At 42.5% G+C, this 1,056,330-nt stretch overlaps 3 protein-coding genes, 1 long non-coding RNA gene and 1 other non-coding gene across 28 annotated transcripts; 4 read left to right on the plus strand and 1 right to left on the minus strand.

The window, feature by feature from the left end:
* Positions 1 to 107,419: 107,419 nt before the first annotated feature.
* LOC126278131 (NADH dehydrogenase [ubiquinone] 1 alpha subcomplex subunit 8) lies at positions 107,420 to 109,858 on the plus strand. The gene is made up of 3 exons (XM_049978021.1): positions 107,420 to 107,690; positions 108,098 to 108,273; positions 109,195 to 109,858. The coding sequence occupies exons 1-3, from the start codon at positions 107,562 to 107,564 to the stop codon at positions 109,415 to 109,417; spliced, it is 528 nt and encodes a 175-aa protein (XP_049833978.1). The 5' UTR covers positions 107,420 to 107,561; the 3' UTR covers positions 109,418 to 109,858.
* Positions 109,859 to 146,821: 36,963 nt separating this feature from the next.
* LOC126278139 (uncharacterized) lies at positions 146,822 to 366,629 on the plus strand. 8 transcript variants are annotated; one of them, XR_007550662.1, is made up of 8 exons: positions 146,836 to 146,995; positions 165,974 to 166,161; positions 294,127 to 294,243; positions 346,678 to 347,772; positions 353,115 to 353,221; positions 356,958 to 357,125; positions 358,279 to 358,362; positions 366,401 to 366,629. XR_007550662.1 is itself a non-coding variant. In XM_049978041.1 (6 exons), the coding sequence occupies exons 3-6, from the start codon at positions 294,195 to 294,197 to the stop codon at positions 357,066 to 357,068; spliced, it is 1,368 nt and encodes a 455-aa protein (XP_049833998.1). In that variant the 5' UTR covers positions 146,856 to 146,995; positions 207,978 to 208,154; positions 294,127 to 294,194; the 3' UTR covers positions 357,069 to 357,076. The 8 variants fall into 8 exon arrangements, 2 of the variants coding, with proteins under 2 accessions (XP_049833998.1, XP_049834007.1); XR_007550664.1 differs by lacking the exon at positions 165,974 to 166,161 and adding an exon at positions 207,978 to 208,154 and having other exon boundaries at positions 146,845 to 146,995; XR_007550657.1 differs by having other exon boundaries at positions 146,856 to 146,995; positions 353,115 to 353,227.
* A 5,307-nt stretch (positions 366,630 to 371,936) lies between these two features.
* LOC126278160 (uncharacterized) lies at positions 371,937 to 404,606 on the minus strand. Its single transcript, XR_007550666.1, has 4 exons — positions 404,470 to 404,606; positions 383,886 to 384,842; positions 373,788 to 373,987; positions 371,937 to 373,681 (listed from the first exon to the last, which is right to left on the minus strand). It is a non-coding gene; the product is annotated as an uncharacterized LOC126278160 (long non-coding RNA).
* A 623-nt stretch (positions 404,607 to 405,229) lies between these two features.
* On the plus strand, positions 405,230 to 927,828 carry LOC126278161 (skin secretory protein xP2-like). Of its 17 annotated transcripts, none has more exons than XM_049978142.1 (8): positions 405,230 to 405,389; positions 491,226 to 491,298; positions 556,441 to 556,550; positions 716,679 to 716,768; positions 831,869 to 831,965; positions 908,687 to 909,832; positions 921,029 to 921,141; positions 926,695 to 927,828. In XM_049978142.1, the coding sequence occupies exons 5-8, from the start codon at positions 831,923 to 831,925 to the stop codon at positions 926,803 to 926,805; spliced, it is 1,413 nt and encodes a 470-aa protein (XP_049834099.1). In that variant the 5' UTR covers positions 405,230 to 405,389; positions 491,226 to 491,298; positions 556,441 to 556,550; positions 716,679 to 716,768; positions 831,869 to 831,922; the 3' UTR covers positions 926,806 to 927,828. The 17 variants fall into 17 exon arrangements, with proteins under 17 accessions (XP_049834099.1, XP_049834139.1, XP_049834017.1 ...); XM_049978060.1 differs by having other exon boundaries at positions 405,258 to 405,389; positions 921,029 to 921,180; XM_049978067.1 differs by having other exon boundaries at positions 405,271 to 405,389; positions 556,441 to 556,546; positions 921,029 to 921,180.
* Trnas-cga (transfer RNA serine (anticodon CGA)) lies at positions 828,268 to 828,342 on the plus strand. The gene has a single exon. It is a non-coding gene; the product is annotated as a tRNA-Ser (tRNA).
* Positions 927,829 to 1,056,330: the final 128,502 nt, after the last annotated feature.

The raw sequence follows: 1,056,330 nt of genomic DNA on the forward strand, positions 1-1,056,330 counted from the left end.
TTCGCACAATACGTACAGCGCCAGCTCAAGGCCTTAGGTGTGGGCTGCTGCTGGGTACAACCACAACTCACAGTTGCTGCGAGTTCACGACACTGTGACCAGCGTACCTACGTGAATGACATTCTGCGACCCGTAGCCATACCCATTCTGCACAGCACCCCAGATGCCATTTTTCAGCAAGACAATGCACGACCACATGTTTCTGCACAAACACGTGCCTTTTTGGTGTTACGGGATGTCAGCCTTTTGCCCTGCCCGCCAGATCACCCGGATTATCGCCAATCGAAAATGTGTGGAATGACAGGTGCAGCGCTGTGACCCAGTGCCAACCACCGCAGATGAACTTTGGGACCAGGTGCATGCAGCATGGATGGCTATGCCACAGCATGCCCTTCGTGCCTTATACGCTTCGATACCATTACGCATGGAACAAGTTATCAGGGCCTGTGGCGGGCCTTGTGCCTGCCAGGCAACAGGACGCATGCTGTACCGAGGTAACTGAAATGCTAATCATTCCTGCAGAACATACTTATGTACATGTCCTGTGAATATGAACATCGTATCTCTAGTCGTGAACAATAGTGTATGTTGGAGCATTAGCTAGCGTGACAGAAAGTGGACCATTACCTGTCTTTTGAAGCTGAATATTTCTGGTTTTCAGGAAGATTGTTCCAAAGTTGGATTCCAGATGCAGAAAAGGTTTTTGAGAAAATGACTGTGTTATGTTATCGTATGAAGAGGATTTTGCCCTGTTGAAGCTGAATATTTCTTGTATGCTGTTAAGGCAGCAGTGTTACACTTAAAGAGGAACAAGAAATAGTGTAACAATTGAACAGAAGGTAGAGCAGACAGAGGGTATCATAGTCTCTACGCTTATCTGCACCGTAGCTTTGATAATTGATCGTAGGGAGAAGCAATAGCCGGCCGCGGTGGTCTCGCGGTTCTAGGCGCTCAGTCCGGAGCCGCGCGACTGCTACGGTCGCAGGTTCGAATCCTGCCTCGGGCATGGATGGGTGTGATGTCCTTAGGTTAGTTAGGTTTAAGTAGTTGTAAGTTCTAGAGGACTGATGACCACAGATGTTAAGTCCCATAGTGCTCAGAGCAATTTGAACCTTTTTTTTTTTTTTTTTTGAGAAGCAATATACACTCCTGCAAATTGAAATAAGAACACCGTGAATTCATTGTCCCAGGAAGGGGAAACTTTATTGACACATTCCTGGGGTCAGATACATCACATGATCACAATGACAGAACCACAGGCACGTAGACACAGGCAACAGAGCATGCCCAATGTCGGCACTAGTACAGTGTATATCCACCTTTCGCAGCAATGCAGGCTGCTATTCTCCCATGGAGACGATCGTAGAGATGCTGGATGTAGTCCTGTGGAACGGCTTGCCATGCCATTTGCACCTGGCGCCTCAGTTGGACCAGCGTTCGTGCTGGACGTGCAGACCGCGTGAGACGACGCTTCATCCAGTCCCAAACATGCTCAATGGCGGACACATCCGGAGATCTTGCTGGCCAGGGTAGTTGACTTACACCTTCTAGAGCACCTTGGGTGGCATGGGATACATGCGGACGTGCATTGTCCTGTTGGAACAGCAAGTTCCCTTGCCGGTCTAGGAATGGTAGAACGATGGGTTCGATGACGGTTTGGATGTACCGTGCACTATTCAGTGTCCCCTCGACGATCACCAGAGGTGTACGGCCAGTGTAGGAGATCGCTCCCCACACCATGATGCCGGGTGTTGGCCCTGTGTGCCTCGGTCGTATGCAGTCCTGATTGTGGCGCTCACCTGCACGGCGCCAAACACGCATACGACCATCGTTGGCACCAAGGCAGAAGCGACTCTCATCGCTGAAGACGACACGTCTCCATTCGTCCCTCCATTCACGCCTGTCGCGACACCACTGGAGGCGGGCTGCACGATGTTGGGGCGTGAGCGGAAGACGGCCTAACGGTGTGCGGGACCGTAGCCCAGCTTCATGGAGACGGTTGCGAATAGTCCTCGTCGATACCCCACGAGCAACAGTGTCCCTAATTTGCTGGGAAGTGGCGGTGCGGTCCCCTACGGCACTGCGTAGGATCCTACGGTCTTGGCGTGCATCCGTGCGTCGCTGCGGTCCGGTCCCAGGTCGACGGGCACGTGCACCTTCCGCCGACCACTGGCGACAACATCGATGTACTGTGGAGACCTCACGCCCCACGTGTTGAGCAATTCGGCGGTACGTCCACCCGGCCTCCCGCATGCCCACTATACGCCCTCGCTCAAAGTCCGTCAACTGCACATACGGTTTACGTCCACGCTGTCGCGGCATGCTACCAGTGTTAAAGACTGCGATGGAGCTCCGTATGCCACGGCAAACTGGCTGACACTGACGGCAGCGGTGCACAAATGCTGCGCAGCTAGCGCCATTCGACGGCCAACACCGCGGTTCCTGGTGTGTCCGCTGTGCCGTGCGTGTGATCATTGCTTGTACAGCCCTCTCGCAGTGTCCGGAGCAAGTATGGTGGGTCTGACACATCGGTGTCAATGTGTTCTTTTTTCCATTTCCAGGAGTGTAGTTGAAAAACTCAACATCCAGCATGAGATTTCTTTTGTTTCTTTACAAGGCTCTTCATACTGGCTCTTCATGCTGGCTTCCACTGTTAAGAAGCTCAGTCACAATCGTGGCAACGGATACCATGTGCATGGATTTTTTTTATTTGGTTTTCGTGTCATACCAAATCGAAAACTGTTTGAAATGCTAAAAACAGGTATGTGACGCAAGCCTTGGATTTCACATATTCGTTTTTTGAGGGACCCACTATCGCCTTCACAAAGAAAGACATTGTACTCCGCGCAAGTCATAGTGCTCCTTTCCACTTTCGCCAGTGTGGTGGAAAACTATCATGAAACGAGGCCGCGTAGTGTGACCATCGTTACGTGACATTAAGACTGACTTTATCTATAAATGAGTAATGCTATTACAAAACCGAGTGATCACATACCTGAAGGCAGAAAATGTGTGCAGGTATCACAGCTGAATTTAAAAGCAGGCTGAAGAAGTTGCTTCTGACAACTACTTCCATCATACAGACAAACATTATTTATAAACATATATTGTATAAATGCAATAACAAAATTTATTTATACCATAAATTTAAATACTTTGTAGTGTTACATAAATCCTTTAGTAAATAGTCAGCATTTTTATTTAACTTTGTTGTCATTTGTTCTGTTTATGAGTGTAACGTAGTCGAATTAAATGTAGTGCAGACGAATTAAATCAGGTCATGCTGAAGGAATTAGATTAGGAGTGAGACACTTAAAGTAGTTTATGAGATTTGTTATTTGGGTAGAAAAATAACTGAAGATGTCAGAAGCAGAGGGGATATTAAATGTAGACTGTCAATAGCAAGAACAGAGTTTCTGAAGAATAAAAATTTAATATCGAATATAGATTTAGGTGTAAATAAGTATTTCTTGAAAGTATTTGGTGGTTCAAATGGCTCTGGGCACTATGGGACTTAATATCTGAGGTCATCAGTCCCCTAGAACTTACAACTACTTAAACCTAACTAACCTAAGGACATCACACACATCCATGCCCGAGGCAGGATTCGAACCTGCGACCGTAGCGGTCGCGCGGATCCAAACTGAAACGCCTAGAACCGCTCGACCACCCCGGCCGGCCGAAAGTATTTGCATGAAGTGTAAACATGTATGGAACTGGAACATGGAACATAGACAAGGAGAGAATAGAAGCTTTTAAATGTGGTGATAGAGAAAAATGCTGAAGATTTGATGGGTAGCTCACGTAACTAATGAGGAGATACTGAATAGAGTCGGGGAAAAAAAATTTTGAGTCACAACCTGAGTAGAAGAAGGGATATGTTGATAGGACACATTCTGAGACATCAAGCGACCAAAAATTTAATACTGGAGACAAGTGTGTGTGTTTGTGGAAGGTGGGGAGGAGGATGGTAAAATCACAGAGGGAGACCAAGAGATGGATACAGCAAGGAGATTCAGAAGGGGATGTAGGTTATATTAAGTATTCTACATCTACATTCATACTCCGCAAGCCGCCTGACTGTGTGTGGCAGAGGGTACTTTGAGTACCTCTATCGGTTCTCCCTTCTATTCCAGTCTCGTATTGTTCGTGGAAAGAAAGATTGTCGGTATGCCTCTGTGTGGGCTCTAATCTCTCTGATTTTATCCTCGTGGTCTCTTCGCGAGATATACGTACGAGGGAGCTTGACTCCTCGGTGAAGGTATGTTCTCGAAACTTCAACAAAATCACGTACCGAGCTACTGAGCGTCACTCCTGCAAAGTCTTCCACTGTAGTTTATCTATCATCTCCTTTACGCTTTCGCGATTACTAAATGATCCTGTAACGAAGCGCGCTGTTCTCCGTTGGATCTTCTCTCTCTCTTCTATCAACCCTATATGGTACGGATCCCACACCAGTGAGCAATATTCAAGCAGTGGGCGAACAAGTGTACTGTAACCTACTTTCTTCGTTTTTGGATTGCATTTCCTTAGGATTCTTCCAATGAATCTCAGTCTGGCGATCAACTTTATATGACGCCATCGGCGTCTTAGGGAGCACGGAACATTCCAGCCTATAACTCGCGACTGGGGAAGACCTAGAACGATGATGACACCTGCAATGGACGACGCAATTCTTCCTGCAGTTGACGTTAACCCTAATGTCAACGTCAGTGAAGTTGCTGCTGTACAAGGTAACGTTTACCACGTCACTGTATCGAGAGTGCTACGGGAGAACCAGTAGTTTCCGTACCATGTACAGCGTGTGCAGGCACTATCAGCAGCTGATTGGCCTCCACGGGTACACTTCTGCGAATGGTTCATCCAAGAATGTGTCAATCCTCATTTCAGTGCAAATGTTCTCTTTACGGATGAGGCTTCATTCCAACGAGATCAAATTGTGAATTTTCACAATAAACATGTGTGGGCTGACGAGAATCCGCACGCAATTGTGCAATCACGTCATCAACACAGATTTTCTGTGAACGTTTGGGCAGGCATTGTTGGTGATGTCTTGATTGGGCCCCATGTTCTTACACCTACGCTCAATTAAGCACGTTATCATGATTTCATACGGGATACTCTACCTGTGCTGCTAGAACATGTGCCTTTACAAGTACGACACAACGTGTGGTTCATGCACGATGGAGCTCCTACACATTTCAGTCGAAGTGTTCGTACGCTTCTCAACAACAGATTCGGTGACTCTATGGATTGGTAGAGGCGGACCAATTCCATGGCCTCCACGCTCTCCTGACATCAACCCTCTTTACTTTCATTCATGGGGGCATTTGAAAGCCCTTGTCTACGCAACTCCGGTACCAAATGTAGAGACTCTTCGTGCTCGTATTGTGGCCGGCTGTGATACAATACGCCATTCTCCAGGGCTGCATGAGCGCATCAGGGATTCCATGCGACGGAGGACATTTTGAACATTTCCTGTAACAAAGTGCTTGAAGTCACGCTGGTACGTTCTGTTGCTGTGTGTTTTCATTCCATGGTTAACGTGATTTGAAAAGAAGTAATAAAATGAGCTCTAACATGGAAAGTAAGCGTTTCCGGACACATGTCCACATAACATATTTTCTTTCTTTGTGTGTGAGGAATGTTTCCTGAAAGTTTGGCCGTACCGCGGATGTCATAACAGCAGCCCACTTTGGAAATTTGTTGATTGGGCTGCTATCTGCAGGCATGAAATCATTCTATGCGATCGTACGGAGGGTCAGGGTCAGGGGTGGCCAAGTACTAGTCCCGCTGGCTGTGCGCTGGCACGAGTGCCATAGCTCTAAGCCCTGAATATTTCGTCCACGCCACGCTGTCTGAGTGTGTGGAGAGGGAAGAGGAGGTAACTGCGATCACACTGTGTATAAATGGCGGTGCAGCAACTCGTCACGGCACGGACTCAACAAGTCGTTGGAAATACCTTGCAGAAAAACTGTGTCATGCTGCCTCTGTAGTTGTCCGTAATTGCAAAAGTGTTCCGGTACATGATTTTGTGAATCAACCGACCTTCCGATTTTGTCCCATAAATGTCCGATTGGATTCATGTCAGGTGATCTCGGTGGCCAAATCATTTACTCGAACTGTCCAGAATGTTCTTCAAACCAATCGCGAACAACTGTGGCCCAGTAACATGGCGCATTGTCTGACACAAAAATTTGCATCGCTCTTTGGGTACTTGAAGTCCATGAACAGCTGCATATGGTCACCAGATACCGGAACATAACCATTTCCCGTCAGTTATCAATTCAGTGGGACCGAGTCCATTCCATGTAAACGCAGCCCACACAATTACAGAGCCACCACAAGATTACACAGTGGCTTGTTGACAACTTGGGTCTATGGTGATGGTGACGTTTCGGATTGTGGGGCGCACAACTGCGCGGTTATCAGGCCCCGTACAAATTCCCAACCTTGACTCAGTCCAATCTCTCTCCTTTCATAAATGATGATGAAACAATGAGGATAACACGAACACCCAGTCATCTCGAGGCAGGTGAAAATCCTGACCCTTCCGGGGATCGAACCCGGAACCCCGTGTTCCGGAAGCGAGAGCGCCATCGCGAGGCCACGAGCTGCGGACGGGTCTGTGGTTTCTTGGGGTCTGAACCATACTCGAGCCCTATCAACAGCTATTAACAACTGAATAGGGACCAGGCGAAGGCTTCCCACTCGTCTAGCGTCCAACCGATATGGTCACAAGCCCAGGAGGGGCGATGTCGTACTGTTAGCAACGGCAGTCGCGTCACTCTTCAGGCTGCCATAGTCCATTAACGCCAAATATCGCAGCATAGTCCTAACGTACACGTTCGTCGTACGTCCCGCATTGATTTCTGCAGTTATATGACGCAGTGTTGCTTGTCTGTTAGCACTGACAGCTCTACTCAAACGCCGCTGCTCTCGATCGTTAAGTGAACACCGTCGTCCGCGACAGAGGTAACGCCTGAAATTTGGTATCCTCAGCGTACTCTTGAACTGTGAATCTCGGTATATTAAATTATCTAACGATTTTCGAAATCGAAAATCCCATGTGTCTAGCTCCAACCACCACTCCGCGTTCAAAGTTTGTGAATTCCCTTCTTGCTGCGATAATCACGTCCGAAACCATTTTCAGCTGAGTCACCTGAATACAACTGTCAGCTCCGCCTTTTATACTTCATGTACGCGATATTACCGCCACCTGTACATGTGAACATCGCTGTCCCACGACTTTTGTCACCTTTGTGTAATGCTCACAACATTACTTGTATTCCCACAACAGGGAGCATGAGACAATGAGGAATCGAGACCAATGTTTTCATCGTCGTGTGCCTGTCTAGGCTTGTGACAGTTACATGCATACGATATTGCAGTGCCTGTGTTGTTTAGAAGTATCAATGCAATGCTCCTTCGGACATACACTCTTGTCCGAAGGAACAGCACTGCGGCGACAACAGCCGTTATGAAACACATGATATGTATTCGCAGTTGCAAATGTGACAATCATCAGCTAGTTAGTTAGTTGCGTTTTCCAGTGATCAGTCGCACGGTACGGTAGCCGTTATGATGTGGAACGAGTCAAGTGCACAAGCAATGCACATATGAAACAAGATTTCTACAGAGTTAAAGATTAATATTTCTTTTATTTACCTCATTCCCTAAAATGGCACAGAATGCATATACTATATTTATAGATTTATTTATTCCTATTCACGAATTCATCTATGGTATAGAAGGAGTTGTCAAGGAGATATAATTTCAATTTATTTTTGAAGCTGTCAGTCATTTTATTTCATATGGTAATTTGTCGAAAATTTTCGTAGCAGCATATTTTACCCCTTTCTGTGCCAAAGATAGGTTGAGTAAAGGATAGTGTAAGTCTTTCTTTTTTCTGGTATTATAATCATGAATGTCACTGTTGTTTTTAAACTGGTCCATGTTGTTGAGAACAAATTTCATTAGTGAGTAAATGTACTGTGAGGCTGTTGTAAAACTTCCCAATCTTTTAAAAGATGCCTACAAGATGTGCAACTATGAACCCCACACATTATTCTAAGCCGGCCATGGTGGCCGAGCGGTTCTAGGAGCTACAGTCTGGAACCGCGCAACCGCTACGGTTGCAGGTTCGAATGCTGCCTCGGGAATGGATGTGTGTGATGTCCTTAGGTTAGTTAGGTTATTTAGGTTTGACTAGTTCTAAGTCAAGGGGACTGGTGACCACAGAAGTTAAGTCCCACAGTGCTCAGAGCCATTTGAACCATTATTCTAACCACTTTCTTTTGAGCAGTGAATACTTTTTGTCTAAATGTTGAGTTACCCCAAAATATTATTCCGTATGTTGTTAGAGAGTGAAAGTATGCAAAGAATGTTAGCTTACTAATTTCTATATTCTCAAAATTGGCAATTATTCTGATTGCAAAAGTTGCTCAACCTAGTCGCTTTAGAAGATCCAAAATATGAATTTTCCAATTAAGATTCTTATCTATATGTACACCCAAAAACTTAGTATGCTCTACCCTGTCTTCTGACTTGTGTTGATATATTATATATTGATTGAAGGAAGTGTACTTTTTGCAGCAGAAAATTGGATGTAATGTGTTTTTTCTTAAAGTTTAGAGGAAGTCCATTTGCAGAAAACCAATTAATGACTTTTTCAAAGACCTTATGTGTATCATTTTGAGTTGGAGTTTCTGTTACTAGATTATTAATGATGCTTGTATCATCAGTAAACAGTACTCGAACCCGAGCTCCCGCTTAACAACTTCGCCTATCCGTGCGTGCTCCGAGGAAGATGAATTTAGTGCACTGGAATGTAAGGATGTAGGCAGTATGGCATGGAAGTTTGGATCGGTACGGGGAGCGTGCACGGATATCCGAAGTGCTTAAGTGGATCCCTCACGATAAGTGCGAAAACCGGGTCGAGATCCGATCTGGCACAAATTTTTATGTCACTATTCGGTAGTAGATCTACATACAGTAATGGCCATTAAAATTGCTAAACCACGAAGATAACGTGCTACAGTTGCGAAATTTAATCGACAGGAAGAAGATGCTGTGATATGCAAACGATTAGCTTTTCAGAGCATTCGCACAATGTTGGCGGCGGTGGCGACACCTACAGCGTGCTGGCATGAGGAAAGTTTCCAACCGATTTCTCATACACAAACAGCAGTCTGCACGAACAGTTCGACTACGTTTGCAGCAGCATGGACGATCAGCTCGAAGACCATGGCTGCAGTTACCCTTGACGCTACATCACAGACAGGAGCGCCTGCGACGGTGTACTCAACGACGAACCTGGATGCATGGATGGCTAAACTATCATTTTTTCGGATGAATCCAGGTTCTGTTTACAGCATCATGATGGTCGCATCCGAGTAGTGCCTCAGGCAGCACCCCGCCGGCATCGATCAGCGACCGGGGCTTATTTATTATGCAGCGACATCGCGGTGAACGCACATTGGAAGCGTGTATTCGTCATCGCCATACTGGCGTATCACCCGGCGTGATGGTATGGGGTGCCATTGGTTACACGCCTCGGTCACCTCTTGTTCGCCCTGACGGCACTTTGAACAGTGGACGCTACATTTCAGATGTGTTACGACCCGTGGCTCTACCCTTCATTCGATTCCTGCGAAACCCTACATATCACCAGGATAATCCCCGACCGCATGTTGTAGGTCCTGTACGGGCCTTTCTGGATACAGAAAATGTTCGACTGCTGCCCTAGCCAGCATATTCTCCAGATCTGTCACCAATCGAAAACGTCTGGTCAATGGTGGTCGAGCAACTGGCTCGTCACAATACGCCAGTCACTACTCTTGATGAACTGTGGTATGGTGTTGAGGCTGCATGGGCAGCTGTACCTGTCCACGCCATCCAAGCTCTGTTTGACTCAATGCCCAGGCGTATCAAGGCCGTTATCACGGCCAGAGGTGGTTGTTCTGGGTACTGATTTCTCAGGATCTATGCACACCAATTGCGTGAAAATGCAATCACATGTCAGTTCTAGTATAATATATTTGTCCAATGAATACCCGTTTATCATTTGCATTTCTTCTTGGTGTAGCAATTTTAATGGGCAGTAGTGTATAATAAAAGTGACGTCCGGGAGTTCGCACAAGGAATTAACATCGATAGATTTCTGGGGCACAAAGGCTTCTTCTGGTCTTTTGTGCTTTTGTCCACAGCCATGACGAATAACATCCTGCAGTGACTTCGTAATCGGCGAGAGTGCTCAAATTCTAGACAGGTTTCGTGAAGGGGGTGGAGGAGGAAGGGAACAAAGCTGCTTGAGTTATCGCGGCAACCAGACTGCCTTTCATGCGCTGCCAGCAACAAACGTACGGCGAGTAGCGCCTCAGGCAGTACCCCGCCGGCATCGATCAGCGACCGGGGCTTATTTATTATGCAGCAGCAGGAAAGCAGGTGGCGCAGCCGCCGCCACGGTCAGGGGGGGAGGGGGGCACTGCCGCCCCGTCAGCACGCAACAGCAGCGTGTCCTGCACGTGTCTAGTTTGGCCTAGGGGGAGACTGCCCTGACTAAACCCTCTCCCCACCTCACTCCTCCACCCCACACCGAGGCATTTCTTCCCTCGTCCTGACACGTTACTGAAAAACCGCTTGCTGTCACCACATTTCAGCAACCAGTGGCCCAAGTGGTCCCCCCGCAAAATAAAAGATGATAGCGCTTTTCCCCGTTTTTATTTCTGTTTTATCACATTTTTATAGCAGCAATGAGAGTTCTCAACGCAAACACATTTGTAGTAAATCCTACATATGCCTGTGTTTACATTCCCATAAATTACGACATTGCGCAGTACGACCTCTCTCACAAAACAGAAGAAACACTGGTGAAGGCCCATATGGTAAACAGTATGTCGTAAAAGTTCGTCGAGAACATTTCAGAACTGACAGGAAAGATAAAAATATACACTGCTTTCTGCGGACGAAAACCTGTCAGATATATTGCTATCCTGGTAAACTCACTGGACTGAACATTAACTCAGCCGCTTAAAACAGCACGCTGGTCACTTTAGTGCAGAACTGGCACCAACAAGTCACGTGACCTACCACACTTGACGTAAGTCATGATAAATGGTACGCATGTGTCAATCGATTGCATGCAATCAGTGTAGTAAGATGGGTCAACGTGGAAACATGTCAGAATGGAACGAGAGATCTACCTTGAGTGAAATTGATGTACACCGACGGAAAAAATCCCAGCACCAAGAAACAATTAGTGTGGAGTACCAAAATTTCGGGAATACATTTGTCTGGGGAACATATGTAAGTTAACACTGCAAGTTCACAGGTTAATGTAAGCGTGGAAAAAGCCATTGCAGATGTGCCATGCTGGTACTTGAATAGCCGATGTAACTTACAGAATGTTGAATGTTAACAGGAAAACCTGCACGCTTTGTGTCTATAGGTGCTAGACGTCAATTTGGGGATTGAGTTTTATGCCTGTTGCACTCAGTCAGTCAATAAAGGGTTGGGTAATGCTCGTTCTGGATGACGCTGGAGTCATCGTCCAATGACGTCCAATACATGCTCGATTGGAGACAGACCTACTGATCGAACAGGCTATGGCAACATGTCGACACTATGCAAAGCTTGTTGGGTTACAACAGCCGTATGTGGGAGAGCGTTGTCCTGTTGGAAAATACCCCCTGCAATGCTGTTCATGTATTGCAGCACCACAGGTCGAATCACCAGAGTAACATACTCGTACAAACTTACACTCAGGGTGCGTGGGGTAACCACGAGAGTGCTCCTGCCATCAAAAGAAATCACCCTCCAGGCCATAAATCCAGGTGTAGATTCAGTGTGTCCAGGTCATAGATAGGCTGGGTGCAAGCACGCACCTGGCCTCCTTCTAACAAACACACGGCCATCGCTGGTACCGAGCCAGAACCAGACTTCATCAGAAAACACAACAGACCTCACACCGGCCGCCAGTGAGTTCTCGCTAGATGCCATTGAGTCGCAAACGATGATGGTTTGTGGACAAGTCGGAGCTGTCCTTGAAGTAACCGATTTGTAACACTTCCTTGTGTCACTGTGTTTCCAACGGCTGCTCGAATTGCTGCTGTAGGTGCAGTAGGATGCACCAGACCCAGACGCCGAACACGACGGTATTTCCTCTCAGTAATGACACGTGGTCGTCCGAAGCCCGATCTTCTGAAACTGTACCTTCCGGTTCAAATGACTCTGACCACTATGGGACTTAACATTTGAGGTCATCAGTATCCTAGAACTTAGAACTACTTATACCTAATTAACCTAAGGACATCACACTTATCGAAGTCCGAGGCAGAATTCGAACCTGCGACCGTAGAGATCAAGCGGTTCCAGACTGAAGCGCCTAGAACAGCTCGTCCTCAGCGGCTGGCGTAGGCCTATTACATGACCTCGTTCAAACTCAGTGAGGTGTCAATAGCGGCGTCTTCGTGATCTCTCGGGAATTCTTGAGTAACATCAACTCCTTACTTTGAATCTCAAAGGTAACTAACGTTCAAGACAGCTACAGCGCGTATTTGTAGCAAACCTAATTTGCATCCTCCTCAACCAGTTTCCGAGCGAACTCTGCGAAAGGATCTGCATGGATTGGACATAGGAGTCGGGTACTTCGCAGGACATTTCTCACAATGGCAGGAAAATCTGCACTTCTTCCATAGGCCAAACATCACAGTAACTGAACATTCGTAGACTAGAAACGCGTATTGTGGTCTGACAAGTTGCGATTTTTGCTTCTTTTCAAATCATCTGAGGCGCTCGCTCTGACCGCCCAATGAAGCCTTTAATACTCATCATGTGGTGACTATAGCTCAGGCCAGAGATGGTTCTGCAATGGTTTTGGGGCGCTTTCGACCTATGACTTAGGCCCCTCATTCACATTACTGAGAATTCACGAACACACCTGTGCAACTTTCCATTCCTTATGTGCGGATCTTTTGTCGTTCGAACGGTTATATATTATTGCTAAGTATCGAGTTGTTATATCAGCATATTCTGAAAGGGACCTAATTGGTATACAATCTGTACCGAAACACTTGCCTTTATTAAGTCATTTAAACGCTTCGCTACACGGACGTTACCTACTTCTAAGTTACTCATGGTGGCAGCTGTGATTTATTCGAATTCTGGAATATTTACCTCTTCTTCTTTTGTCAATGGGTTTCGGAAAACCGTTTTGAGTAGCTCCACTTAAGTGGCACTATCATTAGTAACATTACCAATCCTACCGCAAAGTGAAGGTATTGGTTGTGTCTTGTCGATGCAACCTGTGTTGGGTACCATCGGGGATCAGTTCCACCTCTTATTAATTTATTAGGTATAAATCTCTAAACTGCAGTCGATAACGTTTCTTTGAATCCAAGTCATATTTGGTCTGCACTTACATACTTCTGAATGAACGGAGACTGTATATCTGCTTTTTTAAATAGCTATATTTTCCGCGTTTGTTTTGGTGAGTTTCCGTGTTACAGTATTCAGTCTCGCTACAACCACCTTGTGGTCACTTATCGCTGTGTCCACCATGATATTCCCTATTCGCTCTGGATTATTGCTGCTAAGCAAGTATTTAAACTTCGATTGGGGTCCCTCAAAATAATTTTCGGAGAAAGCGTTTAGTACAATTTCGGACGATGTTTTATGCCTGCCACCGGCTTTGCAAATGTATTTCACCATCATATCGCAGATAGATTCAAGTCACTACCGACCATAGCTGTATGAGCAGGGTACTTATTTGAAATGACACTAAAATTTTCTTTGAACCTTTTAGCAACTGTACCCTCTGAGTCATACGACGCATTCACCAGTTAGTAGTGGAGGAAAGTGCAGGCGGTAGAAATTGTAGAGGGTGACCAAGAGATGAATATAGTAAGCAGATTTAGAAAGTTGTACGTTGCAATAGCTATTAGGAGATGAAGAGGCTTGCACAGAAAGAGCAGCATGGAGAGCTCCATGAAGCCAGTATTCAGAATTGAAGACTACAACAACAGCACATCCTCTGGGTCAGGCAGTCGGTAAAAGGAACAATTATTAACTTATTCCTGTTGTCAGGTGCAACTTCTATCGATACTAACTCAAAAGAACTACCTACTTCAATTTCTCTACAAGATCAACTATGTCTAATAGCAACAAATAAGCCACCACCAGCTGCATTTAATCTAACCTTCCTGATCGCCTTTAGGTCCTTTGTAAAAATTTCCGCTGAACTTATCTCCGGTTTTCACCAGCTTTCAGTACCTATAATGATATGAGATTCAGAGCTTTCTATTAGTCCCTGGAGCTCTAGGTCTTTTCCAACACAGCTATGACAATTTACTACCAGAAAGGGTGTGGTTTTTAGGTTTAACCTTGTCCCATGTTTGACGTTCATCCTTTGAGACTGACAATTTTTTTTGTACTTTTCCGAGAACCAGGAACAAAGGAAAAAAACCATTCCACTCCAAACGACACCCGCTACTCATGTAGTCTCTTCTTATCTGTGTTGGACTCCTGGCTGTCAATCCTCCCGATTATTTTGTATGTTCCTCTAGTGTTCCGTTAGGCATTGGAAACAGGTCTTCCTGTATCACCAATGTATATTAATTCGCACTCGCTACTGAAGTAAGAGTTCAGACTTATGCAGCCTACCGACAGCACCTTTCTTTGAGTCGAGCACATCTCTTGTTTATTACTGCTTGCGGGGATCTGCTTGGGCCCCTTCAACATTTACCACAAGTTCACGGATGTCCAACACGTGGGGTAGGAGGGTGATGTGCTGTTGCACCATTTTCTCCACCATTGTGATCTTATTTTATTTTAGCATAGTAGTTCGTACAATTATTTTATTGTAGCCAATGGGACAGGTTCCATCAGACTGGACAAAAGCAGTAATCACACCAATCTTTAAACATGAAAACAGAAAAGATTGTAACAACTACAGAGGTATCTCTTTAATCAGCGTTGTGGGTAAAACCTTCTCAGGTATTGTTGAAAGGAAAGTGCGAGTATTAGTTGAGGACCAATTGGATGAAAATCAGTGTGGGTTTAGGCCTCTTAGAGGTTGTCAGGACCAGATCTTTAGCTTACGGCAAATAATGGAGAAGTGTTATGAGTGGAACAGGGAACTGTATCTATGCTTTATAGATCTAGAAAAGGCATATGACCGGGTTCCTAGGAGAAAGTTATTGTCTGTTCTACGAGATTATGGAATAGGAGGCAAACTTTTGCAAGCAATTAAAGGTCTTTACATGGATAGTCAGGCAGCAGTTAGAGTTGACGGTAAATTGAATTCATGGTTCAGAGTAGTTTCAGGGGTAAGACAAGGCTGCAACCTGTCTCCACTGTTGTTCATATTATTTATGGATCATATGTTGAAAACAATAGACTGACTGGGTGAGATCACGATATGTGAACACAAATTAAGCAGTCTTGCATATGCGGATGACTTAGTTGTGAGGGCAGATTCGATTGAACGTTTGCAAAGTAATATTTCAAAGCTAGATCAGAAATGTAAGGACTATGGTATAAAGATTAGCATCTCCAAAACGAAAGTAATGTCAGTGGGAAAGAAATATAAACGGATTGAGTGCCAAATAGGAGGAACAAAGTTACAACAGGTGGACAGTTTCAAGTACTTAGGATGCATATTCTCACAGGATGGCAACATAGTGAAAGAACTGGAAGCGAGGTGTAGCAAAGCTAATGCAGTGAGCGCTCAGCTACGATCTATTCTCTTCTGCAAGAAGGAAGTCAGTACCAAGACTAAGTTATCTGTGCACCGTCCAATCTTTCGACCAACTTTGTTGTATGGGAGCGAAAGCTCGGTAGATTCACGTTACCTTATCAACAAGGTTGAGGTTACGGATATGAAAGTAGCTAGGATGATTGCAGGTACTAGTAGATGGGAACAATGGCAGGAGGGTGTCCACAATGAGGAAATCAAAGAAAAACTGGGAATGAACTCTATAGATGTAGCAGTCAGGATGAACAGGCTTAGATGGTGGGGTCATGTTACACGCATGGGAGAAGCAAGGTTACCCAAGTGACTCATGCGTTCAGCAGTAGAGGGTAGGAGGAGTCGGGGCAGACCAAGGAGAAGGTACCTGGATTCGATTGAGAATGATTTTGAAGTAATAGGTTTAACATCAGAAGAGGCACCAATGTTAGCACTGAATAGGGGATCATGGAGGAATTTTATAAGGGGGCTATGCTCCAGACTGAACGCTGAAAGGCATAATCAGTCTTAAATGATGATGATGATGGTGATGAGCCAATGGCTCTGAAAATTAATCGTAGTTTCTTGCAGTTCCATCTTGAGGCTTCTACGTCGGTGATCCTGTGTGTCTTCACGTTTAGCGTTTTTAACGCTGAATTTTTCGTTCTGGATTGTAGGAAGACGGCAAGTAGTTATCTGTTGGTTGCTGGTTGGTTTGCTGCATGCTCTGTGGCCATGAAGTCTGCCGTACATTTCCACATCGAGAATGCCGGCCTTTCCAAATTGCACCGAGAGCTGGGTATCAGCATGCTGTTGGTTAGAATGTTATGAGAGTAATGTAGTTTATCATTATTGGATGCCCGGATGACAAATGTTATTAATAAAGGCAATAAACTCCTTGAATGAGTCCATTAACGTTATAAAATTTAATGAATAATGCTGTCTGGATTGCTTCATGTATTTTAATTTACTGCAACAACTTGGTTACTACCGTCATCAAATCCACAGACCAGAGTTTTATTATAACTGACACTGAACTTTGTTTTATGGGTCTAAGAGTGTCAGTAGCCGAGACGTCATTACAAATAGAAAGACGCAATAGCCGCTCCAGGCGACATTCTTAAAAAAAAGTAACGAAGGTGTAATTCACATGTGAGTTCATCATTCTGAGTGCAAGAGTACGGACGTTTTCCCACCTATCCTACGCCACATGAGGATTTCGTATTCCCTTTTCCTTTTTCATATATCTCCATGCTCTCTCCTACTTATACTAAAACCTTGCCTATACACCAGACTCCTCACTTTCTGTCTTCCTACTATCCACGCCGACACCCAGTTCTCTTCCATAGATACTACCCAACGGGAACATCTATGTTTATACCCGCGCCGTCCAATCCCACAGCACAGGTTTCCCCTCCCTAAACCCTTTTTTCTCAGTACACGTCCTTCAGCATTTTTACTGCAAATGTAGTGCTCCTTCACCGTTTCTGCAATGTGTTTTAAATATTTGTTTTTATTTTTATCTTAATTTTACGCCCCTTCGGTTTTAATCTAAACAATAAAGAAAATCAACAGTTTAATAATACATAGTCTCCAAAAAAAATTCATCTTTTTCTAACTTTTTAAAAATCTGTAAAACGTTTCACCTTTTAGTGATATTCGTTTCGTCTTAATCGACACTTTGTAAGGTGGCTATAATTTCGCACCTTACAAGCACCCATCGACATACTTTTCCGTGATCTACAAACACAATTAGGTACCACTTGATAGGTTGTACATCATATATATGAATACATAAAGGAGACTGACATTGTCACGTACGCCTTGTAAATAATTGTTAATGCTTATTGCGAGAAAGATTATGGAGTGTCTTTATTATTAGAATGGCGTAATGAATGATTACCTATACTAGTAGAGGTTGGAACGCCAGTGGAGAGGAAACGGCAGGCGGAACTCCAGCCCTAGATGGAAGGCCCACACAGGTGTGTTGGCCCTGCTTAAACACAGGAAGTAGCTAGACGGATGTCGTGACACCTGAGCACGAAGACACAATACAGGGCCGACCGGTTGCTACCGGCCACTGTTGTGGTAGGACCGGAAGTCTAACCGGATAATACATCCGAACTCTGCAAATTTTGGATGCAGGTGCGAGGAACGAAGATGCGACACCTCGGAAACCACGCAGGCTGGGTTATTTCCAAGGATTTTTACTCAGAAGCGTACCTTTGTACGAATATATGTTTTTCCTCGCAAACTTTCCGCGCTGGACGACAAAAGACTAAAATATGGTTGGGCGGCGTTCGGAAGAATCTGTCGAGAGGGAGAATATTCCATGGTTTCGGGAATATGATTCGTTTTCGGAATTACGATGGTGGGGAGCTGAGCCTTGCTGGGAGGCCAGCGGTAGAGAGACGAGGTCTTCCGTTGTGAGTGTTCGTGTGTGACGATCGCGCGATATCAGCTTTGTTGGTTCAGACAGACTTTCTGTTTTTGCTCTCAGGAGAGTTTATAGTTAGAACAGTTAGGCACTGTACTGTTGCGGACCTATATGATTCTAGACTTCACTTCCGGGTTGGAAGTCGTCTCAACGTACGCAGCGGTCAGTAATTGAGAGCACTCCCTCTGCCAATACTTACATTGAGACGTTATCCGAACTCCGTCCTTGTGATTGAGAGCTCGCGTTTCTCGTCTACAGGACACAGAGAGGAGAGGACAGTATTAGAGTATATGAGTCAGAGGACCGCCTTCTGCCGTCCTAGTCTTTGAAAGAGTTTATTTGTGGCTGGAGTTCTTCTATCGTCGCAAACGAGTACGAGAACCATCACTTCGACGCACCAGACGCTGTACATGCGGTGCTTCGGCTGATTAGGGCTATAAAAGCTTAACAGCTGTGATCACGTGAGGTTATTTCCACTGAGGTTCCACACCACCGCAGATCATCTTTAAAAGTAGTGTCTTTAGTGTTTGGTATGTAGGTGATGTTAGTAATTTCGCGTTATTGATATTATTCATTATTCATTTGTGTTTAGATTGTAATTTATAGAATTAAGAGATCCTAAGATCTGCTTCAGGGGGTAGTCAGACAGGGCCAAATCTTCATTCAGCGTTTATTATTTTCCATTGCGCACATTCATTTTACACCCGCCTGGAGTAGCATCTTGGAAATTCTAACAACCCTACCACAACAAAGACCAAAAATTAATAATGATTGTGGTGTTGCTCACGCTGCTAAATACTGCATTTTCGGGCAACAACAAAGTGATTATGTGGCAGGCGTCATTAGAGCACAGTTAATAAAGTCATTTCATGTAATAATGAATAAACTAGGCACTCATCTTTTCGAGTTTCCCACGCTGGTCTCGTTGTAAAATCATGGCTCAATTGTTGAAAATCTAAGTGGTGATGATTCCAAGCTCGGATGCAAAAAGGCTTAGATTTTATTCTGCTATATTGAAAAGTTTTATAGATGTGTTTCAGAAACTTCGAAGATTAAACCTTTGAAAGTTAGCACAGTGGTGATGTAAAAAAAATAATCAGCACTCCGAATTTAAGTTACACTTCCTTTTTATTGCTTATGATACAATATCACGTAACACACAAAACATCACTTCACAATACAAAACAGACTTGAAAACATCTTCCTCACTGTTTAAGTTCACATTTTATAAATTGGCTACAATATACGTCTTTTCAACATGACGTCCAAGACTTGACTTTCTCAAGGTCCGACTCTGTAACTAATAATCGCTCACGCGCCCAAAAATCAGAGTTACAAGTACGTCAAAGATCATTGTGACAAAAGAAAGAATTCACATAAGAATAATATTATTGCAATATAAACATATCGACGTATTAAGGTATCTCTACAGTAGTGAAACCAAATCTGAATGTTGTCTCAGAAATATGTTAACTACTACACAGAAACACAGTAGAATGCAGCTGGTATCGAGAGTTTCAGGTGAGTTGCCGTAATGGTTACGCAATTCAAGTACCATTACAAGCTTTTAAAACTATTGGCTGAAGAGCAGTATGTTGTATTGCTGGGAGACCACCTTCCACCCATACGAGGAGACGAAAATTTGATAACAATAAGGGACAACACGCAGACACGTGGATCATTAACATTCCCTCTTCCACATCTCGTGCAGGCACACCCTGCTGTTCCGTAAAGTTTCACAGCAGTTTTGGCTGCTACGTGCAGGAAATCTACGTGCTGCTTCCCACGATTCGTTTGTACCTTCCTCCGAGTCGACAGAAAGCAGAAAATAAGATAACTGTCGTCGTCAGCAAAACTTGCTGCGCGACAACAACCGTCGTTAGCAGCCCGGTTCGCCGGCCCGGCTCCTCCCCGCGGTCCGTTGAATTTCCGCGGAACGCCAGTCTGGCCTCCGCGCTGCGCCGCGCCGCGCCGTTCACAGCCGCCATTGGCACGCCATGCCAGGGAACGGCACGCTAGCTTCGTTTGCGCGCTCATTTGCAACTAAAACTTATTACCTGCACCGCGGAAAATGTTTCTCCTTCATCAGCGGCCGAAGGTTTTCGTTAACTTTAATTGCACGAGTAAAGGCATACCTGTAACGAGCTAATGGCACGCTCCTAGTCTTGAAACTGAACAAAATGTCGGAACTCTGTGGGTAAATCTACCGTTTTGCATTTATCTTCGGTTTTATGCTGTAATTACAAATCATGCGAGGATTTCAGAGTTATATTTCTTTCCTGCTACCAGTCACGATTTTCTTTTATTCATATTTTACACGACGTGTTTCAGGAAACGATTCCCACTTTCAAGTGTATTTTCTCTTTGTACTACATCATGTAATGTTTTCGATGTGTGAGGTTCTTCTTTGTTTTGACTTTATAGAAATATATAAAGAAATGCGCAATTTTTAGTTTGTTACCGATTTTATTTGTAGTTAGTGATCATTTCCTGGTTAGAGGCCTTTTATACACACAGTGTAAAGGAAGAACGTGGTCTAAGTTAAAAAGAGTGGAAAGGCACCATGTGGAGAAACTAAAAGATGAAGGAACGAAGACCGGATACCAGGTGCAACATAGTAACCGCTTTGAAGCACTCAGTGAAATGAATGCGAACTAATGTGGGGAAACATCCAGAGCTCAGTTAGGGATACAGCAAAGGAAACACTCATGGGAAACACAGTGGGCAAGGAGATCTGGTTTGGAAAGGAATGTGCAGATGCCCTGGAAAGGAGGAAGGAAGCCAGGAGCAAGCGGCTGAAGGGAAAAAATCTGGTACAGGGCAAAGCACAATTTGAGGAGGTCCGAAAGACTACACAAGCAACTCTGACAAGAACAAAGAGGAAATACAGAAGGGACATCATCATTGAAGCAGAAACAGACTTCAGAGGACAAAACACCTCTGCAAAGGTCACCAGGCCAAGCAAAAATTTGTCAAAGATTCCCATGATAAGATCATGACGAACGATAGCGACATAGCTGAGAGATGGAAGGAGTACTTTCGACAGCTGCTAAATTGTGATGATCCCCAACTGCAGTTTGATTTCCAGTACCCAATTACAGCCGATGCAGATGATCCCCCACCTACCCTGGATGAGATAAAAACCAGAATCAGACACCTTAAGCAGAATAAGAGTCCAGGTGTAGATGGAATACAGGCTGAAATGATCCTGGCAGGAGGAGAGAAACTTGCAGAAAGAATACACTGACTGATACAGACAATATGGACCAAAGAAGAACTACCAGCAGAATGGAAAACAGCTCTGATTTGCCCAATACATAAGAAGAGCGACAAACTGAAATGTGACAACTATCGAGGAATCGCCCTGCTTAACGTCTGCTGTAAGGTCCAAATTCCTCATACGTAGAATTTAGCCAGTGGCAGAATCGGTGATTCGGGAGTACCAGGGAGGTTTCCGGCCAGGACGGTCAACAGCAGATCACATCTTCAGTCTCCGGCATCTCACTGAGAGACTGAGTGAATACGGTGAAGATTTGCATATTTTATTGGTTGATTTTAAGAAGGCCTATGACTGCATACATCGCAAGAGCCTGCTCTGCTGTTTAAGGGAGTTTGACGTGGCAGAGAAACTCGTCAATCTGATAAAGATCTGTCTGAGCGAAACACGTGCAAAGGTGAAGATGGGAAATCCCGTAACTGAGGTATTTGAAATTGTGACAGAACTCAGGCAACGAGATGGGTTGTCCCCTATCCTGTTCAACTTTGCCCTCGAGAAGATCGTACGAGAGACCTTCCAAGAGAACGAAGGGATTGAAATCGAAGGAAGGAGACTGGCATACTTAGTATGCAGACGACATCTGTTTACTCTCTAAGTCGGAAGAGGAGTTGGAGCAAATGACCAAAGCACTAAAGGAGGCTGCCAGCAAATTTGGGCTAAACATAAACGAAGCTAAGACAGAGTACCTCGTTATGACGCGTGGTCATTGTCAGACTGCTGATCATCTACAATCACAGCAGGTTGGGGACCATTCCTACAAGAGAGTGCAAGAATTCAAATACCTAGGGGCACTTTTCACTGAGAACTCGTCATGTGAAGCAGAGATCAATGCCAGAATACAATCAGGAAACCGATCTTACCACAGCCTAGTACAACTGCTTCGGTCCAAATATCTCTCCAGACAGCTCAAGATTCGACTGTACAAAACCCTGAGCCCGCCTGTTCTTCTATATGGCGGAGAGGCATGGAGTATCCGGAAACAGGACTTGCATAAGCACCTCGTTTTTGAGAGAAAAGTGCTTCGGAAGATCTTAGGTCCGGTTCTGGATGCAGATACAGGGGAATGGAGTCTCAGATACAACCAAGAGCTTGTGAAACTATACCAGCAGCCCAACGTAGCAGGAACTGTCAAAGCCAAACGAATGCAGTGGGCCGACCATGTGACCCGGACGGAGGATCACAGATGGCCTCGGAAGCTCCTGGATTTCACACCTACGGGGAAGAGACCTCCAGGGAGACCAAATAAGCGTTGGAGTGATGGCCTCCCTGAAGATTTCAACCAAGTGTCAATAGATGTGGACGGATGGCGGACAGCAGCAATGGACAGAATGCAGTGGAGGAAAAAACTTGTAGCAGCATGTGGTCCATTGGGCCTGATCACTTAGTAGTAGTAGTTAGAAGCGAAATTTGGAAGAACTTGTACTTTCCGTCTTCTTACGGTTCATTTGTGCAGAGTCTCACACATATTACATATCACACACATTTATCAGTGCACAGTACACAACGAGTATAACTTACACAAACAGTTACAAAGACGTTTTTAAATGTAGTTGACAGAGATAATGTTACAGGTCTTCCGGAGAGTGTGGTATGCTTCTATACAGGGAGTATTTATCTTAACAATGTGGATCACAATTCGCTTATATCTGTTTTATAATTGTGTTTTTTCTGTATGTTATTTTTTTTGTTTAAGTATATTGTCAAAGTATCTGAAGAAGTTAACTGATTCCTTTTTCAATTTTTTTATTTAACGTGTTTTCTTCATCTTTTCTTTAAGGTGATTATATCTCCAGTTCTTCTAACAAATCCATCTTATGCCCTTTATTTAGTCGGTGGAGTACTTCGAGCCGGACGGTGTGGCCGTACGGTTCTAGGCGTTTCAGTCTCGAACCGCGTGACCGCTACGTTCGCAGGTTCGAATCCTGCCTCGGGCATTGATGTGTCTCATGTCCTTAGGTTAGTTAGGTTTAATTAATTCTAAGTTCTAGGCAACTGATGACCTCAGAAGTTAAGTCACATAGTGCTCAGAGCCATTTGAGTACTTCGACATTTTGCTCTAGTTTTCCAAGTAACATGCCAGGAACGCTCCATGTTCTTCCCAGGGAAAACATGCCGAAATGTCAACACCATGTACACAAGCTTTAGCCTACACACACAACAGACATACATCATCAGCAATAGCCAAACACATGCTTAATACAGGACACCCATTTGGAAAAGTACAGCAAAATGTCACAGCATTCCTCCGACTAAATAAAGGCTTGTTAGGATTTGTTAGATGAACTGGAGATTTATTCACATTACAGAAAATATGAAGACAAAATGTTAACCGAAAAGCTTGAAAGTGAATCAGTGAATTTTTTTCAGATGCTTTGACAATATTAATATACCTAAATAAAAATAAAAACACACAGAAATAAATGCCTTTGTAAAACAGATATAAGGAAATTATGTACAAAAGCATGTCATACTCTGTGAAAGACCTGTAACATTATCTCTGTCAATTACATCTAAAATTGTCTTTTATCTGTTTGTTTATGTAAGCTATACACTACTTGTACTGTGCATTGAAAGTTTGTGATGTTTAACGTGTGTGAGACTCTGCACCATAAGAAACCTGTAAGTAAATGTTCTTCCAAATTTCACTACTAACTACATAAAAAATCGATAACTAACCTAAAATAGCTCGTTTTTTATACATTTCAGTAAAATCAACTAGACAAAGCAGAACTTCACACATCGAAAACATTATGAAAACATGGCATAGTACAAAGAGAAAACACTCTTGAAAATGGGAATCATCTCCCTAAACGCGTCGTGTAAAATATAAATAAAAGAAAGTCGTGACTTGTAGCAGAAAAGTTATTCATAAACAAACCCATTGTTTTCATAGTCGCAGGCTGCCACAAAACCATTTATAATGTACACAACTATATTTCTTTTACAATCACTGAAACGCTGAACATGATCACATCCTAATGTAAGTCTGTTACATTCCTCTCAGCTCCTTTTAGTTGTGATATACGTATTTCCATCATTACATTCATCTCAGCTCCTTTTAGTTGTGATATATATATTTCCATCATGACATTCCTCTCAGCTCCTTTTAGTTGTGATATACATATTTCCATCATTGCATTATGATTTATGAATTATATCATCCTCATTCTCAGATGTCCATCTAACTGTCCAAATCAGTGAAAGGGTACATCAAGCAACTAAAATAGCGATTGACAAAACAAGCTGAGCCTACCATGTTACTTCGTATGCACTCGTATTTAAATTACTAAGGTCTATATAAGCGTTTAGCTGATTCTATTTTCAAAATTCCGATGTTAAAGTTACAACATTAATAACACGTTACATAAATTATCAAGATTGTAGAAACAAATTCCCCCACCCCCAAAAAAACTTTGTCATTCACATGATTCAGTTTGCTGATCTGGTTGCAATGACGTAATTAGTTTGAGTTAATTAGTTTAGACAGAAATAATGATAGGCAAAAATGCTGTCGAGCAAGGGTCCTTAATGAAAATTTGCTTGATTCTCAATAATTAATTTTTAAGATACAAGATAAACCTCGTGCTCGTAAACCAGGGAGTCCCAATGCGCAGTCATAAATAATACCTTTACTAACTACTGTTCGTACCAAATGACATACAAACAAAATACAATAAGCTTATCAGCCAGTGAGAGGTAAAAATTGTTAACTAGAGAATTTATAAACTACCGGTATTATAAATTAAGAAGTTGAACAGCATCCCGGAGCGAGTCTTTAAAAGGCCGACCCTCGCGCCATTTCATTCAGTCTTACTTTAGTTTTCGCACAGGATTGTTGCCGGCTGCATACAGTGCTAACATTACCTCTGTCTTCGCTCGATTTAGCCTCGGGACACTAGACTGAGTGGGTAAACTTTATAGATAACTGCTGTGTTTGTTGAGATGCGTGCTTTTGGTTTATCTGAGGAATGTTAGCGATTATAATAACTAGAGACCGGATTATATGCATCATAGAAACTTTAAAATATGCATGCAAATATGAATCAAAAATGCTTAAAAATGCACGAGAAATATCGAAATATGCAAGATCAAATAATAAAAAAAATATGGTATTACTATGTGCATTATATCTCATAGTCGAAACTGTGCATGTCAGTTTTGAGAAAGAGCGCCGGCCACGCGAAAGATCGGTACATTTAGAACGCTGATATCATTTTCTGAATACTTTCTGGTGTAGGTTAGGAACGGAGTCATTCTGGGATTCTTTTCTAAAAATTGCAAAATGAGGACGCATAACGTTTTTCAAGAATCGTTCCTTCTTTGCTACTGTTGTCGGTAGCAAGTGGATGCTATGCGAGTGAGTCGCAGCGAACCAGTCGATATGTACAGAACCAACTTCGAGATATATCGCACGTAGAGGGGCACCCTCGAAAAACTCCGTAATATTTTATTTAAAAAACAACATAAAAATATGAACTGTTTTGAACAGCATTAACTTTTAATTAATACTATTGGAACAAAACATCATTTCCAATTTATTTTACATTTTTCTATTATTGTAAACTAGAACGACCAAGTACTGTTTCCAATGTTCGGTAGTAAGATTGTGTCTTCGATCACACAAAACATTTTTACAAGCAGAAAAGGACCTTTTTACATCAACTGAGGTAACTGGGCAGTATTTGAATTTGGGTGCTACGTTGGCACTTATTGTTTCTGGTAAAAGTTCACCCATTCCATTAATAAAACTATCAATTTTGCACAAGGGTTCAAAGCCGGGCTTATTGTTTAAAATGTTTTCAAACTTTTCTTTAAGCTTTCTTGCGAATACCTACGGCAATGAGGAGTTCACTAGAATAATTTTATTCATTAACTGAATGTATTCATTCAACGCCAAACCTTTTTAATTCTTGCAGGTATATGATAAAAATGAGCGCTAATCACAGCAATGTCTTTTGTAATACCGGAATCATTAAAAATTTCCTTCCACTGACAAACTGCCAAAGCCTTTGCGTTATCGAAGACATTTACTACCCCTCCATTGGCCTCGAAATGTTCATTGTAAAACAACACAACTTCGACCCACATACCCCAACGAGTTACCATTGGTTTGGGAGGTAAAAGTACATTTGCTAGTTTTTCTTTGTGGGCCTTGATGCGAGCAAGAATCTTTAGAAACACCTTCTTTGTGCATGAAATCTGTTTATTTACATTCATGAACGTGGAACGTACTTCTTCAGCAAGGCGATGTATTCCATGAGCAAAGCACGTCACTTGAATCAGATTGCGATAAAATACTCGGAGGGCTTTTCCTGCTTTGGTCATATAGGGAACAGCATCTGAAATAAACACAAACACTCTTTCATCTGCAGACGATTCTGGAAATACTTTTTTATATCCTCCTTCACAAATCTGGCGATAGTAGAATGATTTACTTTTTCAATTTCTTCGCAGGCCGCTAAATAGGAAGAAAAAGGCTCTACTTATTAAACACCAACAATTAAATTTGCAATGTGACGGCGACAAGTGTCTGTATTTTCGTCAACTGAAATCCAGATAATGCTGTCCTTGAATTCATTGCGTACTTCTTCCAGAACCTTTACGTAAATTGTCGGTATGTAATTTTTAAGTAATGTTGATTCATCTGGTTTATTTTAATTTAAGCAACATTTGCGCAGGGAGCCTTTGAGGATAGGGTTTGTAAATTTGTGAAAAGAAATATTGATTGCAAAGAGTGCTTCATATACGAGATTCATGTTAAACCGACTTTTTTTGTTACCTTTGGACAAATCCCTGCTACTGCAACTTGCTGTTGTCAGAAGTTGTTATCGAGGCACTTTCTTCTGCATTCCTGCGATATGTAGAGTTGTCGTGACATGCTGGTGTATTTGAAACTTTTTTGCAAGAAACGTTTTTCTCGCAAACTCGGCAATACAAAACAATTCCGTCACGTGCAAATGTTTCAGGATGGTCAGCTATCCACGAAACGACGTTTCATTTTTGGGCGGCATGGCGCAGAACGCGTTACACACTACACGTCGTAAACGCCTTGAAATAGAGAGCTAAACTGAAACGATGGAAGTGCAACTAAAAGCTTCAGTAGTTTAATTTAATTGTTACCGACGCGTATGGTATGACAGCGGCGGGGATTAACCGGGGTGTGGGCGCAGCAGAATTGACTCTGTCTGCCTGTTCCTGCTCCTCTTCTGTAATGATTTCTCTAGGCAGTGGCTCTCGGTTACCGATTGCATTCAGTTCTACGTCAAGGTCAATCTGTGAGACACCAACGTTATATCGAGCTAGAGACCACCCGTCTAAATTTTTAAAATGTTGGAAACACAGAGCGAAAATATGCAACGTCACTAGTCTTTAGTTAAAATATGGAACAAACGGTGAAAAGCAGCCAAATATGCGACCTTTGATCACTTAATCTATACTATGTGCAATTTTACTTTCTGACGAGGTAAAAAACTATTAAGTTCCGCGTAGTCTCTGTTAATTACCTACCCGCCAAGTTAGCATAGAGCTCTAATGCGCTTCTTCCTGGACTCGAGTAGGCGCGCCGGTCCCGGATCGAATCCGCCCGGCGGCTTGACGGCAGAGGCCGGTGTGCCAGCCAGCCTGGATGTTGTTATTAGGTGGTTTTCCCTATCCCACTAGTTGAATACCGGACTGGTCCCCACGTCCCGCCTCAGTTACACGGCTCGCAGACATCTGACCACATTTGCACTATTCCATGGATTACACTAGACACAGACAGTTGGGGCACACTAATTCCGTCCCAGGGCGTATGTGGTGGCGGCAGGAAGGGCATCCGACCATCCCTTAAATTAACCTTGCCAAATCCGATTAACCATGTCAACCGTGTGTCATTGCGGGACAAAGGCACAAGCAAAAGAAAGAAAGTCTCTGTTAATTACCTGTTCGTAAACGTTAGCTTCTGTAAGACATCTGGTCATCATCAGCAGGATCTGAAGGACGCAATTAAAGACTGGTGAACGTCCAGTTTTGAACTGGCTGTTCATTTTAAGAACAGATTCTACAACTGCACTTTCACGTTGTGATCCACCGAAACCGCGCAGCTACTAATTCTTATTCCATAACAGTAGGTTTAGTTATGTGACAAGGGTGCACGTAGAAGATACACTGTGGAAACTAATTATAAAAGCAGATGGTTGAAGAAGACGCTAGTGACAGGTATACTGACAACGAGAAAGATATTTCTCTGTAACAGAGTTCAGGTAACAGTGTACGAGAGACCTCCATGAAGCAATTCAACACATTTTATCTGAAAGCAAATTGGTTTTACTCAGGATTCCAATACACCATATTATTCTCCACTATTTTAGGTACAAAACCCTGTTTTCCAACATAATCTCCGTTGAATGCTACGGCCTTACGCCAACTTATTGGGAGGGCCTGTGTACCCTCATGGTACGAGTCTACTGATCGACGTCGGAGCCAACGTCTTGCTGCATCAGTAACCTCCCCATCAACCGCGTATTGTTTCCCGTGGAGTGCATCCTTCATTGGACTGGCGCGCAAGTCGCCCAATGTGGCGTTGACTGAAACAAGACCTGCACTTGGCGGCCGAACTTCCCGGATGGGGTCTCCCGGCCAATAATGCCATATACTCATTTCATTTCATTCATTTCATTGGACCAAACAGATAGAAATCGGAGGGTGCGAGATCCTGGATGTAGGATGGATGAAGAAGAACAGTGCAACGGAATTTTGTAGAGTTGCTCTCGGGTGTGGTCTGACTATGTCATGGGGAAGGAGAAGTTCGTTTGCATTTTTGTCGCGACGTACGCGCTGAAGCCATTTCTTCAATTTCCTGAGCGTAGCATAATTCACTTCAGAACTGATCGGTGCACTATGGCGGCTATAAGAAAACGTTTCCCTTTTATGTCCCCTTTTCAGTCTAGGGAATAGGAAAAAGGGAAAGGGACGCTTACCTATTGACGACAGGGATTTACGAAACCGATGTCATTTTGTTTTTAGCCAAAAATCGCCCTGCTGTTCAACGCTGTGTGACAGTCAGCATTGTCACGGAGGAACCAGTCCTTTGATCGGGACAGTGCAGATCGTTTTGCTCACAGTATACCACCGAATATTTTAGCACTTGAAGATAGCAGCGCTAATTAAATGTTGTAATACATTTAGGAACAAATGCGTGGAGCACAATGTGACGTCACGGCAAAAAATTACCCAACTTTACCTTCACGTTTGTTGTCAACCTTTTATTCTTCCCTCGGTGGTCGCATCAGATCATTTGCCAATCATTAATAACTGCAATAACAGAGAGGGATAGCACGCTATCCATCGTTTTAACAGAAACTAAATAACAATCAATTGCAGCAGACACACGCCAAAGCTTAGCAGGAACCGGCCATCCACAGGAGCCACGCACTACACACGTTTGCGACTGAGCGATACAGAGACGACTCAAGATCTTCCCTCATAGCTTCACTTCTGCCAACAGCTATGTCCTCCAGTTCAAATCCCACACCGGAGCAGTGTTAAACTGTCAGAAAGTTCCGAAACAACACACACACCGCTACAGAGTGAGAGATTCATTCGGAAATGGTAGGGAGTTTTAGATGTTTTGGCTAATAACGCCCCTCGTGATGAAGATGTTAGTCACTGTAGACCTGTCCGTCCCTGGTAGCTGAAACGTTAGCGCGACAGAATGTCATACCTAACGGCCCGGGTTCGATTCCCGGCTGTCGGAGATTTTCTCCGCTCAGGGACTCGGTGTTGTGATGTACTTATCGTCATCATTTCATCACCATCGACAGGCAATCGCCGAAGTGGCGTCAACTCGAAAGACTTGCACCAGGCTAACGGTGTACCCAAAAAAATAAAAGTTCAAATGTGTGTGAAATCTTATGAGACTGCTAAAGACATCAGTCCCTAAGCTTACACACTACTTAACCTAAATTATCCTAAGGACAAACACACACAACCATGCCCGAGGGAGGACTCGAACCTCCGCCGGGACCAGCCGCCCAATCCTTGACTGCAGCCCCTGAGACCGCTCGTCTAATCCCGCGCGGCTAACGGTGTGGCCCTAGCCACATGGCGTTTCCATTTACTGTAGACTTCAATTACCGACTTCCTACAAAAAGCTAAAGCGTGGCCATGGAAATGCGAAACGAAGGTCTCGCCTACACATATATGCTTTGCTACTAGTGTGTCACTGGAGTGACAACTGCCGATGTTCTGGGATTTTCGGAACCAGTCTCTTACACATTTGCAACCAGTTTTCTCCAAACAGAACTATTTTCCCATCTTTCTCATAGATGATTCGCTGCTGTCATGACACCGTTAAAACACCAACGGAAAACTCAGTACCAACAGGGTAAGTGGGCTCCAGCTGACGATATTCCCATTCAGAGTCAGTATTCCACGATAACCTTCATTCTTTGCTTGCAGATATTCTCATGACTTCCTTATATGTCTTTGAGTCAGCCACAATGCTACATTGCGAAAAGAGTAGAAGTGAAACTATGGCATTTGCTTCGTGCAACATAAAAGTGAGATGCAGTGTACAAACTCAGTTGTAGATCTCACCAGCGATACGTTTGGTAACGAACAGAAGCAGCGTTCGTGCAGCAGGCCCGTAGACGGATTAATCGATGTCTGCACCCGTTTCTGATAAGAGAAATATCTACGAAATTTTTATTCTGCAGGAAGCTCGCCCCGTGATGGATGAGGTAAGGCTCTGCGCCCTGGTCTTGTTTTCTCTTTCATTTCACCATTTTTTTTATACAATGAAACGCTTCAGTAATATTAGGGCCTGCTTCGCTTCCACAAAATTATTCTGAATAAAATATATACGTTGGTTACTGCATTTGTTGTTCGTTAATTCGTTTCATGTCTAATTATTTTACACATACTGTGTATAAACCCAAGGAATGTTCTTGCTTCGCTACGTTACCTAGCAGATTTCATCAGTTTTTATTATTATTTTTCCGTCTTGAGTTTACTGAAGTTTAATTAAAGAGATTTAGACCGGACGCGTTTCGCTTTTATTTATAAAGCGACTTTCATGGTTACTGATGTTTCTTTATATATTCTCCACTTCCCTACTTGCTAGCAGCGGTTGACTTAAAGACTTCGATTCACATATGCACTTCGCAGTTTTTGTCATTCTGCAGTGCTTCTTGCTCCGCATTATTTACACTTCACTTTTGTAAATTGAACTGAAGTTATGCGTGTTTCTCGCTCTGCACGTTAAGCTCAAGTCGGAAAACCAAGAGTAACTGATTTTAACAGCTGCCGCGGAAGATGACCAAGCAAACAATTAGGAGATTTTACATCAACTGCCTGTAGGCATAACACAAGCACTGATGAACGCACAATGGAGATACAGTAAACTTCCTTTAAACTTTTAAAGCAGCTGTTCAAGAAAAGACAATGGTCCTCTTTTTGATACTCTAACTTATCCTCAGCTGGATGACACAACTCCCTCAATGAATAACTTAAATTATCCTACACATAAAACATACATCACCACGAAATACGAATTTTAATTTTCTTACTTCCGTTGTCTTCATGCGCACTCTAGCTTTCAGTTTGTATTTCTAACTGTTTGGCTCGTAGTATCAACTTGGCTATTCCTCTCCAGTTTATTCTGAAATTTTTCTACATTATTCACAGAATAGTATTACTCACATAAAACGCTACAACGCGGTTTTTCAGCGGTGGTTAATGTTGGCATACTTTTGAATAGTACAAGTTTTTTTGTAACGTGTTACCAGAGTATGTATATGTGACATTTACAAAACCACAATTACTGACCCATCCGAGTTTTTGTCTTAGTCATATCATGTCATTACCACATACTTTCTGTATCCATCTCATTTAGATTAATTTTTAAAAGCTTGATATTACACCTTATCTGTTGCTATGCATATAGTGTATTTTATGCTTTTCTGAACAGCTGTCACTCTATTTTTTACTTCTGTACTTTTTTACTTTTACTGTATACGTGGAAGCATAACATATGTTGATCTGGTGTAATTACACTTTCCTGAAGACGTACTGAGTTGCAACTTTCTTATTAAACACAACTTTTGTATTTATACACCATTGTATTTAGACATTAATGATATTGTATTGCTTGGATTGACCAAATACACACATCTACTATTTTAAATCAGACATTCACCATCAAGCAGTTTTGAAGAAATGTATTAAGAACAATGGGAAATTTTCTCAGGTCATTTGTATTTTTATTTATATCATTTTCATTTCAGGTATCAATTTCTTGTCATTATGTCCAATTTGTTTGAATAATGACAGAGAAATTTAAATCTGAGTCACAACAGCTGATCTCATTTTATTAACTATGATCATGTTGAGAACTGTAGGGAGAAAATGGATGAAAATGATAGCCTAAAAATATTATTATAGTTGATAATTTTTAAATAAGCTAGATGTAAAAATTGTTATAAATCAGATGTATTTGCTGTTATAAATATTTGATTTGGTTACTAATTTGGAAGCATAATATAAAAATTAGTTGGGTTCAACATTCAGATAATCTTGTACAGTGTAATATAAATTTTAGTGTTTATCAGTAGTCATTTGTATTTTTTTGGATGTATATGAAGAGATGAATGTAGATAGTTGTTTGTTAACAATTATTTAGAGTAGTTAAGGGAAACACAACATGTTTCCATTGAATGGTGCCTAGTAAGGACTGTATGATGTAGTAACTTACATATCATTGAACATACAATCTCTTAACGGTTGTAAAGGCAGGTAATCCTTAATTTGTTGTGACTGGGAAATCAGTAAACACTTATTAATAATCTGCTATGCAGATAAACAGTGTGAGACAAAGTTTTTATAGCTTAAACACTTAATTGAATTCAACACAAAAGAGGCTCTACCATGAGTAGAAATAAACTAACATAAGAAACATGACACAATAGGTGGTGGTGGTTAGTGTTTAACGTCCCGTCGACAATGAGGTCATTAGAGAGTTAGGGAAGGATTGGGAAGGAAATTGGCCGTGCACTGTCAAAGGAACCATCCCGGCATTTGCCTGAAATGATTTAGGGAAATCACGGAAAACCTAAATCACGATGGCCGGAAACGGGATTGAACCGTCGTCCTCCCGAATGCGAGTCCAGTGTGCTAACCACTGCGCCACCTCGCTCGGTGGCACAATAGAATATCTTCTACACAAATAAGTAGAAAAATGCACTGATGTGTATTAATGTACCTACATATTCACCTCTTCTGTTGCATTTGAATCCATTCTATCACAACAATTAAAATGTTATGGATCTTCTAACTTACAGAGAATATGGTAATGAGATGCAATGAGCTCTGAGCATGTTGCTAAACAATCATTTCTAAATATTGTACAGGTACCAAACAGAATGTCACTGTATGTTATCACTTTTCCCAAAGGTGCCAACTGCTCAAAGAGACCCATATGTAGCGTAGGATTGTGGAATTGGTATAGCACCTACAGATTTTTCATGTTTTGATTAATGTTTTTCAGTCTCTGAAGTGGAAATATTGTAGCTATATTCCGCAGTCATATCTGGACAACTTGTTATAGGTAGAAATTAATTCCTTGTCCAAGATAAATCTACCTTCAGACTTACTGTAGGATTTACTTACCAGCTCAGTTATGACAAGAATAATTATTTTTGAGAAATTAAGGTTATATGTAACTAATGACTTATTAAAAATATTTTTTTGATTTTTAAATCTCTTTTTTGTGTGGCTGCTTCAATTTTTTCTGAGATACTTCTTTTAAAGTTTGTATTATATGTGATACAGTATATTCTGATAAGGAGATGCGGACAAGTAAAAATTAGGCAAATTCGCTCTGCATCTAAGCAACAGTTTCTTTTCTTTCATGTCTATCAAGAAAACTATTACAGTTTGAATAGTATTGTAAAAAACTATTGGTGTAATCTTTTGTTACTAAATTTCAATCAAATATACAATGGAGAACTAATATTGTCAGCACTGAAATTGGGGGAAACTATGAATTATTTCAAAAGTTATTCTACTAACTATATACTGTACATGTTAGATCTGGTTCACAATTCTAATAGAATCTGAAACATCGAAGAAAATATCATCTTGCTATCTATGAAAGTACAATATCTGGCATTACTGTTGCAACTGTCCTACAGTAACCTAAAATCTTCTGTGCTTCCAGTACGGTCTGATTCAGTTTACAGAAAATCACAAACATTGCTATTTACAGAAAACAGCAGTAATTTCTGGTGTGCGGTACATTTATAGGAAAAATAATTTTAGTTATATATTTACAAGCTAGATTAAACTATCTGAAAGGCATAATAATATATTATATTGCAAAATGCTCCTCTGTATCTTTACCGAGGATTGAATAAAGAATTCTAATTTATATCATGAATGAAAACTATGAAACATGTATTTTTATTTACTGCAGGCACTTTGTGTTTGTTCATATAGAAATATATACTCATATGAACGGAATCCACATGGTATACACAGTAGGTTTCAACAGTTACCAGTTACCAGTTTTGGTTTGTAAATAAAAATTGCCAATTACTCCTAGAAGTCATACTGAATCTGTATTTACCAATTATTTCTCATGTGTATTACCTGGAGTGTATGTAATACATTCTCAAGGGATATTCCTGAAATGAAAATTAAGGCATATCTGCAGTAAACACTAAATAATAATAAATAATACTTACCAAAGGGAAAGGAATAACCAATTCTTTTCAGAATATAATTTTCATTAGAAGTGTACTAAAATGTAAAAGTTTATACACAAAGTACACATGATTGTTTTCAGAAAATAAGCAATGAGTGTGACTGTAGAAGCTGTATATGAATGCATATTATAAAAGTAACCCACAATTAGTGTTCTTGTAATAGAGGCACACAGCATACTCCACATTATTTGTCAATCCAAGGAAAGTAATGCAGTTCTTATATTCCTTAAGGATTTGTAACATCTCATTGGGATAGAACCCTGATAATGAAAGATATCATGTGGAAAATAAAGCCCTGATTAATCCCATATATTAGATAACTAAATGTAGGCAATAACAGTGATGAATGGGGAAACACTAAATATTGTCAGCAACATGTATATGTTCGGATGTCTTTGGTATTACTGATGATAATATGGTCAAGCTTCTTTGTAAATTGCTGATAATGTGTCACATGAAAGCAAAAGTGCTTTTTTGATTACATTGAAATTCTTTAAGTTGTTTGATAACAGCTGGAAGAGCTTGTATAATACTTCATTGTGAATACACCTTTTACAGTTACAAAAAGGTAGTACTAATGACAAAAATATGTGCATTACCCCACTTGAGGAGCTATTATCACTCATACTGCAACACTCTTCTATGGAGTTTTTTTCTTTATTGTTATTGTATACAAATTAGTATACAGTGAAATACTGTCACTTAAGTATTGAAATTATCTGTTATTCTAACAGCTAATGAGGTGCAGCCAGACATATTACAGTTATGTATCTACAATTTACTTGTTAATTCACCAGATACAGCTAGATTGGTCTCCACCACCTCAGGAGAGAGGAAACACAGCATCCTAGTTTATTGTACCACTACTGAAACAATTGACATTAAGTTTGTTTTGATAGGCTACGTTAGAGTAATGAACACTGTTAAATACTATGCAGTATTTGGCAATGAAGGCAGTTGAAAAGCATACTCCATCTCATCTTGACCCTTCCCCTCTGTCCCTTTTGCACTAATCTCCTAGTAAATCAGTTCCTGTCACTGTTCAGTGCTTACCAACACTCATTTCCTCCCTCCCCCTTCTTTCCAAACTTACTCAAGACCCTCTACCTCTTCAATGTAAATAAGACATCCAGAGATGAGACTTCTCCATCTTGTGCCTGTTACTTCAATTATTTCTGTAGAGCTCTACATAAAATGTCCTCCTATATTCTTCATAGTTCACTATTTGTATGATGTGAAGAGTTATCACAAATCCTCTGTCATAAACTGAAATAGTTGTCACATATAGACACAGAGAGAGTTGATTTGCAGTTGCAATGCAGTTAAATCTTTTCTGTAGATTCTCTGGGCGCCCCCACATTCGTCCAGCTAGCTAGACAGCCTGCAACCACCATCTGCCACCAAAATGAGAGAATCACATTGTGTCAAACCCATTACACCCATACTCAACCTTGCAGAGCATTTACATTTAGATGTACCCAGCCCTCTTCATAACATTAAGCCCACTTCACCAAACATTACACATTTCCTACCGATGACACAACTTATCCCTGCTACCGCTTTATACTCGAGGTTCCTTTCCAAACATCCTTTTCCCCCTGATCTGGTTCCCAAGCTTCCAGAAGGTCATCTGCAGTTAACCCACTGTTAGCACTAAGATCATTATCAGCATCTCAGCAAGATACTATCAGTGCCACAGAAGTTATCACTTCCACATCAGGATCACGTGTTTTAATTTAAAATATCGTCATTTCTTGTCACCTCGAGTACTCTTTATACACATAAATTAAATCTTTCTTTTTATTGTTGCAGGTCTCAAGCGACTGATGTGATTCAGATGGTCTGCAACAGGGACACTGTTCTGTTGAATTTGTTTCACAACAACTGATTCACCTGTAGCTCAAAGCAGCCACAGATAGATAATTCTGTCATACTTACAACTAACAGCACATCAGCATTTTGAAGATGAACTGCACTAAAAGAAGATGCCATCTTAAATAAGCTGCCAATAAAATTTCCAGCAAATTAAAATAATAATACTTACTTGCATATTTGAAAGAACAAAGACTGTTGATGATCCACAGCTGTATGAAATAGTTCTAAAATAATTTTGAAGGAGCTACTAGTGAAAAACCATCATTTTGCTTATATTTTAACATATTTAAGAAATGATTCATTGATACACTTCCAAGATCCATCCGGTTTATCTAAAGTGAATTGAAGAAACAATCAGAAATCTATAAAAGCAGTTGGGAAGGAGTAGGAATGAGTACTGAAATATCATGTGTCTGATTTAGAAAAGTTAAACAAAACATTCGTAAATGTCAACTGTCACTATCGCAGCTTCTCAAACATAACTTGGTACAGAGAAAGAAAAAAAGGCAGTACTAGAGAAAAAATAGGTTCAAAAATGAAATAGAATCATAAATCTGTGAAAAAGATCATACGTTTCATCACATCTGTAGATGTATTTAGAATCAGTAAGGAATCAGTTGATGATTTACAGATAATTTCATACTTTAAGCTTCAATTTGCGTTGATGCAAACTAATACTGATCAATGCCACTGTATCCACATCCATTCTTAATAACATTTCATAATTCTGAGAAAAGAAACTTGCCAGCTTTTAGAACAGATACAGCTTGGAATCTTCAAGTTCAGCTGATTACGTGTAAGATAAAGTTTCGTCAGACATATAAAAATATCTGGACTTAGAAATGTGATGTCTAAGTAGTATAGATTACACTCACTTATTATGGAGACATATGAGTGAATCTGTATTAGATATTCTTGCAAATTACAAATGTGTGATAAGAAAATTGTTCGCCTTTAAATGAAGCAAGAAAGTCCCATTTTGGGCTACACCAAGTCATAAGTGAATCAGGGAAAACTACTTGGTTTAATAGTGGTCATGGTAGATCAATATGTCACTTTTATATATAAAATATACGCAGATGCATCTTTTCCAGATTAAAATGAATGCACTTTGACATCAACAGACATTCTAAAGCTGAGATGATTAATGCTACAGTAATTTATATCCCATGACTTTACAAAGGTACATCACAATTCAAAACACAATGACTGGAAGTCGAGTCATAAAAGAAATCTAAAAAACTAAGATTTTTTAAAAACTGAGATCAATCAAAATAAAATCTCAGTATTATGAAGGAAAAATGCTATCTTTGCGGAGCATAGCTGCAGATGAGCAACTTGCTAGAAACGGAACGCACAGTCTCGAATAAGAAGCGTAACTAATTCAATAAATAAAGTGGAGTGCCCTAACTTCTTTTGACTACCTAACTCTGCAAAGAATGTCAATCCGTCTTACAGCAGTCAATCAGGTATTCAGCTATTTCTCCTTAAATACAGTTGTCATTCACCGCGTTACATAAGAATTTTCTGTTCTTTCTTACAGTTTATTATAAGCCTGTTTGTTAGAATCACATGGGTTGAGAAGGTCTCAAGTGATAAGCGAGTAAAAACTGAAGCGACTATTACATGCAACATCCCACACTTCACTATTGTTCTCCCGACGTGAAATACACAACCTTAAATTCCCAGACATTGGCTCTGCAAGAATTTATGGCCATCTTTCAGTCTTACGTGAATCTTTTATCCACAATCAAATTTGTGTCGCTGAAAACCAATGGTGCACATGGACAATGTAAAAACTTAAACTGTTCGGCTGTTCTAAATGCAAAGAAAAAGGTTCATTCTATTAAACAACGAAAAACTTTCTTTCTTTTTTATGAACTACAATGTGTGCCGCTAGCAAATAACCGTTTAGCATTAAAGGTGCAGTGTTCCGAACATTGTAATACGAAATACAAAATCGATAACTCGTAGTCAGATAAGACATAAGTGATACTATATTTTAAAAGCAGCTGAACTGTAAGCTCGTAAATTAAGGCGACCAATGATAATTGAAGGAAGAAGAGACTTACTATCAGTTTAATTAAAGTTTAATAGTTTACGTTTTGAAAGAAACGTATGATACATACAGTTAATCACAATATATGTACATGACGACCGTATTTTCAGGCTAAACTGGCGCATGTCGAACAAAAGCCAATAGGAATAACGACTTTCATACGTGAATGGGTAAGAGAGATCGTTAAAGTAGGGTATTTGGCAATATAAGAACTACTGGATCAAAAAGCAAAATTGTTGTCTCGAAACGTGAGTAGTGTCCACATTAGACTAGTTATGTCCTGAAACAGAAAAAAAAAAGTTTTCATGGAAGGATCAGGTTTCCCACGCCATGCAAATATACATATCAGAACACTGAATTTGTAGTTCTGGACAGATTTTAAACTAAAGTTTCTTTCTCTCGAAGGGATTCACTGAATGCTAGATTCTAGACATATTGCTTGCATTAATTTTATGAGACAATACATTACAAAGAGCAGTTGAAGGTTCATATTATTTGTGTTAAAATATGATGGATGTAAAATCTTGGAAATGGTTTTTAATTTGTAACTCACACTGTCTTATTTTCAGTCTCTCCCCTGTGTGTGTGTGTGTGTGTGTGTGTGTGTGTGTGTGTGTGTGTGCGCATGTGTCTTTGTTTGTGTATGTGTGTGCGCAAGAGGAAGAGAGAGAGAAAGAAAGAATATAGATATTATCGGCAGCATAAGAGGACTGGCGACTGCAACCCTCGATAGGTTGCTAACAACAGCCACAATACAATCATTGCAAATGCAGATATAATTAAGATATTCGCCAGACCAAGTAGTTAAAACTACTGCTGGCAGTGCAGTTGCGGAAAACGGTGAGCAAATCGAGGACAAACTTGTGTGTCGGACGCGACAACAGCGAATTCAAACGTTTTCCCCCAGAGAGCTTTCGACGCTGCGACTCCGGTGCCCGCTTAATGGCACGCAGCGCTACACGCAACCGACGCATGCAATAGCAGCATTAAAACGAAGCAGCTACGTCAATAAAAAAGAGAGTGAGTGGTAACCTGGCTTTGTGCAGCGCAGCGGGCGAGCGGCCGTCAGGTGTACGAAGCGCCGACCACGCGGGGGAGGTGGGGGGGCTGCAGGCGGGGTGGAGGAGGGTGGTGGTGTAGGCATCGCCAGCGCCGGTCGCGGGGCAACCACGGGTATCGAACCAACACCGCCACCTGGCGCTCCCAGCTCTTTAGTGCAGTCCTCTTCTCGGCAGGAATCCCAGGCAGCGGACTGTGCGCTGCAATGGTCTGATGGCTGGACAATAACTATAGCCATAGAAGGTAACGAGGTGCCCCACGAAGTTTGTCGAAACGGACTATCGCCTCGGAGTAAGCGGCTGTTGTCACGCTAGCACGTTGCAGTCAAGTATGCGATGATTACTTTCCCAGCTGTTATGTGCTTACTGCTATGAAAGACGAAAATGAGTCACAGAAGAAGGAATAACAAAATTTTCTCTGGCTTCCAGCTACAGGGAGTAGTACAAACTACCGGCCAAGTGCCGTTCTCAACTTTTGTACATAGCCCGGTTCAAATCCGCGTCGGACATCCTGATTTAATTATTCTGCGATTTCCCTAAATTGCTTCAGGCAAATTCCGGGATGGTTCCTTTGAAAGGGAACGGCCGATTTCCCTCCCCATTCCACCCTAATCCGAGCTTCTTCTCCGCCTCTAATGACCTCGTTGTTGACGGGACGTTAAACACTAATCACCTCTTCCTCCTTTTATACAGCCGCAGTTCATGGTTTGGCATCACTACCATTTACGAGGGCTATCTGTTTTTCCAAATTCCCATCGGTCGTGAAATTAAAATCACAGTTAAAGTTAGGTTTTAAAATTCCAATCGGTGGTGCATATATGTTGCCCAGTGTTTCTAGTACGCCCATCTATCGCGTCACGTCGCATTTTTCTGTTCTGAGCGCACAGTGAGCATGTAAACATGTCTAGAAAATAGTTCAAATGCCTCTAAGCACAAAGGGACTTAACATCAGAGGTCATCAGTCCCTTAGATTTATAACTACTTAAATGTAACTATCCTAAGGACATCACACACAACCACGCCCGAGGCAAGATTAGAATCTGCGACTGTAGCGGCCGCGCGGTTCTGGACTGAAGCGCCTAGAACCGCTCAACCACATGTCTAGAAAATAGTAACTCCCGCCATGTGTCTCCTGCTGAGGGGTTTCGCTTGATTTCATGCAGCCCACATAATGCAGAAGTCATGCATTTTCTTCTTCGTGACGACACTTGGCCGCATACTGCAGGCGCAACAAAGACGTTCCTGCAGCTTTTTCTGTGCGATGTGTTTAATCAACCACCGTACAGCCCGGATTTGGCGCTTTCTGATTTACATCTCTTCGCTCACATTAACTGCTGCCTACGAGGACAGAATTCTGGGACAGCCAATGAGCTGCGGACCAGCATAGGGAATCGACGGAAATCACAGGCGGCTCCCTGCTATGGCGAGGGTATTGGGAAGTTGGTACTAAGCTACAATAAATGTGTAAGCAGGAGCGATGACCATGCAGAGAAGTAACTGGAAGGTGTAGCTAAATTTTGCAATTAAACATGTTTTTATTTTCACTTTCGCAACCGATCAGAGACTGAAAAAATAGCCCTTGTATTTCACATGCCGTGAACATACCGGCCAAAAAATCAGTTACACCCGAGAGACATGACGCCAGCACCCTGCAATAGCGCCTCCAGCCTTGATCATGCCCTTACTGCGACGGGGACGAGAGTCCACAAGTCTCTTCACATGTCCCATATGTAGCAGAAGACGCTCATTGATGCTTAGATACCATGGAGCTATCGAATTGTGGGAACGTTGATTGCTAAATTTCACCCGCTCTTCCTAATAGTCCCACAGATTTTCAGGGGGAGGGGTAGGGGTAGGGGGAGGGGTAGGGGGAGGGCGACTAATATCAGGCAATCCAACGGGCCAGTCGAGGGAAGATGGGGTGCCAAGATGTTCATCAGTCCCAGAACGTACGTCTGCAGCCCTGAGAGCGCTGTTGTCATCGTCTTGAAAGACAACGGTGTCCAAAGAACACCCACCATGAAGATGTAGAATAAAGGACAACACTGGGTCACCGAGAGTGTTGAAATAAACATCCTGGCTCGGGTTTATGAAAACCTGAATGCATGGACCCAAGTCAAAGTACAAAAACACCCCCAATCCAGCACGGAACCACCTCCAGCTTGAACTACAGCCTGCATACACTGCAGGTTAAAAGCCTCAAAAGGGTTGGTTGGTTGGTTTGGGGAAGGAGACCAGGCAGCGAGGTCATTGGTTTCATCAGATTAGGGAAGAACGGGGAAGGAAGACGGCCGTGCCCTTTGAAGGGAACCACCCCGGCATTTGCCTGGAGCGATTAGGGAAATCACGGAAAACCTAAATCAGGATGGCCGGACGCGATATTGAACCGTCGTCCTCCCGAATGCGAGTCCAGTGTCTAACCACTGCGCCACCTTGCTCGGTCTCAAAAGGGCGCTGATGCATTCAGCTAGAGCATTGTTTCGAAAAGACGGAGAATCGCCAGCTGTTGGACTACACTACAGGCCTCCATTCAACTACTCTCCAGTTTTGTATTTTTTGGCCGTTTAAGATGTGACACTGTGAGCAAAGACGTTCCGTGAAGTGTCCGGGTCCAAATGTCCAAACATGCAGTTCCCTTCACGCAAAGTGGTTGAGATGGACTTGCATTAATTGACAGCAAGAATTCCTAGGGTTTGGAGCCAAGGTGTGACACTCGTCAGTTAAGATCTCTTCACGAACACAGGTCATACGCCGTGTTACACGGCTTCAATTGATACACCACTCCACCGAGAGAGGTGGCGCAGTGGTTAGCACACTGGACTCGCATTCGGGAGGACGACGGTTCAATCCCGCGTCCGGCCATCCTGATTTAGATTTTCCGTGATTTCCATAAATCGCTCCAGGCAAATGCCGGGATGGTTCCTTTGAAAGGGCACGGCCGGCTTCCTTCCCTAATCCGATGAGACCGATGACCTCGCTGTCTGGTCTCCTCCCCCGAACAATCTCGTCCAAATTCAGATACACGTTGGACAGTCCGGGCCGATACACCAACAAATAGGACACTTCATTCATGATGTGGTCATGTTGTAACGTCGCAAGTCAAATCGCAATAGCATTTTATTGTAGTAAGCTATCTTGCAGTACGGGCTCGTAGCGTTGGAATCAGTGGCAGTGACAGCCGCTTGTATCTCGGCACGATTCATTCGCTCCTGTCGCTAGCACTGCCGTGGGAAGCGCTGCTTGTGTCATCTCCAGCGACAGAATATTCAAACCCTTAAGAATCTAAATGAACTATACTAAATCTTATTCAATTTCGAAAACACTTTATATTTATCCTTTTGTTATTAAAAAAGAGCTTGTTGCAAAATCTCAGCTTTCTGGCTGGGATACTTTCAAAGTACTTTCAAAATACCAAAAACTGACACTAGTAAGATTAAAGTCAGTTCGAATGCATAACAGTTTGTCCTTTGCTATCAGTTGGAATCATTACTGAAGTTTACAAAATGTTAGGTCAGTATGTTTGAATTTTTATACTTAAATAACGTTCACTATTTTTCGTTTTCGTAGTAGAGAATTCAGTAAGAATTAATATTCATTTAATAACTATTTGTTCTGTTGTGTAAATAAATGAGAGTGTGTATGCAGGACGCAGTTAAAGATTCAGTATTATCTCCTGTTCAACATTATGTAACTTGGTCATGCGAAAGCGTTCAACAAGATGTTACAACGGAAGCTCTAATTCCCCTTACTTGCTGATGACGTATGTCCACGTGTCCTAGTTTTTGTAAGAAGGCAGCCAGAATAGTTCCCAGAATGAGATTTTCACTCTGCAGCGGAGTGTGCGCTGATATGAAACTTCCTGGCAGATTAAAACTGTGTGCCCGACCGAGACTCGAACTCGGGACCTTTGCCTTTCGCGGGCAAGTGCTCTACCATCTGAACTACTGAAGCACCACTCACAGCTACTCCTCACAGCTTTACATCTGCCAGTATCTCGTCTCCTACCTTCCAAACTTTGCAGAAGCTCTCCTGCGGACCTTGCAGAACTAGCACTCCTGAATGAAAGAATAAAGCTCTGAGGACCAGGCGGGAGTCGTGCTTCGGTAGCTCAGATGGTAGAGCACTTCCCCGCGAAAGGCAAAGGTCCCGAGTTCGAGTCTCGGTCAGGCACACAGTTTTAATCTGCCAGGAAGTTTCAGCCACAGCCGGCCGCGGTGATCTGGCGTTTCTAGGCGCTCAGTCCGGAACCGCGCGACTGCTACGGTAGCAGGTTCGAATCCTGCCTCGGGCATGGATGTGTGTGATGTCCTTAGGTTACGTAGGTTTAAGTAGTTCTAAGTTCTAGGGGACTGATGACCACAGATGTTAATAACCGGCACGGTAGCTCAGCATGTTCGGTCAGAGGGTTAGGTGACCTCTGTAATAGAAAAAAAAACCTGAGTTAATCGATCAATAACGGACTTAAACGGGTGTCTTACGACGTCCGCCCTGAGCAGATGAAGCGAACAAGCAACGAATTAAAGCAAACAAAATGAGATTTAAAAAAATAGTTATTTGTACAGTAATGTTTTTCTAAAGTTATTTCAATATTAGTTTTCTTTTCGTTTGGTTTGGTGGATCATTTTATTGCTATTTGCAGCATAAAATGACGTAAATGCATCTGTGAATGTTGATTGGAGTAAATCAGTTTAGGCGCAAATATGATTTTGAAAGATTGATTTGATTGGCTGTTCATTTGATCAAACGATCAGAGTGAAGTCTTTCCCTAGCTCTATCAAGTTGTATGTGCGCTGTGAGCAACGGCATTGAGGCAGTCGTAGTCTCGCTGTCGGACGCGTAGGTCATCTTCATTGTGTCCGGAAAAGCAGTATGTAAAACGAAGAAGGTACTGTTATTTCGCGTTCGGTTTATATCGCCGTGAATGCAGATGCATTTACAGACAGATTTTGTAAATTTAAGCTTTACGAAGGAATTAGTTGGAGACATAAACGCGTGTGAACTATCGGCCTTTGTGAAGAATTCCGCGTGGCATATTTCGTAATAGTTTACGGAATAGTTGGCGAGCAACTTCTTTTAAGGAAAACCACTGAAAAGGACCGAATGTAAAACTTATGTTGTAGCTGAGTATAAGCTGTGAAAATCGCGAAACAATTCGGGTTGAACTTTGGTACATTTCTCGCTGTCATGCGTGTGTACTAGATGGTATGAGCTGTGACGTGGGGACAGTGATATTAGCCTTTAGTTTTAAATGCGGGCTGATAGCACCTATTTGATTTGGCATCTAAAACAAAATAAATAACTATTTGCCTAATTTTGACATTTTTCTAAGAGATAAAGCAATCTCTACCCGAAAATTGTTATATTTACATGACATTCAGCTACAGAGTTAACGCGGACTGTGCTAACGTAAGTATTGACGATGTTTTTCTTCAACGCTGCAGCCCGCAGCTCGTGGTCGTGCGCTAGCGTTCTCGCTTCCCACGCCCGGGTTCCCGGGTTCGATTCCCGGCGGGGTCAGGAATTGTCACTGCCTCGTGATGGCTGGGTGTTGTGTGCTGTCCTTAGGTTAGTTAGGTTTAAGTAGTTCTAAGTTCTAGTGGACTGATGACCATAGATGTTAAGTCCCATAGTGCTCAGAGCCATTTGAACCATTTTTTTCAACGCTGCTTTTAACATCGTCAGAACATTATTTACTTTGCAGAGAAGCAAGTTGATGACCAGACGCCGTGCTGAGGTAGGTGGACAAAATGGCTCTTAGCATTATGGGACTTAACATCTGAGGTCATCAGTCCCCTAGACTTAGAACTACTTAAACCTAATTAACCTAGGGACATCACACACATCCATGCCCGAGGCAGGATTCGAACCTGCGACTGTAGCAACAGCGCGGTTCCGGACTGAAGCGTCTAGAACCACTCGGCCACATCGGCCGGCTTTGTGGTTGACAGAACGACGAAAGAAGAGGTAAGCAGTTATGCGAATTATAACCCAGCAACGCCACAATGTGCACAACCAAACATAATAGTTCATTTCCTCCAATCTGTCATGTCTATTCTTTGACCTGTCTTACTGTGCTGTTTCCATTTGACCGACTTATACATACATATCTGTTCATCACCATGACACACTATCAGTGGGAGCCCAGAGACTTAAAGAGGAGGTGTCATTTAACAAACAGTCTCGATCCTCAGTTGAACCTAAGTTTTTTTCTAGCGCCTGTCACTCCTTTCCCTCAGGATTTGAGTAGATGAAAAATAAATAGTTGCATGCTCCTCATAAGTCCACGCTAAACTAATGTCCCCTGTAACGGATTGAGTAAATCAATTAAATGGTCAAAGGAAGACAAGAGCCTACCAGCACCAAGAGGACAATACACAACGGTGTTCAAACCACTCTTTCTTTTAATGACAACTTTCCTTCGGCCTCTTTTACGGTTCTGTCCCAGGAACTGTTGATCTGTACGGCTGTAGTGGCATTTCGCAGTATACAATGTAAGGTAAAATTAAAAGATCACTTTTTTGAAACGCTATCCATTGCGACGTAGAAATTTGAATTTGACGGAAATGTGCCTGTATCTTCCTTGGTAACGGTGCAAAAGGGTGGCGCCCTGCGACGTCATCCTCGCGCTCAGCGATGCTTCAGACAGCAAAATGCCGACACAGGCGAAAAAAAAACCGCCACAGCTCAGGTCACCCCCATTTCAGCTCTCCTTTTTATGCCACTGTGATGGATGTCAGAACCGTAATTTTCTTGTGAGTGGCTGAGTAAAACGTTTCAGACACATCGAGGCTTGGAATCGACCCGAACAAGCCTCAGGGGGTGGTGTCAAGAGTGTCAATGAACCCACCCGTTTCCTTGGGGCATTGATTCCCACACATTCGCAGTCGAAAACGACAGCTCGCAGTCAGGACGACTTTCTCGAATACGTCTGACGCAATGCTGAAACCCTCTGGACGCTTCAGCCCTTCAGTAACGACGTCGGGGTCCAACAATAGCACTGAACGTGATCTCACCCCTTTAGATTGCAGTGCCAATGCAATTTTTGCTCCGTGTACAGAATGGCAGCACTAGGGACTACTAACAACCATTCGACGCAATTTGAACGTGATCCGAAGCAACAGACTGTGCCTACGCACTTCCAGCTCTTCTATTTCGTACCCTCCTGTGAATTGATCATGTAGGGATGCGACATTGACACATGTGTGTATAAAACAGCAAAGTATCTCTCTAAAGCCCTCCTTCCCAATTCGTCATCCCCCTCAGTGCCACCTGCCAGCCTTTGTTGAGCATCTTAACAATACACTTGAACAAATCAAGTGAAATGAGCGTATGGGATTGGTGGCCGAGAGGCCCCATTCGGGGGAGTTCGGGCCCCTATTGCAAGTCCTTTTTAGTGGACGCCACTTCGGCGATCTTCAAGTCAATGATAATGAAAATTATGATGATGGGCGCACAACACCCATTCCCGTGCCGGGAATCGAACCCGGGCCTCCTGCGTGGCAGGGGTTAACGTTACCGCTTCGGTACGGAGGCGGACACACTTGAACAGTGACATACTGAGACAAGACGCCTACGCACCTGCAGGTAGGCAACCAATTGAGACCTCTCTGATTCTGCTTGCCTACTATCAGGCGCAAGCAGTGACATTTCCTGCCTGGAGGTGCCTAGAACTATGGTGACAGTCTCTGTACAGGTACATCTTTAAAATTCTCAACAAAGGCAGGCAAGAGGCACCGAGGATGTAGACAAACTGGTGGGTCTTAAAGGGTCCCTTTACCGTTTTATTCATGCACATGTCAATGACGCAACCATCTGTGATTACCTCACAAGAGCACCTGAAACAGGAGGACTGAAACAGCATAAGCATTCTTTGCTGCTTTGGATCGTGTTCAGTTTTTGTCTCATTTGTTTTGAACGGTCTCTAGTGGTTTCGCCTGTGCACTAGAGCGAAAATTGCAGTCGCACTTAACTCCCACATTCAGTAGGGTTGCTAGCTGATGATGTTCTTAGAGAAGGATTTAATCGTTCAGTGGGGTTTCAGAAGTGTCAAAGGTTGTCAACAACGTTTTCTTGTTGCTCATCACACTGCGAACTGTCGTTTTTGATCGCAAAATGCGTGTAAATGAATACCCCAAGGGACAGGGTGATTTCATTGACGCCCTCTGCGCTACCTCCTGAGCTTTTTTATGTCGATTCGGGACGGCGGTGTGTCTGAAACGTTTTTTTTTTTTTTTCCCTAGGATACCTATAAGAAAATCGCGTGATTTCAGTCATGAGCGTCGCTGTTCTGATCTTCATCACAGAGGCGTTAAAAAAAAGGGCTGACCTGCGGGTAATGGAGGTGTGACACGTCCGCGGTGGCATTGGGCAGAATTGTGGTGAAATTTGGCGCCATTGTGTCCTCATTAATCCACCTTACACTGCACGTGAACTTCTGAGCTCTGGTCTTTCTTTCGCGTGTGTCGGCACCTCACTGTTTGAAACGTCGCAGAGCCCGAGGGTGAGACAGTAGGGCGCCACCCTCTTGTACCTTTACAGGGGAGAGTTGTGGAAACCTTTGAGCTCTGACGAAATAGGAGACAACATCGGCGTTTTGAAAAATTGATCCTTTAATTGTGTTTCGCAGTGAATTTTTGACATCTATGACCATGAGCATCTTCTGGCATACATGATTTTTCCGAAGAACGGAGGTGAAAATACCTCATTTGCTTCTTCCGATACTGCTAGATTGTGCACTGCTCATTCGATGTAATACTGGTTACACCCACACTCGCATGGAATATTATGTCTTCTTTATGGGCATACGTCACGCTACATATGCCTCAGGAGTTGTCGGATTTTTTGAGGACTGAAGATTCATACTGCTGAACATTATAACTGCAACACCAAATAAGGAAATTTACTTATTTTGCATAGACATTATAACAGGAAGAATTCGTAATTAAATTAATTGGCGATTTCATGGTAAACAACGACAATTACTAACAACATAAATTGGAAACAGCACATAGTTAATATTCTTGGGAAGGCACACCAGAGGCTGCGTTTTATTGGCAGAACACTTAGAAAATGTAACAGATCTAAAGAAACAGACTACACTACTCTTGTCCTTCCTCTTTTGGAGTGCTGCTGCGCGTTCTGGGATCCTTACCAGATAGGATTTACGGAGTACATCGAGAAAGATCAACGAAGAGCAGCACGTTTCGTATTATCGCGAAATATGGAAGAGAGCGTCACTGAAATGATACAGGATTTGGGATGGGCATCATTAAAACAAAGGCGGAGCCCCCCGCCCCCCCTCCCCCCATTCTACGGATACTAAAGGTTGCTACGCACATTGCTTTCCTGAGTACTTCAAGTGGTAACTCCTGAGATTTAAATATAACACTGCTATTTGGAGTTGCCATCTGTATGAAAGGCACAATGAGATCTTCCGAATTGCTTCTTGGCAATCAGTTACCATTTCTTAGACGTACTGAACTAGCTTCCTGCGTAGTACACATGACGGTTTGTCTCTGAGCCCAGTCTGAATAATAGAAGTACTAGCTATCAAACTTTATCTTAAACATACATTATCTGATCAAAAACATCCGGACACCCCTACGTAATGCGGAATAGCGTACTAGATGTTACGAGAGGCGGAGACACCAGTATGAAAGAGGCAGAAAGTATTATATTATCAGTAGAGAAGCAGAAACAGCAAAATGGGTTGGTCAGGATGGTTCAGTGACATCGAATGTGGACCAGTCATTGGACGTCCTCTGAGTAACCAATCCATCGGGTACATTTCAACCATTTTAAATGTTCCTAAGTCGACTGTTACTAATGTGCCTGTGGTGTGGAAACGTGAAGGAACAGGGCCAGACGACCACAAATACTAGCGGTCAGGGATTGTCGAGCGTTGAGGAGGGCCCTTCTAAAAAATCGCATGAAATCAGTGGAAGGGATCATTCCAAAGTGCTACAAGCAGTCTAGCTAGCACAATGACTGTGCGTGGGGAGTTATAAATGAACGGGGCACAATGTTGGAGCAGCTCCTTATAAACCAGACATCATTGTAGTCAGTGCTAAGCGTTGCATGAGGCGGTGTATAGAGCGACGTGTATAGAGCGACATCAGCGGGTAATGGATCACTGGAAAGGAGTGATCTGGAGTGATGAATGGCGCTTTATCCTGTGGGAATCCGACAGAAGTGTTGGGTTTGGGAATGCCTCGAGAACATTACCTACCACCATGTGTAGTGCAAAACAGTGAAGTACACAGAACATGATGCTACGATATGGGGGTGTTTTTCGTGGTTAGAGTGTGGCCCCTTATTGCGCTTAAGGAAACGCTCAATTTGGAAGGATACGAACAAATTTTACAGCATTGTATATTGTGTAAGTAGACGAACGGTTCGGAGAAGATGACTACTTGTATCAAGATGACAACGTAAGCTGCAGCAAAGCATCGTCCGTGAGGCAACGGTCTGTGGGCAAAAACATTCCTGGAATGGACTGACCTACCCAGAACCCCGACGTGAACCTTTGGGACTTGGCTCCAGACCCCAGCGTTCAACATCACTACCTTCGTTGGTTTCGGCTCTTCGGGAATAAATCGGCTGCAATTCTTCCATGGACATTCAGACACATCACTGAAAAAGTGCCCAGCACGAGTCAAGCCATCATAGTGGCAAACGGCAGACACACCCCATGTTAATGTCTGCTAATAGTTGTCTGGATACTTTGGATCACTTATTTTACATATAGTGTATATATGTGATCACGCAGGTATTTTGTACTTGAATCCGTTAACATACGCTGCGGTATTACCCACATGTGTAAAGTAACTAACGTGACTACCAGAACGCGTTACTGCAGTCTACATAAAACATTTGATAAAAGACAAGAGCGACTGGATTCCCAATACTTACCCTGACGCGAACAAACATTTAAATATGTTAATTAAATAGTAATATGGAAAGTTTTTCTTATGTGTGTGTGTGGAGGGGGGGGGGGGGGGGGGGGCGGGAGGTGCGAAATAAGTACTTGAATGGACTTTCCTTCACAAAACACTAGACTGAAATTTACACAGATTCTTGAAGTAGAAAGAAAGTCATAATAAAGAGATCACTAAATGTTTAGTTTCTCAAATTGTTTCCAATATTTATTTAGTAAATTAAGTTGACTGTCTACTGATGTGATTATTACAAGGATTTTCATTTTTCTGGGTTAAAGTGGGAGGTACACCATTGACAAGGAGACCAGTTCTGAGTTTCGTAGATGAAGTTCTTCATTTCAAAGTCCATGGTTCGCTGCAGATAAGTTTACTCCATAATAACTGATGAACAGTTGCGACTTTCAGAGTCGAATTTACAGTGATTTGGCGTAAGCTGGTAATATCATTCGGTGACAGTTTTGTGTTACACCAGAGAGTCAAAGGAGGTGCTCGTCGAAGAAGTGGATCTCACAAGGTTTATTCAAGTGGGAATAAAACGAATCGTTCCAGGGAATCAGAAATGGTCGATTTTGGAGCGGCTGTGAAACCTTCAGGGCTTTTAACTGTTCTACGGGACTTTTCTGTTTGCTGAAATTGGCAGAGACATAGCAACGACCCAGAGACTGTTAGAGCTGTACGTTTACAGTCGGTTACCGGGTCTTGGAGCGCATTCCATCTATATCCACGTCGAGGACAATCACGTTGCTGCATCGTATTGATCAGATGTGTCACTCGTCAGTGCAAGGTTGCTGAGCCACATCAAAACTAAAATACAATTAAAACTCTAACACTAGACTCATCATCATCATCATCATTTAAGACTGATTATGCCTTTCAGCGTTCAGTCTGGAGCATTGTAGGTGATTCGGGGGTATACACGACCGAAATTTAGTATACAGACCTGCCACCTTTGTCAGCAATAATGTCTCCAAGCCGTCTAAACATCAACTTCGAAGTGAAGTGGACAACAGAGACAGATGCGCCTTTCCATACCGTTTTACCTCTACGCCACAGCACATCAGTTGTAGTGGCGTGCAAATATCTCGGCAGCCCGCTGTAACAACCCATTCTTGGATAAACTACGAAAACTTCATGCATGCGCTTCTAGCGAATATCGTTAATATTGTATTTAATATTTAACGCTCGAAGGTTAGGTGTTACATCAGTTCTTATATAAGTTTAGCATCAGCTTCTAAGAGACGATTACAAATAGTAGTCTACATCATAATAAATTTCAATCGGATTTTTAGTCATACAAGACTGAAGCACTTGTGTATAATTTTAACCTTAACAGCTTTATTTCAACGACTGCTCATTGCACGTTCTTTTATAAGAAGCTTGTTTACAAAAACACAACACTTAGTTTTAACATTAGCGCTTAATTTCCGTAAAAAAAAAAAAAAAACATACCAGGCCGCTGTCCAAGTGCTAAGACAGACCACTACTGACAAGTCTGCCTGATTTGGAGCGCATTCAGCTCTATAAAACAAATCATGGTTTTCCAGAATGTTCTAGAAGCTATTTGGTTAACATAGATATTTTATCAACATTCGGATTTACAAACAGTAAGAATTTAAGTAAACCTGTATCTTTTTTATAAGTCCAAAAATCTGAGAGCAACAGTAATAATAAGAATTCCTGTAATTCTAAAACAAAAAATTTAAGGTATGCCAAGGTACAAAGTTTGCATCGAATTTTGTATCATAATAATTTTTTCAGAAATTGAATATGATTTTGAAATTAATAGTAATCGTACTTTTATGGATGGTAAGTTTTCGTTTACCATTGCATACATCAAATTTAGAAAATATTAAAGTCCACGTGGCTTTAGTTATAAATTATATAAAACAAACTACATTTTTCATGAACACAAACTCTTTCTAAAGTGAAATGAACAGGATGACGAAGTTTTTGCACTCTAATCCATTCACATAATAATTAGCAAAAATGTATAATAATGTTATGGACAAATTTGAAAAATAGCATAATTTCGTAAATACTTCAGAGTCTAGACTACTTATACAGGGTGATTCAGCTACCCCTGTCATTGGGTTTTATGCAACCTGCAATGCCTTCGAATACCACATGCAAGATTTTCATATTCTCTCGCTTGCTACTCGCGTACTATTAGTCCTACAGCAAAAAATAAAAAAATAAAAAAAAAGATTCAGTGTAGTTTAATTTTGTACTGCGATGTGTTTTTGCTAGAGACTATAGTTTTCAAATTATTAAAGAAAAAGGTCAAAAGTGACATTCAAATGGTTTTTTTTTTTCTTTCAATAACACGAAAACCGTGGCCACCAGCGTAAACGTATCCCAGTGCAAAATTTAACTACATTAAATTTTCTACAAAAATGTCTTATTCATTTTTTCTGTAGGACTAACAGTTTGCGCATAGCGAGCGACAGAACATGAAATCTTGCGTGTCATATTTGAAAGAATTGTGAGCTGCATTAAACCAGGCAGCAGAGACAGTTGAATCACCTTGTATAAATACCATGGATTTCATACTGTACTACCGAAATCAGAATAAACCTGCCCAAAATACGAGATGGGATAGCAACTTTCGACAAATTCAGGATGGTACTGTAAGCTTCAGGTTTTACAGAAACTTGGTTTATTATACCACGATCAGATGTTTTCAGTGGCTGAGAGATCTGGAATTTCTCCTAGACTGAGCAACAACTGAAAATCCTCTGTATCGAGATAGCTCAGGCAAACATGTGATCTCGTGTTACCTTGTTAAAGATCACGACACGAACATAGGGTACAGCCACTGACTGTCCCATGCCAGAAATGTAACGACTGCTCTCCAAATTTCCGGCTATGCAAAACCAGAGGTGATCGTGTTATGCTTCCAGTGGTACCAAATACCATCATGCCAGAAGCCGGGTGACCTATGATGATGAAGAATGGTACTTCTGGCAATGTTGTTTTGCTCGAATCTTCAAAAATTGTTCAAATGGCTATGGGACTTAACATCTATGGCCATCAGTCCACTAGAACTTTGAACCACTTAAACCTAACTAACCTAAAGACAACACACAACACCCAGCCATCACGAGGCAGAGAAAATCCCTGACCCCGCCGGGAATCGAACCCGGGAACCCGGGCGCGGGAAGCGAGAACGCTACCGCGCGACCACGAGATGCGGGCTCGAATCTTTCACAGACAGATACACCCATCATGGTTCTGCACGCAATACAGGGACTCGTTTGAAAGATGACTTGGTGCCATTCCTGTGTCCACTTTTGCTGTTAGAAGCACCAATGACGGCGCTCCTCTCGCTGCTACCGTGTCAAGAAGAGCAGTTAGGGAGGTGGCCGTGCTGACAGTCCGTGGTGTTCCAGACACTGCCGTACATTTTGGACAGGTTGATACTAGTAGATATCTATCGAACAGAAACATTTACGGTACTTAAATCGAGACAGCTACCTGAACGTAAACAGCGCGAAACGTGCATTTTAAATAATGCATGAGTGTTTAACAGAAACATTGAACACAGAGGTTACAGTATTTAGAATTAGGATGAGTACAAGAACTTGGAACTTCTAGTAGACTTATTTAACCACAGAGGGGAGATACCGTGCCGGCTATATCCATCTGAGCCACCGATGACACAGAGGGTAGTGCGACTGCAGGGACTTATCCCTTGCCTACTCCCCGTGAGACCCACATTCCCAACTTAATGTCCACACACTACGTTCGTAGTGCCCCTGACCATTACACTACGAATGTAGGGTGTGGACATTAAGTTTGGAATGGGGATCTCACGGGGAGCGTGCAAGGGACAAGTCCCTGCAGTCGCACTACCCTCTGTGTCATCGGTGGCTCAGATGGATATAGCCGGCACGGTAGCTCCCCTCTGTAATAAAAAAACTGAGTAAAGGTATCAACGATCAACTTGAACGGATGTCTTGTGACGTCCGCCCAGACCAAAACGCAACGAACAGTACCGAACAAAATGAAAAATAAAAATAAAAGGTGGAGAGAGAGTCTGCCCAAATTATCCTAAGCACAAACACACACACACCCATGCCCCAGGGAGGACTCGAACCTCCGCTGTTACCAGCCGCACAGTCCATGACTGCAGCGCCTTATACCCCTCAGCTAACACACACCAAACTTCAAATGGCTCTAAGCAGTATGGGACTTGACATCAGAGGTCATCAGTCCCCTAGACTTAGAACTACGTACACCTAACTAACCTAAGAACATCACACACATCCATGCCCGAGGCAGGATTCGAACCTGCGACCGTAGCAGCAGCGCGGTTCCGGACTGAAGCACCTAGAACCGCTCTGCCACAGCGGCAGGCCCACACAAAAGTGGCAGTAAACAGTTATTTAATTTTCGTATTTTTACGACACTCGGTGACTGCTTGGAAAGGAAAGGGACTCTGCTTGGTAACAATGTCTGAGGACAATAACACAGATGCCCTACAAGTTTTAACTATCGCAGATTATTATTCAAGCTAGTCATACTTTGTGAAAGAAATGCCACTGAATAATGTCTCGACAATGTTATATTTTTTCATTTAATAGTCTTGCGATGTTGTAGCTGTGCGGACAACGAAGAATGTAGCCGACGACAATGCTGATCTGCCCCTGTTGCTGCTATTCGAGAACCCCGAGTCGTCTCCAGAGCCACCGATAATTACAGGTCAGACAGTAGTTAGAACTGCAGTTTCCTCCGCCTGTCCACTCCTAGCGTGCTCTCAATAGTCGCCGCTTTAACGAATTAAGTTGCGCATACACTGGCGAGACCACAGCTGCACACCGCGTCTGCGGGAGCGCCCAACAAACACTTCGGTGCTCTTTCATCACTCAAACTGCTCTGCTTCCTCTCTGCTCGCAGCGAGGCGTAGACTCTCCATACGCAAAGACGAACAACGGCACAGCTGCTGCCGTTTCGTCGTTGCTGTCGAAACATTAAAATGAAGTTCCCTTGGCTGTTACCCAGCAATTTACTATATTGACATTTTAATTTTAAAAAAATGGTTCAAAAGGCTCTGAGCACTATGGGACTTAACTTCTGAGATCATCAGTCCCCTGGAACTTAGGACTACTTAAACATAACTAACCTAAAGACACCACACACATCCATGCCCGAGGCAGGACTCGAACCTGCGACCGTAGCGGTCGCGCGGTTACAGATTGTAGCGTCTAGAACCGCTCGGCCACCCCGGCCGGCACATTTTAATTATAATTAATTATATACAGTCAGAAATAAATAGACTATTACATCCTTTACTTATTAACTATAGTTTCTGTAATAAAGCGCACATATTCAGAACTAGAATTACAGTCCACATTATCAATGGATATGAAATACCGAAAAATTTTGGGTGATGCAAAAGATATTTTATCTGCATTTTCGGTGTTACAAACTCATCCAGACTGACGCCACAGCACTCAACGTTTGCATGGACTGAACTAAGATACCCTCGTAAGCTCTATGAATGCTCATTTGTTCAGAGTAGATTATTGCAACGAGTGTGGACAAACGGTATTGTCTGTGTTTGTGCTATTCTCGATGGGAAGAGTGGGGACCAGACCACGGCTACTGCTAAAAAAAAACCAACGGTCATCTACATCCACATCTTCGTACACACTCCGCTGTGCTGATTTCTGGAAAGATGTTTCCTGCGTCAAGAAAACTTATTACATTCGAACTGTAGCACCAGCCACTCTTACAGTTCCTTCCAAGAATTAAAAAAATGGTTCAAATGGCTGCGAGCACTATGGGACTTAACATCTGAGGTCATCAGTCCCCTAGAACTCAGAATTACTTATACCTAACTAACATAAGGACATCAGCCACGTCCATGCCCGAGGCAGGATTTGAACCTGCGACCGTAACGGTTGCGCGGTTCCAGACTGTAGGGCCTAGAACCGCTCGGCCACGCCAGTCGGCTAATTAAAACCTTCTAACGAATTAAAACTGTGTTCCATGTCGGAACTGGAAAGTACAATTCTACATTCGCAGATGTTCGGTTTCGAGGCCTGTTCCCGCGCTAAGTTATGTGCCCCCCCGTAGATGCCTCTCTTGGTTCATGACTGCAGTCATCAACTACCGTGCGGTTCGGCTCGCCATCAGCTTACTTGCAGGCACGATGCACGGTAAAATTGAAGCTGTGAACCAGTAGAAGCCTGTCAACTGCACAGCGTAGTGAATCTGGTCACTGTCGGAAGACTCACAAAATTCTATACAGTGTCGCAGGAGTGAAAGTCAGTATTCAAGGCTATGACAGGAACGATTTTTAGAAGCAAAAAAGGTCTAGTAAAGATGGACTCCAAAATGCATACCTTAATAGTTATACGCACTTGCTCAGCAGAAGAAAAGTGTTTCATCGTAGCGAAGATGAACAAATGAACTTTAGAGACCAAGTTCACTGGACTTTTTTTCCTTGTTTTGGTCCATACTACCACTTCTCAAAATATGAAAAGCAAAGAGCTTGATGTAGAAGAGATTTGTTTCACAATATCGAAGATGAATAAGTGCTCATAGCTTTTAAGGTGTGCGTTTTAGAGCCCCTGTTAAATAAACAGTTTTGCTTCGAATGATTGTTCCTGAGATATCACTGAATACTGGCCATTCTTGCTGGGACACCGTGTATTTTTTGCTTTATGTTCAATTCCATTTTCAGAGAGTCAGACATGTTACTTCCATACCAGCGAACTTGGCTACTGAAGAGAGTCCATAAGAGGTTGGGGTTCACCTTTTACGAGCACAGGATGTCCCAAATATTTAGCGTCAAAATTCTACGATTATAGAGGATCATAAACTGATTAATGAGGAAATTGTAAGGTGTCAGGCAAATCCAACACCTTCCATGAAAACCCTGACATGATAAGCAAATCCAGTAGTATGTCACATAGCTCCGAATAAATCGTGACATTAAATTAACCAAAGTAATACGAGTAACGAGTGAGCAAATGGAATACCACAGACTAACACAAGAATGCCTAAATGCATGTCGTACCTTCCCACCGTGAGGCAGACGCAGTTCCGAGGGGAGAAACGAGGACAGAAGCCGAGAGCAGAACCGTGTTAAGCTAGAAGGCCCTACGATAACGGACGGAGTGGACACCCACGTCGCTAGCCCACCGCTAAGTCTACCACCCGCACGTTTTAGCGTGAGGCTTTTTCGCGTCTCTGTTACGTCAAGGACCACCCCCCAGGCCATGTTAAAAGCTAGAGCCCTCCAGAAAAACAGTATAGATCTTACGATAACACAAAAAGGGCCACTACCACCCGCAAGTTTTAGCGTGAGACTTTTTCGTGTCTTAGGTACGTCAAGGACCACCCCCCAGCCCATGTTAAAAGATAGAGCCCTCCAGAAGAACAGTATAGATCTTACGATAACGCTAAAAGGACCACACCACCCGCACGTTTTAGCGTGAGACTTTTTAGCGTCTCTGTTACGTTGCAAACTTTAAAAACATTGTCCCACCACGAAAAGTATAACGTTTCTCATTGGATAGACAGAATTTTTGTAGGCGGAGCTTAAGGTTAATATTGAGACCCTGATTGGTCAGATGAAAACACAGCCAGATAGTTTTTTTTTAAACCAACTTCGGTAAATTGTAGTAAGGAGAAGTTAGGAAAGAGTTGGTTCCGAGACGGCGAGCTGGATGGCTGCTGCGCCGGCCACTGCCGCCCTGACGCTGCTTAAACACCGACAAGGTAATGAACGCACGCGATGCCGCATTTTTGAGCGCATAAGGCTTCACTCAAAACTGCAGAAGTCTGTTACACCCCCTTTTTGCGTAATACTAGTGTCGATCGTTAATTAAAACTCATGGTGTTCACATTTGCCACTTGAAGTAAAGATCTGAAACGCGATGAGTTTTCTTTTATATAGTTATTGAGAAGCCACATCAGCCACTGTAATTTACGACAAGTTAGATAAGTAATTAAAGACAATTGAGGGTCACTGTAGACCATTTTGATAGTTTTTTCTTCTGTGAAACTTAAATTTAACCTAGATTATAGATGTGATGTGGCATAGGTCATCCTTCGATCGATTGTAGAACTTGTAAATCCATTCAGGGAATATTCGTTCACATTTTTGTTGAACGCAGTTGGTTTTTACCATCCTGTATTAAAACATTTCCTTTTATCAATAGTGCAATTTATAAACGATGTTTTGTGAGTAGAATAAAATTTCCAATGGTAAACTTAACTGCTTTTTCGACGTTATTTTACCAGCTAACTAAAAATAGGAAAGCCTTGAACCCTTTCCACTAAATTTAGTTAGTATTAAGATTCTTTTACAGGGAGTACAGTGGAGCTGACGCTGAGATCATTTAGTATTTGGTTATATCATCGGTAGTCTCACTGAACTCTTCTGAATTCTACATGTCATGTGTGGTCTGGCGTCTCCTTACCAGCAACAGGTCCCAAGTTCAAACTAGTCAATTCCCTAAAACACACGCTCAGAGCGTCGTTGCGCGAAAGTGGTAGGGAGACACGATATAGAACAAACAGACACCACCATGAATGTTTAGAAAATAAAGGTCGGATATGAGTACTGAGAGTCTTTTTATTTACTGATATAACTTACAGCTTATAGTAATAATCTATGATAATGATAGAAGCTGAAGAAATGAATTAAAATTCGCAGCATAACCAGGACTTGAACCTACATCTCCTATTTACAAAGTAGACGCGTTAGCCATTACACAACCATAACAAGACAAGTAACACAGCTGCATGGACTACTCTGGCCCAGTGCTCTCGCTGACATGAATAGAAGCTTGTCAAGTAGACAGCGTTAGACTAGAACAGTCTGTGCAGCTCTGTAACCTAAACTTCTTCTGTGGTATAATAAGTAACACATCTGCATAGTATGTAGGAGCTATGGGTTCAACTCCTGTCTGTCCTACAAATTTTAATCCATTTTTTCAGCTTCTATCATTATCGTAGATACAGTTGAGATTCATATTGTACACCAATAACTTCACTCCATTGTCGTTGTGGTCTTCAGTCTGAAGACTGGTTTAATGTGACCCTCTCAGCTAGTCAATTGTGTGTCTGCCTCTTCATCTCTGCATAAATACACCAACCATCATCCATATGAATTTGCGTATTTCTTTCGTGCATAAGCTTTTGCATGAGGTGTTTCTGCTGAAAAGCAACTTTGCGCAGTCTGTTTTTGGTAGTGTAATTGATTTCCTTTTTAAGAGCTAGAGGATTTACGACCTTAGGATGTAGTGGTTACTTTATAGAGCAGATTTTTAGTGTTTGCTTATTCTTTTCCTTTATATTTTATATACATCTCAACTTCAGCAGCTCCACAGTCAGATAATTTTCTCTCTTGCTGCGGTCTATTTCGTCTTTCTCTAATAGTACTCGACGATTTATTTGAATTTTTTTCACACTTCATACCGTTTTTGGACAGCAAGCTGCGGATAGAGAGTGTGCTTGTCTTGTGGTAACACAAGGCGAATCGGTCAGAGACAATAAACAGCTGGAAGCTGAAATGGCCATGGTCGACCGAATTCAGGCAACTGCTCGATGCTGCGGTGACAAGACTTGCGACGTCTTTGGTGCCATTACAGCGCTCTGATAATCCTTTTGTTGCTACGTCTTTCGATATACAACGCCTGACTGGCCTGTGTTCACTCGAGAGCAAATGGTTGACAGTGGTGGGTTCACGTATCTCTGAGTGGGAGGGCGAAAGTGGAAACTTGTCGCATGCCTGTCTACTTAGAAATATAGTAGAATGTGGAACTCAGGCTCTGACGTCACCAGATTCTCGTCCATGTACACTTTCATATCTCGAAAGAGGACTTTCATATCTCGAAAGAGGATGGCGTTAGTAACAGTAACGATGTCCTACACTGTGTTGATAACAATTCTGTGACAGCGCAGGGCACCGTGTAGCCTCCTCCTTACCCTCACCACCTGGTTGACTTTCCATATGCGCTTCTACTCGCAGTCTGGCATCAGCAGCAAGAGACTGTGTGCACATCATCTTGGGTGTATTATCTACTTTCGACGAAGAGCTTGTCTACATTTCCTATGGTTCACTTATAACATAATCTACACTATTTGTATGTTTCATCACTTCCTATCTTATACGCACGTCCAGGACTTTTCACCTGCGAGTTCAACGTTCGGATTCATGTCCAATTTAGAGAATGACCGCTTGTCCAATCTTTTCGGCAGACACTGTTACCGAAATCTACATCTACGTTCATCTACATCTACATTCATACTCGGCAAGCCACCCAACGGTGTGTTCCGTGAAACCTCCACATTCAGTTTGTTTGAGGCAAGCAAAGGTCGGTTACCTCAAATCGTGTTAATTCCGACAAGTGGTGACCCCATCGTGATATGGACAGAAGAAAAACGTTGAGCGACTACTATGGACCTTCAATGTCATGAATTTTTGTATGATTTTGTTTGTTTCATGTTTACATGTTCTATCTATTCTCTCAGGGAGACAGTATCAACAACCGTTTTTCTGTTTTGCCTGAGTTCCTGAATTATGCACCAACAGCGTCTAGCAGGGGACGCCCTAGCCTATCCTATTCAAAAATTTCTTACCATATTATTCTTTTAGGATTTATGAAAATCACATATTACTGAATCTTCATTTATTATAGCACATACAAAACAAAAACAGAATTGCTATTTAATTTAAAAAGGAAATAACATGAAAATATCTACAGAATATTCACTTTCCGAGCTTTTGTATCCGCAAGATCCATGAAAGTGTCACTGATTTCCATATTGATATCGTGTACAGTACTATTCAAAGCGAAATAGGTAAGTCTATTTTGCCGGCCCCGGTGGTCTCGCGGTTCTAGGCGCGCAGTCCGGAACCGTGCGACTGCTACGGTCGCAGGTTCGAATCCTGCCTCGGGCATGGATGTGTGTGATGTCCTTAGGTTAGTTAGGTTTAAGTAGTTCTAAGTTCTAGGGGACTAATGACCACAGCAGTTGAGTCCCATAGTGCTCAGAGCCATTTGAACATTTTAAGTCTATTTTGCGACAACGTCGACCTGAGGTCATTTTTTACTATTTTCAATTTATAAAAAGATCTTTCACTGTGAGCTACTGAGTCCTTCCTTTAGAAATACCACTTTTTAAAAGCAGGCATTTTTTGACGCTCTACAGATGCCCTGCAGTTCTTTTCGTGACGTTGAGTACTGCTAGAAAAGTGCTATGAATCTTTGTAACATTTCTCACTGAAAGCTGTGACATCTTCATTAAAAAGTTTAAAGTGGAAACAATAAACGGAATCACTTGATTTTGAATAGCCAGTCTCTTTTAACGGTTCCGTAATTCGATAACTTCCTTGTATACTATAGCTCTGAAAATATCTACTTTTACTATTGCTCAGATAGGCAAATATACTGTAGTTACCTGTACTGGTCCCTGGGTTCCCGGGTTCGATTCCCGGCGGGGTCAGGGATTTTCTCTGCCTCGTCATGACTGGGTGTTGTGTGATGTCCTTAGCTTAGTTAGGTTTAAGTAGTTCTAAGTTCTAGGGAACAGATGACCATAGCTGTTAAGTCCCATGTGCTCAGAGCCATTTGAACCATTTCTGTACTGGTCCATGATCTATTAAACACATCCTGAAGTTATCAACTGTCACTTGAGCCCATGACGCAAGATCAGCCATGACATCTGCAGTGATCATCTCTCCAGAAGACACATTGCCCCTTTCACAGGAATCAATTCAACAATTACCGGCGACGGTGGAGAAGTAAGTGCAAAAACTTTTCGATTTTCCTCTGTAACCAGGTCTTCGGAAGCAGATGAGGGGCTTGTTACAGAAATGAAATAGACGCTGTAACATACTACACAGTTTTTCACTATCACAAAATTGGTGCCTAGGTACATTATTAAATAAATGAAAGGCACAGAAATGCGTAGCTCATCGCCACTTCAAAATAACTCTACAGTCGGAAGTCATGAAATGTAGATATTAAGCAGAATGTAATCAATTAAATTGCAAGGATGAAGAAATATTTCTATGGAAGTAGTAACCTTCTTTAAATACCATTCTTTCTCCAGTTTCATTTTCTGCTCTGTGCACCTGAACGTTTCTTCTTCCGATCAATCTCTGCCATCTTAAAAATAAAATTTTATGTGTTCATGCTTCACTTAATATACACTCCTGAAAATGGAAAAAGAACACATTGACACCGGTGTGTCAGACCCACCATACTTGCTCCGGACACTGCGAGAGGGCTGTACAAGCAATGATCACACGCACGGCACAGCGGACACCCCAGGAACCGCGGTGTTGGCCGTCGAATGGCGCTAGCTGCGCAGCATTTGTGCACCGCCGCCGTCAGTGTCAGCCAGTTTGCCGTGGCATACGGAGCTCCATCGCAGTCTTTAACACAGGTAGCATGCCGCGACAGCGTGGACGTGAACCGTATGTGCAGTTGACGGACTTTGAGCGAGGGCGTATAGTGGGCATGCGGGAGGCCGGGTGGACGTACCGCCGAATTGCTCAACACGTGGGGCGTGAGGTCTCCACAGTACATCGATGTTGTCGCCAGTGGTCGGCGGAAGGTGCACGTGCCCGTCGACCTGGGACCGGACCGCAGCGACGCACGGATGCACGCCAAGACCGTAGGATCCTACACAGTGCCGTAGGGGACCGCACCGCCACTTCCCAGCAAATTAGGGACACTGTTGCTCCTGGGGTATCGGCGAGGACCATTCGCAACCGTCTCCATGAAGCTGGGCTACGGTCCCGCACACCGTTAGGCCGTCTTCCACTCACGCCCCAACATCGTGCAGCCCGCCTCCAGTGGTGTCGCCACAGGCGTGAATGGAGGGACGAATGGAGACGTGTCGTCTTCAGCGATGAGAGTCGCTTCTGCCTTGGTGCCAACGATGGTCGTATGCGTGTTTGGCGCCGTGCAGGTGAGCGCCACAATCAGGACTGCATACGACCGAGGCACACAGGGCCAACACCCGGCATCATGATGTGGGGAGCGATCTCCTACACTGGCCGTACACCTCTGGTGATCGTCGAGGGGACACTGAATAGTTGCACGGTACATCCAAACCGTCATCGAACCCATCGTTCTGCCATTCCTAGACCGGCAAGGGAACTTGCTGTTCCAACAGGACAATGCACGTCCGCATGTATCCCGTGCACCCAACGTGCTCTAGAAGGTGTAAGTCAACTACCCTGGCCAGCAAAATCTCCGGATCTGTCCCCCATTGAGCATGTTTGGGACTGGATGAAGCGTCGTCTCACTCGGTCTGCACGTCCAGCACGAAAGCTGGTCCAACTGAGGCCCCAGGTGGAAATGGCATGGCAAGCCGTTCCACAGGACTACATCCAGCATCTCTACGATCGTCTCCATGGGAGAATAGCAACCTGCATTGCTGCGAAAGGTGGATATACACTGTACTAGTGCCGACATTGTGCATGCTCTGTTGCCTGTGTCTATGTGCCTGTGGTTCTGTCAGTGTGATCATGTGATGTATCTGACCCCAGGAATGTGTCAATAAAGTTTCCCCTTCCTGGGACAATGAATTCACGGTGTTCTTATTTCAATTTCCAGGAGTGTATTCTATATTATCTACAATACAAAATCCATTTTTCGGTGTCTGTCATGAAAGTGTTTATCGTGAACAGCTATTGTCGCGCTTGGCTTATCTAGCGGTTTCCAAAGGCAATATTTCTACTAATTATTGACCAAATTTAAGAATTTAACATGTTGCCATAATCTTCACATTAAGAGCTAAAGTTTTATGTTAAGTTCAACCCGATAAGACAAGTATTACAAATAGAAATTGTTTATGTGTATGAAGATGATGGCGCTCAAATATTCCAACTTCGTTCGTCCATTACTCGAAAATTATAACACTTAGCTCCTTCCAACGGAATTCACATATAATTTCAAACATACAGGAAACTTTTTCTTGCTGACACCCCTCACTGAATGATGGAAGGGAAAGAAAGGTTTATCGGTTACTACATTTTGGCTGTTCATGGGGCCACACTTCCGCATTTGCCGTGAGGTTTCCATTTATTACTTCTTTGTTACTATTGCTATTCGCAAAATAGTTCCGATTTAGTACCTACACATATCACTGAAGACACCTGCAAAATTACATCACTGCACAGCAAATAATTCAGGAGATATGTTGTCGTAAATAATGAGAATCGTCAAACACATATTTCTGATTAAAACGGAGCGCAAATTACCCATTCTATAATCGTCCAGTGTTTCACAATGAGAGCACTTGACGATTTCCAACAAACTCTAAGCATAATTATTTCAATCGTTCTCCAAAATTTTTCTGGCTTACGTGATTATCGTCAAGAATTACGGAACCAGAGCGCTATTATGATTGTTGTCTCCGTCGGGGCTACGGAATGTACTGTACACATTACGAATGTTGTACAAGGAAACGTGAAATCTAAATTGAAGTAATATAATAAATATAACTTCTGTACAAAAATGAGATTACCGTGTGTGTTTGCAAACATGATCGAGGAAGCAGATTGTTACATGTTGTTTCAGAAAATATGCCTCCTCTTTTGTATGGTGAGTATCTGTGGTTTCTGCAGGGCCTGCTGTAGTTGCACAATATACGTGAACGCCACTAAGGACGTCGATGCTCGCGTGTCACGTGGACCGGAACCGGAAACAAAGCAGGTTTGTCGGAATGTTGTCAGCAGCCCGGCCTCGGCTTCAGCTGACTCGCCCCAAACGGCCGTTTCCTACCCTCTACGTACAGAACCGAAGGCTGTCTCCAGTACAGAATACGATTATTTCCAGCAGTCAGTTTACATAAACCCAGCAAATAGTTCAGGAGATTTGACGTCGTAAATAACGAAAATAGTTAAAAACGTGCTTCTGCTAATATGGAGCGCAAAGTACCAGTTCTGTAATATTCCAGTGTTTCATGATGAGAGTCTAGCTTACGTATGTGACACACAACACCGTAGACCTTATAGAAACCACAGATGGTCCACCAGTGTCTTGCAAGCCCGGGAGACTGGCACCTGATCGTTTGGCCATCGCTAAAGCGGAATTCAAAATCGATGCTTAAGAAAAGCATAATCCGGCCATAAAGTAACCCGTGGTCGTCTGCCCTGCTCCTTGTTCCAAAGGAAGGAACCTGGTGCCCATGTGGTGACTATCGCGCACTCAGCGCAACAACTCTGCCTCATCGATATCCGCCGCCTTTGACGTGTGACTACAATTATGCACTGCACGGCGCAACAATGTTCGTTGTTTTGGAATGTTCCAAGGCCTTGGGCACAGGAGGACAGCTCCAAGACAGCGATAATCACTTTATTCTAACTCTTTGAGAGCAAATTTGTGACATTTAGGTTACGGAACGCTGTTCAAACCTGCCAAACATTTGTTGGCTCTGTTCTAAGAGGACTGGCGTTTTGCTTCGCATACCTGGACGGCATACTCATGCTTTCTAACACCAGTGAGCAACATCACGAGTATGTACAAGAAGTATTTAAGCGTCTAGAGAAACTTGGCGCGTTATGAATGTATCCAATTGTGTGTTTGGACAGCCTGAAGTGACGTCCCTAGGCTAGCATAATTCATCTATGGGTTGTCTACCACTAACTGAGAAGTCGAAGCAATCTTGCAGAAATAACGACCGACTACAGTGAAGGAGTTACGTCTGTTTTAGGCATGCTAAACTATTACCACCGACGTTTACCCCACTCGGAGGAACAGCAAGAGCCATTGAATGCAGCACTTTATGGTCCCAAGGTTCGAGGCAGCATTCCAGTATAGTGAACAGAAACAATGTTCGTTTTCGAGGCCGCGAAAAACAGCATAGCAAATACAGCACTGCTCGTTCACCCTAAAGCCTAGTTTACACGACGACACTAGGTTGTAGGTAACTGCGCTACCGGCCATTGCGCATGCGCGCCGCGCGTTTGCACAACTCGTTGGTGAAACTAAACACTTTTTGGCGTGTTCCAACTTTGGCGACACTAGTTGCACGAGTTTTGAGGTTATGTGTGTTCGGAGAGTGTAGACGAACTGAAATATGAAGTGAGGAACTGAGAATAATGTTCGCTTTTTGGATATCTATGTTTTGATAGGTGTTTGTGGGATTTCAGTGATCCTGATTACCAGATTAAGCAACATGTTGCTGCCGCTGAGACCGTCGTGTGCGATTATAACATAGATGGTTTGCTTCAGGGCAAAATTTATTGAGTCAGGAGCACATATACAATTGAATTAAGGAAAATACAAGCAAGTGTAATTCTAGCTGTGGCAATGTCCTCGTCTACAAGACTAAAATCCCGTCGTTTGAGTTGGACAGCTCTTCGTTAAGGAATATTGTTGACAGGAGGGAAGGCTACACAAATTCAAGAAGCTGCATTCTTTATTCAGTATTCATCTATTTAAAACGTCGCTGCAGTGCTCTCCATTTACATACACTAGAATTTTGAAATATTGCCACTATACAGATCTATCTTCTTAATGCGGCCTGCTTCGAATAATCATTGTCGCTAATGTTAATAACTATTACTGTTAATGTTAATAATTGTTGGTGTTAACGAAATGGCGTCATCACCAACTAGAACCGTATCTTATAGAATGCCGAGTGTTCTCGATTGTAATGCACGCCATATGATATGTAATTTCAGTTCTGGCGACAGTACTTCATGCATTACAGTGCCTTTATTCCTTATTGCATAATTAACTCTATTTAGAACAAACGTGAACAGTTCTGGTGACATTATAAGATAATTAAAAGAACTTCCTGGATCTTCCGTTATAAATTATTTCAGCAGTGATGCTGAGCAACCAAGCTGACGTCTTTTCTTCATCCAGTCACGAATCGAAACACGTTTCTTATATTTTTTCTTAAGCAGCTATTCCACGCAACAAGCTTTAACTCCATCACTACTCGTGCGACGTGCAGCTGCCAAAACTTTCATTTCAGACACGATTCAGGGACCCACAAAATGACGAAACTGAAGTGTATACTGGTGTCGCCGTGTCTACAGTTATATATGAAACCACTTGCGTGCAACTCATTCCTCGCAACGAGTGGCGCAACCCAATGTCGTCGTGTAAACTAGGCTTACGCTGGACGCTCGTTTGGCATTAGTGGTAGACGCGAGTCAAACAGCTGTCGGCGCGTTACTACAACAATGGTCAGAAGATTCGTGGCAACCGCTCGCATATTTCTCCCGCAAATAGTCGCCGTTTCAGCATTAAGTGGAGTGCATACGTCCACCAACTCCTGACATTGTACGAGGCAGTTAAATACTTCCGTCCTTAAATAGAAGCGAGGACATTCACGATATACACGGATCACAAACCACTAGTTTGCGCATTGAAAAGACATAGCACCAACTGCCCTCCCCACCAGTTCAGGCATCTGGAGTTTGTAAGTCAATTTATTGTTTGCACCATTTAGGAAGGGGGCCTAGTTTTCAGCCTTCCATGCATCCCGCTCCATTAACAGCTGGCTGCCAATAAGATTCATTCTCTCTCCGAGCGGTTAGCCGCGAGCTAATAACTTGTCTGCGAGAACCTCTCTTCCGCATGCTGTGCTGCTGCCGTACTTCGCGACAATGCGGTTTTATTTACAGAGCTACCGACTTATTTATTCAGATGTCGATACTACTTTCTTGTGGCAGTATAGCTGTGAATGTGTATACGTAAACGTTTTAGTGCGATTTCCAAGTAAATAAGTCAGGTGATGGCAATAAACGCGAAGTTCATCACAAGCGACTTCTAATGAAATTGCGTGCCTATAGAGTTATCGTCTCAGTTGTGCGATTGGATGCGTGATTTCCTGTCAGAAAGGTCAGAGTAGGTAGTAACCGACGGAAAATCACTGAGTAAAACAGAAGTGATATCTGGCGTTGCCCAAGGAAGTGATATAGGCCCTCTTCTGTTCTTGACCTTCATAGACGATTTAGAAGACAACCTAAACAGCCCACTTCCATTGTCTGCAGATGATGCTGTGATTTACCATCTTACAAAGATGATAAAAATAAATTGCAAAAAGATTTAAGATGGATATCTGCATGGCGCGAAAAGTTGCAACTGATTCTAAATCACGAGAAGCGCGAAGTCATCCACAGGAGTACTAAAAGGAATCAGCTAAATTTCGGTTACAGGGTAAAACACAAATCTAAAGGTTGTAAATTGAACTAAATACTTAGGGACTACTACGAATAACTTAAACTGGAATGGTCGCATAATTTTGTGAGGAAACCAAACGAAAGACTGCGATATATTGGCAAAACATTTAGAAAATACGACAGTTCTACTAAAGAGACTTACACTACGCTTGTCCGTCCTCTTCTGGAGCATTGCTTTCCAGTGTGGGAACCACGTAAGGTAGAACTGACGCAGGACATCGAAAAAGTTCAAATAAGGGCAGCTCGTTTTGTACTATCAGAAAACAGGGGAGAGAGTTTCACGGAACTGACAAGCGAATCGGAGTGCCAATCATCAAAACACAGGCGTTTTTGGTTGTGACAGGATCTTCTCATGAAGTTGCAATCAAAAACTTTCTCCTCAGCGTGTGAAAATATTTTGTTGGTACCCACCTATGTAGAGAGGAATTATCAGATAATGTTATGGCACAGAATAAAAAGAGGTTGAATATTACAACATATTATTTAAATTCATTTACCTTGCTACAGGCAAAGGCAGAGGCAGAGGAAATAAGCGGTATGTCGCAAGTGGATCAGGCCTCAGCACGTTACACAGCTCTGAGAGAGAGAGGACGAGCTCAGCTTATAGCATGGGAAGAAAACCAATGGGAACGTGATAGGCATATCCTTTAGCACGTAAGAGGTGTCGAAAGAAACAGTAGCAAGAACCAGTATCAGAGAATCTACACAGCAGTTAAGAGCCTGTTAAGCGAATATAGCAGGATAAGGACACATGCGTCCATTACGAACCGTGTATTGCGTCATATCTTCACTTTAGCTCCCTTTAAATTCTCGAGCTCTCCAGCTCTCAAGGAGTTGATCATTGGAATCTACGGCGTTCACAGTATTAGCTATCGATTCCATGATTACGACACTGTAGCGAATCTATGTCAACATACTTCAGAACAAACTACAAACCAGCAGAGGACGTACCTGAGGTGACGGTCTTTGATTAACTTTATACTGTTCGCTGCCTACCGTTACTAATGGAGGAGCTGACAGTGTTCTAATAACACCACATCGCGGAGTGCCGACAGCGCCAAACTACAGAGCGCAAACTAGCCTAAGGTTCACGTTCCTATTCTACATTTAGGCGGCTCCGGGTGCTGAAACCTAACTGGCCGGTTGGAAGGAGATCGACCGACCACACGATTTCCGACAACACCACATCGTGGGTGGGTCATCAGGAGTCAACATACAATTCGGAGTGGGATGGAGCACACTCCGGCAGCTAGTACGAGACCATTCGTGCTGTACTGTAGCCGCGCGGGAAAAACGAACACGTAACTCTTTCCGTGTGAGCTCTGATTTCTCGTATTTTATTGTTCCAGAGGGTCCGAGCGGAGACATCTCTGCATGAAGTCAGGAAGCAGTTGTGCGCTCCTGTCACAGTAACTCAGCTGTCGTAGATACAGCGCTCTTATATTGGAACAATCACATTGACAAAGCTGCTCGGAGTGTGGGGTAGAGACTGAGGAACAGTTGCAGGATGCAGAGGGATTGTCTAAAACCACACGGGAGTTTTGCTGTTGGGGTGCTTAGCAAACAGGTTCGCAAAGGTTACTCATTTCGAGCGACATATCAGAATGCTACAAATAGGAGATTGCTGCAGATATGATTTACCAGTAGCTGTAATTATTAAAAGACATCTCATAGGACCCAATACAAGTATTTGGTTCAGTGGAGACACTTGATTCCAAATCACAGACAGCATTTCTACCAGAAAGCATAACACCACAGATCTGAAAATCCATTGTATTGGTCACAGAATTTTGTATATTTATTATGACCTCAGTCTAGCATTGCATTCTTTTAGTGGTTCCTCACGTAGCACGCCATCTTCTCTATGTATAATTCTCATTCAACCATCATCCTCCCTCGTCTATAACCCTGTGCATACATCACAGAACATCTGATACACTGTCTGCAAGGTATCGAGATAGAATGTGTTACAAATACTGTTTGTTAGAGTGGAAAACATCTAGCAGCAGCAGGGAGTTCCAAATATTCGCTTAGTACCACGTTACATAGCCGAACCACTTTCTAAATTCGTTGATAAGGGTAATTTTATTAGGAGCTTACCCTGCTGGCGACGTGCATCCGCCCTTTTGGTATGTCAATACTCATCCCGTGATCACTGTCTATATTCAGAGGAGCAATATTTGTGTGGAAGATCACTTCATTCGGAAGCAGTACCATATCTCGATTTATAAAGCTTGTATAGTTTTTATCATGAATATCGTCGGGGACTCTTGTATGTGCCCATAGAACCACACCAATTTTATGTGAGGTAACAGTAACATAGTCGTCGTGATCATGTTCATAATAGCGCGGTCCTTATGCGATGTATGTTGCCAGGGGTAGAATACTTCTATGATCAGCTTAAAATGTCAGTTCCTCGAAAACAACATCGTCTTCCATCCAGAGACTGCAATTTCACCTACCTGGTGAGTGTACTCCAACTGCGGAAAAAAATATTACTCGCCATACAAAGTGACTCTCAGATAAGACTCAGGAGTAGGAGCAATAATCAGCCGTTTTCTCGTTTTGGTGAAATATTTTCATGAAATTTCTGTCTCCCACCTTCACAGGTAGAGATGACCACTGTAATAAAATCAGATGTATTACCGAATTTATAAAGTGATACGTAGTATAAGTCTGATATTTACAACTTCTCTGTGTTATTATCTTAAGAGAGGGTCTGAAGGCCAGCCGGGGTGGCCGAGCGGTTCTAGGCGCTACAGTCTGGAACCGCGCGAACGCTACGGTCGCAGGTTCGAATCCCGCCTCGAGTATGGATGTGTGTGATGTCCTCAGGTTAGTTAGGTTTAAGTAGTTCTAAGTCCCATAGTGCTCAGAGCCATTTGAACCATTTGAGAGTCTGAAAGTGAGGAGGCGCCCTGTGTCAGTGAAATGTCTTAACACTCCATTATGAGTCAAAAATGAGTATAATATTCTAGTCCTGTAATGCAGGACACGACAGATAAGAAAAAATATTTTTCTACTTCATGAGAAAATACTCAGAGAAAATACAGCCTATGGAATAGTGTTGTACCAGATTTCCACAACAACTAATGACAGTTTACCGATGTGAAAATTCGTGTATGCCCCTTTTTCTTCTATGAACGAAAATAACTCATACAAACAGAAGGAATCTACATTTCCTATGGGAAATTCTAGGTGTACTGACAAGACAACATCCCTGTCTCAGACTTTTTGAACTGAGCAGTCTATGTCAGGTATGGATCCCAGCCGCGGGTGAGTGATCAGCGGCCAGAAGCAGGAATGGCCATAGGCTCCGGCGATTGGAAGTTGTTGATTAGCTCAGCCTGTGACAGGTGGTTATGTACCAAGAATGCACTGACCTGTCTGATCTTGCCTGTGGCAGTAGAGGCTGATTAAGTGAACAGTGTGCTAGATGAGTGGCAATGGAAGCGGACATGTGTGTTGTCTACATCTACATACATACTCCGCAATCCACCATACGGTGCGTGGCGGAGGGTACCTCGTACAACAACTAGCATCTTCTCTCCCTGTTCCACTCCCAAACAGAACGAGGGAAAAATGACTGCCTATATGCTTCTGTACGAGCCCTAATCTCTCTTATCTTATCTTTGTGGTCTTTCCGCGAAATGTAAGTTGGCGGCAGTAAAATTGTACTGCAGTCAACCTCAAATGCTGGTTCTCTAAATTTCCTCAGTAGCGATTCACGAAAAGAACGCCTCCTTTCCTCTAGAGACTCCCACCCGAGTTCCTGAAGCATTACCGTAACACTCGCGTGATGATCAAACCTACCAGTAACAAATCTAGCAGCCCGCCTCTGAATTGCTTCTATGTCCTCCCTCAATCCGACCTGATAGGGATCCCAAACGCTCGAGTAGTACTCAAGAATAGGTCGTATTAGTGTTTTATAAGAGGTCTCCTTTACAGATGAACCACATCTTCCCAAAATTCTACCAATGAACCGAAGACGACTATCCGCCTTCCTCCCAACTGCCATTACGTGCTTGTCCCACTTCATACCGCTCTGCAATGTTACGCCCAAATATTTAATCGACGTGATTGTGTCAAGCGCTACACTACTAATGGAGTATTCAAACATTGCGGGATTCTTTTTCCTATTCATCTGCATTAATTTACATTTATCTATATTTAGAGTTAGCTGCCATTCTTTACACCAAACACAAATCCTGTACAAGTCATCTTGTATCCGCCTACAGTCACTCAACGACGACACCTTCCCGTCCACGACAACATCATCAGCAAACAGCCGCACATTGCTATCCATGCTATCCAGAAGATCATTTATGTAGATAGAAAACAACAGCGGACCCACCACACTTCCCTGGGGCACTCCAGATGATACCCTCACCTCCGATGAAGGCTCACCATCGGCGATAACGTACTGGATTCTATTACTTAAGAAGTCTCCGAGCCACTCACATACTTGGGAACCAATCCCATAGGGCGCTGATGACCTCGATGTTGAGCGCCCATAAGCCCCAACACACCACCACCAATCCCATATGCTCGTACCATAGTTAGGAGCCTGCAGTGGGGCACCGAGTCAAACGCTTTCCGGAAGTCAAGGAATAAGGCATCCGTCTGATACCCTTCATCCCTGGTTCGCAAGATATCATGTAAAAAAAGGGCGAGTTGCGTTTCGCAGGAGCGATGCTTTCTAAAGCAGTGCTGATGCATGGACAGCAACTTCTCTGTCTCAAGGAAATTCATTACATTCGAACTGAGAATATGTTCGAGAATCCTGCAACAAACCGATGTTAAGGATATTGGTCTGTAATTTTGAGGATCCGTCCTTCTACCCTTCTTATATACAGGCGTCACCTGCGCTTTTTTCCAGTCACTCGGGACTTCACGTTGGCCAAGAGATTCGCGATAAATGCAAGCTAAGTAAGGAGCCAATGCAGTAGAGTACTTTCTGTAAAACCGAATTGGAATCCCATCAGAACCTGGCGATTTATTTATTTTCATCCCATTCAGCTGAGAAGATTCAAAATGATAGGTGTTTATGCTGGACAATTGTTCCCCCACGTAAATCGATCGGTTGACTGCTTGGTAAGAGTCTCTCTTCGACCTCTGAGTGTTCGGTAAGGTTGGCGTGTGGTTGCCAGGGGATGGGCGTGCAGCTGCCAGCCTGGTTGATACATGTGTGAGTCTCTCCTCACCAGCGTTTGTGACATAATGCGATGTCCCTGCAGGCGGCGGTTGTGAATGGTGCGATAGTGGCAGTCAGCAATTGGTGTACTTTTGTGATCGCGACTTTGCACGGCTGATAGAATGTTTTTCACTTGATATGTGTAGCAGAAACGTTTTGTTGGAGGAGGATGTTCGGGTTCTCAAACGTCTTACAAGACCTCACATTTATTTAGCACTACGATCTATTTGTGGCAGAAATTTCATTACTTGATTTGCATTGTGGTGTGTGCACTGTAAGACCTTCGGTACACACACAATCAGATTATTTGACTTGTCGCTCTAACGAAGTAGGCGAGTGTCAGCAATATGTCTCGTGGTCTTATCGTGGCGTGTTTATCTTCTGCCGTTAGGACAGACGATAGAAATGCCACTTGCGCGCCAGTAGTAGATTGACGGTGACCAACTTTAAACAGAACTTGATCAATTTTCAAACACATTTATTAAAATAATAACAAGCATAAAAATAATTTAACTTGGTTCTGCATGCTATTTACAATTGACAATCTAAAGTTCCCTTGGTCTTCGTACGTAAATCTTATTTTCACATATCTCTGATACTTGACAAAGTATCTATACATTTCTCTTCATGGCTATGCACAGGTATATGATAATCTTATTAGGCGCAGACTGGAACTTGAATGCAGACTAATTCAGACAGGTGCAGATAAATGCAGACTGACTAATCGGAGGTCTGTACACTCATTATAACACCTCGCGCGTTCAGGTATCACTGCGTGAGTGTGATCCGCGAGGAGAAAAGGTTCTACATTAGCAGCGATCTCATTGACTGCGTTACATATTAATACGCGGATCGGCTGAAGCAGAATTTGGTCCGTCTCTAAGACAGCGCCATCTCGTAGTGCGGAGATGGACGAGTGCTGCGCCTGCCCTGTTGTGCTTAGTGGGACGCGGTCTAGTGGGAAAGTTGTGTACGCGCTGACTACGCGGAACTATGTACACAACATGCATAACGTTTGCATGTGATATTCATACGATGAAAATATGTTTTATTACGAACAAGGAGGTGAGTGTATTAAGTGATCTCTTTCACTCTTGTCAATTGTTATACGATTAATTTATTTCTCTCTTTTTTTCCTGTCGAAATTGCGTCAGCTTCCCCTTTCTCTCCAGCATTAGCCAACAGGTGCACTGTATTCTGGGGAGAGACGAAAACCTCTTTCTGCGTGTCTGGAAACACTGGTTAAAATGGACAAACAGGATGTGACCTCTTGAGAGAGCCAGAGACAGGAAGATGTCGGAGTTTTGTTTAGGTATAGGGATCAAAGGAGGCCAATATTCGGTACATGGTCGGTGGTGTTTAGTAAAGTGATCTGTCATTAGGACATTGAGCGATTTTGATCTTCGTGGCGGCGCCCTGGCGATGGCCACACACGCTGAAGATAGCAAACGGTGGCTGCTATACCACACTTCATTGCATTCCTTGGTGAATACAATTGTTATGTCATGGGAAGTGGGGGTATAGGAATGCAGACGTGCGCTGTAAAAAGTGGGGGAGCACATTAACGAATACCATAGTGGTTTAAAAAACCAATCGCAATGTCGAATTCCAGATGGATCAATTTATTGTATCTGATAGTGCTTTCTGATAGGGTTTGGAAACCAGGTGGTCGCAGGATCGAATACCATCAAATATTCCAGTGGTGGTATCCACCAATAAGAAGCAAGGAAACGCGACAGGACGTGACCTTTTGAGAGAGAGAGAGAGAGAGAGAGAGAGAGAGAGAGAGAGAGAGAGAGAGCATTTGCTTCGACAGGAATTTCTCAGGTATCAAATATCAAAGGGATGCCGCCACGTGCAGCTTTTGGCAGTGGGAATAGCACAGTTCAGTGGCTACTGTTGTGGCGCAATCTGGCACTCTGCGTGGACTGGCAGACGGCACATGCTTCGAGATCGAAAGATTTTTATCAGTGTAATTATGTGCTTTTAGTTCTGGTGATGGTATTCCTTACACGGTCGATATTTAAAAAAGCGATAGATTTAATTAATTCTTTTCGATGTATTTTACAAGTCCTGCATCTTCCTAAACAGCAGAGAATGATGAGCAAGAGAGATCCAACCCCTGAAAATTGATTTATTTTATAAACAAACAATATACCCTCTACATCTACATCCATACTCCGCAAATCACCTGACGGTGTGTGGCGGAAGGTACCTTGAGTGCCTCTATCGGTTCTCTCTTTTATTCCAGTCTCGTATTGTTCGTGGAAAGATAGATTGTCGGTATGCCTCTGTGTGGGCTCTAATCTCTCTGATTTTATCCTCATGGTCTCTTCGCGAGATATACGTACGAAGGAGCAATATACTGCTGGACCTCGGTGAAGGTATGTTCTCGAAACTTCAACAAAAGCCCGTACCGAGCTACTGAGCGTCTCTCCTGCAGAGTCTTCCACTGGAGTTTATCTATCATCTCCGTAACGCTTTCGCGATTACTAAATGATCCTGTAACGAAGCGCGCTGCTCTCCGTTTGATCTTCTCTAACATTTCTATCAACCCTATCTGGTACGGATCCCACACTGATGAGCGGTATTCAAGCAGTGGGCGAACAAGCGTACTGTAACCTACTTCCTTTGTTTTCGGATTGCATTTCCTTAGGATTCTTCCAATGAATCTCAGTCTGGCATCTGCTTTACCGACGATCAACTTTATATGATCATTCCATTTTAAATCACTCCTAATGCGTACTGCCAGATAATTTATGGAATTAATTGCTTCCAGTTGCTGATCTGCTATATTGTAGCTAAATGATAAGGGATCTATCTTTCTATGTATTCGCAGCACATTACCCTTGTCTACAATGAGATTCAATTGCCATTCCCTGCACCATGCGTCAATTCGCTGCAGATCCTCCTACATTTCAATACAATTTTCCATTGTTACAACCTCTCGATATACCAGAGCATCATCCGCAAAAAGCCTCAGTGAACTACCGATGTCATCCACAAGGTCATTTATGTATATTGTGAATAGCAACGGTCCTACGACATTCCCCTGCGGCACACCTGAAATCACTCTTACTTCGGAAGACTTCTCTCCATTGAGAATGACATGCTGCGTTCTGTTATCTAGGAACTCTTCAATCCAATCACACAATCGGTCTGATAGTCCATATGCTCTTACTTTAATCATTAAACGACTGTGGGGAACTGTTTCGAACGCCTTGCTGAAGTCAAGAAACACGGCATCTACCTGGGAGCCCATGTCTATGGCCGTCTGAATCTCGTGAACGAATAGCGCGAGCTGGGTTTCACACGATCGTGTTTTTTGAAACCCATGCTGTTTCCTACAGAGTAGATTTCTAGTCTCCAGAAAAGTCATTATACTCGAACATAATAAGTGTTCCAAAATTCTACAACTGATAGACGTTAGAGATATAGGTCTATAGTTCTGCACATTTGTTCGACGTCCCTTCTTGAAAACGGGGATGACCTTTGCCCTTTTCCAATCCTTTGGAACGCTACGCTCTTCTAGAGTCCTACGGTACACCGCTGCAAGAAGGGGGGCAAGTTCCTTCGCGTACTCTGTGTAAAATCGAACTGGTATCCCATCAGGTCCAGCGGCCTTTCCTCTTTTGAGCGATTTTAATTGTTTCTCTATCCCTCTGTCGTTTATTTCGATATCTACCATTTTGTCATCTGTGCGACAATCTAGAGAAGGAACTACAGTGCAGTCTTCCTCTGTGAAACAGCTTTGGAAAAAGACATTTAGTATTTCGGCCCTTAGTCTGTCATCCTCTGTTTCAGTACCATTTTGGTCACAGAGTGTCTGGACATTTTGTTTTGATCCACCTACCACTTTGACATAAGACAAAAATTTATTAGGATTTTCTGCCAAGTCAGTACATAGAACTTTACTTTCGAATTCATTGAACGTCTCTCACATAGCCCTGTGCTATGAAATTCAATTTCTCATTGGGAGATCCTTCCTCTCCAGCACAGAGCTGCCAGTTTTCAGGTGGGAGGCGAGTGAGGAAATGGCAGGGGAAGGGTGGGCTGGTGTACTTGCCTTGAGAGGGAGTGTTAATTAACTGATCAATTTAATTAATTTGTCGATTATAGGTTGGGTATATGTTGAAAAATAACACGACATGTACGACGGTCCTGAAAGTGTACATTTATTGTCGAGCGGGAGGGGGACACTTGGAGGTATCCAGAGGGGTTAGGAGGAAGAGCAGGAGGAGGAGTGGTGGGAGGAAGTTTCTCAGAAGGACAGATTAACCCCAGCAGATCATAATACACTTAGCAGAACAAGAGGTTAAGGATCTGTCAATCAAAAGGGAACAATAGGTTTGCCCCTGTACGTATGCTTGCCCATGACGTAGGCAACCAACACTAGGAAGTTGGCCTCATGCACTCTTTGCTCTCCTACTGATGTGGCATCGTCCTTTTGTGCATGTGCCACTGCAGAAAACTTAATAGGGCTCACTGCACTGCTGACGTGTGGAAGATCGTCAACCACTACATTATCAATGCCGCAAGCAGGCCGTAACTCCATACTAAAACCTGTGTCACTTACGACAGACTTCTGTGCAGAGAGGTGAAGCGATGGGGAAGTGTGGAATGGATGAGGTCTGTACACTTGTGGCGACAGAGAGCGGGCAAATTCCTTGTTGCCGAGCTGTGTTGCTGCAGACAACAATCAGATTAATTTGCCTTTGGTACATCGTATTACACGTTCGAATCTAAGTGGCCAATAATACTTTTTAAAACAGATTCCGATCAATCGTCTAAAGGAGAGAAATCTTGCTTCACGTGTTGTAGCTCTGTCTAATGCTCAAAGCAGTTTTCAGCGTGGTGTCGGCAGGCGAGAACAGCTGACGTAGCTATGTTAAGTTTTGATGCAAATTTTTTTTTCAAAAAGACAGTTGTCTAACGATAAGATCACCGATAATGATTGCAATAATTGCCACTTATTGCTGTTTGGACTGCAGTATATTATGTATAAAAATGTAATGCACAACAAAATAAACTTCAAACTCAAATCGAAATCATTACTTTCACTTGACAACTGCTTTCTTAAGTGTGTATAATACATGTATATGGGTGTATCTGACTGTACTTCAGTGTAAGTCGCAGTGTGTAAAACGAATTACTGGTAATAAAAACTAGTGCACAAGACTATCGTAAAAATTGTCGATATGTTTCCCTACTTTTTTGTATGATTCTAAACTAAATCTTTCGACATTACAATACGAGATAGCATCTATGATCCATTGAACAAAAAAAACAACTAACCATCTTCTGTGAATAACTCGAGCGAATGCTAACCGATTACGTCGAAAACCACCGATATCTCGACCGGTTACTCTCTCTTTGAATTTAAGGCATTTACCAATTCCTGCCTTGAAAATGGCATGGATTTACTGCTCGAAATATTGGAGTTTTTGACGAATTTACCCGCCGGCTTTCTGGCCAGTAATTAGAGCATACACCACGCTGGGAAAAGCTTAACTTCTCCTTGGGCAATGTACTAAATATTAACGTCGGAATACAATTTCCTAATCAGTAATGGCTAGGAAGTTCTCATATACTATGTATGCAACTGATATATTGGTAAACATATTTTTTAGACCACGAGTCTTAGAAACCGAGAAATATTATTAGTTTTCTTTGTTGCAAAGTCTGCTTCATAGTAGCACCATGACTGCTATCTGAGTACATGTTGAACCATCTGACTGTAAATTTAGGATGAGCACATCAACGCAGAATACATCAGTCACCAAGTGGTTTCGTGAATCCACCTTGAGGGCTATACTGGCCTAGTTTTCCAAGATGGAAGTTAGGAAGTCATCTAAAGCACTCAACCGATTACTACGTCTGGACATCCACACACATGTCTATGACCCAGTAAATGGAGGGTTCAGCTGTATCAAGCTTCCTATGGACATAACCACCAATCAGGCATGTATTAATGTTAATAATTAAACCCGATTAGTCATGGTTTGCATGGTCAATCCTGGCATGTAACAGAAATCACGAGAAAAATCCGCAGGGCACGTCTTGATACGGCATAGGTATCGACGTTCGAGAGTGTTATAACTCTGACAGATCGAGTTCCTCTTTAAACTTCAGGATATACCTAAATTTGAGGCTCAGGATACCGGAATATAGTTTCATGTTTATGGTCCGGAGAAATGTAGGTCAGATGGACAGAACAAGCATAAGGTCATCAGACACTTGCATTTCTCAAAATCTGCAAGCTAGCGTAAGATGCAAGTGGACATGCTCTTATTCTTCGATGAGAAAAATGAGAAGAATGGCAATTATCATTATGTTAGTTTCAAAGACTTGTCCCGACTCCAATTCTCTCAGTTGAGTACACATGAACATTAAAAGCATATTTGCTTCAGGTGTCTCAATGCCTTTTCCTCAGAGAGGTTATTAGCAAAGCATCTAGTAGAATGCGATTACAAGGACCCGGCAATTACGCCCACTGGGGAAAACACATTCTTAAAGTTTAAAAATGCTCACCATCAGGAAAATGTCCCTCTATGGCGTACGCCGACTTTGAATGCCTCCTCGCTCATGTGACCCGCTGTGAAGGTGACCCTATGACTTCGCATACTAACTTCACAGAAAAACACGCATCATATGCGATAGCATTCCAAATTGTACCGGCCTATGACCCAAGTCTTAAACACTACAAATCTTATTTCGGGGATAATCCTGCGGTTTGGCTTTTCACAGAACTTGAAAAGCTTTCAGGGAGGTTGATAAGGTTTACAGTCACAAAGTTCCATGACCAAATCGAAGGAGAATGAAGATTTGTACAAAAACGCGGTTGATTGTCATTTTTGTGGACTGCCGTTAGATAGAAATGTGGAAACTCCTCATAGGGACCACTGTCATCTTACGGGAAAGTTCCATGGCGCAGCTCACAATACGTGCTATTTGAAGTACCGTTTACGAAGGCACATACCTATTTTCCTCCATAATTTAAGCGGGTATGACGCACACTTTCTTGTTGAGCACTTGGCTGATTTTGGTGGGAGAAAAATCACGTCATTGCCCTGCCTGACAGCGTCGAGAATACATTTCGTTCTTCAAACGAATGGCGCCAAGAATTCCGCTCCGCTCCCTTGACTCGCTACGTTTTATGTAGGGATCACTCCAAAAACTTGTTGGAACTCTACCTTGGTAGGATATGCACATCACTCGAGCTGCGTTTCGTGACGAGGAACAGTTTCAACTTGTAACTAGGAAGAAGGTTTTCCCATACGAGTTTCTCAATAGTAGTGCAAAATTCAACGAAACCAGGCGAACCGACATAACTGTATTCAACAGAACCAGGCTACCCGACATAGTTGCTTTCTCCAGCAGCATTACTGGCAATGGTATAACGGATCCAGAGCGTGAACATGCTGTGAATGTCTGGCGAAAATTCATCTCCCCTTAGGAGAGTACGCAAGGTTTTACATAGACATAGACGTGCACTTGCTTGCCGACGTTTCCAAGGTTTTCCGGAGTCTATGCATGAGAAAAGTAGGGGTAAGCTAAAATGAGAGACGTGTAATATACAACATGTACAAGAGTCAAGACGGAATAATAAGGGTGCACGGCCAAGAACGAAGTGCTCGGATTAAAAAGGGTGTAAGACAGGGATGTAGTCTCTCGCCCCTATTTTTCAATCTGTACATCGAAGAAACAATGATAAAAATAAAATAAAGGTTCAGGAATGGAATCAAAAATTCAAGGTGTAAGGAGGTCAATGATACGATTCGCTAATGACATTGCTATCCTCAGTGAAAGTGAAGAAGAATTACAAGATCTGCTGATTGGAATGAACAGTCTAATGAGTAGAGAATATGGAGTAAATGGAGTAAACTGGGAGTAAATCGAAGAAAGACGAAAGTAATGAGAAGTAGCAGAAATGAGAACAGTGAGAAACTTAGCAGTAGGATTGATGGTCACGAAGTAGATGAAGTTAAAGAAATCTACCTCCTAGACAGCAAAATAACCAATAACGGATGGAACAAGGACGACATCAGAAGCAGGGCATTCCTGAGCAAGAGAAGTCTACCAGTATCAAACATAGGCCTCAATTTCAGGAATAAATTTCTGAGAATGTACGTTTGGAGCACAGTATTGTGTGGTAGTGAAACATGGACTGTGGGAAAATCAGAACAGAAGATAATCGAAGCATTTGAGATGTGGTGCTTAATAAGAATGTTGAAAACTAGGTGGACTGATAAGGTAAGTAATGAGGTGGTTCTGTGCAAACTTAGAGGAAAGGAATATGCAGAAAACACTGAGAAGGAGAAAGGACAGGATGATAGAACATCTGTTAAGACATCAGGGAATAACTTCCATGGTCCTAGAGGGAACTGTAGAGGGCAGAAATTGTAGAGGAAGACACCAAATAATTGAAGACGTAGGTTTGCAAATGCCATTCTTAGATGAATAGGTTGGAACAGGACAGGAATTCGTGAAGGGGCACATCAAACGAGTCAGAGGACTGATGACTCAAAAAACAAAAAAGAATTCGTGGCCATATATTCTCTGGCTCCCGCCTTTTATTACATGGCACCTGGGTTGCGATAGAATGCTATGCTTAAGAGAACGAAGCACGACATTGAATTATTGACCGACACTGACATGCTTCTCTTCTTTGAGCGACAGATCTGTGGGAGACATTGCCGATCTGTCCATAGCCATACCAAGGCAAATATCCTATGTAGGATGACAGGTTCAATATGTCCCTTGAATCGAGTTACAGCATTTACCTGGATGTAAATAACTTAGATGGGCATGCCATGCAACAGTCACTGCCGATTGACAAGTTTCAATGGCTGCCCAATGGTGAAAGCAAAGGATTATGGTGAGAAATCAAGGTTATGGAGGCTGATTCTGATGTGGGGAATGTGGTGGAGGCAGAACTCACATACCTTATAAGTTGGCATGTCGCAGATGACGATTTGTCGCTGTGCCCAGAGCAACTGGTTCCACGAGGAGGCTCCACCCCAAAGCTGATGACAACGCCATGATACCGACTACATCAGATCTTGGCGTGTAATAAGTTTTTATAGGTAAATGGACGCTTGTCATAGTGATGTATGTAGCCAGTATAACACATTCATCCTACCAAATGAGCTACAATGGCTACACCTTACATTATATAATGACAGGGCAGTTAAATAAGAATAACAACAAAGATTTGCAATTATATATATATATATATATATATATATATATATATATATATATATATATATATATCTCTGTGTGTGTGTGTGTGTGTGTGTGTGTGTGTATGTGAAATGTTGGTAGTGGGTAATGGAAATCTCATTATAGCTTTCAGTCAAGACAATTTGAATCTAAAACGCATTTACCAGGAGCATGTAGTAACTGACATGTCACTCAATGATTTTGTAAATATATGTATAGATGGCTGGAATCACACACAATATAGGTTTCTTATTACTGATAAATCAAGAAAACTGAATGACAGCCCAATAGAGGAAGCTGTCAGCATCCATATAAAGTGACCTTGGATCTTCGAAATGAGTTTTCGCAAACTTATAATGAAAGTGATACATGTGGAGTTTAGATAAGTCTAGTATGCACGTCCCCACATACAAAGGTTTCGTGAGCTCTACTGCATTCCTTACTATCTCCACAGAAACAAAGTTGACATTGAATATTGTTGACCACCGCGGCCGGCACGCCGTAGCTGGCGACGTATGTCTCACCATACTCCACTTTGGCAAAGTAGGCTTCACCGCCCTGAAAATTAAGTACAACATTCCAGACATGGCCAGCTGCTGTAAGGAAAGAAGGAACACTGATTATTATTATTGCCAAGTAGAATGAGTACATGTACATAAATCTATAAATCTCCTATTTCGCTCTGTCTCCTCGGCATCTCCCTCAGGTCATCCACTACTTCCTCGTGTCAATGAAGTTCTCTCTCCATCCCCTTTCCCTCCCCCCCACCCCCCCCACCCCCTGTGGCGTTTTGTCCTTGCCTGGATCGGGGAAGAGCCATCTGTCCATCTCACTAAAATCACATACTAATATTTTTAACAATAAAAACATATGCAAATGCAGAAAACTATGAGAAAAAATTATTTCTTATAATATCCTCAACGAATACCCTACCCTCTTCCTTTTCTTCCCCCAGAAAATCGTTTACAACAACAACAAAGAATATGCACCATATTACATATATAATGAAATTGTTGTGAAACAGCAGTATATTATGTATACACAGTGCTAAGAAGAATAGAAATGTATATACTACTTACAATGCTGAAGGTGTTACTGTTGCTGGCTTTCAGGAGCCAGCTCACCAATTATAGGTTGGGTATATGTTGAAAAATAACACGACATGTACGACGGTCACTCCAAAAGAAATGCACACTATTTTTGTAAAAATACAATTTTCATTCTGCATGTGTAAAAGTTTTATGGTGTGTAGCTGCCGGCCAGAATGTCCGTTGCGGTTCTAGGCGCTACAGTCTGGAACCGATTGACCGCTACGGTCGCAGGTTCGAATCCTGCCTCGGGCATGGGTGTGTGTGATGTCCTTAGGTTAGTTAGTATTAATTATTTCTAAGTTCTAGGGGACTGATGACCTCAGAAGTTAAGTCGCATAGTGCTCAGAACGATTTCAACCAATTTTGTGTATAGCTACATCCTTTCCACTTGTTTTCAAACTTAGTTCAACCTATTCCCGTGAGTGGTGCCGTCACAGCATGTCTTCACGATGGCTGCTATACTTGAAGTTCGTCAGAAGCAACGTGCTGTCATAGAATTCCTGTGCTGTGAAAAAGAGACAGTGGGAAACATCCACAAGAGGTTGAAAAAGATGTATGGAGATGCTGCTGTCGATCACAGTACAGTTAATCGGTGGGGAAGCTGGCCACGTGATGAAAGCGGGCTCGGCAATATTGAGGATTGTCCTCGCAGCGGCAGGCCTCGTACTGCACACACTCCAGACAATGTGCACAGAGTTAAAGAATTGGTGACTGCTGACAGACGCATCACAGTGAACGAATTGTCACGCTACGTTGGGATAGGGGAAGGAAGTGTTTGCAGAATACTGTAAGTGTTAGTGTTAAAAAAGGTTTGTGTCAGGTGGGTTCCCAGGATATTGACAGACACTCATAAAGAAACAAGGAAAACGGTATGCAGCGATCTTTTGGAACAGTGTGAGAATGGTGGAGATATTTTTCTTGGAAGAATTGTGACAGGTGATGAAACATGGCTCCATCACTTTTCACCAGAGACGAAGAGGCAATGAATGGAGTGGCATCATGAAAATTCACCCAAGAAAAAAAGTATTCAAAACCACACCTAGAAAAGTTATGGCTACAGTGTTTTTCGATTCCAAAGGACTCTTGCTTGTGGACATCATGCCAAGTGGAATCACCATAAATTCTGATGCATATGTGATGACGCTGAAGAAACTTCAAGCTCGACTGAGTCATGTTCGGCCACATCGGCAAAAGCATGGAAGCGATCACAAAACTCGGATGGACAACACTGAAACACCCGCCTTACAGTCCTGACCTGGCTTCATGTGACTATCATCTCTTTGGGAAACTGAAAGACTCTCATCGTGGAACAAGGTTTGAAGATGATGACTCTCTTCTGCACACTGTCAAACAGTAGCTCCAACAGGTTGATCCAGAATTGTACCGTGCTGGTATACAGGCGCTGGTTCCAAGATGGTGTAAGGCAGTTCAGAGGGATGGAAATTATGTGGCGAAATGAAAATATTGTTCCTAAAGAATGTATCTACACACTGTAAAACTTTCAAACATGTAGAATAAAAGATGGAGTAAAAAAAACAGTGTGCATTTCTTTTGGAGTGACCTTCGTATTTAAAACTACAAAATTCTTAGTGAAAAGTTACAGTTATCGATTTTGATTTTCGAAATCATGGAGAACAGCAAAGACTCTCTGACTGACCACGAAATTACAGCAACAAAGTGCATATATGAATAAGAATATATATTTTACTTGCTGCTAAAACATCTCCACCTCCAACATATCCACACTTTGATAGATATATGCTGAAACAATAAGACAAAAAGTATTTAATATCGCCACTACGAAGTTCTTAGGAGAAGAAAAAGTTGCAGTTTTCGATTTAAATATTAACTTACCAGGTAATTCCCATTGCTTCAGGCGTTTGCTGCCACTGCTATTGCTTTACGTTGCTGCAGCTTCATGTTGATAACAGAGAAGGCTTCAACGAAGCAAACAAGACTAGTAATACATGAGGGAGGAATGTAATCGTGCTGACCAAACTGCGAATAATAGCAGAATGATGTCGGGGGTGTAGGGGGCAGGCTTTATGTAGTCTATAGCTTTGTCCACTAATTTGGCAGGAACCAATCAGACTGCAGTATTGGGAGATATCTTGGTCGACAGATTTGGACAGGTTAGCTTACACATGAACAGATGGGAAGTAACCACTGGAGAGAGGGTGAGGGAGAGATAGATAGAGTATGTATCTCGACAGGAATTTCTCAGGTTGCCACCACCTGTTGCTTTGTTTGAGGATTAGTAAAACTTCCATTCTGAGCACTGCACAGCCGGCCTTGTTTGTGGGACTCTCTCCTGGCCTGTGTGAGTGGGAAAGTGCTAGGTGACCAGCACGGCTGCGCTGTGGTCTATGTGAAGACGCGATAGGAAGATTTTTAAAAGGGTAATTAATTGTGATGATTTATGTTGACGTCTATTTTGTCACAGTATTCCTTGGGCGATCTATGAAAAGTGATTTATTTAATTACTTCTTTTCAATGTATTTTACAAGATCTGCTTCTTCCAAAACAGCAGAGAATGAAAAGCTTTTCCCGCCAAATAAAAGAGAGATCCAACCCTGGCTAAATGAGTTTTCCACCAGTTTCCAGTTGGGGGAGGGGGACTGCGGGATTTTCCAACGACAGAGGGGTGTAACTAATTGATCAATATAATTAATTAGTCAATTAATTTGATATCAGATGTGTGCTTATATTGGCGAAGGGATTTCCCAGAGGGGTGGGAGAGGTGGAGGGTGAAGGTGAGGGGTGGGGGGCTTCTCAGGAGACTGGATTATCCCCAGGGGGTCATAAGTCAATTAAAAGAGCTATAGATTAAGGGGAGGGGAAAGGATTATATGAAAGTCACTTAGCAGTACAATAGATTAAGGTCATAAATCAATCAGTCATTACAGTTTAAGTAATTTACGTATCAGTTCGATATCAAATGTCTGCTCGCATCACCATCAACCTACTACTATGATATTGCATACATATGACCACCAAAGCCTCCAGACACAGTGTGTCAACCACTTATATGCCCTGTGACTTGGAAAGCTGCATGCATGTCTTGCTTTGAATGGACAGCCACCACCACACACTGGCCTGTACCATGTCCTATGATGAAGTACGCAAACGTAAGACATTGTGGTAAATGGTAAACCCATGATCATTGCCATTAACCATGTCAAATGTGCACTCGTGTTCAAAGAAGAGCCACCATGCCTGAGACTATAGCAGCTTTCAGTACCATCGCCACAATCCCTACCACAGTGCATGGGGGCTTAATTAATTAGAATGCAAATAATTTTAATCTTCGTCGCGTTTGTCCAGTTACGCAGTCTCCTAACCGGTTGGACCTGAATAATATTAGTATGCACTTTGACTGCATAGAATAACAAGAAAGAATGAAAGAAAATTTCCTTTAACACAATTAATTAATTAAGTCCCCAGCAACAATAAAAGCTATGAAACAAGAAAGCATAAGTGTAACTGTTCTGTGTGTGGAAGTGTGATTCAACGTACACATCTGGCACGGTGCTTCCTCAATACGACAAGATGCTTTAAACGCCATTTACAATGAAGTAATTAAAAAAACCAGGAATACTATGATTGCACATAGAAACCAGAATTACAGTCAAATACAAGAACACGAGTCAGGTGCTTTGTTGACTGAACCTGTGACCAAGAGGCATTGTTATTTAGGACGTCTAAAATAAAAAAAAAAATTCTTTACCTTCATATATTTTGACGAAAAATACACTTTGATCATTACAACATCCCCAATTGAATAACATATGGTGTCTTGCCCAACAGAACAACTAGTACTCTACCGACGTCTCAACAAGCACAGATCACGCCTACCTCAGAACTACTACTGCCCTGAGCAACTTCTCAGCTGCAACTGCCAGTGGAGGCGGCTGCTCTTTGGCGCAATCTCTGGCGCTGTGACTCAGTGTAACCACCTTTCATATGCCCCTCCTCCACGGGCTAGAATTTGATGGTATTTTTGCTAGCAGTGGTGTTGAAAATACCACCAAATTCGTCCAAAAAGATACAGACAAAAGTAAAAGATAATATTAAATAAGTAAATAAATAAATTTTGGCTTTGCACTGACCCTTCAATAACCTAACATATAAAATGCAGTGAGGAATACAAATGCTTGCATAAATATGATTTTACATAATAGTTTACACAAGTATCATGTGGTTAAACAATTCAATCAATAGCGTCAGCAATGACGAATAGGTGCAGGTAAGAGTCTCATAACATTTCATAAACAGTAAACACACAAAAAAATCAGTTTATACAAATATTCACATAAAATCATTTCAATAGTTCAATAAACAAGTAGAGTAGTTGACAGTTCCAGCAGTAGCACCCAGCAATGGTCAACAGTTGCAAATAGCAGTCTCATAACATTTCATCAGCCGTATTTAAACAGCTCCAACAGTGGAACCCAGCAATGCTGAGCAGGTGCAGACATCAACAAGTGACATCATCTCAGTAGAAGCACTCCATCAGTGGCATCCAGCAATGTTGAACAGGTGCAGACAGCAACAAGTGACATCATTTCAGTACAAGCAGTCCATCAGTGGCACCCAGCAATGTTGAGCAGGTGCAGACAGCAACAAGTGACATAATCAGTAGCAGCAGTTCCAACAGTGGCACCCAGTAATGCTGAACAGGTGCAGGTAACAGTCCATAATACTCACTATCACTAATTAGACAGTTCATTAGAGTTCATCAGCAGAAAACATTTCCAAGTGGCACCCATAATTGTTGAACAAGTGCAGGTAACAGTCCATAACACTCACTATCACTAAACAGACAGTTCATCAGAGTTCATTAGCAGAAATTAAATATTTCCAAGTGGCACTCATCATGTTGAACACGTGCAGGTAACAGTCCATAATATTCACTATTATTAATCAGACAGTTAATCAGAGTTTATCAGCAGAAATTAAACATTTCCAAGTGGCACTCATCATGTTGAACACGTGCAGGTAACGTCCATAATATTCACTATCATTAATCAGACAGTTCATCAGAGTTTATCAGCAGAAATTAAACATTTCCAAGTGGCACCCACCAATGTTAATACGAGTAAGCACGAACAACAGTTTGAATGCACACACAATTGCTTTCACAAAATTGTTATCAATGCTCTTACACTAAACATACAAATTATAATAAACACACAAATAGTATCAGATAATTGTAATATTAACTATTACAAATACACAAATATCAGTAAACTTATAATATTTATGGGTGTCAGTGCAAGCCACAACAAGCAAGTAAATAATATTTAGGAGATAGGTTGGTACCAATTATTTGGGATAGGAGAGGAAAGCACACAAAACACACTCACTCATCTCTCATCCACATTTAAGTACTACTGTGTAACTGAGTAGTGTTAACTGTGTAAATGAAATTCTGTCAAAATTTGATGTCCAGCACGTGTATTAAGTAGTAGTGGTAACAGTGTATAACAGTCAATAATAGTTACTCAACGTCATAGTCATCATGTCAAGACCAATGTTTGCCAAGCCAACTTTTTCTCAACAACTGTCAGTGTGCCATGATATGCAAATACTTCTTTTCTCCAATATATATACTGCTTATTGATTTAACAAAGTGTGTGTGTAGACAATCTTCTAGTGTTCTAGAGTGCCATCTTCATCCTCATTGTACCATATAAACCAACAAAAAAATGCTCCTCACTTACTTTACCTCTTATCCACCAAAACTCCAACAACCATCAGCATCACATAATCTTAATACTTCAATAATACCTCTTCAATACGTCGATACATATAAACCTTATCACCAATATCATTCACCTTACCTCTTATCCACCAAAACTCCAAAAACCATCAACATTACACAATCTCAATACTTCAATAATACCTCTTCAGTACGTCGATACATATAGCAATATCATTTCACTTCCATAAGAACTCTTTCCTCTAGTCAGTTTCCTCGAACAAGTACAGATGAAATCCTAGTGCCAACTTCAATTCATCATCCCATACAATCCGAAGACACAACGTCCACACACAACCTCTCTCTAATCCATCTGACCCAAATCTTCTACTCATTATAAATTATAAAATACATTTTGGTTACCTTGCCCATCATTAAATAAAAGAAGTGCATACATGACCTCTAATAGCCTTTAGTTTGAATAACTTTCAGTAAGTAAGTACGAGTACGGAGTGTGAATGGTCATAATATTTCACAGTGTGTACACCACTTCAAAAATCATGGCAAAACAGAAGCAAACATGTGGAATATTTCTTGTGTCAAGTGTCACTTGCTATTAAAATTGCTCATGAAGAATGCAGTGTAATAACTGTCAATGGTCTAAACCTAGTGTTGGTATGTCATGTCGTTAGCTTCCTTCCTCTTAGCAAAAATTTATACAGCTTCCATAAAACCTCCAGCTCATGTGACTTCAATGAAGTTTCTTGTACCAATGTCGTTCGTAGAATTGTAGCAGTTCATTTTCTTATCTTAAAATATAAGGCACTGAGCGTAAGCAAAACATGCAGTAGCGAGTAAATATGCCAGTAGACAACATAATGTCAACAAGTGGATGTAGCACAATCCCTACAACGAGGCTCTGCCAAGTGAACAATCTATAATTAATACCATAATGTGACCTAAACTCCACGTTCGTACACCATATATCAGCACTTCTACATACCAAATTAAAGATTAGTTACGACAACAAAACAGAAATGTGTAAATATGTAGTCCATACGCAAAGCAGCAAATACACTCCTGGAAATTGAAATAAGAACACCGTGAATTCATTGTCCCAGGAAGGGGAAACTTTATTGACACATTCCTGGGGTCAGATACATCACATGATCACACTGACAGAACCACAGGCACATAGACACAGGCAACAGAGCATGCACAATGTCGGCACTAGTACAGTGTATATCCACCTTTCGCAGCAATGCAGGCTGCTATTCTCCCATGGAGACGATCATAGAGATGCTGGATGTAGTCCTGTGGAACGGCTTGCCATGCCATTTCCACCTGGCGCCTCAGTTGGACCAGCGTTCGTGCTGGACGTGCAGACCGCGTGAGACGACGCTTCATCCAGTCCCAAACATGCTCAATGGGGGACAGATCCGGAGATCTTGCTGGCCAGGGTAGTTGACTTACACCTTCTAGAGCACGTTGGGTGGCACGGGACACATGCGGACGTGCATTGTACTGTTGGAACAGCAAGTTCCCTTGCCGGTCTAGGAATGGTAGAACGATGGGTTCGATGACGGTTTGGATGTACCGTGCACTATTCAGTGTCCCCTCGACGATCACCAGAGGTGTACGGCCAGTGTAGGAGATCGCTTCCCACACCATGATGCTGGGTGTTGGCCCTGTGTGCCTCGGTCGTATGCAGTCCTGATTGTGGCGCTCACCTGCACGGCGCCAAACACGCATACGACCATCATTGGCACCAAGGCAGAAGCGACTCTCATCGCTGAAGACGACAAGTCTCCCTTCGTCCCTCCATTCACGCCCGTCGCGACACCACTGGAGGCGGGCTGCACGATGTTGGGGCGTGAGCGGAAGACGGCCTAACGGTTTGCGGGACCGTAGCCCAGCTTCATGGAGACGGTTGCGAATGGTCCTCGCCGATACCCCAGGAGCAACAATGTCCCTAATTTGCTGGGAAGTGGCGGTGCGGTCCCCTACGGCACTGCGTAGGATCCTACGGTCTTGGCGTGCATCCTTGCGTCGCTGCGGTCCGGTCCCAGGTCGACGGGCACGTGCACCTTCCGCCGACCACTGGCGACAACATCGATGTACTGCGGAGACCTCACGCCCCACGTGTTGAGCAATTCGGCAGTACGTCCACCCGGCCTCCCGCATGCCCACTATACGCCCCGCTCAAAGTCCGTCATCTGCACATACGGTTCACGTCCACGCTGTCGCGGCATGCTACCAGTGTTAAAGACTGCGATGGAGCTCCGTATGCCACGGCAAACTGGCTGACACTGACGGCGGCGGTGCACAAATGCTGCGCAGCTAGCGCCATTCGACGGCCAACACCGCGGTTCCTGGTGTGTCCGCTGTGCCGTGCGTGTGATCATTGCTTGTACAGCCCTCTCGCAGTGTCCGGAGCAAGTATGGTGGGTCTGACACACCGGTGTCAATGTGTTCTTTTTTCCACTACCAGGAGTGTATATGTCTTACATAATAAACAGGTCATTAGCATCATATCAGCATAAGCAAATAAATGTTCATATGTAATCTTAATAAGTAAACGTGAAAGTGCAAGTAGATAAATTACAAAGTATAACTTACATACATAACCATATCAGCATAATTAATCAGGTGACAATTATAATTTAAATAAATAAGCACAGCAGGAACATAATAAAAAACGTGACATCAGTGAAAAAGCATAGCAGCTAAGCGATGCATAATATACATAAGTAACAACCCTGTTCATTAATCAATCATTGTCAAGATCAGTTAACACAAAGTATAAATCACATAGTCGCGAGCAGCAAATTACGTCTAAAGTACATACCTAAGTGGAAATATGTTACCTGAAAAATAAACTCAATTAATAGTTACCTTTTTAGTTCATTACTTTCTTCTTCGAAATTACATTCTTCCTGAAATTTTCTCGATAGCAAGTCCTCTTAACGTCAGACACACACAGAATTTATCTGAAGTTCTTAAATATTTTATACAACTGTATCCTGAAAAATACTGAACGTTAATAACGTAATTCATCAAGTCTCTATAGCTTTATACTGAATTTAATTAGAGAAATTAGGCTGTGTATTTGTTTACGACTGTCAGTGCATTAGCACTGGGCGCTTGATCAGCTGTAGGTACGCGTGACGTAGGAAGTAATTGTTTGCGGTCAACGACTGCCTTGTGCGGCGCGCAGACTTGACTGTTGTTTGGAGTATGTGCCGCCGCCGGAACACAGCGCGGTATCGCTGTATTCTCTGCGTGTTTACGTATAACTGTTAGTTTCTCAAAAGTATTCCACAAAAATTTTAACGTTCGATATATGATATATTCCCTTAGAGCGCCGAGATTTAAGAGTTTCTACTTCGACAGTGTTATCATGAATAATTTTGCGAACCCTATATGGATCGTTGTAAAGCAGAAAAAATTGGCGACACAAGCCTTTTCCTTTGTGAGACAAACGATGAGACTTAATTAACACCTTTTGACCAACTGACAAGGTTTTTAAACGACCAAGACGTTTAGCTGATTTCTCTCTTCTAGCAGCCGCAGATGCAATATTTTGTAGAGCCAGGTTGACAACTTCAGAATGCCGCAGTTTCCGTGAAGGCGGAAAAGGAACGATTTCAGAAATGCGATTTGTCGGTGTTTTATTTTTTAATATCAGTATAGGCGGTAAAGAAGTTGAATCATTAGGGAGTTCATTCAGAATGTTTTGAAAAATATGAAGATACTGACCCCACGTTCTATGATTCTGATGACAATAAAGTCGACACAATTTATTGATTTCCTTCATCCATCTCTCTGAAGCGTTAGATTGAGGGTGAAAAAGTGAAATGAAAATTGGTTTAATCTTATGATGCCGTAGAGTACGAAGTCAAATTTTAGAGCGAAACTGTGATCTGTTATCTGATATAACCTTATCAACATGTCCCACTTCTTTAAGGAAATGTTTGATGAAAGCATTAGATACTGAGCGAGCTGTTGCTTTGCATAAAGCTGTAAAACACACATATTTTGATGTCAGTTCCACTGCTACCAAAATGTACGCAAAACCATTAGTAGAACGAACCACTGGACCGAACAAATCGACTGCAGCCATATCCTTTAATTTCGCTGGAATTATAGGAAACAACGGTGCTCTGTGAGAAATAGTTGGCGGCTTAGCCTTTTGACATAATTTGCATTTGGCAAGAACAGATCGAATATGTTTTTCCATATTACTGAAGTAGCAATTTTCTCGTAATTTATGAAAGCATTTTCTGGGACCAAAGTGTGAATACTGAAATGTGTATGCCAAATCAATTTATTAACCCACTCATCAGGAATGCAAACTAACCAAACAGAGTTGTCGACCGATTTTCGTTTAAAAAGAATATCATTGCGAACTAAATAATACTGTCTAATCGCTACACTTTCCTTTCTCCTCCACTTCTCCTTAATGTCCTTCCAGACTGGATCCTTGTTTTGCTCCTTAGCGATGTCCTGGAGCGAAGACGAAATAAAATTTTCAAACGCAACACCTTGAATATACATCAAACAATAATTGTTTTCTTTGCAGTCCTTCTCAGCACTTTGTTTCAAACCCATAGGTGCACGTGATAAAGCATCAGCAATAATATTTGAAGAACCCTGTATGTAAACAATACTAAAATCAAATTCCTGTAGATACAGCGCCCATCGTGACAATCTTCCATGTGTTAATTTTGTTGACATAAGAAATTCCAGAGCTCGATGACCGGTGTAAACCTTAGTATGTCTGCCATACAAAAATATGCGAATTTTGTGGAAGCCCAAACAACAGCCAACGCTTCAAGTTCCGCAATCGAATAATTCTTTTCTGATTTAGAGAGAACACGACTTCCAAATGCAAAAGTTTTCTGTACTATAACGCCGGTTTCTTCTATCTCTTGAAATAAGTGTGCACCTAGGCCTTTGTATGACGAGTCCGTCGCCAAACAAAAATCTTTAGATAAATCCGGATGTGAAAGAAGTGGAGCAGCAACTAAAGCATCACGAAGTTGTTCAAATTCTGATTGAGCTTCCTCATCCCAACACCAATTAGAATTCTTTCCAGATAGTTCACATAAACGAGGTGTGGCCAAATTGTCCAATCTAACAAAGCGTCTAAGAAAATTACAGACACCAAGGAAACTACGAACATCACGTTTTGTAGTAGGAACAGAATAATTACGAATAGCGTCTAGTTTCTCAGGATCAGGAAAAATACCTTCTGTAGAAATAATATGACCAAATTCAGATTTTTCCAAGTTCATTGTAATGCCAACTCTTGCAAAAATATGTAATAATGAATCCAAAATTTTATTATGCTCACTCCAAGAACGTTTAGCAATAAGAATATCGTCAACATATGAAGTAATATTGTCACGAAGATAGACAGGTAAAATTTCCTTTAAACTACGAATGAATGCTGCTGAAGATACAGTAAGTCCAAACGGTAATTTCTAAAATTGGTTACAGTTACCAAAGGCTAAAAAGGCAGTGTATTTTCTACAATCAGGGTGGAGTTCTATTTGCCAAAATCTCGCGCGCATATCAATCGTGGATAAAACGTTAATTCCATGGAAATCTTGAAGAAGTTCATCTAGATTTTGTGGACGGTCAGTTTCAGGGATGATGATATAATTTATCTGTCTGGAACCCAGAACCAAACGAATTGACCCATACTTTTTAAGTATGACGTGTAATGGGCTGGTATAAGGACTGACTGCTGGCTCAATAATGCCTTGATCTAACATACATTGATGTTCAATCTTAACCTTGTCTCTATAAGCAAAAGGAATAGCGTACGTTTTTCCTCGAAATGGTGTGTGTTCTTTTACTTTAAATAAATATTGAACGCCTTGTATAGTTCCTGTGTGATGACTAAATACTGTAGCACGTGACATCAAAATTTGGTGCAGTTCTTCTCTTGCAACGTCATCTGGCACTTCAGCTTTCTTAACCTTTTCATTAATTAATTCTTCGCTATTAATTATATCATCCATTGGGTCTCTGTATCTATTGTCGTTGTCATGAATGAACATGTTGTCATCATAATGCTCAGCGAAAATATCAAAAGTAAGAAACCTTAAACTTTTTGTGTCTGACTCAGATTTTGTTAAACACTCGAAAAATTTCAAACATCTCAGCATTCCGGCGACAGTCAAGTTCACACTTCCTTCCTTAAAGTTTAAAATTGCCTTATGTGTGTTAAGAAACTCCATACCTAATATAATTTGTGTACTGAGTAATGGAACAATAATAAAATTAGCAGAAAATTCATATCCTTGGCAAATGAAATTTAAGTTGGTCTGTTGTTTGACTTCCACACTTTTCGAAAAATAGCTTCTCGAATTGTAGTTGCAGAAACAGGTAACACAGGTCAAGCAATAGTTCTTACACATATACGAAAAACTGATTCACTAATAACATTCAATGGGCTCCCAGAATCTAAAACTGCAGTGAACTTATTCTTACCCACACATACTTCAATAACATGATGTAAAAATGCGTCTACATTATTTTCCTTTTCGTCTAGCAAAATGTCTCTCATGTCTTCCAGGCATACGTAGTGTAAAGTCGTAGTGTTATTGCTTTCTGAACCGTCTGTATTGCTGCCAGAAGCCGAAGCTACAAGTTATTGTCGATTGTTTGCGTCACGTCTCTGATTATTCGCGTCATTTCGCGGATCAGTTTCTACGATTTGCACTTGTCTCTCTGGATTTCTGTCACGCGGAGGATGTCAATTAGATCCCTCCTGTCTGTTACATGTAAATTCTTGGTTGTGTCTGTTATTAAAATTTCTGAAATTACCGTTAGATCTACTACCCTGGTTATTTCTGTAGTAAGAATTTCTATTATTTTATGAATAATTTCTGTCTTGATGATACCGATTAATGTTTCCGTATGATTGATCATTCTGGTAGGAATTTCCGTTATTATAATTGTCTATGTAATTTCTGTTAGAACATCTGTTATTGGCATAAGGCTGGTATCTATTATCCTGTCTGTTTCGTCTGTCACTCTCAAAATCACCCATATAACGTCTGTTCCGATCATTATCCCCTCTCTCCGAAAATCTATTGTGATTACCGTTATTGAAAAAATTACAAGAAGTCCCGTCGTCGTTGTCATACTCAATTTCTTGTAGCAAAGTCTTAAAAGTCTCAATGTCGTCTTTACATCTTCCGGCTAAAGCAATTTGTCAAATCGATTGTGGCAGCTTATTTAAACAAATGCGAATTAATTCAGTCGGGCTATAAGGGTTGGAAAGGAACTGATTCTTTCGAATCATATCTTCAAAGTATTCTGCCGAGTGCGGAACTCCGACTGTTTAAAATTACGCTGCATAATAAGACTGTGTTTGACTCTGTCTTGCGTGTTTTCGGACCAATATGCTGATAGAAATGCATGATAAAAATCATTTACAAAATTACAATCTCTAATAAGTGCGCGCATGCGCGTCGCCGGTTCGTTTTCTAAATATTCACACATAAATTCCAGTTTGTGACTTAGTGGCCAATTTGGTGGAAGTGCGTACATAAATTGATCTACCCATGAACATGGATGTATGTCATTCTTAGAATTGCGAAAGATCTTAAATTTCCGAACAGTTAAAAAGTGTTTATAGTCAAAGTTTTGGCCTCGTGGCGACAAAGACCTACCGCGTCTGTCCCAGTCCGAATGTGGATTATTGTCAAGTTCGCGCGCCTGGCGCTCTCTTCTTGCTTCTTGTAAATGAAAAAAACTATTTTCTTCAAAGCCATCTCCTATCTGTGATTCTAAATTTCTTCTGCTATCTTTTCCTACGATTTCGCTTTCAATTTTTTTGACTTGTTTTCGTAACGCCTCAAATTCCATTTTAACGCGTTCATTAAATTTTATTTATGTTCTGGTACTCTTCGGTTTCTGCAAATGGCAATGGAACTGTATCGTCTGAATCTCTGTCCCCATTTAAACTAAGACTTGTCAATTTATCTGAAATCTCCCCAACTCTTTCCGATAAGTCACCTATTTTTTTTTCTCTTTATTTGCGTCTTCTGTAAGTGTCGCGACTCGGGTTTCAATATTGACACATTTAGTAGTTAACTGTTCACATTGTTGTGTTAGGTTATTTATTCTTTCATTTGGTACAGATTCCTCGATTCTTTCAAATCTTTCTTCCTTATCGTGTGCGTGTTGTAAATTTAGCTCTGAAAATTTTTGTACTATCCCGCGATCTCTTTCTTCCTGCTCTCTATCCCGTTCCTTTTGTCTGATTTCTATTGAAATTAATCTATTATTGTGAGCATTCAAAATCGGTGGTACTTCTTCTCTAATTTCTTTCTTTAATTCATCTTTCATGTTTTTTAAACATGTCCTTATTCGTGAGTCTAACCGTGTTTCCATTGTTCCCATATCAGTTTCTAACCGTGTTGCCAATGTTCCTATCTCTGTTTTTAATTCAGATCCTAACTGTGATCCCAATGAGTCTAGCTGTGTTTCCATTGTTCCCATCTCAGTTTTAATTGTTCTTATTCGTGAGTCTAACCGTGTTTCCATTGTTCCCATCTGTGATCCCAAATTTAATATAGCACCCATCAACTGCTCCAAATTAACTGGTTCGAAATTCTTTTCGCCCCTAACATTTCCCATAAAACTAACTTCCTTCGTCATAGCAGTAAAGCTATGTTCGATACTATTCCAGAATCTTCTGTCATTAATCTCGTATTCTGAAAATTTTTTGATTGTGAAAAATTTTGAACTGGTTCCGGACTATTTTCCCGACTTATTAAATTGTTTTCTACTTCATTATTCATCATACTGTTCTCCTGTGTTGGCGAGTTCGCCATGTTAACAATTTCGTCGTTCTGACTATCCATCATTTTTGACTTTTTCATCGATCGCATAATCATTTACAAAACATACAAAACTCATCACTATACGAAAATTACACGCAAAATGAGACTTTATCACCAACAATACCATTCACACGAAATGCTTCCCGACAAACACGCCTAACGAACAATTAAAATCTTCATAGCTGCACAAAATTGTCAAACCCGTATACAAGACATCAAAAATTAAATTCTGCCAAAATACCATTAAAAGAATGACAAGACAACTATAAATGACCAATTACCAAATCTACACATGCAATATAGACTACAATTACTAAACTACAAATTACTACAACAGTCCTACTGTCTGCTATTTTTACTATCAAAAGAATTCCAAGGGACGATCCGAAGCAGCGGTCGCCACGTGCATGGGGGCTTCATTAATTAGAATGCAAATAATTTTAATTTTTGTCGCTGTTTGTCTGGTTACACAGTCTCGTAACCGGTTGGTCCTGAATAATATTAGTACGCAATCTGACTGCATAGAATAACAACAAAGAATGAAAGAAAATTTCCTTTAACACAATTAATTAATTAAGTCCCCAGCAACAATAAAAGCTATGAAACAAGAAAGCATAAGTGTAACTGTTCTGTGTGTGGAAGTGTGATTCAACGTACACATCTGGCAAGGTGCTTCCTCAATACGACAAGATGCTTTAAACGCCATTTACAATGAAGTAATTAAAAAAACCAGAAATACTATGATTGCACATAGAAACCAGAATTACAGTCAAATACAAGAACACGAGCCAGATGCTTTGTTGACTGAACCTGTGACCAAGAGGTATTGTTATTTAGGACATCTAAAATAAAAAAAATTCTTTACTTCATATATATTGACGAAAAATACACTTTGATCATTACAACATCCCCAATTGAATAACATATGGTGTCTTGCCCAACAGAACAACTAGTACTCTACCGACGTCTCAACAAGCACAGATCACTCCTACCTCAGAACTACTACTGCCCTGAGCAACTTCTCAGCTGCAACTGCCAGTGGAGGCGGCTGCTCTTTGGCGCAATCTCTGGTGCTGTGACTCAGTGTAGCCACCTTTCAACAGGAGCAATGACTGGCCATCATCGACTGACAAGAGCGTACAAGTCATGTACACTTCCCAGATCAGTCTCCTGACAATGCTCTGCTTCCACTGTAGGGGCTGATATAGCGTCTGCTACACAAACTGCAATGTTATTGTGTTCCGTGTACAGTGTTGTATGTGTGGTCTGTGTTAACAAAAGTTTCGCAGCTGTCAAACAGCTTCTGCACCAGTCGTACAGGTGCTCTATTTTTAATATGTTTTATATTATTTTCCATTGTTTAGTGGCCAGGCGACACAGTCTGTGTCACCTGGCTACCGAGAGCTGTCGCAGGATGACTTGATTATTGGATCCAGTTATATAGCTTCTTCCGTGTATAGCGATTTTATGACTATGATGAGTGGAGCCTGAAGATGGCATCAATGTAATGCCGCAACTGGTATCACATAGAAGTTCATAAAATAAAATAAATTTCTAGAAGGTATCTGAGCATGCCCGCAAGTGTATTAGTGTATATGGGTATTATATTGAAAAATAAATTGGCATTATGAAATTTGTGCAATTCTTTATTTGTTAGGCTAGAAACTTTATGATCCTTCCTCATACAATGAAATCCAAATGATATTGTACTATAAATATTGTAAGAATTATTTTGCCTTCTTCATTTAAGTGTTTTCCAAGAAATACACATAAAAATTAGTAGGATGCAATATCCATTGTTCAACATTTCAGGAACCCTTCATTATTTGCTACAATCACTTGCATTCCTAATTGCCCAGAAATTGTTAACAATATTGGTCCATTTTAATCTGCTAATTTCCATCCAGAAAGTAGTGTGCAGCTATTCAAGACTAAATTAAAGGAATGAATTGATGCAGTAGTAACAAAGCATATGTTTGTTGAAGTTCAAGCAATCATTTACACAACAGAATTACAAAAAAGAGCATTGCCATATTCTCATATTTTAAACACTTTATGTGAAATCGATTAAATAGTAGACATTTGTGGAACTGATAAAGTTGTATGTAAAGAAATTCCATGTATTTGAAGATATCATATACTGTATGAACATGTTGTGAAACATATCATATGTGAACCATGTGGTGCAATTAATCAAAATTCTGTGTGTATAAGATGCCAAATGCACAAAAAAGGCGTAAGCATTTCTGAGAAATCACATGACAATTATTTAATGGACATCCATTCTCCAGATGGCATGATAATGGTGTTTGAAAACAATCACTTGACAGTCATTACATTGTACCATTCAATCCACATTTACTTCCTAAATTTAATTGCCTTATGAATGTTCTTGTTTGCACTACAGCTGAAAGTTAAATACATTTATAAATACGTGTATAAATGATATGTTAACACAGCTACTGGAGACAGAAACAGCATTTGTGATGTAAATAATACGAAAAATCCATTTAGATCAATAGAGTCAGTTGAAGATTTAACAAAACAGTAGATAGACCAATAGAAGACAATTCTAAAATGAGAATACAACTCAATAGAGTGATCAATGTAAATTATAGATTAGAAAAACTAGTCTCACATCTGACAAAAACATCTCACAAAAGAAGTGGAAAAGGGCGAAAAAACGTTATATTTACATCTAAAAAAGGCTCCACTAAATGCTTAAATCCAAATCAAGAGCCGATTATTTAATCTGTAACACATAGCTCTGGCACAAATATTCCAAATTCGAATCGAAGTATATTACAGCCCTCAGCATTCCTTAAGAAACAAACTGAGTGTAGGCATGAAAACAACATCATATCGATAAAATAATCTTGAAAATCACGATAGGCAAGTTGGAAGAAGTAAATAGTAATAAAGAATCTGCAATCCATGAGGTAATGCAGTATTTGTGTGTGAATAATGTCTCTATTAACACATGAAAAAATGGACATGAAAGAACATTGCCACTAAGATAGCTCTACATGACAAACTGAGACAAATAAAGAGACAAATAAATAACAATAAAGAGCCTATGGTTCATGAAGCACAGCGAATTGATACTTGAATATTATTTCTTTATACATTTCAAAAACTGGTGTCGGTAATGATCAAAATAGTTTTCACAGCTCTGTGAGTCTTTCAAAAGAGAAAGTGTCACCCACCTAACAATATGGACTGGCATGGAAACATTATAAGAAAAGAATTGCTCATTGTAGAGATAAGGAAGTGTCATCTGCTACAGCAAAACAACAGATCAGCAACAGGCTTGAAGTGACTCAGAATAGATCTGTAGAGCCATAAATGCTGTATAAAACTGCACTTTCCTATTGAGAAAGAAATGCCAATATCCCAAGCACCTGACATAGTTATTGTTGCATCTGGATCCCACTCCAGCTACTGCTGGGTCTGGGTAGTTACTATGGATTTTGGAAATATTAGCTACAGAGGGCGACAAGATGCCCTTCCTGTCGCCACCCCATACCCTCCGAGACGGATGTAGTATATCCCAGCTGCCTGCATCTAGCATGAAGTGGAAAAGAGTGCACCACGTGTTTCAAATGTCTGCGAGTCATGGAACTGAGGCAGGATGTGGGGACTAGCCCAGTATTCACCTAGGGGCATGTGGAAAAACGCCTAAAAACCACATCCAGGCAGACTGGCACACTGGCCCTTCATCATTAATCCGCCGGTCAGATGCGATCTGGAGTGGCACACCTACCCAAGTGCTCTGGGCTAACCTAGCAGGTCACCTGATATAGTATAAGTCAGAAATTCAAGTGACAGCTACTGCTGATGAGCAGGGAATGCTATACAGAGATAAAAGAGCATAGTCCCATTTAGGAAAAGTCAAAAAAAGGCACAACTGAAAATGTAATCAGATTTCTGAAGAAAATCTTTCCAGAACATAGAAACTAGAAACTAAGGATGTCAACAACAGCTTCAAAATTGGCGTTGACTTCCATCCAAAGGACAAGATAATGAACACTGCTATGTGGCCTAAAAATACTGTAAGAAGGTGTTTTTTATTCTGCCAATCAATCAATGCCCCAATAAAACTGCAAACTAGGACCACAGACTACCATATAGAAAGAACATTAGTGATGACTGTGTAATAACAAGTGACAATGCGCATTGTTTAAAAACCAAGGTGAACATTCTATCATTCTTTGTAGATAAAGTGAACCTGATTTTTATGTGTAAGTGGCTGAAGCATAGGGTGACTATTGCACATCTATTCAATGTTTAGATGTGGTATACTCGTGGTATCGAGCTACTACAATTCACGGTGGCGTATTTGTGTATACAGACAAAAATCTTAGTGTAAAGGAAATTGATTTAAAAAGCTTTTGTATAGACCAGGACTCCAACTGGCTTCAATAGTGTTAGCAAAGATTGGTCTCATTGTTGTCTTTGTGTAGCGTTCACCAGATGGTAACTTTGAAAACTTTATTGCACAGATGGAGAACTGTTTCTCTTATGTTACACATCTTAAGTCTGAAATTGGATTTTGTGGTTACTTCAACATGCATGTTGGTGATGGAAGTACTAAAGAGAAAGACTTCATGAAGTTATGCGCTGTTTGTAGCAAACAAATTCCCAATGTTGGATGATACTGTTTAGATGCAGTTATCACCACCTTCAGTATTTGGGATTAGTTGATTGCAGATCACAGTGCATTAGTAATGGAACTCAGCATGGAGAGTAAGAGCAAGCTGCAACCTAGCACAAGGCACTCAAGCTACACTTTTAGTAAAAGGTTTATCAAAGAAGAGAGATTAAATGACCTTAAAGCAAAGCTGTCTTATGTCAATTGACAACAGAAAATTGCACAAATGGGGGCCAGTGACTCATCTGAATATCTATTCACCCAAATCCTGAAAACAACATTTGATGACATGTTCCCAGTAACGCTCAATAAGTTTCCTTTGGGGAAATCAGAAGAAGGGGAAAATCTATTACAGTGAAAAGGTCGTGTATCCCTGAGCTAGATAGATTAATAGGCATTGTATTAATGTTCATGGACCATATGAAGATATCTCTAATTCTTCCAACTGAAGATGTGCTTCATTGCAACTATTTGCAAGCCAATAGGGTTTTTCAGAAAGGCAGGGGAGGATGCAAAGAAGGAATACAATGCCGAGATCATTAAAGAGTCTCATAATACACGAAAAGCAGCTTCAAATTTGGTAAATGAGCACAGAAAGAAGCCTACTTCTACCTTAAGTTACTGTAGTCCTAAGACTTTCAATCAATACTTCATAAAGATAGTAGGAAGTAGTGTAAATGAAATTAGCTCATATAAAAAACGTAAGCTGTTGCACTATTAAAAATGGAAGGAATTTCACCTAAAGACACTTTAAAAATAGTGAACACATACAATCATTCAGAGAGTGTCGATATCTATGGTATGTCCCACACAATCCTCAAGAAAATTATTCCAGAGCTTGCTCAACCACTAGCCAGAGTAATCAACAAATATTTATTCTTTGGTGTCTTCCCAGAATTCCTGAAACTGGCATGAACAGTACTACTCAAAAAAAGGAGTACGATGTGAAGGGTCCAGTTTCAGAGCAATTTTCATAATCCCCATTCTGGCCAAAGTTATGGAGTCTGTAACAAAACACCTGCTCCAAAATCGCTTCGAAGACAATAAACTCTTTCAGAACACACCATGGTTTTTGCAACAGAAAGTCGACAGTTACAGCACCAATGGACTTAAGAAGAAAGATAAGGCAAGTGTTTGAAGACAGGAAAAGTGTGGCACTGCCACTCTGTGACGTCAGGAAGGCATCTGACTGCTTCTCACACAAAATACTGCTTTTAATAAATCAAAGTGCTGTGGTACTGAAGGTGTTGTGCTGGCTACTCTTCAATTCTATCTTAAAAACCGAAAGCCGGTAGTATCAGTTCATGGTGCAATCTCCCAAGAACAAACACTCGAGCATGGTGTACCCCATGGGTCCATTATAGGACTTCTCGTCTTCCTTACTTACGTCAATGATCTGGGTTGGAACATACAAATATTAGAGTTTACTCATGACACTAAAGGAAACCTGCTGCACAAGGTCCCCAAGCAACAGGTATATTGTCTGAAAACATAAAAAAATGGTTAATCGAAAATCAAGTGAAAAATGAATGAAGAAAAAACACATCATCTGATATGTTTCTTAGCAATGTTGGATACCACGTTAAGATGGAGGCTGTCATACCACTGAGATTCATGACTGACCCAAAACAATCAATGAATGAGCACAAGTATATCTGTGTTCCAAGCTCTCCTGTCTAATATATCTTCTGGGAAGACTAGAAGGTGTATTAACTAATGTAGATCTCATAACAGTGTATTATGCACTATTTCATAGCCACATAAATTATTGCCTACTGTTATGGGGACACTCTGCTGGATGCAAGTATGTATTAATGGTACAAAAGAAAGCAGTCATAATCATTACATCAAGAAAAAGACTGTATTCATCCTGTTATGAAAAATGAGAATCTTCAGCCATTATGTGCTTCTATGTGTAATCAGTTTAAAAGAAAAGCAAGGAATTTTCAGCATTAGGCACGATGAACATAATCATGACTCCCATTACAAGAGGGACATTGACATACCAAGCTGGCGACTGACTGAACTCAAGATCGTTTTCCAGTGGTTGCTTTCAAAATGTTCGGCTCATTGCCTTGACAAGTGGAGTCCCTGCCGCCAGAACCATTTAAAAGGAAAATTTCGTATGACCTGAAAGAACACCCATTATAGTTCACTGAAGAATTCTTCAGTAGTGACTGAAGAGAATTGAAAAAATAATACTGTCCCATTTGTGAATATTCTTCATTATATGCATATGAAAAATGGTAAATAAGTCATATATATGTAATCCTGATGCAGTCTGTCCAGTCATGATTGGTAAACGACGCAGATCTGGTAATGTAGTAATATACTAAAGGTCTTCACAAGAAACTCAGCTCATCGAATTTTGCCATATGATTATCTCTGAGAGTGGGAACTTCAGTACTGTGACAGCAGCATACCGTAGATATCCCTGTTCGATAATAACATATCGAATTATATTTTATGAAAACCATTCACGACCAAAGAAAATATTCTTGGTCCAGAAACGTTGTGTAAGGATAATGTATGGCGGAGACTGTAGGTCTAGTTGCAGAAACTTTTTCCAGAAACTAAATTTCTTACTATTGCTTCTCAACGTATATGTTTACTTATATGTTTCATCAGTAAAAATGCTGAGTTGTATAAAAGAAATGGCGACTATCAGGAATATAATACAGGGCAAAAGCATGAATTATACAATGATTGTAAAAATTTGACAGTGGTGCAGAATGGTGTGCAGTACAATGGCACAAGATTTTGTAATACTCTCCATTCACATATTAAATGTAAGTTTGATAACAAGTCCACGTTTAGGGAGCCTCTGAGGCAATTTCTTCTGAAAAGGTCATTTTACGCTTTCGATGAGTTTCTTAGTCAAAATGAAAAAATGGAAAAAAAATCTTTTAGAATAAAAGCATATGTTCAGTTTAATATAACGTAAGATTGAACAATTATGTAGCTACTCTTTTTTTTTATTTTTAACTTTCAATGTCGAAATAATGTATGTTGCACACATGACCTAGTATCACTACCGTCTTTTTGTTATCTTACTACCTCTGCTCGGTAATGATTTGTTTAAAAAGATCACAGATTGCCATATAAAACGTAAAAAACTGAATTGACACACTCTATATCCTTGTGGGCTTATCACAGACGGATCGAAGGTGAAAGAAATTAATAAATAAATAAAAGTATGTATATTTATATCTTCTCATCAGTTATTTTGCTGCCCAATGGCAAAATTCACCTACTACTATACTTTTCTAGCTCGTTACGCTTTGCTACCCGTTGACTAGGGAGTAGGATATGCTTTTTAAACTCAGTCGATTACAGAATTTCTGAAAACTATTTACATGGAAGCTTCCGTCAGCTGATTACGCACTGAAGTTTTCAATGTTGGCTAAACCGAAACCGACCTGTAAGGTTGCCTGCCATGCCAATGTGCATGGAGGTTATTGTTTTGATATAACTGGGATACTGACGAAAAGCATAAATTGGAAAGAAATATTTGCCTTATTTCTGATTAGTATAAAGTTAACAGAAGTGAAATGGTTTTAACAGCAGATGTACAACTACCCACTGAGGAGGAACTAACTGTACAAGAAGTTAACTTAGGATCACCAGCTTTACGAGCTGGTGCCTTCCATTTAGGAAAATATTGTGAACAGGCAAATAATGTAAGTTGCCATTGAAAGAATAGGTAACCAGTTTTGGACGACCATAATAATAATAGTAAATACTACAGTTGGCCATTGTTATTTACTGACCATGTCTAGATTACCGGAATACTGAACTTGGCCTATGTCCATGCCGAAACTTGTGGGAGGAGTCGTTTCACGACACTTTTTAACATTTCCTATGAACGTTGTAGTTAAGTCCCGTGCTATGTTTGGTGACGTAGTTTTTATCGTGTCATGTGTGGTGTAAACTCAATGATCTAATAGTTTTAATGCTATCTTTCGTGCCATTTGTTGTTTAACGAAGATCTGTATGTCAGATCCTAACTTTACACTCCAGCCAAAATGTGACCCCATTCTCTGTGATAATACTTTGCCATTTCTTTAACTCGCGACCTTCAATGCAGGAATTTATGCTATGTCGTACTGAATGGAAAGATCCCCGGAAATGCCTGGAAGAAGGAAAAGCTGTAACGAACTGCTCGCTTGAGTTTTTTAGAAAAGTGAAAAAGTCGTGTCAGCAGGAGTTTGAGCAATACACAAACTGTATTGATAAGTCTAGCAGCCTTTTGGAGTACAAGTAGTAAGTGCAACACCTTTTGTTTATCTAATGACTTTTACAGTTCTTTCGTGTTGTTCTTTATTTTGTGGAAACTGCAAGTAGCTTTATAAAATATTAAAATCATCTTTAGCCATTGTATGATGCGAGTGCAAGATTCCAATAACAATTGCATTCAAATTGGAGATAAATACACTGCACTTATTTGTAAATCTGCTCCCATAACTGTTGGGCCGTATAATTTAGCTCTTAGATCATAAAGCTGCTTGCAGTTTTCCATTTCCAACAGAGTTTTGCCACTGTTAAATAGTTTTTAGTTTTTTTTTTTTTCAAATATAAGAAACAGTTCAGTTACAGATATATGTCCTAGCTTCAAGGTGGCATCTGCAAATAAAAATTACTAGGTAATTTGTACTAAAGTGATGCTGACATCCTTGAAGTATAACATTGACAGTTTTTTCAATTTGAGCAGTCTGTATTGCTTTTGGAAATGTTGCCATATTGTGTTGTGCCGCTTTAGTGTGCAAAAGTAATAAATCAACAATAACAACACATAGTAGGCCTACCTCATATCAGTAAAACATAATTGAATTAGTAGTAATCTCACATTGTTATGTATATCTGATGCCAGTACTTCTGTATTAATAATAACTGAATGTTAAGAGAGTAATAGTTGCTAAATTAAAATGCTTTGAAACCACAGTGTACTTTTTGAAAAGAAAAATTTCTGTACATATTGATAAAGTATCTTAGTTGTAATATTGAAAGTACTTTGGTGCTGTTCATTATCTGGAAGGATGATATTAGTATCCCATATAGTTAACTGTAGTTAGTTTTGATATGTTTTCATTGTATGAATGGTTTTGCAGCAGTAGTTTCATTACCATTTGATCTGTAGCAAGATGTTACATATGTGAGCTCATACATACATAATTTTCTTCACAGCTGTCGCAAGACACAGGGTGCTTTTGATAAATGTATGCTGGATAATCTGAACCTGGAACGCCCTCCATTTGGTTACTTCTGTGAAGCAAAAGTAATAGATACAAAACGACCAAAACCAGAGGAAGAAAAACCTGCAATCTATCCAGATGCTACTCCATATTTACCAGAAGATTACCCACGGCCACCAGCCAGATATGGTTCACGCTTCCACTGGTTCAACTAGATAACTGCAGATATGTTTTGTTCCTTGTGGAGTTGGCAACTTTTGTAGTAGGCCTATCTCAAATAATACCGCTGAGTAGGTCATATTTCTGTATCAATTTTGAGATCAGAATTAAACTAGACAAATGCATTATTTAATTTGATGAACATGGTTCTCATTAATATTCACAATCTGATATTTGAGGGAAATTTTGAGGTTCCACCAATGTAACAAGTAAAAAATCTGGCTTTCCCCTCTTCTATTCACCTGTTTTGTTCAACAGTTTTATGACCTATGTGACATCTTGAGAGAGGTACAATTGTCATAGCAACTAATTTATAAATTGCTCACCACAGTGCATTAAGGAACAAATGTAGTATCAGGTTCAAAGTGTTAGAAGAGATTATGTATTATATTTGTTACTGTTAAATAAAAAATACGCCAATGGTGATTTCAAAATAACTTTATTCTCTCCTGGTAGAGTGAACACGAGGTTGTGTTATTCCAATATAAGTCTAATTTGTGACGGAACTGCTGTTTTCATAAATTTTTTTCGTGTGCAAAAATCGGTAGTTAAAGTTGTGTGAGAGTCATATTTTGCAATGTAGCCTCTAATAATATATTCAATTTTTCAACCCAGTTAACCATATGTGTACTACTATACCACTAGACCTATCCAAGTAAAAGTCTTGCAATGTATGCTTTAATTGTTACAGAAATTTGGTAATCAGCTTCATGTTGGGGTTTTTAAGTGTGCTAGCTTACTTCATACTTTTATGAAGAATTGAAAATGCCATTGAAATTAAATTTTAAAGGGACTTCTTTGCAGTCTTGAAAGTATAATCAGAGATAACACATTATTTCTTGTAAGTGCTGGGGTTACATCTACAAGAAACTAAGTATTTAATCTTGCAGTATTAATCTAGTGATGAAAGACATTTGGTGCGAGATCTACAATGTAGAGAGTAAAGACAGCTCAGCAGTGAGGCATATAAACAAGAAGCTGAGCATTTTAGCTAGCTTTCAAGCTTGCATTCTTTTTCAGACCCATTTACACTCTGTGTGGATGCTAAGGTTGAGTGACAGCCCTTCATTGATAGCCTGTGTATTTAATGAGCATTACAATTTTTGAGCAGTTTGAATTCTTGGGAGTGATCATGTATATGCAGTAATGACAAATGCATATCTTGTATCGAATAGTATTTTCCATTATCTCATTATGCATGTGGCATTACTTTTGTGGTACAATTTGTCTGCATGACCCTCTGCTTTATCATACAAAAGTAGTTGTCTAGCTGTTGGATAGTGATGAATTTTCTGTTTTTCTGAGAATTGTTTTATGATAAACACTATCGGAGTTCTCCCAAAGTCAAAACATGTACTAGAAAGATAATTGTCTTTGATTAAACTTGACATGACTTCCTGTACGAAGTCATGTACATCTTCTTCTCTAGAGTGTCCATCACGATCATGAAACCAGGATGCATTTAACACATTTGTACACCTATAATGTGCAAGCCACTGTGAAGTGTATGGCAGAAGTTACTTCCCGCTATACCAGTTATTGGGACTTCTTCCCGTTCCATTCAAGTATTGAACATGGAGTGAGTGATAAGTTAAATATCTCTCTGTTAGCTGTAAGTTGTCTAATTGTGTCTTTGTGATCTCTACAGGACTGGTATGTAGAGGCTTGTAATATGTTCATTGATTCCTCACTTAAAGCTCATTCTTGAAATCTTGAAAATAGGGTTTCACTAGACAGCTTGCATCAACATGGAAGTGACTGCCATGTAGCATCACATGACACACTCTCATTTGCTGCTCTTTTCTAGACATTCAGTATCCCTTGTTAGTCCTATTTGGTATGGGCTTGCACACACTTGAGCAATATTCTAAGATATATCGCACAGTTGTTGTAAGCAATCTCCTTTGTAGACTGAATGTGTTTCACTAGTATTTTACAAATGAACCGAAGTCTACCACCTGCTTTACCTGCGACATATATGTTATGTGTAGATAAAAATATTTTCTGTAGTTGATGTTCATGTGGTACTAAACTAAGACTTTTTAAAAATACCTTTATCTATAGCCATTGGGATAATAAGTGAAGAGTGAAAGCAGTGTTTTCCATGGTTATTGCTCTTGGCCTCCAAGGTCATTTGTTATCAGTATAAGATACATCAAGAAGTTCTGTGGATCAGTTCTGCTCCCCTCTGTTTCTTAATCACTGGGCACTGTTCTTCTCTCAAGGACTATGTGTGTACCAGCACTATGAAGTTAATTCACTTGCTTATTTTTACACAAATTGACGGTGACTATTTCGAAGCTTATGGCCTTATACATGCGTTAGTTATTTCAGTTGTTACACAAATCGCCTCCTATTTTTCAGCCATCTGTCCATCATAGTTCCAGTGGAAATATGGTCATAGAAAGCAACAGATAAAATAAGTTTTAGTTCAAGGAAGCCTTCATGTGCTTGTAGGGTTTTCCTGTCAAAATAAACTTCACATTCATTAAATTGTTTCAGTCTTGTTTCCTCTATAACATCGGAAGCTGATTATTTTGCTTGGTTCTGATCTCAGGTTTTCTTAGCATATTGCTGATCAAAATGTCATTTATGTAGCCAGAAATCAGAGAGCCCATACACAGTACTTTATCATCACTTAAGTGATGCTAAGTATACTCTGACTATACATGCACCGTGCTCGAGGGGTAGTATCCTTGACTTATGACCAAAAGGGTCTTGTACCGCTACATGAGTGTCAAACTAGATCCTCAAAATTGATAGCCCAATGGCATATTAAATAATGTCTTAATGTGTGCAATTACAGGAGCAGGCAGATTTTGCATACTGCTTTCAAACACATCTAGGCAGGACAATGGGGCCACACACACACACACACACACACACACACACACACACACACACACACACACACAAAGTGTGAAACATGGTGAGGATTCAGTGATGAGGGTAGCCATATCTTTGTATTCCATGGGTCCCATGTTTGCTGTGCAAGGGTGCAATGTGACTGTTTTGGATGATGAAGTCCATCCCATTGTACTGTGCGTCCCCTCCCTATGGTGATGCTATATTCCAAGACGACCGAGCCCCTGTTCACACAGGTCACATTGTCCAGGACTGGTTTTGTGAGCACAAGGACCAATTGTTGCATCTCTGCTGGCCATCCCAGTCACCAGATATCAATATTATAAAGCCTTTGTGGGCTACTTTCGAGAGAAGGGTGCATTATCACTATCCACCTCCATCATTGTTACTCGAACTTGCCTCTATTTTGCAGGGAAAATAGTATAAGATTCCATTTAGAACTGTACAGGAAATAACTGGAAGCTGTTTTGAATGCCAACACTTTTCCTATTCTGTATGAGGCATGGTAATTATGTTGTTTCCATTTTTTTCCATCCCTGTGTGTGTGTGTGTGTGTGTGTGTGTGTGTGTGTGTGTGTGTGTGTGTGAGAGAGAGAGAGAGAGAGAGAGAGAGAGAGAGAGAGAGAGAGAGATTGATTAAACTGCATAGCTTTTTATTTTATTTTATTTTTTTTTTTTAAAATTCAAGTGCCATATAAGGACTCATAAGACAGATTATATTATATATGTGTGGTGATGGAGGAGTGAAACTGTAATGCGTTTTCAATTTCACTGCCAGATGTTTCTGTATGATGGTTGACTTAAGAGAATATAATTGTTATTTTACGTTCTATCTGAAAGTTAGGGGCTCTTTTGGGGTTTTTGACTAAATTTTTTTGTGTTTCAGGAGAATTTTTCATTATTTTCCAAAATTCTCCTTTTTTATATTTTGCAAAAAGTTTAGGGTGGCATGTTGCGGTACAGAAATCATTTCAGTTTATTTGTATTGAATATTGCCTTTACTCATACCCTCTGGACTGGAGCCCACATGGTGTGAAAATGCTAATGTACCATGAATGAATGTTAGACATAGTGAGGACAATTTCTATGAACTTAAAAGTTTAAGAAATAGGGTATCTAGTACAAATTGTTGTAATTTCAATAACCCTTTCTCATTATTCTTTTGTGTGTTACTGATTCAGTTATCGGAATAGAAATTTGACAGGGCAAGTGTCACTCAGGCATGCAGTTAGGACCTTCATTGCTGTGATACCTGTACCATGGGTTGCAAAGTTCCCCATCAGTGCTGTCAAGATCAAGGGTCTGATGCCAAACCAATACAACAGCAAACTAAAGAAGCCAGTATTCAAGGACCAACATTAATCTAAAACCTCTTGTACATAGCCCTTTGAAATAGGTAGCATACAAGTATTTTTTTTTATTGCCTTGTCCTCACTACAGGTGGGTCCCTCTCATCCTTAAGTCTTCAGTGATCTGCTTTTCCTTTTAACCTCCCCCAACTTATCCTCTTGCTCCCTGAGGAAGGAAATATTAGTTCTGAAAGCTAGCTCATGTGTGACTTAATTTTTTATGTCTGTTTGCCATACTACACATTTTGCATCATGAAGATAAGTACTGCCCAGTAATGAAAGTAAGTAATGGCCAGCAGTTCTGTCTCATAATTTACTAGTTTTCTTGATTCAGTTTTCCTTTGGTAAAGTATACTTATATATTAGTCACTACTGTAAGTACATTATATTGTCCATGAAACACAGCATGTGTTTGGCCGTTTAGATATACAAACAGGGTGTTCACACATTGGAACAACTGGGAAATCCAGGAAAGACTCAGGAATTCTTTCATATGGGAGAAAACTGTTAGAAACCTGCGAATTATTTAGAATTCCATGAATTTTTCATTGTTGTAGTTTTGAGATAAATTTTTGTAACCCATCAACCTTGTCATTGGTGGGGAGGCTTCCATGCCTCAGCGATACAGATAGTCGTGCAATACAGATACAGATGGTATGTGCAACCACAATGGATGGGTATCTGTTGAGAGGCCAGACAAACGTGTGGATCTTGAAGAGGGGTAGCAGCCTTTTCAGTAGTTGCAGGGGCAATAGTCTGGATAATTGACTGATCTGGCCTTGTAACACTAACCAAAACGGCCTTGCTGTGCTGGTACTGCGAACGGCTGAAAGCAAGGGGAAACTACAGCCGTAATTTTTCCCGAGGACATGCAGCTTTACTGTATGATTAAATGATGATGGCATCCTCTTGGGTAAAATATTCCGGAGGTAAAATAGTCCCCCATTCGGATCTGCAGTGGGGACTACACAGGAGGACATTGTTATCAGGAGAAGGAAAACTGGCGTTCTACGGATCAGTGTGTGAAATGTCAGATCAGGCAGGTAGATTAGAAAATTTAAAAATGGAAATGGATAGGTTAAAATTAGATATAGTGGGAATTTGTGAAGTTTGGTGGCAGGAGGAACAAGATTTCTGCTCAGGTAAATACAGGGTTATAAATACAAAATCAAATAGGGGTAATGCAGGAGTAGGTATAATAATTAATGAAAATAAAGGAGTGCGGGTAAGCTAATACAAACAGCATAATGAACACATTATTGTGGCCAGGATAGACACGAAGCCCACGACTACCACAATCATACGAGTTCATATGCCAACTAGCTCCGCAGATGACGAAGAGATTGATGAAATGTATGATGAGATAAAAGAAATTATTCAGATAGTGAAGAGAGGCAAAAATTTAATAGTCATGGGTGACTGGAATTAGATAGTAGGGAAAGGAAGAGGGTGAATATGGAATGGGGGTAAGAAATAAAAGAGGAAGTCTCTTGGTAGAATTTTGCACAGAGCATAACTTAATCATAGCAAACACTTGGTTCGAGAATCATTAAAGAAGGTTGTATACATGGAAGAGGCCTGGAGATGCTCGAAGGTTTCAGATAGATTATATAATGGTAAGACAGAGATTTAGGAACCAGGTTTTAAATTGAAAGACATTTCCAGGGACAGATGTGGTCTCTGACCACAATCAATTGGTTATGAACTGTAGATTAAAACTGAAGAAACTGCAAAAAATTGGGAATTTAAGGAGATGGGAGCTGGATAAAATGAAAGAACCAAAGGTTGTACAGATTTTCAGGGAGAGCATAAGGAACAACTGACAGGAAGTGCAAAATGGCTAAGCAGGGATGGCTAGAGGACAAATGTAAGGATGGAGAGGCTCATCTCATGAGAGGTAAGATAGACACTGCCTACAGGAAAATTAAAGAAACCTTTGGAGAAAGGAGAACCACTTGCATGAATATCAAGAGCTTTGATGGAAACCCAGTTCTAAGCAAGGAAGGGAAAGCAGAAAGGTGGAAGGAGTATATAGAGGGTCTGTACAAGGGCGATGTACTAGAGGACAATATTATGGAAATGGAAGAGGATGTAGATGAAGATGAAATGGGAGCTAGGATACTGCGTGAAGAGTTTGACAGAGCACTGAAAGACCCGAGTCAAAACAAGGCCGCCAGAGTAGACAACATTCCATTGGAACTACTGACTGCCTTGGGAGAGCTAGTCCTGACAAAACTCTACCATCTGGTGAGCAAGATGTATGAGACAGGCGAAATACCCTCAGACTTCAAGAAGAATATAATAATTCCAATCCCAAAGAAAGCAGATGTTGACAGATGTGAAAATTACCGAACTATCAGTTTGATAAGTCACAGCTGCAAAATACTGAAATGAATGGAAAAACTGGTAGAAGCCGACCTCAGGGAAGATCAGTTTGGATTCCATCGAAATGATGGAACACATGAGGCATTACTGACCCTACGACTTATCTTAGAAACTAGATTAAGGAAAGGCAAACCTATGTTTCTAGCGTTTGTAGACTTAGGGAAAGCTTTTGACAATGTTGACTGGAATACTCTCTTTCAAATTCTGAAGGTGGCAGGGTTAAAATACAGGGAGCAAAATGCTATTTACAATTGGCACAGAAACCAGTTGACTGTTATAAGAGTCGAGGTGCATGAAGGGGAAGCAGTGGTTGGGAAGGGAGTGAGACAGGGTTGTAGCCTATCCCCGATTTTATTCAATGTGTATATTGAGCGAGCAGTAAAGGGAACAAAGAAAAATTTGGAGTAGGAATTAAAATCCATGGAGAAGAAATAAAAACTTTGAGGTTCGCTGATGACATTGTGATTCTGTCAGAGACAGCAAAAGGACTTGGAAGGGCATCTGAACAGAATGGACAGTGTTTTGAAATGAGGATATAAGATGAACATCAATAAAAGCAAAATGAGGATAATGTATGTAGTCAAATTAAATCTGGTGATGCTGAGGGTATTAGATTAGGAAATGAGACGCTTAAAGTAGTAGATGTGGTTTGCTATTTGGTGAGCAAAATGACATGATGGTTGAAGTAGAGAGGATATAAAATGTAGACTTGCAATGGCAAGGAAAGCGTTTCTGAAGAACAGAAATTTGTTAACATCAAGTATAGATTTAAGTGTCAGGAAGCCGTTTCTGGAAGTATTTGTATGGAGTGTGGCCATCTATGGAAGTGAAACATGGATGATTAATAGGTTGGACAAGAAAAGAATAGCTTTCGAAATGTGGTGCCACAAAAGAATGCTGAAGATTAGATGGGTAGATCACTTAACTAATGAGGAGATATTGAATAGAATTAGGGAGAGGAGAAATTTGTGGTACACCTTGACTAGAAGAAGGGATCTGTTGGTTAGGATTTGTTCTGAGGCTTCAAGGGATCCCCCATTTAGTATTGGAGGGCAGCATGGAGGGTAAAAATCATGGAGAGAGACCAAGGCACGAATACGCTAAGCAGGTTTAGAAGGTTGTAGGTTGCAGTAGGTACTGGGAGATGAAGAAGCTTGCACAGGATAGAGTAGCATGGAGAGCTACATCAAACCAGTCTCTGGACTGAAGACCAAAACAATAACAAGAAGAAGAATTTTGGTAGGTAAGAACTGATACACTAACAGGGGATGTTACCTTAGACCGCTACTGCAGAATAAAAGTGCAGCAGTAAAACATAAACGAGAGAAAATACATAACATGGTAATTTTGTGCCCATTATCATTACTGAGAGTATTTCTCCAGTATTGCATTCATCTCTCTCTCTCTCTCTCTCTCTCTCTCTCTCTCTCTCTCTCTCTCTCTCTCTGCCAAATATATACAGCTACTGCCACATAAGTACTATTTCTTCATGGGCATAGCAAAGGATACTTTCTAAAACTCGATCATTAGTGTATGCTACACCCATTATTTTTCTGACTTTAATATTAGAAGACATTTTTATTAAGCAAATACGAAGGTTGCCTAGTCAGTTTCACTTAAACCAGACAATTCATATCCAGTGTCCCAACAGCAGTGGTCCCTTTGCTGGAGGATAGATCTGCTCAATGTGTCATTAAATGTAATTTTTTTGTATCATATAGAAAGTTTGCAACATCTTTAATTTTTCTTCTTTTTTGGCTCTCGCATGTTGATTTTCCTCAATCTACATTTATACAAACTGGCACCCACAGTTCGAAACTCACATTTTAAACAATTTTAATGATGCTTACAGTTTGGAGTTCCACTGTCATATATGATGACATTACTTCTCCATAGTGGTTCAGCATACCCACCTCAGTCCAAAATTAAAAGAAAATTAATATTATTCCTTGCAGACAGTACAAAAGCACTTCTTGGAGGCCTATCTTCCAGTAAAAACATCTACAGCTGTTGAATTTGTTTGATTTCAAAATACTGAATAAGGATTGTGTCTACTTCAAATGAAAATAAGTATATGGCATTTAATGTTCACATAATGAAACACCTTCTAATATTGCAGCCAGAGAAATAAAGGGCGTGCCATCAAACAGTAATTAAATATTGGGAAGATGTTTCCTTTATTATATCTGTGAAGTTGAGAGTACTCACATGGATAACGACAAACATAACACAGATGTTACTATCACAGTTAGATTGATTTTAGCTTTCTGCCACCCTTGTGATGTCATCGAGAAATATTTTCAGTTTTTAGCTCCACCAATACAGAAGCATATAAATGCCCTTTATCCATGTAGGAATTGGGTTCACAATGCTACCTTCAATGATGAACATCTTATCCTCCTCTCTGTGTTTAATGGAATTACTCATTTTAAATCACAGAAAGGCCAACTGAAATCTTCTGTTCAAATCTACATCTACATGATTGCTCTGCAATTCACACATAAGTGTTTGGCAGAGTACCATTTTCAGTCTATTTCTCTGGCGTTCCACTCTCAAATAGCACACAGGGAAAATGAGCACCTATATCTTTCTGTGAAAGCTTCAGTTTATCTTATTTTTTCACAGTGATTGTTTCTTGCTGTATAGGAGAGAGTCGACAAAATATTTTAGCATTTGGAAAAGAACATTGGTGATTAAAATTTTGTGAAAAATGTTGTTGCAATTAAAAATGCCTATTTTAATGACTGCTTTCCCAGCTCACTTATCAAATCTGTGACACATTCTCCCCTATTTGGTGATAATGCAAAACAAACTGCCCTTCACTGAACTGTTCTGACATCCTTCATCTATCCTATCTGATATGTCTCTGTATCACACAGTAGCACTCCAGATGACGATGATGATGAACAAGTGTAGTACAGAAAGTCTCTTTAGAGGATTTCAACGTTTATGGTAAGCATAGAGTGCTAGTCCCTGTAAAGGTGAAATGTTGAATTGCAGACAGGCAACACATATGATTGCCATCTCAGAGCAGCCAGAGGTGTGCTTGCTTCTATGAATGTGTGAATGTTTTCTGATAATGGCGTTGTTCAAAAGCTTATGTGTAACAGTCTTCTCGCTGTGCCTGTGTGTGATTCAGTGTGTCATCTTTACCTTGAGTAGCAAACTGTTCTTCCCATAATTTTTTATATTCAAACCTGGAAATCTTTAAGGATTTGTTGCATCTTCTAAATGTTCTGCCAATAAAACATATTCTTTGATTTATCTTCTCCACAACTTTTTCTTTTTGATGATTCTAGTTTAAGTTGTCTATAACTGTGCAGCAAAACCTTTAAATTTGTCTGATTTATCATGTAAACGTTAATGGTAATTTTTTTCAGTACTCTTATGGAAGAAGTGACACTTTTTATTGTTCAGGCCTACCAATTTTCATGCCATGCAGATATGCTTTCTAAATTATTTTCACTTTGATTTTGATCTGATGATAAGTCTAAGAGGGCTGCTCAGACTGTCCCCCAAATCATTTATGCAATGTATACTTTTGGAACCCCACATAGAGCTTCAGTTTTATTAGGTGAATTCTGGTCAGTTACTACAAACTATCATCTTTCTAGTATAAAATAATGAATCCAGTTGCACAACTGAGATAATACTCCAAAGGCATGCAATTTGGTTAGAAACTGCTTGTGAGTAATATTGTCAAAAGTGCTCTGGATATGTAGAAATAAGGGATTGACTTGAGATCCCCTGTTAATAGCACTCGTTACTTCATGCAAATAAAGATTCAGTTGTGTTTCACAAATATGATTTTTGAGAATCGATGCTTAGTATGGATCAATAAGTGGTTTTTGTTAAGGTATTTCATAATGTTGGAACATCTAAAATCCTGCTAAAAGGATCAACTTTAGGTACAGATATTTTGTTGAGAGAGCCACTATATTTGATTGCTACAGATGAAGCTATTTCATCAGCATATTATGAAAGGAAACTAATTAGTATACAATCTGGAATGGAATACTTTTCTTTTTTAAGTGAGTTACATTGCTTCACTAAACCAAGGCTATCTACCACCAAATTATTCTTGTTGGCAGCTGTTCGTGGTTTGAATTCTAAAATATTTACTGCATCATCTGTGTTTTGTAACTCTGCTTTAGTGGCACTGTGTTTAGTAACAGTGCCATTGCTATCATGTAGTGAAAGTATTGATTGTTTGTGTCTTGCCACTGATGTACTATACATGTGCCTAGAATCTCCTTGGATTTACTGCCAGGTTCTCAGACACTGTTTCATTGTAGAAGTTATTAAGAGCATATCACATTGGAGCCTGCACTAAATTTCAAACATTTTTAAATTGTCACCAATCTTGAGGATTCTGCATTCTTTTAAATCTGGCATGCTTTACTCTTTTCTTTTGCAACAGTGTCCTGATATGTTGGTGTATCATGGGGGACATGTTCTCTCTTATTAATTTGCTTAGTATGAAACTCTCAATTGTAGCCAATACTATTTCTTTGGATTTGAGCCACATTTTGTCAGCGATTGCATACTTAATATGAAAAGAATGCAGATTGTCTTTGGGAGGGCATCAAGCAAATTTTTATCTGATTTTTTAAAATACTGTAGATGTGTTTTGTGTTTATTTTGGTGGCCTTTGAATGTTACTGTACTCGGTTTTGCTACCATTACCCAGTGACTGCCAATTCCCCTATCTTTTGTGACACTGTCTCATTGCTCTAAATCATTTGATGCTTATAGGTCTAGTATGTTATCACAACCATTTATCCTTCATGTGGCTTTCTGAAATAATTGCTCAGAATATGAGTAGAGAAAGTATTTACTGAAGTTCTGAACAATGTTTTATGCCTATCATAAATTTTAAACATCTATTTTCACCAAGGTATTGAGAGTAGATATAGAAGTCTCTGCTAACTATATTGTACAAGTCAGGTATCTATTCGAAATGAGACTTAAGTTTTCCCTGAACATTTCAGTAATCATAACGTTATTAATTTATTTTCAGTTGTCAAGTATACTGCTTTACACATACTAGTTCACAGCAACTGTCTACTTAAATTTCATTTCAAGACAAATTACTTCTAATAGCAACAAACAAGCAGCCATAAATTGAATTTAGTTTATCATTTCTGTGGACCAATAGACCATTGGTATAACCTTTGGCCTTACTTTAGGCAGCTTTCAGTACTTATAACAATTTCTGTGCTTCAACAAGAGCTTGATGCTCTGGCCCTTTGCCAACACAGCTATGATAATTTATATGTTATACCAGTGTTTCCTTGGTCTACTTTTGCCATGTGTTCGACCTTCTCCCTTTGAGACTGTGCAAACGTTTGAACTTTTATGGGACCCTCTAACCTGGTAAAGTGCCCTATTTACCCCTCTCAGCCTCTGTGTCTTGTGCAATCATCTCCGTGTGTAGTGGACTCTTGATCTATTAAGTAGATCCCAACATCTCTGTACCTTATGATACAAGTAAAGAAATCTGCAGCCCACCTGGTTACCAAATTATCTGAGCCTCTGATTTAGATCCTCCACTTGGCTCTGTGCCAAAGGTCTGCCATGTTGGTTCTGTCAATGATGCTGAAGGTGGTGCCTTACTGTCTTTCCCACCTCAGATAGCCACTGGAAACCATCTTCTAATCTGCAATAATGCTGATCATAGGTACCAACATGAGCAACCATCTGCAGTTTGCTAATCATGTGCTGCTGATATCAACTGGAAGGACCTGTTCCACACCTGGTATGGTTCCCCTTGATATCCACATAGTGTGTACACTGGGTTTCTTGCCCCCCCTTGGCAGTCATATCTCTGAGGGACTCCATCACTGGAACTCCTAACCACAAATAATCCCACCCTTTGTGAATGTCTGGATCTTAGAGGCATCCTCTGCAGCAGAATCACGACCACTGTCAGACCAAGACTGCACATGAAACTTTTTTGTCAGGCAAATCTGGGAAGGGCCATGGCTCCTTTAGTTTCTGTAGAAAATTAAATTTCATTTGGAAGTTACTTGGCTGACATTTACAAAGTAGCTAGTTTCTAGAAGAATTTTCTGCAAAGAACAACATTTTTATGCTTTACATCCCTATACAAAAGAAAGCACACAGAAAATGGGCTTAGCAAAGACTGATCAACGATAATACATTGCTCTTTCCTCTTTGAGGAAGGAAGTAACATTTCTGTAAGCTATGAATAACTTTTTCACTTGTGTGTCTACAGGCAGTACTGGAATTTTGTCTCCCACAGTAAGAATAGTCAGTCATCATGCTCGTATTTGATAATCTTATAGTTTTCTCAAGTGAATTCTCATTTTGGTGCAGTTGATTATAATCAAATGATGCAGAATGTGATGATTTTGAACCACTTTATAATTTTGAATGGTCATAATCCGAAACAAAATTATACACATAACAAAAAATAAACCAACTCGTAAGTCAATAAATATGTAGAGTTATGTAGATTATGAGAATTTATTTAAGAATAGAGAAGTATAACAGATAAGATGAAGCCACAAGTTACTTATTTTAGGAAGTGGGGTTTATACAGACACAGGCAAAAGAGACAAGTATTTAATAAACATACATAGGCAAACAGATACTGTCATACACAAAGAAAAGAGAATCTCAAATGGAATGAGCCAGCTGTTAAAGAGAAGGCAAGGGTTTCAAGTAAATGAATGAGATGGATTAGATAAAGTATGACATATTATACAAAATCATTCATATTCAATGTCTGCTTGTGTCTGTGTATGTGCGGATGGACACGTGCGTGTGCGTGCGCACGCGCGCACGCGCGCATGTACACCTGTCCTTTTTTCCCCCTAAGGGAAGTCTTTCCGCTCCCGGGATTGGAATGACTCCTTACCCTCTCCCTTAAAACTCACATCCTTTCATCTTTCCTTTTCCTTCCCTCTTTCCTGACGAAGCAGCCGCCGGTTGCGAAAGCTCGTAATTCTGTGTGTGTGTTTTGTTCATTGTGCCTGTCTGCCGGCGCTTTCCCGCTTGGTAAGTTTTGTAATCTTTGTTTTTAATATATTAAATCATTCATAAAGCTGTTTAAGAAGGTGTGAGGTGACACCATGAAAATTTTTTATGAGAAACAAATGAAAATTAAATCATATATAGGAAAACTAATATAATTACATTTGGTTGACACATCATATCATCAGTTAAGATATCACAGTAGGTAACAACAGTGAGAAAGCTGTACAAGAATTGCAAGAGTTGTTAAAATATTTGTATAGTTCAAGATATGGATCACAAGTATAGATGGCACTAATGAAAACTGAGACATCCCAGGAGTAATGCCAGATTAAATGTATAAAGCCATCTGATGTATGCAGAAAGGTAAGGTGTCAGAAGAGGATGGTGTTTCTGTAGGCTACAAAAGTAGATAACTATTTTCTTGGAAAAATACAAATTTAATCATGAATATTAAGTTACCATTAGAAGACAAATAGCTCATTGATGTGGCAACAGATACAGTGTTTTTATAATATTTTTGCCATTGACTGCATATATTTATTGTAAATCTCACTATTGCAGTTTCAGCTTTAAGCTATTATGAAGTGGATTAGATGTGTTCCATTAATTAACATAATCACAAGCAGTATCAAGATAGTTTGTTGTTAATAACATGCCCAGTAGCAGTAGCAGTACACATTAAGTGTGCATGAGTTACTTCCCTTTTGTTAGTGTGTATTGTGTCTAGATGAACACCCCTGAAAGTACTCCTCCTTGATGAGATCCACAGAACATGAAGAATGATTTAAATGCAATGATAAAAGCTGGAGGGAAAATAATACAAAAGGAACTTGTGATATTGTTTACAGAATATTTCTGAAATAGGACAATTCCCTAAAACAAGAGTAATGCTGTAATTAATTCTTCAGAAGAAATGGGGCAGAGAAGGCAAGGCAACAAAAAGTTATAAACATATCACCTTCATCTCTGTAATTTACAAAATATTTATTAAACTGACTAACAACACACAGCGAAAGCATTAGATTTTAATCAGGCAAAAGGACAAGCTAGGATTACAAATGGACATAGTTTCGTGGATCATTAGCGTGTTGTGGATGGAATTATAGAAAACATCTACAGGTATAAATTACCACTTTCTCTTATATCCAGAGGTTTTGAGGAACTTTGAGACTTAATTTCAATAAAATGTGTACTTATAGCTCTAGAGAAACAGGACATTGATTCTTACTATGGTAGTATACTGTAGAATATATACATCAATGCTATAGCTACCATTAAACTTAACATCTGAACATGTGAAAAACAGAACTGAAAAACTTGTCTGTCAAGGAGATTCCATATCACAAAACTATTCTCTGCAAACTTGTGGAAGTTTCCAGATACTTAAACTAGGAAAACAAAGATGGAATTCATGTTAGTGGAACAAGTCTGAATCACTTTCATTTTACAGATGACATTGTGCTGTCCAATACAGTTTGCCAACAAATGGAAGAACATAAGAGAGGAAGCATCTTACCTGATTCAACTGTGGGTTCTTACTGAAACATTTTATATTGCATTAACTGAACAAAACAGTTATTTAGCCTTGTTTCACAACTTATGGCTTAGGTTTCGGGCTATAAGCCCATTTCCTGGTACACAACTGATCTCGAAAGTGGCATCAAACATGTCTGAAAGAACAGACACCACACAACAATAGTAATATCTAAGTCTGCATGGCTTTTCATGATATCTTATGTTGGATCCACCCTAGGTCCGACCTCTCACGGGAATAATGCAAGATACTGAGAGTAATGAAGAAAATGAGCTGGGGAGTGCTAGTGTGCAACTAATTCAGAACTTGGGTTGAACATGAAGTGTGCTTGGATAGCTTAAGCAGTTAAGGTGGGAAATCCAGCTTTGAGGCTTGGTCCAGCACAAGTTTTCACTTGTCTCAACTGAATTAGCTGCCATCAGTATTTCTCTTTTATCATGTAAATATATGGCTGCAGTATTGTGACATTGTGGTGTCTGTCCCTTATGACATGTCCAAAAGAAAAGAGGCCACACATATGATAGTAATAAGGTTATCTTTGTAGACAATTTTGACACAGTTACAATTTGTGTACTACAACATTCATTAGGGCAGCATTTACGATAACTATGAATAACATACACTGCAGTAGAACTATGTGAACAGTCATTTGTGTCATTATCTATTTATGAATGAAGGCATCCAAGTTCTTCTCCTATGTAGAGGTTGTAACATAGTCTAAAAGGGGTGAATAACTGAACTGAGTCTGCTCATTCAGTATCGATATCAAATGTGATGGTAGATACAACTGTGTTTTAATTTCTAATTTTATAATTATGTGAGCTTCGTACTTTGTCTCTGTGTGTAGGTATTGTAGACCTATTACTTATTTGTGCTTTTGGTTGAAGCAATATTCAGCAAAGGATGAGTCTTTCTCCTTTAATCTCCAGCTTCTGTTGTGTTCTTTGAACCTAGTAGAGAATGACGTCACACACTGTCTGATATTGCAGGACTGACACTCATTGCAGATGATCTTCTATCTACATCTACATATACATCTATACTCCGCAAGCCACCCAACGGTGGCATGAACCCCACTTTTCATGATGGCCATTGTTTAACTTTTGAACTGAAGCAACATCTGGATAATGTCTGTGGGACAAAGAGAAACACAGAGAGACCCTATTAGAAATTTTACCTATAAAAGGTAAACTGCACCATTTCTTCCTTTTCATGTGGTCAAAATAAGCAGTGTGGGTCAAGAAATGGTCATCATCGCAGAGCCGAGGCTATCTACAGAACAGAAATGGTATGAACAGCTTTGTAATGGAGGCACAGTACGTGACAGCATGTAATGATGATGAGTCAGTTATCTACATACAGACTGGTTATTGGATAGTGGTTGCACAGATCATGATGTTAATAATAAAAATTATTTTTCTGAGTGTGTAAACTTACAAGAGCATGTGAATGTAAAAATTGCAGATGTTATAGCTTTGCAAGCTATAAATGTAGGAAATATATTTCATTATTATCAGGAGAACGAAAACTGGTGTTCTACGGATCGGAGGGTGGAATGTCAGATCCCTTAATCGAGCAGGTAGCTTAGAAAATTTAAAAAGGGAAATGGATAGGTTAAAGTTAGATATAGTTGGAATTAGTGAAGTTCGGTGGCAGGAGGAACAAGACTGTTGGTCAGGCAAATGCAGGGTTATAAATACAAAATCAAATAGGGGTAATGCAGGAGTCGGTTTAATAATGAATAAAAAAAAATAGGAGTGCGGGTAAGCTACTACAAACGGCATAATGAACGCATTATTGTGGCAAACATAGATACGAAGCCCACGCCTACTACAGTAGTACAAGTTTATATGCCAACTAGCACTGCAGATGATGAAGAAATTGAAGAAATGTATGATGAAATAAAAGTAATTATTCAGATAGTGAAAGGAGACGAAAATTTAATAGTCATGGGTGACTGGAATTCGGTAGTAGGAAAAGGGAGAGAAGGGAACTTAGTAGGTAAGTATGGATTGAGGCTAAGAAATGAAAGAGGAAGCCGCATGGTAGAATTTTGCACAGATCACAACTTAATATCTGACACTTGGTTCAAGAATTATAATAGGAGGTTGTATACATGGAAGAAACCTGGAAATACTGACAGGTTTCAGATAGATTATATAACGGTAAGACAGAGATTTAGGAATCAGGTTTTAAATTGTAAGACATTTCCAGGGGCAGATGTGGACTCTATTGGTTATGAACTGTAGATTAAAACTAAAGAAACTGCAAAAAGGTGGGAGTTTAAGGAAATGGGACCTGGATAAACTGACTAAACGAGAGGTTGTACATAGTTTCAGGGAGAGCATAAGGGAACAATTGACAGCAACGGGGGAAAGAAATACAGTAGAAGAAGAATGGGTAGCTTTGAGAGATAAAGTAGTGAAGGCAGCAGAGGATCAAGTAGGTAAAAAGACGAGGTCTAGTAGAAATCATTGGGTAACAGAAGAGATATTTAATTCAATTGATGAAAGGACAAAACAAAAATGCAGTAAATGAAGCACGCAAAAAGGAATACAAACGTCTCAAAAATGAGATCGACAGGAAGTGCAAGCAGGCTAAGCAGGGATGGCTAGAGGACAAATTTAAGGTTGCAGAGGCTTATCTCACTAGGGGTAAGATATATACTGCCTACAGCAAAATTAAAGAGACCTTTGGAGAGAAAAGAGAACCACTTTTATGAATATCAAGAACTCAGATGGAAACCAGGTTCTAAGCAAAGAACGGAAAGCAGAAAGGTGGAAGGAGTATATAGAGGTTCTATACAAGGGCGATGTACTTGAGGACAATATTATGGAAATAGAAGAGGATGTAGATGAAGATTAAATGGGAGATAGGATACTGCGTGAAGAGTTTGACAGAGCACTGAAAGATCTGAGTCGAAACAAGGCCCCGGGAGTAGACAATATTCCATTAGAACTACTGATGGCCTTGGGAGAGCCAGTCCTGACAAAACTCTACCACCTGGTGAGCAAGATGTATGAGACAGGTGAGATACCCTCAGACGTCAAGGAGAATATAATAATTCCAATCCCAAAGAAAGCAGGTACTGACAGATGTGAAAATTACCAAACAATTAGTTTAATAAGTCACGGATGCAAAATATTAATGCAAATTCTTTACAGATGAATGGAAAAACTGATAGAAGCCGACCTTGGGGAAGATTAGTCTGGATTATGTAGAAATATTGGAACATGTGAGGCAATACTGACCCTACAACTTATCTTAGAAGCTAGATTAAGGACAGGCAAACCTATGTTTATAGCATTTGTAGACTTAGAGAAAGCTCTTGACAATGTTGACTGGAATACTCTCTTTCAAATTCTGAAGGTGGCAGGGGTAAAATACAGGGAACGAAAGGCTTATTTACAATTTGTACAGAAACCAGATGGCAGTTATAAGAGTTGAGGAGCATGAAAGGGAAACAGTGGTTAGGAAGGGAGTGAGATAGGGTTGTAGCCTCTCCCCGATGTTATTCAATCTGTATATTGAGCAAGCGTGAAGGAAACAAAAGTAAAATTCGGAATAGTTATTAAAATCCATGGAGAAGAAATCAAAACTTTGAGGTTCGCCGATGACATTGTAATTCTGTCAGAGACAGCAAAGGACTTCACCCCATGTGGAGCTGTTGGCCACTGACCAGGACATATACCATGATGAGTAATAGAACACTTAGGTGCAGGTGTTCGTCAAGTTGTTAGTGTCTCAGCTGGATGCCCAAAACCTGCAGATCTCCATGCTGTTATCTTACACAACAGCACCTCTACAGAGTGTGCAGCCCCTGACCACACCAAGCAATGTTGATTTCTGCTGAGCCAGTTGAGTCAGCAACTTCCAGCCATGTACACCCCACTGCCAATCAGCATCATGGAGAAGCTATTGTGGATTATATAAACCCTGACAATGAATGTATTTAGATCCAACACTGCTTTACAGATGCCCTTGGGCATGCCATCAGACCACATCCCAATCTTCGCATCCTGCACACGGTTCCCTCGATCTCCACAATTGTGCCAGAATTGCCTGTCATCTAAGGACTTTGTGACAGAGAAACTACATTTGCACTACCAGTCATCATTGCTCATCAGAACTTGCAATCCAACATGATGGAATGATGAATGAACATTTTTCTGTTGGCCTTTTGTTTTGTTCATTTTTTGTTGCTATGGTAAAGCATGGTTATGTGTACCATAAGATTAGGGCTTCCTTTGTAACGTTGCAGGAGCCTGCAGACTTGTCACAGTGTAAAGGGAATTGTAGGAGAACACATTTTAGCCCAAGTGATGTATAAATTATGTAATGTGTCAGGACACCAGTTACCATGAAGTAAGACAGTGCCAGAGACATGTGTCATATGTAAACAATTTGGCATGGGGCTGTCATCTAAGGACTTTGTGACAGAGAAACTACATTTGCACTAAATAGATAATGACACAAATGACTGTTCACATAGTTCTACTGCAGTGTATGTTATTCATAGTTATCGTAAATGCAGTGAACGCATTATTGTGGCCAAGATAGATACGAAGCCCACACCTACTACAGTAGTACAAGTTTATATGCCAACTAGCTCTGCAGATGATGAAGAAATTGAAGAAATTGAAGAAATGTACGATGAAATAAAAGAAATTATTCAGATAGTGAAGGGAGACAAAAATTTAATAGTAATGGGTGACTGGAATTCGAGTGTAGGAAAAGGGAGAGAAGGAAACATAGTAGGTGAATATGGATTGGGGCTAAGAAATGAAAGAGGAAGCCGCCTAGTAGAATTTTGCACAGAGCACAACTTAATCATAGCTAACACTTGGTTTAAGAATCATGAAAGAAGGTTGTATACGTGGAAGAACCCTGGAGATACTAAAAGGTATCAGATAGATTATATAATGGTAAGACAGAGATTTAGGAACCAGGTTTTAAGTTGTAAGACATTTCCAGGGGCAGATGTGGACTCTGACCACAATCTATTGGTTATGACCTGTAGATTAAAACTGAAGAAACTGCAAAAATATGGGAAATTAAGGAGATGGGACCTGGATAAACTGAAAGAACCAGAGGTTGTACAGAGTTTCAGAGAGAGCATGAGGGAACAATTGACAGGAATAGGGGAAAGAAATACAGTAGAAGAAGAATGGGTAGCTCTGAGGGATGTAGTAGTGAAGGCAGCAGAGGATAAAGTAGGTACAAAGACGAGGGCTGCTATAAATCCTTGGGTAACAGAAGAAATATTGAATTTAATTGATGAAAGGAGAAAATATAAAAATGCAGTAAATGAAGCAGGCAAAAAGGAATACAAACGTCTCAAAAATGAGATCGGCAGGAAGTGCAAAATGGCTAAACAGGGATGGCTAGAGGACAAATGTAAGGATGTAGAAGCTTATCTCACTAGGGGCAAGATAGATACTGCCTACAGGAAAATTAAAGAGACCTTTGGAGAGAAGAGAACCAAGTGTATGAATATCAAGAGCTCAGATGGCAGCCCAGTTCTAAGCAAAGAAGGGAAGGCAGAAAGGTGGAAGGAGTATATAGAAGGTTTATACAAGGGCGATGTACTTGAGCACAATATTATGGAAATGGAAGAGGATGTAGATGAAGACGAAATGGGAGATACGATACTGCGTGAAGAGTTTGACAGAGCACTGAAAGACCTGAGTCGAAACAAGGCCCCCGGAGTAGACAACATTCCATTAGAACTACTGACGGCCTTGGGACAACCAGTCCTGACAAAACTCTACCAGCTGGTGAGCAAGATGTATGAGACAGGCGAAATACCCTCAGACTTCAAGAAGAATATAATAATTCCAATCCCAAAGAAAGCAGGTGCTGACAGATGTGAAAATTACCGAACTATCAGTTTAATAAGCCACGGCTGCAAAATACTAACGCGAATTCTTTACAGATGAATAGAAAAACTGGTAGTTGCAGACCTCGGGGAGGATCAGTTTGGATTCCGTCGAAATGTTGGAACACGTGAGGCAATACTGACCTTACAACTTATCTTAGAAGAAAGATTAAGAAAAGGCAAACCTACGTTTCTAGCATTTGTAGACTTAGAGAAAGCTTTTGACAATGTTGACTGGAATACTCTTTTTCAAATTCTAAAGGTGGCAGGGGTAAAATACAGGGAGCGAAAGGCTATTTATAATTTGTACAGAAACCAGATGGCAGTCATAAGAGTCGAGGGGCATGAAAGGGAAGCAGTGGTTGGGAAAGGAGTGAGACAGGGTTGTAGCCTCTCCCCGATGTTATTCAATCTGTATATTGAGCAAGCAGTAAAGGAAACAAAAGAAAAATTTGGAGTAGGTATTAAAATTCATGGAGACGAAGTAAAAACTTTGAGGTTCGCCGATGACATTGTAATTCTGTCAGAGACAGCAAAGGACTTGGAAGAGCAGTTGAACGGAATGGACAGTGTCTTGCAAGGAGGATATAAGATGAACATTAACAAAAGCAAAATGAGGATAATGGAATGAGACACTTAAAGTAGTAAAGGAGTTTTGCTATTTACGAAGTAAAATAACTGATGATGGTCGAAGTAGAGAGGATATAAAATGTAGACTGGCAATGGCAAGGAAAGCGTTTCTGAAGAAGAGATATTTGTTAACATCGAATATAGATTTATGTATCAGGAAGTCGTTTCTGAAAGTATTTCTTTGGAGTGTAGCCATGTATGGAAGTGAAACATGGACGATAACTAGTTTGGACAAGAAGAGAATAGAAGCTTTCGAAATGTGGTGCTACAGAAGAATGCTGAAGATTAAAAGGGTAGATCACATAACTAATGAGGAAGTATTGAATAGGATTGGGGAGAAGAGAAGTTTGTGGCACAACTTGACCAGAAGTAGGGATCGGTTGGTAGAACATGTTCTGAGGCATCAAGGGATCACCAATTTAGTATTGGAGGGCAGCGTGGAGGGTAAAAATCGTAGAGAGAGACCAAGAGATGAATACAGTAAGCAGATTCAGTAGGACGTAGGTTGCAGTAGGTACTGGGAGATGAAGAACCTTGCACAGGATAGAGTAGTATGGAGAGCTGCATCAAACCAGTCTCAGGACTGAAGACAACAACAACAACAACAACATCTTAAATGCTGCCCTAATGAATGTTGTAGTACACAAATTGTAACTGTGTCATACATGGCCATGATACACCATAACACTAATTTAGTTTATTTTTTGTTATTTTTTGTAAGTGCAGTTTTTCCCATTTTCTTTTCTTTTGTTAAATGGAATAGTAGACTACACAAAATACCACACACACGTGCAACTGCTATAGGTTAGAATGTTGACAGTTTATCGGAATAGATAACCAGGTTACTGTCCTTTAACTCTCAGCAGAAACAATACATTGAGGAATTACGTAGGGAAGTGGAAGTATTGCAAGCCATTTAACAGTAGATACAGTCAGGATCAGGGGAAGCAAAACTACTGTTGAGTGTACTCCCTCCTCCTGTAGATCCATTAGCAGCCAATTTTATAACACCTTTTTCCATGAAAACAATGGTGGTCATAACTGTGATTATTAACAATGTTGTACCTACTGCCATGTTGAATAATTGGTCAGATGAAGCACATCTATGTGTGGCTAATTTACAGTTAATAGACAAGGCTAAAAAAATATGGTATGAATCATGAAACAATTAGTAAGGCACAAACATTCAAGTAGTAAGCTAACGGCCTGCATCAGTGCTGCTGAAAACAGAGTAGCATAAGATGCTTCAGGAAAAACTTAGGAGCTTCTTCGCTTAGAAGCCTAATCAATTGGTGGACTGCATCTCGGACAGAATCTGGGAGATTAATACACATGTAGATGAGCTGATGCAGAGTTCAGAGGCTGACAGGGTCATCCTGTGTGAGGCTGAAAATAGGGCTCTTGATGTCTTTTTATTGGGTATTCCCACTGATGAGTCGCACACAATCAGAATGGAGAATCTTCCTGATCTGGCTGCAGGTATTAGAATCGCAACACGTTTAGAGGAAATTGATATCACTATAAAGGACATAGCAATTGTCAGGTCTTCAACTCTGAAATACAATGTTACAGGTGTGGACATAAGAGCCATCTGCAGAAGCAATGTTGTCAGCCAGAGTGCTACAAGTGTGTATCAGTCAGACATAAAGTATGGTAGTGTAGAAATAAAAAAACAGGAACAACATCAGTAGAAGTTAAAAAGTTTGCCAGTGGTATGTAAGCATTTCAAAATAATTGGGCTGCATATTTTAGGACCATTTTAATAGAACACCAGCAGAGAATAAATATACTGATGATAATAGATCATTTTCCACAATTCATAACAGTGACCAAGAAACTAACGCAGTAGCAAAAGTTATGACAGATGATTGGCTTCTCAAGCTTGGCATACCAAATACCTTAATCACAGCTAAAGGTACAAACTTTCATCTGCAGCAAATGGGTGAACAGAGAGGGTACATAGAACTATTTCTAAAATATTAAGCCACTATGTAAACAGCCAACACAATGACTGTAATTTTTACCTTGAATTCGTAGTCTCACCTAGCAACTCCAAAGTACATACTAGCCTTTCACAAGATGAGTTGGAGTACATCAGAAAGATGCCACCTCCTTTCAATGCGATAAAGTCTAAAATTAGAGCTAATAGTGAGTCAATGAAGGAATTTGCAAAACATTAATGTAAAATTCGGCAAAAAGTGAAATGATCCAATGTGAAAGCATTATAATGTCAGGGACAGATGGGGCAAAGTGTAGGAAAATTACCACAGTATAGAATTAGTTAGTGGGTACTAGTAACAAACCGATATATGCCTAAAGGTAGATCTAAGAGGTTTTTATCAAAGTGCTATGGTTCATACCAAGTTATTGACATGACTTCATGAGTAAATGCTAAGTTACAATTACTGATGAAAATGTCTGTTGTTCATGTGAGTAGGGTCAAGCTAAAAGTCCCATCAACTGCACCAGTGCCACAGAAAATGTCTAAAAAAGTTAGGAAACAACAGTCAGGAAACAATTACCTAATGATGATCACGATACACAAAGAGTGCTGTACGCACACAGATCATGGGATAAGTAGTTTGTAATCAAGTTTTTATGTTGTTTCTGTGGTTGATGTTTACAATTGTTGTCTTTATTTCGTGATAAGTCTTATGAATGTTGGAAGTTTCCTGAGCAGGATAGGAACTGTGTTTATAGTCATTTCCCCTTGTTTGGACTCATTTTTGGAAGTGGGAGGGACTGATAAATGTTCATTTCTCATGGGTGACGTACCAACATGGATATCCGGGAGGATTGTCACAATCCTGGTGTTGCTACACTTCATCAGGGGAGGAGTACTGAATACAATTCAGAACAAGCATTACAATTTTTTCAGCCAGAGTGGTACTGACTAAATCACAGGCATATGAAGTGCAGTTGTTTATAGGCAAGTGGTGGCACAGTTTCTCATTCTGGATACAATCACCAGAACCAGGACAATCAAGTTATCACACCCTGTGTTATGCTGATGGGAAAAACCATCAGAAGTGTTTCCAGTGCAAAACCTGACTTTCTTAACTAACACCTTGAACCCCAGGCTATTACATCCAATGGATGAACTTACAGCATCACAAAGAGGAAAAATTTCCGTGGAACATATGTTCCAGCAATACTGAGATAAACAATCTTATAGCATCATGACTATAAGTATTACAACTATCAGTGTTGTCATGGTTCTATTAGACGTTCATGTACTCTACTTTTGCTATAAATATGAAACAGTTCATTCCTGTTATCACTACATTAGATACGAGTGGAATGGCTTACTAGTATAAATATTGATCAGAATGTGTAATGTAATGAAATTGTGAATTTGTATTAGCATATAAGAAGTAAACAGAGGTAGTGTAGAATTAAGCTAGAGGAGTTCAGTGAACCGAACATTACATGTAGTGTCATAGGATTGATAAGCAAAACAAGAAGCTAGTGATTCAGCTCTCATGAGCATTTAAATAATAAAACCTGTACACTGTATAATTGTAAATGGAAAATACAGGGAGCAGCAGCGAAACCTGCATTTTTTAAATGAGTGTAAAATAAACATGGATACAGATATCAAAATTTTATTCATACAAACTTATTCTACATTTAAAATCACTTAAGAAACATCAACACATTTTTTTCATTGTTTGACAATAACATCAGCAAGATGGCATCCTTCTGGTTCACGGCATTCTCGCAGGCGATTTACGAAGCTGTTCATCACATGATGGAGCATGTAAGGTGCCTCTTAGTGAGGAAGACATTTTTACCAGTTTTAATAAAGTAATGTCTCTTATTGATGTATTCACAATAGTTAGGAAGTGTTGTAGTCCGTAGCCGGCCATGAATCGGAGAGCATTTCCCTCACTGTCTGGCTAGGTGACGGAGCGAACATACATCGCGTGTAGTGGGATGGAGCTCGATGCTGGACCGTAGCAACAAGCGTTAGCCTGGGAAATACACATGACGGCAAGTACCGCCATCTTGGCGCCAAAGTCACCACTTTTGTTTATTTATATTTAATAATTAAAGTCATTCATGACAACATGTATACTAGGAGGAGCCTCTGGATGTTTAAAACTATTTATCATAATTTTACCTCATTAAAATTAACACCCGTTCATTAACAAATGCATATCTTAGTAAGTATGAACTTGATCGGAAATCCACGAACTATGACGAAACTAGTAAGAGATACAGACTGCGCGCCAAAGTCGGCAGTCGGTGTTAAGAGCTCTTCCTGTCTTGTTCGATGGTAGCCATGCTCTCGGTTATGAATAGTTTGTGACGTGTTTCATTATTGATCTAATAGGAATAAAAGTGATGTTACGGCATTCTGAATGTTAATTTCGAGTAAATAGATACCCCAAAGTTGATCGACAGCAATTTCAGATAATTAGCTTCCACCGACAGAGACATCCAATGCACCAATGAAGAAAATGCACGGGACGACATTTACGAGAGCTACACCACGCACAGGTAGGAGGAAATCCAATGACACGACCCACCAAGGAGGATCAAGGAAGGTCCAACTTACACTCACAAATTCCAGGTGGAAATGCTGACCAGTCATAATGTACATCACATATACCATCCTCTACAGACTCACAGTTAAGCTGAGTAATAACATTATCTGTTTAGAAGCAAGGAGATCTTGCAAGCATACCCTGAGGAATTCTTTCTATTTCCAGCCGGATTCTTGCTTTGAGATCACCAATGTTATGAGGTCATTCTTCATACACTTTGCTCTTACTGTAACCCAAAAGAAAAAATCGCAAGTTGTAAGGTCGGGTGAATGGGGGGGCCAAGCAATCGCTCCATTCTTGGAAATCACCCACGTTAGGAAAAACTTTATTGAGAACATTAATGCACACATGGGCTGTGTGATTTGTTGCTCCATCTTGATGAAATAATGTTTCATCCTTCACTGCATACTGATGAAGCTGAGGTATGAAGAATGTCCTTAACATTGTTGAATAGCGCTCACCATTCATTGTAACAGATTTCCCTCTTTCATTCTCAAAAAAATAAGGGCCTATTATTCCCAATGAGGACATTGCATACCAAACTGTTACCTTGGTTGAGTGCAGGGGTTTTTCATGGATTTGGTGAGGCTACTGATCACTCCAGTATCTAATGTTCTGTTTGTTCACATAGTCATTGAAGTGAAAATTGGCCTCATCTCTCATCCAGAGGTTGTGAATAAGCTCCTCATTTTATTCAATCATTTGCAAAAGACTTTTAACAGAAATGCTGTTGGACAACATAGTCATTGTTATTCAAAGTGTTAACCACTTGGATTTTGTATGGGTGGTGATGTAAGTCTAACCTCAAAATCCTTTGGACAGTCCTGTCAGAAACTCCAAGCACAATACTCTGTTTATGTGCTGATCTCTGGATGCTTCTTTCCACATCAATTCTTACACATTCCACATTCTTGGGATACACACTGACTTCGCTCGCCCACCTCTTTTCCTTGTTGTTTCACCAACATTTTCAAATTTTTGACCCAACTTTTTATTGAGTTAACCGAAGGCACCAGCCTGTTATGTTAATTTGAAAAGAGCACGGAAATGATGCTGAGCAGCTACATAGCTACCGCATTGGTAGAACACTTTCACTGCAAACGACTGTTGTTGCTTAGTCCACTGCTCCATGGCTACTGAAATGATTTGTGTTGGGGAACGCAGTGGTGACCTTGGTTACTCATCCCCCACTAAGTCCAGCACTTCCAAATACTAACAATAAATGAAAGTTTGACTGCTGCACCCTGTATGTGTAATGAGATTGTTCCAGAAGTAGCCTGAGAAAGACTCTGGCTGAATATTTTGAAGTGAAGAGGAATGTTGCACCGCAGTATGGAATTCTGGATGAACCTAAATTTTTTCCAAGTTTTTGCCCAGCAAGCACAATTCTGAGCTAAGATATTCATGAATACAGTGCAAATCAGGAAGGAAAGGCCATTGCTGTAATAGCCAGGCACACAACTGGGGCATTGCCACACAACACTTGAGCAGAGGATGCAGAATGAACTGCAACACAATGACCACACTAAAACATAATTCTGGCAGCACCATAGGCTGAAGTAAAACTGCATGACACACATGCAAGAGTGCCTCCACAACATCCAGTCAGTCCAGAAGGTGCTAAGCTGAAGATCTGAATGCAACAGTCGGGATGCCACAATGCAACATAGAGCACTGAAAAGCCTAGAAAAGGCACCAAATTTGTTCATTGTCATGACTTGGCAACATCATAGGGATGAGTTAACCAGTATAGTTTTGTAAGTTACATGATGACTTCAGCTACACTATACTACCCAGCCAGCCTGATGCACTCCACTGCCATGGATTGCTGTTACTGTCATCCTTGCTGCCGTTGACATAAGGACCTGAGCACCTTCGACCCACAATCCACTGAGGGTGGAAAGAAGGGGGGGAGGGGGGGCTAATCGAGGGTGGCCTGTGAGTTCCAGCCTCACACATTCTGGAAGAGATGCATTCATGGTGCCTTCTGGCTGCACCTGTGAGCAGCTACTGGTGTTGTGGGTCTCTCATGCTAGGAAGCCTGGGCATATGTCTGCATGGTTATTGTCATCCCATGCAGAGTTGTTTCCCACTGATCAGGGCCCAAACAAAGACATCAATGAGAGTGCCTTGGTGGAATGATTCACCAAGCTGTTAGTGTCCTGGCTGGATGGGCAATGCCCGCAGTCCTTTTGGCTGGCATCCTGTACAGTGCTGCTCCCTGATCACAACAAGCAACATCGACACCTGCTGAGTCAGGCAAGTCAGCAACTCCCAGCCACACATGCCGCTCTGCCTGCCACTGGTCAATGCCATAGAGAAGCTATTTTGTGGAGTATAAATCCTTATAATATTAATTTATTCACAACCACTTCTGCCTTATGGACACCCATAGGTGTGCTAGGGGACCACATTTCTGCACTCAAATCATTGCATCCTGCAAATTTAGATGTTCCCTGGGTCTCCAAAAAGTGATGAAAACACTGAAAATTTTGTTGTCATACTGTTGTCAAAAAGGCTTAACTGTAGACCAAATCTATGTACAAACTGCACTTCTAAACTGTAAAGGTTTCTCAGAAATTTGTGTAAAGTGACTTCCAGGGTGTGAGAATGAAACAGACTGTTTTTAAGATATTTAAGCCATCATATGGTTTGAGAGAAGGTCCCATAATGTGGTACAATTGTTTGGATGTGTTTTTAAAATGTCTAGGTTTCAAAAGACATAAATGTAATTGATGCCTTTCAGTACTGATAAGTGCAAATTATGTGATCTATGTAATTGTGTTTGTTGATTATTTGCTAATTTTTGATAAAAGTAAAGAGAAAATGCAAGAAATCAAGAATGTGTTTTTGAAGCAGTTGCAAGTGAAAGACACACGTGAAGTCAAGAACCTAATTATCTGAAGAATATAATCTCTCTCAATGAGGAAGACTATACTTAATCTCTAGCTAAGAAATATGAGACTGAACTGTAGCAGCTACCCCTCAGGTCAGGATTCTCCGTGAGTAGTGGAGGCTGAGCAGGTGAGGTGGTGTCACTATAGGTGCATGAGACCAAGCTCAGGAGCTGGTGATGGTAACTGTCATATGCCCAAAGGCATCAGTTAAACACCATTGCCTGGAAACATATATTATTCATGATTTTACAGTACAGACTGTTTTCTGTGGCGTGGTGGAAGGTGCACTGAACTGCACACTCAAGTGGAAAATGGATGCAGCATGCTGTCATTGAATAGGTCAGGACCCAACAGCGGTGTCGTGTGGGTAGCCAGTTCAGGAGACTGCAAGCACAAGCCTACTGTGGCTCACCAGTAACTAGTGCAGCCTGCCTCCATGATCTCAGAGATGGATGGATGCTTAATTTTGTGCTAACAGCATATGATAGACAGCAAGTGTTATGAATGCAGAAGCCCAGTACCCAAATCAGCAGCATTGCATATAGCCAGCGGGGCTGTGCTATGTACAGCCAGGGAGGCAGTACTCAGGTGCCTCGGGCAACAGGTTGAAGGTGGTAATTTACAGTCACTTCATACTGCCCTTCACCAGGGTTAATTCTGGATACATTGAATATTTTTATATAAAAGTCTGACGAGCCTGTTAAAGTGGGTAAGGACAACTCAAGGCAGTGAGAATTGCAAGATATAACTTTACCAAAAATTCATATTACCGTATACTGAAGTACACTACCATTTTGTGAATGAAATCATAGACATTTATAGAGTAGATAAAATAACCTAGCAGAAACTTTACTAAATATTTTAGTGTCGATAAATATATAAATATTTATAATACTAAGACTTAGACTTTTAATGCTAAAATCATTCAAAAGCTGTGGACTGTTTGGTGCGCAATGGAGAGAAGAGTGTTAGAAATGACTAGGATGGAAAGAAAAACAAACAGCCCACAGTGCAAACTGTGGAATACAGTAAAGTCGAATAACTTCATTTGCTACAAGTCCACTCCTTAATATTTTTTCTGTTTCTGTAATCAAAATTCTTATCTAGCTGATAAATCATTGAACATCATTATTCAGTAGCATACCATGTTTAAGTTATGCTGATTCAAAGGGTAAAATTAATTTTTCAAACATTTTCCTTTAAGAAGTAGCTGTAATTTACAATGTTCTCTTGCCATGTGATTATAAAACTGTCGTGAGCTAATGACTGTTTGTATATATAGTGACTTAGCTCTTTAGAATTCTCCAAATTCCCTCTTCCCATTAAAAATTTTACTTTTTCTGAAAAGTCATTTTCAGTAACTAAAGAGTTATTAGTTATTAAATGTTCTACCATCCAGAAAGTGCTTTAGATATTTGAGCATTTAATCTTGTTTGCTTCCAAGAACTGATGTCATAATTTTGTTGCTTGTATTTTTCTGATTCATAAACAATTTCATTATTGAAATAGTTTGTTAATTAAGAGATTAAGCACATTAGGAAAACTATGCACTTCTGAAATTTACATGAATCTTGATAAATCCCTGCAGAGGTATACATGTTTAACAAAATTGTCCATATGACTTTATTAACTTTACAGTCACCTATCACACTGATAAAACAAATTATTACCTGGTTTTCTCTGTAATATTGTTCCTACTAATTTTGACATTGTCCTTTGTACAAATTCAAATGTTTTTACTGACTTCGCTAAGTATTCTTCCACTTGTCATTATATAAAACCACCAGACAATAAATTTGGCAGTTGGCACCTAATTATTAAAGTGTTAACATCTATATGCCAGTCAACATCAGTGTAAACATATTTCTCAAAGTTCGTCAAACAGGACGTCTTTAGTTATCAACATAGTAATATCTCTGCATGAAATGCATTCGTAAAGCTTCAGTGACTCAATCTGAGAACTATTTATAATTAATACTATTCCACTGAATGGTGATTTGTAAAGAACTATTGTTTGTAGAAACACAGGTGCCATATTCAATATGGAAATGTGTACTTATGAAATTGCCACTGTCTAGAGGTTATTCACAGTGTAGTAGCTAATGTAGTTTACTGGTACTATTGCTTTGGAAGAAAGTGGGCTGATCAAACAAGGATTAGAAATTACCTTTTTGACAAAATGAAAAGATAATTGATAGAATGAAATGATCATCACCAAAAAATTCTTCAGAATAACACAACTTTCTGTTAATTGCATCTACGTTCTTAACTTGATGTTTTATTTACACTGTATCTTTTATTATATTTACGTAAGTTATATCTAAATTATATACAATTTGACACATTCCATATCCTTGCTACTCACTTTCTATCTGGATCTGTGGCACACAATATAAATAAATAAATAAAATAAAAAAGGAATGTGTTTTGACACTAATAAATGCAAAGTAGTCTCAAGTGTAAATCAGTGGTATCATCTCCATCATTGAACTATTTCAGTAAATGAGATCTCAAATAATCCAGGGTTACTGAAGACTTGCAGCAGTACAACCAGGTTAGTAGCTTTCCAACTGCAGTGGAAAATGTAATTATGACTGTTCAAAAATTAAACATAGGTGGGCAGGTACATACAGCAAAGTTAATGGATGGTTGAGGGATGAAGGAAATACTTGCATCTGTTTTTAGCAGAATCCTAGAAACATATTCTGAGTTCAAAAATTATGATCTGGCTCGAACATAATTACTTTCTCTGTAAGAATCAGAACATGTTCCAAACATTTTAGTCATGTGAAAATCTGTCTCTTTATGCAGTTTCCTCAGTGCCATGAGTAGATGAAACTAGATTCATTCTGTGCTTCTGGACTTTTGATTCAGTACCGTTTTGGCTGCTTCTATATTAAATACATTCCTATGGTGTATCTAATGAGGATTGTAACTACACTGAAAAGCACCATGCTTTGCTAGGTGGAGAATCATACACTGACACTGAAGTAATATCTCTTGTGCTGCAGGGAAGTTAAATAGAATCATTGCTCATCATGTTATACATTGACTGAACTGATACTACTATGTGAAAAATATTGGTCCTTGACAACAACCTAATGGACAGTAGGCTGATGACTTTGGAATTTACGCAGAAGCAAAAATTAATGTTCTTCACTGAAAAGCACAAGGAGAGGGCATTAAGCATTATGGGTTGTCAAATGTCTGATAATGATGATTATAAGACTCTACTCCAAAAAAGGGTATATATTATGCATGTATTCAAATAATCCCTCAGGTTGATAAAATCATTTGAAAGGTAAGAAAAAAAGAAGAGTATGTCAAAGGTTATCATAGTGAGATATTTATAGAGATTTTTTAGACAACCTAGAAAAAAGTCCCTCACAGAGTCTGAAATCATAGCCACACTCTAGAAACCAGAAATCTTTGATTAACCAATCACTGAAATATATGACCCATCAAAAGGGGCAAGTTATGTAAAGTACATAAATTATTTTATATGCCAAATGACAAGAGGACTGTGTAGTTACCAAATGTTATTGTAGTGTCAACCTTTATAATTACAAGGGATGACCATGGTTCAAAAATAGCCTACCCTTTGTCTGAATTCAAAAAATCTAGAAGCTTCTTAGGCCTTTCAGTGTAGTACCTTTCATCTTCGATAGCCTTCTGAAATACCTACAACCAGGCAAACCTCATATACTGATGAACAGGGAGTGCCCAGCACTGTTGAGGGTGATTGTATAACATTGCATGAAATTGGGAAAAGAAATCACTCATGAGTTCCTAAGTGTCACAACCACAGGAAGTTAAAAAGATTGGAGTACAGTGATCAAACAGCTATCCATGAGCAACACATTTCTGCAGCGATTTCTAAGCAACACTTGAGGTGGTTTTAGAGCAATGCCTCTGGATACTGGATGACTAGAAACATGTCATATGGAGTGATGAAGCACACTATAGCTGTGGCAATTTGATGGAAGAAGAACGTTAGTTGCTATCATGTTAGTGCCAATAGTGAAGTGCAGAAAGCAGTGATATGGTATGGGGGTGCTTTTCATGGTTAGGAACTGGTCACCTTACAGCACTTAAGAAAACACTAAATGCAGAATGATATGAACACGTTTTACAGCACTGATATGCATCTGGCCATCTAGATTAAGTTTTCCACGATTTTCCTAAATCGCCCCAGACTATTGCCGGAACGGTTTCTTTGAAAGGGTATGGCCAGTTTCCTTCCCTGTACCTGAAACTTTTTGAGCTTTTGCTGCATCTCTAGAGACCTCAATGTCAACCGATGTTAAACCCTAATCTTCCTTCCTTCCTTAAGCATTGTGTACTATGTACAGTAGAGAAACAGTTTGGAGGCAACAAATGTGTGTATCAGCATGGCAATGTGCCCTGCTGTAAAGCAGCATGTGCATGGCAATGGTTTGTGGACAGTGCCATTTCTGAAATGGAATGGTTTGCCCAGACATCTGACCTGAATCCAATGGAATATCTTTAAGATATATTAGAGCACCAACTTTGCTCCTAATCCTAGTGTCAGCCAAGTTGTTTCCATTTTCTGCACAATACAAAAGAGCTTGAAAGGGGACAATGGATGTCAGGAATTGAACTCAGTTATAAATAGTAGGGTGAGTCAAGAATAGTTCCCAGTTTGGTTGGAATCCATCCAGCACTTGAAGAAGACGGCTTGGTCAGTTGTCAAAATATTGTGCAGAAAATGGAAACTTGGACGAACATACAGAATTAATTAGTTAGCCGCAACTGGAATCAATTAACTTACACAAATACCTGGACATAACATTTGCAGGGGTATGAAATGAAAAAGTCACGTAGGCTTAGTCACAGGTTAAGCAGCTGGTAGACTGTGGTTCTTTGGTAGGATACAGGAAAAAGGAAATCATTCTACAAAGGAAATTTTTTACAAAATACTCGTGCAGAGAATCCCAGAAGATTGCTTAAGTGTGTGGAACCTGTGCCGACTAGGACTAACACGGAACTGAAAGTATACAAAGAAGGGCACTGTGTTTGATTACCAGATTATTTGATCCATGGGAAACTATCTTGATGAAGATCAAAAACCTTAACTGGCAAATGCTCAAAAATAGACATAAATAGTATTGTGAAAACTTTAAGCAAGGAATCTAGGAATATATTGCAATGCCTTACATATTGTTTCCAAGGGATCAGATTGACAATATCTGACTAAATTACATTGCACATTGAGACATTTAAGCAATTGTTCATCCCACATCCATATGATAATGAAATGAGAAGTAGCCCTAGTAAGTGATAGAATAGGAAGTAATCTCTACCATGTACTTTCAGAATGTGGATGCAGTGCTACATTCTTTTTCATTTTACCGTTTCTCCCCTAACTTGTCTACATCTACATACATACTCCGCAATCCACCATACGGTGTGTGGCGGAGGGTACCTCGTACCACAACTAGCATCTTCTCTCCCTGTTCCACTACTAAACAGAACGAGGGAAAAATGACTGCCTATATGCCTCTGTACAAGTCCTAATCTCTCTTATCTTATCTTTATGGTCTTTCTGCGAAATATAAGCTGGCGGCAGTAAAATTGTACTGCAGTCAGCCTCAAATGCTGGTTCTCTAAATTTCCTCAGTTGTGATTCACGAAAAGAACATCTCCTTTCCTCCAGAGACTCCCAGCCGAGTTCCTGAAGCATTACCGTAACACTCGCATGATGATCAAACCTACCGGTAACAAATCTAGCAGCTCGCCTCTGAATTGCTTCTATGTCCTCCCTCAATCCGACCTGATAGGGATCCCAAACATTCGAGCAGTACTCCAGAATAAGTCATATTAGTGTTTTATAAGCGGTCTCCTTTACAGATGAACCACATCTTCCCAAAATTCTACCAAAGAACCGAATAATGGTTCTGTGTTATTAACATCCACGTCTGACAGCTTTGGATGACAAGATGATATCAACAAAGGATTTGTTTTAAGAGTGACTGCAATAGAGAGCTATTAAATTGTGACATCAATGACCAGACATTCATAGATTATTTTTCTATTTTCTGTCAAGACATGTGGTTCAATGGTAAGAGATACATGAAAATTAAGTTTTATGAGTATAAATTTAGATTTTCTTTGATTTTCCTAAATCACTTAAGTTAAAACAAGGTTGGTTCCTTCAAATGGGCACAAACGATTTTCTTCCCCAATTCAGGCTCGCATTCCATCTCTTCGTTGATGGCATGTCAAACCCTAATCTTCCATTTTTTCCTTAACTTTTCCTCTGCTCTTTTATCACTGTAACCATGGCTCATCAGCTACACCTGTCAGCTAATAAGTTACTGAAGTGGACAGGTCATACCAATAGCAGTTTAATGTGCTATTCGAGAAAACTGTACTCTTTGGTACATTATGCAGCAACCATTATGCTATTGTGTAACATGCATATTTGAACCATCAGCAGTTTTTATTTTAAACCCAGACATCCACCAGGTTTGGTGTTGAACCATCATCATGGATGAAGGGTTAAAATGATTTAAGCCATCATATTACATTAGTCATTATTTACAATGTGTTGTTCATGTGATAAATGTAAATATAAGACACAGGACTTTAAAAGCAAGCAAACGAATACTAAATGTATACAGAGCAGTACTGACATTATGTCATTGCTGACAGGGGCGTGCTGGTATAATAGGTGCACTTGCAGTAACAACAGATTCTGCTGAACTGTTGGTCCAGGCAGTGGTTCAAATGTAGTGGCAATTTTGGGTATTGAGCTACATGATCCGTAACTGCCATAAGGTTGGGGAGCCTGTCAACCCCGTACGGATCCCGTATTTCAGTGTCTACTGGCTTTTCCCTTTGATGCCAGTTTCTCATGCTGGTGTCACTAGCAGCACTACTCTCTTCAGGGGATGTAATTCTATTGCATATCAAATGTCATTTTCAAAGCCAAACCATTAGCCTTCTTCAAATGCCGGATCTCAGCCTAACGACGTCCCTTTTTCGGTTTTGAAAAAGAAGTTTTCGTGCTGTTTTTATCATCCAGAATTAACAATACACTTCTTATGTACAGATGAGTAGGCTGCTATTCAGAACAAAGCTTAATATCTTCTTTTCGTCTCGTTTATGTCCTGTGAATGATACTTCCAGTATCGATACCGGTAACGCTTATATTAATTCACCGTGAAAGGGGCAATTAAACCTGTCAATCAGTACTGTAACAAGAACAGAGTTGCTGTAGTCTTATTTTAACTACAGAGTTGACTAATGGCGCACCCGGTTAGATCAAAATTTCTCATCTCATAGCATTGTTTGGTGCTGAAAATCCATCATATCGTAAGAGAATATTCATGGTCATAATCATGGTTTTTCATCGCATGGAATTGTTATTTTTGCAACGTGTGTAGGACGGGTGCTGTGCGATGAAAGTAAACAGTGAAACGGGCCACTCAATGACGAGGATTCCACGAAGAAAAGGAAAAATGTTTGGTGTCGATCATAGGCCTTTTGTCGAAAAAAGCGTACAGGAGGGATAACTTTTCTACATCTCGGAGACTGAGCCCTTGGAAGCAGTGTCATTTGCTTTTGTTCTCTTTACGTTGAAATTTACGCAAGCAGAATAATTTTGGGGGAAATTTACGGTACCAAATACGTGTTAACTTAAGGGCTATCGGTCTGAAAATAACTGGTGACCATACATAACGATATGCTAATCATAAGCGATTTTATATTTTGGTTCCTAATCCAAGAGAGTGAACGCGTGCAAGAGCTTCATCATTTACCCGTGAACTAATACAGACATTAGGCTTTGACAGTTGGTCGTTGTGCACTTATATTTTGTTACTTTTAAGACACACAAAAGCCAAAATTTCTGTGCTGTTGGTTGGTTTTAATATATCAAACAAGTTCAGATGATTGCAACTCACATTCACTATTTCGTTTGGGCTTGGAAACTTTATATGAAAAATCCAGGAATAGAACTAATTTTATCGTATCAGGTCTACATCATCTACCTATCAAGGAACAACTGTAATTCAATTTTCATTGTTGTTTCCTCGAAAGTATATGTACACATGATTTTCAGTTGCTTCTGTTCGAATACCTTTACTGAAACTGTTGCCATTACTTAGTTGTCACCTAATTTTAGATTCTACCACCGGTGCAGGATCTGAGACCCATTAGAAGAACTTTTCTTGGTGGTGGCAAAAATGCCATCGCACCTAGCTTACGACGGAGATTGATTTTTGTTTAGTTTAGCGGCGGACCGCTAGAGAGCAGCTGCTCTGCGAGGAAGGGTAGGCAAAAGGCACGGCAAGCGGGTTGACAGAGCCATCTGCCCACAGTTACCTACACCTTATTTGAGAACATCAATGGCAGTGCACCTTACGAACTATTCGCGCATTGGCGAACAGCGCTTGAAGAGATGTGCGTCCTCTGTGTGAGAGGGTAACTTAGATGCGTTGCAGAATCACTGTAGAATCGGTAAGTTATGAAATGTTGCCTGTTGCGTTTCTTTGCGAATAGCGCATTGGCAAAAAGAAATTGCCGGTCCGATTGCATTTTTGTCGCTGTTTTCATGAGCGGTTTTTTTCTGCGTGTTTTTGATGTACGACTGCGAGTAATAATTTGTATCTTTAAACAGCAATGACGTACTTGGTGTTGAGATACTGTTTGCCGAAATTTTGTTAGATTTCACGAAAGGCATTTGAATTTCTAGTAAATAGTAAGTAAGTCACATTTGCGCACTTGTCATCGGCTCCCCCAGCCATGGGATGGGCATAACTTTACATTAGTATGTGGCAATGTATTTTATATTATAGCTTCACTCGTATAAAGGTAAACTCAACTGACCTGAAAAACGACGCCAGACTTGGTATAGGAATACAGATGATTGTAAGAGCTGCATTGTTGCGCTGCCTTTTGAAAATCATGACAGTCTGAAGTCTAAAATACAGTTCACACTGTAGGATGTAGTGATAAAAGCACATTTCTCGTCATAAATTAAATAAAGTGTATCTGTGTAGTGAGGTGACGCGGCAAAAAGAAATTGTTGCCTTATGTGAAAGGATCAACTTTCGACTTATTCAAAATTTATATACCACGAACATAAATGTGTGAAACACACAGTCTATATATAAAGCGCAAGTTCTTTAAGAAGGATAGCTCATTGTCTTTCGTACCCTGTCACTCCATATATTTTGCAGAGGTGGGGTGAAATTAATCTTAAACGACTATTACGAAGTTCTATGTCTTAACGAGAAGGAAACAACGGTAGTTCAAACGTTACAGTGAGAAGGACTGGCTTAATTACAATTAATTGTTTTTTTTTATGAAATTACGAATGTTGTATTATTGTAGAGTGGCTTCTGACTAGTATCAGTAAATAAAAATGTAACTTTGTGCAGCTGCCCAAATATAAGTGTTTAGAGCTTGCTATATTTAAATATGTTGTTAGCGTCTACAATGTAGATAACTGAGTTTGTGAGAAAAGAAACCGCACATCATATCCTCTCTAATTACGTCGAAATCAAATAACCTTGACTGCTAGAATTATTTGTTTGGTTCCTCTGGCATGAGAAGACATTTGTCGACATTCAGATGTCGCAAACATGTTTCTGATTAGAAATTTGTTATGTCTGAAGTTACTGCGTACAGTTTCGGTGCATTCCCTTGTACCTTTTTCATCGATGTACACTTTGTCATTGATGAGTACGGAAGCATCCGTTCATTGTGTTGTCTCTCGCTAGTTAGCACGAGTTGAACGAACAATTAATGCCTCCCGCGTGAACCAGTGCTATAAACAGAATACGAACGCGGCAAAACTCGTAACGCCACTGAGAAAACATCGAGACATCGTCAGCGGTTATACTTTATTTAGCGTTAACTGTTTCATTTTAACTCCCTTGGTTTCGATAGGCAAAAAATAGCTGGTAGTAACGAGGAGGATTACACTGATGAAAACAGAATGTGTTAGTTTTGGTATTCCTAATTACGTTATATTGTGTTGCTGCCTCGGAGACAGATTTGCTCACACGTTATTTCTAGAGACACTTAGAAATTAACACCTGTGATTCACTGGTTTTAGTCAAACACGCTTTATTTATCGTGCATGGGATGCAATTATGGCTGAATGATGCCGTGTTTCCAGAGCGAGAAATTTAAAAAGTAAAGCACGGGATTGGGGAAGCGAAGACGCAGTTTTGCAGGTTTTTTAGTGGCTGCTGGAAACAGCACTGGGAGGAAGCTGGGTGGATAATTATCGCGTCAGGTTTCAACAGAAATAATGAGTAAGCTGTTACTAGCCACACAAATCTTGTAAGATTGCACATTGTACAATATTTGACACGCGCGATGATTTTCTAAAGAAGGCAAAGATGTCAAAGTAGGCTATTGTTAATGATGATCTTTCCTCAAGAAACCAGTAGCCATTGCTTGTTCGTCTGCCGCGTTGCCCCAGGCTACCCCGGCTGTCCGAGAGGTTTCGTCACACGTGTGTAACGTGCAGGTGATTAAAGCGTTCCCAATCACGCATATCGTTTCAAGACTTGCTTCTGTATTGCCAAACAGTAAATTACGTAACATCCGCAAAGGTAAAGGTCGACAGCTACAAAGAAAATTTAGAGATACCTCTTTTATTCGTCTCATCAGTCCAGTCTCTTTTCGGAAGTTGTAAAGTTACGGCGCATCAGTGCTATGTGAGGCAGTTATAATAACCCCTAAGAAAATGTGAAGTCTTCGCTACGCAACATAAATGTGCAATTGCGATAAACGGCAAACGATGATGTAAAGCAACCTCGTACACAATGCAGCAATTTAAGTTTTGACCGAAGTAAGATCGGAGCGGGCACCAAATATTGTGTAAAAGCATATTCACTTATTTCCTTTGGGTACTGTACTTTTTTAGGTGTTTTATGTCTCTTCGGTATAAGAGCAACACTCAGACGAGTTCAAGCTGTGGATATGGCTGCTTAATTAAAAGATTGAAAGTTCAAGAGCTCAAAATCTCATCGCGATCACTAGAGACGTAGCGCTAGCTAAAGTGAGCAAGGATAAGGAGAAAGAAGCTGCTACGCCCTGTCTAAGGAATCATTTCGGCATTTACGTTAAATTACTTAGAGAATCGTTGTTGTTGTTGTTGTGGTCTTCAGTCCTGAGACTGGTTTGATGCAGCTCTCCATGCTAATCTATCCTGTGTAAGCTCCTTCATAACGACGCCCTCTTGAGTAGTCCCCGCCCGGGGACTATTTTAGCTCCGGAGGACGACATCATCATTTAACAATACAGTGAAGCTGCATGTCCTCGGGAAAAATTACGGCTGTAGTTTCCCCTTGCTTTCAGCCGTTCGCAGTACCACAACAGCAAGGCCGTTTTGGTTAATGTTACAAGGCCAGATAAGTCAATCATCCAGACTGTTGCCCTTGCAACTACTGAAAAGGCTGCTGCCCCTCTTCAGGAACCACACGTTTGTCTGGTTCATGGGGGAGGTGGGGGGGGGGGGGCAGAATCGTGGAAAACCTAAATTACGGTGACCGGTCAGGAACTTCAGTCTTTATCTCGCTCTGTGCTTGTTAACGGAACCGAATTAACTACGTCGTAATTCCATGTTAGAGAGAAAAACAACTTGCAAAGAGCTCGACTCACCTAGGAATTATACCATCATCAGTGAAAAACTAATAGAACAAACTTCACATTTCACGTACCTCGACTGTGAAATAGTTTAATAAAAATAAGAATATTAAGAAATACTATCAATTTTTGAACCTCTGTAGCAAGAGAAAAATTTATTTAATACATTTTTTTGAAGAAATACGTATGACGTTCTGCAACTGTATTTCGCCCTAAAGTGTAACAAAATAAGAGTAGCAAAAACAGACATAAATAAATTAAATTATGTTAAGCTAAGTTCAGGATGAACAAGGTGTTGTCAGATCTGGAAAGGGCATGTTGACGTAACGGAGTATCTGCCGTTGTCCTGTATGTAGAACAGGGGTGCCCAAACTTTTAGTTTACTTGGGCCACATTGGAAAAAGACAAGGATTTTTGGACCGCACATAATATTCTTAACACTAACAATAACCGCCGAGGAAAGAGAGAAACGCCGGCCTAAGTGGGCCGTGCGGTTCTAGGCGCTACAGTTTAGAGCCGAGCGACCGCTACGATAGCAGGTTCGAATCCTGCCTCGGGCATGGATGTGTGTGATGTCATTAGGTTAGTTAGGTTTAATTAGTTCTAAGTTCTAGGTGACTGATGACCTCAGAAATTAAGTCGCATAGTGCTCAGAGCCATTTGAACCAGAAAGAAACAAAACAGTATGGACCAACGAGAGAATAACATCATGGGGCGGGAGTTTCAGACTGAAAATATTTAACTTTATTCAACATAAACGGAATCGGCCCGCGGTTTGGACATCCCTGATGTAGGGATTTTGAAGATTACAGGGGAAGAGGAGGGTCAGCTTTCTGATAAACGAGATATTGGCGTGCATTTGACATGTTCATTTATATTAATTCTGCACTTCAGTATTTCTGTGTGAGTTCTACATCAATATTCAGCCATACCTCCCGTCAATCTGTTGCAATAGGGACACAGTACGAAAGCATTTTAAAAAGTGCGGGGAAGGAAAACGTCTGTGACTTTGCTGACGGAACCACCTGAGCATTCACCTCAAACCACGTGAAGTCAGAATCAGGATTATTTCACTTGCTGCTGTCACTGAAGCACCGATTTCAGATCTTTTGCATGAAATTCTGCGATTCACGTCCATCGCCATTACAAGGACAGTATTATTTTTCTATATTTGACGGGACTGGTACAAAATTAAAGTATCATTGAACTTACGATCTCAAGTGAACGAATTTATACTTCAGAAGCCATTGTTGCGTCGAGATTTCTGACCCATCCCTTGATTGCCTACACAATCGGCCTCTTATCTACTCTGTTGAATAAAAAACAATTGTTTTACTGCCAGGGCATTCTTTGATGTATTATGTATGCTGCTATCAAAACATGACTGCTCCATAAATTTTTTAGAATGGAAAATATCTTTTTATTTTTTTCATTTCAGATGAAATTCACGATCGATCGTATTATGATTTTAAAGGCAGTTAGCTGTTTGGATATCAGTCTCCCTATCGTTGGACGATCTGTCTGGAAATAATATCTTAATAAGAAAAGGGTGGCGTTTTCTCTCATATCATTCAACTCTTGCCTTCGTCCCAATGGACATATTAAAAGTTAAAACTTGTCTTGTTATCTAATAGGCGCGTCAGTCAAAAGAATGGAGGAAGGCAGTCTGACAGTGTGGGGATAGATCCATCCTGAGCTTGTTTTAGACGCTAGAGGATGGAAATGTATGCCACTCATTCTCATAACGCAAGAACTAGTGTTCTGCTTCTAACGGCAATGATTTAGGCCTAAGCGAAAATTCATATGCTGAACTGAGGTCAAAAGTTGATGTTCATAGCAACGATATTGTTCCCAAGTAAACGAAAGCTACTACAACCCAACGCGACTTCACTGATGTTGCTACAAGCGCCGTTTCTCGTCTCGTACAGAACTAGTTAAGAGTTACCATAGATAATTAATTTATGACTTTTATTAACATCTCACATTGTTTCAGACTAATTTATAAAGTCCTTGTAGCAACCATTTACACATAAAATACAACTTGGAGGAACACTCACTACAAATAGGATTCTAACCAGTAAACCCCGATTCTTTAAAGAGGCGAAATGCCATGTATAAAACAACTTCAAAAGTCTGATTACAAATGAGTTACTGTATTAAATATTTATATTTAAGCATATAAGCGAGAAAAAGTTTAGGAAATGTTTGAAACTATGTTTAAAGTTTGTTGGAAGTCGCTAAGTGCTCTCATTATGAAAAGCAGGATAATTTGCTCTCCATTTTAAGTAAACGTCTTCTAGGCAGCTCAGTGTTACCGACGTCAATCGCTGAACTACGTGTCGTAAAGTGATATGATTTTGCAGGTACTTGCAGTGGTGTATTAGGATACTGTCTGCAAACTGTGCTGCGAATAGAATTAGTAGTAAAGAAGTGATAAATTAAAACGCCATGCCTAATTCTGAAGTTTGACTACACGAGAAGCGAAAATGATTAAGCTATAACTTTTTTTCTTTCGTTGTTTTGTGGGGATACCAGCGAAAAGAAGTTACGCGAAGGTTTGAAAATATGTGTAAACTTTGCAGGAAGTCTTAAGTATCCTCTTTCTCAAATATTGGACGAATGAAGTCCGTGTATTTGCGCTCTGCCAGTTACGCTGCCGCAAGACAAACAGTTCCTGACTGTGTAACTTGTTTCATTGTGTTACACTTTTAACATAAGATTATACCTCTTAATGAGTAGATTATGACACCATTTTAAACTTTTATATTCGGTCAATAATTACGCGAAATACTGAAAATGGAATTTTTGTTGCCCCTACGCTGTAACTGGTACCGAGTTCCGGGATATCATTTTACTAATGATTACACACTGAAGCGCATGCATGTTCAAATACAGATGTATGTAAACAGGCAAAATACGTCACTGCGGTCGGCAACGCCTATGTAAGACAACAAATCTCTGGTCGAGATCGGTTACTGCTGCCACAATGTCAGGTTATCAAGATTTAAGTGAGTTTGAACGTGATGTTACAGTCGGCGCACGAGCGATGGACGCAGCATCTCCGAGGTAGCGGTGAAGTGGGGATTTTCCCGTACGACCATTTCATGAGTGTACCCTGAATATCGGAAATCCGATAAAACATCAAATCTCTGACATCGCTGCTGCCGGAAAGAGATCCCTGCAAAAACGGAACCAACGACGACTGAAGAGAATCGTTCAGCGTGACAGAAGTGCAACCCTTCCGCAAATTGCTGCAGATTTTAATTCAGGGCCATCAACAAGTGTCAGCGTGCGAACCATTCAGAAATGGTTCAAATGGCTCTGAACACTATGGAACTTAACATCTGAGGTCATCAGTCCCCTAGACTTAGAACTACTTAAACCTAACTAAGGACAGCACACACATCCATGCCCGAGGCAGGATTCGAACCTGCGACCGTAGCAGCAGCGCGGTTCCGGACTGAAGCGCCTAGAACCGCTCGGCTACAACGGCCGGCTGACACCATTCAACAGAACATCATCGATATGGGCTTTCTTAGGCGAAGGCCCACTCGTGTATCCTTGATGACTGCACGACATAAAGCTTTACGCCTCGCCGGGGCCCGTCAACACCGATATTGGACTGTTGATGATTGGAACCATGTCCCTGGTCGGACTAGCCTCGTTTCAAATTGTATCGAGCGGATGGACGTGTACGGGTATGAACACAACCTCGTGAATCCATGGACCCTGCATGTCAGCAGGGGACTGTTCAAGCTGGTGGAAGCCCTGTCATGGTGTGGGGCGTGTGCAGTTGGGGTGATAAGCGATCCCTGATACGTCTAGATACGATTCTGACAGGTGACACGTATGTAAGCATCCTGTTTGATCAACTGTATCCATTCATGTCCATTGCGCATTTCGACGGACTTGGACAGTTCCGGCAGGACAGTGCGACACCCCACACTTCCAGAATTGCTGCAGAGTTGCTCCAGGAACACACTTCCGCTGGCCACCAAACTCCCCAGACAGGAACATTACTGAGCATATCTGGGATGCCTTGCAACGTGCTGTTCAGAAGATATCTCCACCCTCTTGCATTCTTACGGATTTACGGACAGCCCTGCAGCAGTCATAGTGTCAATTTCTTTCAGCACCGCTTCAGACTTCAGTCGAGTCCATGCCTCGTCGTGTTCCGGCACTTCTTAGTGCTCCCGGGGCCCTCACGATATTAGGTAGGCGTACCAGTTTCTTTGGCTCTTTAGTGTATAAGACCAGCGACCCCGGCAATGCTTCACAATTGTTAAATATGTGTGAGAATTGGATATACGCCCTAATAATCTCCTTCTCTTCCTCTCTCCCTTCTTCTCTCCCCATCCTTCACTGTTCATCTTCTCCTCTCCCTCGCTCTGATCTTATTTATTGTTATTGCAAACGGACCCTTGATTGAGAATAGAAATTGAAATCAGTGGGTAAATCTACTGTAAATATTAGTACACATGGTATGAGAGAGAAGTTTCTAGCTGCTGGATCTGTGAGGATAGTAGCTTTAATGGCAATATTTGGCATGGTTTTAATCTACGAAAAGAGAGAATTATAAAGCAAGTTATAAACACAAGTTTCCGGTTTTCAATTAAAAATGACTTCGAAAAGGAAAACAACACCGCAAATTTTCACAACACAGGTAAACATGTTCGTCCTCGCTGCCAGATTAACAGAAAGTGGTTATTGTATAATCCTTCCAAACGCGGTCTACGCATTTCGTCAGTCTCCTTACCCGACGATCATGTTGATGGCTTGCGATGCACATTCACCGACCGATATTTCGACATCTCACCGGTGTCATTTTATCAAGTGAATAAATAAAACCCGAAATCAACAGATTGAAACTTCCTGGAAGATTAAAAACTGTGTGCCGGACCGAGACTCGAACTCGAGACCTTTGCCTTTCGCGGGCAAGTGCTCTACCATCTCTTTTTTTATCGCATTTTGTTCGCTATTGGTCGTTGTAATTGTTCGGGGCGGACGTCTAATGACGCTTGTTCAAGTTCGTCGTTGATCCATTAACTCAGTTCTTTTATTACAGAGGGTAGCTAACCCTCTGGCCAAACACGCTGTGCTACCGTGCCGGCAAATGTGTGCTGAAATGGGATTCGAACCCGGGATCGCCTACTTGCCAGACAGGTGCATTAACCACTGCGCCATCTGGAACACATCATCTGAGCTAACAAAGTACGACTCACGCCCCCTCCTCACAGCTTTGCTTCCGCCAGTACCCCGTCTCCTACCTTCTAAACTTCACAGGTCTCCTGCGAAACTTGCAGAACTAGCACTCTTGGAAGGAAGGATCTTGCGGAGACATGGCTTTGCAACATCCTGGAGAATGTTTCCAGAATGAAATTTTTGGAAATTTGTGGTAAGGTCTTATGGGACCAAACTGCTGAGGTCATCGTGCCCTAAGCCTACACTACTTAACTTCAACTAACTTTACGCTATGGAAAACACACACACTCACACACACCCATACCCGAGGGGGGACTCAAACCTCCGACGGGGGGAGCCGTACGGACCGTGACAAGGCGCCCCAAACCGCGCGGCTACCCTCTGTGGCTGAAATCTTCACTCTGCAGCGGAGTGTGCGCTGATATGAGGCGAGGGACTGTCGGAAGTAAAGCTATGAGGAGGGGGTGTGAGTCGTGCTTGGGTAGCTCAGATGGTAGAGCACTTCCTCTCGAAAGGCAAAAGTCCCGAGCTCGGGTCTCGGTCCGGCTCACAATTGTAATCTGCCAGGAAGTTTCATATCAGCGCACACTCCGCTGCAGAGTGAAAATTTCGTTCTGGAAACATCCCCCAGGCTGTGGCAATGCCATATCTCCGCAATATCATTTCTTCCAGGTGTGCAAGTCCTGCAAGTTTAGCAGGAGAGCGTCTGTGAAGTTCAGAAGGTAGGAGACGAGTACTGGCGGAAGTAAAGCTGTGAGGACGGGGCGTGAGTTGTGCTTGGGTAGCTCAGATGGTCGGTAGCTCAGCGTGTTCGGTCAGAGGAGTAGCGGCCGTCATAATTATTAAAAAAAAAAAAAAAAAAAAAAAAACTGGAGTTCGTGGATGAACTCGAAGAAGAATCATGGAAGGTCCGACACGAACAAATACAACTAACACTAACGAACAAAATGAGATAAAAAATAAAAAAGATGGTAGAGCCCTTCTTCTCGAAAGGCAAAGGTCCCGAGTTCGAGTCTCGGTCTGGCAAACAGTTTTAATCTGCCAGGAAGTTTCATATCAGCGCACACTCCGCTGCATAACGAAAATTTCATTCTGGAAATCAACTGAATGTTTGCAACACAACCAAATTACCACCAACCGACGTTAATTCAATAATCACAACACTCAAAAGGGACGATCACCACCGATAACACAATGAAATATCGCTTTCAGTTGTATTCTTTTTCGCAAATTATGAAGTTCATTGCGAATTTCTTGCTTTGTTATGAAAACATGCGACAGCAGTTCTGTCAAAGTGAACGTCATATTTTTTTTATGAAAGCATATGTCAGCAGAACTATCAAACCAACCATCACATTTCTTTCATCGAGATTTTCACACAAAAATGCCATCCAGATTTCCGACGTTTTCAGTGGATTTTGTAAAAATTTTCTCTGGTACAAACATTTTTTTACGAACACAACAAAAATATATCAACCAAATCGGTCGAGCCGATCTCTAGTGGTGATCTTTCATACATGCGGCATTTGATTTTAATTTATATAGATGTTGCGTCTGTTACTACAAATGAAACTCTCTCGATTAGCGTATGTTCGATTTTTCTTTTTTTCCCCTTTTTTTGTCTTTCGTTATTCTGATCGCTCACTCCAGTACTAAGAACAGTTGGTTAAATTTTGCATGCTCTCGATGCCGAGATCACTAGAAACGAAACGCACAGTTTTGCAAGAGAACCAGGCGATATCTGCCATGCCCATACTGAATGAAGCAATCGGGCATTCGTCAGAAACTCTCGGAAAAGTTAAACGCGTGCGGCTGTACGGGGATTTGACCACCACTTCTCTCGACTAAGACTCCAGTGTCGTAACTGTTGCGTCGCTTGGGTCTCCCTCAGTCTCCTAATGACAGTTAGCAGTATGAATGCAGCTAATTAGTTGAATTATGGCCAATTAATTCTCTCCTTCGCGACCGAGCAATGAACTGTTATCGACCGATGAATGAAAGCCTTTCGCTCTGCTGGTCACCGTTGGCATCGCAACGACAGGTGGTATAAATATGACGCTTTGGCTTCATAATCTGAAAAATTACTCAAAAAATGGCTCTGAGCGCTATGAGACTTAACTGCTGAAGTCCTCAGTCCCCGAGAACTTAGAACTACTTAAACCTAACTAACCTAAGGACATCACACACATCCATGCCCGAGGCAGGATTCCAACCTGCGACCGTAGCAGCAGCGCGGTACCGGACTGAGGCGCCTAGAACCGCTCGACCACAACGGCCGGCCGAAAAATTATTCCGTGGATAACATATCAGTTCTCGAACATCGAAATAAAACGTCATTCTTTTGATCAATGAGATATGAGCGGTGCCTCTACGTTGTATGTTAATCGATAGTTTTTTTATATAGCCCCATCTCATGTAACAGGGCAAAATTGGTTAATGTGTCTGACCTCGTGGTCTGTCTTGGTTAGTGAAAATGCAATACAACTGACTTATCTCCGGGAATTCACGTCGGTTTGAAGAGGAGTACACACTGAGGTGACAGAGGACTTCCAGCGACTTATTGAGTCCTTGCCACGTCGAGCTACTGCTCTACGTCCAGCAAAAGGAGTTCTGACACAATATCAGGAGGTATCCTATAAATTTCGTAGGATACCTCCTAATATCGTGTCGGACCTTCTTTTGCGGAGTATTGTGCAGCAACTCGTTGTGGCATTGACTCAATAAGACGTTCGAAATCTCTTGCAGATATATTGAGACATGCTGCCTCTATAGCCGTCCATAATCTCGAAAGTGTTTGCGGTTCGGGATGTTGTGCACAAATTGACCTCTCGATTATGCCGTATGAATGTTAAGTGAAATTTAAGTCAGACGATATGGGTGGCCAAATCGTTCGCTCGGACTATCGCGAATGCTCTTCAAACCAATAGCGAACAGTTGTGGCTCAATGATGTGATACAGTTATTTGGGAACAGCAAGTCCGTGAATGGCTGCAAATGGTCTCCAGCAAGCCGAACATAACCATTTCGGTTCAGTCCATTCCATGGAAACACATCCCACGCCATTGTGGAGCCACCACCAGTTTTTACAGTGCCTTGTTGACAACTTGGCTGGATGGCTTCGTGGACTCTGCGCCACCGGGGCTCCACTGACCAGTATCCATTGTCTCTGAACACCGTCCTTAAATGTGCAAGTTCCTTAGGCAAATTCTCTGGATCCGACACCATATGTGCCCTGTGCACAAGAGTTTTAAGTACACTTATGGTTTGGGATGGGTGATGGCAACTTGAAGAATGCAGGTACAATCAGTGTGAATGGGATTACGATAAACAGAATATCCCACCGAGCCGTCACTCTTCCGTTTAACCAAAACATCCGAGAATGGAAGGCAACCATCTTCCTCTAGTTCCATAGTAAATCGAATATTCTCATGGATGGAGTTAAGATGAAAAAAAAACCTCCATTAACTTACCTTCTCCGTGGAGACACACTATGGAAGTATCAATGGATACTCGACCCGGCAAATTAACAGCGCCTTCTCAAGTAGAGCCAGGAACCAAGTGGATAAAGAGGAGAACCCGCCAGCCAGGTCCCTAGCTTTTTTCCCCTTCGTTGGAAATATCTCCTTCAAAATAGCGAGAATTCTTAGTAATTTACATGTGAAAGTGGTTTTTCGTCCACCTTCTATTATTTCGGATTTTCTGGGATCGGTGAAGGATGATTTGTTTACTGCGGAAGGCGGGAATTTACAAAATACCGTGTCAATGTGGCATGGCCTATACAGGACAGACAACGCGTACAGTGGAAGAGCGTTGTACGGAACATCAACGTTGCAATCGCCTACTGCAACCCAGTAAGTCTGCAGTTGCGGAACATTGTATTTCCAACGGACATTTACTGGAGAACGACAAAACTTCGATTTTGGCTACAGCAACAACTTTTTGGGGCTCCATTATCAAAGAATCCGTTGAAATAGGCATAGCGAGAAATCTAATGAACCCTGACAGTGGTTACCAATTGGATAACGCGTGGAATCCCGTCATCTCCTAAATTTGTTAGAGACGAAGACGTCAGAAGACTTCGATATCTGCGGCCAGCAACAACATCGACGGCAGCTGAGTCTTGCAGTTCCACCAGCGAGGGCGCTGTTGCTGGGCGGTGTGGTCCTTTTGTATCCGCGACTACAACCCATGGGCGGCAGTACCATTAGCGCACTATATAAGACGGAGCGGAGAACGTCTTCGTCAGTCCTCGTTCGGCTCACCTGAAGATGGCTGGCAGTTGTCCAGCCGGCATATCGTACAATGAAGTTTACGACGACCACAAGCCCGAAATCTTTTTGAACAACAACTTTTAATTGCTTCATGCAGTTTCAACAAATAGTGTCTCAGATGATAGCATTGCTCTACAGCTGTCATCCATGAAAGCTATGTAGCTGTATTTTTTATTTATTTATTGATTTATGCCGTCTTAAGGCGCTGCAGACATGGACTGTGCGGCTGATCCCAGCGGAGGTTCGAGTCCTCCCTCGGGCATGGATGTGTGTGTTTGTCCTCAGGATAAGTAGTGTGTAAGCTTAGGGTCTGATGACCTTAGCCGTTAAGCCCATAAGATTTCACACACATTTGAAAAAAAAAGAAATATACCGTCTCTTATATCTTTTTCCATTTGCAAAGGTTTGTCAGAACATTGTATTCTGCACATTTCCACAGCATCAGTATCTCACATTGTCATACTTGTGTAGTTATTTAATGAACAGTTCACTATGTTCTCTGTAACTTTATTTAAAAGGTGATTGCAAATTCTATTAAAAAGCTGACTGATTTAAGAGAGGTCAGTGTCATTGTATTAGCACACCCAACAGTTGAAAAGAGAACCAAAAGACGCTTCTCTCGAGAAGGCGTAAATAATTACTTAAATATATGCAGTTCGTTGTCATTGAACTTGAGTACACTTGCACAAGAATACTTGCTTATTTATGTGTTGTTGTTGTTGTCTTCAGTCCTGAGACTGGTTTGATGCAGCTCTCCATGCTACTCTGTCCTGTGCAAGCTTCTTCATCTCCCAGTACTTACTGCAACCTACATCCTTCTGAACCTGCTTAGTGCATTCATCTCTTGGTCTCCCTCTACGATTTTTACCCTCCACGATGGCCTCCAATGCTAAATTTGTGATCCCTTGATGCCTCAGAACATGTCCTACCCACCGGTCCCTTCTTCTTGTCAAGTTGTGCCACAAACTCCTCTTCTCCCCAATTCTGTTCAATACCTCCTCATTAGTTATGTGATCTACCCATCTAATCTTCAGCAATCTTCTGTAGCACCACATTTCGAAAGCTTCTATTCCCTTCTTGTCCAAACTATTTATCGTCCATGTTTCACTTCCATACATGGCTACACTCCATACAAATACTTTCAGAAATGACTTCCTGACACTTAAATCTATATGCGATGTTAACAAATTTCTGTTCTTCAGAAACGCTTTCCTTACCATTGCCAGTCTACATTCTATGTCCTCTCTACTTCGACCATCGTCAGTTATTTTGCTCCCCAAATAGCAAAACTCCTTTACTACTTTAAATGTCTCATTTCCTAATCTAATTCCCTCAGCATCACCCGACTTAATTCGACTACATTCCATTGTCCTCGTTTTGCTTTTGATGATGTTCATCTTATATCCTCCTTTCAAGACACTGTCCATTCCGTTCAACTGCTCTTCCAAGCCCTTTGCTGTCTCTGACAGAATTACGATGTCATCGGCGAACCTCAAAGTTTTTATTTCTTCTCCATGGACTTTAATACCTACTCCGAATTTTTCTTTTGTTTCCTTTACTGCTTGTTCAACATACAAATTGAATAACATCGGGGACAGGCTACAACCCTGTCTCGCTCCCTTCCCAACCGCTGCTTCCCTTTCATGCCCCTCGACTCTTATAACTGCCATCTGGTTTCTGTACAAGTTGTAAATAGCCATTCGCTGCCTGTATTTTACCCCTACCACCTTTAGAATGTGAAAGAGAGTATTCCAGTCAACATTGTCAAAAGCTTTCTCTAAGTCCACAAATGCTAGAAATGTACGTTTGCCTATCCTTAATCTATTTTCTAAGATAAGTCGTATGGTCGGTATTGCCTCACGTGTTCCAACATTTCTGCGGAATCCAAACTGATCTTCGCCGAGGTCGGCTTCTACCAGTTTTTCCATTCGTCTGTAAAGAATTAGTGGTAGTATTTTGCAGCTGTGACTTATTAAACTGATAGTTCGGTAATTTTCATATCTGTCAACACCTGCTTTCTTTGGGATTGGAATTATTATATTCTTTTTGACGTCTGAGGGTATTTCCCCTGTCTCACGCATCTTGCTCAGCAGGTGGTAGAGTTTTGTCGGGTTGGCTCTCCCAAGGCCGTCAGTAGTTCCAATGGAATGTTGTATACTCCCGGGGCCTTGTTTCGACTCAGGTCTTTCAGTGCTCTGTCAAACTCTTCACGCAGTATCGTATCTCCCATTTCATCTTCATCTACATCCTCTTCCATTTCCATAATATTGTCCTCAAGTACATCGCCCTTTTATAGACCCTCTATATACTCCTTCCACCTTTCTGCTTTCCGTTCTTTGCTTAGAACTGGGTTTCCATCTGAGCTCTTGGCATTCATACAGGTGGCTCTCTTTTCTCCAAAGGTCTCTTTAATTTTGCTGTAGGCAGTATATATCTTACCCCTAGTGAGATAAGCCTCTACAACCTTACATTTGTCCTCTAGCCATCCCTGCTTAGCCTGCTTGCACTTCCTGTCGATCTCATTTTTGAGACGTTTGTATTCCTTTTTGCGTGCTTCATTTACTGCATTTTTGTTTTGTCCTTTCATCAAATGTATTCAATATCTCTCCTGTTACCCACTGATTTCTACTAGACCTTGTCTTTTTACCTACTTGATCCTCTGCTGCCTTCACTACTTCATCCCTCAAAGCTACCCATTCTTCTTCTACTGTATTTCTTTCCCCCGTTCCTGTCAATTGTTCCCTTATGCTCTCCCTGAAACTCTGTACAACCTCTCGTTTAGTCAGTTTATCCAGGTCCCATTTCCTTAAACTTCTTTAGTTCTAATCTACAGTTCATAACCAATAGAGTCCACATCTGCCCCTGGAAATGTCTTACAATTTAAAACCTGGTTCCTAAATCTCTGTCTTACCATTATATAATCTATCTGAAACCTGTCAGTATCTCCAGGATTCTTCCATGTATACAACCTTCTTTTATGATTCTTGACCCAAGTGTTAGCTATGATTAAGTTATGCTCTGTGCAAAATTCTACCAGACGGCTTCCTCTTTCATTTGTCTCCCCAATCCATATTCACCCACTATGTTTCTTTCTCTCCCTTTTCCTGCTCTCGAATTCCAGTCACCCATGACTATTAAATTTTCGTCTCCTTTCACTACCTGAATAATTTCTTTTATCTCATCATACATTTCATCAATTTCTTCATCACTTGTAGAGCTAGTTGACATATAAATTTGTACTACTGTAGTAGGCATGGGCTTCGTGTCTATCTTGGCCACAATAATGCGTTCACTATGCTGTTGGTAGTAGCTTACCCGCATTCCTATTGTTTTATTCATTATTAAACCTATTCTTGCATTACCCCTATTTGATTTTGTATTTATAACCCTGTATTCACTTGGCCAAAAGTCTTGTTCCTCCTGCCACCGAATTTCACTATTTCTCACTATATCTAACTTTAACCTATCCATTTCCATTTTTAAATTTTCTAACCTACCTGCCCGATTAAGAGATCTGACGTTCCTCGCTCCGATCCGTAGAACGCCAGTTTTCTTTCTCCAGATAACGACGTCCTCTTGAGTAGTCCGCGCCAGGAGATCCGAATGGGGGACTGTTTTACCTCCGGAATATTTTACCCAAGAAGACGCCATCATCATTTAATCATACAGTAAAGCTGCATGCCCTCGGGAAAAATTACGGCTGTAGTTTCCCCTTACTTGCAGCCGTTCGCAGTACCAGCACAGCAAGGCCGTTTTGCTTAGTATTGCAAGGCCAGATCAGTCAATCATCCAGACTGTTGCCCCTGCAACTACTGAAAAGGCTGCTGCCCCTCTTCAGGAACCACACGTTTGTCTGACCTCTCAATAGATACCCCTCCGTTGTGGTTGCACCTACGGTACGGCCATCTGTATCGCTGAGACACGCAAGCCTCCCCACCAACGGCAAGGTCCATGGTTCGTGGTGGTAGGCTTATGTATGTACAAACCTTTATTTATAATAATTTTAAATGATCTGAGTATAACTAATTTTTATGATATTTATTTATGTAAATATTGTTGTAATGTATTAGTTCAGTCTGGAAAGTGGTCCACTTGAGTCGAATCATGTCTGTAGAGTTTAAGAACGATGTATTTTGGTGGGTATGGCCTTAGTAAATGGAAAAGTAGACAGTAGCGGAAAACTACGAAAGTCAGGAGGTGACCAGGACTTTTCGAGTGAAGAGCACAAGGGAGCGATTCTGGAGACCTGATGTTGAAGAAGGCAGACCTGCCTGAAGTAACATGCGTGATTCGGTCTTTTGATTCTGGGCGGTGGATGGCTGCTACTATACTTTAATTTCTCTAGGGACGTTGTATTTCGAGAGATCTGAAGGTGCTACAGTGCAGGACTCTAATTCATTCCGCTTGTTTTACGGAACTGAGGATAGAGCGAGTATGAGTTACTGTTCTTCGTATCATGTGTACTAATTTGCTAATCATCATGTCGGACTCTAAACTGTTTTGAGCTAGTGAATCGTTAGTATATTGTGATCACGAAATGGATATAGTTTTCACGAATCTTTGATGACTGTTTAGTTTGGAGATTTTGCTACCATTCTCACAACGCCCTCGACGTAATTTTACTACATTTGATAACGATATTTTTCTTTGTGTTTTAATTGAGTGTCGTAGGACCACTTCCCAGTTGTTTGAGATGTATTTTCGTGAATAAATATTATTCAACATAATCCACTGTGCACTATCTTAATTGCAGATGTTAGAATAGGACTCTTGTTATTTATCACTGGGTCAAGCGGGAAATCGGATAAAAATTCGGGAATTTTTCATTATTTTAGTTGTCAGGTAAACGTCTGTAATTTTGACTGTTAAGAACTGAAACTCTAACTAAAAATTCGACTTTAACCCGCTACTGCAGAATAATACTGCAGCAAAAAAGATAAAAGTGATAACACCAAAATAAAACGTTAGTTGCAAAAAGAAAATTGTGTGTTCACAACAATGGAACACAGTGCACATACAAGCGTCTGCCGATAGCAACATGTGTCAAAGGATTTAGGACGAAGACCATGCCATACTTTGTAACAACAAACTGCTTTCGGTGAGTGTGATGTAACAACTGTTTACATTTCTAATAGGTCGCGGCAAAATATTGCGAAAGGTGTTTTGAGAAGCATTACTTTCAAACTGAACTTCCACTTACCCAAAGCGATTTATGTTACGTGTGAGAAAGTGCGATGAATTTACGAAATCACGCAGCGTTTGACACTCGTTCAGAACATAAAGCTGTCAGTACAAGCCACTTATAAAATTCAGTCCCAGAGGACCAGCCATTTATGTCGTAATTTAAAATTTTATTAGCACTTTCGTGTTTGATATATCATAAAGGGTAACACACGCTAAAAAAGGCCAAACTTCAAAGTTAGTTTTTCATATTTATTGTACTTGTTGCATAGATAACAAATTTTGCAATAACTGTGGCAATTAGTGTAATTGCCCTTCAAAAAAAGTGCAAGATGAGTTCTTGAGCAATTTCACACCTAATCGGCTTTTCTGTGGGAAGTCGAAGTTTTCTACGGAACATGTATTCAGTTAGGTAACCCACAAAATTTTCGGTGCTCAGCAGTGAAATTTACGATCGTGATTGCCAGAAATATTCAGCTGCTGTACTCTTAAGATCCTGCCTAACCACACTCTCGAAGGGAAAAAAAAGAATTGCCGATCAGTATTACTTGATGAAAAATACTATATCATCTAGTAGTCGTATTTCGCAAAGCAAGAATACATGTTATCCCTCCATATTTTCCCAAATTCGAAGTTCACTCCAGGCCTCTCCGAGCGACACAATGGTCTCTGTTTCCGTGTCGTAGCATGTTCATAGCAACTTCTTATATTTTGGTGTTTTGTGTTCGGAAACTACGGTGATTTATTTGGTAAATTCGTATTTATGCTTTTGTAATGCGATAGTATGCAGTGTATGTGTTGCTGCGCATTAAAGATCTTTCCAAAATGTGAAGCTTTTTGCTACGAGTGCGTGTTGTTTCTACGCCGGTGTATGAAGCGTTTACCTTTCAAAGGATTGATATGTTTTGCATCTCCGTCATTGTCACTTATCCCGGAAAAAAGTGCTTTCACCCAGTGTGTAGTCTATTTTCACTCAGTAAACAGTGCATTTTCATCGAGAAGAAAGCGTATTTTTAACCGAGAAATCCGAGCACGTGTTTTTCTTGTGCGCGTGTACACCCTTTATTAAATTAATCATTTATCTTTTATTTTATATTTCTGGGTAATACATTACTTCCAATTCTAGCCAATGCTTAGACTATTTGACTGCAGGATCACAAGCTACGGGTTATTATTTGCAGCGATTTAGCTGCGGGGCATGAAAGAAGACGTGCACGGATCGACCTCATGGCTACATCCAGCCATTCTTTTTAAACAGCGCCGTGCACAGCCCAAGTACTTAAGTACGAGTAACCGCAAGTAAAGGCGCAACTGGTTCGCTCGTTTGGATGCTATTAGGAAGAACAACTACACAAGCAGTAACCGTAAGGTAACGTAGCAAGTTTGTGACAGTTTTTTCAAAACTTAGTGATTAGCATGAGTCCAGAGCAAATGTTATATTACTGCAGGAACCGCAGATTTAGCCGTGCCCAGTACCTTAGAGTAATCTTTGTCCGCTGACGGTGCTTTCTTACATAGTGATTATTGCTTCGTGCGCTCGCTTGGCGTTGTCCTGTGGTAGCGGATATGACTGGAGTCTGTCGTTGTTGGGGCGGCTGTACTCGATAATATATTCGGGCTAATTACCCCCACCGCTTTCGCAAGGGATTAAGGTTTCAGTGTGAACTGATTAACACCGTATTGTGGCATAAGGGATGCTGCTAAAACTAACAGCAGCTAAATTGGTTTTTAGGTGAGAAATAATTTCAGTATTAAGTAATACTTCAGTTGTCCTTTCATCGCCCGCTTCCTAAACGTTACCAGCAAAAGAAGTGTACCATTAGATCATTGAGCGGAAGTTCTGATTAATAAAGCATCACTCAACGGTACGCTTATAAAATCTCTCATTGTTTGTGTGCATAGCCCACAATTATGAGAAAGTTTCACTGCAGATTCGCCCTTGTATGACATTCCTACAAGTTTTTATTCCGTTTTGATCGTTAAAACAACTCGCTTGCGTTAACCTTCTGTCGTCTTCCTATCACATATAAACTGCCCGTGAGTTCAACAACAAGAAATATCATAAGGGCTAACACTCAGTTTCAGTGACCATTTTAGAAGCTACGGAATTTTTGGGATCTAGAAAACAACGATCAGAAATAGATTCTCCCTGGCTATATTTAACAGTATATTTTCATTGCATATCGACATAAAATACGATTTCTGAAGGGAAAAGTCCTGAAAGGAAACGTAAATCATTTTCTTTTGCTGTCTGCCTTTAGTCAGATGGATATTATTAATTCTTAGCTCCTACGGAAAGGCGTAGACCTTTTAGCTCCTAGGGAGAGGGGTAAATTAATTAGACAAGTAATCGGCTGTTGTAAGAGACTGTTACAAGAGGAATCTGCCTCAGAATGAAATGGGAAACATCGAAAAAAATATAAGGTTGGTGCTTAAGTTCGTAGCGTTTTTGTTCTATTATTGGTATTCCGATTGCTATCGGTTTATTCTTCGACTGTCATATTTTATTTGTAGTTCACTGTTGTTATTTTAGTTTACATTTCGTGATTTGGAGAAAGTCATTGGAGCTGTGGAGGCTAGAAAATGCAGTGCGAAGTGGAGAAATCGCGACGTTTCTGACATATTCTTCTGTTTGAGAGTTCGACAGTGGGGTGATAGCAGCGGAGGCAGCCAGAAACATTCTGGCCGTATATGGAGATAATGCCATTCGACGGAGCAAAGCAAGAAAACGGTTTTCTCGTTTTAAGGAGGATCGTTTTGATATTAGTGACTCTCCGTATTCAGGAAGACCTACGCGGTTTGATGAAGAGCGTTTAAACGCATTAATCCACAGTGATCCACGTCCTTGTGGTCGATAACTGACAGATATGATGAACTGGTATCATTCGACCATCATGCATGCAATCGGGTGTATGGGTATCGCATGCGCATGCGCCAAGCTAAAATCACTAAAATCAGCGTACAGGCAACCCTTCTTGCTCGTCATTAGTTGGCTCGTGAACAACACCGGTCTTTCCAATCCTGTATCATTACTGGGGACGAGAGATGCTGTCTTTATGCTAACACAAGGAAAAGAAAGGAATGAATGAGCCCATACAAAGACCTGCGTGCATCCACAAAAGATAATGTTACTCATCAGGTGAAACAACGACGGCGTGGTGTACTATGAAATGCTCGTCCGAGGTTAACGATCACTGCTGACATTTATTGTCAACAACTGAGACATCTTGCAAACGCAAACCAAGAACAACGACCAGGAAGACTGCGTAAAGTGATGCTTCTTCGCAATAACGCCCGCCCACATTCTGCTAGGCTGACAGAAAAACACCGTACGAGAGTTGGATTGGGAAGTCATTTCACACCCTTCTTATTTCCTGGTCTTGCGCCCTCAAATTTTTACCTTTTCCGCTTTCTCTGTAACAACCTTGTAAGAACTTCCTTTCCAGATGAAAATATGCTTCGGACATGACTCCATCGTTGGCGGACTGTTGTAAATAGTGAAGGAGAATATATTATTGATGACTAAAGGTCTCTTTTATGGGTATTTGTTGTGCTTTGTAAACGCATGGAAAAACGCTACGAACTTATTCACTAACCTTCCAGGAATGCCCGTATGCGGGATTGGGGCCTGCATCCTTTTCTGGCGGTAAAATACGAGTCACATTTGTAACATTGTCTTCTAAATGAAAATTCTCGTTCTAATCTATATTACTAACGGACTAACCCGGTCCATGGCCCACGGTTCTAGTTGCAGGTTGCCTGTCTAACGGCTTCCAAGAGCAACAATTTCATATAATTATTGATCTAATTTAAAATCGTGTCATAATCTACTCATTAAGAGGCACAACCATATGTTAAATGTTTTATACAGTAACACAAGTAACAGGGTTAGAAACTGTGGAGTTTTCTTGTGGCAATGTAGCTCACTACGCGCAAATTGTCCCGAGCATATTCATCCAATATTTGAGAGTGAAAGCACTTAGCGACTTCCAACGAACTTCACACACAATTTGAAGCACTTACGAACCTTTTTCTTGTCGATACTCCCTACAAAATGGAAAGAAAAAAAGTTTATCGCTTACTACATTTTGCTGTCTTAGCAGTAAAACTTGGGCGTTAGGCATGACAGTTTAGTTTAATAATTCTTTGTTACTATATTCGCAACTCATTTGCAGGCCCTATCCACATTTACCACTGTAAGTACTTCAATTATATGACTCTTAGCCACATAGCTCGCGACGTCGTAAACATTGACGCGCGTAAAAAACTAGCTTTTGCTTAGAATGGAGTGCAAATTGCCTAGACTATACTTGTTATGATGAGGACGAACGAGTCGTCGCCAATACTGACTGGTGGCCAATGCTAAATAGAAACATATAAATCACAGCAGCTTTGCTAGTGACGTCGAGAAGGTGCTGGCTGCATGGTGTGGATCTGCAGCGACTAAAATAATTAGAAGTCGTTGGTAAAAAATAATATATGTTGTACTTAACTGGTTGTGCAGGATTCTTCTTGGCTGCACACATATAATTATAATCAGATAGCTATTGAGCCTCACTTAGGCCATACGTTACTAAGCGCCTTGTTAGAGGTTGCTTCGTATCAGCTGAAGGCTATGCTACTTTACTACTCGACGTCCCGGGCAAGAGCGGACGAGAGCTCGCTAGAAACTTGAGACAAGCCGCGGAGCGGCGCTAGCGGGTCCAACTATATTAATACGGGCCGCGGTAGATAACTGCAACCCCTAACAAGTGTGATATCGAACGTTGATACCACAATACTCATAGTGTGAAAGCACTTAGCGACTTCCAACAAACTTTAAACATAATTTCAAACCTTTGCTAATTATCTTTCTCGGTTGTATGCTTTTAACGACAAATGTTCAAAAAAAAAGAAAAAGAAAAGGTTCAAATGCCTCTGAGCACTATGCGACTTAACTTCTGAGGTCAGCAGCCCCCTAGAACTTAGAACTACTTAAACCTAACTAACCTAAGGGCATCACACACATCCATACCCGAGGCAGGATTCGAACCTGCGACTGTAGCGGTCGCGCGATTCCGGACTGCAGCGCCTAGAACCGCTCGGCCACCCTGGCCGGCACAAATATTCAACACATTAGCTCATTTGTGAAGAATTCAGACGTCTGAAGGTGTTTTATGCAAAGGAGTTCACTTCTTTAAAGAATCGGGGGGAAACTGGTTGTAACGAAATACTGCAGACTTTGATTTTTACTTTTTTTTTTATCTCCGATCTAAGCAAGGATAATCTGCACACCGTGTAACCAACGCCCTACGCCCTAATAACCGGCAGATTGCTGTATGTCCTAGTTTTTAGTGCACACATGGAATGCAGTTTGGTCTCTGTTGTTCTTCGTTGTTGTGTCTCAGCAGAACTTGGTACTCGCTACCTCAAGCCTCCAGCCGCTACCGCCTCGCAATTACGGATACACTCTGTGTAACGTAATACCGCGGCAGCGCCAGGCCGGGAAACTGCTGTGTCCGCGCACGCACTGTAGGTGACGTGTCTCTTCATGCCGCCGCAGCAAGCAGAGGTCGTTAAGTGAACCAAGTAAGCCTCGGTTGCTTAGTGCTATGTGGCTTCCAGGCAGATGCGAAATTACATCTACCTCCTCTTTAGCGGCCAAAGCGATGCGATGACTGTTTATAGCAATGAAATCGTATTTTTAAAACATTCTCTGTTTTCTTGCCACTTCACATCTGTCTAAAAACTTCTTTCGGTGATCATCTCTATTGTATTCGTCTGCAGCAACTGACTGTCGCGGCTGCTGTTGTAAGGCCTTTTATAGCCCATTGGCACTTGATTGGTCGACGTAAGTCATCATTACGTCATGTTCCCAGGGACCATATCAGTGACGCGCTGGTTACACCGCCACTCTCAAAGGTACACAAACAATTCGGCTAACTCCAGATCTGCAGGCAGATTTTAGGCAGCTGTGTGTCACTGATTTGCTTGGATTTGCAATTCGATCGCTGTGGCTTCCGCCCTGCTTACATCATACTCCTCGGCAAAGACCTAAGTTCTAAACACGCCTACTGACGTTGTTAGGCTACAAACAGAAATGGTCAGATCCTCTAGACCTTTTTTCAGGCATCGCGGAGTGTCACAATTGCTGTTCCGGCCACGTCGACTCATTTCCGTTGCAACCGTCTCTTCCGCCCTGATGTACTTGACATATTTATCGTTAAAAACATCATATGGCAGTATGAATTATCAGTAATTAATGAATTGTACTCGGATCATAATCCAGACCTCCTTACGTTGCTAGGCAATGCCCGCCGACAGGGCATCGGGCACACCGTCAGGACTACCCACACCAACTGGAAGGTTTCAAGACTTTCGTTATCACCCACATTTCATCAGTACCTAACTCACCTTCTATGGCAGCCATTAATCAACCAAACCATTACTTCCTTGACGGACAACATTACAGAGGGTAACAAAGGAGCAAGATCACACCAGCAGATGTTTACTTCCTCACGACATCCAGGATCTTCTTTCAGGAAAACGGCTTTGCCACAGACGCTGGCAGAATTACCGCAATGCGGAAGACGGCCACCAGGTCAGTTACAGACGGCAAATCAAAGAGCAGCTGCGGTAACTTAGATTCTAGTGCTGAAAGGCATACCTTCAGCTGAGCATAGGCAGAACAGGTTTTGGAGGATCATCAGATCGAGAAACATCATTCTTCTACCATCAAACCTTTTCATGGACGAAATGGACTTGTTTATGATCCCCAGCGAAAAGTAGAAGCCATGGCTGACACTTTTAAACTTCAATTTAATACCTCTACTCCCGGCGACCAGTAAAGCAAAACCATGAATAAATTATGATCAGAAGGATAGCCCGCAGATTGTGTGCACCCATTACGACTGACTGTCCTCACATTATTCCGAGATAGTGTGCGGATACGTCAGAGACTTCATAACAAAAAAGCTCATGAGCCAGACGAAATCACCTTCCCACCTCACCCCCAAACACCCACCACCTACTGGTGTTGCGTACCTCACCACCATCTAGAATTCCTTCCCCGATATGTTCTGCTACCCACGCCCCTGGAAGTTAGCAAAGGTTATCACTTTGCCTAAGCTCGGAAGGACTTTTCCCTTTAGTACTGTCCACGTAAAATCCTCGAACGCATCATTCTGCCGATCGTCCAAGAATTTCTTACAGCCAGGAATATTATTCTCTCTCAGCAATTAGGCCTCTTCAACTACCAAATCACCACTCACAAAACTCTGCGACTGGTCGCGCATGCCGGCCGCTGTGACCGAGCGGATCTAGGCGCTTCAGTCTGGAACCGCGTGACCGCTACGGTCTCAGGTTTGAATCCTGCCTCGGGCATGGTGACCTCAGATGTTATGATATATAGGCGAGATAGTGTCACAGACATGATAAGTGAAATGGAGTGGCAATCATTAAACCAAAGGCGTTTTTCGTTGCGACGGGATCTTCTCATGAAATTTCAATCACCAGTTTTCTCCTCCGATTGCGAAAACATTCTGTTGGCACCTACCTACATAGTGAGAAATGATCATCAAGATAAAATAAGAGAAATCAGAGCTCGCACGGACAAATTTAAGTGCTCGTTTTACCCGCGTGCCGTTCGAGAGTGGAACGGTAGAAAGACAGCATGAAGGTGGTTCATTGAACCCTCTGCCAGGCACTTTATCGTGAATAGCACAGTAATCACGTAGATGTAGATGTATGTCCCATAGTGCTCAGAGCTATTTGAACCTTTTTCTGGTCGAGCATGTTTGTGCTGCACGCCAAATCAGGCACAGTACTAGTGCCGTATTTGTTTGTATGGAAAAAGCTTTCGAGAAGGTTTGAATTTGGGGACTTATCTATAAACTTCTCCGTCATGATAGTGCACTTCATCAAAATTCCATTTCCCTGCAACAGGCACTTTTACGTCACTGTTCAGTGCTGTGATAGCCAGCTGCGTACACAAGCTGCCTGAGTCCCTCAAGGCTCCGTTCTGGGCCAACTCTGTATTTCATCTACACGAACGACATTCCGAATCAGCTACGTTGTTATTTGTTTACCTTTGCCGATGGCACTGAGATTTACAGGACAAGCTCCACCAAACGTACGCTGCACGGAAGCTGCAGGAGTACCTTAACGAATGCCATCACTGGTTACATTTTTGTACAACGTAGCTAAAACACGAGCTATTCTCTTCGCTTTCAAGCGCATACTCAACCATCTCAGACTGTTGGCGAATGGACGTGACATATCGTGGAAGACAAGTATAAAATACCTAGGCATCATCCTCGACTCCCGTCTAACATTGTGGAAAAGAGCACGTCTGCAACAAAGTTTCTGGATTGCTCTAAGAACTATGCATGCTCCCTCAGGATGAAAACTCCATTCTTTAAAACGCTCTTGCTTCCTGTCAGCACATATGGATCGTAAATTTTGACATTAGGTCGGCTACTTTACATCAAAAAGGTTCGAACTCTTTAAAATCGATTTTTCCTCATAGCAGCGGATGTTCTGCTTTTCCTCCTCAGACTCCGCTGAACCATTTAGCACTTGTACCACAGTATCTTCATAAGCTCAGTTCCCTCATTCAAACCCCTAATTCTTCGACAAAAGGAAAGAGACTTAGCATATCCCAGGCCTTGAACCTTCATGGGGCTCGTCTCCATGAGACTCCGCTGTCGGTCGGTCTCTGTATCTTCTTACCATCGAGAGATTTTGATGCCCCGTTGATGTTCCGCAACAACGGTCTAAATGGTACGGTTGGACTGATCGATGTAGTTCCCTCCGCACTCAGACGTAATCTTTAAAATTATAGGCGCCTTGAGACTGCCCTTAACTAGACACAGCATCTCCTTTACCTTCTTAGACTTTTACACAGCGGTAAGAAAAGCGAGAACGCCTTATACAAGTACGAGGGTCGGTCAAAAAGTAATGCCTCCCATTTTTTTTCTACTTAAAAAAATTAAGTTAAGTGAAAAATTTGAATTTGGCGCCATTCCTCAAACCTTCTTCTGCAATCCACTGCAGTAGTAACTTTCTGTGTCAACAGGTGGCAGCACAGCAGAAGTTTGTAAGATGGCCGACATCGATGTTCGTTTGAGACAGCGTTGTGTGATTGAATTCTTGAATGCAGAAGGTGAAACGCCCATACGCATTCATGAAAGACTGAAGAAGGTGTATGGTGTTGTGACAATGGATGTCAGCACTGTTAGACGATGGGTTCGTCGTTGTAAGGAAGCTGAAGGGCAAACACCGTTGACTGACGAAAAGCGGAGCGGCAGGCCGGTGAGTGCAGTGACTTCTCACAACATTCAGCAAGTTGATGACATCATTCGTGGTGACCGTCGGGTGACTGCAGATGAAGTGTGTCGCATTATTTCTCTTAGTAAAGGCAGTGTGATCACGATTATTAAACAATTGGGGTACTCAAAAGTTTGTGCACGGTGGGTTCCAAGAATGTTAACCGATCAGAATAAAGAGGCAAGGAAAACAATAGCCTCCCAACACTTGCAGCGCTTGCGTTTGGAGGGAGATGAGTTTCTGAAAAAAATTGTGACCGGGGACGAAACATGGGTGCATTTTTTTGAACCCGAATCAAAGAGGCAGTCAATGTAGTGGCGTCACACAACCTCGCCGAGGAAGAAAAAATTCAAAACTGTGCGATCGGCAGGGAAAGTTATGGCAACAGTTTTCTGGGATACAGAGGGTGTGATTCTGGTTGATTTTTTGGAGCAGGGATGCACAATAAATTCTGTTCAATACGTCACAACCCTCAAAAAACTTAAAGCACGTCTTCAGCGAGTTCGCCCAACAAAATCAATGGCAGATGTTCTTCTTTTGTATGAAAAATGCAAGACCACACACCAGTCGTCACACCTCTGACGAGATTGTCAAAATTGGATGGGAAGTTTTGCCTCATCCCCCATACAGCCCTGACCTGGCACCATCAGACTTCCATCTGTTCGGGCCACTAACAGAAGCTCATCGTGGGATTCATTTTGAAGATGAGGAGGCCGTCAAAACATCCGTGCGTCAATGGCTTAGGAAGCAGAGCTGTGATTTTTACCGTGCTGGGATACATGCCCTTATTCAAAGATGGACCAAAACTGTAGAGATGGGCGGAGATTACATTGAAAAATGACAAAATGATGCTCAATGTTGTGGTTTTCAACCTATGTAATTGCATTTAAATTTCCTGACAATTAAACGTAGAAAAAAAAAGGAGGCATTACTTTTTGACTGACCCTCGTACAACGATGCCGTCGCGAGAAACGTCGTTGTAATAAAATGGTATGCCGCACTGGGAATCTATTCCGGATCCTTGCTTCCCGCAGGCGATCTGTTTTCATTTGCACTGCCTGTGTACGCTTCTCGAAATGTACCCTTTCTCTACTTGTCTTTACCGTACCTTCCAAGCTTCAGAGAGGCTGTGCTGCGCCGGTCCAATTGGGCGTGCATGTATCCTGCATTTTCTGGCTCTTTGCCAACGATAGCTAGGGATACTTGTTCGAGTCCCTGTCCTACTTGTAATTTTATCTTGATACACCTATAGCGGGAGTTTGGCGGTCATAAAACGAAATGCTGTTTTGGAGGTGTTTTATCGGTGTTTTTTTACCATGTAAGAAAAGATTGTGTAGATGACAGTGGCATAAAATAAAGCAACAGACAATTGCGAGTAGGACTGGCGGTCTGAGGATTCCCTATAAACTTAATTAGCGTTCAGGTAATTTTGATAATAATTTCGTTTGGCTCAATGGCCTGGTGCAACTCTTTATCGGCTTTTTATTGGACGCTACTTGGGCAACTTCCGTGTTATTAACTTACTCCAGCTATCTAACGGGGAAAGGAGACCTAAAGTTTAACGTGGAATTCGAACCACGTGTTGTTTCTGGCAAATCATCACATCGTTGAGAGGAGAAGACTTTGATTAAAACCAAGGCTGCAAAATCCGTAGTTCAACCGAGATTTGATCCCGCGTTCTTTCGGTTGCCAGGTACGCGCTATGCCGCTTTTTCCCCTCCATTTTCTCCGCTAGCGTTCTCGTCATTTGGTCTGGGTGGACGTCGCATGATCCAGTTTCAAGTTCATCGTTGAATACTTCCATCGATATCACACGCTGAGCTACTGTGCCGCCTTCGTTAGACCATCGGGCCCGATACATATGTCCGTATCTTCTGATTGCATTGACTTAGAAGCTTAAAATCCTACACCGCCAAGGGACCGTAGAACTTGGTATTTGGCATGAATTTCAGCTTGATACCTGTATCCATTCGTGTTAAAAAGGGGTCTTAACAGTCGGATAGACAGGCAGACGGACAACTGACCTTATAACGATTCCTTTTTTACTGGCTGATGTGGTTCACCCGCCTACCATAGTAGACTATTCCAGTGCAATACTATCATAATGTCCACATCACCTAAAGACTCTCCGAACAGCCCGTCATAGTAGACACTTTTACCTGCCTTGTGTAGAAAAATACCCAGTCCACGCCACGAAAGTATGAATTATGCATATAAAGAACTGTTTATAGCCGGATAGCTTTACTCATCTACCAAGACCATGATTACAGCCTTCTAATCGGAAACCCACTAACTACAGAAGTGGGCGAAGAGGGTGATCTCAGTTCTCGGGATCACTAATGCTGTGAACCATTTTACTCAAGTACAAGATCATTAAATCTAAATGTCTATCTAAACTAACACAAGACTTTGAAATAAATTGTGGGAATTGCGCTCACAAATTATAACCCAGCTTTCAAACAGCAGACATCAAAAGTTAGTACTCGAACCAGCCCTTCAGAAAGATAATATTTTAATTCTTGCTTTGCAGTGACATGTTGGTTAGTGGTGTTTGAAAAATTCTTCATTAATTAGGTAAGAGGGACCTTCATTAATGATAACTATTAGCATTTAAACAATGTGGCTGTCTTCGAATCAGTTTCATACATTGTGGCTCCTCAGGTTACGAAAAAATGGCTCTGGGCACTATGGGACTTCTGAGGTCATCAGTCCCCTAGAAATTAGAACTACTTAAACCTAATTAATCTAAGGACATCACACACATCCATGCCCGAGGCAGGATTCGAACCTGCGACCGTAGCAGTCTCGCGGTTCCGGACTGAAGCGCCTAGAACCGCTCGGCGACAACGGCCGGCCCCCAAATTACGGTTAATGGTCATCCCTTCTATATGCGCATTCATCTATTACCTAGTCGAAAAAGAGTACTTGTCTGTCGACATCAGGTGGTAATATTTTCGGAGCAGTAATCCCGATGCCTGTGTAAACTGATGAATGACCGGAGCTCGGAAATACTTCATAGATGCATCCCATCCATGTTGCGTATCATGTCAGTTCAGCCAAAGTTTTCATCTTGGAGAATAGGAAGAGGGCAAAAGAAGCATCTTGTTTTTAGTCGCAAATGATGTCGTAATCGTTTTCTTTTCACGTTCTCCTCAAACGTCTTAGACCATCGCGGTGGAACTCTTTTTTTTGAGCTCCGTTCAGGAGAGACGAAATCTATGTTACTTTTGACGTGTAGAGTCTTTTTTTCCGAGGTGAAGAACTCATCCATCGCCACGATTGCTGCTTAGTTTCAGAGTCATAGCCATAATCCCAGCTTTCTTTGGGTCGTCGCTCACGTTGTTTCTGATCAAGTCGAAGCAGTAATGGCACAAAGTTCACTCCAATCTATCTCACCTTCAGTTCTTCTGATGGCAGAGTACGTTCACATGTACTTAATGTTTGCAGAGGTCTCGGATGATCTCTCTTACAATCTTACAGAATCAGATTCCTCACTTTCTGAATTTTCTCTCATGTGGTGCCAGTTTGCTGCCGAGCGTAACGGAGTACGTCATCAATCGATGTTCGCCCCTTTTTACAACTCTTATACGAGTCCTAAGTTCGTGTCTGACCTAAAGTGTTGTCTCTATGAACTTGCTTGAACAACTGGCGCTTTTCTGCAGCGGTCAACCTAGTTTATAAAATTAAAAACTTATTTCTACAGAGGCACTTCTCTTTCAGAAAAAAAAGCGTAAACTCACGGAAACATGACAATGGAAATACGATGACCAACAACCAACCAAACCACTCAGCTCGCTGCAGTGAATCAAGAAGGATATATGGGCAGGCACCTACCGGTATATCAGTGTTTTCGTAACATAAAATTTCGGGAACTTTTGGGAAGCTGTTAAATTGGGTGTTCTCTAGTGGCTCTCGCATTGTCAGTGTGTTGTGGAGGCGGAAACGTAAGGCAGAAGTGTTGTCGCGCTGTCTACAAGGGCGCGCTATTTATCACCTGTTACGGCGGGACGTCTATAAGCGACCGTGGCCGTAGGAACACTGCCTGCTTTCAGACACCTCGGCGCTGCGCTGCGCTGCGTCACACAGTTTGAACCGACTGCCCCTGGGGCGCCTAGGTGCAGGATCCGGAGGCCAGCCTGCTCTTATCTTTATTGCTTCCGCTGTTTTCCTCTAGTTTCCCGTTTGCGCCGTACTATCTTCAGCAGAACTCGTTTCACAGCTGTTTTGCTTGCCGTCGACGATTATGACTTGAGATTTACCCATCCACTCGGCTTTTAACGACACAGAGGTAGCAAAACCTGTGTAATGTCAACGGCTCTAAAATCGTCCTCCTCTCCCTCCTACGTTTCTGCTTGCTCGATGTTTCGTTAGCGTCTAGTCTGAATGTACTACGTAGTAAGCATTCGAAAAGCGGATTTACCCTCTTGTGTGGTCGTGTGTCATTACATTTAAAATGTCGCCTAATCATCACGTCCGTTTCGATCTGCCGTATAACTCCGATGCGCAAATTATCGAATTCTCACTCTTTGGATATCACTTAATAGAAATCGAAGCATGTCCCATCTCAAAATAGATGATGAGGGATACATTTCATACATGGTGTTTGGCCATTCTGCATAACGAATATCGACATATCATTATGAGGAAGCTACAGCGGAACAGAAGGTGAAAGAAGGCCCATGGGGTGTCGACCGGCCACCGTGTCACCCTCTACCTTGCAGCGTCGTGCGGGTGCGGTATGGAGGGGCAAGTGACGGCACACCGACTTCCAGACCCTGGAGCCACTGCTACTCGGTCAAGTTGCTCCTCAGTTGGCATCACGAGGCTGAATGCACTCCGTATCAGTCCTCCCATCAAGGAAAAATACTTGTTAGTATCCGGGCATCGAACACGGCCTTCCTCATGGCAGCCATCTTGCTGACCACTCAGCTACGGAAGCGGGCGTATTATCTACGTGGTCCTAATTAACTGATTAAGCAACAAAGATTTGTTGCATAAATTCTGTTTCTATAGAAATGTTCGGTCTCTAGTGGAAATACCTTTATTATGAAATCACAGTAACACCTCACACAGCACAATGTACTAAATGTCTTCTTGGAAGCTACATGAATCAGACGTGATTTCCAATTCTTACCCAAGATTGGCACTGTTCCGAACATTTTAATGATGTTTTGGCAGGTTCCACATTAAGAGCAAACAGAGTTTTAAAGTCCGCTTTCACCCATCGCAATTTATGATATTCCGTGTTTTTTTTTAAATGTCTTCATTTAGATAATCACTGGGGTGGTACGTTCAACAACGTAAGTTTCGTCCTTCTCCACAGGAACTACTTTTTCATCCCTGTAGACATGATGTACGCAGCGCGGCAGCCTTCGGCAGTATGAAGATGGGAGATGCTTCAAATGACGTAATGTATACGGTTCAGGAAAAATCATTCCTGCTGAATGGGTGTATTATTTGACGAGACTGGGAGCCATTGAAGTCAATGGCAGCCAGTGCTGTGCCTTCTGAACTGCTCCTCCCCAGAACGTAAGCGACTGCTAGCTGAATTGCCATGTTGAAAGATGACGTCATTTGGAAAATCAACTTCTTCCGATGGAGATTACAAAAGCAAAGTCCCTCCACAGGTACCACGGAGTCAAATTGTTACTTCGTATATTTGTCTCACGGTATACAACGTTTACAACTGCCTTCCACATTTATTAGACCACATGGCAAACGAATCTCCAGTGTTATAGATTGAAATCAACCCCCACCCCCTGTCTCACACACACACACACACACACACACACACACACACACACACACACACACACACACACAAGCGCACTTCACTTGTAAAACCAGCAGACTAGTCGCTTGGTTAGTCGGCACGCTTGCTGCACAAGCAAGTTGCTTTTGATGTGAGATGCTGGTGAGACTCGGCCGATGCAGTGTACATCTCCCGAACCAGCCCAGTACAAATAATAATGCGACGTCTTGTCGTCGACAATGTGTCGTCAGGTAAATGTCTGTTAAGTTGCTACTTATGGCTGTACGATACTGCGTCCTTGGATGCGAAACAGTTACCTGATACTGGGCTGTCTCTAATGTGAACTCTCACGTCTTCTCCATTTGTGTGAAAACACACTTGACCTCTTAGCAACAAATAATCCTGAGTTAATAACGAGCATCAAAACCGATTCAGGGATCAGTGAACATAGGGTTGTCATAGCGAGAGTAAATATTGTAACCCCAAAATCATAGAAAAATAAGCGAAAAATATGCCTATTCAAAAAGCAGATAAAAATTCACTTGGCGGCTTCCTGAGAGACAATCTCCACTCATTCCAAATTAATAATATAAGTGTAGACCAGATGTGGCTTAAATTCAAAGAAATATTATCGGCAAAATTGAGAGATTTATACCAAATAAATTAACAAACGACGGAGCTGATTCTCCTTGGTACACAAAACGGGTTAGAGCAATGTTGCAGAAATAGCGAAACAAACACGCCAAATTTAAACAGACGCAAAATCCCCAAGATTGGCGATCTTTTACATAGGTTCGAAGCGCGGACTTCAATGCGAGATGCCTATAACAGTTACCACAACTAAACGTCGTCTCGAAACCTTGCAGAAAATCTAAAGAGATTCCGGTCGCATGTTAAGTATGTTAGCGGCAAGAAACAATCAATGCCTTTTCTGCGCGATAGCAATGGAAATACTATCGAAGACAGCGCTGCCAACGCAGAGTTACTAAACACAAGAAGACGAAGTAAATATTCCAGAATTCGAATCAAGAATAGCTGCCAACATGAGTAACGTAGAAGTAAATATCCTCGGAGTAATGAAGCAACTTAAATCACTTAATAAAAGCAAGTCTTCTGATCCAGACTGTGTGCCAATTTGGTTTCTTTCGGAGTATGCTGATGCATTAGCTCCATACTTAACAATCATATACAACCGTTCGCTCGACGAAAGATCCGTACCCAAATACTGGAAAGTAGCACAGATCACACCAATACTCAAGAAAGATAGTAGGAGTAATCAACTAAATTACAGGTCGATATCATTAACGTCGATATGTAGCAGGATTTTAGAACATCAAACATTATGAATTACCTCGAAGAAAACTGTCTATTGACACACAGTCCACATGGGTTTAGAAAACATCGTTCCTGTGAAACACAACTAGCTCTTTATTCACATTGGCAAGGGATTTCAGTTCGATTCCGCATTTCTGGATTTCCGGAAGGCTCGTAGTGAAATTGCGTCCTTATGGAATATCTTCTCAGTTATGTGACTGGATTTGTTATTTCCTGTCAGAGAGGTCACACAGTTCGTAGTAACTGACGGAAAGTCATCGAGTAAAACAGAAGTGATGTCTGGCGTTCCCCAAGGTATTGTTATAGGCCCTTTGCTCTTTCTTATCTACACTCCTGGAAATTGAAATAAGAACACCGAGAATTCATTGTCTCAGGAAGGGGAAACTTTATTGACACATTCCTGGGGTCAGATACATCACATGATCACACTGACAGAACCACAGGCACATAGACACAGGCAACAGAGCATGCACAATGTCGGCACTAGTACAGTGTATATCCACCTTGTGCAGCAATGCAGGCTGCTATTCTCCCATGGAGACGATCGTAGAGACGCTGGATATAGTCCTGTGGAACGGCTTGCCATGCCTTTTCCACCTGGCGCCTCAGTTGGACCAGCGTTCGTGCTGGACGTGCAGACCGCGTGATACGACGCTTCATCCAGTCCCAAACATGCTCAATGAGGGGACAGATCCGGAGATCTTGCTGGCCATTGTAGTTGACTTACACCTTCTAGAGCACGTTGGGTGGCACTGGATACATGCGGACGTGCATTGTCCTGTTGGAACGGCAAGTTCCCTTGCCGGTCTAGCAATGGTAGAACGATGGGTTCGATGACGGTTTGGATGTACCGTGCAACTATTCAGTGTCCCCTCGACGATCACCAGAGGTGTACGGCCAGTGTAGGAGATCGCTCCCCACACCATTACGCCGGGTGTTGGCCCTGTGTGCCTCGGTCGTATGCAGTCCTGATTGTGGCGCTCACCTGCACGGCGCCAAACACGCATACGACCATCATTGGCACCAAGGCAGAAGCGACTCTCATCGCTGAAGACGACACGTCTCCATTCGTCCCTCCATTCACGCCTATCGCGACACCACTGGAGGCGGGCTGCACGATGTTGGGGCGTGAGCGGAAGACGGCCTAACGGTGTGCGGGACCGTAGCCCAGCTTCATGGAGACGGTTGCGAATGGTCCTCGCCGATACCCCAGGAGCAACAGTGTCCCTAATTTGCTGGGAAGTGGCGGTGCGGTCCCCTACGGCACTGCGTAGGATCCTACGGTGTTGGCGTGCATCCGTGCGTCGCTGCGGTCCGGTCCCAGGTCGACGGGCACGTGCACCTTCCGCCGACCACTGGCGACAACATCGATGTACTGTGGAGACCTCACGCCCCACGTGTTGAGCAATTGGGCGGTACGTCCACCCGGCCTCCCGCATGCCCACTATACGCCCTCGCTCAAAGTCCGTCAGCTGCACATACGGTTCACGTCCACGCTGTCGCGGCATGCTACCAGTGTTAAAGACTGCGATGGAGCTCCGTATGCCACGGCAAACTGGCTGACACTGACGGCGGCGGTGCACAAATGCTGCGCAGCTAGCGCCATTCGACGGCCAACACCGCGGTTCCTGGTGTGTCCGCTGTGCCGTGCGTGTGATCATTGCTTGTACAGCCCTCTCGCAGTGTCAGGAGCAAGTATGGTGGGTCTGACACACCGGTGTCAATGTGTTCTTTTTTCCATTTCCAGGAGTGTATATAAACGATTTTGGAGACAATCTGAGCAGCAGTCTTCGGTTGTTCGCAGATGACGCTGTCGTTTACCGACTAATAAATTCATCAGAAGATCAAAACAAACTGCAAAACGATTTAGAAAAAATATCTGAATGGTGCGAAAAGTGGCAGTTGACGCTGAATAACGAAAAGTGTGAGGTCATCCACATGAGTGCTAAAAGGAACTAGTTAAACTTTGGTTACACGATAAGTCAGTCTAATCTAAAAGCCGTAAATTCAACTAAATACCTAGGTATTACAATTACGAACAACTTAAATTTGAAGGAACACATAGAAAATGTTGTGGGGAAGGATAACCATAGACTGCGTTTTACTGGCAGGACACTTAAAAAATGTAACACACCTATTAAGGAGACTGCCTACACTACGCTTGTCCGTTCTCTTTTAGAATACTGCTGCGTGACGTGGGACCCTTACCAGATAGGACTGACGGAGTACATCGAAAAAGTTCAAAGGCAGCACGTTTTGTATTATCGCGAAATACGAGAGAGAGTGTCACAGAAATGATACAGGATTTGGGCTGGAAATCGTAAAAAGAAAGGCTTTTTTCGTTGCGACGGGATCTTCTCACGAAATTCCAATCACCGGCTTTCTCCTCCGAATGCGCAAATATTTTGTTGACACCTACCTGCGATAAAATAAGGGAAATTAGAGCTCGTACTGTAAGATATAAGCGTTCATTCTTGCAGAGCGCTATACGAGATTGAATAATAGAGACTTGTGAAGGTGGTTCGATGAACCCTCTGCCAGGCACTTAAATGTTATTTGCAGAGTATCCATGTAGATGTAGATGTGCTGGCTATCCATTTCATCTCGTTGATATCAATCGTGCCGGCCGCTGTGACCGAGCAGTTCTAGGCGCTTCAGTCCGCAGCCGCGCTGCTGCTACGGTCGCAGGTTCGAATCCTGCCTCAGGCATGGATGTGTGTGTTGTCCTTAGGTTAGTTAGGTTTAAGTAGTTGTACGTCTAGGAGACTGATGACATCAGATGTTAAGTTCCATAGGGCTTAGAGCCATTTGAACCAATTGATAACAATAGTGGGTGAAATGCTCGTGGTGCAATGGCACCTTAAAAATCAAGGAATATTATTGTATGGCAACATGTAGAATACACAAAACAAATAAATCAGATAGTATTACGTGGTTGAAAAAATATTCTTATAGTTTCATCACCTCCATGACTAGCAAATTTATTTTGAAGTGGCTAAGATACAAACAATATTTTGTCAATGACTGCTGCTGCGGAAGACTCCATAATTAAATAATCTTCCCGTTAAGGGCTATTTTCAGAGTTTCTATGGCAAATATTTTATTTAGAAATCTAATTAAATGTGAGAGTAAGTTTTCATTGAGTACAATAACTTTTAAGCATTAGTGTTCCTGCAGTAGTTCATAAACGAACAGGTATTTGGGGCTAATGCAACTTTATTAGACACAAACTAAATTATTTATAACTAGTTATCTTCTAAATAATTTACTTTTAAATGAGATAATTAACTCAGAATACTGTAACTGGTCAAATTAGAATACAGTAATTATTAAAACATTTTGTTTACTCAAAAATCAGCTGAGCCGAAAATGTCGGAGTTTGTGTTTACAGCCTTCGTTTGCTATTCTCTTTCCAATTTCCTGTAGAAAAATTTTTCTTTAGCTGCTTGCTTAGTATTTGATCAAATAGTTACTAGAATACATGACACGTGCAGGTTTCCTGAATGATGTGTACAACTTCGCTTGTATATCCAATTCAGGTAAACAGATACCAGACATAGGAAGCTAAAAGACGGCTGTCGAGACCATAGCTGTGTGCCTAACTTACGAGCTACCTGTCCTACATGCTAGCACGCACGAGTTGTTCAGCGACACAAATGAAATGGAAGTGAAAGTTGGACAATAAGCAGCTCAGGCAAGAAGTGAATAGAAGCTTTTGTAACGTGAGGCTATAGAAGAATGCTCAAGATTAGATGGGTAGCTCGATTAACAAATGAGGAGGAAGTGAGTCGAGCTGGGAAAAAACTGTGGCAGAGATTGACAAAAAGCAGAGATAGTTTCGTAGGACATATCCTGATGCATGAAGGAATAGTCTTATGTGGTAATAGAAGTAACTGTTGTGTGCTTGGGAGGAGCGGGGAGGGGGGGGGGGCATACATTTATAAAAAGACCAGGGTTTGAAAACAGAAAGCTGGTTCAAATGATGGATGTAGGTTGCGGTAGTTATACAGAGTCTTGCACAGAATAGACTAGCACCGAAGGCTTCATCAGACTTGTCTTAGCAACAACAACAACACAATCTTGACGGTAGGAGAGATGTGACGGGGTGCAGTTCCTAGCGTCACAGTGTGAATGAATGCCATTCTATAAATCACAATCATTTACACAGTGTCTTAAGAAATGGTAGCGTATGACACTGTTTGCAATCCGTCCATTCGACAGGGCCAAACACGGCGGCCGGCTTGGATCTATTCGAGAGCAGTAGGATTTGTGATGGTACCGTCTTTCACACTCTGTCTCCATCTCTGTTGCTAACAACATAGCCGGCCGCTGTGGCCGAGCGGTTCTAGGCGCTTCAGTCCGGAACCACGCGGGTGCTCCAGTCGCAGGTTCGAATCCTGCCTCGGGCATGGATGTGTGTGATGACTTTAGGTTAGTTAGGTTTACGTCCAGGGGACTGATGACCTTAGACCCATTTTAACCATTTGTGTTAACAACATAAACACAACACTACGTTCAGTCGTTTTCAATAAATAGATTCAGTTAAGGCGCGGTTCGTACATTGCTAAGGTAATTCTTTTACACTAGACGTTTGAACTGCTTCTCGATGTCAACCATGTCATATGACTGTTTTCATACAATATACGTTTGTGAGGATTACGATTTTACCGGAGTCAAAAAATGGCTCTGAGCACTATGGGACTTAACTTCTCAGGTCATCAGTTCCCTAAAACTTAAAACTACTTAAGCCTAACTAATCTAAGGACATCAAACACATCCATGCCCGAGGCAGGATTCGAACCTGCGACCGTAGCGGTCGCGCGGGTCCAGACTGTAGCGCCTAGAACCGCTCGGCCACCCCGGCCGGCTTACCGGAGTCACTTGCTCCTAAATGTTGATGTAGAAATGTACACAGTCACGTAACAGCTCAGTATACACCAAATAACTGGTTTCCACAACACTACCACAACGCCAAGTACATATTGCTGACATACGAAGTTCACCTTTTAGTATTTTGTTTACTAAAGCCGCTAACATGGTTCCAGATAACATTATGTTCGCTAAATAAAAAACGGCAACAGAAAAAGAGCACAGGAAATATGTCGCAAACAGCACCAATAATTCCTTAAAACATGCTGTAACATACAATAAATAATGTAGTATGATAGTATTCATAGAAAACTATATTTCAAACGACGAATAGTAAAAATGTAACAATGTTTTACTGTGTTTGTATACCAAAGCTATTTTCTGCATGTTTTATATTTGTAAACCCCACTGATGATGGTGATATTTGTCACCGAAAGTAGTTTGGGATAATAAAGAAATAAACGAAAGACAATATGTTTTGCATCAAGGCGGACTCAATTTCTGATATTAATGGCTACCTGTACTACCCAGATTTAAGCGAAGCAAATTCTTTGCACTGCTGTAATCTGATCAGCCTATCTACAGGTTTAGTACAACTCCGTAGTTGCAGTAAATAGAGCTGCCAAGCGTTGGAAAAAATAAAACTAACACGAATGCTAAGGACCCAGAAGTATTGTGCCCTAAACACAAAATCATTTTCATGGTCATTATGGCACATACCCTGAGGCGAAGAGGTCTGTTTTACGGACGTCAGGAACAGATTTGTTAACATGCCATCGCTGAAACTACACTTCACTCTCCTTGTGCAGGGTGAGTCAGGAGGAAAGGTACATGCATTAAGGGGTGATTGTATTAGTGATACACAAAGAAAAACGTCATATGAACACATGTCCTGTTCTTAACAGTTTCCGGAACTAATGAAAACAATGGTGAACAGGACAAATGAAGATTATGTAATAAATGAACGTTGTGATCAAATGTTTTGTTTAATTACGTAAATTTACTCACAAAAATGTTGAAAAAGTCCACCTTCAAACACAGTGCATTTTGCAGCTCGTGTAGACAGCTATCGTGTTGCTGACCTGAGCTTATTCGTACGGTACTGTACATGAGCACACGCATGTAAAATACGAACGAGAAGTTCCTCCTTTGTGAAGTGCGCATTGAAATGCGCAGTAAAGTAAACGCTACTTAGCCTAATGTCGCTGTCGTTGTATTCGCATGTGAGTGTTGATGGAAAAGGACATGCGACCGACGCCCGTCATTTTGGAACAGCTACTTGTCGGATACGGCGAAGAAAATGAATCACCAATACTATCGCCCCTCAAAACATGTACACTACTGACCATTAAAGTTGGTACACCAAGAAGAAATGCAGATGATGAACGGGTATTCATTGGACAAATATATTATACTAGAACTGGCATGTGGTTACATTTTCACGCAGTGTGGGTGCATAGATCCTGAGATATCAGTACCCAGAACAACCACCTGTGGCATTAATAACGGACTTGATACGCCTGGGCATTGAGTCAAACAGAGCTTGGATGGCGTGTACAGGTACAGCTGCCCATACAGCTTCAGCACGATACTACAGTTCATCAAGAGTAGTGACTGGCGTATTGTGACGAGCCAGTTGCTCGGCAGCATTGAGCAGACGTTTTCAATTGGTGAGAGATCTAGAGAATGCGCTGGCCAGGGCAGCAGTCGAACATTTTCTGTATCCAGAAAGGCCCGTACAGGACCTGCAACATGGGGTCGTGCATTATCCTGCCGAAATGTAGGCTTTCGCAGGGATCGAATGAAGGGTAGAGTCACGGATCGTAATACATCTGAAATGTAACGTCCATTGTTCAAAGTGCCGTCAATGCGAACAAGAGGTGACCGAGACATGTAACCAATGGCACCCCATACCATCACGCCGGGTGATACGCCAGTATGGTGATGACGAATACACGCTTCCAATGTGCATTCACCGCGATGTCGCTAAACACGGACGCGACCATGATGATGCTGTAAACAGAACATGGATTCACCCGAAAAAGTGACGTTTTGCCATTCGTGCACCCAGGTTCGCCGTTGAGGACACCATTGCACGCGCTCCTGTCTGTGATGCAGCGTCAAGGGTAACCGCAGCCATGGTCTCCGAGCTGATAGTCTATGCTGCTGCAAACGTCGTCGAACTGTTCGTGCAGATGGTTGTTGTCTTTCAAACGTCCCCATCTGTTGACTCGTGGATCGAGACGTGGCTGCACGATCCGTTACAGCCATGCGGATAAGACGTCTGTCATCTCGACTGCTAGTGATATGAGGCCGTTGGGATCCAGCACGACGTTGCGTATTACGCTCCTGAACCCACCGATTTCATATTCTGCTAACAGTCATTGGATCTCGACCAACGTGAGCAGCAATGTCGCGATACGATAAACCACAATCGCGATAGGCTACAATCCGACCTTTATCAAAGTCGGAAACGTGATTGTACGCATTTCTGCTCCTTACACGAGACATCACAACAACGTTTCACGAGGCAACGCCGGTCAACTGCTGTTTTTGCATGAGAAATCGGTTGGAAGCTTTCTTCATGTCAGAACGTTGTCGGTGTCGCCACCGGCACCAACCTTGTGTGAATTCTCTGAAAAGCTAATCGTTTGCATATCACAGCACCTTCTTTCTGTCGGTTAAATTTCGCTTCTTTAGCACGTCATCTTCGTGGTGCAGCAATTTTAATGGCTAGTAGTGTAATTCTCCTCCAGTTTCACCCAGCATACACCGCGAAAAAGAATTAAAGGATCATTTTCTAGAAACCCCGTCATTCCCTCTCCCCTCCCCCTCCCCCCTCAATTGCGATGCAGAAACGTAAAATTTGGCTAAAAATTGCCTACTGCCTTCCTTTGCAACGATGCAGAAACATGGCACCCTGTGACGTCACTTTATGGCCCGGCTACGCTTCAAACTGCAAGGTGTAGACACATGCGAAAACAGGCCAGAGCTCACAAGTTCATGTGACGTATAACGTGGGGAGGCCGCCACACCTCTCCTTCCCCCCGCCCCCACCCCCCTCCAACCAAATCTCACTCTTTATTTTGACGCCACCACCATGGAGGTCAGAACAGCGACTTATGGCGTTGAATTCACGCCATTTTCTTATGGGTACTTGAGGAAAACATTTCTGATACACCTCCACTCTGAATCGACACGAAAAGGTCTCAGTACATGGCATAAGGTGCGTCAATGAAACCACCCTTTCCTTGGGGCGTTCATTTATACAAATTTCGCAGTCGAAAAGGACACTTCACAATGCGATGTGTAACAGAAAGACATTCTTCATAATATTAGACACTGTCGACACCCCCTCCCGCCTTACCCCCCCCCCCCCCCCGGATGAATCACCACTTCTATAAGGACATCGTGCAGCCCGACTGAAGTGATCTGATCCTCTTGGAGCGTAGCGCGACCGCAATTTTTGCTGTGATATACAGGGTGGAACAACTAGGTTCAAAATGGTGTAAATGGCTCTGAGCTCTATGAGACTCAACGTCTGAGGTCATTAGTGCCCTAGAACTTAGAAATAGTTGAACCTAACTAACCTAAGGACATCACACACATCCATGCCCGAGGCAAATTCGAACCTGCGACCGTATCGGTCTCGCGGTTCCAGACTGCAGCGCCTAGAACCGCACGGCCACTTCGGCCGGCGAGCAACTAGGGACCGTTGAAAGCCATTCAACGAAATTTGAACTTGGTCCGGAGCAGCAAAGCTTCTTCAGCTCTCCTGTTTCGCGGACGCATGTGACATGATCAACCGGGGAGGAGGTGGGGGGGACATTGACATGTACATGAATAAAACGTGTACTTATGTATTGTGTTTTTTACTAGCGTCACAAGGTATCTGTTCGAATGTTGCTTCAATTATAAAGAAAAATTTAATACCCAGGTTGTTGTTCTTTCACGCATTGTTTGTGACCTGTAAAGCTGTCAATGGTTTTAATGTTGGTACCGACTGCCATGGTTCAAAGGGAGTAACTTTCTCTGCTTTTCACTTCAACTGCTGAACTGTACTGACATCAGGCTACACTGGAAGATTTATGGTTAGTAGGATATAGAATCGAAGTCCCAGACTCCGACAGAAAATTGACTCGTGTTAAATATTCCACGCTATCCGTAATTTGATTTTAGGGTGTATCTTGCCTTCTGATCCTGTAGATCTTATCCGTAATTTTTCTGAGAAAGTTAATAGTCATGTTAGCCGTTATAAGCCTTATGCGTGTGTTGTGTGTTTTGTACAAACCCTGGGAACTGAGCGATGTAAGGATGCGGACAAAAAAATGTCTAATGAATTTATGTCCGGAAATGCATGGTTTCCATGCTAGAGACAGTTATTCAATCACACACTGGGCAGAGACTGCGGCGGAATACACGCAGTACCGCGAAGCCACAGTTACAGTACGTGCTGACAGTGGTTTCCACGGGCCTCAATGCATGCGTGTAGCGTCGTAGTATGTTCTGTCTCATAAGGCTGCATCCGAACAGTGTCAAAGTCAGCGTGAATACGCTGCTCAAGTGTCTCCACACCTGGAATGGGCAATGCATACACGATACTTTTGAAATGGCCCCATAACCAAAAATCGCATTGGTTGAGATCCTGTGAACGAGCAGGCCATTCAACTGGACTCCCTCGTCTGATCCATCGACCAGGGAAGACACGGTTGAGATACGTCTGGAGGTCAACGGTGAAGTTGGCTGGGGCACCACCATGTAGCAGCCACATAACCGTTCGAATCATCAATGGCACTTCTTCCAGCAGGGGAGGCAAAGTCACCGTCAAGAAACGCCTGTTAGGCGACGTAGAAGGAAGACTCGTCTCGAAATAGGTCGCCAATGACGTTGGCCCACACATTCCGGCTGCACCGATGCTGGTGATTCGCTGTCACAATACCGTGGGGGTTCTGCATACTGTACCACAGATGATTGGATAGTTTGACGCTAGTAAGCTCTGCACACGCAAGGATAGTAACAGTTATCATGGAGAATGTTCCACACGTCTGGCTTACCCTGTGCAGGCGAGCCAACGGTCTTTCCACATTGTTAATCATATTTTCCGCCAAGTCTGGTGTCTTAACATTTCGGGTACGTCCTTCATGATTTTCTGCTTCCTGGAACGACACTCAGACAAACGTCGAAACACTGTTGCATACATTGAATGCTGTGGTTGTTGTCGGCGGGGACAGGTTTAATACAGAATGAGATTTTCACCCTGCAGCGGAGTGTGCGCTGATGTGAAAATTCCGGGCAGGTTAAAACTGTGTGCCGGACCGAGACTCGAACTCGGCAGAAGTAGAGTTGTGAGGACGGGGTGTGAGTCGTGTTTGGGTAGCTCAGTGATAGAAAACTTGCCCGCGAAAGGCAAAGGTCCCGAGTTCGAGTCTCGGTCCGGCACACAGTTTTAATCTGCCAGGAAGTTTTAGGTCTAATACAACCTATGTGCCCCACCGCCCGTTGCCATTTGCCTTTCCGTACGTCAACACCACGTCAGCAAGTTCTCGATTCGAATACGGGACCATTATGTACAACGCTGTGTCGCATCCATTACAATGTGAGTCAACAAGAGAAGTGAATCTTACACAACATTACCAATTGCTATGGCAGGAGAGGGCGCTAGTGCATGACGTTTGAGGAACAGTACCAGTCTCTAGGAGGAAACCATGCACACTAACTATGTGTGCATAGTACACCGCGTATTAGATCGCAGTCTCTGGAAAGATTGAATAAATGGTCTCTAGCATGGAAACCATGCATATCCGGACATACGTTCATTAGACCTGTTCTGTTCCGCATCCTCACATCGATCAATCCCTAGAATTTTATACGTCGGAAAAAATCACCCTGTGTAGTGACTGGTATTGATGAACGAGTGAACAGTGTAGCTCTGAGCAGCATGCATTGTTAAATAACGTCTTTGCAAGAATATTCAAACGAAACAGCATTGCACAGTAGGGGTCAGCCGAACCAAGTTGCGTTGTTATTAAGAGTCTGACCTCGAATTCAGGCCACCTTAATTTAGGTTTTCTGTTATTTTCCTAAATTAATTGCGGCAAATGCCAAGAAGGTTCCCACATAGCCGTGTATAACAGTGACACTTGATTTTTTTGTCCATTATGATGTTCATGACATCATATATCCTTCAAAGGAAATACTGGGGATAATAAGTTCGGATAAAATCGGTGACCTTAGGGTTACAATAAAACTGAAAGGGAAGCTATTCTGTAGCGCTAAATTGTGGAACTATAGGACCTTGCGACATGTCTGGGAGACATTGGTGGTGCTCAGTAGCGTGAAACTGACGAGACATCTTTCTGGAACAGTTAGAAAAATCGTTAAGTGCCCAGTCTGGCTTGCACACCAAGAATCTGTGAGTACAGAATTATAAAAACATTCTCTCCTGGACTCGTTAGGACGGCCTAAATGACGTTTCCTGTAATTAAGGCGTAAAATCTACAACTGCATGATCACACCCTACTATAGTTAGCAAACACTGTGTCGTATTGAGACAGTACAAATTAACCTAGTGGGGCGAGAGAGCAATAAACTTCTTAACTGGAAGTACAGTAGTTAAATTTGTCTTGCAGCTTAGGCCTACAGTTTTCGTGTTTTACTGAAAATTATTCGAATACAATTGTCCGCTAGCTGCGTAGTCTCCAGCTTCTGTTTGTTTCAGACAAGATAGATATTGCTGAATTGATTACAATTATCCGAAAATTTTGAACAAAAACATAAATATTAACTGGCTAGGTGATTTCCTTAATGTTTGAGATGCAAAAAATACAAATTATTATATTTATAATTATTTAAATATGATGCTATTTCAAACCATTTAGGCCTACGCTTCACCGTGCCTTAGTGGGAAACTGATTTTCCTTCTAGCTTTTCTATTTCCTCTACGGAAAACCAAGGATTCACTTGAAGATTTTCTTTTACGTTTTTTTAATTGAAAAAGCATTCATCGATTTAACTTTACATCAGCGTCAGATGATTGTCACGCATCTCTGTGTCTCTCATAATTTCTGTTTCTTACAGTGTCAGCAAGATCAGCGACAAGAACTTTAACAAAATTGTGAATGCACTGTTCCTCCACTCCATTTTTTAGTTTATAGAAAGAGAGTATAGAGCTTCTCAACTATAACTGATCAGCCAGAAGTATAATATTCTCTCTCTTTGTAGGAACATCTCTTAAAACCTAATATCCTCAGAACTAATACAATTTGCCCACTCCTCTCGTCGACATTGCAGGTTCTGCAATAACTTTTCGATCATATGACCTGTAGTTGTTCATTGTTGTTGTTATTGTTGTGGTCTTCAGTCCAGAGACTGGTAAGATGCAGCTCTCCATAGAGTAAAGCTGCAAGTCCTCGGGAAAAATTACGGCTGTAGTTTCTCCTTGCTTTCAGTCGTTCGCAGTACCAGCACAGTAAGGCCGTTTTGGTTAGTATTACAAGGCCAGATCAGTCAATCATCGAGACTGTTGCCCTTGCAACTACTGAAAAGGCTGCTGCCCCTCTTCAGGAAGTTTGTCTGGCCTCTCAACAGATACCCCTCCGTTGTGGTTGCACCTACGGTATGGCTGTATGTATCGCTGAGGCGAACAAGCCTCCACATCAACGGCAAGGTCCATGGTTCATGGGGGGGGGGGGGGGGGGGGGGTCATTGCTATTAGCATCTTGAAAAGGAATGAGAGTGAGCACATAATTAAAAATCTTGAAGCTTCTGCTAATCTGAGAAAGCCCTTCTTCGAAGCCACAACTCTTTCTGTATTAATTGTTATCTCACTTTTTTTTCCACTTTATACAATTCCTGGACAAGCTGAGGACTTACACATAGCCCGAATAACTGATACCAAATGACTGATAGATTTTCAAATAACAAATTGTGTTCCTAAAGCTGTCGTGACATAAAACAGAATATGATAAAATAAGCAGTTGAAAGTATCAATGTACACCGATTTGTCTAAAAGGTTGAACGATCTTGGCTGCTCAGTAATTTGGCTTGGTCACGTATTGAACATCGATTACCAACCGAATTCACCGTCTCTGGTATTCGAGCTACTAAATCTCTCCTTCACCCCCACATTCAGTGTGCATTTCAGGTCATCGAGTACGTCTATTGTTCCAGCTCATCCAGGACACGCTCGCGTTTTTACAACATCAAGAAGATGAGGTACCTTCTTGCTGGGTAAAATAACAAATAAATCCACGGCAGCGAACTGTGGAATATATCGTCCAAAGGGACTTGCGTAATACCTAGTCCGGCCTTATGTAAAGTCCCCCTAAAAGGAGTGATTTGAGACAAAGGATTTTGCGTATTTGTGAGGCAGCGTGACTGGAAGGAAGTTAATATGCTACAGTTGCTGAAGCCAACTACCCACTAGTGGCATAGCTCCTTACTTGCACAAAACCAGAAATAAATCACTCGTACTCGAGTAGAGGACTTGCAGTTTGCGTTGTGAGTGGCATCCGATTATGTAGGTGAAACGAATGTGCCTGCGGAGAAAGCATTCTGTACTTCACCAGATGGTAATTCTGTCTGTGTGCATACGTGAGTAGTGCTGGGCGATAATTAATTTAGCACGGAACACCAGAAGTTAAGGAGATTCTGTACCGCGAGTCAGTCTGGCAGATCGTAGTCAACAATGACGACTCAATGCTTTGAAAGGCTCCGGAGGCGTACCATCATCTGAATCAATCCTCCCTCCTCTGCTAATGCAACAGCAGTACCGTTGCTTTGCCCATCTAGGAAGTCTGAGAGAGTAGTGACTCGATTCTTTTCGGGGCGACTGTCTTCAGTGGATGTGGCTGTGTGCTTTCAGCCAAGGGGTATGCCTGCTGCGCCCGAGGAGCCATGGAGAAAAGATGCAGACGGATACTTATGTCCAACCAGAAATAAACGAAGAATCAGATTCTTTCACAACATTTGTAGTATACATCTACAGACCGAGGTGTCACTGAGTGACCATGACGAGCATCTGATGCACAAAATTCTCAAATAACTAATAGTGATCACCTTAGCGTGGTAAGGATAGATGTTAGTAGCCATCATAATATTATTGGATTTAATAATGTTGGAGGTACACTTAGGCAGACGGAGTAGTAATAGTAACAATAGCGATGGTGGTATTATCATATTATTAATAGCAATAGCCCAACAATAATAGTTCTCTGTATTTCTACCCGCAATGTCATTATTATTTAATTTAATGTAACTGTAAAAATAGAAGTGTAGAAAGAAAATGCGGTCTGTTGTATAACTTTAAGTTATAGGCTGCACTGTTGAACGAAGAAATAAATACCTGCATACAACAGTTTGAAGGAGTGGATCCAGATTGCATACCATTAGGGTTGCCTTTTATTTTGGTTCACAACGCCCAGTGTTAAACTGGTATTAAAATATCATCTGAGTAGAAACATAGCAGGAAGACTCATTCAGTAAGACACTAATTATTTAGCTGAACGTATTTCTGTATGTTTTGAACAATATTTTTGTGTCTACTTTTTCAAAAATAGTTCAAATGGATCTGAGCACTATGGGACTTAACTTCTGAGGTCATCAGTCCCATAGAACTTAGAACTACTTAAACCTAACTAACCTAAGTACATCGCACACATCCATGCCCGAGGCAGGATTCGAACTTGCGACCGTAGCGGTCGCGCCGGCCCTACTTTTTTCAGCATTTTCTTTTATTTATCGTTATTTTCCTTTCTGATTGATGAATTTTCATAATTTATTAGATATGGACCTCTGTTTATCCGTACTGGAACAGTAACTCCTACTCTCTAATCCTCAGCAAGAGCAAAAACCAAAGCCGTAAGTACCATTTCGTAGGCTTTCGTCGGCTGCGCATGAATTTAAAACTTTTAAATAGCTCTATGGAGGAGACTGGAACGGTATGCTGTTAACGTAAGGTTCTCTCTCAAAGTGCACGGAAATCTTCGATAACAATGAGAAACAAGTGGCTGGTATTTCCCTAGCGACGCTGCAGATAGAGAGAGAGAAAAAAACGTTAATACTTGGGAACATCCTGCCAGTGACATCAGCACAGTAATGTAAATGAGGCACTTGAGGGGGGAACACCCATTACAACACGGTTTGTGGAAAGCTCAAGGCGCTAATACTCGCAGTAATGTGCAAATTAATGTGCACACTTTACCTTTTATTAGGTCAGTTAGAGTACAAGATTATAACTGAACAGGATGGCCTTTCGTCTAAACGATACCATCTTCACAATGTGGAAAAAGAGTTCATTACTGTCTCCTCTCCTTTCTTACATCAGCTTCCATTTGTGTTTTACAACTTTTACTTCAAAATAGTTCGTAAATGTTCAGTGTCATGGTACTTGGAAATTGTTTAAGAAATCGAGGAACTAAATTTCGTGCATTTATATCGTGTCATTTTTATTTACATTTTGGGGTTATTTCTCTTGGTACGCTTTCGTTGCGAAATACATTTTCCTTGCGGGGATGGAAGCTTTCGCTAGCCAAAGTATTTTTTTTATTATTTTAATACATAAAATTTAATTAATTGTGTTATCTGTGACATTCGTCGCCCTGAGCCAAGAGTGGATCAACCTTCATACATTTTTTCCCGCTCTGTTTCAATTTCTTTTTTCTTTGCGCTAAACTTTTTTCCTATTTCTTTCAAGAAGTCGTCCACTTCTCGTCGAAGTATATTTGTTATTTTTTCGCCTTGTTTAGGGAGTTAAACAGCGCGACTATTAAAGGACCTCATGTTCGATTTCCTCCTCAAACAAAAACTAGTAAGTACTGTATCGACTAGTGATTTCCTCACTACGAAAACATTCCATACGCTTGTTTTTCTTTACTCTTGCTTTTTCAGTGAGGAGAAAAGTATCAGTTTCATAACATCAAAATGTCGACAGAAACCAAATTATCTACAACTTCAATTTACATTTTTCCATTGAATCGTTGAAATTCGTACATCGATAACTGCAGTAAGTAGTTTTAATGTTTGTTAGAAAGTACTGTAAGTGTGTGTCTTAACACAAGGTATGTTGCTCGTATCAATATTATTTTCCTTCGGGAATTTATAAAAAGGCCTTTTCTCGCCCAGTTCATTCCCATACGCCGTCTGAACATTTTGATCTGGATGCTGGGTACATTAGCTTCATAAATCCCGTCTACGAGATAGTCAACGCTGCAGATCCCACAAGGAGAGTGACTTAAGTCGGACGCGGCCTTGTCAAAGGAAGCATTTGCAGACAGTGATCTCTGGAAACGAAGAAAAAATCACATCTGTAAGTCCTGACGTGGATTTGCGCCTCATTCCTGTAGAAACCAGTGTCTGATACTGTGCCTCCCTCCTTGGCTCAAAAATGTTTCATAGAATGCCAAGGATCTATAGTTCTCTGTAAAATAGCGTAATTAAAGTTTTCATCCAACATGTCGGTGATCAAGCTGACGTCGAAAAAGAAGACAACAGAACAGAACCAAAACCCTTGAATCCGCTTATAAACGTTCTCTCACAGAGGAAGATCACTGCATAAAGTCTTAAATTTGTAATGCCATACAACATAACCAGTGAGCAAATGATAAAATCAGACACTCAGAAGTAAACGCTTTTTGGCCATGTTTTAACTTAACTGTATCAGCAAATGGCTATCCCGGTTCGTAATTATTTGTGATTCACAATCACAGTTGCAGTTTGCTTATTCAAGGGTTTTCACGGTCAACAAAAGTTCTATTTTCTGTACTTCATATAATTATTGACCGAATTTAAAAATTTAAAATGCTGCAAAATCAGCTGATTAAGATTTGTCTTAAACAGCACAATAAGAAAAGTATTACAGTTAAAAATTGTGTATATATCTTGAGGTAGCGCAACTCATCGTGCGCAAATATCCTGGTTACACATAGTGACTTGCAACAAAATTTTCACATAATTACAAACCGTTACCAGACTCTTTTTTTCGCCAACATCCCCCACGAGATAATGATATCGCATGCCATATTTTCCCTGTTTATGCAGTAGAACTATTAATTTATTGCTTCTTTACTCCTAGCTCAATTGGCAACATAATTTGCAGATGGTATCGGAATATGCCGTTGACTGTATCCGCAAAATTAAATAACTGTGCATTTATTTCTGGAGGTACGACATCATAAACATTGCGACTTCCTACTACTTTTAAACAAAATTTCAAACCTTTGCTAATTTTTTTTCTCGTTTAAAATCTTAACGTCAAATATTTAACACATTAACTCATTTGTAATCACGTAACCGTAGACTTAGACACCCTATTCTTTAAAGAATCGAAATACCATGTATACAATATCATATCTCCAGAACTGTATATCATACAATGGTATAATTTTTCCGGTACACTCAGTGATATATGTGGATATTGCCTGAAAACTGCATTTCGAATAGAAATAATAGTAAAGAGGTAATAAATTAAAACGACATGCCTAGTGCTGTGGTTTTACTGCATGAACAGCAAAAATGTAGAAAGAGATAACCTTTTTTCCTTTCATTATTTTGTGTGTCAGGCAGAAAAAGTTTTGAAACGTTTGAAATTGTTTATAAAGTTTGTTGGATGTCGTTAAAAGCTCTCATTGTCAAATAATGAATATAGTAATGTGCGCATTGTGAGTTTCTAATTTTAATACTTGCTGTGTGTGCAATCTAAGATTATAGCTCTTAATGAGCAGATTATGACAGAATTTTAGTTAAGGTCAATAATCAAGTGATATATTGAAAACTAAATTTTTGTTGCCTCCGGAAGCTGTTAGATAGGCAACCTGCTACTGAGAATGTGCCTCGGGTTAGCTGTTTGGGAATATCGGTAAGGCGGGTAGGGTACCTGGACACTTTACACATTACGTGAAGTAACAGAGAAGGGAAAATATTTACAAAATTTATTTTCTTTTACAACCTCGGCGAAATACGCTTGTTTGTACGTAAAATTACTCATTCAGAACATTTTAGACACCGAAGTAGAATATGTTTGTTGGAAAACACATCGATGAGTTGTCATATCTTCTAACGTTATACACTATTGGCCAGTAATAGGAGAAAAAAAGTCTGCGCATCGTACGTGGGGTTCTAAGCTGAAAGATTCCTGTATCCTTCTATGCGACAATCTGATCGCCTTGCCACTGCCGGTCTCTGACGAGGTACAAATATTTGACACGTACTGCACTGGTTATAACGCTGGAGTTGCAATCAGCAAAATACGATTAAATTTTGTTTAATACTTAAGGGTCTAAACATGTCAACTTCCGCATGTGTACCACCTCTGAAAGTGTTCTATGCTTTATACACTACTGGCCATTAAAATTGCAACACCAAGAAGAAATGCAGATGATAAACGGGTCTTCATTGGACAAATATATGATACTAAAACTGACATGTGATTACATTTTCACGGCGAAATCAGTACCCAGAACAACCACCTCTGGCCGTAATAACGACCTTGATACGCCTGGGCATTGAGTCAAACAGAGCTTGGATGGCGTGTACAGGTACGGCTGCCTATGCAGCTTCAACACGATACCACAGTTCATCAAGAGTAGTGACTGGCGTATTGTGAACGAGCCAGTTGCTCGGTCACCATTGAGCGGACGTATTCAATTAGTGAGAGATCTGGAGAATGTGCTGGCCAGGGCAGCAGTCGAACATTTTCTGTATCCAGAAAGGCCCTCACAGGAGCTGCAACATGCGGTCGTGCATTATCCTGCTGAAATGTAGGGTTTCGCAGGGGTCGAATGAAGCGTAGAGCCACAGGTCGTAAAACATCTAAAATGGAACGTCCACTGTTCAAAGTGCCGTCAATGCGAACAAGACGTGACCGAGATGTGTAACCAATGGCACCCCATACCATAACGCCGGGTGATACGCCAGTAAGGTGATGACGAATACACGCTTCCAATGTGCATTCACCGCGATGTCGCTAAACACGGACGCGACCATGATGATGTTGTAAACAGAACATGGATTCATCCGAAAAAGTGACGTTTCGCCATTCGTGCACCCAGGTTCGCCGTTGAGTACACCATTGCACGCGCTCCTGTCTGTGATGCAGCGTCAAGGGTAACCGCAGCCATGGTCTCCGAGCTGATAGTCCATGCTGCTGCAAACGTCGTCGAACTGTTCGAGCAGATGGTTGTTGCCTTGCAAACGTCCCCATCTGTTGACTCACGGATCGAGACGTGGCTGCACGATCCGTTACATCGATTCAGATAAGATGCCTGTCATCTCGACTGCGAGTGATACGAGGCCGTTGGGATCCAGCACGGCGTTCCGTATTACCCTCCTGAACCCACCGATTCCATATTGTGCTAACAGTCACTGGATCTCGACCAACGCGAGCAGCAATGTCGCGATACCATAAGCCGCAATCGCGATAGGCTATAATCCGACCTTTATCAAAGTCGGAAACGTTATGGTACGCATTTCTCTTCCTTACGCGAGGCATCACAACAACGTTTCACCAGGCAACGCCGGTCAACTTCTGTTTGTGTCTGAGAAATAGTTTGGAAACTTTCCTGATGTCAGCACGTTGTAGGTGTCGCCACCGGCACCAACATTCTGTGAATGCTGTGAAAAGCTAATCAGTTGCATATCACAGCATCTTCTTCCTGTCGGTTAAATTTCGCGTCTGTAGCACGTCATCTTCGTGGTGTAGCAATTTTAGTGCTCAGTGGTGTATTAAAAGTCCACTCGACGAAACATACTCATACACTTTCGAATACGGTACTCTTAGTTCGTTGTTTTGCGCTTTCAGTACCTATACACTTCCACTGTTCTGGAATTAACTCGAGACCATTTTTTAAGTTTCCCATCCATACATTGTAATGAGTTTTCAATATCAACGTACATGTTTCCGACTACAGATCCATTGGTCTCGGATTCTATCCTTGATCAGTCCTATGTTTTATGTCACTTTCATTTCTTTCACCACTGGCACTGTTCGCTAATGTGAAAAATGCTGACTGACTAAATCAATTCAGACGACCGAATAATTGAAGAGTCCACCACTTCCGATATGACAGTAAAGCTCTGTAGTGTCCAAACAAGCCTTCCTGCTTGCAAATATATCTAGGCGTTTAATACAAAAGCCAGAAGTTTAGAGAGATACAGTGTAATATATTCAGTCATCACAACAGTGTGCAGAGTTTCCACTGCGTATAATTTCTATTAAAATGAAAAAGTCTGAACCGGTACAACACCTGGTAGGCCTCAAGCTTAAACTATACGTATTTGTGTTCTTCACTGACGAGTGCCCATGAAAAAAAGCACACCGCGAAAGCACTACCCGAATGGGACGGAAATCGGCAGAAGTGACGTACGTGATCAAACAAATAAATAGTTACAGTCCTGGAAAAATTGAATGATTTATTCAAGGGGAAGATTTTCACAAATGAGCAAGTCAGTGACGCGTTGGCCCACCTCTGGCCCTTATAAAAGCAGTTATTATACTTGGCTTTGATTGATAGAGTTGTTGGATGTGGTCCTGAGGGACACCGTGACAAATTCTGTCCAATTGGCACGTTAGATCTCCAAAATCCTGAAATTGTTGGATTACCGTGCCCACAATGCTTCAAACTTTCTCAATTGGGTAGAGACTGGCGACCTTACTATTCAAGGCATGGTTTGGCAAGCACGAAGACAAACAATAGAAACTCTCCCGGTGTGTAAGTGGACATTATCTTACTGAAATGTAAGCTCAGGGTGGCTTGCCATAAAGGGGAACAGAAAGGGGCGTAGAATGTCGTCAACTTACCGCTGTGCGGTAAGAGTGCTGCGAATGAGAACCAAAGTGGTTCTGCTATTAAAAGAAATGGCGCCCAAGACCATCAGTCCTGAGTGTCGGGCCGTATGGCGGGCAAGTCAGGTTGGTATCCCATGGGTGTCTGAGGCGTCTCCAGACACGTCTTCGGCCTGGAATCTCATTGACTGGAGTACAGCTCTCTTCAGCGATGAGTCTCGCTTCGTACAGAGCCCCGATAACCACCGAAGACGTGCCTGGAGAAGCCCCGACAGCTGTGGGCTACCAACCTGACTGTCACCCGCCATACGGCCCTACAACTGTGAGTGATTGTCTGCAGTGTAATTTTTTTTTTCACAGCAGAACTCCTTTGGTTGTCATCCGCTGCACCCTTGTAGCACAACAGTTCGTCGATGATATTCTGCGCTCAATTTTGTTGCCCTTCTTAGCAAGCCATCCTGGTTTTACATTTCAGCAAAATCATGCCCGCCTGCACATTTTTACTGCTTGTCTTCGTGCTTGCCAAACCCTATCTCGGACAGCATGGCCCCGAATCTCTTCCCAACTGAGAACCTTTGTACATTATGGGCAGGCCCTCCAACCAGCTCGGGATCTTGACGACCTAACGCCCCAATGGGAAAGAATTTGGGACGGTATACCGCAGGAGAACATCCAACAACTCTAGCAATCAACACCAAGCTGAATATCATCTTTCATAAGGGACAGTGGTGGACCAACGCGTTAGTGGCTCTAAGCACTATGGGACTTAACATCTGAGGTCATCAGTCCCCTAGAAATTAGAACTACTTAAACCTGCCCGAGGCAGGATTCGAACCTGCGACCGTAGCATCAGCGCGGTTCCGGACTGAAGCGCCTAGAACCGCTCGGTCACTCCGGCCGGCAACGCGTTAGTGATTTTCTCAATTTATGAAGCTATTTCTCTTGAATAAATCATCCCATTTTTCTGAAATCATAACCATTTTTTGTCTGTACATGTGCATCACATCTACCGATTTCCGTCCCAGATTGGATAATTCCTTTGTGGTGCGCCGTTTTATCCCTCTTAGAGGGTATTTTCAATAGTGACGCAAATTACCCTTCTGCGCGTACGAGTAGGCCTAACCTACCTCCTTGGCCGAGTCACTGACATATGATAATGTGACCTGCTCCTCCCGAAAATAGCCGATAATCTTGCCCTTATAAGAAATTTTCCTGACGGTTGTTTAGCTGAGAAGCGGATGAGGTAGGGTGGCTTGCAGTTCATAATCGCCAATGTCCTACGTAAAATTCCGAACGCATATATAAAATGTTCAACGGTTGCCTGTACACGGCAGAGTTGAACGATAACAACTCCCGAGATTCGAGGAGGGACTCTTACCATTGCCGTCCGGTTTTCAGTCAAAAGGCGTGGACTCAATGTCGACAGCGAAACTAACGTGAACACGTCATGTGGAATACTTGAATTCCAAGGTTTGTCGCTCACAAAGTATCACGCGAGTGGTGTCCCGCGCATGGTGGAGAGCTGATGTTACAGTCCTACTCAATCTTTGCCGAGGCATGATTCATTCTATATTGGTTTACAGGTGCATGTTACATGGAAATGCTTAGACATATCCACTAAGCAACATCGGTACTTTGAAGTACCACGCCACACGAATCTGTATTGAGGAAATGAATTCTGTAGCCGTGAATGCGCTTTTGGTGGAGGCAAGGAAGATATCCCTTTCATTATAAAGGATTTCTTGGCGTAGATATTCATACTTAGTATACAGCAATGCAAATAGTTTATCCTCTCCTTTGTAATTGTAAGTACTTCAATGAGGACAAGGGATTCGAAAGAGTGGGGCACCTCTACTAATGCAAAGTTTCAGACAGCAAAGACATGTGATACCCGTCGTCCTGAAAGACTCTCCGTATCCCGAATTGAACTTGAAATATGAAGTACGGAATTATCGGCCCAGAATCTTTTATCAGCCTGAAGGGTCCAAGCCGCCATTCACTACTTCTACTGATAGCTCCCACGTGTGTGGCCGTCATCGGTCATAATACTCACAAGCAGCTCAAGAACACTACAGGGCACTGGTTTTGCGTACTTCATCGGGGATCCACTACCTTGGGCTTTGTTTCAGCTTCCGACGTAAGCCAGCATCTTCAGTGTCGAAGTTCTTGCAAACCAGTTAGATGACATTCCTTTTGTCACTGATTCAAGGAGTGCTCTGGAAAACCAAGGAAAGTAGCACTGGTACTACAACACTAACTGCCACTTGCTAAATATAACGAAGTTACTGTGCCAGTGTGAGAAATAACACAAACGTGTATGTTTTGTATGAGTCAAGGGACACTCTGGTATTGCATGTAACGAGCTGGCGGACCAGCTGGCGAAACCAAGTGTCATTGATGACCAACTTCACTGCACTTGCCCTCAACGAATAGATTTCGTTGCTGGTGTATAGAAATAAGTTCTTTAAGAGTGGTCACAGAAATATCAAATCTCACAACAGTGTACAGGAAGACTTTTACCGCAATACAGCGAGCATTCCGCTGAAAAGCTGGTTTTATAATGTGCATCCAGCAAGGTCACGCTGTTAGTCCTCACATCTTTGTAGGATGAACTTTCGGCCGTATCAGTACTGTGAAGTCCATCCAGCTGAGATAGCAGATATAATCTACGTGATAAAAGGGTGTTCGCATTAAGACAGACAACGGCGCAAATTTCTCAGGGCCTTAGTCAGAGTAGGAATTCCCCAACCTACATCTGTGACGAACCTGTTCACAGCGGACTATGTCAGTGTCTGTTTCTGCAAGAAGCGGATATCCAATTATAAGTTATACGCAAAGAAACCAGCGTTAGAATATGGTATTTATGGACTGTGTTGAGTGTCTTAATGGATTAGGTGTGCCATGAAGCTTAATTGGTATCAATGTAATTTACTATACATGCACTGTATATACGATATTGTATACCTAAATTGTAATTACTTTCTTCCCTGACTACAATGGTTCACGCAAAACATCAGTAACTAAAAAAACCCGCACCTCTCCACACTGTTGGTGGTCAGTCAGTAGGAACGTTAAATATTTCCGATGTCACCTATAACTACACACCATATATATATATATATATATATATATATATATATATATATATATATATATATACTACTGGCCATTAAAATTGCTACACCAGGAAGGTGACGTGCAACAGACGCGAAATTTAACCGACAGGAAGAAGATGCTGTGCTATGCAAATGATTAGCTTTCAGACCATTCACACAAGGTTGGCGCTGCTGGCGACGCCTACAACGTACTGACATGAGGAGAGTTTCCAACCGATTTCTCATACACAAACACCAGTTGACTGGCGTTGCCTGGTGAAACGTTGTTGTGATGCCTCCTGTAAGGAGCAGAAATGCGTACCATCACGTTTCCGACTTTGATAAAGGTCGGATTGTAACTTATCGCGAGTTCGGTTTATCGTATCGCGACATTGCTGCTCGCGTTGGTCGAGATCCAATCACTTTTAGCACGATATGGAATCGGTGGGTTCAAGAGGGTAATACGGAACTCCGTGCTGGATCCCAACGGCCTCGTATCACTCGCAGTTGCGATGACAGGCATCTTATCAGCATGGCTGTAACGGATCGTGCAGCCACGTCTCGATCCCGGAGTCAACAGATGGGGACGTTCTCAAGTCAACAACCATCTGTACGAACAGCTCGACGACGTTTGCAGCAGCATGGACTATCAGCTCGGAAACCATGGCTGCGATTAGCCTTGAAACTGCATCACAGACAGAATCTGTCACGGTGTCCCTCAGGACCACATCCAACAACTCTGTCAATCAAAGCCAAGTATAATAACTGCTTTTATAAGGGCCAGAGGTGGGCCAACGCGTCACTGACTTGCTCATTTGTGAAGATCTTCCCCTTGAATAAATCATTCAATTTTTCCAGAACTGTAACCATTTATTTGTTTGATCATGTACGTCACTTCTGCCGATTTCCGTCCCATTCGGGTAGTGCTTTCGCGGTGCGCGTTTTTTCATGGGCACTCGTCAGTGACGAACACAAATACGTATAGTTTAAGCTTGAGGCAGGTGTTGTACCGGTTCAGACTTTTTCATTTTAATAGAAATTATACGCAGTGGAAACTCCGCACACTGCTGTGATGACTGAATGTATTACACTGTATCTCTCTAAACTTCTGGCTTTTGTATTAAACGCCTAGATATATTTGCAAGCAGGAAGCCTTGTTTGGACACTACAGAGCTTTACTGTCATATCGGAAGTGGTGGACTCTTCAATTATTCGGTCGTCTGAATTGATTTAGTCAGTCAGCTATAGGGGGACCACAGATTAACGTGGATTGGAAGTCATGTTGTAGCTCAGCATTTTTCACATTAGCGAACAATGCCAGTGGTGAAAGAAATGAAAGTGACATAAAACATAGGACTGATCAAGGATAGAATCCGAGACCAATGGATCTGTAGTCGGAAACATGTACGTTGATATCGAAAGCTCATTACAATGTATGGATGGGCAACTTAAAAAATGGTCTCGAGTTAATTCCAGAACAGTGGAAGTGTATAGCTACTGAAAGCGCAAAACAACGAACTAAGAGTACCGTATTCGAAAGTGTATGAGTATGTTTCGTCGAGTGGACTTTTAATACACCACTGAGCATTAAAATTGCTACACCACGAAGATGACGTGCTACAGACGCGAAATTTAACCGACAGGAAGAAGATGCTGTGATATGCAAATGATTAGCTTTTTACAGCATTCACAGAAGGTGGCGACACCTAGAACTTGCTGACATCAGAAAAGTTTCCAAACTATTTCTCAGACACAAACAGAAGTTGACCGGCGTTGCCTGGTGAAACGTTGTTGTGATGCCTCGCGTAAGGAAGAGAAATGCGTATCATAACGTTTCCGACTTTGATAAAGGTCGGATTGTAGCCTATCGCGATTGCGGCTTATGGTATCGCGACATTGCTGCTAGCGTTGGTCGAGATCCAGTGACTGTTAGCACAATATGGAATCGGTGGGTTCAGGAGGGTAATACGGAACGCCGTGCTGGATCCCAACGGCCTCGTATCACTAGTAGTCGAGATGACAGGCATCTTATCTGAATCGATGTAACGGATCGTGCAGCCACGTCTCGATCACTGAGTCAACAGATGGGGACGTTTGCAAGGCAACAACCATCTGCACGAACAGTTCGACGACGTTTGCAGCAGCATGGACTATCAGCTCGGAGACCATGGCTGCGGTTACCCTTGACGCTGCATCACAGACAGGAGCGCCTGCAATGGTGTACTCAACGGCGAACCTGAGTGCACGAATGGCAAAACGTCACTTTTTCGGATGAATCCATGTTCTGTTTACAGCATCATCATGGTCGCATCCGTGTTTAGCGACATCGCAGTGAATGCACATTGGAAGCGTGTATTCGTCATCACCATACTGGCGTATCACCCGGCGTGATGCCATTCGTTACACGTCTCGGTCACCTCTTGTTCGCATTGACGGCACTTCGAACAGTGGACGTTCCATTTGAGATGTTTTACGACCTGTGGCTCTACGCTTCATTCGATCCCTGCGAAACCCTACATTTCAGCAGGATAATGCACGACCGCATGTTGCAGGTCCTGTAAGGGCCTTTCTTGATACAGAAAATGTTCGACTGCTGCCCTGGCCAGCAGATTCTCCAGATCTCTCACCAATTGAATACGTCCGCTCAATGGTGACCGAGCAACTGGCTCGTCACAATACGCCAGTCACTACTCTTGTATATTTGTCCAATGAATACCCGTTTATCTTCTTCATTTCTTCTTGTTGTAGCAGTTTTAATGGCCAATAGTGTCTATACTTGCACACTATGAAGAGGAAAAAGAGAGTCCACTGCAACATTTCTGTAGTTTCAGCGAGAGCTATTGAAAGTGTGTAGCAGTATTGAGATCCAACTACTGACTAATCATATCTATAGCTAGCCGCCTGTCTATAAGCTGCAATAGCAAGATCACCCGTAATGTAAAAACTGAAAGATCTCGCCGCTGCTAGCCTTCGTCTTTGAAGAGTCCCTCGACCTTACCTTCCCAGCGCGGCACTGACACCTCTCTCTCTCTCTCTCTCTCTCTCGGCAGACGTGCCGCGCGGGCGTCTGGCGGCGGACTCTTCCTGAAACTCGTGCCAACACCACGCCCTCAACCACAGGCTCGTCCAGATGTCCTCGACGTCAAACGGCTCCTCGCTAATGTGACTGGCGTGCGACAACACGCGGTCCTCCTACGTATACATCAACGTTCCTGAAAGACACTGAGGTATCCGAACAAAAGAAAAAGTTGTCCATTCTGTCTAGAAGAAAAACAACTGTTCACGCAATTTGTGATGTCACTTCAAAGAGTTCGCTTTTGGGAAGTTTGAAACTTATTAGCAGATCACTCACAGAATGTCTAGAAGAAAAGCAACTGTTATGCAGTTATCCTGTTATTTCAAAGAGTTCACTGAGAGAAGTCTGAAACTTATTAGCAGATCACTCACAGAAGACCGCCGCAAAATCTGTTCGACTTCTGGCGTGTAGCATATGCAGATAGTTTTCTTTATGTCATAAGAAACTACACTTTCAGTCTCCTTCCGAAAGTCACCTTCAGTAAATACGTATGTAACGTCACAGAAACTGGGAACTGTTTTTCATGGAGCCATGTTCTTTTTTCCCTTTCGATACGGGAAAGTTCGCCTTATACTCCTTCGTGAGGCAGCCGTTGTAAAATAACATGCCTTCCTTCAGCTTAAAGGAGAACCATGAAAACATTTTTTTTTTATGAATAAAGGTATCTCCTGCGCTTTTGTATCTTCGTATATTTGTTAAGAGTTGGGTAGCATCACAAGGTTAAGTTTCTGTTCGCACGATTCGTACTTCTCATTACGTAAGAAAGTGCTTCTATTTTCCCATTAGTGCAATCTCTCCAGCGAAAGAAGCGCTATCCTTATTTTTCACGTGTATTCTCGCTTTCTGTCAGCAAATATATCCACGTGTTGAGCATATATTTTAGATTGGTGCATATGTTCGTAGCGTTTTTGTTTTGCACGTTGGTGTTACCGGTGCTACCCGTTTATTTATTGATTTACATTTTTTTATCAATAGTTCATTGTTTCTATTTGAGTTGCATTTTTTCATTTGGAGATAGTCAGTGAAGCTCTGGACACTAGAAAATGCACATCTGAGTGGAGAAATCGGAACATTTCCGACATGTTTTTCTGTTTGAGTTCAATAGAGGGGTGATAGCAGCGGAGACAACCAGAAACGTTGGCGTCGTGTATGGGCATAATGCCATTGGACAGATCACGACAAGAAAATGGTTTCCTCGTTTTAAGGAGGGTCGTTTTGACGTTAGTGACACTCTACGTTCAGAAAGAACTTGAGGTTATAATGAAGATCGTTTAAACACATTAATCCACAACGATCCGCTCCAGTATACTCGAGAACTGGCAAATTCGGTGAACTGTTGTCATCCCACTATCATGCGATTTTTGCATGCAGTGGGGAAGGTTCAAAAATCGGGGATGTGTACCGCATGCTAAGCCGCAATCTCACAAGTCAGCGGCTGGCCGTTACGTGTCTGCTTGCTCGTCTTCAATTAGATCTTCATCTACATCTACATATATACTCAGCTAGCCACCAAGCGGTGTTTGGCGGAGGGCACAATTCGCGCTAAAGTCATATCCCCCCCCCCCCCCCCCCCCCCCCGTGTTCCACTCAAGGATCTCGCGAGGGAAAAACGACTGTCTGAACGCCTCAGTACGAGCTCTTATTTCCTTTATCTTTGAATCGTGATCATTGCGCGATTTCAAAGTTGGTGGTAATAATATATGCTCTACATCCTCGGTGAAGATTGGATTTCGGAATTTAGTGAGCAGCCCCTTCTGTTTAGCGCGCCGTCTATCTGCAAGTGTGTCCCACTTTAAATTTTCTATGAGATTTGTAACGCTCTCGCGATGGCTAAATGTACCAGTCACGAATCTTGCCGCCCTTCTTTGGACCTTCTCAATCTCTCGAATCAGACCCAACTGGTAAGGGCCCCATGGTTTGTGAACAACAGCGACCATTCCTAACTTATATCGTTACTGGTGGCGAGAAATCGTGTCTTTGTGCTACCATGAGGAAAAGAAAGTAATGGTTGAACGCAAAGCAGCAACTCCCCATGCCAGGACCTGCGTGCATTCACAAAAGATAATATTACATATGTGGTGGAACCGCGATGGTGTGGTGTACTGCGAATTGCTTCTCCGAGGTGTAACCATCACTGCTGACATTTAGTGTTAACAACTGAGACGTCTTGCTGACTCAGTCCAGGAACCCCGACCAAGGAAGACTGCATGAAGTGGTGTTACTCCACAATAATGCACGCCCGCATTCTGTTAGACTGACAAAGAACACTGCACAGGTGTTGGGTCGGGAAGTCATTCCGCACCCACTTTATTCACCTGATCTTGCGCCCTCAGATTTTTCAACTTCTCCGCGCTCTGTCGAACACCCTTCAAGGAACTTCCTTTCCGGCCAAAAATACCCTGCGAACATGGCTCGACGAGTTCTTCGCCTCAAATCCAAGTGATTTCTGCAGTCGCGAAATCGAGAAGTTACCCCAGCGTCGGCAGACTGTTGTAAATAGTGGAGGAGAATATACGAATGTTATTGACGAGTAAAGTTTATGTTATGTGTATTTGTTCTGTTTATTAACCTTATGGAGAAACGCTAAGAACTTACGCGCCAACCCAATACTATCTTAAGAATTGGCAAGAACTGCAAGTGTTCGACAGAATGACGTACATATTTTCTTTTAAAATTATGAACAGGTTATTCAAGAAATATTCGTATCTATTGCAGACTCTTTTTGCAATAACAGTATATGAGGATTACCTAGCGATGCAGGACATGTAACATGCACTTGCAAATCCTCACATTGAACACATTGTAAAACTATTTATTCATGCAACAAGACGCAATAAATTTTCTGTTAATTTTCGGTGTACATGAGGTATCCAATTTTCTGTCTTAAAAAGCCATATAGCATGATCATCTGGAATACCGTTCTGTGTCCCCAGGATTTCCGTTCAAAATGACATATCTATTTTATTTAAAACTCCAGAGGTATTTAGTAGAGCACACAGTTCTCTGTTCACACATCCTGTTCCATCCATAAATCCGTTAGCTTTTAAAATCCTCCACAGTCCTTACAAGCACCTCTCATGCGCAACTCTTAAAATTTTGTAAACCACTTTAGCCTGTTCATTATGCCGGAGCACGGACGGTAGGCTTACGCCTAGCCTGAAATTTCATCAGCCGAAGTCGGATTTGGTAATTTACTGTCTGTACACATAACCATATTTTAATAGACTAAGAAAGTAGAAGCCAACCATGACCATATTGTAGTGCAACTTTCTTGATAAAACTATCTGTCGTTATTACTAAAGCGGATTTTGTGAAATTTTTTTGAGACTTTTCCGCAACACTGAGAAGTCAGATGAAGCCGTGTTACAAAATGTTCAAATGTGTGTGAAATCTTATGGGACTTAACTGCTAAGGTCATCAGCCCCTAAGCTTACACACTACTTAACCTAAATTATTCTAAGGACGGACACACACACCCATGCCCGAGGGAGGACTCGAACCTGCGCCGGGACTAGCCGCACAGCCATGTTACAAGTTGTCGCATAGGTTCAATATTGTTAAATGTTATTCAAATAGTTCGTTTATAAAATGTACGTTCATTTACAGTAATGTAAAAACATTTTTACATGTTCACTTCTCAGTGTAATAAGCTTTGCACTGTGTACTTGTAAATATATTTAAGAGAAATATTGATAGTAGATTCACTGATTTTCCATGAAAAATTACGTGTGTAAAGCAATAGAAGAAAATTCTAATATTAATCTGGCCCCTTAACTTTTAGCCTCGAAGTATTTTAATTCCGGATATCTACAGGTATATCCGCGGATATCTATATTGTCTAGGCTTTTACCCGCAAAGCAATTAATTAGATGTTGTGTTTGAAATTATTGGTATTTTAAACGAGACCTGAAGGGTTCACTTTCTTCTGTATCTCGGAGTTTGCAAATCAGCACCGAACACTTTAGTGCCTTCTCAGTCGGCAGCGGAGGGTCCATCACCATATCCGATACAATGGCCAGTTGCCACTACTGTTAAAACAACGGCGGCGCCGATGACAACGACGACATTCGCGATGGTGTTTATAATACGTAGAAAATACATTACAAGAACTAAGTATTCGACATCGACGTTCCAAGTAAATAAAACTCAGCATCTAAATCCCTAAAATTTATTGGTAACGTTTAATGTTCGGTGTCACCAAGGTCAGTAAAAGATACGAGATTGCTAATTTGGAAATGGCATCGGTCATTTGACCGTGCCCGCCTAACATCCGCCACCACCGATTTAAGAAGACACGGAAATAAAAATCAAGCTGGCCAGACTAGAATTTAATCTTGATACCTTCCAAATACGAGTTCAAGGTTATCGCACTATACAACCAAGGTGGTAAATTTCAGAACTCTCTGTGCGTCTTAGTTCTCCCACAGGCAGGCGGAGAATAAATTCTCTGTGGCCTTCAGTGGCATTTGCATCGTACATCCATTTAGCTGTTTACGGATTCGGTGCTAGTTAGCACGAGATAGGCGTCATTTCAGTGGAATGGCTACCAACGTTTTAACGGCAACCAACCACAAAATAAATAGCCATCGTCTTCAAAGGACGCTTGGCGTTCAGCGCACGCAGAACTGAAAGTAGTCAGTTTTACTTCCTACTAGCTTTTTGGTCGCTTAGAACTACTTAAACCTAACTAACCTAAGGACATCACACAACACCCAGCCATCACGAGGCCGGGAATCGTGTGTGTGTGTGTGTGTGTGTGTGTGTGTGTGTGTGTGTGTGTAAATGGAAAGGATAGTTTTAAAATCGTAATTGAGTATCTATTTCATCTTATTTCTTCATAGTAAATCAAGTTCCTTCTTTTTTTTAAAAAAAAATTACCTATTGCTGATGTGCTGGCTCGTTCCCCTATTGTTTGTAAGTGACGTTCACGTTGATTTTCAGATACACTAGGCCACATTGTGGCAGGAACGCATAGCCTGAAATAGATGGTGTCGTTGATAATCAGTTCCACTTCTTCGCGTTAATTCTTTCTTTTCTTTCCGCTGAATCTGACCGACAGTCTTCCGTTTCGTTTCAGGATTATTGAAAACAGTAACTAACCGTCGTTCGAGAAAAACGCGCTTCGCTGGCAACTGTTTGATTTTCCGCACACAATGCGATCCCACAGAGGACGTTAAATATGTCTGTGGTATTCAGCCGTGTGGCATGATCTTTGGCCCCAAAATTCTTTGACAAAATTACTGCCTCTCTGCAGTGTTTATTCTCGCGACCTGATTGACGCACCGAAGAATGTAAATGAGGGACAGATTATCCTTCATTCTGTAAAATATTCCAAGTCAACCAGATACAGGAAAGAAATGCAAGTAGGTTTTTTTACAACATTTTTTCATGCCCCCACTCCCAATCCCAACCCCCACCTACATGTGTAGTAAACTTCTGTTGTTCCCACGGTAGATTTGTGGAAATAATGAGTCATGTTTATGCCAGATTTTGTTAAAATTACTCCAGCAGTACATAACTTATCGTTTTATGTCACCCCTTTTCACCCAGAGCTCGGTCATGGGGGTAGTACAGACGTCTTATTGCCAAGGTAATTTTTCCAGATAGCAAGTGATACATATCTCAAGTTTGTCAGAAACTGGTTGAGGCATTGCAGAGACATGCAGATGTGTTACAGTCTTTGAATCGCCACTGCGCCTAGGAGTGAAACATCTTCAGGACTGTCACCAAGGAGCCTAGCGACTCCGAAAACAATTTATTCGAAATTTATAGCGGTCCTCATCAAATATTTTTAGGTGTCACGGCTTCCCATCCGTCCCCCCCCCCCCCCCCCCCCACGCACCGTTGGTTAGGGATGTATCCCTCCCCCCCCCCCCCCCCCCCAGAATTTTTATGCACGTAATACAAACAAAATTTAGTTGATACTGCTACAGACGTTCCTGAGGTGTGCTATGTCCATTTTTACCCTCAACCTACCCCTATGGGAGATAGGTAGTTCTTAACCCCACAGTGATTCATTCTGTGATATGTGATATTTGGTTGAAACTAATCCGGTGGTTTAGGCGTAGACGTTATACGTACATACATACAGACATAGATTTTTATAAATATACCAGTCACTGATATGGCTTCGCACAGCTAGCAATAAGCATCTACATAAGGATAACTTGTCTGGCGAAGCGGTAAATTTATTTGTAGCTCACTGAGTAGAGTTATGATTAAAATTCTGTGAACAACATTAGGTAGTTGAACACTTTCTTATTCATATTAATTACACGTTTTAAGCAGCACACAACAGGTAAGTTCTCAGGAGGGACGAATGTTATCTCTTCCGCATTTAACAGGCATTTGGAGTGACATCTTTTGGCAATGATGGGAACTGCGGCCTGCCTCACCGCCCGGTCCTTTGCCGGCAACCCACCTCCACCGCCAGCCCGGCGTCAGCTTCGTACTCTGCTGCGTAACATTTTAGTCGCACATTTCCCATCACATCAGACGCCAGTGCCAGTCTGGCATGACATGCATTTTCTGTGTGACATTTTCCTACATTTACCTTCAAACCCATTAAACATTAACTCTAAACCGAGAAAGTGTTCTGATCAGCTTAGTTTCTGATACGTTTCCATCGCAGGTCGTTTAAGAAATCGCCGTAACTTAGCGCCGACCTCCCGTCAGCAGTATCTGGGGCTGGCTTGTCACTGTAGTCGGGCGACCTCACCCATATAATATGTTAGACCGGTGTCCAAAATTAAAGCAACAAACAGAAATTTTGCAAAGTTGCGTTTGTTTTGCCACAAAACAGCATAAACAGGTGATAGTAAAGTAGAAACAATGTAAAGAATACAGAACGTAAACAACTGTAGCGGTCGCGTGGCTCCAGACTGACGCGCCTAGAACCGCTCGGTCAAACGGGCCGGCTCAGCAAGTATGGCGACGATTGGGGGGGGGGGGGGGGGGTATTCTTCCAAGTTTTTCAAGAGGCGCAGCGGTGACGCTCAGGACGTCACAGTGCGGGGAACCATCCCATAGGACGTGACGTCACGGCTGATAGTGATGGAGGGAACTCTGACGAAACAACAGACCATCACGGACAGTATGCATCCTCATGCTATAGTGTAGTGTTGACATTTTTCAACAGGACAATGCTACATGTGTCTGTTAACTGTCTGCATGATGTTGAGGTACTCGCGTGACCAGCAATATCTCCAAACCTGTGTTTGACAGGAAATGTATGGGGCCTGCTTGGACACAATTTCCGTCCCAGTGACGTTATCTAAGATATCGAAGCCCTGTAGGAACGTTTGTGTCCATATCACTTCAGGTGAGGATACAACACCTTACTGGCATCCTTCCCAATGGAATGAGTGCATACATACAGGCCTGAGGGGTGCAGCGTCACTGATTAGGGGGCTCGTACTGGAAAGTGCTTTCTAAATTTGACTCCATTTTGCAATGAGTGAATTAAATCACAAACCCACTCAACCTGATGCTACATTTCGTTTCCTCCTCCCCTCTGGGTGCTTCATCTTTTTGTCAGGCAGTGTACTCCGATCAACTGATCTTCAAACTCCTTCACCATCTCTGATAGAGTTACAATGTTAGCTATCATTTTTAATTCCCTTTCGAAATTTCTCCTTTCCTGTACTGCTTCTACATTGTACTGATTAAATAATTTTGAGGAAAGGCTGCAACTCTGTCTCACTTCTTTCTCAACGGCTAATTACTTTTAATATCCTTTGTTTCTTATTATTATAGTGTGAAATCCGTGCAAGCTATAAATACCCTTTCGCTTTTTAAGGATTTTTACGCGTACTAAAACACAACGTTCGCTGTAGTAGCACTCGTCTGTCATCCACATAACGCAGAAACACGTGACACTCTACTAAGAAAAAAAGAAGGGAAGCCCCCCACATAGTGCTTTTCTTGTGACTCTTGACCACATGTTGTTGGTGTTGTGGTCTTCAGTCCTGAGACTGGTTTGATGCAGCTCTCCACGCTACTCTATCATATGCAAGCTGCTTCATCTCCCAGTACTTACTGCAACCTACATCCTTCTGAATCTGTGTAGTGTATTCATCTCTTGGTCTCCCTCTACGATTTTTACCCTCCACGCTGCCCTCCAGTGCTAAATTTGTGATCCCTTATTGCCTCAGAACATGTCGTACCAACCGGTCCCTTCTTCTTGTCAAGTTGTGCCGCGAACTCCTCTTCTCCCCAATTCTATTCAATACTTCCTCATTAGTTATGTGATCTACCCGTCTAATCTTCAGCATTCTTCTGTAGCACCACATTTCGAAAGCTTCTATTCTCTTCTTGTCCAAACTATTTATCGTCCATGTTTCACTTCCATACAAATACTTTCAGAAATGGCTTCCTGACACTTAAATCTATACTCGATGTTAATAAATTTCTCTTCTTCAGAAACGCTTTCCTTGCCATTGCCAGTCTACATTTTATATCCTCTCTACTTCGACCATCATTAGTTATTTTGCTCCCCAAATAGCAAAACTTCTTTACTACTTTAAGTGTCCCATTTCCTAATCTAATTCCCTCAGCATCACCCGAGTTAACTCGACTACACTCCATTATCCTCGTTTTGCTTTTGTTGATGTTCATCTTATATCCTCCTTTCAAGACACTGTCCATTCCGTTCAGCTGCTCTTGCAAGTCCTTTGCTATCTCTGACAGAATTACAATGTCATCGGCGAACCTCAAAGTTTTTATTTCTTCTCCATGGATTTTAATACCTACTCCGAATTTTTCTTTTGTTTCCTTTACTGCTTGCTCAATATACAGATTGAATAAAGGTGGGGATGGGCTGCAACCCTGTCTCACTCCCTTCCCAACCACTGCTTCCCTTTCATTCCCCTCGATTCTTATAACTGCCATCTGGTTTCTGTACAAATTGTAAATAGCCTTTCGCTCCCTGTATTTTAACTCCTGCCACCTTTAGAATTTGAAAGAGTGTTTCCACTCAACATTGTCAAAAGCTTTCTCTAAGTTTACAAATGCTAGAAACGTAGGTTTGGCTTCCCTTAATCTATCTTCTAAGATAAGTCTTAGGTCATTGCCTCACGTGTTCCAATATTTCTACGCAATCCGTACTGATCTTCCCCAAGGTCGGCTTCTACCAGTTTTTCCATACATCTGTAAAGAATTCGCGTTAGTATTTTGCAGTTGTGACTTATTAGACTGACAGTTCGGTAACTTTCATATCTTTCAACACTTGCTTTCTGGACCACATAGTAAAATTGTTCGTAATGCTCCGATTCGCGTCGCAAACTAGACAGTAAATTCTCCTCGTCTGTTAAGAATAGGCAGGTTGTGTACTGGTAGGCCCCCGGAAAGAGACGTTCAGCAGGGTCTCCGCGAGAATGGTGACCCCGTTAAGTGGCAGGACGAGTGTGTCGCAGTGCGACGCCAGCGGCTAGGTGTGGGCGCGACCTGCGACCCGTGACCTCGGCCGTGTGACGTGACGCGACTCGCCGACCGCAGCGCACGTACACAGTCGCCGTCCGTCCCCTGTTCCTGCACCTCTGTCTGTGTTGGATGAATTTGCGTTCCATTAAATCAGTGCACTAATTTCCGCCTGTTAACTAAAATCAAGCCCGTTTTGGTAGTGCACTGTCATCTTCAAGCATGGGCGTGCGTGAGAGACTCGAGCCTGCCCCCACCCCTCTCTCAGCCTAGGAAGAGGGGCGCTTGCCTCCTCCTAGCATCTTGACTTTATTCGTTACAGAATTCTCAGTATGTATACATTATCTGATCAAAACTGTCCGGACGGCTATTAGTGGAGATTAATATGGGGTGTGTGCACCATTCGCCTTTACAATGGCTTGAATTACCCTGGGGAGGATTTTATTGAGGTTTCTAAATGTCCATGCGGAATGGTAGCTCATTCTTACTCAAGGACTGAAACCAGAGAAGGTAGTGATATAGCACGCTGGGAGTCTGTAGCGAAGTCAGCATTCTAGCTCAACCCAAAGGTGCTCTATTGGATTTAGGTCGGGACTCTTGGAATGCCAGTATTTTCAGGAATGTTATTTTACACAAACCATTGCCTCACAGATGAAGCTTTATGACAGGATGCATTGTCATGTTGATATAATTATTGTCTTCTACTGTGAGCAGTGCACACTGCTGTAAATAGTGTTAATAGTCTCTCCCATGCAGCGTTTTCTTTAGCGCTATAAGGAGACCACACCGCAGTTACGAAAAACAACCCCATACCGTAATGCTATCTCTTCTGTGCTACACTGTTGGCACTGCGCATTGATGGCAAGTAACGTCCTCCAGGCGTTTGCCAAACCCAAACCCTTCCATCGGTTTGCTACAGGGTACCAAGTGATTCATTACTCCAAATCACTCGTTTCTACATCTACATCCATACTCCGCAGGCCATCTGACGGTGTGTGGCGGAGGGCACCTGGAGTACCTCTATCGGTTCTCCCTTCTATTCCAGTCTCATATTGTTCGTGAAAGAAATATTGTCGGTATGCCTCTGTGTGAGCTTTAATCTCTCTGATTTTATCCTCATGGCCTCTTCGCGAGATATACGTAGGAGGGAGCAATATACTGCTTGTCTCCTCGGTGATGCTATGTTCTCGAAACTTCAACAAAAGCCGGCCGGAGTGGCCGAGCGGTTCTAGGTGATACAGTCTGGAACCGCGCGACCGCTACGTTCGCAGGTTCGAATCCTGTGTCGGGCATGGATGTGTGTGATGTCCTTAGGTTAGTTAGGTTTAAGTAGTTATAAGTTCTAGGGCACTGATGACCTCGGCAGTTAAGTCCCAAAGTGCTCAAAGCCATCTGAACCATTTGAACTTCAACAAAAGCCCGTACCGAGCTACTGAGCGTCTCTCTTGCAGAGTCTTCCACTGGAGTTTATCTATCATCTCCGTAACGCTTTCGCGATTACTAGATGACCCTGCAACGAAACGCACTGCTCTCCGTTGGATCTTCTCTATCTCTTCTATCAACCCTATCTGGTACGGATCCCAAACCGGTGAACAGTATTCAAACAGTGGACGAACAAGTGTACTGTAACCTACTTCCTTTGTTTTCGAACTGCGTTTCCTTTAGGACTCTTCCAGTGAATCTCAGTCTGGCATCTGCTGAACCGACGATTAATTTTGTATGATCATTCCATTTTAAATCACTCCTAATGCCTATTCCCAGATAATTTATGGAATTAATTGCTTCCAGTTGCTGACCTGATATACTGTAGCTAAATGATAAAGGATCTTTCTATCTATGTATTCGCAGCACATTACCCTTGTCTACAATGAGATTCAATTGCCATTCCCTGCACCATGCGTCAATTCGCTGCAGATCCTCCTGCATTTCAGTACAATTTTCCATTGTTACAACCTCTCTACAGCATCATCCACAAAAAGCCTCAGTGAACTTCCGATGTTATCCACAATGTCAGTTCTACGGCACTCCCCTGCGGCACACCTGAAATCATTCCTTCTTCGGATGACTTCTCTCCATTGAGAATGACATGCTGCGTTATGTTATCTAGGAACTCTTCAATCCAATCACACAATTGGTTCGATAGTCCATATGCTCTTACTTTGTTCGTTAAACGACTGTAGGGAACTGTATCAAACGCCTTGCGGTAGTCAAGAAACACGTCATCTACCTGGGAAACCGTGTCTATGGCCCTCTGAGCCTCGTGGACGAATAGCGCGAGCTGGGTTTCACACGATCGTCTTTTTCGAAACCCATGCTGACTCCTACAGAGTAGATTTCTAGTCTCCAGAAAAGTCATTATACTCGAACATAACACGTATTCCAAAATTCTACAACTGATCGACGTTAGAGATATACACAGCTGGCCATTAAAATTGCTGCACCACGAAGATGATGTAACCGACAGGAAGAAGATGCTGTGATATCCATATGATTAGCTGATCAGAGCATTCACACAATTTTGGCGCCGGTGGCGACACTTACAGCGTGTTGACGTGAGGAAATTTTCCAACCGATTTCTCATACACAAACAGCAGTTGACCGGCGTTGCCTGGTGAAACGTTGTTGTGATGCCTCGTGTAAGGAGGAGAAATGTGTACCATCACGTTGCCGACTTTGATAAAGGTCGGATTGTAGCCTATCGCGATTGCTGTTTATCGTATCGCGACATTGCTGCTCGCGTTGGTCGAGATCCAATGACTGTTAGCAGAATATGGAATCGATGGGTTCAGGAGGGAAATACGTAACGCCGTGCTGGATCCCGACGGTCTCGTATCACTAGCAGTCGAATTGACAGGCAACTTTTCCACATGGCTGTAACGGATCGTGCAACCACGTCTCGATCCCTGAGTCAACAGATGGGGATGTTTGCAAGACAACCATCTGCACGAAAAGTTCGACGACGTTTGCAGCAGCATGGACTTTCAGCTCGGAGACCATGGCTGCGATTATCCTTGACGCTGCATCACAGACAGGAGCGCCTGCGATGGTGTACTCAACCCCGAACTTGGGTGCACGAATGGTATAACGTCATTTCTCGGATGAATCCAGGTTCTGTTTACAGCATCATGATGGTCGCATCTGTGTTTGGCGACATCTCAGTGAGCGCACATTGGAAGCGAAAAAATTGGTCCAACTAAAAAATTCATATTTCTTTTGTACCACACGAATTTGTAATAAAAAATGGGGGTCCTATTTAAAAAAAAAACGCAGTTGATATCCGTCTGACCCATGGCAGCGACATCTAGCGGGCCAGCCATAGCGCCATCTGGTCACCCCTTTCACGTTAGACAAGTTTCGTTCTTTGTAGTTTTTTCGTTTGACCCTTATTTCATGAGATATTTGGCCCGGTCACGATCAGTGGTCCACCCTGTATAATAGAACAGATGCTGAGACTTTTCCACGTGCCTTGAAGGAAAAAGGCGGAGTTCTTACGCATAAACTGACGGAAAAAATGGCGGAACCAAGAAGGGCTTGTGCAACATAAATGAAAGTTGGTTGGCGTGTTTTTACATCTGAAAGGTAATTGAAATTTCGTACGAGTTACGTGGGAATGCCCCTAGCAACACCACTATGGGGATACAAATCAGGTTGACTATACGAATACACGCTGTAACAGTCGTCAGCGGTAGTTACCTTTGAGATTGGATGTGGTAAGTTGCTGTTAGCCAAGAATGCCTTTTAGGTGACAAAGACGCCATTATCAACACCTTACTGAGTTTGAAGGAGGTCGTGTGACAGGGCTGCAAGAAGCTGGCTGTTTTTTCCTTCTGAGGTATTTGCAGAAAAACCAAGCAGGAAAGTAGCCACTGTACATGATCGTTTGCAGCGGTGGCCACAAGAATTTACTTCTATATCTTCAGCTACACTCATGTTCCTAAATTAAGGATAATGCTGATACATGGTGAAACAACGCTGTGGTGGGCGGTCTGCGCGTTTTAATCACCTCAGGGTATGATCATGCGGTGTATTTTACCTGCGGTCGTCGCACCGTGGCGCTGGCAGCAGTCCACATACATAGAGGTGTGTTGGTGAATGTCAGAGTACGGTGCAGCAAGTAAGTGTGCAGGCGTTTTCAGACGTGCTAATGGGGACTGTGTGTTGAAAATGGTTCAAACAACACCTGTTGATGACGTTATGAGGGGTTGAATACTAGGGCGACTGGAGGCTGGTCAAACACAGCAGGTCGTAGTACAGGCCCTTCGTGAGCCACCAAGTATGATCTCAAGATTATGGAAACGACTCCAGCAGACAGCAAAAGTGTCCAGGCGCTGCAGTACGGTACGTCCACAGTGTACAACACCACAAGGAGATCGATTTCTCACCATCAGTACCCGCAGACAGCCACGGAGTATTGCAGGTAGCCTTGCTCGGGACCTTACTGCAGCCACTGGAACAGTTGTCTCCAGACAGACAGTCTAGATATGACTGACCAGACGTGGTTTATTCGCCCGGAGACCTGCAAGGTGCATTCCACTGACCCCTAGTCACAGGAGAGCCCGTAAAGCTTGGTGTCAAGAACACAGTACATGGTCTTTGGGACAATGGTCCCAGGTTATGTTCACGGACGAGTCCAGGTATAGTCTGAGCAGGGATTCTCGCCGGGTTTTCATCTAGCGTGAACCAGGAGCCAGATACCAACCCCTTAATGTCCCTGAAAGGGACCCGTGTGGAGGTCGTGGTTTGATGGTGTGGGGTGGAATTATAATTGGTGCACGTACACCTTTGCATGTCTTTGACAGAGGAACTGTAACAGGTCAGGTGTATCGGAACGTCATTTTGCACCAGTATGTCCGCGTTTTCAGGGGTACAGTGGGTCCCACCTTCCTCCTCATGGATGACAAAGCACGGCCCCACCGAGCTGCCATCGTGGAGGAGTACCTTGAAACAGAAGATACCAGGCGAATAGAGTGGCCTGCCTGTTCTCCAGACCTAAACCCCATCGAGCACGTCTGCGATGCCCTCGGTCGACGTATCGCTGCACGTCTTTAAACCCCTACGACACTTCAGGAGCTCCGAGAGGCACTGGCGCAAAAATGGGAGGCTATACCCCAGCAGCTGCTCGACCACCCAATCCAGAGTATGCCAATCCGTTGTGCGGCCTGTGTACGTGTGCATGGTGATCATATCCCATTTGATATCGGGGTACATGCGTAGCAAAAAGTGGCTTTTTGTAGCACATGTGTTTCGGGACGGTTTTCTCTACTTATTACCAATACCGTGGACTTATAGATCTGTGTAGTGTGTGTTCCCTATGTGCCTACGCTATTAGCGCCAGTTTTGTGTAGTGCCACGTTGTGTGGCACCACATTCTGCAATTATCCTTAATTTTGCCAGTCGCTTGGGACTTTGCGCTGGGCGAAAGATTCACGATAAATGCAGGCTAGCTAGGAGGCCAATGCCGTCGAGTACTCTTTGTGAAACCGAATTGGGATTCCATCCGGACCTGGTGATTTATTTGCTTTCAAATCTTTCAATTGTTTCTCTACGTCAGGGATGCTGATTACTATGTCTTCCATACAAGAGTCTGTCCGATGGTCAAATTACTTTATGTTTGTATGATTCTCCTGTGTGAACAATTTCTTGAACGTGGAATTTAAAACCTCGGCTTTCGTTTTGCCATCTTCAACTGTCCCAGCAGACTGGTCAACGAGGGACTATATGCAAACCTGTCGCATATGACTATAATTTTCTAGGGTTCTCTTCTAGATCTTTTGCCAAGTTGTCACGGTGGTAGTTGTACGCTTCGCGGAAAGATCTTCTCACAGACGCACGAATGTCTACTAACATTTGCTGGTCGTCATTTGTGCGTTCTCTTTTCAACCGACGATGCAACAGCCTCTGCTTCCTCAGCATTTTTCGAATCCCGTGAATAAATCATGGTGGGTATTTCCGATCCTTTATCCACTTACTAGGCGCATAACTCTCCAGACCACGATTTGTTTAAACTTGGCCCGTAATTCCTCTACGTTCATCCTACTGGAACTAAGTGATGTCAATTCAGTTTGTAACTGATATGCTAACAACTGGTTTCCACTCTTAACAGAAACACTCTCCTTCCCTTTTTGACTGATTCACTAACTTTCGTAATCATTCTTGCTATAATGACATCATGATCGCTAATCCCGTTTCTATACTGATGTTTTCGATAAGGCCCGGCCTATTTGTAGTTACAAGGTCTAAGATATTTCCATGGCGTGTGGGCTGCCGAGCTAGCTGCTCAAGGCAGTTTTCAGAAAACGTGTTCAAAAGTTTCTGACTGTCTGTCTGTACCCCTCGCAATGAATCCTAGACATCGCATATAAGTCTATTGTTTTTTAAGTCTTCTCCAAATAGTATTGCAAGATCTGTGTATTTACGAGCTACTGACTGTAGGCTTTCTTTGAATTACTCTAGAACTGTCGCAGGGGAATCGGGTGGCCAGTAAAAACATCCAGAAATGAACTTAGTTTCACCTGCACCTGTTACTCACGACCAGATAACTTCATTGTCACACTCAACTTCGACCTCAGTAGAGACAACGTTTTTGTCAACTGCTATGAAGACTTCTCCTCCTGTGGCCTCTAACCTGTCTTCCCGATTTACAGGGTGGTCTATTAATCGTGACCGGGCCAAATATCGCACGAAATAAGCGTCAAACGAAAAACCTACAAAGAACGAAACTAGTCTAGCTTCAAGGGGGAAACCAGATGGTGCTATGGTCGGCCCGCTAGATTGCGCTGCCATAGGTCAAACGTATATCAACTGGGTTTTTTTAAAATAGGAACCCCCATTTTTATTACGTATTCGTGTAGTACGTAGAGAAATATGAATGCTTTAGTTGGTCCACTTTTTTCGCTTTGTGATAGATGGCGCTGTAATAGTCACAAACATATGGCTCACAATTTTAGACGAACAGTTGGTAACAGGTAGGTTTTTTAAATTAAAATACAGAACGTAGGTACGTTTGAACATTTTATTTCGGTTGTTCCAATGTGATACATGTACTTTTATGAACTTAGCATTTCTGAGAACGCATGATGTTACAGCGTGATTACCTGTAAATGCTAAATTAATGCAATAGATGCTCAAAATAATGTCAGTCAACCTCAGTGCATGTGGCAATACATGTAACGACATTCCTCACAACAGCGAGTAGTTGGCCTTCCGTAATGGTCGCACATGCATTGACAGTGCGGTGACGCATGTTGTCAGGCGTTGTCGGTGGATTACGATAGCAAATATCCTTCAACTTTTCCCACAGAAAGAAATCCGGGGACGTTATATCCAGTGAACGTGCGGGCCATGGTATGGTGCTTCGACGTCCAATCCACTTGTCATGAAATATGCTATTCAATGTGCCGGACATCCATCATGTTGGAAGCATATCGCCATTCTGTCATGCAGTGAAACATCTTATAGTAATATTGGTTAAGCATTACGTAGGAAATCAGCATACATTGCACCATTTACATCTACATCCATACTCCGCTAGCCAACTGACGGTGTGTGGCGGAGGGTACCCTGAGTACCTCTATCGGTTCTCCCTTCTATTCCAGTCTCGTATTGTTCGTGGAAGGAAGGATTGTCGGTATGATTCTGTGTGGGCTCTAACCTCTCTGATTTTATCCTCATGGTCTCTTCGCGAGATATACGTAAGAGGGAGCAATATACTGCTTGACTCTTCGGTGAAGGTATGTTCTCGAAACTTTAACAAAAGCCCGTACCGAGCTACTGAGCGTCTCTCCTGCAGAGTCTTCCACTGGAGTTTATCTATCATCTCCGTAACGCTTTCGCGATTACTAAATGATCCTGTAACGAAGCGCGCTGCTCTCCGTTGGATCTTCTCTATCTCTTCTATCAACCCTATCTTGTGCGGATCCCACACTGCTGAGCAGTATTCAAGCAGTGGGCGAACAAGCGTACTGTAACGTACTTCCTTTGTTTTCGGATTGCATTTCCTTAGGATTCTTCCAATGAATCTCAGTCTGGCATCTGCTTTACCGACAATCAACTTTATATGATCATTCCATTTTAAATCACTCCTAATGCCTACTCCCAGATAATTTATGGAATTAACCGCTTCCAGTTGCTGACCAGCTATTTTGTAGCTAAATGATAAGGGATCTAACTTTCTATGTATTCGCAGCACATTACACTTGTCTACATTGAGATTCAATTGCCATTCCCTGCAATTCACTGCAGATCCTCCTGCGTTTCAGTACAATTTCCATTGTTACAACCTCTCGATTCACCACAGCATCATCCGCAAAAAGCCTCAGTGAACTTCCGATGTCATCCACTAGGTCATTTATGTATATTGTGAATAGCAACGGTCCTATGACACTCCCCTGCGGCACACCTGAAATCACTCTTACTTCGGAAGACTCTCTCCATTGAGAATGACATGCTGCGTTCTGTTATCTGGGAACTCCTCAATCCAATCACACAAATGGTCTGATAGTCCATATGCTCTTAGTTTGTTCATTAAACGACTGTAGAGAACTGTATCGAACGCCTTGCGGAAGTAGAGAAACACGGCATCTACCTGTGAACCCGTGTCTATGGCCGTCACGGATTGCCATCGATAAAATGGGGGCCAATTACCCTTCCTCCCATAATGCCGCACCATACATTAACCCGCCAAGGTAGCTGATGTTCCACTTGTCGCAGCCATCGTGGATTTTCCGTTGCCCAATAGTGCATATTATGCCGGTTTACGTCACCGCTGCTCGTCAATGACGCTTCGTCGCTAAATAGAACGCGTGCAAAAAATCTGTCATCGTTCCGTAATTTCTCTTCTGCTCAGTGGCAGAACTGTACACGACGTTCAAAGTCGACGCCATGCAATTCATGGTGCATTGAAATATGGTACGGGTGCAATCGATGTTGATGTAGCATTCTCAACACCGACGTTTTTGAGATTCCCGATTCTCGCGCAATTTGTCTGCTACTGATGTGCGGATTATCCGCGACAGCAGCTGAAACACCTACATGGGCATCATCATTTGTTGCAGGCCGAGGTTGACGTTTCACATGTGGCTGAACGCTTCCTGTTGTCTTAAATACCGTAACTATCCGGCGAACGGTCCGGACACTAGAGTGATTTCGTCCTGGATATCGAGCAGCATACGTAGCACACGCCCGTTGGGCATTGTGATCACTGTATCCATACATCCAGTTGGTAAACGGTCCATTTTAACACGGGTAATGTATCACGAAGCAAATACCGTCCGCACTGGCGAAATGTTACGTGATACCACGTACTTATACGTTTGTGACTATTACAGCGCCATCTATCACAAAGCGAAAAAAGTGGTGCTACTAAAACATTCATATTTCTTTACGTACTACACGAATATGTAATAAAAATGGGGGTTCCTATTTAAAAAGACGCAGTTGATATCCGTTTGATCTGTGGCAGCGCCATCTAGCGAGCAAACCATAGCACCATCTGGTTTCCCCCTTCAAGCTAGTCGAGTTTCGTTGTTTGTAGTTTTTTCGTTTGATGCTTATTTTGTGAGGTATTTGGCCTGGTCACTATCAATGGACCAACCTGTACATTCCATGACTCGCTAAATATCTCAGAGTTTTCTACTTCGAGTTTCAGCCAGTTCTCGGTTCCAAGATTAATTTCAGCACGAGAACTTTCCTGGAGGGCAGAATGTACGGTCGCGAGATGGCAAGGCCCCGGACGCCACGTGACACTACTGCGTGGAGGGGGGGGGGGGGGGGGGGGGTACCATGGTGTTCGGCGTATGGCTCTGGCCCTTCGTGCTACAACTTCAGCAGCAATTTGAGCAGCAGTTGGCATCACAGTGACACAACGAACTGTCAAACATCTGTTACTCCGAGGACAGCTGCGAGCCAGACGCCCTGTAGCGTGCATTCCACTGATCACCACCATTCGCGACTTCAGTGGTGCCACGCAGGAGCTCATTGGAGGGCAGGGTGGACGTCTGTTGTGTTTTCTGATGGAAGCTGATTCTGCCTAGGTGTCGGTGATGACCTTGTGTTGATTAGAAGGAGGTAAGTTGAGGGCCTGCAACCAGCCTAATTGCGTGCTGGACACACTGGCCTACGCTTGGAGTTATTTTCTGGGGTGAAATTTTGTATGAAGTTAGGAGCATTTTCGTGGTTATTCCATGCACTCTGACTGCAGGTTTGTACGTCAATCAGGTGACTGGATCTGTTGTGCTACCATTCTTGAACGTCAATCCAGGTGCTGTTTTCAAATGGTTCAAATGGCTCTGAATACTATGGGACTTAACTTCTGAGGTCATCAGTCCCCTAGAACTTATAACTACTTAAACCTAACTAACCTAAGGACTTCACACACATCCATGCCCGAGGCAGGATTCGAACCTGCCACCGTAGCGGTCGCGCGGTTCCAGGCTGTAGTGTCTGGAACCGCTCGGCCACCCCGGCCGGCAGCTGTTTTCCAACAGGATAATGCTCGCCCACATATCGCTGTTGTAACCCAACATGCTCTGTAGTTTGTCGACATATTTGCCTTGGCCTGCTCGATCACCAGGTTTGACTCCAATCGAGCACGTATGGAACACCATCGGACGACAAATCCAACGTCAACCACAACCAGTATTAACCGTCCCTGTATTGACCGACCAAATACAACAGGCATGGAACTCAGTCCCACAAACTGGCATCCGACACCTGCAGAATACATACATTGACGTTTGCACGCTTGCATTCAGCATTCTGGCAGTTACACCTGTTATTAATGTACCAGCATTTCGCATTTGCGAAGTTTTGTCTGGCACTTACATTAACCTGTGGTCTTGCAATGTTAGTAACTTAAATAAGTTACCTAGACAAAAGTATTCGCGAAACTTCATTACTGTTTATTAATTATTTTTTGGTGTTGACGATTTTTTCCGTCAATCTATTAAGACATAACACAAGTTCAAAAACGTTGAGACAGGTAGATTTTGTAGTGATCGTAGAAGTTTGTGGCTGTGAATTAATATTGAAAAATAATTCACTTTTAATTCTGATTGTTTACAGACTGGAATATTTTGAAATGTTTGTGAGGAATTTTGATTCCTTACTAGGATATCTGTCAGACAGCAGAAAGCAGTTAATAGTCTGTGGTGACTTCAATGTAGATTTTCTAAAGGATTCTGGTAGAAAAAATAATCTGAAACGTTAATTGGCTCCTGCAATTTAATCTTAGTGATAACGTTTCAACACGGCTGGATAAAGACGTAGGACCCTAATTGATAATATTTACTTTGGCGAAGCTCGAAGAAAGAAAATAACTGTTTACCCAATAACAAATGCCCTCTCTCATAGTGATACCCAGTTGGGATAAATAACATAGTGCCTTACAGTATGGATACTCCTCAGTGGAAATCAGTTAGACTAATTAATCGCTCAAGGACAAATGTTTTTAAGAGCAGTTTACAAGAGGTGACCTTGAATAAAACTTATAATGAAACAAATGCTAGCGTAAAATTTAATCTATTTCATGATAAACTGATATTATTATTTAAAAATAGTTTTCCACATAAGGTAAGAATAAATGGCACTAAATGGCTACGTAAAAAACCATTGATCATTAGAGGGTTAATATATCTTGTGAAAGGAAAGGGGAATTGTGTCTTTTGGCAAGAACAAATAGAGATCTTGCAACAGTTGCTACAAAACTACTCAAAATTACTAAGAAAGATTATTAAAACATTAAATAACATGCACATTATGTCTGAAATCACTAATTCCGGCAACAGACGTAAGGCTACGTAGAATGTAGCGAAACGAGAGAGGACAAGCCACAGAAGAGGATAATATCAATGTTTGACAGAATGGAAGGGCTATAAATGCTGACTCACAGGTAACAGATGTATATAATAATCATTTCCTAAACATAGCAAAAAGTATAGGGAAACACGGTTTAAGATAAAAATCGCAGCAGCATGTGAAAAATATAACTCTCATAAAATTCAGTCATAGTCATGTATCATCAACTTCTCCTTCTGAAATGAAGAAAATTATATATTTTCTGGTTTTGATGGTATTTTCAATCGAATAATAAAGATTTGCCCGGTCTTATCTGAAATATGTAATGCATTACCAGCTCAAGGCATTTTTCCAGATAGACTGAAATATGCCGTTATCAAACTATTTCATAAAGATGATAGATATGTTAATAACTAACGGTTTCACTGATGATATCAGTTTCCAAAACTTTTGAGAAGATGATGTATTCTAGAGCTTATCTCACCCGAGCAACAATAATATCCTCAGCAAATCATAGTTCTGATTCCAGACAAGATGCGCTACTGTGTAATGCCATTTACATGTTGCTCACCAAATTTTACACGCATTATTAAATAATACAATTCCACCGGTTGGTGTTTTCTGGGGCCTATACAAGGCATTTTACTGTGTGAATTACAGTAATCTCTTAGATAAATTGATGTTTTGTAGGATTGATGGTATAATCAGTCATTGGACATTATATCCAACCAAAAGAATGCAGAACGTTGTTCTTAGTAATTCAACCTATATAGTTTGCAAACTTTATTCTGACTAGGGAGAAATCATGTATGAGATCCCCAAGGTTCAACCTTAAGTGCACTAGTGTTCCTCATATATGTAAACGATCTTCCGTCTAATATCAACATGCAGAATGAGTTCTTTTCTCAAATGACACTCTTATTGTAACCAATCCAACAATACATACTGAAACAGAAGAAATGGTAAACAGTATTCTAAAAGGTATCATTGACTGGTTTTCTGCGGATGGTCTTGCTTTCTCTTTTAAAAAGAAACGACATATTCCGTTCTGCACGTTCAGGGGAACCACATGGTGAGGAAAAAATAATGATGGTGGAAACAACAGTTTTTTTAGGTGTCTATATTGATGAGAATTTAAATTGTAAATGAACGTTTTGGAGCTACCAAAACAAATTAGTTTAGCAACATTTGCGCTTAGAGTCATTACAGATCTTGGACAGAAGGTGACATATCTTGCATATTTTCAATCAATAATTTCGTATGTAATAACGTATTGGGGTACTCATCTTTAAGAAAGAAAGTCTTCATAGCTCAAAAACGAGCTGTAAGAATAATATGCCGTGCTCACCCGCGTTCATCTTGTAGACATCTCTTTAAGAAGTTGGGCATTCTGACTACTGCTTCACGGTATATTTATTCCCTCATAAAGTTTGTTGTGAAAAATCCCCTTCAGTTCAAAAGGAACAATGATGTACATAATTACAATACCAGAAGGAAAAAGACATTACTCCAAATTACGGTATCTTTAGCACAAAAAGGGGTGCACAAAGCTGCAACTAAAATCTTTGATCACTTATCCGGGGATATGAAATGTCTGACATACAGCAAAGTAAAATTTGAAAACAAATTGAAAAAGTTTCTCCTTCACAGCTCCTCCTATTCCGTAGAAGAGCTTCTATTATCGTAATGAGTAAAAGGTGCTGTATATTTAAAAGAAAGGCTTATACATGTTCAGCATTTAACCATATTTACAAACTAATTTGCGAAGCGAATGTAAAATGACTCGTTCCACATCAGTACGATTTATCGTGCAGAATGAACCATGGAACATTAAACTAACGTCTTTGACAAGTCTCTGGCTTACGACATGTCTAATAGTACATATTAGCAATGATGTGAAGAGAGGTTTTGTAAATGTTTGTTGTTGTTGTTGTTGTGGTCTTCAGTCCTGACACGGTTTTGATGCAGCTCTCCATGCTACTCTATCCTGTGCAAACTTCTTCATCTCCCAGTACCTACTGCAAAGTACATCCTTCTGAATCTGCTTAGTGTATTCATCTCTTGGTCTCCCTCTACGATTTTTACCCTCCACGCTGCCCTCCAATTCTAAATTGATTATCCATTGATGCCTACCAACCGATCCCTTCTTCTAGTCAAGTTGTGCCACAAACTTCTCCCCAATCCCATTCAGTACCTCCTCATTAGTTATATGATCTACCCATCTAATCTTTAGCATTCTTCTGAAGCACCACATTTCGAAAGCTTCTATTCTCTTTTTGTCTAAACTATTTATCGTCCACGTTTCACTTCCATACATGGCTACACTCCATACAAATACTTTCAGAAACGACTTCCTGACATTTAAATCTATACTCGATGTTAGCAAATTTTTCTTCTTCAGAAACGCTTTCCTTGCCATTGCCAGTCTACATTTTATATCCCATTTCCTAATCTAATTCCCTCAGCATCACCCGACTTAATTTGACTACATTCCATTATCCTCGTTTTGCTTTTGTTGATGTTCAACTTATATCCTCCTTTCAAGACACTGCCAATTCCGTTCCAATTTAGTGTATGCAATTAGGTACCATCATTGTGTCCAGGAAAGATCACTGACAATCTGATACACGAATAGCTTATCAGTGTATGTAGTTTTGCATTATTGCACTGCTGAAACGGACATGATGAAGAAAACAGATCTTGACACAGTAGCAACTGTACGTCTGAGGTAAAACGCGAGAATCTTCTAGTTAACTAATTTAATCTCATAATAATAACGTCACTGAAAAAACTGCAATTTGCGGTCCTGTGAGAGTACATGACGTGTAGGCTGAATAACGTAATTAGTTGAAGTGCGTCGTTATGAAGGCCTCTAATGAAGTCCGCTGTGTGTAGTACAACTGGGAAGAAAAAAAAAAAAAACCGCCCGTGAGCTGTGAGGTCACGCCCTCTCTCTTCTCAAGATACGTGCACACGTACCGGAAATTAAAGCACAAACACGTTGGAATAGTGTGCATTATGAATTCATCTCAGCCTGTGTATACATTTACACAGGAAGTTGCACATATTTAGATTCTTTTCCAATTCCGTTGTGGCTAACTGGTTCAGATAAAAAAATAAATAAATAAGAGCTACTTTACTTGTGTAAGGTGCTGGGCTCTTCATACGCTTCCTTATGAATCTGCTACGTGTGTTTGGCTGGTAGTTGTGTTTGTGTCAGTATATCACCACTATGCATTTACGCACACGAAACGACAACGGTACGTTTTTGAACTTTTTGAGATGGTGAAGACGACTTTGATTTTCGTTTTACATGCTCCTTTTCGGATAGAAAAAGTAACAGTAAGAATTGTGCAGATTGTTCGTAGCGTTCCATTTCTTCGTGTGCCTTCAGTAAATGACTAGCTTGATTTTTCTGCTCCAAAGTACATCTTGGTATAGTGCCGTCCTCGTAATTAAGCAAATACTTCCTTTGCAGCGAAGTTCACACCCATTATCCTCATCCAGATACGCTTTTTTAAATATGTATAACAGTGTTGAGAAAATTATTTCAGGCAGACAGAAAAATGCTATCCGTTTCAGAAGGGAAAAGATGGCCGCGAGAATAGGACATAGTCTTTTAAAAGAAACACGTTGGTGCCTATGTAAAGTAATTTAAGCATTCCAAAGGAAGCTTGAATTCGGATGCTCAGATGGAAATCTAATTCCTGGTGCTACCGAGTCTAGTCTTTTGCTTGAACCATTGTACCAGCTGCCTCGGTATTGTCGATTTCAGGATGTTTGACAGTTGCTTATCAGGCAGTCTCCCGGTTCCATCAGCGGTTTTTTTCCCCGTGTCAGGATTCGTTGAAAAATCTCTTTTCTATGTGCATCTTGCACAAATTTTCGATCCGACGCAAACAATAGACAGTATGTTACGAATTAGTTTTCTTTTGATAACTTCGATACAAACTGGTAAGTGGACGCGTGCCCAGTTTTCAAGAATGTTCACGAATGTACTCCGCTCAGTCTCTGAATGTGCGCTAATGTAAATGAAACACTGTAGAACCAGCAAGAGTATTAGATTAGATTAGATTAGTTTTCGTTCCATAGATCCGTGTTGAGGAGATCCTCGTGGATGTGGAACATGTCACCTTTTTTTTATTTTTACTTTTTTTTAAAGCTGAAATAACAATACTAATAGTATAAATATATACAACACATCATTTGTTTCTATTAAAAAATTCGTCAATGGAGTAGAACTAGTTGGCCACTAGTAAGTCTTTCAGGCTCCTTTTAAACTGATCTCTATTTGTAACTAAATTTTTTATGTTTGCTGGCAAATTATTGAAGATGAGTGTTCCTGAGTAGTGGACCCCTTTTTGAACTAAAGTAAGTGCTTTTAAGTCCTTGTGCAGATCATTTTTGTTCCTGGTATTGTATGTATGAACTGAGCTGTTTGTTGGAAAAAGAGATATATTATTTAGGACAAATTTCATTAAGGAGTAAATATACTGAGAGGCAGTAGTTAGTATACCCAGTTCTTTGAAGAGCTTTCTACAAGACGTTCGTGAGTTTACTCCACAAATAATACGTATTACACACATTTGGACTCTGAAAACTTTTGTTTGACTTGAAGAGTTACCCCAAAATATTATACCATATGACATTATGGAATGAAAGTAGGCAAAGTATGCAAGCTTTTTCACTTTTATATCGCCTATGTCTGCTAACACTCGAATTGCAAATACAGATTTGTTAAGGCGTTTCTGCAGTTCTGTGGTGTGCTCCTCCCAACTGAATTTATTATCAAGTTGTAATCTCAGGAATTTAATACTGTCAACCTCTTCTATCTGCCCTTCTTCGTACTTTATACATATGCTGGGTGGAAAGCTCTTACAAGTTCTGAAATGCATATAGTGAGTCTTTTCGAAGTTTAATGTCAGTGAGTTGGCTTTAAACCATTTATTAATATCCATGAAAATACCATTAGCAGATCTTTCTAGAACTATACTTGACATACTATTTATTGCAATACTTGTGTCATCTGCAAACAAAACGAACTCTGCTTCTGGCAGTGTAACTGATGAGAGATCATTAATGTACACAAGAAAAAGCAATGGCCCTAAGATGGATCCTTGTGGGACACCACATGTAATTTCTTCCCATTCTGATGATGACTGATGACTTAATTCACTAGTCCCTTGCACTGACACCCTTTGTTTCCTGTTAGCGAGGTATGACTTGAACCATTTTGCAGCACTGCCCGTATAAAAGAAGGGAGGCTTTAAAGTCAAATATTAGTGAAGCGCTTTACGAGCTGCGCATAGGACTGTAGGTACCACCTACACGGATGCGCAAATGGATGTTAGAGATGGTTGCAATGCATCCCGGACAAAAGTTCTCTGCGCATTTGATAATGTCAGGATCATGAGACTAAACAAATTGGCCACTTCATCTACAAGGTCGAGTGGACGCAGAGTACTTCGTCGGAGGGCACCATGCCATGGGTCACCTTGAACTAGGTTAAACTACCGACGCTAGAGTTAACTGTCGTAGTCAGTAGCGTGTGAATGAAGGAAGCGGCAATCAGTTACGTGTCTCACTTCAATTATTGCCCACACTTGCACTTTTCAGTGCACAGTTTATATAACAAAATAATTAAAAGTCGTAGAAGAAGATGGAAATGACAAAATTCTTTGCCATAATTATATTTAAGTGCCCACTTTGTCACTGCTGATCTGTAATAACTGATGATTATTGTGTTAAGTTTACTAAAGAAAATGCTTACGTGTCGTTCATTACTTGCCTTCCTTTCTTCTAAAAGTATTGGGACCCTTACAGGCCTAATATTTATGGTACACAACATTACTCGTTGCTCGTTGCCACGTGACTGGATGGATTTCTACTGGTAATAATTAAATAATTATTGCTCTGTTATTATTACCTGAACCTGATGTGGACAGTGTTTGAGGATAATCGAGATTTTGTTACTGACCGCCCTACAGCACTTACTCGTTTGTTCTGTTAACTTCTACACTCCTGGAAATGGAAAAAAGAACACATTGACACCGGTGTGTCAGACCCACCATACTTGCTCCGGACACTGCGAGAGGGCTGTACAAGCAATGATCACACGCACGGCACAGCGGACACACCAGGAACCGCGGTGTTGGCCGTAGAATGGCGCTAGCTGCGCAGCATTTGTGCATCGCCGCCGTCAGTGTCAGCCAGTTTGCCGTGGCATACGGAGCTCCATCGCAGTCTTTAACACTGGTAGCATGCCGCGACAGCGTGGACGTGAACTGTATGTGCAGTTGACGGACTTTGAGCGAGGGCGTATAGTGGGCATGCGGGAGGCCGGGTGGACGTACCGCCGAATTGCTCAACACGTGGGGCGTGAGGTCTCCACAGTACATAGATGTTGTCGCCAGTGGTCGGCGGAAAGTGCACGTGCCCGTCGACCTGGGACCGGACCGCAGCGACGCGCGGATGCACGCCAAGACCGTAGGATCCTACGCAGTGCCGTAGGGGACCGCACCGCCACTTCCCAGCAAATTAGGGACACTGTTGCTCCTGGGGTATCGGCGAGGACCATTCGCAACCGTCTCCATGAAGCTGGGCTACGGTCCCGCAAACCGTTAGGCCGTCTTCCGCTCACGCCCCAACATCGTGCAGCCCGCCTCCAGTGGTGTCGCGACAGGCGTGAATGGAGGGACGAATGGAGACGTGTCGTCTTCAGCGATGAGAGTCGCTTCTGCCTTGGTGCCAATGATGGTCGTATGCGTGTTTGGCGCTGTGCAGGTGAGCGCCACAATCAGGACTGCATACGACCGAGGCACACAGGGCCAACACCCGGCATCATGGTGTGGGGAGCGATCTCCTACACTGGCCGTACACCTCTGGTGATCGTCGAGGGGACACTGAATAGTGCACGGTACATCCAAACCGTCATCGAACCCATCGTTCTACCATTCCTAGACCGGCAAGGGAACTTGCTGTTCCAACAGGACAATGCACGTCCGCATGTATCTCGTGCCATCCAACGTGCTCTAGAAGGTGTAAGCCAACTACCCTGGCCAGCAAGATCTCCGGATCTGTCCCCCATTGAGCATGTTTGGGACTGGATGAAGCGTCGTCTCACGCGGTCTGCACGTCCAGCACGAACGCTGGTCCAACTGAGGCGCCAGGTGGAAATGGCATGGCAAGCCGTTCCACAGGACTACATCCAGCATCTCTATGATCGTATCCATGGGCGAATAGCAGCCTGCATTGCTGCGAAAGGTGGATATACACTGTACTAGTGCCGACATTGTGCATGCTCTGTTGCCTGTGTCTATGTGCCTGTGGTTCTGTCAGAGTGATCATGTGATGTATCTGACCCCAGGAATGTGTCAATTAAGTTTCCCCTTCCTGGGACAATGAATTAACGGTGTTCTTATTTCAATTTCGAGGAGTGTATTTGTGTCTTTGGTGTATGTCAACTGTCGATGAAAGACTTAACACCGACAGTTTCATTCAAACTCATTGTTGATTTTCATGATACAGTTATGTATATTAGGTGCATCATCTGTCAGTAGAACGAATAGTACGACTCGCAGTACAGAAATATTTGAGTACCAGACTGTCATTGAGTATTGGCCTGAGAGTGATGATTACATTTGATCAACTGTTTCACATATTATCAGCAAAAGTAATATTTCAGGTGCAGGTTTAACAGATAACCATGGGACCGCTAAAATGGCCCCATCTGACATTCCGAACGCTACAGAGGTGTCTTACGTTTTAGCTCACACTATATGCCTGTCCTCCCTCCCTCCCTTCCTCTCTCTCTCTCTCTCTCTCTCTCTCTCTCTCTCTCTCTCTCTCTTTCTTATTATCAACTACGTTACTACGTTTGTTGGTCCTGTATCCATCTTAACCTGTTAAATGTGACACAATATCTTTTTTCTACGTTCCGAAAACCATGCTGTTATTTGCTGTGGCAGGTTGGCGAGCTTCAATAGTATAACAGTATGAGACGGCGAAGGAGTCTCTTTTTTCCTTCTTAACCGTATTGGCTTCTTAAATTACGGCAAATACAGAGTACTTAAGGTCTCGTTATTTACAGGACTTCGACGTTTTGTCTTGGTCAAGACCTTCTGAGCGCAGAAACATTACCACTCTAGTGCCACAGGACGCAACCAAGAATTGAAAAATTATAAGTTTCTGTTTCTAACTAGATATTGATAACAGTAGTAGAGCTCTAAACTCGGAACACTTGAACAAGATAAATAATATGTCCTTCATCTTGATATTTAAACAGTAATGTTAAGTTTTCCGTTAAATGAACTGGAAAAGAAATGCTTAAAGCAATAAAATAGTAATAATAACAACTGATTGTATAGCAAATCAGCAGTAATGTTGCCAGAACCTGCAGGCACAGTATTTAGAAAATAGTCAGTAAAATTAGATATTCATTACTGATATTGTGTCAGGAAATATTAGCTGAAGCAGAAAGAGGAACTATGAAACATTTCTGTGTGCATACTTATATAAAAAGATTATTAATTAAAAGCATGGAACTGTTATCTGCAGTAGTTCTAATAGTAGAAGATTTGTGGGTATATGAGCAGCAGAAGAAAACAATAATTTAAAAATTGTTGTAATCTGTTCCAGTTTCTCTCTGTGTGTAGGTTTCGCTCCATTGTTATTTTACTGTTCCCAAAGACACATCATCTAATCACAGCCTTTAAAGACAGCAGATACTGTTTAATTTCATACAGATTACTGTGACATTTAGACTATCGGTAGATGACGGATCGAAAGTCACATACTTTCTAAATTAGGCAAATGTTGCAGGTACGAAATGAGCCTATTTGCTTACACACCCTGTGCTTTAGCCTTGCGTAACTACTTTCGATGTAGCACCGCCGAAGCTTTAGAATAAGTACAAGTCTTTCTGTACAAAGCCGGCTGTGGTGATGTCAGACTGTGTTAAAGTTTGTTTGTAGACCTTCGAATCCCACAGTAACGAAGCTGCCGTGTTACAACCGAGGCCCATCTTCTCGCAGACCGTACTTAGTTGACAAAGCCTGAATATACTTGAAAGAAAGCTTACTGTAATCGAAGTTATCCTTGAGCGTGAGATCCTGTCCTTTTTGTAATTGTAAACGCAATATTCTATTGGCAAAACACGAAAGCCTCAATTATAGGTAGAAAAAAATATAAATAATTAGTGCTCTGCAAAGCACCAATGTTATTCTAGTAAGATGTATATTGTGGTATATTAAACAGAATTCGTCGTGCGCGTTTTGGTCGTTCGTTGCCTTTATTTCTACTACGTTAGAAAAGTACATGATAAACTTAAAAATTTTGAGGTTGTTACGATAAGTTCATATCGCTTGGAGGCGACCTTTATCATTTGCTGGAACGTGAACGAACTCTGAAAAATCGGAGTCCGGTGTCTACAGAAAGAACACGTCTGGGTTTTTGACAAGGCATGTAATATTTTATGGCACTAATGCTATATCTGAGATCCACATAACTTCAGCTGCCGAACAGAAGCATTTGGCAAAAGTGCTTATTCAGGCTGCTTTCTTGTTCGCCTACTTGTTTGGTTTTGTGCCCCTTTTTGATAGCTTCAGCTGTGATGCAGTTCGAAAAGGAAAGTTGGAGCGTAATGTTCTGTAGGTAAGCGCATTTAGGAGAATAACAGTGTTAGTTGCGTAAGGATGGTAAATTAAATAGAACAGTTCGTGTGGATTGACATGTGGGAAACACATTGAAAACTAAACCAAAGTGTCCATATTTCACCAAAGTGAAATATTTAGTTAGAACTACTGAATCAGAAAGACTTAAAATTTTTGTAATCTCAGTCACATAATTCAGCACTGCCTCGCATCATACAGAGGAGACCAAGACAGGACTTTGCCAAACTCCGTGATGCTACTTATGGATGCAGCGTTCAGTTCGGATTAGTGATGGCACTGAAGCGAAAAAGAGACAAACCAGTTTCTGTCACAGCATTTTGATCTAAATTGCTCTTGTCTGATTTTAGGTGAAATACCTGGTTTTAGCAAAGAACAAGCAAAAGTCATACAGGTTTTTCTGCTTATGTTCGATATTGAAGATCGAAAGGCACCTTACTGAGTTTCAGTACATTTAGTTACATTATTAACATTCATTTAAGCTGTATTTTATCTCACCGCAGCTTTACAGCTTAGGTGAGCAACAAAAATTTGTTTAGTTCCTTTCGAAAGTCTGTAAGACCAGACATTATTCAGTCTCAGATGCGCGGAACATCGTGTACGGAAACACTGCAAGATGTTACCACTCCGGATGAATTCTCATCAAGCGAAAATAACAACGTTGGATTCATTGTCAAGGGTGTTGTCAGTTTTAATCACTCTGATGAGTTTCCTTTTTTATCCCCCCTTTTTTTCTTTCTTTTCATCACCGTTCGTGTATCCACGTGTGCATTCGACACCGGCACTCGTCCAGAAATACAGTACTAGGAAAGCGGCTCCTAGCGGCCTTAGGACTCGTGACGTAACAGTCTATTCCCGGCTAGAGCTGTACCACCTTCCTTCCAGGTACGAGCCTCGTGGCGCAGGCAGTGATAGCACCAGTCTACATAATCTTCCCCGAATCCCACATTTTGATATTTCCCTCAATGTTTCTCATTATCAGGCAGAAACATAGTTTACTGTTATGTTTCCTGAACGGTTTAAAGCGTTACTGAAGCGCCACATTCAGTTCCGTAGTAGTCCATAGATTCGTTTCGACCCAACCTTATTTCCATTTTTCATGCTATTACTTCAAGCAAAACTTGGATTGTTCCGTCAATATAGATGTGGCCGAGTACCTTATCCTCTTCATGTACTATTACTTAAACCCTCTCTAAATCATTAGGAGCGTGTATGTAACGATCTTGGTGTAGGCAATCTACTGAACCTTAACAAGAAAGGGAAAAATTGTCTCTTATTACAAACTTAATACGGCAGAACGTTTCTTACCATATCATGGCACAACGTTTCTTACCATATCATCGTGATACACAGTTTCTGTTTTTCAGCTCCCGACTACCAAATCCGTGTATTACTCGTATATACAGGGGGGAACGGGGATAATAAAATAATGTGTGTATAATCTTTCAAAAGACAGTGACAGCAGGTTATGTTAAACGTGAAACTGAGGGAGAGCACAGCATACATGACTGCACGATCAAATTTTACGGACGCAAGTGTAGAAATAAATCAGTAGTCAAAAGGTGCCGTTGCATCAACTAAAAGCTCCGTTGAAAAAATTCGACACAAACCACTGCGAATCGTGATGTGTGCAACAAGCAAAATAGTGAGAATTAGCCATCTCTCAGTAACAGACTTGGAAGCCTGTTAATGACGATCCGAAAATACACCGCGGATCTGATAGCAGTAACGCATACACCGACAAGTTAAAGAGACATAAAAAAATATGCCAGTATATAAACTGGTATGCGAAACTTAACGACGGAAGTTAATTTTCGCATGCTATGGCACTGCCAAATAACATAGTTTGATGAAACTTTGGACTATACAAAGAAAAATCTGATGCAGTATAGTACAGAAGGTAAATGAAAGAAATACGCAATGAGACAAACAAAAATGACAGTTTTATTCAAAGACCATAGCTGCGCTGAAGGCACCGCGGTTTGTGGTGGTTCCGTGGAAGGAAAACACGGTTCGTAATAGGAGCTCTGATCACCATAGACGGTAGGAAATGTTCTGAAACGTTCTCCCATGTTTGACAAAGTTTGGTAAGGAATTCTTGTGGTATGGAGTTCTATTTCTCCACCATCGCGGTTGCCAAATGCTGAATAGTAATTGGTGCACATGGACAAACTGCAGTGCGTCTCTCCACCACATCCCACACGTTCTCAGTAGGACTTAAATGGGAGGCCAGTCCATTCGCCGGCCGGCCGCGGTGGTCTCGCGGTTCTAGGCGCGCAGTCCGGAACCATGCGACTGCTACGGTCGCAGGTTCGAATCCTGCCTCGGGCATGGATGTGTGTGATTTCCGTAGGTTAGTTAGGTTTAAGTAGTTCTAAGTTCTAGGGGACTGATGACCACAGCAGTTGAGTCCCATAGTGTTCAGAACCATTTGAACCATTTTTTCCATTCGCCGCATATCCTCTCTCTCCAAGAGCTCCTCCCCCTGCGCTTTTCGCTGCGGTCAAGCGTTATCATCCGTAAAAATGAAGCTGGGGCTGAAAACACCTCTGAAAAGACTCACATGGGGAAAGAGTACATTTTCGCAATAATGTCGAGTGGTGAGCGTAGATTTGGAGGTAAGCGTGTCCATGCAACATTACGCTTCACTACATAGTAAAACCTTCACCATCAAAACGATCATGTTCGACAATGTTCCTGGGTGATTTACGGGTTCCCACCTCTCGGAATATGAGGGTACGTCCAAAATCATTACTCAGACTGAATCTGCTCTCATACGAAAATAGCACCTGTTCTCACACCTCGTTGGTCCATCCCCTTTGCTCTTGGCACCAACGCAGACCTGTGCCACCGATGTGCGAGTGTCGACGGAACACAACGTAGTAATGATCCGGCAATGAAACCATCGCTACCCAGTCTCAATGCCACTGTGGAGCGTGTGACTGGCTGCCTTGCAGTCCTGTTAAATGTTGCAGTTTCACCAAGTATTTAACGTTGTTTCCTCCTTGGCTTTTGCACAATGTAGCGGTCATCCGCTGCTTAAGTTGTCCGTGGTCCACCGCCTCCTCTCCTTCACAAAAGCAGTACCCTTGTTGGAACGCTCGCCAAGCACGTAAGTCCATGTAATACTTACCACCTTTTAACAGGTATTTTGGAACATTTTGATGCATGAACCACAGTCTTTTGTCTCACACGTTTTTCAGAATTGTATTTTTTGTCGCAAGTGAAATAAAGCATGTCAATTATAAATGCACAGAGTATGTAAACATATCTCGAAATAGAAACAGTAAAGGCTTGATTTTTTTCTATTAAGTTCTTGACACTATTATCTTAAAAATGGACGTTTAAAGAGACGTTGCTATCATAAATTAAAATTCAGAATTTTTTGTAATATAGACTATAAAAAATGTCTTTGATTTTAAAATTTTTGTAATATAGACTATAAAAAATGTCTTTGATTTTAAAATTTAACTTATAAGAATGGTCAACTTTAAAAGAATGTTTTAAGATCGTATACAAAATTTGAGGCCTCTGTCTTTACTAGTTTTTAACCAGCCTGTTTCAGAACATAAAAAAACGAGCTTCCGAGAAATCCAAGATAAAGTTAAAACGTGTTTCTATACCTACCCTGCATAACACAAATGCATCGCAGCTCCACATTCATCTTGTTTATGGTGGTTTTCTCCCTCCCTTTTCTATTCCAACCATCTTATTCTGCTTCTTTGGTGGCTTCCAACACTGATTCCTCTGCTTCGAAGAGTCTCCTGTGGTCAGTGGGAATTAAAGCTCCTTGCGTGTTTAGTCCACCAGGCGCTCCCACCAATTCCATAACCGTAAACCTTGACACTGAAACATCACTGTCCATCCAGCACACCTGTTTTCAAAGTATTTGGTTCTCCTAGAATTGTTTTTGGTATGAGTTTCCTTATACAGTTGTTAAAACCTCTAATAATACTGCCCTCCCCCCATGAACCATGGACCTTGTCGTTGGTGGGGAGGCTTGCGTGTCTCGGGGATACAGATAGCCGTACCGTAGGTGCAGCCACAGTGGAGGGGTATCTGTTCAGAGGCCAAGGAAACATGTTGTTCCTGAAGAGATGCAGCAGCCTTTTCAGTAGCTGCGGGGGCAACAGTCGGAATGATTGATTGAACTGACCTTGTAACATCAACCAAAACAGCACTGCTGAGCTGGTACTGCGAAAGGCTGAAAAAAAGGGGAAACTACAGCCATAATTTTTTGCCAAGGGAATGTGGCTTTACTGTACGGTTAAACGATGATGGCGTCCTCCTAGGCAAAATATTCTGGAGGTAAAATAGTCCCCTATTCGGATCTCCGAGCTGGGATTAATCAGGAGGACGACGTTTTCAGGAGAGAGAAAAAACTGGCGTTCTGCGGATCGGAGCGTGGAATGTGAGATCTCTTAATCGTGCAGGTAGGTTAGAAAACTTAAAAAGGGAAATGGATAGATTAAAGCTAGATATAGTGGGACTTAATGAAATTCGGTGGCAGGAGGAACAGGACTTCTGGTCTGGTGAAAGTAGGATTACAAATACAAATCAGATAGGGCTAACGCAGGACTAGGATTAATAATGAATAAAGAAAATAGGGACGCGGATGAGCTGCTGCGAACAGCGTAGTGAACGCATTATTATAGCCAAGATAGACACGAAGCCCACGCCTACCACAGTAGTACAAGTTTATATGCCATCTAGCTCCGCAGATGATGAAGATATTGAAGAAATATATGATGAGATAAAAGAAGTTGTTCGGATAGTTAAGGGATACGAAAATTTAATAGTGATGGGGGACTAGAATTCGATAGTGGGAAAAGTAAGAGAAGGAAAAGTGGTAGGCGAATATGGAATGAGGGAAAGGAACGAAAGAGAGAGCCGCCTGGTAGAAGTTTGCACAGACCATAACTTAATCATAGCTAACACTTGGTTTAAGAATCATGAAAGAAGGCTGTATACGTGGAAGAGACCTGGAGACACCGGAAGGTTTCAGATAGATTATATAATGGTGAGACAGAGATTTAGGAACCAGGTTTTAAATTTTAAGATAGTTCCATGGGCAGATGCGAAACTCTGATCACACTTTATTGGTTATGGACTGCAGAATAAAACTGTAAAAAGGTAGGAATTGAATGAGAAGGAACCTGGATGAACTGAAAGAACCAAACGTTATAGAGAGTATCATGGGGAGCGTTAGGGAACAATTGACGAGAACAGATGAAAGGAATACAGTAGGAGAAGAATGGGTATCTCTGAGAGATGAAATAGTGAAGACAGCAGAGGATCAACTAGGTAAGAAGACGAAGGCTAATAGAAATCCTTGGGTAATACAAGAGATATTGAAATTAACGATAAAAGGAGAAAATATAAAAGTGCAGTAAATGAAGCAGGCGAAATGGAATACAAACTCCTCAAAAATGAGATCGACAGGAAGTGCAAAATGGCTAAGTAGGAATGGCTAGAGAAAAAAATGTAAGGATGTATAACCATATATGTGTAAGATAGATACCGCCTACAGGAAAATTAAAGAGACCTTTGGAGAAAAGGTAAATGAACATGTATGAATATCAAGAGCTCAGAGGGAAAACAAGTCCTAAGCAAGGAAGGGAAAGCGGAGAAGTGGAATAGGCATATAGAGAGTCTATACAAGGGCGATGTACTTGAGGGCAATGTTACGGAAATAGAAGAGGATGTAGATGAAGATCAGATGGGAGATATGATACTGGGTGAAGAATTTGACAGATCACTGAAAGACGTAAGTCGAAACAAGGTCCCGGGAGTAGACAAAATTCCGTTAGAACTACTGATAACCTTGGAAGAGCCAGCCATGACAGAATTCTTCTATCTGATGAGCAAGATGTGTGAGACAGTCTAAATTCCGTCTGTCTTCAAGAATAATATAATAATTCCAATTCTAAAGAAAGTGCTGACGGGCGTGAGAATTGCCAAACTATCAGTTTAATAAGTCAAAATGTAGGAACACGCGAAGCAATGCTGAACCTACGAGTTATCTTAGGAGAGAGGTTAAGGAAAGACAAACCTAAATTTATATCATTTGTAGACTTTGAGAAAGAGTTTGACAGCGTTGACTGGAACACTATCTTTCAACTTCTGAAGGAGGCAGGGTCAAAACACAGGGAGCGAAAAGCTATTTATAATTTGTACAGAAACCATATATCAGTTATGAGTCGAAGGGCAGTGGTTGGGAAGGGACTGAAAGAGGGTTGTAGCCTAACCTCGATGTTATTCAATCTGCATATTTAGCAAGTAGTAAAAAAGGAAACAAAAGAAAAATTTGGAGTAGGAATTAAAATTCAGGGAGAAAAAATAAAAAACGTTGAGGTTTGCTGATGACATTGTAATTCTGTCAGAGACAGCAAAGGACTTGGAAGAGTAGTCGGACGGAATAGACAATGTCTTGAAAGTAGGATACAAGATGAACATCAGCAAAACCAAAACATGGAATGTAGTCGAATTAAATCAGACGATGCTGAGGGAATTTGATTAGGATATCAGGCACTTAAAGCATTACATGAGTTTTTCTATTTGGGCAACAAAATAACTGATGAGGGTCGAAGTACAGAGGATATAAAATGTAGACTGGCTATAGCAAGGAAAGCATTTCTGAAGAAGAGAAGTTTTTTAACATCGAGTATAGATTTAAGTGCCAGGAACTCTTTTCTGAAAGAATTTGTGTGGAGTGTAGCCATGTATGGAAGTGAAACATGGACCATAAACAGTGTAGACGAGAAGAGAATATAAGCTTTTGAAATGTGGTGTTACACAAGAATGCTGAATATTAAATGGGTAGATCACGGAACTAATGAGTGGGTTCTGAATAGAATTGGGGAGAAGAGGGTTTGTGGCACAACTTGACTAGAAGAAGGGACCGGTTAATAGGACACGTTCCGAGGCATCGTGGGATCACCAATTTATTGGAGGGAAGCATGGAGGTTAAAAATCGTAGAGGGACACCAAGACATGAATACACTAAGCAGATTCAGAAGGATGTTGGTTGCAGTAGTTACTCGGAGATGAAGATTTTTGCACAGGATAGAGTACCATGGAGAGCTGCATCAAACCAGTCTTTGGACTGAAACCGCAACAACAACAACAACGATGCTATTGTGCCACTAAGACATTCCCGACAAAAAGTCATGAATAACAAACAAGTGAGAACAAAATTCAGTTTTTAAGAGCTGTTTGTGTGTCATGGGTGTGTTGTCATGTGTGCATACGCTTTTAAATTCCTATGATTTTAGGGCTTTCTTCCGTACAGTTTCCTCGAAGTGAACTTCTTTTTGTTCAGAAAAATTCAGAGAATTTTTTGAGACAAAAATGTAAAAAAAATTTTTTTGACAGTTTTTCGCATACTAGTCCCATTAAATCGGTTGGGTCGAGTTAGAGAACCTGTGGTGGAAGATGACTTTGCGACCATTATACGACTCCATTATATATCTCGCGTAAGCATCATGAGAACAACAGAGATTAGGGCACGTAGAGAGCATGCTCGCTCGAATAACCGAGCACATTAAAGCGCCACTGTCGAAGTACTGGGAGACGAGCTCGACCCGGATCGAATCTGCTTCGCAGATTTACAACGGGGCTGTTGAGCCGGCCAGCCTGGCAGTGGTTTCCCACATACCACTACGTGAATACCTGGCTGCAATTTACAATCTACATGCTTTAGTTTTTTGAGTTGGTGTGTTGAAGTTTCTTCTCTCGCACTTTTGGGCATACAAGGTTTCTTTATGCTGTTCTGCAGTGCATTGCGCAGGCGTCTGTCTTTCTTCCTTGAAGCAACCTGGGCACTACTCACAAGACTACTGAATACTTCCCTCCGACACTTAGTCATGTTCAAGCTTCAGTTCCATGTGGAGCACATGGGTATTCACAATACTTGCAGTAATAAAGTACGAGAAGATAAGAGGCTAACATTTGCAGCTCTTTCTGTCAATTTCCTACCTTGATTTCCTTTGATCAATACCTAGAAATATTATAGCATGGAGTAATGCCATTATATTCATCATCTTTCAGTAGTTCCCTACAGCGATCTATTACAAAAGGAAACGAAGTTTATTAGCGCTCTCAAGCAATTTGACTGCACAAGCAGCGCACGAAATGTAATAAATCTACTCGATATTCCCCGCAGTATGTAACGCGATGGGGAAACATTCGTGTATTTTGAAGTCAGAATTATTACCGAAATACTCATTTTCTGTAGAATATATCTTAGAACCGTAACTCAATAATTATTCTCAATCCATAGAAGTCATTATCTCACCTGTAATAAAGACCCAAACCTCAAAATATCACATAAAATGGAAACAATTACGCACCCCAGTTGCAGTGGGCATAAAGCAGCAGAATTGTGCACACCGTGGGAAATAACTATAGTTACAGACGGACTGTTTGGCAGCATGCTGTTTCTGACCCCTTTCGGTCGTAGTGCGAGCTGCCACATTACTTACAATGGTCGGTTCAGCTAACAAACCTTCATGCTGGACGTGTGAAGACTTGAAAATTAAGTGTTATGTTTTTTGTATCACCATGCACAGAAGGAAGGAGGAATGGTGGTGCACACGTTTTACCATACACCCTGAAAGAGGTAATAGACTGATGCCAATAGATATTTCGTCACTTTAAATGCCATAATCATCGTCGTCAGTACAGAGCATTTAGACAGTCATATGGTCCACCTTTAGTACCCAGATGGAATAGGAAATAAAATCGGTAGTATTGGTACGAAGTACCCTACGCCGAGCTCTGTAAATTATCTTGCGGAGTATTTATGTAGAGGTCGACAGTTTAACAACGAAAACGATACTTCATCTACACACAGTACTGAATGCACACCAAAGCTAGTCCCACTTCTTGTTAACTAGGTCGAAGGAAGGGCGTCGTTTTCCACTCCACTGGAACGGAGCGCAAGTCACATCCGTTTCAGAAAGTGTCGCAAGATAGGTCCGCCGTCTACGAATCTGTAGCAATTCATTGTGTAGGTCTACTCGAATTCGTGCTTGGGTGTGATGACTTTTCTTCAGGATAGACAACAGAAAGATTTCAGGACCAACCCTGATGGAAACCAAATATACTTTTTTGTTGTTGTTTTCCAAAAGACACGAGATCAAGTAGGTCTCTTGGAAGTAGATTTTCCCTAATTTTGAGAATGCTTTGGACACAGTTCCATTCTGTCTTGATGAAGAACGTACTCACTCACAGAACATCGCATACATCTGCTTCAAAATATGTGATTTCTTGATTACCAGTTATACCTCGACGGCTGCCCTGGGTAGCCGCGTGGTCTGAGGCGTCTTGCCACGGTGCGCGCGGCTCCCCCCGTCGGAAGTTCGAGTCCTCCTTCGGGCATGGGTGTGTGTGTCGTTCTTAGCGTACGTTAATTTAAGTTAGATTAAGTAGTGTGTAAGCTTAAGGACGTATGACCTCAGCAGTTCGCATAAAACCTCACCACACATTTCAAATTTCAAACCTCAACGTCCGAATCTTTAAAGAGTCGAATTCCCATGTATAAAGTAGCTTCGTAAGTCTCTTGAATAGTTAATAATTAAATATTAATATTTCAAGTAAAGCATGTAAGCGACAAAAAGCTTAGAAAATGTTTGAAGCACAATTTGCCATTCAAAAAAGAAAACTACCCAAAAGAATACAAATAGCCCAAAACAGCGGTTACAGAAGAAGTCATGAAAATAATTAGAATCAACCGTAATAAATCTCATAGCCCTGCAAGAACATTACCACCTACAGAAAACCAAAGCAGAAAAAGAAAACTCGCACTCAATAAACACCAACGCCCTGACCCCACAAGAAAAAAACATGCATATATACTCTCCCCCGCCTCTCCTCTTTCTCTCTTTCTCTCTCTGTCACACACACACACACACACACACACACACAACACACACACACACACACACACACACACATATAGACGCAAACTGTTTTGTAATCTACGAATAACACATAACAAAACAAAACCGTATCATTCTACATCCCACTAATGATGCCTCAAAGAGAAAAAGGCGAAACGCGTCTGGGAGAAATAAAATACAGTGCAACAAGAAAATACGTCTTTCATTTACAGAACAAATGTTTGAAATTATGTTTAAAGTCTGTTGGAAGTCGCCAAGTGCTCTCACTATAAAACACTGGATGAATATAGTCTCGGTAATTTGCACTCCGTTTAAAGCAAAAGCTAGTTTTTTCACATCAGTCAATGTTTATGTCATTATGTCTCCTGAACTTTGTGTCGTTAAGTGATTTTATTTTTCGGGTACATTTATTGGTATGTGAAGACACTGTCTGCAAAATGTGTTGCGAATAGAGGTAATAATAAGAAGTAATAAATTAAAACTCAAGCTTGTGTGGAAATTTGACTGCACGAACAGCGAAAGTGTAGTAAGCGAAAAACTTCTTTTACTTTCATCGTTTTGTTGCGAGTGTCAGCGAGAAAACGTTTCGGAAAGGTTTGAAATTATGTGCAAAGTTCGTTGCTTTTCGAAAAGAGCTCTCATTCTCAAATGCTGGACGATCTGGGTGTATGTGCGAGGTGAGTTACGGTGCCTCTAGTCATATACACATTTTCTAACTGTACTACTTGTTCTAACGGTGTTAAATCTGTTACATAAGAATATATGACAGGTTTTTAAATTTTGAAATTCTTTCAATTATTACTTGGGATGGGTCTACCAAAAACCCAGGTGTTGGTTGCCCCTGAAAGACATTACGTAGGCAACCCGCAGCTGCAAGGGGTTCCTTGAACGGGATTATAGTCGCGTAGTAATTATCTGATGCGTCGCTTTAAATATACAACCATCTCTAAAAGTGGATGTATAAGAAGAAACTTATGGGTTTCCCATTGTTCACTCTGTGGTGCTAGCTTGATTAATGATGCTGCGCACTCACTAAACTTGTTAAATGACATTGTTTCATAAATATAAGTTGATCGCGAACTCCACCGATCAAATTTCGGAGACTCTTCAGGTGTACTTTTGAGTGTGTTAGTATAAGGGGTCCTTGATCGTTGGTTCGCTCTTCCATTGTCTTCAGTGAACGCATACACGAGTTGCATATCGGCCAAATTTTCAGCAGTGAACCTATCCATACGGAAATGTATTACTGTTGACTCATCGCTAATAGAGAACAGCCAGACCGTACTGAATGAAAGCTAGAGGCTGAACAGAGTGGGCATTACTGTCTCCGAAAACAGGTACCATGTATGAATGGAACAAGTTTGTTTTCAGAAATTATATACCGCGCATACCGTCCACGTTTACAATTTTGTACAGATATTTTCGATGGTACAACGAAAAACTGGTACCAAAAAACTGGAGGGGGAGGGGGGAGACGAAATGCAATTACTCTGTAACGAGCCACCGGAGACCGTGGTTACCGGCGACAAAATACTCAGGAAATATCCTTGAACGAAGTCAAACGTTTAACCGGTGGACTTCGGACCACCCTGTAGAGAAGTGATGTTTCGGAATTGTAGTTGCGAAATGCAGGAAGACGCAGTCTGTGCTGTGACTACCAAGTGGCTTGACATATAACTGAATTAAAATGGTAACAGTGAACAGGCAAAAGGCTTCCGTATCACACTGGTGATAAATCTCTCGACTCAGCAATGTCGTTAGTCATATCCTGCGTCGAGGCGGCATCGATATTGTTGAGAGGGGGCGGACAAAGGAGAATTCTGCAGGCTTAGCGTTTCTATTAATAAAATAAAATTATGCGACTAAAAGTTTCCAGACACTCGCTGCTGTTAGTTGACTAATAATGTGTTATTATCTCCTTTCGCTTCTCTTGCAAGAACTCTTGAAACTTAAGTTCTGCTACTGTGTAGAAAAAACTTAATTCTATTTTTCCTGCAACAGTTGGCGCTTCTGGCGAATTCATCTGACAAGCAGCAGACACTCGGTTCCAATTTCAGAGTGGTTCGATGGAGTTCCAGACAGTCCCCAAAACGGCCGTTTGCTATCATTAGTTCGACTTGATCCAAGAAATTGTTCGGGTTATGGCGGACAAAGCAGTTCTAATCTTCAGCGAGCCCGTTTGATTTGTCATGTCATGTAGGGTGACGCATCACTCAGTAAAATCTTATTCTGCTGGGCCACATAATAATGACCGCTTTGTTTATGCCACTCTGATAAGCCGCGTTTTTCTAATTATCATTGTTTCTGTAAAACAACACATCATACGTGACTTTCTGTTTTCCATTGACCTGTGCACCTCTCGTGCAATGGACGTCTGACAAGTGGCCCGTACAGCATGTTTCACTCTGCAACTTTCTTTCAGATGAGAACTGTGTGCAAGACTGGGTTTGAACATGGAAGCTTACCTTCGCCAACAGTGCTCCTAACGGCTGGGCTAGGTTGAGCTATCGAGGAAAGACGACTTCACCGCAGTACTGCAGTTCTGCCATTACATCTCCTCTACTTTACAAACTCGACAGAAGCTATCCTTGGAATACTTACTTGAGCAACATTTGTAGAAGAAAAGATGGCGTAAACCACTTAACCACAGACAGGGGGTTGTGTCCAGAACAGGCAGAATTGAGGGGGGTGGTGAATTGTGTCTGGATAACTTAACGTTAGTCGCTAAGAGCATTGCCCGCAAAAATATGAGGCATAGTTCCAGGTTCTAATTCGGGTCCGGAACACAATTTTGAAATGCGTAGAAGATTCTGAATAGTGAACAACTCTCCGCTACATAGTGATACATTTATTCTAGGAATAATCTTATAGGCTATGTGGGCTATAGTTATGGCTCATCACCGTGGTATCCTTTCTTCTGGAAGGAAGGCATATTAGGGTAATGTCCCATCGACGACTAAGTCATTAGCGGAGAATTTCTTCCAAAAGTGTTGTCTCGCAATGTACGTAGCAGAGTGTTTGTGTAAGTTTGGAGAACAGGAGAGAGGTACTGCCAGAATGAGGCTGTCAGGGGAAATCGTGAATCGTGGCTGAACAGTTCAGTTGCCTCGTAAAGCGGTTACGCAGAGCGCGTCTAGTTGGGTTTGCAGAGGCTCGTTTGTAGCATAATGTAAGATATGAGGCACTCTTACTAACTTTATTTCACTATTGTGTGTCATCTGCTCAGAAACCTTTCCATGTGTCACTGACAGAACAGTAAGGTCCGAAAAAATTCACGAGTTTTATCAGCATGAACAGTTACAGAATTGTCGAAAGCACCTTAAAAAAGCATCGCACATAGCATTAAAGACCACTTACAATATGCTGACTATCCTCCTTCGCAGAGGGTGCTAAAAATGTCCCGAGCGGGGGTTGCTAAAACGACATTTCTTTCATTATTGTGAGGAACAGAGCTTAAATTCCGATTCAGCTTTAATGATACAAGGTTTCTATGCTAAATCACTTCAGTGATAAATGCATCAGGAGCAATTTCCCTCCCTTAGTTTAAGTGATGTCATCTCTCTGGTTTTCTCAGCGAAATTCATTAGTGGTGAGCTTTCAGGAATTCTACCTAGTTGTTGATACCATTTTATGCACAATATTTCGACGACTGACCCAGTTGTCTACATCGAGATGAAACTGAATTTCGCGGCACGGTTGCCTTTCTTCTCAGCTAGCCGGCTGCAGCAGTGCTGTTTCTGGCGCTCGATAGTTTGGTCAGAGGGCGCAGTTGACGGCGTCAGAGCCGCAGCAGCCCAGCTCCGAGTTGCTGGGGCGGTGTGACTCAACTGTGCCGAGTAGTAACGACGTCATAGAGACGCAGCCGCGGTGGAAGCGGCGGGCAAGTCTGTGGCGTGTGGTTGAGGCCAAGGATCAGAGCAAGTTGTCCATATCAGCAGGTTGGGCCTGTATGTGTGTCGATCAACGGGCAAGGCAGATGTTGTGAGTAAAACTTCATCCGCCGCCGGAAGCCGCATTGCCTAGCAGCGGACGAGTCGTGAGGCATCACCAATGCTGTTGGCCAGAAACCGACACATAAGTCGAGCTGGAACGTAGTGTGCCAAGGAGATGAGCAGCCTGTATATTCAATGGTCAACACAGGGCGTGGCGAAACTGCCGTGGACATCACCTGCCTGGAGGGCGGCTGTGTTTTTACCCAGTGGCCAGAGAAGACGGCAAACATAACCATATATGGAGAAAAGTAGTTTGTTATGTGTATAATATACGGAGCACTAGGAGAGTGCTATTGTGACCTGTAGTATTTGATGGGCAGCTAACAAGTTGTCAGATTGAGAATATTTTACGGTGGGTGCCATGTACAGAGAATCCAGACATCTACATCTACATCCATACTCCGCAGCCACCTGACGGTTGTGGCGGAGGGTACCCTGAGTACCTCTATCGGTTCTCCCTTCTATTCCAGTCTCGTATTGTACGTGGAAAGAAGGATTGTCGGTATGCTTCTGTGTGGGCTCTAATCTCTCTGATTTTATCCTCATGGTCTCTTCGCGAGATATACGTGGCAGGGAGCAATATATTGCTTGACTCTTCGGTGAAGGTATGTTCTCGAAACTTTAACAAAAGCCCGTACCGAGCTACTGAGCGTCTCTCCTGCAGAGTCTTCATCTGGAGTTTATCTGTCATCTCCGTAACGCTTTCGCGATTACTAAATGATCCTGTAACGAAGCGCGCTGCTCTCCGTTGGGTCTTCTCTATCTCTTCTATCAACCCTATCTGGTGCGGATCCCACACTGCTGAGCAGTATTCAAGCAGTGGGCGAACAAGCGTACTGTAACCTACTTCCTTTGTTGTCGGATTGCATTTCCTTAGGATTCTTCCAATGAATCTCAGTCTGGCATCTGCTTTACCGACAATCAACTTTATATGATCATTCCATTTTAAATCACTCCTAAAGCGTACTCCCAGATGATTTATGGAATTAACTGCTTCCAGTTGCTGACCTGCTATTTTGTAGCTAAATGATAAGGGACCTATCTTTCTATGTATTCGCATCACATTACACTTGTCTACATTGAGATTCAATTGCCATTCCGTGCACCATGCGTCAATTCGCTGCAGATCCTCGTGCATTTCAGTACAATTTTCCATTGTTGCAACCTCTCGATACACCACAGCATCATCTGCAAAAAGCCTCAGTGAACTTCCGATGTCATCCACCAGGTCATTTATGTATATTGTGAATAGCAACGGTCCTATGACACTCCCCTGCGGCACACCTGAAATCACTCTTACTTCGGAAGACTTCTCTCCATTGAGAATGACATGCTGCGTTCTGTTATCTAGGAACTCCTCAATCCAATCACACAATTGATCTGAGAGTCTGTATGCTCTTACTTTGTTCATTAAACGACTGTGGGGAACTGTGTCAAACGCCTTGCGGAAGTCAAGAAACACGGCATCTACCTGTGAACCCGTGTCTATGGCCCTCTGAGTCTCGTGGACGAATAGCGCGAGCTGGGTTTCACACGACCGTCTTTTTCGAAACCTGTGCTGATTCGTGCAGAGTAGATTTCTAGTCTCCAGAAAATACATTATACTCGAACATAATACGTGTTCCAAAATTCTACAACTGATCGACAGTGGCTGGTGTATGTGAATGGATATGAAGTATTCATTACTAATAACGGTACAGCATGGAGTGCCTTGAATGGCGCAAAAGTGTGTTTTTCTGCTGTGTCTTTGCAGAGGGAGTGTTCTACCATTGTACAAGGGGGAGAGTTCTGTATGTTGCTTGAAATCATTGTGAAGCCGTGTTCAACTATTGTGCATAACTGTAAGATTAAAAAAAATTGTTGCAGTTCTTGTACGTAGACTACGTAGTCCCGGTAGGCCTATTGTAGGTAGCAGCAGTAAATTTCTGGTGGAGCTGCGTGGCAGTAGAAGTACATCTTTTTTATTGTATATTCACGCTGCATTATGACTGCCAGTGCTATTTTATTACTTTATGCAGGCCGTAGTGCTCCGCAGCAGAACTGTGTTACACAGTTGAGGCTGTGGACACAATTGCCCATGCAGCACGATTCGGAGGTACGAAATTAAAAATGTGTTGCTTACTTTAAGAAGAGAACAAAAAGAAGACATGGGAGAGGGGATATAGATGTCCTTTCACTCACTTCACCTGGGGAAGAGGACATGGTACTGTACGTCAAGTCCAGCGTCACTATGTGATGGTGCCCATGTTAGTATTACCCACATGAACTTCATTCCTCAGCAAAACTCAATTTGTTCAGTCCATGCAAATGTAATCTAATTTATACCAGTGGTGTTTATTAGTGTGCTGTGTGTGTTAATGTTTGTACAGTTACAACTACTACTAGGTCAATATGTCAACAAATTTTGCGTGGCATTGGAACAATATCCCGCCACAGTCTAATCTAAGTTATGTACACATCTTAAGAGCTGTATAAAAATTAATGGTTTATAATTATGATTACCCGATTGTAATATACTACAGGTGGGGTGTGTGAAATTGTGCTTTCTGTTTTGTTGCTCTTGGTTGGTACCTGTTGATGTTCACAGGAAATGAAACACACACACACACACACACACACACACACACACACACACACACACACACATATATATATATATATATATATATATATATATATATATATATATATTGCTTAGGACGTTTTTATTAGCTCTGGACAGCGTAGTGTTCATTTGTTATTAATTACCCAACATTCTATTGATGGCATTGTGTGTATGTGGAAATACATACGTTAGTAACAAATGCTTTAATAAAATAAGCCTACACCAGCACAACTCCCAGACCAAACCCCACTCCATCCAAAACCACCGCTATGCAGAGTCATTGCAGTTGTCCTGTTATGTACAAACCCACCAGAAAGCTCACTATTAATTTCCTTTCCTATGTTCCTGCAGCTGAACTCATGCTCTATTTGTAGCAACGTCAAAATGGCAAGGAGCTCTGATATTACCGTCTTCCTAGCCTTCTTTCTTGAGGAAAAAATACACTCCTTTCCCCTTCGTGTATAATGCACCAAGACCGCAAAACAGTTCCAATTAAGACACGTTGGAACTCTTACGTACACTGAAGAGCCAAAGAAACTGCTACACTTGCCTAATATCGTGTACCGCCCCCAAGAGCACGCAGAAGTGTCGCAACACGACGTGGTATGGACTCGACTAATGTCTGAAGTAGTGCTGTAGGGAATTGACACCATGAATTCTGCAGAGCTGTCCATAAAGGAATTCTGAACAGCACGTTGCAAGGCATCACAGGTATGCTCAATAATGTCCGTACCTAGGAATTTGGTGGCCAGTGGAAGTGTTTAAACTCAGAAGAGTGTTCCTGCAGCGACTCTGTAGCAATTCTGGACGTGTCGGGGTCGCATTGCCCTGCTGGACTTGCCCAGATCCGTCGGAATGCACAATGGATGTGAATGGATGCAGGTGATCAGACAGATGCTTATGTACATGCCGCATGTCAAAGTTGTATCTAGACGGATCAGGGGTCCCATATCACTCCAACTGCACACGCCCCGTACTACACTCATGGAAATGGAAAAAAGAACATATTGACACCGGTGTGTCAGACCCACCATACTTGCTCCGGACACTGCGAGAGGGCTGTACAAGCAATGATCACACGCACGGCATAGCGGACACACCAGGAACCGCGGTGTTGGCCGTCGAATGGCGTAGCTGCGCAGCATTTGTGCACCGCCGCCGTCAGTGTCAGCCAGTTTGCCGTGGCATACGGAGCTCCATCGCAGTCTTTAACACTGGTAGCATGCCGCGACAGCGTGGACGTGAACCGTATGTGCAGTTGACGGACTTTGAGCGAGGGCGTATAGTGGGCATGCGTGAGGCCGGGTGGACGCACCGCCGAATTGCTCAACACGTGGGGCGTGAGGTCTCCACAGTACATCGATGTTGTCGCCAGTGGTCGGCGGAAGGTGCACGTGCCCGTCGACCTGGGACCGGACCGCAGCGACGCACGGATGCACGCCAAGACCGTAGGATCCTACGCAGTGCCGTAGGGGACCGCACCGCCACTTCCCAGCAAATTAGGGACACTGTTGCTCCTGGGGTATCGGCGAGGACCATTCGCAACCGCCTCCATGAAGCTGGGCTACGGTCCCACATACCGTTAGGCCGTCTTCCGCTCACGCCCCAACATCGTGCAGCTCGCCTCCAGTGGTGTCGCGACAGGCGTGAATGGAGGGACGAATGGAGACGTGTCGTCTTCAGCGATGAGAGTCGCTTCTGCCTTGGTGCCAGTGATGGTCGTATGCGTGTTTGGCGCCGTGCAGGTGAGCGCCACAATCAGAACTGCATACGACCGAGGCAAACAGGGCCAACACCCGGCATCATGGTGTGGGGAGCGATCTCCTACACTGGCCGTACAACTCTGGTGATCGTCGAGGGGACACTGAATAGTGCACGGTACATCCAAACCGTCATCGAACCCATCGTTCTACCATTCCTAGACCGGCAAGGAAACTTGCTGTTCCAAAAGGACAATGCACATCCGCATGTATCCCGTGCCACCCAACGTGCTCTAGAAGGTGTAAGTCAACTACCCTGGCCAGCAAGATCTCCGATCTCCGGATCTGTCCCCATTGAGCATGTTTGGGACTGGATGAAGCGTCGTCTCACGCGGTCTGCACGTCCAGCACGAACGCTGGTCCAACTGAGGCGCCAGGTGGAAATGGCATGGCAAGCCGTTCCACAGGACTACATCCAGCATTCTACGATCGTCTCCATGGGAGAATAGCAGCCTGCATTGCTGCAAAAGGTGGATATACACTGTACTAGTGCCGACATTGTGCATGCTCTGTTGCCTGTGTCTATGTGCCTGTGGTTCTGTCAGTGTGATCATGTGATGTATCTGACCCCAGGAATGTGTCAATAAAGTTTCCCCTTCCTGGGACAATGAATTCACGGTGTTCTTATTTCAATTTCCAGGAGTGTATTACAGAGCTTCCACCAGATTGAACAGTCCTCTGCTGACATGCAGGGTCCATGGATTCATGACATTGTCTCCACACCCGACACGTCCATCCGCTCGAACAATTTGAAGCGAGACTCGTCCGACCAGGCAACATGTCTCCAGTCATCAACAGTCCAATGTCGGTGTTGACGGCCCCAGGCGAGACATAAAGCTTTGTGTCGTGCAGTCATCAAGGTATACTAGTGGATCTTCAGTTCCGAAAGCCCGTATCGACGATGTTTCCTCGAATGGTTCGCACGCTGACACTTATTAATGGCCCAGCATTGAAATCTGCAGCAATTTGCGGAAGGGATGCACTTCTATCACATTGAACGATTCTCTTCAGTCGTCGTTGGTCCAGTTCTTCCAGCCGGCCGCTGTGGTCGAGCAGTTCTAGGCGCTTCAGTCCGGTACCGCGCTGCTGCTACGGTCGCAGGTTCGAATCCAGTCTCGGGCATGGATGTGTGTGATGTCCTTAGGTTAGTTAGGTTTAAGTAGTTCCAAGCCTAGGGGACTGATGACCTCAGATGTAGTGCTTAGAGCCATTTGAACCAACCGTTCTTGCAGGATCCTTTTCCGGCCGCAGCGATCTCGGAGAGTTGATGTTTTGCCGGATTTCTGATATTCACGGTATACTCGTGAAATGGTCGTACGGGAAAATCCCCACTTCATCGCTACCTCAGATATGTTGTGGCCCATCGCTCGTGCGTCCACCATAACACCACGTTCAAACTTACTTAAATCTTGATAACCTGCTATTGTAGTAGTAACCGACCTAACAACTGCGTAACGGATCTAACAGCTGTACCAGACACTTGTTGTCTTATATAGGTGTTGCCGACCTGAGTGCCGTATTCTGCCTGTTTACATATCTCTGTATTTGAGTAAGCTTGAGTATACCAGTTTCGTTTGCCCATCAATGTGTATTGTGAAAAGTAATGGATCTATAACACGCCAGTTTCGTTTGCCCATCAATGTGTATTGTGAAAAGTAATGGATCTATAACACGCCGAAAGTGACTTTTACGACTGAAGACTTCTCTCCATTGAGAATGAATGACATGATGTGTTCTGTATGCTAGAAACTCTCCATTCGAATCGCGCATTTGGTGTGATATTCCGTACGCTAGTATTTTGTTCATTAGGCGGCAGTTCCGAACTGTATCAAGTGCCTTACGGAAGTCAAGGCACTCGGAGTCTAGCTGCACGCCGGTATCTACCGACCGACACGAGTGACATCTTCATTACTTGCGGGCTGTTTCATTGGCGGTCGCGTAACTCTTTCTGAAGCGCCTGCAACGTGAGCTGAATAGCTATTCAGCCTGGATGCGCACAAAAGAAGACTGTCACACGGTACATCCCTTTCTGTGTGTTCACTCTGCCTGTGCCATGAGAAACAAAGCGCTGGGAGAAGCATCTGAATGGGCTGAATACTCCGCTTTTGCAAGGCGCTTGTCTGCTATACGCTACAGCACGCGTTCGTCGGTAACTTTTGTCGTTTCTCCGCGCATTGAATCCTTCATTAATACACTGATAGGTCGAAACAGTACAACCAAGACCTACCGCGAGGTTGGATATCGCCTGTTGACGTTGCGGGAGCGTGACACCTTAAGGAAAGTATATAAGTGGTCCAAACACGGATGGGGACTCATTCTTGCGACGACGCGGGCTGCAAATGGGGAAGTCTACTGTCACAAGCGACTTTGACGAAGGTGATATTATTATTACCCAGAGCCTGTGAACGAGTATCTCGAAAACGGCGTGTAAGTGATAGTACGACAGTGAAACTACCACTGGGCGATAAGTGGTTGAACGTCCACGACTCCTCACAGAACGTGGGATTTGGAGGCTTGCCTGCTCTGCAAAGCAGGATAGATGGCGGTCTGTGACATCTCTGTCGAAAGAGCACAAAGCTGCTGGACGCAGAAGCGTTAGGATAACACAATCACATTCGTACACGAGAATCATCATAACATTCACCATAATGGGCCTCTGACGCACTTTCGTTGGAGTGGCGTTTCAGTCTTGGCTTCGTGGCATTCGCTTCAGAACTGTTCGAGAGATTCGACAGGCAGTAGACCGCTCCATTCGCACCATCAACAGAACAGACTCTGCTAATGGTATACTACCTCGTAGATGCAGTTGCCATAGGAACTGTGGAGCTGACAGTAATAAAGATACAGGTTGCTGTACATCTGGAAATTTGCTGTGACATGGACTTGGTCTTCATGAAAAACTGATGTGCTAAAGAAAGTTAAGTCCTGCGGCATCGATCACGTCGTAGCGAATGGCCTCAAGCATTCTGCAACATGTTGTCTTCGCTCCTCGTAATAGACTGCCTCTAAAAGGCGGAGTGCAAGGTTCATACCATTGACAGTGATTCAAGAGATTCGCGGCATTACGTGAGAACCTTATTACAGTCCCTGCCCTCATATAACAATATATGATGCTTAGAGATTCTTCAAAATGTGGTTCATGGAATCTAGCCTGGCTTGCTATAACATTGGTGCTCACCAAACACACTCTCGAGTCCTAGAGCGTTACTTCCGTGTTCAATTATATCTAGGTTCAGGGAACGAGCTGATCACCGTTGACATATTCTCTATGTCTCATCTTTTCAGAGATGTTTGTCTAAAAGCCGGCAGGTGATGTTTGAAGAGTTTGCTGTCTACAGATGCCAGACTTTAAATGCTGGCCCTTATTTTGACTGGAACCGAGGTTACTTTTGCACAGTGTCATCCCTAAACTGCAGCTGTCTCAGTACCCCTAAAGGTGCGCTTATAGCTGCGCCCGCCGCGCGTGGTAGCCGCGCGGTCTAGGGCGTCTTGTCCTGCGTTCCCCCCCCGTCGGAGGTTCGAGACCTCCCTCAGGCATGGGTGTGTGTCCATAGCGTAAGTTAGTTTAAGTTAGATAAAGTAGTGTGTAAGCTTAGGGACCGATGATCTAAGCAGTTTGCTCCCATAACATCTTACCATAAATTTACATTCTACCTGTGCACTTTGCGATTAGTCGCCTTGCAGCTGCAGCTTGCCCCAGAAGGAAGTAGAGGCGCCCAGTGTAAATACAGATGTGAATGAAATCACTCTCACGTACATGTTGGGGAATAGGCGACCTACATGCGTGACTCTATTTGCATGTGGAGCAAGCACAGTCGCATAGCGAATAGCCGCAAGGCGCACAGGTATTAACGCACCTTAAGAAAGGCGTGATGTGGCAGAACACTCCTCATGAAAACACATCAAACGAGAGCAATGGCACTGCCAAGTAACTCCTTTCCACAGTACTAGAAGGGTTCTAATGTGTCCCAAGGTAAGCCAGATGAAGAGGCGGTGTGAAGCACACTCTCCTTGTTAAACCACCAATGAAACGCCGACAGGACAGCACCTAACTGTTACCAGGTCCACCATGACAGCGAAGGCACCACATTCTCCTAGCCATGTGGGACTTTTGTGTGTAGGGAACACTTCTGCCGGATCGCCGACTGCATGAAACAACCTCTCGAAACCGACGTTACACCGCTTGACGGAGGAAGTGTGAAGCAGTGGCTACTTCGATGTCTCTGTCTCGCGCTGATGCTGTACTGGTTGAGCATATTGGGGCAGTTAAGGCGAGATAAGTATCCTGTCGCTGTGTCGTGCTTAATGCCTGACCTTGCTGCTGAATGTTTCCTCTCTTCTGGGATCTTGTCCACTACTCTTACCCTACTGGCGACATTCATCTCCCACCTTCGTGCTGACTATGCTCGACTTCTTATCTATCAGTGATCCAGCCACACATGATGACAGTCTACATCTACATTTATATAGGTACTCTGCAAATCACGTTCAAGTGCCTGGCAGAGGGTTCATCGAATCACCTTCACAATAATTCTCTATTATTCCAACCTCGTACAGCGTGCGGAAAAAACGGAACACCTGCATCTTTCGATGCGAGCTCTGACTTCCCGCATTATAATTACGGTGATCGCTTCTCCCTATGTAGGTCGGTGTCAACAAAATATTTTCGCATTCGGAGGAAAAAGTTGGTGACTGAAATTTGGTGAGAAGATTCCGCCGCAACGAAGAATGCCTTTGTTTTTTTTGATACCACCCCAAATCCTGTATAATTTCAGTGGCACTCTCCCCTGTTTCGCGATAATACAAAACGTACTGCCATTCTTTGAACTTTCTCGATGTTGCCCGTCAATCCTATCTACATCTACATCTACATGATTACTCTGCAATTCAGATTTAAGTGCTTGGCAGAGGGTTCATCGAACCACAATCATACTATCTCTCTACCATTCCACTCCCGAAGAGCGCGCGAGAAAAACGAACACCTAAACCTTTCTGTTCGAGCTCTGATTTCTCTTATTTTATTTTGATGATCATTCCTACCTATGTAGGTTGGGCTCAACAAAATATTTTCGCATTCGGAAGAGAAAGTTGGTGACTGAAATTTCGTAAATAGATCTCGCCGCGACGTAAAACGTCTTTGCTTTAATAACTTCCATCGCAACTCGCGTATCATATCTGCCACACTCTCTCCCCTGTTACGTGATAATACAAAACGAGGTGCCCTTTTTTGCACCCTTTCGATGTCCTCCGTCAATCCCACCTGGTAAGGATCCCACACCGCGCAGCAATATTCTAACAGAGGACGAACGAGTGTAGTAGATGACGGACGAGTGTAGTGTAAGCTGTCTCTTTAGTGGACTTGTTGCATCTTGTAAGTGTCCTGCCAATGAAACGCAACCTTTGGCTCGCCTTCCCCACAATATTATGTATGTGGTCTTTCCAACTGAAGCTGTTCGTAATTTTAACACCCAGGTACTTAGTTGAATTGACAGTCTTGAGAATTGTACTCTGTATCGAGTAATTTAATTTCAACGGATTTCTTTTGGAACTCATGTGGATCACCTCACACTTTTCGTTATTTAGCGTCAACTGACACCTTCCACACCATACGGTAATCTTTTCTAAATCGCTTTGCAACTGATACTGGTCTTCGGATGACCTTACTAGACGGTAAATTACAGCATCATCTGCGAACAACCCAAGAGAACTGCTCAGATTGTCACCCAGGCCATTTATATAGATCGGGAACAGCAGAGGTCCCAGGACGCTTCCCTGGGGAACACCTGATATCACTTCAGTTTTACTCGATGATTTGCCGTCTATTACTACGAACTGCGACCTTCCTGACAGGAAATCACGAATCCACTCGCACAGCTGAGACGATACCCCATAGGCCCGCAGCTTGAATAGAAGTCGCTTGTGAGGAACGGTGTCAAAAGCTTTCCGGAAATCTGGAAATACGGAATCAACTTGAGATCCCCTGTCGATGGAGGCCATTACTTCGTGCGAATAAAGAGCTACCTATCATCTGGTAAGTATCTTACACCGCGCAGCAATACTCTAAAAGAAGACGGACAAGCGTAGTGTAGGCAGTCTCTTTAGTAGATCGGTTACATTTTATAAGTGTCCTGTCAATAAAACGCAGTCAATAGTTACCCTTCCCCACAACATTTTTTGTGTGTCCCTGCCATTTTAAGTTGTTCGTAATTGTGATTCCTAGGTATTTAGTTGAATTCACGGACTTTAAATTTGACTGATTTTTCTTGTAATCAAAGTTTAAAGGATTCCTTTTAGCACTCATGTGGATGAACTCACAATTTTCATTATTTGGCGGCAATTTCCAATTTTCGCACCATACGAACATCCTTTCTAAAACTATTTACAATTTGATTTGATCTTCTGATGACTTCACTAGACGATAAACGGCGGCATCATCTGTAAACATCCTTAGAAGGTAGCTCAGATTCTCTCTTGAATCATTTATGTAGATAATGAACAGCAGAGAGCCTATATCACTACCTTGGGGAATGACAAAAACAACTTCTGGTTTACTCGCTGACTTACCGTGAGTTACTACGAACTGTGAACTCTATGACAGGAAATCACAAATCCAGTCCCATAACTGAGACGATATTCCATAAGGATGTAATTTCGTACAAGTCACTTGTGAGTTGCAGCGTCTGTAGAACATACAGGCCACTAAGAAGCCGCGCAGGCGCCACAATGGTACGGATGTAATTTTACTCAGTTTGAGCTAACCCGCTGCCACAAGGCTCAAGTGTCGTGATCAATAACGTGCGGATGTCAGAGGTCATCGCCTAGTTCGGGCTGTATCAGTGGATGAACGAGCCACAATGCAAAAGGTCGTTCTGCAGCTCACTGCTTCCCGACGACAATCAACGAACGCACACACCATTCAGAACGTTTCCGCCTTACAGAGCACAGATGCCTTTGAGCCACAAGAGTATCTCTAGCCACAGAGATTAACATGGATACAGGAACATAGGCATTGATTACTCGAAGTTTCGAAATAGCAATCTGCTAAGCTGCGTCGTCATACGTGTTTGTAAGAGTGCGTCTAAGAACAAACCGCGCAGTTGATTCCTCTGATCGCCGTAGTGAAATTCAGCCCAATTTTGGCATCCTTGTATAGCAAGTATTTACACAGTGTGAAGTTGACAACTGCTACGTCTGCCACCTACCATAACATGCAAAAGATACTAATATTTTGTACGAGGATGGGTTGATAAGTCTGATAAATTTCGAAGAAATAGTACGCGAGTTTATTGTACAGTGTGGGTAACCGTGATACTTGGCTTTGGTGAAACTTTATGTCTCATTATGCATAAATGAATAAAATGAATTACACGTAGTGTTCAGTGATTTTTATTTTTAAAAAAGTTATAAAGACTGAGTGGCGGAAGTGTGTAGGGTCTTCGTACCAGATAGTTTATTTGCAGACCAGATAGTTTATTTGCAGATAAGTTTAAAAGGGCTCATACGAGTAGTGCAGATGCGGTATGTTCGTGTACTCGATTGAGTCTTCTTTGAAAGATGTCTGATAAAATTCATAGTATCTTAACAGAAGACCGGCTCGTCAAGATTCGTAATGCTGTGATGAACGGATGCGTGGTATGTTGTATGGATCAATGTTTATGTGCAAGGTGATCGCATGATCGACCCCATTTCCGTCGAATCTACCATTACAACTCCGTAAACAAATCCGCTATCAAACCGGTGGATTGGGGAAAAACAGGTTTGTCGGTGGTGATATGCGGATATGTTTGGGACTCACAATATGCCACCATGACTAACTATATGGGAGAAGATGAAATAGAGGGGACAGTATCCTGTTAACAAATCATTTTTGAACCTTTTGCATAGCGAGCAGTAGCGACACGAGCAACGCGCCTGCACTCTACACTGAGGTAACAACAGTCATGGGATACCTCCTAATATCGTGTCGGACCTCCTGTTGCCTGGCACAGTGCACCAACCGGATGTCGCATGGACTCGACAAGTCATTGGAGTTCTCGGGCAGCAGTATGAACCCATGGTGCCTCTATAGTCATCCATAATTGCGAAAGTATTGTTGGTGCAGGATTTTGTGCACGAAGTGATCTCTCTATTATGTCTCATATCGGGCGATCTGGGTGGCGAGATTATTCGCTCGAATTGTTCAGAATGTTCTTCAGACCAATCGCGACCAGTTGTGGCCAGATGACATAGCGCATTGTCATCCACAAAAGTTCCCTCGTTGTTTGGGAACATGGAGTGTATGAATAGGTGCAAACGGTCTCCAAGAAGCCGAACATTACCATTTACAGTCAATGATCGATTAGTTCATGTAAACACAGCCCACATCATTATGGATCCATCACCAGCTTGCTCAGTGGCTTGTTGACAACTTCAGTGCGTGGCTTCGTGGGGTCTCACCACACTCGAACCCTACCATCAGCTCTTACCAACTGAAATGAGACTCATCTGATCAGGCGACGGTTTTCCGAACCCACGAGAGGCACTGCAGGCGATGTTGTGCTGTTAGCAGAGGTACTCGCATCGGCCGTTTGCCCATTAACGCCAGATTTCACCGCACTGTCGTAACGGATACGTTCTTCGTACGCCACAAATTGGTTTCTGCAGTTATTTCGCGCAGTGGTGCTTGTCTGTTAAGCACTGACAACTCTGTGCAAGTGCCGCTGCTCTCGGTCGTTAAGTGAAAGCTGCCGGCCTCTGTATAGTCCATGGTGAGCACTAATAACTGAATTTTGTTATTCTCAGCACACCTTGACTCTGTGGATCTCGGATTATTGATTCCCCAACATTTTCCAAAATGGTATGTCCCAAGCGTGTAGTTCCAACTACTACCCCGCATTCAAAATCTGTTAACTATCGTCGTACAGCCATAATCACGTTGGAAACCTTTTCACATGAATCACCTGAGTGCAGATGACAGCTGTGCGAATGCACTGCCCTTTCATAAGTTGTGTACGCGATGCTGCCGTCATCTGTATATGTGCATATCGCTATCTCATGACTTTCGTCATCTCAGTTTATAGGACTATGAGCTTCATCCCACGTTGTCTCCTGTGATGGCAAAAATGCTTGACCTGAGCTTCGAAATAGTTGCCCACATATGAATTTTCATGTCCCCTCACATCAAAAAATAATGTAAAAGGAAGAAATGTTATTCTGTTTAATAAGTGTTTGCAGTGAATAAGTGTTACGTACGAAACAAATTTCCTTTGTAAGGGAATGAAACGGCTAGATCTTTTTAACCAAATGCATCTAAAATATGTTTTTTCCATGTTAGGCAGCGGTAGCAGTGGCACAATTTTATCAGTAAAGTTTGTTGCAGTGAAAACTATTATAATAGCTATGTGACTCTATGATCTCGATCGTATAGTACAGGGTGAACACAAAGTCTTGCCCAGATTATAACAATTTATTACAGAATAACCGTATGACGTAATAAATTTGATGCCGTTACATAGGTTGGTGTTACTAGTTTTCTTTTAAGACCACTTACGTTAGTAAACCTTAACGTGTGCTCCCTTGTTAGCTCGGAGAATGTCGAGGCGGTATTCTAGTTCCCGCCAGGTGTTTCGTAACTTGTGTTCTGTCACAGTACCCACAGCAGCTTGTGTCCTGGCCTTCAGTTCGCCGATGTCAGCAAGTGGTATGAGGGAGACTCTGTCCTTGATATAGCCCCAGAAAAATAAGCCAAGGGGCGTAATGTCTGGAGGGGGGTAATATCCGGATCGGTCCAACACACTGGCCACCGCGCTCTCCAGACATTACACCCCTTGACTTTTTTCTGGGCTATATCAAGGACAGAGTCTTCGGCTCACCAGTTGCTGACGTCGACGAACTGAACTCTAGGATACAAGCTGCTGTGGGCACTGCGACAGAACACAAGTTACGAAACACCTGGCGGGAACTGGAATACCGCCTCGACATTCTCCGAGTTACCAAGGGAGCACACGTTGAGGTTTACTAACATAAGTGGTTGTAAAAGAAAAAAAAATAGTAGCACTAATCTATGTAACGGCATCAAATGTAACTTACTATGCCAAACGGTTATTCATTTATAAATTTTTATAGTAAGGGCAAGACTTTGTGTTCGCCCTGTATTTTCAGTAGCCCATGTGCGTTGTCATTGCCGAGCGCCATAATGCATGCGAGACTTCTACCACCCACGTTGAAAGGCTTTCCGACAACGCTGCGGAAGTTTGGCTGAGAAGTCCTTATCCCTTACATATCCCCCATACAGTCCCGATCACTTCCCACGCGATTTCCATATTTCTGGAGCCCTGAAAAAAGACATTCGTGCCCGTTGATGTGTTTCGGACGAAGAGGTGCACGTTTGGGTACAGTCATGGTTCCGCAGGCAATCACAACGTGTTTCCATCGACCGTCTCCTTTCACAGTGAGATTAATGCAGTAACAGTTATGGCGATTACTTTTGAATAATAAACAATTTTTTTTTTTACTTTTTCCATCTGCCTCGTTTTCCTTCGGCTGTCACTTATACACATGCCGTCCCAAACTAAGACCATTGCGCAACAACAGTGGCGCATTGTGGGAAGAGTGTACATATACTGATCAGCCAGAACATGAAGACCACCGACATATTATACAGGGTGATTCAAAAATGCATGTAAATATTTTAAGGGTGTATTTGTGAGGTAAATATAAGACAAAAATGTTCTATACAATTTTTGCTATACTTGGCTTATTACAGAGTTATGAACAAAACATGATAATACATTCAATACAACGTAAAGTATTTACTTCCCAGAGTTCACAGTTTAATTACAGTGCATTTGGACTAAAAACGCAAACTGGTAAATAAACGTGACGTAACAAACTGAAACAATTCCTCGCGAATACTGTATTACTTTAGTTCCTGTTGATTAAACTAAATCAATGCAAAATAACTAAGGAAAATACGTGAAGAATTTACAGACTGTACTGTACTGTATTTGCACAAATCTTAATGCAATGCATGTTCAAAATGCTGTCCCTGAACTTGCAGACAGACCCGTGCTCGTCGCCGCAATGATCTCTGCACATTACACAGTCCGTTCAACTCTCCACGAATAATTTCACAACCACCTTCAATTCTTTGTTGTAGCACTTCTCTGTTCGGTTCTGCTGAAGGATACACCAATGTCTTTAGTCGGCCCCATAAATAAAAGTCTAAAGGGTTCAGGTCAGGTGATCTGGCTGGCCAAGCAATTGGTCCTCCGCGACCTATCCATCGATGTGGATACGCATCATTGAGGTACGCCCTTACGTTGCGGCTGTAATGGGCAGGAGCACCATCGTGCATAAACCACAAGGTGGCTCGTGTTGCAAGAGGGACATCCTGTAACAATCCAGGCAATTCCCCCCCCCCCCAAAAAAAAATTCGCGGTAAGCGTGCCCAATCAGCCTTGGAGGTAGAACATGAGGTCCGAGTAAGTCATTCCCCATAATACCACACCAAATGTTTATGGAGAATTGATGTTGATATCCACGCACAATTCTCGCGCCAGGATTCTCGACAGCCCACTGGTGCATATTATGCGAATTGATTACACCCGCACGAGTAAACATGGCCTCATCTGTGAATAATATCCGCCGAATGAACATTGGATCATTCAAATGACGCTCTTGTAACCACTGGCAGAATTGCTGACGGCGAGGATAGTCTGCAGGTGTCAATTCGTGCACTTTGTGCAGGTGAAATGGATGCAACTGTTGTCTCCGAAGCAGCCGCCATACAGTAGATTGTGGAAGTTCTTACAGATGCACTAATTTGTCTCGTACTGATGGCTGGATCTTGGTCTACCAGGTCCAAAACATGTTCCTCGACGTTCACTGCATGCTCAAGTGGTCGACCTGAATGTGGCCCAGGACGAATGCCATACTCCCGCATACGTCTGTCCACAGATACAAACGTCTGATGACTTGGTAACCGTCGTCTTGGAAACAGCTCACTGTACCTTTGTCTTGCTGCAAGTGCGTTTCCATCTGCTGCACCATACACAAGGTGCATATCAGCATACTCACTGTTTGGGTACATCATGTGCACGAAACCTGTAGCCTTCCGACGATGAATGAACGACAGGAAGTACGTTTCCGTTACCAACAACATCAGCGCCATCTTCTGTACAGTAGGAGTAAACAGCAATTGCAAACACAAACAAACACTATTCATGCAGTTTCGAATCAACTGTTGGGAGATACGTATGTGCATTACGTACCAGAATATGGCATCCTGCTGCTTGCACTGACGTCGTTTTGATACGGACATGACTTTCGTATTTTAACGATAACTCTGGAATTAAACGTTTATGGAGAAACATTTATAGAACATTTTTGTCTTATATTTACCTCACAAATACACCCTTAAAATATTTACATGCATTTCTGAATCACCCTGTATATATCAACCCGTCTAAGCGATAGCTGGCGAGGAATGACTGATAGTCAGACACACGAACGGTGCAAGCAGTACCAGTGAGCGTGTTGTCCGTGCGTAGGATGGGGGAACCGCGCGATCAATCTGAGTTTGACTGAGGGCAGATTGTAACAGCATGGAGGCTTCGCAGGAGCATTTCGGAAACTGCATGACTTGTCAGATGTTCTAGGAGTGCTGTGGACTGAAGAGTGCTGTGGTGAGTATCTTTAACACGTGGCAAAACCAAGGTGAAACCACGTTCAGGAGTCGTGGGGTTGGGCGGCTACCCGTCATTACAGATGTTGGGCGTCGTAGGCTGCGAGGACTGGTAGAACAGAACAGGTGACGAACAGTGCTGGAACTAACGTAAGATTTTAATTTTAGGAAGAGTACAAATGTGTCTGAATAAGCAGTACATTGAACACTCCTAACGGGTGGACCTCCCCAGTCGACGAGCCAAGCATGTGCCAATGTTAACACCCGGCCATCTGCAACTACGACTGAAATGGGCACCTCACCATAAGTACTGGACGTTGGCTCAGTGGCAGAGCGTTGCTTGGTCTGATGAATCCCGATACTTTGATCATCATGCCGAAGGGAGGGCACGAATCCGTCATCTTCCAAGGTAACAGCTCCTTAACACCTATACTGTGGGACGGAAACAAGCAGGCGGCGGTTGCATTATGCTCTGGGGAACTTTCAAGTGGGCGTCAACTGGAGTTTGTGCAAGGCACCATGACGGCCAAGGATCATCGTACACTGCTTACACACCACGTACATTCCATCATGACAGTCAAGTTTCCCAACGGCAGTGGCATTTTTCAGCAATGTAATGCGCCATGTCAAAATGCCAGTAGTGTGATGGAGCGTTTCGAGGAACACACTGGCGAGTTGTAATTGATGTGCTGTTTACCCCCGCCCCCCTCCCGCCCCAACTTTCAGAACTGAAACCAACTGAACACATCTCGGATTAGACTGAACAAGGAGTCAGAGCTCATTGCTCCCCAGCCCGGAATTTAGGGGTATTACGTGACTTGTGTATGTACATGTGGTGCCAGCGAGCTACTGAAACCTCATTCCTTCCATGCCAAGACGTGTCGTCGCTGTTATTCATAAGAAAGGCTGTTGGGTAGGTAGTCATAATGTTCTGGCTGATCAGCGTATTACGGGTTTTCTGCAGACACCGTTCTGTTGTGATACGGATAACAGGTGCATCGCAGTGTGCGATTGAAATGGCACAGCAACTGGAAAACTACTCAGAATACAAAGTACGCGCTCCGGTAACATGGGCAAAACTCCTAAACTGCTCACAGATTCACTGTGAAATTCTGGCGGTGTATGGACCAAATCCAATGTTGCATCTAGTAGTGAAGCGGAGCGAACGATCTGACCAAGGCTGCATAGCCGTGAGTGATGCTGATCGCCGAGTCTATATCTTGTACCATTTCATTTCCGTGTTTTCGGCAAGATGAAAGAACATCCGGGGGAAAGTGGTTTTCCAACGACGAGGACGTTCACACAGCGGTTCTCGTCTAGCTCCGTGACCGGAGAGATCTCTGTTGTCTAGGAATTAAATGATTGGCAGCACTCTCCGACCGTTGTTCACAGTTAGGTGTATATGTTCAAAAATAGCGTCAAGTATCTGTGTTACTTTTAAGTGTAGTGCAGCTTAAAGCAAAAGTTACACTACTTGCCATTAAAATTGCTACACCACGAAGATAACGTGCTACAGACGCTAAATTTAACCGACAGGAAGAAGATGCTGTGATGTGCAAATGATTAGCTTTTCAGAGCATTCACACAAGGTTAGCGCCGGTGGCGATACCTACAACGTGCTGACATCAGGTAAGTTTCCAACCGATTTCTCATACACAAACAGCAGTTGGCCGGCGTTGCCTGGTGAAACGTTGTTGTGATGCCTCGTGTAAGGAGGAGAAATGCGTACCATCACGTTTCCGGCTTTGATAAAGGTTGGATTGTAGCCTATTGCGATTGCCGTTTATCGTATTGCGACATTGCTGCTCGCGTTGGTGGAAATCCAATGACTGTTAGCAGAATATGGAATCGGTGGGTTCAGGAGGGTAATACGGAACGCCGTGCGTGATCCCAACGGCCTCGTATCACTAGCAGTCGAGATGACAGGCATCATATCCGCATGGCTGTAACGGATCGTGCAGCCACGTCTCGATCCCTGAGCCAACAGATGGTGACGTTCGCAAGACAACAACCGTCTGCACGAACAGTACGACTACGTTTGCAGCAGCATGGATTATCAGCTCGGAGACCATGGCTGCGGTTACCCTTGACGCTGCATCACACACAGGAGCGCCTGCGATGGTGTATTCAATGACGAACCTGGGTGCACGAATGGCAAAACGTCATTTTTTCGGACGAATCCATGTTCTGTTTACAGCATCATGATGGTCGCATCCGTGTTTGGCAACATCGTGGTGAATGCACATTGGAGGCGTGTATTCGTCATCGCCATACTGGCGTATCACCCGGCCTGATGGTATGGGGTGCCACTGGTTACATGTCTCGGTCATTTCTTATTCGCATTGACGGCACTTTGGACAGTGGACGTTACATTTCAGATGTGTTACGACCCGTAGCTCTAACCTTCATTCGATCCCTGCGAAACCATTTCAGCAGGATAATGCACGACCGCATGTTGCAGGTCCTGTACGGGCCTTTTTGGATACAGAAAAAGTTCGACTGCTGCCCTGGCCAGCACATTCTACATATCTATCCCCAATTGAAAACGTCTGGTCAATGGCGGCCGAGCAACTGGCTCGTCACAATACGCCAGTCACTACTCTTGATGAAGTGTGGCATCGTGTTGAAGCTGCATGGGCAGCTGTACCTGTACACGCCATCCAAGGTCTGTTTGACTCAATGCCCAGACGTTTCAAGGCCGTTATTTCGGCCAGAGGTGGTTCTTCTGGGTACTGATTTCTCAGGATCTATACACCGAAATTGCGTATAAATGTAATCACATGTCAGTTCTAGTATAATATATTTGTCCAATGAATACCCGTTTATCATCTGCATTTCTTCTTGGTGTACCAGTTTTAATGGCCAGTAGTGTATTTGGCCTGTCACAATAAGGTGTAGTTTATTTATTGAAATCCATCGGTACTTACCGTGTTAAAAAGTCTCCGAACGACTCGAATTAAATTCTGCGTAAATTGCATGCAACTCACAAAACGTAACTCTCTTGCGGGTCCTCTAATGTCTTTCCGGTAAGGTGGTTTGACAATATAAAATCGCTACCAAAACCGTTCTGTGTCAAATTAATACCACGTTATTATAGATAACCGGCAGGCAGGCACTCCGTCTTCAGGCCGCAAGTGGCCATCGGGTCCATCCGACCGCCGTGTCATCCTGAGGATGCGGGTAGGGGAGGCATGTGGTCAGCACACCGCTCTCCCAGTCGTTATGATGGTTTTCTTTGACCGGAGCCGCTACTATTCCATCGAGGAGCTCTTAAATTTGCATCAGGAGGCATTACAGATAACAGCAAACATTTTATTAGAGATCCTGTTTGTAGACTTATATTTATTACAATAAACGACATTTCAATAATGTTACCACTCTCATTAGCTTTTGACACAACTAACATTCGTAACTCTGTGACAGAAATCATGTTGTAATCTTTAGCCAAAACTAAATTTTTGCCTGTAAGAGATTTTGCAAGAATATCTGGACTTCCAAAATTTTGTGATAACTCGACGTACTCCTTCTCTCTAAAAGGTTTTCCGACTACTTGTTACTCATTGATTGACTGGCAAATGGCATCGCATGAACTAGTCAATGAACTAAACAGTTAAAAAAAACGCCAATAACAGTTTCAAGCACTCTATGGATATCGCAGCGTCATAAGCACATCACCAGTCAATTTGCCTGTATTGTGGTGGCACTTGGATGGCATGAAGTACAGTTCGACAGTCACTTATCACTCTTGTAATCCAGCACAAAGTAACGTTAAAAGTTTAAGGGGTTCGTAGGCAGGTTGTTGTACACATGTTGGAACTGAAAATGACAAGCCGAAGTGTTGCTTTCTCGATTTAGATTCAAACCTAATGCCCATGGTCAATGCTACCAAGCACAACTTTGGTGTGTGACCGAGACTTGAACACAGGACCTATCGCCGTTGGTGACTCGGCGTGAAGAGACGTGAAGTACCTAGTCTCTGGCCACTATAAGTTAACTAGTCTCATTTTGTAACCATATGTCGGTAATTTTTCCGTGCATCTTGGATTCCTATCCAGCAACTGGTGTTCCTGTTAACGAGCCACGAAAGATGTTAAACATGGGTTCATTTGGAAGTAACAAAGGGTGCTCATGTTTAAACTTGAAACGATGTGAAGCAAGTAGTTGTACTGGACGGGGATTCAAAATGAGCACCTTGTCAACTAAGTATAGTCAGATGTTAAACTATCGAATTTTCACAAACAGTGAAATATTTCAACTCAGAATAACGAGAAGACTTTTTTATTGTTATTTATTTATTTATTTTACTGTGATTCAAAGCCAGCACCCAGTACCATTGTTTTCTAGCACGAGTAGACGTGAAATATAAGTTTCCTTCACCAGTAGCAAGATACGCGCATGTTTGACCTAAAAATAACTTTTCTAAAAGTTTTTACTGACTGTAAGTCGAGCCCTGCACATATCGTCGTTGTTGGTTGCACCGAGAAGTTAACTACAAACTTCTTTTTTATCACTGTCTGGGAGTCACAAAACCTTGAATAATGTGACGAGAAATTATGTACGGCTGAGAGGCAATACCAACTTTTTTGACAACCCGTGAAGACGTCGAAATCAGAATTACTTTTCACTAATAGTTAGATGTATGCAAGCAATAGCTTGAAATGACATGACGGAAACTTTAGTGCCGTGTCCGGATTCGAACCCAGACACACGCCTTTTCAGGAGACATTGAGGAGTTTTAATATATGGTCAAACAACGAAGTGATGGAACTTTATTGTTCCAAAGGGGTCAAATCAAACGAAAAGGAAGATCCGCGTTCTAATCCCAATCTACCAATAATAGTTAACATATCGAGTTAAAATAACGTAAGAAATAAGTGGCCTGTGGCATCATACAGGGACTGGTTTATTAAACCAAATAAAGTTTCTAGTGTAAAAAAGCTTACTGGTTTCATTTTCGCCTTCGTCGTGGGCAACAATTAACAAAGTCAGTATCTGTCAGAACAGAAAAGGAAGCAGCTTCCACAGACTCCATATTTGAACTTTATATAACGAAATAAGTTTTGCTTCTCGATCCTGATATCAATTCATCCACACTACATTGGGATAAGATAGGAAAAAATGGACATTTTTTACTATTACTAGACATATCTGATACGTCTCTTTGCTCATCGATATTCAGGTACTTTTTTTGTAATTTCGTATGACTTTCCTGACACCAAAATGTCACCTTCATATGAGGAGACGAATGTCGTGAATTTCATCTGTCGAAGAATCACGTAAAATAGCATCGAAGACTGCAAAATGGTTCAAATGGCTTTGAGCACTATGGGACTTAACATATTAGGTCATCAGTCCCCTAGAACTTAGAACTACTTAAACCTAACTAACCTAAGGACATCACACACATCCATACCCGAGGCAGGATTCGTACCTGCGACCGTAGCGGTCGCGCGGTTCTAGACTGAAGCGCCTAGAACTGCTTGGCCACGATTGCCGGCGGAAGACTGCAGTCGTTACCCCACTCTTTTGAGCATTATTTCAATACAGCTCAGCTCACTAGTGCCGCTCCTTGACGGCGTTCTGCATGAACTCTTGGCAGATGTGAGATGTGCTACCGTATGTGCTCCGAAACAAGCGGTTCCAGCACGATGGCGCACCATCTCAGTCTTCGGCAAGGATTGGATAGACCGTGGTGGTCCGATTGCTAAGCCTGCACGTTCCGATCTGAACCCGCAAGACTCCTACGTGTGGGATCACATGAAATCCTTGATCAACGAGACACTTGTAGCCTCCTAGTATGACCTATTGGCGCGGGCGACGGCTAACGCTGATGTTGGGGCACGAGCTATGCGTGAGCCTGTGTCCCGGAACGTTGTACTGTGGTACCGAATCTCACATCTAGCCCTACTTTAATACGACCCCGGACGACAAGCAACACGAGTCAGAGAGCAATGTGTGTTGTATTTAGCGTGTACAGGAAATACGGTACGTTTCCGAACGTGGGTTCTTATGCTAAACTTAACCGTTATGGTCCCTATAGTAAGTCCTCAAAGCCAGTAAAGGGAATTTATTTATACCCTGTATAATCGAGACTGCGAGAGAGTGAGGCGCCGTTGGGTTTGCGTTTTTCAGGTCTTCAGAACGAGCAGTTTGAAATAACGAAGTCGATTCCTTTATCTCTCTGAATAATATTACTTTGATAGGAGCTATAAGTCGATTATCGAGCACTTTCTTGCAATTCAAAGGAACAAGTAGTTACAAGGTAACAGCTCCACAAAGGGCGGTCCCGCCGTCAGGAGAAAAGCTCCCCCAAACGCCTGTCTTACTGTACCAAATGGAAGCAAGCACGTAACTCAGGTACGGCTGGCTTTAAACCAATCAGTCTGCTGTTGTAGCGATCAGACAACTTGCTCGCGAAGCTATTCAGACTTAAATATATATAGAACAGTCGTAAAAATGGATATAGCTTTATTTTAGTACAGGACCGTACCGGAGGGCGCTAATAGGAAAGGTCTATCAGTTTAGGCAAACGTCTCGGCACCTCACCTCAAAGATGTACGTGTCGGGGAGCCAGCGGAGTGGTACAGCCCTAACGATACTACAGATTAAACAGAGGGGTGGAGGCCAGAGAGAGAGAGAGAGAGAGAGAGAGAAAGTAGCGGTGCGCTTCTAATGCTGAATGGTATCCTGATAGCGCGAAGCTCTCACGATCTGTCCTTGCAAACATTATCCATGGATTGGAAGTGTGTAGGATACATAAGCCAACGGAAAAGAATGTCACTGCAGAAAAATGCGATTACCATTTTAGGAGCGGTAACACACAATCTACACCTCAATGCGAGCCAGTCTGGACGTAAGAGTGGGATCAACCAAGAGAGTGTTCTCAACATCGGATCTCATTCTTTCCACATTTTCCTCCACCAACAGCTTTATGGACACGACTCACGAAATCTGTTACAGTCCTCAGAAATAAGTCTGTGGAAACTACAAAGTGACGCCACGTTTCTGTGCAAGAGCTTGTTTACGAATAAATCAACGTTCACAAACCGTTCGTAAATTCATCTTCCTATATGCACTGCCGGTCAGTTGAAAAGCCACTTTGGTTGAAAGACGCGAATGTGTGGTGCGGGCTTTTTAGCACTCGAATTATTTGTTCCTGTTTCATGGATGAGGTCCTAAATAGCAAGAAGTATCTACAATTTATAACAGATACGCTGCTGCAGTTATTGGATGACATCCCACTGGACATACGGCAATCCATGTTTTACTAACATAACGGATGTTCCACACATTCCGCGCAGACAATTACAGACCTTTTTAACAAGAAATTTGAATATCGTTAAATCGGTCGTTGGAGAACACAATATTTAATACCTTTGGAATTTGCGTGGATAAACTTAAAATAAGTTGTCTGCAAGGAAACCCCCACGACTCTAGAATACATGAAATGTCGTACACCAAGCATCTACGCTAAGCCCAGATCAGATTCTACATGCAGTGTTACCTGTAAGGAATGGCTTTACAGTAGTATCAGTGCTCAAGGTCAACATTTTGTGCACCTGGTGTGTGACAATAATAATAATAAATACACGAACCATACTTGAGTTACATGTTTGCTCACATTTGCTACAGTAGGGCAGTGGTTTCGCAGCGTTGATGTCGTGTTCCTATTTGATCCAGTTGCATACATGTTATGTCATTGAAGTCCAATTCGAAGGCTCTTTCCAGTGCTACAGGAAAAGTGTATAGTTCCATTGAAAAATAAATAGATGTCATAATTTGGCAGCTGTAAATGTTAAAATTTACTTGAAAATTCGCCACTCTGACCGCTATAATTTAACGAAACTCGCATTTCGTTATATTTAGTCGTTCAGAGCACTTTTTTTTTTGGGGGGGGGGGGGGCTTATTAAAACAGTCAGTGGCCCAGAAAGAAGTTCCATTTGCAGCAACAAAAATTTTTGATCATTTGCGCAATAACATAAAATGTCTGAGACATTATTTTAGAGGTCGGGAAATCACAACCAAAATTCCACATGGTGAATAAAATCTTCCGCACTGGCTGTTAAAATCCTTGTATTGAGAAGTCATTACCAGGTTCGCATCAGTAGAAATGCATCTTCAGGTGATAGATTTAAAAAAATGATTGTGCGGAAAATTGGTTGCATAGAGCCAAGACGTATCGTTCATCATCTAGATAAAACCGGTAGCACGTTTAAAGCGGCTGTCGGCAATTAAACTGATTGGGATCGCGCGACACGTAATATCGACACGTCAGTACAGTTTACACTGCGGCCGTGCACACCTCTATGCTGTCTGCAGCATGATGCCGCGCGAGCACAGTCAGTTTAATCATAGACAATCACTTTTAGCGTGCTATTGGTTTTATCCGGATGATGAACGGTTGGACCTGACTGTAAGCAATCACTTTTCCACGCCAAGATTTTTTAAAATGTTATCACCTGAAGGTGCGAAACGGTTAGTGCGGAAGATTTTATTCGCCAAATGTCTAACAAGGGGACCCTCCATACTGTAAATCATGGATTTTGATGCTCTTCAGTTATGTTACCCTGAGTACCTGGCTATCCGGTTTTTAAGCGACGGGCCTCGGTTTTTGAGAAAATCGATTTTGAAGTTCATTGCGTGCTTTGTATATCCGTAACAGTATACATTCCGAGCAAGGCTGGCGTCAAATCGAAAGACTTGCACCCGGCGAATGGCCTACCTGACGCGAGGCCCTCGTCCCACGACATTTTATGTTAGCGTAACGCAGTTGTATAGGTTCAAGGCTACCGCGCTGGAGGTATCGTGTTCGAATCCTGCTAGTGTACTTTTTTTTAATGGACTGTATTTTTCATTTTTATTTCAAAGAATATCAACAAACAGTGTAAGGTATGCAAAATTATAAACATATATTCAGTTATTAATTTTTCTGTCATACAATATTACAAAATCTTATTTTTCATCGTCCATATTGTTTGATGTGCCAGAACAATATTGTGGGTGATACTTATCATAGGAAGAACTGAAGCACAAATTTTCGCGACACCACGCGCATTTTTTGAAAGCAACCGTCTTGCAGGCGCACGGTTTCTTCATGAGCGATACCGGAAAACACAATTCTTTTGAATTCAAAAAGATTTCTCTTTCATCCGCTAATTTCGATGCAAACCATGCGTATTTAATTTTATCGAATATTCCCTAGAAGCGATCTCTCTGTTGTCAATTCGGGAGTATTCTGAATAATTTTCGTGAAGATTTTCTCCTGTCGGTAAAAATAAACATCGCAGGACTAGCAATAAGGAGTGCACTTTGGTGGGACCACTTTTAGGGTGCAGGTGCTCGCTTTCCTTTCATTAGTAAATGGATGATCGTATAAAGTTGAATCAGTTTGCCATCCGCACGTATAGATAATGTACAACAATTTTTTCTGTCCGTAAGTAGGGAAGAATTACAGAACGCAAAAATTCTTTGTACACCAGTTTCGCGAACTTCCCGGATTTCGTGTAGGAGACTATTATATTTCTGAATTTCCCAGTTAATTCGTCTACTCGTTTTTTAACGTTAGGACCAAATTTTCCGGACGTTTCTTGCATTCATAATAAATCATGGGAGCAGGATTAGAACACGGCACCTCCAGCGCGGTAGCCGTGAAACTTTACCGCTGCGCTACGCTGACTTGCTCGGAATATATGTAATGATACCGGTGTACAAAGCGCGCAATGAACTTCAAAATCGATTTTCTCAAAAACCAAGGCCTGTCGCTAAAAAACCGGATAGCAAGGTACTCAGGGTAAGTGCCTCTATAACATATTTGAAGCGCATCAAAATCCGTGGTTTACAGTGTGGAGGGTCCCCTTGTAAGAGGTGGCAAAGCAAGTTTTAAATGTAACTTAAAATCGTGAAATGAAGAACAAACCATCTTCAGTCACAAGTTGCGTTTATTTACTACACTATGCATTTCGAGCCCTGGAGGCTCATCTTCAGGTGCTTTTTAGTGATTTACATCAGATTTTTTAGTTGTTTGCAGTTTAACATTGTATGATGCAAACAACTAAAAAAACTTATGTAAATCACTAAAAAGCACCTGAAAATAAGTCTACAGGGCTCGAAATGCATAGTATAGTAAATAAACGCAACTTGTGACTGAAGGCGGTTAGTTCTTCATTTTACGAAAGAAAAACAGTCGCGGACGAAACACTGAAAAACAATGGATAAAATTAAGTAACTTAAAATGTTTCTCCTTGACAACTGCTTCTGTTACATTGATGTATTTCTACATAAAAACTAGTTGTCAATTTTATAAGAATGATTTTTAAGTGTGTTGCATGAGTAGAACTAAAAAATGTGTTCATTAATGTGAACACTAGTCATATCTACATATCCTGTAAACTCTCTCGTTCCGTATAATTTCGATGAAAGAATCGTTCAAATGATTTATGGTGCATGCAACTAACTATCGTGAAGACAACTTTGATTTTATACAAAGCGAGGCTTTTTCCAATGCAAACGTATTGTGCGAATATTTCGGTTTTTCATCTTCCATCTTTTCAGAGGAAAAGCGGTTTACAGGTACCTAAAATTAAAAATAAATTCGGTAATAGACTTCACATGCGCACGAGCCAGATGACCTTCAACGTAACCCTGGAGACATTGTGTAACATTTCGTCATTCAAGGCTGCAGAGAGAATAGCATTTCCTCGCTCTCACCGCATCCGTCTTGCTGTCCGTTTGTAGGCGAAGACGGCTCGTAGAATCCAGCCAGCTCTTTCAGTACGGATATAGCTGAGCGTCCGAGCTGGGGTCAGCGGCGATCACCTCTCCATTCCGCAGCTGAGCGGCGTTGCTTTCTGGTTACGAGTAAGTGAAGGAGACAAGTCACTGGACTTCGCGCACTGTCGCAAACTAAATGTTCGTTATTTTGCAGCCTGTAGTCCAGTAAGCCTTAAGGTGTCCTCACATCTGTCGGCAAGTGCATGAATCCTCAAGAACTGAAATCTGTGTCTCGCATAACATGTGCTTTGGTCGTGAACAGTTGTCTAACTTTACATTAATGGAGATTTTCGTCGCAGTTTCAGACTGTGAGCTTCTCTTGAACAACGTTTTTGAGCCTCTATAGTTCGATTATGACTGGACTTGTGGTATTATGAATAGAGAGGGCACTGTACTTTGATGAAACACAACAGTCACTTTACATCTTTGTGAACGATGTAGGTGACATGACCAGGAAACGAAACGTGCATTTTACATTTGTGTCTATGCTTGTGGAGTACGTGGCAAAGGATTCTTTGTAGAATAGCATTATGCAACAAATTTCCTTCGTTCTTTACTCGAATCGAGCGTGCGGAAAAAATGATGTATTATATGCTTATTGGCGAACTGTTATCTAAGTGGGTTTCTTTTGAAATTATTTGTAGGAGGTTGAAAATTATCTGTACTGCCTCAAAAAGGCGTTCGTAGAATTTTCTGAGCAGCTTTTCGCGAAATATTAACTGTATTTTTCGAGTATCTGCCAGTTCTGATTTTTCTGCGCTATTGTTACACTTTCCAACCGAGTTTAACCAGCCAGTGACCTTTCGCGCTGGTCTGCTTTGTATACGATCGATAGACCCGTGTCATTTGAGCAGTATTTGAGTATAGGCTGAAAAACTCTCGTGCAAGCTGCAGATGTCTGGTATCCGCCCAATAAATCACAGCTTGAGGTCTGATATACCTACAGTTAAGCACATTTGGTCCTTACACTACATTGCACCATAAATTGTAGCTACTAGGAATTTATATGATTCGTCTGACTCCAGATGTCACTTCTCGATCCTGCAATCAAAAGACTGTAATTTTATGTTTCGCTACTTGCTGAACTTAACGTATACAGTCTGTTAAGTAAGCTCGTTGTCTGGTTCACCTACTGCATATACAAATAAAAGAAAAATGCACTCTCAGCGTCGATAATTGCTTTGTATCTCCGAGGCATGCTTGAACCCGAGTTTTCCACGTACTCACTTGGAAGAGACCTCCAGATGTATTGAATTTGCGGTGACATCTGTTTCAAACTAAAGATCTTTTTTTCCTTGCAAACTTCTTCTTGAGGTAAGACCATACATTTTCAGTAGGATCAGCGCTGAGTAACTGTGAGAGCCAATCAGTACCTGCGCATCTTTCTCTTTTTTTCCACGCGCTGCAAAGCCTGCTGGGTGCTTCGAATTATTGTCCTCCAGCTGTATCTAGTCTTCAGTCCTGCCAATGTACTAACGTTTGGCAGTTGGCATCAAACATATTTGATGAACACGACGCTTAATCTGCACTCATGTCTCTTCTTGTGTATCTCAGTCGAGGAAACAAAGTAAACTAATGCTTCATGGATGCTGCAAGATGTACAAAGTTTTGGGTTGCGAAATAATTAAGGCGATATCTTTTACAATCTGTGTGTAACGCCGACCGCACTCTGACTTAGCCGACTGTATCTACTTAAGGGCTCAATGCCATGCTTTGTAATGGGATACTGATAGAGTTTAATCTGATTACACTGAGGCTGCAACTTACCGTAAGCATTATGATTACCCGTTACACGACCGCTCAATTGCTTAGGATCTCCATCCTATCAGCTCCAGAGTAAGTCACGTGGCACGAGATTGGTGCGTTAGCGAATTAAGAACATTTAAAAAACTACAAAAGTAGCTGATGTAATTCTGAAGTAACAGGCTGTATCAGGAAGGAAGAAGGCGAATGACGGTAAGTCAAGTACCTGAACATTAAAATAATAATATTTTTTTCGCCTTAAAAGGCCGTCTCTAACAGCCGTAAGTCAAAACTGGTAACACATTATTATCGTAAACTTTGCGTTTCAGGCGCTTCAGTAGCTTAGTTCTGAGAACTATTGAGGTTATCACTAGCACACTAACTCGTTTATATGTTCTTGGGTGCTCTGTCGTTGTGTATGAAAACTTACCAACTGGTACTCCGATGCCATTGTTAATGCTTTTCAGTGTGTTCACTGCATAATTTTCTAACCTGCATTCAAACATTCCGTTGGTTGTTGAGGTTAATGTGCACCTAATACAACTAATACTATATGCGAAGTACGTAATATTAACAAGAACGGTCGTGGGGCTATTCCTATATCTCTTTCTGCGACGGACGAGTCCATGATAATGTGCTACGTTCCACCAGTCAAGAAATCGTCAGACCTTTGTCAAACCACGCCAGATTCTCGTTAGAATTCTTGATAGTTATTTAAAAAACACACAGAGAAGCCAGATAACGTAAGCCTGGTCAGAAAAGCTAGGCCTTCGATTAGCTTCGCAGCGCATCTTCCCGTCTAGGAGAGGGCCAACAAGAAAGTAGTCAGACTTAAGACGATACTGTGGAAAAGCGCCGGCCGTGAGGTTCTAGGCGCTGCAGTCTGGAACCGAGTGACCGCTACGGTCGCAGGTTCAATTCCTGCCTCGGGCATGGATGTGTGTGATGTCCTTAGGTTAATTAGGTTTAATTAGTTCTAAGTTCTAGGTGACTGATGACCTCAGAAATTACGTCGGATAGTGCTCAGAGCCATTTGAACCATTTTTTTGGAAAAGCGTTTTGGTAAATCCCACGTAAATTTTCTTCAACTGTGATCCCAATAGAAACTCAGAGATGGAAAGGAAGTCGTTGGTTCAAGTGGTTCAAATGGCTCTGAGCACTATGGGACTTAACTACTGAGGTCATCAGTCCCCCTAGAACTTAGAACTACTTAAACCTAACTAACCTAAGGACATCACACACATCCATGCCCGAGGCAGGATTCGAACCTGCGACCGTAGCGGTCACGCGGTTCCAAACTGAAGCGCTTAGAACCGCACGGCCAAACCGGCCGGCGGAAGTCGTTGCCTGCCTATCAACAGTCTCGCTAAACAGTTCATCCCTGTGTAGTACTCTCTTAAGCTGATATATTAATAGAACCAGATGCTTGCACCTGTAACTAAAATGTACTCTTAAGGCCCTCTGTGCTCATTAAAGCACAAACGCTCTTAGGTTGTAAGTAGTCGTTGACCAAGTCCTGTTAACAGCGCTCTAAAACATAATTTTGCTGACGTTTGTAAGTAAGGAGATTCTTGTATGCTGTGCTGTATGTCCAGAGGAACAGCCGGGCGTGGTGGCCGAGCGGTTCTAGGCGCTACAGTCTGGAACCGAGCGACCGCTACGGTTGCAGGTTCCAATCCTGCCTAGGGCACGGATGTGTGTGATGTCCTTAGGTTAGTTAGGGTTAAGTAGTTCTAAGTTCTAGGGGACAGATGACCTCAGAAGTTAAGTGCCATTGTGCTCAGAGCCATTTGAACCATTTTTGAACCAGAGGAACAAAATAAAGGAGCTGCCACTGAAAACTGATTCCCAGTACTCTACAGATTAATGGACATCTTGCTTCAAATAACTAAATAGACATTGTAATTCATTAAGTTGCTTTCTGGGAGACTTTTTTTTTCTTAATTTATCATGCTGCTCCTTGTGGGACTGGGCCGTCTGATGGAGACGGAAGTCTTTCCAGCCATTCGTGGTGTTATGTTTTTGGAGCACAGTTAATTTTACAAAATTTCTTGTTTATTTCATAATTTCTTTTCTTCTTTGAAGTACCTTTGAGAATAGTTCACAGGCCCTTGCCTTGCAGATGATTTCTTTTGTTTTCGTGTACTTGTGACCCTGGCTTTCTTGTAACTGAAGAACAGCAAAACGGACCACCAAAAGATATTGTAACGAAATTTTACTCACAGACAACTACTTTTGGTAAAGTGTCCATCTTCAGGTCACAGATTGACACTACATCAAGTGTAAAGTTCGTTCTTTGTCGTCAAATACATATCTGCTTTCAGTTGCAGCATCTGCCATACACCCGTGTGTCTGTTGTCTTTTCATCACTTTCCAAATGCAAAAATCGACAGTCCATTGCAGAGCTAAGCGTGCTGCCTGGCCAAAGTCATGTCATACAGGTGGGGATTGATGAAAAATGCGTAAGATAATAGACACTTGTACGTGACAGATACTGAAGCTAAAAGCAGTTAAATATGTGAAGCCAAAAAGCGTTCTCACTTCGCTTGATCGAAACGAGCTCTGTTTGAATAAGTGTTCATTGACACAGCTTTTGCCGGCCGATGTGGCCGAACGGTTCTAGGCGCTTCAGTCTGGAACCGTGCGACCGCTACGGTCGCAGGTTCGAATCCTGCCTCGGGGATGGATGTGTGTGACGTCTTTAGGTTAGTTAGGTTTAAGTAGTTCTAAGTTCTGGGGCACTGATGACCTCAGATGTTAAGTACCATAGTGCTCAGAGCCATTTGAACACAGCTTTTAGTGCTTCCGCCATGTCGCTCTGTAAGTACACGACCCGATTAAAACAATCGGGACACCTGTTCGTGGACATTAAGGGTTAAGTCTTTATGAAGCCTGGAATACTGCTGGGGCACTTTCAGTGAGGTGTGTGAATGTCTGTGGCAGCCCATTCTTGATCAAGTGCCGAAACTGGGGACGATAGTGATGTCGGACCCTGAGGTCTGGAGCTAAATCGACGTTCTGATTTCTTCCAAAGGTGTCACATTGGGTTGAGGTCGGGACTCTTGAGCTGGCCAGTCCATTGCAGGAATGTTATTGTCCGAAAACTATTGCCTCAAAGGTGCTGGATTACGAGATTGCGCATTCTCATACTGTTACAATCAGTCTTAGTCTCCGAACTGTTAATCTGCTGTACGCAGTGCACAGTGGTGTGAAATGTGTTGATATCCATCAGCATGTAGCTTTTTCTTAAGCGCTATAAGGAAGCACATCCCCATACCGTACACCGCCTCCTCTGTACTTCGCTGTTGGCACTACACGTGATGGGAAGTAACGTTTTTCAGCTTCACCAAACCCAAACCCTTCCGTCGGATTGCCACATGGTAGTGCGTGATTCATCACTACAAAACATTGTCCAGTGGCTTTGCCCTTTACACCATATCAGCGTCGCTTAGTATTACAGACTACAGATACGCGTGGCGTATGAGGAGCTAGTTGATCATTGTACCTCATTACATGGTACAATGTCAGTGTGCTAGCTGGACAGCTGACAGCACTTTGAACTGTGCTTGTTCCTTCGCTTTTCCATTTCACTGTGATATCGCCAACAATTGACTTTGGCGTCTTTAAAAGTATTTAAATGTCCCTGATCGATTTGTTACTGATGTGGTATCCAATGACTGGCCCACGTTCGAAATTACTGAGCTCATCCGATCGTTCATTCTGCTGTTGCTGCTCCTCTACTGATAACACAGTACTCCCTGCTTCCTTTTGTACTGGGGGCTTGGGGGGCGTGGGGTCCATTTCTCATGACTATTCGTCAATTCCGCATTACATAGTGATGTCCGGTTACTTTTGATCAAATAGTATACAGTGAAGATGCGCAACAAGGTCTAAAAATATTTCTTGTTAATCGATGCAGCGCTGAGTGGCCGCGCGGTTTAAGGCGCCATGTCACGGATTGCGCGGCCACTCCCGCCGGAGGTTCGACTCCTCCCTCGGGCGTCTGTCTGTGTGTGTGTGTGTGTGTGTGTGTGTGTGTGTGTGTGTGTGTGTGTGTGTGTGTTTTGTTGTTGTTCGATTAAGTTATAGTTTACCTTAGTTTAATAGTGTATAAGTCTAGGGACGGATGAACTCAGCAGTTTGGTCCCTTAGGAATTAACACACATCTGAACATCTGTTAATCGATGTTCTGATACTTGTTTTCTCTCTTGTGATCTGTCACAAGGACGCATCACATCATTTATTAGCAGTTATTGTAAGAAATTTCCGATCCTTCTGTTCTTAGTGGCATCGTCGCCTGAGCACTTCTAATGACGAAAGTGCTTAACAGACGACGGAAATTACAAAGCCCTAGTAGACAACAGAACCATTATTTTCAAGGAGACCAAAATAATGTAATTAGCTTTTGTTAATTGCTAGTTTCGGAACCACCCGTGGTGTAAGAAGCAAACAGTCATTATGCCAACTCGGCTGCACAGTATCACCTACACTGTGTTTATTTTACTTCGTCGTTAGTCATTTCAATCATTATGCCTACCTAGATAGAAATCACCGCCACACACTATGCAGCAATAACGCACAAGCAGAAATATTATGCATTGAGGTGAAGAATGCTATCCCTGCAAAGTGTGTGACGTTGGTTTGTATCCGGGTAGATCTTGAAAACGCTTATGGCCGAAACTACTTGTTGTGTAAATTTAATAATGACATCCGAGGTGGGAGAACGGTTGTGTCTTCCTCACAGTGTAATTAACTCCCGCCTTGACTCAGCGTCACGCGCTAGATTTCTGCTGTCAAGCGCACTTTTGTACTCTGCTGTGTCAGATGCGTTGGGCCATCCAACTCACAATAACTTTGTTGTCACCAAGCGATCCGTTTGCTACTCCGCGCACCATATTGCAACAGTTCGTTGTAGAACGCCTTACTCCTTCTTCTACTCCCGCTTTCTCTCAACGACTAACGAACAGCTGAAGTAACACCTTCAGGCTTTTATGTATCGTATGCTACCACGGATTATCTTTTAGGAGCACTGCTGCCAGCTACCATTACTCCTGGACTGTAATCATTTATCATGATAGTAGAGCAAATATTGGTACAGCACTATAAACTGCCGAACATCAAGCATATCTTTATAGTTTAATTTTACACAGCTATCATGGTACAGACGGGGAAAATATTTTCAACGTACTTTTCGGACACTCGCGGTATTTGTTAACCCTCGCTGCAGTGACACGTGTGTAAGGAATTGTATCTGCATTTGTGAGGACATGTGCTTGTTGCACAATCGGCGATCCTCCCTTGTGTTGGTCAGACGTCTAGTACACCTGCCCCCAAGTACCCATGCAGTCCAATGTCAAGCCGCTGCCATAGCCGAAAGCCCCACCATTCTTCCAAGCGGTCAAATGGAGACCTCCGATGAGGCCCCTTTCGAACTCAGCGCTGATAACTTTGTCTCACACGGGTATGCAGCGTCTGTACATCTACATCTACATGGATACTCTGCACATCACATTTAAGTGCCTGGCAGAGGGTCATCACCACCTTCACAATAATTATCTATTAGTTCACTTTCGAACAGCGCGCGGAAAAGACGAGCACCTATATCTTTCGGTGCAAGCTCTGATTTCCCCAACTAAGTCGGCGTCAACAAAATATTTTCGCATTCGGAGGAGAAAGTTGATAATTGAAATTTCGTGAGAAGATTCCGCCGCTACGAAAAACTCCTTTGTTTTAATGATGTCCACCCCCAAATCCTGTATCATTTCAGTGACACTCTCTCCCCTATTTCACGATAATACAAAACATGTTGCTCTGCTTTGAACTTTCTCGATGTACTCCGTCAATCCTGTCTAAGGATCACAGACCACGTAGCAGAATTCTGAAAGAGGAAGGACAAGCCTAGTGTAGGCAGTCTCTTTAGTAGACATGCTACATTTTCTAAGTGTCCCTCCAATAAAACGTAGTCTTTGGTTAGCCTTCCCCACAACATTTTCTGTGTGTTCCTTCCAATTTAAGATGTTCGTAATGGCAATTCCTACGTATTTAGTTTAATTTACGGCCTTTAGATTTGAATGATTTATCGTGTAATCGAAGTTTAACGATTCGTTTTAGCACTCATATGGATGACCTTACTATTTTCATTATTTAGCATCAGTTGCCAATTTTTGCACCATACAGATGTCTTTATAAATTGTTTTCAGTTTGTTTTGTTCTTCTAATGGCTTTATTAGTCGATAAACGACAGCATCATCCGCAAACAACCTAAGACTGCTGCCCAGATTGTCTCCTGAATGGTTTATATAGATGAGGAACGGCAAAGGGCCTATAACACTACCTTGGGGAACCCCAGAAATCAATTCTGTTTTACTCGATGACTTTCCGTTGGTTACTACGAACTGTGACCTCTCTGACAGGAAATTACGAATGCAGTCACGTAACTGAGTCGATATTCCATAAGCATGCAATATCACTACAAGCCGCTTATGTGGTACAGTTTACTTTCTTTATTTTCGCAAAGTTATGATCTGTCAGTTCGTTCATTGACGTCTCTGTTCACGGTAATAAGTTTAGTGTCTGTGTTTTGCGACCTCACCGCAAAACCGTGCGATTAGTAGACGAAAGGACGTGCCTCTTCGATGGGAACCGAAAACATTTGATCGCAAGGTCATAGGTCAACCGACTCCTCCACAGGAAAACACGTCCGATATATTCTATACGACACTGGTGACGGCATGTGCGTCACATGGGAATATGTTGTCGACCCACCTAACTTGTACATTTGGCGAATGGGTAAAAAGATTATTCTACCTGCCCGATTTGGGTTTTCTTGTGGATGTGATAATCACTCCCAAAAAAGTGGTGAAAACATAAGCGTTTGTAACGTAAACTGTAAATAAAAAATTAAACTCTGCACTCGAGGGAAGACTTGAACCAAGGACCTCTCGTTCCGCATCTGCTCACGCTAACCACGGGAGAAGGGCGCTCCTGAGCTCACCCTCTCGTTGATGTTGCATATGTTCCGCATGGACTACACAGTTTGTATATTTTGCTAATTTTTCATAGTTCCACACAACTTCTTCCTGTTTTCTCGGTTGATCTGTGTTCAGTTTTCAAGGCCTATACACTGTGCGGACTTATAATTAAATCTGAGTGGGGTGCGATGGGGAGGATCCCTTGTAAGACCGCTCGGCTAAACCCGCGCGGCCCACCCATTTCACCATCTCCTTCTGTGTGGATGCACAAACAATGCCCAAACTCTTACGGGAATCGGCAGTAAAGCCTGCGAGTAATGAGTACAATGGACAGGAGCGCTATGAATATAGTGCGGGACAATAAGTTACGAATGTGGGTCTCACAGGACGCGTGCCAGAGATAAGTTCCTGCAGTCACACCATCCTCTGTGTCCTCGGCGGCTCAGCTGGACGCCGGCACGGCTTAGATTAGATTTTCGTTCCATAGATCCGTGCTGAGGAGATCCTCGTGGTTGTAGAACATGTCTTTTTTTTGTCTTATCGTAGTATGAATATGTTCAACACATCATTTGTGCGGTAGCTCAGCGTGTTCGGTCAGAGAGTTAGCTGCCCTCTGTAATAAAAAACTGAGTCAGCGGCTCAACACTGAACTTGAACGGGTGTCATGACACGTCCGCACCGAACAAATGCAAACGCACAAAATGAGAACACTAAAAAAAAAAAAACAAAAAAAGATGGATAGAGCGTCTGCCATGTAAGCAGGAGATCCCGGGTTCGAGTCCCGGTGGGGGCACACATTTTCAACTGTCCCCGTTGACTTATATGAACGCCTGTATGCAGTTAGGGGTATTCATTTCATTGTAATTACATTAACATTTGACTGTGTCAAAATATCCACGGGTGTACTGCGGTCTCCAGTGTCCAACGGGCACAATTTTTCGGCGATCATACATGTCGCCATCATCAGGTGAACTGACGGACTGAGCTCCTGTGAACGTGCCGGTACGGAGATCCGTACGCTATTGCTGCTCAGGGGGAACTGGGTTCGGTCGCGGCGGCGGCCGATTTAAATACCCTCCGCCCGCGGCGCACTCCCTCCGCCGTCCGCGCCCCGCGCCACGGTCGCGCGGTGGAACAGATTGCGACGGCGTCTGAGATGACGTCGGTGTGATGGCTCTGTCCGACGTGGTCGTCACAGCTATACGTTTGCTCGATTTACTCTTGATTAATCCAATCGCTGGTTCCCAAGCCTTGCTAACAAGGGAACATCCCCATCGCACCCCCCTCAGATTTAGTCATAAGTTGCCACAGTGGATAGGCTTTGAAACACTGAACACAGATCAATCGACAAAACAGGAAGAAGTTCTGTGGGACTATGAAAAACTAAGCAAAATATACAAACTGAGTAGTCCATGCGCAAGATAGGCAACATCAAGGATAAACAGAACTCAGGAGCGCCGTGATCCCGTGGTTAGCGTGAGCAGCTGCCGAACGAGAGGTCCTTGGTTAAAGTCTTCCTTCGAGCGAAAAGTTTAATTTTTTATTTTCAGACAATTATCAAAGCTCAGGCACTCACACATAATCAACTTCGCTCTCCAAAATTCCAGGACATGTTCAGATTTGCTTGGACACACGCAGGATTTGACGGTCTACACACGGAAAAATTTGAAAACGTTAAAAACATATGTTTTGACAGAGCACAGGGAAAATTGAGCGACTGTGAAACTGTTGTATTCATTTCTTGCAGTTTATGTGACAAACTCTTATGTTTTCATCACTTTTTTGTGAGTAATTATCACATCCACAAGAAAACCTAAATCGGGCAACGTAGAAGAATGTTTTTACCCATTCGCCAAGTGTACAAGTTAGGTGGGTCAACAACATATTCCAGTCATGTGACGCACATGCCGTCACCAGTGTCGTATAGAATATATCAGACCTGTTTTCCTGTGGAGGAATCGGTTGACGTATGACCTCGCAATTAAATGTTTTCGGTTCCCATTGGAGAGGCACGTCCTTTCGTCTACTAATCGCACGGTTTTGCGATGCGGTCGGAAAACACAGACACCAAACTTATTACAGTGAACAGAGACGTCAATGAACGAATGGACAGATCATAACTTTGCGAAAATAAAGAAAAACTTTTCGCTCGAGGGGAGACTTGAACGAAGGACTTCTCGTTCCGCAGCTGCTCACGCTAACCACGGGACCATGGCGATCCTAAGCTCAGCGTCTCCTTGATGTTGCCTATCTTCGCATGGATTACTCAGTTTGTATATTTTGCTTATATTTTCATAGTTCCACACAACTTCTTACTGTTTTCTCGATTGATCTGTGTTTAGTTTTTCATAGCCTATCCACTGAGCCAACGTATAACTAAATCTAAAGCGGGTGCGACGGGGAGGTTCCCTTGTAAGATTATAGCCACAGTCACGGTTTATGAGGTCATCATTGGTACGAATTTCGATGGCCTCTCTAACAACGCTGTCCCAGTATCTCGACGTCTTTACCAGAATCCTCGTGCGCTCATATTCCATAGCGTGATTTTCCAACAAACAATGTACAGCGACCGCCGACTTGCTCGGATACATAAGTCGAGTGTACCTCTGGTGTTCCCGTTGGACACTGTAGAACGGCATTACACCCATGGATATTTTGATTATCAAATGTTGTTGTTTTTGTGGTCTTCAGTCCTGAGACTGGTTTGATGCAGCTCTCCATGCTACTCTATCCTGCGCAAGCTTCTTCATCTCCTAGTACCTACTGCAACCTACATCCTTCTGAATCTGTTTGGTGTATTCATCTCTTGGTCTCCCTCTACGATTTTTACCCTCCACGCTGCCCTCCAATACTAAACTGGTGATCCCTTGATGCCTCAGAACATGTCCTACCAACTGATCCCTTCTTCTAGTTAAGTTGTGCCACAAACTTCTCTTCTCCCCAATCCTATTCAATACCTCCTCATTAGTTATATTATCTACCCATCTAATCTTCAGCATTCTTCTGCAGCACCACATTTCGATAGCTTCTATTCTCTTCTTGTCCAAATTAGTTATCGTCCATATTTCACTTCCATACATGGCTACGCTCCATACAAATACTTTCAGAAACGACTTCCTGACACTTAAATCAATACTCGATGTTAACAAATTTCTCTTCTTCAGAAACGCTTTCGTTGCCATTGCCAGTCTACATTTGATTCCTCTCTACTTAGACCATCATCAGTTATTTTGCTCCCCAAATAGCAAAACTTCTTTACTACTTTAAGTGTCTCATTTCCTAATCTAATACCCTCATCATCTGCCGGCTTAATTCGACTACATTCCATTATCCTCTTTTTACTTTTGTTGATGTTCATCTTATACCCTCCTTTCATGACACTGTCCATTCCGTTCAACTACTCTTCCAAGTCCTTTGCTGTCTCTGACAGAATTACAAAAATGGTTCAAATGGCTCTGAGCACTATGGGAGTTAACATCTGTGCATCAGTCCCCTAGAAGTTAGAACTACTTAAACCTAACTAACCTAAGGAAATCACACACATCCATGCCCGAGGCAGGATTCGAACCTGCGACCGTAGCGGTCACGCGGTTCCAGACTGTAGCGCCTAGAACTGCACGGCCACACCAGCCGGCGACAGAATTACAATGTCATCGGCAAACCTGGAAGTTTTAATTTCTTCTCCATGGATTTTAATACCTACCCCAAATTTTTCTTTTGTTTCCTTCACTGCTTGTTCAATATACAGATTGAATAACGTCTGGGATAGGCTACAACCCTGTCTCAATCCCTTCCCAACCACTGCTTTCCTTTCCCGCCCCTCGACTCTTATAACTGCCATCTGCTTTCTGTACAAATTGTAAATAGCCTTTCGCTCCCTGTATTTTACCCCTGCCACCTTCAGAATTTGAAATAGAGTATTCCAGTCAACATTGTCAAAAGCTTTCTCTAAGTCTACAAATGCTAGAAACGTAGGTTTGCCTTTCCTTAATCTTTCTTCTAAGATAAGTCGTAAGGTCAGTATTGCCTCACATGTTCCAATATTTCTACGGAATCGAAACTGATCTTCCCCGAAGTCAGCTTCTACCAGTTTTTCCATTCGTCTGTAGAGAATACGCGTTAGTATTTTGCATCCGTGACTTATTAAACTGATCGTTCGGTAATTTTCACATCTGTCAGCACCTGCTTTCTTTGGGATCGGAATTATTATATTCTTCTTGAAGTCTGAGGGTATTTCGCCTGTCTCATACATCTTGCTCACCAGATGGTAGAGTTATGTCAGGACCGGCTCTCCCAAGGCCGTCAGTAGTTCTAATGGAATGTTGTCTACTCCCGGTGCCTTGTTTCGACTCTGGTCTTTCAGTGCTCTATGAAACTCTTCACGCAGTATCGTATCTTCCATTTCATCTTCATCTACATCCACTTCCATTTCCATAATATTGTCCTCAAGTACATTGCCCTTGTATAGGCCCTCTATATACTCCCTCGACCTTTCTGCTTTCCCTTCTTTGCTTAGAACTGGGTTTCCATCTGAGCTCTTGATATTCATACAAGTGGTTCTCTGTTCTCCAAAGGTCTCTTTAATTTTGCTGTAGGCACTATCTATCTTACCCCTAGTGGGATAACCCTCTACATCCTTACGTTTGTCCTCTAGCCATCCCTGCTTAGCCATTATCAAATACGCCGGGAGAAGCTCAAGAATCACATTTGACTGCGTGTTCGGGGCGCTTCAATTTTTTGTCAGACGGGGTAAATTCCTGATGACGAGCAGTGTGTGTTTTTTACAGGTGACGAGATGTGAGCGAACAGAGTTTGTATGTGGTCGGTGTGCTTGCAGGAGCGGCACCATGCCCCGGGCAGAGTGAGCGGCCGTAGGCGGCGCCGTGTCTCGGCGATGCGCCAAGCATGACCGCGGCCTGCTGCAGCGCCACACGTCGCCGCACCGCGGACACACGTGAGTCACCAGCTGGCGCCGGCTAAAACCGTGGGTCGCGCTGGACTTGGACACTGAGGGGACAGAGCTGGACATTGATGCGGGCGTTCCGGGTTCGAGTCCCATTCCAGCAAACTGTATTTTTTCCCTCCTGCTAGGATGTTTCAAGCGGCGCACACTGTGTACATCTACATCTACATGATTACTCTGCAATTCACATTTAAGTGCTTGGCAGAGGCTTTATCGAACCACAACCATACTATCTCTCTACCATTCCACTCCAGAACAGCGCGCGGGTAAAACGAACACCTAAACCTTTCTGTTCCAGCTCTGATTTCACTTATTTTATTTTGATGATCATTCCTACCAATGTAGGTTGGGCTCAACAAAGGAGAAAGTTGGTGGCTGAAATTTCGTAAATAGATCTCGCCGCGACGAAAAACGTCTTTGCTATAATGACTTCCATCCCAACTCGTGTATCATATCTGCCATACTCTCTCCTCTATTACGTGATAATGACCCTTTCGATGTCCTCCGTCAATCCCACCTGGTAAGGATCCCACACCGCGCAGCAATATTCTAACAGAGGACGAACGAGTGTAGTGTAAGCTGTCTCTTTAGTGGACTTGTTCCATCTTCTAAGTGTCCTGCCAATGAAACACCTTTGGCTCGTCTTCCGCACAATATTATGTATGTGGTCTTTCCAACTGAAGTTGTTCGTAATTTTAACACCCAGGTACTTAGTTGAATTGACAGTCTTGAGTATTGTACTATTTATCGAGTAATCGAATGTCGACGGATTTCTTTTGGAACTCATGTGGATCACCTCACACTTTTCGTTATTTAGCGTCAACTGCCACCTGCCACACCATAAAGCAATCTTTTCTAAATCGCTTTGCAACTAATACTGGTCTTCGCATGACCTTACTAGACGGTAAATTACAGCATCATCTGCGAACAACCTAAGAGAACTGCTCAGATTGCCACCCAGGTCATTTATATAGATCAGGAACAGCAGAGGTCCTAGGACGCTTCCCTGGTGAACACCTGATATCACTTCAGTTTTACTCGATGATTTGCCGTGAGTCGCGCTGGACTTGGGACACTGAGAGGACAGATCTGGATAGCTGAACATCGATGCGGGCGTTCCAGTTTCGAGTCCCATTGAAGCAAACTGTATTTTTCCCCTTCATGCTAGGACGTTTCAAGCAGGGCACACTGTCCTGCAGAGCGAAGCATTCATTCAGGAAACAACCTCTAGGTTGCATTTCTCTGTGACATCCATTCTTTCAGAAGTAAGAGCATATGAACTATCAGACCAATTGTGTGATTGGATTGAAGAGTTCCTAGATAACAGAACGCAGCATCTCATTCTCAGTGGAGAAAAGTCTTCCGAAATAAGAGTGATTTCAGGTGTGCCGCAGAGCAGTGTCGTAGGACCGTCGCTATTCACAACATACATTACTGGCCATTAAAATTGCTACACCAAGAAGAAATGCAGATGATGAACGGGTATTCATTGTACAAATATATTATACTAGAACTGACATGTGATTACATTTTCACGCAGATTGGGTACATAGATCCTGAGAAATCAGTACCCAGAACAACCACCTCTGGCCGTAATAACGACCTTGATACGCCTGGGCATTGAGTCAAACAGAGCTTGGATGGCGTGTACAGTTACAGCTGCCCATGCAGCTTCAACACGATACCACAGTTCATCAAGAATAGTGACTGGCGTATTGTGACGAGCCAGTTGCTCGGCCACCATTGACCAAACGTTTCAAATTGGTGAGAGATATGTAGAATGTGCTGGCCAGGTCAGCAGTCGAACATTTTCTGTATCCAAAAGGCCCATGACCTGCCACATGCGGTCGTGCATTATCCTGCTGAAATGTAGGGTTTCGCAGGGATCGAATGAAGGGTAGAGTTACGGGTCGTAATACATCTGAAATGTAACGTCCACTGTCAAAGTGCCGTCAATGTGAACAAGAGGTGACAGAGACGTGTAACCAATGGCACCCTATACCATCACGCTGGGTGATACGCCATTATGGCGATGACGAATACACGCTTCCAATGTGCGTTCACCGCATTGTAGCCAAACATGGATGCAACCATCATGATACTGTAAACAGAACCTGGATTCATCCGAAAAAATGACATTTTGCCTTTCGTGCACCCAGGTTTGTCGTTGAGTACACCATCGCAGGCGCTCCTGTATGTGATGCAGCGTCATGAGTAACCGCAGCCATGGTATCCGAGCTGATAGTCCATGCTGCTGCAAACGTCATCTAACTGTTCGTGCAGATGGTTGTTGTCTTGCAAACGTCCCCATCTGTTGACCTAGGGATCGAGACGTGGCTGCATGATCCGTTTCAGCCATGCGGATAAGATGCCTGTCATCTCGACTGCTAGTGATACGAGGCCGTTGGGATCAAGCACGGCGTTCCGTATTACCTCCTGAACCCATCGATTCCATATTCTGCTAACAGTCACTGGATCTCGACCAACGCGAGCAGCAATGTCGCTATACAATAATTCGCAGTTGTGACAGGCTACAATCTGACCTTTATGAAAGTGGTAAACGTAATGGTACGCATTTCTCTTCCTTACACGAGGCATCACAACAACATTTGACCAGGCAACGCCGGTCAACTGCTGTTTTTGTATGAGAAATCGGCTGGAAACTTTCCTCATGTCAGCACGCTGTAGGTGTCGCCACCGGCGCCAACCTTGTGTGAATGCTCTGAAAAGCTAATCATTTGCATATCACAGCATGTTCTTCCAATCGGTTAAATTTCGCGTCTGTAGCACGTCATCTTCGAGGTGTAACAACTTTAATGGCCAGTAGTGTACATAAATGACCTTGTGGATAACATCGGGAGGTCACTGAGGCTTTTTGCGGGTGATGCTGTGGTATATCGAGAGGTTGTAACAACGGAAAAACTGTACTGAAATACAGGAGGATCTGCAGCGAATTGACGCATGGTGCAGGGAATCGCAATTGAATCTCAATGTAGACAAGTGTAATGTGCTGCGAATACATAGAAAGAAAGATCCTGAATCTTTTAGCTACAGTATATCAGGTCAGCAACTGGAAGCAGTTAATTCCATAAAATATCTGGGAGTAGCCATTAGGAGTGATTTAAAATGGAATGATCATATAAAGTTGATCGTCGGTAAAGCAGATGTCAGACTGAAATTCATTGGAAGAATCCCAAGGAAATGCAATCCGACAACAAAGGAAGTAGGTTACAGTACGCTTGTTCGCCCACTGCTCGAATATTGCTCACCAGTGTGGGATCCGTATCAGATAGGGCTGATAGAAGAGATAGAGAAGATCCAACGGAGAGCAGCGCGCTTCGTTACAGGATCATTTAGTAATCGCGAAACGGATATGATAGATAAACTCCAGTGGAAGACTTTGCAGGAGAGACGCTCAGTAGCTCGGTACGGGCTTTTGTTGAATTTTCGAGAACATACCTTCACCGAGGAGTCAAGCAGTATATTGCTCCCTCCCACGTATATCTCGCGAAGAGACCATGAGGATAAAATCAGAGAGATTAGAGCCCACACAGAATCATACCGACAATCCTTCCTTCCACGAACAATACGAGACTGGAATAGAAGGGAGAACCGATAGAGGTACTCAGGGTACCCTCCGCCACACACCGTCAGTTGGCTAGCGGAGTATGGATGTAGATGTAAATGCAGAATCCTCTGAAGCTAAAACTATTCATTTCTCCCGATTCCACGTCTTGTTTCTTAGAAGTGACTATTTACGAACTTCTGGCCTGACTACTTGTCTTCATAGCGCCTCCACGGTTCCACGAACGACTGATTCAGCGCTTGGCAGCCAGCAGCTTTTATTTACTTCTCCATTAGCGCCTTCAGGAATGCCAACAAGACGCGCCAACCATTGGGTTCAACCGATTACTCACAACTCAGAGCCCGGCTTCGTATCGATAATAGGCAATGAAAACCTCGTGAATCCATTCCATTAAATTTTTCAGGAGAAGCAAAAACAGTTTCTTAAAAAACAACAGAATGATACAGATAATGTTGTTACATGGGTAGTACATAGTAGAAGCCTAGTTTAAATTTATCCAAACACTTTCTGTCGTCTGAGTGCTTGGTGACGTTTCTCAAAAAAATGGTTCAAATGGCTCTGAGCACTGTGGGACTTAACACCTGAGGTCATCAGCCCCCTAGAACTTAGAATAGGCAATAGTTTTCGGACAATAACATTCCTGCAATGGACTGGCCAGCTCAAGAGTCCCGACCTCAACCCAATGTGACACCTTTGGAAGAAATCAGAACGTCGATTTCGCTCCAGACCTCAGGGTCCGACATCACTATCGTCCCCAGTTTCGGCACTTGATCAAGAATGGGCTGCCACAGACATTCACACACCTCACTGAAAGTGCCCCAGCAGTATTCCAGTCTTCATAAAGACTTAACCCTTAATGTCCACGAACAGGTGTCCCGATTGTTTTAATCGGGTCGTGTACTTACAGAGCGACATGGCGGAAGCACTAAAAGCTGTGTTCAAATGGTTCAAATGGCTCTGAGCACTATGGTACTTAACATCTGAGGTCATCGGTGCCCCAGAACTTAGAACTACTTAAACCTAACTAACTCAAGGACATCACACACATTCATGCCCGAGGCAGAAGTCTAATCTGCGACAGCAGCGGTCGCGCGGTTCCAGACTGAAGCGCCTAGAACCTCTCGGCCACACCGGCCGGCGACATGTCTCAGGCATTACAAATTTTCAGTGCTCCAGAGGGCGCGATTCTACTATGGTACAGATCTACTTTTTCGGTTACTGTCTTCAGTGATGGGATTGTTTCTTTGAAATCATCTATATGGCCGTGTAGGTTAGGTTGGGTTGGGTTGTTGGGGGAAGAGACCAAACTGCGAGGTCATCGATCTCATCGGATTAGGGAAGGATGAGAAGGAAGTCGGCCGTGCCTTTTCAAAGGAACCATGCCGGCAATTTCCTGGAGCGATTCAGGGAAATCATGGAAAACCTGAATCAGGATGGCCGGACGCAGGATTGAAACGTCCTCCTCCTTAATGCGAGTCCAGTGTGCTGACCACTGCGCCATCTCACGGTAACCACTGCGCCACCTCGCGCTAACCACTGCGCCACCCCACTTGCTGTAGGTTAGGGTCCCACGTATCTCACTCTGCAGCTATTCACCCTGGTGACCCCTAGTTTGCGAGTAATCGACGAAAGAAGTTCTAATTTTGCGTGATTCTAGACCCTTAGCATTGACTACTATACGTACAGTGTTGTTGCAGCGAGATGGTTACATCTACATCTACTTCTACATCCATACTCCGCAAGCCACCTGACGGTGTGTGGCGGAGGGTACCCTGAGTACCTCTATCGGTTCTCCCTTCTATTCCAGTCTCGTATTGTACGTGGAAGGAAGGATTGTCGGTATGCTTCTGTGTGGGCTCTAATCTCTCTTATTTTATCCTCATGGTCTCTTCGGGAGATATACGTAGGAGGGAGCAATATACTGCTTGACTCTTCGGTGAAGGTATGTTCTCGAAACTTTAACAAAAGCCCGTACCGAGCTACTGAGCGTCTCTCCTGCAGAGTCTTCCACTGGAGTTTATCTATCATCCCCGTAACGCTTTCGCAATTAGTAAATGATCCTGTAACGAAGCGCGCTGCTCTCCGTTGGATCTTCTCTATCTCTTCTATCAGCCCTATCTGATACGGATCCCACACTGGTGAGCAATATTCGAGCAGTGGGCGAACAAGCGTACTGTAACCTACTTCCTTTGTTGTCGGATTGCATTTCCTTGGGATTCTTCCAATGAATTTCAGTCTGGCATCTGCTTTACCGACGATCAACTTTATATGATCATTCCATTTTAAATCACTCCTAATGCGTACTCCCAGATAATTTATAGAATTAACTGCTTCCAGTTGCTGACCTGCTATTTTGTAGCTAAATGATAAGGGACCTATCTTTCTATGTATTCGCATCACATTACACTTGTCTACATTGAGATTCAATTGCCATTCCGTGCACCATACGTCAATTCGCTGCAGATCCTCCTGCATTTCAGTACAATTTTCCATTGTTGCAACCTCTCGATACACCACAGCATCATCTGCAAAAAGCCTCAGTGAACTTCCGATGTCATCCACCAGGTCATTTATGTATATTGTGAATAGGAACGGTCCTATGACACTCCCCTGCGGCACACCTGAAATCACTCTTACTTCGGAAGACTTCTCTCCATTGAGAATGACATGCTGCGTTCTGTTATCTAGGAACTCCTCAATCCAATCACACAAATGATCTGATAGCCCGTATGCTCTTACTTTGTTCATTAAACGACTGTGGGGAACTGTGTCAAACGCCTTGCGGAAGTCAAGAAACACTGCATCTACCTGTGAACCCGTGTCTAAGGCCCTCTGAGTCTCGTGGACGAATAGCGCGAACTGGGTTTCACACGACCGTCTTTTTCGAAACCCATGCTGATTCCTACAGAGTAGATTTCTAGTCTCCAGAAAAGACATTATACTCAAACATAATACGTGTTCCAAAATTCTACAACTGATCGACGTTAGAGATATAGGTCTATAGTTCTGCACATCTGTTCGACGTCCCTTCTTGAAAACGGGGATGACCTGTGCCCTTTTCCAATCCTTTGGAACGCTTCGCTCTTCTAGAGACCTACGGTACACCGCTGCAAGAAGGGGGGCAAGTTCCTTCGCGTACTCTGTGTAAAATCGAACTGGTATCCCATCAGGACCAGCGGCCTTTCCTCTTTTGAGCGATCATACAAGACTAACTGAAAAGGCTGAGGGTGCAACTCTAGTCAACTACTTATATTTTTTTATTGTTATGTAATCATCGAAAAGACTCTGATTATTATTTTTATTCGGTTAATTCGCTTTAATGTAATTTTTTCAAATTTCTAATCCTTTGTCACGTCATTTTAATCTTCGTATTAATTTTCACATTTGCTTTTTCTTTTCTTCCTATCATTCTTTTTCTATTTGGAATCTTTGTGCGTGCGATTTGAATTAGTTTTATTTATTCACCACAATGTTTGAACGTTAGAAACTGCCGATCCACTGGTTAAAAAACAAAAGTCGAAACAATGTATGTTGGCTCTGCAATGATGCCCAAAATGCATTTGTTGTTACGTGTAAGATGCACAATTTTTTAGATGGTAATCGTCATGCAAACATTTAAAAAAACAAATTCTTGTTGCACTATGGACAAAATAACGCAAATGAAGATTCAAGCCGGCTGCGGTGGTCTTGCGGTTTTAGGCGCAGCAGTCCGGAACCGCGGGACTGCTACGGTCGCAGGTTCGAATCCTGCCTCGGGCATGGATATGTGTGATGTCCTTAGGTTAGTTAGGTTTAAGTAGTTCTAAGTTCTAGGGGACTGATGACCTAAGATGTTAAGTCCCATAGTGCTCAGAGCCATTTGAACCATTTTTTTGAAGATTCAAAAGTAAGAAGAGATTATTAACCCTCTAACGGTAAGGTGAAGTTTCCTGACATAAACGGTAAGATGGAGTTGGATCAGACCCCACCCTCCAAATATCGATTTTTCGGGTTAAAATAAAATATGAATAACGGGAAACAATTTTATTATCAATTAAACACATATAATATTTGTTATAACAACTTTTTTATTTTGATAGTCAATAAGTAAGAATATAAAGTACTTTGGAAAAAAATAGGAACTTTAATGCAAAAAAATAACTTAATAGAAATATTCTCTATAAAATTATTGAAAACATAGTAAAAATCAATAGATTCAGTCATCAACTAGGAATTTGAGTGCTTTAGAAATTCTAAGGATGTGAACTAAATGAGAAACAACTCTTACTAATTTTAGAAAATAATTATAGTGTCAGCAGTTTCGAAATATAAAGTTCTCAATAATAAATTTCTTTCTACACATAATATAATAGGAACAAATAATAAATGTATAATGTTATCCTGGAAACGATTACATACAGCCCTTAAAATACATATTTGGCACAATTTATCACATCTCAGTTTGTTTACAGCCAGGGCATATAATAAATTTATGCTCCCCACATATAGAACGATTACACTTACTACAAAAAGCATTCCCCTTCCTATCTTTTAATCTGTCACAAAAAGCACATCTTCTTTTCTTTAGTGGCTGTGCTTGGGTAGGCTTGTCTAATTCTATTGGTTCTTTTTCTAAAAGTTTTCCAATAGACGAATGGAGCTGCGAGCTGACGGGGAAGATGTGTGTTATTCAACCTCTTTTCCATAAGAGGTTTTGTCAAAGAGAGCGCGAGATTTTTGAGAAATGATATTCTCGCGTCATTTGTTGGTCCATATTGTCTCTAAGTCTTTACCTAGCTAAAAATTTCTCTCATCATCTACATCTGACTGAGAATTATCAAACTCGACTGCTCCTGCCGCACATTGAAATACATCATCCTTGTCATCAGTATTAGATAATACATCATCCTCGTTTTCTGAACAGTTTTCTGCATCGATATTATCGCCATCCTCTGACTCAGCCTCCTATCGGAGAAACTCTTTGTATATCTCCTCAGGATTTCTAAGGAGTTGATGCGCCATTTTAGTAAGATACTAGAAGAGAAAACAAAACTTAGATGTAATACAAACATCAATATGGGGTCGGATCCGACCCGAGCGCGGGTAATGGAGGTTTCGGATAGAGAGGATAGCGGCAGGTCACTCACCAGACTGACGTGGCCTCCTCGGCTTTCTTGGGACGACTGGCTGTTAGGGTAGCTGGAACCACAGCGCTCTCAGAAAAGGGAGTGGGGAGCTATAAACAAAACGGACTCGCTGGGGTCGGATCCAACCCCAACCTTACCGTTATAGGGTTAATAAATGCGCAAAATGAGGAATAGAAATAATGAATGCTATAACGTGAACGAAAATGTAAATATAAGATAATCAAAAGGAGGAAATTAAATCAAAATTAATACAAAAAATTGTTAAAATCACGTACACAAAAGATTCAAAAGGAAAACAGAACGATGGGAACAAAAAAATAACAGAAAACGAAAAAGTTTTGCTATGATGAAAATGACAAGACAGAGGATTAGAAATTTCAAAAAATTAAGTTCAAACCAATTGACTGAATAAAAATAATGACTCAAGTCATTTCGATAACTATTTAAAAATAAAAAGGGATTGAAGTTTTGAAACCAGGACCTTCTGCATGATATTCTCTTATACTAGCCACTAAACTATTACATCACTCGTTGTATTATTTTCAAATTTAAGGCCCTCCAAGATCACGCAGAATAACGAATTTTTTTCGTCGATTACTATCAAACGAGGGCCAATCAGAGTGAGTGGCTGCAGAGTGCGGTGCCTGGGACTATAATTTATATTATCGTGTTGATAGTTTCAAAAAGTCGACCCCACTCATCTCCTTGTCAGAGTGAGTGCATGTTCACTGTCGGTCTTTGTAACGCCTGCCGGTCATTAGGAAGTCACAGAATCAAGCAATATTACGCCTTTAGCGCGCTGCCTAGTACGAGAAACATTCTTTCGAGTTCGCGTGTCGTGTGCAAAGGAAGAGAATTTGCAAAGGACTTTTACTTAGGAACGTCGTCACATTTTCATCCCATTGCGTAAAGTTGTAGCAGAAGAGCCCTCGAAAAAACTTCCCGTTGTTTCATTTCCCCCGCAGCTCTGCTACCATGTCAATTCGCAAAAAATTGCTATAGACGAGTACTGCCGAGTCATGGAAGAACGCCTGTAAGAGAATTTTTCAAGCAAGATATCGCAGAACCCTTTTTACTCTATGCGATGGTCATTTTCTTTTAAATGACGTAGCGCTAATGGAGCACTGTTATCTCAGATACTTAACACAAGCTAACCACCCGCATACGATGTTGCCAGGTTTGTGGATTTTATTCTGCAGGTGGTGGTGACGTGCAGGACATCCATGAAATCTTACAAGGTCCGTATGTTATTGGTTCTGCCACTGAATAGTTAAAATAACTGTGAATTTCTTAGTGAATATTCATCTAAATTTCTTATCAAGAACAAATCGAAGGAATACTGAAATGAAGCTCTGATTATATCCATAATACTGTTAAGTCACCACGAATTGGTAATTAGGTAACCGATGCGCGAAATTTAGCACGGACTTCGATGCGAGATGCCTTTAATAGGTTCCACAACGAAACATTGTCTCGAAATTTGGTAGAAAATCCGAAGAAATTCTGGTCGTATGTAAAGTATACAAGCGGCAAGACGCAGTCAATACCTTCGCTGCGCAGTGCCGATGGTACTGTTACCGACGACTGTGCCGCTAAAGCGGAGTTATTGAACGCAGTTTTCCGAAATTCTTTCACCAGGGAAGACGAATGGAATATTCCAGAATTTGAAACACGAACATCTGCTAGCTTGAGTGTCTTAGAAGTAGATACCTTAGGGGTTGCAAAGCAACTCAAATCGCTTGATACGGGCAAGTCTTCAGGTCCAGATTGTATACCGATTAGGTTCCTTTCAGATTACGCTGATACAATAGCTTCCTACTTAGCACTCATATACAACCGCTCGCTCACCGATAGATCTGTACCTACAGATTGGAAAACTGCGCAGGGCGCACCAGTGTTTAAGAAGGGTAGTAAGAGTAACCCATCGAACTACAGACCTATATCATTGACGTCGGTTTGCAGTAGGGTTTTGGAGCATATACTGTATTCAAACATTATGAATCACCTCGAAGGGAACGATCTATTGATACGTAATCAGCATGGCTTCAGAAAATATCGCTCTTGTGCAACGCAGCTAGCTCTTTATTTGCACGAAATAATGGCCGCTATCGACAGGGGATCTCAAGTTGATTCCGTATTTCTAGATTTCCGGAAAGCCTTTGACACCGTTCCTCACAAGCGACTTCTAATCAAGCTGCGGGCCTATGGGGTATCGTCTCAGTTGTGCGACTGGATTCGTGATTTCCTGTCAGGAAGGTCGTAGTTCGTACTAATAGACGGCAAATCATCGAGTGAAACTGAAGTGATATCAGGTGTTCCCCAGGAAAGGGTCCTGGGACCTCTGCTGTTCCCGATCTATATAATTGACCTGGGTGACAATCTGAGCAGTTCTCTTGGGTTGTTCGCAGATGATGCTGTAATTTACCGTCTAGTAAAGTCATCCGAAGACCAGTATCAGTTGCAAAGCGATTTAGAAAAAATTGCTGTATGGTGTGGCAGGTGGCAGTTGACGCTAAATAATGAAAAGTGTGAGGTGATTCACATGAGTTCCAAAAGAAATCCGTTGGAATTCGATTACTCGATAAATAGTACAATTCTCAAGGCTGTCAATTCAACTAAGTACCTGGGTGTTAAAATTACAAACAACCTCCGTTGGAAAGACCACATAGATAATATTGTGGGGAAGGCGAGCCAAAGGTTGCGTTTCATTGGCAGGACACTTAGAAGATGCGACAAGTCCTCTAAAGAGACAGCTTACACTACACTCGTTCGTCCTCTGTTAGAATATTGCTGCGCGGTGTGGGATCCTTACCAGGTGGGATACACGGAGGACATCGAAAGGGTGCAAAAAAGGGCAGCTCGTTTTGTATTATCACGTAATAGGGGAGAGAGTGTGGCAGATATGATACGTGAATTGGGATGGAAGTCATTACAGCAAAGACGTTTTTCGTCGCGGCGAGATCTTTTTACGAAATTTCAGTCACCAACTTTCTCTTCCGAATGCGAAAATATTTTGTTGAGCCCAACCTATATAGGTAGGAATGATCATCAAAATAAAATAAGAGAAATCAGAGCTTGAACAGAAAGGTTTAGGTGTTCGTTTTTCCCGCGCTGTTAGGGAGTGGAATAGTAGAGAGATAGTATGATTGTGGTTCGATGAACCCTCTGCCAAGCACTTAAATGTGAATTGCAGAGTAGTCATGTAGATGTAGATGTAGATGGCTCCTTGCCCTACGGGGGTTAACATTTTGGGTGCACATCAACATTTTTGTGCTCCGTGTTTCTTTTCGTGTGTTAGATTTAACTCTCTTTTAGATTTCATAGCTTCGTCCGTCCCTTTATTTTTTAGTTTCGTTTTTGAACGCCAGTAAAGTATTATTTGTTTATTCGTGGCTGACACTTTACTGCGTGGTTTTTATTGTGACTACTGTCGATAAATCTTTCTTTTTTGTGAATGTATAGAACTGTTTGTTGGTTGTAGCAGTTAATGTACTCCGATTTTTGACGGACAGGAAATTTGGTATTTCGGAACCCGCTAAGACTGTTCCAGACAACAGACTGACTGTTTCACGTTTAACATTCTTTTTCCAGATACTGACGGCAATGAAAATGTGGCGACGGTCTTGGATTTAAATGAGGAAGGACAACAGTTTCTTTTCTTCGACAAATTAAAATATGCACCTTACGCGTGTTACATAAAACAACTTTATTAGTAGGCAAAGGAGACACTGAGAAAAGTTTAGTGATCAAAAAAGTTAAAGTAGCGTATCAGATGCAGGGTACTAGGATTTTTTGCAGCAGCACCTTACAACTGGGAAAATTAATTGAAATCGAAGATTTGAAATAAGAAAGGCTCTAAGAGCCAAAATCATAAATTTGAGGAAACTGAGTTTTTAAGTGTACTAGGTAGGCAATGGCCGTAATTGTACTCATTAACGTGTTTTATTTGAAGTTAAGCATAGTATTGATCTAGTTTCCAAAGGAAATTATAAAGATTGAACTGTAATACTATGAAAAACTTACTAAGTGCGATAGTTCAGTAGTCAGCAAAAAGATAGTAAAAGTTCATTCTTCTGTTGTAAGACTATATGTTGTCATTATTTATTAGGTACTGCATCATTTCAATCAAATCTTTCGTCTGTTCTTCACAGACGTGGCTTGTAACACCCAGGGCAGGTTGTTGCATTTTCTTGACGTCCTACACCTGTACACCTTTTCTCAAAATAAAATAGGAATACCTTCCTAGGCCCCAATTTCATTTAAGCTTCTGGTTCTAACTACCTGAAGGTTATGTTTGTCTAACCATAGTAACTGTACTGTGGATACATCTAGAATTGCTGTGTTTGTATTACAGTCTGCTGCTTTCTTCGGATCTAAGAAGTCCGATGCATTTACGGTACTGACGATAAATGGCTTTATTTGCCTTGATTGCAATATCATGCCCCTCACATCTGAAACAATACACTTGGTAAATCAAGACTAAAGGCTGTCTGTGATTTAGGTTAGCGATGAAAAATGAGACTTGCCTGCTGAGGTCGATGAGCTTTTGCAGGAGTACATTTATTACTCGAACTTGTGCATTCATTCCCTCCATTTTTCAATTTTTTCCTCATTGCTGCCGTAGTACCTACTTCTTTAATTCGCCGTTTCTTTCCAATCAAACTGTTATTAGCTTATGCTGCCTTAGCCATTTATCTAACACTGTGGGGCAATCGCGCGGGACATAGAGCCTTTCATATTTTAACAGCAGTGGCTGTTAAACCACGTGCCATCCGTTGATTGCATTTGGGTACTGCATTTTCATTCGTGAAGTCTTAACCTTTTATACGTTGTTGGGCTTTGCATATAGACCCCAATTCACACAAACTTCAAAATTACTTATTATGGCACCTAGAGCCTTTTATATTTCAAGTCTTCAACTGTCTGTTGTAAGCTGCATATTAAGGTACTGTTCCACAGAATGAGAGAACATCGAGAAAATAACTCGTAGCTTCATCGTGAAGTGAAAGATAGACTTTGAAGGTAAAAACTAGCCCACGTCGAACTACTCTTCAAACTTCTGCTCAGTCAATAGACGTTGTGATTCCTCTGCTGCGATCTTCTGGTGTCGTCAGTTAGCTGAACATTTATAAAAGGGAGTAAATGCCGTTCTTTGTGGAAATTAGGTTCAGTCTTAGAAATGTCAATCGCTTCTCGTACTTTCTTTCAATAAATATTGTAGTCTATGGCTAGCTAGCTCTCGTACGTTATTGAAATCTATATCTTCGCCTCAAAAAGATGTCCATTTACCGAAGATTTCACACTTTGTTTTAAAAGCGTGTAACTTTTGTTCTCTTCAGTCCTTGTCTCGCTGTCCCAGGTTCAGTTATATAGGCTCTCCTACGGCCACATGTCGTTTCATACGAGGGGCTTTCAATAAGTAATGCAACACCTTTTTTCAAATGGTTCAAATGGCTCTGAGCACTACGGGACTTAACATCTGAGGTCATCAGTCCCCTAGACCTGGAACTACTTAAACCTAACTAACCTAAGGACATCACACACATCCATGCCCGAGGCAGGATTCGAACCTGCGAACGTGGGTGCAGCGCGGTTCCGGACTGAAGTACCTAGAACCGTTCGGCCACAGCGGCCGGCACACCTTTTTTCTCAAAGCAGGGTAGTTTTATGCAGGATTCCAATTTACCATGTTATTCCTCACTCTTTTTGCCACAAGACTTTTTTTTTTTCAACCTGATCTCCGTTCAGTAATGCGACGGCCTTACGCCACCTTACTGGGAGGACCAGTATATCCGCACGGTACCACTCTACTGTGTGTTAGTGTTTTTTTTTTTAACGTCCCGTCGACAACGAGGTCATTAGAGACGGAGCACAAGCTCGGGTAAGGGATGGATGGGGAAGGAAATCGGCCGTGCCCTTTCAAAGGAACCATCCCGGCATTTGCCTGAAGCGATTTAGGGAAATCACGGAAAACCTAAATCAGAATGGGTGGAGACGGGATTGAACCGTCGTCCTCCCAAATGACCACTCTACTGGTCGATGTCGGAGCCAACGTCTTGCTGAATCAGTAACCTCCCCATCATCCACGTACTGCGTCCCGCGGAGCACGTCCCTCATTGCGCAAAATAGGTGGAAGATGGAAGGCGCGATATCTGGGCTGTAGAGTGGATGAGGACGAACAATCTATTGAAACTTTGTGAGCTCCTCTCGGAAGCACAGACTAGTGCGAGACCTTGTGCTGACATGAGAAGGATTTTTTGGCGACGAATGAGAGTGCCAGCACGTTCCAATATTGTAGGCGTCACATCTGTGTGCGCCCCCGACGGCACGCGGGGGTTCGGTCAGGATTGCGCGCCCTTATTGCTATGATGACAGACCCCTCACCCAATGGCTCACCGTGGTTTTGTTCACTGGCAGGACTCCGTAGACATTCTGCAAGAGCCTGTGAATACCTACGGCAGAGCCTTTGAATATCTACGATGCTCTAGGTTTCCGCCAAAAGAAACTCAATGACAGCTCTCTGCTTGAAAAGCATGCCCGTTTCAGGTGCCATTTTGAAGGTACAGCGCCGCCACCTATCAGAAGTTAGTGAGACTATAATGGCTGAAGTGGGAATATTCTACGATTTCTCACAACAAACTGCGTATTTTTTCAAGGGAAACTGGCCAAGAAAAAAATGTATTACTTATTGAATTCTCCTCGTAGATTCCTGCAATGTGAAGATGATCTGGCGCGTCCGTTTTACGTCGGAAAGAGACCTTCATTTCCGTCAGCCTCCGTACCTCGGTGCTCAGCGTTTCTGCCTGTATGCGAGGACATGGATTCGATCAGCCGGTCGGTGTGGGCGAGCGGTTCTAGGCGACTCAGTCTGGACCCGCGCGACCGCTACGGTCGCAGGTTCGAATCCTGCCTCGGTCGTGAATCTGTGTGATGTCGTTAGGTTAGTAAGATTTAATTGGTTCTAAGTTCTAGGGGACTGATGACCTCAGAAGTTGAGCCCCATAGTGCTCAGAGCCATTTGAACCATTTTTTTCGCGATATTTCATTCCTGTTGTCCTAAACGTGGAAGAGCTTCATGTTTATGGTCTTCGCCCCACGCTAAGACTATTGCGCAAGTGTGGCGCGTTGTCAGAAGAGAGTAGATGCTTCGGGTTTCTCGCAGTCACAGATCTGCTGCGTTACAGATAGCAGGTGCATCACAGTGTGCAACTGAAATGGCGTGGCAACTGTAGATGTGCTCCAAAGTCGCAGTACGCGGGGCTACACGATTCTTCTGGGTGAAACGTTAAATTGCACACAGGTTCTCACTGTGGCGGTATATGGACGGAATATAATGTCGCATACAACCGTCGTCAAATTAAATTGCACGCAGATTCTCAGTGAAATTCTGGCGTTGTGGAATGGTGCCACCAATTTAACCAAGGCTACACAGGCTTGGGTGATGCTGATCCGCCAAACACCCCAGATATTGCAGATGAAATAACGTCTGAGGGAAATAGGTTTTCCAACCATGAGGACGTTTATACAGAGGTTTTTTCGAATGGTTTCTTGACCAAGAGCGGATTTGTATCGTTGAGGAATTTAACGCTTGGTACTCGTACAATGTCCCGATCGTTGTTTACAGAGACTCGGCGACTATGTTTATACAAAGTGTCATGTATCTTCCTCACTTTAAAGTATAGTGCAGCATCCAATAAAAAGTACTTGTTCAAAATATTTCTTATAACAATCTCCGTTGCATATGGTCACACTTGATAATTTGTTTGGATCATAAGAAACGATTATTTTCAGATCTAAAAAAAAGATATTAATTAACAACTACTTCTGCAGATGACATTATTTTACAGATTTTTCTGTCTTATTTTGAAGAATTTTAACTTTTCACATCTCGTGATGTGTCAGTTACAATTTTTGAGAGTATTAAATTTTAAATATAGTCCGTCTACGTTATCTGCATATTCAGGTTCAGTTATAAAATGTTTGAAATTTTAGATAATTTCATTCTATGTTATTTCAGAAATAGTTATTTGTTAATTTTTTATTTTGTTTTCTTTTAAATCTTAAAATGATCGTTACTTATCGTGGGAGCTAATTATCAAGTGTATTTGCGCCGGCCGCTGTGGCCTAGCGGTTCTAGGCGCTTCATTCCGAAACCGCGCTGCTGCTACGGTCGCAGGTTCGAATCCTACCTCGGGCATGGATGTGTATGATGTCCTTAGGTGAGTTAGGTTTCAGTAGTTCTAAGTTCTAGGCGACTATGACCTCAGAAGTTAAGTCGCATAGTGCTCAGAGCCATTTGAACCATTTTATTTGAACTGATAACCTCAGATGTTAATTCCCATACTGCTTAGAGCTATTTGACTGTTTGCGACTAAGACTGTTGTAATACACTTTTCAAAAAAGGAAACAGTTGCGGAATATCTCGTAATCCATTTAGCCGGCCAAAACTCTATTTGATTTATTTTGTAAAGGCCCCTCGTAGATTTCACAATAAGATCACGGCCAACTATTGCCCCGTACTTGTCAAACTGGGCCTGCAAGTACATAAATGATGATAGATGTGTATTTTCCTTTTTCCCTTGATCTGTAACACCATGACGTATCAGATATACTTGTAGAAGTGATATGAATGTTACTGTCCGCAAACTAATGCCTCACAGACGCTGCTTTATGGGAGGTTGTATTGTTGTACTGTTAACAATCAATTATCGTCTCTCCGAACTGCTCTTCTAGTGTACATGGTACACAATGCTGTAAAATTTGTTCATGCCCTCAGCATTTAACGTTTTCTTAAACATAATAGGAGGACCACGTCCTAGCCACGGAAAACACCCCCATACCATAGCACCATCTCTGTAGTTCACGGTTGGCTCTATACGTAATAGAAGGTAACGTTCTGCAGGAATTCGCCTAACCCAAACCCTTCCATCAAATTTCCACACGGGGTGAAGCCTAATTCATCGCTCCAAATCACTCGTTTCTGGCCTCCACTGGCTAGTGGGGTTGCTCTTGACGTCACCTCAACCATCGCTTAGCATTGGCCACAGAAATAGAAATGAGTCGCTTATGAGGAGCTGCTCGACCACTGTATTTAATTGTTTTTCGCGCGCTATGCGCTGTCATTGTGCTAGCTGGACTGCTGGTAGCACTTTGGCACTCACGAGTGATTCCTTCCGCTGATTTCATGCGATTTTGCATGAGCACTCTCCGTGCTGCTCAACACTCCCTCTCCATAGGTACACGGGGTCTCCTTGGTCTTGGTTTTATCTGTGGTAGTTCGGAATTTGGAAATTTGTGGTACGTTCTCTGGGACCAAACTGCTGAAGGTCATTGGTCCCTAGGCTTTCACACTACTTAATCTGAATTACGCTAAGGCCAACACACACACCCGTGCTCGAGGGGGTACTGGATCCTACGACGGCGGCAGTGGAGCGGACCGTGACAAGGCGCCAAAGACCGCACGGCTATGTCGTAGTTCCCTTGCCTTCCACTGCACAGTGACGTCACCTACAGTTGGCTTGGGCAGCTTCAGAAATGTTGAAATGTCCCTGACGGATTTGTTACTCAGGTGACGTCCAGCTTTCCATAAGGCTTTCGACACCGTTCCTCACACGCGTCTTCTTACCAAACTGCGTGCCTACGGTATGTCGCCTCAGTTGTGCGACTGGATTCGTGATCTCCTGTCATAAAGGCTACAGTTCCTAGTAATAGACGGAAAGTCGTCGAGTAAAACAGATATGCAGCGTTCCCCAAGGAGGTGTTATAGGCCCTTTGTTGTTCCTCATCTGTATTACCGACATAGGAGACAATCTGAGTAGCCGTCTTAGATTGTTTGCAAATGATGCTGCCATTTACCGTCTTGTAAAGTCATCAGATTATCAAAACGACTTGCAAAATGATTTAGATAAGATATATGTATGGTGCGAAAAGTAGCAATTGACCCTGAATAAAGAAATCAGCTAAATTTCGATTACGCGATAAGTCAAACAAATCTGAAGGCTGTAAATTCCGCTAAATACTTAGGGATTACAGTTACAAATTACCTAAATTGGAACGATCCCATAGATAATGTTGTGGATAGAGCAAACCAAAGACTGCCATTCATTGGCAGAACACTTCGAAGGCGCAACAGGTCTACTAAAGAGACTGCTTGCACCACGCTTGTCCGCCCTATTCTGGAGTATTGCTGCGCGGTGTGGGATCCGCATCAGGTGGGACTGACGGACGACATCGAAAAAGTATAAAGAAGGGCAGCTCGCTTTGTATTATCGCGAAACAGGGGAGACAGTGTCACAGACATGATACGTGAGTTGGAGTGGCAATCATTAAAACAAAGGCCTTTTTCGTTGCGACGGGAACTTCTCATGAAATTTCAATCACCACTTTTCTCCTCCGATTGCGAAAACATTCTGTTGGCACCCATCTATATAGCGAGAAATTATCATCACGATAAAATAAGAGAAATCAGGGCTCGCACAGAAAAATTTAGGTGTTCGTTTTTCCAGCGTGCCGTTCGAGAGTGGAACAGTAGAGAGAAAGCTTGAAGGTGGTTAATTGAACCCTCTGTCAGGCACTTTATTGTGAATAGCAGAGTAATCACGTAGTTGTAGATGTAGAAATGACTACTCCACGTTCGAAGTAAATGAGTTCTCCTGACTGACTCATTCTACTCTAACTGCTTCTGTAATGACAGTACAATTATTTGGGGAGGGGGGGGGGTAGGGGGTCCACTACTCGTGATCAATTACGCATTACATTGGGGTGTCCGGACACGTTTGATCAGATAGTGTAAGAGTGCCCAATCAGATTCCTTACTTTACTTTTACGCGATCAGGCCCAACAGACAGCTCGGTGCTACAAGTTTATTTCTCCATCGCCTTCTATCCATCGTTGCCATTTGCCTTCCATCCACATCTATTGTTGAGTATTGCAGGTCTTCATGGTGGACATTCCTCCATACCCTCCTTGGCATTTATGGGGGTCTCCCAGCTCTGGGGATGAAATCCAGGAGCTGCTATGGCCATCTGTAGTCTTACGAATGACCACATGTAACTTGCTTCCACTTTCCTCTCAAACACGAGGGTGAGTCAAATGAAAACATTAAATATTTTTTTAAATATTTTTTATTGTACAGAAGTGGTACAAAGTTGTATTACTTTTCAACATAATCTTCCCCACACTCAATGCAAGTCCTCCAGCGCTTACAAAGTGCATAAATTCCTTTTGAAAAAAATTCTTTTGGTAGTCCGCGCAACGACTCATGCATCGCGTGGCGTACCTCCTCATCAGAACGGAACTTCTTTCCTCCCATTGCGTCTTTGAGTGGTCCAAGCGTATGGAAATCACTTGGGGCAAGGTCTGGTGAGTATGATGGATGAAGAAGACACTCAAAATGGTCTGTGATTGTTGCAACTGTTGTACGGGCAGTTTGCAACTGTTGTACGGGCAGTCTGGGGCCTTGCATTGTCATGTGGCAAAAGGACACCTGCTGACAGCAACCCACGTCGTTTTGATTTGATTGCTGGCCGCAGATGATTTTTCAGGAGATCCGTGTGTGATACGCTGGTGACAGTGGTCCCTCTAGGCATGTAGTGCTCCAAAATGACGCCTTTTTCGTCCCAAAAGAGAGTCAGCATAACCTTCCCTGCTGATGGTTCTGTTCGAAACTTCTTTGGTTTTGGTGATCAGGAATAGTGCCATTCCTTGCTCGCTCTCTTCATTTACGGTTGGTGGAAGTGAACCCAGGTTTCGTCTCCAGTAACGATTCTTGCAAGGAAGCCATCACCTTCTCGTTTAAAGCGCCGAAGAAGTTCTTCATAAGCATCAACACGTCGTTCTCTCATTTCAGGAGTCAGCTGCCGTGGCACCCATTTTGCTGACACCTTGTGAAATTAGAACACATCATGCACAGTGTGGTATGATGACCCAGGACTAATCTGTAGCCTGCATCTCTTGGTCGTACGGTTGCGTTCTCCCGGGTTCGATTCCCGGCGGGGTCAGGGATTTTTTCTGCCTCGTGATGGCTGGGTGTTATGTGATGTCCTTAGGTTAGTTAGGTTTAAGTAGTTCTACGTTCTAGGGGACTGATGACCATAGATGTTATGTCCCGTAGTGCTAAGAGCCATTTGAACCATTTGAACTAATCTGTAAACATGCTGCGATGTCATTCAGTGTCTCTCGACAGTTTTCCTTCACTATGGCTTCAATTGCTGCAATGTTCTGTGGAGTCACAACTCGTTGTGCCTGACCTGGACGAGGAGCATCTTCCACTGAAGTTACGCCATTTGCGAACTTCCTATTCTATTCGTAGACTTGCTGCTGTGACAAACATGCATCACCGTACTTAACCTTGATTCGTCGATGAATTTCAATAGGTTTCGCACCTTCACTACGCAAAAACCGAATAGCAGAACGCTATTCTTCCCTGGAGCAAGTCGCAAGTGGGGCGGCCATCTTTATACTGATACTGCGATGGTATGTGTGCATCTGCACTATGCTGCGACCTACAGGCCATTCTGCACGCTGTTTGTAGCACGCTTACCAACTTACAGGATAACGGTGCGAAATTTCGATTTGTTATTACAAATTTAAGGTTTTCATTTGGCTCACCCTCGTACGAGAAGTTCCTGAAAGCCCAGCTTTCGGATACACTATGTACCACACCTACGTGGCACCAGAGGTTGGGTCTGGGTTTTATACAATCGAATCTTGAACCGAAACTAGAGAGTTGTGTTCGGCAGTAGAAGGATTGCTCTCCTGCCTGAACCCTGGTGTTGATCTCTACCTCGCATAATGAGTTCTCCGTGAAGACCGCTCCCAGTTCTCTAACTCTTTTGTAGGACTGGTCTCCCACACGCAGTGGCTGTAGGTGGGTGGTATCATGGCCCTTCTTGACTTCGTTTATGAGCACCCCAGATTTGCTGGCGACCATCTCCAGTGCACTGGTCATTGCTGATGGTGACCAATGTGTGTTCCTTTACAGAAGATGAGCGGATTTTATAAGTTCCTGCCAGATGTTGCGCTGTGAAACGGTGGTGTGCTTGCGGGAACGGCATGCCCCGGGCAGAGCGAGCGAGTCCTTTTGATCAGCTGGGATACTTTCAGAGCGCATAGCACGTGAACGGCATTCACGACATATTGCCTGTATGTAACAAGCGCAGAGGAGGAGCCGTCGAGGCAGATATTTGAGCCTGAGCTGTGGAGCTGCAGCGGCCGCGATTGCTTCATTTCCCGTGCGAGGCCCGCCTCTGCTTGTGCGTCGCAATATCCTGTGAATAGCCGCAGGGGACGCCGGCACTTTGGTCCGGTCGGCAGTAATTTGCCGGCTCAGGCGAAGGGCGGCGGCCGGGGTGTGGCGGCAGTCCTCACAGTCCCGGGGCAAAACATTCCCCTCTGTATTTAGCAGAGAGCGCTTGCGTCAGCCGTCTCCATACAAGTTGGTGCCGCTGCTTGCGCGCGTGTGTATTCGTTAGCCGACGCTGTCGTCTCTTTTTAATCTCGACAAGTGCCAAAAGCAGCTGCTAACGGTTCTAGTTTACGCTTTACATCGATGTACGAGGGGCGTTCAACAACATCCACGTCTACATCTACATACATACTCCGTTATCCACCATACGGTGCGTGGCGGAGGGTACCTCGTACCGCAACTAGCATCTTCTCTCCCTGTTTCTCGCGTCCGTCGGCCGTCGTAATTTAATATATTATTATCATTATTTTGATTGTTGCAGACTTACGTGGTGGGCCTTAATAAAAATGATATTTCATTCAATTTTGATTTACGATTAAATGCTTTCCTGAAGTTCTCCTTTTTAACAATATATATCTCAAATTATTTGTTACGTTAATGAACGTTACACTCACTGAATCTTAAAACATGAGAATATAAGCTGAACAATGTAATAAACTTTTCATATTAATTTCCTCGGCTAGTCAGCTCACTTTAAAGCAAAAGATCTTTAGTTATTAATTACAATTGCGGCCCACACACGCGCGAGAATATTTTTTCTTACCTCCGTTAACCATTGCATTATAGTCGGAGTCCTGGCTCAGGCTCAGGCTCTAAGGCTGTGCTACTGAAAATAAGAACCTTAAAGCTACGTATTTTCTGCAACGTCGGGCGGCTGTGGAGAAGAATGAATATTATGTTAATAGCGGGCGAGTTTTTCGCTTCCGCTAAATTTTCATAAGTTACTATCGCCACGTAATGGCGTCGTTGGCTGCATCGGCCGCTGCGATTGTTGAACTGTAAATTACTTGAATGCAGGTTAATTCAAGGAAGGCGGACATGAAATCGGGATCACCTCTTACAAATTAAAAGTGAACAATGATATTAAATCAATATATTATCTGCTTAATTCGTACAAATATGCTTACATTTGCCAGCGCTCGCAAGATGTCCGTCTACACGCAACCAAGACAAGAGAAGAAGTGAAGACGACTAAAAAATTAACAAAAGAGCGTATCTTGTCGTCTCTTTAGATCATTTTGTTATATTTCTTTGCCCTCGAAACTTACACAGAGAAATTATCATAATATAGAGAAAATGTATCTTCGCCTGAGCGGCTAGTGTCCACCTATTATTCAAATTTTAAATGTCTCTTCTTTATAAATACCGTTTTCTAAGTCTTTTAGTAATATAGCACTGGGGACGCTACATGTTCCACTCCCAAACAGAACGAGGGAAAAATGACTACCTATATGCCTCTGTACGAGCCCTAATCTCTCTTATCTTATCTTTGTGTTCTTTCCGCGAAATGTAAGTTGGCGGCAGTAAAATTGTACTGCAGTCAGCCTCAAATGCTGGTTCTTTATATTTCCTCAGTAGCGATTCACGAAAAGAAAGCCTCGTTTCCTCCAGAGACTCCCTTCCGAGTTCCTGAAGCATTTCCGTAACACTCACGTGATGATCAGACCTACCAGTAACAAATCTAGCAGTCCGCCTCTGAATTGCTTCTATGCCCTCCCTCAATCCGACCTGATAGGAATCCCAAACGCTCGAGCAGTACTCAAGAATAGGTCGTATTAGTGTTTTATCGGTCTCCTTTACAGATGAACCACATCTTCCCAAAATTCTACCAATGAACCGAAGACGACTATCCGCCTTCCCCACAACTGCCATTACATGCTTGTCCCACTTCATATCGCTCTGCAATATTACGCCCAAATATTTAATCGACGTGAGTGTGTCAAGCGCTTCACTAATGGAGTATTCAAACATTACGGGATTTTTTCCCTATTCACCTGCATTAATTTACATTTATATAAGTACTGAAACACATTTTTTTCTGAAATCAGGTTGGTTTTGTTAAGTATCCCAATATTATTCCCCACTCTTTTGGCTACAAAACCGTATTTTTCAACAAAATCTCTGTTCAGTGTGACGGCCACGCCACCTTACTGGGAAGACCAGTATGCCCGCGTGGTTTCACTCCACTAGTCGACGTCGGAGACGAGGTCTTGCTGCTGCAATAACTTCCGCACAGATTGCCCTTCATTGCTCTTTATGGTCTTTTGTTAGGCGGCGAGAAACTCAGCGGGCACACACCTTTGGGTACCCCAACTGGTGGACCATCGTGTCAGGATTAGCAACAGAGTAGTCCAGTCGTGCATTGAGTTTTTTGATTGTGATCCGTCGATCACCTCGAATGACAGTGGCTGCACGTTCCAACATTGCTGGAGTTATAGATCTGTGCGGCAGGCAGGCACGCGAGAGATCAGACAGATTTGCCCGTCCTTGTAGTGATTATGACATACGCATTGCCCAGCGGCTCACCGTGCTTTTATTCGCTGCCAGGTCTCCGTAGATATTTAAAATGGTTCAAATGGCTCTGAGCACTATGAGCCTTAACTTCTGTGGTCATCAGTCCCCTAGAACTTAGAACTACTTAAACCTAACTGATCTAAGAACATCACACACATCGATGCCCGAGGAAGGATTCTAACCTGCGACCGTAGCAATCGCGCGATTCCAGACTGTAGCGCCTAGAACCGCACGGCCACTCCGGCCGGCCGTAGATATTTAGCAAGCGCCTATGAACATCTGCGATGCTATGGTTTTCTGCCAGAAGTAACTCAGGGACAGCTCTCTGCTTGGAACGCACCTCCGTTACGGACGCCATTTTGAAGCTTCGTATAGCGCCGCCACATATCACAACTTCATAAAGCTATAGGGGCTGAAGTGGGAATACGATATCCAATACTAAATTCTGCATTTTTCATTCTAAATTGGCCGAGAAAATTATTGCATTATTTATTGAACGATTCTCGTAATTACGTTATGTGGATTGCAGGAGAACTAAGGTAATCGAAGCATTTGAGACGTGTTGCTGCGGAAAGATGCTGACAGGAACACGCCTAGTCTATCTGTCGATGGAAGGACAACAGTATTGCCCTCCCCCTTCTGCCTTCCAGCTGAGACTGAAATTATATTGACCAGCTGTGGGCATATTGATTTTGTTTTAGGAGTAACACAAAAACACATTCTGTAGAAGCTTCATACACCATATACTCATACAATACTAAATATAAAATCAGTTTTCAGTTTTAAAAATATTTACAGCACATCTGCTTTGCGTGCTTTGTTATCCAGAAAATTTATGACGACGTCAGTAATTTTAATATGAATATCTTGTCGAGAACTAATCACAGATAAATGGAGTAGTCTACTTTGTGATAACATCGTCCTGGAGTATTTTTCTTTATTATTTGTTATTTATAAAAACATATTTCACTGTGAGCTTCTGTGACTGCTCCTCGTCCAGGCCGTGTTGGTCGAAGGGATATCGACCAGCCGCCGTGTCATCCTTTGCCTTGCGGCGTCTCGCGGATGCGGTATAGGTGGGCATGTGATCTGCCGACTTTCCAGACTTATCATTCAAGTAGCTCCTCAGTTGGCATTACGAGGCTGAGTGCACCTCATACCGTTCCTCCCGTTGACGAAAAGTCCTTAGCGATACTGCGAACTGAACCCGGGCCCTCCGCATTGCAACAACCTACGTTCACCACGCAGCTACAGGGGAGGACGTAAATTCTAATTGCTATCGATAAATTCAAAAAAATGGCTCTGAGCACTATGGGACTTAACAGCTGAGGTCATCAGTCCCCTAGAACTTAGAACTATTTATACCTAACTAACCTAAGGACATCACACACATCCATGCTCGAGGCAGGATTCGAACCTGCGACCGTAGCGGTCGTGCGGTTGAGGACGGAAGCTCCTAGAACCGCTCGGCCACCATGGACGGCTCGATAAATTCAAAATTTCTGAAATTAACATTTAGAAATTAAATAATTCAGCATGTCTAACAAGGTCGTGTAATCAAACTAGACACGTAAAAATTTTGTTTCATTAAATACATTGCCTGACAAAATACTTAAGCACCTAGAAGACACGGTCGTATGTCAGTGTCACTTCACATGGACGCACCATTGGCGGGGTGTTGTTGTGGTCTTCAGTTCAGAGACTGGTTTGGTGCAGCTCTCTATGCTACTCTATCCTGTGCAAGCCTCTTCATCTCCGAATAACTACTGCAACTTACATCCTTCTGAATCTGCCTAGCGTATTCATCTCTTGGTCTCCCTCTGCGGTTTTTACTCTACACGTTTCCCTCCAGTACTAAATTGGTGAGCTCTTGATGCCTCAGAATGTGTCCTACCAACCGATCCCTTCTTCTTGCCAAGTTGTGCCACAAATTCCTCTTGCCCGCGTGGTCGTGCGGTAGCGTTCTCGCTTTCCACGCCCGGGTTCCCGGGTTCGATTCCCGGCGGGGTCAGGGATTTTCTCTGCCTCGTGATGGCTGGGTGTTGTGTGATGTCCTTAGGTTAGTTAGGTTTAAGTAGTTCTAAGTTCTAGGGGACTGATGACCTAAGATGTGATGTCCCATAGTGCTCAGAGCTATTTTGAACAAATTCCTCTTCTCCCCAATTCTATTCAGTACCTCCTCATTAGTTACGTGATCTATCCATCCAATCTTTTGCATTGTTTCTGTAGCACCACGCTACGAAAGCTCCTATTCTCGTCTTATCTAAACTGCTTATCTTCCATGTTTAACTTTCATACAAATACATTCAGAAAAGACTTCCTGACGCTTAAATCTGTACTCGATGTTAACAAATGTCTCTTCGCCAGAAACGCTTTCCTTGCCACAGCTAGTCTACATTTTATATCGTCTCTACTCCATCATCAGTTATTTTGCTCCCCAAATAACAAAATTCATTTAATACTTTAAGTGTCTGATTTCCTAATCTATCTAACACTCTCAGCGTCGCCTGATTTCATTCGACTACATTCCATTATCCTCGTTTTGCTTTTGTTGATGTTCATCTTATATCCTCCTTTCAAGACACTGTCCAATGTGTTCAGCTGCACTTGCAGGTATTGGGAGATATGTAGAAGATGAAAGTTGCAATTGCCTGTGACTGGTAGGACGGCCACCAGGCAGCGTTAGTGTTTTTCGTGCTTAGTGTTGTTACCAGGCCTGCTAGGGTATATAAGGAGCGTGAGAAGCATTAGAAGTTGTGTGATCATTGTGAAGGACACGGAGGTGGGAGGTATGCCAGTAAAATGTAAATGTCGTGTGACAATGGTCTCCTGTCGGATAGACAGTTCACCGGGTGCAAGTCTTTCGATTTGACGCCACTTCGGCGACTTGCGCGTCGATGGGGATGAAATAATGATGATTAGCACAACACAACACCCAGTCCCTGAGTGGATAAAAGCTCCGACCCAGCCGGAAGTCGAACCCGGGCCCTTAGGATTGACATTCTGTCGTACTGACCACTCAGCTACCGGGACGGACGGTATGTAAGTGAAACAGCGTTATCAGCGCCTAACAGAGGTTGAAAGGGGCCTCATTAGTGATCTACATTGGACCGTCTAGTCAAATCGTGCAATATCAAGATTTATGGGGAATTCGGTGGTGATAGTGGCCCCACGACTGACTACTCCTACGGATATTCGCCGTATTGTGCACCGAGAATAGTGTAATCCCCTCATTATGTGATCAAAAGTATCCGGACACCCCCAGAAACATACATTTTTCATATTAGGTGCTTTGTAGCGCCACCTACTGCCAGGTACGCCATATCAGCGACCTCAGTAGTCATTAGACATGGTGAGTGAGCAGAATGGGGCGCTCCGCTGAACTCACTGACTTCGAGCGTGGTCAGGTGGTTGGGTGTCACTTGTGTCATACGTCTATACCCGAAATTTCCACACTCCTAACATCCCTAGGTCCACTGTTTCCGATGCGATAGTGAAGTGGAAACGTGAAGGGACGCTTACAGCACAAAAGCGTACAGGCCGACCTCGTCTGTTGACTGGCAGAGACCGCCGACAGTTGAAGAGGGTCGTAATGTGTAATAGACAGACATCCATCCAGACCATCACACAGGAATTCCAAACTGCATCATGATGCACTTCAAGTACTATGAAATTTAGACGGGAGGTGAGAAAACTTGGATTTCATGGTCGAGCGGCTGCTCATAAGCCACGCATCAAGCCGGTAAATGCCAAACGACGCCTCGCTTCGTGTAAGGAGCGCAAACATTTAACGAGTGAACAGTGGAAACGCGTTGTGTGGAGTGACGAATCACGGTACACAATGTGGCTATCCGATGGCATGGTGTGGGTATGGCGAATGCCCGGTGAACGTCAACTGCCAGCGTGTGTAATGCCAACAGTAAAATTCGGAGGCTGTGGTCTTATGGTATGGTCGTGTTTTTCGTGGAGGGGCTTCCCCCCCCCCCTTGTTTTTTTCCGTGGCGCTATCACAGCACAAGCCTAAATTGATGTTTTAAGCACCTTCTTGCTTCCCAATGTTGAAGAGCAATTCGTCGATGGCGATGGCATCTTTCAGCACGATCGAGCATCTGTTCATATTGCATGGCTTGTGGCGTGATGGTTCCACGACAATAACATCCCTGTAATGGACTGGCCTGCACAGAGTCCTGACCTGAATCCTGTAGAACACCTTTGGGATGTTTTGGAACGCCGACTTCGTGCCATGCCTCAACGACCGACATCGATACCTGCCATTCTCCAAGAAACCTTTCAGCACCTGACTGAACGCATGCCTGCGAGAGTGGAAGCTGTCATCAAGGCTAAGGGTGGGCCAACATCATGTTGAATTCCAGCGTTACCAATGGAGGGCGCCACGAATTTGTAAGTCATTTTCAGACAGGTGGCGGGATCCTTTTGATCACATAGTGTATAACCGCTTGTCACCGGAGGACGAGTAATGGACCCTTTGCAACATTCTGTATAATCTTACATCTTTGGTCGTAGACTAGCAGCAACCACACTAGGAAATTACCGTCCGGTGCGTAGACTGACGTTAACACCATGCACACGCGGCTGCGTTTGGAGTGGTGTCATGATCGGGAAGCATGCCTTACTGATGAATGCCGTAAAATTGTCTTCAGCGTGGATGACCTTCGTCGGCGATCATGGCATTGACCTGGGAGAGGCCCGATTCATTGGTTTTGGTGAGGCACTGCGGTGCTTCTCCTATCGTCATGGTGTGACTTCAGGTCACGGCTATTGGTGATTGAGGGAACTCTGACGGCACAGCGTTACCTCAGGGACTGCTGCCTCCTCATGTGTTGCCTCTTATCCGACATGATCATGGTGCCATTTTTCAACAGGACAATGCTCATCCACACATGGCACGGGTCTCTATGAACTGTCTGCGTGATGTTGAGATAATCGCTTGGTCAGTAAGATACCCAGATCTTTCTCCGATGGAACATGAGTGCGACACGCTCGGACGTCAACGCTGTCGCAGTGTTAGTATCCAGGATATTAAGAGCCAGTTACAACATTTGTGAGCCATTTTGCCTCAAGAGGGGTACAACATCTTTATGAAACCCTTGCTAACATCAGTGCTTTCGCCCAGGCCAGAAGAAGTGCAGCGTTATACGTGGGATCATTTTACGTAGATCTTCGTAAATCTGACTCGATTTTATGACTGTTATATCATCTCGTACCGCTTAACCTCTACAGTTTCGTTTCCCCTTCTCCTCCCCTTCTGAGAGCTTCACTTTTATCCGCAGGCATTATGGGTTGAGATCAGTGTCACAGTTTACGCCGCTGCTCACTCTATTAGAAAATGTTTCGCGGGACTTTCTTCAACTTTTGTAGACAGGAAAATTTGTACGGTTGCATTTAAAAAATCGAAATAATTTATGGAGTTACGTTATAGCGGTGACCAGAAAGTAATATTAACAATTTAACTTCAGATATGTTTGTTGGCCATTTTTCGGCTCATTTGTAATCTCGTTTTTCTTCTCTTTTTCTTTTTTCCTGAGCGGGGGATGGGTCGGTGGGGGAATTAACCTCTTTATTCAATTCTTTCGTGCCACTGATCATTTCTTTGACCGCACCCAGCAGCTTGTGGTCTTGTGGTTAGTGTTGCTGACTATCGATCACAGGGCCGTGGGTTCGATTCACGGCTGGGTTGGGGATTTTCGGTGCTCGGGAGTCTGTACGAGTGCACGCGCGAACATCAAAGATGCGGTCTTCCGGCCAGTAGTGCTATACGCACATTTCATTTTTTTTCTTTTTTTTCTCTATGAACGCAGATTCAATTCGAATTTCAACTAATTTGTCTTTCGCTTGAGATGTCATTTAGACAGCAACTGATTGAACAACAGTGGGTTTTTTTTTTTTTTTAATCTTTGCTCATAGTGTTAATTTTAACAGAACATCGTACCAAAGAATTATGGATCTGATTAATTTGAACGACTTTAACTTCGCTGTTGATGAACTGACCATGTTATTTGTTTCAGTGCCCCCATTTTCATCACAGTAAATTTTATTTGAAACATCATACATCTTTCCTAAGTTGAAACGAGGTGCTTTTAACACTTGTACTCAGCCCTCACACCTAGCAGTGGACGTCGGGTATAGACTCAAAGTAGGCATTACGCTAATAAGTATTTCCGAACTTGCCGATGGATGGCGAAAGAAATTACACGTTTCTTGAATTACAGAAAAAGTATATTATTTCTACTGAGCTTCTAGTGGCGTTCTTTATTTGTAAATTGAGACTCTGTGATGTATTAGGGCTAGGGATGTGAAATGCGCGTGGGTTAAGGTCTAGCACTCTTTTCTCTCTTTACTTCTAATTTTCTCGCCGTTATTATAGCCTTGACCACGCGTATCTTGTGAAGCAGTGTTATACGACGATGAAAAATCAAATGTAAATGTAAGTAGCCCCTGGCCAGTTGCGTCTACTATAAGGAAAAAAGGGAAAACATTTGCTTTATTTCAGATTTCTTTGTGCAAGACTTAATAAAATCTAAAGTTCTTCGTTTGCTAAGTCGGCTACCCCGTCCCAAACGATGTTTGCTACGCTCTCCACAACAAAATAGAGCCGTACCCAAGACTGCAGGATATTTACAGCAACCGAATTGCTTTAGGAGGGCCCATTTAAATATGTGAACCACACGTTTTCAGAAGCCAGCCACTCATATAGAACGGACCTATTACCCATATTTGTATGTCCAGACTTACGCGATCTACTGGAGCCAGCGCTTGGATGCAGTTCACCACCGAGTAGAGCCATCTTTGTGTGCTGAAAACTATGTGGTCTTAGATATGAAATGAGAACGTTCTTCGCAGAATCAGCGGGGAAAGATATGTATGGAAAAACCGACTGTAAACAAGGAGAGGATGATAGGATACGTGTTAAGACACCAGGGAATAACTTCCATGGTACTAGAGGGAGTGGTAGAGGGTAAAAACTGTAGGGAAGACTGAGACTGGGATATATCCAACAAATAATTGGAGACTTGAGATGTTAGTGCAACTCTGACATGAAGATGTCGGCATAGGAGAGGAAATTGTGGAGGCGTGCATCAAACTAAAAAAAATAATAGTAATACTCCATAGGCTCTGTATTCAATCTTAAGTCGTTGCTAAGATTTTTTCTGTTATTAATCTGTTCTTTTACCTCTGTCTATGTTTTGTCTATGCGAAAAATGTCAAATTGCACTATATTTCGGAGTCCATTTGAAACTGTTCATTGAGCTAAGGCAAGGGCATATGACTTCCAATAGGACTATGTCTAGTAAAGTACTGCAGTGTTCAAATCAACATACGGGCACATGACGGTTTAACATACCTTAGCCACTTGAGAAGGTTATCGGGAGTTTCGACGGCTGACCTCGCTGAAAATTTGCAATATTTTGACGGGGCACTTGCTCATAATCATCAGATGATGGTGCCGACTAGACGTATATCCCAGCAGGATGGCAACTCTTGTGCAGAAACACTAATCGCTTCCTTCAGGCAGTAACGCTCTAGTACTCTGATAACAGCGCTCTCTAATAAAAGGCGAAAGAAATAGGTCTCCGTGTGGATAGCCGTATCAGTGGGCGCAAAGTAGTAACTTCTTAGCTCTCTTACTGTTTCATCGTCTGTAGTCCACATAGTTTCAAACTATCTGCAAAAATGTTAGTTAATACTCCTACAGGAATGTAGGTTAATGTATCGACGACACATGGCGAAGGAAAGTGCTGCTCACGGATAGGCCTATGTCGTACAAAACGCGATGACTTCCCTTAGACCTCGTTCCCTTCGAACCCCAGCCGCGACTGTCGTGAGAAAATCAGTGAGCAACTTCCTCTACTCCAACGACGAATTTGTTAGTAGAGTCAGTTGTGATGTTTATATTATTGGTAATGTCAAATGACTTCTGTGTTATATAAAATCTGACCCCTGCACGTTTCCAGAGACGTAACGTAATCAACGTAAATAAATGTTGTACACTGAGGTAACACAAGTCATGGGACAGTGTTATGCACATATACAGTCGTGGCAGTATCACGTACACAAGGTATAAAAGGCCAGAGCATTGGAGGAGCTGTCATTTGTGCTAAGATGATTCATGTGGAAAGTTTTCCGACGTGATTATGGCCGCACGACGGGAATTAACAAACTTTGTATGCGAAACGGTAACTAGAGCAAGACTCATGGACATTTCATTTTGGAAATCATTAGGGAATTCAGTAGTCCGCAATCCACTCAGTGTTAAGAGTATGCAGAGAATACCAAATTTCATTCGTTACGTCTTACCTTCAGGGGCCCACAGCCTTCACTTAACGACCTAAAGCAGCGGGGTTTGCTTAGAGTTGTCAGTTCTAACAGGCAAGCAACAGTGTGCGAAATAACTGCAGAAATCAATGTGGGACGTACGACGAACACATCCGTTAGGGCAGTGCGGCGAAATTTGGCCTTAATGAGCTATGGCAGCAGACGACCGACGCGAGTGCCTTTGGTAACAGCACGATATCGAATGCAGCTCATCTCCTGGGCTCGCAACCTATGGGCTGGACCCTAGACTACTGGGAAACCGTGGCCTGGTCAAATAAGTTCCAATTTCAGTTGGTAAGAGCTGATGGTAGGTTATAGTGTGATGCAGACCTCACGATGCTATGGACCCAAGTTGTCAACAAGGCACTGTGCAAGCTGGTGATGGCTCGATAATGGTGTGACTGTGCTTACATGGAACCGATCATTTACAGGGTATAGTTACGTTCGGCTGCGTCGAGGCCAATTGCAGTCATATATGTCCTACATGTTCCCCAAACGTTGGAATTTTTATGGATGGCAATGCGCCATGTCACCGGGCCAGAAGTGTTCGCAATTGGTTTGAAGAACATTCTGGACAGTTGGAATGTATAATTTGGCCTCTCAGATCGTCCGACATGAATTCAATCGAACATTTCTGGGACATAATCGAAAAGTCCATTCGTGCACAAAATACTCTGGTGGCAACACTTTAGCAATTAAAGACGGCTGTAGAATTAGTAGGGGTCAGTATTTCTACACGGGTCTTCCAACGACTTTTCATTCCATCTCAGGTCGAGTTGCTGCACTACGCCGGGCAAAAGGAGGTTCAAAATGGTTGAAATGGCTCTGAGCACTATGGGACTTAACTTCTAAGGTCATCAGTCCCCTAGAACTTAGAACTACTTAAATCTAACTAACCTAAGGACATCACCCACCCATGCCCGAGGCAGGATTCGAAACTGCGACCGTAGCGGTCGCGCGGTTCCAGACTGTAGCGCCTAGAACCGCTCGGCCACATCGGGCGGCACAAAAGAAGGTCCAACACGATATTAGGAAGTATCCCACGACTTTTGTCACCTTAGCGTTGATTGATTTCTCTCTGATGATGCGGCACTACAGTAGCCTAAAAACTATCTTAACGTGTATCGTATGCACATCAGTGTATCGTACATTTACACGTTTTGTGACAATTTTATTAATACCTTTCCAATTGAAATATGTTTTAAGATTTTTTCAGTTATTTCACATCCATGAGGATAATTTCACTTACCATCTGCGGAAGGGACATTAGGATAACCTTTTTGAAGTCTATTATTTATTCTTCTTATGACATTCTGTTTCCTAGAAGATCTCCACTCTGTAGATCTGTGTAACAAAAATTGCATCTTCTCCAGTCCCATAATTCGAATAGCAGGGAAAGTAAATGAAACAGTGGGCTGATTCGGTAACTGGAATTTGAGTTCTGATTATAATTGCATTAATCTTTTATGAAAGGATAATTTTCATTGTTGTTGTTGTGGTCTTCAGTCCTGAGACTGGTTTGCTGCAGCTCCCCATGCTACTCTATCCTGTGCAAGCTTCTTCATCTCCCAGTACCTACTGCAACCTACATCCTTCTGAATCTGCTTAGTGTATTCATCTCTTGGTCTCCCTCTATGATTTTTACCCTCCACGCTGCCCTCCAATGCTAAATTTGTGATCCCTCGATCTCTCAGAACATGCCCTACCAACCGATCCCTTCTTCTCGTCAAGTTGTGTTACATGCTCCTCTTCTCCCCAATTCTATTCAATACCTCATCATTAGTTATGTGATCTACCCATCGAATCTTCAGCATTCTCCTGTAGCACCACATTTCGAAAGCTTCTATTCTCTTCTTATCTAAACTATTTATCGTCCACGTTTCACTTCCATACATAGCTACACTCCATACAAATACTTTCAGAAACGACTTCCTGACACTTAAATCAATACTCGATGTTAACAATTTTCTCTTCTTCAGAAACGCTTTCCTTGTCATTGCCAGTCTACATTTTATATCCTCTCTACTTCGACCATCATCAGTCATTTTGCTCCACAAATAGCAAACTCCTTTACTACTTTAATCAGAAGTTCAAAAAAGGAAATTGTTGGTAGCCTTTCAAGCTGCGATTGGTCTAAATCCTAATGGATCTGCGTTACTAGGAAAACAGCAAATAGTGATGTGTCATATTGCTTCTGATTTGTTAGGCTATAGCCATGTATTTTTAACAGATATCCTTCTACCTCTCAGCTGTTAGGTCAGGAACTGTGGCATTCACGTTTCACACCGCTATATTTTCTTGTTTTTGCAGCAATTGCTATTGAGGTCCAGAAAGGGTATTATCTTAGAAATTGCCTTTCGCTTCCAAACTCATGACACTAATTTTACCGGTCGTCTTCATAGACGGGACACAATCTCCTAAACATGTATCTGGTAACAGTAATAGTGTTTTACTCGTACATTCAAGATTTCATTACTCATAGTAGGAAAACTACGTCAACAGAGGTCCGTTTCTGAATGTAGCGTGTCTCAGCTGACGTTTCTTCGCCCATTTCATTGTACAGAACGTCCTCGACTACTGCGAATTCAATGAGACTAAAAAAATAAACATCGTTTCATATCCCAACAGTTCAATTATGGTTAAAAAGTTTAGCGCCAATAAGAAAACCAGCATCATGCGTAAGAGCATCGTGTGGAAACACCGAAAATGAGTAAAGTTTCTGGCGTTACTAGCAGGCCTGTGTTAGTTGGTATATGACCCTAGCAGTACAGTAAGACCGACAATTTTCTTACATTTTCAGATTGTGAGGATGTATTTTTTAAATTAAAAACCGTCATATTTGCAATTTGTAGAGACGTAAGTGCTCGTGCTTCTACAACAAGAAATAAGGGCGACTTTTTACTTAATTATTAAGTTAGTGCTATATCTTGTACAATTTGTAAAACAAAGTTTACCACTTGTGTAGTAATTAAAGGAAGGTAGCTTAAAACAGAATGTATGTTGATTTTCCTTCTTTCTGTTTTGGGTTTTTAGAGACCACGTAAAATAATGAAATGCATTCAGTCTCCCGTTTTTCAGCTTGTTTCTCGTTTAGAAAACGTTCATCATCATCTAACTCTTTCCGCCTTAATCTCGCCAACAGTCGTTTCTCTTCCCTACTCTCTGAAAACCTTAAAAATCTGTACCAGATTTCTAAATATAGTTTTTTTTTTGTATCGTATCCTCTGGTTAACTTTCCTACTTTTGTAACACACACACACACACACATATATATATATATATATATATATATATATATATATATATATATATATATATATATATATCCTTTGGTTAGTCTACTGTTGTCCACTCTCACTCTACATTCAAGGAACCTAAGCCATATTTTCTTGCTCTGTCAAACATTTATTCACTTTCTTAATTCTTAATTCTTCCAGAAATTTTCTGACTCTCAGTATCTAAACCCGTCTTTCTTTGTTCCCACTTCTCCCAAGATTTTTCGTCAATAGGAGTATTCATTCTCCAACGTATAAAGACTTACAATTTTGAAAAATGCATTACAGTGTGTGATGTGTGTTGATTGTGTGTACCGTTATCACAGAGAGAGATTAGTATAGGAAAATAGAGCGGATAAAGACTGATTGAATAGAAAAAGGAAAATTTAAATGCGCTGCGTGGAAGGGAAAAAGGATTCAGAAGTAAAGAAGGTCAGGGTTTTAGATCACGTCCACATCTAGGTCATTAGAGACGTAGCATTAGATCAGCTGAAGAAGTTTGTGGGGCTGAATCAGTCGAGGCCGTTTTAAAGGGACTAACCGGTATCATCCAACGAATTTTACGAAACATAAAATCAGGAAGACTACAGAGGACTGAAGCTCACTCTTTGGAAAATGCATTACAGTGTGTGATGTGTGTTGATAGTGTGTACCTCCTTTCTTTCTTTTCCCATCGTCGCTTGTTGCTCGTTTAAACAAATTACGATCATTTTACTGTCTCAAAACACGGAAAAATTAAGTAATACCGTTATTACAGACAGGGTGATAGTATAAGAAAATAGAGCGGGAAAAGTCTGATTAAATAAAAAAGGAAAATATATAGGCGCTGCTTGGAAGGGAAAAAGGATTCAGAAGGAAAGGAGGTCAGGGTTTAAAATCACGTCTACATCTAGGTCATTAGAGACGTAGCATTAGATCAGCTGAAGAAGTTGGTGGGGCTCAATCAACAGAGGCCGTTTTAAAGGGACTATCCGATATCATTTTAAAAGCATTTTACGGAAATAGCAGAAAAACAAAATCAGTAAGACTGAAAAAAAATAGGAACAAATCGTTCGTAATGTAATTGAAGGAACCATCCAGTCATTTTGTGAAATAATTTAGAGGTACAACGGATATATAAATTGCTCTGACTGCAACACTACACACCAGCAATAAAAAAACAGACTCACTTCCAAATGCGAAACCGCGTGAACCTGCAATATGCAACTGACGCCGAGGTGAACAGTTTAGTTTCGATGCGTAAGTTAAAATTCATCCTGAGTTTCTAGAGTAACAGGTGGTTCAAACGGATCATACTTCATGTCTTTCTGTTGTGGAGTCATGAGCCCTCATCATAGATTGTCGTAGTTATTATAGAGAAAAGAATTTAAATCGTTATCGATCTGACACACTTCTCACGTTTTACGACCTTAGTATCCTGTTGCGCATCAGAGCCAACTTCGCGCCACGGAGATTCCACAGAGACTCATGTTTGTTTGTCGGATGGAGACCAGTAATACACTGCTTACTGCCTCTCTTTACTACTTCCGGCATTCGCCCACGGGCTGGTGCACTCAGAAGTGACATATGATGTATGGCAGGGGCGCTCGACAGTAGATAACGCGGCACGCTTCCAGTTCCACTGGCAGTCGGATTTCGGTTAAATCACTTGCCTGAACAATCCTAACGTTTGGTGTATTTTCTCTGATATTATGAACATACTTAACGTATGATCTGTGTGAAGGGAGAAGATTGTTTATTTTGTGTACCTAGACAATTTGTCGGAGGCCAACGTTTCGTGTTTCTCATTTAGCTAATGGAATGCACTTTGGCACTCGTGCAAACTAAACAAACATGGAACGAATGCTGCTGCATGCTCATAAATTTCCTTGCGACCATTATGACTCTGTCGTAGATGGGATTGCCTCGAAATTCTCTCGAAAAATTAAGATTTTCAATTTCCCTCTCCTATTACAATACCGCTTCGTCGCTTCATTTTTATTTATTTCACTTTGTATGATCAGTCCGAGATACGCGGCCAGTATGATTGGTTTTTATTGATGTTTTTAGCAACCCTAGAGGCTTTCATCTAGTTACTTGTGTGACGTTGCAGTTTTTTTCGTGGAGGGTTGGGTATAGACCATTGCGCCAGCCATTAATAAGTCTTCCCAAAACTACAGGGTTCTCATAAACTATTTCTAAACAAATTTCACCTTCTCCTGCGAATTGTCTTAGATAGCTACTTACATTATTTACTGAGATTTCATGTATGCTGCGAATAGTTACGGTCACGAATTAGATTTCCTGACATTGTGGTATATTTCTTTTTAATTAATTTTTTGTTATTTTCCTGCCTTCTTATTGTGGTTGGCTACGTATTCCCGCGATGTGCAGTGCGGGATACTATTTATCGGAGTGGCTGTTAGCACCATGTTTTATTTTTAATTAGGCTGTGAAAAACCAATCACGTCTGCTGTGCAGCGAGCTACCTTAATTTAAGTATTATCTGTATTTTTCTTACTTGTCACTTCTTCTTCTGCGTGTTTTTGCTTTTAGGAAGCTTTAATAGTAGAGTGCTATTAAGTGTTCCATAGATCTCGTGTGTGTTTCGAATACAGTCAGAGAGTCCCTTTAGTCAGCCATAGTGCTCGTAGTGCTAGTGTTTGTTTTCAATACCGTCCAGAGACAGGTAGTGCTATTTTCCTTGTTTCTACAAGAAGTGGTTAGCAATCACAGTTTAGTCAATAATCAACCGCCTTTAGTAAATTAGCAGTCTAGTTAAAAGCTGATTAACACTCTATAGTAAATTGATTTCTTAGGATGGCTAGGATGTGTGGCTGCTGTGTACGGACGCAGGAGGAGCTGGCCACTCTTCGCGAACAGCTGAGCGTGTTGATGGCCGCGGTCAGCCGTCAGCGGTCAGCTGCTGCCTCGGAGTGTAGCGGCAGTGGGGAGTCTGGTGCGTCGCATGGTGCACCCCAGGTGTTAGATGCTTCACCCACTGTCCCTGCTTAGACACGGGTTCACAGGTAGATGCCGTGTTTCTTGACTTCCGCAAGGCGTTTGACACAGTTCCCCATAGTCGTTTAATGAACAAAGTAAGAGCATACGGACTATCAGATCAATTGTGTGATTGGATTGAGGAGTTCCTAGATAACAGAACGCAGCACGTCATTCTCAATGGAGAGAAGTCTTCCGAAGTAAGAGTGATTTCAGGTGTGGCGCAGGGGAGTGTCATAGGACCGTTGCTATTCACAATATACATAAATGACCTGGTGGATGACATCGGAAGTTCACTGAGGCTTTTTGCAGATGATGCTGTGGTGTATCGAGAGGTTGCAACAATGGAAAATTGTACTGAAATGCAGGAGGATCTGCAGCGAATTGACGCATGGTGCACGGAATGGCAATTGAATCTCAATGTAGCGAAGTGTAATGTGATGCGAATACATAGAAAGATAGGTCCCTTATCATTTAGCTACAAAATAGCAGGTCAGCAACTGGAAGCAGTTAATTCCATAAATTATCTGGGAGTACGCATTAGGAGTGATTTAAAATGGAATGATCATATAAAGTTGATTGTCGGTAAAGCAGATGCCAGACTGAGATTCATTGGAAGAATCCTAAGGAAATGCAATCCGACAACAAAGGAAGTAGGTTACAGTACGCTTGTTCGCCCAATGCTTGAATACTGCTCAGCAGTGTGGGATCCGCACCAGGTAGGGTTGATAGAAGAGATAGAGAAGATCCAACGGAGAGCAGCGCGCTTCGTTACAGGATCATTTAGTAATTGCGAAAGCGTTACGGAGATGATAGATAAACTCCAGTGGAAGACTCTGCAGGAGAGACGCTCAGTAGCTCGGTACGGGCTTTTGTTGAAGTTTCGAGAACATACCTTCACCGAAGAGTCAAGCAGTATATTTCTCCCTCCTACGTATATCTCGCGAAGAGACCATGAGGATAAAATCAGAGAGATTAGAGCCCACACAGAAGCATACCGACAATCCTTCTTTCCACGTACAATACGAGACTGGAATAGAAGGGAGAACCGATAGAGGTACTCAGGGTACCCTCCGCCACACACCGTCAGGTGGCTTGCGGAGTACGGATGTAGATGTAGATGTAGATGATTGCAGGTTCAATGCGCACAACAATCAAACCGCTAAACATTTTGCCATTCCACCAGATGGGAAATTTCCACACAATGTTTATCAGTAATTGAGTATAACTACATAATCAGAAGAGTAAATTACAAATTTATTGAACGTCCAGTAACTCTAGTACGATGCAATGTCATGAAACCGAGAACAAAACGTCTCTCTTTCTGCGCTGTCGACATCATATAAACAAGAGCTCTTTTTTTATTAATAATATTCCTTTACGAGGAGTAGTGGACAGTTGAACTGCGGCCATGTAAAAATTACGCACCAGAAGCGTTGTGACGTCCCTTCCCTCCTCCGTTCGCGGGAGTGCGACTCGTAACGATGTTCGTCCCCGTCGGTATGACGTGCAACAGCACCTGTAACTCTCATAACCCCGCGTGGCTTAGAATTATTCTGTTGTCTGTCCGCAACAGTCTTCCCAGCATGTGCGAACTGGTAAACTGCAATCGTTGTTTTTATGCCTGGTTTGGTTAGTTCCGTGACAACATAAAATCTTGATTCTTGGTTTCATCATTACGGCCATTTTTCACATCATACATAGCAAGGATGAAGTTTTGCTGTCTACTATTCCGTTGCTATGCCGTTGGTACGTCAAGTTATAAACAACGGTCCGACGTAACTCCAGAAATAAGTTATGTTGGAGTAATTGTTTTTAATACGCCGTAATACTGGTTTAAACTAATCACTTTTCACTGCCCATTATTCATGTACTTACTTAGTCGCTTAAAATTTTTAAAGAGTCAATCAAGTTGCATTAATACATATTGTACTGTCCGTTTAATGAGTTAGGCGACACGTAAGATTTATCTTTTGACTCAGATTTTATTGTTCTTTCTGCAATTAATTTTTTGGCCCTACAGCACACGCACACCGATATATCATTCAGTATTAACTTCTGTTCAGTACAGTAATCGTGACGCTGACGACAGCTTTTGACTAATCGGCGTACTTGTCTTTCTTCGTGTTTTCGTTTTATTGTGTCCTACTCAAGTCTACGAATTGTTTTTCTGTCGTTGATCCATTGCTCTCAAGGTTTGTAACTGCTCATCAGTACGAAGGCTAAGTCCGATAAACCAATATCACTCAACTGAAGTCTAACACTCGTCTTACTATACCGTCGCGTTGAGATCGGTAAAGATTAACTTTCATCAGTCGAATGATTGAGCAATAATTCAGTCTCCACCTCACGAATTATCAAACTTCCAAAACTGAAACAGCGTAATAGCCTTTGCGTCCAGACAACTATCGCAAAAGTACTCTAGAGTGACTCACGAGCAACTAACTAACTAAACATTTCCATATCCGAGTTGCATTGTAGTCGCATTGAATTTCCTTTTCGAAGCAGCTACAACCCTCTTCCATGGTAAATGTTATCTTTGACTGAATTACTTTCTTGGATTTAACCTTCGTCCATATGATTTTTAATTTATTCTATATATGTTTGATAAAGAATGTATGACAATCCTTTCCTTTTATCTCCCCTTTTTGTATGCTATTCTCAGTATTTGAATGATATAGGTTTAATCAAAATATTACCAGTGTAGATTTTATCGTCAATAGTTGCCGTCACTGTCAAGATGACTCACTTCCCTACTTTAAGTTTCCACAAAGTTTGTCCTTGGGACGTTACAGCGTCTATGACTCTCACTGATGATAAACTACTACCCTGACCTCGCGCGAAAGGCGAGCAACAATAATTGTTGAAATAAACTAATAAGCACTTTTGGAATGTTATAGCGACCCAGCAAAGAATATTGTAGTGTTTAACCAGACTGATACGCTGGCATACCTTCCGCTTCGTCACCTATTACGTCACGTGCATGCGAGTGACAATTGCTAAAGCAAGTGGGAAATAGACAAGGAAAAATTAAACTGACTGTATATTCTAAGCAAGGGGGATCATAGAGTTTGTTTCAAATAGAGTCATTCGATTTCAGAAGACTATCTCCGACATTAGTGAAGATATAAACTTGGGGTAAATTTTTGACGTACACATTGGACTCCGAAGTTTTTATTTGCAAAGGAACCATCTGAGCCGGCCCTGTGGCCGTGCGGTTCTAGGCGCTTCAGTCTGGGACCGCGTGACCGCTACGGTCGCAGGTTAGAATCCTGCCTCGGGCATGGATGTGTGTGATGTCCTTAGGTTAGTTAGGTTTAAGTAGTTCTAAGTTCTAGGGGACTGATGACCGCAGATGTTCTTCTGGAGCCGGCGCTTGGATGCAGTGGAGCGCCGGACAGGGCCATCTTTGTGTGTTGAAAATTGTGTGATCTGCTGAGGTATGAAATGCGAAAATACTCCGCAGAATCGGCGAGGAAAGGTGTATATATGGAAAGACCGACTAGAAACAGGGGCAGGATGATAGGACACGTGTTAAGACATCAGGGAATTACTTGCATGGTATTAGAGGGAGCCGTAGAGGGCTGCGACCCAGCAAAGAATATTGTAGTGTCTAACCAGACTGACACGTCGGCGTACCTTCCGCTTAGTCACTAATCACGTCACGTGCATGCGAGTGACACATACTAAAGGAAGTGGGAAATAGGCAAAGGAAAATTAAGCTAGATGATGCAGTGCGTGAAAATACTGACTGTATATTCTAAGTAAGCGGTCCCATAGAGTCTGTTTCAAAGAGTGTCATTCGATTCCACGAAACTGTCTTCGACATTAGCGAAGATATAAACTTGGGGTAAATTTTTGAGTCACGCACTAGATTCAAAAGTTTTCATTTGTAAAGAAACCATCTGATTACACCAGAATATATATTTTACATGCTTTCACGTGTAATCTTGAGGTACTTTTTACAATTACGTTTGGGATCGAAGTTTTCATTTACTTCTGCCCCACCACCAGGCGCACTACAGAAATTCGGACAGCATGTCCAGAGTTACTGCATTCACTGTTGTTGTTGCGTGGCGTCGCTCTTCGTCCAAAGTTTTTAGGAGATGAAACACGCGGACAGTCTTTCACAAAGCACCAGAAAAAAATCGTGTTACCGAGAGATCAAGCAAAGTTGGAAGCCAGTGGCGCAATGCAGTATCTGCACACCTCTTAAGCTGTAAGAGGTGCAGTGTCCTACTCTCAGCGAACATCACGTCGCATAATTGTAACTGACCCGTGAGTTGCACCTGTTGAAACAACGTTGCGTGATGAACTAACGAGTGAGCGCAGTGATGGCCCCTACCGGAAACTACAAGAACGTGCAGTTTACAACTGTCGCCGATGAGAACTGTTTAGTCTCGAATCGTACGTTAAAATTCATCTTGAATATTTATTTTAATTCATCCAGAAGACATAGTTGCATGAAGTCGGGTGAATCTTTTTGAACGAACCTGAATTATTAAAAAGTACAGACGAAGAGGCGAAGGAGTCGGATTTGTCAGTTGTTTAAGGCACAGAACACTAACCAGTGCTTACCGGAGTGCCTAGTTTGCTAGCGGACCGAGACGGACTCGAGGCAGACGCTGTGCAGTGTAAGCACCGCGAAGAGCGCGTAGTCGCTTCGCGCCTTGTCCGCCCCGGGGGAGGCTGCGCAATCGATACTGGCGCTCCGCCCGCATTCCGTGCCGCGGTCGCGCTTTACGCGCGACACCCTATTATCTACTCCACTGGCCAAACTGTCTCTTACTCTAAAGGCATGCTGTCGCCTAATATACACACAACACTCTACACTACTGGCCATTAAAACTGCTACACCAAATAGAAATGGAGATGATAAACGGGTATTCATTGAACAAATATATTATACTAGAAGAAATCAGTACCCAGAACAACCACCTCTGGCCGTAATAACGGCCTTGATATGCCTGGCCATTGAGTCAAACAGAGCTTGGATGGCGTGTACAGGTACAGCTGCCCATGCAGCTTCAACACGATACAACAGGTCATCAAGAGTAGTGACTGGCGTATTGTGACGGGCCAGTTAGTTGCTCGGCCACCATTGACCAGACGTTTTCAACTGGTGAGAGAGATCTGGAGAATGTGCTGGCCAGGGCAGCAGACGAACATTTTCTGTAACCAGAAAGGCCCGTACAGGACCTGCAACATGCGGTCGTGCATTATCCTGCTGTAATGTAGGGTTTCGCAGGGATCGAATGAAGGGTAGAGCCACGGGTCGTAACACACCTGAAATGTAACGTCCACTGTTCAAAGTGGCGTCAATGCGAACAAGAGGTGACCGAGACGTGTAACCATTGGCACCCCATACCGTCACGCCGGGTGATACGCCAGTATGGCGATGACGAATACACGTTTCCAATGTGCGTTCACCTCCATGTCGCCAAATACGGATGCGACCAACGTGATGCTGTAAACAGAACCTGGATTCATCCGAAAAAATGACGTTTTGCCATTTGTGCACCCAGGTTCGTCGTTGAGTACCCCATCGCAAGCGCTCCCGTCTGTGATGCAGCGTCAAGGGTAACCGCAGCCATGGTCTCCGAGCTGATAGTCTATGCTGCTCCAAACGTCGTCTAACTGTTCGTGCAGATGGTTGTTGTCTTTCAAACGTCCCCATCTGTTGACTCAGGGATCGAGACGTGGCTGCACGATCCGTTACAGCAATGCGGACAAGATGTCTGTCATCTCGGCTGCTAGTGATACGAGGCCGTTGGGATCCACTTCGGCGTTCCGTATTACCCTCCTGAACCCACCGATTCCATATTCTGCTAACAGTCATTGGATCTCGACCAACGCGAGCAGCATTGTCGCGATACGATAAACCGCAATCGCGATGGGTTACAATCCGACCTTTATCAAAGTCGGAAACGTGATGGTACGCATTTTCCTCCTTACATGAGGCATCACAACAACGTTTCACCAGGCAACGCCGGTCAACTTCTGTTTGTGTTTGAGAAATCGGTTGGAAACTTTCCTCATGTCAGCACGTTGTAAGTGTCGCCACCAGCGCCAACCTTGTGTGAATGCTCTGAAAAGCTAATCATTTGCATATCACAGCATCTTCTTCCTGTCGGTTAAATTTCGCGTTTGTAGCACGTCATCTTCGTGGTGTAGCAATTTTAATGGCCAGTAGTGTACTTCATCTGCTGTCCTTTCAATTGCTCTTCGCACTACATTGTTACCTACTCCTCGAAACCAAGCGGGGTGGCTCAACTGTTAAGGTACTGGACTCGAATTTGGAAACATAGGCTTTAGATACCTGTAATATGGAAGACGATGAACATACAGATTATAAAATCCATACCGTGAATACAATGGGACTCGAAACCTTAAAGTTTGTTTGGTGGCTACTCGCCTAAGAGATGAAGGCTAGGCAGATAAAAGGCCTGTTTGCATTTGGAATTACTTTACAATGTTGGCAACTTAAAATCCAACACCGTGTAGCGCCCTTGCGCGCAACAAATATCACATTGGCATGAGGTGTACAATGAACTTAGATATGCAACTGATTAACTTTACCGGTAAAGCGCACCAGCATGAAGTAGGTACATAAACATCTACATGCATACATAGTCCAGAAGCAACCGTACGGTGCGTGGCGGAGGGTACTCTGTACCACTACTAGTCATTTCCTTTCCTGTTTGACTCGCAAATAGAGCGAGGGAAAACGACTGATGTACGCCTCCTTATGAGCCCTAATTTCCCCTGCCTTACCTTCGTGATCCTTACGCGATATGTACGTTGGTGGCAGTGCTGTCAGCTTCAAATGCTGGTTCTCTAAATATTCCCGATAGTGATCGTCGAAAAGATACCCTTATCTCTAGTGAACACTCGCCGTCGAGGACAACATACTGGGTTCTATTACTCAAGAACTCGTCGAGCCACTCACGTATCTGGGAACCTATTCCTTATGCTTTTACCTTCACTAACAATCTGCTGTGGGGTGCCGTGTCAGAAGCTGTCCAGAAGTCTAGAGACAGGGGCTCTACCTGTTTGCACTCCGTCTTAGTTCGCAGGATCTCATGTGAGGAAAGGTCAAGCTGAGTTTCGCACTAGCCATGTTTTCCAAAACCATGGTGATTCGCGCACGTAACCTTCTCGGTCTCAAAAGCTTATTGTATTGGAACTAAGAATATATTCCAAGGATTCTGCAGCAGATCGATGTTACGGATATTGATCTGTGATTTTGCGGGCCCGTCTTGTACCTTCCCTATGCGACTTTAAAAGTCGCAACTATTTATTTACAGCTCGCACAAAATACGTACGTATTTCAAAGTTTTACTGACTTTCAAAGCAGTCACCAGCATTGTGTATAACCCGTTGCCACCGATGTGGAAGTCGTAGGATACTCTTAGCAGTCCAGTTGTGTTGACAGTTCGAGCGACGCGTTCTATTGGCCGACGAATTTGTAGCAGTTCTGAAGCGAATGCCATGAAGTGTTCCCTTGAGTTTAGAAATCGAGTTGAACTTAAGAGGGTCAGGGAAGTGAAGTAGGTGGTATAGCGCTTAGCAGCCCCATCAGTCAAACAAATCAGCAACAGCTTGCGCTGGACGTGCTCGAACATTGTCCTGCAGAATGATGGTCAGGTCCTACAGAATGTGTCAGCACTTCTGCCTCTAAGCTGGTCGTAGGTTGTGTTCCAAAAATGAACAGCATAGAGACAGAAGTGATGACACTTTCTGCAGGACCTGACCATCATTTTGCAGGGCAATGCTCGAGCACGTCCAGCGCAAGCTGTTGCTGATTTGTTTGACTGATGGGGCTGCTAAGTGCTATACCACCTACTGCACTTCCCTGACCCTCGTAAGTTCAACTCGATTTCTAAACTCAAGGGAACACTTCATGGCATTCGCTTCAGAACTGCTACAAATTCGCCTGGCAATAGACCGCACCGCTCGAACTATCAACACAGCTGGACTGCTAAGAGTATCCTACTACTTCCACATCGCTAGCAACAGGTTGTGCACAATGCTGGTGACTACTTTGAAGGACAGAAAATTTTGGAACACGTATCTATTTTGTACGACCTGCAAATAAATAGTTGCCACTATTAAAGTTCCAACCCTCGCATACAGGAGTCGCCTGCGATTTTTTCAGTAACTTGGGGTTTGCGCTGGCGAGAGATTGTGATAAATGCAAGCTAATGCCGTAAAGTACTCTTTGTAAAACCGAATTGGGATTTCATCCGGACCTGGCGACTTATTTGCTTTCAGTTCTTTCTCTGTGCCAGGGATGCTTATTACTCTGTCGTCCATAGGGGAGCACGTTCGATAGTCAAATTACAGTATGCTTGTGCGATTCTCCTGCGTTAACGATTTCTTAAATGCGAAATTTAAAACTTCGGCTTTACTTTCGCTATCTTCTATTATCAAAGCAATTGCGAGAAGCCTCAGTCTGACTTCGCGGTTTTGCAAAGGACCAGAATTTTCTCGGCTCTCGGCAAGATCTATTGCTAAGATATGACGGTAGCATCGATATTTTTTCAGATGCAGGAATTCTGTTAAATGTTGTCACTACCGCGTTCTTGTTTGAACCGGGAATGCAACGGTCATTGCTTCCTCAGCATTTTCTAAATTTCGTTATTGAACCGCGGTGGGTGTTTTTGTCCGTAATCCACTTTACTTGGCACATCGTTATCTAGAGCACGATTTACAGTCTCTTTACACTCTGCCCATAATTCCTCTATGTCCAAATTAATGGAACCAAATGATGTCAGTTCACTAAGGGATATGAGTAACGCTACGTACATTTTGTATGTAACAGTTCCTCATTCAGAAATGGCATTTAAATGTTGGTTATTCCGAGAAGGTGATCCCATGCCTTGTGTAAAGTGAATAAACGTCCAGCAGTACGGAATGTCAAATTAAACGCATTTCAACTGTCTAAATTTCCAAATTTTTATTTTATTGGGCTACCAGCTTTGGCGCTGTACTACGCCATCAACTTGAAAAGAAAGCACGTTCAGACATAGAACTTATTGGTGTGAATGAAAACCTTGCCAAGTCTATCTCAATCACTAAACACATCTGTACACAGGAACACATTCACAGAATCTCTAAAATTCCCAAAATAGCAAGAAATAACTTGATTGATGACCATGAATCCCCTTTTCCCAACTTCTGAAATTCACTACATCCACCCCGGGGGTCACAACACTTCTTCACTAGACAAAGGGAGCCAGCCGGCTCCTCTATTTTGAGAACTCCAGACCACTTCACAAAATTATGTAACATTCAGGCCTCCAGCCAATTTGAAGTGGAGGCAGAATGTACGCATTTTCATGTGTTTGCTGATAGAGCTTCTGTAAGGTACTGCTTCCTGGACTATCATGGGGAAATTATTCATCCTTACAGTCAGCCTAGTTGACTCCTACTGCCACAAATTTTGGAGGATTATGGGAAGATGGGCTCATTGTCTTTAGACTGAACTAAAATACCTTTCCCCTGCAAGTGGAAACAGGCCAAAGTGACTACAATGGTAAACAGGTCTAGCACAATTAGGCTTCCAGGAAATGAGGCGTTATATTACTTCATTCGCGAGGTACCAGTCTTCGAGCACTGGGGCATTCTCTTACAATTCCTGGTTCGTCACAGAGAGATGGTCAACCGCAATGTTCTTTGTCATTCAGACTTGTTTGAGCACAATGGAACCTAAGACCATCTGTGCCACCTAACAAGTGTCATATGATGCTGCATTGTTGCCGTACACTCCCACCAACCCAGTATGGATTGCTGCAGCATTGTACACTTCAAATGCCACCATACTGTTGGAACAGTCTATCTGTTCCCTTTATTTGAATAAAAACTTTAGTTACAAATTCTGTCAGGATTAAAGAATTCGGTGCGCAGCAGAAGCTTCTTGCTGGTTGCACTTACATAAAGGATCAACACTGAAATTTTGCAAGTCCTTATGTTAGGCTCAAGTCTGTTGTAATGCTGTGTGAATCTCAGCCAGAGACAAATAACAAATATAATCCAGGTTCACAGTGCAATTTGTTGATAGAGCAATAACCAGTGCATATTTGATGAGCATGCAGGGAAGAATGCCAGAATGAGTTGTCTCTGTGCACGGAACTTTATACCACTCCAGAGATGACGGTATTGCAGCATGTGACATGGCATGATAGAAGAGGGTGTATCTCTGACCCATTGCTGTCTACTTCCTACTTGCTGCAATTATGTGCACTAATTGCAGCTGTGAGTACATGTCTCATTCTCTGTGTCTGGCTACAGCAAGCATAATACTCAACTTTATAAATGGGCTATGCTGTTTTGTTTTCGTTTCTCTAACGGCTTGCTAAGGTACTGTGGCATGGGGATTTCAGGTGTACCATGACTGCAGAGATTTATCTGTAAGAAACCAAAAAGCCACACAGAGAGAGGACACCCTAAAAGAATTTCTCAACCATCTGAACAGCATACATGAGAACATCAAGATCCTAATAAGGAAGAAAAAGGATGGCATGCTGAAACACTTGGTCTACTGAAAGAAAACACACAAGGACCTGTACCTCAACACCCACAGCTTCCACCACCCAGCACAATGGAAATCCATGCTCACTGCCCTTGTCCACAGAGTGCATGACATTCGACAAGGACAATCTGTCAACTGCCTTTCAGAAAAATGGCTACACTGGAATGCAGGTTAGACATGCTCTCAAAATAAGCAAGAAGAAAGATGACCTACAGGAAGAGGAGGACAACAAGAGCCTGGCATTGCTTCCTTACGTGGGGCTGCCCACGGCAAAAATTGCCAGACAAACAAGATCAAAATCATCTTCCAGCAACAATCAAAGAGCCTGGCATTGCTTCCTTACGTGGGGCTGCCCACGGCAAAGATTGCCAGACAAACAAGATCAAAACCATCTTCCAGCAACAGTCAGGAACATGCTGGTCTCAATGAAGGATAACTTGAGTCTCAGAACACTGGGTGTCTACAGCATTTCCTCTGAATATGGAACATAGTATATTGGACAGATGCAGCCTTACATCACACAATGCATCTCTGAGCATATGATAAGTGTTTGCCTCAGACAAAAGGAAAAATCTGTGGTAGCAGAGAACCGCCTCAGTGAAGAACACATGTTTCAATTTGAACAAATCTAGATGCTGTGTAGAGCGAATGGTTTCTGGGACTCAGTTATTAAAGAGGCATTAGAGATATGAGTCAATGATAACCTGGTCAGTTGGGATAGTGGCTTTGAACTTAGCACTGATTGGGACACAAATTAGCAAGAATATAATGAGAGAAAATCCATGGAGGCAGGACAGTGGCAACTGACGGAAGAAACAAGCCGCACTGAGACAAGACAGTGGGACCCACCACCCATGGCTCCCACCTACCACACGCCGCTGCGCCGATTCCACTCACACCTGATTAGTCCGACCAATGCCAAGGATGCAGAGAACCCAGTAGCTATAAAGACCCGAATGATTCATGAACCCAACACATTGCCTGAAGATGGCAAGTAAGAAATTTGCTGAAATATTGCTGGAGAATGATCTATTGACTTGACTGTCAACTCAAGAAGATTTTATCATCAAGATTTGCTGAGAAAGCCAGCATTCTCATGTACCTTAAAGTGTTGTAATCAATTAATCAGAGGTCTAAAGTCGTATAATATAGAAGAGTATGTCTACTGATATGAATTATACATGAGGCACATGGATCTTGGTGAGGTTGTGAAGCACCGAAACTTGATTTCTTCTAGCCAGTTTGAGATGCTTAACTGATAAACACTTTTTATCTAGTTGAGTGCAGCAAAAATGATCATTCATTGTTTCATTAAGTTATGAAACAATAAAACTTGTTTGTTGTGACCAGTCTAGGATACTTAACTCATAAATATGGTTCATGTGGTATAGTGCAACATTCATCATCTTTCAGTGTTTCATTAGTATTTAAGAATAACTAGTGAATAAAAGCCACCAGAACACTGACAAAGTTCTGACCAGAATAGAACATAATAAATCATTATTCACCTATCAAATAATGTTCAAATAATTGGCTTTACCAAAGTTTACACTGTAGTCAAATTTTATACAATAATCAACTACATACATAGAAAATAAGTAGCTTAGTTAAGAATTTTAAGATTCTCTTTAATACTTATGAAACACATATATTATAAAGATTGTTTTCTAGGAAATCTTCAGTTGAATAGAATTTGCTGTATTTTAGCCAAGTTTGTAATACACTTTCATATTTATTTGGTGGTATTGTACAAACTGAGTATGGTAACTTAGTGAAAAAATTTATGCTTAAATACAGTACTTATAATAGAGTAGCATATATATCACTGATCAAAGCAAAGTCAATTCCACTCTTTAAAATTGTATGATTTGTTCATTTACTTCATTTAGTCCCAATAGTCTGATTTCCTAGTTGCTTTAACAATACTGTAGGTAAATTGGTGCTTGAAGAATAGACATAAAACTTACGGTTCACATCGATACAAGCTGATGCCGACTATTTAGATTTTGCCTGGTTCCTTCCTTATATACAGTGACATATTCACCTTTAAGTACACTGGTAACATTTAAAACTGTTTGGAAGTATCCATCAATTCAAATATTAGTCACTGAAGACCTCATTGTTATAAAAACATCAACATGTTAGTTCTTTGGCACTAAATGTCTAATTCCTCTAATACATCACTTTGCTATCATATATTCTAATTACTTTAATATCCCTGAAAGTTCTGCTTCATAATAGAATGTACAGAACTTGATGAATGAATCTTAGTTGTGCATATGGGATTACCAATGTTCTAGTCATTTTCTTGTTGAACGTAATGTTTTCTTCATCTTCTTATGTATGTTAGATACTTTCTTTATTTAAAAAAAGTACAATATTTAAACATTTGTCACAAAGCTGAAAATTACCTGACAGTCAAAGTTGTTTTAGTTACCTGAGTCTCACTAAACAACAGTGGAACTTAGAGCTACAAAACATAACAAACTTGATAGATTGGGTTGTACATTCAGATACACCATTTGCATATATGAAGGCATAAAAACATTACGTATTCTTCATTAATTTATATTTGGTACTCTCTGGTAGCCCTAATTTAAAAGTATTCATGTCTGTTGTCCGATTTCCTGTCCATGCTAAAGAACCATTTGAGGCATTTGCAATGAAAGGAATCTGTAACTATGTGTAGTGTTATGTTAACTTGATTTTGTGTATAACATTAAAGATTTTCAATAGGGTTGTGCTAGATTGGCAGAATTTATTTGTGCTCTGGTGCTTTATTGAAATTAATTTTTTTCTTCTGTAGTTACTAATATTTTCACTGTTTGCAGTTATGCTGTTGCTGCTTTTTTTACCATTGCTGAATGTAACATCTGGAACCAAGGAGACAGAAGAGGAAGATGTGTATAAAGTCTTACTACCATCTAGTCAGACATTATTGAAAAAGCATGTACAAGCCATATCCAATTACCAAGATCCAAAGGCTGTGGAGAAAGAGAATTTTGTTGCTATTGTAAATCAACCAGGAGTTACATTTGTCCATAAAAGAGCTATTTCAAGTGGTGAATTGGATCTATTAGAGCTTAATTCTGTACAGTCTAAAAATGGGCACAGTGACAGTGATTCCAGTAGGAAAGCAAGTGTCTTCCATGAACAGATCACTACTGCACTGTCTGCTGACCCAGACAAACTATTAAACCCAAATAAGGAACATCCAAGTTTACAAGTTGTAAATACTGCAGCCATATGGAAGAATGTGTTTGAAACAAGTGCAAATGCCCCAGTATTAAAGAAAGTTGGAGACAAAAGTGTATTTTTGTACAACATAAATTCGAACACAAAAAGTGAAAGATTTAACAAAGTGGACAGTGAATTTCAGTATGGTTTCCAAAACATAAATTCTCATAGTTTGAAGAAGAACAAGAGGTCTGTCATTACCCTTGGTGATTCAGAAACTGTACAGACAGTGGACTGTGCGAACAGGTCATCAGTAAATAGCACTTGTGGAAATGATGGTAGGTTTAACTTCGTGCCTGGCAGTGATGATTCCAGCAGAACTGCAAGTAATATTCAGCTGAACAATACTTCCAGTGACAGAAATCGTAAAAGCGTGAAAGACTTTAGCATGTTTACACAATCAAGACTGACATTGCCATTTCAAAAAAAGAAGTTAGTTGATATTACAGATAGCAGTATGGGTTACAGATCACCATCAACTATTGATTCTTCTCAGAAACATCAACCACCTTCAGGGAACAGCAGTGAAACCAGCGCTATTGCAAGCAGATCAATAAACATATCATACTCGATCCCCAGTGTGAAGTCAGCTGGAAGATTATCAGCTACAACCATCCCTCCTGAAGGTCTGGATGCTGCATCAATAACAGGAATTACTGTGGGATTAGTTGTCTTCCTTGGCATAGTAGGTAAGTTTTGATGACCATCTGTTTTCATATTCATGATGAAATACCATGTAAAAAAAAATACATCTTAGTACATGTATGTGCTCACATCTTGTATACTGCAGGGACAAAACCAGAACAGAGTTAGCTGATAAGGACCATAAACTCTAATGCAGTAGTATAGAAAGTAAACATACTGATAACCAAAATTTGATACCTGAGCTTTCAAAATTATTATGAAAGTTTAAATAATCCATTTGTCTTTGTTTCGTAATTGAATGGCAAAGGAAACGGCAAAAAATGTGATGCATTGATTCTTAATGGTCAAATAAGTGGGTTTGGAAGAATGGATTCAGAGAAACTGAAGAGTGTTTTGTGATAGAACCACTGTATATAAAGAGAAAATTATAAAGAAGTTAAAAAGCAGACACAAGTGAAATAACAAGAACTGTAATGTGAATGCATGTGACAGGGCCAACAGTTGTAATAAATTCAGTTTCAGGAGGCTAACCACTAAAGCGAGAAAAAATAAATGAGAAAAATTGGAAGCAGAAGCATTTTCACGTATAAACAGTGTTAGTGTCAATATAAATTAAAATGGTGAACTAAGGTGTCGAAAAAAGAAAAATAAGAAAGAAGGGTAAGAAACGAAGTGACAGGTAGCAGGAAAATCAGAAAATGGAAAAAAAATATTGAGCACATGAACAAGAGTGCTGGTGAACCAAGCCAGTGAAAAGGATAAACTTAGAGACTAACAGACTGAAGAATCCAACTGGCCCAGGAAATATGAGGTTAGTGGGAGTCAAGAGAAAATCCCAGAACAGGAAAAGAAATGACTACAGAATGAGTTAAGAGAATGAGTTAAGATAATTAGAGGAATGTCATCATGTTTTAGTAGTTATTTTACTGTTTCTGCCACATTTTGCGTGTATTTTCTATTGTTTACTATTTTATTTACATTATTTTGTGCAAAACTCAATATCTAGGGTGATACTTTTTTTTAATGTGTGTCAGTCATTAAATTTACAGTTGTGTGTTCAATCAAGCAGTGGAAAATCCAGATGATTGTGAAAGTTGATACTCACCAGATAGCAGAGATGATGAGTTGCACATAGACATAACAAAAAGACTATCACAAATAATCTTTTGTTCAATGAGGCTTTTATCGAATATAGACAACATGCACCCACCCATACAAACACACCTCTCTCTCTCTCTCTCTCTCTCTCTCTCTCTCTCTCTCTCTCTCTCTCTCTCTCACTCACTCACTCACTCACTCACTCACTCACTCACTCACACACACACACACACATGACTGCAATCTCTAGCAGCTGAAGCCACATTGCAAGCAGCAGAGAATGCAACTCTCACACACACAATGGCAGTCTGTGGCAGGTGAAGCCACTTACGTGCTACACACTTGTCCATTTGTGATACAACTCCCAGTAATGGCAGAATTCATTTGGCGTCATATCACAGGTGTAACCAAATAAACTCCCTCAAACAGTTTTAAATTGACATGGAAATAGAATAGTTTCCCAACTTATGAAATAAGTAATTTTAATTTTCCTCCTGCAAAGGACTGAAGCTTCTAAAGCAATTATCATAGTGTTGTCCTTACCAGCACTGCAAAAAATACCATGAAACATATCATGAACATCTCTGGATATTAAAATCGAGCAAACTCTTTATCTGCTATTAATGTGAGTAGATGAGATATTATTTGTTTGTTGATAATGTGGTACTACCTGTGATAATACTTGGAGGAATAATGTTTCCATGCAGCTTAAATGTATGAGGCTTATCATAGTTATGAGGTTCCAGCACATGTTTAAATACCAAAACTGTAAATTTCTGCAAGACTAGTTTGAACAAAAGAGCAGTGCCAAAGTAGCATTTTAAGCATAACTAGCTCTGTTATTAATTATTAATTAATAAACATCTAATGAAAGGAGAACTGTTGCATTACCTTCTTCCTCTGGTACATTTAATAAATCTGGATCAGATTGCTGTCCTTATGACAGAGGTGACATTGGGTAACTACGAGGAGCCTGCCACACTGTATGAGTAAACTTTCCCAAAATTCAAAGCATGTCATCATCAGTATCTTTATTCATGAGGTTACGAGGCGCCGTTGATGGGTGTAGTCACCTGATGTTGAGGGTCGAGAACAAAGGTGATGAAATTTTGAAGATGACCTAGTAGCGATGCTCCTGTTCACTTGGTTAGATAGAACAGCCCATGCATTCACAAGATCCTGCTGACAGCGGTGTTAAAACCTCCAAGTACAAGTAAAACAAATCTTTAAGTATAACCTCGAGTTGTCTGCGAACAAAACGAATGTGCTCTACAACACACTCCTTGTGCTGGAAAGACATACCTCGTCTTTTGATTGTAGTAGTGTAAATGTATATTCCAGTTTGTCATTGAAAATGTGCAAATTCATCACATCTTGCAGTTTTCCTTAAATCCGCTAACCTTGTGTCTTCAGAGATGTCCCTTCACTGCAGTGGAGGTGCTCAGTTATGGGCTTGTACAGAAGTGGTAGATGTAGCTCTGTAGTGGTGGTTTTTAGAGGATATCTTTAACTACTTGCCCTGAAGTAAAGAGCACACAGTTTAACATCACAGTTCACTGTGGACTTCATGCATTGCACAAGATATTTGTTATCAATAATTCTGCAATTATGGGCAGGTAGCAGTTTAATTACTTTTAGCACACATATGGGACAGCTCTATAGATCGGCCTGCAACTATGCAGTCATAAATGACATTTTAATGATAAATCTTAACAGCTGGTGAGAGCCACTACAGATGCAACTGTACACTGTGGACTCTGCTCCTAGACTGCTTTTACAATGTAATGAGTAGCCTAACTGGCAAGTGCCACCACTGATACAACTGCTCACTGTGGGCCCTGCTACTGCCCTGACCTTTGAGTTCCTGTTGACATAGGAGCTCTTCTGTGTCGGTCATTTCATCCAGTCCCAGCCATGAAAATTTTGTGCTACTACATATAAACTGGGGCCTTGCTCAACTAGTAGTAAGCTTCTGACATGGGTGATGCCAGTCCACATCATCAAGGTGCCATGTAACTTCCACATCATTCTTATATCATATTGTCCCTCTAGGCAGACCGTAGACTTTGCACAGTATTGCACATTTCGCACAGTATTGCACAATCTTGTGAAGTCCTAGATACCTTTTCCATAACATAAATGTTGTAGCTCCCTTACTAGGGCTAAATTAGCATGATTCTTGTACTACTGGTCATTTTGGTGTTTATAAAGTTTATCAAACTTAATGTACAGCTTAAACCATTTCCTTCCCACAGAGACACTTGTGATCATGAAAAAATTACCAGCATATAAATTAATTATATTCTTGTTGGGTTGCAGCTGGATCACACAGTAATATTGACACAATATTTTCAGCATTTTATCTGGCCACTATCTTCAGGTGAGAATGCTTTTTGCAAAATACCACCTGAACTGATTCCTACCATGAACAGTGGGCCTTTTATACAGCACGGAGAACCAAAGCACCAGTGAGAGAAATTATTGCTATGTCTCATAATACAAAGTGAAGGTACAGCACCTCACTGGTGAAAGTTGGCAGAAATGATGAATCACTGCAGAGTATATGCCTCTGCCAGCCAAGCCAAAGACAGTTGTTGTTTAAGTCAAGATAAAACAGTTTTCATCTTTTACTTTATTTCACATAATTCCATTTTTATTTACAAAGTTTTGAGTTGTAGTCTTTATGAATCAGTGGAAGTTGATTCAATGCTCTTGTTCATTTCCAAGAATATTTTTAGCTCAGGAAAAGTCAGTAGACATACCTGTGGTGTCAGTTTTCACACTCCAGTTCTGTTTGTTAGTTCCTCATAGTAGTTAAAAACTTTTCTCTGTGACATGTTATTTATTTGTACACTCTCTGATAATTATTTTTCATTTTTTAGTAATTCCTTAATTCTTTTGTTCATAAATCTTCTAATCAGCCTTGTGTAAACTAAGCACTAACTCATTCCACAATGAAATAACTGTAAAATATGTGTTTATTGTGCTGTATTCCACTTTTTACCTGAATCTCTTTTCCTGTTTTAACTTTCTTGTTACTATTGGGCTGGTCCAATAAATAACATTGCTTCAGAAATAAAAATAAACTGATTGACTATATGAATTAAGTAAGTTAATGTTCATCAAAATACAACCCCCATACATCTAATATAATGTTACCGCTTTTTCCAGTTTTCATATGCCCTTTAAAAGTCCATCAAAACCACTTGGGCCATCTCGGCCACACTGAAACAATTTCCCTTATGTTTCTGTTTGATCTGAGGGAACAAAAGGAAGTTGAAGATCAATCTGGACTGTATGTGGTTGAGTTAGCGTTGCCACATTGTACATAGCCAGTTCCTCCCTCATAGTTAGTAAAGTGTGTCTCTGCTCATTGTTGTATCAACAAACAAGGTATGATCCTCTGTTAGAAAAAGTGGGCCCTAATCTTTAAATGTATGAACACCACTTCACTATAAAATAGTCTGTGTACTGATTGTCCAGCAGGAACAAACTCCTTACGAATCACACGTTTTTCAGTGAAGGATGCAATGAGCATGAAATTTACTCTTGATTTTTTTAAATACATGCATTTTTTGTCATCTGCAAATATTCACAACAAGGACTGATGCTGCTGAGATGTCATATGGTGCTTTTTATGATCACCTGACAAAAATTAGCAGGGCTATTGGTGTCACCTTTGTGCACCACTTTTGCATTTGCAAATTATTGATAGCTGTTGAATGAACAGTTGATTTCAGTTAATTTAACTTCTACACTATTAAATGGGCTCTTTAATTGATGATCACAGTTCAGACATTCCCACATTTTAGCCAAATTTTTTGTCACTTCGATTCGATGTCAGAGATCCTGGGCATTTTCTACCTTCAGTGTTCTTATTCATCTTTAAATTTTTCATCCTACACAAAATAATGTGTGTTCCAATCAAGACTTCATCCTTGCAACCTTCACAGATAATTTTAAAAGTTTCTGTAGCAGATATGTTCAGTTTATTAGACAATTTTATGGCTCACTGGTTTACAGCATCTTGGCTCACATTGCAAGCATTAACACACATTCATTTTCGATGTCATCTGCATGTTCTAAGGCTAAGAGGCAACTGAGCTGAGTCTTCAAGACTGCCCGATATCATCCACCACTGATCTCATCCACAGACGCTATCCTCTACCCTTCCCCACTGGCTGGGAAAAATCAGGTCCTGAATTTTATCCTGTTATACACTCACTTCTGTTATTAGAACACAACTCTAAAGCATTATATTGATATGAATTACCTTGATTCATTTCAGGTGCCATGTGCTTCATTCTTTATAAGCGGAGGAACCAAAACAAACCACAGACGCTGAGTGACAAAAGCAGCAACCCTGATTCCAGTGTATACATCGAAGAAAGCTCTGTAAGGGTATGAGTTAATTAGGGCATGAAAATGTGAGATGCAAAATTCAGTGTGTGACTGACAATGCCAGCATTTATGCCACTTTCAAATACTTGGGTGCAATCCTTGGTATTTGTTTTGCAGTTGTGTGCTTTGTCGGATGCTAATCATTGACTATCACCCAAGTTTTTCTTTTAATTTCCGATCAACTTATAATCCAGTTACGAAAATGAGAACACTGTGCCAGTATTTATAGTTATTGAGGAAATAAGGACAAGCACTGCCATTGGTAATGCTATTTCGTAATTCTCTCATACTTTTGTAGCTATTTCTGTGCAGTTTTTCAGTTATTTTCTGTAAGAAATTTTGTCATCCTTTCATAACTTGAGCAGAAAAACTTATGAATCAAATAACTTCCAGAAATTTGAAATGATTTCTACACACATTTCTTTTGAATGCACAAGTGTGAACAAGAAATGCACCCTAGGAAATGAAGTTTAGAATGTGTAATGATTCAGTGGAAACTATACTTGGATTCCACAGTGTGTGGCTGTTTCACACCAGAGTAAACAGACACACAACTAATTTCTTTTATGATGACACCTTACAAATACGTTGAAAGAAACTACTGGCAGAAGTAAAGCTGTGAGGAAGGGGCATGAGTTGAGTTGTGCTTGGATAGCTCTGGTGGTAGAGTACTTGCCCGCAAAGGCAAAGGTCTCAAGTTCGAGTCTTGGTCTTGCACACAGTTTTAATCTTCCAGGAAGTTTAATATCAGTGCACACTCCGCTGCAGAGTGAAATCTCATTCTTGAAGTTGAAACAAGTTTACCATTCATCTAACCCAAACTGAAAACCACAGTAAAAGGATTTTTTTCTCTCAGGTTTTCTCAGCACACTTCATTAAAGGTGTGCTTCCAGGTGTTTTGCTGAGTTGTTGTTTCTATGACCCATGTTGTGGTTGGCAGGAGAGCCAATACAGGGGTTACTAAAGGAGGCTGAAATACACACGTGTTAGCTCACGCAGGCTGACGTGAGGTCTGGAACATGACAAGGGAAATAGAATTGGGAAAAACGGACGTAGCTGGTGGAATACTTAACTTTAATCCATTAATGACGAACGTCACTCTTGATGGTACATGATTTACAATATCAATAGAAACTGATCATGGCGCCTTGCTAGGTCGTAGCAAATAACGTAGCTGAAGGCTATGCTAACTATCGTCTTGGCAAATGAGAGCGTAGAAGTCAGTGAACCATCGCTACCAAAGTCGGCTGTACAACTGGGGCGAGTGCTAGGAAGTCTCTCTAGACCTGCCGTGTGGTGGCGCTCGGTCTGCAATCACTGATAGTGGCGACACGCAGGTCTGACGTATACTAACGGACTGCGGCTGATTTAAAGGCTATCACCTAGCAAGTGTGGTGTCTTGTGGTGACACCACAACCCACATCACTGTCTTCTTCAAGCGCTGTGAGTTTTGCTATTGTATGTACTCACTGCCTGACTGTGAACTATTGTTGGTCTCCTGCCACTGTTTATAGCTGAATTCAACTCCAGATGCCCACTATGCCCTTTGATACTCATTTTGTTCACACTGATATTCTATGAAACAGAAATTCTCTCAGCATTTTCCAGCTTTGGTGGATGTGATTTCTGGTAAGGTTTCAATAAATTGAGTGCTGGAACCCAATCCTTGTTCAAATTGAAACTTCTACCCCTGTTTATTTGGTTTTCTATCTTTATTTCAATAGACTCTTTTAATTATGTGGTCCCACAAACTTGGTTTTTGCAACATGATACCTGTCTCATTGTATTTCATTGCATGACTATATTTGAGTCAGTGCTTGGTGATAGCTGGTTAGTTGTTTGTTTTAGTCAGGTGTATCACTGACGCTCCTTGCATGTGTCGTCAACTGAGAGCCTGTCCAATATAAGACATGCCACATTTACAAGCCCTTCAGCTAAGATAAAAAGTATTCTTTGCAACACTAAAGATAATCTGAAAGTCAGATGTTTATTGCATTCCCTGCAAATCTGACAATATTACATGAGGCAGACTATCAGGGCAATCAAGGAGATGTGAAAAGAATATTCAGTGATAACACGTAAGTAAAACAACCAAGCAAATCAGCTGTTACTAAGCACTGCCTCAAATATAATCACAGAATTAAATACGATGAGACTAGTATCATGGTGCAAATGCCAAGTGTCTGGCGCAGGATAAATAATGAGTCTGTGGGAATAAAGATGTCAGAAACCCTAATAAACTGGGTTGGAGATTTCAGTTTAAGTACGGCTTGGGGTGTGGCACTCATTTTTTTGAGAGATTGCCAAAAATCACATCCACTGAGGTGGAAAACACTGATAGAATGTGTGTTTCATGGAATATGAACATGAGCTATGTCCGCCTCAGTAGCTGAGTGGTCAGCGTGACGGGCTGCCTTCCTACAGGCCCGGGTTCGATTCCCATTTGGGTCGGGGATTTTCTCCATTCAGGGACTGGGTGTCGTGTTGTCTTCATCATCATTTCATCCCTATCTGGCATGCAGGTCGTCCAATGTGGTGTCGAATGTAATAAGACCTGCACCAAGGTGGCCGGACCTGCCCCGTAAGGGGCCTCCCAGCCAATGACACCAAACGCTCATTTCCATTTCCAATGTGAGCTCTGAAAAACAAGAAAGCATCAAACGGCATAGCGGGCTTCATTTAAAACTTCAGGGCTGATAGGCCATGGTTGATTTATAAAACTCTCCCCTGATGTTTCATCTCCAACTGCGGGTGGCATACTCTGAGGTAAAGCATAAAATTGTTCATCTCTTTACCTCAGAGGATGTCTCCATTGCCTACCAGCCCAGACGTTTTAAGTGAAGACAATATCAGCCGTGAAAGCCTACATTGTATGAGTGGGTGTAGTGGGCATTGTAAGTTGAACTTGGCTATAAATACCAATGTGAGACCAACAATAATGTCCAGTACGGGTGGAATCTAATCAGTGAGTACACATAACAGCAAAACTTGCAGCACCTGAAGGAGATGGCTGGTCAGTCGTCGAAATATTGTTCATAAAATGGAAGCTGCTTGGCAGAACACCTGGAAGTACACCATTGAACAATAAAATAAATCTGTTAGTAAGTCAGTCACTGAGTTCTCCTAAGGCAGTATGCTTAGTTGGTGTAAGACACAGAAATGGAACAAAGTTGCATATAATTTATGCTTCAAATTTTTAATATCCATGTAAAATACATTCTAGTAAAAATATTGTGTATGCATTAAGAATGTGTTTTAAAGATCAGGGGACTACAGTTTTCATGAAAAATTGTACTTAAGGAAGTGAGAGGAATAGTGCAAAAGTATTTGCTGAATTTTAAAATTCTGATGAACTTGTTAGGCATGACATCATGTAAAAAAATGGCATTGGCAGAAGTGAAGTATGTAAAACAGCAAATATAATGTAATATGAATGGAGCACATATTGGGCCATAACCACCACTGTAGCCCAGCATTTTGTTACTTGGCTACCTTGTTTAGCATCTGAACTGATAAAGCAAATGCCTTTTATGCTAAGGCATAGCAAGTACTCACACTGAACAGACTCATAGCTAAACCAATTGGGACAACTAGATAATGTTACTTACAATATTTTCATAGACATTAAAATGATATTCACTTTTTCACTTGAACATCTGTTTGGATAGATGACAGTATTATCAGTAGATATAGATGTATAACTGATTGGCATCATTCTTTTTCTTTTCAGGATGACTCAGAGGAAATGTATAGTTTAGATAATGATTCTTTCTTGAATAGTCTAGAAGCCATGACTATCCAGAACTACTGGACAGAAAATGTCAAACATACCAAACTATAGGAGAGTTATTATATATATATATATATATATATATATATATATTATTTAATAGAAACTGTAAGTAAAGCAACTCTGAAAAACTATTTTAGTGTTATGTTGCATCAAAATGTGTGTTTTACATGAGAAGAAAGCAAATAAAATTTGGTTATCTCCACTGTAGCTACATTTTTTTCTTCAAATGAATAAGCATAAATAGAATAGGCACAACTGCCATGACAGATGTTAGACATGCAATTAATCTGTGGCATTCTCAGTTATAGACAGACTTGCTTCCTGGAAAACTTCTTGCTTTTTAACTCCTTGTAACCTTAACTACTATTATTTGTAAATAGTTTTTTCCGTTGCATTCCTATTGTTTCTTCTCATACGCTGTTAGGAAAATGAAATAGTAACAGAAGCAAATCTAAAGAAAGAAATTAAATTTAAAAAGTAGTAATATTTTTACTTGATATTGATTTCTTCATGCATGTTTCTGCTTCTTCCTAAAATAAGAGAAACAAGAAGGCACGCTGTGTAATTATCTTCAGTTTTAATGTGCCAAGTCATATGTTAACATAGAAAAAATTTCAATTTATTTTTGAATAGGTGTTCCACAGCTACAGTTCATTTTTATTGCATTTATCTTTCATTCTTCGCTAGTATTTTCAGGGTCAGGAGCCCATTCTCCAGCAATCACCTGTCGTCATCCGAACTGTAAAGCTGGAATCTGTCATGACCAATAGTCACTGCCAAACTAAAATTGTCTGTTTCCCCCCTAACAGCTTCGCTTATGGCAGAAATGAGTGCTTGACAGTAGGGGTGCAACCCCAAAACTAAAAACAAAGGACAAAAAAATACACAAATAAAATATAACTGTGAAACATCTATTTCCAAATAAACACTTTTGGCAGCCATTGTTCCACCAATGAAATTCTCCTCCGAAAGTTGTGAAGATCATTAATTATTTTTCAGATTCATTAACTATCTTTTCAGCTTCACAATTTTGCTTTGTTAATACAGAAGAAGGAAGTCACTTCTGTTGAAAATTATTTTGTTACTGTGTGTCATGTGTGGTTTTACATTTGCCTGAAGCTGATTTTATAAACAGACACTCATGCATAAGATTTGATTTGGCTTCGTAAAGTACTTCCATCTGATATAAAGTCTGATGTGCTCTTCCTCTGACCATAATGTTCGAGAAATCAAAAATAATGGTTCTTCTGATTTTCAGATGACAGATTTTAGATGTCTGTTTAGTAGACCAAAGATGGTGGAAAAACTGGACTGCTTTACATTAAGGTTCCACTAGTTACAGGTAATGCATATGTATTTAATTCTTTTCAGATTTCTTTTTTTGTAGATTTAGAATGTTCACTTTAGTTCCAGTGAAATATAAAGCATCAATTTTCATTTGTAAGTTCACAGAAAAACAATGTTTAGAAACTGAAAGGGTGAGAACTGCTGAAGAATTCCATATCCTGAAAGAACTTAATCACACCTTTAATGTTTATGTAAGCAAATGGCATCAATTTTAGAAGTTCAGCTTTGAAATTACTTTTAATTCTGTAAACAATAAATACATACTGCTACATAAATGTGATAGCCAGTGTACTAAAACCCACGTAAATAAAATTTTGCTGAGATTTTGACAACAAATAAATAAAGGCTCTCATGGAAAAAAGTGTGCTACTTAGCTGTAGTAAAGGATGATCATTTTACAGTGATGTGGGATTTTTCAGCTTATTACAAGAAAAACACAGGCAGACACATGTGAATATATCAACAGTTTCAGTGGGGAAAGGAGAAGCAGTTGGCTGAGACTTCATTCAAGGAACAGGCATGTAACTGAAGTGATCCCAACATGCAACACACTTTTCTGGTAATAGGTTGTTCTTCACTCAGTCACATGGCTTGCTGTGTGGTCTCATAATTATGGATGGTTCCAATTAAATGAGGGAGCTGTTTTTGTTTAATAGGTACATCTTAAGAAACAATTTAATATTGTAAATATATACAGATGTTAGAGTCAAAATGCTAAGTCTCCTGAAATGCTGTCTACATGACTCATTTTTCCCAGACTGGACGTTGTATACCTGCGTTTTAGTACTTTTAGAATATAATTAATTGACAGCTAAATTTAGATATAGTTGACATTGATATTCCATTTAAGATTTTCTTCAAACCTTATACACAGAAACTGGCAGTACTTATATTAGAGAGCTCTTGGTTCTTAGGAACAGCCTTGGAATCGCTTTTTGAGTTGAGGTGGTGCAACTGATAATGGATTTGTACATTTACAGAGAGATTGTTCTCAATGAATCATTCACTCGTTGATAACATAAATTGTTTAATCTCTTGGTCATGATCAACTTTGTCAGTGACTGTTATCAAAATACTTGTCATCTGCAAGTAGTGTAGTATACCCTGTAGTAAGCTTTGTGTTTATGTCATCAATATATAACAAAAACAGTGTGAGACCCAGAATTGTGCTGTATGGTACACTATATCTAACTAGCATTATGTTATCTTCTGTAATCTGTTTGACAGATGTAATTCTAACCCTCGGTTATCAGTACCAGTCACAGCTTTACCAGGTAGCTTTCTTAGGAGTATGGTGTGATTAGTATCATAAAGGCTTACAACACAACATGAACAAATACTAGTTTTTTTAATGTGTTTGGTAGGCTACAACACACTATGGCATAATGCAGAATAGCATGAAACTGACTGGAGACAATGCAATGCCAATAGCATAACAACATCCAAATATTGATGGCTGCACAATCAGTAACAGTTGACAACACGATGCAGTAGGCTCATATCAGCCATGATGCAGGCAAGCATAGACATCACTGGTAGTGGTGGTGCTAGTTTTGAGTTGGCACATGCAGCCAGTGTTGTGGGCTCATGCTGGAGGCTGATGAGGGAGTCTCTGATGTTGATCTGCAGATCCGTGGCTACAAAGCCGTAGATCAGTGCATCAAGTAACATCTGTGATGAGCCAGCGTGGCCATTTGCAGACACTGCCAGCACAGCTTATGGATCTGGAGCAACAAGGTAGATGGTGAAAGCTAGCAACATAGCTGTGGTTTCACAACACCCTTCCCCTACCGGGGGGGGGGGGGGGGGGGGGGGGGGGGGGGGGGGGGGGGGGGCACTCTGTGGCCAGCCCCATGCCGTGTGAAGAGTGAGGTGTAAGACATCCATCTCTTCTGCAGCCTCCTGCCCCCCCCCCCCCCCCCCCCCCCCCCCCCACCACCACCACCGCCACCACCACAACAGTTTATGATCCAGGTGATCCTGGTCTGTGTGCACTTTGTCAAAAGGCTGAAAGTGACCTGGCCAATGGTGGCTGCACCGGGTGGGCAGTGGTGGGAACACTGGAGGTGACATTGTGATGACATTTGGGCTCCAGTGTGTCGGCTGCTCCACTGATACAACCACTGGGGATGTCCCCCGTTGTGGTAAGCAATCTGAAGTGTTGATCTGCCCTGGGGCAGGGAATCCAGTTTTGAGACTAGACTCGCATCCTGGGGATGCCTGATATAAATAAAATTAGAATTAGAGGGGTTTGGTGAAGGAGGATGGGGCAAGTGGGCTCCAGCATGATCTCTTCTTCTGGTGAAGGATGGGAAAATGGGCTGCGGTGTAAGGGATGGGGAGAAAAAGACGAGGCAGTCACATAACCAGAGCTGATTCCAGTGGTGGGTGATGGTCCAGTCAACAGTATCGAGCATAAAAGCCTGTCAGCCCCATTGCTGATGAATGTTAGCTTGGAACCATTGATCTTATTGGCCTAAGCCACAGGCCCACAAACATGTGCCAGGCCAGGACTTTGGGGAGGTAGCAGGAACCAGGGTGCTGGGAGTGGGTAGCAGTAAATGCAAGACAGATTGGGGTCGACGCCCATGTAAGAACTCTGATGGGCACTTATCACCAAATGGTGTTGCCCAATATGAACTTTTAAAAAATGTCAGTGAATCTAGCCTTGAAGCATCTTGGACGTATTTCTTTATCTGCTGTTTATGTGAACCTCTCTGCCTTTCCATTTGATTGGGGATGAAAAGGAGGTGAAGAGGTGTGCTTCATTCCACTTTTAGGATACAAACCCTCAAAGACCTCTGCTCAAAATTGTGGACTATTGTCTCTCACTAATGTCTGTGGCAGGCCTTCAATGGCAAAAATTTTTAACAGCAACCTCAATGTGTATTTCACTGCGTATTCCACTTTGCTTGTATGGCAGCCAACAATACATGGGAATCTGGAAAAAGTGCCAATGATAGTGTGTATTCAGAAACAGAACTGCAAAATCGAGATGCACTCATTTCCAAGGTTTTATGGTTGCTGCCCAAGGAAAAACTGATGTAGGAGCAGTATGATCTGGGACACGAGCTGTTGGGTTGAACAATGTGATCAAAGCCTTATGGTCCATGGTCAGGTGGAACTTGGTGTCATAAAGAAAGTCATGAAATTTCTTCAAAGTGAGTGTCATTGCCAGTTTTTCCTTCTCTATTTGAGGGTATTTTATTTGTGCAAAGGGGAGGGATTTTGAAGCATACATGATGGGGTGTTCTGAACCATAAACCTCTCAGTGAGCCAGGACAGCCCCCACTCCATGCTCCAATGCATGCACACAACCACTGTCTGCTTCCTGGGTTGGAACATTGCTAAACAAGGTGCTGAGTGTAGACACTGTTTGAGCTCCCAGAATGCCATTTCACATGCTGCCAACCACATGAAAATCACTCCCTTCTTACACAAGTAATGTAATGGACAAGTTATCTGAGACGCCGTTGGAATTAATTTTCCATAATATGTAATATTTCCCAGAAAAGCCTGGTGCTGCTTGAGATTCACCAGCCAAGGCTTAGTTTTAATTGCTTTGATGTGTTTCTGGACTGGTGGTATACCTTCATGAGTAAGTGTGTGGTCTAAACTTGCTGAAATTGCATTTTAATCCTGCCTTCTAAAAAATGGAAAAGAGTGAGTTCATGCCGGTGGAAATTCCCATGAGGAAAATGCCTTCCAAATAGTTAATGAAACACAATTAGGTTGTAAAGTAGCTCTTCCATGAGCCTGTAGAAAGTCACGAGGGCACTGGAGACCCCAAAGGTTAACCATTTATATTTGTGTAAGCCATGTGATGTATTACTCACCAATATCTTTCGTGAACATTTGTCTAATGGGAACTGCAAGTACACTATGACAAGGTCAATTTTAAGAAGAAGTGTCCACCCTCTAGCTCTGCTTGTATTTCCTCAGGCTCTGTAATGTGGAACATGTTCACATTCAAGATGACTTAAAGTCCCCACAAAGTCTTGAGTTTGTCAGATGGTTTCTTGGCAACAGCAAGGGGAGTATCACACTGACTCAATGATATACATTCTATCACATCCAGTCCCTGCAACCTGTTTGATTCATCATTGACCTGGTCCTAGAGTGACAGAGGAAATGGCCAGGGGCAAAAAAAGTAAGGCAGTGTCATAAGTTTTTAGCAAAATGTGAGCTTCAAAATTATTCGCTTTTTCTGAACCAAAAGACTTCAGTGTGTCCAGACTGAAAAGGTCAGTGTCAGTACTGCGTATTGATTAAGTAAGTTATGTCCCTGGTTACATTTTTGTTCAGGTCTTACATGGTAAATTGACCTTCCATGGTAAATTGACCTATCAGTGGAATGTATTGCTTATTATAAGTTACCAACCATCAAACTGTTAGGAGTAGTATGTTTTTAGCACTCAGTCGTCAGGCCACGAGTGGCCTACCAGAACCATCTGACTGCTGTGTCATTCTCAGCAGAGGAAGCGGATAGGAGGGGTGTGGGGTCAGCACACCTCTCTCCCGGTCATTATGATGGTATTCTTGACCGAAGCCGCTACTATTCGGTTGGGTAGCTCCTCAATTGGCATCACAAGGATGAGTGCACCCCGAAAAATGGCAACAGCGCACGGCAGCTGGGTGGTCACCCATCCAAGTGCCGGCCACGCCCAACAGCGCTTAACTTCGGTGATCTCACGGGAAATGGTGTATCCACTGGAGCAAGGCCATTGCCCGTTAGGATTAGTATGGTTGCCCCTAATTATAAATATGTTTGAAATTGATGTCTGGCAGTGGCATCCATATTGACTTGAAAGCAGACTCTCTTGCCAAATATGAAGCTGAAAATTTAAGTGGTTTCTTCCTACAGTATACAGAAAGGTTTTGTTCCTCTTCTGTGACAGAATGTCACTTGCTGTGTAAAGACAACAACATTTCAGATGTGCTGTTTGTGAAATCCAATTTCCTATTTATGTCACATGAACCAGAAAGGAGCTTTCAAGTTTGGTGACTACAAAACATTAAGGGTGTCGGTTTGAATTAGTACATTAACCCTTCAAGCAAATAGCTGCCAACATGCTTAGCATGTCGGCGGTAGTTTATATGGCCAGTTGGTACAAGACTGCAACATTTTGTTTAAATTGCTATAGTGCAAGAATTCATTTGTTGAAAATCAATAAAATTTCAGGAGAAGTTAACAATAGACCTCTGTTACATTTGAAACATACATGATCAATGAAAACTAAAGCTCAGTGTGGTATATTTGGTAACAAACTTCAAAACAAAAGTCCTGCACTGCTCTTCCCATGTGTTTCTAGGACCAGTTAATATACAAAGCCTGAAATTTATGTGTGTAGCTTCCTTTGCCTTCTCAGTGACTTCATAAACAATAAATGCACTGTGCACTGACATATTTCTTAGCTGTCTAAAAATTTTCATGCACCATGCCATTTTTTTCCTTTGAAGTTCCTGATTTCTTCTGACTTGTTCACTTTCCAGTAAATATCTTAATGCTCCACCAGCACAGAAACACAGCTGACAAAGTAGTGTTCCTGCCATTAACTTATGGGCAAACAATGCAGCTTTACAGGTGATGCTACAACTGATGAGTATGTGGTCGTGTAACCACCAGAGCAGATGCTTGTGGCACATGATTACATACTGAGGTTCCAAAGGTGTAAGAGACACCAAAGAAGTGTTTCTGGAGGTTTTATTGCAAATTGTGGGAACAGATAGAGTATGTGCTGAGTGACTACTTGCACACTGTTAGTCAGAAAACTTGTTACAATGGGTTGCCATAAAAAAAGAGAAAGTATTCCGTATCTCCCAACATTTCCAGCTTTTACAAACTCCATATCTCTTCATTCATTGCCCTTCATACTGACACACTGAGAAACATGTGAATGTGAAACAAGTATAATTGTACAGACTCTGAAGTGTGACTTCTATAAACAATTTGATGAGAAATTTACCTAGATTATCACTACCGGAAAATCTCATAGTGCTCAGAAACTATACACGGTATATCCTATGGGGAAAAAACACATGGATTACTGTAGCTAATTGTGACTTAAAATGAGTTGTCTGTTATTTGAAGTTCCATTCTTAAATTTGCTCATCTTCTGGTTGCATATGAAGTTCACAGTCAGTTCTTTCACTATATTAATATTCACTGCTGCATTTCTAATGCTCCGTTTGAAGTAATCTCTTTTTCACTTTTTCTCAACAGTCTTTAACATAACACTCAAATCTCTTTCAATAAAATGTTCTAGAGCTTCATCGGTAAAGCGCGGAACACCAGCAAACTTAAAGGGCGTGTTTCTGTTTGCGACATTCCTTTTTACTTTGACATATATCAGCTCAGTTGATTATATTCCACTTTTTACATTTTCATTTATCCTTTTACATGGTGGTTGGATAAAGGAGCATCCCTAGATATGAGAAGGGAGAATGTAACCAGTCGGCAGTGGTTGCTTTAAGCCTCGGTAATACGTTATGTCAACTAGCATGGATTGATAGCTAACAAATCATCCATTACTATAAGGCAGACTTCTTCCATTCAGCGAGGCACAGCACACTACCTATGAAATTCTTAAAAATTGTTACCATTCACTTCTGTATGCTAATTGGATCAACAGGAATGTTAGAGCCATAAAACAAGTTTTGCTCCTGGTATCAAACATATATTTACTGAAGTACCATCGACCACAGTGAGGCAATGAGGCAACCACATCTCTCTGTAGTTACTTTCAGGACACTGCTCCCCTTGGAGACAAGTCAAAAGTAATATTCATCTGTAGGTACTTTCAGGACACTGACCCCATTGGCCTCTCAGCCCGAAAGTTTCAACTGAAGATTACATGTGTAATTTTTTCCCTTATGTTTCTTACTGAACCAAGAAATTTAATTAAAGGCTACTGGAAAAATACATATCTTCTATTAATGGTCAACTATTAATGAAATGTAACATGTTACAAAAATTGAAACTACCACAAAATAAATATAAAATATACAGAACACATTAAAACAACTCATCATAATGGAATGAAACATCTTTTGCAAATACAATGATACAAATATGAAAAAAATATGAGTAATACATTACAATATTGTGAAAAGGAAAGTTGCTGCTCACCATACAGCAGAGATGCTGAGTCACAGGTAGGTACAACAGAAAGACTGTCACAAATATATCTTTCGGCCAGTAAGGCCTACACAGTCACGCAAATGCAACTCACACACACATGACTACAGTCTCAGGCAACTGAAGCCACACTGCCAAGAGAAACACAGGAAAGAAGAGAAAGAAGGGCAGGTATTGAGTATATAGAAAATAGTAAGAAGGGAAAACAGCACTGATTGAGGATTGAAGAAAAGCCGTCAAGCAAAAATCAAACAATGAAAAATCCAGGAATGGAATGTAATGATATTGTGAGAAGGACATGCTGAGTTGCTGATAGGCACAACCAAAAGACTGTCACAATTATAGCTTTCGGCTAGTAAGGCCTTTATCGTCTAATTTTGACAAAGGCCTTACTGGCTTAAAGCTATATTTGTGACAGTCCTCTTGTTGTGCCTTCCTGTGATTCAGCATCTCCACAATATAGTGAGTAGCAAGTTTCCTTTTCACAATATTATTACATTCCATCCTGGATTTTCCATTGTTTGTAATACATTACAAGCTGGCAAAGGTGGTTATATTTCATCATGCAGTCAGAATTGTATAACTGATACAAATGGCTGGCCAGGTGAGCGGCTAAAAAAATATGGCTGAGCCACTCTAACAAACATTAAAATAACCCACCCAATAATCTGGCCAGCAGTCCTGACAAGACATAATAACTTAAAATCATTTCCACACTCCTCTTATTGTTGTGTAACAAATTTGTTTAACCACAAAAAATTTAGTAACTTGGCCATCCTGTAGCAATTAAAATACCACACAGTTGTTATAAAAATAAATGTTACTAATGGAATATTACAGCTGTTAATTTAAAGGATGCAAGAACCATGTTGTAACTAATATTTTTGCCTTTCAGTTTAGATTCCTGGTAGTTGAAGATGAGAGAGATGCCTTTATTGGACAATTATGAACACTTTGTTGGGACTGAAGACTTCTGTGTTTGACCAAGGAAAGAGTACAAATGACTGAATATAGTGATCTTTTTATGTATTAAATGAAAAATCTCGTATTGTATTCTGTAATTTTACCTATTTTGACATAATTACATTTCATTAAATTAATCATTAAAAGTATTTCTTTAGAAATATTGCAGTTAGTTATTGCTGTGAACACCTTACACCCTTAGTACGAATACTTGCAGCAGTATAATGAAGCAAGATTACAGGTTAGAGTGCTCAAAAAAGAACTTTTATATTCTGAAATATGTTAGTTTGATAGTACAAGAATGTCCTTGAGTGAGAAACATTGAAACTGTAGAATTGTGTTTTGTGTGAAAAATTAATTTTACAAGTTTCAAGAACCAGACATCAGTAAGGATTATAATAGTGTCATGTTCTCTTCATCAAGTATGTCACCCAACAGGGAAAGGGAGTGGGGGTGTTAATGCCCCATCAACAGTTAGTTACTCAACGGATTTATTTGTGTGCCCCTTTATGATAATATATTTTTGAATGTTTCTTTCCATCTTCCAAATTTTTGTGCTTTGGGATATTTAACAGTCCAAATTTGTGAACAAGCTTGTGTTTACATGTTGTTGACATAGCTTTGCATTTATTTACTGAACTTGTCACATAGAAGCTTTATAACATTTAGTTACCTTTTTGTCTTCTGCATCACACATAATAGTATATATGTTCAACAGTGAATAGGCATTGTTTACTGTTGTCCAGATTTGTCCTTTTTTTAGGAGAAAGCTCACATTCTTGTTAAAGACAGTGATTAGTTTCTAGGTAGAGTTGTTATGATTTTGACTGTGTTACGGCATTTATTAAATATATAGGTCTGTATTTTTCCAATATTTCCCACAAGTATTATATAGAAACTAACTCTACCATAAACATTCTCCTAATACAAGATAGATAAAAACAGAAGATATATTTTCTGTTTCTTCCATTAACAGTGTAGTCAAAAATATTATACCTGTACATAACTTTCTCTTCTTGGATCAACATTGTAAATCCTATAGTATGTTTTCTCCAACTGGTTGCAATTTTGATTTCATTTCAGATACACATAATTGTAGGCAGTATTCAGTAATGACATGACTGTAACTGTTAACCATTTTTTCACTCTTAAACATTACTCAAAATGAACATGGCACCAAGCCCTGACAGAATTCCAATTAGATTTTATATGGAACAGAAGGCACCATTAATGCATTTACTAAATCATATATATTGTTGATCTCTTGCATAGCAAACATGTTTGCATTCTGGAAAAACATAGCAAACATGTTTGCATTCTGGAAAAAGAGCACAAGTCATTCCCCTGTACAAGAAGGGAAAAATGGGTGCACTGAATTAACAACGAATATCACCAATGTCCATGGTCTTTGAGAACATTTTAAACTCAAAACACTATAACGTTTGTGGATGAAAAGAATCACCCTCAAAGAATGAGCATTAAGGTAAACCAACTTGTGTGAAACACAGCTTACGTTATTCATAAGTGATATCTTGCCATCAGTTAATGCAGATGAACAAGTTGATTCTATTTTGCTAGCTTACCAAAAGGCACTGGGTACCCTACCACAGTGTCAACTAATACTGATGGCATATCTTCAACACAAACAAAAGTAATGTTGGATGTGCCCCATGAAAGTTTAACTGAACCTCTACTATTCACAGTATACATAAATAAATTATAAATGGGGTAAGCAGCACTACATGGCCAACATAAAAGAATTTTTTACGAGTCAAAATCAAGCATTTGCAAAATGTAAGAATGAGGTGGTGGTGGTGGTTAGTGTTTAACGTCTTGTCGACAACGAGGTCATTAGAGATGGAGCGCAAGCTCGGGTTAGGGAAGGATTGGGAAGGAAATCGGCCGTGCCCTTTCAAAGGAACCATCCCAGCATTTGCCTGAAACGATTTAGGGAAATCACAGACAACCTAAATCAGGATGGCCGGAGACGGGATTGAACCGTCGTCCTCCCGAATGCAAGTCCAGTGTGCTAGCCACTGCGCCACTTCGCTCGGTGTAAGAATGAGATTTCAGAACTGAAAGAAACATGTGTCAAGTCTGCAATTTAATACCAGTGCACTGAAAATAGATATTAATAAACTTAAAGCAGCAAAATGTGTATGATTGACAAAGACACTGAAAAATCTACCAGAAACATTTCCTTTGTTCTGATAATGGGTCTGAAGTGAAAGACAACAATGAAGTTAACAAACTGCTGCAGGAAGAAAACTGTGTTATGAAGCTTAAAATCGGGATTTATAAACAAAAGTGGATTGCCATGAACAAACTATAGTGAAAATACCAAGCTGTGATGCATGTAAAAACATGTGACCTGTTAAGACTAAAAAAGTGCTATTAAAGATACTAGATAACAAGTCACAATAAACAGTAAATTTGAAGTGCAAACTAATTTATGTGATGATCCAGATGTAAATCATTCACTGAGAAATGGAAAAGAAAAGTCTAGTGCACTGACAGTAAATAATCAATGAAATGAAGTACTTTTTGTAAGCGATAGTCTGGGAAGAAACTGTGGGAAGATACTGCAAGACAAATTAGGTAATCATTTCACTGTGCAAAGTATTATAAAAACTGATGCACCAATCAAGTAAGCTGTTAAAAACATGGAAAAATTAACTAATAACTTCTCAGTGAATAACACATTAATTATTATTGGTGACTCAAATGACACTGTAAAACTTCTAGAAGAATTACAGAGGAATATGATGGATTCTCTGGAAATTGATATGATGCCCAAGGCCTGAATGGTAAAATGAAATTTGTGAATCACTTCATGTTGGAAACTGCTACAAATGTGTGTATGAAGAGACTGTGTGTGAACTTTGAAATTGATTGACTGGGCAGCTAATTGTGAACCAGTATGTAAACAGAAACAACAAAAAAAGAAAGAGCTGCAATACGCGTACCGAGCTGGATTTCAAACCAACTTAATTAATGGATAGATGGGTGAAAAAAGACTGTAATATAGTGGAAATTGGAAACATGTCAACAGAAGGCAGAATCCCACATCCAGTGAACCAATAAGCCAAAAGTCAAACACCATCAATCCCACCATTGGAAGAAATGCGATTTTTGTTTTCCACTAGAGACACTAGTGAAAAATGTGAGGTAAGTGATCAAGAAATAAATAATACATAATTTTAAATTGCTCCATTAGGCTTAAACAAGATGTACTGAAGGAAAATATCAGATTATATCAAAGAAAAAATGGAATTCAACAGTGTAATTAAATATCATAACCTGTACAGTGAAAGAGATGAACGCTTTATAGTTTAATTACTAGGTAAAATACAATTATTATTTGTATGTACACTTCACCACATGAAGACAAAAAAGTGTTTTGTAATGATGTGAAGGAACTTTTGGAAGAAATTAACTCCCCCAAGAGAAATATAATTGTCTTTGGTGATTTTAATACTGATTTCTCAAAATCCAATCAGTTCAAAGAGGATATAAATTTAATACAGTCACCCAACATAAGCTCAGTTGTAACTGAACCAACAAAGAAAACAGCAACTTCTGTAAATATCATTGACCAGTTTTTGATACATAGGTGCAAATACGCCTATATCACACAAGTGGTAAACACAGATTTTAGCGGTCACTACGCTCAAATTTGTATAATGAAAGTAGGAGTACACTCAAAACTCCATGAAGTAAGATGGACAGAAAAATATTGAAAATTAAAAAATTCAAATTTTAATTTTCTCCCGAAGAATGAAAATTTGAATGATAAAATAATCTCAAGTTTATCAGCACACTAGCTTAGTTTCTGCTACTTTGCTCAAACAGAATGCATGGTCTACGCAGATTTTGATTTTCCTTTTTATTTTTATAATTTTATTGTTTTATTAATTTTTGTGTTCTTCACAAATTGCAACACTTTCTAAACTTTTCACAATAGTTAAGGCCGTATAAGCACAGTCATTTATGAATTTACTTCTGATCATAAACTGATTCCGGTAGCTAGAGTCCAAGGTTTCTGTTAATCATGCCGTTTGTGTTCTTGTGGTGATATTTCTATAGAACTTTCATGCACTAACACTTACTTCTTTACATCTACCTGAGAAGCGAAATACCAGTTTTCATAGATTTAGCTTTAAAGGTTCTTTAATACAATGAATGTTCTTAGGTTCTTTAATATAATGAAATATTTCTTAAAAATGTAAAGCCACTATTTCACACTGTTAGGGGATGAATTTCCAAAAACAGTGAAAAACACATTTTTTTAATTTCCAGCCAAGAAGCCAAATACTGATTTACATAGTTTTAGCTTTAAAAATGCTTTCATAATGAACTAAATTAATAAAATGTATGTTCCTCTATTTCACTCCCTTAGGGGTTGAATTTCCAAAAACACCAGAACATGAATTTATTTTATTTCTAACTGAAAAGCCAAATATTAGTTTTCATATTTAGCTTGAAAAATGCTTTCACAGTGAAATTTGTTCATAGAACATTCCGACCCCTAAGGGGTTAAATTCCAAAAATAGTGAAATGAGTTTTTGTTTCTAACAGGGAAGCCAAATACAAAATTTCACAGATTTAGCTTCAAAAATGCTTGCATAATGAAATATTTCTGTTAAAATTTCCATCTATTTTTTTATTTTTGACCGAGAAGCCAAATTCAATTTTCCATAGGTTTAGCTTTAAAAATGCTTTCACAATGAAATATTTCATAAAACATTTCATTCCCTATTTCACCCCCATAGAGACTGGATTTCCAAAAACACTGAAACACATGGTTTTTTCTTTTGTAACCAAGAAGTCAATTACCAGTTTTCATAGCTGAAATTTTACAAATACTTTAGTAGTTCTTTAATAGTGATTTCTTCTCAAAAAGCCTTTCACCCACTATATCACTCCTATAGAGGTTAAATTTACAAAAAATACTGAAACATGTATTTCTTTATTTCTGACAGAGAATCCAAATATCAGTTTCTTAGGTTTAACTTTAAAATTGCCTTAATAGTGACATATTTTCAAAACCCTTTCGTGTCCTATTTAACCCCAGTAGGGCTGAAATTTTTTTAAATCCTTTATTAAACAATGCCTACAGTTTAAAATCAACATCCTCTCCAAACTTCAAGTTTCTATCCTTAGCAGTTTGGGCAGGACGAAGATGAGTCAGTGAGTGAGTAAATCCATTGGTATATTGCTTTTTATATGTAAAGTTTAAACATTTTTTGAAATAGATTTTCCCTTGAAAACAACTACATGGAACTCTGTTCTAAAAACAAACAAGCAGATCACAAAAGGGGTAAAGATATAATGCCAAAATAGGAGAAGATTGCATGAGTACTCTAAGCAACATACTAGTCTTGATTTTATTACTTACTTCAAATGATAGAAATGGATATTAACCCAAGTTACATCAGAAACAAAGAAACTTAAAAGTGACAAACTATTGTGTTATTCCAAGAATGGAACTAAAGCAGCCTAGCACATTATAAGAGGGAAAATAGGTGCTAGTTCAGTTAATCACAGCAAGATAGAATTGAAGGGGACGGAGTCATAGGCCACATCAAACTAGTTTTGAGATACAGCAAGTTTAAAGTTCCACGGAGATCTGAAAATGTTTAATACAAAATAGAAACCTTATTTCTACTGCAAATACTTGCGAAACATGTTATTAAATAGTCAACTCTCTGGATGCTGTAAAATATTAATTTTAGAATGATTCTAATTAAGATGTAGTCAACGGTGGCTTATGACATCTCCCAAAAATTGTTTATAACATAAAGTATGAATTTGTAAGGATTTATTTTAACTACTCTTACACAGCAAGCAGAATATATAATTTTTACACATTAATGTATACATATCAGGTATCTGAGATGTATAAATTGCTTTTTCATTGATACAGTTACATCTAGGAAGTTCCTCTACCTCATCATTGTACACGTTACTTCCATTACATGACCGAAAGAAATGGCATCAATTTTTTCTGGTTAATTGGTAGTGACTTTCTGTACTTTATTGGCAGATGATATAGATTTGGTTCAACTAGCCTTTCTTTCTTTTTGACACGAATATCCACTGACATGAAAGCTCCTATGTCTGACTAACAGTGCTTTACACTTAGCTTGAAGGGATCTTCAGACTCAAACTTAAATTGAGTAGCTTCGCTGAAATGGTGGGGATCTTCAGATGTGGATTCTGTAGGTTTTGAGATCAATGTCTCCAGGCTTTCCAAACTTCTGAGTCTTCTCTTTCCATTTTAGTTACAATGAAATGTTTTGGACTCGCAGATTTTATTACTTCTGCCCATTCACCTGGATTGTATACTATTGGACGTCTGTTTCTTGCATACCGTTCAATGTGACCATTATCATGATCTCAAGGTAGCATGGTGTGACCTACCACAGGGAAGTAATGCTGGACAGAATCAAATCTTTTAGTAGAAACAAGGGACGTTTCCAAAGCAATAATAGTCCAATTCTTTGCCTGACCCTTGCAATTGTCTGTGATTATGTGGAGATGTTTTGTCTGAGGATTTGTTATATCCAAGTACTTCAATAAGCAGCTCCCAGCCTCATCTGAACCCCGTCCTCCACTTTCTCGCTCCACAGAAACATATAACCCTTATTTGATCCACAGTCATCAATACCATAGTTGTATGTCCATATTTTCCTCTCATAAAATGCTGGACCATCTGTTAGTTTAGGTGTGGGGAACATTTGCTGCATGTCCATTGCTATCACATGATGCTCTTTCAAATTTTCTTTAGCCAGAGCAGTTAAAGATGCAATCATATTTTGTCCTCTGTCAGCCTTTTTGAGATGCAGTTCATATTGTTGTTTCTTTTCTGTGACTTCTTCTGCACATAATTCTGGGTTCTTTATTGCAATTAGAAATCCACCACATTTTGAACAGGTGTTACTCTTTGGTAGTTTGAAGCCTATGTTAAATTCAGATACGAAAATTTCTCTGAATTTACTTTCAGATACTGCAGGATTCTGCTTTTCCTTGCAGTATTCTCAGTATTTATCTCGAAACAATGAAGCAATTGTGAGATCACAATCCAAATACACTCTATTGGGGTTCTGTTGCCTATTGCAATGACTGTTCTATTTCGGTATGGCGTTGAGAAATTCTCTAACACTTTGTACAGCTTCGTCTTGAAATTTATGTGGGTAGTTTCCATGTTTTCCTGAAAGAAAAAAAAGATGAGCTTATATCCTCTTCCTAATAGAAATATTTGTATAGAACTTAGTTGGAGTACATCGCTAACTTATAGTACAAAGTAACATACACACCTCTTCCATCTTCTTTTGGCACTGCAAATCCCTGCTTCATTTGATGTTGCAAATTCCTCACTCTTTTTGCATGTATCTGTAAGCCATGAAGCCTTAGGAAAGCTTCCTTGCAGATCATGATTTCTATTCCGCAAACCCTCACATGATAAGAAAATGTAACATCCCTGGATGATATTTTCTTGGAAGTCTTTTTTGGGTAGCTTTGAAAGAAATTATGACAAATATAACAAAAATGAAATAAATATACAAAATATTAAAACATTTGTATTTAAATAGTGAACAAACCTCCACTTTTTTTGGTTCCATTTTCATACAGCTCATCAGGTAAGTATTCTGGGCATTAAAGTTTTCTATGTCCCAAAATGAATGAAAAATGTTTTCTTCCTCTCCAAGCAGTTTCAGAAGCATTTATTTAAACAAGTACAGGGACTTCCTATAGTAGCAGCCTGAACAGTCTTGTGGGTTTTTAAAGACTTATACTGCTGGCCAGCATTTCATCAACGTTTTGCTTTATTTTTCTTCCACTGATCAATATTTCACTTTCTTTTCCGTGAAGGCTTTGGTTTTTCGGGTGATTCTTCATTTATTCTACTTATTTCAAGCTATAATATGAAGAGCAAATAGTCTAACAATTTGCATGAGATATAGTCATAAGCCACACAAAACATTAAATTTCGCTAAAATCGCATTCATGAGAAAATATTTTTTACTCATCTTTTGCCTTTGAAACTACATTATTGCACCATCAAGTTTCATCATTAACACACAGGATGGCTGTCAAACGTGTTGGCAATGTTGAGAGAAACAAAGTCACAAGCCACAGGAAATTAATCACCAGAAATAAACCGCTTTATATACATACCGAAACATCATCTGAGCTGGAACTGATAGTCGATGGATTCCAAGATTCATCACTGTCAGGATCCAAAGGGTAAAGCTCTTCACTTCCACACCTGTCTGTGCCAAATATGCAGTGAAGACGCTTCAGACGTTTCTGAACCACCTGCCATTTTGCCATCGCTTGTGACTATGTATCTTCTGAAACTACCACCAGATGGTACAGCATAGAACTGCACTCCGTCATAGCCTGCTATCTGTTGCAGTAACACGGAACTTTTTCGACACATTGTGAAGAAGAAATTGTTAAGAATGCCGCAACATGAAAGACTCAATTTCGTGAAAGTTGTGGCTTATGACTATATCTCTCCGAGTCCTTCAACTGATTAAGAATAACAATAAACTAACTGACTCCAGATGAGTAGCTAGAGCTTTAAAGTATTATTTCTCAAACATAGCTATGCAGTAGGAAATGCACATCATGACAATCAGCCAGACAAGAAAAGAGCACAGTCAGATAAAAAAAGTTCATTCAAATACATTACTCATGTATCCAGCAACACCTGAGGGACTGTGTAAAATTGTAAAGTGTTTCTTTTTCTTGTGCCTTCATTCCACATTGTCCCAGGGTCACCATGGTTATTAACAGTTTGATATGGTTAGTTTAAGAGGTGGCCAGTTGCACTTCCTGTCACCACCACGTTAACCTCCCCCCATACGCAATATGTGTACCCCAGCTGTCTGCATATAGTGTCATTCATATAAAAGTGAGATAAAGTTTTTCAAAATGTTTTCAAATCGTTTATCTGAAGCTATACTTGTGTACCAGGCCAGTGTTCACCTAGTGGGATGTGTGAAATTACCTAAAAGTCTCATCCGGGCTGGCTGGCACACCAACACTTATTATTAATACACAAAGTAGATTAAATGAGGTGATGGTGCACCACCTCAGTTCAGTGGGTGCTGATGAGATACCAGACGCTATCATCAAAGCTAATGCAATACCTATTGTAGAACCACTAGTAGGAGAGAGACGTATTTCCAGTTTAAAAACTGCAAAAGCAACACCTCTGCATAAGAAAGCTGAAAATGTGACATTGCTAATTATAGGCCAGTTTTGCCAGGCTTCAGAAAAATTATGGAAAATGTTGCTTATAAGATTAACAGCCTTCTTAAATAAAGAAACGCTAAGTAAATGACTCACAACGCAGGTTCAGAGATGGAAAGTCAACCCATTCAGCAGTTTTTGCCTTTTTAAATGAATTACTGCAAGAGACGATGATACAACATGTATCTGGGACATTTCTTGATCTTAATAATGTCTTTGATATTAATCATCATGACATTCTCTTGCATAAGTTAAGTAACTATGGATTTCAAGGCAGACTGAAACTTGGTTTCAATCACATCTCAAAAATCGCCAACAGATTACAGAAACAAAATACAAAGACAGTGAACTAAAAAATTCTAGTTTTTACAGTAAATAATAATAATAATAAGAAGAAGAAGAAGAAAGTAAATTGGAAAAAGAAAACACTACATGGCAAGCACCCATATCATCTAATACAGCCACACATCGATCAAGATGCATCCAACACATGGCTAGGAAAAGGCAATATATACAGTGAGATGGAAGGATTCATGATTGCAATACAGGATCAAACAATAAACACCAGATATTACAAAAAGCATATTATTAAAGATCCCAATACCACAACAGATAAATGCAGACTTTGCAAACAACAAATAGAAACAGTAGATCACATCACAAGTGGATGTACAATACTAGCAAATACAGAATACCCCAGAAGACATGACAATGTAGCAAAAATAATACATCAACAGCTTGCCTTACAACATAAACTTATAAAACTACACATTCCCACATACAAGTATGCACCACAAAATGTACTGGAGAATTATGAATACAAATTATACTGGAACAGAGCCATTATAACAGATAAAACAACACCACATAACAAACCTGTCATCATACTCACCAATAAAAACAAAATTAACATAACTAATCGAAATATCCATACCCAATACAACAAATATACAAAAGAAAACAGGAGAAAAAATTGAAAAATACATCCAACTGGCTGAGGAAGTCAAGGATATGTGGCATCAGGATAAAGTTGACATTATACCAATTATACTATCAACTACAGGAGTCATACCACACAATATCCACCAGTACATCAATGCAATACAGCTGCATCCAAACTTATACATACAACTACAGAAATCTGTAATTATTGATACATGTTCAATTACCCGAAAGTTCCTAAATGCAATATAACATATACCGTACAGTTAAAAGGAAGTCACGCTCGATCAAGGTCCGTGTGACTTTCTACTTTTGACCAGACATAACGTCTGAGATAAGAAAGAAATAATAATAATAATAATAATAATAATAAATCTTATTATTATTATTATTATTACTACTACTACTACTACTACTACTACTACTACTACTTCACGTATAGAGTCCCACAAAGGTCAGTTTTGGGTCCTACCCTATTTCTGATGTATGTAACTGACTGATAAAATTAATGATGGAACAACAAAGCTATTTGGAGATGGCACTAATATTCTAAGTAAATCACGCAGTCATGAAAATCTGCAAGAAATTGCAACATTGCTTATGCATAGCTTAGCACAGTGGTTCAGAACCAACAACTTCATCACAAACTCTGAAAAAACTGTGGCAGTTAACTTCTGCACCACACAAAATCTGCATCCTGCAAACCCTGTTTTCAATATCTCAAATGTGAGTTACAGAAAGTTTTTGGGTATACACATTCAGGAGGACTTGAAGTGGGTGATCCTCTTAAACACTCTAAATAAAAAACTGCTCACCAAGTGGCAGCAGGAGAACACACATACATATATAAAAAAAGGTTTTACATCTGTTCTCCTGCTGCCACTTGGTGAGTAGATTTTTATCTATCCAATTTATACTGTAAAATGTGTTCCATATTAGTATGCCATCACTACTGATCTAAGGAATGATTTTTTGTTGGAATTCTGCATCTTAAAAACCATTTTTTTAAAAGAAAAAGATTATTAGGGCGGTAGAGGAACCTAACAAAGGAATTCCTGTGGACTCCCTTTCAAAAGCCTGAAAATACTGCCTCTGCCTTGCTTGTATAAATAGTAAATACTAATTTTTAACAGAAGGGAGCATCTTTAAAAATCAACACATTTTTAAGCATAACTATGATTTACAAACATATGACATTAGGCAGAAACTTTACCTGTATGTAAACACAGTAAATACAAACTTATGCAAAAGAGGAGTATACTATACTGGAGTTAAGTTATAAAACCGTATGCCTATGTAGAGCTGCGCTACGTGACAGTGAGGTAGATATATAATAAAATGACACAAGTTAGATATAAGACACTTTTTATTCCGAGAGGAAGTATGCAGGTAAAAGGCAACCAAATACACCAAAGCCATCAAGCTGACTGACTGTCAAAGACGGCTCGTATGGTCTTGGTTGCCCTTCAGTGATGGTCTCCAGAGTTACCACAGAGAATCCACCCCATTTCCCTCTAGTGGAAACCACTGAGAGGGAAGGCACTGGTATCTGGTCAGGAGCAGGACATAGTCATAGCTGGGGTTGGATGGAGCTGGTGGCAAAACACAGTGTGGTGGGTGCAGGCATCATGAGGATACCATTGACCAAGAAGCAAGAGGTGTGGACAGCAGTGTCAACATTGTGTGAGAATTTGACTGTTTTGCGAAAGTGGCGGGCGACAGAGCAAACTGTGGTCTGATGATCTGGATGCTACCCTTCAATGAGGATTTCATTATCTATCAACCTTCAGGCAGGAAGTTGTGGACCTCAGTTCGCAAGTTGAAAGTCAGAGGTGCACTAGCAGCAATAGGTGAGGCATCAAAGGAAGAAAGTGTGTAAACTTGGAAGGAATCAACATCTGGAAGAGCCTCTTGCAGTGTCCACACTGGCTTAAATCACATGAAAAATCCTGTCAGAGGTTTCACCTTTTACAAAATTGCAAAAGCATGGTCGTTCCTTTGAAGCAGGGGAGGGGGAGTATGGCGGTGCAATGCTGGTGGTACTGTGTTGTCACTCAACTTGACAAACACAGTCTTTGAGGGCCTTGTGAATAAAGACTTTAGGCATCTTGAGTGGGAGAGGGAAGGGTTAGTTGGAGGTGAGCGATATGTTGCTTAACATGTGAGACTAGTTCAAGCAGGTCTGGAGTTGTAATTGGAGATTCTTGGATCACAAAGACCACCTGCAGGAATGTGCCTTCACCCTATAGGATCTCAATTAACGAGTCTCTCAGGTCATGATTGTGGGCCTTTTGGATTCCAAGAAGTACCCACAGCAATGCCTCAGGCTGTAGTCCTTCATGGCACTTCAGAGCTGCTTTTATTGTGCAGTGCCATCGTTCAATGAGACCATCACCCTGCAGGTGATATGCAGAATTCTGACCATGTTGTGCAGTTCATGGAAGAAGGTGCATTCAAATTGCCAACCATGGTCACTTGTGATCGACATGGGACAGCCGAAGTGCAAGATCCACATGTCAGTAAAGATTTCAGTGGTGGACTCGACTCATAATCCTTAAGCAGCACTAGTTCAGTCCATTGCATGATGTGATTGATCACCGACAGAACATAGCGATAGCCATCAGAGGTGGGAAGGGTTCACACAAGGTCAAGTACACAAGTGAAAATGTCTTTTTGGGACTTCAAAGTGGCCCATATGTAGCTTGTTGTGACATGAAATATTAATCTTTTGGCACGGTACTCATGCATGAGTCCAAGGTTTGTAATCCTTCTTTATGTTTAGACGTAGGAACTGTCTGTCATCAGTGTGTAATTGGACATAGGCTGGGGTGCCAAGCTATTTAATTGGTGAAATATGACGTGATGAAAAGATTGAGGAATGAGGGCACCTGATTGATTTTGGAAAACACCACAGCTGATCATATGATTCATGCCCAGGATAGGTCAAAGTTCAATACGTGGGTTTGTAGAGGCATTGTCCAGCAAGTCCTGTATCTACTGGTCTTGTTGTTGTGTTACTGTCAACTATTCATCATTGAAATAAGATGACATGGTGCTGATGTGCGAGAAATAATATGTGATAATGTGTTTTTGTATCTTTCAGTTGATGGATGTCTGTCATGAACTGAGCAATGTTGTCAAAAGCAGCTTGCCAGAAGTAGCATACTGCTGCATAAAGTGCTAGTAGTTCCTGATCATATGCTGACCACTTTCACTGTCAAGGCAAGAGCTACGGAAGCTTGGGTGGAGACACCTCTGCATGAAGTCAGGAGGGTTAATCGCAACCTGTGAAGCATCAATGACATTAGTAAAATATCATTCATTGCTCAGTTCAGTCATTTATTCTCATGGTTTAAAAGTCATCATTCTTCCACACCAGCGCTGGCTGTTGGTCATTCAGCTGCACGTTGGATTCTAGCTGACTTTTATCCAGTCAACTTCATGGTTGCATGCTCAGGCAAAGCTTAGTGATCCTGTTGCTGTAGCAGGTTGCTGGCAAACAGGTGCAGCCATTACCCAGCACAAAGTGGTCTTGGGATGGCTGCTGGAGTATCCAAATTCAACACTGTACATTGATGACCAATCTGTGATGTACCTGGTGTTGGCAGACGTGTGGCCGATTGATTTCCTCCCTACCCCTGGCAGGTTTCAGCACCCTGAGGTGCGTGAATGTTCAACACTAACATGGACCCCAAGAGGTCCTGTTGCTGGCTCCCACATTGAAGTTCATAACCCTGTGATGTGATGATGTTAGAAGACAGTCAGTTGTTCCATCAGTAGATGGCGAGCAGCATGAAGTTCATGAGGTGAAGGCTATCATCTTGAGTACACCGTCAGCTAGTTCAGTGCTGGAGCATCTAGGACATAGACTCAGTATGCTATCATGGAACTGAGTACGGTTACTGTAAACAACATTGATCCCAACAATTAACTCATGACAAGAGTTGGAGTATTTAAAAGGAGCTGGCATGAGGCTATAATGTGAGGCTTAGTTCATAATGACTACATGTGTTCTCTTTATTCTGCTGTATTCACCTGACAGGCTGTTAACTGCTGTGTCAGTTCCTCAACATGTGTTCTTGTGAAAGACATAGAGTTTCTTGCAACATGTCTTATGAGCTAAAGAATATGCTTGTCTCATTTCCTTTGGTTGTCTGTCACCATCTCCTTTATACTGAATGTGTATTCTCACATGGCAGATGGTGCCATAATATGTTGACAACCTGACCTGCTTGCGACATACTGGCTTGCTTTCTACTTCTGCCTCAGTTTCTGGAATGGGAGTGAGTTATAATAAAAATTTTCTAATTTCTGCCACTTACTATTCTGCGTTGTAACAGAGCTTGTTCGAAACAAAAGTGGCCTTCGAATACCCCATATCTCTAGATGCGGGGCAACTCTGACAGCAGAGTCGCTCGCGCCTGCTGTTATTATCAACTGACTTGGATGAAGCAGTCTTTAATGTGTCCAAAGGCAGATTGCATCTCTGTTGTTCACTAGAATTTGCCGAAGGTATTCTTGCTGACATGGGCTTGAGTGAGTGGTGCCTGAAGGGAAGCTTCGTGTGAAAAGTGTCTTCAATAAAAGTTTACTATGACTAAGAACTGACATAATTCTTGATAATACTGTGGTCACGGGAGTTGTTGAATAATTTCTGTAAACTGTGGTGAAGGGTGGATGCCAGAAGTGTTTACTACATGGCCAGGAAAGATGACTTCTTTGAGCCAAGAGTTGACATTTCTCTTTATAACTGGTGGCACTACTGTCAAAAACTACTTTTAGGTGTATGTCATGGGAGTGACCATCTGGTGATAAAATAAGGATAGCATCAAGGTAGGCATAAGAGAATGGAAACGTGAATATTCTCCATCAATATAGCATACCATGTTTGTTCTACTTCTGTAAGTCTGAACGGCATAAATGTAAACTTCAACAGGCCAAAAGTGTGTCAATAGTTGTTTTGTGAATGTCGTCTGGGTACAATAGGATTTGCAAGTATGCTTTCTTGCAGTCAACAACACTGAATACTGAGGAATTCTCCAGATAATGAGTGAAGTCCTGAATGTTCAGAACTGGGTAGTTGTTCAGAACAGTATGCATTTTGAGAACTCTGCCACCCAACCTGACAAAACTGTTTTTTTGGGGACCAGTTTGATGGGTAAAGTCCAGGTACTGTCGAGGGATGAACAGTGCCAGTGTGTAAAAGATTGTCTACTGCTGTTTTAGTAATGCGAAGTAAATCCAGCAGTAGTTGGCATAGTCTGTAGCTCACTGGGGGACCAGGCATAGTGACAGTCTTATGGACCATTTAATTCTTAATGGCACACTGCTGAGAAGCAATCAAACACACTGCAGGACGTGGGTTAGCAAAAGTCTAGTAATGACCTTTGTGTCGATAGGCGGAGAAAGTGCTGCGAGTGTGTCCACAAGTACTGGAAGTACTGTTGGATCCATGCAATGTGAATAGGTCAGTGTGGCTACAGGATCAAGAGAATGCTGATGGAGCAGCCCATCAAGGTACCATTGTGCTGCTCTGCTGGAGTTCTGTCTCAGTGTCAGAAATTCTGTGGCAGATAGCATTGTTGTGATATTGCAGGTGGAGTTCAAGATGCACATTTCCAAGTAGAGCTGTATTACTTGTTGGATGTAGTCAGTGGTGTGGAGGCAGTCCTGAAAGAGTCAATGGCCATTGGGCATTTCCAAGAGTGTCAGGAACTGCTGCATAAAATGAGCTGCACCATTGTGCCCAGCCATTGTGGGATCTGGGCAAGGGACATTTCTGGCAGAGTGGCTGCTAGCAGTGTGAGTTGAGACACCATTTCTCAGGTCAGGGACCAAGCAGAAGTGGCAAAGGAAGTTCACTGACATCAGCAACCTGTCCAGGTGAAGGCATTGTCAAATCCTAAGTTCACTGTACAGGTATGGGATCTTTAGACTCAGATTGTTGAGTTGTTTGCTGCACAAAGCTGACCAGATGAGCAGGTATGCATTGGAGAATATGATGAACGCAGCAAAGTACTGACTTTCAAGCCAGAGTCGACAAGGAAGTGCCATCCACTGATGTGATCAGGTACAGAGAGTCTGTTTTTGAGATAAGAGCAGTGCTGAAGGGGCCAATGTCGTCATTCTGGGTGTCTTGGCAACTTAAATACCCTGCACAGTTCAGTGAACCTCTTGTAAACCATGTCAAGTTTGGGAAGTTACATGGAGAATGGCAGTTGTGAGCAGATTCACCAAATTGGTCATGGCATCAGCAGAAGCAGTTCTCAGGTGCAATGCAGTTGATGATGTCCTGTGCAAGTGTAGGTATGGCACAGTTGGAGGCAATCTGCATAGGAATGGCTGCAGTGCAGTTGGCATAGAAGTGGATTTTGTTGTGGCACTGCACAGGTAAGTGCCCCGGCCAGATGCAGTGACATCAGAGTCAATGGAAGTCAGGCGAGATCAGCTAAGCCCATGGTGAGCAAGAGAGCAGTTGTGCTCCTGCTGCAATTGCATATCATGCTGGCTACCATTATTGTCTGAATTATTTATACAGTGTCAATGGTGAATGGCGGAGAATATTCTATCCACAAGTTTAAGTCATGAGTCCAGTGCCACATGCTCATGAGCAACCATGGGCATCTGAACTTCCAGGAAAAGCTTGACAATCCATGATGTCCATAACGTGTCATCAGGCATGAAGTTCACATCAATTTGTATATGTAGCCAGTACCATAAAAGGAGTCTCGTTCTTCAAATCTCAGTCATATATGAGATGTTGTAATTGTTCTCCTGGGGAGTGGATGATGCGGAAAAGTAATGCAACTTTCACAGTCTCATATTTTGCTGCAGGGGTGGCAAGGATGATATTGTTTATCATATCTGCATGGTCCCAGAAGTGACTAACTGCAGAGATGAATTTTGTGCTGTCACGGATGATGTTACTTGAAGTAAAACTGTTGTCCACAATGGTAAACCAAAGGTTTGGCTGACCTGGCTGTAAAGGTGGTAGCTTAGATTTGTTCCTGTCTGAAAGGGTGCCAGGGTGACAACTGTAGGGGGAGAGCAGGAGTGCAATTAGAGTCCATGCACAGCATGACCAGATGTGCATTAGGTGGGACAGGAGACAATGCAGCCACTTCATGAGGCCCAGAGCAGCTGTGAGGGTAAGTAAATTATTATAAGCAAAGTAGTTATAAAATATTATTGTAATCAAAAAGGAAACTTACAAGAACATCATTTTTCAACATAGTCTCCTTGGGTTTCAACGCACTTGGTCTATCGTTGTACAAGCTTCCTGATGCCCTCATAAAAGAGGATTCTCGGTTGAGCTGCAAGCCAAGAATGCACCACTTCTCTCATTGCTTCGTCCAAGGCAAATTGACGACCTGTTTGAGTGGACCAAACAAGTGACGGTCAGAAGTGGCATGATTGGACCTATATGGAGGATGATCCAGTACTTCAAATTTGAGTTAATGGAGAGTTTCAGCAGTGTGGGCAGCAGTATGCAGATGGGAATTGTCATGCAACAACACAACACCGTTTGTCAGCAATCCTCGGTGTTTGCTTTGAATTGCAGGCTTTAGCCTGTCAGTAAGCATCTCACTGTAACATACATTGTTTACTGTTGTGCCCCCTTCCCCATAATGTTCCAGTACTGGACATTGTGCGTCTCAAAAACCTGTAAACATCAGTTTTCCTACAAACGGTTGGGTCTTGAACTTTTTCTTGCATGGTGACTTTAGATGTTTCCATTCCATACTCTGCCATTTACTTTCCAGCTTATAATGATTGATCCATGTTTCATTACCAGTAATGATCCTGTCTAAGAAGTTGTCTCCTTCATTACCATAGTGATCCAAATGTTTTTGCAGATGTCCAAGCACATTTGTTTATGCAACTATGTGAGTTGTTTTGGGACCCATCTTGCACAAACTTTATGTAACCCAAGTCAGTTGTGGATGATTTCGTAGGCAGAACTGTGACTAATTTGCACACAATGTGCCACTTCGTCAATAGTTAATCGACTGTCTAAGAGAATCATTTCACGTGAATGCTCAATGGTTTCTTCATTTGTGGCAGTAAACAGTTGTCCAGCTCGTCATCGTGTGTAGCACTTGTGTGACCATTTCAAAATTTTTCAATCCATTTGTAGACAATGTGCTGTGGCAAACACTGTTCTTGTACTGTAACAAAAGTCTTAGATGATACACCTTCCTAGCACAAAAAACTTCTTTGGTGCAAATAGACAGCGGAGCAGCCTTGATTAACAGCACAGCAGTGATAATGAAACTAACCTACCAGATTGAAAACTGCAAAGACATAACAACAAATGAGCAAAGCATGTGTTATCAACATAAAATGACAGTACTACCAAAATAAACAAAAATATAACTAAACTGCATATAATAATTGACTTACTCTCATATATTCACCTGTGGTGTGGATGATTCCTCACCTAAAGTGAGTGGACATGAATCCAACTGGTTGTTTGGACATAGCCTTGTTTGTGAGTGAGAGGGAATTCCTTGAGAGATCACAGAGTAAATTTTGGATGTGCTAAATTGTTGGACACCACTGTTCACTATCAGAGCACCGAAAAGAAGAGTGGCAGGATCACTTTTAATCACTTCAGGTGTGTTATCACAAGTACCTAATACTGAAGCATGAGAAATGTTGTTGGAAACCACAAATTGTGCGGCACAATGGTGGCATGTCAGCAGCATTCTAGTTGCACAACAATGATAAATGTTCGAAATAAGCACAAACACAGTCATCGGAGGTCAGAAGTGTAGAGCTACACTATGTTTACAGTTTGGTAGAAGCATAATAACCGATGTATAATAACGCAATGTGAGTCAGATGTAACAACCTTTTTCTTCTGGAGCAAGAAGCTTACAGGCAAAAGGCAACCAAAGCGAGTAAGCTGACTGACTGTCAAAGATCACACTTATGGCCTTAATCAATCACCATTGATGATCTTTGGAGTCACAGAGTTCTCGCATCTTCTTACTTGAAATGCATACTGCCATGAAGTACATTTCCCTTAAAACTGAAACAATTCTTGCGTGACCACTCCTTTTACTCTGTCTCTGAATTTCTGAATCATCATAATGAGTAAGCTGTTAATATATGTATTATGTCACAGTATATTATTATTTACTTTGACCCCTTTTTCTAAACCTCTTAGTCCTTTACCTTCACCCCTCTTCTTTCCCCTTCAACCCTTCTGCCAGAAGAAGAATTCAGTGGCTCCAAAAGCTTTCCAGTTAAAACCATCTTTTACGTGTGTGTTCTGCTGCTGCTCGGTGAGCAGATTTTTTATCTATCCAGTTTAATTGTTATATTCAAAATTAATATAAAAAGTCCTAGGTTTGATTTAAAATTCCTACTAGTGTTAAAAATGGCTACATGTTCAATGCTGCAGGAAACCTATCTCTATCTGGTGACATTAAATTCAGTTGGCAGCAACACTGCATCAAGGCGATGAACATGAGTTGCAGGAATTCACAAGCTTTCTAACACTGTCTCCCTGCTGCCCACCCATCACAAACCCAGCACTCTGTCTAGGCTTTGATGCGTGATTGCTGTCTACAATGCCAATGAACTTGAATTGAAAGTGATGTGTGTTATCGGTAAGGGTCAATATTTTTGTTAGTAGCCAGTTTCATGATGGAAAAAAATAAAAGATATTTGTATGAGGTGGACTATACATTTAAAATAATAGCATATGCAAAAGAACATGGAAACAAAGCAGCTGGGTGGCACTTCGGCGCATCACCAACAGAAAAAAACATTCAAGATTGGCAGGCTAGTTAAGAAAAATTGAACAAAATGAGGAAGACTAAATTTGCAACTGGAGGACTGATTGCAAAATGACCAAAACTAGAAGATGTGTACTGAAATGGATTGAAGGACATCGTAAAAATAGCACTGAGACTAATACAAAAATGATACAAATGTATATGACATCATGATAAAAATATGTTGTATGATATTGTAGTTATTAATTCTAACAAATATTTATTTATGCTGTAAGAACATTTACTGAGGAAATAGTTGTATACAGATCCCACTTCTGCAGTACATAGGTACTATGAACAGCTTCTTTAAATGGCGAGAGATTTTTGATTGTTTTGGTGTCACAAGGTATTTTGTTGTACAGCTTGCTTACTTCTTGAAGTGGTCCACTTTGTTTCAGTGTTGTATTTGAATACTGGATATGTATATCCTAGTTTCTTCTTGTGTTATGTGAGTGAATACCCTGGTTTCTAACTACAAGTTGGTTATTATCATATATCGTCAAGTATTACTTGCAAAATATATAAACAAGGCAATGGAAGGACTTGTAGTTTTTTGAATAAAGACTTTCATGAGCTTCTGAGAGCTGCCCTTTCCATGTTTCATGTGATTCTCTTTTGGGCTGTGAAACTACTTCTTTTAGAATTTGAGTCTCATCAGAAGAAAGAATGGACCAAGCTCAATCAGCAGAGGGTGGTAACTGGACTTAATGTGTTATCTGTATAATTCTGTATTGATTTCATAAAAGAACTTCCTTTTCTCATAGCAGCAGTTTTTGTAGGATGCTGGAGCAATGAAGCATTTGAGCAATTTGAAAAAGGTGCTGGTCATCTCTGTTTTCAGTAGGGTCTGCAGACTGATGTGCATAACTGTAGGCCTAGAGAGCTGATGTCATTCTGCTGCATAATTATGAAACATGTTTCATGTTTGTGTATTATGACCTCATCCAAGACCAAAAATCTCCTATGTAGCAATAAACGTGAATTCCGTCAACAATGACCATATGAAACTCAGCCCATCCATTCACCCATAAGACCAAAAAGGCAATTTATAGGGGCAGCCAGATTGGTGCCATGTTCATCGATTTCAGGTAGATATTTGACATAGTTCTGCACTGTTGCCTAGTGAACAAAATGGAGTGCATGAGATATTGGACCAGCTTTGTGTGTGGATCCAGGATCCCCAAGCAGTTAGAACGCATACAGTCAGCTCATGATGAAAATCTCATCTCTTCGATAAGCTATGCGTGGTTTTCTCTCTTAATATGGTTGCTCAGCAGTACATGTGGTTTCTCTATTCCCACACTTGAGTGCCTGCAATCTCCTGTTGGTTTACTAGTGGTTGACGTATGAGGTCTTCTCCCTGATAATGCAATAAAAATATTTTTGTTTTACTTTTCAGGTATAAGGTTTTCATTCTAAGCTGATGATTTGTCATTTTTAACAGGGATAAATCATCAGATGTGAAAGTAACTTGTGATCTACCCGGGGTAAATAATGTTGGTAGCTCTGAGAGACTGTAATGAATTATACTGATATGTATATGGAAGTTGCGGTGCTGGAAAGTTGAGGTATCGGCATGGAGAGCTGTAAAAGATTGACACTTGGTATAGTTGACCCTCAGCAGATACAAATGCAACATATTGTATATAAAGGGCAGAAAGACCTATTATTGTTAAATTATATGACAGATGTTTAATCACTAGAAATGATAAAAACCATAAAATATCTATGAGCCTGTGCCTAAAATGACAAAGTGGAACTACGGCATGTACAAAAATAAGATTCACTGGCAGAATCTTAATAAGATGTAAATCACCAACAAAAGGGGTAACTCACAAAATGCTAGTTTGATCAGTTGAATATAATTCATTATTGAAGGGTTCTCATCAGGTAGGATTAATGAAGGTGAACCAAAGGAGAGTGGCTTGTTTCAATATGGGTCCATTTCGTAAGCTCATTAAATTCCAGTGACAAAAGATAAAAAGAATTGTTAGGCATCAAAGAGAGGCTTACTATTAAAAGTCTGAGGGTTTATTTATTGGTTGCATGAAATTTATGGTTGCCATCTACACACTATGTCAAACTGTAGATTCCATTAATAACACAATGAACAATCACAGCTACAATAAAAAAACCACATAAATTATGGTGTTTAGTTACAATTTGCATTACGATAACGAATGACAGACTGTGCTGTGTTGGATGGCTTGTTTCCTCAACAATGCATATAGCCATGCCAAAGTAACAACCACAACAGAAGGGCATTTGTGAAGAGGCCAGACAAACACTTGGTTGCTGACGAGAAGCAGTGGCCTTTTCAATAGTTAGAGGGCAACAGTCTGGATGATTGACTGATCTGGCCTTGTAACATTAGCCAGCGTGGACCTGTTACACTGCTACAGCAAACAGCTGAAAGCAAGGAGAAACTGCAGCTGATATTTTTCACGAGTGCATACGTCTCTGCTGGCTACATGATGATGACATTCTCTTTGGTAAAATATTCCAGAGATAAAGTAGTTACCCATTTGGTTCTCTGGGCAAGGACTCCTTAGGAAGGTTTCATTAGTTGGATAAACATAACTGGATTTCTAAGATACAGTGTCAAGTGTTAAATCCTGCAATCTGCTAGGTAGGCTATAGATCTGATGAAGAGTTGATAAAAAATGACACTATGACAAGAATTTGGCAGAACACTGAAATATCTCAGTGAAAACAAGGCACTTGGTGCAGACAACATTGTTGTTTTTGGGGTCTTCAGTCCCGAGACTGTTTTGATGCAGCTCTCCATGCTACTCTATCCTGTGCAAGCTTCTTCATCTCCCAGTACCTACTGCATCCTACATCCTTCTGAATCTGCTTAGTGTATTCATCTCTTGGTCTCCCTCTACGATTTTTACCCTCCACACTGCCCTCCAATACTAAACTGGTGATCCCTCGATGTCTCAGAACATATCCTGACAACCGATCCCGTCTTCTAGTCAAGTTGTGCCACAAGCTCCTCTTTTCCCCAATTCTATTCAATACCTCATCATTAGTTATGTGATCAACCCATGTTATCTTCAGCATTCTTCTGTAGCACCACATTTCAAAAGCTTCTATTCTCTTCTTGTCTAAGCTATTTATCGTCCACATTTCACTTTCATACATGGCTGCACTCCATACAAATAGTTTCAGAAACAACTTCCTGACATTTAAATCTATACTCAATGTTAACAAATTTTTCCTCTTCAGAAACGCTTTCCTTGCCATTGCCAGTCTACATTTTATATCCTCTCTACTTCGACCATCATCAGTTATTTTGCTCCCAAAATAGCAAAACTCCTTTACTACTTTAAGTGTCTTATTTCCTAATCTAATTCCCTCAGCATCACCCGACTTAATTCGACTACATTCCATTATCCTTGTTTTGCTTTTGTTGATGTTCATCTTATATCCTCCTTTCAAGACACTATCCATTCTGTTCAACTGCTCTTCCAAGTCCTTTGCTGTCTCTGACAGAATTACAATGTCATTGGCGAACCTCAAAGTTTTTATTTCTTCTCCATGGATTTTAATACCTACTCCGATCTTTTCTTTTGTTTCCTTTATTGCTTGCTCAATATACAGATTGAATAACATTGGGGATAGGCTACAACCCTGTCTCACTCCCTTCCCAACCACTGCTTCCCTTTTATACCCCTCGACTCTTATAAATGTCATCTGCTTTCTGTACAAATTGTCTAGAATTATTGAGGTCCTTGGGAGAGCCAGCTGTGACAGAAATATTCCACATGATTTGCATGATATATGAGGCAGGAGAAATACCTTCAGACTTCAAGAATAATGTAATAATTCCAGTTCCAAAGAAAGCAGGAGCTGAGAGGTGTAAACATAACTGAAGCATCAGTTCAATAGCTCACGCTTGCAAAATATTGACATGAATGATTTACAGAAGAACAGAAAAACTTGCAGAAGCCAACCTTGGAGAAAATCTGTTGGGGAATTTGGAAAAAATGTAAAACCGCATGAGGCAATACTGCTTCTACGACGTGTCTTAGGAGATAGACTGAAGAAAGGCAAACTCATTTATCACTTTTGCAGATTTAGGGAAGGCATTTGACAATATGGACTGGAATACACTCTTTGGAATTCTGAAGGTAACAGGGATAAAACATAGAGTGCGAGAGGTTATTTACAAGAGAGGACATAAAATGCACACTGGTTGCATCACAAACAGCATTTTTTGAAGAAGAGAAATTTGTTAACATCTGATATAAACTGAAACTATGGAATATTCAGGACAGAATAACAACAAAATTAAAAGTAAACACTTTAGGAGTAAAGGAGACAACTTACCATAAAGCATAAGTGTTGTCACCAATAAGAACAAACAAAAAAGAAGGAAAATTCCCTGGCTTTGGGAGTAATCCTTTTTTGAACTAGAACACAAGTACACACACACACACACACACACACACACACACACACACACACACACACACACACACATCTCTGTGCCCCTATGCAGTACTGGCATTGATCCCTGTGGAAGACCCAAGTGCAAGACCTGCCAAACCCACCCACCCAGTACTTCCTACTCCATTCCTGTCACACACTTATCCTACCCCATCAGTGGCTGGCCACCTGTGAATGCAGCCACTGCTGTGAACAGTGCACAGGTTTTTATGCCGGGATGATTACCAACCAGCTGTCCACCTGGATAATGGCCACTGCCAAACTGTTGCCAAGAACAAAGTTGACCACACAGTGACACAACATACAGCTGAGCATAACATGCTCAATTTAAATAGTTGCTTCACAGCCTGGGATGTCTGGATCCTTTCCCCCACCACCAGCTTTTCCGAAATGCACAGGTGAGAGGTATCCTTGCAAAATATCCTCTCCTCTCTTAACAGTCCTGGCCTCGTTATCCATTAACCACAACCTCAACCCAACATTTTCCCCCTCCTTTAACTTATCACCTGCTCCCAATTCACATCCCATGTCACCTTCAGTGTGTGCCACTCCCCTTTGGCTTAGGCACATCATGCATTACATGCCCAACCCATGCACCTGACAACCCTCCCTCTCACATTCTGAGCCGATAAACGAGCAGCCACCCCCCGAGTCCATAGCCACCCATTCCCAATCCCTCTCTGTTTCCCAACTCTCTCCCCTTCCACACATCCTACCAAACACAACCCCAACCCCCAACCTAGTCCACCTGTCAAAATGCAGCAGTCCAGCTGACACCATGTAAGGGCACAGGCATGTGTATGTGTGCTTGTTTTTGAGTGTGTGTGTGTTTTCTGTGTGTATTTGCACTCTAGCTTTAGAAAGGATTACTCACAAACCTAGCAAGTTTTCTTTCATTTATGTGTGTGGCTGCCCACGATTCAACTCTCGTGCTTTTTGGTGAGTGGTCTCCTTTACTTCTAAACTATTTACATTCTACCAGAGCAGTAGGGAAGGGATAGATTGGTACCCACCACACAGAGGAGGCATTGAGTCACAGAAAGGTGCAACAAAAAAGAATACTAGAAATATTTAAGCTTTTTGACAAAGTCCTACCTTAAAAGTATAACTGTCATACATTCATAAAACAACAAGGCCTCAATGCCCAGAGACATCAGCCACGTGAATGTGAGCTGTTGTTGTGTGAATGTGTGAGAGCTCTACTTCTAAGGACTGACTTTGTCCAAAAGCTGAAATATTTCTAGTAATATAAATGTAAATATTATTACATCTTTTATGAAGGTAATTGACTTGTGTGTAGCTTTTTATGGAAGTGAAATGCGGAGGGTAAGCAGTTGACACAAGAAGAGAATAGAAGATTTTAGGGTGTGGTGCTACAAAAGTATGCTGAAGAATAGGTGAGTAGGTTAGCTAATGAGGGGGGTACTGAAGTCAGTTGGCGCAAATCAAATAAAAGAAGGGATTGATTATTGGGACAAATCCTGAGGTATGAAGAAACTGTAAGTTAGTAAAGGAGTCACCTATTGTCAGAGCAGCCATGTATTCAGTACTTAGAATAGCCTGTTTTGGGTTGGTTACAGCAACTGTCACCATAGCATTACAACAACTTTTTATGACTCCAACACTATGCAGAAAAGACTTCAGTTGACTGTAATGGACTTAGGGTTCTTGAAGGCACAATTTTTCCACTCTCAGCTCCTGGAACATTCTTCTCAGCTCTGCAGAGACTAGTATGTTCCTTACAGAATTTATTTATAGTAATTTCTTGCTAGATGTTCCTTGTAGATGTGTAGCATTTCAGAGCTGCCTGTGAGGTGTCAAAGTACACCGTTCCATGGCTCTGACTAAACACCTATATACCTGGTTGAGATCCAATTCTTCAAATCACCACATGTGTATTCAACTAAGCAATTCGCCAAGTTCTTGGGAATTTGTTGGCAGCTTATCAGATTGAAGGACCATTTCATCCGTTTGTTCTGTTCTAAGTCAGTCTTGTTAATAGCCTTTGTACTGTTGAAAGGTAATTTTGTTCGCTACTCTGTTAAGCTTAAATTCATTGTATAAATCTTTGTAGGATTACTGGTTGCAGTTTTTAAGTTATAAAGTCTCGTCTCCAAGATTATCCATGCTACTGAAGACTCTACTAATTGAAAGTGTACTATCAACTTTTCCATATTGACTCTTTGGGTTGCTAGAGCCAATTATACTTGCCTAATATCAGATTTTTTGGGTATATTACTCTTACTGAAATGTAGCAAACTGATTTCACCACTTTGTCACTTTCAGGAGTCCCACATACAGTTGTACAAATCACTGTTGATGACTGTTCTCAACTTGGAAGAAAGCCATTTGAATAGCTTTGTGGATACTCACACCCATTTTCTTAGCTGTCTCCTGCTCAAGTAGCTTACCTACCAGCTCCTTCATATGTGAAAGGAATTGCAGCTGGAAATTGGCCTGCAAACAGTCAGTGCTTAATGCATTCAGCAACTGTGGGCTCAATGTGTCATTGCTACTATAGGTCGCGTACATTTCTATTAGGGATTTGTGTATACCACCTCCGTCTCAAACACAGACTGCAGTGCATTTTTATCTGTCACCCTGTCCTGCTGGAGAAGCACCAGCTGTCACTGCCTGGCAGTGGCTCACTGTTGTTTTTTCTATTCTTCTCAGTTGTGTACCAGGCATAAAATTACTAGGAGAAGCTACATTATATTCTGGCATTTCTCTTGCATTGAAGTCCACACATAATTTACTAATTGTACTCCATTGAGGCAGCCGCTGGCACCTAAGCATTGCACATGGTATGCATCTCACCTTACTCTCATTTCTTTACGGCCCGTTTTCTGGTAACTTTTGTCTCTAAGTTTCACACATTGTTCTGTGATGGAATTTCACTGGGTGACCTTAGATATAGCATCTTAAAAATTTTGGGATGATAATATAATCACTGGTATTTGAGGCTTGAAAGCCCCTAGGCAAACGACAGGCTTATCTCAGTAGCATGATGTGCTTACACCTAGATCCCATTTTGAATCTAGCCTTGATCTAGCTTTTAAATTCAAGTTTACTAATGACCACAGTCAGTTTTAGTTTATAATTTTCCTCCATTTCAGTCCACTGCTGTTGAGTCCAGTAGCTGATAAATTGTGATCAAGAATTTTCTCTTTTTAGGCTCATAACACCTTTCATATTTTTTTTACCTGATTTCACTTTTCTAGAAGTTTTTAGTGTCTTTTTGGGACACAGTGTCCATTATGATTGCATTTATAGACACTCTGATTTGTCTAATCCTTATAAGACCCATATGAGAGCTTATCTCCCTGATGAGGAGTTTCTGTACTTGCTTGGTATCCTGCTTGTTTGTGGATCTGGTATAAAGTGTGAGAGATTTGTTATATAACAATACACAGTGCTGTGGTCACTGCATCTAATATTGTATAGACTGTAGAAAGTAGAGTCTCTCTAGCTCCTTTCCACATCGATGAGGCATGTGCATGCTTGTGTACCTGTCAAATTAAAATTGAATGGAGGAAGTTTCTGTAAAAGCAGCATGAGCAGCTGTCATAGCACATGGTGTCTTTTTGTTTCTTAAGAATGTGAAGATTTGTGTAACCGAGTGCGTCATGAAAATAAATACAGAAATTTTTAGTCAACATGTCGACTGCTATGACTGGTATCCCTACCAAACTGTAGCTTGTTCCCAACCTCTAATCTGACGACAAAGTTCCTTCCAGACCTGAAACATATTAATTCTTAAATGTGCAGGACACAAGGAACGAACGCCAAGAAAGTGGGAGCTTACAAGTATCATGACTTGCCACAATTTGGCCTGTTGTATCTTCAGCACAATGAGGCATCTGTTTTTCCCTTCAGCTGATGCAACAGATGGATGAGACTCTTGATGCTGCTGCTTTTTCTGTGAAGATGCATTTTCCACCTCTGATCACTGTATTCACATGTTTGCTTCTGGTGAGGTACAAGTGTGGAACTTCTCCTCTGCTACGAGATAGTCGTAGCTTGACTAACTCATAGCAGGTGAGAAGTTCCATTCTTGTAAGCCACTGGAAGAATTAAGTTCATGATAATTGGAGAGCCCTAACAAGTTTTTTTTTATATGACAGTGATTTGATTTTCCATTTCACCTAGAATGTTCAGCATGGTGGATTCCAGACGGAGGTGTAAGTCAAGGCAGAGGACTTCAGTAGTGTCAGTTGGTAGTCTATGCAGCTGTGTCATTCCATGAGGACTCAAGCAGCATATTATTTCTTTCCACATACATCTTGTGAAACAACCATCACAGTAAAACTGGAGAAATTTGAGCTCATATGCAGCCTTACCAATAATCATAATCGTTCATCTTGTGCAGAATTCATGATTGGAATAAGAGTAAGGGAAAATGATAGTTGTACCCAACGTAACTCCTGCCACAAATCATAAGGTGGTATGCACAGTAAACAGCTATATACAGATACCATCGAGCTGGCTTCAGTGCTACTATACAGGGTGGTCCATTATTCATGACCGGGCCAAATATCTTATGAAAAAAGCGTCAAACAAAAAAACTACAAAGAACGAAACTTGTCTAGCTTGAAGGGAGAAACCAGATGGCGCTATGGTTGGCTCGCTAGATTGCACTGCCATAGGTCAAACGGATATCAACTGCATTTTTTTAAAAATAGGAACCCCTATTTTTTATTACATATTCATGTAGTATGTAAAGAAATATGAATGTTTTAGTTGGACCACTCTTTTCGCTTTGTGATTGATGGCGCTGTAATAGTCACAAACATATGGCTCACAATTTTAGATGAACAGTTGGTAATAGGTAGGTTTTTTAAATTAAAATACAGAATGTAGGTACGTTTGAACATTTTATTTCGGTTGTTCCAATGTGATACATGTACCTTTGTGAACTTATCATTTCTGAGAACGCATGCTGTTACAGCATGATTACCTGTAAATACCACATTAATGCAACAAATGCTCAAAATGATGTCCATTGTCAGGCATTGTCGGTGGATCATGATAGCAAATATCCTTCAACTTTCCCCACAGAAAGAAATCCAGGGACATCAGATCCAGTGAATGTGCAGGCCATGGTTTAGTGCTTCGACAAGCAATCCACCTGTCATGAAACATGCTATTCAATACCGCTTCAACCACACTCGAGCTATGTGGTGGACATCCATCATGTTGGATGTACATCGACATTCTGTCATGCAGTGAAACATCTTGTAGTAACATCGGTAGAACATTACATAGGAAATCAGCATACATTGCACCATTTAGATTGCCATCAATAAAATGGGGGGCAATTATCCTTCCTCCCATAATGCTGCACCATAAATTAACCTGCCAAGGTCGCTGATGTTCCACTTGTCACAGCCATCATGGATTTTCCGTTGCCAAGAGTGCACATTATGCCGGTTTACGTTACCGCTGTTGGTGAATGACGCTTCGTCACTAAATAGAATGCATGCAAAAAATCTGTCATCATCCTGTAATTTCTCCTGTGCCCAATGGCAGAACTGTACACAATGTCGTCGCCATGCAATTCCTGGTGCAATGAAATGTGGTACGGTGGCAATCGATGTTGATGTAGCATTCTCAACATTGACGTTTTTGAGAGTCCCGATTCTCGTGCAGTTTGTCTGCTACTGATGTGTGGATTAGCCATGACATCAGTTAAAACACCTACTTGGGCATCATCATTTGTTGCAGGTCATGGTTGACGTTTCACTTGTGGCTGAGCGCTTCCTGTTTCCTTAAATAATGTAACTATACGGTGAACGTTGCGGACACTTGGATGATGTCATCCAGGATACTGAGCAGCATACATAGCACATGCCCGTTGGGTATTTTATCACAGTAGTCATACATCAACATGATATCGACCTTTTCCGCAGTTGGTAAACGGTCTATTTTAACACGGGTAATGTATCACGAAGCAAATGCCGTTCACACTGGCGGAATGTTACGAGATACCACGTACTTACACATTTGTGACTATTACAGCGCCATCTATCACAAAGTGAAAAAAAAGTGGTCCAACTAAAAAATTCATATTTCTTTACGTACTACATGAATATGTAATAAAAAATGGGGGTTCCTATTAAAAAAAAAAACACAGTTAATATCCATTTGATCTATGGCAGCACCTTCCAGCAGGCCAACCATAGTGCCATCTGGTTTCCCCCTTGAAGCTAGATGAGTTTCGTGTTTGTTCTTTGTAGTTTTTCTGTTTGATGCTTATTTCGTGAGATATTTGGCCCAATCACTATCAATTGACCACCCTGTATATTGCCCTTGCAACCAGTCAGAATTCACTTTTTTCCATCTCCTCTTTTGTTGATTACTGACACTGTGTTCTTCCATCTTATAATAGTCATTTATCTTCCATTTTTACCCCTTTCTTATGTTGTAGAGTTTAAACAGGACATTTCCCTTTTCTTCATATGTTTCTCCATCATTATTTATCTCTCTCTTTTTTTTTCCTTTTTCCTCTCTCTCTATGACTTTCCGTTATGGATAAAAATATTACTGTGATTACCATACTCTTTTTCATATCAAGGGTAGTTCTGAAATGGAATGCTTCTGTGCATGCAAGCTCTTTCACTGTTGAATGTACTTGTGTAGTTATATTTTTAAGCAGTACTGAAATTAAAACATCAGAAAACTTCAAAGTTTCACTGCTTTTATTATTTTATTATTATTTCTTTTTTTATTTTTATTTTTTGGTCAATATATAATGAGTGTCATAGGTGGTTCACCTGTTTGACATACAGAAGGAAAAATGCAACAACAAAAATAATCAATTTTTGACAATATAATGAAATTGGAGAGATAAACAAATTTACTCATCAATTGGCAGCAGGAGAACACATACGCAAAAAAGCTTTACATATGTAACCTTTTGGAGCCAGTGGCTCCTTCTTCTGGCAGAAGAGTTAAAGGGGAAGGAAGAGGGGTGCGGGAAAAGGGCTAGAGAGGTTTAGGAAAAGGGATACAGATTGGAAAAGTCACCCAGAACCCCAGGTCAGGGTACACTTATCGGACAGGATGATAGTTGGTTGGTTGATTTGGGGGAGGAGAGCAAACAGAAAAGCCATCGGTCCCATCGGATTAGGGAAGGATGAGGAAGGAAGTCACCCATGCCCTTTCAAAGGAACCACCCCAGCATTTGCCTGAAGTGATTCAGGGAAATCATGGAAAACCTAAATCAGGATGGTCAGACATGGGTTTGAACCAATGTCCTCCAAAATGCGAGTCTAGTGTATTAACCACTGTGCCACATTGCTCAGTGGATGAGAAGGAACCCGTCTGGAAAGTCTCCCCTTACCTGTGATTCTGGGTGACTTTTCAAACTGAACCCCATTTCCTAAACCTCTCCAGTCCTTTTCCTTCGCCACTCTTCCTTCCTTGTCAACACTTCTGCCAGAAGAAGGAGACACTGGCTCTGAAAGCTTGCATAAGGTAACCCTTTTTGTGTGTGTGTGTGTTCTCCTGTTACTTGGTGAGCAGATTTTTTTTCTGTGCAGATACTTTAGAATGGAAACTGTGTAACATGCTGGGTTATTGACAAGATTTGATTCATGCAAATATTAAATTACCAATAGGAGGAAGCACAAGTCTAACAATGAAATTATCTGTCCACAAGTAACATTTGGTTAGGCAAACTCTACTTATCAGATGTTTTTACCAGCCACCCGATTCTACTGTAATATTTGTAGAATCACTCAAAGAAAGGAAGTCTACACTCAGTAGTGCTGAAATACCCAGATCATCCAATATATGGACAAACAGTCTTGTGAAGTAGTTTTGAACACATATTCTGAAAACTGTCTTAAGCAGTTAGTTAAAAAGCTCACAGGCACTGGAAATATTTTAGACTTGCAGCTACAAACAGGCCTGACCTTACTGACAATTTCAGTAGAAATGCAGGGACTAGTAATCATGATGTCATCATAGCAACAGTGGTTACTTACATTAACAAATCTGACAAGAAGGCTAGGAGAGTATATTTGATAAAATCAGCAGATATGCAGTTCCAGAATGAATTTTTCCCTCTGTAAGAGAGTGTGTACTGATATGAAACTTCCTGGCAGATTAAAACTGTATGCCAGATGGAGACTCGAACTATGGACCATCTTCTTTCACGAGAAAGTGCTCTACCAACTTGTCCTCACAGCCTTACTTTCACCAGTACCTTATCTCCTACCTTTCAAACGTCACATAACTTTTCTTCAGTTATCACATTTTGAGATTGCCCCGAGACTGACAATGTCAGGAATATAAGTGTTTACTTGTTGCACCAAGTTCCAATTTGTTATTATTGCATGGAATGTTAGAGACAGATACAATATATGAATAAAAATTGTATTTTTACCCTCAAGACTGTATGAACAGCTATTGTAGCAAAAATTTAATATTTACACTGAGTTTGGGGTACTCTACACAAATGGTCCTGTACCTCCTGTTCTCTCAAAGATTCTATAACTGGAAAAACCAAATCTCACATCTCTTCCGTAACAAGCTGGAGGATGGGAATCTGCTCTTACAGCTTCCAAAAAGCTACTGGTCTTATGGATGCAGATTACTTTCTACAGATACTAATGTGCCACTTAAACTTACACTGAGAGACAAATTATCTCCTACTTACTGTTTCTCCAAAATTTATATATTTTTAAAGTCCTTTTTAGGAGAATATTCAAATCAGCAAACTAACGTCACTTAGTTAGAAAAGTCTGTATCCTTTAGCATGCTTGAACATCATTTCGGAGTGTCACTAGAATGCAAAACATAATATTTTTTGATTACTCAATCATATAAGACTATTACATCATATGCTCTTTCTGGAGAACAATATGGTCCAGATTTCTGGAGAACAACAAAATGAACTGTTTCAGAGCACTGTCAACAGGTCTGCTGTACATTTTGAAAACATTAGTGAGATCCAGACATTGAATGGCAGATTAGAAAATTGATTTTGCTTTATTTCATTTGTCCTTTATTCATACAGTCTCTTGTGCAAACACCATGAGGTGCAGCAGATGTTGATAAACTAGGCATTAAATTAACTAAGCCCCATTAGTAGCTTATGTATAATTCAAAAAATCAAGTGTTGTAAATTATCCAGACACCTCTTGAACGAAGTTGACATTGTTTGCTCAGACATACCACTACTGATGACAAAAATGACGAGTGAAATGTGGAAGGGCACCTACTTCTCAATTTTGTTAATAAATTACATACTTGGAATCTGAAGTGATACATTCTCTAGCAGCATTTATGCTGCCACTCAGTGTCATGATGACATGCACTGCAAATGAAGAATGTTATTTCTCTCAATGGGACATTAAATACTAAGTTTTCAAGGAAATTATCTTCATTTATGAATACTGCATGTGGTCTATTTTGGCAACAGACAAGGTTGCAGACAATCTGTTTGAGGAATAATGTTACAAATGCTTATCAATTATCTTCTGAATACAAAGAGTGAGGAAACAGGAACAGAAGTATTTTTGGAGCACTATATTTTTTGGGTACTATATGCAAGAACAAAATCACAAGAAAGATTGTATAATTTGTAGATTATGTGTAAAATGGAATAATTCAGGTAAGTAAGTCTTGGTCAAACACAGACCAATGGAAACTCTTAACCTAACTATGGTACGTTACGTTGGATGTTGCAGACATCAGCAATCTGCAGGTGTGCTGAAGTTCTATGCTACAAGATCAGAGTTCTACATCCAAGTAAAACAGAAATCACTGTGACACTGATAGAGTTTTAAAGACAATATGAGAACAATAGCAGTACACTTTAATTCACTCTAAAGACGGCTGGAACACATATGGTACAACCATTAATAGACGCTGTCTAATAAAAGTGGCAGAAGGCCCAAAATTTTGACTACTAATGATTTAGTAGCAAATATTGTTAACCATTGCTGCCAGGTACTGTTGACAAAGACATGAGTGCTATTACTTGCTTTGCAGTAACCTCACTTACCTTCACTGATACTTTTTTCTTGATGATAAGAATGCAGAGTATACTGATGACTCACAATATAACCAAAAATGGCTCCTATTTTTGGGCAGCGAGGTATTGAAGTACAGTCAAATCTAAGCAAACTTTTATAAAAACTCTTTGAGCTTCTTCTCTTCAGCCTGAAGAGAAGCTCCCACTCTTCCCACGGAAGATGCACACACACACATGCAACGGAATATCTCTGTACTATAATGAACTACAGCTAATGTTTATCTATCACTGCAATTGGTACCTGCTATTTATACTCACTGACCAATCTTCTTACGTGTCCCCATAAAAATCAAATGCACATGTCTAGAAATGGAGCACATGGCGGTGATGCTGCAGATTAGTGTTAAAGTGGTGTCTCACTAAAAATGAAATGGAGTGCTATCTTGCATGAACTGCATATTCAGTCTTGTAGCCATTTACAACATGGTTTAAACAGAGTTTGAAAAACTTTTTGATAGGCAACTCCTTCAACTCTATAGATGAATATTTTAACAGACTGTTATGCCAGCTTAAGTAAAAATGTCTGTTAGATTTCAATTTTGACAGCACTTTATCAGAACAGTCAAGATTAGGTATTAACAGTGCATAACAATGTTTCATTCTGACAGTGTATTAATTCTGTAAATATTAGCTGGTTTACTGTATCATATTCACTTGGTTTGACAATCTCCTGACAAATGATGAGAGTAGTAAGTATCATATTCAATTTTTTAATGTTTTTATGTTATAATTTCTGACATGCTCTGCATCTTATTTTATGGTCTATGGAATGAAAACTGAATCTAACCTAATCTAATCTCTCAATGTCTTCCAGTAAGTCTGGCAATTGTACAGCAGTAGATCAGAAACTCAGTTTATTTAGTGTGTAAGTGTTATTGGTAGCAACTTGTCTAATGTTGTGGAGTCTTCTCTGAATGTCAGTGGATGATGCTTGCCAGCTCAAATTCGTGGTCAACACTCACTATGCAGATAGATGCTTCATAGGACCCATTGCCACTTGGTCCTCCAAGTGCACTGGCAGACAAATGTATTACTAACAGGAAAGTGCTCTACCAATGAAGCAGGAGTGCTAGTCCTACAAGTTTCACTGGATAACTTGGGTTAAGTCTGGAAGGTAGGAGATGAGGCATTGGCATAAGAAAAGCTGTAAGGACTTTCTGTGTGTCATGCTCAGGTTGCTCAGTTGCTACAGAACTTGCCACAAAAGGCAAAGGCCCTGGGTTTGAATCTCAGTCTGGCACACAGTTTCAATCAGCCAGGAAGTTCCATATCAGTGCTTAATCTGCTGGAGAGTGAAAATTCTTTCAGGGATTGTGTTATATCTGGCTGGTGGCTAAAGGCATCAGTGTGTGGAGGATATGTTCCCTTCAGTGCAGTAATATTTCAAGTCTAATTTCTGAGGTGATATGTGGAAATGATTGTGGATACCACTATACAACTGATAGCTTGTGTGACTCCACACAGGTACAAGACACTTTTTTGGCTAAATACCATTCCACTTCTAGGTACAATTCTGCACAAGTGCTCCCAGCAAATGAATGTAATTAGTTAGGGGCATTAGTATTTTGCCGACTATGAATACATGTCTGCTAGGAAAACATTTGACTGTCTTAATAATGGTTGAAATATCACTGGAGAGCTGTTGGAACCATAAGGTCACTATTGGCTTTGGTACAAAAAAATTACACAAAATACTATAGCAAAGCTCTTCAAGGCCCTCGCCTCACATTTCAAACAAATGTAACATATATTATTAATACCGAGCCTAAACAGTATTGAAATGAATACTGCTTAATGACAGTGAAAAACTTAAGATCTTTTCCATTCTTTTGGCTAACTTAAGAGGAGCATAATTTCCTTTCCACATTTCAAAGCTTGTTCTTTTTGTGTACTGTTTCTGTATGCAAGAAACAATTTTTTTTTTTTACCAAAAATGACTCACACTAAGTGGTCTGTTTTATTTGTTGCTCTAGATATGATTCAAATGGCTCTGGGTACTATGAGACTTCACATCTGAGGTCATCAGTCCCCTCTACATGTGATTCCCATCATACAGTTAAGCAGAAGCAATTTAAGTGTTTTTCATGTATTTGTAGTTTTGTTGTGTTTTCTGTGGGGTATAATGCACTTTATGTTTATAGATTCAAGTGCCAAAATTGGTATAGTCCCATGAACTAATCAAAGTTCCACATTCTGGCCCCGATGGGCCAATCAAGACTGACCGACTGCCATGTCATCCTCTGCCACTGCTTCATTGGATGCAGCATGGAGGCATGTGGAACCAACATACTACTCTCTCATATATTGTTGGCTTTCTTGATCTTGGACCAACTACTTCTTACTCCTCAACTGGCATTGCAGGGTTGATTGCACACCATTACTGTCCTCTCAACAAGGAAAACTTCCTGGCTGTACTGCAAATTAAGTTAAGTAACTCTCCATCCAATCCAGATAATGATAGATGCACGAAACCTACCATAACATTGAAAGAAATGCCTCTCAAAGGTGAGCATATTAAAATGCTAATGGTAAACTGCAGAAGCATTCACAACAAAGTGCCAGAATTTGAAGTGCTTATGAAATGTAGTGAAGCTCACATAATACTAGGTACAGAAAGCTGGCTGAAACCTAAAATTGATAGCAGTGAGATTTTTGGGGAGAACTTAAGCATGAACTGAAATTACAAACAAGAGGGAAATGGAGATGGTGTATTTGTCACAGTAGACAAGAAACTCAAATCCACTGAGGTAGAAACTGAAGCTGCATGTGAGACTGTCTAAGAAAGACTCATTATCAGTGGTGGGCATAAAATGATTACTGGATTCTTCTATCGCCCACCAGACTCATCTCCTGATGTAACCAAAAACTTTGTAGAAAATCTCAGTTCACTTGTACGTAAGTTCCCCAATCATACTATAATCATCGTTGGAGGCTTTAATCATCCAATAATTAATTGGGAAATTATAGTTTTGTTAGTGGTGGGCATGATAAGACATCGTGTGAAACACTACTAAATGCCTTCCCTAAAACTACCTAGTAGGCGGTCAACTAATAAGGTTAATACCTAATATGTAGAGGTTAGAATTCTTTTAGTGAATACAGATATTTATTTTTTTTTAAATATATTTTTTTAAATCTCATTTCAAATGGATATCCAGTACCGTATATATTATTATTGATTTTGGCAATCTGTTGTACCATATTAAGCTACTGGTATATGGACTGTGCTCTGTTACTTTTACTTTTGTTCTCTTGTCTCTAAAGATGTTTCTTATTTCTTGTGTTGTGATAAAGTACATCGCAGCATTAGGGTGTATCATCCTTATGGCTTGCAAAAAATGAGATATATATCAACATGACAGGTGATATATTTATTTGTGATAGTCAAATATCGGTTGTAGGGTCATGTCTTTACCGCTTTCAGATTTTGTACTGGCCGAAATTCTGTAGTGCACGTTTGTTGTTGCCATGCCACTTTGCTGAAGCCTTGCAATAACGTTATGCAAAACGTACCGGTACCGAAAAATCTGCTCTATCACCGTTTTTCCGATGTCTCTTTCTGATACAGAGTCCAACTGAGGTTATGGTCTTCATGTGCAGCGCGCAAATTTTCCATCTAATCACAATAACACGGCCTCGAGATGCGCTATACGCAGACACCCCTGTACCCTTTCGCACTTCATGTACATCGACGAATGCTCATAGAATTTTGTCGACCACTATAATACTTGTATTTCATTTTATTTATTTTCATCCTTTTCATCATTTACATGATATAAGTTTCCTTGCCTCCGGGAAAAAAATACTGGCAATTCTTTTCACTTTTACAATATAGTATTATGTTAGTTTTTGACACTCCTGTTCGGTTCAACTTTTGCTTACTTGTAACAGTGTCTGCGTTTCGCATCAACAAAGCTCAACAATCTTGTATCTTCTCGTTTCTGTCCAGTTTATGTTACCTGTGATAAAACGGGATTTTGTCATTACGGCAAAATTCTACATTTTGTTATGGAAACAGGCCTTATAACATAATATTTTAATAGTTTTACGGCCTACACATTTACGGCATAGAACAAATGTACGAAAATATTAATGCAAAGTATCATCCGATGGCAATATGTTTATAGACTTTCCAATGGTATTAGAACACCGCCACCTTTTCCTCTTTCCGCGATGCCTTCAGCGAGATGTCCCGCCAATATGGCAAATAATCCTACCTAGTCTGCCGCATCGCCGCTAGATGGCGAGTTCACTGACGAATGCCGGAAAAGCTGCAATTGCAGCTGCTGCGACCTGGCGGCAAGTTCGGATACATTTCGCGTTTACCTGTCAATGGTGTAGTGTTTGTTGTCAAGTGCTACAGGTTTAAACCATCGGGCTGTGGTGCTCTCGTATCATCGAGTTTGTTTACATGAGGAGCATTATTTTTGGCGGTAAGTCGCTTTATATTTACTTTGTTTATCTCACTAAAATATTGTAGCAAATTGTTTTGAAGCAAATAAAACACTAAAGCTGGTAAACGCCGAACAGGTGCTGTTGTTTGCTGCAGGAGCGCGGCGGCTTTTGAAATGTTGTCAGTTGTGTTCATTCATTTTTGTGGGTGGCTAATAACTTTGTCTTAAAATATATGTAAATTACTATTGCGTTAAAAATGGCTTTCATAATTTTAGCGGGCTCTGCAGCTTTAGAGTTGCAGAACCAGTTTTGTATGTAAAAACAGCTATGAAGAACCGCGTAGTTTAAATTGCGGTCGTAAAATTAATATTATATTTGCTTGCTATGGTTCCTTTTTATTTATTAGAAAAATGCCTTGTAGACCAAACTACGAATTTTTTGCACACGTGGGGAACGTATTTTGCTTCAGGAGCAGATTGAAACAGGAAGGAGGACTTTCGTTAGACATATTATCGTCTATTGCTGAAAACAATACATTATGTGCACTTTTGTGTGGAATGCCGCGCTACTTTCTGCATCTTGCTAGTAATCTAAGTTGTAATGGACGCATTTTAATTGTTCAAAGGATCGAGGAAAAATTTCATAAATATTTCTTTTATTAAGCACGGTTTGGCTAAATAAACTTGTTATGTACGACACAAATTGGTTAAATCTGATTGAAGACTGCTTGAACAGCTTCCGTATATTTTTCTTTTTAAACTTAAAATAAAGTTTTAAATGGTACAGGAGCGTCAACCTCTACTTTCTTGGCAATTTGGAAGTAAGAACAAGAAAGTTGTGTTCTTTTGATTTTAATTTCCTCGCCTTTCAGGATTTACTTTCGGGATGGTCTTTGTTAGAATGCTTGTCTATCCCTGGAGTTTCCGTCAAATTGCTTGGACAGGAACACTGGTGACTTCTGTCTTTGTCTTCCTAATTTTGCATTATTTCCCCTTTGAGATCATTAAACACTTCTGGGAAATGAGGCGCATTTTATTTGCTTCTACGGAATGATGTTCAAATTAGCGTTCAGCCACTTTCATTTAGTGTCCTGTCGATTCCTTCTTGTCATTTCATCATTTTTTGTCCCTTCTCTAGCAGAGTTCACTAATGGCAGACTTAACTCATCAAATGTTTAGCTGTTATTTTTCTTTAATTCCTTCCATGAATGCACTTCGAGTCACCACCGCGGTTTCCATTAATGTCTGAAGGTGTATACTAATATGATTTTATAATTTTTTAGATAAATGCAAACTTCATTTCTTCCTACTAATCCTACTTTCAACTGAGATAAGCGTTCATTCACAGACTTATGGAAGGTTGTATTACTCATAAAAGTGTAAACAATTTTTGTTCAGTTGTACGCTCGAAATAATTTTCTTCGATATGCATACGATCTTTAAACACGTAACTGGCCAAACGACAGTAGGCTACCCAAACAAAACTAATCGACTTTTTCTAAAGTACAAGCTGCCAGCGGGTGGAAAACTCGTAACCTTCCCCCTAGCCACTTTCCACCTGATTTATTGAAATGAGTGATGTTTATCCTAGGATCATTTTTGTTCAATTTATTTCCCCCTGCACTCAGAGCATCTCTGCGTCCTTCAAATTCTTGTATCCGATTACTATTTCCTAGGTGTCTTTTTAAGGACTGCGCACCTTCATTATCATAAGACTGCAAGAGGTTTTCATCCGCAGTACGGTAAGTCAATATAATTTCAACAGTGTTTTTACTTGTGGAAAGAAGTCGAACTTTTGACTTGACGATCGCGAAAGAAGGCTGTCGTGATTATAGAAAGCAGCGCTTTGACATACATTGTTTAGCGTAATTTTGATTCGTGAATGGAATTTGCTAGTGGACACAACACATTTAAAAGATTACTCTGAAGAAAGCTGTGGTCACCCATATATCGGTGGGCCGAGACTATGAAACGGCCACATTCGCCTTCAGTTTGTTCATTTCGAGTTTCAAAACTTTGTTGGAACATCGAACTAATGAATGACACGTTCCCAACAAATTGAATCTCTCTCTCTCTCTCTGTCTCTCTCTCTCTCACACACACACACACACACACACACACTCTCTCAGTGCGTATATGACGAAAGGAGGAAAAACAGCAGAAACAACCGACATCCGAGTGTATGGCTTCTCTGACCAGCTAAATAACTTACGGGATTTTGTTAGCATTGCAAATCTTAATCATCTTTAGCGGCGTCTGTGCTATTGTGGAACATTCTTGTTGTTCCTCTGCGTTCCATCTTTGGCTGTACGACGTAACCATGTCGGAAAATAAACGTGCCCCCGTCGATATCTAGACTGAATATTTTAGCAATCGTTAACGACTTGTTGGAGCATGTCGACAATGACGGAACTCTAGAACAGATGCGTCACACTCCATGCGGGAAGATTAGAAAACGGATCTGGTTACTGCGTTCGTGGTACGCGTCAGGCTGTATGTAGGGAAAAAAACGCACAAAACTGAAATTACGAATGATTTAACTATAGCAAACGCTTTTTATGATTTTCTAATACTGCTTTATCTTGAGAATCGAATAAAAATTGTGAAAAATGATCTAATACTTCCTTCTTTCTGTCCGTTGACCTATGTTGAGTGTACCAACGCTGGATCAGTCGAAACTGTGTTCGTCAAAATTCCATACTCTAAACAAATTTTTTAACTGCGTTACATACATTATTTGTATGTTTTTCTCAGCAAAGACCAGTGTATCATTGACATACATTGTGCCGAGTGAATCCTGAGTACTTGGAACGTCATTTCAGTTTGTTCTTCCAGTAGCGACTGCACTCGTTTCCTAATTTTAATGTGCTGCTAAAAGTTCTTGCCCGCAGTACATATACAAAGAGAGTAAAGAAAACTTTTTGAGAAAAATCTGACTAAGTCTGGTAAATGAAGTTCCGCGATATGATGTACTGAACCCTCCCTCCTCGTCGCTGAGGTGAACCCCGTCTCGATAGGGTGATTTGTGGTCCTTATCGAAGCAGAAAGCTGAACGATAGGTGTAACCATTTCGTTTATTCATCCTAGGATCATCTAACAGCGATATAGGGTTTGTCATCAAAATACAATGTAAATAAATACATTCATATCGCATACGAGTGCATAAGTATGCTTTCAGGATATGACAGGAGATGGGCCGTGGCCTTGATGAAGGAAGCATCCCAGTGCCTGCCTGAAACGTTTTAGGAAAACGTAAGAAAGGCTGGACGGACAGAGAAAAAAAAAATCCATCCTCCTGAGTATGAGGTCAGCACCTTAACGACTGCACTGTCTTATTCGGTTGGTCTCTTTCGTATAATGTTCTTTTGTTCACACATAATTTGTACAAGATAAGTTATAATACGATAATAGTTTTGCATTGTTTCTTCGCATCGCAACCATGTTGGAATTAAAGTATGGCTCCTCAAGAGGGAGATGAGCCTTTCCTGCAGTTTCTGAAGCAGCAGTCTAGAATGTTGACTGATATTGTTTGTTAATATTAACCATCGTTGCCTCGACATGGCAAAAATCAAGGGAAAGTACAGCCGTTATATTTCCCGAGAACATGGGCCATTACTCCGTGGAGTAGAGAGCTGCATCAAACCACTTTTCGGATTGATGCCTACAACACCATTGTGCACTGCATGCTACATTGAAAGTTGCTAAACTTCTTTTCCTTTATAACAAGCTCTCATTAACGAATAACACCATCATAACAGCCAGGAGTTTAACTAGTAATCACGCCATCTGCAACGTCACTAAAAGATGTCCACAGATATCCAGCTCGAGGAATCATGAAGAACTGTACAGTGGCTCACGACTGTCAAAACAAGAGCTGCCTAAAATATAGTCTCGACTGATCTTCAAACGAACATTTAAGTATGCAGTGATTCTATCATATAGCAGCTAGTACAGTTCTGTAATATTATGTAACTTGATGGTGGAGGTGGAGGGAAGGGAAGGAACTTATCAGTTACACCTGTATTTGGGAATCAGCTGGACGAGTGAAAATATGTGCCGGGCCGGGACTCGAACACGGGATATCCTGCTTACTATGCAGTTGCGTTAACCATTGCGCCATCCGGGCACAGCGCTTATCGCAAATGCGCAACTATCTCGGCACGCTTCCCACCCGACCATGTTCCCACCTAGCGCCATTTGTCCGCTGTCCCCGTCCATGCCCTCCGTACTCGCTGATTTTTAGATTACCGCAAAAAGTCGAACGAAGTGTGCATCTGCAATGAAGATTGTGGATTCATTGTCCATCAAGGCGAATTATTTATGTGAACGCGTGACGTCTGTTCTTTCGCGTTCAGATGATCAGTTCTGTAACAGGCAGACGGATTTTCTCCGACACTTCCAGTAACACATGCAGACACACCAGACAGATTTCTCCTAGGAGCGTCTTGGGAAGAAAATATCTAACAAGACTTGTCTCTAGCAGGAAAATCGTGTAATAGACTATCGTCGCATACTAATAATTCGAAAGCTTTTGGCAACGATCATAATATGAGAAACATTTTCACTGCAGAATTTTACATGGAAGATGACTAATCCATTTGCTTGACTGATTTATCACAGTCACTGTTTGTTATTGCAGTTGGTCTCTAGACGATGTCCCTTACCCTGCATTAGGCGTACGCAGTTACCGTTATATATCTTATTTTTTCTTCGCGATTTGTGATAACAACTGTGCGACTAATGGAAGGCGAAAAATGCAGGTTGCGCGAATGATTTCAATCGTCATTTCATTGCACAGCTAGTGTTAAGGATCGCCATAGGTCTTTGCCCCTCTTACGCGCGACAGAATTATTTCTTGAATAGTTTATTCAGTATGCTTGCCAGATATTCACATGGCAAGAAAAAATTCATGTTGTTGTAACAACGAAGATCGATGTGTTTGTTCTCTAGAGAATGGAAATCCGCGTGTCGGACTGATCATCCGCTTACCGCCTTGTCTGCTTTTAAGACACTGACCAAAGAGTCTGTTCCTCGTCGTTAATCGTTGCTCATTTTTTTTCGGTTACCTGAAAGCTCTCAAACCAAAACGTGAAATTAGGAGTTAATGTCTGTCGCTTACGAGGTCCCTTCAGAGACGGAGCACAAGCTAGGATTATACAAAAATTGGGAAGCAAAACGACGATGTCTTCTAGAAGGAATCATCCCAGCATTTGTCATAATACGTTTGGGGAAATGGTGGAAAACCTAAATCATGATGGCCAGACGAGAATTTTAATCCAGCTTCAGCCAAATGCGAATGCAGAGTCTTATCTACCAATTGTTTTACTGTAGTTTTAGACTGACAAATTCGCGGATATTGCAGAGAAAAATCCAATTCAGTTAGCTGCAATATATTTCATAATTTTCATTAGTTTATCACAGTGCTGCTCTGTTCATAGATATTCTGCATAGCAACAGTTGAGAGTTTAAACATTTGCCCATCAGCGTATGTGAGAAACCATTCCTTGCAAGCCAAGCTTCATCTACAGTTTGTTGATTGAGCACCTTTTTATGTTCTTGTGCTGAGAAAAATATAAATCTTGCAGCTATTCTAACGAATTTTTCAACTACACCCGTGATTCCCATTTCTTGTGGCCTCCGGTGGACAATATTCAACAATGGTTCGCACTCTCAGATATGACTAATTTCGACAGAACGTCGTCTTCAGTACAAATGGTTCAAATGGCTCTGAGCACTATGGCACTTAACTTCTGAGGTCATCAGTCCACTAGAACTTAGAACTACTTAAACATAACTTAAGGACATCACACACACACCCATGCCCGAGGTAGGATTCGAACCTGCGACCGTAGCGGCCGCGCTGTTGCAGACTGTAGCGCCTAGAACCGCTCGTCCACCAAGGCCGGCGTCTTCAGTACAACAGACCTATGGTCGCCCAGTGTTGGTTCTCTTTAAGTACTCGAGCCAATGTATTTAAATGAGATTGTCTTTTAACATATTCAGTGTACGAGATTTTGATTTTCGCGTGCTTTATATCGAATTTGTTTAGTTAGACAGCATTGCCGTTCCCTATGTCGATAGAAGGAAATTTTTTAGAGTATCGCACCTGATGTGTCGAAACCTCGTACCATGTTGACACAACCGGCTTTGATGACTCCCGAGAATTTTTCCTTCAAGATATCTGCCAGGAAAAGACTTCGCTGTCACTGCGTCGATTGCTAACTATCGGGTGGTGTTCCATAGTCTCTAGGACTTTTAGGTTTTCCTGCCCTACTGTCATAGAGCATACTTGACGTATTCTATGTATATCTGTATTTTGAGCTGTTGAATGTATTACCATGACAATACCTGTCATTCTGAACAAAAATAAATGTGTAAATTACATCATTGTCCACAGATCAACTTGGGTACATACAGGCTAGATATTAATATGCTACTGGGCAATGAAAAATGGAATCTCTTCAGCAACGATCTCAGGCAAATTACGATTTGCTCTCATGTTATACTAGTTTTACGGATAATCACTGAATCGGACATCCATGGACAGATTCTCTTGGACAATAACTACTGTATCTCGTGTGTAGCAACGTTCGCTTGTAGTGCAGTCTTGCACTCGTTTAAAGAGACGGTCATAACGTTGGATAACATTCTTGTTTGTCGTAGGTACTGCAGAAAGGTGAACCAACATTTGGGTCGGTGCAACAGTTGTCGAAACGTTAGTTCAACTTTTTACGATATGATGCTGCTTAAGAATTTTATTTATCTGAGACCTGCCGGAGAAGCCTAGAATCATAGAACCGTCAGATGTCATTCCACGTTGCGTCCACAGATGGTTGCATCTGGACTCCAAGGAATGCCGCTGACTGAGCAGAAATGAGAACTGAAGCATGTGCCACATCTTCGTGCTAGCCAGGGCAGTGCGTTGGGTAACGCGAAAAATGCGCACTCTGGCATTCTCCTCCTAAGAACACAACCCTTCGATTTTGCAGGAACAGTGACGTAATGGATTGCACAATCCTCTGGACTTGCTCTGCACACTTCATTGTCCTCCGACAGACGTCAGAGGTAGGCTGCAGCTCCACACACTACCATGGCCAGAGCCTCTCCAGTATGGTATTTGCTGGTCTACGTAGCATCGCTGTTTGGGACCTGAGTTTCTCCCGACATATGCAATTATCAAAAATGTTACGAGAATGCACACACACACACACACACACACACACACACACACACACACACACACACACATTATAAAACTGTCACCACCACTCAACCAGAAGGTATTGGTAGTGAAAATTACTGAACACCTGGCGAAGTAACATTGACTCTGTCCCTCTGTTTTTTTGATAAGGTGGAGAGCAGGCTTCCACGCAGAATTTAAGCAAAAACCTCCATCTAAGCAACTTCTGATGCAGTCATTCTCGTCACCTGTGTTCCTCTGTCTGATTCGTGACGGTTAATTGAGATTAGGTTTGATGTTGAACTAAAAAAGCTATTTGAAACGAATTGACTTTCACTTTTTATTCAACAACCAGCGCTATGAGCAAACAGATGGAGTTGTGATGGGAATCGCGTTGTCGCCATATATTGCAAATTTCCTTATGGAATGTGTCTTAGAGTCGGTGGCTTTGAAACTTGCGTGGTTTTTTTCCAGACGTGTAGACAATAGTTTTGTTGTCTGGTCTCATGTCAGTGAGAGTTTAAAGAACTTTTCACTACACATGAATTCAATCCAACCGAATATTCGTAGGGTTGTTTTTGGAAAGGGGACCAGACAGCAAGGTCATCGGTCTCATCGGATTAGGGAAGGACGGGGAAGGAAGTCGGCCGTGCCCTTTCAAAGGAACCATCCCGGCATTTGCCTGAAGCGATTTAGGGAAATCACGGAAAACCTAAATCAGGATGGCCGGACGCGGGATTGAACCATCGTCCTCCCGAATGCGAGTCCAGTGTGCTAACCACTGCGCCACCTCGCTCGGTTCCCGAATATTCGTTTCACGATCGAGATGGAAAAGGATGGCTGCCTTCCCTTCTTTGACTTGGTCAGGAGGCAGGTTTATTGTACGTTGGTATCTGCTGTTTATAGAGAGCCTACTCACACTGATAGGCTGATAGTTGTCACCATCTGGCTCAGCGTGAGAGGGTACTTCGTAACTTAGTCAACAGGGTCGACGTCATTTCAGACTCCGAGAGTTTACAAGATGAGTTAACTCATCTTGAGGTCACCTTCATTCAGAATGGATATAGTGAAAGAGCAGAGGTGCGTTGAGCCAACTACTAACCGTGCGTCGCGTGAGTGATGATAAAACGAGTTGGCACCAGGGAGCATCTCCAACAATATATGTCGTATTTTGCGGAGATACTATGTTAAACGCGTTATCCGCCCTCCATCTAAGATTAGACTCCTTATTGTCCCGTTAAGGATGATTTTAGTCTGAGTAAGGCGGCTGTCTACCGTATTCTTTGCAGTTGTGGCATGTCATATATTGGTCACACTATCAGAACTGTGGAGGGCAGCTGCACTGAGCGCAAGCGTCACGCATGCTGCAACAGCCGAGTAAATATGCTACTGCGAAACACTGCCTTGGCACTGGCCATCCTATGGCACACGACAACACGGATATTCTGTCATGCACTTCCAGCTGTTGGGATAGTGTTACTAAGGAAGCGGTTTAAATTAGCAGGTAACCTCCTAAATAGAGATGGTTTGTGCTTAAATTCTGCATGGAATCCTGCTCTCTCCCTTGCCAAAAAACAAAAGGACAGACGTAAAGCTACCTCACTCATTGTTTGATTTACACTATTGATAACTTGTGGCGTCGGTCATCTTGGGGTTCTGTGGTGGCGCTAGTGTGTGTGTGTGTGTGTGTGTGTGTGTGTGTGTGTGTGTGTGTGTGTGTGTGTGTGTGCGCGCGCGCGTGCGTGCCCGTTTGTTGTGATAATCGAGGTTTTAAATTCACTTGCACATCGCTTACTTGCTTTGTCTTAAAAATGACAGGGTGGCCACCTGTCGAAATATCGGCGGTTGTCGACGATGTGACCTGGTTGCATTCCCGTAAGTTATTTGAAAACCAACAGTGTTTCTCGCATCTCTAACAGTTGAAAGAACGTAGTCTGGCACGGCTTGGTGCGCGTTCTTCAATTGGCGCATCACTACTAGTGACTGAACTTTGCCAGCCTCCAGTAGTTAACGTCGCCGGCGTGTGGGAAAGAGAACCCCGTGGTAAGCAGCAGGAATTGAATGTCGAACGGCCGCCTGTGCCTGGTCGCTTCTCGGCAGATCGTGAAGTGATGCACACAATTTTCGAACGTGCGGAACTTCCGAGCGACGGTACCTAATACTTCTCTGGGACTGCGAGTGTTCGACAGAGGCAAAACTAACGTCCAGGGTGCACCCTGAGTAGCGAGACAGAACTGCTATTGTTCTCCACGCACATAAACGACATGTCGGACAGGATGGGCAGCTGTCCGAAACTCTACTGATCATGATGATGTGTAAGATCCTTGTAAACTGGAATGAGATTTTCACTGTGCAGTGGAGTGTGCGCTGATATGATACTTCCTGGCAGATTAAAACTGTGTGCCGGACCGAGACTCGAACTCGGGACCTTGGCCTTTCGCGGGCAAGTGCTCTACTAACTGAGCTGCCCAAGCACGACTCACGACCCGTCCTCGTCTTCGCAGAAGAGCTTCTGTGAATTTTTGTAAGGTAGGGGACTAGGTACTGGCAGAATTGAAGCTGTGAGGACGGGTCGTGAGTCGTGCTTGGGTAGCTCAGTTGGTAGATCACTTGCCCGCGAAAGGCCAAGGTCCCGAGTTCGAGTCTCGGTCCAGCACACAGTTTTAATCTGTCAGGAAGTTTCCTCGTAAACTGTCGTCGCTGAGTGACTGTAGGACAGATGGTTTATTTGGTACGGGTGCAGTGAGAAACACCGCCTAAATTGTAGTCCTTCTGCGCGATTGGCTGCTGCGTTCGGAAGTAGCGCGCCAAAATGATCAACGTTTGTTATTAATATTAGAAAAACTAAGCTGTGAATTTACATGCCTTTCATATAACATCATCTCACAGTAGCAGGCTATCATTCCTTTATTTCAAAAATGTTAATTACCAGCACCAGCACTTCGGTTCGTGTCTAACTTGGATGGTGGGTGAAGTGGTTCGGCTGTAAGAGTAGAGCTGGTTCGGCAGTCTCGGTGGACTGACATGTTGTCTGCCTTGATCGGTGTCGGTTAAGAACTTAATTAGCAATCTCTGATTATGTGGACATGTAATTGTGAACAGTTTGGTAGCAGTTACGCTAACATGCAGTTCATTATTTTGTTTACTTTCAGTTAAAGTGTGAACAATGGAACTTATTTGTGATTCATAAAGTGGAATATAATTGTGCAGTTTCTCGTATTCTGCCAATAAGAAACGAGTGGCGTCCCATTTAAAGAAACCAGTTCAAAATTTAATTATTTACACAATACCAGTTCCTCGCTAATAGTTTATTACAGCCTCAAGATACGGACACACGACCTACGTGCTGTTTCTTGCGCAAGGGGCAACTATAGAATACTACAGGGTCGTGAACATTATTCGGAACTTTCATGCATTCCACTCAGGGCAGTGGGAGCAACTAGGCACCTCGCGTTTATTGCCTACTTAGTAGAAATGAGATCCGTGACACGTCATCTGTGGTAACACTGAGAAGGTACGAAGTAGGGAAATTCTCGAGGGAAGGAATTGGTCATTCACACGTAAATATCTCCCTCCCTCCCTCCCTCCCCCCTTTCACTTGCCGTGCGCTGTTTAGTATCCGATGGTGATTCGGATTCTCCGCCCAGCTCAAGTATCGATTACATTAATATTAAAAGCCTCATGTGCTATTTGGACAGTGTTGATGGCAGTACAATAAAATTTATTAGTATTTAGTGCCATGAAAATTATTGACTATTGTAGATACATATAACATTACAAGATTTGTTTCTTAATCTGCATATAGGTGAAGAAATTTTATTTATATTGGAATGTAGGAATTATTTACTGGAAGGTTCCCTGAAAACACTCAAATATGAATAATTTTCTCCACCCATCTGCTGATCAAGTAACAAATATTGAAATATTATGTGTTTCTCCAATAATTAATAATTTTCATAGCACAAAAGTTTTTAAAGTAATCGTCAACACTTTTCAAATACCGCGTATTGTTTTCACATACCTTCTTTCCCACTTTCATTTTTGTACCATTTTGTTGATTAATTTTGTTGTGCTGTAATTCACTAAATCCTATTTCTGCGTTCATTGATCTAAATTTAATATAAATACATTTTTATTTAATATAATAGAAATACGCGCTTCCTTTCCCCAAATTCAATATCTTTGACAGATATCATTGTACCGCAGTATCTTTGACACTCGTGTACCTTGTAAACAAACTGCTTTTCTTATGTTGTATGTCAGACACGTGGTGCGCATTAGTAATATTTGTTTTGTAGCCCAATGCACGTGTTTATTAACGAAGACCAACGTGTGAGTGTGCGAAAATATAAATATCATGAATACGATTCGTAGAAGAAAAACTCCAGGCGGACATTTCACGTAGCTTTCATTCGAACACAAGTCTGTAGCGCAACCATCTGTGATATACGTTTGTAACTGTAAATTATAGTACATTTTAGGATAGCTGAGCAGGAAACATGTGTTTTGACGAAAGCATGAAATCCGCCAGACGATGAATTTTATTAATTGAAAACCGGTAATGGAACTTTTTTTTGGATAAAGTAACTTAAAACCAATTTGTGGCTGGTTGCTGCTGTACACCTGTTCCATTCTCTTATGGAGAGTGGAAAGAATGAGTGGTTAAATGCACCTGCGCGCGCTGTAGTTTTGACTTGTCCCCGCGGTCCCTAGGCGAGCGATACCAGGTCGTAATGCATTCCAAGATTCACCATTTAAAGCTAGCTCTAGAAACTTTACAAGTAGGGTTTCGCGGGATAGTTGACGCCCATCTTCAGGCATCTGCCGTTCTGAATTTTCAGGATACCCGTGACACTCACTCAAAGCCAAAGGAAGCTGCGACTATTCGTGATGCCCTTCTTAGTTTGCTTCTAACATTCAAAAGTATAGGGTGGAGGGGGGGGGGGGGGAGGGGCATATTAACTGATAACTGCATAAGTGAAAAATAAATACGATGAAGAATCAGACTGGAGCAAATGAAGTAGGTGTATGAAGTGAAGATCGGCGAAGTACCGGAAAAACTCCCCTGAATCTTGTCAAGAAATCGAAAGCTGACTGTATGGAACATGTACAGCGAGGAAAAGGAATTCTAAAAAAGAGCTATCGAATGTACAGTGGAAGGACTGAACGAGATAGTGGAAGAGAATAAAAATACTGGTTAAAGCCAATAATGGGTCATACCAGACTGCGAAGCGGATTAGGTGGAGGCAGCAACGTGTCAGAAACACGCCAATGGGCAGAACACCTTGTGGTGGTAGTGATATGTGTATGTCACACTTGGACAATATTCAGTGATAGGTTGCACTAGTGTTACGTAACCATTCACCTTTGTAAACTATAACAGGATTTCCATTTCTGGACGCCTATAGTATCCGAGGTAGCACCAAGAATTACCTTCGCTTAGAATTGCAGTATTGCCCGAACAGTCCATACATGGATGACGGAAATGATGAAAGGAAGATTGCAGTTTAATGTTGCGTTAATGTTGAAGTCGTTAGAGACAGTACATGAAACCGGATTGGACAATAGCAGGGAAAGCAATTAGCCATGGCCTTGCTTTAAGGAACCATGGCACGATTCGCCAAAAATTAGTGAAGAAACCACGGGAAACTTAATTGAAGGCATCCGAACGAGAATTAAGATCTGGGTCATCTGTACCTCCGAAATTTTGTGTGTGTGTGTGTGTGTGTGTGTGTGTGAGTTTGTGTTTTCTTAAGGATCGGTCCCTAGATTTACACACTACTTAAACTAATTTAAATTAACTTATGCTAAGAACAACACACACACACACACACACACACAACCTCTCTCTCTCTCTTACTCTCTCTCTCTCTCTCTCTCTCTCTCTCTCTCTCTCTCTTCCACTTTATAAGTATATCTTGTAATTTCTTTTAAATTATCTTACAATTTTCTGTTCCTACTTATGAAATCACCAATACATCTTAAAATTCAACATCAGGATCTTGTAACAACAGACCTCAATTCAAAACGTAATCAGTAAATCGAGCATACAGGTTTATTTCATGGCTCCTGTACACCATGAGTATTGTTCAGAATACATGGGAACAAAATCCACCAAACTCGATGAAATTTACTGCTTTTGTCGGTCAGAGAGCACCCCAGTAAGCTTTTACGTATCATAAACAGTTATTTGTAAATGCCGACAAAAACTTTTTGTGTTGGTTCCAGTTTTGCTCTACACCGTGTTATTTGTTTTATTATAACGAGCTTTTTGTTGTTGTTTTTATGCATGCACTCAGTTTATATCTGCCACAGGATTTGAACCTTTAAAAAACCGAACGCAGTTTATTAACTACATAAACATTTTCCGGCGATGTATGAGCTTGGGAAGCCGTTCAGTAGTATCATGTGAAAAAAAACTGGTCTGAAGCGTGTTATTGTGGATGACGGTGATAATCTTGTTAAATTAACGTAGGCAGCGATGCACCAATTTCAGATTATTCGCGGTCTGAAAAGCTTATGAGACAGCTAATATGATACTCCTGTCTTGTCACGGAGAAAAAAGCGATCGAAATGATGAATTACTGAGAATTTTCACTACTTTTTCCTTATAACTTGAAAGGTCCTGAGATAACACCATGATTAGCACTCTGACTTCATTTTAAACGAAACTCGGGTGCGAATTAGAAGACCACGGCTGATTTATTTCCCTACTGTTGTCCGATCCCAACTTGCCCTCTGTTTTTAATGACTTGGACATCAATAGAGTAACTATTCATTCTGTTACACAGATGTGCATTGTTTAGGAAACTTTTAATTCTAAACGGAAGTAATGCTTAACACGATCGCGCATTCTTTTAATTTTCCAGAAATCGTATTTGTATTAGTTTCCTTGATAAAAAGGAAAGCTTATGAGCAAAATTCCATTCTTTCAATCCAAAATTTTAAACATGGCTGCGCCTCAGCAATGGTGCACACTTGACAAGACTGGAAAACTGGTTGGCTGTTATTTTCCAATCTGTTATTTTCCCATCTGCGAATAGATTTCATGATTTAATATGGCTATCGATCATCAGCAGTGTATGTTCGTTCGGACATACCCCCATGCATACATTTCCGAAGGAACCTTGCATCGAACTATACAGACATTGTCAGATGTAGATACTGCACAATTGTAATGTGTACATACATGAAAGGCTGATGATCTGAAGCGTTGTCCTGGGTGTATCACATGTTCAGTGGCGTATTGTATGGTTTTATGGATTCCGCGTAGAGAACAGGAGCTGACGCTGCAGCAGACGCAGCATTTTTCTTAGCTCGCAAGCATATCTGAATTTCTGCTCGACTCCTGCAACCAAAACTAAAGAAATAAAGCTTCTTGAGTACAGGCAATAAAATAGTTTTGTAGTGAAACCGCAAACGCGGAACAGTCGTTACTCAAAACAGAAGCGAGGAAACCGTCACGGCCGTTTTCTATAGGTTTCCCCACAATTGTCTGAGTGGGCTTACAGTAGGGTAACCCACTTCCTTCATTCAATGAACAGAGAACCTTTTCTGCCTCGATGAGTAGCTTAAAAGAACCCAACAAGAAACAAACCCATATATACGAATGATAGTGTGGGCTATGCCAAAAAGAAGAGGGGGAAGATGATGCGAGAAGGAGGAGGGGGGGTTTTGTAAGAAAAAGATGGGAAGGAAGATTTGGCACCTCAGTCCCTTTTCTTATTTTCTCAATACAGTTTCCCCTACACTTATTATATCTCTCCGTCCTTCAATCCCACTTGTCAGATCATTTTCACTCAAAGTGTCTAACGGAAACTTCATACATTCATCGTCTTAAATATGCAAAAGCTCTGCAGCATGAGTTGATGCTTGTGGCAATAAGGCAAAAATCAGATGAGGCATGATCTGAGCTAATGGAGGATACTCAAGAAGTTTGAAGGCCGCTGCAGTTAAATAGTTAATAAAGATTCTGACATATCGATGTGGTGAGCCGCTACAGCGCTGAAAGAAACAGCTGGCAGTTATATATCTGTAACGGATGTTTCTAAAGATCTCGTAGTCTCGATACTGCATTGTTTAGCGTAGCGTTAACTTGTTAGAGGTTTGTTACTGGAACACCATACGCTTCAAGATTCTACTAGAAAAAAAAAACTTTCACCGTTATCATCTTAACAGGCCAAAGTTTGTTTTGTTACTGTGAAATGCTGCGATATCACACACTGAAACACTCGCTTCTCGTTCGAAACTTGGTAATGATATCAGTAAGATAAAGTCAGAATGCGCCGTTCGCAACGAATCTAATTACATAGGACAATACATAACATTAAGAGTAGAAAAGTATTGTGTGAATAGTTAGGCCATGCCGTCCGCATGACACAAACTAACGAGCCAAGACATTATCACTGCGCGCAACGAGACTGATATTGAGTATCGCCTGGTGGCGTTGGCGGCACGTAAGCGGTAAGGAGAGTATATTATTAACCGGAGCAGAGGGGAATGGGGAATCATTCTAGCGACTATACGGACCGAAATGGAGGAATCCACTGATACAAGTGACTTTGACAAAGGGTAGATTATGGCCCGGCGCCTGGGAACGGTAATCTCAGAAATGGCTAAGCTGGTCGGCTGTTTGTGTATTACTCTCGTGAGTACCTAAGGAAAGTTGTTGAACGCTGAAACCACGAGTAGGCGACAAGTTATTGGCCTCATCACAGAATGTGGAGGTCGGAGTATGCTCGCTCTGCAAATCAGTATAAGCAGATCTGGATCTGTGGCAGATCTGACGATAGCGTGCAGTGCTGATGCAGCCCACATTGTTGAACATGAGGCTTCGCAACAGACGACCCTACATGTTCCCATGTTGACAGTTGCGATTGCAGTGGGCACGCGACAGTAGATATTGGACCTTAAATCAATTGAAACGCATCGCCTCATCCAATGGATCACGTTTTTTTGTTAAAACAGCTAGATGGCCTAGTTCAGATACACATCCCTTGATGCCTGATGTTTTTCACAAACGCGATGACATTTTCCAGCGGGGTATGTTATTGTCACAAGACCAGAATCGCGCTACGGTGCTAGGAGTAGTACGATGGTGAACTAACGTTGATGTCTTGGCAGAAAAATTCGCCTAATCTGAACACATCTGAGACGCCACCGTGCACCAACTCCGCGCCCACAAACCACCAGCCCGTAATTTACGGGAACTGCGTGAACTGTGAAAAGACATCTGATCTCATATCTCCGGAAACCTACCGAGGTTTACCGAATGTATGCCGCACAGAATCACTGCAGTATAGTGTTCTAAGGTGGACCAGCTCACTTTGAAGCAGGTGGTCATAATTTTTTGGGTCATCGGCGTATTATCGGTATTACAGCTTTTACTTTTTTTATTTTTTGTCATGTCAGTCTTCGAAAATTTCAGGATTTTATCGGCTGTACCAGTAAATAAGTCATGCGTACGAATTTCGCCCAATTAGTGTAAGAATACAGGATCCATGTACCCATTGACCTTAGAAGACCGTTGTATTGCCGAGACCCAAGTAGAGGAAGTCCGTCACTAGTAAACACGCCACGAAGAGAGATTACAGCCGCAGGTTCGAACCCTGCCTCGGGCATGGACGTGTGTGATGTGGTTCAAAATGGCTCTGAGCACGATGGGACTTAACAGCTATGGTCATCAGTCCCCTAGAACTTAGAACTACTTAAACCTAACTAACCTAAGGACATCACACAACACCCAGTCAATACGAGGCAGAGAAAATCCGTGACCCCGCCGGGAATCGAACCCGGGAACCCGGGCGGGGAATGCGAGAACGCTACCGCACGACCACGGGCTGCGGACGTGTGTGATGTCCTTAGGTTAGTTAGGTTTAAGTAATTCTAAGTCTGCCGGCCGCGGTGGTCTCGCGGTTCTAGGCGCTTAGTCCGGAACCGCGCGACTGCTACGGTCGCAGGTTCGAATCCTGCCTCGGGCATGGATGTGTGTGATGCCCTTAGGTTAGTTAGGTTTAACTAGTTCTAAGTTCTCTAGGCGACTGATGACCACAGATGTTAAGTCGCATAGTGCTCAGAGCCATTTGAACCAATTCCAAGTCTAGGGGACTGACGACCTCAGATTTAAAGTCCCATAGTGCTTAGAGCCATTTGAAACATTCGAAGAGAGAGGTGAGAGTGGAAACCAGTGCCTTCACATACTTTATACCTTAAAAAAAACATCTACGGGAATGTTACATATGATGCACTCAGACGGCAGTGTCGTTTTCGGCACACCGCATCAAAGCTTATCATAGGGGTGTAGGTGAACGCAAAGGGCCATAACACAATGGTTGCAATGAAGTTCTTCAACATGTAAGATTTACAGCCAAACAGGAAAACAAATATTAATCATTGAAATCGGGAATAAGGAATGCACTAGTATTCGATATCAAGATTCACGTGTGAGCTAGCATAAATTAACAAAATAAAAGTTATAAAATGAAATCAAGGAAGCCGCTATATGGTTGAGACGAGAAAACACACACACACACACACACACACACACACCACACACACACACACACACACACACACACACACACACACACACACACACACACACACAGAGAGAGAGAGAGAGAGAGAGAGAGAGAGAGAGAGAGAGAGAGAGAGAAGGAACGAGCGGCAAGGGTGGGCATGATAGCGTTTACCTACCCGGAGCATCTCGCCGTATTATGCAGAAGGCAATCGGTGATTGTTTTCGGATGACTTGAATTACGTATATTGTTTACGTCTCTCGAATAAGAAACAACATACGTGATTTTCAACACGGTCTCATTACCTCTACAACTGCATGAGATCTTAAAGTCGGACTTCCGCCAGTAAGGCGCATACCAAGAGGTCCTCTGTCATGAACACTGTCTACGTCCTACGAGGACGCTACATGTTGACTGTTCTAGGACGCCGACAAAGATGAGGCTGTTGATCCAGCAAGAAAACAGCAGACTGTTGCAGTAAGTAGATTTAAACGGCCATTCGTGCCAAAGCTATGCTCGTCTTTAACGAGTTCTGCGGGAACTCTGCAGATCCGTTAGGTTGCTATTACCTGGATGGTCCTAACCGCCAACATCGTCCCACGCAGGTGTTCCTGAGCTCCTAGTCTCTTTTTTTCAAACCAAGGATCCTCCCTGACGGTCAATGCTATCTTGCTGGTCACTGGTAATTACATTTTCAAAGCCGTTGCGTTAAAGTTAACCTGGCCCGAAATTATTCCCGTGCAGAGTAATCTGTAATTTGTCTCATTCTCTCCTTAGGGAGACACAGAAAGTCCGGAGACTATCAAAACTTTTTGTTCAAAGGCCGTACAACTCATAATCGGTATGCCATCAGGCAAAATCGTCGTGGGCATCGAGGCAATCATCCAACTGGAGCACTAGGTTAAAGATACCCGTTTAATAAAATTACTGTGTCCTGAAGATGAGACTGCTCCCAGATCGGCCGACGTTTTGTGTCGAATCGCGACCATCACGGCACTTTGCCCACCATTTGACAACGGCGGTTTTCGACGGACATGCTGCCCCTACTCATGTTCTTCGTTCTCTGTTGGGTGTCTGACGGTATTTTTGTTTCGGAAGCAAAGAAAAGAATAATAGTACGTTGGTCCTGTTTGGATACATTTGGTAATATCGTCGCCGTAGTTCACGTTTCCGCATTTACCACACGCGCATCGGAAAGATACGAATGCCTCACTGTCCCGGGCCCATACGTCGGTGCTCATAAACTCGTATCTGAGTCACGCTACGTTGCATATACGCTGCAGCAGCGCTCTCAAACGGAAACTTTTTCATCGCCCTATGTAAATTACAACTTAACTGGCGACACGGTCTCTTCACACGCGTAGCACTAAGTGGCTATATCCGGACGACATTTTAAGCAAACCAGTAATACATTTCCTGACAAGAGAGTGGAGCACCTAGGAGGGAAGGAGGACATGAAATGAAACTTGTCGGACTGAGGTGGTATGTGACGTTATTTCAGTGATTAAAAAATCGAGTCGAATCTTCAAAGAACATGGCAGTACAAGCCGACTTACCAGTATGACGTTACACCCCCTCTGGCTCGAAAGGATGCACTGATTGGGCTGGAAAGCAGCTCACCAAACCGCCGTAGCCTCTACTGAGGCAAGTTGGCCCGAAACGGTTGTAACTGATCCTTGATATCCTGGATAATGGCACTGGGACGGAGTTGACATCTAAACTGGTCCCACATACACTACTGGCAATTAAAATTGCTACACCAAGAAGAAATGCAGATGATTTACGGGTATTCATTGGACAAATATATTATACTAGAAATAACATGTGATTACATTTCACGCAATTTGGGTGCATAGATCCTGAGAAATCAGTACCCAGAACAACCACCTCTGGCACTAATAACGGCTTTGATACGCCTGGGCATTGAGTCAAACAGAGCTTGGATGGCGTGTACAGGTACAGCTACCGCTACCCATGCAGCTTCAACACGATACCACTGTTCATCAAGAGTAGTGACTGGCGTGTCGTGACGAGCCAGTTGCTCGGCCACCATTGACCAGACGTTTTCAGTTGGTGAGAGATGTGGAGAATGTGCTGGCCAGGGCAGCAGCAGAACATGTCCTGTGTCCAGAAAGGCCCGTACAGGACCTGCAACATGCGGTCGTGCATTATCCTGCTGAAATGTAGGATTTCGCCGGGATCGAATGAAGGGTATAGCCACGGGTCGTGACACATCTGAAATGTAACGTCCACTGTTCAAAGTGCCGTCACTGTGAACAAGAGCTGACCGAGACGTGTAACCAATGACACCCCATACCATCACGCGGGATGATACCCCAGTATGGCGATGACGAATACGCGCTTCCAATGTGCGTTCTCCGCGATGTAGCCAACCACGGACGCGACCATCGTGATGCTGTAAACAGAACCTGGCTTCATCCGAAAAAGTGATGTTTTGCCATCCGTGCACCCAAGTTCGTCGTTGAGTACACCATCGTAGGCGCTCCTGTGTGTGATGCAGCGTCAAGGGTAACAGCAGCCATGGCTTCAGAGCTGATAGTCCGTGCTGCTGCAAACGTCGTCGAACTGCTCGTGCAGATGGTTGTTGCCTTGCAAACGTCCCCATCTGTTGACTCAGGGATCGAGACGTGGTTGCATGATCCGTTGCAGCCATGCGGATAAGTTGCCTGTCATCTCGACTGCTAGTGATACGAGGCGGTTGGGATCCAGTACGGCGTTCCGTATTAACCTCTTGAACCCACCGATTCCATACTCTGCTAACAGTCATTGGATCTCGATCAACGCGAGCAGCAATGTCGCGATACGATAAACCGCAATCGTAATACGCTACAAGCCGACTTTGATCAAAGTCAGAAACATGATTGTAAGCATTTCTCCTCCTTACAAGAGGCATCACAACAACGTTTGACCAGGCAACGCCCGTCAACTGCTGTTTGTGTATGAGAAATCTGTTGGAAACTTTCCTCGTGTCGGCACATTGTAGATGTCGCCACCGGCGCCAACCTTGTGTGAATGCTCTGACAAGCTAATCATTTGTATATCAATGCGTCTTCTTCCTGTCGGTTAAATTTCGCGTCTGTAGCATGGAATCTTCGTGGTGTAGCAATTTTAATGGCCAGTAGTGTACATTCTATCGCGGACAGATCTGCGGATGGTGCTGGCCAAGGAAGCACCTCAACATCAAACACGCAGTTCCTAGAGACATGTGCCATATGTGGACGAGCATTAATCTGTTGAAAAAAGGCACTACGATACTGTTGCGTGAGAGTGAATACTGGGAGTAACATGCGGTGCCATTCCTGCCACTGGAAGAACGAGACATCTCAGGTTGGCACCATACTTTCTGACGATGGTTATCCAGGATAGTGCAGAACCGCGATTCATCGCTGAACACATTGCGACGCCATTCTTCAGTAGACCAAGCTCCTTGGTTACGGCACACTTCAAACACAATTGTTTGCATTGTTTTGTTAATGGCAGCCTACGCATGGGACGGTAATCTCCTAGGCTAGCTGCTGTTGGTCCCCTATCAGTGGTGCAGGATGACAAAGAACTTCACGTGGAGTCCATTACTTGTCCTCAGATCGCAGGAGTAGATGTGTAGGGCTTACCATGTGCTTGGGGACACATTACGGTGTTCCTCCCTCGTGATGATCAGACGTGGTAGGCCGGAATCTTGACGGCGAGTCTGCTTGCCCTTGCGTTGCCATGCAGTCCAACATTAGTTTATGTCACTTCCTAATGTCCCACAAATCTGTATATTGCACGACTCGACCAGTCGGTCAAATGTAAATCCACAATTTTCAAACTCTGACAGGTGCTGATACAGCTGTCTCTCAAGAGTGCGTGTCATTTCCGCGTTCTTCACAGAGATCACTCAATATCTAAAATCGTTCTCACGCCTTATATACTCACCAGCCCTGGTAAAAGCACTAAACACGAACAACACTATTGCAATCTGGTCGCCGTTATGCGTGTCACGATGATGTGCGACTCTAATCATCTGCATACCCGTCGATGGTGTGCATGTGTAGGAAATTAGACTCATTCTCGTAAATTAAGGATAATTGCAGAATGTGGTGCCACACAACGTGACACTACACAAAAGTAGAGCTAATAGCATAGGCACATTGGGAATACATACGACATATGTCTGTAAGTCCACGGTACTGGTGGTAAGTTGAAAAAACCGTCCCGAAACACATGTGCTACAAAACTCCACTGTTTCCAGTGCAGGTACCCCGACATCTATATGGGATATGACCACCATGCACACGCACACAGGCCTCACAACGGGTTGGCACACTCTGGATCAGGTGGTCGAGCAGCTGCTGGGGTATAGCCTCCCATTCTTGCACCAGTGCCTGTCGGAGCTCCTGAAGTGTCGTAGGGGTTTGAAGACGTGCAACGATACGTCGACCGAGAGCATCCCAGACTTGCTCGATGGGGTTTAGGCCTGGAGAACAGGCAGGCCACTCCATTCGCCTAATATCTTTCTTCCGTTATCATCCATCAGGAGGAAGGTGGGACCCACTACACCCCTGAAAACGCGGACATACTGGTGCAAAATGACGTCCCGATACAGCTGATCTGTTACAGTTCCTCTGTCAAAGACATGCTGGGGTGTTCGTGCAACAGTCATAATCCCATCCCACACCATCAAACTACAACCTCCATGCAGGTCCCTTTCAAGGACATTAAGGGGTATGTGGTTTCTGGTTCACGCCAGATGAAAACCCGGTGATAATCACTGTTCAGACTATACCTGGACTCGTCCGTGAACATAACATGGGACGACTGTTCCACTGACCATGTACTGTGTTGTTGACACCAGGCTTTACGGCCTCTCCTGTAACCAGGGGTCAGTGGAATGCACCTTTCAGGTCTCCGGGCGGCTAAACCGTGTTTACTCAGTCGTCTGTAGACTGTGCGTCCCGGAGACAACTGTTCCAGTGGCTGCGGTAAGGTCCCGAGCAAGGCTACCTGCAGTACTCCGTGGCCGTCTGCGGGCACTGATGGTGAGATATCGGTCTTCTTGTGGTGTTGTACACTGTGGACGTCCCGTAATGTAGCGCATGGACACGTTTCCTGTCTGCTGGAATCGTCGCCATAATCTTGAGATCACACTTTGTGGCACACGGAGGGCCCGTGCTACGACCTGCTGTGTTTGACCAGCCTCAAGTCTCCCTAGTATTCTACCCCTAATAACGTCACCAATATTTGTTCTTTGTGTCATTTTAAACACAGTAACCGTTAGCACGGGTGCACAGTTACTCGCTGCATCGTACTCTTTCACCAACACACCTCTGCGTATGTGGACTGCTGCCAGCGGCACCGTGCGACGACCGCAGGTCAAATGCATCGCATGGTCATACCCCAAGGTAATTTATGAGCATTAGTGCTCATTTACATCCTATCATGTATTCTGGGTGCTTCATATTTTTTGTCAGGAACTGTAAATCATGTACTCAAAGCTTCTCGTGAATGAGTATATCTATTAGTGGCAACCATACAAAAATTCTTACAGTTGTTCTTGAACGAGCCTTCACATACAGGCAGAAAAACGCGGCATGTATGTACAGATTTTCTAAGAAAATGCTCGTGGATGATCTCAAGTGGCAACCATACAAAAATTCTTACAGTTGTTCTTGAACGAGCCTTCACATACAGGCAGAAAAACGCGGCATGTATGTACAGATTTTCTAAGAAAATGCTCGTAGATGATCTCAAGTTGCCTGTTCTAAGAGGATCAGTTCAAATAAACACCGCTCCCAAGAATTGTCTTCCATTTGCTTTTATTCTTACAAATTTCGTGTTTTCTTCCATTTTCATATTTACGCACTATCTTGAATGGGGCCCATAAGTAGACGTCTTGAATAGTAGTCACTTGGGCTGATGATGTAAATAATTTGTTTAACGATCGCTTTCGTAGCCTAGAATCATCATCATCATCAGGTTAAATAGTACTTCTCCTGTTGTCACTCAGTAACGTCTTATGACATATTCTCAATAAACTATTCATTAAGGAAGTAAGTTTATACAAACTAAATGACATAATTTCGGAGATTTTACTGGCCTCGTACGGATATGATGTTACGCATATAGACTGAAGCGGCGAGTGAAAATTTGTATCAAGGCCTCCATTTACGTTCGATGCTGATGTGCTATTCCAGAACATGGAGAGCCTCTGCAATTCTCTTCGTGTGTTAGGGGGAATTTAAAGTAGACTGAGGAGGCAGTGAGAATCAAGGAGGGAGGCGTGGTAGGGTAATCCGTGCATTTGTGTGAAAGGCTGTGCTAAGGTGGCTTAGTGGTTAACTCACTTGCCTAGTAAGCAGGAGACCCGGGTTCGATTCCTGGCTTCGCTACAGATTCACTCTCCGCTTCTGTCTATATACATAAAAAGGAAGTGTTTATTACCTCAGAGTGTGTATTAAAGATACACTACTGGCCATTAAAATTACTACACCACGAAGATGACGTGCTACAGACGCGAAATTTAAACGACAGGTAGAAGATGCTGTGATATTCGAATGATTAGCCTTTCAGGGCATTCACACAAGGTTGGCGTCGGTGGCGACACCTACAATGTGCTGACTTGGGGAAATTTCCAACCGATTTCTCATACACAAACAGCAGTTGACCGGCATTGCCTGGTGAAACGTTGTGATGCCTCGTGTAAGGAGGAGAAATGCATACCATCACATTTCCGACTTTGATAAAAGTCGGATTGTAGCCTATCGCGATTATGGTTTATCGTATCGCGATATTGCTGCTCGCGTTGGTCGAGATCCAATGACTGTTAGCAGAATATGGAATCGGTGAGTTTAGGAGGTTAATACGGAACGCCGTGCTGGATCCCAACGGCCTCGTATCACTAGCAGTCGAGATGACAGGCATCTTATCCGCAAGGCTGTAACGGATCGTGCAGCCATGTGTCGATCCCTGAGTTAACAGATGGGGACGGTTTCAAGACGACAACCATCTGCACGAACAGTTCGACGACATTTGCAGCAGCAGGGGCTATCAGCTCGGAGACCATGGCTGCGGTTACCCTTGACGCTGCATCACAGACAGGAACGCCTGCGATGGTGTACTCAACGACGAACCTGGGTGCATGAATGGCAAAACGTCATTTTTTCGGATGAATCCAGGTTCTGTTTACAGCATCATGATGGCCGCATCTGTGTTTGGTGACATCGTGGTGAACGCACATTGTAAGCGTGTATTCGTCATCGCCATACTGGCGTATCAACCGGCGTGATGGTATGGGGTGTCATTGGTTACACGTCTCGGTCACCTCTTGTTCGCAGTGACGGCACTTTGAACAGTGGACGTTACATTTCATATGTGTTACGACCCGTGGCTCTACCCTTCATTCGATCCCTGCGAAACCCTACATTTCAGCAGGATAATGCACGACCGCATGTTGCAAGTCCTGTACGAGGCTTTCTGGATGCAGAAAATGTTCGACTGCTACTCTGGCCAGAACATTATCCAGATCTCTCACCAATTGGAAACGTCTGGTCAATGGTGGTCGAGAAACTGGCTGATTTCTCAGGATCTATGCACCCAAATGGCGTGAAAATGTAATCACATGTCAGTTCTAGTATAATGTATTTGTCCAGTGAATACCCGTTTATCATCTGCATTTCTTCTTGATGTAGCAAAACTCTTCTAGGCGGCTGTTTAATACATTTGGCACTATGGACAACAGTCTCATGGTACATTTACTTCCTTAATATATTTCTTGTCGTTATCAATCACAGTGTGTTTAACTCTGTGAGGATTGCCATCAGTTTTCGTGATACGTCCCACAGCTTCACAAAGACCAATAAATTATTTACAAAAGCAACCGAGTGATTATTATTCAAAATTTCATATTTGTTGATATTTTAAGTTACGTACCACGCTCATGAAATTTACTACTGACCTTCTACATGTACATAGCAAGCCATTTTGCGGGAGATACACCTAGGAGGGAGAAGTATATTGGATGATTGGTGTAGTTACGAGCGCTCTCGGAATATTAACAGTAAACTACATCGTGATGCAAAACACCTCTCTTGCAACGTCTGCCGCCGGAGTTGTGACTCTTATCACTTGCTAAACGAACCAGTAACGAAACGTTTTCCTTTTCTGTGGAACTTCTCTATTTCCTCTAGCAATCCCACCTGCTGCGGATCCCATGCTGTCGTGCAATATTAAATTGTCGCTTGAACGAGTATTTCGTAAGCTACTTCCTTTGTAAATGGACTGCATATCCTGAGTATTCTTCTTGTGAATCTGTCTGGCTTCTGCCTTACCCGCGATTAATTTTTCACATTGCTTAGTACGCATACTCCTAGATGTTTTATGGGAGTAGCTGCTTCGAGTTAGTGTTATGCAATCGTGTAATCATACAGTAAAGACTTTCTGTGTAAGTAACCGCAACACTTTAGATTTGTTTATGTAGAAGGTCAATTGACTCTCTCTGTACCAAGTGTCAATCCAGTGCAGGTCACCTTGTATTTTGCTTCCATTTCCTAGCGTTGCGACTTCTCTGCGTATAACACCATCATCCGTGGAAAACCTCGTGGAACTTCCGACGTTATCTACTACGTCATTTATGTATACGGTGTAAAGTAGTGGTCCTGTAACACTTCGGTGGGCCTCATCCGAAATTACTTTTGGATCTAAAGACTTTTCTACGTTGAGAAAGACATGCTGCGTTCTTTTTGCTAGAATATCTTCACTCCAATTACACAATTGGTCTGATATTTCATAAGCTCGTATTTTGTTCGTTGTGGGGCAGTGTGGAACTGTACGAATGTCTTCCGGAAGTCAAGGAACTCGGCATCTACCTGGGCGACTATATCTGCTGCTTCCTGGGTCTCGTGAACGAACAGAGCGAGGTGGGTTTCTCTCTGTCATTGTTTTCGGAACCCATACTGATTCCTGCAGAGGAGATTTTCGGTATCCAGAACCGCCGTAATTTGCGAGCATAAAACGTATTCCAGAATTGTACAACAGACGGACGTCAGAAATGTAGGCCTATAGTTTCGTTCGTCTGGTCGACGGCCCTTCTTGAAAACGGGAAAGACTTGTGCTTTCCTTTCTTTTTTTTTTTCAGTTATTAGGAACGCTTCTTCCGCCCAGATGCCTACGATGAGATCAAAACTTCTTAGGATTTTCTGTCAAGTCGGTGGATAGGATTTTACTTTCGAATTCGTTGAATGCTTTATGCATGTCGGTCACTACGGTAATGTTGGCTTAGTTATTATTTGTCTGTGAGGGTTTGGCTACGTTTAAATTTACACTGAAGCTCTCTTTGCTTTTGTTGCTGCTTTCAAGCAGGGTTGTCGAACCATTGTGGTTCTTTTCCATTCCCCACAACTCTCCTCAACCCGTACCTGTGTAAAACGTATTTTACAATTCTGTTAAACTTCATCCATTGATAATTAACAATGTCAGTGCTGAAGGTGAAGTTTTCATGTTGACCTGTCAGGTAATCTGAAATCTATTGCTTCTCGCTCTTGCTAAACAAAGAGGGCATTATGATCACCGATTTCTTGTTCTCTGCTGAGTAGAAAAGTTTGGGCCCGTTTATCACCAGCAGGTTCAAAATATTACTTTCACGGGTCGGTCCTTTAATTGCTCAAGGTGATTTTCAGATAAACCACTCAGAACAATTTCACATGATTTCCTGTTTCTATGGCACGTCCTAATCACTAGAGTATTGTAATCTGTAGCTGGTAAGTTGAAATCTCCACCGAAGTTATAACATGATCAGGAAATTTACGCGAAATATTCCCCAATTCCCCCCCCCCCCCTCCCCCCAGATACTTCACCAGTACAGTTGCTGAGAAAGGGCAACCATAAAACCATCCGACGACTATGTTTGATCCTCATTTAACACTTATCTTCAGCCAAATTATTTCACATTCTGAGTCTGTACTAATCTCACTTCTGTTGCTATAAACACGCCTCCACTACCAGCGTTCAACCTATCTTTAGAATATACGTTCCAGTCAGAGTTTAGAACTTGAGTGCTATTGACATTTGGTTTCAGCCAACTTTCTGTCCCTAGTACTGTATTAGCATTGCTACCGTTTATAAACAAGAGTAGTTCCAGGACCTTTACACAGATGCTCCTGCAGTTAATTAATTCTGTATTAATATTTTCTTTCTCCGATCTGCTAAGAGGAATTCTATCGTGCATGGACTCAGAACGTCTTATCGGGTCTATGGAGGGATTTCTCTCTCGTAAAAAGCCCACATGCACACGCCTCACGTACTCCACTACCCTAGTAGCTGCCGAGGTGTAGTGCCCGCCTGACCTATTAAAGGGGTATAATTGGAAGGAGAAACAGGCTTGGTCGTATTTTTTTTTTTGTTTTATTATCCGCAAAATCGATTTTCGGTCACTTAGTGACCATCCTCAGTGCTGTAAGATACAATTAAAATGGTTAGGTACTGGTATTAGCAAGCTTAGAGCGATCACATAAACTTAGTTTATGTGATCGCTCTAAGCGTGTTAATACCAGTGCCTAAGAATTTTAATTGTATCTTACACCACTGAGGAAGTGACCGAAAATCGATTTTGCGGATAATAAAACAAAAAAATACGACCAAGGCTGTTTCTCCTTCCAATTATATCCATTATCTGGTCGTGGTGCACAGGACACTCCATGGAGTCGCCAATCTATTAAAGGGGTCCTACACTTTTCCACCTGATAGCGGAGATCGAGAAATCCGCATCCAAAACCTCTGGTATAAGCCTTCCACTCGCGTACAAACCAGAAATCAGAACACTGCTATCGCTTGTGAGAACGATGCTACAAAACGATAGTTCTGCTTCTACACTGTAAGCCAGCCAACAGCGTGCAGGAACCGATGACGGCCTCTAAACACTGGTGGGATGCGTCATTCGTGCTGACATGAGCCACGATTTGCAGCCGGGTGAACCCAGCGTGCTCGGTCGCTGTCCGCGGAGCCTCCTACAGTTTCGAACGAGATTCCTCCGCCCAGCAAGCAGGCAGAGTAGTCACTGGACATCTTTCCCGACCTGGCCAATGTTTCCCCGAGAGTCTCCATCTCCTGCCTAACGTTGGAACTCCCAATGACAAGCAGTCTCACGTCTGTACTTGTCCGGACGACACAGGAAGGTCGGCCACCATCCCAACAGGCGAGGGAGCCTGTACTGGCTCAGATGTACTTTCATCAGTGGGCAGTAACTCAGACCTCATTTTGCGCTGTGAGAGGACAGCTGTGTGGCCGGCACCCACTTTCACCTCCCGCACTGTAATTCGCACAGTCGCCACCGTTCGCCAATCACAGTCAGCTGAGCGTTAGTCGGCCGGAACGTGTGAATCTGAAGGCACTGGGATCCCTGTCAACGCTGTAGTCTCCAGAGGTGCCGAAGCATTCGTCTCAGGTGCCCCACCGCCACAAACCCAGGGCAGCAGCTTTGAAGCCTGTCGACCGCTGCCATCACAGCTTCCAGCTGTGATTCTTCGATTTCTCCAGGCTTATTTTATGACGAAATAAATCGCGGGTGAACAGCCTGGTATGAGTGTGCATAGGACACAATATTTCGGGAATCGACCACGATGCCATCATCAGATGCGCTGATGTACTGACCGGTGGTGTCGCTGACGCTGAAAAAGACGAGCCTTGGCTCGAGGTGGTGCAGTTTAGACAAAATTTGTCATTCTTGCGGTTCCTGTAAAAGAGAGAAAGATATAATACCACTCTTGTTGATTGGTCCTATCTTGATGTAACCTGGAAAAGAGAAAGACACTCTGGTGGGGGATTAGTAAAAACTTAATCCCTCAGCAGGTCAGACCAACGCGTGATTGGCCTGTGATGAGGTTGTTGGCCCAGTCCACGGATGAGCCGGTTGCAGTAGCGTCCTGTCTTCTCGTAGAACTTTCTGGCGATGGCGCGAAACCTGTCTCGGAGAGGTGGATCTCGGTGTCCTCGTGGAGTTGCCGCGTCGAGAAGCGCCTCGAAAGATGCATAGCAGTCTTCAGGGCGCGGTTCTGTATCCGCTGCAGAGTCACAATGTGAGCATCTGCGGCTTTCCCCCAGACCACGGCCGCAGTGGGTGAACCAATGTTAGGTAAAGCGTGATACCGTGTTGCGGTGTCAATGGCGACTGCGGGTTTAGCAGCGGATACAGGGCGCGAAGGCGTCCTATTGCTCTCCCTTTCTCATCACGGATGTGATGCTTCCAGGTGAGCCTGCGGTATAGGGTAACCCCTAGGTATTTCGCCGTTCCACTCCATGGAATAGATTCTCCCAGGATTTAGACTGGCGTAATCCCTGGCGGCAGAAGTTTTCGGGTGAAGACACCTGCCTGGCCCTTCGTGGCGTTGAATTTCAGCCGCCACTTTGTTGCCCATGAGTCCATGGCGTCGTACCCGCGTTGTAGGCGGTTTCTCAGCACTTGGGCGTTCAAGCTGCGAGTGAACGGGGCTGTATCATCAGCGTACAGCGCCAGTTCGACTCCTGCCACTTTCGGCGCGTCGGCAGTGTACATGGAGTACAGCGAGAGGCCGCTGAGAACCGACCCCTGCGGCACCCCTGCACGAATCTGCCGGTCTGTGGACGTACCGTCGTCACCCCTAACGTGGAAGGTTCGTTCAGAAAAGTACGACCGCAGTAGCGTCATGTGGTACGTCGGTATCCCTTGTTCAAAATGTTTGAACTCGAGACCGTCGTGCCACAACGAGTCAACGCCCCGGGAACGTCGAGGAACACTGCCCCAAGGTATTCCCTTGTTTCCAGTGCCCTCATCGCCGGTTCTACCACCCGCAAGAGCTGGTGGGAAGTGGCATGTTCTTCTCGAAACCCGAACTGCTCGTCCGGCATGATGCCTTCCTGGGTGACGTGTCGCATCAGTCTTCTCGCGTACAGCCTCTCGAAGACTTACGAGAGGGACGGGAGCAGGCTGATGGGTCGGTAGCTCGAATCCTGGCGTGGGTCCTTGCCGGATTTCAGAATGGCCACGACCTCCGCGCGTTTCCACGCAGAGGGGTAGACACCTGGTCGGAGGATCTCCTTGAAAACATCGGCATGTTGCTGGTGTAATTCCGACTGAAGGTTCTTCAGCAGGAGGTTTGTGACGCCATCGCTGCCTCCAGCCTTCTTGCGATTGAGCGAGCGAAGCTGCACAGCAACTACCTCCTCCGTCATCGGCTCGATAACGTCGCCTTCCTCCCTTGCGGCGCAGAATATTGTTAGTTGCTCGTTGACCCGCCGTATGTCGTCGTCGTCGCCGTCGTCGTCGTCGATAACGTCGGCCACCGGTGTGAAGTTCGCTGCAAATGCGTCAGCCAGAACGCTGGCTTTGGCGTCGGGGTCGCCGGCGAAGTCATTCCCGACCTGTAAAGGCGGTATTCGCTGTCGCCGGCGTAGGAAGCACTTTACCACCCTCCATGCACAGCCATCCTCAGGATTGAGGGTAGACACAAGGTCTTCCCATTCCTGGTTCCGGTGTTGCTCGACAGCTGCCTTAATTTCCCGTCTCATGCGGTTTAAGCGGCGCTTCGTGTCTGGTTGGCGAGTGAGCTGCCATTCACTAAACAGTCGCTTCTTCTCGGTGATCGCGTCCAGGATAGGGAGCGGTAGCTGTCGCGAGAAGTTTCGTGGCCCTTGGCGATGTCTCGGCGTGGCTTCCTCTGCTGCTCGGAGTATTCTTCAGGTGAAGAATGCCAGGGCGGCGTCTGCCCCTACCTCAGCGGGGTTTGGCACGTCCTCGAGCAGTTCGAAGGCTTTCGTCTGAAAGCGCTCGGCGTCGAGCCTGCGAAGGGTCGGACGGCTCTCTGGAATCTCCGACCAAGCCGAGGCCAAAAATGACCGGCACGTGGTCGGAGGAAAGGACGCTGCGCGTCTCGGCGGTCGCGAATTGCCCGATGCCCTTCAGGAGAACTATAGCGAGCACGTCGGGCTGTCCCCGTGCAGGGAAGATCGTGGGGTCAAACGGCCCCACGGTGATCGCGCCTTTGCGGTGAACAACGCGGGAGAGGCGGCACCCGCTGCGGCTAACAGTTCGCGAGTTCCATTCGGTGTGTTTCGCATTGAAATCCCCGGCAATGAAAGCTCGACCCTCCAGCGACAGCAGGACGTCGGAGTCGGCTTCGTCTAGTGATCTGCCAGGCTGCCGGTACACCGACACGAAAGGAATCTTTCCGGCGGTGGTGTTGACGGCCACTCCTGTGGCCTCCAGCGCAATGAGCGCCGGCAGTTAAACCCGGCGCTTCCTATGAGTCGGTGCGGTCGGCGCCCCCGTCCCCGCTAGCGGTTCAGGTACAGCGTCCGTTCTCACGCCGTCTGAGCGCTGCGTCCTAGGTCTTCTCGTTCAGGAGGGTCTGCCGGCACCGCTCTCATAGGAAGCGCCTGAGGGAGGATCAGGAGGGGGATTGTCCTATATACAGGGTGTTACAAAAAGCTACGGCCAAACTTTCAGGAAACATTCCTCACACACAAAGAAAGAAAATATGTTATGTGGACATGTGCCCGGAAATGCTTGCTTTCCATGTTAGAGCTCATTTTATTACTTCTCTTCAAATCACATTAATCATGGAGTGGAAACACACAGCAACAGAACGTACCAGCGTGACTTCAAACACTTTGTTACACGAAATGTCCAAAAAGTCCTCCGTTAGCGAGGATACATGCATCCACCCTCCGTCGCATACAATCCCTGATGTGCTGTTCCAGCTCTGGGGAATGGCGTATTGTATCACAGCCGTCCACAATACGAGCACGAAGAGTCTCTACATTTGGTACCGGGGTTGCGTAGACAAGAGCTTTCAAATGCCCACATAAACGAAAGTCAAGAGGGTTGAGGTCAGGAGAGCGTGGGGGCCATGGAATTGGTCCGCCTCTACCAATCCAACGGTCACCGAATCTGTTGATAAGAAGCGTACGAACATTTCGACTGAAACGTGCAGCAGCTCCATCGTGCATGAACCACATGTTGTGGTAAAGACACATGTTCTAGCAGAACAGGTAGAGTATCCCGTATGAAATCATGATAACGTGCTCTATTGAGCTTAGGTAGAACAACATGGGGCTCAATCAAGACATCACCAACAATGCCTGCCCAAACGTTCACAGAAAATCTGTGTTGATAACATGATTGCACAATTGCGTGCGGATTCTAGTCAGCCCACACATGTTGATTGTGAAAATTTACAATTTGATCACGTTGGAATAAAGCCTCATCCGTAAAGAGAACATTTGCTCTAAAATGAAGATTGACACATTGTTGGATGAACCATTCGCAGAAGCGTACCCGTTGAGGCAATCAGCTGCTGATAGTGCCTGCACACGCTGTACATGGTACGGAAACAACTGGTTCTCCCGTAGCACTCTCCATACAGTGACGTGGTCAACATTACCTTGTACAGCAGAAACTTCTCTGACGCTGAATTAGGGTTATCGTCAACTGCACGAAGAATTGCCTCGTCCATTGCAGGTGTCCTCGTCGTTCTAGGTCTTCCCCAGTCACGAGTCATAGGCTGAAATGTTCTGTGCTCCCTAAGACGCCGATCAATTGCTTCGATTGTCTTCCTGTCAGGACACCTTCGTTCAGGAAATCTGTCTTGATACAAACGTACCGCGGCACGGCTATTGCCCAGTGCTAATCCATACATCAAATGGGCATCTGCCAACTGTGCATTTGTAAACATTGCACTAACTGCAAAACCACGTTCGTGATGAACACTTACCTGTTGATGCTACGTACTGGTGATGTGCTTGGTGCTAGTACTGTAGAGCAATGAGTCGCATGTCAACACAAGCACCGAAGTCAACATTACCTTCCTTCAATTGGGCCAACTGGCGGTGAATCGAGGAAGTACAGTACATACTGAAGAAACTAAAATGAGCTCTAACATGGAAATTAAGCGTTTCCGGACACATGTCCACATTACATCTTTTCTGTATTTGTGTGTGAGGAATGTTTCCTGAAAGTTTGGCCGTACCTTTTTGTAGCACCCTGTATACCGTGGCCGGCCCACCGCCGGTCAGTACATCAGCGCACCTGATGATGGCAACGTGGTTGATTTCCGAAATATTGTGTCCTATGCACACTCGTACCAGGCTGTTCACCCGGCATTTCTTTCGTCATCTTCCAGCTGTTTACGGGCGCTGGCCAATTTCCCTGCATCGACACACAACAGGCACAGTCCCTATCCATCTTTAATCATTTTTTATACATCACAATTACGTAGCTGTAACTCAAGAAATCGCTGGGTGGAATCTTAAGTTCTGCTGCTACGTTATCTCTAGTTTATACTACACCTGAAAGTTGGCTCACACACACAGGTAATGCACTAAGGTTTACATAAAAAAAGTAGAGAGATGTTGGTAAACATTATTTTACTCAGTAAAATGTCACCTACAATTCACTTCTTTACAGAAAAACGTCAAAACAGAAACTGAACTAAATTACATTGTATAAATCAGATTGGTAGTGCTCCAGGCGCCCGTATTACCAGGGTCTTCCTCTTTGTGAAGGGTATTGTCATGCGTATATCCATTTAGTAAAGAATGGGTGGCCATTATAAGTACACCACGGATCAGAGACTTAAGAGTCGTGAATAACGCGAGGAATACTCCAGCTTCTTAGTAAAAAAGAAAATATGGGACTGCCAGGGGAGGAACAGAAATCAAAGCACGCCACTTAGAAATTAAATCAACAGGAAATGAAATGGCGTAAACATGGTAGTGAGGTAGATGTGCCTGCAAAGAAACTGAAAAATAGATGATCTTAGAAGTACTTCACCCAAAGCGAGCACAATTTAAATTGTCGTTTCGAGGATGTAAAATGGAAATATGCCAGGCAACAAAGTGTAAGACAGGAAGGTGTGAGTGGTAGAAGTACACTGAAGGTCGGTTTACGTAAAAAAGCTGTTCCGCGGCGTGATAGACGAGGAGTATTGTGACGGATAAAAAGCGAAATAAATCATAGAATCGCCTACAGTGAAGTTTGCGCCGATAGTGTGTTAAATTCTAACATTTCTTCCTTCTTATCAGCTACTTCAACTCTTAGATCTGTATTTCACGCCGATGTAGCAACCTGACCTGTGAATGCTGTTGATTTAGTATTAATAACGAAACAGTGTGTAAGAACATTTTACGGAATTCATAACTTCTGATAAAATTCTCGGAGCGTGTCGTATTTTACATTTGTGTTTTGGCGATTTTTCTTTTTGCAGAAATCTGTAAAAGCACACTGAAACATAGTCAGCCAGTATGTGTCAAGATCTGCACAGTGCCGGCAGTGAGGATTGCTGTATCTTAATGTACGCATAAAGATCTCTTGTTTTTGGGTCCCTTTTTCAACAATTAAATTAGCGTTCTGGAATGAATTTTCAGTCTGGGCCGATGTCTGCTTTTATTTGGAACTTTCTGGCAGATTAAAACCATGTGCTAAACCGGTACTTGAAGCAGGGACCTTTGCCTTCGCCCGTACTTAATTTCCTACCTTCAAAGATTATATCCTTCCATCTAGGACTGTCAGTCGCGCAAGTATGCGTGACATATTGTGTGAAGTTCTGAAGCTGGGAGATGAGGCACTGACAGAAGTGAAGCAGTGACGGCGAGCCTGGGTCGCGAGTCGTGCCTGGATCCCTCTGTCGGTAGATCCCTCTGTCGGTAGAGGGCAAAGGTCTCAGCTTCGAGTGCCGGTCCGGCACACGGTTTTCATCTGTCAGAAAGTTTCATACCAGCATTCTAGTAACTGTATAAGCAGTGAATCTTTCCTTGAACAAGTAATTCTGAGTCAGGTGGCCCCATGGAAGTCGAGAAAGTGATTAAACGCCATTACCAAGTTAGTGCACTATGGTTAAACTGTGAACGGTAATTAACTAAAGCGATTGCCGTTCTTGGACTTACACGAACAATGCTCTGTACCAATTAAACAATTAGATTGTTTTTAATGACCTCTTCATCGGATGAACATGACTATTTAACGCCCCCATCTTCCCCCAAATAATCAAAGCAAGCCATACGGCATGACTCAAATCTTAGGTCTGATAAGAAGAATGAGGTTCTAATTCCATCCAGATTTAGGTATTGTGTTGATTTCATAAATAAAATATGTTGAATGACGGATTGACTCCTCTGGAGAGCACACGGCCTATTTCCTTACTTCTCCCAGCATTGAGTGTGCTTGCGCTTTTCGTACTGCCGAAGTCGATGTTGGACGTTACTCTCTAATCTTCCTTCCTTTCTTCTGTTTTTTGCAGACACCGTTTTTTCTCTTCTGTGTACACAGTTTGTCTGTCCGAAAGGTTCAGGTACCTATGGTAGAAGCATAAGAATCATATTCATATACTTGACCCTGATGGTCAAAGGGCTTTGTCAGTAGGTACATTTTGCTGATAGGCACGTACTTTTGTATTTTCTGTCTCTGCCAAAATGTAGAAGCCACTTAAAAACCAGTGTAAAGCGCCCATTCAAAAGCCTCAATAAAATAAGTGAGAAGAGACAAATGCTTTCCAGACGAATGTAGTTGACAATACTAATATATTAGATGTTGGTGTATCGGAAGACCAGTACCGAAGTAGGCGATAAATGAAGTGTATCGATGAAACGTGTGAGTTTTTTCAACAGAAATATTAGTGAAATTCACGCCAAGACCACACGTGTGAATGGCTCAGACACCTCTACCATATGAAAATTCGTTATGGGATGCGAATCAATTGTTTATATTGATGTAAGGAAGCTAACACCAGTGGGTCAAAAAATGTGTAAATTTCTGTAAACTGAATGACTGAGGTTTCACAAATATTTTGAGTTGTGAGTTCTGAGTAATAAGCCTAGTCAGGGCGTCGGATAGCTCTGCAGTTTACTTGGAAACAGGCTTACATTCTCCCCGGTAATCCCCAGCGATGGCGCTCGGTAATTGAATAGTGGGATAACGTAAACAGGAGCAACCATAATGGAACATTGTTTACTCTGCTGAAGCGCACAATCAAGAGGGGCCCCAAAACGAGCGTAGGCACCACCATACTCCGTACGAGACCGCATGTTTAATAGCTTGCATGAAGTTCATGTATTTAAAACAGGCGTCTGCTCGCCGGTTACTAAGGAGCATAAAAACCGGTCTTTCGCCCTTTTTTAAAAATTTCCTTATTTATTCTGTGGTGTGGTGTGAGGAGTTAGGTTGAGCGGATTAGCTTATAGTCCACGAAAATATTGAACCAAACTCAACAGTCTCTTTTTGATCCTTGAGAATATTTAATACACCCAGTACAAATGAATCAGTGAACGAAGAGAACATCATCTCATTACCAAATTTAGCCTTCCATAAGAGGAATAACACTTTTAATTTAATTTTCCAATGATGCAGGTCCGACTCACAGGGTATTCTCAGCTTGGCCTCTTGGACAGGTAAGACACAAATAAAACAGAGAGAGGGTACATTGTAAAAGATTCAGAACGTAAAGTCTTAAAGCCAGCCAGAATCGGCCACACATAACCCAGGTAGCGAAATTCTAAGGATTCCTTTCAACAGCTGTGCAGCAAGACCTTAAATAATGAAACCTTTAAGTTTAGCTCTAGATTTTAAAAAATCTTTAAAACAACATTAGAACATTAAGGATCAAGTAATATTTAAGGCTTGTGATTTTCACTGTGGATAAAGAACTCTTAACATTTAAATGACACTGATGTACTGGAAAACTCCATGAATTTCACTAAGCTAAAGTTCGCAAACAAATCAATAACTCTGCACCTCAACAGAAGTTATTTACAGCAAACAGCTTACATACTAGTGACTAAAAATAATGTGGTTGTGATAAAGCACAACAGTTCACAATGTTTCAGAAAATCGCCGTGTTGACTAAGGGACTAAACTGCAAAGAGTGAGTCAATGATATTAATTCAGCGTGATATTAATTCGGCGTTTTGGCATTGATCCGCTTACATCCAAAAACGTTCGTCGTTGGTACCGACAATTTGAAGAGACAGAATACTTGTGCAAAGGGAATAGTCCAGATCGAACTCGCGCTTCTGATCACATGGTGAAAAGAATTCGGCAAACGTTTGAGCGGACTCCACGAAGGTTGGTTCGCCGTGCAAGCAGACACTGAACATGCCTCATATGACTGTCTGGCGTGTGTTATTGCGTCGTTTGGGTTATAAACCATACAGATACAGGGTAAAGTAAACCGTCAAAACGTGCGCGAATGGGGACTCCAGGACCATCATGACATTGTTAAACGTGGAAGACACTCACCTAAATTGACCTCTTTTTGTACGATTTCTCGTGAAGAAGTGTACGGTCCCTTCTTTTTTGAGGAAAACAGTGGCTAGACTGAGCTGTCTCCAAATACTAAAAAATTAACTTTTTCCTCACATTCAGGAGTACTTCGACGATTTCATTTTCTAACAGGATGGAGCTCCAGCACACTGTCACAACAACGCACGCCAGTTTCTGAATGACACTCTGTTTCAACGTTTGATAGGGCACACGGGCACTCTAGAAACACTGCCCTGGCCTGCATTCTTGGCCTCCAAGATCGCCGCAAGTGACCCCCTTGCGATTTTTTTTCTTGTAGGGATACGTGAAGGGAAGTGTCAACATCTCCGCTTTACCTCGTGACATAAAAGTGAAGACCAGAATAACAGCCGCCACAACTTCTGAAATAAATAAATAAATAAATGGTTCAAATGGCTTTAAGCACTATGGGACTTAACATCTGAGGTCATCAGCTCCCTAGAACTTAGAACTACTTAAACCTAACTAACCTAAGGACTTCACACACATCCATGCCCGAGGCAGGATTCGAACCTGCGACCGTTCCGGTCGCGCAGTTCCAGGCTGAAGCACCTAGAACCGCTCGGCCACACCGGCCGGCTAACTTCTGTAAAAGCAGCTACGTTGTGTAAAGTTTATGGTGATATTTAGCTATCGTCTAGATGATGATCGTGCTACTGCTGGTAGAAACACAGAATACTTCTAGTAGCATAGATAAAACAGTAAAATTTTGTGAGTATTTTGCAAATCGTCTCAGGTGTGTAGTTTGTTTTTATTAGTAAACATGGAGTTTTGAAATCATGTAATTGTTTTTGAAACGTCCTGTATATTAATGTATGAAATTGCCTCTCCTGAAAAATCGCACCTTATGTGTAATATTTTTACTGTCTAATTTGTCTATGGTTTTTGGTCATGTTTGGTCATGTAACGCAGTTCGTACGTGGCCAGTGTGTTCATGTTATGTACTGACAACCGTTCCTTGTAGACGACCGAATATTCTGTGTTTATTTTTCGTCTTTACATTCTCTACTCCAAGGAGTAGAGCGGGATGATAGAGCTCCATCTCAGAGTCGCAGTTCTTTTCAGCCAGTTACTGGGAAAGCTTTTTGTTGGGTAGAGAGGTTTCCAATTGGGAAAAATGGTAGGGAATTAGCTGTTTCGGCGTTTTCCTTGGAGCCAAGAGAAAACTTCCCAAAAATCTCTTCGTGAATTTGGGTATTGCAACTGTTTTTAATTTATTTCTAGGTCGATGTCGTTCGTCATCCCAGAAGGAAAAAAAAATTGTGAATTTGTGAAAAATGGACATCTAGCCCAGTTTCAGGAAAAAGGGTGTGGCTAACCTCCTTGATATCTCTTACAGGCCCAATATCAACCAGTCTAGCAGATCTCATATCTTTGATGAAAATGCCGAGTGAGATAGTCACACTGGAATCGTTTCGGGAGGAACGGGGCCGAAATCTCCGTACAGACATCCATATTTAGGTTTTTTATGCCAGCCCTAAACCGCTACAAGCAAATGTCGCATTGTTTTTTTTTTTTTTTTTTTTTTTTTTTAATAAAGGCTAATTTCACGCTTGTCTGAACTCTAGTATGATGATGCACTCTGTCTCCCATGGCGCCCTCCTCGTCAACTTGCTCCCTCCCTCCCTCCCTCCCTCCCTCCCTCCCTCCCTCCGGGGCTTTGTGGGTCATTGTATATTAAAAAAATCCAAGTTTCCCAAGATTTTCCTAGCAGTGACTGTGCCATCCACATAGGCCAGTGGTTTACGCATGTGGAAAAAAAAGTTGCGCTATGGCTCTGATTTCACTTTAAACTGTATATCGTTTTGTAAGTAGCTACCTGCTTGGTTCTCAGGTCCGAGGTAGAAAACGGCATTCTGCCTGCGTTAGGAGCACGTCTGCTAAAACACTGTGGCGGTCAAACCAACCATCGGGCAGATGCTCACGTTACTTAAGATGCATCTAGATGGGCTACATTTTATGGCAATATTTCGGCGCAAAAGCGTACCGTCAGTGCTGCAAGTGGGCACAACAGACGTCAATCTTAAAGTATTGCTGGACAGTATCGCTATTTCAGGTAGTTGCTGACGTATCACCGATGTTGTTCACAAAGGCTGGAGAATATTTCGTATTGTGGGGCACTACATAGTTTTGCACTTGTCTGTAAATGCTTCTCTCTCGCTCTCACCTTTGTTCTTTCTCTAACCGAAAGCGCTGCAGTCAAGTGCCTGAGCTAACACAATATTGTTTCGCTTTCGTTCGAAAATTTGTGCCCTTACTTATAGCCACATGTTTTCTAGTTTTTTGTTGTGTACAACAATCGAAAAGTGGACAAGTGAGACAACTATGACTTTTATAAGTACGATTCATGTACGAGCAGTGCTGTGTGTGGTCTAAATAATATATACAAAGATGGGCATCTGAAAAAAAAAAGAAAAAAGTAGGTGAGCTGTTGTCAATGAGCTCGGAATGAGTTTGATAAAGCATACAAAAAATTTCGAAGTCTTCGAACCTCTGCCAAATACGAGAAAAAAATTGCGTAGGGAGAGTGGTAGTGCAAGTGGCTTTCCATTTACATGATTGTATTTGATGCTATGAGTTTCATATTATCATGAGACGTACCTGAAGCAGTAATTCAAGGTGTAAACAGTGGTGTATGCTGGTGAACAAAAATAAAACAAAAATTGTGTTTTTATTTCAAACCCTCCCTTGGTGGAATCTTTCAGTCCTTCTACAAAAGCATTGCATACTTCATGTGCCATGGGGCTTATTGATTAGTTGTGAAATTTAAATATGTATGGAACAGTAAATGTCTGTACGAATCACCAGTAGTTAAAAACCGCAGGGTGATCGCTAATTGCGTTGTGAGTTGTACAGATTTTACCAATTCTCAGACCAATTAATTGCCTGTAGGAGATATTAGAAATCGTGTTTCGACATTGTGGTATAATTGTATAAAAGATATGTACCCAGCATCACTTCACTAGTTAAGTCTCCTGAAACATTCCACTTACTTAAAAAACAACGCTGTCACAAAGCCCGATTGCTCTTGTTCTTTCTGATTTGATTCCTTACGTGATGTAAATCAGTAGCCACACCGACTCCCAACTAGTTCGCGTTCGTCCAATTTGTGGCAATAGTGTAGCACTTTGCAAACACTTCTGGCTCGGAAATGTATTACCGCAAACATTGACCAGCTATAATGGCCAATAATGCTGTTGCACATGTGGCTGCAATTCACGTTGCCGGACAACATTGTTGGGATTCATTGTCGGCAAAATGCAATTTTTATGGCCCATTGAATGTAACTTTAGTGGCCAAATCTCGCTCAAACGTGATTGCAGATGCCGCAGTTGTTTCACAATTCAAGTGTTTCTAAACGACTCATCAGATCTCATAAGACTATTTCTTCTACGGGAAAGAAGTAAAGGTGTGCATCAAAATTACAGTTGTAAGTTGCCAGTTCGTGTTGTTGCCGTCAGAGGTTTCCCTGTTCATTGTGCGGCAATTCTAGAAGGCGATGAAAAAAGCAACAAAAGGCTTCTCGCTTTCTCGGTTTTAACAGGTGCAATTCTGTTACAACTGTGTGCGTTGTGACTTTCGTCAAGAATCCAACACTGTACCTCTTACAGCTCAAAGTTTTCCACGATGTATCACCAGTTCCTAGGCAGTGGTTGTTATCGTGTACGGGGCCTATTTGACGTTTTTATGATTTTCATCGAGGTCGGCTTGTGTTCTTGGACAATAGAAATCTATTTTACGGGTCGAAAGTGACTAAGAGTAGCTTTTGGTTAGTATCATTCAATTAGAAGTTGTTTCTTAGGTGGTGGTCACACCACTGACAGTAATTATAAGCTGCTCATAAACTAAGAGTCATAAGATAAATGCTTTGCGTAAGGACGTCAGAGGGTAATGTTTAAAAAAAATACGTTAGCAATCACAACTGAAGCTTTTTTACAGGACATATTTCGGGCTTATGATCATCTTCAGGTGATTTTATGCAGCTTATAAATTTACTCTCTCTGTGTTGGGGTTCACAGTTGAACATAAAAGGCAAATTATTTCATGCTGGATAAGCACTGAAAGTGACAGTGGCGCGAGCGCAGTATACTAATGTACTTACATCTGTATCGACAATCGAAATGGTGATTGCATATTTGACTGCGAATTAGTAATCTGTAACACAATGTTCATATATTAAATACTTATTATTCCTCTTAAAATGCTATAAACCGTGGATGAAACGTGAAGTCACAGCGTCCAACGTGCTTAAACAAAGAGTGAACTCAGACATTGAATTTGTAAAGAGAGAATTGGATTAACCACCTGAAGATGAGTATAAAGCCAAAACTGATTGTCATTTAAATAAACCGCGTTCAGTTATGACTGGCAGTTGATTTTTCTCTAACCTTGCTCTTTAAAGGCTCACAGCTCAGCAACATCCGTTATGCATAAAATTAACTTTGCAGTGGTGCTGCGTTGTAGTCTCGGATTGGTTCTCGCTTTATTGGTGTAACTGTTGTCCTTTTTCTTTTTAGCAACGTGCTGCCCTCTCTCTTCCATCATGAGGTTGCCCGAGGCAGAGCTGTAGGCGCTCCGCAGTGCTACAGAAAAAAGCGAGCGCACCCGATCCGTAATGATTCCCTTCAGAGCTGGAAGCGATCTCGAGAAGAAACGCAAATCGGTAATCATCTGTGTGTAGTGGGAACTTCATAATGCTTCCGGTAGGAGGAGGTGGTCGGGATTAGCGTGGAACGGCGCCGTTATGATGCTGGCACGTTGGTGTGTCTTTGCAGTCAAAATGTGTTGTATCACGTTGTGCATCTCGGAGAGGTTTGCACCTGAAATTCCGAGAGCGTGGATTCCAAGAAGAGTCGGACAACGTACGTACGTTACTTCCTCCCATGTATGTCTCGCGAAATGGTTAAGACCAGGAAATCAGAGAACATCCAGTTAATACGAAGCTTTATCGACAACCACTCGCGTTCCACACACATTCGCGAAGGTAACAGGAAAGCAGAAAAAAAAGTGGTACGCAGACTACCCTCGGACACTGTACAGATGAAAAAGTTTGCGGTGTGGACTCTTTTACAAAAGTTAGTAAATAAAGCACATTGCAGTTATCACAGATTTAATTTCTTGAGCTACACATTTTTCTTCGTAATCATATCAAGCGAAATAAATCCCGCTCGGGTAGCTGCGCGTATAATCACGTCGCTTCTGGGATCTGCAGAGGTGTACCAGCCCAGGATAGAAGCCGCCTGTCCAGTTAATAACGAGGGCCGATTTGCGGGCTGACCAGCCTGGATATAGTTTTTATGCGGTTTCCCCCATCCGACTAGGTGACCACGTCCTCCCCCTCAGTCACACGATTCGCAAACATTTCGAACACGTTCCCACACTTGCACATGAGATTACACTAGACGCAGCAGACTGAGATTACACACAATTCCACCCCGTGTGGAGAGGGGGTGGCGATTGGTAGGACATCTGGCTACACTGTCACCAATATTGCCAAATACAGGTTAACATGCCGACCGTTTGAAGATACGAGATAAGGCCAGGAACAAGAAGAAGAAGAAGAAGAAGAAGAAGAGTATCAAGCGATATGACAACTATTAGAATTTTAGAGATAGTGAGAATTTTAGAGATAGCAATCAGTACAACGAAAAAAATTGCGCCCCGCAGTGATATTATCAGCAGTGGGACTGCTAGCATTATTTTTTTTTTTTTTTTTTTTGCACTATGGAAATCTGTATTTAATTCCATCGTCGGCTACCAGATTCCATTACCCGCAGAACTGTGAATTAAAGCAGTAACTTGTAAGCAAGACAACATTAATGTATTTTAAGTTAATCAGGAGAAACTTGTGCGGCACTAGTTACGTGCTAGTGAATTTAAGAAATATTGTCATTTTGATAACTGAGTACCGAAGTCGTTTGCTTCAGAAAGCTTATAAGTTGTGCAAATTAGAAATGCAACGATTGTGGAGTATTAGTAAACGCAATCGAAACGGTTGAGAAATTTATCCTAGTTTCTATACGATGCGCACTCGTCAGGATTGTGTTTATCCTTCCTGTAATTTCCAGTTCTTACGAAAACTAGAAAATTGTTCTGGAAGGGATACGATGAAAATAGGTTGTGATAGCATCAGAATACAAAATTAGTGGTGAACATGAGGGCCTCATGATGTCGATTAAAATGTTTATGGATTTTACTGCGGAGCAGAGCGAAATGGGACGGATGCATGGAATCTGTAGTAAGGAAAGGCGAATGGAAAACATGGTTGGGTTCTGGGAAATTGCGGTACGTCTGTAAACGAATCAGCATTCCTGAAGCTAGTGCGGCCAGTTTTAGACTTCAGATTCTTTATGATCTAGACATAACGGTTGTCATCCATCGACTTCAGAGACCCATATCTAGGAATGTAGCATGTCTTTATATACCACGCTGTGACGTAAAGGAGATTCTGAAATATGAATCTTTGAAAGAAAGGCGGCGTTGGGCTCGTGATACTCTATTGGCGAAAAATTTAAATAACCTGTATTTGAGGAATGCCATTCGATAACTGTGCTGCAATCATTGTTTATCTCGCACAGTATCAGTAAGAATAAGTTTAGTGCGTGTACCAAAGGCACATAATCATTTGTCCTTCATCTCATACGCGAAAGGTATGACACAGAAAATTGCTAACCGTTGTACGAAGTGCGTGATATTAAGCACTGTACAGCGGCTTTAGCAGTATGGACGTAAACGTGGAATGAGACTTGCTTGGCTACTGACATTAGTTTTATTAAAACAGAAAAACCTAGAAAATTATTGGCATCTATTGTCGCTTTAAATGATTTCACAGAACACTAAAAACGCGTCTGCTGTGCTCAGAATGTAAAATTAAATAAAGCATTAATTCAGTGTTCGATCCGAGAGCAGAAATAATACTCACATGGACATTACCTTGATAAATAATCTAGAGATAAGGTGAATATGAAATTCGTTCCAATATATGTCTTACTCAAATTCTTGGAACACACATAATACTTGTAAGGGTTATAAACAGGTGCCATTTACAATTTCATAACAGCCATAGCTCTTCTATTGCATCGATTTCGATATCAATCTTTGTCGATTATGTACGTGTGAGTTTTTCTATTTTTTCTGAATATATACGGACACCTATTTGTACTTGCAAACACGTTATTGAAGAAATGTGGACTCATTTATTTGCCGTTGCTATAAATAACTTGCATTCTCTACTTGAAATGCGAGTTTGATCACCAATTGAGTGAGTATGTGTTTCAGGTGACACGCCGCTGATTCAGTGTGTCCAGATATGTGCATGATTTTCATGTTCTTAGAGTTTGCATTGTTGTTTTTAGCTCATTGGACGAGAAAGCATCTCACACAGAAGTCCCTACAACGTCAGATTATCCGTCCTATTTTGGTAGTTAAAAGTCCACGCCGGCATCTAGAGGTACACTGATGACACGAAACGTCACACTGAGGAGACAAAAATCATGGGATATCATCTAATATCGTGTCGGACCTCCTTTTACCCGGCGTAGTGCAGCAGCCTGACTGAACAAGTCGTTGGAAGTCCCCTGCAGAAATGCTGAGCAATGCTGCCTCTACAGCCGTCCATAATTGTGAAAGTGTTGCCGATGCAGGATTTTGTGCACGAACGGACCTAGCCATTATGTCCCGTAAGTGTTGATGCGATTCATTTCGAGTGATCTGCGTGGGCAAGTCACTCGCTCGAATTGTCCAGAATGTTCTTCAAACCAATCGCGAACAGTTTTCGCTCGGCGACATGGCGCATTGTCACCCACAAAAATCCATTGTTTCTTGGGAACGTGAAGTCTGTGAATGGCTGCAAATGGTCTCCAGGTGGGGTGAACACAACCGTTTCCAGTCAGTGACCTGTTCAGTTGGACCAGGCTACCCTCTGCATTCCACGTAAACATAGTCCACACCATTATGGAGCCACCACCAGCTTGCACAGTGCCGTGTTGATAGCCTGACTCCATGGCTTCGTGCTGTCTGCCCCACACTCGCACCCTACCTTCAGCTTTGACCAACTGAAATCGGGAGGCTACGGGTTTCAAGTCGCCTACGGTCCACTCGATACGGCCAAGGATCCAGGGCAGGCGCTGTAGGCGATGACGTGCTGTTAGCAAAAGCACTCGCGTCGGTCATCTGGTGCCATAGCCCATTAACGCCAAATTTCGCCGCACTGTCCTAACGGTTACGTTCGTCATGCGTGCCACATTGACTTCTGCTTGTTTGGTAGCACTGACAACTCTACGCAAACGCCGCTGCTCTCTGTCGTTAAGTGAAGGCCGTCGGCCACCGCGTCGTTGTCGGTGATGCGAGGTAACGCCTGAAATTTGGTACTCTCGGCACACTCCTGACACTGTGGATTTCGGAATATTGAATTATCTAACGACTTCCGAAAAGAAACGTCCCATGCTTCTAGCTACAACTACGATTCCGCGTTCAAAAACTGTTAATTCGATTATGTCGGAAACCTTTTTTACATGAGTCAGCTGAGCATCTCCCACAATGCACTGCCCTTTTTTACATTGTGTACGCCATACTACTGCCATCTGTATATTTGCTTGTTGCCACCCCGTGAATTTCGTCACCTCAGTATATAACCACCAGCCTAACAGCGTGTTGATCCACCTTTGGAACGCGATACAGCAGAAATTTTGCTAGGTTAGATTCGGTAAGATCCTGTTAGGTTTCCCGAGGTATGGAGCATAAAATCTATGCATATAGGTCACATAGTTCCCGTAAATTACGAACCGGTTGTTTTTGGATGCTGAGCTGGCGTCCGAGAGCATCCCTCATGTATTCCATCGTGTTCAGGTGAGGCCAATTTGGTACCCAAAACATGAAAGTGTATTCACTGCCAAGGTCCTCAAACAGCTGTGGCATTATGACACGGACAGTTATTCTGCTGGAAGATGGCATCAACGTTGGTTCAGAATGGCTCTGAGCACTATGGGACTTATCTGACGTCATCAGTCCCTAGAACTTAGAACTACTTAAACCTAACTAACCCAAGGACATCTCATACATCCATGCCCAAGGCAGGATGCGAACCTGCGACCGTAGGAGCAGCGCGGATCCGGACTGAAGCGCCTAGAACCGCTGGCCTACAGCGGCCGGCCATCGCCGTTGGAGAAGTCTTGAAGCGTCACGGTGTACTGTTGATCAGCAAGAATGTTCACTTAGTCCACAGCCGTTACGGTGCCTGGGTCCAGTGAAAGCCCAGGTTAATGTCCCCGTAGCATAATACTCACCCCACCGGCCTGCATCCATGGGCCGATACATGTTTGGAGCAGCCGTTCGCCTCGGTGATTTCAATCCCGGACATGACTAATGAGGCAGAGTAAGAAGTAACGTGAGTCATTCGACCAGGCTACTCAATTCCACTGATACACAGTCGTATCCTGATGATCCACTGCTCAGAGCAATTTTAATTCGAAAACTCGTTGGGTCAACAAGGGCGCACTTAGGGGTCATCTGCTGTGGAGCTGTGTCCAGCATTGTTACTGTACGTTGTGCTACAACATTTGTGCCAGCACCAGCAGATCACTGAAACGTGGGGTTTGGGACAAGGTAAGGCACGAAAGAGAGAAGACCACTTGCACTTACCTGCAGAGTCAAAATTATACAGCTGATAAAGAGTCGTAAAGAGCGCATATACAGGGTGTTAAAAAAAGGTAGGGCCAAACTTTCAGGAAACATTCCTCACACACAAAGAAAGAAAATATATTATGTGGACATGTCTGGAAACGCTTACTTTCCATGTTAGAGCTCATTTTATTACTTCTCTTCAAATCACATTAATCATGGAATGGAAACACACAGCAACAGAATTTACCAGCGTGACTTCAAACACTTTGTTACACGAAATGTTCAAAAAGTCCTCCGTTAGCGAGGATACATGCATCCACCCTCCGTCGCATGCAATCCCTGATGTGCTGTTCCAGCTCTGGAGAATGGCGTATTGTATCACAGCCGTCCACAATAAGAGTACGAAGAGTCTCTACATTTGGTACCGGGGTTGCGTAGACGAGAGCTTTCAAATGCCCCATAAACGAAAGTCAAGAGGGTTGAGGTCAGAAGAGCGTGGAGGCCATGGAATTGGTCCGTCTACCAACCAATCGGTCACCGAATCTGTTGTTGAGAACCGTACGAACATTTCGACTGAAACGTGCAGCAGCTCCATCGTGCATGAACCACATGTTGTGGTAAAGACACATGTTCTAGCAGAACAGGTAAAGTATCCCGTATGAAATCATGATAACGTGCTCTATTGAGCTTAGGTAGAACAACATGGGGCTCAATCAAGACATCACCAACAGTGCCTGCCCAAACGTTCACAGAAAATCTGTGTTGATGACATGATTGTACAATTGCGTGCGGATTCTCGTCAGCCCACACATGTTGATTGTGAAAATTTACAATTTGATCACGTTGGAATAAAGCCTCATCCGTAAAGAGAACATTTGCTCTAAAATGAAGATTGACACATTGTTGGATGAACCATTCGCAGAAGCGTACCCGTTGAGGCAATCAGCTGCTGATAGTGCCTGCACACGCTGTACATGGTACGGAAACAACTGGTTCTCCCGTAGCACTCTCCATACAGTGACGTGGTCAACGTTACCTTGTACAGCAGAAACTTCTCTGACGCTGAATTAGGGTTATCGTCAACTGCACGAAGAATTGCCTCGTCCATTGCAGGTGTCCTCGTCGTTCTAGGTCTTCCCCAGTCACGAGTCATAGGCTGGAATGTTCTGTGCTCCCTAAGACGCCGATCAATTGCTTCGATTGTCTTCCTGTCGGGACACCTTCGTTCAGGAAATCTGTCTTGATACAAACGTACCGCGGCACGGCTATTGCCCAGTGCTAATCCATACATCAAATGGGCATCTGCCAAATCCGCATTTGTAAACATTGCTAACTGCGAAACCACGTTCGTGATGAACTCGGACCTGTTGATGCTACGTACTGATGTGCTTTATGTTAGTACTGTAGAGCAACGAGTCGCATGTCAACACTAGCACCGAAGTCAACATTACCTTCCTTCAACTGGGCCAACTGGCGGTGAATCGAGGAAGTACAGTACATACTGACGAAACTAAAATGAGCTTGGACATGGAAATTAAGCGTTTGCGGACAACGCCCTGTAGAGATAATAAACTAATAGTCGACTGCAAATACTTAGTTTTTTACAGACAAAGTACATACCATGGAAGTTCAAATGAACGTCCCCCATTTCGTAATACTGCCTCCCAACGGCCTGCAATCGTGGCGCGATGTCAAAACTTATATGTAGTATTCGTAGTACTCTGATTGCTGTTGCGAGAGTGCGACAAACCCTTGCGCCAGCTTCGCGGAATAATAAACGGCTGTCTCGATGAGCCATGACTATGCCACTGTCACGTTCTAGTACTCCTTTATGTATGAGGCATATCACGATTTTGTCGCAAACAGACAACACTGAAACGAGATTCCAGATAGAGAAACCCGCTGCGAAATCTTTCGTTTAAATATAATATAGATGGCATTGCTCTTACTATTAGGGCGACTGGAAAGCAGTGTTTTCTTACGTTAAATTCAAACAGATCAATTTTTAATAAGATTTTATTTTTAATCAGTGATATAATCACTTTCGGTATCAACAACCTTTTGCCATCTAATGTGGATCGATAAAAATCAATTGTTTTTTGAACAAAATATCTGGAGATGGAATTTTAGACGTTATCCACGTTTTCAAAAGTTTTGACAGTTGTAGCTGTCGCAATAAATGGAATTTCTAAGGCGTACTATTGGACGAGTATGGTTGGTGAGGCAATACATCCCGCCCCAAATTCATTAATTTTTACCATGGTTTGTCTTGCGCAGTGCGGTCTTGCATTGTTGCGTAGCAAATAAAGTCTTTTCTGTTGACAATCGCCGAGCGTTTTTGAGTTAAAGAATTATTCGATCTAACTGTTCACAGTAAATGACTGTTTGTTCAGGTTTCAGAATTTCAAAATGAACGACCCCACGAATAAGAAACTTCCTGAAGATTAAAACTGTGTGCCGAACCGAGACTCGAAATCGAGATCTTTGCCTTTCGCCGGCAAGTACTCTACCAACTGAGCTACCCAAGCACGACTCACGCCTTCTACGTTAAAAGACCTTCTGTGAAGCTTGGAACTTAATAGACAAGGTACTGGCAGAATTGAAGTTGTGAGGACGGGTCGTGAGTCGTGCTTGGGTAGCTCAGTTGGTAGAGCACTTGTCCGAGAAAGGCAAAGGTCCCGAGTTTGAGTCTCGGTTCGGCACGGCACTCAGTTTTAATCTGACAGGAAGTTTCATATCAGCGTACACTCCACTGCAGAGTGAAAATATCATTCTGACCCAACGAATAGTTCACAAAAAACACGTAGGTGCTTTTTTGGGGTGTACACCTGAATTAGTTGCTTTACGTGGCGATTCATTCTAAGAAAACCACTGCCTTTAGCACTTTGGATTATCGTAGAGTACCAATTCTTCATCTGTAGTGATCAGGCAAACAAAAACGGTTCTGTGTTGCGCCGCTGAAGCTGTATGTTGCATGTGGTGGATCGATTAGCTTTGTTTGACTTTATCAGTCTGCTGCAACTGTTCTTGGATGGTCGACCAAGATTACTTAAGACTGATAGTTCCTCGATTGTCTGACATGGATTTGCTTCCACTTACATACGTTGTTAACAAGTTGATCGTCCTATTCGACAGGGCTGGAAAGATCAGTAACGTATTTGAACTTAGAAAACCAGATTGGGCATTTACGAACGTCTAACGCACTTAGATAAATAGAGCAAGAGTTTTGGTAGCAACTGTTGCGTTACTATCTTTGCGAAACTGAAAAATCGTTCAATGACGGGTATGTAGCTCTTCTGGTATTTTGCTGGCCATGTCACCATAAACTGCAAAAAAAGGTTGAATTATTTACGAATGAACAAATCACTGTAACCTTAAAATGTCTTTGGCACGAGTTTGAAGTACACAGTGAGTTGATAAATGACAAATTAATATCAATATGCACAGAAACGGCATCACTATATGGCCCGCGCAGCAGTTGAGTGGTTGCCCCCAAAGGCTAATCATTTGCATTTCCGAGCTTGTAGAACGCGTAATGCCAGCCACTTCGATGGATGTAACACGGCTCCTTCATGGTGTTCGCAGTTTTGATAGCCACCAGTGTACTCCCAGGCAGCGGTACCGTTTGGGTGACAGTGAAGTCGTTAACGAGCGGTACTGCGGCTGCAGTGTTTAAGATTCTGGCGCGTAGCCGCCGTGCTGCGTCGGCCGTGTCGGCGCGGTATTATTCTGTCGGCGTCTCGGCAATGAAGGCCGCGGCGCGGCGATTGCACTTTCGTCACGTTCGCGAGAGGTTCTCAGAGGCCCGCAAGGTTCCAACCGCGTCACCCCCTCTAGTGGGAGCAATTTCTCTTTCGTTGAGGCACCTGTTCAGCTTGGGAGTTCCGTCGCACTTCAGATCTGCAACCACTACGCCATTACCGGAACTTCATTCCTAATGACTGGTGCCTTACGGCTACTCTTGTGTCTCGCTGCCCGATTATTGGAGCCACGAAGGAAGACTTGACCATGTCAGCAGGTCAGTCGTGCGCCTTTTTTCTCCTGCACAGTTGTAGACAAAAACCTTGAGAGGCGATAACGTACTAGCGCACTGCGTGTCAAGCGCCTTTGAGTACTCCGTTGCTAAACACGTCGACACGAAATATCTGTCGCGTGACTCGTTGGTGCTGCTACGCCACCGGCCTACCAGACAAGCAGGTAAGTTGCATTTGAGGATCAAAAGGCAATTTTTTTTCCATTATTCACTTCTTCAAAATAGTTTCTTCCAATTTACTTTACGTGCAGTAAATGGCTGTTCGAGCCGGCTGCTGTGGCCGAGCGGTTCTAGGCGCTTCAGTCTGGAACAGCGCGACCGCTACGGTCGCAGGTTCGAATCCTGCCTCGGGCATGGATGTGTGTGATGTCCTTAGGTTAGTTAGGTTTAAGTAGTTCTAAGTTCTAGGGGACGGATGACCTCAGATGTTAAGTCTCATAGTGCTCAGAGCCATTTGAACCATTTGACTGTTCGAAGAAACTGATCTCTCGTTATTGGCCTCGCATGTACACGGATCAGCCAGAATATTGTGACCACCTACTTAGTAGCCGGTAGCTCCACCTTTGTCACGGGTAACAGCGGCGACACATGGCATGGAAGCAATGAGACCTTGGTACGTCTCTGGAGGAAGTTGGCACCTAATATGCACACACAAGTCACTTAATTTCCTTAAATCCTGTGGAGAGGGGGGGGGGGGGGGTGCAGTGGTGACGATGATCTCTGACGCCATGTTCAATCACATCCCAGATGTGTTCGATCCGATTCAGATTTGGCGAGTTGGGGAGCCTGCAAATCAATTGGAATGCGCCAGCGTGTTCCTCGAACCACTCCATCACACTCCTGGCCTTGTGACATGGCGCATTATCTTGTTGATAAACGCCACTGACGTCAGGAATCATGATCGTCATGAAGGGATGCACTTGGATGTCCACGTGAATGATCTCTTGAGCATAATGGATCCGCCGCCAGCTTGTCTCCGCCCCGCAGTACAGGTGTCAAAGAGCTGCTCCCCTGAAAGACGACGGGTTTGCCCCCTCCCATCGGCATGATGATGAAGGTATCGGGATTCATCAGACCCTGAAACGCTCTGCTACTTCGTCAACATCCAGTGCCGATGATCACATGCTCTTTTCCGTCGTAGTTGTCGATGTCATGGTGTTGGCACATGCATGGGTCGTCGGTTGCGGAGACCCATCGTTAGGAGTGTTCGCTGCACTGTGTTCACACGCACTTGTATTCTGCCCAGCATTAAAGTCTGATGTTAGTATCGCCACCTGCCTTGTTTTACCAGTCTGCCCAACCTACAACATCCGACATTTGGAGATCTCTTCTGAATAGCACGTTGCAAAGCATCCCAGATATGTTCAGTGATGTCCATTTCGGGGGAGTTCAGTGGCCAGCGAAATTGTTTAAACTCAGAAGAGAGTTCCTGGAGCCACTCTGTATCAATTCTGGACATGTGGGGTATCGCATTGTCCTGCTGAAATTGTCCAAGCCCGTCTGAACGCACAGTGAACATGAATGGACGCAGGTGATCAGACAGGATGCTTGCATACGTGTCACCTGTCAGACTTGTATCTAGACGTATCAGAGTTCCCATATCACTCCAACTGCACACGCCTCACACCATTACAGAGCCTCCACCAGGTTGAACAGTCCCCTTCTGACATGCGGGATGTATGGATTCAAGAGGTTGTCTCCATACCCGTACATGCCCATCCGCTCGACTGCTACGGTCGCAGGTTCGAATCCTGCCTCGGGCATGGATGTGTGTGATGTCCTTAGGTTAGTGAGGTTTCAGTAGCTCTAAGTTCTGGGGGACTTATGACCTCAGATGTTGAGTCCCATAGTGCTCAGAGCCATTTGAACCCATCCGCTCGATACCATTTGAAACTAGATCCGTCCGACCAGGCAACATGCTTTGTCATCAGCCGTCCAGTATCGGTGGTCACGGGCCCAGGCGCGAAGTAAAGCTTCTTGTCGTGCTGCCGGCAAGGATACTCGACTGAGCCTTCGCCTCTGAAAGCCCATATCGATGACGTTCCAATGAATGGTTCACCCGCTGACACTTGTTGATGGCCCAGCATTGAAATCTGCAGCAATTTGCGGAAGAATTGCACTTCCGTCACGTTTAACGATTCTCTTCAGTCGTCGTTGGTCCCGTTCTTGTAGGAACTTTTTCCGGCCGCAGCGATGTCGGAGATTTGATGTTTTACCAGATTCCTGATATTCAAGGTACACTCATGAAATGATCGTACGGGCAAATCCCCACTTGATCGCTACATCGGAGATGCTGTGTTGCATCGCTCGTGCGCTGACTATAACACCACGTTGAAACTCACTTAAACTTTGAGAACCTTCCATTATATAAGCATTAATCGATCTAGCAACTCCGCCAGACACTTGTCTTATATAGGCATTGCTGACAGCAGTAACGTATTCTGCTGTTTACGTATCTCTGTATTTGAATACGCATGTCTACACCGGTTTCTTTGGCGCTTCAGTGTAGTTACTGCAACGTTCGCAAACTACTGATAATGACATCAGAATCGAATTTTGCTGTTCTAAGCACGAAGCAATCGACAAAGTCGCCACAGTTGTTCATTTGGTAAAGAGACAATATTTGACGGAACCTACTATAAAATTCGAGTAGGGGCAGTGGGCGCAGAGGCAGGTGGCGCAGTTTTAAGACGCTATGATTCAGGTGGATGGAGATTCAAATCCCCATGATTTCCCAACATCGCTGAAGGCAATAGCCGAGTGTGATTCCTTCAAAAAGTAAATGACCATCTCTGTCCTTCCCTAATCAGAATTTGTGCTATATCTCCAGTGGCATCTTTATTCAGATGTTAAACCGTGCTCTTCCTTCTGATACTCACAGAAAGTCCCCAAGCTCCTGTGGAACGTGAATGAGATATTGATGAACTAAACGTGTTATATAAGGGCTCAGAAAAAACACTGCTAGTCATATAAATTGCAACACCGTGAAGGCAGCCGGCAAAAAACCTCAAATCGCCGCGCAAGATAAATGACTAGCAGTTTAGCGCAATCGCACAAAGCAGGTTGGAGTAACCCCATTTGGTGGATACCATGTTCATTCTGTGTTTAAGGTAAGATTACACAGCAGGTTTCTCATTCAGAAGTCATATGCGAATATTGTATGTTTGATCGTTATGCAGGCTGTGTGTAGATGGAGAAACATCTAGTAGCGTGTGTCGGAATTCGAAAATGCCATTATCGTGGTCTGTGGAGATTGTAGTTTAACATTTCACGATTTTGGGCTTCGCGGTGGTCAGGATTTCACGGCAGACTTGCGAATCCATCGATGCGTTCAGGAGGGCTGTAACGCCATACAGCATCTGTACGGTCCCAGTGACTAGTGCCCAAGAGGACAGACATATTGTTCGCTCGGTCGCGAGGGATTGCATTGCAGCGTCACCTAACTTGATTGGAATTGGCTTTGCTTGCAGCAAGGCAAGTATTCACAAGGACAGTTCAACACCGTCTTGAGCTACATGGACTGTCAGCATGGTGGCCATTGCTGTAGCTTTCATCGACGCGGTAGCAGAGAGGGTTGTGCCTGTAGTGTTACACTGCTGGACTCAGGAGTGTCACCAAGTTGCCGTTCCAGACGAATCTCGGTTCGGCGTACAGCATCATGATGGACGTATTCGTGTGAGAAGGCTCTGAGAAGAACGGACGTTGCCAGATTTTCTTAAAAACTTTCATCCCCAATTTATTCCCCTTAGGGGTTAAATTTGTAAAAATAGTTACTTTTTTTATTTCTTACCGACAAGGCAAATACCAATTTTCATAGGTTTAGCTATATAAATGCTTCCACAATGAAATATTTTCATAATACATTTCACGCCATTGGGGATGAATTTCCAAAAACAATGAATACATACACTCCTGGAAATTGAAATAAGAACACCTTGAATTCATTGTCCCAGGAAGGGGAAACTTTATTGACACATTCCTGGGATCAGATACATCACATGATCACACTGACAGAACCACAGGCACATAGACACGGGCAACAGAGCATGCACAATGTCGGCACTAGTACAGTGTACATCCACCTTTCGCAGCAATGCAGGCTGCTATTCTCCCATGGAGACGATCGTAGAGATGATGGATATAGTCGTGTGGAACGGCTTGCCATGGCATTTCCACCTGGCGCCTCAGTTGGACCAGCGTTCGTGCTGGACGTCCAGACCGCGTGAGACGACGCTTCATCCAGTCCCAAACATGCTCAATGGGGGACAGATCCGGAGATCTTGCTGGCCACGGTAGTTGACTTACACCTTCTAGAGCACGTTGGGTGGCACGGGATACCTGCGGACGTGCATTGTCCTGTTGGAACAGCAAGTTCCCTTGCCGGTCTAGGAATGGTAGAACGATGGGTTCGATGACGGTTTGGATGTACTGTGCACTATTCAGTGTCCCCTCGACGATCACCAGAGGTGTACGGCCAGTGTAGGAGATCGCTCCCCACACCATGATGCCGGGTGTTGGCCCTGTGTGCCTCGGTCGTATGCAGTCCTGATTGTGGCGCTCACCTGCACGGCGCCAAACACGCATACGACCATCATTGGCACCAAGGCAGAAGCGACTCTCATCGCTGAAGACGACACGTCTCCATTCGTCCCTCCATTCACGCCTGTCGCGACACCACTGGAGGCGGGCTGCACGATGTTGGGGCGTGAGCGGAAGACGGCCTAACGGTGTGCGGGACCGTAGCCCAGCTTCATGGAGACGGTTGCGAATGGTCTTCGCCGATACCCCAGGAGCAACAGTGTCCCTAATTTGCTGGGAATTGGCTGTGCGGTCCCCTACGGTACTGCGTAGGATCCTACGGTCTTGGCGTGCATCCGTGCGTCGCTGCAGTCCGGTCCCAGGTCGACGGGCACGTGCACCTTCCGCCGACCACTGGCGACAACATCGATGTACTGTGGAGACCTCACGCCCCACGTGTTGAGCAATTCGGCGGTACGTCCACCCGGCCTCCCGCATGCCCACTATACGCCCTCGCTCAAAGTCCGTCAACTGCACATACGGTTTACGTCCACACTGTCGCGGCATGCTACCAGTGTTAAAGACTGCGATGGAGCTCCGTATGCCACGGCAAACTGGCTGACACTGACGGCGGCGGTGCACAAATGCTGCGCAGCTAGCGCCATTCGACGGCCAACACCGCGGTTCCTGGTGTGTCCGCTGTGCCGTGCGTGTGATCATTGCTTGTACAGCCCTCTCGCAGTGTCCGGGGCAAGTATGGTGGGTCTGACACACCGGTGTCAATGTGTTCTTTTTTCCATTTCCAGGAGTGTATTTTTGTTATTTGCAACCGAAAAGTCAAATAGCAATTTTGGTAGATGTTGCTTTAAAATACTTTAGTGGTTATTCAATAATTTATTTTCAACAAAAACTTTCACCCACTATTCCACACCCATAGCAGTTAAATTTCGAAAAGCGCTGAAAAACGAATTTTATTTCTGACAGAGAAACAAAGTACCAATTTTCGTAGGTCTAGCTCCGTAATTCTCCTGATAGCGACGTGTTTTCAAAAACTTTTTCATTCCCTATTTCACCTCCTTAAGTGGTGGCATTTGGAAAAATCACTTCTTAACGATGTCTACAGCATAAGATCAACACCCTCTGCAAATTTCAAGTTTCTATTCTTGGTGTTTTGGGCTGGGCGACGATGAGTGAGTGAGTACACTGCCTTGTATATAAAGAGACTGATTGCCGAAATCTGGCACTGGACCACTCGCGAGAAATTACGACTGGTGAACTCGGGCACATAGCCGTTATTTATGGCAGAGATGGCAATTGTGTGTACTAAATTTCGCATTTTCTGTACCTCAAATCACCTACAAATTTAATCATAAGCTCTTCCTATTGTACTCTGGCTTCCGGCGGCTATCTGATTTGGTGAAGACTGCCAGTCTCGCTAACGGGATGAAAGCAGAGCTCACCATCTGCAGCATCGTCGACAGGACTGACTGCGGACCTTTGGTACAGAGCCGAGTGGAGGGTCTGAATCAGAGGCTGAGACGGTTCTGCGACCGTGTGGGCTGCAGATTCCTCGACTTGCGCCATAGGGTGGTGGGGTTTCGGGTTCCGCTGGATAGGTCAGGAGTCCACTACACGCAGCAAGCGGCTACACGGGTAGCAGGGGCTGTGTGTCGTGGACTGGGCGGTTTTTTTAGGTTAGATGGCCTCGGGCAAGTACAGAAAGGGCAACAGCCTCTAAGTGTGCGGGGCAAAGTCAGGACATGCGGGGACCAAGCAGCAATCGGTATTGTAATTGTAAACTGTCGAAGCTGCATTGGTAAAGTACCGGAACTTCAAGCGCTGATAGAAAGCACCGAAGTTGAAATCGTTATAGGTACAGAAAGCTGGCTGAAGCCAGAGATAAATTCAGCCGAAATTTTTACAGAGGTACAGACGGTGTTAGGAAGGATAGATTGCATGCAACCGGTTGTGGCGTGTTTGTCGCTGTTAGTAGTAGATTATCCTGTAGTGAAGTAGAAGTGGATAGTTCCTGTGAAATATTATGGGTGGAGGTTACACTCAACAACCGAGCTAGGTTAATAATTGGGTCCTTTTACCGACCTCCCGACTCAGCAGCATTAGTGGCAGAACAGCTGCGAGAAAATTTGGAATACATTTCACATAAATTTTCTCAGTATATTATAGTCTTAGGTGGAGATTTCAATTTACCAGATATAGACTGGGCTACTCCCATGTTTAGGACGGGTGGTAGGGACAGAGCATCGAATGACATTATACTGAGTGTACTATCCGAAAATTACCTCGAGCAATTAAACAGAGAACCGACTCGTGGAGATAACATCTTGGACCTACGGATAACAAACAGACCCGAACTTTTCGGCTCTGTAAGTGCAGAACAGGGAATCAGTGATCATAAGGCCGTTGCACCATTCCTGAATATGGAAGTTAATAGGAATATAAAAAAAGGGAGGAAGGTTTATCTGTTTAGCAAGAGTAATAGAATTCAGATTTCAGACTACCTAACAGATCAAAACGAAAATTTCTGTACCAACACTGACAATGTTGAGTGTTTATGGAAAAAGTTTAAGGCAATTGCAAAATGCGTTTTAGGCAGGTACGTGCCGAGTAAAACTGTGAGGGACGGGAAAAACCCACCGTGGTTCAACAACAAACTTAGGAAACTACTGCGGAAGCAAAGAGAGCTTCACTCCAAGTTTAAACGCAGCCAAAACTTCTCAGACAAACAGAACCTAAACGATGTCAAAGTTAGCCTAAGGAGGGCTATGCGTGAAGCGTTCAGTGAGTTCGAAAGTAAAATTCTATGTACCGACTTGACAGAAAATCCTAGGAAGTTCTGGTCTTAGGTTAAATCAGTAAGTGGCTCGAAACAGCATATCCAGACACTCCGGCATGAAGATGGCTTTGAAACAGAGGATGACACGCGTAAAGCTGAAATACTAATCACCTTTTTCCAAAGCTGTTTCACAGAGGAAGACCGCACTGCAGTTCCTTCTCTAAATCCTCGCACAGACGAAAAAAATGGCTGACATCGAAATAAATGTCCAAGGAATAGAAAAGCAACTGAAATCATTCAACAGAGGAAAGTCCACTGGACCTGACGGAATGCCAATTCGATTCCACACAGAGTACGCGAAAGAACTTGCCCCCCTTCTAACAGCCGTGTACCGCAAGTCTCTAGAGGAACGGAAGGTTCCAAATGATTGGAAAAGAGCACAGGTAGTCCCAGTCTTCAAAAAGGGTCGTCGAGCAGATGCGCAAAACTATAGACCTCTATCTCTGACGTCGATCTGTTGTAGAATTTTAGAACATGTTTTTTGATCGAGTATCATGTCGTTTTTGGAAACTCAGAATCTACTCCGTAGGAATCAACATGGATTCCGGAAACAGCGATCGTGTGAGACCCAACTCGCTTTATTTGTTCATGAGACCCAGAAATTATTAGATACAGGCTCCCAAGTAGATGCTATTTTCCTAGACTTCCGGAAGGCGTTCGATACAGTTCCGCACTGTCGCCTGATAAACAAAGTAAGAGCCTACGGAATATCAGACCAGCTGTGTGGCTGGATTGAAGTTTTTAGCAAACAGAACACAGCATGTTGTTATCAATGGAGAGACGTCTACAGACGTTAAAGTAACCTCTGGCGTGCCACAGGGGAGTGTTATGGGACCATTGCTTTTCACTATATATATATATGACCTAGTAGATAGTGTCGGAAGTTCCACGCGGCTTTTCGCGGATGATGCTGTAGTATACAGAGAAGTTGCAGCATTAGAAAATTGTAGCGAAATGCAGGAAGATCTGCAGCGGATAGGCACTTGGTGCAGGGAGTGGCAAGTGACCCTTAACATAGAAAAATGTAATATACTGCGAATACAGAGAAAGAAGGATCCTTTATTGTATGATTGTGGAACAAACACTGGTAGCAGTTACTTCTGTAAAATATCTGGGAGTATGCGTGCGAAACGATTTGAAGTGGAATGATCATATGAAATTAATTGTTGGTAATGCGGGTACCAGGTTGAGATTCATTGGGAGAGTCCTTAGAAAATGTAGTCCATCAACAAAGGAGGTGGCTTACAATACACTCGTTCGACCTATACTTGAGTATTGCTTATCAGTGTGGGATCCGTACCAGGTCGGGTTGACGGAGGAGATGGGGAAGATCCAAAGAAGAGCGGCGCGTTTTGTCACAGGGTTATTTGGTAACCGTGATAGCGTTACGGAGATGTTTAGCAAACTCAAGTGGCAGACTCTGCAAGAGAGTCGCCCTGCATTGCGGTGTAGCTTGCTCGCCAGGTTTCGAGAGGGTGCGTTTCTGGATGATGTATCGAATATACTGCTTCCCCCAACTTATACCTCCCGTGGATATCACGAATGTAAAATTAGAGAGATTCGAGCGCGCACGGAGGCTTTCAGACAGTCGTTCTTCCCGCGAACCATACGCGACTGGAACAGAAAAGGGAGATAATGACAGTGGCACGTAAAGTGCCCTCCGCCACACACCGTTGGGTGGCTTGCGGAGTATGAATGTAGATGTAGATGTACTGGGTACGCGCAAAAAAGAACTTTTTTCCATCTCTCTCTTGGAGTTGCAGTTTTAATGGCCAGTATTGAATATATGTCTATTTCCATAAACAAAATTGTTGGTGCTGTACCTCACCTTGAAATGTCGCAGCGATGGCTGTTTCAGAATTTAAAAGGCGACCCAAACAATTTCATTGCCCATAAATGCGAGTTTCTACCCCCTTGGTATAGTTAAGGGTGGCACTACGGGAGTGAGGAACTCGCATATCGTTCATTGGGGTGTATGATGAAAATGACATGCTTTGGAGACATGTTGAAGTTTATAAACGTGCTCCTTATCTAGGGTGTGAAGGCACAAGTGATGTCGACCTGTCGCCGTGTCATCCTCTGTCTCGCGGCGTCAAACGGATGCGGTACTGGATGGGCATTGTTCAACACAACCGCTCTCTCAGGCGTTTTGCCGACTTTCCAGACGGTAGAGCCGCTACTACTCAATGAAGTAGCTCCTATCACTAGACTGAGTGCATCCTGTACCAGTCCTCGTACCAAGGAAACATCCTTGGCAATACCAGGAGTCGAACCCGGGTCTCCCACATTATAGCCGTCTAGGCTGACCAGTTACGGTAGCGGACTGTTGAAGTTACTGGCGATCGCTAGGGACTTGCTGCAACGCGTGCAGAAATAAATCGACTTCTGCATGAATGTGTGCCGTTTGGCGAAAGGAAGACAAATTGCCATTACTGCACGGTTTCTCCGGAGAAATATGAGTCTCAATTTACATTATATTCTTTTTCAAATAAATGTGTACAAAGTCCAACAATTCTTTTGTAACTAACGTGGATATAAACTGTGAGATTGATTTCTGATTGTAGCCTCAGAGCTCTCTCTGCGGTTGAGTCCATGTCTGGAACCTGTGCCCTTGTTTCACACCGCAGGTACCTTTGTGCGAGTGAGTCACATTCTACTCTTTCCTCTGATGTCCCTTTAATGTACCTAGATTGAGAGCGTGATTCATCCGTGCCGCTCACTTCACTGCATCAGTATCCGTTTCGTTTCACGCAAAACCCGTTTCGCAGCACTTAGTTCCGGCCACAAAGCAACGAGCATAAATACTTCTCGAAGGCACAATCTCCCTATAATCGAATGGCAAGCTGGGTGCGACCAGATTCATGGGCATATCAATGAAGCGTTTGTTTTCGGCTGCAGAATATTTTCAACTAATATCTGGATCATTTTAAGTTCGATTTCATCTGTGAGGTTATGTCTCTACATAGAGACTGACCGCAAGAGAGAACACATGTTAAAATCGATTGAACTGCTTCAAAATTCAGTTTCTGTACCGTAATGTTAAACACTGACGTGTAGAAGGAGGATATATTGGCGTTTTGAGACGCTAGTTATGATACGGGCTTTGTGTTTTCAGTCGCCGTTTTGTAATATCTGATATGAAAAACAAAAAATCGTAACTTTTTTCTCAGTGGGAGGTGGTTCATAAAATTTAGCTGATGTGAGTTGTGAAACTAGTTCCGAGTAATCTGGACCAAACAGCGGCAAAATGAGTCATATTTTCAATTGCACAGTTTGCATCTAACAATGTCCACAAATTAGTTTAATTACTCCATATGATGCTCCTTCGTTGTTTTCGTTTCGCGTTTTGGATCACTGCAGTTCTCCTTTATGATCTCTTGCACCCCTCCCTCCTTAAAAGCGCATCAACACACTAATCTAACAGTAGTATCCGCTTTTCTCTCGGCATGTCGTACCAGCTCACCACATCTCTATATCACAGGTGATGCTCTACTATGGAAAACCAGCTCGTTACATTCTTTGTATAACTCCGGATAGGGCGCTGTCTTTTTAGCCATCGACACCTTTTAAGCGGCGATCCTCCCCCACACTGCTCCTAACTGTGGACGGCGAGACACCTTTTACAATGCCCCTATTTTATTCCGTTACGCGCCCGTCTACAGCTGTCGCCTGATATATCTTCCATTTTAGCAGATGACACATGATCAACCGATCGCGTTCTCTAGTTCATTAGCGCCAGTGAGATCACGTCAGTAATCTGAAGCTCTTTTGGGGACAAACCAATCCCCTTTCTATAGTGGTTTTTTAAGCTTTCCTTCTGTTTTTGGTTTCCCCACTTTTTGAGTTATTCTCCCATTGCTGCTGCTTTACAGTTTCGTTTTTTACCTTTTCCTAAGTCACAGACCGGGCGCTAATGACCGTAGCAGTTTTGCGCCCCGAACCTATTAAAAAAATTCTTTGTATAAAAGTTAAATCATACTATGTGCCATGACAACCAGTATTTAAGCTTCACTGAAAACGGTAAACAAGTACGCAGATATGAGTGCTTCAAGAACACTGTGATAGCTAGTGGGTGCTACAACACAAAGATAAGAATCATTCCAGGTGTTCATCTTATGCTATTGCGTCTGGACCCTTTCAGGCAAACTTGGTACTCCTTCAAGCGCGGTAAGCAAAAGGAACACAGAGCATATGGAATCATTCTTGCGACGATACGGTCTGAAAATTGGGAAATTCACTGACAAAAGCGACTTTGATAAAGGGCAGATCGTTATGACACGGGGCTTGGGAACAAGCGTCTCGGAAACGGTGATGGACTGTGAAACCGTGTGTGGGCTACAAGCTGATAGACGCCCACACGTCATCATGGAAAGTGAAGGCATGCAGCTTGCTCGCCCTGTAAAGCAGGATATGCGGCAATTTGTGGCAGATCTGACGACAGAATACTATGCTGCTGCTGCTGCAGGCACAAGTGTTGCAAAGCAAGCCGTTCAGCGGATTGTTGAACAAGGGAACACAATACCACGTGTTCTCATCATTTGGTAGCGTCCATCCAGGAGTCCATCTAAGCTCTGGAACGATCCAGTCGTTCAGTGGTGTATATCTGGACCCCTGATCACGTCGGAATCCCAGGAAATGGACTTGCTGACTGGCTGGCCAAACAGGCTTCACGGAAACCACTTCTGGAGATGGACGTCCCCGCAACTGACCTGCGTTCGTTATTACGCCGCAAGGTTTTCATCTTTGGGAGACGGAATGGCAAAATCTCAGTACGCACAACAAACTGCGAGTCATTAAGGGGACCACGAATGTGTGGGAGTCCTCGACGAGGGCGTCTCGCAGGGACTCTGTGGTCCGCTGCAGGCTCCGTATTGCCCATGCTTGGGTGACCATCGTCTAATCTCTGTGATCCCTTGTCCATTGCATTTGTAACTGACTATGTCGTTGGGTCAACATGGGAACACGTGGATTGGTTGGTTCGTTAGTTTGTTTAAAAGAGGGGGAAAAGGACCAAACTACGAGGTCATCGGTCCCTTGTTCCTAATAAAACAGTGCCACAAGTGTGAGAATAAAATAGGCGAGGCACATAACACCTCCGGCCGGTGGTGACTGTATTATGTTATTGGGAACATTGACCTGAACTTCCATGGAACCTTCGAAGTAACTGAAGGCACCATGAGACCTGTAGTCTATATGAAGTTACTGCGGACCACCTGCTGCATTCCATCATGGTTTTGATGTATTCCCTGACGGCGATGGCATCTTCCTGCATGATAACTGTCCCTGCCACAGGGCCAAAATCGTGCTACAGCGATTTGAGGGGTATGATAATGAATTATCGATGTCGTCTTGGTGATCAGATTCGCCTTATCTGAACCCGATGGAACTCACCTGGGGCACTAACGCACCAACCAGTAATTTACGGGAATTCTTTGACTTGTGCGTAGACGTCTGATGCGACATACCTGCGGAAGCCCACTTAGAATTTATTTATTTATTTATTTATGCATTTATTTTACCTGGCAAGATTAGGGCCTTCAGGCCCTCTCTTACACCTAACCAGGCATACTCAGATTGAACGAGTTACAGTTTCTACATAACGTTAAGGATATATAGCCTATTATGCAGTATTGATATTAAAGAAAAAATATATATTATAACAGTAGTACAATGATAATTATAACAATAAAAATAATTATAACAGTCAATAATAATAATAATAATAATAATAATAATAATGACTATGTATATGAAAGTAAACATACTTTTCTTTTCTGAATGTCAGTCCCATTGTTAGTTGGAAATTTTCTCGTTATGTTCTTGCAGCTTGTGAGTTATTCTCATCGAGCAGAGACATAAGACGATAGAATGGGGTGAAAGAGATATATAAGAGGTAGATAGGTTAGAGGAAGAGAAATAGAACGGTAAAATTTGAAGCTGTGATGGAGAGGAGAAAGAAAGAGATGGGAGGGGCACAATAATGGTGGCTATACCGTCCCTAATATGTAAGTCTTGAGTTCCCTCTTGAATGTTGAGTAGTTCTGGATAAGACGAAGATCACAGGGGAGCGCGTTCCATAGTCGTATGGCTGAGATGGAGAATGACACGGAGAAAGATTTTGTGTTATGTAAAGGTACAGCCAAGATGATAGACGTATCCGATCTGGTGTTGCGATTGTGGAATGATGATAGGTGTTTAATGTGAGAAGATAAGTATTGGGGGCACCAGTGGCTAAGAAATCGATGAAGTAAGCACATCGTGTGGAGATCGCGTGCCTTATGTGGACGTATCCAACCTAGCTGGGAGTATGAAGGACTTATATGCTCATACAACCGAATATTGCACACCTATCTAACGCAAGCATTCATCACTAGCTCGAGGCATCTAGAATTTTCACTATTTGTGCCGTGTTGAACTACATCGCAGTAGTAAAGATTAGGCAAGACTAGTGTTTGGACTAATTTTTGTTTAACATGGGTTGGAAATATTATTCTAAATTTTTGAATTGCATGTAGGGAGGAGAGCGATTTCTGGCAAGCTGTGACTGTTTATTCTTCCCAGTTTAGGTGTTCATCCAAGATTATTCCAAAGTCTTTCACTGTTTTTTGGTATGGTAGTTGGGTACCATTGAGGAGTATTTTAGGGACTGTTTCGTGAAAGTACCGGCTGATTAACTTTGGATGAGATATAAGTATGACCTGGGATTTCTTGGGGTTTAGTTTCAGATCTAGGTTCTGTGCCCATCGGGAAACAGAGCAAAGATCTGCGTTCATACTCGCTACTGCGCCAGCAATGTTTTTGGGGCTTGCACTTATGTACAGTTAGATGTCGTCGGCATAAAGATGGTAGTTGCAGGAGTGAATCACTGAAGAAATACACTCCTGGAAATTGAAATAAGAACACCGTGAATTCATTGTCCCAGGAAGGGGAAACTTTATTGACACATTCCTGGGGTCAGATACATCACATGATCACACTGACAGAACCACAGGCACATAGACACAGGCAACAGAGCATGCACAATGTCGGCACTAGTACAGTGTATATCCACCTTTCGCAGCAATGCAGGCTGCTATTCTCACATGGAGACGATCGTAGAGATGCTGGATGTAGTCCTGTGGAACGGCTTGCCATGCCATTTCCACCTGGCGCCTCAGTTGGACCAGCGTTCGTTTTGGACGTGCAGACGGCGTGAGACGACGCTTCATCCAGTCCCAAACATGCTCAATGGCGGAGATCTTGCTGGCCAGGGTAGTTGACTTACACCTTCTAGAGCACGTTGGGCGGCACGGGATACATGCGGACGTGCATTGTCCTGTTGGAACAGCAAGTTCCCTTGCCGGTCTAGGAATGGTAGAACGATGGGTTCGATGACGGTTTGGATGTACCGTGCACTAGTCAGTGTCCCCTCGACGATCACCAGAGGTGTACGGCCAGTGTAGGAGATCGCTCCCCACACCATGATGCCGGGTGTTGGCCCTGTGTGCCTCGGTCGTATGCAGTCCTGATTGTGGCGCTCACCTGCACGGCGCCAAACATGTATACGACCATCATTGGCACCAAGGCAGAAGCGACTCTCATCGCTGAAGACGACACGTCTCCATTCGTCCCTCCATTCACGCCTGTCGCGACACCACTGGAGGCGGGCTGCGCGATGTTGAGGCGTGAGCGGAAGACGGCCTAACGGTGTGCGGGACCATAGCCCAGCTTCATGGAGACGGTTGCGAATGGTCCTCGCCGATACCCCAGGAGCAACAGTGTCCCTAATTGGCTGGGAAGTGGCGGTGCGGTGCCCTACGGCACTGCGTAGGATCCTACGGTCTTGGCGTGCATCCGTGCGTCACTGCGGTCCGGTCCCAGGTCGACGAGCACGTGCACCTTCCGCCGACCACTGGCGACAACATCGATGTACTGTGGAGACCTCACGCCCCACGTGTTGAGCAATTGGGCGGTACGTCCACCCGGCCTCCCGCATGCCCACTATACGCCCTCGCTCAAAGTCCGTCAACTGCACATACGGTTCACGTCCACGCTGTCGCGGCATGCTACCAGTGTTAAAGACTGCGATGGAGCTCCGTATGCCACGGCAAACTGGCTGACACTGACGGCGGCGGTGCACAAATGCTGCGCAGCTAGCGCCATTCGACGGCCAACACCGCGGTCCCTGGTGTGTCCGCTGTGCCGTGCGTGTGATCATTGCTTTTACAGCCCTCTCGCAGTGTCCGGAGCAAGTATGGTGGGTCTGACACACCGGTGTCAATGTGTTCTTTTTTCCATTTCCAGGAGTGTATCATTAATGTACAGTGAGAAGAGTAGTGGACCAAGGACGGAGCCTTGGGGAACTCCAGAGAGCACGCTTTTCCATGATGACTTTTCCGACCCACAAATGACTTGTTGACTTCTGTTTTTGAGGTAGCTGTCGAACCAGTGTATTGCGCTGTTTGAGAAATTCAGCTGTTTCATTTTAATTAGTAATATATCGAAGTCAACTGTGTCAAATGCCTTGCTAAAGTCAAGCAGTGTTAGGATAGTAGCTTCACGTCTGTCCATAGTATGTTTAATGTCATCAGTTACTTTGATTAATGCGGTTGCTGTACTATGGTGCTTTCGAAAGCCTGACTGATATTCGTCATGGATGTTATGAGTTTTGAGGTAATCCGGCAGCTGTTCATGGACGATGTACTCTAGGGCTTTAGAAATTGCAGGTAGTATGCTGATTGGCCTGTAGTCACCTGGCGACTTAGGGTTGTCGGTCTTGGGTATAGGCTGAATTAAACTTTGCTTCCAGTCAGTAGGATATGTACTACTGACAAGAGACAGGTTGAAGATGTCTGTGATAACTGGAATAATAGTGTCTACGACGTTCTTAATCATGCCAATGCTCACTCCATCATTTCCTACTGCCTCGGAAGAGATTCTCATAATTGCCTTGTGTACTGTGCCTGTAGTGACATGTTTTAGGAAAAACTTGTCTCTCGAGAGATTGATATCTTGGGGCTGGTAATTTGTCGCTGCGTGGCAGTTTACAGCTGTTGAGAAGAAATCGTTTAATTCTTCTGCAGACGCTTGATAAACAGCGTCAGATCTTCGCTTCCCTATACCGAAACTGCGCAGCTTTTTCCACAGTGCAGCAGGTTTTGATATGCCGCATACGACAGGGCGGGCATGTCTGATTTTGGCATTCCTCACGCTTTGCTTGGTTCTGTTTCGGAGTTTCCTATAAGCTTCGTACGCCTCGGGAGTTGGGTTACGCTTGAAGGCCCTATGTGCAGCATCACGTTTATTCATTAACTGGCGTAATGCAGTGGTGAGCCACGGAGCGGGAGCTCTCTGTACCTTGACAGTGCGTTGAGGAGCATGTTTATCATACAGTGCAATAATTTTGCGACATAATTGCCGAATTTTTCCGTCTAAAGTCGGTTCATTGCTTATATCATGCCAAGGGATGTCTGAATTTACTGAGTTAATACCACACAAAATCCACGCTGTATTACGTCTCAACGCTGAGCATGCTATTAAGCAGGTGGTTATATTTTGGATCAACAGTATAAATGATTAACTATCTGAAAAGAATTGTGGAGTCATAACAGCTCTAGTACTTCCAGATGTGGGAGATGGAAAATGGTGATTTGAAGGAATAGAGACACTTCAATGAGCGTTGGTATACATCTGTGTAGTGAAATACACTGTTGGAGTAAGTCACTAGTTGCATCCTTGTCGGTTGGATGTAGGTGCAAAGAGGAAAGAATAATCAAATGTTAGTATCGAATCCCTATTATTCAGAGTTATTAGGCTGGTTGGTGATAGTTTTCATTGCAATTGACTCATAGCGGTGGGAGAGGAAAGTTACAATCTGAACTGGAACGGGAGGATTCGCACAGTCTTTTTCTCACAGATAATCATTTCGACGAATCTCCCTTTTGAGAGATTGCAATTTCCATCGAGGCGTACATTCTCGATCAATAAATTACAGGGTAAGTCTATTAAGTATTATGGCTAGTTCTGAGATCGTCATTTTATACCCTGGACAACTGATGTTTGCTGAAGAGTGAGTTTATCGAAAATTTTGTTTTATTCTTGCACGTGAAGGGAAAACAAAGTGTTTCATATAATCAACTTTCTTGTTAAAGGAAGATTACATTGAATTTGGGACTCTTTTATTTTATCCTTTATACACTTTACGAATAATTTTAAATACTGTACTTCAACTAATAACTTTTTATAGAGGAGACGATTTCATTATTTTTTCTGACTAATAAAGATTAGACTAAATAAGTGACCAGTCGATGCCGAGTCATCAGTTAGTTGTAAGATGAACTGGAACTCACCCGTCAGGTGAACTGTCCTGCATTGATATGCAGCACAGTGCTCATGTTGCAGACACCCCCTCTTATGGCCACGGTACACATAGGGCAACTCGTCACTGACACACATCACCTTCACGAAGATACCCGCACACGATACTCGAGGGCATCACGGTTCTGCTAACTACAGCAAGTACAGGCCCTAGTTGGGATTGAATCGCGCTCATATTCCGTGAAGAACGCGCGATGTTGCTCTCAGCTGTCAACGGCTAAACCATTCGCGCACTGATACAGTTTTTAAGTTACACAGTCTGTGAACACTTACATGGGCATTTGTTTCAGTCTGCCTGTCTGCAAACTGTCAGTTTTCTTCCACTTCAGTTCAGCCAGCAAATGATGCTTGGTCGTCATGTCAGCAAGCAGAATACACTCAACTTCGGTGTCAGTTGCTGTGTTTTCCGGAATTATTCCTGTTTTTTTTTTTTTTTAAATTCAGAGATAGCTGTCTATTTTCACCATTCCGAAAATATTCCCTTGTTGTATTTAAATTCTTCTCTTTTTTTATCCTGTAAAGAGAGTGGCACAGAAACTTCTGTGATTTTTGTATGTGTTAGTTTAGTTTGACTTTGAAAAGAGTATTTTTATTCGCTCAGGCGTCATAAACGTCCTTTTTCTTAGTTTCTTTCATATCCACAGCCCCTGCTAGATGCATTGCTCCGTAACTTGGTTGTATTCCGATTGTTGTGTAGAGTCTCCAGACTAACAATTTTTCTCCTTTTCTACAACCATCCTACGCCACTAGACTGTGTCGAATCGGTGTAGCTCTTCAAAGAGTTAAATTTACCCATTGTACTTGAACTCTGCTGGTATGCTCAATGTACTGTATGCAATATCATCGCAATCTTGCCTAGGGGCTATTAGACGCACTCTTTTTCCAAGTTAATGGCTCAAGTTGCAGTTTTACCTCACCACCATCTCCAGTATCCAAAAGTTTGTTATACGAGCGAAGAAGATTTAGTTCGTCTAAGGAAAGTTACTTCTTATTTGAATTAAGGGGAATCGATAAAAGAAAAGAAATAAAGTAACCTTTACTTCACATCACATGTGGTCCGAACCAGTGAACTTTTACTGCCTTTGTTACACAACTGGTGTACGAGCAGGCGATACTTTTTCTGACATTTACTATGCTATATTAAACTTTCAGTAAAGGAGAGCATTCTAACTTTCAACAGTTTAATAGGGCACAAAGGAAAATTATTTATGGCGTATTGATTAACGTCCTACGCTACAAGGCACTGCTCGTAAACGAGATGCGAGAAAACTTTTCTAAGGGTTGTCTTTGTTGTACAGTCTTTTGAATTCCGGAAGTTTGATTGAAATGCCACTTTACTACTAAATACAATGCAGTAATTTTTTTCTGGTTCGCAAACTTTTCTAGATGTTCGTGCATAATCGCATAGACCGTCAAGGAGACCGTTATTACTACCTATCGATCTTAAAGCGTAATAGCAGCGCTGTGGATAGCCCTAGCAGCCTTCGTGTTTTCCGTAACACATTTGCGCATCCTTTAGAATTGGGGAACAGCCCCGTTAATTTTCGCCGCCACAGTTTGTCTCCACTGTTTCTGCTGGCGCTATACGTGGCTGATTTGTTGTACTGATTTGAAATCAAAAGCTGCGAAGCCGAAACTTAATGCCATTCATTCTCACGTGAACGTAGCTACACACCAACAGAACTGTCAAGGTTAATAAGCAGTTCGGATTTGAGGTTCGTTGCATATGTTGGCTATTGGCTTGTCCAGGCGGGCCTAGTAAGGAAACAGAACTTCGACTGAAGTAACCCAACTCGCTCTCATCCTATAAATGAGTTTACTAAATATTTGCCGTTGAAAAGTTGAGTGGTGTGCAGTCATTATTTTAAATGCCCCTAATACATATGTGAGTCATTTTTAGCGTGTGGAAAAATGCCTCGGACCTTTGGAGATGACGGAGTCCCACCTCTAAATGACAAATCAGGGACTCCTAAGATACGACTTGGCAAACAAATGGTAATGAGATGGGGAGCTGTTAATATCAATGGGGGCTACTCTGAGAAGAAGGTAGAGCTGGCAGAGGCTGCAAGTAAGATGGGGCTGGACGTTTTAGCTGTTAGTGACATTCGGGTAAGGGGTGAGAAAGAAGAGGAAGTGGGAGAAAACAAGGTCTACCTGTCAGGAGTCAAAACAGGAAAGGCACATTGGGGTGTAGGGCTTAACATCGGAAAGAAATGGAACCCAGCGTCGTTGCAATAAGGTATGTAAACTAACGACTGATGTGGATAGATTTGACAGTGTCTAGCAAGAAAATTAGGATTGTGTCAGTATATTCGCATTGCGAATGGACAGATCAAGATAAGATGGATAGTTTTTATGAGGCACTCAGTGATGTTGTTGTTAGAGTAAAGGACAAGGACAGTGTTCTGCTCATGGGGGATTTTAATGCCAGGATTGGAAATCGAACAGAAGGGTATGAAAAAGTTACGGGTAAATTTGGAGAGGATATGGAGGCCAACAGGAACGGGAAACAACTCTTTGATTTCTTTGCCAGTATGGGCTTAGTAATCACAAACTCCTTTTTTAAACATTAGAACATTCACCGGTATACTTGGCAAGGCAGGGGAACCAGATCTGTCATTGACTATATAATAACAGACCAGGAATTCAGGGGATTCTTTGATGACACTGATCATTATTTAATCTGCAGTGAAATTGGGATTGTGAGGCCGAAAGTGCAGGAGGTCAGGTCCATATGTAGGATAAGAGTGGAGAAACTTCAGGATAAGGAAATCAGGCACAAGTAAATAACAGCGACCTCTGAAAGGTACCAGTTAGTTGAATGTAGTCAATTACAGTCACTGGAATAGGAATGGACAAGGTACAGGGACACAGTACTAGAAGTGGCTAAAGAATTTCTTGGAACAGTAGTGTGTAAAAGTAGGATGAAGCAAACAGCTTGGTGGAATGACAGAGTCAAGGCAGCCTGTAAAAGGAAAAAGAAGGCCTATCAAAAATGGCTACATACTAGAACTCAGGTAGACAGAGAAAGTTATGTTGAAGAAAGAAACAAAGCCAAACAGATAATTGCAGCATCCAAGAAGAAATCTTGGGAAGACTTTGAAAACAGGTTGGAGACTATGGGTCAAGCTGCTGGAAAACCATTCTGGAGTGTAATTAGCAGTCTTCGAAAAGGAGGTAAGAAGGAAATGACAAGTATTTTGGACAGGTCAGGAAAACTGCTGGTGAATCCTATGGATGGCTTGGGCAGATGGAGGGAATATTTTGAAGAGTTGCTCAACGTAGGTGAAAATGCGATCAGTAATGTTTCAGATTGCGAGGTAGAATGGGATAGGAATGATGATGGAAATAGGATCACATTTGAGGAAGTGGAGAAAATGGTCAATAGAGTGCAGTGCAATAAAGCAGTTGGGGTGGGTGAAATTAAGTCAGAACTCATCAAATACAGTGGAATGTCAGGTCTTAAATGGCTACAAAGGATAACTGAAATGGCCTGGGAGTCGGGACAGGTTCCATCAGACTGGACAAAAGCAGTAATCACACCAATCTTTAAACATGGAAACTGGAAAGATTGTGACAACTACAGAGGTATCTCTTTAATCAGCGTTGTGGGTAAAATCTTCTCAGGTATTGTTGAAAGGAAAGTGCGAGTATTAGTTGAGGACCAATTGGATGAAAATCAGTGTTGGTTTAGGCCTCTTAGAGGTTGTCAGGACCAGATCTTTAGCTTACGGGAAATAATGGAGAAGTGTTATGAGTGGAACAGGGAATTGTATCTATGCTTTATAGATCTAGAAAAGTCATATGTCCGGGTTCCAAGGAAGGAGTTATTGTCTGTTCTACGAGATTATGGAATAGGAGGCAAACTTTTGCAAGCAATTAAAGGTCTTTACATGGATAGTCAGGCAGCAGTTAGAGTTGACAGTAAATTGAGTTCATGGTTCAGAGTAGTTTCAGGGGTAAGACAAGACTGCAACCTGTCTCCACTGTTGTTCATATTCTTTATGGATCATATATTGAAAACTATAGACTGGCTGGGTGAGATGAATATATGTGAATGCAAAATAAGCAGTCTCGCATATGCAGATGACTTAGTTGTGATGGTAGATTCGATTGAAAGTTTGCAAAGTAATATTTCAGAGCTAGATCAGAAATGAAAGGACTGTGGTATGAAGATTAGCATCTCCAAAACGAAAGTAATGTCTGTGGGAAATAAATATAAACGGATTGAGTGCCAAATAGGAGGAACAAAGTTAGAACAGGTGGACGGTTTCAAGTACTTAGGATGCATGTTCTCACAGGATGGCAACATAGTGAAAGAATTGGAAGCGAGGTGTAGCAAAGCTAATGCAGTGAGCGCTCAGCTACGATCTACTCTCTTCTGCAAGAAGGAAGTCGGTACCAACACTAAGTTATCTGTGCACCGTTCAATCTTTCGACCAACTTTGTTGTATGGGAGCGAAAGCTGGGTGGATTCAGGTTACCTTATCAACAAGATTGAGGTTACGGATATGAAAGTAGCTAGTATGATTGCAGGTACTAGTAGATGGGAACAATGGTAGGAGGGTGTCCACAATGAGGAAATCAAAGAAAAACTGGGAATGAACTCTATAGATGCAGCAGTCAGGACGAACAGGCTTAGATGGTGGGGTCATGTTGCACGCATCGGAGAAGCAAGGTTACCCAAGAGACTCATGGGTGCAGCAATAGAGGGTAGGAGGAGTTGGGGCAGACCAATGAGAAGGTACCTGGATTCGGGTAAGAATGATTTTGCAGTAATAGGTTTAACATCAGAAGAGGCACCAATGTTAGCACTGAATAGGGGATCATGGAGGAAATTTATAAGGGGGGCTATGCTCCAGACTGATCGCTGAAAAGCATAATCAGTCTTAAATGATGGTGGTGGTGGTGGTGGTGGTGGTGGTGGTGGTGGTGGTGGTGGTACATTATCTCCATGATATTAAACAGAACGAAATTAAAAAAAAAAAAAAGGCTCTGAGCACTATGGGACTTAACTTCGAAGATCATCAGTCCCCTAGAACTTAGAACTACTTAAAACCTAACTAACCTAAGGACATCAAACACATCCATGCCCGAAGCAGGATTAGAACCTGCGACCGTAGCGGTCTCGTGGTTCCAGACTGTAGCGCCTTGAACCGCTCGGCTATTACGGCCGGCCGAACGAAATTTCAGTCTGCAGCGGAGTGTGCGGTGATTTCAAATTTCCTTGCATATTAAATCTGTGGACGGACCTGGGCTCGAAGCTGGGACCGTCGCTTTCTCCGGGCAAAAGCTCAGAGTGATACACCCTTAAGCTACACCCTCACAGCTTTAATTCTGGCGGTACCTCTCTCTTATCTTGCAAATTTAGCAGAATTTCCACATCGACATATGTATTCTGCAAGCCACCTACGGTGGAGGATACCATTTATCACTGCTAGCCCCATTCCTTTCCTGTGCCACTTGCCAATAGACCAAGGGAAAAACGGCTATCTATATACATCCGTTCGTGCTCTAGTTTCCCTTATCTTGTCTTCGTGGTCCTTACACACACTATAGTTTGGCGGTAGTACGATCGTTCTGAGAATGGCTGTTCTCTAAATTTTCTCAACAGTGTTGCGCTACTTCCTCCAGGGATTCGCATTTGAGCTCACGAAGCATCTCACTAACACTCGCCCGTTGATCGAATCTACCAGTGACAAATCTAGAAGCACGCCTCAGAATTCCTTCGATGTTACTGTTGTGGTCTTCAGTCCAGAGACTGGTTTGATGCAGCTCTCCATGCTATCCTATCCTGTGCAAGCCCCTTAATCTCCCAGTACCTACTGCAACCTACGTCCTTCTGAATCGGTTTAGTGTATTCATCTCTTGGTCACCTTCTACGATTTTTACCCTCCACGCTGCCCTCCAATACTAAATTGACAATCCCTTGATGCCTCAGAATATGCCCTACCAACCGATTCCCTCTTCTAGTCAAGTTACGCCACAAATTTCTCTTCTCTCCAATTCTATTCAAAATCTCCTCATTAGTTCTGTTATCTACCCATCTAATCTTCAGCATTCTTCTGTAGCACCACATTTCGAAAGCTTCTATTCTCTTCTTGTCCAAACTATTTATCGTCCATGTTTTCCATACATGGCTACACTCCAAACAAATACTTTCAGAAATGACTTCCTGATACATAAATCTATTCGATGTTAACAAATTTATCTTCTTCAGAGACGCTTTCCTTGCCATTGCCAGTCTACATTTTATATCCTCTCTACTTCGACCATCATCAGTTATTTTACTTCCTAAATAGCAAAACTCCTTTACTACTTTAAGTGTCTCATTTCCTAATCTAATTCCCTCAGCATCACCCGATTTAATTTGAGTACATTCAATTATCCTCGTTTTGCTTTTGTTGATGTTCATTTTATACCCTCCTTTCAAGACACTGTCCATTCCGTTCAACTGCTCTTCCAAGTCCTTTTGCTGTCTCTGACAGAATCACAATGTCATCAGCGAACCTCAAAGTTTTTATTTCTTCTCTATGGATTTTAATTCCTACTCCGAATTTTTCTTTGTTCCCTTTACTGCTCGCTCAATATACACATTGAATAACATCGGAGATAGGCTTCAAACCTATCTCACTCCCTTTCCAACCACTGGTTCCCTTTCATGCCATTCGACTCATATAACTGCCATCTAGTTTCTGTACAAATTGTAACTAGCCTTTCGCTCCCCGTATTTTACCACTGCCATCTTCAGAATTTTAAAGAGAGTATCTTTAGGATTGAAATAAGTATATTCTTCTTGAAGTCTGAGGGTATTTCGCCTCTGTCATACATCTTGCTCGCTAGATGGTAGTTTCGTTAGGCCTGGCTCTGCCAAGGCTGTCAGTAGTTCGAATGGAATGACGTCTACTCCTGGGGCCTTGATTTGACTCAGGCCTTTCAGTGCTCTGTCAAACTCTTCACGCAGTGTCATATCTCCCATTTCATCTTCATCTACATCCTCTTCCATTTCCGTAATATTGTCCTCAAGTACATCGCCCTTGTATAGACCCTCTATATACTCCTTCCACCTTTCTGCTTTCCCTTCTTTGCTTAGAACAGGGTTTCCATCTGAGCTCTTGATAATCATGCAAGTGGTTCTCTATTCTCCAAAGGTCTCTCTAATTTTCCTCTAGACAGTATCTATCTTACCCCTAGTGATATATGCCTCTGCATACTTAAATTTGTCCTCTACCCATCCCTGCTTAGGCCTTTTGCATTCCTGTCGATCTCTTTTTGAGATGTTTGTATTCCTTTTTGCCTGCTTCATTTACTGCAGTTTTATATTTTCTCCTTTCATCAATTAAATTAAATATCTCTTCTATTACGCAAGGATTTGTATTAGCCCTAATGTTTTTATCTACTTAATGCTCTGCTACCTTCACTATTTCACCTCTCAAAGCTACCTATTCTTCTTCTACTGGATTTCTTCCCCCCAGTCTTGTCAATCGTTCAATAATGCTCTCCCTGAAGCTCTCTCCAGCCTCTGGTTCTTTCAGTTTATCCAGGCCCCGTCTCCTCAAATTCCCACCTTTTTGCAGTTTTTTTTCAGTTTTAATCTACATTTCATAACGAATAGATTGTGGTCAGAGTCCACATCTGCCCCTGGAAATGTCTTACAATTTAAAACCTGGATCCTGAATCTCTGTCTTACCATTATATAAGCTATCTGAGACCGTCCAGTATCTCCAGGCTTCTTCCATGTATACAGCCTTCTTTTATGATTCCTGAACCAAGCGATTCCTAATCATCATTTCATCCCCACCGACGCGCTAGTCGCTGAAGTGGCGTCAGATCGATAGATTTGCACCCGGCGAACGGTCTACCCGACGGGAGGCCCTAGTCACATGACTGCGGAGTCACCTAAGCGGGTTAACAACGTTCGTCATGGGAAGGGACGAAAATACATTTAAAAATTTAATCGGCTAAAAGAGTGGTTTTTCTTTGATGTGTGAACTGAGCTAATAAAGCAAACTTTGAGCAGTTGTTTTAGTGGTTTCCCGTACAGTGTTTCACGTTGGTCAGTGAGGGAATTGCATACCATCCTGTAGTTGTGCCAAGTGCAAGAATATGTTATTAGACGTTATCTTTATATATCATGTGGATGTACAGAACGTTTAAAAAAAGTGCGTACTCCTATTGCTGAATAGGTGCTGCGGGCCCCAAGAAGTTAAACCGGCGCTGTATTAGGGATGACCTGATCAGTATTTACAGTTTCGTACAGTACGCGTGTAGTAACGAAAAGGAACCACCTACAACAGCCTGAGAATGTGAAGAAGCAGAGCTGCTAGATTAAGAAGGTAGACTTTAGAGCGCTGTGTGGCGGTGTTGACGGAAGGGCGGCTGTCCAGAACTAGGCTAGACCAGGGCTCGTGTCGGGTGTCCCCGCTCAGCTGGAACACGCGGCCGTAACGCGACCCCGACCCCGGCTGCACGTCTCGCGTTTCGCGGCCAGACACATCCCTCCGGTATCGCTCCGGTCATCTGCACGGACCGCGGCGTGCGCAGTCTGCCTGCCTGTGTGTTTGGTTACCGACCACACTACGTTAAGCTCTAGACCGAGCGCCATGTTCGCCGTTCAGAAGTGTACAGGGTAGGTCAGATTACGCAGCCGACCTCAAGGAAGCACTGCGAAGGGCGCTAAGGAAATTTTGCAGTACTGAAGATCAATTTGATCTCTGTTGACACAGAATAAGTTTCAGTACACTACTGCAGCTCTAATTCCTTCGAAGCCATTCATCTTATCTTTCTTTAGGTATATTCTGACGGTAACTTGCATTCGTCGTCTTGTAACTGCAAGAGTGATTCGTCCGTAAAAGTGACCTTGCTTTCGGCGAAGTTTCGACACAGTTTTTATTTACACATTGTATTATAATTAGACATATTCTTGCGTCATCGTCGCCATCAGTAGGAACAACAGCAGCGTCTTCATAAACTTTCGCAAATCATGAAATCTCTAGCTGCAGAATGACAATGTTGACCCATTTGGCTTATTTTTTATAAATAATCCTCCTTTTTCCTAGCTCGGTTTAATTGTTCCATATCACTTTAAATACTGTCGAGGTATCTTTAACGCGGACGTCCAAGATGTTTTATTGTGGGATGATCTGTAATTCTTTCGGTATACTTATTTGATGGTACACCCTAATTTCATTTTCTAACCATCGTAATAATTTGCCTTTGAATTTTGCTACCATATCTGATTCTTTTTATACATTACAAACTTCATCCGTGTGTAGTATTCTCAAATCCATATTATTCTTCTCTCTTACGGGCGCAAATATTCTCTTTAATGCCGTTTTATCAAAAACTGAGATGGAGAGACCGTGGCTGGGTCGAAATATGGATTATTATTACAGTATAAAAACAACAACCAGCCACTGTTAATAATGCTGTGTATTAAAGCCAAACAGCACTGTTACAAATTTCACACGGTCAGAACTTCATCACAGGACAGTTCACATTTAAAATTATATTATTTCGTACATGTGACGTACGCTGATGGTTCCTTAGAGTGATGGTGCCTTACAGCAAAAAACGATGTAAGAAAAAAGGCCTATAGAAAATGAAGCTAACAATGAATTACAACAACTTACTAAGATATGGACAGAATTAGTTTTGTGTTGTGTACTGCTTTCAAAGTAGTACATATTCCGCCGAATACCAGCAGAGATTTGATAATTTCCTGAGCTCTAAAGACACAGATAGCAGGTAGTGTAGAGCACCCCACTTCTCTCCCTCCACATACACGTATAAATGGTTCGACCACACGGATGTTTGTATAGAAAGATGGTGCTGTAGAAAAAAAACAACTGTGCCAAAAACTGTGTGTCAGAAGTTTCAATATGTCCACAGATGATGCGACAGAAAATTCACAAAGCACGAGTGTTGTAGCAAATACAATGTACATTGAATTGGCATAGATTATATGTAATGTAAGCAAAGCCCGTTCTTCATAAAAAATTATGGAAACAGAAATTCTATTACGTTTTGTGAAATACAAAAAGTGTGAGAAACCGGTACACACACATATAGTGTTAGATATTATTACAGTTTGCTAGTATTTTGCATTTTCATAGTTATATATTGTATAATAGACTTGTGAACAAACAAAGTTTTACGTTCATAGCTGTCATGATAGTAGGTACTATATTTACATTGTGACAGCTTTCGGTAAACCTAAAGTAATTTAATTCTTGTGTTAATTTATGAAAATGTGTTTAATGAATTGGCAGACTTATATTTTAGGAGACAGACAAGTCCGAGTTTCATCACTGTCAATGTGAATGGTGTTTACTTATGTTTTATTTATTTATTTATTTATTTATTTATTTATTTTGTCATCAGTCTACTGACTGGTTTGATGCGGCCCGCCACGAATTCCTTTCCTGTGCTAACCTCTTCATCTCAGAGTAGTACTTGCAACCTACGTCCCCAATTATTTGCTTGACGTATTCCAATCTCTGTCTTCCTCTACAGTTTTTGCCCTCTACAGCTCCCTCTAGTACCATGGAAGTCATTCCCTCATGTCTTAGCAGATGTCCTATCATCCTGTCCCTTCTCCTTATCAGTGTTTTCCACATATTCCTTTCCTCTCCGATTCTGCGTAGAACCTCCTCATTCCTTGCCTTATCATTCCACCTAATTTTCAACATTCGTCTCTAGCACCACATCTCAAATGCTTCTATTCTCTTCTGTTCCGGTTTTCCCACAGTCCATGTTCCACTACCATACAATGCTGTACTCCAGACGTACATCCACAGAAATTTCATCCTCAAATTAAGGCCGGTATTTGATATTAGTAGACTTCTCTTGGCCAGAAATGCCTTTTTTGCAATAGCGAGTCTGCTTTTGATGTCTCCTTGCTCCGTCCGTCATTGGTTATTTTACTGCCTAGGTAGCAGAATTCCTTAACTTCATTGTCTTCGTGACCATCAATCCTGATGTTAAGTTTCTCGCTGTTCTCATTTCTACTACTTCTCATTACCTTCGTCTTTCTCTGATTTACTCTCAAACCATACTGTGTACTCATTAGACTGTTCATTCCGTTCAGCAGATCATTTAATTCTTCTTCACTTTCACTCAGGATAGCAATGTCATCAGCGAATCGTATCATTGATATCCTTTCACCTTGTATTTTAATTCCACTCCTGAACCTTTCTTTTATTTCCATCATTGCTTCCTCGATGTACAGATTGAAGAGTAGGGGCGAAAGGCTACAGCCTTGTCTTACTCCCTTCTTAATACGAGCACTTCGTTCTTGATCGTCCACTCTTATTATCCCCTCTTGGTTGTTGTACATATTGTATGTGACCCGTCTCTCCCTATAGCTTACCCCTACTTTTTTCAGAATCTTGAACAGCTTGCACCATTTTATATTGTCGAACGCTTTTTCCAGGTCGACAAATCCTGTGAACGTGTCTTGATTTTTCTTTAGCCTTGCTTCCATTATTAGCCGTAACGTCAGAATTGCCTCTCTCGTGCCTTTACTTTTCCTAAAAACCAAACTGGTCGTCACCTAGCGCATTCTCAATTTTCTTTTCCATTCTTCTGTATATTATTCTTGTAAGCAGCTTCGATGCATGAGCTGTTAAGCTGATTGTCCGATAATTCTCGCACTTGTCAGCTCTTGTTATGTTTTATAGTAGAAAGTAATTGGCCAAAACACTCTAGAAACGCTGAAATGGCGTTTCAACTTCGAGTTGTATTTGGATGAAACATACGTATGGACTCATTGTGTGTCGCTGACTGCAGGAGTGGTAGTCCCTCCTTGTGGGAATGCTTGGTTTTAGAATTATAAAGAAATATGATTTGCGAATTATATGTCACTTGCTCGCGGCTACACCACAACACGTGCGCTGTGTGCTGTATGGTATCAAGATATGGGTCCTTTACGGTACATTCATTCGGGCAGTTGTGTAGATGGAACTAACGGTAATACACTGTGTGTTTACACGTGCTAGATCATACTAGCTTTGCACTGTTAAATATTCAGGTATGTTTAAAGTATAATCGCTATGACTTTACGATCGTATTATAAGGACATTTATTCTTCTATTCAAAAGTTTCCACATAAATACTATAAACTTCTGTTTTTCGGCCAGCATGCATCACATCAGTCCAATTCATGTCGTGGATGTTTTATGGAACTACGCGGTACAGTCAACAGTTTATTGCAAAGTGATAGAAGATGGAATTGATCTACATAAAATTTGCGCAAACAATGTTCGAACTCATTAACTATAAGGTATTTGAAGAAATATCTCTGAGTTCAAGTGATTCGTGCTTATGGAGCCGCAGAGATTCAAAGTGGGATTGAAGAAGGCTGTTCTACAAGCGGTTATGAACCGTCATCACGAGACAGAACCAAACGAATTGACAGGAACCATTACAGAGAGGTATAAGAAAATGTATACATACGTATAATAATTAAAAAAAGAAGCTTAATAGAAACTATGTATCAGTGACGGCAAATAAGATTAACTGCACAAAAAATGTAAATAACAAAGCGGAAAGATTTTGGAGAACCCTCCAAAATCATGTATGTATTCTTTAATAAAAAAAGGAAATGTTTATCCGAGTTAGACTGGCCGCGCCTGCCGGGCTCTCGTCCTGAACCACGGACGCTGCGCGTTGAGTCCTCTGCGAGCTCCCACGCCACTTGCCCGCAGCGGCAGCTGTTGTTAGCGTGTATTTCCTTACGTTTTAAAAGTGCTACGCAGTTGGGTTCTGCATACATGTAGAATCAGTCTCTGGATAAACTAACAAGACTTGCTGCAAATATTTGTTCGAGTAACGCACAGCACAAATTCACTAACGATACACATGAAGATTACCTGAAGAACTTCCTCGGCATTTTATTATTGCGAATCATGAAGATATTCTTAAGTCGTACTCTATCTCGTGAGAGATGTCAGCTTGTGATGTTAAGCACAGTTGGACACCAAATAACTGTTAAAGTGCAACACCAGGAACGATAACAAAAAACGAAATGTTGTCCACGTAATTCCTATACATGGTAGGAGAAGAAACATAATTAAATTAGTGGTGGTATGGGAGAGTTTTTTTTTTTTAAGTCCTCAGTCCTCAGACTGATATTATGCGGCCCGCCACGAATTCCTCTCTTACGCCAACCTCTTCATCTCAGAGTAGCACCTGCAACTTACATCCTCACACACTTTCTGGATATATTCCAAACTCTGTCTTCATCTACAGGTTTTACTCCCTGTATCTCCCGCCAGTACCGAGGAAATTATTCCGTGATGTCCTACCATCCTGTCCCTTCTTGTTGTCAGTGTTTTCAATATACTCCTTTCCTCGCCAACTCAGAGAATCTCTTCCTTTCTTACCTTATCATTCAACCTAATTTTCAGCGTTCTTCCACCACATCTCAGACGATTAGATGTTCTGGTTTTCCCACAGTCTGTTTCCCAATCATACAATTTAGTGCTCCAAATTCTGAGAAATTTCTTCCTCAAATTAAGGTCTACCTGTGACACTGGTTGACTTCTCTTGGCCGGGAATGGCCTTTCTACCAGTGCTAGTCTGTTTTTTACGTTTTCCTTGCTCCGTCCATCATGGGTTATTTTGTTGCCTAAGAAGCAGAATTATTAGAATTTTCATTCCACTCAACAGTTCCTGGAATTCTTCTTCACTTCCATTGAGGGTAGCAATGTCATCAGCGAATCCTATTGGTATCCTTTCACCTTAAATTTTAATTCCACTCTTCAATCTTTTTTTTATTCACGTCATTGCTTCATCGGTATACAGATTGAACACTAAGGGCGAAAGACTGCACCCTTGCCTTACACCCTTTTTAATCCGAGCACTTCGTTCGTCGTATTCCGCTCTTATTGTCCCCCACTTTGATTTTGTACATGTTGTACATTCTCCGTCTTTCCTTATAGTCTACCACCATTTCCCTTATAATTTCGAACATCTTAAACCATTTTACGCCGTCGAACGTTTTTTCCAGGTCGACAAATCCTATCTACGTGTCTTGATTTTTCCTTAGCCTTACTTCCATTATCAACTGCAACGTGAGAGGTGCCTCTCTGGCACCAAACTTATCGTCAACTAACACATCCTCAGTTTTCTTTTCCATTATTCAGTATATTATTCTTGTCAACAACTTGGTGCCTGAGGTGTTAAGCTCCAAAAACCCTTTATTCAAAAAACATGGCTGAATAAAACACTCTTAACATTATAATGAAGTATTGTTTTCTTCAGTAGTAATACAAAGTCATTTATCTTCTCTTTCTTCTTAACCTATCAGAACTCCATTTCTTATTACATTCTTTTGTACACTGCCTGAGGACACTCCTTCTGCAGTAACCATCAATAATCAGCTATCATGCTGACGTCCCATGGGTCCGGGCACCTCCGTTCCATTTTATAATATATTAGTGGGACCATTCTCCCTTTTTCTCTATCACAGCAGCTACATTTTATAGAATACAGCTGATGGGATAGTCGGGGAAATGCAGCTTAAAGTTCATCGAGGCACTCAATAGTTTGAAGTTATCAAGCGTGTTTCTTAGTACGAGATTCGTCTGACAAGTTGAGTGTATGGTATCAGAAGATAAAGTAAAATAAAGTTACTAACAAAATATCTTTGCTGACCGTCAAAGTAATCACTATGAGCTGCAGCACTCTTCTGGTATAGGTTATGGAACGGTTGTAAACTTGTCAGCAGACGCTTCTTGTGGAATTGCTCGAACCACCAAGGTTACGCTTTGCTGGATATTCGCTCATTACAGGAGAAGAGTCCAACTGATAAAAGTACGATATGGAGACGAAGCGAAGTCAACTGTATGGTATTAATGGGCTTCCCCGGCTCCCAAAGAAAATCAGCTAACTGTTAAGGATTAAGATGGTATTGATTGCGTTTTTCAACAGCAAGGGCTTGATCCATCATAAATTTGTACCCGATGGAGGTGGGGAAGACGATTAACGCCGTGCCATTGACGGTCGCTGAACCACGATCATATTGTATGCTCCAGGTGTCATTGTTCTGCAATGATGCGGATGTTCAACAACGCGTGATCACGGTGCTTCGAGCGATTCCATGAGAAGCGTTTGCTAACAGTTTTCAAATGCTGTGATACAGATGCCTTAAGTGTGTTATAGCCTATGGTGATTTCTTTGGATGGCAGTACAGTTATTTTGTTTGCTAGTATTGTTTCCTTTATTTTTGGTACTAGTCACTGATATTTTCAGACGCACATTGTACAGAGTGTTTCTGTAAGAGCGTGCAAAAATTTAACAAGGTATAGAGGATGCTCCACTGAACGATTTGAGGCAGGGAACCTTGGGTCAGAGAAGCGAGCTTAAGGAGATTATAGGAGTAAAATCACATTACTGTGTACTTTCTTATGTACGTTAGTTAAAGTTAACTGCAAATGTCATCACCGACACAATGAACGCACTATTTGCACTGTATCTTACGAAATGTGCTGAAACTGACGGAAATCAACCTCAATACAATCATGACCTCGGCGAACAAGTTGTAATACACCCTGGCAAATACGCCTGGTGCTACCATTCTGGCAACTGAATCTATCTCCGTATCCACTTGGGTCTCACACACATTAAATATCCCCGTAGAAAAAATCAAGGAGATTGTTGCCGATATCCACACCGAATTAAGGCAGTGCACCGTTGTGTTTTATCCACGTCCTCTCATGAACAGTCAAGGACACGTTCTCCAGCAACTCAGGTAGAATTCTTTGTACGAACCTCAAGTAAACAGAAACTGAATCATGACTTCCTAATAATCAATATCGTCTTCCTTGTTTCCTTGCGTAAGTAAAGATTCTACATGTAAATAAACAGCACAATATGTGTAAACTTGTACGCATGTTAGTTGTAAATAACCTGACGTCCTATTTTCGGGATTTCGCTCTCATTCGGTCCTAAGATTTTCTTCTGTCTGTTATTGCTTCTTTTATATTTGTCAGTAACATGTGTTTATGAGAAGTGCTGTTCCCAGGTGATTTCCTGCACTATGAGTTTCAACATAGGCGGGCGTGTATTGTGCTTTACTGAGGCGCCGTCAACCAAACAGGTGGGCCGTCGTAATCCACTCTTTTTTTAAAAGTCTCTTGAATCAGCACAGTTCCTCGATGTCTGCATGTAGTATCGAACAAATAATATCTCTGAGGAATGGTTCTTGTTTTATGTGTTTAGTATAGCTACGCCTGTTGGTAGGTACGCTTGATGATAGTGTGTGCTAGTTACCTAGCTGGCAGGGTGTTAATGATCATCTTGCCTGACATGTGCCAAATAGAAGGTAAGAAGAAAGGAATAATAAATTTCGTTTAGTGTTACTGGTTGTCATTCTCGGTAACAGTACAAGCTCAAAAATGTAACAAACTTTGGGACAAATCCCCATTTATGCTGCATTACCTAAATATTGTTTTCTGTCGGGATCACTGAAATGAATTATTCTTTTATTTTCAGGCGAGTGAAGGGTCGCGTGTTTCGCTACTGACTGTGAATCAGTAGTCATCACCTGAGCACCAGGTTTTGCAAGGCAAGTTTACATCCAGTTTGTCCATCACGAAATAGTTGTTGGAATGACGGAAATGGTTGTTGGAATGACGGCAACTGTTTTCATTGCTCCCGCTCCAAAAATCTTTTTACTTCCCTCCTTCTGCCCTTCCCCCGCTTCCTCTACCACCATATATAGAAGTTGTGTTATTTTATGCTTGAAGACGATGAAGGCTACCTCACTAACTGTTCTTCGACCTGTCTATCGCCCAGGAGAAATGTCACCAAGTGCGCACAAAAGAATCAGTGAGAGAGGTCGAGAATCATAGGGTTGTATGTAGAGTCAGTCATCTACATGCAACTGTCGAGTGGCAGGGAAAAGGAGATGATTCAAGGTGCAACTAACTAATTACGGTACTTAGAAAAAAAGAAAGCACTAATCAAACTGCACGATTATGGAGTGCACCCCACATTCATTTCATTGCCCTCCGGAAAATAGTGTTTTCAGGAGACCAAAACATCAGTTGTAGCAGTTTATCTCCAACCGTAAATTGTGACTTGTCAAATTAGAAAATTCATCTTTTCGAAACATGCCTTTAAACCACTCTCAACACTGCAACTGGATCAGCATAGGCCTAACTCATAATGGAGAGGAGTACCGGAAACACAGAATTCATCGCTCGCTTGATTAGCGTACTAGACCTTTACGGGCACATTAACAGATGTTTGCGGTGGTCATGTAAAGTTTTTAAACACTGCAGCACTAGCAGCTGGTCGCATTTCTACTCGTGGTTGTACAGATACAGTTATTTTCTCGTTAACATCGTGAACCGTACTGTCGACTTAAGCTTTACCGACAATACTGCCAGTTTTCTGCCCTACTTCTAAACCCTGCTGCCAATACTTCAAACATTTTTAATGTTTCCGTGATCCAGACCTACTTCAATATAGCCTTTCTTTATATTCATATGACCGTCATCGATTAAAAAATCATTACATTACACTGACGCAGTGGTTAGCACACTGGTCTCGCATTTGGGAGGACGACGGTTCAAACCCGCGTCCGACCATCCTGAATTAGGTTTTCCGTGATTTCCCGAATCCACTTTAGGCAAATGTCGGGATGGTTCCTTTGATAGAGCACGGCTGACTTCCTCCTAATCCGATGAGACCGATGACCTCGCTGTTTGGTCCCTTCCTCCAAACCAACCAAGCAAACAACAAACCAACCATTAAACTGTCACGCAAGACTGGTAATTGCATTTCATTTTGTTTCAAAGATATAAACTATTAATGATTGCCCCTTGAAACCAGAAAAAAATCTTGTATGTTAGAATATATCCTTCACGGTATCGCAACTAGGCTTTCAGCAACTAAGAGCACGAAAAAGATGAGTTCTTTTATTGCATGAATAATAATCTTAATTTTAATTACCACGACAATGAAGAACCATGTTTATTTAGATTGAACAACGTAATTATTTTAACGACCCTCTATCGATTGTGAGCGTGGAAGTTATAAACTCCCTACTAGTAAATTATCACAAATTTAATTACTTTTCGGTTGGTGGTATTTGCTTCTAACAATAACCGTCTGCCAGCGCCAATACGAACACGGTTAAAGTCATTTTTGTGTGTATATACTACTTCTGACTGACGGAATATTGACTAACAACAACTGATGTCAAGTTTCACGACACCGTTAGAATTTGTTTTCACTACGGCTGATTGATTTTGTATCCATACTGTTGAAATTATAATTATAATTCTACCTTTTATGCACATAACGCCACTTCCGACAAAAGAGTACACTCCCCTGGCTGAGGCAAACAACACGATTAGAAAAAGTACAATGTAAATTCTTGACGTGTCACAGACGAGAAACAGGATCGTAAAATACTTTGCAGGTGTAAAAAAGGGGCAAAAGTTATGTTTTATTTATCTTTTATAAATTAGAAAATCATGTTAAAAGAATATGGAAACCATGAACACAGCTAAAATTAGGGAAGCGAGTTAATATTTTTTCCTTGTTAGATGTAGTTCAGGGAGTTGTATAAGAGTGAATTAAAAATAATCGTCTATTACGAATGAATGAAGACAAAATATCAGCCTTAATGTATATATGTGTGCAAAAGTAACTTACGTGTATTCCTACTTCAATCCAGAACTATTAATTTGTTTTTATAGCGTTTATATCCTGTGAAATGTGAGTTGCTGGTGTAAAGTAATGATCTTTGATCGCCAGGATTTTAATACTAAATAAGTAAATATGCTAAGATTTGTAATAGACACGAACATAAGTTTACCAACATTATCTTTCATGTTTTAATTTGTGCTTTGAAAGATAATGGACAAAATTAAGAGAATCAATCGAAATGAAGCAAATGTCACTATTTTGACAAGTTGTGTTTTAATCTATAGTATTTGCAGGAGCAGTCTTTTTTAATAATAATAATTATTGTTATTACTGTTATTGTTGCTGCTGTTATGTTGAATCTCTTTGCACTGGATAGGTAGTTCAGAATTTGTCGTTTCAGTGTGAAACGTGCCATTCGTTTAATGATGATGTAGTTCGTTTTATCTGTTTTCTGGAAGGCAATGTGTTATCTTTGTTCAGGATTTCAGTGTATTTATAGCGTAGAAGATCATAGCAAAAAGTTTTCTTCAGAAATATTCCTTCAACTCCTTCAAAGCGGCTCCTTTCTTATTTTTGAGTGGCCTGTACTTCACCCACTCAACAGTGTTGATGTGCTGAGGTGTTGCACGCTATTAATTTTTTTGTTAACACTTCTGCAATATTTGGTTATGCGTATTTTTTTATTTGATTTTTTCCATAAGGGATGAAGTTTCCGAAATTTAAATACAAACAATAACTTGACTGGAAGAAATTTAATTTTCAGTTACAGAAAACATCGTTAATTTGTTTTCCTTGCAGGCGCATGGTAGTAACCAACCTGTGGCGCTACAAAAGATACTTTCATTGTCTTGATATACAGAAGACATATTCTCTTAGTAACACCCCCCCCCCCCCCCCTCCACGTCTCTCCCCACTCCACCGCATTTCCAATTATTAATTTAGCTACAGACAGTCTTTGCCAATAAATATTCCAAAAATTTATCAAGTCGTTTTAAGGCAGATTCAGAATGCAGCGTTTTGTTACCTTTCCTACCCACTTGCTGCAATGACTAAAGAAAACCACGTATCTTTCTCGCTGTTTAATATGCCAACTTCCCAGAAGACAATGATGAAACATTTGTCAGAGACGTATGGTTCCTTTGAACAAAAATAAAATTAAAAAAAAACCAAGAAAGGTGTATTTATTCGCGTCGTAAACTGTCTTAGCAACCACAAATATACAACAGTGCTGAGAGTCGCAGCTAATTCGGACTTGTCTGCATATTCGTAACAGAAGAGAGACCGGCGAGCATCCGCGCAGCCGTAATTAGCTGAGAGAGTCCACATTGTCTCCATGTGGGAAACAGCGCGTTACAGCTTCCCTTTCTCGGGCTCACTCTGTTGTTAACTACGGGTCCTAATGGTAAACCTGGACGCTCACGAGCTTCCATCGCAGCTTCACAGTTGATGAGGAGGCTGTAATGAATGTAGCACTTCAGTTGCGGTTTTATTCACGTTTTTACTTTGACCATAAACATATTTTGTCATCAGATAATCTGCCACCACATATAGTCTGTACTTTGTAAATTACTGAAGTGCATGGTAAAGGGTACTTGCAATTGTACCACATAGAGATTTTCTTCCAGTTCCATTCGTTTATGGAGCGCGAGAAGAATGATTGCGTAACTGCTTCTGTGTGCACTGTAAGTTGTCTAATCTTGTCTTCGCGCTTGCTTCAGGGGCGATACGTATTGAGTTGTAGTATATTCCTAAATTTATCACTTTATACTGTCTCTTGGAACTGTTTAGTCTTTGACGGCGTAGTTTGCTTCTACCTTCAAGCGTCTGCCAGGTCAGGTTTTTCAGCATGTCACTCATTCTCTCTCATGGATCAAACAAACTTGTAACCACTGGTGCAGCCCGTATTTTTTGTACCTTCAACATTCTCTGTTACTCATATTTGATAAGGGTCTCCGCACACTTTGTCAATACTTAGTCCTTTGGTTTTGCACATTAATTTGTCTAGAACAAGTATAATTCCATTCATGTACACACTCTTGAGTATAATAATGAGTGGTGTCGTGTGAGGGGAACGGCGTCAAATTTTGTACAGTTGAACGCAGGACTGACAAGATTTGCGGTATCAGCATAGCTGTTGCACGACACAGCAGACACTCCGTCTCAGAGATGATGCAGAGACTGGGATTTTCTTGTGATACATTCTAAAAAGTGTGTCATCGGCACTGAGATGATGGAGAAAGCACGAGCTTCAGTCAGCTGCCGTGGACAGTCATGTGTTGTCGAAAATCGTGAATTGTAACAGCGGATGGACAGGACACTCAGCAAGTAACTGCTCAGTTCAGTACTGCACAACACAACCGGTCAGCAGTCACAACACTTACGTGATACCGCAGACATCACCCTACATCTGCACCTGTTCTCACCGAACATCGTAGGGGACATCGATTAGCATGGACGCAGGAACACCACCATTCAAAGCTGAATGCATGGGAAACTGCCGCCAGTACAGAGTGGTATACGTAAGTGATAGGACGCTGTTACATCGAAAACGACATGTAACGTTTGCCAATGCACTGCAGACAACTGCTGCAGTTATTATAGTATGGACGATTTTCACATGGGATGGTATGGTACCTTCTGTACGTTCATTATTATCTGTCTCTGGAAAACGACATCGGAACTTATCACCCGACACTGTGTATCCATTTGTTCACCTACAGCAACCTGGAAGCGACCTGTATCGTAAGAAGAGTAAGACGTCACTCCATCGAGCCCGAACTGTGTCACAATGGTTTGTCGAACACTGCGGGACATTGAGGGTGCTTGTGTGGTTCTCAGGTGGGACTTGACCTCAATTACAGCGTGCACATCTGTGACGCCAATGAGAAAGACGTTAGCATCTTGGACACAGCTCCCAACTTCCATATGCCGTTAGCGGCGATTGATCGGTCACGGATCAGGATGGCTGACTAATTATAGCGCTACATTGTCCTCCGTGAATACCAAATATTTACTTGTAACTAAATTTTGTGCAGGTGGTGCCCTACAGACCTGCGAAGTTCATAAATATTTCACGAAAGGCCATACTTGAGAACCATCAAGAGGTGGTGATGAAATAAACCATTACTGCCAGTTTCGATCCACCGATCATCAGGTACCGTAAAAATTATTTAAATCAGCCTATACGGCAACATACTTACTGTGATGTCCAAAATAAAATTGCAAACAATCGTTAAGCGTCACTGAAACATTATTTATTTAATTGTTACGGTGTATTGATAATTATTACTTTATGGAGCGTCTGCAGCAACTAAATGAAACACAATTTTAGTGCCAATTCATAGTGCTGTGAAATGTGGAAAAAAACCGCAAACTGGCATTTAGAAGAAGAAGAAGAAGAAGAAGGAAGAAAAGCAACAACAACAAAAATGCAATAGGAGCGTAATATGTAGGAAATCGTCCACGCAACCTGCCACTGAAGATGCCTTGCAGAAAATAAAGGCGAAACGCGTATGGCACTAAAATTGTGTTTCATTCAGTTGCTGTCAGACGGTCCATAAAGTAATAATTATCAGTATACCGTAATATTACACGCAACTGTGGAAGACGGGACTACAAAAGTTGAAGTTACTTATTTGTTTTTCAATCCATAATAAGGAAGCTGTCGTACGGACTGATGTAAAGAATTTTGTGGGTGAGGATGATCAGTTGAGCCCACAATGCAGGAGGCTGCACCATTTTGGTTATCTGTCTCCACTTGGCGCAAGTTTTTGCGTGGTCAAGATGGAGCCGCGCCATCTTGGGTATAATATGGAGGTTATCTAGCCAACTTTGCCTCGGTCTCCCAATAGGTCGTTTATCATCAACTTTGCACGAAAGTCCACGTTTGGCTATTATTTCTTGACCTATTAGAAGTACATGTCCATATCACTGTAGACTGCATTCCCTCATCTTCTCAACTACAGGTCCTTTTCTGTACCATTTGCGAATTTCATCATTGGTTTCATGATCATGAAATGGTAGTAAAGGTTTACGTCAATAGCTACGCCTGGTAGTACTGAAATATGACTTTCCTAAAATTTTAAGTAAAGATTATACAGATACTTGTACAAAGCTGAGGGAAATCGCGGTCGAAATCATTATTTTATTGCAGTTGAGGACTGCCGAGACGTCACCTTGTTTACTGGGATCACCAAGTATCCCCGATGGTCAAACATCACAGCGTTCCACATGGCGAAGGCAAAATTTATTCCGTAAAAGCGTTTCGGATTTTAACCCGTAAACCAGACATGACCAAACACGCAACATTGCTGGCACCGAGGCTTATTACAAAACCTGTAGATCACGTAATAAAATGGTCGCTGTAACTGGAGCTCACCAGCTGATTCGTTCACAAAGAGCTAAGGAAAGCCCAAGTCCAAAGTACTAAAGAAAAGACATACTTTCCATTTACGAGGTTGCCACTCGAACACAAGGACAGTATACATGCTGTTAACGTGATGTCCAGAACGGCTTGTGAGGGTTAATTACAAACGCACGCAACTTGTACCACAGCAACAGTATCACAGAATATTGTTCTTCTCCTAAAAATTATAGATTTACAAGTTGCACACGTTCTGACATTCTAAAATTAATAACAATATTCTTAACAATAACTTAAATTTCTTTTTAATTATGTACTTTTAATCTGTTGCACTCATAGGAGAAAACTGTTCATGTCCAACGGTCAGGAAATTCTGAGGGCAGGGTTGGAGCCATCAGCGCTCTCTCTTGTCCCTCTTCCAGTTTTTGGTTACGTGTCTATGCGCCAAAGTAACATGTTTGACTAAGGTCCAGAGTAGTGGTCTCTACACTGTAGTATAAAGATTACGGGTTCAAAATCTCTGGCGCTCAGAGCAGTTTCTTTGCAATCACGGCGTACCGTCAGCAAACCACGAAAGATCTAGCGATAACCTAGACCGTGCTTTCGATGTCCAAAGGAGTGCATGCCACGAAGTTTCGTCATCATCTCAGCGAAAGCGACGACTGCAGTGCGTTAATTCAGTTGATATAGAGTGTATATTGCAGACACTGAAATTCAGTAGGCGCACTGATGCGTCCTCTTGTTTACAGCTTCGTTTCAGTGCTCGGGTCAAGGCTTTACTTTGAAAGTTAGCTTTACGTACAGGTTGTGGCAGTTAAGATAGATTAAGCCAGACGTAGACCATAGCAGACAATGTGACGAATTTTCCGACGTACGCAACTAATTTTGAACGTTTGAAGCTACCAGATCCTCTCCCCCCTTGAACCATAAACCTCACTATTGCACTTTAGAGTTAAAGAAAGCTTTAGACTGGAATACTCTTTGAACTTCTAAAGGTAATAATGGTAAAATGCGTGGAGCGAAAGGCTGTTAACAACTTGTACATAAACCAGACGGCAGTTACAAGAGGCGAGAGGCATGACAGAACAAGAGGCGAGAGGCATGACGGAGAAGCAATGGTTGAGAAGGGAGTGAGTCGGAGTTATAACCTAGCGGCGATGTTATTCAATCTGTACATTGAGCAAGCATTAAAGGAAACCAAATAAAAATTAGTAGTAGGAATTAATCCAGGGAGAAGAAATAAAAACTTAACATTGTAATTCTGTTAGAGAGCCGCGCGCGATTAGCCGAGCGGTCAGCCGGCACTGTAGTTCAGCGTGCTTGCTCAGAGGGTTAGCTACCCTCTGTAATAAAAAACTGAGTGAACGGATCAACAAAGAACCTGAACTCGGATGTGCGCTACGAACAAATTTATCGCCCAATATAAAGCAAAATAAGATTAAAAAAAAAAAGCGGCTGATCCCGGCGGAGGTTCGCGTCCTCCCTCGGGCATGGGTGTCTGTGTTTGTCCTTCGGATAATTTAGGTTATGTAGTGTGTAAGCTATAAGATTTCACACACATTTGAACATTTTTTCTGTTAGAGATATCAAAGGGCTTGGAAGAGCAGTTGAATGGCTTGGACATTGTCTTGAAGTGAACATAAACAAAACAAGGATAATGAAATGTAATAGAATTAAATTAGGTAATGCCGAGGGAATTAGATTAAGGAGCGAGACCCTGAAAGTTTTGCTGTTTGGGCAACAAAATGACTGATGATGGCCGAAGTAGAAAGGATGTAATTTGTAGACTGGTAATGGCAAAAAAAGCGTTTCTTAAGAAGAGAAATTTAACGCCGAATATAGATTTATATGTGAAGAAGTCGCTTCTGAAAGTACATTGCCGAAAAAATTTTAGTACAGGTTGAAAGACGACGTCGATTTTGATCCGAAGACGGCATATGTCACCTAGGGGATAGTAGATGTATTGATAATGGTTTCAGCGTCGTCCACCAACAGATAGGATAATGATATAGCTACCAGAGTGTCGTCTGTGTCTACGCTTTAGCAGGGAATGCTCACAGCCGGAAAGCTCAGTCTGGTGCAAACGTGTGAAGCAAGCAAGCAAGCAACCGTGTCACGCACTCGTGGTTCCTGCAGCCAAGTGAGCGAGTTTGAAGGATTTCGTTGAAAGTGTGGACTTCCAAGTGCGGGATTTCCGAGAACTGCCACACAATTCGGACGCGCTGCGTCGGTTGTGCAACGGTGCTGTTATCAGTGGTCACGTGAACATCCACACACCCGTGGGCGACGTTCTGAACGTCCACACAGCAAAGACGTCCGCCAGGATCGTCGTATCGTAAGGACAGCATGGCAGATCGTACAGCTGCCACAGAACAGATAAGATGGTTTGTGACATGAACATGTTAACATGAACTGTGACGAACCCGTTATTAGCGGTGGGACTGCAGGCGCGCGCACACCTTTAACTCGTCTTCCAGTCAGGCTACAGCATCGACGTGCACGGCTCGAATGGTGCGTGGTCTTCAGCAATGAAAGCAGAATCTGCCTGCGCACAATTGATGGTCGTTTGTGCGTACGACGCACACCTGCCGACCGCTGCCTCATAGAGTGTATTCGTCTAAGATGCACTAGTCCCCACTCCACGCCTTACGGTCTGGGGTGCGATAAGCTACAACCCTCGTTGACCTTTGGTGTTTCTGAAGGGGGCGTTAATCAGCGCTTGGAACGTGCAGAGTGTTCTTTTGCCATTCTTGCAACAGGGAGCTGATGTACTGTTCCAATAGAATAACGCTTGCCCAAACACTGCACTTGAAACTGACTGTTCTGCAAAACGTGCCGCAACTTTCCTGACCAGCACGATCTCCGGACTTCTCTCCAGTCGAAATCCAAATCCTTCAAATCGCTCCAAGCACTACGGGACTTAACATCTGAGGTCATCAGTCCCTTAGACTTAGAACTACTGAAACCTAACTAACTTAAGGACATCACACACATCCATGCCCGAGGCAAGATTCGAACCTGCCACCGTAGCAGCAGCGCTGTTCCAGACTGAAGCGCGTAGAACCGCTCGGCCACAGCGGCCGGCTGTGTCCAATCGAGCACGTGTGGGATACGATGGGACGAGAAGTGACTCGTGCGACTCGTCAGCTACCTCCTCTTAAAGGACTACGCGAACTGGCCGAGCAGGCGTGGCATGACGCATGAGTCAATACCTGCTACCTAAGAGCCGCTGGTGCTGTAGAGCTGTAAATGTAAACATTTCAGGTGCTCCGTATGCACTATTTTAGCAATAACTCTTGAGTGAATTGAAAACCTAAGAAACGAGATATTAAATTTTTTCTCGACAGTATGTTTATATTGAGTGTAACAATGTATGGAAGTGAAACAGGGACAATAAACAGCATAGACGAGAAGAGAATAAAAGCTTTGAAATGTGGTGCTACAGAAGACTGCTGAAGATTTGATGGATGGATCACGTAATTAATAAAAAAAGGTACTGAATAGAATGTGGGAAAAGAAATTTGTGCACAACTTGACTAGAAGAAGGGACCGGTTGATAGGATACATTCTCAGACATATCAGGGGATCAACAATTCCTTATTGGAGGGAAGTGCTGAAGGTAAAAATCGAACGAGAGACCAAGAGATGAATACTGGATCAGAAGGGTGTAGCTTGCAGTAGTTATTCAGAGATGAAGAGGCTTGCACAGTATAGAGTAGCGTGGAGGACTGCATCAAACTAGTCTTCGGACTGAAAACAGCAGCAGCTGCCGAATAATGATACAGACTTATGAAAAGTTAACTAAATACATTTTTTCCATTGCACTGGAAAGAGCCTTTGAAGAAGCCTTCAACGATACTATGTGTGTAGAACTTGATTACATTGTACTAGGATAAGAGCACTGTCTAAACCTACGCACAATTGCGGCTGAGGAACGGAATCTACTCAGTGGATAAAGATTTGGAAAATGCACTGAAATCAAAGGGAACTACATCGGAAAGCAATTGTGGTATTTGCCTCAAAGCACGACTTCTACAAGAGGCGAGGAACTTGGGGTGTGGTACACTTCGCCTGTCACCTCCTCTTCCCGCTTCTGCCCCTACTACTTCTAACAAGTGGAACCCTAAGGAAGTGACGCCGTACCATGTGGCTTTAAAGCACCTGGATCGACTCTACTCTAATAATAATAATAATAATAATAATAGTAGTAGTAGTAGTAGTAGTAGTAGTAGTAGTAGTAGTAGTAATTGCGTGTGTTTCAATGACCGGGTGCAAGTTTCTCAACTAGACGCCGCTTTGGCGACTAGTGCGTCCTTCACCTCCCCAGTTATCCAGAGAGGATCTAGAAAAAAAGACCAAGAGTTTAATGTGAAGTCCCAAACATTTCTGGCGACTCCTCACACACATCGTTGTTTAAAGGCAATATCCCCGTGGTTGGGCCAATATTGGCTAATGCGGACTCTTGCTTTCCAGACATGTGCTTTCCGGTTGTGCGACAAGGCCTGCCTGACTGGACCCTCTTCAAGGTGTGACTCAATCAGTTTGAAAACGAAGGGCCATGTCACGATCAAAACAATGGAAGTAGCTAAATTTGACTCACTAATTGAAATATTAAGCAATGAAATCTGGGTAAAGTGCACTAGTATTTGATAACGGATTTCAGATGTGATCAAGCACCAATTTAAAATAAAGTTACAAAATGACATCAAGGAAGACACTGCAAGTTTGAGATGAGCGACAGAGATAATAACAATGAATAACATGATGGCATGTTACCTTGCCTGTCAGTCGCAGCAACTGGCTGTGTTACGTGAGTGAGCGAGGCGGCCTTAGAGCAGGGATGCGCAGACCGCGGTCCGGAAGCCGTATGCGGCCCACCATTGGCCTGATGGTGGCTCCGGCCTCACCATTTGTCCTTGATTTTTTTTTACTTTAATTCTCAGCCAGAAAATAGAGGGCGGGCGCTTGTAGGACTCCGTTCCTTTTAAATCAAGCCAGTGTATGTGAAACATATTTATATCTTGCAGTGAACACACAGTGTGTTGTGGAGCGATAACTCTGTTATAGAAATAATGCAAAAGTCAAGATACTGTTTACTAGATCACCGGTTTCCACACACTAAAGGTGCCATCATCGGATCTGAATGACTTACGTATGTTAAGCTACATTCAGATCCGATGATGGCACCTTTAGTATGTTGAAACCGTTCATCTAGTAAACAGTATTCAAGAGATCTTGGCTTTCGAATTATTTCCACATATGTATATCTTTCGCGGACTTTAGGTAGTCACTGTGAGGGCGCTACAGTCATGGACTGTGCGGCTAGTCCCGGCGGAGGTTAGTCCTCCCTCGGGTATGTGTGCGTGTGTGTGTGTGTGTGTGTGTGTGTGTGTGTGTGTGTGTGTGTGTGTGTGTGTGTTAGGATAATTTAGGTTAAGTAGTGCGTAAGCTTAGGGGCTGATGAGCTTTGCAGTTAATTCCCATAAGATTTCACACACATTTGAACATCACTGTAAGGGACTACGACTCTACGTGTTGATTCCTCCAGGACACTGAGAAAAATGGGCCTGAGCGGCTCTGCTGGGTCCTTTTTAAAACTCCGTCCCAGCAATAGCACAGCAGACTGCCAGGGCAGGCATTGTTTCCTACTGTCACCATAAACGACCGTTCCTAGAAGTGGCCACGTCGCCTCACAAGTGAATTCTGGATGGACTCTACAAATCTGTTATGTTGCAATTACCTGGCTGGCTGGTCCTAAACGACTAGTAGATTCTAGGAAGGTACGAGCATACGTGGGCTCCTGGCGTCCTTCAGACCAAGGAACCTCTTTAACGGTCAGTGCCATCTCGGTGGCCACCAGCAAGTACAGATTTTTTGAAGTCTTTTGCATTAAAATTAACCTGGTCCAAAGCTACTCCAGTACAGAGGGGATGTTCCGCCTCACTCTCGTGTCTGAGACACACAGAAAATCTGGAGGCGAAGTTTGTTTCTAACTTAATTGCATAACAAAACAAATGTGGCGCCACAAAATTCTGGCCAGCTGTAGACTTGTGTATACGAATGGAGATGACGCCCTCATCAGGGTCGATGAGGCAGCAGAAAAGCTAGTTTCCTGGCAAAAAAGGCAGCGCGACCAGTTGTGTGTGATGCGGCGCTCCGGCGCTCAGCGTCACAGCACGGCAGAGCCGGGCTGATCCGGCCGCGCGGAACCGGCCCGCCAGCCGCGGTGAGCAGGAAGCCGCGCCCGCTGCATCCGCCGTGCACAAAGCGCGTCGCACGCCGCCGCTGCCGGTGGGGGAGGCAGCGCGTGCGCTGGCGCCTCGCATGTGCCCCGCGTGCACGCCGCCGGCCTTGACACGCTCCGGCGCCCACGCCGCGCAGTGCCGTGCCGGCCCGAACCACCTGGACAGCCGTTGACCGGAGCTGCATGCAGTCATTACAGAGGTAACCGGCCACCTGCTCAGGACTCGGCTAGCGCTCTCCAGCGTCAGCGTGTGGGCGCGAGCGTCACACTGGACGTCGTGAGCGGTCCTCCGTTCCAACTGCAATAAAAAAGACTGGACTGTCGTAGTCTCTACATTTCACACTACGTTATCTGGAGAAATACAGCGACCAGCCTCATTGTGTATAGCTTTATTTATGCCAAATGACGTTTCGGGCTTTCACCCGTCTTCAGTCTGTAATACTTCTGCCGGCCGGAGTGGCCGAGCGGTTCTAGGAGCTTCAGTCTGGAGCCGCGTGACCACTACGGTCGCAGGTTCGACTCCTGCCTCGGGCATGGATGTGTGTGATGTCCTTAGGTTAGTTAGTTAGTTAGTTCTTGGGGACTGATGACCTCAGAAGTTAAGTCCCATAGTTCTCAGAGCCATTTAACCACTTTTTTCTAATACTTCTACACGTTGGTTATACGAGTAAAATTTTCACTTAGTTAAACGTTCACTAATTGAACTAGTGCAGATGTTACCCTCTGAGAACCAAACTTTATAGGAATGAAGCTCAGACTGTGCGCTGCAGGAATTATCTTGTTGGTAGTCTAAGTTCGGGGTGGCAGTTATCTCTGAAACAACCGTTTTTTCCGTTACATCGTTTTTTTTCTCAGTTTACCCTGAGTATTAAAACCTCTCAAACAACCAGTTTTTGAAATAACCGTTTTTGGGGTTTTATTCTTATTATCTCCTGTAATAAACTTATAAATCGAACAAAGAGTGAAAAATGTTGACTGTCTCTGTTTCAAGGTACATACAATCAAAATATTAAATTAGATGTGCAAATAAAAGGAAACTTAGTCATTCCACCATTCGCTGCTTTTCTCGAAATATGCTAAGTGACTGAGTACTACAAGAAAATCACTAGTGTATTTCTGTTTATTCAAAATTTTTAGAAACTTTGTTCAAAAATCATTTCCTAATCTATATCATATCACTGAGCACTACGAATAATCAGTGCTCAAGGGTGAAAGCTGTCCGTTTTCAAAGGCTACAAGCAAATAAGGCATATTATACAGACACAGGCACTAAATCAGCTACTTTCTGTTTTTATTGTAAAATGTGAATGAATTGTCAAGTTTCAAGTTCTCTACTTACGTTGTTGTTGTTGTTGTTGTTGTTGTTGTTGTTGTGGTCTTCAGTCCCGAGACTGGTTTGATGCAGCTCTCCGTGCTACTCTATCCTGTGGAAGCTTCTTCATCTTCCAGTACCTACTGCAACCTACATCCTTCTGAATCTGTTTAGTGTATTCATCTCTCGGTCTCCCTATACGATTTTTAGCCTCCACGCTGCCCTCCAATGCTAAATTTGTGATCCCTTGATGCCTCAGAACATGCCCTACCAACCGATCCCTTCTTCTTGTCAAGTTGTGCCACATACTCCTCTTCTCCCCAATTCTATTCAATACTTCATCATTAGTTATGTGATCTACCCATCTAATCTATACAATTTTTCTGTAGCACCACATTTCGTAAGCTTCTATTCTCTTCTTGTCCAAACTAGTTATCGTCCATTTTTCACTTCCATACATGGCTACACTCCATAGAAATACTTTCAGAAACGACTTTCTGACACTTAAATCTATACTCGATGTTAGCAAATTTCTCTTCTTCAGAAACGCTTTCTTTGCCATTGCCAGTCTACATTTTATATCCTCTCTACTTCGACCATTACTTTTCAAGATATCTATAAATGACCCAGCAGATAACGTCAGAAGTTCCGTAAGGCTTTTCGGGGATGGAAATGCCGTGTGGCTAGGGCCTCCGGTCGGGTAGACAGTTCGCCTGGTGCAAGTCATTCGAGTGGACGCCACTTCAAATGGTTCAAATGGCTCTGAGCACTATGCGACTTAACTTCTGAGGTCATCAGTCAACTAGAACCTAGAACTAATTAAACCTAACTAACCTAAGGACATCACACACATCCACGCCCGAGGCAGGATTCGAACCTGCGACCGTAGCGTTCGCCCGGCTCCAGATTGTAGCGCCTAGAACCGCACGGCCACTACGGTCGGCGACGCCACTTCGTTAACTTGCGTGTCGATTGGGATGAAATGATGATGATAAAGACAACACAACACCCAGTCCCTGAGTAAAGAAAATCTTCGACCCCGCCGGGAATCGAACCCGGGCCGTTAGGTACGACATTCCGTCGCGCTGACTACTCAGCTACCAGGGGCAGACATTTTGGGGATTATGCTGTTGTACATACGCAAGTCGCAGCGCGCTAGGAAATTGTAGGAAAGTGTAGGAAGATCTGCAGAGAAACTACACTTGGTGGAGAGAGTGGCAATGGCAATTGACTCCCAGCATAAACAAATGTACCGTGTCGCGAATAAATAGACAGAAAGATGCCTTTGTGTATGATTACGCCATAGCAGAAAAATCACTGGAAGCAGTTACTTCGATAAAATATTTAGGAGTTGAGACAATTCTCGTCTATTGTTCCATCTCAAGTGCACGTTTTTGATCAGATTACATGTTTCGATCACTCTGGATCATCTTCAGATATAAATTGTTGACAAGAGTGTTTGCTGACACAACTACGTAGAGCTGAAGATCATCCAGAGTGATCGAAACTTTTAATCAAAGTAAAAATGTGCAACTGAGACCGAACAATAAACGTGAAACCAGTACAGTTGCTGAATCTCTAAAGACGATTATGTCGGCTGTAGTGGCATCTAGGAGTATGCGTACGGAGCGATTTGAAGTGGAACGATCACATACAGTAAATCGCGGGTAAGGCAGATGCCAGACTGAGAATTCTCAGCAAATGCGGCTCGTTAACAAAGGAAGTAGCTTAGAAAACAGTCGTTCAACCAATATTGGAACATGCTCGTCAGTGTGCGATATGTGCAAAGATAGGATTGATACACGAAACAGGGAAGATCCAAAGAAGAGCAGTACGTTTTGATACGGGTTAATTTAGTAAGCGCGAAACCGTCACGGAGATGCTCGGCCAATCTACTTGACAGACGCTGCGAGAGAGGAGTTTTGCATCACGAAATGGTCTACTCCTAAAGTTCCGAGAGCGTACTTTGCTAGAAGAGTCAACCAGTATGTTGCTTGCTCCTACGTATACCTCGCAAAAAGACCATGACGATAAAATTATACAGAGATGCGGGCTCACACAGAGGCTTACCGGCAATCGTTCTTCCCTCAAACAATACGCGACTGGAATAGGATAAAGAGGAAATAAGACTGGTACACAGAGTAACATCCTCCACAGACCGCAAGGTGGCTTGCGGAGTATATATGTAGATGTTCAACTGTCTCTGATCGTGACGTAGTTAGTCTAATCCTGTCCTAACGGTCCCCACGAGAGCGATGCGTAGGAATTTGTATTATATTCCTATAGTCTTAATTTAAAGGCAATTCCCGACTATTTGCAAGCAGGCTTTGTCGGGATACTTTACATCTATCTTCAGGAATCTGACAGTTCAGTGTCTTCAGCATCTACGCATGACACACTCCCGCTGGCCAAACAAACCTTTGTCGATTCGTGCTGCCTCTTTCTGTTTACATTCAATATCGCGTATGAGTCCTATTTGTTATAGGTCCCGTACACTTGAGCAGAATAGGTCGCCAACTAGGAATCAATCTTCTTTGTAGACTGATTACATTTCCTAAGTATTCTACTGTACGAGGTAGCGCAGTGGTTAGCACAATGAATTAGCATTCGGGAGGACGACGGTTCAAATCCCTGTCTTGCCATACAGGTTTAGGATTTCAGTGATTTCCCTAAATGGCTTCAAAGACAGAGATGTCGAGGGGATGTCGAACTCTAATCTTCCTGCGTTTACCTAGTATTTTACCAAAAAGCAAATCCTGCCGCTTCCTTTACCTACAATGAGCCTATTTCATCGTTTCATTTTATACTCGTGGACAGTGTTACAACGAAGTATTTGTAAAAACAATAATGACTTGTTGATACTGTAGTCATAGGACACTAAGTTTTTTTCGTTTTGTGATGTTCACTGAGCCGTGCTCTCTCCCAACTACGCGTTTTCGTGAACTTCGCTGCCTCTCTTTGTTTTCCTGCTCTTGTCGCGTTTACGTCGTCGTTCTTCCTCCTTCGACGTGTGCCATCAGTGATGCGTATCGTGTACTATCTTTGGTTTGGTGCATATAGTTTCCGGCAAGCGGATCTGGAGTGAGTCGGTCAGTTTCTGCGGACGAGGGAAGTTATCTCCGCGCTGTGCAGGCGGCTGGGGTCGCTGGCAGTCACTGTGCAGTGTCGGGGCGTGTGTGGAGCTTCCGATCGCTACGAGCTTCGTGGTTCGCCGACTCAGAACGTCAAAGTTGAGTAATGGTTTCAACTACCTAAGCCACGTCTATTCATGTTGTGGTGGTTCGCTTCGGTGGTTTGCTGCTGGGGAGGTTTTCCGGTGAGCAACACCGAGTGGTTCTACTGCTGAGATTTAGCTGCTATGCGGTGCAATTAAGTATTTTGGCTCACTACTATTTGAGTGTACCGGCGGAATTTTCTGCCTAGTGGCCGTTAGTGTTCCGGTTTCCTGCCCTGGCCACTAACGTAATTTCAGGCAGCGTCCTTTCCTCACCTGTCGCAAGTTGTTGTGTCGGTTTGTCCGTGTCTGCCCCCTGGTTGTGTTCTGACGGATCAAGTATAGTTGGACTCACCACCTGTCTCACCTAAGTGAACGAGGGCAGACCGACCTTCCTGGAGGCCTTCTATGTGCCACCGGTGTTTAATTATGTTGTCAGCTATTTTAAATTTTAGGCTTATGGTTGTTTGTTTTTTAAAATTATGTTAAGTTAATTTTTAAATTTATTTTTCAAGCTTAAACACTGCGGCCTCCTGCCTTTAAAGAGTATGGTAATGTATTTTGAAGTTTAATTGTGGCTCTCAGCCATTTGTGTTGCAACTTGCATATGTTGTCTTTGGGTTTTAAATTATTTAATTGCTATCTTACTTGAATATTGATTTTTTTTTTTAGATTTCTTCTTGGCCTTCCGCCTTTAAAGGTCTATGGTAATACATTCTAAAATTTTGGAAATTAATTATGGCCCTCAGCCATTTGTATTGCACTATGCGTATGTTGTTTTGAATTGTTCTATTGCTATCTTAATTGGATTTTTATCTTGTTACAACTTCTTGTTGGAGGCCTTCAACCGTGAAAGAGTTGCTAAATTACAATAAATGACAAATAGAAGCAGAAACTGACCTTAAGTCGTGGCCCTTTCCACAATCCTATTACTTGTTCTGCCCAACCGGTTTAGCGGGTGTCTCACATTATTACGTTTCTGATCATTTAAATTAAGTTGTCGCTATTTCCACCAAGTTGTCGCTATTTCCACCATTTTGAAATCTTATCAAGATCTGAATGAAGATTCGTGCAGCATTTTTCAGAGTACTCCATTACACATACCTACATCATCTGCCAAAAGACTGTGGTACATTGATTGATTGATTGCCTTAAAGCGTTTATTAATGATTGTCAACAGGTGCAATTTCGAACCTTACATGTTCGTATTCGAGCCAGTCATACTGAGACTACAAAAAACAGTGCATAGTTGTCAGTGAATAGTGAATACAAATATGGTATTAGAACACAAAGTTCAAATCTAATGGAAATTAGTTATTAGAATATAAATATACCTGCACTGACAGTGCATGATCTTAATAACAAACATCAAAGTGGCAACGCTTGCTTTACAAATGTTTGCAGAATGAATGCCACAATCCACACGCCTCTTACCAAGTCAAAATCAACCTGGAGGTTAACATAGCCGACAGCACCAGGAAATTTTCGATGGCGCTAGTGTCGCGCTTCGCGTACAAGAGCACGTCCGCAGCCAATCTGCTAGTCGCTTTTTAAAATGGGGATGCGTCTAAGCATCTTTATTACTCCTGACATCAATACATTGAATAACAACGACAAATGTACAAATACTAGTGTCGCGTCTACTCGTTACCCATTTGAATAAGACGAATCCTCCATTTATACCGATCCCTTGTCCGTTGTAGCTAGACTATGGGTGTTTCGTTTATTCAACTGCGCGTCCGTCCATCCATCTTACGCTCCTTAACACAGTCCACCATTGTAGAGTACCTTTGGCAACTGGCGCCTTGTGCACTAATCCGGTTGACAGTGTCTATGCAGAAGGTGCCGAACTACCACTGCCATATCGGTATGATTTCCTCCTCAGTGGATACGCATGCCGTTTGTCTTCCACACCCGGCCACTCATCGTGTGCTCGCTTTATCGATGACTCCCTTGACCGCCAGTATGGGGGTGCACCCTTCTTCTCTGTCACCTCCCGGAGATTGCTATCGGCTACTGCTCCGGTAGCTTATCTTCACGCTGGCTGCTACATTACCGATGGGTGGGAACTCTTCTCCGCCTTGGCTTCCTTTGGCGGCCCGTGCTCACTTGGACTTTATTCGCTTCTCGACGATCTATCGATCGCTGTAAGTTTCTCGACCTTCGCACACAACTTAGCGGTAGCACCTTCGTGTACACTGATGGTCCTAAGACCGACTGTGGTATCGAGTGTGCCTTCGCCACGGGCACCGACTATTTTCGGTAACGGTTTTCAGAGCACTGCTTGGTCTTTACAGCAGAGCTCTTTGTCCTCTATCAGGCCACCCATTACACCCGACGACACAGGCTTTTTAATTGTCATATGCTCAGATTATCACAGTGAACTTCAGAGCCTCTTTGTGCCGTACACAGTTCATGTCTTAGTGCAGTGGGTCCATGAAAGCTTCCACCTGCTCGCTGTTGAGGAAGCCAGCGTGCTGTTCATGTGGGTTCCTCGTCACGTCGACCTTTCAGGAAATAAGGCTGCATACGCTGTTGCCAAGACTCCAGTCCTACCTCGTCCTTCCGGCTCTTCCATTCGTTCGGATGATCTCCGTGTTGCCATCTGTCGGCAGCTGGTGCCACTTTGGAATCACCACTGGTCTTTTATTCGCGGGAACAAGCTCCGGGGAACTAAACCTCTCCAAAGGCTTTGCCAATGTTGTCTCGGGCCTCTCGTTGAGAGGTGATCATTTTAGCTAGGTTACGTATTCAGCCATCGTCATCGCCATCCGCCACCAAATTGTGCACCTTGTCATCAACTGTTGATGGTTCTCCGTTTCCTGAACCAATGTCCTCCTTTTTTTTTTTTTTTTTTTTTTTTTTTTTTTTTTTTTTTCCTAACCGCATACGTTCTAGTGTTCGCTCATTTTAGCGAACGACTCGCGGGCTGTCGATTACGTTACACTTTTTATGCTTCGTATCAATATGGCGAAAGACATTAAATCTGTGGTTCTGGATCTCCTCTGTCTTTTGTGGACCTTTCTCAAAGGGAAATCTTTGTTGTTAGCTCTCCTTCCTTCCGTCCGTCGATTGAGCTTAACTTATACTACACTCATCCTCGTAAATTAAGGATAATTGCAGAATGTGGTGCTACACAACGTGGCACTAAACAAAACTGGCACTAATAGCATAAGCACATAAGGAACACACACGACACAGATCTGTAAGTTCACGGTATTGGTGGTAAGTTGAGAAAACCGTCCCGAAACACATGTGCTACAAAACGCCACTGTTTCCCGCTCAAGTAGCCCGACATCAATATGGGATAGGATCACCATGCACACGTACACAGGCGCACAACGGGTTGGCATACTCTGGATCAGGTGGTCGAGCAGCTGCTGGGGTATAGCCTCCCATTCTTGCACCAGTGCCTGTCGGAGCTCCTGAAGTGTCCTAGGGGTTTGAAGACGAGCAGCGATACGTCGACCGAGAGCATCCCAGACGTGCTCGATGGTTTTTAGGTCTGAAGAGCAGGCAGGCCACTCCATTCGCCTGATACCTTCTGTTTCAAGGTACTCCTCCACGATGGCAGCTCGTTGGGGCCGTGCGTTATCATCAGTCAGGAGGAAGGTCCGACCCACGGCACCCCTGAAAAGTCGGACATATTGGTGCAAAATGACCTCCCGATACACCTGACCTGTTACAGTTCCTCTGTCAAAGGCATACAGGGGTGTACGTGGACCAATCATAATCCCACCCCGTATCATCAAACCACGACCTCCATACAGGTCCCTTTCAAGTACATTAAGGGTTTGGTATCTGGTTTCTGGTTCACGCCAGATGACAACCCGGCGATAATCACTGTTCAGACTATACCTGGATTCGTCCGTGAACATAACCTGTTCCAATGACCATGTACTGTGTTGTTGACACCAGGCTTTACGGCCTCTCCTATGACCAGGGGTCAGTGGAATGCACCTTTCAGGTCTACGGACGAATAGTCCATGTCTGTTGAGTCGTCTGCATACGGTGTGTCTGGAGACAACTGTTCCAGTGGCTGCGGTAAAGTCCCGAGCAAGGCTACCTGCAGTACTCCGTGGCCGTCTGCGGGCAATGATGGTGAGATATCGGTCTTATTGTGGTGTTTTACACTGCGGACGTCCCGTAATGTAGCGCATGGATACGTTTCCTGTCCGCTGGAATCGTTGCCATAATCTTGAGATCACGAAGGGCCCGTGCTACAACCTGCTGTGTTTGACCAGCCTCTAGTCTCCCTAGTATTCTACCCCTCATAACGTCATCAATATGTGTTCTTTGACCCATTTTCAAAACACAGTCACCATTAGCACGTCTGAAAACATCTGCACACTTGCTCGCTACACCGTACTCTGGCATACACCAACACACCTCTGCGTATGTGGACTGCTGCCAACACCACCGTGCGACTACCACAGGTCAAGTGCACAGTATGGTCATACCACGAGGTGATTTAAACCCGCAAACCGCCCACCAGAGTGTTGTTTCACAATGTATCAGCATTACCCTTAATTAGTGAACATGAGTGTATATATTAACTTTTCGTGTTGGTGTTCTAAGATTATGACATGGACACTTATGACCTCAGTGTTTTTGTGCCCTAAAAAAAAGTTAAAAAAGTTCCCAACCTAATGCCCTGGCGAACACGTCAAGTTACGAGGTGCATTCAAGTTCTAAGGCCTCCGATTTTTTTCCTCCGGACTGGAAAGAGATAGAAACATGCGCATTGTTTTAAAATGAGGCCGCGTTCATTGTCAATACGTCCCAGAGATGGCAGCACCGTACGGCAGATGGAATTTTACTGCTAGCGGCGAGAATGAGATCTGTTTTAAATACTTAAAATGGCGACGTTTTCCTTACTTGAACAGCGTGCAATCATTCGTTTTCTGAATTTGCGTGGTGTGAAACCAATTGAAATTCATCGACAGTTGAAGGAGACATGTGGTGATGGAGTTATGGATGTGTCTAAAGTGCGTTCGTGGGTGCGACAGTTTAATGAAGGTAGAACATCGTGTGACAACAAACCGAAATAACCTCGGGCTCGCACAAGCCCGTTTGACGACATGATCGAGAAAGTGGAGAGAATTGTTTTGGGGGATCGCCGAATGACTGTTGAACAGATCGCCTCCAGAGTTGGCATTTCTGTTGGTTATGTGCACACAATCCTGCATGACGATCTGAAAATGCGAAAAGTATCATTCAGGTGGGTGCCACGAATGCTGACGGACGACCACATGGCTGCCCGTGTGGCATGTTGCCAAGCAATGTTGACGCGCAACGACAGCATGAATGGGACTTTCTTTTCGTCGGTTGTGACAATGGATGAGAGGTGGATGCCATTTTTGAATCCGGAAACAAAGGACCAGTCAGCTCAATGAAAGCACACAGATTCACCGCCACCAAAAAAATCTCGGGTAACCGCCAGTGCTGAAAAAATGGTGTCCATGTTCTGAGACAGCGAGGGCGTAATCCTTAACCATTGCGTTCCAAAGGGCACTACGGTAACAGGTGCATACTACGAAAATCTTTTGAAGTACAAATTCCTTCCTGCACTGCAACAAAAACGTCCGGAAAGGGCTGCGCGTGTGCTGTTTCACCAAGACAACGCACCCGCACATCGAGCTAACGTTACTCAACAGTTTCTTCGTGATAATAACTTTGAAGTGATTCCTCGTGCTCCCTACTCACCTGACCTGGCTCCTAGTGACTTTCGGCTTTTTCCAACAATGAAAGACACTCTCCGTGGCCGCACATTCACCAGCCGTGCTGCTTTTGCCTCAGCGATTTTCCAGTGGTCAAAACAGACTCCTAAAGAAGCCTTCGCTGCTGCCATGGAATCATGGCGTCAGCGTTGTGAAAAATGTGTACGTCTGCTGGGCGATTACGTCTAGGAGTAACGCCAGTTTCATCGACTTCGGGTGAGTAGTTAATTAGAAAAGAAATCGGAGGCCTTAGAACTTGAATGCACCTCGTACTTCTACATGTGTGGATGACTCTCCATCAAGATAATGTGGTGTGCCCTCTCTGCCAGAATACTCGTATCCTCAGTCGGGTCACAAATCTCGTCTGATACCGTTCTCGATCGTACTTTTGATAACAGTAGATGTAGTGCTAAGTCAGTCGCTTTTCAGAAATCGAGAAATACTGCATCTACCTGACTGCCTTGACCCATGGTTGTCAGGGTGTCATGTGAGCAAAGTGCAAGTTCGGGTTCACATGGTCGATGTTTCCGAAAGCAATGCCGGTTGGCGTAGAGATGGGCATTCTGTTCAAGATACCTAATCACGTTTCAGCTCAGAATATGGTCTATCTAAGGTTCTACAACAAATGTATGTCAAGGACATTGGACGATAAAAGTTTATTACATCTTCGTCTTTGTCACTGCACTTTAAACGCTGCTGCTGCCTTGTGCAAGATAAAATTTCCTTTACTTATCACATTTGTCAAGTTAATTAAAACGAAGGTGAACTTACTTTTGTTCTCTAATTTGTAGCTCCTTTTTTACGTTTAGACGCATCAGAAACACTTTTAGGTTGACATGACGTACTGATATACCGTAGCGTCCCCCATGTAGCAGACTAATGAGAAATAAATCTGTTTTTTACGTTAGTTTCCAAGGTCTGAGAGAGTTTCTTAAAAATTTAATTTTAATTTAAAAATGAAGTTACATCTCTAACAGAACAATAACTGAACTACAGGAGCTGTAAAGGCAAATTTATTTCTAGAGCTAAATATTGAACTCTGGAAATTTTTCTTTATAGCTCCTGTTCTGCTGGAAACAAAATTGAATTCTCTCTCTCTCTCTCTCTCTCTCTCTCTCTCTCTATATATATATATATATATATATATATATATATATATATATATTCTCAATCAAAGATATTTGTGTGATTATGATGTACTGGATGACAATATGACAATGAAGCTTCACCGTTGATGCGAATATAAAGGGCAGCTGGAAGAAACAGTGCACCTCTGCTAAGGAAAACGTTTGGTTCAAAGAATCCCATGGTACATTTATGACAAACTGTTTGCTAAGGCCTTAAACTAGATCTAAGATGTTACCGCTAGGAAGATAGATGAGAACTGATATTCACGTGGAAAAATCTTCCAAAAGACGATTGTCGGCGTGGACGGCAGAAGGGCGTAACTCGAAAACCGTGTGAGATACTTGAGCTTTAAAAATTATTGCCTTTAAAAGTGGTCCTGCGAAAATAGTTCTTTATTCATCCTTCAGTGCATGACGAACTTGTCTACTCAGTGAAAATAAGTTACACTTTTTTTTTTAATATGTATATTTGAGTGCCTGTCTTTAAAGTTACAAGTTTATTGGACGTCCGTGAGTTTTTCATGCAAACAGTAACTTTAACGTCGTAAATCAAAACTTGTACAGTGGTTTTACAAATGAATAATTACATTCAAGAGTTACTCTCTTTCGAATTCACAGTGAGACTACTACAAGTTTTTCATACCACACATGTTAATTTTCTTTCAAAAATTTGGGGTCTTCAGTTACCGTTCTTTAATGCTCTTGTAAGCTACCCAGATTAGTTTCAGATATAGCTTCACGGGTCATATTAATGTGTAATTCGATATGCTTGGGGAAGGGAAACAACAGAAAGATATTTACTGAAGATATAACTTATGATAATGCCGATCTATGAACACACAACTTATTCCTAATAACTATAACTTGCGAGAATTCTATATTACTAACCTTTACTAACTACTGTAAAACACAACAAATCATTACAAAAGTGCTGGACACTAGATGCAAACAAGTTTAACGTTAGTTGTCAGTAAAACTGAGGTAGGACTTTGAGTTCGTCGTAACTTTCTCCACTCTTGTTTAAGTACCTCTGCGAACGATCGTATGAACATCCGCTTGATACGCAACGTTTTTTTTTTCCTTCTGTGACAAATCAGAAAAATATCATGGTTCAAATCCAGCAACAATTGCCATTAAGGGCTGTCAGTCGCCCTAAGAGTGATCTAACGCAATATTTTTTGCAATAGTGTAATTTAAAACAGCCATAGCACGTTATCTATCTGCGATAATGTAATGCTGGTTACGTAAATTTAGCCCCAGAAAACGCAGTGGTGCAATGAAACGAATAATGCCGTAATTGGAGTTACGTCTTCCTTCCATAATTTTCTTCATTGAGAATTGTAATCGATGCTTAGCTTCACTACGGGATTTTGCTACAAAGGAGAACCAAATACGTTATTGTGTGAAATGGGAGCTGCATTCGCTACGTGGGTAGCCACTGGATGTGATTAGCATTTCGCATACTGGAACGGTACTCCAGAATGTGCTGAGTTGTAAGAGAATGACACTTTCTGATAACGATTTGTGAGTCGACGAATTTCTCCAGCAGATATGCATATAACAATATCCCAGTCGATTGAATCTGCGATCAATTTGCTTTCATTTGTCATGACAGCGGCTGACGCGGAGTCTCTTCGCATAACGTTTTCATAGTAAAGCGGCGATAGCGTAAGCGTCTAAGGAGGTAGACTAGAAATCTGCAGTTAGGTCCGACCTCCTTCGAGAATCATGCTGAATGCTGCCAGCAATGAGGATGGTGGATACGTGGGCGTTACGGGCGTAAAGTACGCCAAGTTGGGATTTTGGGTTGGACGGAAAGCGTGTTCGGATAGCCGAAGCGCAGAAAGCGACCGCTTCCGTAACGTAGGAAAGCCGGGTGCGGCACAAATTTTCACTTGAGGCCATTGAATTACATCAATGCCCTAATGTGGCTGACGTCGGTATTTCTCTTTCATCATGTTTGTAAATACGTTCATGCACGTATCGCAGTGAATTCAAGTCTGTCTACTTTGAATAACCTAAACTATTTTTACGATACGCGCATGAATGTAACGATAAGTAAAAATGTTCACCTTATCACGAATCCTCGGCACATGTGGACCACGATCATGATATTATTATTATTATTATTATTATTATTATTATTATTATTATTATTTTATTATTATTATTTCTTTTTTTCTTTTCTCAGACGTCATGTCTGGTCAAAAATGGAAAGTGACGCGGACCTTGATCAAGCGTGACTTCCTTTTAATTGTACGGTATAAGTTATATTGCATTTAGGAACTTTCAGGTAATTGAACATGTATCAATAATTATGGATTTCTGTAGTTGTATATATAAGTTTGGATGTAGCTGTATTGCATTGATGTACTGGTGGATATTGTGTGGTATGACTCCTGTAGTTGATAGTATAATTGGTATAATGTTAACTTTATCCTGATGCCACATGTCCTTGACTTCCTCAGCTAGTTGGATGTATTTTTCAATTTTTTCTCCTGTTTTCTTTTGTATATTTATTGTATTGGGTATGGTTATTTCGATTAGTTGTGTTAATTTCTTCTTTTTATTGGTGAGTATGATGTCAGGTTTGTTTTGTGGTGTTGTTTTATCTGTTATAATGGTTCTGTTCCAGTATAATTTGTATTCATCATTTTCCAGTACATTTTGTGGTGCATACTTGTATGTGGGAACGTGTTGTTCTATAAGTTTATGTACACCCGCTTGTGATATGATCTACTGTTTCTATTTGTTGTTTGCAAAGTCTGCATTTATCTGTTGTGGTATTGGGATCTTTAATAATATGCTTGCTGTAATATCTGGTGTTTGTTTGATCCTGTATTGCAATCATGAATCCTTCCGTCTCACTGTATATACTGCCTTTTGTTAGCCGTGTGTTGGATGCGTCTTGATCGATGTTTGGCTATGTTAGATGATACGGGTGCTTGCCATGTAGTGTTTTCTTTTTCCAATTTGCTTTCTTCGTATCTGTTGATGTTGTGTGATCTAAAGGGTTGTAGAAGCGCTTATGAAATTGCAGTGGTGTAGCCGATGTATTTATATGAGTGATTGCTTTGTGTATTTTGCTAGTTTCTCCTCGTTCTAGAAAGAATTTTCTTAAATTGTCTACCTGTCCATAATGTAGGTTTTTTATGTCGATAAATCCCCTTACTCCTTCCTTTCTACTTAATGTGAATCTTTTAGTTGCTGAATGTATGTGATGTATTCTTTATTTGTGGCATTGTGATCGTGTAAGTGTATTTGAGTGCTTCTAGGTCTGTGTTACTCCATTTCACTACTCCAAATGAAGAGGTCAATATTGGTATAGCATAAGTATTTATAGCTTTTGCCTTGTTTCTTGCTGTCAATTCTGTTTTCAGTAGTTTTGTTAGTCTTTGTCTATATTTTTCTTTTAGTTCTTCTTTAATATTTGTATTATCTATTCCTATTTTTTGTCTGTATCCTAGATATTTATAGGCATCTGTTTTTTCCATCGCTCCTATGCAGTCGCTGTGGTTATCCAATATGTAATCTTCCTGTTTAGTGTGTTTTCCCTTGACTGTGCTATTTTTCTTACATTTGTCTGTTCCAAAAGCCATATTTATATCATTGCTCAATACTTCCGTTATCTTTAGTAATTGGTTGAGTTGTTGATTTGTTGCTGCCAGTAGTTTTAGATCATCCATGTATAGCAAATGTGTGATTTTGTGTGGGTATGTTCCAGTAATATTGTATCCATAATTTGTATTATTTAGCATGTTGGATTGTGGGTTCAGAGCAAGGCAGAACCAGAAAGGACTTAATGAGTCTCCTTGGTATATTCCACGCTTAATCTGTATTGGCTGTGATGCGATATTATTTGAATATGTTTGGATATTGAGTGTGGTTTTCCAATTTTTCATTGCTATGTTTAGGAACTGTATCAATTTAGGATCTACTTTGTATATTTCCTATATTTGTAGTAACCATGAGTGGGGTACACTATCAAAAGCTTTTTGGTAATCAGTGTATGCGTAGTGTAGCGACCTTTGTTTAGTTTTAGCTTGATATGTCACCTCTGCATCTATTATCAGTTGCTCTTTACATCCTCGTGCTCCTTTTCAACAGCCTTTTTGTTCTTCATTTATAATTTTGTTCTGTGTTGTATGTATCATTAATTTATGTGTAATGACTGAAGTTAATATTTTGTATATTGTTGGTAGGCATGTTATGTGGCGATATTTAGCTGGGTTTGCTGTGTCTGCTTGATCTTTAGGTTTCAGATAAGTTATTCCATGCGTAAGTGTATCGGGGAATGTGTATGGGTCTGCAATGTAACTTAAATAATTTAGTTAGATGTGAATGTGTTGAGGTGAACGTCTTTAGCCAGAAATTTGCTATTTTATTGTTTCCAGGGGCTTTTCAATTGTGAGTAGAATTAATTGCTTGGGTGACTTCATGTTGCAAAATCATCACGTCAGGCATTTGTGGTATCATCTTGTGTGTATCTGTTTCTGCTTGTATCCACCATGCATGCCTGTTATGTTTTACTGGGTTTGACCATATGTTGCTCCAGAAGTGTTCCATGTCTGTTATGTTTGGTGGATTGTCTATTTTAATGTGTGTGTTATATATTGTCTGGTAAAAATTCTTTTGGTTTGTGTTGAATGTTTTGTTTTGTTTCCTTCTATTTTCACATTTTTTTGCATCTTCTAAGTCGTTTGGCCAATGCTTGTAATTTCTGCTTCTTTTCATCTAATTGCTCTATCGCTTCTTGTTGTGAGATTTTACCTAACCTTTTTCGTTTTTTCTGGCATTTCCTTTTTTATGAATTGTGTTAGCTGTCTGATGTCTTTTCTCAGTTTTTCTATTCTGATCTGTAGCCTGTGTTGCCATGCTGGTTTTGTGGGTTTCTTTTGTGTGTTGGTTGGTTCTGATCTCTGTCTGTGTGTATATTTAGTGTAGTGAGTGCTCCTATATAAACCAGTAGTTGTAACTCTTCCATAGTTGTGTTTTCATTTATTTTGTTGTGTATGATTGTTTTGATAGTTTTTATTGTTGTTTCGACTTGTGGGTTATTTGGCGGTCTATGCAAGAATGGTCTAATGTCTGTATTTGTGTCTTTGTATTCTATATATGTCAGCTGAAATTTTTCTTCTATATCTAACATGTGTATCACTTCGTGTTCTAGTTGTGCTTGTTCTGGTGCCTGTCTTAAGATTTCGTTTTCCTCTTATTGTTTAATTGATGTGTGTTGTTCTTTGTTTGTTTGCTCTAGGATGTTTGAGTCCATTAATGTATTTTCTTCTTCTTCTTCTTCTGATTGCACATTATTTTGTTCCAGTATTAGTTGTTTGATGTTTTCTAATTCTGACTGGATTATTATTATTATTGTTACTATTATTATTATTATTATTATTATTATTATTATTATTATTATTATATCATCGCCACCATTACTTTCCGTGGACAGATGAGGCATTACAGGGATAGGTGTTTGATGGAAGATTAGAAAAAGTAAGAAAATCATGCGATTTGAATGCAGTACGTGCAGATATAAAGTCTACCGCCTCACCCTCTTGAGCTAACGTAGCTGCTTGATGGTTGGTGGTGTTCAAAAAAATCGTAAAACTCTGAATTTCGGTTTATCTTAAACGGTTGAGAATCACATCGTACTAGCACAGCAGTCGTTACATCTACGCATATACTACAGGCGGTTCGAAAGGTGAACAAAATGTGAGACTCTTTGGTTGTATACTTCGCTTGTGAGAGTGTCGTAGTGATGAGTAAGGTAAACTCTAGCTGCTGAAACTGAGACAGTGGCCAGTAGGTGAAATCTGGCATAGTACTGACTCAGGGGAAACTGTAATTTCTGCAACTGAGACATTTCGCGGTGGCCAGCAGGTGAGATCTGGCAGTCTAATAAAGGGCGCGTGCGAAGGAAATCCGGCCCGCTTCTTGCAAAGCACAGGAAACCGACCGCGTCACCTGCCCTGCCTACGGAAAGTCCCGCAGCTCACGTCACTGCCGCGGGCGTCGGAGGCTGCTTTCGTAATTACCTGCCGGGAGAGCAAAAACACGCTGTCGGTGCTCTAATTGTATATATGTGCAAGCTAGAAACACTTGTAGCTTGGACATTAGGAAGATTAAGGTGGAAAGAGTCTTCGAAGGAAACGAAATACGATGAGGCGAGCATCAGTGTCACGTACACTATCTGATCGAAAGTTTACGGAGATCTGTTAGTGGACCTTAAAAGGGGCTGTGTCTGCCATTCGGCTGTATGCCGGCTCGAACTGGGGACACTTTCAGTGAGGTGTCTCAATGTCTGTGGAGGAATTGCAGCCCTTTCTTCCTCAAAATTCGAAATCAAAGGAGGACGTTGGAGTCTGTAGCGAAACTGTCGCTCTAATTCATTCCGAAAGAGTTCCATTGGAGCTAGTTCTTTTTAGGAATGTTATTTACCAGAAACAATTGCCTCAAAGACGCTGCTTTATGACAGGATGCACTTTTATGCTGAAACAGTCATCGTTCCCGAATTGCTAATCTACTGTACGCTGTACACTGTGCTGTAAAATCCTTCCACATTTAATGTTTTCTTAAGTGTAGTAAAGATACCGCACTCCGAACACGAAAAACGCCCCCATAGCGTAACACCACTTCCTCCGTACCACACTGTCGGCACCACACGTGAAGGCATATAACGTTTACCAGCTATTCGCCAAATACAAACCTTTCCATCGAATTGTCATGGATGGTAAATCACTCAACACGACTCGTTTCCTGTCATTAATTCAGCCACTGGTGCCACACTCTACAGCACCTCAAGCTTCGCTTAGTATTAATCACAGAAGTTTGTGGTTTCTGAGGAGTTGCTCGATCGTTGTACCCCATACTCCTAACTACCTAGGCCTAGTCATCTTGCTATCACTCCGAAACTCAAGAGTTATACCTTCCACATTCGATATTTACGACCGTCCTCCGTAGTGCTAGACTGTCCCCGTCCGTCAATACAGGAGGTCTGCCTGGTCCCGGTTTAGCTATGGTTGTTCCTTTGCGTTTCCACTTAACAGTCGCACCACCAACATTCGAATTGAGATGTTTTAGAAGGCTTGAAATGTCTCTGGCAGTTTTGTTACTCAGATGATATCCAATGAGCAGTCCACGATGGAATGGGCTGAGCTCTCCTGACCAACCCACTCTGCTCTTACTGTTTCTCTGCTGACAACACAGTACTCCGCGCCGCATTTTGTACTGGCGGGTCCGCTTCTTGTGTCGTCTAGTAGTCAATTCCTCATCGTGTATGGTTGTCCAGATTCTTCTGGACAGTGAGCGTACGTAGCCCAGCGTAAGGCAAACAACTCGGTGGCATTTAGTTAACAATCTCCTCGGCGTATTTTGCACCAAGACACTGCTCTGACATTCAAAAGAACGAGCAATTGAGTTTCACTCATCTCTTTATTAGCAAGTAACTTCAGCCTACGTCCTGATTATAGCATTTATACTTCGTGGAATTAAGTTCGCAAGGCGTCGGAAACGTAGGTAGGCCATGCTATTCCTCGAGCATTCACCAGCTTCCCACAAGTGGTGCACAGCGCAGTGGTCCCTTTCCGCGACATTCAACGCAGGACTTGCGACAGTTTACCAGAAATTACGGAAGTGACGAACGGTGCGTCATCTCGATAACGTGAACTGTTCGCTTGGGCTGTTACATAGGTATCATCTGAATGAATAATCTCTACGGCAATGGACGAATAGTTTACTGTAGACGTGTTTTTACAATCCGCTGGAAAGGAAAAACGGCACAATTCCTCAGAGGCCTCGCGGAAAAAGACACGCAGAAAAAGTTTGAGCAGTCTAGGGAACGAATTTAAATGTGTGTGGACTTGCGTGGGCTCTACTTTTAAGGCGGTAGCAGTAACTCAAAAGATTAAGTATGCAAATTAGCAGCATTAGTCTCGTTTGTTTCGTGACGGACGTCATTCACATTTTCCGACGGAGCAGTAAAACGTCTGCAGCAAACTGCTCATCCACTTTCTCTGCGTTGATTTTGAAGCACCTCAAAGCGTAACGACACAGTTCAAAATCGATAAACAGTTGCGCGTTGCTACACCCCGGAAAGCAGGTTTTTAGTGATGCAAGAAAATCTCCTTTGTTTACTATCAGACAATGTATTCTCGAAAAACTACGTAGATAATTAACCGGATATGAGCAACAATACTTTGTTTGTAGACGATACATCATTTCTGCAACATAAAATTATGCTATTTTGTCCAAAACTGACATTTTGACGTCGTGGCTGTCTGCAAAATACAGGTTGATTCTTGCAGAGACGAAAACAGCAACTAGCCACTTTTATTTATTCTCAGAAATAGCGCCATTGCCGATTTCGAACCGACAGGTTGATCGTCATACGGCTGTGCACATTGTGAAGCGCACTTCTTGTTCTTTACGTTAGTTTTCAGTTTTCTTTCCTCATTGTGGTGAAAAATTCGTGGGTTGGTGGTGCCCTACAACCGAAACACAATGTGAGAAACGGACTATTTAACTGTAATTGTACCTAATAATGATTGAAAACAATGTAAACAAATCATTAAAACTACAACAGATCCACTTTAATGATTTGTTTACATTGTTTTCAGTCGTTATTAGGTGCAATTACAGTTACTCAGTCCATTTCTGACATCGTGTTTTGGTTGTTGGTCACCGCATCCCAAGAATTTTTCGTCACAAGGGGAAAAAAAGTGAAAGCCAGTGACAAGAAGAAAAAAATGTGTGTCTTAACGTTAACAGCCGTCTGACGATGTTCATATTGGTTCGAAACCTGTGAGGGCGGTATTAATGCGAATAAATAACATTATTAAAACTGACTGGTTGGTATTTCCTTGTACAAGAAAATTGTGCAGAGAAGCAAGCAAACCCTTTAGTTGCGTGCAGACTCACACTTCAGAATAAATGCAAGTTGGACAGTAGTGTTCAAAAACTGTTCAAGTGTGTGTGAAATCTTATGGGACTTAATTGCTAAGGTCATCAGTCCCTAAACTTACACACTACTTAACCTAAATTATCCTAAGGACAAACACACACACCCATGCCTGAGGGAGGACTCGAACCCCCGCCGGGACTAGCCTCACAGTGACAGTAGTGTCCTTGGATCGCTACTGCAATGTTACACACATAATTAACCAGAATTTACACGTCTGCGATAGTAAAATTCGTGATTGGCCCAGCAATGGCCTACGCAGTAACGTTTATCACCAACACGTCACTTGGGCTGTTTGACGTCACGTCATTCACAAGGGGACTCTGGTGTACAGGCAATGCCGTGAACTTAAAACGGGAAAATGAATATGCTGAACTGGTTTTCTTGAAATTTATTTTCATCCTTCCTCTTTATAATAGCAGTAAAACATGAAGACTGCAGATGTCTAGTACTAATGGTAATAGAGAGTGTTGTTTTAACTCTGTAATTCTGGATTTTTTCTGGTATGTGACCTCTGAAACTGGGCGTACTCAGTTCGGATGAACCCACATAAATAGGGGTTGTGTAAGAGAAAGCAGTGTGTTGTAGCTCACGTGAAGGATATAACGGCTGATGAATTATGCCAAGATAAACGTTTCCCAAAATCTGGAAAGAAGCTTTTCCTGGCAAATTTTTTGTAATTTGCCAGTACCTATGTTGACGGTCCGGTGCATAACAGCAGCACAGGGAAGACTGCACTTTGAGTGTGTGCCAAGTAGCGTGGCTCATTGGTTAAGAGAGATGACTCATTTAGTAGAAAAACAGAATTAAAATCGGCTTCAAAGTATCCTCGTAAATCATTGCAAGCGACTGTTCGCACAGCTCTTCGAGCGAGCTTCCGTGGCTTGTCGTAACTACCGAGATCTTAAAGCTTGGCTTACTATCTTTCCTTTGCGTGGGATTTGGTGAGTCTTCTATTTCGTCTTTAACGTCAATAATGACCTTCATTGCCTGTTAGCGGAGCACAGAGAAAGGCAGCAAGTCGTAAAACGCGTTCCTCTACGAAAGGAAGAATGAAGTGTAAGGAGTGGGTGGATGGGGGGTGGGGGAACACTGAGAGTGTTTGTAAAGCAGCGTCACGCGCTGATTGACGACATCGCTGCCGTGACGAGGCGTTGGGTCTCCACTGTCGCAACGACGCTAGCCTCTCTCCACAGGAGGTATACTAAGGGAATACCTTACAGGTAATTCACAGTCTGTAGCTTAGTGCAGCAGATTATGAGTTTTTATAGTTCTCATATTGTTGGGAAACGAGATGAAGTGCCATATTAGGAGTACGGCAATAGCAATAAGAGCAAAAGTTTTTCGATGGTGTTAAGCCACAGTCATGCAATATTTTTTAAAGAGTAAACGGCCATTTGACTGCGTATTACTATTACCCTATGTACTATCTGGATTTCGGCCTTGTGCTTGATAACGACATAAAGGCCGAAATGTAGATAGTACAGACGATAAATGTAGCAATACACAATCAAATGGCGGTTCACTTGAAAAAGAAAGCAGTACATCTACATCTACATCTACATCTACATGACTACTCTGCAATTCACATTTAAGTGCTTGGCAGAGGGTTCATCGAACCACAATCATACTATCTCTCTACTATTCCACTCCCGAACAGCGAGCGGGAAAAACGAACACCTAAACCTTTCTGTTCGAGCTCTGATTTCTCTTATTTTATTTTGATGATCATTCCTTCCTATGTAGGTTGGGCTCAACAAAATATTTTCGCATTCGGAAGAGAAAGTTGGTGACTGAAATTTCGTAAAAAGCTCTCGCCGCGACGAAAAACCTCTATGCTGTAATGACTTCCATCCCAACTCGTGTATCATATCTGCCACACTCTCTCCCCTATAACGCGATAATACAAAACGAGCTGCCCTTCTTTGCACCCTCTCGATGTCCTCCGTCAATCCCACCTGGTAAGGATCCCACACCGCGCAGCAATATTCTAACAGAGGACGAACGAGTGTAGTGTAAGCTGTCTCTTTAGTGGACTTGTTGCATCTGCTAAGTGTCCTGCCAATGAAACGCAACCTTTGGCTCGCCTTCCCGACAATATTATCTATGTGGTCCTTCCAACTGAAGTTGTTCGTAATTTTAACACCCAGGTACTTAGTTGAATTGACAGCCTTGAGAATTGTACTATTTATCGAGTAATCGAATTCCAACGGATTTCTTTTGGAACTCATGTGGATCATCTCACACTTTTCGTTATTTAGCGTCAACTGCCACCTGACACACCATACAGCAATCTTTTCTAAATCGCTTTGCAGCTGATACTGGTCTTCGGATGACCTTACTAGACGGTAAATTACAGCATCATCTGCGAACAACCTAAGAGAACTGCTCAGATTGTCACCCAGGTCATTTATATAGATCAGGAACAGTAGAGGTCCCAGGACGCTTCCCTGGGGAACACCTGATATCACTTCAGTTTTACTCGATGATTTGCCGTCTATTACTACGAACTGCGACCTTCCTGACAGGAAATCACGAATCCAGTCGCACAACTGAGACGATACCCCATAGCTCCGCAGCTTGATTAGAAGTCGCTTGTGAGGAACGGTGTCAAAAGCTTTCCGGAAATCTAGAAATACGGAATCAACTTGAGATCCCCTGTCGATAGCGGCCATTACTTCGTGCTTCGTGCTTCAAAGAGGACGCCTCCTAAAACGCCAAGGAATTGTTTGGTTGTGTGGGAGGAGTAGGGGGAGGGGTGAAGTACAAATTGTATTGGGACGCCAAGGCTTGATTGGATTAAGCAAGGTGAAATGGAAGTTAGGTTGCAGTAGGTGAAGGATAGTTGCATAGCTTGGAGAGCTGCAACGTACCATTTAGGGGAACTGACGACGACGACGACGACGACGACGACGATAGAAAGCCATTTGAAATCTTCGTACAATTGACGTGATCGAATCGCGGAAGCGTTTGATCTCTTGTGGACCTACACCCCTGATATAGTTTTCGGTCCGACTCTACACATGTCAGCAGCAAGTGCCGGGGCGGGGACTGGTGTGGTTGTTGGAGAATGACGGACTAGTTGGTAACTGTCAATAAGCGACAAATGTCACGCAGGCGACGTATGTACCAATCAGATGGACGGAGACTGAATAAATTGTTTCTGTGCTGAAAAGGAAGGACACTACTTTAGCCATAAAAACTTCCCTGAGGTAGCAGTTCCTGTTGAGCTTCCCACACCTCGATGCAGTCGCTATCGTGGATGGTACTGGTCTGGTATTCCGGGGCAACAAGGTTCAGATCCCCATTCGGTCATCGGACTGAGATTTTTACGGTTGCCTTACATTAAGGAGAATGTCGGGATGGTTCCCTTCAAAATGCCATGGCCGATTTTTTTTCTACATTTTTATCCTTTCGATCCTTAGCCTTATCAGATGTTGCCTCGGTCTCCAGTAACCCGTCGTTGAAGGGACATTATGATCCAGTCGTCATTCCTACGTAAATGATATTACGCTTCTCCCGCTGCCATGCCATCTTGTGTGTCCAGTAATCAAAATGCAGTATGATGTAATCAAAACATCGATGCCTCACGCTACACTCGTTGAACGAATACAGTCAATTTGATACGAGTGGATGGCAGTCCTCATTTCGTAACAAAAAATGGTTCAAATGGCTCTGAGCACTATGGGACTCAACATCTTAGGTCATAAGTCCCCTAGAACTTAGAACTACTTAAACCTAACTAACCTAAGGACATCACAAACATCCATGCCCGAGGCAGGATTCGAACCTGCGACCGTAGCAGTCCCGCGGTTCCGGACTGCAGCGCCAGAACCGCACGGCCACCGCGGCCGGCTCATTTCGTAACAAGTTTGTTAACTTCTTCTCTACATGTAAAAGGAAACGTCCTGAATCATTCACTGACTCATCACCGCCCAGCCCAATCCGCTAAGAATAGAAACTTGAAATTTGGAGAGGGTGTAGGCGTCTTTAAGAAGGGACTTCCCCAAACTTAAAATAGAGGATGAAAGGTGTTTTGAAAACATAATACTATCAGGACAATTTTGAAGCTAGAACTACGACTTGGACTTGATTTGTCGGTAAGAAATAATAAAGATACCTATTTCAGAATTTTTGGAAATTTAACCCGTGCGGGGGTGTAATAAGGGATGCAAACTTTTTTGAAAATATTTCGTTACAAAAAAAAAAAAAAGTGTGCAGACCATACAGTCTACGCGAACGAAGCAGCGAGCGATAGGCTAGTCTTTAGTAAATTTTACCAGATACGTTACTGCGTCGATATGTCGCTAAATGGACAGCAGTTGCAAACTGCATTCATCAAGATGGTTTAACAGTGCAGGAGGCACTGGTCTCCAGCACAACATATCGATGCGCCCAAGCACCCGGAAAAGTGTTAACTGACGGTAGCAACGGCGGCGGAAGACAAAGCTCTCAAGAACTGTGTATCATTAACTGCAATGTTGGTTAGTTTCACGTTAGGTATCTGTTATGTGTCTTCGAACACTCTTGAAACTGCTTACGAGACGATTGGTAGCCACAATTGTGTGGTTTCTTCTATAGAAATATATTTCTACGGAAGTAGTTGCTCGCAATAGCATCCGCTAGCTTGTGGAAGTTCTAAAGCTATAATGTGGGGCATTTGTAAAGGTGTTGGTCATAACTGACATATATGTTATTCTGAGACTGAATTCTATTATTCTGTGCCTAGTATATATGGTGCAATAACTGTTTGAGGTGAGTTAAAATTGTGAGGGATCACGGGACTTCCACGGACAGTACGCTACCACCATCTGAAGACCTGTCCTTGCAGTTGTGCATGGATTCTACGACGGTGCCGAGAGACTAACAGAGAAAGGATATGGCGGGAAGTTTGGCTTATCACAGCCTCAGGGCAGTCATTGCGCAAACGCCTTTCTGGTAGTTAAATCGAACACAATTACGCAGCTGAAATTGTTTCCTGTCCAGCACACCGATTTGGACCGCTGATTGCTAATGATGTGGTTTCATGTCGCTTTGTCTATGGTGTCCCATGGGACTGCTCTGAAGGCTATTCATACACAACCCAATGCCAGGTCCAGTTTAGTAGTGGAGACTTGAAATGATGCACGTGACGTCGTATAAAGTATTCTCGCGTACTTTAACATCGATTACAGCGTGATAGGGCATTTTTCTATGTAACTTATAAAAAAAGCGGAAGGAATCAACATTTTGATAGGTAAACGTAAGGAAGTGTTACCTCTTATGCGGAGTTATGAACACATTTCATTTAGCCATTTTCCAGAATCTTACAGCAATGAGTTATAATTCTTAAACAGATTACACAACAGAAAAAACAATTTTCTATATGTTTAAACCAACTGTATACAAATTAGTTCGGTTCTAATGTCTGTCGATTTTAGTTTCGGAGCTGGAAGCAGCGTGTCACTGCGTGACACCAACAGCTTCCCAGCTCGTCAGCCCGCCGTGCATTCAGGAAAATATGCGCTCATTCGATCAGATGATGGCGGAATGTTCATTAAAGTGAGATGTTCGAACGAGGGGCAGTATTCATGAATGCACAACTCAGTGCGCCTTCTAAACGATCTGGAGGTGAAAGGTGAAGTTGCTAGTGTCACAGGGCGACAAGCTTCTTTCAGCTCTCAAACTGAAATGGATTGAAATTTGATTAGAATTGATTTGTGTGTACTCAGTTGGAGAACATTAGCTGCACGGTGGTAAAAATAATATTCTGTGTAACAAGTTGAACTCGTTGCTGTAACTCTTTAGAAAATAGTTAAATAAACTGTGTTCGTTACTGCACAAAAGTCTGTTTCTTACGTATACCTATCTAAATGTGAATTCCTTTCACTTGATGTTTTTTAAGTTACTGACAAAAACACCTCATCTGAAACAACCTGCAGGTAAATAGCTTACATGCATAAAAGAGAACTGGAGAGATTACGTCTGCATCTTACGTACGCTCTGTGAGTCGTCGTTAAATTTGTAGTAGAGCCATATATTAAGGCTCCCTCCCACCTGTACAGAAGTGGAGCGTGGGAAGAAAGACTGCTTGTACGCCCCTAGGCAAGATGCTATTTGCCCAAATTTATCTGCACGATCTCTACCGGTTAGATGCTGTGGGGATATAGAATATTCCTAGTGTTTGCCCTACTTAACGGGTTTGAGGTTTCCTGGGAGATACACGACACCTATTTCGGTGCGTCTACCATTTAAGATTGTTCAGTATTTTGTTACATACTTTCGTTGCTCAAGGTAGTCGCTGATCATTCACACCGATCTTCTTTGCATACACTCGATTGGTGTTATGACCATATTCGGGTTTCGTACACTTGATCGGTATGCAGTTAAAGGTCGTTCTGTGTACAATCTCTTACGTAAACGAACGTTACTCTCCTAGTACCATACGAATTAATCGTAATCTACAGTTTCCTTTACGTACAACTGAGCATTCGAAGCCATACCTCGAAGTTCCAAATATTTCTGTCGTCAGCTCTAGCTGTGACTCATTGAAGGATACCTCGTTGTTCCGAGAACACAACTTTACATTGCAAATCTCAGTACGATTAATATGCTGCTGGTTTAAATAGTTGATTCATAGTAATTCCATTTAAAAAAATCTCACAATTGTACATAACACGGACGTGGTACAGAACATTAAAACAGCCATTTTTCGATTATAAACGTATGGTTCTCTGCCTTAGGTGCAAGCTGACAGTTTTCGCTCCGGTTTGATATTTTGTGGAAACCTATCTCGATATTGCTACACTGCTTAGTACAAAGAATTCCGCCTAGGGAATTGCATCATCTGCAAAAAGCATGAGACGACAACGATACTGCAGTGCATACGTCTCCGAAGGAACAGGCACTGCGGTGGCTACAGCTGTTATGAATTATATTAAATGTATTCACAGATGCGAATATGGACAACCTTCAGCTGTGCAATGGATGCTTGTCGCTAGCGTTCGGCTTAACCACTTAAGTTATCCAGAACATGCTTCGTTGCCAGACTCGGAATTCCATAATTTCATGTCGTTGAGCATGTGTCTTGAACGTGCACTCGTACATTCATTATATATATTCCCGTACAGGGGAGACGTTTTAATTGAAAGTCACTTGCGCAGTTGTTGTAGTGGTCTTAAGTCCTGAGACTGGTATGATGCAGCTCTACATGCTACTCTATCCTGTGCAAGCTTCTTCACCTCCCAGTACCTACTGCAGCCTACATCCTTCTGAATCTGCTTGGTGTATTCATCTCTTGGTCTCCCTCTACGATTTTTACGCTCCACGCTGCCCTCCACTACTAAATTGGTGATCTCTCGATGTCTCGGAACATGTCCTACCAATCGATCCCTTCTTCCAGTCAAGTTGTGCCACAAGCTACTCTCCTCCTCAATTATATTCAATACCTCCTCATTAGTTATGTGGTCTACCCATCTAATCTTCAGCATTCTTCTGTAGCACCACATTTCGAAAGCTTCTATTCTCTTCTTGTCCAAACTATTTATCGTCCATGTTTCACTTCCATACATGGCTACACTCCATACAAATACTTTCATAAATGACTTTCTGACACTTAAATCTATACTCGATGTTAACAAATTCCTCTTCTTCAGAAGCGCTGTCCTTGCCATTGCCAGTCTACATTTTATATCCTCTCTACTTCGACCATCATCAGTTATTTTGCCCCCCAAATAGCAAAACTCCTTTACTACTTTAAGTGTCTCATTTCCTAATCTAATTCTCTCAGCATCACCCGACTTAATTCGACTACATTCCATTATGCTCGTTTTGCTTTTGTTGGTGTTCATTTTATACCCTCCTTTCAAGACACTGTCCATTCCGTTCAGCTGCTCTTCCAGGTCCTGTGATGTCTCTGACAGAATTACAATGTCATCGGCGAACCTCAAAATTTTTATTTCTTCTCCATGGATTTTAATACCTACTCCGAACTTTTCTTTTGTTTCCTTTATTGCTTGCTACTTGCGCAGTATTGGCGGATAAATAAGATAATTCAATAAATGAATGTATTTCGTAACTGTTGTAGTCGCCGCTATGACTGTTCATTCAGCATGCATGCTCTAAAACATCGTATTCATGCGCCAATACCGGGCACGACACATTCAATTAAAATGTATCCTTTGTACGGAAATACACATAATGAACGTACGAGTGAAGGTTGTAGACAGATGGACTATGGCATATGGAAGTATGGATCTAGCTGTGAAGCGTGCTCGGATAGCATAAGTTGTTATGGCGACCATTCAGACAGGCGGGAAATCCGGGTTTGAGTCACGCCCGGCTCAACATTTCAATGCCGTCATTCTATTGTACAGCTGAAGGTTGTCCATATTCGCATTTGCGAATACAGTTTCATGTATTTAACGGCAAAGGTCATTTTACACTTGTCTAGAAAACTGAGGACATTATACATTTCCTCTACACTGCCGTCCATTAAAGCTGCTACATCAGGAAGAATAACAAGTAACGTAATTTTACCTGTCGTGCGTACACAATGTAGTAGAAGGAACAGATAATTAAGTTTATAGGTGATATGGGGTATAAAACGAGCTTCTCGTCCTGGTGTTGAAGGTCCGAGGGATGTCGACCAACCATCGTACCATCCTCAGACTTTGAGTCTTGCGCATGCGGTATGGAGTGGCATCTGGTCAGCAACCGCTCCCCCGGCCGTTTGGACGACTTTCCAGACCGTTGAACCGCTACTTTCCATTCTAATAGCTCCTCAGCAGGCATCAGGGGCTGAGAGCAACCCGTACAATTCCTCCCACCAAGGACAAATCCTTATCAGTACCGGGAATTGAAGCTGGGCCCTCCATGTGGCAGCCACCCACTGACCACTCGGCTACGGAGGTATCCTGAGCTTGGAGGACAGTTACACGCAAATCATCCCGTGGTGCTTCAACTGTGTCGTAGACTTGATCCATCGTAGTGGCTGGTGAGTGGTGTGTGCTCATCTCTCAGCAAGCCATGAACAGGTGTTTGCAGTGGGTACCAGATATGGAGAAAGAAACTGACGGGGCAACAATCTAACATACTCGGCATCGAGGTGGGTCGGGACACCACAGGCAACCTACAATCTGGCATTATCTTGTTGGAAGATAACTTGACTGAGACATCAGAGAGAGTGCACAGTCGCTGGTCTGAAGACGTGAAAAATGCATCGGTTTATGTTCAAATTACCATCTATGCGAACTGGCGGTGGTAAATTGGGTACCCAATGGGAGCATACATTATTACGGTAGGTGCTGAGCCGTTATGACGAGGACGAATGCGATCTGGTGTCACAAACTTTCATCGTGGTGCTGCGTGCAAAACCGGGACTAGTAGAAGAAAAATAAAAATAAAAGATTTTAATCCTGCTACTCTATGGCCATGGTGCAGCAACCGTGATATATTTTGTGTAGGAAAAAATCAGTCTAGGTTACAATGCAAACGGAAGCTATGCTGACGGGTTTCATCTTTTTGAGACATCTCCAGAATTTGTTTAGGAACTGCGGGCAACGCACTAGTCGTAAATAGCCAAAAATTTTTGGTGTGCACCTTCGGCGAAGGCATGCAGCTACGCTTAGATAGGGCCACCATTGTAACCTTCACATAGAAAATGTGCACACATGCAGTCATGGTAACTACAATTTATGTGTCAAGATAGGAAGGGTGGCCCTATCTAAGCACAGTTGCACGCATTCGCCGAAGTAGCACACCAAAAGTTTTGGCTACTTACGACTAATGCGTTAGCCGAAGTTCCTAAATAAATTCTGAAGTTGCCTCAAAAAGGCAACACGCGTCAGTAGAGCTTCTGCTGATTTTGCAACCTTGACTGCTATTTCGTACTAAAAAGTAAGATTTGTTGGCACACTTAAATCCAGTGCTATTGTGCGTACCAGCGCCAGAGCGCTTTTCTGTGCTGCCATGTCATGAGAAGCTGCATCAGTGATCGCCGTGCTGATAGACCATGGTGTTTCGCATAGTCCGTGGCTATATTTGTTTTGCTGAAAAAAATAGAACGTTCCGGGACGCCAAGTATGTTTGGTAGCTGTGTAATCGTGCACAGTTAACAATGGGCTGTCCTCTCGGGCGCTAGTCGCGTGTTGGCATTGACTCCCTTTGTGGCGTTGAGTGTAACTCACGAAACCCTTTGATTCCATATTCGGTTTACGGCCGTTGGATCACTGCCAATTCGAGCAGCATTATTGCGAAACGAGGGACTGCAGTCTGGACATGCCATGATCCTGCCGCTCTCAAATTCTAAGACGAGATGGTAGACGATTTTGCTTCTTAGACGAGGCATGACGCCACCTTCTAGGAATGAACAAATATCCAAATGCAATTTCTGGATGAGGAATCCAGACTGACAGAATGTGTGGGGTGTTACTCAGTTCTCGGCGCGGTTCTACTGAAATGCTGATCATTTGACTATCAAAGAATGTAGCTCACTTCGTGCCAGTTCGACGTTTCTTGCGTGACACCTCCAAGATGAGGAAATTTTAATGGTCAGCAGTGTAGGACAGCATACTGCGCCCTGTTTGTCAGCAAATTCTCAATTGTGACGCTGTTGCTGCTACCTGGGGTTTCAAAACATTGCTTGTTAATGTTGAATACATGACCGCACTAGTGGAACGCTAGGTAAAGATAACTAAGTTTTACAGTTTATCTGTGTACTGTAGCATTATGTTCCTGAAAATATTGTTCGTAGAAATAGCTGCAAATATTTCTAAATAATAATGTTTAGCATGAAATGTATTCGCTGTTGCGAAATGGACATGTATGATCGAATGGAGACACTGAAAATTTGTGCCAGACCGGGACTCGAACCCGGATTTCTCGCATATCGCGAGCGGTGACTTACCATTAGGTTATCCGAGCCCGACTTACGGGCAGACCCAAACTTCCGTATTAAGGGCTTATTTCAATAGTGGTTCAAGTCCATTTTTGTTCAGTCCTAAAGTATACTTGAATATTTCTGGTATCTCAGCTGCAGATTTTTCAGTGCTGATTTAACTTTAGGACACTGTATCTCAGAATGAACAAAAATGGACTTGTACCACTATTGAAATAAGCCCATCATATGTCGTCAAACATGTGTCCATAGCCTGTACTCGTACATCCATTATGTATATTCCCGTACACGAAACACACTTTAATTGAAAGTCTCTTGCTTGGTGTCGGTGGATAAACACGATATTGCAGTACTTGTGTTGTTCCAAAGTGCGATACAATATTTCTTCGGACATACATGCATGTCTCAAGGAACTGATCAGCGGGACTGCAGCCGTTATGAAATGCGTCCATTCGTGTTCGAGGAAATACTGCATCGTGCTATAGAAAAACACAGGCACTGCAATATCGTAACAATGTTTAGGGATGATTTCAAATTTCTGTAGCCTCCAACATACATACAAAGAGTGGTTCTTCGTTAGAGCAGTTGGAGTTAACCGACTCACTGAAGTCAAATTGTAACCACCAGCCGATTACTCTAAATGCGAACAAAAAGGCTCAAATGGCTCTGAGCCCTATGGGACTTAACTGCTGAGGTCATCAGTCCCCTAAAACTGAGAACTTAATAAACCTAACTAACCTAAGGACGTCACACACACCCATGCCCGAGGCAGGATTCGAACCAGCGACAGTAGCGGTCGCGCTTCCAGACTGTAGCGCCACTCCGGCCGACAAATGTGAACAATTTTTAGAGTATTGATCCTAATATCACTCCCAACGCTTAGTGCCTTCAAAAGTGAAACAGTCGCGAATTGCTGATAAAGCTTCAAACACCAAGTTTCTCCTAAATTCTTGAATTTAGCACATCTCTCGACAACGTGGTTGAAGTGCCGCCAGAACCGACCCAGGTCGTTAGCACTAACGCGTCTCGCACTGTGGCACGTTCTTTGTAGAGAAGCGCTTCAAATAAAATGCGCGCGACCTTTTCGTGAGACCATCTATACTGAAGAGCTGTTTGAGAAACAAGGTCAGTTGGTAATGCGAGAGGCGTCCTAGAAGCTAGTGGTTTGCGCTCGGCGTTTCTGTTTGGCTGGAGGGCACCGGTACGGCACCAGTGGCTGCGCGCGGCAGACAGACTGTGACGGCCGCGGACAAAGGAGTAACGGGGGGCCGGCAGCTCTGGTGGCGCTTTGTCGGTGCTCCCGACCGTAGCGTGCCGTGCCGTGCCGTGCCGTGCCGTGCCGCGGGGCGCCAGGGCTGACGACCGCCCATCCGCCCCAGAGACCGGAGGCCGACTCGCCATACGGCGGAACCACGGGGTCGCGGGATCTGGAGCGGCTGCACACCTCACTTCCCACTGCTGCGAACCGAGAGGGCCGAAGAACGGACACGAGGAAATTGGTTGCACCAGGTAGTTACAATTAAAGTGCAGCTACTCGCGGAGATACAGTGTAGGCCGTAAATATCGTATTCAGTGAAACTTGATAGATATAATAATGACGAATCGATTTACACTACAAAACAATTAGTTCCGATTTTGGCCACTAGATGCAAATCTAGCGCTGTAAGTCGTTTATATGACGGCATGCCATCCACGCTGTAAATACACTACTGGCCATTAAAATTGCTTCACTACGAAGATGACGTGCTACAGACGCGAAATTTAACCGACAGGGAGAAGATGCTGTGATGTGCAAGTGATATGCTTTTCAGAGCATTCACACAAGGTTGGCGCCGGTGGCGACACCTACAACGTGCTGACATGAGGAAAGTTTCCAACCGATTTCTCGTAGACAAGCAGCAGTTGACCGGCGTTGCCTGGTGAAACGTTGTTGTCATGCCTCGTGTAAGGAGGAGAAATGCGTACCATCACGTTTCCGACTTTGATAAAGGTCGGATTGTAGCCTATCGCGATTGCGTTTTATCGTATCGCGACACTGCTGCTCGCGTTGGTCGACATCCAATGGCTGTTAGCAGAATATGGAATCGGTGGGTTCAGGAGGGTAATAAAGACCACCGTGCTGGATCCCAACGGCCTCGTATCACTAGCAGTCGAGATGACAGGCGTCTTATCCGCATGCCTGTAACGGATCGTGCAGCCACCTCTCGATCCCTGGGGACGTTAGCAAGACGACAACCGTCTGCACGAACAGTTCGACGACGCTTGTAGCAGCATGTACTATCACCTCGGATACAATGGCTGCGGTTACCCTTGACGCTGCATCAGACAGGAGCGCCTGCGATGGTGTACTCAACTACGAACCTGTGTGCACGGATGGCAAAATGTCATTTTTTCGAATGAATCCAGGTTATGTTTACAGCATAATGATGGTCACATCCGTATTTGGCGACATCGCGGTGAGCGCACGTTGGAAGTGTGTATTCGTCATCGCCATACTGGCGTATCACCCGGCGTAATGGTATGGGGTGCCATTGGTTGCACGTCTCGGTCACCTCTTGTTGGCATTTGACGGCACTTTGAACAGTGGACGTTACATTTCAGATGTGCTATGACCCGTGCCTCTACCCTTCATTCGATCCCTGCGAAACCCTAAGTTTCAGCAGGATAATGCACGACTACGTGTTGCAGGTCCTGTACGGGCCTTTCTGGATACAGAAAATGTTCAACTGCTGCCCTGGCCAGCACATTCTCCAGATCTCTCACCAATTGAAAACGTCTGGTCAATGGTGACCTAGCAACTGGCTCGTTACAATACGCTAGTCTCTACTCTTGATGAACTCTGGTATCGTGTTGAAGCTGCATGGGCTGCTGTACCTGTACACGCCATCCAAGCTCTGTTTGACTCAATGCCCAGGCGTATCAAGGCATTTTATTACGGTCAGAGGTGGCTGTTCTGGGTACTGACTTCTCAGGATCTATGCACCCAAATTGCGTGAAAATGTAATCACATGTCAGTTCTAGTATAATATATTTTTCCAATGAATACCCGTTTATCATCTGCATTTCTTCTTGATGTAGCAATTTTAATGGCCAGTAGTGTAGAACTATGACTATCGAGAAGAGAAACGACGCGCTCTAGTGACTGTTACTCTAAAGAGTCAAAGAAACTGGTACACCTGCCTAATATCGTCTAGGGCTCCCGCGAGCACGCAGAAGTGCCGCAATACTACATGGCATGGACTAGACTAATGTCTGAAGTAGTGCTAGAGGGAACTGACACCATGAATCCTGCAGGGCTATCCATAAATTCGTTAGAGTTCGAGGGGGTGGAGATCTCTTCTTAACAGCACGTTGAAAGGCATCTCAGATATGCTCAATAATGTTTATGTCAGGGGAATTTGACAGTTTCAACTAGAAGAGTGTTCCTGGAGCCACTCTATAGCAACTCTGGACGTGTGGGGTGTCGCGTTGTCCTGCTGGAATTGTCGAAGTCCGTCGGAATGCGCAGTGGACATGAATGATTGCAGCTGATCAGACAGGATGCTTAAGTACGTATCAACTGTCAGAGTCGTATCTACACGTATCAGGGGTCCCATATCACTCCAAATGCACACGCCATGCACCGTTACAGAGCCTCAACCAGTTTGAACCGTCCCCTGTTGACATGCAGGGTCCATGGATTCAGGAGGTCGTCTCCATACCCGTACACATCCATCCGATTAATACCATTTTAAATGAGACTCGTCCGACCAGACAAGTTCCGGGTCACGAGAAGTCCAATGTCGGCGTTGACAGGGCCAGGCGAGGCGTAAAGCTTTGTGTCGTGCAGTCATCAAGGGTACATGAGTGGGCCTTCGGCTCCTAAAGCCCACATCGATGATGTTTCGTTGAATAGTTCGTACGTTGACACTTGCTGATGGCGCAGCACTGAAATGCGCAGCAATTTGCGCAAGGGTTATACATCTATCATGTTGAACGCTTCTCTTCAGTCGCCATCGGTCCCGTTCTTATAGTATCTTTTTTTTTCAGGTCACGGCGATTTTATGTTTCACCGGATTCCTGATATTTACGGTGCTGTTGTGAAATGACCGTACGGGAAAATCCCCAAAAATGGTTCAAATGGATCTGAGCACTATGGGACTTAACATCAGTGGTCATCAGTTCCCTAGAACTTAGGACTACTTAAACCTAACTAACCTAAGGACGTCACACACATCCATGCCCGAGGCAGGATTCGAACCTGCTACCGTAGCGGCCACGCGGTTCAAGACTGAAGCGCCTAGAACCGCACGGCCACACCGGCAGGCAGCAAATCCCCACTACATTGATACTTCGGAGATCTTATGTCCCATCGCTCGTGCGCCGACTACAGCAGTACGTTCAAACTCACTTAAATTATGGTAACCTGCCATTATAGCAGCAGTAACCGATCTAAAAACTGCGCCACACTTGGCTTATCTAGGCGTTGCCGACCGAAGCGCCGTATTCTATTTACATATGTCAATACGCATACCTATACCAGTTTCTTTGGGGCTTCGGTGTATATGTGAACGGTAAGAATTACAGTGTTGCCTTGAGAGAGCATCGCCGACTGAAAGGTCTGAGGAAGGCCCGATTTCATTAAATGATGAAATATGATGATGATGATGATGATGATGATGATGATGATGATGATGATGATGATGATGATGATGATGAAATTAGAAAACACGGTCTGGAACAGGAAGGCGTCCTATCTCGGTGGCAGTTATTTACGACGTTGCTGTTACTGTAACTGACGATGCAGCTCGTGCCCTGGGTACTGATAGTGATCGTGCAATATCACGAAAATTGTCCATGACATAGTCAACGTTACTGAAAGTTTTGCGGTCTGCTTTAAACGGGTACACACGCAAGATCCAGACGGTGCAGAAGCGAAACTTCATGACCCGCAGCAACGTCTGAATTTGCTCTTCGTTTTCTGGCACGGATCGAATTTGGTGACATGCGACCGGGCAGTGTTCAATAGAGTGACGAGTCACATTCTAAACTACAGGCTGCAGCGAGCACACAAAACTGCCGACTTTGGTATACTGATAAGCCATGTTGTGCACGAAGAGCCATTGCCTTACGTCACTGTGGTGTGGATGCACAAACACTTTATTCTCGGTCCGTTCTTTCAGTAGAACACACCCAAAGGGCCTGTCAGAGGTACGGTGGCTGGCGCCTGCACGTCATCGACCTTGTATAGCATTTAATTCCTGCTTTGGAGAGCGCGTGTGTGTGGAAACAACTATTCTCATACAACATGGGGCAACACCTCATGTCGTTAGCCTAGTGAAATAGGTGCTTCGCTCTACCTTCCACGAACGTATTATATCCAGAGATTTCCAGATCCGTGGGCTGCAAGATCACCTGGCCTGAACCGGTATGACTTTTGGTTCCGGGCATATCTACAAGAACGCGTTTGCCAGGACCACATTCGGCGGTCTCTACCCGATCTGAAGGCCAGTACACAGGAAAACGTTCACATTCCACTGGAACTGCTGCGAGCAACTGTTGATTCCAACGTTTTACGGATGCAACATCTCGCCGACGTGTCCGATGCTTACATTGAACAAAGTTTGTAAGAGGCGGTTAATAGTAGTGTCAACATTATGCCTTTCTCACTTGTTTGTCCTTCCCTGCTCATGTCCCGTTCTTAATATTTCTACACATCTTCCTTGCAATCACAGCGCCAGATTTGCGCCTGGTGTCCAAACTTATAACTAATTTTTTCCAGCGTAAATTAGTACCACATTAACGCATCAGAATACCTACCAAGTTTCGCTGCCTCGCGGTAGTTACGGCCGACACTAGACCTGTGTGTGTAGCTACACTTCAGTTATTACCATCCGGTGCAAAAATCAACACTTGAAACTGACATGAACTATCTAATCACCATAAATAAGATTTTATAGACAATGTCTGCGTACACTTTTGATTAAAGTTATCACGGCATCCCTAAATAATGCGGAAATGACCACCAGATGTCACTGGAGGCGAACGTGCCAGTGTAAAAATACACAGGGACTAATGTGTTGTCACTGGAGATGCAGTAACACCAGAATGGGTCGGTTAGGTGTGCTAAACTACTTCTAACGGGGACAAGTCGTTGGATAGCACCGGTGCAACAAATTCATTAGGGACATTTCAACCTTGCTGCAACTGCCGAAGTCGACTGTCGGTGATTTGACTGTGAAACGGAAGTACGAAGTTACAACCAGGCTAAACCAACACCAACCGACGTCATGTACCGACGGGCAAGGACCCCGTCGAGCACTGCGGTTGGTGGTTGTAAGAAATCGTGTGAAATCAGCGGAAGGAATAACTAGTGATTTCCGAAGTGCTTCCAGCAGTCCAGCTATAACAGTCACCATGCGTAGGGTGTTCAAACGAATGGGGTGCATTTGCCGAGAAGCTCCACATACGCCCCGCATTTCTGTAGTCAGTGCTAATCGCGCCTGAGGCGGTGTAAAGAGCGACGACACTGGACGCCGGATGACTGGAAATGAGAAGTGTGGAGTGATTAGTCGCGCTACACCCTATGGCATTCCGATGGACGATGTTGAGTTTGGTGAATTCTAGAGAATGTTGGTTGTCGTCCCGTTTAGCGGCAAAAGTAAAGTACAGAGGAGGTAGTATTACATCATGTTTTCCGTAATTATGGTGTGGTCCTCTCATAGCACTTAGGAAAACGATAGGGATGTGAATACATTTTACAGCACTGTGTATTACGTACAGAAGAATAGATCTGAGACGATAATTCTGTCAGCATGAAAAGACATCCTGTCACAATGCAGCATCTGTGAGGCAGTGGTTTTTAGACAATAACATTCCTGGTATGGACTGACCTTCACGAACCCAATGGAACCCCTTTGGGATGAGTTGAAACGTCGACATCTTTCTTGACCGCAGCGTCGAACGTTACTGTCTCCTCCGGTTTCGGCTCTTGAGAAAGAATGGTCTGCCATACCTTCATATACACTTCGCTGAACCTATTCCTAGTGAAGTTAAAGCCGTCATAAAGGCGAAGGGCGGACACAATCCATATTAATTTCCGCTAAATGTTGTGCAAATACTTACGACATAATAGTGTTTATTGACTTTTTAAACATGGGTCCGCAGCCTGTCCACCTTATTTAAAGAACAATATATTCCTCTTATGGCTGTAGAAGTTTCTGTTCTCCTATTTGTAGCGATACAGTGCTTCCGTCTAGCTATTAGAACACATTAAAGCAAACCACGTGGGGTTTGTATGTTGAGTTTTCTGTGCTAGGTAAGGCGGTACCATGGCGCCTTGCGGTGCCACTCGCAGACCAAGACACCACAAATTCTAGGAAAGGAGCCCTCTGGAGGTGAGACCATCGACGCGCCATGGACATCTAACGACCTTCTCTGGCTATAGCTGCGCGCCAAATACTGTCTTAGTAAATCGGACACCAGATACGATTAGAGTAATACAACAATAATTAAAGCTAACGTTCGTAAGAGAGAAATAGTAGCTTAAGATAGAGACTAGTCTGACTGAGACGCTAAACCAGGAGTTAATGTAATTAAATATCAAAAAATAACAAAGTAGACAGAGAGGGAGACCACCCCTGTGATTAGCTGGCGCTTCTTAAAAAGTTCTGGTCTAGCAGTGTGTGCCATCTGGCCAGGATATTCTCTCTGGAAGAAGTGGTAAAATTCACCACAAGGGGAGATTTGCTGACTTCGACTTCTCATGTACGCTTAGCGCACTGAAGACGTCGGGATAGAATGTGATATGTGAGTGCAGCCTTTCTCGGAGAATTCGTATGTGAAGTCTTCACGGGTTGTCAGCCGAGTAGCGTCGTCGTCTCGTAGAGACGTTTCGATGGAATGCGTCTCCATCATCTTCAGGCGAAGTGTCGAAATATCGTCGGTCGAGGGATGATACCTCCATAGAAATACTGTTACACGACAACGTAATCAACCGCGACAGTGGCTACCATCTCGGCACAGCCTGGGAGCCTTCAGACAGGAAAATCAGAGAAGAACGTTCCGTTCCATCAAGGGCCACGGACGGTGCAGACAGAGACGGACCCCGGGACACGAACCCCGCACACACGTCCCCCCAGCACCGGCTGCGGGCGCGTGATAGTCCGGCGGCTTGAAGCGGAGAGCGGTCCGGCAGAGATATCCCGACACTTCGCCTGAAGATAATGCAGACGAATTCCATCGAAACGTTGCTACGAGACAACGACGCTACTCCGCTGACAACCCGTAAAGACTTCATATATGGGATAATATGTCGTGTGGCTGGTTTGTACCGACGTTGAAACTGATTTCCGCCGCTGTACTAAACACACATCCTTGTTCATGTACAACTGTGAGATTTTTTGTGATTGGAATTACGGTATTAACCGTATTGAGATTTGCAATAATGTGCCAAGCCTTGTCTTAAAGGCGTTGGTAATGTGCGAGTAGATATAATGAGCTTTAATGATTGTAACTGGATCACTCACATTCCTTGTGATCAGGTCATGATACGACTTTTAATCTAGTAGTCATATTTTCAGTCGGTTTCATCTTGTTGCATTTCAGTCGTTGCGTACAGGAGCCAACCCGAAATAAGCAGAAGCTTTTCTCATACAAGGGTTATTCGTTTTGCCGTGTAATCCGAAACTATTCGTTCAGTTTAATGCATTCGGTAAAGAACATTGAAAGAACATTCCAGACGTATGGTTCCTGTTCAAGGTCGGTGGTTGATCCTTCCACTCAGTTTTTTATTACAGGGGCCAAACGGCGCTCTGACCGTACACGCCGAGCTACCGTGCCGGCTACCATTCGGCTATCTGTGCACGGCTGACAGCCAGACCCAAACTTCCATACGTCTTCAACCATGTGTGTACAAGCTACAAACGTGCATTCATTATGTATATGCATGCATATCCAAAGGAACTTTGCATCGTATTCAGAATAACACAGGCACTGCAGTATCGTGTTTATCCGCCGACACCGGGCAAGCGACTTTCACCTGTACGGTAATATGCATAAGGATGAATAAGTTCAGGTTGTAGAAGCACGGTTGACGACATATGGAGGTTCAGGCCCGGCCGTGAGTCCTGGACGGATAGCCAAATGGTAAGGTGACCGCTCGTGATAAGCGCGAAATCCGGGTTCGAGTCCCGGTCTGGCACAAATTTTCACTGCCGTCATTCTGTTCTACAGCTGATGGTTGTCCATATTCGCAATTGCGAATACATTTAATGCATTTAATAACGGCTGTAGTCACCGCAGTGCCTGTTCCTTTGAACATGCAAGCACGTCCAGAGGAACTTTGCATCGTATTCAGAATAACACAGGAACTGCAATATCGCATTTTGTTGGTGTTGCTGACGTACGCTGTTGTCGATGTCGCTGATTGGGAATATGTAGTGACATTCAAATATCCAGTTTTCATATTTGGGCACATGTGAATGCACAAGTACGCGACTTCGTGCTAATAAACTACACTCTCGCCGGTAGGATGGTTGGATCATACCTTCTCCCATTCCGCCTCAACGGAAGGGGATATCGCATCTTCGTGGAAAATGCGTTGCCAGAACTGCTGGAGGATGTGCCTCTACATGTTAGACAAAGGATGTACTTCCGGCACGATGGGGCACCAATTCATTTCAGCGTTGCTGTGAGGAATCATCCGAGAGCCGTCTTCGGAAATCGATTTATCGGCCGAGGTGACCCGGTGGCCTGTGTACGAAACCTTTGTGAAAACAAAAGACGACCTCGTTCTATTATTGCCGTCGCTGATGGTACCATCACAGACATGCCAGTATCTTCGAACGTACGTGACAGTCAATGGTTCAACGATGTACTGCGTGCATACACGCCAATGATTGTGCATTCGAGCAGTACTTGTGAATGCTAATGCTTTTTTAATTAGCATGCAAGAACTGCCTTGTGGGTAAATCTTTCTTAGCATCAGAAATTGCTTTCAGGGATACATGTACAATATCTAAATGTATTGTTTTAATGCTGTTTACCTCCTGTAATGATTTGAACCAATAGTTTCGGAACACCCTGTATATTGCAATATCGGTGTTACTCCGATGTCAAGCGTAAATAATATTTTGTGCCATGTGACGGCACAGATATAAGTATCGGTATCCGTGTAGGCTTTTGTACCACATTACAGCACTGGAACCAGCAGCTGTGAGCACTTTCTGCAGTGCCTTTTGCAGCCACCCGTTATTATGAAGAACGGCGAGCATACATACCACGTTCACGGGCCCTTTGGTCCTCAATCACGCCTTCCTCTGGCAGGCGTCGAGAATAGTTTGTATGGGATCGTGGTTCTGTTCCATCAACTACGTACCAGCAAATACCGAAAATTGGTGCAAATTGTTGACTTTAGACATCCTTGGCCTTGGCTGTACCAACTCCAAGTCGAACCCGCGGGTATAACTTGTGGCCACATTCTACGAAACCACATGGACACTATAATTTAACAAATTGACCAATACTGCCTGAATTGAGGTCGACTTTTTGAAGTTGATGATGTTCTTGACTCCTCAGTTATTGATATTAAACGTCGTTCTGAATGAAAAGGATAGGGCTTTCGACAACCTACGCAACACAGAAAATCATTGAAAAAGTTGGTTATTCGGCAATAAGATAATAGAAAATTGAGAGAGAGAGAGAGAGAGAGAGAGAGAGAGAGAGAGAGAGAGAGAGACCAGCCGCTACGTTCACGTCGCAGTACCCTCTGGTCAACAACGCTATCATTTCCGCTTCCTAGTCGTTGGTCGGCGTTACCGTCAGTGGCCACATATAAAGTGCCAGTTAGTCCGTAGTACCGTTATGTGCGCACTGAAGGCGATGGTCATGCGCTGTTAATCACGCAAAAGACTCTGCTTACAAGCTGAGGAATCATATATTCTTCTTTCCGGATGCACGTCGAGTCTGATTTTAACCATCAGAAAATGTATCAAGCGTACCGTCTTAAACATGATACATGCTGCTAGGGTGGATTTATATTCATGTGAATAGGTGGTAAACATGATCTTCTAACTACGTCGACAGGTCCCCGTTGTGCAGACAGTGTTTAGCAAATTTTTAATATTGAGCCTCTCATTCTGCAGCCACCAGTACGCAGTAATGAAATTCTCTGACAGATGAAAAGCTGTGTATGCGCGCGCCTGGGAAACGAACCTGCACCCTTGGCTTCCATAGGCAACTTTGTTATGAATTGCTTTATTCAGGAGGCACCATGGTCTCAAAAGGGACTTCGTTGTGCTGGTGCTTAAATTTTCCTCCAGAAATGCTAGTCCCGCAAAGTATACAGGAGAGTGTCTGTGGAGTTAGGAAAGCTGTAAGGAGGTACAAGCATCATGAATATTTGAACTGCAGCATTGGGTGGAAACCTCAATTGGTGAAAGCGTTTCCGCGTAATACGGAGATACCGGAACGGTTTCTAGACAGACTGGCGCTTGTAAGTTCGTGAAGCTTAATCTTCCTTCCTCTTTTTAACAAGTTTTTAATTGTCGCTCTCTTGTCTGTCCCTCTGTTCGATACAAAGATTGCAGTTGATTTTAAAGTAACTACCCGATGAGATAGACATTTGAAACTTTCAATTTAGCTCGGAGCTGGATGACATAGCAATATTAACTCGCTTTTTTGTCCGGTGTGTGGCGAAGGGTACGAAGGGTACTTTGTTTACCACTGGTACTTTGCCCTTTTCCTGCTTCAGTTGCGAATGTGTCGCAATAAGAATGATTGCCTGATCTCCTTCCTATCTAATTTTTATTTGCACGATCTTTCGCGAGAAATGGTTAGAGGAAACAATATATTGCTTAATTCTGGTGACGATAAACTGAAATGGAGCTGAAATTTACCACATGTCTCTGTTGTAATCTCAACAAAATGATTGTAGCGGATTGAAAACTTCACACACGCAAGACTGAAAAGCAGAAAATATTCATTTAAAAAGCTTTTTAAAGTAAGACATTTGTGTAACGGACTAAATATTACAAAATAATTTCTTCTGGACTCTTATATATTCCTAACCCTACACAGACAGTCCTGAAAATTTGTGCGTGTGAATTTTTAATAGACAAGAAAGTACTCGTAAATTTTAAAACTAAGAACTTGTAACGCATGCAACAGATAATACATCAAAAAAGGTTTTGCATCACCTCGTATCCGAGAGTTCCGCAACTTGTACAGAAAATTGGGATGAAAATCAATGTAAACATCATTTCCACCCTTTCTATTGCTGATGAAAACCACAGATTGCTTGTTGTACCACCATACAGCGAAACCTTCGGAGGTGGTGGTCCAGATTTCTGTCCAGGCCGGTACCTCTAATACCAAGCAGCAAGTCCTCTTGCATTGATACATGCTTGCATTCGTCGTGGTATACTATCCACAAGTTCATCAAGAAACTGTTGGTCCAGATTGTCCCACTCCTCAACGGCGATTCAGCGTAGATCCCTTAGAGTGGTTGGTGGGTCACGTAGTCCATAAACAGTCCTTTTCAATCTATACCAGGCATTTTCGATAGGATTCATGTCTGGAGAACATGCTGGGCACTCTAGTCGAGCGATGACGTTATCCTGAAGGAAGTCATTCACAAGATGTGCACGATGGGGGCGCTTATTGTCGTCCATGAAGACGAATGTCGATATGGTTGCATTATCGGTTGGAGATCGGCATTCACGTATCGTACTGCCGTTACGGCGCCTTCCATGACCACCAGCGGCGTATGTCAGCCCCACATAATGCCACCCCAAAACAGCAGGGAGCCATGCTGCACTCGCTGGACGGTGTGTCTAAGGCCTTCAGCCTGACCGTGTTGCCTCCAAACACGTCTGCGGCGATTGTCTGGTTAAAGGCATATGCGACACTCATCGGTAAATAAAACGTGATGCGAGTCCTGAGCAGTCCATTCGACATGTTATTGGCTCCATCTGTACCGCGCTGCATGGTGTCTGGGTTGCTAAGATGGGCCAGGTCATGGACGTCGGGAGTGAAGTTACGCATCATGCAGCCTATTGCGCACATTTAGAGTCGTAACACGACGTCCTGTGGCTGCACGAAAAGCATTATTCAACATGGTAGCGTTGCTGTCAGGGACCCTCTGAGCCATAATCCGTAGCGGTCATCCACTGCAGTAGCATCCCCTGGGCGGCATGAGCGAGGCACGTCATCGACAGTTCTTGTCTCTATCTACTCTATATCCGAACAACATTGCTTCGGTTCACTCTGAGACGCCTGGACACTTCCCTCGTTGAGACCCATTCCTGGCACAAAGTAACAATGTTGACACGATCGAATCGCGGTATTGGCCGTCTAGGCGTCGCTGAACTACAGTCAACACGAGCCGTTTACATCCTTTCTGGTGGCAAGACTGAAACTGATAGTTGTCGGACCCACTCCGTCTAATAGACGCTGCTCATATATGCTTGTTTATATATCTGGGCGGGTTTAGTGACCTCTGAACAGTCAAAGGGACTGTCTCTGTGATACAATATCCACAATCAACGTCTATCTTCAGGAGTTCTGGGAACCAGTGTGATGCAAAACTTTTTTAGATGTGTGTGTAGTAAGGAGTATGGAGAGTAGCGGTCTTTGAGAAAAATCGCAGAAAAATTCATATCGTTTGCAATGCAATAAAATTGTTACTGGCTTCGGTGAAGTATTCATGCATTAGTTCTCTATTGCTTGCGATCCAGGATTTTCGTTTTAAGTTTTAAAAGTATTCTGATAGCTATTAAACATTCACAGTCACAAATGTTCGATGCTCTCTGTATTGTGTGAGGAATCTATGTGGGACTAGGAGAAATTCTTTTATACCTATTGGTCCATTTCGAAAAGTGTTACATTAAAAAGTTTTTATTTAAATAATTATTTTACTTCTGAGTTACCATGGAGTTATGTACAATCAAAATAAATGGTTGCACGACGACCAGTGTGTTTCCCTACAAAAGCAGTATGCCTAGTCTCCGTAAATTACATACTTATTAGACGTTTCGCGACCCTTTCTGCATGTTTGTTAGCTCCTTTCTGTTGAGTTTGCAGAGCTCACCACTGCCGTCAAACTAAGCAACCTTAAAGCGGCTAGACTCATATGGAGGTAGCGAATGCGCGAGCCGACGACCCCCTTCTGGACGATAGTGTCAGGTACGTACACAGAGTGACTCGTGATCTGTGGGATCTGACTACGTTACCAGCTTGACTGCCTTGCATGGCGCGACCCAGTCTCAGGAGCGACCGCGACATCAGGCGGCTGTCAGAGCCAGCATTGCTACCCATCGTTCATTGAGTTCCTGAAGTGCTAAGCGGCATAACGTACATGAACCTATTGGAACATGTGTGAAAGGCTTTCTTGCACTGCAGACAGCGTTGCTTTACTGGCGCGATCATTCATCATCGTATCATCCACAAGTGGTAATTCATTGATCCGCTTCTCGCTAGCATTTTTCAAGTAGCCAGCACATCTGAATTTCGGACTCAGGTAGACGTCATCGAGACTGTTACAGCAAATGTGTGTTCCCCTTGCAGGTATGCCGTGTCTTAATAAACACTCCACGCATTATTTATAAACGCTGTTTAGTTACAAAAATTACTTGAGCAGTTAATTACAAGTAAGAATAGTGGAAATGTTTAGCAGGCATAATTTTTCCGTGAATTTACGATTGAAAGCGGGTCAGAGAGAGAGAGAGAGAGAGAGAGATAGAGATAGAGATAGAGAGAGAGAGAGAGAGAGAGAGAGAGGAGCAGTTACGTCGCTGAGCTACCATGACAGTAGACTACAGGTGAAGTCGACGGCTAATGACAGATGCGTTCGCAGGCGCTAATAAATTGTCTAGACATAGTGCAAACACCGTGGTTGCCATTAATCATGTTATATCCGCATGAGTTGTTTGCAAAAGTCTTGTTGAATGTGGAAGCTCTTTCAAGAGGTCATTAATGCGTGTATACGGACCAGGTATTGTGAAGACAGTTCTCTGGCGTGCTCGTAACTGTACCAATATTCATACAGTTCGTCGCTGATGTTCTTTTGGACATCACTGTAATACTGTACTGGGAAAGAAGACCTCTACTCTTTCTGCTGCAGTACTTTTTTTTCTGTTTTCAGCGCCAAGCACAAATAGTCGAGGGCTTTTCTGAGCTGTTCGAACTAAACAAAATAAATGACTGTTCGAATAAATAAAATGTAAAAAATCTGACCCAAATATCATCCTTTTTCCTAAGGGTGTTAGTTTTTCATGCCATAAGAGAGCATGATACTTATATTCAAGTTATTGCAATCTGACGTAGCTGACTGCGGGAAACAGAAATGTTAACAACTAGGTTTACGTGTTTTATGTTTTTCCAATTTTTCTGGTCCACTAAATTGTTTGGAAAGACGCATAGATACGAGTACGCTGCGCGGGTTGCATAATCAACGCCTCTGGGGTGAGCATGTTGGAACCGCCACATTCGCCTTCTGCGGAACGTGAGTTTGCTTCTCTGCCGGAAGACTTTGCTATTAATTACATGATATGTATTCGCAATTGCGAATATGGACTACCATCAGCTATACAATGGAATGACGACTATGAAAATTTGTGCCGGACCGGAACTCCATGCCGGATTTACCGGTTATCGCGAGCTGTCGCCTTCATACCATTTGGCTATCCGAGTACGAAAGTCACTTGCCCGGTGTCGGCGGATAAGTATGATATTGCAGTGCCTTTGTTATTCCGAATTAGGATGTAATGTTCCTTTGGACATAACAGCAATACCCTATCGCATTGCTATTAACCGTTGTCAGGGTGCGCTCCGAAACAATGAGGAGGTGGTTCGACTCAAGAAGACAGACCTGCTCTTTCTGCTTCATTACTGTTTCTTCTATTTGCAGCACCAAGCACAAATACTCAGAAATAAATCAGTAATATGCAGTCTACAAGTCACATTTAAGGAATCCAAGGATCTATTAAATGTTAATCTTTTTAGATCACTTTTGGCACTGGCACATTGTCAGGACAATTTGTTACAACTTGTCTTTGGACTTAATTTTACTTTTGAGGCGTCACTTATTTTGACCGGGCGGTTCTAGGCGCTTCAGTCTGGAACCGCGCGACCGCTACAGTCTCAGGTTCGAATCCTGCCTCGGGCATGGATGTGTGTGATGTCCTTAGGTTAGTTAGGTTTAAGTAGTTCTAAGTTCTAGGAGAATGATGACCTCAGGAGTTAAGTCCCATAGTGCTCAGAGCCATTTGAACCTTTTTTAGCTTATTTTGAAATCACTTGTTTAAAGAAAACTAGAATAAAGCCAAAGCGGCAAACAAGTTAAAACATTGCTTGTCTCTTGGACCACTCAGTTTTCAGTAACGATGCCGTATGCGTAATTACAATCAAACTACAGTGACAGTGTTGTACGGAGAATAGCTACAATTCGTGAAACTGTAATAATTTATGATTATGATTATTATTGTAATAATAACAATAATAAATCATTGCAACGAGGAGACAATGGCAGCATACATTGAAAGAGGAAGGAATAGACGATAGGTCCACAACGTGTGGGGATCATTAGGAGACAGTGTTACCGTTTGTATCTTGATGTAAAACATTGCAACCTACGGAATGTTTTTTTTTTTTTTTAAAAAAAAAAAGACATGATGAGGGGGCCATAATAAGCCACGACAAGTACCTGACAGCAGAATCAGTTACTGAAGACTTCTCTGCATAGTAGTGGAACGATCCTATCACTGTTGCTGAAAACGAAAAGTTAAAAATTTGCTGGAATCTCAACACCATAATCAGTGAAACTACCCACTGTAATTGATTTGACAAAAGTGGTGAATAAAGCTGACCAAGTCACTCAGCACCCACAATGTGCAAACCACCTGTAATGAGAAGGTGGCCGAATGCAGGATTCTGACTGATGAGGTAGAACCCACGTTGAAACAGAAATATATGGTTGTGGTTTCTGAGCTAATATCGAACGCAGGAGTTATCTGAAAACTGTTTGTTGAGAGCCCACGGGACCTAAAACCTACATCCTGCGCCCTGTTGGCAACTGCAGAGGGCACTTGTATTGAGCACCTGAAAGATACTCTCTGAGTACTTCAACAACATAGTTAACATAATAATAACTTGTTATTTAAGCTGTTAGTGTATATATACGATGTACGAAAGTGTGAGTCAACAAATTTTATTATCATTATTACTATTATTTTATCTATCTGCTGGGAAGATTCAACATTAAGCTTAACGGATATTATGTCACTACAAAACGATATTAAAGAAATGTCTCAATACTTTCCTTTTTTATTTTCTGTATAATTACCGTTTTCAGCGTGTAGTATTTCTACAGTTCTTCAAATCCTGCTACAGTTATTGTGCGATACGTAGTTACGTCAGTACTATTTGCTCATAACGAGAACCAAAGCGGAGTCCCAAATGCGCGGAAATTACGTGGCTCGAGCAAATTGAAAAGGCAGGTGAGTAGCATTAGAGCGTTAGTCATTCTGTGTTCTGAGTCCCGCACACATTCACCTCTTGCGCAGCGAGCTGTTGAAACAGGCAGCTACGAACAAAAGGCTGCGAGCATTTCTCGCGACCATTGCGCACTAAAGCCGTAAAAAAGTGCGAGCGCTTTGCAGAAGTCTACGTATTATACTGGCGTGTGGAAGTGCCTGGCCGACATCTGCACGAACAGTACCAGCATGGGAAGAACCGGGATGAGGAGGGGAAGCGGGGGGGGGGGGGGGGGGGAGGATGGGAGGGGGGCAGAATCTCTCCAATGTGCACGGGATTAACCTTACTTCACACCTCTTCCATGGGGCTGTTTATCGACAACGTGCTTCACGTTGTACTCATGTGAGTTCGTCATTTTTACTCAATTAACCTATGAGTGACGAATGAGAAATATGCGACTTGCAAGTTGATAGAACACATTCAAACCATCCCGGGTGGTTCCCACGGCGTAACCCTCTACTGAAAGTTCTAGCAACCTGACTCATCTTCCCTCTACGACTAGTTTATTGATTAAAATTATCCCGTGATTCCCGTTTTGCCCAGTTGTAACATCATTGTCATTAATATCTGCGTCTGTGTACAACAACAATAGAGTAAAACTGGATAATAAATAATACCAACAAAATAACCACAGAAAGTGAAAACAGATGCACAATAGCGACTAACCATCGCTGACACGTGTGTGTGATCAAGATAGTTGTTTCGATGGATCACACACAGTTGATCAGATGTTAAAAACAGATGGTACACAACACATACTGTTCCTGTATGAAACTATAGTATCAACAAATTTATTAGCCATTCCGTGAAAAATGAAGGTTCTGTTACGTCTGTAATGCATCCACTTCCTTTGTTTAATGGCAAATCAATACAGCTGGCATCATCAAGCCTTCTCTGTATATAGTGTCATATTTAGGTCTATCAGTTTTTTATTTACGTACTAATCTTTCAATGGAAATTATTCATATTTCAACTCCGTAACCAGGGAATGAGCCTTATGTAGAAACTGAGAAATATGTGGCGCATTTTTTCTCTCGCACTGGATATTTCAGGGCGCGCCCTTCGCCAACCTAAAATCGATTGCAGATACTTCAGAGGAAAACTGCTTTGTAAAAAATAAACTACAATTTTACGTGATAAAAGTTGGATCTGGAGTAACATAAGACACACTTTCGGACAACGTAAAATTGCTCGAAGTTATCCGTCCGTTTCAATACCGGTCTTTTTACCTGTGTTTACTTTATCAGTTGTCGTCCCCGTGGTCCAGGTTTTTGAATTTGGTTTCCCTTTTACGAATTATCCCTGCTTTGCTGACGTATTCTATATCGGACTTAATAGATTTCGTGGGCGATATCTGCCATGAACTATCCCACTGGACCGGACGTGAGAGCACTAGATGTTCACATACACTAATTTGACAGCAAATTAACTCGAATCCGATAAACACTTTCATTTAAAAGACGAAGTATTGATTGTTGTTGATGAAAACAGTGATAAAGATTCATCGCTTACTATCGTAATACTCCGACTAAATAAAATACAATTTGAGTAACGTAATCTGTGATCAAACGGAATCGCTTGATTTACTTCACAATAACATTGCTTGTTTTTTTTTTATTTTGGCATTTTTCTGGTGATTTTTGTTTGTCTAGGACTCTCTCACCCTAGTTCATTACACTGGTGTGCAATGCGTAAGGACGAAAGTAGCTTATGCATGATTTGTCGCTGCCAAATAATCACAGCTCGATGAAACTTGGACAATACGTACAAAGAACTGTTACAATATAGTACAGAAGGTAATTGAAAGAAATACATAAATGGACAAATAGAAATTCATGGTAGTTCTCTGGACATTAGAGAAGGCGGGATATGATTCTTAATAGGGTGTGTGGTCACCAAGAATGGCAGTGGATGCTCTGCAACGTAGTCACGTGCTGAACGTACCCTTATATGGCGAGAGGTGGAATACGTAACGCTCCCAAAAACACTGTCGAACACGATCGTTTTGGTGGTCCAGGTGGTCTGCTGTGGGGAGGTATAATGTTGCACGAGTGTGCTGACCTCAAAATATTTTAACACATTACACTCACTTGCAACTTTATCGCGACACTGTACTCATTGCCCATGTGCGTGTTTTCAGAGGTGCATTCGGCCCTGGCTTCATTTTCGTAAACAACAATCCGCCATCACATAGAACAGAGCAGGTGGAGCAGCTCTTGGAACGAGGAGATACTCGGTGAGTAGACTGGTCTGTCCGTTCCACGACTTAAATTTCACCAGGCACGTGTGATATTCGTTGAGGAGACATATACCAGCACCTCCACGTGCAGGAATGACCATCCAGCAGTTGTCAACTGCACTGGTGTAGAAATGAAATGCTCTAGTGCAAGAACTCATCAGGCTTGTAACCAGCATGGTAGCACGTTGTAGAGAATGCATTGCCGTTTGTGGTGATCACACAACATATTAAAAACCACGTCCCGCCTTCCGTAATGTCCAAGCGACCATCATCAATCACGGTGACTTTAGAGTAATTTCTCTCTACGTCCCAGTGCGTATTTCTTTCAATTACAATCTGTACCGTACTGTAGCAGTTCTTTCTGAGCACAGTCCAAATTTCAGCGAGCTATGTTGCTTGGTAGAGGCACATCAAGCAAAAATTACTTTCATCTTAAGTTTCGCACGCCAGTATATTACAAACACCATCTGCATGCGAAAGTCAATGGCCTTTCCGCAGTGGTAACACCGGTTCCCGTCAGATCACCGAAGTTAAGCGCTGTCGGGCTGTGCTAGCTCTTGGATGGGTGACCATCCGGTCTGCCGAGCGCTGTTGGGAAGCGGGGTGTACTCAGCCCTTGTGAGGCAAACTGAGGAGTTACTTGGTTGAGAAGTAGCGGCTCCGGTCTCGGAAACTGACACAAGGCCGGGAGAGCGGTGTGCTGACCCCATGCCCCTCCATATCCGCATCCAGTGACCACTGTGGGCTTGAGGATGACACAGCGGGCGGGCGGTACCTTTGGGCCTTCATGGCCTGTTCGCGAGGAGGATCTGCATGCGAACAAAATCAGCAAATTGTGAGGGCTCCGAACGTCATTTAGATACGCTGAATTATACATCTAACTGGCGATCAACTTAAATTAAAATCGTATGAAACTTAATTTTGATTCATAAGATGCTTACAGTTCTGGGCTTTTTTGATGCCATGAGAACAGAATACGGTTGTCGTCACTTTGAATAGATGCCATAAGCTAATCCCGTTGCCGCTATGAGCTATAAATTCTTTACGTCAAAAGAAAGCTAAATATTCATTACCGACCGTTATTTACTTGTCCCAAAGTCCTTGGAAAAAGATCGTTTCTAATTTGTATAATTTCGTCCATGAAATTATGTGGACACTGCATAATTGGGCTAGACGAATGAAATTGAGAGATACTAAAGTTGCGGTTAGTCTAAAAAAACAAACCTCATGAATGGTATTAACTATTTCTTGGATCTAAAATATTTTGCTTTGGTTGATGTATTCGCTGCGTCGATCTTGCGGAAATTGGAAGCTTCTGTATGAAGCATGAACCAGTGTTCAAGTATGAGAACTGTACCTCAGACTACGAGAGAGGAGCGTCTAGATTTATGCTTCCATAGCTGTAACTTATGATGAATATTTCTCCCATTCCTGTTTATATATTTGCTATATTAGAGAAAATATAATAATGTCTCATTTTTCAGGGCCCTTCCGGAGATTGATTTGCAATGAGGCATCCATCAAAAGTTGAATGAAATGCTGAATAGCCATCCGCTGAATTCCGGGAAGAGACACAACGTATCCATTAACGTAGGTAAGTGGCACTTCGAAGAATTCATAAATGCAGTAATAAGATTATAGCAATGTTCAGAACCAAGTGGAAAGCATAGTCAGCAACATTTACGAACAGCAGTAAACATTTTCTGGCTGCACATGTGCTTCCGAACATACTCTAAATGGAAATCTCAGATAGGACAGTGCAAGAGACATTGAATAGCGTTCAAGAGGAGTTTCATTCATCCACTCATTTATCAGTATTTCTCATTCTAGATGCTGATACTTTGGACTGAGCAGCGGGTAAGGTGCTGTATAATCTAATTAACAACTCGAATATATGTTAACTACTGCCATATCTCTGACAGTAGTCACTTTCTTCACTTCATATACAGTGTAACAGCCGTGGCAGCATATCTTGCGTATTCGCACTCTGGCAGACGAAGTGAGCATCTTAAGGCTGGACGTGCCTGGTCCAAGCGAAATTTCGAAATGTTAGCTGCAGTTGTAGTTTTAAAATCACATGTGATAGTGCAGCAGTATGCGCAATTTCATTTTAAACAGTGACAGCAGTCGTTTTAGTTATTAGTTGTATGTACAAAAAAGCTTGACCGCAGTCAAGTGAGGAGAACAACCGTTAGGAGGACGAGATACTTGAATAGTGTACGATCTCTTCAGCGCGGACACACATCAGGCTTGAACTCGTAGGGGAATTGGCGAAATGCCGCGAGTCACATGGATAATGGGCAAGGGTCACTATGCTCGTAGTGTGTGTGAAAAGGTTGAGAATTTGGGGGTGACGGGAGGCGAACTAGGTTAGTTCGTGCAGTGGCGCTGACCGCCGTGTCCAGATGGCGCAGTGGTCACCGCGTCTGGCTAGTAAGGAGGAGACCTGGATTTTAATCCCGATCCGGTTTACATTTTCAACCTTCCCAATTGATTTAATCAATGTCCACTTGCAATCAATTTCTGTAATTTCTTTGTGTTTTAAACTTTTTGGTCTTGTTCGGTATATACAAGACTGCATTAGATTACTACATATTGGGAAAGCTTCGAAATTAATTTTGTTTGTTAAAATAGACGTAGTTATTCTTGTTGAGCACCAATGGAGAAATGGGAAGGTTATCTTATTAGCATAGGCGGCAGTCAAATGATAACTGAGCGTGTAGGGAACAAAGTAAGTAAACATTATTATTTCAAGAGCTATTGTCTTAACTTCTAGCACATTTATCCTACCGAGAAGACGTCAATGCATTCATGAAGAAATGTTTGTGATTGCCTACGGAACTCTGGCTCTACCCTGGGTTGCAATGCTTCGTCCGAAGAAAACCGACGACTCCAGAGAGAGATCGAAAATGTGTAACGGTTTCGCAGCGAAATGTCTGCAGCTTACTCGAAACAACCTTGGCAACATGTGGGTACGCATTATCCTGCAACAGCATGATGCCGTTCATCAACCCGCTGGTCATTCGCTTTCTGAAGGACAGCGCCACAAGTAATGTACAATGGTACAGGGACACTTGACAAAAAATGAGGTGCCCCATGAAGTCCAAAACGCCCGGCAATGTTGCAGGATAACATTCACCCATACTTCGCCAAAGTCGTTTCGACCAGATTGTAGAAGTTTCGCTGGAAAACCCTTACACATCCTCCATACAGTGACGATCTCTCCCCCATGCGATTTCTATTTTTTTTGGAATCTTAGAGAAAGACATTGGTGTTCATCGATTTGCTTCGGACGAAGAGGAACACGCCAATCAAGGTTCCACAACACCCGCAACCATTTTTCCATGAAAACACTGACCGTCTTGTTCCACAAGGGGATACATGTATTAACAGTCAAAACAATTACTTTTAAAATAATAGTTTACTTACTTTCTTCCATCTGTCTCGTTTTCTTTTGATTACCCCTTATATGTGAAAAATTTGACAATTCTGGTTGCGTGTCTCGTAAGGAAATTGAACGATGAGTATTACTTGTTAAAGGGCTCGGTGGCTAGTTCTCAAGAGCGCTAGAGTTGCAATCCCAGTCTAGTCCCCTCCCCTCCAATACAGGAAGTCAGAGAAGGGCGTGCTGGGCATATGGCTCGTTGATATCAGAGGTGCGAAGCAGTTAGGGAAAGGGCTAGAAACCTACATCTTGATGCCCGGGAACAGTTTTAGAACCTCTTCTTCAGAACAGCGTAGTATCTTAACGACTGTGCGACGTTGCTAGTTTCATGACTTCGGTTGTTTCTGTAAATAATTTTAGGCACATAATGGATCCCAGATCAGTTTCACCTTAATAACCTAATTTTTCTTTTCATTATGTTGTCACTTTTAACAACATTTTTTCATTGTAGGATCGTTCAGTAAATAATGCTCCACAATTTTTTTCCCAGAACACAGTTATTCTTGAGAGATTTAGGTGATAATGTAACTTTTCATGTATTGTTGTTGTTTTTGTTGTTATGGTCTTCAGTCCTCAGACTGGTTGGATGCAGCTCTCCTTGCTACTATATCCTGTTCAAGCTGCTTCATCTCATAGTACATACTGCAGCCTACATCCTTCTGAATCTGCTTAGTGTATTCATCTCTCGGTTTCCCTCTACGATTTTTACCCTCCACACTGCCGTCCAATACTAAACTGGTGATCCTTTGATGCCTCAGAACATGTCCTACCAACCGATCCCCTCTTCAAGTCAAGTTGTGCCACAAACTCCTCTTCTCCCTACTCCTGTTCTCAACACCTCCTCATTAGTTATGTGATCTACCCATCTAATCTTCAGCATCCTCGAAAGCTTCTATTCTCTTCTTGTGTAAACTACTTATCGTCCACGTTTGACTTCCATACAAATACTTTCAGAAACGACTTCCTGACACTTAAATCTACACTCGATGTTAACAAATTTCTCTTCTTCACAAACGCTTTCATTACCATTGCCAGTCTACATTTTATATCCTCTCAACTTCGACGATCATCAGTTATTTTGCTCCCCAAATAGCAAAACTCCTTTACTACTTTAAGTGTCACATTTCCTAATCTAATTCCCGCAGCATCACCCGACTTACTTCGACTACATTCCATTATCCTCGTTTTGCTTTTGTTGATGTTCATCTTATATCCTCCTCTCAAGACCGTATCCATTCCTTTCAACTGCTCTTCCAAGTCCTTTGCTGTCTCTGACAGAATTACAATGTCATCGGCGAACCTCAACGTTTTTATTTCTTCTCCATGGATTTTAATTCCTACTCCGAAATTTTCTTTTGTTTCCTTCACTGCTTGCTCAACATACAGATTGAATAACATCGGGGAGAGGCTACAACCCTGTCTCACTCTCTTCCCAACCACTGCTTTCCTTTCGTGCCCCTCGACTCTTATAACTGCCATCTGTTTTCTGTACAAATTGTAAATAGCCTTTCGCTCCCTGTATTTTACCCCTGCCACCTTCAGTATTTGAAAGACAGTATTCCAGTCAACATTGTCAAAAGCTTTCTTTAAGTCTACAAATGCTAGAAGCGTAGGTTTGCCTTTCCTTTGTCTATCTTCTAAGATAAGTCGTAGGGTCAGTATTGCCTCGCGTGTTCCAAACTGATCTTCCTCGAGGTCGGCTTCTACTAGTATTTCTATTCGTCTGTAAAGAATTCGCGTTAGCCGTGGCTTATTAAACTGATAGTTCGGTAATTTTCACATCTCTCAACACCTGCTTTCTTTGAGATTGGAATTATTACATTCTTCTTGAAGTCTGAGGGTATTTCGCCTGTTTCATACATCTTTCTCACCAGATGGTAGAGTTTTGTCAGGACTGGCTCTCCCAAGGCTGTCAGTAGTTCTAATGAAATTTTGTCTACTCCTGGGGCCTTGTTTCGACTGAGGTCTTTCAGTGCTCTGTCAAACTCTTTACGCAGTATCATATCTCCCATTTCATCTTCATTTAGGTCCTCTTAGATTTCGGTAATGTTATCCTCAAGTACATCGCTCTTGTATAGACCCTCTATATACTCCTTCCACCTTTCTGCTGTCCCTTCTTTGCTTAGAACTGGGTTTCCATCTGAGCTTTTGATATTCATACAAGTAGTTCTCTTTTCTCCAAAGGTCTCTTTAATTTTCCTGTAGGCAGTATCTATCTTACCCCTAGTGAGATAAGCTTCTACATCCTTACATTTGTCCTCTAGCCACCCCTGCTTAGCCATTTTGCACTTACTGTCGATCTCATTGTTGAGACATTTGTATTCGTTTTTGCCTGCTTCATTTACTGCATTTTTATATTTTCTCCTTTCATCAATTAAATTCAATATTTCTTCCGTTGCCCAAGGATTTCTACTAGCCCTCGTCTTTTTACCTACCTGATCCTCTGGTGCCTTCACTACTTCATCCCTCAAAGCTGCCCATTCTTCTACTGTATTTCTTTTCCTCATTCCTGTCAGTTGTTCCCTTATGCTCTCCTTGAAACTCTGTACAACCTCTGGTTTAGTCAGATTATCCAGGTCCCATCTCCTTAAATTCCTACCTTTTTGCAGTTTCTTCAGTTTTAATCTACAGTTCATAACCAATAGATTGTGGGCAGAGTCCACTGGAAATGTCTTACAATTTAAAACCTGGTTCCTAAAATCTCTGTCATACCATTATATAATCTATCTGAAACCTATCAGTATCTCCAGGCTTCTTCCATGTATACAACCTTCTTTTATAATTTTTGAACTAAGTGTTTGCTGTGATTAAGTTGTGCTCTGTACAAAATTCTACCAGGTTGCTTCCTCTTTCATTTCTTACCTCCAATCCATATTCACCTAAAACGTTTCCTTCTCTCCCTTTTCGTACTACCGAATTCCAGTCACCAATGATTATTACGTTTTCGTCTCCCTTAACTATCTGAATAATTTCTTTTATCTCATCATACATTTCATCAATTTCTGCGTGATCTGCAGAGCTAGTTGGCATATAAACTAGTACTACTGTAGTAGGCGTGGGCTTCGTGTCCATCTTGGCCACAGTAATGCGTTCACTATGCTGTTTGTAGCATCCTATTTTTTTTATTCATTATTAAACCTACTCCTGCATTGTATTTATAACCCTATATTTACCTGACCAAAAGTCTTCTTCCTCCTGCCACCGAACTCCGCTAATTCTTTCTATATCTAACTTTAACCTATCCATTTCTTTTTTTTTAATTTTCTAACCTACCTGTCTGATTAAGGGATCTGACATTCCACGCTCCGATTCGCAGAACGCCAGTTTTCTTTCTCCTGATAACAGCGTCCTCCTGAGTAGTTCCCGCCCGGAGATCCGAATGGGGGACTATTTTACCTCCAGAATATTTTACCCAAGAGGACGCTACCATCATTTAACCATACAGTAAAGCTGCATGCTCGGGAAAAATTACGGCTGTAGTTCCCCCTTGCTTTCAGCCGTTCGCAGTACCAGCAGAGTAAGGCCATTTTGGTTAGTGTTACAAGGCCAGATCAGTCAATCATCCAGACTGTTGCCCCTGCAACTACTGAGAAGGATGCTGCCGCTCTCGAGGGACCACACGTTTGTCTGGCCTCTCCACAGATACCCCTGCGTTGTGGTTGCACCTACGGTACGGCTATGTGTATCGCTTAGGCACGCAAGCCTCCCCGCCAACGGCAAGGTCCATGGTTCATAGGGGGGATTTCGTGTATATGTACTGTTTTTCTATATACATGAATATGTATATGTACATTTTTCCTACATACATAGTCTTCACCAGGTTGTGTAACTAAACGCCAGCGTTACAAAGAGTATGTATTCCCTGTTGGTTAAAGCTCTTGTTCTATGCTCGTAACCATATTTTCACTGCATGAGTTACGCCGTCATCATCTTCAGACTGTCCCGTAATGGTCCAGACCGACAGAAATCCGAGAGTGCCAGGTCTGTACTCTATGTCGGATGACATAGTGGTGTCCAACCTAATTTGGTGATATACTTGCAAGTTCTGTGGTGTCACTTGTTTTAGACCCGAAGTTATGAAGCAGGTTATCGTCACGTGTACCAGTTCATGACAGAAACGCCTCTCCATTGGCCTCAAACTGCTCCAGTAGTTAAGATGAAGTGGCTTTTCTTTGAATATTGCAGCGTCTCGTGAGCATTCGTGTATCCATCTTGTGCTCGCCTTTGATTATGATAGTCTGTCATTGCACAAGGTGTAGAGCCTTAAGGCGAGTTGTGTTGATCCGGTCTGCACGAATAATGGCAATACCACGGTTTGTCGAGTCCGGAACAGTGCTTGTGACAGGACGCCTCAAACGTGGTCGAGCATGGAGCTCATTTTCTGCAGTTTCTGGCGTATTATTTCTCTATACTGACCGCCCAACAGTTTTATCAACTACATCGTTACGGTACGCTGCACACAAACGTTTGTACATGTTCACCAATGTTACTTTCGTCGCAGCCGAGAATCAATTACAGCACTTTCCTTGTGACGAACGTCTTGCGTAGATGCCATTTTGATGGTTCACCACGGCTCTGACACCTGTCGAACCTGTTCGAAACTTCGCGCATCAAATTTGAACCACCTAAAAGAACGTTTTTCTGTGTAATATTAACGACTGTAAAATTTTATTGGTCCATTATTTACTGAACGAGCCTAGTATATGAGAACGTTAAATAATGAAAGCACTAGTATCAAATTTGTTTTCCGATCTAAATATTTATTCTTGAATAAGTAAGTTGTACATAAATGCACATGCACACTTTTGATACTTAATTATTTTGTCTTTCCGGCTGATTATTTTAGCTGCAGTTGTGACAGACTGTTGCTGATTAGTCAAAGTCAAGGGTCTGATCGCTGCGCTACCCCGCTCGGTGCAGTTGTGATCTGAGGATCTTGTCAAATTCCGAAAAACGGTTAGTAAATAAAAGTTGCAGTAAGACGTCGTCAAAGAAAGTTTTTAATCTCAACACAGAGTTTCTTTTCTAAGAACAGATTTATTTTCCTTCAGATTTTAGTTTCTACAGAAATACTATTTTTTTCTTGCTGAAATTATAATACAGTGTTCAAATGTCTGAATTTGTACTAAAACCAAAAGGTAGTTAATAATGTTATAACGAAGGAAAAGTCACTTTAATTCCACAGGAGATACTTTATCGGTACGTCTTTTAAATACAAAAATTAATTCAAACATATTTAGACATATTAATGTAATAGAAATGAAGATGTGCAGCAATAAGAGGGAAATTACAGCGAGGATATCTCAAGCCAAACTAGTTTCAGACAACATTAACTCCTGTAATGGTCAGAGAAAATCCAGAAGTTAGAGATAAAATGCTCCTGCCCTTCCGATGATCGAACTGATTCAATTCCATTAATTACAGAGGGAGATGGACTACGAAACATAATTCACCTTGGCATTTTTCGTAATACAAGTCATTGCCAAATAAGGAAAAAGCGATAAGTGGTAGCAGATATTGTAGGATCGACCGAGGATTGATCGTTTTGGTGGTCCAGGTGTTGTATTATAGGATATTCGGCGAATGGACTGGCCTGTTCCGTTCCCCCGACTTCAGTCCCATCGGGCACGTGTATGATGTGTTGGGGAGACGTATTTCCGCGCTCCACTTGCACCAACGTCCATCCAACAGCTGTTGACGAACTGATGGAAGAATGGAACGCCCCACCACAAGCAGTCCCTACCAACCTTATGACCAACAAGGGAGCACAAGATTAGTTACTGTCTTTGAATAAAAGAGTCAGCCCTGTTCGTCTCCTTGCCTATTTCTTTTAGTTACTTTGTGTCTCATACTGCAGCAGTTCTGTCTGTGTGTGGTCCATATTTCATTACGCTGTGTTACTAGGCAGTGACATATCATGCGAAAGTTACTTTCGTCATTAAGTTTTGAACACCAGTGTATTATAAACACAATTTGTTTGCGAACAGAATCGGCAAATTGTAAAGGACTCCGAACATCATTTAGGTATAATGCATTAGTCGTCTAATTGGCCATCAGCTTAAATTTTAAAAAATAATTTGATTCATAAAATGCATATAATTGTGACGCAGACTTGTCTGACACCATGTTAGCCTCCGAGAATCAATTATTCGTAGTTCATTACCCTGTGGCATGGCGAGAGCAGAGGAGGTGGGAGACATGGACAGTGACATATAAATCGATGAAGCGAGTTTTTTCCCCTTCCTTTTTCTCCCTCAGTCTTTTTGATTGCTTGATGCGACCCGACCCTAATTCATCTCCTTCACTACAGAGGAGTTTTTGCACTCTACTTAAATTATTTGTTAGATCTTTCTATAGCAACACATCTGAAACAGTTCTATTCGCTTCTTTTACTGCTTTCCTCACAGTCCATGATTCACTACTATATCATCTTCTGCTCCAAACGAATATTCTCAGAAATTCATTCTTCAGACTTGTTCGATACTAGTGCATTTTTTCCCCCTAGAATGCTCTTTGCTTGTACTAATCTGCTTTAAAGTCTCTTTTGGTTGGTCGGTTAGCAGAAGGTACCTAAATTTCTTCACTTTGTCTACCTTTTGGTTCTTAATTTTGAAATTAAGTTTATCGCTAGTCTCATTTCTGCTACTCTTCATTACTTTCGTTTTTCTTCGGTTTACTCTGTCTCTAGTGTGTGCTCAGTACGAAGTTCATTCCATTCAACAGGTCCTGCAGTTCGTTCTCATTTTCACTAAGGAGAGCAATGTCATCAACGAATCTACTTAGCTGCTTAAATAAAGAAGCGGCAGGTTTCAGCTATTGGCAATAACGAGCGGAGGGATGGCAACTTGCTGGTCACATCTCCCACAATCACAAATATCTCCTCGCAGTGCCTTGGAGGCAGCTGTCAGCCAATCGGAACAGGGCCAAGGCCTAATCCGTGAGTGGCGTTTACATTTTGTTTCTTCGATGTGTAGATTGAACAGTAGATGCGAAAGGCTGCAGCCCCGTCTTAAACCTACACGAGTCTCTTGTAGAAGACGTACGAGTAAATTGACCTTGAACAATTACAGGAGCGTAGACTGAAACGGCATTGGCGCATGAGGGGAATGGGGAAAAAAACATCATTGTCCAGTGAGAGCATGGGAATAACATCGGCAACCGAAGGAAGGAAGGAGGAAAGAAAGAAAGAAAAAGAAGAAGAAGATCGGAGACTGCCCTGGACAACGCTATTAATAATAGATGGAAAGAGATATATATTCGTATAAGCCACATATAATCTATCTGATATCAATACCACCTAGGCGCGCCATAAATAGAAATCGGATAAAAACTGCGTGTACCAGGAGTTGTCCCGGTGACAATGCGGGTTCGACCATATAGTGAACAGTTTGCGAACGTTAATTGCTGTTACAGGACTGGAATTTTCGGCAGAAAATAACGCAGGTAGACTGAAACGTTGCGTAGTCCATATATGAATGTTACTGGTTGACCGTATACGAAACTGAGATATGACTACTGAGGGAAGAGGAAGAAAGAATGGAAGCATTTCGGCTGTGGATTCAGAGGACCATGGAAAGGATAAAATGGGTAGAGAAAGAGAGAAATGAGGTGTTGAGATGAGTGGGGGGGGGGGGGGGGGGGGTGGAGAGAGAGACATTTTAAAGGCAATCAGGAGAAGGAAACACTGTTGGCTTTTGGACATTGGATGAAAATAGTGTAAGGCGGAAACAGTTAAGATGAAACGAAGAGGGTAGCAAATGACAGGACTGCATGGAGAGCTACACGTGAAGCACTGCCCCAGAGCAGAATACATTATTATTATTATTATTATTATTATTATTATTAGTATCATGATGATAATCTCTGAAAACTAATCAAAATTTAGCAATAGTTGTGCAAAGCTGTAAGACAACGCAAAGAATGAAAAGAGAAATTATGGAAATGAAAGATGAGCATGTATTGTGCTGTACGCAAGTTACGTGTGTCGTGTTCTCTAGTAATATTTGACACTGGCAGTTACATTCCAACAGGCACCGGTCGAATACTCATTCGTCGTCCGTCTGCCTTTACTACGTAGGGCCATTGGCTGTAGGCTAAGCGTACTGTGAGCTGAGAGCGCGTATTAACAATGAGCAATGGGAAGACGAAAATATACTGCGAAAGAACAGCCAGCTGTTCAGGTAAGACGAAAATGTATGGAAAAATGGTTGAGAAACGCCGAATGAAACTGCAACAAAATAAAAGAGAGGAAAAGGAGGGGAGGGGGGAAGAAGTGAGATGGTCGTTCACAGCGTTTCGCGTTTTCTGCTTAAGAATGAAATGAAGAAATGCGTCGCATTATGTCGGTGGCCTAGTATTATATGTGCATTACAATTAGCTTTTGTGTGGTACCCACATACGCAGTGCATTAATGAAGCTGTGGCGCTAGACAAGCCGGTCGAACAGAAAGGCCGCTGTTACTTGGCAGGTACAGCACGAGCGACGTACGGGAGACGGAGTGCTGTCGGTTTGGTTTGGCTCGGCGAGGGAACCGGTTTGGCCGCGACGATTAGGAGTGGAGTGCGTGCGTGGGTCGGTCGCGGCGCCCGTTTTCCGGCACGGAGCGCCTCCACAGCTTCATCACGGGCAGCCGGCGTGGGTGTGGGAGGGCCGAGAGCCGAGAGCCGCGGGCCGGCCGTGTTGTTGCAGCCGCAGTGTCTGCCTGAGGTCAAGATCGGCCGGCCGCGCCTTTGTTTTCGCGCTCTCGCTTTCTCCTCGCCGTGTCGCGGTGGGCCGTCCCGTGACTCACTGCAGTTGTCGGCGGAGGGAAGGGCGGGCGGCGCATGGCTGGGGGGCGACCGCAGGAGAGAGTGGCTTCTGCATTCCATCGCGTCTGAATCACCCGGAAACTAACAAAGCGACTTTCCTCCATCAAAATAATGTTAATTTTGAGAAAAATTGTGCAATTTTCAAATACATGTAACCTTAACTACATCTACATCTACATTTTTACTCCACAAGCCACCCAATGGTGTGTGGTGGAGGGCACTTTACGTGCCCCTTTTATTACCTCCCTTTCCTGTTCCAGTCGCGTATGGTTCGCGGGAAGAACGACTGCCGGAAAGCATCCGTGCGCGCTCGAATCAAACTAATTTTACATTCGTGATCTCCTCGGGAGGTATAAGTAGGGGGAAGCAATATTTTCGATACCTCATCCAGAAACGCACCCTCTCGAAACCTGGACAGCAAGATACACAGCGATGCAGAGCGCCTTTCTTGCAGAGTCTGCCACTTGAGTTTGCTAAACATCTCCGTAACGCTATCACGGTTACCAAATAACCCTGTGACGAAACGCGCCGCTCTTCTTTGGATCTTCTCTATCTCCTCCGTCAACCCGATCTGGTACGGATCCCACACTGATGAGCAATACTCAGGTATAGGCCGAACTAGTGTTTAGTAAGCCACCTCCTTTGTTGATGGACTACATTTTCTAAGGACTCTCCCAATGAATCTCAATCTGGCAAACGCCTTACCAACAATTAATTTTACATGATCATTCCACTTCAAATCGTTCAGTACGCATACTCACAGATATTTTACAGAAGTAACTGCTTCCAGTGTTTGTTCCGCTATCATATAATCATAAAATAACGGAACCTTCTTTTTATGTATTCGCAATATATTACATTTGTCTATGTTAAGGGTCAGTTGCCACTCCCTGCACCAAGTGCCTATCCGCTGCAGATCTTCCTGCATTTCACTGCAATTTTCTAATGCTGCAACTTCTCTGTATACTAGAGCATCATCCGCGAAAAGCCGCATGGAACTTCCGACACTATCTACTAGGTCATTTATATATATTGTGAAAAGCAATTGGCCCATAACACTCACCTGTGGCACGCCAGAGGTTACTTTAAAGTCTGTACACGTCATTGAGAACAACATGCTGTGTTCTGTTTGCTAAGGACTCTTCAATCCAGCCACACAGGTGGTCTGATATTCCGTAGGCTCTTACTTTATCAGGCTACAGTGCGGAACTGTATCGAACGCCTTCCGGTAGTCAGGGAGAATAGCATCTACCTGGGAGCCTCTATCTAATATTTTCTGGGTCTCATGAACAAATAAAGCGAGTTGGGTCTCTCACGATCGCTGTTTCCGGAATCCATGTTGATTCCTACGGAGTAGATTCTGGGTTTCCAGAAATGACAGGAGCAAAAAACATGTTCTATAATTGTAAAACAGATCGATGTCAGAGATGTAGGCCTATAGTTTTGCGCATTTGCTCGATGACCCTTCTTGAAAACTGGTACTACCTGAGCTTTTTTCCAACCATTTGGAGCCTTCCGTTCCTCTACATACTTGCGGTGCACCGCTGTTAGAAGTGAGGCAAGTTATTTCGCGTACTCTGTGTAAAATGGAATTTGTATCACGTCAGGTCCAGTGGACTTACCTCTGTTGAGTGATTTCAGTTGCTTTTCTATTCCTTGGACACTTATTTCGATGTCAGCCATTTCTTCGTTTGTGCGAGGATTTAGAGAAGGAACTGCAGTGCGGTCTTCCTCTGTGAAACAGGTTTGGAAAAAGGTGTATAATATTTCAGGTTTACACGTGTCATCCTCTGTTTCAATACCATCATCATACCAGAGTGTCTGGATATGCTGTTTCGATCCACTTACTGATTTAACGTAAGACCAGAACTTCCTAGGGTTTTCTGTCAAGGCGGTACATGGAATTTTATTTTCGAATTCACTGAACGCTCACGCATAGCCCTCCGTACGCTAACTTTGACATCGGTTAGCTTCTGTTTGTCTGAGAGGTCTCATCCTGTAAAAACCTAAAAAATTGCCAAAACACTTACAGATGACTGTATGACTTTAGAGTAAGAGAAAAAAGAGGAAGGAAAACAGATATAAAACATTTTTTCAAATTTAAATTGTATGTAAATCAGGAAATTGATTTTATGCAATAATTAATCTCATTATCAGGTAATAAAATCACCTAAGGTAGAATAATTTGGCGCGTTATTATTAACTATATTAAGCTCCTTAGTCGGGTAGGTAGGTAAGAGACTTTAAAAAGGTAACTGGATAGGTTCAAGTTAGACATCGAAGGAGTCAGTGTAGTACGGTAGTACTAAAAACAGGACTTCTGGTCAGGCGAATATAGGGTTAAAAATCACATAGGGGTAATGGAGGAACAGGTTCAAGATATATGGAACAGGCGAAATGTATTCGGAATTTAGGAACAATGTAATAATATCTGTTTCGAAGAAGGCAGTCGCTGACAGGTGTGAATATTACCGAACCTTTATTCAGTAAGTCGTGCTTCCTAAATATTGGGAAGAATTACTTGCAGAAGAATAAAAAAAAAATAGAAGGCGACTTAGGGGATGATCTGTTTGGGTTTTGAAGAAACATAGCAGGTGTAATACTGACCCAACGACTTACAAAGGATGTCAAAGAAAGGCAAACCTGCAAATTTGCTAACTTCGGTTATAAGCTGAAGTATTAAGAAGTCTTAAGACCATAGCTGCAGCCTTGAACGGAAGCGAAACGTGGACGATAAACATTTCCGACAAGAAGAAAATAGCTTTTCTAATGTGCTACAGAAGAATGCTGAAAATTAGATGAGTAAATCGCGTAACTAATTAGGTGGTGCTGGAAAGAATTTTGATGCATAACTTAACTAAAAGAAGGGATCGGTTGATAGGACACGTTCTACCACATCTGGGAATCGTCAGTTTAGTATTGAAATGGGGTGTGTGTGTGTGTGTGTGTGTGTGTGTGTGTGTGTGTGAGAGAGATAGGGGGGCGGGGGGGGAGTAAAAATTGCAGAGGGAAACCAATAGATGAATCCAGTAAAGAGGTTCAAATGAATGTAGGCTGCAGAAGTTATATGGAGATGAATGCAATAGGATGGAGAGCTGCGTCATACAAATCTTCGGACTAATGACTACAACACACCAATATCACGGCACTACATACCAACAATTCACATACAACAGTTGCAATTCTACAATTAACACACTCTACGTACTTAACTTTCGAGGAGGATGAAGAGGTCCACATCGTTTCAAGAAAAACTTAAATCTCACTTTAACTTCTATTTATTCGAGAAATGCACAAGAGAAAGAGCCTCGGGAAAACAGTCTTCATATTGCTACTCTCAGCAGCTTCTGCTATGTATATATTTATAGATTTATAATGGTACCACACTTTTAATTATTAATACAGTAAATTTACATGTTTTTTACGTTATTAATTATTTAACTTTGTCCTTCATAATCAGATTACCACAGTGACTTCTAAAAATTGTATATCTGTCTTGGTGAATGGTTATTTTTGGTCACATCAAAATTCGGTATTGATGCACACTTTTTCCACTAGTATTGAGCCTCAGCATTCCCCCACATTTGTACCACGAACTATGCTGCAGACACTTTCAGTGAGGTGTTTTAATGTCTGTGGAGATATGACAGCCCATATTACTCAAGAGCGGAAATCAGAGAAAGTAATGATCTTGGACGTTGTTTTCAGGAGCGAAGTCGTTCCGACTCATCCTGAAGATGTTCCATAGCGTTCCGGCCGAGGCTCTGGGTAGGCCAGACCTTTTAAGTGTGTTACTGTCCACAAACCATTGCGTCAAAGATACTACTTCGACAGGGTGCCGTTACATGCTGCTACAATCAATCATCCGAATGGTCTAAATCACTTTCATATTCTTCCGCATGTAGTGTTTACTGAAGCACTGTAATGGGACCACGGCCTAACCACGAAACACACTCGCACATCATAACACCGCCTTCTCCGTACTTCACTGCTGTTACATGATGGCAGGTACTGTTCTCCAAGCATTCCATTGCATTACTGCGGGGTATTGCGTGATTCCTCATTCCAAATCACTCATTGCTCGTTATCTATTGTCGAGTGGCGACGCCCTTTACACTACCTCAAGCTTCGCTTTGGACTGTGGTTTAGGAGGCTCTGCACTACCATTGTACTTCGCGAAAGAACTTGCCCCCCTTCTAACAGCCGTGTACCACAAGTCTCTAGAGGAACGGAAGGTTCCAAATGATTGGAAAAGAGCACAGGTAGTCCCAGTTTTCATGAATGGTCGTCGAGCAGATGTGCAAAACTATAGGCCTATATCTGACATCGATCTGTTTTAGAATTTTAGAACATGTTTTTTACTCATGTCATTTGTGGAAACCCAGAATCTACTCTGTAGGAATCAACATGGATTCCGGAAACAGCGATCGTGTGAGACCCAGAAAATATTAGATACAGGCTCCCAGGTAGATGCTATTTTCCTAGACTTCCGGAAGGCGTTCGATACAGTTCCGCACTGTCGCCTGATAAACAAAGTAAGAACCTACGGAATATCAGACCAGCTGTGTGGCTGGATTGAAGAGTTTTTAGCAAACAGAACACAGCATGTTGTTATCAATGGAGAGACGTCTACAGACGTTAAAGTAACCTCTGGCGTGCCACAGGGGAGTGTTAGGGGACCATTGCTTTTCACAATATATATAAATGACCTAGTAGATAGTGTCGGAAGTTCCATGCGGCTTTTCGCGGATGATATTGTAGTAGACAAAGAAGTTGCAGCATTAGAAAATTGCAGCGAAATGCAGGAAGACCTGCAGCGGATAGGCACTTGGTGCTGGGAGTGGCAACTGACAAATGTAGTGTATTGCGAATACATAGAAAGATGGATCCGTTATTGGATGATTATATGATAGTGGAACAAATACAGGTAGCAGTTACTTCTGTAAAATATCTGTGAGTATGCGTGCGGAACGATTTGAAATGGAATGATCATCTAAAATTAATTGTTGGTAAGGCGTTTGCCAGATTGAGATTCATTGGGAGAGTCCTTAGAAAATGTAGTCCATCAACAAAGGAGGTGGCTTACTAAACACCCGTTCGGCCTATACCTGAGTATTGCTCATCAATGTGGGATCCGTATCAGGTCGGGTTGACATAGGAGATCGAGAAGATCCAGAGAGGAGCGGCGCTTTTCATCACAGGGTTATTTGGTAAATTTGGTAAGCGTGATAGCCTTACGGAGATATTTAGCAAACTCAAGTGGCAGACTCTGCAAGAGAGGCGCTCTGCATCGCGGTGTAGCAGGTTTCGAGAGGGTTCGTTTCTGGATGAGGTATCGAATATATTGCTTCCCCCTTCTGATACCTCTCGAGGAGATCACAAATGTAAAATTAGAGAGATTCGAGAGCGCACGGAGGCTTTCCGGCAGTCGTTCTTTCCGCGAACCATACCCGAGTGGAACAGGAAACGGATGTAATGACAGTGGCACGTAAAGTGCCCTCCGCCACACACCGTCTGGTGGCTTGCGGAGTATAAATGTAGATGTAGATTGTTTTTAACTGCTACACACAGTCATTATACTAGCTGGGCTGCTGATAGCATTTTGGAATTCACGACTGGCTCCTTCTGCTGATTTCGTAGGATTTCTTACAGCTTCCCAACGCAATGCTCGACGGCCCGTGACCGTTATGACATGAGATCTGTGTGGGCTTGGTGTAGTTATGGTTGTTCTTGCGGGTTTCCACTTTACAGTCAAATCACCAACAGTCGATCTTAGAAACTGTAAAACGGTTGAAATGTCCTCTCATCCTTCATCCTTGAAAAATTGAGTACAGTATGGTACCTATACGACGAATAATGGAAAACTAAATTTACATTTCTGTAGCTAGAATATTCAGGATATTTAGTATGTAATCGATAAATACGAATCCATTACATAAAACACCGTAACATTCTTGAAAACTTTTTTATAACTTATTTAAATTTTTTTAAATTATTTTGTTTGTATTTGTCTTTGTAGACATTAATGTAATTTTGCAAATGTTTTATGCAACAAATTTATTGACTTCATTTGTTTAGTGATGTTGAACATAAGTTGAAAAAAAAACTGACGTTAAGTTTCGCCCAAATATTATCGATAGTATAATATCTATGACGTGAGTTACTGATAACGTGGGGCGCACCAAAAGTGTATGCACCCGCCGCACTTATAAAAAAATGAATAAGAGAAGGTAGGAATATGGAGAAAATTGCTTTACAACTACTGCAAGTGGTCATACTTGAAATGCAGGGCTGTGAACGAAGTTGAGTCTGATTTTATTAAAAGTGTTGTACGAGGACTCAACAAACTACTGAGCAGTGCAACATGTAATTATTGAGTGGATTAAGAGTTAATTATGTGTGAAAAGAAGAATGGTGTGTATCGTGATAACTGTGTGTCTTGCTAATTGATTGAGGCGAGAATAAAAACAGAGCAGATTGTAGGGAATGGGGTTTTTACTCTAAACATACACTCCTGGAAATGGAAAAAAGAACACATTGACACCGGTGTGTCAGACCCACCATACTTGCTCCGGACACTGCGAGAGGGCTGTACAAGCAATGATCACACGCACGTCACAGCGGACACACCAGGAACCGCGGTGTTGGCCGTCGAATGGCGCTAGCTGCGCAGCATTTGTGCACCGCCGCCGTCAGTGTCAGCCAGTTTGCCGTGGCATACGGAGCTCCATCGCAGTCTTTAACACTGGTAGCATGCCGCGACAGCGTGGACGTGAACCGTGTGTGCAGTTGACGGACTTTGAGCGAGGGCGTATAGTGGGCATGCGGGAGGCCGGGTGGACGTACCGCCGAATTGCTCAACACGTGGGGCGTGAGGTATCCACAGTACATCGATGTTGTCGCCAGTGGTCGGCGGAAGGTGCACGTGCCCGTCGACCTGGGACCAGACCGCAGCGACGCACGGATGCACGCCAAGACCGTAGGATCCTACGCAGTGCCGTAGGGGACCGCACCGCCACTTCCCAGCAAATTAGGGACACTGTTGTTCCTGGGGTATCGGCGAGGACCATTCGCAACCGTCTCCATGAAGCTGGGCTACGGTCTCGCACACCGTTAGGCCGTCTTCCGCTCGCGCCCCAACATCGTGCAGCCCGCCTTCAGTGGTGTCGCGACAGGCGTGAATGGAGGTACGAATGGAGACGTGTCGTCTTCAGCGATGAGAGTCGCTTCTGCCTTGGTGCCAATGATGGTCGTATGCGTGTTTGGCGCCGTGCAGATGAGCGCCACAATCAGGACTGCATACGACCGAGGCACACAGGGCCAACACCCAGCATCATGGTGTGGGGAGCGATCTCCTACACTGGCCGTACACCTCTGTTGATCGTCGAGGGGACACTGAATAGTGCACGGTACATCCAAACCGTCATCGAACCCATCGTTCTACCATTCCTAGACCGGCAAGGGAACTTGCTGTTCCAACAGGACAATGCACGTCCGCATGTATCCCGTGCCACCCAATGTGCTCTAGAAGGTGTAAGTCAACTACCCTGGCCAGCAAGATCTCCGGATCTGTCTCCCATTGAGCATGTTTGGGACTGGATGAAGCGTCGTCTTACGCGGTCTGCACGTCCAGCACGAACGCTGGTCCAACTGAGGCGCCAGGTGGAAATGGCATGGCAGGCCGTTCCACAGGACTACATCCAGCACCTCTACGATCGTCTCCTTGGGAGAATAGCAGCCTGCATTGCTGCGAAAGGTGGATATACACTGTACTAGTGCCGACATTGTGCATGCTCTGTTGCCTTTGTCTATGTGCCTGTGGTTCTGTCAGTGTGATCATGTGATGTATCTGACCCCAGGAATGTGTCAATAAAGTTTCCCCTTCCTGGGACAATGAATTCACGGTGTTCTTATTTCAATTTCCAGGAGTGTAGTTTGCCAACCTAATTAACATTTTAGTTCATGTACGTTGGGAAGAGTTGAAAAGCTGGGGATTTCTGTAGCAAGAAGAATGAGCTTATCTTATCACGTGAAGAAAAGCACCCGTAGCCACTAAATAAAATATTTAATATAAGATCTCTAAAATATTCGACCACACACATGAAACTGTGTTTCAATAATAACTGGATATAATTGTTTAGTATTTTCCGTTCATGAAAGCTACCTGTTAAATGAACGAAATGAGTAGATGTTCTTTACAAAGTACAGAAAATCTCCACATACTAGGGCCTTCAGCTATACAAATTAATAAAATACAGAGACAGGTTCCTTGTTAAGTCAAAATACTTGTTATTAGCTCTTATGCATTTACCCTGGGTACTAGGGTCTGAAAATTGTTTTTGTTATTTGAAAGTTCTCCAATACAGGTAAATAAACATAGTTAATGGTAACGTATGTGAGCTAAAGTATTGCACAGTTTAAGAGAAATATGAAAATAGGGTGTTAGTATGTACAGAAGTCTTATTAGACAGCTAGTTAAAGATCTACAGTACTATTTTAAGAAAGCAAGTAGTAAATAAAGCTCATACAATTTACAGTCTGGGAAAACGCTAGGTTCAATTCATATAGTGATCATTGAATTGCCAGTACTATCCAAGTTATAGTATGGGTCAATCTGTTTCTGAGGTTCAGTTAGTATCACACTCTGTAAGTTAAAACATAGTGAGGCAAAATTTGAAACCGAGTGAGGTGGCGCAGTGGTTAGCACACTGGAGTCACATTCGGGAGGATGACGGTTCAACTCCGCGTCCGGCCATCCTGATTTAAGTTTTCCGTGATTTGCCTAAATCTCTTCAGGCAAATACCGGAATGGCTCCTTTGAAAGGGCACGGCCGATTTCCTTCCCTATCCCTCCCTCATCCGATGGGTCCGATGACCTCGCAGTTTGGTTCTCTCCCCTAAGTCAACCAACCAACATTTGAAGTTTAAACTATTGTAGCTTCACAAAATGTATTAATAAGTATATCGCTAGTGCCTTACTTGAATACTTAATGAAAAGTTATGAAAGTAAATAAATCATCTTTCGTTTAGTATACTATCGAGGTTAAAACACAATCACATAAGGTTCCCACGCCTTAAGTCATTATAACCTGTGTTTACAATGCACAGAGTTCATGTTTTTTAGACATTTTTAGAAACCAAATTTATCTTCTCTGAACAGATTATGATAGTTAGACTTCACAATTCAAAGAAAACGCACAGGTTTTTTAGCTTTGTATGAACCATGGACCTTGCCGTTGGTGGGGAGGCTTGCGTGCCTCAGCGATACAGATGGCCGTACCGTAGGTGCAACCACATCGGAGGGGTATCTGTTGAGAGGCCAGACAAACGTGTGGTTCCTGAAGAGGGGCAGCAGCCTTTTCAGTAGTTGCAGGGGCAACAGTCTGGATGATTGACTGATCTGGCCTTGCAACATTAATCAAAACGGCCTTGCTGTGCTGGTACTGGGAACGGCTGAAAGCAAGGGGAAACTACAGCCGTAATTTTTCCCGAGGACATGCAGCTTTACTGTATGATTAAATGATGATGGCATCCTCTTGGGTAAAATATTCCGGAGGTAAAATAGTCCCCCATTCGGATCTCCGGGCGGGGACTACTCAGGAGGATGTCGTTATCAGGAGAAAGAAAACTGGCGTTCTACGGATCGGAGCGTGGAATGTCAGATCCCTTAATCGGGCAGGTAGGTTAGAAAATTTAAAAAGGGAAATGGATAGGTTAAAGTTAGATATAGTGGGAATTAGTGAATGTTTTAACTTACAGAGTGTGATACTAACTGAACCTCAGAAACAGATTGACCCATACTATAACTTGGATAGTACTGGTCAGGTGACTACAGGGTTATAAACACAAAATCAAATAGGGGTAATGCAGGAGTAGGTTTAATAATGAATAGGAAAATAGGAATGCGGGTAAGCTACTACAAACAGCATAGTGAACGCATTATTGTGGCCAAGATAGATACGAAGCCCACACCTACTACAGTAGTACAAGTTTATATGCCAACTAGCTCTGCAGATGATGAAGAAATTGAAGAAATGTACGATGAAATAAAAGAAATTATTCAGATAGTGAAGGGAGACGAAAATTTAATAGTAATGGGTGACTGGAATTCGAGTGTAGGAAAAGGGAGAGAAGGAAACATAGTAGGTGAATATGGATTGGGGCTAAGAAATGAAAGAGGAAGCCGCCTAGTAGAATTTTGCACAGAGCACAACTTAATCATAGCTAACACTTGGTTTAAGAATCATGAAAGAAGGTTGTATACGTGGAAGAACCCTGGAGATACTAAAAGGTATCAGATAGATTATATAATGGTAAGACAGAGATTTAGGAACCAGGTTTTAAGTTGTAAGACATTTCCAGGGGCAGATGTGGACTCTGACCACAATCTATTGGTTATGACCTGTAGATTAAAACTGAAGAAACTGCAAAAATGTGAGAAATTAAGGAGATGGGACCTGGATAAACTGAAAGAACCAGAGGTTGTACAGAGTTTCAGAGAGAGCATAAGGGAACAATTGACAGGAATAGGGGAAAGAAATACAGTAGAAGAAGAATGGGTAGCTCTGAGGGATGTAGTAGTGAAGGCAGCAGAGGATAAAGTAGGTACAAAGACGAGGGCTGCTAGAAATCCTTGGGTAACAGAAGAAATATTGAATTTAATTGATGAAAGGAGAAAATATAAAAATGCAGTAAATGAAGCAGGCAAAAAGGAATACAAACGTCTCAAAAATGAGATCGACAGGAAGTGCAAAATGGCTAAACAGGGATGGCTAGAGGACAAATGTAAGGATGTAGAAGCTTATCTCACTAGGGGTAAGATAGATACTGCCTACAGGAAAATTAAAGAGACCTTTGGAGAGAAGAGAACCACGTGTATGAATATCAAGAGCTCAGATGGCAGCCCAGTTCTAAGCAAAGAAGGGAAGGCAGAAAGGTGGAAGGAGTATATAGAAGGTTTATACAAGGGCGATGTACTTGAGGACAATATTATGGAAATGGAGGAGGATGTAGATGAGGACGAAATGGGAGATACGATACTGCGTGAAGAGTTTGACAGAGCACTGAAAGACCTGAGTCGAAACAAGGCCCCCGGAGTAGACAACATTCCATTAGAACTACTGACGGCCTTGGGAGAGCCAGTCATGACAAAACTCTACCAGCTGGTGAGCAAGATGTATGAGACAGGCGAAATACCCTCAGACTTCAAGAAGAATATAATAATTCCAATCCCAAAGAAAGCAGGTGCTGACAGATGTGAAAATTACCGAACTATCAGTTTAATAAGTCACAGCTGCAAAATACTAACGCGAATTCTTTACAGACGAATGGAAAAACTGGTAGATGCAGACCTCGGGGAGGATCAGTTTGGATTCCGTCGAAATGTTGGAACACGTGAGGCAATACTGACCTTACGACTTATCTTAGAAGAAAGATTAAGAAAAGGCAAACCCACGTTTCTAGCATTTGTAGACTTAGAGAAAGCTTTTGACAATGTTGACTGGAATACTCTTTTTCAAATTCTAAAGGTGGCAGGGGTAAAATACAGGGAGCGAAAGGCTATTTATAATTTGTACAGAAACCAGATGGCAGTAATAAGAGTCGAGGGGCATGAAAGGGAAGCAGTGGTTGGGAAAGGAGTGAGACAGGGTTGTAGCCTCTCCCCGATGTTATTCAATCTGTATATTGAGCAAGCAGTAAAGGAAACAAAAGAAAAATTCGGAGTAGGTATTAAAATTCATGGAGACGAAGTAAAAACTTTGAGGTTCGCCGATGACATTGTAATTCTGTCAGAGACGGCAAAGGACCTGGAAGAGCAGTTGAACGGAATGGACAGTGTCTTGAAAGGAGGATATAAGATGAACATCAACAAAAGCAAAACGAGGATAATGGAATGTAGTCAAATTAAATCGGGTGATGCTGAGGGAATTAGATTAGGAAATGAGACTTGCTATTTAGGAAGTAAAATAACTGATGATGGTCGAAGTAGAGAGGATATAAAATGTAGACTGGCAATGGCAAGGAAAGCGTTTCTGAAGAAGAGAATTATCGAGTCCAGATTTAAGTGTCAGGAAGTCGTTTCTGAAAGTATTTGTTTGGAGTGTAGCCATGTATGGAAGTGAAACATGGACGATTACTAGTTTGGACAAGAAGAGAATAGAAGCTTTCGAAATGTGGTGCTACAGAAAAATTGTATAGATTAGATGGGTAGATCACATAACTAATGATGAAGTATTGAATAGAATTGGGGAGAAGAGGAGTATGTGGCACAACTTGACAAGAAGAAGGGATCGGTTGGTAGGACATGTTTTGAGGCATCAAGGGATCACAAATTTAGCATTGGAGGACAGCGTGGAGGGTAAAAATCGTAGAGGGAGACCAAGAGATGAATACACTAAGCAGATTCAGAAGGATGTAGGTTGCAGTAGGTACTGGGAGATGAAGCAGCTTGCACAGGATAGAGTAGCATGGAGAGCTGCATCAAACCAGTCTCAGGACTGAAGACAACAACAACAACAACATGCGGAATAGAGGAATGGGAAGGAAGTGCGAGTAGGAAACTAGCGACTTCCAGCCAGACAGGGCACTGTGGAAGTCAATGGTAAAAACTTTTGTGGTGCCCGGAACTCAAACCCGGATTTGCCGCTTGTACTGAAATATAGGTGGAACATTTAATGATAAGTACAATCTTACGTCTGCTGGATGTACGTGAACTGCAGTGTCCCAACTTTGGAGAAGACTAAAAAGCGGGTAGGACGTCAAGTGTTATGTGACGCCCAATTTAGAGTGTGTTCAGACTGCCTACGTTAGAGCTAGGTCACGGTCCATGCACATTGTAAAGTATTTCCGTAGTTACCTAGTTAGTTGTTGCGGTTGTCCAAAGATGGATTAAAATTAGCTCTTTTGTGTTTCATTATCTCAAAACTAATGACAGATAACTCCTTAATATTGTTTTCCTTTCGAAATAAATTATTTCATCTCGACTTATTTACAGAAAGGCGACTATGTTTTAAAATAGACTGAGAGCAAATACTTCACTAGGAGAGACACTCTACTTCGATTAGATGATTACTGACAAGAAACAAGTAAGATTATTTCATTATTCATTGCGGAAAGTTCTGAGAAAATGTCGACCGTAGATTGTCGACCGTAGATCGTATTATAGCACACAATGACGGAGCTGTTAGTATCAACGTAAGGGATAAAGAATATTTGGCCATTATATAACTCATTACAGGGACTGGTCTTTATGTAAGACGGCTATATGGAAATGAACGTCTGACAGGTCACCAAATGGAAAAGATAGTGAAACTCCGATAGAGCTTTGCTCAGTTGTGTTGGGTAGTGTGTCTAATATGCCTATCGATCCCATCACGCCTCTACTTTCAGTTCTGAGCACACAGCGATCACGTAGAGACGCCTGGAACAATAGTGTCTCCCGCCAAGTGTGGATGCTCGCTGCAAGATTTCGCCTGATTTCATGCAACCCCACATAACTTACCTATCATGCATTTTGTTCTTCATGACTATTCCCAGCCGCACACTGCAGTGGCATTGTTTTCGATGGGAGGTGTTTGATTACCCACCATACAGGCCGGACTTGCTCCCTCGGCTCAGATGAACCATTGGCTATGAAGACATTTTGTCACAGAAAACGAACTGCAGACCAGCTTAGAGAAATGGCGGAAGCACAGGCGACTGCCTTCTATGACGAGGGTGTTGGAAAGTTGGTACAACACTACGACAGATGTCTTAAGTCGGAGCGGCGACTATGTGGAGAAATACCTGGAAGGTGTATCAAAGTGTTGGAAATAAAACATTTTTTATTTGCACTTTGGTTTCCATGTCGCGGCGGATCGGACCTCATTTTCCGAATAGCACTCGTATTTTGTTACAGCAACGAAAATGTATATACGAAAATAAGCGTTGGGCCTGTGGAATATTCGGGAAAAAGTTAGTGTAAAGACAGCGCGGTTACATGACTTGGGAACAATGTGTAGCTCATAAGGAAAGAAACATTACATCAGTAAATACCTGGCGTACTTGTAAGCTGTAATAAAGTGGAGTCAAGGTGCCGATTGACTGTGTGATGAAATTAAGAGATCCCGATAAGAAGGATATCCATGGAGAGTGTTTCGTCTCAGAAATCTTCCCTTCCTGCGGAAGCAAACTGAAATCGTCTGTACGCCAGTCTGATGTCTAATCGCTATACGACACAAATAAAACATATAAAATGTTCCTCTTTGTACTGTTAATAATGGCTTAATTGTTTTGGTTGCCACTGTATGTGTAAGGATATCTGACGAAATATATGTGACATAAGCCAGTGTTCGGTGGCTGAAAAAAATGAAGTAATTATTTCTATTTGCTACTAATTAGCTGTCCACAAATTTCGCTGTCTTGTGAAACATTGCCGTCAGTTACGCAACAGTTCGACAAGACCTGCTGTCAAATACAGAACCGCGCGGCTGCTACAGTCGCAGGTTCGAATCCTGTCTCGGGCATGGGTGTGTGTGATGTTTTAGGTTAGTTATGTTTACGTAGTTCTAAGTTCTAGGGGACTGATGACCTCAGATGTTAAGTCCCATAGTGCTTAGAGTTATTTGAATCAACTACAGACCTCAGAAACGTCTTGTTAATCCTCTGAGAAACGAAGCCTATACGGATGTGTATTATTAGGACATACAGTCATGATAAAATATAACTTAGATTTTTGTGTACTAATGTGCAGAAAACGTGCCATATGTTTGTTGTTCCTTGCATTAATATAAGAAACAAAGATATTTCATTCATGCTTCAAACAGAGCGTAAAAAGTTACGTGGGTGACATATGGAATGTTTGACAATGAATGGAAACTCTTGTATAATTGAAGGAATTCATTGTACGTCCTTGTGCATCACCGTGGGAAGATTCCCGTCAGTTGTTTTGAAACGCCTGGTTCAGATCCGACCAAGCACATTCTTCTCGAGCTACCTGTGCCTCCGTGGAAGACCTTTCCTAGACGGCACGTGATCCGGGAGGAGGCGGCACACTGCTCATCAGCGTGTTTCGTTCGTAATTGCAAGGCTGCACGGCGGATGCAGGATACTCATTTTAATTAAGACGAGATACAGGACGCGAGCCTCTTCGGTAAAGTGAAACGTCTTTGTTTATGTACAAGGTTTCTGTGCAGGGTACGTGAAACTGAAGGTCGTACCAGTCACTTGTTTATTGTTTCGGGTAGAAGAAATTCACTAAACATATTTATTGGTGGTCATGTCGGCAAAGTCTGCAAGCACAACAACAAACAGTCTCTCTCTCTCTCTCTCTCTCTCTCTCTCTCTCTCTCTCTCTCTCTCTCTCTCTCTCCCCCCCCCCCCCCCCCCCCCCCCACTGTAAAAGTCTGTTTGTTCACTACGAGATTCTACGGTAGTCGCAAATGTAATTTTTGTCGTTAACACAGCGTGGAAAATTGCGCATTGGTCAGACAGACATAACTATGGCAGTTAGGTTACCTTAACATTGAACATAAGAAGGGCTGGAGATTAACGAAAAAAGATACAACGTTTGCCGATGATCTAACAGAAAACCATTCTTATGATGTAGGCTGTGAATTTCTCATCCTCTTAAGAAAAGCAGAAAGAGGACACTACTCGAAATCAACAAAACATATGGCACAGAATGCCACCTTAGTAGTGAGTAATCACTCAGTTTCCTTTTTCCCCCTCTGTTAAATGAAATTCCAATTCAGATTGTAAATTCAGCTTATTTCTCATCAACTTCTGCTGCCGCCGCCGCCGCCGCCGCCGCCTCCACCACCACCACCACCACATTTGTTGCATATATTTTTACATAAAAGTACTTAGTTTTCCCCTTTTTTAGTTTATGTAATTACTTGTATGTGACAAAAGAAGTAATGTCTTCATATGTTAACACTCATTTTTGTTATCTTTGTGCAAATAACATGTTTAATAATTCGCGCATCGTTTTATCTGTGTTTGCTGATATCCGAATGTCACCTGAAGACCGCCTAAGAGGCCGAAAGCTGGTTCTTGACCAAATAAATGAAGTTAGGAAGTGTTTCCTATGTAATACTGGAAAACATATTGTAATTCAGTGTACCATCTACCTTACACACAAACTCTACCCATACCAAAAATGCCCCAGAAATAGTGACGAGTTGGGTACGAATGTTTCACCTGCTTGTTTCCCCAAATGGCAGAAATTCAAGAACAAACTGATCAATGTATCATTTTCATACAAGATGTCTCCCCGCCCCGTCATCATATCGAAGTGCGCAACATACTACAAGACAAATTACCAAATGGTTGGATAGGCAGGGATGCGCCTTATCCATGGGCACCCAGAAGTCCTGATCTTACCTCTTTGGACTTCTTTTTGTGGGGCCATGTAAGAAAAATTTTCTGTGCAGAAGAAACTTTGAAATTTGAGGCCTCTGCAAGAGCGAATTTCCACAGCCGTCACGACTGTTACACCTGAGATGCTGCATAAAACAGAATATCATTTTGATGGCCGTAGAACAACAAATGGAGCCCACATCGAAACTTATTAAGGTACAAATAGAATAACCTGGCATTTAAATCGTCTCGTTATATCGAACAGTTTTTCTGTTAGCCCTTGTTCAAAGTCCGGGCCTTCTTTTTGGAATACCCTGTATGTATGTGTATTCAAAGAAAGTGAGGGCTTGCAGCAAGTCGTTTAATGTGAGTACATCACACGATATTTCAGCTAGGAAGCTGCAGTCATTTTCTGGTGAACCATCGTAGACTGATGAAGACAAGCTCGGTTCAGCAGTATACAGCGCGCTGCAAGTAGTACACGCAGTCGTCAAAATCAGGTTGACAGACGGCCCACACTTTGTGGAGACAGCGCACTCCCTGATGGAACCGCGCAACTCAGCTGTCCTCCTCTGTGTTACCGTTCGCAGTGGCCGTTAGCGCACTCTTTCGTCTCCGATGAGAACAAATCGACGAGATGATGGAGTTCCATGGACTGTCCAACTGGTAGTCGCTGACGCGGGTCATCAGCTTTTCCACCAGCCGTATTTCCACGGATTCTTTATTGATGGAGTCTCCCCCCACCCTCTAAAAAATCAGTTCTGTCATACTCCATTGAATGTTGTATCGTGGCTACACTGAGTCACAGCGCCAGAGATTGCGCCAAAGATTATTATTCCGCCGCCTCCACTGGTGCAGTAGTAGTGCAGAGGATGTCGAGTGCAGTTCTGTTGGGCGAGAGAGTAGATGCTGTTCGGTTGGTGTAATCTATAGATGGAAGATGTTGCAATCATCACAGTGTATTTGAGAAAGGAGATGGGCTTTGATTTTTGATGCTGGTGTAATGGAAAATTTTCGTCAATATACAAAAAGGTACGGCCAAACTTTCAGGAAACATTCCTCACACACAAATAAAGAAAAGATGTTATGTGGACATGTGTACGGAAACGCTTACTTTCCATGTTAGAGCTCATTTTAGTTTCGTCAGTATGTACTGTACTTCCTCGAGTCACCGCCATGATTTCATATGGGATACTCTACCTGTGCTGCTAGAACATGTGCCTTTACAAGTACGACACAACATGTGGTTCATGCACGATGGAGCTCCTGCACATTTCAGTCGAAGTGAACGTACGCTTCTCAACAACAGATTCGGTGACCGATGGATTGGTAGAGGCGGCCCAATTCGGTGGCTTCCACGCTCTCCTGACCTCAACCCTCTTGACTTTCATTTATGGGGGCACTTGAAAGCTCTCGTCTACGCAACCCCGGTACCAAATGTAGAGACTCTTCGTGCTCGTATTGTGGACGGCTGTGATACTATACGCCATTCTCCATGGCTGCATCAAGGATTCCACGCGACGGAGGGTGAATGCATGTATCCTCGGTAACGGAGGACATTTTGAACATTTCCTGTAACAAAATAATTGAAGTCACGCTGGTACTCTCTCTTGCTGTGTGCTTCCATTTCATGATTAATGTGATTTGAAGAGAAGTAATAAAATGAGCTCTAACATGGAAAGTAAGCGTTTCCGGACACATGTCCACTTAATATTTTCTTTCTTTGTGTGTGAGGAATGTTTCCTGAATGTTTGGCCGTACCTTTTTGTAACATCCTGTATAATGAGGTAAAAAGGTATTACGGATTTCTTTAATGACAATGCCTCTTGGTCAATGTCTTTGACTTGTAATTCTGGTTTCTATATGCAATTATAGTATTCATTAGTTCATTGTAAATGGTGTTTAAAATATTTTGTCGTTTTGAGAAAAAACCGAGCCAGATACATGTACGTTGAGTCACACTACCACACACAGAACAGTTACACTTGTGCTTTGTTGTTTTGTAACTTTTATAGTTGCAAGGGACTTAATTAAGCAATTTTGTTAATGGAAATTCCTTGTCATTCTTTATTTTTATTTTATGCAGTCAGATTGCGTGCTAATACTAGTCAGGACCAACCGGTTACGAGACTTCGTAACATCTTATTCTTTTGCATCTTATTCTTTTAATTAACCCCCCATCAAATGTAAAATGGAAACAGTGTTCGGGAATAGTGGACGTGGCTGATTGAAAAAGGAGAGAGCAGTGTTAATGATTAGTGCAGCGTTCCTTAACGGTGCGGTTGGTCCATACCACATTGATGAGGCAAAGAGATGAAAACAGTAAGCAGATTCAGAAGGACGTAGGTTGCAGTAATTATTCGGAAAGGAAGAAGCTGGCAAATGATGGAATAGCATAGAGAGCAGCACCAAACCAGTCTTCAGCTAGAAGACCACAGCAACTACATTGATAAGGGATTTTGTAAATACTGGCCTTTCACAATAACAAGTCGTCCTTCACTAATCCCAAAAGGTCTGCTGTCTTAGACGGACGGAAAATGACAGTCACTGAAATTTAGGGAGGATTCTTTCTGTTTTAAACGAAATGTTCCCCACAAAAGGAAGAAACGCTAAAGATTCTGCCGGCCTGTCCTCCTCTTTATCCAGTTCTTGATTGTTGTTGTTACGGATAGTGGTCTGTTAATAAGCTGAATGGAAAATTCATTTTTTTCTGAACACTGTCTTGAGTTGGACGAGGTCTTTAGGAGAAACTATCTAGATCCGAGACAGTGTCAGCTCTGTGTACGATTGTTTTAAGGACGCTGATAGTTTGGGATGGACCTTGACAGCTTGACGCTTGCAAATTCAAATCAATATCACTGGGCTTGCGGTAAACTGAATGACCCAGAGAGCCATCATTCTTTTGTCTAACCAAGATAGCCAAGAAAGGCAAACAACAATATTTTTCCATATCCAAAGCGGACCGACCATTGGTGAAGAATCTCCATCAATCCGAACACTCAGATCGCTGAGAAAATTTTATAATTCGCGCTCTGTATGTACAGGTACAGGTAGATGGATTACAATAATGTAATGGGGAGTACTAGGCTGCGTTATGAAGAGAGAGTGCGCCGGTTTCAGCACGAGTGTTGCTTTCAGAATGCGTCCCTGGATATCGTAGCTTCTTAAGAAGCCCGCAGCCGCGTGCAGCAGTAAGACGAGAACAAAAGGATGCTCGGCTGGCTGCGACTCTGGCTCGCAGCGTGCGTCGCACGTGAGCCGTGTGAATGCGAACTGCGTCAAGGCTAGTGGGGGTCGGGCGCCCCGAGTGTTGTAACAGCGGTGGGAGGTGAGCTGAACTGCGGTGAGGCGTTGGCTCAGTGGCTGGGAAGCGGGCCGCGGCTGATAGCAGAGCGGGGGCGGCCACCTGCGCTGTCTGCGGCCTCGTAAACAGTCGCCTCGAACCGGGCCCAGCTGACGGCGAGAGCGACTGCGGATGAGTGCTCCTGCGTCGCCACAGGTACGTGTCACCTGCGCTGGTCTCGTGCTTCTTTCAAAAAGAGTCGCCCGAGTTGACTAGACTACATCTTCTACCTGAATGAAAGTAGAAATCTGGGATACATTGTAACTGTCGCATAGAAAGTAAAAGTTTGTTTGCTCCAGCTATAAGTTCCCGGATCAAGTGGTTGCAGCTAGACATCTCCCTGCTGCAACTAGCTCCCTCCATTCCTCCCTCCCTCGTTTTTCCTTTACTGTAACTGGAATCGAGTTTAAGCTTGTTCTTCGCAGCCAGTGCATTCATACATTCATTCATATATACATACACCTACATACATACATTAATCCTTGTTCCGCAGATCATGACTAAGACATTTCGTAATCATGTGGAACGTGTAACTTTAACATGAGTTTTCTTTACACAAAATAATTAATTTTTTTTTGTACAGTTGCTACTTCATATCTAAGAATTCATCTATTAAGTGCAAGGATTTGTCATTCAGAAATTCTTTTAATTTGCTTTCAAATGTTGGTTGGCTATCTGTCAGTTTTTTAATACTATTTGGCAAATGACCAAAGATTTTTGCCGCAGCATCATTCACCCCTTTCTGTGCCAAAGTGAGATTTAATCCAGAATAGTGACTATGATCCTTTCTTCTGGTGTTGTAGCTATACACTTCGCTGTTGTTTTTGAATTGGGATGTGTTATTAATGACAAATTTCGTAAGTGAATATACGTATTGCGGAGGTACTGTGAATACCCGGTTTCCTTAAATAAATGTCTGCAAGGTGATCTTGAGTGGGCTCCAGCTATTATTCTGATTACACCCTTTTGCGCATTGAATACTTTCTCTCTTAATGACGAATTGCCCCAAAATATGAGGCCAGTGAACGAAAATAGGCAAAGTAGGCTAATTTACTGATATGTTTATCACTAAAATTTGCAATAACCCTAATAGCATAAGTAGCTGAACCTAACATCATCGATGTGTTTCTTCCAATTCAATTTCTTATCAGTGCACACACCCAGAAATTTTGAGTATTCTTCCTTAGCAACAGACTTCCGTTCATAGTCTATATTTATCAATGGTATTGTGCCATTTACTGTACAGAATTGTATAAACTGTGTTTTCCCACAATTTAGTGAGAGGTCATTTGCAAAGAACCAATTAATAATTTTCTGAAAGACATTATTTGCAATTTCCTAAGCTGATTCTTGCTTCTTGGGTGTAATTACTATACTTGTATCATCAGCAAAAAGAACTTACTATGCATCTTCGTGAATATAGAGTGACAACTCATTGATATATATCAATAACAATAAGGGACGCAAAACTGAAACCTATGGGACACCATTCTTGATACCTCCCAGGTAGAGGACCCTGCTGGTTTTTGTAGACTATCTGTACTGTTAATTTCAACCTTCTGCATTCTTGAATTAAACCATTTGTGCACTGTCGCACTCATACCACAATACTGTACTTAAGCTTATCTAGAATAATTTCATGATTCACAAAATCAAAAAGCCTTTGAGAGACCACAAAATATCCCAATGGGTGATGTTTGGTGATTCATTGCTTTTAATATTTGATCACTGAAAGCATATATAGCATTTTCTGTTGAAAAGCATTTCTCAAAACCAAACTGACATTTTGTTAGCATTTAATTTTTACAAATATTGGGTCAGCAGTGTTCTGAGCGCTCTGCTGTGATTGTTGAAGCCAATGCGAAGATTAAGCGTGATCGCTGCGAGTTATTTAGTGAATGCTTATTACATTTCTTGCGAGTTGTTTTTGCTCAAGGTGGTAATAAGCGACAAATTCTACATGACCATGCGAGACACACAATTTGCAGGACACACGCTTTGTTCAAGCACAGAGCACATGTATGCGAGTACCGGAGCTGTCACTTGGAACCGGCAACATGCAACCCGTGTCCGTGACTTGACCTCTGCTAACCACCATCGTTCGCGATCGGACCATGGTGCTATGCTTGCCCACGGCTCGAATGGCTCGAGCAGTTGAAGTCACAGTTCGAGAAATCTCGTGCTTAGCCCGACCTTTCGAACGCCGTACGGTCTCTTAGCAGTATTAATTCATTATGGATTTTGCAGACAATTTTGTATTTCGGCACCCACAGCTGTGAAATTGTGTCATGATGAAACACGCCACTTCAGATCTATGACAAATATTTATTTATAAATCACCTACTTTTATGGCGTGAGGGCTACATCTTCAGGGATACGCACCTATTTTCAAGTTATATCCAGTAGACTACCCAACATTTTCTGCCCAGTTGTAAGACCGACCTCTTGGCACTTCAGCATTTTTATTGCAATGGGACAAACAAAGAATGCTGGTTCGTTTGGGGGTGACTAACGCCATCAAACTAGCTGGCTCATAAATAAATGTTTAGCACGCACTTGAAACGATTTCTTCATCATGGTTCTGCATTTTAGTAATAGAAATAACCTTGTAACTCAGATGCACACTCTTATACAATGTAACTCATTTCTGCTAATAGTAAATCACAAAAAAATTCCCAAATTCCGATTTAGTCTAATCCTCGATCTAGTGGCGTTTGTTGGCACTATCTCCACGACGAGCCCTTCTGGCTGCCGGTGTCATTTATTCTCACGATCGGAAGTACACGCAGTTTTATACGATTTACCTCGTTTATTTGGCATTCAGTTCACATTATTCTACGGTTTTAACATCTTCATTAAAAGATGGTACTTCTTTTTACAAGTTATTCGTATGTGTGAACTGCAATCGACACCGTCTTCTCCCACTCACTTGCTAAAATGTTGTATTGGGTTCAGAGACAAGTTAATATTTTGAAATTACAATATTTTCGCCTTTGACTCTTAGGATTTACTTGAAATCACCATGAACTTTTATATAGCTATAAATACCGTATGACAACTATTAGTGCAAATTTGTTCAAATACAATCAGTGTTTGTATGGAACTAGGATTTATTGCTGCTTCTCCGTCTCTTACACAAAACTGTCAGATTTCAAGCAAACCTTATTTTTGTGACTAGTTCGTAAGATCACCTGATTGTTGGGACAGCGCTCGTTACTGTATCGTGCGCGGTCGGACGCGAGTACCTGTTGTCAAGTCCTATTCATTACCGACTGTGCATCGAGTTGGCAGTACGATAACAGAGCAGTGAAAGGCTTTTGCAACCTCCATTTAAACAGGTATGGTTCACTTCGATCTACATCTATACAGTTACGATTGTGCGGCTTGGTTTTTATCGCGAGTGCAGCACAGGACGCCCTGCACTGGTTAAACGGTGGATCAGCCGTAAGGAGTGTACCCATGTCGCACTGCAGCATGGACCTCCAAGGTCATCTCATCTCTCAATGTGTGCTTTTTGGTGGTTGTTTGTGTGAAACTCCATATATGCGCTTCCACAACTCCACGTGAACCGCAACGCCGGATAGCAACGCAGTGGTCGCAGGAACTTCAGACACGAGCGCGGAAGACTGATGGAGAGCAAATTGAAGACTTTGGTCAAAAGTGAATGGAAAATTTTGATCCTAAATGTAACTGTGAAAGGCACCCAAAGGTTCTACGTACATTCATGACATATACTGTTGGAAGATTGGGTGGTTGTTTCAAAATAAGAATTTTGTAGTTCTTTCCGTAAGTTAAAATTCGCCTTCATCCAGAAAATGTAGTCTTCTGAAATTGGATAAATCTTTTTACAACATGGTGCAAGTACTGTTTACGGACTTTTAGGACTTGTAGAGGAGGTCAGTACGGTTAAGTAGGTACCATATTCTGGTACCTACGATCACCAATCCCCAATGCCCCAGCATCCGCCGCAGCCATAACCCCCGCCAGTAGGTCTTCAGGGATCCTGTAAATCAAGGGTTTCATGTGACCCTACAAGTAGTAGTATAGCGGGTTCAAGTCGGGAGAAAGCTAGGCAGTTGGGCCACCATGACCTATTCACTGTTGGCCAAACCATTAGTCCAACTGATATCGAGCCGCATGTGAAAAATTAGGTTTTTGGGCCATCGTGCTGGAACCACATGTTTAGACTCTCATGCAGTCGTACGTCTTCCAGGAGCCCGTGCAATACGTCGTTAAGGAACCGTAAGTACTCCGAACAAGATACGGCCCACACACGTCCGTCTAGGAACCCTTCCCGAATGTTCAGACCCTATCGTTCCCGAAACCCAAGGGGGTGCGTAGTTTGCGGGTTTTCTTCAGCCCACAAATGACTGTTGTGGGAATTGGGAACATCTTCCGTGGTGTACTTGTCTTAGTCCGCAACGTTGTAAGAACCACGTGCGGAACTGGGGCTCGCCTCGAAAAATTTTGTGGCTGCATTGCTTTTACTTCCTGTAACGGCTGCTCAAGCAGATCACGCCGGACAGTTCGGTCCACATTCAGTCTATCTGCTACGTTTCTGATACTCGCCGTCGCATCCTCTTCCATGGCATGGAGTACAGCCAGTTCAAAAGCGGGTGTGCGGTGCCGCTACGGACCACCACAGCCGGCCCTGCCGGTGGCGAATGTGCCAGTCTCCGAGTTCCGGTGTTACACCGTAGCGAAGAGGGAGCGTCAAGGTGTCTGGCGGTGTGGAAAACGCTCGCATACGACTCAAGAGCAGACCCACTACACCGAGCTTCGCCGTACAGTAATATCATGTCCGCGTATTCCGCAAACGTGTAGTTCACCATGATCAACAGCAGCATACTAAAACGGAAATGTACGTAAAGCTTGCATTCTGCATTATAGTGAGTGATTACTGCTGCACTGTAGTACAGAATGAACAAAGACCTCAAGCAGTATAGTCGGTGCAGTCCTCTTTGGGTAAATAACAAACTCAACTGAATCGCACGTAAATAACCCTGTAGTGAGTATCGAATATCAGGTGAGCGGTGAATGTCTACTGAATACCTTAGTCAGCGGCACCGAAAATGCGGGCGGTTTGAACCTGTGTCGTGCTATTTTGCGTGTAGCGGGAAAGCCGTACGTTTCCAGACAATTTCTGTGCTAATCTTAACTACCCTGGCATCCTTAAAAGTCCTCAACATCTGTAAACGGCACCAAATCTGTTCTACACCCCTTTTTCAATACAGTTTCTTGTGGTTAATCAACAGCGCTTAACAAGAACAGTGTCATCATTCTTACTGCCAGCCGGTGTGGCCGTGCGGTTGTGGCGCTTCAGTCTGGAACCGCGTGACCGCTCCGGTCGCAGGTTCGAATCCTGCCTCGGCCATGGATGTGTGTGATGTCCTTAGGTTAGTTAGGTTTAATTAGTTCTAAGTTCTAGGCGACTGATGACCTCAGAAGTTAAGTCCCATAGTGCTTAGGTCCATTCTTACTACCAGCTAAGTTTCCTGAGCATCTCTGTTGCGTTTTCCTATAGGCTGTATCAATGTTTCACGATTATATCAGTGCATTGCTGAATTTGATGCGTACTGCGTGCTACGTAATAGGGTCTGTAAACATTAGACCTGTACCATACAACCGGTGGCACTATAGTCTGCTAAACGGTTTTCTTTACAGATGTATCTCATTTTCACGGAACTTTCCCCTAGAAATCCTAGTCTTCAATTTTCCATCTCTACTACTGACTTCACGTGTTCGTCTCATCCCGAAACTCCTCTCCAAAAATGACCCATCATAATTTGAGAAAACAGTGATGTCCGTACCCGCGGTACTAGGGGGAAAAAATTACTTTTATTACCCATTACTAAAATGTCAGTGACTCAGAAAGGAGTTCAGTATACAGCAACAAAAATTTTCGATCATTTGCTCAATAACAACATAAAATGTCTGGCAGGTAACAAAGCAAGTTTTAAATCTTAGCTAAAATTATTTCTTCAGAATAACTTCCTCTAGTCCATGGACGAGTTTATGTTTAAAAACTGGTAGCCTGTGAAAATATCCTAGTTTTTAAGTGTAGTTGCATGATTAGAATTGAAAAATGTGTTCATTAATTTTAACACTAATCATATCTACATATCTTGTAAACTGACTACTTCCACATCAATTACGTTGAAGAATCGTTCAAAAGATCTGTGGAGCATGTAACTAACGTATTCTGCTCAGTGTTTATATCTGGTAACCACACACTACGGCGTTCTTGTTTTAGTTATCACGTTATCATCTTACATTTTCCCTCGTTTAAGAAGAGAAGGCTTTCAGTACACCAACTCAAAGTACCGCATAAGTCTGTCTTGGTTTCCTTAAAATCGTATTCTTTCCTGCAGCGAACACCGATACCACCAATGAAACATCTGAATGTACTGCTGGTGCAATCTGAGATCTTTTGTACGTATCTTTTGTACGTATTTTGATTCTATTACGCTTTCTTGTGAAATACCTGAGTTTAGTTTCATTTATGTTGATCATTAGCCGTACTGTATGACAATGGATTCCATGACTAGATTTTGTTGTTTCTGAACCAATCACTTATCTGTAAAGTTAGTTAGTATCCTATCTCTGTTATTCGTCGTCAGTGTGGGACAGTGTTCTGGGAATCTAGAAAAGCATCTATCCCTACACCTTTATTTCCTATGTGTGAACAAGGCATGTTCCACAACACAATGGTTTTCTCCTGAACCGTACTAGTTCCTTCAGTAGATATTTTCCTTCCGGATCATCATAATGTTAGAGCTTAAAACAGGCTCCAAAATTCTGCGATAATGGGCGCTAGCAGTCGTGGTCTCTATTTCTGTGCATCTGTTGTTTTATCCTGTGAATTAACAGGAATGTTTCGCACTCCTCCGCCCTCCTTCACGCGAAACACCTCACAGCGTGAGAGTTCTGAACAGGTATGAGCTAGGAAGAAAGGTGTGATTCCGAGAGAAATCTAACAGGATTTCCGTCAGGCAGTGGCGTCTTGTTCAGCTCCATAGTCTTTACTGTTCTCCCACATCTCATTTGTGAGTGTGTGCGACGATAAAAAAAAGTGTTGTAGCATCCTCACGCGTGTTTGCATAATTTAGTACATCAGCTTTCTGTCTGTCGCCTTCAGTTAAATTTAGTATGTCTATGACTTCGCAGAAGTCCCTGGTCCATCTTTTGACAGGATTGACTGAGAATTAGTGTACAAGCACGGGCGACTTACCCTTCATCAATTTCAATGCATTATTTTTACTATTGTATAGTATAAAAATGTTAGTGTCGCTACATCTGTACAGAAGATTGAATAACGTCGCATTCAACGTATCTGAATTTTATGTATCCCTCATTGCATAAGAGGACAGATATGATGACATGGCATTTAATCTCGTTTGAGTTTGATCCCTCAAAGCGTTTGGAAATGGTGCAAACGCAGAAACTGTTGGTCACTGCTAAGAATTAAAAATCACTATAGAGCCGCTCGTGCAAAATAATGATTCCTTTAAAAACATGTTTTATTCACAGTACCAGCCTCGAATGGTGCTGTTCCTTTCCCCATATTAATCTAAGAAATATTACCTGCTGTTAACAGAGAGTCTCCTGTGCGCATTGGCTTTCTACTGCACAGTTTAGCGCGGATATTATTGCAACTGTTGTCTAAAAGTAAAGGGAAGTGATCTGTTGCATAGCGGCCTGTCTGTACGCTGTTACAGTACGTGGTAGCCTCTGGTATCTCTCCTTGTTATCCATTGGCGAGCTGACCCCAAAACCTGAGTCGAAGTAGACGCTATTGGCAGGGTTGTTCATAAAAGCCCAACATCTGCACGACTGTCGCGGTCGAGGGCTACCCTTCCAGTTATGTGAAAGATATCTCTGATCAAATTGATAATGAGTGCATTTTCGCTAATGGTCCCATGTCTCTGGCAACGTATAAAATTATTACCTGACTGTAAATATACGAGCGAAGAAATTCTTCGTGCCAACCGGTACTTTATTAACGTGTAAGCTATACTTGCAAACAATGATGAGAACGAGCAAACGCCCTGTAATGGATTCCGAGAAGAAACGAAGCATGGAAGTAAGTCCGAACAACAATTAAGCCCCAGATCACGCAAGACCATATTACATGAACTAGGATTAAAACATGTGAATTCACGTCCCACCAGCCATTGTATTCTCTGATTGCCGCTAACTGAGGCTCAACAGGTAACTACCCCTGTTGTGTACGTTATTGACCCGTGGCTTTGGAAACGTGTGTGTGTGTGTGTTTTTCACGTTCATTACCGTCACACTGCGTCCCAATCACTGGACGCGCCGAAGTGCGCTATTTGCATTGTCCTGCCCTGCCCTGCCCGCATACGGGAAACCTGATAGCTGTGAGCTGTTTACCTGCCACATGCGCGGCCACTGGCGGAGTGCGCTGCACTCCATCGTTATCGACTTCAGCTTCTTTGACGACACTGTCGGCGCAACCGTCGACTAAACTCGTGTTCTGCAACAGTTATTAACTTGGTAATCTACTGCGGAGCTGACCACACGCGATGCGAGAGTAGCGCTGCCAGTTACAGACGTGGACTAAGCTAAATGGGCCTACTCCTTCCACAGCCGGTTCTGCGCTTTTTCTTGTTGCCCTTTGTGTTCGAGGAATTATACGTGGGAAAGGAGTGCGCTGTTTGACAGCATTAATTCGGGTGATGTACGACCGTGTAATATTGCAATAAAATACGACGAAATGCATCGCAATGTACAGCAATGGATCTTCGGACTTCGTTTCAAGCGCAAATAAGACTGCAGGTTCTAAAATGAGAAAAGCAGTGATTCGTGTACTTCTAAACTGATGGCGTCTCGTCATCACATCACCGAACTGTTGCTTCACTGCTATAATAAACTGCAGAAGCATAAAAGCCGTACATATAAGTAATCAAGGATGCAGGTCAGGTATGTCTCAATCACATTATCACACAGTACGTGAATATTGTGATAATTATTTCATTAAGTTTAAGACTACTACAATAGACATCTTAAATGTTAAACATCCGAGGAAAGAAAGCCGAGTCTGAAGGACGCTCATATATGTTCATTTGTTTTGTTCTACAAGAAAAAAAAGGCTACTTAAAATATACCAAAGTTATGTAAATTATTGCCGGCCGTTGTGGCCGAGCGGTTCTAGGCGCTTCAGTCCGGAACTACGCTGGTGCTACGGTCGCAGGTTCGAATCCTGCTTCGGGCATGAATGTGTGTGATGATGTCCTCAAGTTAGTTAGGTTTAAGTAGTTCTAAGTCTAGGGGACTGATGACCTCACATGTTAAGTCCCATAGTGCCCACAGCCATTTGAATTTGAACGTAAATTATTCTCTGTGAAGTGAGTCGATATAAGACTAATCTTTTACAAACTTGACCAGAAGCAGATATGTTGATGTGACACATCCAGAGCCACCAAAAAATTGTCTATTTGATACCAGAAGTAAGTGTGGGGTGTAAAAAATGTGGAGGTAGGCCACGGCTTAAATCCAGTTAACAGGTTCAAATGCATGTAGGTCGTCACGAACATGGTCGGCAGTGTTAACTATCTTACTTGTGATAATTGCTTATGAAGAAACAGTCACGATCGCAAAAAAATCTTTCATTTGAGATGACCGGTTTCGGCACGAGCAGTAGCCGACCTCCACAGTGATTGAACTATAAATATTATAAAAGTGCGCATGGTAATTAGGGTAGTCAGTCTTGTATAAATGTACAAAGATTAAACCTAAAAGGTGTGATGTTTTACCCATTTGCTGGAGCTGGCGGCCTGCTGAGCAGCTGTGCGTTGCCGAGACTATAGCTGCGCGCAATTTGGTGCATTACGTCAGCTGCAGTCAATGGTAACTTGCTTTACATAAAAATATTTATGACCTGCAAATTGAGTGTAAAACTAACAATACAGTTATACGTATATCATTATAGAAGTGCTGTTGTTTAAATAAGTAATACTAGTCGTTAATAAAATTGCTTAACTTGAAATAAAGTTTAAATAAAAGTGCACCAATACAAAAGGTTTTCGAACGTCAAACGCCAGCTCCAGCAAATGGGTAAAACATCATGGCGTTTTAGCTTAATCTTTGTAAATTTGTGCGAGACTGACTTCCCTAATTGCCATGCACTTCTATAACCTTTACAGTGCAATCAGTCTGAAGATGGCCTATTGTATGTGCCGCAACCGCTCATTTCAAGTAAATGACATTTCCCGATCGTGATGGTTTCGTTATAAGTAATGTAGGCTGTAGTAGTTAGGCAGAGATGAAGACGCTTGCGCAGGATAGAGTGGCGTGCAGAGGACGCGCCAAACCATTCTTCCGACTGAACACAAAGACGACGTGACAATTTTTACAATTTCCAGTTTTTAAGTGTACAGATATCGATAGCCAACGATGTATCGAGTCTTACCCTCACCCGCCTCTACCTCACACAGGTGGCGGGGGATACCTCTCGGCTATTGACCGGTGTTAGCTTTTGGGCGCCTGCAAAAGAGGCGCGTAGGTTTTTAACAGATCGGATCATGGAGTGGAGAAAAAAGCCGGCCGCGGCCTCCTCCACCTCTTCTTCCTGTTTTTCTTCTTCTTCTTCTTCTTCTTCTTCTTCTTCTTTTACCGTTTCCCGTTGAGCGACCCACAAACCAATTATCATCATCATCCTCATCACCGTTTCTCTACGGGGTTGGCATTGGTAATTACTGTATACACGTGATAGGTTTTCACTGTCAGAAAAAGTTTTGCAAGTAATGTGCCGTGTAAACAGCGCCGAGAGTCAACCAGTCAGCAGTGCTGAGAGTGGGGCAAAATCTTATATCAGTCCTCTCGTGTAGACGGCGACACCCATCTCCCGAGAGCTGCTCGCTTTAGCTCTTTGGCAAGAAAAATAGTGCGGGCATTGTCGGGGTAGCTGAGAGTACTCTGTGAGGATTTGTGCTGTATTTAAGAGTTTTACGCTACCATATCTTGGTAATATTTCATGCAGCACTCAAGCACACATTAAATTACTCATGAAATTGCGTGTTTGAGCCATAACTTGTGGCCATGGTATGTTTCTGAGCGAAGACGTCGCTCCTTTTACTTCCTGTACGAACAACAAGAGCAGTTAGCCTGTTTCGGAAGTTCTAGTCTTGAACAATGCAACATAACAAAGAACTTATAGAAACATCATAGACATAATGTACTGATTAAATAATAAAAAATGAATTGTCACGAGGAGACTCGATGCTACGTTAATGTGAATGAGAGATGAATGAGAGACTGCAACTGTGCCTCTTGAATGAAGTTACATGTACGAAAACGACGGAGAAAAAGAATGTTCGCTGGTGCTAAAACTTTAAATCGCGCTTTTCTTGGATTGTGTGGTAAGTTTACACTATTTTGCACATATTTTCTGCGTTGGACTTACGATATTCATAACCTAACATTAAACCTTTTTCGTGACAGGAATATGCATTTCACCTCATTCAAGAGACGAAATAAAACATGTATTAAGACAAATTACACCTGATGATGGACCCCACAGAGTCCGAAATGCATCGTATATTTAATAAAACACGAAAAATTCTGACTGGAGGTGTTTTTCAATTCATACCTCCAGTGTATTGAATACAGTCACGTTTGAAGCTGCAAAATATGCATAAAATTTAAAAAAAAATAAGGTGTTTAATTTCAAGATCCCTTTTTATCACAGTACTTTTAATCAATTATATTGAAGGGTGCTGTAGCGGCTTGAGAGGACGTGGGTCACATAGGCTAACGGGCGTGCATTTCCGAAATCAGTTGTTCTATAATGCCAGGAACAAATAATTCAGTGCCGAATTAATACGACAGCACACAACGCATAGCCATTACTAAGCCAATCGACCATTTAATGGACCCAAAAGACCCGTGCGAAACTTCCGAACTCTTCTGGTTTTCAATAATGACAATATTTGGAATAAGTCTAGTCGTTGGGATATGAGTAGTTGTGGGAATGAAGGGAAGACGTGTTTAAAAATGAACCGAACGACGTGAAATAATAATCGTGAATTTATGATACTTCCAGGCCGTCGCAATAGGTAAATCACAATTAAAGGCGACATTGATAAATGTATTTGTCGTTTCCGAAAGTATATTCGATGAGAAAATTTAAGTTCTGCGCAAAATCGGTATACAATGTCAGAGGTTAAAAATCTTTTCTAATAATAGTTCATTCGTCGCTGAAATATTTCTATTTGTTGACATGAGAAATAATATATGTGATCTTCAATCGGCCGTACAACTACCAATTTACATAGCCGACATTGCGTCTAGAATGTCGTTTTGCTATTAGTAACGGCGCTTAGCAGCATTCATACACTTTTAAACCTCTTTTGTCGGCAATGGTCTCAGAATTCTATTCATGGCTATCTATCTTATTCCCTCAAGCCATCCGCTGTTCTTATTTGGAATGTTTGAGCTGTCTTTTGATTTTAATCCTATCTCTTCAGTCTTATGTCAGCTCTCGTTCCTGTCTATTGGCAACTGTGCGTAATTGTAAACATTTCATTTCTTAGTCAATTCTCATCCACACTGATAAGGGCCTCATAAAAGACAGAAAATTCGTTTCAAGCTTCCAATTTCGTCTTTTTTTTGTCATTCGGAAGGTCGCACTTGCGTGCACACTTCTTAAGAAAACTTAAGTGTCCGATTCTAGCTCGTTATGAGATGGATTTCTTACTTTAAAAATAGTGAAAAAGTCATTGAAAGTACAACAAAACACGAAAGGATTGGATTTTTTTTAAAAAACTGAGTTTTTAGCTTCTTATTTTTCTCTCTCTCGTCCCTCGTGACACAAACCTCGAATTTATTTTCAGGGTTCGGATGATTGCCTCTGCTAACAGAATTCCGACCTCTGTTGTCTACTTCAGAAACATCTCGCCAGATAGCCACTTTTCTGTGCAGAGGAAAGGAATTTGTGCGGAACAACACTGAACAGACAATTCTGTAAGTTCAGGTTCTGTCGGCCCCTTTGTAAATGCGCAACAAATTACCAGCGAGGAAACCGACAATGCCGTTACTCGCCTGTGTTTACCGCCTGCCAGCGCAAAACGAAGAAAAGTCTGTGCTGAATGCCCGCGCCGCCTGCGCCACGAGTTACGTGCACGCTCTGAACCAGGCAAGCCGCAAACCGTGTATTATTCGCATGCAACTAGCTGCGACACACCGCGCGCACTGTTTATGTAACTGCACGGACCCTCACCAGTTGGTCTACGCCGGGGTGCCTGCTGAGATATTTTTCTTTTCTTCTCTCGTCCCACACACTGAGCTTTTCATCGCCAAACATGCAATAAGCGCGAGAATACCCTGACAAAAATCACAAGTTTGTGTGTGTGTGTGTGTGTGTGTGTGTGTGTGTGTGTGTGTGTGTGTGTGTGTGAAGTTCTCAAAAGGCCACATGACGGCATCGGATGATTACTTAATTCTGTCAGCTGGCTCTCTCTATACATGTTTGCGGTGTGTACATGTACTGTAGGTAAGATTTGCCGTTTTCTTCGCTCAGAAATTCTCGGAAGCTTTTGGGTCACCCATTCATCTCTTAATTCATGCCGAGCGGATAACGTCCGAAACTCCGTAAGGCTGTTCGCGGATGATGCTGCTGTATACAGGGGGAGGCACCTAAGACGGACCACATCAGATATATCCAGAATTATTAAATATTTCGAGGTACGATTTTCGCCAAAAGTTGTAGCGGACAATACGGCGAATGTGCTGACGTTCGCAAGTAATTTTTATCGTTCATACCTAAATTACGACACTGAGTTTGTGATAGAACTATTTACTTCTTCTGAGGTCTTTAAAAGAACGTTCCAAGAGAACTTCGACATAACGTGTATGGGGCTTGATCAAATATTAACAACCTGCGAACCACCGTCCCGCCAACAGGAGAAGAGCGTCCACAAAGGTCTGCCTTATTATACCAAATGTCAGCAAACACTTCACTCAGGCAAGGTTGATGTGTTTATTATCGCGGCTGTCATACCAAAATGTTGACCCTGAGAATTGATACACGCTATAAAGTGGTTCTGGGGAGATGGTAGTGCAAATTGAATTTCATCGGAGTTACTGGCAGCGAACACCCGTGATATAAGGCATTTCACGCATTCGGGAGTATTGTATTTATTGTATGGTAACAGGGAACCTAGAAACGACGGAGAGGCTCCGTCCCCGTCGCAGCTGCAGTGGTCCACAACCCCACGACGACTACCGCAGTCCACTTCACGCCTCCGCCACCTCACACCGAACCCAGGGTTATTGTGCGGTTCGGATCCCGGTGGACCCCCCAGCGAACGTCTCACACCAGACGAGTGTAACCCCTATGTTTGCGTGGTAGAGTAATGGTGGTGTACGCGTACGTGGAGAACTTGTTTGCGCAGCAATCGCCGACATAGTGTAACTGAGGCGGAATAAGGGGAACCAGCCCGCATTCGCCGAGGCAGATGGAAAACCGCCTAAAAACCATCCACAAACTGGCCAGTTCACCGGACCTCGACACAAATCCACCGGACGGATTAGTGCCGGGAAGCAGGCGCTCCTTCCCGCCCGGATGCATTCGGGAGTACTGGGTGTTTCCTAATAGACCGCCTGTTTTAATTTTCCCCGTAAATAAAAAGTGTGCAAGTGTTAAGTTTGGTGACTGTGCAGACTATTTTCCGTTTCCCAAATGACCGTTACAATACCCTGCAAATGTTCCCATAAGAGGGGAATGGGAGGAATATGCGTCATGTTGATACCACACTTATTGCCTTATATGCAGTGGCATATCCTACAATAATTTCAGCAGCATCAGATCTTAAGAATTCTAGATACCTGAACGTATTTAAATTCCCGTCAATAAGTACCAAATGCTGATCGCCGAAGAACATTGTTTTTATCCACTTCTTTTTGTCATTGCGGATTTTCAACTAACGATTAGTGGATTTTGCAAAGATTGACCTTCCCGTGGTTTGTAAAGAATGCTTTTTCTTTAAACAAAGTTCTTCATAGACATGCCACATCACTTGGCGCTTTTTGTGGATAGCATTCGGAAAACAGTATTCAATTTTGGAAGTCATTGCCATGAAGCTGTATATGCAGCGGAATGTGAAGACGATCAAACGGGATGGAATTTAGCGTTCGCAGAACGTTCATTTGGTTGATCCCTATCGTAGGCTGCTTCAGAGATGCCTCTTAGTGACACTTGTATTGTGTGGTTCTGCAGCTTCATTTCTTTCTTCAGCTGCTTTTCGTTGTCCTTAGAATATTTTATTGTCCACGCTCCTAGTTTCTAAAACTTTTTTTATAATGTTTGCAAATACTATTCAGCATATAACCACACCGCTGCTCCAGTGGTTTGGCAACATTCGTCATACACTGTGAATGTCTTAATAGCTTTACGAGCAAGTTATCTGATAGCTGCACCAACGTAACACACTCACAGGCTTGAAGGGCACAGGTAAACACAAGAACCATAAATAAGTTGCGTGTTTCATTACATTTGTTACAATAGGGCAAATGTTTGTGCAGCCTCTTCTCCTGATGGAGGGACAGTAGTTTGCGGCGCTACTGTCGTGATACTATTTGACTGTTACTTTGTCAAACTTATATTAGAAGCTTCTTGCAGCTGCCTCAGAAAAATGAATATAGATCCACTAGAGAAAAAACAAATTCGGTGTCTTAATTTGGCAATTGTAAATATTTGACAACTATGAAGAACAAAAATTACTTGCGAACTTCAGGAAATTTGAAAAAAAAAAATGGTTCAAATGGTTCTGAGCACTATGGGACTTAACATCTGTGGTCATCAGTCCCCTAGAACTTAGAACTAATTAAACCTAACTAACCTAAGGACATCACACACATCCATGTCCGGGGCAGGATTCGAACCTGCGACCGTAGCAGTCGCACGGTTTCGGACTGACGCGCCTAGAACCGCTAGACCACCGCAGCCGGCGAAATTTGACATATTGTCCGCTATAATAGAGCGAAAATCGCACCACATATATTTATTTCCTCGCGATAGGTTTGGGCCTCAGCTGCCTCACCCTGTATAAAGAAGTCACACTGCCGGGAAATTGTAGCTAAATACAGGAATATCTGCAGAGGATCGACACGTGGTGCTACTATTGGCAGCTGAACCTCAACATAAACAAATTGAACGTATTACGTAGAAACAGGCGGAAAAAAACAGTTATTCCATGATAACACGACTTCCTAACAATCACTAAAAGCAGTAATATCAATAAATATTTGGGAATAAGCATGCGGAACGCTTTAAAGTGGAACGATCAAACAAAACTAATCGTAGGGAATCCAGATGCCAGACTGAAGTTTAATTGGAGAATTCTCAGTGTAGCGCCCCGACGAAGGAAATACTGCATAACTCACGTTCGACCCATACCTTGGTATTGCTCGTCATACTGGAACATTAACCATATAAAAGAGATAGAGGAACTGCAGAAGATCCAAAGAAGAGCTATGCGTTTGTCACAGGTTCGTTTAGCAAGGGCGAAAGCTCCTTGGAGATATTCTTCCAATTACAGTGGCACACGATGCAAGTATGTCATTGTGCATCACGATGTGACTTACTGTTCAAATTCCGAGAGCATACATTTTAAGAACAGTCAGTCGACATATTGCTGCCTCCCATGTACTTCTCTACAAAAGACTACAAAGCTAAAATTCGAGCTCACACATAGGCCTTCCCGCGCAAGATTGGTTCAAATGGCTCTGAGCACTATGGGACTGAACTTCTAAGGTCATCAGTCCCTTAGAACTTAGAACTTTTTAAACCTAACTAACCTAAGGACATCACACATCCATGCCCGAGGCAGGATTCGAACCTGCGACCCTAGCAGTCGCGCGGTTCCGGACTGAAGCGCCTGGAACCGCTCAGCCACCGCGGCCGGCCGCGCAAGATTCATAACTGGAATACGATGTTGGAGAGGGGGGAGGGGGGGAGAGAAAGGTAATGGTACACAAAGTAGCATCCGCCATCCTCCACTGTGGACTATATATATCGATATATACGCAGATTTGGAAAATGTCGTCCATTCAAACTTAAACAAAGACGCTATAATAACCATGATGCTGGTCAGTTTTTGATTAGTTCCAGATTATTATACGAGGAGCAGTAAATAATTTAAATGTTCTTTCTGCTAATTTATATTGCGTGTTAGTTGCAGTAACCTAACCAAGTAATCCACTGGTTAAGACTCTGAAATGGCCTCCAGTTGTAAGTTTTGTGGTCGGTTACGTAGCTATTGTATTTAGGTCTTCGATACGAGGAGTGTTTTGACTTAAGTGATTACTGAGTAGCTACATCGGTGGGGGATACGGAGAATGTAGAAGGCATCTAGAAGGTTGTTAGCATTATACTTCGTGTGATGGCCACCACTGTCACGTTGCAGGAAAATTCTATTTCTTAGATACCGGGAAGTTTGGTATTGTGTTAGATGTTTACGTTTTACCGAAGAACTAGAATGTGCTGCATTGTAACTGTGTCTCCTCTAATTTGTTACATTACAATGTCCTTCAGAGATGCATGTATGTCAGAAGGAACAGGCACTGTTCGACTATTCAGAGCTGTTGTGAATATGACGAAATGGGAGTCTGGGTCGGTACAGGAGGCGCGCACGGTTGGCTGAGAAACCGTTAACGCGACTGCTAGCGAAAAGCGTGAAATCCAGGTTCCAACCCCGGTCCGGCACAAATTTTCACGTCTCACTAATAACATTTATAACTTATGTCAAAATCAATTACGTAATCTTAACAGCAGTTGTGAATCGTCAAACAGTGTCTGACTACGTGTCTAAAGGACGTTGCAATGCAGGATACACACACTGTATAAACACAAATATTGCCAAAATCATTACCCGTAGATAGTATCTAAGAATAATGGAACGACGAATGAAATGTAGTAATCGACATAATCGCACTTTGGTAGTTTTACTGTATTTTATCACCAATGAGTGACCACAACTGTATACTGCATACTTGAAAAGAGGTTATGGATTCTCTTCGTCTCTGAATTCAGACTAGATACGGTGTTATCGTTGGTGGAAGGGGGGGGGGGGGGGTGTATATTATCGCCTGGTGTGCTTACCTGAATGCGACAGTTTTAATCTTCCAGGAAGTTTTAGATCAGCGGACAGTCCGCTGCAGAGTGAAAATTAACTCTGCAAACATTCCTTAAGCTGTGGCTAAGGTACTTCTAGCAGGAGTGTTAGTCCCGCAAGTTCCAGACATGTTATTAAATTTCTGAAGCTGCTTATTGGACTTGCCTCACACTAAACGCTCACGTTTTCAGCAGTTTTGCATAGTGAAGACGAACGCGAGGGACTCGGATGCCCGCCGGCTGGCTGTGCGTTTGGTTCGGCCCAGCTCGGCGCGCGCCGCATCGGCTAATGCCCTGCGCCCTGCAGATAGCGAAACGACTCCACCCGACTCGTTACGGCCGCTAATGGCGCTTACTTATCTGTCCCCACTGGAGCTGCGCCCACCGCTACCCGCCGTTTCTGGTTTCCCTTTCCTTTGTGTTCGAGCGGTCGTTTCTGCAGTGTCACCTGCTGCGATACTGTGCCGCGCGCCCTAATGACATTGGGACAGGTTGTTATTTTTGTCCTCCTTTCAGATTCAGTTGAATCTCCTGCAGAGCATTAATATTTTTCCGCAGTACATAAATTCTAAACAAAGGCGTTGGACGCTTTAACCTTTAACGAAGATATTTTCGAATTTCCGGAAGAAAGATACTGTGTTAATAGCAAATTACACACCCCTAAAACTGGCTAACACACTCACATTTCCACGAAGAGTTTCTGACTCTAAAATCGTTTCCCTCTTGTGTCGTGTTGATTCATGGAAAAAAATTTTCTCCGATCGCGTCGTTCACCTTTCGATTAAAACTTCGTGTTGTAACATTTCCTACAGCAGTTAGCGTCCGGAAGCATTTGCCCTCTCGTGGAATCTGAATACAGACACTTTTATTCATTACAAAGTTCTCTCACATTTTTAACAATGAGCGACAGCGACTATACTGAATTACTGCTTTAACACTGCTAAGCCCGACGGGAAAAACTGTAACTTAAGCCATCAATATGTATTTGCAGTTATCGCATTCAGAAAAAAAAATTCTTTATTGCTCAACATTGCAACTTATTATTTTCATTTATTACTAGTTTCGGCTATAGCTGTTAGCCATCTTCAGATCTGTAATCAAGTAGAAAATTGCCTATAAGGAGAAATGGGATAATACGAACTGCCAATATAAAATAGTTCCACGACGCAAATATGTACCACAAGATAAGAATAAGTTTTTTCTCTGTATTCTTCGACATAAATTTTGTGTAAGCTGCATAGCTTAGTCCTATAGTACAGCTCGTTGTTGTTGTTGTCTTCAGTCCTGAGACTGGTTTGATGCAGCTCTCCATGCTACTCTATCCTGTGCAAACTGCTTCATCTCCCAGTACCTACTGCAACCTACATCCTTCTGAATCTGCTTAGTGTACTCATCTCTCGGTCTCCCTCTACGATTTTTACCCTCCACGCTGCCCTCCAATGCTAAATTTGTGATCCCTTGATGCCTCAAAACATGTCCTACCAACCGATCCCTTCTTCTAGTCAAGTTGTGCCACAAACTTCTCTTCTCCCCAATCCTATTCAATACCTCCTCATTAGTTACGTGATCTATCCACCTTATCTTCAGTATTCTTCTGTAGCACCACATTTCGAAAGCTTCTATTCTCTTCTTGTCCAAACTAGTTATCGTCCATGTTTCACTTCCATACATGGCTACACTCCAAACAAATACTTTCAGAAACGACTTCCTGATACATAAATCTATATTCGATGTTAACAAATTTCTCTTCTTCAGTACAGCTCGATGAAACATAAAATCACAAAGAAGTTTTTGGACAGGGTCCTCCTTTAGCAAAACACAATTTTGTTTTTTAACCCAAACATGATTCACTGCAGTTGCAGCATCTTCAGTGAGATTTTATTGTGTGGCCTCTAAAAATAAAGAATGTTGTTTACGGTTTGTCTACATGTAAATATTAGCTTTTAAATCGTAATTACAGATATCTGAAAAATACAAACAATTATGAATTCATACCTTTTTACCACATGGTGTGGTTTTAGTGATGTATTATGTTTCTACAGTGACTGTTTTGTTTCACAGTTTGTCAACTTCAACCACTTACACCTCAGAGCATACAAATTTCTCTCTCTCTCTCTCTCTCTCTCTCTCTCTCTCTCTCTCTCTCTGTGTGTGTGTGTGTGTGTGTGTGTGTGTGTGTGTGTGTGTGTGTTTACATTATTTTTCACTTACGTTTCCTTATATCTCATTTTCATCACTGAAACACAGTCACTGTTTCACTGGTTACCAGCTGTAAAAACAAACTGCCCGCCATGTCGTTTTCACAGCGGGTAAACAGTGACAAAGACAGCTCAATGCATAGTGTTTCACAGTGATGAAAATGAGGAATACGGAAACGTAAGTGAAACATAATGTAAACACACACACACACACACACACACACACACACACACACACACACACAGAGAGAGAGAGAGAGAGAGAGAGAGAGAGAGAGAGAGAGAGAGAGAGAGAGAGAATTAATTAATTTCAAGCATAGTCACAACAATTTTCAAATCGTAATTTTGGCTTAATTAATTTGTCTACTTTTAAGTGTAAGTGGTTGCAGATGAAAAAATGTGAAACAAAACAGCCACTGTAGAAACATAATACATCAGGAAAACCACACCATATGATAAAAAGGTGTGAATTCATAATTTTATGTGTTTTTTTTTCAAATATCTGTAATTACGATGTAAAAGCTAATATTTACATGTAGTCAAACAGTACAGAACATTCTTTATCTTTAACGGCCATAAAATAAAATCCCACTGAAGACGCTGCAAATGCAGCGAAACATGTTTTTGGGTTAAAAAACAAAATTGTTTTGCTAAAGGCGGACTCTATCCAAAAACATATGTATCGTTAAAGAAAACTCGGGAAAAAAGAGCTTCAACCACAAGATAATTTTTACTAAAAGAAGTATTTACATCATGAACAATTATTATGGCGCTTCGCGCAATCATATCAAAGGAAAGTGAAGACTACATAATTTTTACCATGACTAAGAAATCGTCGCATCCACTCTGTGATAACATTATATCAGATAATCTCCACATGTGCAAAGTGAGGTCACAATGAAAACATTACGCTACTCTGGAGACGCAGCGCCAGAAACCAATAAGTAATTTTCACTTTATTATACGAGGAGGTCGTATCCACTTTGCAAGTGTTGTACTGCATAGACCCCTTGCGCGCAGTGTGAACACTGCAGTTCACAGAATGAGCTATCTATAACACGTAGCATCGGTTAACAGGAAGGAAAATGCCCGTATCATAACAAGCAAGACAAAAACGGTGCTGTGCGTTAGGCCATACAAGAAAGCGACGTTTCGCTAGGTAGCACTATTGGTGGAATTGTACATGGAAGAAAAAGATGACCAATTTACAAACTGTAGCAATAGGAATAAAAATTGTTTCAGTAGCAAGAAATAAAGTGAAAACTTCGTACAATTTGCAAATCGGTTTCCTAATTGCCACACATTCCATAGAAACTTTATATTATTTGGAAGTACCACTAGTAACATTTGCAGCATCAATGGCACTATGTAACAGAGTATAAGTAAATGAAAATTCAAATGCAGAATATGAGAGAATCATGTGAAACTGTAAAATTAACAGGAGCTCTTTAGTAACCTGACCGATTACGAGAAGGTGCCACAAGCTGTCTGTAAGCCTTTCGTGGTTTTTCATTCAGCATTCTTAGCGACAGCGTTCAGTGATAAATATTTTGTAGACATGACCTCTTGCAACCATTATGCGCGACTTACTCATATTTAATAAATAATTAAATTAAATATATAATAAATAACAGGCATACGCAACTTACAAATAGCCATTGTTTGTGAATAATGTAGAATCACAGTTGAACACAGGGATGTAAATAATAGAAAGTATCTTGATTTTGTTTTTTCGTTGCAACTCTGTTCAGGAAAAATGACGGTTCCTAGTTTCGATGGCGGTTTCAGATCGGTTCTACAGCCATGGTGGAAGCACAGCTTTAGACCCGTGCCAACACAATGTCCTCAATGTTTCGTCTGTTACTTCCTCAAACAGCCCTTATCGAACTACTTATTCCCTGGCGCGCCGATTCCGACGCCGATTCCCAGACCAACATAAACAGGGCGGTAGGATAAGTACACGTCATCAGTCCCCCAGTTCCTGTAAGGACACTCCCCCTCGCTTTGCCGCATAAAGGAACCATTCACATCAGTAATATACCGTTTTTCCGGAGGAAAAAAGACTCGTAATGGCCTGCTGAACATACATTATTTCACACGTCAGAACTACTGTATGTAGTACTTTCTGAAAAACTTGGTTAGCATTGGGTGCTAAAATACGTCAGCCGAAAAAAGGTACTACCATTTTCTACGTTATAAGAGACGAAAAAGTGTGGATTTTCGAGATCGAAAAGACGTCCTCTCCACGGACGGAGACACTCTCAAACTGTGCTATGCAACACAGCGCCAAATGCGTTCACAGAGCTACGAATGCTGCAGTCCAGTTGACCTATCTTCACAATAATGTTACAAACTGACGATTCAGAGATTGCCCACCCGTCAGTTGAGAAACTGTTGCTTTCAAAACGTATTTTGTTGAATTATAACTATTGCAGTCAATATTAAAAATATAAAGCATGCAAGTAAACAATAAATCAATTAGCGTGATCAGATGTGAAGCTTCGCAACGCAAACAAATTGTTATGTCATCGAAGCTGAATAAGTGTGTTTTTAAGGTTTTGTTTAAACTTGTCCATTTCGTGGAACACTAAAGTGACAGTTGTTGTTGGCTATTTTGGTTTTATGTTCAACAGGATTTACTCAGTCGTTCAAAATTTTTATATTTCAGATTTTTAATTTCACGTTCAGTCTATCATAAGAATAATTTTTTTTTTTTTTTGTAAATGTTTTCTATCTATAAGTCACAGTTCCTTGGTTACCTTGCATGTAATAACTTGATAATATAATTTAAGATTGCTGAAAGAAAAAATGATAGCATCCACATTCACATTAATAATATTAAAAAATTTGATAGACTGTTTTCTATATGTGGCCTATGCGAATCGTTTTAGTGTCAAAGTAATTTACCTTAAAAACACTATGTGGATAATTATCAATAGTCTGAGGTGTAGTGGGCCTTGTGTATTTACTGGGAAAACCAGTGCTTGGGACACGACCGTTTTTAGGCTCAGCGAAACAGTTTTAGCAAAAATGGCAGTTTTACAGTTTTGCGCCCTCTTGAATAAATTCCTGCTGCCACCCATGCATGTACTCAACAGCCTCAGCAATAACCACGTACAAAATTATGTGGCCTCAGTAGTCTCCGTTCATTCTAAGACAGAAAAATGGTTCAAATGGCTCTGAGCACTACTGGACTTAACATCTGAGGCCACCAGTCCCCTAGAACTTAGAACTACTTAAACCTAACTAACCTATGGACATCATACATATCCATGTCCGCGGCAGGATTCGAACCTGCGACCGTAGCGGTCGCGCGGTTCCAGACTGTAGCGCCTAGAACCGCATGGGTACCCCGGCCTGCTCTAAGAGAGAAATCCTCTATGATTTTTGCAGAATGGTTGCACATACGTGCCCACAGGTATGACGTCACGCGACAGTGTTAGCTAGGGTTTCTGGTCGCTTGGTGAATTTTAAATATCACGGCGTTTGATTCAGAATTTAGTTTGGAATTTCGCGTGAAGACTTAGACACACAGCGTTTCGTGATTTTCTTTTCAGTTGGAGCCGGCTCAGTTCCTAGACGACGCCGGTGAGAGATGAATTCATACTAGAATTCTCACGTGCACGCGTCTGTACAGCATAAAGTTTGTTTCCTGGTGCTACTGCACAGAGTACATGGGAGAACGGAAATTTTTTGTAGTAATAGTGTTGTAATAATATTATGGTTCAAATGGCTCTCAGCACTATGCGACTTAACGTCTGTAGTCATCAGTCGCCTAGAACTTAGAACTAATTAAACCTAACTAACCTAAGGACATCACACACATCCATGCCCGAGCCAGGATTCGAACCTGCGACCGTAGCAGTCGCGCGGTTCCGGACTGAGCGCCAAGAACCGCGAGACCACCGCGGCCGGCATAATATTATGATTTTCAGGATATTAGCAGTACATAGCACAAAATATGGGCTCAGACTGCTACTAGAACTGCATCCAGAAATCTACTATTACAATTTCTCGACACTGGGAAATTGATAAGAATCATTCTGTTTCATTTCCAGGGAGGCTAGTATAATTCTGGAAATAAATAATTAGTTGGAAATCGGAGACAAGATTAAGTCAGAATACATAATTTTTTTAAAAAAAGTGTGGTGCACGTAATGTAATTAGCATTGACTGAAATTCTGAATGCACAGCGTGTTTACGGACACCAGAAAATTCAGTCTTCTTCTTTTTACCTCAGAGTAAGCAATATTTTACGTATCTGAAGTAAACGAACTCAAACAGAAACTGTTGGTAAGGCATATGGCTAATCTAAAAACAGTACAGACATAATGACGATATTAAAAGATGTTAACGACAGTGGAAGTAACCTAGACTGGCAATTGCTTCCTCCGTTTCAGAGACCGCATTTGTGTTGCTGATGAAGGCGTTTGAGATGTAGGCAGTTAGGTCATCCAACGTTGAGGCACGGGAATCACATTTGGCAGCAGTAAAGTTTCCAAAGATATGCATGTAAATCCCTTTGGCGAACTCCGACGTGGTTTCTTCACCAGTACCACTACCAATTCAGTACTCTCTGCTAGAGGAACATTTGCAACACATTGTGAACCTATTTCTTAAGAAGCTATAGCTTTGCGTAGCACATCTCCGAGTGCACATCGGCGCTGGGATGTAAACGAAAGCTGTTTCTCGCCGGCTCTGTCGTGCCGCGGTCCACTTACCGAATTTCTCGGAGTCAGGCTCCCTCATATAAAGAACACAGACAGGATTAACTGTGTCGTTAAGTGCGCCATCGCCCAAGAACAATGCCAAGCCGTTAGCAGCAACGTTCAACAGGCAAATGCCTCGTTAGAAACAGGTTCACGAATGACAAACAAAATTCATGGATGGTTGTTGCTTTCCCAAACGGAAAAATGAAAAAGAGCCGTCATACAACAGATGAAATTGCTCCATACTGTGATCGTAGTTCGAACACCTCAGATACCGATAAGATGTTTCCTGGAAAACTGTTGGCCTATGGAACTAAGAAAATCACTTCACACTGGCGATCATAAAATGTTCATAATTTTTTAACGGAGAGTTGCACAGAGTATGAAGTAGGCGACTTTTTACGTCCATTTCCTTTTTATTTTGACAACATGAATCGCATTATCGTTGGTATTTGAGAGATTGCGTATCACGGCATTAGACAAGGTTAAAATTATTTAACCTAAATACGGGAAATAATTAGAATGAGTACAGCATTGAATACCAAAGACAAGAGCCGCGCGGAGTGGCCGCGCGGTTTAATGCTCTATGTCACGGATTGCGCGGCCCCTCCCGCCGGTGGTTCGAGTCCTTCCTCGGGCATGGGCGTGTGTGTTGTTCAAAAGGCTCTGAGCACTGTGGGACTTAACTTCTAAGGTCATCAGTGCCCTAGAACTTAGAACTACTTAAACCTAACTAACCTAAGGACATCATACATATCCATGCCCGCGGCAGGATTCGAACCTGCGACCGTAGCGGGCGCGCGGTTCCAGACTGCAGCGCCTAGAAACGCTCGGCCACCCCGCCGTCGTGTGTGTTGTCCTTGGCGTAAGTTACAGTAGTCTGTAAGTCTAGGGACCGATGACCTCAGCAGTTTGGTCCCTTAGCAATTCTCTCTCTCTCTCTCTCTCTCTCTCTCTCTCTCTCTCTCTCTCTCACACACACACACACACACACACACACACACACACAATGGCAACTATACTCCAAAATATATAAATAGGATAACTGAATGAATCCTGATGCGACTGAAATAGAATATCGCTGTTACCAAGTGATCTGGCACAGCGGTAAAATTCTGGACTCGCATTTGGAGGGATAGTGGTTCAAATTCTGGGAGCTCTCCTGTACACCTTGCCGGAAGGGGGGGATACCGTGAAGAAAGGGAAAAGAGGGTAGAGTTCTTGCAGAGGTGAAGCTATGAGGGCAGTATGAGCATTTATAGACTACATATAATGCTATATTCATAAATCTGAATTCCAATGCAAATAATGTAAAAGAGAAAAACATAAGCGTGTTCTTTCGACACAAACAAAGGAAAAACACAACAGCATCAGAAACAGTGAGTAACACGAAAAATAATACATACATACATATGTAGCGATTTTCGGTCGGAAATGCATAATAAAAATAAAGTACAGTAACGTTTTCCTGTTTGTAGATGAGAAGCTGTAGCTTGCGTAGTAGACGTAAAGCTACTACCATAATCATCCAGTAGGTTCCTGTGAGGTATGTAAACAAATGGGTACGTCCACTTTATTTCCATATGTACAACAAAAACTGCAACCTTTAGACATATCGTAAATAATCAATGTAGAATGCCTCAATACAGTTATACGTTTCTCAATCAGTACCGTACACTAATCAATTTGAAGTATTTGACAATGATCACTCATTTTACAAATGTAAATGTTTTTACCAGATATTTCTTTAAAGGTAACATGTAGAAATTTTTCAGAAGAAACAAACCCACTGAAGATGGCGAAAAAAGTGCTGAGACATGACTGGGTGAAAAAAACTACAAAGGTGTCTTGCATAAGCCGAAGTTCCTTTCCAATTTCATTAGCAAGCACGGAAAGAATAATTGTAACATTCACAAGATGGTTAAAAAACTGACTTTAGACGTTTATTTTTCACCCTTAAGATCGTTTCACGCATTTTTAAGTAAAAAGCTTTCACCCAGAGGAAACTACATGACTTCGACGTTAGGTGTTCATGGAGTGCGAGGGCGGTTGGTAGGAGCTCTAAACGCCATAATTTTCAACCTAGATCAAAATTTCAAAGACTGCTCTGAAACTGATGATATTGTCTAACGTCATACGTAGGGGCATTAAAAATGATTTTAACTAAATGGCGGCACTCTGAAATAGGTAAGTTTTTTCGAGAAAAAAGTCATTAAAAAAACGTACACCAATAATTGAACTTATAATATGCTGCAAGAAATCCTACGTACTGCAATAGAAAAAAAAAAACGCGGCCTCATACATTACAAAGAGGTATAATGTAATTGCATGTATATTTTATAAGGTATAGCTCCTTCCAAGTTGCAAAATGTTCTTTTGAAAAAAGCAAGAGTTTAAATTTTCAACGTGTATCTTTTAATATTGGAACTGAACAAACCGTTAACCAGCAAAGCCAGAACCGTACAGTTAGTCTTTTTTCGCCATGTCGAAACACTCTGATTTTAACGAAATTTTATCGGTTAACTGACTTCCGGTTGCCTGTCTCAGTATTTTTTCACAATTGAGATTACTTTTCGAACCTTGTTTGTCGGTATAAATACGTTTGTTTATAATTTTCAATCACACTTGTTTTATTTCGTATAAAAAAACAAGCGAAATGACAACTTAAAGAGACGCGAGAGAAGCACGTGCTTATGAACTGTTTATCGTAAATGGTTCGTGGTACAGAGTCAAGTCTTGTTGTGAATAGTGTTTTAGCTGATGCGAATGCCCTCTGTGACAGTGTCCGAAACTGACAGTACCCCGATTCCGTCGGTAACTATATCGGTTGCATTTGAGCGCTCAGATGCGCGAGACCCCCATGCAGTAAATCGCACTTGTAATATATTTTCACACATTTCAACATTTATGGCACACTATATATGAATGGATCTTAAAAATAGTCTCTCTTAGAAACATCCAAGCCAACAAGAAAATTGGGCTCAAAAAATTTCAACCCTAGTCCACCCCTTTAATACTGATTTGTAAACTATTCTTAGCTGTGGTCGTTTTTACATTTTAGTTTGTCAAAATAAATGTTCATGACAATCTGATTACTTTCTTGCGGTTGACAGCCCAGTCCCTTTACTTATTATGCTAATTACGCACTCCGGTGCAAATAAAGTCAAATGCAATTAGTAAATGTCAACCCGAACTCCAGAAGCACTACAAACTCTAGCGAAGCACGTGGTCAGCTGGAACGCTGGCTGAGTATTGCGTTATAACTGTGGCTCAGGGCGAAGACGAAATCGCCGAGAGGACTCGCGAGCGCGTCTGTGGTTTTGGGAAGCGGCGGCGGCGGCGGCGGCGGCGGCGGCGGCTGTCAACCCCAGGCCGACAGCCAAATTCCAAGCGTTCCGCCCTCTCCACACGGCAGCCCAGTGTCTGCAGTCCCGAAGAAGGCCCGCCACGCGGGATTCCGCCAGCTATGCGGTTAATTTTGGCCGACGATTCTCCGCCACCAGGCGACGGCATTCCTCGCGAGTCCCCCGCGAGCGCGGTTATTGGACGCGATCCGTCGCTGCAATGCACAGCTTAGCCTCATTCGTACAGCCACCAAGGATTACATGCCACAGGTCAGGGGTGGAAACGCTGGTACCATTCCTCTCTCCTATACCTAGAGTTTATTCCGTCGCACGGGATCGACTATTTTCATAATCGTGCAAATGTATTTTAACGGTGCGGTCACATGCCTTCCCTGTTGCGAGAAATGTTGTTAAGGGGGACAAGTCCTGCGCCCAAACTGTCTGCGAATTGTGTAAACAGTGTGCTGTTTGGGTATTGTATTTTCTGACGCGAAGATTGAGCACCAACCCAGAATTTGCCGAAACAAGCGTGGAAACCCGAAAAGACACCATACTTGGGTTTTCCTTTGCACCTGACCCACGGTCGTTAAGGCGGCGCACAGATTCGTTCCAGTGTTGTATCACTTCTCTGACCCGAAAGATAGCTGTGCGTGAAGACTTACGAACGGGTCTGATCACAACCCTCCCTCTCTCAATTGTTAATATCACAACATAAACTACATCACTGCCACTCGTTGGTTTTTGCAGAAAATGATTTGTGAAGAACTAATTGGAAAAAGGAAATAAACAGTGCTCCAACAGACGTGAATAAAAAACTAATCGCCGCTTAAGTTGAATATGTAGTTCTTTGAAACGTGTCTGCAAATACGTAGTCAGTTGTGGCATGTTTATTCTGGGAAACAAACTTATCGGAAAAATTGTTTTATCAGATTCTTTGTGACTACATCTGCTCTCTCATAAAACGCGAATTTTATCGTTCGACTTGTAGAAGAAAAGTAACATAGTGTGAACACTGAGTATGTTTTACTACCAGACACACAGAACCTCTACATTAACGCGAGGAACCCCTTCGCAAAAGAAGGGGAGTGTCGTCAATCAAGCCTATTAACTCGTTTTAAAAAACCCCAAATTTTACTGTTCGAATTTTTATTTTCTCTCGTAAGTATGTTGATAACAAACGTACAAATTAGCTCAGTTTTTTTGTCTAGTAATTCATGAAGAGTTTCGTGAGAGCAGTTCTTCATTCGGGCAAATGCTGCTTGTTTAGATCATAGATACTATGGAGACTGTATGTAATACTATGACAATTTTAGGGATTCGTACATGTTTGAACGCCAACCAATAGGAGGCTGGAACTTCTTCAATGCACGGACAACGTGGCTGTACCTCTTCACCTGATTAAGGGAATTCCTGCTTCGGCCTGTTCTACGGTACGCTTTGTCGGGCAATTGTGTCATTAACACTCAACCAATTGGTGCAAATGGCTCTAAGCACTATGGGACTTAACATCTGAGGTCATCAGACCCCTAGACTCAGAACTACTTGAACCTAACTAACCTAAGGACGTCACACACATCCATGCCCGAGGCAGGATTCGAACCTGCGACCGTAGCAGCAGCGCAGTTCCGGACTGAAGCGCCTAGAACCGCTCGGCCACAGAGTCCGGCAACACTCAACCACCAGCACGTGTTTGCATCGATCTGCAGTGCTTGTAACAGTCGCCTGTTAACAACATAATTATACAGACAGCAGAGTCAATTTCTTTCGCTTCCATTCGTACCTGCAGATGACGCCGGAATGAACATAAACAAGAGGGATGTTGAAACTTTTTCACGCTGAACTTTCAGAAATTGTTATTAGTTAAGTTTTGTCTCTCCTCCTACGATTACGGTGGTATGGCAAATACATGTAAAAAATCAAATGCTTGTAGTAAGAATACTGTCACGTACCACGGCAGGCGAATTGCATTTTATAGGGCGCTCATTTTTCTGCAAACAAATAAAGAAGACTTCTTTTAAAAATGTAGTTTTCACTGTCAAATTTTACATTTTAATTTTCTTTTCTCCTAATTTATTTCATTCGTCTTATTGACTGTTGTACAGATTTTCTTTACAGAATAAGATTGTAACGAAATAAGGTATATAATTTTTCTGTCTTTTACAACCTGCAGCTCTCCCGTATTCAGCAAAACTGAACTCGTTACAGCGTACAAGAAAACAATATAATTTACTAGATGACGTTGATCAGTGGTTATATACTCAAATCAGAAAAATTATCGATGTAAAAAAAATCTAAAACTAATTTAATTACATCTAAAACGCGAAATGTGTAATGCACGAAGACGCGTGAGGCAAGAGGTAAACAGCAGTTACCTGTCACAAAGAAGCAAAGAGCAGCCAGAAGTTTTGTTTCACGGCAGTTCTACGAAACCTATTGCACGAGAAAATCCTTGGCAAACGAATGATTTCGGCGTCTAAGCGACACAAGGCATGATAGTGGTGGAACTGATGTTGCAATTGTCGGAATAACGTTGCCATTTCCTATTATTTGTATTTTCAGTTTCTTCAAATCGTTGCACGCTATTGTCATCCGAGAAACAGTAGCGAACAGACAGGATGCAGGCATTGCTGGAAAAGAACAAAAATACACTTCTTTCTCTGGGATGCTGGAATTTTTTCTGGAAAAATACTTCCTGTTATTCAGCTAGTTGTGTCTGACTAGGAAAAGCACAACGTTGAAGATTTACGAATACATTTTTCTCTCCAGAATGAGATTTTCACTCTGCAGCGGAGTGTGCGCTGATATGAAACTTCCTGGCAGATTAAAACTGTGTGCCCGACCGAGACTCGAACTCGGGACCTTTGCCTTTCGCGGGCAAGTGCTCTACCAACTGAGCTACTTGCCCGCGAAAGGCAAAGGTCCCGAGTTCGAGTCTCGGTCGGGCACACAGTTTTAATCTGCCAGGAAGTTTCACATTTTTCTCTGTCATTTCTTGGCGTTAATCCAGTTCAGTATGCATTCAGTCAGTTCGACCGTCGTTCTACTTCGGAGCATAGAGTGACCTCACATCCCTTGTTCATTTTCTTTGTTTGTACTGGTACACCGCCTCGATTCCAAGTGGCCTTGCGTATAGTGTGATTCTATGACCAGATGCTTTTGAGGCGCCACAACAGCTGGGGTTAAGAAGAACCGCATACCAGTTAAGAGTGTTGCTGCTACTGCACTTGTCGACGGTCCTTGTGTTTTCTGTGGTTGCAGACTTACTTTTAGTATTGACACTAATGATATATTTTCTCATGGTAATGGTTGGCTCACAGTAGCCATTGTACGTGGTGGTACAATATACATGCCGTTGTAAGGGCTATTGTATTAATTTAAACGTTGGTGGACTGTTTTCTGGGGTGCCGTCTGAAACAGAGAACCGGGCGCAATCCGCATGAATAGTTGAGAAAAACGTTGGTAAGCCGCAGCTCCCCAACCCTCACAGAATGACCGATTCTGATATTCGATCTGACTGCTCATTTTCAATCGCAAACTAGCGCATTACGCATTGCGCTAAAGGAGTAGCACTCTTGTTTACTAATAATTGCGGAAGTGACAAACTGATGAACGAACAGTAACGCAGAAGTATTCACTCATATACATATTGTTAACACATCTTATGCAGTTGCAAAATGGAAGTGGATAGGTGGAGACAGCATTGGGTGGAGAAATCTGGAGGAAACCCTTGTCCAGCGGTGCATGTTGATGGATGATATCTTACAACCTGTCCTTTCATGTGATTGTAAATCACAGCCGAGCCTCGCAGGTTCGAATCCTGCTTCGGGCATAGATGTGTGTGATGTCCTTAGGTTAGTTAGGTTCAAGTAGTTCTAAGTTCCAGGGGATTTATGACCTCAGAAGTTAAGTCCTATAGTGGTCAGAGCCATTTGAACCATTTTTTGACACCCAGAGTCGTCTTACTCGCGGGATGCTCAAGGCGAGAGAATAGGAGACTGTAGATAGTCACATCTACCCAACGTGTTTTGAAATCCTGTTAGCGGACGCGTTATTCTGCACAAAAAATAGTTACTGATGTGGGTATGTGATATGTCAGTAGTATTTTAACAATACCCTCGTATTGATTATATATATGATGTGTGTGTGTGGGGGGGGGGGGGGGGGGGTTCAAAACCAATAACCCTAAGAGACTAAAGAACTGTTATGAAATTAAGTTAATGATAATCGATTAACAGTTCAGTCGTTCTAGTGACGTTGAAGAATAGGGCATCATCTGCAAATGTACTTGACTTTAGCAGTGCCAACTTTAAAATTCAAAGAAAGTAACGCATAACAGCGATGTTAATAATTGAAAAGCGCTACGCTACTTTGTTAATGACACACTAATTCGTTTCACTCATTTACACTTCTAGCGCTACGCTACGTCGCTAATGAAACACTAACTCGTGTCATTCATTTACATTGCACACATGAATCGCAACATAAAACTGTTCTAAACAGGAGGTATCTGGCAACAGCTACAGGTTAGAAACCTCATATTTTAACATAATCAACAAAGCATGTTAACAATGTTAAAACAATAATTCTCAAATGTCCACTGCTTAACACTTGGCACTCAGGCCTTAGGCAGCTGCAGTGGGGCGGAGCGAGTGAGAAGCATGCGACGCGCCCGAAAGCTTAAAAGCTATGCTGTCAGACGGTCTGGACTGCGTACTATCAGATTCATGGCTGAAATTTTTGCGTGGGATCTATTGCTGGAGACTAATAACTTGCAAGTGTGCTTTTTTTCTTCTTAAAATATGAGGTCAGGTTGGTGATGTTTCCTCGTTGGATGACCAGTGTGTAGCTGCCATCAGGCACAACGACTAACAGCTAACAACTCGCACAACATTACTATTGCCGGCCGCTGTGGCCGAGCGGTTCTAGTCGCTTCAGTCTGGAACTGCACGACCGCTATTAATTTACAATTTGGTACTGGTACGTTATCCACTAGCAACCAATAAATCATTTTTGTTCACTGATAAACCGATCATATTTGCTTCCCAGACATCTTACAATTGCTGATTGTGCCCAAACGTTTATTATTTCACAGCTTCTTACGTTGCGCCGAAATACACGTTATACGACGCATACTTTTCGCGTAGGTTCGAACACACGACTAAACTGCTGAGTTGCTGTGCACACGACGGACCTTCTGACTTACTATGACCCGATCGATCAGCAGATAGCGGGCAGGCCGAGCGGGGTTTAATCCTGGTTCACGACGGGGTTCGAACACGACTCTCACAACATGAGAAGGAATTGACAATTCCTTTGACCGCATATGAGTTCTGCTTGCACAGAAGACGGTTGTCGGCTGCGAGGAGGAGGTGGGGCTTAATCCTCTCCCGTCGGGTGGCCGTAATTCTGGGGACCAACTGCCTCGCTTGCCGCTGTGGCCGAGCGGTTCTATGCGCTTCAGTCCGGAACCGCGCTGCTGCAACGGTCGGAGGTTCTAATCCTGCCTCGGGCATGGATGTGTGTGATGTCCTTAGGTTAGTTAGATTTCAGTAGTTCTAAGTCTAGGCGACTGATGACCTCAGATGTTAAGTCCCATAGTGCTCAGAGCCATTTGTTAAGTCCCTTAGTGCTTAGAGCCATTTGAACCATCTGCAACGATACATTGTGCGCACCCTACTGTCTCTTCTCCCTGCTTCTCATGGTAAACGAAAATATCTTATTGTTTACTTCACTTGTGACATTGGGACCACAGCTAACAACGTCTAATTTTTTATTTTTATTTCTCTGCCTTATCCTAGGAATACAGTGAGGACGTAAACGTAAGCGTTCCGATATTACGTTTTGCAAAGCAGACAGTTCAGACAGATAACAAAACAGGTCCCGATGCAGTCTTCAGAGGACACTGATGTAACAAAACTGTGAGCTGCCCCCTGGAAACTCTGGCCAACGACAGCAACGATGAGGTCTAGGGCAGGACTCGGTCGCCCACGCAGCGAAACGACGTCCCCGCATAGGGACGGGCGTCGCGTGCCCAACATGGAAGGGTGCTCGGGCAAACTCCTCACAAGGTAGGACAGCACAGCACAGCACAGCCCAGCCCAGGCAAAGTCCACGTCCCTTGCTGCTTGCCGTGGCTGCGTTTGTTCTGCGGCGTTGCCGGCACCTTCTCACACTTCTTCTGGCGGTACACCTCGCCTTCGCACCACTTCCGCTATCAAGGGGAAAACGTGTTAGTGGTATAGTGTCGTGTGGTCTTGGAACCATCTAACTCGATTCTACAAGCAGGCGTAAATCAAACATATGATTCTAAAGGAGAAATTTCGATCTCTGCCGCATTCGGGTTATGAAATAATTAATTGGTGACAAATGAATTTTTTTTTTGCCAAGGCCAGGATTCGAACCCAAGTTTTCTGCTTGCTATGCAGGTGGGTTAACCGTATGCGCCTTGGTACAGTGGTTGCACGCAACTGCACGGACTATCCAAGCACTCCTCCGTCAGTCCAAATTCCCATTTGCCGCTCTCAACCAAAGTAGCGTAGCCTAGCCCCTTTTCCTCTTTTTGGTCGTCGCATCACGCGACGTCCTTCACGATATCAGGCTAAGAGTGCTCTGCACCGAATAATCATATTAGCCATCGTGGCGCATATATATTTACGTATCCGAAGAAACAGACGCCACCCATAGAGATGTAAATCAAGCGGTCGTTACTCAATGCTTATGAAGGGGATGGAGCTCAAGAGAACGGACCGTATCGCAACACATAAGCGTGTGTGGCCGAAATTTGACTCATTTAATGAAATTTATTCTGCATTGAATATTTAGAAATAGGAAATCGGAGGGCAAGGGTGCACTAGCATTTGATATAGGGATTCATACGAGATGAAGCATCAGTTAAAAGTTAAAAAGCGTTAGAGGAAGCCATGTGATTGAAATGAGGGCGGGAGATGGAGACTAACAGTGAGGAATATCAGTGGAACATGATGACGTGTTACCTAGTTGCAGACGTACCATCTCGCCGCGTCATGTAGACAGCGGCCAGCGCTTACCTTTCGATCGCGTGAATCACGTACAGAATTCACGTCTCGTAAATTGCAAACGTCATATTCGATTTTCAAACCTCTGTAAGCCCATCTTTATACGAGATGGTTGAGGGACTTCGGCTGTTCAACATAGAATATCAAATCAAAGACACCTTCAGGCGTCTACATTTCAAATTTAATGCGACAAGTTTCATCTTTCCATTGCGTCATCTTCAAGCCCCTGACCGTCGTGTAGGAACAACCTGACTTGATGTGCTATCGAAATAGGGAACAGCATTCAGTAACTGGTATCCGAAGACTATTTTTTTTAACAATGCGGCTTCTTCGTTAATAACAGTTTGCAATTGATGAATGAAGGGATCGCGTTGTTAAAAAAAAATTAGTCTACGGATACCAGTTACTGAATGCTGGCCCATATTTTGATTGCACTTAAGGTCGCATTTTTCCTACACGACGGTCAGGGGACCTGAGGATGGCGTATTGGAACGACGTAACTAGTCCCGTAACAAACATAAAATTTGAAGTATAGGCGGCTGAAAGTGTTTTTTATTTGATGTTAAGAGTTCCTGTGGCTCTCACTACCTCTGTGAGTGAGTGGGACGCCTTACAGCCACAGTTGGCGTCTACTACATTGGTCGCCTGTGATGACCAATGACTACGCGGACGTTTTGTGTTGACTGCCCCAGGACACTGACAAATGTGAGGTTTACTGACTCTGCTCAGCTCTGTTTGAAAATCTAATCTCCTTAGAAATACAGTAGACTACCAGGGCAGGTACTGTTTTCTGTTCCCATCTTAAACGACTGTCTCCAATAAACATGGTCACCTCACAAGCGAGTTTTCAGGTAATTCTCTTAATCTATTGGTTTGCTGCCAATTAACTCTCGATTGTTTAAAGAATAGAACTCCCATCTACAAAACAGCTTCAAACGTCTGATTAATTCACAAATAGGTTACGCGCTCCAAAGTTTGCTGGAAGTCGCCAAGTTCTCTCGTTCTCAGATACCGTATGAATAATGTCCAGGTGTTTCCGCGCCGTCGTCTACACGCCTCAAGCCAAACACACAGTTTCTAATTGCATTACTTGTCTTATTGTGTTAAACTTTTAACATAATTAGTAGCATTTTAAATTTTTAAATTCGGTCAAGAACTGTGTGAAATGTTGTCGTCCCTGGAAGCCTATAGACGGTCACCTGCAGCTCGTACTGGGTTCCGGGATAGCCGCTTAGTGTAACAGAAACGTTTGAACAAACTTCCAGGTAACATACATTCTTGGCTCCTGGAGGAAAAAAATTTGTTATATCCATAAGTCTGAATAGCTTTATTCCCATGTTAGAGCTTGTTTTTTAGATCTCTTCATAATCAGAATCATAGGAAACACACACAAAGTACCAGCATTACACGAAACGTATTCTGACATTAAATGTTCAAAACACCCCCTGATTACATTTGGTCAGAATGCAGTGTAAGTACATTACTGGCCATTAAAATAGCTACACCACGAAGATGACGTGCTACAGACGCGAAATGTAACCGACAGGAAGAAGATGCTGTGATATGCAAATGAGTAGCTTTTCAGAGCATTCACACAAGGTTGGCGACGGTGGCGACACCTGCAACGTGCTGACATCAGGGAAGTTTCCAACCGATTTGTCATACACAAACAGCAGTTGACGGGCGTTGTCTGGTGAAACGTTGTTGTGATGCCTCGTGTAAGGAGGAGAAATGCGTACCATCACGTTTCCGCCATTGATAAAAGTCTAATTGAAGCCTATGGCGATTGCGGTTTATCGCATCGCGACATTGCTGCTCGCGTTGGTCGAGATCCAATGACTGTTAGGAGAATATGGAATCGGTGGGTTCCGGAGGGTAATACGGAACGCCGTGCTGGATCCCAACGGCCTCGTATCACTAGCACTCGAGATGACAGGCATCTTATCCCCATGGCTGTAACGGATCGTGCAGCCACGTCTCGATCCCTGAGTCAACAGATGGGGACGTTTGAAAGACAACAACCATTTGCAGCAGCATGGTCTATCAGTTCGGAGACCATGGCTGCGGTTACCCTTGACGCTGCATCACAGACAGGAGCGCCTGCGATGGTGTACTCAACGACGAACCTGGGTGCACGAAATGCAAAATGTCAATTTTTTCGATGAATGCAGGTTCTGTTTACAGCATCTACATCTACATCTACACTCCGCAAGCCACCCAACGGTGTGTGGCGGAGGGCACTTTACGTGCCACTGCCATTACCTCCCTTTTCTGTTCCAGTCGCGTATGGTTCGCGGGAAGAACGACTGTCTGAAAGCCTCCGTGCGCGCTCGAATCTTTCTAATTTTACATTCGTGATCTCCACGGGAGGTATAAGTAGGGGGAAGCAATATATTCGATACCTCATCCAGAAACGCACCCTCTCGAAACCTGGCGAGCAAGCTAAATCGCGATGCAGAGCGCCTCTCTTGCAGAGTCTGCCACTTGAGTTTGCTAAACATCTCCGTAACGCTATCACGGTTACCAAATAACCCTGTGACGAAATGCGCCGCTCTTCTTTGGATCTTCTCTATCTCCTCCGTCAACCCGATCTGGTATGGATCCCACACGGATGAGCAATACTCAAGTACAGGTCGAACGAGTGTTTTGTAAGCCACCTCCTTTGTTGATGCACTACATTTTCTAAGGACTCTCCCAATGAATCTCAACCTGGTACCCGCCTTACCAAAAATTAATTTTATATGATCATTCCATCATGATGGTTGCATCAGTGTTTGGCGAAATCACGGTGAACGCACAATGGAAGCGTGTATTCGTCATCGTCATGATGGGGTGCCATTGGTTACACGTCTCGGTCACCTCTTGTTCGCATTGACTGCACTGTGAACAGTGAACGTTACATTTCAGATTTGGTACGACCCGTGGCTCTACCCTTCATTCGATCCCTACGAAACCCTACATTTCAGCAGGATAATGCACGGCCCTGTACGGACGTTTCTGGATACAGAAAATGTTCGACTGCTGCCAGCACATTCTCCAGATCTCTCACCAACTGAAAACGTCTGGTCAATGGTGGCCGAGCAGCTGGCTCGTGACAGTACGCCAGTCACTACTCTTGATGAACTGTGGTATCGTGTTGAAGCTGCATGGGCTGCTGTACTTCTACACTCCATCCAAGCTCTGTTTGACTCAATGCCCAGGCATATCAAGACAGTTATTACGGCCAGAGATGGTTGTTCTGGGTACTGATTTCTCAGGATCTATGCACCCAAATTGCTTGAAAATGTAATCACATTTCAAATCTACCATAATATATTTGTCTAATGAATACCCGTTTATCATCTGCATTTCTTCATGATGTAGCGATTTTAATGGCCAGTAGTGTTTAAATTCTAAGGTTCACCACCACAGTTGGTTGTTCCAAATGAACGGAGGTAATGCTGGCATGCGACTCATTTCATTGCTCTGCAGCATAAAGCACGTAGCATTAACTATGTAATGTCCATTACATATTGTACAAGCACGTAGCAACAGCAGTGTAGCGTTCATTAAAGACTTCGTTTCTGGTACAGTGCAACGGAAAGGTACCCAATGCGGAGTTAGTAGATGCCCATTTGCTGTACAGTTTAGCAGGTGTAGACGCTCTTGTCTTCCAAGATATCAGCGTTGTTCACAGTGATGCACTGTTATATTCTCGGTCTGACGAACATCGAGACATCCTACCGCACTTCTACTGACCCGGTCTTAATCTCATAGATTTTTGAGACTATTTGGTGCAGCCGGTGAAATATAGCAATCAACATCCCCACCCCCTCCACCACAGATTTGGTAGCTGCACGGGCTGTAATCATCATTGAGTGGTTTCAGTCTGACTTGACACACCTCGCCGAACTGAGGCCATCATACTCACACTGACTTGTATCTGCAAGCTGATAGTTGACACCACCCAGCTCAGCCTGAAGGAGTACTTCGTACCTTGGTTCACAGAGCCCACGTTATCTCAGACCTTGAAAGTGTGGCAGCTGAGCTATCACTTCCCGAAGTCACATTTCGTCAGAATGGTTATAGTGAGAGGCAGATCAAACGTGCGTTGCGATAAATTAGCCTTCTGTGACGATAGCAACAAAGTGGCACCTAAGTCTACGGCCTTTTTGCCTTACGCAGGAAGCATTTTCAAGAGGATTGGCCGTATTTTGCGGAAATATGACGTGAAATGTGTTTTTCGACCACCTAAGATTAAGGCCCTGTTGGCGTTCGTAAAAGATGATCTTGGTTTGCGTAAGGTTGGTGTCTATCGAATTCCTTGCAGTTGTGGCTTGTCATATATTGGTCAGACAATCAGGACTGTGGAAGACCGGTGTATTGAACATAAGCGTCACACACGCTTACAGCAGCCTAGCAAATCCGCTATTGCAGAACATTGCCTTGACACCGGTCATCCTATGGAGTACGACAACACGGAGATTTTGGCTTGCACGTCCAGCTATTAGGATAGTGTCATTAAGGAAGCTGTTGAAATCAAACTATCAAGCAAACTTACAAACAGAGATGGTGGATATTGTCTAAATGCTGCTTGGAATCCGGCTCTGTCTCTCATCAAAAAACAGAGGGACAGAATTAGAGCTACCTCACCTGTTGACTAATATTGACTATAGATATTCTGACGTGGGTTATCTTTGGTTGTGTGTTGACTTTGTGGTTACTTGTTCTGTGTGTGGTACCTTCCTTGTTTCTCCTCTGTGAACCCAGGTATCAAATTCCTTTGCACATTGCTCCCTCCTTGCAACTGTGCCTTGAGAATGGCAGGGTGTGCTCCTGCCGAAATATCCGGCGGTGGTCGACCACGTCACCCGGCAGCAAACCCGTAAATTACACTCCTGGAAATGGAAAAAGAACACATTGACACCGGTGTGTCAGACCCACCATACTTGCTCCGGACACTGCGAGAGGGCTGTACAAGCAATGATCACACGCACGGCACAGCGGACACACCAGGAACCGCGGTGTTAGCCGTCGAATGGCGCTAGCTGCGCAGCATTTGTGCACCGCCGCCGTGGCATACGGAGCTCCATCGCAGTCTTTAACACTGGTAGCATGCCGCGACAGCGTGGACGTGAACCGTATGTGCAGTTGACGGACTTTGAGCGAGGGCGTGTAGTGGGCATGCGGGAGGCCGGGTGGACAACATGTGGGGCGTGAGGTCTCCACAGTACATCGATGTTGTCGCCAGTGGTCGGCGGAAGGTGCACGTGCCCATCGACCTGGGACCGGATCGCAGCGACGCACGGATGCACGCCAAGACCGTAGGATCCAACACAGTGCCGTAGGGGACCGCACCGGCACTTCCCAGCAAATTAGGGACACTGTTGCTCCTGGGGTATCGGCGAGGACTATTCGCAAACGTCTGCATGAAGCTGGGCTACGGTCTCGCACAGCGTTAGGCCGTCTTCCGCTCACGCCCCAACATCGTGCAGCCCGCCTCCAGTGGTTTCGCGACAGGCGTGAATGGAGGTACGAATGGAGATGTGTCGTCTTCAGCAATGAGAGTCGCTTCTGCCTTGGTGCCAATGATGGTCGTATGCGTGTTTGGCGCCGTGCAGGTGGGCGCCACAATCAGGACTGCATACGACTGAGGCACACAGGGCCAACACTCAGCATCATGGTGTGGGGAGCGATCTCCTACACTGGCCGTACACCTCTGGTGATCGTCGAGGGGACAATGAATAGTGCACGGTACATCCAAACCGTCATCGAATCCATCGTTATACCGTTCCTAGACCGGCAAGGGAACTTGCTGTTCCAACAGGACAATGCACGTCCGCATGTATCCCGTGCCACCCAACGTGCTCTAGAAGGTGTAAGTCAACTACCCTGGCCAGCAAGATCTCCGGATCTGTCCCCCATTGAGCATGTTTGGGACTGGATGAAGCGTCGTCTCACGCGTTCTGCACGTCCAGCACGAACGCTGGTCCAACTGAGGCGCCAGGTGGAAATGGCATGGTAAGCCGTTCCACAGGACTACATCCAGCATCTCTACGATCGTCTCCATGGGAGAATAGCAGCCTGCATTGCTGCGAAAGGTGGATATACACTGTACTAGTGGCGACATTGTGCATGCTCTGTTGCCTGTGTCTATGTGCCTGTGGTTCTGCCAGTGTGATCATGTGATTTATCTGACCCCAGGAATGTGTCAATAAAGTTTCCCCTTCCTGGGACAATGAATTCACGGTGTTCTTATTTCAATTTCCAGGAGTGTATTTGAAGAGAGACGTATTTTCCTTCCGTGCTAGCCGCTGTCTTGGAGGTTTTGTTGTGCTGTCCTGCCTGTCGGATAGGCGGCGTGTCGCAAGACCGTCCCGCAGGAAACCACACCGACAACTGTGTACGACGACTGGTAGGCTACCTGCGACCGCAGCGGAGCGGCGCGCGTCCGCCGGTTCCACAGCACTGTGCGCCGAGCCTCTTCCTGCAGCACTGGGGCCGGCGCGCCGTGTCGGATCTACATTCTCCGCAGCCGACGTCACAGTGTGTGGTGGAGGACAGGTTTTGTACCATTGTTATTCCCACCACCGCCACGTATCCTTCTCCGCTTCGCGAATGCGACACAGGAAGAACTACTGTCGATCTCATCTTCTTCTTTTAGTGGTAAACCCTGAGGTTGGTTTACAGCAGTACGCCATTACCCTCTTCTGTTTGCCTCACCCATAGTTTCCGCACATGTAGCGCACTTCACATCATTCATAATCCACAGCATGTCTGTTTGATGTTGGTCGTCCTCGGCGATTCCTTCCCTCAATATCACCTTCTGCTGTCATTAAAATGATGTCTTAAAATGTATCCCACGACTTTGTCTCTTGTTTGGATGTGCCTCAACAGAATCTGTTTTCCTGAGCTTCTCTCAGCATCTCTTCATGGGTAACTGTCTGCAGTTGATATTCATCATGTTTCTGTAGCACCAAATCTCGACGACATCTACCCGTCTTCTCTACTTTCCTGTTGTCCATGTTTCACATTTGTTTAGGCGACACTCCCAACAAAATTTTCGTAAGAGGACGAATGTGTCTCACTTTTACCCTCATAGTAATCCCGTAAGTTTGTAGGTGGGACGAACCTTCCTCGAAGAAAATACATATCAACTGAACATACCCCAAAACGAAGATGGCAACCATCTTCGTTTTGGGGTTTAATTAGAATGATCTTCCGCTATCACAAGTAATCTTTCCCAGCGAATGGAACAACTAAATAGAGAAAGTTTCAAAAAATGGTTCAAATGGCTCTGAGCACTATGGGACTTAACTTCTGAGGTCATCAGTCCCCTAGAACTTAGAACTAGGTAAATCTAACTAACCTAAGGACATCACACACATCCATGCCCGAGGCAGGATTCGAACCTGCGACCGTAGCGGTCACGCGGTTCTAGACTGTAGCGTCTAGAACCGCTCGGCCACTCAGGCCGGCAGAAAGTTTCAAAGCACTCCTGAAACGAATTATAGTAACACACAAATAGTGTATAACCAACATATTCTTGTGTTCTTCAATCTGAAGACTGCTTTCATGCAGCCCTACGTGCTACTCTACCCTGTGAAAGCCTCTTCATCGTCGAGTAACTACTGCAACCTACATAGTTTTTCAACTGTATTTTACTGTATTCATCTCTTGGCCTACCTGTAAGATTTTTACCCCTCCCCCATATTTCCTTCCCTATATGAAATTAGTGATCCCTTACGTATCAGAATGTGTCCTATCAACCGATCCCTTCTTTTAGTCAAGGTGTAACAGAAATTTCTTTTCTACCCAATTCTGTTCAGTACGTCCTCATTAGTTACATAAGCTACCCACCGAATCCATAGCATTCTTCTGTAGCACTATGTTCCAGAACTTTCTATTTTCTTCTTGTTAAAATACACTCATGCTCATTACTTACGGATAATAGCAGACTGTGGTGCCACACAACGTGGCACTACACAAAACTGGTACTAATAGAATAAGCACATAGAGAACACACATGACACACATCTCTAAGTCCACGGTTTTGGTGATAAGTTGAGAAAACCGTCCCAAAACACATGTACTACAAAACGCCATGTACCCCGACATCAATATGGGATATGATCACCATGCGCACGTACACAGGCCGCACAACGGGTTGGCACACTCTGGATCAGATGGTCGAGCAGCTGCTGGGGTGTAGCCTCCCATTCTTGCACCAGTGCCTCTCGGAGCTCCTGAAGTGTCCTAGGGGACTGAAGACATGTAGCGATACGTCGACCGAGAGCATCCCAGACGTGTTCGATGGTGTTCAGGTCTGAAGAACAAGCAGGCCACTCGAGTCGCTTGATATCTTCTGTTTCAAGGTACTCCTCCACAATGGCAGCTTGATGGGGCCGTGCGTCATCGTCTAACTGGAAGAAGGTGGGACCCACTGCACCCCTGAAAAGGCAGACATACTGATGCAAAATGACATCTCGATACACCTGACGTGTTACAGTTCATCTGTCAAAGACAGGGGTGTATGTGCAACAATCATAATCCCACCCCACACCATCAAACCACGACCTCCATACATGTCCCTTTCGAGTACATTAAGGGGTTGTTATCTGGTTCCTGGTTCACGCCAGATGAAACCCCCCCGAGAATCACTTGACTCGTCCGTGAACATAACCTGATACCACTGTTCCAATGACCATGTACTGTGTTCTTGACACCAGGCTTTACGGGCTCTCCTGTCATCAGGAGTCAGCGGAATGCACCTTGCAGGTCTCCGGACGAAGAAACCATGTCTTTTCAGTCGTCAGTAGACTGTGTGTCTGGAGACAACCCGTCCAGTGGCTCCGGTTAGGTCATTCCGTGGCCGTCTGCGGGCACTGATGGTGAGATATCGGTCTTCTTGTGGTGTTGAACACTGTGGACGTCCCATACTGTAGCGCCTGGACAAGTTTCCTGTCTGCTGGAATCGTTGCCATAATCTTGAGATCACATTTTGTGGCACACGGAGGGCCCGTGCTACAACCTGCTGTGTTTGATCAGCCTCCAGTCGCCCTAGTATTCTACCCCTCATAACGCCATTAATATGTGTTCTTTGAGCCATTTTCAACACAGTCGCCATTAGCATGTCTGAAAACGTCTGCTCACTTACTCGCTGCACCGTACTCTGACATGCACCAACACACCTCGGCGTATGTGGACTGCTGCCAGCGCCACCGTGCGACGACCGCAGGTCAAATGCACCGCATGGTCATACCCCGAGGCGATTTAAACCCGCAAACCGCCCACCAGAGCGTTGTTTCACCATGTATCAGCATTATCCTTACTTTATGAGCATGAGTGTAGTTTATCGTTCATGTTTCGCTCCCGTACAAGTCTACACTCCGCACAAATACTTTCAGAACAGACTTCCTAACCCTCAACCCGATGTTAACAAATTTGCTCAGAAACATTTTCTTTCCATTACCATTCTACATTTTGTATCCTCTCTACTTCGGTCATCATCAGTTATTTTACTGTTCAAATATCAAAGCTCTTCTGCCACTTTAGTGTATCGTTTTCTAAGCGAATTCCCTCAGCACCGACAGATTCTCTTAAGTGTTTTGTTGTCTCTAGCAGAATTACAATGTTGTCGGCAGTAATGAAAGTTTTTATTTCGTCTCCCTTAACTTCAATTCCCTCGCCAAGTTTTTCTGTGTTTTCCTTTACTGCTTGCTCTAGGTACATATTGAATAACATCGGGGGTAGACTACAACTCTGTCTCACTCCATTCTCAACCACAGCTTGCCTTTTGTGCCTCGTGCCCAATTGCCGTCTGGTTTCTGTATAAGTTCGAAATACTGAGCTCTCCTGACCGACTCCGTTTGTAGTGGAGGGTCCGCCTCTCGTGATTTCTAGTTGTCTCTTCCACATTACAATTAGGTGATAATAAATTTCTCCAGTAATCGCTGGCGAGCCCCCAATTCGTGAATCGTTTCCACATTAAAACTCTCTCACTATCGTGTCAACAATGGTAACGCACATTCATTTTCAGGCACATCGAAGCTTAACTCTGAAAAATCTGGCAGGGCTGCAATTGGTATACAATTTCTACTGCTCAGTTTATTCGTTTTATTGCCCACTCTGCCATTTTTATGAATTCTCCGAAAAACAAAAATCCCATAAAATGGTTCTATGGCTGCACTGTACATTAGTACAACTTCCTTTCGTTGCACTGATTGTGCATTATTTTACTTTTAATTGATTTTTATGGCCATTCTCAAATTTGCTCCATTACGTTATTCTGTTCGTTGCTGAAGCTCATCTGCCATGTACGCAAACAGCAGAATGGCATCAGCAAAACGAGGATGGTACAGATATGCCCTATAACATATATTCTACCTAATTTTTTTCCGTTTTAGGGGTAGTTTAGACATGTCGTAGAAAGAATCTTTAAGTCATCGTCGACGCAACATTCTGCAATGCGCTGCACACATGTAGGGGTAGTTTAGACATGTCGTAGAAAGAATCTTTAAGTCATCGTCGACGCAACATTCTGCAATGCGCTGCACACATGTAGCGTATGGGAGTTGCATTAAGGAGTCCGTACGAGTCCTCTGCAAATAGTACTAGAAAAAAAATAGACTTGAAGACAATTTTGAACTCCAGCTATGTGTTATGAACAAATTAACACAAATATTTAGTTTTGAGGAGGCAGTTTATTTGTGAATTTATCTGAAACTTTCGGTGGCTTTGTAACAGTGATCTAGATCGGATTCTAACATCTATAAAATATTTAAAGATTAATTGAGAAAGAACTTTCTCACTTATGTATTCTAATGTAAATACACTGATAAGCCAGAACATTATGTTCACTTCCCACCGCGGCGTTGGATGCTGCCTGGTGACGTTGCGGCCACGTGACGCAGTAACTTAAGAATGAAAGAGCAGACAACGACGAGGGATCACCCTAGCGAAGATATGAGCCGTAAATGCGGAAATCCATTGAGATAATCGACTTCGACAGAGAGCAGATTATTATCATGCAGAGCCTGTAAACGAATATCTCTAAAACGGAGAAGCTGGTCGAATGTTCACGTGCTACTGTCGTGAGCATCTACGGGAAGAAGTAAGACGCCAGTGAAACAATCACTAGGAGCTAAACGGTTGGACATTTACGACTCTCCATAGAACGTGGGGTTCGAGGGCTTATCTGCTTGGTAAAGTAGGATAGGTGGTGATATGTGGCATGTCTACCGGAAGAGTACGATGCTGATAGACGCACAAGTGTTTCGGAGCACACTGTTCATTGCATGTTGTTGAACACGGCGCTCTGCAGCAGACCATCCCTACGAGTTCACATGTTGACGCGACAACGTCACCAGTTACTATTGCAGTGGGCACAGGACCATCGGGATTCGATCGTCGATCAATGTAAACAAGTCGACTCTGCGAGTAAATCACGTTCTTGCTACACTAGGTCGATAGTCGCCTCGACAAACGCCGTTATCGAGGTGGACGTGGCTCGAAACGTGCAGTGCGCCGGGTACACAGGTTTCTGGGAGCAGTATTACCCTATGGGAGACATTTACTTGCGCTTGCATGGGATCTGTGGCAGTATTGGAAGACATGCTGACAGCTGAGAACCACCTGCATCCCTTCATGCTTGATATCTTCGTCAACGACGATGTCATCTTTCAGCAGTATAACCGTCGGTGTCTCGGAACCAGAACCGTGCTACGGTCCAGTGAGGAGCATTATAATGAACTCAGTTTGATGTCGCGACGACGAAATTTGCCTGATGTAATTGCTATCTGGGTCACTATCCTGCGCCATCATGGCGTACGCGAATTACGTGAGCTGTGTGTAGACATCTAATGCCACATACTTCCACAAACCTACCAACAAACCTCGGATTCCTGATACGCAGTGATATATTTCGTTCCAAAGACGGCCAAATAAGATATATTAAGCAGGTGGTCATAATGTTTTGCCTCATCAGCGTATATCTTCGTCGATTACAGATTGCGACATGCCCTGAATCTAGCAGCATCTGCACGTACACTCAAGATAGCTGACATATACATTCAGCTCGTCAAAAACCAGAGGGCATCCTGTGCCTGAAAAGTAGGGAAGTGAGCCCGTTTATGGAGGGAAACGCGCCCACTCTCGCGGAACACTGCACTCTGAATACGATACGAGGCTGCTTCCTGCTGCTGTAGCTTTAAGCATGCGGGCTGCCACACCACCACCACCACCGACTGCTCTGTATCTCAGGCGCGTGCTGTGTGAATGAATTTGAATAATTGACTGTGCTTTACAAATTTAAAAGCTGCATCACAAGGTTAAACTACGATAACCTTACTTTCCGGACAACACTTACGTTGTGATTGTGTCGTCGTCGTCGTTGTTGTTGTTGTTGTTTTGGTCATGGTCGTTTTCATTCGAGTGTGTGTTTTGATGCAGCACTCCACGCTAATGTATCCTGTGCAAGCCTCTTCATGACTGCAACCTACATCCATTTCAAGCTGATTATTTTGTTCAAACCTTGGTATCCCTCTACAGTTTTTTTGCCTGACGCCTCCTCTCTCCCCCCAGTCTACACATTCATTAAAAATGGAAGATTCCTTGATGCCTCAGAACCGGTGTCTTTTTTTGCCAAGATGTGCTACAAGTTTTTTTTCTCTCCAATTTTGTTCAGTAACTCAGCTGGCTTCAGCATTCTTCTTTCTAAAGCTTCCAGTCTCATCTTATTTGAATTTTTTTTCTTCCATATTTTACTTCGGTACAAGACTACACTCAATATAAATACCTTCAGAAAAGAATTCGTAACAGTTAATTTCTGTGTTAGCAAATTTCACTTTTTCAAAACTCCTTTTCTTGCTGTTTCCTGTCTTCATTTTATATTATCTCTAAGTCGGCCATCGTTAATATACTTTGTTATCCAAATAACAAAACTAACCCACTACTTTTAGTGTCGCACTTGGTAGTATAATGTCCGCGACATAGCCTAATTTAAACCTACTACATTCCATTGCCATTGCTTCACTTTCATTGATATTAATCTTACGAACTGTTTTCAAGACACTGTCAATTGCTTTTAACTGCCCTTCATAGTCCTTTGCCACTTCTGAAAATTACAGTCTCATCAGCAAACCTCAAAGTTTTTGATTCTTCTCCCAGACGTTTATTTTGCTTTCCAAATTTCTCCTTGGTTCCCTTCAAAGTTTGTTCAATGTACAGACAATAACATCGGGGATAGGCCACAACCCTGTCTCATTCATATCTCAACTTCCTTTTCATGCCAATTGACTGCAGTCTGGTTTCTGGACAAGCCATCAATAGCCTTGTACTGCCCGTGTTTATCCCTATTATTTTCAGCATTTCGAAGAAAATATTCCACCTGAGACGAAGCAAGTAGAGTGTCCCACTCATTTTCTATGTTTTTCTATCTTTGAAGATTTTACAAATTTTTTCCTGAACTATGTTAATGACAATATTTATAATACACCTAGCACTCAGTAAGTGCAGTTATTTCAGGTTCATAAATAAGGTTAGCTCCATTGAATTTCATTGCTCATTACATACTGATTGCTAAAGTAGTAGCAGTGAAATAATTAGTTTACTCATAAACTTTGTTAATTATAAAGTATTGTTAGTTGAAAAGGTTAACACTGTTCCATTTTATATATTTAGTGATCGGTATGTAAAATATTTCGGTATATTAACGCCTATCATTTGAAAGTACATATATCTCTTCCGTAGGGCACCTAAGACTGTCTGAAACTGATTATCTGCCGAACTGATTAACATTAAAGCTATAGACCATTGATAACTTTAGTTACGAGTGATGTCAAAATTATTGTTAGATTCTGAATTTTAATTTTGTAGATACATTTTTCATGTTCCGTTTGACATACAGCATTTGTTAGTTAACTCACTAATTAGGAAGTTCAGTATTCTGAGCGTCATAAAATATTTTATTTAAGATTTCTGCCGTCATTAATGAGTAGAGTAAAACATACTGTTAATAGACGAAACTATAAATAGACCAAGCACATTAGGCAGTCAGCAGCAGTGTGTCACCTATTCCTTTTGTCATGAGCAGTGTGCCGTAATCCTATAACTAACCTTCTGAAGTATTCGCATATATTGCATATAGTTAGTTTCTTCACTTGTGGGTGTAATTCATGACTTCTGTGACAGTAATTACTAATTAATTCCGAATGGGAACTTATTATAGGAACACAGTGATTATTGACTTCTATGAACAGCACGGCAGTGTTGATATACTTACTGATTACTTTGTGCACTATCTTAATTGTTTCGAGTTCCTGAAATGTGTATTAGGATAGTGATATGGTGAAAAGATGCGTTAAATTTTCGCCACATGTGGATCGTTTTGAACCACGGACTGTGTTGTGGAATTACTGCACTAGGACAATTTAACAATCTATGAACTGGTGGAGTAGATAATCTGTTTTCCTTTAATTCGAACTATATGTATGACCTGAAACTGGTCATATCAGTGAACACTTTACACAAAGAGTGTAATTAATGTGTTTTAAATTGACCTTTGGCGTCGACCACAGTGTTGCTATAGACTGTTAGTAGAGCCGACATCTATGAGCCTGTTCTGGAGCCAGCGCAGCTACCGAGAAGAACGGAGGAGACTTGTGCGCAAGAAAGCAGGACTGTTCCACATCCAACTCTCCCTAAAGTTTTATCTAACTCTACAAATGCTATAAACATAGTCATCGTGCTTAAATGATCGAAAATACAGCTGTTACTTTGAACCTGTTCTTCTACTAAAAAACATTACTCAGATAATGAATGTAGCATTTTTTTATAAATCAAAGATGATGGTCCACCTATTATTCCTACAACATGCTGACAGTGTCTTAACTTGTTTTTCAACATTCGTATGTAAATTTCGTGTAGGTAACTATACTGTAGATTTCGTAATACACAAGGAGCCACTAATATCTGCATTAGTTTCCACACGGTGGAATAACTTTGTCTATCCATAAGCCCCATATCGTTGTCACTGCCTGGTGGTGGAGAGGAACTGCTTCCCTCTCCTCTCACCGCCCTCTCCCTCTCCGCGAATACTTTTGATTACATAGTGTACCTCTTGAAGGCGAAACTGACTTTCTAGTCACTGAAAAGTGTTTGATTCTTTGCACTGATCTGGTAATGTTCCAGCAAGAGTAGCAATATTTGCATTTTGTTTGTTACTATCGCGATTAGCTCCAGTCACAAAAATTCTAAATATAACTTTAATCGATTTAAAAATAATATATTACCCAGATGAGAACATCCTCTCTAAATTCTGATACTTGGTTAGTTCCGTTCGCGAGACTGTGGTGTGCCAAATCACCTAGAAAACAATGCGGCAGCCTTCCTTCCTCTTCCTGCCATCACAGCCACATATTTCTCGTCTGTGCAGTGGACGCGGCCGCAGTCTCTTACGCCCATTTAACACTCTCTGACAACGACCGCCGCACAACTGAAGGGCGCTGAGCCGTGTCAGAAACCTGTTTTGTCGTCATCAGCTTGGGTTCGCAGCGTGTCGACTTCAGGAACGATTGAGCTAACAAAAGCTACGTCGCTCACGTACCGTCATGCCTCCGTTAGAAGTCATACCGCAACACAAGGATTAAGAGTAAATCTCTAAAAGAATTTCCATTTAAACGTAAGAGGAACGCGGTCAGATCAGCTCAAAATGAAAAGCATTGCAGTGTTTCTGAGCATCAATGCATAAAGCATTAATCGTGCTACTCCAGTTTATTGGTAAATCAGAAATTAATTTAATTTTGAAAGTAAAAATGCATTTAGATTACTAACTTCGCAATTAAACAATTACAAGCCACGTTTTCCCGATACACCTGTTGCTTTCAGTCATATGTACAGGGCGGTCAGAAACAGTCTGTGAAGATTTTAAGTGTGTTTCAAGAGATTTATGTTGAGAAATAATTGTTAAGAAAAAATTCGATACGGTGCGCCGTATCCGAGTTACTTACCATTGAATCAGGTCGTTGCTCGCGCAGATTCAAGGAGCCTGCCGGAGGCGTTTTCACCAAACGCGTTCTTTGTTTGATTTCCTCAAACCGAACAAACGTAGCTTTTGCTCACCTAGCGTAAATGTATCACTTTCTAAAAAGCACATTTTAGCTGGTAATGAGCAATTCAAGAAGTGGTAACTAACGGACCCACATATGTCTGTGCTTGACCGCATTTTAGCGCGTGCAAGTTCTTAATTTGCGCGCGCAACTACCTGAGTGGTCAACTTCAGTGCGAAATAACACTGAAACTGCACAACGTATCGATTTTTTTTCTTATTTCTAACCACTGTTCCCCTGCAACAATCTTACATGCTTCCTAAACTTTTTCTAACTCATGTACGAGGGCTATCCACAAAGTACATTACGTTTTGGAATTAAAAATAAATAAAGTATTGGATTTTTTTAATTATATACAGATGAAAGCCACACTTAAATACTACTTTTCTACATAGTTGCCATTTAAATTAAGGCACTTACCGTATAGATGGACGAGCTTGGAAATTCCTTCGTCGTAAAATTCGGCCGCCTGCGCCTTCAACCACGTGGTTACCTCTTCTTGAAGCTGTGCGTCGTCATCAAAACGCTGCATAGCCAACCACTTCTTCATTGCTGGGAATAAGTGGAAGTCGCTCGGTGCCAGGTCGGGACTGTACGGCGAATGAGGAAACAACTCCCACTTAAGAGATACGAGAACTTCTCGAGTGGCATTTATCGTGTGGGCCCGGGCGTTGTCGCGAATCAGCAAGATCTTTGAGCCCAACTTTCCCCTGCGCTTGTTTTGTATTGCTCCTCTGAGGTTGTGCAGAGTTTGGCAATACCTTTGAGAGTTTATTGTAGTGCCTCTTTCCAGGAAACCCACAAAAATCACACCTTTTCTGTCCCAAAAGACAGTCTTTACGTGGTTGAAGGCGCAGGCGGCCGAATTTTACAACGAAGAAACTTCCAAGCTCGTCCATCGCTATGATAAGTGCCTTAATTTAAATGACAACTATGTAGAAAATTAGTATTTAAGTGTGGCTTTCATCTGTATATAATAAAAAAAATTCCAATATTTTATTTATTTTTAATTCCAAAACTTAATGTACTTTGTGGATAGCCCTCTTATAAAGAATCACTTTCGTAAAGCATATTTCCACAAGTATGCACTGTGAGACCTGTATCTACCTGTTTCATTATTAACAAATTTCAAAAAAACTTATGGAAAAGGCGAGTTATAGAATATCTGTAAATGTGGGAGTTACCCTCAACTTAAATTCCAGGAGAGCCTCTACACTGAATGTGCTATCTAGCATTTCACTGGTCGTACGTTAAAATAATTTGACGTAAAAAATTTCACGTACTTTCAATTCTTGGAGAAACTGGTGGTTTATGATCTTCAAGGTACGATGAGTAATTAGTCTATTCATGTACAATTTCAGCAACTGGTCTGAGATGAAGAATGATGTGAATAAAACTGGGGAAACCACTGCCTGTCACCAGTTCACAAGACAGGTTGTAGCACTCATCCGGTAATCTTTTGTCACTGTACAATGCGAACGTCAGGCTGCTGCTTTTGGCAGAAGTTTCAGCGCCTACTTGACAGTTCAGTTCAAAGAAAAAGGAATAGTGAGAAAGCTACAGAATAATGATAGCCAGTAAACGCAAATAAATTTGAATATACGAGAGGCGCTCAGCAAGTAATGCAACACTTTTTTTTTCCTCGGCCAATTTCGGTTGAAAAAATTTGTGGATTTGTGGACTGCTAAGGTCATCCGTCCCTACAATTACACACTTAAACTAACTTATGCTAAGAACAAAACACATACCCATGCCCGAGTGGGGACTCGAACCTCTGGCGGGAGGGTTCGCGCCTCAAACGGCGCGGACACTCCGCGCGGGTTAGGGTTATTCCCACTTCAGCCTCTATATTTTCATGAACTTCTGATAGATGGCGGCGGCGCTATACGTAGCGTTCAAAATGGCGTCTGTGACGGAAACGCGTTCCAAGCAGAGACCTGCCGCTGCGTTTCTTTTGTCGGAATACCAGAGCATCGCAGATATTCATAGGCGATTGCGGAATATCTATGGAGACCTGGCAGTGAACAAAATCACGGCGAGTTGATGGGCGGGGCGTCTGTCATTAGCGCAAGGTCGCTCAAACCTGTTCGCCCTCCTGCGTGCCGATCTGCTGCCCACAGCTGTGACTCCTGCAGTGTGGGAACGTGCGGACACTCTCGGTCCAGGTGATGGACGGACCACACACAAACACCTCGCTGCTCAACTGGATGTCTCTGTTGGTAGTGCTGACACACACACGTCCACCCGTTGGAGTACTCAAAGGCGTGTGTCCTCTGGGTTCCTTCACGCCTAACAGAACTCTATAGAGAGCAACGAAAGACCATGTGTGCCGAATTGCTTGCGTGTTAAGAGGCCGATCCTGACAATTTCTTTTTTTTTTTGTCGAACACCGCCACAGGCTATGAAAGATGCGTTGATCACTTCGAACCGGAAGCAAAATGGCAATCCATAAAGTGGCGCCACACCACCTCTCGTTCGAAGAAGTCTGCGGCTCGTGGTCTCGCGGTCGCTTTCTCGCTTCCCGAGCGCGGGGTCCCGGGTTCGATTCCCGGCGGGGAGATGACTGGGTGTTTGTTTTGTCCTCATCATTTTCTCATCATTCATGAAAGTGGCGAGATAGGACTGAGCAAAGGTTGGGTATTTGTACGGGTGCTGATAACCGCGCAGTTGACCGCCCCACAAACCAATCATCATCATCATCATCATCAACCTTCGAAGAAAAAGTTCAGAGCTGCGCCCTCGGCTTGTAAGGTCATGGCGACGGTCTTCCGGAACTCTAAAGGGGTTGTTCTGTTTAATGTTCTCTCTCAGGGAGCAACGATGAACAATGTTCTGTGCTACGAGCAGGAAACGACTTCTACGTGTTCAACAAGAATGCAAATGAACTTCTCCTCCATGACAACGCAAGGTTTTACCCAAGTCTACGCACACGAGAGGAGCTCAAACCTTCATCGAACTGTTCTTTATTATCCATCCTATAGCCTGGATCTCACTCCTTCAAACTAGCATAGTTAGGCCAATGATAGATGAACTCCGCGGGAAGCAGTACGTGGCTGATGGGCAGGTTATTCGTGCAACAAGACGTTGGCTCCGACCTCGACCAGTAGGGTGGTGCCATACAGGCCCTCCCCGTAAGGTGCCGCAAGGCCGTCGCATCAAACGGAGATTATGTTGAGAGGTAGGGTTTTGTTGCCAAAAGGGTGGCCAATAGTATGATGTATTGGAATCCTGAATAAAACTAACCTGCTTCCAGAAAAAGAAAGTTTACCTTACTTATTGAACCTGTCGCTTATTTTGCAGGAAGACATAAAGATGCGTGGTAGCTTCTAACATCCACAATTCTGGATGGCTAGGCGAGATGTAGCTTTGCTATAGGACAGAGAAACAAAAAGACGCAAACACAACGCGAAATCTAAGCAAGAATGCGTCCAGACGCTCTAGGGTGAGAAGTATGCTACTGAAATGAATCAAGGAACTGAGAGTTGGTAGCCACATTAGGTGCACAGAAGCAGGAGCCCAACTGCAGAGCTTACCATATTGAGATCAGCGCAGAAGCAATGTCGGATTGTTGCGGTCAAAAAAGGCGTGATCGCACGAAAGCAATAACAGCAGTTGCTCCGTCTTCCCTGTCGCGCATATATTGACCAAACCCCTGGGGTCTTGACAAAAAAAACTGCTTCCTATGTGGTGGAAGACAACGCTTGCGTACCAAAAGAGGAAACTGCCGCACTCATATAGGGTGTTTCAAAAATGACCGGTATATTTGAAACGGCAATAAAAACTAAACGAGCAGCGATAGAAATACACCGTTTGTTGCAATATTCTTGGGACAACAGTACATTTTCAGGCGGACAAACTTTCGAAATTACAGTAGTTACAATTTTCAACAACAGATGGCGCTGCAAGTGATGTGAAAGATATAGAAGACAACGCAGTCTGTGGGTGCGCCATTCTGTACGTCGTCTTTCTGCTGTAAGCGTGTGCTGTTCACAACGTGCAAGTGTGCTGTGGACAACATGGTTTATTCCTTAGAACAGAGGATTTTTCTGGTGTTGGAATTCCACCGCCTAGAACACAGTGTTGTTGCAACAAGACGAAGTTTTCAATGGAGGTTTAATGTAACCAAAGGACCGAAAAGCGATACAATAAAGGATCTGTTTGAAAAATTTCAACGGACTGGGAACGTGACGGATGAACGTGCTGGAAAGGTAGGGCGACCGCGTACGGCAACCACAGAGGGCAACGCGCAGCTAGTGCAGCAGGTGATCCAACAGCGGCCTCGGGTTTCCGTTAGCCGTGTTGCAGCTGCGGTCCAAATGACGCCAACGTCCACGTATCGTCTCATGCGCCAGAGTTTACACCTCTATCCATACAAAATTCAAACGCGGCAACCCCTCAGCGCCGCTACCATTGCTGCACGAGAGACATTCGCTAACGATGTAGTGCACAGGATTGATGACGGCGATATGCATGTGGGCAGCATTTGGTTTACAGACGAAGCTTATTTTTACCTGGATGGCTTCGTCAATAAACAGAACTGGCACATATGGGGAACCGAAAAGCCCCATGTTACAGTCCCATCATCCCTGCATCCTCAAAAAGTACTGGTCTGGGCCGCCATTTCTTCCAAAGGAATCATTGGCCCATTTTTCAGATCCGAAACGATTACTGCATCACGATATCTGGACATTCCTCGTGAATTTGTGGCGGTACAAACTGCCTTAGACGACACTGCGAACTCCTCGTGGTTTATGGAAGATGGTGCCCGGCCACATCGCACGGCCGACGTCTTTAATTTCCTGAATGAATATTTCGATGATCGTGTGATTGCTTTGGGCTATCCGAAACATACAGGAGGCGGCGTGGATTGGCCTCCCTATTCGCCAGACATGAACCCCTGTGTGGGGACACTTGTAAGACCAGGTGTACCGCCAGAATCCAGAAACAATTGAACAGCTGAAGCAGTACATCTCATCTGCATGTGAAGCCATTCCGCCAGACACGTTGTCAAAGGTTTCGGGTAATTTCATTCAGAGACTACGCCATATTATTGCTACGCATGGTGGATATGTGGAAAATATCGTGCTATAGAGTTTCCCAGACCGCAGCGCCATCTGTTGTTGACAATTGTAACTACTGTAATTTCGAAAGTTTGTCTGCCTGAAAATATACTGTTGTCCCAAGCATATTGCAACAAACGGTGTATTTCTATCGCTGCTCGTTTAGTTTGTATTGCCGTTTCAAATATACCGGTCATTTTTTAAACACCCTGTACTATCTGTGACGTATACTCGTCCAAGAGCGGCAACCGAATTAGCTGGAGAGTGGCTCTCTCTGCTATTTGTGAACTTCGACGCCGAACCGTAGCGTGTGTCCGCAGTTAACCAATAGGTCCCCGCAGCCGACATCGCAGAGAAGCAACAAACCGTTGGTGCAGCCTTACTCCGGCGGGCAGCACGCTCTCTTTGAACCTCAATTTGAGACGCTTGTTCGGCGCCAGTTCTCCGAATGCTTGAGGAAATGGGTGCCTCCCCTAACGCGTGGTTTCGGCTTAAATTCAAATGTAAACAATTAACTCATCTTTAGCACTTTGGGACCTCCATTCGATGGCCGTATAGGCAATTGACCGATGGTATTTGTTGGCCAGGGAAAATTACTCTAATTGCATAAACTGACCGATTACGTTTTATGATTTGCTGTGAATTAATAATGCGTTCAGTCTGAGATCATTATAAATGAGCTCGGAATTTTGTAGACGCCCCGAATCTATGGTGTCGAATTATGAAATTAATTTTATTTGCCTCTCTTTGCGAGAGGGACTGGCATGGACAGCCATTGTGGCTGCGCCATGCGTGTTGCATGCCTTCAGAAGTCTCCGCATTATTAACTTACAGCAACTGATAGAAATCAGACATGCTAGACAGCCCAGGCAGATTTCATGCTGAGTCGTATTGCGAATGTCGACATACCACCATTGGCATTCTGCACTGCTCGGTATTCGGTCCACTCATACTATTGTTATTTACAGTTTAAACGACCTGCCATCTTGTTGTTGTTGTTGTTGTCTTCAGTCCTGGGACTGGTTTGACGCAGCTCTCCACGCTACTCTATCCTGTGCAAGCTGCTTCATCTCCCAGTACCTACTGCAACCTACATCCTTTTGAATCTGCTTAGTGTACTCATCTCTCGGTCTCCCTCTACGATTTTTACCCTCCACGCTGCCCTCCAGCGCTAAATTTGTGATCCCTTGATGCCTCAAAACATGTCCTACCAACCGATCCCTTCTTCTAGTCAAGTTGTGCCACAAACTTCTCTTCTCCCCAATCCTATTCAATACCTCCTCATTAGTTACGTGATCTATCCACCTTATCTTCAGTATTCTTCTGTAGCACCACATTTCGAAAGCTTCTATTCTCTTCTTGTCCAAACTAGTAATCGTCCATGTTTCACTTCCATACATGGCTACACTCCAAACAAATACTTTCAGAAACGACTTCCTAATACATAAATCTATATTCGATGTTAACAAATTTCTCTTCTTCAGAAACGCTTTCCTCGCCATTGCCAGTCTACATTTTATATCCTCTCTACTTCGACCATCATCGGTTATTTTACTTCCTAAATAGCAAAACTCCTTTACTACTTTAAGTGTCTCATTTGCTAATCTAATTCCCTCAGCATCACCCGATTTAATTTGACTACATTCCATTATCCTCGTTTTGCTTTTGTTGATGTTCATCTTATATCCTCCTTTCAAGACACTGTCCATTCCGTTCAACTGCTCTTCCAAGTCCTTTGCCGTCTCTGACAGAATTACAATGTCATCGGCGAACCTCAAAGTTTTTACTTCGTCTCCATGAATTTTAATACCTACTCCAAATTTTTCTTTTGTTTCCTTTACTGCTTGCTCAATATACAGATTGAATAACATCGGGGAGAGGCTACAACCCTGTCTCACTCCTTTCCCAACCACTGCTTCCCTTTCATGCCCCTCGACTTTTATGACTGCCATCTGGTTTCTGTACAAATTGTAAATAGCCTTTCGCTCCCTGTATTTTACCCCTGCCACCTTTAGAATTTGAAAAAGAGTATTCCAGTCAACATTGTCAAAAGCTTTCTCTAAGTCTACAAATGCTAGAAACGTAGGTTTGCCTTTTCTTAATCTTTCTTCTAAGATAAGTCGTAAGGTCAGTATTGCCTCACGTGTTCCAACATTTCGACGGAATCCAAACTGATCCTCCCCGAGGTCCGCATCTACCAGTTTTTCCATTCGTCTGTAAAGAATTCGCGTTAGTATTTTGCAGCTGTGACTTATTAAACTGATAGTTCGGTAATTTTCACATCTGTCAGCACCTGCTTTCTTTGGGATTGGAATTATTATATTCTTCTTGAAGTCTGAGGGTATTTCGCCTGTCTCATACATCTTGCTCACCAGCTGGTAGAGTTTTGTCATGACTGGCTCTCCCAAGGCCGTCAGTAGTTCTAATGGAATGTTGTCTACTCCGGGGGCCTTGTTTCGACTCAGGTCTTTCAGTGCTCTGTCAAACTCTTCACGCAGTATCGTATCTCCCATTTCGTCTTCATCTACATCCTCTTCTATTTCCATAATATTGTCCTCAAGTACATCACCCTTGTATAAACCTTCTATATACTCCTTCCACCTTTCTGCCTTTCCTTCTTTGCTTAGAACTGGGTTGCCATCTGAGCTCTTGATATTCATACACGTGGTTCTCTTCTCTCCCAAGGTCTCTTTAATTTTCCTGTAGGCAGTATCTATCTTACCCCTAGTGAGATAAGCTTCTACATCCTTACATTTGTCCTCTAGCCATCCCTGTTTAGCCATTTTGCATTTCCTGTCGATCTCATTTTTGAGACGTCTGTATTCCTTTTTGCCTGCTTCATTTACTGCATTTTTATATTTTCTCCTTTCATTAATTAAATTCAATATTTCTTCTGTTACCCAAGGATTTCTAGCAGCCCTCGTCTTTTTACCTACTTTATCCTCTGCTGCCTTCACTACTTCATCCCTCAGAGCTACCCATTCTTCTTCTACTGTATTTCTTTCCCGCATTCCTGTCAATTGTCCCCTTATGCTCTCCCTGAAACTCTGTACAACCTCTGGTTCTTTCAGATTATCCAGGTCCCATCTCCTTAATTTCCCACATTTTTGCAGTTTCTTCAGTTTTAATCTACAGGTCATAACCAATAGATTGTGGTCCGAGTCCACATCTGCCCCTGGAAATGTCTTACAACTTAAAACCTGGTTCCTAAATCTCTGTCTTACCATTATAGAATCTATTTGATACCTTTTAGTATCTCCAGGGTTCTTCCACGTATACAACCTTCTTTCATGATTCTGAAACCAAGTGTTAGCTATGATTAAGTTGTGCTCCGTGCAAAATTCTACTAGGCGGCTTCCTCTTTCATTTCTTAGCCCCAATCCATATTCACCTGCTATGTTTCTGCTCTCCCTTTTCCTACACTCGAATTCCAGTCACCCATCACTATTAAATTTTCGTCTCCCTTCACTATATGAACAATTTCTTTTATTTCATCGTACTTTTCTTCAATTTCTTCATCATCTGCAGAGCTAGTTGGCATATAAACTTGTACTACTGTAGTAGGTGTGGGCTTCGTATCTATCTTGGCCACAATAATGCGTTCACTATGCTGTTTGTAGTAGCTTACCCGCATTCCTATTTTCCTATTCATTATTAAACCTACTCCTGCATTACCCCTATTTGATTTTGTGTTTATAACCCTGTAGTCACCTGACCAGAAGTCTTGTTCCTCCTGCCACCGAACTTCACTAATTCCCACTATATCTAACTTTAACCTATCCATTTCCCTTTTTAAATTTTCTAACCTACCTGCCCGATTAAGGGATCTGACATTCAACGCTCCGATCCGTAGAACGCCAGTTTTCTTTCTCCTGATAACGACATCCTCCTGAGTAGTCCCCGCCCGGAGATCCGAATGGGGGACTATTTTACCTCCGGAATATTTTACCCAAGAGGATGCCATCGTCATTTAATCATACAGTAAAGCTGCATGTCCTCGGGAAAAATTACGGCTGTAGTTTCCCCTTGCTTTCAGCCGTTCGCAGTACCAGCACAGCAAGGCCGTTTTGGTTAATGTTGCAAGGCCAGATCAGTCAATCATCCAGACTGTTGCCCCTGCAACTACTGAAAAGGCTGCTGCCCCTCTTCAGGAACCACACGTTTGTCTGGCCTCTCAACAGATATTCCTCCGTTGTGGTTGCACCTACGGTACGGCCATCTGTATCGCTGAGGCACGCAAGCCTCCCCACCAACGGCAAGGTCCATGGTTCATGGGGGGCCTGCCATCTTAATATCGATAAAACACAAACTATTTTACTTGCTGCCGACACCAACATCATAACCAAAAGTCTCTCACTTCATTTAGGAGCTGTTTGAAAAACTAGACGTGTTGAAACCAACCACACAATACATATATGAAACTACTTACAATGAACCGGTGACAAATTCAAAATGGATGTTTGTGATGTCCTTAGGTTAGTTAGGTTTAAGTAGTTCTAAGTTCTAGGGGACTGATAACCACAGTAGTTGAGCCCCTTAGTGTTCAGAGCCATTTGAACCAAATGCAAAATAATATAAAAATTTCATAAATATAATACTAGAATAATAGGTGGGACCTGGATAAACTGAAAGAACCAGAGGTTGTACAGAGTTTCAGGGAGAGCACAAGGGAACAATTGACAGGAATGGGGGAAAGAAAGACAGTAGAAGAAGGGAAAGCAGAAAGGGGGAAGGAGTATATAGAGGGTCTATACAAGGGCGATGTACTTGAGGACAATATTATGGAAGTGGAAGAGGATGTAGATGAAGATGAAATGGGAGATACGATACTGCGTGAAGAGTTTGACAGAGCACTGAAAGACCTCAGTCGAAACAAGGCCCCGGGAGTAGACAACATTCCATTGGCTTTGGGAGAGCCAGTCCTGACAAAACTCTACCATCTGGTGAGCAAGATGTATGAAACAGGCGAAATACTCTCATTCTTCAAGAAGAATATAATAATTCCAATCCCAAAAAAGCAGGTGTTGAGAGCTGTGCAAATTACCGAACAATCAGTTTAATAAGCCACAGCTGCAAAATACTAACACGAATTCTTTACAGACGAATGGAAAAACTGCTAGAAGCCGACCTCGGGGAAGATCAGTTTGGATTCCTTAGAAATGTTGGAACACGTGAGGCAATACTGACCCTACGACTCATCTTAAAAGCTAGATTACGGAAGGGCAAACCTACGTTTCTAGCATTTGTAGACTTAGATAAAGTTTTTGACAATGTTGACTGGAATACTCTCTTTCAAATTCTAAAGGTGGCAGGGGTAAAATACAGGGAGCGAAAGGCTATTTACAATTTGTACAGAAACCAGATGGCAGTTATCAGAGTCGAGGGGCATGAAAGGGAAGTAGTGGTTGGGAAGGGAGTAAGACAGGGTTGTAGTCTCTCCCCGATGTTATTCAATCTGTATATTGAGCAAGCAGTAAAGGAAACAAAAGAAAAATTCGGAGTAGGTATTAAAATCCATGGAGAAGAAATAAAAACGTTGAGGTTCGCCGATGACATTGTAATTCTGTCGGAGGCAGCAAAGGACCTGGAAGAGCAGTTGAACGGAATGGACAGTGTCTTGAAAGGACGGTATAAGATGAACATCAACAAAAGCAAAACGAGGATAATGGAATGTAGTCGAATTAAGTCGGGTGATGCTGAGGGAATTAGATTAGGAAATGAGACACTTAAAGTAGTAAAGGAGTTTTGCTATTTGGGGAGCAAAATAACTGATGATGGTCGAAGTAGTGAGGATATAAAATGTAGACCGGCAGTGGCAAGGAAAGCTTTTCTGAAGAAGAGAAATTTGTTAACATCGAGTATAGATTTAAGTGGCAGGAAGTCGTTTCTGAAGCTATATGTATGGAGTGTAGCCATGTATGGAAGTGAAACATGGACTATAAATAGTTTGGACAAGAAGAGAATAGAAGCTTTCGAAATGTGGTGCTACGGAAGAATGCTGAAGATTAGATGGGTAGATCAGATAACTAATGAGGAAGTATTGAATGGGGTTGGGGAGAAGAGAAGTTTGTGGCACAACTTGACCAGAAGAAGGGATCGGTTGGTAGGACATGTTCTGAGGCATCAAGAGATCACCAGTTTAGTATAGGGGGGCAGCGTGGAGGGTAAATATCGTAGAGGGAGACCAAGAGATGAGTACACTAAGCAGATTCAGAAGGATGTAGGCTGCAGTAGGTACTGGGAGATGAAGAAACTTGCACAGGATAGAGTAGCATGGAGAGCTGCGTCAAACCAGTCTCAGAACTGAAGACCACAACAACAACAATACTAGAAACAGTAATTGTCTTTTTTATTCAAAACATGTTGTCTTATATAGATCCTAGTATAGCGGATGGCTATAAAAATGTTACACCGCCTCACTTGTCAATAAAGGTCCCAACAAATTAGTTTCAATTTTATATTGTAATCTTTTTCTACATGACAATTCCTTCTACTTTCAAAATATTTTTCTTAATAGATGCAGTTACTAACTTTAATTGTAAATAAAAAGTCAAGCAAAAGGTAGTCAAGTAAACGTAACCCTGCTCTCACTGAGAAAGTCGTTTTTGCAAACCAGATCCTTTGTTCCCGAACACAATGATGCATCCCTTGTATGATGGATGGATCGAGGGATTGCAGAAAACTAACTAGAATTTAAGAAATTTATGTTCTTACGTGAGAATAGCTTTTAATTTCCTTTCTTGTCGTCTATGATGTCCCCTGTGAACTAGTTTACCTACTGGTGTTTCGTCACACAGATTCCAGGCCACTAAATTTGGTATATAATAACACCGTTAGTGATAATACAACAGTTCGTTGAAATACACAGAATGTATCAAATGATGAGTGTCAAGTCAACCTCGCCATATACCTATGCTCATTTTTGGTAAGAGCTCATTTTCCTAGTGGGATAAAGTCTAGAGCTATCTCATTTATCTATCTCTCAGTTATTTTCTCGGAAATGTTCGTGGTATACTACTCTTCCTTGTATTAAAAAGTAAAACACAAATTGGACAACGACGTATCTCAGCAAAAAATAAAGAAATTCTTGGATTTAAAACCAGGTACATAAAAATAATCTAGTGACGTAGTCTTGTCCTTAGTAATAATTCGCTCGTGTGAAACATTCTGGTACAAAGTACAGGTATCCCAGAACAAAACAGATGAAAACGGAGGGCAAGAAGAGATGATAATAGTATATACATCAACTACATTGTAATATATAACTACACTGAATAACATAACAGGAAATTCATTAAATGGATGTATCTGAATCTTAAACTATCTTGTTATCGTCAGTTGAAGCGATACCTGTTTCCCTTTCTAGTCTACAATGTTGCGCGGGAGAAATGATTTTTGGTAGGACTTCGTGTTATCTCGAATTTCTAATTTTGCCTTCATGGCTTTCCCGCGAGATATGCTGTATGAGAATGCAACATATTGGTAGACTCTTCGAGAAAACATAAACTGTCGGAACTTTAGTGGTAGACAATACCATTATGCGCAACGCTGCTCTGGTAGCCTCTGCCTTTGGAGTTGGTTAGTCATCTTCGTGACGTTTTAGCTCTTACTTAATAATCTTTTTCGAAACGCGCTGCGTTTCTTTAGATATTCTCTATTTCCTTTATAAATCCTGCGCGGACTAGGCCTCAACCTGACGAGCAAATTTCAAGTATTGGTCGGACAACGCGTTTGCAAACTAGTTCTTAGAACTTAGAACTACTTAAATCTAACTAACCTAAGGACATCACACACAACCATGCCCGATGCAGGATTCGAACCTGCGACCGTAGCAGTCGCGCGTTTCCAGGCTGAAGCGCCTAGAACTGCTCGGCCACACCGGCTGGCTTATTCGAGGGTGTCCGCCAGTCAATGTTCCATCGATGTCGGGAATACGTAGCGTCTGGTGGTGTAAACTTCTAGCATCTGTTGTAACATTAGAGCTGTATGTAGGAGATCTACATCAGGTGTTCTCATTATGACTAATAAACGTTTCAATGGATCACTTCCTTGTTCCTTTCTGATCTTCGGCCTCTGGTACCACCTACTCCTGACGATCACGGCAGTGGATTGGTATGCAATTCTCAGTCATTATGTGCCCCACTTTCCCAAGAAGTTTGTCGCAACGTTTCTGGGACACCCCGTACATTGTGAATAATTGTGGTCCTGTAATATTCCCTTATGGTGCGCTCGAAGTTAATTTCACATCTCAATTGCCACCGCGGCCGGCGACATCTGTGACATTCGATGAAACTGGAGGCCACCATAAGCAATGGCGAGCTGGGAACGGTGTGTTAGGTGGCGTCTGGCGGCTTCAGGGGGGTGTCTCGCTTTCTCTGCTGCCTTCATATTCTGAAATGCAAAAACTCCACCATTAGGATCACACACTCTCGAGAAGGGGGGATTTCTCAATCATCTCTGAATTTGTGATGCAGGTTTTCGAGTCCGCGCTTTGTTCCCTTAACTTAAGCTTTTTCGATTTCTTCACCTTATCTGTTCACTGTATAGCTGTGCTCGCTCGCGGCGGGCGCGATCATGTGTGTGGCGACTCTCTGATCCCTTTGTGTCCTACCAAGCCTAGGAGTACGCGCGTGACGTCCGTTGTCCAAGCCAGGGACTCCAGATTACGCTTTTCTTCAGAGTCCGTATACTGTCACCTGCTCCGCCGTGATAAAGTATTTCCAATATCCAAATAAGTCTCATTGCACTGTCTCCCAGCCTAACAGAGAAAGGTATTAGCGGTATAGTACTTCGGGAATTCAACAACTTAATCGTCCTGTACCGCTGCTCACACTAATGACGTTAGGTGTCCTAATTACGTATCTCGTCACACACCACTCTATAAAACGTTCTTCTGTTGCTACAAAAAATAAAAGAAACAAAATAAATGAGCCCTTCACGTCACCATACTAATTAATGGTCGTTGTGGACTCCATCGTGTGATTAGTGACATTTGAGTCCTAGCGTCTCTAGCGTGACCACTCTGTCACTGACCCCTATCACTGATTTGCTCAGATGTTATAAGGTCTCATTATTGGTCATCATGAGACTGTTGTTTCGTAGCTCATTGCCCAAACGCAAGTAGTTCTAAGTTTTTGCGTCGTAATTGGTGCTCATTGACACCTTTCTGCGATTAGTGCGTGTTGTGAAATGTAGCTTACGCTTCACCATTATTTACATCATTCGGAAGGGAAGTCGTATCTTCCTCCGTTCACTAGGAAATGAGCAAGATGCTCTTGTGCGAAAGCAGATTTACTCTTCAGGAGAATCAGTTATTTGTTACATGTGTCACAGCGATGACTTAGTGTAGTGCGTCCCCAAGTTTCCACTTCTCAATACCAGCGAATACGGGCTCATTAAACTCGTGTGAAGTAGGAGATGGGAACCCTGAAATGGGGCCCTATATATTGACACCCTTTTTGAACTGAGTTCTCCGTCAGCTGTTTCTTAAATAAAACACGCCTAAGGAGCGTTTTTCATGTCTAAATTACCTTCGGTGCATAATCTTTACTTCATAGTACAGATCACTTGTATGTCGTTCCTGATGCAGTCGTTTCTAACTGGCCTCGTCTTCTGCGGAATAGATCGTAAAAATATTATCTTTCATGCTTGTAGTTTGGTGACTTCTCTTTTCGATATCAACAAGTCTCCAAGCCGCATGTCTTGATTACAGAAGTTATGATTTGATAGTTTGTTTGGCTTTTACAGAAACTACTGAAACTACTTTACTTATTTTTGTCATTTAAACACTGACCTACAGAATTTTCCCTGACAAAGACAACTCAAGCTTAACCAATTCATTTATTAAACCACAATATACAAGCCCAACGCAATCTGACTGCTATACAGTGACAACATGACTTCAAATGATTAACACAAAAGAATAGGCCTGAATTGCAAATAAATTCTAACAATAATAAAAATCAAAAAATTATGAAATTAAAGAAATATGGATCTACCTCGAGCTCCCTTAATTGTCTAAACTCATTTCAATCACGAACGCCATTTTCTTTCTTAGAAGTCACTTACCTCACAGAAAATCTTCGTAACACGAACTACAGGCTGGCCATTGTGGCCGATCGGTTCAGGGCGCTTCAGTCTAGAACCGCGCGACCGCTACGGTCGCAGGTTCGAATCCTGCTTCGGGCATGGTTGTGTATGTTGTCCTTAGGTTAGTTAGGTTTAAGTAGTTCTAAGTTCTAGGGAACTGATGACCTCAGATGTTAAGTCCCATAGTGCTCAGAGCCATTTTAACCATTTTTTGAACGAACTACAGCAATTACAGCAAGCAGCAACTACAGCCAGCTTAATAAAAAGATTCTAACCACTATAGACTCTACCTACTAAGAGGCATATGGTTGGCAAAAGAAAGATGTTGAAGCGCAAACAATTAATTTAGACAATTTTACCTTATTCATGTGACATCCAGTTCCAAAAATTATATAGTTGTCAATAATTCCACTGCCCAGGTACTATCAATAACATCCATCATCCCACTTTTCCTTGCGTCTCACTTTACAATGCATGTCGTACCAATATACGAGTCTGCCCTACGAAAAACGTGTCCATACACTTCGCTATCCACTAACTGCTAGTCTTTCCAAACACAGAATCTCTTGCAGAGGGCGCAGGGCGCTGTCAGCGATATTAACACAGTCTATAGCGCTGCCAGCATAAAAACAGGCTACTTACACTGCCTTATCTCAAATTAGATTTCGTAATGTAGGGGAACAAGGAATTTTTTTGACACTTTGTTTTGGACTTCTAATTTAGCACATCTCTTGTTTGATACGATACTTCGAAGATAACTGAAGCTTTCTACGCATTGAGTTCTTTCTCCACGAAGTTTGAGTTTACGTTGGCTTGGTGTTCTGCTGAATTTCGTTGGTACTGTTTTGGTACTGCAGTTCAAAAATGGTTCAAATGGCTCTGAGCACTATGGGACTCAACTGCTGTGGTCACTAGTCCCCTAGAACTTAGAACTACTTAAACCTAACTAACCTAAGGACATCACACACATCCATGCCCGAGGCAGGATTCGAACCTGCGACCGTAGCAGTCACACGGTTCCGGACTGCGCGCCTAGAACCGTGAGACCACCGCGGCCGGCGGTACTACAGTTACCTTTACTTATTAAATTTGTTAATTCAACAATCTAATTTTCCCGGTACTTCTTGCGCTCGCTCTCTCTCTCTCTCTCTCTCTCTCTCTCTCTCTCTCTCTCTCTCTCTCACACACACACACACACACACACACACACACACACACACACACACGCCAGACGGCAACGTCACCTACAAACAACAACAAAACAAATACCTAGCTTTAATTTTTTCAATAATTTAAAAGGAGTGCAGTGAGAACTTTCGGAGATAGTGCACCACCTTGTACGCTTCGTTGTTCGGAACTATTGTGCTCTCCACTATTTCCTTCCTATGGATTGCTTTCACAGTTTTGTAGACCAGTTGGAGCTTTCGAATTAGGTAACTTGGAAGCCATCTAGTTTAGGTAGAAACTAACACACATTTTGCGCCTTGAAACACTGTTCGTATCATCTACGAGCAGAACAGTCTACGTGATAATGTTAATGACAAAAGGTGATTAATAAGCGTAAGAAGAGGTAGGGACCTTGCTGGGACCTAGGGGGTGCGGAGGAGGGGGGTGGATCACATGTAATCAGTACCAATTGGATGATGTTTGCACGCTATGGGGTGTGCAGGCTGACGTGACACGGAGTGCATTCAGTAATGTATTCAGAACTAATCTGCACAGCGTGGGGTCGCATTGCCAGAGACGTAGCGCAGTGGTTCGCAGAGCGACGGGCGCTGAGTCAGTGTCGCGGCAAGGTCGGCGGCGACCTACCTATCGCCTCCCATCGCAGCTGTGACGCAACAGGGGCGCGTGAGCAGGTGCACTGCCGCCTGCCTTCGCAGCGAGCGCCAGCTCACATTTGCCTTTCAAAACACCGCCTCCTGGCGCAAGGTCGGCAAATACGAGAGCGAGCGCAGAGCGCGCATTGCGCAGCTGAGCTGGCCGACTCTCTGCAGAATCGAATATTTTCCCGGCTGGAGAGAATCGTAGCAGACAGCTTTCCAGATACTGCTATTCCAGTGGCAGTTCGTTTCAAATTATACGAAGGTGCTATAATGGCGGTGACTTACAGCCTTTTGACTTACGATGAAAGTTAACTAGTCCGCCCGGTTGGCCGTGCGGTCTAACGCACTGCTTTCCGAGCGGGAAGGAGCGCCGGTCCCCGGCACGAATCCGCCCGGCGGATTTGTATCGAGGTCCGGTGAGCCGGCCAGTCTGTGGATGGTTTTTAGGCCGTTTTCCATCTGTCTCGGCGAATGCGGGCTGGTTCCCCTTATTCCGCCTCAGCTACACATGTCGGCGATTGCTGCGCCATCAAGTTCTCCAGGTACGCGTACACCACCATTACTGTACCACGCAAACGTAGGGGTTACACTCGTCTGGTATTTTACGGATCACTGTGGCTGCGGCGGAGACAGAGCTTTTCCGTCGTTTCTAGGTCCCCCGTTAACATAACATAACAGTAACTAAATTTAATGTGTTAGTTTTATGTACGAGGCGTGTTTTTTTTTAAGTGAGTACCGTTTTGAAATTAAAAAAAGACGTGCTAAGGTATCTCAATAGTTTTATTTTTACAGGAAAGCCTTTACCTTAATCCACTTTTCTACATAATTTCCATCGATATTGAGGACCTTGTCATAACGTTGTACCAGTTTTTGAATACCCTCCTCATATAAGTCTGCCGCCTGACTTGTTCAGCACTGCATCACCACTGTTTTGACTTCGTTATCGTCTTGAAGACGCTGACCAGCCAGGTGTTTCTTCAAGTGCAGAAACATATGGTAGTCACTGGGCGCATGATCGGGGCTATACAGAGGATGATCTAGAGCAGGGCTTCCCAACCTTCTCAGTTGGCGGACCCCTTCTTCAGTCGAAAATCCATGGCCGACCCCTAGTCAGTCAAGAGCACAGTAACTTTAAATTTCAGAGCGAAACCCATAGAAACTGAAAGCTTCTTAATGTAAGTGCCGTGTTCCCAATGACTCCTCTCCCCCCGAAGTATCAATAGTCTTTGGTTTAGAGATGAATGGAAACAACTTGAAATTAACGATCCAATTTGAATTCCCACTGTATCCAGACACTTACTAGTGGATTTACTCCCTTTGTTCAGCACACTATAGCCTGATTAAAATTACTTGGTAAATGAAATTTCACACGATGGAGCTGTCTTCTTCCAAGAGCAATCAACGTCACATCCAAACTGTTCGCTGTTGACAAGCTGCCGCTTATGTTCTGTTCACTTCCACTTTTTGGCCACTGTTGTGTAAGGAGCGTGCATATTTCGTAACAGTCGTGTGTGTGGTTTTTTTTGAAATCCGAAGAAAAATGTTCAAATGTTTGTAAAGTCTTCCTTTGGTCGTCCTCCCTTCTTATTAACTTCAACTGGAAACTTTCCTTGTTGTGAAGGCGATGGAGAAATTGCAGCCTTCTTCAATGATCCTGACTTCAGCCACCGATCCATGTTAGAAATAATAAACTGGTCAAAAATCGACTAATGAAATAGGCAGTGCACTGACAAAGCAAATTTAACATTTAATGATGCCTGGGACCGCATACGTGCCAGCGAGCGCTGTGATTGGTAAAGGTTTCAGTGCATCTAGCGCCGTGAGCCGGCGCACAAACGACCCTCGCATTGTTGCGAAACAGTCTTATCAGAGAAGCCGCTTTCTCCGGCACTAAACTGTGTATACGTTCTCAATAACGGCAAATGCTGCTTGGGAATTCGACCTGAAATAAAAGTACACATATTTTTCACACGAATAAAAAGTGATGAATTTGATTTCCACATTTTTATTCAATAATTTTACTCATTTTACACTATTTGGTGAAAGGCGGCCGCGGACCCCTAGAAAGAGCCGGTGGACCCCTAACGGGTCCGTGGACCTCACGTTGGGAAGCCCTGATCTAGGGTTTCCCATCGAAAAGATGTGATTTCCCCCATTTGCTGCCCATAACTGCGCTGGGGTGATCCCCCTGGCAGTGTCTGTTCCGCTTACATACTCCTGTTACCGCGTCACGTGCCCCAAACGCCACAAGGTGGTGGTTCAAAAAGGCTCTGAGCACTGTGGGACTTAACTTCTTAGGTCATCAGTCCCCTAGAACTTAGAACTACTTAAACCTAACCAACCTAAGGACATCACACACATCCATGCCTGAGGCAGGATTCGAACCTGCGACCGTAGCGGTCGCGCGGTTCCAGACTACAAGGCAGTGGTCATAATGTTTTGGCTTATCAGTGTCCTCTCCATCTAACTACAAAAAAAAAGTCTTTACATTGCGTGTGGCATAAAAGAAAATGCTCCTTAAATTTAATATCGCACTTACAAAGGTACGGGTCGCATTAAAATGTTGAACTAGGAGTACACGCCATTTCATGCTCTAAAGTAAATTATTAGTTATATAATACGATTATAGCATTACAAATTTGTTTTCTTTCAGAAAATGGCGTACTGTAATTATGGATTATGTCTATATTTGCCAGGTGATAACATAAAATGTCGAAACTACTTGCCACGTGGTAAAGATCTTAGCAGGTTTGTGGTCGGATGCATAAAACTGTAATTTGTTTTCCTCCATCCCCCTCCCCCCAGACAAGAGGCAGTTCCTGCCTCGCTTGAAATTGTGATTAACTCGAGGCTACATCATGAAAGTGGGAGCGCGGCAGACGCAAACTTGGGAAGCCTCTTCGTTGTCTGTCCTAGGTGGAGAGGAATGCTGGAACAAAGTTCAGCAGTAAGCAGAAATTATTCTTAGTCCTTCTTCCGGAAGTAATTAGAGAACTCCACTTTTGTGAGGACTCGTTATTAGGTAGAGAGCTTCGCCGGAATTGCGCAAGCGGGTAATCAGCTAATTGGCGCTCAGAAGGCGCTTTCCCGTCTCACCTCGGATAATTCGATTTCCGAAGAGAAGCACGTAGAGCTTAGCTCTTAAGAATTATTTAAACAAGAAGAACCAAGTCGAGTACATGATCGCGCTAAGAAAGGACAGAAGGGAATCACATCAGCGACGTAGGCAGCGAAGCTGTTAGTCGTCTTAGACTCTTTAATAATGTCGCATTCTTTTATCCCAGTGAAGGTAACTCCACAGAAACCCGTAAATATGCTCTAAGACAAGAAATGATTACACCACGAAGGGATTATCCGAATTGGACGGAAATCGGTAAATGTGATGAACATGTGCAGGCAAACAAATTGTTAAAATTTGAGAAAAAATTGTATTATTTACTCGGGAGAAAGAGCTTCGCAAACTAAACACGTCAATAAGGCGTTGGTACACGTCTGGACCGAGCGAGGCGGCGCAGTGGTTAGCACGCTGAGAGGAACACATATCAGTCCCGCGTCCGGCCATCGTCATTTAGGATTTCCAATCGCTTCGGGCAAATGCCGGGATGGTTCCTTTGACAGGGCACGGCCGACGTCCATCCCCATCCTTCCCTAATTCGATGAGACCGATGACCTCGTTGTTTGGTCTCTTCCCTCAAATCAATCCAATTCACCTCTGGCCTTTACGCAAGCAGTTATTCGACTTGACAATGACTGACAGAGCTGTTGGATGCCCTCCGGAGGGATTGTATCCAATTGGCGCGTTATACTCCCTATCTGGTTGGAGAGCCCTGCCTATAATGTTCGAAAATATCTCAACTGTGGAGGGATCCCGCGACCTTGCTGTCAAACGTGGGGTTTGGTAAGCACGAACGCAAGTAGTAAAAACTCTCGCCATGTGAAGGCGGGCGTTACCTTGCTGAAATGTAAGCTCAGGATGGCTTGCCATTAAGGGCAAGAAAACAGAGCGTAGAATATTGTTGGCGTACGGCTGTGCTGTAAGGGTGTCGCGTATGGCAACCAAAAGGGTCCTGCTATAAAAATAAATGGCATCCCAGAACATCACTCCAATTTGTCGGGCTGTATAGCGGGTAACAGTGAAATTGGCATCTCAGAGCTTTCCGGGCCGTCTCCAGACTCGTATTCGGCATGGAATCTCATTGACTGGAGTAGGTTTTTCTTCTGTGAGGAATCCCGATTCGAGTCGAGCCCCGGTGACCAGCGCAGACGTGTCTGGAAACGCCCCACACAGCTGCAGGGTACCAACTTGACTGTCACCAGCTATACAGCCGGACAATTTGGAGTGATGTTCTGGGATGCCATTTATTTTTATAGCAGAACCCTTTTGGTTGATCATACGCGGCACCCTTATAGCACAGCGGTACTTCGATGACATTCTACGCCCCGTCTTGTTGCGCGTCTTGGCAGGCCATCGTGAGTTCCAACCAGCTCAGGATTTTGATGCTCAAACACGCCAATTGCTCAGAATTTGGCACGATATCGCTCAGGATGACATCCAACAAATCTATAAATCAATGCCAAGCCGAATAACTGCTTGCATAAGGGCCAGGTGGGGACCAACGCGTTATTGAATTGCTCAATTTGTGAAGCTGTTTCTCCTGAATCAAAGAACTTTCGCGTCCCAAGCGTGGGTTTTGCGAGGGATTGAGCGACACGGTTCGTAAACGGGAATTAGCCGGTTGACCTAATTGAGAGGGAGACTTTTGATCTGGCTAAGATGTTAAATTCCCTGGTGTGAAGGTACAAGGCTAGGATGTTGGTAGAAGTAAACTCGTATGGACGTTATAAAAGTTCTAATTTATTCATAAAGAATACAGATCACCCTAACTGCGTAGTGATTGTACCTACAGAATAGCCAAGCCCATTACAGAGACGGTGACTGACTTCCACCGTTCTGGCTGCCTGATAGAACTTTCCAGCACTTTGCTGCCCACACTAGCACCCTACGTCAGAGTCCCGCGGTCGCTGCCTAAACGCTCATCGGCGACTATCTCCAACTGTCTGCGTGCAGCCCGCCCTCAGCCCAAGTCGGCTGCTACTCACGCTGACTACCGTCGCTGCCTAAACCCGAGAGAGAGAGATATCCCCGGAGCGGCGTGCCTCCGAGTTTTGTTAGCTCTTCCCCTTCGACCCCGCCAGCGCTTGGCATGACGTAGCGTCGAGTGCAACTTTTCCTTATTAGGGATTGTTTTAGTATTAACTTCAGTACTTTTCTTCAGAAGCTGGGTGGAGGGGTAGAGGGGCCTCTCCCTATATGGTCACGCACTGCGTCCTGAGCCCTTCATTGGCTCCTCATGACGTAGTGCGGTCCCCACCTAGGGCCCTCTTTCTTTCTCTCTCCGCTCCCAGACTTCTCCCTCTAGCCAAGAGTGTTGATACTGCAAGTTATTGCTTATTAAGGGACCTGCCCAGAGCGCCCTGTTTATCTTAATAGCTGAGTCTGCTTCCTTGCTTATCACGCGCAGCTGCCTGGCCGCTTGGACCGCCGCCTCGGCTATCTGGCTGCGTCGTTATCTTTTGTGACCCCTCTGACACGCCTGGCGTCCCCTGTTAACTCTATCTCCGCGTATGATTTCTGGTGTATCGTCTGAGAACAACTGCATTTAGACTTGGCTTTTCTGAGGTTACAACAGAACCAATCTTTTTAAATTGTAAGTATTTCTTTGTATATTACATCACGATAGCCGATTTCCGTCCCATTTGAATAAATCTTTCGTGGTGGGCATTCTTTTTTGTCTTAGTCTGTGTCAAAAAAATGGATTTGTGTATGTCTTATACCCCCGAAACCAGTGGACCGGTTTAAACCAAACTTGGTACACACATCGCTTACCGTCAGGCGACAGTCGCTTTGAGGGTAGGAACCACCTACATATCGTAGCTCCGGAAATATAACATCATAAGCAGTGAGTTGTATGACATTTAAATTTATTACTTTTGTGCTACTAACTCTATTCGCAACAGTGTTCACATATGTCTCTGAATGCACCTACCCGACTATATCATGGTACCGGACGCTAATGACCGTAGCAGTTTTGCGCCCTAAAACCATAACATAAAAGAAATATATCATTGTACGACACACAGTTAAAGAGATGTGACTTGTGTGTAGTACTAGGGAATTTCCGCGTGTGCTCGACTCAATGGATTAGGAATGGTGGAACCATTAGGGGCAAATGAGAATTTTTTTTTTCAACATTTGTAAATGTATTGGGGAATAAAATTATTGGTATTACAAATGCAAATTGGGCACCAGTTAATTATTAGGAATTAAAGTGATTTTAATAAGGGAGTCACTATTTCATTATAAAGAACATGAATTAGAAGAACCTTTAAAACTTTCAAGATTGGTAACAGGTTTGGGTGTTCATTCAAGATTCGTGTAAGTTTTTTTCAACTACAAACGGTAAAAGATAAAAATACCAAACAGCGAGCAGAATACAGACAGAAATGGTGCCTGTAAGGCGTGATCACCAACATCGTGTTCCAAGACCGGGAAGGCTCCCAGCCGCCACGTCAACCAAAACAGCCACGCACAAGATCCGCACAGGCACACGCCTAAGCTGACGTGAGGGACCAGATTATAATTGGCTTCTGTGACAAGCTTAAATTGTTAAGACAAGTGAGGAAACGCTTATTACAACCCCTCTTTTTTAACGTAATTAAAAAAAACAGGGGTGCCTCAAGAAAGGTTGATACTTTTAACAAATTTAAACACGAAATACCAAAAGGTGGTTCAAATAGCAAACATGCTTCAAATAAATTTACAGCGGGTACACTAGTCCAAACATGATAACATATAAAGCCCAATACAAACGGTAAAAATACCAAACGCACAAGCGCACACAAACGCCCGCGCGCACGCACGCTCACAGTAGCACACTTTCAACAGGTGAACACAACAAAACAGAAACGCTTGGCAATAGAAGGCCAGAATAAAAACAAATTACATCCAAGAGGGAGGCTGAGCATAGCGATGCCAGATTGACAAGGACACACCTAAGACACGCCAAATGATGCACCACAACAGGTTGCCGAATAATATTCCAAAAACTGTGCTACACACTCCACTGCCCGGCTCTGAGGAAAATCACGAACGCACGTAAGTCCAGGAGCAGCTGGGCTTCATCCTTGGCATAAACCAGCATCAGCAGCAAGATCTGGAAAATAGAAGTTGCTACAGGCCGCACGTCTTCGGGTCAGGGCGCGTTCCCGGTACAGGAACGTCCTCCGTGGCGTGGTCACGCTGTTTCTCCTTACTCGCCCAGCGAGATCGACAACAGCGTCCGTTAGTACTGCACGTCTCGTAGCCAACACAGACCGCCAGCGACCTTTTTCAACGGCAACCAACAGAAATTTCTCTCTCTGCCCGCTGCTCCAGCCTGCTCTATCTAAGCAAATCAGAGAGATCCTCACATCGCAGCACCACAGAGACACTCGCAGGTCGGAAGTGAGGTGTCGGTATCGGCCTTATAGCATGGCTTAATGACGTCATGAACACTAAGCTGCGTGAAAAAATGCCGCATCGTGCATGAAGTTTTAATACATTTTTTCTTTAATACTAATGAACTCCTACAGTAGAGTCTACGTAAGGAGCTCCCTGGCACCTGGCAGTGCTTTTGGAAGCTTTCAGTTGCGAAACGCGAACGGCCTTAGCCGAAAACAACACCTGTCTATAGAGCTATCAATAGACGTTGCCGTAGAGAAGTTTACAGAATCGCGTTGTGCGCACGCAAAGTGGCTGCACTCAGCTACCGAAATTGTTCGGGATACTGTATTGTACATTTGTACATTATGCACATTTCTTTGCACGTCTGTTTCATAATTGAAAAGATGTTTTCACGAATACAAGAGACTCATAATTCTTCGACATTACATTACAAACGCAATACATTTTCTTGTTTTCATTTCTGTTAGAAAACTGGCAAAATGAATACCCGGCCAATGCCAGGTTTGTCAGCTAGTAATAGATGAAGCAATGCTAGTATTCGAAGAAGCTTGGAGAATTTGGAAGCTTGATATATCGAGCTAGTGGAACGATTCATCGAAAAATTGAAGGTTGTTACTCACAAATTCCTGGTCATTCTGTAGTGACAGTAAGAGAGAAAAAATCAGTCAGCACTACAAGAAGACACTACCGCGTTTTGAATGGCGGGTAAGGACAGAAATTCTTGAGAAATTGTACTAAATCTATTTTCTAAAAATTACCTTTAGCATCTGGTGAACCATCCAACTAGCGAGACAACCTTATTAGACCTGCTGGCAACAAACGGAACTGAATTTTTCTGTTCTCTGAATTCTCTGTTAACTTTGTTATAGCACTACTAATCACAATTGTTTCCCTAAAAGTTAAGATGGATAAAAAGCTATTTCTGTCATGGGCATCCGCAGAAATGTTTCCAGAGTGGAACAAAACACTAAAATTGTCAATTGGTATAAATGAGTTGGTCAGTTTCGAGACATATCATGCCACAAGAACTAATTTTTACAACTAACACAAAAGCTTATTATATCCTAAAGAATTGACGGTTATCCACAGAATGTGTAATAAAAACTTTTTACTCTAGATTCCATTGGGGGGGGGGGGGTAATAGTTCGCAAGTGCCCCCTTTCCCCTCCTGGCAAACATCTATGATTTCTGCTGAACAGCAAATATTCAACTCGCGTCAGGGGAAGGCATTAGAACAAGAGGGAAAGCATTTAACAATATCGAAAACAACCTTAACCTACAGTTAAACGCGTAAATCCCTAAGAAGTTTGGATCCTGTGAGAATCCAAAACTGTTCAAATGTGTGTGAAATCCTATGGGACTTAACTGCTAAGGTTATCAGTCCCTAAGCTTACACACTACTTAACCTAAATTATCCTCAGGACAAACACACACACCCATGCCCGAGGGAGGACTCGAACCTCCGCCGGGACCAGCCGCACAGTCCATGACTGTAGCGCATAAGACCGCTCGGCTAATCCCGCGTGGCCTGTGAGAATCAATCAATGGCTCGTAGTATCTATTTGATAGACGCCTAGAACAACACAGCTTTCCACGTGACCGAAAAAAGAGAGAATTCCATTCAGTCATATCTCATTGACGTCAAGTCGCTGTAGAATTGATGTATTTTTCATCCCAAAGACTGATTTCAGGCGCCTCTCCTCGCTAGTCTATCCCGTGCAAGCCTCTTCATTTACGAATAAGTACAGAAACCTACATGCATTTGGACTTGATTACTGGATTCATGACATGATCTTCCTCTACAGTTTTTCTCATCACACATTCCGTGCACTAACAAAATGACGGTTCATTCATCCATCCTTCAGGATGTGTCTTATCTACGAGCCTTTGTTTTAGTCAAGTTGTGCTATAAATTCCTATGTCGCACAATTTTATTCAATACCTCCTCATTAGTTATGCGATCCACCCATCTAATATTCAGCATTCTTCTGTAGCGAGACATTTCAAAAGCTGCTATTCACTTCTTGCCTGAACTGCCTATCGCTCACATTTCCTTTCGTACAAGGCTACACTCCAGGCAAATATCTTCAGAAAAGATTTCCTAACACTTAAATTTATATTTGATGTTAACAAATTCCTCTTTGTCAGAAGTGCTTTTCTTGTTATAACCAGTCTGCATTTTCATCCTCTCCACTTCTGCCATCACTTTCGTTGCTGCTCAAAGAGCAGAATTCATCTTCTACTTCTGTCCTTCAGCATAGCCTGCTTTAATTCGCCTATATGCTATTGGATGTATTCATCTTGAGGTTGAAGCTCTTCTGTCCTTGTTTGCTTACAAATAGCAAATTTACTATTAGCATAATTTAATTTTGCTTCCGAACGAGGTGGTGCAGTGGTTAACACACTTGATTCGTATTCGGGAGGATGACGGTTCAACCTCGCGTCCGGCCATCCTGATTTAGGTTTTCCGTGATTTCTCTAAATCGCTTCAGGCAAAATGGCGGGATGGCTCCTTAGAAAGGGCACCGCCGATTTCCTTCCCCATCTTTCCCTAATCCGATGGGACCCATGACCTCGCTGTTTGGTCTCCCCCCCCCCCCCCCCTACCAACCAACCTGTCTTATCCATTGCGCGCTCAACTATTCTTGTAAACTTGAGCCATAGTTCCTCCACATCCCTTGTTTTACTTCCGTTGATGGTCACTTTATAACCTATTTTTCAAGATACTAGCCATTCTATTCATTTGCTCTTCCAGTGGAACACATTTTTTGCAAGCCTATTTCTGTAGTCCACAAAAGCTCTTCGCATGAGCCTACACGGCAGTCGTAGAAGCCGATAGTCCAAAACTTAACTTTCTCCGTTCGGTAATGAAATGCAGTGGGATATAGATAGTGAAGTTCAGGTTGATGCTGTGTGTCTTGCTTTCCGGAAAGACTTTGACACTATTTCTCAGTGTCATGTAGTAAACAACACACGTGTATGTGGAATGTGGGAAGGGGTATTCGATTTGATGCCTAACGAAGCATAGCGGATCATTCTTATTGGAGAATCAGAAGAGTAAATTGCTTTTGCTGCACCCCAGGGAAGTGAGCTAAGGCTATTACTATGATATAGAAGATAGCATTTCTAGCTCCGTTTGATTGCTGCCGCTGAAACAGGGCAGATACCGTTGAAACGGCTGATATAATTCGAATACACGATCGGTTAAAAGTCATTGGAAAGATTCTCAACCGCCAAATATCTAAAAATATCTGTTCGAAGCGTTTTCTGGTGGAAAGACCTACTAAATGTAACCTTTGGGAGGCGTTCTCGAGGGTGAATTTATCAACGTAATCCTTGGAAACTGTAATTTACCCAGCTCAGCCCGTTCTTGAGTGCTGTTTACTAACTTGGAAGCCTTTACAAAACAAGATTAACGGAAGCGATAGAGTAACTTGAAAGAAGAGCTACGCGATTTGTCACGGTTTTAATCACTCGGCGGTAGAGCGTTACAAAGAGGCTCAAAAATTCAATTGGGAGACGCTCCAAAAAGGCACTGTCCATCGTGTTTGCTTACTCTCAATAATCTGAGAGAGCACCTTCCAAAACGAATAAAAAACGGACTTACTCCACTTTGCATATCTCATAACTGCCACTGGGACAAAACTAGAGAAATTCCTGCGTATACAAGGTGATACTTCTCCTCGTGTACCATCCGTTAATGGAACAGGACGAGGAAGGAAATAATTCTGGCACACTACGTGTTCATCTCGCGTCGGACGGAGACTTGCAGGGTATAGGTGGAAAGCTAAGCTTTTACGGCCATGTTGTTTTTCTTCGTATTCTTTTCGTCGCTGGAGAAGGTGTTTACAACTGCCTTTAGCAAAAGCTAGGTGCAGAAACTTTACTCACTTACAGTCGAAAAGATTCATTGATTACATAAATGAAAGAAGAACATTGCCATATGCGCTTCTGCGAATTAGTGGATAATGTGACAATGAGCGTTGACTAATTCGGAAAGGTGATGGAAGTGAACTGTACATATACATTTTTAGACATACTGGTCCGTCGCATGTAGGCACACATATAGTTGGGTTGCGCGAGATCTGTCTCCCAGGCATTTCCTTATCCGTGAAGCATGTACTTCTGAGGTAAAAACCACATAACGATCTTTAAAATGATTGTATTATATTAAACCGGGGACATAGAAACGACGGAGAGGCTTCGTCACGCCGTAGCCCGCAGTGGTTCACAACCCCACAACAGGCTACAGCAGTCCACCCACGCCGCCGCCCCTCCCCCCCCCCCCCCCCCCCCCCGAACGCAGGGTTATTGTGCGGCTCAGCACCCCGTGGAACTCCCCCCCCCCCCCTTTCCAAACCCCTCCACCCCCCGGGAACGTCTCATACCAGACGAGTGTAGCCCCAAATGTTTGCGTGGTAGAAAAATTATAGTGTACCCCCCCCCCCCCCCCCCTCCATGAACCATGGACCTTGCCGTTGGTGGGGAGGCTTGCGTGCCTCAGCGATACAGATCGCCGTACCGTAGGTGCAACCACAACGGAGGGGTATCTGTTGAGAGGCCAGACAAAAGTGTGGTTCCTGAAGAGGGGCAGCAGCCTTTTCAGTAGTTGCAAGGGCAACAGTCTGGATGATTGACTGATCTGGCCTTCTAACAATAACCAAAACGGCCTTGCTGTGCTGGTACTGCGAACGGCTGAAAGCAAGGGGAAACTACGGCCGTAATTTTTCCGAGGGCATGCAGCCCGCATCTCGTGGTCCTGCAGTAGCGTTCTCGCTTCCCGCGCCCGGGTTCGATTCCCGGCGGGGTCAGGGATTTTCTCTGCCTCGTGATGGCTGGGTGTTGTGTTTTGTCCTTAGGTTAGTTAGGTTTAAGTAGTTTTAAGTTCTAGGAGATTGATGACCATAGATGTTAAGTCCCATAGCGCTCAGAGCCATTTGACCCATTTGAGGGCATGCAGCTTTATTGTATGGTTAAATGATGATGGCGTCCTCTTGTGTAAAATATTTCGGAGGTAAAATAGTCCCCCATTCGGATCTCCGGGCGGGGACTACTCAGGAGGATGTCGTTACCAGGAGAAAGAAAACTGGCGTTCTACGGATCGGAGCGTGGAATGTCAGATCCCTTAATCGGGCAGGTAGGTTAGAAAATTTAAAAAGGGAAATGGATAGGTTAAAGTTAGATATAGTGGGAATTAGTGAAGTTCGGTGGCAGGAGGAACAAGACTTCTGGTCAGGTGACTACAGGGTTATAAACACAAAATCAAATAGGGTTAATGCAGGAGTAGGTTTAATAATGAATAGGAAAATAGGAATGCGGGTAAACTACTACAAACAGCATAGTGAACGCATTATTATGGAAAATATAGACAAGAAGCCCACGCCTACTACAGTAATACAAGTTTGTATGCCAACTAGCTCTGCAGATGACGAAGAAATTGAAGAAATGTATGATGAAATAAAAGAAATTATTCAGATAGTGAAGGGTGACGAAAATTTAATAGTCATGGGTGACTGGAATTCGGTAGTAGGAAAAGGGAGAGAAGGAAATGTAGTAGTTGAATATGGATTGCGGCTAAGATATGAAAGAGGAAGTCGCCTGGTAGAATTTTGCACAGAGTATAAGTTAATCATAGCTAACACTGGGTTTTAATTTGGTAGACATTTCCAGGAGCAGATGTGGACTCTGATCACAATCTATTGGTTATGATGTGTAGATTAAAACTGAAGAAACTGCAAAAAGGTGGGAATTTAAGGAGATGCGACGTGCATAAACTGACTAAACTAGAGGCTGTACAGAGTTTCAGGGAGAGCGTAAGGGAACAATTGACAGGAATGGGGGAAAGAAATCCAATAGAAGAAGAAGAATGGGTAGCTCTCAGGGATGAAGTAGTGAAGGCAGCCGACGATCAAGTAGGTAAAAAATGAGGGCTAGTAGAAATCCTTGGGTAACAGGAGAGATATTAAATTAAACTGATGAAAGGAGAAAATATAAAAATGCAGTAAGTGAAGCAGGTAAAAAGGAATACAAAAGTCTCAAAAATGAGATCGACAGGAAGTGCAAAATGGCTAAGCAGGGATGGCTAGAGGACAAATGTAAAGAGGCTTATCTCACTAGGGGTAAGTTAGATACTGCCTACAGGAAAATTAAAGAGACCTTTGGAGAAAAGAGAGCCGCTTGTATGAATATCAAGAGCTCTGATGGAAACCCAGTTCTAAGCAAAGAAGGGAAACCAGAAAGATGGAAGGAGTATATAGAGGGTCTATACAAGGGCGATGTGCTTAAAGACAATATTATGGAAATGGAAGAGGATGTAGATGAAGATGAAGATGAAATAGGAGTTATGAGATACTGCGTGAAGAGTTTGACAGAGCACTGAAAGACCTGAGTCGAAACAAGGCCCCCGGAGTAGACAACATTCCATTGGAACTACTGACGGCCTAGGGAGAGCCAGTCCTGACAAAACTCTACCATCTGGTGAGTAAGATGTATGAAACAGGCGAAATACCCTCAGACTTCAAGAAGAATGTAATAATCCAATCTCAAAGAAAGCAGGTGTTGACAGCTCTGAAAAGTACCGAACTATCAGTTTAATAAGCCACAGCTGCAAAATACTAACGCGAATTCTTTACAGGCGAATGGAAAAACTAGTGGAAGCCGACCTCGGGGAAAATCAGTTTGGATTCCGTAGAAATATTTGAATACGTGAGGCAATACTGACCCTACGACTTATCTTAGAAGAAAGATTAAGGAAAGGCAAACATACGTTTCTAGCATTTGTAGACTTAGAGAAAGCTTTTGACAATGTTGACTGGAATACTCTTTCAAATTCTGAAGGTGGCAGGGGTAAAATACAGGGAGCGAAAGGCTATTTACAATTTGTACAGAAACCAGATGGCAGTTATAAGAGTCGAGGGGCATGAAAGGGAAGCAGTGGTTGGGAAAGGAGTGAGACAGGGTTGTAGCCTCTCCCCGATGTTATTCAATCTGGATATTGAGCAAGCAGTAAAGGAAACAAAAGAAAAATTCGGACTAGGTATTAAAATCCATGGAGAAGAAATAAAAACTTTGAGGTTCGCCGATGACATTGTAATTCTGTCAGAGACAGTAAAGGACTTGGAAGAGCAGTTGAACGGATTGGTTAGTGTCTTGAAAAGAGGATATAAGATGAACATCAACAAAAGCAAAACGAGGATAATGGAATGTAGTCAAATTAAATCGGGTGATGCTGAGGGAATTAGATTAGGAAATGAGACACTTCAAGTTGTAAAGGAGTTTTGCTATTTGGGGAGCAAAATAACTGATGATGGTCGAAGTAGAGAGGATATAAAATGTAGACTGGCAATGGCAAGGAAAGCGTTTGTGAAGAAGAGAAATTTGTTAACATCGAGTATAGATTTAAGTGTCAGGAAGTCATTTTTGAAAGTATTTGTATGGAGTGTAGCCATGTATGGAAGTGAAACATGTACGATAAATAATTTAGACAAGAAGAGAATAGAAGCTTTGGAAATGTGGTGCTACAGGAGGATGCTGAAGATTAGATGGGTAGATCACATAACTAATGAGGAGGTGTTGAGAACAGGAGTAGGGAGATGAGGAGTTTGTGGCACAACTTGACTAGAAGAAGGGATCGGTTGGTAGGACGTGTTTTTAGGCATCAAGAGATCACAAATTTAGCGTTGGGGGGCAGCGTGGAGGGTAAAAATCGTAGAGGGAGACCAAGAGATGAATACACTAAGCAGATTCAGAAGGATGTAGGTTGCGGTAGCTACTGGGAGATGAAGGGGCTTGCACAGGATAGAGTAGCATGGAGAACTGCATCAAACCAGTCTCAGGACTGAAGACAACAACAACAAAAACAACAACAACAACATACGTGGGAACGGCGTCTGCACAGCAATCCCCGACACAGTTAAGCGAGGCGGAATAAGGGGAACCAGCTCGCATTCGCCGACGTAGATGGAAAACCGCCTTAAAAACCATCCTCAGGCTGGCCGGATTCGTGCTGGGAACCGGCACGCCTTCCCGCTCGGAAACAGTGCATTAGACCATGATTGGTGAGGTGTAGCCATTAACTCATACCTTTTGTTTTTGGGGTAGTCATCTGGATTTGTCCATTTTCTTCCGTCTGCACAAATTTTAACACGTATTTACCAAAAAAATGGCTCTGAGCACTATGGGACTCAACTGATGTGGTTATTAGTCCCCTAGAACTTAGAACTACTTAAACCTAACTAACTTGAGGACATCATCACACACATCCATGCCCGAGGCAGGATTCGAACCTGCGACCGTAGTTGTCGCGCGGTTCCAGACTGTAGCGCCCAGAACCGCTCGGCCCACATATTTATTCTTAATACATTAAGGAACGGATATTTTTGTTCCAATTTAACACTGTGGTCGGGTATTGAGTGCTGCCTGATACGCATACAGTCCAAGTGACGAAAATGTATGTTAGGTCCTGTAGTCTCCTCCTGGTACAGTCGTCTAGCTTTACAAAGCAGTATTTTTTCGGCTAGCTGTTTCGTATTGTCACGTAACCAGATACAAATTTACATTACATTAACTTTGCATCATTTTTATTTTAAACTTTCGGGTTTTAACATAAAACGTTTTCCCACGTTATGAATCAATTTGTAATGCATGCAGTTGTAAGTAAGTTCCCCAGTCTTACTGTAATCATTGGTCGAGACAATCATCCAACAATTAATTGGGAAAATTACGTTTTGTTAGTGGTGGGCATAATGAGAGAACATGAGAAACAGTACTATATGACTTCTCTGAAAACTTTCTAGAAGTATTAGTTAGGTACCTCTCTCATGATGGGAACACATCGGATCTAATGGCAACAGACCGACCTGACCTCTTTGAGGATGTCCACTTCGAGATTGGTACCAGTGACCATGAACGCGGTTGTGGGAACAATGATTACCAAAGTACAAAGGACAACTGAACCAAGCAGAAAGATATATACGTATGTTCAGTTAACTATATAAAAATCAGTAGTGTTGTATCTCAGTAAGGAGCTTAAAACTTTCCGCACAGGACACGGATGTAGGGGATCTCTATGGCTCAAGTTTAAAAGGATAGTTGACTACGCACTGGATTCATAGATACCAAGTTGCTTTTTTTGGTTGATTTGGGGAGAGAAGACCAAACAGCGGTTCATCGGATTATGGAGGGATGGGGAAGGAAATCGGCCGTGGCCTTTCAAAGGAAACGTCCGGTATTTTCCTGAAGCGATTTAGGGAAATCACGAAAAACCTAAATCAGGATGGCACCCTGGACGCGGGTTTGAACCGTCGTCCACCTGAATATATGAGTCCATTGTGCTAACCACTGTACCATTTCACTCGATGTATGTACATAGTAGAACAGTCCCTGATGGGAAGGAACCTACATCTACATCACATTTAAGTGCCTGGCAGAGGGCTCATCGAACCACCAATTTTCTATTATTCCAATCTCGTATAGCGCGCGGAAAGAACGAACACTTACATCTTTCCGTATGAGCTCTGATTTCCCTCATTTTATCGTGGTCATCGTTTCTCTCTATGTAGGTCGATGTCAACAAAATATTTTCGCATTTGGAAGAGAAAGTTGGTGATTGGAATTTCGTGAGAAGATTCCGTCGCCTTTCTTTAAATGATGTCCAACTCAAATCCTGTATCATTTCAGTGATACTCTCTCCCATATTTCGCGATAGTAAAAAAAAACGTGCTGCCCTTCTTTGGACTTTTTCCATGTACTCCGTCAGTTCTATCTGGTATGGATCCCGCACTGCACAGCAGTATTCTAAAAGAGGACGGACAAGCGTAGTGTAGGCAGTCTCCTTAGTAGGTCTGTTACATTTTCTAAGTGTCCTGCCAATAAAAAGCAGTCCCAGGTTCTCTTTACCCACAAATTTTCTGTGTGTTCCTTCCAATTTAAGTTGTGTTTAATTGTAATTCCTAGGTATTTAGTTGAATTTACGGACTTTAGATTTGTCTGATTTATCGTGTAACCGAAGTTTAACGAATTCCTTTTAGCACTCATGTGGATGACCTCACACTTTTCGTTATTTAGGATCAACTGCCAATTTTCGCACCATTCAAATATCTTTTCTAAATATTATTGCAATTTGTTTTGATTTTCTGATGACTTTATTAGTCGATAAACGGCAGCGTCATATTGCAAACCACCTAAGACAGCTGCTCAGATTGTGTCCCAAATTGTTTATATAGATAAGGAACAGCAAAGGGTGTATAACACTACCTTGGGGAACGCCAGAAATCACTTCTGTTCTACTCGACGACTTTCTGTCAATTACTACGAACGGTGACCTCTCTTACAGGAAGTCACAATTCCAGTCACATAACTCGGACGATATCCCATAAGCACGCAATTTTCACTACAAGCCGCTTGTGTAGTATAATGTCAAAAGCCTTACGGAAATCCATAAATACGGAATCGATGTGAAATCCCTTGTCAATAGCACTCAACACTTCATGCGAATAAAGAGCTAGTTTTATTTCACAAGAACGATGTTTTCTAAACCCATGTTGATTGTTATAAAAGACATCATATTTACGCCAGTGACTGTAACACTTTCTTTATTTCACGATTGCAATATCGGCTTCAGGCCATTATTAGGTGAAGCTGAAAAATACAGAATGTTTTTTGAAATCATTTAACAAAATCGGTGTGGATCTGGATATTCTGCAGATTACACAGGATAAAAATCTAATTGCGTAAGCATGTTACTTAAATATTATGGCTATCAGGGCATGTCAACCTTAAATGAGCTGACACGTTTATATGTCGTTGTCATTACTATTATTAAATACATTGGTGACACTGTTACATAGCCCGAGCACACACATCCATATGTCATACAACAACATAGTCTGTAGACACTCATGTTCGATGGCCCATCACTAGTCATATATCACTAAACTGCAACGGCAGATTACTGTTTACAGGCTAATGGCGCGTAAACGGATTACAGATATTGTTTTGCTATGTGTGGAGCGCCATTGCCGTCCAGCGACTGTACTAGGAAGCATAGTGTGACCTCGTTGTGCCACTGTAATATCTTACGTAACCTATTTTTAATACATCGTACATAAATTACATGTAATCGGCAGAATATCAAGATACACAACGATTTTGTTAAATAATTTAAGAACATTCTGTATTTTTCAGCTTCACTTGATAATGGCCTAAAGCCGAGATTGCAATCGTGAAATAAAGAAAGTGTTACAGTCCCTGCCGTAAATATGTCTTTTGTAAAGTACTACATGACTGTGGATCCCAGGTGTAAAAAGTTAATTAATTGCTTGCCTAGTCAGGCACACGGGATGTTGCTGAACTATCAACGAACGAAGATAAAACCACTAAAGACAACATAATGTATAAAGTTTAACAAACAGTGCAAGAATAACGAAGTTTTTACCAAAATACATCAACGTTAAAATTGAAGCTACCTCCACTGCAGCAAAATGAGCTAAAAAGGTATGTGAAAAAGTGTGGCTCAAAGAACTAATTAGAGATAGTTTTAAACGAAAAAAGTGGTTAGGTAAAAAGTTTACACGTTGACTGTGTGTCGATAGACCGTTTTCTTCGAGGTAATTCATAATGTTCTACCACAATATATGTTCCAGAATCCCAGTATGCAGATACTGTAAAGGAACTTATAAAGAAACAGAGATTAATGCGTAATAGGTGTAAAACAAAGCGTAGACTATAGATACAGAGACGCTGAATGAAACGCATTTTGGCTGCCAAGAGAGCAATGCGTGATACCTTCAGTGACTAGCGTAGCAGAATATTGCCACATAAATGCTGTTAGTGGCACTAAAGTTAGTGTCCAGTCCCTAGTGAATGAGACATGAAGTGAAACTGAGATTAGCAAAGCAAAAACTGAAACGCTTAACTTGATTTTCAAATGTTCCTTTACAAAGGAAAACCCCGGAGAATCGCTTCATTTCAGTCCTCGTACTAAGTATTAGCGTCAGTGGTGTTGAAAAACAGCTGAAATCGATAAAACTGAACGAAGCTCCAGGACCCGTGGAATCCTTGTCAGATCGTGTATTGAATTTGGGGCCGAATTAGACCTCCATCGCAATCTATCGTAGGTCTCTCTAACAAAAAGCCCTGCCCATTTCTTGGAAATAAGCACAGGTCACACCCATTTATAAGAAGGTAGTAGAAGTAAACCAGAAAACTACCTTCCAATATCCTATTTGTTGTAGAATGTTAGAAAATTTTCTCAGCTCAAATGTAATGACGTATTTATTTGTAATTTCTGTTACCAGTTACTTACTTTTTGTTTTATGTTTAATGCAACATAATACAACGCTTTTGTAACATGTTCTGTTCATCATCAGGCGTTTATACATACATACATACAGAGAAATGTTACTTAAAAATAAATTGTCTTATACTAAATTAACCTAGTACTTTTTGTCCATTGTTCGTTACTATAGTGGCAGGTGTGGTATTTGGGGGAGGGGGGGGGGGGAGACAGTGGATGGCCAGAAATCGATGTCAATGATGTTTGCTGTTGGTTTTTCTTGTTGTTGGTTATGTATGAAATCACGGCGATTTTATCACCTTGTAGCTTCACTCGCATCTTTGGTGTAATGGCGGAGCTGTTGAGTAACATAACAAATTGTTTCGACGTACATGTAAACATTATGCTCTTAATACATGACGTATCTTGAAAAGAATGACCACCTCAACTCCCTAGCAGTATGGTTTCCGAATACGTAGATTATGTGAAACCCAACTCGCACTTTTCTTACGCGAGATACTGAAAACTTTGGATCAAGGCAATCAGTAGATGCAGTATTTCTTGCTCTCCGAAAAGCGTTTGGTTCAGTACCCCATCTATGCTTATTGTCAAAAGTTCGAACATATGGGACATCGAGTAAAATGTGTGACTGGATTGAAAACTTTTTGGTAGGGAAGACACAGCATGTTATCTTGGGTGGAGAGTCATCGTCAGTAAACTTCGGGTGTACCGCAGGGAAATGCGTTGGGATCCTTGCTGTTTATATTGTATGTTAATGACCTTGCAGACAATATTAATAGTAAAATCAGGCTTTTTTGGCAAATGATACAGTTATCTATGATGTACTATCTGAAAGAAGCTGCATAAATATTGTCAGATCTTAATATGATTTCAAAATGGTGCAAAGACTGGAAACTTGCTTTAAATGTTCAGAAATATAAAATTGTGCGCTTCAGAAAATGAGAAGACGAAGTATCCTATGACTAAAATATTGTGTTGTAATCGGCCAACTCATACAAATACCTGGGTGTAACACTCTGTAGGGATATAAAATGGAATGATCACATAGGCTCATTCGTGGGAAAAGCAGATAAGACTTCGGTTTACTGATAGAATACTGGGAAGTGCAATCACTCTACAAAGGAGATTGCCTACAAATCATTCGTGGGACCCATCCTAGCACTAACAGGGGATAGTGAACGTATAAAGAAAAGGGCAGCACGAATGGTTACAGGTTTGTTTAATACGCACAGAGATACTGAAGGAACTGAACTGGAACACTCTTGAAGATAGGCGTAAACTATCCCGAGAAAATTTGTTAACAAAGTTTCAAGAAACGGTTTTAACTGTTGAATCTAGGAATATTCTACAATCCCCTACGTATCGCCCACAGAGGGATCGTGAGGATAAGATTAGAATAATTATTACACACACAGAGGCATTCAGACAATGATTCTTCCAGCGCTCCAAACGTGAATGGAACAAGAACAACTCCTAATAACTGGAATAATGCGACATGTGCTCTGTCGTGCACCTCACGGTCGTATGCAGAGTATAGATGTAGATGTAAAAGTACGAGTTTATAAAAACTATAATCATTATATAATATTGGAAACTACATTTTAAAAATTAATAATGATAATACATCATAACAATAAATGGATTGTGCTACATAAACAACGTATACACCTTCGATCAGGTTTCGGGATTGCAGCCGGATCATGTTGACTTCTTGCCATCTTCAGGCAATCTTCCAGCCATCTTCAGGTGAGTGTTCTTCACACACACACACACACACACACACACACACACACACACACACACACACATTTGGCATACGATATCAGCACTGCCCTCGTTTCGCCCTCCTTTGTTACTCGAATGTGTATTACTTGTGGGACAAATATTTGTCGGGACTGTACGCAACGGAGCCGACTTATGAATGAATTTCCTTCGGTTATCGAGGAGGTGGTAAGTAGTCAGCTGATGCACAGCTGAGAGCGACGAGCGTCATGCACAACATAGGCCGCGTGTGACTGGACGTGAACACGGCAGTAAAACGCTAGTTGTTCTGTGTACCGTTCTCGCATGTGGGTTCACAGAATCAAACGGTCCTTCAGTAAAGTTTTTAACCGGGCTGTTTTATTAAATTCGTTATGTTGCAGTGACACCTACACCTATATCTATATGCTGTGAACCACTGTGGAGGCTATTTCACTTTGTACCACGTTTTAGGATTTCTCCCCGATCGGCTTCCTACAGTTTTGCACGAAGAATGCCTCTGTGTGCGATGTAGTTGCTCTAATCTTCGAGGTCCTTACTGAATGATATGCAAGGAATTGTTTGCCATGTTACTATTTTCCTCCTTTGTGATGATGGTCCTTCAAAGTTCATCACAAGAAAACTTTTGCGGGATGCTGGGTGTTGGTCTTGAATGCCTGCCAGATACGAATTTTTCCAGTATTTCCGTGACGCTCTACCGCGAGTCCACACACTCGTGTTGCGCTTCTTTACGCCCTGTTAGTCGTATTTGTTATGGGTCCCACACACTTCATCAGTGTTCTAGGTTGGGTGACACTAGTGTTTTGCAAGCATGGACTTTGTAGTTTTCCCAGTGCCCTACCTGTGGACTGAAATCTACCGTCGTACCTACGACTGAGTCTACATGTTCATTATACACTCCTGGAAATTGAAATAAGAACACCGTGAATTCATTGTTCCAGGAAGGGGAAACTTTATTTACACATTCCTGGGGTCAGATACATCACATGATCACACTGACAGAACCACAGGCACATAGACACAGGCAACAGAGCATACACAATGTCAGCACTAGTACAGTGTATATCCACCTTTCGCAGCAATGCAGGCTGCTATTCTCCCATGGAGACGATCGTAGAGATGCTGGATGTAGTCCTGTGGAACAGCTTGCCATGCCATTTCCACCTGGCGCCTCACTTGGACCAGCGTTCGTGCTGGACGTGCAGACCGCGTGAGACGACGCTTCATCCAGTCCCAAACATGCTCAATGGGGGACAGATCCGGAGATCTTGCTGGCCAGGGTAGTTGACTTACACCTTCTAGAGCACGTTGGGTGGCACGGGATACATGCGGACGTGCATTGTCCTGTTGGAACAGCAAGTTCCCTTGCCGGTCTAGGAATGGTAGAACGATGGGTTCGATGACGGTTTGGATGTACCGTGCACTATTCAGTGTCCCCTCGACGATCACCAGAGGTGTACGGCCAGTGTAGGAGATCGCTCCCCACACCATGATGCCGGGTGTTGGCCCTGTGTGCCTCGGACGTATGCAGTCCTGATTGGCGCCGTGCAGGTGAGCGCCACAAACACGCATACGACCATCATTGGCACCAAGGCAGAAGCGACTCTCATCGCTGAAGACGACACGTCTCCATTCGTCCCTCCATTCACGCCTGTCGCGACACCACTGGAGGCGGGCTGCACGATGTTGGGGCGTGAGCGGAAGAAGGCCTAACGGTGTGCGGGACCGTAGCCCAGCTTCATGGAGACGGTTGCGAATAGTCCTCGCCGATACCCCAGGGGCAACAGTGTCCCTAATTTGCTGGGAAGTGGCGGTGCGGTCCCCTACGGCACTGCGTAGGATCCTACGGTCTTGGCGTGCATCCGTGCGTCGCTGCGGTCCGGTCCCAGGTCGACGGGCACGTGCACCTTCCGCCGACCACTGGCGACAACATCGATGTACTGTGGAGACCTCACGCCCCACGTGTTGAGCAATTCGGCGGTACGTCCACCCGGCCTCCCGCATGCCCACTATACGCCCTCGCTCAAAGTCCGTCAGCTGCACATACGGTTCACGTCCACGCTGTCGCGGCATGCTACCAGTGTTAAAGACTGCGATGGAGCTCCGTATGCCACGGCAAACTGGCTGACACTGACGGCGGCGGTGCACAAATGCTGCGCAGCTAGCGCCATTCGACGGCCAACGCCGCGGTTCCTGGTGTGTCCGCTGTGCCGTGCGTGTGATCATTGCTTGTACAGCCCTCTCGTTGTGTCCGGAGCAAGTATGGTGGGGCTGACACACCGGTGTCAATGTGTTCTTTTTTTCCATTTCCAGGAGTGTATTCCGTACCTACACAAACTATTACACGCAACTCTTTCTATGAGTTCACTGATTTCACTTGTGACTCATTGGTGTTGCACTCATTGAATAGTATGGTTTATTTTTTCAAATGATGAAGTGTAGAAATTTATGTTTCTGAATATTTAAGGCAAGTTACCGACGTCTGATAGTCAACTGGTGGGTATCGATGTGTATTGGTCATCTCTGATGACGTGATAATTTATGCAAAGTTTCTGCAGCTGTAGGATTGACTTGACAAAAGAAGACGAACACTTTTTTTAGTTCATGTGTACTGCAACGATTGTATATTCTTGTACCGCACTTCACCCAGACAGTAATCTTAGTAGCCTCAGTCAATTTCAAGCTTTCTTCCATGCGAATTCCAAGTGCGTTTATGGTCGAATTTTTGTCCTGCGGATCTTACTGTTTCCGTTATATGCGTTGGACGGTCGTAGACAGGGAGGCAGTGGTCTCGGAGGCGGAACACCTGGATGTTTTATCCTTCAGTTAACATTGGAATTTTTGCAGTGTTGAAGAATGTGAAAGTTTTGAGATGTAATTGAATGGATTGTTAATACAAATGGAGAATATTATCAATCCGTAGACAGTAGGAAAGATTGAGTAGTATCCATTTTTGAAGTGGCTCCATGGGAGATGATGATTTTGGGACGACATCTTCGTGTAGTAGATTAAGAGATGTTTATGAAATATTCAATGGCGAATACACCCTCGGCCACTGGGAGGCGATTGTCGTTTCGTTGGAGATTGCAGAGATGCATTTGCAGTATGTGGCGAGGTCAGCCATTAAATTGGTTACTCCTCTTAATATGTCTTTAAAGAACACACTGTTAACAAGAGCAATGCGATGGAAAATGTGTAGGAAACATTAGTGGTGAGCTCCTGCTGCTAGAAATCGTGTAAAACTATATGAACTCAAAACATCGGCAGCAGTTGGACATGGGACACAAAAGGTGCAAGATGTGCGCACGTGCGACGTATTCCAAACGCCGCACACAATTCACCTCTTTTTGCAATTGTACAAAATGGTGAAATTTCTGAATTCCTTGGGCAATAAGTCGTATAATTAAATTAAAATGGTAAGTTAATGGTAAAATCTACGAAACTGTTACCAGTGACCATGTTCATTCAATGATGCAGATAATGTTTCTAGAAGAGTACTGTATTATCCAAGTTACATTGTAACGTCCGCTAACACTTAGGATATTTAAACTGCGACCCCATAATGCACCAAGTGCCAGATGTCACAAAACTGCCTCTACCTTTAGTTGACAAGAAATTCTTCGGCTGTCGGACTTTGGCTATGGTGCTGAGTGGAATTCAGTCATATGATACCTGCATGGTCAAAGCAAAAGTTGAGTATAAAAATCCGCGTTCAGTGAAGCTCGCTTTCTCTGTTCCCCCTATACCGGTGTCGTAAATGCCATCGTAAACGCCGTACAAAACACACTTTGCGTCTGGCAACAGCCCAAGCCGCAGGTACAATCACTTTCGGCTTTCCGCACTCTTCCTTACTCGGGGATGAAGTGGATGAAACTGGCCCGACGCAAAGTAAAACTTACTACATTCATACCACTGCTCCACATTAACCTGACTTGTCAACACAATTGCTGAAAGGAACTCCCGCTTCATGGAAGGAGCCGAGCCCCAACGTATACGAGAATAAGACGAATGATAAAAGCTTCTAGCCAAGATAATAGCTGCCTAAGGGAAATCCATGCGATATGCAATTTTGCTTAAGGAGAGATTATCATTACGCAGAGGTGAACGAGTATCTCGAAAACGGCGAAGCTGGGTGTTAAAATTACGAACAACTTCAGTTGGAAGGACCACATAGATAATATTGTCGGGAAGGCGAGCCAAAGGTTGCGTTTCATTGGCAGGACACTTAGAAGATGCAACAAGTCCACTAAAGAGACAGCTTACATTACACTCGTTCGTCCTCTGTTAGAATATTGCTGCGCGGTGTGGGATCCTTACCAGGTGGGATTGACGGAGGACATCGAAAGGGTGCAAAAAAGGGCAGCTCGTTTTGTATTATCACGTTATAGGGGAGAGAGTGCGGCGGATATGATACACGAGTTGGGATGGAAGTCATTACAGCATAGACGTTTTTCGTCGCGGCGAGAGCTTTTTACGAAATTTCAGTCACCAACTTTCTCTTCCGAATGCGAAAATATTTTGTTGAGCCCAACCTACATAGGTAGGAATGATCATCAAAATAAAATAAGAGAAATCAGAGCTCGAACAGAAAGGTTTAGGTGTTCGTTTTTCCCGCTCGCTGTTCGGGAGTGGAATAGTAGAGAGATAGCATGATTGTGGTTCGATGAACCCTCTGCCAAGCACTTAAATGTGAATTGCAGAGTAGTCATGTAGATGTAGATGGTCGAATGTTCACTTGCTACTGTTTTGAGCGATTACGGAAAGAGGTAGGATGACATTGAAGCTACCACTACGCACTAATTGGTTGGACGTCCACGACTCTTCACAGAAGTGGGGTTTGAAGGTTTGTCTGCTCTGTGAAGTAGGATGGATGGTTATCTGTGGCATATCTGCCGAAAGAGCGCAATGCTGGTGCACGTGTTAAACGTTTCGGAGCACACCTTTCACCGTATATTGTTGAATATGGAGCTCCGCGCAGACCACCATTACGTGTTCACATGTCGACAGCAATATCGCCAGTTACAATTGCAGTGGGCACGGGACCATTTGGATTCGACAGTCGATCAATGGAAACTTGTCAGCTCTTTGGGTGAAGAACATTCTTGCTACAGTAGGTCGACGATCGTCTCCACAAACGCCGTCATCGAGGTGAACGGCGGCGGCTCGAAACATGCAAAAAATGGTTCAAATGGCTCTGAGTGAGCACTATGGGACTTAACATCTATGTCATCAATCCCCTAGAACTGCATTTGTCATTATTACTAAAACATCTTGGATCGGTGGAGCTCGTATATTCCATGTTGTTGTAGAGTTCACTGAATGATGTCTTGAGAGCTGTCATACTGCACTGTTTGCACTCCTTCCTATGTCTGTCCTCGCCGTGTGGCAATGAATTACGGGCGTTGCTCTGCTTTTACAATATTGGCACCCTCTGCGTGCTCTAGATTACGATTGTGACACGTGGTCTGAGCCAGACTTAGTTCTTCTACTGTCTGCATCGAGAAACAGCTTCGAAAATTTATTAGTGCAACATGCAACACTCCTCTCTTCTCAAAAACATTCACCCTGAATTTGGGTTGGTGTTACCCTAGAACAACTCCATATACGTAGGTTATATTTACAAAGGTTTTAATTTAGCATTTATTGTTTAACAACTCAAGAGAGTGGTTTTTACTGCTCATTACCATTCCATTCCTTAAAATCTAGTTTTAATCTTTAATTACTGTAATCTGATAACAAGTATTACGACAAGTATAAATGTAGATCTTGTTGTTTACACAACCCGGGCGTGGGAAGCGAGAACGCTACCGCACGACCGCGAGCTGCGGACTCGAAACATGCACCGCGCCACGGATTCAGGCTGGTGGGAGCAGTATTAAACTATGGGAGATATTCTCATGCGCTCGTGTAGGACCTGTGGCAGTAATCCAAGACTCCTTGACATCTGCTAACCACCTACATCCCTTCATGCTGATGTCCTCCCCTTTGGCGATGTCATCTTTCAGCAGCATAGTTGTCAGTGTCTCGGTGATAGAACAATGCTATAGTGGTTTCGGGAGCATTGTAGTGAACTCACGTTGATGTCTCGTCGACCAACTTTGCCTGATACAAAACGTCTGGAACCAATATATCACTATCAGGCGCCATCACCGCGTACACACATCAGCGGCCCGTTATTTAAGCGAATTACACGACCTGTGCGTTGATATATAATGCCACATTTTTCCACTAACCTACCGACAAACTGTCGATCCCTGATATGCAGTATCAGTGTTGTATTCCGTTCCAAAGATGGATAAACAAGCTGTTAAGCAGGTGGTCGTAATGTTCTGGCTCATCAGTGAGCATAGGAAGTGCAGGGAAGCCAAGGCTAAATGGCCGCAAGAAAAATGTGAAGAAAACGAAAAAGAAAGGGTCGTCGGAAGCACTGATTCAGTATGCAGAAAGGTCAGAAAACCTTCAGTGAAATTAAGTCGGAAATTTTACGGTAAAAAATACAGGAGAGAGAAGATAGGTGGAAAAAATATACTTAAGGCCTCTGCGTGGAGGGGAGGACTTGTCTGGTGTGATAGAAGAAGAAACAGTAGTCAGTGGGGAAGAGATAGGAGATCTAGTATTAGAATCAGCATTTAAAAGAATTTTAGACGATCTAACATCAAATAAAGCAGACGGGAAAGATAACATACCATCGGAATTTATAAAACCATTGGGGAAGTGGTGACAAAACGATTATTCACGTCGGTGTGTAGAATGTGAGAGAGTGGCTAAATACTATCAGAGTTCACAGAAACATCATCCACAAAATTATGAAGATGGCAAGAGCCGACAAGAGCGAGAATTACCACACTATCAGCTTAACAGCTCATGCATCAAAGTTGATGACAAGAATAATATACAGAAGAATGGAATGGAAAATTGAGGATCTGTCAGATGACGATCAGTTCGGCTTTAGGAAAGGTAATTCCGCCAGAGAGGCAGTTACGCCGAAGAAAAATCAACACAAGTTAATACGATTTCTCTACCCAGAAAAAGCGTTAGACAGTGTAAAATGGTGCGTGATGTTCGAAATTCTGAGAAGAGTAGAGGTAATGTGTAGTATGTACAAGAACCAAGGGGAAAGAATACGAGTGGGAAAGCAAGAACGAAGTGCCTAGATTAAAAGGGGTGTAAGAAAGGGATGTAGTCTTTCGTCCCTACTGTTGAATCTACACGTCGAAGAAGCAAAGACGGAAATAAAAAAAAAGATTCAAGTGCAGGATTAAAATTCAAGTTGAAAGGATATCAATGATAAGATCAGCAGATGACATTGCTATCCTGAGTAAAAGTGAAGAAGAAATACACGATATTTTGAATGGAACAGACAGTCTAATGAGTACAGAATATGGACTGAGAGTAAATCAAATAAAGACGAAAGTAGTTAGACGTAGCGAGAAACTTAACATCAGGGTTGGTGATCACGGAGTAGATGAATCTAAGGAATTCTGCTATCTAAGCAGCAAAATAACCCATAAAGGACAGGGCAAGGAGTGCGTAAAAAGTACACTAGCACTGGAGAAAGGGCATTCCTGGCCAGGACAAGTGTACTAACATCAAACATAGGCCTAACTATATTATTGAAAATATACGTTTGGAGCACATCACCTTATGGTAAAGAAACATGGACTGTGGGAAACCGGAACAGAGGAGAATCGAAGCATTTGAGATATGGTGCTAAAGAAAGCGCCGGCCGCGGTGGCCGAGCAGTTCTAGGCGCTTCAGTCCGGAACCGCGCGACTACTACGGTCGCAGGTTCGAATCCTGATGGATGTGTGTGTTGTCCTTAGGTTAGTTAGGTTTAAGTAGTTCTAAGGGACTAATGACTCCAGATGTTAAGTCCCATAGTGCTCAGAGTCATTTCAACCTTTTTTAATTTTTTTATTTTTTTGCTAAAAAAATTTGAAAATTAGGTGGGGTGATAGGGTAAGGAATGATGAAGTTCTGCGCAAAATTGGCGAGGGAAGCAGTGTATGGTAAACACGGACAGGAAGGGACAGTATGATTGGACACCTGTTAAGTCATCGGGGAATAAGTTCATTGGTATTAGAGGCAGCTGTAAAGGTTTATAACTGTAGGAGAAGATAGACATTGTGTTGTGTACATAGTTCCGTGTATTCAGCACATACACAACGTTCCCACTAGAGGGCGGCCCGCTAAGCACAACAGCGCAGGCGCAGCGCTCGTCCGTCTCCGCACTACGAAATGGCGCTGCCTTAGAGACGGACCGAATTCTACTAACGCAGCCGATGAGATTGCTGAACCTTTTCTCCTCGCGGATCACAGTCGCGCAGTGATACCTAAAAGCGCGAGGTATTATAACGAGTGTACAGACCTCCGATTAGTCAATCTACATTAGTCTGCACCAGTCTGCATTTGTCTGCACCAGTCTATAGTCAAGTTTCAGTCTGTGCCTAATAAGTTTACCATATTCCTGTACATAGCCATGAAGATAAATGAATAAACACTTTGTCAATTATCAGAGATATGTGAGGATAAGATTAACGTACCAAGATCAAAGGAACTTCAGATTGTCAATTGTAAACAGCATCCAGAATCAAGTTACGTAATGTCTATGATTTTTATTATTTTAATAAATGTGTGTGGAAATTAATCAAGTTCTGTTTAAAGTTGGTCACCATCAATTTGCTACTCTAAGCGTGCAAGTGGCATTTCTATCGTGTGACCTAACGGCAGAATGAGATAATATGTTACAGGCTCAAATATCTTTCATGAATGATATATTCTAATGAAACCTGATATATTATGTATATGAAATTTTGAGTCATCGCCACACTATTAAGAACACTTCAAAAAACTGTTTTTCCAGTAAGACTTCGCGGGTGCAGAGTTCATTTTACAAGATGGTGTCGCGGTATTCTTTTATGTGGCACAGCATATTTTCTATTGAGACTAGTACTCATCTAATCCTTGCAGCCTAGGCGTTAGGAGCTGAAGTAGACCTACTTCTGTGTGGAGTCTTTAGAAAGACTGTGGACGTGTTTCCTACGACGGCAGCGCCGGGTTAGTCAGTGCCACGTTCTTCCTTGTCGCTCCGCGGCGGAACTAGCTGCCACTGCCATCCTGTGTCTCGCCCACGCACAGTGGCCAGCTTCCACCTCCCGCGACCTTATGCCTGCTTCTTTCACAAAGGACCCGCCCTCGTCTCTCGTCTACCATTCTGCGTCCCCCACCAAGAAACCTCATCATTGGTCGTCCTTCACCTCACTTTGTTACGTATTTAAATCTTTGCGTATTTCAGAATTGTATAATAATCTTAATTGGTAATAAGTAAAACAGTCTAAGAGTTTACGTAATGTAAGAAAAGGTCCCTGTCTGAATTTGCCTTCAGATTTTATACCAGTTACAGGTTTGTTGTCTAATCTTAGCGACACTCGCCACACTATATGCATAAAGTACTTGAGAGGCTCCATTTTTGTATCCTTCAGCAACATTAGGGCGTATTTGATAACTGTTCAGAAACAATATTATGTCAAAATATAGCAGAACCCCCCGCCACACACACACACACACACTAACATGGATTCAGGTGTTCCTCACGCTCCTTCCTATAGCTACAGATTTCAGGAAAATTTCTTAGTAAAAGATGCTATCAAGTCCCATCTATCCCCAATTCAGAGCCTGTAGGCACAGATTTGAAGAGGAATTTATCTTGTTTTAGATGTCATAATAAGGTTCTACACTACCTTAGATGTCTGACCACCTCTTGCTCGGTCTAGTACAGCAGTTCAACATGACATGGACCCAACAAGTCTTTGGAAGTCCCCTCCAGGAACACAGAGCCCTGCTGCCTCTATAGTCGTCCATAATTGCGGAAGTGTTTCCGTTGTACTATTTTGTGCACTAACTGACCTCTCATTTATATCCCATAAATGTTCGATAGGATTCGTGTCCAGCTAACTGCGTGGTCAGATCATTCACTCGAATTGTCGAAAATGTTCTTCAAACCAGTCCTGAACAATTGTGCCCGGGTGTCATGGAGCACTGTCTTCCATACAAATTCTTTCGTTGTAGGGGAACATGCCTGCAGATGGTCTTCAAGAAACAGAGCTTAACCAGAGGACCCAGTCAATTCCATGAAAACATAGCCAGACCATTATGGAGCAACCACCTGCTAGCGCAGAGACTTTTTGACAGTTGGGGTCCATGGCTTCGTCGTGTCTGCGCCACACACTAAATGTTCAATCAGCTCTTGCCAAGTGAAAGTGGGAGTCATCTAATCAGGCCGCGGCTTCCCAGCCGTCTAGGATCTAGACGATCGGGTTGCGAACTTAGGAGAGGCGCTGCAGGCGATGTCGTGCTGTTAGCAAAGAGACTCGTGCTGGCCGCCTTCTGCCATAGCCCACGAACGCCAGACTTCGGCGCACCGTATTAACGGATACGTTTGTTGTACATCCCACATACACTTCTGTGTTTATTGTGTATTAGCAGTGACTCTACGCAAAGACCACTCCTCTCGGTCTTTAAGTGGAAGTCGTCGGCCACTGCGTGAGGGATAATACCTGAAATTTGGTATTCTCGGTACATGCAATGTTACTTGTAATCCGTCTTGATTGCAAAAATGTTTATTCACATGACCGGTTTCGATTCCTCTAGAACCATCTTCAGATCTGAAATGACAATGATACTAATTTACCATTTCACGAATGCAAACCTAGTTCATCCTATCCGATGAACATCAAATGTACCAGAACGTACCTGACGTTTCGGTTACAGGATTAAACCATCCACACACAGCACCCTTCACATGCTGCGTCACTTTAAATTGGTTGGCAGAATGCACATATATTTATGTTAATTATAAAACTATTACCGTCAGGTGGCGTCTGGTACATTTGTTACATTACATATGCACGTACTGTATTAAGTAGATTTTTTCTAACTTGCTTTTATCTCTAAAAATACTTAGTTAAAATCTGTAGTTGTCAAGGTGCTCGTACCACAACAACGAAATAGCGGGAACCACGGAAGCATACCATGGAGGAAAACAAGTCTACACCAGCGCCATGGATATAGAAATTGCCCTTTGTTTTCGATCGTACAAAATTGATAATTTTATTGTGCATTTTAATTTTGACAAGTACAGATTTTAACCTTGACAACTAAGTAAGTACTTTTAGAGATAAAAGCAAATGCCATTGTGATCCCCTTGGTGAAAAAGGTACCCTTATCTTCCAGCAGGACACTGCAAGACGCTCAGTGCAATCCAAGCGACAGACCCCACGCTTTGTCACCTGTAAAGCATGGCTGTAATGCGATGGGATGCCTCTTGCTAGCCAAATTCATGAACTGACACAGTTTGTGTTTTGAAGCCTTGCGAGACATTGCTCAAGATGACGTTCGGAATCGTCTTACTTCCATGCTTCAACAAATACAAATTTGATAAATACTTACTAGTGTTGCATAGTGTGGCACTTTACCTTACCGCCAATGTACGGCGTGCCTGTGTGTTGCAGCGAGCTGTGCGTCTACTGCTCGTCAAGTACCAGTCGTAACGATTATCAACAATCAGAAGTAAACGTAGCGTATGCCTGTGTGAGAGAAGCTTTTGTTTGAGAAGTGTCTCGACAGAAGAGTGTAGCCAGCCTCTCGTATGGTTCAGATCCCGATTCACGAATACGGAAGTATAGTTTCAGTCTGCTCGACGCTCTGTGCTTCACTGCATCTCCATTAAGAGTATAGAGTGGACGCCCACTCGTGATGTGTCCACAGCGAGCACGGGTCGGTGTCGGTGACACGTGAGAGCGCACTGAGTGGCGAGCAGCGGGCTCTCTGGGCAGCCCGCCAGCAATCGATACGGCACGCGGGGCTACGGCCGCTGCCGCTGCCGCTGCCACGGCCACGGGCATCTCCCGGCGGCTGCTGTCGCTGCTCTTGACCCACACTCTCTCCCCACCACTGAGAGCCGGGTCGCCTTACGGAAGAAATGCTCGAACTACTGCAGTCTGCAACTGTTCTTCCCTCACAATACCTGCACTGGACACACAAATGCCTTAAGAATGGCAGGGTGTGTTCCTGTCGAAATATCGGCGGTGGTCGACGACGTCACCCGGAAGAAATGCTCGAACTACTGCAGTCTGCAACTGTTCTTCCCTCACAATACCTGCACTGGACACACAAATGCCTTGAGAATGGCAGGGTGTGTTCCTGTCGAAATATCGGCGGTGGTCGACGACGTCCCCCGGAAGAAATGCTCGAACTACTGCAGTCTGCAACTGTTCTTCCCTCACAATACCTGCACTGGACACACAAATGCCTTGAGAATGGCAGGGTGTGTTCCTGTCGAAATATCGGCGGTGGTCGACGACGTCACCCGGAAGAAATGCTCGAACTACTGCAGTCTGCAACTGTTCTTCCCTCCCAATACCTGCACTGGACACACAAATGCCTTGAGAATGGCAGGGTGTGCTCCTGTCGAAATATCGGCGGTGGTCGACGACGTCACCCGGCAGCAAACCCGTAAGTTATTTGAACACTATCAAAACATCTAACGTCTACAGTCGCGTCCGAAAGTACTCATAATTTGTATCTTCTCTTGTATCTCCTGCATCAATTGCCGTACTGAACCTTGTTACTAATGTTCTTTCCGTCTTTCTTTTCCTTTTCAAGTTGCATAAACTTCTTTCTATATGTCTCCGTCATCGTAGTTTGAACTGATGTCATACACAGACAATCACAGAATGCGTACAAGAAACTGCAAATACTGCGCTCTCTCAGATTGTAGTACAACAAACATTCGACGGCGCTGTTTGCTCTCATAATGTCACTACTCAACAGTACTCAGTATCCTTCCTTGTTAAAGAATATGAGTTAATATGCACGTCCATTAATATGCTTCTGCCAGGAAGAACGTATTACTCAATTGCAGTTGTTGCTAGGCTGAATACCGTAACACATACAACCATTACAAGGAAACGCAAAGTATATCTTTTTTTTTTTAAAAAAAAAAGCTGATAAAAATGCTCATAACGCCTTTTAAAGATACAGTCATCACTTCTTCCGATCTGATCATGTAAGTGTACATAGAAAAGTTGTGTAATGTTTTCAAAGAGATAGCGTGGACAGCAGTTGAGACGTATATAACACACAAATTAATAAGTGATGGCACTGATCTCCCATGGTTCACAAACTGGCCAGATCGTTGATGCAGAAGCAACGAAAAAAGCATGCCACATTTAAAAGAACGCAAAAACCCAAAATGGCAACGTTTTACAGTAGTTGGAAATATAGCGCCTACTTCAATGCGAGATGCTTTTAATCATTCCCACAACGAAATTCTGTCCCTAACTCTGGCAGAAAACCAAAGGAGATTCTGGTCATACATAAAGTACACGAGCGGCAAGACGCAATCAATACCTTCACTGCGCGATAACAACGGTGAAGTCACTGATGACAGTGCCACTAAAGCAGAGTTATTAACCACGATTTTCCGAAACTCCTTCATCAAAGAAGACGAAGTAAATATTCCTGAATTCCAATCAAGAACAACTGCCAAGATGAGAAACAGAGAACAAGATATCCTCGGAGTAACGAAGCAGCTTAAATCACTTAAAAAAGGCAAGGCCTCCGGTCCAGATTGTATACCAGTCAGGTTCCTCTCACAGTTTGTCATAAAATAGCTCCATATTTAGCAATTATATACCACCACTCGCTCAGAGAAAGATCCGTACCTAAAGACTTGAAAATTGCTCAAGTTACATCAATACCCGAAAAAGGGAAGTAGGAGTAATCCGCTGAGTTACAGGCCTATATCACTAACGTCGATGTGTAGTAGGGCTTTGGAACACATACTGTATTCCAACGATTTATTGGCACATAGTCAGCACAGTTTCAGAACATATCTTTCTTTTGAAACACAACTAGCTCTTTATACTCATGCAGTAACAAGTGCTATCTACACGGGATGTCAAATTGAGTCCATATTTTTAGATTTACAAAAGGTTTTCGACACCGTTCCTCACAAGCATCTTCTAACAAAACTGCATGCCTACGGAGTATCGCCTCAGTTGTCCGACTGGATTCGTGATTTCCTGTCAGAAATGTCACAGTTCGTAGTAATAGACGGCAAGTCATCGAGTAAAACAGAAGTAATATCTGACGTTCCCCAAGGAAGTGTTATAGGCCCTGTATTATTCCTGATCTATATTAATGACATAGGAGACAATCTGAGTAGCCGTTTTAGATTGTTTGCATATGATGCTGTCATTTACCGTCTTGTAAAGTCATCAGATGATCAAAATGACTTGCAAAATGATTTAGATAAGATATCTGTGCGGTGCGATACGTGGCAATTGACCCTGAATAGGGAAAAGCGTGAAGTTATTCACATGAGTACTAAAAGAAATCAGCTAAATTTCAATTACGCGATAAGTCACAAAAATCTGAAGGCTGTAAATTCAACTAAATACTTAGGGATTACAATTACAAATAACCTAAATTGGAATGATGACATATATAATATTGTGGGTAGAGCAAACCAAAGACTGCGATTCATTGGCAAAACACTTAGTAGGTGCAACAGGTCTACTAAGGAGACTGCTTACACCACGCTTGTCCGCCCTATTCTGGAGTATTTCTGAGCGGTGTGTAATCCGCATCAGGTGGGACTGACGGATGACATCGTCAAAGTACAAAGAAGGTCAGCTCGTTTTGTATTATCGCGAAGTATGGGAGATAGTGTCACAGACATGATACGTGAATTTCAGTGGTAATCATTAAAACAAAGGCGTTTTTCGTTGAGACGGGATCTTCTCATGAAATTTCAATCACCAGTTTTCTCCTCCGATTGCGAAAACATTCTGTTGGCACCGACCTACATAGGGAGAAATGATCATCACGATAAAATAGGAGAAATCAGGGCTCGCACAGAAAAATTTAAGTGCTCCTTTTTCCGCGTGCCGTTAGAGAGTGGAACGGTAGAGAGGCAATTGAAGGTGGTTCATTTAACTCTCTGCCAGGCACTTTATTGTGACTAGCAAAGTAATCACGCAGAAGTAGATGAACGTGATTACAGGCTGCCGTGCTATAGGCTGTCTCCGCTCTTACCTCGTTTCGAGGATGTAAAACAAGCGGACGCAATTTTCTTCTTTCGTTTTCCGTCTAGCAGCTGGTTCCTTTACCACCAGTTACGATATTCCGGGTCTCAGCACCATTTTCTGTATTGTATAACAACTGACAAGGTAACATATCGTTCTTACAGTTTTATTTACTTACTTGTCAGAGATAAGTAATACAAAGATTAACACACTCCAGACAGAGTATTTATTTGACATTCAACAATAGTTATCCAGAACATTCTGGAGAATGATGACGTCACCATTACTGGAGGGTGAAGCTTTGACAATGCAAGCCACTCATGACGGCGAAACGTCAGAAAAATCATGAAAAAGCATCGACTGGAGAATCCAAGCCATAGCCAACAGGCAGTACATAACAAGTGGCCACAAAAGCGTCAACAATTTTGTATTCTGGAGAGTTTGGACTCTTCAGAGTTGTTCTGTCCCAATTTATGATAAACAATGTTGACACACTACAGCCGTGGTCAACAGGAAGGGTATCCGGCCACCCATTAAATGAACCATGCCAAATGAGCTCATAACCACGCCAATCCCGCTCAGATGCGGGACAAAGGCACAACAAAAAGAAGAAGAAGAAGAAGAAGATGATGATGATGATGATGATGATGATGATGATGATGATGATGATGATGATGATGATGATGATGATGATGATGATGATGATGATGATAGAAGTTGTACTGCTTGCATGTAAAAAATATAACTTTGTAAAAAGAGATGGATCTTTCGAAAATAAAATCTTCGTAGTCGTATGCGTAAGTTAAAATTTACCCCATGTATAATTTCATTTATGTGGGAGATACAGTCTTGTGATATCGGATGAGCCATATGAAACGGCTTGTTTTCCTGGGGAGTCAACTCGCAGTTCACCTGCAACTTCACAAAGCTTGAGCCGTGACAAGTCAAGTTTCCGACCAACCATGTCGGATGAGCGACGTGTTAGGCGACAAGCACTCAAGAGACAGTACTATATTCCTTAGATTTAGACCTGCATATTACTCACTTTTTTATCCGGGAATTGTCCTCTTGAAATAAGGAACTGCAGTTGCATGAAAGGTCGTCAATTAAAACAAATTCAGCCTAGACGTGATTCTACGCCGCGACGTTCTCTTCCATATAACTATGTTAACCATTCTATGCTTCATGTTTGTTTCGTCAATAAAGAAAAATAGGTTTCTATGGTTTTATATGCCGGCCGTGGTGGCCGAGCGGTTCTAGACGCTCCAGTGCGGAACCGCGCTACTGCTACGGTCGCAGGTTAGATTCCTGCCTCGGGCATGGGTGTGTGCGATGTCCTTAGGTTGGTTAGGTTTAAGTAGTTTTAAGTTCTAGGAGACTGATGACCTCAGATGTTAAGTCCCTTAGTGCTCAGAACCATTTGAAACTGAGATACTGCAGCAAGTCAAGGCTCTGACACTGTAAAAACTCATTCGTACACACCACCGTCATCGGAACGTTCATTGTAGAGACTCAATAATACATCTATTTAAAAAGGAGGAAGGTATTTATAGACTGCCTATTAGCTCGAATTGGGCAATGACTTGAAAGGAAATAAATCTTGTCATTTTTAAAGTTAGCATATCTGTATTCAGCTTATCAAATTTAGGAAAACCACCGAAAATTTAAATCAGAATCGTCTAACGGGGATTTGATCTTAATGCCCACAGATGAGCGTCCAGTCTGGAAACCATTGCCCATCTTACTCGCAAGGTACAGGTACATCACAGATAGTACAGGCGTACTGGGTGTGGAAAAACACGCTTGATAATTGGGTCAGAATAGGAAAGGGAAATACATTCAAGCAAAAAAAAAAGTAGGACTTAGGTATCCATCATTCTGGAGCTACATCCACAAAACAACACGTCCGCACGCATATGCGAACAAAACCCTAGCTTCTCTAGACAACATCTGTTACGTGAAACGTCATGCATTCGTTTGAAATAGCTGCTTAAGCTGTGCTATCGAAGCTGGGTATATTTCAGATTCATATCCGAGTGTAGTTAGATTAGACATGATTTTTCTGTGATTTCTTGTACTGGACAGAGCAGACTACCAAAACCGCACTGTTTAAAACACTTACTACGGTCGGTTTACAGGACAAACTTCGTTGCACTTGGGTACTATGGCGAAAAATGATAACCTTTTGGCGATAACAGTAAAATTTCGATCTGTGGTTCTGCTGCACAATTTGTTAAAGCTACTTTTTCTACTCCCAATATGCAGAAATAATCCATTAGTAAAGTATGATTTCCGTCAATTTCAAACTTTATTTATGTGGAGTTTTTCAGTTTTTGTGATTTTTACCGTTATCTATGACTGGAAAAATTATTGTGATAATAATTATTGTCACACTAGGATCTGAGGATTTAAATAACCTGTTGAAATATTCCGGACTGTTATTGTAATACGGAATTCATCCTACCACAGCATAATGGCGCGGAATATTTTATTACGTTTTGATATTTCCGACCGTGGAAGTTTACTTTTACTTGATTAATTTCTTTTTTATTCCTTGAAACGTAGAAATAATGTAAGATGAAGAATAAATTTCAGAACCTTGGTCACGCTACACAATTTAGCGACCTAGTGCAAAACTGTGAATCGGTTCTCACCAGCAGCAACAAACAGTAATTTAGCAGGGATAACAGGAATGTCTGTTCTCAACGAGCATTTGCATTCACGCAGTCATAGATTTTACCACTACATGTTTCATAACTGATTCTTCGATGGCTTAGTTAGCGTAATGTGAAGAGAATGATGTTACATTCTAATGATCTTTGAATAGCTGTAAGCATAACATTTTTGGTATACCATACAATTAAAGTCTCTGATAAGTTTATGGGGATGCCCAAGATAGGGGGCGTTCCTTATCTTACTTCTGCAGTTTTTAGCGACAGTTTTTTTTTTTAATTTGTTTCATCGCAGTCGTTCACTACTGTCTAGCCGACGTCAATCTTCTCCGCTGTGACAATCTGTCGCGTGTAACCTCTCCATTAATCAGTGCTACATACTACAGTCTTTGTATTTCCATGAAACATTCCTTATAGCTCCATTTATTGCTAAATTGTCTAAACCAGTCCCCCCCCCCCCCCCCCCCTCGCCCCGCCTCCGCCAACTAACCTAAGACCTCACAGTTCACCTCCAACAACCAAACCAACCTGTCCCTTGTTCTTCGTTCCATAAACAAGCGATGTGGCACAGCGGTTTAGGAACTTGTCTCGCATCCATGAGGACGGCGGTTCTAATTTCTGTCCGGCCACCCAGGTTTGGGCTTCCCCTGGATCCCTAAGATTACTTTCAGCAAATGGCATAAGGGCTTCCTTCGAAAAGGACACAGCCAGTTTCCGTCTCATCCTTGATTCGATCCCATGTTGTGCTGTGCCCCTAATGAGGTCGTCGTCGTCGTCCTCGTCGTCGAAGGCACGACAATTCATAATCTTCAGTGCTTCTTTTTCATCGAGGTGGCGCAGTGGTCAGAACCCTGAATTCGCTTTCGGAAGGGCAACGGTTCATGTCCCCATCAGAACATTGAAATCTCGGTTCTTCGTGACTATCCTAAATCGCATAAGGCGAATGCCGGCGTGATCCTTTTCAAAGGCAATTCCCCCCCCCCCCCCCTTTCTCTACTCTGAGATTGTGCTCCGCCAGTAAATACAGTTACTACAATGAGTAATATCGCCTAAAGCAACTATATGCACCATTATTGTTAACTGTTTGCTCAGCAAAGAGAGCCGAGGCACGAGAGGATAATTACATCGCATTTTTTGCTGTAACTATAAGAATGCGTATATCGTGTTTCGCTAAAACTTTGAAATCTGGAGTGTTCATACTCATCGCACTAGTCGGATTTTGCTAAAACTTGCTTCATGGGTTGGCGTAAAAGGCCAACTAAAATCAGAAGTTTTTTTTGTTGCATATGTCTAATTTTGAAAAAACTTTCCTCAATTTCTTGTTGTAAAGTCTGTGCGGCAGTAGCACGCGTCAGGATGGCGCGAGGGACCGGAAATGCTTAACACACAGCGGGACTCTCCCGACACTTCGGACATCGGCTTACGAAGCAGGCAGGTCCCTCTAGCCGCTGGCGCGTCGTCGACGGCCGGCTCTTTGGTGCTGCGGCCCCGCCTGGCCGCGCCGCTTCCCGCCGTTCCATTGTTCGGCGGGCTCTCGGTCTTTTGACTTTCACTCGGGCCGTATTCCCATACGCGGAGCCGTTTCTTGCGTCAATAGCAGCTCGCCGCTGCATCAGAACTCTAGGGACCGCCGCCGCCTCGGAGCGGAGTGCGTCTTCCTGTCTGCAGCCTTTCCAAACAATGGGCGTGCGGCTCACGCAACCGCACACCTTCCGGCATTGCCTGATAAGCGGCGGATTCAAACCAGGCGTCGTGGATCCGGCAACGGTTGAGCACTCACAGGCGACGGACTTTCTCGAACGGGCAACCACCTCACGATACGGTTCCACTCGCTGGGTCCTTACTGTGCTGTTCTAGACCTCTGAGGTTTTTTAGATATCTTTTCAATATGGCTTGGCTACATTTTTTTCGTTCTTTCCGTCATTTAGCCTAGGCGAGTGAGAGAGGCACGGCAGAAAAATCAGGCCTTCCGGTTCCGCAATCTGCACATGAATCTTAAGAAGGACGTTCGGGCCCCCAGAGGTAGTCACGTAGCGGTTCCATCGGGAAACTTGCGTGGTGTCTAGTACCGGAGTAATCACTTATTAAGACCACCCGGCTAGCCGCTCGGTCTAACGCGCTGCTTCCCGAGCGGGAAGGCGTGCCGGTCCCCGGCACGAATCCGCCCGGTGGATTTGTGTTGAGGTCCGGTGTGCCGACCAGCCCGTGGATGGTTTCTAAAGCGGTTTTCCATCTACCTCGGCGAATGTCGGCTGGTTCCCCTTATGCTGCCTCAGTTACACCATGCCGGCTGCGCAAACACCGTTCCCACGTGCGCGTACGCCATTATTACTCGACCACAATAACCCTGGGTTCGGTTTTGGGCGGCGGTGGGGCGGGTGAACTGCTGTGACCTGTTGAGGGGTTGTAAACCTCTGAGACTACGGCGGGACGAAGCCTGTCCGTCGTTTCTAGGTCCCCGGTTCAGTACATAATACAATCTCTCATTAGGATACAGGTTGTTTCAGTCTAGTGAATGAATTTAACTCAGGCGGTCCCATTAGAAGCCAGATGGACTGGAGGTGAAAGGTCAGGAAAAAAAACAATGGCGGTCAGTAACGGGCGAAAGCGTCGGCTGTGGTATCTTACTTGAAACAACTGCAGCTTTCTCCTCGAATTATTTAGGAAACCACTAGAATTTTAGATCAGTTGAAGCCTGTCCCGATTGAATATGGGACCAGTTGTTTAACGACTGCCTCATCTCGCAACGTAGATGATTAGAAATGCAGAATGACACCTTTGCACCAGACAGTTATTTAAAAATAGTACTTTATGAATCACTGCTATGTAGTTTAGAGCTTTGCTGGAGATGTGGATACATCATCCTTTTAAGCTGTGTAAAGCAGAAGTTCCATGCTATTTACAGGTATGCACAGTATGATTATCAGTCTGCATGAACTCGGAAAAATGATCTACGAGGTGTTTAAAAAAAGTAATAAGACTGATTTTATCTACTGAAGTCTTTATTGTTTTCAGACAATATTGACCCTTCCAGAGTAGTTCTGTTCGGCAGCTATACACCGGCGGAGTCGTTGTTCCCACTCTGGGAAGCAGCGCTGAAAGGCTTCAAATGGTAGGGCCTTTAACATGTCGGCCAAATTCTCCGGATTCCCAAATGATGTCCTTTTAAGACATTTTTTTTATTTTCGTGAAAAGAAAAACTGTCGCAATGAATCAGGTAAGGTGAATAGGGGTCTGTGGAACAACAGGAGTGCCTTTTACGACAAAAGCTCCCTGATGGAAGTGGCCGTGTGACATGAGGCGTTGTCATGATGCAGCATCCACTTCTCTCCAATGACCGGTCTCATTCGATTCACTCTTTTCCTGAGCCTTTCAAGGACCTCTTTGTTAACGCTTAGTTGGCTTTGTCCTGCAAAGACAAATTGGGTTAATCTCACAAGAGCACGCACATGTTCGAAGTTTTCGTCGCTTTTGAAATTGAATGTCTTCCTGAGTGAGGTTCTTCTCCAACTAGTTTTTAGCCTTCCAAAAATGATTTGTACCTGCGAAAAAATTTGTGATCTTGATAAAGAATGTTGCTCATAGGCCTGTTTCAACTTTTCGAAGTTTATACTCGTAGATTCCCTAAGTTCAACACCCAATTTGATTGCATAACAATGCTCTAAATTCCGCTGTTCCGCTTTCGTAACACAGAACAAAGACACAACTTCACTGATAGCGCTGTCAAAAATCACGTGATGGCTGTAAGGAGCTGAAACTCGGACTGAGAATCTGCAAGGAAACAACACACCGGTCTACACATGTGAACAACACAGCGTTACCAGCTCGCTCGCAGTGTTCCCAGTCTCATTATTTTTCCCACTCACTTCGTACAAATTAGACATACAGACAGCGGTTTACAGTTCCTTTACGTGTGCAAACAGCTGTGTAATTTGACAAATAAGCTGTGCATGGCATGGGAGTTCTGTTTTATGCAACTTACGTGTAACACGTATGCACTTTCGAAAGAGATGAGCACGAAATTAGCTAGCAGTGCTTGATAAATTTGCTATTTTAAATTAACAGTGTGGTGGAAACGATGTCGTTCTTCAGATTTTTCGAGGCTGTGGTGTCCTCACAGTAGTAGTCAACAGATGACAAAATGTCACTCATTGTCGTCGGTCGTGAAGTGTCGAGCAACCTGCGAGATCTAAGCCCACAGTGACCATACTACTTAGATTGGATTGACACCATGAACAGAAACATCTCTACACCCTCTACGTCGAAATTTCATATCGAATAGCCGTGGTTTCGCTGGGAACGTGGACAACGAGCCGTATGGGTTCTTCGGTGGTACCATTACTGCTACTACATTGATTAGCCGTAAATGTTATCGTTGATGTTTACTATTAACGTTATTAGGAAATACAGGACTATCAAAAACAATAAATTTTATTTCTCTGCTAATTATTGGACATATACTACGACTAAATCTAGAATCAGCGGTTGCAATAATTCAAGCTTATGTCTTCCCAATTTTAAGATCCCTTAAGAGTTTCTGAAGGAGGTTATATGATCTTTCGTGCTGTAGGAGTGCGCGAACGTCAGTCGATCAGCGGGAAAATGTCACCAGTGAGAAGCTGGCCATTGTTGAAAATTTAGTACACGCTTTGAAACAGATCATTTAGTGCCCCATATACGCGTACCGGACAGAAAAGTAATTTTATGTGCACTACATTCCCGGGATTCTTGCAGGGTTCCCTGCCTTCCGCGCCCGGGTTCCCGGGTTCGATTCCCGGTGGGGTCAGGGATTTTCTCTGCCTCGTGATGGCTGGGTGTTGTGAGTTGTCCCTAGGTTAGTTAGGTTTAAGTAGTTCTAAGTTCTAGGGGACTGATGACCACAGATGTTAAGTCCCATAGTGCTCAGAGCCATTTGAAACATTTGAACTGAGAGTAGACTTGGAAGATAGAAGCCTCGTATAGCGTACAGGCCGCTTAGCAAGTCTATTATTTGTTGTTGTGGTCTTCGGTTCAAAGGCTGGTTTGATGCAGCTCTCGTTGCAGTCTATTATTATACCAAAGTTTTTCTGAAATTATTTTCTTGTATCATCGCATTGTAATTCTATGGGGCCTATGTGCCAAGTAAGGTCAGCGCCCGAGCAGGATCCTCAGAACTAGTGTGGGTGACAATCTGATCTCTATACACTTGGTATGTATAGCAAAACAGGAAACGTGGGGAAGCTGCTGATCGCCGCTGAAGAGGGCTACCCCCAACCAAAAAGTCACTCTCGCATCGGCACCCAGCTACTAGATAGGTCGTGATAACTTCGAAACACCTTCGTGGACCTAGATCCGCGATGGCACACCTACCTTCAGCCCCGCCATGGCTGCCTGGCAGCCGTTCAACCTAACCTGGGCCCACCAACTCAACCAAGTATAAAGAATACCTTTTGTATCATGAAAAATTAAATCTTCTGACTGAACGCTCGTTACATATGTCTACTCAATGATTATCCCGGTCAGGCTCGCCCTGCACCTGAGCTGTAGAATACGAAAGCTGGATAGCTACTGTATTCTGCCAGTTCAGAGTTAGTACACTGTTTGGCAACTGCTAAGGAACAACTGACACATGCAAAGTAACAACTTTCATTTGGTTCAGAAGAACCGGCACTTGCTGTGGAACACCCCGACCAATAATAGGAAAGGGAAATGTAGAGACCAGGACGTGTTGACTGCTGCGAATGCTGCTCAAGAACGCTCTGCATGCATTCGGTAGTTCATGTAGCACGGTGTTTGACAATAGGGCGGCATTCCGTGTGGTACGGCAACAGATCTGCAACAGACTGTCTGAGTGCTTACGATCTCAGACGAGCAATTGAAGGGCTCGAAGCCGGTCAAAGTGTAACTACTATGGTCACAGTAACGGGCGTTTCCAAAAGTGTCATCTCGCGAGAAAAGGGCCACTGAAGGTGTAAATACTATGCGAGAGCATGCCGGTAGTGGTAGACGGACCACTACACCGCAAGAGGATCGACACGTAACAATAATCACGAAAAGGCACGGGCAACTCACCCCTGGGCTGATCGTTGCAAACCTTGCAACCTCTACCGGAACATTTCCCTCTGCCAGAACCATTTCGCAGCGATTAAACCAGACTGATTTCTATGCTCGGAATCCTGTTAAAAGCATCCCACTTCAACCATGCCATCGTCGAGAAACAGTTCGTTCGTATAGTGGGCATGTTGGTTGGCGTCAGCAACACTGGTCCAGAGTGATGTTCTCTGACGAGTCCCGCTTCACCTTGGCAAATGACTGTAACGACTGCTTGCATGGAAGGAGAGAGGAACATGTTACTAACCACAGAATGTTCCTGAATGCCATCGTTATGGCCTAGGCGTTATTGTGTAGTCAGTCATTGCCCACAATCACCGAATACCGCTGCATATCTTTCTGCGAGGTACCGTTAAGCACACCTGTGTTTCGGGGAGGTTATTCTCTACCATGTCAGTCTGTTTAGAGTAGGCGCAGGTCCCGAGTTTCTGTTTATGGACGACAATGTCCGTCCACACAGGACCACTGACTTGGCGGCCACACTGGAAAGTGAAGATACTGAACGTATGGAATGTCTTGCGTACTCCACGGACTTCCATCCTGTAGAACATGCTCAAAATGGTTCAAATGGCTCTGAGCACTATGGGGCTTAATATCGGAGGTCATCAGTCCCCTAGAAGTTAGAACTACATAAACCTAATTAACCTAAGGACATCACACACATCCATGTCCGAGGCAGGATTCGAACCTGCGGCCCTAGCAGTGAGGAGGAAGGGTCGTTTGGACGAGGTCTTAGTATACCATGCTTCGCCTGGCTTGCACTTATTCAAAGTCTCCCATATTCCAATAGCACCATAGTGTTATCATGTTAAGTTCAACAGATAAACTGCACTGATTCCCACAGTGTAAGCATTAATGACTTACTGAATCAGCATCACCATCATAATGAAAGGCACGGTAACTCTTTGTGAGCCTTGGTCCAGACTGAAGCGCCTAGAACCGCTCGGCCACTCCGGCCGGCTATTCCTGTTCAACAATGCCTCTGTTCCTTAGCAATTGTCAAACAGTGTATTGTGACCAAAGAAGGCATAGAGCTGTTGGCTACATTGTAAACATGGCGAAATGTAAACATGCACCGACAGATACAGCTACCAGTCCACCGGGTGCCTCAAAGTACGGAACTTCCCTCGCACTCTTTGTAATTGGTGAGTCATTTCTGTTTGTGTGCCCAGTGCTTTGTTTGCATGCACACCAGGTCAGAGGCGGTGCAGGCGCGGACGTAGACGGGTGTCCGCGGGGCACGCAGCGCTGGCCGGCTCTGGCAGTTAATATTGATCGTCCCTCCCCCCCCCCCCCCCCCCCCCCCGCATCGCCCCCTCCCCCGTGACTCTGGCACGCAGCCGGCCACGGTATATTGGGCCGAGAGCCGCGGGTCACTGCGGTCGCGCTCCAGCACTGGGTGGTGCACGGTACTCACAGCTACGGCTGACGCGCCCTTCCAAATCTACTCTGCATTGCAGCCTATTAAAGTCGCGGCCATCATAGTGGGTCCAGGCAGCAAACTATAATGACGTTCACAAACAGGTTCCGTGCGAAGCTCAGGTAGGTTGTGAAGAATGCTTTCCCCTGGACACCCTGTCTAAAGATATACCAGGTTTTATTTGATAGAGAGGAGTACCCTAGGACTAGGGATCCTGATTGCCACACTGTTGGAGCGAATCACAGCAACGGAAAGTATATATTGCCGGCCGTGGTGGCCGAGCGGTTCTAGGCGCTTCAGTCCGGAAGCTCGCGACTGCTAAGGTCGCAGGTTCGAATCCTGCTTCGGGCATGGATGTGTGTGATGTCCTTAGGTTAGTTAGGTTTAAGTAATTCTATGTCTAGGGGACTGATGACCTCGGATGGTAAGTCCCATAGTGCTCAGAGCCGTTTCAACCAAACTAAATATTGTTAAAGCATTCCTGAAAGACCATGAGGTGCCTTCGGACAGTAAATTTTGAGATCAGTTTAAAATACAAAATGTGCGTAGATTAAATAACTGGAAAGTTTCAATCCTAACTCAGTTTTAACTGCACCTTCGCTTTGATGATGAAATGGGATTCGTGGTGAACAGATATTGAATCTAAAGATGACCTTATCAAAGTTTCAAATCGGTAATGGGAAGAAACATGAAAATGACCCAGACGGTATCTGCCTTAATTACAGTCTCAATAAAGTTTTTTCCAGTTATGTAGCTTTTTTTGTGATAATTTCACGTGACGCTAGTTATGTGCGAGGGTAATCCCAAAAGTAAGGTCTCCTATTTTTTTATAAGTAAGTAAAGAACATGTAGCTATTTTTCGACATTGCACTTTTCTTTTAAACGGTAAAGATGTATCAGATCGTATCACATCTATAGGATTGTCTTGGCTTAAAAGAGTTGAGTGGTCTGATTTAACTTGCAGATTTGAAGTCCGACTAGGTCCGCTTACGTTGTCAGCTATATGGGGATAACCGTGCCCTCAACCCAGCAGTTATCAAGGGATTGGAAGCTATGCAAGAGGATACGCTGAAGTGACAAAAGCCATAGGATACCAAACTAGTGTCGTCCCGGACCTCCTTTTCCCCGGCTTAGTGCCGCAACTCGACGTTGCCTGGACTCGCCCAGTATTTGGAAGTTCGTTGCGGAAATACTGAGTCATGCTGCCTCTATAGCCGCCGATAGTTGCGAAAGAATGGCCGGTGCAGGATTTTGTGCAAGAACTGATCCATCGATTAAGTCCCGTAAATATTCGATGGTATTCATCTCGGGCGATATGAATGGCCAAATCATTCGAACTGTCCAGAATGTTCTTCAGACCAGTCGTGAAGAATTGTAGCCAGGTGATATGGCTCATTGTTATCCACATAAATTCCATCGTTCTTTGGTAACATGAAGTCCATAAATGGCTGCAGATGGTCTCCAAGTAGCCGAACATAACCATTTGCATTCAGTGATCGGTTCGGTTGGACCAGAGGACCAGTTCGTTCCATGCAAGCACAGTCCACATCATTATGGATTCACCACTAGTTTGCACGGTGCCTTGTTGACAACCTGGGTCCGGTGCCTCGTGGCGCCTGCGCCACAGTCGAACCCTATCAACTGAAATCGGAACTCCAGTGACCAGCTCACGATTTTCAAGTCATCTCGGGTCCAGCCGATACGGTCACGAGCCTAGGAAAGGCGCTGAAGGCGATGTCGTGCTTTTAGCAAAGGCACTCGCATCGTTCGTCTGCTTCCATAGCCCATTAACGCCAAATTTCGCCACACTGTCCTAACCGATACATTCGTTGTGCGCCCCTCACAGATTTATGCAGCTTCTTCAAGACAGTGTTGCTTGTCGCCTCAAGAGGTGCCTCGATCCAGAGGAGTGTTGTTCTAATAGAAACACAGCCTCTACTTCTCTTTGACTTTTTTTAACTGCTTGAGTTATGATTCTGCCTAACCACTAATAAACCTTGCACTCTGCTACGGAATGTAAACTTATGTCTGTCCCACATACTATCAACATTTCCCTGCAGCGCACCTCAAACGCCCGTCTCTCTGCCCCTTATGGAAATAAGCACTAAAAAATAAAAAGGACAGACTTCACCAATTGCTTTCTCAGTTCCAGCGAAAACCGCCTTCGTTGCTATCGCAGACTTGGGCGGTGACGCTCTACTCGGAACTAAGCGGTTCGTATCCTGCTAGAGGAAGCAGTTTTTGCTCTCAGTGCTTTGGTCAGCGAGTGCTTTTCCATCAAGGTCCTGATCACAGCACATTCCGCCAATCTGCCAACAATATCACATGAGTGAGACATACGACACTGTTAATAGAGGTCCGTCTGACAGACGGGGACAATAACTAAGCAGCTCCAAAGTGCTCTTATTGTTGTTGTGGAGTAAGCTATATGACTGCAGTGGGTTCGTCCCTGCCCCTTCTCCCTGTAATTGTCAGCAGCAAAACAGGCAGAGCACTAAACCGTGTCCCAAAGGACAGACAGTGGAAATAATTACGGTGATAACGAACAATGGTCCGTTCAGTACAGATGCACATAAAGCCCGAACGCTTGCGAGAATCGGCGAGCTTCCGCTAGCAATAAAGCTAGTGAGCAGGGGCACTGCATCAGTAGTGTGTGGTATAAGTTGAGAATTTGGGTCTGGCGTGTGGTTGGGTGACCACTGTGCTCGGATGGCGTAGTGGTCAACGCATCTGCCCAGCAAGCAGGAAACCCAGGTTCGAATCACGGTCTGGTACAAATTTTCAACGTGCCTACTGCCAGCTAATGACATTAATTCCTTTGCGTCCTGACTCATAAGTCATCTATACAGTACAGGCAAAAGACATTTCGTGAATCAAACGTGCCATTACACAAGACAATTTCCAATTTGAACCACTGAACATCTCGGAGGTGCTCCAGCTAACTGTGCCATACTACTTAGCTTTATAACCAATTTTAGTTTAGACGAGGAGGCGATTTCTGTGATAGCCTCCTGACTTTTTTTGGACCTTGTAGGTTATAATGTACCACTACGCTAAGTGGCTCAACATTTATTCTTAAGGGATCGAATTTTCCAACATTTCCTAATATATTTTCACTCTGAGAGAACTCTGTATTGATAGTGTTTGCTGTACACTAAGATCTTGATTTAATTAAATATTTTAATCATCATTGCTGTGGCAGTCGCCTGCCCTCTACTATAGGTTATGCAAGGAACCTCAAACACTCATTGAATCTCCTCTAGCTGAATAATATTTTTTACAAAAATTTTGTTAGTAAAATAAATATTAGACAGTTGCGGTCTTTTGAGCCGTGATTTTCCTTCTTCAACATAATTTTTCTTTAGTTTCTGAGATCAGTTTTCGACTACTTTCTAGATGTATTGTAGCCCCTATTCCCTTTCAATCAAAAGTGTTACGTCATCTACATTTTATGTGATAGTCACCTTGTCACGTCACATCTTAATACCGCATAGTTCTATAATTTTCCTTTCAGTTCATTCAACCAGTTCTGAACCGTACACATTGAATTACACAGGCGGTAGTCAGTAATACAGTTTTAAACACCGTCTTCATCTCAGGATCGCTTGCTCGTCATCATACGAGCTTTGTATCAGTCCTATGCTTTGTATTTCCTGTTTTCTTTGGTATCAGATGGACGCTTGCAGTGTTAAGTTGAAAAATATTGTTATTCTAATGATTATAATTTTGGAGCATTTAAACACATTAATTCCTTAAACTAAAAAACATCTTGGGAACTAAAACAACTGTGTGAAACCTCTCTTCACCATAAAAATGAATTGAATCTTCCCTCTAACATTAAACACTGGACATCTTTGGCAGCAAAATCATCAAACGGAGTCGTCAGTTTTTTTGCATATTAAGTGGTATTTCAGACTTGCATCGGTCGATATCCTAAATCGGTTTCTTAAAGGAAAAAACGCGCTCTTTTCCCGAGTCAGAAGAACTGGAGATTCTGATACTGATAAATAGTTTCAGCTGAATATTTGTAGATTTAAACTTAATGAAGACTTGCCCTTAAAGGTTCTGTAAAGCGATACAGCGCTCACAATAATGAACAACAATGCAAATGTCTCCGTGAAATGTCTTAGAATTATTCATACGGCTCCTTTTTTTGCAACTACTAGAATATGTACGTAACAGTTTCATTCATATACTACTGTTAAATCTGATTTGCTCTAATGAGCGCAACGAGGGGCGTTTGAAAAGTCCGCGCGAAGTCCGAGAGATGGCACCACCGCCGCATATCGAGGACATGTTTAGTTAGTAGCATCTTTCGAAAGAACGCACACCAAGTTTCAGCGATATTGGTCTATTTCTTCGTGTTTGGCATTCGTGTGAACATTACGGTGACTCTGCACCTTCGATTAGAATAGTTTATAAGTGGTTTTAAAATTTTCTGAGTGGCCATATGGGCAAAAGTGATGCTGAACGTTCTGGACGCCCTGTGGAGGTTACGACTCCAGAAAACATTGATAAATCTCTGATATGGTGATGGGTGACAGAAGAGTTAAGGTGCGTGAGATTGCTAGTGCTGTGGGCATATCGAATGAACGGGTACGTAATATCTTGCAAAAACATTTGGACATGAGAAAGCTGTCCGCAAGATGGGTTCCGCGATTGCTCACACTTAACCCAAAAACGGAATTGTGTGAAGTGTTGCAAGGATGGTTTGCAGCTGTTAAGGAAGAATCCGCGGGACTTCAAGCGTCGTTTCGTCACTGTAGATGAAACGTGGGTGCATTAGTATACTCCTGAGACCAATCAACAATCTAAACATTGGGTTACCAAGGGAGAATCTGTACCAAAAAAGGCGAAGACCATTCCATCGGCCAGAAATGTCATGGCCACTGTCTTTTGAGATCCGCAGTGGATAATCTTCATCATCTGTCTGGAAAAGGGTAAAACTATTACCGATGCATATTATTCGTGGTTATTGGACCATTTGAAAGCCGAGCTGCAAGAAAAACGCCGGCGATTGGACCGCAAAAAAGTCATTTTCCATCACGACAATGCACCAACACACACCTCTGCAGTTGTGGTCGCAAAATTAATGAAAATAGGATTCCAACTCGTTTCACATCTCCCCTATTCTCCAGGCTCGGTTCCCTCGGACTACTATTTGTTCCCCAATTTGAAGAAATGGCTGGCGGGACAAAGATTTTATTCAAACGAGGTGGTGATTGCAGCAACTAATAGCTATTTTGCAGACTTGGACAATTCCTATTTTACGGAAGGGATCAACAAATTAGAACAGTGTTGGACGAATTGTATAAGCCTAAAAGGAGACTATGTCGAAAAATAAGAGGTTTACCCCAAACATGTAAGTAGTTTTTATTTTTGCACGGACTTTTCAAACGACCCTCGCACTTAATGGTCTTTCTTGCTTAAAACTCGATGACAACAACTGACTTCACACAGTCTTTATATTCGCACTACCAATGTTTCTCAATAATATATTGTCTTTATTTGGGCGGGGGGGGGGGGGGGGTTATAATGCTGTTGTTATCTATAAAGGTTAATTCGATACGTAGAAAAACAGTAAACTGTCTTGTTGCTACAATCCATCACTTTTAGAAATGTTATGTATGCATAAACTGTTAAATACGAGGGCTATCCACAAAGTACATTACGTTTTGGAATTAAAAATAAATAAAGTATTGGAAATTTTTTTATTATATACACATGAAAGCCACACTTACGTACTACTTTTCTACATAGTTGCCATTTAAATTAAGGCTCTTATCGTAGCGATGGACGAGCTTGGAAATTCCTTCGTCGTAAAATTCGGCCGCCTGCGCCTTCAACAACGTGGTTACCTCTTTTGGGACGGAAAAGGTGTGATTTTGGTTTCCTGGAAAGAGGCACTACAATAAACCCTCAAAGGTATTGCCAAACCCTGCACAACCTCAGAAGAACAATACAAAACAAGCGCAGGGGAAAGTTGGGGCTCAAAGATCTTGCTGATTCACCACAACGCCGGGTCCCACACGATAAATGCCACTCGTGAAGTTCTCGAATCTCTTAAGTGGGAGTTGTTTCCTCATCCGCCGTACAGTCCCGACCTGGCACCGAGCGACTTCCACTTATTCCCAGCAATGAAGAAGTGGTTGGCTATGCAGCGTTTTGATGACGACGCACAGCTTCAAGAAGAGGTAACCACGTGGTTGAAGGCGCAGGCGGCCGAATTTTACGACGAAGGAATTTCCAAGCTCGTCCATCGCTACGATAAGTGCCTTAATTTAAATGGCAACTATGAAGAAAAGTAGTATGTAAGTGTGGCTTTCATCTGTATATAATAAAAAAATTCCAATACTTTATTTATTTTTAATTCCAAAACGTAATGTACTTTGTGGATAGCCCTCGTACATTGCTTGGTTATAAGCCCTTACGTGGAAAGTGATGTATTTGTTTGTTTCATGTTATATGCGAACATTTTAAATTCCTTTGCAGACTCCTCCGATTCTTAAATGGAACGCAACGTAAAGTTAATCCACCTTTCCAGACTTCCATGCCTGAGAGCATCAAAGTCTAAACCAGAAGCGTTCATCGCGCTGTCGAGGACAAATTTCCAGTCGTAAGAGACCCTGGCAAATAAAATTCTCGCGTACAAAAAGAGCCGGAGGGGCCGTTGGAGGCGGCGTAGCGTGAATATCTTTCCGCGCTGTGCATTGTGCCGCTCGATGGCGCTGGCACTTCGCCAGGAGAGTTTGGACGGGAAGGAAAAATATTATGGCCTCTAAGGGCGCGGCCAAATTTCACTTCTCTGAAGTTTTCCGCTTTTAGGCCCCTCGACAACGTAAATATTTAACGTGCAGCTGGCATGTTTGAATCCAGCAGCGACGTGGGTCCGACACTTTGTAAACCCACATTGGCTTCCGCGGCTGAGAGCATGGCGCAGAGTAATCCGAGTCAGCGTTTTAACTGCCACTGAATACTCCGGCAGAATGTGAAAGGTTATCTGTTCCTGCCGTAAAAAGCCTCATTGTACTTAATCTCATCCTGCGTTTTCGACAAAATCAGACTGGGAGATTGAAGAGTAATGACCACGCCATAAGGGAAATTGAACGATTGCACTCTTACTTTTATGAGTTTATATAATTACTTGTCTTTCACTTGCTGTTGCATTTAACACCTCATCTGCTTCTGCTAGCAACCTTATTAAGAGGCGATGATAATTACGTCAGTTACGTTCCATAATTCTGATGAGTAGTGCGGCTTAATTAATACGGCACTGAGCAGCAGATATATTGCACCCCTGCAAGAACAGTGACACAACTCAAAAGTGCAGTACTTGTGAAAAACCGACCTACAGAATTCTATAAAACTTACACTGTAGCAGCATATGTGCCATTTTAATTTCTATTTAGAAGTTTAGGCAGTAAAATCCATTATGGACTATACAACATTAATATGGACATGTATTTCTGTACTCGTTCAATATGAGATGTTGCCAAATAATTATTAATTCTTTGAGTTGTACTACTCTTCTTGTTTTTCTAAATGACGGCTCGTGTAGCAATACAACCACTTTTACTTACTTTAATGTAATATGATATTCGAACGTCGATCACTCAAAATTAGTACGTAAGCAGAAATTACAAATGAAAAACAAGTTGAAATTTTTGTATTAGAAAAATAAAACACGTAAATTTGTGATTTATGAAAATTAATAATGAACATGCATTAGGTACAATTTAAGGAACACAATTTACGAAATCATAGAATCATAAATGGACTTACAAGCTGCAAAACATTTTTCGCCAAGGGAAGGTACCCTATACAATGTGAACTTTCTTTACAGCAGAAATTTCCATTTTTTATTGTACGCTGCAACGAACGAATTTTCGTAATATTTACAACAACTATAACCCTCAAAATATTGTCTATACCTTTAGAGACGCATACGTGTCTGAAGGACATTGCAAGATAGACATAGCATAAACAGACATCGTAATAATCAATGATAGTAAAAATTATATTGAGCTTCACCTTATACGTCAGAAGTTTCACAACTCAGAATGTGCCGCTCTTGTTGAATGACCCATGCACACCTCCCAGTAGCAACGCTGAAGTGAATCTGTTCTTGCCGTGGCGAATCATTAAGTAACCTCAACAAAACTGACTCAACTACCCTGAAGGATGCAAATTGCGATATAGAGGGGTGACGTTTTTCGTGCGCGCTGGGGTACTTCACACGTGTTTTTCAGTACCAAAAACTGAAAATCGCTGTTTTTTGACTAATCACTTTTCTTGCCGGTGTGCGATATATTTGTTGCTGTAAAAGCTATCAATAGTTCAGAAGAAAATCGCGCTTCTGATCTACGTAATAACCAGCTAGCCTATATGCACAAAAACTTCATCATATTGACAAAGCTTTCTTAACTGGCTTTATTACCTCAATACATTGTTGTCTTTTAAATTATGTAGAAAGAACTTATAATTTTCAAATGCAGAACTAATATCTTGTAAACTGTACTTCATTGAAAACACCGATTTCCTCACGCTATCATTCTGGTTTTCCAAACTTTATTTTTCTCGAGCTTCATCTACGCTGTGTGTACAAAATACTTTTCCCGCCGGAAGCAATGAGAATATTGTCTTCAAGAAATATGTTCGCTACCTGAGTATAATTTGGAAAGATCGCAATATTTAATTGCCTCTTTTCCGGAAAACAATAGTTATATATGCTGCCAGAAAGAATTAATTATTGTTACTTTTCTTGTGCTACGTTAACTACTAACATCCACAGTCATTATTTTGTCCTTACCAGAAAAAAACTTAGAGCTACGTCTTCAGGGCAATGTCGTGTTCAACAAACTTTAAAAAATCATTTTTCAGTCAGTAAAAACCTCAGGTATGACACTGTTAAATGGCAATAATTTTGAATTGAATTTCATACCACCATAGACATTTATTCCACCACTAATTATAACAGAATAACTACATGAGCCATCTTGCTATATCTTTCCTTAAAATTCTCTATAGTGCCATTCAGTTCTAAAAGAATAAAAAATAAATTCTACTCAGATCCGTCTATTTAACAACCAGAGAAAATTCTTTTGTCCATTTCAGGCGTGCGCTACTTTCGAGTGGCATCATTGCAAAACTAGTTATATTCTCAGACTTTGAAACAATCTGTACCTAACCGAGAATAATCGTGTTTTACTTTCATTACATTACCATTCAGAACCTTTCTGCCTGAGTAGCAAAAGCAATAGGCTTGGTCTCTTACGAAAAATGTGAGATAGACACAACTCTGACAAAACACATTCTCTCTTTATTGTGATTGCAAAGGGACTAGCGAACGGACTGAATGATTCTTCTCATTACAATGGTATTCTTGTTTGTGCTGTGTCCTCGGGATGCATGGACTCCTTTGTAATACTACTGCTACCATCAATGCTTTTGTTCGCCGCGTACCAGATGGTGCGTCGGTCGTCTCCGTGGTCTTCCTTTTTTGCATGAAACATTACAAAATAAATAAGTCTTACAACATAAATTACAGACGGATCGCATTACCATGGAGCAGAAAAATATCAAATATTACAGCAGGTACTGCTGTTTCGTAGCTCGACGCGTCAGTGCGAAGCTAGTTAACGTGACGTTCCCAAAATGGCACGTTACGTCTAAAGCGATCTGATCTAGCGAAGTTTCACCAAAGCTTCCACGTGCGCTGACAGGACGCTCTGTTACTGCGACAAAAGTACCGCACGTAACGAATCTTTTGCTTTCAAAAAGAAATGTGCAGATGAGGGACTCTTCAAATTTCACTCTCTGCTCTCGCGTGCAGTTAGCTTCACTGCAGGAGCTGTCTGATATCGAGGACTGGACAGTCCTACGATTCTCCCCATTCGATAGGAGACTGCTTTGTAGAAGCAACTCAGCACCAAGTAACTAACTGGAATAGTAACTGTTTTCATTTCCTTAATACATTGCATTCGTATATAAAAGTGAACTTCGATTTGTAATTATTAATTACGGGTGCAGCGAACGTCTGTATGACACAGATCGGGTTAAGCATGTGTGTAAGCGCGCGCTTGCTTTGTTTCTTTACATTTCCGTAATGTCTGTTATGCTCTCGTATGGACTAGTACGAACATGTTACATGCAAGTCTCTCTATCAATTTCTTTTGTCATGCTGACTTCATAAGCACACAAAAAGCTACAATAATACTCTATAATTGGTTGCATTAGCGTCTTCTATGCAATTTAGATGTACATTGACTTCCCCAGAACGCTTCCAACAAATGTGAGTCTTCTATTTGGCTTCCATAATGCCGGTGTCTTTTCATATCGCTTCTTAGCATGTCTGTAAATGTTTAAACCATACAGCGTGCTCCAGAAGTTTGCCGCTAATTGTGCTATGCAATCGGGTTCTTGTTGCGAATTTCCTTGTTTGTGGCTTTTTTAGTTAAAAAATTATTTCCTTTTATTATGAAGGAATAAATTCAAGGCCCCAGTACGATCGTGGCTTTCGCTTCGGATCGCACGCTGCGGTCTGTGTGAGGTTGTAACACCCACGAGATAAATTTTTGGCTACAGTGCGACGAGAGGAAATTATGCCGCTAACAGTTATAAACATTATCTATTCGACGTATGAAAAAACAGTGAAAACTTATAAATATTAATTATTTATCTAATATTCTATGATATAATTGGACATATCGATGTGTATCACACAAAGACAATGACAATTGTAAATTGCTTTTATGATCTGCGTTTGTCTTCCTTTGTTTTTACCTTTTGTTGGTTGGCTTTTGTAAGTTGCGGACGCATATCGAACTGAGATCTGTTAAGAAATTGTAATTATTTGTTAATTATTACTTTAATAGAGTTCATTATTATTATAAATATGAGTGAATAATTATTTGTAACTTTAATTCCTCTCTCAGTAATCTGTGTTAATCATTTCTTTCCGCTGCAAGGAGTGCAGCCATTGATGATAGCGATTTGTATCGCGTTTTTGTCTGTGTTTTCCTTGGAAACAAATCAAATGTTTGCTTGATGAGGTCTAAGTAGTGCACAATATGAAATTATAGTTTATAGAATTTAATAATCACTTCAAATACTTACTTATTTGGTCTAACAATAGAAAGTCTCTATCAATTGTCTGCCGCCATCTTAACAATTATCTCAGCGGCAAATTCAAATTACGCAACTCTGCAGACATAAATGCCGAACGTAATACAAATGTGTAAAAATAAATGTGCACCGGTGGTTCCGAACTCATTTTAATGAAAATAAATCGAATCAAATTGGTTCTTTAAAAACAGTGCTCATAGCACGATCGTTATAACAAACTTTTCTAGCTTGTGTATGGAGCCGAAATTATTTACGCACGAGTTGCGAAGAATCTTGTTTCAGGTAACCTACGTCAATGTTGTGCGCGGCTGATATTCTGTGGTTTCAATGATCATTTTCCATTATAATCCATAATTGTATAGAATCTGTTGTATGAACTGTGTTTTAGTGACACACAACTTACAGACAACACTTTAACACGACGTTAACTTGGAGTTCTTTAGCAACTTGGCCAAATCTTAAGCCGGGAGAAAAATTGTTTAGTAATTACTCAATGTAATAAAATAAGATTATCATTTCCATTTACAAATTAGTTAAATACCAAACCACTGAATAACACAGCGAACGCCACAAGGTGAACCGTGCCTTCTTCGTTCGTTGTTTTGTGCCCTCTGGCCGTTGAATCAATGTAAAGCAGTGGGCGCTTCACCTTAAAAATATCGCCATAGTTCCTCGCTCACCAGGCGTCACGCGATAGTCTGTTCGCGCTCGCTGCTATCAGCACTGCGGTGATGCTCTTTCAACTATTCTCGGTAATTTCTCAGAACGCTGGCGAGCACCTGACTTCCAGTCACTGGACTTTCTAACGCAATGTTCGACGTACTTTATCGTTCGATACGTGTGTTACCACCGTTTCCTGTTTCGCTAGGTATCGTTCTTCTGAATGCATTAAGCACCGTGTCTTCTAACTAAATATTACTTTCTGACAGATCTTTCTGTTACTTCTAACAACTACGATAGAAATACGTATGAGAGAATGGCACGATGTATAAATACACAGATAAACCAAAACATTATGACCACTCCCCAGTGTGACGTCGGATGTCGCCTGGTGGCTTTGCGAGCACGTGACGCTGTAACAAAAGTAAGTAAGCGGAACAGCCACGGAGAGGGATGTTCCTATCGAAGATATGTGGTGCAAATGGGGAAAGCCGTTGAGACAAGAGACTTGACGAAGGGCAGACTATTATTTCGCAGAGCCCGTGAACAAGTACCTCCAAAACGGCGAAGCTGGTCGAATGTTCACGGACTACGGTTGCGAGCATCTACGGAAAGAGGTAGTAGTACAGTGAAACCACCACTAGAAGCCCGTTCATAACTCCTCACGGAATGTGGGGTTCGGAGGCTTGTTTGCTCTGTGAAGTAGGACAGATGATCTGCGGCATCTCTGCCGAGAGAGCACGATGCTGATGCACGTACAAGTGTTTCGGAGAACACCGTTCATCGTGTTCATGAACATAGAGCTCCGCAGCAGACAACCCCTACGTGTTCACATGTTGACACGACGACCTCGCCAGTTACGACTGCAGTGGGCACGGGACCATCGGTATTAGATCGTCGGTTAGTGGAAGCATGCTGGCTCTTCGGCTGAATTACATTTTTGCTACGTTAGGTCGACGGTCGTCTCCACAAACGCCGTCATCGAGGTGAACGGCGGCTCGAAACATGCACCGCACCACGGATTCAGGCTGGTGGGAGCAGTATTAAACTATGGGAGACATTCTAATGCGCTAGCGTGGGACCTGTGGCAGTAATCGAAGACACGCTGACATCTGCTAACCACCTGCATCCCTTCGTGCTGACGTCCTCCCCGACGGCGATGTCATCTTTCAGCAGTGTAGTTGTCCGTGTCTCGGTGCTAGAACCAGGCTACAGCGGTTTGAGGACAATTGTAGTGAACTCACGTTGATGTCTCGGCGACCAAATGCGCCTGATGTAAATCCAATGGAACCCATTTGGGACGCTATCGGGCGCCATCAGCACGTACGCAAGTCAGCGGCCCGTTATTTACGCAAATTACATGACTTGCGCGCAGACATCTAACGCCACGTATCTCCATACACCTATCTACAAACTATCGGGTCCCTGATACGGAAAATCAGTGATGTGAAGTCGTGCAGACAAACTATTAAGGAAGTGGTCATAATGTTTTCGCTCGTCAGTGTACACTATTCATTATAGTCTCTCTCTCTCTCTCTCTCTCTCTCTCTCTCTCTCTCTCTCTCTCTCATCGTAATTGTTCGATAAGCACACATACGTAGTCTCGCATTTGTGTGGTCTGGTCTTCTTTAGTAAGTTCTTCAAGCTAGCACTAGCATCAAACCACAAATTATTCAATTTTATAGCTATTTATACATTTTGATTGCCTTTTCCGGCAAACGTAATGTTATAATAGTTAGTAGTCTACTTTTGAACGACAGCATTTATAGCCGCATCACTGGAACGGCAGCTTGAATTTATATATGGGTGTAACCAGTATTCCGCAAGTCGGAACGGGCCTGAGGCTTAATCCGTGAGTGGTGTTTACGTTTACGTTTGTTACTGTTACGCATTTGTCTGTCTGAGTTTTCTACGTACTCACTCACTTCGAAAGTATAACGAACTGTGCGCGAAAAAGGATCACTTGTGAATGTTGCCGCGCGGGGTATCCGAAGGTTCGAGTCCTCCCTCGGGATGTGTGTGTGTGTGTGTGTGTGTGTGTGTGTGTGTGTGTGTGTGTGTGTGTGTGTGCGCGCGCAGTGTAAGTTTAAGTCAGATTAAGTTGTGTGTAGGCTTAGGGACCGAGGACCTCTGCAGTTTGGTCCCATAAGACCTTACCAGAAATTTCCAAATATTGATATTAATAAAATTATAGGGAACACATTCGAAGAAATTGAGAGTGGATTTAGCGAATGATATCTTTAAAATATGAATAAATCCAGCGTAGTGCTTTGAAAAACCTACACGAGAGCAGAAAAAAAATGTAGTTTGCGATATGAAGAGTGTTGGATATAGTGGACTGATTCTAGGAAAAACTTTAACGAAAAAAGTTAAAAGGAAAAAAAAACAGACAATAAGCTGTTGCTTGATTAATCCTTGGGGTAGTGTTAAGGTGTTTGAAGGTGTCTGTGATGTTAAACAAGTAGAACTGAAAGAATTGACCGAAGGATTTCAGAGAGATCCGGATAGACAAATTTGTTCCCGAAAATTCATTGCTCTACATCTATTATTTTTGGGTGTTGTGATTTTTTTTTTTTTTTTCGTCAGCATATATAGTTATTTGCTTATAGTTTTACTTAATTGCTTATAATTTTACTGTTATCAGTAAGAATAAGACGAAGTTGCCTCAAAAGGAATTTCTCTTGCTGTGCCTGCAGAGAGGAGACCGCGACACTGCGACGGCGGCGGTGGGCGGTAGGCGTGGCTGACTACTGCTCGGCGACCACACCCCGCGCTGGACTAACGAGGTGAGCTGCGGGCCCCACAGGGCGCCACGCTTGTATACTGTATACTTATACCACTGTGCTAGCAAACACGCGCCACGAGTAAATGGTACTGCGGAGGCGCTGTGCCTTGTTGTTCATTGCTCATTTTAATCAGCAAGCTTAACAAATGTGCTGCCTGATCAAAGATAACAAACAGTGTAACTGAGTCGAGTAATGGTGCTAAAACTTAGTCGCAAGAAATGTGTCCCTAGACTACATTAATTAGGTGTTAATATGCTGTTAGTTTATCCTACACATGAGGCCTTAGTTCACTTGATATACCAGCTAAATTGCTTTGAAACATAATTGTGATCTATTTTCAAATAGCAAAGTCACAAATAACGTCACCAAGTGTCTGGCAAACAAGTAGTACACGCTTTTAAATTACAGTTCATAGTACATAAGTTTATGCTTATCTGTTCCTTCACTGTTCAGTTCACTCATACTAAACACTCTCACTGACAGTGCCCATGTAGAATCAACGGTGCCAACTAACAGACAAATATTCTCAAAATAGAATGCTGAAGATTAGATGAGTAGATCACATAACTAAAGAGGAAGTATTGAATAGGATTGGGAAGAACAGGAGTTTGTGGCCCAACTTGACCAGAAGAAGGGATCGGTTGGTAGGACGTGTTCTCAGGTATCAAGGGATCACCGATTTAGCATTGGAGGGCAGCGTGGAGGATAAAAATCGTAGAGGGAGACCAACAGATGAATACTCTAAGCAGATTCAGAAGGATGTAGGATGCAGTAGGTACTGGGAGATGAAGCAGCTTGCACAGGGTAGAGCATCATGGAGAGCTGCATCAAACCAGTCTCAGGACTGAAGACCACAACAACAACATCAATGACTATTTCTGTTAGCGAAAATATTTCACAGTTCCTCACTTCTCGGTGAACTAGTGTCTCTAAGAAAAGTTTGCCTTACATGGTACGTGCTGGTATGATGTGCAGCACAAAAGGCAGTTTTCACTTTAGCCACCAAAACTTTCAGAAAAAGCATCGAAATGGGATATTAATGATACTGGTTTCTTTATAATGTCCTTCGTCATACGTGGTCAACAAAATGCTTTTGCTAAACATATTACCAAAATTTCATACTCTTTGATTTGTGACTTACGGGCAACAGAAAATGGAGGGCGCTCGCTTCTCTGTCTGACTGAGACAGACTATGGCCAATGAGAGTTGCAGCTGCTCTCGTGTTCATATACTTGACACATCATAAGCATTTAATGAACTCTCGTTTTCTCCTAAAATATGCTGTCTGAAAAGGCAAGCAAACTTCAATTAACAAATTTTTTAAGAAGTGAAAGGACTGGAGTAAAAATACTGGAAATGTTTGCATACCGCAGTTCAAAAAGTGGCCGTGATCCACTACATGACTGTACAATAGTAGGTACCCACTCATTCAAAGTTCATTACTTACAGTTTTAAGATTCAATCTACACTCCAACACACTTTCTGATAGTGTAACTTCATTTTATCAACCAAAAACAACTTGAAAGTAACAAGAATTTCCCGAAAATATTTGTGAAGCACATCTTTTTTTCTGTTAAGGACTAACTTTTGACTATTTGACAATGTATTTACATAGATTTTTTTCTGTGATGTGTGCACATTGTTATATAAGAAAGCTGTTGCTTAAGCGCGCGCGCGCGCGCGCGCGCGTGCACACACACACACACACACACACACACACACACACACACACACACACACACACACTGTACACCAGATAGTGCATGGGCAGCGTGGGTACAGTTCTCTCGGGTACAACTGCGCATAGCTTCCTCACAGGCACACATTTCTGACTCTTAATGAGTGATGAAAGAACATTGCCACGGTACTGTACCACTCAGAAAACGTAGACACTCTCGCTACAAGTGAAGCTGTTGGCAAACTGACAGAAAACTTAATAGCAATTCCCACATCCGTAAGGAGGGCTGCGCGTGAAGCCTGTAATAATTGTCAAAGTGGATCTTTGCGAAAGAGCTGTCTGAAAATCCTAGGAAGCTCTGGTCATATGTAAGGTCAGTGAACGGATCCATACGTTCCGTTCAGTATCTTCTGGATCGGTCTCGTGTTGAAACTAGTGGTAAGATAGAAAGCAGAAATATTGAATTCCGCATTTAAAAATGTATTTACGCATGAGCCAACTACCGTACCAATGTTCAACAGACGCACGCACTTGAAAATGAGAAGTATTCATATAAATTCCCTAGGTATTGACAAACAGTGCTACTCAATACCTGAAATGTGTTCGCAATTGCGAATATGGATAGCCATCAGCTGTATAACGGAAAGCGACAGTGGAAATTTGTGCCCGACAGGGCCTCGAACCCGGAGTTCCCGCTCATCACGAGCCCTCGTCTTAACGTTAGGCTATCCTAGCACGCTTCACGTCCAGACTCAAACTTTCATATGTCGTCAACCACGTGCCTACAACCTGCATCCATTATGTATATTCCGTACAGGGAAGATAATTTAATTGAAAGTCGCTTGTCCGGTGTCTGCGGACAAATACGATACTGTAGTGCCTGTTTTGTGCAGAAGTACGCATCGTAAATGCTACTCAAAGTTAACTAGGCACTAAGCCCTGGCGGATTTCCAAGCAGATTTCACAATGAAAACGCCGCGTTATGCGAGAATATGTTGCACAGCGAATAGTCTCACACGACTGGGAAACAATATTTACAGAAAGGATCAAGGAACAGATTCTCGGTATTACAGTCCAGTATAGCGGAAAGGATAAAGAAACGGATTCTTGGTATTACAGTCCAGTACAGCTGACGTTTGTCTGTTGTAGGATCCTGGAGCATGGTGTGAGTATTACGATGACAGGTTCCCAACATTAAAACCCACCTTGTAATACTGTCATAAGCACACTGACTGTATACGCTATTGCATTGTCCTTACAATAAGCGAAGATCCATACGTTAGTTGTTAGTTCTCTGAAAAAAGATTAGATATTGTTCAAATGCCTATCAGGAATTATGATTGGGAGAAAAAGATTGGCCCAATAATTCGTGTTTTGGCATAACGCAAAGACTCCTGATGAAGATTAGCGGAATTTTATCGTAGACTGTTCTTAGAGTTCACGTCGTTGTATAAATGAAATCCCGTGTTATCAGAAACAAAGAGAATTTCAGAATCGATTCTCCATCAATCACAGACTCCAAAAGCCAGTTGCAGTACTGATGTCAACCAATTGTTGTCGTCGTCGGGCCTTTTATTGCATGTGCAGGTTGCCTGAATCGGCTGTATTGAACGTAGTTCGCAGCGCATCCGACGAAACAAACTGGATGCAAAAATGTTCAAATGTGTTTGAGTTCCTAAGGGACCAAACTGCTGAGGTCATCGGTCCCTAGACTTACACACTACTGAAACTAACTTAAACTATCTTATGCTAAGAACAACCCACACACCCACATCCGAGGGAGGACGCGAACCTCCAGCGGGAGGGGCCGCGCAGTCCGTGACAAGGGGCCTCAAACCGCACTGCTACCTGGGCGCAGAAATTGACTGAGCTGTGCGTACACTATGCGTACTGGATTGTTTAACTAGATGAAATCTTCTATGATTTTCATAAAATGAATGTTTTCGTACACAAGAGTCTAATGTCTGTGGCCTACGTTTCATACTGCAGGTTCAGTAGCAGCTCATTCCGTGGTGTCACAGGGTCAACAGAAGAGCAGTACTGTGAAAAGTCGTTTCATTCACGAAAGAAGTGTAGGAAGTATAATGAGTTTTATTGGTATGTAGCCATGTTTGCCGGCCGAAGTGGCCAATTGTTGCCAGAATAAACTTTCTTGTGAGTCTTCAGCTGCTAAGTGTGTCCTGTCATGACATAACCCGATTGTAAAGAAAAAGTCACCAAAGATTTTTATTTGAGAGTTATTGTGAGTGTTGTGAAGCTGTGGATGGAAACATTAGCGCCTCGAACTGTATGTTTTTCAGGAAGGCAGTGTGCCGACATCCAAGAGCCGTTTGGTTCAAAACTGTATGTCAGTTTTGGTATGTGTTGGTTTACGATCTTTCGACCTGTCTACTGCTCTGATTTAAATGCGTGGATTACTACGTACGTATCCTACTTGAAATGGCCTCCAACAAATGTCGAATTCCTGATGGTACGTTTAAGGATCGCCATTGTGGCAGCATTTCCCGACATGGACTCAGATACTTTACACCGAGGTGTATTCCTAATATCGTTTCGGACCTCCTTTTGCCTGGCGTAGAGCAACAGCTCGTCGTGGCATGCACTCATTGAGGTGGCTGGAAGCCCTCTGAAGAAATACTTGAGCCATGCTGCCTCTACAGCTGCGGAAGTGTTGCCGGTGCAGTATTTTGTGCACGAATTGACCTCTCGATTACGTCCCATTAATGTTAGATGGGATTCGAATCAGGCGATCTGGGTGGCCAAACCTTTCGTTCTAACTGTCCAGAATGTTGTTCATCCAGTTCGGAACAACTGTGGCCGGTGACATGGCGCATTATCTCCCATAAAAATTCCATCGTTGTTTGGCAACATGAAGCCTATGACTGGCCGCAAATAGTTTCCATATAGCCGAACATAACCATTTCCAATTAGTGAGCAGTTCATTTTGACCAGGAGACCCAGCCCACTCCATGTAAACACAGCCCAGACTGTTATGGAGCCACCACCAGTTTGCACAGGGCCTTGTTGACAAGTCCATGGCTTCGTGGGGTCTGCGTCACACCCGAACCCTGCCACCAGCTCTTAAAAAGTGAAAGTGGAACTCATCTGGCTAGCCCACGGTTTTCCAGTCGTCTAGGGTCCAACCGATATGGGCACGAGCCCAGAAGAGGTGCTGCAGGTGAGGACGTGCTTTTAGCAAAGGCACTCCATCGGCTGTCAGCTGCCACAGCCCATTAACGCCAAATTTCGCAGCACTGCCCTAACGAATACGTTCGTCGTACGTCCCACATATATTTCTGCGGTTATATCAGTCAATGTTGCTTGTATCATAGCACTGACAACGCATGCGCTGTTGCTCTCGGTAAGTAAAAATCGTCGACCACTGTGTTGTCCATAGTGAGAGGTAATCCCTGAAATATAGTACTCTCGATACTGCTCGACACTGTGAATTCTGTAATATTGAAATCATTAACAATTTCCGAAATCGACTGTCCCATGTGTCTAGTTCCAACTACCATTCCACAGGTGTGGCCGTGCGGTACTAGGCGCTTCAGTCTGGAACCGCACGACCGCTACGGTCGCAGGTTCGAATACTACCTCGGGCATGGATGTGTGTGATGTCCTTAGGTTTAAATAGTTCGAAGTTCTAGGGGACTGATGATCTCAGATGTTAAGTCCCCTAGTGCTCAGAGCCATTTGAACCATTCCACATTCAAAGTCCGTTAATTCTCGTCGTGCGGCCATAATCACGTTCGAAACCATTTCACATGCATCACGAGAGTACAACTGACAGCTCCGCCAGTGCACTGCCATTTTATAGCTAGTGTACGCAACACTACCGCTATCTGTATATGTGCAGATCGCTATGCCATAACTTTTGTTACCTCAGTGGACGTCCTCCATGCACGCGTTTCTGACTGATATAGGAGACGGCTATTCAAGTTAAAAGGCGATAGATAGAACGATGGTGCTCTATTGCTGTCACCAGAAAAATGATTTTTTTTAAATATTTGACAGTAATATTTGGTTTCTATAATTTTGTTCGTCACTGAGTGACACTTTTACAGCACGATAGGCGACCCAGCAAGCATGCTGTAGTTCGTGTCGGGGCCCTGAGACACGAAGTCAGTGAAGGGCCTCCCTATGCTCTGAGGTCGCAGCTGCGGTATTTGATAAGGGCGTGCGGCGCGCCCCGGCGCTGCCTCGGCTCGCAGCCGGCGTGAGCGATGGCCCGGCCCTTAAGCAGCTTTCGGCGGCTCGGAGCACTCCTCCAAGGGATCGCCCGCTGCTCCGCTTGCCAGACTGGAGGCATCTAGCAGCTCTTAACTCACTGTCGCCAACTGAATTTTCTACACACGTTGCGTCTCCATGTACATTCAGAAAGAAGTTACGTTGCGCACTCCGTTAAATAACTAACTCTTAAAAACTGGTAATACTTTTGTAATTTTTTTTTTTTTTACGTTCGCGAGGAATTACAACGCGGCAAAATTATTACTAAGGGCTGTTACGCAACCCAGAATACAAATAGCAATAAATTTCTCTCTCTCTTTGGCCTTTATCGGTGTTTTTACCGTTGGTGTATGTACGTCTTCAAAGAAACACGATGTTGGAACTAACTAGACCATGCTGCCTTGGGAAATGATCCTGCATCGCTGGTTTAGATGAGGAAGATTGACTAATTGTACACAGCGTACCCATAAGCTGACGTTTATCTCTCTCTCTCTCTCTCTCTCTCTCTCTCTCTCTCTCTCTCTCTCTCTCTCACACACACACACACACACACACACACACACACACACACACACACAAAACTGCGCTTTGGATACACCAATACGGCGAGTGCAAACCTTTAGGGCTAATTATCTTTTGAAGGCATCAGTTTGCCTCAGGTGTTGTCAACCTTTTTTTTTTTATCTGCCACCCACCTTTGTATCTCTGATAGTAGTAAAATTTTATGTCTATTGTTTCCACAGTAGTGCTGATTTATGAAGTTGGGAAGTGACTTTACTTTGTTAAATTTATAGAGTTATATTAGATAATAGTAATGGTTTAGCAAGCACTTAAATGTCTAAAATTTTGTTTTTAAAATCCCTACCGCCCATCATGAAATTTAGAACGCCCACTAGTTGGCGGTAGGGGCCAGGTTGACTATCACTTCTCGATCTTTTCTGAGGCGTTTAAAATATGAGTTTCAATGACATAGTGGATTAGCACATTGACCTCATAGATTAATCGCCAGGTTTCCATATGACTGAATTATGCGGCTACAAAACACACACACACACACACACACACACACACACACACACACACACACACACACAAATTGAACGATTACAATACAAGTATAACTTTCGACACGAATGCGGAAGCAATCTATCAGTGTTTTATAACTGATGTCAACATTAACACACCTCGATACTTAGCCTATTCGATTCTCTTCTGCATCTAGGCTGGTCAAAATACATGTGGTTGACGTCCTGGGTCTCCCAGCCGAGAGACAGACGTTAGACAAAAATATAGAAACACAACTGATTAACATGCCTAATACGGTTTAGGATAACCGTTTGCATTCAAAACAGCCTCGAGCCGTCTCGGAATGGATAGATACAGGTCCTGTATCATTTTCGAGGGAGTCTTGTACCATTTTTCCTCCAAAATAGTGACAAGTTCTGGTGACCATTATGGAGATAGATAGCTAACATGCAGCTCACTCTCCAAAATAGACCACAAAGGTTCAAAACAATTATTCTGGTGAATGTGGTGGCCAGGGGAGATGCGACAATTCATGATCATGCTCACAAATCCAGTCCTGCACAATTGAGGTGTGTCAACAGGGGCCCTGTCGTCTTGGAACACAACATCGCTATCAGGGACCAAAATGGCTCAAATGGCTGTGAGCACTACGGGACTTAACATCTGAGGTCGTCAGTCCCCTAGAACTTAGAACTACTTAAACCTAACTAACCTAAAGAGATCACACACATCCATGCCCGATGCAGAATTCGAACGTGCGACCGTATCAGTCACGCGGTTCCGGACTGAAGCGCCTAGAACCGCTCGGTCACCGCGGCCGGCTATCAGGGACCAAGCATTACCAATGGAGGCCATGGAAAACCCCGGTATTCCCTAATCACCACCGACTCCCTTCCATGTTTCTCTCTTGTAAATGCGGTCAGAAGTTGGAAACAGTGTGAAACAAGATTCATTCGACCAAATTTATTTCTACCATTGCTCTGTAGTCCAGGTTTTGTGATTTCGGCACCACGTTTTCCTATTACGGGTATTTGCATCACTGATGTGTGGTTTTTGGAATTCCAGTTCGCCCTTCAATTTTCCGCTATGGAGCTCCCTGCTTGTCGTTTTGGTGTTGGCAGGGTTCGCTATTGCAGCATTCGGTTCCGCAGTGACTTCTGCAGCCGTCGTCCTGTTTATTTTTTGTCACAATTCTCTACGAGCGTACGCATTATTCACACAGCACACACTTTCGCCCACATTGTGACTTTGCCGTAGTTTCTCCGCTTTTCGTGTATACGGTACAAATCTTCGATACCGCACCTCTTGAAACACAAACACTTTGGTTACGGTAGCACCAGGCAGCCCTCATACGAGTGCCAACAATTCGCTCATGTTCGAATTCACTTAGCTCTGTTCTGACCAGGATTGACACTTGCAAAGTATTGAAGGCATCGCACAGGTGCTGTTCTTGGTCAGATACCACAGCTCAACCAGCAGGTTTGTCTAGCATCTGCATTTATGTTCAAGTCTGCAGTTCTAGCGGTGTGTCAATATTTCCGTCCAACCCCTGTGTGCGTTTGTTTGAAATACAGTGTAAGAGTAGATAGTTCTGAAATGAGTTTTCTGCTTCATTGGTATGGCTTTTCTGAAATATGTATTTTCTTCGATACAAGTTGAACAATTTATTCCAGAATATCACAACCGAAGACTAACATGCTTGGGATAAAGGGGAAGCAAGTGATTTCCATACTGAGTCGTCGTAGAAAGCTACTCTCACCATATCTTGTATAGTGCGGTATGTTTTCCTACACGAACGACTTTTTCTTTCTTTTTTTATAGTATTAAGCCGGTATCATACATCACTAAATCGTCCTCTTCACCATATACGAGGGTAATCCCAAAAGTAAGGTGTTGTTTTTTTTATAAGTACATAGACCTGTTTATTTTTACAATGGTTTACATCAGTTTACAGCTTGAACATTTAGCAGTTTTTCGACTGAATCACCATTTCTGTCGATGCATTTTTGTAGACGCTATGGCAGTTTTTGTATGCCCATGTCATACCAGCTCGCGGCCATACTGCGAAGGAGGATGTCGCCACTGGTGTGATTGTTGCGTGGTCTCAGGTGTAAAGTAGTATGCCCACGTTTCGTCACCGTGACAATTGAGTCCAGAAAGTTGTCCTGTTCGGCTGCAAGGCGATGAATAAATGTGCGGGAAGCATCCACTCGTTGCCGCATGTGGTCCTCAGTCACCATGCGTGGCACCCATCGTGCGCACATCTTCCTGTAGTTCAATGTTTCCGTTAAAACTCTGTCAATGGTGCTTCGGGAAACCTCAGGAACCAACGTGCAGAGATCATCCAGGGTGATCCGCCGATCTTCACGCACGCTTTGCTCTACCTTCAACACTGTCTCTTCAGAAATTGACGGTTTCCCGCACCTTTGTTCGTCGTGAATTTCGGTCCGACCAGCTGAAACTCTCCACACCACTTACGAACATTTTTGACATCAATGCACGACTCACCGTACACCTCCGTCAATTGGCGATGGATTTGAACAGGCGCAGTGCCCTTTCCGTTCAAAAACCGAATAACTGCGCGCAATTCGCAAGAGGCGGTGACATTCAACGGGAGCTCCATTCTCAACGGCTGCCAAGCCAAGACTGAGCGCCTCAGCGCAGCGTGCGCATGTTTACACACAGCGAGTAAACCACTCTTCATAACAGTGTGACCAATTGCCACACAGAGTTCTGTACTTACAAAAAAAAAAAAAATAGGAGACCTTACTTTTGGGATTAATCTCGTATGGCACAGCATACAGTATTGGCGGAGACGCGACCAATGAATGCAATCACAAACCGATTCCGATGATCGGAGCAAACATTAATTTCTTTGCAACACGAACCATGCGTAGACGCTGCTTGGGATACGGCGTACTCATTAGCAGTACACTGCCATCTTCACTTTCTTGTTATCTTTCACAAAGATAGTGGTGCCTTAGAAGTTAGATGGAGTTCAGAATTTATCAGAGTATCCCGATGAAACATTTCATTCGGAAATGTGACAAAATGAGACATAAAAAAAAATCTAAAAGGAAGGATGCTTATAGTTTGTCTGATCGATGACGAGACTGAGTACATTCCAATTCTCAGTGGAATCCTCTAGGAGTTTGTCTTAGCTATCTATGGTAACCAAAGAAAATCTAAAACTGTATGGTTGAACTCTGGTTTTAACTCCTGTCCTCCAGAATGAGTGGCTAGTGTGTACACTACCATTTCGCTTGGTAAGTAGATGAGGAAGCCGTAAGAAAGCATGCACAAGATAGCCGCTAAGTCTGAGACAACAGTACTGAATTTATAGTCGTATCGCCCTTCCACAGAAAATGGCCAACCGCACCACCACATAAGATGATTTCCGTCACTGATTGATGTGGGAAACTTGCCAGCAGTCCTCGCTTGCTGGCGGACTCCTTGTCGGCTGATACTCGTATCCGAGTTTTCATTTCTCTCCTGAGATTTCTTTTGTCATGGTTCAGGTGTGGAAGTGTCGTTGATGGCATAGCAATCCAATCCTAGCGTGGAATAGGCGGCCACAGACATTACAGCTGATGGAAGGTGGAGGACGTGGCTGAGCCTGGAGGAGTTTACGTCTCCGCCGTTTGTCATTCTCCATTCACGGCGCTCCAGCTCAAAGTTTTGAAGAGCATTTGAGGTACCTGAGCACCAGCGACTTTGATCTTCTGCTATTGTGGACCAGTTACTCGGATCGCTGTTAAAGTTTTTCAGATTTTTTTGGTACTGATCCTTATAACCTTTGAGAGGGGCACTTCGTGTCCTTTTACCTGTGCTCACTTCGCTGTACAGCATTTGGCGTGGAAGTCTATCATTTTTCATCCGCTGGACATGTCCGACCCATCTGAGTTGATACCCAATGATAAGAGCTTCCATGCTATACATTTTTGCTTCCTCAAGAACAGCCATGTTGGATATGAAATCATCCCATTTCAGGTTCATGATATATCTTAGCTTCTGTTGGTTGAAGCGTTCTAGTTTCTTCAGATCACAGCAATATAACGCCAGGTTTCGCAACCATATAGCAAGGTGGAAATGACTACAGCTTTGTACACCATCAGTTTGGTGTACAGTGTTAGGTCTTTATTCAGGAAGACACGCTTTGTTTGTCGTCCAAATGCTACATGAGCAGCACGTAATCTATTCTCCACATCTTTTCCAGATGAGCAGTTAGATGACAGTATGCTACCGAGGTAGAGGAAGTGGTCCACTTGTTCCATTTATGATACACCCTTGGAACAAGTGCTGGCGGACTATGCCGAACGTAAATCTCACAGTGGAGCGACAAGCGCGCGTGCCTGCAGAGGAGACGGCAGTGGGAATCGGGCAGGAGATACTGCCCCCTTCCCCCCCCCCCCTCTCCACCCATTTGCTAGTGCAGCGCTAAGCCAGAGTGGCGCGAGGTGTCGCCAACGAACTCGAGCGTTTAGGCGAGGGAGGGGCTCTGCCGGCGCACGGAGCTCTCGGCTAATCCACTTACTCCCTCTGTCTCCAGCAATTAGCCGCGTTGCGCTCCTCGCGGCGGTCTTACTTTCTCTCTAAGGCAGCAGAGCAACTTTACCTCTGGAAACACATTAGCCCAAGGCGGATTTAAAATATTTATATAGGCAACAAAGACAACAGTTCATTTACTAGCAACTGCGCCGCGGTTGTGTTGACCAGTTTTTAATTGAGGCGGCTAGAAACCAAAGGAGATGAGGGCGCTTTACTAAACATGGCTACAGTGCTTTGAGACCTGACCCAAGATAGTATTTTGTTTTTCCACTGTGGGAAACCTTATTTTATCTTCATTGCGCTTATTAGATTCCAGACGCCATCCTTGCGCTCTTCGTTGTTCACAGTGTGTGACAGTATATGTGATGCAACACGACAGAAAAACGAGCATCTGACCGCTGGAGGTAATTTTACATTTATGTTTTGGTTCGCATTTTCAAAGACCTCGAAAAAAAATTATTGTCCGGCCGGAGGTTCGAGTCCTTCCTCGGGCATGTGTGGATTTGTTACTCTTAGCATAAGCTAGAGTAGCGTGTAAGTCTAGGGACCGATGACCTCACCAGTTTAGTCCCTTAGAAATTCACACACATTTGAACATTTTTTAAAAATTATTAAAAAGTTAAAACTCTCACACTAATGATTATAACCCACTCTGTAGCTACATGAAAACACCCATCTGCTCGATACTACCCCAAGTGTCAACTGATGTCTGCTTTCGGTAAAATCTCCAAATTATTGAATCATTTTTATTTCCTGCAATAAAGACAACTTCATCTGCGAATCATATTATCTTTTTAATCATATAATTTTTTTAATTTATTGACTTCCGGTATATGCCCATACAGCCACCTCAATAGTGGAAAGATGGTACGATAGTGTGCTTCGACAATTCATAACATTCGTGAGGGTCAAGCCATATCCTGGTACGAAGTTACACAGACTTCGACTTGTCATGTGACGACATGCAGGAGAATTTTCGTGTCAGTTATGACGATATGAAGATCAGGACAACGCGACACCCAGTCCTCGAGCGGAGGAAATCTCCGACTGGGAATCGAACGTGGGCCTCTTCGGTCAGCTATATGTAGCGCTGATTCCGCAGCTACCGAGGCGGACTAAACGTCTTATAATTAGCGACTTTCACGCCGTATGTAGCACGAACTCGTACATTGACCGTTGCTGCCTCCGGGTCACGAGGTCTTGAGTTCTGTTCCCGGCCAGGTCGAGGATATTCTCCGCCCAGAGACTGGATGTTTGTGTCGTCCCCATCGTTTCATCATCATTCGGGAAAAGTGGCGTGATTGGACTGTGACAAGATTGGGAATCTGTACGGGCGCTGATAGCCACGCAATTGAGCGCTGTACAAACCAAATATCATCATCATGTTACACTGACAAGCAGAAAGTGTTACACCATGAATTACCAGGCCGATTTATCAAACTATTTATGTTCATCACATAGCGAGTATTAAAAAAATTACACTTTAATTTCATTCGGAACTCATTCCTTCATTAAGATGTGAAGTGTCACCCCACAGGCTCTTAATACATGCTTGTATTCGTTGTGAGCTTGAAAGAAATTGCTTCCGAGTGCCATTTTCAGGAATTTCTTACTATGTTTGAAACACGTGCTATGTTAGTTCTTGAAAATTGCTAGCTGGTATGAAAGAATACGTCTTCCCATCGAAATCCCGATATGACCCAGGAGAGACACATCAGGGATGAGGCAGATCAATCAAGGTTCCTTACATTCCTCAAGGTGTTTGCGCTATCATCTGCAGTATGGAGTGTTGCACTATCCTACTGAAATATGTCATTTGGTACACTGGTCGTGAAGGTTCGGACAAATGAGTTCCCGTTCTTGCGAGATACTAGCGAACATTGTCTCCCTTCAGTAGTTACTAAATCGGTTCCGTTAACATATCCAGCAGCTCCCCATCTCAGATTCCAAGTGTTGTACAGTGTCGACAGTCGCCTCTCCCTCTGACGTTTTACCAGGTCGTCAACTGACACAGTGGCGTCTGCATACCGCTGAATACCACTCGATGTCCCAGTTGACTCGAGCTCTATACCAGGCATATTTCTATCGTCTGCGATACGGGGCCTTTGTAAACAACTCGTGGAAACTTGATATCCCAACCTACCTGCCAGTAGTCTGTTTCGAACGGTTTGTGGTGACACTCTGCCTGTAATCTCTCTCTGGATTTCAGCTACTGTAATAAATCTACTCGTCAGAGCCAATAGAATAATCATACGATCTCCTCATGGTGTGGTCCTTCTGGAAGGACTTGTGCCTGCCCTTGTTACTATATTGTCATCGTGAGTCCATCTCGTGACCATACATGCTGCTGTTATACCACTACAACCAGTTGCCTTTGCATGCCAATGGTTGGACCTTCCTCAAAGTTTGGACGATGACGATAAGCTGTACATGCACGCCCTCTGGGCATGCTGTGTTGTAAATTGCACCAGAAAAGTTCGAGTAACGTTAGACACAAGCAAAAGCCATCCGTACCCCCCTCACACCAATCTTCGTTTGTAGCAACCGTCGTTTTCTGCACTGAAAATAAGCTCGAATATTGATGAAACTTTTGTGGTATCGTCTAGAAACCGCAGAGCCACACCAAAGTCGGCAACGCGAATCAATATCACAGACATTAGCGAGGACTCGCTGCTATCCGCAGTTGTGTGTGAGACGTGTTGCTAAAGACCACACCTCCCCTCAGCGTGGTATCGCCATCACCCTGAGGTCAATATAGTGTCAAGTACGCAAGACCTCACCCCTGTTTGAGACCTCAGCCTCAGCAGTCAACAAAATCATGAAAGAACAGCGATCATGAAGTTTCAGATGAAGGTGTGCTTGTGTGCTTCAATTTCATTTGAACATTGTACTGCAAGAGAACAGTATGTGATTGTGTGTATCAAATGCTGCTTTCATTGTCGATGACAGCTGTAAATATTCTACGTTCTACTGTGGCAAACAAGTGTTTCAAGTTAAGTAAATCTTTTCATGTAATAAATTGAACTAATGTTTCATCTGATGTAGTTACAAATGAACCATCTCCCAGACCTCTCAAAGAACCGACAATGGTGATCGGACGATTGTAGTTTCGTCTGGTCAGAACACGTTTCACCATAAGTGTGGTGATACTTGATATGTGTGTGGCAGCGCTCGCTCAAGGCGTTCACAGTGCAACACATGCAATTTTAGTCAGCATTGATGCTCTACTTTTGTTTTCCTCACATGGTTTACACAGGTTTTTTCCCATAATTTTCACTCGGTTTGATGTGGTCCGCCACGATTTTCCGTTCTATATTAATCTCTTTATCTAAGAGTAATACCAATACCAAATTTCCTCAATATTATTTGTAGTACGCAGCTATATTAACTTACGAATCTTCCTCCATAGCCGGCCGGGGTGGCCGAGCGGTTCTAGGCGCTTCCGTCTTGAAAGGTTCGAATCCTGCCTCGGGCATGGATGTGTGTGATGTCCTTAGGTTAGTTAGGTTTAAGTAGTTCTAAGTTCTAGGGGACTGATGACCACAGATGTTACGTCCCATAGTGCTCAGAGCCATTTGAACCATTTCAACCTTCGTCCATAATTTGTGTAAATGTAAACCAGAGAACATCTTCGTAATTATGAAGAGATTCGAGATGAGATAGCAGTCTGCTTCTAAAATTAATCTCCACTCTGTGTTGTTCCATTCACATTATTCACTGCTTCTTCTAAGGTCTCAAACTCCATGAAGATCCTACTATTCCCTAATTCTCCTCTCCGTTACTAAGCGCGAAGTTAGTAAGCCCTCTAGTCATCTTTACTCCTATGCATCTGGACTGGTCGGCAGCCAGTAGCTCTTAATACCGGTATAGACACGTCCACATATCGCGAATCGCCGTGACTCAGTTGACGCCTACGCATACGAGACGGCCGTGACGCATGCACCTGATTCACTTGCGTCACGCCAACTATCCACCTTCCTCTCGCCTTATCTATATGCCATTGGCATTGCGCCATACATAATCGTCATCTTTGCACAATATCTTTCAGAATTCCGTCACACGTACCTACTGATTGCGATGGTGATGGAGTTAACAGTGCATATGGTCAAATTCACTGTTCATCCACAAGTGTCTGCTATAACGTTAATTGACAGACTATCTGACTTCTACAGGGACCTGCCAAATCAGCGAGAAGTCTGCAACTGCATCTTCTGGCCACCGGCCCTTTCATATCTTTGTGATGTTGTGCAGTGTCTTGGAATAGATTGTGGATGTCTAAGCTACCGATTAGTTAGCGACAAATAACATACATCACAAAATATTTCAAAAAGACTTCTGCGTTAATAAAAGTAGCAGACAACCTGACGCTGTTCATGGACAGACAAGAGAAGACCATCTAGCGCTTGTTGTGTCTCAGCAAAACTTTCCTTGTTTTAGAAATCGACTTTTTTTCTCCAAACGAATACAATGGCTTTGCTTGTATCTGATATCCCTCAAACAGTGAATGAGTTTGGAACTAGTAAGTGGGAACAGAGACAGGTAGTATCAGGCGTTCCTTTGTGATAATCTCTTTCTTGTGAGTCAGTCACCTCTCTCAGTTCTATCCCACTGCAAATACTACACGTATGCTTCCAGTTGCACATGACTGAGAAGCCATTCAACTTAAGGAGTGCCATCGAGAATTTCGATGTGATCTGTTTATGATATCAAAATGGGCCCAGAACAGCCGGTTCAAGCTGAATATATCCAAACCGAAAGCCAGAGAGTATCGAATGGTCGTTTTAAAATCATTGGTCCGAAGTTTCCGGATTCCCTCTCATCCTTAGTGCCAAATGGGACAAACGTATTGTTTTCTCGCTTCCAGGTCAGGATAGAGAAGTACTAGCTGAAAACTGGGCTCACACATTTGTTTGCTACACACACACACACACACACACACACACACACACACACACACACACACACACACACCGCGGGCGCGCGCGCGCGCGCGACCGGAGTACTAGCACTGCCGGAAATAAAGCTATGAGGGCGAGTCGTGAGCTTTGTTTGGGCAGGTCAACCGGTAGAGCACTTGCCCGCGAAAGCCAAAGTTCCCAATTTCGGGTCTCGGTCCCGCACGCAGATTTAATCTGCCAGGAAGTTTCAAATCAGCGCACAGTCCACTGAAAAGTGAAAATTAATTCTGGATGTAAAAATTTATTATCTTCGTATTTGAAAAATAAATTTGTACAAATAGGTACTTGTGCTTTCAGTTATGCAGTGTTGTTATTGCAAAAGGACTTCTTCTGAAAAGTCTACGACGTAGGAGCTAGTGGTGGAGGCTTGGTGGTGATATGTCTTTGACGTTCGTCATTTTGATCATAATGTGCCCTAGACGAATACTTCAATGTTTCATGTCAGCACCTGGTACCAAGAGTGCCCAATATTTATTAAATTTTTTTACCGAAGAAATATTTATCATTCTGTACCAATCTACTTTTGACGTCTTCCTTGCTTTGCTTATCTTGCATAACCTTGATTCCTAAACAGGATTGATTCACTTTACCGCTATACTGTCGTTTCCGATATCGACGTTAAGCAAACTGTTATTTTCGCTTCTATTACTTTTCATCACCTTCGCCTTTTCCTTAAGTCACATTGTGTGTGCTCTCCATCCCTTTCAGCAGATCTAAGCCTTCGTTACACCCCACAACGAAAATTATGTTGTGTGTAAGGCTTAACATTGTTGTGTGTTTCCTTTGCACTATTCTCTTCATAAATTGCCTTTCACTTCCTGCATTGTTTGTTAAACTTACACATTGAACAACAGTGCTGGTTAACTGCAGCACCCTTTTTAACATGACCACTTCTTTCTGAGCTTCCACCCGAGTTTTGTAGACGTTGGAGACTATTCGTCTGCCTCTGTACTTCCTGTCTTATCTAATTGTGGCCCTCTTATCGAAACTTACGTTGAGAACGGCATTTTCTGTATCCACAAATGTTCGGAAGGTATCCTAATTTTTCTTAATTCTACCTTCCTTTACAAAGTACATCGTCAGAATTTTTCTCTGATCTCTTTCTGGTTGCAGATTGCATACCGATTTAGTTACAGTACTTCAGTTTTCCTTTCTGTTCTTCTGTGTATTATTCTGGTCAACGGTTTACAAGCATCACGTGTCACGATACTCATCCTATTCTACTTCTACACGACTACTCTGAAATTCTAAGGTTTCATCGAACAACCTTCAAACTATTACTCTACCGTTCCACTTCGAACAGTGCGCGGGAAAAGCGGACATACAAATCTCTCTGTGCGATCTCTGAATTCTCTTATTATATTACTACGATCATTTCTCCCTTTGTAGGTGAGTACCAACAAAATACTTTCGCATTCGGAGAAAAAAAAGTTGGTGATCGAAATTTCATGAAGATGGCGCCACAACGAAGAATACCTTCGTTTTGGTAGTTACCACCCCCCCCTCCACCCCCACCCCCATTCGCGTATCGTATCTGCTCCTCCGCTATTTCGCAATAATACAGAAAGAGCTGCCATTTTCCGAACTTTACATGCCTTCCGTCAGTCCTATCTGATGCGGATTTCACACGGCAGTCTCTTTAGTAGACGCATTTCATAAGTATTCTACAGACAAAACGCAGTCTTTGGTTCGCTTTCCCCAGAACACTATATTAGGGGTAGTCAACATTTTTTCCTACCTCACACTTTTATATCTCTGGTAGCAAAAACATTTTCTAACAACTCATTGCTTTAAAATAATGGTTAGTTTTAAAGTAGGAAAGTAACTATGCTGTATAAAATTTATGATGTGTGTTACTGCGAGTTAAAGCATGTAATTGTTAACTCCCAAATGTTTTATGTTAAAATTTTGTGAAAACCTAAGGAAAATGTTTTTAAAAGAACTAGTAACTACCACCTACCGCCCACCATGGAAGCTGAAACGCCTGCGAGTGGTCGATAGGGATTAGGTTGACTTCCACTGTTCTGTGCGATCGTTCTCCAATTTAAGTTGTTTATAATTGTAATCCCTAGGTATTTGGTTGAACTGACAGCCTTTATATTTGTATGATTTATCGTGTAACCGAAATTTAGGCGATTTCTTTTTAGTGGTCATGTGGATTTAACACTTTTCGTTATTTAAAGGCAGGTTCCACTTTTCGCACCGTACAGAAATCTTGTCTAAATCATTTTGTAGCTGGTTTTGATCTTATTATGACTTTACTTGACAGTAAATGAGAGCTTTTTCTGCAAATAATCTAAGGGGAACTGCTCAGGTTGTCTCCTCTGTGTTTATGTAGACCGAGAACAGCAGAGAACCTATAACACTTCCATGGGTAACTGCAGATATTACTTAAGTTTTACTCGATGGTTTTGCGTCAGATATTACGAACTGTGACCTTTCTGATAGGATATCACGAATCCGGTCACACAACTGAGACGATATTCCATAGGCACGCAGTTTGATCAGAAGTCGCTTGTGAGGAACGTGCCGAAAGCCTTCTGGAAATATAAAAATATGGAATCAATTTGGCATCTCCTGTCGTTAGCATTCATTACTTCGTGTGAATAGAGCGATAGTTGTGTTTCACAAGAATGATATTTTCTTATTCGTGTTAGCTACTTGCCAAAAAATCATTTCCTCCGTGGTAGTTCATAGTGTTTCAACACAGTATACGTTCCAAAAGCCTATTGCAAATTGACTTTTGTGATATAGGTCTATAATTCATCGGATTGCTTCCCCATTTATCCGCACGCGTCTTCTGTGGTAATATGATGGCAGTGTTCCTCTAGAGGTCAGCTGGTAAGTCACCCAATTCATATATTATTTACACGAACTGGATCTCCCACGGCTGTGAAGATATGTCGTCGGCAGCTTTTCACAGCATTCACACAAGGTTGGCGCCGGTGGCGACACCTACAACGTGCTGACATGAGGAAAGTTTCCAACCAATTTCTCATACACAAACAGCAGTTGACTGGCGTTGCCTGGTGAAACGTTGTTGTGATGCTCCGTGTAAGGAGGAGAAATGAGTACCATCACGTTTCCGACTTTGATAAAGGTCGGATTCTAGCCTGTCGCGATTGCGGTTTATCTTATCGCGACATTGCTGCTCGCGTTGCTCGAGATCCAATGACTGTTAATAGAATATGGAATCGGTGGGTTCCGAAGGGTAATACGGAACGCCGTGCTGGATCCCAGCAGCATGGACTATCAGTTCGGAGACCACAGCTGCGGTTACCCTTGACGCTGCATCACAGACAGGAGCTCCTGCGATGGTGTACTCAACGACGAACCTTGGTGGACGAATGGCAAAACGTCATTTTTTCGGATGAATCCAGCATCATGATGGTCCCATCGCTGTTTGGCGACATCACGGTGAACGCACATTGGAATCGCGGATTCGTCATCGCCATGCTGTCATATCACCCGGTGTGATGGTATGGTGTGCCATTTGGTTACAAGTCTCGGTTACCTCTTGTTCGCACCGACGGCACTTTGAAGAGTGGACGTAACATTTCAGATGTGTTACGACCCGTGGCTCTACCATTCATTCGATCCCTGCGAAACCCTACATTTCAGCAGGATAATGCACGACCGCATGTTGCAGGTCCTGTACGGGCCTTTCTGGATACAGAAAATGTTCGACTGCTGCCCTGGCCAACACATTCTCCAGGTCTCTCACCAATTGAAAACGCATGGTCAACGGTGGCCGTTGAACTGGCTCGTCACAATACGTCAGTCACTACTCTTGATGAACTGTGGTATCTTGTTGAAGCTGCATGGGCAGCTGTACGTGTACACGCCATCCAAGCTCTGTTTGACTCAATGCCCAGGCGTATGAGGGCCGTTATTACTGCCAGAGGTGGTTGTTCTGGGTACTGATTTCTCAGGATCTAATGCACCCAAATTGCGTGAAAATGTAATCACATGTCAGTTCTAGTGTAATATATTTGTCCAATGAATATCCGTTTATCATCAGCATTTCTTCTTGGTGTAGCAATTTTAATGGCCAGTAGTGTACAATTCAATTCCCCATGAAATTGTGAGCGCATTACTGGAGCACCTATTTCCCCCTACTATTACACTTTGTGACAGTCCCTATCCATCGTACAGTCATTCGATTTGCTACTGTCATCTATTTGCCATTTCTTCTGCCGTCTATAGACGGTTTCCATCTGCACTTCTTCGATGATTCGTTTTATGGTGATGTAAGCCTTGTCGATTGTTCTTACCGTCATGTCTTTCTCAGTCTCTCTCTACGTGCGTTGCTTAGCACACAGCTTCGAAGTGCAGCTGCCGAATTTCTTGTTCGCCCTTTGAACAGCGACACAATGTTAGTTACAAGGATGTCCCGTTGGCGTTCGTGTGAGCAGAAGATGGCGCGGCAGATAGCGTAGTGTTTAATTAGACAGTGGTGTATCGGCCTGTGAGTGAGGTGCTGATTAGATAGCGGCTGTCGTGGGCGCGCGCGCTCCGTTGTTCCAGTCGGTTGCACCCACTGCACGAATACACACGCGGAGGTGAGCGGCTGCTGACCGTCGCTTCCCGAAGAAACCGTGGTGAGTCTGCTGTTTGGAGCGTAGTCTTTGTATCTCAGCAGTGCGCGCAAGCCTCGACCCTACACACACATGTTATCCAAGTCATATTCCGAACAGCCACGCCCACAGGGAGATACATCTCTGTGTCTAAAAAGTACCTGAACCATTTTTATTTGACTTCATTGGTAGTTTGTGAGGCAAACAATTTTCTGCCGTTGAAAGACAGTGTACTGTATTAAGTTTCTTCCCCCTGTTGGGTTCTCTTAGTTTAAACTTGGTCATGAAAGTAAAATGTTATCGAATGAAGGGTGCTTTACATTACTGATAAGAAAAGAAAACCTGTAATCATAAAATCGGCAATAATGTATTAGGTTTATTGATCTTATCTTACAGCATATAATGATTTTCACTCGTATGAGTTAACTTTCATTCTCATGCAAGAATTAGTCTTGGGACAAGCAATTCTCGTTGGAAAGGAGAGAATCTCGTGACGAGAAGCCATGTTATCTTACCATAACCGTCAATGTAGGGAAACAGTCTGCATAATAATAATAATAATAATAATAATAATAATAATAATAATAATAATAATAATAATAATAGCAATAGGATTTCGTTTAAAACATAGGCCGCAGTTTGGACTTGCAAAAGTTAAGAAGGGAAAAACGATAGTGCGCTTATAGCGCGCGATCATCTCGCTATCCAATTGATTTAAAGCCCAGATATTATATAAAACAAACTTCGTTAGTACGGAAGCGCACAGTTTCGTACCGGATATTATTTACCACAGAATTCAAGTTGCGGAAATGATACAATCTTGTCTCACCGATGCTCGAAGAAGGGAATATCAGTTGTATTAGTTTAACAAAAAAGGATCGAAAATTTCTTTCGGAGATAATTCATATACAAAGATGAAGTTCGTATTGTGAGACCTAATCTTATCTCTAATATCAAAATGTCAACTTCAGTCAGGGTGGCTGTTTGAAATGAAATGTGTGCAAAAGCATCTTTACTCGGAGACTGGTGGAGCCAGACGCCCTTGGGGCAATTACTCTGTGTCTTCTTTATAAAATACGTAGGCCACTTCATTTGCATGTTCGTTGTTAGTGTCTGTCACGTTTTATTTCGCCGTCGGCTAATGTAATTGATCGGTCTTTGTCGCTTCTACTCCGTTCTCCATAGTTCATTAGGATCAGGATGAATGTATGGCACTTCTTTCCCTGTTTGGCGTGTTCCTATAATTCATTGGAATATTTTGATAAATCCTGGATTTGTCTATAAAAGAACTTGTTAATACTTTCAACAATATTTTATTTTGCTATAAAATGTACTCAGAGGGCAATAATTTTGTTTCAGTGGTGCTCGAGTGGTCTCATACAGCATGTAAATATTAATCGCAAGTTCTTAACCCTTGCTTCTATGAAAAACTTAATCAATCTACCAGGTTAATATCGTGCGCCGCAACACAGTTTACATACTTACCACAAAGATGGCAGTAGTGTGCTATTGGCAAAGGCGGAAAGTTGAAGGCATTGTGACGATGTACTACCCGAGTTTAAAGTTTTGTTTTTGGTGTGGGGTGGGGAGGAGGGGGAGCCATTGTGAAGTGTTCAGGTGTCCACTTTAAATTTTACAGTGAAATCACGAGAAACTCAGACCAAGAGTGTAGGATGTGGGTTTGGTTCTCACCATTGTTATAATTGTACCTATACGTTGTACGCAAAAAAAATCCCTCGTTACTTCAAGCGCCATGTATCGTAAGAACGTCATTTGTATAGTAAGCTAAAACGCTGCTGTATTCAAGGACTTCCTATTATTGTTGCTGTTGGCCGCGCGGGATAGCCGTGCGGTCTTGGGCGTCTTGTCGCGAGTCGCGCCTCCCCCCGTCGGAGGTTCGAGTCCTCCCTCGGGCGTGTGTGTGTTTGTGTGTGTGTGTGTGTTGTCCTTAGCCAAGTTAGTTTAAGTTAGATTAAGTAGTGCGTAAGCCTAGGGACCGATGGTCACAGCAGTTTGGTCCTTACCACAAAATCCGAAAATTTCTATTGTTGTAATTCTTATTGTTGAGGTCTTCAGTCCGAAGACTAGTTTGATGCAGCTCTCCATGCTACTCTCTGCTGTGTAACCCTCTTCATCTCGGAATAACTACTACTTCGATTAACACCTAAGACAAAATCGTTGTCTTTGGTGTCAGCTGAAGCCATCAAACTTACAAATAATGGATAATGGGTATTAGCTAATATTGCTTAGCAACAAGTTTCACTACCGAGGCGTTACATATATAAAGAGTAACAATTTCGTCTACGGTATACCTTCGATATGCAGAAATACAAGCACCGAAATAGGTGCTCAACACCAGAAAATAACATCTTAATAAAAAGTGTTTGAATGGCTTGCTATAGATATAATTTCCTTACTACACTTCTATACCGCTGCAGACCCAGAAGAATTCAAAATGCTGCCGTTGACTATGTTACTGCTAATTCCTCCTCAAACAACTAGTTTTTACAAGTCGAGCACACTTACCGGTTTATACCCATCGCGAAATTCATGCAACGAAGTATAAATTGTGATTTTCCGAACCGAGTAGGCAGATTAATCGGAAGAATTCTCAGGAGATGTTGGCCATTCAGAAAGGAGGTAGCATACAAGCTTCCTTTGACCAGTAACTTAATAGTGCCTTTCAGTCTGGTGTCTGTACCAGACAGGATTGCTAAAGGAAAAACTCAAAGACGAGTAAAGCGTTTCTTTACGGGTTTCCTTAGTAAACGCGAAAGCGACACGGAGATGCCCAGCCAACACAGGTGGCAAACACTGCCAAAGAGGCGTTCTCCAACACGGTGTGGCTTACTGTTAAAATTCCGAAGTGCGAACGTTCCTAGAAGAGCCAAACAGTCTATAGCTTTCTCCTACTTATATATCGCGAAAAGACCATGTAAGTAAAATAATAGAGATTTGGGCTCACAGGGAGCAATCGTCCTTCCCTAGAAGCAATTGTGACTGGAATAGGAGGGTGGGGGCGAGTGACAGTGTTGCACGAGGTCCCGTCCCCAACACACCGTAATTCGGCTTGCAGAGTTTTTACGTGGTCAGGAAGTGTACTTACCGCACGTTCAGAATGTTGCAAGTTCCCACGAGGATATGAGATTGAAGATAATATGACGCTGTCGCATTCAAACAATACGGTCATCATTGACGTTAACTATTGCTTGGCAAGATACGCAGGATCCATGTCTTGACGACCTTTCAATTACTTTCTACACTGTCTCTTCTTTCATATTTTAATGGTTTAATTTCATATTCCTACTAGAAAAGTAACGACGATCTTACACGTCATTGCTTTGATCTCAGGCGGTTGAAATGCTTGAACAAGACTTCCAGACGTGACACACAAAAAGTCTCTCAAGATAGCTACTACATTCCCTGCAGAATATTGCAACTTGAATTACCACCGTCTTGTTAAACATTGTTCCCTAAGGCAGAACCTCTTAATTTTTAACCGGGTAAGCGACTTCGTTGTTGTAGCAATAAAGTTATTGACGACTGCAAACGCTTCTAAAAATTTTTGCGGTAATATGAATTGGATACTAGTTATTATTTCACAAGGGGCACACTATACATACTTCAGTGCTTTTTTTTCGTTCGGTATTTTAAGACTAATTTAGAATACGACATGAGGCTGTCCTTCACAAATACAACCGGAAAGCTTCCGCTTTAATAAAAAGTTTCACAGGCAATTACAGTTAGACTTTTCAGTAGAATTAGCTTGGTGCTGTTTCTTCTGACGGTAATGAAAACAAGATGACCGTACTGGGGGGGTAGTTCATGGCGGCTGTTAGCATTTCTCTATAAGCAAACTGAACTTACACCGAAAATTATTAGTGCTTTCAAAATCGAAGTCCAGCCATAACGTAGGCATTGTCTGTTCTTCAGCTGATAGCTGTTTGCTCGCAATATAACACGCGGACGGTAGTTGCGCTAATTTTTCGGAACGTTGTAGATCAAAATCACATTCTTTGATGAAGAGAGTGTATAAAGAACTTGCAATGTTATCATTTTTATCTTCGACATTTATCTACATTCATAGATAACTTTATGGCTAAGAATAATTTATCAGCGTGCACGATTACCAGTACACGGTTTATTTTCGTCTTACACGATATCGTACATTTGTAGTTAGTACATAGCTAAACATGTTAAGTTGCTCTGACTTGCATAATAGGCGTCCTACAGATGCTTTCCCTCTCATTTGCTATTAAAGTTGCAGTCCTCGAGAGGTGACTGGTACCTCACTCTAATACCATCCAGGAGAGCACACTGATCCAGTCAGAAGTATTCTGATCGGTGTTATGTATTTTATATATTGCAGTTCTAATGGATAAGACTCCTTCTGACACAATATCATTGCTCTACGTATTCTCTCTTCATCTTAATGGGGTTCCTCTGCAGATTGTAGTGCGGAGTAGCACATCAGTTAGGACACTAGAACCTGCTCGAGAGAACGGCATATCAAATGTTCGTCCGGTTTTCTAGATTTAAGAATTATTTGGTTTTCTTTGAAAACGACAAGATGGAATTGCTTCTCCAAACGGAGCTTGTTCTTCGTAGCTAACGATCAGGTCCTGTCCGGTATTTCATCTCCACCTCCCCCCCCCCCCCCCCCCCTCTCTCTCTCTCTCTCTCTCTCTCCTCTCTCTCTCTCTCTCTCTCTCTCTCTCTCCTCTCTCTCTCTCTCTCTCTCTCTCTCTCTCTCTCTCTGATATGTGCGTTCGCATAATTATTCATACTCAAGCATTGTCTGAAAAATGAAAGTCGGTATCAGTCATACATTAATTGTATAGACTGCTGTTGGCTGAAAGGAATGCAAGAGAGGGAGCATAATCTTTCAAGAGTCATTTGAAAAATGGCCTTAGAATAACTTAGGCATCAACTATACACTCCTCATAGTGAAGAATTAAAATTATAATTGGTGTTCAGATGAAAAGGTACGAAACGTTGTAACAAACAACCCGGTTGAAGTTTGCATATGCCGCTTTGGGATAACGTAGTGAGACATCCATGCAAGGGAATCATGCGTCGTCACCTCCCCCCCCCCCCCCCAAAAAAAAAAGGTCAACAGTGAGGTTTGCTGTGACACACTTGGTTCAAAATGGTTCAAATGGCTCTGAGCACTATGGGACTTAACATCCGAGGTCAACAGTCCCCAGAACTTAGAACTACTTAAACCTAACTCGCCTAAGGATATCACACAGATCGATGCCCGAGGCAGGATTCGAACCTGCGACCGTAGCAGTAACGCGGTTCCAGACTGAAGTGCCTAGAACCGCACGGCCACCCCGGCCGGCGACACATGGTAGGCTACGCAAGTCCATAAAAAGCACACGTCGTGGGCCGCTCACGGACAGAGTGCTCTGCTCCATGAGGACGCGCGTCCACTGGTCTACGAGGTTACACAAAGCGTAAAGGTCAAGTTTAAATGGGAGCAGCTTGAGGGTGTGCCCTACGGCGCAGACATGTCACCATGCGACATCAGGTGTTTCGACCACTAAAAAAAAGGCCTGAAAGGGATGCGCTTCAACTCGGACGGCGAACTTACGGAGTAGGAGGACTGGCTCCTGTCACAGCCACAGGAATTCTGGGAATCCTGGGGCTCGTGAAGCAATGGGATAATTGTGCTCAGGCCTCTGGCCTAGAGACTTCAGTTATACCCATCTTTCCTTTGGAACACCTCTGTTACCATAAAAGCGAAACACTTATCGGACTGTGTCAAGATACGCTGTATCTTTTCCACAGAAATTACATAATTTAGACTGTATAACTGCACTGCACGTGTGACACAATCTCGAACAAGTGCCTGATTTGAGATGCCCTCGATCTCTGAATTGTCGAATAAAGAAGGGTCTAGAGTAAGTGGCGGTTTGAAGAGTTTTCCTATAGAGGCTCCAGCGAATGACCCCCTCGTGTGGACGTGAAGAGCGCACACAGGGTGGGTGACGCGTGGCGGTGGCTACATGCGGGCCACGGGCCCTGGGTCGATACTCGCCGTGATTGCCGGCGAGCATGCCAGCAGCTCGCCATTTTCGCGCCCATTCTCGGGATAATCCCGCACAACTCGGCGCTCTGCCTTTGTCTCGTGGCCCGGTCCTTTGTGTACCGCCACAGGACGCCATCTAACGGAAGCTGCAGGGCGAACGAGCCACACAAGAGGAGATGCTGTTACTGGATGCAATGTCAACTTTTAATCTTCGGTAACGAATGGAACGTTTGCATGAGAATAGAACGAGTAGGGCTGAACTAGCAGCCTGGTCAGATTCGCGGGCAGTCAGCATCAGTGAGGAGGTACAAATGGTTCAAATGGCTCTGAGCACATTGGGACTTAACATCTGTGGTCATCAGTCCCCTAGAACTTAGAACTACTTAGACCTAACTAACCTAAGGACATCACACACATCCTTGCCCGAGGCATGATTCGAACCTGCGACCGTAGCAGTGAGGAGGAAGGGTCATTTGGACGAGGTCTTAGTATACCATGCTTCGCCTGGCTTGCCCTTATTCAAAGTCTCCCATATTCCAATAGCACCATAGTGTTATTATGTTAAGTTCAACAGATAAACTGCACTGATTCCCACAGTGTAAGCATTAATGACTTACTGAATCAGCATCACCATCATAATGAAAGGCACGGTAACTCTTTGTGAGCCTTGGTCGTCTTGCTGTTCCTCCAGTTCTAAATTCCAATTTTCCTTGTGTCCTCTCTGACACTTTCCTCCCACACTCGCTTTGGTTCTAGCCGTCCTGGCTCCTTCAGGCACAGCGTTGAATATCTTCTTAATCATTCTTTCACAAGGTATCAGTACACATCCTGACCATTTCAGCCTTTTAATCTTAATAGGCCTACAACTTACAATTGTTCATTATACAAATCTATAATTCGTAGTGGAAGGTCACCCAGTCGCCATTTTCTTTCACTTGTCGTCGTCGTCGTCGTCGTCGTCGTCTTCAGTGCTGACACTGGTTTGATGCAGGTCTCCATGCTACTCTATCCTGTGCAAACTTCATCATCTCCCAGTACTTACTGCAACCTACATCCTTCTGAATCAGTTTAGTGTATTCATCACTTGGTCTCCCTCTACGATTTTTACCCTCCACGCTGCCCTCCGATGCTAAATTTGTGATCCCTTGATGCCTCAGAACATGTCCTACCAACCGGTCCCTACTTCTTCTCAAGTTGTGCCACAAACTCCTCTTCTCCCCAATTCCATTCAATACCTCCTCATTAGTTATGTAATCTACCCATCTAATCTTCAACATTCTTCTGTAGCACCTCATTTCGAAAGCTTCTATTCTCTTCTTGTCCAAACTATTTATCGTCCATGTTTCACTTCCATACATGTCTACACTCCCTACAAATACTTTCAGAAATGTCTTCCTGACACTTAAATCCATACTCGATGTTAACAAATTTCTCTTCTTCAGAAACGCTTTCCTTGCTATTGCCAGTCTACGTTTTGTATCCTCTCTATTTCGACCATCATCATGGCAAAATTCCTTTACTACTTTAAGTGTCTCATTTCCTAATCTAATTCCCTCAGCATCACCCGACGTAATTTGACTACATTCCGTTATCCTCGTTTTGCTTTTGTTGATTTTCATCTTATACCCTCCTTTCAAGACACCATCGATCCCGTTCAACTGCTTTTCCAAGTCCTTTGCTGTCTCTGACAGAATTACAATGTCATCGGCGAACCTCAACGTTTTTATTTCTTCTCCATGGATTTTAATACCTACTCCGCATTTTCCTTTTGTTTCCTTCACTGCTTGCTCAATATGCAGTCTGAATAACATCGTGGATAGGCTACAACCCTGTCTCACTCCCTTCCCAACCACTGCTCCCCCTTCGTGCCCCTCGACTCTTGTAACTGCCATCTGGTTTCTGTACAAATTGTAAATAGCCTTTCGCTCTCTGTATTTTACCCCTGCCACCTTCAGAATTTGAAAGAGAGTATTCCAGTCAACATTGTCAAAAGCTTTCTCTAAGTCCACAAATGCTAGTAATGTAGGTTTGCCTTTCCTTAATCTATTTTCTAAGGTAAGTCGTAGGGTCAGTATTGCCTCACGTGTTCCAACATTTCTGCGGAATCCAAACTGATCTTCGCCGAGTTCGGCTTCTACCAGTTTTACCATTCTTACGTAAAGAATTCGCGTTAGTATTTTGCAGCTATGACTTATTAAACTGATAGCTCGGTAATTTTCACATCTGTCAACACCTGCTTTCTTTGGGATTGGAATTATTATATTCTTCTTGAAGTCTGAGGGTATTTCGCCTGTTTCATACATCTTGCTCACCAGATGGTAGAGTTTTGTCAGGACTGGCTCTCCCAAGGCCGTCAGTAGTTCCAATGGAATGGTGTCTACTCCGGGGGCCTTGCTTCGATTTAGGTCTTTCAGTGCTCTGTCAAACTCATCACGCAGTATCATAACTCCCATTTCATCTTCATCTTCATCTACATCCTCTTCCATTCCTATAATATTGTCCTCAAGTACATCACCCTTGTATAGACCCTCTATATACTCCTTCCACCTTTCTGCTTTCCCCTCTTTGCTTAGAACTTGGTTTCCATCTGAGCTTTTGATATTCATACAAGTGGCTCTCTTTTCTCCAAAGTTCTCTTTAATTTTCCTGTAGGCAGTATCTATCTTACCCCTAGTGAGATAAGCCTCTACATCCTTACATTTGTCCTCTAGCCATCCCTGCTTAGCCATTTTGCCTTTCCTGTCGATCTCATTTTTGAGACGTTTGTATTCCCTTTCGCGTGCTTCATTAACTGCGTTTTTATTTTTTCTCCTTTCATCAATTAAATTAAATATTTCTTCTGTTACCCAAGGATTTCTACTAGCCCTCGTCTGTCACTATCCCGAGAATTTCTTTCAAATATCCCAAGCTGCTTTTCATCGAATTCGTTAGCATCCATGTTACAGCAATATGTTACCATTGGCCACGCTAAAACTTTGTACATCGCAACTAAAGTTTTCTTGAACAGGAAATTATATTTCAGATGTTTTCTGAGGCCTCGTAACACTTGTTGGTGAGTTATATTTGGTTTCGGATATCACTGTTGACATCGTTCAAACAGTTTACTTCTGATTCAACGGAAGTGGAACTACCCACATCAAACTTACTTTACTGGGTTCTGTGAATGAGTGTGTCCACACGTTCCAACATTGCAGGGGTCACAGTTGCGTGCGGCCGGCCAGCACGTGGAAGATCGGACGGGTTTGCGCGACCTTGTTACCTTGTTGCAATGATGATATACGCTTCGTCCAACGACTCACCGCGCTTTTTTTCACTGTCAGTCTCCGTAGACACTCTGTAAGCGCCTATGAATAATTCATTACGATAATATTTTTTAGTTACAAGCATCTTCTCTTCATTTATCTATAGGGTAACCTTTTTTGCAGCTCTTTCAAGATTTGTAAGGGATTCTTCAATTAGTCTTAACGTTCTCGCAGTTATATCAGTGTCATCTCCATATGCCAGCATCTGAAGTGATTTTTACTCTCTAGTCTTACACTTACCTACAGTACTTGATAACATTTTCTGTATCTTAATGTCACTATGACGTTCGATTTATTAGGAGTCTCTAACTCTTAACTCGTCCATTGCTTTATATTGCTCCTTCAGTCATTATTGTCATAGACTGCTTTGAAATATAAAAAGAGGTGATGTGTATCTATCCAAAATTCCTTACATTTTTGTATTTACCGTTTCGTGTAGATCTGATAAGCAGTAGATCTTACTTCACGAAATCCATATTGATAGTCGCCAACATTATTTTCCGAATAAAGTGAAAGCCTACGAAAGAGGATGTTGGACGAAAATTGTAGTAGGTAATAGGCAAATTTTTTTGCATTTAAAGCACATCATATTATCACCTATCTGACGGCCTGTATCCCTTTTCGTACTACTACGTGTGGCGAAAGAACGGGACATTCCACACTGTTCAGTTTTCAACAGTCAAGTAAAGTTGGTTTACTATTGGCTTCCTTCCAGACGTCGGTAATGTATCAGTTATGTATCTATGTTGTTGCCTAACTGTAGTGAGTGCTTGTGCAGAAAAAAAGAGGAAGGAAAGTTAGATTTCTAAGTTCCATCGACGACGAGATCGTTAGAGTTTTAGCACAAGCCCAGATGGGAGATGGAAAGGGAAGAACATCGACTATATCTTTCTTTAAAGAAACAATTCCCGCTTTTGCGTTTTCTGACAAAAGGGAAGAAAAATGGCAAACCTTAAATCTCAATGACTCGGCAATGATTTGAACCGCCATCCTCTCGTATGCAAATCCATTAATAAATGCGGCACCTAGCTCGGTTTGTCAGTGGTGTCGAGATTGTGTGATTCATGACGACGATAGAAATGGAGAGTGTGAAGCGCACATGCTCCTGCCCTCCACACCAGCCTAGTCTCCGCACGTGGTCTTGGTCCCCACACGCGGACCTGTTTAATTCTGAAACTTAATAATTTAATAATAGTAACAAGCAAAACATTTAAACCACAAAATTAGGGTTGTTAATTAAAGTTCAACATCTAGTGAATTCATAGTAGAAGGAGCAACAATAATAAAGTAACTGGAAGGTCCTGCAAACTTTCTCAGAAGGCAATCGCGGACAATACGCTGAACGGTTTATTCTCGGGCCCCTCAATCACAGACTGGAGAGATTTGGAGAATCCACTTGTGCAATCATAGCATTGCACTCGTGTGGCCGGCTCTTATCTTGATCAGCCATGTCTACTCGTAACGTCATATCCTGGTAGGTTTGTCGATAGATACCGATGTTTTATTGTTGCAGCATTCCATTTCTTTCGCCACTCTTCTTTAACGTCAGACTTTTTGTTCTTTCTTCCATTCTGCCACAGTAGAGTGCTTGCTGGAGGAGGGTCATTTACGACTGAAGGAGTTGGAAAGTCTTGAGGATACTCGGGGCGACGCAACTGCCTCCATTCTCGATCTGTTGCTTCTTGGCGTCTAAAGTCACGTGGTGGAATGTTGTTGATGGTTTGCAGCCACGGGATCGGTGTGGATTTTAGTGTACCCGTAACAATTCTCATTGATTAGTTCAATGGATGTCCGTGTACGAGCATTATGTTGCCATACTGGGGCACAATTTTAGTTGGGTATACTAGAGTCAAAGTTGCACTCCTTAGAGTGGATGACGCTTTAGTGCCCAAGGCTGTGCCAGCCAGTTTCTTTGCGATGTCATTTCAGGTCTTTAGCTTTCGGCTAATATTTTCCAGGTGCCTTTCCTACGTCGAAGATCGATCCAATGTGACAAGAAAGTATTTAGGCTGGAAATTGTGTCTAATCCTCTGTTGACAGAAGTTAACATTGAGCTGCTGATCTGAAATCCTGTTGTTTAGGTGTGCAGATTTCTGTATAGGCTGCATTTGATCGGAGTCTTTGTGCTTTGCAATGTATGATGAGACTAAGTCTCTAGACAATATATTTTCTCATTCCTCGAATATTCTGTTTTGTATGGCTACCACAAGCTCATCGCCCATAGCAAAACTTCTTGCTAGTAGTGTCTGGCATGTCAGTGGTGTAGAGTCTGAAGAGCAAGGGTGCTAGGACTGATCCTTGGAAGATCCATCTTTTCTGGTAAGGGACTTACTTTGTTTTTGTCCAAAATACGTTGCAGTGACAGTTGGTTAACGTGTTGCCCGCAAGCGTCGACAGTTTCTATTATTTGGAACGTGCTTTTTTTAACTTCAGCAATAGTCCGTATAGCCACACAGTTTTTATATATTGCTGACAGATCGACGAATGCCACCGATGTATTTAGTGTCTTCCGGAATCCAACCACAGTGTAGAATGTCAAGGCTAGAACCTATTCACAGCGGCTTCACTGGCTTCCGAACCCAGCCTGGTATGTTGGAGTTAGATTATTTATTATTCATTGAATTCTGTTAAGGATGCGTCGTTCTAATGGTATGAGGCACACACTCAGCTGTGTGATTGGGGGCCAACTTCAGGGCTCGTCTACTGGCTTTCCGGATTGCTAGTGTATGTGAAATCTTGAACAGCTGAGGTACTTCTACGGTTGCGAATATATCATTGTAGAACCTCTTCAGCCAAGTTCTTCCATGTTACCCCATAAATTTCATAAATTCAGGGAATATGCCATCCAGCCCTGCTGCTTTGAAAAGAAGCTAGTAATCTCATTCAGTTCGTTCTTTATCTCTTCTTTGGTATTTGAACATACAGGGATTTTCTCAACCCTGATTTTATATTAAATGCCAGTTATGATGGCATTACCTTCGGTTCCTGATTGCAGATATTAACTGCAGTGCCGAGTTTCCTGAAAGATGTCCATGCTTTTGTGGTTGAATGAGTGAAATTTACACTGGAAGTAAAGTCCGCCCATTTCTGCTTTTTCGCTTCGTTTAGCGGTTCTAGTATTGTTCTACCAGTATAAAGGTTTTCAGTTTGTTGGTATTTCACGTACATGTTTCCTGTTGAGTCATTCCGACAAGGAATGCTAAGAGTATCTCAAACACTGTATTGGTTGTTGTGGGGCGGTGCTGGTTTCTTGGGAAGCATTTAAGGACTTTCCTTCTATGTCTCAAAGGAAGTGTGTTTTCATCAGAGGAGGGAAAGTAAAGCCCAGGAGTGGTATAAATGTACCATCTGGCAGAGCGTAGGTTTTCATTTCGTTGGCGTCATAACTAAGATGGAGTTTTGCTCCGTTTGCCCATTCTAATAGTTTCTCTCCATTTTAATCACTGTATTTTAACCCTAGGTTGTGTGGTAGATGTTGAAATCATCTAAATATATACACGTCTGCTGTACAAATGATACGACTCGAGTGAGTCACTGGACGTTCAGTGGGTTGTAGACTCAAATAACGGTTGAGCCACTCAGCTCCAGAGTGATGATTTGTGTGCCAGTGATCTTTTGGCACCACATGCCCTTGTCTTCATTTGGATGGGATTCTTCAAGAGCTATGATATCGGTGTTACGATCAATGCTCAGTTTGCTCAAGTAGTCACATTTGTCTTTAGATAGCCCTGCATTGATCTGTAAAATATAGATATTAGTCCAAGATTCTTCCACATCAATCGCTCTGAGAGTAGCCTTTGTTGCAATTCGTGTCCTTGCGCATTTGTCCTGAATAACCTTGAGAGATCATTGATCTAGTACGACTGCCGGTGGAATAGACTTTTCGACGTTGTGCTTTTGCAGTCTGTTCTCTGGGCACACCATTTTAGAGTTTGTCTACACGTCGCATACCTAGTCGTATTCCATATTTAACTTGTACACACTTGCAGTCATTTCAGCAGTTAACCGGATTAACGATCCAGTTATTGCATGTAACAATTGTAACAATGAGTCGGAATCGTTATACCACTTACTTCGCAAGTGTACAAAGCTTTGTAAGATACAGGAACCACATAAACAGACGAATATTTCTGGCACTTTTTCAGTTCAGTGCAGTAACCACCATTTGAATCGCCCAGTCGGACAGAGGTGACGGCCCCCTGTCAGTTCGTGATTCCAAGCCTGCTTGTGTGACAGTCGGGACCTGTTCTTTAGCATTGCTCTGTCGGAGTACACTTAAAGGTCCAATGCAACGCCACGGACTGAGCAACGCCGTAGCGGACTTCAGAGGCAGCGAGTGCTTGCTAACAAAGGCTGTTAGCGTCTTCGGGAGAAAGCACGCACTCAACAATGGCCTGCATCTTTAAAAGGGGAGCTTGTATGTCGCTGAGTTTTGGGTTAAATCTGACGTCTCCAGGAGCATACGCGTCATCTTATATTTTACCGGCAGAGTGCTGACTGTGGAACACTGGAAATATGGTCCCACGCACCTCTAACCTGTTCCTGTAATAGTCTGTACTAGTTTTCGATCAGCGCATACTACGTTGCGGAGTGAAATAGGTCGTTTGAAAATATTATGGTCCTTCAACAATTATGTGGGAATGAAACCTTCCTTAACGAATTTCATTAATGAAATCTTCTCGAATTTTCAGCCGAAATGCGGCACCATGCTGTCGCAACGTTTTGACGAGTATCCTGCTCACGGCGCCTGAAGATGACTAATAGGATACTCCCCAAAACGCTGCGATAGCACGACGCCACGACTCCCTAAACAATTCTCTAAAATTACTGATGGTAATGATAATGAACAGCCGGCCGGGGTGGCCGAGAGATTCTAGGAGCTACAGTCTGGAACCGCGCGAGCGCTACGGTCGCAGGTTCGAATCCTGCCTCGGGCATGGATGTGTGTGATCTACTTAGGTTTAAGTAGTTTAAGTTCTAGGGGACTGATGACCTCAGAAGTGAAGTCCCATAGTGCCAGAGCCATTTGAACCATTTTTGATAATGAACAAATGATTTAGCAAGAGGGGAAAGCACAATAAATTTTAGTCACAGTGAATGGATAAATTTTTGACCATTTGTTTCACACACTTCTTGAACATTTAGTTAACTCTCTTCAGAATATTAGCACGTCAGTATGTGTCTGACTAGTTCAGAACTGTGAATATCTTCATATCAAGTTGAAGCTTTAACTGATACTGCAAGCAAGTCCGTGACGGAATTACAATATCATAGGCATAAACATCAAGGTATTAATTTTTTTCTCTCTAAACTTTAATTCTATTTCCATTTGCGAATTTCTCCTAGATTCTCTTCAAAACTTGCTCAATGTGTAGATTGACTGACATCGGGGATAAGCTACAACTCTGCATCACTCCCTTTTCAAATGCTAGTTCCCTTTTGTGTTCTTAGACACTCATGTCTGCAGTTTTTTTCCTACAATTTGTAGATAACCACTGGCTCCCTTTATTATATCCCTGATATCTTAACAATGTCAGAGTATTCCAGTTAACAATGTTAAAAGCTTTCACATAACCTACAAATGCTCTAAACGAACGCTTTCCTTTCTTCAGTTTGCCTTCTAAGATAAGATGAAAGGTCAATACTTGCTCGCTTGTTCAACCATTTCTTCGGAACCCAAACTGGTATTTCCCAATATACTTGCACTTGGAAATCACACCACTCAGCTACGCAGGAAAGTGCTCTGCTTGCTGCTCTTTCGCTACTTCCTACACAGTCTCCACCACTACAATTGGCAGCAGACTTTTTTTGTGATCCTTGGTTAACTTGTTATGCCGGCCAGGGTGGCCGAGCGGTTCTAGGCGCTACAGTCTGTAACCGCGCGACCGCTACGGTCGCAGGTTCGAATCCTGCCTCGGGCATGGATGTGTGTGATGTCTTTAGGTTAGTTAGGTTTAAGTAGTACTAAGTTCTAGGGGACTGATGACCTCAGAAGTCAAGTCCCATAGTGCTCAGAACCATTTGAACCATTTTTTTTAAAACTTGTTATGCTCCTCCCTCACAGATAAAAATGGTAGCATCTCTGGTATAAAAAGCGTACTGAAAACACTTGCACACTGTCACAGTTCCTCTCAGAACTGAAAGTTCATCATCACCACAAGTTTGCGACGTCGACGACAAGCTGTGAATGTTTTGTAGCCCCCTCCTCCCAAGATGAGGATTTACAGTTTGCTGCTGTTTCCAGACCACTAAAAAAATTATTCACTGTAGAAAGAGGTACCGGAAATTGGCCCGAAATCTCTCCACTGAGATTCTGATCCCGATGGCTTATGATAATCTCCGCTGTCTTTCCCAGCTCTCACCGTTTGCTGTATTTAGAAAATACCATTACTGCCTATCAGTTAAGACCAGTATGTTGTCCGTTCTTCTGGCGTGCGTGGGCTAGTCTACTTATACTTCGCAACAGATAATTGATAATTTGATGACAGAAATTTCCCGGCAGCTTTACATACCTGGAATCCACATGCGCTCAGAGGCAGATACACTGCATGGTCTGACAGAGAAAGAGTGTTAAAACTGCCTTCAATCTTTTAACACTTTGCAGTCCGCACGTCTCACATATTTATTCGCTTGGTGCCGGCAGCGCTGTTTCGGATTACTTGGCTTGTCGCCGGCTGCTTGGCGCCTTTTCGTTGATAACAAGCTTCCAACACATTGACTTTTGCGCGCTTGAATTTTCCGGAAGTTCTCTATTTGTCGTATCGTACCACAAACTCGAATTTTCATTTCAAGTAACTTCTCTGCAAGTTCCTTCATCAGTTGAGATGTTTTGACTTAGGTTAAACGTTTCTTTAAACTTTTTGGAAAAATAATCAATTACGAATTGCACTTTGACAAGCAGGTCGGCATTATTGGCTTCATTGGTGCAGTCGGAAAAATGTAAAATTGATAATATTTGTCTGAATCTGTTGCTAATATACTCAAATAGATCGTTCCGAATATATAATCCTACGATATCCTCAACGCTCTGTGTATCTTTGGGAAATACACTCCTGGAAATTGAAATAAGAACACCGTGAATTCATTGTCCCAGGAAGGGGAAACTTTATTGACACATTCCTGGGGTCAGATTCATCACATGATCACACTGACAGAACCACAGGCACATAGACACAGGCAACAAAGCATGCACAATGTCGGCACTAGTACAGTGTATATCGACCTTTCGCAGCAATGCAGGCTGCTATTCTCCCATGGAGACGATCGTAGAGATGCTGGATGTAGTCCTGTGGAACGGCTTGTTATACCATTTCCACCTGGCGCCTCAGTTGGACCAGCGTTCGTGCTGGACGTGCAGACCGCGTGAGACGACGCTTCATCCAGTCCCAAACATGCTCAATGGGGGACAGATCCGGAGATCTTGCTGGCCAGGGTAGTTGACTTACACCTTCTGGAGCACGTTGGGTGGCCACGAGATACATGCGGACGTGCATTGTCCTGTTGGAACAGCAAGTTCCCTTGCCGGTCTAGGAATGGTAGAACGATGGGTTCGATGACGGTTTGGATGTACCGTGCACTATTCAGTGTCCCCTCGACGATCACCAGAGGTGTACGGCCAGTGTAGGAGATCGCTCCCCACACCATGATGCCGGGTGTTGGCCCTGTGTGCCTCGGTCGTAGGCAGTTCTGATTGTGGCGCTCACCTGCACGGCGCCAAACACGCATACGACCATCAATGGCACCAAGGCAGAAGCGACTCTCATCGCTGAAGACGACACGTCTTCATTCGTCCCTCCATTCACGCCTGTCGCGACACCACTGGAGGCGGGCTGCACGATGTTGGGGCGTGAGCGGAAGACGGCCTAACGGTGTGCGGGACGGTAGCCCAGCTTCATGGAGACGGTTGCGAATGGTCCTCGCCGATACCCCAGGAGCAACAGTGTCCCTAATTTGCTGGGAAGTGGCGGTGCGGTCCCCCACGGCAGTGCGTAGGATCCTACGGTCTTGGCGTCTTGGCGTGCATCCGTGCGTCGCTGCGGTCCGGTCCCAGGTCGACGGGCACGTGCACCTTCCGCCGACCACTGGCGACAACATCGATGTACTGTGGAGACCTCACGCCCCACGTGTTGAGCAATTCGGCGGTACGTCCACCCGGCCTCCCGCATGCCCACTATACGCCCTCGCTCAAAGTCCGTCAACTGCACATACAGTTCACGTCCACGCTGTCGCGGCATGCTACCAGTGTTAAAGACTGCGATGGAGCTCCGTATGCCACGGCAAACTGGCTGACACTGACGGCGGCGGTGCACAAATGCTGCGCAGCTAGAGCCATTCGACGGCCAACACCGCGGTTCCTGGTGTGTCCACTGTGCCGTGCGTGTTATCATTGCTTGTACAGCCCTCTCGCAGTGTCCGGAGCAAGTATGGTGGGTCTGACACACCGATGTCAATGTGTTCTTTTTTCCATTTCCAGGAGTGTATGTTCGGACCCTAGAATCCTTCAGATTTATTATTGGTCGTCGGTAAATCAAAGTCTGACCACTGTGAACTGCCTTCTTCGTCTGAATTCTTCATGGACGTATTTCACTATCTTCCTAAGACTCTGTTTCACTTTCATTTTTGTGATATCCAATGTCTTCTCCCCAGTCGGCCAAATCGGCCGGAACGCCAGACAAGACGTCCGCGCACTCATCGTAAATAATCCAATTGTCTCTTTCGTCCGCCATAATGAAAGGACACAAGTACTTATAGAAACAAAAAACTTGTTGACGTGTGTAACTCATTGTTACCTAAACAAAACACCAACAGAATGCAGAAGATACTAAACTGCTGTCGGCGGCCACTGCGTGATACTACGCTCACGACACCACTGTGGTGTCGCCGGCCGTTGACCGCCATATCGCGCTCGACACCACTGTGGTTTCGCCGGACTGCATAGTGTTAAGAGAGAAGACGTGACAATGTACTGGCAAGTTGGTAAGAAGGAAGACCCCGGTAAATGTATAAATCAATACTCCGTTCTGAACACTTCGCTGTTGTAGGGTTCATCAGAAAGGGAAGAAGAGGGACACGTATAAGATTGCGTGAGGGTACAAATATCGGTAGAGTTCCTACATATCAAATAGCTCCCCTACTCATCTCTGGCAGACCAGTGCCCACAGACGACGCGGGGATACTGCATCATCCGAGTACATTAGCGGTTTGAACCCTGCCAGATTGGCGTGCTGCAGTCAGTAGTCGGTAGTTGGTTCGAAGGAGTCGGCAGAGCTAGTGGCAGGTCAGCGCGGGGTGCTGCATTCACGCATCGAAGTGCTGAAGCGACTGGACTGAACCACCGCAGCAGTGGCAAACTTGGGTGAAGTTGTGGGAGGGTGTCAGTGCTAAAGCACTGTGAACCAAATTTAGACATCATAGAGACGTTTTAGTATAAGCTAAAGTTGTAATAAATGTTCTGATTTCAAAGGGTTTAGTTGTGTAATGAGAGTTGGAGTTTGATAGAGCTTCTGTCTCTTAGACACACAAAAGGAATTTGATTACCGTGACACATGTATCTTGAGAGGAAAGCTACACGCCAGTTCTGTCAAGATAGTGTGTCCTATACTAAATTAATACGACAGCAAACTGAAGATGTCAGTATTCAAAAGCTAGCAATTATTGTAATTCCGAATGTAGATTTACAAGTTCGCAACATACGGCTTGATACGTTCTGTGCCAAAAGATAATATTCTTGGAGGCCGTTGTTTATTTAGGGAGATTTGTAATGTCTCGTTGGAAATTGGACATAGCTTTGCTGCAAGTAGTTTTAAAGCGAGTACTTTCTTCTTTTCCCTGAGGACTGGAAGACAAATGTACAACCATCTTACTTGCCAGAGAGACTGCCAGTACAACAGTAAGAGCCGAAGGTAGGTGGAATAGCGATACTGCACGTGGCTTAGAAGCGAAGGAATGTTTAAAGTATGGATATACAAAATTTAAAAAATTAGGTTAATGAAGTAGGCTACAATGAAAACGACGAAGAAACTAAGCAGCAACCATTAGAACAGTATTTGTGGCACGAAAAGGGCTACCTAGGTATGTTGTCGTGCATGGTGTAGATAACGGAAGAAAGAAACTCTCATTAACGGCGCCAAGTACCCAGTATGTAATCAAAGTACTATACCAATGGGCGTCGAAGATATACAGATACAGATTTAAATCAGATTTTCGAAGTAGTTTATAACCTACAAATGTACAGCCTAAGAAAAAAAGAAAGAAAGACGCACCATGAAGGAATTACCCGAATAGGACGGAAATCAGTAGAAGTTATGAACATTTACAGACAAACGAATGATCAAAATTTCAGAAAAATTAGAGGATTTATTCAAGGGAAAAAGCATCACTAATTGAACAAGTCAATAACGCATTAGTTCACATCTGGCCCATATGGAAGCAGTTATTTGGCTTGGCATTGTTGGCATTGATAGAGTTGTTGGATGTCCTCCTAAGGGATATCGTGCCAAACTCTATCCAACTGTCGCATTAGATCGTCAAAATCCCGAACTGGTTGGAGGCCCTGCCCATAAGGCTCAGACGTTTTCGTTTGGGAAGAGATCCGGCGACCTTGCTGGCCGAGGTAGGATTTGGGAAGCACGAAGGCAAGCAGTAGAAATTCTCGCCTGTGCAGGCGAGCATTTGGCCAAATGTAAGCCCAGGATTATGGCTTGCCTTGAAGGGTGTAAATATCGTCGACTTACCACTGTGCTGTAAGGATGCCATGGATAACAAGCAAAGGGGTCCTGGCAAGAAATGGTGTGGCATTCCAGACTATGACTGCTGTTTGTCGGGCCATGTGGCGGGCGACAGTCAGGTTGATATCGCACCGCTGTCCGAAGCATCTCCCGACACGCTGGTCATCGGGCACAGTTAGAAGTGGGACTCACCACTGAAGACAATTCTACTCCAGTCAGATTCCAGGCCGAATGCGCACGAGATCACTGCAAACGCACTTATTGGCGTACAGGGGCCAATGGTAGTCGGCAAAAGGGGTGCCTTGGTCTTAACCACTTTTCAGTGAGCCGCCTGTTAATCGTCTTTGTGATCACTGAAACACCGGTTGCACGTTGAATCGATGCCGTTGATAACCCCTGGGCCCTGAGTGCCTCTCTGACCATTGTTCGGTCCTCTCGTTCTGTCGTCTCCCTAGGTCGACCGCTTCCTTTTCGACGCTGTGTTCGGCCATTATTCACCCATTCCTGCCACCATCTTCGAATAGAGTGCATAGTTATTGTCCAGCTGATTAAACGGAATGACATTCGCAAAGACTTTTCGTCCTGATATATGCATGTCTCCTGTTTTCTACTCTTGAATGCTGCCTCGGTGAAATTGCGCTGCAGCGTTGAACATTCATCCATCAGCGGCCAATGCTAAGTTTTGCATTTTGCGTCGATAGCTTTATTAATGTCAGTTTGTAACCAGTTTGTGTAAGTCCTCCTTGGTGGGTCATCTTTTTGTCTTAGAGTGCTCTTTTTTTCAGCTTAACAAGTTAACCTTCCATTCCGTAAGTTTTATAAATGACCATTAAAAATATTTTCCTGTGCAGGATGGTTTGAAGAAAAATAGGAGAAAACATTGCTCATGTTTTTTTACGTTACGTTTTTTTACATTCCTTTTTTTTTTAATTTTGCATATCTAACAAACTGGGTTTACGAATACCAGTAACAATTTAAAGCTGCGCAAATTCAAATAAGCGAAGCACTCGGCACTAGAAAAAATCCAGTTGAAACTCTGCTTTGCAGATGTGCTTTGACTCGCCTCCGCCACATACCGGTAGCATAAAACGTGAGACGTAACTCTCTTTTATCCTGCTATAGAGGGCGGTGAGGTAAACATCTGAAAGGAACGTGACGACAGCGATAAGGCTCAAATCCTTCCATCAGAGCGGAATGTCCCGAGCAAGCAGCAGCACTCAAACAAAGGGACGCTGATGGACCCCTTGGCGTCGCGGACTCCTGCCTTCACAACCATCCCATTTCCTACTCCCTCCTCCCCCTCCCCCACCGCCCGCCCACCCTGTCGCGGCCGCTCCCCGAACAAAGAGTCCGACGCCTGCTATGTGCGATGAAGCACCGTTGTAGCTCTGAAAGAGAGTTTAACGCATTGTTTAGGACTGAGCATCTGGTAACGGCGCTGTAACTTCGTATTTGCACTCCATTTCCCATCTATCTATTAAGTCAATAGTAATAAATGAAATAGCACAGTTTCAGAGACTTTACCGGTCTCATGTAGGTATGATTTAATATATCTTGACTGAAGATGGCGAGTGGAAATTTGTACCAAGGTTGGGAATCGAACCCGGGTCTCTTGCTTACTAGACAGGTGCGTTAGCCACTAAGCCATCTCGGCGCAGCGCTTCATACAACTACACGGAATCACTGTGTCAAAGTGGCTTAATGGTTAACGCACCTGCGTAGTAAGCAGCAGACCCGGGTTCGATTCCCAACCTTGGTACAAATTTCCACTCGCCACTCACTTCTCCCCCTGTGGGTTAGAATAGACCCGAGGTATCCCTGCCTGTCATAAGAGGTGACTAAAAGGAGTATCACACTTTTCGGCACTATAAGTTCAAGTCCCATTTTATGGTTCGACAAACCACTTTCCAAATGTGGGCCGTAGGGGGAAGGACGCCTTATGTGGTGGATGAGTTACCAATAGTGCCCTTAGATTCGATCTCCTGAACCTCTTGTCATGACTTTGCATCTCCACCTGCAATTCAACTCTTTGAGCAAGGACATTTTCTGGGGTGTCATCTTCTTCCGTTGGCTCATGTCCTCTTTCGCCCTCATGACAGTATTGGATTTCTCTGCGCCAAATATTCTGCACGGTAGCCAGTCTGTTATGGTGGGGCTGTCATGTACCCATGTGGTGGTAGCCCCCTGACAACACAGGGATTGCACTGCTGATACCTGAGCTGCAAACTCCCAACGTATGCCAAGGAGTAGGTGTCTGTCTTCCTGGAGCTCCAGGTCTCCTGGCAAAGGCCATTAGGCCAGGTGGCCTTTGCTGTGGCTGGGTGGCGCGCGGGAGGAGAGCCCCCAATCGAAGTGGGTGGCATAAGGGTGGATGATCCGCAATGAAGCGGACTAAGTCATATCTTGCCAGTGACCGTACGGCGCGAGCAGTCTCTAAGAAGAGAAAGATCGAGTGCAATGCTGACAGGTATGACTCTAATCGTTTCCCTCCCTCGTTACACCATGGGAGGAACGTAGGGCTACAGAAAGAAAAGAGCCATATTCGCCTCAGTATTTAGTCTATAATAGAATGTATGGGGACTCCTTTCTACCTATGAAACATCAATTTTTTGTTGAGCATCTTGAGGATAAGGTTAGGCAAGTGACAGCACTGTCCAAGATGAGAAGCGGTGCAGTCTTGATTCAGACTGCATCCCCCAGCCCAATCCCGAACGTTACACGCCTGTGAGCAGCTGGGTGATATTCCTGTTTCCGTCATTCCCCATAAAAGCTTCAACAGGTCCACGGGATTATTTTACATCGCGACGAGTTCACGCCAATCAGATCCAGGAGATTATTTTCCATCGCGATCTCCTCTTGCAGTCTGACGACGAGTTCCGCACCGTGCTTGAACGGCGGGGTGTTCATTTCATCCGCACGTTTGCAGCGCATCCAAAGACAACAGGGTTGCTACTGGTGCCTTCATACTGGTCTTTGTCGGTGATTCATTGCCTGAAAGGGCAAGGTGATGGCTTACCAATGTGACGTTAAAACATAGGCCCCTCCTCCTATGTGGTGATTTAAGTGCTGGAAATTCGGACACGTGTCTTCCTGCTGCACTTCCAACGTCACGTGCCGAGACAGCAGACGTCCATTGCATGCAGATACTCCAAAGGTGTGCATTAATACCATAGTGGACACTCGCCAGTGGCTAAAGGAGCCAAAAGCGGCTGGACGAAGAGCTTCACAGTCTTCCTCCTTGCCTGAAGCTACACTCCTGGAAATTGAAATAAGAACACCGTGAATTCATCGTCCCAAGAAGGGGAAACTTTATTGACACATTCCTGGGGTCAGATACATCACATGATCACACTGACAGAACCACAGGCACATAGACACAGGCAAAAGAGCATGCACAATGTCGGCACTAGTACAGTGTATATCCACCTTTCGCAGCAATGCAGGCTGCTATTCTCCCATGGAGACGATCGTAGAGATGCTGGATGTAGTTCTGTGGAACGGCTTGCCATGCCATTTCCACCTGGCGCCTCAGTTGGACCAGCGTTCGGCTGGACGTGCAGACCGCGTGAGACGACGCTTCATCCAGTCCCAAACATGCTCAATGGGGGACAGATCCGGAGATCTTGCTGGCCATGGTAGTTGACTTACACCTTCTAGAGCACGTTGGGTGGCACGGGATACATGCGGGCGTGCATTGTCCTGTTGGAACAGCAAGTTCCCTTGCCGGTCTAGGAATGGTAGAACGATGGGTTCGATGACGGTTTGGATGTACCGTCCACTATTCAGTGTCCCCTCGACGATCACCAGAGGTGTACGGCCAGTGTAGGAGATCGCTCCCCACACCATGATGCCGGGTGTTGGCCCTGTGTACCTCGGTCGTATGCAGTTCTGATTGTGGCGCTCACCTGCACGGCGCCAAACACGCATAGGACCATCATTGGCACCAAGGCAGAAGCGACTCTCATCGCTGAAGACGACACGTCTCCATTCGTCCCTCCATTCACGCCTGTCGCGACACCGCTGGAGGCGGGCTACACGATGTTGGGGCGTGAGCGGAAGACGGCCTAAGGGTGTGCGGGACCGTAGCCCAGCTTCATGGAGACGGTTGCGAATGGTCCTCGCCGATACCCCAGGAGCAATAGTGTCCCTAATTTGCTGGGAAGTGGCGGTGCAGTCCCCTACGGCAGTGCGTAGGATCCTACGGTCTTGGCGTCTTGGCGTGCATCCGTGCGTCGCTGCGGTCCGGTCCCAGGTCGACGGGCACGTGCAGCTTCCGCCGACCACTGGCGACAACATCGATGTACTGTGGAGACCTCACGCCCCACGTGTTGAGCAATTCGGCGGTACGTCCAGCCGGCCTCCCGCATGCCCACTATACGCCCTCGCTCAAAGTCCGTCAACTGCACATACGGTTCACGTCCACGCTGTCGCGGTATGCTAGCAGTGTTAAAGACTGCGATGGAGCTCCGTATGCCACGGCAAGCTTGCTGACACTGACGGCGGCGGTGCACAAATGCTGCGCAGCTAGCGCCATTCGACGGCCAACACCGCGGTTCCTGGTGTGTCCGCTGTGCCGTGCGTGTGATCATTGCTTGTACAGCCCTCTCGGAGTGTCCGCAGCAAGTATGGTGGGTCTGACACACCGGTGTCAATGTGTTCTTTTTTGCATTTCCAGGAGTGTACTTCAGACTAGTCCTCTCAGCAAGCCCCAAGAGAAGCGAGAGGGCAAGCAAACCAAGTAGTATAAGAATAAGGACCCTCCGGTGGCCCCAACACCACCACCACTCCCTACCAATTCTGCACCTGCGGATGCGGTGGGCATCTCAACGTCCACAGAGGACTTAATGCCTCATCCACAATAGGAGTAGATACAAATACTCAATCGGTGGCAGCAGGTGACCCTGAGGCGTAGCCTGCCTCCTTCCATGCTTCATGCCTGCCCAGCCTCACGATAACACCAACCTCCAGTGAAATTGCTGCGGTATTTTCCACCATCTGGCTGAGCTGCGGCAACTGTTAAGCTTTACACCTGCTTTCTGCATTGCCCTCCAGAAACCTGGTTTTTCGGCAATGCGGACCCCTGCCCTTCACGGCTATAGGGGATATTACAGGAACTGTAGCAACTGTGGTGGATAGATCACGTAACTAATGAGGAGGTATTGAATAGGATTGGGGAGAAGTTTGTGCCACAACTTGACTAGAAGAAGGGATCGTTTGGTAGGACATGTTTTGAGGCATCAAGGGATCACAAATTTAGCATTGGAGGGCAGCGTGGAGGGTAAAAATCGTAGAGGGAGACCAAGAGATGAATACACTAAGCAGATTCAGAAGGATGTAGGTTGCAGCACGTACTGGCAGATGAAGAAGCTTGCACAGGATAGAGTAGCATGGGGAGCTGCATCAAACCAGTCTCAGGACTGAAGACAACAACAACAACAACAACAACTGTAATAGTGTGTCAGGTGGAGTTTGCGTCTATGTCCTGAACTCAGTATGCAGAGTAGGTGTGCCCCTTCAAACCCCTCTTGAAGCTGTGGCTATCAGGATAAGGACGACGCAGGAAACAAGTGTCTACAACGTATATCTTCTTCCTGTACCCCTGAACGCATTGGCTGCACTGATTCATCAACTCCCTAAACCTTTCCTACTTTCGGGGAATTTTAACGCCCTTAACCACTTGTGGGGTGGCACTGTGCTTACTGGCCGAGGTAGAAATGTCGAAACTTTCCTGTTTCAACTCGACTCCTGCCACATTTCAATGTGGCTCATCGACTTAGCCGGCCATTGATTTATCCCTCTGCAGCCCAGGACTTCCCCCATCTGTCCACTAGAGTGCTCGCGATGACTTGTGTGGTAGTGACCACTTTCCCATCTTCCTGTCACTTTCACGGCGCCATTTCCCCGAACGTCTACCAATATGGGCTTTTTAAACAAGGCAGACTTGGAAGCATTCACTTCTGTTCACCGTTGAAACTCCCCCACGTGGTACCATCGTTGTGGTAGTTGTGCAGGTCACTAGGACGATCGTTTCTGCGGCGGAAAACACGATCCCTTGTTTTTTAGGGTGCCCCAGGTGAAAGTCAGTACCTTGGTGGTTCCCCGGAATTCGCTGCGACCATTAAAGAGCGTCGGCGATCTCTAGAGCGACATAAGAGGCACGCTTCCCTAGAGCACCTAATAGCTTTTAAACGGCTCCGTGCCCGCGTTGGCCAGCTTATAAAAAGACGGAAACAGGCGTATTGCGAGAGGTACGTCTCGACCATTGGGTGCCATACGTCACCTTCCCAAGTCTGGACGAAGATCAGACGTGTTTGTGGGTACCAGACCCCGACAGGTTTCCCTGGCATCAAAATCAATGGCGTGTTATCTACCGACGCAAACTCAATTGCCGAGCACTTTGCTCGAGCCTCCGCATCAGAGAATTAACCACCAGCATTTCACACCCTCAAACGGTGGATGGAAAGGAAAGCAGTCTCGTTCACTGAACGTCACAGTGAACCCTGTAATGCTTCATTCATAGAGTGGGAGCTTCACAGCGCCCTTGCACGTAGCCCCACAATCAGATGATCAAACATCAATCGTCCGACTACAAGCGACATTTCCTCGTGATCTTCAACCGGATCTGGTACGATGACGTCTTTCCATCGCAATGGCGGGAGGGCACCATCATTCCAGTGCTCAAACCCGGTAAAAACCTGCTTGATGTGAATAGCTATCGGCCCATCAGCCTCACCAACGTTCTTTGTAAGCTGTTAAAACGTATGGTAAGTCGGCGGTTGTGTTGGATCCTGGAGTCACGTGGCCTACTGGCTCCATTCCAGGTCGGTTTCCGCCAGAGTCGCTCTACCATTGATGATCTAGTATCCTTCGAGTCTGGTATCCGAACAGCCTTTTCCAGACGCGAACACCTAGTTGCCGTCTTTTTTTATTTACGAAAATCTTACGACACGACCTGGCGCCATCATACCCTTGCCACATTATATGAGTGAGGTCTGCGGAGCCCGCTCCCGATTTTTATCCAAAATTTCTTATCGCTCCGTACTTTCTGTCCAAGTTGGTGCCTTCCATAGTTCCCCCCGTATCGAGGAGAATGGGGTCCCACGAGGCTCTGTATTGAGTGTATCTCATTTTTAATGGCCGTTAACGGTCTAGCAGCAGCTGTCGGGCCGTCGGTCTCACCTTCTCTGTATGCAAACGACTTCTGCATTTCGTACTGCTTCTCCAGTACTGGTACTGCCGAGCGGCGCCTGCGGGGAGCCATCCACAAAGCGCAGTCATAGGCCCTAGCCCACGGCTTCAGTTTTCAGCCGCGAAGTCGTGTGTCATGTACTTCTGTCGGCGTTGTACCGTTCATCTGGAACCAGATCTTTACCTTAATAACGATCCCCTCACTGTAGTGGAGACACAGCGATTCTTATGAATGTTTTTCGACACCCGATTGACTTGGTTTCCTCATGTTCGTCAGCTGAAGCGGAAGTGCTGGCAGCACCTCAGTGTCCTCCGCTGCCTGAGCAACACCAAGTGGGGTGCAGTTCGCTCTACGCTGCTGCAGCTCTACAGAGTCCTTGTTCAATCCCACCTTGACTATGGGAGTCTAGTCTGTGGTTCGACGGCGCCCTCAGCGTTGCGCTTACTCGACCCAGTGCACTACTGTGGCGTTTGACTGGCAACAGGAGCTTTTAGGACGAGTCTGGTGACCAGCGTCATGGTGGAGGCCGGAGTCCCTTCGTTGAAGGTTAGGCCTGCACAACTCCTCGACAATTGCGATGCGCACATTCAAAGTTCTCGTGAGCACCCGAATTACCGTCTCCATTTCCTATCCACGGCGGTTCATCCCCGGCATCACAACGCAAGTCAGAGCTTCAGATTGCGGTTCGAGTCTGATCTCTTCTGTCTGAAATGGAGTCCTTGCCTTTACCACTTATACTCGAGGTCCATTCACGTACACCTCCATGGTGTACACCTAGGACGAAGCTTCGCCTGGACCTTTCGCATGGTCCTAAGGACTCAGTTAACCCCCGCAGCTCTCTTCTATCACTTTCTGTTGATTCTTGACATGTACCGGGACCCTGAAGTGATTTACACTGACGGCTCGATGGCTGACGGTCACGTTGCCTTAGCGTATGTTCATGGAGGACATATTGAACAGCACTCGTTGCCAGGTGGCTGCAGTGTTTTCACTGCTGAGCTGGCGGCCATTTCTCGTGCTCTTGAGCGCATTCGCTCATGCCCTGGCGAGTCGTTTCTTCTTTGTACTGACTCCAAGAGCAGCCTACAAGCTATTGACCAGTGTTACCCACCCTATCCTTCGGTAGCGACCGTCCAAGAGTCCACCTATGCCCTGGAACGGTTCGGTCGTTATGTGGTGTTTGTGTGGACCCCAGACCACGTTGGAATCCCAGGAAATGAACTTCCCGACCGGCTGGCCAAACAGGCTACTCGGAAACTGCTTCTGGAGATTGGTATCCCTGTCACTGACCTGCGATCATTATTACGCCGCAAGGTTTTTCAGCTTTGGAAGACGGTATGGCATAATCTCAATATGCATAACGAACTGCGTGCCCTTAAGGAGACTACGAACATGCGGAGGACGTCGATGCGGGCCTCTCGCAGGGACACTGATTCTCTGTCGGTTCCGCATTGGCCATACGTGTCTAACACCTGGCTACCTCCTGCGTCGTGAGGACCCACCGGTGTCACGTGGCTCACATATGACTGTCGTCCACATCTTGCTGGACTGCCCACTTTTAGCCGCTCTGCGGCGGACTTGTAACCTTCCCAGCACCCTACCTTCGGTGATGGGCAACAATGCTTCAACAGCAGATTTAGTTTTACGTTTTATTCTTGAGGGGGTTATCATACCATCTAAGGGTGGGCATTTAGCCTGCTGAGGGCGCCACCCTCCCTCCATTTTAACTCTGTCGCACTTTCTTTGCATTTGTTTGTCTTGGTGGTCGTCTTTTCCCTACATGTGTTCATCTCGCCTTGTCTTATTGGGATGGACATATTAATGTGTTGCAGCATGGCTGGCTCCTCCTCTCTTATTATTGTAGTCAGCCAGCCCGGACCATATGCTCTATTTTCCTTGTGGTGTATGTTTTCACCGTTTTGTTCGTTCCATTCGTTTTCATTTTAGGTATGGTGTTGGGTGTTTTCGTACCTTGAGCCTTGATTTCGTCAGGAAAAAGGGACTGATGACCCCGTAGTTCGGTCCCTTTATACCCAAAACCAACCAACCAATCTTCTCGCTTCAGACATTTTCCATTTTTCGGAGGTAGAAAAGAAATGTCTAAGGAAGAAGCGCATCTTACTGTAACAACAGTGAATTGGGTGCTTAGAAGATAGTGAAGTATCGGTCTTTGTAGTTGTTTATAGTTGTCGTACGGGTATAATGACACGTTAATGTCCAGCACATGCGATGTGTGTATCGTTATATGTAAAATGTGTATGACTGCTTCAGAAGCAGCTTAGTTCCCTGAAAATTTCTGCTTTTACACCATGAAGACATAGAGGGCTATTCAGAAAGAACGGACAGATTTCAAACATTTATTGCTTCCAAACTACAAGAGATAGAAACACAATCACAATGTCCCTAGAAAGAGAAAGTCCAAATTTTCATGCATGCTATGTGAGTACCAAGTGTTGTACGAGAAATACCAAAACGCTGGCTCATTTCCTGCTGCACGCGAAGCAGCTGGTCTCTCTTTATCGAATTCACAGCTTTAGCATTGCTATGACGCAGAATTTCAAGAGTGTCAGGCATAGGGGAGGACAAAAATGCGGTCTTTTACGTAACTCCACAGGTAAGTCACGAGGTGTGAGGTCTGGAGACCTGGGACGCCACGGGCGATGAAGTTAATCTTTTCCTCCTCCTCTTCAAAGCCAAAGTCACGTTGTAGGACGACATTATTCAGGTAACATCGGACGTGTTTAGAGAATTTCTCTGTGGGGTTACGTGAAAGAGCGCGTTTTTGTCCCCCCTATGGATGACACACTTGAAATTCGGCGACGTCGCATTTCTGAAGCTGTGAATTCGATAGAGAGAGACCAGCCGCTTCCCGTGCAGCAGGAGATGTCCCACCGTTTTGATATTTCTCGTGTAACATTTGGTACTCACATTGAATGCATAAAAATTTGAACTTCTCTTTCTAGGGACATTGGGATTGTGTTTCTATCTTTTGTAGTTTGGAAGCAATAAATGTCTGAAATCTGTTCCTTTTTCTGACTAGCCCCGTGTTTAATAAAGCAGCTGTGAGGACGGGACACTAGTCGATAGATCATGTGTCCGTGAAAGGCAGCGGCCTCAGGTTCAAGTCCTGGTCCGGCACACAGTTTTAATCTACCAGGAAGTTTCATATTTATTAAATGTTTATTTACGTTTTGTTAATTTCTCAATAATATCCTCAGTTTTCCTCTAGGTGCAATTTCTTTTTTTTTAGGACTATCAATTTTCCTGTGATTTTATATTATGTGTACGCGGTAGACGCCATTGGAACGGCCATCATTCTGTATGGCGACCACCAGAATAAAACATAACACACGGATAGAAGAGAGACATTTATGTACATAATTTACACTCAGATATGTGACTACGACCTGCTGCTCGGTTCCTACGGCAGCGTCTACGTCGTCCTTGAATGTCTTAGTGTTGTGGTCAGACAAGTGTTCCTCCCGCCGTTAAGATAGGCTCTAAAAGCCAGATCCGCTCGTGCTACCTGAAGTGCGTACTCCGCTATCGTTACTAGGCTGAGTGGCCCCTACAATGCCTCCCACTACGGTAAAGTCTTTGGAAGTATCAGCGTTCGATCCTGTTACTGTGTGTGCCAGTCGCACACGGTGACCCCTCAGTCACAAAGGCTGACAAATTCTATGACAGAAACGTAAAAGCATTAATGGAGAGCAACCAGCGATTAAATGCTATGGGAACTGATGCGATGCTCCACTGCAGATAATTGCGCAGTTTTAGTTTTTATTTGATTCTAGCAGTTTATTGATTCTGTGGGAACCTAAAATGTTTTGTAGCATATGGTCGCAATAAAATACAAAATTACTCTGTAGCGTAACTTTATGAGGAAACGTTTGTTTTATATGGACGAGAGAGATAAATAGAGAGAGAGGGAGAGAGTAGTTGTAATGAAACGTGCACTCGATTGCGCCACTGCCCTCGTTATGAAATTCATTTTCATCTGGGGTATAACCGCTTCAGCTGTATTTGGTCCATTATAACTGTATCACTACCGGTTTCGTGGCGCTTCAGATGAACATATGATTAAAACATTACAGCGGAAAAGCTCGGAATCCTTTTTGCCAACGTTCGTTGTCCGTCAAAATAAAACAACGCTAAAAGACGGTATGTCGTGGATTAAAAACTGCCAGATTCCAATATAGTGGATGGGTCCAAAGCAAATGGTACCATAGTGATCGCTTCTCCGATCTGTATGGAAACACGTACAAGGGAGAAGCGAGCACCATGGTACGATTTGTTTTGGAACCATCCACTACATTGAAATCTGGCAGTTATTAATCCATGACATACCGTCTTTTAGCGTTGTTTTATTTTGACGGACAACGAACGTTGGGAAAAAAGATTCCCAGCTTTTCCTCTCTAAAGTTTTAATCATATGTTCACGCGAAGCGCCACGAAACCGGTAGTGATATAGTAATAAAGCACCAAATGCAGCCGAATGGGTTATTAATATCCAAGATGAATACTCATAGCTGTGGTTGCCCCACCTAAAAGGTTGTCTGCAAATTCATTTTCGTTCGACGACAGATTTTTAAAGTAGCGTTTAGATAGCGTTTACTTTTCCATCCCTTACTTTCCTACACAGCATATAAATCGATAATTATAACATGTTTCAAACGTTAGTACTCGGCTACAGTCTTTTCCTATTTTTCAGTCTTCCCGCCAAGTGGTCTCTCTCTGTTTTTCTGTTTCGTTTTCAGCGATTTCAGAGTAGGACGGCTCAGAAGTCCAGAGAAGCTGATGTAACATCTTAGAAAGGCGAGATGGCGTCAGTGGTTTCGAGATAAAAATACAGCGTTCATCGGCGATGGTTACGCAAAAAACATTAAACACTATGCACAAAAAAGTCGGTTGTACAACTGCGGCGAGTGCTTGGAAGTCTCTCTAGACCTGCCGTCTGGCGGCGCTCCGTCTCCAATCGCTGATAGTGGCGACACGCGGGTCCGACGTATACTAACGGACCGCGGCCGATTTAAAGGCTACCACCTAGCAAGTGTGGTGTCTGCCGGTGACACCACAGTACGAATACTCCTGGTCCACGCTGCCTGTTTTATTTCCTAGTGAATGGCTTAGACGAACAAGTTGTGTAAGCGGAACAGAGTAGGATTCTTGTGCACGTGCAGAATTAAGCTGCACTCTTGCCAAGTGGGAATTCTGTTTGCAGTGTGGGAAGTGTGTGTGGGGAGCGCCATGCCGCTGCGAGCGTTCTCTACAACCCACCGTTGGCCCCCCTGCGAGCTGGCATAACGTAGGGCGTAGCATATGAGATGTGCTGGCAGATTCGTGATAACACATATGCGTTAACACAGTTCTTTTCTGGAATGATTGTGTCAGTGTCGTATTTTATTACCAAGTATGCTATAGATTTCAATTCTTATTTCCATGAAGTTCACTATTGTGGGTTATCGCTGTGATTTTTTTTTTCCATTACTGAAGTTCATGTCTTTGTTAGCACTCGCCTAATTGGATCTGTACCTTGTTAGTGCGTTGTTTTCTCGTCTTTATAACCTAATTTCTCTCAGCTACTCTTCGTTGCCAATATTCATGCTGTATTTTCGATTACAACCCTGAGACCTGAGCTCCGACACATGAGACGTATCCGAACATTATCAGTGATGGAACCTGTAACATCTCGTTGTTCTGGGTACTGTGTTGCGTGTTTTTGTAACAAGAAGATAAAGATACTTCCTGCGGTTCTACCTGTGTATGTTGTGTTTCAAATAATAGTGTCCAATACGTTGCTCAAGGGAAAAACAGCCGGTGCCAAAATCCGTCGACTTGCTAGCTGTGCAAGTGGAAATTAGAGCGTTGTGTCAGAACATTATCAACAATTTTCTGTAGTCCGTAATTTTAAGCTTCGAGACCAACTTGCGGATTTCCTACGGATTGTATCGGAATAAAATGTTACTCAGATATTTAATCATCAATTTTTCCTCTCTTAAAATAGCACCTAGTTCAGGAAACTAACAGTGTATCATTATACATCGCTAAGTCGCCATCAGTGCATGGCTAGCCGTTACATAATGCTAACGTTAGTGTTTCTTCGGGAATTCCCGGATCGCTTTTATTTACGCCAATGTGTAATTGAAACAGTATCATTCTGCCTTTCCCTGTGCCGGCCGCGGTGGTCTCGCGGTTCTAGGCTCGCAGTCCGGAACCGTGCGACTGCTACGGTCGCAGGCTCGAATCCTGCCTCGGGCATGGATGTGTGTGATGTCCTTAGGTTAGTTAGGTTTAAGTAATTCTAAGTTCTATGGGACTAATGACCACAGCAGTTGAGTCCCATAGTGCTCAGAGCCATTTGAACTTTTTTTTTCTGTAGCTTCGTGTGACGGAATGGTTTCTTTGAACGCCGATTAAGCTACAGAGTGTAGCACAGATACATCGAAAAATTTCGAGGGATCGTAGAGCGTGTCTTGAACAAATTGTTGACATGAACCCACGTCCGGAAACGTGACCCATCGACGCAGCAAAGAGTTGCCAGTAAGGTACCAGCTCGGTAACGAACCTGAGTAGTAATTCTGACGGACCGTAGAGCGAACTCCTTGTAATAGACCTGAGGGGACGATGTATGGCGTCGAACGCTTGCGTCCACGCCTGTCTTAACAACGCCGTAAAGACAGCTGAGAGTCAACTTGGCAATTCAAGTTTTCCGTCGAAATGGCAGCCTAGCGGCAGGTGTGTTGCCTTAGACGTTCTGTAGCGTTGTAGGTTCCGGGCATGGATTTCTTACTGAATTTATTCATCTCTCAAAGTTTGTTGGCGTACTTCCGTTGCACTCTGTACAGTTGAAGGCGTGAGCAAATGACCAAAAAATCCAGAGGCTACATACCATCTTCTTCTCCCTTTCAAGGATTAGGCTGTTCCCTGTTCCGAACTCACAAACAACATCCTACCCATCCGTCCCCAGGTCTTCTAGTATCTCTCTTCGCATTCGGATTGTAGTTCAGTATCTTCTGGGGAATTCTGTGACCTGTCATTCTCATAAGGCGTTGTATCCAGTCTTCACGATAGTTGTTTTTTTTTTTTTTTTCATTCGTGTTGAAAATATTTAATTCTGTTCTAATATCTCCATTTCTAATAATGACTTGTGTAGCTCTTTGTCTTCCTTATGAAGTTTTAAAGTTGTATTATCTTGCGTAATTCATTCAGCTGGTATACTGTTCTCTGGAGCTCATCTTCATCCTTTTCAATAATATCTGTATGATCTGCTGACAAAAGTACATTCAGGTGTTCCTCACTCATTGTTTTACTTCCTTTGTTCACTTTACAATAAAAACGGTAGTTGACAACTCACACCCTTGTGTAACACCTTGGTTAATAATTACATTTAATCGATTCCTACCTGCGTTTATTACAATGCGCATATTTTTGTCCAGGCTTTTCACTGTCTCCATTAAATGGTAAGGATATCCACATTGAGACATAATCGTCCACAGGCTATCACGGCTTACAAGGTCAAAAGACTTCTCAAGGTCGATAAAGGCCAAATGGGTTTCTACATTAAATTTTGTCTGTGCATGAACGGCCTGGTCTAAATGCACTTTTTTCTTTAGAAATAATAGCTTCTGTGATATTCTTCATTGAATTTTTGATTATCATTGAGTATAGTTTCTAGCCAATGTTTAGAAGACTGATCCCAAGATAATTTTTAGTCATTACGTTTCCCTTTCTTGAAAAGACAGATCACTTATCTGAGAGTGTACACTAAAGACAAATAAATAAAGAATTGCAGAAAGTCAACACTGACATTGGGTTCCGGAAAGCCATATTTATGATGTGATTTCCTCCTTTTTGTAGCTACTTCTGTGTATGTGATTGGTGTCTGCCAACGTCCGCTACGCTTCAGATGAAAGGACAAAAAGCGGTGAAACAGTTTGTGTTTTAGGTCACACAAAGGCGCCGCACTGACCTGCTGCCGTTGAGTCGGTGTCCTGGAGGGCTCTCAGAGCTGACACGGACATTCCCGATGGAGTAATGGCTCTGCTCATTCATACCAGGACCGTCCCCAGCTGCTCTTTGTATCCCCATGCGTCCATCTTGGACCGCAGACGCGAGTGTCGAGCACTTGCAGTAGTAAAGGCGATTTTTTTTTAACCTTGTATCAGGTGTACCGGTATGACATGAGCGTTAAGATACAAGTGCGTCGATAGGGAACATTTGTTGTGAACGAGCCTTAATTTTTTTTTGTTTGGTTGGTATGACATCTGTCAAATATATTCAGTATACACCAAGTCATGGAACAAACAGCATCACATGTTTTCATCGTGTTGTTGTTGTTGTTGTTGTTGTGGTGGTGGTCTTCAGTCCTGAGACTGGTTTGATGCCGCTCTTCATGCTACTCTATCCTGTGCAAGCTTCTTCATCTCCCAGTACTTGCTGCGACCTACATCCTTCTGAATCTGCTTAGTGTATTCATCTCTTGATCTCCCTCTACGATTTTTACCCTCCACGCTGCCCTCCAATGCTAGATTTGTGATCCCTTGATGCCTCAGAACAGGTCCTACCAACCGATCGCTTCTTCTAGTCACGTTGTCCCACAAACATCTCTTCTCCCCAATCCAATTCAATACCTCCACATTAGTTATGTGATCTACCCATCTAATCTTCATCATTCTTCTGTAGCACCACATTTCGAAAAATCCTATTCTCTTCTTGTCTAAATTATGGAAATGGAAGGGAATGTAGATGAAGATGAAATGGGAGATACGATACTGCGTGAAGAGTTTGACAGAGCACTGAAAGACCTGAGTCGAAACAAGGCCCTGGGAGTAGACAACATTCCATTAGATCTACTGACGGCCTTGGGAGAGCCAGTCCTGACAAAACTCTACCATCTGGTGAGCAAGATGTATGAGACAGGCGAAATACCCTCAGACTTCAAGAAGAATATAATAATTCCAAACCCAAAGAAAGCAGGTGTTGACAGATGTGAAAATTACCGAACTATCAGTTTAATAAGTCACTGCAAAAATACTAACACGAATTTTTTACAGACGAATGGAAAAACTGGTAGAAGCCGCCCTCGGGGAAAATCAGTTTGGATTCCGTAGAAATATTGGAACACGTGAGGCAATACTGACCTTACGACTTATCTTAGAAGAAAGATTAAGGAAAGGCAAACCTACTTTTCTAGCATTTGTAGACTTAGAGAAAGCTTTTGACAATGTTGACTGGAATACTCTCTTTCAAATTCTAAAGGTGGCAGGGGTAAAATACAAGGGGCGAAAGGCTATTCACAATTTGTACAGAAACCAGATGACAGTTACAAGAGTCGAGGGACACGAAAGGAAAGCAGTGGTTGGGAAGGGAGTGAGACAGGGTTGTAGCCTCTCCCCGATGTTATTCAATCTGTATATTGAGCAAGCAGTGAAGGAAACAAAAGAAAAATTCGGACACGTAATCGGCATGGCTTCAGAAAACATCGCTCTTGTGCAACGCAGCTAGCTCTTTATTCGCACGAAGTAGTGGCCGCTATCGACAGGGGATCTCAAGTTGATTCCGTATTTCTAGATTTCCGGAAAGCTTTTGACACCGTTCCTCACAAGCGACTTCTAATCAAGCTGCGGAGCTATGGGGTATCGTCTCAGTTGTGCGACTGGATTCGTGATTTCCTGTCAGGAAGGTCGCAGTTCGTAGTAATAGACGGCAAATCATCGAGTAAAACTGAAGTGATATCAGGTGTTCCCCAGGGAAGCGTCCTGGGACCTCTACTGTTCCTGATCTATATAAATGACCTGGGTGACAATCTGAGCAGTTCTCTTAGGTTGTTCGCAGATGATGCTGTAATTTACCGTCTAGTAAGGTCATCCGAAGACCAGTATCAGCTGCAAAGCGATTTAGAAAAGATTGCTGTATGGTGTGTCAGGTGGCAGTTGACGCTAAATAACGAAAAGTGTGAGATGATCCACATGAGTTCCAAAAGAAATCCGTTGGAATTCGATTACTCGATAAATAGTACAATTCTCAAGGCTGTCAATTCAACTAAGTACCTGGGTGTTAAAATACAAACAACTTCAGTTGGAAGGACCACATAGATAATATTGTCGGGAAGGCGAGCCAAAGGTTGCGTTTCATTGGCAGGACACTTAGAAGATGCAACAAGTCCACTAAAGAGACAGCTTACACTACACTCGTTCGTCCTCTGTTAGAATATTGCTGCGCGGTGTGGGATCCTTACCAGGTGGGATTGACGGAGGACATCGAGAGGGTGCAAAGAAGGGCAGCTCGTTTTGTATTATCGCGTTATAGGGGAGAGAGTGTGGCAGATATGATACACGAGTTGGGATGGAAGTCATTACAGCATAGACGTTTTTCGTCGCGGCGAGACCTTTTTACGAAATTTCAGTCACCAACTTTCTCTTCCGAATGCGAAAATATTTTGTTGAGCCCAACCTACATAGGTAGGAATGATCATCAAAATAAAATAAGAGAAATCAGAGCTCGAACAGAAAGGTTTAGGTGTTCGTTTTTCCCGCTCGCTGTTCGGGAGTGGAATAGTAGAGAGATGGTATGATTGTGGTTCGATGAACCCTCTGCCAAGCACTTAAATGTGAATTGCAGAGTAGTCATGTAGATGTAGATGTAGTAGGTATTAAAATCCATGGAGAAGAAATAAAAACTTTGAGGTTCGCCGATGGCATTGTAATTCTGTCGGAGACAGCAAAGGACCTGGAAGAGCAGTTGAATGGAATGGACAGTGTCTTGAAAGGAGGATATAAGATGATCATCAACAAAAGCAAAACGAGGATAATGGAAGGTAGTCGAATTTAGTCGGGTGATGCTGAGGGAATTAGAAATAGGAAATGAGATACTTAAAGTATTAAAGGAGTTTCGCTATTTGGGGAGCAAAATAACTGATGATGGTCGAAGTAGTGAGGATATAAAATGTAGACTGACAATGGCAAGAAAGCGTTTTTCTGAAGAAGAGAAATTTGTTAACATTGAGTATAGATTTAAGTGTCAGGAAGTCATTTCTGAAAGTATTTGTATGGAGTGTAGCCATGTATGGAAGTGAAACATGGACGATAAATAGTTTGGGCAAGAAGAGAATAGAAGCTTTCGAAATGTGGTGCTACAGAAGAATGCTGAAGATTAGATGGGTAGATCACATAACTAATGAGGAGGTATTGAATGGAATTGGGGAGAAGAGGATTTTGTGGCACAACTTGACTAGAAGAAGGGACCAGTTGGTAGGACATGGTCTGAGGCATCAAGGATCACAAATTTAGCATTGGAGGACAGCGTGGAGGGTAAAAATCGTAGAGGGAGACCAAGAGATGAATACACTTAGCAGATTCAGAAGGATGTAGGTTGTAGTAGGTACTGGGAGATGAAGAAGCTAGCACAGGATAGAGTAGCATGGAGAGCTGCATCAAACCAGTGTCAGGACTGAAGACAACAACAACAACAGAGCTAAACAGATTTCGTTGGCCGTATTATAAAAGGTTAAAAACCTTCAATATAATTTCAAACGGTAGAAGGAATACTGGAAGTATTATACAATCACGTCACAACAAAAATGGAATTTAAATATCTGTAGAGGACCTGACGCTGACGACAGGAAGAAGCTGAGGTGTGGTGATAACAGCCAGCAATCGGTAACCGCAATCCGTAAAACGTCGTCATCAGTATTCATACCGGCGGATTCTTCTTAGAAATTGGAAACTCTGAAGTACCGTTTGTTAGAATTAAAGTGTAAGTACGCATACAGGGCCAGCGTCGGCTGTATCATATGGAGCCGCAAGTTTGTAGATACTCTAATTTGTTAATGAGGAACCGATTTACGCTGGCAAAGAAATAGTTCCGGTTTTTTCCACCAGGTGCAAATATGGCGCTGTGAATGCAAGAAAGACGTTTAGAAAAGTTTCCATATGTAATGGAATAGGAACGGGACATAGGAAAAACAGGTGAAACAAATGAGAAAAGTATAATGTTGATGTTGATATTATTAACTGACACACAATTTCTTAAATGCAAGCACCGGAGACGTCGACGAGATGCTGTGCAGCACCAGATTTCCACATCGTGACCAGAACTGAAACTAATTTTTTCCGGTGTAAATCGGTTCCGCATTGACGCATTAGAATATCTACCATGTTCCGCTGCCACTCGACAATAACAAGCCCACACTTGACCTCTGTGAACAGCTGCTGGGAGATTCGTTTAAGTAATAATGTTGTGAAATGGCGATGCCCTTTAAGTCCTACGCTGAAGGTCGAACATTTACTATGTGGTTGCCCCTGCTCGAAGAAACCTCAAGGGAAAGATTTTATGAATGAGGACAATCAGATACGAGCTGGCACGGTCTCTCAACGGGAACAAACAAGTGTGACCGGTGCAGACTTGAGAATATAAAAGCTTAAGCCTGACGCAATTCATAACGAGAAAAAACTTTAAAAAGCATCGTGATTAGTACGATAACTATTGTTGAGGAGTGACAGGTAACAAGAATAGTGTATCCTGAATGAAAAATGTCCGCGTATTCATACGACTGAAGATTTTCCACACAACGTTTGTATTGTATGATGAAGTAAACGTAAATCTTAGACAATTCCTGCAAGTTAGAACTATTTCCTCTTATATTCAATTTTTGTATTCGTTAGTTTATTTGGTCTTGTTCCTTCTTTACAGTACCGATGGACCCTTTCTCTCTTAAAAATAAACTGGCGATGTGTTCTTCGGGCGCTGTAATTAGAGACAACGTAAATTAAAAGACTAAACCACATTTCCGCACATTAATAGTTTCACATTGTCCTTACAATAACGCGTGGCTCCAAATGCAAAGCATGCTGAACATATGTTGTCGCACGTATTAGGTGGAATCTGTTAAACGTGTTGTGCATTTTACATCGTCCAGTAAGTGTTTCTCTACAGTAGCAAAGAAAAGGTGTTGCCAGCTACAGAATACAGCTCCATGTCAATGTTGTATTTATCTTTTGTTTATTTGCGAAAAATGCCACGGAGTGGCGAATTAGTTAGGTTTTGAATAGGTGGACTGGTTGCCCGTGTTATAGACTCCATTTGATCAGTATTTTCCTGATAGCGGGGAGGGATCGCGTCGCATCTTCTGTTAGCTTCAGCTTGTTGATCCTCGCCATTAATAAGTCTCACGAACGTGCAAGAAACATTAATGACAGTGGTTTATTTTTTCTACTTCGCGGTGCCTTTTTTGTGAATAAACGTTAGACCATCTAGAAATTAGTCTTCCTTGAGCGTTGGTTGCACAGAACTTAAATGGATTTTTTTTATTTTATTTTTTTTCTCTATAATACATTTATTTCATTTTAGCACAGAGTACAAGGCTAATCCAGCAATGCCTGACATATTGGGCATTCCCGCAGTGCAGACTGATGTCAGGCTTTCGACCAAGATCGCAAGGTTTCCTCAGCATTACGCTTAGGTCGACACACGTTGTTGTTGTTGTTGTTCCTGTTGTTCATTCTCTCACTATTTAAAATAAAGTGATGGTAAATACCGCGGACTGTGCGGTCATGCGCAGTATTAGGGTTCTGAATGCTTGGTTCTGTAATCTTAAGAAATTTACCGGCAAGCAATAGATGTAAGTGTACGGTGCTACAGTAATGAAGGAAAGAAACTTGAGAAAGTGGAGTGAAATGTCTAACAATGGACGAGTAAATCTGCATGATGATGATTAACCCGGACGACGGTCACTCACTCATACGATTTGATGAATCAAACGAGGAACGAAATAGTACAAGACACCTATTCACTAAGCTCAAAAAGTTGACGGGCGGAAAACATTTTGGAAATAACTAAATAAAGAATACAGAGAACTTGACAGACTGCCTACTGCACAGATAAGACAAATGTTTGTATAACGAAGGTGGCTATGCAGAGAAATAAAGTCAACATCAATTGTGTGACATGGTTTTCTATGGTACTTTTTTATTAATTTGTTAAAACCAAACTATTGTTAGTTCCTGGATTACCTTCGTATTTCCACAAGTTCCAAAATGCTGTCAATACGAATAATTGTTGGGCCTTTGAAATGGACCGCTGCTTAAGTTTAATTTAACGCAAGTACTATGCATTGAAAATAAATAGCATGGCTTCTAAATTTACAGTTTGCCTTATTTTCCTTTTTTTGCGCTTATTGGCATTTGGCCATCGGCATATAGTCATCCACATTCATATAGTATCGTTCTTAATGGCTATTGTGGTAGGCACTTTGTTAATTGCTACTTAAAATAAAACGAGGGTATGAGTAAATAATGAAAATATGACAGCACTACAAACTACTACTAAAGTAATTCTGCAGTAAATAATAAAAAAAACGTAGCGTTATACGAAATTTATAGATTTTATGCACTGTTGATTGACATAGTTAAAACACTCACATTTAAGTGGTTGAACGTCACATTTAATACTAGTTCACTCTTTCGATTTGCTAGCAACTCCGATGTTGGAACCGAAACTTCTGCGTTAACAAATGCTCGGATAAAGAATTTTTGTTGTGTCTTACAACTGGTACACGAAAGTGGCCGATGGTTCACGTCTCCTCCTCTATTGAAAAAATCGCATAGTTCATACTGTTTACTCTTGTTGTGTGACTCTGGGCGCTGATTCATGGTCTCGCTCAAATTTCGCAATATTTCAGCGGAGCACCAGCTTGTTATCTGCAAGCGACGGTGTTGACTGTTGGTGAAAGACACACTCAGAGTGTGGTTACAGGTGCTGTCAGCGACCGTGATCGATACCGCCACGGCCACGGGCGAGCGCGACGCAGGTTGGACGGGCGGCGCGCTCGCTCCAGATATTAGTCACGCCGCGCCGTTCAGCCGGTGACCCTGTTATCGATTGTGAAGAAGGGCGGCCAGTCGACCAGGCGCGAGACCTTAGAAAGTGGCGGTCGGCGGCAGCTGCCGCCGGAAGGAAGGTCTCCTTTTCGCGAGGAAGAACACAGGAAGTCGCTTTCCCCGCTATGGGAACAGCGCAAGTGACAACGGCCTTGCGACCACGGCTCGTGCTTAGATTACGTCCAGCACTCACAGTGCAAACTGTCACTTCCTCGTAAAAGTACTAGCATAGATATCAGACGAAACTAAGGGGGTAATACACTACTGGCCATTAAAATTGCTACACCAAAAAGAAATGCAATGATAAACGGCCATTCATTGGGCAAAGATATTATACTAGAACTGACATGTGATTACTTTTACACGCAATTTGGGTGCATAGATCCTGAGAAATCAGTACCCAGAACAACGACCTCTGGCCGTAATAACGGCCTTGATACGCCTGGGCATGGAGTCAAACAGAGCTTATATGGCGTGTACAGGTACAGCTGTCCACGCAGCTTCAACACGATACCACAGTTCATCAAGAGTACTGAGTGGCGTATTGTGACGAGCCAGCTGCTCGGTCACCGTTGACCAGACGTTTTCAGTTGGTGAGAGATCTGAAGAATGTGCTGGCCAGGGCAGCAGTCGAACATTTTCTGTATCCAAAAAGGCCCATACAGGACGTGCAACATGCGGTCGTGCATTATCCTGCTGAAATGTAGGGTTTCCCAGGGTTCGAATGAAGGGTAGAGCCACGGGTCGTAACACATCTGTAATGTGACGTCCACTGTTCAAAGTGCCTTCAATGTGAACAAGAGGTGACCGAGACGTGTAACCAATGGCACACCATACCATCACGCCGGGAGACATGTCTGTATGGCGATGACGATTACACGCTTCCAATGTGCGTTCACCGCGATGTCGCCAAACACGGATGCGTCCATCATGATGCTGTAAACAGAACCTGGATTAATCCGAAAAAATGACGTTTTGCCATTGGTGCACCCAGGTTCGTCGTTGAGTACACCATCGCAGGCGCTCCTGTCTGTGATGCAGCGTCAAGGATAACCGCAGCCATGGTCTCCAAGCTGATAGTCCATGCTGCTGCAAACGTCGTCGCACTGTTCGTGCAGTTGGTTGTCGTCTTGCAAACGTCCCCATCTGTTGACTCAGGGATCGAGACGTGGTTCCACGATCCGTTACAGCCATGCGGATAAGATGTCTGTCATCTCGACTGCTGGTGATACGAGGCCGTTGGGATCCAGCACGGCGTTCCGTATTACCCTCCGGAACTACCCGATTCCATATTCTCCTAACAGTCATTGGATCTCGACCAACGCGAGCAGCAATGTCGGGATACGATAAACCGCAATCGCGATAGGCTACAATCCGACGTTTATCAAAGTGGGAAATGTGATGGTACGCATTTCTCCTCCTTACACGAGGCATCACAACAACGTTTCACCAGGCAACGCCGGTCATCTTCTGTTTGTGTATGAGAAATCGGCTGGAAACTTTTATCATATCAGCACGCTGTAGCTGTCGTCACCGTCGCCAACCTTGTGTGAATGCTCTGAAAAGCTAATCATTTGCATACCACAGCATCTTCTTCCTGTCGGTTAAGTTTCGCGACTGTAGCACGTTATCTTCGTGGTGTACCAATTTTAATGGCCAGTAGTGTATAATTCATTTAGTACATACACTGCTGAGTTATAAAATCGTACAAATTTGGGTGCTTTTGTACACTGGTGTGTAAAAATGAAGGACGCAAGTAACTTTCGCATGCTGTGTCACTGCCAAGTGAGATAGCTGGATGAAACTTGGGCCACACATAGAAAGACGTGCTACAGTATCCTACAGAATGTAACTGAAAAAAAAAGTGCAGTGAGGCGAACGGAAATGACATTGACGTGGACATTACAAACGTCGCAAAATGGTCCTTAGTAGGGTGTGTGATCACCAAGGACGGCAGCCCTGAGCGTCGTCCTCTTTGCTCCTAACAGTTAACACTATACCGTCCGGTGACACCACAGTGGTGTCATGAGCATAGTATCACGCAGTGGCCGGCGACAGCACTTTAGCATTTTTTGCATTCTGTTGGTGTTTTGTTTAGGTAACAATAAAATACACATGTCAAGTTTTTTGTTTTTATAAGTACTTGTGTCCTTTCATAATGGCGGACTAAAGAGACAATTGGATTATTTACGATGAATGCGGAAACGTCTTGTCTGACGTTCCGGACGATTTGGCCGATTGGGGAGAAGACACTGGATATCACAAAAATGAAAGTGAAACAGAGTCGTAGGAAGATAGTGAAATACGTCCCTGAAGAATTCAGACGAAGAAGGCAGTTCACAGTGGTCAGACTTTGATTTACCGACGACCAATAATAAATTTGAAGGATCCCCGGGTCCGAACATATTTACCAAAGATACACAGAGCGTCGAGGATATCGTAGGATTATGCACTCCTGGAAATTGAAATAACAACACCGTGAATTCATTGTCCCAGGAAGGGGAAACTTTATTGACACATTCCTGGGGTCAGATACATCACATGATCACACTGACAGAACCACAGGCACATAGACACAGGCAACAGAGCATGCACAATGTCGCCACTAGTACAGTGTATATCCACCTTTCGCAGCAATGCAGGCTGCTATTCTCCCATGGAGACGATCGTAGAGATGCTGGGTGTAGTCCTGTGGAAAGGCTTGCCATGCCATTTCCACCTGGCGCCTCAGTTGGACCAGCGTTCGGCTGGACGTGCAGACCGCGTGAGACGACGCTTCATCCAGTCCCAAACATGCTCAATGGGGGACAGATCCGGAGATCTTGCTGGCCAGGGTAGTTGACTTACACCTTCTAGAGCACGTTGGGTGGCACGGGATACATGCGGACGTGCATTGTCCTGTTGGAACAGCAAGTTCCCTTGCCGGTCTAGGAATGGTAGAACGATGGGTTCGATGACGGTTTGGATGTACCATGCACTGTTCAGTGTCCCCTCGACGATCACCAGAGGTGTACGGCCAGTGTAGGAAATCGCTCCCCACACCATGATGCCGGGTGTTGGCTCTGTGTGCCTCGGTCGTAGGCAGTTCTGATTGTGGCGCTCACCTGCACGGCGCCAAACACGCATACGACCATCATTGGCACCAAGGCAGAAGCGACTCTCATCGCTGAAGACGACACGTCTCCATTCGTCCCTCCATTCACGCCTGTCGCGACACCACTGGAGGCGGGCTGCACGATGTTGGGGCGTGAGCGGAAGACGGCCTAACGGTGTGCGGGACCGTAGCCCAGCTTCATGGAGACGGTTGCGAATGGTCCTCGCCGATACCCCAGGAGAACAGTGTCCCTAATTTGCTGGAAGTGGCGGTGCGGTCCCCTACGGCACTGCGTAGGATCCTACGGTCTTGGCGTGCATCCGTGCGTCGCTGCGGTCCGGTCCCAGGTCGACGGGCACGTGCACCTTCCGCCGACCACTGGCGACAACATCGATGTACTGTGGAGACCTCACGCCCCACGTGCTGAGCAATTCGGCGGTACGTCCACCCGGCCTCCCGCATGCCCACTATACGCCCTCGCTCAAAGTCCGTCAACTGCACATACGGTTCACGTCCACGCTGTCGCGGCATGCTACCAGACTGCGATGGAGCTCCGTATGCCACGTCAAACTGGCTGACACTGACGGCGGCGGTGCACAAATGCTGCGCAGCTAGCGCCATTCGACGGCCAACACCGCGGTTCCTGGTGTGTCCGCTGTGCCGTGCGTGTGATCATTGCTTGTACAGCCCTCTCGCAGTGTCCGGAGCAAGTATGATGGGTCTGACACACCGGTGTCAATGTGTTCTTTTTTCCATTTCCAGCAGCGTATATTGGGAACTATCTATTTGAAAATATTAGCAACGAAACCAACAAACTACAGTCAGAATTGCAATAGAATGAAACTGGATTTTAAAAAATGCCAAATTTGTAGACGTTACCGCCCCGAACTTAGAAAATGGTTTGGGCTTGCTATCCTTATGGGAATTGTAAAAAAAAAAAAAAAAAAAAAAAAAAAAGGCTTGATGATTATTGGTCAACGAATGCGTTGATAGAAACACCGATATTTCGCAAAACGATGTCCCGCAACCGACTCAGACAAATATTATCATTTTTACTTTTTTCCGACAGCAACAATAAACAGGATAATTCCGACCGGCTTGTCAAAGTGCAATTCGTAACTGATTATTTTTCCAAAAAGTTTCAAGAAACGTTTAATCTAAGTCAAAACATCTCAACTGAAGAAGGAATGATACCGTGGCGTGTACGATTAAATTACCTTCCGTCGAAAATTACGAAATACGGCATACTCATTCGGATGCTGTGTGATTCGATTACGGGATACATTTCCTCATTCAAGATATATTCCTGCGTTGGACAGCCTTTAGCAAAAACGGTGATGGAACTATTGTACCGTCTAATGGAAAATGGCATCACCTCTGCATGGATAATTATTATAACAGTGTAGAACTTGCAGAGAAGTTACTTGAAATTAAAATTCGAGTTTGTGGAACGATACGGCAAATAGACGACTTCCGGAAAATTAAAGCGCGAAAGTCAATGTGTTAGAAGCCGGCCGATGTGGCCGTGCGGTTCTAGGCGCTTCAGTCTGGAACCGCGTGACCGCTACGGTCGCAGGTTCGAATCCTGCCTCGAGCATGGATGTGTGTGATGTCCTTAGGTTAGTTAGGTTTAAGTGGTTCTAAAGTTCTAGGTGACTGATGACCACAGATGTTTAGTCCTATAGTGCTCAGAGCCATTTGAACCCATTTTTTTTTCAATGTGTTAGAAGCTTGTCATCGACGGAAAGGTGACAAGCGGCCGGCGACAAGCCAAGTAATCCGAATTAGCGCTGCCGGCGCCAAGCGAATAAATTTGTACGCGACATGCGTCTCCCGCCCGGGATCTCCGGCTCCCTTTTCGTTGACGATTTTGCGCTATATTGCGGTTCTCCACGGACTTATCACCTTGAGCGCCGTCTTCAGCGATGTCTCAGTCGTCTGTACTAGTGGCTTTCGCTTGTCCGTTGGCAAAACCGTTTCTACAAATTTCTGGCAGTGCATTCGGTTTCTTTCATCGTCTTTACATCTTACGCCTGTTGCTCTTCCGTTATCTGAAACTACGAAATTCCTGGGGCTCATTCTCGATAGGAAACTTTTTTTGGTCCTCCCATGTTTATCTGGCCGCCCGCTGTAGCCGGTCCCTGAGCGCCCTAGGCGTCTGCAGCGCTACTTCCTGGGGAGCGCGATCGGATCACCCTCCTCCTTTTGTACCGAATCCTTGTCCGTTAGAAACGAGACAGTGGGTGTTTCGTTTATGCATCTGCTCCTCCGCCCGTCTTACGCCGTCTAAATGAAATCCACCATCATGGAATCCGTTTGGCCACTGGCGCCCTTTACAGTAGCGCGGTTGAGTGTCTCTGAGCAGAAGCTGGCGAACTACTGCCGTCATACCGACGTGACGGTCTCCTCAGCGCATACTCATGCCGTTTGTCTGCCATGCTCGGCCACCCATCCTACGCCTTTTCTTCGATGACTCCTTTCACCTCCAGTATGGGATGTGTCCCTCTTCTCTGTTACCTCGTGGAGTTCCCTTTCGGCTGTTGCTCTGACAGCCTAACTTCACGCTACCTGCCACTTTAGCGATGTCTGTGAACTCTTCACCACCTAGGCTTCGTGCAGAGGCCCGTGTTTACCTTGGACTTCATTCGCTTCCCAACGAAACCACACCAGATTCGATCTATCGCTGTGTTTCTCGGCCTTCGGACGCAACTTAGCGATAGTACGTTTGTGTCCACTGATGGCTCTCCGACTGACTGACCGTGGTGTCGGGTATGCCTTTGTCAATGGCACCGACCACTTTTGGTAACAGCTTCCGGACCACTCCTCAGTATTTATAGCAGAAATCTTCTCCCTGTATCAGACCACGCAGTACGTCCGGTGATACAGGATTTTCAGTTGTGTCATCTGCTGCGATTCTCTGTGCCCTTCACAGCCTCTGTGAGATGTACACAGTCCACCCCTTAACGTGCCCAAGAAAGCTTTCACTTACTCAGCCTTGAGGGTCCCACTGTGATGATTATGTGGGTCGCTGGTCACGTCAATCTGATAGGGAAAGGGGCTGCTGACGCTGGTTCTAAGGCGCTAGTTCTCCCATTCCATCTGGTAATCTCCGTGTTGCCGTCTGTCAGCAGGTTGTATCGTTTTGGTTTCACCACTGGTCTTCCCTACATGGGAACAAACTTCGGGGAATTAAACCTCTCCCAGCGGTTTGGCCGACCCCTTCTCGGCCCTCTCGCCGCGAGATCACTTGAGCCAGATGGCGTATTGGGCACTGTCGTTCTAGCCATCTCCATTTGTGGTGATCCGCCACTGCTTTGTACCCACTGTCATCAACCTTTGACTGTCGGATACCATTTTCGTAATCATTTACGTTCTAATGTATGTTTGCCGTCTGAGTTATTGGCCGTTTTAGCGAAAGACGCGCGGGCGGTCGACAGCGTTTTACTTTTAATCCGTCGTAGCAATATGGCGAAGGACACTTAATCTTTAGTTCGGGATCTCCGTTGTCTCTACGGCGCATTTTGTGGACTTTTCTCAAACAGTAAGTCCTTGCTCTTCTATTTCCTTCCATCGATTGAGCTTAACGTGTACTCGCTTTTAATTCCTTTTTCGTCCTAGTGCTCTCTGGTTCTCACATGGACGCGTATGACCTTAGTTGTTTTTGTGCACTAAAACAAAACGTCCTTGGTGTCTGTAGATCCACTGTAATAAGTCTCCCTTCCGCATCCCATACGTGCTCAATGGGTTTTAAGTTGGGGAACAGACAGACCGGTCTATTCGCTGAATATCTCTTCGTACCAAGAGCTGCTCCACCTGCTCTGTTCGATGGTGTCGCCAATTACCATCCATAACAATGAAGTCAAGTCCGAAGGAGTACAGTGTGACAGTAAAGTTGAGCGGTGAGTACCGTATTCTAGAATATGGCGCTCAGTACGCCCTTGCAACATTATACTTCACCACACCGGAGTATCATCAAAACGATCTTGTTCACAATGTTCCTGGCTATATTTCGTGTCCCCCCCTCTCGCCACATGAGGGTACGTCCAGAATCACTGAATCTGCTCTAATCCAAGAAGACCACGCAACGCCACCCACCGTTGGTGTGGTCCCTATGCCCTTGGCACCATTGCAGGCGGTGCCGCCGATGTGCTCTTGTCAGTGGAACACAAGGTACTAACGGCGGGAAAAGGAGCCCACCCCACGCAGTCACCGCGCCACTGTGGAGCGAGAGATTGCGTTCTTTGTGGTCCTCTTCAATGTGGTGGCAGTTGCACCCGCTGTCTGACGTGAGACTTTCCTGTTGCACGACGTAGCGGTCATCTGCTGCTGTAGTTGGCCGAGGTCGACCACCTCCTCTCCTTCGGGCAGCAGTGACTGTGGCTGTGACCACTCCCCATGCTTGTGAAACAGTGCCAGGCTCCAGGTCTATACTCGCCACGCTTTTTCTAGTTCCCCGGTGATCCTTCCCCGTATTAAGTCATCCAGATCATGTCTCCGGGCCATGTCGTAGTGCGGAATACCACCACAATGCACCGCGCACGCTGATCGACACACACTTTCTTTTCCCGTTCCCTCAACTGCCTCGTGTTGCGAGGCCAGCCCCGTTTGGCTTACTGGCACGCTGACCTCACGCCATGTGACGTCGAATTTTCTGTGTACAGCTGGGAAATCAATGACAATATGCTCCCGCACTTTCATTTATTTTCACCGAGAAGTTAATATGTTACGTAACTGTATCGTCCTTAACTTTTACAGAGCAGTGTCTCAAGGCGGCAACAGGTTAGATGCCCTGTAGTTCTTCTGGATGTCTAATATGACGAAAAGGGAAGGTTGACAATCAATGAACATTACTAGTATCGACTTGGCAATGAGAAATGAACTTTTGATTCTAGAGTCATTCAAACCTAACGGCTTCTTAACAAACAGGTGAGGTGTCTATTGGGAATCACAAAAGAAATCGAACAAATGAAGCGAAGATCTAACTAGAATGGAAGATGTACTCGTAATTACGACTGGGCCATTTTATCAGTGGATAAAATTTTGAGGGTCCTGATATTGCACGGAAAAATAAGTTTCTTTAGAGCTACCAGCAACTCCATTAATAACATATTTTTAAATCATTTTATTCATGCAAATCGGAAGCTGAATGTAAACTTGAATAAGATAACCCTCGGAGACACTGACAAACCGACGTACTTGGGTGTCGTACTGGATCGGTTACAGAAGTACGAACATCACTGCGAGAAGACCCGTCATAAAGCCGCAGCAAAAAATAATAAAGTGAAAGCTAATAGCATATGAAAGACAGGACTAAAGGTGTTGAGAACCACACTCCAGGCACTTTGCTGCTCCTCGCAGGAATATGCTTGATTTGATCCAGATCTCTGTATGCCAAGATGATCAACTTAAGCTTAAATGAAACATGCCGACTAATAACCCGTTCCATGAAACTCATGTCGCACCATTAATTATACAAAACGAACGGATTCGCATATCCCCAATTCCCGAAGACCCGGCCACAAGCTCACAGAGAAGCTTAAGCATATCTTGGATGAAGGCCACTCCTTATTTGGAGCTTCGTGCGGACTTGTAAGACAAATTTCAAAAGATATTCTTGAACAAAGAACTTACCGAAACTTTGAACCATACCCACACGACAGGAGACACCCAGTGGTGAGAACGTGAGGTGGGAGATTTGAAGGAGTCTGCAACCGCCTCAGAACAGGTGAACACCAGTGAAGGGAAACCTGATCAAGTAAGGCATTATGTGACAAAATGTGTGATAGTGACGTTACTGTCTATAAATGTACCCTCCACAAACTAGGGAAGGGAAACAAGGAAGCATCGGATGTAGTCGAATTTTGGGCTGAAAAACTTAGATCTGCAAACACGAAAAAGTAAATAAAGATTAACATTTTACTGTTTCTTGCTATTCCTGGATTCGTCCATTATGTTTGTCAGATGACATTATTTCATTTATAGATAAGCTGCTAGAAGCTTACAGAACCATAATGTACTGCTGTGGTACGAGATACATTCGAAATGATAACGGTAATCTGGGATAACGTCAAGCTGAATACAAGAGGCTAAATGCATGTATTGCATTTCCTGAATAGCATGTTAGGAAGTAGAAGTAACTGCAGCCCTTGCTTAAATACCGCTTTGGAGTAGCACGCCTTCATAGACAGATTCTACTTTAGTAGACTTTTAAAGTCCTTAATTCTCAGTCTTGGTGGGAGAAAAAAGCTGTAAACGGAGGACACGCAAGGTTGGGCAAGATGTGTGCCGCGGCGGCGTCCATAATTATGAGAGAGCTGCTGTTCCACACGTGTCTGCGCAACTGGGACGCCGGACACATCGTCCGTGAAAATGGGGCTCTACAAAAACACCATCCGAGTTTCACATCTGTAACGCAGCGTTTCTACGAGATCGAAATTATGTGCCGTTTTCCTTGTCGTTATCAGCACTGTCCTGCCATTTTATGCACGCGATGAGTATTAGGAAAGCATATCGTAAACACGGGAAGGTCGGTAAATTCGTTGATGCTAATCAGATACTTTCGGAATTAAGTGATGGCGGAATTGCTTACCTGCAGCTATAAGTCAAAAATATATTCGTATTTGTCCTCGCTCTGCAGATCACAGACAATTATGTAGAATCTTTAAAACTGCAATAGAGATCGTAATTTGGCCGGAGGGAATAGCACGAGCTAAGAATTCTTTGTGTATAATTTTAATTAACGCTTACGCAAAGAGAGATAAGAAACATGCACTGAGACCGCAGCTCGTGGTCTCGCGGTCGCGTTCTCGCTTCCCGAGCACGGTGTCCTCGGTTCGATTCCCGACGGGGTCAGGGATTTTCACCTGCCTCGAGGTGACTGGGTGTTTGTGCTGTCCTCGTCATTTCATCATCATTCCTGAAAGTGGAGAGATTGGGCTGATCAAAGGCTAGGAATTTGTACGGGCGCTGATAACCGCGCAGTTGAGGGCCCCACAAACCAGTCATCACCATCATCAAACATGCACAGAGGTGACAGATGTCACGGGATACCTCCTAATATCGTGTCGGACCTCTTTTTTTTTTTTTTTTTTTTCAGGCATACTGCAGCAACTCGACGTGGGGAGTGCCCTGCAGAAATATTGAGTCACTATGCCTCCGTAGTCGACCATAAATGCGAAAGCGTTGCCGTTGCAGGACTTTGCACACGAACTGACGTCTCGATTATATCACATAAATATTCGATGGAATTCATATAGGGCAATTTGGTTGGCCAAATCATTCGCTCGAATGGTCCAGACCAGTCGAAAAAAGTTGTGGCCCGGTCACATGATAGCATTGCGTGGGAACATGAAGTCCATAAACGACTGCGGATGTTCTCCAAGTAGTCCAACATAACCAGTCCCAGTCAATGATTGGTTCAGTTTGACCAGGGGACCTACTCCATACAGGGATCCTTCTGGCGTTTTATTCCAGCAATTGTCAGCGTTGCATCCCACACTGATGACGCCACAGGAGAGCGCAAAACAGGAAAACTGGAAAAACATAAGCACCCTTTGCTGCTTCATATCGCGTTCAAATTTCATCGAATGCTTTTGAACGGTCACTGAATGCCAGAGCAAATATTGCCTCCGCATTGCTCTCCAAAGGGGTGCGATCACGTTCATTGGGACTGCTAGCCCACAATGTCCGTAGAGAGCGGTTGTGACGTCCGTGGGGTGTCAGCAGAGTAAAAAATTGTCAAGAACGTCGACATGTAGCGTATCACACTGCGAACTGTCGTTTCCGACCGCAAAAGTTAGGGAATCAATGCCTCAATGGAAAGGGTGGTTTTATTGACGCCCTTTAAGCCACCCCGTGTGGCTTTTTCGTGTTGATTCTGGGCGGCGGTGTGTCTGAAACGTTTTACTCCGCCACCAACAAGAAAACCGCCTGATTTCAATGCTGCGCGTCGCGTTTCTAACCTGCATCGCAGAGGCGTCAAAATAAGCGGGAAATGTTTGTAAGAGGGGATGCGACGACTTTTCCTATTGTGTAACACGTCCACTGTGGCGCTGGGCAGAATTGTGGTTCTAATGTGACATTAACACACCTTACATCATACGTGAACTTCTGAGATCGGACTTTTTTCTTTTTTTTCTTTTTTTTCTTTTTTTTCCTTTTTTCCACATGTGTCGACACAGTGGTTTCAAGCGTCGCCGAGCCCCACGGTGACGTAGCAGGGCGGCACGCTTTTGCACCATAACAGAGGAAGGCTGTAGGCATCTTTGAGCGAAATTTCGAAATTATACGTTATGATCAGAAATAATTTCGGAGTTACAAAACAGTGATCCTTTAATTGTGTTGCGTGATGTACAACTTGTAAGATGAAACGAACCCGTGATATTCGCCAAGCTTTGCTTTGAGTCAAACCAAGTCGGCCGCGGTGGTCTCGCGGTTCTAGGCGCGCAGTCCGGAACCGCGTGACTACTACGGTCGCAGGTTCGAATCCTGCCTCGGGCATGGATGTGTGTGAGGTCATCCGTCCCCTAGAACTTAGAACTACTTAAACCTAACTAACCTAAGGACATCACACACATCCATGCCCGAGGCAGGATTCGAACCTGCGACCGTAGCAGCCGCGCGGTTCCGGACTGAAGGGCCTAGAACCGCTCTCACAGCGGCCGGCGCTTAACGTCAAATATTTATCACATTAACTCATTTATAAAATAATCAGACGTTGGAAACTGTTTTATATATGGGAGTTTGATTCTTTAAAGAATCGCAGTGGGTTGGGAGGGGAAAGGGTGTTTACTGTTCTTTTTATAACTGAGATAAAATCTTGGGTCTTTCGTTGTTGGGGAATTCCGCAAATGTCTATTTGTCAGAAGAAATTTTTTTCACTATCTCAGTTGCATTACATAAATGATGGAAAACTAGTTTCGACCATTCATGGATTTCCTTCACATCTGAATACTAACCGTTGGAGATTATCAAAATAACTGCTAGCTGAATACTGATTTTGACTTATCGCCACTTGTGAACATTCAGAGCTAAAGATGACCGTACAATGCTCGAAAAATAGCCATCAGTAATTTGTCATGTAACTGAGACCGTGAAAAAATTTGTTTCTTCCACGTAATACTAAAAGTGCCTTCAGTTTACAAGTACCATTTTAACATTTTTTCCCCCTTCTGCGAAGTCTAATTTCGCTTTCTATGATCGGCGAGATTGATAGACTCCACTTTACGCGTATCACAAGACTAGTCATCGGGGGAAGTGATGGGTATCCTTAACCTAAAGAAATGCATGTACGTATACGCGCAACACAAATTCGGTTACTTTACAAACCTCTTCCTGTTGGTGGTGCAACTATGGCCCATTCAGGAGGCTCCTACAGTTCTCCACTCGGTGGCAGATACCAGTAAATACGCATAAGTGAGAGTCGTAGAAATGTCTGAGGTTCTGGCGTAACACATACCTCTGCTTCCGCAGCAGAAAGCGATGATTGGTTATGAGTTGAAAAACTACAGTGTGGCAGTTGAGATAGGAAGTCACAAAACTTGTCTTACTTGGCGATGCCACAATCCTATGAAGTTCAGAGTAGTTCGCCGTTAGTCAACAGAAGGCAAGGAAAACACAAACAAGAAAATGTGAAAACAAGAAAAGATTAGCATTTGGTCTTTGAAACGGTAAATGACATCAGCGATACACTCCTGAAAGTTACACGCAGACTACAGGGCAAGCATTGAGAAGTTAGCGCAAAAGTACTGCACGGTGGTGGACAATCCAGTTATGATGATTGCTACAGTACGCGTTTTGATCCCCTGCAAGTGCGAGTCTCTCAGTTTTCTGGTTATAAGCGATTTTAATTAAACTGTTAATATTTTAGTATGTAAGCTATCGGAAACGTGTTAGGTTTTCTGTCTCTAACTGCAATTGGGAAACAAAGGAAGCGAGTTATTTTGGTACAAATTTATCTTTTGCATTCTCCGGTATATGTCGGTGCACAGAGGCTTCACCGACTGCCTGTTGAGGGCATTTGTCATCGAGAGATTAGCCGGCGAACACAGGCGTGCAGCCGGCACGGACTGCCAGTCCGGGAAGTGCGGGCAGCGCAGCCTATTACTGCGTCGGCGCCAAGCCGCGAAAATCCAGATTGGTGACGCGCTTCTGCTGGTGCACAATGCGTGACGTCACGAAAGGCTCGGAATAACTGCGTCCCTCGCTAGATGGCTCTCACTGTAAAATGAAGCAGATGAATCGGAAATAGGCGCTTTCGGACGGGCAGGCTACCGTAAATGCTAATTTAGTTACACTGATTAAGCGCATTTACGACTGGTCTGTTGAAAATTGAGTTACGGCCGAGCACCGTCCGCCGTCTCACCGCTGGTGTAATGTTTCCAGCAGCAACGCTCCGCATCTAATCGGGATTTAGCGAAATTAAGCGGGTTTGTTGTACAGCCTAGTAACGGGGCGGTTACAATGACTTTATTTATATCTAGCCACAAGACAACAAGAACACCATTCAGCGAAGTCTAGACATCGTTTTGTTGCAGTTCTGCCTGTATTACAAAAAAAAAAAAAAAAAACCACCTAGAACCACCCTCCAGTTTGTACAAATGATGTGATATGAAGGCAACGCAGTGCACTGTCATGTATATTGCAAAGGTCTTTGTAATAGATCTACATAATAGTTTTGCAGAGTAATAAAGGTCTTACATGTTGATGATTCAAGTTGTAGCCGTTTCTTCCCTTGGTAAGCCGGCCGCGGTGGCCGTGCGGTTCTAGGCGCTTCAGTCCGAAACCGCGCGACTGTTAAGGTCGCAGGTTCGAATCCTGCCTCGGGCGTGGATGTGTGTGATCTCCTTAGGTTAGTTAGGTTTACGTAGTTCTAAGTTCTAGGGGACTGATGACCTCAGATGTTAAGTCCCATAGTGCTCAGAGCCATTTGAACCATTTTTCTTCCCTTGGTAAAAGCTTTATAAACGACACATTCGAAGGACAAGGAAGTGACACAGCAAGTAGTAACACAAACCGCCTGAAATCTCTCAGATATCTGTCAACGCGGAAGGTAATTTAAAATATGTAGGGTTAAAAGATTAATTTAGTTTCATGTTGCAGCACTCGTCTGTCCCAGTCTCTTCAGATAGTTGTGTGCAAAAGGAAAAACCAGACAATCGCGTCGTCCGTAATTGGAAGTTAGATACGAAAGGAAGGCGTTTTAGTGTGAAGATTTCGGACACATGGAGCTCCGCAGCTTCCATGTACTTCCGTGAGAGGTACCTAGAGCGCTAATAACAAAACAAAAACAAAAAAAACAACAAAAAAGTTCAACTGTGTGTGTGAAATCTTGTGGGACCTAACTGCTAAGGTCATCAATCCCTAAGGTTACACACTACTTAACCTAAATCATCCTAAGGACAAACACAGACACCCATGCCCGAGGGAGGACTCGACCCTCCACCGGGACCAGCCGCACAGTCCATGACTGCAGCGCCCCAGAGCGCTCGGCTAATCCCGCGCGGCCTGCTAATAAACGGACTATTGTTTACTATCACTTACCATATCCTTATCATCAGGGAACATAAAGATTTTCACTGCAGCCTATAGGCCATCAATACATCTGTCGCGTCGATAATAAATGTGAACTTATAAGAAACCATTATACTTTTATTTTTTATATGTGGTGACTTCTTTCGAACATGTCCGAAAGAACAGACACCGCTTTGATCGTGCAGCCACTTCGAATGAAGACACGAAGGAATTAAAGACATTAGATGCAGCAGGATGGGAGGCATGCTAGGGCAGTCCGTGCGGTTGTGGTGACTACCGTGTCGTCGTGGTCAGCCCATCTGCCTAGGAAGCAGGAGACACGGGTTCGAATCCCGGTCCGGCGCAAGTTTTCAACTTGGCCATTGATATAAATCAATACTCACTCCCAGTTAATGTCTTTAATTACTCTTTGATTTTTATTTTCATTCTGGACGCCACAGCAGTAATGACTCGATGGGCAATGCGAAATTTTCTGTCAGCTGATGAGAAGGTGCCCAGAATAGTCAACTGCCATTTCAATGATGCCTGCGCTGCCATCTCAATAACATCTTGGTCATAAGATACATATTCGAAACAGGTTGCTCGAAAATAAAAAAAAGCAGCTTTGACTCTGTCAGAATTAGTGGATCATTAAATAGCCTGAAACTAACAGTAAGTTAAGATTTACTACTTAGTTACTTGTGATGTCACAAAAAAGACGATCTTCACATATTTACGACCTGTGGGACAACATATGAACAAAAATATAAAAGCAAGATTTTGATTGATGTAAAATTGCCAGCCACTATAAACTGTCTGAATAATAATATTTTACCACACTGGTTGCAACTGGATAGCTGGAAACATCCTTTTATTTTGTTTCTACTGCTATGAAAATGGCATCACAGCCGATATTGTGCATGCCAGTATGAGGATGAGCTATCAAAAGGACACACTTGGATTTGAGTCTAAGAACTTATCAAATCACCCCATTAGTAATGTAAATGTAGGAGGTTGGCCAGTGGCCACACTTCCAGTGTAAGAGTGACACCAAGCGTATTAGAACATTAGTAATCTAGCATACCATCTTAGGATTTTTAAGGCGCATTGGATTACGTTTAGCACGTCTTGCGGATAACTTGCCAAAGATAAACCTGCAGGGGAAAAGATGTTCGGTTCTTTAGGCGTCGTTGTCTTCTCCTCTCTCTAGATTTAAAATATCTCTGACAGGAGCGTGCAATTCGAAGTTAGCAGTGCAAGAGTTCGATTTCTAAACGAGAATGTATTGGTAGAGTGAGTGTCGTTGTAGTGGCTTTGTACAGAGTTGACCCTGGTGTATCTCCTTTACGACCACTTGCGTGTCAAGGCGAACGATGGCAGATGACAGTTGATGGTTGGAGTGCTGACACGTGAGTTTCAGATTATCTGCGAATCCAGAAAGGCTGGCAGCTGATGGGTTATTCATGGGGATCGTATCCACCTGTACCGCATCAAAACAGCCGGAAGATGACGCAATGAAGCGTCGAAACTGGTAGCGACAAAATAAAATAAAATCATAAGGACGGCTGTAGGTGTTTTTATTTTTTGTCAAGATAGTAAACGGCAGTCGTCCCAGAGACGTCTTGCTAAAAGGATGGACATACAAAAGCTTGACAGTAATTCGATCGTATCCTACGGTAATGTTTAAATTGGCTTAATTTACCTCTAGCTGGTGAATTAAGCCACTGATTGAGAGTTTGAATATTATCAGAAAGCAAACACATTTGCATTTTGGCCTATCCATTTTGTTTCAGACTTCGCAGTTTACCCATTAATTTCAAGCAAATATTGGAATGATTCATTCCACTGACGTGGTTCTTGATTATTGCTTGTCAAGACTGAAATGGCTCTCATTCGACTCCTACTAGCAAGGAGAGGTCTCGAAATGAATTTGTTCAAATTTATGAGGATAGCATAGAAACTGCTGTAAGAAGTAAACCAGTGGCTCCAGTTTTCAGAACCGAAGTTGGCCGTCGAACGTCGGACACTGATCAGGAAAGGGAAAGGAATACCAGAGTTTAAGGTACCGTTAACGGCGAATGCATTATAGACTGAGCACAAGCTCATTTCGGAAAAGAGCGCGGGAGGAAATCGGCTGTCTTTTCCAAAGAAACCGTCCCAGCATTTGCCGTAAGCAATTTAAGGAAACCACAGAAAACGTAGGTCTGGGTGCCCGGGAGGGAATTTGAAGTGCAGACCTCAGAGCCAACTGAAGCCACTGAGCACAAGACCCATCAATAAGATAAATTCAATAAAACAGCTAGAGGTCGATTGGAAATGTCATAGCTCCTAATCGTAGAGTCAGTGTACCTGTGTCATAGGATAAGCGACGTCGGATGTTCGTGTAGGTCTATATATATTGTATACATTCATGATGAATTTCCATACAATACCATTAGAAATATAGTATTCCAGAGAGACGAGTACATCAGGAGTTGTATAGATTGGACAGAAAGGGATAGAATAAAAACCTTGCTACCACCGAACTGCCTGCACTGAGACATGCCAGTGCGTGCTATGTTTAGCTGTACCGCGAGTGCGAAGAACTCGATGTAAACTCATAAAATGCTAAAAGCGGCGGCCGCTGCCACTGCGGCGCCGGTTACGCCCACGCCAGTGCGCACTGCCGCCCACACCTGCCGTCCAGGGCTATACACTGCTCTCAGACGCTACAGTTCGTGTTTCGGGAGTAAAAGTGGATCACTTCGTCCTGATTCACTACTATACTGACGGGCTCTTCTTTAGCGTTGGTAACATAGGAAAAGAAGTGCTTGGCTCATTCCAGTATATGCATTCGTCGCCAAAAATTGTGCGTTACTTCCGGCGGTGATACAGACTTGTAAATTTTAAGATTCTTGGCAGGCTTTGCAACCAATAAAAAGTATTTCATTCTATCGTTTTAGATTTGGGACCACAGTCAGGTGCCTGCATCTGTATTTACATCGCTCATTCTCATAAAGGGCGGCTGTTCGATATGTACGGTAACTTTGCTTTCAGGAAACCCAGATAGTGTGCAGACCAAAATTCCTCTCCATGTTTTTTCTCTTTTCCTCTACCTTAGTTATTAACGACAAAGATTGTCTTCTTATTGGGAAGATATCCGGAAAGCGTCATTAGGGGCAGGAACCAGACTTGCTGGTTCCTAGTCGAAAGTTTTCGGACCCTCTTGTGTAATGTGAATTTGACTACTAGCTCTCAAGAGAGGCGGACGCCAGTGTAAAAGAAGGCGAGAGTACTATGTTACCAGCAGAGAAGCGGAATGAGTCCATCAGGAGAGCTTGGACTTCTGAGAAACAAATTCATCAGGGATACTTCATCCCTGATAAGCTTCCAAAGTCGATTGTTGGTGGCGTGATTGTGAAGTGACATAAACGTTGAGGTGTGTGAAAAAACTAGCTTTTGCTTAAAACACAGTGCAAATTACCCAGACTGTATACATCCAGTAGGCCTGTTTGACAGTGGGAACTCATAGCGACTTCCTACGGCTACGTGGGGTTTCCTACAAGGGTGCAGCAGGTAGCGAAGCTGTCCAGAGCAACCGGTTCCCTAACGAGGTGTTTGCGAACTGAGCCTCCCCCCTGCTTGTCTACCCCATCCGCTCACCCTCAGTGCAGGTGTTGTCGCCGTTTCTGAGGCAGTGTCGTCGTCGATCAGCAAAAATAATTTCGCAACGTTAACTTGTCGATTCTAAAGTTTCGTCATATATGTCATACAAAACTAATTATTTGTATTTGGCGGATCTCATTCACAAAAGTACGCTTTTAACGGTATTTCTGAAGTTCTAATACACAATCTGCTATTTATTGAATTTTTACCTCAACAAAACTGAAATTTTACTTGATCAATTTGTTACATAACATGGTCACTCGTCCATTGAAGCTTCCAGAATTTATGTGAGGAAGGCGGAATGAGGACTCGGACAGCTGGTTGCCCACTTTTCTGTCAGAGACTTTTAAACACGATCATATTTGCCTTTATTGTGCTCCAGCAGGAGCATTTTTTTCAGCTAATTATTATGTAGTTCATTTTACAAAGGTGAAATTCCAACTAGATAAACTTTGGTGGAGTGATCTATATTAAGCAACGAATTTTATCATCTGTAGACATCAAGAACAACACTCTAGTTATCGAACTTTATACGCCGCACGTAACCATAGGGATATATTCTGTAATTTCTTTCAGATGAACACGCCCATAGTCGCGTAAATCTTTATCTAATTACAAACTGCAAACCCGGCGTTGCCCGGATATTTATTCATTCCAGTTTTATGTTAGTTCATCCCCTCTTTCCCCATCTCTCTTGTCCATTTAGTCCTATCTCGTCTCTCTATCCACCTCCTGCTTCCGGCCATCCGTCTCTTTCCATCTCCTCCATCTGCCCCCCCCCCCCTCTCTCACAACACTTCCTCCTCCTCCTCCTCCTCCTCCTCCTCCTCCTGCTCCTCTCCTTCTCCATCCATCTTCCCGTCTCTTTCCACCTCCTCCTCCGCTTTTTCTAATAGTACATCAAATTCACAATAACACCCCTAATTTATGTTGGTTGGTTGGTTGTTTCGGGGAAGGAGACCAGACAGCGAGGTCATCGGTCTCATCGAATTAGCGAAGGACGGGGAAGGTAGTCGACCATGCCCTTTGAAAGGAACCATCCCGGCATTTGCCTGGAGCGATTTAGGGAAATCACGGAAAACCTAAATCAGGATGGCCGAACGCGGGATTGAACCGTCGTCCTCCCGAATGCGAGTCCAGTGTCTAACCACTGCGCTACCTCGCTCGGTCCCTAATTTTTGTATTTATTACAGTGTTCCATTAGTCATTCATCACCTTCCCCTTTTCTCTGTTTACCTGCTGTTCCCTCTCTCTTTTAATCTGCTTCTATCACTTCTCTGGATGCACCTCCTCCTCCCTCCCCGCCCCCATCACGTTCTCCTCTCTCCGTATATCTCCTCCTCCGACTCCGTCATGCCACCTCCTGTTTCCCCGTCTATGAAAAAATACGTATATCTGCCAAATTCGCTGCTTATTGACGAGACGATGTTGAGTTTGTGTAAAGGTAGACCAACAATCTGCCATCCAGCATACGTTGGCTTGTGTAAGTGCCTTCACCACAAAACATACATACATGAGCCAACTCCCAAGCTGATCAGTCAAATGGTGTGTAATTCTGTTGTAAGGTACCCTCCGACATACACCGTATGAAATTTCACGAAGACAGTGAGGTTCGCCTTGTTTTGAAGATCAAATTTACAAAATTTCATCAAGATCGGAGCAACACTGTGGCTTTTGTTGAAATCCGTAAGTAAGGTACCCTCCACCATGCAATGAACGAAGTTTTATGTAGACAGTGACCTTCCTCTTGGTTGGGGAAATAGGAATTCATTTTTATACACCCCGCTCGCTCTATGCCGACTTAGTTGTGAAACATAATTAATAAATTCGAACAACAGATATCATGTAATAATTTCTGTCGTATAAGGAGCAACATAGCTATTAAATAATAGTAACGAGATTACGAGAGCAGTCACTTTCAGTGTTACGTAAAATAACGTTATACCTTTATATTATCACGACACAAAATGAAGATGATAAGCAATTTGGGAATTCCTTCCGTTTGCGTTTGAAACTCGGATAAATTCTGTGTGATGAGGAGGGTGGAAGAGGGCAGCAAGGGGAGCCTCGATTTGTTTTTCCGGCCCGGGCCTCTGACAGGTTTAGTGTGCCACTGTTCGTAGCAAACCCCACGGTAGGAAACCCCACGACACCCTTCCTACAAACTTAGAACAAACTTTCAAACCATTTCTAAAAATTTTCTCGCTTACACGATTATAGTCAGATATTTAACACATTAACTCATTTGTAAAGCAATCAGACGCTTGGAACAGTTTTATATATCGGAGGACTATTGTTTAAAGAATGAAGGTTGGTAGGTTCCCAAAGGATGCCACCAGAGATAGTCCCACTGAGAGTGAGTGTGACAATAGCACAAGTGGAAGAATAGGGTTTGGTTGCGTGGTTGATTTGGGAGAGGGGACCAAACAGCGAGGTCATCCGTCCCATCGGATTGGGAAGGAAGTCGGCTGTGCCCTTTCAAAGAACCATCTAGGCATTTGCCTGAAGCGATTTAGGAAAATCACGGAAAACCTAAATCAGGATGGCAGGACGCCAGTTTGAACCGTTACGTCATCCTCCCCAATTCGAGTCCAGTGTGCTGACTACCGCGCCACCTTGCTTGGTAATACGGTTTGGTGGAGAACCGTAGTTTACCCTCGCGCAGAGATGCACAGCACATAAACTGAATTAAATCCACTGATTTCGTATTATTGATTTCATTCACTCATTTCATTTCGTGTATTTAAACGGTACATATCCCAGAGGGAGTCTAATGCATGACCATTCATCAAACCCGTGCCACGAATGGTGCTATTCTCACCTATTTCGTGGCACAACCTCCAGTAGCAGCGTTTGAAAATAGTAGGTGGAAATGTGAGTTACTGTGAGTAGGGCCTGGTGGCATACATAGATAGCCTAAAGGCTAGGGTGACTGCTCGGCGTAAGTCGCGGTCTGGCACAAATTGATCACTGGACAGTTAGGGTCCGCTGTACGAACACCGCGGGCCGAGTCGACGAGAAGAATGTCCGAGTTGTAGGTTCGTAGCAGTCCATTGCGGTAGCCCGCTGCAGGTTTTGTGGCATTCCTTGTGCTGGCGCGATGGAGCGTATGAATCGCGGCAGGTGGGCCTCGTCCGCCGGCCGCTCGCCGTTTATTTTGCCTTTCCGCCTGGACGGCGCACAGCCAGGCACCTTAGGTATTTCTGCTGCACGCCCTGTCTTACCCTTCTCGCTCTGGGTGTTCGTCCTTCCTGCGGGCGGTCTCTGCTCCAGTCCGCTGGCGACCACCCGGAACGCTGGAGGCCGCTCCGTCGTCCGCAGATGCAGGTGAGCCAGCCCTTCCATAACCTACTACAGTTTTGCGGCAGTAGAAGACCAGTTCCTGCTCCTTGAAGAATGAAACACTGTGTCTGGACACTGCTCTCTGGAGTGTGATTGATACCACTAGTAATAATTTTCTCTAAAACAAATATTCGTTTACTCCCTAGACACGCTTATACCTGGATAAGGAATAACAGGGACAGTTTAGACACGGACAGGAGCGATTTTGGCGACTGGCAGTATTCTGCACACCAATGTGGCCGCGGCAGCAACAGCTGTGAATATTAAAGTGATAACCAGGGCACCGTCAAGTGTCAGTTCCGTGTTGCCTGTATAACGGTTTCCAGGGGACGACAAAATTTGGTTCTCAGTTTACTTTAAACAGTATAAGCATTTTCACAAATACACAGTTGAAAATTCAAAAAGTAAATAGCTTCTTCTGAGAGTAATTACTGTACCACTGTTCGCGATATATTTTTCAAATCAGTGAATATCTTGAAGCTTCCTGGTAGATTAAGAGCCGGCCCCGGTGGTCTAGCGGTTCTAGGCGCACAGTCCGGAACCGCGCGACTGCTACAGTCGCAGGTTCGAATCCTGCCTCGGGCATGGATGTGTGTCATGTCCTTAGGTTAGTTAGGTTTAAGTAGTTCAGACAGTAAAGCACTTGCCCGCAAAAGGCAAAGGCCCCGAGTTCGAGTCTCGGTCCGGCACACAGTTTTAATCTGCCAGGAAGTTTGTAAGTAGGCTGTTTAGGTTTTTGTGTTTGTAACATCACGTAGCGCTCTGTATGAAAATCACTGACTGTGCTGTGTGCAGTCTGTGGCCGGTTTGCATTGTTGGGATTTGCTGTTGTAGTGTTGGGCAGTTGGCTCTTAACAGCGCGTAGCGTTGCGCAGTTGGAGGTGAGCCGCCAGCAGTGGTGGATGTGGGGAGTGAGATGGCGGAGTTTTGAGAGTGGATGATCTGGACGTGTGTCCATCAGAGACTACATTTGTAAGACTGGATGTCATGAACTATATATATATATATACTATTAAGTAGATACATTGTTTGTTCTCTATCAAAATCTTTTATTTGCTGATTATGCCTATCAGTGTATTGCAGTAGTTCGAGTAACGAAGATTTTTATGAGGTAAGTGATTCATGAAAAGTATAGGTTATTGTTAGTCATGGCCATTCTTTTGTAGGGATTTTTGAAAGTCAGATTGCGTTGCGCTAAAAGTATTGTGGGTCAGTTTAGTGTTGATCAGAATAGGTAAAGAGCGAAATGTCTGAGTACGTTCACTTCTGCTCAGCACTTTGAAAATCAAATAGTGTAAGAGGTTTTTCAGCACAATCATTCATAAATTTTTCTAAGGGGACGTTTCAAGTTTCATATCAGTGCACACTCCGCTGCAGAGTAATATTCTCATTCTAGAATGAATATCTTGTACAACACACTTCTAAAAGTAGCCTATATGTTACTTCAGGGTATAAGCTATAATTCCATTCAAAATTTCCTAATGAGTTCAGCCATTCCAGCGTGAAAAAGTAATAAACACTCTCACGCACAAACATACGCGTTTATACACTGAAGAGCCAAAGAAACTGGAACACCTGCCTAATATCGTGTAGAGCCACCGCGAGCACTCAAAAGTGCCGCAACACGCTGTGGCATGGACTCTACTAATGTCTGAAGCAGTGCGGAAAGGAATTGACACCATGAATCCTGCAGGGCTGTCCAAAAACCCGTAAGAGTACGAGGGGGTGTAGATATCTTCTGAACAGCGCGTTGCCAGGCATCCCAGATATGCTCAATAATGTTCGTGTTTTGTCACTTTGGTGGCCAGTGTAAGTGTTTAAACTCAGAATGGTGTTCTGGAGCCACTCTGTAGCAATTCTGGACGTGTGGGGTGTCGCATTGTCCTGCTGGAATTGCCCAAGTCCGTCGGAATGCAAAATGGATGCAGGTGATCATACGTGTCACGTGTTAGAATCGTATCAAGACTTATCAGGGGTCCCATATCACTCCGTCGGCGCGACCGCTACGGTCGCAGGTTCGAATCCTGCCTCGGGCATGGATGTGTGTGATGTCCTTAGGTTGGTTAGGTTTAAGTAGTTGTAAGTTCTAGGGGACTGATGACCTCATCTGTTAAGACGCATAGTGCTCAGAGCCATTTGAACCATATCACTCCAAGTGCACACATCCCACACCATTACGGAGCCTCCATCTGCTTGAACAGTCCCCTTCTGAGACCCTGGGTCCATGGATTCATGAGGTTGTCTCCATACCAGTACACGTCCATCCGCTCGAAACAATTTGAAATGACTCGTCTGACTAGGCAATATGTTTCCAGTAATCAACAGTTTAATGTCGTGCGCCAACTATACCATCACCTTCAAACTCGCTTAAATCTTGACACCATCGTAGCAACAGTAACCGATCTAACAACTGCGCCAGACACTTGTCTTATATAGGCGTTGCCGGCCGCAGTGCCGTGTTGTGCCTGTTTGCATTTGAACATGTATGCCTATACCAGTTTCTTTGACGCTTCGGTGTATATAAACGCGTATGTTTTTTACTTCTTCACGCTGAAACGGCTGGGCGGGTTAGGAAGAAATTTGGAATGGAATTACAGCTTATACCCTGAATTAACACACAGGCTACTTTTATAAGTGAGTTGTACAAGATACTTATTGATTTGAAGAATATAACGTGAGAAGTGGAACAGTTATCACTCTGAAGAATAGCTATTTACTCTTTGACTTTAAAAACTGTACATTTGTGAAAATGCTTATATGGTTTAATACTTCCTACATAATAGATCGACGTAATGAATGCAATCCTTATGCAATTTACAAAGTATTTAATCAAAACTTGCGTATAAGCCCTTTGCATTTAACCCACCGAGCGTCAGGCTTCTGAGACGATTGTCATTTAAATGCCGTATGACGGAGAGACGCCGTGCCTTTACATCCAGTTGCTGAGTCTGAATTTGATTACGTTACGCTAGCTTATCCGCTGCTAAAAGGCACGCGCTTGAAAGCGAATGACGGTGTTGCACCTAAAAGTAGTATAAGATTGCGTTGTATCTAACTAGGAATGGCTATTTTGTTTCTTCGTCGAGTTAATATGTTTGTTATTCCTTTACGCTGAAGTGGCTGGGTGAATTTGGAAAAACTAGAGAACGCAGGTGGCTTATACCCTGAATTAACACACAGGGTACCTTTTATTCCGAAAAAAAAATCACTATCCAATTAAAGAAGTAGGCAACATGACCATCCCAAAGGAATAATCAACGTAGCTCTGTTCCCGTGGAATGGGTAAGGTGACTAAAAACTCTTCCATTAAAGTTAACTATCAAATAAATGCACTAAGTTTAGCGTAGAGATTAGCTTGTAACTATTTTGAAAAATGAAATAAGTAAGTAAACAAATCCAGGACAACAGAAAAATTCCTGTAGGGTAAAATCATCACTAACCTCAATAAAAATGTAACGTATGCGCATGTAAACCTCTCTCAGCGCATATAATGCTACGTAAGCATATTGGATTGTGATATTATCGGGATCACTATAAATAAAAGTCAAGGACGAGGGTGAAGTGGCTGGTATTCATCTGGCCACACTATCTTATTTTCACTGTCAGATCTATGTTGGCTGCTCACGTATATTGAGAGCCAGAAATCTGTACATATATGCAGTGAACAAAAAGTCTCGGGACGTTGTTTATAGCGATATATTACAGTAGATTTCCGCCTGTCCATACACACCAAAACAACTATGATCTTTTCTGTGTTAGGCATCTCGCAACCTGTCGTGAAATTATTCGCTCCCCTTCCTGGCACATTTTTTAATTCGCTACTCGGTTGCACAAATTTTTTTTCGGTAAGTAAAAGAATGAGTTGTGAGCGACGTATATTGTGTGAGCTTCTCCCATCGTCTCAAAATTTGGTGTTTTCATTTATTTATTTATTTATTTTCGATGTCGCGTGGTTTGGTGGGCAGCAAGAGGTTCGCTTCTCAGTACCTTAAAGAGAGAGCTTCTGTGTGGATAGTGAGTTTTGCATTAACATTTCTTTATAAACAACTGTTTAACCGCGGGTATCATGCGGGGCGCAGTAGATTATTGGCCGAATTTAAAAATTTAAATTGTTTTCATAATCTACTTTTAAGTTAACGGTTTAACCCAATAACGCAAATATTACTGTTAGCAACTGTGCGTATATGTTGAGTCAACGTAATTGATGGTGGACAAATTACCCAGACTATATTTATACGGTATTTGAGAACGCTTGGCGACTTCTAACAACATTTAAACATAATTTGAAACCTTTTATAAGCTTTCTCTAACCTACACGTTTAACGTCAAATACTTAGCACATTAAGCTATTCGTAACAATAATCAGACATCTGAAGCTGTTATATACATCGGAGTACGGTTTCTTAAAGAATCGGTAAGGGGGGGGGGGGGGGGGATTTCCTGGTAGATTCCTAAATTCCTTCTTTTCCGTAAACCTGGAATATTGAGTTTGCCTTGAAAGATCGTAAAAAGACTGATGCGCTTTTACGCTATTAACTGCAGACGTTCTTTTGCCTATCACAAAAAATAAGCAGAAAGAAACAAAGCACATAACGAATGCGAGCCTCTTGTCAGCAGTTACATTAGCAGTCGTTTGTCCGCAGAGCGATATGACAAGGGCGAACAAAGCAGAGGGCGGCACCAAGGTCGTTCTCTGGTTGGTTGTTGCTATGGCTGCCTTTTACATACAATTAGCTGTCACTTTGTTATTCTTAGCCACATACAGTCACATTATTATGCAGGGAGTTTTATGTTGTATTGACACAGTTGATATTTCACAAGTGTTTGAAGGTTCCCAGCAAAGTTTTCCTGTAAGTAATAGCACGAAAAGGTACGAATATTTTGCTCTTTTTTTGCCACTGTTCATTTTCCGTGGTCAAAGACATTGAAGTAACTGTTAAAAAGAATAACAACGACGAGGTTTTCTAATGGCGTTAGACACCTCGTGAAAAAGAGGGTTACAAAAAAATGGTTGAAATGGCTTTATGCACTGTTGGACTTAACTTCTGAGGTCATCAGTCCCCTAGAAGTTAGAACGACTTAAACCTAACTAACCTAAGGACACCACACACATCCATGCCCGAGGCAGGATTCGAACCTGCGACCATAGCGGTCGCGCGGTTCCAGGCTGTAGCGCCTAGAACCGCTCGGCCCGGCCGGCCAAAGAGGGTTACATTTATGTAACACATGTGAAATGTTTAATGGAACTATGTCGCCAAAATAACCGTCTAATTTGCTAAATGCGAAGACGAGGACTGCCGATACGGAGCAGTTTAACTCCGTTGTTGCATAAAATGATTTCAAAGCCCTTTGTCCTCACATTGAATACTTTGCTCGTCAGTTGTGTGAAAAGTTTTACTCGAAACGATGATTTTATCACTTATCGAATGCTGTTTAAAAAGTACATTGTTTCGTTCAAGAAGAAGAAGAAGTAGTTCTATAGGCATCTTAATAGATAAAGAACTAATTGTGTTACCTTACATCAAAACACTCACCCCTTCGAATACAGTACTATTCCTTGAAATTTCTTTATTCTGCAATATTATGGATGTCCACGCTACTTCGACACCTTGTACGTCTAAACCTATGTTCTGCAAGCCACCTTGCACTATGTGACCGAAGATACTTTGGGTGTCGCTATCATGTTCCCCTCTTGTGTTCCATTCACAAATAATTCTCGTCAAGTGTCTGTATGAGCTCAAATATCTCTGATTTTTCCATCAAGGTCGTTTAGCAAGATGAATGGTTGAGATCAAATGTTACAGGATTTTTCCAGGATGCAATTCTGAAATTTTAAAGCTCAATATTTCCGCGATCCACGATGCCTTTCTTGTAATGTCTGCAACTGGAGTTCAGTGCGCATTCCGTGTCGCTATTAGGGTTTCTAAACTATTTCTTCGCGAAACGCGCTGCTCTGCTTTTAATCCTCCCTCTGTACTTCATTACCAGAGTGACGGGTAATTTTCAAGAATACGTAAACCGGGTGTTGTAACGAAATGTTATTCAGCCCACAAAGATGTACCTTATGAGTCTTCCAATGAATTTGTGTGACATCTGTCCTAAACGAAGTATTGTAGTCGTTCCATTTTCCGAACACACAATACTAGGTATTTTACAGTTTCCAGTAATCGATCGCAAGTGGTGTAGTCGAACAGTAATGCGTATATGGATTTACTTATGCACAGTATCCTACATCTGTTCATGATGAGATTTGCTGGTGTATTTTCAATGAAGACGAATTGCGAGTAAGTGTCTTTCCACTTCCACTTACGGCAATTTTTTCACATCAATAAATATGAAACGTTTGCATCAAATAACGTAAAAGGTGGCAAATTGCCTCGGGCGCCTTTAAATTCTTTTTCAGCTGAAATAGATCTTTGTGTGTCTCATGTTTCACCATTACATAGCAGTAGAAAAGATTATATGTGGCCGCTAGTTTCTGATATCAATTTGTATTCATATCAGACCATTTTGCAGCTGTGACCGGGAGAAGCAAGAAATAAATCAGGTTCAACGGTCGTCCTGCGTGGAATAGAGCGCAAGTCATGCTCTCTTTGTTTCTGCGAACATCAAAGCTTTCACAGTTCCTGCTGTCCGTGCGTTTTGATAGCGAACATGTTTCTAGATATGACATTGACGTTTCTCTGACGGCGCACTTGAAGAAAATTTCTGACGAGGTATGTTATGAGGATTATACTGCCATATTTCTGTGCTTAGATAGCAGTCCAACGAAATTTTGTAATTTCTGAATTTGCTTGATTGTGAAACGAACCAAATACCGGCAGCCTCTTCCACGCTTCCAAGTTATTCGACATCGCGTCCTTGATCGTGTACCTGAGACCTCAGTATAGTCGGCCTTTATCGATATTTCGTCCATCCAAAAACGCTAATCCAGGGTGCCTCATTAGGAATGTTCACTATTCAGTTACATGACGGGAACGATGATTCGATGCAAAAAACTTCATAAGGACCTCGTACGCCGTATTGCGAATTGTTTCCGAGATAGAACCCATTTAATGTACATGGTTTATTTTCTGTTGTATTCAGTACGCTATCATTGTTTACAAACTTAACACAGCAGTGTAGAGGGAGTCGAACAATTTTATGTGAGACTCTTATGGTCTATCAAGTCGGGAAACAATTTCAAATTGGCCTAAAAAAAAAAATCTACGCTACAGCGCTTGCGCTTCTCTCTACATTTTCGGTATTCTGTCGCTCTCTTCGCGCAAAATATTAGTGCTAAATGAAAAATGAATGTAACTTTTTTTTAGGTAATTTGATGTAGTCTAATTTTCTACTGCGACACGTTTCCGCTAAACTCCACCGTTTTCGGTGTACTCGAAAACTTACGAAAGTGATATTAAATGTGTCCTGTCTTGGAAAGAATTCGCAATAGGGCATATGACCATAAGAAGCTTTTTATTTCGAATGAGCGTTCCTGTCATGTCTCTGAACAATGCCTACTCCCCATGGAACATCCTGCGTGTGTGTCATGGGACGTAGTAACTAAGCAGTGGTGGACATGTGGCGGAATTGGCTTCTGTACTCTGCATTGGTTCTGGGTGGCATGGCTGCTCACCGATGCTGTTGTCCGGCAATGAATTGATGAGCCATGTGCTGCAGCCTGGCCCGCTTTCCAGCTATTCTGATCCCCGAAATTTCAGCGGCGGCATCCGCCATCGACATGTTCTTGCCCACGGTAGTTCACTAGGGGCGTCAGCAGTACACCCTCAGGACAGTGACAGGTGGAAATTTCAGTGCTTGTATGACCTCATAGTCCGCAGCTCGTGGTCTGGTGAAATGAAGCACCGCCAGCAGTCCCAGGCTCGTGATACGCTCAAGTTTTTCATTCACTTTAATGACGCGTTAACTCTCACCTGGTTACCTGTATTTCACTTCTTCAGCGTAAAGCAGATCACGAAACAAACACACACATTAGATGATACCGGGGTGTATATATAGAGGAAAGAGGGAGGGGGGGAGGGAGGGAGGAAGGTGGAGAGTGAGAGAGAGAGAGAGAGAGAGAGAGAGAGAGAGAGAGAGAGAGAGAGAGAGAGAGAGAGAAACGATAATTGTTTACAACGTACCACACTGGAACAGGTGAAATCTAGACTAAAAATAGCTATGTATTTTACTTGTGATCTATCAAGCTGTGAAATGCCCTCAAACTACTAAAAAAAAGAAAAAAAACACCAAAGCCACAGCGGATGCGCGCCGCACGAGATTTTGCCTACATTAGTTCTTGAACGTCTAGAAACACACAATGTAAAATTGGCGTTGTGTAAATTGTACTTCAAAATATTGTGACATCCAACAGCTCAAAATTAACAATTAAATCGTTTTCCTCGTCTGGAATCCTCACTACAAAAACTATTGTGCTTGTAAGGCTTACGTTTTGATCGAATTGTAAACGTAATTCGTTTTTGAGTAACGTTTACAAAATTCGTTTTTCTTTCGTTACCCTCACGGAAAAAATCAAATTAATAATGCTTACGAAGTAGCTGACTAAACCCGTGACGTAAGAGAGCGAGAGAATACTGAATGCGCTGTATAGCATAGGTCACTTTTGTATTGCGAAAAAACGCCGACATATTTATTTTTCAAGAAGATGGAGCACCATCACACTGGCTCCTGCATCTGAGAGCATTTCTTACGAAGCAGTAACCCCGATCATCAATTCTTTCACTACTCAAATCTCTATGACCGAAAGATCTTCAAACCTCTGTTTTGTTTGTAAGGGACTTAACGTGTTAAATATGTGCATCGGTAAGTGTTCTCATTATCAAACATTGAATGAGTGTAGTGTGGGTAATTTAGGCTGTGTTTTAATAAAAGTTCGTTTTTCACGCATGTCAACATTTATGACGTGATATCTGCTGAACTACGATTCGTAAAAGGATATAATTTTGCTAGTAAATTCAGTGATGTATGTGGATACAGTCTCCAAAATGTGTGACTATGACAGCATTTTGAATTTTTAAATCCGGTCAGTAATTATTAGAAATAATGAAAGTGAAATATTTGTTGTCCATGGAAGCCGTTAGACAGGCAAACTGCAACTGGTCTTAAGATAAACAGGCCCTAAGGGTAGAGTATATAATGAGCATGGCGCGGACACTGGTAACGGTGTGTGTATTGAAGTGCCCTCCACTGGGAAAAGGAAGGAACAGTGCGAACTTCCTGTGAAGGCCAGGAAAGAGAAATTGCGGGCGCGGTGCTGTTTTTGAATGCGGAAAATACGCCAGGAAGTAAAATTTATGCCAGAACATCTTATCAGTATGCCATATGCGCCTGTGTTTGCGTGGAATAAACGATTTTGGGTGTCATTGAAAGGGAGCAGTCGGCGAGGACAGGCTCATCGTGTCGTTACCCCTACCCTCAAATCTGCGGTGGACGTTGTCGTCGGGAATTGCCGACGACGGACGCTAAGCTACCGCACAGGCCTTCACGATCGAGCATCTGAAGTTGCAGAAAATCTGTGCGCAGTGGGTTCCCCACAGCCTGAGGTCGACAGAAGCTGAACAGAAAGTCGACATCACTGAAACATCTGAAACGATACTGGAGAGCTGGAATGAGAACCAACAGTAATAGAACGTGGACTCGCCCCCACCGGAAAAATACAGAGTCGTGCACTCCAGCTCCGGGGAAGTTATGATGGCCTTTTTCTTTGACTTCAAAGTCCTGTCACTCGTTGACTTTCTAGAACACGGCGCCACGATTAACGCACAGTGGTACGTGGCCACTTTGCAAAGATTGAAGCGCGTCATCAAGTTCAAACTCCCAGGAATTTTGACGGACAGCATCATGTTGCCAAGGTAGTTTAGACTACACTGCAGAAACTTTCTGGCAGATTAAAACTGTGTAGCCACCCGGGATTAGCCGAGCGGTATAAGGCACTGCAGTCGTGGACTGTGCGGCTGGTCCTGGCAGAGGTTAGAGTCCTCCCGCGGGCATGGGTGTGTGTGTTTGTCCGTAGGATAATTTAGGTTAAGTAGTATGTAAGCTTTAGGACTGATGACCTTACCAGTTAAGCCCCATAAGATTTCACACACATTATCCATTACATTAAAACTGTGTGCCGGCCCGAGACTCGAACTCGGGACCTTTGCCTTTTGCGGGCAAATGCTCTACCATCTGAGCTACCCAAGCACGTCACACGCCCCGTCCTCACATCTTTACTTCTGCCAGTACCTCGTCTCCTACCATCCAAACTTTACAGAAGCTTTCCTGCGAACCTTGCAGGAAGGTAGGAGACGAGGTACTGGCAGAAGTAAAGCTGTGAGGGCAGGGCGTGAGTCATGCTTGGGTAGCTCAGATGGTAGAGCACTTCCCCGCGAAAGGAAAAGGTCCCGAGTTCGAGTCTTGGTCCGTTACAAAGTTTTAATCTGCCATGAAGTTTCATATCAGCGCACACTCCGCTGCAGAGTGCAAATCTCATTCTGGATACACTGCAGAAGTTTCTCTGGGAAGCCCTTACACAGTCTCCGTAGATTCCTGATCTCTCTCAATGTGATTTTCGTCGTTTTTGGAGCACTGAAGAGAGACATTTGTGTCTGCCAATTTACTTGGAACGAAGAGGTGCTCGCCGCACTGCAGTCACGATTCCGTAGGTATCCGCAAACATTTTTCCGCAACTGCATTGAGCGTGTTGTCTCATAGTGGGTTTTGCAACAATAAACAGCTAGCTTACTTTTTTTCCCCATCTGTCTCGTTTTCATTTGATTACTCCTCATACTGAAATTATCCTGCCTTCGAAGTTGAATCTTGGAGATACTAATTACCTGAAACACCGAGATGTAATTGGTTATCTTGGAAACGAAATCTATTACACCGAGCTGTTCGGTGCTACCTTTCTTAGATGGGGCACATAATGTTTACCGGCTTCTCCAGCCTGTATTGTTAAACTCCGTGCTAAGACGATATCGAGCAAGTGGAATAGAGTGGAGCAGTTACAGAAGATTTAATTACTTGTATTGACCTCAAACTGCTCGCTTCCGCACAGTGTTACGCCTAGCGGGTCAGATAGTGATGAATGGGCTCTCTCGTAATTAAAGCCTCCTCTCGTATCGCGCTACAATGTTTTACGCCACGCGGCAGTAATTATACGCACGAGTTCACAGGCATTTGCGTTAATCACGAGCAGGAGCAGCGATACGTTATAGTGCAGATATGGCACACACGAGCGGACAGCGAAATTAAGCGAGGCATGCGGCGACAGCCGTGTCGTCCTCACGTCACACCACCACCTCTGTCACCTGTCTCTCCGTCAACGGTAGTACCACTGCGTTACTGTTGTCTTCGTTACAGAGGACAACGGACGGGATTGCAGTAATGGAATCTGACGCTGCTGTAGTTAAGAAAAAACGAACGATTCCTAAAACCGCGGAGAGCTATATGGTGACAGAGAAAGAAAATCTGTCCCATTTGAGGAAATAGCCACTTCACGGAAATTACCCGAAAACTTGCTTAAGGTACAGAATCGCTCTGCTGATTTTCAGGTTTCACTCATCAAAAGAAATCAGACCCATCATACCAATCCAGTTGAGATATATCTGATATATACATTAACTGCAACAATTTCTACATAAGTTGAAGTGGCATGAAATTAAGAAATGTCTAATGAAAATCGTGCAGCCCCTCACCTTCAACGTCCAAGAATATCGGCAGTGATTACCCATTTCCTTCAAGTTGAACGCACTTCTGGCAGTATTGCAAACGACCGGAATATGCTACACATGTAAAGCAAAAGTCGAAAACTGGACACCATATCATACAGAAATTTTCCGGCACAGAACTACGCAGCCAATGACACACTCGACGAATAGACAGACAGAGACTTCATTGGAGCTCTATGTAATTTCGAAAGCCTTTGGCTCAAGGTGTCCAATGCATTGTGAGCTCTTATTTTATATCTTCTTCTACTCCGTCACAAGTCAATTCGTAACAAAAGATCTGTAAAAACACTTTATACAAATTTTCATTAGAATTTAATGTCTCCTAACTCTAAGAATGTAGTATACTTATCTATAGAGGAGAGCTTTAACCGAATATCTTTGGTCTCATAGGATATTTATTTTCATTGTTTTCATACTTCAATCTCTTGACGAAGTATGTGCTATGAACACCAAACGACATACAGGAATTTCACTAGGAGCACCAATGAAGCAGATATGCAGGTTTTTACACGAGCTTGTTTTTATCCCTTCCTTTTCCCAAAATAGAGCATCCATCAGGTGCAACTGCCTCACCAACTCATGATGATAACCTCAAGTAAGTCGTGGCTACTTTGATGATGGAGCTTTTGTTCCGAAATGTGTCGTAAATAAAAAAAATAAAATAAATAAAAAAGCGAGGTAGAAGTAGTCGACGGATTTTTAGCCAAAAACATTTCTCTATTGTGCCACGTGAAACCATTGTGGTTTCATTAAGACAGACATTAACGTTTGAGCAATCAAGAAAGAATGAAACACGGAGGAATAGTGAAGCACAATAAGTGATCAGCAAAAAAATGGTTCAAATGGCTCTGAGCACTATGTGACTTAACTGCTGAGGTCATCAGTCCCCTAGAACTTAAAACTACTTAAACCTAAGAACGTCACACACATCCATGCCCGAGGCAGGATTCGAACCTGCGACCGTAGCGGTCGCGCGGTTTCAGACTGTAGCGTCTAGAACCGCTCAGCCACTCCGGCCGGCTTAAGTGATCAGCACCAAAGAGGCAGGGCTAGGTGTACTCCTAGTAGTACTCTCTTTTCCGAATGGCAATGGCAGTATTACGCGAAGAGTAAGAGTAGAGGGGGGTGGGGAGGGGGCGTACATCAAAAATCACAGGAGACGATGCATCCGGTTGCTAAGAGGGCACCGTAGAGATAGGTGCAGGGGCTGTCTCCATGAAATAAAATGGGGCCCTGTAGCGTCCGCTATCGTCTCCTAAAGGCAAACTTTGTGCTATCCTACTGTCTGAGTAGCTGCGTCCGTTCATTTGCCTACAGCCGATCGCTCCCCCCCCCCCCCCCCCCCCCCCCCCCTCCCCCTTAGGCGGCTTGTAACTACAGCAAGAAAATACACCACTCGAACGATTTAAGGAACGCTACACAGCCATGGGGACTCTTGCGGAGTCCTTCAGATTGCCCGTTGTCATTTGTGTGTAGCAAAACTGAGACGACATCGAGCTCCTAACAGTCTCTCAGAGTTGTGGACCGTGGCTGAGCTGCAACACACTGGAAGACGTTACCATTGCTTTCATGTCCCGAGACATCGCCACCTTCATCATGTCGAAAGGCCATAGGCTGTAAGTTAGGCCTGTCTAATGTAATTACTCATTAGCATATGCTGGGTGTCTCCCCTAAGAGTCGCTAGGCGCATTTTCTCTGATGTTTTGGGTAGATATTTGCAATTTTACTTTTGCATTGCGTAGCTGGAGACTGCCCTGACAATTACTGCTCGTCATGTGTTTCATGCGACAGCCAGTGACGACAATACGGTCTAACCCCCAAATGTAAAAACTTAGAGATTAGTGTTTCCATCTGCTGCTGGTTACGGGAACTATCAAAATTGACATTGGTCTCCTCCCTAAGTGATATTTCGGGGTCAGACCAATGTCAGTTTTGATAGCTCCCGTACTCAGCAACAGACTTCAGCACTTAACTCTAAATCTTTAAATTTGAGGGTTAGCCCGTTTTTTCCGCACATATCTGGGCTGCGTTTGACTACAGTTCCATAAGCACAAGCTAAATAATGTTCTCTGGACTAAAGTCGGAAGAAAACTAATCTTCTGTCTTGATGTGCTATTCGAAGGACAGTTCGGTACTAACAGAACTCAGTTAAATCTCTAGGCAAGTGGTCTTTGTCCATACGCGATAATTCTATTCGCTGTTCTGTTTCTACTGAAGACTAACCGCTGTCTGTATATAGGCCACTGCTTCGGTCTCATTTAGACGGCTTGAAGACACCACGAACGAACTGCAGGAACTCCCCAGTAAGACTCGGACTGACAACTCTGCTCGTGCTCGGTTACTTAAGCGCGCGTCTTCTTGGTGGCGCTCCCGCTCCAGAGGGCGTGAGTCTCGTGGACAGCGTGATGATTTGCAAGCAGCGATGTTCCTGCTGCAGGCGGACGTCGATGGTACTTCTGGGACCAACCGTCGTGAACTCTTCTCGTGTGGTACCTCAGTACACCGCAGTGTATGTGCGGGCGGTAGTATGGAATCACCACATTTGGAGATATAGCAGAGTATAACTAAAGAACTATCGTGTTCGGACGTGACCATGACCACACCATGAACGAACACCGGCAGCTACGTAACTTGGTATGAGAACAGTGATCGTAAAAGGACCCTAACCGACATTGATCATAGATGAGAATCACGCCTCATCGATGACAGTCGCTTTCAACCTGTACAACATTGCTGCTGTCAATGAGTATTATAGGACCATCTAAATCAGTTCCAGAGCGACCATTACAAAAAAATTGCACGCAGTGGACATTTGTAGTTGCGTACCTAGCAAAAGGCTATTGCTCACTGAGGCAAATAAAATGCACGCTTTCAATGGGCCAAGAGACATAGAAACTGCAGAGTGCTAATCGGAGGCGTATAGTGTGATCTCAGGAATGGCAATTTTGCCTTTTTTCTATTGATGCCAGGTGACAAGTACAGCGACGGCTCGATAAAGCGTTTACCCGCAGTGTGTAGACAGTATAGCTGATGCCGGAAAATCAACATCCTCATAATTTTGTTGCTATGGGGTCTTATCATCAGTTACAGATTTTACTGGATATGGCATATGTGAAGAAACTTGTTGACTGCGTTTACATTTATACTTCATTTACAATTTCACGGTACGTGGTAATCTTTCTGAAACTTCCTGTTGCTTTCAGTGAGGTGCCTCCTTCGAAAAATGGCGTACTAATCTAAACATAGCAGAAATTTTGAGCTCTTAAAGTGATGTTAACAAATTATGCTTTGCTCATTTTACAGCGCATAAAATCACGTCACAGATAATACTACTACTACTACTACTACTACTACTACTACTACTACTACTACTAATAATAATAATAATAATAATAAAGAAAAATAATAATAAAGAAAAATATGATCATCCAAATGAAATGAACTGACAGAATTACAAATATAGGAACGTAGTAAGTTTACGTATCGTCAAAGCATCAAATTTTGTCTGATAAATATTTCCGCAGAAAAATGTCGTTGTTACACATAATTACTGAAAGTCTGAGGCCTGCGTAAATAATTATCTCTGCTGATGTTTAGGAAATGGTTTAGTTTTCACTACATGTTGCGTTCATCGGACAGCAACGTAACTGAAACATTTGGTAAGATACGTATGTCACTGCTCGGATTAAAAAGTATGTAGAACAGTTCTCACCTCGGTAGCGCCACACTACTGCTCAAATTGTGCATGCAAGAAGCTATGAGGTAAATAAAAGAAACCTTCATCATTGGGATTAAAACTGAGGGTGAAAGGGGGATCTCAGTCATAAGATTTACTAATAATATTGCTACCATCAGTGAAAGAACTACAGGATTTTTTGAATGGAATGAAGCTTCTAATGAGCACAGAAAATGTATTCCGAGTGAATCGAAGAAAGAAGAAAGTCGTGAGAATTAGCAGGAACGAAATTAGCGACAAACTTCATTCCGAAATTAGGGTGCACGAAGTAGACGAAATGAAGCAAAATTGAGCGTGACGGGCGAAGTAGACTGGCTCAGGCAAAGAGGACACACATCCCTAAAAGGAAATGTCAGAGAATTTCTCATGGAGGAAGGCAATGTATGGGAGTGAATAGTGGACCGTGGGAAAACCGGAAGAGAAGAGAGTCGAAGCATTTGAGATGTGGTTCTATAGAAGAATGTTGAAAATTGAGTGGATTGATAATGTAACAAATGAGGTGCTTCGCAGAATCAGCACGGAAAGGAATATGTGAAAAATATTGGTAAGAAGAGGGAAAAGAGGGATCAGGAGGGTAAAGGCTGTACGGGTAGATAGAGTTAGGAATGTACTCAATAAATTAACTTCTCATGGTTGGGATTCACAGTCTCAAAAATGAGATTGACAGGGAGTGCAAAATGGCCAAGCGGGGATGGCTGGAGGACAAATGTAAGGTTGTAGAGGCTTATCTCATTAGGGGTAAGATACTACCTACAGGAAAATTAAAGAGACCTTTGGAGAAAAGAGAACCACTTGTATGAATATCAAGAGCTCAGATGGAAATCCAGTTCTAAGCAAAGAAGGGAAAGCAGAAAGGTGGAAGGAGTGTATATATAGAGTGTCTATACAAGGGAGATATACTTGAGGACAATATTATGGAAGAGGAAGTAGATGAAGATGAAATGGGAGATATGACGCTACGTGAAGAGTTTGACAGAGCACTGCAAGATCTGAGTCGAAACAAGGCCCCGGGAGTAGACAACATTCCATTAGAACTACTGACGGCCTTGGGAGAGCCAGTCCTGACGAAACTCTACCATCTGGTGAGCAAGATGTATGAGACAGGTGAAATATCCTCAGACTTCAAGAAGAATATAATAATTCCAATCCCAAAGAAAGCAGGTGTTGACAGATGTGAAAATTCCCGAACTATCAGTTTAATAAGTCGCAGCTGTGAAATACAAACACGAATTCTTTACAGACCAATGGAAAAACTGGTAGATGCGGACCTCGGGGAGGATCAGTTTGGATTCCGTAGAAATGTTGGAACACGTGAGGCAATACTGACCCTACGACTTATCTTAGAAGCTAGATTAAGGAAAGGCAAACCTACATTTCTAGTATTTGTAGACTTAGGGAAAGCATTGGACAATGTTGACTGGAATACTCTCTTTCAAATTCTGAAGGTGGCAGGGGTAAAATACAGGGAGCGAAAGGCTATTTACAATTTGTACAGAAACCAGATGGCAGTTACAAGAGTCAGGGGACATCAGAGGGAAGCAGTGGTTGGAAAGGAAGTGAGACAGGGTTGTAGCCTCTCCCCGATGTTGTTCAATCTGTATATTGAGCAAGCAGTAAAGGAAATAAAAGAAAAATTCGGATTAGGTATTAAAATCCATGGAGAAGTAATAAAAACTTTGAGATATGCTGATGACATTGTAATTCTGTCAGAGACAGCAAAGGACTTGGAAGAACAGTTGAACGGAATGGATAGTGTTTTGAAAGGAGGGTATAAGATGAACATCAACAGAAGCAAAACGATGATAATGGAATGTAGTCGCATTAAGTCGAGTGATTCTGAGGGAATTAGATTAGGAAATGAGGCACTTAAAGTAGTAAAGGAGTTTTGCTATTTGAGGAGCAAAATAACTGATGATGGTCGAAGTAGAGAGGATAGAAATGTAGACTGGCAATGGCAAGGAAAGCGTTTCTGAAGAAGAGAAATTTGTTAACATCGAGGACAGATTTAAGTGTCAGGAAGTCGTTTCTGAAAGTATTTGTATGGAGTGTGGCCATGTATGGAAGTGAAACATGGACGATAAATAGTTTGGACATGAAGAGAATAGGAGCTTTCGAAATGTGGTGTTACAGAAGAACCCTGAAAATTAGATGGGTTGATCACATAACTGATGAGGAGGTATTGAATACGATTGGGGAGAAGAGGAGTTTGTGGCACAACTTGACTAGAAGAAGGAATCGGTTGGTAGGACATGTTCTGAGGCATCAAATTATCAACATTTTAATATTGGGGGCAGCGTGGATGGTAAAAATCGTTGAGGGAGACCAAGAGATGAATACACTAAGCAGATTCAAAAGGATGTAGGTTGCAGTAGGTAGTGGGAGATGAAGCTTGCAGAGGATAGAGTAGCATGGAAAGCTGCATCAAACCAGTCTCAGGACTGAGGACCACAACAACAACATTATCTTTCTTAAAAGACACTATAGTCGCCGTTGATTGTATAAAATATTTATTATTACGATTGCAATTTCTGCCTTAGGACCATTTTCAAGTAACACTGAAAAAGTTACACTCTGTCAGAATATAAGACTATCTGACATGATTACACATCGTCGTCAAAATGCAGCCTTTTAAGTTGTAGTCCCACAAGATCCGATGAGTACGACAATTATTACATCGTAAAATACTGTTAAATATGTACTGAACTGTCAATGCTACCATCGTTCTAATAATCTATCCCACATACAAGATCAGGTGCACTGACAACATGTGGAGCTAAGTCTAAATCTTAGCTCCATATGTTGTCAGTGCACGTGAGCTTGTATGTGTGGTACAGGGTGGCGCACGAAATGTGTTACCATTTTGTTTTTGAATATAAACTTTGTCAATACAATCTGAAAGGAACATATACTACAATGAACAGCAGTCCATGTAGATTTGTTCTAACTCAGCACACGTTCAGTATGTCCACCATTTCTTTTCCTAACTTCCTTCAAACGAACACTGAAGTTAGTGATTACCCTACGGCACATGTCTTCCGTAATTTCACTGCAAGCTCGAAAAATAAGTCTTCTGAGCTTCATTAAATCACGTGGACGTTTCGGGGAAATGTTTTTCTTTAGGTACCCAAAAGAAAAAAGTCACATGGATTGAGGTCTGGACTATTGGGGGGCCAATTTTGTCCGTCATGGAAGCGACCTGGAAACCTGAGTGAAAAGATCCGCATGTCGAAATGCTCGTGTAAAAACTCCAACACAGTGTTTGCAGTATGTGGCCTTGCTCCATCTTGCATGAAGCACTGCGTGTTGGAGGGCAAGGCAGTAACAAGAAGCTGTGGAATGAAGCTATTGCGAAGCATGCTCAAATAACGCTCGCTGTTCACAGTTTCTTCAAAGAAAAAGGGTCCAATAAGTCCGCGGCTGGAAATCGCTGCCCACGCTGTAATTTTCGGAACATAATGTTGTCGTTCATGAAGCACTTGTGGGTTTTCAGTGGCACAAAAGCGTACATTTTGTTTGTTAACCACACCGTGTAAACGAAAATGCGCCTCGTCTGAAAACCAAACGTTGTTGAGAGTTTCTTCCCTATTCTCCGCCCACTGAGCAAAAAGTAGTCTCTGCTACTTGTTATCTTCAGTGAGGTTCTGTGCACGGGTCATCTTGTATGGGTACATATGGAGATCACTTTTAAGAATGCGCTAAACGGAGCGTCTGGATATTCCAAGTTGCACTGCTGCCTTTCTACTCGATTTCCCGGGACTTCTCTGTACAGCAAACCGTACCGCTTCAATATTCTCCGGCGAACAAACAGGCTTAGGCCGAGGTCGCTTCGCTTCCAATACTGTTCCTTCCTGTACAAATTTATCGTACAACCTGTGGATGGTCTTCTTGCAAGGGACCAATCGTGTGTTAAACTGTTGTCGAAAACGCCTCTCAGTCACAACAAGGCTTTCCGTTTCATGAAAAAGTAACACAGTTGCCGATCGTTGCTGTGTCGTCATTCTTCCATTGTCAGCCATTGCTGCTTACTAGTCTCCTAGCGGCAGTATCGTGAATTACACGTCATTTCGTAACTCATTTGTTTTTTCCAATCTTTGCTGGTACTGCTTTAGAGATCCCAGCAGGATATCTAATGTGCGTCGTAAATTGTGAAAGAAACAATTGGTAACACATTTCGTGCGCCACCCTGTAGATTGTACTCATCTATTTTTCCAAATTTCAAGTGTGTTTCTGTAACATGAAGCTTTCTATTTAGCCGTAGAAAATATCTTCATCAAGTGCAAATACTATTGCAAGAGGAAACAAACCGAAGTGAGAGCTTTTACGCTTCCAGTTGGGTGACGCCGTAAGGCCATCGTAGCGCTGACAGTGGTGGTGATACTGTGACATGCGCTCGTGCGCTGCGCCAGATGGGGTCGGAGGTAGGGCACAAGCCATGTCTGCCAGCTGATGCGAGCGCAGCGCGGCTGCTCTAGAGGTTACTGGCCGTGGCTGTGCGTGGGCACAGCGAGCAGCCTCGCCGGTCTTCGAATGGAGCTTGGCAAACAGGCGCTCCCCGCTGCTGCAGGTCCCAGCAGATACGCTCATCTCATCTCACCCCACTCTACGGTTCGTAACTAATATCAGAGCCGGGGTCGCGCGCGCTCTCCGCTCCTCCGCGCTAGCGTGGCGGGCAGGCCGCGTTTCGTCCTATGTCGAAAGAACGCCCACGCAGCTCTGGGGCCACTAACCTCACCTGTCAACACAGCGTGCAGTCTTCGTGGCAGTAGGAGGCCTCTCTGTGCTGTACGGTCGAATCACGTTTGCCTTCGTTGTATTCCTTCAGTTTGACTTCGTAGCGCTGACGCCATGCGCGGATCCAGGGGGCGTACATGGGGACGATGACCCCTCCACCCCATCCACTGCAAAAAAACATAAAAAGATTCTCTCAAACTATTTACGTTTCTACCTATATCAATTCCTAAGTTCCTAGACTAAAAATTCGGAGTAAGTATTAAAATCCCTGGAGAAGAAATAAAAATTTTAAGGTTCGCCGATGACATGGTAATTCTGTCAGAGAGAACAAAGGACTTGGAAGAGCAGTTGAACGGAATGGATAGTGTTTTGAAAGCAGGGTGTAATATGAACATCAACAAAAGCAAAACTAGGATAATGGAATGTAGTCGAATTAAATCGGGTGATGCTGAGGGAATTAGATTAGGAAATTAGACACTTAAAGTAGTAATGGAGGTTTGCAATTTGGGGAGCAAAATAACTGATGATAATCGAAGTAGAGAGGATATAAAATGTAGACTGGCAATGGCAAGGAAAGCGTTTCTGAAGAAGAGAAATATCGAGTCCAGATTTAAGTGTCAGGAAGTCGTTTCTGAAAGTATTTGTATGGAGTGTGGCCATGCATGGAAGTGAAACATGGACGATAAATAGTTTGGACAAGAAGAGAATAGAAGGTTTCGAAATGTGGTGCTACAGAAGAATGCTTAAGATTAGGTGGGTAGATCACATAACGAATGAGGAGGTACTGAATAGGATTGGGGAGAAGAGGAGTTTGTGGCACAACTTGACTAAAAGAAGGGATCGGTTGGTTGGACATGTTCTGAGGCATCAAGGGATCATCAATTTAGTATTGGAGGGCAGCGTGAAGGGTAAAAATCGTAGAGGGAGACCAAGAGATAAATACAGTAAGCAGATTCAGAAGGATATTGGTTGCGGTAGGTAGTGGGAGATGAAAAGCTTGCACAGGATAGAGTAGCAGGGAGAATTGCATCAAACCAGTCTCAGGACTGAAGACCACCACCACAACAACAACAACAACAGACTAATATTAGGAAAAACGTAGCCTGAAAGCAGTACATGAATAGCAAGGGATTCTAGAAAATTACTAGATTTGTTTAACAAAAAAAATGTTGAAATGGCTCTGAGCACTATGGGACTAAACTTCTAAGGTCATCAGTCCCCTAGAACGTAGAACTACTTAGACCTAACTAACCTAAGGACATCACACACATCCATGCCCGAGGCAGGATTCGAACCTGCGACCGTAGCAGTCACGCGGTTGCGGTCTGAAGTTCCTAGAACCGCACGGCGACCGCGGCCGTCATTTGTTTAACACGTGAATAGGAACGTTGACCGGAAACTTCCAGTTAGGAAAAGGCATCCAGGCGACCATACCCGCCGTCAACAGCAAACTCGACAACCAAAGCCACGGCAAATCACAAGAAGTTCAGTAAAGCAATACAGAGAGGCAAACATCCTCGATGAAGAAATAAATCACTCAGACAAACAGCATTCCCCACGCTCCTATAGCCATAGTCTGCAGATTTGCGTTCACAATCGTAGAGCATCGACAGAAAGGCAAGAGCAATCATTCGGCAAACATTAACTGACACAGTCTCCAAGGTCAACCCGTCCGCCTCTCGTGGTCTCGCGGTAGCGTTCTCGCTTCCCGAGCACGGGGCCCGGGTTCGATTCCCGGCGGGGTCTGGGGTTTTCACATGCCTCGAGATGACTGGGTGTTGTTGTGTCATCATCATCATTCACCCCCATTACGGTCGGAGGAATGCAACGGCAAACCACCTCTATAAGGAACTTGCCTAGTACGGCGGTGCGGATCTCCCGCATCGTTCCCCTACGTCCTGTAAAGAAGCACCCACTTCACTTCATCTCTGAACCATTTGAAATCCAAACTGTAGTGCGACAGGGTGACGGACTTTCACCATTACTCTTTAATATGATTCTTGAAAAAATTGTCAGGACATGGGAAAAAGAAGTCAAAGGAATCCAAATAGGCATTAGAAAAGATAATAGATTCAGTGTGAAATGTTTAGCTTTTGCAGCTTTTGCAGATGACCTTGCAATCCTCACAAATAATAGAAAAGAAGCCACTAACGCCATAGAGAAATTACATGAAATTGCACAAAGAACTGGCCTGCAAATTTCATATGAAAAAACCCAGTACATAGAAAGAGTGCCACAAGACAAACTGCCTATTGTGACAACCCGTGCGAAAATCGTACAAGTACCACATTTTAAGTACCTGGGATAAATCATCCCGCCATCGGGGACCAACCTATAGGCCAATGAGGAAAGAATTAAAAAACTACAAAAAGCATAAGTGAATTGGCTTGGGAGTCGGGACAGGTTCCATCAGACTGGACAAAAGCAGTAATCACACCAATTTTTAAACATGGAAACAGGAAAGATTGTAACAACTACAGAGGTATCTCTTTAACCAGCGTTGTGGGTAAAATCTTCTCAGGTATTGTTGAAAGGAAAGTGCGAGTATTAGTTGAGGACCAATTGGATGAAAATCGGTGTGGGTTTAGGCCTCTTTAGAAGTTGTCAGGACCAGATATTTAGCTTACGGCAAATAATGGAGAAGTATTATGAGTGGAACAGGGAATTGTATCTATGCTTTATAGATCTAGAAAAGGCATATGACCGGGTTCCTAGGAGGAAGTTATTGTCTGTTCTACGAGATTATGGAATAGGAGGCAAACTTTTGCATTCAATTAAAGCTCTTTACATGGATAGTCAGGCAGCAGTTAGAGTTGACGGTAAATTGAGTTCATGGTTCAGAGTAGTTTCAGGGGTAAGACAAGGCTGCAACCTGTCTCCACTGTTGTTCATATTATTTATGGATCATATGTTGAAAACAATAGACTGGCTGGGTGAGATCAAGATATGTGAACACAAAATAAGCAGTCTCGCATATGCGGATGACTTAGTTGTGATGGCAGATTCGATTGAAAGTTTGCAAAGTAATATTTCAGAGCTAGATCAGAAATGTTAGGACTATGGTATGAAGATTAGCATCTCCAAAACGAAAGCAATGTCAGTGGGAAAGAAATACAAACAGATTGAGTGCCAAATAGGAGGAACAAAGTTAGAACAGGTGGACAGTTTCAAGTATTTAGGATACATATTCTCACAGGATGGCAACATAGTGAAAGAACTGGAAGCGAGGTGTAGCAAAGCTAATGCAGTGAGCGCTCAGCTACGATCTACTCTCTTCTGCAAGAAGGAAGTCAGTACCAAGACTAAGTTATCTGTGCACCGTTCAATCTTTCGACCAACTTTGTTGTATGGGAGCGAAAGCTGGGTGGATTCAGGTTACCTTATCAACAAGGTTGAGGTGACGGATATGAAAGTAGCTAGGATGATTGCAGGTACTAGTAGAAGGGAACAATGACGGGAGGGTGTCCACAATGAGGAAATCAAAGAAAAACTTTGAATGAACTGTATAGATGTATCAGTCAGGGCGAACAGGCTTATGAGGTGGGGTCATGTTGCACGCATGGGAGAAGCAAGGTTACCCAAGAGACTCATGGGTTCAGCAGTAGAGGGTAGGAGGAGTCGGGGCAGACCAGGGAGAAGGTACCTGGATTCGGTTAAGAATGATTTTGAAGTAATAGGTTTAACATCAGAAGAGGCACCAATGATAGCACTGAATAGGGGATCATAGAGGAATTTTATAAGGGGGGCTTTGCTCCAGACTGAACGATGAGAGGCATAATCAGTCTTAAAAGATGATGATGATGAAGCATATAAACTCACATGGAACTATTATAACAAAAAGTCCATAACCATTAACGCAAAAGAGAGGCACTACAACACTGTCGTATTTCCGGAGGCACTGTATGCATCTGAAACAATACAAATAAATGGGCAAGCTAAAATCAAAGAAATAGAGAAACAAAAAAGGAAAATTCTGAGGAAAATTTGTGGCCCGATACAAGAGCAAGGAATCTGGAAGAAGAGACCAACATCAGAATTACATAAATACACAGACATCATTACGGATACAATAAGGAAAAGAAAAATGCAGTTCTACGGACATATCCAAAGGGTGAATGAAACAGAATTTCAAAGCGCATTCTTAAAGTCATCAACTCAGGCAGGGGAAAAACAAAATGGATAAAAGAAGTTGAAGAGGACCTCAGACAAGCACACCTAACAGTAAACGATTCGGAAATAGAACTGAATTCAGAAACATCATCATAAAACATAATTTGACATCACAACACAGAAGAGACTAGGATACAAATGAACAGCAGAGCGAAAGAAACAACACAGTGAACACATGAAGAAAATTTGAGCTCAGAAAAAATCATAAACAATCATCATACAGGTATTCAACTTCAAACGCTGTCTTTAAATGGGAATAATAAAAAAATAATAATAACACTTCAATATATTTTGTTATTAAAATCAAAGACACTGTCAAGCATTAAAAATGGGAGTGATAGCAAACTACGTTGGAGGTGGCAGGAAGAAAGTAAGGAAACTTATAACACCATCCCAGAACACAGTACCGGATCCACACATGGGTAACGCTATTCTCGAGGAATAACTTCATTAATGTAATCGATCTATAATTAAATTTATAGGGTGCCCCAGGAGAAGGAAAGAAAAAGGAAGGAAAACAAAAGTCTTGTAAACGTGGGCTCTAAAATGCATGCATTAAGATCTATGAGCACTTGTTCAGTAGAAGAGATGTGTTTCGCAATAGCTAAGATGAACAAACGCTTATAGGTCTTAAGCTGTATATTTTACAGTCCATATTTACACGACCTTTTTTTTCTTCCAATGCACGTTCCTGTCACATCCTCGAATCCTCGAATACTGATCATTCCTTCTCCTGGGACACCCTGTATGTTAGTGAGCGAGGTGAGGCAGTGGTAAGAAAATGGTCTCGTATTCGGCAGGCAGCGGTTCAAAACCTCGTTCGGCTGTCCAGACTAAGATTTGACGTGATTTCCGCAAAACTCTTTACGTGAATATCTGGTGAGTTCGTTTGAAAGGTCTCCACTGTTTCCTTCCGCGTCCAACCTTGTGTTCCGTCCCTAATGACCTCATCATCTACTGGCCGCTATAATCTAACCTTTTCTTTTTTTACATCTATATTCATTAATTTCATCTCGTTCTTGAATGGTTACCTTCCCACTTTAAAGTACTTCTTCCTCTTGTGCTTCTGCAATCCCTGGAGGAGCAGCTGTTCTTCTGTATATTGAGATGTGCTCTACTGGGTTATAATGACGAGGAGGGAAAGCAGACCTCATCCGCCTTCGTTGATATCGTGAAACCACAGAAACTCTAAAACGGCGTAATAGGACAGTTATTTGAACACACTCACTCCAAGAGCACATATTTTATATGCTTATACAATGTGTAGCGTCTTTTCTTATTACGTAGTCTTCTCTTCCATAACTGTTATGGTTCTCAGATACTTCAGGTATTCACATAAAAATATTTTTGCTAAGCACTGGAAGTGTGTTTCATTTGAGCAAAGGGAAAAAAGCGAAAAAAACTTAGAAAAGGTAGTCACGTCAGAGATTGTTCTTGCAACGTAGCCAGTGGGATATGTCCATACTTATTATTGTGTAGGACAGTTTGACTCTCCAGACATCTGAAGGATAATTATTTCAGAATCATGTTTTTCACCATCATAGCTTGGACCAGACCTTTGTCGCAGAAAGCCACCTCCTCAATCTGACTTCCAAAGATCTCATCACCATTTAGTTTACGGAGATGATTAAAGTTTATGTATATATATAACTTTCATTATTGGGGCGTAGTCTGGGTATAGGAATATGTTTAAAGCACTGCTTTTCATATTTCGGTCTCTCTCTCTCTCTCTCTCTCTCTCTCTCTCTCTCTCTCTCTCTCTCTCTCTCTCTCTCTCTCTCTGTGTGTGTGTGTGTGTGTGTGTGTGTGTGTGTGTGTGTGTGTGTGTGTGTGTTTTGCTTCCAGTGTTGGGAAAAAGCAGTGAATGTAATTAATGAAACTAGTTGGGAATATTAGACAATTTTTTGTATTCATTTATATATTAAAATTTCAACTGTCTTTATTTTGCTTGGAATTACTTACAAACAGCTGTTCCTTCTACAGCCTTTCATGCCGTTTATTAATTTGCTGGGACCATTACTGTCCAGAGTTTTATCTGACTACATTATCACACTTTATAAATAACGTTTTTATTGGTTTGGAGATAGTTCATATCAGTTGTTTCAACATCAAATTATGGATTCAGAATGAGATTTTCACTCTGCAGCGGAGTGTGCGCTGATATGAAACTTCCTGGCAGATTAAAACTGTTTTAATCTGCCAGGAAGTTTCATATCAGCGCACACTCCGCTGCAGAGTGAAAATCTCATTCTGGAAACATCCCCCAGGCTGTGGCTAAGCCATGTCTCCACAATATCCTTTCTTTCAGGAGTGCTAGTTCTGCAAGGTTCGCAGAAGAGCTTCTGTAAAGTTTGGAAGGTAGGAGACGGATACTGGCAGAAGTAAAGCTGTGAGTACCGGACGTGAGTCGTGCTTCGGTAGCTCAGTTGGTAGAGCACTTGCCCGCGAAAGGCAAAGGTCCCGAGTTCGAGTCTCGGTCGGACACAGTTTTAATCTGCCAGGAAGTTTCAAATTATGGATTAATTTTTAATGGATGCCAATATAAGACAAATTGCAGTGGGACGCACAGTGGACAGGAATTTTTTCTGCGATAATGATTAAGATGTTTCTTCCCTTCCCATTTACTAATAATGCGTACAGGGAAAAAAATTCTTGTATGCCTCTGCTTTTTATTATTAGATAAATTTTCTCTTCACCACACCTTTCAGCAACTACATGTACACTGTTCAAGACCATTTGTAAATGTTACCCTAGAAGGTGCTCGAATAATAAAAGTAGATTCCGTCAAGATATGAGATGTCTTTCATTGTGCGGCACTTGATATCCCTGTGATACTCTGACGAGTCAGCCAATATTGTAACTATACGTGCTGCTCCTCTCAGTACATACATGATATATCAGCTGTTACTCCAGTTGATATGGATTTCACTCGTTTAGTGGCGTACCACTGCAGCCCGTAACAGCGTTTCACTAGCAACCGTTTTCATAGACAAACCGCATGTTCCCGGAGTGATAGCCGTGACTCAATGCCCGCTGTTCTTGATATCGACGACTGCATCTATACCACTGTGTTAAGTTTCATATTCTTGCAGTATTTGTGGAAATTGGTCGGGCATGCAGATAATTCACCAGAATTAATCAAAGACTAGGCCATTATTATGTTTCTTGAAACATTCAGTTTAAATTTGTCTGCATTGAAAATGAAGACTTCTTATTACAAGACTGATACTTTTAGTGATATTTCCAAGATTGCTTTCGGTTAACGTATTGCTGCGAGCTGTGGTGCCGTAGTGGTTAGTGCTGGTCACCAGTTCAAACCCGACCACTGGTAATAATATTATTTACAATTTGCCTTTCTGAAAGGTTCTGGAACTATTTTATGTTTGTAATGTTAGTATATTCTGGAATATTTTATGTTTGTGTAAATATCAGCATTCTGAAATATTCAGTGTTTGTGCAAATAGCTGCACATTAGGTGCAGGAGGTCAGTTCTGTCCTGGATATACATTGGTGTGCGTAATATACGTGCTTTCAGTTCTAAGCGTTGTGCTTCGCTGAGGACCGTACTTTCGGATTTGGACCTGAGTATGGTTCCGACGTGACACCTTCATCCTAAGAAAGGGAATTATTAGCGGAAAGTATGAGACTGCAATTAAATAATCCCCAAAGCCATTAATGTACAGGATATTCAGGTTAACATATAATAACTTGAGAAGTAATTGAGATTTTTTTACGGTAAGTATATAACTCAGTTTTTTTACTCAACTATGATACCTCGAAATGCTCACCATTAATGGGACGATAGACATCTAGTCTGTATTCCACTTCTCTCAAAGTCTTTTGCAGCATTGCAGGCGTAACATTTGAGATAGCTTCACGAATACTATAGCGCAGATCTGGTAAATCACGAACTTGCTTCTGGTACACTCGATTCTTGATAAACCCCTGCAGGAAAAAAAAGTGGCGTAATGTCTGGGCTTCTAGGGCGCCAAGCAATCGATGGTCTACTTCTCCCAATCCAAGACATCGCTCACGATGTTCGCAAAATAGCATGGTGCTCCATCTTGGTGAAAGACCATGTCACGAGGAAGTTACAGGTGCAACATGTCTAAGTGAAGAAGAATGGGCCTATAATTCTGTCCTTCAGCAATCCACACCAAAAATTCACCTTTGGAGGGTCACATTCGCACTCTGTCTCTATGTGGGAGGGATTCAGTTTCCCAGATGCCGCAAGTGTGGAATGTAGCCCCGTCCGAGAAATAGACGAAATCGAGGAATACCTCGTTGTCACCCATTTTTTCCAGAATCGTCTCAGTGGATGCCTTCCGTCTCGGCCTGTCGTCTGACTTGATTCTGTGCTGAAGCTGCAGTTTGTGCGCCAGTAGACGCAACCTTTTATAGACGACAACGTGCACTGTTGAACACCATAGCTGTAACTGCCTGTTTGCTTGGTGGACTGACTTTGAGGTTTCCTCTGGAAAGACGTACGGGTTAATTCAGCATTAGCCTCTGAACTGCGTGTTTGGCGTGATGGCCCGACATCGAAAGCAAACTTCTGGTTTCCCGAAGACTCTTGTCTCATTTCTTGATTGTTAAGTAAGTCGAAACAGTGTAAAATGTGGAAATTTGTGGTAAGAGCTACGGGACCAAACTGCTAAGGTCATCGGTCCCTAGGCTTAAGCACTACTTAATATAACTTAAACTAACTTACACTAGAGACAACATACACACACCCATGCCGGAGGGAGGACTCGGGGCAGCCGCGCGAACCGTGACAAGACGCCCCCAGACCGCACGGCTCCCCCCGCGCGGCACGGAACAGTGTAGGCGACGTTAGCTCTGGCAGAGGAAGTAGACAGAACACCGTCTGTTGTGGAGGCCACATGGCTACTGAGATGCTTCTACGAAAGCAATTACACGAATGCGCACGTCGTACCAGGTGCCACAAGCAAACACAGAGCATACTTTGAGTTACCATATTTGTAGAAGCAAGCCGCCAATAAATATCTCAGTTACATCTCAATTTGTTACATTTTATATTGTTATATGATTAACCTGGATACTCTGTATACTATGACGCGCAGTTATGCAGCTTTTGCCCCTTGAGTAGACGTACAATTTCTTCTCATCTTCGAATTGTCCCTAACATCGCATTCCAGTCGAAAATATGGTTCAGCTGTATTTTCGGTAGTACCCCTTGGGATGGTAAGATGCAGAATCCATTTTATTATCTCTATTCAAGGCGATTAATGTATCATGTGCAAAGAAGACCAAACCTACACGCTCAAGGAATGTACTACGGTAAAGTACATTCCCAGGACTCACATAATGAGTTACCCTGAACAGTATCAGATTTGCATGAGTCACCTAGTTGTGACTTCAGTATGAATTACAGTTTGGTTGGTGTACATTTAGCCGTTTGCTCGTTTAAAAGGATAAACATGAGAGCAGTTCATATTGTAGAGAATTACATTTTTAAGTGGAATATTATTTCTGAAATTCTTCCAATGGATTTTTATCGAGTAGTACCAATGTGTTTTCTCCACGACACCTCAAATTCCTCACTATTAGCCTCTCTGCTACCGAAGTTGAACCTTCAGACCATAGACGAGACAAATGGTATAGCTTTAGCTGCCAAGAACGGTAGTACTCTATTCTTGGTTGACTCCATTTAGACAGAAACCTAGGCCACGCATATGGGAGAACGAGGTTCTGTGCCTGCGATCGTCCAAGCAGAACAGAGACTGGAGCATCATGTGAGCCTCCTTCCAGAGATGTCGTCGGTCATCGTAAGGCTACCGTGGTGCGCCCCTTCCAGTAAATGAACCGAACTCGGCACAAAATTATTGAGTTAAAACGCTGCCTCAGGTGAACATCATTGTTCGCCACAGGCATTGTGAAGTCGTTTTACAGATCATCTTTCGTACTAAAATGCATTTTATTTTTATCTATATTAGCACCGGGAACAAGTTACCCTTTGTTTGCTTAGTATTGCTGTCCTGGCTGTTGCAGATGTGTTGCCACTGTTTGCGGTGCTGAAGGCGTGCTGATGTCGGCCCTCTCGCCATGACAGTTCACTGGTGGATGCATTGGTTCTGGATCACAACTGGTAAGTTTGCTCTGGTTGTTCGTCGTTCCGCTTTTTATCTTCTTCATCTTTACCTGAATTTAACAGATTAGGTCTATCGATCTGTTCTGGCCTCCGTTTCATCTTTTAACTGGCCTTTCCACGTTCCTCTTTCCTTTGGGTTTGTATTATAAGACCATCTCTGGCATCCTTGTTTCTTCCATCCGTTCCAGATGCTCCTTCCACTTTTGTTTATATTCTATTTTGTCATTTATTGTAAAAATATTCAGTTCTTGTCCAGTTTTTTCATTAGGGATCCGGTCAAACTTCGTGAACTCTTTCACTGCTCGTAAAAATTTCACCCCAACCCCCAGAACATGCAGGGATGTATTCTGCCACCTACCTTGTTCTTGTTGGTACTGGACAGCTTAATGAAAAGAGTTGTTGATGGCAAGAGAAGAGGTATTCGGTGGGGAATGCAAGGCAGGCTTGAAGACCTTGACTCTGCTATCTGTCTGCTCTCGCAACGATTGCGTGACATGGGAGAAAAGTTGGAAATACTGAAAGAGGAAGCAGAAATTGCAGGACGTAAAATAAATCTTCAGAAAACTAAGGAAATGAGAATTCGATCTGAAAAACAAGCGAAGCAACAGTGTATGGAAAGGAACTGGAACAAGTAGACTCCTTTGTATATCTAGGAAGCGCCGTCTGTAAAGATGGAGGGGCCGAGGAGGATCTAAAGGGTCAGATACGGAAGGCAAATGGAGCCTTTGTACAACTGTACCCTGTCTGTCGTAATAAGAACATCTCGAGACGAACCAAGCTGCCCTTGTTCAATAGCAACGTAAAGTCAGTCCTCCTGTATAGCTGCGAAACATGGAAGGTAACAAACATGGTTGTAAACCAGCTGCAAGTCTTCATAAACCCGTTTTTTCGGAAAATTATAAATGTGAGGTGGCCAGATGTTATGTCAAATGACGAATGGTGGGAGATGACAAACCAGCGACCAATCCGTGAACGAATAAAGGAAAGAAAATGGAGGTGGACTAGTCACACAATACGCAAAGAACAAGGAGCTGTTGAAAAGGCAGCACTGGATTGGAACCCACAAGGAACACGTAGACGTGGCCTCCCGAAAAAGACGTGGAAAAGAGCGGTGGAAGAAGCAGCTCTGAAAGCTGGTAAAAAATGGAGTGAAGTGAAATGTTTGGCTGCCAACAGAACCAGATGGAAGGTCTTTACTGCTGCCCTATGATCCAACAGGAACAATAGGAAACAAGTCGAGTAAATCAAGTCCGCAGAAGATTGCTAGCTTTTTTTTTTCCTCATAACCCAGGTTTCACTTCCGTACAATGAAACCTACACAGCCAGCATCTTACAGAACTTATGTTTGTGTTCCTTACAGTATTTTGTAATGTTGTTCTTGCAATATATCCTCTGATCTCTCTTTAATTTACGAGAGTGAGTCAGTAAATAAGTCGCAACTGGGATAGAGACATCAGAGCCGCGTGTACAAGTCTGAAATTTATTTTCCTTTTCAACATTAAGTTTATTTGATTTCTTAATACGCTGGAACCCACAAGATCGATGTGTCGTGGGGGTAGCGTAATACCCCTAGAGAGGGAAACAAGGTGCCATCATTAACTAGGGCGGCCAGGACGCTCCATGTTCGTGATTTTGTATTTATTTTTTTTACGTACCCAGTTGCACAAAAATTTCCATGAACTGCAATTATAACCATGTACTTGGCGAATTTCGCTACAGACGTGATATGCGGACATTCCATCGGCTCACAAAAATAGCGTTGTTGTAGTCGTGTACACGTTCATGGCACACCTGCCGTCTTGGTCTGACTGCAGATCATTAGTCTTTGACCGCGGAATACTGTGTATCGGCTTCCTTCCACGTTACATGTGCTGCCACCTTCTAAATTCGTACAGGCGCGAAATTTAAAACGGTACTCGAAATTCTGGCGTTTGCGCCTTATTTATTGACTAACTATCGTAATACCTACATCCTTACCTCCATTAAAAGTAATATAGCTTCCTAGGTAATTGAAATGCTGAACTTGTTTCAAAATCTGATCTTGAATTACAATTTTTTCGTTGTACACTTTTTATATCACGGTTTCACCCAGTAAGTTCGTCGTTCAATGTTTCTTGTAGCACTTTTCATTACTAAAATATTAAATGCTATTCAGTGAAGAGAGGGCTCCAGTTCCCACTTCCAGGCAGCGGAAATAACAAATTTCTATGAATAGAAACACATTGATCAGTTACACAGTACACTTAAGACCAATGTATTACAGGAGAAGATACGTAAAATCATTAATTTCTTGTAATGGTAGATAAAGTACTCCATATACCAATAATTGCTTGTAAAGATTTCTGAGTTATGAAATGGAAGACTGAAGGCGATTTATTTGAAGGAGAATAGAAGAAAACAGTGACAAAGTGCATATAATTGTATTAGACGTTGACGATTAAGTGCGTAAAATAAGTGACGCCATAAGAATATTAGAAGACCGAGCCGTGTATATTTTCCTGGAAGAATTAACTTTGAGGAAACTTTGGCCAAGATCGGTAATGTACTTATCGAACGTTGACAAGAGTAAATACAATCACACATTTAAAAACATCGAACTGAATTTGAGGATTGGTTTGTTGCTGTGGTTAAGAAATGGGTCTAGCGCTTCGTTCCAGGAACGAAACGCCAATCGTAGAAACGAATGGAATCTGATGATAATGCACAAGAAAACGTTTTCATCTGCTACGAAGTACTCCATGTGGAAGGGACTATTTTTATTGACTTGCAAAGCATAAAACAGTAAGTCGCGACTATTGGCGAAGTCATCTAGTTCAGCTGCATGAAGAAAACTACGCCTTCGTCAAGACAAGGCATGTGTTCACGTAAGTACTTTGACAATTGGCAAAATGAGGTAGCTGAATAACGAGCTGTTTGAGCATCAATCCTGTTCATCACACATGCCAAGGTTTTAAATCGCGCTTTAGGAATCTAATGACCCTCATAAACGACGGACAAAATTCATAACCTGAAACGGGACTTCTCCAAAACAAAACTGTGGAATTCGAGGTAGTTATACTGTGGACATCGATTGAAAATACTTTAACAGTTTTATTCACAGTGGCTTTCAACAAAAATTTAGCAATGTCCTCTTCGTTGTTTTGCCATTTTTCACAAATATAATCGCAAAATGCTCTTCCTTTAACTCACCAGGGAAACACGTATTATAAACATAATGCAGCCATCTTGAAGATGTCCAAAGGCAGTAGTGGTACAAGGAATGTCTTTATCTAATGACAGTAACAGAAACATTAATTATTATATACATATTATACTTATATTAGTCATTTCTCTCTCTCTCTCTCTCTCTCTCTCTCTCTCTCTCTCTCTCTCTCTCCCTCTCTCTCTCTCTCTCTCTGTATTTGGAGTTCCGCTCCACCAAAACTACGGTTCGATAGTTACGGTACTGTACATAAATGACGCAGTAAGTGGTAGGATTGGTTGCATTGGTAGGGACGAGACATAAATGAATGTATGTGAGAGAAACTGGGAGACGATGACTTCTCAGTATTTTTTTTCTTTCTTATAATTAGAACCGCACGGAACACAGTGTTACTCCGTTGTGCATTGTATGTCACCGCAAAATATAAATTCGCTTCACCTGAAGATGACAAGTAAGAAACTTGCTGAAACGTTGCCGGAGAATGACGCATTGACTCGGCTGTCAACCTGAGATGATTTTATCATATAAATTATATTTTACATGTAATAAAAATTAGTTTATCGAGTAGCTTTTGCATTTTTGTGCAACCAGTGCAATTACTTTTGATGCAAGCCCAGTTTACGTGTACAAACATAAAAATATCTATAATTAGTGTTATTTTGTACCCAGTGGAGTGTTATTCATCACAATTAAAGGCAAGATTTTCCAGTTACTACTGATAAGTGCGAATGTTTTTATGAACAGCAACATGTTTTATACAAGCTCGACGCAATATTGAGGCGTTATTAGATATGTTTTTGTTTTGCTTTTTAATAATTTTACTTCTTAGGAGGAAATTGCGTTTTCTAGCGCTACATGATAAATCTGTATTGTCTTTTTATTTTTGCTACATCATACATCTGTTCCAAGTTACAAATCAAAATGTTTATGTAACAGGCAGGAGGATAGCTACGCAGAACAAAAATGTTCTGTAGGTTATGAGCTCCTGTATATATCCTCACTGAGTTCCTAGACAATTCACCACTTTCAGTTTCTAGGTGAATCTACTACAAGACTGATCACATATCCAAACAAAGCGACTGAAATGAGGTAACGCCCGATAGAAATGCAACACGCCTAACATACTAGTAATGTGGTTACTATCTTGACTGAACAAAGCTACTAGAGTAACTACCGTAGTCTACGCTCGCTTCTGACAGTGTACGCTAGCCTACAGTAGTTTTACAACCCTAACAGCGTTACATCATGTGCAGTGTACAAGGTGCCTCAAAGTCTTTGTGACAAACGTCTAGGAGTGACAAATCATGGCATGGGAAACAACTTTTGCCAGAGACAAAATGTTCGCTGACGCTTCCCAGTGATGATGTTAGGCATCCTATAGTATTCCCCAGCGCAGGGACGACGAGATTTCACCGAACTACCAACCAGGTGTGCAGCATACTACCTACCCCAGTAAACTGATTAAGATTTTCAAGAAGAAAACCTTAGGAATCAGAGTATCTCATTGGGGAACTATATTTTAGAAGCGAATCAATTTTACTCCTCCTACCGCCTTCCACGCGCAGCGGCAGACTGGATGATAGGTAACACATATTCCATATAAACGCTGCCGGCTGCTTACTTCCTGCTGCCTCTGAGGGGCGTAGCCAGTTTTAAACGACGCGTAGCGTCGCCGGAAAGCCTCAGAGAACATGTTTCTAACAAAAGTTCCCCATGACATGATCGATCACCTGTAGATGTTTGCCACAAGAACTTAGAAACATCCTGCATTTCGCATGTGTAGTCATTTTAGAACGAAATGGTTGTTGTTTGTTTTTGTACTGAGTAACTTTATGAACTTAGCATAGTCTAGCATATTTATTATTGTAAAACTGGTTTCGGCTAAATAGGCATTTTTGTGCTTGAAATGTTCAAAGTCCTTGCAGGAAAATGTTAATAAAAACTACAGACTTACTGTTGAAGACTGTCAGACTATTTTGTGCTTTGTAATATGGGACACTCGCACTCAAAGGACGAAACTGACAACTTGAAGGGTGTTATTCAGACTGCACTCGGCAAAACGTCCCAACTCTGCTTCGTCCTATTCTCCTTGCTGAATATTTTAATTACCGCATTGTGCATGTGGACATACACCATAGGGAACACAAAAATCACTCTGCTCCTTTCATGAGCGCGAGCTGCAGTTTTTTCGCCGCCAGCCTTTGTCCTTTTTGGCTGGCACGCTTTATCGGTGCCTCGGCAGCGCGGGAGTCGCCAAACAAAAGAGCAACGCGTGCTGCCCCCGCCCCTCCACCGCCCGCCGTGCTTCTTTTGTCGCAGACTGCAGCGACGCGCCTCGGCGTTCTGACAATGTAACACACCGATGGTTGAATGTGTGGCGCGAAGCAGATTACACTGCATTTTAACAGATGCCAGGCGCCTCGCAAAACAAATACAGAAGAAATGAACCGCTACGTTTACAGCTGTCCGTTCTGTGCATCAAGAAAAGGATTTTCAAACTTTTCATTTTCCCCAGGACGTAAAACTGACGTTTATTATTAGCTGCAAAGTTAAACCAATCTGAAATCACTTAAAAGTGAAAAAGTGATTGCTGATAGGATATTCAGTCAGATGGAATGAGTAATGATGAATCTGCAATGGTTCTTAAAAAATGTGATTAGAACAATATACTATTGATTTTTTTACATGAATATGTTGCTCTATGATTTGCCGTCGAAGTAAAAATCGGGTATGTTTCTAGTACACACCGTCACGTAGTTCCTCCGACACTCGTCAGTGCTCTTAAAATTTCGATAAGTGTCTGAATGTAAGTTTTGTCAGGTTTTTCAACTATTATTTCATTATGCGATGAAAGTGAAGTTTGCTCTAGATTTTCCTTAAGCTTTGGTACTGTTTACGATGACAGAGCGCCATATTTAGTGGCTACATTGAATGGCTACGTAATTGTTGTACGGTATTGAAAATATTTGTTCCGGAGCACAGTATACTGCTCGTGGCGGAGCGTGTGTTCTCATTCATTGTGACATCTGTCCTTAATTTGAACCCAAAGCTTTCAGTGATCAGCCTAGAGTGACAGACTGCCATCCAGCTTAGGTCCTGATAGTTGATAGAAACGCGTTGCTAATACCGAGACATTGTCTGAGATAGAGGAAAATGAACCCTCATCACAGTGTAATATGAAGGAAACAAAGAAACGTTGGCAAATTTGGACCAGACCAAAGCGGCGACACGGTGTCCAGTTGCTTCGCAAAATATTCCTGCAAGATTTTTACCGAACGAAGTGGCGCACTGGTTAGTACACTGGACTGACATTTGGGAGGACGGCGTTTCAAACCTGAGTCCGGTCATTCAGAGTTGGGTTTTCCGTGATTTCCATAAATCACTTAAGGCAAGTGCGAAGATGGTTCCTTTGAAAGGGCATGGCCCCTTCCCGTGTGCGTCTTTCCCACATCCGAGCTTGTGCCTCGCCTCTAATGGCTCCGTTGTCGACGGGACGTTAAACACTCTTCCTCCTGCTTCAAGACTGTTTGTTACCTCACTAAGCTCCACATATTCCGCTGCCTGTTCTTAGGGCGACAAAGTACCTTGGCGAAGGAAAGCTGTGGAAGACTGCATTGCTTAGGTTTCTAGATTGCATCATTTTTAGTATTAATTTGTTGCATGTTCATACTACACCTCGGGATTAGCTTCTCTATTAGCTGACGTAAGTTCTTTGAAAAACAACTGATGTATACTTTCAAATAGTAAAGTAACAAGAGAGTCTGTATTTTAATTACAAGTACATGTTTATGACGGGCTGTTCATGGAATACAATTTAATGTTAAGCGATTACTTCCCTTTTCAGAAAATTCATACCACACATTAACAGTCCGAATCTAAATCGAACCGATGGCCTTGTCTTAAGAAATCATGATTGAGCCAGTTGACTAAGACTCAATTTCCACAGTGTTCAATAGATCGCTATGTTCGCAAAAATACTACGCGGTTCATTTGTTAGTATCGATCAAATATCTCAAACCGTCATTTGGGTAAAGTGCCACGCGGCGTTTATAACTCTAGTAGGAGACACAAGTTACGCTTTGACGAAATAAATTCTCAGAATCGCCATCCAAATCAGATATCATTGCGCATGCCTTCTCTATACTATCCGAGATCTCTCAGTTCCTCACCAAAAGTATTTTTGAAATATATTGCTAAAATTGTAAGGGCCAGTGCAGACACATTGTCACTGTCTGATGACTAGAGTACTATCGATACTTTGTATTGTGCAGACATCACCCAGCTTCCAGAGTCTGGGAATGCGCTCACCTCTGATTGATCCCATCTGTGGCCACGGGGTGTTGTATCTGCTATCCTACAACTAGGTAAATCCCATATGTGTCATCATGTTTTAAATAAAGCTTAAGCCTTCTTCCAAAATGTATTCTCAAAAATACTGAATGAACATTAATTAAGCATATAATTAAATATTTTTAAGAACAGGGGTAAATATGCTACTTTGCCGATGTACTGGCTGTTTTTACGGCGTAGAGACCCATTCCACTATTGGACAACACTTTGGACGTGCTCAGACTTTCTTAGTAACTCACTATCTCAAGGTTCGTCCTCCAAGGGCATTTCTCATTCACTTCATAAATGTTCTTAAAATATACAAACTATATACTGCTACTTATTGCGGGAAAACGTTGAGTTGTAGGTAATGTCCTGTATGTAAGAAACTATACCTATCAGAAGTAGTTTCGCATCACCCCAGTTCCGAGAGATCCGGAACCTGTACAGAAAACTGGAATGGAAATCAACACAAATATAATTTCCACCCTTTTTATTGCACATGAAAGCCACACATTGCATGTTGTACCACTATACAGCGAGACCTTCAGAGGTGGTGGTGCAGATTGCTGTACACACTGGTAACTTTAATACGCAGTACCACGTCCTCTTGCATTGATGCATGCCTGTATTCGTCGTGGCATACTATCCACAAGTTCATCAAGGCACTGTTGATCCAGACTATCCCACCCTTCAACGGCGATTCGGCGTAGATCCTGCAGAGTAGTTGGTGGGTCACGTCGTCAATAAACAGCCCTTTTTAATCTATCCCAGGCAAGTTCGATAGGGTTCATGTCTGGAGAATATGCTGGCCACTCCAATCGAGTGATGTCGTTATCCTGAAGGAAGTCATTCACAAGATGTGCACGATGGGGACGCGAATTGTGGTTCATGAAGACGAGTGCCTCTCCAACACGCTGCCGATATGGTTGCACTATAGGTCGGAGAATGACACTGAAGTATCGTACAGCCGTTACGGTGCCTTACATGACCACCAGCCGCGTACGTAGGTCCCACATAATGCCACCCAAAACAACAGGGAACCTCCACCTTGCTGCACTATCTGGAAAGTGGGTCTAAGGCGTTCAGCCTGACCGGGTTGCCTCCAAACAAGTCTCCGACTATTGTCTGGTAGAAGGCATATGCCGCACACATCGGTGAAAAGAACGTGACGCCAATCCTGAGCGGTCCATTCGGCATGTGTTGTTGGACCCATCTGTATCGCGCTGCATGGTGTCGTGGTTGCAAAGATGGACCTCGCCACGGACGTCGGGAGTGAAGTTGCGCATCATGCAGCCTGTTGTGCACAGTTTGAGTCGTAACGCGACGTCCTGTGGCTCCACGAAAAGCATTATTCAACATGGTGGCGTTGCTGTCATGGTTCATCCGAGCCATAATGCGTAGGTACCTGTCATTCACTGCAGTAGTTGCCCTTGGGCGATCCGACCGAAGCATGTCATCGACAGTTCCTGTCTGTCTGTCTGTCTGTCTGTATCTCCTCCTTGTCCGAACAACATCGCTTTGATTCACTCCGAGACCCCTGGACACTTCCCTCGTTCAGAACCCTTCCTGGCACAAAGTAACAATGCGGACGCGATCGAACGGCGGTATTGACCGTCTAGGCATGGTTGAACTAAGGACAACACGAGCCGTTTACCTCCTTCCTGGTGGAATGACTGGAACTGAATGGCTGTCGGACCCCCCCTCCGTGTAATAGGCGCTGCTCATGCATGGTTGTTTACATCTTTGGGCGGGTTTAGTGACATCTCTGAACAGTCAGAGGGACTGTCTCTGTGATACAATATCCACAGTCAACGTCTATCTTCAAGAGTTCTGGGATCGAGTGAGATGCAAAAATTCTTTTGATGAGTGTATTAAAGATATAAAACTGAAGTTCAAATGGTGAACTGTCGCTTTTGTATCCCGCCTGGAAGGCGGCGCGTGGATCTGCTCCTGCAAACTGAAAGGTTGGCCGAATGAAGGAAGCGAGTAGGAGTAGGAGCAGGTGAGGTAAAACACATCGGTACTGCGAGTGAGTAAAAGTGGTTTACTGGTTCATGAACATTCACAAGGCATACATAACTTAGTACTTAGGTGCGAATCTGAAGTGACGTGTTCCAGCTGTCTGCCGTTCATGAAATGGGCTGAATCTTGAGCGGAGCTCGTAGAGCTCCACAGCACCGGCTAGAGGGCGCTGTCGTCGGTGACTGTCGTAGTTCCGAGCTAAGCCGTGGCATCGTATGGCATCTTAGCTATCGATACCACAGTCGTTATTAGACATCGTTGTATAACCTGTTCAAAGAAAGTCAGAAGTAAGAAAGGTGGTCCTATGTCTTTGGTATCTATACAGCCTGAAGTCTCGCATTACGCCAGCTGACCTAAATACGCGAATACAGCGTGCGAGCATGTCACATTAGCACTTCGCATCTGTATGAGTAATGAGCACTAGCTCTAGAGACGAATAGATATTACAATACCGCGTAGGCCTGCACTATTCGCAGTACTGGAGATAAATTAATTTATATGGACATATAACCCTTTTCTGATTTACAGCCGTCTTCGTTTAAATGCAGTGACACATAGTCGCAAACTACGTGTCCTCTCTTGGTCGTTGATTATTTCTCTTTTTTTTTTTTTTTTTTTTTTTTTTTTTTTTTTTTTTTTTTAAAAAAAAAACTTTATTAATAATACAACAACATTAATTTAATTATACAACATCTTAATATATAACTAAGTATGATACAAAAAGTCAAATACAAGAAACTATTCCCATACTATTAACCCACCACCTCAAATAATTAGTGGGTCCTTATTACAAACTACTAATTGGCAGTGTATTACTTGTGTGGCACTAACTACGGGCATGATTAATAAGTTACTTGTTAGACTACCTTACATGACTATTCTAGTGTGATCTGCAGTGTTACAGTATGTGCCAGAAGTTATGCATACAAACCTACTGTTATTTAGCCTGCCCACCGAGCTAACCCCAGTGGGCGTGCCCCTGGCACTGGGCTGGCTACGACTTTAACTTCACTGCAGTCCCTACCTGTTAGTATGTTAGTATTTCTAATTCTTACTTAAACTACTTTCTACTCAAAAAATAGTTGTGCGATAATTCCAATTCCGGGTAGTGCACCTGCCATCCTTGTCCGAAGACGCGGCGGATTCCAGCCATGAAATGGCTGGCCAGATCCGCGCCTGGCGGTAGTGCAGGTGCAACTCGGTCAAGTTCGGTTTGGTACTTGATTAGTTCCTTGCCCTAATAAAGTCCCTCATGACTTTCATTGAAATCTCATTTGCCAGACTGTTGAGGACTCTGAACGTGTCGGCACGCCGCAGCAAGGTATATGTATCTTGGCTAGGAAGTTGCGCTCTAAGTTCACTTGCCACTCCATCATACAACGTGCAGTTGTAGATGACGTGTTCGGGAGTTCCTTCCGGAGCACCACAGTCACACGCTGGTGTCGCCTGTTTACCAAATCGGCAAAGGTATGCCGGATATGGCCCATGTCCTGTCAGGAAGTGCAGCAGACCCCTACTTGGCTGAAAGTATCCCATTTTTAATCTTTCTGCAACATCTGGAAGTAGCTCAAAAACTCGTCTCCCAGTTCCTTCCCCTTCCCACTGACTCTGCCATAGTTCCTCCCCCCTTCTCTTGATTGCGTATTTGTCCCCTACTTGCACACCCATGATTTCCCTAGTCTTTTCAACTTTCCCCTTTGTTACCCAATACCACGCTGCCTGCTCCCTAATTTTTATATCAAGGGGACATAATCCCATAATAACTAGCAACGCCCCCCCAGGAGTAGTTCTGTATGCCCCAGCAGATCTTAGTAGCATACTTCGCTGCACCCTCCTCACGGCCATGGCAGGCGCCACCCTCGTGAGCCTGTGTGCCCAGACCCCGCTGGCATACCCTACTAAGGAAGTCAGAATACTATTATGATATAATTTTATTAGGTGGGGGGGTAAGTGAAATCTTTTATGTCCTATGTTTATTAAGTTATTAAGGATTTCTATCGCGCGCTGGGCAATCATTTCTATGTGCGTCGCGTAATTCCATTTTTCGTCTATTATTACTCCAAGATACCTAGCTTCGCGTCGCCGGAGAACTGGGGCTCCCGCAATCCTGACAGTTGGATTTCTTATCAGACTGCCTTTTAGTAGAAGATATGTTGATTTGTGTGGTGCAATTCTCATTTTTGCCTCTCGGCACCATTCCTGGAGAATTTGCATTGACCTTTCCACTTTTGGCTCTAAGTCTTCTCGGCTACGGCCACCTACCAGCAGGAGGAGGTCATCAGCGTAGGCTATCACGTCTAGCACATCTCTACATTGTTGTAACCTGACTAACAGGGGCTCTATGTTTACGTCCCAAAAGAGTGGCCCCAGGACCGATCCCTGGGGGCACCCCTTCGTACAGGTCTTACTTACTCTCTCGCTAGGCGATGATAGCCAGACCTCCCTGTCCATGCAATAGCTCCTCAGACAGCCATACAGGGGCCCTGGACACTCCATCTCACGCAAACGTGAGAAGAGCGAGGGCCACCAGAGGTTGTCAAAGGCGCCACTGATGTCCACCATGATGCCTACGACATACTTGTGCGTGGATGAGCCACAGACCTCAGCCGCCAGGGCGATTGCGTCAGACGCTGATCGCCCCGGCCTAAAGCCGAACTGCCTGTCACTCATTCCACGCAGCATCCTATGTGCGGTCAGTCTGTCCGCCAGCAGCCTCTCCAGCAGCTTCCCCATGGTGTCTAACAGGCATATAGGTCTATAGGATTTGGGATCCATAGGGTCCTTGTCCTTTCCTTTTTGTATGATTACTACATTTGCAGTCTTCCATACTCTCGGAAATTTCCCAGCTGTGAGACACTCATTGAAGAGCCGCGTTAGAGGAGCCACCAGCTGTGGGGCGAGGAACTGTACCACCTCTGCTACAATGCCGTCCGGTCCTGGCGCCTTCCCCTTCTTTAATGATTTGATATGTGCTGCGACTTCTGCTTCAGAGAAAGGGTACACTCTAGTATTATTGGTATATTCTAGAGAATCCTCCCTGCGGATTTGCCTTTGAGAGTCATCATCATCATGTTCATCATCGTCCGGTAGCAGAGTGCGCAGGAGAACTTCAGCAGTTTCCTTCCACGACTCTGTCACTCGGTCTCCATCTCGGATGGTCGAGAGAACCGCGGGGGATTTAACCTTTTCCCTTACGAGTTTGTAGGGTATTCCCCAGGGATCGGTATCGAGCTGATTTAGCACATACTTCTCCCAACTCCTTGTTCTTACTTCCTTTAATTCCCTTTGAAAATTTTCTTTCTCATCTCTGTAGCGCTGCAGCCAGTATTGCTTCTCTTGCCAGACGGCACTTCGCTGGTAGTACCTCCTCGCCCGTCTAACAGACCGACGCATACCTTCCAGTTCGGCAGTCCATGGTGATGGTGAGGCCGCCACGGCCCTCCTCCTGGTTGGCACGGCGACCTTTACCGCCCTAACGATGGAGCCTACCAGTTCTTCGGCGTACCTGTCGACATCCAGGCCACCCTCAGGCAACGGAGGAACGTCACACTCCTGAGCCAGGCATTCCCAATTTGTCTTGTGATAGTTATATTGAATCTCCCACCCCAGGTCCCAGCGGCACTCTTCATCTCCTATGCAAAAAGTAATCAGGTTGTGATCGCTTGTGGTAGCGTGCTCTATCACATTCCAGCTGTGGATAAGGTTTATAGCATTCGGTGACGCTAACGTCACATCGATGTTGGTGCCTTGTCCCCCTCCTCCTGCATAGGTGGGGGGGTTCCCTGCTTTATTTACTACCACCAGCTGTGACGCCATTATTGCTTCCTCTGCCCTTTCACCATTTTCGTCCCTAGTGCCGCTGTGCCATAGGGGGGATTTCGCGTTCATGTCTGCTGTGATTATTACCTTACGCCCACGTAACGCCATCATTACCCTGGAGAGATGTTCTATGAAATGTTCGAAATTTCCCCCGTACTGAAAGTACATATTGACAATATATAATATCCCAGCGGGTGACTGTAACTCGATGACGTTACAGTGGCAATCAGAGAGTTGCGCTATTTTTGTGGCTCTGAGGGCCTTATTTGTTATTACTATTAACGCCCTTGGCTCCTCTCCTGTAAAGATGGTTTGCCATGTTTTCGACATGAATGATATTTGCCCGGCCCAGTAGTATGGCTCCTGTAGACAGAGTACATCTAGTCTCCTCTCCTCCACTACTTTTCGGAGTTCCTGCATGACCAACCGACTATTATGAGTGTTTAGCTGCCCTACCGTGATTGAATTTAGGGTTGTCATTAAGGAAAATAAGTGTGAAAGTAACATTCAGGCCATGATTTGTTAAAGTCGAATGCTACTCTACCATTAGCTAGGACAGCCTGTGCATAAATTTCGTCCAGCTTGAATTCTTCACCTCTTCTCTCAAATACTTTCTTCACCAGGTCACGCAGGGCTCCGAAATCAGTGGGAAGATTCACTGACTTCAGCTGTATTCTATCTACAGCCTCCATCGCCGTGAAGGTGACCATTCTGCCATGTTCATGACCTACGCGTACGACGTGCCTCAAAGCTGTAGTGAGGATCGCTGGTTGCTCCAGACGCGATAGCTGCATCGCGAACTCCAAGTTGGGATAGATCCGTCTTGGGTCCGCTCCTACAGCCGGTTTATCGTCTTGCAGCTGTGCCATACTTGTGCTCGTAGTGGTGCTTGTGACTGTGCTGTCTTGCAGGGTAAAAGTTGGAAGACTCCCTGGGACAGGAGCAGAGCTGTTCCTTCTGGGTAAAGATTGAGGCTGTGAGCCTGGGTTAACTGCTTTTCCGTCATGCTCCTCATTTTCTTCTTCAGGTTCTGTTTGAATACAAAGATCAACCATTTTTACTTCCTGTGTCCCTTTTAATTCAAGCTTTGAGACGAAAGTTTCAGCTTCAGGGTTTAATTTTGAGTGAGGAGCTGGAGATGTTGAGGGTGGAGACTCACTATTTCTCTTTTTTATTTTATTTTTTTATATAACAGCAGGTGATGGCTGTAAAGCTAAAAGAGATTACCTGTTCAAATATTGGCGGCCGCGGTGGTCTCGCGGTTAAGGAGCTCAGTCCGGAACCGCGCGACTGCTACGGTCGCAGGTTCGAATCCTGCCTCGGGCATGGATGTGTGTGATGGCCTTAGGTTAGTTAGGATTAAGTAGTTCTAAGTTCTAGGGGACTGATGACCACAGATGTTAAGTCCCATAGTGCTCAGAGCCATTTGAACCATTTCTTTGTTCAAATATTTGTGTCCAAGGCACGCGAATTCTGCAGTTTCGAAAGCTATGTAGGTCACCGGTGCTTTGCAAAGGTCGAAGCGAACACGTTTCGCTGCTGCGGCTGAATGATGAGCTGTGACCGCCATAAGAACGGTAGTAGTAGTAGTGTGTTGCGGGCTGTTGGCCCTCGGCGCCCTTCGTTTGGTGGACGAGCGGGGGCGGCGGCGGCGGCGGCGGCGGCCACGGAAGCGGCGACGCGGGGCCATTGTGGGCGGGCTTTGTGCCGGCAGCATCCTCCGTGCCGGCCATCGATCCCGCCGGAGGCCTTCCTGTCTAAACGCCGGGCCCCGAGATTAAATGGAGGCACTGCCGGCTCCGTCTCGCAGCCTCGACCTGTTGAATCCAGCGCGCAGATTCACCCTTTTAGTAAATGACCGAAGTTGTGGCTAGAAGCACGCTGGTAAATCTTGTTTCTCTTTTCTCTAGAAACGCTCCCAGTTGCGTCTTACTGGAGAATACAACGTTTTCACCTTTCTCCATGTCGATGTCTTCGAATGCGTGGAGCACGTGCAGATTTTTTCAATCACCAACAACAACTCAAAATCGTTGACGCATTACCAACAGGCGTGCCTCAGGAGCAAGGTAGAAAATGTGATAAGGCCGTTACTGTTTAAATATAGGGTGAAAAGTATTTAAACCGACAAACTCTGGGAGGTTGTAGGGGACATCAAAACAGATACTTTCCCCTAGTGTCATTTTTCCTATGAGGATATTTAAACCGGTGGAGGCCCTATTGCGATCTTTTGTTGTTAGAGGGTATATTACGTTCTTCAGTTGTAGGCAACTGCTGTCCACCAGTGTAGTAGTGCATTGTCTTTGTTTACTAATGGAGCGATACACATGGAGTGAGTATACTGATATGGTTCGTGTGTACTACGTAGCGCACCACAACGGACGAGCCGCACAGCGGGTTTATCAACAACGATATCCTAATCGCCGTATCCCGCATCATACGATCTTTGTTGCTGTGTACCAACGTCTGCGTGAGACCGGGTCATTTAGCAGATTACCTCGACAGGGACGCCGTCGCACAGTAAGAACGCTGCAATTTGAGGAAGCTGTCTTGCAGCATGTGCAGCGGGATCCATCAATCTGCACTCGTGCAATTGCACGTAGCATGGGGACGAATCAGACGAATGTAAGAACAGTCCTTAGAGAGCAATTGTTACGTCCATTTCACTTACAGCGTGCCCACAACCTGGAACCCACAGCACAGTTTTCCCAGTGGTACCTGGAACAGTGTGAAATGCATCCTACATTTCCATCCTCCGTGTTTATCGATGAAGCAACGTTCGGGCGTGATGGAGTCTTCAACATGCACAATTCGCTTGTTTGGAGTGAGGATAACCCACATGCCACAGTTACTAGCGCTCATCGCGTGCGGTTCTCGTTAGTGTGTGGGTCGGTATTGTTGGGGGTTGTTTAATTGAGCCGCATCTGCTACCTAGGCCATTAAATGGCAGGCACTATTACAATTTTCTCACCAGAGCTTTGCCATCATTCCTGGAAGACGTCCCGCTCCCTACAAGACAACGCATGTGGTTCCAACATGATGGGACGACGGCACATTTCAGTCGTCGTGTGCGTCGATTCCTGGACCGACGGTTGCCAGAAACGTGGAATGGCAGAGGTGGTCCTGTACCAAGGCCTGCTCGATCCCCAGATATGCCCCCTTTTTTGTGAGAGGAGAGATGCTCAACCTTGTTTACGCAACTCCTATTGCACCAGAACAGGATCTGGTTGCCCTGATAGTAGCAGCAGCAGCAGAAACAATTCAAGATACTCCTGGAATTTTTGCCCGTGTCAGACAGAACATGATCCGGCAGTGTAATCTTTGTTTACGTGTCAACGGAGGCATTTTTGAAAATCTGCTGTAATTGAAATTGGGTTGTGTTAATGTGTTGTCTCTAGATCATAAAAAAGTGTTTCTTAGTTTAATTAATTTGCCACCAGAGAGATATTCCTCTACCGGTTTAAATACTACTCATAGGAAAAAATGACACTGGGAAAAATATTTGTTTTGATGTCCCCTACAACCTCCCACAGTTTGTCGGTTTAAATACTTTTCACCCTGTATACGTTAACGATCCATGGGTAACGTCATAAGCTACATGAGGCTGCACGCCAACGATGCAGTTACCTATAATAAGGCAGCAACACCAGAAGACTCTAGCGAACTGTAGGGAATCGATGATTAGTGCACGGACTAGCAGTTGATGCTGAACGTAAATATAACGTACTGTGCATAGACAGGCGAAGAAATTCACTACCGTTCAGTTATAGTATCCGCGAAAAGTCGCTAAAATCACTGGGAACAGTATCTACTATATAGTATCTGTGCGTAACCATCTGGAGCGATTCAAAGTGGGATGACCACACTAAACAAATTGCAGGAAAAGCAGATGCCAATTTGAGATTCCTTGGAAGAATGTTAAGGAAATGTAATATGTCCACCAAATAAATATCTAACAAAACACTTTTCGATCAGTTTTTGAGTATTGCTAATCGTTGTGGGCCGTTTACACGGGTAACAGATGTGAAGGTCCAATGAGGGGCTGCACGTTTCACCCTCATTCGTTTAGTACATGAGATTTATGCTGAGACATTCCACAAACTTCAGTGGCAGACTGTACAAAAGAGGCGTTGTACATCACGAAGAGGTTTCCTGTGGCAACTCCGATAGCGTATGTTCGAAGAAAAGTCGGGCAACAAAATATTTCTTCGCGAAATAACCGTAACCATCAAATCAGGTAAATTTGCAGCTCATATGGAGATTTACACATCTACATCCATACTCCGCAAGCCACCTGACGGTGTGTGGCGGAGGGTACCTTGAGTACCTCTATCGGTTCTCAGTCATTCTTTCCACAATGAATTTTTCACTCTGCAGCGGAGTGCGTGCTGTTTCGAAACTCCGTCAGAGATTAAAATTGTGTGATGGACTGGGACTTGTACCTGGCTCCAATGACTAAGCCATGTCCCTGTATTATCCTTTCCTCGTGCAGCGCTAGTTTCACAAGGTATGCAGGAAAACTTCTGTGAAGTTTGGAAGGTAGGAGATGAGGAACTGGTGCAGGTGAAACTGCCAGACCGGGTCGTGAGTCATGGTTGGCTAACTCAATCGGTAGAGCACTTGCCCGAGGAAGGCAAGGGTCCCAGGTTGGAGTCCCGGCCCTGCACACAGACTTACCCTGCCAGAAAGTTTCAATAGCTATTCTTTCCACGCGCAATTCGAGAATGGAACACCGCAAAAGGGGCAGAGGGGTTCAGAAGCATTATCCTACAAAAATCTTAAGGTAGCTTGCGAGTTATAGACTATAGATGTCTTAGGACATGATAGATTGTATTCGCTATTATGAAGGAAAATCCTGCAGTAAATGTATACTCTAATAGCCACGGTTTCCAAGGTATAGAGATTCGACACTAATGGCGTTGGTAATTTGATATGAAGTAAGTTCGTTTGGCTCCAAGGGTAGCGATATACACCGGCCGTCCAGAAAATTCCTACACTGACTTTTTCATGGCTTATAAGCAACGTAGCGCAGTAACTACGGTCGCAGTTGAACTGACGACGGTATATACCAGAACTTCTTTCGACCGGTCACTTATGAGCAGATAGTGTTAAGCAGCGGACGTGCAGTTGTAGCGCACCAGCATAGTTGCGTCACAAATCGCAATGGAGAAACACCTGTAAATCAAGTGTTCAAGACATTCTCTAGCATGTTTGGAAGAAGAGAAAGTGTGTGCAATGTTTGTCCCACACGTAGTCGACGCCGCTTGGACACGTGCTGCGGCTTGACTGAAATGCAAAACGTGAAGAATTATTTTCGGATGATGTTCCGAGCAGAACCAACAAGCATCACTGTTACAGATTTTGTTCTCTGTGATGGCGAACCTTTCACGTCTTCCCCAAGCTAAATAAGAAATCACTTAACAGTTTTGAGAGAGCGTGAGTGAAAATCTCATTCTGCAAACATCCCCCAGACTGTGGCAAAGGCATGTCTCCGCAATATCCTTTCTTCCAGGAGTGCTAGTTCTGCTAGTTTCGCAGGAGAGCTTCTGTGAAGTTTGGAAAGTAGGAGACGAGGTACTGGCGGAAGTAAAGCTGTGAGGGCAGGTCGTGAGTTGTGCTTGGATAGGTCAGTTTTGGCCGGCACGGTAGCTCTGCGTGTTCGGTCAGAGGGATAGCTACCCTGTGTAACAAAAAACTGAGTGAATGAATCAGCGAAGAACCTAAACGGATGTCATCGGACGTACGCCCCCGAACAAATTCAGCGAACAATGTTGAACGAAATGAGATCAACAAACAATAGAAAAAGTTTGGTACAGCGAAAGGCAAATGTCCCGAGTTCGAGTCACGGTCCGGCACACAGTTTTAATCATAACAGCGCACACTCCGCTGCAGAGTGAAAATCTCATTCTGGAATGTCTCAGTTTTCAGTGATGTACAACGATATGTGGTGTTCTGTCAGCCCAAAAACACCGGGTGTTCCGCTGAGCTGTTGAGATTTGTCTCGAAAGTGAATAGTAATGTCATGCCCACAAATTATGTATTTTCCATTTTTAGCATGCTCTTTTGTGAATCACCGTTCTTCCATCACAATTAAATCGGGGCACGTCTATGTTCTGTAATCTAAAAATATCCATCACTTGAAATAACATGATACTAAAATTCGACACACACATATAAAGTTTTACCAACACACAAATTTTCCCCAACTAACTGGTAAAATTTTTATTTACTAGTATCTGCTTTTACTGAACTGATACGTACACAACGGCCTGGCAATGTACTATGGCGTAAAGCCATCAACTGTTATGGCGTACAAGCACACGTACAAACTTGGCAACCGACAATGTGGATCACTTACACGATACCCAGAGATTGCAGCGCATAGTTTAGTTGACACTATTTGAAGTAATTGATAATATTGTAAACTTCGTATTTTACTTTTACCTACTACTTCAAGAGCATGAGAGTCACGTGGAGAACAATAAATCTAGCACATCAGCAATTAAAGAGACTCGTGTGAACGGCTGAGCATTCACGAACGGAATGAATGATCCTGTCAATGTCATTGGATTTTATCGTCGATGCTTCGGTTATGCATAGTCATTCAAAACGTCGATGCTAACTCTGATGTTTATGGACGAAACCTCGATATTTCCACATCGTCGATGTATCGTTTGCATCCCTAGTCAGGAGGTAGTAGTCGGTTATACATGGACGCTCAGCTATGTGTGTCGTGTCCGATTATTTCGTTTAATTATTGTTTCATATGTAGTGCTAGGTACTAGATTAGTCGGTCTAGTAGAAAAATGGCTGAGCTGAAGATTCAGTGTGAAAAAATGTACTAGAAGTTCTGACGTACACCCGATATCAGACATTATACAATTCCATTGTTGGTGTTCGTGTAACAAACAAGGGGGAAAAAAACCTTGGAGTTTGAGCTCGCGATTGACTGTGGCAAATGACAGCCCTTGTTGGGGATACAGTAATATCACACATCATTAAAGAAATAACTATGTCCGATACTGTGCTGTGTGTAGGAATCAAAGACGTTACTGTTTGCATAAGAAAAGGGGAAACGCGAACATTATCATTGCATTATCTTTGATTTTTATTATCTACATTGTTGAATGTAATGGCGGTGCCGTTGTTGTAGTGGTCTTCAGTCCTGAGACTGGTTAGACGCAGCTCTCCATTTTATCCTATCCTGTGCAAGTTTCTTCATCTCCCAGTACCTACTGCAACCTACATCCTTCTGAATCTGCTTAATGTATTCATCTCTTGGTCTCCCTCTACGATTTTTACCCTCCACGCTGCCCCCCAATGCTAAATTTGTGCTCCCTTGATGCCTCGGAACATGTCCTACCAACCGGTTCCTTCTTCTTGTCAAGTTGTGCCACAAACTCCTCCCCAATTCTATTCAATACCTCCTCATTCGTTATGTGATCTACCCATCTAATCTTAAGCATTCTTCTGTAGCACCACATTTCGAAACTTTCTATTCTCTTCTTGTCCAAACTATTTATAGTCCATGTTTCACTTCCATACATGGCCACACTCCATACAAATACTTTCAGAAACGACTTCCCGACACTTAAATCTGGACTCGATATTTCTCTTCTTCAGAAACGCTTTCCTTGCCATTGCCAGTCTACATTTTATATCCTCTTTACTTCGACCATCATCAGTTATTTTGCTCCCCAAATAGAAAAACTCCTTTACTACTTTAAGTGTCTCATTTCCTAATCGCATTCCCTCCGCATCACCCGATTTAATTCGACTACATTCCATTATCCTCGTTTTCCTTTTGCTGATGTTCATCTTATACCCTCCTTTCAAAACACTATCCATTCCGTTCAACTGCTCTTACAAGCCCCCTGCTGTCTCTGACAGAATTAAAATATCATCGGCGAATCTCAAAGTTTTTATTTCTTCTCCAGGGATTTTAATACCTACTCCGAATTTTTCTTTTGTTTCCTTCACTGCTTGTTCAATATACAGATTGAATAACATCCGGAATAGGCTACAACCCTGTCTCACTCCCTTCCCAACCACTGCTTCCCTTTCGTGCCCCTCGACTCTTATAACTGCCATCTGCTTTCCGTACAAATTGTAAATAGCTTTTCGCTCCCTGTATTTTACACCTTCCACCTTCAGAATTAGGAAGAGAGTATTCCAGTCAACATTGTCAAAAGCTTTCTGTAAGTCTACAAATGCTAGAAACTTAGGTTTGCCTTTCATTAATCTTTCTTCTAAGACAAGTCGTAAGGTCAGTATTGCCTCACGTGTTCAAATATTTCTACGGAATCCAAACTGATCTTCCCCGATGTCGGCTTCTACCAGTTTTTCCATTCGTCTGTAAAGAATTCGTATTAGTATTTTGGAGCTATGACTTATTAAACTGATAGTTTGGTAATTTTCACGTCTGTCAACACCTGCTTTCTTTGGGATTGGAACTATTATATTCTTCTTGAAGTCTGAGGGTACTTCGCCTGTCTCATACATCTTGCTCACCAGATGGTAGAGTTTTGTCAGGACTGGCTCTCCCAAGGCCGTCAGTAGTTCTAATGGAATGTTGTCTACTCGCGGGGCCTTGTTTCGGCTCAGGTCTTTCAGTGCTCTGTCAAACTCTTCACGCAGTATCGTATCTCCCATTTCATCTTCATCTACATTCTCTTCCATTTCTATAATTTTGTCCTCAAGTACATCGCCCTTGTATAGACCCTCTATATACTTCTTCCCCCTTTCTGCTTTCCCTTCTTTGCTTAGAACTGGGTTTCCATCTGAGCTCTTGATATTCATACAAGTGTTTCTCTTCTCTCGAAAGGTCTCTCTAATTTTCCTGTAGGCAGTATCTATCTTATCCCTAGTGAGATAAGCCTCTACATCCTTACATTCGTCCTGTATCCATCCCTGCTTAGCCATTTTCCACTTCCTGTCGATCTCATTTTTGAGACGTTTGTATTCCTTTTTGCCTGCTTCATTTACTGCATTTTTATATTTTCTCCTTTCATCAATTAAATTCAATATTTCTTCTGTTACCTAAGGATTTCTGCTAGCCCTCGTCTTTATACGTACTTGATTCTCTGCTGCCTTCACTACTTCATCCCTCAGAGCTACCCATTCTTCTTTTACTGTACTTCTTTCCCCCTCTACTGTCAATTGTTCCCTTATGCTCTCCCTGAAACTCTGTAGAGGCTCTGGTTTAGTCAGTTTATTCAGATACCGTCTCCTTAAATTCCCACATTTTTGCAGTTTCTTCAATTTTAATCTGCAGTTCATAACCAATAGATTGTGGTCAGAGTCCACATCTGCCCCTGGAAATTTCTTACAATTTAAGACCTGGTTGCTAAATCTCTGTCTTACCATTATATAATCTATCTGATACCTTTTAGTATCTCCGGGATTCTTCCACGTATACAACCTCCTTTTATGATTCTTGAACCAAGTGTTAGCTATGATTAAGTTATGCTCTGCGCAAAATTCTACCAGACGGCTTCCTCTTTCATTTCTTAGCCCCAATCCATATTCACCTACTATGTTTCCTTCTCTACCTTTTCCTACATTCGAATTTAAGTCACCCATGACTATTAAATTTTCATCTCCCTTCACTATTTGAATAATTTCTTTTATCTCATCATACATTTCATCAATTTCTTCGTCATCTGCAGAGCTAGTTGGCATATAAACTTGTACTACTGTAGTAGGCGTGGGCTTCGTGTCTACCTTGGCCACAATAATGCGTTCACTATGCTGTTTGTAGTAGCTTACCCGCACGCCTATTTTTTATACATTATTAAACCTACTCCTGCATTACCTCTATTTGATTTTGTATTTATAACTCTCTATTCACCTGACCAGGAGTCTTGTTCCTCCTACCACCGAACTTCACTAAGTCCCACTATATCTAACTTTAATCTATCCATTTCCCTCTTTAAATTTTCTAACCTAGCTGCTCGATTAAGGGATCTGACATTCCACACTCCGACCCGTATAACGGCAGTTTTCATTCTCCTGATAACGACATCCTCTTGAGTAGTCCCCGCCCGGAGATCCGAATGGGGGACTATTTTACCTCCAGAACATTTTACCCAAGAGGACGCCATCATCATTTAACCATACAGTAAAGCTGCATGCCCTGGGGAATAATTACGGCTGTAGTTTCCCCTTGCTTTCAGCCGATCGCAGTACCAGCACAGCAAGGCCGTATAACGAAGGGAGGTTTCGTGGGGTCGCATATGACTTCTTATTGCTTAGTCTTTCATTCTATGCTCCTCTTGAATCTAAGCCAAAAAGTTCGCAGATATATATGTAGTGCAAAACCTGAAAGATAATACAGCTCAGCTAGCTAGTACTAATTTTGAAATCAGAATAATACAAAACACGAGAATACTTAAGTGGTAGTCAACTGAAAACGTGTGGATGGAAAAAAAGTAAGTAACCTATTTATTGTTTTAAAAGTAATCCCTATAACTGTAAACACAATTATCCCACTGTGAGAAAACGCTCTCAGTGCACCTGTGGAAAAATATTTTCTGTTGTTTAAGGAACCATGACTGTACCGAGGAGTGCAAAGCTAATCGACGGCAATGAATGTCTTTCTTCAGGAATTCTAAAACATGGAAATCGCATGGGAAGAGAACAGTTGTATATGGAGAATGTGTATTGATTTCCCAGCGAAACTTCTGCAGCGTATTCGAAACAACAGCACACCAACTTCGGCAAAACATGATCTTTTTCTTTGACTGCTAGGGCTTGTTGCTCATTGACTTTCTGAGACAGAACCCCAATTAACGCACAGCAGTATGTGAACATTTTGCAGAAACTGTAGAGCGTCGTGAAGTCCAAATGCTCAGGAATGTTGACGGACGCCACCATTTTGTTGCAGAAACCCTGCCCACATGTTGTCACGGTTGTTTCGACTACGCTGCAGAAGCATCGCATATGCTCCACATACTCCCTATATCTCTCCAAGCGGTTTCCATATTTTTCGAGGCCTGAAGAAAACGTTCGTGGCCGTCAATTTGCTTCGGACGAAGACGTACTCGTGTGGGTACAGTCATGATTCCGTAGGCAAACGCAAACATTTTCCCACAAAAGCATTGACGGTTTTGTCCCACATAAAGGTAATGCATTAAGTGGACTGGCGATTACTTTTGAAGTAATAAATAGTTCCATTACCTGTTCCATAATTCATCTCACTTCCGCTTGTAAGAAAGAAAAGGAAATCCCAATCCATGCTAACTGCCATCTATTATAATGAATAGGCAATTGGAAGAAACTCTCAGATAATTTTGTATACAGAATACGCAAAACTACAAGAAAAGAAGAGAAAAATTCATTAGTACTTGAAAACAGTGATATTTTAGTGCACGAGAAAGATTACTTCCCTTATATAAGAGGACACAAGACTTTTGTGTCAACAATTTGTGTAAACCCCGTCCAGCACACGCTACCCTATAAGCTCTATGTACTCCAGGCGGGTACCGTATGCAAGACAATTCTGATCATCGGTCGGAGGCATGTCTACTATAACATGGAGAAATTAAAAGCGGAAATAGCTTGTATGTTTCTATTTTTGATTAGTCCTAATATCAAATGACCGATTTATCGAACATATAAAATGATTTATCGCCCTGTTACTAATGCATCAGTTTTTACCAAAGCGTCAGGCAGAAGCATAATTTCCTGAAGAGTGTAATGGACTTCGCAAACAATGGTGTAGCCGATCTCATGTGCACACAGCCAAATTCTGTGTTATTACGAACAGACATTCTTTCAAATTATTCCTTTCCATTATAAAGAAACCTATTACTATCCCAAGTTGAACAGAAAATCTGACACAAACAGCCCTGTAACTAATGGCGGTACGATGATATCTGTAAATTCATTAGCAAGTATCTCGTTCCTGTCGGTACAGCTTAAGGTGAATAATGAAAGTTTCACGTGTAACTCGCAAGCCCTGAATATAGGCGTCAAAAAAGTTCGTTTACAGCTGGTTAGAATTGATTCAGAAAGTATGTTAAGTGTTAGGAATTCATTTCTGAAAATATTTGTTTGGAGTGTAGCATGATGTGGACATAAAACGTGGACGATAAACAATACGGATAAGAAGAGAATGTGATCTTTTGAAATATGGAGCTACAAAAAAATGCTGTTGAGGATGAGTTGTGCGAGGAACTAAACAGTACTGAATGAAACTGAGGAAGAAAGATGTTCATGGTGCAATATAAGTAAGTCACAAGACAGGTTAGAAGGACATATCCTGAGAGATCAAGGATTATTAATATGGTAAGGTAGGAAAGTGTGTGTGGAAGGAGGGGTGAATTGTTGAGGGTAAAGTCATTATTGTATCGAGGTAATAGTAATGACATTGTTGTGAGGATATTGCGCGGATGAACTTTTGTAAATGTATCCCATGCAGTGAAGATCCTTGGTGTAGATTGGTCTCATAATGAAAACATAACCTTGGAAACACGTTAAATTAGTGCTTTAGCATTATGTGTGGCTGAGTTAATTTTGCTTTCGAGCTGAATACAGCAGCAACCTCACGTCCAGTCATGAATAAATTCAGAGCTTTCTCTATTTTGGTAGTCTCGACGTTTTTGGAAACAAAACTACTTCAAAGTGTAATTAAATACATTCAGAGCAGTTTAAAGTTGTAAGTGCTATGGGGGAATCTCGTTGCAATGTCGCTATAGCGTGCAACGAGAAGCACACGAATCCCTGAATACTGAGTAGGTTTATATCGAGAAACTGCACAGCCCTTGCAGTGGACGCCTACCACATGAGTGTTTGGTGAGTTCCACATGGCGGGCTTTAGAATGATTTAGTTATCGCATTCAAAAGCGGAAACAGACTGATTTTGAATCAAGACAAGAGTATTCGAATCACAGTATTCCTTACAGCATCTACAGTTATCAAATTCTGGACCGCTGAAGATGCTCGTAGCATCCGTCACAAAGGCTACCGTAAGTACTTCGCAATAACGCTTAGTGGGCAATCATTGATGGTTAATCCATAGTGGCAAACAGCTTACTATTTTTTTTGACTTGTGCTCCGCGCTGGAACGTCAGCATGTCTTCCCTGAAATACTGAAGGACGTTCCCTGCAATTGATCAGCGGCATTTGGCAGGAGCACGAATGCGCTTCGACGCACATCGATCGCCTGACCTGCAGATATCTCGGGGATATCTTCAGAGAGCTATTGGAGGGAGACGCCCAGTCCCTGGCCTCCACGCTCCACTGACGTCATCCCACTCGGCTTCTCCTATCGGTTACGAGTGGGTTATTGTGCTCAGAGGACTTGGTAGAAGAAGGTAGATAGATCAGGGTTTAATGTCTCGTTGACACTGTATCATTCCCACCGTACTGGTGATATTACAACAATCTCATTCTCCTGTTCCACCCTATCTCGTCGTTTCTCAGACAAACAGTAAATCCGCGATTCTTTAAAGAATCAAACTCCCACTTATAAAACAGCTTCAAACGTTTTAATGTGCTAAAGATTTGACGTTAAGCGTCTAAGCGAGAAGCAACTTAGAAAAGGTTTGAAATTATGTTTAACCTTTTTTGGAAGTAGCTACGTGCTCTCGTTCTCAAATACCGGATGAATGTAGTCCGCTTATTTGTGTGCCATCAGTTACGCTGCTTCAAGAGAAACACACCCTTTCTGACCATAATCCTTTTGTTATTGTGTTAATTTTTTAATATAAGGTTATACCTGTTAATGAGTAGTTTATGACAGCATTTAAAAATTTTAAATCAGGTTAATAAGCACGCAAAATTGAAAATCAAATTTTTGTTGCCCCTGGAAGCCTTTAGATAGGCAACCCGTGACTGACCTCTATTAATAAACCGATACCCAAGAGCCGACACCAAAGTCTCTATTTTACTTTAATATCGTCATGAAATGTTTTAAATGAGGATCGGCCGATGATGATATGTTGTTATTGTTATTGTTGTTGTATTTTATGGTTTTATAGACAAGATTAGCGTGTATTCTTTGTTTTCATATGGCGTATTGAAATGTCCATTGAAACTAAACTCGTCTTGTGTGTGTTTTGTCGTGTGGTAGTATGTTACTAAAGAGCTATGTCAGATTTCTTATTGTGTGCTCTTGAGTCCGTTGAAAGCCGCAGTGTTAATTTGCATGTTCGTTTGCCGGTCTCCCCAGCGTCGCTCCAAATTCACGTCGATGGGGTGTAGCTGAAATTTTCTGTTTTAAGTGGGAAGTCTAGAAAGTGTAATATATACGTTCAAGTCTCACCTAATTACTTATCAGAGATAAACACTCTTTTTATTTCTTCCTGGAGTACAACTTTTGCTCTTACTGTCGAGTTATAACATGTAATATTCACAATTATAAGTTCCCTTTGTCTTAATAAGAGCAGAACAAAATATGAGTCATTAACATTACATCCCCCCCCCCCCCCAATGAGCCATGGACCTTGTCGTTGGTGGGGAGGCTTGCGTGCCTCAGCGATGCAGATGGCCGTACCGTAGGCGCAACCACAACGGAGGGGTATCTGTTGAGAGGCCAGACAAATGTGTGGTTCCTGAAGAGGGGCAGCAGCCTTTTCAGTAGTTGCAGGGCTAACAGTCTGTATGATTGACTGATCTGGCCTTGTAACAATAACCAAGGTGTCGCCACCGGCACAAACCTTGTGTGAATGCTCTGAAAAGCTAATTATTTGCATATCACAGCATCATCTTCCTGTCGGTTAAATTTCACGTCTGTAGCACGTCATCTTCGTAGTGTATCAATTGTAATGGCCAGTAGTGTAGTTACTTCCGCGTTCAGAAGGAACTTATAAATTCCATGAGTCCTGAGAACGAGACTGTCCGTAACTGAGAACAACGTCAATTATGCGAGAATGTCGCTGCGGTAACTTGAATGTTCTGCCTGCCTGTGGTGATATCTAGGTGAGTAACACGATGAAGTCAGCTGTGTTTGCATGGGTGGTAGAGTGCGGTCCGCAGTCAGCACGTGACGGGCAGCTGACGCCGCACAGAGTCAGCACTGGAGGGCAGCGCAGTGCGGGCGGACCGAAGGGCGAGCCAGCAGAGAGCGCCAGAGCGGCGCGTCGAGTGCGCTGCAGAGGCCGGCGCGTGCTCAACGGGCCGCTGCGGCCGCAGCACGGGCTTCAGCTGCGTATCACACCCTCTCCTACTGACCCTTCACGATGGTCTTTAGTTCGCAGCGACTAGTATACGACAACCTGCTGTACCCAGCAGTTAACGCAGTGGTCGTGAACTTTCTTGCTCAAGAGCCAATACTGACTTTGTAGCTCGGCTCCCCGAGCCGCATACTTGCCGAGCTTATTATTAACTGATGACCTACATAAATTAATATGCTATGAGCCCCCACTAGACAAGCTCAGCAATTCCAACCTGTGGGGACCCCCCCCCCCCCCAAGAGAGGTGTTGTAATAGTAAATGAGGATGCGAGCGTATTGAACAGAAACAAATACGAATTCAAAAATTAATTAATTTGCTGAAAGAAAAGAAAAATACGGTCCACATAATAAAAAATTAAAATTCATTTTTACAAATATATAATGCACTTTTAAGTACATCTATATCAGTATATATCAGTACTCCTGATAGGAATATCAACAAAGTTGGAAAAGATAGTTTGCTCCTTACCGTAAGGAAGACGAGTCATGCTGCAGACAGCCATGATTAAAAGACACATGTAGCTTTCGGCCACAGCCTTCGTCAGTAAAGAGAGAGACACCCAGAACATTCACACACACACACAGCATTGCTTGCTTGCTTGTGTGTGTGTGTGTGTGTGTGTGTGTGTGTGTGTGTGTGTGTGTGTGTCAGGCTGTGGCACATGCGAGTGTCCTTTAATCGTGCCTGTCTGCAAGTTGACGTGTCTTCTTTACGGTAAGGAGCAAACTATCTTTCCCTGCATGCAGTTGATAATTAACTGTTCACAATAAATTAAAAACAAGTTCAGTAATTATCACTGACTACCTTGACATGGCTTGCAGAGCAAACTTTTAAGAAGGATGCTTTAATATTAAAAGTCTGGACGAACTCTATAGATGTAGTAGTCAGGGCGAACATGCTTAGACGGTGGGGTCATGTTACACGCATGGGAGAAGCAAGGTTACCCAAGAGACTCATGGGTTCAGCAGTAGAGGGTAGGTGGAGTCGGGGTATACCAAGAAGAAGGTACCTGGATTCGGTTAAGAATGATTTTGAAGTAATAGGCTTAACATCAGAAGCAGCACCAATGTTAGCACTGAATAGGGGATCCTGAACGCTGAAAGGGATAATCAGATGATGATGATGATAATGATGATCATGATGATCATCATGATGATCATGGTCATCATGATCATCATCATCATCTAAGACTGATTATCCCTTTCAGCGTTCAGTCCGGAGCATAGTCCCCCTTATAAAATTCCTCTAGGATCCCCTATTCAGTGCTAACATTGGTGCTTCTTCTGATGTTTAGCCTATTACTTCAAAATCATTCTTAACCGAATCCAGGTACCTTCTTCTTGGTATACCCCGACCCTCCTACCCTCTACTGCTGAACCCATGAGTCTCTTGGGTAACCTTGCTTCTCCCATGCGTGTAACATGACCCCACCGTCTAAGCCTGTTCGCCCTGACTACTACATCTATAGAGTTCATCCAGATTTTTAATATTAAAGCATCCTTCTTAAAAGTTTGCTCTGCAAGCCATGTCAAGGTAGTTAGTGATAATTACTGAACTTGTTTTTAATTTATTGTGAACAGTTAATTATCAACTGCATGCAGGGAAAGATAGTTTGCTCCTTACCGTAAAGAAGACACGTCAACTTGCAGACAGGCACGATTAAAGGACACTCGCATGTGCCACAGCCTGACACACACACACACACACACACACACACACACACACACACCTCCGGATAATTTATCTCTCAAAGTTTCACAATTATAGGTCATCGATTCTGGTTTTATCAGTGTAGCAGATTGATCGATGTTGCGAAATAGCAGTAAATTTAGTTATTTTTAGTACTTTGTTAGATTTATAACTTCGTAACTTTAGCGTAAAAGTACTCAACATAAGAGGATGGGAGCGACGAAAATCATGATTGAAAATTGGACCGCGAATATTGAAACATCGAGAAACGCTGGACTAAGTGTAGTAATTTTTAAATGAACACACCGCCATTTGTCTGCATTGTAATGGATTAACAACAGTACAGTCAAATGGCGATGTGTTCATTTAAAAATTATTTTATGACTGTTGCTCAGCGACATCTAAAACTTACTGCAGTAAGGGCGTAATAAGTTGGCCGCTGCCCACCTAGTACTACTTGTTACAAGTCGACGCCATTCAGCATAATTCATGTCAGCTGCTCCCAGCGTCAACGAGCCGCAAGCTGTGACACTCTAGCCGGCCGGAGTGGCCGAGCGGTTCTAGGGATTCAATCCGGAACCGCGCGACCGCTACGGTCGCAGTTTCGAATTCTGCCTCGGGAATGGATGTGTGTGATGTCCTTAGGTCTGTAAGGTTTAAGTAGTTCTAAGTTCTAGGGGACTGATGACCTCAGAAGTTAAGTCCCATAGTGCTCAGAGCCATTTGAACCATTTTTGTGACACTGTAATGGCTTTCTTGTGCCAGAGATACTTGGAGGTATTACCCAAACTACGAGGGTAAGTCAACTATTATCCGGAATTTAGTTATATTTTTGTTTATTTTGGCAATACTGTCGTCTTACGTTAACGGCGCATGCTTTGTTTATTTGTTATATCATTGCAATTTTCAAGCTGCTAGATTAGTTTCGTTATCGCTGCCGCGCTGTTAATCATTGCTGCTCCTCTGCCTATTTGCACCAAACAAGATCCGTTTCTGTGGTCGGAAGGCGTATCACGGGTCGAAATTCATCGAAGACTTTCGATACAGTACGGGAACAGTGTTTTGCCAAACGGAGTGCCTACGAATGGATTGAAAAATTCCCAAATGGTCGCACAAGTGTTACGCACGATGAAGGAGCCGGAAAACCGCTTACCGCCATAAATGAAGAAACCATTGAGCGTTCACGTGAAATTATTTTCTTATCAATACGATTAACTATTGACGAAGTGGCACATCGTCTGCAAATTAGTCACGGTTCTGCCTACGAAATCATCCACAACAGACTTGGGTTTCATAAAGTTTGTGCAAGATGGGTCCCAAAACAACTCACACAGTTTCTTAAACAAACGCTCTTGGACATCTGCAAAGCACATTTGGATCGCTAAGGTAACGAAGGGGACAACTTCTTAGACAGGATCATTACTGGTGACGAAACATGGATCCATCATTACGAGCCGGAGAGTAAACGGCAGAGTATGGAATGGAAACATCCCAAATTCGCCGTGCAAGAAAAAGTTCAAGACCCAACCGTCCGCAGGAAAACTGATGCTTACGGTTTTTTGGGACGCACAAGGTCCAGTACTAGAACATTATGGGGAAAGGGCACAACAATAAACAGTGTACGTTACAGTGAGATGCGTACTGCCATGCTAAAGCCTGCATTTCGAAGGAAACGCCGAGGATTGCTGTCAAAGTGTTGTGTTATTGCACGACAATTCCTGTACGCATACTGCTGCCCACACTGCTGAAATGCTCCTGAAACTCAGATTTGAAGTATTGGATCATCCTCCATATAGTCCCCATATTGCCCCCTTCTGACTATCACTTGTTTGGTCCACTCAAACAGGCATTAAGGGGCCGTCGATTTGCCTCGGATGAAGCACTGAAAGAAGCGGTGCAGTCTTGGCTCGTAGCTCACCCGAGAACATTTTTTTATGAGCTAATCAGGACGCTTGTATAACGATGGACCGAGTGCGTTGACACGCAAGGAGACTATGTCGAAAAATGATGTTCTTGTAAGTTTCCTATTTGATTACAATAAAATTTTATTACTACTTTGCGGATAATAATTGACTTATCTCGTAAAAACATACTACTCGTAGTAGCCTTAATTACTAGTCCAAATGAAGTAAATACTCTTGTTATGTTGTTTGCTACATTGTCGTTACTTATCAACAGAAATATATGCATTTACATCCGTAACACCCTGTATAACGTGTAATTCCCAAGTACACAGAATTCTACAAATTCGGCCTTGTGTAAAAAGGTATCGTAAATGATTCTGTCAGCTCGCCGTCCGCGAATGGAACAGAATAAACGATCGACGTACGGTCGGAGGGGAGTGGGAACACGAATAGGTGCTTCTGGTACACTCTGCTCTCTCCGCCACACGCCGCGTGTAACTCAGTTGTAGATGTTGCGTGAACCAGCGATTAGTCAGTAGGCGTGTGATCTGCAGAACACTACCGGCCACGGTGGTGCTTTATATTTTGAAGTCTAAGCAGGAAAGATGAGCAGTATATAACATCCCACTGATGACGATGCCCATAGAGACGGAGCAAAACCTCGAAGTGGACAAAGTTCAGAAAAGAAATCTGCTGTGTTCTCTTCTAAGTAAGCATCACAGAATTCGCTTTAAGCTGTTTAGGAGAACCACAGAAAAGCTAAATCTGGTAGCATCGACTGGGAATGGGCTTCGATCCTCTCGATTTTGAATTCGGTGCGTCGTCTCATTCCACTTATACGGTCTGGTTAATTCACCTCAGTCCACTTTTACAGTTTCGTTAATTTAATCATTAGGTGCTCACATGTCAACACTTTTTTAGCAACCCGTTATCATCAAAATTTTATTCATAATTTACTTTGCTGTAATTGGTCAAGCACCAGTGTGTGTGTAATAAATGAAATATAATTGGCACTGGGGATGGATTCTTAACTCAGGTCTTCAGAATAGTACGTTTACTGGTAGATTCTTAGTGCGGGATTGCTTTGTGGAACTGTCAACTGTTACGACAAGTTTCTTTGACTCTTTGGGGACAGCCTTTCGTCAATAAGCAAGAGGCCGGCCGCTGTGGTCGAGCGGTTCTAGGCGCTTCAGTCCGGAAGCGCGCGGCTGCTATGGTCGCAGGTTCGAATCCTGTCTCGAGCATGGATGTGTGTGATGTCCTTAGGTTAGTTAGGTTTATGTAGTTCTAAGTCTAACGGACTGATGACCTCAAATGTTACGCCCCATAGTGCTTAGAGCCATCCGAACCATTTGAATTTGAATAAGCAAGATTGTGCGTCACCAATAATTTAACACGGAGGATTTTTTGCTTTACTATTATTCCATAATAATGTGAAATATATTTGCACGGTTTGCACTTTCAACGTATTCTCTGCAGATAATGCATTGTATTGAGTTTTATTATATACTGAAAAAAAGAGCAGATGATCACCGATTCAACAAAAGAATAAAGGTTCTGGGTACTCATAGATCTATTGAGTCTTCTGTGCTCTCAACATAATCTATGCACAAATATCATGTTGGTCATGTTCTAACAGGTATAGTTTTATATGTCTTACCTCTGCAGAGATCATGTTGACAAAGCAATGATACATCAAATCCCTGTTCAGTGTATCAACATATGACAGTGTATCAACATATGAATATTGCGTAGTAGTCCAACTCTGTTGTTCTGGAGTGCGTCGGCTCAGTATTGGCCACGTTTTCTCCTTCTGCTGCTGGATCTGAGCCAAAGGCAAAAATCGGAAACCGGGAGAACGGTGATTGTAAGAAAGGCAGCAGTACTTCACGTACTGTAGCTACGGAGCGCACGCCGAGGAAACTCACGTTTCTGATCGCTCGATTTCACACGAGTCACTCGCCCTGAGAGTGCATAGCTCCCGTCCTCGTGTTTACGTAATACGAAGATTGGGAGTAATTCACAAGGTTTCGCCAGTCTTAAAACAGTCACTGACAACAGACGTTATGTAACAGCTGATGCTCAGGTTAACATGTCTGTCGCCTCGGAAGCTTACTTAACGTGCATTGCACAACTATATATGTAACTGCAATTTATGCAGGAAACGCCTGATCACCACGACACATGTCATGTATTAAAATAAATAGACATTATGCCCCTTCTGTATATTCGAAAAATCATTAGGGGTTGCGCCGAAAAAAAAAAATTGGCAGTTTACATGGCAGTTAGTATCGAGGTAGTTTCTGGATGTATAGTGCATCAAATCATTTTGTTTCGTTTCCATCCTCCTTGCACAAGTTATAAACATATCTTGTAGACGTATTATTCTCCCTGTCATTTTCTTAAATTAATTTTTTTTCCAAGCTCACCGAGTGAGGTGATGCAGTGGTTAGGACACAGGACTCGCATTTGCGAGGACGACAGTTCAAATTTGAGTCCGAACATTTTCCATGATTTCCCTAAATCACTCCACGCAAATGCCGGCACGGCCAATTTCCTCCGCCTTCCTTGCAAAATGGTTCAAATGGCTCTGAGCACTATGGGACTTAACATCTGAGGTCATCCGTCCCCTACACTTAGAACTACTTAAACCTAACTAGCCTAAGGACATAACACACATCCATGTAGGATTCGAACATGCGACCGTAGCAGCAGCACGGCTCCGGACTGAAGCACCTAGAACCGCTCGGCCACAGCGGCCGGCCCCTTCCTTGCAACAAGCCGAGCTTGTGCTCCGTCTCTGATGACTTCGATGTCGACGAGATGTTAAACCCTGGTCTTCCTTCTTCCTTCAAGCTTGGTAGCCTAGTTAAGTGCAATGACGTGTCCCTAGCTGAAATGCCTGTCAGATAACACTTACGAAAATGTAAATCGATTTTCGTAAGTGGTTAAACTTTTTGAAACATGAAAACTAACGTTAGGACTGTTGTTAGGATACCTTCTCAAATTGTAGTTCCTAACACGACAGGCTGGATGAAATAGTTCACAAGTCAGAAGACAAGGAAAATCATCACAAATGAAACATCACCGCACACTCTGCGATGCGAAAATCAATCTCTGAATAAATAAATGCTTTCCTCTGCTTTTCTTACGTTATCTAAATTGAATTAAATCACTTCTGTTAGCATTATTGCTCATCAAGAGCGATCTGCAGCAATGAACAGTTCAGCTGTGTAGAAGATCCGTCCGATTTTATTTATCTATGAGGGAACTGTCAATAAAATCCCTCTGTAATAATTCAGCGATTCCAATCTACACTCAAAGCGCAAAACATTTGTTGTATAAAGATTTATCGTCTTACTGCGCCTCTTTCTGAAGTGACGGAACTGTTGTGAAGGCTAGCGGTCAATGTGACGATTTCCTGTCTCTTTGGTTGTCTTGCAAAGTTAACTGAACCAGTTACTCAGATCGCCAGTACCTGTAGTTGTTCTGCACCCAGACTTTCATTTCGTTAATTCTTCCAGTCTAGAAGGGAAGAAAAGCAAAATGTGGGTAGAAGGGCCTCATGAACTCTTGATTAGGTGAGACGACATACACTTACCAGCCATCAGATTAACAGTGTTTTGGTGCACATTTTAAAAGAAAATATAGTAGCGTTTCTGCGCAGCACGGATTCGAAGAGTCCTTCGTATTTTTCCGAAAGTATGTGGCATCAGATGTTTACGCGCAGGTCACGCAGTTTCCGCATAATACGTGCCGGTGGTTTCTGCGAGCGGAACTGGCGAACAGTGACGTCAGTGACGATGGCCTTGGGGTTCAGGTCAGGTGAATCTGGTGGGCAAGAAATCAGATTACTTCACTGACATGCTCCTCAAACCACTGCACCATAATTATGGCCTTGTGGCAAGGACAATTATCCTGCTGAGAAAACGCCATTTCCGGACGGGAAGGAAGGTTTCAAACAGTGTCAAAGCCCCTTAATGGGGTTTCCATAGGTAAGTTGTGCATACCTTGGGGCACCGTAAATGCTGTGTATAAGTGTCAGGTCATGAAAAAAATCGTAATCGTAAGTTTTATACATACTAATATTATAAATGCGAAAGTAACTCTGTAACGGCAAACACGGTGAACCTATTTCGATTAAATACGCTGTGGAGATAGCTTTAATCCCGAGGAAAAACTTAGGCTGCTCTAGGAAGTGTATAGTACAAGATACTTATTGATTTGAAGAATATAACCACAGTGTAAAACACACAGACGCGACATTCTCTGGGGTGAAAATTGTTACCGTTTGGCAGCTGGAGCGACATGAGCGCTCCAAGTGACGAGAATGCAGACAGTGGCACGTGTTGCAAGGATAATGCATGTTTTATTTATTTTTCTACTTAATAAACGAAATAATTTTTATTTTTTTGCGTTCCATGCGTTACTAAATTGCCACGGTACATGAATTATCGTGCAGTAAATTTAAAAATAGACGAATTTCACTTATTGATTGATATAAGCTATAACTTACTGATTAAGAAATACTTTCGAATATATGAGTAATTGAAGCTTATTCCGCTGAAAATAAGATTAAGAAATACTTTCGAATAGCCGACCGTGGTGGCCGAGCGGTTCTAGGCGCTTCAGTCCGGAACCACATGGCTGCTACGGTCGCAGGTTCGAATCATGCCTCAGGCATGGATGTGTATGATGTCCTTAGGTTAGCTAGGTTTATGTAGTTCTAAGTCTAGGTGACTGATGACCTCAGATGTTAAGTCCCATAGTGCTTAGAGCCATTTGAACTTTCGAATATACGAATAATTGTAGCTTATTCCGCAGAAAGCAAGATAATATAAATACATATTGCATGCCTAAGAATCATATGTTTCTTTTGTAGTCTGTTCTTATTATGACTGACACTTTCCTTGACATGAAAATATTTTTTATGGATTCTAGTGTTTCGCCTATTCTTACACTTCATTAGACTTTCTGATACACGAATAGTTTTTCAAATGTTATTACGTTTGCTTCAAGAATAAATACGTTGAAGATCCCTGTCTTCTGTGGCTCTGGTGTTGCATCAATTGTGTAATTGGTTTCTTCCGTGTTGCGAGTTTTCTTTTTTTTGACGTTGTATTATGACCTCTTTGGACTCCAGTCACTGGTTGGCTGGAAGTGTAGCGAACAAAAGTTCGCATTGTTGTGTAGAGGCCTTTCTGCCAAAAGGTCAGGTTTTCTTTTCTGAGGTTTACTGGAAATTTTATATTATTAAAGAAAACATATTCTTCAGTAATTATCAGCACGGTACATGAGAATCATAGATAGTGCGTCCTGTAATCTACAGTTTCCTTTGGAAACTAAGGAATGACAAACGTGACGTCAGTTTTTAGTTATTGTCAATTTTTATGGCACTACGTACGCTTCCTATTGTAAAAACTGTATAAACGATAGAGTTCGCACTCATCCGATATCGTACTAATAAGTATCACGTGACGCGCCGCTATCTAAATGGGTAACAGAAACCAGGGGGAGTTTCACGACTGTTACATTAGATTGTGATACTACGTGAATTAGGGAAAAATATTTACTCTTTGAAATAGCTGTTTACTGTTTGACTTTTGAACTTTATCATATTGGTGAAAATGCATTTGTTGGTTGGTATGTTCTACGTGGTACTATTAACAGTAATGAATATAATGGTTATACTATCTTCGGTGTGTTTAATCCATACCTCCGCACTATTTATTGCATAATGTACACGTTGTATAATGTATAGCTTAGCACGATGCATACCTAATACGCGCTTCTGCCCACTCTCCGCAGCGAGGCTGTACTTGCCGACCCATCGTGCATTTGGTCATCTTGGGAGGGGAGGAAACCGGATCGAACGTGATGAGCTATGCTTACCCGAACACACAGACATGTGACGAGTAGCTTACTTACTCATCATAGCAAAACTACAGCCGCGGTTAAGGGCTAGTATAAAATATGGAACAAGCTGAAAAACGCTCCGTCCTTAAGGTAACAAATGAGCTATTGTCGTAGAACTCAGAACGAATTAGATCGTTAACAGGCATCTGGACACAGCCATAGGAGCAGAAATGTGAAGACATTGCATCAGATTAGTCAACGGATAACAACTCCTTTATTTTCTTGTTCCTGCTAAACCTAAGACAGGGATCATTAAATATGGGGATATATTAACGTATATAATCAGAATATGGGCGGTTTGTCTTAATTTATCGCACCCGTAAAGGGTTATAGTGAGAAAATCGTGGAACCATAACTGAACTGTAAGGTACATGTGTAAGTAAGAAATTTGACTGTAACAATACTAAAAATATTAACCTTGTGTTTGAGAGGCCAAGTTGAGATTCATTAGAAGCATCCTAAGTAAATGTAAATCCATAAAAGGAAAGCGCACTCTTGACCGAGTGTTGTCGACAATGTGGGACCCTTACCATATAGGATTAGTGGAGGAGATTAGAGAATATGCAAAGACGAATGACGCGTTTCGTCAAGAGTTTATTTAGTAAGCACGAGAGAGCTATGGAGATTCTCATCCAATTCAAGCGGCAGGCGGTTCAAGGCAGGGGTAGTGCGTTACGGAGAGGTTTACTGTTGAAACTTCGAGAGTTGACATTCTAGGAGTCAAGTAATATATTACTTCCTCCGAGACACACATCTCGTGACATGACCATGAACGTACAAATCAGATGCCGACCGGTGTGGCCGAGCTGTTGTAGGCGCTTCAGTGTGGAACCGCGCGACCGCTACGGTCGCAGGTTCGAATCCTGTCTTGGGCAAGGATGTGTGTGATGTCCTTAGGTTACTCAGGTTTAAGTAGTTCTAAGTTCTAGGGGAGATGTTAAGTCCCATAGTGCTCAGTGCCATTTGTAAAAATCAGATAAATCGAAGCCCATGTAGATTCTTACTGACGATCGTTTTTCCCATGCACCATCCGCGAGTTCAATAGGGAAAGCGGGGAAACTACAGCCGTACCGTAAGTGCCATCCACCATAAACCGCAGAGAAGGCCTTGCGGAGTATTAATTTCGATAACGTTTATTCAGCTATAAAAGTATGAGTTGTGTTACCATGCGCAGTGGTGGTCTTTCCTCATTTGTTTGCGCTTGTTTTTGATATGGATGTGTTATCTCTGTGCTGATTTTGCAAGATTTCTTTTCCATGGGTCTGTTTTTTCTTGCCCTTTCTTTGCGGTACACACTGGGAAGAGACGAGGATACTCCACAAAAAAAAAGAGACGCGTATAGCGGACGAAAAACGCATTCTTTTAGTAGCTTCAAACAAGGTATGAGAACCAATAACGTACTTACAAGACAAATTGCCAAACAATAAATCTTTCAGTTTTGAGAACACAAAGGCGTATGTGATTAAAACGTTATAAATTGTTAGCGTTTTCCGTTATATTGTTTGATGAAAGTCTGGGATTCTTTCCTACCTAAATATCTCCATACAAAATTGAGGGCTACTACAACAAACAAGCACATCACTGCGTAAACTGCGCTGCAGAGGAAAGGAGACGACTCGGTAATAAGACAGGTGGCTTTTAGCTGAATGCTCAGGTGTAGTGAGTTTCATTTCAGCGTACTACAAACGGCGGCGTGTTCTCATTATACACAAATACATCTGTTTCAGAATTGGAACGGATTACGCACAAGACACTCATAGATAAGCTTGTTTGCGTGCCATTGCACCGTGCATAGTAACCTCGCTAAGAAGAAATAATTACTATTTTGATGAGGGCAAAGACACGTTTCGATCTGTTTCCGCTCTATATTTCGTGTTTGCTGTTTCAGCCCGCTCAGCGTTGGAAAAAACAGATTAACCTTTACGTTGCGTAACGGCAGTGCCTATTAAAGAAGCCTTTGCGCGGGAAGACCTTCAGCGCCGTCAGAATCGTAATATGCAAAAAGGTCCGGCCGGCATTAATCACAATAAAAGCACGCGCGACAAGCGGCTGGACATGGCTGACAGCGGTCGGGCTTCCGGCAGCGGCGGCTCTGTTGGCCACAAGGCGGAGCCCGGCCGCTGTGCTCACGGCCACAGTCAACTGTCAGCAGGGTATAAGAGCTGCGTGAGGAGAGTAACGAGACTGATTTTTTATCTGCCAAAGTTTTTATTTTGTTTTTTTCCTTCCAACATTGCAGCCCAGTCAGGAATCGTCATAATCTAATATATAAGAAACTACCAGCCTCGATTGCGGTAATGAAACCAACCTTTACCTAGGTTTCCACCCAAATAATTGAGTCTTCTTCAGAAGATATATCTGGATCTATAATTTGTCTAAGAGGGCATGGTCTAGAAATAAAACTAAAACTGCCTGAATAGGCGTAGTCAGGCTGTTTTATTTCCAGACCATGGCCTCTTAGACAAATTATAGATTCACATATATCTTTATTCGCTCGAAGTAATGGCCGCTATCGACAGGGGATCTCATGTTGATTCCGTATTTCCAGATTTCCGGAAAGCTTTTGACACCGTTCCTCACAAGCGACTTCTAATCAAGCTGCGGGCCTATGGGGTATCGTCTCAGTTGTGCGACTAGATTCGTGATTTCCTGTCAGGAAGGTCGCAGTTCGTAGTAATAGACGGCAAATCATCGAGTAAAACTGAGTGATATCAGGTGTTCCCCAGGGAAGCGTCCTGGGACCTCTGCTGTTCCTGATCTATATAAATGACCTGGGTGACAATCTGAGCAGTTCTCTTAGGTTGTTCGCAGATGCTGCTGTAATTTACCATCTAGTAAGGTCGTCCGAAGACCAGTATCAGTTGCAAAGCGATTTAGAAAAGATTGCTGTATGGTGTGTCAGGTGGCAGTTGACGCTAAATAACGAAAAGTGTGAGGTGATCCACATGAGTTCCAAAACAAAACCGTTGGAATTCAATTATTCGATAAATAGTACAATTCTCAAGGCTGTCAATTCAACTAAGTACCTGGGTGTTAAAATTACGAACAACTTCAGTTGGAAAGACCACGTAGTTAATATTTTGGGGAAGGCGAGCCAAAGGTTGCGTTTCATTGGCAGGACACTTAGAAGATGCAACAAGTCTACTAAGAGACAGGTTACACTACACTCGTTCGTCCTCTGTTAGGATATTGCTGCGCGGTGTGGGATTGACGGAGGACATCGAAAGGGTGGAAAAATGGGCAGCTCGTAATAGGGGAGAGAGTGTGGCAGATATAATACGCGAGTTGGGATGGAAGTCATTAAAGCAAAGACGTTTTTCGTCACGGCGAGATCTATTTACGAAATTTCAGTCACCAACTTTATCTTCCGATTGCGAAAATATTTTGTTGAGCCCAACCTAAATAGGTAGGAATGATCGTCAAAATAAAATAAGAGAAATCAGAGCTCGAACAGAAAGGTTTAGGTGTTCGTTTTTCCCGCGCGCTGTTCGAGTGGAATGGTAGAGAGATAGTATGATGGTGGTTCGATGAACCGTCTGCCAAGCACTTAAATGTGAATTACAGAGTAATCATGTAGATGTAGATGTAGATATCTTCTGAAGGAGGCTCAGTTATTTGGGCTGAAATGTAGGTAAAGGTTGGTTTAATTACCGCAATAGAGGCTGATAGTTTCTTATATATTTTTATTTTGTTCATGCAACAGTCTTGTCCACTTCAAAGCTGTTTCCTTCGGCAGCTGTACACAGACGGAGTCGTTGTTCCCAGTCTTGGTAGCCGCGCTGAAAGGCTTCAGCCGGTAGGGTCTTTAACATGTCGGTCACATTCTTTTGAATGTCCCAGATAAGGAAAACGGGAGGGGGGGGGGGAGGCTGCGGAACACCAGCAATGCCTTTTGAGGTCGAAAATTGTGAGGTGGAAGTGGCCGTGTTACATGGGGTGTTGTTATAATGCAGCATCCACTTGTGCGCCATGTCCGGTCTCACTCGATTCACCGTTTTCTTAGCCTTTCAAAGACATCTTTGTAAAACAACTAGTTGAAAGTTTGTGCCGGAGGAACAAACAGAAACCAAACCAGCATTGTTTTAATCTTTGCTTAACTCATTCGAGTTTCTTTCGGTCGAGGAGATGTCTCAGGGTGCCACTCCCATTTTGCCGCTTCGTCTCAGGATCGTACTTGAAAATTCAGGATCAAACTACTGAATCATTCGTGGTCATTGGGAACCCTCTCAAGATGATCAACGCACACGTTTCTTCGTCTGTCCTTGTACTCAGTTGTGAAGTTTTTCGGCGCCATTTTGACACAAACCTTTCGCATACACGAAACTTTAGTCAATATACCGTGAAAGTGTTTAACAGGTCACCACCATCCGTATTGTTTAACGTCGGTCTGATCTCACAAGACCATGCACATGTTCGACGTTTTCGTCGGTATTGAAGCTGAAGGTATTCTTCAACGAGGTTCATTTTCAACGTGGTTTTGGCTTTCCACCCGGCCAGAGTGGCCGAGCAGTTCTAGGCGCTACAGTCTGGAACCGCGCAACCGTTGAGGTCACAGGTTCGAATCCTGCCTCGGGCATGGATGTGTGTCATGTCCTTAGGTTAGTTAGGTTTAAGTAGTTCTAAGTTCTAGGGGACTGATGACCTCAGATGTTAAGTCCCATAGTGCTCAGATCCATTTGAACCATTCGGCCTTCCAAAAGCGACTTTTGGCAGCGAAAAACTTGTTTTCTTGATAAGGAATGTTCCCCATAGGCCAGTTTCAGCCTTGCAAAGATCACAATCCCCGATTTCGAAAGTTTAACACACAACTTGATGGCATAACTTGGTTCAAATTCCGCTGTTCCATTTTCTTTACACACAACAAAAACACAACTTCACTGACGGTGTTCTCAAAAATAACGTGATGGCTGTACAGAGCTGAAACTCCGAATGAGCATCTGGCAGGGACTTACACACCGACCTACACAAGTAGAACGACTCAGTGTTGCCAGATGGCTCGCACTTCTGTCAGTCTAATTACTTTCGCCACACACCTTGAAATACTATCTGATTGAGTGTGTGTATGTTTACATTTGCCCAACGACATTTTTAGGAGGAAAATTTAGCATTCACACATGCCAGCTTTTGAGATCAACCGTGGTTGGCTAACCGTGCTCAGAGAGCCTGAGTGCATATTCAGGAGCTGCAGCGTTGTTAACAAATAAAAGCTGAACGAAATGGTAAGAGAGAGAACTACTGGAGATGGGTTCTGTCAGGTCCAATCTTGCGTATCACTATTAAACAAGGTATATCAAAAAGATTACTATGATTTTACAAGCCCATACCTCCTACATGCATGGCTACAGAAATTTGGGGCAAATTTTAACTTACGCTTCAGACAACGAATTTTTTTAAAGATCCATCAGATTTTAACTGTTCCTTTTAGAAGCACACTCATACAATGTTTGTGTACACTTACATTAAAGATCAGAGTTTTCCTTTCACAAATGTTCCGTGTGGCCTCTACCGATAGTCAAACTGGTTCCATAGCTCTGCGAGGATGTCTGGATTCATTGAACTCACTGTTGTTACTTTATGAATGTGCAGTTCACTCGCAGTTGGAACGGGTGGAAAAAAGACGAAACCTTGCATGAACTCCTACCAAAAAAGAAAAAGAAAAAATCACGCACCGTGAGATAATGTAAGGTGCAGTGTGAGATCCGCATGTCCACTACGCTCTAGGTCTTGTAGGAGACACTGTTCCGTATTCACGACGAAACTCACGCCGCAGTAACTGTAACTCAGTTGCACCTGTTGAAATGCAGTACGCTAACTTCATCCGTACGTGCGTTGTTGTATCAACTCAACGCACATTAGGAAATGGACGAGTGAGTTATCACAAAAGATACCCCTACCAACAACCACATGAACAGGCAACTTGCAACTGACGGCAAGGTAAACTTGTTGTTTCTATGCGTAAGTTAAGATCGACGCCAGCTCTTTTTCTCTTCATTCATGTTGAAGATGTTATCTTTTGAATTCGGATGTATCTTTTCGAATCTCCCTGTTTCAAAATGAAAACCGAACACCGACTACAAGGGGACCATGGAATGGTTCCAATCAAAAATGATCACCACACGCGTTAAGACATTTGTCACTGGGAGACGAGTCGTCCAATTCCGGTTTCCTAGACAGCAGCCGGCCGCTGTGACCAAGCGGTTCTAGGCGCTTCAGTCCCGAACCGTGCTGTTGCTACGATCGCAGGTTCGAATCTTGCGTCGGGCATGGATGTGTGTGATGTCCTTAGGTTAGTTAGGTTCAGTAGTTCTAATTCTAGGGGACTGATGACCTCTGATGTCACATCCCACAGTGCTTGGAGCCTAGAAAGCAGTCTGCCGCTGAGGGATCCACAGCCGCACCCACTCGTGGTCATGCTCTTTCTCGTCCAACTGAAAGCGACGTCCACGCATGTCATTCGTCGTGTTGCAAAAGATTTGAAAATCATACGATGGAAGATCCGGGCTCTACGGCGGATGTTGCACTGTTTCCCAACCAAATCGCTGAAACGTAGCCTTCGTCCGACTGGCAATGTTGGAGCGGACTTTATCGTGCGTCATGATTCTGTCTGACAGCATTCCTGGCGTTTAGATTTTATGGATCGTAACCAAAGAAGACGAAGTAAATATTCCAGAATTCCAATCGAGGACAACTGCCAAGATGAGAAACATAGGAGTAGATATCCTCGTAGTAACCAAGCAGCTTAAATCACTTAAGGCAAGGTCTCCGGTCCAGATTGTATACCAGTCAGGTCCCTCTCAGAGTGCTCTGATAAAATAGTTCCATATTTAGCAATTATATACAACCACTCGCTCACAGAAAGATCCGAACCTAAAGACTGGAAAATTGCTCAAGTCACAGCAATACCCAAAAAGGAAAGTAGGAGTAATCCGCTGAATTGCAGGCCTATATCACTAACGTCGATTTGCAGTAGGGTTTTGGAACATATACTGTATTCGAACATTATCAAGTACCTCGAAGAAAACGATTTATTGACACATAGTCAGCACAGTTTCAGAAAATATAGTTCTTTTGAAACACAACTAGCTCTTTATACTTATGCAGTAACAAGTGCTATCGACACGGGATGTCAAATTGAGTCCATATTTTTAGATTTACAAAAGGCTTTCGACACCGTTCCTCACAAGCATCTTCTAACCAAACTGCGTGCCTACGGAGTATCGCCTCAGTTGTGCGACTGGATTAGTGATTTCCTGTCAGAAAGGTCACAGTTCGTAGTAATAGACAGAAAGTCATCGAGTAAAACAGAAGTAATATCCGGCGTTCCCCAAGGAAGTGTTATAGGCCTTCTGTTGTTCCTGATCTATATTAATGACGTAGGAGACAATCTGAGTAGCTGTCTTAGATTGTTTGCAGATGATGCTGTCATTTACCGTCTTGTAAAGTCATCAGATGATCAAAATGACTTGCAAAATGATTTAGATAAGATATCTGTATGGTGCGAAAAGTGGCAGTTGACCCCTAATAAGGAAAAGTGTGAAATTATTCACATGAGTACTGAAAGAAATCAGCTAAATTTCGATTACGCGGAAAATCGTACAAATCTGAAGGCTGTAAATTCAACTAAACACTTAGGGATTACAATTATAGATAACCTAAATTGGAACGATGACATAGATAATATTGTGGGTAGAGCAAACCAAAGACTGCGATTCATTGGCAAAACACTTAGTAGGTGCAACAGATCTACTAAGGAGACTGCTTACACCACCCTTGTCAGCTCTATTCTGGAGTATTTCTGAGCGGTGTGGAATCCGCATCAGGTGGGACTGACGGATGACATCGAAAAAGTAGACTACAAAGAAGGGCAGCTCGTTTTGTATTATCGCGAAATAGGAGAGATAGTGTCACCGACATGATACGTGAATTGGATTGGCAATCGTTAAAACAAAGCCGTTTTTCGTTGCGACGGGATCTTCTCATGAAATTTCAATTACCAGTTTTCTCCTCCGATTGCGAAAACATTCTGTTGGTACACACCTAAATAGGGAGAAATGATCATCACGATAAAATAAGAGAAATCAGGGCTCGCACAGAAAAATTTAAGTGCTCGTTTTTCCCGTCATCTGTTAGAGAGTGGAACGGTAGACAGACAGCTTGAAGGTGGTTCATTGAACCCCCTGCCAGGCACTTTATTGTGAATAGCAGAGTAATCACATACATGTCAAATTTCTGCAAAGCGTCTTCCTGGCGCTGCGTATTGGTTGTGGTTCCACGCTCGAGGAACTCTACGAGCAGATAGGGTCCTTACAGTCGAAGGAGGAAGTCCCAGAATTTGTGTGAACAGCTTTGAATTTCTTTGGTGGAGGAGATGTGAGATGATTCTACTGTTCGCTTTGCCGTTTGCCCTCGGGCTGTCGGAATGCTGTTGGACGGTATTATCCTGTTGCACGACAACGCCCGCCACAATACTGCCAATCGGTTAAGGGCTACGCTTCAGCGATTTGGTTGGGAAACACTGCAACACCCTCCGCACAGCCCGAATCTTTCACTGTGTGATTTTCACGTCTTTGGCGACCTGAAGGAAAACAGACATGAACATCAGTTTTAGTCAGACGAGGAAATGCGCAAGTGGGTGCGGTACGGATCCGTCAGCGGTCAACCGCTTTCTGCGAAACAGGGACTGATCGTCTCGTCTCCCAGCAGAATAAACGTTTTAAAGCATGTTCCACGGTCCCATTGTGGCGAGTGTTCGGTTTTTTTTCATTGGACTGCCCCTCACAGACAACGCCCGTTAGTGGATCAAAATCTTCAGTGTAATCGTTTCGGTTATCTTCTACGCGCTGCGTATAGGAAATACTTTAGTTTCCATCTGTTCTTTCTGATGGAGTACCTTTCCGCTAGACAGAAGTGAAAAGACGCCGGTGTTGGGTTCTTTTCTTACCAGAATGTATCCTCTTTTGTATTGCATTTCTATTCCGTTAAACACTAATAGAATCGCTATTCCGCCTTTGTCTATAGTTCTTAATTTTTCCTGCGCTTTAATTCAAAGACTACCTCCTTAGTTTTCTATTGCAGTGAGATTAAATGTGATAACAGATAATCGAACTTACCTAAACCACGATCGGTTTGAGCGAGCGATAGCCTGGAAAATTTAATAAACGTTATTTATTTAAAAAGAAATCGACAAAATATTATATCGCTGGGAAACGAAGACAAGTGCAGCAATTGGTGGTAGTATGTAACTACAATAGTACGTGTTGAAATAATGGTACGAAAATCAAAGATAACAAAGTTAACGAAATATTCTGGATCCTTTTATTTGGAAACTGTCATACGAAAGAGCTAACGCGATCCCGGACTCGAAAAAAATTAATTAAAGCAGCTTAACAAAGAGAATACCTCATTCATCCTGTATTATTTTATTAGATTAGATACATATTATGCAATAGATCTGATCATTGTTTTTAAAAATCTCTGTCGAACATCGCTAAAGCAATGAAGAGTCTGGAATGAGAGGCCGCGTAATTTTGCTATTAATTCACGTGATCCTCAAATCTTACACAGCTACGGTCAGGTTGCTGCTAAGTTTGTATAACCGACACAAAATATCATATTATGTATTTCTGTGCGCTAAATATACTTTTTGACAGAAATGTAACATAAGTAAACGGCACGATAATATCAATGTATCTAAGAAAATTTCGTTCTTCCATTTCTTCACCACCACCACCACCACCACCATCACCTCCTCCTCCTCCTCCTCCTCCTCCTCCTCCTCCTCCTCCTCCTCCTCCACTATTACTGCTGTAGGTGCTATCTTGTTGGTGACATTAATGAAAGATATTTCTCCGTCTTCAGTCGTTCCTGTCATGATGATGGTAATGCCTTCTTCACGTGTCCATTGTCTGCGATTCAGCGACTAAAAACATCTTCTCCGCCCTTCTCAGACTTTCGCTTCCAAGTTTCCTTCAGTGATAAGTGGCATAAGGCTATATTTCTCGCTCAGTAAGATGGGCACAAGAAGATTGTTTCTGTGGCTTTAATGGAGGTTCAAGATATTGGGAGTCTTACAACCACACTGAAATACTTGCTCATTGGTTACTTTTGACTACGTGTGGGATACGCAACAATTTAGAATCGTACAGCTATCTCATGAGATCATGCTGCTTTCCTTTGCTGGACGATTTCGGCTATTTTCTATTCCGCAATCACTTATTCTAGTACCTATCATTTCGGTTTTCGTTCTTTCATGGAAGTAGGAATGCGGTTAAGAATTAATGAGAGACAATCCGTTCAAGGACGACTTTGTTACTTGCATTCAAGATTTAAGATGTTTCATTTCAAAGTCTGTATTACAACGAAATGAAGACCGACAGAAAAAGTTTAATCCGTAGGAAACAGGTTGACTAGCATTGCATACAGAACTGGAACGTATGCTGTTTGCAGCGCAGTGGAGTTCTGCAGATTGCATAACTGCTAGTTGGCAGGCGGATCCTGCTCGGCAGTTGGACGTGAAGGCAGTGCGTTTAGATCTCGTATCAAACGCATCTGAATAGCGTTTCCGTGGAAAATACCACTAAACAGTCCAACTACAATACTTATTCTTGGATTATTTACGACATTGTGAGTTTGATGGCTACATCCTTCATAAATGCGAAACTGATAAATTTAAGATACTGATATTAATGCCGGATTCCAGTTTGCCTCGCGGTGATGGTCTTGCTGCTAAGGTTGAAGAAGCTTTAGTTTCTTTTGTGTGTGTGTGTGTGTGTGTGTGTGTGTGTGTGTGTGTGTGTGTGTGTGTGTGTACGTGGAAGGGGGGGGAGAAGTAACTTTTTCCTTTAAACAGATTTAAAAAATGTTAAACGGCATCTTCTGTTTGATGCTGAAATTGTATGGCGGAAGGTCAGGGAATAGACAGGACTATTAGTGCAACAGTTTAGATGGAAAAAGTATGTGCTGCGAATAAACCGTTTCTTGAGCGACGGTAATATAAATGCACCAAAAAGATGTTATAAATTAAGAACTGTATTTGGAAGTACTTGCTGATGATTTCTTTTATACTCCTTAAAGAAAAAAAGCATTGCAGCTTCTGGTCGCTGCTGTCAGTATATTTCTGCATTTTCACACTTTACATGTTTTGATACTTTCACTGTGAAGCGGTAGCATATCTTTAAAATACCTCGAAGGAAAATTGCATTTTTGTTGGGTTACTCGAAGAGTAAGGTGGCGCAGTCCTAAGGCACTGCATTTGTGGTTGAGAGGGGCTACTTCTTCCTGACCAAGATTTTGGTGGCTTTCCTGAATCACGAAAGGCGAATTGCCCAGGTGGTTCTGTAGAAAAGGACCCAGACGAATTATTTCCTCCATCTTCGTCCGCTTCGAGCTTGTAATCTCTAGTCATCTCTTCAACGGTCGTATAACCCTATATTCCTTTCTTCCGGTTTGTTTTACACAGTGGCTATGAGATTAAATCCATTTGTGTGGCTGTATTGTAAGTAGTTGCTTTACAATTATGGAGGATATTTCAATCTGTCTCTGAAATTACAAGAAAACGCGTGCTTTGCCACCAAAAGCGTTTCGTTTTACTGAAATAAAAATCATCAGCCGTCTGCAGTGAAACAGATGTGCAATTTGACTTTCTTTCTAGACCGAAAAACAGTTCATTAAAACTATGTTGATTTTTACTTACGGTGTTATGTGCCCAGTTTTTCGCTCACATCAGTAGACGCCGTCCGCTTACACGTTCATGGATTATTTCTTCGTTTCGACTGATGAGTGGTCTACTGTTACTTTTTTTTTTTTTGACGGCACTGTCTGGTGGAGATTAAAATCAATATATTTGTTTTACCTGGGTACTGACGGAAGAAGAACGAGGGGTGCAAGCTACACAGGATTCACTCGGTAGTCGATGCTCTTTTGTGGCTGAAAGTGATGTTTGAAAATTTCTACTCCAAACAGAGAGAGCTTTTTGAGAAGTCCCGGTTCCTATCAACCAAATACCAGGCGAGGTGGTACTGGCGATACTGAGGAAGGGCTTTCCAGGTCCGGCACTTGCTTTACAGGCAAGGGAAACATTTCGATAACATTGACCAGAACTGCAGGATGGGAATTACTTTTAGTATAATTCTTGGGCAATATATCCAGAAAAGACTGAAACGCTATTATATATGAAAGTGTCTTTGTTAATGGGTATACGGAGTGAAGCCGATGACTTGCTCGGCATGGACAGCACATGTATGTCGCTATCGCCCCAGGAAGCCCATGAGAACAAACTTTGCATCGTGTAGCACAAAATGACTGCGAATTCGTGGCGTTGCTAAGCGAGCTTGCTCATAGGCCAACCACTGTGATTAAATATGACAGATGTTCACTTTGTTGTGGCCAATGTTGTTAATTTACTATTTTTCCCCGATCTCATTTCAGCGTTAAAAAGGAACTACCCACGTCCAAAAACCCTAACAAATAGAAATTTTAAGCGCTACCGTCTCACATTTTTCTTATTTTAATGGTCAACTATCATCATCCACATGTCCACAAGTATCTACATCTACAAAAAATTCGCATTTGACCCAAACTGTGATGTGATTTGTAAAATACTGATCAAAATGGAACGAGATGTAGCGTAATAAACAAAATGGCTCGTTTTCGGAAAGAGATGCCTTCAATTCTCGGTTCTGCCATTGTAACTGAAGTGTTCTGTGGCGTTTGTAAATAACTCCGATTAATTAACAAAATATTTCCAGCTCTCAGTAACGACGCTTTCGCTCATATTTGACGCAAATGTACTAGTGCTTCGTGCTAGGACGATACCTCAACGACTAGTCACAAAGATAAGTCGCATAATTTTTTCAGCTGAGGTGCATTGTTTGCTATTACGTTTTTATGAAAATAAGAGGCTGAAAATGGAAACAGTAAATGCATAACAAAAAACTGCGACGATGCTGCCAGTAGCGTGTAAGTTGGATGCATGTATCTAACAGTGTACGATATGTTGACTAAGTGTACAGATACCGCCATAGGAACAGCGTATCAATGATCGCCAAGTAAGCTGCTTGAGCTAGGGACCAACAGTGTTTTGCTATAGCTACGAGGGGAAGGCGGGAGGGAGAGAATATGTGGAAAAGTGGTACGGACTTATAGTTTTCATTTGACTCGTCCTCGTAGTTCGCTGATGCAGATATCATAGGTCTTGGTCGAACTTAGTTTACGTAGCAGCACAGGTCCTGCAGTCTTAACGTCTTAATAACAATAGCCATATTTGCTAAGTTCTCTCCCGACTGATAAGTTGAACTGTTGTGCGCCGTTTTGTGAATGCCGATAAAACGGACATTAGGTATTTAGACAGGAAGATGAGTGAAGATTTGATTCATCGTTTCAGCGGAGGTAATTGTGTTGCGGCTCACTTTTTTGTTTTCATCGCAAAGCCTTTGATGGATCGGATTAAATACTTTCTTGATAGCGGAAATGCGACTATGTCCAAGCATTGGCAGGGTAATGGTATCGTTAAATAAAGTTAGACAGCAACAGATTTCAGAACAAATAAATTTTAGATTGGAGCCAAACCAAACTGAATCAACTGTTAAGTTGGAAGATTAAACCTTTATTACAAACCTTTATTTTCGTTGCCGTATTTCAATGTGGCCTGGTAGCGGAATAGCAGTTTTTGTACGACGTGGACTGCCAGTGATATCTGGGATTTTATTTTTTACTGTAAGATCCAGGTAGTCATTTATCTTATAACATTTTCAGTTGCCGTGATTAATATCTGCACTTTTTCACCTGTTACGACTTTCTTGGTAACGCGCCAATTAAAACTTTAGGGACTTTCGTTGACTGTACGACATTGCATCGTGAGCTATTTTATCTCTGACAAATATCATCTGTGAACACTACTCATTAAGTCATTTACTTACATTGTGAAATTAGCAATGCTCTTACAGGGGACTGAGGGGTAGTCAACGCTACGTTAATTTTTGAAAATGACATTTCACCTATAAGTTTCTTTTTCTCTTTTTGTACGCTGTTTGTACTGCGTTGAAATAGTTAATTCCCGGAACACGCGAGCTAGTGCACTAGTTATGAGACTACACTTGTAATCCGGAGCTGCTGCTCATCCATATTTTGAGAGCAGTTGCTGTTTAGAGCCTGTGCTGAAGTACATAGAAAACAGTGAAAGTTACGTAGAAAGTTGACTGTAGCCACCTATTTCGTTGCCACAAAATTAATTGGAGATGATGTTTTAAATTTCTAATCGTCCACAGCTGATGTTTCTAACTTTATACAGAGTTAATAAGTTTCCGTGATAATTCAGCACGCAGGTAACAGGTCATCTTTTATTATAAAGGAAGTCATTTATTATAAATGGGAAATAAAAGCTATAAATCGTCTGAATAATGTATCGATCAATGATCACAGGATGTTGCCGTCCCTAAAGATGCTTTATGAGTGTCCAATAGCAATCATCTAACAAGAAATCACAAAGAAACAGCAGCTAAATTTCTCATCACTTACTACAATGTTATTGAGGTTTTAATCCTTGATCAATTTGGCTTTACAGGCAGATGAAAATTTCTTATGCAGATACGGTAATGTTTGCCAGTCTTACCGATGACTTTCACCATGTTCTTAGTAAAGCTGTTCAGTTTTAGATTAAGATCAGGAAGTAGAATTTAGCTGGATTCTAAAAGTGGTTTGTTTATCACTTTTTGTGTTCCATTTTGACGTTACTGGTGAATAGGCAGACAGGCAAACCCCCACAGTCGACACGGGCCACGTGTTGCACCCTTTGCTTTCCCTCTTCTGTCCCTGCGCGCCCGCGCTAAAAATAGATCAAAAACCATCACAAAACCCCCCGCATGTTTCCTGAAAGGAACAGCACGTATGTTACCATACGTGAGGTTTTTAAAACAAATTTAGGAAACCCAGAATAATGCTTATCGGTAAATGACACGCGCCCCATTAATATGTCAACAGTAGAGCTGATCAGCGGTGTTCATGGTCGTTTGGTTGTAGTCGTTTTAAGAAGGAATATCTAGTTTCGTTCAAGGAACATTTTTAATTTAGTCCAATCTGCTTATGTGCGAATAAAATCCAACAGGAAAAACAAATGTCACTTGGTAAATAAGTTCGTATGTGTCACTATGTAAGTAGGCTGTTCCGGTTTTTACGCTGGTAACGTCACGTAGTGCTCTGTATGAAAATCACTGACTGCGCTGTGTGCAGTCTGTGGCTTGTTGGACTCATTGTTCGAATATTCGCTAGTGTAGCGTTGGACAGTTTGATGTGAACAGCGCGTAGCGTTGGGCAATTGGAGATGAACCGCCAGCATTGGTGGATGTGGGGAGAGAGATGCCAGAGTTTTGGGAGGTTACTATGAGCGGACGATCTGGACGTGCGTCCGTCAGAAAAAGGATGCCATGAACTGAGATATGACTTTTGAACACTATTAAGGTAAATACATTGTTTGTACTCTATCAAAATCTTTGATTTGCTAGCTATTCCTATCAGTAATTAGTGCCTTCAGTAATTTGAATATTTTATTTAACTGGCAGTATTTGGGCTCGCTGTATTGCAGTAGTTCGAGTAACGAAGATTTTTGTGAGGTAAGTGATTCATGAAAGGTATAGGTTATTGTTAGTCAGGGCCATTCTTTTGTAGGGATTATTGAAAGTCAGATTGCGTTGCGCTAAAAATATTGTGTGTCAGTTTAGTGATGATCAGAATAAGTAAAGGGAGTAATATCTGAGTACGTTCAGTTTTGGTCAGCTGTTTGAAAATCAAATAACGCAAGAGTTTTACCAGCCCTGTCATTCTTTACACACAAAGGGGAAGTTTCAACAGCACAAACCCTAGGTTCAATCGTCGATCGGTCCTAGGCTTTTTCCTCTTATAGCTTGTTGCACCACTAGCAATGATTTATCGATGTGAAAAAGTCGAGTTGCATCGTGGTTCGTTAAGCTGTGACGAACCTTTTGCCCGGTATAGTCCAGCAACTCGACGTGGCATGCATTCAACAAGTTGTTCGAAGTACCCTACAGAAATACTGAATCATTGCTGCCTCTGTAGACGTCTATAATAGCGAAAGTGTTGCCGTTGCAGGATTTTGTGCACAAACTGACCTCCGAACACGTCCCATAAACGTTCGATGAGATCCGTGTCGAGTGATTTGGGTAGCCATATCATTCGTTCGGATTTTCCAAAATTGTCTTCAAACAAATGGCAAGCAATTGTAACCCGGTGACAAGAAACACTGTCATCCATAAAAAATTCCTGTCGTTATCTGGGAAATGAAGTCCTGAAGTCCATGAACGGCTGCAAATGGTCTCCAACTAACCGGACATAACCATTTCCAGACAATGAAAGGTTCCATTGGACCAGAGGACCCAGTCCATTCCATATAGACACAGTCCACACCATTATGGAGCCGCCACCAGCCTGCACCGTGTCTTGTTTGGCATCTTGGGCCCATGGTTTCGTGATGTCTGCACCACACTCGAACCCTGCCAAGAGCTCTTACTATTTATAATCCGGACTCATCGTTCCAATCGTCTAGGGTTCACCCGAATGGACACGATCCCAGAAGAAGCGCTGCAGGTGATGTGCTTTTTAGCAGAGGCACTCGCTTCGGTCGTCTGCTGCAATACCCCATTAACACCAAATTTCGCCGCACTGACGTATACCTCCATCGTACTTCTAACATTGATTTCTGCGGTTAGTGACGCAGTGTTGCTTGTCTCTTAGCACTGACATCTCAACGCAAACGCCGCTGCACTCAGTCGTTAGCTGAAGGCCGTCGGCCACTGCGTTGTTTGTGGTGAGAAGTAATGCCTGAAATTTGGTATTCTCGGCACATTCTTGACACTGTGGATCTCAGAATATTGAATTCCCGTACGATTTCCGAAATGGAATGTCCTTTGAGTCTAGCTACAACTACCATTCCGCGTTCAAAGTCTGTTAATTCCCATCGTGCGGTCGTAATCACATCGGAAACCATTCCACGTGAATCACCTGAGTCCAAATGACAGCTCGGCCAGTGCACTGCCTGTTTATATCTTGTGTACGTGATGCTACCGTCATCTGTCCGCAGCTCGTGGTCTAGTGGCTAGCGTTGCTACCTCTGGACCAAGAGGTCCCAGGTTCGATTCCCCGTAGGGTTGGGGATTTTCTCTGCCTGGGGACTGAGTGTCTGTATTGTTTTCATCATCATCATTCGTGACAGTGGCTAGATTGATCTGTGAAAAACATTGGACTGTGAAAGAATTGGGACTTTGTACGGGCGCTGATGACTGCGCAGTCTGGTGAGCAACATGTATGAGACAGGCGAAATACCATAAGACTTCAAGAAGAATATAATAATTCCAATCCCAAAGAAAGCAGGTGCTGACAGATGTGAAAATTACCGAACTATCAGTTTAATAAGCCACGGCTGCAAAATACTAAGTCGAATTCTTTACACACGAATGGAAAAAATGGTAGAAGCCGACCTCGGTGAAGATCAGTTTGTATTCCGTAGAAATATTGGAACACGTGAGGCAATACTGACCCTACGACTTATCTTCGAAGCTAGATTAAGGAAAGGCAAACCAACGTTTCTAGCATTTGTGGACTTAAGAAAGCTTTTGACAATGTTGACTGGAATACTGAAGGTGGCAGGGGTCAAATACAGGGAGCGAAAGGCTATTTACAATTTGTATAGAAACCAGATGGCAGTTATAAGAGTCGAGGGGCAGGAAAGGGAACAGTGGTTGGAAAGGGAGTGAGACAGGGTTGTAGCCTATCCCCGATGTTATTCAGTCTGCATATTGAGCAAGCAGTGAAGGAAACAAAAGGAAAATTCGGAGTAGGTATTAAAATCCATGGAGAAGAAATAAAAACGTTGAGGTTCGCCGATGACATTGTAATTCTGTCAGAGACAGCAAAGGACTTGGAAGAGCAGTTGAACGGGATGGATTGTGTCTTGAAAGGAGGGTATAAGATGAACATCAACAAAAGCAAAACGAGGATAATGGAATGTAGTCGAATTAAGTCGCGTGATGCTGAGGGAATTAGATTAGGAAATGAGACACTTAAAGTAGTAAAGGAGTTTTGCTATTTGGGGAGCAAAATAAGTGATGGTGGTCGAAGTAGAGAGGACATTAAATGTAGACTGGCAGTGGCAAGGAAAGCGTTTCTGAAGAAGAGAAATTTGTTAAAATCGAGTTTAGATTTAAGTGCCAGGGAGCCGTTTCTGAAAGTATTTGTATGGAGTGGAGCCATGTATGGAAGTGAAACGTGGACGATAAATAGTTTTTACAAGAAGAGACTAGAAGCTTTCGGAATGTGGTGCTACAGAAGAATGCTGAAGATTAGATGGGTAGATGACATAACTAATGAGGAGGTATCGAATAGCATTGGGGAGAAGGAGAGTCTGTGGCACAACTTGACTAGAAGAAGGGATCGGTTGGAAGGACATGTTCTGAGGCATCAAGGGATCACCAATTTACTATTGGAGGGCAGCGTATGGGTAAAAATCGCAGAGGAAGACCAAGAGATGAATACACTAAGCAGTTTCCACTTGTATGCACCCTCTTTCGTTTTTAAGTTATACCTTAGGGGGATTAAAAGAAGCAGATGTAACTGGATCATAACAACCTGCCCTTGCTGCCACACTAGATCTCCGACTGAAGCTGCGGGTTAGGTTACGGACGGGATTAGACCTTTTTGTTTACTCGTAATTGTGCAGATGCTCTGCATAGCATCCACGCGAGCCCACTGTTGGGCGGAAGGTAGCGTGGGAAGCGGTGACTTGGGGCAGTTGGCCAGAGAAGCGGCAGAGCGCCTGCCACACTCGGCGGTGCAGTGCGTGGCGTTAAACGCCGGGCGGCGCCCCACGGCTCGGTGTAGTGTGGTGTAGTGTGGTGTGGTGTGTGGGCGCGCGTGACGCTGTTTACGTAAGCCGTAATCCCCGGCAGGGCGCCGCGAGGGGCTTCTGCGGCCGGCCGCGGCGGCGGCGCCCTGGGCCGCCGTGAGTCCGCGCGCGCCCCCACAGCCGCATGGAGCTGCGATACGGAGCAGGTGAGGGTCGGTTGACCAGCTCCCCCGCACTTCCCAGCATCTCCCGCATGGCAGTATTTTTTTCTGTCCTCCCGATTCCTTTATTAACTGCCTCTTTCCCCCGTATATTTCGTCAGTGACCACGCTTACAAGTAGAGTCCCGGGAAGTAGTCTACTATCGATAATTCAGACCTCCTGATTGACAGGTATCGAAAAGTTTACGTGTAATAATCGATATTGTTGTCGACGTATAGTCTTTTTTTCTGTTCATGCTTCTACGGAAAGATTAGATTAGATTAATACTAGTTCCATGTATCATAAATACGATATTTCGTAATGATGTGGAACGAGTCAAATTTTCCAATGCATTACATAATAAAGTTAATTTAACAACATAATTAAGTTAATATAACAACTTTTTTATTTTTTTAAATTTATATTTAAAAATTCCTCTATGGAGTAGGAGGAGTTGACATTCAGAAATTCTTTTAATTTCTTCTTAAATACTTGTTGGTTATCTGTCAGACTTTTGATACTATTTGGTAAGTGACCAAAGACTTTAGTGGCAGTATAATTCACTCCTTTCTGTGCCAAAGTTTGATTTAATCTTGAATAGTGAAGGTCATCCTTTCTCCTAGTATTGTAGTTATGCACACTGCTATTACTTTTTAATTGGGTTTGGTTGTTAATAACGAATTTAATAAGAAAGTATATATACTGAGAAGCTACTGTGAATATCCCTAGATCCTTAAATAAATGTCTGCAGGATGATCTTGAATGGACTCCAGCTATTATTCTGATTACACGCTTTTGTGCAATAAATACTTTATTCCTCAGTCATGAATTACCCCAAAATATGATGCCATATGGAAGCAATGAGTGAAAATAAGCGTAGTAAGCTAATTTACTAAGATGTTTATCACCAAAATTTGCAATGACCCTTATTACGTAAGTAGCTGAACTGAAACGTTTCAGCAGATCATCAATGTCTTTCTTCCAATTGAACCTCTCATCAATGGACACACCTAAAATTTTTGAATATTCTACCTTAGCTATATCCTTCTGATTAAGGTCTATATTAATTAATGGCATCATACCATTTACTGTACGGAACTGTATGTACTGTGTCTTATCAAAATTCAGTGAGAGTCCGTTTACAAGGAACCACTTAGTAATTTTTTGAAAGACAATATTGACAATTTCATCGGTTAATTCTTGTTTGTCGTGTGATTACTATATTTGTATCATCAGCAAAGGGAACTAACTTTGCCTCTTCATGAATGTAGAATGGCAAGTCATAATATATATTAAGAACAACAAAGGACCCAAGACCGGCCCTTGTTGAACCCCATTTTTGATAGTTCCCCAGTTTGAGGAATGCGCTGATCTTTGCATATTATGAGAACTGCTTATTTCAACTTTCTGCACTCTTCCAGTTAGGTGCGAATTAAACCATTTGTGCACTGTCCCACTCATGCCACAATACTTGAGTGTGTCTAGCAGAATTTCATGATTTGAGAGATCACAAAAAATCCCAATGGGTGGTGTTCGGTTATTCAGATCATTCAAAATTTGATTGGTGAGAGCATATATGGCATTTTCTGTTGAAAAACCTTTCTGGAAACCAAACTGACGTTTTGTTAGCAGCAGCAGTAGTAGTAGAAGTAGAAGACGGTTTGCCTCAAGGGAAAGCGAGGAGCGGAGAAAGAATGACACAGCCTACGCGTCTAGAGAGGTCGCGAGAGGGGAATTTTTACTCGTTTCTCGCTCATTACTGGCATACGCTCGCCTCGTACCGATCAGCACCTACGGTACTGTATAAATAGCACACGGAAGTAATAAGAACTCGCGAAAGCGGAATATATAGACGTTGATGTTCAACCAAACTCGTTACATTATTGATTTCTCAATTGACTCGAGGATCCATGTCACCGTCTGCGCGGCCCCTCCCGCTGGAGGTTCGAGTCCTCCCTCGGGCATGGGTGTGTGTGTTGTTCTTAGCATAAGTTTGTAAAGTTAGTTTAAATAGCGTGTAAGTCTAGAGACCGATGACTTCAGCAGTTTGGTCCCTTAGAAATTCACACACATTGGAACATTTTTTGACTCTAGAACAGCCAACACGAAATTTTCTGAATTGTGTATACTTCTTTCCATGTTTGTGCCAACTATACTGTTCAGCGTTCAGTCGTGTGTCTACTCGCTTCTGAAGTGAGTCAATTGTTATCAAATGCTCTCGCAATGAAAATGAATATGTAAAAATTCCACGAAGCAAGAAGATTGAACGCTGTCATGTGTTTATTTGAATAAGGGGAAGCAACAGTATTCTTGGTTAAAATCAGTAGCCTCCAACGGTAACCTAGTGTACTGCGTTTTACGTCAGCGTAACTTCCGCGTCGATCATGGGAGTAATGCCGACTACAGGCAATATTCTTTCAATTACAAATCATAGTACAAGAATTTACTAATAATTTTGTAAATGAAGATATTCTATGTCAATAGATTTCTAGCGCAGAAAGTGCTATGGGCGTAGTGAAACAAGAACCACAAAAGAAAGTTGGATAAAAGGTTTAAAGATTTAAAACGCAAAGAAACTGATGCGCCAAGCACTAATAGAATCGTAGGATTGAAGACGTATGGCTTACAACAGACTTCATTAAGAAAGTAATGTTCTGAGACGCAGTAGTTAGTATAACCAGTTCTTTGAACGGGTTTCCGAATGCTGATCTTGAATTTAGACCACAAATGACTATTAATTTACGCTTTTCCACTCTAAGAAATTTCCCGCGGTTTCTGAAGTTACCCCAAAGTATGACACCGTAAGACATAATAGAGTAAAAGTAACCAAAATATGCTATTTTTTTAATATCTATGGTTTCATTGTCACCCATTCCAAGAAAATGTGATACAGTTAGGAGCTGAAATTTATTGGAACCAAATCTCCCTTAAATCATTGTCAGATGTCCTCATCTTCGATAAAATCATGATCAAATGTTGGTCGCCCTAGGTGAGGGTCAGCAGGCACCTATCGATCTGTTGCTCGTTGCTGTTGTACTAGTCCTCGCTCCGTACACTTCCGTGTTGGACAAAATGAAATAACACAGAGGCCGTGTACTGAATACGGAGTAAATTTACAGAATTATTTGTACTTTTGTACCGATGCACATCTTACCCCGACCTGCTACAAGCTTCAGTAGAAGTGTAACATCTACAAACTGTCCCACATAATATGAAACTTTCAATACTCCATGCTGTTACTGCGGGCTTCTGTGCGAAGAATGATTTGATGCAGCTCTCTACTTTAGTATGTCCTATTCTGAACAAGCCTCTTCATATCTGCGTAGCTGTGCAACCTAATCCAACTGAACCTGCCCACTGTGTTCAAGCCTTGGCCCCCCTGTACGGCTTTCGTCCTTCACATTTCTCTCCATTACGAAATTAATTCTTAATGCCTCAGGGTATGCTCCACCAACCGATTCCTTCTTTCAGTCAGTTTTGCCGTAAATTTCTTCTCTCCCCAATTCGATTCGGTACCTGTCAAAAATGCAGTGATGAGGTTTCGGCAGTCCACAAAAGAACCAACAATTTGCGGTCGGCTTTATTTTCGTAACTCTTTTTATCTATAGATAAAGCTTTTGGTTTTTAAATCTGTGTAGGGAAGAGTGTTCTGCCTTGGTACTCTTTCGCCTCTAGCCAGTTCTGTAATTGAAGTTTAATATACAATGACAGAAGAAAATTGCAACACCAAAAATAATTAACGTAAAGTAATGGAATTTGGGAGTACATTTGTCTACGTAACATATTTAAATGATTAACATTGCAAGATCACAGGTTAATGGAAGCATAACATAAGTGTTGAGTGCTATCGACAAGGGACTTCAGATCTATTCCATATTTCTGGATTTCCGGAAGGCTTTTGACACTGTATCACACAAGCGGCTCGTAGTGAAATTGCGAGCTTATGGAATATCTCAGTTATGTGATTGGATTTGTGATTTCCTGCAGAGAGGTCACAGTTCGTAGTAATTGACGGAAAGTCAGAAGTGATTTCTGGCGTTTCCCAAAGTAGTGTTATAGGCCCTTTGCTGTTTCTTATCTAGATTAACGATCTTGAGACAATCTGAGCAGCCGTCTTCGGTTTTTTGCAGATGACACTGTCGTTTATTGACTAACAAAGTCATCAGAAGACCAAAACAAACTGCAAAACGATTTAGAAAAGATATCTGAATGGTGCGAAAAGTGGCAGTTAACCCTAAATAGCGTAAAGTGTGAAGTCATCCACATGAGTGCTAAAAGGAACTCGTTAAACTTCGGTTACGCGATAAATCATTCTAATCTAAAAGACGTAAATTCAACTAAATACCTAGGTATTACGATTACGAACAACTTAAATTGGAAGGAACACACAGAAAATGTTGTGGGGAAGGCTAACCAAAGGCTTCGTTTTATTGGCAGGACACTTAGAAAATATAACAGATCTGCCTACACTACGCTTGTCCGTTCTCTTTTAGAATACTGCTGCGCGGTGTGGGATCCTTACCAGATAGGACTGACGGAGTACATCGAAAAAGTTCAAAGAAAGGCATCGCGTTGTGTATTATCGCGAAATATGGGAGTGTCACAGAAATGATACAAGATTTGAGCTGGACATCATTAAAAGAAAGGTGTTTTTCGTTGCGACAGAATCTTCTCACGAAATTCCAATCACCAACTTTCTCCTCCTAATGCGACCTTCATAGGAAGGAACGATCACCAAGATAAGGGAAATCAGAGCTCGTACGGAAAGATATAGGTGTTCATTCATTCCGCGCGCTCTACGAGATTAGAATAATAGAGAATTGTGGAGGTGGTTCGATGAACCCTCTGCCAGGCACTTAAATGTGATTTTCAGAGTATCCATGTAGATGTAGACATAAGCTATCGCAAATGTGAAATGCTGGTACATTAAAACCGGTGTAATTGCCAGAATGTTGTATGCAAATGTCCATGGATTGTATTGTACAGGTGCCGGAATGGAGTTCCATGCCTTCTGCACTTGTTCGCTCAACACAGGGACGGCTAATGCTGTTTGTGGATGACGCTGGAGTTGTTGCCTGATAATGTCTCGAATGGGCTCGAGTGGAGACAGATCTGGTGATTCGCCGAGACAAGACAACATGTCGACACCTCTATAGGGCATGTTGGGTTGCAACGACAGTATATCGGCGAGCGTTATCCTGTTGGAAAACACCACCTGGAAGAGGTCGAACCACCAGACTAACGCACAGATTTGCAGTAAGAATGCGTGGGATAACAGCGAGACTGCTCATGCTGTCATACGAAATCGCACCCCAGACCATAACTCCAGGTATATGTCCAGTGTGTCCAGCACGCAGACAGGTTGTTAGCAGGCTCTCAACTGGGCTCTTTCTTACCAACACACGGCAACACAACAGAGCTCCACCCTGCTCTCCAATGAGCTCTCGCTTGACACAACTGATGTTGCAAATGGCCGCAGTTTGGGGTCAGCAGAATGCACTGTACGGGGGGTCTGGTTCGGATCTGTACTTGAAGTGACCTATTTGTAACAGTTCGTTGTGTCACTGTGGTGCCAACTGTTTCTCAGATTGCTGTTGCAGATGCAGCACGATGCGCCAGAGCCGTACGATGCGCCACAGCCATAGCCAAACACGATGGTCTTCCGTGTCGGTAGCGCTACGTGGGTCCGGAGCCCGGTTTTCTTGCGACCGTAAATTCCCATGACCACTGCTGCCAGCAGTCATTTACAGTCGCTACATTTTCTTCAGTTCATTTTATGATATCGCAGAAGAATCATTTAACTTCTCGTAGCCCTATTACAAGACCTCTTTCAAACTCAGTGAGGCGTTGATAAAAGCGTCTTGCCACCTTGAAGGCACTCTTGACAAACATCAACTCACCACCTCCAATCTCGAAGGTAACAGATGCTCGCAACTGCTACAGCGTGCATTTAAAGCAAACCTGATTTGCATCCTCATAGTGGCGCTAATGACACTAATCTTATGCGATTGGCGCGAGACTACAATAGACATTATCTTTCAGATGTGGAAACACGCCTATTAACTTTCTTTTGCGCCGCACCACTCCTCCGTGTTGTTGAGACTTCTTTTCCATCAGTGTATTTTCTTAATCCATTTTTAAATGATGGCATTAACTTTTTATGTGCTGCAGTCTTTTTTTGAAATTACAGAAGTTACTCCGGAAAAAGTTTTTCCAAATCTGTATGTACCTACCAGCAAATATTATATAGAAATTTAAAAGCGGTGAAAGCGAGAAAATCTTGTCAGTATTGTGTAGTATTTAACCGTCTATCTGTCATAAGTTGCTCTGCTACACACCAGTAATGAGTATGTGACATCAAATTAAGCTGAAGCACTATCAAAAACCGTTTCAAGTTAAATACATTTTGAAATAGAAGCTATTGCAAACTGAAACCATTTTCCATTTTCAAGAAAGGTAAAATTATTAACACATTAAAGAAAAACAGTTCATTTTCAAGTATCACATGCTACACAAGACTTTCCTTCGATTTCTAGCTGCAAGATAGTGTACGGCCGACGGAGAATGGTTTAACTACTCAGAAGTCAGAATGAGATTTTTCACTCTGCAGCGGAGTCTGCGCTGATATGAAACTTCGTGGCAGATTAAAACTGTGTGCCGGACCGAGACTCGAATTCGGCAGAAATTGTGAGGACGGGATGTGAGTCGTGTTTGGGTAGCTCAGTGATAGAGCACTTGCCCGAGAAAGGCAAAGGTCCCGAGTTCGAGTCTCGGTCCGGCATACAGTTTTAATCTGCCAGGAAGTTTCATATTCATAAGTCATATAGATGTTTATAAAAATGCACAGAATTTTGCTCACCGTAAAACTTTGTGCCTTAAGAATTAACAATATGTTCCAAATAGCTTTAGTATATCAGACATGACTCAAAAGTGTAGAAAGCGAAATATTTAGAAGTGCTGCAGAAAAGACAGTCTCGTGTATAACAACAACGACAACAACAGCCGGCCGGAGTGGCCGAGCGTTTCTAGGCGCTACAGTCAGGAACCGCGCGACCGCTACGGTCGCAGGTTCGAATCCTGCCTCGGGCAAGGACGTGTGTGATGTCCTTAGGTTAGTTATGTTTAATTAGTTCTAAGTTCTAGGGGACTGATGACCTCAGAGGTTAATCCCATAGTGCTCAGAGCCATTTTAACCATTTTTTATAACAACAACAAAAAAAACTGTAGGAAATGCCGGAAACAGCTTTGGCGGTCTATACCGCATTCCTTCATGTGATTCTAAAATCAGTCACTAGACTGAAGCACTTACCAAAAAATATGTGTTTTTACGTACATTGTCTCCTAAGTACAATACTCTCCCCTACTTTTTGGGGCATTTAGTATAGTTCACGGGAAAAAAGGAAATTTAGGGTCCAATTTCTTGCCGACGTCGTCATCATTAGTGTCTAAGCACAAAGCTCAGGTAGGAAAAGGATGAGAAAGGCAATCGGCCACACTCTTCCAAAGGAAGTATCCCAGCATTAACCTTAGAGATTCCGGTAAACTAAGGCTTGGTAGTCGGACGGACATCGGAACCGCTATCCGCCGAATACAAGCCCAGTTCTCGCTCGTGAGAAGATGAGTACGGAGGTAGGACTCACGTCAACGTTCAGAGTAAAACGTTTCGCAAGAATTGCCAGAAAATATGTGTTTGAAAAGGGCCACACCAATGTTGCCTCCTGTTCTCTGTGACGCAAACATAGAATATCGAACCTTAAATTCCGCTGTGTTGCAGACTTCGGAATTATTTTTAGCACAATTACAGACTAGTTTTCCAAAACATCACTGTGAACATTTACAGTTTATATCACTCCAATCTTCTTTTGGCAAAGTATCGAATGGTGATTGAAACAACAGATCATCCCATTAAAGCCGTGTCCCTTCGATACCTTTATAGATACAGTAATTGAGAGCACTAAACAGCACAAAATAAAAACTCGCCAATCTTTCCTGTACGATTGTTTCCCATAATAATTTTTTCTCGACCCTTTTATAGAATAATCCAAGTGGCGAGAAAAGCTTTAAACTGCTATCTGTTAACAACACTAAAAAAAATATCAACTGTACACACATTGCGTACTATGGTTATGTAGAACCAATGTGTAAGGGGGCGATCAAAAGGTTTCCGTTAGAATGCCAATAGGACAAATTTGTCGTTCATCGAGGCAATAGTCCCACTGACTTCACCAAGATGAAGATAGCCATTTGGCAGAATACTGTGCCCTGCTGTGTGAAGAAGTCCGTAACTGCCTGCTTCACGTCCTCGTCCGACGGGAATCGCGACACTTCAAGGCATTTTTAAAGGGACTGCATGCATGGGGATAGATTTGGATATGGGGCGTAGAGTTGTAAAACTACCTTAGGCTGCCACAGACTGTCATAAGTAATGGTAGAGTGCTGTAGTTTTCCTAGTAGCCTTGTTAGTTAAGATCGCAACCGTATTACCTGTACGCTAGGTGTGTTGCATATCTATCAGGCGTTACCCCATTTCAATCTCTTTGTCTCTGTGCACGATCAATGTATTCCTCGATTCTCCTAGAAACTGAAAGCGGTGAACTGACTAGAAACTGAGTGAGGATCCATAGGGCCACACAGTCTACAGAACACTTTTGTTCTGCACAGTTCTCATCTAATCTGTTACTTAAAAATAAACATTATTTATAGGGCGGGTAGCCGAGTGTCTCCCATTTGTCTGTAATGTGTTCCCAGATCGACCGGCATCTCCCGTGAAACTGTCATCAGCACTAAACTTGGCGCACCATTCCACAACCGTGGTTTTAGACAGATAAGCTGCCCCCCTTTCTTTTTTAAGAGTTGGAGCCCCTCCATCCACACCGCTATGATGGCCAACTCAAAAGGTCTATAGCCATCTCTGCACAAGGGTTAGCTTTCACTAAAATGAGATGTCGCAGGATGGGGGTATTGCGATGTTTGCGTGCGTCTGACTAAGGTTAACCATTAATACGCGCTCATCTGGAGATAGTCGAAATTCGAACGAAGGGTAGTGGTTACAAGGGCAGAGGAGAAAGAAGTGCCAAGGGAAGAAAACCTCTGCGATAGTTATGTCGGGTAGTAAGAGCAGTAGCGGATGTCTTGCTGCCTGCGACAAGTCATGCAAGGGTAGGCTTTGTTAGATGTGGGTATCGCGCATTTCGATACCTTTGACGTTGTGCGGTGCTGTTATTCGGCGGCTGCCGCTGGATGCCGGTGTTGATCTCTCGGTCAGCGTCGGCATACCTGTAATAGTTAGGTTCATCATTGTTTTGTGTCCGGTAGGTCATACGTCAGATGCACAGTGTAGGGTAATGTTGGCGATATTTTTTTGTGCGTCAGTGGGTGAACCGACTGCTGCCCATGGAACGGGAATGTTGCGGTGAGACTAGTTCTTCATCGCCTGTGCGTTTCAACGTTTTGCGGTCTTTTATTTTCAAAGATATATTCGTTTTGTTGAATATTCATCGCGAGGTAAAACGGCGTACAGGTCTGGCTCGCAATTTTTACTTGTCATGAATATTCATTATATCGAGTACCGTGCTAGAAGAAAGAGATTGCAACGTGTGATCGTCATTGCCTCAGAATGATCACAAATCACTCTACGAGAGCAAAATCGTTATGTATTTACTGCATTTTCTCCGTCTTATTTAAGACGTGCTACTGGCTCAGCAGCTGGAAGATTTTGAATACAGAGAACATACATCACTTGTAACAGCTACTATAGTTATAGTTTTTTTAACACAACCGTTTGCAAAACATCAAGTTTCATTTTCAAGTACACCTTTACGCTGCTTTCCGCAACATTACGGTGTGCGAATCACATCGTGATGCTGCGGAGGGCGTTTATGGGTGTTACAGGTGCACTGGATAATGAATTTAATATTTAGAAATTTTACCAGAATTTCCAGACTGAAATCATTCCGATTAACGCTATTAAAACAATATTTACTCCGATTTCAATTTCAACGCGTGGTCATTTTCAAATTTTGTGGGATGTTGTAACGCAGTCTGTAAAATAAAGCTGTGACATTCTGTGTAACAGCAGTTGCGTCTGGTGTCGTGAATTTATCTGCTGTTCCATATACTATACACTTTAGAAAGCTGGTGAAATAATGGAATTATCACTTAAGATTAACCTTCATGTAGTAGGGTAAACGGACGACAAAAGCGGTAAGCCTACTTCATGAAATTTAAAGTTAAGTATCTATATCATTATTCCATCAGCTTTCTAATGTGTATGGTATATGGAACAGCAAATAAATTGACAACACCTCATGCAACTCTTCTTCCTCAGCATGTCAGAACTTTATATTACTAAGTGCATTAAAACATCCTACAATGCTTGGAAATGACCACCTGTCGAAATTGCAATCGCAATAATGTTTTAACACTCTAAAGCGGAATGATTTCATTTAAAAATTTCACGAAGGCTGTGGAGCCAATCATCATCAAACTTCTGCACATCAGAACTTGCCTGCTATGACATGGAAAACCACCTAAAACGTAGATCACGATAGCTGGACTAAAATTTGGAGGTCAGTTCAGCGCACCATTAGCTCAAAATTTTAATAGAGGATTACTTTGCAGCTCCCTTCATAATTGGGAAAGGAGAGATGACTACTTTGTGATTGATGCCCGTATGTCATGTCAAAGAGATCGTAAGATAGTGTATTTTCACAGCATGGAAATTTGGAGCATCGGTAATCGCACGCTGGAACTGATATTAACGGTGCAACGCTCTTTTTGTGTCATGGTTACAACTTCAGATTGCTAAAGATTTGGAACAAGACAGCCGTCTTTTCACGAAAATTCATAGTTCTGAATGGAACATTAGTGTCGTTTTTTCCATCTTATCAGTACAGCTGTACACGAGAATTCCGCCGCTATGGAAGGAAAATCGTAGTTGGTACGTGTCGCTTTCCTTTCTGATAAAGTCTTCGTTTCTTCTCAAGTAACATTACTTTCTCATCGATATCAGCAACGGAAAGTTCGTTTGACACGCATGCCATGCTATATTCTCTCTCTCTTAATTCCGTATCTGCTTCACAGTGTGTAGCAACTGCGTTTTCTTATTACGAGTCTTGAACTTCATGGCGCTACAATGTAATAAAACAAGCTCTTCATTAACAGGAATTCTTTCCTAAAACGCCTGCTACACAAAACAGACAGAAACCCAATAACATAAACCAACCTTTCTTTTTTTTTTTACAGTAGCAGACTTTCAAAAAAGCAGTTTGAACAGACCCAGCTATTATTAGGTCAGCCTTCTGGCCCTCTGATACCTGTCCACAAGTCCGCCCCCGGAAGCTGAGTGGTCAGCGTGACGGAATGTCAATCCTAAGGACCCGGGTTCGATTCCCAGCTGGGTCGGAGATTTTCTCCGCTCAGGGACTGGGTGTTGTGTTGTCCTAATCATCATCATTCCATCCCCATCGACGCGCAGGTCGCCGAAGTGGCTTCCAATCGAAAGACCTGCACCAGGCGAACGGTCTACCCGACGGGAGGCCCTAGTCACACGACATTTCGTTTCACCTGTCCACAAATCTGTTACGAAAGTTCATCATATCGTTGTCGTTTGTGGCTTATGTAGATATGTATTTCGATATAATTATTAATTAGGAACCATTAGCGATTCTTTCATATTTTGGGGCTCGACTCTAAGCAAAGAAATGAGAGATCATGTACTTACGTCATCTAAAGTTTTGCATCACCCCATTATTTCGAAAGTAATGGCACAGGAAAAAAATTCGCCCTGATGCATGCGTATATATACATTTGCAAATTGTCTAGACCACCAAGTAAAGAAAAGTGTGTGCCGACGAAGTCATGTGTTTCTCACATCAAGGCGATACGTGCTGGAACGTCCCCTTTCTCGGATCCAAATTGAAACCGTCGCGTCATACCATCGATGAGAGCAACAAATTTTCCCACTCTCCAGTGGCGATAGGTCTAAGTCGCGCAGAGTACTTGTCGAAGTCCAAAAACAGCTCGTTTCAATACATCCCACACGTTATATTCGATTGATGTCCGGGGAACAAAAAGATCACTCCATTAGGTGATTCTAGCATGTTGAAGGAACGTGTTCACGAAAACAGCACGACACGTACGCGAGCTGTCATCTAGTAAGATGAAAAGTCACCAAATTTTGGTGATTCGATCGTGCTATTGGTTGCAAAATCTTGTAGAGCCGTGAGGTTGGCATCGATAACCACAAAAGGTGTTCAGTGGCCCCATGTAACGCTACCTCAGAAGATCACTCAACCACCACCTTGTTGCACACTTGGGACACAGCGTTGAAGGCTTTAGATATTACCGATATTATCAAGGTACAAACAGATCTGACGCAAGCACGCCCTACGATGACTATCCTGTTGCATAGCTACCGAGCAAACATATATTCAAACAGCTGTAACATGGAAACGGTACTTTTCAGGACATGGGTTCAACTTCAAAATATTGTCTACTGACTCCCCTCTACAAGTTCTAGAAGTGTGCCAGGAGAAGCTTAGAACAGCAAGTGCAGTCTTTCCGCTCCGCCAATCGCTACCTGTATTGCAATAACATTAATAGCCCATGTCTCACCCAAGCCGCGCCAAAAACGTAATTTTTTTTTCTAAATACTTGGCCACCCGGAGCCCTCGCTTGTATTTCATTGCTGCCTAAGCAGTGCATATACAGGGCTATTCAAAACCAAGGAAAAGATTTCAGACATTTATTACTTCCAAAGTACAAAGGATAGAAACACAATTCCAACGTTCCTGGAAAGACAAAAGTTACAATTTTTATGCGTTTAGTGTGAGTACCATGTGTTGCACGATAAATATCAAACGGTGGCTCATTTCTTGCCACACACAAAGCAGCTGGTCTCTCTAATCGAATTCACAGAAACAAAAGGGGACAAAAACGCGGTCTTTTGCGTAACATTGCAGATAAGTCTGGAGATCTGGTAGACCAGCGACGATGAAGATCAACTTCTGTTCCTCTTCTTCCAGTCCAACGCCCTGGAATGGTGTAATTCAGGTAACGTCGGACGTGCTTAGAGAATTTCATTGTGTGCGTAAAAATCTGAACATTTCGCTTTCCAGGAACGTTAAAATTGTGTTTCTATCTTTTGTAGTTTGGAAGCAATAAATCTTGGAAATCTGTTCCTTCTTTTTTCAATAGCCCTGTACTACACTGCAGAGCCAAAGAAACAGGTACACTTGCCTGCTATCGTGAAGGGCCGCCCCGAGCACGGAAGAGTGCCGCAAGGCGACGTGCCATGAATTCTACTAATGTTTGAAGTAGTGATGGAGGGAACTGAGACCATGAAGCCTGCAGCGCTGTCCATAAATCCGTAAGAGTACGAAGGAGTGGAGATCTCTTCTGAAAAGATGTTGCAAGGCATCCCAGATATGCTCAATAATGTTCATATCTGGGGAGTTTGGCGGCCAGCGGATGTGTTTAAACACAGAAGAGTGTTCCTGTAGTAACTCTGCAGCAATTCTGGACGTGTGGCGTGTCGCATTGTCGCGCAGGAAATGCCCAAGTCCGTCGGAGTGCACAATGGACATGAATGGATGCAGTTGATCAGACAGAATGATTACGCACGTGTCACCTATCAGATTCATATCTAGGCGTATCAGAGGTCCCATATCACTCCAACTACACACGCCCCACACCATTACAGAGCCTTCACGAGCTTGAACAGTCCCCTGCTGACAAGCAGGGTCCATGGATCCATGAGGTTCTCTCCATACCTGTACACGTCCATCCGCTAGATACAATTTGAAACGAGACTCGTCCGACCAGGTGACATGCTTCCAGTCATCAACAGTTCAATGAATGTGTTGACGGTCCCAGGCGAGGAGTAAAGCTTTGTGTCGTGCATTTATAAAGGGTACACGAGTCGGCTTCTGCTCTGAAAGCCCCTATCGATGATGTTTCGTTGAAAGGTTCGCACGTTGACACTTGTTGATGGCCCAGCACAAAAATCTGCAGCAATTTGCGGAAGAATTTCACTTCTGTCACGTTGAACGGTTCTCTTCAGTCGTCGTTGCTCCCGTTGTTGCAGGATCTTTTTCCGGCCTCCGCGATGTCGGAGTTTTGATGTTTTACCAGATTCCTGAAATTCACGGTACACTCGTGAAATGGTCGTACGGAAAAATCCCCATTTCATCGCTGTCTCAGAGGTTCTGTGACCGATCTAACAACGCCAGACACTTGTTGTGTTTTATATAGGCGTTGCCGACCGCAGCGGCATATTCTGAGTGTCTACATATCTCTGTATTTGAATTCGCATGTCTGTACCAGTTTCTTTGGCGCTTCAGTGTATAAATTTGGACGAAATCGGTGGTGACGAGTAGACGCGATCCTGTTGTGAGTGCAGTGGACGGTCGACGCGTGCACGTGTTCGCTCTGTCAGCAGATGGGTGTGCGGCGAAGTACCTCTACTGGCTAGTTTGGGACAGTATGGAAGTGCATTCGGCCGCATCTCGTGGTCGTGTGGCTGCGTTCTCGCTTCCCGCGCCCGGGTTCGATCCCCGGCGGGGTCAGGGATTTTCTCTGCCTCGTGATGGCTGGGTGTTGTGTGTTGTCCTTAGGTTAGTTAGGTTTAAGTAGTTCTAGGGTACTGATGACCATCGATGTTAAGTCCCATAGTGCTCAGAGCCATTTGAAGTGCATTCCGATCACTTTAGTGGCTTACATTTACAGCCGCTGACTCGTTTCTTCTTAAATATACTGTAGCGATGAATTAAAATCTTTAGAACAGGCTCTCACTTTTGATTAACACTTTCGTGGGCAAAATTATTGAGCAGTTTTTTTTTTTTTTAATGAATGGAGATCAGATAGTAGTTAACAGGTAGATATATTTCTCGTACAGAATATCAGATTTGCTCCAACTGCGAAACTGAGGTCATACAACAAGTTGGGAATTATTCTTCCCACTGCCTTTCCTTGGAGTTAAATGACAAAAACAACTTTTTCAATATATGTCATATTTATTTGATAAATTTACTTCTCTTGTTACAATGATTGTTCACAATTACTTGCCATGAAATTTTCTGAAACATGGGTCTATGAAAAGTGATATTTGACGATACGTACAAACACAGCGAGTTCTCTTTTCCGCAGCTTTGGCACTACAATGACGGCACGTCCATTAGGTTTCTCCTAAAATGGGTTGATTATCCCCTACATCCATACGACGATAATATTCAGGTACTTTACTCCTTTTTGCCAGAAAGGTTTTTGTCCACGCCTTTTTTGGGATGAGAAGCCAGCGATCAATTGTCTGGCTAGATGCATCCTGTATGTGAGCTGATCATGCTGTCCACTTTCTCTTTTACTAATTTTCCACATGATAAAACTGTTCACTGCAACAACATCCACCAGAAAATAAAATATTCTGTGCTACCATTTTACAGAACGTCTGCTAATAGCATACCTTTCTCGTAATTGATCTAACTTATCGACACCATCCATTATTTTGTTGTATTCTGCCACAACTTCAGGACAAGAAATCTCTGTACTAGTACCATCCTTGTTTTTCCTTTTCACTGTGGCTGTTTCTCATGGGTCATGAATTGAGGACAGTAAAGTGACTGGATGGTTATCCATCCATTTTACTGCAGAAATGGTTCCTTTTGTTTGAAACTGTAATTCTCCTCGTTCCAATTTTACGTGGTCCTTCATAAATTTGGGTAAATCAAAAGTATTTACCTTATGCTATAGCTTTGAGGGAAAAAATCACAAAATGTCACGCAAACAGCACTGAAAGGCTCCTCTACAGAGCAACACTCAGCTATACAATGCCTCTGCGCGAAGGTACAACAAAAACGGCGTGAACTTCCGATTGGAAGTAGTATCCTATACTGTTCACTAGGTGGTAAAACCGTACACAGGTGGGAGCTGTGAATCCCACGGGACTAGGAGCGAGTTCATTGTAGTGGGAAGCATGTTTCCCACAGTTCATGAAAGGGTTAATGAACGACTAGGCCCAAGTTTTGCACATATAATAAATTTTATTACAGTGTAGTTCCTCAGAAAATGTTCACATTCCTTGGCACTCAAAAAAGTACTGTACAATTTACATTCATTACACTCTTTAGCCTTTAGCAAACAAATTTTGAAATAAATACGATCACTATCAAATTCTCTTTAAACCATTGCATTAACACCAAAAATTTAAGCAAAGACTTTCGAAGTGAACTCAGAAAGAAACTCGCCTCACAACCGGGTTAAAGATTACCTTTCCCTTAAATAAAATATACTAAAAGACTCAACGTTAAAGAGACACAAGCATAATTGCATTTAAAAAAATATTTACCCAATTAATAAAATTATTGAACGTTCAACATTATCTTAGAAAACCTTGAACAAAGCAAAATTTCTGCAAGCTTAATTAACCACACATTTAAGCATAAGCTTCTCAGACAATTATAGTTCAATAAGATTGCTAAATTACAGGAAGAAACTACAATGTAGAATTTTACAGTCCTGCTCTGGAGACATGCCCTTTTTGCTCTCCGAACGGACCCACACGACCGGCGTACTCCTCTGGCCCAAGGTAGATAAACATTGAAACTAGAACAAGAAAGCCTGCTAGAACACACACAAATCTGCTATTAGAAACATTCCTACCCACGGCCTTATACACTCCTGGAAATGGAAAAAAGAACACATTGACACCGGTGTGTCAGACCCACCATACTTGCTCCGGACATTGCGAGAGGGCTGTACAAGCAATGATCACACGCACGGCACAGCGGACACACCAGGAACCGCGGTGTTGGCCGTCGAATGGCGCTAGCTGCGCAGCATTTGTGCACCACCGTCGTCAGTGTCAGCCAGTTTGCCGTGGCATACGGAGCTCCATCGCAGTCTTTAACACTGGTAGCATGCCGCGACAGCGTGAACGTAAACCGTATGTTCAGTTGACGGACTTTGAGCGAGGGCGTATAGTGGGCATGCGGGAGGCCGGGTGGACGTACCGCCGAATTGCTCAGCACGTGGGGCGTGAGGTCTCCACAGTACATCGATGTTGTCGCCAGTGGTCGGCGGAAGGTGCACGTGCCCGTCGACCTGGGACCGGACCGCAGCGACGCACGGATGCACGCCAAGACCGTAGGATCCTACGCAGTGCCGTAGGGGACCGCACCGCCACTTCCCAGAAAATTAGAGACACTGTTGCTCCTGGGGTATCGGCGAGGACAATTCGCAACCGTCTCCATGAAGCTGGGCTACGGTCCCACACACCGTTAGGCCGTCTTCCGCTCACGCCCCAACATCGTGCAGCCCGCCTCCAGTGCTGTCGCGACAGGCGTGAATGGAGGGACGAATGGAGACGTGTCGTCTTCAGCGATGAGAGTCGCTTCTGCCTTGGTGCCAATGATGGTCGTATGCGTGTTTGGCGCCGTGCAGGTGAGCGCCACAATCAGGACTGCATACGACCGAGGCACACAGGGCCAACACCCAGCATCATGATGTGGGGAGCGATCTCCTACACTGGCCGTACACCTCTGGTGATCGTCGAGGGGACACTGAATAGTGCACGGTACATCGAAAGCGTCATCGAACCCATCGTTCTACCATTCCTAGACCGGCAAGGGAACTTGCTGTTCCAACAGGACAATGCACGTCCGCATGTATCCCGTGCCACCCAACGTGCTCTAGAAGGTGTAAGTCAACTACCCTGGCCAGCAAGATCTCCGGATCTGTCCCCCATTGAGCATGTTTGGGACTGGATGAAGCGTTGTCTCACGCGGTCTGCACGTCCAGCACGAACGCTGGTCCAACTGAGGCGCCAGGTGGAAATGGCATGGCAAGCCGTTCCACAGGACTACATCCAGCATCTCTACGATCGTCTCCATGGGAGAATAGCAGCCTACATTGCTGCGAAAGGTGGATATACACTGTACTAGTGCCGACATTGTGCATGCTCTGTTGCCTGTGTCTATGTGCCTGTGGTTCTGTCAGTGTGATCATGTGATGTATCTGACCCCAGGAATGTGTCAATAAAGTTTCCCCTTCCTGGGACAATGAATTCACGGTGTTCTTATTTCAATTTCCAGGAGTGTACATACGTTGCAGTCTTTAACATGCAAATAAAATACAATAAAATAGGGGCCATACAATTAAGAAAACAACCGCGCAACTTAATTACGAGTAAAAAACCTTAACAATTACACACCTCTCTTTAACTAATGACAAGATTTCGCAACCAATTATCATATCCCGGCTTAGTCGAATATTAATTAACGACAAGTAATGAGCAGCACCAGTATCATAATCTGAATCTGAACTGAGAAAGTTTTTATACGACGAACGAGCCTGCACAATTCTTTAATTTTTGCGATAACCACAGTTGTCGTTGGAATGATGCTCACTAGAAAGATAACAGTTGCGCCTCCTGGTCGCTCAGTTCCGTCAGCCTCAGTGCTTGCCTCGGACGGTGAAGAGAAGTCTTCCGAAGTAAGAGTGATTTCAGGTGTGCCGCAGTGGAGTGTCGTAGGGCCGTTGCTATTCAAAATATACATAAATGACCTTCTGGATGACATCGGAAGTTCACTGAGGCTTCTTGCGGATGATGCTGTGGTATATCGAGAGGTTGTAACAATGGAAAATTGTACTGAAATGCCGGAGGATGTGCAGCGAATTGACGCATGGTGCAGGGAATGGCAATTGGATCTCAATTTAGACAAGTGTAATGTGCTGCGAATACATAGAACGATAGATCCCGTATCATTTAGCTACAATATAGCAGGTCAGCAACTGGAAGCAGTTAATGCCATTAATTATCTGGGAGTACGCATTAGGAGTGATTTAAAATGGAATGATCATATAAAGTTGATCATCGGTAAACCAGATGCCAGACTGAGATTTATTGGAGGAATCCTAAGGATATGCAATCCGAAAACAAAGGAAGTAGGTTACAGTACGCTTGTTCGCCCACTGCTTGAATACTGCTCAGCAGCGTGGGATCCGTACCAGATAGAGTTGATAGAAGAGATAGAGAAGATCCAACGGAGAGCAGCGAGCTTCGTTACAGGATCATTTAGTAATCGCGAAAGCGTTACGGAGATGATAAACTCCAGTGGAAGACTGGAGGAGAGACGCTCAGTAGCTCTGTACGGGCTTTTGTTAAAGTTTCGAGAACGTACCTCCTTCGAGCAGTCAAGCAGTACATTGCTCCCTCCTACGTATATCTCGCGAAGAGACCATGAGAATAAAATCAGAGAGATTAGAGCCCACGCAGAGGCATACCTACAATCCTTCTTTCCACGAACAATACGAGACTGGAATAGAAGGGAGAACCGAAAGAGGTACTCAAGGTACCCTTTGCCACACACCGTCAGGTGGCTTGCGGAGTATGGATGTAGATGTAGATGGGTGTGCGGCGATGTACCTCTACTGGCTGGTTTGGGCCTGTAAGGAAATGCATTCGGATCCGTTTATCGGCTTAAACTTGCAGCCTGTGGCTCGTTTCTTTTTGAATACACCGTATCTTTTTAAGTGTGAGACCTCAGTTTCATCTACGGTTCACATTGTCGAGTAATACGATGCCGTCGACTGTGAGTGCGGTGTTGCTGTTGCAGTGGTGGCAGCCCTGCTGCTGGTGCCGCTGGCGGCCGGCCACCCCACGTCGCCGCCGTCGGCCGCAGGGGGGCGCTCGGCGCACGCCGGCCCCCGCGACTGGCACTCCTGGCCGCCGCCCTACGAGGACGAGGACGACGACGAGGACGGCTTCCTGGGGCCGCGCGCGCTGCCGCTGGAGGGGCGCCCGCCCGAGGAACCGCCGGAAGAGCTGGTGCCGCAGGACGCCGACGTGGACAGCGAGATCCTCGCCGAATACGCCCGCGAGGTGGCGGCTAGCCGCGCCGCCGCTCGCGACTCCGACGTACCTCAAGGGGACGGCGCAGCCGGAGACCAGTCGGCCGCCAAGGCCCTGACCACCAGGGATGTACAGAATGTTGCGCCGTCGGTGTCCAACTCCACGGTCGTCGACGCGGTTTCGTCTAGTCAGTCAAATAATTCGGGCAGTCGCTCTAACTACAGTAGCGATAGTGTGACGACCGGCGCGAGGGAGAGCAAGTCTTTCAGCTCTTCGGTGGCGCCAATTTCTGTAGCCCCTGTGAAGCCTCTGAAGGCGGAGACGGGGCATAACAACGTGGAAACCGAGAGCAAGGCGGGGACCGCGAGGGACCGGCTGCCGACGTCAGCTCCGGTCGCCCCCGTGTCGGGGAGCAGCACTGCCGCCCCCGGAGCCGGCGAGAGCGCCGAGCCGCAGGGCGGCGTCGCGACGGCCCGGGCCGAGGTCGCGCCCCAGGACAGCTCCGACGCGCCGCAGGCCGGCGTAGCTGCCTCGGCGGAAGCCGGCAGCCCCCAGCCGGCAGAAGAGGACGCGTACGCCACGGCACCTGCGGAGGCAGTGTCGGAGACGGGCACGGACGAGTCCTCCGTGCCGCCGGAGGAAGAGAGCGGCTGGACGGCGTACGACGCCTCCGCGGCGGCGGCAGCGGCGGCCGACGACGACGTGGACGTGGTGGGCCAGCAGGAGGAGGCGGCGCCGCGGTCTCGCACGGCGGAGCGCGAGGCGGCCGACGAGGAGGAAGTCCCGGCGGAGGCGGACGCGCCGGTGAGCCGCGGCCGCGTCGCGCCCGCTGCGCCGCCCACCGCCGCCATGGACGCCGCCTCCATCACCGGCATCGCGCTCGGCATCGTCGTCTTCTCCAGCCTCGTCGGTGAGCACTCCGCTCCTTTTTCTCCGACCCACTGTGCATTAATTGGGGCGGGGTTACCTTCACCCGTACTTGGTGTCTGACGAGGGGTGTACTCGATGGGGGACAATAACGAGTTTCACAAAATAAGTTAGATGCCTCCCAACCACCGGACAGACGTATCAATTTAGTAACAATTTAAGGAAGGGAGGAACGTGTAATCTGTGGTGAAACGAGGGCAAAGGGTGCCAAATGGTCTCCATACAAACAAGATAATTTCGAAAAATATTCAAAATATCCACGGGTGTACTGCCGGTCTACAGTGTCACCAACGGGCACAATATTTCGGCGATCATACATGTCGCCGAAATATTGTGCCCGTTGGACACTGTAGACCGGCAGTACACCAGTGGATATTTTGATTATCAAATACGCCGGGAGAAACTCAAGAATCACATCGAAATATATTATTATTATTATTATCACAGAGTAAATTCTGTATATTAGATTACTGTATGTGTTTCTTGAGGGGGAGTACGGCAAGAAAGCAAGAATGAATTTGATTGTTGGTGTTAATAACGATCATCCTCCTCTACCTTCGCTGCATTACTGCAGATGACGTGTCACTGAGCACGTTTGTTCTGTGCATGCAGTACACGTGAGGCGCCTAGTTGTTTCCACTGCACTGTGTGGAATACTTAGATTCTCTTATAGTTCACTAACCTGCTGTCTTCAAGTTGATGTCCCCAGCACAGAAAACAGGAGGCAGGACGTAGGTTCTGTATCTTGAGGCTGAAACTGGCTTTTAACGAGGTGCTGTTCTGAAATAATGTATCACTTCTTTGGGATGCCACCCGCGTATTTTAATATAGCCACACGAGAAGACTACATGATCTTAATACACCTTCTGATACAGCAAAGTACATGAACAAACACAATGTTTACGATACATGATCAGACACAATGTTTATGAAAATGTATCTTTACACTATTTGTGGAACGTGTCTGTGCCTCATGACTACCGGAGTGAATCTTTTAATACTGAATACTGGCAAACACAGCCTGCCACAGACAACATGACTGTACATCTCGACTGCCTGATCCAGAGTGACGAACAGGAACTTAAATAAAAATTGGAAACACATCCTACGACAGACAACATGTCTGTTCTTCTCGACTGCCTAATCCAGAGTGACGAACAGTCCGAAACATTTCGCGAGCCATACCAGAAAACGCGTGACCCTAACGCTTCCGAAGTGCTTCGTCTGCAATTTCGTCAGTTTTTTTTAATTGTTTTTAATAATTCTAAAATGACAGACTGATAGTCAGCTGTTGAGAGATATTTATATTAAAAAGCGAAGTCATTCCAATGAGTAGCTTAACTAATAATAGTAACCATACTTTAACGTTTTGGCGCCCTTGTTCCGAACACAGCAGCCAATTACAGAGCAGTAGCATTATGCAGGCGGTTTTTCTCGCGGGAATGATACCGAATCTAACATCTGTCACAGGTACCTCACACCACATTTCGTCATCTATATACTTCTTGCATCTCCACTGCTCTGGGAACAGCTTCTTCGAGCCTAATATGATGGCTGACTAAGCTAGAAATATTACAGGAGGACGCTAACAAAATGTAACGTAGTATCCCGGGCGCTGATGGCGGGAGGGGAGTGCCAATTAAATGTTGTGCCCCGGCCACTGATAGGGGAGCGGATGCCAAAAAGTGTCGTGCCCCGGGCGCGAGTTGTGTGTCCTGCGCTACTGCATATAATCGTTAATGACTACTCCGATTGAAATTACTTGGTATTTGACGCTTGGCGCATTGCACCTAGTTTTCTCCAATCAGAGCGTTCAACATCACACTTGAACCTTTGCCGCTCGATCCTGAATAATGGATCTGGCACTTTTATTTCGTATTTCCTCACACGCATTAACACATACGCGCGCGCGTTTCATACACAGTTGCAATTCGTCATTGCGACTAGGTCACCACAATTATAAATACAGAGGGGTCCAAAAAATGTATCCACTGTTTAAAAGTTCATAACTGGTAAACTAATCGACGGAATTGTCTCATCTTTGGCAGTGTAATAGTTTGTAGTTCCAGCAATCGCCACACAAGCGTTGTATTGCGTTGTTTTGTTTAGTCAGGTGACAGTCGCCAGATAGTCTGTGTTTTGTTCTTAGTTCCACCAAGTTACTCGAGTAAACATGGCTGTCGCAAGACTTACATTCGATGAAAGGAAGTCAGTTTTGAAATGGTATTTTAAGTAAGAAAACATTAATGAGGTTCAACGGCAGTGGTGAAATGAGTATCAAACAGAGCGACCGACACGTTTAACGATTCGAGGCACGTTTGAAGCAGAAGGCTGTGTTAAAGATGTGCACAAACAACGATCTGGACACCTGTAACAGTAACAAATCCAGCTAACTCCCGTCGTCTGTTAAAACAATTCACTCGCTCACCACAGAAGTATGTGAGACAGTGTGCCCGTAAAACTGGAGAGAGTCGCTCAAGTATTCGGCGAATTTTGAAGACAGCAAACTGGAAGTGCTACATCCCACGATTGCTACACGCAATGAACGAGGACGACCCAGATCGTAGAATGGATTACTGTGAGTGGTTTACTAACTTGGTGCACAACGATGAAGAGTTTGCAGAGATGATTGTATAGTCTGATGAGGCACAGTTCGAACTCAGTGGTACAATAAATAGCCACAATTGCGTCAACTGGGCCGCCGAAAATCCGAACCTCCATGTAGAAAAAGCAGTGAATTTGCCAGGAGTAAATGTGTGGTGTGAGCTGTCTTACTGGGGCTTGATTGGTCCATTCTTCTTTGACACCGGTGAGGTGTTCCTTCAGAAGCTTCAGACATCCATTTTACCTGCCACCCGAGACTTGTATGGAGACGAAAGAGTTTACTTTCAACAAGATGGTGCCTCAGCCCACTACCAAAATCGTATTAGGGCTTATCTCGACGAAGATATACTAGGAAGATGGATAGGCCGTAAAGGTGCTGTGGAGTATCCACCACGTTCCCCAGACGTAACTCCTCTGGGCTTTTACCTGTGGGGAACACTAAAGGACGTCGTTTATCGACAAAAGCCACGTACACTGGATGAACTTCGAGAATCCATCGTACATTCATGTGCACATGTTCAACTGAACACGTTGCAGTCCGTAGTTCGTGCTGCAGTTCGGCGGCATAGTTTGTGTGTGGATGTTAATGGTGACAATTTCGAACGTCTACAGTGATATCTTTAAGTTGAACTGTAAGCTACACCTTCACCAAACCGTCAATTAGTTTGCAAGTTACGGACTTTTAAACAGTGGATACATTTTTTGGACCATTTTGTATAACTACGTAACTCGACATTGTCGCGTTGTAGAATGATAAGACTATAAAACTGACGTGTTCAAGATAGGTTCGAATCTCGTCAAAAATTGTCAGTTTTTTTTATTTTTAAATATAATCGAAAGACAGTAATTATTATGTTTATTCAATTAACTGTTCGAAGTGCAATCTTTTTTATTTCTAATTCTTTGCAGTATTAGTTTCGCCATCGTATTGACTTCTTTATTTGGTCTTATTTTTCTTCCTATCAGTCTTCTTTCGACTGGAATTCGCCCGTGTCGCCTGTAACAGACAATTAAGTGCCAACGAGGACTGATCGTCTGTTCGAAACGCTCGCGTCAGCTTGTGTAGCTATATGGTGTGAGCATAGTTTCAGGTAAACAATGACAGAGAGAAATTAGTTTCCTTTTGGCGCCGGAACTGAACTTCTTCTATCTTCAATTTACTCGTAGAGGTTAGCTTTAGTCAGCGTGAACAAAGCGATCATGGTTTCATTTCCGCTGCAGACTGTTCGACTTCTCTTATGTCGGATACATTGCACTTCACAGGTTGTGGTTGGCTTAGGACAGGGCTACAAAACGCGTCGCCTGACGCAGCTCTGTCGTTGGTCACTTAAATCAGCTGTCCACATAGCATCTCGCATTTCCGACATTACCTCGCCGCGGCAGCTTCCAACAATGCACCGCGTTACACATTAACAGCATTTTTGAAGTGACCCGCCGTGTTTATATGGCACATACAGCCGAGCGGTAGCCGGCAGCCGTTATGGAAACATTGTAGCGGCAAGTGGCAGACATCAACTATCAAGTAATTTTAATTAGACTATAGTAGCAAGTGTACCCAGCACCTTTCGCGAAATCTCAAAACCATTTCGCCATTCACAATGAAACTAATGTGAATTTCAGAACGTGAAGGTCTGATTCAGACGTCTGGGAATTTCAGCAAATTGCTTCTAGGTTTTTTCTTGTGCCCGGAATGGGAGGAGCAAACGAAACGAAACTTTGCGGTTGTGAGAGGGGATGAGATGTTATTTCAGTGGTTGCAACACTGAATCGAGGAAATTCTGTGTGCGCCGTTCAAGTGAGCGCCTTATATTTTTCGTGAAAACTTTGGGATAAAATCGTAGCTAGTGTTCTGTATTAATATGTAACTGGATTATAAGTCTCTTTAATACAATGGTTAGACAGGGTAGTCTAATGGTTACAGAATAGATACATCACAAGTTTGAATTGCCGCTGCCCCTGTATGCTCGGGAGCCGGTTACGTAATCAATTTCGAGCTGATGTACCGCTCACATTCTCTGTGCATTAGACCTCTTTGGCGTTTTGGATTCCTTTCGACGCGAGCTTTCCTATGTCTTGGGTTTGCTATAATTCTTAGCATATTTACAAATCGTATGAGATGACTCCTTCCATTACTGTGTACTTTTCTGTTTAATACAGATTTTCATTCCGGCGAATACTTTTATTGTCTCACTTTGGACCCTGGTAGTGCTCCGCAATCTCTTGAAATTGACACCCGAATCAACATAGCTAAGCACGTTCTCAAGCTATAGCAGTTTTAACTTTGTGCAAAGCTAATTCGTAACAAACACGCACATACACATACACTGGTACATTGAGGTAACAGGCAAAATAAATATTGCGCAACAAACACCTATGGACTTGATCTATCCATTGTCTTCTCAACCACTGCTTACACAGTATTAGTCTGGTAGTTATTAGCGATGCAAATCTTTAGGTATTGTGACACACAAGATTGTTAGACTGAAGAGCGAACAGACGTTTTCAGCTCAATATTCAAAGAAGTTGACAGTATGAGCTCATTTATCAGTATGACGTTTCACCCATTTTAGCCTAGAGGCGTGCACTGATTCGGCAGTGTCATAAAGCCATTTTATCCTCTCCTGAAGCAAGCTGGATTGCAATTGTAGGCGGTCCTTGATATCCAGGATACTGGCACTAGGATGGATTTGACGTCTGAGTTAGTCCTCACATGTTCTGTAGGGGCATACCAGGGGATCCTGCTGGCCACAGAAATACCTCAACATACTGTAAACAGTTCATAGAGAGATGTGCCATTTGTGGATGAACATTATCCTGTTGAAAAATGTCACCACAGTAGTATTGCGTGAGAGGTAACACATGGCTCTCACACCACTCTGCCTTTCCAAAACATTGGAAGTGTGGAGCCTCTTCTCCATACTCGCCAATGGCTGTCGTCCTGGGTAGTGCGGAACCACGGTTCATTGCGGAACACAATGTGATACTACTCATAAGCAGTCCATCCTTCCCCATCATAACATCATCCAGATGCAGTCGTTTGTTTTGTGGTGTTAATGGCAGTCTATATGGCGGCGCAATTGGTTTCTCCCAAAATATTTACATCTTGGGCATGTTGCTGTTCTGTTCACTGAAACATACGAAATTCCTGGGGCTCCTACTTGATGGAAAACAGTATTGGTCCTCCCACGTGTCTTCCTTGGCAGCCAGCTGTACACAGTCTCTCAATGCCCTAAGTGTTATCAATGGTATTTCCTGGGGTGCAGATCGAACCACCCTCCTCAGCTCGTACTGGTTCCTTGTCTGTTCGAAATTAGTCTAGGGGTGCCTTGTTTATGCAACTGCACATCCGTCCCTCTTACACTGTCTCCAAACTATCCACCGTTGTGGCTTCCGTTTGGCCACTGGCGCCTTTTATACTACTCCAGTCGAGAGTCTGTGTGCAGAAGCTGCAGACCTACCACTTTCCTACCTCCGTGACTTTCTCCTCAGCTGGTATGCATGCTGTTTGTCTGCCATGAATGGGCACCCATCCTATGCCGCTTCCTTCGATGACTCCTTTGTTCACCAGTATGGGGCACTTCCCTCTTCTCTGTTACTTCCTGGAGTTCATTTTTGGCTCTCTTTGCCAGCTTCACCTCACACTACCTGCAACTTTTCCGGTGGGTGTGAACTCTTCACCACCTTGGCCCATGTTCACCTTGGCCTTCATTCACTGCCTAAGGACACTGCTCCAGCCTCGCTCTATCACCTTCAGTTTCATGACTTTCGCATGGAAATTTGCAGTATTATCTTTGTGTACACTGATGGCTCTGGGACCGACTGTGAAGTTGGGTGTGCCTTTATCATTGGCGCCAGCAATTTTTGGTATTGGTTTCTGGCACACTGCTCAGTATTTACTGCAGAGCTCTTCGCCCTGTATCGGAACACAGAGTACATTCTGGCGACACAGGCTTTTCAATTGTGTCATCTGCTGAGACTCTCTCAGCTCCCTTCAAAGCCCCTGCATATTGTACACATCCCATCCTTTAGTGCAACGGGTCCAGGAAAACTGTCACTTGCTCACTCTTGACGGAGCCTCCGTGATGTTCTTGTGGGTTCCTGGCCCTGTCTGTCTGAGAGGAAACGAGGCTGCTGACACTGCTTCCAAGGCTGCAGTCCTTCTACCTCAGCCCACTGGTTCTTATATTCCCTCTGATGGTCTCTGTTTTGCCATCTGTCAGGTGGTGGTTTCACTTTGTTATTGTCACTGGTCCTCCCATCATGGGAATAAGCTCCGGGTTATTAAGCTACACCCACCGGCTTGGACGACCTCCTCTCGGCCGTCCCACTGTGAAGAGGTCATTTTAACTAGATTGCATATTGGGCACTGCCTTTTTATCCACTGCCATAAGTGGCGCTCCTCCACAGTGTGCTTGGTTCTCAAAATGCAGTGATACTCTGTAGTGGTGGTCAGACATGTTCATCTGGAACCTTGATGACAATTATGCCTGCCCTCTCATTCCTGTCAAATCCAATACTAACCTACTGTCACATCTGAAAACCCCCTAAATTTGGATACGGTACATTTTGCCCAGGCAACCTAATGGAGACCCACAATGCAGTCCCTTTCAAACTTGGTCACATACCAGTAAGGCGTTGCACATGTGTATTAGTCACCGTAGTGCCCTTCACAGTGATCACTCAACATCTGCCTCTCTTCTCATCCCTTGTATACCCTACCAGGCTGGTAAAAACACCAATGCACTCTGATAGCATTTACCTGTTGCAGAGAACTCTAACTCTAAATTATTTACATACATACCACGTGTCTGAAGTTACACTGATGTCTGACGGTGTCTTCTAGGTACTTCACGCTTTTTGTCAGTCCATGTAAAATCTGTGGTGCAACATCAATAAAAATGGGGGACCAGTGCAATTACTATAATTTAGTTATTGAGAGATTAAGTTTTAAAACAGTTATGTTACTATCCTTAGATGCAAATCAAATAATTCTGATTATTTTCTGTACTACATTCTGCCACATCAAATTCTGCTTTATTGTATACCCATAAAACACTTGTAATGCTCAATCTAACTTTATTTTGTTGTGTGCACCCCATGGAGTGCCTCGCGGTAGTGTTCACTCTTACATACTATTCTTTCAACATTGAATGTCTTGAACACATGTACACCTTAACTGTTCTAAAACTAACTTAAAATTATGTCTCTTAAACACCGTGTTGCACAACCCAAAACAGAGGTCACAAACAAAATGGTTCTTCCCTTTTCACACACTGTAGGGGTTGTCTTAAAATCACTCTGCAGCTACCCTGATTTATGTTTCTATAAAACATGCCAGGCTAATATTAAGCATGACCCTTTAACAAGGTCATAGCTGCCATTTTCTCCCATATTGCTGCTCATGAGCTAGTGCTCCTTTGCTGCTAAATTTGACATTGTTACCACAATGTCATGAATGTTTGTTTGTTGTGACTTTTAGTTGACTTCTTGATGAAGGAAGATGTAAATGAGAATATCTCCATAAGATAAATAATTACTAACATTCTTAGTCCTGTGTGCAAAGTGTGGGAAAGATTAATGTTTGAGCATTCAAAATATACTTGTTTGTTACTGGCTTGACCACTATTACCATTGTTATATTTGATTTTGTTTGATTTCAAGCAGCATTTAGATGCTACAGTGCTTCCTTTTTCAAGTCCTCATTCTTCACATTAAATTAAAATAAATTGTGTACATGCTTGCCATAAGCTAGTCAACCATTCTATGCTGACAGCAAACTGTGTATTCTCGGAATATAGCTGGAGCCGTATTAGCAGTCAGCCTCCTCTCATTTACAAAACACACAAGCATTACAAGGAACATAATTGGTATATGAGGTTGCAAAGCTAAATTTTCCTTTAAAACGAATTAGATTGTACAATTTTTTTGACACTGGGCTTGTTTTCAAAGTGGGATACCAAACTCCATCTGACCAGTTTGATATAATTTCACCATTGGTTCCCTAAACCATTTCGGTTGGTAGGAGGATGGTTTCTGCAATAAAGCTAAGGCCATTTACCCATGTCAGTCTTATACTACCAAGTCAGTCTTCAATGACTGTCATGGTGAGGGGACACTAAACATTAATTTCTGACCAGCCAGCATTTTAAATGTTGGTCTTGTGGTCTGCAATCCAAAGACTTGCTTGATGCAGTTCTCCATGCTACTACATTCTGTGTAAGCCTCTTCATCTCTAATAACTAGTGCAACCTACATCCTTCTGAATCCGCTTACTGTACTCATTTCGTGGTCTCCCTCTACACTTTTTATCCCCCATACTTCCCTCCAAACTAATGATCCTTTTTTATCTCAGAACATGTCCTGTCAACTGATCCCTTCTTCCGGCCAAGTTGTGACACAAATGTTTCGTCTCCCCAATTCTATTCAGTACCTCCTCATTAGTTACATGATCTACCCATCTAAATTTCAACATTCTTCTGTAGTCCAGTGTTTTGAAAGCTTCTATTCTCATTTTGTCTGAAGTGTTTATCATACACTTTTCACATTGGCTCATGGCTACATTCCATACAAATACTTTCAGAAAGGACTTCCTGATGCTCAAATCTATACTCAATGTTAACAAATTTCTCTTCTTCAGAAACACTTTCCTTGCCATTGCCAATCTGTATTTTATATCCTCCCTACATCGACCATCATCAGTTATTTTGTTGCCCAAATAACACATCTCAACTACTCCTTTAAGTGTGTTGTTTCCTAATCCCTTAGCATCACCTAATTTAATTTGACTACTTTCTGTTATCCTTTCAAAACACTGTCTATTCAATTCAGCTGCTCTTCCAAATTAGAGTATCAATGGCAAATGTCAAAGGTTTTATTTCTTTTCCTAGAACTTTAATTCCTAAATCAAAATTTTCTTTGGTTTCCTTTACTGCTTGTGCAATATAGATATTGAATAACATTGGGGACAGGCTACAACCCTGCCTCACTTCCTTTTCAATCACTGCCTCACGTTTGTGCCCCTTGACTCTTATAACTACTGTCTGGTTTCTGTATGAATTGTAAATAGCCTTTCGCTCCCTGTTACCTTCAGAATTTTAAACAGAGTATTCCAGTCAACAATGTCAAAAGCTTCCTCTAAGTTTACAAATGCTCTAAATGTAGGTTTGCCTTTCCTTAAACTATCTCGTAGTGTAAAGCATAGGCTCAGTATTGCCTAACATACTGCTACATATTGCCTGAGGTCAGCTTACCAGTTTTTACATTCTTCTGTAAAGAGTGTGTTGGTATTTTGCAACCATGATTTATTAAATTGATAGTTTGGTAATATTCACATTTGTCAGCACCTGCTTTCTTTGGAAAAATGGATTATTACATTCTTCTTGAATTCTGAGTGTATTTCGCCTGTTTCACATGTCTTGCACGCTAGATGAAAAAGTTTTGTCATGACTGCTCTACCAAGGCTATCAGTAGTTCCGATGGAATATAGTCTGCTCCCAGAGCTTCATTTCGACTTAGGTCTTTCAGAGCTCTGTCAAATTCTTCTTGCAGTATCATATCTCCCATCTCATCTTCATATACATTCATTTCCCTTGTATAGACCTTCTATATAATCCTTTCAGCTTTCCTTCTTTGCTTAGGACTAGTTTTTTATCTGATCCCTTGGTGAACACACCTACTTCTCTTTCCCCCAAAAGCCTCTTTAATTTTCCTGTATCCAGTATCCATCTTTCCCCTAGTGAAAAATGCCTCTAAATCCTAACATTAATCATCTACCTATTTCTGTTAAGCCATTTTGCACTTTCTGTCAATCTCATTTTTTAAACATTTGCAGTCCCTTCTGCCTGCTTCACTTGCTGCATTTTCATTTCAGCTAGTCTCTCTATAATGAGTATACAATTATATATCATTCCTGATATGGGATGTAAGAGGTTTATGTATATCCCTCAACAACAAAATTCAGCCAGTATAATTTTCATTAATTGTACATCATGGATATTGTGTAGAAGTATTTCTGGGAAAATGAAAAGTCAAAGATGTACATTTTAAGTGCAATTGATTAAAATTAATTAAATTTTTGAGTGTTTACAGTATTAAAATGCTAATATTAATTGTCTCATAACACAAAACATTAATTTTAGTAATGTAAAAGTGTTCTTCAATAGAATAGAAGGAATTCTAAATAGAAAGCTCTTTAATACAGTCTTAAGCAACACGACATTTTAGTGGTATTATGAGATAAATTGGCTTTGTTTCACAAATCCTGACACTGTTCATAATTTAGAAGGCAGTTTAGCATCATTACAGCTACAATTTAATGTTTTAACAAACCTTTGTATATATCATTAACTTACTTTACTGAGAACTAACATGATTTAATATGGTTATACTTCAATTTTTTAATCTTTGATGAACACTAGCATGTAAATTTTGTGATGAACATGTTGGCATTGATCACATACCTCTATTTGGAAATTGTGTACTTCAGTTGCTATTGCTGAATGCTGTTTGCCGACAGTTTTTAAATGTGGAATTTTACTCAAGAGAGTACATTACTTTGTGAAATTAATGATTTCAGGAGCAGTAAGCTTCGTAATGTACCGACGACGATATCTGAACAAGCCACAGACATTGAATGACAAGTGCAGTAATCCTGATTCAAGTGGTTACATTGACGACAGTACACTACGGGTGAGTTCCAGCAAGGGTCACAGAGTTATGACATACAAGGTACCATTAAGACACATGCACTGGCATTTTGATGAAGTAGATGGTCTAATGTATGTATAGTCAAGTAATATTATCCTGCTATAAACAGAGTACAATGCCAGACCTTGCTAGCAAGTGGTGTAGTGCTGATATATACTGGTACCCTTCTACTAGCTGATTATAAGCACAGAGGCTATAACTGCCTGTGTATAAGACTGTATGAATGCTTCTGTTGTTCATTTCATTTATCTCCACTCATTTCATGTTCACAGTTTTTGAAAAATATGGTGCTATTCAACAGCACCTACTCCCTCTATTCTGACCACTCTGTCTAAAATTCCAAAAGTCTGTTGGATTCACTGCCATGTCATAATAATGTATTGGGTGATGAGTATAATGTTTTAACCTACACTTTTCTATTGCAGAAACTGTGGGTTTAGGCCAAGAATGAAGGGAAATGGAATAACAGCTTTCAATGTTTTACAATTAAAGGTGTAGCTGAGAGATCCAAAAAGAAGACAGACATCCAGACCTTCTGGAAAGAATGAAAAAATATAACCCACAGAAGTGGGAAAGTAATTCACTTAAGACACATTTTACTGAAAAAGTGAAAACAGATTCTGTGAATCTGTGCTGATAGTGACTCACAGCCCATAAGTGTTTGAAACATGTCATATATCTATTGCCAAGAGATGCTGACAAATAATTCTTTATTTATGGTCTGTTTCACTCTAAGATTCCTGCTGTTAATCTTAAAAGGTATCTGCAACAGCTTTCATGGCAATATTAACATTGTGCATCAAATAACACAAAAGTCATCTTTTGTCAATTGTTAATCTTTGTCTAGTTTCATAATTATGAAATGATGGAACCCAGTTGTACCATTAGAAGAAAATTTGTATTCTGGTGCAGTCATTTTCAGCACACTACTGCAAGAATTGAAGAATCTTAGTAGTAAGCCTCTCACTTTAAAGTTAAAATGGAAGCATTTTCTCATGTTTTCCTTCTTCCATTCTGTAGCAGAGTTTCTGGAAAGTAAGTAAGCAGTTTCCTGTGCTATAGTGTTGGTAATGTTGACATGTACACAGCAACTTGTCTTGGCATAGGAATTGTGTACATTTAATTTTGTCTATTATTAACTTTTCTTATGCTAATTTCATGTACTGACTCATTTCATGACCTCTCCTCAATTTGGTACCACAGATGGGTGGGTGGGACAGGTAATTCAGGATGATTTTATTCTATTTAATGCCACATTATTAATTAAGGAGTTGTAAATAACTCTGAAATATCTAAGGATGGTCTGATGATTGAAAACCCAGTTGTAAATGAAGAATTGTTTATCAGTGTCTCTTGGCAGTTGAAATATGGTGATTTTCAGATTCTATGTATAGTGTTATATCAGAAAGCACACACATTTCAGCAATTTACTCTAACAAAAAAAAAAGAAGAAGGGGAGAGAGAGAGAGAGAGAGAGAGAGAGAGAGAGAGAGAGAGATTATTCATGGAATCAGAGAGTCAGTCAAGGAAACAAACTCAACCTTCATATTTCATTAACGGATTGACATCCTCACTTCAGTTGAAGTATGTGAGCATTCCTAGGAGTTACAGCAAAAATGGTAGAGCTAACAAAATACAAGAAGAGTCAATTCCCATAGAGAAATGTGCTTCTTAGCACACTGAGAATCAGACCACTCATTAGAACCTTCTCATGAATGACATTGCAATACCAAGGTTGACTTGTATTCTACCTACATTCCAGTATTCATCTTTAAACTTATTTGGTAAATGATTTTCAATTAGATTGACAATTACATTTTTCAATGCTTCTGTCTGGCCATAATTCATGATTACTACAAAACCAATTAACAACTGTGCGGCGGAGTGTACGTTGCTTTCGAACTTCTTGGAAGATAAAACAGTGTGCTAGACCAGAATTCAAGTAAGGAAACTGGTCTTCCGCAGGCAATGCCGTTGCTGAGTCAGCTGTCTAGGATTGACTCATGACTTACCATCATGGGTTCAAGTCTTCCATACTTCTCTGCTACCTTCCAAATTTCACAGAAGCTCTCCTGCATACCTTGCTACACTATCACTCCTGGAAGGTAGCTTCTGAGTTTGAGTTATGGTTAAGCAGGCAGTTTTAATCTTCCAGGAAATTTTAGTCAAATGACTCACTAAGGGTCCAAATGACATACACAAGGCTCATTACTACAAGCAGCTCAAAATTAATGGAGGTGTGACGGTTTATTATTATTTTAAAGTTTAAAAACAAGTTGTTGTCCTTACGAGGAAACTGTGTGTGCCCTTTGCTTCCTCTTCTGGTATAGAACCAATCAATCAAAAATCACTTTATCCTTCAGATGAGAAGAGTATTCATCTTGTTACACAGTAATGTTCTAATCTAGAATATGTTAGCTACAAACATCAAAAATAGTTTTGCATAACCTTGGTTCCAAGAGTTCCAGAACCTGTCCAGAAAATTGGAATAGCGATCAACATAAAAATCATTTCCACCCTTTTTATTGCTAATGAAAACTACACATTGCATTTTGTTACCACCATGCAGCGAGACCTTCAGAGGTGGTGATCGAGATTGCTGTACACACCAGAACCTTTAATACCCAGTAGCACATCCTCTTGCATTGGTGCATACCTGTATTCGTAGTGGCATACTATCCACAAGTTAATCAAGGCACTGTTGGTCCAGATTGTCCTGCTCCTCAACAGCAATTTAGCATAGATCCTGCAGAGTGGTTGGTGGGTCACGTGTTCCTCCTTCCTGGTGAAATGACTGGAACTGATCGACTGTCCAGGAGGGAGCACATCCTGTTGATCATTTGCAGCTGAGCCTCTGTTAACATTAACCAGTACTTACTGAATCCTATGAAATAATGTAAATGTGCATCTGTAAAAGGTGCAGTGTCACCAGCCAATATATAAAGAGAAGAGTTTGAGAGTCTATATGTACATCTACATGACTGCCCTGCAAGTCACACTTAAGTGACTTAACAATAATTCTCTTTTATTCCACTTTTAGAACAACACATAGAAAAAACAAACACCTATATCTTCCTGTGCAAGCCCTGATTTCCCTTGTTTTGTTAAGATGATTGTTTCTCACTATGTAGGCTGGTGCCAACCAAATATTTTTCATTCAGAGGAGGGAACTGAAGATTGGAATTACATGAGAAGTTCCCATCACAATGAGACACACCTTTGTTTTAAGCACGTCCATGCTGACACCTGTATCATTTCTGTGACACTCTCCTCCTTATTTCTCGATAATACAAAAAGTCTGCCCTTCTTTAAACTTTCTTATGTACTCTGTTGATACTACCTGGCAAGGATCCCATACCACACAGAGGATGGACAAGCATTGTGTAGGCAGTCTCTTTAGTAGATTTATTGCATCTTGTAAGTGTTCTGCCAATAAAATGCAGTCTTTGGTTTGTCTTTCCCGCAGCAGTATCGCTGTATTCTTTCCAATTTAAGTTGTTTGTAACTGTAATTTCTACATATTTAGTTGAATTAATGGCCTTTAGATTTGATTGATTTAGCATGTAACAAAAGTTTAATGGATTCCTTTTAGCATTAGCACATACATGAATGACCTCACACTTTGTCATTATTTTGTGTTAGTTGCCAATTTTTGGACCATACTGACAACTTTTTAAAATCTTTTTGCAATTTGATCTTCTGATGACTTTATTAAATGATAAATGACAGCATCGCCTGCAAAACAACCTATGACAGATGATCAGATTGTCTCCCAAATTGTTTATATAGATAACGAACAAAAGAGGACCTATAATACTAACTTGTGGAATGCCAGAAGCTTTCCTTGATTGGTAGTTACAGATTTGGTGTTAATATTCGGTTTCTGGATGAGACACATTTTTGTTGGGGATTTTACAAACATATAAACCTAACATTCTTAAGGTACTGAAAATCTGCATTTGCATCAAACATAGGCACTACATTTCACAAAATTGACTCTTTAACTGCAGTATTCCCAAAAGGCGTTAATGGCACTTTTCTTGTGTGAGGAATGGGATGCTGAAGGTCTTACCCAGCATGTCATGGTTTGTACAAGAGAGAGCCTGATTGTACCAAACCCTGCTGATGTTGACCTTTTTTGTGAATACTATTGTTATCAATTCACTGTTATGTGTAATATTACATTTACAATGGCAAGTATGGACTGTTTTTCAATACCTGCCCAACCTTGCCTCCTACAACAATTTCTTGTGGGGAATAATGACAAAGACATGTCCGCCAAAAAGTATAATATATTTTGTGAGACTGTGTGTGTTCTGAGAAAAATAAGGCTGTGTTATGTAAGTTGTATACAGATTTAAAAATTCAAGACTTCACATGTTTTCAGCTAACATATATTAAAAATCAGAGGACCTTTTTAATGGTAAACTCAAGTTTGAAATTTACCACTCTAGTCTCATCATAGCTCTCATCATTACGTTATAAGTAACACACAACATATGTATTTGCCTATTTGCCTGGCTCCATTCTTGTGGAGGAAGCAAATAATATCATTGAAAATTCAAATGAGCAATCTTTTATTGCAACAATGTATCTTCAGTTCAGAATACACACAAGTTCTTTTATTTCTATTATAGTGATAGGAATTTATAGAACCAGGTGAAAATGGATGTATTTGTCACAGAAAGTAACTAGCAATATTATGAAAAGGGCAGTTGCTACCCACCATGTAGTGGAGATGCTGAGTCGCAGATAGGCACAATGAAAAGACTGACTCAAAGCAAGTTTTCGGTCAACAAGGCCTTTGTCAAAAATAGATGACATATGCACCCCGCACCCCCCCCCCCCCCCCCTCTCTCTCTCTCTCTCTCTCTCTCTCTCTCTCTCTCTCTCTCTCACACACACACACACACACACACACAACTCGCACACGCATGACAACAACAGTCTCTGGCAGCTGAAGCCACACTGTGTGTGTGTGTGTGTGTGGGGGGGGGGGGGGGGGGGTTGTGTTGTGTATTCTTGACAAAGGCCTTGTTGGCTGTGCATGTGTATCTGGCTGTCCTGTATTTTTGGCAAAGGCCTTGTTGGCCGAAAGCTTGTTTTGAGTCAGTCTTTTCATAGTGCCTATCTGCGACTTAGCATCTCCACTACATGGTGGGTAGCAACTGCCCTTTTCATAATATTGCTAGTTACTTTCTGTGACAAATACATCCATTTTCACCTGGTTGTATAAATTCCTATCACTATAATAGAAGTAAAAGAACTTGTCTGTATTCTGAAGTCCTTTTCTTGTTCGTATCTGCGACTCGGCATCTCCACTCTATGGTGAGTAGCAACTATCCTTTTGATAATATTGTTACATCCCATCCTGGGCATTTCACTGTTAGAAAGTACATAGCTAATTATATGGAATAATTTGTCTTTGTAGGTAACTCCCAGTGATAATTTGAATGTGAGTTTAATTTTTGATGTTTCAGGCTATGTAGATTCACTGAAACTTCAAATAATATCTTTTTTTCTTTCTTGTTTCAGGAGAACTCGGAAGAAATGTACAGTCTGGATAATGATTCATTTTTAAATAGTCTTGAAGCAATGACGATACAAAATTATTGGACAGACAATGTAAAACATACTAAACTGTAGTATTTGTCCTTTAATTTGTGAGAAAACTCCTAATCCTAATTTTATTTGGTCAGTTTAGGCCCTTGTATAAGAAACTCTAGCAATTTGATGACGTATTTATGTCTAGATGAAGTCCATAAAAGTTTTGCAGGTCATGTAACAGCAGTAATTAAATGACCACTTAAAAACAATTACCTTATTTATAGAATTTCACTGCTGCCACAGAGTTAAATTTGATGTTACTTCTCTGCAATGCAGGTAATTTTCAGATAACTGTATAACAATATTATGTTACTACTACTTACTTCTCAGATATCTCTTAACTTTTTGAAAGTGAATATGAATGCAGTAAATAAAATTGCACTTTGTACTCTTTATTCCAAACAGAAAAAATATATCGTATTTGATGTACCTTCCTGCAAAAATCAGGTGCCCTTCTCGTAGTTACCTTCAGTTCTTTAGACTCGATCCAAGATCTGTAAACACTTTTGTAGAAATGAGGAAGTATAAAAAGTAGTAATATATTTTGAAGTAATTCTGCAGCAATAAAACTGTATATTATGTATAGTGTAACCTGTTGGTTGTTTGTTATAGTAAATGTTTCAGCAGAAGACTGTTAAAGTGTTTTATTTTGTGTGTGTGTGTGTGTGTGTGTGTGTGTGTGTGTGTGTGTGTGTGTGTGCGTGCGTGCGTGCGTGCGTGCGTGCGTCCACATTTTAGCAAATATGTGAAAAATGATATCAAGTACAATCTCTACAAAAGTTTATTAACAGTTTTATGTATGTGTGAATGAATACAATTTCAAAATAGTAGTTTTAGCATCTGACTGTTATACTTGTATTTAATCAGATATATTTTAAAAATGTAGTTGGATAAATTCAAGTTGTAGCTTCCAGCATTACATCAGCTGGTAAAGACAGATTGTGAACTATTTACTCAAGAATGTAAAAGCAAATTTTATGGTATTTTGCTAATTTGTATCAAAGTTTTGTTAATTTCTGTAAATCATGTATTTAAAACATTTAATAAAATATTTTCCAGGAACAGTCACAGTTCCATGAACTGTTTTTCTTACACATTTATTTATTTGTGTGTGTGTGTGTGTGTGTGTGTGTGTGTGTGTGTGTGTGTGTGTGTGTGTGTGTGGCCATGCAGTGTGTGATATGCATAAAATCTCGTCGTCTTGAGGCACTGTTGTCAACTGCTTGTGAAAGATCCCAGCAGGACGTTAATTATTAGGGCAATATAAGTGTGTGAACTCTTTAGGGCTGGCTAACTGTATCTCGCAAAATAGATGTGAACCCCATAGTAAATGTTTTATCTGATCATGACGGTAAATGACAGTGATATAGAATCCCCTTCAGTAACACAGGAAAAATCACAATTTTACCTATTTTCTCCTAACAATATTCTTGCAATACTGTCTACTTAGTTTTCCTTTATGACAGGTAAGGGGCAGTAACAGTGAAAGCCAAGAGGAAGGATAACTAACACCTGTAATGAAAGTATCTTGTGCCAGGAAGAGAGAGAGCTTCATCACTGCAGAGGATTGGTTCCAATCAAGACTTAAAATTCTTCGCAATGACATCAAAAAGGCAAAATGTATATACTGTGCACAAAAAATTCAAAATGCCAAGAACAAGCAAGGTATTTTTGAGCATTATTAGGCATAAAATTAATGATCTTGATAATGCAAATCATATTCAATTCCCTGATGACACTAGCAGTTAAATAGATGGTATTAAATTCAAATAATCTTCCACTTCTTTCTGTAAATTCTTCCTCAGTGGCTGAGAGCATAGGGACCAAAAAAGATCCATTGAAAGTAGTTCCTTTAGATTTACTTACTCAGCCGTTACAAACTCCACCACCAGACATAAGTTTTGTCAAATCATATGTTATAGAGAGATCACAAAATTTATTACTATTCTCGCCACATTTGCAACAAGTCAATGACTCATGGTGTTTATCCTGAATGAATGGGTTATGCAGTAGTAACAACAGTGTACAAACGTGGAGGAGAGCAACATACCTCCAATTATAAGCTCATCTCTGTCCTTGCATTCTCAAAGAGAGAGAGAGAGAGAGAGAGAGAGAGAGAGAGAGAGAGAGAGAGAGAGAGAGAGAGAAATAGTTTACAATATCAAACCACTTTACTGAGAATAACCTTTCAACAACAGCTGAGTTTTGGTTACCTATAGCTTTCTCTATGGAAAAAGAAATTATATGATATCACAAATTCAAGTGCTGTAGCAATAAAGAAGAAAAATACAGTGTTGTTATTTGTGTGATCTTGTCAAGGCCTTAGGATGTATGGATCAAAACGTTGTATTAAGCAAACTAAAATACTATGGCATTAAGAGTGTTCCCTTTGCTTGGATAGAATTGTATTTTAAAAACAGAAAATGAGGGTAATGTTAACAAATGGAATACCATATTTACTCGAATCTAAGCTGCACTTTTTTTCCGGTTTTTGTAATCCAAAAAACCGCTTGCGGCTTAGAATCGAGTGCAAAGTAAGCGGAAATTCTGAAAAACGTTGGTCGGTGCCACTACAACTAACTTCAGCTGTCGAATATATGTAGCGCTACACAGACATGCTTTGCAGGCACAAAGATAAATACTGGCGCCAAAATCTCTGCGTCAGTAAATAAATTTAAAAAAAAAAAAAAAAAAAAAGGGTGTAAGACGAGCTTTTTCCTCCGCCCCGAGTTTCAACCACTGCATTTGCATACATCATCCAACGAGGTAAATACAAATTCTGTATTGTTCATCTTCGAATGTAGCAGCATTTCAATGTAGAGGACGCACTTAACTGCGTGGCGGCACTTTGAAAGATCAGCGAGTCGAATGACGCACTGCAGCACCCATGTCCATCTGGATTTCATATAGGCATTGGCCACAGTGTTGTAAGATGCGGCCAGGACTACATTTTGGCCACCTACCATATCCCTGTACCCATACAAGATCGGCGGCAGTGAACCGACCAAGCGAAGGCACACCCGGCAGTGAGGTGTAAGGCCGCAGAAGATGAAGTAGTGTGCGGGACTGTCGGCCATGTAAAAAGCTCAGCCGGGCTGTGGTCGCCCACGGGAGTGAAATGGTAATAAGCCTGAAATTGGAGAAGCGCATCATCAGCAGCAGAAGAAGTCGGGAGTTTCCGCATCTGAGCCTTAAATGTGCGGTCCAGTCGTTCAGCCTCACCGTTTGACTGTGGATGGAATGGAGGGTCTGTGACATGCATGACACCATGACAGGCACAAAAATCCGCAAAATCAGAAGAGGCAAATTGCGGACCATTATCAGTAACAAGAATAGAGGGAAGGCCTTCCAAAGAAAAAATGCGAGCTATAGCATTGGTGGTTGCTGCGGTGGTAGACGACGTGCAATGGACAATGAAAGGAAAGTTAGAGTAGGTATCAATAACGAGAAGCCAATTAAGTACCTAAAAAAGGTCCCGTGAAGTCAGTATGAATACACTCCCAGGGCTTCTCAGGCGAAGGCCACGGTGACAAAGATTACTTAGGGGCGGCGGCCTGTGACGCACAAGGGCCGCAGGCAGCGACCATGTGTGCGATTTCAGAGTCGATGCCAGGCCAGTACACATGACGGCATACCAGAGATTTTGTGTGAGAGATGCCCCAGTGCCCTTGGTCAAGGAGGGGCAAGACCGAAGCATGCAAAGATGCAGATACTACAACATGCGGTAAAGTATTTTCGGTGGAAACGAGGATAACACCATCCCTAGCCATGAGGCAGTAATGCAAAGTGTAGTAGTTCCACAATGGATCAGAAGTCTTAGCAGACAGACGATCTGGCAAACCCTTCCGAATAAAGCATAAAACCTGGGAGAGGGAAGGGTCAGAACTCATAGCAGCCGCCATCTGGTCCCCAGTGATGGAGAACCTGTCCGCAACCCTCTGCTTGGCAACATCCAGGTGGAAACACAAAAGTTTGTCCCTATCTGATCCCAGATCAAGACCCATGGGAAGGCGAGACAGTGCATCAGCATTCGCATGTTGAGCCGTAGGCCGGAAATGAATCTCATAATTGAAATGAGACAAGTAAAGAGCCCAACGCTGGAGGCGGTGGGCAGCCTTGTCGGAAAGTGACGTTGATGGATGAACAAGGAAACAAGTGGTTTGTGATCCATAACAAGATGAAATTTGGATCCATAGAGAAAAACACCAAACTTATGAACAGCATAAATAATGGCCAAAGCTTCTTTTTCAATTTGAGAATAATTTTGTTGGGCATCCGTGAGCGTTTTGGAGGTGTAAGCAATGGGTTGTTCAGAACCGTCAGAAAAACGGTGCACAAGGACTGCACCAACCCCATATTGAGAGGCGTCTGTGGCAAGAACAAGATATTGGCCAGATCAATAAGTAGCCAGGCACGGGGGCTGTTTCAGCATAGTCTTCAATTTCTGGAAAGCGGCATCGCATGGCGCGGACCACTGAAAAGGCACAATTTTATGCAACAGGCAATGCAACGGCTGAGCCACCAAAGGAGCAGACTGTAAAAACTTGTGATAGTATGCTATTTTCCCCAAGAAGACCTGCAGTTCCTTAACAGGTGTAGGGCGAGCAAGGGCATCGATCATAGCGACAGTTTGCTGAAGCAGATGAATACAATCCCAAGGGAGTTGAAACCCCAAGTATGTGATAGATGGCTGAAAAAATTTTGGTTTCTGAAGATTACATTAAGACTGGCAGTCTGCAAGACATGAAAAAGTGTGTGGAGATTTCGAAGATGTTCGTCAGTGGTGGAGCCAGTGACAACAATGTCGTCCTGGTAATTTATACACCCAGGGACAGTAAGCAATAATTGTCCCAAGAATCGCTGCAAGAGAGCAGGGGCGCTGGCAACCCCAAATGGCAATCATTGGAATTGACAGAGGTCGAAAGGCGTGTTAAGGACCAGAAACTGCCAGGAAGCAGCGTCGAGAGGAAGTTGTTGATAAGCCTCTGACAGGTCAAGTTTAGAAAAATACTGGCCTCCAGCAAGTTTAGCAAACAATTCTTCAGGTCGAGGCAGAGGGTAAGTGTCAATAAGGCATTGAGCATTTACAGTGGCTTTGAAATTGCCACAGAGACGAATATCACCTTTTGTCTTAGCAACAACGACGACAGGAGAGGACCACTCACTGGAAGTGACAGGAAGCAAGACCCCTGAAGCAGTGAGACGATCCAGCTCCCGCTTGATCTGATCATGAAGGGCCACAGGAATGGGCCAAGCCCAAAAAAAACTTTGGCTGAGTAGTGGGTTTGAGCGTGATATGAGCTTCAAAGTTGTTTGCACGGCCTAACCCAGGAGAAAAAAGGGACGAAAATGTTGTCGACAAGGAATCCAATTGAGCATAAGGAATAGCATCAGAGACGATATTGACAGAGTCATCTATGGAGAACCCAAAAACGCAAAAGGCATCGTTGTTTTTGACAACGATAAAAGGCAACACGAGAGGCTACCACATGCATTTGCTTTTGAAAATAGATTGACAGAAGTGAGCACATTTCAGCAAAGGACAAAGATGCAGGATCTTTCAAAGGAGTCAATTGCGACAACAATCGATACATTTGAGGTGAAATCCATGAAAGGAACAGAGACTTCAACGTTTGTTCATCCGTGACCTGAAATGCCAAGAAGTGCTGTCGAAGACGTTTTTCGTAATCAGACCAGTCTTCCGCTGTCTCGCTGTAAGGAGGAAAAGGAGGTAGAGACAACAACGAGAGACGCCACGCATTTGATGCCGCGACAAAATCATGAATCGCATTTGTGAGAAGCATTTGCTGTTCTATGAGACCTTGCAATAGTTGCTCTAAAGTAGCCATGGAAACATGTGTGTCAACAATGGGAAAGAAAAATCACTAACTAGTCGCCAATTGTTTTAACTTCAAGTTGAACAAACAAATTTCAAGGAAGATGCAATACATGAAAGTCACAGATCAAGTAGACAGAGTAAGACGTGTGCACACTTTAACAGTCAAATCATAATTGAGTCAGAGTCTAGCGGCTGCTGGCTGGCTGGCCGCTTAGGTGGCGTTGCTGCTTCATGGCTGGCAGACAGCGCCGCATGTAGACGACACGCGTAGCTGCGTGGCGGCATTTTGAAAGATCGGTGAGTCACAACACTCTCATGTTGTGCAGTTGTGAACAAATAATTATGACTTCTCTGTACCAGAAGTAGAGATAATTGAGTGTACACTCCATGAAGCTTCATGTTTGGAGTTCCTAGGTATCCAGGCATATAGTAAACTGAGGTGGCAGCGGCATGTGACTAGGTTGATGAGAAAGTTGTGCTATGCCTGCCGTTCACTTATAAATTTCTGCCATAATGTTGGCTTACAGACAATTGCTATCACCCCTTCCATAATTCCACTCAATACTGTTTAATATTTTGTTTATTCTCTAATTCTTCTTTTTTCTAGTAGTGCGCAATAAGAAAGTTATGTAAATATAACTCAGCATCTTGCAGAACCTTATACTTAGCTGTTAATAACATATTTTCTAATGATATTTGCGTAATTCACACCCATAATACTATAAATAAAAATAATTTCCATATATACTACATGACTATATACTGGGTTCTGAAAGGAGTTCTATACCCTGATGCGGAAGTGTGGAGCAGGTTGCCAGCAGACATTGTATAAGTGATTGAAACCCTTAGATATTAAAAAAAACAATATTAAAAGAATACTTCATTTGCCACTCCTTTTACAATTTATCAGGATGTGTGAACTCAAAGACGTAAGTTCTGGGTGATTATAATATATTTTTTATTTTGAATTTGTAAGTAAATAGGCACTGACAGTGGTTTGCATAAATCATTGCTTCCAAGATGATGTCATTTGGGAATATGTCACTACGATTGGCACTAATTATGAGGGTGTGTTGAAAAGTGACGCCTTTGGGTTTTTTTTTTTAATTTTTTTTTTATTATCTCTCACAGCTTTTTTAAATAAAACTCATGTTATTAACAGCCTACATCTTTACTCTTCATGTTTACATACATGCAGCCCACGCTGCTAGAGGGCTCTGAATTGTAACATGTAACAGGTGGCGTGGAACCTAATTATGTCAGTGTGTGACAAGCAGCATGCTGTAATCAAGTTTTGAATTCATAGAGTTTGTCCACACATAGAGATTCATCGCAGTTAGCATGACAATGCGAGTCCATACACAAGTGTAGTGATGTCTGCAACCATCCAACACTTTGGGTTCACGGTCATCCGTCAGCCTTCATACTGTCCCGACTTGGTACCGGCCAATTTTCGTCTGTTTCCTAAACTTAAAAGAACACCTTTGAAGACCTCACTGTGATAGTGATGAAGTGGTGCAAGCAGAAGTGAGGCTGTGGGTCTCTCAATGAAGTCAAACATTCTTCGGTGACCATATCAACAAACTGCCCACTCATTGGGAGAAATGTGTTCATCACCAGGGTGACTATGTTCGAAATAAATATGTATACATGAAGAATAAAGTTGTAAAATGTTAAATACATTTCTTTTATTTCACAAACCTTAAGAGTTTTCACATTAGAAATTCGGAGGCATTACTTTTCAGCAAGCCCTTAAAAATTATTCATCCTGGTCACCAATATTTATTTTTATTTCTCACTCTTTATGATACGTTTTGCTCTCAGCATCAAATCTGTTGTACAAAATATAACCTGAGAAAAGACTGAAAACGATTTTCTGTGCAATGACACCAATATACATAATGTAACATGGAGACTAGATGGAGAACAATTGTCTGTACATGACACAATGAGATGAGTTATGTACCTTAATGGACACACAATTAGTCAATTGTAAAAATTATTGCTTAGCAAAAATGACCAAACTGGCGCAGATACTCTGGCATATTAAAAAGTAAACATATTTTGCAATGTGTTCAAATGAATCTATACAAATTGTGTATTTAGAATTGTGCTTTTTCAAGACAAAAATACCTACAAGGGTAGCAGTTTTTTTATAAAGGAGGAGGAACCTTTATTACAACAACCTTTATTACAACAACCTTTATTGTTAACAAAACAGTGAGGTGAAGGAAATCTTTATTACAACAACCTTTGGAAATGATCATGTGTATCAACATGAGTAATGTGAAACTACTGGTTTAACAATGCTACATTCTTCACAATTGTCACTTAAGGTTACTTAACTTTTTCCTGGAGTTCATTCTGATGAAAGAAAATGAATTTGCAACTTCTAATTATTTATTGATAACTGAACTGCATTCTCAACACACTTAAACAAAGCACTTCACAGGCATCACTGATCTCTTTGACTTCCAAAAGTAACTTTGAAACTGACTGACAAAACAACAACTCAAGAACTGACTCACAGCCTCGCTGCTTTCCCTTATATAGAATTTTGACAATTGCTCACAAAATATTCCATTATTAGTTTTGTATAATTTCAATGTTACAATTAAAATTTACAAAATGCAAAGAAAGTGATGTTACATCTGAATAAGGTATAAAATACAATATTTGAATAACAATCTTTCCTAGTAATATCTTTAGTTTTCCATAAGAAAATCATTCTGAACATTAATTACAATAATGTCTCTTATATTATTTTAGTTTTGTAATTAATTACAGTTTGCATTTTGTTACTAATATGTAATGGTATTACAAATCTTGTTCTTTATCTGACTGCATATGAGAAAGTTACAAATAAAGCTTAAAATTGTGAAATTGCAAAACTGTGAGATGTAAACAGTTGGAGAGTTAATTAGAAATGTAATTACAAGGACTATTAATTGCAGGGGAAGGCATAAAAATAAATAACAAATGAAAATACATTGCTTGCTAATAACTTTCAAGCCCTTTCTCAAGATAATGAGGTTCTTTGTGTTAACTCGTTACTTGATTGTAATTATGGTAATTAGAGGCACTGGCCACCTATGCCAACACTTCCACAGCATTTTAATATTTTCTGTCAAACATTTATCCCTTCAATTTCTTTATTATACATTCAATCCAGCATTTGTACGTAATTTTGTTAATGACAACAATCTCTTGATAATTATGTCAATATATGTTCCTCTAGAACATTCCATACACTTTGCAATGAATGTCAAGTTTTTTTTTTATCAAAGAGGTCAGAATAATATACATAAAAATGCACATACATGGCCTTAGGATGCACTGAATTGTCCGATAACTATCCGAATGAATATTAAAAAGTGGTATCAGACATTTCATATGAATTTTGGGGAAGGCTGAATCGCTATATTGGGACACCATTTCTTTAAATGAAATGCAATGAAAATGTATCACATATTCAATGTCAAGTATTAAAAATGTACAAACTATGAAAAAACAATTTTTACAAATTATATACTGATGAGTTAGTAACAAATATGTTATTGGTAGCTTAGTGATAGCTGTAGCTGTTGTATTTTAACATAACTAAAATGAAGAATCACGTATAAAGAATATGTACACTAGAATTAAATGACAGTAACCAACAACAATTTTAAGGAAAGGATAGACTGCTACTCGCTGTAAAGATGACATGTTGAGTTGCAGACAAGCATAATGAAATGATGGTTACTTGTTTAGCTCCCAGCTAAACTTTCTTCTCACACACACACACACACACACACACACACACACACACACACACACACACACACACACACGCTTGCTTTTATGAACGTACGTGTGTCTATGCTTTCTTTTCTGAAGAAGGCTTTAGCTGAAAGCTAAATGAGTAACATCATGACTGACTGCATCTCATTGTGTCCTCTTCTGGGTGAGCAGCAATCTACCCTTTACCTAATATTGTTGATGTGCTACCCCGGAGTTTCTACCATAACCATCAGTTACACAAAATGTCAGTTACATAGAACACTATGAAAATTTATCTCTTCTGGTATGAAGCAAAATAGTCACCCTGTGACTACATGATAATTTACATTTACCAGTGACAATAGTGAAACTAAGAATAAAAACTAACAAATGTGTGCTGTGTATATCTCTTATGGGAGTATGGAGATAAACATGCAAAAAATTGGTATGTTGCATTTTAAATTTTTTAAGTGCGTACCAGTTTTGTAACTAAGCATTCGCATGTCACTGATATTTTTTGATGTGGTGGAGATGTTGTCTCCAATGCCATTGTGTTGCAAATACTAATGAAGGTGAGACACAGCTTGGAGTTCCTTAAGCCACCTCATGTGGTGTCTCACGACAGGCGAGCAAGAAATGTCATGACAGAATTGGTAATGGTGTTTTCTTGACAAAATAACGTGTAAAATAGCTTAGTGATTACTTTGTTGTTGAAACAATACAATAAAGAGTTGCAACTGTAAGTGTGTAACAGAAGATGAATATCTAACAAGGAGACTGATTTTCAGTGTTAAAGAGATCTACAACTGTGGCACAAATGGTGTACCACAAATATATCACAAAGAATGTGCAATAATTGAAGACTGTTTTGGACAGGTAAAACAGCACTTTTCAGTTAACACACACACACACACACACACACACACACACACACACACACACACACACAGAGAGAGAGAGAGAGAGAGAGAGAGAGAGAGAGAGAGAGAGAGAGAGAGTTGATGTTGGGCATTTCTAAAAATTCTTCTAATGAATAGTATGGATTAGTTAACAAGAAGTTATGTGCATTTTCTTTAAATAATTTATCAGGCTTGATTGATGTGTTCTTAGACACGTTATATATTTTAATTGCCATATACTTATGACTATTGTATATGGCAATTAAAAGCGAGAGAACTTTAGCCTTCAATTATTTTACATGAAAGGTCAATTTTGAAATTCTGAAAGTTGACTATGGCAGAAGAAAAATGAAGGAACAGCAAAAGAATTCCAGAGCACAGAACCTGTCAGACAGAAAGGACAACAAGGTAGGGACAGAATTGCAAGAATGAAATGAGACCATCAGAATTAACCTAGTTCTGTTTTCTCTGCAATAAAAATATTGTCCTTAATTCACATTTGATTTGTTGAAAGACAGAGCTTGACTGTCAGAACTTGTTTAGTTGAATCACAATTTTTTTTCTTTTCTATAGTGATTCAAGTACTGTATATTATTTTCAACATTCCCTGTGGATATTAATTTGGTTTCTTGGCCATTTAGGTACAATGTATGTGTCTTTATCATCTACTATCATTAAAGGACATGAACTAGCAGGCTATACCATGATAGATCTTCCATCAGCTGGAATTGTTGCCTGAAGATGAGTGAGTGCTATGATGAAATACCAATATCAGCAACACCATACAAGACTACATCTGACAGCCTCAGCTACTTCAGTAATTATGCTCCTGTTGTTGCTTTTGAGTACATGTACACATTTTCACAGTGAATACAGTTTTCCCATGTACCTTCAAGTAGTTTGAAACCTTCCTTTCATAACTAGGTGTTCAGTTTTCCTATTTATAAAATATTTCATAGGTCAGCTGCACAATTTAAAAATAACTGTGACACTGACTGTCTTACACACTCCAATGTCTGCCTTATAGTTAATATGAAGATCTGTAACAGCAGACTCTAGGCATATGCTGAATTTTTTTTTATAACAATATAGATCTTCTGCTAATCTATTAAAACTAAGGCTGTCACAAACAATTAGATCAGTAGGTTAATCTCATCAGTTTGCTTGATGTTTAATACATTTGGCCTCTTCGAGAATGCATGATTAATCAATTTTCATCAGAGAAACACATTTCCTCAACTCATAAAAAGGCAGTAAAATAAGAGAACTTTCATACACCACAGTTTTTATATTGTGTTTCACACAAGACAAAATATGACCATACATTAGTTAAACTGAATGGCTTGTGTTGTGATATAATTTCATTTTAATCGTGTTCCTGTAAGTACATATCACATTGTCATTATTTTTTAATTATTTTTGTTCATTCTTTCTTCTTTCTTTCATTTCTTTTGTTCATTCTATCTTTCTTTCTCCCTATATTGCGTTGATTGGTGATGAATGTAGTGTGTCACTGTGTATGGAAATTATGCTCAACAAACTTGACCTGTGTAATCAATGTCTTTTGTGTTATTTGGCATTGTGAAAAGGTGTTTTTGTTAATGTGCTTCTGCTATCAACTGTAGAAGTGTATGCACAATCAAAATAAAGTTATGAGTTCTTGTATTTTAGTTTTGTTTCTATAATGTCATGTTTTTTTTCCAAATGATCAATATAAATGGCTTTGTGATGTTTAACAATATTATGAAAAGGGAAGTTGCCTCTCACAATATGGTGGAGATGCTGAGTCACAGATAGGCTCAACAAAAAGGCTCTCACAATATAAACATTCAGCCATCAAAGCCTTTGTTGAAAATAGATCTCTCTCTCTCTCTCTCTCTCTCTCTCTCTCTCTCTCTCTCTCTCTCACACACACACACACACACACACACACACACACGTACAAATACATGCAAATGCAAGCTTTTTGTCGAGCCTATCTGCAACTCAACATCTCTGCTCTATGGTGATTAGTAACTTTCCTTTTCATAATACATAATATGGTTGCATTCTATCCTAGATTTTCCATTGTTTGATTTGTGATTTTTAAGTTTGTTGTGAAGTTCACAAACCCTGGATACCAAAGGAAAGGTCAATGACTTCCGTTTTTCTACAACATGCAGCTATGAGTTGCTGATCTAAAGAGATACAGTGGCTAATGTCTTTGAGACAGTTGTAACAGTTCTTCTGTTTCTACATTTGAATTTACACTTTAACTCCAAAGTCACAGTGTAGCAGTATATATGGTGTTAATGCCAACTGTTGCTGTTCTTACTATTCTCCTGTATATATTCCCTTGTTTCTCAAAATTTATTATTTCTACATTTGAGTAATCATTCTAAAATAAGGGCTGATATATTTCTACAATTGTAAAATTTAAAAATTCATTTTATTACTAAGCACAATATTTTTCTTGTAATCATCTTTCATAGGAGCTCATTAAGCAGCTCTGCAGTAAACTTCTGCTGACCTAGTAAACCTTTCCAACTTTCACATTTCTCCTCTGGATGTATTCACTCATTTTGAAATGATAAGAATTCCATTAAGACAAGAAATGGCCTAGGATTGGTCAAACATGTATATGACTTTGCAAGCATGTTCTAGTTTTAGTTTTAACCAACAGATAAAACAGCCACAAAAAGTGCAGTCTCTACACTTACTTTTTGAGTTTGTGGTATCTCCATGAATTCTGATGAGTTACATTAATCATATTTTGATAGAGGTTATCACTTCTCCAGTATTTTCGTGAACCTTTAAGTCAGCTTTGGAAATAAAAAGCCAGAAATTGATAGAATTCTTTATGAATGTTGAGCTTCTGTTTTCATAACTACATTGTTACTTTAAAAGAAGTGCTTCTGCTGGGTAAATTAACAACAAACTTTGATACATGTCTCAGTGCATACACTGGCGATAGTTTACTGCAAGTTAGAAGTAATGCATTTATGCTTTACATCAAGAATAAAACATATATGGCAAACACGAAATTTAGGTTTTGTGCTGTCAAAAATATCACACATCCTATTAACTTAGTATTGCCAACAAGAAATAATAAACATGGAAGAAAGTTTTAAGTTCTTAGACATGTACCAGCTGATGAAAACTTAAAACTGGAAAAATCATACAGCAGAGCTACTAAAATGTTGAAGCCTACTTTTGACATAATTGCTAATTTTGGGGGCATATAAGTCAGTACATTAACACATTTTGCATATTTTCTTTGTGGATGGTCCTACAGGATAATATTCTGGGATAAATACTGACTTAGGCAGACAGTAATCATTGGAAAAAAAAGTAATTAGAATTGTGTCTGGAGTTTACACATATGTATATTGCAAGTAACTCTTAAAGCAACTGGGAATATTAACACCAATCTTACAGTATATTTACTTACTTACAAAATTTGCTGTCAAAACTTCCTCTGAATTTCAGAGCAATAGTGATATTCTTAAGTACAACATGAGAAAGAAAACTACCTGCATTAGCCTTTAATAAATCTAACTTTGACATAGAAAGACGTGAAATAAAACTCTTTGACTGTCTATCTACAATTTCACAAGCCACCTTATAATGTACAGTGGAGGTTACTTTGTGTACCACTGTCACTTTACACTTTTCCTGTTCTAGTCTCAAATGATTCACAGGAAGAACAATAGCTGGAAAAGCCTCTGTGTGGGTCCAAATCTCACTACATTTACTTTCATGGCCTTTTCATGAAATGTACACCAGAGGAAGCAATATCCTGGTTGACTCTTCTAGGAAGGTACACCTTAAAATTTTAGCAGTAAACCACAGCATGATTCAAAGCAATGGCCCTCTTGCATTGTCTACCACAGGTGTTGGCTGAACTTTCCTTGATGCTTTGGCACTTATTAAAAAAACCTGTAATGAAACGCACTGCTCTTTTTTGGATCCTCTCTGTTTCCAGTACCATTCCTATTTGGAATGGATCCCAGTCTGATGAGTAATATTCAAGTACTGACTGAGCAAGAGTTTTGTAAGCTACCTCCTTTGTGGATGGACTACACTTCCTGAGGATTCCTCCTGTGAATCTCTGTCTGACATCCATCTTATTTGCAATTTGTTTTATGTGGTGGTTCACCTTTAAATCACTCTGTATGCATATTCCATGATATTGTATGAAATTGACTGTTACCAGTGACTATTCTGCATTCATATAGTCTTGTGATAATGGGTCTTTCCACCTATTTTTGTGCAATATATTATTATATTTGTTTGTGATGAGGGTCAACTGCTGATCCTTTCTCCTAGTGTCAATCCCCTGCAGTCTGTCTGCATTTTGCTAGAATTTGCTAGCATTGTGACTTCTTTGTCTGCAAAAAAATCCATGGAACTTCCAATATTATGAGGAGGATTACCGGGTTGGTTGCACCAATAATCACACCCATTTAGCAATACTTCATTTATTAACCTTAACACATACAAGGATCACAAAGAACTAACTTGAACATGGCGGAACAGCCAAAGATAATGCTTAGTGTCCAAAGGTGGATGCATATCGATGTTGGTGTCGATTTCATCGGTGCCACATAGGCCGCCCCCCCCCCCCTCCCCCCCCCTCCCCCCCCGCAGTACAGAGTACTCTTGAGAGGCCGGACAGGGGGTGATTATGGAATCAGCAGGGGTGGTCTGCGGGAGCCGGACCACAGCCAGCTTAAAAGCGTCGTCGGGGAGCTGTGTGTGTAGATGTCATGAAGGAAGGTTCGGCCACCAAACCTGCAAGTTACTGAAGCAAGCTGGGCATCATACTGGGCGTGCTGGTCATGTCGACAATGATGTCTCCGGTGAGGGTGGCGAACACACAAAGCGTGTCCAGGTTGACGTCGGGAGGGAGGGGAACACATTTCACCAGGTGGCAGGGAATGGTGAAGGTTGTGTCATGAGCAGTGGATGAAGAGAAACACACAACGAACAATGTATAATCACGCAGTATTATTGAGGTGTCATGGATTATGTCTGTGGGGGGCGACAATGTCAATGTGAATATGCTGGAAACGCCCAGGAGGGATTGAAAACACTCCAAAGGGGGTGGGGTTGAAGTTTGCTTGTGTACTTTGCAGTGTTGGCATGCAATGCAGGAGCATGCCCAATGCCTGCAGTCCTTGTTGACATTTCTCCACACAAAGCACTCTGCTGTGAGGCAGGCGGATGCACGAACTCCGGGTTGGGCTAAATTATGCAATGCGTTGAAGACAGCTTGATGGAGCGAGTTTGGGATGAGGAGGCGTAACGTGCCCATACTGTCATCGCACCAGATCTCACCAGAAATGCCAGGGAAGGAGGTGTGGATGAAGTGTAGTGAAGAAGTAGATTCTGAAATCAGGTTTTGTGTTTCCTCGTTGGCGGGTTGGAGGTTAGGCAGTTCAGGGAGGTCTAACAGCAAATTGACGGCGTCGACTCGTGAAAGGAAATCAGCAACTATATTGTCAGCACCCTTTATGTGTCTGACATTGGTGGTGAACTGAGATATGAAGTCCATGTATCTGAAGCGGCGACGAGGAGGGTCAGCTGGCGGGTTTGTAATGGCTGCAGCCAGGGGTTTGTGGTCCGTTAAAACATAGAACGGGCATCCCTCAACATCAGTCTTAATATGCTTAATCGTTTCGTAGACCACGAGTAACTACCTGTCAAACGCAGAATATTTTTGTTGTACATTGGTGAGCTTGCATGAGAAGAACTGCAGAGGCGAAGTTTGGCCGTTGATTGTCTGGCTAAGGACAGTGCCGATGCAGTATCACTCGCTTCTGTGGTCATGAAAAGCTGTGCACTGGGATGAGGATACATGATGGTAGAGGCCTCGTTAAGAAAGTTTTTGAGGGCAGTGAAAGAGTCAGTCATAGCAGGAGTCCATGAAACAGCCCGAGATCCAGAAGTGTTGGTGTCTACCAAGGCAGTGGAGCCTGAATCTCTGCAGCTTGAGGTAGATGTCGGCAATAATAATTAATCGTCCCCAGAAAGCACCGGAGCTCTTTGAATGATGATGGTCTGGGTAGGTTTAGTATTGTTTGTACTTTCTCAGGGAGCGGTGAAATGCAGTCGGCAGAGACCCAAAAACCAAGGAAAGTGACAGCGGGTTGATGTAGCTGCAATTTGTCCTGGTTGGTCTCGATACCTGCTGCCACGAGAGTGTTCATAACAGTTTGCACACGTCGAGTGTCCTCGATGGAGGAGCTGAACACAAGAATGTCATCAAGATATGCAAAGCAGAATTTTAGGTCAAATAGCACTTCGTTGATGAAGCATTGCCATGTCTGGGTTGCACTTTTCAGACCGAAGAGCATGAATCGAAACTGAAATAACCTGATGGGGGTGGTGATTGCTGTCTTCTCAATGTTTTCAGGTGCCATGGGGATCTGGTGGTAGGCCCGTTTACAATCAATGATAGAGAACGTGGTTGCACCTGCGAGGGAACTGGCAACGTTGGCAATGTTGGGTATGGGGTAGGTGTCCATAATTGTTCGTGTGTTTAGTCGACGGTAGTCTCCGCACATGCACCAGGACCCGTCTTTCTTGGGTGTCATATGTATGGGTGTAGACCAGCTACTGACAGAGGGTTCAATGACGCCGGAGCTTAGTAGTTCAGAAATCTGCTTTTTAAGGTCGGAGAGGCGCTCGGGACAAAGTCGACGTGGTTTACTGGAGATTGGGGGACCTGGCGTGAGGCGAAGTTAGTGAACCGTGCCGTTGGTGACGACGGAAATGTTTCTGGCGGCACGGGAGGCGGTTTGTTTATATTATATGGTGGGCGGGGCAGGCGAGACGTGGTTGTGGTGTTTGGAGCACTCGGCAGATCCGGCAGGAGCCGAGGCGGCGAAGAGTCCCAGGAGTCAACGTGACAAGATGGCCGCCGGCCCGAAGCAGTGGTGAGCCATTAGTGAGTCCATTGTCTGAGGGCGCGGCCTGTCGCAGCACCGTCGCGGGTGAAACGCTTGGCACGAGTGCACTGTTTGTGTTTTCAGGGGCGGTCACAAAGCGGCGCGCAGGAGCCGAAGTTGGATAGTTTGAGGTGCTGCCTGTGAGGGGCAGGGTAGGAGCCGTCAGTTTGGAAACTCGTGATGCTCGTCGCGCATGCGTGCTTGTGTCCGGCCGAGTGTCAAACGCTGCCATGTTAGGAGGGTGTGGCCCAGCAGAACTGTCAGTACACATTATGGCAGTCTTGACAGCACAGTTGCGAGGGGTAGTGGGAGGCAAACACACAGAGGCTCGATTGCTGGGATTGCAAGCAGATTCAGAGCACTTACTGACCTTCCTTTGTCTTTGCTGTAGTATCTGTAATTCCTTTGCTGCTGGAGCTGTGTTCCATGGAGCCGGAGGAAGAGCTTGAAGTTTTCCTTGCATAGGCGAGTGACGTGTTCAACCTCGACAAGGCACTTGTGCATGGTTTCTTGTAACGTCGTCGACAGAGACGAGCATGTGCGGATGAGATGAGCTCGGACCGATGTGTCACGGGGGGTTGCTCAACAGAACACAGCGGAAGAGAGTCTTGGACAGATGATGAAACACGGCCTTTTGCACTAGGTCTGGTGAATGTTTGTGGTGTCGCAAGAAGTCAATGCCTAGTACAGGTTCGTCAATTTCGCACTCTAAAAAGTCCACTCGAGTTTGCAGTTTGCGGAGAGTGAGACGACGTGGGAAGTTGAACCCTAGCATTGTAGTTTAGTTGAATTCATGGCTTGCAGTGAAGTATGATGAGGGGGAATGTTCGACGATGCTAAGGACATAGGCAGCAGCGAAACATCAGCGTCTGTGTCCACTAGGAAAAGGTATCCTGACGAAATGTCTTTAATGTAAAGTCATCCACAATTATCGGGTCGTTTCCAGACAGAATGGAGCACTGGGGGGGTGCCTGTCATGTTGTGTGCACCCGGACCTACCTGCGATAGGCTTTGGGAAGTAGTAGGGTGGTCTGCAGTTCCGTGTCGCCTCACCAAACCGTGTGTGGAAGTAACAGTATGGGTAGTGCGGTTGCATTTCCTGTGGAAAGTTTGTTGCCAGTGGTGGTGGCTGAGGTTCGGTGGCCACAGCGGGTTCGGTTGCAGGAGGGGGCATGACTGTGGGTGGAGCCACTGACATCCCAGTTGCTTGTTTACTGCTTCCCAGAGCGAGCGGAATGGTCGGCACAGTGTAGCCCCGGCCACGTCCAGACTCAGGGCGATGAACCTGAACCTGAGACTTGTCAGGTAGGCAGAGGCTGGCGAAATAGAGCAGTAATGCATCGTGTAGCTTGTCAGCAATTGTCATTCTTTGCTCAATAGGTTCAGGAGACCTTTGAGCCAGAGCAAAGCGGATGTGAGGACATAGTTTATCTGACCAGATGGCGAGGAGAGCTGTGTCAGAGAGTTGATCAATGCTGACCAGAGCACGTAGCCGTCTCCAGAGCTGGGAAGGTTTGTCATTGCCTAGTTGCTTGACTTCTAGCACTTGCCATATTGCTGTCTCAGTTGAGCGTGCAAGCCAACGTAGAACTGTCTTTTTGGCTAGAGTGTACCGGGAAGATGAGTCCGGCACATCGACCAGGTTAGCAATCAAGTCCTCCTGGTCGTGCAGGTGGGTGATGAGGCACAGAAACCTGGTTGACTCATCGAATTTGTAATGGTCAAACACTTTGGCCACAATTTTGAACCAGGTTGTTGCTCTTTCGGGATTAAACGGCGGCAATGTTGGAAAACATTGTAGAATGTTCGGAAGAACAGGTTGAGTTGAGTTAGTTAGGGCACTGCCTGAATCGAGCTGTTGTTGCTGTGGTATTCCAGTGGAGTGTGCCTCCAGGGGATGTGGCAATGATAGCTGTTTGGGTGGCAGTGTGGAGGTGACACGTTGTGGTTGAGCGTGAAGGCCAACGTGCGTGAGACACCATAATGTGTCGATTGCAGTTGCGGAAGCTCAACACGTTGCGGGTGTGTTTGGATTGATGCATTGCAGAAGACTGATGCAGATGAGGCATCAAGATGTGATGAGAATGGTAGTGGAAACTCGACTGGAGCAGGCACAGGGGCGACAGGTGAGAAATAGTTCAAAGTTTGAGAACGTTTGTTAGTCCACGGAAAGCTCAACATATGATCAGAGCTGGGGCCACCTGTGTTGCAGGGAGGCTGTGGAGGTGCGGGCAGTCCAGAAGCACAGTGTGGGAAATGATGTTGAACGTGGGACGGAATGTGTGAATGTTCACTGTTCATAGTCACTCCATTCAAAATGGTGTGTGGATAAGGTGAATGTTGTGGCACAAAACACTGAAGCATAGCAGTGGGACGGAGGTGGAGGTCAGGCACAGATAACAAGTTATTGTTCCTGTTGCAGGCCGAGGTATAGAAGTAAGAAGGCATGTGCTGATGCTGAACCAAGGCAGGTGAGGGCGTGGTCGGATGCTGAGGAGGTAGACCTGTGAACGAAGCAGTACCAGCCACATGACAAGTATCTGCATGGTACTGCACGGATTGTGGCATGGCAAATTGTTGTCCTGGTGGTAGTAGGTTGTCCGACGAAGCATTTGCAGAAATTGGCATTGGTCCCACACTGCACAGAGATCCGTAAGAGGTAACTGCACAGTCTATGAGGGACGGCACATGTGGCGGGAACAAAGGCATTTGATAGCTGGAGTCGTGCGCACTCCTAACCTCATTTATTGTTGCAGGCTCGAAAACGTCCAGCAAAATCGACTGAATCATCAAGTGAGAGGCATTGTGTTGCAGGACTGGCGGGTGTACATCGCCCGCAACATGATGCATGTCAATCACAAAATCCGGCATTAGGTGCTAGGCTGAAAGTGATTGTTCAAATGCTGTTTCGATGTAATACATGCAAAACTAACCAACATGGAGGTCACAGACACAGTAAAATGGCAATAACAGAAGAAGTTACAACTCGGGGTCACCAGTGAGGAGGATTACGGGGTTGGTTGCACCAATAATCACACCCATTTAGCTATAGTTCACTTATTAACTTTGACACATACAAGGATCACAAAGAACTAACTTGAACATGGAGGAACAGCCAAAGATAATGCTTAGAGTCCAAAGATGAATGCATATTGATGTTTGTGTCGATTTCATCGTTGCCACAGTTACCTACTAGGTCATATACAAGGTCTCTTCAATAAACTTCAGAACTTTGTCGACAAAATTTTACTATGCTTACCTTTTACTTACTGTGCATGGTCTCCTTCAAAATACTCTCCTCCACAACTAATACACGTTTTGCACTTCTAGAAGCAGCCTTGGTACACGTCTTGCTGATTTGCGTGAAGCACCGTCTGTGAGTTTTGTTTTATCTTGTCTATTGTCGCAAATCTTCATCCTTTCAATGGGGATTCAACTTTGGAAATAAAAAAAAGTCCACAGAGACAAGGTCTGGAGAGTAAGGAGGGTGAGGCAGTGCAGTGATTTCGTTTTTTGATCAGAACACCCACACTAGAGGGGATGAATGTGAGGTTGCATTATCATGGTTCAAGAGCCACAGATTGTCTTGCGACATTTCAGTCTGTTTTCTTTTAACATTTTCTCACAGATGTTGCAACACATCCTGACAGTACCATTGATTAACAGTTAGTCCCAGTGGCATGAATTCAAGATGGGCTAATCCTTCAAAGTCAAAGAAAACTATTGGCATGACTGACATTTGACCTGACCTGATGAGCTTTTTTTGGTCTTGGAAAACCATTCCCAATCCATTGGTCTCAATATCATAACAATAGACCCAAGTCTCATCACCAGTTATGAGTCTCTTAAGGAGCATCTCGTTCTCATTTGCATGATCCAAAAGCTCTTCACAGATTGCAAGGTGAAAGTCTTTCTGGCCTTGACTCATGAGCCTTGGGATGAACTTGGCAGCAGAATTTCATGACATTATACAACTGAAATGTTACATTCTTATGCAATCCCTCAGACAGTCAGTCTTCAATTGGCATGCACAATTTCATTGACATTCCTGACATGAGCGTTGTCGTAGATGTCAAAGGGCATAATGAATAAGGGTCATCTTTAACTTCTGTCCAGGCATTTTTAAATCATGCGAAGCATTTGTAATACCAATTATGGTTTAAGCCCTCGTCACTGTAAGTTTCTGCAACATTTGGCGTGTCTCTGTGAAAGTTTTCTTGAGTTTCAAGCAAAATTTAATGCACATGCATTTCTAACTCTGCCATCTCTAAATTTGCAAACTGTGAGGCACAATATTCTGCTTAATATAGCACTGAACAAAAACTAACTGACATATAATAATAAAACTTCCTCATTACACAGAGTCATGCGCAAGAATACCAACCCCATTTCACTCCAACACATCATTGGCGTGAAATTGAGAATATTCCGTAATTTTTTGAACAGTCGTCGTATGTAGATTGTCAGAAGTAATGGTCCTATAATGCTCCCTTGGGATATGCCCAAAGTTACTTTTACATCTGAAGATTATTTACTGTCTGCTGAGGCTGAAATACTGCATTATATTTTGCTAAAAATCTTCAGTCACGTCACATAGTTGGTCTGATATTCTGTATGCTCATATTTTGCTCATCAGGTAGCAATGTGGAACTGTATTGAATGCCTTCAATAAGTCAAGGAACATGGCATCAACCTGAGTACCAATATCTATTGCTCTCTGAGGTCCTGTGGACAAACAAAATGAGCTGTTTTTCACATGATTGTTGTTTTTGAAATCTATGTTGCTTCCTACAGAGGAGATTTTTGGTCTCTAGAAATGTTGTTATATGTGAGCAGAAAAGATGTTCCAAATTGCTAAAAGACTGACATAAGAGATACAGGACTACAGTTTTACGAATTTATTGATATATCATCATTCTGACATTTATGCAATGATTTAGAGGTGGAGCTACAGTGCAATCTTCCTCAGTTTCAGAAAAAGACATTTAATACTTTTGCATTCTCTGTGTCATACTGTTTCAATGCCATTAAGGTCACAGAGCATCTGGTCATATGGTTTTGTCCCTTTATTTATTTACACAAGAACAAGACCTCCAAAACTTCTTAGGAGTCTCATTCAAATTAGTAGATAGAATTTTACCAGCAGGGGGATGGGGGGGGGGGGGGGGGTAGGGGAAGCAGAAAAGGAGAGGAACAGAGAGTGGAAAAGACTGATGGGTACATTACCAGAAAGCTGAGTACAATGAGTTTGTAAAGATGTAAACTGGGAAGTTGTGGTATGGCTGAGCATATGGAAATTGTTGGGTGGAGCGTGTGGATGTAATAGGTTACTGTATGTTGAGGGCAGGATAATTTTGAGAGCGACATGTTTTATAATGATCACTCCCATTCATGCAGTACAGAGAAGCTGGTGGTGGAGGGAAGGACCCAAATGGCCTGGGTTGTGAAGCAGCCAATGAAATCAAATGTTCAGTTGCATGTTGTGCCACAGGGTTATTGACTTTGCTCTTGGACACAGTTTGATGGTGGCTGTTCATCCTGGTAGACAGCTGGTTGGTAGTCATACCAATACAAAAAGCTATAAAATGATTGCAGCAGATCTGGTATATGAAGTGGCTGTGGCTGCTTTCACATTTGGCCCATCCTTTGACGGGGTGGGATAAGCTGATAACAGGAATGGAGTAGGTAGTGCTGGGTGGATGGATTGGGCAGGTCTTGCACCCGGGTTTTCCACAGCAATATGATTCCTGTGGCAAGGGGCTGGCATTGGGAGTGATATATGGATAGACTAGGATTTTTTTGGAGTTTTGGGCGTGTGATAGAACAACACTTTAGCAGTGTGGGGAAGGATCTTGGGTAGGATGACCCTAGTTTTGGTGCATGGTGAAAGATAATCAAAGTCTCGATGAAGTATGTGGTTCAGTTGTTCCAGTCTGGGGTAGCACTGAGTGGTGTTTCTCTCTTTGGGGCATAGTGATAGGTAATCAAAGCCTTGATGAAGGATATGGTTAAGCTGTTCCAGTCTGGAGTAGTACTGGGTGATGAAGGATATGCCCCTTTGTAAGGTTTCTTGGAGGTGGTGGGAGGAGGACCACCTACAACGGATTGTCCCCTTCATCATCCAGTACTTAACCCAAACTGGAACAGCTGAATCACATCCTTCATCAGGGCTTTAATTATGTATCACCGTGCCCCAAACAAAGGGGCATCCTATCCAAGATCCTTCCCAACACTCATAAAATGGTGTTCTATCACCCACACAAACTCCAGAATATCCTAGTCCATCCCTATGCCACTCCCAAACCCCATCACCTTGGCACAGGTGCAAGACCTGCCGAATCCATCCACCCAGCACTTCCTATTCCAGTCCTGTCACAGGCACCTGTGAAAGCAACCATGTCATACACAAGCTTTTCTCCAGTCATTGCACAGCTTAAAACCAACCAGCTGTCCAACAGGACAATTGGCCATTGCCAAACTGTAGCGAAGAGCGAAATGGGCCACCCTGTGGAACAATATGTAGCTGAACATGAAATGCTTGATTTCAATGGCTGCTTCACAAACCAGGCCATCTGGATCCTCCCCTCCACCACAAGCATTTCTGTACTGTGCAGATGGGAATCCTCCTTGCAACATACTCTCTGTTGCTGAAATTATCCCAGCCTCAACCTGCAATAACCTACTGTCCCCATGTGCCACCCAATGGTTTCACCCCCTACTGTCCTATCACCTCCTCCCAACTCATGTCCCTTCACACTTATTGTGCAATGCTCTCTGTCAAGGCATCCAACAGTCTTTTCCCCTCTCTGCTCCCCCAATTTTCTGATCACCACCCCCACCCAAATCTCCATAGCCTACCAATACTGTGTCTGGCAGCCTTATTATGTCACCTTCTAGTCCCTGCACTCTCTTCCAGACAGTATTCTTCCCTCCCTCCAACTGTGCCCTGTTATGCCTCCCCCTACCCTGTCCCACTGTGGACATCTGCTTTTGTTCAATGCAACAGTTGCAGTCTGGCCAGAGTAGTTGGAAATAGTGGTCATGTGCATGTGACATGTGCCTGCTTGTGTGATTGTGTATATTTTCCTTACTTTTCTGAAGAAGGTTTTGGCTAAAAGCTCAGGTATAACAGTCTTTTTGTTGTGCCTGTCTGCAACTCAACATGTCATCTTCATGGTGTCCAGCAATCTATCCTTTTCATAATTGCTGATATTCCAACATGGACTTTCTATTGTTTGCATTTAGAACAATTTCACATAATTCCCTGTCCCTACCACCTACTCTAAGCAATTGAGTCTCTCAGTCTATAGTTGGTAAGTTGAGATCTTCACCTAGTACTATGATACAACCAGGATATTTGTGCAAAATATTCTCTCAAGTTTCCCCTGAAATGTTCCACCACTAGTGCTCCACAGGCAGGGGACTATAAAAGAATTCCATGAACACGTTTGATCTGCTTCAACACCTATCTTCGCCCAAGTTATTTCACTTTCTGAATTTATAAGAGTCTTAATAGATATTATTGTATTTTTATGGCTATAAACATGCCACCACCACTGGTGTTCAACTTATCTTTGTGATATACATTCCAATCAGAATTTAGAATTTTGTTGCTGTTAATATCTGGCTTCAGTCAGCTTTCTTTACCTGGTACTATGCGAGCATTGTTAGTGTTTATAAGAGACACTTGTGGCAGACCTTTACATACATGTTCCTGCAGTTAACTAATATTACATCAGTATCTTATGTCTCCTGTCTGCTACTATATTTAATTAATGGGTGTTGTATTCTTCCTTGTTAGAACTCAAAACAAATCTGTCCATTGATATAAAATAGTATATAACAGACAGAAGAAGTGTCTTAAATGCAGATTAAAGGTGTTTTTTCTTCTTGACAGCTCCTTCTATACCACAGAGGGATTCCTTAATAGAAATAATTAGTCATTTACAGACCTCTAAATGAGTAGCATGTAACATATATATATATTTTTGTTTTTAAAAAATGATTGTTCTATTCTTGTTCAGTTGAAATTTTCTACATCATAATATTTGTCATGAATATTACCTCTGGAACTTCTAACTTCTGGTTCTTGCTGATCTAGTTTGGTAAGTTAATTTCTGCTATTAGAAAGAACAATATTGTTCACTAATGAGCATTTAACTTATCATTATTTGATACAAAATATTTGTTATGGTGGTGGAGGGTTCTCAAGAGAGAGTGCTGAAAAGTAACACCTTCAATTTTTTATGTTAAAACTTTTAAAGATTTTGAAATAGAACAAATGTTTTTAACATTCTACAACTTTTTTCTTGGTGTCTACATATTTATTTCTCAATACACCAATGAAAATAAGCAGCTTTTGGCAATATATTGTAACTGGATAGATAAAAAAATCTACTCACGAAGCAGTGGCCAGTGGATCCTTCTTCCAGCAGAAAGGCTGAAGGGGAAGGAAAAGGCCTGGAGAGGTTTAGAAAAACGGGCAGAGTTCATCATGCATGAGTTAATAACAGTAAAAAGCTAAGTGAATTGTATGTAATAGAGGTGGGAGGGGATGCCGAAAAATAGACAGGTCAGAAAGTGGAAGATGTAGAAAACTAAAACAGAGTGAAGAAAGGAATAGTTACTGTGAAGAGCTGCTGAGATGAAAAAAGTTAAGGTAAATTAAGGCCAGATGGGTGTTAAGAACCAAGCTCATGTTGTAGCAATTGTTCCCACCTGCTGAGTTCTGGGAAACTGGTGTCTGAGGGAAGAAAGAGGCACCGAGGGAAGAAACAGACACCAAGATCATGATTCTCATGTTGAGAGCATGCTCTGCAACAGGATATTGTGTATTGCCAGTATATGCCCTTTGCCTATGCCCATTCATCCTAACTAATAACTTGGTGGTAGTCATGTCCTTGTAAAAGGCCAAACAGTGTTTACATAACGGCTGGTATATAACATGTTTGTTTCACAGGTGGCTCTCCCTTTGATCTATATGTTTTTTGCCAGTTACAGGGCTGGTAAAGATGGTGGTAGGAGGGTGCACAGGGCAAGTCTTGCAGTGGGGATGGTCACAGGGATAAGAGCCATAGAGTAGGAAATGGGTGCAGAAGGAGCATAGGGCTCCTTCCTGTGCCAACCTTTTCATGTGTTGTATGGAGGTGTTTTTTCTGGGATCCATAACCCTTCAGCCCCTGGTTTGGTTTAGATTCATTGATGACATCTTTGCCATATGGAGTCAAGATGAGGCTGACCTGTCAGAATTCCTGGAACTTCTAAATACCTTCTCCCAATTAAATTTCACATGGTCCTATTCCAAATCCCAAGCCACTTTACTTGATGTTGATCTCATCCCTACTGAAGGTCAGCTACACACTTCTGCCAACATTAAACCTACTAACTAACAACAGTACTTACATTTTGACAGTTGCCATCCTTTCCATGTCAAATGTTCCCTTCAATACAGCTTTGGCATTTGAGGCAAACATATTCGTTTAGATTCAGATTCTTTACAGCAATACACAACCATTCTCATCTCAGCCTTCACTGTATGTAATTACCCTACTAACCTAGTTCAAAAGCAGATTTCCTGGGCCATCACATCCCAATATGTAGACGTGAATAATAAAGATGTAGAATGAAGTTTAGGACTTTTTACATGTAAAATTTGGGGCCATTACCTTCCAGCACACTCTAATGCTAGGTGCATAGTCTGAGAAAGAGCCTGTTAATGCAACAATTTCAGATCTGAGCACTTCAATCTGCAAATAAATATTTAACATGACTGATTGAAAGTAAGTTATGTAAGTAGTCATTATAATACTGGTTTCTTACATTATTTACCTCTGTTCACAAAAGATTTATTGATGTTATTTTACTGAAGAGAGTTGCAGTCAGTGGGCTGACAGGAAAAGTGACTGATCTTATGTTTAATGAGCAAGGGCCAGCCAGTGTTGACTTACTGTCTGACAGTGTGTGGGGCAGCAGCAGAGCTGCACAGTCTTTGTGTATGTGTCAGTGGAGGTGAGTAGGGATTGGCTGCTGCCAATGTGTGATTGTTGCCCCATATGGATATATGGATGGAGGACGGGGCAGCCAATGCTATCTGGGTGTTGTCAGTGAAAGTGTATAGTGAGGCAGTCGAACAGCATGGACTTGGAAAGGCAGCTGAGGAGCCAAGTGTTGGGTGTGGCTGAAAACACTTGTGGGCAGTCCCAAGGCTTAGGAGCATGGGATATGTGGTGATGTCTTAGTGTCTGTTCATTGTTACTCTTGAATACCACAGACTGGGGCAGCGCTTTGGGCCATGCATGAGTCTCGCATATGGCTTTTCACATGGGCAAGAGCAAGAAGATTTGATGTCAGCCTGCAACATACTTACCTTGCCTTACTGGAAATAGAACAGTACTATTGATACATAGAATTTTAGGGCAGCTGGTTTGTGCAAAGCTGACCATGTCCTTACACTGCCTTTAATTGCTTTTGTATGTGTTTGGTTATGCCTGCTTATGAATCTCATGGCTAACATTATTTATTGCAGTCCTTATAGCAATATTGGGTGAAGCAAGTTTTTATGTATGTTATTTAATGATGTATTTTCACCTGGAGGATCAAATTTTTTGGGGCTAAATTAGTAGTGATGGTTATGTTGTTAATTCTGATGCTCACTTCATTGCGTCATTTTGCAAGACTTGTGAGCATCACAAAGTATTCTGGGCATTTGACTGCTATATATTCTAGTTCAATTAAATTGGCTTGTCTGGTACTTTGAGAACTGATCTTCTACTACATAATTTTATTTAGTCGATGAAAATTTTAATTCTTTGGTTTGGCTTAGTGTAAAATAATAATTCTTTTGTTTATGGTATTATTAGTATTGTCATGTTATTCTCTGAGTAGAGTTCTTTCATTTTGGATTTTAATTTTTATTCTACATTGTTTGGCAAGCCTTTAGCACTGTTCTTAAATATCTGAGTTGAAATTTGCTTATCTGCTGGTGAATCTTACAGCTTTTGTGTGGTCCATGAAACCTTCCCATTCCTGACATTTCATCCAGAGATGAGAAAAAGTTGAATGGATCACAACCTCAAAACCAGGAATATTTACCAGCAGATAAGACATCCAGTCATGAAGGCCTTCATTGTATGACTGAAATTTGTTGTTCTTGTGAGTTTCTTAAGGATTTCTTTTAATTTTTTATATTATAGCGAACTGAATCACTTGTTGCAAATTGGTTGTGTTGTTCTGTTGTTAATAAACTGTGTCTTCTGTGACAGTTTGATGAGTACAACTGTCAATATTTATTTTAATCTTTGAGGCTGCTGAGAGGCCAAGTGAATTGCAGGTAGAGAAAATTTGTTATGCAAATTAGGACAGGCTTCACTGCATCCATATGTATCAGGGGAGCTAACACTACCTGATAACAAGATGGATGAGTAGCAATGATAGGGCTACAATCCCGACCAACAAACACTATTCCCGAATAATGAAAAAAAAAGTAATGCGTTGTAGAGATTAGTCAGGGAATATTCTTGTACTTCATGTGTAAATAGTATTCCCAGAATGGATGAGGATCTTGTAACTGTGTTTGTGCTCTTCTGACTCACAACCTGGTGTGTAACGAAGTGGCTACCTTTTGCAATGGTAATTTGATGAAGTTTACCATTGAGCAGTTTTACTTAAATCAGTTTACAGAAAATGACATATAGTTATTCCATGAAAATGCTAGAATCTCCATGAGTACTGGAACTTTTATCAGTTGTGAGCAGTCACAATTTTTAACTTGAAATCCTATGCAGATAGATGACAACATATCCATCAGAATCAAAACAACTATTAATCATCATACATTCTCAGGGGATTTGTTTTAGACCCACTCAGTTGGTGTTTCCCCCTGCATTGGGTTTAAGATTTGTTGCATGTTCGAGTTTTGGAAGGTGGGAAAATGAATTGACTTACTGACATCAGTTATAATTTTCACTTCCTGACAGGCAGACTGCCACAATCCTGATAAGAATGGTATTTGCCTCTACAGCCCCAAGTTATTTCTGCTCTTTAGCCTACATTGCTACTAATCCTATTGTACCAAAAGCATTATCAAATAGTGCTGAGATTCATGCATTATCTCACTTAATTTTATATCAACAAACTGCTTCCTCTGAATCACACTGTAGATTAACATAACATCAGGTACAGTGGATTTAAATGGGCTGTAAATCCATAATATTAATTAGTCATGGATGTATGTCCATCAGTTGCACATACACGTGCATTTTTCAGAGGGAATATATTTTTCTTTCAGAAAATCTTCCAGACTCCTAAACACAGAATATCCTTTCATGTTGGTGGTCAAATTTTTGGCAAAAAAAGCAACAATCCCTCATTACCTCATCTTTCTGATTAATGGACAAAATGTAAGGTAGCAACAACACCTTATAGATTCTATGTTCTTCAAGATATTATAAAGTTTTTCATCTGCATAAAATGCCACCTCAGTATATCTTCTTGAAACATTTCTCAAAGGAACTGATTTCATCCTGGCACTTCATGTATCAGGTCCCAGTATTGTACTGACAGTTTCTTTAACTGTGGGGAATGGGAGAAAAAGACTAAAATCACTGATAGACTAGTGTACTAGGGGAAACAAATAATGACTTTAAGTTCTCTTGCTTAGTTTTTGCAGACAATGTAATGACAGTGACAGACAGTGAAATCACAGCAATCTAACAGAAGTTCACAAAATATTGCTGATAAATCTGGTGTATAATCCTATTTTGAAAAAAGAAATTGAGTTTATCTGTACTAAACTTAAGATTTAGAAATTAAATACAAAGTATGGGCAAATCAAAATGGTCAAAGAGTCCCAAGTATCTTGGTCAGATCACACAACCAAAGGTGGCTACGCAAAGCAGCATAAAAAGTTCAATTACAGAGACTCGAGAGAGCATTCAGGAGAATGCATGATATCTGGAATGAAAAATGAATTTCCACACTTCTTGGCCATAAAAAACAGAAGATAGATGCACTCTGAAATCCTGTAAAGCAGCAGAGATAGTCAAACCTGGCAGCAACCATTACGAAATAAAGGTTTCAATTTTATGGGCATGTTCAAAGACTGCCATAAATCAGGCTCACATGCAACATTATGACATCCATCAGAGTATTAAAGAATATACCACAGACCCCAACTGTTAAAAAGGACGTCAAGAAAGCCCAGATAGAAGCACTTGAGGCAGTAGACATGTAGATAGGAATCTGTAAAGCCAAAACATATACTATTGAGTGATGTAACTAGAAAATGAGGTAAAAAGAAAAATGAACCACATGGACTGAATACAGAAAAACAGCCTGTAGAGAAGGAATTAAAGCAGGTGGAAGATCGCAAAAACAAATGTTTCAGGCACTCTGAGACCCAGAAGGATGTGTATGAATTATAGATCGCATTTGGAACAGTTGGTTAGTTGGCATTTCCCACAGTTATTTTAGAAATTCCAAAGAAATGTTATCTATAACTTTTGCCTCTTTTTATTGCTAGTCATCCAAAGTTCTGGCAAACACTGGATCCCCTAGGTCTTCCCAATCTGTTGGGAATGCAGGAGGACAGCGTCAGTTATTTTCAATCAGAAAGATTGCCAACAATTAGTAATAAAATGATATTTATTAAATACTAAGAAATACTCAACTTAAATGATACTTTGTTATGTACAGAAAGTTCTGGTTGAGAATAACAAATTATTTGCAAATAAAGGAGATGACTCACCTAAAGGCAGATGCACTGCATTGTCGACAGATACACTCACAAAAGGTTCTAGGCTTTATTTTGCTGTCCCCCTACAGTGCACTCATTCAACTGAGCAAAATGTAGGGAGACAGGTGTGTGTGTGTGTGTGTGTGTGTGTGTGTGTGTGTGTGTGTGTGTGTGTGTGTGTGTGTGTGTGTTTTTTTCCTACAGCTTGAGAAAGGAATGCCATTCTGAAAGCTAGGAAAGTAAAGCTCTGTACCTTTTGTGTTTGTATCTGTCGACAATGCAGCACTTTTGCCTTTAGGTGAGTTGTGGTCTTTGATTATAAATAATTCATTAAATGATGCTTCTTCTCATGAAATGTCTAGCACAATTAGATATTTGAAATTATTACAAGAACTCTAAAATATTAAAGTCATTTCACTGTGGCTTTGAGTGATGCCTACAATAATAATAATAATAATAATAAAGATTTTATTGTCTTTAGGCCATTACAGCAATTGACAATGTCAAATGTAGTTACAATTTATAATACACTGTGATAAGGTATTGACTACGAAATATTTTAGCTTATATTACAATAAATGTACAGTGGGTCATCTGTTGGATTACTGCATTTTACAGTTGAAGAATTCATTGATATCATAGAACGGGTGGGCAATAAATCATTCATGCAGTCCTTCTTTGAATGTATGTTCAGGAAGATCCTGTATGGCATGTGGCAGCTTATTAAATAGTTTGTGCCCTGTGACTTCATAGCTATTTATTGATTTTGATAGTCTGTGGTAAGGCCTGTATATGTGTTTGATGCTTCTTGTTTTGTAACAATGTACATTTTCTCTACGTATCACATCTTGTAGGTTCTTCTTCGCAAAGATTAAGACATTGTATATATAGAGGTTTATTACAGTCATAATTTTTTGTTTAGTAAATAAAGGTTTGCAGTGAGTCTTATGTGAAGAATTTGTAATTATCCTAATGGCTTTCTTCTGCAATAATAGGATGTCATGTATATGACTACAGTTACCCCACAAGATAATGCCATAGGATATTATACTTTGGAAAAATGCAAAATAAGATGATCTGATGTATGTTTCAGGTATACAATTTCTGAGTTGTCTTAATAAATAAATTACTCTAGATAGCTTACTACTAATATAGTTTACATGTTGGCCTCAGGATAACTTTTCGTTTAAATAAACTCCCAGGAATTTAACAGAACTAGGTGGCTTGTCTCTTAGAGTGAAGATTATCTGCTGAGTTTTATTTTCATTTAGCAGGAAACCATTTGCTCTGAACCAATACGCTGCATGAGTGAGTGTATTTTCAGCACAGGTTTTAAGATCATTAAGATTGTTACTGCTATGAAGAAAAGTCGTATCATCTAATAAACGAGCGGAGGTCATTGATCATTATCAGAAACAGAAAGGGCCCCAGTACAGATCCCTGAGGCAAACCTACTTTAACATTTTCTATGTTTGACATTTTCTTACCAGCTCAAACTACCTGTTTACAGTTGTTGATATAAGCTTTTAATAGTCTGAGACTGTTTCCTTTGATGCCGTAGAATTCTAGTTTCTCTAGTAGTGGCGTCTGCTCAACACAGTTGAAGGCCTTGCTTAGATCACAGAATGAGACCTGAGCAAAGCCTTTGTTCTCAAAAACTTTGAGGATGTAACTGACTACCGTTTTGATTGCATAAATGGTTGACAGATTCTTCCTAAACCCGTATTGTGTAGCATTAATTATTCCTAGATTCTCAAAGTAAGATGATAATTGTTGGTACATGATGCATTCTATTACCTTGGAGAATGCGGGTGCTATTGAAATAGGCCTCTAACTAGATGGAGAGTCTGTATCTCCCTTTTTGTATACTGGGACGATCCTAGACAGTTTTAACTCATCAGGAAAATATCCCTCAAGTAAGCACTTGTTTATACAACGGGTGAAAGGGTACAGAATGCAATCACACACTTTTTTTTTAGCAGGTAGCACAATATGCCATATATACCTAAGCTATCAGATGATCTCAGTTGTTTTATGACCCCTTGTACATATCTAGGCGTTACTTCGGAGAAGGTTAGCATGCTTGTATTTAGTGACTGTCTACCCCAATTTTGGGAGAGTAACTCTGATGGACTAATGTCTGGTTTGATAATTGCGTCTCCTATTTCTTTCACTGAATTAATAAAAAACTCATTGAGTGTTTGTCTTTTTTAGTATCTGTGGCAGCACTGTTAATTATTTTCCAAGCGGTTTTGCATTTATTGGTGGAATTATGTATGCTGTTGGCATTGTAGGTTTTTTTTTGCTTGCAGGATGGCTTTTTTGTATTCATTCCTGCATTCCACATAGGCTGATTTGGCACAGTCAGACTTAATACTATTGTATATGTTGTACAGTAACAAAACTTGTTTCTTTAGATCTGTCAGCTGTTTAGTGTACCATATATTTTGTCTGTTTTGAGATCTGGATTTAACGGCTGCTGTCCATTATTTTGATTTTCTTTATGGGAATACTATAGTTAAAGAAGGTCAAGAATGTATTAAAAAATCTATCAAATATTATTTTGGCTGGCAGGTCATTACTTGATATGTAATGTCCATCGACACTACAATGGCCAAACCAGTCTCTGTCAGCAAGGAAATTGCGAAATGTGTTAATTTTATCCTCAGTTATGGGTCTGGTAACCACAACTGTTGGGATAGGTCTATTGAGGGGAATTTTACTTGCATAGTTTAGAGATACGGAGTCATGGTCAGAGAATGGGAACACTGCAACTTCGCATGTGTTTTTAGTGGTCTTGCAGTTTACAAAGATGTTATCTAAACATGCTTTGTTTCTTGTAGACCTGTTATTAACATGATGTAAATTGTATTGTCTTAGTAAGTTTTCCAGATATGCAACACTACCCTTACATTTAGTATCATCAAAAACAGCATTCATATCACCTCCTATTGCAATATCATAGTGTAGCCATTTAATATTACTTAATTCACTCAATAGTATGCCCATTTTTTTCTAAAAATATGTTAATGCTTCCTTTTGGTGATCTGTACATGGTTAGGGTGAAGTGGGGTAAGTGTAACCACGTTTTGGTATAGTTCAACTTTGACACCAAATTGCCAACTTGTTATTGAAGATATGATTTTGAAATTTCTCGTGCTTAAAGTTTGACTTATTGACTTTTAAACAATCTACATTTTGTTTTTGAAAAAAGAAATTATATGGTCAATTAATTGTTTTCAAAATTTTGTGTTGTGAGGTTACACTTGCCCCATGGTTTGGGGCAAGTGTAGCCCCACATTGTTGTACCCATACAAAGCATTTTAAAAGAGACTTGGGGTAAGTGACCTAATTACCCAATTTTTACTGAATTTGAGGATTTTTAAATTATTAAAATATCTTAAATTTTACTCAAGATATGAACTTTTTTGCACACGCCTCTTTGTATATTATGAAATAAACAGAAAATGTTAGCTAAACTAAAAAATAAGTGTTAGCCTAAACCATAAAACACTGAAACAGAATGATTCATAGATGATTTATTTTTGTTTTAGGCCAGTAATTGATTATTGTAAACTCCACAAAAAAAATATTTTTTCTTTAGTAGGCAATTTAACAAAAAAAATAAAATATCTAGTATCAAGAGAAAAGAAAAATTCACTTTATAAATTCACTTTCTATTATTTTTCATGGTTATTGAACTAAAGTTGTAGGCAATTTGTATTTAACACTAAACTGCCCTAATTCAACTTATTATATTCACACCTAGGCCCTAACTATTATTTAGTCATTGAATGTTGTATGAATCAAATGTAACACCAAATGTCAGGTCTCCCCTGCGACTCAAAGTAGGCTCAGGCAACACTGAAATGACATCAGAGGGTGGAACTTCCGTCTCATCTCTTCTATCAGGCCAGTAGAATGTGGTGCCATGCTTTGTCTTATTTTTGCGTCTGAGGAAAATCACTTCTGGATCTCCTAAATCACTAATTTTTGTAACTTGGCCAATAAAATGAACTTTGTTACATTTTGTTGCAAAAGCTACCAGAACATTGTTTCCAACTGTAATTTTATCTTTGGCCTCAAAAAAGTTTGCCTCTTTTTCTTCTTCACAGTTTATCATTTCATTCCTGATATTGTCCAGTGTTATTATTGTCCCATTTTCTTCAACACTACTTATTAAAGATAGGCCTCCTTCAGCTTCACTTTCTTCACTTGTTGATTCAACTTCCAGTCTTTTTTTTTCTTGTTACCCACATAAGCAATCAGGGATTTTTTTCCGCAACATTCCGAGATGCCATTTCGAATAAAGTAACAGCACTTCGTTTAGAAGATTTACTTTTCATTGCCAAGCCCTTTTTTATGTCGAAAATGCTTTTTCGTTTTGCTTTCTCCTTATTATTCTTGTTTCCTTTAAAATCTTTTTCTTTATAGATGGCAACTTTAAAAGTGATAACTTCAGCTCCTGGTGCAATCCTTTTCTTTGTTTTACCAGTGGGACTACACTGTCAGACTGTGTCATATTTTATAAAAGGAAACGTGGTTTAAAAATATAGTAGACTTAAATAAAAAATAAAATATATCTCACACAAACTCAGTAGGCCTACAAATCCAGCACATCAGGTATTCTGGTATCCGTATGTACAGGAAGGCCAGTTTAGTTGATCTAGTGTGATAGCAAAAACAAGGTTACGGCTTAAATAAATAAATCTGTTCCGGTAAGTTTGTTTGGGGCAAGTGTAACCCCCCCTGGTTACACTTGCCCAGCCTGTTGGTTACACTTGCCCCACATGGGAAAAAGTTGGGGTAAGTGTATCCATGCATGGCATATCAAGAGCTTTATCAGTAGAGTAAAATGAATCTAATATTTGAAATTTTCTTGCAAAAGTTAGTTTGTAACCAAAAAATTGTGCAGTTATCTTTAAAACTGCAAAAATGACAGACCACCAAATTCTGAGCATGTCACTCACTCGCAGAGTGAAAATGTAGACGTCAATTCAAGTCCAAAAATTAATTACCAATTTATGTCAGATTTGACAACTTATGGTGAAATATAACAAAGAAAGGAGTAAATTAATATGTGTGATAGGTCAGAGGTAAAAATACAGCTTCTTTAAGGCACCATAAGCCGTTGTTACACTAACCCCATGGTTACACTTACGCCACTTCACCCTACTACTATTAGCTTACGACTATTAATGATTATACCCGTAACTTCAAAGTGTTGTTCATCACACAAGGAATTTAGGTCTAGTTTGGTTATTGTACAATTGAGTGACTGGTTGGAATAAATTGCCACACCATCTCTAATGTGCTCTATCCTACAGTAGCTATTTACTATACTAAAATTGTCAAATTTGGCAACTGCAAGTTCATTCTCATTTCCCCAGTGTTCACTCAGACAAAACTGGTTATCAAGACCAAACTCATTTATGATAAGTTCTTTATCTTTCAGTCCTTGAACGTTAAGGTAACATATTTTAAGATCCATGCTCTTATTGCTAACACACTGAACACTATAGTGATTGGTTTTCAAACCTTTTTCAGGGCTTATCTTTTGGATTTCTGTCTCTTGTTGCCTTTTACTAAAAAATTGTTCACTCGGAGTGGTAGCACATTTACTGTTGTATGCCTACTCTTCCCTCCTTGTGATGATATTGTAGATGAGGCTGCTACTACAGGAATTGATGGAACTGCTGTTATGGTGTGTGGAGGCACTGTTGTGGCATCTGGTGACTGAGTAGATAAGGTGAATGTCCTTCTTCTGCTGCTGTTGAATCCTGTAGATGAAGTGTGGTAGGCACTGCTGCTGCAGCATTTGTTATGTGTGTAGGTACAATTGCTGCTTCCACCTCTACTTCTACTACTGCAATAGAAGTAACTATTTCTTCAGGCTCTGCTTGTGTCAAGCAAGGAGCAGGAAGAGCAGCAATTACTTCTTGGTTGTCAGATGCTTTCAGTATCATGCTGATGTTTTGGCACAGAATCTTCTTGCCTCTGTTATTAAGGTGCATGCCAAGTTTCGTGTAACAGTCTCTTTGCAAGGAGTCCATACTTATAAAATATGCATTTTGGTAGGCCCTGCAAATCTTTGAGTATTGCCTGTTTGCTTTTATGGTTTCCACCTTCACACATGACCATTCCGAAAGGTCATGCCTATGTGGAATTCCGACGACAAAAACTGATTTCTCTTGTGTTGAATTTAGTATTGCTTTAAGGTTTCGTGTTGCACTGTGGAGGTCGTTTTTATATACATTATTGGCTCCAGCTACGACGACAATATGACGATCATTTTCAGTTTCTATGTTTCTAATGAGTTCTTGGATGGGTGCACCTGGTTTGACAATACTAGTTGCTTGTATACAATGACTGTAACGTAGTATTTTTGCGATCTCACGTCCATGGCTATCAGAGAATATTTTCACTTTGAGTTTGTCTTCATGTTTATTGCGGAAGTTTCTGCTCATGTGCTTGTCACTATATAGATTCAGCGTGTTGTTGTAGTCACAGTTTTCCGTTGATTCCACATTTATATCTGAATCTAGTGCATGAAAATGGTTTTTTGTTACCACAGGAATTCTGCAGTCACAGGTTTCACACGACCAACCCTTTTTGGCCAAGTAAACATATGTTGCCTTGTTGTTTCTGCCTGTAGGCCTATATCCACTTCAGAGCACTCGTTTATTGTAGGTAGGGCACTGAAACTGCTTTTATTGCCGTGGTTCATTCCATTTGTTGTATTTATCACCTTTTCGCTTCTTTCTTCCGTGATCATGCTAGTCCTGTGCTCCCAGTTCCGTGTTTTCCTTGCTTTGGCGATCGGGATATTACGCGCCTTTTTCAGTTCGGCATTTTCATTTTCTAAATGCGCAATGTCCTGCCTTAGTACATCTACAATTAATTTCAGGCTTGATACACGTTTATTTAGCTTCACTATTTCACTGTTATAATTTACGTACGTTCCGTTTTTCACCACACAACTATAACTTTTGTTCACTTTCTCACTATAAACAACTGTACCGGACGCCGTGTTGATTTAGCAATGGCTGACTTAACGATACCCACAGAGCCTAAGTCTTGGAGACAGTGGATGAACACTGCAGCTTGTAGACTCTGTGGCAACTGGAGACTGTAAATGACTGTACTGAAGAGAACTGTCTGCAATAGCTCAGTGCTTCAGTATTTGACAAGACATTAACCAATCATTATCCACCCATCTGATGTCCATGGGTTGGCAACTGCAATCCTTTGCAGACCTAGGTGTAGTTCATATTACCAACCCATACAGCTGCTTCACTATGAGTGTTTTGAGTGCATCTTATCAATTGAGGTGTGGTACACTCTGCAGTAATGAGTAATGTCACCACAAAATCAACTTCTTTTCCTTCTTGTACCATTTCTGCCTGCATTTTGTCACCCTAGTAGAGACCTTTGATGTATTCTTTCCAACTATCTGGTCTGTGCTCTATGTTTAACAGCAGAATTTACTCTGTTCTCTTAATGTTGACATCTTTGCTCTTAATTTCACTGAAGATTATTTTGACTTTTCTGTATGCTGAATGTGTCCCTCTGACAACTATTTCTTTTTCAACTTCTTCACATTTTTTCTGTAGCTATTTCTCCTTAGCTTTCCTGCACTTTCTGTTTATTTAATTTCTAAATGGCTTATATTGCTGTATCTCTGAATTTCCCAGAGCATTTTCATACTTTCTTTTTTTATTGCTCAACTGAAGTATTTATCCCATTACTGAAGCAGTTTCCTTGCTTGTACCTATGTTTGTCTGTCCAATTTCTGTGATCTTCTACTGAATTACCTTTAGTGACATTCACTACACAGTACCTACAGAATCAGAAAAATTCAAACACACATAATTATTTATCAGTACTTCCAAACTCTGCTTCTTTCCACACTGATTTTTCTGGGCAATTCATTTAAACTTCAGTCTGCTCTTCATCATTTCTAAATTATCACCGAGTCTGTATCTACTCCTGGGTATACCTTACAATCTGACATCTGATTTTAGATTCTTTGTCTGGCAATGATGTAACCCAACTGGAATTTTTCCATATCTCCAGGCCTTTCTGAAGTATACTTACGGTGACAGCAATTTCTTAAACTAAGTATTTACCACTGCTAGCTGAAATTTTTGGCAGAACACAGACTCTTTCTTCCCATATTCCAAGTAACAAACCCGTATTCTTCCCCTGCTACATGAGTGTCTGCAGAAATTTTTCCAAGAGAGTGCAAAATTCTGAAATTTTTGTTTTTTTTTGTGTAACCAGTTCAGTTAGCTTCAGAAGGAGTTATGGCCCAGGAACTGTGAAATAAACTAAGAAGTAAGCTATGACATAAAGCTAGAAAATATTTACAAAATAATTATTTATTGTCCCATAATATGGTATGAAAAAAATTAAAAATCACAGACATAAAACAAGTCAAATTCTGTTAATAGCAACAAAAATAACTAATGTTAAGACTACTCAAAGTAGAGGAATGGTCTGTGAACTCTGAAAAAAGACTTATTAGATCTGAGTCATTTACAGCACTTTCTTTCCTTACAAAAACATGCCATATCAGGTAAATGGTTTTATTTGATCACTTTCATGCTTCCTGTTTTTTTATGTTGGTTGGCATAACAAAAATGAAACAAAATCAATTTTAAAAACTACATTTGCTTGGCTTGGTTATTTAAAGTGTAGCCTAGGGCCTGTGACCAAGTAGACAATTTCCAAAAGTATCCTCAAACTGGAACACAGAATCAATGTCTAACCACCTGGGACCAAACCAAATCAATCCTTATCTCTTGAATTTGTGCATTATATCTGCAGCTATACCAACTTCACTGCATATGGTGTTGAGTTCCATGCCACAGAGTTGAGAAGGTTTCATTTCTTAGAGAGGACATCTCTTTGACCTTGAAATGTTACACTTTTTCTCTCTCTTCTAGCACATAAAATAGGTTTCCTTTTTTGACTGAAGCATTTGGGCTCTCAGATTAAGTGTAGCCTAGGGCCTGTGACCAAGTAGACAATTTCCAAAAGTATCCTCAAACTGGAACACAGAATCAATGTCTAACCACCTGGGACCAAACCAAATCAATCCTTATCTCTTGAATTTGTGCATTATATCTGCAGCTATACCAACTTCACTGCATATGGTGTTGAGTTCCATGCCACAGAGTTGAGAAGGTTTCATTTCTTAGAGAGGACATCTCTTTGACCTTGAAATGTTACACTTTTTCTCTCTCTTCTAGCACATAAAATAGGTTTCCTTTTTTGACTGAAGCATTTGGGCTCTCAGATTAAGTACAGTTGGCTTTGTTCTTCAGTGATTACTGCAACAGATCTGCTGTGTGAAAGAGTAAGGAAATTTCAAGTCATGATGTGTCTTCTTTGTCTACATTAAGTACTATTGAGATCCTGTTGTTCAGAAAGGGTAGGGGAATTCTTGAGGAAGTTGGGGACAGATGACAGGCATGTTTATTGCTGTCATGCTTATGTTGTACTGAAATCTGTGGACTCGCTTTCGGGAGGACGACGGTTCAATCCCGTCTCCGGCCATCCTGATTTAGGTTTTCCGTGATTTCCCTAAATCACTTCAGGCAAATGCCGGGATGGTTCCTTTGAAAGGGCACGGCCGATTTCCTTCCCCATCCTTCCCTCACCCGAGCTTGCGCTCCGTCCCTAATGACCTCGTTGTCGACGGGACGTTAAACGCTAATCTCCTCCTCCTCCTGAAGCATGCACTCCAGAAAATTTATTCTCCCTTTCTGCAGCTTAAAACAAGCTATATGATGAAGAGGTGGAGAAAAGAATGGTGATATGATTTCTGCATTGTTCTGTAAATGTTCACATCCATGTTGACTGCAGAACAGTTAATCTGCAAATTAGTTGTGTCGCAGACAATAATTGCTAGAAATCTGAGAGAATTCTATGATGAATAACATCTACATCTACGTGATTACTCTGCTATTCACAATAAAGTGCCTGGCAGAGGGTTCAGTGAACCAGCTTCAAGCTGTCTCTCTATAGTTCTACTCTCAAACAGCATGCGGGAAAAATGAGCACTTAAATTTTTCTGTGCGAGCCCTGATTTCTCTTATTTTATCGTGATAATCATTTCTCCCTATGTAGGTGGGTGCCAACAGAATGTTTTCGCAATCGGAGGAGAAAACTGGTGATTGAAATTTCATGAGTAGATATCATCATCACAAAAAACACCTTTGTTTTAATGGTTGCCACTCCAATTCATTTATCATGTCTGTGACACTATCTCTCCTATTTTGTGATAATACAAAATGAGCTGCCCTTCTTGGTACTTTTTTGATGTCATCTGTCATTCTCACCTGATGCAGATCCCACACCGCACAGCAATGCTCCAGAACAGGGCAGTCAAGTGTGGTGTAAGCAGTCTTTTTAGTAGACCTGTTGCACCTTCTAAGTGTTCTGCCAATGAATCACAGTCTTTGGTTTGCTTTACCCACAACATTATCTACACTCCTGGAAATTGAAATACGAACACCGTGAATTCATTGTCCCAGGAAGGGGAAACTTTATTGACACATTCCTGGGGTCAGATACATCACATGATCACACTGACAGAACCACAGGCACATAGACACAGGCAACAGAGCATGCACAATGTCGGCACTAGTACAGTGTATATCCACCTTTCGCAGCAATGTAGGCTGCTATTCTCCCATGGAGACGATCGTAGAGATGCTGGATGTAGTCCTGTGGAACGGCTTGCCATGCCATTTCCACCTGGCGCCTCAGTTGGACCAGCGTTCATGCTGGACGTGCAGACCGCGTGAGATGACGCTTCATCCAGTCCCAAACATGCTCAATGGGGGACAGATCCGGTGATCTTGCTGGACAGGGTAGTTGACTTACACCTTCTAGAGCACGTTGGGTGGCACGGGATACATGCAGACGTGCATTGTCCTGTTGGAACAGCAAGTTCCCTTGCCGGTCTAGGAATGGTAGAACGATGGATTCGATGACGGTTTTCGATGTACCGTGCACTATTCAGTGTCCCCTCGACGATCACCAGAGGTGTACGGCCAGTGTAGGAGATCGCTCCCCACACCATGATGCCGGGTGTTGGCTCTGTGTGCCTCGGTCGTATGCAGTCCTGATTGTGGCGCTCACCTGCACGGCGCCAAACATGCATACGACCATCATTGGCACCAAGGCAGAAGCGACTCTCATCGTTGAAGACGACACGTCTCCATTCATCCCTCCATTCACGCCTGTCGCGACACCACTGGAGGCGGGCTGCACGATGTTGGGGCGTGAGTGGAAGACGGCCTAACGGTGTGTGGGACCGTAGCCCAACTTCATGGAGAAGGTTGCGAATGGTCCTCGCCGATACCCCAGGAGCAACAGTGTCCCTAATTTGCTGGGAAGTGGCGGTGCGGTCCCCTACGGCACTGCGTAGGATCCTACGGTCTTGGTGTGCATCCGTGCGTCGCTGCGGTCCAGTCCCAGGTTGACAGGCACGTGCACCTTCCGCCGACCACTGGTGACAACCTCAATGTGCTGTGGAGACCTCACGCCCCACGTGTTGAGCAATTCGGCGGTACGTCCACCCGGCCTCCCGTATGCCCACTATATGCCCTCGCTCAAAGTCCATCAACTGCACATACGGTTCACGTCCACGTTGTCGCGGCATGCTACCAGTGTTAAAGACTGCGATAGAGCTCCGTATGCCACGGGAAACTGGCTGACACTGACGGCGGCGGTGCCCAAATGCTGCGCAGCTAGCGCCATTCGACGGCCAACACCGCGGTTCCTGGTGTGTCCGCTGTGCCGTGCGTGTGATCATTGCTTGTACAGCCCTCTCGCAGTGTCCGGAGCAAGTATGGTGGGTCTGACACACCGGTGTCAATGTGTTTTTTTTTTCTATTTCCAGGAGTGTATATGATTGCTCCAATTTAGGTTATTTGTAATTGTAATCCCTAAGTATTTATTTGAATTTACAGCCTTCAGATTTGTGTGACTTATCGCATAATGGAAATTTAGCTGATTTCTTTTAGTATTTTTATGAATAACTTCACATTTTTCCTTATTCAGGCTCAATTGTCACTTTTCACACCAAACAGATATCTTATCTAAATTATTTTGCAAGTCGTTTTGATCATCTGATGAGTTTACAAGATGGTAAATGACAACAAAATTGCAAATAATCTAAGACACCTACTCCTATGTCATTAATATAGATCAGGAACAATGAAGGGCCTATAACACTACCTTGGGGAATGCCAGATATTACTTCTGTTTTACTCAATGACTTTCTATCTATTACTATGAACTGTGACTTTTCTGACAGGAAATCACAAATCCGGTCACAAAACTGAGGCAATACTCCATAAGCACGCAGTTTGGTTAGAAGACGCTTGTGAGGAATGGTGTCAAAAGCCTCCTGGAAATCTAAAAATATGGAATCAATTTGACATCCCCCGTTGATAGCACTTATTACTTCATGAATATAAAGAGCTAGTTGTGTTTCACAAGAATGATTTTTTCTGAAACCGTGCTGACTATGTGTCAATAAATGGTTTTGTTTGAGGTAATTCACAGTGTTCAAATACAGTATATGTTCCAAAACACTACTGCAAATCAACGTTAGTGATATAGGCCTGTAATACATAACACTACACAACAATGCATACTACAAAACTTTATAGTGTCTATTAATCTGATTAAAATCAGGCATAGGTTACCCTAGAAATATCCCTTTCGTACCACACACAAAATGCCAATTTTGATAAAGATAAAACACTGATAAATTTTGACTTTTATATTGACTTTAACTTTTGCTGGTCAAACCAATTTAGAACACTTCATAATTCAAATGAAATAAAGGGGGGGGGGGGGGGGGCGGGGAGACCCTGAAACTGTTATGATTACTGTATTAAAAAAATGATTACTGAATTTATTATGCATTCAATATTTCCAGTATATAAGTTACTACTCTTTTTATCTTATTTACTGCTCATTTAAATACCCTTATATTTGTCTCGAAATAATAAACTTCATTACTATATCAATATTAAAGTTATCTTTCAACTTTGTTAGACCTTCGTTATTCATTTACTGGTTCATTAACAAAACATTTCTTTAACACCAAACACACAGTTACAATTTTAAACATCTTACAACAGTCTTCAATTCTATTACAACATTACTTGATATTTGACATAAACATTAATATTCACACTGAAAATTGTTTACAGTTTTCTTAACATAATGACATGAAACAAAAAAGAATTGAAATCAGAACATCAATTACACAAGTTTATCGAAAAATCATAAGAAAAAATATTATTTATATGTACTATATAGGAGGGGCAAGTGAACTCTGTTGCCCCCTGCCCCCCGCCCCCCTTGTTGCCTTTGCAGACACTTACAAGAAGACCTGGTTTCACAAAGCAACTAGCCTCCAGTGCATGTTGATCTTTTGGTTGTTCATATGATTTTGAAACACATCCCTGTTGGTTTTTGAACATATTCTAAGTCGATATCTGAACAAATCATAAGTTGATTTTTGAATGTGTGCATAGTGTACATAATGTTTCTGCCAGAGGAGAATCCATGTCACATCTAGAAATAAAAACATTCCACTAAACAAAAGGGGACAGGGCTGTACAAGCTGATCCAAATAAACCAGAATGGATAATGAATGCCAATTGCTGTTTGTTTATGAGTCTGATTAGGTGTGTGAATGATTAGCATTGCTGTAATTATTAGTGGAATCCATAGATTCAGACTACTGGAGTAGAAATAAATGACTAACAGGTAAAATATATCTAAAAACAAAGATGATGTAACTTACCAAACGAAAGCATTGGTATGTTGATAGACACACAAACAAACACAAACACACACACAAAATTCAAGCTTTCACAACCCACGGTTGCTTCATCAGGAAAGAGGGAAGGAGAGGGAAAGATGAAAGGATGTGGGTTTTAAGGAAGAGGGTAAGGAGTCATCCCAATCCCGGGAGCAGAAAAACTTACCGTAGGGGGAAAAAAGGACAGGTACACACACACACACACACACACACACACACACACACACACACACACACACACACACATCCGCACATATACAGACACAAGCAGAAAATGTGCTGACAAGATTGTTTGTAAGAATGAGGAAGGAGAAGAAACGAGGGCATCACACAAATTATATGGAAGAATATGATGATTACAAATTTATATAAAAATTCCATACTACTACTATTTGATTTCTTGCATGAGGAACTGCAGCATATGAAAGAAATGTGGAACTATTTCTGACACAAGACTTTTTGCTGTAATAGGCATCTGATATTGATACTTCATGAATTATATTCTGTCTTGTTACTTATGTAAATGAGGTAGATAAAAATGACTATTTGTGCCAAAACAATCTCATATATTTAGCATGTGTTACACTTGCTGTTCAGTGTAGCAGACACTGACAAAACTGATGTAATCAAATAGAGAAACCAGACCAGTCTTGGGTACTACTCATATTAACAGCTTTCTCAGTATTAGACAATCACATTTTGATTTTTCATGTAGCAAAATAGTTGATGAACTTTGATGAGGTAATAGATTATTTTGCAGAAACAACAGTATGCCATGTAAGGCTGTAACCAAACAGGAGAGAAAAAAATGCTCGGACCCAAGGGTTGAAGAAATGTGCACTGGTTTGCTTGCCTCTTGTCTTTAATGCTTTTATGTTTCCTGTATTCAGTTTTATATCACATAAAATTGAAAGTTATGAGAAGGCAATAATGAGAAAAAGTTTTCTGAAGCATTCTTATTCTCCTGGTCACAAATAATCCCACCCAGTATTAATGGTGAGGTTTTTTTTAAGGGGTTAGAATGTCAAACCAGCCAACTGGGAGCAGGAGACGCACCACAGGTCATTTTAATTTACGCTGTCCTGAATGTAGGTTTGATGGCTTCTGTTACAATCTATACTTGTTTGAATTCCACAGGGTAAAACACAGTGATGTGCAATAGACGAATACTGTGGGAAGAAGTGTGGCTCTGCACTTTGGCAAACTGAAGACCAAATAACATGTCATACATTTCCTCAAACACATATTTTTTACACGTCAAACTCTTCAGAAAGATGTGCATTCCAAAATGAACATATTTTTGAAAAATCAATATTTTTAAAAATTTCGACATCCTATCTCAAACTCTCAAGGGGGGAGGAGGAGGCACCACTATCAAGTTTTTGTTCCAGTTCAGAAATATAGATCCAGGGCTGCCTTGGAATGCTGTCAATGAATGACAGAACTACAGGCTGAATCACCAAATACACATACAAATTTGCAATCAGGTGGATGGAATAACACCGAGAGTGTTCCTGCTGTCATACAAAATTGCAGCCCAAATGTAACTCCAGGAGTAGGTCCAGTGTGTCTAGCACTCAAACAGGTTGGTTGTAGGTCCTCAGCTAGCTTCCTTCTAACCAACACATGGCCACCACTGACACCAAGGTAGAACTAGCCTCCATTAGAAAACATAACAGACCTCCAAGTAGTCCTCCAGTGATCTCTTGCTTGATACCTTGAAGTCACAAATAGTGGTTCTTTGGGGTCAGTGGAATGCACGCTACAGGACATATGGCTCAGACTGTCCTATAAGCAGCTGATTTTTAACAAAAACAGTCCAGTCAGAAGAACATCTGCAACTGAGCATTATACCAAGGTTGAAAATAGTGCTACAGTTAGAAGGTTCTTTTTAGTTGGCACATTACCATTTCAGGCTCTTATATGCCCATCTTCAGGTGTTGTACAGAAAATAGCAAGAGACAAGAGATAATTTTTACTCGCAGCAGTTCACATAAGAAACAAAAAAATCCATAGACATTTTAAAAAATGCCAAGGTGACACCAGACAGTACTACAGACGACTGTCTGGGTAAAGATATATGCAAAGAATATCAGGACACTTACACTTGGTGCAGTGACTCTGCATACTGCGGTGGGCATGTACAAGAGACAGTGTGCTCCCAACGAGCGCAAAGCATGGAATAGCGGATGCGAAGGAGGAAGCAAACTGGTAAACCAGAGTGGCAAAAGTAATGCCATCAGTTGACATGAAGAAGAATGTGGGGCCACTAGCCCAGCTGTTCACAATTTGAATAAGTGATTTACATTTAAAATGAGGAATAAATAAAAAAGACATATTATATAAAAAGTTACATGAAAAATGTTAAAAGTGCATTATGCATGGTAAGGGAACATACTGAACAGAGCAGTACAGGACTGTACTAAAATTGAGTGGAAGCTGCAACATATGAGTTATGTATAAACTGTAAAACACAAAAAAACTTTTCTCTTTATGGGAGTGGCATACAAGTTATCAATTTAGTGGGGATATATATGTGGCAATGTGGAACAAGATTCAGTGTATGATAGAATACCACTCTGGCTTTACCCTCCTATTTTTAGATCTGGAAATTTCATTACAGGACAGTAAAGTTCACTTTAACATATTTAGGAAACCAACTACAATTAGTTTTATCATCCATTGCTCTTCAGTTAATCCAAAGCAGCAAAATATGGCAGCTCTTTGTGCTATGCTCTACTGTGTGGCCAGAGTCTCTCTCTCAAAACAAAACTACCAGCAAGAGTTGGATACCGTTACCACATGCTAATGTATACCAGTCAAATGTTGTTGATGTTCTTCATCAGCAAGTGCGATCAAATGCCACTTCCAACTATCTGTATGGGATTACCGTGTCATCTACTAATAATAATAACTTTTTTTTTTTTTTTTTTTTTTTTTTTTTTTTTTTTTTTTTTTTTTTTTTGCAGAATCGCATATGCAGGTGATATATCTGCCAGGTTCAACAAATGGCTTAGAAAAGAGGGGGTTATACCCACCTTCTACACTCTGCATAAGGTTGGGCACCTATTGAAGCACCAAGAAGAAGAGAAGATAATTGCCACACACAGTCTTGTGTCTATCACACCCAGTGTAGTGAATGTCCTTCCACATACATAGGCCAAACTGGCCACTTCTTTAACATACAGTTCAGAGAGCATCAGGTTCTTAGCAATTCCAGATCTGCTCTCACCAACCACCTGAAGAATCATAACCATTTCATTTAAAATATAAACACAAATTACAGAATTCTACAAATTCAGCATAAGGGCCTAGTTTTAAAAATATTAGAAGAAGTAGAAATCATCTTCAGCATTTGCTGTGATCCGTCTGGCATTTTGAACAAGCAATCTGCACTTAAGCATGCAATACTGCTGAATAACTTTTCCTTTCTGAAGCAGCATCGAGCCTCGTTTCCTTCTCTTTCTGGTTTCTGATTATTGTACACCATACATGTATATTTCTTAACTGGGTCAGTGTATTTTGCCATTATTTTTGTGGTCTTCTATTAGACTTAACAGTTGTACAGCATGTGCCTGTTTCCTACAGTGAGGTCTGTGAGGTGTACCCAGTTCATTTTATGTAGCTGTAAAATTGTCCTCCTTTAATAGAAGTTTGCATGTTTTTCATATGTCCTATGACTACAGTGCATTTTTGTGCTGTTTCATTATCTGTGTCCTCACTAACTTAAAATTTACCTGTCTTTCATGATGTAAAATGCATCTCAGGCCTTATCTCAAGTAAGCGTCAGTTAGTTGTTGACTTTTAGTTAGCAGGTTTTAAATTGACCACATTTTTAATGTGTCCCTTTAGTGCTATTGCTGCTGGAAATTAATTGACATAATAGTTTCTGACAGTGTGGACTGTACTACTTTCCCTTTTGGTCAGTTGTGAGATGCTTGTAAATAGGAGTGACACAAGTGTATGTTCGTTTGACTGATGACTATGGTGTGTTGTTCCATGTTGCCACATATATATCCCTACTAAATCAAAAACTTGCATGCCACTCCTCCAAAGAGAAAAGTTTAATTTCATTTTATGGTTTATACACAAAATTTATGTCGCAGCTTCCACTCAGTTTTACTACAGTCCTGTGCTGCTCTGTCCAACTTGTTCCTTTACCATGCCTAATGCACTTTTAACATTTTTCATGTAACTTTTTATGTAATCTTTCTTTTTTATTCTTAATTTTAAATGTAAATCACTAATTCAAATTGTGAATGGCTGGGCTAGTGGTCCCGCATTCCTCTTCCTGTCAACTGATGGCAGTACTTTTGCCACTCTGGTTTACCAGTTTGCTTCCTCCTTTGTGTCCGCTACTCCATGCTCTGTGCTTGTTGGTAGCACACTGCATCTTGTATACATCCACTGCAGTGCACAGGGTCACACCACCAAGTGTAAGTGTCCTGGTATTCTTTGTATATTTCTTTACTCAGGCAGTCATCTGCAGTACTGTCTGGTATCACATTGGCATTGATTTAGGTTTCACAGTTCCTAGCCAGACTGATGGTTTTTTATGTGTTTTTAAATTTTCTTTGGATTTTTTTTCTGTTTTTATGTGTATTGCTGCGTATAAAAATTATCTCTCAGCTCTTGTGTGCTTGGATAATGCTTTTGTCAACTGTGCTCATGATATGTATTCCATCAAGGTAAAGGAATTTGTTTTCTCAGACCACTCCATGTTAACAGTAGAGTTAAGACATTTTATAAAAGGGGATGAGAGCAAGGCTGCACAAAAGTTAACAAAATCCGATACCTTAATATTTGCAAAACACAATCTCATAAAACTAACACACCAACTGAGCATTACAAACTGGGACAGATTATTTCAAAACTGTGATTTCAGTGCCCAAACAGTTTATGAAACATTTCACTATTACTTAACAGGTACTTTAAAAGCCCATCTTGTTCAAAAGAAATAACATAAAACAAGAAAGGGTAAATTTTGGTACACCAAAGAACAGGAGAATCTAAAAAATAAGCTACTACTGTTGAACCACCTTGCCAAAGAAAACAATTCTAATGAAATTAAGGATCTCGAGAAAATCACTAAGAAGCTCTATAAGAAAGAGTTGCAATTGGCGAAACAAAGATACAACACAAATCTCATAAAAAATAGTAAAAACCAATGCAAAACAGCCTGGTCAGTAATTAATACTGTCAAAGGTGAAGTCATAAACTTTGACAAGGCAGTCTCAATACCAGCCGATACATTCAATAAATATTTTGTAAGCTGTGTTGATGATATCAAAAAGTTGATTAGTAAACCCAGTGTAACATGTATACAGAGCAAAGAGAGCAAACCTAAATTATAATAGGGCCAGATCACCATTGAAACACTTGAAAGAGGTACACCAACATGAAGTTCTTAAAATAGTCAAAGAAATGAAAAATTCATACAGTACAGATATTTTTAATATGTCAAACAATCTATTGAAAGAAATCATACATTACATTGCAGCATCATTAACATATTCTATAAATCTGTGTCTTATAGAAGGGTGTTTTCCTGATCCTCTCAAACTATCCAAGGTAACTCCAGTCTTTAAGAAGGGTGTCAAATCAGATCCTGCAAACTACAGACCAATTTCACTAATTCCAGTACTAGGAAAAGTCCTTGAAGGCATAATATATCAGCAGATGTATGAGTACCTAGAACTAAATGGTATGTTAAGTGCATCACAGTTTGGTTACAGAAAAGGAAGGTCAGCTATACATGCCATAGAGCTCTTAGTCAGAGACATTCTAGCAGCATTTGAGGACCATGCGCACACAGAGGTAACCTTATGTGATCTGAGCAAAGTTTTTGACTGTGTTGACCACTCACTTTTGCTCTCTGAACTTGAGTACTATGGAATATGTGATAAAACTTTAAAACTCATCAAATCATACCACAATAAAAGGAAACAGGTGGTGAGTTCAGGAAGTCATCCGTCAAACATACTCGAGATTCAACACAGAGTGCCACAGGGATCTAAATTGGGACCACTTCTTTCCCTTGATGATGTAAATGACTTACCAGGAAATATAGATGTAAAGACATATATGTATGCAGATGACACAACTTTTCTATCTGTAAACCATGTACTTGATAACCTTGTAAGTGATATGAAATTGGCCAAAGGAATGAATCATCATGGTTTAATGCCAATGGTCTGCTATTAAATGAGGAAAAGATCCAAAATACGTGGTTCAGTCTATCAAATCCTACAAAAATAGAAACAAAAAAGGCAAAGTTTTTAGCTATCGTACTTGACAACAGTTAACATGGAACTCTCATGTTGATCACATAGGGGTTAGGTTGTCAAGAGTTATATATTTGTTGAAGAGAGTGATGTGTTGCGTGACGTTTGAGTGCATAAGGACAGCATACATTACCTTATTTCAAAGTGTAACAAATCAAAGGCATGACTACTATACAAGAACCTGTACTTCTCTACTATTGCCACAAAATAAATTACCTAAAACTAACAATAGTCATAAGTATATGGCAATTTTTTTTTTTTTGAATTTTCAGAATTTCACTGACAAAGCAAGAATGTCCCCATAACAATATGCTGTAGGAAATGTGTGACTGAAAGAGGCCAAAATATACCACCTTTAGATACTCACCAGTAACTACATCTGTCAGTCTCCAGATGAGATAACACACTCTTGCTATTCAATGCATGGTTTACAGAATCGAACACCTTTATGAGTTCGCAGAAAATTCCTGCCACCTTATTTCTCTTGTCTAATGATGTACTTATTTTCTCAATGAAACTGTTTACTGCATTGATGGTGTTTTTACCCTGCTGAAAACCTAATTGATTGTTTAGAATAATAGAATATTTTGCAATGAAGTTTTGGATTTGTGCAACAGCAAGTTTTTCAAATATTTTGGATAGGACTGGGAGAATCAGGATAGGACAATAATTTCGTAAGATCTCTCTTTATCCCTTCTTGAAGAGTGGTTTGACTTCAGCATATTTCAGTACCTCTAGGAAACAGCCCTCTTCAAAACATTGATTTATTATCTGAGCTAGTGGGTTTGCAATTCTATTGTGTACCGCTTTAATAACTTTGGTGGGTATTCCATCCCAACCTGTAGATTTTTTATTTCTTAATGTTAGAATAGCATTTTCTACATCCTCCACAGAAACTTTCGGGAATTTTGTAAAGTTTTCAGAGTTTTCACCTAGGCCAAAGGGATTTACTTTGTTGTGATAATCTGTTGCATCTACATCAGACTTTGCTACATCTATAAAGAACTAATTAAAGTACTCTGGTATTTGAGTTGGATTTACAATAGTATTTCCTTCAACGTCAACTTTTGGAATTTCTTGGTTACAGGCTTTAACACCTAACTCAGATTTAATGGCTGACCACACAGCCTTTGTCTTATTTTTGTGATTTAAAATTAGCTCTTATTTGCCAGTTGTTTTTCTGACTTGACAACTCTTTTAAATATGGTTTTATAGAGTCTAACATATTTAATGAAATCAATATCTTTATTATATTTTAGTTCTCTGTGCAGTTTTTATTATATTTTAGTTCTCTGTGCAGTTGCCTTTTCCTTGCACTGGAAATTTTTATGCCCTGGGTAATCCACTTTACTGTATTCATTATTTTACTGCTGCAGAGTCTAGGTGGAAATGTTTCATTAAAGTCTCCAAGAAAACTATCTAGGAATTTCTCAAAGTTTTTGTCACTTGAGTTACAATAATCAAAAGGCCATGTTTTATCTCTTAGCTTCTCACTAAATGTTAGCAAGTTTTCTTTGCTAAAGTTCCTGCTCATATGGGTTCTCATACGTGAAATGTTCCTGTCTGTCTCTGTCAACTCAATGAACAATGCACAATGATCTGAAATACCTAGATCTAGACAAAATTGACACACATCTTCGTATACATAATTAGTTAGAACATTGTCAATGCATGTTGCTGATTGCCCATTGTCTCTGGTAGGTTCAAAGAAATTCAATTTGAAACCATATTTTTTTACTAAGTCAATGAAACTTGAAGCATGGCTACTTTCACACGTGTTGTTGTTGTTGTTGTTGTGGTCTTCAGTCCTGAGACTGGTTTGATGCAGCTCTCCATGCTAATCTATCCTGTTCAAGTTCCTTCATCTCCCAGTACCTACTGCAACCTACATCCTTCTGAATCTGCTTAGTGTATTCATCTCTTTGTCTCCCTCTACGATTTTTACCCTACACGCTGCCCTCCAGTGCTAAATTTGTGACCCCTTGATGCCTCAGGACATGTCCTACCAGCCGATCCATTCTTCTAGTCAAGTTCTCCCAAATCCTATTCAATACCTCCTCATTAGTTAATTGATCTACCCACCTAATCTTCAACATTCTTCTGTAGCACCACATTTTGAAAGCTTCTGTTCTCTTTTTGTTGAAACTATTTATTGTCCATGTTTCACTTCCATACATGGCTACACTCCATACAAATACTTTCAGAAACGACTCCCTGACACTTAAATCTATACTCAATGTTAACAAATTTATATTCTTCAGAACCGCTTTCCTTGCCATTGCCAGTCTACATTTTATATCCTCTCTGCTTCATCAGTTATTTTGCTTCCCAAATAGCAAAACTCCTTTACTACTTTAAGTGTCTCTTTTCCTAATCAAATTCGCTCAGCATCACCCAACTTAATTCGACTACATTCCATTATCCTTGTTTTGCTTTTGTTGATGTTTATCTTATATCCTCCTTTCAAGACATTGTCCATTCCATTCAACTGTTCTTCCAAGTCCTTTGCTGTCTTCGACAGAATTACAATGTCCTTGGCGAACCTCAAAGTTTTTATTTCTTCTCCCTGGATTTTAATACCTACTCCAATCACATGTGTTATCGATGTTAAAATCGGCAGCTATTACAACTTTTTTTTTCTCTGCAAAAGTCTTCTAGCATAATTTGAAACTTAGATAAGAATAGTTCTGTTGTTGATGTCCCTGGAATTCTGTATATTGAGATTATTGCAATATTTGCTAGTGAGTCCACTATTTCTACACAACAGATCTCAAACACACATTCAGCATTTAAATAATTAAAACAGTTTTTGGTCTCATAATTTACATAACTATGTAGAAGTATACATGAGCCTCCACATGACTTGTTTCTTTTGCAAACGCTACTTGCTAATCTGAAGTTCCCTATTTTGTTTAGAATTTTAATTGTGTCTTCATTAAACCAATGTTCATTTAAACAAACAACTTTAATATTTGCATATTCTGACAGAATGATTTCCAAATCATCTATTTTGGAGCTTTTATTGTTAGAAGCATTAGTGTTTAAGCCATTTATATTCCAGAGGATAACATACCTGCTCTGACTATCACTTACAGGCTTTAGCATATTTCCTGCCAGATAATGGTTTGGTCCTGTCTTTCTTAATGCTACACAAGTTTTTTCACCCCCATCACTACTTATAAGTTTCCCTTATTTTTTATGATCTGGCAAGTATCTATGAACATCTTACTGAATATTTTTGAACCCAACCTATTCAGATGTAGACCATCTTTGACAAGACACTTTGCACTTAGAAATTTGTTAGGACCAATGAAAACAACTCCTAGTTTATTGTGGTGCAGAGAGAACAGCTGACACCTATGATTGAACGAGGGCAAATGGCCGCCTGACCTGCTACAATCATGTCTGGATTTAGATACCCCTGTTTCAGACATCTTGTACTCAGTGTCTAGTCATTTTATCTGAATCACTGATTCTGACAGAAATGGCAGTCTCACTAGTTACAGGTTAGCTCTGCTGGCAAACCATGTTGTGCTACTTGCTGCCTGTTTGTAGACTTCAACTAGAAGACTGGAGCCTGCTGGTTGTGGTTGGACATCAACACTCAATGCTGCCACTACCGACAAGTCAAAGCCATGACTGATAGAAAATGTGGACTTACTAGGCCCTTCTATGGTGATTGGTCAAACTGACAGACTACAAGCTGACATCTGTTTGCTGAGTGGGCACCTGATGTTGCCTCCTAGGTTGTACGTGTACTGCCTTCCTCACAATATACTGTGTATGCTGAAGTAGCCCTGGCCTTCTGCCCTCATGACAGTCACCATCCTGATGGTGCTATATGTACAGTTCTAAGTGAAAATCCATCTTTGAGATCACTGAAGCCTATTGTAGCCACAGAGGCACTTCCACAGACAGCCTCATTGGCTCTCAATACCACACCCCACACTGCCTTGCTGTCAGGTAGAGTGCTTGACCTGCAGCAAGCTACAAGACCTGCCAGAGTGCTGCTTCTAGCATTCCTGATTAACGCCTGAGCGAGCTGCCCAGCTCATTTCATGAGTGCCCAAGAAGGCAATATTCATTGTAGTGATCAAGTTAATAAAGTGTTATTACAGGGACTGCTGTGTGACTGACAACTTTGGGCATAAGACTGAAACACTCACCATCCCTCGACATTTTCGCCAGCTCATCTGATCAAACCTCAACAACCACTGATCTGATCTGAGGGGCGACCATTACATAACAGGTGAAGGCAGCATGAACCACTAACCACATAAAGCAGTTATATCAGTAGTGTCAATATGTACTCTAAAGCCAGGAGCCATAACTGGATGTGGCAACATGATCACATCCACATGTATGTGTGCATGACTTTCCACAATTAATAATTAAGTGCCTGTCAGTGGGTGCATTGAATCACTTTCAGACTATTTTTCTACCACTCCATTACCAAACAACATGGGGGGGGGGGGGGGGAGAAAATTTAAATCTTTTTGCATATGAACTCTCATTTCTCTTACTTCATGATGATGATCATTTCTTCCTATCTAGGTGGACATCAACAAAGAAGTACAAAGCGTTTTTATGAATATCTGCGAGTCAGTTGAATGCATCTTTCAGTCAAAATGCAGGCCATATTTAAAAAAATAAAACACAACTGACAAGGCTGTGTGCAGGATTTGATTTTTGAGCATTTGTCTGTTTCACAGTTTAGTCTGATAACTTTCAGTCTTATGCATATACAATCCCTGGATTGGTTTCCCATGTCCACAGAAAAAAAAAAAGTGTTCCATGTAAGACTGACACTACTATTCATGAAACTCTGCTGACTAATATTTAGGGAACTTGCATCTGAGGTAGTTGATGTGATAATTCTGTGCTAGCCATTGTATGTATCGCATTGAGGTCATAGGAAGAAGATAAGAGAGACAGGTGAAGCAAAAAGAAGAACTAATTTTAGGAGGTTTGTATTGATTGACAGTCTCATACACACAACAGTAAGATATGTAAAGATTTAGTGCATTACACTCCATTTGCAACTTGAGAGTCAATGACTTTGACACTGGATTTAGGATAGAGTAGTTATATCTCTTCTGTCTGCTGCAGTATCCTCAAAGTACAGTATCAGAATTATATCATACTTCGACTAGAGTAGACTATATCCCCCCCCCCCCCTCTCTCCCCACCGAGCAAGGTGGTGAAGTGGTTAGCATACTGGACTCACATTTGGGAGAACGATGGTTCAAACCCCCATGCTCATTTAGGTTTTCCGTGATTTTCCTAAATCGCTTCAGGCAAATGCTGGAATGGTTCCTTCAAAAGGGCACGGCTGACTTCCTTCCCCATGTTTCCCTAATCTGATGGGACCGATAGCCTTGCTGTTTGGTTCTATCCCCAAAAATCAACCAACCAACTGACCATCCCCCCTCCCCTCCATTTTTCCACCCCCTCCAAATGGACACTGTGTGAACTCTTTCAATTTAGCTACATTTTTGATCTAGATATGTTTCTTTTTATGAGTTGAAATGGCATTCGAACTACAACAGCTTTTCGAGACGATCCTAGTTTCTACAAGGAAACTCTGCAGATAAATTAGGATTTGTAACATACAGATGCCACTTTACAGTGTGTGGTAGAGAGTACATTAACATCCATCCTGCTCCATTTGCGCCGCGCGGGATTAGCCGAGCAGTCTAGGGCGCTGCAGTCATGGACTGTGCAGCTGGTCCCAGTGGAGGTTCGAGTTCTCTCTCGGGCATGGGTGTGTGTGTTTATCCTTAGGATAATTTAGGTTAAGTAGTGTGTAAGCTTAGAGACTGATGACCTTACCAGTTAAGTCCCATAAGATTTCACACACACTCACATGCTCCATTCGCATGGAAAGAACGGCTGCTGGTAAACATCCATAATACTTGGTTGTTATTTCATGACACATATATACAAGGAAGTTAAACATCAATGCTACATACTTTCTTGGAACTTTTCCTCTATAGTAAACCTCTCCAGCAACTCTAATGCAGAGGCCATAGCCCAGGATGGAGATTTAGAGGTATTATCGTGACGCATATATTATAGTTCATAGGTATATTGTATTGTTGCATAGTAAACTGACACATACTGCAAGATCCGAATCTATCTGCAATATGCGACGATTATGATCTCACACAGGAATTAGAGACTATCTGGTGTAGTTTTCTGATGGCTACTTGGAGAAGAATACCCCCAAGTAATACAGCCATTGCAGAAAGCAGTGTCAGCTAACTCAGTACTATAATCCTACTCAATATTGATTTAGTCGACGTATAAATCCCGGCAAATCCACGGTACGTTGTGTGGTGGAGGTTACCCTGTACTTCAATTAGTAATTTCCTTTCTGTAGTAACCAAAACCAACGCCGGGAACGCCTTGGGCTGCGGATCGGAGACGCCAGGTGGGGAAGCCGCCGGCGGTGGAACATGCACCACTGGGTAAACACAAGACGAGTCGGACGACAGACCAATGACAACTGACAACGACCGACTATGACCAACACAACAAAGAAGAGATAAACAATGGAGGCTTGTGGAAACCACAACACCAAACACCAACAGTAAATCCACTCAGAACCAAAGCCAGGCAAATGTGAACAACGAGCAACAACCAGAACGCAGTACCGCCAAGATAGAAACGAAATCCAGAGCGAGTACCAGACTGACTGGACTAGGGCAGAGCAGGTCCCTATATACGAAACTGGAGGGAGCGGCCATTGGCCACTGTCTGCACGTGACGTAGGAGTGGTGCCCTCGCTGCACGGAATAGCTGCCGCGGAGGCAGAGCCCTCTATTGGCTGACCACGTCCATTTGTTCTGGCGCATGTTTGACTTCCGCGGCAGAAGGTACTAGACTTTCCTAATCCACTCACATATAGAGCGAGGGAGAAACGACTGTCTACATGCCTCTGAATAAGCGCTAATTTCTCGAGTCTTGTCTTCGTGGCCTTAAGCAAAATGTATGTTGGCAGCAGTAGAATTGTTCTGCAGTAAGCTTCAAATGCTGGTTCTCTAAATTTTTTCAGTAGTGTTCCTCACAAAGAATATGGCTTTCCCTCCAGGGATTGCCATTTGAGTTCCCAAAGCATCTCCATCACTTTGCTTGATGTTCGAACCTCCTGGTAACAAATGTAGCAGGCCGCCTCTGAGTTGCTTCGATGTCTTCCGTAAATCCGACCAGGTGCGGATCCCAAACACTTAAGTAGTACCCAAGAATAGGCCACACAAGCATCCCGTATGTGGTCTCCTTTAAAAATGAACCACACTCTCCTAAAATTCTCCCATAAACCAAAGTCGACCATTCGAATTCCCCAGCGCAATCTTCACACGCTCGTTCCATTTCACATTGTTTTGCAGCACGAGGCCCAGAAATTTAAACGATGTGACTGTGTGAAGCAGGATATTTTTAATGCTGTACCCAAACATTGCTGGTTTGTTTTTTCTACTCATGCTCTCTAATTTATATTTTTCCAGTTTTAGAACTGGCTACCATTCATCGCATCAAGTAGAAATTTTGCCTATGTCATCTTGTACCATCCCACAGTCACTCATCTTCGACACCTTTCAGTACACCTCAGCATCATCAACAAACAACCCCAGATTGCAGCTCATGCTGTCTGCCAGATCATTTATGTGTATAGAAAATAACAGCGGTGCTACCATACTTCCCTGCGGCACTCCTGACAATACCATTGTCTGTGATGAACACTCGCCATCGCAGACAACAAACTGGGTTCTATTACTTGAGACGTTTTCGAGACACTCACATATCTGGGAACCTATTCCATATGCTAGTACTTTCGTTAATAGTGTGAAGTGTCAAATGCTTTTCGGAAATCTAGAAATATGGGCTCTGCCTGTTGTCTTCACCAACAGTTCGCAGTATATCATGTGACGAAAGGGAAAGCTGAGTTTTGCATGAGTGACGCTTTCTATATCTCCTTCTAATTTTTGGACAGAAGCTCTTCCATCTCAAGGGAATTTATTATACACTCCTGGAAATTGAAATAAGAACACCGTGAATTCATTGTCCCAGGAAGGGGAAACTTTATTGACACATTCCTGGGGTCAGATACATCACATGATCACACTGACAGAACCACAGGCACATAGACACAGGCAACAGAGCATGCACAATGTCGGCACTAGTACAGTGTATATCCACCTTTCGCAGCAATGCAGGCTGCTATTCTCCCATGGAGACGATCGTACAGATGCTGGATGTAGTCCTGTGGAACGGCTTGCCATGCCATTTCCACCTGGCGCCTCAGTTGGACCAGCGTTCGTGCTGGACGTGCAGACCGCGTGAGACGACGCTTCATCCAGTCCCAAACATGCTCAATGGGGGACAGATCCGGAGATCTTGCTGGCCAGGGTAGTTGACTTACACCTTCTAGAGCACGTTCGGTGGCACGGGATACATGCGGACGTGCATTGTCCTGTTGGAGCAGAAAGTTCCCTTGCCGGTCTAGGAATGGTAGAACGATGGGTTCGATGACGCTTTGGATGTACCGTGCACTATTCAGTGTCCCCTCGACGATCACCAGAGGTGTACGGCCAGTGTAGGAGATCGCACCCCACACCATGATGCCGGGTGTTGGCCCTGTGTGCCTAGGTCATATGCAGTCCTGATTGTGGCGCTCACCTGCACGGCGCCAAACACGCATACGACCATCATTGTCACCAAGGCAGAAGCGACTCTCATCGCTGAAGACGACACGTCTCCATTCGTCCCTCCATCCACGCCTGTCGCGACACCACTGGAGGCGGGCTGCACGATGTTGTGGCGTGAGCGGAAGACGGCCTAACGGTGTGTGGGACCGTAGCCCAGCTTCATGGAGACGGTTTCGAATGGTCCTCGCCGGTACCCCAGGAGCAACAATGTCCCTAATTTGCTGGGAAGTGACGGTGCGGTCCCCTACGGCACTGCGTAGGATCCTACGGTCTTGGCGTGCATCCGTGCGTCGCTGCGGTCCGGTCCCAGGTCGACGGGCACGTGCACCTTCCGCCGACTACTGGCGACAACATCGATGTACTGTGGAGACCTCACGCCCCACGTGTTGAGCAATTCGGCGGTACCTCCACCCGGCCTCCAGCATGCCCACTATACGCCCTCGCTCAAAGTCTGTCAGCTGCACATACGGTTCACGTTCACGCTGTTGCGGCATGCTACCAGTGTTAAAGACTGCGATGGAGCTCCGTATGCCACGGCAAACTGGCTGACACTGACGGCGGCGGTGCACAAATGCTGCGCAGCTAGCGCCATTCGACGGCCAACACCGCAGTTCCTGGTGTGTCCGCTGTGCCGTGCGTGTGATCATTGCTTGTACAGCCCTCTCGCAGTGTCCGGAGCAAGTATGGTGGGTCTGACACACCGGTGTCAATGTGTTCTTTTTTCCATTTCCAGGAGTGTATTTGAACTCAGAATATGTTCAAGAGCTCTGCAACAAACCGTTGTTAAGTATATTTGTCACTAATTTTGCGGGTCCGTTCTTTTACCGTTCTTATATACAGGAGTCAGTCACCTGCGCTTTTTTTCCCCGCCTTTTGGGACTTTGCAATGGGCGAGAGATTCGTGATAAATTCAAGTCGAGTAAGACGCCAAGGCCGTAGAGTACTCTTTGTAAAACCGAATTGGGGTTCCATCCGGACACGGCGACTTATTTGTTGTCAACTCTTTCAGTTGTTGCTCTACGACAGGGATGTCTATTATTGTGTTTTCCATAAGGGAGTCTGTTCGTTGGTCAAACGACAATCTGTTTGTACGATTCTCCTGCGTGACCGATCTCTTAAACGTGGAATTCAAAACTTTGGCTTTCGTTTTGGTACCTTCAGCTGCCACCCTAGACTAGGATGACCAAATTATTTTTGGTGAAAACCGGGACACATTCACCTTGGTGCCAATGGACACCTAATCCCACATGTACCAGGTTTCTTAATTTCAAATATTAATGTTTTGTTGACACATTTTGTTAACCCGATTATTATAAGTAATAAGAGGATACAAAAGATTGATATAATCTAGATTATCTGCATAATCAATGATATTTAATAAACGTATATAGTAATAAAGAAATGTATTACGATTTTACGAAATTTTACAGCCATTCAACTTTTAATCAATTAATATTAACATGAGCTTTAATATTACTGAGCGCTTGTAGATGGAATTGACTGTCCTTGGAGAAAAGGGTATTTTTCACTGCCTCCAGCCTTCTTGATCATGTCTTTGTTCTTTGAGACACAGTGATAAAACTCGGCACAATCCATTTTGTAGTTGTACAGGATCTGCAGGATTTCTTCAAGACAGTCCACCTCCATTCTGTTTCTTTCATCAATCCACTGGATATTCATGAATGAAAATATTCTTTCCACATTGACATTATGGGCTGGGATTGCAAATAAATACCTTGCAATTATTACCAACTCAGAGTGATGCTGAAGACAGTTACAGCTTTTTAAAAAACTCACCCACTTCTCATGACATTCCAATGGTGTTTTTTTTTCATCATTCCACTTGTGAAGACTTTCTTCAACGAAATTTGTTAGTATGCCAAACTAATCAAAGAGAATGGAATCATCAATTTCAGTCTCTTTACTCTTCAAATAAGAAACTGTCTCTTCAACACTTTCCCATTTTGGCACTCTCTTCAGTAACATCCAATCAAACACCGGCGATGAGGGTAGATATGAGGCGCTCCACTTACTGAGATATTCTACACAAGTGTCATAAAACTTGTTAACTTCTTCTCTAAAACTTCTTTCCACTGCTTCTGATACTTCTGCTCTTTTAAGGACAGATTTAACATTAAAAGAAATGAACTGCTGTTCTCTCCTCTTAGTAACAATTTCCAGAGTATTTTTCAAAACATCGTTTACCTCTATTACACTTTTCGTGTTTTCCTCAATTTCCTTTATCCCATGCTGCAAAGTGCTAAGCTGACTGTGAGTGAACCATAAGTAGGCTTCATTTAAAGGGTTACTGAAAAACTGAACCAATATTTTTGGGGCTTTGTCTTCATTTAGGAAAAAATCTTTTAACGGTTCAAACTGGCGGATTACTCTTTCAACTGCTGGAAACAGTGATAACCAGCGAGTTTTCGAGTGGCACATTACATTCATATATTCAGTTCTCACATAATCACAGAACTCCTTAAGCCTCTCTGTTCTAACAGTATATATGTAAAAGTGTGAGTATACCTTCATGACGATAGTTTCAACATCACAGCTTAAACTGTCAGCAGATCTCTGCACACTATTGTGTAAAACATGTGCAGGGCACCCTATTCCTTCAATGATTTCATGCAATGTTGTCTTTAATTTGGTAAATACGTTGTATTTGTCTTGTCTTTTTAAACCACAAAAGTTTGTGTTGGTGTTGTCTAGACAAAATGCCATACATTTATTTTTCTCAAGATCAAGCATTTCGATAGTATTCATACAAAATCTTGAAATTTCGTTAGGTGTTTCATTAGGTAGGGAACTCACGTTCAAAAGTTTGGTCTGAATTCCCTGATTAATATCGAAAATCTGAACAACAAACGGAAATATTTTAGTGGCCTTATGATTGCTGGCATCAGTGGATATCCCGTAGAAAGAAGACTTTTTGATGTATTCAAGGCTTTTCTTTACACTCTGGGGAGCAATAACTCCTTTCACTAACGCTGACACTTTAGTTCTTGCTGAACTAAACTTTTTTGCAATGGAAGAATCATCAAACATAATGCTGTTAAGATTATTAGTACAATCACTAGATCTATAAATTTGGTGATATTTTACCGTCTAGTAAGATAGTGTAAGCTCGGCTGCTCGAACTTTCGTCTCTTCAGTTGGCTGATGTTTCACAAAATAATTTTGCAGAGTTTTACTGCAGCTCAGTGCACTACATCTGCTAATATGTTTCTTTGAGCTGATGTGATCAACTATGTCGGAACGTCCACCATGACTTATACTAATAAAACAGTTACATACGGAACATACTGCTTCGTAATCAAAACGACCTTTCTTAATGAAATTCCATTCCTTGGAATAACAGTCACCGAACTTGCAGGCACATTTTGGCATTGCGTTTCACAGTACTGCAACAATAATACCACTAATATGAGAAAAACTATTGCAGTTTGTCTGACAAAACATCAACTATTACACTGTTCTGACAATGAGTGGGTGTGAGTAAGTGGCGCGACAGTCGGACGGTCTCATAGTTCTGTTACAATAACACAACCTTCTACTTGTTGGCCAAAGTACCGCTCAAAGTAAATTATTGTCTGAGTGTATCAATACTGATACTGTGATTACTAATATGGGACAATGGAGGTTTTAGACAAATAAGCTAAAATATATTAATTTCTTGTGTTGTATTTTCTTTAATATAGCGAAATCCCAAAAATTTGAGAAAATTTCTCGAAATCTATTTAAAAACTGAATTTCGGGACTTCTGGGCGTCCCGAAACAAATTTTCGGGACACCAGAACACAGGGATGAAAACCGGGACAATCCCGGTTTTCCGGGACGCTTGGTCACCCAACACTAGACCGGTCAATGAGTAATAGTCGGAAGCTTTAGATCCACTCAGCGATTTGACATAGGACCAGAATTTTCTCGGGTTCTCGGCTAGATCTTTTGCTAAGGCATGACAGTGGTAATTGTTCGCGCATGGGCATTTTCGCAGATCACGGATCTCTACTAACCTTTGCCTGACGTCATTTGTGCATTCTCTTTTGAACCGAGAGTACAACAGCCTTTGCTTCCTCAGCAGTTTCTGAATTGCTAAACTGCGGTGGATCTGTTCCGTTCTTAATCTACTTACTAGGTACATACTTGTCCAGAGCACGATTTACACTCTGTTTAAACTTTAGCCGTAGTTCCTCAATGTCCATCATACTGGATCTAAATGATTGCAATTCATAGTCTAAGTTAGATGATAACAACTGCTTGTCTACTCTTTCAAACAGAAACACTCTCCTAGCCGTCTTAACAGATTTATTCACTTTCGTAACCATGGTCGCTGTGATGAAATCATGAATGGTTCAAATGGCTCTGAGCACTATGGGACTTAACATCTGAGGTCATCAGTCCACTAGAATTTAGAACTACTAAACCTAACTAACCTAAGGACATCACACGCATCCATGCCCGAGGCAGGATTCGAACCTGCGACCGTAGCAGCAGCACAGTTCCGGACTGAAACGCCTAAAATCGCTCGGCCACAGCGGCCGGCTGAAATCGTGATCACTAATCCCCGTCTCTATACTGACGCCAACGATAAGGTCTGTCCGGTTTGTAGCTCCAAGGTCTAAAATATATTGCGTTTGGGCTGCTTAAACGTGTTCAAACGTACTTAGCAAAAATTGTCGGCCTGTACCCCCCCCCCCCCCCCCTGCTCCTCATCCCCTCCCCCCCACCCCATCCCCGGCAATAAATCCATAGAATTCCCAGTCTATAATCGGTGGTTTGAAGTCGTATCCAGCTAGTATTGCATAATCTGAACATCTACGAATTACCGATCGTAGACGTCCTTTGCATGACTCTAGAACTGTCACAACGGAATCGGGCTCCTGGTAAAAACATCCAACAATTAACTTGATTTCACCTAGACCTGTGATACGCGACCAGATACTTCACCGTAAAACTAAATTGCAACATCAATCCAGACAATATTTTTGTCACCTGTAACGAACGCTGCCTCTTCTGTTAGCGTCTAATGTGTGCTTCCGATACACGTTTCACGAATCACTAAATATCTCACAGCTTTCTAAATCTAGTATTAGCCAGCTCTCAGTACCAGCGAGAGAACTTCTGGAGGACAGTAAACTCGGGAACTTCTATGAATACTTCGACAATTTACTGAGGAAGTCAGCGAGGATCCGACCCGAGTAAGTCGGCTTTTCTTCTGTGTTGGAGTGTATGTTAACAAAGATAGTCTAAAATACACCTGTCAGTCCTCTTTACTGCAGAGTATTGCCGTTTGGTACTGCCTCCTGCCATTAACAAATGTTCTGTCGGTTGGTTATAATTTAATTTTCCGTATTTAACACTTAACACGGAACTAATTATCATGCGAGTACCAAATTTGGTAGCATTAATGTCAAGGACGCGGGGAAGAGAAATAATGCAGAATCAAGTCTGTTGAAACACTTTTAATGTTCTGCTGCGGTACATCATACCATTACACACCGGTACCATTACTGCTACCAAAGGTGCACAATATGGCCCCAATCAGCGTCCAGAAGAGTCTGAAAGAGCAGGAATGCATTCTGCACAACAAAACGAAGCGTGTCCTTAGGTGTGCTGGCTACCTCTCTTGATGTGCTGTGCTTCAGATCAGCACTTGCGTGAATGTTCTCCCGGTAAACCCCGTCCTTCAGCTAGCCCCACAACCAGAAATCACAAGAAGTGAGATCAGATGATCATCCTGGCCAAGCATCTGGAAACGATCGGCTCATATTTCGATCATTTCCAGATGTTTTTTCTGAGAAATAGGTGAACTTCACGAGCGACGTGAGTTGGGGCTCCATCTTACCTGAAAACCGTTGAGTTCAGTGCGTCTCTCTCCTGTAGGGCGAGTATTACATGCTAGCGAAGTACAGGGTGTTACAAAAAGGTAGGGCCAAACTTTCAGGAAACATTCCTCACACACAAATAAAGAAAAAGATGTTATGTGGATATGTGTCCGGAAACGCTAAATTTCCATGTTAGAGCTCATTTTAGTTTCGTCAGTATGTTCTTCCACATACGCTCAATGGAGCACGTTATCATGATTTCATACGGGATACTCTACCTGTGCTGCTAGAACATGTGCCTTTACAAGTACGACACAACATGTGGTTCATGCACGATGGAGCTCCTGCACATTTCAGTCGAAGTGTTCTTACGCTTCTCAACAACAGATTCGGTGACCGATGGATTGATAGAGGCGGACCAATTCTGTGGCCTCCACGCTCTCCTGATCTCAACCCTCTTGACTTTCATTTATGGGGGCATTTGAAAGGTCTCGTCTACGCAACCCCGGTACCAAATGTAGAGACTCTTCGTGCTCGTATTGTGGACGGCTGTGATACAATACGCCATTCTCCAGGGCTGCATCACCACATCAGGGATTCCATGTGACAGAGGGTGGATGCATGTATCCTCGCTAACGGAGGACATTTTGAACATTTCCTGTAACAAAGTGTTTGAAGTCACGCTGGTACGTTCTGTTGCTGTGTGTTTCCATTCCATGATTAATGTGATTTGAAGAGAAGTAATAAAATGAGCTCTAACATGGAAAGTAAGCGTTTCCGGACACATGTCCGCATAACATATTTTCTTTCTTTGTGTGTGAGGAATGTTTCCTGAAAGTTTGGCCGTACCTTTTTGTAACACCCTGTATATCGCAGTAACGCTGGCCAGTCACACTGCACGTCTTTGGTCCTTGAGCGCAAGCTTGTTCAAAAAATAATGGGCCAATGATAAACGTAGCCATGAAGCCACACAATACGGTGACACGTTCATCATACAGAGGAACTTCATGCACGGTGACTGAAGGTAAAGATCCCACACTGGGCAACTCTGTGTGTTCACCTCACCCATCAGAGAAAAATGAGCTTCGTCTGTCCATAGGATGGTCCAGGGCGAGCCCTCGTCGGCTTCAATTCTTGCGAGAAAGTGGAGAGCGAAGTCAACACGTTGTTGTGCGTCCTGTGGTGCAAGCTGCTGATCAATATGGATCTTGTACGGATACCATTTCAGAATGGTTTGAAGCACCGTCCGTATAGTGGACCATGCGATATTCAGCTGTCGTGACACAGCACGCGCACTGACTGACGTCGGGAATTGAGCGCAGGGTTGTCTGCCATGGCAACAGCGATTTCAACCACCGCCTGTGGAGCAACCGGTCGTCGGCCTTTCCCCGGAGCGACTCGATTCTCCAGTTTATTCGAACTTCATCATCATGCTCCGCACAGAAGGTGAAGAAAGAGGACCCTTTCCGTAATCCATTCAGCTGGCGATATTCTCGAAGCGCTGCTACAACATTACTGTTGTTTTGATAGTAGAGCTTCACTAGCAATGTCCTGCTCCTTTTGTCCAAGCTCCCAACAAGTGCAGTTTGACTGGTCAAGGGTGTGAGACTATGAATCACGATGACTGATCACGGCACCTGGTAGCTGTAGTTTGAACTGGATGGTGGCGCTGCGACGCACGGAAATCATGCATCGCATGCTCTGGGTATTAATGCTACAAAGTGTGGTACTCGTACGGTTATTAGTTTCCGTGTTATAACGTGTTAAATAGAGAAAGTTTAATTATAATCTCCCGGTATTAAAAAAACTACACTGTAACGCATGGAAATCAGCATCCCATACACTGGATGTTAATGCTAGCATGTGTGGTAGCCGTACGGTAATTATTTCCGTGTTATAACGTGTTAAATAGAGAAAGTTTAATTATAGTCACCCAGTATTAAAAAACTACAGTCTTCTACTGCATATACATCTCCTCCAGATTTTGAAATGCAATTTTCTTACAATGAGTAGTCAGCACTCCAGCAAAGCAGAGGAATTGTATGTGTAACATAGAATTCCACCAAGAGAGAGTCTACAATATTACTGTCAGTATCACAATTTGGTAACTGCGCTCACCGTCGCCAAATATAAAACGTACAGTCTTCTATAGCATGTACACCCCCTCCTATATTTTGAAATGTAATTTGCTTACAACTATAGAAGGATGAGGTAATGACCTCTACAATTTTCTGGATAGCGTAGTGCAGACTGCAGGGGTGAGGATCTGATGGGCACCCGAAGGTACGTATTTAACATTGCTAACAGAATTCACATTTATTAATCACAAGTATACACATCTTCCCCAGGTCGCCAGCAGTAAGACGAGGCATTATGTGCTGATGTGTGCTTACCTTGAAGTATTGGCTCGGCGGTGACAAGATTGCTCATACTGCGACAGCTACATCATGAACGGTCGTTGACCTTACATACTGCGGATGCTGCCGGTGCGGGCCCGATGGCCAGCAACTCTAAGGGGGGCAGATGTTTGCTAGTTATCAGTAGCTCCAGCTCTAGGTGCGTAATGGAGCCCCTTAAGGAAAAAGAATTCAGGGCCAAAAAGAAAACCAGTGTGCATTCGGTATGTCTGCCAGGGGGTCTCATCCGGGGTACGGATGAGACCATGCCTGCAGCTGAAGAGCGTGCAGGGTGCAGTTATCTGCAAGTTGTGGATCATGTTGGCACCAATGATGGCTGTCGCTTGGGTTCTGAGCCCATCCTCAGTTCGTATAAGTAGCTGGCGGAACTGAAGGTTGCTGGTCTCGCGCTCGGGTGCAAGCAGAGCTCACAATTTGCAGCGTTGTTCCCAGGGTCAATTGGGGTCCTGTGGTTTGGAGGCGGTTGGAGGGTCTGTGACGGTCTTGGTTGCGCATTTCTGGACCTACGTTATCGGGTGGTGAATTGTACGATTCCCCTTGATATGCCAGGAGTGCAGTAAACAAAGGAATCAGGAGCAGTGTACTTGTGGAGTGCACATGGGAGTAGTCTGCGGAACTATGACGAATACTCGCCAGACTACACGCAGATAATGAAACGAGACTGCATTCAGAGTAATGACACCGACTCTATACATTTTTTCAGTAAACTGCCGAAATGTTCGTAACAAACTTCCCGAATTTAATGCCGTCCAGGAAAGTTCTCGCGCTCAAATTATTCTCGGGACCGAGAGCTGGTTGAAACCCGAAGTAGAAAGTTCGGAGATATTTAGCGATACATGAAAAGTACCGGGTGATCAAAAAGTCAGTATAAATTTAAAAACTTAATAAACCACGGAATAATGTAGATAGAGAGGTAAAAATTGACACACATGCTTAGAATGACATGGGGTTTTTTTTAGAACAAAAACAACAAAGTTCACAAAATGTTCGACAGATGACGCTGGACAGCAAAACGTCAGTAACTGCTACCGTGGCGGGTGAGAGGTACGCCGATATGTTACAGGATCGTATCATCCCCAGCCTGGCTTATAAACACCTGCTGGAACGTACGATGTTTATGCAGGATGGCGCTCCACCCCATATTGCTAGATGCGTGAAAGATCTCTTGCGCGCGCCGTTTGGTTATGATCGTGTGCGCAGCCACCACTTTCGTCATGCTTGGCCTCCTAGGTCCCGAGACCTCAGTCCGTGCGATTATTGGCTTTGGGGTTACCTGAAGTCGCAAGTGTATCGTGATCGACCGACATCTCTAGGGATGCAGAAAGATAACTTCAGACGCCAATGCCTCACCATAACTCCGGACATGGGACTGATGACCTCAGAAGGTAAGTGCCATAGTGCTCAGAGCCATCTGAACATCTCTACATGTTATTGCTGCAGTGACATGTTTGTCTCTGTTAACTCATGTTTCTCGCAGCCGACTGCACTGTTCTCGTAAACTGCAAAGGCGTAAAAATTCACTTTACTTTCTTAACGTAAATTACATGCAATTTTAGAACTGCTTATGCCCGTTTCCATTCGATCTTCTGAATCATACTTTTCCGTACATAAGTTCTTCTGCTCAGCACGGACTACTAATTTCACCGACAAAAAAGAAATAATGCGTGAGAGGTTCGGAAATAGTTTGCAACAGTCCTCTTGGGCTCCTAGTTGTAGCGCCACGCTGTCATTATAGCTTCTTTGCCGCGTTCCAGAGCGAAACATTAAGCTGTGCGTAGTTGGACGCGTTCCGCTGACCATCCGAAGCGCCACTGTTATCACTTTGACCTACTTCGTAGCTTTGTATTAGTTCCACTCCTTAGACTGAAGGAAACCGAGTGCTCAGCCGGTAGAAGAAAGCAGATTATCGTCTGACGAAAAGGCCTATTTTCTTGGAAGCACAAGTGAATATTCTCGATATTGTTGTTCTTTTATTAGTATCTTCATGTGAAAAAAAGAGTAGGAAACATAACGCTCAGTGTTCTAGATAAGATTTTCCTAGATTAGAAGAACGTTTCCCTCCTTATCATAACACAGTTCAATGTCAGTATGATCGGCACACAAACTCATTTCTTGGTCGGGCTATTGCCTATATATCCGCGATGTGTGTAGCGTATAAGCTGTTAAAACTGCCGCACGGTTTTCATTGAGCTATTTAGGAACTCATCTGCGGATTTGTTGACAAACAACAAGCTTCTTAAGCACGGAAAATAGGGGGATGTTGGTACTAAGCTCTATATGAGCTAATGAATGTTTAAATATTTTTTGGTGTATTGCACTTTCCTTGTACTGATATCTAAAATTCTACATCAGTCCGTTTTGTCGCGAATCGCTTGCTCTGTATGTAACCGAATTCGCTTTGCCCTTTTTCTGTAGGGGTGATTAAATACGCAGTATGCACAAAGATGAATGCCACTATTCTGTTTAACGTTTCTAAAAAAAGAAAAAAAAGAGAGGAAACGTATCATAGTGAAAATGTCGAGTGAATCTGTGAATCTGGGTATCGAAGCAAAGTAGCGCTTTTCGCTTGGGGCCTAGAACACTGCGTGAATTGATGTTACAGTTGCGTAATCGAAGGCCTATTGTCGATTTAGGATATGGCTTCCCACTGTTAAAAGATGCACCAGAGAATATTTTATTATTCTTAGTGACACTAACAACTGCGTCTGAAAAATAACCAGTTCATTGCTAGCAGTCGTAATGTTAAGATTCTATAAATGTTACACAAAGATGTATTGTTACAGGCAGTTCGACTGCTACTCCATTCAGTGAAGAAGGAACTCAGAGCTAAAATCTCGGTGAGCGGAAAGAAGAGCAGCAGCACAATAAAAAGATATGGAGGAGGGGTCATGAACTGACGGTATAATTGTGGACAAAGTTCTAGTGAAGACCACACGTTGTACGAAAGACTAACAACGCCTTAAGAAATTATAGTAATTGACAACATCGCTTCTTCCATACGTCTCCATGTATCACAATGCAGACAACGTTCCAGATGCGTCAACGCACAGAAGCTAGATCCGCTCCTTTTGCAACGATGACGAGTTTCGGCAGCTCGTCACCACTAGCACGGTTCAGCTCCGCGCTGCTTACTTTCATTCTGTTATGTCACATGGGAATTTTGTATTCTGACCACTGCTTCTCAGTATATCTATTCCTTAATGAAATTTGTTGCAAGTAATATATCTCTGTTTCCAACTAATAGCTCAATGCATAGTATCAATACTAGGAATAAGAACAATCTGCATAAAGACCTAAAATCGCTTACCTTGGTCCAAAAAGGAGTCCAATAATCAGGAGCACACATTTTCAGTAAACTGCCAGCAACTATTAAAAACTAGATTTCTGTTAAAGCACAGTTCAAACAGAGTTTGAAAGACTTTTTTTATAAGCAACTCCTGTTCTATAGATGGACATTTTAACAAAGACTGTAAGACCAGCTTAAGTAAAAATGTCTCTTAGATTTCAGTTTGGCAGCACTTGGTCACAACAGTCAAGATTAGGTATTTTGTGTATGATAAATTTATTAAAAGTGGTTAACAATGTTTTATTCTGACAGCGTATTAATTCTGTAAATATTAGCAGTTGCAGTTTACTGTCACGTATTCACCTATTTTAACAATCTCCTGACAAATGACCAGGGTAGTAAGTATTATATTCAAATGTTTTATGTTCTTTATATTGTACTTTCTGACATGTTCCACACCCACGAGATTGTTCTCATTTTTTGGGTCTACGAACGAAAACTGAATCTAATCTAATCTAATCTAATCTAATCTGAACATATCACGCAAGTGCATATGGCAGAATACATATTGAGAAATTTTCTCCTTCTCTCCTGTCATTCCCATCCATTTTAAAGGCTTGTGGAGATAAATAGAGTACTTCTGACAACACCGAGCAAAGCCGAGATAGATAGAGCCACGGCCCACATGCGGCTCTTACATCGTGCTCACGTGCACGTTGGTACGTCATGGCCGAACCTATTATAAGTACTAAAGACAAGGAAGAACGCCGTGTATTTGTTCTTGAGCTCACAGTCAAACTTAGGGAGACATTGTTTCAGCTGAAGGGGACAGATGTAAATGATTCATTGTCGCAAGGTTCTGTTATCATGAAAGTAGAACGACCTAAAGTAATTCAAACAATTAAAGGAAATTGGTTTTGATTTAAGAAGATACGAGAAAGCACGGTATTAGTAAACATAGTCGATCTGTATTCAGCTTTAAAGTAAAGGAAGTAATTGGAATTACCGACCAGTTTGTTAGAGTAGTTCTGTGCATAGTTTTTTGTGTAAGTATTGTTTTATGAATATGTTTTCTGAGGAAATGTAGGGGGGTAAGTTTTGTTTCAAAGACACGCTCCATATGCGACTAGTGAAATTGTATGTGTTGTTGGACAAAACTGATTCAGGCTTGCCTGCCATAGGAATCTAGTTATTTACTATTCTCCTAACGACTGGTGTGGCAAGGTGATTTCGCTGCATAGAGCTTAACATTTAGATGAGATATTATATAAGCTAACAATATATTTGACCTCCCCCCTCCATGGGCAAAAGGTAGTGGACGTGAAGGCAATACTAAACATACTCAGATGTTTTTTTAGGTAATATCGGATACAATGCCGTCTTACTATCCAAGTTCGAAAGTTTTGCCTTTCTTTTTTTTACGCCGCAATGCCGCCAAACATAATGAGTGCGCCATACAAGAGCATCTTGATATGCAGTGGGAAAACACACACACACACACACACACACACACACACACACACACACACATATGCACACCACTTCTCTGATAGGACATCTCTCCTATAGATCTAGACACCGTCGTATAATTGGTAATGTTGTTGTATCTTGGGATTATTCCCTTGTTGAAGAAAAAGCTTCAATTTACTCCACCTGGGGTCATTACTTTGTGATTCCTCCATGTTCTTATTCATGTATAGAAGATTTATCTTTCCTCAGCACAATTTTGAATTCAGAGGTTTGTTCTACCAGATCTTCAAACTCGTATAATCCCTGAGGCAATCGTGATAAGGCTTCAGCAATGATATTCTAACTTCCTTTTAAGTAAACGGTCTCAAAAGCATATGACTGAAGAAACACTGTCCAATGGGCAAGACGATTGTGTAGCAGTTTATATAACAGTAAGAAGCCCAAGGCTCAGTGATCACAGTAAACCTTGACATGTGTTCCAAACACTAATGGTTAAATTTTGTAAAAGCCCAATCACCGGGTTCTCTAGTTCAGCTGCAGAAGATCTCCATTTGCACTCAGGTAAGGAACTATTCTTTTTTGGTTATAAGCTGTAAGAGACATTCCCCCAGTTCAGAAAATTAGACATCAGAGGCAAGGCCAAACTCTTTCGACATGATGGGGTGATGCAACAAGTCAGAGTGAACTAACGCGTGCTTTATAGCCTCAAAGTCATCAATGCAACGCTCTGTCCACTAACACGGGCTATTCCTTAAAAGGACTAATAAGGCATTGCTATTCGACAAAAAATATAGCACCAACTGCCTAAAAAATGAACAGAACACTATAAAGGTTTTCAGTTGTCGAGTGTTCCTTGGAAACGGAAATTTCTTAATAGCACTCAATTTCTTGGGATCAGGTGTTACACCCTCGGATGAAATTACATGGCCAGGGATTTTTATCTTGCTTTGTACAAACTTGAATTTTGATAAGTTTGCAGTAGCTCCAGCAGATGAAAATTTCTGCAGTTTTTTTCCTAACAATTCAATGTGTTCTTGCCAGGTTGTAATGACAATTAGGAGTCATCGAGATACACACCAATTTTATCCAATAATTCTGGGCCAAGTTCTGTGTCAGACGTGGCTATAATGAATCCTGAACTAACGATCAATCCAAAGGGCAACACACTGTGATGGTAAGATCTTAAAGCATAGATAAATTCAGTATATTTCCTCGAATCTTCTGAGAGCAAAATCTGCCAGCAGGAAGATCGTATGCCGATGCAAAAAGTTTCATGGAGTTTGACCTTCACGCAATATTCGTAAGTTTTAATTACGCCTAGCTTCTTGTCAAATTCACAAATATACTGCATTATGACAGTAAATTGCTCCTGCTATTAGAGAGTAATATCGGTGGATTCTAAGACTTTATCCTATGATGAAACGCATCATCAGTAAGTAACTGTCTCATTTTGACAACCTGTAATAAAATTTTTTGACAATACTTATCGTGATGCTTAAGTATTTTGATTAAATCAACAGCGACTTCCTTCTCATAAACCCAAAGAAAGCATTTACCCAACTTTAAGTCAATTTTGACACGCTTCTCCTTTAATAACTCAATACCAGAAGTATACCTTCTTACAAAATTTTCCACTACTAAAAAAGTGCATTCTATGGCTGTGCTCTCTACAATCACGTTAACATGAGTTTGGATTTTTACTCGTTTTGAATTATTACCCATTGCAGTAACGATTCTGCAGTTGTGAACGGGGTAAGTTGGCAGCTTTCGAATTTTACTTATTCCATCAAATAATACTCTGGACATAACTTTGATCATTGTCGCAGTGTTGAGCATGATAACATTAAAGTGGTGTCTATAATAGCTTTGATACATGCTTCCACTACTGCTCTCGAACCCTCAGCACACGTGTGAAAATTATCCATTAATTCCGTCTTTCAAATCTACATCTTCATTATTCCTTAACAGGCGACTGCGTAAGTCATTTTAACCCACTCCATCCTACGGCCAACATCGCAAGGGGTGGGGGGGAGGGGGGAGGAGGGGTTAATGTAGTCGAACTGGTCTCTACATCTACATCTACATCCTACTCCGCAAACCACCTGACGGTGTGTGGCGGAGGGTACCTTGAGTACCTCTATCGGTTCTCCCTTCTATTCCAGTCTTGTATTGTTCGTGGAAAGAAGGATTGTCGGTATGCTTCTGTGTGGGCTCTAATCTCTCTGATTTTATCCTCCTGGTCTCTTCGCGAGATGTACGTAGGAGGGAGCAATAAACTGCTTGACTCCTCGGTGAAGGTATGTTCTCGAAACTTCAACAAAAGCCCGTACCGAGCTACTGAGCGTCTCTCCTGCAAAGTCTTCCACTGGAGTTTATCTATCATCTCCGTGACGCTTTCGCGATTACTAAATGATCCTGTTACGAAGCGCGCTGCTCTCCGTCGGATTTTCTCTATCTCTTCTATCAACCCTATCTGGTACGGATCCCACACTGCTGAGCAGTATTCAAGCAGTGGGCGAACAAGCGTACTGTAACCCACTTATTTTGTTTTCGGATTGCATTTCCTTAGGATTCTTCCAATGAATCCCAGTCTGGCATCTACTTTACCGACGATCAACTTTATATGATCATTCCATTTTAAATCACTCCTAATGCGTACTCCCAGATAATTTATGGAATTAACTGCTTCCAGTTGCTGACCTGCTAGATTGCAGCTAAATGATAAGGGATCTATCTTTCTATGTATCCGCAGCACATTACACTTGTCTTCATTGACATTGTTGAACTAGTCACTACAGGGCTAGACTCATTTGTGATGTCGCAATATTCGCTGTGGGATTTTGATTACGTCAGGGAGTGCCAACATCGCGATTTACTTGAGTGCCAACATCGCGATTTACTTTAGAATTCTTTTGCGGATAAGTGTTACTGTCTCCTTAAAGAGTATCTGATTCTGCTGACTGAAATGCCACTGGTTGTTTGAATTACTTTGTATTGTACTGAACTGTGGTGTGTTCTGAGCATTGGGATACCACTGATTACGGTTACTGTATTAACTCCAATGGCGTACTCCTTTATTCTGATAACCCGGATGACATCCGAGGCGCCGGCGGCGGGGCAACAAAACCGGCGCGAGCTTCTGCTGACCAGTCGTAATTCTTGCCGTACTGCTGGCGCAGCAGCGTTGCCTAATTCATTCCATTCTCATTCCTGTGATTGTCTCTAGTATTACTAGCGCTTGCATCTTCATTTATTAAAGCAATGGAATCTACTAAACATAAAAGTATATCAAGCTGGACTCAGGTATCTGCACTAGTTTTCTCTTATGTGAATCGACAACAGACCTTGCAGAATATGTAACACATCTTTATCTGATACAGGTTCATCCCAGAAGTGAATCTTGTTGAAATATTTCTGATAATACTTTCTTAGGCTTCCTTGTCGGGGGCTGAATAATTCTGAATTAAAGAGATCTTTTTTTATTTTTTCTTGAACGCATTTTGACCAGTACTTTTCCCGAATGGTATTTTCGAATTCTTTTACGATTGAAAACGCTTTGCAGTCAAGGTAGCGTACAGGGCAGCCTCGACATGGACACAGCCTGTGATGAACTGAATCTTTTATGGGTCAGACCAAGCTTTAGGCAATACATTTCTAAAAGATTTAATTAAAATAACAGGATGTACACGTTTCCTTTCTGGTATGAACACCTGGAATTGTCTATGTTTGAGGAGACTTTTCTGCAACAAGACAGATATAAAGGTGTGTCCTCCCAAGAAACTGCTATTATAGTTTTCTGCCAAATGTCTACCTCAGCATATGACATTGAAGCACGCACTGTATTGTGTTGTCGGACTGTGATAGTGGTCACTGGCTACACGTACTTGAGCTGTGAGTGATGTGTTATCACCAATTCGCCCTTTTACAGCACTGAATTCCTTTTCCACACGATCAATTTGAACACTGAATTTATCTTGAACTTCTCGTTGCCACCGAGGAAGACACTGATCAATGTTTTCCTCATGTAACTATGTTCGCTCTTGACTTCTTGTACTGTAGTACATCCCGACAAGACCCAATTATGTCCCAATTTTGCAGAATATTCTTACAAGCTTGGGTTAAGTACTGAAATAACACTATCTGTTAGCGCAATATCTAATGCAGCCTCAGTTTTATTTACGCCGACAAAGTCGTCTTAAAGATGGCGTTGCGTGTTGCGTATCCTGACCTACGATGTAAACACCTTCCGGATCTAGCGCCATCATTGGAGATTTGAGAAAGCAGATTTCTCATGTATTAAGTAGACCAACGTCGAATAGTCGGGCAATTCCCATTTGAATAGCGATCTGATAAGACGATTCTTCCTAAACGTAATACTAGCAACGATTGCAAGTTAGTAATGTTTGAAGTGTTTACTCCGGGTATACAGGGTGTGAAATGTGCAGTGACGTGTACTTCGATGACTAAAGTGTTATTGTCGACTATTTACCGTCTTATAATCTTATCTTATCACTGCTTATGAAAATGCCTAGGATGGAAAGAGAAAGTGTCACTTTTCGGACGATTACGCAAAAGAGTGGTCTTTTACCAAGAAAGGACGTACGAATCAGCAAGCACTGTGTGAGATTTATAGCTGTTTCATTTCAGTAACTCACAGAGATGAGGCAGATATGAGGCATCACATTTCTACGAAGACTCGTAGTATTAGTTTCGCGATAGCATCGACATCAAAGCCTATTTCTGCATTCGTAATTAAAGCAGATAACCAGCTCGTTGCTGTTGCAGAACTAACAATATGTTACAAAGTTGTCAAGCATCATCAATCCTTCAGTTCTCTTGGCTGTACCGTAAAACTGACCGTCACAATGTATCTTTACTCTAAAGTCATCGCGAAGCAGTCTACAGCCAGGGCAAATCTACGGGGATTGTTAAAAATACTCTTGCACCACACTCCGTGTCCGAATAATTGCAAGACGTTTAATTTTACGGCATAGGCAAAGACGCATCGAACCACAGGGCTGAAAAGATGTTTCTTTTAGTTGTTCAATATGTTACTGAAACTGACGGCATCCAACAGAAGCTACTGAAGTTTGATTCGCTGAATAACAAAACAACAGAGACAATTGCAAAGTTTTGTCTATACAAGTCTGCAGGCTTTCGCGGCCGTTGTCACTAAAGTTAAAATCTTCTGGTTTGTTGGGCCACATCATGTTTCCTCTTCTGGAATCTTCATCAGCATGTTTCGGTGTCCACTATTCCTAGAACACTCAGAAAACAGTGTCGCGTTCTCTTATAAAGGGAGTTTCCCCGCGTTTGTGCTGGAAAAGTGAGAGCATCGGTTAAAATTCTTGTGGCTACCAGTGGTGGGCCATCGACATAGGCTAATATTCCCGAACGTTTCAGCCACCAACGTCGTCTTTCAACTGGTTACTTGAATAAAGATACATAATAACATTAAAAAATATGGTACAAAGGGAATAAATTACATAAAGAAAAGTTACAACAAATACACTCCTGGAAATTGAAATAAGAACACCGTGAATTCATTGTCCCAGGAAGGGGAAACTTTATTGACACATTTCTGGGGTCAGATACATCACATGATCACACTGACAGAACCACAGGCACATAGACACAGGCAACAGAGTATGCACAATGTCGGCACTAGTACAGTGTATATCCACCTTTCGCAGCAATGCAGGCTGCTATTCTCCCATGGAGACGATCGTAGAGATTCTGGATGTAGTCCTGTGGAACGGCTTGCCATGCCATTTCCACCTGGCGCCTCAGTTGGACCAGCGTTCATGCTGGACGTGCAGACCGCGTGAGACGACGCTTCATCCAGTCCCAAACATGCTCAATGGGGGACAGATCCGGAGATCTTGCTGGCCAGGGTAGTTGACTTACACCTTCTAGAGCACGTTGGGTGGCACGGGATACATGCGGACGTGCATTGTCCTGTTGGAACAGCAAGTTCTCTTGCCGGTCTAGGAATGGTAGAACGATGGGTTCGATGACGCTTTGGATGTACCGTGCACTATTCAGTGTCCCCTCGACGATCACCAGAGGTGTACGGCCAGTGTAGGAGATCGCTCCCCACACCATGATGCCGGGTGTTGGCCCTGTGTGCCTCAGTCGTATGCAGTCCTGATTGTGGCGCTCACCTGCACGCCGCCAAACACGCATACGACCATCATTGGCACCAAGGCAAAAGCGACTCTCATCGCTGAAGACGACACGTCTACATTCGTCCCTCCATTCACGCCTGTCGCGACACCACTGGAGGCGGGCTGCACGATGTTGTGGCGTGAGCGGAAGACGGCCTAACGGTGTGTGGGACCGTAGCCCAGCTTCATGGAGAAGGTTGCGAATGGTCCTCGCCGATACCCCAGGAGCAACAGTGTCCCTAATTTGCTGGGAAGTGGCGGTGCGGTCCCCTACGGCACTGAGTAGGATCCTATGGTCTTGGCGTGCATCCATGCGTCGCTGCGGTCCGGTCCCAGGTCGACGGGCACGTGCACCTTCCGCCGACCACTGGCGACAACATCGATGTACTGTGGAGACCTCACGCCCCACGTGTTGAGCAATTCGGCGGTACGTCCACCCGGCCTCCCGCATGCCCACTATACGCCCTCGCTCAAAGTCCATCAACTGCACATACGGTTCACGTCCACGCTGTCGCGGCATGCTACCAGTGTTAAAGACTGCGATGGAGCTCCGTATGCCACGGCAAACTGGCTGACACTGACGGCGGCGGTGCCCAAATGCTGCGCAGCCAGCGCCATTCGACGGCCAACACCGCGGTTCCTGGTGTGTCCGCTGTGCCGTGCGTGTGATCATTGCTTGTACAGCCCTCTCGCAGTGTCCGGAGCAAGTATGGTGGGTCTGACACACCGGTGTCAATGTGTTCTTTTTTTCCATTTCCAGGAGTGTATAATTAAGGTAAGGCAGTGTGGTGTGAATTACGTAACGCAAAACAAATAATGTTGTCTAATAACTCACTCAAACACGCTCACTCCGTCTTCAGGCCACGAGTGGCCTACCGAGACCATCCGACCGCCGTGTCATCCTCAGTGGAGAATGCGGGTAGGAGGGGCGTGGGGTCAGCACACCGCTCTCCCGGTCGTTATGATGGTATTCTTGACCGAAGCCGCTACTTTTCGGTCGAGTAGCTACTCAATTGGCATCACGAGGCTGAGTACACCCCAAAATATTAATAATGTATGGCCTAAGGAGTCTAGCACTGTAGAGACATACACATGCAGACAAGGCCTTTCATTAATTCTGTCAGTGAAAAGCCAGTTATAACAGTGTTCTGTTTGTTTCTACGTTTGTTAACTATACTGGCCCGTATCATGCCTTTACACTCCCATGACCTAGTTAACGTCTATGTTAGCACTCATTAGCACTAGGTAACAGTAGTTAATATCACAACAGCCAGACACTGAAATACACTGGTATGCAAAAGTTAAAGACGAAAGTATTTTCACATGATGTGTCACTGACTAGTAACGTAAACTTAGGCCATACATAAAAAGAACTGCTACAGCATAGCACAGAAGGTGACTGAAACAAATTCGCAATGAATCGGATATAAATAACACTTTTATTCAAAGAAAATTATTCACTGACTCCACTGTGATTCATGATCGTCCTCTGGACAGTACAAAAGACAGGACATAGTTATTAATAGAATCTGTGATCACCACGGACGGTAATGTGCGCTCTGCAACCAGTCCTATCATCAAGGGGGGGGGGGGGGGGGGGGAGCCAAATCCCCCGGCCCAAGCCTCATGGAGGCCCAAGTCTCTCAGGAGTTCGGATCCCCAAGAGGGCTATTGAGAAACAATGTTTTATCATATAATAAATGAAAGTACATTACACCAGCGCCTAGAAAATCTAGCTCTTGCTTTTCTTTTTTATGAATCTTACAGGTCAGTTCCACCAGTTAGACCCTCAGCCTCAGCCGTTAGGGGTAAAACCCAATGGGACTCGGGGCAAGTAAGGGTAGCAACCTGCTTCCCTGGTACTTTAAATATGATGCTGGCAACAATCAGAGCAAAATGCCTCGGACCTTTGCAGGTGACGAAGTCCCACCTCTAACTGACAAACCAGGGACTCCTAAGATACGACTTGGCAAACAAATGGCAATGAGATGGGGAGCTATTAATATCAATGGGGGCTGCTCAGGGAAGAAGGTTGAGCTGGCAGAGGCTGCAAGTAAGATGGGGCAGGACGTTTTAGCTGTTAGTGACATTCGGGTAAGGGGTGAGAAAGAAGAGGAAGTGGGAGAATACAAGGTCTACCTGTCTGGAGTCAAAGCAGGAATAACAAAATGGGGTGTAGGGCTTTACATCAGGAAAGAAATGGAACCCAGCGTAGTTGCAATAAGGTATGTAAACGAACGACTGGCGTGGATAGATTTGACTGTGGCTAGCAAGAAAATTAGGATTGTGTCAGTATATTCGCATTGTGAAGGGACAGATCAAGATAAGATGGATAGTTTTTATGAGGCACTCAGTGATGTAAAGGACAATGACAGTGTTCTGCACATGGGTGATTTTAAGGCCAGGATTGGAAATCGAACAGAAGGGTATGAAAAGGTTATGGGTAAATTTGGAGAGGATATGGAGGCCAACAGGAACGGGAAACAACTCATGGATTGCTGTGCCAGTATGGGCTTAGTAATCACAAACTCCTTTTTTAAACATAAGAACATTCACCGGTATACTTGGGAAGGCAGGGGAACCAGATCTGTCATTGCCTATATAATAACAGATCAGGAATTCAGGAAGGCTGTGAGGGACACACGTGTATTCACGGGATTCTTTGGTGACACTGATCATTATTTAATCTGCAGTGAAATTGGGACTGTGAGGCCGAAAGTGCAGGAGGTCAGGTCCATATGTAGGAGGATAAGAGTGGAGAAACTTCAGGATAAGGAAATCAGGCACAAGTACGTAACAGCAATCTCAGAAAGATACCAGTTAGTTGAATGTAGTCAATTACAGTCATTGGAAAAGGAATGGACAAGGTACATGGACACAGTACTAGAAGTGGCTAAAGAATGTCTTGGAACAGTAGTGTGTAAAAGTAGGATGAAGCAAACAGCTTGGTGGAATGACACAGTCAAGGCAGCCTGTAAAAGGAAAAAAAAAGGCCTATCAAAAATGGCTACATACTAGAACTCAGGTAGACAGAGAAAGTTATGTTGAAGAAAGAAACAAAGCCAAACAGATAATTGCAGCAGTAAAGAAGAAATCTTGGGAAGACTTTGGAAACAGGTTGGAGACCATGGGTCAAGCTGCTGGAAAACCAACCTGGAGCGTAATTAGCAGTCTTCGAAAAGGAGGTAAGAAGGAAATGACAAGTATTTTGGACAGGTCAGGAAAACTGCTGGTGAATCCTGTGGATGCCTTGGGCAGATGGAGGGAATATTTTGAAGAGTTGCTCAACATAGGTGAAAATGCGATCGGTAATGTTTCAGATTTCGAGGTAGAATGGGATAGGAATGATGATGGAAATAGGATCACATTTGAGGAAGTGGAGAAAATGGTCAATAGATTGCAGTGCAATAAAGCAGTTGGGGTGAATGAAATTAAGTCAGAACTCATCAAATACAGTGGAATGTCAGGTCTTAAATGGCTACACAGGATAATTGAAATGGCCTGGGAGTCGGCACAGGTTCCATCAGACTGGACAAAAGCAGTAATCACACCAATTTTTAAACATGGAAACATGAAAGATTGTAACAACTACAGAGGTATCTCTTTAATCAGCGTTGTGGGTAAAATCTTCTCAGATATTGTTGAAAGGAAAGTGCGAGTATTAGTTGAGGACCAATTGGATGAAAATCAGTGTGGGTTTAGGCCTCTTAGAGGTTGTCAGGACCAGATCTTTAGCTTACGGCAAATAATGGAGAAGTGTTATGAGTGGAACAGGGAATTGTATCTATGCTTTATAGATCTAGAAAAGGCATATGACCGGGTTCCTAGGAGGAATTTATTGTCTGTTCTACGAGATTATGGAATAGGAGGCAAACTTTTGCAATCAATTAAAGCTCTTTACATGGATAGTCAGGCAGCAGTTAGAGTTGACGGTAAATTGAGTTCATGGTTCAGAGTAGTTTCAGGGGTAAGACAAGGCAGCAACCTGTCTCCACTGTTGTTCACATTATTTATGGATCATATGTTGAAAACAATAGACTGGCTGGGTGAGATCAAGATATGTGAACACAAAATAAGCAGTCTTGCATATGCGAATGACTTAGTTGTGATGGCAGATTCGATTGAAAGTTTGCAAAGTAATATTTCTGAGCTAGATCAGAAATGTAAGGACTATGGTATGAAGATTGGAATCTCCAAAACGAAAGTAATGTCAGTGGGAAAGAAATATAAACGGATTGAGTGCCAAATAGGAGGAACAAAGTTAGAACAAGTGGGCGGTTTCAAGTACTCAGAATGCATATTCTCACAGGATGGCAACATAGTGAAAGAACTGGAAGCGAGGTGTAGCAAAGCTAATGCAGTGAGCGCTCAGCTACGATCTGCTCTCTTCTGCAAGAAGGAAGTCAGTACCAAGACTAAGTTATCTGTGCACCGTTCAATCTTTCGACCAACTTTGTTATATGGCAGCGAAAGCTGGGTGAATTCAGGTTACCTTATCAACAAGGAAAGTAGCTAGGATGATTGCAGGTACTAGTAGGTGGGAACAATGGCAGGAGGGTATCCACAATGAGGAAATCAATGAAAAACTTTGAATGAACTCTATAGATGTAGCAGTCAGGGCGAACAGGCTTAGAAGATGGGGTCATGTTGCACGCATGGGAGAAGCAAGGTTACCAAAGAGACTAATGGGTTCAGCAGTAGAGGGTAGGAGGAGTCAGGGTAGACCAAGGAGAAATTACCTGGATTCGGTTAAGAATGATTTTGAAGTAATAGGTTTAACCAATAATAGCACTGAATAGGGGATCATGGAGGAATTTTATAAGGGGGCTATGCTCCAGACTGAACGCTGAAAGGCATAATCAGTCTTAAATGATGATGATGATGAGGTCAATTCCATACAATTCTACTTCATGCGTGGACTTGAATGCATAACTTTTTCTTTAGACAACGTGCGCTAAAAGCACCTTCCTTGTGGTGGAGTCTCAACTAAGCTTTCTTTAAATTCTGTTGGAAAACCCACTAAAACATTTCCCTAACAAATTCACACGGCAACAGCTGTAAAACATCGTTATACTCGTAGTTCTGTAGGACTGCTAACAACATTCAAAGATAAGGCACTTCTGATTCCCTCGTTGTTGTTGTTGTGGTCTTCAGTCCTGAGACAGGTTTGATACAGCTCTCCATGCTACTCTATCCTGTGCAAGCTTCTTCATCTCCCAGTACCTACTGCAACCTACATCCTTCTGAATGTGCTTAGTGTATTCATCTCTTGGTCTCTCTCTACGATTTTTACCCTGCATGCTGCCCTCCAATACTAAATTGGCGATCCCTTGATGCCTCAGAACATGCCCTACCAACCGATCCCTTCTTCTGGTCAAGTTGTGCCACAAAATTTTCTTCCCCCAATCCTATACAACACTTCCTCATTAGTTATGCGATCTACCCATCTAATCTTCAGCATTCTTCTGTAGCACCACATTTCGAAAGTTTCTATTCCCTTCTTGTCCAAACTATTTATCGTCCATGTTTCACTTCCATACATGGCTACACTCCATACAAATACTTTCAGAAATGACTTCCTGACACTTAAATCTATACTTGATGTTAACAAATTTCTCTTCTTCAGAAACGCTTTCCTTGCCATTGCCAGTTGACATTTTATATCCTCTCTACTTCGACCATCATCAGTTATTTTGCTCCCCAAATAGCAAAACTCCTTTACTACTTTAAGTGTCTCATTTCCTAATCTAATTCCCTCAGCATCACCCGACTTAATTCGACTACATTCCATTATCCTCGTTTTGCTTTTGTTGATGTTCATCTTATATCCTCCTTTCAAGACACTGTCGATTCCATTCAACTGCTCTTCCAAGTCCTTTGCTGTCTCTGACAGAATTACAATGTCATCGGCGAACCTCAACGTTTTTATTTCTTCTCCATGGATTTTAATACCTACTCCGAAATTTTCTTTTGTTTCCTTTACTGCTTGCTCAATATACAGATTGAATAACATCGGGGAGAGGCTACAACCCTGTCTTACTCCCTTCCCAACCACTGCTTCCCTTTGATGCCCCTCGACTCTTATAACTGCCATCTGGTTACTGTACAAATTGTAAATAGCCTTTCGCTCCCTGTATTTTACCCCTGCCACCTTTAGAATTTGAAATAGAGTATTCCAGTCAACATTGTCGAAAGCTTTCTCTAAGTCTACAAATGCTAGAAACGTAGGTTTGCCTTTCCTTAATCTTTCTTCTAAGACAAGTCGTAAGGTCAGTATTGCCTCACGTGTTCCAGAATTTCTACGGAATCCAAACTGATCTTCCCCGAGGTCAGCTTCTACCTGTTTTTCCATTCGTCTGTAAAGAATTCGCGTTAGTAATTTGTTGCTGTGGCTTATTAAACTGATAGTTCGGTAATTTTTACATCTGTCAACACCTGCTTTCTTTGGGATTGAAACTATTATATTCTTCTTGAAATCTGAGGGTATTTCGCCTGTTTCATACATCTTGCTCACCAGATGGTAGAGTTTTGTCAGGACTGGCTCTCCCGAGGCCGTCAGTAGTTCCAATGGAAATGTTGTCTACTCCCGGGGCCTTGTTTCGACTGAGGTCTTTCAGTGCTCTGTCAAACTCTTCACGCAGTATCGTATCTCCCATTTCATCTTCATCTACATCCTCTTCCATTTCCATAATATTGTCCTCCAGTACGTCGCCCTTGTATAGACCCTCTATATACTCCTTCCACCTTTCCGCTTTCCCTTCTTTGCTTAGAACTGGGTTTTCCATCTGAGCTCTTGATGTTCATACAAGTGGTTCTCTTATCTCCAAAGGTCTCTTTAATTTTCCTGTAGGCAGTATCTATCTTACCCCTAGTGAGATAAGCCTCTACATCCCTACATTTGTCCTCTAGCCATCCCTGCTTAGCCATTTTGCACTTCCTGTCGATCTCATTTTTGAGACGTCTGCATTCCTTTTTGCCTGCTTCATTTACTGCATTTTTATATTTTCTCCTTTCATCAATTAAATTCAATATTTCTTCTGTTAATCCTAGGATTTCTACTAGCCCTCGTCTTTTTACCTACTTGATCCTTTGCTGCCTTCACTACTTCATCCCTCAGAGCTACCCATTCGTCTTCTACTGTATTTCTCTCCCCCATTCCTGTAAATTGTTCCCTATGCTCTCCCTGAAACTCTGTACAACCTCTGGTTCTTTCAGTTTATCCAGGTCCCATTTCCTTAAATTCCCACCTTTTTGCAGTTTCTTCAGTTTTAATCTACAGGTCATAACCAATAGATTGTGGTCAGAGTCCACATCTACCCCTGGAAATGTCTTACAATTTAAAACCTGGTTCCTAAATCGCTGTCTTACCATTATATAATCTACCTGATACCTTTTAGTATCTTCAGGGTTCTTCGATGTATACAACCATCTTTTATGATTCTTAAACCAAGTGTTAGCTATGATTAAGTTGTGCTCTGTGCAAAATTCTACTAGGCGGCTTCCTCTTTCATTTCTTAGCCCCAATCCATATTCACCTACTACGTTTCCTTCTCTCCCTTTTCCTACTGCCGAATTCCACTCAACCATGATTATTAAATTTTCATCACTCTTCACTATCTGAATAATTTCTTTTATTACATCATACATTTCTTCAATTTCTTCGTCATCTGCAGAGCTAGTTGGCATATAAACTTGTACTACTGTAGTTGGCGTGGGCTTCGTATCTATCTTGGCCACAATAATGCGTTCACGATGCTGTTTGTAGTAGCTTACCCGCACTCCTATTTTCGTATTCATTATAAAACCTACTCCTGCATTACCCCTATTTGATTTTGTGTTTATAACCCTGTAGTCACCTGACCAGAAGTCGTTTTCCTCCTGCCACCGAACTTCACTGATCCCCACTATATCTAACTTTAACCTGTCAATTTCCCTTTTGAAATTTTATAACCTACCTGCCCGATTAAGGGATCTTTCATTCCATGCTCCGATCCGTAGAACGCGTGTTTTTTCTCCTGATAACGACATCCTCTTGAGTAGTCCCCGCCCGGAGATCAGAATGGGGGACTATTTTACCTCCGGAATATTTTACCCAAGAGGACGCCATCATCATTTAATCATACAGTAAATTTGCATGCCCTCGGGAATAATTACGGCCGTAGTTTCCCCTTGCTTTCAGCCGTTCGCAGTACCAGCACAGCAAGGCCGTTTTGGTTATTGTTACAAGGCCAGGTCAGTCAATCATCCAGACTGTTGCCCCTGCAACTACTGAAAAGGCTGGTGCCCCTCTTCAGGAACCACACGTTTGTCTGGCCTCTCAACAGATACCCCTCCGTTGTAGTTGCACCTACGGTACGGCTATCTGTATCGCTGAAGCGCGCCAGCCTGCCCACCAACGGCAAGGTCCATGATTCATGGGGGGAGGCTGATTCCCTTACAATATGATTTTTCACAAAATATAGATAAAATAGTTTTCATTCACGAATAAACACAAAATACGAGTAAAATATAATTATGCGTATATAGTTGTCCTGAAAGAATCGAAAAAGTGAAGAAATGAAAAGACAACAAAGAGGTGCATTGGCCACGCTAATGGTGGATAGAACTGCCGACTTACGTAGGATTCCTCATCTTACTTGAAGTGACATTGTATCTTGGTCAAAGAAGTTGGGCATTCAGGGGTTCATCTCAGAAAACTGGAGATCCATATCATTGAAATTTCCTCGGAATATTTGAGCTATTGTGCTCGTTCCATGTATCGCGAAATACATTAGTAGGTCAGAAATGGACAAGAAGCTGGAAAGGGTTACAAGTGCATTATCTGTAAAGTTATACTCAGAATGAACTTATTCCTAGTTGTGCCCATTAAGTCAGGAGTGCCGTCTTCGAATAGAGGCAAATGATAAGTATTATTCACTTACCGGTATTGTTGATGCAGTTCTGATTCAAAAGATGCTGAACAGACAACATTCCTTCTGTGCTATATTTTTACGAATACAAACATGAAATAAATGAACGGCTTAGGAATTTGTAGATTGCAACCAGAAAACAGGAGTGTCTATTGCACATTTAATTCTGAGACACTCAATTTCTATCAGTGATCGACGCGGATAAGCGAGCTCAGACAAATTTTCTTCAGTGGAGTCCTCTCGCAAAATTCCCTTTGTGCGCTTGTTATCACCTTATGCGATGTACATGCAGCTGAGAGTTGTCACGAAGCAGATACTTTTCTTGGAGTGATTCAACTTCTTTACGATCCTTTCATTTGCAGTCTACTACGATGAATGATATTCTGAAACTCTATGTCTGGTACTCATCGAGTGCTCGCTTTGCCACCGTGAGACCAATTGTTGCTTATTTGGATAAGATTGCCACTTCTGATGAAATTCCAATAAGTTAAATTTGTCAGCTTAAACACGTTCTATAGTCAGGTTTCTTTGGATTATGGGAGATCTTTCTAAAGTGGTTAATCATGGCATCAATTTGGCTAAAGCTGGTACCAAATGAATGCAGAATCAAATTATTATAAGCTCGAAATACTAACCATCTATACTGAGGTAAGAAATTATGACATCTCATTAAATGACCCAAAATATCTTCATGAAAATTTTCCCTGAATCTAAAATTATTGCCAGTGCAGTTAATACCGATACTCAGTTTCCGGAAGTGAGCAGTAAGAAGAAGAAATAATTTCATGATAAAACCAGGTATGAAGTGACAGATGTAAATTCAGAAGATTTTTTCAAGATAAAAGCTTTTTGTGTCATAATTGACAATCTAGTGTTTAGTTTGAAAACCTGATGTGAAACAGTGAAGATTATAGATAAAACATTTGGGTTTTTGTGGAAATACAAAAGATGACTGATGATCAAGTCGCTGAGACTTGTAAGTTATTTATCAGTGAATGCTGTAATGATGTCTCTACAGATTGAGAAGAAGAAATTAAATATTTGAAAAGTATTGATTAGCATATTCCAATGATTACTTGCTTTAAAACGACTTGAATAAGATGAACGAGCATAAAACCTCGAGCTCATTTCCGAAAGTACGTATAGCTATGCGCATGAGGCAGAAAGGTCATTAGCACACTGTCTCGTATTAAAAACTGTGTCCGATCAACCATGCATCGACAGCGTCTCACAGTTTCGGGGATCTTGGCAACTGAACATATTTTGGCAACGCACCTAGACTTTGATGCCATGATTCAAGGCTGAAAACCTGAATGAAAGGCTCTGAAAGCGCTGTTCACAGTGTTATAGGCAATAACGTTATAGTATTCTACACGTTGGCTCAACTCATTTCGCTTTACATGTGAGCGCACTGATGTCTGTTTACTGAAATGCGGCATGCCAGGGAACGAGCGGGGATAGAACACTCCATATCGCAGCGTGACAGGCAGCAGAGATTTCGTAAGTATATACAGCCTTTTGCTTTAAAGTGAAGCTAAAGTAAATTGAACCAATCGAAAAAATAAAATTACAATAATTTCTTATAGAGTAGCATCAGAAGTCAAGCTTGTAAATTCATGAATCGTAGTAGCTTTTTCTCTTGCCATGCAGGTCTCGGTCGAGCTATCATCCAGGTCCCTTGCTGTGGTGCTCAAGGATTTCTAGGCTCTCAGCGGCCCTGCCTGTAAAGCGCCCCTCATGCTAGCCGCAAGTTAGGTAACGAATTCTTGTGGTAATGCGTCCATTCCACCACCAGCGCGGTTAACTACTCCTGTCTGATGAGATCGCACATTGTCTCTCATAAAAATTAAGTCAGGGCCCAGTGCATCACAGAAAGGACGCACGTAGTGAAGGAGTACAATGTCACAATAACGTTACACGGTGATTGTTCCGCGTACAAAGATTTGGTGTTCAGTATGCCCATGTAATGTTATGCCTCCCCACATCATAGCATCTCGACCATCACAACAATTACGTTCGACAATTCTGGACGTATCCTCACACGGCGAGACGTGGAAACCTATGACGCACCCAGGAAGAAGCTGAGCTTAAACAGGGGAGGTATGAGTTACAGGGAGAGCTTTTAGTGGAGAAGGGAGGTTGTCAGGAGGAAGCAAAGATTGATAAGATCATAAATAGAGTGCTTTAAACGTAAAACGAAATACTGAAAACAGTTGTCTTAAATAGCACCAAGGTTTTTAAGTAAGGGAAACTGTTGTGTCAAGACAACTAAGTAATTTTAATGCATATGATTCCAGACTCCATAAATACTTTCAGGTAAAAAGCAGGAAGGTGACGGGCGATTCCCCTCGACACTTTTTCACAAGCACGCTAGTAAGTCGTATACATCGCCCTGTAACGGGACATCCTCCTCTATCATTTCTTTTCCTCAACAGTAGTTGTCGATACCAGTATTATTGTTCGAATTTTGGACAGGTCAATATTATCTCAGTTGTTTTTCTGAAAATTTTTCATGTGATTTTATACACAGTGTGCTATATTTCAAGCTAAAATTTATGAAAATTAATTACTTTATAAAATGTTTTGGTCTCGATGTTATAATCCGTAAGGACTAGTTCTAAATGCACAGTTAAAATTGTTTTTTGAAACATTAGAAATTACGAACTATTGGCACACTTAAAATTTCTATTGTTAATTACGCAATACTGTACTGGTTACTGTCTTTATTTCTGAAATAATAATCGAAAGTAATAATGTAACAGAAACTAGTATAAATTCATTTGTTAAGAAAAATTGTAAACCCTTTGAAAAACGGTTATTTCCGCAGAGTGTGGGAGTCGTAAGCATGCCTCTGATGTGCCCGGACGTATTTTTGTGAGAAAAATGTAATTTCGGCTTTGTTAACGTGAAAAATCAAAAGAGCGTAGGACGTACTAAAATGTGACAAAATATATTTACGCAAACAATTTTGCAACAACTGTCTTCAAATTTATTTAGTTCAGTTCAACCGTGAGGGCCTAAAATGTGATAATTTCAGCTTCAAGAATCAGGCCCCTAGATAAGATGAACTGGAGCCAACTCAACATGACAAGCTAACTAAACTAGAAAGTTTGTTGCAATCTTCGCTGCTATCAAATTTTTCATAAAAGACTTCACTTATTGTGGACAATAGCTGCAAGTAGGAAGGGGGGAGGGGGTGGATTACAGCCTGGATTCCTCTGAAGCAATAAGATATAACAGTCTTCTCCCTTCATTTCCATTTTCATATAACGTATGACCGTAAATGTGTGATGACAAACGGCGTCTTGTGGACACAGTGATATCCATGCCCATTAGCTTATCTTACATCAGGCCATTGGTGATAACTGCTTACTGATGACTCTCCATTAAGGTTAATGTTCTGACCGTCATTCAACTCACAGGAACTGCCTAAATACTAAGTTTAACCATATCCACTTTAAGAATCATTGCGATGTTGTTGGATAGGTAGATCCATGACATTCAGAATCAAAATGTTGGCTAGTTGAAATGGAGAAAGACTAAAATATTGTAATCCAATGTAATGCGCAGTGGACTGTGCGACAAACAGATTTAATCAAGTTCGTAGACAAACTTCGCTCATCCATTCACTGCAGAAGACCTCTGTTACTGTGGTTTACTGCATGTAGAGACAATGTTAATTTAGTAGCAACATTTATAGAGTCCCAGTAGTTTTGAGTGCCATCTATGCGGAACTCGAGATCAACTGCAAGATCCATCCACTACGTTGTGGGAAAAGCGTAGCAAGGTTAGTCAACGCAGCACGGTGTCCGACAATATACAAACAAGGAACCATGAAGTAGTATTCAGGGTCAATGGGCTTTATTTCCTCGTCCCATCATGCACGTCTCGTACACTGCGTGACAAGAAATGTGGAGCACCCAGAAGGAAAGGAGGCAACGAAAGTTATTTCACACGTTGACAGGGTATCTGATGGTATTTCAGTGATTACCATATTTTCAAAGAACTAGGCAGTTGAGCCCGTTTGTTCGTAAGATGTTGCACTCCATCTGTCCTGGACGCACGCAGAGATTAGCTTGGGAAAGTGCCATATAGCCGCTGCATCCTCTCCTTGGGCAAGCTGGCCCACGACTGTTCTAATTGGTCCCTGATTTCGTGGATACTGGCACTATCAGGGACAGATCTGGGGATCTCGCATGCAACATCACTTTCGCAATTCATAGAGACCCATGGCAGTTATAAGAGTCGAGGGACATGAGAGGGAAGCAGTGGTTGGGAAGGGAGTAAGACAGGGTTGCAGCCTCTCCCCGATGTTATTTAATCTTTATATTGAGCAAGCAGTAAAGTAAACAAAAGAAAAATTCGGAGTAGGTATTAAAATCCATGGAGAAGAAATAAAAACTTTGAGGTTCGCCGATGACATTGTAATTCTGTCAGAGACAGCAAAGGACTTGGAAGAGCAGTTGAACGGAATGGACAGTGTCTTGAAAGGAGGATATAAGAAGAACATCAACAAAAGTAAAACGAGAATAATGGAATGTAGTCGAATTAAGTCGGGTGATGCTGAGGGAATTAGATTAGGAAATGAGACACTTAAAGTAGTAAAGGAGTTTTGCTATTTGGGGAGCAAAATAACTGATGATGGTCGAAGTAGAGAGGATATAAAATGTCAACTGGCAATGGCAAGGAAAGCGTTTCTGAAGAAGAGAAATTTGTTAACATCGAGTATAGATTTAAGTGTCAGGAAGTCATTTCTGAAAGTATTTGTATGGAGTGTAGCCATGTATGGAAGTGAAACATGGACGATAAATAGTTTGGACAAGAAGAGAATAGAAGCTTTCGAAATGTGGTGCTACAGAAGAATGCTGAAGATTAGATGGGTAGATCACATAACTAATGAGGAAGTATTGAATAGGATTGGGGAGAAGAGAAGTTTGTGGCACAACTTGACCAGAAGAAGGTATTGGTTGGTAGGACATGTTCTGAGGCATCAAGGGATCACCAATTTAGTATTGGAGGGCAGCGTGGAGGGTAAAAATCGTAGAGAGAGACCAAGAGATGAATACACTAAGCAGATTCTGAAGGATGTAGGTTGCAGTAGGTACTGGGAGATGAAGAAGCTTGCACAGGATAGAGTAGCATGGAGAGCTGCATCAAACCAGTTTCAGGACTGAAGACAACAACAAACAACAGAGACCCATGCCATATGTAGACGAACACAGTCCTGTTGAAAAATATCACTACGAAACTGTCGCTTGAAAAGGAACACATGAGAGCACAGGATGTTTGTGATGTACCAATGTGCCATCAGTTCCCTCAATAACTACCACCCTTAACCTGAAGTAATACCCGATGGCTTCCCGCAACGTGACACCAGCAGTAACGTAACCGTACCTCTCTAAAACGTTGGAAGATGGGACCGCTCCCCAGGAAGACACCACAAAAAAAGGTTCAAATGGCTCTGAGCTCTATGGGACTTAACATCTGAGGTTATCAGTCCCCTAGAACTTAGAACTACTTAAACCTAACTAACCTAAGGACATCACACACATCCATGCCCGAGGCAGGATTCGAACCTGCAACCGTAGCGGTAGCGCGGTTCCAGACTGAAGCGCCTAGAACTGCTCGGTCACAACGGCCGGTGAAGCCACCACACTCACCGACGATGGTCATCTGGGGCGCTGCAGAAACACGATTCATCACTGAACACCATCTAAAACTCCATGCTTCCCGGACATGACACCGCGCTAAACACAGCCAGTTGTGTTGTGTTGTGTTATACCAGCCAAGAAATGGAATGGTAATTCCCCATTTCGGCGCTTTTTTTCTCCTACCAACGGGGCAGGATGCCACAGAATGTTGCACGGCGTCCATTACTTTTTCTTGCGTGGTAGGCGGAGATCTGAAGGAGTTTCGATGTGCCTGGTGCACTATACGGCAATCCCCCTTGTGGCAGACTGTAGCCTCGAAGACGAGTAGCAGTACGCCCGCATTCACATTTCCATGTAGCCCAAAATGTGGCAACTATCACATCCGAATGTACACCAAATCTGAATATTGAAGGATTCGAACAGCCATCCAAACGGAGAACCACAATGAGGCCCCGTTTCAAATTCTGTTAAGTGCTGATGGCGCTGTCTCACACGAGTATACGATATTTCCGTCGTTCTCAGTGATCACTGACATCTCGCGCTGTTCACGCCCGTTATATATCGTGCCAGTCTTTGTAACTTTGACACTAAACACGGTCAACAGTAATGCATTCTGGTTGCTGTGTTACCTGTCATGGAGAATTGCAAGATAATCATTTACCGCACCCGACCACGGTGTGTACATGTATAAAATTAAATTGACTTCAGACCATGTATTCTGGGTGTTTCTCTTTTATGTCGGGCAGTTTAGTTTTTCCGTGAGTCCCCTAAACCAACTGATGCGAATGTTGGAATACTTCGATCGGACAGGACATCTACATCTACATGGATACTCTGCAAATAACATTTAAGTGCCTGGCAGAGGGTTCATCGAAGCACTTTCACAATTCTCTATTATTCCAATCTCGTATAGCTCGTGGAAAGAACGAACAGCTATATCTTTCCGTACGAGCTCTGACTTCCCTTATTTTATCGTGGTGATCGTTTCTCTTATGTAGTTTGGTGTCAAAAAATATTTTCGAATTCGGAGGAGAAAGGTGGTGATTGGAATTTCGTGAGAAGATTCCATCGCAACGAAAAACGCCATTCTTTTAATGATGTCCAACCCAAATCCTGCATAATTTCTGTAACACAGGGCTGGCCCCCTTCTCCCTCACACATGACAATCACGTCATAACGGAAATTTGAACTCTCACTTTCCTTCCTTCTGACTACGTTTAGGACATCTCTGATACTAAAAACAAACATTTTCCACTTAGATAAAAATTTAATATTCTATCTGACAGACACCTTATGCAGTTCTATTTCGTATTTCCGTGCTATGATACAGAACCACAAGCACTGCTTGAATGATAAGTAATGCAGATCATTTGTTATAATATTGTGGCTGTGGAGATAACTGTTCTTTCTAACGGTAATGGATTTTTTATGAGAAACTTCATTAGCGGATAGACATATTGTGAAGTGCTGTTGAAATGCCTAACTCTTCGAAGAACCATCAAGCATTAGTCAATAAAGACTTTCATTCCAAGTGAAGACTTGCTCAGAACATTATGCTGTAAGATATTAATGAGTGTAAATGTGCACCATACAAGGACAAGGTGAAAATTTGGCTGTCTAGCAAAATAAATACTGTGCTTCACAAAAAAAAAAAAAAAAAAATCACTAGTCTCCTAACACAGCCCCTTAGGAAAATGCATTTTGTCCCAAGTTTTTCCAGTGAATGTGTTATAACTTTGGATTTAGATTATGGAGGGTCTGCAAATGTTTCATCTACGGCATCAATGACCTTCTCACGGGAGAGAAAACATTTTTCATTCCTGAATTTCTTCATGTGTGGGTATAAGTGGAATGGTCTGTAAGCCAGCCAGTGGGGCGTACGCTCTAACGATTCATTCTTCAAACGTCTCAGTTCACCTGTTGTCACAACACCTTCATGGCCATACACAGTGTTCTGATTTAAGACACTTTGTTATGATGTCTGTTGGTGCTCGTCACGGGACCTTCAGCCAGTGGCCATTTAGTGGTACTTCTGTCGTTTCGGCAGCACGAGTGCCTAGCATTGTCAAGGATTCACCCTCCATTGCTGGTGGCAAACCCACTACAATGGAGACTGAATCTTAGATAATGCTAGCCACTTGTGCTGGTGAAAATAAAAAGAAACCACAAAACTACCGTTGGTCTAAGATCCTCAGATGTGCGTCAACAGGCGAGACATCAAGAAGAGGCCGATAAAGCCTCAACAATTTTACAAAAGTGATTAGTTTATTTATTCTGAAATCCAACTCTCTTATCACCCATTTCTTTTGCATTCGAAAGGATTTGTTAGTGTTCGCCAGTAATTGCCTTACCACATTTGCTGCAAGATAGTCAATAAGAATCGTCACTCTTGTACTTCAAAAAGACTAGCCATAAATCATACTGTGAGACAAAATCGAATTTTTTAAATGCCATAGGCCACCATCTGCTGCACCTGTTGTTTTGTCTAACGGAAAGCATACAACCACGCCTCACCCATGGTATAAAACTGGCACATAAGGTGTGTTGAATTCTTTGTAAAACGGTCCAAACATTGCTGATAAGTCCGTTTTCCCATTTGCTTTCAGCTAGCTTTCAATTACAGGGTTATTCATAAGTACCTCTGGGCCTTCCGAGGCCTATTGTGTGAAAACTACAAGAAATATAGAAAAATCGCGTAAGCGCGAGTATGACTCGCGCTCTGTGGATTCCACACAAACTTTATTATGTACACTGCAAGAAAAAATAAAAAACCCTGATTGTCGCACCGTATGGCGGGCGATAGTCGTTTGGTATCTGTGGTGTGCGTACTGTAAGACCTTCGGTACACACACCGTCAAATTATTTGACTCGTCCCTGTAACGAAGTAGGCGAGTGTCAGCAATATATCTCGTGGTCTTATCGTGGCGTGTTTATCTTCTGCCGTTAGGTTAGACTATAGAAATGCCACTTTGCACGCTTAGAGTAACAGATTGACGGTGACCAACTTTAAACAGAACTTGATTAATTTTCACACACATTTATTAAAATAATAACAATCATAAATCTTATTTAACTTGATTCTGGATGCTATTTGCAATTGACAATTTGAAGTTCCTTTGGTCTTGGTACGTTAATCTTATTCTCACATATCTCTGATACTTGACAAAGTGTCTATACATTTATCTTTTTGGCTATGTACAGGAATATGATAATCTTATTAGGCGCAGACTGAAACTTGACTACAGACTAATGCAGACTGATTCAGACTAACTAATCGGAGGTCTGTACACTCGTTATAATACCTTGCGCGTTCAGGTATCACTGCGCGAGTGTGATCCGCGAGGAGAAAAGGTTCTACGTTAGCAGCAATCTCATTGGACGTGTTACATATTAATACGCGGATCGGCGGAAGCAGAATTTGGTCCGTCTCTAAGACAGCGCTATCTCGTAGTGCGGAGACGGACGAGCGCTGCGCCTGCGCTGTTGTGTTTAGCGGGGCGCGCTCTATTGGGAAAGTTGTGTACGTGCTGACTACACGGAACTATGTACACAACAGTATCCCACTGCTGTGCAGGGCTTCCCCAGAGACGTCTTCGGCATGGCACCTCATTTACTGCAGAAGAGTTGCCTTCAGTGACGAGTACTGCTCCAAACTTAAACACGATGACCAGCGAAGACATGTCTGGAGATGCCCCTGACAGTGATGCGTGCTAACCTGATTATTGCCCGCCACATCTACCAACAAACAGGAGTGATGGTCTGTGCTTCCATTTCTTTTCGTAGCAGGGCCCCTTTGGTTGTTTTCCTCTGCACCCTTAGAGCACAGCGGTTCATCGACGAAATTCTATACCGCGTTGTTGCCCCTCATGGCAAACGACCCTGGGCTTAAATCTCAGCAAGGTAATACCCGTCCGCACGCAGCGAGAATTTCTACGTCTTGTCTTCGTGGTTTCCGAACCCTGCCTTGGCCAGCAAGGTCACTGGGTATCTCTCCGGTTGAGAACAATTGGAGCATTATAGGCAGGGCCTTTCAACCACCTCGAGATTTTGAAGATCTTACGCGCCAATTGGACAGAATTTGGTAGATATCACTCAGTTGGACATGCAACAACTATGTCAATAAATTCCAAGCCGAATAACTGCTTGCATAAGAGCCAGAGGTAGACCAACGCATTATTGACTGCTCAATTTGTGAATCTTTTTCTCTTCAGTAAATCGTCCAAATTTTCTGAAGTTGTAATCACTTTTTTATCTATACATATACACTACTGGTCATTAAAATTTCTACATCACGAAGATGACGCGCTACAGACGCGAAATTTAACCGACAGGAACAAGCTGCTGTGATATGCAAATTATTAGCTTTTCAGAGCATTCGCACAAGGTTGGCGCCGGTGGCGACACCTACAACGTGCTGATATGAGGAAAGTTTCCAAGCGATTTCTCATACACAAACAGCAGTTGACCGGCGTTGCCTGGTGAAACGTTGCTGTGATGCCTCGTGTAAGGTGGAAAAATCCGTAAATCACGTTTCCGATTTTGATAAAGGTCAGATTGTAGCCTATCGCGATTGCGGTTTATCGTATCGCGACATTGTTGCTCGCGTTGGTCGAGATCCAATGACTGTTAGCAGAATATGGAATCGGTGGGTTCAGGAGGGTAATACGGAACGCTGTGCTGGATCCCAACGGCCTCGTACCACTAGCAGTCGAGAAGACAGGCATCTTATACGCATGACTGTAATGGATCGTGCAGCCACGTCTCGATCCCTGAGTCAACAGATGGGGACGTTTACAAGACAACAACCATCTGCGCGAACAGTTCGACGACGTTTGCAGCAGCTTGGACTATCAGCTCGGAGACCATGACTGCGGTTACCCTTGACGCTGTATCACAGACAGCAGCGCCTGCGATGGTGTACTCAACGACGAACCTGGGTGCACGAATGGCAAAACGTCATTTTTTCGGATGAATCCAGGTTCTGTTTACAGCATCACGATGGTCTCATCCGTGTTTGGCGACATCGCGGTGAACGCACATTGGAAGCGTGCTTTCGTCATCGCCATATTGGCGTATCGCCCGGCGTGATGGTATGGGGTGCCATTGCTTAAACGTCTTGGTCACCTCTTGTTCACATTGACGGCTCTTTGAATAGTGGACGTTACATTTAAGATGTGTTACGACCCGTGGCTCTACCCTTCATTCGATCCCTGCGAAACTCTACATTTCAGCAGGATAATGCACGACCGAATGTTGTAGGTCCTGTACGAGCCTTTCTGGATACAGAAAATGTTCGACTGCTGCCCTGGTCAGCACATTCTCCAGATCTCTCACCAATTGAAAACGTCTGGTCAATGGTGGCCGAGCAACTGGCTCGTCACAATACGCTAGTCACTAATCGTGATGAACTATGGTATCTTGTTGAAGCTGCTGTACCTGAACATGCCATCCAAACTCTGTTTGCCCAGGTGTATCAAGGCCGTTATTACGGCCAGAGGTGGTTGTTCTAGGTACTGATTTCTCAGGATCTATGCACCCAAACTGCGTGAAACTGTAATCACATGTCAGTTCTAGTATAATATATTTGTGCCATGAATACCCGTTTATCATCTGCATTTCTTCTTGGTGTAGCAATTTTAATGCCCAGTAGTGTATATCACACCTACTGATTTCCATCTCATTTGAGTATTTCCTTCGTGGTGCATTTTTTTGGTCTTAGAGTATGTATGGATAATAATAATAATTTAGTGTGGCTAAGTGGCCTTGTGCAAGTCTTTCTATTGGACACTAATTTGGCGTATTGGGTGTCCCTAACCTACCCCAGTTATCCAACTGGGGAAACGGAACACACGGTTTAAGGTGAAATACCACCCACGTGTTGTTTCTGGCGACTCCTCACATCGTTGGGAGGTGAAGGTTCGGTTGAAACAAAGGCTGAGAGATCCGAGAACCGACCAAAATTCTATGCCACAATCTCTAGGTTACTAGACACTCGCTTTTCCACTAAACCACCAGGACCAAGATGTATGCAGCAAGATCACCTATAGGCTTTGATGAGTGAGTCTGCCAATGTCAAAATATGTGACATATCTGACCGTATGTGTTGATTGCATTGACTTAGATGTTTAAATTATTTGCACCACAGAGGGACCTTAGTCAAAGACACAGTTGGTAAAAAAAAGTAGTCTGCCTTTGACCTTACATTGCCAGCAAACGGTATAAATGCGGCATTGCTGTCTGTTCTTCCCGTTCTTAACTTTGCCACCCATGCTAAACTTGAACCCCCAGAGTCTCGTTCTCATAATCGGGCAATCCATCAGACGCACTAGCCTGTAATCTTACGGCTACTTCAGTTGCAACTGCGAAAGTAGAGATTTAGAGACGTACAATAAAATTAATGTAAGGAAATACAAGTAACTTCTGTGTTATTTCTGTACAATTGTGATAAAGAATCATTTAGTAACCGACGAGGATTGCCCAGAAAGTAATGCACTGTATTTTTTTTCTTAGCCGAAAATAATGCTACGAATGCAAAACGTTACGTATGTATTATTTGAAGTCTGCTGACTGAGCGCGCCATGTTTCCGTCACTTCCGACAGATAGCGTAGCTGCAAGACGGTTTCAAAACGGCGTCTTTAGGTCATGTACGTTACAAGCAACGTGCCGTCATTGAGTTTCTCACTGCAGCGAAAGAGACTGTGGGGAATATCCACAAACGCTTCTGCGAAGTCTATTGAGCATCTGCGCTCGACAGAAGCACAGTTAGTCGATGGACACGGAGGGTGACGTCAGCAGAAGCGGTTCCGCGGAGCTCCACGATTTGCAGCGGTCGCGGAGACCATCCACGGCTGCCGCACCGACACTTGCAGCGAGCTGACGTTGTCATTAGACGCATTACGACTCTGCAGTTGGCGCTGCATCTGTCAATCAGCAAAGGAAATGTGGATGCAATTATCCGCACTCTTGGCTATTCAAAAGTGTGTGCAGCATGCGTCCCGTCGTGTCTAACGGTGGATCACAAATCGCACTCAAAAAACATTTGTCTTGATTTGTTGCAACGTTTTGAAGCTGAGAGAGGGGCCTTCTTGTACCGGATTGTGACAGGTTGTGCAACCTGGGTTCACCGTTTTGAGCCCGACAGAAAACGATTGGAGACGGAATGGCACCAATCCCACTCTCCACAGAAGAAAAAATTCTAAGCAACTGCTTCCGCCGGTAAGGTCATGATCACCGTGTTCTGGGACTGTGAAGGTGTGATTCTCATTGATGTAATGTCAAGAGCTGTACCATTAATTATCATGCATATGTCAAGACATTAACAAAAATCAAGACGCGCTTCAGGCGACTTCTGCCCCGCAGCAACCCAGGAGATGTTTAGCTGCAACACGATAATGCTCGGACCCACACAAGTCTGAGGGACTGCTGAACACCGCGCGACCGCTACGGTCGCAGGTTCGAATCTTGCCTCGACAATGGATGTGTGTGATGTCCTTAGGTTAGTAAGGTTTAAGTAATTCTAAGTTCTATGGGACTGATGACCTCAGAAATTAAATCCCATAGTGGTCAGAGCCATTTGAACCATTTTAGATTTTGTGAAAGCCCATTATAGAGTCTTTCACGTTCAGACGTGGTTCTTATTTGTATCAATAAATATGATATTAAAGTAAACATATTATAACAGAATTACAGTACTGTTAAATAGCAAGCATTAGCAGTTATTGCAACTTAAGTGAAGATTTTTAACTTCTACCGCCTTGTAGTGATCAGACCTACAGTGAGTAAGGTTCCTTATCACAACTACGGTGAAAAAGGTAGGTACTTGTTGGTAGACGTCGAAAGTCACCGCCTTAGAACTACTGTCAACCGCTGCGAACTAACAGAGTAGATACCGCTGTATTATAACCAGCTTGTTTGATTAAACTGTGACTGAAGATGAGAGACCACAAGTGAAGGTAAGCCACGATCCATGATTTCAATGACTCACCGTAGACCTATTATTTACAGTTGTTGTTGTTGTTGTCTTCAGTCCTGAGACTGGTTTGATGCAGCTCTCCATGCTACTCTATCCTGTGCAAGCTGCTTCATCTCCCAGTACCTACTGCAACCTACATCCTTCTGAATCTGCTTAGTGTACTCATCTCTCGGTCTCCCTCTACGATTTTTACCCTCCACGCTGCCCTCCAATGCTAAATTTGTGATCCCTTGATGCCTCAAAACATGTCCTACCAACCGATCCCTTCTTCTAGTCAAGTTGTGCCACAAACTTCTCTTCTCCCCAATCCTATTCAATACCTCCTCATTAGTTACGTGATCTATCCACCTTATCTTCAGTATTCTTCTGTAGCACCACATTTCGAAAGCTTCTATTCTCTTCTTGTCCAAACTAGTTATCGTCCATGTTTCACTTCCATACATGGCTACACTCCAAACAAATACTTTCAGAAACGACTTCCTGATACATAAATCTATATTCGATGTTAACAAATTTCTCTTCTTCAGAAACGCTTTCCTTGCCATTGCCAGTCTACATTTTATATCCTCTCTACTTCGACCATCATCAGTTATTTTACTTCCTAAATAGCAAAACTCCTTTACTACTTTAAGTGTCTCATTTCCTAATCTAATTCCCTCAGCATCACCCGATTTAATTTGACTACATTCCATTATCCTCGTTTTGCTTTTGTTAATGTTCATCTTATATCCTCCTTTCAAGACACTGTCCATTCCGTTCAACTGCTCTTCCAAGTCCTTTGCCGTCTCTGACAGAATTACAATGTCATCGGCGAACCTCAAAGTTTTTACTTCGTCTCCATGAATTTTAATACCTACTCCAAATTTTTCTTTTGTTTCCTTTACTGCTTGCTCAATATACAGATTGAATAACATCGGGGAGAGGCTACAACCCTGTCTCACTCCTTTCCCAACCACTGCTTCCCTTTCATGCCCCTCGACTCTTATTACTGCCATCTGGTTTCTGTACAAATTATAAATAGCTTTTCGCTCCCTGTATTTTACCCCTGCCACCTTTAGAATTTGAAAAAGAGTATTCCAGTCAACATTGTCAAAAGCTTTCTCTAAGTCTACAAATGCTGGAAACGTAGGTTTGCCTTTTCTTAATCTTTCTTCTAAGATAAGTCGTAAGGTCAGTATTGCCTCACGTGTTCCAACATTTCGACGGAATCCAAACTGATCCTCCCCGAGGTCTGCATCTACCAGTTTTTCCATTCGTCTGTAAAGAATTCGCGTTAGTATTTTGCAGCCGTGGCTTATTAAACTGATAGTTCGGTAATTTTCACATCTGTCAGCACCTGCTTTCTTTGGGATTGGAATTATTATATTCTTCTTGAAGTCTGAGGGTATTTCGCCTGTCTCATACATCTTGCTCACCAGCTGGTAGAGTTTTGTCATGACTGGCTCTCCCAAGGCCGTCAGTAGTTCTAATGGAATGTTGTCTACTCCGGGGGCCTTGTTTCGACTCAGGTCTTTCAGTGCTCTGTCAAACTCTTCACGCAGTATCGTATCTCCCATTTCGTCTTCATCTACATCCTCTTCCATTTCCATAATATTGTCCTCAAGTACATCGCCCTTGTATAAGCCTTCTATATACTCCTTCCACCTTTCTGCCTTCCCTTCTTTGCTTAGAACTGGGCTGCCATCTGAGCTCTTGATATTCATACACGTGGTTCTCTTCTCTCCAAAGGTCTCTTTAATTTTCCTGTAGGCAGTATCTATCTTACCCCTAGTGAGATAAGCTTCTACATCCTTACATTTGGACACGTAAAATAATACAGAATGTGGGCAAATGCTGCGATCAAGAAAATTAAATAAATATTGCACTCGTTGGTACAGAAATATGGATATGAGGGTTGCCAAAAAGTAATGTAATACATATCTTTTCTTCGACAATTATTTATTGAACACAATGAGAATTACACACACGAAAGATGGTGTTTTATTTGCACACCCTATTTTTCCACGTAATCTCATCCCGTTCTATGGCCTTCCTCCAGGTCGAAACAAGGGCGTGTATGCCCTGTCGGTACCAATCCATGTTCTGGTGGTGAAGCCAGTGCTTCGATGTATGAATCACCTCCACATCGTCCTCAAAACGTCTTCCACGAATGGATCCTTTAAGGGCCCAAACAAGTGGAAGGCGAGGGGGCTAGGTCAGGGCTCTAGGGGGGATGGGGTAACATTGTCCAACCCTATTTTGCGATGTGTTCAGCAGTTGGTTCAAATGGCTCTGACAAGGGAACCTCCCCATCGCACCCCCCTCCCCCCTCAAATTTAGTTAAAGTTGGCACAGTGGATAGGCCTTGAAAAACGAAACACGGATTAATCGAGAAAACAGGAAGAAGTTGTGTGGAATTATGAAAAAATAAGCAAAATATACAAACTGAGTAGTCCATGCGCAAGATATGCAACATCAAGGACAATGTGAGTTCAGGAACGCCGTGATCCCGTGGTTAGCGTGAGCTGCTGCGGAACGATTGGTCCTTGGTTCAAGTCTTCCCTCGAGTGAAAAGTTTACTTTCTTTATTTTCGCAAAGTTATGATCTGTCCGTTCGTTCATTGACGTCTCTGTTCACTGTAATAAGTTCAGCGTCTCTGTTTTGCGACCGCACTGCAAAACCGTGCGATTAGTAGACGAAAGTCGCGAGCTATATTTGCTGGATTCGTATTGCCCGCGGAATACATCTCACTTATTTAATGCACTCTCGTCCAAAGTAGCGAACACTCAACTGCCAGCCAGGGAGCCTCGTTAGCAGGAACACTCTCTCTTCCGTGCGCTGTAGTCGACTGACGTCGTGTGTTTCGATGTTTGTTTAGGTGTAGCGTCCCCATTCTACGGCGCAGTTACCTCGATCGGACGGACAGATAATAATTGTCTGAAAATAAAAAATTAAACTTTTCACTCGAGGGAAGATTTGAACCAAGGACCTCTCGTTCCTCAGCTGCTCTCGCTAACAACGGGATCACGGCGGTCCTGAACTCACATTATCCTTGATGTTGCATATATTACGCATGGACTACCATCTATAAAGATACGAAGAACCAAAACTGGTGAAATTACCTGTTTCAGAAGTTCAATAACATATTTCCTCAAGTTCACATTTTGTTTGATACATGGTCCTATGACCGATGTGTACGTTTATTAACCACTCGCAGATGGCAGGTGCCAGAACTAGCAGTGGAGAGTACATAAAAGATGCCGGGGGGGGGGGGGGGGGCGCGGAAAACAGTGCGGCCTTTGTCGTAATGCGGAAACGGAGCGATTTATATGAAGTTCAAAAGAGCATGATTGTTGAATTTGGGGCAAGGGTGGAAGCATTTCCGAGCCCGCTAAGCTTGTGAATTTTTCGCATGTCTCCATGGTTAAAGTACGTAACTGATGATGATAAACAGAAGGCCGAAAATCTAAACCTAGCTTTCAAAAACTCGTTTACGGTAGAGGACTGCAGCACCATTCCCCCTTTCAGTTATCGAAGAAACGCAAGGACGGCTGACATAGTGTTTCGTGTATCTGGGATTGTAGAACAGTTAATATCCTTAGACGCCAGGAAGGCTTCTGGCCCAGACGGTATCCCCGGAAGATTATATGTTGACTATGCTACAAATATAGCACAATTCTTATCCATAATCTATCAGAGATTATTGGAACAGCGGAAAGTTCCACGGGATTGGAAGAAGGCCCAGGTCATAGAAATCTATAAAAAGGGTAGAAAATCGAATGCACAAAATTACCGGCCAATTTCACTGACATCGATTTGTTGTAGAATCGTGGAACATATTTTGTGTTCAGACATAATGACCTTTCTAGACTATGAGAAGCTCATCTACAGAAACCAGCACGGTTTTAGGAACAGCGGTCATGCGAGACACAGCTGGCCCTCTTTGTGCATGATATACAACAGGCTCTAGATACCGGCTCCCAGGTTGATGTCATATTTCTCGACTTTCGAAAGGCGTTCGACTCAGTTCCGCACTTTCACTTGCTCCAAAAAGTGCGCGCTTACGGTCTATCCGATGGCATATGCGGTTCGATAGAAAGTTTTCTAACATGCATCCGAAAACAAAGGAAGTAGGTTACAATACGCTAGTTCGCCCACTGGTTTAATACTGCTCACCAGTGTGGGATCCATACCAGACAGGGTTGATAGAAGAGATAGAGAAGATCCAACGGAGAGCAGCGAGCTTCGTTACAGGATCTTTTAGTAATCGCGAAAGCGTCACGGAGATGATAGATAAACTCCAGTGGAAAACTCTGCAGGAGAGACGCTCAGTAGCTCGGTTCGGGCTTGTGTTGAAGTTTCGAGAACATACCTTCATCGAAGAGTCAAGCACTATATTGCTCCCTCCTACGTATATCTCGCTAAGAGACCATGAGGATAAAATCAGAGAGATTAGAGCCCACACAGAAGCATACCGACAATCCTTCTTTCCACGAACAATACGAGACTGGAATAGAAGGGAGAACCGATAGAGGTACTCAAGGTACCCTCCGCCATACACCGTCAGGTGGCTTGCGGAGTATGGATGTAGACGTAGATGGATGTAGATGTAGATGTAGAACAGTGTGTCGTCCTGAACGGGGTGACTTCAACAGAAACAAGCGTAACTTCAGGTGTGCCCCAGGGCAGCGTAATAGGTCCGCTGCTTTTTACGATTTACGTAAACAGTATTGGTTGATGGTATTGACAGCGGAATTAGACTGTTTGCCGATGATGCTGTAGTCTACAGAAAAGTAGTATCACACGAAAGCTGTGAACAAACCAATGAGGATTTGCAGAAAATTAATGCCTTGTGTAATGACTGGCAGTTATCTCTCAATATTAGTAAATGTAGCCTACTGCGTATATCAAGGAGAAAATCTCCACTAATGTACGAGTACAAAATAAATGCCCAGTCTTAGGAAGCGGTAAAATCCTCAAGTATCTGGGTGTGACTATTCGAAATGATCTCAAACGGAATTATCAGATTACACAAGTAACGGGTAAAGCGAACTCTAGATTGGTAGAATCCTGAAGCGATGCAGTCCTTCAACAAAGGAAATAGCTCACAATACGTTAATTCGTCCAGTCTTAGAGTATTGTTCGTCTACATGGGACTCTCACCAGTTAGGTCTGATTCAAGAGATTGAGGAGGTCCAAAGAAGAGCGGCTAGATTCGTGGCTGGTATATTTAGCCATCGCGAGAGCGTTACAAATCTCATTGAAACTTTGAAGTGGGGCACACTTGTAGATAAACGGAAGGGGCTGCTCACTAAATTCCGAAATCCGATCTTACCTAGGATGTAGAGCATATATTATTACCACCAACTTTGAAATCGCGCAGTGATCACCATTCAAAGATAAGGGAAATTAGAGCTCTTACTGAGGCGTTTAGACAGTCGTTTGCGCGATCCGCGAGTGGAACAGAGGAGGGGTGGGAGGAGGGGGGGAAATATGACTTTGGCGCGAAATGTGCCCTCCGCCACACACCGCCTGGTGGCTAGCAGAGTATGTATGTAGATACCGCACATCGCAAAATGGTGCTATCCGCACCCAGCGTTGAGCTAACAGTGGTGCACACGGTCCATAGATGACAAGGGTGAACGACGGCTATGGAGATGTGTATCGGCGAATATATGTGCAGCCGCTGAGCAGCTGATCACCCAGATGAACCCAAGGGCTGCCAAAAGTGTCTCTTGAACGATTTTTCAGCGAACGTTGCTGCTTGTGGGCCTCCACAGAAAGTTCAAAAATGGTTCAAATGGCTCTGAGCACTATGGGACTTAACTTCTATGGTCATCAGTCCCCTAGAACTTAGAACTACTTAAACCTAACTAACCTAAGGGCATCACACAATACCCAGTCATCACGAGGCAGAGAAAATCCCTGACCCCGCCGGGAATCAAACCCAGGAACCCAGCCACAGGAAGTGCCTAGTTCAATGTTGACTGTTGTTCATCAGCAACGAATGCTGGAACATGCACGCCAGTACTGCAACTGGGTTTCCACTGAGTGGCGACAGGTGGCTTTTTCAGATGAATCACATCTTATGCTCTACTACGAGACAGATTGTCATTGCCGTGTACAGCGTGAAAAATCTGAAAGCAAACACCCTGCAACGAGTGTCAGAAAGGTCCAGGTCAGAGGCCATACGCTGATTGATCTCATCATTCTCGAAGGCACACTGGATCAACACAAGTATGCATCTATCATTGTGAACCCAGTCCATCCCCCCATACAGTTTCTTTTTCTTTGGCCGATGGCATCTACCACTGGGAGAGGGCAATGTGTCACGCAGCTCACAGAGCACATGCGAGATTCAAAGAGGACCAGGATGGGTTGACCACACTCCCCTGGGCACAAAACTCGTCAGATTGAAACCCAATCGACAGTCTGTGGGACCATCTCGATCAGGCTGTTCGCGCCATGGGTCTTCATCCGAGAAACCTGGCACAGCTGGCCATGGCATTGGAGTTGGCATGGTTCCACATTTCTGTCAGTACCTTCCATTACCTCACTGAGTTTCTTCATGTACATCTCACAGTGGTCCACGCTGCAAAAGATGGTCCTTCAGGCTTTTGACAGGTGGTCACATTAATTTGACTGGACAGTGTATGTACACCACACTTGATGATGATGAAGATGATGATGTTTGGTTTGTGGGGCACTCAACTGCGCGGGAATCAACGCCCGTACAAATTCCTAACCTTTGCTCAGTCCAATCTCGCCACTTTCATGAATGATGAGGACAACACAAACACCCAGCATCTCGAGGCAGGTAAAAATCCCTGACCCCGCCGGGAATCGAAGCCGGTACCCCGTGCTCAGGAATCGAGAATGTGACCGTGAGACCACGAGCTCCGGACCACTCCACACTTAAGCTGATTATGATAATCACGTGTAGTCTCTGTTTTCCTGCCATGATGATGATGATGGTGATGATGATGATGATGATGAGAGGTAAGGGAAACAGCAAAATACGATGCCTACACACTGACTGTTCTCCCGGTGCTGTGCAGGTGTCGGGCTGACGGATGGGTGCTGATGTCAGCATCCCAAATCCTGGCCTGCTGGATGGGATTAACACACTGGAAGGCATGAGCTCACCAGACAAAATATTACTGATCCCCTAAAAGGAGTAAACTGTCCTCTTGGAGCGCTGTAGGCCGCGTAAAACTGGTAACACACAGTTATGTGACGCTACGCCACAGACCTATATCATCGCATTGATGTGGTGAGTATGTGTCATTTGGTTGTATGGAATCAGTACGGTAAGATGGCTCGAGGTGGAGACGTGACAGAATGGCAGAAAGGAGTCCTTGCGTTCTGGCACACCTGTAGCCACACTGTGACTGAAGAAGCCCTACTTGTTGGTGTGTCAGTGCAGACTGCCCATCAAGTCTACAAGAAATGATGTACCACTCTCAGGAGGTAAAATGGCCTAAGAACAGCGACCATTAAAAGCTCCTGGCAACCAGGCTCCAGAGACAAGTGTCAAGACTTGTCAATGGCAAACCGTTTCAGACCCAATAGGAAATACTGCTGTCGGTGATGTAGGTCCATCTCAACCAGTTTCCGAGCATGCTTGCAAAGGGAACCGCATTATATCGACATTTGGAGTTGAGTATCTCACAAAAGACCTTTGCTCACACGGCGCACAAAGATGCATGGCTTCAAAGGGCGAAAAAACACCGAAATTGGTCAGTAGCTGACTGAAGACTTGTACTCCGGACTGACAAGTCGCTGTGCTACCTCTTCTCAAATGGTACAAGGAATCTAGTACACATCAACGGCGCAAGGAGACGTTTAACATGCAGTGTGCGAAGAATGTATTTCGACCTAGAGTTTCTTCTGTGAATTTTTGAGGGTGTTTTTGTACCATGATTTGGGACCCCTCAATCAGGCTGTGACATTACCAGTCTGTGTGAACTTGTGGAACTCGCGTTAATTGACGGTGCGTCAGCTGTCCTGGGCTGGCCCAAAGTATGCAGAGTGACCTTTTGGGGCGGGATATGCCCTACTGGATACAGACAGGCATTGATAATGCGATTGGAAAAGACACATTGGCGACTACAGTCAAAGAAATGTAGGATGGATATTGATTGCATTTTCGGGGAAAGTACAGACCTCGCACAGCTGACTGACACAATAAAACGGAATATGTCATAAAAATCAAAGCAGTGAGACGAGCTGCTGTGTGTGCCGTGTGAGCAATGGTCTTTTGTGAGATACACAACTCCAACTGTCTCAAGAATACCAACTATTTACGATTAACAATTAAACATTCAGAGAGATCACATCATACCTGAAGAATCGCGTGACAGATGACGACGTAAGTAGATACCGTAACAGGCTACTTTTCAATTCCAGCATGTGTATCAAAAGCTAGAGATAATTTTAGAAAAGTTCAAACGGCAAATGTGCCACAGCGATAAATCTTCCACAGGCTACATGTAATATGGAGGCAACATGAGTTACCTATTCCTTAGGGACCGATGACCTCAACAGTTTGGTCCCTTAGGAATTCACACACACCTATTCCTTCGCATAGCCACCCAAGATAACAACTACCTACAAGCAGCTATTAGATTTAGTCTAAATGATTATTTATGTAAATGGTCATTAAAAATCTATGGAAGAGCAAATAATAAAAAAATAAATCATGAAAAGACATGTATAAAACGTGCAGAAGTATGTGCTTTCTTCAAGCCTGTTTTTTATTCTAGCATAACTATTTCATTTTTTTAAACATTATGCCAGTATACTTAGGAATTTTGCTAATAGCTAATGTAATACTATATTGTTTTTGTAATGAGAGGTCCAAAATAATCTTAATAATTATGTATTTATTCTAACAATTGACCTGCTTTGACAACATTATTAATCCCACAGTACTTATCCATGCAGCCTGCGTATTATTAAATTATCTCGCTACCTGCCAACTAAATTGGAATGGTGTAAGGATTAGTTATTTAGTAAATGCATGTGCTTCGGAGTGCTGGCATTAAGACAGCGGCTACGACACTGAAACGATCCAAGCTAATTGTTTAGGTCGAGCATTGACCACACCAAAATTGGGTGTGGGTATAAAAACTGGGAGTGCAGGCGTAAGCTTATCATGAACAAGGACCAAGTTGCTTATTTTAGTTTGCTCGGTGACGTAGTGCGGTCCTTCTTTCTACATCTCCATGATTAGTGTGATATGAACACTCCAGTCTTCTAAGATGACAGTGACCATGGCCATGTTCAAAGGGCAAATTCTGAGGCAACCTGTCGCACCTTAACTGGCCCACGTAGTCACCTGATCCCATAGACAATATCTGGAAGTATTTTGAACAGCAGGTGAGACGTAGTGATCAGTATGTCAACAGTTGGTTAGCTCTACGGGTGTGCTTAATTCACTATGGCATACCGTAAGATACTTGTATACTCTTCCTCAATAAATCAAGATCATTATCAAAGCTAGAGGCGGTATTCTGCAGCGTTAGCGTGTCTTCTTCTACGAGGGGGGGGGGGGGGGGGGGATAATTTTTTTCTAAGGTGTGCTTATGATGGATACAATATGTAATCCAGCACATTGTCAGGCTATCTAATATCTGGGACATAAAACTTAGCCACTTCTCTTCACCGATCAAACAGTGGTGATGATCTTACCTGTAATACGGTCGTCTTAAACTCTTACTCAGTAGAACCTAGTAGTTACTAATAGACAATCCACTTTAAAGTCTAATGATTTTGCAAATAAAGTGAGTCTGTATTGGAAAGTTAAAACAGATTTAAATGTGAGTGTTGTCATTTTCTAATAAGGCTTGAGACAGTACAAACATTTCATTTACTAGCAATATAAGTCCCAAATCCTAAATCATACGAACTGGAGCGGATTCCTTATTCTTTACTGAAATTAAGTAAGATGTCTGAACGATCAATAGCCGAAGGCTTCAAATGGCTCTGAGCACTATGGGACTTAACTTCTGAGGTCATCAGTCCCCTAGAACTTAGAACTACTTAAACCTAACTAACCTAAGGACATCACACACGTCCATGCCCGAGGCAGGATTTGAACCTGCGACCGTAGCGGTCGCGCGGTTCCAGACTGTAGCGCCTAGAACCGCTCAGCCACCCTGGTCGGCAATCGCCGAAGGCCTTTAATGTTTTGCTCTGTTAATAAGACCAATAAAAGTTAACATCCTTAGCTGTAGACATTAAACTTCATAGCAGTGAATTTGTACTGGTAATTCTGAACTTCTCTGTACGGTTAATGAAGCAAATGCTTAATGAAATTTCTTCATACAATATGTTATGTAAATATGAACTTGGATAACAGGGTATTTTGCAGTCCATCAAAGACGTTGATCTTATTACGTGATATATTGTCAAAATCTAGAAAAACACTGATCGACACTCTATTACAAAATGAATTTAAAAAGAAAATTACAGCACTTTCCTTTTGTGGCCGACGACGGTGAGACGGTCGGTTCGTTGGTGCTCAGGCATGTTGCGTCATGCTGCACAGCTCACACACTATTTGCATATTCTCGTTCCTTGCGTGATTCTGCACGTGCAAATGTAGTTATTACAGGATATCCATCTGAGACGAATAATCATTACCTTGAGCGGAGCGCAGTCAAATTTGTCTGCTCTCAGGTTTTTTTCTTGCCTCTTATGCAGCGCTGAATAGCTAAGCCGTTCGAGGAACACACACCACATCTAACTGCTACATACTGATCTTTTTGCATGCTTGATTTAAGTTCTTCTGTAGTTTCCTCCGGGCATCTCAGGTACATGAGAAAATGACTTCTTAAACAAGGTCAATCAAGATACCCTCCTGTACCCTTGTCAGACTGAGCCAGTATTTTGCCTCAAACGATGTCAATGTTGACGAGATATTAGGCGTGTTTTACGCGATAGTCTACGCAGTCTAAATCGACTACTCGTAGTAACTGTGCCTCATTTGCCAGCGTATAAATCAGCCACCAAGCAGGTAGCAAGTTGGCCAATCATCAACTAATTGTACCAAGTTTAGACTTCTAAAATATTGAGAACGCTGATCACTGAGTATGTGCGCAAACAAGAGAGAGTGGCGTTATCGTCTAAGGATACAAGTTAACCACATCTCGCTATGCGCATTCATGTTAAAGTAATAGACTTTGCGCTTTTTGAGTTTTATTAATGCCTATTTTATTGTTTGCATTGTTTTCGAGATACATTCCAAAGGTACCATCAAGGGATATCGATAAAAGAGACAAACTATCTTTAATCAAAAAGTTATTTAGGCTTTATGATACCTAAATAAAGAAAAAGCCTACACTGTGTATAAATGGAAACGTAAATAGATGAGAAAAGTTTTTTAATGGAAATTGTTTCAACAGAGAAAGGCCCAGCTCTACTGAAGGAAAAAATCAGTTTTGTACACATAAGATAAAAAAATGGAAGTTTGTTGTGTCCTCTAAACATTGTTTGATGTTTTTTCTATCAAAAAATGTTCATATTTTGAAATGTTTGGACGTCACTTTTCCCACTCTTTTGTTTTCGCCAGTGAAGAATTTATCATGCGAGCTTCGTCAAGCACATTCACTACGAATTTCGCTTTGGTCATTAATAAACTCTACTATCATTGCATATTCCTTAATGCTGTTGTTATTTGCCGGCTCTTTGTTTGGACATTGTCTTGTAACCTCATTTTCAGCGATCAGGCCCCAAAGTGAGCAAGAGACCGGACTCAGAATAGACTTAATTTTGAAGCTGGCCTGTGAATATAAACGGTTATCCTGTCAAGCGCCAGGGGAGCTGCAATACACTCACCTGCCCGAGTAGTCGATTGGCACGCGAAAATCGCGCTTGCTAAAGAGGTTTAAATAATAGTTCCCCTCCACATGGTGGACATTTCTACATCTACGCTCCGCAAGCCATCTGTGGTGTGCGACAAAGTGTACATCCCTTTATTTTTGCAGTAGCGAATGGTGGACTGGAACTACGATTATTGAAAAATCTCAGTCTAGACTCGAATCTCTCTAATGTTAGTGATATATGTAGAAGAATGCAGTATATTGACTGACTCTCCTGAGAACCTGCGCTCTAGGAACTGAAACAGTAAAGCACTCGATGTAGTACGTCGCCTGGCATGTAGTGCCTGCCGCTGCACTTGGATAAGCATCTCTGTGATGCTTTTATGCTTACTTAATGAACCTGTGACGAAATGTGTTGTTCTTCTTTGGATCTTCTCAGTTTCCTTTATCGATTCTTTCTGGTACTGGTCTCAGACGGACGAGTAATATTTAGGTATCAGTGAAACGGTTTTTTTTATGTGTCGTATCTACCTTATCTGTTTACTTTTGGGTAGTTATTCCGCTTTAAATGGCTTCATATTCATACTGCCAGATAGTTAATAGATGTGACTGGTTCCAGTGGTTAACGCGAGAATAATAAGTTTTTGTGCCTTTTTATTCGCAATAGCTTGTGTTTATTTCTTGTGAGAGTCAATTGTCAATCCATGTACTAAGCGTCGATGCTCTGTAGATCTTGCTACTTTTCGTTGCAATTTTCGCGCACTGAACTTTTGTGTCTACACCTCCATCCGCGAGCAGTCATCGTTATACACAACATTACTCACGTCAATAGCAATGGTCATAGGAGTGCGTCCGAAGTTACCTTCAAATCTGAATCTTTCTCCCCCTTAATGACATGCTATCTTTCTTTTGTTTTTAATCCAGCCATAAACTTAGCCTGATATAACAGCACGTTTGTACTTCATTGCGTCAAGCTTTATAATGTGGGGATCCGCCGCTAAAGATATGCATTCTTGAAAAATAAACTGCAAACAGCTGTTGTATGATCATGACTGGGAATGATGGGACGTTCAATGCGTTCAGCATTTATTTGAGTGCGTGGTGTCTGTTCCTTCGGAAGAACAGACACGACGCTCATCTCGAAGCTGTGAAACACTATATGTAAATTGAAAGGGGATTACTGCTGTCAGCTGCAGCGGGACAATAAGCGGAATCAGTGGCGACGAGCGAAAATATGTAACGGACCGGTATTCGAACCCGGGATCTCCTGCTTACTAGGCCAGTGCGGTGCCCACTGCGCTATTCGCGAGAAAGGGTTAGCGCACCTGCACGGACTATTTCGGTACGCCTCACGGACGATCCACACTCCCACCGAGCACCACCTATCCACAGTCCCTGTCCGCTTATATTCCCATTCGCTACTTAGAGATTCCCACAGAAGGTCGGAAGTATTTGTGCTTTCGCACTGAAGAAGTGGATCCATTGCCCAGCCAGACTTATCAATTATGTGAATGCGTCGTGTCTGTTCCGTGAAAAGGTGTATAGGACGTGAGACGTACCGAGGTAGTCCGTGCAGTTGCAATAAATCAGTGTCCCGGATGGCGCAGTGGTTACCGCACCTGCCTAGTAAGAAGGTGATTCCGAGTTCGAATCCCTGTCAGGTACACATATCCGCTCGTCGCCGCTGATCCACCTTCAATTTACACTCAACTCTTGCCTGTAAATGATCCGAAAATAAGTAAGTTGACTTCTATATTTAAATTTGCTTGTGCCAGCTACGTCCTTCGTATATGATGTTATATTCTTGTCTCTAGATTTTTGCCATTTTGAAATCTTTTCAAGTTCTTAATTCCCTCAAGTGCTATTCTCTATTTAGATCAGCGATCGTCAAACTTTTTTGTTCAAGACCAAAATTTACATTGTGCGGAGGCACCTCGTGCCGCATATGTACCGATCTTATTATTAATTGGTTAATTTAGTATGTTTGAGCCTCCAATAGATTGCCCATAGTAAGGGCGCGATAAGGTGGCCGCCAGCCCATAAGTACTAATCAAAGTCGGCACCATTCAAAACACTTCGTGTCCACTGTTCTGTTTCAAATTGCTACCACCCTCAGCGACTCCACAGTTATGGAACTGTAACTGCCTGAGGAAACTGGTTAATAATGGCAACTGTAATTATATTTAAATGCATTTTGCAATACCAGACACGATCACAAATGTTTACTAAATATTTCGAATATCATTATCCTTATACTCATTTTGTTGTACTGCAACAGCCGTAATCAGTTTAATGTTCCTTTCTACAAGTAAGTATCGCATTTGATGATGACTGTCTCTTTATTGGGTATACACGAATTCATGTTACTTCCGTGTGAAAATTTATATCGTAGCACGCGTAACCCCGTATATTGGACACAGTCAATAAAGTATTCCCCTCTCAATCCTCTGACCTCACAGTGGCCACGCTAATTACCCCTTGCCCCTGAGGTAAGCTGCCTAGTTTACTTAGCTCACGATGAAATTCCCGAACGTTAATTAAAATTAACCACATACTTAAAATATTAGCGTTTCTGTATGTATTTTTGTTACTGAGCAGGAAAACTACGCTTAAGAAGCTCTTAACGTTAGTTGACGTCATTAGATCGGGCGTTAGTTACTATGTGCTTATTATTATAAAATACTGCTGAGAATCGTGGAACCTACGAATGCCTGAGTTGTGCCTCATGCTGCCCTCGGGTCGCAGTTTGACGACCACTGATTTAGGTGAACCTGAAGACACAATTCTAACGTTGTAAAACTAGTAGTACTACTAAATAACCATACAACAGCTGTTTGTGTTTTTGTTGTTGTTTTTTTTCGAACGCATTCCAGAAGTCAAGGACCACAGCGTATCAACTACCTTTTGGATCTTGCGTGTGAGGACAGCGAGCTGGGTTTCACACGATAGTTGTTTGTTTGTTGATTCCATATTGATTGCTACAGAGGAGATTTTCAGGTTAAGAAATGTCATATTAAGCGAGCATAAAGTATGTTCTAAAATTCCACAACAAACTGGCATCAGTGAAATATAACAATAGTTTCGTGTGTCTGTTCGACGACCCCCCTTGAAAAAAGATGGCCTTGCAAATTTTTTCCAACGCAGAAAACAAGTTGAGACCGAAGGGCCGTAGTATGGTCCAATGGCCTCACGCCTCAGCTGACGTCCTAAATCACCCGACCTTAATCCTGTAGAAAATGTCTTGGGGCATTTGGAACAGCGGATAAAAGTAGCAATCAATAATCCCACAGTTTGGTATCTCAACAGCAGTGGTCGAATCAGGTATTCGGGAAGCCCGCTATTCTAAGCCATATGTTATAACAATTCTAGCTGAGAAGCCAGTCATTTCCCTGGTATTCTTTTTATAATTTTCTATTAGAAACGAAAACAAAAAATCGACTGTGTTTACAGTGGAATACCCCGGAAAGTTACTGCACGCTATGTGCAGCTGCTTCGCATGTCTACAACACGATTTTGTAAAGGCCTCTGTGGTAACGCCTCTTCATAGCTCTATACAGGCGATTGTTTTCGCCTACAGCAGTCTCCGCTTCATAGTTGAAAGTGGAGTGGCTGAGCGGTTTTGAGCGCCATGTCACGGATTGTGCGGCCCCTCCCGCCGGAGGTTCGAGTCCTTCCTCGGGCGTGTGTGTGTGTGTTGTTCTTAGCAAAAGTTAATTTGTGTCTCAGTCTCGGGAGCAATTTGGTCCCTCAGGAATTCACACACATTTGAAGGCGTCTGGCATTTCCTTGTTGACTCGACCGTGGGAGTGAAATGATCTATAGCTTTATGCATGATGCGGCATTTTTTCACGCATCTCAGTACTTATGACGTCTTGTCTCTAGAAATATGTATCGTACGATGATATATTTGAGTTGGTACATTCCGCGATATGAGGATACTGTCTGCGACATACCTTACTAATAGAGTTCGTAATAAAAAGGTAAACGACATGCATAATTCGGAAGTTTTTCACGCTTCTCAGTGTTTATGACGTCATATCTCCTGAAAAATGTGTGGTGTCGTGATACATTAGCGAACGTTTATGGTCTCGCAACGTATGATGCATCTACAAGTAAGTACAATTACTGTTTATTACTTTATTCATGTCTGTAATTTTCAACAACTGTAGTATATATTTCAGAATAAAATTGAGTCATCAGTTGGCAAATACGAATTGTTAATCTGCGTCTACAATAATCACAAGCAACATGTACGCTTTTGGACCTATCATGGTATCATGCTTCTACGAAGAAGTTATTGACATCTGCTAAACCAGTGCTAGGTAAGTTTCTGTAATGTACTAGTTATACTTTCTATAAATGTGGTAGACAGTGTCTACAGATTTATGATATCCCTAGTTTTGTAGGCTTCTGAAGATAATAAATTAATTTGTCAAACCGGCAAACCGAAATAAAAATATATTTGAAACATGACTGAATTTTATTCTGAAACAATTACCTTTATTAAGCAAATAATCATCCGCTTACACAGACACCATAACCCTTCGTCGGGTAATTGTACTGGCACAGCTTTGGTGACAGCAACCTGAAACAAAGAACAGTCGACACGAAGTGGTCCGAGTGCCGACTTTTAAAGAGCGGTATTTGAGAGACAGTGGCCAACTTATCGCCTTTCGAAGGTGCGGAAAAAAAGACGCTCGTCACAGACGTGTCTCAGCACCAGAACAGTACTCCAGGGTCACGGCAATACACTCAGTTGCCACGATTGGTCGACTGAAACAAGGTACTCGCTCGTGTAAAAGTGACTTCAAATGACAATTCTTCTCCTCTTCCTTCACAGGGTCGGCACTTGCTCCGATTATGGCAATGTTAAATTGCAACAAAATAGAGGCGCTCCTCAGAGCTGCTACGTAGCAGAAAAGAAGGTGACGAGCGGTCGTTCCCACGGTTTCTCCTCTGCGGTTCTCGGCAGAGCTGAGAGAGCGTGAAGGCATCGTCAGCGCCAGGCGGTCCACAGCATCGCCAGTATCTGGGCCGCGCCGACGCTTTCGCCAGACACCGTTGCGGGGTCGACCTGCAGCTAGTTAACGCTTGCTGGCCGGGATGGAACATTCCGTTATCTTTACATTTACACCATCTGTACAGTTTAAAGAATATATGTAGTAAGAGCAACGTAACTGTTCGCTGCAAGTCCTCTCTACAAAGAACTGATTCGAATCATTAAGTAACAAATGCTACCTGAGCCTATAGTTGGTAATGGGTGGAAACGTGAAATAACCAGAGCTAAAGCAAGACCAGACAGACCTCTTGTACTGACCAACAGGGACCGTCGAGTATTGTAGACGATGGTTGTAAAAATTCGCATAAAATCAGCGCAAGGAATCACTCCCTAGTTTCAAAGTGTCACCAGTAGTATCGCTAGCACAATGACTGTGTAGAGATTTAAAAAGAATGGGGCACAATGGTCCAACAGTTCCTCGCAAACCACACACTTCTGTAGTGATACTTGAGGTGGCGTGAAGAGCGAAGCCCCTGGTGATTAATCTCACTATGTTGCAATCCAATGGAAGAGTTTTGGTTTGACGTATGCCTGGAGAATGTTATCTTCCATCGTATGCAAAGCCAACAGTGAAGTACGGAGAAGGTTGTGTTTCAGGTTGGGGATGTTTTTCGTGGTTAGGGTCTGGTGCCCTTACAGCGTTTATGAGAACGTCAAATGCGCAAGTGTAAACAGCACAATGAACATAATTCGCCTCTTAAAATTACTCAGTGGACTGAATAATAAAACAAAGGTCTGCAAATGTGTGTCACTTATCTTACGTGAATCCTTACTCGGCGTTCGAAAATAGAGGTTCTGCAGTCGCAAACTGTTCCAAATAAATGAGCTGCATATACTGGGTGGTTATAATTATAATGCAGCTACTCTCAGTGGTCCAGTGTGTGTTGTAGTTATTTTAAGACAGTGAAACTTGGTAGTATTGTAATGCGATAATGTGCAAATCGATTTACACTGAAAATAGTTAATACCAATTTTGATCACCAGCTGCAAATTTGTGACTGTAAATGCGGGAAAGACAGACGTACGGAAATGTTTCCATATGTATTGGACAAAGAACTCAAAGGTCAAAAAAGTGAGAAAGGCATAATGTTGATTTTATTATTAAACGCTGCTTACACAATTGGTTCAATAAGCGCACCAGAGATCTCGGCGAGATGCTGTACAACACCGTATTTTCACCTGGTGGCCAAAATTGGATTTTTTTTTTCGCGTGTAAATCAGTTCCGCATTAAAATATTAGCAAATCTACCTAGTTTCTCTGCCATACGATAATTACAGCCCACATTGGGCCTCTGTGAGTAGCTGAACTTTAACTATAACCACCCGCGATTTATTATCAACATAAATCGCCTAGCTAAAAGCCAACAACATTGATAACATTCAGATTGTAAATTCAGCGTACAACGAACTGTAGGTTGCATATCTGGGATATCATGACAGACCGAGACAAAAACGGCGAATGTTATCGCTTCCTAGGTCATTGATGACCACCTGGATTTGGCTAGGTATGTCATTGACGCGACTTGTATGGTGGTTTGGAAAACATCTGCGACAATTATCTGGAGGGGCGTTTGGTCATCATTATCCTGCATTCGTCTGCAACTTGGCGCAATGTGTGCATCGGAATTTGCAATGGTGATTATGTGCGCATGCGTGTACGCAGAAGGAAGATTGGTAGCTGCACCCCCCCCCCCCCCCCCCCCAACGAACACAAACCAGAGAAGAAATTATCTTCACAAATATAATTCTCGTCCTGCCCTGTGACATAGACATATCTGTTTGAAAAAGGGCCAAACACGTAAGTAGATACTGACAACTAGCAAGTATACTTCTTGTCCTGAAACGTCACAATTAGCTTCATGCTAGGCTTTTGTGGCCACGGCACACGTACGACTTGGTTTATCGGTCGAGAAAGAGTAGGTATTGGGCAGAGCGTTAGACACTTCTTTCATCGTCCTTGTGCTGAACACAGTGACTATCACGAGACCGCCGGCGTACACAGCGGAGTTAGCTGCCTGCCAAATCTTCTACTGATTCGTACAGTACACATTTTGATAACACGTAAAAAAATAAAGTTCAAAACCTTGAAGAAGATTTGTACCTGATTTCCTGTACTTCAGCGTCAACTCAATGAAGAAATACAAGTTAACTCACAGTAGAGAACTATAGTGGGCGTTAGAGAACTATAGTGGGCGTTACGGTTATAAGTACACATTTTTTATACGTGGTACCGTAACATGTACACACATCACTGTGTTTGTTGTTTTCTTTGTCTGTGTCGAACAGTCTTTCCAGACTTTACGACCTGATGTTTTCTGCACCACTAAGTGGACTACGCCTGTCAGTATAGACTAACCGTTTCGCGTCCACGCTTCAACAAGACATGCTGCCCAAAAGAATTAATGGCTTGCTCTTGCCACACACATTTCGAGGTACTAACCACCCTAAAAACCTACGATTTGTAATAGCTACAATTATTAGTCTGCAAACGACATAAATACTGATGTAATGTTGTTCAGTACAATGTCCTTCACCTGATAGTTTTTTTGTGGGGTTGTATGTACAAAAGCGTAAAGTCGAATTTAACCTGCTTGCACTCTTGTGAGATGGTGAGCGACCTACCTGTATTGTAGCATCGTCTGTCTGTAGTGTCCATATGCGTGGTTACAGGTACCGCCTACCTTCAATCAGTGATGGGATGGCGAGGCGCGGCGACTCGAGCGCACCGAGAATTTTTTCGAGCCTATAGTTCTCAAGCAATTCTCGAGATGCTCACGAGAAATGGCTCGGCGGCGTGTGTCGCTGCGCGCCAGTTGGTTGCGACAACATACGCCGCGCCGCTTTTGTTTTATGAATTGAATGCCGCCGCTGGACAAACACGCTCGCTGTGCTCGTAACTAGTATGTCTCAGGTTTCATTCGAGTAAAGCTGTTATTCAAATCAATATGGACACTCGAAAACGAACGTCATGGTGCTGGCAGTACTTTACGGAGGATGGAGATAACGCTACTTGCAACATTTGTCGTAAAAATCTACGTAATGTATCAAAAAATACAACGAGCATGATTAGACATCTTAAACTGCACAATTTATCGATTAATAAAACATCGACGTCCGTGGATACAGTTGCTCATTCTTCTAATAGTGCGAGGCAGAAAAAATATCCAGGTATGTGTGGTACAAAACGTGAATTCCGTGCAAAAGTTCGGCTTGTAGTGTCCGAAGCGGTCCGCCACGCTTAAAAAAAAAAAAAAAAAAAAAAATGATAATCTACAACATACCCTAAAATCAAACCTATACTATCCTAGCTTTTGCACGATACGATATGTAATTTTATTGGAGTAGTTGTCGAGCATAACGTAGCCTCTCGCAGGAGCACATATCTAAATCTTACGTTTCTCTTCATAGAGGGAAGTAAACGGCAACAACAGCTAGATGAAGCACTAGTGGCCATGATAACAGACTATTTTCAACCGCTTTCAATCGTCGAAGACACTGGTTTTCGACGTTTTGTTTCACTGTTGGAGCCACAATACTCGATACCAAATCGAAAAAAGTTGCGCCTCATGATTGAGGACGATTACCATAAACAGAAAGAGGCTGTAAACTTGGCCGTGGAAGACTCTACTTGTGTTTCTTTAACGACCGATATTTGGACCTCACTCAATAGTGAGGCATATATTGCTGTAACTGGTCATTTCATTAACACTAATTGGAGTCTGAAAGCTTTAGCTCTCGAGACATTCCGTTTCCCGGAAAAGCGTACAGCGCTAAATATTACTGAGGCGTTAGATAACGTGATTTCAAAATGGAACGTTGAAAACAAAGTTGTAAGCATCACAACTGACAACGCCAGTAACATGACGGCGGACGTACAACTTATTCACAGTGGCAACATAGATATGCAACATGTGCCTTGTTTAGCACACACTATCAATTTAGTTGTGAAAAGTTCTTTGAACAGCAACAGTGAGCTCTGCATAATGCGGGAAAAGGCCAGAAAAATTGTTAGTTATTTTAAAACAAGTTGCAATGCTAATGAAAAACTCCATGAGATCCAGGATCTAATGCAAAAACCTGTTCATAAATGGATTCAGGAAACCGAAACCCGATGGAACAGTACGTTTTATATGCTACAACGTCTAGTGGAGCAAAAGGAATGCATTGCAGGCTGTTTATCAATTTTGTATTCAGGTGTAGAGAGCCTCACAGCTGACGAGTGGCGAATTTTGGGCGAATGTTTATGTGTACTAGAGCCATTTGAAGTGGTAACAAGTGAAATCTCAACTGAAGACTACACCTCTCTTTCGAAAGCTATTCCAATAAACAGACAGCTTATCATAACCGTATGCAATGGGAAGTGGGCTACCACGATAGCGCAAGAGCTGAAGCAACGTCTGCACAACTCACTAATAGCCCGGCTAGGCTTAATAGAAACAAACAAAGTACATGCCGTTGCCACAGCTCTCGACCCAAGATTCAAAACGTTACCGTTTACGAATCCCATTCATTCAAAACATGCCGTTGCAAGCCTAATTACAGAGTGCACAAACGTGGTAGAGACCTTACGATCTACTCATTCGACTGCTAACGAAACTAGCCACGAGTACCATGTCGTACTAAACGCCAGTAGTTTCTTATGGGGTTCTTTCTATGAAGAGCTTTCCAATAAAAATCTAATGAACAGCGGTTGTGATAGCATAGACCTGGAGGTACAACGATATTTGGAAGAACCGTACCTACAACGCACGGATAATCCTTTACACTACTGGAAAAAAAATGAAAAGTTACCCAGGTCTATCTCTCGTGTTAAAAAAAAATATCTTGCAGTACCTGCAACTTCTGCTCCCAGTGAAAGAATATTTTCGAAAACAGGACTACTTATAAACAAACAAAGAAGCAGACTAAAAGGCCAATTGGTTAATAAAATCATATTTCTAAACAAAAATCGACGGCAGTGTAGCAATGCGATGTAAAAATGCCTTCTGCTCAACAACTTATGTTTACTTTGTTTCTTCTGTAAGTAAACTCATGTACGCAGTTTCTGTATATAAAAGGCTATAGTACCTCTCTTTTACGTTTAAGCACACATGCAGAATGTACAAGGTAATTTATTTTGTAAGAATAAAGCTTCTGTTTTATGCGAATTCTGTGCTTTGTTTTAAACAACAATTCTATGATTTTTGTCTTATGAGACATATACTTCAGTAAACATTAATAACGGTAGTACAGTTGATATCAATCATAGAATTTCAATGTTTTCCGAGGACGCACGTGCGACGAGTACGACCGCCGCGACTCAGTGCTTCGTGTACTGAAGGTTTGCGCAATTTCTCAGAGAGCGCAGCACTGTCAATTTCTCGAGCGTACCCGAGAAACAGCCTTCGCGTCGCGCATTTCTCGAGCGCGACCATATCCCATCCCTACCTTCAATACATTTGCACTACAGCTGTTATTACGTCCACCACTCCAGTCTGCTCGATAAACCTTTTTTGAATCTTTATAAGTAATACCGAACACCTTTGCCGGTACAGTAGCTCATCATGTTCTGTGAGGGCTGGCTGCCCTCTGTAGTAAAAAAGTAAAAGAAATTGAAGTTTTCACCGACTATTTGACAGATCATGTGATACACGCCATACAGTACAAATAACGAAAAAATGACGAAGAATCAGATAAAACGACTATAATAGTGGCAGCTTGCTGGCGAAGTGCCATGCTACGAACCGAAAGATCTTGGGTTTGATTCACAGTTAATACAGGACTTTGTCACATATCACTTCTTTCACACCTGGAAACGATGTGAAAAAGGCCAAGTTGCACTGTTGTTCAGAAACCATGTTAAGCGCTATGTCTCCCTATAACTGGCTGAGTCAGTAAGGTCAACGGCCAGAGCAAGGCAACAGCATACCACCCCCAACAGCATCATACCTAGTAAACCACCATTGTGTTCAAAATTTTTTTTGGACTTGAGAGCTATACTTTTAGTGGTCTTAAGTAAAGTTAAGAAGTGTTATTCTTACATAACTCCAGTGGCTCAAATAACGACTGTGTGTCGGCTACAGTCATAGAGAACCTTGCTATACTTAGACTCTCTACGTTCTCACCGTGATGTAGTTACACGCACCACTAACGAAAATAGTTGTGGAGATACACAAACGCCATTGTTGGTTTTTTTCTTTGAATTGTAATTTGTGCATTTTTTAATGCATCAGATATTTCACATCAGATGATATCCTGAAGTTCTAAAGGATAACATAGTTTAGCGAATGTATGAGGGCTATTTGGAAAGTAAGGAATGATTGGTCGCAACACGGAAACCACAGCAAAAATTAAACCTATTCGCAACAGTCAGCTACATCTTCCACCTACTTCTCTACACAGTCTGCTCCGACATTGACATCTGTCAGAGCACTGTACCAACTTCCCAATGTCCTTGTCAGAGAAGGCAGCCTCTTGTTTTTTTTACAATTTTCTGCGATTGACAGCAGCTCATCTGTGCCTAAATGCCATATTTGCCAGAGGTTCATTTGAGAGAAGAATATCAGAGGGATCCACATCTGGGCTGTTTGGTGGTTTTTCCCATAGAGAACACTGCAGGAGCGTCCTCATAGGCTCTGCAATGTGTGGGAAATGCACGATAGTTACATTATGTGGTGGTTGCATGAATTCATGCACCCATACTTGCTCACAAATGAGAAGAGTGACATGATGCTATCTATGGCTACACCAGACACACTGCCTGAGACATCTGTGCAAAGCTTTGTCATTTTCACAGTGCTTTTCATTCGTGACTGACCATCCCTTACTTTCCAAAGTATCCGTAACATGAGAATCATCAGCTTCAGATATCACAGTAACAAACAGTGTTGGCAACTTAGGTAAATGTCTGTCAATCTATAGTGAGCTTCCAGAATGAATTTTGTCCACAGCAAAGTGTGCAATGATTGGATACTTTCTGGCAGATAAAACCTGTGTTGGGCAGGGATTATATCCGGTACCTTTGCCTTTCACACGAAAGTGCTCTAACAACTCGACTATCCAATCACGACTCATGATCTGCTCCTGGAAGGTAGGACACAAGATACTGACTGAAGCGGGGGTGTGAGGGCGGGTTCGCGAGTTGTACTTGGATAGCCAATTCTGTAGAGCATTTGCTAATGAAAGGCATACTTCCCTGGTTTAAGTCCCTCTCTGTCACGCAGTTTTAACCTGACAGGAAGTTATAGTGGGTTTGGTTGCTGAGGTAATGGGCTACAGGAATGACTAGCTTTGCACAGACTTCCTGGTTGTGTTTCTAAACAAATTTGTATTTAGAGAACTTGACAGCTTTGTTTCATATACCAAAGTGAGTCATATCATACACATCTGGGATGAAGAAAACGCTCAGCTATACATTTTCGTGATTCTTCTGATGTGAATGCATTTTGTGTTATGGCCTTTTCCATTCACTTTGAACTATTTTTTTTATTAGTCATAAGGTAATGCTTGAAAAGTTCATGTGGGCAGTTTACAAACATTGTCAGAATAATTCAAAGTCATAGATAAAATGACAGTTCTAACCTCTTCATTAACAAACTAGTTTGAAAGCAAAATATCGGTAGTAAAAAAAAAAACAGGTGTGATGCAAGCAGAGCTGGCTACAGTTTGGTAGCTTTGGTACTCTACATAAATAACACAGTAAATCGAAGGATTAGAGGTAGTTATCATAGGGGAAAGAAACTTAAGCGAATGTTTAAGAGAAAACTGAAGCCGACAATGGTTTTTTGTTTTGTTTACATATAATTGGGCCCACATACAATTCAGCATTAGTCCAGTGTGTATTCTATATCCTTAATATAAATTCCAGTTTATAATTAATAAAAATTAGTTGACCATCTACCTTCAAGTGGCTCTGAGCACTTTTTAACTTCTGAGGTCATCAGTCCCCTAGAACTTAGAACTACTTAAACCTAACTAACCTAAGGACATCACACACATCCATGCCCGAGGCAAGATTCGAACCTGCGACCCTAACGGTTGCGCGGTTCCAGACTGTAGCGCCCAGAACCACTGCCACCCCGGCCGACCTACCTTCTGCACTTTTATGTAAACAAAGCAATTACTTTTGTTGCAAGTACAGTTTACATGCAAAACAAAAATGTATTATTTTGTACTCAATAGAACATTTGTCATGATCAAATGTAAGAGTTCCTTGTTATTGCCAAAAGTTTTTGTGAATCACAGAAACATGTCGAATAAATTTGATGAACTACTCAATAGATGTTTTTTACTTTTTATTCATAAAATTAAATTTTCTGGCACCAAATAAATCAATATTTTCTTTATTTTTACTACAACATTGGTGTTTCACATTATAAATCAATTTTTGAATAAAGTATGAATTACACACTATTTCAGTTTTGCTATAAACATTGTTTATTATTAAGTAACAGAGGAGGATAAACAAAAAAATAAAATATTCTGTTGGTTGCCCAGCCCTTTGTATATCCTCACTAAGTTTGTGAACAGGTCAGCACTTCCAGTTTTCAGGAGAATTCAGTAACACTCACTGCATACGTAAAGCAATCATGAGGTAATGCCCAATAGGTATGCAACATACCCAAGATATATATAACGTAGGTACAACTGACCAAAGCTACTGTAGTCTACACTTATGGTAGTTCACAATAGCCTACAGTAGTTTGACACTGTCTCTTTTCAGTTGTCATACGGACATAGAAATAGATATTGAGATAACTGATCGCAGAATTGAAAAGCAGCTACAATTGTTTAGTAATGGAATGGCTTCAAGACCAGATAAGATACCTGTAAGATTCTATAAAGATTAAGCAAAAGAACTTTCTCCCCTTCTAATAGTAATTTATCATAGATCGCTTGAGCAAAGCAAGGTATCTAACAACTGCGAAAAGTGCAGGTCATTCCCTACTTTAAGAAAGGCCGTAAGACAGATCAAAACAATTATAGACCTATATCGTTGACGTCAATCTGCTGTAGAATTATGGAGCATATTTTATGCTCAAGGATTATGAAATTTTTGAAACCTGATATCTCTAAAAATCAATATGAATTCTGCAAACAGAGATCCTGCGAAATTCAGCTCTCACTGTTCCTCCACAATATCCATGGTGCAGTGGACAACGGCGCTCAGGTTGATGCTGTGTTCCTTGATTTCAGTAAGGCATTTGACACTGTTCCGCGTTGCCACTTAAAAAATTCGGGCTCATGGAATATTTATCAGACCTGCAACTGGATTAAAGACTTTCTTGCAAATAGAACAACAGATAGCTCTAAACTTAACTAAATCGACAGATTAAAGGTAATTTCCAGAGTACCACAGGAAGTGTGATAGGACTGTTGCTGTTTACAATATATATAAATGATCTAGTAGGAAGCGTCGGATGATCTTCAAGGCTATTCACAGATGACGCAGTTGTCTATACCAAAGTAGCAATGCCACAAGATAGTATGAACTTGCAGAATGACTTGAATGGTGCAGGCTCTAGCAATTGACCCTGAACATAAGTAACATATTGCGCATAAATAGGAAAAGAAATCTACTATTGTACAGCTACATAATTGATGACAAACAGCTGGAGACAGCATATGCCATAAAATATCTAGGCGTAACTATCCGGAGTGACCTTAAGTGGAATAACCACATAAAACAGTGGGAAAAGCAGACACCAGACTCAGATTCATCAAAGAATCTTAATGTAACTCATCGATAATAGAAATGGCTTATAAGGGACTTGTTCACCCAATTATTAAGTCTTTATCTATCTGCAACCACTATCAGGTAGGACTGCTAGAGGAGATAGAGAAGATCCAACATAGAGCGAGTCGTTTCGTCACAGGGTCGCTTAGCTGGCATTACGGAGACACTAATACTCCAATGGCAGATGTTACAAGAGAGGCTTTTGCCTCACCAAAATTTACTACCAAAATTTCGGGACAGCACTTTTCAGGAGCCTGACAATGTATTACTTCCCCCAGATACATTTCATGTATTGACCATGAGGAGAAAATTTGAGAAATTAGTGTCGATACATAGAGAGGCTTACTGAATCATTTTTCCCCCCACACACGATTCACAAGTGGAACAGAGTTGGAGGGTTTAGATAGTAGTACCAAAAGTACACTCCACCACACACCATTAGGTGGCTGTGGAGTTAATGTAGATCTGCAGACTGTTGCCAGATGTCCTTCCTGACAGGTCACATAAGGGAAGTAAGTCATATGTGCCATCAGATTGCAATGTGAAGTCTACCTACAAAGCTAACAATGTTCGAAACATGTGAATGAAGCACAGACCTCTATGCTTTGAGTAGGTTAATTTTCAGCTTATTTCTGAATGTACCATGCACTAAATTTTCTTATCAAGAGTGTTCTTACTACACTCTTGGCCATTACAGAGCCCACACCTGACATGTCCACCAGTGGCCAAATTGTTTAATACAGTATACAGTGCAGTACTGTGCATTATTCTGTATTTTCAAACACACTGACTTCCACGATGTTACCACAGCAGTCTTCCACTTACCATCTTGCACAAGCCAGCAGTGACAGCGAAGACTCTCATATGATGGTGTGGCCTGGCAGTGAAACATCCATCACTGTGTGCAGCAGTTAACAGGTCTAATTCACACCACTATACAGGAAAATCTGATACAATATCCCATTCAGTGTTTTGAATTTTATTTTAAGCAACTTCTTCAAAGTTTTTGTTACTAATTCTTATGATATTTAAACACTGTTCTACTTACCTTGTAAAGCTGACTGCTAATTTATATTTTGGCTTTGTTTTATCGTATAATATGAGTATTAACAGGTCCCATACTGTGAAACAGTTGGATGCCATGCATAGTAAACAAAAATGATTGGCTTTACTTACAAATTGCTGAGGATATTTGGAGTATCAGCTTTAGTCACCAGTGACCCAGCATTATCAAAAAATTCTGATGCATTGTGGACAACTGATAGTGACATCAGTA

This window comes from Schistocerca gregaria, chromosome 1, assembly GCF_023897955.1.
Source record: "Schistocerca gregaria isolate iqSchGreg1 chromosome 1, iqSchGreg1.2, whole genome shotgun sequence".
Taxonomy (NCBI): Eukaryota; Metazoa; Arthropoda; class Insecta; order Orthoptera; family Acrididae; genus Schistocerca; species Schistocerca gregaria.

Coding starts and splice junctions, on each gene's coding strand:
- LOC126278131 (XM_049978021.1), top strand. CDS start 107,562: ATGGTTTTAACAGCAGATGTACAACTACCCACTGAGGAGGAACTAACT. Junction 107,691..108,097: donor ATTGTGAACAGGCAAATAAT/GTAAGTTGCCAT, acceptor CCTTCAATGCAG/GAATTTATGCTATGTCGTAC. Junction 108,274..109,194: donor AGCCTTTTGGAGTACAAGTA/GTAAGTGCAACA, acceptor TTTTCTTCACAG/CTGTCGCAAGACACAGGGTG.
- LOC126278139 (XM_049978041.1), top strand. CDS start 294,195: ATGACCGCGGCCTGCTGCAGCGCCACACGTCGCCGCACCGCGGACACA. Junction 347,773..353,114: donor TGTCTTCCTTGGCATAGTAG/GTAAGTTTTGAT, acceptor GATTCATTTCAG/GTGCCATGTGCTTCATTCTT. Junction 353,228..356,957: donor TCGAAGAAAGCTCTGTAAGG/GTATGAGTTAAT, acceptor TTTTCTTTTCAG/GATGACTCAGAGGAAATGTA.
- LOC126278161 (XM_049978060.1), top strand. CDS start 831,923: ATGACAGTTCACTGGTGGATGCATTGGTTCTGGATCACAACTG. Junction 909,833..921,028: donor CGTCTTCTCCAGCCTCGTCG/GTGAGCACTCCG, acceptor TAATGATTTCAG/GAGCAGTAAGCTTCGTAATG. Junction 921,181..926,694: donor ACAGAGTTATGACATACAAG/GTACCATTAAGA, acceptor TTCTTGTTTCAG/GAGAACTCGGAAGAAATGTA.